Source organism: Anser brachyrhynchus (genome assembly GCF_964034855.1).
Source record: "Anser brachyrhynchus genome assembly, chromosome: 2".
Classification (NCBI taxonomy): Eukaryota; Metazoa; Chordata; class Aves; order Anseriformes; family Anatidae; genus Anser; species Anser brachyrhynchus.
Window position 1 is genome coordinate 96,402,685 of NC_137695.1, and position 1,122,211 is coordinate 97,524,895.

Sequence of the window (1,122,211 nt, forward strand, 5' to 3'; positions counted from 1 at the left end):
TTCTTTGTTCTAAACTAAGCAAATGAGAAAGATTGTCATAAAAAAGAACAGTGAAATATGAAAAGATTATTGTAACGATGAGAAATCAGAATTTCCTCCTACCCACTGAGGATAGGACAAAGGTAGTTTGCTGAATTTACCCAAGAGAGAGTTGTTAAGTTAGATGCTAGGAAAAAGTGTAGAGACAGATTGCACTGGAACATACTAATTGTGCATTCTCCTTCACTGGAGATTTCTAAGGACGCGTTAGATGAATATGCAATCAACAGTGAGCTTGGTACACTTCATCCTGTCCCAGAGGTTTCTTTCAGTCTAGCTTTGTGTGATTTCTACTTAGTAATGAAAATGTTTGAAATTATTACTTAGACAGATTCTAGAAAATAGTTCTTGGATGGATTCAGGAAAAAGAATCTCTGCCAACAGACTGGTGGCAAAGCTGGGGAGACTTAAACTAAGAATGAGGTGTGGAAGGGATATGATGACCCACTGTCCGTTGAGGAAGTGGTGGTCTTTGTTAGCAAGGATATGGCGGACAAGACAGAGCCTGAGAATGACAAAATGGGGTGAAGGTGGCCCACATCAAGTGTTTTGAGGGAAGCTCTCATACCTTCTGGAAAGTCAGCACTCTGGAGCACCTCTCAGAAATGCCTTTACACTAATGGATGCATGCAGCATAGGACAAAACCAGTAGGAATCATAACTGTGTGTGCAGCTGCAGGGTTACAGCCTGATAGGGATCAGGGAGATGTAGTGTGAAGGATCCCACAGGTTGAGTGCTGCATTGGATTGATACAGGCACTTCAAGAAGGACAGGCCAGGAAAGTGAGAAGGGTTCCACCCTCCATACCTCCCTCAACAAAGCTGAATCAGCACCTGGGCTGCATTAGGAGGGGTGTTGCTACTAGGTCGAGGGAGGTGGTTTTTCTACTCTACTTGGCCCAGAAAGCACATCTGGAGTGCTATGCCCAGTACAAGAGAGACATGGACATAGTGGAAAAAGTCAGCAAAAACTCTGAAGAAGCCTCAGACATATGAAGAGAGGCTGATAGAGAAGTGGAGCAGTCATCATTTTGCCTTGAGATTGGAAGGCTCAGGACAGATCTTATCCTTATGTACAAAACATGATGGGAGAGCGTAAAGAATGTGGAGATAGTCTTCTCAGTGATGCCTAGGAGATGGCAACAAATTAGAAAGAATGGGTGCAAACTGAAATACAGGAAATTCCATTCAAACATTAGAAGAATCTTTCTTATGGCAAGGGTTGTCAAACATAGTTGTCAAACATAGAAACATAGAAACATTCCTGAAAGGAAGTTGTGGGGAGCTGTGTGTTTTGTATAGAAGTGTGGGCAGCCTCTTCTCACAGATAACTAGTGATAGGACTAGAGGGAATGGTTGCGAGAGGGGAGGTTTAGTTTGGAAATTAGGAGACATTTCTTCTCAGAAAGAGTAGTCAGACATTGTAACAGTTTGCCAGGGAGTTGGTGGCATCAATGTCCCTGGGGGTGTTTAAGGAAAAGATTGACGTGGTGCTTAGGGAGATGGTTTAGTGGGTAACAATGGTGGTAGGGTGATGGTTGGACCAGATGATATTGGAGGTCTTTTCCAACCTTAATGATTCTATGATTCTGTGTTGCCTGGAGAAACTGTGAAGTCTCCATCCTCAGAGACATTTGGAATGTGCCTTGAAAAGTCCCTGAGTAGCCTGCTGTAGTTGACTCTGCTTTTAGAAGAGGGTTTGGCCAATAGGATCTTGAGGTCCTTTCCATCCTCATCCGTTCTGTCATTCTAATTTTTCAAATCAAAATCAGACTGTCATAGACTGGTGGCGATTGTTTTTGGCTGGGTAGGTGTTTGGATATTGTTCTAGAAGGGAAATTAAAATATTTGGGATGATTTTTCTTTCTTTTCTGCATTACTCTTTTCTTCATTTTGGAAAGTTTCATGCGTGTGAAAAGATTCCTTCATTTTGAAAATATCCTAGGCAGTATGTAGAAGGATTACCAACATTAGATATTGCTAATGTTCAGAGTAGCAACTTGAGCCTTTATTCAAAATTTTTGTGAAGGACACTACCTTTTAAGTGTTGCATTTATATTGTGTCTCAGGCAATTTCCAATCTTTTGTAGGAAAGTGCAAAATATACGTTTTAGGATAGAGCACAGAGATGATATACCCACAAAGTTTAGACTCTATTCAGCTCAATGATATTGCTAATCATGTGTCACTTATTGTTTTATGTCTCAGAAACAAGCAGACAACAACTTTTTAGTATCTCCTGAATGCTGGTGGGGCTCCACACAGCCTAACATTATTTTCCAAAAAGCATGTTCCTACTTTGTGATAGGGATCAGACTTCCAACAATATACCCACTTAGCGTGAACTAACCCATGTCAGCATGATCATCCTAACACCATATCTGGGGATAACAGCTAAGTGGATCCATCTGTGTCTAGTAGATATTTGTGGGAGAGAGTGAAGACGAGATGATCTGGGTGCAGACAGATTGTAGTTGCAGAAGTAATTAATGCATTTTTAAGGGAACAATTTTCAGGAAGCTTCATTTGCACAGTAAGAGTATTAATTGAGAGTATGAGTAATTTTCATCCTTCCATCCAGCAAGGAGAGAAAACTAAAGGGAAATGGTGAATATAGTCTGAATGACAGGAGAAACTAACAATCACTCATAATTGTTCTGGGTGACAGCATAATTTTTTCAAGAGTGTGTTCAGAGGTGTCTGACAATGACTTTCAATAGCACTGAAAATATGAATGATTACCAGTCTGCCATTTATTATGACCAAAACTGCTACACAATGTCAGACACGTGGAGGGGACAAATCCATATTCTCAATATAATTTGTTTTAAATCGATAATTAAGTAAGGTACAGATAAGGCACCCTCCAAAATTCTGTGTCTGTGCATAATCAATAAGTTATAAACAACAACAACAAAAAAACACCTTTGTTATTTAAGAGTAAGAATTAAACAGCTTTATTAAGCAAGGCACTGCTGTGGCTGTCTATTGAAGCTGTGGGGAAAAAACTGTCTTGAAAAAAATTAAGATATTTTAACATTTGTATTTGTTCTGCATTTTCATAAAAATTAAAATATCTAGTTTTAATGACTTTTTGGAACAATCCTGTTTTCACATTCATTATGATCATGGCTCAGACAGCCTGGTTCCTGGTTCTCGGGCTGGCTCTGCATCAGTTATAGCATTAGCAGAATTTAGTGCTATTCTGAAGACTGCTAATTAGCAACTGCGTAAAGGATTTGTTTGCCAAGCTAAGCAGAATGCAGGAAAACTACAGCTAGCATACCTCCTTTGCTAGGAATAGTGGGATACCACTGTATTTGTGATGATAATGAACTGTCTTGCACCAAAAGAATCCCTAGCTGGCAAAATGTGTCTAGTTTTTAAATCCTTGCTACTGGCTGAATTGTGAAAAGTAAGTGAAGCGGATCTGATAATCTGGCCCACATGACTCTTTTACAAAGTAAACATTATCAATGAACACTTGATTTCCTGTATCCTCAAGGAAAATTGCTTTGGAAGAAAGGACTGCTCATGAGAGGCTTTCGATGGCCTCTTTTCAAATGCTTATCTTCCTGGATCAGCCGGCAAATCTTGTCTGTTAGGAGGGTTCTGCTTTCTCTTGCCTTCTTTGGGATACAAAGGGTAATTTGCACACATCTGTAACCCTGTTTTTATCATGTTTGCTTCTGCTGTAAATATCAGTTTTATTGACAGATATCAGCCTCTGATATTCCTCTATTGGCTGGAGATGTGAAATTCTCCATCTCTCTCTCCCTTTATTATTATTATTTGTTGTTGTTGTAAGAGCATCTCGCAGAGATATAATGAATGGAAGGGATTGGAAGGAGACATTTGATCAGTGCTCAAAACCCAGCATTGTTCATTTTTTGTGGTAATTTGCTATAATGTTTGCTGCCTTATACTGCTTACATTACAAAGCAGTGCTTCCTACAGGATTATCCTTTCCCACTATTAAAATATTGCATTCTTTGTGTTTGACCTGATTGTAAAAAGAATCAGGCTGCTGCTGGAATTGTTTTATGTGAATAAAACAGGGGCTGTGCTGCAGACCCTCCAAAATCTCTGCAAAAATAAATAAATATGCTGTCACTGTCAAGGACAGAAGACAAGTGCAGTCATGAAAAAGATGCCATTTCAGCAAAATCAACGTATCTATGTAATATTTGCTTCACAGCACAATTATTATGCAAATTATAAGCTTTCATTTTTAAAAATAAATAAATCTGTCTTTAACCACACAAAAATTCTGTCTATCTCACTGTACTATTATGTGTCTCTGCCCTATAGAATTAGCCTTGCAGAGAAATGCCTCAAGGCAAAAAAAGACAAGTCTGAACTTGACCCACATCCAGAGTTTTTGTGAAACACAGTCCCATGGGCTGTTGAGTTGGTAACCATTAGAATTGCAGAAAGTTTTTTCTTATCCTGTTTTTCCTCATGGCAATGCAAAGCTACAAGAAAAAAAAAAAAAGTGCAAAAGCTATGTTAGTGCATCCATATCAAAAATTAAAAGCACAAAACCCAAACAAAGCCCAAAATGAGGAAATAATACTCTGTCATCAGAAATAATGATAAGTAATATATAAATTGGCAGGTAGGTATCTGTAAGTCCAACTGGATATTTGTCATAGAAAATAAGAAAAATCAGCTTACTGCTTTGCAGTTTTCATGATATTATCATGAGCTTCATGCTTGTCATGGTTTTCTTGGCTGTCTTATTGCCACTCCTGATTTTTTTTTTTTTAAACTGGTTTATTTGTCATTAATTTCAACAGGATACTTCTCATGATTTACATATCGGTCGTGGCCATACTTCTTTGAAATTAGAAGTGAACTCATTCCTGACATTACACAGTCTGTTCTTTATTTCATATTTTAAAAAATGTGGGACTGCTGCATTGTTCATTGTCACCTTAGGACTTATGTAACCTTCTGTCTCAAAATAAATAAATAAATTAAATAAACATTTATTTAAGCACATGTGAAGTCAATACCGTATATATTTTACAGATACATAAGTTTAAAGTAGAGATGAACTAAGGTCATAAATGAAGTTTTTAACTACTACTTTTTCTTTGGCCCATGTACTCCAAGGCAGTATTGGGAGAGAAGTCTTCTATTTCTTTAAAATCCTGTCAACTGTAACTCCATGGAGTGGGCCCGGGTGTATGTGTGGAAACACACTTGCTGCTGGCAGAAAGCATTCTTGGGTCGCCCATGCTACCACCATCTGCGACATATGTGCTATTTGGCAAAGGGATTTCTCTGTATTTCCTAGGAGGCAGGCCCCATCCCTTTGCTGTTGCTATGGCCACATTGTCTCTCAGAGCATCCTTGAGTGGAGAAGAGTGCTATCATGTTGCTTCCCCAGGAGATTGTCTGTGCGCTTTCCACTTCCTTGTGTGCAATATCAGCATGCCAGCATCATGGTTCTTGGTGAGGCACCTGGTATAACACAACAAGTTAATAAGTCTTTAGCAATAGAACCCAGCAAACCACAACCTGGTCTTCAGCTGCAGCCAGTTTGTACTCCTCATTTAAACATTGAATTTGGAAGCCTTCTTACTTAAATAAATAAATAAACAAAACAAAGAGATGTATTGTGTGTATACATACTCCATATTGTATTGTATGTATGATTGTATTGTATGTATGATTGTATTGTATGTATACATATTCCATATATACATAGTTATTACTCCATATATACATAGTTATTATATAATACCTTATATATAGGGGGTAGGTTACTTTTGATTCAGGTTTCCCTGGATTATGAAATTTGGGTTCCAATTTTGAGAGAAAGCAGTAGCACCTGTAAGTTGGTTCTTGTATTATCTCCTCATATACTCACCACTTCAGTTTATTTCAGAGCAACCTCACAAACTCAGTAAATATTCCTATTTTTGTAAAAATAGCTTTGATTTCTCAGTAAATTAATCTCTTTTTGTTAGCTTGCTTTGGTGATAAAATTTTATATCATGAACAGTTATTCTGTAAAGATTGAAATGAGGAAAATGTGATAATCTCACAAAGAGTCAATGCCAGGCTGTGAAGTGCTCTTTCTTTGTCCAGGTGCCAGCATTAAGAAGAATCAATACAAAAAGAAAAATTAAGATGAGAAAGAAAACAAACTTAAAGGTGTCTTTACTGCTGTTGCTCTCAGATGAAGTTTGTTTCCCAATGATAAAGTCTTGTTAAAGAGGCAGAGGTGAAGTAATGCTCTGAGGCAGGAAAACATTGAAGCACTCAGAGTTTAAAATTCTGTCTTCCTCCAAAATAGTGAAAGAAACCATGATAATTTAAAGTTGATGATATGTGAGACATCCTGCTCTGCGCTTCGATTAAAGCAGGATTTGGGCCTACATAATGATAATTTTCTCTGCTGCACCCTTTTCACACTCTAACCCAGCAATAACATCTCGCTTTAGCATGATGACTTCGATAATCATTGTTATCTCAGGTATGGAGAGGTGGGGAAGAAAACAACATCTTACAAATGCCTGCCACCACAATCAAGTGACAATGTATTCCGTGATTAAGGACTGGGAGCTTCATTTCAGAGCAATCATGGAAATAGGTTAAGCAGTCATGGGGAGGGGGAGAAAAGATTTTAGAAGAAATACAAGTTCCAGCCAGTAAACAAACACAGCTTAAAGGTTAGATCACATGATCCTTTAATTGGAATATTAGTCGTACACAAGACCTTAGCTGTAGTATTTCTTATGGTAGGCAAGCATACAGCAAACTCAGACATACATCCAGTTCCCAGATACTGAGGGAAACAGAGTTGGGTAAACATGGGGTTACAGTTCTTCCAGATCCAGAACAATAATTCAAAAATAACAGCCTCAAAATAAACACAAGAATTGAGCGTGAAGCTTTCACACTCTCTCCTAGGCTGAGCATCTGTTCAGCAGCTGAGGTGGATATTTAGATTCAAAAGAAAATCTGAATAATTTTGGATATGCACAAGCCACATTCTCTTCTGAAAAGGGACTTTTACAGTCTGCTATGTTCCAGCATGGAGAGCCATCTGGTGGGTGTCAACAGCAGTGCTTTGCTATGTTCACGTGCAGAATCCTAAAGAGTCCTTTTTGTTATTATTCTTAGGAGTTCTGTTTGCAAAATTTTCATTGCCTCCTAATTTTTTACTGTTTTTGCTTTGTTTTGTTTTTGTGTTTAGTTTTCTAGGCATGCAATTGCAGTTATTCTTTACTAAACAGTATTCACTGACGAGGCCCATTGTTATGAAAGAGATGGACAAACAGTTTTAGTAAGAAAAGGGAATCACTCTGAAGTGCAATTTCACTTGCTCTGAAATATCTTACAGATGTAGCCACAATTCACCAAAATGATCAATGCAAAGAATGATCAGCCAGATGTATACATGAGCTAGAGAAGGGAAATTGGTATCTCTCTGACTGCTGCCTCATAAGTTAGAGCTCTGGTAGACTGGAAGGGACTTGACTCAGTTCTGTTAAAACCCATCCTTTGCAACATTAAAATGTGTATGTAGGTTGAGGAGGAGGTACCGATAGTCAGATTATACAACATCTTAAACAAAGGCTTCCTCAGTCTTCCCTGTTGAAGTGGTTTTGCTATATATCAAATACTGAAAGTTACTAAAAAAGAGAGTAGAGTCTGAATCTGACTCTCCTGTCTTGTGGCTGGGACATTGGCTGGGTAGGCAGCTCATGCCTGAGAGCTCATATGTGTTAGTATCTGTTCTTAGTATGCAATGATACAGTGAAAGAGTATCTATAGGTGCAGTGCAAAGCACATTGCCCATTATGGTAGTAAGGTAAGACACTTTCTGTGGAGGTAGGAACTGGGAATTCAGATCCACTCAAGCAAAGAGGACAGCTGAGCCTGGGGCTCCAGAGGCATTGGTTCCCTGAATGGCTGAATGAACCCATCCTTTCTTCTTGGCTTGGGGAGCCCAGGCTTTCTTTAGAACTGATTTTTAACAAGTTTCTGAAACAATGATTATTTTCTAAGGGCAAATGAAATGTTTTATTTAACATAAAATAACTTTTATTAGTCATGGTAGGAGAAAAAGTGGGAAAAATCTATTTGATCCAGATCAGATTTGGATGTTTGATGCAAATTTTGTTTGGATCAGCTAAGATTAAAAAAGTAAAATAAAAATCTTACAGCTTTAACTCCAAGCGAGGGATAATTTATTAAGTATTCATATTCCTACTGACATTTCAAAAAGTGTTCAGAAAGTTCTCCACATATACTTTGCTTTAGAGTTTAAAGAAACAATGTTGGAAATTCAGGCAGTGAGCTATGAAGTCTTGAAAACAAACAGAAGCTTCTATGAGAATTCTGAGCACACTTTAGCCTAAGAAATATCTGCAAAGTTTTATCTCTTTGCAAGGAGCAATGATAAGTATAGCTATTCTGGTTTTTTTTTGTTTTTTTTTTGTTTTGTTTTTTTGTTGTTGTTGTTGTCTTGAATTACCTGTATACGATTAATGAACTGAACAGTGCAGAACTGTTATGAGAGGATTGAGCGTGCTAGTTATTGTAGCTGTTTTCTTGGAAGAGAGGCTGAAGAACCTCTTATTCTGATCATTCTGCAGGGCTTCCCACCTTTCTTGCAGTGCCAGGGAGGCTACATCCTATACACTACATCCATTCACTACATCCTCTCCCATGTCATCCCCTTCTTTACTGTACAATTGCATTAAACTCAGTCTGGACTTGCATAATATACCCACTGCTTTTCTGAAGAGTCAGGTGACTGCATATCCTCTGATCAGCTGTATTGCACACATCCAGCTGGCCTAAAATTACTTGTTATTCACCATAAAGAGCTAATATACATTTTCTGCCTGGAGTCCATTTCTTCATTGGTCTCAGGAGCAGGTAGGGGTAGGCTGTGGGCTGTAGGCTATGGTCCTGGTAGGATGCACAGAGACTTAGTAGGATGGGCTAAGCATGCCTCTTTTAGAACAAAAATCAGTCCAGAGTTAACTTCCACCCTCTTCAAATTCCTCCTGTTTTAAAATACATTTAACACAATTCTTTTGTAGTTTTTGTCCTCTTTTTTTTTTTTTTAATGCATTCTCAGATTATTGTGCTTTATGTCAGAGGAATTTTTAATCTGTGCCAGAATAACAGGGACTGTAGTGTAGTTCTACTTACTATGTGAGCTTTTGTCAACCATGTCTTTCAGAAAGCTCGTCACAGGAAAAAAGAAATTGATAGAAAATTCACCACGCCCTTTGGAGAATGGTTAAGTAACCTTGTCGTTAACTGTTTTCATTGTACTTCTCAACTGAATTTCTGAGTTAAATTGAAAACAACAACAACAACAAAACACATGTTTTACCAACATAAAATAGATCATTTCTCATGTTGGAAATCACTTTTAAAATCTTGATCTCAGATAAAGTATAAACCATAGTAGATGCTTCAGAATAAACTTTAACTAGTTTGCACTTTTCACCTGGTTTGTTGCATGTAAAAGCCTTCTGTAGCAGCTCTGTCTTACAGAATCAGCTACTTGCTGTGAGCATTCATGTAATTTGCTGATTTTACAAACATACACATCCATCTGTCAAAACGATAACTCATATTAAATGGAGATTGCAAAATTAACATTCTTTTTAGAGCTAGGTCACGTGATCTTAAGTCTGCTGAAACAAAAAAAAAAAAATAGGACAAAGCCAGTTTGTGGTCCTAAAATTCCTGCTGTTAATAAGTATGTCTAGAGTGTGCATGATTACAATGTCAGCTGGCACACCTCCCACATCACCAGAGATTCAAAAAAAAATTGCAGTTTTATTTGGAGTCTTTTTTTTTTTTTTTTAACTTACAGTGAATTGTACTAGTGCAGGAAACAAAGCAAAGCACTATCAACTAGCTTGTTACTGAAGCAAGTTTGGCAGAGGGCCAGCAGCATGGTTGGTGGCTGGAGCACTTGCCCTGAGAGAGGCAGAGGGAACAGGGCTTGTTCAACCTCAAGAGGAAACTTCTGGGTGACTTGATATCGCCTTTCAATGCCTACAAAGAGTGGTATGCAGTGGGAGGATGAGAAACAATGGGCTCAAATGGAAATGAGTGGTTCAGACTACATATTAAGATAAAGTTTTTCATTATAACAACAGTCCTGCACTGAAACAGGTTGCCCAGTTAGGTTATGCAGTCTCTGTCTATCTTAAGATCAGATTGTCTGAATAGCCTCACCTCATTTCATAGCTGACCCCATTTTGAACAACAGGTTAAACCTCCTGAGGTTCTTTTCAACCAGAATTTTCCTGTGAACCCATGATGTGTGGTTTAAAGGAAAGCTGTCTAACAGCTATGCGTCAAAATATTCAGAAATACACTTAGACCTAATATTGACACAATAAGAGCTACATGAGAAAATCTTTAAGGTTTAATTCATCTCAAGAGTATTCCAACAATGTCATGCTAAACTGGATTTGTTCTGATAAAGGAGCTTTACCAACTAACATTCCCTAAAGCAGCAGGAAAAGTTTCTTTCCTTTCCTTGTCATAAGTATGGAAATATCTACAAAAATGTTGACACGGGGAGGGATGTATTACAGTCCCAGAAAGATCTAACATGAGGAAATGTGAAGCATCTCATCCTTGTGGAACGCAAACTACATTCAATGTATTGTTTCTGATTCCACCCTTCTGTTTAAAGCCTGTAGTAATAAACTTGCTGATTCTTTTTTAAGGTTCATAGTGTGTTTTTGTAAGATTTCCATACTTTTTATGGAGTTATTTACATGTTATTTAGATGTAAGATTCTTGTTACGAGTAGCTGTTTGCGCTCAGTCTGAAAGTGTTCTCCAAGGCAATTTGCTGTGGCTGTCAGTTTTCACTTCTTCCACAGACAGCAAGATAAAATCCTACACGAGACATGTTTACAGATTTCATTTACTATTGAATTCATATTTAAAATACAGGTTATTTGTGATGACTGCAAAACAAGCTCTAAAATTCCCATTTCTGTATACTTTAACTACTCAGTACAGAGAAGTTCATTTTAACAAAGTGCTCCCTCAAGGTTTCCTCTTGTTCTTCACATTATTCTTGTGAATAAACAGAGATGTGCTTTAAGGTATTAAATCTGTGCTTCTGTCAAGGATGAATTTAGTTCTGGATTTATCATGTCATTAATTTAACATCTATGAGCAAAAATGATCAAAATTCATGTTGAAATATTAAATGAAATATAACACTAGCATAGATTCCAGCAAATTGTCAAGTGAAGGGTTTCTACAAAGGTAGAAGTTCTCTTCAGGCATATAAGAAATAGTTAGCTGACAACAATTACTTTGAAAATGTAGGGAACAACCACAAAGTGTGAGTCATTACATCCAGTTGTGAAAAACAGAAACTAAATATATCCTACATGCTCTAATAGGCATACATGAAGAGGTAGAAACTTTCAAACATTTTTGTAGGACAAACCTCCCACTTTCAAATATGAAGCCTAGAGAGAAATGCAATTCTAATAAAATGTCTGGTACTCCATGAGGATACCTCCGGAGTTTCACTTTTCAAGTACAGCAGAAGGCAAAATGGCCTGCCTTTGAATACGTTTCAGGTGTCTTGAAAGAGTAAGAGATTACTTTTCCTTTAAGGCATCACAAAACCAAAGTGTTACTATCCCTTATATTTTCTCTAAAGCACTTTGTGCATACGTACATTACACTTAAATACTCTCATTTCAAGAATGCCTGAAAAAAAATGTGAATAGCAGCAAAATTTGAATATATACAGACTTGAGCAATTACCTATATTTTCAAAAGATTTTCTTACAGTATCTGTCTCTAGCCACAAGTCACAAAGTAGTAAGTATATCACAAGTAGAATAGAACTTATATGTGTTATAAAAAGCAGTGATCCAGTTAACCATTGCTCTGTTACCAAAGATGTATTATGGAATTATTGAATTGCATTTTATTAATGAAAGTCAGAGGATGCTGCTTTTGTTTTGCTACTTTAGTTCAAAGGGTAGCTAATAGTTCAGAAGAGGCTGCCTTCATTCACGTACTGGTTAAAAATAAATAGAAAAAAAAAATACCGATTTAATCTAATAATAAACTGTCTCAAAATCAGTATGAGGATCACAGTTACTCAGCAAGTTTACATAAAAGTAGTTCTGACTATTCAGGCAAAAAATACACAACTGACCACTAGCTAATCATTCCAGTTAAATATAGAAGAGTTGTGAGAAAATATAAAAGGACTGAAGAAAGGGCAGAAAAGAGAAGCACAGTTTAAGTGTTTTCATTTTGAAGTGCAATTTTATAACCAATAGCAATGGTAGATGTTTGTGGCATGCAGTGATGAAAGTGGAAAATATAGGAAGGCAACAACCCACAGAGAGATGAAAGAGAAATTTAAAATAATAGGACAACAAAAATCATTAGAGTTTAGTTCAGATGCTTTCTAAAAGCTCAGAAAACAAAACAAAAAAAAATCATAAGAGGTAATATGACAGCAGTATATAAAATAATTAATGGCCAGAAAGGCCAACCACTGTGAGTATTTATTCTTTTTTTATGTGACATAAGCAAACTGACAGCAGAAGCCTTAATTTTAGCAACACATTTTCAAAAGATAAAAGGGTGTACTTTGCAGACTGTGCATAATTAACCTGTTGAACTCACTTCTGTAAGAAATACTGAAGAAAAAAGTGCAGTAGTAATAAATAATAAAGAGTCTAACCTTTATACAAATAATAAAGATTTTCCCACTCCTTCTGAGAGAAACAAAATTTTCAGCTGCTTGAGGGAAGGATTTTTTTTTTTTTTTCCTGGAATAGGGTTGGCCAGCAAGCTCTCATACGCTTTGCTAAGTGCCTCTGGAAGCAAGATTCCAGCTAACTGGGCTATTGGCTTTATCTACAGTGACAGTTCCTTTGTCCTTGCTGTGGTACAGTGGTGATATATTAATTACTCCCAAAAAAAAAAAAAAGAAAAAACTTTAACAGAAATTATGTCTTTGAGTGCAGATTCACACCTGTCATTGTGAAAGCTGAGCACTACTTCGAAAGAGCAATAGCAATACAGAAGACCTGACTTTCTGTAGTGTTCTATTTGAAGTCCACTTAAATGAAATGAAATGCTCTTTACTAGCAACAATAAATCAATTCTTTTCATAAATGAAGCAACTCATCTACCATAGCAGAAGTTTATGCTGCTTGTATGGGTAGGTCATACCTTTTTTCCTCCAGATCTCAGAAGCACTTTAGATATCAATGCATAAGGTTGAAAATTTACTTCCTAACAGGTTTATCTTTGATAATTGAATAATTGCTATTTATACCATGAAAAAGTTTTTGGAGCAAGTTACCAATGGGATTTTATGTTTATTAGTACAAAGAGCAATTAAAACTATTAATACCAAGATTGGCATAATGATCTGAAAATTTGGACAATCCATTTAATCTTTCACTTTCTCAGTTCAGCACCCTCTAAATGCAACAATCATTCTTTAGTCAATATACATTGGAGGTACTCTATTTGGCTTGGGAGTGAGAAAGTTTCAATAAAAGATATATTTTATATATGTATAGATAGATGATATCCTAAAGTAGATAAAACATTTCTGCATTCTCTGGGGGCAAGGGAGGTGTTAAAAGGTAGTATTTTCACTAGTTTTTAACAAGATGAACACTAAAATGTCTTGTGATAATTCTTTTCATACTTATAAAACTCCTATCAAAAGTGCAGGATTTTGTCCTTTTAATTTAATTTTATTTATTTGTTTTGTCAGTCAACTGAATGATGATACAGATAATAGAGCAATTCCTGATACTATAAAATGCAGCTTGCCTCTGATCAAGCATTGTCCATACTTGGGAAGGATTATAATATTTAGCATTTCAAGTCAGGATTAGCTGTAGAAGCTGTCTTCATCCTCAGGAAACAAAGACAGCAACTGTTGGTTGAAATAAAGATGTCAAAAAGTCAGCATAGATAATACACATACATCTTCCTCTCACCATCTTTTCAGAAACTGACTAGCCTATGAATGTATGACAGCACTACTCCTATTTAGATTAAATTATTTGCTTACAGTGCACAAGCAGGCACTGGAGATTATTTAAAAAGAATGAAGAGATCTGTTGACTGTAGTTCACAGTGTTGATGACTGTGCTGCCTCTTTATTTTATTGTTTCTTGGTTATTTCAGTCACATGAGGATTGAATTCTACCACACTTTGAACTTGTTTTTCTTTTCCCTAAAGCCAGCGAAACAGCTGGCAGGATTGATTTCTATGCCACATGTAATGAAAATGCTAGACCAAAAGTAGAAGAGGAGTGAAGCAGTTAATGGCCAGCCATTCTGTATTCCAGTACACCATCTCAAAATTTCTCACCCTCCTTACCGATCTGCATTCCCCACCATTGATTAGTCTTCTTTCTTCCTCCCATTTCATTCACCAGTGGTCAGCCACACGGAGGAATAGGTCCATTTTTAAGTGCACATGCAGTTCAATAGAATTTACAGGTCCAAAACAGGTGTTGAAGTTCCTTATTTTTCCGTCTCTTCTCTTCCAGTTTACAGCTACGCATCAAGTTGTAGGGTACGGAAGGAGGTGGCAGTTTCTGTCATGCACTCTTTTACCACGTTAGGTAAAAAAGTTTTGAACACTGCTGTGCTCCAGCAGTTTAGGGTACTCAGGTGGAAGATGGTTCAAGTTTGATGAGGTGGAAGAGAGTTTGGAACTCATCTCTGCAACACCTTGATAGGTAAGATGGGAGGAGGGAAGACGAAAAGGACTCCTCCCTTTCCTATCCCTAAGACGTGTTTTACAGAGGGACAGGTGCTGCCTAAGCAACTTTACCAGATCAGGCCTAACAAATGAGCCAACTGGGATCCATTTTATGATAAGGCTGATCATAAGACAGATTACACATAAATGAGTGTCCTGAGATGCCATGCGAAGTAGCTGCAGAAGTAGTGGTGTGTACTGGAAATTTTTGCAGGAGGAAACTGATGTTTCACAGGGATCTGATGTCTAGAAACAGATACCAGTGATACCAAAATGATGGACATGCATCCCTGAAACCCGGCACTCCTGTCCCCTTTGTAATTGCAGCCTTGGGCATCTTTGTGAGTTTTCTCTGCCTTAATTGTTCCATTTTGTTGTCTTTGGTCCTGGTGAGCATAGTCTCATAAAATGTCCTCTATCTAACACATTTAAAAGAATTGCCTGCTATTTATTCCCATGTCTATATACCCATTTCCTCTTCATTTTCTAATGGCTGTGTTTGAGATGGGTTTGAATTTTCATGATAGATATAAATAGGATTTGCTTTGTATTCTTATCTATTCTCCTCCAAGGAAATTGCCTTTAATTATTATTTAAGGTTCAACCCCAGTTACTGCTAAAATGAACTTCTGCTTCTAGCTTTAGGACTGAGAACTGAGCTGCAAATAAACATGAACTGAAATAATTAAAACAATTACTACCTTTGATTATTTTACCGTTAATCTGTGCAGCCTTTATAGCTTCAGAATAATAATGTCCAAATTCTTTTTAGCGAAAGTCAGTTTTTAGCTGGGATTCATGCCTTCTTCTCAGTACTAAAATCTAGCTCTTGCTTGAGGCAGTCATTTTAATTTGTAAAGAACTTTCTTCCTTAAACTTTGTCCCCATATGACATTTGACCAGTTTACGGGTGGATGGCTGAAATAGTACATTACTAACAGTTTATTAGCTTCAGTTAACATTTATCCCCTTCGGTATTATACGTTCAGTTGTCTTTTTATGATTTGAAGTCCATCATTATACCCTGCCAAGCTGTGTTTCAGATGGGTTGAACGCACACATAGTTTAGGGAGTTGTGAAGTTAAACAGTCTTAGCTTGTTTGGCTTGGGGAGCCCTGGGTGCTTGTAAGCAATTATTACCAGTTTTCTGTAGTCTTACTATTGCAGTCTTCTCTCAGACATTTATTTACCTTTCCCACACACCACAAGTAAAGTATTGCCTGTTGCTCAGCCTCCCACAGTGCACAGGTGATACTGCCTCTCTAGCACTCAGGTTTTCTCAGCATTGTCGCAACCTGGCTGTTCAGTTCTCACCTCCACAAACAGAGAGTAAGAAAATCATAAACAGGGAATGTTCCTACCAGTACCAGGGAGGCAAATTCCAAGGATGCAAGGAACTAAATTAATCAGCCACTTAGGAACAAGTATCTACTTTGGAACAAGCTCCTTTGGACAGAAGATGGAGAGTGGCCAGGGTACCAGGAGAGGAGATAGCGGCAACAGAGGCATTGGTTGTGAGTTAGCAGTATTTGTTGCATGGCAGTTCTGTTCATGGAAGGCCAGCAATAACCAAAACACTGCGAGAACACAAAATAATCTGAATTTTTAACTGCTTAGATGCCTCATAGGCACCTAAGTGCAAATTAACATTCTCACAACCTCCGGTATAGTTTCCACTTCTCCTTGCAGAACTTCTGAAATCCTAGTTGTTACACTTTCCAGGTGCCCAACTGCCATTTCTAGTGGTGAACAGCATAAGCTATGAGCTTCTCCACCTCTGCCAGGGTTCACAACCTAAGCGGCACTCCTTCATCTTCTGTTTTCACTCTTGGATCGCATTGTCTGAATCAGACGACTCAAAACAGAGATAACAACAGTGGTAGTCTCCTTACTATAATATTCTGTGGGAATATAAGATACACAATTATAAATTTTTCTTCTGCCTTATATCTCATTTCTTGCAAGAATACCCTGGCCTTTCTGCTTGTATGAACAGGAGCTGAAAATACCACATCATGGAATTCTCTTTAACCAAGTGCTCAGTTTTTATGAATCTTACCTGGCAGTGTTCTCCTTCACTGCACTGTTCATAGACAAAATAAGCATCAGATCTTTAGGTTCTAATAATTAACATACGAGGTCCTTTCTGTGAACATCACCCATAGTCCCTCCTCCCAAGGACATTGCAATTTATGACAGATTGAGCATGGAAAACAGAGGAAATGGCTTTGATTTTAAATCTGTTATTGAAATTTCTCTCCATAAATTGAGCATACTTTCAATGCTACAGGTACATACTCACTGAAGGTCCCACAAGAGTTTAATTGTAATTATAGAATTTATTTTTGAAGACTTATTTTTTAATTGGAAATCAAATTTTTGTTGCCTGACTGAAAGCTGCTCTCATTTATGTAAGTGTGTAGTAGCTCCACTCAAGCCACCGGAGTTGTATCAGGGCTGCTGAGAACAGTATCATCTTGAACACAGTATAAACTTATTAGTATAACTATTTGATCTTATAAACAAATTCAGCAAGCTAAAATCACCCTCCATCTAAAGCACATAATTACATTAGGGTTAAGTTAATTGATTTATTTGATGGTTATATCCTGGAACCTGCCAGGGAGTACCTCTCTACTGCGTTGCTTGCTTCCTGGGATGAAAGCGATGGGACTGAAAGAAATGTGCAAGTTGCAAATGCAAATGTGCTGCCACCCACTTCTCTGTTATTTATTGCTGTTTACATAGCAGCTCAGGTTTGTGTGACATATCAGGCAAGTAAAGCGTCAGGTTGCTGCCTGACAGGATAGGAAGCCTGATTGTTCACCACCTGGCTTAGGCATTACGGCTTCCACAAAATGAAGGTAATATGTGCGTAAGCTGATGGTAAATTTGAATTTTTCATTCACCTATTCTACCTTAAATTTGTGTTTTATGCTGTCTGTTCATAGAGGTATACCAGTATAAAAGGTGCATGCTGTACCAGCTGTGCTGCTGGAACAGGAAGCAGACAACAGGGAAGTTTGCTGTTGTGACTGCATAGGGCAGGAAAAATAGCTTGCAATTGTGGTGTCCATTTCAGGAGTGACATTTAGAAAGGCAAAATGCAGGTGAGAAAGGAGTGAAAATCTGCAAGGAAGATCATCTTCTTTATTTGTGTATATGTTTCCTTTTTTACCCATCCTGCAGTTTTAAATCCTACTTGAATCTCTTGTTTTTTAAAAGTTTTCCAAAGATGCCCATCTTTCTGGTGTAACAGAATTATGGGTCATCAATTCATAACTACTAGGTGTACCATGCATCAACTCTAGTCCCTTTAATTTTGTTTTAACCTTCAGCATACAGGCAGTCTTATATCTGTTTTACCTATCTTCATGTCATTATGAACACTGGTTGGATATTAGGCTTCTTCCTGTAACCGTATTCATCCTTTAGGCTTTCCCAACAGTAGAGCATCTGTGTAAAAGAGAGGGAAAAAGAGGGGAAGAGACATAAGAGAGGGAGACACATATCTGATCTATTAAAAAAATGAAGAACATTGGAACAGTGAAGAATACTGAAGAACAGCTGGGACTTGGACCTTATTAAACCCCTGCATCTATCAATCAAAACCACTGATTCTAAGCAATCAGGCTCCATTAGCTCCATTTGGTGCAGAATTGCTTCTTTAAACACAGTGAGATGAAATAAATCATAAAAGTCAATCTGTTTGTTAAAACTCTTACTTCTGGAAGATGATATGGTAATTTTCATTGAAAATTGAATTATAGAAAGTCATATGAATGTGGCTAAACACAACCTGGGAAATTGTTCTGACTAGAATATATTCTGTATCTTGGGAGAAAAGTAAAACATCCTGAAATCTAGCAGTTGCTATGGAAATGCTTAAATTAAATGTAAAGCATGCATAAATTTTCAATATACCCAGCACTTGGGGAGTTGGGGACATATGTTAGGGGAAAAGCCATATACATGAACACTAAGCAGAAGACAAGACATGGCATTTTTGGTGCAAACCTGTGCATGGAATATTTCACTGGCATATCTAAAATTCATTTTGAATGCAGACCAAAGCCCACACTTGAAGACCAAAGTATTTTTATGTAAACTTCAGGACAAGCCAGAGACTTGGGCATGAGCTACTTGTACCACCAACTATTTTATCTTCCCTTGAAGAAGATAGAGCAAAGAAGCAGCTTGGTCAACAATCTGACTGTGGAGTCCCCTCTAGAAAGACCCTGCATACCACTACAGAAAATATTGGTATGCAGTTGACCCTAGTTGAACCTATGTGGAGCAGAGGGGACAAAATGACTCCCAGAGGTACCCTTCAACCTCATCTATTCCATGACTCTCTGATGATGGGCTATCTTTGGGTGGGAATGTCCTGAATTCCTGATAGGAATGTCATGTTGCCCTTCCAACAGTCTTTCGACTGAGCTACGGGTGTCCTTCAGAAGATGTAGATATAAAGTTGCACTTTGCATATTACTCCAAAAATTGCCAGTTACATTAAGAGACATTCTTTTGGATGTAACAATATATTTCGTGGGCCCATGATTTTTACTGGGTGCTAGTAAAGGAAAGTATTAGGATTTTCTTGTTGGTGGTAGCTGTGCAAGGTGTAGCATTTGAAGGAGAAGATGCCACACTGTGGCTTCTCTACTGATCATCTTCAGTAAGACCTGGACTTGTTGCACATCTACAGACGTACCTTTACATACTACAGTATAATAAGTAAGTGGTTGTATGCAACAGCTCCAAGGAACTACAAAGAATGACTGGTGTTTTGTATTACAGGACATAGGTACATAGGAGCTGCGGTCACAAATCAGGCTTACCATACAAGATCCTATGCTATCATTAGTTAACATAAATTTAATAATTAAGATCTAGCCTAATGGTATAGTTAAAAAAATCTTCCAGGTTTCTGTCTGTGGTGGTGCTACCATGGCAAATGTCTAACCAGTCTGAAGACTGTGATTTACAGAAACATTTTGATTCTCTACCTGCTTGAAAGACAGCTTTTTTTGGGTGGTTAGGTTTTCTGTTTTGATCTTGTTGTTAAATTAAAGTTCAGCATTGTAATGCAAATTAAAAGAGAAACTTTGAATTTTCAACCTGAAGCTTGTGAAATGTTAATTTCCTCTTAAAAAAAATGCCAAAGCCACACATACACACATGCACATGTAATAATGCAACCTATTTGGTTTAATCTAGTTTCTGACTTATCGTAGGAACTGGCTTCCCTCCCCAGGGAACTTTGTGTCTGTCTGCATCAGAGTTTTAGTTTGGGAATGCTCTTGTGGAATGGTTCTCAGAGATGAAGACAAGAGGTTGTCTCACTTTCAGTGAAACTGATTTGGAAGATGTGTTTCAAAACTGCACCCAATGTGTTCCATCCACTAATGGGTGCTCAGCCCACAGGACTTCATTTCAATAGCTATACCCAAACCAGAATGTGATATAGGTGTTAATTCAAAGAAGTTGCACTTGTAGGAATGCTATCAAGCTTGAAAACATGAAAGATCAGAGGTGTAATCCTGACTCCCCTAAAGTGAAGAATAATATTCCCATCCACTTTGGTGAAGGCATATTATACCCTGAGTAGGTACTCTCCCTGCCTTGGCAGCTGGATGACAGGAATGAACTACAGCAATCGATTTTTAGATACTGCCACTGGCTCCAAAGTCATAATGTACTCTGAATTGTACTTATCTGTGGAGCTAGAAAAAGACACCCCTTTTCACCCTCTAGTAAAGACCATTAACCCCGCTGGACAGTCGCATTAATGCATAGCTTTAATAACATCATAGCCTGCTTGTTTGTGGTTGTCCATACGCACAAAAGTAATTTATCTGCTAACACAGCCTGCACCTGCCTGTCCTTTAAAGCCATTTTTAAACACTATGTTGTACAGATGTGAGTCCTTATCATCTGTTGATAAGTGATATGCTGATGATATATATAGAAAAGTGTATTGTCATGCCCTTCATCTGTGCATTTATTATTTCTACTTGTAGAAAGACGCTGCTATGTCTATATAGACAAGTTTGATCAGAGAATTTCACGTATATATTTATATTCATTCTTCACCATGTAAAGTATTGTGGCAAGAAACCCAGAAGAAACAAATGGTTCTTGGTGGATTTGATTTCTGTCTATACGCTACATGCTATATCTTCATGAACCCATGGCATTGGCAAATGATTTTAACTATAGAACTAAACATTACTAGATTCTTTTGAGACTGTTTTGGCAAACATAGACCCTATTAAAGAGAGAATCAGAAATCACATTTGTGAAAATGTGTTGGGAATAGAAATTAAACTATAGCATCTGCATTATGAGAATATATTTTTTTTTAATTAAAAAGAACATATTTGCACAGTCAATATGGATGAGAGTGTATTGGAGGCATCTCTTATTGCTTATCACAAGAGGCTGTGGTCTTCAGGTTTGATTTGATTCACGTGTGAACAATTCCTGTCTGAATGTTTAGATTCACAGATACGTGATTCAATCCAAATTGCATACTGTGACTATTATATGTGGTACTGTACATGAAAGCAGTGTATATTTATACTACATTGTAAATGAAAACCTTTGATTTAGTCATAATTAGAAGACAGAATAATCAAAATGCCACAGACTTTATTCTTTTGGGAAAAAGAAGTATTTAAAGAACAATAAGAAGTTAATATGCCTGCATAAACATTTAAATACACGGGGCCAGATTGTGACAGTTTGTTCATATAGCACTAAGGTACTATTTAACATGCAAATCAGGTAATGCAGACTATCTGCTTTTGAAACACTAGATTCAGATATCCACATTAATTTTTGGTCATACTTTTTTCCACATGTTGCCCTAATTACTACAGTGAGAATTATTTGTGGAATAGGGTCCTATTTAACTGAGGAAGGTTATCACATAAGCTGTATGTAAGGAATGTGTTCATGTAACTTTTAACTCTAACCAGTCCTGGTAAAAACATGAAAACATATAATATTCCAGAAATATAAAATAAGAATTCATGGAAAAAAATAAAGTGCAATTGTATGCAAACAAACTATGCCAGGTTTTCACTCTATGCAATATGTAATTCTTGGAGTTTTAACATGTTAGCTAAATCAAAATCTACTTCTTTTTTTTTTTTTTTTAACATTTGTTCATCCCAGTGATATCCCAGCCCTGCTCAGTGGAAGATAAGTCTATGCATAGCTGTCATTCTTCCCTGGATAGGAACACTGGATAGGTTTTTTTTTTTCAAGCTGTTGGATTTATTTATTTATTTTCAGCTGATGGTGTTTTTCTTAAGTCAACATCAAGACAATATATTTTGCCTAGATAGGATTTCCTGTTTCTAAAAGAGTGATATGGTTTCTGATTCTTGTAGAGGTGAATTTTGTAGCCATCAACCATCTTCTAAGAATGTGTTTTGTGTGTTTTTGTTTTTTTCTTTTTTTTTTTTTCATTTCAAACCAGCAATTGCTATTGTTTAATGTGTTATATTGAATGCCTGATGTGTTCATAAAATAATGTCAAGGTGATTATGGGAACATCAGGGCTTGTTGCCATGGAAGTACACATTTACCTACACAAACACATCTCAGAAAGAAAAATCACTTTAAAAACATTCTTCAAAAGACAAAATGCATTTGTTAATACAGTTAGAATAAAATCCTATTCTGTCAGATAGAAAAATAGTGATTGGGTGACAGAAATAATTATTCTCTATTTTTTGATTATAAATGTAAACTGGGGGACCATGTATAGGATTGTTGCATAGTCATTTCATACCCCACTAGTTGCTGCAGACAGTGGCAGAAGGAGATGCTATTTAGAAGGAGCATGTGGCATGTGAAGCTGGCCTCTTTCTGCTTTATCCCCTCCTCTCTTTCTGCTTAGTTATGAAAGGCAAGAGGGAATATTCTCACCACCATTTCCCTTCTCCACTCTCTTCCTGAATGAAAGTACTCTGATGTTTCAGTCCTTGAGGTTTAAAATTTTTTAGAAATTGAAAAATTTAATTACATCCTGATGCTCTGTGAGATCTCAGCATTTCTCCCAAGGTTTATTTCCATCTTTGATGGCTCCTCTTTCATCTTCTGACCAATTTACAGAGTGTTTGTTTCACTGAACAGAGGATCAAGTGATCAAGAATTCTCATAACTGACACTTCAAGCCTCAGATAAGTTGTGAATGCAAGCTCAAGCTTCAGTTTCTGTTTGGTAATGAAAGCATCTTCTAGGAGAACAGCTAAAATGTATCACTTTGCCAAGTGTGATCATTTGGTTTTTGCTGGGGCTGCTCCATATATCCCCAGTATAGGCTTAGTCTGGGGAAGATCAGCTAAGAGCCCTGTAGTGGACCATTCGGCATTTTCCTTAGCTTCTTGATGCACATCGGTAAAACTGAGATTTCCCAAGGCCATGCAGGTCCTGTTTAATCTTACCAAGCTAGTCAGGCTGGTTCTGCTCCAAGGAAGCCCTCTAGCACTGCAGGCCAGTACAAAGTACCAAAAAGTTGCAACTCCTGCCTTTCCTAAATTCTTGTTACCTTAGAGGCGATGCAGTGACAGCATAATAATGGCTCAGGTAGCTCAAATAGAAGAGGTTTGTCCTGAAATGTGTGACAGGCTACTGGCACTAGGTGGAAACTGCAAAAGAGGTGAATGCTACTCAGATAAACCTAGCTGACACCAGCTGTCACCCTTTAGAAATCTGCGGCTTTTTCTGAACGGAAGCATTTCTGCCCTAGTGCTGATATTGCCTATCTGTCTGTGCTTATCTAGTCCTTTGCCTGTCTTTCAATGAGCAGTAAGAAACTGTATGGAAGAACAAAGACACTGATCCACTCACTGCTTCTTTTCAGTGCCTTGGTCTCAAAAATGGAAACTTAGGTGCAAATGTAAGCTGTCAGAGGCTGTGCTGTGCAAAATTTTTTGAGTGCTTTGATGTCAGCTCTAGAAGGGTTCCAGAAGAATTATACTTGTTCATCTGCTAAAATGTAATAGGCATTCCTAAAACATTAATGGAGAAATGATAAATTTTCTAAATACAGCTTATTAAAAAAGTATGGACAGAGGATGGTGGGAGCACTTTATCTCAGAAATAATCACCTCAATGAATTCTTCAAGGCTTGTCAAGATTGCAGGCTTTGCCGCCAATACTGGATCCTGAAACAGTCTTTTAAACTGGCTTTTGGCACATCTGTAGTAGGAAGGTGCTTTTAGGTAAGATAATCTGTATCTACCAAGACAACTTAGAGTTCGCATGACAAGAGGCAAAATGTATAGCTAGAGATATACACTGTACATTTAGCTATAGAAAAAATGTCTAAAAACACATCAGAGAACTGAAAATAAGCCATTTTGTCTTGACTGGATCTTCTAATACAAGGAGTCAATGAAGCATAATCTTATGAATAAGCAGATGAACTACTTTTGTCAAGAAGATATAGGAATTGCACTACATAATGGTAGAATAAGTTCTGAGTTATCTGCTTGTACTAGATATATATCAAACATGCTTCAAAAGCTAAGGAAAATCAACCACATGATATAGATCCTAACAATGTAAAAAACAATTCTATGGAAATATAAAATTGATTTTATGGTTTCTGGGTTTTGTTCCAGATTGTCTTGCTTCCTTACCAACTGAAATTCTTCTGTCGTATACCAGAGCAAAGGACCTGCAACATTTAGAGTGCTTGGTAGACTTGTGTTATATGAAATCTGGTTTGACAGCTGCTGAAAGAAGATAAATTATTTAAGAAAAATGTTGCATAAATGTTTTACTGAGAGAAAGAGAAAGGAAAAATTCCCAGGACTACCTGCTTTGCTCTGGATAACGTCAACAGAAGTGGCAACACTGAAATAGCTATTCGTAGAAGAAAGACGTAATGGAAAAATCAAAAATCTCCATAACTGCTATTCTTTTTGTGTTTTGGGAGCATGTAACTTTCAAGCTAGTTTAGTGTAACTATTGATGGTTCTTACGCATGTCAACTACTCCTATCAAATCAGGAGAAATACTTGGTAAATAAGATTTGGGGATTGTCTGTTATCTTTCTCATATCTTTTAAATTACCTTAACTTCTCTCTATTTGTTTAATAACTTTACATAGGTGAAAAGATAAATTTTATGGCATTTTTGGTTTCATATATATAGTTTTGTCTAACTTGCCAAAAATTATTTCCTGGTTTGAAGCTGTTGTAAGTAGAGCTAATGTGATGTCTGAATGCTTAAGCAGTGTAAACTTGACCTTGGAGGTTATGGTGGTATCCACCATATGGATAAGGCACCAGGGCAAGCACGACCAGCATAGTGTGCTCAGTCCCACTCTTCAGAATTAAGGAAGCATAGTGGCAAATTGGAGGTGGTCCAAAGAAGAGACATAAGACTTGTCAAGGAATGGTAGAATATGTCTGTAGTGGGGAAAAAAAAAAAAGTAAAAAAAAAAAAAAAAAGTAGGACCTCAATATTTGGCTTATCAAGGACTACATTAATAGTTTACTAGGCCAAAATTTGTAAATACCTATGTAGGAATAATATGTTTTACATACCACTTCAATTTAGTAGACAAAATATAGTAAGAACTCAGAGAACCTGACACTAAATTCATTTTAGAAGTCAGGGGCAAAATGATGGCCAATTTTTTTGCAGTCAAAAGAATTGACATTAGGACAACTTAGAAAGGGTGGGTTTGCCACCACTAAATGTTCATGTTTTTGTTTCATTGTTTGGTTGGTTTTGTCTTTCAGAGGTGTTTTACTTCAAACAAAAGTTAATGCAAGGGAAATCTACATCCAGTGTTTTGTTGAAGATGAGACAGTTATCAAAACGATCTCATTTAACTGCAATGCTGATATAAGCATGGAATTCTGTAAGACTCCCTTCAGATTCCCTTTTTAAGGCAGGAAAAGCATCTGTTTAAGTAAGATTCCAAGAGTAATTTCACCTTGCTCTGGGCCATGTCATTCACAGCAGAAACAGGCCTCCCCTTAAAATCAAGGTACACTTCATGTGCTTGTGTATTGTAAAACAAAGGAAAAGCCTCCACTTAATACAACAGTTTCTGAATTATTACTTAGTACAGTCATAAGAATTGCAGCAAAATCCTCCAGTAGTGGGTTGATGGGCTGTCATCTAACTGTTTTGGAGAGTATAAAAGAACAGGTGAAGAAATTCAAATTTCTTTCCTGGTGAGAAATAATCCCTTGTATTTGCCACAGCCCAGAAAATAAATATTTATCAGTGCTTGCATAGAGTGACAGTGGTGTCAACTGATATTTGCTTCTGAAAATGTCATACTACTTTACTTTATGATTATCTCTTCTCCCACACCTTCTATGTATGTTTTAAATGCTCTTAAGAAAGGGATTTTCACTTCCTGCATGAGACAACATCCATTTGTTGTCATTGGCACTGCAATGCAAATAAGCATGGTAATAAATATTAACAAAATATATAAATCAAAGAAATAAAGCACTAAAAAGAAAATGTAATATGATTATAGAGGCACTATTGTTGTCCTCCTTGGCCTAAATAGCTGGTCACATTCGAGAACCTCAGAATTGTTCTTGCTGGGAGGAACACCCTGCTGATAGATTCTTAGCTTCTGGGTGCTTATCCAGCTTATTTACAGGAAAAGTGCTAAGCCCTATTTCTCTAAGTGTCACAATAAAACTGTAAGCCACATCCCCACATACAGCTGAAAGCCTTCCTGCTAGCAAATCCTCAGCAAAAAAAAAGAGACTGTGCCTTGGTTGTTTTTAGGACCACCGTAACAGTTTGGCTGTCCTCTGCATATTTGTTTTCCTGTTCTTCTTTCTGCATTTTCCATACTTTCACATTAACGCTATCTGTTTCCGTTACTGTAAGCAAGGAGGTAATGAATGACTCCAGCCGCCACAAAGGGTGGCTGGCATGGTATCAGCAGAGCAGGAAATCTAGTTAGGAAAGGAAAATTCTTAAAAGAACATGCAAATTCAGCTTGCCACCCACAGTGCTGGACAGCTTCACAGAAAGAGAGGGAATAATATTCTTCCTTAGTTTGCGAAGCTGATACCACAAAGTGCATATCTCTGGAGGAGTCTGTGCAGCTCAGGAGGGTCTAGGTAGTAGCAAAGGTCTTCATTCCTCTAAACTACTTCTTTTCCAAACCTTGGCCTTTTGCCCTCCCTTCAAAGAAAAACACATGTTCTACTGCTGAGAATGTTTTATGAAGTCTTTCTAGCACATCCCACTGTACATACTCCGACACACTTCATTATCCAGTCCCTAGATATATAATTGGGGCAACATTCTCTGAGGAAATAATACGATGTAAAATTTATATTGAGTAGATCTCTGAGTGCAGAGTAGGAAGTCTTAGTCATAGTTCTTTGAAACATTCCATAATACAAGAGAATTTTGTCTTTTCCCTTTCATTGTCAGTCTGTATTTGTTTGCAGGTATTGTAGTGGGTTATCGGTGGTGTTGGTGGTGGTGGTTCTTTACTAGGTCCACTTTATTATTTTGTATTTTACCTTAATACAAATGAAATTGCTTTTTGAGAGCCCAGAGGTTCCCGGATGTTTCTTGGTATTTTTATTAATATCATCCCCTAATCCAATCAGTTTTCTTTATAAAAAAATGAAATACCGCAACACTAAAATAAAAATCATTAAGTAAAGTGATGTTATAAAAAAATGCTGCTGGGAGATTTTTCTTTACAAGGAAATGCACAGACACATTCACAATGGAAGAGCTTTTAAATAGCTTTTCTGGTATGTTATTAACTTTCAATCACACTAACATAGAGAATATATGATTGCTGTTTTAAGGAATTATTTGTACAAGAGGCAGATGGGGAACTAGAAAGTAGATTTGTTTTAAAGATAGTACAGCGTGGCTATCATTGCGACTGCAATACCAGACCTTATTGTTTTGTGGTAGTAGTAATTACAGTGGATATCCCTAATATGCTTTTTATTATTTTCTGTCTGTCTGCCTTTCTTTCTTCATCCCCATCCACTTGTAAAGTCAGACCTGAGTTCTGTATTTGTGGCAAGTTGAGTGGTGTAAAATAACTACATTAATATCCTTTAAACCACAAAATGTGTTAGGACTTTTTTCCTTGGTTTTTATGGTACACCTTTTTCAAGTTTCAGAAAACTGATAGAAAGATGTTTTCTTTAACTTAAAGAAGTAAGACACAATAAGCTGTGTTCTTCTCAGCTTTCCTAGGCAATTTGCTTAACCTTCATATCACTCTCTGTCTTCTGCTACAGAAATGAGGTAACATCTCCCTTTCTGATAGTGCCCTGAGCAGTACTTCATTGTTCTGGTACAAAGTGAGTAAATTCACAGATTGGCAGCTAGAGTAGTTGTAACTATTTCATGATTTTTTTTTTCTATTATTATTATTGTTCACTTCAGAAGCAGCGTTCCTAAATTTTTGATCCTTATGAGGTTTTCTGTTCAGGTGGGGACTGATAATGCATGCTGTCTTGTTGAAGCTGTGTTCATAATCATCAGCTGTAAACATTTTTAGACAAATATAAAGAACTACCTGATAGTAAGCTTATAAAATTTAAACACTATGAAAAAGAAAAACAAATACAAATCCAAGTCTAAAAGCAGTTTCTCCTTGGGGCCTGCATGAGTGAGCATCTAGTATGCACATCGGATGCAGTGTCCATTGTGGTTGTTCAGAACCTTGTCCTCACCTTCTCCTGAGGTCAGATTCTTTATGTTTCACATTTCTCACACATGAGTCATGGAGTCTCTAGGCATAAGGACAGTTATTTAGTCTAGAGAGTGATTTTATGGATAGAAAACTGTATTCCTATACTGGAAAACAATCTTACTACATCAAAGAGTTGTTTGCTTGTCTGCTGGACCTGTTTGCTGTTCACGATCAGAGAAGGACTGGTGGGAGATGTTGTGGCAGGAAGCTGTCTTGGGCAGAGTGACCATGGCATGGTAGCGTTCTCTATTCTTGGTGAAGTCAGAAGGGTTGTCAGTAAAACTGCTACCTTGGACTTCCAGAGGGCAGACTTTGAACTGTTCAGGACACTGCTAGGGAGGGTCCCTTGGGAGTCAGTCCTGAAGGGCAGAGGTGTCCAGGAAGGCTGGACACTCCTCAAGAAGGAAGTCTTAAAGGCTCAGGAGCAGGCTGTCCCTGCATGCCATAAGACGAGCCGTCTGGGAAGAAGATCGGCATGGCTGAACGGGGAACTTTCGCTGTGTATTCGAGAGAATGAGAGAGTTTATGACCGGAGGGAGAAGGGGCAGGCAACTCGGGGAGATTACAAGGAAGTTGCCAGGATATGAAGAGAAAAAATCAGGAAGGCCAAAGCCCAGCACGAGCTCAACCTGGCCGCTATGGTCAAGGATAACAAAAAATGTTTTTATAAATATATTAATGGAAAGAGGAGGGCCAAAGAGAATCTCCATTCTTTACTGGATGCAGGGTGGAATATGACTACAGAGGATAAAAAAAAGTCTGAGGTTCTTAACGCCTTCTTTGCACCTGTCTTCACTAGCCAGACCACTTATCCTCAGGGTACTCATCCTGCCAATCTAGAAGTCTAGGATGAGGAGCAGAAGCACCCCCCCCCCCAGGAGAGACCTGCTGCTCCACCTGGACTCACAAGTCCGTGGGGCCAAATGGGATCCACCCAAGGGTACTGAAGGAGCTGGCGGAGGTGATTGCCAATCTGCTTTCCATCATCTATTGGTGGTCATGGTCATCCAGAGAGGTTCCAGATGACTGGAGACTTGCCAGTGTGACGGCCATCTATAAGAAAGGTCGTAAGGACGAGCCAGGGAACTACAGGCCTGTCAGACTGACCTCGGTGCCAGGAAAGGTGATGGAACAGGTCATCTTGAGTGCAATCATGCAATGTATGTAGGACCACCGGGGGATCAGGCCCAGTCAGCATGGCTTCATAAAAGGCAAGTCCTGCCTGACCAACTTCATCTCCCTCTATGACTGGGTGATCCACCTGGTGGATGAGGGAAAGCCTGTTGACGTAGTCTACCTAGACTTCAGCAAGGCCTTTGACACGGTCTCCAACAGTATTATCCTGGAGAAGCTGGCAGCCCATGGCTTGGACAGGTACACTCTTTACTGGGTTAAAAACTGGCTGGACGGCCGGGCCCAGAGAGTGGTGGTAAACGGAGTAAAATCCAGTTGGCGACTGGTCACCAGTGGTGTTCCCCAGGGGTTGGTGTTGGGGCCCATACTCTAAAATCTTTATTGACGACTTGCATGAGGGAATTGAGTACGGTACACGCTATGTAGGTTTGCAGACAACCCCATGCTGGGGGGAAAGTGTTGATATGTCGGAGAGTAGGAAGGCCCTGCAGAGGGACCTGGACAGGTTGGATCGATGGGCAGAGGCCAATGGGATGAGGTTCAACATGGCTAAGTGCTGGATCTTGAACTTTGGCCACAACAACCCCATGCAACGCTACAGGCTTGGGGAAGAGCGGCTCAAAAGCTGTGCAGAGGAAAAGGATCTGGGGGTGCTGATTGATACTCGCCCGAACATTAGTGCCCAGGTGGCCAAGAAGGCCAACAGCATCCTGGCTCGTATCAGGAACAGTGCAGCCAGCAGGACCAGGGAGGTGATTGTCCCCCTGTACTCTGCTCTGGTGAGGCCGCACCCCAAGTACAGTATTCAGCTTTAGGCCCCTCACTACAAGGAGGACATTGGCCTTGGAACATGTCCAGAGAAGGGCTACAAAGCTGGTGCAGGGCCTGGAACACAACTCCTATCAGGATCGGCTGAGGAAACTGGGGCTGTTTAGTCTGGAGAAGAGGAGGCTCAGGGGAGACCTTGTTGCTCTCTACAACTACCTGAAAGGAAGTTGTGGGGAGCTGGGGGTTGGCCTCTTCTCATAGACAACCAGTGATAGGGCTAGATGGAATGGTTGTGCCAGGGGAGGTTTAGGTTAGAAATTAGGAGACATTTCTTCTCAGAAAGGGCAGTCAGGTATAGGAAGGGGTTGCCCAGGGAAGTGGTGGAGTCACCATCCCTGGGGGTGTCCAAGGAAAGGTCAGACCTGGCGCTTAGGGACATGTTTTAGTGGGTGACATTGGTAGTAGAGTGATGGTTGGACCAGATGATCTTGAAGGTTTCTTCCAACCTTAACGATTCTATGATTCTATGATGATTCAAAATAGTAGTGTGTAAACGATTACAGATGGCTAATTGCTTATATTAGGACTGAGTTGCTGTATCTGAGTAATTTTCTGTTATTACAAGTAGCACTGTGTGGTAGGTACCATCCTATTCTTTATTATTATTATTTATATTGCAAAACAGCCATTTTGGTACGTGGTAACTTCTGTGTGCACCTACCTGCTTACACCAGAAAGCACGTGTGCAAAGCGTACATGGGAATTAGGGCTGAAGATGCATCTTGCTTCTGTTCTTTTCCATAAAGAATAGATTGAAATTACCTCAAAAGCAGTGTTAAAAATAAACCCAGGGCACAGGATGGGAGGTGGAGGGCAGTCCCTGTGGCCAAGGGGCAGTCTTTCTCTCTGGCAAGCCAAAAGGCCTTGGGGAGCCAGCCCCAGAAAAGGGGCCCTCAGCTGTCCTGACCCTCCTCCTTCTTCCACAGGAGGGCATCTTCTAGGCAGCTTCCAACACAGCTGCCTTGGGCCACGCATGGGCCACTCACACTGGGCATCACAGAGGATTGCTGAGGTCACAGTGGCCACCACTGCCCCACCTTTGCTCGGGGCCCCCCTTCTCTGGAGAAGAGGAGTCTCAGGGGAGACCTTATTGCTCCCTACAACTACCTGAAAGGAAGGTGTCGGGAACTGGGGGTCGGCCTCTTCTCACAGATAACCAATGACAGGACTAGAGGGAATGACCTCAAGTTGCTCCAGGGGAGATTTAGGTTGGAAATTAGGAGACGTTTCTTCTCAGAAAGAGTAGTTAGACATTGGAACGGGTTGCCCAGGGAAGTGGTGGAGTCACTGTCCTTGGGGGTGTTCAAGGAAAGGTTGGACGTGGTGCTTAGGGACATGGTTTAGTGGGTAACAGTGGTGATAGGGTGATGGTTGGACCAGATGATCTTGAAGGTCTCTTCCAACCTTGGTGATTCCATCATTCTCTGATTTTCTATTTTAGTATCCCTAGTTGTCCCAAGACTCTAAAATAAATAAAAATACATGAAGAAAAAGTCTTTAAATCAGTGTTTTGGATCAGTAGACAGTTACAGAAATGACTGACATTCTCAATTAATCTTGAGGAGAAATGAAATTGGTCACTGAACTGCAAGAATCCAGTAACAGATTTTTAGTCAGCTGAGCTACTAGGTAACATATAAAGTGTTTAACAGTGTATCTGAATATAGTCAGCTACAGACAAAGAAAAGTATGCTTTTGTGTTAGGTTGATTACCAAATTTTTAGTTGGAAGAGTCTAGGTGAGCTACCCTAGCATAGTATTGCATTTGCTATTTTGCATTCATGGAAGCTATGACTTCATCAAGTAAAAAAATATAGAAAACAAAGAAGATCAATTTCCTGGCCAATCTCTTTTTCATATCCCAGTTGTTTTGGCCTAAAAATATCCTCAAATAATTAAGTAATTGAAAAGTAGACAGTCTCTGTTTCTTCTTTTTCTCTTTTCATCAGTAATTGAGAGCCTGGATAAAATATACTGCATATAAAACCTGCTTAAATTCTTTTCTGAAACACCTTTCCATATGGATATGCAGTTTAGCAGAGAGGAAGGTCTGTTACAATGTGCAAGTAAATGTAATTTTTTACAGCATTTATAGTAAAAACTAACTATAATTATCCTTGCAAAAATGTGAATTTAAAAAAGAAGTAAGGGCAATCTTCTAATTTAGCAGAGTCTGGATTTTTAGATAAGGAATCACATTTGGTCTCCATATGACTGATACGAGTGCCAAATTTAAAATGCCAGAGATGTCTAATTCATGGTGCAGAACAATATACACATAGTATACAGTCATTATGCCAGTTAGATGGAGACCATTTAAAGGGAAGATAAAACAGACTGTGGGATGGCGTATGAAGACCATTTTAACGGTGTGACAAAAGAGTATGATCCCGTATTTTCCTATATGATGGGAACTGCACAGTTTATTTTAAACCTAGTAAACAGAAGCTGGAACTATTTACCTTATGTTTCATATCCATCTTCAGAAAGGCTGAGGCCCAATGTTCTAATTTTCTTACTGATGAAACTACAGCTGTAGAAAAGAAAAAATATACTGGAAATCTGCAACGTATTTTCTTAGAAAGCTTGGTGAGATCCTCCACCCCATGAGTTGTGCTATGCTGCAGCACCAGAACTGTGTAAATAAGGTTTATCTGCTATCCTTGCAACATGATCTGGCGATATGTCCGCCTAGAAGTGCCCTCAGAAGGTCAAGAATTTTTGGGTACTGTGTGGTGGCACAGTGTGAAAGGAAACCTTTTCACTGGATGAAATGCCTCAAGGAGTACAGACCCTTTCTCCTTTTAAGTCTTATGAGACTCCCTTAAGTCCTATAGAGAAAAACTGGCATTAAAGATTCAAAATCTGTCAATAATATATTTGTCGTCATACAAATATCTTCCCATTTTGCAGGTTCTGTTCCAAATGGATTTTGGCTAGTACAATAGCCCCTACAGTGAAAAATAAATAGTAGTTCTAGATGAAAAAGGGAGACATAGACAGTCTTTATATAGATCAACTAACATCATGCCTAGGTGGTACAGGTGCCTCAGGGTGGTTTGCCCTTTCTTTCCACACCTCAGCCCAAGACAAGGAGAGCTGGCCACCACACCACTGACGTTTCTGCCATTGAAACTGCACTTTCATTTGATTCTCATTGTGACTGTTTTTTTTCGTTTGTTTGTTTGATTGATTGATTGATTGATTTTGATGTGGTATGGAAATATGCGAGGCACTCAGCAGTTTCTGTCATTGCCCCTGCCCTGGTCTCTTGCAAATTTTCCTGCTGTTTCCAGATGGTTTTAATCTTTACTCCTCCATCTGGCAGTAACCACTTAAGTCCTTTCTCACCTATCATGAAGAAGATCTGCCAGACCACCAACAGACTGAAGAGCAAAGAAAATAAAAAGGCAACCAAACTACAGAGGTGACAAGTAACAATTTGAACATGCATGGAAAGCGTGTATAATCGTTTTGTAGGTTTATCTGTTCACTGGCTTGAGTTGCTCCCTAGACCTAGCAGATCCAATGTAAAACAAGCATTTTACTGGAAATGATACACAACTCCTGTATGAAGTGAACGGATTAAACTGTTTATGTTCAACTGCTGAAAACATTCCAGAAATTGATGTCAATGTCAGAAACCTTATTAGGTTTCAGAGGAGGTAGGAAAGCTTCAGCCTAATCATAAGATAGGAGGTCTTCAGGCTTTTGAGAATGACATCTGAAGGGCATTTAGATTGTTTTCTATAAAAGGAAAGGGCAAATTTCCAGTACATATATAATCACTGGTAGCATTTATGTTGTCATCCTCTCTAAAGCAGTAAAAAAGTGCACAAATGGCGGATGATTAGAGAGGTCAGTGAAGTGCTCCATTCAGCTGTAATTGTGGAGTTTTTAAAAATTCTTTTGACATCAGAAAATATCATGTTTTTTTAACTCAGCTTTTTGCTATGATTAGTTAATTCATGTAAAATCAGTAAAGAAACAGAATGGCAAATTAAAAGCTGTAAACCAGGAACGTCATTTTGCACTAGTGATAAGTAATCAGCAAAATAAGTTCACTCTAGAATTACTGCTACCTTCCAACACTTAACTCCAAATGCACAAATGCTCAACAAAATTTGTTTAATATGCTACCACCTTGCAGATCTGGAAAGAAGTGCTGTCCCGTGTACAAAACTGCTGATGCTGCAGAGAGTATTCTCCGTTTTCCTGCTCCCTCTGGAGCACTTCACAAGACTTTCTTATCTCACATGGAAGATGTGGATACACTGCATTATTTAATCAACATTTTTTAAGTTATCATGGCCTTGTAAAATCTGGCTATCTTCCTATTAGGGAAATGATGTGAATCCGTTCTCTCTAATAGGATTTCAAAACAAGTTATGTTTTCCAGTTCATCATTTTTCTGCCTGAGTTTTTCAGTTTTGAGTAATGAATGGACATATGCTTTACAATTTTGAAGCAAATTTGCATTAGAGAATAACTACATAGTAGAAATAAAAAGGTTATCTGCAACTGACCAAACAGGAGTTCAACATTTCAGTAATACTTTTCAAAATAAGGAATAATTCCAATTACTTGTACTTGGTTAAAAGTGGTGGGATGCTTCAGTCAAAGCATGAGGGGAGGTTTCAATCCAAGAACAAGGGAAACAAAGCACTGCACCCAGTGGAAGCTTACATTGTTTGTAAACCTCTTCATAAAAGTATGAAACTGGAAATACACGATAGAAAGAATGCAGAGCTGGGGAACTGAAGAGACAGTCCTGTGGCAACTCCGCAGTGTGAAGAAAAAGTCATTCTGATGACTATGATTCACCTTAAATTTTATGTAATTTCCATAATTCCAGACCATGAGGAGTGGCATACTGTAACATAAAGATTAAAAACAACAACAACAACAAAACTAAAACTTTATATTAATCTCAGGCATAATTTAGAATTTCAGAAAAAAATGTGTCTGTAATGCAGTCCTGTTCACATGCAAATTACATATTTAGAGCTATATTTGATCAACTTATCACGCAGACTTCTTTTCATACTAGTCAAAAATGATGTTGAACATAGGAGGTTGTAACAGAAATTTTAGGACTGGACTTTTATCATTGATCAAGGAGAACTGGGTAGCTGTACTGATCCCTAGACCAACATTTGTAGCATCCAAAATGTTGTACTGTTACTTCATGTTGTCACTCGTTTGAGTTCTGTGGTCAATGATTATCTGCTTTCCATCAGCAGCTGTCAGGGTGGAGCTCTCAGGGACAGTAAATATTGCCTTCCTGATTTCTATTTTATTTTAGGAGATATTTTTTACAAAGATCTTTATTCTTGTGTTCAGGGTTTCTACAGAAGTCCAGAATAAGAATTGGTTTTAAATGTTCTTGTGTTGCCTACTGCAGGATTTGCAAGGAAAGTTACAAATCCTGGGACTGTGCAGTGCACAGCACAAGGCTGTTTGTTCTTCTTTTATCCCCATGTCTATCTCTTTATTTGTTACATTTTTATTTATTTATTTTTACACTATATGAGTCCAGGAACAATGCCTCACATCCAAAAAGTTTGATGGAGGAAACAACTGAGCATTAATGTTGTTACCACTAAAATCTATAGCAAAATTCACACTAGCATCAAAAGCAGCAAGCATAAGCTCTAGCAAATTACTTAGACCTCTCTAAAGTCCTTCACCTACAATTCTGTGTTTCAGTTGGTGGAAATGTGATTTTTTCCTTAGCTTATGTAATAATCATTATTCTCCTGCATGAGACATTTTACTCACGTTTTTTGTCACAAAGGGAAATTGCAGAGCCTACAGGGACAACCAGGTACAGAAAGTTATGTTTGGGTTGATCTCACTTTAGCTGGAGATCAGATCCAGTGTTTCAAAGCAGAAAGCAAAAATAGCTTTCAGGATTTCAGAGTATTCTGTAAAGCAACATTGAATAACAGCACACACAGCTCTGAATAGCCAAAAGGAACATTCTCTGGTACCTAACAAAAACAGCATCTCTTAGAAACACATATAAGAAGCACCTTGTGTTCTTAAATGATGTACACCATTAAAAAGCAGTTTCACCATAACCTAGTCCATACCCTAATTGTAGGCAGCATAGTATCTAGTACCTGTTTGCTCTTTGTGCCGTTTGATTTATTATTATTATTTTATTATTTGTTTGTTTGTTTGGGGGTGTTTGTTTTTTGTTTTTGATTTAAAAAATGAGAGGTTCTTGCAGGTTTCTCTGAGCATTAACTATAACTTCTCCCTCATTCAAACAGTCGTGGGAGTCTGCAAGTCCTTTTGATTCTGTGCTTTTATACACTCTGCTTTCAACAATGCTACAAAACTTCCAGCCATATTAAATTTTGCACAGGTTTGCTCCAGTTTTTTGATGATTTATACTCCCTTCTAAGCTACTGCTGCAGTTTCCATAGTAAATGGTCTTTGATTTAGCTCATAGTTATCATTGAGAAAACATCTAAAACACAGCAGTGTTTCATACATTGTTTATCAGCCATTTGCCAGTGACACAAGAACTGCAGGTGAAAGGAAGGATGACTTCAAGTACATTTATTTTCATGGCTGTATATTCAAGCTTTCTGCCTTGTAAAAAAAATAAAAAATCCTAAAGCTGATAAATGTGACTGACACTGTTAAAGAGAGTGATTTCAGACATTTTCTTTCTGTTTTGCAATAGAGGTGACCTCATCCAGTGGTAACTATCATGCAGTTGTTTCCTCTGATCTTTGCTTTTTACTACATTCCTTTGCAGGTTCTTGGGACTGCAGCCATCACAGGTTTCTTTTAAGTTGTTAATGCGTATCCTACACATCCTCAGTCTACTGAGAATAGATTTAACTACCTTTGAATCTGTGAATAGAGATGAAATCTGAATTCAAATATTTCAACCTTTATTTTTATAGCCGGACCCTGCGGGCAGAGACATCTCCATCCGACCGATCCTGGAGCACTGCGAGAACACGCACATGACAATTTGGCTTGGGATTGTCTATGCATATAAAGGGCTGCTGATGGTAAGCATAGTTTGTTCTGCATAATGCTGCTTTCAAGCTGCTATTTACTGGTAGGCATGAATGGAATTATATTTGCTTTCCTGATGGCTGAGAGTGAGTTAAAACTTTCTTGAATGCATCTTTCATAATTGGGCCTCCTCTGAAGTTTATTAAGTGGTAATATGTGGATATAAGAATACATAAAACTAATAGAACACTAATAGCATTAAAACTGAATGCTATAAATACACCACAAACCAAGAAATTAAATAGTGAAAAGATGGGTCTATGAATGAGACGACTTAGTAAACTCAGCAGGCTGATCATCTGAATTCCTTTACGTTCTCCAAAAGGGTGGGGCTAGCTTATTCTAAAAGTTTGCCTCTGAGTTGGAAATGTCCTTCAGGAATTGTCACAGGATATGTGAGATAAATTTGAAGTCAGAGTCAAAATAGCCCTGTTTTCACTGAGACCCATCTCTAACAAAAAAAAAAAACAACAAAAGTTTTGTTAATAAAAATGAAATTCAAGAACCAGCAATCTCAAACCTTGATAGATTTAAAAAAAAAAAAAAAGTAAAAGTGACCATTCATGATTAAAAGCTCCTGAGAACCTAAGCCTGAAGGCTTTTAAAATATCTGATTTTTGACAGCACTGACCAGCTGAACACCTACCTTGAGCTAAGCCCCATCTGGATCCTAAGACTAGATAAACATTTGCTTACACTGCCTGAAGGATTCAATCTGTTCTGTGCATTTGTAGCATGCCTGCTCACTGGGACACCCATGAAAGACTGGGTCAGCTGCTGCCACTCAGCACTGCTGGTGCTGCTGCCTTTGGGAAGCCAGGGAGAGCAAGATGCTAGTGCCTGGAAAGCACATCTCACTGCTCTACAGCAAATGGCTGCTCTACCAGGCTGCAGGGTCCTGCTTGTTTTCACACTGCTTTTTGCAGGCTGAAAGATCTTTAAATACGCAACACAAAGTTCACAGGAAGGGACGAGAGCTTTTTCTATTTATTCCAAACACTCAGTTGCTTTGTGGTCAGGCTGGTCTGCTGGGGGGTATCTTCAGGCAGAGAAGGGGGTTGCACTGAGCCCCTCCACTTCCTCGGCTCTGATCCTGGAGCTACTCACCAGAAGAAAGCCTTCCTACCTTCCCATTTAAAAATTAAATACAAAAATATGACTAGCTGTAGACGCCTATTTTTAGGAGGGTGTCCAAGCAGGCTGTGAAACCAAGAGTTATAGGACATACATGATCACCCCACAGGGATCAGGATTTAGGAGACATTCCACATCTCAGCATTTCTTACTGGGTAGCTGAATGTAGCTCTGGATTCATGGCAACCACAGCATGCAGGACGGCATCAAGAGACTTTTGGTTTGAGGGCAAGGCTGCCAGAAGTTAGGAGCAGTGACACCGACCAGCACTGAGGCCACAGTTTGACAGTAAGATAGCTAACTAAGATGTCAGCTTTATTACCCAATTGCTGACAAGGTATTTAACCTTATCGCCTCTTTTCTAGCATATTCCTTGATTACTATTCAGATGTATTTGTCAGTAAATTTCTCCTCTTAGAGTATTTTTCCCTTTAAATACTTAATTTTGCAAGAGTTTTTTAGGTAATATGTTAAAAAGAATAACTGGTTTTCCATACTTTTACTGCTTTCCAACCTCTTTGTACAGAAATTTCAAACAGTTCATTTCACATTTTCCCAGGTAGAAGTTGTCAGTGTTCCCTACACAATGGCTAAAGACATTTTTTCCCTGCTGTTCTGTTCAAAAAGCAACATGTAAATAAGTTTGTTTTGTATAGGGCAGTGTAAATGAACAAATGAAATTAAAATCCATTAAATAAAACACTGCAGGGTTATTTAATTTTTTTTTTTGTAAAAATAACTTTAGTAATATTTTCAATGAAAAATGCCATTTGTTAGTAGAGACAGGAAAAATAATGTTAAATATTTTTAAAAAATTAAAAAGAGGTAATTTTCTTTGAAATGTTTATTTGTATTAAGTTTGTTCTGGACAGTAGTTAAACTGCACTGGTTCTCACTGGATCATTGCACTAGATTGGTTTGTCGTCATGTCATTTTACTGTATTCTACAAGATATGTGACTCAGTTTGTTTAAGTTTGCAAATGCCATTTGGTATTAGTCATTATAATTATTTCAGGCACACAGTGTTTCATAACCACCAGTGAAATATATACTTTTATTATTCCAATGCCATTTATCACATAAATCTCTATATATGAAAAAGAAAGGCACTGTAATGAATTGATCAAATAATTGCTATGGTGTCCCACTCTTCTGTAATGCATACAACTGTGTTATATCAGGAGAACAGGATTGATACTTTTAATCTCATCACCATGTTTCAGACTTTTTTACACCAGATATAGCTTCCTTTTGGAATAGTAAAACAAAGCAAAACAAAGCAAAACAAAACAAAATCAAAACCAAAACAAACAATCAACAGAACTTCTCACATTACTGTATCATTTTATAATGCTTTATCTAATATGAATCTCAGCAGTTTGTAATAATAAGATATTTATTTATTTATTTATTTATTCACATACTTTATAGTAAGAGCTAGTATTGGCAACTACAGCACAGTGCAATATTTAAGGTAAAATGACTTATTGATTTCCTTGGGCCAAAATTATATATGGTGAATTCTTGTCTCAAATTGAGAAAACAGAAATTAAGTTAACCTAGAAAAGTACTTTTCCACTATGGTTTGAACATATAGACAAACACTGTTCATGCTTGTGACCTAAATGCACTAATACAGTAAATAAATCATTCAGGATAGGGCAGAGCAGAGAAGGGCAGGATAGGGCAGGGGAGGCAGGGCAAGGGAAGACAAAGGAAGCCATTAGTTGCCAGGAGGAACAAGTTTCTTCTGTATGAAAGTAAGCAAGCATTAGAAATCAGATTCATAGTTCTTCAATTTCCTTTAAAGTCATGTTTACTAACTGCATGAAAGCCTCTCAGTTTTTGGCTTCAAATTCTTCAGGACTGGTGACCAGAGGATAATAGAAAGATGACAACCCTGAATCTTGCCTTTGTCATTGCATTAGTCTTTTTAGTGACCTTGGCCAACCCCCATCCTGTACTGGATGCAGTTTTTTCACATCTCAGGTTCAGCTCCTAAAAGGCTACGTGCAGGCTCAAGGCCCCTCTGTGATTACATGGCGACCATCAGTTGCAGCATGTCTAATTTTAATTTCTGATGGTGTAGACACAGTTGAAAACTACCTTTATTTTGCATATTCCAAAGGATGATAGAAATCACATCATCTCGATCTTGCCAGTGCTGCATTACTCGCATTGTTCTGGGCAGTATGAATTTATTTTCCAATCTCAGAAAGAACAATACCAGATTAAGGATGGATTGGACTCCTCTAGGGTACTTTGTATATTAATCATACACACTGGATTTGTCTACAGTTTGATTCCCCTCTTTCTGCTAATGCATTTAATTATCATTAGATTTAAGGTGTTCATATGTTGGAAGTTTAATTTTTTGCTGATGTAATATCACATATTACTGAGAAACACAATCTCAAGGTCAAGGTATATTTTCAACTTGGCCATTGCTGTGCATATCAAAACCTACTTTTGCCATGTAAACATTAACATATTTTTTTAGAGCTGTAACTATTATTACTGACCACTTCTGATACACAGTTTTTAATGTATGGTCCTTAGTTTACCTTGCTAAGGACAAAAATATCATGGTGGAGAAATGAAAAACTGATGCATATACATGATGGGACTTGGTAGAGGTCACTAAGAGGACTGATAAGAACAAGAAGTCAAATTCCTTCTCGTGATTCACATTCCAGTGTTCTGTTTTGGTCACTATGGTTGACACGTTGCACAGCATGACTCTGTAATTGATTTATGATGCTAAAAAAACTATTAATTCAACTAAAATATATCTTTGTGATAAATATTCAATCTTAATTTCAAGTTTGAAAGAATCCCTGTACTTCTTGAGGATCTCTAATCAATAGGCAGAATTTTGTCTAGCTCTGGCTAAACAAATCTTGGTGGGTCCAGCTTATCTATTATCCCTCTTTCTATAAAATAACCTGATATGTTTATTACTAAACAAACTACCCTGAGTGTGGCCAAATTTCTGTGACTTTTCTAAAAATCTTACTGTGTTATGAAAATGACATCTATTAATTGTTTACCCTTCTCCACCTTTGCTTCCTCTGTATCATTCTTAGCAATTCTGTTATAGTCTACTTCAAGTCAGAAGTAAATGTGGGATAGCATTAGGTTAGGAGTTTTTGTAAACCTATCCATTTTCATTGCCTTCTCATTCATACATGTCTAGATCTATCACTTAGATTTCAATCAGTTTAAATTTGTTATATGGATTTTTTTACATATTATTTTAAAATCACCATACTATATTAAAACAAACACTACTGATAAATCCAAGCAAGCTGCATAAATCTGACTATCTTTGTTAAGTCTTACAATCTCACAGAAAAACTAGTAGCATGTTGAATTATAAGGCTTTTTTTTTTTTTCAATTTATTGCCTGAGTTCAGGTATCAGCCATTTCATTAATTTGTTTAAGATATAAATTACAGCAATGGCTCTGTAATCGCTGAAGTTGTTCCATTTTCTCTTTTCCCATACAACCCCTTTATATCTTAAGTGGAGCTTTGCCAGAATTCCAATAAATATCAACAATTAAGTCCAACAGTCCATAGAGTTTCTAAATCAATTCCTACAGCTACTGTGTGCAAACTACCAGGTATCTCTGATGACAACAGCTAGTCTTGACAGTGTGTTCAAGAGCTCTCTAACTGCTGCAATATACTGGGTTTCACTGTTTTGGCAAGACATGGATGCATTGTTCCATCTCTTTATAAATATAGGACAAAAATATTAATTAAGAATATCTTATCATGCATCTTTACTATTGAATTTGTCAACTTCCAAGGAATGAATCAGTCAGGAATCTTTTTTTTCTCACACTTGTTAAAGAAATGTTAATTAATACTCTTAATGCTGTTAGCCATTCATCTTCTATTATGAATTTAACTTTGTATACACTTTTGTAGTGTATAAAAATACACTATTTCCATTTTAGAACCTTAATTCATAATCGCTAGGATGAATTTCCTCTTTTTAAGTTTTGATACATTCTGTCTATTCTTCTGCCAATTTTATTGCTTGTTTGTTCCAAATTCCACAACAACCAAAACATTTTTTAAGCTGAGGAAAGCTTTTTTACATTTATGAAGTTTAGGGCAGGCAGTTTACAGCACATACCCAAGCATCTTTCTGTTGCTGTTTGTAAACATTCCGCTCACTTCCCCTGTTCCCCCTCTTTCTCAGCTACCCTTCCTTCACTTTGATAGTTAATAGAGCAATCTATTCATATTATTTTTCTAATGGTTCCACACATTTGGGAGTAGATTTGCAAGAAGTCATTAATATCATGTTTTAGAGTTTAGGCTGCAGTGTCCAGTTGCACAGTCAGCGCCTCGTGCTCCTGCACTGGGGGGATGGAGCATCTCACTGTCGCATCAGGTGCTTTAAACCCTCACTGTACATCTAGCCTATGAACACTGCAGCTGTGATTTGCAATCTGCACTGCTCATTTTTTCTGTTTTTACTCTTTTTTTTTTCTGTATTCACTCAGTATAGATTGGATATAAAGATATATTTATTTATTTATTTTCTCTATGAGGAAAATCAAGCAGTGGAGCAGGTTACACAGAGAGGCTGATCAGTCTCCACCCTTTACTATTTTTATCACCAGGCTGGATAATGTCATGGTCAGCCTGGTCTGGTCTCCTAGCTGAGCCTGCTTTTTGAGCAGAAAGTTGCACTTGATGACTTAAAGCCAGGTTGGATGGGGCTTTGGGCAACCTCGTCTGGTGGGTGACGTCCCTGCCCATGGCAGGGGTTGGAACTGGGTGGTCTTTAAGGTCCCTTCCAACCCAGACCATTCTGTGATTCTGTGATTCTATTTCCTGAAGTCCCTCCCAGTCTTACGGTTCTATATGAATAATTTGTATATTCTTAATTAATCTCCTCATCAAATTAATACATGTTCTGTGGAGAAAAAAAAATATATAAATGAATAGTCTCAAAACTCTGTGAAAATTCCTAATTATATCTCAAAACATCTGTAACTTTTAACACATTTGCTTGCATTCTTTATTAATTCTCTTCATGATCAAAAAGAGTACTCAGGAGAAGGGACTGCTTCCTCAGTTAAACTGCATGGTTCCAACTCATTTATGGCATGTTTAACATCAACACATCTGTCCCATCTTATAAGCATTAGAGAGGAAGGTAGTTAAGTTTTACGGTGGAGGAAGGTAGTTTATAGTGGTACCAGAGATTTTTATATATCTTTAATTAAACATTGACAGTATTGTAGTGTCCTAAACATAAGTTACCATATGGTTTCATAGGATAATTTTTCCCTACTGTGACCATAAAGAAATTTCAAATTTGTTTTTGAAATACTGCAGATATTGCATATTCCCTTATGTGTCTCTTTGCATCACTTTTATAGAACAGAAATAGATTTAAATTGTAACACACCCTTGTTTTTATCAGAGATGTTTGATCATTTAAAAGTGTGATTGTGGTGATCTTTTGCCAGAGACCATATAAAGCTATTCCAAATGGATATTTGCTAATAACTGTTACTATAATGTGTTTCATGACTAAGTAGAGTTTACATGGAGGAAAATCAAATAACACCAGAACAGAAAGAAGGCAGAAGATGTTATTAACCTGTTTATTTGAAAGGTTGGAACATAAAGTGAAAATTTTTATCTGGATGCATGTTAGCGTCCACAGCTTTGTGCAGCTGCTGTTCCACCTTGGTCTGTGCAGGACCCTACTAAATGACCTGCAGCTTGAGGGACTTTACCGTGACCTTTAAGGAAAAAGCTCTTCAGCTGAATAGCTGAATATCTCCTCTTGCAATTCAAAAAGTGTTTAGCTGTTGTCTTAATGCTCAGTAGAAATATTAAGCTTCCCTTTAGTACTTTCTATCTAGAGCAGCTCTGTGAAAATGAATTTGTAAAAAAAAAATAAAATAAATGCTGACTCCTACCTGATCAGGGGAGTGAATGGTGTTTTAAAGTCAGATTGTGCTGTGTAGGTAGGAGACCTGTAAGGGTGTAGTTTGTTGTTCAGTTTGCCAACTTGACTTGGTGTGCTGGCAAATAGGAAAAAAAGATAGATCACTCTTCTATAAATTTTCCTGAAAACTGCTCTGTATTCTTCATTGCCTGATTCTCCAGTAAAAAACATAAAATGCTTTTTTTTCAGTTTTGAAAATTCTCATTGGAAAAATATGCAGCCATTTCACTGAAATGCTTATGTCTGTGATGATATAAATTGAATGAACATGAATCTGGAAACCCACAACTCCAACTTTACGATTACTTCAGACTGAGAGATGTTTGCAGGCCAGAGTCCAGAACTGCCTTTATTTCAAGGGGCAGCGGGAGGGGAAATCTCCCAGCACCCTAGCTGGATATAAAAATAGCTGTAAGATCTTTGAAGTAAAAGCTTGCTTTTATGTGGCACAGCAGAGCTATGATCCGCAACTGAGCTCAGTAAGTGCTACTACGATACAGTAATTAGCTGCAAAGCTGCAGACTAATCCAATATATTATCTTTCCAAAACCATAACCTCTAGTTATTGGCAAGCATGATTGTGATTTTCTCTGATTTTCTCTGTTATTTCTCTGCTTTTATCTGATATCCTTGCTATAATTTTACTTCTTCATCTTCACCCTTGTTCAGAGTATAAGCAAACATGACTTTGAAATGAAACATATAGGCAAACTGGTTTATGGTAAGTACAGGGCAAGAAGGAAGACAGGAAGAGAAGTAATCTCCTGCCTGTCATCTGCCAGTCTATGTAGTCCAATAGCAAATTAGACTTTTGATTGTATTAATGTATGCTGTGGATCAGTAAGCAATCATCAATGTGTTTAGCAGTAATTCTCTTGAACAAGATTTAACATGAACTAGCTAGTCAGGTTCTTAAAACAGTGCTAAATGTTTTCCCATACTTCAGCTACAAACACTTTTACTCTATTCCCTGCTATCACTATTTAGTTGGTAAAAGATAATTAAAAATTAAAGTTTGCCTGTTAAAATTTATGAACACAACTAGCATATTCTCCATAGTCCTGTTATTCCTTTAAGACTTCAGTATATGAAGTGACCGAAATTCCATCATTATTTACGGTGGTATAATTCCATTTTCTTCGGTTTCACTGTTTTCCCCAAATTTATACAATAGTCCTCTCACTGCCTTTTTAGGTACACTGACAACACAGCCTAAAAACCACCATGTCGACTGCTGCAAAGGTAATGATCTCAATCAATGTGGTGCCAAATTGAAGCTGCATACCCACAAACAAACGAATCTTTCCTGTACGGCCCATACCTTCAGAAAAAGCTCAGAACAACATTTTATGACATTTTCTACATCAACAAGATGTGTATTTAGTAGACCAAAATGGGAAAAGGCATTTTTTAAAAGTTAATGACTCTAACAACGTAGTAAGCCTTTCTAGTTGCATTCTCAACGTATCTTTGGTTGAGATACCCAAAGGGACTTAAATTAGACAATTAGGCTCAATAGTAGACTATTGTGCTGCTTAACCTTTAGATAACTGCTTTCTATAGGAGAATCCATTGCCCTGAGTTGTTCAAACTCCTTCTGTGATGCACAGGATCCATCAGGAGCCTCAGGAAGGGATTTTTAACTGTCAGCCAGGAGCTGCCTAAGCTAGCTGGTATAAAACAGTGGGGACAGATGTGTCCTGTCCCTCTGTGAATCTTGCACATTAGCACTACTAACAGCTGCCTCCCTTCATCCCGGTGTGTTTATGCACGCCTTCTCTAAAGACAGTTTAATCAAAATCCTCAGCAGAGATTAGAGCTAACATCCCACGCAAGTGCCCAAGTAATTAAGACAGCCAGTCTCTCATTACATAAAATCTGACAACTCTGAAAAAAAAAAAAAAAAAGAAAAAGAAAAAAAAAGTTTGAGAGCTCCTTCTGAAAACAACCTCTAATCTGGGGTTAGGGAGCACATTTCAGCCAAAATTAAGAACGGTGCCGTGGTGTCCAAGCAACGCACTGATCATCACCAGCATCATTGTCTTGAGCGAAGATGGCTGATGCTGCGTTTTGTGTGGAGGCCAAGCTGGCAGATGTGCTCTGAGAAGCCTTACCAGCTTGAGCCCTCCAGGAGCAATAGGAGAAGAAACAGCTGCTTTGCTAATCCCAGCAGGCTTTAAATATCAAATAGTCCTTAAATTCCTCAGCAATCTCAAGACTTAGGTGCCCCCAAGCATAATGAGGAGGTTGATTTATATAGCTGGGGAAGATTAATGTTTAAAGTTTAGATACCAGGAGCAGAGAGCAGCTGAACTGGGCTGCTGAGAGGCTGTGTTTTTAACTGGAGCTCATACATTTCATATTCAAAACTATATCGGAGAACTATAGAAATCTGGACCTTTCGCTTACAATGTGCATCCCATTCCTTAACAAAGACATTTTAGGGAGTTTCAGGCTTTTTGAAGTCAAAAAAGTGAATCTTTCTGCAGATTGATTGAGCCTCACGAAGGGAGAACATGAGAAGGGCAAATGGAGGGAAAATGAAGTGTCATGTTCTCTCTGGAAGGCTCTGTCTCAGAGGAGGAATCTCATCAGCTCTGTGGAGCCCTTCAAACTCCTAACAGGCAAACAAGGAGCATCTTTGTGATCACCACTGTCCTGGCAGCAGGCTGTGGAAAAATCTCTGTTTTTATCCATGTATGAGTCTCAAAGATGAGCTGTGACTTTTAGAAAAGCACAGTTCTGTTCCTGAGGCAAATATTTTATCCAAAATGCCAATAAAAATTAAAAACAATGCTCTCAAATTTATAGTGCATCATTCAGAGGAAACCCACTTGCTGCAAGAGCCTCTTTCTTTCTTTAGTTATCAAGTAAATAAATATCTTCCTTTCAGCTGGAAGATACTTAACCATTTTCCATGCTGTTTTTAATTATAAATGAGAATGGGTCAAACCTTAACACCCACAACACTGTTCAAATGATCTTTTTCCATTATAATTGATATTTTAGATAGCTTTCTAACTGCCTTAGCTATAAATTCATGCCCATTATTTGTAATAAGTGCTGGCCTCATTTAAGTATGTTGGCTGTGTTCCCAGAATAATGCTTTTGGAAAAGAGTCTGTTCATACTGGAAGAAGTGGGGGGAGAGCAAGGGATGACCCACAACCCTAAAAATCTCATTAATGATTGTAGCAGAAAACAGAAATTCTGCCAAGTATACACTGGCCCATAAACATGGTCACTACAGTTAGAGGCGTCTGGGTTAGAACTAAAATAGTTACTCAGGGTTTCATCCCTTTTAAACATATTATAGACACACACAGACCAATGTCCTTCCTATCCCTCAAAAAGCTCAGCCCAGCCCAGCCTGTTTGTCAATTCAGACACTGACAAAGCATAAATCTGCAACACAGCTGAGCTGCACAGCAGCAAGAGTGCAGGGAATGCAGAATAGTCGTCTGCTGATTTTGTGGAATCTCTGGGAGGGATACGTTTGTAGCCTGAGAAAAAGGCATTGCCAGTGTTGGTCCCCAGTGCAACCAGGTCAATACAGTTGACAATTTGCTTTTGTAAAACAAAAGCCTGTAGAGAAGTCTGTAGGTTTTCTGCTCCATTTGTGCACAGTGCCAGACTCAAAATTTGGAGAAATAGTGCCTACATCCTTCATTATTAGAAGCTTCACTTTGGTTACCTGATGGGATCTAGAAAATCCATTAGGGGATGAGCTGCTGCTCAAGGCTACCCAGCTCAATACACAGCTTCCCCGCCTAAGTCCTAACAAAAGGACTCTGAGACACCTCTATCCTCCAGGTGCCATCTATATTTACCTTGACCCCTCAAGAGCAGGTGTGGACTTTGGTCCTACAAGAGGAGATGGGTAAAACAAAAGAGGTAGTCCTATGGCAAGGACCAATGACTTGGAGAATACCATATTCTGCAGGAGCATGAGGGGAGGGAAAGGTGGGAATGGTGCCAAAGAAGGTTTCAGTAAGGATTTCAAAGGCAACTGCTGCTGCTGTTGCTGCTGGAGGGCCACCTCTTTCTACAAGTGTTGACTCAGGTTGTGGCAGTGACAGTGGCAGTGGAAAGTGGATGAGCAAGAGGCTTGCCTGCCCTATAAAGGCAGTACTTCCAGCCTGCCACACTCCATAGGCTGAGACTAGACGCATAATCTGCCAGAGCATTTCAGCCAGGTCTTCTCAGGAATATGTGGCATGGTAACATGTGCTGTAGGCAAGAGAGTTAAATAAACTATCAGTAAACCTCAGTGATGGGAGGACAAGGGTGGCAGTTCAGCAGTAAGTCCAGGATTGAAGAGTCTGGGTAAGGAGGTAGGTGGCTGCAGCCTGCTACTTTCTGTGGGAGTGCAAAGCAGATGAGTCACAAACAGTTGGGTTTGTTACTGTTGTTAGCTGAGTTTAAAAAAAAAAAAAGCATATTATGAAGGAAACGTGCAATTATTAATGTCTGGTCATTACCAGAGTTGAAACATGTAAGGGCAAAACTGAGTTTGCAAAGCAAACATAAATCTGTCAATTCCTAACTCTCCTGTGCTTGTCTTTGCAATCAGACAATGTTCTTCTAGTCCAGGTTATTTGCCTTTGAAATTTTAAAAGGTTGTTTTTTTGTTTTTTGTTTTTTTTTTTTCCCCACAGGTAAAAAGCAGATGTTAAGTTTTTACTAGGCAACTGTAATTAATCCCCAAGAGGCATCATCACAGACCTCTACTTTTCTGGATTACCACATGGGTTGCAGTTGTTTAAGATAAAAGATTATCCCTGTGAAATAGCAGTGGATAAATGTGGTCTGGAAGTGTAGCAAAATCAGTGGGAGTGCATCTTTTTTACTTTTCCCTTCCTGTTTGTCTATGCACTGTTGTCAGAAAAAGCTAAATAATAGAGGCACCAGGTCTTGGGTCTTGGTGATGGTTCCTCTCTCTGTCCTTCCCTTCCTTCTGACACCATCTGCTCTTTACTGTTCTTCCCAGGGCACCATACACATTTACTGGGCTTTGCATAGGCTGTAGGCTGGGCTACCTATTTACAATGCCTTGACTTCATTTATGACTTTCCTGTGTTGCCAGAATTTCCCTGAGAAACACAACTGAAAGAAAATAATCTTTTGCAGTCATTCATGTTGTAGAAAAATACAATTAACTTTCAAGAGATGAAGAAGATTTCCTTATACTAAAGACTTTACCCTGCTTATTTTCAAAGGCATATTGCAAATAAAAATGGGGCTAGAACTTTAAAATATGCCAAAGAAATAAGCAAATAAAAAATTGCCACCAGAATGCTTTATGCCAGAAATCTTCAGACAACTTCAATTGAAAGGCCATTACCAATCCCACTACAATAAAAGACATTATATTTGCAGTCTGAGCAACTACGGTGACACTTTATATATTGGATATTCGTCTGTTGTGGGACACATCTTGGCACTGCTGCTTATTAATGTAGGTGATATACAATGAATAACTGGATTGATAAGAGTATACTGAAAACAGCTGCTAACAATAGCTAAAAGAATAACATGTCTTAGATCTTTACTGGAATCCTTGAAAATAAACAGGAAGAACTATCTTCAAAAATAACAAAAAGTATAAAATGAAAATGTCCATAACATTTAGAGAAATTTGTTCCCATCACTACTACTACTACCACTACTTCCAAGTTTCACATTTTTCTTGTGAAAGCAGGAATCTGTCCTGCTGAGCAAAATATATCAAAAAGGTAATTAGATATCATATAAAAGGTAGGTGTATATCTCTGTACTGTAATATTGCCTATATTTATCAAGTTAGAAAACATATCAGTTAAATTATTTTTTTTTCCTGGATGTTAACCAATTCTTCTTATAATTGTCATCTTTTTTTTTTTTCCTCTACCATTTCAGTTATTCGGCTGTTTCTTAGCCTGGGAGACACGAAATGTCAGCATTCCTGCTTTGAACGATAGCAAATACATCGGAATGAGTGTATACAACGTGGGCATAATGTGCATAATTGGTGCTGCTGTTTCATTCCTTACTCGGGACCAACCCAACGTGCAGTTCTGTATCGTTGCTTTAGTCATAATATTCTGCAGCACCATTACTCTCTGCCTTGTGTTTGTACCTAAGGTAGGTGAATTTGTTTAGCATGGGTCTGGATTTTTTTTTCTTCTGTTTTATAATTGTGATTTAATATGTAAAAGTTCGTTACCTTTTCCAGCACACAGGATGTGTGAATTCTAAGCCAAGCCTGTCTATAATCTCTTATCTCTGTATTCTGAGATGAAGAACAAAGCTTCGTGAGATTTTAGAGAAAGTGGAAAATAAAAAGTTACAGCAATATGAAGACATGCATTTCAAATGGCTACACCTTTCCTGAATGTGTGACTGGGAAAACAAAGGTTGCTTTCTGTAGTTTCAGTGGAATAGAAACTTTTTGGAGAGGTTGCTTTGTGGAGATTCAGGAGGGACAGGTCCAGTTGTCTATTCTGCCACATGTTTCTTATGTGCCCTAAGCAAGTTAATCTGGACATTTTCTTCAATTCTTACAAAACAGTAAGACCTTTGGAGTTAATGGCATGTTGTAAGGTTAACTATGCTGAAACCTCTAAGGGTATACAAGTATGGTAGTAAAATATGATTTATCAGCACTTCAGAAAAACAAACAAACTAACAAAAAAAACAACTGTACATACATTGCAGATGCCAACACTAAAGATATTTTTAATAACCAATATTTTAGAGGACTAAGTGAGGCATGAACTTTAAGGCATATATTCTCATCTCTTTTTGCTCCTTTTGGCTCCGAGGATATGTGTATTACGTGTTGTTAGAAGAACTAAGATACCCACAGAGTACTGGAACTTGGTCATTTTACTTCAGAATTAAGCTTTAGACACAAGTATAAGAGACCTTGAATGAAGAGAAAGCTGATTTCTGCATAAGATTGCCTTAGCTAAAACAAAAGTTCTTGAGAATGCATGTGATATTTTGTGGAAAAATATATAATTGTGGTCATTTTAAACGACTTGCATAAACCTAGCATATCACCCCAAATCAGATGTATATGCAGTTGGACGTCTGGAACATTTGCAAGGCAAGATGCACAATGCAGGTCCATTTACCTCTAGAATCTCAGTTTTTAAGCTTTTCAGTTGAGTAGTGATAAAATATTTGTGAATGAATTGAGCAAATTATAGTGAGCACGTGTTGGTGTTAACTGGCATCCCTAGTGATGGTTCTAGGAGGGAGAATTTATCTCAATGTGTTCCCTCTGAGAGAAATAAGGGACACAGACAAGCAACAGAAGCTGACTTCCGATATGCAGCAAAGCAGAGCAATTCATTCTCTAGGACTGTTTTTACAACCCGGATGTTTTTATAAGTTTTGCAATTCACTTCTTAAAAATTAAAAGCTGCACAGACATAAATAGTCATATTCTTCTTCTGGATCCTAAGGAAAAATCACAACTTCTAAAATCTTTCTAAAAAAAATCTTTCTAAAATCTTTTCTAAAAAACTTTCTAAAAATCACAACTTCTTCCTAAATTAAGGAAAATTCACAAACACAGCAAGAATGGTATATAAAATACTGCAAGATTTAAATGTGTGAGCTGTATGAAAATGCATATTAAAGCTCTGCTGCCAAAAATACATCCATAGAATTTCAGAAGTCTCTTCAAAGAGAAAATATTATTAATGCTGTGACATGCTCTTCTGACCCTTTGCTTTCATGCTCCTTTGCCCATCCTTCTATTCTGCTGCTGCAGGCTCTGAAATGACTTTTCTGTTTCCTCTTTTAACCCGTTCATCTGCTCTTCTTTTAACCCGCAACTACCCTGCCTTCATTTTTCCTCTCAGTTCTCTCTACTCAAAATGCAAACATGAACCCTAGCCTCCTAGCAAAAAGTACTTTATCCCACTCCATGTATTCTCAGGTTTCCAAATGCTTAGCTATTTTGCATCATAAATGGTCGTTGGGTAAGGTACATAAAAAAGGTCAAAGTAGGAGCCGGAATGCAGCACCTCCCATGTCCATATGAGTACTTCCACAGCTGGACAGTTTTTCTTCTCACAAGTATATATTTTGCCCTACATTTCTTCTTGCTGTGCTTTGCCACAGTTGCAGCAGGACAGCTGGCAAGCACTCTCTCCTGCAACCTTCTCCAGCTTAGATTTCATGATTGCCTGCCTGGACCCCACGGAATATTAGATCCAGGAACAACCAGGTGGTACATTTAGGTAAGACTTCAGTGTGAGACAGGCACCAAATCTCTCCCCTAACTGTAATCAATCGTAATTATAATTAATAGTTGTAATCAATTAGTACAGTTTTGGTGACATAGGAAGATTGTTGATTAAATTCTAAAGCCTGTGGCTCATCAAGAACAGGAGAAGATACTGAAGACTTGGAAGCTTGCACTTTTTTATTTAAATAACCATGGTCAGACAAATGCAAACAATAAACTATGCTTTTGGGCCACGTGAGTACTTCTGTTTCTCTCCAATACAAAGTAAAACACATTCTTTTTAACTAATCCTCAGCTGTCTCTAGGTCCTACAGTGATAGAATTCTTTTTTTTTTTTTTCTCCACAATCTCTTTATGGATCTGAACAGGCAACTATTCAATTATGTAGGCAAACTAGAGAAAGAAACATGACATTTTTCCATTACTACCTGTCAGTTCTATTAGTCCTATTTACGTATACTGTGGCAATTACAGTACTGCTCCAGTTAAAGGCCCACCTCTTCCTCTGCCATTTTGTTAAGCACCAGGTACCTAAGAAAAACGTGAGGAAAATCTCATAGTAGAATTAGATCAGGGAAAAATTGTTCATTCCTCTCTCCATTTAAAGGTGTCCTTAAATACAAATGTTGATATCCATTTATACTGCACCCTACTTACAATAACCATGGATGTTCTTGTTATCAAATAAAAAAAAATAATAATAATAATTCAATCATTTTTAAAAATACTATATATTTCTGGGTACAATAATATCTTGTAGAAACAATCTGTAAAATTCCAGAAAATATTATGTATATTTTTCCTATTGGAAATTAACTATTATGCCTAATTATCTTTTTAATGGAGAATAGGGATGTAATATTTTTCAACACAACTACACAACCCCAACACAACACAACCACAAGCTTCTTTAAGAGAAGCAATCCTAAAACGTATTTTCTCTTCATGAAGTAATTTTCCCATGTTTATCCATATCTATTAAACTTCCTTGTCCTCATATTTTTTCTGCTCCATCCTTTTTGAAATAGAACATTATGTTCACTTGTAGTCATCCACTGAGTGCATACCATCCTCCACTGCAATGGCATAACATGTTAATTCACATCCAGTTTCCAGTAGAGCAGCAAGGCAAAATCAGTTCCAGGGATCAGGAATAAAACACTATTTTTGTGTATTGATAGCATTTTTTGTCTATTTGGTATTGACTCTTTGTAGATATCAAGCTTTGACTCTTTGTAGAAATTGGAACCACATAGATGCAAGGCAAAAAAAAACCTCACAAGTTCCACTGATTTTCTGGTCAGAAAAAAACAAATGCTCATCTAACTTCATGCCTTGTACACTGTGAAACAATATCACCCACGGACTTCTCCATCAAATCTACATTATGTGAATGAATTCATTACAGCATACATCCTTGTGGCAAAACATCCCTTCTTTAGCTATAAACTCCAAAATAAAGCTGAGTCAACTAATGGAAAGTTATACTTCTGTCTTATATTCAGTTTGAACTTAGACCACATCAAATTGCAGAGCTTTTATCTTGTAACACTCTTTTGCCTAATAATTTAAGAAGCCTTGTAATTACTGTTCTTCACCTTTAACTTCAATTTAATAGAGTTTTTGGGCTGGGAGTTAGATACACCAGTCATTATAACCAGCCTAATTAGAATCATAGAACTGGGGGAACGGAGAGACTGGGAGCTCTAGGAAAATTCAGACAGAGCAAGTTGCTCAAGGCCTTGACCAGTTGGGTCTTGAATAACTCCAGAGAAGGATACTCCCCAACCTCTCTGAGCACCTATTCCATTGTTTGACCACCCTCACAGTAAAGTTTCTTCTGATGTTTAAGTGAAATAACCTGTTTTTCAGTTAGTGGTTTCTGTCCTTTCATTTACTCTTTGTTATTGTGTGTTACACACATTAATAAAATCTCCCTTGAGCCTTGCCATCTCAAGGCTAAACAACCCTCTGCTTGTATCATAAAGACTCCAATCCCTTCAGCATCTTTGTGGCTCTTCACTGGGCTTTATTCACCATGCCTGTACCCCTCTTGTACTGGGGAGCCAAGATTTGGACGCTCTGCTGCAGGTGTGCTCTCACCAGAGTACAGAGGAAGGATCACCTCCATTGTCCCAGGGTACTGCTGGCCACCTTTGCCACAAGAGCACACTGGTGGCTCATGTTCCACTTGGTGTCCACCATAATCCTCAGAGCCTTTTTTGCAAAGCTGCTTTCCAGCTGGTGTGCCCCCAGGCTTCAGGAATGGGAGTGGAGTTTCTTCCTCTCCAGGTGTAGGACTTAGCATTTCCCTGTGCTCAGTTTCAGGAGATCCCTGTCAGCCCTGTTCTCCAGCCTCTTGACGTACCACCGAATGACAGTGTAACCATATGCGGTATCTACTATTCCTTTGCTGATCATCTGCAAACTTGCCAAGGGTGTGCTCTGTCCCATCATCTAGGTCATTAATAATGTGTTATGTGGTAGGCATCCTAGTATGAACCCTGGGGTACAGCAATAGTGACTGGCTTTCACGATCCTTTGAGCCTGGAAGGTTAACAAATTTTCAGTGCACCTCACAGTCCACATACCTAGTCCCTACTTCAACAGTTTGTCTGTGAGGATGTTATGGGAGATGGTTTGGAAACCCTTGCATACGTCAAGAAACATATCTCTCTCCCCTTATCTACCAGTCCTGTCATCTCACTTAAGAAAGCTATCAGATTGATCAGGCAGGATTTCCCCTTCATAAATCAGATGACTGCTTCCAATCACATTTTTGTTCTTAATATGTTTGGAAAAGGATCCCAGGGCGATGCGCTACACCACCTTCCATAGACTGAGGTAAAGGTGACTGGCCAGTAGTTCCCCAAATCTTCCTTCTCAACTTTCTTGAACACAGGTGGGATATTTCCTTTCTCCCAGTGCTCAGGAACCTCTCCTGGTCAGCATCACCTTCCAAAGATAATTGAGAGTGGCCTCATGGCAACATCAGCACTGTCAGTCCTTGAGAATGCACCTTGTCAGGCTGCATGAATTTATGTTCAGTTAGCTGGGGGATCTCAGGTGTTTGGGATTCCTGAAAGCAAGTATTATCAGTAAAGGCTGAGGTGAAGCAGGTACTGAGTACCTGAGCCTTCTCCATGTCCTTTATCACCTAAAGAAATGCAATTTATTGTCTTCAAACACAGTTCACCATCCCAATCTGCAGGTTTGTCTGTAAATCCATGTCAGGGAAGAAGTACTTTGGTGCCTGGTCAGTCATAGAATCACAGAATCATCTAGGTTGGAAGAGACCTCCAGGATCACCGAGTCCAACCTCTGACCTAACACTAACAAGTCCTTCACTAAACCATATCACTAAGCTCTACATCTAAACGTCTTTTAAAGACCTCCAGGGATGGCGACTGAACCACTTCCCCGGGCAGCCTATTCCAGTGCCTAACAACCCTTTCAGTAAAGAAGTTCTTCCTAATATCCAACCTAAACCTCCCCTGGCGCAACTTTCGCCCATTCCCCCTCGTCCTGTCACCAGGCACGTGGGAGAACAGACCAACCCCCACCTCGCTACAGCCTCCTTTAAGGTACCTATAGAGTGCAATAAGGTCGCTCCTGAGCCTCCTCTTTTCCAGACTGAACAATCCCAGCTCCCTCAGCCACTCCTCGTAAGACTTATTCTCCAGACCCCTCACCAGCTTCGTTGCCCTTCTCTGGACTTGCTCAAGCACCTCGATGTCCTTCTTGTAGCGAGGGGCCCAAAATGTCATGTCTCTCTCTGTCAGAAGCTAGGTCTTTACCTCGTGCCACCACAGCTGCAGAACAGCCACGCTTAGAGAAGGTCAAGGTGAACCAATTACAAAATACAGCTATACCACAAAGTCTGATGGCACTGTGCTTACAAAATAACTCCCCCCTTCTGTCTTTTCAAGCGACTCAACAGCTTCGGATTTATGATACCATAACTATGTTCTCAGGACAGGGAGCTCCTTCAGCTGCGTCAGTATACAAATATATATGTATGACGCTTGACAAGTAATCGCAAATTCTGTGCTCTCCAGAGTACTCCAAGAATCTCTCTCCCCCTTGCCAAACAGCTAGTAGTTTTTTCTCCTCATGTCAAGGCAATATTTTCACATTGTCACTGAGTGTTAAATCTTAAACATATTTAATTTAAACAAATATAAGAAAGTTTAACCTTTTTTTTTTTTTTTTTTTAAGTGGCTTAACATATTTGAACAGATTTGTTTTATTTTGGGTCCCTAAAACCTAATTAAGTTTCTGTTATCTCCAGAGTGCAACCTCCCAAGGGTTCTTTCTGTTAATACTCCTACTTCATGCCTTTCTCTGCTTGAGTGTTACTTGTAACAGTAGGAAAGAAGAAATTTCATGTGACATTGTGTTTGGGGAGTGAAGGGCTTGGTGGGTTGCGTTGGTTTTTTTTTCCTTGAAGAAAGAATATATCCTTTGAAAGTATAAAGATGTCGATGAAAGAGAAATAGATGTTTGATGAAATATTAAAATATATCTTTAATGTAATTAAAATCCAATTTAATATATTTTAAATGGGTTTTTCCTAATTTTTGGAACAGTTCCTTTTGCAAAAACATTTTGATCCAAACTATTCTGTAAAGTTATTCAGAAATTGCCTTAAGTACTACATATGGCAAGCAAAGCTCACTTTCCAGAATTTTGTACTTGAAAGTCAGAAAGGAACTGTTGGTTTACCTTTGAATATTTGGGGATACAAAAGGAAGAACTGCAAAAATAAAACCATCTACAGGATTTCTTAAAGCTTTTAAACCTTTCAGCTCATCACACTGAGAACAAATCCAGATGCAGCCACACAGAACAGAAGATTTCAGTTTACTCAAAACCAAAAGAAAGAAGACTCAAAAACATCAACATCAGTCACCAGCGTCAATCAGGCCAGCACATCTCGGCTAGAAGGATTGCAGTCAGAGAACCACCGCTTGAGAATGAAAATTACAGAGGTATTGTTTATTTTATCCGTACTGCCTAAGCAATTTATTTTCAATTGTGTATGCAATTCTGAAGTCTGCTTAAATGTTGACTACTTTTTAGAGGAAAAAATTGGTGTAGGCCCTTAGCAAAATATTGAAATAATAGGAAACAGATGATTTATATGAATAGCTAATTAATACAGTGAATACTTAGCAGATGTGATGAATTTAGATTGTGCCTTAGCAAATTAAAGTGAAACTTCCTCTATTCCTTTGTATCAGGCAAATCACCCTGCTGCTTCACATGGCCATGCTGAGCACCATACAGCAATAGCTGTAGAAGGGCAACTTTTCCATGCAAGTGTAACAGAGACCTGCAACCCCAAGGGCAGTTAAGAGCTGTCTTTGTTTCTGTTTGTGGTTGAGTTCAGAGACTGCTGTTGCTGTTATTTCTTGACCTCTCTGAGAATTCACTCAAAAATTTGCTAGACAGGTCTTCCATCTGCCTATGAAACAGTATTACATATTTCGTAAAGTAGAAAGGACCTTTATGATTGTGTAAGCTGACCTTTTGCAGAACAAAGGCCATGAAGTTTTTTTAGTCTGTACTGAGGAGGACTAAGTACATAAAATACATGAATCCTATCCGAGCTATAACATGGATATTTTCCATTATGTCCATCCTTGCTCAGGAGACAGGCTTCAAACAATGGCCAATCAACTCTGAAGACTGCCCATTTTGTGAGACAAAATATCCATAATCTTATAAAAATTATTATTTTCTTGCCTATATTGTGAACTATTGTTATACCTTGAAGAAGGGTATTTTATTTAAACCATTACTTCTTTGTCTAGATCTTAAGTAATGACAATTGCCTAGGTAACAGAAAGGTGTTTACTCAGACAACCGATGACTTCAAAAGCAAAAGTTATCCCTGCCTTTTTAAAGAAATGTAGTTCTTCAGCTTGGCCAGGTACCTTTTGTGTGACAGCCTTGCAATTTTTGATAAAGGCTCTGCTGGCTATTCACTATTTTCGTTTCTATATCCTGATGTATATTTCCTATGAAGCCTCCTAACTCACAAGATCTCAGTCTGTGCCTTGCAAGGCTCATGACAATGACACAGGTAAGGCTGGTCAGGGCAGTTGTGCTGTGTTAGTGCACACAGGGCCCTGATACGATTTTTAGACTTTGCTTCAACAAATTAAATTAAATACCCAGACCCTGTGGGTTCAAAAAGGTAGTTTCAGGACACTTGAAGCATATTGGTCTGCATAAATAATAATTAGTTGAAAGGTTTTCAGACCGGGCATTCTTATGCCCATTTCTTTCTTATTCGGCAGTGCATCTGGAATTATTTAACCCTTAAATACTGAAGCTTATTCTTCTATATGCTATATCACAGTCGAATGCTATTTGCTATCTGTAGCATGATTTTTAGTGTCATTGTAGTAGTGCCATAAGAACACTGTATTTGGTGCTGTGTGGCCATTGCATGACCACCTGCCTCCTGGTCTCATTATAGATAGCTATGCAGTTACTGCAGATACCTGAAGCAATGATCCTTGAACTTTTAGCAATTCATGCCCTTTCTGTTTTGCAGCTGGACAAAGACCTAGAAGAGGTCACAATGCAGCTTCAGGACACTCCTGAGAAAACAACATACATTAAGCAGAACCACTATCAGGATCTTAATGACATTCTCAGTATACGGAACTTCACAGACAGCAAAGGTGAGAGTTAGTGAAATCTATAAGCAGTGTAACCCACCAAGGTTTTGAACACCAGAATACAAGTCCTATTGGTCTAGTTCCAGAGCACTCAGATCTTGGTAAGATAGAGCTTTACATGTTTTGGTTACGTTACGGAAAGCATGTCAAGTCGCATCATAAGCTTATACAGTACCCACTAAGTAGTTATTTCTCTGTATATCTCTTCTTTTACTGTATGCCTTACGTGTGTAATAGACATGGTAAAGTAGGAAACTTTTAAAAACTAATTTGTGTTCAGAAGCCAAGTTTTCTGTACTGTATGGAGGGAGAGAAGTCATAGAATGCTTCAGTTGTGAGAGTTAATTGTGCCAGCCTTCAACAGTAGGAAGCCCAGTTTCATATGTGCTGTTCTGAATAGAATACTTAAATCCTGCTTTTGGACACTGGTATCAAGCACATACAAGAGAAACATGTAAATATTTCAGTGCTGATTTGGACTCTAAATGTAGAATTGAAGGCACTTATATATGAAAATTCTTCCCTAGGAACGGATAGAAAGGGATTTCATGACTACTGTAATATTCCTAAGTTGTTCCTACAATGTTTCTTGCACAGCTCTCCAAAGAAATATATGCAAAAGAATTTCACTTTTGGGAAGCAATATTGCATAGTGCAATAAAGTGGAAGCCAGGACACCCAGCTTACATTTCTGACTCTAGAATAGATCTACTTTGTGAATTTTGGTCAGTGACTTCATACAGCTGAATATTATTACCTTAAGTAAAAACTAAAAAAAAACTAATTGCCATGTATTGGGAAGTTGTAGAGGTGCATGTTTGTTGCAATGCTAGGCTCAGGTTTCCTATTGCTGTGTGTGGCAGAGTAAAAAATGTAATTGTTGAAGAATTATTTTAAAATAATAGCAATTGTTCATATATGCTTTTGAAGCATATTGTAATAATTGTAATCTTGGTTGGATAAGGTTACTTTCTCATGGGGTTCTTTGTTTTAGCCTGGGTAAACACTTGGTTGTGTAACTTTTGGCCAAAAAAAAAAAAAAAAAGGAAGAGCTCCATAGCGTTCCCAGTGTCCTTTTTAAAATTAAAAAACAGAAGGGGGGAAAGGAGGAAAAGGAAAACGTAAATAGCTGCTGGAGGCGTGTGATTATTGGGCTGAGATCAGCAACAAGAACTAACATCAGTGAGTGGGATGAAGCAGTTTTACCAAGTGTTTGAAAGGAACACATAGAATGTTCCACCCATGTCAGATGCTCCAGGAAAAATGATAAATCATGAATAATATTTCAAGCAGAAAAAGATACATTACATTGTGCCAAATGGCCATCTGAGTTTGGGTATGAGAAACAAAAATGATTCTCAAGAGATACGTTGGGTATAAATTTAGGACTGGATGCTTCCCACAGCAGGTTGCACTCCATTAGCAGTAGGATACTGGCAAAGAAATCAAGGAGAAAATACAACCTTTCTTCACTTACTTGTGGCTATATCTACAGAAGACATCGATGCTTTACTGCTGTTTTAAACACCAGCATCCAAGATTCTCTGCATTCCCAAGTTTAGCCCAGTATGGTACCTTAACTTCTACATTTCTGCTGCTGGGTACATATTTAAAACCATCTTTATGCACTGAGCCTTAATGTACTGAGAAGCTTTGAATTATGTACTATTTAAACATACAGGATAAATATTCTTCTGCATACTGCAGTTTCTGGACACAGTTTTCTGAATAGACCAACCATCTATAGCTCAAGGAAGAGAAGAGAAGGAAGGATGGTTTTTTTTCCTGGCCTTGTTTATATTAAATAGGTTAGAGCATTGACCTGGGAGTAAGGAGGACCTGGATATCAACTTCCATCAGGTGCTCAAAGCTTGGTCACACACTTGAAGATGAATGCCCCAAATATGAGTATGACAGTGTCTTGATCCTGTCTCAAGTGACATCAGATATTCATACCTCCAGGCTTTGAGACACCATGTTAAACAACCCTTGACAGCCTTTTTTTGTCCCTCCATTTCTGTCTTCTGCTCCTTGTTTTCTCTCTTTCCCTGTTTCCCTCCCCTTAGCTTGATGTCTGAATCTCATCTGTATTTCTCTCACTGCATCACATCCCAACAGTCAACCTATGTGCTTAATTTAAATTTGTCATTCCAATAAAAATAATAAGGCTTTGGAGAATTCATGCTGCTGAGTCACTGCTGCTTCTGTACAGATACAAACAGACATCACTTAAATGGTACTTAAAAAAATTCTGGCCCTTACAACCACAGGAAAGCTAACTCTGACTGACATAACTATGCTTTCTGTAGCTATGCATTTCATATTGTTTTCTGTAAATTAAAATACAGAACCTTGAAATTATGCATCTCTGATGGTACTTCAGCCAAGCTTCAGAAGATGTAAATATTTTATTAGCATGACCTAGAAGTGGCCATGTGTATCATCTCCACCCTGCAACTGGGAAAGCCAGTCCAATGTTGCTTTTCAGTTAACGACAAGGCTTTTGCCTAGCTTGGACCTTGTAAAAACTGTGAGCTGAGAGAGAGGGAGTAATACAGTGAAGAGAAATGCTAAAATAAAGAGCTGACTTGGAGCTAAAAATCGTAGCTGATCATTTGCCACCGCTCTTGTGGACATGGCTGAATCCTGTGTCAATATTCTTTGCAAAACATCATGCTGTTCTGCAAGAGTTCACATAGATGATGTAGTGCACGTGATGTACTGCGTCCCTGTTGCTATCGCTTGCACAACTCCAGAGCTCTGCACTTCAGAGGACAGATAATAACACGGGATTTATGCAATGCATCTCAAACAAGGCCTAATGAAACTTTAATGTCATAGCACACTTCAGTAGATTTATGATCTGTAAAAATTGTTCAGAGTCAAAACACCCAGCCTATAGCTGAGTGCCAAAAGATGTTATCTGATTTTTCCCATCCCTCTCCACCCCTGCCATTTACCTCAAACATGGATTTAGGAGCCAAACATTAAATTTAGGTGTCTAAAGCCTATTTAGACAGAAAAGACAGACACAGCTGAGCACTCCTATAACTGCCTGATCTTGAGCAAAGGCTCATAGCTTTGGGAGTTCATGGTTAGTTATTAACAGGAACAGCTCCTAGCATAGCCCACTCTTTGCTGGCATGGCGACTCCTTCTTTATAGCACATTTTAATTCAGTAGGTCTCCTTTAAGGAGAGATATTATCCAAGATGCTCATCTTTTGTTCAGAAACCCATATCATCCCTGAGACATCTACAGCAATTGGCCATGTAAGAAAAGCAATAAGGAAAATGTGGTTTGTAGTTTATGGTTTAATTTATATATATCTATATATACATATATATATATATATTTTTTTTTTTAGGACAGGTTTTTTCTGCACTGCTAGCTAGCTTTGTCTGATCAGGCAGTTCTCCATGTGCTCCACAGACTGTGGCTCTGGGACCTCAGATGGCTTCCCCAGTTGGATATAAAATATACATACAGGACATCCCCTTAACTTCACTTGATACCTTCCTCAGATCATTTTGAATCACGGTGTCTGCTAGCTACCTCAGCTCTGTGCACAGCACAACATGAGCTTCTCTCCCAGCTTGCTCTTTGCTGGATCTGGTCACCTTGCCTGAGCAGCAGAGCTGCATCACAGCCTGGGTGTAAGATGGGGACATGGCTGTAGGTCAGTACTGTTTTTGGCTCGGGCACTTCTTGTAACTGGTGGTGACACTCAGCAAAGAGCCAAGATTGAGGCTTGGAGATGTGGATGAGTTTTCCAGGCTGATGTTTGGAAAAAGGAGGACACCTGCTTATAGCTGTGGTGCTATGTTAAGAGTGAGGTTGTGCTGCACAATTCTAGGGAAGAAATACCCCAGCACGGACACCAACCAGAGCTTCCCAAATGGGCTCCCTGCACCCCTGCCACCAGTGCATCAGAAGAAGGGAAGACCTTATGAAGGCAGAATTTATTTCTACCACGCAAGTGACTGCAAAGATAAAAGTTACTGAGGCTTTTACCACACATCCCTAGAAGCTGCCATAGACTAGAACACTCTTGGTGTTATTTGGATTTATACCTGGAGCCACTTCAGAGGCAGCACAACCTGAGCTGTGTCACCTGGGGTTGTCCCTGCAGGAGCTGCAGCACAGGGTATCTATCAACCACCGCCATAATTCCAGAGGAGCCCATGCATGCAATAACAGAAGGCTGCAGTTTTAAGATTAACTTTTCCACATTTATAGCAGGCATTGTCAATAAACTAATGGAAGAAACTGCTATAAAAAGGTTTCTTTTTAGCTTTTACTACCCATTTTCATCAGTTCCTGAACTCTTCTCCCTTTCTGTTCTTCAAGGGACAAATTCTGTTCTCTGACAGCTATAGGTAAGTGAAAAGAGCATGCATATCAGGACTGAACTTGGTTCTGCAAGAAAAATGCATCAGTAATACACTGTGGGTTTTTTTTTGGATTGGCTAATTTCGTTATGCTTAGAATCCTACAGTCTTATTCTATTTGACTTCTGACATTTTTTAATGAAATTATTTCTACATGAATGATTGATAGATAGTGAGAGTTTCACCTAAAGCCAAGCTGAGAAAAAAAAACATACAGTAATATCTTCATTTATTGCTACCTTTGCCTGTACATTTCAAAGTAGCGTATTAGAAAAAAAATAATGAACGACAGCCACAGAATCAATAGTCCCCACTTATGAGCAATCTCTTTTTCCTAGTCACATTAGCAAGTTCTCTCTCTGCAGGCACCCCAGCTTGCTCGGAAAGTCTTTTCTGTTTTGAGCCAGAAAACAGTCTTTACTCATTGCTGTAAATGGACTGGGAGCATTCATTTGCATGTCAGATATGCCCACATTCTGTCAGTTGTCACCCCACTCCAATGTTTCCTAGTGTTAGTTTTTCCCCATGTAAAAGCAGCACAAAGAAAAAAAAAAAGAAAAAAAAAAAAACAGATTTCAAAGGCATGTTGCTAGTAAATGCAAAGCAAAACAGAGTTCATCTGCGACAGAGGGGAAAACATTACTTCTATGAAGTTGGTTTTATTCAAGCATTAAGCTTGAGATTAAAACCACAGATTCAAAGGAAAGGTTTTCAAAAACAGGTGTACAAGGCTTTAAGGAATGTTGGTTTAAAGAAAAGATATAGTTCATTATATCCTGAGAGAGAGAGATTCTAGTTTCTGTGAAGCCTAGCAAATGTATTCCAATCTTGAAACTGGAGCTTGTTTCTATTTCTGCAGAGAGACCAATCTGCCAGAGGTTCAGTTCTTGCTTTTGCTTGCATGGAAATCAATCTGTAGTAAAGGGACTTTCTTCTGATTCACAGTAGTATAAATCAAAAGAGAATCTTACTAGCTTTCTTTTTTTTTTTTAAAAAAGAAAAAAAGTCTTCCTCTCCAAATGTAACTATGAGAAGGCATGACTTAGACTTCCTGGTGCTGTGAACTTTGTTCAGGAGAACTTTTTCACGTATAACCAGCAGTTGATGTGATCATTTTAATTTGCTTTTTGGTTTTATTTTCTTTCCACCCTGCTCACATACAAAGCCGAAAGTGACTAGTCTTGTTTCACAGTCCCAACAACAGAAGTGTGGAAAATAGCAGTAGATTTTTAAGATCTACCCTTACGTTTAAAGTTTTCAGAGCTCTCCAGTAAATTGACTAGAGTATCTCTGCCAGCTCTTGTAAGTCATTATTAAACCACATTTACTTCTTTGTGGAGCATAAAATATGTTTTCTAACAAAGAGGAGACAAGAGCGGACTTGAAAAATGCAGGGTGAACAGCAGTCCTGACACCAAGTTGTAAGAAATTGGAGGAATATTGCCACTAAAGCGTAATGATGAAGATACTCAATAAAGCTATGGTGTGCAAGTGCCAACAAACTCCTAGGTGAAAAAACACAGTTTCTAGAATCCTGAAAAAAAAAAAAAAAAAAAGGCAGCAGTGGCAGTCATGTGGTACTTTCTGCCTGCAGCTGAACAACGTTTGCTAAAATGTATGAATTGTTTAAGCCTACCCAGGTAATTTTGAGGGAGGCAGGTTGTGAAGTGGTTACGGGTATGGGAGGTGTGAGGAAGGAGTCACCTCTGGCAGAGAGAAAGGCAAGCAGCTGGCAGCAGTGACCTCCTCACTGAGCCTCTCTGCAGCAGCAACTGAATGTCCTCCTGCAGCTTAGAGCTCTGTAATTGGAAGTCATTTCTCTGCTGCAGGTGGGCAAAGGTCCTGAGCTAACCCCTCCTGGCTCTCACCGACAACCGGGTAGCTGCTTTTGTTTTCTAATAAACCAATCAGTGAGGGCTGTGCGAGGCACTTGAGATCTATTTGTCTTTTTTTCTCCGTGGTTTTCTGAATGGAAAGTGCTCAGGCAACACTTATTCAGACTTCTGAGTTCCTGTTTGAGGTCTAAGGAGGTGAAAATTACTTAGAAACTGCTTCTGGCTAATGTAAATCCAATTTTGAAGGCAGTCAGACCATTCCAGTGCAACTTATTCAGTAGCATCTGCAGTGGCAGACAGTACTCTGAGAATGAAGGACATTTTTTCAGGTGGCATACTTAATGGACAGAGGAAGAAAAGATAGGGGAATACTAAAGCCAGTCCTAAACTTCAGAGAAATCAGGAAAAGTTTACCATTAGCTTTAATTCATTTTCTTTCAGCTGTTCACCTATACAAAATCAATTTCCTCCATCCTTAAGTTGTTTAAGTGCATATGGTGATAGAGTTTCTTCTTTAAGCTCCAGCTCTTGAAAGTGTATGACTAAGTGAGAATCTTGATCTTCATTATTTACGTGAAAGGGAAAGGGAAAGGGAAGGGAAGGGAAGGTGAAAAGATTCTAGTTTCCATAGCTGCAGAATAAAAATCTAAAAACTCCTCTCCCAAAAAGTTTAAAGCCCTAGGCAACAAATAAGAATTACCCAACTGTTTTCTATTTTTTAAGAGAGAGAGAGAGAGAAACAGGGGGGAAAAAAGGTCTCGATGTTGTGGCAGTCCTATGTGGCTTCTGTCTGCACTTTTTTAACCTGGGATATTAAAACTCATGTTCAGTCACCTTGTATACAGAAATACATGCAGTGTATTAAGAGAGAGTCATCTGCAAGAGTGGTAGAAGAGGGTCTATTAAGAATAACACCCAGAGTGATATATGGGCAGTTGGTGTTAAGGAATGAGTAGGCACAGAATATATGATTTGTGCTCTACTTTAAACTAGATCCCCCACCTTTTTGACAGGGACCACCTCCTTCCTCTCCTCCCTCCCCAGAGCAAAACTAAAAGCACAAAAAATCTCTCCAGGGCATACAACACAGATTATTCTCTGAAATCATGCAGTCCCAAAGTCTGGCAGTTGCATATTCCAGTCATTTGGTGTAGAATTGTATTTTCAGTGGTTTTGCAAATTGCTTATCTTTGCCAAAGGATTTGGGGCCCTAGAGCAGTTAAATAATAGGCCTTTTCCATCCCTAATTACAAGGATGAAATGAATTTTAACTTTGGTCTGTGTCATAAAGTCAGCATTTTTCATTGTCAGCTTAGATCAGCTCAGCATTGACATTGTTTTTAATCATGGAAATAAAGAGGTTTTTTTCTATGTGTCTGTTTATAGACATCACACGGCTCTTATGCAAATGTCAAGCTCGATATACATAGAAATGTGATATATGGAAAATAAAAACTGAACTCTTGTGACAGCAAGTGCCACAAGAGCAAACTTCAGGCTGCCCTGAGATGATAGGTTTCACTGCTCCTTATCTTAGCCACTGTCAGATTTGACTCCTTACTGTCCTTGCTTCACATCTAAGCCATCACCGAATCCTGTTGTGTCCCCTCCCTTTAAAGCACCTCTCTCTTCCTACAGCTGGATCCCTTAGCTTTCTTTTACTGACATTGTGTTGCCTCAACAGAAGCAGCTTCGTGTGTTCCGGTTGCCTCCTTTCTCACCCAGCCCTTTGTCTTCCATGCAACATAAGTGAAGAATCTTTCTTGCTCTTCTGAGCCATAGCAATTCTTTTCCAAGTTGCTTGTTAGACCTGCACAGAGGAAAGGGAATCCTACAAATTAGGGCCAGTTATGGCCACAATGGGAGGGTAGACATTCATATAGGAGCACTTTACCATGTTCATTGGTAGCATGGATGCTCCTAGCATGCTGGGACCTGAATGTCCTTTGGGGCTCCTAGCTGTTAGTGGTAGAGAAAAGCATCTTAAGCCTTCAATGTGTGCTGGATTTTTCAGGCTATTTTCATTTTTCTCAGATGTTCTCCTGCTTGTCTCACTCCTGCCCACTTTTGCATTCTAATCCTGCAAGATCCTTTTCCAGCTTCTACCTTTGAGTCCTCCTCCATGTTGCCTTAGTGCCTGCAGCAGTCACTGTTTCTGCGTGTGTAGCAAACAACTGCCTGTGATGGATTTGGAGCTGCTCTGTAATTATTTATGAAAACTCTGCACTGTCCTCATTACTCAGATGTTTTCCATGTGACTTTGCTTGGCTTAACACAGCAGGAAACTTTGGAAAAGCAGGCAGGGACAGAAAGATTCTCCAGTTAAGACAGCCTTCTTTAAATGGCTGCATTCTGCTTTTTGTAGGGGGACTGATGCATGCCACAGACCTCAGCACAGCTAGCCCCTGACTCCTGCGTCTCCCGTGGGAATTAAGTGATGCTACCTGCAGAGAAAATATGTTATCATTACACAGAAGAGAGAACTGCAGAAGAAAGCTTTATGAAATCATTAGCTGCCCTTTCTGTAGACAACCTGTGGGCCAGTGCATCTGATATGAATGATATTTCTGTGCTAAATCATAGCAGATAGTTGGTTGAATGATAGCACTCAACTGCTTATGTGAGATAAAGAGTACCAAGGTTTCATAAATCAATGAGATCATAATTTTTCTGGGAAAATATTTAAACAAGTTTTGTTGTTTTTTTTTTTTCATATAGAAAAGTAATGTTTGAGTTCAAGACAATATGATGATACTATATTTTTTTACACAGCTCAAGACTAGGGAAAGGTGTATGATAAGGCATATAAAGGCAAGAAAGAAAATATTTAAGAGAGAGGGAGAGGGAGGGAGGGAGGGAGGGAGGGAGGGAGGGAGAAAACAAAAAAAAAGGACAACAGAGTTTTTTTTCACTTTTCTGTTTCTTCCTGGTAGTTCTCACGAAGGACCACATCACCAAAAATGTACGAGTACCAAAGACTCATGGGGAAACCTGAGCTTGTATTGCAATATGGGTAGAAAGAGTTTATTTTGTGGCACCGTGTATACCTGTATAAACTTTTACAATGAAAGAATTTTAGAAAGATCACTTGATAACAGTAAAATAAAATTGACTGTGTTGTCCATCTAGATGGCGAGAAAGCAATTTTGAAAAATCATCTTGATCAAAATCCACCAGCACAGTGGGGCACATCAGACCCTTCCAGAACAAGCAAAGATCCTATAGAAGACATCAACTCTCCAGAACAGTAAGTAGTATACCATTATATACTGGTAGAGAAAGGCACACCCTGCTCTCTTATGTATGCATGTGCTTGTGTGCTCACACTTTCTACTGTGTAAAACATAAGGGACAGCTGGAACATCAGCAAGAGAAGATGTGAGTGGCAACTCCTGAAGCACCCACGATGCCTCCCTGCCCATAGCTCACCATCATCACCAAATTTAGAGGGTATTAGGCCGACTGGACCCTGAAGTGCCCCAAAACAAACATGTTTTTTTTTCTCTTGACAGAAATACCCGTAGTGTGATGTCTAAAGTTTCTATAGAGAGTTACAGGACAAGTTGTGCTCAGCTGCCAACATAAAGGAGAGATGAGGATGTACATGGGAACACACACACTTTATGACCATTATCAACAGTCCAGGTCTTTCTACACAAAAGCCAGAGGGGTTCATGGTGTGCATAGTCATTTTACTCCATTTTGGTCTTAAGCTAGAAAAATTAAAGCAGTTTTAGGGCTCAATGTTACCATAGCAGCTGGAGCTGAGTGGGACATAGAAAAGCATTTCCTTAGAAACAATGCTGCGTCCTCAAGGAGAGGATCACAGAATCACAGAATTCTGTGATTGATGGCACAAAGCACTGGTTAGATTCATGGAGAAGATAGGAACTTATGGTATCAGCCTTGCTTTCCAGGAACCTATATAATAAATTCACATAATACCCTCTAACAGCTCAGCAGGGCTTGCTGTGGCCCAAAGCTCAGGGAAGCATCGTGCTTATTTGTCCCTAGAATAAGTCATGTCCCTAAGGTAGCCTAATTACATTGGCACCACTTTATGAACATCTGAACTAATAGCTGTCAGACTCCTGTTTGGTACTTGGGCAACTTAAAAGCTTATTAAACAGAATAAATTAAATAAATTACCAGACTCAGTCACATGTTACATCAGTGACAGCAAACCTGATTTCAGATAGCAGTTAACTGCCTTGTATTACATGGTGCAGGAAAATAAAAGGAGTTCTATCTCTGTCCTCACTGGAAAAAAAAAAAAAAAAAAAAACACAAGCTTGTGCAGGAGCTAACCTTAATGCACTTGCACACACAAAGAAAGCCCTTATTAGTTGAAATCTCTTGATTATTTCACAAAAACAGGGCCCTCACTGAGCAAGCTCTTGTGACTTGATGAGGTCAGCAGAGTGCTTTAATGCATAGCTATTAGATGTGCATCTTTTTCCAGCACCATTTGTGAGACATAATGTAGTATGAACAGATAAATGCGCTCATCTACATGTGGTCCCCTTGACGTAAGAGAGATACTAAGAAAAACGCAGATCATAGAATCATAGAATATCTGAGTTAGAAGGGACCAACAAGGATCATCAAGTCTTCTCTTGATACAGATTATTAAAAAAAAAAAAAATGTTTGGTCAAGGAAATAAAAAACTTCTGGTGAAGACAGAAGTTCCTCTGGGCTAGCAGTGACTGATGAGAAGACTGAGATTTCCTAAAGGTCTTAAGAGTCAGGTCAGCACAAATCTGAACAGCCACTGACATTTCTGGAAAGCAATCTATCCAGTCCTGCTAAATCAGTACAGCATCGTTCAGCCCTTGCACAGCTGTGCATGTGCCATGGGTCAGTGTCTTCCCTAAGGATACCGTTTGGCTACCAGAGCTGCACAGCCCAGGCCCAATGGATCCTCCAGAAAGAAGCATAGCAGTCTTTGGGACTAGGGTTTTATGATTCTCTCTCTTCAACAAGAGATTATCTCTTGCCAAACTTTGTTCTCTGCAAGAGTACCCTTACTCATTCATGCACATCAGTATAAAAGTTCTTGTAGAGAGAAGAAAAGATTTGGTTTCGGATTTTTTTTTTTTCATTCTTTCTCACTATTAGTGCTACATTTGAATAATGTGACTGTGATTCCTTACCATACAGCTATGTCCATAGTGCAGGCAAAGCCATACTTTTCAAGCCCAGTAATGCCAGAGGTTGTTTTGTACTTGCTTGCAGGATGTAGTTTATATCATCTCAATCATATTATGAAAAACATTTGTTTTGCACGTAGCTAAGACTTTGATCCATGCACCTATAGAAAATTCTGTCTACGTGATTGTAGTGAAGCCTTAGCACGTGACAGTAGGCAATTAACAATTTCCTTTGCCTCTTACTCCCTTTCCTGCTGGGCAGGACCTGGTAGGTCATTCATAGTGCCATGTAAAATTTGCTGTTTCTTTGATTTTTTCATTTTCCTTGGGTGTGTGATCTGCTGGGGAAGATTGGTGTACCTGAGCTGCACGTGGCACTTTGGTACCTATTTTATCAGTACAGCGTGCTGAGATATTAATCAGGATATTATTTGTATTCCAGCCTGACAGTGCTTGCTTATGTAAAGATCACATCAGTCAGCTTATCTGCACTGTGGCCACACACATAAATTCAATGGGATATTGTCTGTAACCTCTAAAGATATTTTTCTGTACACCTTCATTCCCGCATGTTGTCCCATCTCACCAGTGGTGAATTCAGTGAATTAGTTTTCAGCACTGCTAAAATTTACACAGTGCTCATTTTAACAGTGCCAAAAGCATGTAGCAGCCTTGCAGATCTTTGAGTAAAAATAATGTTAGATTTCTGCCAGACTCCACTAAAAGCTGGTACTTCTGTAGACTGTTTCCTATATGTGCTCATTTTTGTAACCTCCAAAGAAGCTAGTCACTGTGTAACTCGTATAGTAGAAACCACCTTGATATTTTTTGAGCTAAAGCTCTGCTTTTATCAGCATTTAAAAGACAGTCAAATACCCTGTTGGGGCTAGTTATGTCAATTTTAGTAACTGAAAATTCTTATCCAAAAAGTCAGTTATGACTGGATTATTGCAGTGCAGCCATATGCCTTGGCATGAAATACCTCCTTTATCTACTGATGGTGCTTCATATTTGCCTATCCTACTCAAGGCTGTTGTTAAAATAAGGTGCACTGAGAATGGTTAGTTTACTTGCTAGTACAATATCTTACTTTACTGTAGCCTTTTAGAACTTCCCTAGCTTCCCAGCAGCTGCTAAAAATCAACATTAATGGGCTGAAGAATCGATTGAAATGATCTCTGAGCACTTAGGCGCAGTTTACACACTCCCACAGATCTTAAGAGGTTTGACTGCAGCCGCAGTTGTTTCACTCCCCACACTTACCAAATGGATCTCATCAGTGTTTTTGTATAGCGGAAGCAAAATATTTTTCAGATGCCTCTGCCCTCTTTGCAGCATCATGCACACAGTTCCCATCTGCATCGCACTGTGCTCCTATGTGCAATGGCACTGGAAGTCAAGCTTTTACTTGAATCTATTTATTCCTAATAAATTACATTTCTGTAGAGCTGAGCATATACACCCTATCCTAACACCCTGATGAGTGAATGCTCTGTGCGTGGCACCACCTTTCCTTTCAGTCTCCTGGAGCAGTTCTTGAAAGCCACTTCCCACCCCCACCTACTTGACCATACGCTCTGACATATCTATATCGTACGGCCAACTTGAAAAAAAATGCCTGCCACCAGCCTGAAAAGCATTGACAAAATGTGGCAGGGTGGAGGAGGGGGTGAAGCACTGATGTTGGAGAAAAGAAAAGAAGAAAAGGGAAAGGGAAAGGGAAGGGAAAGGGAAGGGAAGGGAAGGGAAGGGAAGGGAAGGGAAGGGAAGGGAAGGGAAGGGAAGGGAAGGGAAGGGAAGGGAAGGGAAGGGAAGGGAAGGGAAGGGAAGGGAAGGGAAGGGAAGGGAAGGGAAGGGAAGGGAAGGGAAGGGAAGGGAAGGGAAGGGAAGGGAAGGGAAGGGAAGGGAAGGGAAGGGAAGGGAAGGGAAGGGAAGGGAAGGGAAGGGAAGGGAAGAAAAAAGAAAAAGAAAAAGAAAAAAGAAAAAACAGAACATGAAGAGTGAAGCAAGGTTAAAGATCTACTTTCACTTGAGGAGAAAATGGCACTTTTGTTTGGATTTTGTTACTTTTTTTATTTTGTTTTTCCTCCCTATGAGTGTTGCCTAAGTTCTTAATTGTGGACTAGTCTCCAGGCTATCTTCCTCTCCCTCGATTCCAGGAACCAAGTTTTCAAGTGAAAGTAAACTTTAAGTACAGTTAAAGCAAAATTTGCCACCCACTGCAGCCACCATGTGCATAGCCAAATAAACATTCTTTGTCCATGGTATGGCTAACATTTAAATGGGTGAAAAAAAAAAAACACAACACTATTCACTTGATTATGCAACTGGATTCCCTTGAAATAGCTTCCAAAGCCCTCTTTAATGAGAAGTCTGTAACAGTTGAACAAAGTAAGCATTTCCACCGGTGGGAAAATAAGCACAGGCAGTTCTGTGTCTGACCCTGCAATGAGAGGCAGAATTACAATCTGCAGTGTCAGGCTAATAAGGATGCAGCGCATGGAGGCAGCAAACCATGCCACCTCTGCACTCCTTGGGAACCAGGAACGAGTTCATTGATACCACCAAAAAGAGTCAGAAACAGTGGCAAAATGAGTGGATTTGCTTTTATCCCAAAGACACATGGCCAGCAGTACGATCATAAATACTGTGGATTAATATCGCTCTAAACTTTTAGAGAGGGTTTGTGATGGAAAAAGAATGAGGAAGAGCTTCCTGGCTAGGCAGGCTGCAACCATTTTCCACCCCATCCCTGTATATAACAAGCCTTAGTGCCGTAGTGGAGAAGCTAAAGAGAAATATCATTTCATTTCTTTCTGTTTTAATTTGATAGCTATGCTGTTTGGTCCCTGAGCAGTGCAACAGATGCATTTCTAGCTGTCTCCACTTGCTAACACAAAGCAAAAAGAAATGAAATGTTTGAATCAGAAAGGCAGTCAAAAGGGAAACTTCCAAACATACACTTTTTATAAGGGTCTGTATACAGTGAACATGGCAGGGAAATATAAATTGAAAACTCCATTGAACTGATCCAATGTCACATATGGATATTTTTCTCCTGTAATTAAAGACCTGGCCTTCATTTCAGCTCTGTCACTTTAACATGTGTCCCCTCTTAAAGAAAATCTCTCCTTGTTTCAAGAGCAAATGTGTCCAAATGCAGGCACAATCCTAGTATGATACCATCCTAATCACCAAAACCATCTCGTGCACTAACAAACCTCAACTGGATTTGGCTTTTGTGGAAAGTGCTAGTATATCTAGAGAATGGGGGGAGCAGAGCACTGTCTTGTGGCACCGTCCTCTCCATGGAGAGGAGAGTGGGCTAGCTGTGATCATGGCTTAGCATCCCTTTTAAAAACAATCAAAACAAAGCCCTTTCATTGATGATGATGTCAATCTTCTATGGAAATTGGATGGAGGATGCTGGGTTCTTAAACGCTGAATTTTGGTGTGGGTGGGAGGACAGACTGCTTTTCGAGTGCCGACTTCGCGGTCCCATGGTGCTGAGTGTGGGAACCAGAGAGCAGTCAGCACCTTAAAAGCGCAGACCTAAACTGCAAAGATGAACTACTTGGAAATGTCAGCAGTCTGAATTCCCTCTCTCCGTGCACCTGTATGCGCCTTAGCTGGAGTTGCAAAAATGCCATCCTTAATTCCAGGATCCTTGTGCTAAGTGATGCATGGCTTAAAACTGAGTCGGTGACCTCATGAATGTCCATACAGTTAGCCACTGCTCTGCATGCAGTAGATCACTTTGCAAGGAGTGGAGGATTGCTGTATGCCCACATGCCCTCCTTGCAAACGTAAGGCTTTCCTTTTTTCGAGTATCAGCAGTGTAACAATTAATCTGAAAGTGCCCGGGAATTTCAGGAGGTTGTGAGATGCTGAGAATGCACCATTAGATTCTTTTGTCATGTCTAGCCTGTCAGAAAAATTTCCCAAAGGGAAATAACACCGAGGTGGCAGAGCTCAACAGCAGCAAGTGTGATGCTCTTGGCATTAACTCTCTCCATCACAGCAGCAGGCACTGGAAATCTCCTCACAGCAACCTGCAGACATACCAAGCATGTAATGTATGACATTTTCCTCTTGGCTAATGCTTCTATCTCTCTGTCTCCCTCCTAGCATACAGCGTCGGCTGTCTTTGCAGCTGCCCATCCTTCATCACGCCTACTTGCCGTCCATAGGAGGAGTCGACGCTAGCTGTGCCAGTCCCTGCGTAAGCCCCAGCGCCAGCCCCCGGCACAGACACGTGCCGCCGTCCTTTCGAGTGATGGTTTCTGGGCTGTAGGAAAGGGAGATCAGTGCTTCCTGAACTGCTTTTAAGTACTCGATGACTGGACTAAACATCTGACATAGAACTCAGCTACAAACACATAACATTGGCTCTGACCACAGAGGAACTACTGCTGAGGCCACCGCCACAGGAGTGCCAGGGTAGCTCATGTGGGAAGGCAAAGGAGAAGGACGCAAGGAGCTTGATCTGTAGCCTTATTCATGGAGTTTTTATTTCTTCACAAAGAAGTCACTGGAAACATTTCTTCCCAAATTTCTACAAGCAACAAGGAGGCTGGGAAATACGGATCTTGCAAAAAAGACACTAGGAAAAAACAAAACAAAACAAACAAACAAAAAAAACCACTCAAATGTCACTGAGCTTTACGTGGCTGCTGAGAACATGCAATCCTATACTGTATCCATGTACGGAAAAATACAGCGGTTGAGCTATAACATATTTATTGAAATAGATACACTCATTTTTACAAGAGTTGTGTTAAATTGCTGGAAACATTCTGCACTGGTTAGTCTTGCTTGTTTTCATTTCAGGGATGATGTTCGGTAGGAAAGATGGATTGTGAGAAATGGTTCCTCGGGTGTCATTGAGACTCCGCAGCGCTGCGAGCAGGGTCACCTCTAACTAGCGACGGTACGCGAAGCCCAAGCAGAGGCTGAAGCTACAGCTCCACATCGCTACCAGCTGAAGAGCTGCTGGTTGGGGTCAGAGCACTTTACCCTTCTCCGGGGATGGTGGTAGTGAGTGCTGACCACCTGCAGCTTTGTTTTAGCAAAGTTTTGGCATCTATTTCAGAGTAAACACCACCAAGCGTAACGTACTACACTGTCTGGAAAAGTCCTAGGGCTGATAACTCAAGAAGCTGGGGACAACCGGGTAGTAAAGTCTTAATGTCACAGGGTGGATTGTTTTTCATAGTTTGTTTGAATTTTGTCACACATAATTACAATAAAATTAATTTAGCGGACTCGGGGGGGTGGGAAGGGGTTAGGGCACAGCACTTTGCGGCTGCAGGCTTTGCCTGCGGAGCACATAGATGTTAATATACACTATGTTTGCTTTGTACCTGCGTGTGTGACAGTTGTAGCGGACAATAGACAGGACAGATCAAATTTACCAACAGAATATTTTATTTTAATCCTAAAAGGACTGTGAAACAACAACAATAACAATGGGTTTTACACTTTAGCTCCCTCCCCTGAGCAGAAGTAATTAGGAGGAATGATAGTGGCACACCATCTGGACCAGCTCTGGAGCCAAACCCTCCGGCACAGGTGAGATACACATGCAGCTTCTTTTTCCAAGGGACTGGAAATGTGGCATCTCCCTGCCAAGGCTGTTTACTGGGAGCAGGGAAAAAAAAAATACATGAAGCACCCACTGGGCTCTCAGTCTTCTTTGACCAATGCCTGTGCACCTCAGCTCAGACCTGGGAACGACGTTTCTACAAAGGTTTACAAATTAGCAATGACTGAAGCACAGCTGAAGAGGTTCATTAGCTGAGGGACTTAACTGCGGCTTTGACAAGCTAGCATAAATCTCCATTAAAAAATAAAACACACCTCATAGTGGCCAAAACCAACATGAATATATATCTGAATCTTACAATCAGGAGCATCACAAAATATTTCACTTGGCACATACAGTAAGAGAGGTTATGGAAATATCTGTAGCTTTTAGAACAAAAACATGTAAGTATAAACACAGGTAAAATAGAACTCATTACTCTGTTTAAGCACTAAACACTGACGTTGTCACTCAATGTGTGTTGACAGTATTCTCTTGCTTTATTAATATCATCAGGGCCTGGTTTATTTTAAAAGGAATGTTAATTTTTAAAAAAGAGAAAAATTACAATATTGTATATAATGTATACACAAAGATCTCTGTAGAAATATTATTCCAATTTAGCAGGAAAAAAAAAATCAGAAGTATCGGACCATTGGAGGTGAGTGTGTGTGTGTGTCTGTAACTTCGTGAATACTGACTGTGTGACGTTTATTAGGTTTAAACCATGCAGTACATTCTTTGTCTCAATGATACTGTAGTTTCTCCCATAACTTTTTTTTTTTTTTTTTTTACTTTACTGCGGATAACAAGACCAACCAAGTGAATATAGCTATTTAATGTTTCTGTTCTTTTATACTGCAGCAAAAATGTACTGTAAATTTATGAAGAGGCTGTGCCCCAATGGCATTTTCCAATGATGTTAGTGCACAAATGCTTTAAACTAGACTGGAACTGCCAGAATAAAATGTAAATGAAGAATTTCTTGTATAACCTTATACTGCATGAGATCAATTTTTAATAAATTGTTGCAAATCTGTTTTTATGAATAAAATATAGAAAATCTAGCTTTTTGGATTCAGTGTCCTCTTCCCCTACAACAAAACCATTCTTTATGTGTAATACACATCTATACATAAAAGTCTTCCCTGGAGAAGAAGAAATCCTATTATAACACCACAGTGTAATAAAAAGTCAAAATACAAATCCAAGTTGTTCAAGGGTTCACATATAAAGAAAAAAGACAAATGAGTTTCTGTCCTGTAATACAATCGTTGTAGTGTTTCTAAGTGAAACTCAGACCTTTTTTAAATGGGAAAATAACATATATCAAACATATTCTAAATATTTACATCCAAACCTAACTAAATGTATACACTATTCTCTCTTGCACCATAGCAACTGTGAGTTCAGGAGAAAGAGGAAGATCTGAACATTTCACATACGTTACTAAAGGCAAGGCAATCTTCTAGCCATATACACAGACCTCTGCTTCAGAGAATAAAATCTATGAGAATGATCACGAATTGTTTCATGAAGGAAAACATTAAACCTACCCATGCAGTTTTGCACAGGTTTTGTCTTCTAAACAAGTCTCTTCTGCTTGGCAGCACATGAGGAGGGTGGGAGTATATTGAGTGAGGTGGAGGAAAGAGCACTTTTAGTCGCTTGTTTTTCAACACAAAAAACCTCAAGCCAGCATAAAATGACATAAAATCCATGAGAGCCATGGCAAATGTGTTTCCTGTAGATTTCTGATGCAACTTAAGAGTCGCGCAGAACACATGCTAAGGAGAAAATATGAGTGAGGAGCCAGCAGCATGGATCGTGGATCTCGATACAGAATACCAGATGGCAGGAGACACTCACGCAGATACATCAAAGCTCATTCAAGAAAGAAAGAAAGAAAAAAATGTCTAGAACAACTCTATTGTGAAGCCTATATTCAGCCAGAAATTGTGGGAGGGTGTGAGCGACTTAGAGTTGCTCAAGAATGATAGGAAACAAGAACAAAAAAAACCATTGCTCTGAGAGGTCAAGAAAAGTAAGAGGGAGATGTCAGGGGAGTAAGTTTACTCAAACAGCTGAGTTTCTATAGTCACAGCAACTACACTTTCCATAAAATCATAAAAGCACCATTGAATCCGTGGAAGATGAGCAATTCTGCAGAACCTCTTTCAAATAATTAATAACATTAAGGATGGTAAGGGAAGAGCAAGAAATGCACTTTTTCAGTCTTCTCTTTCTTTTGAAACGTATAATACCTTTTCTTGAAGTTTTATAATCAAATCTTCTCTGTTCTTTTCAGACATGCTTGTTCATCACAAATCCTGATACAGCGTGCCTGTTCTCCCCGAGGCTGGATTAGTGCTTCTGGCTCTTTCTGCTCAGCCTTGCCTAGGTTCTGGAAGGCAGCCCAGGAGGACCTGTCCTTTCCTTCCACAGCACCCTGCTGCTATCGGCAGGGGTCTGCAATGCGCTCAGATCACAGCCCGAAGGATGAGCCAGTCTGCCCCTTGGTGGGCTGACTCTCGCTGCCACTGGCTTGTTTAATCGGGATTTGCTTCTCACTGCCCGAGGAGACTGACAGGTTTATTACAGTGCTTTAAACATCGTGATTTTTATTTGAGTTCAGTTCTCATATTTACTGACTGCCTTTTCCATCTGTCGAGATGGTGAATGGCACTTATGTCCATTACTTTAATATACATGAATATTATTCTCAAGTGCACTTCCAAGAGCAGTCTGCCTCTTGAGCCCATCAGGATCCTGCTGGTACACGGCTATACTTAGCACTGGTCTGCGCTCACTAAGGGACGTTGCAGGTCTAGGGCTGCATTTCAAGCAGCCCTATTTGTTTGGTAGCTGGCAAAGGCAACTTGGGGTGCCAGTACCGCTACATCAGTGCTGCCACTGACCTCCCTTGCCTTCAGGCATTTTAAACCAACAGCTTGGCAAATTGCAACTTCTTTAGACCCCCTCTCCTGGTGATGAGGCGCTGAAATGGGCTAAATAAAGGGAAAGAGTGATGGGTAGGCAAGTGGAGAAAGGAGAGAAGGTCATCTTCTATCTCTGAGCATGTCTTTCACCACCCCCAAGAAGGTGGTCACCACTGACTCCATCAGAGCCATGCATAGCACAAGCATTTAAACAAATTACTGGATTGTAGAGGCTAAATGTAGTCAAGTTACAATGGATGTGAGGACAGGAGCAGGAGGTGGGAGTGCAAGTTGTAGGTACCAGGCAGCAAGCAGCCTCTGGCCTGGCTCACTAGAAAAAAACATAGCAGAAAGAGGCTCAGAGGACCTTGAGCTTCAGAAGAAAGGACAGACACCTTCATGAGCTGGCAAACACAGAACACTAGTACAGAGGATTTCTTTATCTCTATGCAGCAGCAGCAGCCCTGTACCCACCTGCAAAGGGTGCAATTTAAGCCAAGAAAAGGAGCGAATAAATTTACAACCTACAGTTCTAACCACTTCAGAGACCACATCACCCACCCACCGACTGTTGCAGTCAGCAATGTGGGAGGCCTGCTTCAGCAGGGGAGCTGCCACTGTCAGCAAACCACCCCACAGGTTTGAAGTAACCCATTCTGGCAAGTCATTTTGACTGGGAAATAGCGTGTGCATTGCAGCAGAGTGCTGGTGGGACACTGTGCAAATGAAAGCAGCCCAGTGTTAGTGGCCTGGAAAACACTATGAGACCCTGCATGACACATCCATGCTACCTATCATTTTAGGATTTTGCCAAAAACAAAAACGCAAAACCCATCCTAAGGACACAGGCACGCTAACCATTCCCAGCTCAGTAACTCCTCTCCTTGGCTCTGGCCCACTCTGCAATACAGTGCAAAAACACAAGCCTGCACAACTCAGCATCCTCTGTTTGTCCAGGACTACAGAAAAAGGAACATGAAGCAGAAACTAAAGATTGTGAAAAAGAGCTGGCATGAAATACGTACATGCCTTTGTACTCATAAAGTGCTCTGCTGACCTGCTCCTACCCCAAGTGGCTCCTACTCTCCTCTATTTGTGGGCACTCCAGTACTTCCAAACACCAGGGAACCATCGCAGTGGACAGGGGGATGGACAAATCTGTTCTAAAGGAGGGAGGAAAGTCACATCCTCACCAAATAAGCTAGCTGATGTAATAGCTAGTTCATATTATTAAGTAGTCTATCAACTGGTGATGCAAACCAGCACAGTCCTTGTAATAAGACAGTGTTCCTCTCCTGTGTGTGGACATCTCTCTTCAGGAAACCTTGTGTTCCTACTGCTTTGGACACAGCTGTACGACAGCACCACTATGGCTCTTGCTTCCCCAGAGTACAATGCTGTTTGTCCATCCTGTGAAACCCTTCAGTTTATCCATAGCAAAGCTGTGTCCAACAGCTGATGCCTCTGCAGCAAAGAGCCAAAGAAAAAAAAAAAAAAAAGAGCTAGGATGAAAGTTAGCTCTTGGCTGGCTCGGGAGATAAAGCAGAGGGAGGCAGCAGTGCTAGGACTACCGGCCCATCATGCTCTGAGGGGCACCTGAAGATGTAGGTGCCACTGAAAGACCTGCTGCAGAAGGGCAAATTGCTGGCTATAGATCAGCTTCTCCTCAAGAAAGGTAAAAGGAAGTGAAGTCTTACTAGATTATCCTAAAGGCCTTCACATTTCCAAAGACATTGACTCTCCCTGTGATGAGTGGAGGGAGGGCAGCAGAGCAGCAAGGAAAGAACCAGAGCAGGAGGGGCAAGGACAGCAGATTCACACCAGAGTTGCAGGGAGAGGGTGATGAGATGAAGGTAAAACTGAGGGCACCCAGAGAACAAAGCATGGAGCCACTCACCGAAGAGCCAAACAAAGGCTTCCTGTAATGTCCCTGCACACCAGAGCCACATGCTTGGCTGTGGTGTAGAGGCAGGGACAGGGCCATTTTAGTAAAACAGCTTGAGGAAGAATTCTCATTGAGCAGGAAGGAGGGCAGAAGAGAAAAACATGCAAAGGTTATTAAGGAAAGATCAAAGCATGTATTGATTGACCTTACTAGTTTGAAAAAGCTACCAAAACACTCTGAGGAATAGCATAGTCCTTGGGGCTAAAGGCTTTAGGCCCTAACACTCCTGACTCTCAACGTTGGAAATAAATCCTCATGGTCTTGGCTTGGCCCATACTTAGGTCTCTGGAAGAAACTATTCCAACAAAGTAACAGAGTTCATGGGGGGAAAAGGGGGTGAAAAACAAACAAACAAAATACAAGAAGATGGCTTGACAGTCATAAAGATGCAAATGAACAAGGTGCTCAGCTGCAGTCACTTCCGAGGAAGGAATATCAATGTCAGCACCAGACACAGGCACCACTAGCAGAAGATAGTCACTGTCATCCCACAAAGTTAGCTGTACACAGGAAGCTGCTAAAATTGTCAGAACCAAAGCCAATGCCATCACTAACTGCATTGGTGTTGCTAGTAACTAAAATGGGAGTGACCTTCCTCCAAATTTTGACCTCATCTTCTAGTAGGCTCAAAGTTTGAAATTCAATGCAATACTTGAATAGCCTAGGCTGTTTCCAGGCTTTCGGTATTACTGCGTGGCTGAAGGGGCGTGAAGTTTGCAAATTACCAGTCCTTATGAAAATCTGACAGAAATGGGTTCTGCACACATAAAAACCTGTTTTTATAACTGGACTGTCAGGATGTGGGGAGAGGGCATATTTCATTATTCTCCCTACATATAGATATTTTACTGTTTTCAGAGGTCTTAACAGAATTTCTCTTTGAGATTATATATGCTCCAACTTCAAGCTGAAAGTGTACAGCTGAAATGCTGCCATATGAGGAATAGCAACAAAATATGTGTCCTTGTTCTGTAATATGTGCTCTCATTCTTTGAGGGCTTTTCAGACTTCTCCATCCCTGCCAGCTAATATTCTATACTTACTGCTTTGTTTTAGTTTAGAAGCTCAAGAATTCCTTCACATAAGAATTAACTGACATTTGGACTTAAATAAGCTATTTATGATGAGAACGAAGCCCAGCAAAGTGGAAAAAATGCATGAGTTGTTCAAGCATAATCCATGTGTACAAATAAGAATAGTACTTGCTACAAAACTCCCACAGGTATTTTACCAAGACAAATGAAAATAATTTCAAAAAAGAACAAAAAAAAAAAAAACCTCAAACTGTTGTAACACAGGCTTAATTGACTGCACAGCTGTGGAGCAAAGCCAATGCTGCGTTACCATGAGAGGCTGGTTCAAGCCCTGCTCCACCCGCCAGGGCCCCTCGCTCGCTGTGCATTACTGCCGCCTGCATCTCTGCAACAGCTGCCTGATGAGCTCTCGATGGCAAACTGTGGAATTCAATACTGCCATTCAATGTAAAATTAACTTGAAATTGTAACAATGGTGGAAAGACATATAAAGGTATTCATTTAATTGCATTGTGGCAAAGCATTCCAGTATTAGGAATGGTAAATTGATGAATAAGGATCTGGGGGTGTTAATCGATGCTCGCCTGAACATGAGCCGGCAGTGTGACCAGGTGGCCAAGAAGGCCAACGGCATCCCGGCTTGTATCAGGAATAGTGTAGCCAGCAGGACCAGGGAGGTGATTGTTCCCCTGCACTCTGCTCTGGTGAGGACGTACCTCGAGTCCTGTGTTCAGTTTTGGGCCCCTCACTACAAGAAGAACATCAAGGCCCTGGAGCATGCCCGGAGAAGGGCTACAAAGCTGGTGAAGGGCCTGAAACACAAGTTCTGTGAGGGGTGGCTGAGGGACCTGGGGTTGTTTAGTCTAGAGAAGAGGAGGCTCAGGGGAGACCTTATTGCTCCTACAACTACCTGAAAGGAAGGTGTGGGGAACTGGGGGTTGGCCTCGTCTCACAGGTAACCAGTGATAGGACTAGAAGGAATGGCCTCAAGTTGTGCCAGGGGAGGTTTAGGTTAGAAATTAGGAGACATTTCTTCTCAGAAAGAGCAGTCAGGCATTGGAAGGGGTTGCCCAGGGAAGTGGTGGAGTCACCATCCCTGGGGGTGTTCAAGGAAAGGTTGGACGTGGTGCTTAGGGACATGGTTTAGCGGATGACATTGGTAGTAGGGGGACGGTTGGACCAGATGATCTTGGAGGTCTTTTCCAACCTTGGTGATTCTGTGATTCTATGATTCTATGATAATATGAAGGCAAATACTCTGGTTTAAAGTTAGATTATTTGCTGGGTCGCTGGATGGGAACAGTGGCAGCAATGCTCATGGGTTCCTCCCAGCACAAATTTCCTCAATGTATTATTCTAAGTTATCCCAGGATGGCAAGACTCACTACCTCCTCTCTGCTTCCTGTCTTGAATGAATACTCCTGTCTGAGTCATTTTAAATATTGAGGTGAAACTTCTCCTTCATCTTCCTGAACTTGCCCAGGTTACTGCACCCTGTGCATTTGCAGGCAGGCGGAACAGCCAGAACACTGGAAGCCAGACAGACCCTCTCCAAACAGAATCACCTTGCAATGAAATGTGCAGAAAGGCTGCAGTTTTGCATTCCATTTTTTTTTTTCCTTTTCTGCTGTTTTACCAGCTTGACTCCATGTCCCACTTCCATTGTTCTTCGGGTAGCTGTTACCAGTGCGTGAACATCAGATATGCTCAAATCCTTCTGAAAAGGCTGTCATACCTTACTTGAGATATCATCAGGAGCAAACACTCCCTTCAGAAGACCCAAATGTGACCAAAATAGCTTCAAGCATTAAAAAGTTTCTATTTTAATACTGCCTCCTCTAAATAAGGTCTCTATTTTTTCCCAGGCTACGTCAGCAATCAGCAACCACTCATTGTCTTCTAAAAAGAAAAAAGTGCACACTCAGCTCTGCTTCAAACCTAGCAGGCATGCTTGCATCTTTTTTTCATACCCCTTATTTGCTGCTTTTTTTTTTTCTTTTTTTTTTTTTATGGTCTTGTTGCTGATTTATTGTTTGTTTGTTTTCAAGCAAGACAGAAACAAAATGAACTTTCCCATATGGAGAACACCAACCACAGAGTGCTCACGTCTGTGCAGTGCAAATGCTCGAGTACAAACTGCTTCTCTTCATCCAGCATGCAGAGTGCGTATCCAGGGCTGCGCGGGTAGGAGCTTAGAGCTGCAGTCAGATAAAAGATAATAAAATGAGCTTGGGCCTCATTAACTTACCCTGCTGATGTGAATATTAACATAGATTAAAATCCATGCTCCAAAAAGAAAACTCAGTCCCAGCCCTTGTCATAGGCAAGCTTCAAGCAATAATGAGTTCCTTGAATTAATTTAGTACATAATATTCTGAAGCTACAGTAAGACGGTCTACATAAAGAAGACCTTCTCCACATGGTTCTGAAAGTTTTGTAGCCAGATGCAGCTTCAGGAATTATATCCATGCTTATGTACTTTGTCTATGCTTTGATGAATACTCTGTTGTTCTGGCTGCATATACAGAAAATGCCCTGGAAGACACTTCTCCTTTATCAGGACTTAGTTCAGCTTGGCATGTGTAAAAACATTTATAAACATATCAGAATTTAGACAACCTTGCTCAGAGTATTTCAATAAGGTATATTCGAAATGAATGAAAATTGTTTCTCATTAATTTCTCTCTTTCAGAATAAGGCTTTCCTTTCATTCATTCTTATAATCTATCCTTTATAGACGTTATATTTACTTCATTATATTAACATGATATTACTGGCACTACACTAGTGATGCTAATCATGCATCTTCATCTTATTCTTCCCTTTTCTATTCCTGTAGGGGAACGGTGTTTACAGTATACAGTTTTGCAATTATATAACTTAAAACTAAGTTGGGGTTAGGAAAGGACTTGCTTTTTTGTGTTTCTTTTTACAGTACAAATTCATGTTTATAGTGGAAGTTCATATATATGTTTAACATCATAACAAAGAGAAGGTGATTTGTGGAGATAATGAATTCCTCCAAAAGTCCATCCTAGTTTTGAACTGGCCCTTTGGAAAGCATCACCTTCTCCATGGGGTGGGTAGTTCATCACACGAAGCAGTCATCAGTGATCCTCATCCCAAAGCTTTAGGTCATCTTTTAGCTTTACTAATCCCAGTCACCACCTTATTATTTCAAAAGTACTTTCCTCCAACTCCACCGTCTCACTTGAATTCTGGCACAAAGTTTCTCTGCTACACAAGATGAGATTGCTCTCTTCTTTCCTGGTATAGCTGGCAAGGTGAGATGTTACAGTTGTGGCAACTTTCAGAGTCCCCTTGCTGAATGAATCCCTTGGCCAAAGGGATCTTATTCATTGTGGACATTCCCCTACTCTTTGGAATTTACTTGCAGATTTCTCCTCTGAAAGGGATGTTATAAGCTACACAGTGTAAACAGTGGTGGTCTAAGACAAGAAATCTGGTCCTGCGCCTACAACAGAGAAACTTTCTGTCTGCTTTTATGTCCCAAAAAGGTCACATTATCCCATGAGTTGAGGAGGGTAGCCTATCACATGCCTTTCAGGGATGTATTTGTGCAACTGGAAAAGATTTATTTGGATCTTTGTGGTACATCATGCAACACACTGTTTTGTGAACTGTAGTTTACTTTATATTTAACATGCTTAGCGTGCAGTGGATCCCTCTTTGCCAATAACAGTTCTGTACATCAGATGCCTTGGCTGTGGCACAGCTCCAGGCTCCATCGCTGTGTGCAGAACTGCTCTTCCCCGAAGACAGACCTTTCTGCATAAAAACATCCCACACTCTGCTAACTTGCTTTTGCACCTGTCAGGCAGTCATTTGGCTACCCATAAATTACAATATTCTTTCTTGCCCTACCTAGTTCCCACCTATTTTTTCTTCAGTCTTGTTTTTGAGAGTATGTAGCTTCAAACCCTAAGAATTCTCCTAGGCTTTTCTCTGACTATTCATTTTCATCTCTTTTTATTTCTTTAGTGGCCAAAACTTCCTCACAACTGCCAAGAGCATCTGGCCACCTAATGGTTTGTTAGACTAATGCCTGAGCTCTTCTTTGCCGGGTGAAATGGCATGAATCCCAAGAACAAAAACTATTGAAGATGTAAACCAGTAAATGCAGTGTTGCTATTGCTAGTGGTGGGCTATGTAATATGCATTAACTGCATGATGACTCTGCTATTGGGACTCAAGAAAAGTGAGCATAACATCACAAAGAAAGAGACAGAAACTAGAAAAATCTGTGCATGACAGTTTTAACTGACTAGGAATTAGCAAAAATTAAGTAACTTGGACTACATGTGTGTCATGGTAACTGCATTATTCATATGCCTTTCTTGTATTTTGATTCTGCTAATATACTAATTGCATTAATGATAATTTCCTGTTTAAAAACTGTTCATTTAGGCCCACAAAAATTGCATGGGGTCTGATGCAACAAAAAAAACAGTGACATTTCATTTATCTCAGGTCAATCAATCCCCTGAGAAACGTGCATCTGTTGCTTTTCTCCATTCCCTAGCATCTGCACCTGAGATCAATACAGCATGGACTTCACCAACAGTGGGAGATGAAAAGTATTCTCTCGTCAAACAAGTCTACATCCTCAGTTTCATAAACTGAGTGATTCAATGCTTGCTGAAATCTTCATTAAAAAATGCTGAAAACAGTGAGATGTATTTTCCTGTTTCTGCCTCAACAGTCACCATAATTCCTAATATATCTTCTACTTTGTATCATTTAAGTTTTACGTTAATGAAACAAGTTTTACTCTATAAGGGACAGCACAGACTGTTGTCTTATGATCATTTTGTAATCAACACTTTAAACATAGTCACGTATCTATAAACCAAAGAAAATAAATGAGAAGTAAGGAATAAATGAAGAAGGGAGAAGAATGTTTTCCCCTTTCTCCTTGGGAGAAAACATTTTTATACTCAATTTTTAGATCCACCTGAACAACTCCCCAAAACCAGTAAAAATAAAACAAAAACAGTAAAAATAAAACAAAACTATATTAAAAAAAAAAAAGGTAGTTACAGTGAATTTTTCCATGATTTTTTCACCCCTGCTCCTCAGTTTTTATGCTGGTACAACCAGTCATTGGGCAGAAAATATTAGTTGCAAATTGTTCAATATTGAACTATGGTTATTTCATATGCTTTCCCAGATGGAAAACCATAAAGCTGGGGCAGGGGTATATTACAAAACAAAACAGAGTCTGGAGAAGGGGGAAAACATATGTATGGCTGTAAATATTAAACACAGTTTTAGAAAATCAGTTAGTCTTCCAGAAAATGATTAAGGAATACAGAATAAGATTCAGTCTTTTCCAGCCAAAGCTCTACATCAGAAGTTGCTGTCTGGATGTAGTGACAAGTTGCATAGGTTCAAGCACAACAATTTTATACCGAAGAATTAAACCTCCTTGCTGCAAAATTAGGAATGTTGGAGCCCTATTTGCAGGGTTAATACAACCCTATATGCATGAGCAGATAACAAATATTGCATAAATATTATGTTGATTTATTTTTAAGGAAGTTTTGAAAGAATGTTCTGGGCTCTTTTTTTTTTTTTTAATAATTTTTTACTATTTTGGTAGAGCAGAAATGTGGGGTGGATGATGCCAGCAAGTATTTATGATTTTCTCTGTTATTACTACACAGCATGCTAAGATTTATAGCTAACTTTGTCAATAGCTTTCATTGCCCTGCCTTTATACGTTTTCTTTATTCTGTCTTTTGTTGTGTTGTTTTGTTGGTGGTGGTGGGGTTTTTCATTTGTTTGTTTTTTTAATCATTAAGTTCAAATTGACATCCTTGGGCCAATTAATTTTTAATTTAAGAGTGTAAAACAAAAATAGCTTTGTGAGTCAAGAATTAAATGAATGAGAAATGAGCGTATGCCAAAAGCCAAGCCATTTTAGGTGTTCTTTGAATGTACTGCGATTTATAACAGTGAGGTTATGTGGTAAAGTTTAGAGTACAAAGCTTACTAAATAATGAATACAGTATTTCCGTATAATTTTGCTGGCAATAACCCTGAGCAATTTTAATTAGCTTCACCTCCCCTTGACTGCAAGGACAGCTGTGGATGTTCAGCCTTCCTACAAAAGTAAAGTTCTGCAAGTTGTGTTATCTTGCTTTCTTTCTTGCTTGTTGCTTGTTACCTAAACTCATCTTTTCAGCTGATTTACCAGAAGCAGGGAAATCCCAACAACCCAGCAAGAGAAACAGAGCACCCTGACATCACTGCTGCCCAGGCATCACAAGAGAGCAACGAGCTCAGTGAAGGTCCATCTCCTGACATGCAAATCTGACAGGCAGCCCCCAGAATTAATCGCCCTTACCTGGCTATTTCCAGGCCCATCACTGGGGGATGCTCAGACCACTGTACTGGTGTGAAAGGCTTTGAGTTGAGGTTCTGCAGGAGAGGCTCTCCAGATTGCCTTGCAGCCTGAGGGGGGTCACTGCCTTAAGGGATGCATGACTCAGCCTGGGGTGCAAGGGAGGAGCATTTGGGGATTGTGCAAGATTCACTACAGGATGTTTAGATGGAGGACCAGGCAGGGACTGTGAGGGATCAAGGTGGTTTGGGAGGAATAAGCATGGGGGTGGGGGGGCGGAATGGAAAAAGGATAAAAGTGACTGATTGTGTGTAAACAGGTGGCTGCTCAGTACACATCTCTGTCCATGCCCTGTGCCTTATTGTTGCAGCCTGTCCTGTCTTCTCAATCAGCTCCACTTCTAGCTATTGTCCTGGGTGAGGGTCTCTCTGATCTGTGTGCATGGAGGTCCAAGTGACAGAAACAGGGGTGGGGGACCATCACTCACAGTGCCTGTGTCTGTGATGCCAGCAACTGAAGAGACCACTACGCATGTGTGTGTGTGGACAGACCGTGTGTCTCAGACCAGATTCCTGCAGGGTCCTTATTGTATATGTATGTACGTTTTCCACTAATGTACTTTCATCCTTATCACACAGAACAGGGAAACATTTCCTGAATGAAAGGTTAACAGGGCATCTCGCTGCCACTGGAAGGCCAGAGTCCCCAGAGAGACCAACTGTTAGTCCAGCAGATAGTTTATTCTGCTGCTTGCATGCCCAGGTAGAAGCAACAAGACTTATGTCTGTGGTTACTCTCTGCTCTCTGAAGCTGGGTGTTCACCTAGGTCACTGGCCTCAGCTGCTGTCCCCAAAAGGCACCACTCAAACAATTAGCCACGGTTCAGTACTCTTTGTCCTTACCACTTAGCTGATACCACATGGAGAATTCACACAAATTATGTTCTTCTTTTCCTTTTCCTCCTTATCTCAGCTGTGAGACACTGATCCCCTCCTGGTTTTCAGCATTAGTAAAAATTTGGGGAGACAGCATTAAGCAGAGGTAACCTCAGGACCAGAGACCAGGTGATTAGACGATGACTATGGCTAGATCTGCCCAAAGAGTTTTAAATCTGTCCTTCATTGAAGCACAAGACCTTTCTAGTCTCAAAACCTGCCAAGTACAACAAATTTCTCTGGTGAGAATGGATAATCCAGCAAAGTAACTGGTCCCAACATGCTGGATGGATAGTCTGTTCATTGCCTGTCCCAGTTTTCACTTACTTTAAGGGAGGGAAAAACAGGTATTGTTGTTTTTGTTTTTAATAAAATCTAATGTCTTGTCTGTATTACTGCCTGAGGCATGTTATAAGAAACATTAATCTGACCTCCTAGTTCTCATTATCTTTCATTGGCTGATAGAAATTTTTCTGTTTTTTCTTTTCCAGTCACTAAGGGAATAAGAAAAGTTGACCTACGCTGTTTCAGTGTAATAATTTGCTACAAAAAGTTGATTTTCTTAGACAGCAGATGCTTGTAGTATTGCCAAATGGGAGAAGAAAATTGACATTGGTTTTCTGTTGTTCTTACAAGAGTACTGTATATTTATTTATAGGTCTATAACATATCCTCACCTCTGTAACAGTCTGTCAGACAGCTGGAAGACTTCTAAATTACACGAAAATACCAATTTTAGGTTCTGTCACTACAGATATTTAGAGAGGCCAAATCGACAGAACAGAGCAGAAGTCTACACCACAGGAGAAGCTAGATGGGAGGGCTCTGCATGGTGGCATACCCCGCCAAACAGGCTGACTGCACAGAGAAAGCTGAATGAATTACTGAAGTAGATTTTCCTTAAACATCCATTCATGATACGTGAGCCCAGATGTTTTCTCCAGTTGTATTTGAAAAGATCTTGTACTACAATGTCTGTAACAGCATATGCATCTAATTTCTTCAACAGTTCTTGGTGAAGAGCGTACTGATTCCAGCTAATTTGTTAGGGACGATGAGGAACAGTCTGTGAAACTAATGAAGGGGGAACACCAAAAAGGAGACGGATTCAAAGGGCAATAAGTGGCTCATAATTTTTGTTTTTCAGAACATTTTTCCCCAGCCTAACACACCTTCAAATCAAGAAGCATTGACTATCAGGAGATGCTCAGGTGATGACTTCACAGCCAACACTTTCTTAGTTTAACTGCAACACTGCTGAAGCATGTATGAACTAGGCTGTTTTAGTAGTGCTAGGCATCCTCAAATCAAGAAGCTCCATAAGCAGAAGGATGGGCAACCAGGCCTTGAAGTTCCTAACGCTACTATTTGAAGGTGCCTGCACTGTTGTTTCATTGGTGACTGTATAATAAATTTCTTGAGCTTTCTTGATTTTTTAGAAAGGCAGTTTTCTGGAGGTAGCAGGCTAGCTTTTGCAAATCAAAAGGGCTTTTCTTTATTTTGGCTTCTTTGTCAAACCTGTGGCCAAAAAAAAAAAAAAAAAAAGTAATACTCCCCTATCTCCCAGTAAAAATTTAGACAGAATTAGCAACAAAGGATGGGACATGTACCTAGAGAGACTTATTCAGCACAAGACAAAAGATAATAGATATGAGAAAAGCAGTTGAAGGGGTTGACTGCTTGAAAAGTATTTAAGGGATTTGAGTTTTCAAAAACACTTGACCCTAAGAGTAGTCTGTAATCAAACATGCAAAACAGATATCTAAAAATCAACAACCATTACTGAAAACATAAGGCAAGAGGTCTCCCCCTCAAGAAAGAGACAAGGTACTCTCTCTTGACAGTTATCTAGTTTAAGGAATAAGTTCTCTTTATACTAAGTTGTTGGCAGTCCTAGCTAGCTCTTATCTTCTCAGTTTAGGCTTCCTAACAAGACATCAAATGGCAAACTAGGAAATTAAAGAAAGTTTCTAGTTAAATGGTTAACTGACAAAGTAATCTGCTGTTTAATCTACAGATAAGATAGGTGTTTAATAAATCATCCAAACCTCCGGGCTTAGGAGAAAAAGTATTTTGCCCAGGGAAAATATGAAACAAGAAAGTATCAATTCATACACCACCGTCAACCATGATCAGCCATTCACAAACCCCACTAAATTTTACTCTTGATCTATCCAACTCTTCACACCTTGGAAATTTTGCAGCAAAACCTTCAGATGCACAGGTACAGTCCCTGGAAGGTGAGCTTAAAAGTTATTTCTAAAGTCAAGGCCTCTTCTGTTGAAAATACTGTGTCTCAGCCTGCTTTGGCTAAGCTGTGAGATGTCTGCCTTAATGCTTCAGGCAACTGCAGTTGTCGCCAAATGACTCAAGAGAAGGTTGGTCTTTAAGGTATTTGAGAACTTTAACTGCCTTCTGGAGTACTTCAATTTGCAACAAGAAATGAACTCGGGTTCATTTTGTAATGCAGAACATGGGGTTAGTCACAATTTCACTGACAGGAACGTTCACACAAGAAAAACAGTGCGCTTGAAGAGTCAACTAATAACTCTTAGAAAGACTAAATCTCTTGTATTGGGTACTGATTGGCAGAAATAGGTCTGGTTCAATTCTAAGAGGTCACTAAAAGCTTCCACCTAGAAATCTGGAAGTTTAATTGTATTTTCTGGGGGCTAAAGAACAAGCTGAATGCAGAAGTGGAATTATATAAATGGCCTTTAAATAATCAAAAAGGGAAAACAGGGGAGACAACATGCCAAGATGGAAAAAGTGAATCAAGCCTACCAAGTACAATATTCACATCTAAGAGGACAGCAGTGAGACCCTTGACCATGTCCTCTTTCAGCCCATCTCCTGGTTGCATCACGTCGATGCCTAAGCACAAAGAAATCTACATAAGGCACAAATTAATCTGTTGTCCCAGAGGAAATATCACATTTCCCACCTAGGTAAGGTGGGAAATATTGCCTTTCCCACCTAGCCTTATCAGAGTTGATGCTCCAGGCTGCTAATCTTGATGGCTGACCCATCTGTCCATCACTAGCTAGGCCTACTTTGATCCTATGTATTATTGTTATTAAGTACTTGTGCTACAAATCTTTCTCCCCTGCTACTTGTGTTGCTCTGTCTTGCTGGGCTGCCACTGACAGAGATCCCAGCTGTCTCCTTCAATGGATGGTTCAGTGCTTACTGACAGCCACAGAGACACTGAATGCAAACACCCTTCTGCAGCCTCTTCCAGGCAAGCAGGTTGTTCTCAAAGATTAAAACAGCCACTCTTCTGCAGCTTCTTCTTCCAGGCAGGCAAGTGTCTGTCATTGACTAAAACAGCCCTGGAACCCAACCTCTTCCTTCAGTCATCATTAAACTGTAGACATGGTGAAGCAAAGAACTCCATGGGCCTTACTGCAGTGAAACCTGCTCACGCCTACAGCAAGTGTACTACTTGCTGCCCATACTTTCTCTGTCCTACTCCCTAAAAATGACTTTGACAGATGCAGAAAAATTAGGGTCCTATCCTCGCCATTGGTCTCTTCTTCCCATTGCTCCTCCGCAACAAAATAATAGTCCCATCTTTCTCTTCACAGAACGGCTGAGGTCAGAAGGAGTCTCTGGAGATCATTTGATCCAATGTCCTGCATCAGTCAGGGTCACCTAGAGCAGGTTGCCCAGGACCATGTTCAGATGGCTTTGAATATCTCCAAAGGCTGAGACTCCAGAACCTATCTGGGAAACCTGTTCTCGTGTTTGATCACTTTCACCAAAAAGATTTTTCTGATGTATAAATGGAATTTCCTGTATTTCAGTTTGTGCTCATTGCCTCTCATCCTTCCCCTGGGAACCATCATCCTCCCCCAGGAGCTCATTTTGAATTAAGCCTCTGCTGTGCCAAGGGCACTTGCTTTAGTGGCTGCACGGGGCCATGTCCTACAGTGCGTCACCTGCACATGGCCCTCAGCAGAATCTCTTGAGTGCCTCTTAGCCCTGCTCTTACTTCCCACTTTCATTTTTAGCTTCTCTTAATTATGAAAAAAAAAAAAAAAAACAAAGAAAAAAAAAAGCCAGAGCTCAGCTGCCTCCCCGCATCTAGTTTTCCCTGCCCCAGATTCCTTCCCTGCTCTTTTTTCTTGGATTATTCCTGCTCTGTGCCTGCCCCCCACTCTGCCTTCCTCTCCACTCTCTACCACTCACACCTTTCCTTTACTAGCTGCACCCTCACATCAGCCCTGCCACCAACTCCTGGTCCCGGTGATCCAATAATATTATTTTGTATTCTTTCCCTAGTCTCTTCTGCAGTCACTGAAGATAAGGTAACAGAATGGGTGGGTTTTCTATGATTTGCTAATCTAAGATGAACTCTGCTGTCAGGATCCTTTCCCCCGAAATGTCCACCCTTCTCCAGATGGTGGGAACGGGGAGCAGACACTCAGCTCTCTCACACACCCACTCCCTGCCTACTGGAAATGTACCTCTCATGCCCACACTCAGGAGGAAGAAATAGAAGCGTGGCAATTTCAGCATGCTCATTTTTGTTGTAAATTTATGCAACCTGCTTGCTCTCGGCTTCCCCCATCCCCGAAGGCTCAGCCAGCCAAGCGAGAGAGTTTTCAGCTGCCCTGTAAGCTGCAGAGGTGGCCAGGGGCCAGATCCTGCATCACTCCAGCACTCCACAGCTGGGGCAGACTGGGCTACGGGCTGGTAGTACCACAGCAATACCAAACAGTGAAACCTCAATGGGACTTAAAGACCTGCGACTTCCTCTGTAGTGCAGAAGAGGCCTTTGGTTGGATCTGATTCCTATCCTGGAAGAGCACACAAATTGAATTTCAAGACATTTTTGTCCCCCCGGCAAAGGAGGGTGGATTCTTCCTGGTATCTGCTTCAGAGGACTGGATCTCGCATGCCCTTACACACTTACATCTTAAGGTTGTTGCTTTATTTTTTCCACCTCTCTCATGTCATGTAACTTAAATTTCTTCTCTTCCTTAGAGGGCTGTTATGGTTTCGAAAAAGCTTCACTTCAGCCTTGGATGGGAGAAGAAGGCTCCCTGCCTGAGCCTGAGGCTTACAGGAAAGCCCATGCAGGTTTTTTAAATATGCATCATCCTGCTGCCTGTTATCAGGGAGAACTGCTATGGATTTCCATTGCTTCATTATACAAAAAATATATAATCAAATATTCTGCCAACCAAACTAGCTGTGAAAATGAAATGTTACAAGTGACCCAAATAAAATGTAACTAGTGCGTCCCTCACTCGCTCACAGCAAAGGCACAGCCATTGCCAGCTCCAAGCCCTGACTACAAATTAAAAAAAAAAAAAAAAAGAAAAAAAAAAAAGAATGTGTTGTAGAATGATTCAGATAAAGGATTCTAACCTGCATTTCTACAATCTTTCAGGAAAACACTTGTTTCAGCCTAAATGGACATAGGTTTGCTGCCTTTGTGATGAACCTGATGCAATTTCACACATCATCAAGGGCTTTTACTGTGGCATAGCTGATCGGGGGGGGGGAAGCAGGCTCACAGGTGACACTGTAGCTGTCTAGCTGGTCTGTAAAAACACCTCGCTTCCTCACTTTTTCATTTTTAATACTACGCAGAATTGTTACTAGTAGTGCAGCAAAACAGAATAAGGAAGAATATTAAATTAGTTTATGTAGTGTAAGCAGCAAGGTGGCGATGAGACCCCAGAGGAGGCTGCTGATCGATTTTGTTGTCACAGAGCAAGACAATTTCACTGCCAAGAAGCACTGCTGAGCAGGGAGAAATTGCTAATAGCACAGCAGCTCCACGTTGCATCCAGGCTTTTGCTTAGCCATGTGCTAGGGCAATAGGATGTGCAGTGAAGCGGAGAGATGCTGCCGTCGTCCCCAGGATCAGCCAACAGTAAAACACAGCATTGTTTAATCCTCCAAATGGAAACACTTTTGTACTTTCCTACAACATCAATTGCTTCCTAACCTCAATTTCGAGCTTCTTTCCTCAGTTAGTTAAAATTGTTTCCAGAGACACTCATTCATCTGCTGTGTCTGAAGGACAACTTAAACATTTACACAGCAGCAGCAACTTTTAGGGCAAAAGCAGGATGCTCTCCTAGCAGCAAACTTCCCTTGTCACTTAATTTTGAGGTTATATTGATTTTTTTAAAACAACTCGGGCCATTGTTTTTATGAAAGATGCTTTGGAAAGGTACTCTATATTGGTTTTCAAATTATTTGCTAATGCACTCTGATACTGATGCCTGTTATCTTTGCTGTCTGTCCCCCTGTATTAGAAAGTGACTCTAAGCAATTATTTTAATTCATCAATTATCCTAAAGCATCAAGGTGTCTTGGTTCTGTCAGTCCTTAAGTCATTCTCAAAATCACTGAACTGCCCAAATTCATTGGCATGATTCTTTGCAAAATCCCATTTCAAAGTATCTGTCAGGTTTCTTAGTGGCTCAAGTGACTTTCAAGTCAACACTTTGGCATGGAAAGCCATTAGCAGGAGTACCCTGCACACGTGCTGTATCCCCAGTAAACACCGAGCTGTGTAACTGCTGTGTACCCCGTGCACAAAAAAGGCATTTTGTTTTTCACAGCCTGCAGCAGCAGCCCCACCCCAGGACAGCAATACCTCCACAGCCACCCCACAGCCAGGTAACCCAGCTCTGTATAAAAATGCAGGATATTTACAGCTTCATTTTGGTGGCAGGTGCAACCCATTAACCCACCACTGCTTGCCATCTCCCAGGGAGCACAAGCAACTCATCGCTGCTGTAGAGAGAGGCCCTGTGGGGAAAACACGCTGAGAAGCGGCGCCTGGGTGAGATGCTGAAGCCAGGTGATAGGTTTCTCAGTAGTTACATCTGCTCTCTAGCCTCTGGGGTCTGCTTCTCCCACAGCCAGGGATCATCAGACCTGCCAGCCTGACTTCAGCTCGCTACTGGGCTCATCCTCGGGTTTCCTTCTTTTAGGTTCAATGGCAGGCAGGCATTTTGTCTTATACCAGGACTGAAATGTGGACAAGTGGTGCCCGGCATCCCCGCAGTGAAACTCCCAAGCACCTTGGCCATGACTTCACTTATGCACCTTCTGCATCACAGCTTTTGAAGCTTTTTGACTCAGAGGGGATCTCATCAATGTCTATAAATACCCGGGTGGAGGGTGCAAAGAAGACAGAGCCAGGCTCTTCTCAGTGGTGCCCAGTGCCAGGAGCAGAGGCAATGGGCACAAACTGGGACACAGGAGGTGCCCTCTGAACATCAGGAAACACTTCTGTGCTGTGTGGGTGATGGAGCACTGACACAGGCTGCCCAGAGAGGCTGTGGGGTCTCCTCCTTGGAGATAGATGTCCAAAAGCCACCTGGACATGGCCCTGGGCAGCCTGCTCTGGGTGTCCCTGCTGGAGCAGGGGGTTGGAGCAGGTGACAAGATGTAGAGTGACTTTTTATTCACGGAGTAATGATATGACAAGGAGTAATGTTTTTAAACTGGAAGATGATAGATTTAGATTAGATATAAGGAAGAAACTCTACTCTGAGAGTGGTGAGGCACTGGCACAGGCTGCCCAGAGAAGCTGTGGATGCCCCATCCCTGGAGGTGTTCAAGGCCAGGCTGGATGGGGTTTTGGGCAACCTGGTCTGGTGGGAGGTGTCCCTGCACATGGCAGGGGGTTGGAACTGGCTGGTCATTAAGGTCCCTTCCAGCTTAAACCATTCTGTGATATGATTCTATGACCTCCAAAGGTCTCTTCCGGCCTCAGCCAAGCTGTTATTCTGAGACTGTGTGATTTACACATTTCCCCACCAGTTTGATTCTGCATTTCAATATCTGACACAGTGCACATACATTTGGCACGTGCACCTGGCTGCTTCTGGAGATACCCATGCCTCAAGCAACCTTGTCAGCAAATGATGTCCTGTCTATAGCAAGCTGTTCTGCCAGGTGAACTACACTCCCTTTGTTTTCATTAATCTGCTGCCATTAACATTAATCAGCCTATGGCAGGAACATGATGCTGTTGCATATGTTTCTATGATCACCCTTAGACTGTAGTTACTAATAAAATCAAACTAGGCTGGGAAAAAAAAAAAAATCTTCACACAGCTGGGAATTGAATGGAGACTAGTTGCTTAACCTGAAAAAAAATATCTTATTTCAGGTGCTTTTTCAGGTCTAATTGCTGTGGTCTGCTTTATATTTTAATTAATGTAACTTGATTTGTTCAGGCAGTTTAACTTGCTTGTTCATCACTCTGTGGGTAGGAGGTGTGCTTTGTAATTAAAAGCAAGGCTGCTTGTAAGATCAACAGCAAGGAAGTCATAGTTTTTAAATAAAGCACTTTGTAGTCACTTAGAAAATAAATGTGTAAAGCATTTAGGAACTGTGATCAATTAGTCTCCCCGCTGAAACAGAAACTGGATGGAGGAGCAGTGATATTATCGGGGGAAACTGAGGAACAGACTTTTAGTGACACACCAAAAATTTTGGATGGAAAAGAAGCCCAATAAAGCAAAGTTACAATCAGTATTCAGCTCAGCCCACTGGAGGTCTGCATACATGCCCCACTCCATCCACCTCACTCACTAATTGCCTCGCCAGCCTCAGTGGCTCTCAGTAGTGGGGTCACCCAAGTCCCTCGTTAGCAACCTGATTGCCAGTGACAGCAAAAGGCTCCGAATTGCCTCTTTTAATTATGGTTTCACTGCCAGGCAATTCACAGCCAGTCCATAGTGAGAAGAGCTTCTTTCTGTTTGCTTGGCAGTCCGAAAACCCACACTGGAGAATGAGGATAGCTGCCACACAGTGGGAAGCACACGCCTAGAGCTCCTGGTCATTTGAGGGCCCCCAAGCACCAGCAGAAGCTCTTTCCTCTCAGGTGCTTGTCACAGATGTGCCTCATTCCCCAGCCTCTTCTCTGTCAACCTTAACAGATATTTTGGGTTCCTCCGGTAAAGCTGTCTGAAAAATATTTGCTGTGCAAAGATCAATGAGAAGCAACAATTAAAACTGAGCGAGGGAGTAGCTGCAGTGGAAGGGAGGAATGCTGGAAGATATTCAGGGAGAGAAATGTAACGATGATGGGCATGTCACTCTGCAGCACTGGAGCTCTTTCTGACGTGTGACTTCACACAGCCATAACTAGTGGAAATTTTTCAGGAGACCTTTTGAAAATGAAGGAAGTTTCAGAAACACTCCAAACTTCCTTAGGCACAGCCAAATCAGCCCTGAGTGGGGAGATTGGGGGGGGGGGGGGGGGGGTTGGGGATTAAAAATAAATAAAGGAACAGAGGTCAGTACCCCTCCCTTTGCTTCCTAGATTTTCCCTTCCCACTTGCCAGACCCCAGAGACACTGGGCTGGCTGTTATTGCAAGCAGGCGATTTTCTCCGGCCTCATGCAAGCAAACTGCAGCACCCCGAGTGCCTGGTGCAGTGGGCAGGGCTGACAGGGATTCAGTTTGTCTTCCTCACACAGGCACTTTGCTGCAGCCACCACTGAGCCCCTGCAAGAAGGGCTGGGAGGGAGAAAGAGAGAGTTTTTGTTAGCTGGCCAGTGCCTAATGCTCCTGCTGAAATATCCAGGGACAGAATAAGGTGTATTCCTACATCCGTCTCTTCTCTTCCATTTCCTGAAAGACGATCCTAGCATGATCTGTGAGGATCACCCACTACCTCATAATCCATTTAAGATATTTAGGGTTGCATCCTGCTGGCATAAATATGGGTAGGACATTGACAGCTTCGAGGTACTAAAGAGAAAGAGGCAATGGGATTGCTGCATGGCAGCAATGCTGATCTCATTCACAAGAAACGGCGAGGGCCAGAGAGATGTCTCGTCTCAAAAATATTCAAAAACATAAAGCCAACAAATATCAGTAACGTGATGCCAAAGAGGCTCTCAGAATGGCTTTTAAATAATTGAACAAGGAGTTTAGATGCTGCTGAATGGTGGTGCTCCGGCTTTCAGGTCAAGTTTTCTGAAGTTTACTACAGACTCAAAAGACTGAATGCACTCTAGCTTGAAAACAGAGATGAGTGAGCATTCAGCTGCACTGGGATCAAAGTTTGTTAATATTTTAATGTTTCTAACATGATGCAGAGTGCATGAAACGTCTAAGCCTTGGGGACCATCCTGCTTAATTTATGTACTGAGTCACTACCCAAACCCAAGACTGTAGCTCTCTCTTCCTGGTGGCAGATCAAATTCTGGCTATTCTCAACAATCTAATATTGATTGCTGAAATGACCTCTTCTTCCCTTCCTACATTTTTTGAACAAAGAAAATAGAAAATGAATCTGGTTCAGGACAATAATAGGCAATCATGAAGAGATGTTGGAGCTGACTGTCATTAGCTAAACCACTTTTCAGTCTAATATAGATATAAATTAGATCAGCATTTGGCAAACAAAACAGCCATACTGGTGTTGGAATAATTGCACACATTGTCAGAAATGCCAGCAAAGGCCCTTCCAGTGCCCTGGCTACCTTAAGTCAACCCTTGTCTATTTAAAATAGAAGTCCGTGGAGTAAATGCTATCTAGTGAAAAGCAGCACTGTGAGGCACAAATGGGCGAGATCAATCACAAAATAAAAGCTGGGATTTGCAGCATACTCGTGAAGACCTTGACCACTTAGAAACCGCAGCAGGCTGGCTGCCCAACAGCAGGGCGTGCAGGTGGATTAGAGCCGGGGGAGACCAGCCAGGGTCTTTGCCCATAGCAATCCCACATAAAAGGCAGTTCCTCCAGCTCTGCAGGCAGAGGTGTGAGGACAGGACTCTTTCCAGCAAGAAGGTGAGGTAGCACAGATCTCTAAGTCCAAAAAAAAAAAGTCAGCTCTAGCCTAAAGGCCTTAGCTCTGCAGTAAGCAGAATAAAGAAAAGTCTGAATCCAGATAGCTTTGGATGCTGAAAGCTCCTGTGCTGTCCATGATGCATTTTATCTCTCCAGCTGTCTCTGTTGCCTCTTTAAATTCCAGTTTGCTCAGAGCACAACGCCAAGGTGGGACCCCAGACAACTCATTTTTGGCCACTGGAACAGGAAAACACTTCCTGAGCAGGGCCACACCTGTCCTCCTGATGGTAAGCCTGCTGCAAGTCAGAAATGTGAGGAGGTGACCCCCCTCCAGGGGAGTCCATAGACCCCACTGCACTGCAATAGCTCCTATTTTTACCTCCTAGGGCATTACGGGAAGGTCTTCTGTGCAGTGGGCACTTGGATTTGATTCTGGTTTCTGGGCTCCCAAGGCTGTGAGTTGGCTCATCCTGCCACAGCTACTGCCCTGCAGTGTGCGGTGGGTGGGCGGGAGTGGGAGTGCCGGATTCCCGTGGTTAGGGCGAGACCTTGCCAGTTTTTGAAGTGACCTGAATGCAAGCAGGGACTTTGAGTTTGGCTTGGTCACCAATCCCACAGCCATTTCATTTGTGCAGCCATTGTGAGCCAAGCCAACAAGTGGATTCAGCTAACTTAGGTGAACTTTCAGCCTCAGAGGAGAAGAAGGGAAAGCAGATTGATGTTTTCCTGTACCTGATAAGGCAACAGACCTCAATATATCAGGCAGTCTCTTAGACTGACAAATAAGGAAGCAAAAACTGTGCAGCTCCATGTGTACCAGTAAGACTTGCTTTCATCCCATTATACAACACTACTTACAGTGACATGGGTTTTTACCCTAGTTTGAAAAGACCAAAGAAACCAATGATTTTGCTACAGCTTTGCTCATCCTTTCACAACGTGATTCCCCAGACGGTTTCACTGAGAGCAATACATCATTCTGTTTGTGTCGTGGAAGACCATCACGTCTCAGAGATGTCACAACATGACATTGGTTCAGTGTTTGAGGAAGACTAGAGCAGCTAGAGAGGCCAGGAGCTTTAGGCAACAGCGTGACACTGCGCAGGGACCAGCTGATCCTGTCACAACCTGGAGAGTGCCACTGCCTGCTGCTTTGAAAGAAGCACTAGTCATTGATCTGGGCCTGCAGTGGGTCTCTCAAAATACCCTGGTACTGACTATCCTCCTGGAAATGAGAAGAGCACAGCCAAAACCCTGCAAGCATCTGGCATCAACATGCCTCCACATGTCATGAATGCCTGCTAGCAAAGCTTCATATGGCCATTATCCTATGAAAGGTTGATTTGCATATCTGTGCCACTTGGGAAGTGAATGTTGTTTATATTGGCCAACAGCTGATGACAAAAAAAAAAAAAAAAAAAAGAGACCGTCTGGCTGGGACATAGCGTGCTTTCAGGAGCTGAGGTGATTTGGTTGTCTGCAGACTCACTGCCACAAGACACGACAAACTCCTTCTAGATCCAAGGACGGGGACGATGTCACAGTCAAAGTCATAACTCTGGCTGGTTTCAAGTGCCACACGGATAACAAAAGATTGCACTTGCCTAAAGTCAGGGTTGCCCCTGGTCAGAAATGTGAGTGCACACCTGCAGGACAGGATGGGGAGATGTCTGCAAGGAAAAGACCTCACAGAAGAATGACCCCAAGCCCACATCAAGAAGATAGGCTCACCTCCCTGCTGGAGCAGCCTTATCTCTGCAGCCCCTAAAAGAAAAGCAAACACATTATTCTCCAGAGCATCTCAGACGGGGTTTTATATAAGCACGAAAATCTTTACCTGTGCAAGGGCAGCCTCATGCAGGATGCGACAGGATTTTGCAAGGGGAGAGCTTCCCTCCTCCCAGTGACTCAGAGAGCGCATATGGCACTGCTGGAACAGAACAGGGACACGAGAGCTTCTGCAAAAACATATGTTCACCTTTCTCCCACACCTACACAGAAACACAAGGTGCCTGTCACAGGAACAGCAGAGTGTGCAGGCTGCTCCCAGGCAGGGCTGGTGCTGTGCAGCCACCTCCAGTCCATCTCTGAACTCCATGGTATCTTCATCTGATGTGATTCTGCCACACACATTTGGGCTGAAATCCAGCACTTCTGTCTGGTTTGGACTGGCTCTTCACCTGTGCCTGAGACACTAGTTCTTACTCTTAGCCAAACAGTCAACCACGTTTTCCCAACATTTGTTTCCTTTTAGAAAAAAATCAAAACCACACATTCATTTGCTTCCCTGAGACACATGGAGACAAGTAGGTACTGCACTTTTACATTACTTCCCTAAACAGTTATTAGACCATGTTTTGATGTCTTACAGATGGCCAGTCCACCCCAACTTTGCAATAGCACAACTCTCCAAAATCAGCAGTCCTGCAAGCCCTTCCTTGCTTTCAGAGGACCTCTTTCAGCCACATTATAGTGGGCGAGCTGCAGAGGAGCAAGGAGATGTTTCGCACTTCATTTGCCTTTTAAAAGATCTTCCTGGTTAACAGTGATGCCATGGGGAAAAAAAAACAGTCACTGCATTGCTCACAAACTCAGCAGGGTACAATAATTTCTTTCTATATTATGCAAAAGGACAAACTAAGCAGCTACAGCACTTTCCTCTGGACTTCAAAATCAATGATGTTTTTGTTTTTAAATCCGTAAAATCCTATGGAGGCTTTTCCTCTCCGCTACTTTCATTGGCAAGGTCAACTGGAAATGGCTTCTGGTGTCCACCACGCCTTTTGGGAGGCCTTGCAGGTAGCCAGAAAGCCTTTCTTCTGGCATGGCTGGCAAGGCTTTCACCCACCCACCCACAGAAGTCACTTGCCAGCCTCCTCTGTTTCTGCTGGGCCAACGAAGGAAATCCCCACCGCTGTGACTGATTCTCTGACAGAGTTGCAAAGGCACCGGAGGCACAACACCAGGCATGCAGACCTCCCAGACATGCACTGCCAGTAGCTCCATCCAAGGTTACCCTGTTATTTTAGTGCTAGGTTTATCCTTTGACACCTAGGGCTAATTATTCCACACCATGCAATCATTCAGAGGCCCCTGACAAGTTCCCGCTGCAGTCCAGGATGATATTAGAAAAATCAATTTATGACTTAGATGAGGAAAGAAAAAAGCAGTCTGAAGGCAAGAAGCAGCTGCACTCTGTCCCACAGATACCCAAAAAACAGAATTACATTCACATCATGCATCTTAACTGCTTCAAATAAAGTTTTGATTTGTTTCAAAACAAAATAACAAACACATTTGCCAGTACTTTAAATAAGCAGTTTGGTTTACTAGGCCCCTCCAGACAAATATTTATAAATTGAAAGGTTCAAAAAGAATAGTAAATGCTTCTTTATTGGTAGAAATATTGGAGTGTGGGGGAAGAGGCAGTAAGGCTGATGAAAGGAAGAGTACAGCCACCATAAGAGGGATTCTTAACTACAGTAGGTCTTTTCAGTCTGGAAGAGAAATCCATGGGTTGGGAGGGTCTATAAAACCAGGGATGACATGGAGGCAGTGGAAAACAACTAATGCTTTGTCTTTTCTAATACAAGAACAAACAGGCATTGAATGTCCAAAACAACCAAGAGCTGTTTCTTCATATGGCACAGGCTTAACCTGGGGAATTCTTCTCCATGGAAAAACCCATGAGAGGAAGAAGAAATCCATTAACAGCTAATAAGCACACAGATGCTTCCTATGGTTTAAGACAGGTCTGAACCATAAATCACTGGAGTTTGGGAGAGCTTCACCACATGGTCCAATTTGGTCACTGCTCATTTACAAATCACAGCTGCTTTCAGGAGTTGCACAGGACTTCACAAGCCTAAGTCCTCTCTGGGACATCAGCATGGTTAGACAATGTTTCAAAAAAAACCCAAAAAACCAAAAAAACAAAAACAACAACAAAAAAAAACAGATTCTGTGATGAGGCAGCAAAACGAAGGCAGGAAAGTCCTTTTTTGCATTTCAACAAAGTAAGAAAAATATAATTTTTATATCCTCTTCAAATGGAGATGTTGGGATGAGAAAGAATACCTATAATTGATGATAAGACATTGTGATTAGGAGTTGCACATTATTTTCTGAAGCTTTATGGATGGTTTCCCATCTACAGGACGAAAACAGGAAAAAAAATGTTTTCAAATCAGCATTTCATGATGAGAAATGATTATCACTGAAACACTGCATTTAAACAATGCAGAGCAGACCAAATACCTGTCTCTGAATATATTTGTAATTTATTCTGATTTTTCATGTGTACATGGCAGGTTCTGGAGCTGTGTATTTATCCTTTTTCTTATATTGCCCCCTGGTGGTCCTAGGCATACTGAAGTAATAAATCACTAATTTTTCAGTGAAATGGCCATATATAAACATTTTAAATAGCATCCATTTATTTTCCTCTGAGACAGACGACAAGTGTATTTTTAATATAGCACTTGTGAGGGGCTGTTTGGTTTCACTACCAGCGTGCCATCTCCTGTCTTAGCGCAGTCCGCTCCTGGCTGTCTCAATAAATGGCTGCGCTGCACACCCCAGATTATAGGGAAATGGTTAATGGGGCTTGCAGCTCTGCTACGGGGCCTGGACCCCTCCTGGGCTGGAGCAGTGGGATCCACAAGGATCATCAAGTCCAGCTCCTGAACTTGGTACATGGCACAGGGACACTTAGATAGAATGGAGGGGGGGGTGTCTTTTGTCCCCAGAAGCAGCATTGCCACAGTGAAGAGAGCATTAAAGACGAATTATAGACTTGGACTTCACAGGACTGGCCTCTTGGGGGTGGAAATTGAGCAACAGGACCAGAAAGGTCTCTTGTAACAGATCGTGTGCAGGCTGTGTCCAGTTTTTGGGCTCACTATACAGGAAAGATGTTGTTAAGCTGAAGCATGTTCAATGGAGGGCCACCAAGGTGGTGAGGGATCTGGAGCAGTCACCATGTGAAGGGAGACAGAGGGACAGGGCTGGCTCAATAGGGGAAGAGAGGGCTTTGGGAGCACCTGACAGCAGCCTCCTGATACCCAGGAGGAGGCCATGAAGAAGATGGAGGGAGCCCAGATCTTCATTGTGGGAAGATGAGCCAACAGGTGTAAGCTGAAACAAGAGAGGTTCAGAGCCAATGTAGGAAGAAACTACTTCTCCACGAGGACAGTCAGCAATGAAACAGATTGTCCAGAGAGGCTGTGCAGTGTCTATCTTTTGAGATTTTTCAAGACCATACTGGGTAAAGCCCTGGGCAGCCTGGTCTGATCTCATAGCTGACCCTATTTGGAGCACAAGTTTGGACTAGAGATGACCTGAGCTCCTTTCCAAATTGTAGTTCTTACAGCAATAGTATAACAGAACTGTACAGTCCATATTTTATTTCAGTTATTAATAAAAACATTGTGCTAACAATTTTCATTACTAGCAACTTATGGAAATGTATTTTTTAGCAATCAATAGGAATTGCAGAATTGCATGTCCCAGATGTAACACCTGTTTTGAGCTATGAAAATAATTCTTACATTGTAAAACACAGCCAAATTCTTTTTGATGGGTACAAAAAGTTGAAGTTATGCTTTTCCTAGTAGCAGCCAACTGAAAACAGCTTTTACACCTTTTTATTGGCTTTACACAATTACCAGATTACATTTCATTTCCCATTTTACTGTGTAGCTATAACTATAGTGGCAGTCTGCCAGCCTGAATCAATACTCACCAGGTGGAGAGGGGCTCCCACCTCGAACAATCCCAGTGGGCTTGGTGAACTGGGACTGTTCCTGAAGGCACAGCAACATCTGAGATAGAGGGACACCACCTGCGCACACTGAAGAAGCAGAAGCTTGAGCAATGCATGGTAGGTTTCTACCACCAGCAGGAACATCACACCTTCAGGGCCTGCGTAGTTGAGACCCTCACCCTGAAACCCACACGGATCAACCCACAGGAGTCTCAGGCTCTTCCCTGCAGAAAGGAACATCTCTGCTCAACCTCTTCTGCACAGAGAGAGAGAAATATGTGCCACAGTTCAGTGCCCTCTGCGGACAGCAGTGAAGTCTAGTAGCATCTGGTAGTGAATTGATACGTGACAGGCCCATATAGGTCTGCCTGCCAAGTCAAAGCAAAGGGTTTGACTGGTAGAAAGCTCCTAAGCTCCAAAAAGAGTGTCTGCAGAGTACTGATATTCTCTCAAAGATGTACATCTTTATATGAAAACTCCTCAGATAGAGGCTCTCCAAGATTATGAAATGAAAAGGCAAACATAACAATTGTTTTATCTTGAGAAGTGCTAGGAGAGCTTCCCTTGGAGAGACTGCAGTCAATTCACTTCTGTTGAGGGGAAGAATTCCCCCCAGTGGCAGGCAGACAGCTTATGCTTTAGGAAGAGAGGAAGGTATGCTGCTTGCACATACACGGCTTCCAATTTGCTGTCAGGGAAAAAGAAGGTAACGAGGCTGGACAGCCTGTGTAAATACCAAAAGCCAAAAACCCAGCAGAAGAGGAATCGTACACAGAGGCATAGAAGGCAGAAGATAAAATACCAAGAGAATGTTATACTCGATATATATGCACTCCCTTAGGATTTTGTATTAAAAAGCAGAGGATTATCTTACAAGAACAATAAAGAGAGAAGAGGATGTGGAGAAAAGAAGTATGGATTGTATGGGGATTTAGAGCCTGCAAGAAAGGAGAAGGGACTGAGAAGGCAAAACACCTTCTTAAAAGAAGAGTTGGTGAGTAAAGAGAGGAGAGGTTTAGGAAAAAACACAAGAGCAGGAATCCTTGTTTGCACAAGCGATTGATTCAAAAGGAAAGAGCTCCTCTGCAGAGAAAATTGATTGCTGAGTCCTTTGTTATTTCAGTTTGGATCAGCTGGAGTCTATATAATGGTGACACTATCGTAACTTGGCAATTGCCTCAGGTATAACACCTTCTCTCTTCTCATCTGTACAGCATGAAAGTTGGCTGAATCACACGTGCACCAATTACACGGAGCAGATTTCTTAGAGGACTTCAAGTCCAGGGCATGCCTAGTTGGTATACAGCTACCCTGGGGTACTGGGGCCAGCCCTGCCACTATGTTGAGGCATTGTGTTTTGTCATACGATCCACTCTAAATTCCTTCCATGGAGAGTGAGAGACCATTTTTAGTTTCACCTCCGCATTACAGCATTGATGAATTACTGCAGAAAATAAAATGACGGTGCTGGCAAAGTTTGAAAACGCCACTCAACACAAACCGTTCAAATGCAGTCACCAGAATTCATCACACAGGGTGAGAGAGAGCACGATGTATTGGAACGTGTATTCCCTGTGAATATCAGGGAACTGCAAAGGCAGCCTATAGGCCACTATACGAAGAAAGCTGGTCTCCAAGGGTTTGGTCTGATACTCTCCTGGAGGTAGTGCTGCAGGGTGCAAAGTTCCAATCCAAGTGGGATATTTGCGGCCTAGGTCTTGAGTTCTCCAGCCATGGGGTGGTGCAAGTACATGGAGGTGTTACTGGGACATCCTGGCTCTGCTCTTCTCCCCAGGGCCAAGTTCACCACAGGTGACAAGCAGCAGGGAGGCAGCTCAGGTGACTGTGGCACAGCATTGATCCTGTGATCTTTGAAGGGGATGGAGTTGTGAAATGTGTAAGAAAAGGTAGAAGCAGGGTAAGGGAAAGCTGGGGGTTGGCACAGGCATCAAAGTGGGTAAAGAAGAGCGGCTGAAGGTCCTGCAATCATCCAAAGATGTAGCAGTACACAGGGCAAAACTGGGAATGGTCAGAGGCTCAAGGGCTGGGAAAGCAATTGGGTAAACACCCTCCCCAGCCACCTCAAAACTACTGCTCAGAGCTGCTGTAGATCCCAATAAATTGCTGTTGGTAAAAAAGTAGTAGTGGAGCACCGCTAAACTGTGCTCAACAGCTCCCACCTCCAACAGCTTCCTAGTGTACTGAAGGCAACTTCTGATTTTTGTACTGTCAGAGATTTTGTCTCATCCTTTGTACAGCTCCAGATGCTCCTCAAAACAGAGCAAGCAATATTTTTTTGCTGCCCATCTCAGTTATTTTAAAGTTTTCTTATTTGCAACAGTCACTTCTTCCTTAAAGTGAGATTCGAGTCTAAATGAGGACACAGCTGTTTCCTCCTCTTCCCTCATCTCCGCAATAGCTGCAATCGGCAGCGAGCCTCCAAGCATCCTCATCTCTTCCCGTTAAATATTTGGGAAAACAGAGATTACTCACAGTTGCCAAAGTGATATTTTCAATAGCTGAGAGCTCAGTAAGTGACTTCCTTGAAATTTTCACCAGTTTCTAGTTGCTTCTGAAGTTCCAGCCCACAAGACAGATGACAACAGAAGAATATACATTTTTTTTTTTAAAAAAAACAAAAGGCTTAGTTTAGTGTGAGACCTGTTCTTTCCTTCCCACTTCATAACTGAAAAATGGGCACAATCGATAGCTCGCCATTGGCAACACTGTTTAGCAAGCCTGCCATGTGGAGCCCAGGCAGGTGCTCCTCAGGTTGAACGTCAGCACCTCTCGTCTTTCCATTTTACACAAGCTCATTTTCTCTAGGTCTTGGTGCAGCACCCTCCCCATGAGTCAGGGATACCACATCTTTTCAGTTCAAAACTGACCAGAGGATGCCTTTATTTTGGACTGAGAGACTTAAGATGGCTTTGGATATTCTCAGTAACCACTTGATGTTGTCTATAGACCTCAGATATAAACAAGATCCACACTTTTTCTTGCCCCCCCCCCCCCCCCTTTTTCCCCCCCACAGATGACTCTGTCTTAAGACTTAATCCTACTTCTTTAAGTCTAACTTCCTAAAATAGCTTGTTCACATCCTTGGTCCTGTAGTCTCCTCAGAACAAGCATGAAGCTAGTAAAGTACTTTTGACAGCGTTCGTCCAAAATATTAATGGGATGGCTTTAGTTCAAGTATATCAAAAGGTATTAGAATATTCTCTATAAATTTCAGCTCATGCCATCAGTTTTTACAACTCTATTCTCAATGGCACTGTACAATGAGCATATTGTATAATGTACGTAAGGGCTATTACACGGTCACAAAAATAAAGAAAAGGCCTTCAAGAAACTACAAATGGCTTTCTCCTTTTGTCATTCCTGTATACTAACTCTTAATTTATAAGTTTAAAGACTTCATAGATCATTGCTCTGTGATAAACACACAATTATTTTCCATCCACATGAAGACAGCAGAATCGAGATTTCCCACTGCAAAACATGCCGCTCTCATTTTTAATGACGTGTTTTCCAGGTGTTCCTTAATGGGATACCTTGGAGAAGTGAATGGCACCATCTTGGCTACATTTCTTTGTGGCTTTGAATCAGGTAGGAGACAACGCAGCAGTCTAACTTTGCAACTCAAATTTGAGTGGGATAAGTGGATAAGAAGCACTAGGGTACGTAGCATTTGAAAGCAGATGCCACAGAGATTCAGACTATTACAGACTTTTGAAATATATTTATGGCTTTAGTTGATGCAGAAAGATGCAACAACCCATACTTTAAAATAAATAATAATAATAATAATAAAAATAGCCACATATTTGGAAACTTACCCACCAACTTCAATGCAGGAAGCAATTTGCTTCCCAGAATTGAGATTTTGGGCTAAAAGCTGATACTGCTGTTGAGGTATTTTTCAACAGCACCCATATGAACAAACCAGTAAGCTGGTTTGCTTTCTTGGTCCAATGCAAGCCATACCACAGGGAAAAGGAAAGGAAAAGAAGCATTAATTACAAAGGGACAAAAATGAGGCAAGTGTTGACATTTTGTCAGAAGTGCATTTACATTTTTGTAGATGGGTTTAAGATTACCCTGGCCTTTTAAGAGTACACCAATCTTTTTTCATGGTTTACACATGTGCATATATTCTTATAAGTTGTTTTAATCTACTGGATCAATTCAACCCCAGTCTGTCTTAAACATGTAAAGTTTAAAGGTAAAAATACACCAATTTTATAGGCTTGAGACAGAAGAGAACAAATTCAGTGTCTAGACAAGAATCGGCACCTTAAGGTCATGCTGGAGGCGAAAATCCACACATAAAGGTGTCCTAACTAACTAATCATAAGAAAACTAATGAAAACTCACAATTAGCTGAGAACCCAAATCTGGGGGAAACAAGGCCTCATCTGCCTTAGTGTTTACGGTAACATTTAATTAAACATGTATTATTTAATGGTAAGCTACACATCAGTCAGCCCACAGTACTTCAGGAAGTTACCATTTCAACACTGCAGAGGCACTAAGCAGCTTAGCTTTCTAAACCTGCACAGACCCAGTTCTGCACATTTCAGATGCGAGGGTTGGTTAAAAAAAAAGACAATAAATTATAAGTAGTACTGTGGAAAGCCTCAGTTTATAAGGGATGTCACATTAGCTTTGTATGCTGCTAGACCACTGGGATTTAAAATAAGCACACTGCCCTTGTCCAGTCTGATAACAGAAACGAAAACAGAAACTCAGAAGTTGTAACCAGAGTTAGAAAATTCATATGGAGGATTAGGCTGCTATAGATGGCTGCATTTTGTCACGTACCATTTGCCTCTGGCTTTTCATCACCGCAACAGTGTCACTAAGCCTTATTTAAGTGCTGGCAGGAACAAGTAATGCAAAGATGGGGAGCACCATGAGTTCCAGACAAGTTTTTACCTCTGACCACTGCACACAGTCACATTGTTAAGGGAAAACAAATGAAATAAGGGAGGCTGTGTCATGAAAAGTTGGAGCCTCCTAAGATTAGAATTGGCAGAGCCTATATGACAGTCTTGAAGGTAAATTGGAAGAAAGAAGATCAAATTTACTTCTTATTTTATTGTATGACATCAAACTATCTGCTATAAAGAGATACAAGCAACTTGCAAAAGTATAGAGGCTAACTCCATCTTCCAAAAGAACACCTGAGACCAACAAGAGCTTTCATTTAAGGAAAGCCATGAGCCATAAATGAATTTTAAGAAAAAAGGATGTGTAGGAATGGAAAGAGGCATGGCACCTCACAACAGAGGAACAGCAGTGACCAGGGCAACAGTGAAGAAAATGCAGAAATAAAAATGGATACATATACTGGTTGGAGATGTTGGTAGGTAAACAAGGCTATGATCAGGTGAGTAAGGTAAATATGACTAAAGCCATAACTTTTTTTTTAAAAGTGTATGAAATTATTCATGACTGTATGTACTATTTTAACGTATGAAAATGTGTCTCTCAGCAAGAATAGAAAAAGGAAAAAACATATAAATGGAAAAATATAGCAAATAAAAGCGACAGCCACTCAAGTGGACAAAAACCAACAGTAGATTCTTCCAAAATAATTGAATTTTTGCAACAAGAAGGAAATATAGCAAGAAGGCACTTTATTCCAGCAGTATTTACAAAATCAATAAAACAAGAATAATGAAATAGAGTGACTACAGTCAGTGTCTGGCAAATGCTTGCTGTTCTCTTTTTTTTTTTTAAATAAAGAAACCAAGCAAACCAGAAATTCTTTAGGGACTTTATTATAAAGCGTACTACTTTGCTGTTTAAAGAACCCTATTCTTCATAAAGAACCCTATTCTTCATTAGGCAGCCCAGTGTTATCCCCAAAATGACCTCTAAAATTACACTGACTTTTCCTTTGTATCACGCTTATGTTGATCCAAATAGTTTTCTGATATGAGCTGAGATAATGAAATCAGTATCTGAACCAGGTGCTGATTTACATGCTGGTTTAAGAAGACTACAGTTGATTTGCTGAGAAGATAAAGGCATACATAAAAGTCAGGCCAACTAAATGCACAGGAAAGTTATAATGTAAACAAAGAAAGCTGCACTTTTAAAAAAAATATTATGTGCAACTCTCCTGATAACCTCTAACAACTGAAAATAAAAAGTGTCTGTTACAAACAGTTAAACTGTGGAGATGAAGTCTGATCTATTTAAAGTTGGAAAAATGAGGTATACTCTTCCATACGACTGAGCCACAAAAATCCCAGGTATAATGGAATGGTTTACTAAATCATGTAATAGCTGATGCTTGTTTAACAACAACATTGGTATAGGTAAAAACAGTTTGCTTAATGACAGCACAAAATACAAGTGAGGGACAATTATATTATGATTCGCTTTTCCCTGTAGGCAAGAGAAGCCTCATGGCAAGACATAACAAGTATTGAAAATTATTATCTAGTATTATCATCAAATTCAAGTACCAAGTGTAAGATACTGAATTACAATTGTGACATAAAGTTCCATTTTTGGCAACATTATGAAGCCTCATGAATAGTAAGTTATATCTTGCTTTTGTCAGGATACAGTCTGGGTTTAAGAATTCTTGGACAAGATACTTTAATAAAGTGTTTAAAATACGCATGTGAGGTAAGCACTGGGTACCACAAATAAAATGAATATAGCAAAGCATCTTTATTAAGGTGTAGGGCTTTAATGCACCTAAGACATTTTAAAGAATTGCTTTTTTTGTTAAATGCTGAAAAATAGAATTGAAAATAAAAAGATAAAATATAAAACCCCTTTAAAACATAAATTATAATTATTCTGAAAAGAGTTTGGTCCACACTGTATTCTTTAGCTAAAGATGCAACACAGTAAAACACAATTCCAATTTATTTCTGCACTACCAGTTTGGGTAGCAATTGGTTCTAGAACAAAAATCATTTCAACCCCAAAGTTTAACTAATTTCTAATTAGACTTTGGAATCAGAGACAGACATGCTGAGGGCAAAGGCATCCTTTTTGAAGTACTCACCATCTACCATCATTCTATGCTAATTACAGTACAATTAGACTGTTAAGTTAACCCGCTCAGCCTCTCAACAGAACTCTCAAAAGCCAGGAAGAGTCAGTAGAAGAGCCAGGAAGAGTTAGTAGTAGGTAATATAAGGGAACAGTTGCCACCTTTCAGCTCCTGCCTACTAATATTTGTAAGCTTTTCCAGCCCAAATTGTAGAGGAAGCAACGAAAGAGGTGGCTCTTCTATAGCCGTCTGCATGGGAAAGGTTCACAGGTACACAGAGGAGATAGAAGAAGATTTAAGTTGCCTGCAAGTTAGGCTTTAAGCCCCACTTGATAGGAAAAACAAACAAGCAGACCACTCCAAGCATAAAGACAATCTACTCCTTCTAAAGTAGGAGTAGGCTAGTCTAAGAGTTGAACAAAGCTGCATAACTCTTATCTCTGGTTAACTACAGATGTTTAAACACACAGTGTCAGCACTGGCAGGCTAACCAACAGTTGCATTTAATAGGAATAAGGTGCTCAGAACAATTCAGTACTCCACTTATAACCTCAAGCACAGAAGAACCCAAGCACTAGCAACTTCCCATCAACCCCAGAGTCACAGTGAACAAAGCCATCTCATTATTGTTCTTCTGTGCCCTAGCCCACCTTCTCTCTCTGAGTTCCAAGATATTCACCAACCAAACTATATCAAATACTTCACATTCCTGGAACTACAAAATTAGAAAAATATTTGGCGTTTTAAACAACCATGAAAAATGCTTTAATAAGTTACATTTCAGATGTTTCACTCTCCACAGCAGAAAACAGAATTCAAAAATCAATATGGTTAAACAAAGTTGAAATAAAATGTTGTGAACCCATTTTGCACAGACAGGCCTGCTGTTTTTTCTAAAGAGCAAATCTGTTGACGTTGAATATTTTAACACAGTGATCAGCTCCACAACTTGCAAGCTGCAACCATTCGCTGTTTTTCTGATCATTATGTCCAGCTCTGCCCTCATGATGTCTCCAACACAAACGTTTCACAGCAAGAGCATGACTTTGGCTGCAACAAAAAGAAATCCATACATAACTGCAAAATGTCAAGCACAGTTGGGTATGTGACTGTAAACATCAACATTTATATAATTAGTACTCTTAACACTACCAACTGAGAAAAAACTGACTTGTGACAACCAGCAGGTATTAAGTTCTTAAAATAAGTAGGGCCTCGAGTACCAGTGACATTTTATCCTCTCACTCATCAATAATTTAAACAGCTATTGATTTCAAGTTTTACCACATTAAGCTGCAGGTCTAGCATCTCATTTATTGAGATATGACAGATTTCTGGCTTTTCGTCTGCAACTTCCTGTCATTTGGTGTCTCTTTTGAATTCACTTCAAGTACACACAGGCCAAAGTCACCATCAACTTTCATTTCTGGTACTATCAATGCCAGATGCCACAAAGAATCTAAGAAAATGCTCCAAATGAAATATTCAAAGTCTCTCCGCAGAGATTTTCTCTGTCACCATAGCAGCACCACATACAGCTTAACATTCCTTTGGTTTCTGCTAGAAACTGCTAAAGAAAACTTTCTGTCATCCACTCCAAAATGCTTTACTGACGTACATAGACAGTGAATCTTTCTTCCCCCTTCAGTGTTTTCTATCATCTTATTTTATGGTTAACAACATTTTTTTTTTTTAAATGGAGCTTTAAGCCAATGAAGGGGTAATATTTCTCAGACCGTTTACACAGCACAAAGTATTCTGGAGTTTATCCTCCCCCCTTGTGTGTTTCATGTTTGTTTATTTTTTTTTTCTGGGTTTTGATAAAAACACCTGTAGGCTTTCAGAGATCAGCCTTTTCCTAGAAGGATAACAAATTCTGATATAAAAGTAAAGCAGTTTCATATCATTTTATGATATAAGAACAGAACTCCAGCACTACCAGTCTCAATAGGAACACTTCCTTGCTGCTAAGTTACTTCAAAAGACATACCTGTTATCCATCTCAGTGCATTTAGTCCAATCAGCTAGTGCTGGTTCTTGCCCACTCTGCTTCCATGTGTACAAGATAATATTCCCATTCTCTAAACCTACTGCAACAATATACCTATCGAGAGAACAAACACATTATTTCTAAGAGACTATAGTAGGCAGTTCAGCAAAGCTTGCTCTAATGCAAGCCAGAAAGACCTAGCACTCAAAGATGGTGTGTTGCACCTTGCCCTTCAATTCAATACATAGTTTCTCATGAAAAAAAAAAGTTTAAATCAGAGCTTCTTCATAAAAATGAACAAAGCAGAAACCTGCAAAATATATTTGGTTAGAATAAAAAAAAAATACAACAGTCATAATGAGGTCATTACAGCATCAGACCAGTCAATATTGTAGAAGAATGAATGTGTTTCAGATGCATTAGCCCTTCCCTCTTGCCCTCCCCTCCCTTTCTTGTTACACTGTTTGAAGAAATTACTGTGTACCTGGAAAAGGTTGGGAAAGAAGAAAGGAAAGTTAATTAATCCAAAAGAATGGTCAAAATATTTGACAGTTAAATTTTAGGAGCTGTTTAGTCACAGAAAATTGACTAAAGGGAAAAAAAACATGAATACTAATTTCAAGTTAAATGTAAAATGGCATTATAGAAAACAGCAATACCTTCCATCAGGAGTTAGCACACGGCTGATACTAACGGCAGTAACAGAATCCCTGGCATCCAGTACTGTTGAACAAGGCTTGATTGAATCCAGCATATTCCCTTCAGCTGTCATAGATAAATCGCACTGGCCCCAGATAATGACCTGTTAGAAAGAGAATCATCTAGGAAGTTTCACCTCATTCTTTTTGTAAATGTATTCACAAAGGAATTAAGTAATTATGTAGTTAAATGCTCTCAGAGCACAGAAAAAAGGGGATGACTACTAAAACAGTCACAAATTTATGTTTATGAAAATCAACTTTTAGAAAGTCTGCTTGATTGGATTAAATATACTAATAACAAACATTCTATTACAAAAAAAAGAAAACCTTAAGTAGAGTCCCATAAGAGTTATGTGACATATGCTTATCTTACTGTGTGAAGTTCAGATGGGAGAAAGTCCAACTGACAGCCCATTGTTTTGTACATACATATTCAAGCACTTTATTTAGCATATGAAAATCTCCATGATCTTTGTGGTAACACACACTACAAGCTTTTTGTTTTTATAAATTATGGGCCCATGAGAACATAGTATTTGCTAACCTAAAATATATTTATATATATATATTTATATATATTTATATATAAATAATTCTGGGCTTTTAAAATTTCTTTTATATTAATTACCTTTTTGTCTCGACTGCCAGTAACAAAATACTTGCTATCTGGTGTCCAATCACAGGACCAAATGATTCGACTGTGAACAGCTGTATTTTTGTCTGTGTATGCACAGCAACTGAAAACTGGGCCTGGAATAAAGCACAGAGAGGAAAAAACCCTTGCTTCAACTACTTTGCTTATTAAAAATAACTGTTACCCTCACTTATTATAGTGAGAACTGAAGGAATAGCTGGACATTATTCCACTCATCTTTAAAGCAATTGGGAGTACGTTAATCACACAACCATAATTACTACTGGTTTAAGACCACACCACTCAGCCCTTACAGCATGAAAACAGTGGGAACAGTATCTTTTACACACTTAGCTATTTCAAAAGAAATTAATTCCAAGCATAAGACATCGAAGTTCTTTGGACGATTTTAATAACACTGACTTCAAAAGCCTTAGTATAGAGTAACTTTTACTGTGTGTACACATACACACCAACAATCTCATTACAGTTACTATTTACCAGTAAAACCCCGAGAACTCAAATCATAATGATCCAATCCTAATCTGCTCCCAAAGAGACTGGCTGCCATTTCACTATACATACAATCAGGCAATAAATCTGATTAGCAGATCACTAAGTAGGAAAGCTTTTCCTAAGCAGGAAGTACTGTCATTTTGGAACACAGACGCTGAATAACCACTTGTTGGGATGACAATAGAAGCAGTTTTGCTTTATACTTATAACAATGTTCTTTGTAGACAGAAAAGTTATCGATGAACAGATGAAAAGAGGGTTTCCTCTACTTACTTCTTACATGAATTTGTACTACTTAACCCAAAACATTGTGTAACTACTGTGAACAATATGCCAGGCTTTAGAATAGAAGCATGAATAGAACAGAAATCTCAAGCCAGAACACAACCAGACACAGTCTGATGGGGCCAAAACTCATTGCCAAGTCTAGAAAAAATCTACAGAGCTCAGTAACCTTATAAGAGCCCAGTAGTGTTTATGCGCTACTAAGTCAACAGTGCAATGATAATCGTTTAAGCACAAGCATCTGTTCAAGGAATCCATCGAAGTGTTCAATAGCAACCTCCTCATGATTTTACAAGGCTGAAAGTCCTAACGACAAAGTAAATGGAATCTTTACTGTCTGCTCTATTTTACAGACAGAGCCAGCCCTAGTCAAATTAATCAATTGTGTAGGATTATGAGAAACCCACACCAAGGATAGAAATTAATCCTGTCAAGAGTGTCAAAGAGTCATGCCCTGCAAAAAGGGATAAGACAGTACTATGTGGGACACCAGTATAATTATGAACCTTCTAGCCTAGCCTGCACAGAACACCAAGGCAAAGGTTTTGCATGGCAGAATACCAGTTTGAAATTCAGACATTACGCTCCGGCACATATACATGATTTCAGAAGTGCACAATCACAAGCAGAAGGCTGGAGGACAAGCAGCAGACCTCATTATGTCCATCAATTAAATGTCATTTACTGCCTGATTATATCCTTTTCTACCTTTTCTAGCGTTTCTACACACCATTAATTGCTGTTCCTAAAACCACAGGAACTTATACCACTATTAATTCTTAAAAGTTGTAAGGAAAACGTCCATTTATTTATTTATTTATTTTTAACCAAGTCTCTTTCAAATATTTTAAGCCAAAAATGTTGAACAAATCTTAGAATTCTCAAATGAATATATCCATTTCACATAACTTACCTGACTCTGAGTCCTGTTTCCTCCACAGTGACCAATTCCTGTCTCTAGAAACTGCTAATAAAAATTGGTCATTAGGAGAAAATGCCAGCTGAGTAACAGTCAGATTGTGAAATGACAAACTCTGTAGTTTCTTCCAAGAAGTAGTGCTCCACAAAATAATTGCTGCATGTTCTTTTTTAGAAGCCTTTGAAAAAATATCAGTGAGAATTAAAGAAAGCAAATATAAGAATCACACGTCTCAATATACTAAAATATTAAGGGGCTTACTTTAAGGCTTACAACGGAGTTGGAATGTTGTCTCTGCAAAATTTTGTTTCACTACTTTCTATCAGAGTTGACAACGTATCAATAAAAATGTTTTATACCTGTATTTGTTAGAATTCATCTTACTAATATCTCCGAATGAACTACATATCATTTATGAATAATACAATTTCTGTATTCGCTCTCACCTTTGCAAGGCAACTGTTACTTATACAAAATCTTTCACATTCAGAGCAGATTCAGCTCAAACTGAATTCTGACACCTGCTCTGTCAGCCTGAGAAATATGACAGCACTTTTCACTAGATGGTGCTAGAATCTTTTCTTACCTTACATGCTGAGGCAATTATAGTGTTTGAATTATTGCAAGCAACACAGAAAATTTCATATCCATGTCCATATCTGAAATAAATGTGAAAAGATATTTAACACATCACAGTCATGTTTGTAATATGCATCAAGGCTTTTATGTTAATTTCAATCCCTTTGCAAAAAAGAAAGGTACAAACCAGGAGCATCCCACCACTTTCTGTACTGCATCCGAAATAATTCCTAATAATGCTCTGCATTCAATTTAAACATCTGCATAAATTCTTTCATGCTTAGGAACTGTCTACAGAACAATCTCTCCAGCCTATTCCACAGTCCTAAAGCGCCAACAATGCAGACACTACTGCAGTGATTAACAAATCAGACAAAGACAGCATTTAATGCATTCTTATTTTCTTGTAGAGCAATTTTAACATTACTGATAAAAATCAGAAGCCACGTATTTGAAGATCACAAAATAAATACACCGCAAACACTCAGCTAAAGGATGCCTGCTCTGTGAAATACTGAAAGATTTCTGAGTTAGAGGACAAGAATCACATCAGAAGAAGAAAACTAAAAAAAAAAAAAGCTTCACAAAGATCTTTACACAAATTCTCTTAGTTTAACTAATAAACAGAAAAACAACACAGGCTAACAAAAATTGCAATTAGTCACAAAACAGGCTGGAAGCAGAATAAAATTACGAACATCTAGAAACAGTAGAAAAATATCAGCTAAATACTAGTTCCTGCAGAGAGGTTTTGCTTTCTAGCACCTATGGAAGCATTTCCCTTTCTGTTCTGAGCAAAGGTATAACAATTATAGGATAAAATCTAGACCATGCAACTTGCCTACACAAATATGCAAGGAATAATACAGAAATCCCTGTTAACAAGAGGTAAATGACCTTTGTACGTGGTCAGTCTCACATGGAGTCTCCTCCCTCTTTTCTAGCTTTTCCAGCATCCTTCTTAACAAAGATGACGTAAGGACACTGTTTTCAGTGTCATCAAGTACAGAGGCACCAGAATCTGGTTATTTCTCCTCATGGCCTTATACTCAGAGATTGTTACTTCTGCACAGGCAGCAATCAAGTAGGCTAGACTTCCTCTGCCTGGAGAATATGACAGGGGTAACAAAGCTGATCTGCAAAAAACACAAGGGTTGGATGGGAAACCAAGTTTTTGTTGGTTTTTCTACTACCAAAAATAGCTAGGAGGATTCTTCACACTTGCTGACCTCTGTGAGGTAGGGTATCAAGAGAGTTGCAATTTTACATTGATTCAAGCAGGCCTACAAAAGTGTATGGAAGAGAAAACAAGTGAGTGTTGTTGAAACAAGACAAAAATGCATATTCAGCTTGAGAAGCTCCTGGACTGAAAACAGCTAAGCTGGGAGAACACTCCAGAGAACAACTTTCGTTTGGGTGCCTGCTTACGTGCAGCTGTCCTCTCCTTCTTCGGAAGGCTGCGTAAATAGTGCTCCTACACCCCTGCAAACAGCATCTCCTACTGCCACTGTCTTCACTGGAGATAACACTGATCTATATAGGCTCTCGGTCTGACCTATGATAGTCCTGACCGTGTGACTTTGCAAAAAGATGTTATCTTAGGTCTTATTTTCTTTTAAGGAGAAAGATTAGATTTTAATGCCTCTATTTAACAAAAGCAAAGCGGTGTGCAGAAGCTCAAAATGTTACTGTTAAATGCTCTGCAGTACTACATTACATGAGATAAAAGCAAAGCAACTGCAGACTTGCTTCACAAGTTATTCCACAGGTTATTTTTCCTTCACTGAATTTCATTGAAAGTATACTTTTCATGGAAGAAATGTTTTTTTTTCTGTTCAAGGAACCAGACTTTTAATAGTTTTCAATACACAGTAGCCTCCAGAAATCTGCCTTAAAGGTAAGCATTATGATAAAACTCCTACTGGTAGCAGGGCGAGAGGAAGAAGCACGTAACTTCATCATTATAAGACACGATCAGATTAGCAAATTAACATTCCAATTAAGCACAGCCACCCGTCCCTCTCCCCCCAGACAGTCTGGGCACGGTTACTCTTCATAAAAAGGCAGCGCATGCCCAAACTTCAGACACGAGTGTGGGAGTCTGTCTGTGGGATATATCCAGCAGCTACTCTTCTGGACTCCGTTCAACAGATACAGACAGTAATTTGTCATTTAAACAGATGGCTGTTTTGGCTGCAAGTAAAATCCCATGAACATCAATCCCATGTAACGACGTCTTTGCAACGCTGCTGACCAAGGAAGTCGTTCTGAGAACTGTCCACCTCTGTAGAGCTAAATCAGAACAGAGTTGTCTCCTAAGCCTCGAGGGCAGAACCCTGCAAACCGGGGGAAGGGATGAAAAGGAAGAGAAGAGAGGAAGGAGCCTCCCACTGCTACGATGGTTGGACACCATCAGCCACAGCTTCACTCCCCCAAACCAATCCCCAAAGCTTACAGCAACGCTGTGAACAAGTGACAGTTTGCGCCATTTAGTTTCACGCAATCCCTAGAAGGCTGAAGGTGATACAACCCCCACCCCCAAGTAAATACGTAAATAACAAACTGAACTATAACATGCATCTCTAAAAGCAGGGGCTCACTTGAGAGATCGCTGAAGTGTGACTTCATTAAAGATGAAGATTGCAAGTACAGAAGCCCCAGTACAGCCCCATCCTCCGCCCCCACGCATTCAATCTGATCTCTCCCTTATGTAACACAGCACAAAAAAGCTTCAGAATGGAGAGAGAAGCAACTGCATGAATGAATAATGATGTGACATTTCCAGCCACAAGCGATTTTGCCTTAGCAATGTGTAATTCATAACGTTTTTTATGCACAGGTAAGTTGACTGGACATTCAAAGTTTCCAGACAAATGATTACAGTAATTTTCTACTGTTGAAAAGGATCTCTCAAGACTTCCCAGTGTATTATACGAGGGGTACATACTGCATATAAACACTCTATGGTAATTTTCCAAGCAGATAAAGATTAGCATACTCTCAGAGGATTTATCATATTTTTATTTTAAAGTTATCAGATTATGTAAAAAATTCATCAAGTTCTTCATACTAAAACCCACTCAACCAGTTATCAACACCAAACACTAATCCTTCAAAATCTGGTGTTGAGTTATAGCTGGGAATACACAAATGTCAATAACAAACAAGCTATTTTTAGCAAGTCAGTTCCTCATGCTGTTTTTCTGCTGCTATGGCAACCTGAAATCTGCATTATGTGATTTCGTGTTACTTCTTTCAAGATTATCCTGAGGAAAAAAAAATTGAAAGTCTATAGACATTCTACATCTTGTTGCCTTTGCACAAAGGAATTGCTATCATTAGCAGTTTCTCTAAAAACAGAGGAAAAACTGTTCAAATCAGTCACCTGAAGACAATCATAAAATATAGGATATTTTACTGAATGGAGAATAGAAGAGTTGATAGCCAGTATTCCTGTAACAGAGTATCAAGGATTAACACCGTATTAGATGTTGAGAACTGTCAAAGGCAAATGAAGAAAAATTTTTGCCTTGTCCCCTTTTCACTACTTATGTAAGCGGCCACATTAGCGGCCACAGCATGCACAGGAGAGACATTTAACAGAACAATTGGTAATTACAAAATGTACAGATACAGTCTAATTTTGGCCAGCTTCCCTGGCAGTAGAAGTGTTTAAAAGTATTCAAAGAAGATTAAATGCCCAGTTGAAGGTAAAGCTGACCTCCTACAAAACCTCCTATTCAGTCAAATGAAAGCAACTTGCAGGCTCTCATCCCGTTCCCCCCCCCCCCTTTTTTTTTTTATTTCCCTTCCAAATAAAGTCATAAAACTGCTAGAAGTTTTTTTTAAAAAAATGCACAAAGGTAAATGTAGTTATCAGCAAAGGCTCAACATTTTTGTTTCTGCTCAGGACCACTGTTTCAGGAGATTCGCATAAGTAAACCTGTAAGAGCTTGAAATGATTCATGCTTTTGTGCTGTAGAATCAAGATCAGAAATACGAATGCTGCCCAATACATATAAATATTCAGTTTCCTATTCACGTCTCTGCTTCCAGAGCAGCATTGCTAACTAAACTCTCTTAAAACTGTCTTGCAAAAGCTGCAGTTGAAAAACCTTTTTGCATTATCCCCTCCAGTTCCTCTCAACTCCCTAGCACTGCCATTTGCAACCGCACTGAGAGGTTCAAAGAACTGATATGAGCAAGAGCCAGACAAGAAAAAAAATTTGATTAAGCTGGCAAAGGTTAGAGGCAGCAACACATAGCTAAGACCAGCTCTTCTGGGTGAGGCCTGCAAGTACGAGAACTTTGAAGACTGCAATTCATGTTACTGAGACCCTGAATGAACAAACAGGTTACAAATCTTCATTTGCAAATTGTTATGAAATCACTACTTAAGGTGAATCTCAGAATAGAAGAAACAAAAAACTGTAGAAGAATTGTAAAACCATGCCACCTCAAAACAATTATTGGCAGGACCTATTATCTTTGCAATCCATAACCTACCCTGTCAGCATTCAACACCCAAACTGGGTCTGTAAACATCTTACTCAACATTCACCACTTTGCTCCACCACTAGCCACAACCTGTTTCAGCTCTGTTTCCACCTATTGCATCTTATAACTTTGTTAGCCTTTAGGGGAAAGCTCCTTATTTGATACTTCAACCTTTAGCAGTGGCACTACATCCACACCAGAAAGACAGACTTGATCTGCAAAGTCGGCCATGAAGCAGAAAGAAGCAGAAAATTCCTTACACTGTGAGACCTTCAGTATGGGCAACGTTTTAAGTAGATGCACTGAGCAGACAGACATAAACCAAGGTTAAAGCATGCAAAGAGCGTATCATATTCCAGAGCAATAGCTCCCTACAGCAGACTAGAGAAGTTACTATTTTCTTGGTACAAGGAGGGAAAAACAGGGATCTGTGCCCTACGCAGACCTCCAAAAGACAAAAACCCAAAGGGACAAGTCTGATCATTACAAATTCAGAAGAATAGCTTTGTGCTAAAACATGAAAAAACTCACGTGTACAACTAGTGAAACACAGCTTTAAGACACACAAATCCTAACTGCCATTTTATTCAATTTCTTAATTTTTTGATGCATGTATTTATTTAACAAGGTGTACACTGCATGAAGTCAAATCAGGTAGTAAGTCAGGCAGAGTTGTAAGATCAGACCAGATCAAATCAAATCAATGTTACAATAGTTTTCTAGAAAAAAAAAAAAGTAAATTAAAGAAGAAAGAAAACTTACAACTTCTGAATTTCAGGCCACAAAGTATTCTGCAGCAAGTGATCCTCTGGGGGAGGTTCTAAAAGACATTTGTACAACACGTTCAAAATTTGGTACTGGATAATCTACAATCAGCTAAATAATGCTTCAAAGTTAATATCCAATGAATCTCATTCTCTACTTCATAAAATCTAAATTAATCTCATACCTGTAAGGATCAAAGGTTGAAAATAAATCTCAGGATACTGATTAGAAATGGTATTAAAAGTTTCTTCATCCTCAGCTGGTTGAACAGGCATATCTCCTATTCAAAACAAGGACTTTATCAGCTATAGAGAACATACTTGGCACAGTGGAAAACATGAGCACGTTATACAAGTGAAAACCCTCTATTATTTCTAAAATCTAAATACGTTTCTAAAATTTGAAATTAGGTTTCTCCACTTCCAGAGCTACAATAATACAAATATTAGAATCTAGTTATTTTAATGGACATGAGACTAAGACAAAAAAAAATTTATGTTAAAATAACACCCTTTGGACCAATTCGAGTATGGTACTGACCTCTCCATTGGCACAGTCTCTTTTAGAGATTCCTGAAGAGATTTTGATATATCTGAAAGAATCAGTCACTTAGAGCTCTGAAACTGTGCTTCCCAAAGTTAAAACATTTTCCTTCTGCACTGGAAAATTTTAAGCAAAAATCTCAGACACAAGTGAAGAACTTCCAGATTTCATGTAGACACTTACATGAAAAGCCATACTTGTAGAAGTCTATCGACAGTGTGCAAACTTCAGCAAAACTGCCAAGAGCTTAGCCTTTAGCTTTAGGCAAAAGTACTAAAAGTAACTGAAATTACTCAGTTATGTTAAAATTCATCTCCATCCTTCACTTTGAAGGTATTATTTAAGAAAAAGATACAAAGGCGTGGAATAGTGCCTTTTTGCCAAAAGCACATTCTAAATACAGCATTTAAAAAAAAATAAAGTACAGAGAATTCAGCAGAGGAGAGATCACCTTATCCATCCTGCCTTCTCCACTTGAAAAAAATAATATACCAGCATTTATCTAATTTGAGATCATCGTTCACCATTAAGATTCCTCTGCAGGGTAAGCAGGAACAAAGTTATAAGGCACTTTAACCTAAGCCATCAATGCTGACAGCATTTGGTTGACAATAACAGACAATAAGGGAAAATTTGACAGTTTTTCTATTTATAGTGCTACTGCTGGATGTGCCACATGAAATCAGTTGCGATTAGTTATTGTATGCATGAAGATGCTCTAGAAGATGGAACTTATTTCCTTCTGTCAGTGGAAGGATTGAAAGAGGTGAAAGAGCAAAAAAAGACAGGTTTTGCCAAATTACGTTTTATGAATTACTTCACGTACAACAAAGCCACTTCTCATCTAGGGGACAAGGAGAAGCACGGAAAAAAACAGAACAGCAGATGGGGGAATACAAATAATAGCCTGCCCCAGACACTTCCAAGTCCATCTCAGGAAGGCAACGAGCCCCAGCGCCTGGGTATGAAACCCATCCAGATCAATTGACAAGGAGAAGCTCTTGGGAGCACTGCACAGACTGAGTGGGGTTACTTCCTCTAGGGTATGGGTCCTAGTACTGAAGGCAGGGAACGAACATTTGGGGTTTGCACAAGGCTTATTACGGGATGTTTAGGGGAGGAACGAAAAGTAGATAAAGGGACAATTCAAGGAAGGATTCTCACTTGTGCTATTTTTGTTAAGCACCAGATTTAGGCGCAGCCAGACAAACAAGCACATTGCACAACTTCACTTCTAGCTTCTAAACTTGCAGTCAAGCCCACAATGATAGACCTAACAAAAAAGACAAACACTAAAGCAGTTATTTAAAAAACTTTACACGTGAAGCACCATCACCATTATTTCTCATTAACCATACCTTCAAAAACAGCTTTATTGGACAAACCCAAAGCTGGCACAGTTGCACCTTCTGGAAGGTCAGATGATTGCTGAATAAAAAAAAAAAAAAAGAGGTTTCACAGATTGTCATGTAGGATCAAGTTTTAAAGGGCACAGGTTAATGAATCCCTGTGATAATAACAGACTTTTCTAAAGAGAAGTAAAGGGGAGGCACTTTGAAACACTCCCAACTCATCCAGAGCACACCCCAGACAAAATGAAGAATGCTACTCCACAAAAAAAAAAAAAAAAAGATTTCTCTAAGGCATCAGCACAAGAGTTTTGCCATAAAGCATGCATCTTCATTCCTACTTGAAGGTTTTCTACCACAATTTAATTTATCCTAGAACGCACATGATAAGCACTCAACTGAGAGCACTGCAGTTTTAAATGCAGTAAGATTGGGCACAGTCTGTTCTGAGATGAAATAAGAAGGAAGCATTTTGGAAACGTGCACAGAGGGTGAGTGTTTCTGCTCATAACTTCAAACACAATAACACAATCCAGCACATAACAGATGTGGCTGGAATACGTGCCCATTTAGAGGAGCCAATAGGAAAGACAAATAATCAGAAAATATTTCCATAAAGATGTGGTAGAAAAGCCCAAAATCAGAAAGGGTAAATAAGATTGAGGCCCTTTGTGTAGAGATGGAAAAGGGTTTGATCTAACAGCTATAAACCTTCTTTGTTCAAGAGTCTGGAAAGTTCAAAGACTGTTTTACATAACTGCTTTTATAATTTAAGTGTCAGATTAGGAAAAACAATGTTATTAATTTAAATGTTCATAATTTGATGAGACAATGTGTGATACTAACATACCAGTCTGAGGCTTCTAAAACAAAAGTGCTTCTTCATAACAACCCAAGGTATAATGCCAGTCCATGGATTTAAGCTGAATAAAATCCCATTCATCTCCTTTTGAATATAAACTTGGCTTTTTTGGTTTTAAGTAAATTTTGGGGGGAGAATGCACATGAGCTAAATTAAGAAAAAGCTTACGCACTAACAAAAAAAAGCATTCACATAAAATTATTTCAATAAAGCTATAGAATCATAGAATATCCCGAGTTGGAAGGGACCCATAAGGATCATCAAGTCCAACTCCTGGCACCGCACAGGTCTGCCCAAAAGTTTAGACCATGTGACTAAGTGCACAGTCCAATCGCTTCTTAAATTCAGACTGGCTTGGTGCCTGTATTTAAGAGTATCTATATCATTAGAGCTTGTAAAGCCTTCCTCTTTAAACGAAGTCCATGTGAAATACTTTGTGATATCATGGATCAAAAAATAGCAGTCAGAGGAAGAGCTGATAAGGAAAGTCTACATAGAAGCAAAATAATGACAGCTGCCAGCATTATAATAGAACAATGTTATTTGCACGTCATTAACACAAATGCTTACAAAGACTTACGGAATTAAAGCAATAAATAGCTACTTATGTAACTTCTTGCTATCAGAAATGAAGAGATTTCTTTCCCAGATATTTCAATTGTTAAATGAAATGGAAGGGCTAATCCACCAACAAGCAGCTACACAGAAAACATTTGCTTTTGAGACAGAATTGCAAAGAGCACACAAGGCATTGTACAGGGGTAGCTACCCTGAATGAGGGTTGCTCTACAAAACTCAGAGAAAACCAAAATTAGACCTTAAAGTGAATGGGTAGCAAACAAAGGATGGCAATGCTGCAGTCTTATCTTTCCACAAAGTAGGAAAGCATATTTATCTACAAACAGCTATAGGCCTAAGAACTGAAATCTAAAGGACTCACAAGAAAATTTCCACAGCCAAGAGGAAATAAAGCATGAACAAGTACATATTTATAAATATTTATATATATAGCAACAAAAAACAGTGCTGAAAGCTTTATGCTTTTTTTAATCAGATGCTTGGAAATAAAAAACAACAACACATAACCACACAATAATAATTACATCTAGACAAGTCTACTACACCCTTAAATTAAGAAGAAGTACATTTCCAGGCTTTATTATTTGTTTTCAAATCACCAGTTGCATACAGTAGTCTACTTGGGCTGATTTTTTTTTTTTTTAAATTACCAATGGTCTTTACAATCTTTAGACATCAGGCCTTGCTTTGTTTCAAAGACAACCTGTTTTATAAGACAGCACCATAAAAATACATTTGAAATAACATACAAGGAAGCCAATAGAAGGGAAAAGAGAAATAAAGTTAAGTTTCAGAACCATTAAAAGCATTTTTATGGAATTTAGTGCAATCTGATATTTTCTAAAGCATTGATTTTTATCTACATGGAAGAGGCTTGCCTTCATTTTGTATTGCTGTAAAACACTTACCTGGGAGTACAGCTTCTCCATTGGAATACCAGTGATATTACTGAAATTTTCTATAAAATTCTTGGGAGCACGAAAAACTCGAAGCACTTTTTCATCTGCTCCTGATACGAACTGGAACCGGCCAATCATTGCCAGACAACGCATGTCATACCCATGTACTTGAGGCCTTGCAATTTCATGCCAGGTTACCTAAACAAACAAAAATGCAGTTAAAGTACAATTCTTAAGCAGAGAAGCAGCAAGATTGAGTTGCAAAAAGTACTAATACTTCTCTTTACGTTGATAAAATCAGCAAGTAAAGTTAATAACAACTTTCTACTGATGTATGCACACATACATCAGTTAAATCTCATTCTTCCATTAAACAATTCTTATAATTAGTAAATGGTGTCCGTGCCCAGGTGCTCCAAGGCATTTGCTTACCTTTCTTACTGAAAACCAAGCAAGAGTATTAGATTTTTAGAAAAAAAATGATGTAAATAGTTTATTCTACACATGAAAAAAATGATTCTTCATGAAAAGATTTTTACGAAGTGTTACTTGCTGCTACTTATATGCGGTATTTCAGTTGGAACAATACAGCGTGCATTTCTGAGTTAATTCTAGTTCTGCTAGTTGTTATTTAAATTGAATTACTTTATATTACTTCAGAATTAAAGTTTGAAAAACTGCAATAAATACAGAATTTACATTATACTAAATATACAAACATAAGAAAAGGCATTATGTTTACACTAAACTGCCTATACCACACTAAAAATTCATTTGAGTTTCATTTTTAAACTTCCATGCCACATGAATGGAGTATTTGAGAAAACCTACAAAAACCTCATTTTTCACAAGAGCGTGATTTGATTAAAAAAATAAGAGTACAATAACCCTTCTTCCCCTTCATTACATGCATCTTCACATACTTTAGAACACAGAACACAATAGGAATGAAACAAACAGGAAAAAAAAAAAAAGAAAAAAGACACGAAAACCAAGGGAGGGTTGCCTAAGTTGTACAATAAACTTCATCCAGAACAACCCTGGTACAAGTTTTCATGACAAATTGAAGCTAGCTGTTATGCCTTATTTCTGGTATGTGAACCCAGTACAGTATGAGAACTGGAATTTTAAGAAGGGGTAATTCTCATTTAACTCTAAGCACTCTTAAAAAAAAAAATCCTGAATACTGAGCTTTATTACTAACTTCTCATAGATATCTGAACCATTGTATCTTAAGACAAACATCAGGTGTTACCTATTGCAATTTTTCAAATGCTAAACTCTGTATGGTAAAGAAAGGCAGGCATTTTAAAAGCTTACGTCATCTCCACTCCCCTTCAAATGACCCATTTCTACCTCAACCCTTCACCTCACTCCACCTACAGGATACTACATTTTTTTCCCAGACCCTATGACACAAAGTGTTGGCACTACCTGGCTTTTCACGTGGTTCATCCAGCCAGAAGGCTGCTCTTTGTCAGAACAGGAAGGGGAAGTAAAATAATTCAGACCACTTAGGTATGAAGACTACCATCACTCTGCTACATTAGTTGATTAATTTTAAAAAATCAGGGACAGCAGGAACAGCTGCACAAGTAAATCATATAAACCTCAGTTCTTCCCGATAAAAATTTATCAAACAGTACACATAATGAAAAGTGGTACTTTAGTAGGTCACAGAGGATGTGCTATCAGTAACTCTTTTGAACGCTGCCAACTTACATAACGTGCTAGTCCTAGACTTGGCTTCCGTATGTCAAATCCAACATACTATCTTTTCCACAGAGGTGTTGCACCCTCCAGCTTGGAGATTAGGGGAAGAGGCAGGGAAGGAAATTAAGATGCCCTTCCTACAAACACAATGCAAAGCTTAGAACTTGAGCTGGGATTGCTACCACTTATGTGTGGCCTGGAAGTAAATCAAGGAACTGGTGCCAAATTCACTCTTCCCTGAAACATAAGACACCCTGTGCTGGTCTACACTACAGAAGCTTTGCTAAGACAGTTTTAATAGCTACCCTTTACCTTCCCCAGCTAATAGCACAGCTTGCACAGTGACTTCAACCACTCTAGTTTCTGGCAGTTGCCTAAATGGAACATTAGTACAATCTTGCCAGAAAAAAAAAAAATAAACGTACTTGTAGACTACCAAAATGCATGACCAACCAGAAACAGAAAGTTCTGCATTCCCAGACACGGTTTCCCACATCAAACTTCAGACTTCTTTTGTAACAAAGTTGTTTAGGAATAGCTGTTCCTGAAAAGTTGCATACATAAGTGCCAAATGCAGTTCAGTGGCAGGTAATAATTCTGATAAAACAGTCACATTCATAAACAAAATACTGTAAAAAAAATACAGTGAGAGGTCTGGTTAGATTAAGCATGTGGGTAGGGGGAGAAAAAAGAAGTATCTTTATAATTCCCTGCCACAGTGCTAAACCAAATGTTAAGTGAGGGCAATAAATGGTTACTAGAATCAGGCAGGTATTCCTCCTCCTGCCTTATTGCAGAGGCTGGTTTTTAAGAGCCTACAAGAACACTAACTGAAGGTAACCCAGAGGTGAACTCAGAATTAAACAGCAGTCAAGTCATTTGAAACTAAAACTTGCCACTAGTATTTTTAAAGTGAAAACACATACTGAATGACCAAACCAAACATTTACACAAGCAGTTTTGAAGAGATCGTGGTTTAGGGAAATTTGAGGTAGGAGTTATACTTGCTCCAAACTCAGGACAGGCAAGACTTCTATAACAACCCCATGAAGTCTTTGAAGACCATACCTCTGTCTCATGTTCTCTCCTCCATGGAGCAAATAGTCTAGTAGTTTGATCAGATCCAACACTGATGATAAATTCTCCTTCTGGATCCCACTTTACATCCTCTGCACTGTTAAAATGTCCTGAAATCACAACATCTGGAGTCCATACTTTCTATAAAAATTAGAGTCACCAAAGAAGCAAAAAGTTTTCAGTTGACTGATTAGCATATTCTAACCAAAAGAAGTAACAAAGACCTTATTGGGAAAGAAATAAACAGGACGAATGAAAACAGCAAACAGTTGTAATAGAACTCAGAGTGCCTACAAGGACACATATGCCGATTCATTGCTCCAATTTAGAATAAATTAGTGTTATTGGTTTAGATGCTATTAGCAAAGCAAAACTACGGATGTACTCAGTTTACTCCACCAACTTAGTGGTTGCTGCAAGAAGGCATAAGATTTACAGTTTGGGTAATTCCGACTTCCCTTCTATGCAGGAGTGAGGCTCCTGCAGAATGCTGTATTCAGAGGGTGCACTTTTCTATTGTTAATTTTAAGCTGCACTGTTACATTTGATATTTTCTGTTAACAATACAACTCAACTGAAGTGACAAATGTAATTTTTTAAGCATTCATAATAATAAATAAATAACGTACCTTATTAACTGAAGACTGTTTCCAAAGGTGAAATGCTCCATGAAAAGCATGAGCAATGATCATTGAACCATCTGGACTAAACTGGCAGTCAAAAAATCCAAGGGTATTGCCCCCCACTTCACCTACCCGCACCTGAATTAATGAACAGAAGTGAGATATCCATGAAAATTGCCTTCTGTTCATATAAACTCATCCTAATCTCTTGAGATGCAAATTTAGTTATAGGCAAGAGTTTACATTATACAATATTCTTCAAGCGTATTTTGTGTAACTGTAAAGTTGAGCACTAAAATATCATGGGAATTAAAGCTGCATGCCACTGCTGCACGCGGTCTCCCTTCATAAACATCTCAGGAGGGGGATCTTGCTCAGTCTGAGGTCTAATCAATGCAAATGGAATCTAAAAAGAAAGTAACGACTCACAAGCTTTACAGCACAACTGCTTTTTAGAAGCTTGTAAATTTAGGCACAAACACAGACAACAAATAGAGTCTCTGTATAATCACTCTATTATGAACTAACTTATACTTCAAGTAGAAAGGCACATGGACTTTTCAATGGAACAGGGGAAAAAATACATCCACTCCTCTAATTCTCTTCTTTCCCTCGAGAGAGTATTAAAACTTTCTTTGTGACCGGAAGTCATAAACAATGGTTGGCATAATCCAACACAAACAAACTCAGCTGAAACACTGCTATATGTTTTTAGTTAATCTGCTTTTCCAAAGGCATCTACCAAAGCATTAAATCAATCTGGTTGTACTACTTGTTTATTTAAGATGATCCACATTAGAACAGCATTCAAAATAATACAGTGAAACACGAGCACCCAGCTCAAATGGAAGAAAAACCTCATGTCACAACCCATGAACAAGTTACTGTGAATAAAACACGGATTGTGAATTCTGTGTCAGCTGCTCTGGAGAAACTGCTTCCATGCATGTTCCCACAAGGATTACCTATAAATATTTCAGGGTGATTTCTTCCTCTTCTGTCTGAGTACACAGTGTGCGTTACCATATAGCACCTGACTTCCTATTCTGTGAATGACAGTTGAGCGCAAACTGTTGTCAGAAACTCCCCACTGTTGTAATAAGCAAGTGATAAAAATTATACTGCACCACATCATTTTTGATAAACATAGTTTTACTTGCAACACAGTGTCAGAATGAGTATTCCTCAAAAAAAAAGTTGTTGCCTTCTCTCCCAGCACTGTACAGAGTTTATGTTTCTTCCTGTATACATACAACGCTGAAAAGCCACTTTTAATACACTATATATTGTGAGGAAGACTGGCACTTGCCTGTTCTAGCCAAACTCCAGATTCCTTATCAGGTTCCCAAAGGATCACAGTTTTGTCCATTGAAGCAGACAATATCCTCATTGGTTGTTGTATGCTGCCACCTACAGTACAAGGAAAAAGATTACCCTACACCATGAGAATGCTTTCTAAAAGAATTTGCTCATACTGAAATGCAAACAAGCTAAGAAATTAGTTCAGTAGTGGGGACGTGCAATGCAGCACTTAAATGCCACTCTTTATAGGCCTTCATTAGAAGGTATTGCATTTTTTAAAACCATAATCTCCCAAATGAAGTGTAAAATACATACATGAGAACAACCATATTCTACTGTTTATTCACTCCATCATCAACAGATATTGAAAAAACTTATTCAGAAGAAAAGCTAGAGCTTCACAGAGAGACCACATAGAAGTCCTCGGTTCTTTTCTTCACATAAGTTCTTACCAGGAGATTTCCAGTTTAAAACAATCTCTATGCCAATATTCACTGTTTTTTTCAAATTCAGTGTTAGATTCACTAACGGATTTCAGTTGACTATAGCACCTTGCAATAAATACAGCAGTAAGGACAGCTCCCAGAAGTCAGTGAAGCTCCCCAGGGAGCTAGGTGGTTCACCATGCATTGGGGAAACACCTAGGACAACTGTTGAGGAGCCCTTCAGAACAGAGACGTTGGTGGGCATCTCCTGAGGCAGTATCTATTGTCAGCACCAGATCTCCTAGCTGCTGCATTGAGAAGTCGTAAGCAATGCCCTGGATCTGTCTCTCCACTCAGCCTGCCTCTATTGAACAAGAAAATCTATTTTGGGGAATGCAAGGTTGGGTAGGACCACAGAACACAAGCAGCTGTATGTACATACAAGTGCAGTGTAAGATACCTGGAAAGCTTCATCGCCTAAAATGACAAAGGTTTTTGGATTGCAATGCAAGATTTGCACGCCTGTATTTTGCCTAAACCTTGACTTACGAGGCAAAACCTTGTATTGTCTTGACTGATATTGTATTGTATTGACTGGTGTCCCCGCTGTCCCCTCCCACAAAAAAAAAAAAAAAAAGGTGGGGTAGGGAAAACAGACTAAGGCAGCATTTCTAAAGCAAGTGCCATGTCTTTCACTACAGATATTTAACCATCCTAATTGCACTCTACTGTTCAAGTGCTGTATACATACTGTCAAAGCTGTGCTTTGTACTGGTTAAGCCACCTGCCACCAGCAACTAAGACATCTCAAAAAAAAAAAAAAAGAGGCAGCTTTGCCAATAACAATACACAGGGGCCTTTTGATGATGCAAGCGTATCAAGTCAAGAATTTCAATCCCTTTCACACCAGGCAGACATGCACCAGCAAATCAGTACTGCAAACAAGGCTGTCAGAATTTAAGGATTTAAAAAGAAAAATAAAGACTAGATCAAGATGCAAAATTAAAGTAACTAAATAATTTTTCAATAAGATTCTGTGTTAATGCCTTAAAGCTACACGCTAGCTAGAGAAAACTGATACTCAAGGAATTCCTGGCATGTTAAATTAATGCATGGAAGACTGGAGATTAATCTTCCGAATGTTGCTATTTGTTCCTTTGTAGTCCAAGAAAAAGGAGTGCTCTTGAGTTAATAATGACCTTCCAAAAAGCATACATTTCAAATACATATATCACGAGAACATATTGCAGCTATTAATTCATAGTTATAAATTGATTTATTTTTTTTATCCTGTAATAAATCAATTACAATGAAGCAAGCAGAATACAGCACCTTGCAACAGACTGAGCCTGTGCAGCATGAACAGCAGATGTGCTACTGGCACGTTCAGCCAAAATAATCCACTTACTTATAAAATGTTATTTGCAGAATTTAAACATTTTCATAGTCCACAGTGACAAGTGAACATGCAAACGCAAGGAAAAGACACATGACTTTAGTCATGCGTACAATGTTTAATATAACTGCTACGGTGGTTAGCATCGGTTTACCTTTGGAAAAGGAAGGTTGCCAGTGGACTGCATACACCCAGTTTTCGTGACCAGCCAACACAGACTCCAAAGTAACTGCATATGTTGTACCAGTATCTACCAGAAATCAGAGAAAAGCACATTTCTTTCTAAAAGCCAAGAAAAAACAGACCGTTTCTGATATCTTCAGTGATGAAAGCAACTACTTTCATCATCTATCAGTATTTCAATAGCCTATTGACATTGAACAGGTCCTTGAAAACGTACTTTGCTGCAAGCCCTGCATACCATGTTGACACCAACAGGTCACCTATTGCCTCAAAGTGGTATCACAGAACTCCTGTAGAGCTCTCAAGGAATTTTGAAGTAAACTCTCTGACATCATCTCTGCCCATATTCTTAGACATATTTACATCTCCAAACAACTGTAAAAACAATGATCCATTAGAATTTGGAGAAAGTAACATGAGCACTTATTACACGCATCATACAAATCTCATTATATTACCTAAGTTGTCTAGTAACTTACCTCACTATGTCAAAATTGCGACGCCCTGACATTACAGTGCTCATATAGTATGTTAAATAACCACAAAGTAAGTCTGCACATACTTATCTGTTGCCTCCAATCCTTTCCAAAGGTTTAAGTAACAGTGGTACCTCTTAATGCGTTGAATTTAAAAGAAAGCAAGAAGTATGTTATTAAACTGGAGGAGAGCTGCCTAACAGCATACCTCCCATAGACAAATATATCTCCTGGCTGCGTACTGCATTTGGAATATGTGTAACAGTACAGGTTGATATTAAGCTCTCTCACTGCTTTACCATTTTTGTAACACATTGTTAACTTTACACAATCATTGCTTTACAACAGTAACTCTATTTTTTCTAACAGCTGAACAAAATAATACAGTCAAACTGGTCTCTGATTCTTTTAAAACAAGAAACAAAACAAATTATATGGTAACCAGCTTGAAAGCCCCCCTGAAACCACTAACAGATACACAAGAAGCCATATATGAGAATTTTACAGCTGATACCTACCTTTAACAGTAAAAACATTCTCTTTTAGTCTTATGGAATAATCTTCAGTTTCTGAAGATTCCTTCGATTTCATACACACTTTCCAAATTCTTATCAAACAATCCTGAGCACAGCTTGCTAAGAATAGGTCTTCATCTATTTGGTTAAAAACATGATAATAATTAAAGACCCGTATTTTCATTGCAACCAACGCCATGACTAAACTACTATCTTTCCAAACTTTCACTACAGCATTATCCTCATTTTCCCCATTTTACACGTATTATAAATACTTCTATTTTATTTCAACATCAACTTATTCTACCATTTCAAACTCTACACTTGTTTAGAATATACTGACTATAGACATTTCTCTGCCTATTAGATAGAAAGATGTCTCATGGTAACACTATACATGAGCTTCCCTGTTACTTATGGCCTTCGCTCTCCCAATTCCAACATCCACAACGAGTAACCTAATACTGATAAGAATTTTAATCCATTTCTTTCTTTGGGACTGTAACATCCTCTAATGCTCTCTATTTTATTTTTGCCATTGCAATAAATATTTGATTAGTTAATGTCTGAATAGGTTCTCTTCTTAATCTCCTATTCCTACAAAAAAAAAAAACATGCATGGGGGGGAAGAAGAAAAATACTTTCACTCTATTTTTACCCCTTTGAAGAAGCAGCAAAGTATTCCTCATTCAGATATAGACACGTGCCATACTGAGAAAGACAAGTTGCTAAAAATCCTATTTGTTTGCATTAGGCAGCAGTTATGTAAATGCATTTGAAGCAAGCAAAATAAAATGAGGAATGCAAACACGAGTGTTTCTGTTTCAATCTTACTGTAGTGGTAATTTTGAGAACTGAAAAATGGTTGCAGTATAGGTTCAACAATTCCTGTTTTTAAGAAGTCACAAAGTTCTACCTTGATTTTTAATATTTATATCACCAACTCAAAAAAAAATAAATGCTCAATCACAAGAGCTTAGAAGCTACAGTGCATCAAAAACATCTGCTGGAGTGGTAAAATATCAGTAATGTTGTTAAACCAGTATTCCACTTTATTTATCTTTCATACTGACCACACACTGCCCATTCAATGCCTCTTATCCAATCTTCATGGCCAGGGAGGATTAATGTTTTCTGAAACTGAATAAAACTTCCTGTTAGATCATAGAAATAGACTTAGTTACCATGCACATAGGGTCAATTAGCTTTGGATTTTGAGGTCTTCTATATTTACAGCTTTTATTATTTGAAATTGGAAAAATAACCTGTTACAAAAGATTGTAATGTAATGATAGGTTCTAAATAGGCCTTTCTGGTTTTGTCACGATTGTGTAAACATGTTACGTTATGGCACTTCCTACATATGAGCAGGAAAGCATAAGAATTTAAGGAGCTGAATGTATTTTATTTTAGCTTTTTCATGCTGACAGTGGTATGCAAAGAATAACATAATTCAAATACAACACGGTAAATAATTTGTATTAGACAAAGCAGATGCTACTGTAGATGTGAAGAATGAATACAGGTAAAAATCAAGCATAAAAGGCTAGATGTACCTTAATTTATTTCCATAATTATTTTTTAATATGATACTGTTAAGAATTACAACTTATGAGACTAGAAATATTCCCTGTGCTTCTTAAATTTATTACTAAGTTTCAAAGGGTGTTATACATGAAGAACTGTATCTGCAGATGGAAACCTCTGTATGAACACAGGAACACACACAGTCCAGGTTCTCTTTTGAGAAATTTCATTAGTAGTATGTTTTCATTTGTAACATTTGTAATACTACCATTTTACAGACTGGAAAACAGGGCTGACATGTACCTCATGAAGTTCAACAAGGGGAAGTGTAAAGTCTCGCACCTGGGGAGGAACAACTCCAGGTATCAGCACAAGCTCAGGGCCACCCAGCTTGAAAGAAGGAGATGGGGGCCCTGGTGGATGCCAAGTTGAATGTGATTCAGCAGTTTGCCCTTGCTGCTAAGAAGGCTAACGGCATTCTGGGCTGTATTAGGCAAAAAGTATAGCCAGCAGGTTGAAGGAAGTGATCCATCCCTTCTACTCAGAGCTGGTAAGGCCACATGTAGAGTACTGTGACCAGTTCTGGGCTCCTCAGTACAACAGAGACATGGAGCTACTGGAGAGAGTCCAATGGTCACAAAAATGACAAAGGGACTGGAGCACCTCTCCTATAAAGAAAGTCTGAGACATCTGTTCAGTCAAAAAGGAAACTTGTGGGAATTTCATCAATATATACAAGTATCTGAAAGGAAGGTGCAGAGAGGATGGAGAGAGGCTCTTTTCAGTGGTGTCCAGTGACAGGACAATAGGTAGCAGAGGTCCAAGTCTTACTGCTTTTCTCTGCCAGGCACTAGATGTGAGCTCCCTCCTCCATACAGCTAACAATCTTTGTGGAATCAGAAAAAGCCCAAATTTTCCTGACTCTCTTACTTCACTTTTCAACTAGACTGAATTATTTCAGGGAAGACATACTCAAACATACGCAGCAAAATCTTCTTACATAAGCCAAGCTCAACATACAGATGTTGTTTTAAAGCTATATTTTGACAGTCTGGTTTGCTTTGCTTCCCTTTCACAGGGCCATAATATCTCTAGCAGGAAGACGGAATGGTTTTTGAAGATTTTTCCCTGAGTGCTTTTATAAATCAATACCCTCTTTCAAGAATGCAGAAAAGTAAAGAGAGAAACAATTTTTCTCTCTACTAAATGCTTTAAGGGATCTTCAAATAAATTATCTTTACGGATGTGAAGTTTGCCCTCTGAATTTCAAAACCATTTTTATGAATAAATATATTTCATCTGTAAGATTCATGAGATTACCCAAAAGGCAGCCTGAATCAGTTAGTGAAAGAAACCCGAAAATACCTCATCCTTCCTCTAAGTATAACTAATGAAATTCAGACAGCATTGTATTTCCCACAAACTCACATTGTACCTTTGCATTCCTACAGTCTTTGATCATGAACTAAAGGAAGAGATTTCCAAGAGTTAACAGGACAGAGCTATGGAACCTTACCACAGAGGGAAGAAGGCAAAAGTTCTGGTTCTAGTCACTCTCCTACATCATGTTTTACTGAGAAGTGGCAGGACAATGTTAATTTCTTCAAATACCTCTAAAAGTAGAGCTACAGAAGCCACAAAAGGTGTCAACAGATCTGATAGAACCTGACTAAACAGGAGAACCAAACTGAAAGTTTGGTCTGGACCACAGAAGTAAACAAGTTCCAGATTTTGAATCTGGAAAATCAGCTGCACATTGGCAGAGATAGAAGTCTTTCTTCAGCACCACTGCACACTACGAATCATGAGAGGGATTCTGCCACTGCTAGCTCTTAGAGAATGTCATTAAAATGATTTAACTCATGAGCTTCCTTTTTTCCTTCATAGGAAAAAATAAAGCTAAGAAACCAACCCTCCCTTTCTGCTTAGCGGTCGAGATATCGCTGACATAGGAGATAATAGGATGAGGCATTTTTTTTTAATCAACAAAAAACGTCTTATTATGTACATAACAGCCTGAACAAGCAAAATAATCTGTAAGAGGCATTCATTTGTCTCAACAAGCAAAAAGGAACACCTATTTTTCAAAATCTCAGAAAACTCAGAAAAATAATTGGTTCCTACACATGTTAGTTCAGTAGGGGTTTTTGGTTGGTAAGCTCATTTGTGCATTGTTGAGGGGAAGGGTGGAATCCCTGTTCGTTTGTTTTTTAAAGGGACTGATAAGAGACATTGACTTCTGTTTTGGAAGACAAGTCATGCAACACCTTCCTTAGAGTCTAACAAAAGAACAGCTGCAAGAGAGAGCAGAACTTCTTTGTAGTGCACCACAGGAACATTTAACTGTATGAAAAACTAAAGATTGTCAGCTTCCAAATAATACATGAAAAATGTGTATGGCTATAGAAGATCAGATACTATTTCAAGTATTTGTTTGGACATTCAGAAGCATTCAGCACAAACGGCGTAGTTAACAAAAATACAGTTCAATAAATAAAAATCATACCAGTTTTTCTGTAACAATTTATAGACTGAAAATAACATTTCCATGTGAAACACTCAGTGCATGGATACTGAATAAAGACAGAGTCATAGTTATTCCATGTCAGTGGGGATAGAAACACAGGGTATCTTCAAGTAGGGAAAAAATAAGGAAAAATAACACTTTTACGAACAGAATACACTTCAGCATTCTGTACAAGCATTTCAGCATTATCAAGGAAATGAATGAACTATTTGAACAGGGGTATGGTGCGATGATTATCTGGAGACAGTAGCTATTAAAGAACTTCAAAAAAATCAGCAGCACATACGAAAAGAAAAGAAGCAGAACTGTGTAACGTTCTGAGCAAGACACGAAAGCTATGATTACCTGACTATTCTGCTGTATAAACAAATGTATTTTGCAGTCATCACCACCACAAGCCAGTATTGGTACTGAAATGGAAAAAAAAAAGTCCATTACTGAAGTTACAAAATCTGATGTTCTAGGATATGAAAAACTACATAGATAAAAAACAAATACAATAATATAAATTTATAGGAAGGCATGATATCACTTTTTAAAAACTGTTTTCTCAGACACACACCTTATATTTTTTAAAATAAACTAGTATTTCAGGAACACAAAACTCAAAAGTTATTTTGGCATATAAGTAAACACAGCTCCCTGTTCACACAAAGGCTATGGAGCCCTTGCCTTTACACAAGGTTGAAAACATTGAACTAGAGGTAATAAACTGTTCTGAAAGAAGACCTGGTTTCAGGTCCACAGAAATTCAGCAACAGTGAGTTTTCTTTCCACATAACACAATACATGTTCTTGAAGCCTGTATCCTGCTTTCCTGAGGAATACATTTTATTGGCCATTAAAGTAATTACATACTTACTGAATAAAAGTTTGAGTAAAAAAAAACGAGAATTGTGATCTAGTCGCTGTATCAGACAAATGCAAATGTACTCGTTCAGAAAGTTCTATCAAGACTTATCAAGTAGTATATAACTGGCAAAAATGGCCTATTATACATTTTTCGCAAAAATGCTCTACAGTAATGTAATTTGCATTGAATGAAATGACGTCCTGCAAAAGAAAATGAAAAAATAATAGTTGGAAACTGAGGTCCAATTGTAGTGGAGACAAGACGATTTGCAATGCTTTTTCAAGTTTGCTCTCTTTTTCACCGGTTGCAATTCAATTCTGAAGAGATGAATGGTTCTCAACATTTTATTTTAAATATATTTCAGCAACAGTCAGTTAAAATACTAGGCATCATGAACTTCAATGTCTTCTGAAAGTTAAAGCATCCATTACATATGAATCAATTTTCAATGTGAGCTTTAAATTTCTTTGATTGGTGAAATCAGTTTCCTGTAAACGCTTCTAGATCAGGAGTGTAGCCTCTGACTTTCAGAAAATTAATTCTTTGTTTAATTCGTGACTTCAGAGCTGCAGGTTGCCCTCAACATGAAAGCTTCTCTAAAACTTAATACAGGTGTCAGCATAGCTTTCATAAAGATTTCAGAGCAACTCCAAAAGTTATCATACATCATTTTTTCCTGAAACTCATTAAACTTCTGAATTGCCACTATATATTAATGTTTGACTAAATGATCAGCAATTAGATTTTTAATGTTTTAAGCTATTTTATTTAATTTCATACATAATCATACATAACAATCCTTTGAACCAGTTCAATTGCACAGACTTTTTGGGGGAGGCGGTAAAGTACAGAATACAATTATGCTCTATTAAAAGTTTCTTTTCTGGGGAAATATTTCTAAATATATATTTACAGTTCAAAATTTAAACTGTTTCTGGACAATCTTAGCAACGCAAATCATTTGTACTGAAACTGGTATTCAAAAGAAATACAGAGGCTTTTTGTTTTGTTTAATGTTTTGTTAATTTTCCTTATAGAAAGTAAGTTAAGAGTTTGTGATTTAAAACTAGTTCCATCTCTTCAGAAAAGTAAAGTACTCTTTTTCAGGTTATGAGCATTGTGCTATTTGGATAACTAATTTAAGTCAGGATGGGAAAGAGGCCATAATAAAGGATTGCCCTGCTTTGAACGCAACTTTAGGCAAAACTGGGCTTTGGGGACTCCAGTAGATTTTCCACAGTGAAGCAAAGTGTTTGCTATTCCACCATTTCAAGAAGATTCAGTACAGTAAGTGAAGAAATAATCTAATACTTCACAGTATGAATTTTATCCTCATTAAACTGGTACCACAGACACCTCACTTCTAAGGAAAATTCACACTAGAGTTAGTATGATTTAACCTAAGCCTTTTAACATCATCTCAGCAAACACTTACTAGCATATTTACAAGAAAAATAAGAGAGAGAGGTTTGAAGTGTACACACCACCAGTGTAGACACTGTTTTTGATATATCTGCTTCCAGAGCATGCCTGATAAGTATTTCCAAATGGGACAACACATCTTGAAACAGCTTTCGTATCTCCCAGAATTATCTCAAGCCAAAGAATAAAATAAGCTTCTGTAACTGCCTTGGAGGCATGCAATCTGAAAACACATCAGTGTGGAACACATGCAGCAAGTAGATGGAACTCCAGAAACTGTAAGAAGTTTCAATGTGTTTCCTCTTAGGAGCCTTTCGCTCCTCCATCCAAATGACGGGCTCTAATGACATTTAAACACAAACCTAACTGAACATAAGTATTTGGCTTGCATTTTGCTAGAGGATACACTTAGTTTAAAAAAAAAAAAAAGACTTCTACAGATTTCCAACAGAAGAATATGTCTCTGGTAGGATATGAACGCAGCTTCACTATCAGGAGAAAAAAAAAAAAAGAGATTCAGTTCTGAACATTTACATTAGCAGAAAACTCTGTAAGCCATACTGAAAAGTCAGGTTAAACTTGTCCAGCACCGTTTTTTCATGTTTAAGACTGGATACATGCTTAACACTGCTCATTAACATGTAATTTCTAATGCAGCCCTACAGATTCTTTTTACGTATCTTGCCCTTCAACCCAAACAACAAAAAATGTAAGGTGCAGCACCACAAGGAATGAGTGAAACCATCTGTATCAGCCTATCCCATTCACTTCTATCTCTGTTACCCCGTTTTTGTGCTCTCTTATAGTTCAACTAAAGAACTTTGATCAGCATTTTCAAAATGCTACAATCAGCCAGTAGTTTTCTAATTCCTATGAAACGTTCACGTGAAATATTTAAATACAGCCACCAACTTAGGCTAATTCCCTAAAAAACAAAACATATGACACAAGGGTCTGGAGTTGGTTAAATGAAAATCCTGTTACACAGTTGGAAGATTTCTTAGATTTTATTTTTCCTGCATTGATATTCAAGATATGCAGCTGTACTTACCACTGCTGCCAGGCAAGAAGGATAAGGAGACATCCATAACAAATCCATTTCCAAATTGCAGAATTTCAATGCATTTAGCTGAAAATGAGAACAGACAGTGTTGAACTTGTTCATCATATTACTGTTACATTGTCATCTCCTTCTACATCATCCAGTTAGAATTCCCCGTTCAATTTTATTTTAAGGAGCTGCAAAACTTCTACATTTTTTCAGAATCCATTGATTTTTAGAGAGAAAATAACCCTCAATAATAGTGTTATCTTTTAAGGGGTCATGGCAATCCATCCACAGTTAGCTGAGTTAGAAGATAAGTCACTATTCTTCACTGAATATTAAAGTTGTACAGTTTCACTCTGGTGAAGTAATGAGTATTGCAAATTACATCCTGTGGCAAACAGCATTCACTACACAGAAAGCTAAAACTGGACTGGCTACAAGAGCAGACAGAGATAGAAGCAAAAAACAGACCTCCTCTTAACACCCTTGAGACCCTAGAAGTAATTAAACTGGTGACACATCAAGATCAGAGTAACAAGCAAGATGGCTGAACAACCTTCCTACAGAAGTAGAATTAAAACAAAAAAATGGAAAGGAAAGGACAACTTCTCTGGGAGCATAAGAAATGCCTTCTAGAACATGGAGGTGAAGACTGACAACTCACATCTATTAATCTCACTTAGGTAGGGCAAGGGGAAATCCTCAAGTACAACAGATAACAAAAAGTAGCATGAGAGATGTAGTCAGTACAACTCAACTATCAACTACTAGAATAACACTTTAAACCTAGATTATCTGTCCTAATTATTTCTTATGTATTTCAAAGAGCAATTCTCCGATGTGTCCATACAAGGGACTAGCTCAACAGAAGGTCAAGATCTATTATCCCACACTTTACACAAGCAGACCCAGAACTAGTTTCTTCCCAGTTACCAAGGACAAACAGTGGTTCAGAGTACCAGATTCTGAATACATTAAAAAGAAACTGGTAATTTCAGCCAACATATCACTGACAAGAAATAAAGATAAAATATTCTGAGGAACAAATCTGACCCAAAGCTATTAAATATATCATTTTTATTAAGCCAGTATGTTGTTGCTACATTCAAAAAAAAATTACCTTCTGAACCATGCCGAGACCAGATTCTCACAGTAGAGTCAGACGCTGCAGAAGCTATTAACACATCTAAATCAGGTTCATCTGACTGGTAGACAGCATCCACTGCACAAACAGCTTCAGTATGACCTTCGAGAATAATGCTTTTCACAAGCTGAACACATCAGAAAGTTTTACAAAGTCATAAAAACTAACAAAATTGAAAATTCTCTCAGAAAAGTTAATGGAGTTTAAAGACATTTTAAGGAAAGGGGAAAAAAACACTTAGTACTGAAAACAAGTTGTATGTTTGTGGTAGTGGTGCTTCTGTCAAACTACGCTTAATCTAAAGCACATTCCAGAAAGTGCAGAGAAGGGGTACAGCAGTAGTAAGCATTAACTTGACAGGACTGAATCAAAGCTGAACAGAATTAAATGCTCCTGTGTACACTATACAAATTCCTTGAGGAAAGCTGGAAACAGTACTGAGGTTAGGAAGAGTAGTTTTCCTTCCTTTCTCTCCTTCTCTTGCCCCTAACCCTAAGGAACATCTCATAAAAGTTTGGAGAACCTTAGTGAAGGAGATTGAGCAGAACACAATGGAATAAATGGCAACTATAGCAGCTCTGTTTAGTATATTTTAATTTGCAAGAACACCTTTTTGTCTTTTAAAATACTGACACAAAACCTAAAACCTCTAAACTTAAACTTAAGTTTCTCAGTGAATGAATACAGGTGATTCACTTTGTAATCTGTTTGTCATAAATACAAACAACAAAACAAGATCTTAATTCTCTGGCTAAAAGATGCCTAGCATTTATCCAGATTTTGTCCTAAATGCACTTGACATCTCTTTCAAAAAAGAAAACAAAACAAAGCCCTCGTAAGCCCCACTGCCATTTTCCAATTGGTCCAATGCAGAACTTTGCCTGTTTAAGTATATAAGCTAGTATAGAAGCGTCATTAAAGTATAAACGTTTAGTCACATCCTTTTTCAAAGACTGCTATGAGGCTGTGTACCATGTTAGTGGAAAAAATTAAAAAAGAAATACGTAAGTAATTTTAAATAAGTATGCAAAGATTTAAAACAGGACAGGAACTTTTTGTTTCAAAGAACATTCCTTCATCAAACAAGCCTGATGATTATGGTATGTGCGCTTTTCCCTAGTACATTTCTGCTCTTGCACATTTGAAAACTCAGTCTACGCTAGTTTGAGATAGCCTGTAAAATGGATTACCTACACAGCCATTCACAAGCTAATGCCTAATAATCAATATTTTAAAAACTAGATAATTATATAAAGCATCTTTTTCTTTCTAAATTTCAGTTTATTCTGAAGATTCTTATGCCATACGGCATCTTTTCCCTTTTATTTATTTCTACAGTATGAGTAATAAGTTAGGTAAGTCGCTTGTCTCAATTTTTCTGACAGAACTCAACTGTTGCACATGTACTTTTAAACACCTACTCCAACTTGTATTCCATCCCTGTAGACTGCCTATATGTAAACACTATACTGTTATGTAGATTGACCAGAAATCACTAGACATGTATATAAAGAAATGAGGAAGAACTAAGGAAATATATACCAAAAATGAACTTCATAGTATCAGGATTTCAAGGCCATTTAAAGAAAAGTGTTACATGAGATCAGAAAGTTGAAGACTCAAAAGAGGTTCCTTTAGACATGGTAGACAAATCAGATGATGACTGGTTAGTTAGTATCTTACTTAAGTCTGATTTTAAAAGATAAACTACACAAGAATAAAAAACGTTTTAGATTAAAACATGGCAAGACAACAATCTGGAGTAAATACACATTGGACTCAACAGTCATGGTACAATGAGAGGCACGAATAGCAAGTACAGATAAAATAAATACTTTCATTTCACAGATAGTTTTTGGTACATGAGAAACAAGATGGGGGAAAAAAAGTTTTAAAAGGATGCTCTCTCTACTTACCTGATCATTCCACACTCCTGTCCCACTCCATTCCCAAAGAATGAGCTGTTTATCAGATCCACCAGAAACCAACTCCGTTTCAGTTGCTAGAAATATGCATCCGCGTTAGTTTTGTGAACTTTGTAACAGAAGCCAACAACACATACCAGTGACATCGGTTACCGCTTGCACAGCATCACACCCATGAATTGTAAACAAAGTTTCCATTAAAATAAAGCGTGACCAATACGAGTTGCGTTATACACGACACCTCAAGAGCAGAGGTTTAATTTTCAGGCAACAGGAAGCTCAAAGCAGCCGCTCCCGGAGACCCTGGGCCACTCACCTCCGTCCCGCCGGCGGACCCAGCGCACGCAGTTCACCCTGCCGGTGTGCCCGCGGAGGGCGGCGACCGTCCGCCTCGCCTGCGGGGGGGAAGAAAGCACCGAGCATCAGCTCGCCATAGCGCCGGTGTCGTTGTCGGTGTTGTTGTTACCACCCGCCCGACCACACACCGCCTCCCCCCGGCCCCGGCCGCTCACCGCCGGCTGGTAGAGGACGACGTCTCGGCAGCTGCCGAAGGCGAGCAGCCCCCGCCGCCCCCAGGAGACGGCCCCGCCGCCCGCCCGGTTGGCGCAGCAGGCGACATGGCACACCGACACGGGCGCCGCCATCTTGCCCCGCCGGCCACGTGCGCGGCCGCACGCAGTTCCCATAGCAACGACCCCGCGCCGCCAGGGGGCCGCCATGTTGTGGTGGCCTCCGCTCTCCCCCTCCCCTCAGCCGGGCACCGCTTGAAAATAAAAACTATTCCTCTTTCTTGTAGCCTTTATTACGCTTTTCATTAAACGCCCGCGGATTACTGCGGAGTTGTGAAAGGTTAAAACTTTTCTGGGTTTGTTTCTGTGTGTTCATTCGTTTGTTTCAAATAACTGCCTGGCTCCTCGCCTAACGTCACGGCCAGGAGCTGTTCATACCATAAAAGTTGGTCAAAGAAACTCTCCAAGACTCAGTTTGGAGTATTATAAAGAAGGCATTACTTAACTGCAGTGCCAGATGCACAGGGGATCACTCCACCTAGTGTACATAATGAGTTGCTCAACTGCAAAGGTTATATGCAATCAAAACATACATACTCGTTAGATTTCCAAGGAATAATTGACATATTCATATTATTTCCCATAACTCATTAAAATATGCAAATGTTCCTGGGGCATGTGCATTTGTTTCTGCTGGTGGTCTTTGGGGGTCTTCTGGTGGCCATCGATAGTCTTCCACACTGTGTTCGCTGGTTGAACCCAGTTCTTGTGCATGCTCAAGCCATCTCATTCTTTCTTGTCTTATTGTTTCTACTTAGGCATGCATGCTGAGCTTAGCTGGTTACACATCCAAGGACATATGCACAGCATGACACATCCTCCAGGGCTGGGTCCTCTTGCTCTCACTTAGAGATACAAGTCTGTATTTTCTTACAGACAAAGCTGGCAAGGTAATAGAAAGTTTCTAAACTTCCTTCTGTCTAACTAAACATAGCAAAGGTTAGATCTATCTGCTCATAAAGCATTTCAAATTTTGCTCTATCAAAAAGGGGGGAACTGTATGTCCTTTTGGTTCGGTATCACTGTGGCTGCCTGCACACCATCAGATGGCCAAAATGGGTACATAAATAGGTACAAAGGATTGACTAGGATTGAAAGTTTTCATTCTGTAAAGTCATTTTTTATGCCAACAGAAATAAATTACATCAATTGAAGAAGAAAGGGGTGCAAGAGGGGAAGAGGTTGGAGTCTACCAGACTACCAGATCCACGAGTGGTATACAAAGTGCCAGCAGTGGGCCAGATTAACTGGATATCTTGTGCATATAAATTAATGCCATGTGTGCTAGGAAAGACCTAAATTGAATATCTGAAATCATATTCCTGTGGCTATTATCCCTTTTTTTTTTTTTTTTTTTTAATTGGCAGACTGCTTAATAGCTTACCATCTCTTTTTCTCATTTTCCTTCTCAGAACTATTTCAGATGTTTTGGTGAAGTATCCTTTTCCCAGTATTTCATATTTTGGACACTGGAAATCATGGGCCACAAATACAGTCAAGGGGCTGGAGCACCTGTCCTATGAAGACAGGCTGAGGGAGTTGAGTTTGTTCAGCCTGGAGAAGAGAAGGCTCAAGGGACACCTTATAGCGGCCTTCCAGTATCTAAAGGGGGCCTACAGGAAAGCTGGGGAGGGACTCTTTGTTAGGGAGTGTAAGGATAGGACAAAGGGTAATGGCTTTAAACTAAAAGAGGGTAGGTTTAAATGAGATATTAGGAAGAAATTCTTTACTCAGAGGGTGGTGAGGCACTGGAACAGACTGCCCAGAGAAGCTGTGGATGCCCCATCCCTGGAGGTGCTCAAGGCCAGGCTGGATGGGGCTTTGAGCAACTTGGTCTGGTGGGAGGTGTCCCTGCCCATGGCAGTGGGGTTGGAACTGGGTGGGCTTTAAGGTCCCTTCCAACCCAAACCATTCTGTGGTTCTGTGATTTCCTGCTTCTAAAGTGTTCCAGGCCTGTTTGTCCTTGCAGATGTACATTAACACATTACAGATCAAACCTGTCACTTGTGAAGCATCCCTCCAAGAAAGGATTACCAAATTAAGTCACTGGGTACAGACTGTGTTTAATATTGCAGTTTATTATGATGTCCTGGAATAACTGCCATAGAAATCACAGGAAGTTGCAACTAAGCAACAGCAGACGTACAACAGAGTGATCTGAATATGTCCGAGTACACCTATTTTTCAAGAAAAAAGATGAGATCATAGTAGATTAGAGAATTCCATCCATTACATTTTTATTTCTTGATTTATTTACATTTATTGCCCTCCCTGCCCAAGACATTGAAACCTAATCAAGTGACATCCAAAATATGTATATACATATTTTATATATATATATATATACTGCCTTACTATTATAGTTTTCTTTGTACAGTGTTTGGCTTAAAAAAATGGAATCATTGGAGCAGAGTATAAATGAACTACACTGAGACAGAAAGTGAGAAAAGGGATAAGAAATACAGATGCGACTGCCTAAAGGTGTCCTTGGCCTCTGTCCCCAAAGAGTACCTGCCACATCCTGAAATAAGTGAAGCTGCTCTGAACTGGAAAAGCTGGAAAGCCCATGGCAGAGGGAAAAGACAGCTCTCCATGGCTGTGCAGAGAACAGGGATGGGTGGGAAGAGAAGCAGCAGAAGGCAAAGAAGCAAGCATGCAGGGGAGGCAGCCTCTGCTTTGCACACTGAATACTTTGGACCCTAAACCACCCCTGCGTGGCTTTTCCCTCCCCGTGTGCCTGCATGTTCATGAATACTGGCTGTCAGCTGTAACCTGACACAACACTGTTGCAGCTGGGCACAGCTTTTGCCAGTGGGTGCAAGAGGAAGGAATCTGTGCCTGATCACATACAATATGCGGCTGGAAACGTTAGCTGCTAAGAGAAGAAATGGCTCCTTGAACAAAAATGCATGGACACAGTCATCGAAGTGCTGTAGTTGACAAATGCTGTCCAGAGGATGGCTGTGCTGCAGCATCCCTTCTCAGCGTGCCCTGCCAAGGCCAGAGTCAGGGCTCCAGCAGGAGGAGGCCTGGTGCTGCCAAAGAGCTGGGGCACGTTGTAGGAGTTTTGTTTGTTGTTGTGGGAATGAATCTGGATCTGAGTGCAACAGTGGGCATAAGTATGATGTTCTTCAAGACAGATTTGGGCTGGGGACTCCTCTGTGACATATGAACTTTACTCTATGGAATAGTATATGAGAAATTTAGAAGAACAGATAACTACAGCAGAGCCAATACACTTTTTAAGAACATATGCATTGTAAGAAAGTACTGCTGGTGGTCAGTACAACGGTGGAAGAGGTCATATTACAGGCTAGTCACCAACTGCTAATCTTCATTCATATCTAGTGTCCCTACTGAATCCAAATTGGTCCTTGCTATTTTCCTTCCTAGAAAATAACTTCTTCATTTTTCAGAAGTATATGTAAATATATTTTTTCTTTTTTTTTCCCTCTTTGGTGTAAATTTTCTGGCACAGGAAGAATTTGATTCACCAAATATCAGAAAAGGTTGTGATGCCTAAGCAGACTTTAGAAGTCACTCTATAGCCTTCTTTACATGTTTCACATGTCCTGCTTTAGTTCTGCCAATGGGGTTACAGGGGTTATAGTGACAAATCCCAACAAGGGAGTTACTGCTTACACCAAAAAAAAAAAAAAAGAAAAAAAAAAAAGAAAAAAAAAAAAAGAGAATTTTTTTTAACTTAAAACAAATTCACCAGTTACACTGGATTAACTTGTTTTTAGCTTTTATACAGAGATCAAGAAAATAAAATTCATCAAAAACTGAGGAATAGCATGAATATAAACATTTTTCTGTCTAAATATGTTTTCACTTCCTGCAGAATTCATTCCAACCTATTAAACAGCATATTTAGCCTCATCTTTATTTTTGTGTCTTATGAGGAAAACAGTGTTGGGTATATATTATACGCATTGTTAATTGAATGTGTGTTGAGAAGAAATCTGATCTTCAGTAGATTAAATCAAAGTTCTGTGCTTTTATCGTGTGGAGTTTTGTTGGTGCAAAGGCTTATGTATTAACAGATCGTTCTGCATGATACTGTGAAAAGCAGCGTATGTTAGGTTTAAAGTTTAATTATATCCAGTCTACTTCTATAGAAAAAAAAATGTTCAAATGTTGTTACAGTAGCAAAGCCAAGTACTTTAAAGTTAGCAGCCTAGTTGTTCCTGTAGCTGTTGAACTTAACCTGTCTGTGTTTAACCTGTGTTAACCTGTCTTCATGGTATACATGCCTTATGAAGTAATCATTAATGAAGTTACCTCGTACTCAAATTACTGCCTGCTATTTTTACCGTAGTTTGCTTGCCTCCAATAGCAACCTGGATGAATACTGCCTGGCGAATGAGGCAGCTATTCAATATTTCAATTTCTCCTCATTAATTATATTGTGGCCCTAGGCCTAATTTGCTATACATCATTTGTAGACAAAAAAGAATTATCCTTTCCCTCATAGACTTTTATTATTATTATTATTTGTGTGATTTCTGCTACTGCAGAGCCTGAATGTCTCAGAAAAACTGTGTGAACTATATTTTTCTATATAATATAATTGTTAGGCAAAGGGGTATTATTATATTCCTTTTCTGAGCTACAATTTCTTCCTAGGACTAGAATTACTAACAAAAGCCCAATAGTTACTCAGTGATGAGTGCCCAATGTGGAAGACACAGAATGGTTTTCACAGAAAGGTTAGGGGGACCCAGCACCCCTCAGCTTTGGCTGTGATTGCAAGTGTTCAAAACTTGGAAAACAGATCCCACAGCTGGCACATTTTCATGGCTTCTGCAGGGCCAGGATTTCACCTGAGGGATCAGCGCTGGAAGGGCTGCGAAAATAAATGAGAAACAGCAGTGACCAAAAACATAAAGATGAATTTAAATTATTTGGCATCTTCACATAGGATACCTATACAACAGCAAATAACAAGAGGGAATAACCTCTTGTTGTGCCAGGGGAGGTTTAGGTTGGAAATTAGGAGACATTTCTTCTTGGAAAAAGTAGTCAGACATTGGAACAGGTTGCCCAGGAAGGTGGTGGAGTCACTGTCCCTGGGGGTGTTCAAGGAAAGGTTGGACGTGGTGCTTAGGGACGTGCTTTAGTGGGTGACATTGGTTGTAGGGGGACAGTTGGACCAGATGATCTTGGAGGTCTTTTCCAACCTTAATGATTCTATGATAACAACTCCACTGCCATAGATGTCTCAGCCTTTCCCTTTTTTCCAGCTACGTGATGTGCTTCTGAAGGAATTTCTTTCCCTTGAACCTACAGCTACCAGATTCACTGCCAGAAGAGATGATCAAGGACAAATTTGCAACATTGCTGTCTGGGTCCATTAAAATTCAGTGTCAGATTTCATTTTTCTAAGACTGATTTTTAACTGCCATTGGTTGATTCTGGAGTTGTTGGTCCTACATTCAATAAAAGTTAAGAATGCTGCAGTATCTTGAGCATAATATAAGCCTGTGGCATCCTTTTCAAATTCATGTCTCAAGATTAAAAAAAAAAAAAAAAAAAAAAAAGCAGATATTATTGCTTGAATAGAGTTCATGAAAAATGTTTAGAATAAGTTTTAGACCCAATTTCTCCTTTAATTCATCTTATTGAAGACTGAAAGTTTAATGATGCTGGTGAAAAATGTTGAACTGAACAAATGTTAACTATAGCTATTTCCATTTTTTTTTCAGAATGTATTTTAAATATTCTATGAATGTCTCACATTCCGACTGCTTAAATGTATTTCTGATTTTCTGAGGAAAAAGGAAACTAATTATTTAGAAATATCATGAAAATTAGCTCTCCTAACAATGAATGTAATTGCTTGCGGAAAGAAATTCCACAGAAAATATCTCAGATTTTTTTTTTTTTTAAAGGAAGATGTGATGCAAACATGACCTAGAAAATTACTTGGGAAAGAAAAAAAAAAAAAAAGAAAGAAAGAAAGAAAGAAAAACAGAAAAAAGGATGAAACAGCTTGTCACACAATCAAACTGATTATACATTATGTTTTTGAAGCAGAAGGTCTAAAAGAAGATGTGATAATAAGCATGCATTCCAGCGGGCATGTAAAAAAAAAAATAAAAAAAAAAATCAGGCAATCTTTAGTAGCTAAAATCCTATTTTACACTTAAATTCTGTATTAGCAGCAGTTTTTGTATGACTTGGATAGGTTATTGTTCCACTCTATAAAAGGACATCTTGCAAATATATATATATATAATATTTTCCTGACACATCCCTTCATGCTCATTAAAAAGAAAGAAAAAATAAAAAAAGGCATCAAAAAACCCCGTTGAGTTAATATGGGGGGTTTTATCTGTACACACACGTGCATGCAACCACATCCACACTATGTGTATTTATGATGGCTTTGATCAATTAGGATCATTGCACAAATTACATGATATATAATAAACTCCAGAAGAATGAGCCTGATCCAAAGCCTTCAATGGTCAAAGAGATGTCCATTATTTGATCAAGCTGTAAGTCGGGCACCTGCTTACTGACATTAGATGCTGGCAGCCTAATGTATCTGTATAATTTCAAATTTCCTTGCTACTTGTTGCTGTTTTACAGTAACTTAGTAAATACAGGTATGGAAAGTAGTACACTTCCAGCCTGCAAGTCTGGATCTTTCACAGATTTTAGTTAGGGGGAAATGCAAACAGCATGATGGAGTTGTATTAGAAAAGCCCAGTTGCCTGTGCTAAGTGCAGAAAGACAAATGTTTAATGAACCCCAGAGCTACAGGGGAAAGAAGAATACTGTACAGGATATTGACCTGTCACAGAACAGCCTGCCTTTGTTAGGTAAATCTTCATTTCCCAAAAAAGGTAATGGAGAAATTCCCCATTTTCTGTCAAAATACAGTTTTCTTTTTAAAAATGACTTTTTTTCTTTTGCCATTGGAATATTAACATACGATGTCTCTGTAGTAGGCAACAGTTTATTTGTAGAATTTCTTGGACTGATTTACCACCTATTATAAGTGAGGTTGTAAGGAGTGTCCGAGTCTGTCCCGCACAGAGGTCACAAAATGACCATAACCATTAAAGTAAGAGCATGACTTGCAGGTACCTGGTCTTATTTCCTCCCTGTCATCACGTTGCATCTATCTAGGCTACATTCCCCCCTCCTAGCTGGCAGTACCATCCACGCTATTATCCAAAAGACCGGCCGCAGCAGTTCCTGGCATAGCCTGCCTGCAGCCAAGTGGTCTGGACTTGGCAACATCTGTAATGCAATCTGTTGGCACAAAGAGGCCGGGGGCTTCACTCAGAGACACTGTGTTACTGAACAGCGACATAATGACTCCTTTTTTATATACCGATAAACTGAGACTGCACTTCATTCAATGCTAGGCAGCTCAGTGCCAGGAGGAGGTTGAGAAACTGGGTATAAATGGTGGCTATGAAATGGTTCCTGGGTTCAGGAATTACGTTTTGAAGCAGAGCTGGGAAGTGTTTTCCGTTTAATACGGCCCATATTAAATAAGCAGCTCGAAAGCAGACGTCATGCCACACCAGTTTGTAGAAAACACTAACAAGAAAAGCATTATTTCTTACAAAAACTTGAGACCGAATAGTAATAGTTGTTGAGAAAAAAATTTAGAAATGACAAATATTGACTGAACATGAGGAAAAAAAATCCCAACTGTAAATCAAACTACTCCAGATACAGGAAACTTCAGTGTACTGAATAGAAGTTCTTGATGTATGTTCAGATTTAAGGTAGTAAGTTCTGCTTTGCACCCAAAGCTGGAATTTAGCCTCCCTCTTAGGCTTAAAAGTTCTAAAAAACATAGCCTTTGAACACTGATTAAATGTTTTAATAGTTAAAATAATAAGACATCAATCGATAAATTTCATATCTATGTTCTTCCTTTCTTTATATAGGACTACTTTGTTTATGAAAATGCAGGTATTTTTCACATGTGACAATATACAGGTAAAATAACTTTAAACAACAAGCAGCCAGACAGTACACTGCAAATCAGACATAATTATTGAACAAAGACGTTTCATTATTTTATTATTGTTTTCCACCTCCTAAATGGAGAAAGCCACAAACTAGGCATCTCATTCTGTTTCCACCAAGAGATGAAACCTGCCTGATTTGTCCAAGTAACTGTTGAAGATGTGAAGAGAACTGTTGTGACCAAGATCCAAATCACCAAACTAAGTTAGGAACCTAATTTCTATTCAATTTCCTAAATGCTTCTGAGGATCCACGCCTGCCTTGTTTAGCTTAATCTGCAAGTGACATAGTTATTTTGAATTACCAGATGAAACAGGGGAAAAAAAAAAAAAAAGTGAGTTTGCATCAGGAAAACACCATGAAATGGAGAAACTGTGAAAAAACATTTTATAGAAACAGTGAAAGAAGTAGCAGGTTAATCATTTAGACAATTGCCTACAACATAACTCAGGCTGGCATTTCCAGGTATGAGAGCTTTAACTCTCATATGCTAATGCATTTTGAAGCAAATTATTTTGTTTCATATTTCTTTACATTTTCAGTGGCAAATACAAAGAAATAGAACAGTGAAGCAGGAGTGTCTAGAAAATGGGGGCAAAAGCAATCTCTGCACTAGCAAACCTTACCAGGCATTTTGCAAGTAGCTTTTTATTAAAGAACCAAGCAGAAGCAGCATATGCCAAATACAGCCTGCAGCGCACACTGAAATTCACTCACGAGAAGCAATGTGAGGTAAAATTTTGCACAGTCAGCAGTAATAGTACTTAAGGAGTAGATATTTACCTTTCATGCTGCAACATAACCAAACTTAGGCAAGGCTAGAGTGAATTTTTACCTCATTTTGAGTACATGAAAAATTGTCATTTCACAGAGTAATACTGGCAAATTGGATTGCAGCATTCTTCATAGATCTTTCCTCGGTTCCTCCATCCAAAAAGTCCATCTCCCCTCCAAACAGCAGCAGCAGAACTTTTCTTTTGCTTCAGACCACCTTCTCTGGATGTGGAAACCTGCATCCACCACCTCTGCTCCAGCTTCTTACTTGCACCAGCTTTGGCTTAATCTCAACATGACAGTCAATTCAGCTCACCAGAAGAGTATTATTAACCCATTTTTTTGGCCAGGTTGGCTTTGGAGAAAGAGAAGATGCCAAAACAGTGCCAGCCCCCTGCCCCATTCAGCTGCAGGCCCACACTTCCCCTCCTTTTGCTGCTGATGGACCTGTAGGAGTCCTTCTTATCGCCCCTCATATCCCTCTCCAGATTCAACTGCAGGTGATCTTTGACTTTCCTAAACTTACCTCTGCATACTTGGACAACGTGCCTGTATTTTTCTGTGGTCACCTGCCATCCCATTGTGCATCCTGCTGTACTGGTTTCTCATAATGGATATGAGAGCATTCCCCATAACGCTGTCCTTAGACAGTTCCTCATTTATAAGCACGTGCTTGGGGTGAACCCACTTCAGCCCTTTCTGATCAAATCACCCTACAAACCTTTATCTGCCAACCGAGTCCTCTACTTTTTCACTTGATTGTTATCCTCACTCTCTCTCATCATCCCTAATTTAAAGATCTTCTTGCCAGTTTGGCCAGCCTAATAACAAATACTCTTGTGCTCAACTTACCAGTTGAGTCCCATCTCTTCCAAGCAATTCTTCATCTTCAAAGAGGGATGCAGGGTCATAGAAAACAAAACCCTGCCAACAACAGCTGTACAAACAATTATTGACCCACAGGACCTTCTCAGTTCTCTTCAAGCTCTTTCCCCTCACTGGGAGGATAAAAGAGAAGACCACCTGGCCCCATGTCCTTGACTATCACCCCCAGAACCCTGTAGTCATGATTGATATGCTCCAGGGCTCCCCTGCAAGTATTGCTGGTGCCCGTGGAGAAGCACAGCAGGGGATAACAGCCTAAGGGGCAAGCTTCAGCAGTCTGTCAAAGTCCTGGGTCCACCGACTTGGACAAGAGGTCAGGTCAGCAAACAGGTGCCTCCATCACCCACAGCAAGGAGTCTCCCACTGCTAACACTTGTCACTAACTTGTAGTGTGGCTCAGACCAAGCCAGCACAGATGCTTCAGCAGACATAGCTCCTCATCAGCTATGATGGCAATGAAACTACTCTGCAGCTACAGATCTTCAGATGGAGAGGGAGTCTCCCTCATGGTGCCAGAAATCAACAGCTTCTGGCCTTCACCACCAGGGGAGTCTCCAAGTCTCCACTTGCTGATCTGATAGGTAGACTCTGTCTGCTCCTCCTCTGGTATAGATGTGAGTTGACTTGAAGCTGCAGGATATCAGAGAACATCCAGTCTATTTTTTTCTCATCACCTCTGATACTGAACACCTGCTGATCTCCTGCAGTCCCTTGACTTGGTAACATGAGCACACATCTTCAGTAGGCTAGAAGACCGTCTTCTGTTGCACCAGCCTCCTCAGCAGGCCCTAGGCTTTCCCTGCATCCCAAGACATGGACAGCTGCATCCTCCTACAGCTCTGTCTGGGTCAAGGCCTCTGACATTACAGGGAAATTGTTCCAGTGTCTGCTGGGAACCTTGTTCTGTGCACCACCACCATAGCTGAGGAGATGGGTGCTGTTCAGAATTGCTGGCCCCTTCTGCACAAACTGCTGCATCTCTTTGATGCTTCTGTCACCTCCTTTATGAAGTGTTTTCCTGACTGTGCAATTTATCCTCTCTTCCAGTAGGCCCTCTTGTAATAGCAGCAGTTGGATCAGGTGACCCCCAAAGATCCCATCCAGCCTAAGCCATCGTATGCTTCTCATAGCTGTCCTAACAGCCAGTTGTATTTTCTACAGCCATTAAATCCTAAGTCTATTCATCTCTTCTCTGCCACCTTCTCCCTGTGGTTATATCTTACTAGTTCTAGTCTGTCTTTACCTTCTACAGTCATTTTTTCCTTCTCACATTAGTTTTCTTCCCCATTGCCTCTGTACTGGGAGCCTCACAGAAGATGTCCTATACAAGGATCTAGTGATCTTGAGCATGTCTGCTCCACTGGGCCTCGTACTTGGGGCTTGAGCAGCCTATATTCTGCAGCCTGCATTCAGGCATGAGAGCTGCTGTATGGGAACCTGCTGCCCCACGCTGCTGGAGCTGTGCCAGTGGGTGTTAACACCGAGATAACCTCCCAACCTGCCAGGAAACTTTCTGGTAGCTGAACAGCCAACCAATATAATGAGTAACTTATAGTAATTTTGAGATAGATAAACTGTGTGAATGCAGGGGTGGATACTGACCGGGAGGTTGTTGCGCATTGAGGATGCAGTGACCATATCATGGTTAAGCTGTGCTGGCACAGGTCTGTGCAGTGCTGCAGGTCCAAGCCCCAGGACCACAGAACCACCTCAGCCAGCTCTCCTAACAGGGGAGCCTGCAGGCAGCTCCCATGCAGTGCTGGTGGTGATGCCACCTGCGTGGCCTTGCCTTTATCTGACAACATAGCAAGGAGTTCCCACATGCACGTCCTTTCTGTCTGATGTTAGAAATGATGAACAGAGCTTTTGTGTTGTAAGAACAACACATAATAGTTCAAATGACCAAAAAGGAGGATTTCTCCATGGATGGGATCTGAACAGCTTGCAGTGGGTAAATCCATCCAGGCTCCATCTGTTGCTGCATGAATAAGGGGTTCTCCCCAGAAGATTTACTCACAGTCTATATGCTTCTTCTTACTATATTTTCCTAAAACAGCTTTTTTATTAATCCGTTTATTGTTGGGCCTTTCTCACAGACATTCAGGAAAAGCCCTTCTCCATCCCTCTTCATCTACATCTATCTCTTCTATCCTGGTGCAGAACAGCCTCCTCTGTTTTCCTCATCCCAAATGACAGATTCCTCAGCCCTGCCTTCTCAGCCCTCCACATTTACACATACTTAGTTCAGGCTCCATGCCACAGCCCAAAGAGCTAGTGCAGACTGTAAAGCTGCTCATGACCCAGCATGGAATTGACCTACGAACCATGGGCTGAAAGAGCCCATGACCCACTTCAAGAAGCATTCGTTGCATTTACATTTCTCAGATAGTACCATCTTCCCAAAATGCTGTGAATTAGTAGTATTTATACTGGAGGGAGAAAAAAAAAACTTACAGAAGTTGGGAGATCTGAGCTGACAAGTTGCATGGGTTCTTCACACAAATATCAGCTATACTGAGCTGGGGAGCTGTATATTTTTCCCAGACTAGGAGTAGTACATGTGCTTGATAAATGATGTCAAGTCACCCCAAAGCATATATAAAGCAAGAAACAAAAGGGAGCTGCTGAGATTACTTTTATCCGCCCTCTTTTATGCTTCTTTTTTTTTGCACTTTGTGAAACTGGCTTTACATTCTTCTGCTTCCAAAGGCCTTTTGCCTAATTTTTTGCCTGTCATTAGTCATTACCTGACTTGTATTGGAAGCATTCAGAACCCCAGGAAGCCAAGGCATTTTAGTTCAGCTGTTTCCACAAGACTTGCAACAGATGGTAAAACCTTATTCTTAATGAGGATTTTATTTATTTATTTATTTAACCACAGCTCTTCAGCAAAGGAATGCTCTGCAGGACTGAGGGGAACCCAAGGTCACCGAGGTATGGCAGCATATTGGGAAAAAGGAAAAGCACAGCCCCTTGGGTAGTCTGTAACAGTCTGCACACACTGTGGGCTTAATAGACTGTCTTGTCACCTGTAGCACAATTCTGCCTTGTGAACACCGGGGCGTAATACCAAGGAGAGCAATAAAGGATAAAACTTTAGCCTCAAGGGAAAGTGAAAAAGGAACAGGCACATTCTTACTGGAGCCAAAAAACATTTTGTGTTATTTACTTGGACTTTATTACAGCTTGCATTCAACTGTATCAAAGATTAGTCATCTTTATCGAGCTTTTAGTAAAAGGAATGACTAATATAATTATAAAAAAATACAACAAACTTACTTTGTAATATGGTATAAAAACAACTAAAATACTAGCAGGTAATTTATAAAACCATAGAGCCAGATTCTCATTGTGTTTGAATGACATAATCTGTCATCATTCTGTCATGCTTAGTTTTTTTTGTCCACATTTATACCAATGGAATGGTTATCATAACCTGCCCCAAGTTTTCCTGATAAAAGGCATCAGTGTGAATAAAAAATTATGGTGTGAGGTGGTGATTAGCATAGATAAGTGTCATTGTCATCTCTGTTTTTTATGTTTGCCAGTTCCTATATCAAACATTGTATCTAAACAGTGCTTGCTGATTCCCTTTTAAATACGTAACTTCTGATAGGAAGCAAACAGATTTTCTCATACCATACGAGAGATGTTCTAGAAAATGCCAAAGAATGTTTTAAATATTTTTTTTTTCTGAGATCTGTGAAGAGAATATGTTTTCTTTCTCGCTGTTTCCATCACATATGGGAAAATGTTATTTTCCCTTATTCAATCAATTCATGACTCAGAGAATTCCTAAAATAAACCTAATCTCTCTCTAGACATGCAAGGCATATAAGAGTTGATATAAATTGTTATACTTCCATTGGAGCAAATCTTTAATTGCATACATCTTCTGAGGGCTTGCCTCTAGAACCATGAAAAGAAAATGGCATTGTATTCTTAGTTTTAGTAAGTGTTCGGTATTCCTGGTAAAATATGACATCATCCAGTTTTGATATCTTGCTGTAGCCAGATTATATTATAAAAACATCTAATGAGTTCTGGGAGTATGAGCTACCTTTTTCAGTGCTGCAGTTTAAAAACAATTGGCATATTGACATATATTTTAGGTGGGTGTTCATGAAGTAGGAAAAATGGATCAGAGGCCTCGTGGGCTGTGTTTTTCCTTTCTATTACTGGCTGATTTTTTAATTTTTTTAATGTGTGTGTGTGTGCTTTTTTTGGTTTGGGTTTTTTAATCATATTTTTTTAAGACATAAAAACAGGATCTGCCTTATCTATTTTGTGACAAATAATTGCATCCAAATCTTTCTAAATACTAAAAATATCTCATCTTCATGTATCTGTGTAAAATACTTGTTTTTTTCCTGCTTTCTGCATCAATATTATTCTAGATACTGCTATTTGCTTTTGTCCAGAACATTCTTCTTTATTTCAAGAGGGATTATCAGATACAATTTGACAATATGTTGGAAGAAGCTTTAGTAAATAAAAGATGACTAACAGGGCTTTTACCATTATTTCATATCACTGTTGTCTTCCAAGTGAAAATATTATGGAAGTTATTTGTACGAACAGCCTATTGGCTTGTTCAAATAAGCAGAGTAGGGTTAACATTTGTGTTTTTGTCCATATTTTCTTATATAGTAGTTTCCTTTCTTTCTAGCTATTTTATGTCCTACCTTGATTCTTATAAGCACTTTTTCATGTGAATATTTTATTTTTCAGTACATGAATATCCTTTGCTTTTAGCTTGTGTATACTTTGGCATTTCAAAACTTTATAAATTACTTTTGTGTCTAAGGGGATTAAATATGTTAATGTGCATTTTGCTTTACTGACAATCTGCTTCATTCTGAGTATGACTGAATTCTAAATAACATCTAGTGGCAAACCAAATCATACGCACTGTTACAAAATATATTAACCTACATAATTGAGTAATATGGCAATCATTTAGTCATAAAAGGAGAATCACATTTTAACTCAACAGTCCTCTTGGATCTTCAAGTCTGAGTTAATCTGTTTTAGGATTTACACTTTGTGCATTGCTCAGTTGTTGGTTGTTGGTTTATGTTTCTCTTGACAAGAAGGTCTCTGTCTGAAGATAAACTGTCTTTTTGAGGTATAGGACAGGCAGGTTAAAGACATTTAAGTTTTTGCATCTTTGGAGGGTGAAGCTGGGCTCCAAATCCAAGTTAATCACCATAAAACAGAGGTGACCTCCCTTGTAAAGGTGCTAACTCCTAGCCTGTGTGGACATAAGATGTTTCTACTCAGGTGTTAGAGCCTTGTGCTCTTCAGGACAATTTCTTCATCATGCTGTCCCAAAAAAATCCTCATGTCTTGTTCTCTTTGCTCTGTATTACATGTGGCATGTCTTCTCTGCTCATCCATTCTCTCACTGGATTCTCTTCCCTCAATTTTTGACCCCAAACCTCTTTTCTCCTTAAAATCTTTCAGCAAAACTCTCGGTATCCTTATATATCATTTTAAATTCCATGCAGAATTTTAAAAGTCAAGCCAGCAAGTAAAATATAACCATGACCATAGTAAAACATAACCATGACTTCATAGTCTGTCCTCCCATAATCTCAATTTTTTTTCCATGGTGTATTATTTATTTCCCCCTCACATATCCTATGTAGAGATTTACATTATTCTCTTTCTATAAAAAGATTTCCCATTTTGACTTCTTTACAGACAATTATTTATTCCAGACTATCATACTTTTTTGTCTAAGCAAATACTTGATTAAGCACTTGCCTGTGTCAATCCATGACAAATGCTCTCCATCCTGTAAATCTGATTGAGTTTGGTCATTTGCAGTCCTTCTCTTATGGTGTCAGTGACAAGTTGGTGACCATCAGCATTCTTAAACTAAACTACATCTTGTAGTTAGCAAGAAAACAAAAGCTCACTCTAAAGTATTTTGAAAGCAAGGAATACTCCACCGAACTGTGTGCTGCTTAACACCCCAGCATCTCATGGTGGCAGCATTAATCAGATCTACCTTCTTCGGATAGCCTCCAGCTCTTACCAGTGAAACTGGGGTTCTCCATTTTGTTTTTCTGAGAAACCAACATTTTTAACCCTTAAAAGGTCTTAATGTTCCTTTTTTAAAATAAAAGAGGACAGATTTAGATTAGATACAAGGAAGAAATTCTTTCCTATGAGGATGCTGAGGCACTGGAAGAGGTTGCCCAGAGAAGCTGTAGATGCCCCATCCCTGCCGTATTACTTGCACATCCAAATTTCCTTTCTGTAGGACTGGGATCCCAATGGAAGATAATACATTTCTGCCTTCTGCCTCGCCCACTTCTACAAGGCTGTCCTGATGTGTAGTCAGGGATATGCACACTAACCCATGAGTCTGAAAGTGACCTGAAGTCTTATAACTTAAATGCAGCTTAAGATGGCAGGCTTTGCACCAAATTTCTGAGCAAACATTTCTTCCCTGTCAGCTCTGCATGTGAGAACTGTTGCCTGTAGCTGTACAGCGGGTTGGTACATTTTGTTATTTCTTAAATTGCTGCAGAAAGTTTTGCCTGATTTTTTTGATCAATCCCCTAAGCCCCAAAAGCTAATATAAGAATCAGGCCAAGCCACAAGATTCTTAAATGAGGAAGCTTCTTATCTGTCAGAAATGTTGTTATTTTTTGTACTGTTTTCTTCTTCAGCAGCCTCATAATAAGATCCAGAGTTTCAGAACTGGCATCTTTTATCATGAATTATTGTGCTATTCCTACATCTAGTAAGCAAGACGTAAGTAACAGAGTTCCTTTGAGGCAAGATGTAGTTATGTTTTCCATTAAAGCACAACATCATACATTTGTTTTCATTCCTATTTCATTGACAGTTGTTGGAAGTGAAGAAGATATAATGTATTTTTGGTCTGGTTTGCATTCAGTGGTCCAGGTATTTGAGTACTACTCACAGAATGGTACTGCAGGGCCCCTGTGTCTCAGAGTCTATGTAGCTTCTCACACGTAACACGCATTTGCACCAGCATGTATAACTCTCAAAAGTAGCTCCATCCTTTCAACATCACTTGTTTTCAAGCAGTGATTGATTTCTGTCATTCTGCGTCATTTAGGTAATAACTGTGACACCAATGTTCTCCTCTATTTTAAGTACTGAGATGTTTGATCTGTTTGAGCAACTGCCCTCCTACAAAAATGCAAGTGAAAGATACAGTTCTGATCTGCATTACCTGGACACCTACTGCTCTGACATAAAAGTATTTTGGTCCCATTCCAGGGTCCAGCAAATATTTTTACATTTAACATTTGCATCTCTAATAAAAAACACTGTCAATGATACAAATTGTATTGGTAGCACCTAAGAAGTGCAGGTTTTATATATGTAGTTTGGTTTAAAATACATTTGGTTTGTTTAGCTGAGCATCATTTATACAGGCCTGGAAGGAGGCAATAAAGATATCTGAATGTGTTATACATTGAGCCCTACATCTGGGGGTATGGCCACTGTGTAAGCTACACTATATACCTTGTGTGTATGGCACTAGCTGTGTAGCCTTCAGCATGGTAGTATACTGAGGTTGTAACTTTGCTAATGACAAAGCTTAACTGCATTTAGTCTCCAAAGTAGAACCTAAATCCTTTCACTTGTTTAAAAGTTGGGGTTTCAGGAATTGCAGAGCCAGTCCTCAGTGTTGTCAGCTACATAAAATGCAGATCACCCAACTCTCTATGACACATTCTAGAAACTTTCCAGAGCTTCTTCTGTACAGTCTACACAGGCTGTCTTTGGCCTCCCACAGACAGGCTGGTCAAAACCCTATGTGGGCAATTTTCTTAAAATTTGGCAAGTGGATCTCCTTATTTATTCCCATTAAGATGAGCTTCTGGTGGTGATGAGCCTGGTGATGAGCCTTAAGATGAGCCTGGTGGTTGCTTTTTGCTGTGCTACAAAGGCACACATTTTCTGCTAATGAAGTATGATAGCCTTGCTGTTCTTTGCACTACTCCTTGATTTTCTTCCTTAGTCTTCAGCTGAGGCAAGGATTTTCAAATCTTTTGAAAAAAAATTTAATGAGAAAGAATTTTTGCATGGCTTATCCTCCCTCCCACTCACAGTGGTTGTTACCATTTTCTCCTGTTATTTGAGGCACCAGTATTTCTAAAGAGACATTACTTACATGGAAACAATATTACCTGGAAAATCTTATCTTCTCATACTGCTGTTTTTTCCCAGTTTATCAGGTGGGATCAAGCTAAAATGACTAATCCTATGTCCAGCTTGCAGTCAGTAAGCCACAAATGAGTCTCTGAGGTCAGTACTTTGAAGTCCAGCAGCAAAAACAGGAGTGGTTGGATGACTCAGATTTAAAAGGCTGTGCGTGTATCAGGAAACCTTTTCTTGGTCAGTCTGTTGTATTGGGTTTACACGGCAAGGTTTAGGTAGCAGGAGGCTGCAGGGGTGGCCTCTGTGAGCAGAGCCCAGCAGCTGCCCCATGTCAGATGTGAGCCAGCTCCAGCCGCCTCCAAAAGGGACCTGCTGCTGGCCAGAGCCAAGACAATAAGCAATGTTGTTTGTGCCTCTGTGAGAGCTGATTTAAGAAAGGGGAAAAATAAAACAAACAAGCAAACAAAACTGCTGCACAACAGCAGCTGGGAGAGGGGAGTGAGAACAGCCCTGCAGCCCCCCAGGTCAGTGCAGCAGGAGGGCAGGAGGAGCTCCAGGCACGCAGCAGCAGTTCCCCTGCGGGCTGTGCAGAGGCCCCTGGTGGAGCAGGCTGTCCCCCTGCAGCCCTTGGGTCCCACACGGAGCAGATCTCCACGCTGCAGCCCGTGGAGGAGCCCCCGGTGGAGCAGGTGGATGTGGCCTGGAGGAGGCTGCGGCCCATGGAGAGCCCCCGCAGGAGCAGGCCCCGGGCCGGAGCTGCAGCCCGTGGAGAGGAGCCCACGCAGGAGCAGGGGGTCTGGGGGGAGCTGCCGCCCGTGGGGGACCCGTGCTGGAGCAGTTTGCTCCTGGGGGATGGATGGAGCCCGTAGTACGGAGCCATGTGGGAGCAGTTCCTGAAGAGCTGCTGCCTGTGGGAAGCCCGTGCCGGATCAGTTTGGGAAGGACGGCATCCCGTGGGAGGGACCCCACGGGGAGCAGGGGCAGGGAGGGACCGTGAGGGAGCGGTGGAGACGAAGCGCTAGAGACTGACCACAGCCCCCATTCCCTGTTCCCCTGCAATGCTCAGGGGGAGGAGGCGGATGAGGGTGGAAGGGAGGCAGGTGCTTTTAGTTTGCTTTTAGTTTCTCATTGCTCTAGCTTGTTAGTAATAGGTAATAAATTACATTAATCTCCCTATGCTGAGCCTGGGACAATAATTGTTGAGTGATCTTCCTGTCTTCATCTCAACCCTTGAGCCCTTTCCATCGTATTTTCCTCCCCCTCCCTGTTCCCTTTGAGGCAGGGGAGTGAGAGAGCGGTTGTGGTGGAGCTCAGCTGCCCAGCTGGGTAAAACCACAACATCTGTAAAAGATTAAACAACATTTTCTCCAGGAAAACAAAAATAAAAAGAACAACAACAACAACAAAAGCTTGCCAGTGGCTTGAAATGTTGAAAACAAGGTTGGATGCAATAGCTTATAGAGGAAGAATGTTGTGGCAATGCAGGTAATAAACAAAATGGCTTGAAAGTCCTTTCTGATATCTCACATCTATGGAAGGGCAATTAGGTGTGGGCACAGTTACAAAGCAAGTGGCATGCATTGTGTTTTCCTCAGTCAGATTTGTTCTTCTGTTCTAATTTGCCTGTAATTAATACTAACACAAATAGGTGTTGGATTTTTTGGTTTGTGGTGTTGTTGGTTTGTTTTGTTTCAGAATAAAACCAAAGATGTATACTGGACTGAGGTTTTAAATCATGTCAATGATTCATCTGGACAATTTCTTTTAGTGTTAGGGAGAATACCACTTTTTATTTATGGGTGCAGGTGGAACAAATGGTACCCTTGGGTATAACATTGATAGTCATGCTTCATTGCACACGTGAAATTTAGAAAAGGGCATTAACAACTGAAACAAGTGCTCCCACATGAAGAATAATATTAAACAAATCTAGATTTAAGTCCTAACCTTCCTACCCATAATTCCTGTCAGGAGCCTTTGAAGTCTGATACTATAAAGGCTGTGAAGCTTTGAAACCGAAAACAGAATTTCACAGGTATTAGCATGATAATTAGGAGTCTGTTTTACACATAATTTTAATTTGAAAGTAAGTAATCAGAGTTTAGATGACACTTTGCTTAATTATGTTGAGTGTTTGACATGAAAGTAAATTAATGGCAAATTGATTTACACCATCTGCTACTATAAACACGTGGAAAACCAGAAGAACTTCAAACGCTTTATCTTTATCCATTCTTAATATTATTACCTGAAATAAATCTCCCATTATTTTTGTTAGATTTGTCTGGTTTCCCATTTGTAAGAAACAGTACGATGCTCTTGCCAAGTCCTTCCCTGATGAGGAACAGAGTGGCCAAATCAGCTCTATAGAGACACAGGAGTGTGTGGTTGTAGTTGAGCCTGTAGCATGTAACTCACTCACTGCCCACGACATGTGAGATGAACTGAGTTTTCAAAGTGTTAAGCTTTGCAGACTTTGCAGAACATTTTGGGTGCAACTGTATAAAGAAGGGAGAATGCCACTCCAAGCACTCAATCCTCTACAACATGGAGCGAACTGGAAACAAAGAGCACACGTATTCAAGTTTATCACTAGCCCTTCTTCTTAAGCGAAGTCTTACACATCCCAGCCTGAGGTCAGTGTCAAGTATTAGCATCCCCCCAGTTTTACAGACAGTTTCATTTTTTTTTTTTAATCTCACAGTGAAAATTACTTGACAGTTTAAACACAGGAACCATTATCACTCTAATGTTTTCCTTATGAGAAATATGTAATTGGAAATTGCTTCCTCTCCTGAGGAGCATGGCTTTCTATATAAAACATACAATTCGTATCCAACAAAAAAGAATACGGTAAGAATGAGTTATGGCAGTAAAACAGTGAAGCTATTTTAGAGTGCTAACATTTATTTGCTTTCGTGATAGAATTTGAAAAAGCTATACCAAGTCTGGAGTATTTCAAAGGCAAACACCATTTCCCACCTAGAACTATTGCCCATTGTTATGCATTCTGTCACATAGTGGGTACACTTAATTTAAAACCTAGGACTCTATTGCATGCAGCAAACACATGCTATTCCTGGGATTTGATAAAAGTTAAGACAGACTGTGTTCACTTTGTTGGGGTGTGGCAATTTAAAAATATTAACATTTCTGTGTCCATAATGGAGAGACACGTGATAGAGGTGGGTCGGGTATGGTACTACTTCATGGTAGTTTAGGGTTAAATGGAACAGCCATGTTATAATTCTTGAGATTAATGTACTTTGGGGACAATTTTTAAAATAATGTGAACGCTTTAACAATGTAGGTCTCTTTTCTCATTTTACTAATCGATGTGCAGGACTACTGTGCTTGTGCTGTCTTCTTTATACAGCCTTTGGCCAATGGTTTTCAGATCACTTTAGAGAACAGATTACGTAAAAGAGATTATTTTAGAGAACCTGCAGAAGAGATAGGCCCTGGAAGATGAAAAAGCCCAAATGTGCTTGAGCAGAGACATTTGACATATACACTACCCTCAGCAGAAATATACTAATGCCTTTGATTTATGCTGCAGTGACAATTTAAGCTACATGGATGGTAGGTTTGTATAGGTTTGTGAACAGAAAAATAGCAACTTACAAATGATTCTGCACTGGCTGACACTTTTCCAAACAAATTAATTTAGCTCTCTTAACTCCAGTGGCAAAATTCTTGTGATCTCTTTATGAGAAATATCCCTTACACCCTATTTCATTTTCAGATAGCTAAGAATGGTTATTAAATTGAGACCAGTTTATCAATTATCACATTCACAGAATAGCAATTTTAAGTCTATTTTCCCTTGAAAGTCTCTCAGATTAGGTAGGCAGAAAGATTGAATGAGGAAACTAGAAATAATTTCCCTTTATCTCTCTCTCATATTTTTTTCCACATTTAAATAAATGGATAACAGTTTTTCTTAGATACAAAAACTAATGCTATTCATGAGCTAATTTTCCCTATCGTGAATATCCCACGTTTGATTTTATAGTAAGCCAAAAAAAAAAAAAAGGGTTTATAATCTATGGTTAATTCTTCTCTTAGTATTATCCTGTAGTCCCTCACAGATTTTCTTGCTGCCCACTGACACCACATTATATTTAGTGACGCATCACTGTGGTTCTCATATACATTCTCATATAACATGACAGGAAGGAAGTCTAGTTCCAGATGGCTTGGTCAAAACTTCAGGCAAAAAGGTCTGGCCTTCTGAAACAGTCCCCAGGTTTCTGTTTGCCACCAAGCATCAGAAGAAGAAATCCAGAAGGTAAACCAGGAGGGTTCCCTTTGTTTTTCTTTTATGAATTTGTGTGTTACAAAATTTAGGCAACTTTTTATTACCTCTTCAACAGACCATCTTATTTTTCCCATCCTAGTGGTGACTTGCTCTATGGAACTCCAGGGCCAGGGGACCCAGATATGGTTTTATGATAATTAAAATTTTAACTGGACTGGTATGTGAGAAAAAATGAATAACATCATTATAGCCATAACATAAAGGCAAAAAAAAATGCTTTTAACAGAATAATTAAATTTTCTATGCTTGATTTTCATGACAAGATTGGAATGTTTCCACACCAAAGTGAGATCTGTGCATGTACAGTAGAACTGCACAACCTGTGTGATATTCCACTGTGGGGTTTCCCTCTCGCAGACACATAGCATTTGATAAAAAAATGAAGAGATGAGATTTAGAGACTTAGATTTTTACAAAACCTGTTTGGTATGAAATTCTAGGGAGACAGTATTTGCAAATGGTGCTAGAAGTAGGCAGAAATTATTAGCAGATTCTGCTTATCTACTTTGCATCTTTGGCATAAAAATAGTTTATCTTTTTTACTTCATTAAATGTGCAGCTTTTTTTTTTTTAAAAAAAGGTAAAAAATGTGAGAAGATGCCACCAGCCTCTTTTACAAAGTGACTTTAACCACAATAGTATCCAAATTTTTGTGACTGGCTGCTCTGACCTCTATAACCTACATAGAAACAGTCAAGGAAAAAAAATACCTTACTCTCCCATGTCTGTCTGTACTTGGAATTTAGATGATTATTCTTGCTGGAAACTTACCTTGTCCTTAACAAGAAAAATAAGAAAAAGATACACCTACATGCAGGATAAGCCTGCAAAATCTTGTCAAGTCAGTGGGCCATATTAGGATACACAAATTTATTTTCTTGGATCTTATGAATAAAAGATTAGTCTATTATACCTGAATTAAACCTGTGTTTCTAAAAGGTTATGGGATGGGTCTTGACATTCAGGATGGCCTTCAAAGGCAAATTTGTCATTTTTACTTACTGATTTACATGTCTAATTATAATGCTACAACAATCAATTGCAAATCCCTGAGGGAATATAGGCTCCCAAACACAAAAATATATTGCTGAATTGACTTTTAATGCATAAGAACAACTGCAAAGGTCCATTCTCCTAGGCCAGAGTGTTCTAGCAGTAGTACTTATATAAATACAACATTGGAAGCGGATCTGTTTCCATTAAACACATAGTCCTGTGAACAGTTGTTGGTCTGACCAATATTTTTGCCTGAATTTGCAGTGGGAGCCATCTGATCTCCCCGCTGAGGTACAGTTTTCAAGGACACACTGGCAGCAGGCTAGATTCCCCAGCATCTAATAAGGTGGGGGCACTGATGACCATGTCTGTATTAGCAAGGAACTGCAGACAAATAGTGCTGGGTCTGTAGAGAGCAACAGGATATCACAGTCTCTGCTATCAACATTTTAGGGAGCTTTGAGCATGGCTTGCCTAGTCCCACAGACTATATGCCCATATGAGACTGAAGTGCATTAAAAACCATTCTGGAGAGCATCTCCCAGTTGAGTTGCATCTGAGAGGAATCCTGTTCGTAAACAGAGACCACTCCATGACATGAAATGGCACACAGCAAGAGCGGGCAACTGGGAAATTTTCTTCAAAAGTGCGCTCAGAATGCTCTCCGTATGTACAGCCTCTCTCCTTTCTCACCTGATTTCTTCAAACCTGTAGGAAACACACCTCTCTGTAACATTTGTCTTTTTGCTTTTTCAAATTTGGTTGAAATATCCATACAGATATGTTTACCTTGGCTGTGACTTGTGTTCAGAAGTTGCTATAGGGAAAATGAAACAGACATGAAGCAATACCACATATTCTAAGTACATTAACAGGGGGCACTTTAGATTTATACGGGCTTCCTTGTCAAGCATATGAGGAGAAAAGTTAACTCTTAGGGCCAGGACGTCATCTTGTTTCAATGTTGACTGACTTGAGAGTATACGTGGTGTTTTACCCAAGTCAAAGACTTGAACCATTGTGTTTACAAAGTGCAAACTCATTTAACTGAATTGATCTGAGAAGGACTCCTGATTAAAAAAGACTTTACTGGGGATAGCTGCTCATTATGCATACCCACAGCTTCCCAGAGAAACTCATTCTCGGCACCCTGCTGTGGCAGAGATTAGTCATTACGCAATAAAGCTGCACTGCTGGGACTGCATTTGCATTATTAAATGAATTAGAGTATTACTTAGTAAAAAGCAGCCACATAGCTGTGATCGCCACCCCAGAACCTAGGCTGATGCAGCTGGCAAATGTTACAGGTACCTCACAGTTTGGAAAGAAGTGCATCCTCATCTCTCATGGTTCATCAGACTTGCGCTGGAGTCTATAAAACACAGTATAAGGGAGGCCTCAATAGCAATTTAACATTAATATCCAAGGACCTGCTACCAAAATCAAAGCTACGGTGGATGTTTTTTATAAAACATTACAAGAATGAATTTTCAGTGTTTTTTTCTCCACTACACGAAGTCTGCAGCAGCACTGGACAGGTCTGGACCAGAGCTTCTCCCCATGTGCTGCCTCACCACAATGCTCCAGCCACATCAACGTGCAGGCAGGTACTCCTCAGCCAACACCACTAACATGGGATGTGCCACTGGGGAAAGCTTGCGAACTGTCTTTGCACAGTCACCACATCTCTTGGAAGTTCTCTCTTCTTCTCAGCATAAGTTTGAAGCGCGTGTGTGGAAAGCATCTTTTTCAGTTCGAGCTAAAAGACACTAGAAGGACTTATACTGTCCATATCACATTTGTTTTGGGAGGCCGTGTAAATGAGCTGAGGCGTTTCACCTTCTTAAATTTCCTCTTGGCCTCCCCAGGCCACTTAAACTTTTCCAGTCCTTTAGAAGGTAAAATTGAACACAACTGTAGTAAGGTAATGTATGCAACTTTGAGCTGATGTGAATTAGGAGCTTTCATGAGTTCAGTGCAGTTAAAAAAAAAAAAAAACAAAAAAACCCCTCACTCTTCACAGCTACTGACCACGGCTTTGTAGCCTCCATGCTTGCATGACTTGCTCATTCCAGCCACGCAGCATGCAGAATGTGGCTCGTGGCCACCTATAGAAATGCTGGCTGCGTCTCTTGCCTCTGCTCTGAACCGTATCCCCAAGGGCATTTCAAGAGCTAAGCCAGAGCGAGCTACAGTCCAGGGCTGGTGGTGTGGCTGGGCAGTCAATTAGGGCACGTGCTTTCACTCAGGTAAAGGTTTAGCAGTTCAGGAGTCATGTGCTGTAATTCAGGCAGCCCAAAATGCCATGTGAGGAAAACCAGGAAGGGAAACTCAGCTGCAAGCACGTCCTGGATACACAAAGGGGTGAGAAATGGCTGGTGGCCAAATGCAACAAACTGGTGGGTTTTAGGGTACAAATACTGAGTTCAGTATTATCTTAGAATAAATAAAGAAATAAACAAGTCAAAATCATGCACTCCAGAAGTGCATAGTTCCTGTTTGAAATGCAGATGACTTTTTTACTCCCTATGGTATCTATTATTGCAAGCTGGAAGCAAATGGGTGACATAAACTTGGTTCATATCGTCAAGGTTACCACCATAACAGCAATCAATAAGGTGTAGATCCTAACCATTACCATACTCCAAAAAGCAATTAAATCAGCAGGAAGTTAAAAGTTTAATAAAATAACAGGAGCTCACATGTTTTGTAAGTCTGGGTCTAAATGTCTTAGCTATGGATACTTTGGTCTGTTGTCAATCAAGTGGAGAGCACCAAGGGTCCAGGCTGATCATACAGACTATGCTGATCCCACAGCTCAAGGATAATGAAAGGAGCAGTACTTCTTCCTCTCCTCCTCCTCTTTTTTTGTCACTGATGCCCTCCATCTCACCCCAATGGTCCCAATATCTTCCCTGAGCAAACATGGCAATATATGACCTTTAAAGAGATAGCTGAATGTATGCAAATGACAGAAATTAACTTACAAAAAAGAAAAAGACCTATTTTTTTAGCAATAACAGACTGTGAAGTCAGCTCAGTCATCTCATGTGGTTGCATTGTTAGTCCTGCTGAATGTAACACACACAAACACTGGTAAAAAATTATTCTGAGTTTTCAGACCACAATATATGGCAGGCAGAAAGCTGCCTTTCCTACTCTTGCAAGGTTATGTGAAGGTGCAAGAAAGTAGGGTCTGGCTCAAGCCATGTACGGTCCCCCGTGCTGATTAAAAGTGGTCTTTCCTTGCACTGGTGCCAAGATGCTGCCTGAAGTTTCGAATGGTTTTGAAAACAACTACAATTTCTTGATTGAAATGAAGGACCAACGGCTTAATATTTAACCTGTAGCTGTTGTCAGCTATTTAACCTTGCCCAGAAGTGGAGGTAATTCCCCCTCGGTAATGAAACTGTAAATAAATAAATAAATAAAATAAATTTAAAACAACGTGTGCCAGTTTTCTGGTGGAAAGTCACAGTTCAGTAAAGCTACGCAGCTAACAAGTGTCGACCTTTTGTTCCTAGCCATCCACGTACATTAAAACCTTACCGAAATGCAATTATGCAGTCTTAGACATAAAGTGTAGGGAATTGAATAGGTATACTTAAATGAAACAAGCAGAAAAAAACAAAAAGGCTGTAGGGAAGATCAGTCAGAACAAGCTAAGCGTTGTTTTTGTGGCAGGCCTGAGAAAGAACTGTTCTAATTTTATCACGTTGGTTCTTGGCTAGTTGTAACGTTTTTGTTATCAGAGCAGATTTCTTTATTTGGACAGAGAGTGACTAAGAAGGGGTGATTTATTCACGTTAACAGACAGTCACTACTAATGACTCATTAACATATGATCAGAGAGGGTTGGTAACCCTCCAGGCCTGTGAACAGGGCAGCGCAGATTAGCAGAAGAGACGAGTCTGCCTTCAAAAATTTGTTTCAGGAAAGTAAGCCCGATAAGGAGGCTGTTACTTATTAAGCACCTAGACAGAGTAGTGGATATGCCTGCTCAAGAAATGGGCAGACAGAGATTTCTCAAACTCCTTGAAGTCATATTAAATTTGAGACACAGTCCTCAGCTCTTAATAGCCTGGAGGTGCCAGCCTCATGCATTCAAAGGGAACAAATGAGGTTTTGAGAAATGCAGCCCTGTACCACAAAACCTGTCTGTGGCACTGGGGGCTGAAACTTGCTGTTTCATTTCACTGCATCAGTGTAGGAACTACCTGATGTAGCCCTGTAAAAGCTGTAAAGGGTAATTTGCTTTTTAGCCCACTGCTCTGCTACAGCCTCATGATAGGTTTTAACACATTCGGGCTTATCTGGGCAAGAAATCCCACTTCTTGCATCTCTTGATCCAGCAGCTCTCCTGATTTCCACTAAATGCCATCTTTGTGAGACTTTGCCTCTCTCTTTAGAGAAGAAAAAAGCAGTACAGATCTCCGCAGAGAAAATCCTATTGCCTTCTGACTCAGTCACCAAAAAAAAAAAAAAAACCAAAAGATTTGTTTTGATGTAGAATTGTTCCTGCATGCACATAATCAAGCAGAGTTTGAAATTTTGGTGCAGAATTTGTTCATTTGGCGCAGCTTGCTGTCTTGTGCATAATTTTGTTTTGAAATGCTCGATTTCATCATCTCTCTGTTGCTGGACTGGATTAAGTCCAAGTGAGCTCTTATCATCCCTCTTTTCCTGTAACCAGGCTGGTCTCACATCCCCCATAACCAGAGCAGTGACTCCGTATTTTGAAAGAGGTGAAGCTAGCTTCAATTTCCCAGCTCTTATAAGTGATCATCTTCAGACTCCCTTGCAAAGCCTCTAGGAGCCAGAGGTAGGATCAAACTGCAAGTTCAATCTCCTCCTTATCACCAGTTCTGGGAAGGGATTGCAGTGAGAAACCGTGGCTTGGCTGGAGGTCCCAGCTCTCATTGCGGGCTCTGCGAACTCTCCAAGCAGAGAGATCCAGAAGCCAAAAATATCTGATGCACATATCCAGCTGTCACTTTGTTTTAACAGAGATGACCTCAACACCAGTGGGGACAAAAGGATGCTGCACTGTTTTTTGCTAAATACCCATGTCCCATCACATTCCCTCCTCAATTATAAAATTTGCTCTGCCTGGGAACCTGGAATGAGAAGTGGCTAGAGCACATTTAATGTGGTCCTAAAGCACATGTTTGGTTTAATTTCATCCAAAAGGAAGTTTCAAGAACCTTAGGAAGACCTAGTTCATGTACTCCAAGTCATGCCTGTGATGTAGACCAAAGTGAAGTAAGTGGACCCAATCAGGAGAATCACCTCAAAAGCATAGTTCTGATCTGGATTATAGCACTAATGACAACACATTTGGAGTGACACTGCACCTGTCTGGGCTTAGCAAAGCAGAGGTAGGTTTAAAGGACAATGTCAAAAAAAGGGCAAACTGATGCACTCAAATTTGTAAAGGCCGATGAGACCTACAAGTGTCATCACTCCCTCGTGGCAGAAGAACTTTTTCACCATGGGTACACTCTATCCTTAATTTTAAGGTACATCTCTTTTCTGCTTTTGTTTTTGTTTTTATTTTTGTTTTTTCATTTACTTGTCAGAAGGCCATGGAAAAAAAATGAAACACTCAGTCAAATGCTACTGGGATGAGCTTTGCCAAAAAAATACCAGCCAATCTAATTGCTGACTAAACCTTGTTTCAGGCTGGAGTTTAGCCTGAGGGAATGAAATCTTGTAAAAATATCTGAAGACAAAGCCTAGGAAAAAAATAACCTTTTCTATTTTTTTTTTTCCTGTGGCTATCCTGAACTGCAGACTTGAAATATAAGGTGATGGTTGTGGTGGTGTATCAATCTGAGCCATTGCCAATTAAAGACAGATGCTCTCCCACACTTTTATTTCTGCATCTGTAACCCAGTGAGGGAAATGGCATGCAAGAAAGAAATCTTTCAAACGCTTCATGCAGGCTACATGAAAGGAAAATACTTATGTTATTTGAAGTCTTATATGTTTTATTGCAAATGTGCAGTGAGTACTGTGGGGAAGGCAGAAACAAACCATCCCCTCTGGTTTCTATAATTTAAGTTATGACTTTACCAAAGCTTTATGGAAGTTTCATAACAGGTTCAGCATCCTATAAATAAAGGAGAACTTCAATCACTGAGGGGTTTGCTTTGGCATTGATATATTCTCCAGCACACACTGCACAAAGAAGAGCTATGGTCTTTTGAGGGAATTGGAAAGAGATCTGGGATCCCTCTGAGCCCAGTACAGGCCACATGTGAGATCCAGAGACAGCACATCTTCCAAAAACCCTGAAATGGAAATCGCTCCTCTTTTCCAAAGACTAGGAGTAGCTGAGAGGTATATGATAAATGTTCACTCCTACAGAGACTTGTAATTGAACTAAATCCTGAACCCCAAATTTCATAAGTTTGTAAACTTCACATGGAAAGGATTTCAGCTGCTGCTGAAATGTAAGATGCATTATGTGTCATCCAGAAAAAGCTCTACTCTCAGTATGTAAAGCTAAAATCACTCCCTATAAAGAGTATGCTATGCTACCTGTTTAAAATCTCATATACAGCTATATGTGACACCTGCCTATTTAATGGACAGATATACAGGCACTAAAGAGATGAGTTAGGGTTGGCTGCATCACTCGTATATTTATGTTTTGATAAACTATATGCCTCTATTCATGATGGCCATGACTTTAAAAATGATTGAGACTTCTCATTAGCAAAATAAAAGACACCTTTTCACTGTAGAATAATTCTACAAAGATCAAAAAAGACAAGAGTTTTCAAATTTTTCATGCTGGATTGTCAGACATCAGATAGCAAGTTAAAAGAGAAAATCATAAAATCTGTCCCAACATTTCTACTGATAAACAGCTTATTTTGTTGGTAAGAAAGAGCAAAGGCAGAAGTGACTGCTACAGAAGCAATCAAAGTATGCCAACCAAAGAAGCCAATATTATGGCAGTGGAGTATTTAATTTGAAGTGGGTGACTCTTTTACCTATAACTTGGAGGGTGTGAGATGTGTGCAGGCTTTGAATCTTAGGATCTTTGAATCTTTGAATAAAAGGAGAAAATAATTAAAGACTTCAATGAAAAGGACATGCTTTTCTCAGTGGCCTTTGATACTTTAGATAATTGGAATGAACGTAGTTATTATAGTCATGTTTAATATAGGTTAACAAGGGGAATATTCTAGTATCAGTGTGAATAAATTGAAGCATACTTGCTCCCATCTGCCTGCTCAGATTATATACTGTGTGATACAACAAAGAATGTTACTGATAACTCTTGATTTGAAAGTTACATAAAAATCTCTCAGAGACCAAAAAGTTCAGGAATTTCAGGATATGTATCACCTTGTCAGCAGAATACACAAATATTCTGAGTCTTATTCACCAAAAATGTTTGTCTTTGTGCCATGCCATTGAAAAGAATCTGAAAGCTTTTCCAACTTCTACCTGTTTTCCAGTTTCTATAACTTTCTTCTGTATGTTAGGTGAGGATTTCTCAAATGCAACCTTTGAATTGTTTAAAGATGATGAAGGTATGGATGATGGCAAACTGCCATTGGTAATTGAACGCGACTTTTATTTCTTTTACAGCGTGTTAAAATCTTTTTTTATTATTGTGTAACCCTTGAGCAGCTTCATTTTACATGCCGAGGTTTCTGAAGTGACGCGTTCTCTGCAGATGGTGTTATGGCAAAGAACTGATGACAAATTCTTTTGTCATAATGGTAACTCTTATCTGAAAACACATCAGAACAAAGCACAAGGTGTGAGAAGGGATTAATTCAATAACACACCTCAGCTCTCAGAGACCTGACTTCACAAGTCGGTATCAGTAAACGAATTTCCAGCCACCTCCTGTGGAAAAAATATCAATTTTCAGCATGCCATAAGTATGATTGAAGGGCTGAAGAGTGACAGAAGGCTGGCATTGCTTTGTTTTATAATAATATGTATAAAAATAATACACATTGAAAGATTCAGTAGAGGATTATAAATCTGAGGGAACTGTGAACATACACCTAAAGCTTACAGAGTTCCAGCTTAAAACATTTTCTGAAATTTTTTGCATAGTTATCCTCTTTCCTCCCTTCCAGAGGTGATCACGGCATTCCAATTGCTCTTACAAAGACCAGTCTTCTTTAATCTTGCCTGGCAATTCTACCAACATGGGAGGAGAGAGAGAGGTTACACATAGAAAAGACATATGGGCTTCAATACTTGGAGATCAGAGTGATCTGAATACTTCTGTCATGGCATGGGGGTTACTTTAATCGAGTGATACTTGGGAGGTGAGGATGAGAACTTTACTTTCGAGTTCAGGAGTTAGTAGCTTTCCATTAGGATCTCATCGAATGGTGTACATTTTCAGATGTAGGATAGGGGGTGGCTGCACTTCATTTCTCACTGGGAAGTCACAGAATCACAGGATCACAGCACAGCTGAGGCTGGCAGGGCCCTCTGGAGGCCGCCTGGTCCCAGCCCTGCTCCAGCAGGGACACCCAGAGCAGGCTGCCCAGGGCCACGTCCAGGCGGCTTTTGGAGATATCCAGGGAGGAGACCCCACAGCCTCTCTGGGCAGCCTGTGCCAGCGCTCCATCACCCGCACAGCACAGGAGGGCTGACTGGTGTTCAGATAGCACCTCCTGTGTCCCAGTTTGTGCCCACTGCCTCTTGTCCTGGCACTGGGCACCACTGAAAGGAGCCTGGCTCAGTCCTCCCTCCCTTTGCACCCTCCTGAGTCTTCTGCAGTAGTATCAACTACCAGGGGTCTTCCAAAAGTGCAATTACTATTTCTTGCACTCATTTTCCAAAGCAAAGTCACTGTTCTCTTTCAACCCAGTGGAACTGCTCACCAGGCAGCTCATCACAAAAGAGCAGGCAATCTTCTTGTCACTCATGAGTGCTCACCCCATGCCCCAGACCCAGAAGTGACGCATTGTCATGAGAAGGAGTTCATAAATATCACAAAAATAAAAAAAAAGAAAGATGTGTATCAAAGAAAAAAGGCATGAGACAGCTGTAAAAAAAAAATAATTATGCAGCTGTTGGTCTCAATTTCCATCTCTCTACCATTTTCCCCTACTTCACAACAGCTGCTGCATAGACCTTGTGGCAGATTTCCAACATCTTCAAGAGAAGCTGTTTTACCCTATGAGAAAATGGCAATTTCATTTTTAATTCCAATTTCAGAAGAGAACAGCACCAGCTTCTGGGGGATTTAACCCACAACCTCCTAAACCCTGAGAAGGCTCTCTAAAATCACCTGGAATTTGCCACTGAGAGAGCAGCGCTTGAAGTTCAGCAAAACTGCTGCTGTATAACCCAGGTCAGCGAGGACAAGAGGCTGTGGTAATAAAATTAGCAATATTTAAGCTTTGGGAGGCCTGGCTGAGAAGTTTATCCAAACTAAAATCTCTTTCAACCGAAAGCTAGCAGTCCATGACTGCTACCACTCACCACGTCTGAGCTAACACAGGGTGTGCCACTGCCACGAGTGGCAGCAAGCCATCTCCCCACGCTGCCGTGTAGCCACTGCTCAGTGTCTTCCCAGAGCTGTGGCACTTAGCAAGCCACTGCAGGAGTCCTCCCCTGCCAGGGACGGGTACCTGGCCTTGTTAACATTGGGATGGTTGGTTTTCCTCACCACTTTCTTTTTTTCCAAAACAGTGTATGGGTCAGGGCTCTGCCTTCACTGGGCAGTGATGGGAAGCAGAGGGGGAGATGCTGTCCACATGTGCTCTCACCATGATCATAAAGCTTGTGTCTGACTTGTCCTCAGTTGTGCTTGCATTATTATGCACTTGAAGTACAAGAAAAATAAGTGCAGCTAAAACTGCTCAGCTGTGACATAAACATTGCACTTTTCATATTCTGACGGATAGCATGCCTTCAGACAACTCGAGTTTAGGTCAGAGTCTGGACTCCAGGATCCAAGAGCTACATCTTTTCCTACTCTCTTATACTTCACTGTAATGACCTCAGTCTGACCACACAACAAGAATTGTAAGTTATCTCCTAGCAAACAGTTTCTTTTATGCAAGCAACAGGAGTTGTTAGAAACCGTTAATGGTAGAGTAGCAGGATGGCCCCACAGGCATAAGCAGACTGTCACTGCTGCTGAGTATTCACATAAAGAGGTTGCTGCCTCTAGCTGCTCCACTCTGTCTGCAGAGCTGCTCTGTTACTGGCCTGGTTTAGTCACTGTAGCTGCTCACTTGGTTCTCCTCTAATGAGTTATGCAAGATGAAAAAAAAAAAAAAAACCACAAAAAAAAAAAACAAACACCCTTCATCCAGGTTCAGGAGCCATGAAAACAAAAGTTAAATAGGCAGGATTTAGGGGCAATTATCTCTAGCAGACTGGGAAATATCTAAATACCATTCAGCAGCAACTAAAGCAGAGTAGAGGACTACTGAAACTGTCTTAGCTGGGCACCACCTGCAGAAATCCTAACTTCACATATCTCAGCTGTATCAGTATGAAAGAAGATCAGTCTCTGCATGTCTCCTGGGTGATGAGTGATTTCACATTTACTATTCCTGGTGCTTTGAATAGTTATGCCATCCATTCAACTAATCAGCTGTATCAGTCATCAAGGCAAGAGACAATGATAAATAGTAATGCTCCGACCTGGAGATCCTTCTTAAATATTGTCAGTGTCCTGTCAGAAGCCAGTTATATGAAGATGATTTATTTCTCTAGAACAAGAAAGATGACAATATGACACAACAGGAAATTAGCAGAAAGGCCTTTAAGGAAAAAATCTGGGATTCTAAAGAACAGCACTTAAACAGACTGGAACAGTACTGTTAAAACAGACACTCAAATGCTGCTTTAAAATTGCCACTTATTGTCTGAGATGTCATTTATCTTTAACTTAGGTTTAAGATTAATTATTAAATGGTAGGAGGAAGTATGTTGGAATCATATCAAAATACATTAAACAATCTTAAAAATCATCATTGATGAGACAAGCCTTGCCCCAAAATGCTATTTAGAAGATTTACCCTACTGTAAGGATTTTCAGAGGGGGACAAGAATACGAAGGAATGACAGTTTGAGACTTAATATGAAAAAAAAAATAGGGATAATTATCTGGATGCATAAATTAGTGGGTGCTTGGAAAGTACTCATGCCTCTCCTCAGTGTCCCAGTGCCTTATCCCCAAAGAGCCCAGAGACCTGTGTTTGTTTCCTTTCTCTGTCAGAGCAATGTTAAGTATCTTATCTTTCGGTAGTTTATTTACTCTTTAATCTCTGAGGTATAAATAGTTCAAGATGTTTGTGTTTTAATGTAAATGAGAATACAGCACTGGTTAAAGTATTCATCAAAGTAAAATGTCAGGACCCTTTACAAAAGCCTTAGTCCTCTGACTAGGCAAAGTTAATTTCAGAAATGTCAAAAATAAGTATGTACTCTACAGTAATCATTCCCTGGAAATTTGAAGTATCTGGTATCATATCCAGAACCCCAGAAATACAGCAACAAGAAATATATTTGAAAAAAAAAAAAATAACACAGTACCCCAATCACTGTAAGGTCACATTATTTCCTATTACATCTTCCCATGCTGTGTTCTCCCTTTTTCTGAAGAAGTCCCATTTAAATCCATAAAAACAATTACATGGTGTGAGTAAAGGAGAATGAGAGCATGGGGAATGCGTGGAATTTGTTCACTAGGCTTGTGCAGAATGACCTGCCAGTAGTAAATTATGTTCATATAAAACACCGATAAACTTAATGTAGTGAAGTGACAAAGTCCAAAATACCTAGGAAAAATGCTGCTGGACACTAGGAAAAACAAACAAACAAACAAAAACATAAAAATGGCAAGAACAGTGAATGCAAAGTCAAACCAGTCAACCAATGAGAACATCCCCCAACAAGAAAACAAAGGCAGCCTGTCTCCTTCCACCACACTGTGCCAGTTCCTAATGGCACAGTTTGGACCTCTCACATTGCCAGAAAAACGTACTCCATGAATCAAATTTGAGTTCATGAGCTCATTAGGTGAAATTCAAACGAGGACAAATCTGCTTTTAATGGACTAGCCTAACTAATTCACTACCTCATTATCACACTAATCCACAAATTCACATTCCTGTGCTTGGGGGCAAGACATTCCCCAGCCAAGAGTGCTGATCCATCCTCCTCCTCCCTCGTGGTGCTGGTATCCCCTGTATCACACTGGGGAATGTGAGAGCCTCAGCAGTCCTGCTGCTCTTGGATCAGCTCCAGCATCTTTTCAGGTGAGCTGCCATACCTTGCAGCTTGGGCCTGTAGTGCTGCCCTAAGTCAGTGGAGCTGGGGGAAACTGCCCACGGGGACTGCTGCGAAAATGCAAAAAAATCCTCTCCTCTCCTCTCCTCTCCTCTCCTCTCCTCTCCTCTCCTCTCCTCTCCTCTCCTCTCCTCTCCTCTCCTCTCCTCTCCTCTCCTCTCCTCTCCTCTCCTCTCCTCTCCTCTCCTCTCCTCTCCTCTCCTCTCCTCTCCTCTCCTCTCCTCTCCTCTCCTCTCCTCTCCTCTCCTCTCCTCTCCTCTCCTCTCCTCTCCTCTCCTCTCCTCTCCTCTCCTCTCCTCTCCTCTCCTCTCCTCTCCTCTCCTCTCTCGTTGGAGAAAGTGAAGCAACCTGTAGGGCTAAATTCTGAAGGAATATACTCTAAACCATGAAAATTATTTCGATGGGATTCTTTTGTCTGCAGCAATGAGAGAAAATCTTTGCTGATGCACTGTTCCTAAATACTCTGGGACCCCCTGCAATCTGCTGTACATGGAGTACTGCTAGCTTCTTCCGACAAACAAGGCATGCTGACTGTCACCGTCTTGGATATGAAATTTCTCTTTCTATAAATGAAATATGAGCTGAAGAATCCAGCAAACAGCCAAGCCTAGGAAGGCAAAACTGGAATCCAGGCTCCCTGTGTCCTACTCCACTGCTTTACACCATGACCTGTTGTTTTATCTCAGCCCACGCTCTCATGTCACCCCGATCTCCACAGTACTGACAGAGTACTGGTATGACAGCCCAGCTGCTCATGACCCAGAACTTTCACAGATCTGAAATAAATCCTCTGAATCAGCACTAGCATTTGATTAATTTGTAAACCTATTACGTTTGTGCCCCTGTGACCTGTAGAGCTGAAGTCTAAATGAGACATTGTTCTTAGTTAACTGTTCCTGTAAAAGGTATTTAAGAGGTCCGCTGCATATTTTAGTTTCTAGTATATTATAAATGAGAATTTGTAGGTCCTGGGAATTCCACTCTTGAAAAATGGATGATTTCATCTTGAACACCCCAAAGCCAAAATACTGATTTATTCATTTTCAATTAGACATTTTTGGTTTAGAAATGTAAAAACACATAAATCTGTCTTGGCTTGAAATTAACTTGTCCCTTGGCCTTACTTTGATACCTGAGGTGCGAGTGGTATTCCTGTTCTTCTCAACAGCCTGAGCTCCCCACTCAGATTGCCTTTGCAGTTGCCCATGGCTCCTGCAGTGCATTATATCAGCTTAATGAGAAGGGAGACTGCCTAACTGAGACTAATTTGAACTAAGAAATAAAAACATTTCAAGACAAGCTGTCTCAATTCAAGTCAACCACATGTTAAATCTCCTAATGATTTTTTTTTCTTTTTGCCTAGATAATTTTTATTAATAAAATAAATCAAGTGAATTTTTGGGCTAGCCTGACCTACATTGAGAAAGAAATGTTTTTCTAGATGTGTTTTACTATTGGAGCTTAACTGGGAAGTAATTTGGTCTGTGAATAAGTAAAATCTGATAATTTTCCCTTAATCTCTACATTCTCTTTCAAAAAGATATTCAAAAGAATAATAATTTATACTATCATGATGGATACCCAATAATTTGAAAGTTAAAGAGAAGAAGAAATCTTTTGTCAAATGTTACTGATTTAGAACAACTCTGACATAGTTCATGTTCATATCCACTGCCTATTCATTTTTCTGTTTCCATTTTTCTGTCATGTATATTACCCAGTGCAGCTGCCAAGTACAGCTTATATTGTGCACAGTTTTTCCTTTGATTTTTCCTTTTATGTTCATGACGAAATTACAAAGCAATTTATTATGAAAATAAGCAGTACAAGAAAAACTTACAAGACATTTTTATGGAGCATGTCAAAAATTTTACCGTTTAACCTGGGAAGCAGTGACTGTGAAGTCATTGCCATACCCATGGTATATTTTAGTGATCATCCAACAGGATATATAAGCTGGAAGGAAAAGGTTTTTTAAAAATTTAGGAGCTTTTCCCCTTCCGAGGAAACAACAGAAATAAGATTCTGAGATTTGGAGAGCGTCATTGATATCAACTCCCTGCAAAGCTAACAGCAATGGAATATTGCTTGTGGAGAATAGGCAGGCTTGGTGTCACTGATAAGCACCGGCCTTGGGCAAAGGGGAGCTGAGCAGCGTGCTCCTCCTTATCTCTTAAACAAACTTTGTGGGTGGGGATCTGCAAGCTTGGTGTGAGAGGCTGCCAAAGGAGAAAGTCTTGCAGTGCCAGGGTGGCCCTGTTTCAGTAGCAGAACAGAATCTTGAAGGCCACCACGCTCGGAGTGAAACCTTTTGCTTCATTATGTGTAAAATGAATATTAAATGAATATTAAAGTTAACACACCTGGATATGGTAAAGAACTTAATGAAGTACATGCTAAACATATATGACTGTAGTACTTGACTCTTCGCCCACCCAAATCATGCAGAAAGTCTCTTGGGGGGTGGGGTGGGGGGTTGAAACTGATAAGGTTAGGATATAAAAGAGTAATAGAAGTGAATGTCAAAAGTTAGTCATCCCGTTAAATACTTTCAGCTTTATCGACTTCATGAAGCTGTCTCAGTGAAAGCCCTTAGCAGGACTCTGAAACATGCAAATATTTCACTCTGATAAGTCCCCTTTAATATTACATTGATAAAGGAATTATATATAAGGATAAATATGTATCAGGATAAATCATGTGTTTTTTAAACTTTTGGATTACAGTTGTGCTATGTGATAGCTTTAGTACTTCACAAGTAAAGCACACCATGAGCATCAAGCGGGCAAATGAGAATGGTTTGACAGAACAAGAGGTAGCACTTTTAAATAAAAAGAGGGTAGGTTTAGATTAAATATAAGGAAGACATTCTTCACTAAGGGAGTGGTGAGGCACTGGCACAGGCTGCCCAGAGAAGCTGCGGATGCCCCATCCCTGGAAGTGCTCAAGGCCAGGCTGGGTGGGGCTTTGGGCAGCCTGGTCTGGTGGGAGGTGTCCCTGCACATGGCAGGGGGGGTGGAAACAGATGGTCCTTAAGGCCCTTTCTAATCCAAACCATTCTGTGAATTAATTAATTTTTTTTTTCATTGTCTCTTTTGATACTTCCTGATGTATCAAAGTCTTTCAGCTAAAAGTCTCTGACTTGAAGTTGACAGCTGCAAGGTCACACAATACAGGAGAAAACAGCCTCATGAAAATAAGTCACGGGCGAGCTAGAGATTCATGTATTTAAAGCAATACTTCTGAATCTCCGGCTATAATCCTCAACCAGCTTTTGCAGAACAGACAGTACTAGCTCTCTCACTCACAGTAAAATATCCTGCTTAATGAAGTGGTACATCTTGTAACAACCTCAGCCTCCGAGTGGACTGGAAACAGTTACAACTGCGTTGTTGCAGCAGTCCAGCTCTGAGGTACAGAGGCAATGTGTGTATATTTGCTGGAGGGGGGCACCATATGCATCTGATCTGTCCCCAGTTTGACTCACTACATAAACCAGCAGATTGGAGGGGGGAAGAGAGATCTCAGGAGGACTCATGAAGGAGTGGGGTAGGAGAAAAAGGCAGTGGAGTGGATTCTTTCCTCCAAGAAAGTGGAGGATGCTGTTTGAAACTAGTTTTGGACAAAGAGTGCCATTCCAGAAGCATGGGATCTGGCTCTAATTGCAGTACTTCTTCCAGTGCTTTGAGTATGAGGAGAACAAGAAGAGACTGATAAAACTTGTAGAGGTTGAGGTCGAACTTACAGAATTAGGGACCAGATGAAGAAATCTGTTACAGACCTGGGTCGTACTCTGTTAGGTGACTAGATAGAAGTGAAGGGGGCACTATGGTGCCCCAACCACAACGGAAAGGGAAATTTCCAAATAACATTGTCAAGATCCAGAATATGTTTTTTTCCTGGGTTTGCATATATAAGTAGCCCGTTTCCTTTACTTTTTTTTTTTTTACTTTTTTTTTTTTTCCCCTGAACATTACTTCCTCCAACAAATTCAGTTGCCTCTTTGGAGAAACAAGTCGCTCTCTTGTCACATACAGAGAACCTATCCCTTCTCGATCACAGCTTCTTTCCACTCTTAAAGCATGTTTGCCTGCCAAGTTTACTTCCTGCATTTTTTTCCCCAAAAGCATCTAGCTCACACTTCACAGATACAGAATTCTTCAGGATCTCAAGAAGGCTCTGCCATTTAGCCACTTGCAAGTTTTCTTAAGATGGTAACAGGAACAGTAAAACTACTAGTCAAATTACCATGATACACGTTCCTCTGTCTTAGTGTTAGTGATGACAGCATCTTCTAACTTTCTTTGTGATGTTCTCTTTTATCCCACAAGCTATTTCAGGTGATGGATACAACTGCTGTGCTAACTCTTCTGCTGTGTGTATTCCTAACCAAAACAACATTACATCTTAGTCTATACCCAAGTCTTTATTAGTTCCCCTTGCAGTCCATCAGTCTGAAGTAATTTTTTTTCTTCAACATGTCACATCTTTGTCTTGCATCTCATGTAACTGCTTCAATAGCAGAAGAAGATGTTACCCTTGTCCCTCCTACATCCAGCCACAACAGAATATTTAGTTATCTGTGCATTAAAAACAGTGTTCTTATAAGCACTGCACAAAAGAGAGAAGTGAATTAAAAGTAATCTGAGGAGGCAGAATATGCAGGGGCCTGTCATTCAGAGTAGGTGTCTTGAATGTCTCAGGAAACAAGTCTGCCTCATAACAGTCCTGTTTTCGTTCTTTCCCAGATCCATGAGCAAATTAGCAGTATCCTATATAGAAGGAGGTATCTATATAAACAATTAGTACTGTGTTATTTCAGGAAGGAATTAACCAATGTTTTTTAGTATTGCCTCTTCATGGAAGTGGTGTCATTGAAACTATGGGGCTACTTACATGATTGGGGTGCATTTAATAACATCATAGGTAACCAAGATGCAGTGATATTTAGTGTCACAAAGGACCAGTACCACATCAGTAGCTGAACTCCTGATGTTTTACTAGACCTTAAAAATTAATTACAGCATAACTACTGAGACCCTTCAATTTAATCCATTCCATGAATGGACAGGAGAAGAAACCAGTAGATCAGAACTGATGGTTAGCTTTGGGAGGGCTAGCATAAAGCCTTGTGTGTACATTCAGTCATCTACCATACTTGATGCATTTAAGTGGTAAGTACACCTTTACTGGCAACCTTAACAGTATTTTTGAGATAAGATGAACAACAGAAGTTTTCACGGTGTTGAAGTTGCTGAAAATGTGTCAAGAGGTAACAGTAAACTCACTAAAGAACTGGTCGAATTAGTAACATTTTGATTTATTTTAAGAAGCTAAAACATCATCCAGAATGTCAACATTTGCACAAATATTTGAAATCCTTTTGTGAGCCCTTTTGAATGCCTGCACAGAAGAGCAAGGACTACCTGCTGTTCTGTATGAGACAGCAAGGAGATGTTGGTGGATGGATCCATCCTCTTCCTGAAGTGGGCAAAGAAAGTAGAGAGCTGTGGTCTCATGGGTCAGTGGGCTGGGCTGCATTCAGAGCTGGAGAGGAGGAAGCAAGCTGTGCCAGGAAAAAGGGTGGTGCAAACTGTTTCCCCTCTGGAACAAGGAGGACGTGTGACACTGTGAGTCAGAGTTCCTAGGGCGGTGTAGCTACAATTCCCCTTTTTGTATGTTGAATTGCTTGGTGAAAAGACAGTGTTCTGGCTGTTTTTGTTTGGTTTGTTTGGTTGGTTGGTTCCTTGGTTGGTTGTTGGGTTTTTTTTGTTTGTTTGTTTCTTTGCTTGTTTAAAAAAAAAAAAAAATTAAATCATTTTGCTAAAAGTATCTGTTCTTGGTTTAGTGCAGTAAAGTTTCTTCATTTCATTATGCAAGTATTGGAGTGGTCCCCTATGAGATTCAACACCTGTGTCTGAAGGGTGTTTTTCCATTTAGCACTGTGCTGCAACATACAGTTATATTAGTCAACATTCATATATGCTCGACAACTAGAAAACCCTGCCATTCTGTTCAGTCTCTCTGCTTTCACTGGCATTATCTGTCTTTGTTGTGATCCTTGTATTCTTTCATTATGAAACTTCATTAAATGTTTTGGAACTGGTAACATCCCCTTTTTATGGCAGGTATAGTTTCCCACTGCATTAATGGTAAAAACAGTCAGCATGAAAGTAAGCCTGAAGCATCTTTGGACCGTACTATCAACATGCCTATTAAGGAGCCAAGGAGCCATCTACTGTACATATATTATCTTTGGAATATTTTGCCTCTACAGTCAGAATTGTATTTTAGTTGTAAATGATTTCTAACTGCCTCTTATGTTGCTCTTAGGTTGCCAGTTTCTCCTAAGTGGTGTGTTAGAATATCACAAGAGATTTGCATTCAGTAGAGAAGGATACTGCGGACCAGCTTAGAAATCCTCTCTGACAATAATAGAGTAGAAGAAAATGGATGGCCTGCAAGAAAAATGTACAGCCAAACTGACGCTGGGTAGAGTGAATGGTGAGATGATGACATCAGTTAAAAATATAACCTAGCAATGACTAAGCTTCTACTTGGGCTGCTTTCTAACTATCCAGAATGTTATCTGTTCAAAAACCATGAGCTATCACATATATATCAGCAAAAACACGCAGCAAATCTAATTGTTAGAGCAGTGGCCTGAAGAACCCAGGCTTCTGTTTCTGCCTTGGCTACAGATTTGTTGTGGAAGTCTTAGCAAATTGAATTCTTTATGTTCCTGTAATCCAGTCTGTAAACCAGAGACAAAAATAAATATCTAGTTATTTGTAAAACAAAAGTCTTGCTTTTAAGGAGTTAAAGGAAAAGCAAGTATTTTGAAATTAGTTTAAAATCACTAGTTCTTTTTGCTGTAGCTACTAGTAACTTTCTCCTTGTAAGAAAAGCCAAAAATAATTTTAAGTTCACTCTCTCCTGGAAGTCTTACACTTTTGAGAAGGAGTGGAAAGGCACCAGGCATATAAAGGCATTCACTGTAGAACTGCAAATGAGTCTGCACAGTTTTTTATCCTTCACCAGTCCTCTTTGTCTCCTTCTCTTCTGAGCTCTGACTACATTCTTGGAACATCTTGTACATGAATTTATAAGACTGTTTTATTTCCACATTTTAACTCTGCAGATCACCTTGCAGCCTGAGAAATTCATTTGGAAGGAATGGCAGACTGTGTTATTTTGGTTAAAAAAAAAATCTGGCTAAAACTGAAAGTTATGCATTTTTCTCACATGCGAATTAAAAAAAAGGCATTACTTTGGCAGAATCAGGACATGAAAGGTAAATGAAAAGTTGAATTGTGTAAAGACTGAAATGTTATCGAGTGGTGTTTGGCTGAAAAGTACAGGATGGTGTATCATTTACAAACACTCATGACCTTTACCTACTTAAAATATACATAAGCCATCTCAATTTTCTTACAGTAAATATACAAGCATCTATTGCAACTTGGCAACAATAATAAATAAACATAAAAACATAAACCTGTTCTTAAACAGTTACAATTTACATCAGCTGGAAGTGTGTAGAACTTGAGCAAAGCTTTTATTAAAAACAGACCTGGAAGTTGAAAGCCATGCCTGGAAGAGCGTGAGCACTGGGATCAGTTTGATGTGATGCGTGTGCAGTAGCCCTTTACAGGTAAGTTTCTTCCAGTTCCCTAACTTCAGCAAGCTTTCAGTGATTTCAGACTGCATTATTGAATATCTGGATCCGTATAGCTGTATTGAAAGTAATACAGAAAATATCAAATTAATGGCATTAAAATTATAACAAAATAGAGTCTACATATCTGAATCATTCATATTCCCCTGCAATGAAGTTTCCACGTACAGAAAATAATTACAGAGAAGAAACACAGGTTATGAGCTTTCAAAAATATTTGTGGGAGAAATTAATAGAGAAGGAAAGCTTAGGAGTTGCGGGTCTATACTTAGTGATGTAAAGACATATTTCTTTAACAAAATCACTCCAATCCCTTGTCATAAAAGTTGGTGGGATTTGCTAATTTTTATGAGAGAATACAAAATCTGTAGAAAAGAGCATTGGATGGATAATACATTTTTCCCCATAGATATTTAAATTTAAGTTAATTTAATACATCAGTTTTTACATTATATTCTATACCTATTCATTTGAATAGCACCATCTGTGATGTTTGCATAAAATGAATTTCAGTGACACAATTAAATATTTGTTGAAAACAACCCTGAATTGACTTTGGAAAATATTCTCTGTAGTAATGTGATAAAAGCTCTACGTTCAACCAAGGAAAAGGGATGAGCAGGGATTCTATAAGCAGCGAAGTCAGGTTAATTCTGAGCTTCCAAATAGCAGAGGACGAGGAATTCAAGGAAGCCTTTTTTAACATTTTCCAGTAAAGGCTACACTGGGAAAAAATAAAAAATATAAAGTAATTAATTAATTAATTAAAAAAAAAAAGAAAGAAAGAAAGAAAGAAGTGATAGTCATTGTATCCGTTGACACCTTGTCAGCAAACAAAACTAACGTTCTTCATAGTCTTCCCTAAATTTTCACAGGTTTCTCTGCCGTGTTACTGGTACATAAGTAGATGCAGCTGCACAAAGGCACTTCTCTTTTTATGTAACAGATTAGTTCAGGTTTTCCTTATCACAACTTTTACATAGTTCCTGAGACTTTTGGATGCAGAGGCATTTTAGGGAACCACTACCTTTGTAACTTAGTACTAGATACAGAAACTTAACCCAATATCTCTTTATTATGTTGAACTAAGGCATTGCATACATATAAACCTTAAGATCCATATTCATGTACTCTATGGGAACGCAGCTTGTCATAGGATTCCTGTTGGAATCAAATGTAGTGATTCACAGCCCTCTACAAGTATTTACCTCCTAGGCCAGAAGTGGTGATAGCTGAAATTTCCTTTCTATGTGTTATACTGGAGCAACAAGCTCCATATATATTCAATCAATAACTTAACAAAACATCGTAGAGAAATCTTTCTAAAAAGAAAGATTTGTGTGCTAAAAACCTGCTCAGGATGCCTGTATTGTATGTTCTCTTTGCTTTAGTGCTGTGGAACAGAGACTCAACTATCTCTCTTTGCTTATATTTTATACGTGTTTGTAAAAGCACTGAACATTTCCGTCTTTCTTCTTCCATTCCTTCTTTCTAAATGGAAGAACATAACCTAAACTGCAAGACTTAGTACAAAGAAAGGCAACGATTAACAATAAGACCTTGATCTCAGATAAAAATTTGAAGGGAATGGGCTAAATTTAGCTTTTCTATACTTGATCATAGTTCCCTGTATTGTCTTCTACCAAGGCTGAACTTAATGCAGTCTTACCTTCTCAGCTAAAAGCTCTTCTAAGTTTCCCTTCAATTGCCAGTTTCAAAAACTTGTTTATCATCCCTTGGATGATGAAAAAACTATTTACAACAACATGTCTCAACCAGAAATCATTAAAGCACTTACTCATCTGAATCATGCATTTCCTTTCTTTCTTGGAACAGTATAGGGTTATGTGTGACCTATTCTGTCCTAGGATGCTCTCTAAGGGTGGGATCTACAGAAAGTAAAAGCCAGAGAATTTAATTCCAGCTTTTAACATCAATTCTCCCAGCAGCCTCGCATAAATGATCCACAGAAGGAAACGCTAACTTTGGTTGGATGATCTATCAGTACAGTTTTAGGAACAAGGAAAACACTCTTTAAACCAAAACAAACCAAAACAAACCAAAACAAAAACCAAAACCTTTCCCAGAAAATCTGCAACCAATTATTCTGAAGCAAAACTCCCAAGACAGGACAAGAAGAAGAAGTTGTCTCCTTACTGGAAACAAATCTACTTCCCCTCTCTGCGAGGTTGCTACTGATGTTTGACTTGAAGAGTCTGTGCCTCTGCAAAGCAACTCCATCAGTGGTACTCATCATTAGGAGGTGAAGTCCATCCCTGGGGTACTGGGTGCTCGGCCCTACCCAGGGCGAGCAGCTGCAGCGCACAGCCAGCAGATAGCAGGGAAAGGATCCCTCACCTCCCCTGCCCCACAACCCCCAGTGTGCATCCCTCTCATTACAAAGGAAATAAATGTAAGAAAGCTGAGTAAGTAGGAATGAAATGTCTCTCATTATCAACTGTAGTAGCACAGGACAAAAGTAGAGTCGCAACAACTGTACATATTGTAAGGTTCAGAAGGTTCCCTGCACCTAATTCCTTCTAACAATTCCTTCACACAAAGCTGCCAAAAAAACAAGAGCCTCAATAGTGCTAAACAGAGAATACCTTGATACACACGAAAAGTTATCGGACGGTAGGAAGCCAGAATACAGCCAAGTCTCTGCAGGAGAGTTTGAGATTACAAGAAGATGGGTGATAGGATTCAGGGATTAACAAAAGTGCCTTTTGTTGGCCTATGCCTGTTCCCAGAGCATCGAGGAAGTGAGAGCTGACTTCCAAGTCTTTAGCTCTTGCCAAAGACTTTCATTCAGTGGAATCCTAATGGGGTAGGTGTAAGGTACTGAAAGAGTTAATTGGTTTTTACTCTTTTTTTTGCTAGAGGGTTGCAGCCAAGTATAACAGAACCAACTCTAGGGTTTCTCTATTAAAAATGAGGAGTATGAAAAACTGGTGATTCTAATCATTTGAACATGTTGCTCTGTAAAAACGGGAAAATAATCTCCTGAGGGATAACAGTCTCGAGGTGTAAATGAGGAGAATGTTAACTGGGATGAAGAAGTGACAGGAGATATATAAGTAACAATATAATACAAACTGCATGGCTATAATACAATTTCATCATGCACATTAAGTCCATTGTAATCTGCCCAGATACACAAAATCCCTGGCAGAAGAACAGTGCTCATGCCTTTTTTAAGGTACTCTTGGAATGCTGAAGTTTTTCTGAAACTCATATTTCAAATATGACTTACCTGGGGGAAAGTTTTAAGGGAAGGAATCAAAATGTTGTATGATTTAGAAGTCAAGAGTATACATTCAATTTTCACTAAGAAGGTGTTTAAAGGGGAAGAGGTATCTTAAAATATCTTCAGACATTGAAGAGAATATTAGGAATGAAAAAAATAAGCATTTATGCTTAAATCCTTATGTGGAATGTAGCACCATTTATTTAGGATGAAATATTGCTCAACATATTATGAACTGTTCCACATCACATGTTTTAATTCCAGTTCTATTTTCAAGTGAAAAGAGCATAAATCATAAGTATACTGGTAAAATGTCAATACTGAAATTTTATTATTGTCTATTATTATTATTATTCAATTTGTTATTGCATCTATTATTTTTTCTAGGGTTAGGTAAGATTTGTAAGGGAACAAAGCTGTGTCTTGTACCAGGATGGAGTCAAAACCTGTCTCAGACTTCTTTGAAAAAAGGCCACCACCCTGAAACATCCACAGCTGAGCACTCACATGGGAAGAGAGTCTGTTTTCAAGAGTCTGATCTGAAACTGGATGAGCTACGTATGTGACCCGGACACAAGACTACACTGGTCAATGTGAATTTCTTTCACTTTCCTTCTTGTCTCTGCTTTGCCCGTTTCTTTAAAAAATATGAATCCTAACCCGTTCTCTTTCAACATCAAGGACAAGCTCTGCTAGGGCTAATAGAAACATTATCTTGTTTGCTGTATTCCCTCAATCCTCACTTTTGAGAAGGCCAGAGAAGCAGATAAAACACAGCTGTTGCACAGTTCCTGCTGAAAGGGCTGAGATTCCCTGCTTAAATGCAGATCAGTATTTGAGCATGACAGAGGTCAACTCCATCACCATGTAACCATCAGTATATATTGCCCTGTAATATTTTACATTTCCAAAAATGTGCCATTTTAAGAATATTTTTCTAATTATGCTGCTCTACTATGACACTAGGTATTATAAGAAATCAAAATGGATACACATTTAGGTTAAAACACTGGATGAGGTCCCGAAGCCACTTGTGGGCTAAATAGCAGCTGATAAGAAACCTGAAGCTCTGAAAGCACAAACTGTTTCCTATTGCTTGGTTTCTGTTGTCTTCAGAGAAGCAGGACTTTTACCACTCCTCATTAATAAACAGAATCAAAGAAACGTATGACTATAAAATTATTTTCTTCTTAACCAAAACACAACTAGACTTCACATCCTGATTAATTGCTGGAAGAGACTAACAGTGAGGCAGGAAAGCTTGGACTCTGAAGCGACTTCCTTCTGTGTTTTGCAAACTTGCTCTTTTCGGAGGAACATCTACAGCGTCCTGAGCATATCTGAACATGCAGTCCTTGTCTGGCAATGCACCAACCTACATCAGTAGGCATGTTGCCGAGTAGGGGCTACTGCTAGTGAGTACAACACAAAAACAATCTGTCAACATGCTCTTTACACTTAAACACCTTGTTCAGCTTTGAAAACTTTTGCCTATTAGGGCCTGTCTATATTACGACGGTTCATGCAGCACTGGCAATTCAGTGCGAATGTCAAGCTTTATGAAACACTTTTAGTACTAAATTTGCCATTATTTACATGATCTTTTCCAGAGCTTTTTATATTTGTTATAAACTCAGCGTACGCACTTATTACAAAAATCCCTGTGTTCCCTTGGCAATAGCTTGCTGCTTCCCTTTCCATTTCAGCTACACTTACAATTTTCTGCTCCAATTCTGATACTCCAGCGTGTACTCTCCTGCTGCCAGAAAGAGAACTGAATCCTACCAGCTGCCTGTAAGGGGCTAGGCTAATGATTTCTCCAAATAGTAAAGTAGTCTAATTTAGGAACAATGCACCATCTTCAAGCATTAAAAGTAGTTTGTTAGCAATGCATATTAATCATGTATTTGTTGGGTTGGTGTTGGTTTGTTAACTGAGACACTATAGCCTGTGTTCTAAAAATACCATGTATTGAAATAAAGTATTTTTTAGTACCCTGCTAATAGGGAAGTTTAAATAATACAATCACAAGTCTAGAAGCTGCCTTTATTTTTATTTTTTTCTATTTTATTTATTTTTTTTTCACAGCAGATCCAGGTTAATTTAACAATGTCACATGGGTAAAATTCCTTAACAAGTATCAACAGTTCAGAGGTCTGGGAGGCATGAAAGACACAGTGTCCTTGGATATCCCTTGTTTCTTTCCTCTAAGAAAGAAAGAAAGAAAGAAAAAAAAAAGCAGGAAAACAGAGCAAATGGGATAACTGATATACAATGAAACACATTCATAGATGTTGCAAAAGCTTATGCAGAAGAGTAGGCTAAGAAGAATTCTTGTGCCTTAGCAGCTGTGTAATTTTTCCTACGTATTCATTAGCATCACAAAATGCAGACCAATGGGATTTGGATAGCCAGCTCATGCATGTTGCAATTACACTCCCTCTCATAATATTCCCATACTTTCCCTGCATATCCCCATGCAAACTAACAGAGTACCTGTATTTTTGAATCATTAACATTTGCAAACAGCACATTTAAAAATAATATGCAGATAATTCCAGCTTCTCAAGGAATGTGGTATTTATTGCATGACTAAGCTAGTAAATGCAAATTTGAAAAGAAAATAGCTTCTAATCTAAGTATTCATTTGCTGATGAATTGAAATGACCAACTTATTCAGCACAATTCAAAATGAAAAAGCTGACATATCATTTATTGTAAAGGCCACTGCTGTAATAGGAACGTCATTGTTTCCCTTTCTGCTGCTCTCACACATTCTTTTTCATCTTGATTATTTGTCACCCTGTTAGGGACTTCTTATGGTAATGAAATCCCTTTGTCAGTGATGTAACCCAAATCTTTTGCTATGTTTTTCCTTCCTCCAGAAGTTACAGTCGTGCTTAAAAGCAGCGTGGAGGTTTCTTGTGAATCACCCAATTCCTGATTGTTCTAAGCACACACATGGTCCTGGCTGTTGCTAGGTGGCAAATGCTCTTAGAGATTTTGCAGGCTAGAGATTTCTTCAAACCTTTAATCCTCCATATATATTTTATAGCCTACAGGAATGGTTAAAATAAAATGCTCAGTACTAGGATAATAAAAGATTTGAAAGAAAGAAAACATTTTGCATCAAAGATTAATCTAATCCCTAACTACAGGCCTGTTTAAGACTTTCCAAAGGGATGATCATCCTGCATTGTGAGGCTGCTCATACCTTTTACTAAAACTAGTTTCTCAGCTATTGTTTAGAACAGGATCCTAGAAGTAACAAGCCATAGCCGCAGTCCTGTGAAAAATAAAAATGTATGAAAGAAGAATTTCATAGACTGCAAAGAAAACAAGCCTAAATTATTGCTTATCATCCAGGAACAGACCATCCAAGAACTGATTTTGCCTGATATGTTACAGCAGCATTGAGAGTTTTGAAAAGTACATTAACTCATTGCTAAATCTATATAGTGTTAGTCTCAAAAAGGTCTCGTACTCCACCATTCCTAGGATATGATTTTATAAAAATGCACTGTAATTCCTACTCACATTTCAAGATGAAAATGTACTTTTCAGACGTCCTTTTGAATAAAGGCCAAATTCACAGGTGACACTAAACTAAAGAGGCGTTTCACCTCCAAAAGCTGTCACACCACTCTCAGTGAATGCTAGACTCATGTCCATATACCAGTAATACTTTTAAAGGACAATGCAGGGAAACTAAAAATAAAGGAAAAAAAAAATACCATATTTGATTACAGAACAGTTTCAACTTCTTCTGCAGTATCTCGTACCTGTGGAAGAGACAGAAGTCCCTGGTTGTCACACAGAGGAGTCTTTTGAAGGTAATTCCTGCAGCTGGAGAATGCTGAAATCCAGCACAGTTACTTCCTCTTACAAAGTCCCTTCACACTCTGGCCCTTGTTCTCACATCATTTGCTGTGCCCTCCTTCAGCTTGTCATTTTTTTCATTTATTCCAACTCATCATATTTGTCTTGTTTATTAAGCTCTCAAAAAAATAGTCTTGCTTAAACTACGTGGAGGTTTCGGAAAATTTAGTTGTTAACCTCCAAGCAAATTCTCAAAAATGTCTCCAAAAAAAGAGTTTTCAGAAAACTATTTTTCATCTAAATCTAGGCAAACTGTTCATTAAGAGATGACAAAAGGCATTTCTCTGACTGTTTCATCCTGTTTACATCCATGTCACTAAATTTTACCTTCTTGAATCAGCCTGGATCTCCTCCACAAAACAAGGGTAAGAATCATTCAGTTTTGGCAAATGCATTTTTTTCCCTAACCTCACTTAAAAACAAAAACAAAAACAACCTATGTCATTTCTTCTGAAAATTAAATGAACAAATAATTTTTGAGACAAACACCTGTCAGATAACCACACCGAACGTTTGAATTTTAGTGTATTCATATAAAACCAAAAGCATGGGTTTTACAGGAGAAAGTCTTGGGCAACTCTAGCAGTCTTCACTCGTGTCGACCTTTCCTTGCCAATAAAGTCTCATAGTAACATTAAACAAAAAACATGTTGTAGGATTGAAAATTTTTCCTTTGCTCTTTTTTACCTCAGACATACTTCTGCTATGACTTTAAGTACTTTGGATAAGAAACTTCGGTGAGAAGGTGGGATTTATTCTCCAGACCCTGATTTTAACTATTTTTCTATACTTCTGGTCAGTTAACTGAAACTTCTGCGCTCTTCACAGTCAGCAAGTGACAGGTAATTTACACTGTATACCAATTCTCAAAAATGAGCTACTGATTGCAGAAGTCTTTTGATGGTGTTAGGAGTTATGAACCACGTTGAGTCCCTAGACTTCTCTAAGAACTATCAGGGGGAACTGTATTCTTGGGTGCTCTGTAAAAGAGGTAGTCAATCCATGATGGGTTATCAATATCCGACCATTCAAACAAGGTTCCTTATTTTATTTCTGATAGCCATAGCAAACAGAAGTGTTCCGGAGGGGTACTACATTTGGTAGCACGGCCAAATAGCTGCTGCTTGCTGAAGATTTTGGCAGTTACAACCTTGTAAACTCAGAGACACGGTCTGAAACCATCCTCTGGCTGTATAGGCACACAGGCATCCTGAATAAACGTTCAGAGTAAAAATTGACACTAGCTGTAGTCCTTGGAATATTTCTATGCATTATTTTTACATCCCTTTCTTCTTAATAGTCCCTGTAATAAATGTTACAGTCATGTAGCAAAACTAGTAATTCAGAAAATGACAAACATATATAGTAAATACATAGTCACATAAAATACTCTCCATTTTTTAAAATGCTATTTTTTTGTGAAGTGAAGTATTTTACTACAGGGTAAGAAGTAAACATAAGAGAGTTTTTGGTTTTATAAAGAAAAGTAATGTACTTTGGAGTTAATAACCATTAATAATCAGGATTAGACATTTCAAGCAATGTTTGTCTTCCATCTTTTGACATTTCTGAAAAGCCTAAAAGTTTTAGTCATCTTTAAAATGACTGATTTCATGAGTTCACTATAAAGCATCCGCACCGAAACAAAAAAGAAATATTACTTTGTCAAGTGATAGAGGCAACTGGAGGTAATCATGGGAAAAGTTTAATTTTAGAGTCGATTTCTAAATTTCATCTGGAAAGATGATTGAAGTGCTTTCCCCTCCCACACTGCTCTTGCTTTATTCTCACCTGGAGGAAAGAGAAAAGGAGCTGAAGGTGAGCAATCTGACACTTAGCCCACGCAGCTCTGCTTTCCAGACTGCAGCTGTGAGATAAGGAAGCAAGGGTGGCACTACTTCCTCTCACCCCTGGATATTTGGGATGTTCTCCATGGGAGGATAAAGAACAATTACCTGCTTTTGGAATTCACCCTCAAAGTGTTACTAATTTAGATAATTTATACATCTTATCTGATTACTTATAAGTATGCATGGAAAAATGCTCATTATCAAAACTTACTGAGAAGCCCTTTGATCCCATCAGCTGGTCTTTACCAGTATTTCCTTGTTTTCCCTGCAGTTTGTGTTTCCTAGACTAACTGCTCTCTGTGGCCAGAAACTTTTAGGCTCCTCTTCACAAAACACAAGTTCAAACCTGTCTTGACTGGTTCAATGGCATCTGTATTACTGCCTCTGCCTTGACAGCACGCGTGTCACAAGTATAACAATCTGTTTCCTAAGGGTTAGACACAAGGTTTCTCCCAGTGGAAAAGGTTTCAACCCTGGCCACTGACCTTATGCCAGTCAAAATGGCCACATTAGCAAAAACACTTTCAGTTATACATCTGATATACATCTCATTTTGCTTTAAACAGACCAGGGAACACACATCTCTTAGCTAGAAGGTAAAAGCAGGTGCTAGATCACCAAAGTGAGGCTGGCTGACAGCCTCTGTAGACAAACCACGGTGCAGACAGAACAAAAGCCTGCTCATTAGTGCATTTCATATCAGTCCCACCAAAGCTAAGACACCAACATTCATGGTCAGAAGCCTAACTATGAACAAAAGCTCAAAACAGCCTTCCTTCTCAAGAGTGTTGTCACTGTCAAGGTGTGGGGGATATTAATTCAGAGAAAAGATAGTGTTTTGGCTCAACACTGTATTGGATATTAATCTTTCCTCTTAAAAAAAACTTGCTTCAGATAGGAAAAAAAAAAAAAAAAAGGTGAAGAGCTAGATTAGAGAAAGCTATTTTACCTGTTGTGTGGGAACCCAAGCTTGTGGGAGATCATGGATAGAGGAGCAGAAGGTGTCACATCCCTGAGTGAAGCCTGGAAACAGAATGAGGAGGAACAGATTGCCACGATCATAATGCTATGAAGGTATGAATCACTTCCTTCCCTTTGATCACTGACAAATTTATGAAGTTAGAAGTATAGTCTAGTAGGTGTTACTTTTGTCCTCTATCCTTGTACTTCAAAAGCCTTTCATATGAAAAGCAGGGCTAAATGGTAGTAGCTGTCCAGAAACTGGCCAATAGTACACCTCCTGCATTGCAGGAGTGAGGGGCATTCTTTTTGGGGTGAGGGACTGCTGCTTTCCTGGATCCATCACACGAAAATATTCATATGCAAAGCATTCCGGTGTTGTGCATTGCAAATTCAGAGTGCTCCCTCAGAAGTATGTGTTGGCATGCCAAAGGTGTGGTTGTAATCTATCACACTGGCTTATTCAAACTGTCTCAACATAATTAAAAAAACACAATTAGGCTCCAGGCTATCATTTTTGAAGATCTCCTCAAGAAGTCTTCAAACATGTTAGTCTGCAGCATGCTAGAGCTTTTCAAATGTATTAAATTAAACCATCACAGCATGCATTCTGCTTGCCCAACACAGGACCCAGAAGCAGAGCGTGTGGTTTCCATGTCTGTACTGAAAGCACATGAAGAGAAGTGGGAGAATGAAACCTTCTTGTCACTAGCATGGCCCACTAATGTTGCTTCTCTAGTGAAAGCAAATTGAAAGCAGAAATAGAGAGTGGCAGATTGGGAACAGGACTTCTGTCTGCAGAAAGTCATTGTAATGTTTCTATCATTCATCTAAACTGGGTAGAAAATGATTTTTGAACTGCTATTTTGCTACTATTTTTTTCATACCCAACTTGTTTTCCTTTTCAATGTGAAGTCGAAATTTGTAAAATTCACTGTTAACCTCTGCTAATAACTCGGCTTTGAATAAAAAAATGTTTATCAGACCCTTGATGTCCGATCTCTTTACTGTATTGAAGAAGACAGATGGCAGTCTTTGAAATTAAGTGACACGAACTTAGCTGACCACACCAAATTATGCATCCAAGTGTGCGTGTGCTTCTGGTTCATTTCTAATATGAATCACAGATTCATATCTGTACATGTCAATGTGATTTATATTATGATAATATTTAGAAAACAGTCAATGAATGGGAATTAACAATTCTGAAGGACGAAATAGAAGGGCGTAGGGAGGGAAGAGGACAAAGGAAGGTACTTTTCTCTTTTGTTACTGACACTTTGTGTAGTGTATGTCTTTACTCATATGATCCAGCAGTCTCCTGTACCGGTCAGTGTGCAGGCTTGGGGAGGCTGCAGCCACAGCTGTCCTAAGCACTCTACCAAAACATATCAGAAAATAACAATTGTTTCCAAAGGCTTAGAATCTAGGTATTGAGAAAGACGTAAAGGGAAATCAAATGACCTGGAAAAGAACAAAATAGATTGTAAGAAAATGCATAAAATTTAGGAGAAAAAAACAAGAAATCTCGATTGTGCTCTAAACCACTTTGATCAAACACGACTAGCATTTATTTCAAGTCTATGCCATCGTTTAGATGTTCTTGTACCATGGTAGATTTACATCTTCCTCTCTCTCATGTAGCACTCGATGTTATATAAGATGTCATTTTAGAAAATATGAGACGGTGCTGGAAACCAATTTCCTGAAGAGCTAGGAGTAGGGTCATATCTTTATCTAGGGTTATACTTGCAGTCCTGGCAATTTTCTTTTTTCAATAAATATAGATAACTCCGTGGGACAACAAACGCTGTCCTTCATCTTATATCTAGGTTTCAAAACCGTGCGAAGGATGTTTTGTGCAGAACAGGTCAGAAATATTTCCGAAGACACAGAATGATACAACATAAGAAAGCCAGATACATGTCTTTAGGGCTGCAGTGTTTGAGAAACCAGACACAGGTCCTGGGCTCTGGCTGGGGAGCTATGGTGTGTGGTGGTAGTGCGGTTTGCTGGCCTCGATGCTGGGCAGTGCATGTGGGCATGCATACGGTGCTGAGCTAGGTTCTCTCATTTCTGGATGGGAACTGCTTTGCACCTCCGTGGCCCACAGCCCCAGGAGCTTGGTCCTGATACCACAGGTTGGTGTGGACGTGCCTTGGTGGGACCAAACGGAGCTGAACTGGAATGGGAAGCCTTCACGGGACGATGCGTTAGGGAGCAAGCTCAAATACAGCTTACAAGCTGATGCTGGGGAGCGCGTTCAGCCCATTCCAAAACCAGAACACGAAATAAATAAATGGATAATAACTTTTATTCCTCTTTGAGTACTTTTTATTTATTCAGCCACAGACGACGTGCCCCGGCACCAAGGCCGGGCCCAACCAGAGACCCACGGCAGGCCGGCTCCCGTTCCCCCGGAGGTCTCCACAGCCGGGCCGGGACCCCCGGGCCGGGAACCCTGAGCCGGGTCGGGGCGAGCCGGGTCCAGGGGCGGTGCGAGGGGATGGGGATCGGGGAATGAGGAGCGGCGCTGCCGCTTTAAATCCCGTCCCGAGGGGCGGGAGGGGGGGAACTGAGGGCTGAGCCCGCGCAAGGCAGCGGGGGGCGGGGCGGCAACGGAGTTGGAGGGGCGAGGAGGAGGAGGAGGAGGAGGAGGAGGAGGAGGAGGAGGAGAAGGAGGAAGGCGGTGGCAGGGGTCGTCTCGGCGGGCTGCTCGCCATGGCCACGTCCCCGTGCAGCAGCAGCGGCGTCTCCTCGTCGTCCTCGTCGGGGCTGGGGGCGGACGCGGGGCTGGAGATCCGCACGCGCTCCGTGGAGCAGACGCTGGTGCCGTTGGTGTCGCAGGTAGCAAGCCGCTCGCTGCGGTCCGTCCGTGTGTCTGCCCGTCTGTCCGAGGGGATGCTTCTGCAAGCCGAGAGGGGAAAAAAATAGAATTAAAAATTAAAAAGCAAACAAACAAACAAAACCTCGGGGGAGCCGAAGTTCCCCGCAAGGTCGCGGGGCCGTTGCGTAACGGCCGCCGGGGGGCGGTTGGAGCCCCGGGATGGGGCTCTGGGGTGCGGGGGGCTCTGAGGTGAGGGGGGCTCCCCCCCCTCCCAAGGAAATAGGTGAATTTTAAAAGTTAAATAATACACAAAAGCAGCCTTAGGGGCCTCTCAGCAGGTCCCACGCCGCCCTGAGCGAGGTTAAAAAGGGAAAAGTTTGGCTTTTTGGCGGTCTGCTGGGTAGTTGTGTGGAAGCCACTCCGGGGTCTGTTTGTTTGTTAGTTCTCCTTGGTCTCTTGCTTATAAAACTGGAGTTTGAAGTACCCGGTACAACCGCTCCGTCTTGAAAAACAATGAGTGAAAATAACATACAGTGTTTACTCTGTAGCGTTTTTGAAAACTGATCATAAAAGTAAGTCGAAACCTGTCTCCACATCTGCACAGAACGCTTAAAGGATGTGTAACAGCGACACAAAAAGCATTCGTCCTGGTGATACCGAGTTGTCTTCGTACTGTCCTGGCTGTCTGGAAGCAAACTGTCCTAAGCCTCGTCCTGCGTTCGTGCAGGCAGGCTGCAGGAGAGGCTCGTGATGGGCTTTTGGGGTTCTGCACTTACCCCATGGCAATTCGTCTTCCTCCAAAGAAATCCCAGTCAGTTCAGAGAACCCCATCTCAGGGATTCAATCATTTGTTCCAAGGCAAAGTGAAATTAATGATAGAGTTCAATCAGCTTTCTGCCCCTGAAACAATGGAGAGAGGTAAAATAAGGTGACCCCTTTCAGGAAGCTTAGGAGCAAACAAACCTTTCCAATTGCAAAGGCTTGACGGACTTAATTGTTAACACTAAGAATTTAACATAAGCAGACTTCTGCATCCTTATTTTCCAGCAATACTGCTTGAGAGAGGCTGTCTTGTTCCTCTGTAGATTCCCTGCACGTGTAATATGCCATGTATGATTTTGTTAATGACCACAAAACCCATGACTACATTTTCTAGAAGTGCATCTTTCACTTCCACTACGTGCCATATAAAGTGTCTGAGCATTTCTGAATACTTCAAGCTTACTGTTTTCCTGCTAAAGTGCTCCAAACTTCAAACAAGCTTGTTCCCTCGAAGCGTGAGTGCTGAGCTCTGTTTGCTGATGGTGTCAGCAGCAGTTCGCTAAACTTGCCAGGTAGCATGCCCTACTTACTGTACAGGTTTACCTGCTCCTCCTTTACTGTTTCATGGAGATTTTTTAAGTAGGGATCTCACTAGCTTGCTTTCTTTGAGTATTTTTGCAGAAATGATGTTTGTAGGTTACTCGATCTCCTGAAATGTGTTCTGCATAAGCTGTGTATCCACAGTAACTGCAGGACTTTTGCCTGTGCTTGTATGAAGTACAGTTGCAAAGGGAACTTTTGTTCTTGTTGTGAAGTTAACTTCATAGCTGACCATTTGGTAAAAAGCTGGGAAGTGCCATGTGATACTTGTTTACCGCTGAAAAAAGTAGTCAGAATGTTGCTACTGCTTTTAAGCAAAGAAGAAATTACAGGCTGCCCTGAGAAATTTGCTTTCAATCTCCCTTGTTTAGCTAAATCTTCTCCTTTTTTAAGCAAACAACAACAAAAAACTGCATTAATTCTTATTTTTAATTCATGCAATACTGCAAATGCATATTTGACCACTTGTTTTTACTTAGCAATTAAAAAAAATAAATAAAATTGCACTTTCTTGCTTGCTTTACTTATAGACTATATGCTATCGGAGTATATTTACTACCAGCAGCGATAAGAGATTCTTGTTTTCCTGGTAGGAGAAACTACCCTTAGAGTCAGTACTGGATATGCTTATTAGTTAACTTTAATTTAAAAAAAAAAAAAAAAAATCACAGAATTGAACCAGATCTTCATTTTATGTAGATCTATTCATAGCTTCATGCTTCCCTTTTTTGATTGTGCCACAACTGACAAAAGAAAACTGCAGACTTAAGCCACAGTATTAAGTGTATTTGCTAACACTTCTTTTTAGCTATCCACTTATCTGTACTGTGGAGAGAATTATTCTACAGTATTGTGCAAACTATTTGGCATGCAGTTCAGAAAACATGGTTTTATGGGTCAAAACCCACTTTGTTTGGGAAAAAAAATAATTCTCTTTTTCTGGGTAGGTGCCTTTAGTTCTGTGTTTCACTTGAACACTGTACCATTCACGTCTCCTTAGCCCTTCACTGCTGCTACCGTTTCCAGTTTAATTATGTTAAGTTTTTTTTTTTTTATGGAAAGTTTTTGGCAACACAAGTCAGGAAGGGTGTTTAACGTGGTCTGTGCTGACTCACTTAATAACAAGTCATTTAAACAGTTGAGGAAAGGCAAAGACGAGGGAAAAAGCACTTTCCAGGATGTGGCTCCACCAGTGACTTCCTCAGCTGCCATTATGTACCTGCTCGCTAGCCTAGCAGTAATTGGGTACCTTCACAGCTGGAGAGGAGCCTGTCTGGGTGGATCTGTTCCAGGGAAGTGTTCTGAGAAATGGCAGAATAGCTTTCTGTAAGTCTTCGCGCTAAGGCACTTGAAAAAGTTCAGAGATGAAACTTTGAGCTTTGCCTGCATTCATGAAAGAAGAAAGTCACTTTTCAGAGTCGAAGGTAACCTGTCTGCCTGTGTGTAGGCCTGTGGGATCACAGCTAGCTACTCAATATTCACAAAGCCTGTTTGTCACAGGCACTTTGGAAAAAGATTGTGTGCCCCCATGTTACTGAACATGTTTTTCCAACTTCCTTGTTATGGAAGATACCACTAGAGGTTTTGGAACTTGTTTGGCCAACACATTCAAAGCCTAAATAACTTAAAAAAAAAAAAAAAAGGGGGGGGGGGGCGGGGGGGGAAGTCCATGATACCAATGTTGCTGACTTTTGTTCCAGTCAGTCTTGGATTCTGAATAAATTACAATGGTATGTGCCTTGAGAAGGAAAAAAACAAGTCTGTTCTTTATTATGGCATTGTTTCTCTGAAGCAAGCTAAAATAATTCCCATTTCAGTAAATATTATATAATTATATAATGTATGTAGTGTTCTGCCAGTGTCCTGTTTTTTCCAGAATTGTCTGGAGTTGTGTTAGAGCCCCAGGAAGAGCCAACAAATGATGCTTTCCCATGTATGTGAAAAGCTCACTGATGTAGTTTTCAGATTGAAGGCATGACTTTAGAATGACCACACTGGATCAAGCTACAGATCGGCACAGAATCAGCGATCTTTTCTCTGTCTTGTTGTCCCTATCAGATGCTTTTTCTTCTGCTTTTGAATCTTGCTCCTACCACCTATATTACTTGTTCTCTGATACATCATTGGAAGAGACGTTGCCCACTTGATCTTTATCAATTTTCTTCAGTGGTATAAAGTTTTCCTAAACTTCTGTCATCCCACTTTCAATCACATTTTTAAGGGTTAGTCTAAAGTTACTTGGAGATATTCCTTATATAAACTGTTACTTACATTTGTTTAATACTTAATCATCCTTCTTTGGCCTTTTTTGAAGTTTCTGCTGTATCTTTTGTTTGTTTGTTTTCTGTGGTCAAGGTGGAGAGCAGGAACTAGAACTCATACAGTATTACGATGTGGATGAAGTCAATAAACAGAAGCATAGTGGTCTCTGTTTCTTTCCTAATAATTCGTAAGAACAGCTGCTGAGTGTATATCTGATGTCAGTAGTATCCTCATCATCCTAGTACCCTTGCAAATAATTCAATGCAATATATACTGAAAAGGTGTTGTGATAGAGTAGGTCAAACTTGGTTGTAGTGTCAGGCTCAAAGGGTGGTGATCACTAGTACAAACCCCAGCTGGCATTCTGTTACCAGTGGCGTCCAACACGGACTGTTACAGGGCCCAACTTAACATTTTTGTTTTGTTCTTAAGCTTTAATGTTTTTACTGATGATCTGAAAGTTGCGATGATGGGCTAGCTTGTTCAGCAAGGGTGTGTGAACTGTGAATTGTTTTATTACCAGCTTATCTCCCCTCCCTGTGATAACACAGAATAATCCATGTCCCAGCACAGGTTTCTGTGAAACTCCATTGGTGATCTCCCTCTATTACAATAAGCAATCATTTACTTTCTGCCTTCCTACTCCATCTTCCTTCTTCTCATTCCGTCTCTTAATTAGTTAAATATTTGTGCAGAGGATCTTTTTTTTTTGTTCAGAATAGCTTGGTTTTCTTTGAAACTTTTGGTATGAACTTTGATTCCTAGTTCTCTTTCAGCAGAGTCTATCCTTATCCATGTAATCCCTGATCTCTACAGAGAGCTCTGGTTGTTTTGTGAGGCAGGATTTCCCTTAACAAACACCATGAGTTTTTCCCAGCACATCATATTTATTCAGGTGTCCGCTACTTCTGTTCTTCCTCATTTTCTGTGTCAATGTGTCAGGTGACATCCATACCTCAACTATCAATCTAGTTTTAAGTGGCGTGAGAAAGTTGGTATCATCTGTGGCATCTTTGAGTTCCTTGAAATATTAGTGAATGACATCTAATGTTGGCAAGTTGTACCAGTTCATTGTATCTAACATTTTCATGGCCGCTTCTACCGTCACTTTGATTCCACAGAGATTCTCTGAGCAGATCACAAAGATGCCTTCTGGTGTAGGGATTTCCTCACTTTCTGTCATAGCTGAGCACAAGTATGAGTAGCTGCTCTGCTCTGTTCTCATCTTCTGTCAAAGGGTTGAGGCAAAGCTGTGTTGAGGATGTAACCAAGTATATCAGACTTAGCCTCCTGAAGAAATGGAAGGTAAGAGCCGGTAAGTTACTTGTAGTGGAACTGCTGTTACTCTTCATGCAACTAAACAAACACAGTCTATTGAAGACTTTTAACAGAGCTATGTTAAACTGTAGACACTGAGTTCAGTATGCCACTGTTCCGTGACACTGGTCTTTGAATGCTATCTGTGGGCTAACACTGTGTTTGGGAAAGCTGTTTTGTGGTCTCATTGGCTTAAAAAGTCCTCAGGTGCCTGGAAACTGCTAGGTTGCTCCTGTTGTACCCAGTAGCAGCAAAACTGGGAACAGCAGCTCACCTTCAGGTAGATCCACAACGCTTGTGGATATGGAGGTTAGTACGTGTCTTTAATGAGGGACTTTTTTTTTTTTCTGGATTTAGCTAAGGAGCTTCATGAGAGCTTTCTGGGAATGTACGCATGTATGGTGCCAACACTGGCCAAAACATCTATGAAAGATTGTTGCATCACATAGGTGAAAAGATACATATAATATCTTCCTACAAGTGTTTGTTTCTTCTAAACTTAACAGTTGCAAAACTATAGTCATCTTGGAGATCATTCAGTCATGGATTTGCCTTAATGGACTTTCACTAACAACTTTAAAACACGGAGTGGTATCTTAAGAGCACTCAGACTTTCAACTTGCTATCACTAGTTTTTTATTCTTGGAAGCCTGCAAAAACTGGAAAAGTTTTCTTGCTTTTCATCTGCATCATGTGTTAGTCTTGTGTATGTCCTGGTGTTTGAACGTCTGTAGCTGTACTATTGTGTTGAACTACAGGCTCAGTTACATACATACTTTTGAGCTTTTTGCAAATCAAATAATTCTCTCTTCTTCATTTAGAGACTGTCAAAACATTTCTCATACATTCTCTGGACAATATTCTTAATTTTAAGAATAAGTGTACTCTCATTCCTGAACTTCAGTATTCAGTCCAAGCTCTTACCCATTTCAACGTATTTGCATTTCCCATGTAGCAGACACACTGAGAGATTTGTTCTAGCAAGTCCTGTGCCTGTCTTGTTTCACTAGCCATTTTTGGGACCTCTAGGCCACCTGCAGTGTTCTAAAGGTTTTTTATGTTGCGGGCTGTTCTTGTTCCAAGATGGTGCCAAGGCTTGGGATTTGTTCCTCATGGTACTCTTTGGAAACTTCCTTTTTGGAAAAAGTAGGGTAATCCATATTTGTCTTAAACCTACTGCTTTCTTCAGTGTATCTGAGGAAAGAAAACAGTGCTCCTCTCTTTAAATGCTTCTTGGGTACTAGTCTTTCTCCTTCAGTACTTTGAAAATTCCACTAACTCACAAGCAGCTGCTTCTCCCCTTTTCCAGGATTTTCTTCTGTGTGAATTAATTTGGTAGAGACTTTACTTAACAGTAGTGCCAAGTCTAATGAAATTATGAATTGTTGTGTAGAGGCTTGCATTGTTACTTGTACTGAGTGAAGAAAACCTCCTGTTCTAGCGCTGCAGAGAAACTACCGTGGAAACAGTCATATGTGTTAACTCTGCTGCTGAGTCGGAAGCATGTGGTATGCTGCTTGTTTACAGGGTTGTACCTCATTAGTTTCAATTAGCGACTAGCTCATTGACTCTTCTCCTCCCTTTGGCTCCACAGGTGTTGTGGATTAAGTTTTGTGTGTATTCTGTATTACTACTCTTCTACCCTATGCAAACAACAAAGCTTGCAGCAGTTCTGCTGTTACTCGGTGTACACGAGGTACCCTATGCCCCTTAAGGAGCCTGCTTCTTTGTCTGGGATTTCTGCAGGAAAGTTAACCATACGAGTTTGTCACTTGACTGTAGATCCCGTGATTCCTTCAGTCACAGAACACCCGCAGTTGGGTCTCTGGGCTGATGTAGTTGCAGGTTTCTCTTTACAGAGGCTAGTTTTAATTGGCAGCTGTTTAGTGATTTGAAGCTAGGTTGTTAGGAAACAGTGAAAGGGACATAGCTGGTCAGTTACGGTTGTGGTTGTGGTTTTTAAGGTATGCTGGGGACTGCAGGAATACCTTATACTTTGTTTACCCGTCCAGAATATTCTTTTTTTGTTATGCTAATTACTGATGATAATTGGTATCACTAATGATAATCTACTTCACAAGAAAAATTACATTTGAAAACTTACAACATCAGCAACAACACAGGCATGGAAAAACCTGTGGTTTTCGTTCCATTCCATGAACCCTTGAATGGTGAAATTGGCTTTGAGTTAAGCTTCACACCTCTGGTATGATGTTCAGTACCTTAGGCTTTGATACAATTGAGTAAGAGTAGCATGTTAAGTAGCTGAAGTAAGGTTCTTTGTACAGACATAGTTGAAAATCAACTGTTTTTCAGTGGAAGCTTATCTTTTACATTTAGGAGATCAGATTAACGGCTTTCTTGTAGATTAAACATTTTTTTTTTGAGTTCTCCAGCAGAATGAATTTTAAATCAAAACTGCCTCACAACGATACAGCACAAAAAGAATGAGAGCGGCTTTCTTGCTATTCAGCATTGTGAACAGATGGTTTTAGACAGATTAGGTACGGAAATCCCCAAAGGATGAATTATGAATTAATGATTGCAAACAACTCTGATTATAGTTTAATAAAATTGCTGTATGGTAACGTGAGCCTATTGCTTTTAGCATGGATTATTTTCTGTTTATGAATTCATTGGCAAAACATAACCCTGACTAGCCAGAGCCTTAAACAATCATTTCTACTCACTGAATTGTACTCTATTCCATCAATAGCCTTGCTTAAAGCTAGTGGGGTAACTGAGTAGTAATACAGAGTCTGGACCCAACTGTAACTGTTAATTTGCTCTAAACAGTGAATGGGATGATTTCTTTGTTTTATACATAAAATAAATAATCAACCACTTATGAGCAAATACTACAGTACTTTCAGAGGTATACAGAAAAATAAAGTATTACACAGTTGCCTTTGTCCTAGAAGAAGACCTTTGTATTGACTTTTTATATTAAGCAGAATCAATATAACCACTTATAAACACATAAATTATTATATTTTTTCAAATAAGAATGAAGTTGAAAATGAGTTCTAGAAACTTAATGTTGTAAGTGTGTGTGTGGGGGGTTATTCAAAAAATACACAGGTGTCAAAATTGTTTAGAAAGGAAATATTGTCCAAAGTTACACATAATTAAATGTAGGAGTTAAACCAGTGTATGGATGTTCCCTTTTATTATCAGAGTTTGTTATTGAATTTTGGTGTTTCATTCAGTTGCAAAATTTAAGGAAATTTAAATGCATTTTTGTTGCCCTTCATGTAATGGTTCCTGAATTATATGCAAGTTTTTGTTTTGTTGTTGGTATTATTTTTTTTACACTCATCTAAATGGATAATAGTTGCACATGCAAAGCATTTTCAAGTGTACAGTATACTTCTCTGTTAATCCCTAGGCAAGTATGTGCTTTTCAAGATGAAATGCCAGGTGTTTCTCTGAATTGAAGTGGTATGCCAAAAGCTGCTAAGGAAGCTTTCTCTAAAAAAGGCCCGAAGAACCATCCTGTCTGCAACCCGCAGTGAATGGCTGGTATTCATACCAGTGAAGCTGCCTATGGGGCTAACAACTTTTTGCACATCTACAGGAGCCAGTCCCGACTTGAAATGAAAGAGTTCTCAACTGCAGGCAGTATCAGTGTTGTTCCTGCTACGTCCAACATTACAATATCTGAATTTTTAGTTCCACAACAGTGACTTTTTCTAAACGAGAAGTTCAGAGTTGTCTCGGGCATTGTTTGCACAAGCAATAGAGGTTTAAGTATGCTAACAAAGGCAAGTTAAAGTTTGACAGGAAAGCCACAATAATTAAATAATTATTTGACATTGGGTCTCTGGTTTTAGGTTTACCTGATGGTATTAGTAGATTGAGTTATTTTTGAGACTTGCATCTCTCTGGTGCTGAAAACGTGTCTGCATTTGTTTTGACCACGTCTGAAAGTACACTTTAAACAATGAGCTCCCGTCTGAGTGGGTTTTGTTTTCTTAGATGTGCTCATGCCCAGGATTTCTAGGTGCAAAATGAAAAAAAGGTAATAGCTTTGTTTATGAAATCCACCCATTTAGGTTAGAAGATATTGAACAACAGGAGGGGAGGAAAATGCACTTTTGCAGGCTCGCACACCCTTAAGACCAATTGTTTGTTAGCTCAAGCTCACTTTTCTAGTGAGGCAGTTGTGCACTTCAGCAAAACTTCAAGATGGTGGTTGTTAGAAGGCCAATTTACAAAGAAAAGGGCATGAAAGGCTGTTTTATCCTTGGATGTGTTTCAGGACAGGTAAACTCATTCTGTGATCAGTGTACTTGATGCACATATAAAATCTGAAGAGGTTAAATTGGATTTTCAAATTTTTTTTTGCTAACTTATAAGTGTCAAGTTGCTCAAAAGTGCAAATTTCAGTCTGTAAACTTCCACACATCTTTTTGAAAAGAGAAGGAAACTGGAACTTGGATTGTTTGAAAATGAAGATCTTTGCCACTGTCACTCATTTCTATAGAAATTCTGAAGACACCTTTTGTTGGGGGAAGATAAGGCAGTCCTCTGACTTGTAAGGCATGTAAGAGTAAAAAAAGTTAGCTTTGTTTGATCAGTGGTCAAGCATTGCTGAACATTCTTCAGGGATTCTTTTCTGCTGCTGTTCTGGGGGGAGGTGCGGGGGGGGAATGGCAGGAGTGCACATCAGTTTTCACTTACTTTTCTGCCTTGTATCTGTGGATCACTGGTGTTCCCTGGTTTTAAAGGAGTCTGAAAAGTGAATGTTAAAAAAGCAAGTGTATTTCTCCTTTACAACAGTGTCATTTTAGTAGTACTATTAAAGTATTTATAAATTCTACATAATGTCTTATACTAGTGTGAGTTGTGTTTATTCTTTCTCTTGCTTCTCTAGAGCTCCTGCAACTTCCAAAAAAAAAAAAGTTCAAAATAACTTAATCACACTGCAAAAAAAAAAAAAAATATCGAGTTTTCATTACTCTAGGGGGGAGGGAAAATCCAAATACCCCTCACCCCCTTCCGGGGGGGGTGGGGGGGGGTGGGGGTGGGAACAAACCAAACAGGCTGGAGGAAATAAATTAGTGTCATAAAAGTCAATTGAACAAGGTCATCTGTATCTTCACTTTTTAGAAAATCATTTTGTTGGCGTTTGGTTTGGATCTTGAAGTTTAAAGGACCCTTGGATTTCTAAGAATGCATTCGGCACAAAGAGAGGGCATTCACTACTATAGTACGGCCATGCTATGAATTCAGTCCTTTCTTTTGTTCTCTAAACAGTTCCAAGAATGTGTAACAAGTGAATAGTAATGATGCTAATAATCCGAGGTGTGTATTCAAATTAGAAGTTGTGTACTCTTGCCTTTCTTGGCAAACTTTACAAAGAGAGGTCTGAAGTACATTTTGAAGCCTAGATCTGAAAGAATTGAAGAGGGCTGTTCCGACCCCTTCCAGATGATGTTGTGTGTTGAAGCTGTTATGCATGAGAAGTACACAAATATTTTTAATTAAAAGTATGATTTGCAGTTAACCAAAACTCTGGATACAAGTGTAATTAGCTAGTACCTCATTTACCTCTTTTTTTTTCCCTCCTAGACACCCTTGCTTAGCCCTTGTTGGAGGTAATCGGTTAGGCAGATCAATAATCTGAGTTGGTAGGGCTCTTTTGTTGCTTGTCAGCTTCTGCTTGTCACTGCCTGCCCTTTGTTTTTTCTTCTTCCTCTCCAGAGGTAGCTTATCAGCTTGTTAGGCACTAGGTGTGAAAGATTGCCAGAGGCTCCTCCAAGCATTTCCCTGCAGATAAGTGAACCAACTTAGGTTGTTAAAGTGGTTTATTTCATTAGCTTCCCTGAAGACTTTAATGAAAGGCGTGTACCGAAGCAGTGAGAAGATGCTTTTGGAAAGCCTTCAGGTAAAGATGTGACTACAACAGTCCCAATACTATAAGTCTAACAGAACTCAGTAGTCTTGGACATGCAGCATATTTGTACTGTCCTTTGCATACTTCCTGCAGGCAGTATGAGGAAAATACATAAATATGGGTAATGGGATCATACCACTTGGAAGCTGTTCTTTTACAGAAGCCGTGACGTGAGGTCCTGAATGATGTGTTGAGGTCTGTGCAACTTCTGCAAGGAAGGGTTGGTTGCCGCTCAGTAATGTGTAGAAGAAACTTCTGTTTCAAGTGTTCATAAAGCAGAGGCAGTGGTCTCAAATACTGAGTGGTCTCAAATACTGTTTTCAGGATAAATAGAATATGGGTGTATACAGTTAATTAGTGCACTAGCAGTTAATACACTTGCATTTCATAGGATCTTAGAATATCCTGAGTGAGAAGGGACCTACAAGGATCACTGAATCTGGATCCTGGCTCCACACAGGACCACCCAAAAACTAAACCCTATGTTGTCCAAATGCTTCTTGAACTCCGGCAGCTTGGTGCTGTGACCGCTGCCCTGGGGAGCCTGTCCCAGTGCCTGACCATCTCTGGGTGCAGAACCTTTCCCTAACCCCCAGCCTGACCCTCCCCTGTCCCAGCTCCATGCCGTTCCCTCGGGTCCTGTCGCTGTCCCCAGAGAGCAGAGCTCAGCGCCTGCCCCTCCGCTCCCCTCGTGAGGGAGCTGCAGGCTGCCATGAGGCCTCCCCTCAGCCCCCTCTGCTCTGGGCTGAGCAAACCAAGGGGCCTCAGCCACTCCTCAGGTGTCTTGTCCTCTAGACTCTTCACCATCTTTGTAGCCCTCCTTTGCATACTTTCTAATTGCATATAAAATTTCTTTTTGGTTGATCTTTTCCAGCATTTGAAAAAAAAAAATCTTTCAAAGATGAATTCTTACAAAGAAAAACTGAGTAGAAAGATAAGGCCTTCCCAATCTTAAATAAATAATAAAAGATCTGCATGTTAGCCAGACTTCTAAAATATATATATACACACACATATAAGTGCTTAAAATTATAGAAAATGGTTAGTAAGACTTTCAGTAATGCCTAGATGTGCATTTAATTTTAACACTTCTGATTTCTAGGGTGAGTAAGCAGGTAGTCCTTGTCAACTTCTCAAGTTCCCTGAGGCTTGTCCTGTGTGATGGGAAGCCTCCCTGGCAGTTCTGCTGGTAGTCTGGATGCGCTGGATGTCGAATGCCAGCTGCTGCTTCTGCGCGCTCTCAAGTGAGGTTGCATTCTGTAGCAGATGTGGATGTTAGAGCGATGTGTGTGGCTGACCTGCTAAATGAGTCAGAAGACCTGTCTGTTTGTCCTTGGGTAGTTACACAAGACCGAATGAGATGCCGTACCTAAAAGTAGTATTAGAAGTCATTCCCTGCCCTCCCCCAACTTGATACGAGCTAACAAAAGCATGAACCATGCTGGAAAGTCTGTCATGATCAAGATTTTTACATGTCCCATCAACTGCAACTAAATTTGCTTTACAGTACACTTATGTTGTAGGGGTTTATAACTTCTTGCCTAGCATGTAGTACTATTGCATTTTCTTAGCAAAGGCTTTCGACTGCTGCTATTATACTTCCCTCAAAAATGGATTTCTAACCTACATGAACTTAATGGAAGATACAAATGTGAAAATACACAGAATGTAAGAGGAGCTGTTACACTAATGATGCTACAGGGCAATAGCTAATCCTCACTGCATAGAGAAAATACCTTAAATATTTGCTCTAGTAGGAAAACTGATTAGTGTGAGGCAATAACAAATATTACTCATGCAAGTATAAATCATCCTACGTACACTGTGTGTAAGGAGGTGTGTAGGGTACCTTCCAACTTGATTTCCCAATTTAACTCCTGTTTGTGGGAGTGGCTGTGAAATAGCTACGTTTCCGCTGGTGTTATATATAGTAGTCTATAAATACTTCCTGAAACCCAATCTCTTAAATATCACTTTATTCTGTCATGCAAGACTTAATTACACCGATAATAAATAGACATTAGAATATTTTTAGCTAAGCATGCTGTCATGATGCTTCCTGTTCATGAAGCATATAACAACTTAAATATCGCTATCTGAAGGCTCTCCAAAAGCTTTGAAAACAGCTGCTTGAAAAGTGCCACGGTTGAACTTGTTTCCTTAAATATCAAGTACATCTTGATCTATTATGACTGTGTGTTAGTTTCAGTAAAGTTGTGGGAAAAGACAGCTTTCTGGGGGCTGCTCATAGCAAGTGACTGAAGGTTGTAACTGGCAATTTTTTGAGAAAGCACAATCCTTCAGCTGATCATCTCAGTCTCATCCAAGCATTCCATGGAAAAAGTATGAGTCCTTATTCAACAGAATATAAGTATTATCAAAAGGACTGCTTCCTTTCTAGCACCTGACTGGTAAATTCTTAAGTAAACAGCATGTAGTATAATGCTCTTGTTCAAAGAGGCTTGCAGGTAATCTCTTCAGTTCTAACCTCCTGCCCAAATACCACAAATGTTAGTGACTGGGTGATGCATGATCAGTATACAGCAAATTAAATATCTGGGAGGTCTTAAGTTTAAAGCAGAGCTTAGATAATGTTCTTGGAGTCATAGGGGATTTTATTCAAAAATAAAAAACAAGAAAGAAACACAGCAGTAACAGTTCTGGCCTGATTGCCACGGGATGGGCTGTGAGTCACAGCCGTATAGAGGGAAAAAGTAATTTTTTATAATCTAAAAACATCCTTAAACACTAGATTCATAGAATCATAGAATATCCTGAGTTGGAAAGGACCCATGAAGATCATCGAGTCCAACTCCTGGCACCACAGGGGTCTACCCAAAAATTCAGACCATATGACTGAGAGCACAGTCCAAACACTTTTAAACTCTGACAGGCTTGGTGCTGTGACTACGGCCCTGGGGAGCCTGTTCCAGTGCGCAACAATCCTCTCGGTGAAGAACCTCTTCCTGATATCCAGCCTGAACCTCCCCTGCCTCAGCCTGACACCATTCCCATGGGTCCTATCGCTGGTCACTAAAGAGAATAGATCAGCGTCTGCCCCTCCACTCCCTTCATGAAGAAGCTGTAGGCCGCGATGAGGTCTCCCCTCAGCCTCCTCTTTTCCAAGCTGAACAGGCCAAGTGACCTCAGCTGCTCCTTGTACGTCTTCCCCTCTAGGCCCTTCACCATCTCAGTAGCCCTTGATTGTTTGTTTTAAGCTTGATTAATTCTTCACCGAAAAAGTCTGAAACTGCAGTGGCTATTGGCTTGAAATACAGTATTAAAATTAATTTCCTCCAATAGATCTGTGCCTCTGCTTTTTCATAAATTTAAACAGAGGATATATCTGAGTATATCCTGTCGCATTTAACATTTCATGAAAGAAAGAGGTATTTCTCAGAATTACACATTCTTCTTGCTTGCACAGCAATGCTTTCTGCAGGTGACAGGTTATGAGCAGACCATCTATATCTGAAGAATTTTGAACTTTCATTTCTTTGACATCATTAAGCTTTTTTCTGTTTGGAATATCTAACTCATGGTTCTAGAACCAAAGACCCTTTATTCCTTTAGTTGATCTATATTTCACACATTTGTCTACCTCATTCTTTTATTAGGAACTACCTACTCCTATTTCAGGGCTGCTTGCTACTTTACCTTTTTTTTTTTTTTTTTAATAAGCATCCTACACAAAATTTACTGTATCAGCACAGGCTGCACGTGTCACATCTAATGTTATAATGTTGATCACACTTGAATAGGCGTGAAGCTGTTTATGTCTTGGTATGTTTCAAACTTCTTGACCAACTTCTGTTGGAACTAGTTTCCTTCCTTTCTAACGTTGAGAGAGTTCCTCTAGTGGCCTTAATGCAGCTAGTCCCAAAGGAATTATATTACCCAGCTAGGACTTCATTATTCCAGGAAATATCTGAAAAGCATCGTCTGCCATGTGTAAACATAGGTGTCCATACTAAACTTAATCTGCATTTAGAAACTCCTTCAGTGGGTGTTACAGACTAGATGACACTGGTGGTGGTACCTGCCAAAACAGTTGCTGCTTCTTGCTTCACCTTACGTGGTAGAGAATAAGAGGTGGCTATTTCTGAAATCGTGCAATACCTATGACCCCTATAAAGAGAGTGCTAAAGTGGTAGAATCGTGAAGTTCTCCCATATCTCAAATGAAAGTGTTTCTAAAAACGTTTTGTAGCACTTTTATTAAAGCAACTTAAACTGACATAACTGACATCTTAGTGATTTTTGTCATTTGTGTACCTTTACAGTAACATATGGGATTAAAATGCCCTCGATGATTTGTAACAGACCGTGGGATTCCTTTCATTCTGCAGTGTTAGTTCTGTATGCATTTTTTCAGGGTTACGCTGAACATGTTTAAACTTCTGCTATTGTAAAATGCTGTGGGAGGCAAACTTGCAGCCAGGACGTGCATCCAACTTGTATTCTATTTGTTATTCTATATAATTTTGAAAAGTCAGTAACTCAACGGGTTTATATTAGTCCTTTGTTTGCATAACATTGGGTTCCTGTTTGCTTGAATGTAAGTTGAGGAAAGAAAGTTGTGCCCCTCTGTCAAATTGGTTTTCTGCAGCATTTGGGCTGATGCTCTTATTACGCTTACTGTCCATGGCTAGTCAGGAGTTAGCCAGCTGGGCTTGTTAGGTTAGCTGCAGGTATTTGGTGGTTTGGTGTACCCAAAGCGTCCACAATGCTGGAATTTGGAGAGCTGCACATTGCAGGCGTTTTTAACATCTGCTTTTAACATAAGCTGAATTTCCACAGAAGTGATGGTAATTGGGAGGGGTATCCATTTTGGGAATATCATTCCATCTCTAGAATGAACTTGGAAGTGTTGACATATATGCTTGGATTACTCTTTAATAGGACTGTTTTCATCCTAAACTGGTCTTTTTGCTGGAGAGACATCAAGGGTTTTTGGGCTTTGGGAATGGAGGTTGGTGAACTGTGGTGTGGGCCTCTTATAGGGACAAATTTGTTGTATGAACTGTAGAAAGTGGCATTCCTTTGGAACTTCTGGTTTGGGAAAAAGGTGGAGAAAAAATAACACAAAAATCTTCGGCATTGATCAAATTACGAAGCAGAACAGTTCTTACACTGCTTCCAGCTCTTTCCTTGGAAGTGATGTGAGCATTACGGATACAGCTTCTAGGAGAATGTATGAATGAATGGTGATTCATGTTTTTTTGAGGAACAGACAGACATCTATCAGCTTGATAGCTGATACAGCCGAGGTGTTTAAGCACTTGATTCATGTAATTCTGTGATTCTTTTAGTAGACTTCTTTGAACTCCTAAGGATGTGGCTAGTACTGCAATGCATTTTAAACCGCACTGCTACTGAAAGAAGCACCTCTGCCATCTTTCTAGTCTGTACATTTTCTCTTTTGCTGCCAAAAACTGATTATGGGCAACTGATTATGAATAAAACTAAACTAATAAACATCACCTTCTCCACAGCTCAACACCACAGCCCACATCAGATAAATTCATTGCAAAAATGGGGGGGAGGGGGGAGGGGAGGCAAGGATAAGCAGGACTAACTTTTTTGGCAATATTAATGGCTTTTATGCTGGTTTAGGATTTTTGGATAGGCCAGAATAGGATGCTTCAGGTGGTTTCTAAAAGGTAAATGGTCTTTCTTTTTGTGTAAAGACTGTGTTACTGCTTGTTCTTTCTTAAAGCCTGCCTTATTCAATTGGATCAAACATCTTTTAGAATGGCTTATTTCAGTTAAAGGAGCCAAAGATCCTAAATCCTAGTAGATGAGAGAGTTTAGTTACCTGGCAGCACAAATACTTTATAGGATTTCTAATGCTGGCAAACCCCAAACAGTGTTGATATGCCTACAGCTGGACTCCTCAACTTCTAGTCTGTCCTTAATGTGAAAGCCTGTTGAGACCTAGGGCAGTTTATTTTAATATTGCAAGTAGGAGGAAAAAAAATCAATTCATTTCAGATCTGAGATAAGCTGAGATCACAGCAGATGAGCAAACTTATGCTCCATTTTTTTTCCTTCTCTAAGAAGTTAAATAACTCATGACCCCACGCTTACTTTATTAGTATCCTAAAATCTGTTACTGAGTTCAGTAACAGCTCAAAACTTGTCTATAATATTAAAAACTCATCTTGTACACAGTTCTAAAAATTAACTCTTACTTGTTCACAGATAACTACTCTTATTAATCATAAAGATAAACCAAAGCGTTCAGACAAGACTCTGCAAGCAATCCAGCGAGTGGGCCAAGCAGTTAACCTGGCAGTTGGAAGATTTGTTACAGTAGGTGAAGCTATAGCCAACGAAAACCATGAACTGAAAGAAGAAATGAGTGTTGCTTGCATCGAGGCAAGGAGAGCAGGTATGTAGTTACTCACAAAATTTGTAACCTTTTGTGCATGTGCCAGTTTTGGCACAGCATTTTTAGTGTCAGGAATAATGCAAGAACCTTAATGTGTTATGTAATTGTTTAAACCTCTGCTGGTTCATTCAAGGCCTGATCTGTCACTCATTTTTGTCGCTTGCTTAAACTGCTGTCATTTTATGAGAGGTGGATGGAGTTGTATGTTGGCTTTGATCTTTTGCCACAAGGAATTACCTGATGTTTATAGTAAGATGTAACTAGAGACAGAGAGCAGAATGTTGAGAAAATAAGCTTAGAGTTGCTCTCAAGCTAAAACAGTGGAGTGTATAAAGTAATATGAGATCGTTCTAAATCTGAATGTGTGAATGAAGGTCAGTGTCAACCCATATTTCATCAAGAGTCAATAAGATGACTCACATCAGTCATCTTATGACTTCCCTCAGTAAAATGAAAATCATAACATGATTGTCTTTTTGCTGGATTCAGTTTTTGTTGCAGACTTACTGGGTGTATGGTTTGAATTTGAAGTATGTAAAATTGATTGAGTTGCCTTTGTCACCCTTCTCCCTTCAGAAGGCCCTCTCTAGGCAAACAGTAGGTTACATTCTCTGATACTGTAAGAGAATGTCAGTGTCATGTTAGAAACCATCTTCCCGGATATGTCCCTTGAATGATGTTTTAGTGACTATTCATAGATGAATATTCTTACAACTGCAGTGCAGCCTTCAAAAAGATCAGAGCTAGAATAATGCTCCTTTTGTTGTTTGTGGTGGTTGGGTGTGGGGTTTGTTTGTTTTCTTTCAAATACTTTTAGATAATGGGAAGTTCTGCTTGAAGTTCTTCCTTTTTAAGCAGGCAGAAGTACCTCCTGGCATGACAGATTGTCTCCCTGAAGCCACAGGAAGCATTGAGTCTGTCTTAAGTTTCCAGATGTGATGGCAAATAAATGACCCTTCCTTCAACACTGATGTCTTGTCTGCAGGAAGGAGCCATTCTCCACTCTAAGACATGAATTACTATAATTGATCTGTTAAGATAAACAGTGGACTCGTGGGTGTTTGTGTGATTTATTTTTGTTTATTTATTAGTTTGTTTGTTACCCTTTTAGTAGCTGCAGAAGCCTTGAGGAACTTGCCTATTGGTGTCCTAACTGGTGTATTTGTTGCTAAATTCCCTTGCTGGCCTCAAACTTTGGGGATGCATGTTTAGTACATTCAGCGTGTGCAGTTAATACTGGTTTTGTGCTTTAAAAAAAAAAAAAAAAAAAAGCTTACGGATTAGGCACGGTAATGTAAGAAATCCTCTGAAAATTCCTCATCAATGAGTAGCAACAAAACACGCTGGTGGTAAAGGACTGTTTTTGTTACTTGAAAAACTCTTCTAGATAAACTTGAGGCTGAGGATTCATGGCTGCTTCACTAAGCTTGGCTGCAAACAGAAATGTCCTAATTTGAAAACATTCCATTTGTTATGTAAAGCATGTCTTTTCTCTCCAGAGATCCAAGTAAAATGCTGACAAGCCAAAAACTCCCATTGATAATCTCAGCTGCTAAAAGACCAGTGTAGTGTGAATCTCTGTTTCTTGACTTGGCAGTTGTTTTGTGGCCAAGTGCTTCTCCCCCCGCTCTCCATCAGTGTCTCCAGGAGGAGCTGAGAATCTAAAAATAGTCTGGCTGCCCTATTTTATCTCACCAAATGGTTATACTTCCTCTACGTTCTAAGTTTTATTTCCTCAATATAGAGGAGGGAGGATATGGGTTGTTTATTTTTCTTTCAAGACTTAAATTTACCATGGCACAGGTCAGTTATTTTTTCAGACCTACGTATTTCAGATCTAACTGAAGACCTGCATGGAAAATTCAGTATATCATATGTGTTTGTTCCCATTTTTGTGTTGTAGTTTGTTTTTGTGTTCATGAACACAAGCAAGCCAATAAAATCTCCTGGCAAATTATATCTAAGAATATTGACCATAAAAGAATCAGCATGGAAACATTGTTTGTCACTGATAGATGTCAGCTAATGTGACTAGTTTGAATAGCCCAAACTGCCAGCTCATTGTTCTGCTTTTGTATCAACCACTCTTCAATACTGGAGATGGCAACATTAAATACTGGATTTATGCATTACAGTATGCATGACAAGCATAAAGCTTTATATGGAGTGGAGTTCCCACAACAAATTCAGCCAACCATGCATCGACTCTTCTTATGGGAAGCTGTAGTTTGCCTCAGTTACTGAGTTTTGTGAGGAAGGTGTGAACTTCCTTTGTTTTTATCTCTGCAAAGGTAAAATGAAGGGAAAAGTGGGAGAAGAAGCCTTTAAGATATCCTCAGTGTAAGTCGTAACTGCTTCTTGTTGACTGAGATCATTCTGGTCACCAAGTTTCCTTTGTTTCTAATTGCACATGCATATTAAGGAAGCAAAAAATTTAGAAATTGACCTGAATGAGCTTTCTGTCACTTAAGAAAATGTTCTATGTTGTAAAATTATATGTACATTAATGAAGTGTTAAGGAGTAGCAGTAGAGTGAAGTTTGTGATATCACATGTGAAGTAGTAATAGCTTAGCTCTGCACTTTTGAACATTTTTACTCTAACGGAAACAAAATTTCTGTAATGCAGATTTGCATGCAGCTAAAGCATATGTTTTTCATGTCTGTGTGCTGGATTTTGAAACTTTGAGGTCCCATGTTCTGATGGCATGGGCAGCAGAAAGTCCTCGGTGATTAGGGCAGGATGTTGTGGAGCTGTTTAAACTTCCTTTTAAGCCAATAAATTAGATGAGGCTCCAAAAATTAAAGGAAAGATTTGTTAGCCATAGAAAATAGATCTCAAGCCTAAAAGATTTAGAACGTTAAGGGTCTGAATTGCTGAGAAAAGTAGCGAGTCTTCAGATCAATTGCACATCCTGCAGAGGCTTTGAAGGATGACAGATGTAGTATCTGACTCTTGTGAAGGGTATAATCAGTGATCTGAAGTGTTTCAGACTTGTTATGACTATTTCCTTGCAATAAGCCTTGTAATTTGATTGACTCGGAAAAGAATCATCAAACACTGCAGAGGGTCATGTAGCAGATTTTGCCTAACACTATTCTTGCACTGTGTCAGTGTTTACAGTGACAGTATAGTAGTGGAATGTAACTCAAAGAATCACATCTTTAGATGCCCATCTGTGATATTTTTTTCCCAAAACTAAGGAAAGACTGGTTAATTTAAAAGAAAAAACACATGTCAAGAATGAGTTAGTGTCATAACATTTTCAGTATTCTCTGCCAGTTGACTACATAGCCCTAAAGGAAGACATGGAGTAAAATGGGAGTGACAGCTCTCTCCTACTTTTGTCTTGTCTTTTAGTACAGAGAAGGAATAAACTAAAAAGTCTGACAAGCAGCAATTTAAAATGGATACGTAGAATCGCAAGATAACTAAGGTTGGTAAGGACGTTTATCTTCAAGAATGGAGACACTACAATTTCACTTGTATACCTCTTGCAGTGTTTGACAACTCTTATATTCATAAAAGCCTTTTATATCCTGTCCATTGTTCCTTGTCCTATCACCACTGGGGGCAGTCCGTCCCTCTTGTCTCTATCCCTGCCCACTAGATGGTCATAGACAGCAGTAAGCTTTGCCATTAGCCTTCTCTTCTTGAGGGAGAACAAACCTGCTTCCTTCAAACTCGACTGTCACATGCTTCAGAATGTCAATGTTTTTCTTGTACTGGGAGGCCAAAACAGGCCTTTCAGCTGTGGAATTCATTTTGTCAACCATCTCGGAGTGTACTCTGTTTATCTGTCCTGGTTCCAGTTAGGACAGAGTTAATTTTCCCTCCTAGTAGCTGGTAGGGTGCTATGTTTTGGATTAGGATGAGAAGAGCGCTGATAACATGCTGATGTTTTAATTGTTGCAGAGCAGTGCTTACACCAGGCCAAGGACTTTTCGGCTTCTCGCTCTGTCCTGCCAGCGAGCAGGCTGGGGGTGCAGCAGGAGCTGGGAGGGGACAGACCCAGGACAGCTGACCCAAACTGGCCAAAGGGGTATTCCATACCATCTGATGTCATGCTAAACAATATATAGGGGTGGCTGGCCGGGGTGGGGGGCCGGCTGCTCGGGGATAGGCTGGGCATCGGTCAGCGGGTGGTGAGCAATTGCATTGTGCATCACTTGTTTCGTACACATTATTAGTAGTAGTACTATTATCATTATCACTATTATTATTATTGTTATTATTATATTCCTGTCTTAATAAACTGTCTTTATCTCAACTCACCAGCTTCACTTTCCCGTTTCTCTCCCCCATCCCAGAGAGGGAGGGGGGAGGGTGAGCGAACGGCTGTGTGGTGTTTAGCTGCCAGCCGGGTTAAACCACAACATTATCACATTTGCATACTTCTAACAGAGAAACCTTCTGATTATTTCTGGCATTACTTTTATGACCTGATGTGGTCCTGGCAAAGGACTGCAAGTCTCTTACCGTAGTGAAATATATGTTCAGGCAACTTGAGAGCTCAAGGGATTATAATTATCAGAGGAGAAAAATTATGTGTAAATAGTATGAAGTGTGGAGCTGTCTTTTGAAGGACTGTCAGGCCTTCCTTTTTCCATAAAGTTTGTATGTGTCATTTCCAGATTAATAATGCAGGCCCAGGTTCTTCATATGAGAGCCCTGGCTTTATCAGATTTTTGAAGTGATTATCTTGGATGCTTAGGTGAATTATCTTAGTCGTGGTTTTGGACATGAATCCTTGGACATGAATCCACTCAATCAAATGTCCTAGACACTATCTTCAAGGATGATCTGCAGGTTAGCTGTGGTTTGGTCATCTTGCCTTGGGTGCTAATAAAAAGTATGCCTTATTTCAGAGCTTGCTTGTGTTTGGTCTCTCAGCAGTCCTTCTGCAGTTGTGGAGTAAGGAAACTGCTCTGTGCCTTTCCTGTATTGGGCTATTATTTAGGACTATCTGTTATTTAACAGGGCAGGGTCCTGTGATTTTCTCAAACAAGGAGAAGATTCATTGACTGCATTGGACCGTGAACTTTCTAACCACATTAAAAATAAAAGTTGTCAAATAGCCCTATTTAACTGTTGCTATATTAAATGCTAGTTGACTAAAAGATGTTCATGAACCAAAAATCGGTGCTTCGTTGTTGTTTTTCTCTTGTGTTTCTGACAATGTAGTGTTTGATGGTGTTTTATATAAAAAGTGCAATAGCCTCACAGTCGTGCTTCAGTCCTATAAATTAGGATGTTATTTTTTGGAATCTCTTTATACTTCATGCCAGAAAACATCCACGGGAATATGAAATCCATAAATTATGGGAATACTAACTGGAATTTGGAAGATGGAGGGGAATTTGTATTTATTTACTTGCTGCATCCTACTCCTTCAGTGTGATGGTGCTGCAAGAGTTGATATTTATTTGATTTTTGCTATTAAAATTGGAGAAAGACCTTCCACTTAAATATCAGTATACTCCTGTAAGAAAATTAGTGTTGCTTACAGATGGTTGTACGAGGCAGTACTGAGTCATCTAAATTTAAATTTGGAGAGGGTGCCACCAACAGTCAGCCAGAGGAAGTGAAATGAAGGAAAGAGTAGTTGTGGATTGCTCTGAAATATCTCAAAAGTAAAAGTTAAGAATACCCCAGTGTCTTTTTTCTTAGTATGAAATGGTAACTGTTTACATTTTTCCTTATAGGTGAAACAATTGCACAACTTACGGATGTAGCAAGCTTGGATCATCCGGAATCTGATAGCCACATAACAATCTTTACAGACAAAACAGGAGTGGTAAAAGCTGCAAGGCTGTTGCTTTCTTCAGTCACAAAGGTGCTGGTGTTAGCAGACAGAATTGTTATTAAGCAAATAATAACTTCCAGAAACAAGGTATTTGGAGCTTATTTTTTGTTTTAACTTCTTTTTAGTTTTTAACTGCTATCTGCAGTCAATGCAAAAGAATGGTGCTACATGAAGGGGTATTTCCATTGTATCTCTAGGGGAAGTGCAAAATAAAGAGGTAAAAATGAATGCCTTATATTATGTCCACCTACCAAATATCTGAAATGGGATGACTATAAAGTCAAGAGGAATAAAATTTTCAATGACTTGTTACGTTTTATATGATCCATATTGCACTATTGACTTAGCATGCTGGAGAAGAAATGTGTAAGTTTTCTGTGAGATGGGAAGAGTGTCTGTCAGTAAAAAGGCCAATAAAAGCTACTAAAAGACAGGATCTTTCTACTGTCAGGAACAAGACAAGGAGACCATTCAGCATGTATCTAAGGCAAAAAGCTGTGAGGAATGCTGATGAAAGTATGTGCTAGTGCAGTGAGCCTTACAGATTAAAAGATTTTTGTGCAGTTTAGCTTATGGCTTGAAACTTAGTTGATTTAAATAGTGCATGAAGGCCATTTAACTTCGAGTGTAATCTATTTCAAGTACTGCACTGTCTTGACTGCAGAATATCTCCCTCCCCCCAAAAAAAGTGTTCTAAGATAAAAATAGAAAAAAAACTTTGAAAAATGAGAGCTTCAGAAGGCTTCTCTCTTCTTTTTTTCCCCCATTAACTTTCAACTCGTAATCCAGAGCCTTTCTTTCTTCTTTTGACTCCTCATGCTTCATATCTCTCTTATTTTCTCCCAGTTTGCTTTCTAGACAGGCTGTTCTTTATTAAGCAGCTTTGAGATTCAAGGCACTTAACTGAGTCCCAAGATTTAGAAACCATGTTGCATGTATTACCTGCTTCAGTCTGGCTCAGAGGCTTAGCGACACTGATTTGCTGTTTTAGTGGTCTTTTCTTCTCCCAGTGGTTGGGGAAGGTAGCATCAGTTTCATCATATTAATTTCCTGTTGTTACTTGCAATTTGGTCTTTTCTTGTAGCAGAAACCAGAGTGGCACATTTGATAACTTCTGCTGCTTTTCTTGAGCTTTTCTTCTTTGTCTGCAGCCATTCAGACAACTAATGTCTGAGTGTTATGGTGCTATGAGTACAATAATCATAGGTACAGAAATTAGTTTTAATTTGGAAAGTACAATATATAAAATGAAGTCTTATATTCCAAAGTAAGTGTGTCTCACTGTGATTGCTGTAGTCACTTAGTCTTTGTGGTCTTTTGAGTTTCACTTCAGTCTCCTTTCCACATGCATTACATGTGTTTGAGAATGTCTGCTTCTGTTTATGGAATCAGTAGAGCAATTCACGTATCTAGGACCAAGTCAAACAAATGATGGTGTCTTATACAGGCACACTCTGTGAGAGTACACTGAAAAGTGTGTCAGGTAGTGGTATGATGGATGGCAAAGCAGTTCTTCCTTTGAGAAATACTGTGATAGAGGGATGATGTAGGCAGGGACTTGAGCAGTGCATACAAATACTCAGGGACAGTGTAGTATAGTATGGCATAGAGGATGGAAAGGCAGAAGTGAGATCATCATTTATGTCAACTGTAACAGATGCTGACTTTATGGATCGTGTTACTTTTCCAGAACATCTCACCTGTATTTTCATCTTAGAGACTGAATGCCCAATGTTAAACTCTTAGTGCCACTTTTCTTGCAGCCTCTTTACGAATAGTTTCATTTTCATTGTCATGATCATCTTCCACATACGAATCAAGAGTAGTTAAGTCAACCAAGGGTGAAGGATATAAAAATGCCATAATGGTAAGACATTCAACTTCATAGACTGATGAAGTGATTGAGATCTTCTGGAATGGCGATCTACTGCAGAAAAGCAATCTCTGCTTGATGATCCTAATGATTCTGTTCCTGCCTCTGTATCCTCAGCACCTCTGTGTTTTTAGATTTTGTACATCTTAAGTCCATGCCCACATCTTTCCTACCTTTCAAAATTTGTTTCATTCTCCATCATACCTAGTAGGTTTACATCTTGCTCCGCTTACTGTCATCAGTCAGGTTAGGAGCACCAGAACAATGAATAGAGAAGTGACAGATAGCGGGGGTATTGCTATCCTGTGCAGAATGAATCAAAATATGGACACGCCCTGAAGTGATGCCAGCCTAAGACTGCAGTCTGAAAAGTGGCATTCATAGTGCAGCAGTAGCTGTGTAATAGTAAGTTCTAAATTAGGTATTAATAGAAACTTAGTCTTTTCTATATATATTTTAACCTTGAATTTTAAAAATGTACATTTTAATTAGTGTTTATGTTTCATGTTGAAAGCTTAAAATTAAAAAAAAAAAAAGAGACACCACAGATACTTTGCATTTTAGAAGCTTATTGAATAAGCTTTAGATGATTTAGGGTTGGCTATACTGTTTCTGTAAGTAGTTCCTTAGAATGTCAGTTAGGCTGGAACATCTAGAATCACTAGCTGTAATAGAAATGTGTGTGCTCTCACTGAAATTTTTACTTGATGACATTTGTCATGACAGGAACACTTGCTCTAGGGTAACTGTAACAGAGGTTTCTTGCAATCAAGACCATACACATGAAGTACTCTACTTGCTTAAACCAAAAATGATTAAGCATATTTACTCTACTTTTTTTTCATCATTGGAAAAGAAAGTTGGGTCTTGTATGTTTTCTCCTTTCCCTACACTGTTTTCTACATCCTCACTTTCCCAGTCCTGTGGTTCTTTGCTTCTTACACACATACACCGCTGTTTTCCTATCTTCATTGTTGTACGATTTCCTTTCAAGTCCTTTATGCCCCAGCCAGGCTCAGACAGGGATTAAACACCTGAATCACTAAAGTTCTTGTTTCTGCAGCATTTGTGGAAGTGGCTACATAACAAAACAGACTGATACTGTGGTCTAGTATTGCACAGCAAGGCATTCAGTTTCACATTGCTCAGGATTTAGTGGAATGCTTGCTGTAGAATCATAGAATCATTCAGGTTGGAAAAGACCTCTAAGATCAATCTAGTCAAACCTCTAAGATTGTAACTATGAGACTGAAGAGTTACCCTTTTACAAAGAATGGCTGCTTCTATGAGTGCTTTCCTAGGTTGCAGGGAGGGGGAAATTATCATAATCAGTTATGCAGGCTGCTTTTTTACTTGAGAGAAATGTTTTTTTTTGGCACAGTAAAGAAAAACTGAGTTGAAGTTTCTCTCTTTTAAGTACAGTTTGTTAGTTCTCCAGTCTGAAACACATCAAAGATCTGCTTTAGCTGTCTTCCCTTCTGAAAGTGGATTTGAAAAATCACTTTGGTGATACTGTACATCTAACCTGAAAAACCCTAATGTTAACCTCTGGTGGAAACCATACTTCACTGCACTCAGCAGTATAGCTTCAGTAATTTATAAGCTATGTGATAGTTTTTACTGAATTTTTACAAAATGCTGATTTCACGTGTTCTTATGTATCTTGACTAAGAGCTTGATATAGCTTGGGTTCATTTAGTACTTTGCTTCATATAGAAATAATAAAAAATATTTCAAATCCATTTTTATCTTCAGAGTTAGAATAAGTTGTTATAGGAAGCATAAAATTATATTAAAGCATTTCTAACTTATTAAAATTTTCTTTTGTGAATGAATTTTTTATTCACACTGCCAGTCACCAAACACCTGTTGGACTGACTGTTCAGCTACAGCTTTAGACTTTGAAAATTATGCGTCTGATATTGAACTTTGAAACTGAGAATTCCACACATGATATTAACAGTATACTATTTTTAAGTACTTGTGTTTATAAATTTAATATGACAATAACATTTTTCCTAAATATGGAAACTGAATCCTGTAATAATATTTCTCTTGATATTGGGAAGAGTGAAGAAAATGTTTTTGAGGGTTCAGAATAAGTGACTCATTTGACTGAAGCATGATTATTACTTTAGGCTTTGATTTCCAGCTTTTGGGTTATTAATACTTCAATTGTAACAAAATATGTACGTTTTAAGTAACATGATTTAGAAATAAATAATAAAATTCCTAATTTAGTAGTAATGGTTTTTGTTTAGTATCTTGATAATCCACAGTATTTTTCCCTTCTCTTTCAGGTTCTTGCAACAATGGAACAGCTAGAAAAAGTCAGTAGCTTCCAAGAGTTTGTACAAATATTCAGCCAGTTTGGAAATGAAATGGTTGAGTTTGCCCATTTAACTGGAGACCGGCAGAATGTAAGTATTAATAAAAAGCTATGAGAAATGTTATAAGTATCACTTTTCACCTGATTCACTTGAAGATTTGTGTTCTTCTGTGATTATTAACTATTAAAAAGCAAAACAGTGTTGGTGCTCTGTCTCTGAAACCCAAATTTTTCTCCTTGCTCCACCCAAAGTACCTCCTTTGGTTTTAAAGCTTAGCCTGGGGTGTTTGCTGTGTGTATCTTCCAGAAGCCTAGATGCATGTCATCTGATATGCACTTTAGCTTCATTTGTTATCCTTGGCTCTAGCATTTCTGGCTTGTTACTGTGGTAGAGAATTTGTTTGCTGTTACTTGACAGAAACAATTGATGTTTGCACATAATAAAAGGCTTTGAAAACAGAAGAATTAATTTAGGAAACCCAAAACTTGAAATCTTTACATCTAATTAAAGCTAATTAAACCTGCTTGTATTTTTTCATTATTCTGAAATACCTTTCTAGGTTTAGGTCAAAGCCTTTTTTCATCATTTACAGAGGGACTCTACTCATCTTTGTTGTTCAGTTCATCAGGGAAATGGTCCTTTCTGTTTACTGATACTTTCCATGTTAATAAAATTTGCTGAAGCTTTAGAACTCTGCTCGGAGCTCTACTTGCTTCCCCTTGGCAATCAAATCCCCCATTCAGAACTGGACCAGGGTCTGATATAGATATACAGATTCCCTAATACACAGCAAAATTCAAATTAAATTTGTATGAACAAATTGGCCATCCTCATGCATATGGAAGTAGTTTTCTGTGACATGGCACAGCATCCTTCATATAAACATTGGAGTAGTTTGCTAAAATCATATCACACTTCTTGTGTCCTGAATCTGTGAAGAACATGCTCAGTATCAAATAATGTGTTCTGGAAATGTTACATGTAATTAAAGGAAATCCCTGCTTGGGAATGAGCTGTTTTTAAATTTTTTGTTCAAATATTCATGTTCCTCGGAAAGAGAAGGATGCATTGCTAGTAATGATACTCTTTTCATCTATTTTTGTTTTTCAATATTATCTTGGCTTTGGCTCTCCCTTTCTTTTCTACTTGACTCTTTTGGAAATAGTATTTCATTAGTTTTTTTTTTTTTAAATGCTGTCAGGACATGCTTGATATGCTCACTTTGCAGTGTGTAGGCTGCTATGTGGTGCTGTTAGTTTTAGGTATTTTTCTTTAATATAATTATAGTAAGTATGCCTGAAATTCTTGAGTCTGGTCAGATTTATCATCACGTAATGCAAGAATTTCTGAAATAAGCTTTTTTAAAAACAAAACAAAACAAAACACTTTGTTTTTTGTTGATCTAGAGTAAATCTAGGATTAATTCCATCCTGTAGACTGTTCCCTTTTCAGCCGTTAACAACTTTGTCCATTCTACAGTATGTATTTTGAGATGAATAATAAGAGTCTTGATGCAAAATGCACGTCACTATTTTTGTAGAAACAGAATTATAGACAGCAAATGAATGCACTTAGGTTAGGAATTAAGTTTTCTAAACTTTGCTGTGATGAGGAGCTTAGACGTTCTAGTAGCAATAAGATCTAAAAAGTTGCTAGTTGCTAAGAAAAAACTTAATCGGCTTATAAAAACTATCGTATGACACGTGTAGCTGGCGTACAAAAGAACTAGGCATGGTTTCATTGGAAGTTGCATTCAGATGTCCATTTATTAGCACTCAAAAAGCAGTTGGCTATCTTTGCCGGAGAGTTCTTGGAAAGTTCCTTTGCTCAGTACTTTCTATACAGGAATTGTTTTTTAAGCCTGTTAAAACATTTTTTATTAGTTGGTTTATGGTAAATATAATATTTAAGCAGATAAAAGATACATTTTCTATTTCCTTCTCTCATTATAACAAAAATCTGTTTTTCTCTGTCTTTCCCTCCCTGCCATTTCAGACAATATTTTTAGTCTTTTTTATTGCTTCCTTTCCTGTTTTATAAATAATGCTCTAAGATAAGGATAGAGAAATTAGTGACAGTTTATGTAGTATGCTCTGTATCTCTGAGATCTTCCTTCTTTGAAATCTGAATTGAAATGAGCCAAGAATAAATGCATAAATTAAAATCCGTCTAAAAGGCAAGTTCTAGATCATGAGCTAGGCTCAAAATAGCTGTTGTCAGACGTCATAAAGAAGCTTCTTCACAACCCGTCCATCTTCAAGAGAGTCTCTTTTTTCCGGTCTCATAAGTGGTAAACAAAATATGCAATATTCAAATCATTTTTCTTTTGGTGTTTAGGATTTGAAGGATGAGAAGAAAAAGGCTAGAATGGCAGCCTCTAGAGCTGTTCTTGAGAAGTGCACCATGATGCTCCTAACTGCTTCAAAGGTGAGTGAGTATTCACAGTCTTACACAACTTAGATAAATCACTGTGTATGGCACCTGGCAGGAGAGCTGACTGTTCTTTCTCAGGCTTACTTTAAATTTCATACTCAAAGGTATAAGAGTAAAAAACATGTAGAGGAATATCTTTATATTCTGATAATTCTATGAATTCTACTTAACACGATAGCACTTTAACAGAAAGAATTTGTTGTATTCTAACACATTGTTTAGACTTGTCTTAGCAGGAAGCATTCATTTTGCTACTCTTTCATATAACTTTGTTTTCTTTAAAAGACTTGTCTTAGGCATCCAGACTGTGAATCTGCTCGTATAAACAAAGATGGTGTTTTTCATCGGATGAGACTAGCTTTGGAACAGGTAATAGAAATTGTAACTGACTCTAGACCAAACGGAGAAAATGAAATGGCACCCATCAGTATATATTCTGGCATCAAAGAATTCAAGGTAAGAATAGAAAGAGTATTGTTTTATATAGCTTAAAAAATTACCCCAAAACCAGAATCTTGATTTTTTTTCTTTATTTCATTTTGTTTTTAGTTATAAATGGTGGAGTTACATCTTTTTAGCAATGTAATTTAAATAAGTGTCTCAAAATGTAAGAGAACCTGACAAAAGGTGATGATAAGTTCACTGATGTGGCCAAAATATACCTTTTGATATTTGCCATTTCCTCCTGGGTTAGAATACGTTCAAAACACTTTTTTTTTTTTTTGAGGTGATGCTTTTAATGTTGAATAAACCTAAGTATCAGGATATCAGAACTTCATTAAAATTGTTGTTGTTGAAGAATCTTTTCTTCATAATTGGTAACATTTTGAAAACTATGTCCACAGATACTCATCCAAATATTTAGAAGAGCATACTGTCATTCAAAGGAAATGTTATGAATTGAAATTGTATCTTGTAGCTCAGTGTATTTTTCCTGATAAAGGCTCATCTAAATTTCATATTCAGTTAAGAAGAGTTAATGAACAACTGTGTCTTATTTCTTCAGAGTCTATAAAGTACTTTGTTTATTTTTTTCCCTCCCCTCTTTAGAATTTGGTTGGAATTTTTGAGACGTACTCTCAAAGTATTCTATATACTATATGTAAATATTTAGAAAAGTACTCAAAATTGATGATATGGGTGTGGAAAATCTTGTAAAGATCAAACAAACTGAATACACAACTAGTTTCTGAAACTTGCTGAACTGAAAAACATCTTATTGACTGCAGGACAACAATGCTGTTAGATCCGATGAGTGGTCAGGAATTTTGTTTAAAAACAAAATACCCACCCTAAACTGGAGGTCTGATACAAGAAAGTTATTGGATTATTTTGAAAATATGTGAATACTAAAAAGCACTGAGAAGAAAAATAAAATGTAAATTGATGCATCTGCTTTCTGTATTTCCATCACAACAGTATAACCACACAAATTCTCAAGGATTTTTTTTTTTTCAGAATAAGGTGGAGGGTCTTCGTGAGAATCTGTATTTTCTCTCAAAAGAGAACCTTTCAACAATGCTGGAGGTTATCCTGGAACATACGGAGGACTTCACGGATTCTGCCTATACCAGTCATGAGCACAGAGAACACATTTTGGAGCTGTCTAAGCAGGCTAAAATGGAACTAGAGCAGCTGGTTTCAGTATGGATGCAAGCTGTAAGAGCTTTTTAGCAAAGTAAATCTTTTCACCTCTACTTTTGAAAGAACTTTTTAATGCCATGCTTCCTCTGGTTTAGGAAGAGAGAATTGATTGCATTCTTCAGAGTAAGTTAGCTAATCAAGGAAGTCAGAGTTTGTTCTATGCTTCTGCAAGTTCAATACTATCTTCCCTCTGCCCCAGTGATATTGCTTTACTGATTCATTAACACCTAAATTAGGCTACCCTGATGATAGCCTAATTTTCATGAAGCTGTAAGTGGAAACAAGAAGGCTAATAGAAATGTCAATGCACAGTCTTAAACAACTAGGTCTTTTGATGAGGTTCTTCAGAGACTTCAATTGTCTTAATCCCATGACAATGACCACCATTTGCATTTCTGTTCTTCAACAGAATATTGGAAATACTTAAACTATTGAAAAGTGAAATATTCTAAAACTTGACTTTTTTTTTTCTTGTGGAGAGAAGGAGTGAAGAGAGAGAAAAGATGCTATGACTACACGGTATTTTTGTTCATCCTTTTCAAAAAGGTTCAATGATGGTAATTTTGCTTTTTAGAGAAGCAGCACATTAGGCTTCTCTCTGTCATTTGTCATACGTTGTTCCTTGAAGATAGTAGAATATACATGCAAAAGGGTGAGGAGAAACGGAGATGGAAAATGCAGTTTCTGTTCCTAGTACTGACTTCCTTTCAATCTTGTTCCTAAGGAAATGTATAGCACAAAATCTTAACAGTCTGAAATATGGCAGATGTGTACTAGTATAGGATACATTTAATACTGAATGTATTAAATTCTTCTACTTCTGAGAAGGCATTTTTCTTCCTTTTCTCCTCTTTGAATCAGCTGTTCTTAATGCAGTAGTGCAGTTTGAAGAGCATATAAATCTTTTTGATAATACAGAGTGTTGTTATTAAAAAGAAGACATATCTAGAATGCTTATTGCATAGAATACAATAACTATAAGAAACTAAAACTGTTTAGCTTGGGTAGTTCTAAGCTGTGTTACTGGTGGAAACTCATCACCTCTAGATCATTTACATGCTACAATTCAGGTGATAGAAATGAGAACCTAGTACAAAACTATGCATATATATGGTCCGTGAAAATGTTTGAGTGTGCACATGTGTGCTTATGCATTAAATATTTACATTAATAAATAATCTGGTCTAGCTATGAATGAGGACTCCGCAGTTAAAACAGTATCAGCTCACTGAAGCGGCCTTTCAGTTTTAGCTCAGCAGCTTTGTCAGAGGGGGAATATTTTCTGAGGGGCTTAATGGAATTCCAATGGAATTGTTGATAATCAAAATACTTTCATGCCTTGGGATACATGAACTGAGTGATATGTAGAGCTCTTAGAGTGCCCAATTATCTCCATTTTCACTCATTGTACTTCCTTTCAGTAGGCAGAGTAACCGTGAGTCTTCAGTGAAGAGTGGATTTTAAAGCAGAAGTGTCTTGTAATGTAGATCAATTTTAAATTATAGACTGGCATCACTGGCCTGCTTGTTTGTGTTCTTCTGTGTGAATGCAAACTGGCTGAAACGTACCAGAGAATCTAATGCTATTGATTGAATGTTAAATGTTTCTGAAATCCTTGCTGTATATGTTTGAGCTTGTAAAATTGGAAGATAGTGTCCTGGCTTAGGTTTTCCTGTAAGCTTATTTGGACTGGAAAATTCTTTCAGTTGTGTTTATTGAAAAGAAAAAAAAAAAAAAGTTGCACATAAAAGGAGATAAATTGTGCGCATTAAATAAATACATAAAAGAATAAAAAAGGACACTATAGTGAATATAAAATATTATGATCCTTGTGTTAAAAAATGATTTTGTGATGTTACTTTTCTTTAAGTAATTTTGGTAACATTGCATTATATTTAAGGGGCAGGTAGCTTTGAGACTTGGAACAGATAAGAATACCTGAAGAAATGATGATAGTAGCTTGGGGGGATTTTTTTTTCCTTTAAAATAAGTGAGAGTGTGTATGTCTTTATCTACATACATTTTGTGTTTATGTTTATGTAAATTATACTCTGAGGGGCTAGTGGCTTTGCAGCTGTGCCCTTGTTAAAGGTCCCACCTTGGATAATTGTTTCCAATATCTTATGGATGTGGATGCAAACTCACTGCTACTTGACTCTTTTCCCTCTGTATGTGTTTTGACATTTGTTTTGTTCCACGGATGGGTATTTTTTTGCAGAAGTTGGAGCTCTGTCTTGAAGCTAACTCAACAAAAAGTAGCTACCATAGTTGTTTAAATTAGACAATGAGCTAAAGTCTTAAAAGGATGCTGCCTTTTTTTAATTCAATATAAAACATTTAATATATTTTTTTAGGTCATACTTTATTTGCAAAAGATGTTTGTTGATATTAAATAGGAAAAAAAAAAAAGGTTACTTTTCTGTCTAAACATCCTAAAGTAGATTTTTAGAAGCTCTAAATCTTAATGAAACGCTTTTGCTGAAAAGAGATCAGTAAGATTCAGAAATAAATTTCTGTTGAACTAAAACAGTCGTCAATTAGCTTTCATCACGATTAATTTTAGATTTGATTTAGTGATAAATAACTCTGTAAAGGAATTCTTCAAGTAAAATGTACACGGGATATGCAAATGAAAACATTACATCTAGAACTAAATAACTGTCTTCTAAGGAAACTTGAAGTAATGTGTGAAGGTGGGATTTGCTGTGTGGGTTTTTTTGTGTGTGTGTGTGCACGTAATTTATTGTCTGCTTTCTTTCTTTGGCTTGTAGCAAAACCAGAAGACCAAGGATCTTATGGAAGACTTGGAAGTAGCCATTTTAAAAACATGCCAGTGCATGAATGAACTTAAAAGAGAGGTAAGTCCAGTTTAAACAAAAAAAAACCTGAAAAAACTGAAGAAAACCTTGCATTTTTTACTTTTCAGATACAAAGTTGTAAAATAGGATCCTGGACCTGAAAACACTAGTATCTATTTATAGATAAGAGTAGCCAAATCAGAATTACATAAGCAAGCTAGTATGCAATCACCTTCTGTTTCATTTCTTATCACTGATTAGAAATCTGTTGGTTTGCTGACTCTGACAAGAATCAAATAAAAATGTGTTTGGTAGAAAGTACCATGTATGTAATTGTTACTTTGAATGTACCAGCTAAATTCTGCTTGCGTATGCATGCAACTCTGTTTTTAATGCTTTTTCTTGTTAGTATATGCTTAAATGAATAAGTTAGTTGTTCATTAGTTGTTCATTTGTATGTGACCTCCTCTATTGAATTCTAAAGCAGAAGTGTGTTATGACTATGCATTATACTGAGGTATTTTTCTGGATAGTTGGCAGCTGTGTATGTGCTCATTGTAATCATTCTTTTCCTAAATGCAAGCATGCCAAATGTCACCCATCCTTACATACAATATGAGATAGCTGCCTCATTTAGCACCTGGGATGGATTGTGCTTATTGATCAGGGCCCTACCTTCCCCCCACCTCCCTTTCACTTTATGGATAGCATTGGTGCCTTATCTGTTCCACAGACGTGAGCCAAATAAAGAATTACCGGCAGCTGGCAGCTTCTGAAATGTTTGAAAAGCATTCAAATATCTTTTAAAGTCCTCCCTATTATTATTCCATTAAACAGGTGGCAAAACGAATGTTAAGGACAGTGATGGTTTCTATACAAGCTTACAGAACAGTACAAAGATGTTAGAGAGACTCAGTGAACTTGCTCAGACTGTGTTCCGAGCTGCTTTAAATGCAAATACTTGGCTAACAAACCACTTTCATCTAGTTTTGTTACCTGTCACATACTAACTTTCTGTGCTCAAAAATCATGCTGTACATTTTTGAATAGAGGCAAAATGAGAAATTTGAACCTGTGGATTATAATAATTCCTACAGCTGCCCTGAAGATTTGAACTGTGTTTCAAATCTATTTCAGGTACTGTTAAGCTCTTTGCACTTCTGCTGCTAGGCAGTGTGTCGGGCCCCCAGGAAACAGAGAGCACATAATCTGTGCTCTTTGACTAATATTTCTTGCTTTGGTCATTGTTATGTAGTAAATCAGTAGCAGAGCTTTTCCAGAGTGACATTCCCCTGTAAGACTGTCCTTTTTGGGTGACATCATTCCTGTGTACTGAATGAGAAGGAAGGATTCCCAGTCAAAATAATATGAAACTATGTAATTACAGAGACCATAAAGCTAATGGAGTTGTCATGTAGTATGTAGAAAAAATTACAAATATTGTGGATTTTTTTTAGCTCCATAAATGTAGATCTTACCTTACTATCCTGCCCACAGACTTCTATTTGTGAAAATATCATGCGACAAATACTACATACTCATTACACTTATGTTAAAGAACTTTTTCAGGTGACAATAAAAGAAAATTACCCTCTGTAAGCTAGCTAACAGAGGTGGCATAAAATATAAAATAGTGGGTTACCTACGCCCTGTGATTTAGTCCCATATTATGCAAGTGAAAGTGTATGAAGCTATTCTAGAAATTCTGGAACAATCTGAGTGAGTTTGAATTTTTAAACTAACAACCCTTAGTTTTGTATGCCTTGATTTTGTGACCTGTAAAGTACAAAAGCTTTCTTAGTTAAAATGTGCAAGATTAATGATAATCAGTAGAAACAAATTTAGAGTAGTATGTCATTTATCTTGTTCCCTATGCAGTGATTGGATTTGTATCTGATCCCAGAGTAGCCAGAGTGTTTGGTTGGGGACTGTCCTGCCAGTCTTTGACTTCTGGTGCCACAGAGTATCAGTCAGTAAACAGGGTCTCTGTTGATGAAATTAAATACTGTGACACTAATTAGAATGTTCTAACAGCCTGGGTTGTTGAGAACACAATACAACCTTGTTATAATAGCATTTTCCCATCTCTTGTCACTTTATGAAAGAAACTAGAGGTACATTCCTTCCCTGAGACCATTTTCCTGCTCAATGTTCTGAGACAGCATTAATATAAGTAAATTTCTTTTTTAGATCATGATGAAAAGAATCTCTAATGAAAAGGTAATCACAGTGTAGTCATAGCATTATTTCTTTCTGTTAAAAAGTAGTAGAAGGTTTTAAGGAAGCAATTCAGGTTTCTTGAATTAAATTAAAAAGAAAAAGAAAAAAAAAGAGAGAATCAAACATAACCTCTTAATTTTGGACTGCATAGGAAGTACTCAGGGGAGCCCTTATCGCACTCTACAGTTACCTTAAAGGAGGCTATAGTGAGGTGGGGACTGGTCTCTTCTCTCAAGCACCAAGTGGTAAGACAAGAGGAAATGGCCTTAAGTCGTGCCAGGGGAGGTTTAGGTTGGACATTAGGAGAAATTTCTTCACTGGAAGGGTTGTAAAGTATTGGAATGGACTGCCCAGAGAAGAAGTTGAGTCACCATCCCTGGAGATCTTCAGAAACCTTGTAGATGTAGAGCTTAAGGACATGGTTTAATGGTGAACTTGGCAGTGCTATGTTAAGTATCGGACTACATGATCTTAGAGGTCTTTTCCAAACTAAATGACTCTATGATGCTGCATAGTACTACGTAGGGGAAGGAAGGAAAACAGGTAGAGTCCAAAGGAGAAAAAAAATACATATAATTCAAGAAAACATTCTGTTCTATCCACAGCCAAGGCTCACCACCATCACATTATCAAGGTCTTTGTATTCATAAGAACTTGAAAAATAACCTTCTGGAACAGCCAAGTGTGTTGTATATTCAACGCAATCCAGTAAAGTGAATATTACAAGACTCAGCAGTCAAAAGAATGCTCTGCTATTTCTAAAACAGGATGCTGTGTTTGTTTTACTCACGTTTTTAAAATGGGGCTGGTTACAGGGCATAGGTAAAGCCAGTATGACCAGGCACTAGAACTTGCAGCAGCTGTTGCTGATAGCTCTTGTCAAGCAGAGTCCTCAACAACACAATTTGAGCAGATCCGTGGGTCTGAAAGTGTCTGGATTTAAGGATGCATTTCAAGGGGGAGCTTCTTGCAGAAAAGGAGCTTTTTACTTTTCTAAAGCTGTGTCACAAGCCAATGGATTATTTTCAAGCCTTTTTTTTTTTTCTCATCACTGGCAATTTATTGATGGAAACTTAATTTCTAATGTATTATAAATTCAGTTGCTGTAGCTGTGTTCTGGTTCTGTTAATACGTGTTCTTCATGAGGAGTGGTCACTGTGCCATGCTTATGCTGAACTTGGTGCCCCACGAGTTCAGGCACCTGTTTTTTTCCAGCTGTAACATCATCAGAAAGCAGCTGTGTGATAATCTCATGTCCTGATTCTACCCAGCTGCTCTTTTGTTTCTCTTCATGTTTGGTTGGGTTGTTTTTGAGTGCAGTGGATTATATATCTTTGTACTTTGAATAATAATTGAAGAATTAAAGCCCCAGGCTGTCTATGAGCTTTCATAGCAGTAAATTTTTTTGCTTCTTGAAAAAATCACTTGATCTTTAAGTTGATTCAGTTTGATACTGGGTGCATTTCTTTCCTTCCAAGGTTTATCTCTCCTTTTTTTAATGCTATTCAAGGTCCACGGTGCAGCAACATCTTTGGCAGCAGATCTTCTAAAATACCATACAGATCATATGGTTCTCAAAGCATTAAAAATAACAGGAGTAGAAGGAAATCTAGAAGCTGTAGCAGAATATACTTGCAAGCTATCAGAGCAGAAAGAACAACTTGTCGAGGTGAGTTCACGGTTGCTTTGATTTTATAAGACACATAGCAAATGAGTGGCTGGATTTGTCTTAATCTATTTTTTAGGAAGGCTATGGTTTGTTTTTTTGTTTATTATTATTACTATTTTTTTTCCTAGCATACTGTTGAATTTTATGGTGTTCTTGGTATGGTCTGAGCCAGGTGTATAATTGTGGAATATGGCTGTTTAGAAGGGGAGCGTACATTTTACAGTCTTACCAATTCTCCTCCTGGGTCAGGTCTGCGGTTAAATTCATTGTTTGACTTGTTCTTATCTGTATGTATCTTTTGGGGCTAAAGTATTCATAAAAAAGTAGGATTCTAGATCCAAATAGAGATTATAGCCTTTTCTTCAAGCAGCGGCTATCCAGCAAGAGCTGAACCCAAAGATTTATTTTAAGAATGCTGAGAACCTAAGATTAAGTTCCTCAGTCCAATGAACTTCACTGTTTTGAAGATTTTTTTTTTGTCAGTCAGAGGATCACAGAAAATCTTGTCTTCTTTGTGAAAAGCAATGTTTATATACTGCAGGTTCTATTGCATCCACAGTTTTGTATGTCAGTACTCATACATGTGAACAACAGAGTAAGGCCTATTTTTGTTGTTGTTGTTCCTTTCTAAGGTGATGAAGATTGCCTTTCTGCCTGCCACATTTGTGATGTGTGGTGTTAAGTAGATGTATTGAGTTGCATGAAGAAGCAAGTGGTTTGAAAGCAAGGCTTGCTAAGATAGTGTTGGAGCACTGAGATAGACTGAGGGAGACTTGAGCTTCCTGTGCCAGGAATATTTAGGACTGTTTCTGGAATTTTAGCATTTATGCACTTTTTAGTGTGTTGAATTTGTCAGAGGACAGATTGTAGTATCTATTTAAATTGAACTTCCTAATTCCCTTATCTTTCTCCATAGTAAGCTAGAAAACCTTTTGAATAATTCCAACTATTTAAAAATAAAATAAGAGTGTGCATACATGGTTTTGCTTCACTTCTACAAATTCTGTCACATGCTATGGTCTTAAGGTGGAGCAGAAGTAACTGCACCAGCAGGAGATACAAAAAGATATGTATTATTTTGATCTGGAACATGGCGACACTGGTAGCTATACTTATGTGACACCTAGTACTCAATTTCTAAAAATTTCTGATTCAATATGGGGCTTGAGAATTCATCCCAGTATAGTGACTATGCAGAAGCAACATGCTTGAACTTCAGGGACTAACAAATCAACTCTGGTCATTTTTAATTTCAGCTTTAATGTCCCCTTCTTCTGTGACTAATTAGTGTTCCTCTTTTAGTGAGACGCTGATTTTTTCCAGGCAATATTGTGAGGTAAAATAGTATTTGTAGCTAGGCCTTAGAGCATTTCTGGTAATGGACAAGGTGCAGTTAGTTTAGTATGTGCTATATCTGTCTTATAAATTCTTCTTTTGATCTGAAATCTTCAGTGTTCATCCTCAGCCCAAAGTTCACTCTTAATCTTACTACAAAAAGATAGGTGGCTACCTTTTGCCTACTGTGGAAGTAAACAATATTTCTTCCCTATGTGAATATGGCACTGTTTTGCTCAAATTCAGTCCTCTGGATGATAAAAGCCTAAATTTTCCACATAGTTGACGATTGCTGAATAAGCCTGTTTTGCTGATGTCATTTATGCTACAAAATATCTCCAGGTTCTGTAGATGTCTGATTACTTTCAGATTTATTAAGTCATAGGTATATTTATGTGTGAAATTGTTGTTGGAATGATTTTTTTAAAGAATTTTCTTTCTCCTGGTGACTTTTCTGCACCTTTCAAGCCAGGATTTTTTTTTTCTTTATTGTAAATGCTCCCTGAGAAACACCAAGTTGTACAGTCCCCAGTAAGTTTCTGACAGGACTGTCAATAATTTTGTGTGTGTGTGCCTTTTCTCATTACTAATGAAACCGTATTTTTACCATTTTTTTTCTCTTTAAAATATATATATATTTAGATGTGTCGCCTGTTGAGGCATGTTTCTGGAACAGAGCCCCTTGAGATTACATGCATACATGCAGAAGATACCTTTCAGGTCACTGGCCCACAGGTATGCTTAGCTTTTATCTAGCCACTTCAACTGGACATAAATAAAAATTACTTGCATGAATTCTTTGGAGATGTCACGTTAAACTGTTCAAAGCAGCTCTGAGAAAGAGTTATAATTCAGTGTTGGGTGTTGGCTAAAATAATGCGCAAGGAAGATCATCAAACCTGCAAGTGTCAGATGAATACACTGTAAACATAAAATAGTAACGGTTTAAATTTTGTGGTTTGCCTGTGGAGGCATTTGTGAATTCATGTGCAACACTGTTTACCAGGATGTCTTCCAATAGCAAATATTTTGTTCTCTGTCCAGATAATTTCTGCTGTAGAAACATTGGCATTGCATCCATCTAGCAAGATTGCAAAAGAAAATCTGGAGGTGTTCTGTGAGGCCTGGGAGTCTCAGCTGAGTGACATGTCTATGCTGTTGAGAGAAATCAATGATGTGTTTGAAGGAAGAAGAGGTAAGAATGCTATGTACAAATAGAAAAATTAAGTTTCCAAAACAAATGAAGGCTAAGAATTTTAGCTGTGATTTAAGAAATATTGCTTTCTTAAGACGAGAGCACAATACACTGTCCCATATCCCATACAGCAATGTCAAATCTGGGCGGTAATATACAAATATCTTCTTCACTTTGTAGAGATGTCGAATTAGGGTATGTTTTTCAAGGAACATATGTTTTTCAAGGAAAAACATAGCCAGAAATTTAAAGGCCTCATTTGTGTAAAATTAAGAATGTTTAACTTCCTGCATGGTGATTACTTTCAGCAAAATTGAATGGAACTTTTCAAAGTACTCAAAAGTATTCAACACCACTCTTTGCCAGTGGTGCCCAAATGTTAGTGATTTAAGGCTTTCATCCTACCTTTTGATTTGAATAGGACATGTTAATTCATGACAATCAAGGTATAACTTGTGAGGCATGTTTAATTCATTTCCTATATTTCTGGATAACATATATACAAATATATTCTGTACTGTCAGCTTGCATTCTTGCATTGTATTTGCTTCATAATGTAGTGAATGTAGTTATTTGATTTTTAAACTGCTGTCCTTTCTCCTGGATGGAATCTCTGATGACTCTGCACAATCTTGGGATATTTTCTTTGGTTGGTAAGTTTATTGGTATTTGTACAACATGTAGAAGAGAACGACGAGACAGATCTGTGTTTACTTTTAGCATAGGTTATCTTAAAAAAAAAAAAAAAAAAAAACTTTTATTTTTCATTTTTATTTAACGTAATTTTTTTTTCAGATTATGTGTTTATTGTAGCCTGATGTTATACTTCTTGTGGCTGTGTGTTTGTTTCAGTCTTTAAAGTATAATTGCATACACATAGAATGTAATATATAATAATACTGAATGTCTTGTATTTCTAAGAATATTGCTCAGGTTAAAAAGTTCAGATTTAGTTAAATACAGGGACTTCGATTTTTTGTACCTAAGATACAGAAAAAAGTAACTCCTTATTCAGGTTAGATGACACTTTATCAATGATACAGTACTTCATCTTGCTATTAACATGAGACTTCTTTTTCAGTATTAGAGTTTAATTTGGAAGTTTAATTTTCTATATTTGATTGAGTTTTCATGCAAATATTTCTTTTCTGCCAATTTGTTGTGAGGACAGTAAGTAAGCAACCACAGGGCAGTGATATCTTAAATTGTTGCTGCTGGTTGCTAGATGGATGTGTGTATTGGCCTGAAGACTTGTGAAAGGAAAACATAGTGAAATTCTGAATGGGTTTGCAATAATTGTGGGTAGCACACTTTATTAGGAATGTGAGAAATATGTGATTGTTATCTTACTTGTTCTTCCACCTTAGTCTGGAATGCTATATGAAGATGTGTAGCAATCTATTAGATCAGAGATCCTATTTATGGGCCTTTTAACTTTCAGTGTCTTTTTTCTTTTGTTTTGAGAGCCAAGGACGTATTAACTTTCCCTAAACATAGCATTAAATTTTATATAATACAATTAAAAACACAGTATTGCTCTAATAGCAATAAATTTGAAATTTGCAGGGCTGATTATGCAGTTGATTTTTTTCATATTCATGCAATGGTCTAGCAGAGTTGACTGATAACCTTTCTATATCTGTGTGTGTGTGTCTATACGTATAAATATTAATGTAATTAAAGATATTAGGACAAGAACCATGCAGCCACAGTAAAGCATACACTTGGCTCTCAAAACAAATAGTTCTTGAAGTGTTATGGCATATTCCCAGCATCTCCTTTAGTCAGTAACTTTCTCTCCTATTCTGGATGTTGTCAGCAGATAACAGACGTTTTCCATAAATGCATGTTTTCCAATTTCGTTAAAGCATCGTTTCACAATGCTTCCCCAACTTTGTTGCTTGTAGGAGACAGAAGAAGATGGGTAGCTGTTGCTGAGCGTGGCAAAGTGTATAGGGTATGGGGGCCTGAGTGCAGTGAAGACTGTTTTTCCTGGTTGGCGTAGGTAGATGAGTCTGTGTCAGTTAGTATTTCTTGTTTCCCCGGTCTTCAGCATTAAGTGCTCTGATACCACCTCTGGTAAGATAATGAGCATACCTTGTATACTTTGTATTTCCTTAGGTGCATTGGGTCTTAAAAGATCTTAAAAGATGCTGAAGAAATCTTGTCTCCATTTCGCTTGTTGCATGGCCCAGCCTAGTAAGGGATTTATCTCTAGTAAGGGATTTCTCTCAGTGAATCTGGATGGTTTCATATTAACTGTCAGTTATCTCCTTGGAATTAATTTTGGTCTCCTATATCCACTGGTTTTCTACAGTTTTCCCCTGTGTTGTGCACAATTTTTTTTCTTTGCTTGTTTTCTGTTGTTGGACTTCAGGGCGACTCTTGAAAGAAGAAAAGTCCCACCCAAATTACCCTCACCTCTTTGCTTTCAAAAAATACCCTAAAGTTACCTCACCACTTTCAACATTTTTTCTTCTAGAAAACACTACAGATAACCCAATTAATAAACTAGACTAAAATATTTGTTTGCTAAGAGATTATAAAAGTTTTGTGAATGCCATTCTTGCTCCAAACACAATGGAGTTTCACAATATTTTATAAGATTTTACTTACTCTTCTTGTAACTCATGCTACTTGTCTTAATGTTGAGGTTGGTAAAAAGTACCTTCATTTTACACTACAATGTAACAAGTGCTTTATTCCTAGTAGAATTGTGATTGTGTGTTAACAAAAGATAGCATTACAGTAAGAAGGTGTATATATATATTTTTTCTCCTTCGTTTAAAAACTTGTATTTTTGTACCACTAATGTAAATGTTTGGCTTTGTAAGAGAGTACAGAATACAGTATAAGAGGCAAGAAACTGAATGGTGACTAAATGTGCTGGACACATCTAATAAAATAAGCATTTTTATGATTACGGGAGATTCTCATTGTTTAAACTTTTGTTTTTTTAACAAGCAATTGCATAACTCTTTATCCGGTGTTTCTTTCATACCAGCAAACTAGGTATTTCTGATAACGAGGTTCAAAATTCGTATGGATAGAGAGCAAAATTTAGGTTGGAAATGAAGTCTAGTTTTTATTCAGTTGAAATGGAATCGCACCAAAAATGCCTAAATAGAAGTGGGCACATTTTGGGGGTACGAAGGGGGGAGCACTGCACTTTCAAGTACATTTTGCAAATCTCTCTATGCTGTGTAGAACTGTCAAGTAAGGTAGAGCTGGACCTTCTTTGTTAATCCTAAAACCTCATATAATCCAATGGTGAGGAGACCTGTTCTGCATAGTGTTAGCGTTACCTAGTCTGAGCTAAGGGCAGCCTGTGTGATGGGCACCTCTACAGGGAGGATCACAAAAAATGGGTGATTTGGCTCAGCCAGTGGAGGTGATCGTTTTCTCTCCAATGACTATGCAGAAAGCTGGCAATACCTAGTTCAGGCTATACTTAAATCTCAGGTTCTTGCTCTTTGAGGTGAATCACCTAAAGAAAGCATCCAATCTGTTGGGTGTCAGCCAGTGTTCCAGTCAGTTTTTCCCCCTTATAAATTTTGGTTTCAACGTGTTGAAAAAGAATACAAACAATCCCCTGATTGTTTCCTTGTAACCTGGCTGTAAGTGTGAGAATGATTTATGAGATAACTTCCTTTTCTGCCCTCCTTTTGTTTTGCTCACTTGATTTGAGAGGAGTGATGACCATTAGGATTCAGGAAGGCCATAGTTGATGAATAGGGGATACAGATCCTAATTTTAGAATTTAGAAATTAGAGTTCTAAGAATAGACAGGTGAAGTAGGGACGTAGCTATCCTATTCACAGGTAAGACATGAGGTCAAAAGCATGATTTAGAAGTTAAAATTTCAAAAATTTGGAAGGAAAAACATGGGCTAGAACTACTAGAAACACAAGAACACTAGAAAGTGGAAGATTGCAAGGTAAGGAGGTTGAAACAAAATTATTTAAAAAAAAAAAAAGGAAAACTACATTAAAAACTACATTACAGAAAGCCCATTAGGGAAAACAAAGACAGACTGGCATAAGTGAAAGGAAGATCATAATATAGCAGAAAGCCATTTAGTATTTTAGCCTAGATCTGACTTCCAAAATATGAAAATTAAATACCTGAAAAAAAAAAAAGTCTTCTGTTAATGAAATCAAATATAAATTCTGTGCTTATACTGTTGTAGATGTATTTTCTGATGAAGGAGGATTATCTCTGGCTTGAGTTATCTGTGCTTCTGAAAGGAATGATGTCTGTGGGTCCACTCAGAGTGGGGGTGGGTTTTAATTAACATTCCAAGAAATAGGCAGATCCTTCCTCTTTCTGAATATGGTAATTCAACCTTCCAAAGGCAAATAATGGGAATTGGTAGATGAGCAAAAGTATTTTTTTAATTATTATATCTGTTTAGTACTACTTTCAATTCAGTTGGCATAATTCTGAACGCTCACCTCTTTTGCATTTGTCTTCGCAATACGTATTTCTTTTCCATCTATGTCAAACCTTTCTGGGCTTTTGAACTCTTTTTCATTTTAACAGGGTGCAACATGGTTTTACATAAGGTTAAGGAGATTTTTTTATGTTACAGCATTTAGCTTTTGTTCTTGGTACTTCTTACATGATTTCTTGCATCCCGTTTAGCTGTTTTGATACAGGGGCCGTGGTAAAGTGGTTCGCATAATTTTTGTCAGTCTTTATTTAGAAATCTGGTGTGCTTGGGATGCATGTGTAGGCAACTAATATCTAAATAACTCTGCATTCTTAGAAAAATAGTTAGGCAACTTATGCCCTGATAGTTTATCCTTTTGTAAAACTGGCTAGAGAAGACAGAGGTGATCGCAGAAAAGAAGAATTCAATTTCCCATACTTATCAAGTGGGTTGTGGGATACTTGTCAATTTGCTGAAATTTGTTTTTTAAAAGTCCATTGGAGCTCATGTCCATGGAGCTCGTGATCTTTCTGTGGTGCCAGGAGATAAAGAGCATCCTTTCAAAAAATCCTAAGTGTATAACAGAGTTGTCCTCTGAGCAATCAAAGTGGAATTTCTTTGGGAGCTGATACGAGAGGAGGAAATAACAATGATAGGGTTTTTTTGTTGCTTGCTTATTGGTTGTCCAGGTGCGTTATCTCCATGCAAATATGTTACCGATATCCGTTATCTCAGTCCTTCGTTTCTTCAGGACACACCTATTTTTCACTAACTCTGAGGATTTTATTTATTTACTTATTTTTATTTAGCAGACTTTCCTCTCCCGAATCTGTTGTAATAAATGTATGTCTTTATTGATATTTACATTGTCTGGTAACTGGAGCTCTAATAGTAGGCTATTAGCCCTGTCTTTGTTTCTACCTGCCAATAAATTCTTCTTATCCACTTTCAGTTAATACCTGTAAAATTTTTTTATTTTTTTTTTCCAACTTGTTTTGCTTGGACTTGGAATAACTAAGAGTCCTGGGGATATAAGAAATAATTTAGTAAATGTGTAAAATGGTACAGAACTTCTTTTCTTCATAAAATACAGAGCACATGGGATACATATAGTACAGTACAACATAGGTGTTTTATTGTTGTTACTTTTTTAAAAAAAAAAACTCCATAGCTTTCTTATATCTCTCTCACTATTGACTTTGCCTACTCCAAATTTTATACCATCCAAGGCCAAGAAAAGCCATACATGTAACTACAACAGTATGTTCTGTATTTGGCAACAACAACATGAGTGCATGTAGTGGATAGCTACTAGTCACCAGAGAGAGTTTCTTATGTGTGACTGCACGCTGGGGACTAGAAATCTTAAGGAGTAAAGCTGTTCAGATACTTAGGTGCCAGTTACTGAGAGCTAAAATCTAAACAGAAGTTCTTAGCTTGTCTCTCTCTGAAAACACAAGATAGAGTGCTATTCCTCTGCAATATTCAAATTACAGGTAAGTAATTCACTTTTATATGTAGTACTGCAACTTGAGGAAGGACGAAGTAAGGCATGTGGTCTGATGATTAAAATCTGCATACAAATTTTGGTGTAAATGTGTGTTCTTCCTAGGAGAGAAGCGTGTCTACCTGTCACTGCCCAGACCAGGGGTAAGTTGCTCTTGGGACTGTTTTATATACATTATACACTCTGTTAACTGACTGACTTCTTTCCATATTGCATTTAATGAGGATATAGCAATATCTTAGTAATATAGAATCACAGAATCATCTAGGTTGGAAGAGGTCTCCAAGATCACCTAGTCCAACCTCTGACCTAACACTAACAAGTCCTCCACTAAACCATATCACTAAGCTCTAACATGCATCTTGACTGGATGACTGTCAGTAAAATACCAAACTTTGTACATGTACTAACTGAATAATAAACATACTCAAAACTAGGGTAACTAGTCATGTAATATGTTTTAATAACTAAATTTGTAGGTGACCTTTAATTTCTGTTTTTTAATGTGACATTTTGTATCACATACTTGACTCCTGTGCTGTGTAATAATAAATGCCTGGTCACTATTAAAATACTAAGAACAAACTCAACATACTGTAAAATAAGTCTTGGTACTCCTGACTTTTCGTTTTGGTATTGTTCTCTGAATTAACCTATTTTGAAGAAATGGACATGGTTAAACATATCATAGGTTCTTCAAGTAATGGGTTCTCGTTTCCTTATTTGATCTTAAAGGTTTATAATGCAAAAAAAAAAAAAAAAAGGCAACACCAAATGTCCAGGTTTGGTTGTGAGGTAATTAATACCCTTACCTGAATAATTGATATTACTTTTTCTGAGAATGTTTCTACGTTAGGAAACCACCTAAACCTTATAATCAGTCATTTAACTTCCTTGTTACGTACTGAATCTTTTCACTGGGAGGAGGAAGGGGAAGAATGATCTCGGAAGTTACAGTAAGCTCTGGGTTGTTTCTTTTTCTTCTTGCTTTCTCTCTTTAACCAGTAGTGTTGAGGAATTTGGGTGTGAAATAATCACCTATCTCCATGTCTTCTGTTGTGCAATTCTTTGACTTGAAACACAATATTATACTTCTGACCCTTAATGAAAAACGGGTAAGAGAAAAGGTCATCCGTTATAAATCCAACCTGCAGATTTAAATAGAATATAATTGTAGGCTGGGTGAGCATGGGTGATGTTGTGGAATTAGATTTACACAACTGTAATGTAGCAACAATTAAGGATTTATTATATACCTTTAGAGCAGATAAAGTTAGATTCTGTGATTTTATCAGCACTTGTTCAGTATCTAAGTATTAGTTAATTAACACAATGATCTAAAGAAATTTGCTACAATAGGAACAGTGACTTAGTTGAAGATTTCTGAATGGCAAGGTTCTCTTGAGACTTACTTGCAGGGTACTGGGGGGGAAGCAGTGTTTCTAAATCCAGTTGCGTGCTTCCGAAATACCTCCCTAGAGTGAATTACTCACCCTTCTCCCTTGCTGGCATTTGTCTGCGGATGAGTTTGTTCCTTGAGGAGTCAGCCCTGAGGCGCTCTTCTCCTCAGGGTACCCTGAGAGGCATGTCAGCACTGGGGAAAATTGAGGGTGCAGCCTGCTGTGGACCCTGGAGACCTCTAAGAGTTCTTGTTTGGGATCACTGTTTGTAGGATTGCGAGGCCACTGTCATTTGGTCAGTAATTTTCCAGAATTCAGATCGGCCAAATTGTATAGGAATCAGGTTGTACAGCCCCCCTCCCCTTAACACTTAGTTGTGCCCCTGTCAGTTAGTCACACCACAGGGCCCCGATGCGATCGGAGGGGAGCCCCGACCATCCGAGGCCTGTATCGTATAAACAACAGGCCTTAAAGGAGTGAGGCAAAAGTCAGGCTTCACCACGCTCCATAGATAAGACGGATTGTGTCAGGATGACTTCTCCTTTGGTTATGGAGAAGAGATGAGGCTCAGTATTTATTAGATAAAGTGATTGATTTGTAGTCAAACTCAGGTTCCTTCATTACTGCCCACAAGAGATTTCATGGGAATGAGCTCTGCCTGGGGCCCTGTTGCTGCCCAGTTCAAGGAGCGATCACATTGAGGCCTGTTGTGGCTCACAAGCCTCAGCAAGACTTATGCCAAGAACAGGAGCAGAGCCCACCTGTCACAGGTGAATTTCACAGCTGTGGCACAAAATACTGGCACTGGAAAACAGACTGGTTTGGTGGCCTGGTAGGGTTTTTGTCCCTGTCAGATTGTTCCGGTTTGACTAAGCTACATAGCTTCTGAGCTTCAGCCAACATTTGAAGAAACATTTTAAGTGATATTCCCACATAGTGGTTTGTATGCCTTTTAAAAATACTTTTTTTTTTTTTTTTCTTCCCAAGATTTAAATAGTTCTACTTTGCTCTTTTCTGGAATTTTGTCTTTTGAATTTTGCAAGATGCATAGGTTTGGGGGGCTGGTCTGCTGTCCGTGGCTAATGCCAAAGCTGTCCCTCCACAAAGCCACACTGTTCCTGGAGATCTAATTAGTTTACCTTTTTGTTCCACCTTTAATTGCAACAGTGCTGCTTGTTGGTGTGAATGGCATGCTAGACCATGGTGTCCTAGTTGAGCACAGAGCAATGGTGATGATTCACGTGCGCTTAATGCACAGCTTTATTTTCCTCTAGATGTAGTATTAGATGTCAAATCATGTTTTAAAAGCTGAGTGGTAACTGCTCATGTGCTTTTTATTTATTTATTTTTTTTTACCAATTTTCCTATTCAAATAGTGCGAGTGAACGCTAGAATGGAGAAAACTACAAAGTTGACAAACACTTTGAGGTTTCTTTAGTTATTTGTGGATAAAGAAATATGTGCTGGTTTTCTTGAATACCCTTCACTCAGCAGCTTAAATTTTTGCTGTATCTTGTAGCCCAAAGTTTGTATGTAAATAGGAATCTAGTTTGGTTTTGTATTTGTTTCTTCTTTTAAGACTCTGCCTTAAAACTAATATTTCTTGAACAGCGATATATACAATGTAGTCAAACTTAAATGACAAGTAGGAGCATCAATTCATACTTTTTTTTTTCTAAATCTTTTGCTATGAGATCAGCTTGTCCTATCTGTAATACATAGGCAGAATTACAGCGTGTAGTCTGGGTAGACATTAAGATCCAGAATGTTTAAAAATTTGGGGATGGGAAAGAGAAATGACATGACAGCTAAACTCAGAGCAGCAAATTGCAGTAGGAAGTTAACAGTACTGTTTTATTTTTGCTCAGATTCCTCAAGTCAGAGATGGAGACCACACCTGGGGCTTATTTATGATGCTATTCATAATGAGTAGTGCTCCCCCTCTTCACTCTCTGGCAGGGATTCCTTAGCTTAATTTGCCTGAGTATTCCTACTAATTAATAGCAGCTCTTTTTAGATTCTCAGGCAAGGTTCTCAATCCTGCACTCTTTGTCATCCAACCTCCTCTAGTGGCTGACACTTACCTCTCCAAGCTACAACACCAGCTTTGCTCTTTTCATTTCCCTGCACTCCAGTGCAGTTTCTCAGTGTGGACTCTGGCTCCCATATTTATTAGTTTCTGCTGTCTTTTCACAGTGACAGCATTAGCACATGAAGTTAAAGCCTGAAACTGCTGCTCTCTACATGCAAATTAATTTACAACAAATCATGTATTACTGTGTACATCCGTTATGCAGTTTGCAAGCTCTGTCTTATCAAGTATTCCACTCACATCGGTACCACTAATTGTTTAATCTGAGACAATATTTGGCTTGCAGTCAAACATATTTTAGATAGTTTGTGGCTTAAATAGGAGATGGAAAGAAAAAAAACTTCAGAATTTCAATATTTGTTTCCATCTACTTCAGCAAACTGACACAGAATGACAGAATGATCAGCTATGTTGTCATGCCAGCATTTACGTGGGTTGTACCCTAGATCAGCTTGGAAGTTGGTTCAGCTAGTACCAAGTCACTGTCACAGCAGTGTCATATTTGTAGGGAAAATCAGCACAGTTGTACTTGATTATGACTATTTAGCAATACCTGTTAATCAGGATTTTGAAGATAAGGGGAAAAGATGGTACTGTGTGAGGTAGTAAAGAGACATGAGCATGAGAACTATGGAAGAGGTCTTCTCCTTGAAACTTTACTGTGTCTGCAGGCACAGACCCTGTCTGCACTTGCCATTTCAGAAGAACAGTCAAATCGGAACAAATTCTTAGCTTCTATTGAGAAGTTTGTCCGAAATGCTGGAACTTTCCTGCACAGTCTGAGTATACAGCCATCTCTTTTTAATTTGTTTGTAAAAAATATTACCAGTTCTTTTTATTTAATAAATGTTATTTTTTTGTTTGAAACAGAAGCATAATGCAAATCTGAAAGCATTAAAGCCAGTCAAACTAGATACTGAGGTAAGACACCATCATTTTTAAAAAATATAAAAAAAATCCTCATGTCTGAATAATGTATTTTCATGTGTTATGAATATTGTCACCATTTATAGGAACAGACAAAAATTGCAAAACTTGGATTAGAACTGCACCTGCTCACATCTGATGTGGACTCTGAGACAGAGAAATGGGAGGATCAGGAGAATGAGATTGTGCAACATGGGCAAGGCATGTCAAGTATGGCTTATTCCATGTATTTATTTACCAGGTAATATGCTGTATGCAGTATGTTTCAATGGGGAGAATAGAATTCGAAGCATTTATAAGAAATAAGGCAAATTTATTTTCAGAGTATAAGTATTGGGGGACAATCAGAAAGCAGCTTTAATTTCTATCCTTGTATTTTATAAATTGTAATTTCTAAACTGTTTAGTAATAAACTAGTGTTTTGTTTTGTTTTTTAAGTGCTAAACATCTGTTTTGTTGCATAACAACTAATTAAAGATCTGTCGTGTAGGGAAATATTTTAAGATGGATGGTCCTAAATATTTTCAAAACTAAGAGAAATAATGCACAGTTATATTACTGCAGATCAGAGTTACTGATCTTTGCTGTACTGAAGGGTGTTCTGAAATTTGTCTGCACAATGCCAGCCTCTTTGAATAATTTAGGATTTTTTGCTGAAAAATTAGAGATTAATCTCACCTAGTATTCCAGTATTATTCAGTATGCCAGAGACCCAGATTTCTGTCCTTGCTCAGCTGATGAGGACTGAGCAACTTCTGTCTAATTTCCCAGCAGTGCTCTAGTCACTGAAGTATTTATGTAATACTGTGAAATGGGGCTTCTGTAATAAGTTCTGTGAAACATCTTCCAAAAGAGTGGAATTTTACAGTTCAGTGGTGTTAATGCTTACATAAGTGGAAGACCTAAGACTTTCTGGGATAGAGTGCTTTAATAGATAGGTAAAACATTTTAAGCAGTAACTGATTTTTTTTTCTTTGCAAAAGCTCTTTCGGTGTTATCTAGCTTTATAGCTTAATTCTCTGTGGTCCACTATTCATTCTGCGCCCTCGTGTGTTCGTTTTTAAGCATCATGCTGTCACCATTCAAATACAACTTAGTCCCTTTTCTTAGCTATGAGACACTAAGTATTAGTACTTCACTGTCTTTACTGGTAGATTTTCTACTTTAAATAGCTAAATATATTCTGCGTTTGATAAGATTTTAGCATGCCCTTTTTCATTCTTGTAATTTTCAGGTCCTTCTGTGTTTTGCAGAAATACTTCACTCTAGAAAAGAACAGAGGCTTAGTTACTGGCACAGGGGGAGGGGAGCACACAACCTCTTTTCTAGTCGATAAATGAAATGAATAAATAAGACTCCTTTCTAGAGCCCACACTTCAAAGAGTATATCAGTGTACCCTTCTTTTCAAATAGAATGGGAGGAAACCGTTAGAATGCTAGCTACTGAAAACGTGTTGCTACTGCAGCATGCAGGTTTGTGTTAATGAAAGAGCTCTGACTGTTGCTTTTTAAATACCTAGGCAGAGATGCTTTGTTACATTTATGATGCCAAGTATTTATTTATTTATCATAGTTACATGGAGCATGTTAAGAGAGTAGGCATTAAGAGATGTATCAAGAAGATAGGTAATAGTACAAACCATCCGACCAGGATGTAGGGATCACATCCTGCCTTTTGGTATTACAGATGTGTCCCCATTTCCCCCACACCTGGTATGTTTGTGTGAGAGACAGAGAAAATAAATTGTACAGGCAGCCAGCAAAATATTCTGCAGTCTATACATGGCATATATTCCGTTTTCATTGTTTCCACAGAGGAGAAGGACTTCTGAAAACTACTCAAGATTTATTTCATCAAGCAGAGGTAATACATTTATAATGAACTGGGAGTTAGGGATTCTGAATGAAGAACAAAATGCAACTTTAACTCTTTGATTCCTTATACATGAGTACAGAGTATCAGAAATTGACTGGCAACTGTAGTTCTTAAACAGCATAACTCTGGTACTTTCTGAAAGCTAACATTCCAGGGCTCTGGTGGGACCTTATTTAAGACATTACTTAAACTGAGATTCCAGTTAGGAATGGGAAATAGTGGCCTTCAGTGCGATAGTACTCTTCATTGTGTCACTTAGTTTAGTCCCTGATGGTGTTTACAGATACTTATCCTAATCTGAGCAGCAGTATTCTATTGGGAAAGGAAGAAGATGCAAAAATATGAATAATACAGACAAAAGACAAGGGACCAAATGAGGAACTATAATGTGACATTTCTACGGTATGTATGTTTAACAGGAGACTGCTTACCTGCGTTAGGACAGAAAGCAAACATGACAGGGTATCATCTAACCACAAAATTTTTGTAAGCTGCTCCAATTCAAAACATGTTTTTTCACATGTAAAGGGAAAAACTTTTAAAACTTTGCTTATGTGGGAGAATGGCATGCGTTAGTGTAGGTTTTTACTTCAGAAGTCACTGCAAACTTGTTAATTATAAATGTATGCAACTTGCGCAAATATTTCCTGTTACCCTTTTAGAGTACACTATGTATTAAAACAAAAGGTAAAAGGAGTGGTGGTTCATTTGCTTCACCTTTTTTTTTTTTTTTTTAACGTGTTTTTTTCCACTTTCAGATTTTTGCAATAGAGGGCATGAAGCTTGCTTCGGCTTTTCAAGCCTTTTCTGATCAGGTGACGTATGACAACTGAAAAGCCATTCAGCTTATGATTTTAATGATACTACGTAAAGGCTGGTTGTTTTGTCTTCTCCATTAACTTAATATTGGAGTCTAACACAGAGTGGTTTTGTCTTCTTAAAACATACTGCAGATACACGATGATGACAAACCTTTGCTTCTGCTGGAAGCTGAAAAACTGATCCCTATGTGCAAGCAGCTCCAAGTAACAGCAAAAGCTTCTGTTCAGGGTAAAAGTGCCATATTTACAAAGGTAAAGTAAAAAATTATATACATCCCCAAAAATAAAACCTAACTTGTTTTAAAATATGGTATTTTACTAATTTATGCTCCTGATAAAACATGAAACAGTTAATGACAGCTGAATTTCTTCGACTGACAGAGGTCCATAAAAAGTAACAAGTACAAAATCTTATGTTGCAAAAGCATTTTTCTGCTATGCAATATATCGTTGTTGCCGTTCCTTATGTAGAAGAGGAATTTACTTCAACTTGAAGTAAACTATTTTGCACTTAACATGGTTTGAGAAGCTGATGTGCAAAGTATAGAGGAAGAACAGTAAGAACTGTTCCTCTTGATGAAAATGTTTTGTCTACTGTCTCACTGGTCACTGTAGCCGAAGCCATTTACTGCAGTATCCTGTGTTAGGAAAGGATGTTCTTCAGCACAGGTTCAACTTTTTCTGGACTTTTTTTTTCCCCCAGTAGCAGAGCAGGGCTTCAGTGAAGTTTATCCTGACCCCTTCACTCATGCTGAGAGTTTGAAAGGAGGCAAAATACGATACACTGGCACCCAGCATATATGGAAGCCTGCAGGTGGATAGTTTGAACATTACTACTCCCAGGCTTATATGACTATTTTCTTAAGGGAGCATGGATATCCAAATTTTGTCTAACTGTATCTGTCTAACCAGATTTATCATTAATATTAATGTTTTAATGAACAGTTTCCTTACCAGTAACTTATCAACTTATAGAGTGTACAATAAATAAGACTTTTTTTTTCCTTATTATTGTTAAAAATAGTGAAATTACCATTTGGGTTTTGGATTTCACTGTTAGTAAAGAGTTTCCCAAGACAACGATGTTGTCAAAAAAAAAAAAAAAAGAAGGAAAGTTGTTCACAGACTTCCACTACATTGCTTTTTACTGCTGAGAACATTTTTCAAGGAACTTGTCAACATCTCCCTCAACTTCTACCCACTACATAAATAGAGGTACTGGAATTTTATCATGGTGAAACTGAGAATTCTCAGCTGAATAATATGAGATGGTATTTATCTTACTGTAAGCCACAGAACTTTATTTATATGAACCATAGTTAAGTGTAGCTCGCTAAGAAGTGCTCAAAGCATTAACTAAGGCAATTTGTATTACCACCACTGTAATAATTATTGTTATTCTCTTGTTATTGATACTTTACATAAACATAAATTCCAAACCCCGAAGACTCTATTTGTGAAGTACACGCTTGCTTCTCAGAAAGTAAAGAGTCTACCCTACACCACCTACTTTATTCTGCTATTACTCATTTTGTTATATGTAAACTTACACATAGCTGCCATAAAAGTTTCTGCATTGTTACCATAAGTAGGTCTACAAACCTGAGTGGTGAACGGAGGTCAGGCTTGTTAAGGAGCAGTAGTAGGATCTGTTTTTCTGTGTAGTTGGGTGTTTGTTTCCAATTAGCTATGTGGGAGATGTTTCAGTTTCGTGGGAGGGACAGCTGAGTTCTGAAAGGGGCTAAACCATCCAAGCTAATCAAAACCAAAGTCAGCACCTGAGAGCTACTGCTTGGTTTGTTTTACACTCGCTAGCTAAACTAAATGGGAACTCCAGTCTCTTTATAGTTAGGTAGTGCTGAAAGGCTATCAAAACAATGTTTCTGAACAGCCCGAACTTGTGACCTCTGCTGAGTGTTATACATACAGCTTAAATTCAAATGCTTCAAGATTTAGTTAACCTTTAGTGTAACTCATATCAAGGTAAGGCTTACATGTCACACTGCTTTCTAAATCTTGCTGACAGGACATTGACAAAAGGAAAAAAAAAAAAAAAAGAAGAAAAATAGTGAAACATAATATTACTCTCTAATACTATATTATTTTAGTTCCTTCTCCTGAGCTGTGTATTGTTCTCTTCTGTTTCCCAGCCCAAGTCTCCCTTTAACAGAAGGGATGCTGTTGTTTTATGAACACTAGAGAAATTCAAAACAGCTAGGTAAAACTTTCTGATTAGATGAGATATTTACGAAGGACAAATGTTATCCATTCGAGCTCAAAATAGATTATCATCTCATGTACTAAATAGTTGCCTGACAAAACTAATCAGTGATCTTACTCTACTGTACTTATCTTGTTTAGGTTGATGCATGCATTCAGAAAACAAAGAACGTGATGACTCTGTTATGTCAACTTCTTCCACTTTGCAGCAAATTAATGAGAAAGGTACTTGATTCATCTGCAGTATTTTAGTTTTTTCTTGTTTGCTTTTTGTTAGTTTGCTTATTTTTTTTTAATAAATCTTCATTTTATACAGAATAAAGCAGGAAACGGCTATCTTAAACCTGCTCCACCATGGAGAGAAGACAGAATACGAACCGGCACAAATGCACACGCTCCAGAAAGGAGAGCTGAGACATTTGGCATCAAGTCTTTGGAAAATCATGTGACAAACATGACGTTTTTAGAGAGCAAGTAACTATAGCACTTAGAAATGCAGGAACTCCACCAGAGAATAACACTTGCTGAAGTTTCAATTTTGCTTTCATTTGTGGAAAGTCAAACCAGGTTAATTTGAATTAAAACCCTTGACCTTTGTCACATCTAATAGATGTCCCATTACTTAACAATTACAGCACCAACTAGTGTAATCGTTATATATTTTTATAATGTGAATGAATTTCCTACGCTCGCTATCGATACTGGTTTTGTAGTTAATGCTTCTGAATGTCTTAATGGATGTTCCAACCCAAAGATGCTGCTAATAGACGTTTCACGTAAAGAACCTTGTGCTCAATATGCGATATGTAACACTACTGCTGAAGTCTGTAAACTCATCTCTGGCCTGCTTCAGTCTATGAATTTATAAAGCCCAATCAGGAATATAGTCTGAAAGGCTGTAGCCTAAAGCACTGAAATGTTACCTTAGTTTTGAGTTATACCTGCAATGAAGTATAGTCCTAGGAAAAAACACTCCTGCAATAGCTGAACAAAGAATCTTAATTTTGTTGGCATGATTCATTCTTCCCAAATTATACTTCTATCTCATTAGTACTCCTGTCTCAATACCCTTTTCTTTTACTATCTTTATTTGTAGATAGCTGTTGTTGCTTCCTTTCTGATTAAAACTTATTGAGCAGAATCTGAATTGCATGTGGAACCACTGAAGTATTATGTAGACTTTATAGCATTTAAAATTGAAGTAAATAGATACTGATTATGACAAACTTCCGTAGAAAGGGCATTATTTGACTTCAGGACGCTAGGAAAACGTAGCCTGGTGTGAAATACTCTTTTTCAAGTTTATCTGCTCTTTGTATACAGGCTCCTGTTGCATTTTATTTTTAATTTGCATTTGTCAAACTCCATGTTGTATTAGTTTAGCTAAATTACATGACAACTAAATTATGTGATTCTTCTGTATTATGCTTGCACTAAGCAGAAGCAAAGAAGCCTGTGGAACACAAATATTCTCCAAAATATCAATCTGTGCTTATTTAAAAGCTTGTTGTGGCACTAGAATTGAGGGAAAAAAAAAAGAAAGCAGATTTTCATATACAAAACGGACTGTTTTATTCTTGCGCGAAACCAGCATTTTAAGTTCCACGTTTAAAAACAGACACACAGGCCTTTCAATCCTATGAAAGTTACAGTGTCCAAGAAACTTATTAAATATCAAATACAGATGATGCCTGTATAATTAACTTCATGCAGAATTATTATGACGTTTCAACAAAACCTCCTCGTATTCCTCCTGCGTCAGAAGTCCCTGAGTTATACTCTTGCTCTCTTCAAATTTGGGTAGAACCACTGCAATGTATCCCTCAGTTGATGGCTAAAAAGCAAGACTGAAGTTAGTAGTAAAATAAAGGTTAGAAAATAAAAAGCAAGAAAGTTTCTCACCTTTTCTTGCAAAATAGCTGGATTGCTAAGAATGTTTTCATTCACTTCTATCAGTCGCCCTCGTATACAACTGTGAAAGTAGTTAGATTCAGTAAACGTGCACGGTATGTCAGGCTGTAGGGGGCAAAAGGAGGAAAATATCCTTACCTATAAATAGTGTACTCTTCTCCATCTGTTGAGGATATCCTGCACAGTGGGGCAAGTTCTGTTAAAAACTGAGCTCCCTGCATTTGAAAAAAATAACACATATATATACACACACACACACACACTTTTAATTGCACAGGTCTTCTAAGATATCATCAGCAACGTAAGTCTGTAAGCTGCAGAACAAAGCAAGGAAGTGGGATAGTTACAGGTCATTGCAAGTTATGTATTTATGCTTTTCTACTGAAGAGATGACAACTGTGTGCACAAATAGAAGCTTGTAAAAGCTCATAAATTTACTTATAACTGGTTGTTGTGGAATAACAGATTTGTAGTTTAATGAAATTAGAATAAGCAAAAGGAGGAGAAAAACATAGCTTAGTTAACTTTAGCATAAGCAGTTTTAACTACACGTTTGAAAACCCACCAGGAAAAACTGAACTAGGCCATCTGCTGTCTAGGTCTATTTGACAAAAACAGTAGTTTCCAAATCCTTGGCATTTTGGTGAAAACAGTTTTTTTTTTTTTTTTTTTTAATCTATTACGGGATGTTTAAGTCCCTCTATATACCACAACAAAATGACTTATGAGACTATTAACATTGGTTTGAGCAATACTGGAAACCACCAGAGCTGTACGATCCCTCTAACATCCTGGTTGGGATGCTCTCTCTCTCTCTCTCTCGAGTAATAATTATTTAACTAGGGAGGGGCTTGAAATAAAACACAAAGGTAACTTGCTAAGTTTCAATTCTAGAAAGGACAGAAAGTTTCATGCAGTTTGAGAGACTACAATGAAAGCTAACCAAATCAAAGACATACCCTTTTTGACTTCCCAGAGACCTTATTCTGAAGTCTGCTACAGTTGGGGCTGATTTGGTAATTAATACTTTTAATTGTTTTTCCATTTTGAAGAAGAGGGTGGGCTTCTGCCAAGGTGATGACGCAGATTCTGCAACAAGAGTTATAATTATTATGCTGTAGTTGTGAAAAGCCATGCCTTTACGTACCCTAAGCAAGCTCCACCACCTTCTCTGTCAGTACTGGTGGGATTTAAAACTGAGACTGGGACTTCACTTGGGCTTCTAGTTTGAAATGCTAGCAAGACTTTCTCCATCGGATACTTGATCTTCCATAGTATACAGTGGAAGTTTAGTCCCTCTACAGTTTAGTAGGAAAGTTCAGCTGGTAGTTCAGCTTATTGCAGCTGGGTCACTCAGCAGGCCCAGAGACAGCACGGGGGTTGAGCAGGGTAACGCAGAAAGCTATTTACCTGAGCTAATGATGAAGAAATTACGGTGATTATTGCCTGTGGATGAGACAGAAATTTAGCTTCCTACTTAGACAAATGTCAGCTACTGGATGAAACTGGACTCGCTTTCTTCACGGCATCTTACTTGAAGTGAGCTCTACCAAACTGAATGGAAATTGAACTCTGATCTAAAGCAACCCACAGAGAAGACGCTTCATTTTGAGACACTAGGCTGTCATCAAAAAACAGTAAACTTGGTAATTACACAGAACCAGAGCTTTTATCCAGTGTTGCACTCCACATGCGCATATTTAATTTACTTGTGTTGGGACCGCTGAAGTAACTGCTTCAAGATGAAGTAAAGCATGGTTTGCTTTTGAAGGACGATGTTGCAGCAGAGGGCAACAGTTCTCGGACTAGCCAAAGGTGAAGCTGGGGGCTGTCAGTGGTCTGCCTGTGAATTGGGTTTTAGCTAACCTGCTGCTTGCATCCCATCTTTTTCTAAGGGTGGAGAATTTCTTGTCACAAAACCGGAGTGCTCAAGACAAACCCAGCTGTAGAGCTGAGACCTAACTTCACCCCTATTTTAGACCTGCACTTAATGCACAAAGCCCACAGCCGGCACCCTGATGCCGCTGCAGCGCCGAAGCTCTGCAGGGTCTGGGCAAGCAGCTCCCCACAAGAGGGAGCTGGATCCCGGTGAACACGGGCTGTATGCCCCGGCATTACCGGGAAGCTTTACAGCAGCTCAGAGGAACCAGAAAAGCTGCTTCTCTTTGACCCCGGCTTCCTGCGAAGAGCAGGAGGATCTGGGAGCTGCCACCTAGCCATTAGAGCTGAGGCCTCGCAGTGCAATTCAAAAAGGATTTTTGTGATCCTAAATGGCACCAAACCAAGCCACGGCCCCACCCATTATAAGGGCAAAGAGGTTATTTTACTGAGCACCCAGCCAGAGGTACTGTAGGAAACGTCAGCATCATGGTTTAGCTGGTGTCAAGCTCTTGCTTGATTTTGAGCTCGTAAGAGCAGTGGGCAACCCACTGGGAACACCAGACACACGTCTCCACCTCACCTCTCCTCAAAAGATGAGAAATTTGAAGCTGGGAAGATGAAGGCTGCCTTTTTCTGCAGCAGACAGCAGGCAAAGTTCTGCTCATCCCGCAACAACTGAGCCACACCACAGACGCCTGGCACACACAAGGAGCTGGGCACGTTGTGTACAGACCATGCCACTGCACAAGGGAGAAGCAATGCACACATCTCTGGTTCCTATCTCGTGCTCGCTGCCTACCTCTCTGTAAATGTACAATTAAAGGCGATTGCGTAGTGCCAAACAGAAAGGGCTGAATCTGAATTGAGCCAACTGATTTCCTGGAATCCAAGTGAAGCAGACTGCTTCCAAATATCACCGTGGAGAAGGCTCTGAAGCGCCTCTCATTTAGGAGAGCCCTTGCAGCAGGGGAGGCTGCAGGGACTGGAGGGCAGCGCCGCAGCCGCTGAGGCTGAGCACGGCGGGCGGAGCAGGGCGCCCACACGCGGTGCTCCCGGGGAGCAGTGACCGGAGAGGCGCAGGACAGGACGCGGGGTGCCCCCGGGGAAGCCGGGCCCCCACAGCCTGCTGCTGCTTAGGGGGAGCCCAGGCCCGCCGCCACTCGCCTGTTGGAGTGCTGCAGCACGCAGAAGTCCTCGCACGGCCGCCCCTTCACGTCTGCAAAAGGCCACAAACACGGGTGAGGCCGCGGGCCCGCTGCCCCGGCCCCTTCCCTGCATCCCTCCCTCCCCGGCCGCCCCGCACCTGGCTTGTACCAGCGGGTGAAGTACCGCGCCGCCCCGCCGCCGCCGCCGCCCGCCCGCCCCGCCGCCATCTCGCAGCCCGCCGGGCGCAGGCGTGGGGGCGGCCCCGCCCCGAAACCAGGGCAGGGCGGGAGCGGAGCGGGGGAAATCCCGCACCGTGAGGGGGAGAGGCGCGGGGTGCCCCAGCCCTGGGGGTGTTCAGGGCCAGGCTGGATGGGCCTTTGGGCAACCTGGGCTGGTGGGAGGTGTCCCTGCCCACCGCAGGGGTTAGGAACTACACCATCTTTAAGATCCCTTCCAACCCACGCTGTTCTCTATGAAAACACTGAGAAAAGAGCATTTTGTTCAGTGGTTTATTCGTTTTAGCACACAGCAATACAATAGTCTGTAACGATTATCATATGCACTAAAACTGTACTTTAAGTAAAAATACACTTCACGAAAACAGCTTTTCAGCCCCTCTGTGGCAAGCAGAGCGACCCAGCTTTTCACAGAAGTTTTAACTACACGTGACCCTACCTTCAGGCACAGCAGAAGAGCCACTCCCGCATTTTAGCCTTGAATGAATTTTAAATAAATCCAGTCCTTGTAACCCTTGAAAGACCTGTGATGTGGCTCTTGGCATGAGAGACACCCTCCCGCTCTGAGCCCCCCAGGCCTTGCACTTGATGAGCATTGCCATGGGCTGATTTTAACTCTCCCTGTGCACAGGAACTTCAGCTGACAGTTTTTATATACAAACCCAGGCAAAAATCTGAGAAGAATAAATACATTACAAAGAAAATCACTTGGAATCCATCCTTTTTTGCCTATTCTGTATACACCAGCCTAGCACAGGCACTCCAGCTGCACATAAAATTAAGATCTGTACCGTAGGTAGCACAGAGGGAGACAGACAAAAAGGTGCTGCTGTTGATCAGTCACAGCTGTCATGCACATCACCACAAGCTGCTGCAGAAACGTACATGTGTAACAGCAAAATGCTCTTAGAGGCTCAGCCCCATTCATTTGCCAAACTGTGAGAAATTTCAGTGCAACTACAGTTAAGACACAGAAGATCTGCTTCCACTACAGGCTGGCAACAGAAATCTAAGCCACTTTTGTCAGCTCACTGGCACAAACCTGCAGCAAGTTTCAGCCCTCAGTTTGCTCAACGTCCCACCGAAGACAAAAGTACCGGAGCAGTGAGCCAGTCTGAAACGCCCGTGGCCAGTTTACCTCGTTCTTCTTCCCCCGCATTCCACAGGGGGATTTACTTTTCACATTGCTACATCAGCAGCACGTTTGATATGCAGGTATTTTAATGTCAATTTATTACATTGCAAGCCAGCCAAGAACTCCTGGGAAGCAGCTCTAGAGGGGACGCGTCCAACTGCAATGAACATCAGAAAGACTTCCAGAGGAGAAAGAGCCGCCATGCTCTGAGAGCTCTGTCCCATGACTGGGACCGTAGACGGAAGGGCATTAGAGGAGAAAACACTAGTCAAGGTATGAAAAGCTTTAGTTTAGGCATGGGAAGGTACATAGGGGCATTGTTTTAGACTCATGCATTTGTTTTTCTGAAGAAGAAAGCAGCAATGTGCACATGCCAGAAACTGACCAGTTCTCCGTAAGCCAGAGCTGATGGCATTGAAGCACTAGGGGTAGTGAAGGAAAGAATACGATCAGCAGCTGGCCTTTAGGGCTCAGTTATGACAAATTCTAGAATTTAGACTGAATTAGGAGTAACAATCTTGGAAACACTGGAATAGGACTGCTATAAAGACAGGTAGCACAGAACAACAGACCAAAGAGATGCTACAAAGACATAGCAGATGGCTATTGTACCGTGGCATGACCCCTCTGCACCACGAGCTGCAGCATTCCTCCTGGCAGACTGCATATGCTGTTTCTTTAGAGGTGTGCTTCTGAGCAAAGTACAGAGGCCTAACCAGAACACAAAAGTGTAGAATAGAAAACAGTAGAAAAGAAAAACAAAACGCAGAGTGCTTGATGAAAGGAAAGGATGTACCTGTATTTTGTTAGTATTCTTCTCAGAGATGGAATGATGGAATGGAGAGTTCTAAAACACAAGTCTATTCTCTCCAAACAACTACTGACCAAACCAAAAAAAAGACACAACAAAAACAGGTTCATACAAATGAAGATTTGGGGGAACTGCTAAGACCCCACCACACCTGAGCACTCCCCTCAGGATGCCTCAGCTTGAGGACAAGCTGAAGAAGGCTGCCTTTCTCTGCCTCCTGACTCAAAAGAAAACAAGACAAATCCTGTCTCAAATGCATTGGCCAAGTACTGAATACAGGAGGATGCAAGGAGTGAAAGTTTCCTTTGAGGCTGAGGTCCCCCGATGCAGATCAGGCAGTCTAAAGAATGACAGGGAGCTCTGCTGGCTCCTGCTCCACACACACTGCTTCCCAAGAGAAAAGGTTACAAGGGAGCTGCCAGCGGATGTCTCCCAGCCTTAAGACATAATCTCTTGCAGGACAGAAGTGAGCTTTATTTGCTCCTTTTTCTTTTGCTCACAGTTTAGATGCCATATATGTTTTATTGGAGCACACTATTTTTTTCCCTTCCATAATTTTCTACTATTATGGAGAGATTGATATCATTTGACCTTTAAAGAAAGCACAAAAATGAAGTTCAAGACATTGCTTATTCTACATTAAAAAAAGGTAACAATTCACCAGAGAAAACTCAGAAAAAAATCTATTCTTATGTAAATTCTTAATATGAGCTCTGACACTGGCATTAAAACCTTAACAGATTTATGCTGATTATTTCAGCTTGCTCAGAGAACACTGATAAAACAGTATTTCATCACTGTGGAAAGAAGTTTAAATGAATTTGTCTTGTTAACCTGAGTAAAGACTTAAGGAGGAAGAAAAGATAATAGTCCACTGCCTGCACAAACTCCTGCAGGCCCCATTTCTCAACTAGTTAAAATAAAAATCTTTCGATTCCTTCCAAGCATCTATTTCTGATGTGATAAAATGAAAGCCAATGCTACTCTATGACAGAGCAACGTATGCCAGATTTTTTGGACTTGTATGATCAAATAGGTCCTCTCTGTTCAAGTTTTCTATTCAGCTGGTGATTTGAAAGAGCAGTAAAGTTGAATCAGAAAAAAGTTCTAATGTTTATGGGGCTTTTTTCCCCTCCGTTAACCTAGCTAGTTAAGATAGCCTATCTTCTTGTTCTTACATAAAAGTTGAGACACACGACAATTTAACGTTCATATTTCCTACAAATGCAGGATTCTGGTTGCTGGGGTGTGTCTTGTTCTTTTTTTGTGACAGTTGTCTCTTTCCTTCCTGGTTACTTTCAGGGTGGTTAAAAATATTAAGAGCATAAGACAGTAAGCTCAAACTACATACTTATACCTACACTGGTTATTATTCTTAATATGCTGCTTCCCTATACGTGCTATCAAAGAACTTTTGCTTTTTGGATCTTTCAGGTTTAGTTGTTGCAAAGAATGTAACTGTTGAGCAAGCACAGGTTTATTGTGTGTAATCACACAGAACTAGAGCTGAGTGGGAGAGCTGACTAGTTCATTTCCCAAAATAAATCAAGATTTGGAAAGCTGTCGCAGTAAATGACTGTTTGTCTCAGCCTGTAACACTACTCCCCTTGATATCAAACTATGTAATACAACTTCGCTGCTCCAGGCAGCATAAATGTGATAAAGCACTGCTTTAAGTCTTTTTAATGGAATTCAAGTGTATTATAGACACAGCTATGCTTTTACGACATAATAGCTGTACCGTTGTTGCTGATTTGAGTAATCAGTGAAGAGTAACACTCATCAGAAGGGATGAAGCAGGTAAAACACACTTGTTGCAAACAACTGAAACGGGATTTCACATGAAACCATTTGGAGTAGAAAGCAGCTGGAATAGGAAACAGAATCCAAAAGCAGAACCACTGCGAAAAGGATGGAGTGGGCTCATCTGCCACACCATGTAAACCAGGTGGACGCAGAAGAGACCAGTTTCTACCACTATAAGCACACGCTACACACTGCCTGCCTTTGTTTTACGCTGCTCATGGTGCTTTCTACTCACTGGTTTTGATTGTGCTAAAATAAGAACCACTGACATGTTTTATTGGTATAAAGAAATAAATGTGGTAAAAACAAATACCAAAGTAAAAAAAACACCAATGTTACACGTAATTACTTACAGTAAATAAACTCACAAAAAAAAACTAGATCCCCACCGTCACCACGGGTGATAACGCGTTCATAGGTTTGGCACTTTAACGATGATTTCCTAAGTATGCCTTCCCACAGTACCATATGCAGAACTAAATTCTGAGTGAAAAACACTTAGTTTCATTTCTACAGGAGGGAAAAAGATCTGCGTGGGGGGAAAAGTGACGCAATACATACACCAATAAAAATATCTAGCTTCTATCATGCGTACCCCTCTGTTACGGAATAGAAAAAACAGCTACCTGTTGTTTTCAACGTAATGCCAAGCTCTGTTCCCAGCAGCAAAGGTTACAGGTTTATGCTGAATACAATTTTATGTTCAAACACAGAGATAAGCAACATGATCCCAAAACCCAGCAGAATCCCAGCATTCTGTAAGAGGAAGTATCCCCAGCGGCTACATCCATGGTCACTAGCATCGTTGTGAAGCATTTCGGGCACCTAAACAAAAAAGAAAGGGTTAAACGCCTTCAAAATAAATAGTTATTTAGAACCCAGTGCTTCAGCCACAAAGCATGCAGTGGTTGGGCCTCACTCCTTGAGACTCTCCTGTTGCCTGCATTCACACTACTCCTTGAGTTAGGTGTCACTCAACGTAAATAACATTATCAGTCTACTTTCACATAAGCTAGAGACAGAGTCTGTAATGGTATAATTACTGTTTTCATGATAATTATGCTGATGTCTTAATTATACTCTGAGTAAATAGCTGGCTTATTTACCAATTGATTTAATCAAGCCACACCAAGAATTTTATTCTAAGACGATGGTTAAACTTCCGCGAGCATCCATTAAGTACTTTGTTGTACCTTTGAGGTACAGTGTGGATTTTAACATAATTCGGGCTTCATCACAAGAAGCACTAACGATTTGCTGCAAAAGCCGAAGCACATTTGGTGCTGCAGAGAGCCCCTAAGACTGCAAGTTGCGCACTACCTGCTACAGTAGCCACTGTCACAGCAATTGTTTTACTTTGTTTCTGCCTTGGTTTTTAAATCAGATGCTTAACAGCAGAAGTAATCTCTGCACCAACAGTAACCTTTAAGTAATCTTGCACCTGAACATTTAACTGAACACTCCTCTGTACCTTCAGGTACCAAAACGTATCAAGGGAGAACAGGTGAAGAATTTATGATCAAAATGCAACTGGCATTCATTTTTAAACTATGTTATGTAAAACATAGCCACTTACCATATCCACAAGAGCCACATACATGAACAAGCCAGCAGTAAGTGCAAATATCCACATGGAAACGTTGTCGGCATAATGACCGATCAGGATCCCCGTTGCCATTCCAAGATAGGCCAACATCGCTGACAGTGCATTGTAAAGCACGGCTTGCTTGACAGTCATACCAGCTTTCAGAAGTACAGCAAAATCTCCTACAGCAGGGAGAAACAAAGCAGGTGTTTACACCCTCAGGTAATTACTGCAGTATTCACGATCTCTGTTCTTTCTTACAAGATTAATAGGAAGTTTTTATGCTGTTATCTGCCTTACATTTTTCTTCACAAAATTAGAAAACAGTGGGACAAAGAGTTAAAAAGCACACATGAAGAACAACACTACTGTGGTAAGTTTACAGCCTTAAAGTTCCCTGATTTTTGGAAGCAGCAGCTTCTAGTGTAGCTCGTATTTAAACCAACACATTGCAGTCCTTGACATGTATGAACACTTCAAGTCAGTTTCTAAAACCAAGTATTCCCACTTAACTGCAGAGAACAATGGTACCAAGATGAATTCATTTATTATCCTGTAACTTTGCTTTTTACTTTAAGTCTAGCTTGCTTAAATTTAGAAAGTCATAATTAAATTCCATAAGCAATCATAATGTCTTAATTTTATTTGAAAGAATGGTAGATTACCAGATTTTTTTCATCATTCAGAGCAGAAATCTGTTTTAAGATCAGTATAATGTATTTAAACAAAGAGTAAAGTAATACAAGCTTATTATTTGGAAATGAAATTGATTCTATGTAGAAAATGTAACTTCTCTCCAGTTTAAATAAAGGCAGTTTTCAAAGCTGAGTTGAGAAATTTGTTACAACAGCTTATCCCACAAGAGGTTACAATTAAGATGAACTGGTATAATCTTATCAACGGTGCTCAGCACTAACAACAGAACAATCCAATTTCTTCCCTAGTTAACTTTAACCAGTCCAATTTGTCTTAGTATTCCTATGCCATTTCACATTCTCTGTTAAAGAAGGTATTTGCATCAAGTTTTCTGTGTTGGTTAAAAAAAGCATGATTTAAATTTCATACTTTTCTTGCTTGAAGGTAAACAGGACATTTGAATCCAAAGTGTCAGACTTGTAACACGAATTTATTTTGTATACTTGTACTGAATGTCATTAGTACATGTAGTTAATACAAGTTCCACGACTTCCACAGAATTTAGATTAAGATGAACAAGGCTCAGTTCCCCTCGTGTTGTAAAACCAGGTACATTCTCCAGAGAAAGTAATTTATTTCTGTACAACATGATTGTACCGACAGCCAAGTACATCTAATTGTTTAATAAATGGTTTGATACATACACACGCTGGCTTACAAGCTCTGTTAAATGGAATTGAACAGTCCACTTTCTAGAAGATTAAACCTTAAAAAGTGTAAGCAAACTGTTCTTTCCTCATTCTGTATACCAGATGTGACCACGGCTGCTAAGACAGACATACCAGTTACATGTTCAAAATGCTTCAACAACTGGAAAGAAAATCATTCTGAGTTCAACCAAACAGCCAAGTCCTGTTCTCAGGAGCTTCACTGCAAAAGGGCACAATACCGAACTTACAACACATGCATTCCTTTAAAAAATTACCGTCATGAATTTAAATCACTCGAGCTTCAAAGAGGCAAAGTATTTCCAGGAAAGATTTCTGAATAGTGCCAAGCTTAATTTATAGCTACTGCTTCTTTGTAAGACTTAACAGGAAAAGTAGCACATGCTATGCACAAAGGAGTCATTTCAACAGCACAAACACAATAAAATTAGGCAGAGATGTGACTAAACAAATTCTGACATGTATTCTCCTGAATCTATGTTATAAAGAATATGAACTAGGGATGAACCGCACAGAACAAGTTGTAAATAATTGCAAAAGACAATGAGCTTTAGAATTAGTAGCAGGGGTGTTTGGGGTTTTAAAAGGAAAATTAGTTCATAAATAAAACGTTCTTTTAAATACATTAAGGGTATTATTGAATAGACAGTCTGATATGGCTGAGGCTTTCTAATCAAGAAATTTTACTGTGCTGCATAATAAAATAACCTTTAATTCTCCAGAGGGCACTTATAAGTACCTAGGTAGCTGCAGCATAGCAAATTATTTGGGTCTTACCTAGTTCATGAGGTAATTCATGGCAAAATACAGCCACAGAAGTGCTTAAACCACTTGATAACCCTTCAGTAAAGGCTGCTCCTATGAAAAGAAAAAAACAAGAGGCATTACTTCACATTCAGTCATCAAGTGCAGAAGCATTGGTGCACATGCTCATATTCGGTCAGGACATACGGTTAGTCTCACTCGAATTTTGTTATGCTTCCACAAGCATTTAAAGTGTCACTGAAAGTTCTTGTTTAAGATTCAGAAAAGTCAATCCAAAGCGAGATGAAATCCTCTAATCCTCTACAGCAAACCAAGTTTCACCATCTAATTTCTGAACTAAGACCACTACTGTTCAACAACACAACTCACAAAAAAAACCCACAACATATGCAGATACCATTAGAAAGGACACTGGTTTTCAAAAGACATAAAGGGAAGATTTCATCTCAACTGCCTCTCCGAGTCAGGCACTAGAAAAAGGCACATTCAATGACACGTGATGCCACGCAGCCACATGAAGCCAGCAGTGAAAGATTAGGCAATTCTGGACAGCTTGTATGTACAGTGAACTACCCTACTTTAAATAGGGAAAAAACAAACACACAGCTCCTCAGATCAGTCTAGCAGCCACCTTTCTCCCCAAGTCTCACCAATGGGTGCTGCAGAACCACATCCAGCTTCTTGTCCAGCTGATTCCCCAAGTGTGCAGCAAACAGGGTGCAGCCACCAAGGGCCGAAAAAGGCACGAGGTCACGTTGCAGCAGCTAGCACACGGGGGTCCCAGGAGCACGGCTCAGAGGGAAAGCTATGGTGGTGAACGCAGGAGACCATCCTCTCTCTCCACCAGGGCAGCCACCACCAGTACTCCAGCAACCTCCACCCAGACAAAGCTCCTGGGGGTGGACACTGCCACCCAAGTACCTGGCCGCAGGAGGTGATCAGCGCTCTCCCCTGCAGGAGCAGTGACAACAGCTTTACCTGCCACTGTTGCACCTAGTGAAGGAGGTGCAAAAAAACATGCAGGCATCTCTGGACCTGGTTTAATGAGGAGGAGATCGAGAAGGTCTTCAGAAGAGATTCTAGAGAAGCAAAAGCCCAAGGCTCCTCAGGGTGAAGAGGAAGGTAGGACCAAAGGAGCACGGGACCAGCAAGCCAACGTGAACTTCCAGATGAGTAAAACTGGAGAGCAGCAGTGCCTTGCAACAGGAGGAACTCTCCCACCTCCATATGCAGCAGCTGATCTAAAGAACATGGTTGTGATCTTGGCAGCAGTTAGAGGAGAAATGAGTTCTGCCCAGCCCAGAACATTCACCCACCACTTCAGATGATCTGATTAGCGCCAGCACCATAAAAAGAAAGAATTTTAGTGTTAGGCAACTCCCTCACACACAAGGCAGATGACAGAGGCAGACCTGCTGATAAGGTCTATTGCCCAGGGAAGTCCACTGCGCAGAACCCACCTTGGTGGTGGTGTGGAGATCCACCAAAGCTCATCTGACCTGCCACAAACAGGTACAGGCTGCTTGAAGACAGAATGCAAACATTACCCCTCTTTTTATTTTTTTGCCTGAAAAGGTTTACATGAAAGGGTTTTCTTGGCTGTACAGAGCTCCAGTACAAAACCAAGTATGAATGCAGTTCTTTGTGCCTATTGATCGTCTCTTAATCAAGATCAGAGTAACGCCAGGAACATGAGAACTGATGGAAAATAGAGCAAAAACGGTCAGATTGTGCTCCAATGAGCACAAGGTAACTGAGCTGAGGATAGAGAAGAAAGCTGGGAAGGGAAGCAGTAAAATTAGGACTTGGAATCTACCAGCAGGTATCAGCACCATTCCAGGAAGAAATGGACAGCCCACAGCAAAGCAGCAATAATTTAGAGATTATTTAGAAAAAAAAACGAAGTACTCAGATGCACGGGATGAGATTCACCCAAGGGTGCTGATGGAAAGTCACAGCTATCCAAGTCCCCAGGGCCCTAAAAAAGGCCTCACATAATACTCCTCGTGCTGGGGAGGCTGTTCCCAGGATAAGAGAACCCACTTTGGGGTGCAGAAGGTTTGACCAGATGACCTCTAGGAAACATCCATTTTTATGGTTCTAGTTATAAAGTCCAACTCAGGGAGGTGCAGTGTGCAAGACTAAAGTTATTTTGATTTAAGACCTCAACAGGAGTATTTCACACTGCACTCCAGCACACTTTGTCATAGCAGTCCACACAGCAATTAATATGTAAGTGACGAGTTAATGCTACTCGACTAGCAAGAGCTAGTATTAGTGAACACTATCAATCTTTCCTAGGCAGTCTGTTTTCTTCCAAACATCGCTTTATAGTTTTTGAGTCAGATTTTTGAGAGAGAACAGCTGCAGTTATCTCTTAAGACAGAAGAACTCAACAGCATTAATTGGGCTTCAGATCCTGAAGAGACTAGATAAGGAAAGGAAGGCGGAAGGTAATCACCTTCTCCCATGTCTGCATCCTCAATAATCTACCAGTTCTTCTAAATTATTGCCTTTATACAATGTTTTCCCAGTCTTAGATCTTATTAGAATACAAGGGAAAATACAAGAATCCAGCTAAATCACAGAAAGTAAGTCTGAGTTGGGGACCACGAAGGCAAGCCAAACAAAATCTGACAGTGTTGCAAAGTTCCTAGGTGGCTGATATGGCTGAATACTGTCCAGATTCACTAAAGCAGGACCTTAAATATGAACAGGAATATCTGTTTTTATTTTTCACTGCTAAAAATAGCTCTTAAAACATTAATACTCAAACTGAAGACAATATTAACCTACCCGATTGATAGCATGCCCTCTCAAGAAACTGAATTAATAGTGCTATGGTATTTTAAAATATACTTAAGACATCACTTTTCCCCCCAATAAAGAAAAAAATATAGATTAGTATGGAAATAAACAGTTTTCTGCATTTTAGTTATTTAGTTGAACCTACACAGAGTTCAGATCACAGATCATTTTAAACAAGTTAGTCAGATGCAACTGTTGCATGCTTTAACAGAAATATAAGCACTGAAACCTAATTGCCGCATACTTACCACAACAGCTTTGAGGAGAAAAACTGATGGAAGTTATCAATAGCAATCTCAAGAAATAAACAAACTTAAGTGAAGGGTTATTCTTGGCTACACCTATCTTCACAGAAACATTCACGCCTTCATTTAAATATGTATAAATATTATACAAGTAGTATTGGCATTTCCAGAGCATCAGTGTTTTCCATAATATTTTCAAGCATACCCAGAACTGACGGAAAGCCACATTTCCATTAGTTTGAACAAGCCACACAGCAGGACTTCTAAAAGCTATTACTCTCACTTGTTCAATAAGCTTTTATTAACCTCTCATATTTTTCCTTTCATAACTATCAAATCACAGCTCCTTCCCAAATCTCCCTAATGCTAACAGATAATTGATTCTGCATGTAATTTGTATGCAAATCCTCCTTCTACCACATTTTCAGTACTGATCTGCTAGGAAATTTACATTCCACGCTTCTACTTTCATAAAAAAGAGATTAAATCAGACGGTCTCTTTTCACATTGTTCTTTGAATTGACTGAACCTGAACAACTGCAAATACTGCTGTGAGAAGATAGTTACTATGGGGCTTCCTCCTCAAACAAGAATGAACTTGTTTATACAAGAAAATTTACAGACTGTTACTGCTGAACTGCCCCCAGTATGCTATAACAAGCTGGAAATGAAGCCAATAGCGATAAAACCAGAGATTAGTCTTAATTACTGAAGTCAAGATGATGAAAGACTAGCAGAAGGACTAAGGATTACTGATTTCACTTCGCTTTATAACTTACTTTCACCATCTAGCTTTCCTTCTAGAAAGAAGGTGACCCCCAGATCTGACCTCAAATCCAGAAGCCCAAAACACAAACCTTCAATCTGTTCTTTTTGTCCTACTTTTATCCTAAGAGTGGGAATTAGAGCAAAAATTACAGATTTCCTAAAGAAATGCACCTGTAAGCACAAAATTTCTGCTTTACTTGTCACTGGTCTGCAGGTTGTTAAACTGGAGAATTTTATCATTCATTGAGAGCTGCTGTAAGATAAAAGTTTAGCAGTGTGGGTTTTTGAAAAACTAATTAGTTATACTCCTAACAAAAAGATAAGTGACAGCAAGACCTTGCTATAATCACACACGACAAAGCTGCAGCATTCATACTAACACTTACCAATTGCTAGGCCGTCGCTGAAGTTGTGCAGTCCGTCTCCCATGATCACCATCCAGGCCAGAGTTGCTATTCCAGCATCCTTCAGCTCCTCACGCGAGTAGCGCTGGCTGTGACTGTGTGGATGATGGTTCTGATGATGATGATGATGCAGAATGTGGTGGTAATCATGGTGGTGGTGGCTGAGATGATCCGTCTGTCCCAGAGTATCGTGTAAGTGAGAATGACATTTGTTTCTACAGCCCCTGGACACATATTCATTGTCAACCTCCTCGTGATGAGAATGAGCTATCATGACTTCTTCTTCTTCTTGCATGGCTGGCTGCTGAGAAATGAAGGGCGATGGATCTTGTGAGTCTGTCCCTAGATAGCCCTCAGACCCTGTTACAAAAACCCAGAGTATAATATTATACATTTTTAGAGTCACTCAGGAAGCAAAGATACAATAAACAAGCTGAATAAATGATACAGTAAAGAAACAACTAGCAAGTCTGAAAGTTGAGGCTGATAACCCAGCTCCTTGTACCAAGTGCCTCCACGAGCTATTTATCATTCAATCAGATTTCTGGGAAAATTCCTGTTATTCCAAAACAATAAATACATTTTATTTTGTCCCCTAACACTAAAGCAGCCCCATACAATATGGCCACAAATGCCTTCTAAAAAAAAAATTAAAAATAAAGCTTTTCATCTAAGACCCAGTGCAATTTAAGTACAAGAGCATAAGGCTCTGCATCTCAATTTCACAGCACAAAGGCTGTTAGTTGAACTGCTTCTGAAGGGAAAAGCCTGACACGCATATGCCATTTATTCATCTTAGGGCTACAGAGTAGGAATGCAAAAGAGCAGGACTACATTACAGATGATCTTGGCAAACTTCCTGTATTTCATATGGAAGTAATTGATTATACACAAGTTCTTAAGCTTGAACACCTGAAAAATATACTCAAAAATTTCAACAGACTGAAGTGTCCTCACAGAAACATTAAGAGCACAATAATGTTAGTGATTTTAACTGACAAACCCCAAACTTCTTAAGTTCTTTCCCTTCTGTTGAATGAAAAAAAATGCGTGTTTTTATCCCGCATGGCTGACAACTACCTTCTGAAAAAACTGGAAGCCTCCCTTAGCTACAAGAGCTAACAAGTATCTAGTTAGGTGTGGCTTTGCTCACAACACAGCATTGAGGACACCTGATTATTTGCAGTCCAAATACTTCAGCACCTTGGATTTTAGATTATCAACCTTAAAAATAATTAAGTACTCAAGTCTGGATTTCAGATACGCATGGTCTATTATTTAGATTTTTGTAAATGGCATCCAACAGTCTAATATAAGAAGTGTAGAAGCCATTAGGTATAGCTACATATGCAACAGGCATAGCCAGAAGAGCTTCTCAAAATTACTTCCACTGGTCAATCCAGAATTAACACATTTGTTTCTAAACTGAATCCACTACTTCCAACCTATCAATCCTTTTTAAATGGAAGTAGCAAACAAAGCTACTGCTCTACAGATCAGTGCACATTCAGGTTTGTTTCAGAGAGAATTTAAGTAGGCAGTGATCCAACCTACAGTAAGAATCAAATCTACGAGCTGCCATCAATCAGTTGTTTGGTTTTTTAAACTGTGCTGCTGTGCTTTTGCACAACAACAACTGTTCAATAATATTACTGAGACTTACGATCATCTGTATCTAACTTTTCTTCATTCGCTGAAAACTTCTTACTTTCTCCATCATCTTCATTTTTTTTCTTATTCCAAAAGAAAATACTGTAGTTATGAATATTTTACTTATTTTTCAGGATATACATGAGCAACATAATATTCACAACATTTACGCAGCCTGCACAGAAAGAGGACAACATGGAAGCCATATAAAGAATGCAGAAGAGGAACATTAGAAACCTCTAAGTACAATAAAGAGACCGAAGTTCCTCAGGCTCCAAAAGGGGGGAAAAAATGAACTTGCATAAATACCATGTACTTCTGTGAAAGGACTAAACAGAGGGGGTCATTCAGTAAGTAAAGTGCAGCAAATGCTGAACAAGAGCTACTCCACTAGTTCTCTTACAGTGTAATGTCAGTGTGATGCTTTTTCCTAATGTATTGAAAGAAAGCCAAATAAAATCATCGCTCACTAGTGTCGGCATCACAAAAAATTATGATCAGTGACTCAGTATCTAGAAAGGCACAATTAGCCTAACAGAAAATCCATTCTCCGCAGCTAAGAGATAAGGACACAGAAAATAATTGCTTTGCTTGGAACTCAAGTCATCTCTTGATGAATACACTTAATAATAGATTGGGAAAGTGATCCTGTCACTCACAGTTAATTTAGCTTACTCCAGCACCAACCACACCAACACAACCTGCTGTGACCCAATTCAAAGAGCACACAGCACCAAGTCTGCTGAACCAATGTTTACAACCCACCCAAATCAATTATTTACACCATCCACATAAAACACAGCATTGTAACACGAAGGCTGTATTGCTCTCCTCTTTGCAGAGAGAGAAGGGAAAGAAGAGGAACTTGGCAGCTGATATTTTCAAACTGAATACTATCTAACAAGGTCACCTTCTACAGCATAGTCAGATGCTTACTTGTCTAAGGAGTGACTGTCACCCTCACCCGTTTTGGGGAAGTGCCCCCTCAGCAGTAGTGCAATAACTGCAAGAGGTCATCTTACTTCAGCCAGTAGGAGATTTAAAACAACAATAAGAAAATCAGTTGCATAATCTCCTTGAGAGGTCAGAAAGAAGTCACTAATAAGCAATGCCCTTAAATAACTTAAAACAAAGGCTGTAATCAGGTGTTTGCTTATTAAAAAAAAAAATCACTACGTTAACCCTGTGCTACTTGTCTGGTTAAGGAAATAACTCAGAGGTCTTCCTGAAGATGACCACAAAAAACGTTACCGCCTAGTTTGTAAGTGTAGATGTTGCTAATATAAATTAAAGCACTAACCAAGTCAGCAACTGCTAGCAAATCCTATCAGCAGAATATACATGATACTTATGTTTTCACAGAAGCGTATTCAAAAATCCTCATGCAATATAACACAGCTTCAAAATAGTAGTTATACCTTTTTCTTCTTGTCTTTGAACTGCTTTATTAGAGTGATCAAATGCTCCACTAGAAACATGAAATACAAGCCGCCAAGTGCTGTAAGTCCCTTCCACGTAGAATCCAGGTAAGCACTCTCCTCTGTACTTTGAAAAACAAGATGTTTGAACAGAGGACCTTTGTTTTGTTCAAGGGGAGGCTTTTCGTGGTGATGGTGGTGGTTTCCATGAGACTAAGGGGAGAACCAAACAGGCAAAATCATTATATACATAACATGAACTGATAACAAGAGAAACACACAAAGCTTTCTTCACATTCTTTTCCTCAACTCTGGAGTCCAGACTTAGCGCTTGTAATGGGATAAATGCTCTGGATACAAACTCAAACAATTACAAGGACAAATTGTTGATAGGAAAACACTGAGAGCAGGACTGGTATTCCTTCCCTCACCAAAATTAATTGCATTCTGCTGAATACAAGACGCGGAAACCACATTTTAAGCAGTAATCAAAGACAGAACAACAATTATTTTCCCACCTAAAACAGCTACCTGACATCAAACACCTTTTTCTACAAAGCACTTAACAGTAATTTCCCTCTTTCAAGCAAATCTGGCATTCTTGAAAAATCTTTTGGGTATAATCCACAGATGCACATACGTTCACACACACATTTAGATTTGCAGTGACCTCACATGACAAGTTCAAGATTAACTGAAAAGGAAAAGGAAGAACCCTAAGGACAAGGCTTTGAAACCAGCACAGGATCTGTGGTTTAGTGCATCTTACCTGAATGCTGGATCCATAAATATTTTTAAGAGTTTCAAGAAATTCAGAAGTGTTTCAATCATATTCCCATCTCTTTGTCCAGATTACGTAACAGTAGCAGTTCATTTCAAAGCCTATCAAGTAATATTTTCCTAGGACTTCAGAAATGCTAGATTCTGACAAAAACATTACAATGGATAAGCAATCGACACAAGTGACTGGTAATAGAAAATACAAGATTTTCTATTCCACCTTTGTCATGGTTTTGGCTGGGGTAGTTAATCTTCTTCCTTGTATGGTGCTGTGTTTTGGCTTTAGGATTAGACATGGCACTGCAATAAGAGACTAAAAAAATATTTACCCAAAGTTCTTGGTGCAAGGAACTATGAGTGATTTGGCAGCACTCATGACTGAAAACAGGAAATAGATTGAGGGAACATGGTGTGAAGTTCTTACACAATAAAGACTGAGGAATAGTACGTACAGCTCCAGACAGGTGCTTATTAGTAGAAGCAAAATTATTTCTATCAAATAATCTACCCTACAAGGTTGAGAAATTATCCACCATGTAGGTATTAATACATATCAAAACTACCACTAATAGGTACTGGCAGCTGTCAGTGTTTCTGTTTTGAGATAATTAACAAAATGGTAATTAATACTTACATGCGGAAGGAGATGTAAGAAGGCATCTCCACTTAAAGTCCCCACAGCCAATGCCACAAGGAAACTTAGAAGAAATTTGAAAAATACACGATTCATCAGAGGTACCAATATAACACCCAATAACGAAAGAAAACTGATGACAGAGATGGATATGAAGCCACCAATCCAAGCTGGTAAACAAAAAAAAGAGAAAAAGCAATTAGAATAAACAACTACTGTGTGAGATTGTTTGCTTAACATTCCTGTTGTCAAATACTCCTGATCATCTGATTAATTAGATGCTAACAAATGGTAGGCCACAAAGATTTCTCTCTACACATGGTAAGGAGAAGTGCCAGAAGAAAATCATAAGCTTCTTTCAACTCTGAAATATGTTTCTGAAACGTATAACATAAACGAGTTTCCAATAGGCTCTTATTCCATATTAAAAAAGGGAACCTACCTATTTGCAAAGAGTAACCTTTTGGAGGAGTTTCAGTTTTTTCAGTACTTGCATGGACTATGCAGCACTTGCCATCAATCTGATTAATAAGAGCTGGACAAAGATAGCTAAATTCCGTAGCAGTCAACAGAGCCTGAGTGCCTATTCCGTGGGACTGCATCAGCTTGGATGCACTGGAGCACTGTGGAAAGACACATTTGTTAAAGGTGAAGCAGAGCCAAAATACCATATATTGAAACGACGGCACATCTCATTTTAATTGAAGTGAATATAGTAACCCTGCATGAAAACCGGTGTAACAGCAGTAATTAAAAACTGGTAATGAGCCCATTCTGGAAGAACCATACCTTCATCCCCTCTTCGGGCCCAGAGGCTGGCTAGGTAGCACTGATAGATGACGTGCAATCAGTACACGTTCTCAGCTCAAAGGTGGGTGCCAGATGCTTTGTTTTGAGGTTAGAAAAAAGCCTAACACTTTTCAGGCTGTTTTGGAGGCCGCACAAGGAAGTAGCAACGTGGTTGAAGACCTTGTCTTTACTATGGGTCATTACTATGGGAAGTCTCAGACAGAGCATATTCTACCCCACATTTCCTCCACTACATGACCTACAGTCACACGGGGTTCAGTAGCCCCCCCCCCGAGTCCCCCCATAGCACTCCTGGTCTGATTGTGCAGAAAGCAGAGTAACTCGTAACCAGCACCCACAAATCGCATGCTGCAGATACCCGCCCGGAATTATCTAGGGCGACTGCATCCATTAAGACTCCAGAGGGACACTTAGTTTTAAAAACCTTTCATGGAGAAAGGTACGATTGTGTAACAAAACTGTCTACAGCAAAATTATACGCTTTATCAGCACTCATTTTTACTATCTTAAAGTAATAGATATCATTTTGCAGCAATACTTTTTCTTATTATGATTTTACAGTTGGTCCTTAGACACAATCTTAAAAGAAAAATTTGAAGATATAAGTGGAAAAAAAGAGAATGCATGTACCTGTTAACTCCCTACAATTCTGCCCTGCCTACCTGATTATCTTATGCCTGTGAGGCAGCTCTCATAAGAATAACACTATTTTAGCCGTATTTTCTTTTCCTCTTTCACCACATTACTTGGAAAACGATACAGATTCTGACTTTACAGCAGAAAAAACAAGCTGAACCAAAAAGAAGTCAGTAAGATTTAAAAGAATTTACCATTCCATTCGCTACATTTTACTAAGAATTTAACGTTGATTTACATATATCTGAAATGAGAAGCAAATAGGTAATATAGTTAGTCTAAAATTCCATCAGCCCTCAGTTATTTCTAACTCGGGGGAGCACATTACTCATTTCCTGCCCACAAGCAGAAGAATACAAGCTCTAAAAACAAGCTCAACAACCGCCATATACTCGCATGACTGTTTGGCTGCACTTACAAAGCAAGAAATTCATTTTGGAAAAAAAGAAGTACCATTCATTTCAAAGTACCTTGAACACCTGATCCTTCCTTGCAGTTTTTACATGAAGAGTTTTTCCGTGGAGTATGCAAACTTTTTATACTTGCCTGAGTTTTGTGTTCTTCATTTTTAGTATATATTTAAAAACACGTCAATATTGTTAATATAAATATATATTGCCTTTTAAGAAAAGAAAATTATATTAACTGGATAGCATATTTTCCTGAGCGCATGACCGTAACATTCCTTCAAAGCAAAGGGTTAAGATTCGAGGAAAGCTGCTTGCATGCATTTTGCTACGTTAAACAACAAAGCTTGGACCAAGCTAAGCGTAAAGCACCCAGCAAATAAAGCCGTAACAATACCGCCAGTGGACCTGGATTCCCAGAACACAAAAGAGTCAGTCTCACCTCTTGGGTATTTTGGTTTTTAAGTTTAGAATACAGGTAACTTCCTCTTTCTGATTCCTTCGGAGAAGCAAGAGATTCATTTGCTTTGCTGTTAGCAAGCCAACTGGTATTGCTGCCATCTGTGATGTTAATGGCGTTAGAGCTAGTCAGACCTAACCGAGCAACCGACTTGCCTTCTCCAGGATCCAGACTCTGCAGCTCAGGATTGCCATCTGTGGGGGTAGTGTTGATAGACACCACTATTTCATTAACAGTGTTCTTGCTGCGTACCAAGTTCTGCTGATGATCTACGTTCTCCGCTTTATGAGGTTCTTTCGAATGAGTGTTCCGGGGGTCTTTGCCAGCATCAGATTCGTGGTTTGGACAAACAGTCTTCTCCGCGTTTTTACTCAGTGAAACGTGGTTATGATGAAGATGATGATCATGGTCGTGACTATGGTCTATTTTAACCCTTTTCATCTTATCTATACCTATGTTCTGGAGCAGTTTTCTAAATCCTTCAATCGTCAGAGAGTTATTTTCCCCATAACGACGAAAAAGTTCTTGAAGGTGGAGTTTCTGTATTAGTCCTGCCAAGTCAACGTTAACGCTGGCTGCCTTTTCCGGAAAAGTTCTCTCCAATGTCTGCACAACTGTGCCCGTCTCCACTCCATGATGATAACTTTCACACAATAGTATGGAAAACAACACAAGGAATGTGACCGATACTGTGCTCTCCATTCCAGTTTCCTATTAGGAGTTAAAGACTCTGGGAAAATGAAAGAAAAAAGAGAAGTTTTACTATTTTCATGCAGTGCAAACAGTGATCATGTCTTCCTCTGCAATGTATTTCCACAGTTAGCTGAAATGCCCTGCTCAAGCTATCTACACAGTATGAGAAAAGCCAATTACATTTCTTACACACACAGCATTTTTCCCAGATGTGCAGCCTCAGGCAACACAGGATGAAGCTGCATACCACAGCAAAGTCACTGGCCTGAAGCTCTCGCCCAGGCGTAGCCTTACCTTTGTTTTGCTTGGCCTGACTCAGTTTTCTAACGCAAGATAAAATGATGATAGCATCCTCACAACTGCACCACTTGAGTTCTACGTTAGGCTCTTCTCGTGCTTGAAATAAGCCTTATAATTTCAGTCTTCAACCATGTATCACCAAGGACTAACTGTTATAAATTCAGCGGGGCCCCCTAAACCCTCCATAAGGAACACACACACACACACACAGGCGGCACAGACCCAGACCCAGCCACGCCACGCCACGCCTCGGCCCCACCTCAGCGCCCCGGTCGCCCCCGCCGCAAGGCGAGCACGCGCCTACCCGGCAGCCCGGCCGCCGCCGGAGGAAGAGGAGGAGAAGAAGGCTGCTGCGGCCGCCGTTAGGGCCGTTAAAACCGTTGGAACCGTTCCGACCGCTGCATCCGTTACGGCCGTTGCTCCGCCGCCGAGCCCGGCCGCCTGCCTCCCCTCAGCGCACGCACGCGCTCCAAGCGCTCCCCCCCCCCTCCCTTCCGGTGCGCGGCGGCCAATGGGGAAGCGCGGCGGGGCGGAAGGTGCCGCGCGAGAAAAGTCGCGGCCCCTCAGCGGCGTGGCCCTGCGGCGGGATTTCGCGCAGCGGCGGGGCCGCGGGCGGTGCTGCGAGGGCGCGGCTTGGGCGGGGGGCGAGGGGTGGTGGAGGGCCTGATGCACGGGAGAGCTGAGAGAAAGCAGGGAAGGGCAGAGAGGGCCAAGGAAGGGCTTAGAGCTTGCTGAAAACTAAATAAATATAGTGGTTTTTTTAACTTTGTGGTGGTGTTCGTCCTTTCACAGACCCCAGCCCTGTGCGTTTCTACATCCCCAGCACAGGCTCCGTTATATTACCTATTCCTCCTTTCACAGCTCCCAACATTTTGCCTGCTGCCGCCATGTTACTTAATGCTTCCGCCACCCCACGCTGCTCATGCACCCTCGCTGGTTCTGGAATTGGGCCTCTCGCCTGTGACCCATGCTAAGGTCTTAAGGCTCACTGGAGCATGAAGGCACCTGCCCTAGAATATGGCTTTCCCCATGGCTCCTTGTTGGCTGCCAGCGGCTTGAACCTAATGTACACTCTGTGCTCAACCCTTGGTCTCCTGTTGCCTGCTGCTACAGGCAGAGCCACCTTGCTTGCCAGGAGATCACAGAATCATCTAGGTTGGAGGAGACATCTAAGATCACCTAGTCCAACCTCTGACCTAGCACTAACAAGTCCTCTACTAAACCATATCACTAAGCTCTACATCTAAACGTCTCTTAAAGACCTCCAGGGATGGTGACTCAACCACTTCCCTGGGCGGCCTATTCCAATGCCTAACAACCCTTTTGGTAAATAAGTGTTTCCTAATACCCAACCTAAACCTCCCCTGGCACAACTTTAGCCCATTTCCCTTTGTCCTGTCACTAGGCACATGGGAGAATAGACCAACCCCCACCTCGCTACAGCCTCCTTCAAGGTACCTGTAGAGAGATGATGCAGAGGTCATGGGGCTTCTTTGTACACAGCACTACCAAGTCTCCAGCTGAATTAAACCTGTTTGTTCAGGGAGTTGGATGACTGGAGGATAGGACAGAGATAGGGGGTTGAACAGTTCTGGAAACAGAGAGCAACAGATAGCCGCTTACGGATTTATTCCACGTACTAGCTTTTGAAATATTGAGAAAATGCTGTGTCCCTCAACCTTATTCATTTCTTTTCCCCTAGAGGGTGAGCATGAGGATGTAAAATGCAGGAGGGCTGTGCTTAAATGCTAATTCATTTTGCATGAATACTGTTGACCAGATGCCTTTATTATGTTTCAGTAACACAACATTTATGCCTAAGCTGCTAATGTTAAGCATTTGATTGTTATATATATATAGATATATAGATATATATTTAATTTTATTACTTCCAAATACAGATGGCAAATGGCAGAGTCTGTTTTTCTAGCCTCTTGAATGTATCTGCTGTCTCCTGCTGTTTCATTGTGTCAAATCTGCCCTCTCCTCTCACATCTTGTCAAGGTCATTTACAGATTTAAGTGTCAGAGCTTAGGTTACAGAGAACTGATCTTCAATGCTAAAATGCTATCTTTTTCTTTTTTATTATTCCTTTCATTTGAGTAGTGAATACACATCGGCTAGGCCAAAAATAAATAAATAAATAAATAAATAAGCTAGTAAATACAATCCTTTTAAAAAACTTATTTGCAGTAAAACTTGAGGTCAGACCTGTTTTACCATACCTGAACTAATCTAAGTAAGTTTGCCTCATGATAAAATTAAAGCGCTTCGGTTGTCTTTGCTCTGCTACCCAGTGCCTTGCTCTGAATACCTGCTCAGCCGTGAGGTCCGGACCACACATAGCTCTATAAATCAGAGCTGTGACCACATAAAATAGGGGTCCTCGTGTCCCTAGTGGATAGTTCAGTGACCATACAAAGCATGGGCAAACAGGCAGCGTTATGTAGAGAGCAGAGAGCAAGGCAGGAGGCGGCTCGGCTGCTGTCTGGATCCATCTTGTGACTGTGCCTTAACCGCAGCCTGCAGCTCCAGGCCTCTTTCAAGGACAGTGTAATAATGGCACTTACAGGGCCCATCCTCACTGCGATTTTTGTTTGTTGCTCTGTTCAATAAGGCTTTCAGGAGGTGGTGGCCTTTTCAGCTTGGAAAAGAGGTGAATGAGGAGGGATCTGATGGATGTGTACAGTGATTGCTGTGGAGCACGTGAAAGGAGCAATGATTTGCTCTTGCAAGCACTAGGGCTGCTAACTGACAGTACAGCAGGCTTAAAGCAAACTTACCTTCCATGAATAATTATGTCCTTTATAATTAAGCTGTAGTAGTCATGGACCTAAGATGCTGTTCTGGACAAAGTCGGGACAGTCATTAACTGCCTATAATTGAGATAGAGTATGGTGGTTTTATACAACAGGCCTTGAATTGCACAAACCACACCGGCCATATTAGGCCTTGGGACTTGTCAGGCCTCACCTGGTCTTTAGTCTCTTAAGTTAGGTTTAATGTCACACAGTTGGGAGTTTCAGAAGTCAATATGAGCAAAAATGTTAATCGACTCACAGACAGTGTAACGAACTAATTAGTTGTAGTGAGAGGTACTAACAGTGTGTGTTAAGTGGGGGCAGGAATGTGTGAGATGGATCCAAGGAAATGCTAATGGAGAAAGTGTTCCATGGACCTGTAGTGAATTAGGGGACCTAAGTCCTCAGCCAGCTGCACTGCCCCCCCCAGGTTTTGTTCCCAGCCAGTCTAGCAAATATTGCAACTGGTTTCCCAGCCAGTCTGAATTTAGAGTAGATAGGTTTATGACATAATATCGCCTGCTGCACTGTTGGCACTAATGTCACCCCCAAATTTCTTGATTGCTCTGCTGAGTGTGTGTCAGGGCAAATGCTTTAAAACTCGGCAGTTTTAAATTTGCCATGAGGTAAACTTACTGAGATTAGTTCAGGTATGGTGAAACAGATCTGGTCTCAAGTTTTACTGCAAATAAGTTTTTTTTTTTAAAGGATTTTAAAATTTACTGGCCTTTTTTTTTTTTCCTTTTTTTTCCTAGCTGATATATTTTAACTACTCAAATTAAAATAATAATAATAAAAAAGAAAAAGATAGCATTTAAGCATTGAAGACCAGTTCTGTGTGAGCTGGCTGGCAGCCACATCTCTTTCTTTCTTGCCATTTCTAGCTATTGCAACATTTCATCAGAAATGTGTTGTATGAGCCCAGTTTTACACACCTAATGGAAGTGATGATAAGTAAGTGGGCAGGGAAGTGCTTCTGTGAATGATGCTGTTTCTCTAAGAAAATATCTTACAGCTTCTACCTCTGAAAGTTTCTTAAAATTTGGAAAGTTTGATATTTCCTTGCCTCTTAATCTTTCAACAAGAACAGCTATGCAAATAGAAATATTAAATGTATAAAATAAATGAAAACTCTGAAAGTTACAAAACATATTTGTTTTAAACTACAGACCTGTTATCACACAACTTCTGGGTATGTTTGTCCCCAGACAAAACTCCATTTGATTTCTTAAAAATCTCCAGTAATCCTTCTATTTTATTAATAGAATTTCGCAATTGTAAAGAAATCCCCTAAACACTTCCTTCTGTTATTGTTGCAAAAGGCTCCTCTGTCCAAAAAAACTAGTTAGCAATTGCATACTTGATGGTACTATATTTTAAGTCCCAATGATACCTTTTAATATAGCATTATCCTTAGTTTTATTCATGTGTGTTCTGTTTTGGTTTTCAAAATACTTAGAATTATATCTGGAAAAAAAAATGGTGTTACTAGTTATGGCTGCCATATGGCTGTAAATGTTCAGCAACCTGCAAGCTGAGTTTTGGTGGTTTTTATTAGCATATGTGCACAGCAATAATAAAACATAAATAAGCATACATCCTTCAATAGAGATGGAAACAAGCAGCATGCAAGTGGTTTCCATATGTAAGAATTACAAGGACCTTCTGCTGTGCTCCTGTCTCTCTGTAATGGCTCATTCTAATTTCAACAAATTCTTTTCCTTTTTCCTCTCATAAGAAAAGAGGTTTTAACAAAAGAAACAATTATGTGGAAGTTGGACAGCAAGAGCATTAAATCATTTTGTGTTGTGCATAGATGCACAAAAGCCTGGGGAAGAACTAACTGCCAGGGTAGGGCTTTGACTTGTATCATTTTCTTGCAAATCTTTGGTTACGGTTGCTGCATTTCATTTTAGACCTGTTTACAAATCACTTTGAAAGAGTAAGCCTTGAAATGATTAAAATATTTAAGAATGGAAATAAAATGTTAAAGTTATGCTATTTTTTCCCACAGAACATCTTTTACCTTTAGCTTGATCCGTCAGCTTTTGAAGTCAGCGGAAAAGCTCCTAGTGATTTGAGCATGTCATCACGAGGTATTTATAAACCAAGAAGTTCACAGTTTGGGTCTGGAGCAATTCTTGCTTTCAGTAGTTTTGCTTCTGTGTTCTTTAATGCTTATGATGTATCTAGAATATCAGTATTGAATCCAGATGAAAACTCCTGGATTTCACAGCAGAAAAGCCCAAATTTTTGTGTGAGTCAGTCACAGGAAAAATGCAAATGATTTGCTGTACTAAAATAACACCAGCAGGCAGAGAGAGAGAGTAAATTCTAAATTGTTAAATTTTTCTTGATGATATGACACTAACAAAAAAGTACTGTAGTGTAAGGTGTATGTGACAAGTTATGTGATTAGAGGGTCATCTCCATGAACACAGAGGAGCAGTGACAGGTGGTGAAACTCCAGTCACCAAGTCAGGGAAAACACCTGGCCCTGGGTCTATAAAAGGAGGAGGATCAACCTCTTGTCCAGGTATGAAACTCAGCAGATGAGTTAGTGGGGCTTTGGCTCACCCTGTCAGGGACATCGGAATCATTATGGAATGCAGGTGTAAAGGAACTTGGGATTATGCAAAGTTTATTATGAAATGTTTAGAGTAAGGATGGGGAAAGCTGGGGAAAAGGAAGATCAAGGTGATTTAAGGAGTAACAAATGTGAAAAGATGGGGAAAAAGGAACAAAAGGAGCCAGTTGCAAGGCTGCTGTTCAGTGCACTTTTCATGCCCTGTATGTGATCACTGCAGCCTGTCCTCTCTTCCTACTAAACTCCTTTTCTAACTATTTTCCTGGGTGAGGGGCTCTCTGTTCTTTGTGCATGGGCATCTAAGTCCCAGTGGCTGAAGAGGGGACCGTGAGTCACAGGGGCCCATGCTTCTGTGATGCCAACAGCTGAAATGACAGGAGGGTGTGGAGGTTTACAGCCCAGCAACTGGAAAGAGGGACAAGGGCTGTAGGTGTCTGGAGTGGTAGCAACTGGAGAGACTGGAGTGCATGAATACTGTGTTGATGTGTATATCAGTGTGTGCAATTGTTAATGGACATCAAGCTCTACTAGCAGGATAGTAGGATATGAGGCTTGGGAGCCAACTACTGGAATAGACATCAGTCTGGCCTAGATACTGGAGAGACCAGAGCACACTGAGTGTTGGCTATGGAAGGAACCAGGAGGTCCAAGGCATCTTATGGAATGACCCATGGGATCAGGGCTCTAAGAGAGCTTGTTTGTATGCGTGTTTGTGCATGAGGCAACTAGAAGACCCGGGGATGCAGGAGGCAGGTACTAGAGAGCCCATCTAAGGCCAGTTACCAGAGAGATTCACAGGGTGTGTGCCCCTGTGTGCACACATGCATAGAGGGTCTGAGTACCAGCAGTTGGTGTGGGGCTGTGGCCTTGGGGGCTTACACATCCAGGTGCCAGCAAATGGAGGGACCAGAGGACCCAGAGTCCAGCTTACTGGATAGACTGAGTGCCTGGGAGAAGCTACTGGAGGGATCTATGTTGTATAGATGTATATGTTCCTGCTAACCGGCTTTCATCCTAATCAGCCTGACAGGGAAACAGGATGCGGCTGTTGGTGCTGTTTGTGATTGTGAGTGCTGTGTTTTCTGTCTGGGTTGATCTGCATGGCCAGCCACATGTACTGTGCACCTACTGACAATACACGCTCAGCCTTGCTACTCGCTGGACCTAGGGAAGTGGCAGCCTCACCTCCACTGGCCAACAAGATTCAGTAAACCACAGTAATTATTGTTGTTTGGGCATTCCGGTGGTAGCAGCTCTAGAAAGAGAGGCTGTTTTTTCAAGAAGGAAAAGAGGATAAGCACCAGAAAAGTATATCAGAAAAGAACATGGAGAAGAGGAATAAGGAGAAAAATAAAGACTTCAGAAAGACCTATTCAGAACTGTAGAATATTCACTTTTATATATACTGTATATATGAAGATTTACTATATAGCATACAATAATATGCAATAATTTTAAAAATTATTGTAAATGCTATTGACTGGAAGATGCTGAAGCAAGAGAATAAGAGCATTTATTCATGTATGTCATGCTTTTAAGTAGCATAAGTTATTATATATCTTCACAGGGGAATCTACAACATAATTACAAGGTATTCCAGGATGGAGAGTCTATTCCTTTGTGCCTTAGGACTATACTAGTTAAAGTGTCTGAGTATTGTTTATCATCTGGAGCCTAGAGCTTTTATTTACTTCAGAAAGCTGCCAAAGAAATTCTGCATCACGGAACATGTACATTTTATATGCGCCTAAAACACACAGAGGTAGCAATTCTTTCATCAAGTAACTTCTTGTTAATTAGAAAAAAAAAAAAAGTTTTTTTCCTACACTTTGCTCACTTGAGTGTGTAAACAGAAACCTGAATCTCAAATGGCCTGGCCCAGTTGGCATGGATGGGGGCTGCAAATCTTGCTGGGATAGCGTTGGGTTTTATGACACCCATTGCCTTCACTTCTTTACCTGAGCTAATAAGACAAGATTCACCCACAGTGAGAAAATGCATGGTGAAGAATGGAGTTTATGATAGTAGCATATTCTTTCCAGTTTTAGGTGCAGGGTCCTGTGAAAGGGATGTTGCCCCAGGGTGACCTCTGTTGTGGTTCTTCCATTTGTGCCGAAGATAGTATTGGATTTATGGCTGGCCACCTTTCCCTTTCACAAATTCTGCATTTTAAAATGTTGTCTTTAGTGAATAATGTAAGCTTAAATTTTAATGAATTAAGCTCTTATGACTAATACTTGAAGCAAACTTGTTCTGACACGAGGGTTAGATCACAGAAGCAAGCGTTTACCGTGTATTATGTGCATTAAAACAGTTGCCACGTTTCTCTCTGGAGCTTTCTGGAATGAAACAGGAGTGTGTGTGTGAGGTAGGTCTAGAGGCATGACCCAACTGCTTGTTTGTGTTCAGCAGAATAGACTGTCCAAAATGTGTTATATTAATTGTGCTTAACTAGATGAACTCTAAAGTTGTGTATACCACTTCTAACACTACAGATACACTACGCTACTGCAAATACAACATAGAACTACTTGGCATATGCTGGGTTTCTAGATGTCTATCAGCCCAGCACTAATATTCAGGAACTCCTATAACATTTCTAGTAGGAAAAAGGGATATGTGGGTAGGAGACCTGCTGTTGGCCTCAAGACTTGCCTGTTTTGATAAATTGGCACTCAGAAGTCTTCACTCTTGTTAAACTATTGCTGTGTTCAGGTGCACTTGTTTCAAAGATGTGATAACCTCATACAGCATATGACAGATGCCACAATAATGTTTAGGATTATTGTCATTGTGGTTTCTTCTGCCTGGTATGTATTAAATTTGGATTGTATAATATCTCTTGTGAAATGGAACACTAGTAGATAACTTGAAAATTTGGCACTGCAATTTTTTTCCTATCAAACTAATTTCCTTTAAACCTGTATGTTCTAGAAGCAGCATCAATCAGATCTTGTCAGCAGCACAATGAGGTACCTACTGTTTATTGTCAGTGGAATACCAATTAGCCTTTAATTTTACTGCATGTCCAATCAAAAGAGCTATTGCTTTCACATGATGGCAGAAGGTCATTAAAACAAATGTTCTCGCTGCCAGACAATGACAACAAAACCACAGCTCAGTAGGTAGCATATCTGCTATTGGGCACTGACAGCACACTAAATGCTGGGCTGCGCCGATTTTTTCCATTCTGACTTGTTTCAGGTGATCTGAAGGCCTGAGAGCTATAGCTAAAACTTGCTCTTCTGACTTAACCTTTTAAGGTGCAATATGATTTGCCTCAGGCACATAAGTACACAGGTACTTTTAATGTCATAACTGTCAAATTCTGTAGTTCTTTCTTTGCTTTCAGCTGTCGCTTGCGGTTTTAGTTCTTAACAGTTCCTTCTAGAAGAAACAGCAATCTGTCCTTTAGTAAACTGAATGATTGTTCTCTAACCCCATGAAAATGAGTGCTGGTGAATTGCTTAACATGTCATCATTTTCCTGGGCTTAGTCATCTGGATTCTGTTCAGTCTTTCACTTCTCATTCTGGTGTCAATCACGACAAGTTCAATGCTTTCTTCTGTTGTGGACATCAGAGGATTTTCTGATTCAAACTATGTAGAAATTCTCTTATTCCTCACCTTACTCAGTTTTGAACTTTCTTCTTATAAGACAATCACCTGGCTTCCTTTCTTTACCCAGAGAGCAAAACACTTTTCAAAATTCCAGAGTAACCCAGTTGCTACAGTAAAATTGGAAGTTGCTACTCACAATTCTGAGTCAATCAGCACAAAGTTACTAAGAACATGTTAATGCTTTTGCATCCAAAAAATAGTTAATCTCTCCATACGGATAACAAATGCTATTTACCCAACCATTTATGCTGTCAAGATGTCTGTACGGAAGTAAGAGAGAGACACAGAACTGGAAGTAGAGCACGAGTGACAGCAAAAGAACTCTCCTATTATATATGTATTTCAGGTCAAAATTTTCCCTTTTTTTTTTTTTTCCTTTTTTTTTTTTCCTGTGCAGCATTGCTCCACTGGTTTTGCTTGACAATACAAAATACAATCAACACTGAGAAATGTTGCAGAGATGCTGCACTGATAGCAATCAAAATAAACAAATAAATAAATAAAATGTGTAATAGTCAAGTTTAGGCATCCAGTTTGTGTTTTGTTGTTGTTTATATATGTATATATTTTCAGACTACGCTTTCTGATTGCTTGTTAGAAAGTAGAACTTGCACTTATGGTTAATGGTCCCATGACAGGTTCTCAGCATATCTGTAAGTCAGGTTACACAAGAGTATCCAGAAAATGAGCATTACATAGAATCGTAGAATCACTAAGGTTGGAAAAGACCTCCAAGATCATCTGGTCCAACCATCCAAAGATCATTGACCTGATCGCCACATCTCTTCCCCACCCTCCAAAACTTAGAAGAGTTTATTTTCCTCAGAGGGTCACCAGAATATTTTTAACAGGGAAGAAAAAATGATGTAGAGGTTACACCAGTCAGTTGTAGTCTCTGAGCCTCTTGCTGATAAGCAGCTCCTTTTGTAAGCGGTGCCCTGAGAAAGGTTGGCGCCTCCAGTCCCCCCCAGTCTCAGAGATCTACAGGTGCACAAAACCATTGCCTAAACCATCTGCTCCAACCAACCGCAGGAAAGTGTCCTGACTTGAGGAAAATGTGCTAACACAGTGTAGCAAAGCTCTAGTAAGTCTGGCTTTCCACTGGCATATATTCTTAAAGTTTTACTTGAAGCCATTGACCCAGTGCCCAAGGATTAACTTTGACTCATTATTGCAGGTTGGTGAAAGGATGGAACAAAAGTGAAACCTGAAGTGAGAGAAGTCCTGTGAAAACTGAAGTGAGAGAAGTCCTGTCCTCCAGGGATAGTGTTTTAACTAAAAATATAGCATTGGGAAAAGGATAAAGGTATTTTTTCATCATCTTGTGTCTCACACCACTAACTCAAATTTTGTGGATTCAGAAAAGCCTTCAGGTATTCTCTGTGCTCTGTCTCCTGAGCAGTTTCAGATTAGATCATAAAGAGGAGAGTGGAGAGATGTAAGAATTTTCATGAAATGTATTTGGTAGAGGGGACTTAATAAATACCCGTTGTGTATTCATGACTCCATATTTAATTTTGCTTTCTAAAGGTTATTTTAAAGCCCTAAAGTACAGTTTATTTAATCATGTCTTTGAAAGAGAATTTCAGTGTTTGTGTCTTTAAAATACATTTCTACCTCTTGCAGTTGCAGTGGAAAAAAAGGAAAAAAAAAAAAGAAAAAAGAAAATTTGATCCACATGCACCTTGTTACTTCAGAAATGAGCAAAGAAAATAGAAGGCCAAGGATCACTAATTCACTAATCATAAGTATTAAAAACAATGAGCCAAATGCTGAAAGCAAGCCTGTATGGCTGAAAGTCTGTACTCTTTTAAGAAGAAAATAATAATAAAAGTTATCTTCTGATGTCAGAGATACATGTCTGTTTTCAGTTTCTTTTACAACCATGGTCCTAGAAACTCAAAATAGACTTTTTCAAATAACTCAAAAAGCTGAACACTGGGTATTTCTGGACTGTATTTCACACTTTGTCATGTGTTTCTGGGCTCGTGATAAAACCTCCACAATTGCTAGTGCTATAGTCCTAAGCCAGAGGAGGCTCCTATAGAAAGAAATAAAGGGCAGAAAAATCTAATACTGCATTTAAGGTAATGGTTGCTGTATGATTTCCTGCAAATGCTTCTCTTATAACTTTGTCCGATGACCTGCATATGCTGATCTTCTTTTCTAACTACTTTCTGCTCCTTAAGAAAGGCGTTTCTTCATCTGAGTTTTTTAATGCAGTTAACATGCCTGAACACAACAAAAATATTCCTTGCACATGCAACTGCCATTTTTTCTATTTGGGAGGAGAAAAGGAAAGAACAGGCTTTACATACTTAAAAATACCCAAAATATTCCATTGTACATGCAACTGCCTTCTTTCCTTTGGGCAGGAGAGAAGGGAAGGATAAAAGAGAGGTACCAAAACGCATGTTAGTAATGCTTAATTACTTTGCAGGTAGCTTTGTAAATACAGGTGGTAAAACACAGGTAGCTTTGTAAAGCACAGCTGCAGTGTTGCACTGATGGCAGGTATGGACATGCTCTCTTGCACTCTGAGGAAGCAGCTTATGAACCTGCTCTCGTCCAAAAGCCTGAGACCCCCTTAGCAAGTCACCGAGTCAGAGCTCATGTATCCAGTCTCTCAAAGCAACTAGGGGGGATTTGGTGCTGTATAGCGCAGTTCGCCAAGAGCCCAGGCAAAACCTGCATCTGCCTGCAACGTTGCACAAAGATAAACTCTTCTCTGTGGATGAGCCATCTCACATAATGCTAAGTATGCTAAGTAGGTTTGGGGGCTGAAGCTAACTGAACTTACACAGTGGAATGTATAAGCACATGTACGTGAGTATAAGCATACATAAATACATACACAAACATACATATGCATAAAGTGTGTTCTTGAAATGCTTAGAATAATTTGTTGAAGATGTAAAGGTATGACTTAAGTTGAATGTACCCTCTTGATTACAGGTCATATCTTACTGCCAGCTGCAAGAGAGGGGTTAACCACAGGGTAGATGTTACTGGAAATCTATTGTAGCACCAAAATAATGGAAGCCCCAGTGTTTGATTTTGTGCTTTCTAGCAACTGAAATTCATCTTGTGCCTTATCCAAGAATCAAATTGAGTGGTAGGGAAGGGTGATTGTAACAATTTTACAAAACTAGCCAACAGCTTGTTGCTTGTGAAGTAGCACTAATGCTATGTTGGCAAAGTAGCCATAGAGATGAATCAGACCATTAACTCAGAACACACATAAAAGAATTAGGTGGATAAACTGATATTAACCTGGCTACTGAAGTCTGACAGCATCCCTGGGCTCTACACAGCTTTGTCCAGCAGGCTTTTGATCAAGCCTTTTGTAAATAGGTGTACATCTTTTTTTCTCCATGGTAGCTACTCAGTTAACTCAGTTCTTTGGTTGCCTACCTGCATACCAGCAGCTGTGGACATCAGTCTTTCCTGCACTTACTAAAGTGAGGTAACATACAACAGTGCTACAAGTGGAAGAGATGGAAAACTCTGTTGCCAATGGAATACAGAAAACCAAATTTAGAATATAGTGCCATTTAGGTAATAACTTAGCTTCCCAAATTTTACTGTAAATAATATTGCAAATCGTGAAGTAACTCACACTTTAATCATCTTTTTCTATGATGATAACTTTGTGGTTGGATGCATACACTACAACTAAGTCCACATAGGATGCTGTTCATTTGAAGCTGAGGCACAATTCTGGGACAGATTCTCAATCATTATTGTACTATATGTATATGTACTGTTCATTCTAATTATGGGCAGCTGAGAATGCAGCTGCAAAATTGTCATATCATTCAGTATATACTGTTAGTATTCATTATTGGCAAGGTCTTTTTCTTTTTAGAATACAATATTTTAAGCTCTCTATATTCCTTGTGTCTATCCACACAATGTTTTGAACATTATGTTCAAAAACTAAATTTTAGAGTTTCTGGACACAATATTTTTATATTTAGAGGCTTTTTGTGGAAAAAAAATATAATTTTGAATTAAGTGAATGCTTATGAGAACATGTATACAAGCATTTTAACAAGGCAAAAGCTTATAATTATGAACTGAGAAGCAGAGAGTTTATCAAGTCTACCATCTTCCTTGAAAACACATAAAAAGTAATCAAAGGCAAAAGCCGAAGAGCAGCTTTAAAAAGTTGCTTTGTTTTAAAACTTCAAAAACAGTAATTCAAAATTTGAGTGGAAATTCAAAAAAGGATACTAAATTCTTCAGACCTGAAGATATGTTTCCAAATAAGGAAAAGAATTACTTATTGCCTACCAAAGAGAAGAAAAAAAGCTGCTGTGAAACCTTAATATTTTGAATACAGTTTTCTTGCAGAAACCTTAGTATCTTTTACTGAATTAATGTCTAAAATTCAGTTTTCTTTAAATCTTCCAAAAGATCTGTGGTGTTCTTAAACAAATCCAAAATAGTTATTTTAACTGAAAGTTTCTTCTCTACTATCATAGAAAAACAAACAAACAAACAAACAAACAAAAACCAGCAAACAATTCTTTCTCCTAAAGACATCCTTTCCTTTGGTACTCATGTGAATATATAATTTTTGACATCACCATCTAGAAGGTTGGATGTTTATAACACTTCAGACTTCGTTCTCTAAAAGGGAGATGTTTGCTACCAAGACAGTTTTACTGTCTTGCATTGTGTGTTGAGGCAAATCTGTGATTCTAAATTCTTTTGTCATTTTCTCTCTGTATATTTTTTTATAAATTGCAGCTTTGGTGTCTCATGGCACCATTTACTGTTTAATTTGAAACCTATCCTTTGTTGTTGTTGTTGTTAGTTTTTTGTTTTGGCTGTGAGAAATATTTTCTGTGGAAAATTTTGCTAAAATTAAATGTTCTGGTAAACTGATGTGAATGGGAACTTTATGTCTGTAAAAGATTTTTTGGGGGCGGGAAGTGAATCAAAGGCTTGTAAATCTTTGGTAACTTTTCCATATATTCAAATGGACCATATATTCAAAATTTTCAAGGATATTTCTTTTGGAAAGTGATTGTCTGGCATAATTACTTCATTACTATATAGGCATTCTGACAGAAGGAATTGCAGCCTCTAACCCAGTTTTACTGCTTTCTGAAATAAGGAAAATGGTTAGATCTTCAGCAACTCCAGTTCCTTCATGATTAGCTGCACATTTCGGAAGCTTGGCAAAAGAGTCTTTGGGTTAGATAGGTGCCTTTATTGCCATTATGAAGAAAATCTACATCATTGGCAGAATTGTAAATGAATGATAATTTTCTCCGTATATTATATGTTGTTCAGGTTTTTCACTTCCTGCCCAAACCCTTGATACTTGATAGCACTGTGTGTACATCAAGAAGGTATCGTGGTTCTTCATTTTATACAGAATTCAAGGTCTGAAAGGACCATGGGCAAAATGAATCTTCCTCTTCTCCTCTTTAAAAAGTTTAAAAAAGAATAAGAATGGGTCAAGTAACATATTCATTCTGTACCTTATTTCTTATCCTCACTGTGATCTCTACCCTTTTCTCTCCCTATTAATAAACAATGCTCTTCACAAAGGATATGCACAGGCTGGAAAGTGAAGACATCTAGGGTGGATACACAAACCACCCATGAAGTTATACTAAGAATGCATTCTTAAAGATTATTGCTTGTTTAGCCCACTAAAACAAGGTTTGTAATGCATAAACGAGACTTTAAAAAGCCTCTTTATACCTGTGAATAAAACAGCTGTGTGGTGCGGTAGACATACTGGAGGGAAGGGATGCCATCCAGAAGGATCTGGACAGGCTTGAGAGGTGGGTCCATGCGAACCTCATGAAGTTCAACAAGGTCAAGTGCAAGGTCCTGCATCTGGGCTCGGTCAGTCCCAAGCACAAATGCATAGCTGCCTTCCTGTACCCAAAAGGGGCCTACGGGAAAGCTGGCAAGGGTCTATTTGTCAGGGAGTGTAGTGATATGACAAGGTGTAATGGTTTTAAACTAAAAGAGGACAGATTTAGATGAGATGTTAGGAGGAAAATCTTCACTCAGAGAGTGGTGAGGCACTGGCACAGGCTGCCCAGAGAAGCTGTGGATGCCCCATCCCTGGAAGTGTTCAAGGCCAGGCTGGATGGGGCTTTGGGCAACCCGGTCTGGTGGGAGGTGTCCCTGCCCATGTCAGGGGATCTGGAACTGGATGGCTTTAAGATCCCTTCCAATCCAAATCATTCTCTGATTCTGTGATTCTGTAATACCTAATTGTTGTGGAACTCAATTAGACTGAAAAACAACTTAATCTCCTGTCTTAAACTAATGTCATCAAAAACCTCTTCAAATTTCCCAGTGTATGTTACACTAATATTTATTCTTCTAACACCAAGATGCTACTGACAGGGAAGTTTCTGACTGGAAAAGTTCTGAGGAAAAAAAAAAAAAAGAAGAAGAAGGAAAAAAAAAAGATTAAAGAGATAGCAGGCTGTTATAAATCAATCTTGACATTTAGACAAATCTGAGATACGCTAGTCAGTCCATGCATCACAATGAGCAATTTCTGTCTGATAGCATGACAAGATTTTGGTCAATAAAATCACAATAACAATAACTTGAATACAGAGTGGATTTCCTGAATGTCAGGATTTGATTTTCATAATTGTCATGAAGGTGTCAAGAAGCTGTAGAGCTGCTATATATCGTACCCATATAATGGAGAGGATCACTGAGAAATAACCGAAACTCACTGGCATGAAGTAGGCAGGGGAGTTCTGTAAATGTGACTGATGTGAATACATCAGCCCAGACTTGCAACAAGAGATGAGATGACTTGTAGGCAGACCCCACTACCTGTTTTCGGCATGCCCATAGACAACTGCCATGAGGACGGCACGGCATTCCTCAGGAAAACACTTTTGTACCTAACAAATCCTCTGAACATTCGTGGTGGTGTTTTAACTCACAATGGATGTTCTGCTTTACATATATTTTATGTTAAATCAGTGATTCTTGGAACACTTGGGAAGAAAGCATTAGTACTAGGGCTGTGATAAGACAGCAATCAAATGTCTAGCTGCTAGTTACCAATCCAACACCTGTGAAATAATATAATACAGAAATAAACACAATAAATGCAGTAAACGTAGTTCTGCAAGATAAGAGTGTTAAAAACGTGACTAAGATAATTTGAAACATAAGCTACATTTGTGTAGTGTTTTGAGTCCCAGAAGTAGCTAGTACATTAAAGAATAGCAAATGATTACAAGAAGTTATCTGAAGTATGAACAGATAAAAAAACCCTTTTGTTTCAGATTATATTGTTTATGATATGTACTGCATACTTAGAATACCATTCATATCTAAATGAACACACTATTTTCAAACCAAAGCAGTTTTAAATTAGTGTAAAGCCTTACTTAAGTAGATTCATTGTGTTGAGGAAGACACACAAATTCCTGGAAACTAATACTAATGAGCTAGAATAGTTTTCTGTTGACTATTATAAAAAAATTAAACTTGTGGCCAAAAATTCACTCACTGAGAAATCCTTTCTTTGACTAATTTGTTATTTATGGTGGCACATCTGAAAAGACATATCTTGCGATGTTTCTTCATCTGGGTTGTTTTGTCTTCTGTACTGTTGCTTTATTGCCTGATATGTTTAACACATTTTTCTTCCCTGGAGTGTCCCATCTGAGGTCACCAAATCAGTTTCAATTTTATTTAATTGAATATTATAATTCTCGTTTGTAAGTATGTGCTCTGGCCTGCGGAATTAATAAGGGACAAATTGCCAGTTACATTTAGACACAGAAAGATTCAGAGAGGTGCACTAAATCATTTTTCAAGTGTTCGAGCACTATGGACACAATTTGTAGATTTCAATGTGAGTGATGCATATAACACACCGAGGTGCATCTGAAAGTCCAGAAAACCTTTCCAGTCCTGAAAACCTTTTCCTACCTCTTTAGGTTTAAAGTTTCAAAAATATTTACCAGCTTAGGTGAAACAACTACTGGCATCTTTTTACCAGTTCATAACTCTTTGGGAGATAGTGGTAGGTCTTCAGATATCCCATTCTGTGATGTGTTCATGCTTCTCCAGAAATTCAGAGCTAACTGGTTTTTTGTATAGAAGAGCAACTTTCATTGCTATTAATTCTTAATTTTTATTATCTTTCTCATGGTTATACAATAGATACTGTTAAAAGCTATATTAAAATCCAAAAATCAGAATTTCCTTGGAAATTTTTTAAAAGCTTGTTCTTTACCCACTTCATCTTCTTGACTAATTTTGTAAGACACTACAACAATTAAGTTTATTTCTAGCAATTTTATTTAAATAATGATCAATTTATCTTTACCACTAGTGTATCAGCACAGACTTTGCAGTAGTTTTGATAGAAATAACAGCCAGAAAAATATCAACCCATAACTAACTTCGTGTTATTTTCCTCACACTTCTTCATGTATGGGTTTTGCAGGCTGTATGTATTTGTATTTTTAAAACATTCTTGAAGTACAGAAATTAATTCACATAGGAGAATGAGGAAGTGGCATTATCCTTCTGCATCTACAGATATCACTCTATCTACTTTAGTCAAGGTTTAATTACAGTGTTGAAACTTCCTTTCTGCCCAGAAGAAAATACACATTTTAATAGATTTTGTTACTTGGAAATGTCTCTTGATGTTCATTGTTCACTATAATGTGCTTAACTTTATCTCATTCACTACATTCAAAATCCAGTTGACATTTTCCCAGTATTTTTGTTGCCTCAGGATCCAGAACTTGAAGTACTCGGGACCTTTCATCTTTTATTTTTGCCTTTATTGTAAAACTTAAGCCAGGATTTGATTGACTGTCTCTGTTTAGCTTTGACTGAAGCTAAAAAAATAAGAGACCAAGGGAGACCTCAGAGCACTGAAGTCTGAACTTCCCAGATGACAGAAAAAGATGTGTTATTTTTCTCTGAAACATAAGAACTAGTTGCTTCAGTGAACTGTTTTCAAAAGCTAGTTTCTGAAACATATCTCAAGGAGAAATAGAAATTATTCTCTCTTTCGACATTTTCAAAAGGTTAAACTGGAAAGGAAACTGCACATGTATTTGAGGTTCTGTTAAATAATGGGTGAAGGCAAGGGATGCTTTTAGTCAATACAAGAAAAAAGTTTAGTAGTGCTTTTCAGTACAAAAATGCTAAATGTTTAGAAACATGTTGCTTTCATTAAACCTGGATTGGGAAGGTGAAAAGATAGGCACTGAAGCAGATTACATAGTCATATTGCTTTTGTAAAGTGGCAGTAGAGACAGGACATAATCATACCTTAATTGTACACAAAACACTTTTAAGACAAAAGTAAAAGTAATTCATTTCAGTGTTAAATGGGAAAAATCAGTATAAGTAGGAGATCTGAAGAGGTGGCCCAGATTTCATAACCTACATTCTTTATAGTCTTCAATGCTCATGGGTGTTTATGTACCTGCCTCTCGTTTAACACCATCATCTCCTTGGTTGTTTAGGAAATAAAGCTTCTAAATAAAAATTTGAAGCATTAGTTCTCCTGTGAATCTGGTTCTGTACTTCGTTCAATATCCAAATATCTAGAAAATCAATATTGTCTGCCTTCGCTTTATCTCATTTCAATAAGGCAAGGGGATTATGAATCCCTGTTGAGGAATGCAGATGATCTGGTGAAGGTTTTTTTTCAAAGATTAAAGAGTAGAAGTGATATCTTCAAATAACCTTAATAGTAAATGGGAATGTAGCTTGGGAACACAGATAAATGCAGAAATAAGAGTTTACAAGCAGTGTGGGGAAAGCAAGTGATAAATGGGCTATTGTAATAGAAATACCAAGAAGTATTCAGAAAATCCAAGTAAAAACTGGTGTTAATTTAGTAATTCTTTCATGCAGCTCAGTAACGTGTATAAGTCAGTTTCCACATTTATCACTTGAATCCATCATTGCCACTGACAGTTTGTCCACATATATATTTATTCTATTTTTTTTTTGGCTGGATTTTGCTCAACAAGATAATTATAGAATCCAGAAATATTACCTGAGCACGTGTCACTCACAAATGAACAGGAACTTCATTATTTTTTCTGCTGGTATTTAATTAAAATGAAGTCCACTTGATTGTTTTCATTGCTGTTTCTGCTTTCGCTTTTTTTAGTCTATCATAGTTTTTTCCATGTTTTACCCTTTGAATCTCAGATGATATATGTCTGATATTTAAAATGAGGACAATAATCTTAAACTGCATTCATGTTCCTAGAATTTCTTTTGTTCTGGTCTTTGCCCTCACCAGATAAAATTTCCGCATATTTACTATGATTGTAGTGTCATCTGTAAGTGTTACTGTACCCAGCTGACATTTTAGTTAGCTCCTTATTTTGTCTTTTCATCACAACTATATATAAATCATCAGCATTAAGTTTAGAGTCAAGATTTTAATTTTATGCTACCATAATTTAGAAGAAATTGATTCATCTGGTAAACTACCTCATTTATATACTCATTGTATAGTTTTTAAAGCAATCAAATTGCAGATCAGTTACTCTAGTTTTCAATTGTATTGGATTCACTGAAGCTTTAACTATTCACCCTAATTATTTAGAGACCCCTTGTGGATAGTTATGGCCTTGATTACGTACAGACACAGGCAGAATAATAAGTATAAAAAATCTTTTACAATATGTAAGATAAAACAAGGAAATATATATAAATCAAATTATACAAAAATTGGAAATGGATCAACTCTGTATGCCTGTGAAATTAATCCTTTGCCTTTTTCCTTCACTATAGCTTTGAATACACCTAGTAAAGTTTTTTCCACTATTTATTGATGGGAATTACTGTAATACCTTAGTTTATAAATTCCATCCACATAGCATTTTTCATCTTATTGCTCATAGGATAGTGATGTAGGTGTTAAATTAGAAACATTCAAAGCTGACAAAGTTGAATTAGCTTAAGACATTTTTCAGCAAAATGCACATCACCAAACTGTGAGTTGTTCAAAGCCATTTTAGCCAGCAGTCTGCCTAGATGTGTGTGGCAGCATTTCCAAAGCAGTCATAGGAAAAAATAGTCATAGCAGGAAAAATTGTAAACTGCCTTGTGGAGTCTCCCCAGAGGTCTCAAAGAAATTATAGAGAGGAAGGTAAAATCTACTTAGGGTCTACCCTAGGTATCCAGAAGCTAGCATTATTCAGAGTGACTCTCAGAAAACACAACTCACAGACTACTCTGAATGAGCTGTCTGTCCAACAGCAATTGAAATCCTGACATTACCATAATCTGTCTGCATGTCATAGTTGCAGATTCACAAGGGGTTGGTTGGTCTGAGTATTCTGTTGAAAAATACCTAGGATGGGTTTCTCCACCCAGAGTTGTGGGGAAGGTTGACATCATTACTTTAAGAACTTTTTAAGAACTTTCATTTTATAAGGAGACTGAAACTCTACAAGGACATAGAAAGTCATAGTTGTCCACACGTCTCTTTGCTGGCCTCCTCCCTCTCCTATGGAGGATACTTTCCACCTAATCCATAGTGATTCAGTTTTACTGAGGTGCTCAGTAGACATGACATCATCAGAGTTTACTCAGATCTCTTGCTTCACCTTCCAGCATTATTTTTCAGAGAAACTCCTCAGAAGTGGAATCAGAAATTTAGAGGGAATCCTGACTCGGTGGAAAAAGATCTGTCCTTATTTCTGAACCTCTCTCAGAGCCTACTGTTCCATCAAATACAATTTCATATTTGTTGCAACTGCTCTTCAAGCGTGTTTAGAGAAACTGAGGGAAAGCTTGTTTATCTGGATAAATGCCTCTGTAAAAATACTTTTCCCTTTGCATACACAAAGAACGGAGCTCTTTCAGCTTCTTACATAGGAAGTGCTTTTCAGAAACTCTTGTAGAAACTCACTCATTTGCATTGCTATCCTCAATAAAATGCATCAGGATCTTCTAGTTCCAGTAGTCAAGGTGAGAGTGTGTTCAGCTCAACCTGTTTCCTTTTAAGATTAGCTTATCTCAGCTAGGGAATCTGAGGTAGGCTTACTTCACAATGCTTGTCCAAGAAAATTTAAGTATTATTTCTCCACTTCTCTGCTTCTACAACTCAACCTTTGTGCTTGAACTTGTCAATTCGAAATACACATAATATTCACATTAAAAAGAGACAGTTGCACATGGTACATTTAAAGGAAACATGGCATTTGCAACTCTGATCAATATGTTGCCAGTCTTTTGCCTCTGGTGGTCATTCTAAGATTTCCCCCCTGAGGGGGTGTAATGGATTTTCTTATGACATGCTTGTGGCCTGTTATGGGTGTCTGGGTTTCCTCTGCTGGTTAGGACAAAATGAAGTTTGGGATCTGTTGTTCTTTACCTGTTTTTGAAATTTAGATGGATGCATAAGAATATGAAGATTTGGGGAGATGACTTTTTCTCTCTTTCTCTCTTTCTCTCTTTTTTTCTTTTTTTCTTTTTTTTCTTTTTTTCTTTTTCTTTTTTTCTTTTTTCTTTTTTTCTTTTTTTTTCTTTTTTTCTTTTTTCTTTTTTTCTTTTTTTCTTTTTTCTTTTTTTCTTTTTTTCTTTTTTTCCTTTTTCTTTTTTTCTTTTTTTCTTTTTTTCTTTTCTGTACAGGTGAATCGCTAACTCATAGGTTAATTAGAACTATGGCCTATGTATAACCAAAGAAATTTATCTGCTGGAACTGGATGATAGCCTGAACCAGCTGTTTTGGAATTTGGATTGCATCATTCATGTCAATGAGTTGCCAGAACCAAAAGCCACTTCTCTGAAGCCTGTTCTTTAAGAGAATGCTGTGCAGATGGCTAGCTTAACCTAAACACCAAGGAGCTAAGGAGAAAAGAAGTCTCTTGTTGCAACCAAGGGGAGAAGAGTCAACTTTTTCTCTTGAGAAGTGTAGGAATGGCAATGGGAATGGGAATGCTTTCACACCTTCCTTTTTGGGCAGAAAAGAGGTGTCCCCTGTCAATCTCAAAATCTTTCCTGTGAATATCACACTAATTATTTTCAGTTTGATCGTCTTCATCAATGCAGCAGTTTTTCTAACGTGTTTAGCCAAAATCACATTGAAATTCCATACATCTTTTCTTTTTAATGGCTCTAAGATCTAGTAGAACATGTTTAATTTACAAGCATTACATTTTTTAGAATAGCTAAACTTTGAGCTCAGTTCTCATAATAATATATGAGGAATTTAAGCAGATAATCTATTAATACTAATGGGATTAATTCCCCAAGAGCGAGAGAAAAAAAACTTCAAAAGCCTTCAGAAGATACCTTCTGCCTTTATAATGTAATTAACTTGCAGTTAAAGTTGCATTATACATTGTTAATTAAAGGGAAAAAACAGCACTAACATCTCCAATTAATTTTTTAATAATATTAATTTGAAGAAAATACCCATGCATCAATTTTCTTTAACTAAACATTTCAGGCAAGATTATCCCAGGTCAGAGAGAAGGGCTGAGGCAGAATGCCCTTCACCTGCTGTGATCAGTATAGGAACCAGCAAGATACACTCATGGAGAATGCTTTAAGGGCAAAGATGAGATGCATTTCTGTCTGTTATTTAGAAAGAGTGATGTCCTACATTATTTTCACAGCAGTCTATTTGATTCAAACTTCCTTTGAGTTTATGAGGGTTATTAAATTTTCTAAAGACTAGAGTGTAAACTCTTTGAAGCAGGCATGCTTCTTCGTGTTTGTACCATACCTGCTATAATGTAGATTCAACAAGAATACAAACGAACTTTGAAACCTGCCCCAGACAAGTAGGTTCAAGTTGAGGGATATGTATAAACTGCTACAGAGAACCCTAAAAAAGCTCTTTTGGGGGGATCCCCTTTTTTCTGTCCTGTATCCACTTACAAGAATCAACCCAGTCACAGCACCTGTAGCACTGGCTTTGCAAGGATACAAATCTTTTTTTTTTTTTTTTTTTTTTTTTGTCACTTAGAGGCTGTACTGCCATTAAGTATGGGAGACATCTTCAGTGCAGAATCAATAGTCCTTAGCGGACTATTTATGGAACAGTTATTGCCCTGTTTCTGGATCTTGCACAGCTTTGATCTTGGCTTTGTGACATGCCATGGTGGCAGAGGAGTACAGCCATTTCTGTGACTAATATAGCTGGGGACTGACCCATTATTTCAATTGAAAATAAAGATGAAAACATTATAAACCTTTGTATCTGATAGGGAATTAGTGAAGAAAAGCCATGCTACATTTACAGCAATGGGTTATTATTAAAGCCAGAATGTTTCATGGAAATGTACAGGACTCTGAGAAATTTTAGTAAGGAAGATTATATTGACATTGCATGGAACTGCTAAAGACAGAAAAAAAAAGAAAAAAAAGGTTCAGGATCTTTCTCTTTTCTGAGTCTGATTTTCTGAGTCTCCTCACTGGTACTGAGGAGACAGAGGAGAGAAAAATATAGACTAATGTGGTCAGGTGTTTGTATGGAAATTATAGTGAAATTTCCCAGAAAATCTGACATAAATTATCATCTCTGTAGAAATGACGCAGTATGGCGTGTTGGATTGCTTTCTAAGGCTTGCAGGGCACAGGTGAGCCCTCAAGCTAATGACTGGGGACCACGTGCTCTCCCAAAGCCTCACAGTTAAAATCATTGAAGTCGTTAATCTAATGCGCTTTTTTTCCTACACTTTACTTTATTTGTTCTTACCACATTTCTTTCAATTTTCAGAGACTTTAAACACTTATATCAAGTTGATTACAAAGGATTTTCCACATGATCTTTGAATACTTAGATATAGATTTTTTTTAGCATAGATTTTTCACACCTGATGCCTGGAGAATGGAATGGTGTTGTCTAGTGAAATGAGATTTTTTATTATTATTATTATTACAAATGCTACTATTCTTTTATTGGGATTTGATTATCTGTCCCTGTTTTGCTTTACTTGATTTCAACTTCATGAGTATTCTTTCAACGCTTTTTGGTTTTATACATTTAGTCTAGTACTTCTAACAATTTCATATAATCTTCTATGTTAGCAAGTACTTCTTATAACCAAAACTCCAAAGAATAACTTTACCAATCACTTCTAGGACGTTCTGTGCCCTGTGCCTTCCACCTAAATGTCTTCAGTTTATTGCTTGCTTTCTGCTCTTCATGCTACTCCTCTCTAAGCTACAAGTTGCACAGAGCCCCTTGTATAAGACAAAGAGACTCTGAGCTTAAAAAAAACAAAACAAAACAAAACAAAAACAGAAACCATCTCTGAAAAAAATATCCTACCAATTTCATATGTCTCAGATACTGTATTATGGTCAAAGTGTTTCATCTATAGTAGAGTTCCGAGTCATAGCTTAAGAAGAATGTTTACCACGACCTGTAAGGAAAGGTCAAGAGGTCTCATGACAAAGGCCATTGAACACTTCAAAGGATTAGAGGTGCTTTATTTAGGGGACTATTTTTACTAGCTCAAAGCAAGGGAAGCAGCAGAGAGTTTGATAAGATAGCAGGAGAATCTCATCCTCCTGGAACACAGAAATCGCCAGTCAAGCTCAAAGTATGAGTCTAGATAATGCTCGAGATATGTATGGCATTGAAAATGAGCTCTACTTTCTTGTGGTTTATCTTTTAAGAACAATGGTTATTTCAAAGTCATGTTTAAGATCTTTGGTATATCATGTGCTAAATTTAATACTGTCTCATAATTAAATAACATATCACCTTGAGGTCTTATATCTTGGATGAGATTTTGGGGGAGCTGCTTGGGAATTGGGGGGTTCTAATTTAAGGATCTAAGCAAATTCTAGAAGGCTTTTGGTTATAGAATTTACAATTAAAGGACAAACCTAGGTACCCAAAGCCAGGAAAGAATATGTGAGCAGTGAACTCACTAACCCAAACTCAACACAGGCTTCAGGTTTTTGCTACCCTCACAGAGCTCTGAGAACAGCAAAAAGGGATGCATCTCCAAACCTGTGTCAATAAATCTCACGTGCTTTATCTTACAGCAGACTTGGTTTTGACAGGAGGTTCATTGTTAGAAAAAAAAAAAAAAAACTAAAAACATTATACCTTCTGTTATGTGGTACCATTTTGCCTGCATTTTTTAGTGACTGTTTAGGGTTGAACTCCTGATATTTTAGTCCATTGCAGACTAGCTAGTAGTACTGTAATTTAGCTTTAGATCAGCTAATAGGCACAAAACAACTACTTTTGGATGATGAAAACTGATCAGAATCATTCATTATTTTAAATAACTAGTAGTTAATAAGCAAAATGCAGGGATAATTTTGTAGGGAGTGACTTCCTTATAAGATCTTTATAGAAAATACACCATGCCATGATTTAATATATTGCAGCAGGATTATATTAATATTTATACAATCTGATGTCTGTCAGCCAAGATAGGCAAATTTAGGAAGATGATAGCTACTGATCAAATGTGCAATGATCATGAAGAACAGACACTGCCCACGTGTGGCTGAACCATGCAAATGAATGAAATATTGAATTAATTGACCAGTCAACATACCCCCTCAGTGGACAAAGGCTCAGAGGAGATGGGCCCAGATGATGTGCTCGTGAAGCTCAGGGAAGAATGTAGCAAGTGGCCACAGATGTTGTAAAGAAAATTGCACTTCTCTGAACACAAGGGGGAACAGAGGTTGGCCTCTGAAACAAATTTAGAGACACAGTTGTATCGGTTGGGTGGATCATTTGCTTGTGTAAATGGCCATCCCTGAGATGATCAAAAAGGAGCAAATGTCTTCCTGAGCCAGACAGACCAGCACAGGAGTAATGTCTGCATGGCTTAGCCCAAGACAGAGGATCAAAAGCGAGCAGCCAACTAAGTGAGCTGTGAAGAGAGCAAGAGGCTTGACCTGGCTGCTGGCCATGTATTTCCTTCCCAGCATCATGACAGCAGAGCACACAGAGGCTGGCAATGGGCAAGCCATCTGAAATGTGGTTTAACTGAGTATTGCAATTACTGTATTATGCTTGTCTTGTGATTTCAGCATCTTGCTGTCTCACTCTTTTAAATCAAAAGCATTAAACTCTCCTTGTGTAGAATATCTAAAGGAACTTGGCCAGAGACTGTTGGACTCTGACACCACGAGAGATCTGGAAATTGTTCAAATGAGGTGATTTCATGCATTATTTATAAATGCATTGTATCGTCCTGATAGCAGATGCTGTTCAATAATAATACATTTCTGAGGTATGCATTTCTTTTTCATTGCAATGTGGATCACTTTGTTCTAAAACACCACATTTTTCAGGACATGAAAAAGTAAAATGGGTCATATAAACTCATCAAATAGACTGGATTCAGCCATAAGTTCAACATTTGTAATTCCATACCTTTAAAAGTAAAGCTTTTTGCTGAAATACTTGAGAAAGAAGCAAAGCATTATTACACTATTCCTGATTAGCAATAGTCAAAATCATTATTATTTTACAGATGAAGTTCATGACCAAATGAAATACAAACTAAATGACACATTTCATATTATTGTCCAGTTACAACCTAAAATGATGTGTCTAAAAGCTTCAAGTATTTATCTGGGCTAAGAGAGGTGTTAAATGAAAGTAGAAATTGTGGTTTTGTTTGTTTTGTTTTGTTTTTAGTGTCCCGCATCTTAGCTATACCGGTCATTTGGCCAGGTATTGGAAATATCTATATAAAGTTGTATTAAAAACACATTATAATCTCTCTTTTTCTCTTTTTCTCTGTGACTATACCACTGAATATTTTTAATGTTCCCACTTATTTTTCATTATTTACTGTAGAGTACCTTAACATTAACAGGTTTTCTTTAAAATCTCCATTTTTTTTTTCTAAATTCTATTTAATATAATCCACTATATTCCTTGACTAAAAGTGAATTTTCTGCAAGGACTGTATTAAATTTGTTCTTGTCTTATATCAGTGACTGATGAACAAAGTACAATAAATTTAAGCATAAATTCACAAGTCACCATCACTTTATTTGAAAATTTTAATGTGTTAATCACGTTTATTCACCAAATCACTGACAATTTAGCATAAGGTTGGGTGTTCAGTACATAAATATCCATAAAAAGCATATAAGCTTTCTGGAACTGATTTAACAAAAATTTGGAAGCTAAAATGGCAGAAATGCAACCATAGTTTCAAAAACATTGCTTGAAAAGCAATCACAACAGTAGTTACTACTGGTAGGTCATATCACACACAGTTGTGATATGTCTGAAAAAGTAGGTCATTGAAAAATTTAAGTCATAGTAATATTTAAAACAACTCCTAGCATATATCATTAATAAGATGTTTGGAAAGTTGCTACAAAAATAACACTTTTACCCAACCATTTGGAATATTCAGTGCCCAATGTGCTTCTTTCTTTTATTTCAAAGAAATCTCAGACTAATCTTTGTTCCCTTTTTTGCTCTGTAGAAAACTTCTTTAGCTACACCTGGAATGCTGCCCATATAAATAGCACAGATGTTTATGTATAATATATATACATGCTCATGTAGAACAAAACAGCAGTTAAATAATCCACAATGCACAAATGAACAAGCCCATTTTACTTCTGAGAATTGACAAGTGTCTTTTCAGATAAGAATATTGTATTTTTTTCTCCTTTACTGAAAAAAAAAAATCATAAATCTGAAACAAATACTCACTATCTTTGTACATGAGCATTTTTATTTTCTCTAGTTATGAGCCTAATAAACCTGTCAGCTTAAGACAGACTGACCCATGGCCATGGTTAAGCAGAAAGTTTTCCCAGCACACCTGGAAGCTTGACCAGGGATCATTTGCAGCTGATCTCTATCCTCTCTGTCTCCATGGAAGAAATATGCTGCAGAACATGGTGTTTCTTTCTCTGGGTGAAGTGGTTTGATTTCTTTCCATGAGCCAATGGAAGCCAAGTCTCCTTGATTTCCCTTCTGGAGTAATTTATGGCTTCATCAGGGCAACAGTCCAGTGCTATAGTTCAACTTTTTCTTTCTTTTTCCTGACAGACTAAAGATTGGCATTGCTAAAAATGTATACCTTATGCCAATCTTCAAATTAATTATCGCTTAGCCATTAATATTGTTAAACACAATTATCCCTGCATAAGATAATATACTGCCCGTTAGCACCTGTCAATGGGCTGCTGTTATAATGGGTAAGCATTTGGCTTAAATACATGGCCCACAATTACTGAAAAAAAAATAGTTGCATGTTCATTATATTCTTTCAAGATACCCACATTCTCTGTTTCTAAGCAGGAAAAAATGGTGTTGCTGAAGAACAGCTGATTTTACCCCGTCTGTTCTGACAGATTATCTGAAGTGAGGAATGGCAGATGCAGAGAGGGTGCAACAAAAGTGCCAGCTAATTCCTGAGTATTCACTGAAGAGAGTTTTGCATTTCAAGTAGTTGAGCAAAAATTGAATAATCTTGTAGCACAGAAAGGGAAATTTATGTATTTAATTGTACCCTCCAAACACAGCTTTGTAAAAAAAAAAAAAAAAAAAAAAAAACTTGAATTAAGTCATTTTACAGAAATGAGCCTACTATTCTGTAATATTTTATGCAATACAATAGCTATAATGGAATTTGAGGAATATAGTTTTTATTCACAGACTTGCTGAAATAATAGGTGGACTCTGAAAGAGGAATAAACAAATGTAGCTTGAAAATATCTGAATTATATAACTGTTATTTCTATTCTTTGAAAATATACATTTAAAAATAAATCAAAATGTATCAGAATGAAGCAAGTAAGAAAAGTAAAGTTCAAGTAAAGTGGAGCATAATATTTTTAGGGCAGAAGAAAACTGAGGTATAGTAACTGCCCCTCGCTGTACACTGGGTCAGAGATAAGTTCCCAAAGAAGAAGATATATGTTCTATTAGAAACTGTCCAGGGGAGTTCACTAAGAGATTAATGAGGGTGATGTTTTAATAAACTTTTTAAAGAAGATATTAACAGTGGTAACTTCTAGAAATACAGTTTGATTTATTGGGAGCAGCCTCGGTGTCTGAGTACAGTCAAGTACAGTCAGTGTCTGAGCCTGTGAGTTGTAAGTGGCACCTCAGCTGTGCCGGAGCTGAAGGAAAGCTGGGACACAACATGTTCCGTTCCTCACACCCTGTTTAACAGAAAAGCAAAAAGGACAGTTCCTGCTTTTGACTTGTTCTGGCATTGTTCACAGGGTTAGGAGACGGTTGTGTTGGGTATGTTGTTTCCTACCTCACATTTTCTGTTATCAGAAGTTGGAACATAGATGCATTTGAGATTCTGGAAGGATTTAGTGCATCATTGAGTAACTATGAATTGTATATTCATGAAGTTTTGAAACAGATGATTTCCTTTTGCAAATTAATTTCTTGTCACTTCCATGTTTCACAACCAGGCAGTCTTCCTCCACTGCTTCTGGAGCTTTTGGCAATGATTACAGGAAACAGTGGTTGTATTTTAGTCTTCTCTCTCCTTTGTCCATCTGCTTCTCTCCCATCACTCACATGCCCAACATCCAGTCTTCTACAGCTGCCCATTTTAGCCCTCTTTTCTTCAAGGATATAACACACACTGAGGCGCTGAACAGAGAGTGATGGAGAAGTTCAGTGCAGGAATGGACTCTTCATGGAGTCATCTGCAACTTGTTTTCAAAGAACAGAAGTGGAGAAGATGTTAAAGGTTTAAGCCAAAGATGAACTCATCTTAAACCTTACACACATTCTGTCTTCTTTCCTACACACTTTCTCTTGCATCACTTTGCACAGACATTTCCCTCTAAGAGCAACAGCAGAGGCAACAGGAAAAGTCAATTGCATTTTTTTTCTCTCTTCCACTGAGAGCAGCAGCATAGGAAAGAGAGAATCTGAGGTCTTCCCAGCTGAGGCAGTGGAAAGGAAGCATCTCCTGAACATCCTTTAGTGGAGTTGGTGAGCAAACTAAACATCAGAATATTTGGGGTCATAGCATACCTACTTTTTCAACAGTAATCTTTGTTCTCCCTTACTATGGCAGCAGCATATAGCAGTGCTCTGCCACAACCATGTGGTACATATGTAATGTCAAGCCTGATAAGCAGATCAAAATCCCTTTGGCATTACAGGGTAAACAGTGGGCATGACTCTACCTACAAAAATGTATGTAAAGCATGATTTGCTTTATTGCTACAGCATATCTGCAGCCTGAATCCTTGGTTCATATTTGATTATTCTTCTTGACAAGTTTGACAGCAGTGATGAAAATCAAAAGGCTATATGTGGGAGAGGAGAGAATTTGTATATAATAAGAAGAGTTTGCTTTTTTTTTTTAAAAAAAAAAGGAAAATCATGCAAGGTCTATATATTGATTATTGTAAAGTAAGCAGACTTGGTAAACACTAAGAAAATAACAGAATGCAAAATGTGAAAGTAGAATATTTAAAATTGATAAAGGATATATTGCAGCCAACACAAACACTGTTACTGATAAATGTCATTGAGTCAGAAAGTCCAGCAGGTTTTGAATGGGAATTACATTTTTGTCATTATGAAATAGAAATATTACAGAAATGAAGAAAAGCAGGATGAATCACATTCAATGTTTGTCATATACGTCATTTGGTCGGGAGGAAGGTGTAGAACAGTATCCATTACTAATTCACCATGTCTACAATATTTCATGAATAATACTACAACGTCACAAGAATGTAATGTCCTTACTGTCTGCTGTAACTGAGCAATACCCAAGGTCTAATACAAATTTCACTGAAAATCAATAAAAAGATTTTCAGTGACTTCAGGATGCTTGGGATCAGTTAGTGCAGACATAAGGGAATGGCTTATGCTACTCTCGCCCCTAATAGCTTGTCTAATTAATGCTTGGTTGCAAAAACCTCTCAGAAGTTGTTGTAGCAGCCCAATGATAACCAAAATGCCACATGCTGTGGAAACACCAGTTTGGGTTTACCCAGACTTGGACACAACCCTGTGTTACTACTGAGAGAGTAGAAAGCAGTTAAACCTTAGCTACTACCGAAGGACCTATGAACCAAACAATTCTCGCAATCTATGAGCACATTCAAATGAATTCTTCTTCAGTGTCCTCACGTATCTTTGTAAGGACATACTTAAACCTGAGACGTAGCCAGCATTTAAGTCCCTACTTCACTGCTGTCCAGATCTTAGAAAACATACTTGGGCCCAGGCTCAAGTATTGGCCAATATGCAGTGTAATGGAAAAGTTCAAGCTCCTACATGATTTCTCACTGCTGACATTTTCGGAGTATGAATGGACTGCAGATGAAGAGGGCCATGTGTATTCAACCCAGGTTCTTTGCTGTATAACACATGATACCTTGCAGTACCAGGCAAGTCTGACTCAGGATGACTACACTACCAAAAGAAACAAGAAAATACACAATTTCATCATAGTCTGATCCAAGTTCTTTCACTTCAATAGAAATTTATTCAAAAATTAGGTGAAAAGACATAAATATATGCTAATATTCAAGATTTGGAAGGACTTTCCTCTCAGTAATCACTACAGCCACATCTACACTAGCTAACGAATGCCACAGTAGAGGCTTGAGCACTGGCCTGAGATTATCTGTACTGTTTCTCATGTGCTGCTTGCATATTTTTGGTCTCTGCCAACCAGCTCTCCCCTAGGTAATGCCTGGACACTGAGGGACAGAAGTACAAGGGGACATTCCTCCTAAGATGGTGCAGACAAAGCCACTCTATTTTGGGGGCTGGGGAGGAGAGGGAAGAGTCATCTGGAGACAAAGCATGCTGTGTCATTTGAGCCAAAGATAATCTTTGGCCCCAATTTAAAACATGCAGCCTGCAAGACCACCAGACTTATCAAGAAAAAATCTCTAAGAACATGTTAGCTTGTGCTAAGAGATAGCTGGAATGCTGAAAAGTTTCTTCAAGAAATGAGTTTTATGCTGCAGTTGTCAATGTAACAAAGACCGCGTAATGATTAATAGTGTCATTAGAGAAAAAAACATTGTGTTTTCTTGCTTGCCTACGTTAGATTTATTCTACTGCTACACTGTGCACTTAAGTCTCAGAGAAATTAGAGTTGTGTGAAACTACTGGCAAATGAGAGCTCAGCAATGCTCTCAGAATTTTCTCACCACTGTACAGACAAGCACCATCCCATCCCGTTGCCTCCAGAAAAGATTATTACATTTATTGTCATATTAACTGAAATGAAGTGCAAGACAAGGCACTTTTAAATCTTCATATACAATATCCTTGGGGAGGAAATATACCAAGGTCTGGCCTTACTTTTAAAGACAAAAGGAAGCTCAAAGAAGGGCTACAAGTCATAAAGTCATAGAAATAAATGTGCTGTTTAATTGACATCTTCTTAGAAATTAGATTCATTTTTTTTTTCGTATCCTAAATGAGACATTTGGTGTTAGATCGCAGACTGAAGCCTACATTACTACAGAAGACCATGGATTTGCACGTAAGTTAAGGTAAAACAAACAAACAAACAAAAAATGAAGCAAAATAAATAAAACAGTATTCTTTTTCATTACTAAAGAAAAAGATCTGATATTTCCTATTTGCCATCACCATATCCATAAATCTGAAATATTGGTGTTATTTTTCATACAACTGCAGTTAAGGAGGCTGAAAGGAATATCGCCTGCAGAAGAGGCAGTCCATTCTGGAAGACACCTGAGGCCAGAACTCAGTGTCTAACATAAGGATGTATCCTCATAGGCTATCAGTTTAAAACTTAAGCATCCACCCATTGCACTAGCTGATGTTCATTAGGTAATTCAGTCCCAGACAGAAAAATACCTCAGTCCCAGGTATAAAAATTTCTAAGATCCTCACTTCCACATATAGTATTTTCTTTCCTTCAAGAGATACGGGTATGCAAGACCAGGATGCTCAAAAACCTGCACTCTTACAGAGTCACTTCCTCCAGCTAATACGAAACACAGAGTTCTCTTAAATATCACCATCCGTAGCATTTAGCCACTTAACTCTGGACTGTAGGGTTTTATCCATTGGCCTGAAACATTTTAACCTTTTTTAAAGTGCCTAAGCTCCTTCTATATACATAAAACCAAACAAATAATACACAAACCAAATCAGTAACAACAAAAAATCCCCCCAACAAAGGTGTAGAATACCCTTTTACTTCAAAGTGCTGTAAAAGGAAGGTGCTGTTCATCCTCTTTTATTCAAAACCTCAGAGGACACCATAAATTTTCTAGTATGCAGAAGAGAGCTGGAAGGCCAGAGTCACGTTCCCTGCTCTAGCTGACAGCATGTACGTTATTTCTCCACAAAGAGAACAATCTCTTATGCCCGGTAGACATCTGACTGTTCTATGCAAAGTTAAACAGCAAGAAGGACAAATACATGGGAGCAAGAAAGTCCCATCCCAGAGCAGTTCACAGCAGGGAGGCACAGCTACACTGCGTAGGATAGCAAGTCCAGCTACCATGACAGATCCACCTTGCTCCATTTTTGTCTGGAGTTGTGGGATCTGTTTTCTGAAAGCAATGTGTGTGGAGATCACTAGACTAATTTTGAGTTACTGTTATGTCCAGCTGTTTAGTCCCCTACGTAGGTGTTTGACAACACCATCTGCTCTGATCCCAACTCTGAGGCTCTCATATCTCTTTCCAATCCCTCTGGCTGTTGGAAGCCAGTCCAGTCCTCACCCCTCAGCTGTCCAACCTCCATAACCTATTTTCCAACTGTATGCAACCACTTCAACATTTCCAATCCTCAAGTACATGTTTATTCCTCTCTTCTGCATACCCCTGCCTTCTTAGCCTCCTCTTCCATTTTCCACACCCTCTGTCCTATCCCACCAACCCCAAACTCCCATTTCTTTATCATTTCCACCTTCCTCCCATATACCACCAACCCTGTCTTCTTCACCTCTCAAGCCTTCTGCCCCACTGACTCATGCAGAAGTGCTGGAGGCAGGATGGATGCAATTGCTACACAGGCTACAGCACTTAGGAAGGGAGATTACAAACTCAGAAATGACTTGCTGAAGGACAAGAAATTATCAGACAACAGTAAGAAATTATCAGGCAACAATAAGAAACTATCAGGCAACAACTGCTCCATGACAATGACACTTGGTCACACTATTACCTCATAGAAAACAGGAGGTGGTTTATCTCTTAGTGAAAGTGTATCACATTTACTGTGGGGTAGGAATGTATCCCTGGGCAGTTACCAGGATAAGATTTCTTTATGTGTGCACACAGCTTGCTTTGTTGTCAAACCAAATTATCACGCATCACATGAGTGGTAAAATCAGGTACCATACTTGATCTTAGCACCCCACTTCCTCTCTTTTGATGATTACCAGGGATGGGGTTGAAAGGAGAAACTAGAGCAATTCGCAGAAATGAAAACAATTTTCTGGTCCAACAGCCAGAAGAATGATGTGGATTACCACTAAGGAGTGACATGGAAAAGAAATAGCTTAACAGCGTGTGAAACAGTTTGCTAGATCGATCCAAATTACCAGTGTAGCTGTACACTAAATGTAACTCTGGTACTAATTACCATCTGAGCTTTGAGAAACTAGATTTTTGACATATGCAGCTGAAATGGCAGTCAGTAACAACTTGTGCACCTATGTGATAAAATATCCTGCATTTAAATTCTGAATTTCATAACTAAAAAGAAAAAAAATCCAAAAATGTTTATGAAACTTCTCTTAAGAGTGAAATCCATTAGAGAACAATTCTTGCTAGCATTATATTCTGGCACCAACTATTGATGCTGATCATTTATATATCAACAATAGAAATTGGAAATTTTTCATATTCTTCATTAGATCTTGCCTGCTTAACAGGATTTCATTTAGGAAGTATGTGAAATGGCCCCTGTTACTGTTGAGCAACTGGCTACAAACAAAATTTAGCCTCAGATATCAATAATCGTTTCATACCTTTTGCTGGTTTTGGACTGCATTCCTGTTTAGTAAGATGGACGGCATCTTAGTCTGTAAGCAGTAGCTGCACAATAATGTATTGCATGCATGTGGCTATGACTACTTTATTATCTTCCTGAATATAGAATACTTTTGCAGCGTTATGTCTCAGTTCACAGAAAGCACTATATATATCCATACATTCAGAATAAATGGCTTGTTTTAGACAAGAAAAGAAAGAGATTGTTTGTACAATGTCTTATGTCAGTCCACAGAAAAATTCATAACTGTTTACCTGCACTGAAAGCAGAGATGATTGACATTCCATATATAGTGAAAAAGGCATACCAATCTAAGTAGAATTATACGCAAATATCAGTTTCTGAAAGATGAGGATGGAAATAGCTATAGAAAATCTTACCTTATATGACCTAAAGCCCTCAGAAGCCTATATAACTTTCTTAAAGTATATGCATGAACTGACTGCAGATTTATTATAATTTTGAAAGTCACATAAGACACAAAATCCAGATGGTTTTGCTTTCTTTGATCTAAAGTGGTAAAACTGATGATGACTCATGCATAAGCACTGTAATTTTTCACACTCAGCATTGAAGATTCAGAAGTATCCAACCAACATAAAAGTTGGATTTCCAGCATAGCTGCAACACTGTCAAGTACAGAGTAAGCAAACAAATGCAAACACATTTTGTGCACGTGGTAAACAAAATCAGAGTCTGAGTCTTATGAGGCGTTGGAACCAGGGCAGCAATTGAAGGCTGCATGCTGCTTACTTGGGGAACCGTGAGATGCGGAAAAGCCACATGTAGTTCACAAAGAGAAGACAACCAGTGGCTTCCCTGGGGTCCTACTGATCTGTTGAGAGATAGAGGTTGGCTGGGTGTGCAGCTGGATGTTGGAGGTGCCTGGTGCTTGCCAACTTGCTTCCTCATGCTGTTGAGCATTTAGTGAGCAACCCCTGCTCCAGCTCAGCCAGCTGCCAGTCACGTCCATGCAGTCCTGGCATAGGAATTGCTCTTGAATTTTTCACAAAGTCACAAACAGCTCGTCAACCACAATTGAGCTCTTGTGTCATAGATGAATGGAAATAGCCTGCCTAAAGTTCATTTTGTCTGGAAAGTGACTGATCCCACCAAAAGCTTTGGCAAGCTTTTATTCCCCTAGGTTTTCTAAGATTTTTAAAAATGTTTATTTAGCCTTTGTTAATACTGTCATCAATAGCAAACACTAAACCATTTGATTGAGCCTCAGTTAGTAAACTACAAAATATTATTTATTTCACAATGAAATACATCAGGTGCTCTGCAGCTATCAGATCTTGGATTATAGAGTGCCTTTATTTCCAGTCAATGGTCAAGGCATCAAGTTGGATGCTCAAGGCAGCATCCAACTCCAACTCATTGAAGTCATCAGACTGCAAGATAGCATGTGATTCAGTTCAAATTTTCTGGTTACCCCTTCTAGTAAGACAGGGATGCTCTCTGGTTGTAGCGCCCACAGCTGCCAGACACCCAAACAGCAGCTCTGTCCTGAGAAAACAGGTTGAAAATAGTTTGTGTAGAGACAAAGACAGGGAGATCATGTACCAATTACTGCCATGGGCAACTTGGGGGAGATTAATTTATTGACAATTAAAATAAATGTGGATGGTGAGAAACAAAGACAAAAGATGAAACACCTTCCCCTTACTGCTCCCTTCATTCCAGGCTCAGCTTCTGTCCTTCTTTGCCAGCTCCCCTAGCTCCCTCCCCATGAGTAGTGCAGGGATGGTGGGGAATGAGGGCTGTGGTCAGCCCGTAATGGGTCTTCTCTGCTTCTCCTTGCTCCTCATACTTTTCCCTCCCTCCAGTGTGGGCCAGGGCCACAGTCCATCAGGATAGACCTGCTCCAGCATGGGCTCTCCATGGGCTCCAGTTCCTTGGGGAAATAACCACCTGCACTGTCATGGGGCCCTCCATGGGCTGCAGCGTGGATATCTGCTCCACCATGGTGTTCTACAGCAGCTACAGGGGAATCTCTGTTCTGGTGCCTGCAGCACCTCCTTTCCTCTTTCTTCTCTCAGCTTGGTGTCCTGCAGTGCTATTTCTCACCTTTTTTAATGGCTGCCAGGCAACGTTTTGCTGTTTTTTCCCCACTCTTTCCATGTGGCACTGCCATCTTGGATATGCAGCCTACCCATGCCCAGTGGTGGGGCCACAGGGGCTGGCTGGAGCCAGATGGCGCCAGCATGGGGCAGCCCCGGCCTCACCTCATGGAGCAGCCCCACATCCTGCAGGCACCTGCACCCACACACTGGAGTTTCAAATGCTTTGGTCATGCTGTATTTTTACTTGGCAATTATAGCTCAGGTATCCAATGATTGATAAGCAAACTTCAAAGTTATCTGAAGCTGATAAGCAAAATTCAAGATAAGTTATCTTTAAATAGGTGTTAAATAACATATACAATACCTATATACAATTCTAGTTCAATTTAGAACTGCACAGAAAAGTCAAACCTTAAAAGCTTTGGGAGAAGCTGGTAGAAGAGAAATGTTTACATTTATGTAATAGCTTTACACATGTTTGAAAAAATAGTCAATATGTGGGGAAAAAGATGGATCACTCCATACATCAGCAGGGCTTTGTCATCCTATAGGTGTTTTGTCAAAACTGAGAATAGATTTTTTTTTTGTGTCTGTGTGGTACTGTACTACCTGAAAAATTAGGCAGAGAAAAACCTGGCTCAAATATGATACTGCCACCATGAAGGGAGAGCTGCTACACTATAATGGCTATTGCAAGCAAAGTTCTTTAGAAACCCTGAAAGGGCAAAACACCCCAAAAGTGGTAAAAAAAAAAAAAAAAAGCCGTCAGTTTCTGCCTGAAATATTTTTCCATCATTTTTCAAGTGCTGAAATGAAAGATGGTGGTTCTCTGTCTCCCTCCTTTTGCAAAGTGTCGTGATAAGGTAAGTAAAGGATAGATGCTAGCATCTGAGCCCAACAAGGGCAACTGAAAAAGTTAAAATGCAGAGAGGGGCACCTGTAATCCAAGAAGATATTATGCAGGCAAATGGAAAAATATATTTTTATATAGAGTGTGTGTGGCTGTTTTGCTGTCATCTAGACCCTGTACAAGCAAATCTTTTGAGAATGTATCTACTAATGTTTCTTTAATCTGCTTGTAAATAAAACACATAGGCATTTTCATAATTAGCAGAAAAAATCATTCACTTTCTGTCAGGATTGAGTCTGCATGACTTCTTTTAGGCCAGAGCTCAGGCTCAGAGATGGAATAGTTGGTTCAAATTCAAAGAAAGATTTGGCTACTGCTGCCAACTACTGGACACTTCCATCAACTGGGCTTTGATTTTAACAGAAACACGATGATCATGCCTAATAGAACATCTTTTTAGACGATAAATCAATAAGATTATGCTACTCAATTCTAAATTATAAGATGGTTAATAAGGGTGTGTGGCTTAACAGTGCTTTGTAAACTCGTAGCAGCGTTCCGTCCCTTTCCTATTATTTCCTCAAAAACGGAGCAAAGCTCAGCAGCAATGCCATTTGCTTCCTGTGGGTTCATGCACTGTGTTACTAATAAATGCTCAATAAATAAAGCAAATGTTCAGATTGGTATCCTCGGTGATGTAACATTGCCTTGTAAGCACCAGTAGCTCTTCTCTCCAGTTCTCTTCTTTTCCTCCACAGCTCCTGGGCTCTTTGGTTCAACTAGGGAATAGCAGCAATACTCTGCCTTAGTACTTTACCCAGCATTGCATTTTCATCATCTTCCTCCTGGAAGAACAGCTCCCTGTGGAGGAAAGCACAGCAAAGCTCCCTGGAGAGAAAGAATGCCTTTCAGACACAGAAAACATGGCTGTTTGCTGTTTTGAGTGCATCTACGTTATTACTTCAGTCTGAATTGGGAGTGCAGTCCCAGAGTGCTTTTCCCAGTCATCCTTAATGACCATTCACATTACAGAGGGGTCCCTGAACACTGGAATTTGATTCCTTTTGAAGCTGCATAAGGGTAGGGCTTTTTTTGGGCATTTTAAGGGTTTTTGCCAGTGTTTCAGGTTGGACAAAACAAATACACGGAAAATGCCAGGGCCTGGATGTTAGTAACTTGCCCTTTTCTGATTTTTATAAAGTCCAAAAAAAGGAACCTGGCTTTTTGTTTCAAGGCCAGCTCTGGCACCAGACTGTAAATCATGGAGAAATAACAGTTCTTTAAAAAACTGCTGCAAGACATTTTATAATGGAAAATTCTGGTTATCTTAAATACAGGTCTCACCACTTCTTCCCTTACCATGCAGAGTTTAAAAATAATACAACAGAGCTTGCTGATTCACTTCAAAAGAAATGCTGCTGTGCTGAAAGCATAATTGGAACATTACTACCCAGAATAAATTAATATACCAGAGTTAGGAACAATTGAAAGGTGGTGGGAAGATGCTGTAATAGAAGTTGCAATTCTCTTCTAGTTAGAACGGTCTATGTCACAACTTTTATTTTAAATAGATGATAAATGAAGCAGACTCTAAGCACTGGATTTTTCAGAAGAGTTCAGCAAGCCATCAACGTTTAGACATCAAAATAGCTGGACAGGTTTTCCACCGAGCCCAGATCTGGAAACTTCAGGGCACCAGGCTCTTTGGAGCATGAAGGTCCACTGGGTTTCTGAGCCTTTGAAAGCGTTAATAAAATATTGCCAAACATAGTTCTAGCCTGAGGACTTAACTAAACTCCCAGATGTCATTCTCTTATACATTTTCTTGTGCCTACTCTTCTATGATCAGCTTTTCTGAAGCAGTCTGTGTATTAGTATGCACAATGTATAGAGTGGTTGCCTATGCAGGCAGTAGTTAGTACCCAGAGCTGTCAAAGGCAGATCTGCCACTGCCTTTCTTAAAACCCTCTCTGGTTTGGATCTAGCTACGATATTGATGGGGGTAGCATGGTATCTCTAAATGCATCAGTTTATTTTCTAGGTAATACTGGCCTTTTGCATCTTACAAGTTAACAAATTTTTAAATACATCTTAGAGTCTACAAATAACAAGTATCTATTTTTATATCTTCATATTACCCTTCACTTAATTTCATATTAAATTTCCTTTGTCTAATTACATTTTTGTAATATAAAAAAGATTATCTATTCCCTAACAATGCTCTCTCTGTATCTCATTAGTCAGGTAGCTCAAATTGTTAAGAAGACATTAGAAATAGCAACATTGTGCTATTGTAGTGCTGTATTTTATTTCTCTCCCCTAATGGAAAAATCCCTTTCCAACATTAGTAATTTATGTACATTTGTCTAGTCATAAAAATAAGAACTTTGGAACCAAAATTAAAAATTAATTTATTAATAATTTATCTCAGTTCTAATCTTTTCTTGTGAAGACGTCTCGCACATCATTCCTTCCAGATAGCGCAAATCAGTGAAAGCCTTTTTCTATTTCTCTCCCAGTAATCTTTAGAACAATGGAAGCAAATCAACTGCATTGTTTTCTTCTCAGGTGTCCAAGTGCATATGATAGAATTAGATAAGACTGTTAGTTATGTATCTCAGGTATCTGTAAGCTGCTTTTCAACTCAGCTTCTAAATACTTAAGGGAAATAGAGATTTTTTCAAGTGGGTAGTTGTATCATCTTTTTGAGAAACATAATGCTAAGTCCACATTACTCTTTGTCAGGGTCAGATTCTGAAAATCGAAATAATGTAGAAAAATAAAATAATGCAGAAAAGACCTGCCAGCAAGACAGCGATATTTTACAAGAGTGGTTATCACCAACAGGAATCAGTCAGCAAATAACTAAAGTATACAGCAATACATGCTCACATGCACTTGTGCTTTTCATCATCACTATGACTACAAAGTTCCTCACAGTTCAGTGTCTTTCATTTCAGTCTTAAACTGAAATAAATCAGGGACGTGACAAATCCATTTGCCTCCTGACTTGTCAGAACCGGAGGCTCCGGCAAGTGCCAGCTGTGGTGCTTCTTGCTGTGCCAGCCTTGCTGTGGCCGGCATCTCAGCAAAGCGGGGAGGTCTGTCAAGCCACGCATTGAGGAGCTTTCTAACTCTGCCCGATGCCAAAAACGAAGGCCTGTGTGGCAGATGAAGTTTCCTCTTCCTTCCTAGTCCACCATCTGCCTTGCAGAGGGGGTTTTAAGAAAGGCGATGGAAGATCCGGCTTTGACAGCTCTGAGTACTGCAGGTTCCCAGAAGGCAAATAGAAGCTGGGTTTTCATCCCACCTGGTGGTGCACAGTGAGAGGAGAGGAACACCAAATCCACCTCCGAGACACATCCGTTGATTTGTTCTTTTTGGTTCTCTGGGTAGCAAGCCTATCCTCTTCACATTTGCAAGCGTGTGGAGCAGCACGACCTCAACATATGGGTCTTATCCTGGAAGAGGATGTGCAGACTGGGATGAAAAAAAGGGAGGACATCCTCGTGGGGTGGGTGCCTCATGTATGAGGAGGCTATAAATGAGTGCATATGCACACTGGAGGTCAAATTAAAAGCACCTTTTTTCTTAGTGTAAGAACAGCTTAAACGTTTTCTCCTCAATTACACTGACTGTACTTGGCCCTGAGCTCATCACAATGGCAGCTATGCTGGAGGAACAGCATAAAGAGACTTGGACAGCCCTTCCACCACTTGTACCCAGGAACTGACTTTTGCTAAAAAAAATCTGTATGTACAGGAAGATGAAGGCACTTCTGCGGAAACTTTCAAGCATTAGCTTTCTTACCCACAGCTGGTGCAAGCCAGATGCATATCTGGGGTACTGGAACCAATACATCTATCTGAAAAACATATTTTCCTGCACACTAAAATTTATTTCAAAGTAATGTATGTAAGTAATACAGATGTTGCACATTTCAAACACCACAAGAGAGATAAAAATAGAATTTAAAAAGTGTGATATAACCTCTAGCTCAATTTAAAGCATAATGCTGAATAAACAAAAACATTTCTCATCCCAATAATAGAGCCTTGAAAGTGGGTTACATCTTATCATCATTCCTGCAGAGTCATACAAATGTTCTTTTAAAAATTAGTTATCTCAATGATACTGGTCACTAATCAATGAGAGATTAAAAATGCTCCATAAAATTTAACTTAATAAAAGCAATGATTTTCTTGCTTTCCCTCAGTCTTCACATGAAAGTTCATTTTGTGCAGAATTGAAATTCAGAACACAGTCCAGAACGAGTTCTCTTTCCTTCAGTAGCAATCCCATTGTCAATCTCCACATGACATTCAAAATCATGTTGTGCTATTCCAGAAGGAATATAAATATCCAGAGCTGTGTCAACAATAAGTCCACTACATATTATGCTACTAGCTAGGCATAGAAAGCGCTTTGGTAGAATATGTGGTTTTAGCACAGTCTGCAGTTTTTGAGACTCTGATGCAAATCCATTTCTCTCTTTGTAAAAGCAAGGAGCACAGTAAGTTCAGGGTCTTGTGAAGAAATACCCATTTCATGCTCACAAGCATCAATAGGATGCATGACCTGATGAAGAACAAAGGGATTAATGATACTCTGAAATTTAACTATGACATATGTCGGTATCCACAAAATCAGGTCTCTCAGGGACAGGAGAAATAATACAATTAAAATAACATTTAATTGCATCTCTTAGGACTGCACAATAATCATATAGTATCTGCATTTCCCTCTATGTGAGATGCAGTGCATCTCACTTAACAGTTTTAGTCAGTGCTTTTATATTGATTGATATGTATCAGCCAATTTAGCCTGTTCTCCACTTAAAAGCAATTAGTGCCACTTCCCTACACAAAACCCATATCCCAGGGCAGGGAGAAGTACTTTGAACCTTGCAACTTTAGAAGCATTTGTGATACAGGCGAAAGTTCCAAATGGGAAAATAGCCTGTAATTGATACTATCCTCCAAAACCTACTGAATCTGCATCCTACTGCTGCCTGTATTATCTACAAAGGAACCCCGACCATTAAATATAGAGGGTGCTGCTTCAAGAGCATACGCAAATGTTGCAGGTTTAATGTGTTTCCACCAGCCATGTGCCTCTGAAAAGGAGGAGGTGGGCCCCCCCACTCCAGGCAAGTCTTTGAGATATTGTGAAATGTTAGGAGGCAACGGGGACCTCCAAGACTCAAAGCCTGTTCCCACACAGGGTGGCAGAGCAGGCAGAAGGAGGAGAAGAACCCTGCAGCCTGCTGGTGGCCAGGGAAGCCTGGTTTGCAGAGCCCCACCACCAAACCCCAGCCCCACTGCCCAGGGAATATCCTGCAAAAGGATCTCAAACAGAAAGTACTTTTAATCTGTCAGAAGCAGGTGGTCTTTGAGGAAATTTGGGCAATATATCTTTCTAGCGGAAAAGAAGTAAAATTTCTCGAGGGGGAACTGGGGCAGGAGGCATGGTTACAGGCAATCAAATCATGTGACTGCAGCAAATCAAGAGATCGGTGCTACCTGCAAAAAGCTATATTCATCTCCTATCTTGGCAAGTAGAAATTTCACCATTGATATTAAGGGACTACTTATTAAATCACTTTGTCAAAAAGATTGAAGCTGGATTCAGACCGCTATTACTATTGCATAACCGAATGGTAGGAAATGCTTCATTCAGCTAGCTTTTATTATTATTATATATATATATATATATATTTTGAACAGGCAAGCCATTGTTAAATCTTCCTAATTCACTACAACACCTCAATTAGGCATCTGCCAAAAGCGCCATATTTCCAGGTGTGCCCTCACCAAGGTGCATCAGCTGCCTCTCGTCAGATGGCACGATGGTTCCCACCACGGGCCTTGTTCTTATCTTGAAAACTTCCAGCAGACAGAAAGAAATGCATGGAGCAGGAGAAACAATGCTCTGGCCAGCTTAAGTCCTTAATAATCTCATATTTCTGGATACAAATGTAATAATATTAGACAAATTCCTATGGAAATTTATTCATTTGCCTTTATTATCCACCAAAGGAGATTTCACGAGGTTCTGGAAATCCAATAAACCTCCATTTATAAGTCATGGCTTGCAAATACTTAGTGATGTGCTCCACTGGAAAAAGCATATTACTATGTTAATGGACACACACTGGGCTTCCACGAGATTTGGAAATTCTTTCTGAATTTTTGTGGAGAAACAAGATAAGAGTATGTTATCATTTAAGAATGTCATTATTCCAGACCCTAATCTCTCATTAACCTGAAAATGCATGAAGTTAGAGTTGGCAACTTGCCTAATTCTTATTTTATATGCTGCAATCGCTGGGCATGTTAAAAAAATACACAACTTTTCTGTTTCTCATTGTCTTTGGCAGTTTTTTTTTCTAAGTGTATAGTTTCATATTAACATAAAGATAATGTAATTGCTTTTTGTGAATATAAGCATTACGTATAATGTGGAGCAAGAAAAATGTAATCTGCCTCTTTTGTGTAAAACATCATTAAAATAGCTAGGAAAATGAAGGTTGGACAGTTTGGTGATAATACAAGCATAAGAAATATAGCCATTGATACGAACGCATCTGGCTATGCTTGAGAAGGCTAGCTAGCTGTATAATGATAGAAATCAACTTGCAGCATCACGGAAATAGTTAATAAACTTTAAAAAGTTATGCAAAACTAGAGTGCAAGAAGAGCAGAAGGCCGGAGAAAATTAGGCTGGGAAATGCAATGCAATATAGCAATAAAGAAAAGCTTATGCAATTCTGAATTACACACTGTCACAGCACAGGGAGGTAATATTCCCTTTCTGTATGTCTTTAGTGGGCTGACAAGTAGTATGCTGCATTCACTTGTGTGCTTCTGTTACAAAAATTAAAACAAAATAAAATTGAAATTACAGAGCCCCTTGACAAAAATGTTCGAGAATATTTTACTATATAATGTACTACTAAAACCAGTCATTGGGGACAATTAAATGCAGCATAAAGCATGTCATTCTTTAATCTGCTTTTATGTTTTGATTAAGAATTGCAGATAGCAACGTGAAGGGTATTCTCAAAGCAAGGGGCATAATTGGCAAGATCCCTAGTAGTCATTAACTGAAGATTATACTTAAACTAAATACCCATCTGATTCAGAAGACAGAAATCTGTTGGGGCAGTACAGCTCAGGTTCAGTGAAATATACTATATTTTTGCCTTTGAGGATGCCAAAAGCTAAAAGAAGAATTTCAAATCTGCTTTATTTTATGGAGATAGTGAAAGAACTGCAGAATTGAATAACGTGTGACCTTCCTGGTATCCCTTGGAGCACACAGGTTACTATGTTGTGAATTAGCTGCAGTCTAGATATGATTCACTGGTGTCCACGTTAACAAAGAATTGAAACAGTTCAATTAATAAGAGACAAAAACATTTATCAACATCTGGAAATCCTTTTTACTGATCAGTCGTTAGAGGCTGGCAGTATTTCTTAGTAAGAGAAAGATGTCAACAAATGAGAAGAAACTGAGAAAATGGTAACAAAATGATTAATGTGCTGAAGAATTGGTTAAGGAGGAAAGATTAAAAGACCTGAATATGTAAAGTCACTAAATGACAGGTCATACTTTATTATACAAACCAAAGAAGGAGAAAAAATGTTTGGAATAGATTAGTAAGATCCAAGAATACATATGCAGTGGCAATGCAAGATGGGCACACCTAACAGGTAAGCGTATTTGTGCCATGAAATTTTTATGCAGATTCTACCACTGTTCCTGCCACCACTAAGAATAAAAGCCAAGACAGGTTTTAGTGCTGGGAGGAAGCAGAATTGAATAGCAAGGAAGAAACATGCATTTGGAACTGCGTTTTAAAAGACAAGTGTTTTGCTCTGAAATGGCTACAGAAAGAACCATTTGTGACCCATGGCTATCACTGAAACAAAACAAAACAACAAACAAACAAACAAACAAACAAACAAAAAAAGCACATCACCCCTAAAAGAACAGCAATCACTTCATGCCTCAATTTTCTCAGCTCCAAAATGGGCTCAGTGATATTTCTTGATTCCTGTAGATGTTGTGACACCAAATTCAAGAACATGTATGGTCCAGCAGGCTAGCGTGGGGACAAGGATTTATTATATTAGTGGAGAGATGAGCTAAGATTGTTAAGACATAAGAATAAATGTATCTCTATCCTGGTTCTTAAAAATCATCTTGTTGAGTCAAATGGGTTTTTGGTCAAGTCCTTCAGCTGAAGAAAGATATTCTGGAAAAGGAAAGGCAAAACAACTGCAAGAAGAGAAACAGATCCGGCACCGTAGCGAATGGAAAAAAGTGAAAAGCAGAAAATTAGGAAAGAAAGAAGATGTAGGTAAATGTTTGAAAAACCGCCCTGGAGATGTTGCTGCCTCCAAAACTGGTGGGTCGTTGGGACGGCTTTGAGAGTTGGGAAAGGACATTAGGGTGCTGGGGAAGCCACAAAATGGCTGCTGTCCCACTGCCAGTGTTGCTTGTCCCAGAGCCGTGATCAGCTTATGGGGGGTGGCTTTGTGAGGTGTTGAATCGCTTCATCAAGCTTCTGCACCGAGAGTTGGACGTGCCCTAAATCCTGGGCCACGCACTGGGGAGCTGAAGTGTGCGGGAATAACACAGAAGAAATTCTGTGGTGCTGAAAAATAATTTTAATGTGAATCAATTAAATACGAAATTTAATAGCTAATTAACTACATATGGAACTAAATGACATAACCATTACCACCTGGTCCTTTACTGACTGTTTTGATTGTGCACTCATTTTATATTAACAAAATGCAGCGGGATCGTATTCTGAAGATCCTTATTTGTATTTTTCAAGTTGTAAATGATGAAGGTGGCAGATTTCGGTGGGTGTCAGATGAGATTTGGGGCAGTGAGGGGAAGCAGAAAAAAATGGGGACAGAGAAATGAGTTCAACTGTTGGACAAACAGAGTATTTTTGATGAAAAGAACAAAAATTAAATAGTTTGTAGGAGAGATCCTGAGGCTTTTGTTGAGGCCGACTCTAGATTTGGTTAGACAGCAAGGTCTTTGGTTCAGGACCGGAGGCGAGGAACACAAACCAAAACACAGGAGGTGCCCTCTGAACATCAGGAGACACTTTTTCACAGTGTTGGTGACTGAGCACTGGCACAGGCTGCCCAGAGAGGCTGTGGGGTCTCCTCCTTGGAGATCTCCAGAAGCCTGCCCAGGATGTGGCCCTGGGCGGCCTGCTCTGGGTGTCCCTGCTGGAGCAGGGCTGGGACCAGTTGGCCTCCAGAGGGCCCTGCCAGCCTCAGCTGTGCTGTGAGTCTGTGAACACTGTTCCAGTTTGCACTCTGCTAACATTTTTGATGTCTTCTTCACAAGCACAGGAATTGGAATTTATTTATTTTTGTTAAGAATTAAAGTTGAGATTTACAAGTACAATTCTCTAGAAAAAAAAAAAAAAGATATATATATATAATGGCAAGGGCATGATCCTAATGCCTCGTGCATGCGGGTACATGGGGCTCCAGACAACCGTTTAATGATTTCACTAAATTAGAGATCTCCGTTCTCCATTTTGTAATCTAAGATGAAATAAAACAGTGCTTTCACAAATATATATATATATATTTTTTTTTTTTCCAGATCTCTGGCAAATGAAATCTCCCTTGCCAGTCTGGCAGCTTCTCCCTGCTCTTGCATATTCCCTGGTTCCCTTTGGTTGCGCATCTTCCTTCTTACAATTACTGGAGAAAAATAAGGGAGAACAGAAATGGTATGTGCACCAGCAGCAGGCTGAAAAACTGCTGTTTGTGTTCAAGAGCTTGCAGAGGATTACAATTTTAGACAATCTGTGGAGCTTCCTACTTTCACAGTTGGAGGTGAGCAGAAGTGAAATTACTGTATAATTGCAATAAAGTCATATTCACTTGCCAAAGATGGAAGGTACCAAATGTGACAGGATTTAGCATGATCTCAAAGAGATAGATATCAGATCTGTCATTTCTTCAGTGTGGCATTGCCTCAGCCTGTAACAATTTGTATTGCGGGAGCAGCTTGTTCAAACTCTTCTAGAGTTCTTTTGCTTCTTTGGCTGGCAGGAAAGTGTTTCTTTTTTTTTTTTTTTTAACCTTTTTTTTTTTTGTTAATATATATCAGAGAACAGGATGAGTACCCAGCTGGCACAGTGTGAATTTGCCAATCAAGCATGACTGTAGCACTCACTTAAGACTAGCTAGAGGTGCCTCCAGACAGATAGCACAACTCAGACACTCAGACATGGCTTTCCTAGATTAAAAAAAAAAAAAAAAAAAAAAGGCAAAAAAAAAAAAAGCATGTCTTTTATTCCAGGAGCCAGGAAAAAAAAATAAAAAAAAATAAAAGCAACCCCAAACCCCATTAGATTTACTTACAATCTATCTGGACTTGCTAAAAGCTTTCATGTGATGCCACATAGGGATTGCCTAGTTAAACTGAAAGAGCTAGGGAACCGAAACGACGCTGCAAATTCAGTTGGGAACTCGCTGCAAATGACTGCCCTGGAAGGGAACATGTAAAGTGGGAGAAGTTATTCCTGCTGTTTCTTAAAGTTTGTTCTGGGACCCATACTTTACATGTGCATGTATTTTCGTCAGCGTGAAAGCTGGTGCGCTCTGGTCACAAAGAGCTGGGCAGGACTGTCAATACAAAGGAGGTTCAGAACATCTTACAGAGATGACTACATAATCTTGAGAACTGGAATAACAGAAATGAGACGAAATTCAATAATGGAAAAGATAAGGTCATGCACTTAGACATTTATAAAAAGCATTTTTATTATGGACTGTAAATGACAGACAAAGAGAAGGAGTTGCCTGTGTTAGTCACTCACAGTGTGACCCCAAACCATCAGTGTGATCTGGTCGTATAAAAAGCAAATTGCCTGTATGAAAAATGGTCATCTGGGGAGAGACTTCATCCGCTGCAAAGACTGGCAATACTTTGTGAAAAGATGTTACATGTTTCATGTCAGCTGTGGGGAAGAAAGCTGAATTCAAGCTGTATCGAGCTGTCTGAGTTACAGGGGGAGACTAAAGAGCTTGCTGGTAGGCTTGGCAAGTCGAGGGTGGCTGTGGTTGCTGCCCATACACCCGTTACAGGTACGTACAGGTGCTGCCTTTCTGCAGCACTGTATGGCACAAGGACATGTGGTTATGAACTGGTCTTGAATGTATTCAGGCTGGGCACCAGAAGGAGCTTTCTAACTCCTGGGGGCAGTTTTGGTGCAGCTCTCCAGCAAGAAGTAAAATATCGTGTGTAATGCGTCCAGTTGTGTCTATGGTGAGGGTTATTTGGGGCATTTGCTCCAGCCATAGCAAAGCACTAGCTTCACAACACAAGACCAGTGCCAGCCCCACAGCCTGATGATCCAAATGGTTTACCTGCCCAGCAGACCAGATGCAATGTGCATCTGAGCGAGCTTTATATAACCTCACCAGTGCACCCAGGCAGCCGAGGGGGAGCAGAGCAAGGCTCCGTGCAAGTGAATGCACCTTACCTTGCTGAGGAGCAGAAGTCTTCCGACATCTGGCAGCACAGCTCACAAAAAGAGCAAGTAATTACTGAGAAACATTTACATGGCAGAGGCAGCCCGTACTGAACTCCACCATCTGGAAGGAAAGTGCTCTTTCAGTCTTGGCAATACAGGGCTTGCCTCTCCATCACTGTGTTTGAAAGGACAACAACCATGCCTGACCCCTCTGCCTACCCAAAGCTTGCTGCTGGATTTATGGCCTTATTCCTGACTGCTCCTGTTACCAGACTGCTCTCACGTCTCATCATGCAGGAGCTGTACCTTAGGGCAGGAAGGTGGCACGGGCTGAGGACCCGGGCAGCCCTTGTTCCCGAAAAGTGAGCGGTTTGCACTCTGGATGGAAAAACTTGCACAAAATGGAAGTGACAACGGGAAAGCAAATCTCGTTGACTGTCCAGCTGCCTCCCGGGCTTTCCCTGTGTAAAACTGATGACAGCGAAGCCAGACCAGACAAAACTTTCTGCCCACAGCGGGATGCCGAGGGGCTGTGCTCGGGATCCCTGCTGGCCCTCGGAGGGGGCTGCGGGTGGGTGGCTGGAAAGCCGCCGGCCGACAAAAGCGCTGGCTCGCCAAAGCCTCTGCCCTGCCGGCGAGCTCATTTCCTCGGATGCACCCGGGTTTGTGCAAACGCTCCCCGGGCGTGCTGGGCTCCCGCACGCCCAAAACCCAGCCCCAGCCCCTACGGCTCCCCCGGGAGCAGCGGCGGTGCGGTCGCCTTCCCCCTCGCCCCGCGGCCCATCGGGGGGCACGGAGCCGCCGGCGGGTGCCGGGGGAGGGGGCTGCCGTCACGTGTGCTCCTTCCTCCCCCTCCTCCTCCTCCTCCTCCTCCCTCTCCGCGGCGGCGGCAGCAGCCGGCAGGGCTCCGCTCCCTTTGTTGCAGCCGGAGGAGCAGCACAAAGGAGCGCGGCCGGGGCACGGCGCGGAGGCGGAGGAGGAGGAGGAGGAAGAGGAGGAAGAGGAGGAGGAGGCAGCAGCAGCGGGGAGGGGGGAGCTCCCTGCTCCCTGCGCCCCTCCCGGGCCAGCCCTGCCGGCTGCCGGCGGCGGCGGGGAGCTGGGGGGGAGCCGGCGGCGGCGGCTCCGTGCGGCCGCCTCGGCGGGGATGCTGAAGGGGTGCCGGGGGCCGGCGGAGAAAGGACGGAGCCGCCCGGGCGGCGCCGCGGGCTCCGCTTGATGCTGCGGGCCTGCCGCCGCCATCCCGCTGCTCCCCGGCCGCCCCTCGCCATGGTGGCGAGCAGCCCGGCCGCCGCCCGGCCGCGACCCCCGCCGCGAGGGGGACCCCCGGGGAGAGGGAGAGGGGGACCCCCCCTGGCGCTGTGCTACACCTCGGCCCTGCTGCTGCTCGCCCTCTCGGCGCTGCCCGCCGGCCGCGCATCCCACCCCCTGCCCGCCGCCGAGTGCCAGGGCGGCGGCAAGGGGAAAGGCATCAACTGCTCAGGTAAAGCCCACGCGGGGACGTGGGGAGGGGGGCGCACAAAGCCTTCCCCCGGCCTCGTCTCCGCGGGTGGTGGCGGGGGGGGGACCGGCGGGGGGCAGCCCGGGGAGCGGCGACCCCATCCCCGTGCACACGGCTGGTGGCGGCACACATCCTGCCCTGCCCTTCGTGTTGGGCGAGGCTCAGACACGGGAAAACCCGGGGGGGTGCCCCGCTTTGGGTCCCCCCCCAGCGGTAGGGGGGTGTTTTTTTGGGGGGGGGGTGGGGGGGTGTTTGAGGCTGGGTTTGGTGTAGTGGAGCGGGGCTGGCGCGGCGGCAGCGCATCTTCAGGGATACGGGCTTTGTAAAGTCGGCCGAAGTCAAGGCGTACACTGTAAAGTTTACGCTTTGTTGCAAACACCCGTTTTCCTCCTACAAACCGGCAAGGCGAATCCGTTTTTCCCCGAAAAAAAAAAAAAAAAAAAAAATTTAAAATCCCGGTGCTCGCCTCCCCGCCGCTCTTTATAAAACAATGGGCTGTGCACCCGGCGGGAGGGCGGCGGGGCAGGCAGCTCTTCAGCCGTGCCTTCTCCAAGGTGATGAACATCCCCGGTCCCCGCTCCCAGCCCCGCTCCCATTGTCTGAAGCTGGGTGCGGAGGCAGCCGCCGCTCGGAGAGGCTCCCGGAGCCGGCCGGGAGGGGCTCTGAAAGTGCCCGGCAGCTCTCGGAGAAAGGGGGAGCAGCAGAGGGACCTTCCCCCTACCCCGGTTACATTTTATAATAGGGATAATGTCGTACTACTACTAATATAATATTCGCAGAGCAGCGCGCATCATCGCAAGATGGTTTTGCAATACCAAAAATCGCAGTGCTGGTCACTCTCCATAAGCTTATTTGTTCTTAATTTACCCAGGTCTGTCACCCACTGTATTAGTGTGTGATACCACGGTGCTGCTGTTTTGTCTGACTTTTTTATTGTTTGTACGAATACCACTTTTTATTATTATTTTTTAAAGAGAGTTTAATAGGTTAACATGCCACTGGCATTAGAGGCTTACCCATCAGAGACATGTGGGTCATTAGAGCAGGGCATGTGCATAAATCAGGGAGATTAAACATGGAAGGCTGATGAAATATACGAGGAAGTTTCTAAGACAATGTGGAACGCACGGATGCCAATATTTAGAAACCATTACGGAAAGAGGGCTTTCCAACCTGGGATTGGAAAACCGCGTGCTGTATCAAATACATTCAGAATGGCACAGTCAAGTGAAAAAAGACAGAAGCAAGTGTACATGCTGTATGTGTATGTACGGCAGGCACTGGTTTTAGCGTAACTATAAAAATGGGGAAGAAAAATTGCATTTAAAAATGCAGCAGTCAGATTTTGCCGTGTGGTAACTGCCTCATGTATAACCGCAGTGTTTCGGTTCTCAACATTAATTTTAAAGGGACTAATATCAACACATAATATCTGGGACAGATTTTCCCCTCACTTGCCTCTGTATGGCCTCATTAACTTTTACTGGATAAGTTACTCCCCGCAAAAGATGACTTTCCTGTATTTACACGTGGGGCCAGACATTGACATTAGCACCTTTCTCAGTGGAGTGCTATCACACAACTTGCTATTTATGCAGAAAGTTATCCTTAAGAACTCCATCACTATCTTTTCTTCAAAAATTTGGACTCTCTAAATTAGTGTCCATATCCAGAGATATGGACATACCTTATCCATATATATATATATCCATACCTTGCCCATTATTTGGTTGTTTTAATGTTTGTATCAGGTTGGCCGACTGCCCTGGAACAGTTTCTTAAACTTTTTGGGATGACCCCTGAGGCTGTAACTTTTTATCATCACTTGATTATGTAGCTATCCTTATTTACTGTTAAATTTTTAGGAAATACAAAACTCCTCTCCCTAATTCCTCCAGAGTATACTGATAAAGAAAGAGTTTGCTGTAACAAAAGAACATCGCGAGGTGGACAACACAGGCAGATAACATGAAAATCAAGACAGCTTTTTCAGCCTCGATTCTTCCCCTTCTGCACAGGCAGTGTAGTTTAGTCTTTTGTTGAATTATTGTATAATTGCATCAACACTGGCCAAGGGAAGATCATATAATTGAGTGATTAGAGCAGGAAGCAGAGAATAAAGACGTAGTTGAAGTTAATTGATGATGTGGACTTCTATGCATTTGTTTGTCTGTCGATCCCTACTTTGCTAAGCTAGGAAAACTGAAATAGCTCAGTTTTACCTAGAAAACAGTAAAAAACAGAAGTTGGTATTTCTTTTTCTGGAAAAGAGAATAGACAAAAAATTTTAGGGTTTATGTTTTAGAGGTGTTACCTTATTCCCAGCTTTACCTGTAGTCAACTTCTGTAGCACTTCTGCTACTCGCTGACTGTCTGTAAGTAGGATGGAGTGATACTGTGATACTTGCTCCCCCGCTCGGGTTATGAGCCAGCCTTGTCCTTAATAAAGAACTCCTGTGAACTGCAGGAGGATGTTAAAGCATCCCGAGTGTGAAGGTAAGTTCAAAAGGTGGTTAGTTCATGAGCTGCACAGGGGAATTCCCACACTGCACGTGGGAATGTTGAGTTTTAGTCTGTCTGAATCTCCCGCGTGAGACATCCTCCGATCGTGTGGCAGCCACAGAGGCTGCAATTTACTATAACTGCCCAAATGCAGAGAATTTCAGTGAGGGGCATGCAGGCTTGACAGGGCGGTTTGTTCAGTGCATTGGCTTGGATCTGGGCACCCGGTGTTAATTAGCAGTGATATGTTTCTGTTGGTAAGCATTTCAGCTTGTTCTTCCTTCATGTGATCATGTATGCTTGTTTGGGATGATTTCACACGCCTCCTAGGAGTCTCATGGGCTATATGCTGCCCACGGTTTCTTAAAGTCTCTTTGAGCAAAGTGGGTGAAGATAATTTTACCTTAATTTTATCTTAGCTTATTCAGAACTGAATGAGGTCAAGGAAAAATTAAGGACACTTACTCTTTCACAGAATTCCTCTTCTGAGGAGCATGAATGCCTTTCTTTTGCACAACCATAACACTGAAATAGCTCATAGGTGGAAGCAGATAGAAATTGCTAATTAGGGAGAAGAAAGGGAATAGGTAGACAAAGGAAAGTATCCATCCTGTGAATATGATGGCTGAGAATATGATGTGCTGTTTATTGAGCATAGAAGTATAAGCTGTCAAATAAGCTTGTAAATTTTTAGACAGGACAGCAGAGAAAGCTATAGAGGAGCCATCCTTTACCATACATACATTACCTTAACTTTCAATATGCTTTAGAGAAATGGCTTCTGCCCTGAAATAATTCATAAAGTAAATTAGACAGAGAATGTGAAAATAGTAGAAAAAAGAGAGGTGAAGCAGCGAATATGTTGAGCCAACAGAAGTACGGCAAGCACCAGCAAAACTTGTGTGTTTTGATATTTTAAAATACAGTAGGATGAGAAAGGAGGGGTAGAAATCAGCAGTGGAATTGAATCATCCTAAGGCTGGGCAACAAAAAGGGGGTTTTGAGAAGGGGTGGAAGTGGAAGGTGTTGACTGGTACCTGAGAAGAAGGGAGTAAGGAAACACCATGAGAAAAGATACAAAGCTGAGAAAGGGAGCAAATCACAAAGGATGGCAAGAATTGACCATGTTGTATGTTCTTATTTTCAAAGCATGTTTGTGTTCATGTGTGAACAGAGATTTAGAGAAAGGAGAAGAGCAACAGGAGATGGCAGATTTCAATGCAGATAAGGCAGGAACATCGAGGAACATGGTCATAATCCTGAGCAGTGTAACAACAGAATAGAAAAAATCACACTAGTTGTTGATTTCTGCACGCCCTCAAAGAGGGAACAGTGCATTTAAAGTATGGATCCTGTCACTGTTACTAGAGATGCATGTGGTAACATCGAAAAGAATACCTCTTTTTGTCTAGCCCTTGCTTCTTGTCTACTTCCCACCATTGATGAACCTGTGCTCATTCAGAATTTGCAAGTCTTTGTCTTCAATGTCTCTTGCTGTTATTGTTGTTCCCCCATATCCTTGATGTGCAGCAGAGGCTGTGCAACTAGGGACTCTACTTCCATTACTTTGTTAGATGGCATCAAGTCTGATCTCCAGACCCCGTAGCTGGAATCCCCAAGCTTACTATTTCTATGTTAGCAGAAGAGGCACAGCATAGACATTTCAAGAAAAAAAAATAAAATTTGTTCAAGACTTGTCTGTGTACTACTTTGATGTGGTGTCTATAGCATATTCATACACCTGCTTTAATTAAGGACCAGCAATGAAGGATATGTCATCTGCAGTTTGTGTGTGGAGAGCTGGTGGTGCTCTCTAGTCCCTTGCTTCTTATTCCCTGTGGGGGTTATAGGAAATGACAAAAATGGAGGTCACAGACCTCAAACCAAAGTAGTGTAATACTTGGAATATCTTGCCTTGGTAGAAACAATCTCTGCTCGAACATGGCCCTTGCCTTTGCTACTTCTGCTTTCTTGCAAAAGGGTTTGGCAGTCACAGATAGAGACACTGAGAATTTTAAAAAATACCTGCCAAAAACTAAATGAACAAGAAGCTGGTAAGGTTAGAAGCACAACATTTGGGGCAAAACTACTAAGTGCCTAAGCAGTTTCCTAGGGAGATGACTATTCCATCACCTATGCAAGGGTTTCTGTCCTAGAAGCTTCTAAGATATGTCAACACTGAGGAGAAGGCACACTTTCAAAAATACTATTTACCATTATTGACTAATTACAGTCTTAGAGTTCAAACCAGGATAAAATGTCACTTTTCTGGTGCGTTGCCTATTATGTATGAGGTGTTGCAGTTGAAAGCTTCACTTTTTTCCTTAGGATAAGGCAGTCTAAATCGACTCACATTGGCACATCTACTCTGTGAGGTAAAGACTTGAGTGGGTTGGCCAAAATGAGTTTTGCATATGCTTTTTCTGAGTCTGGGCTTTTGTGCTGTATGAAGCTTGAGTCCATCTCCTGTTCCCATGGTGCAAGGGAAGAGCTGGACAAGAGCATGAAGCTGCCTTGGCCCTGCCTGTTCCCCATCCACCTGGCAAGCGTGAAGATGGATGTGGGTGGCTGTAAGCCTCAGGCGTTGATAGTCATGGGAGCTTGGCCTCAGATTTGTGCCTGAGCTCAGCCAGAATCAGATGTGGCCTCAGGACCGGCTTTTATCCGTGTTTGTTTTGGTGTGTCATTCTAAGGTATACCAGGCCAAAAGAATTTGTGTTAATGATACGAAGCCAGGTTGGCAAGAATGTAAAAGCAGTTTGGGAGTACAGGTTCAGGTAAATTAGCCTAACAGTTTTAAGAAATACATGTCTTGTTTGTTTGTTTGCATAGCTAAACTTGATCTAAAATGGTATACGCAACTTGAGTAATCGGTTATTTTTTCTAAGCTACTATGACTTATGTTCCCACAGATGAATTATAACAGTCTAGCCAAGTAAACTGTGATATGTGTTTGTGCCAACTGAACTTCTGAAATAAATGATCTAGACTCAGTCAGGTTACATATCACTTTGAGAAACTATCATAAGACACGAATATAAATCAGTCTTAAGTAAAAAGTAAAAACAATGATTAAAAAGAGAAATTAAAACTCAGATGGTAACATGCACATATCTGTTTCCCCTTAGTGTAATTATTTAGCCATGAAATGTCCTTGTAATGCAGATTCGTATGCTGATTAAAGAGTTGAAAGGTAATTAATGTGAAATTGAAAGTGTCAGAATAGCAGAAAATCATCTCATAACAGGTGTCACTCCATCATTTGCACTAGTGGGAACTGATGGCCTGATGGAGCAATTGAGGCTTGACTGAAGGGACTGGATAGATTCCAATTTCTTTACTGTTTCTTGAAAAAGGGAAAACAGGAGCTACGTTTGTCATGGCAAATATTGCCAAGAGAACCTTCCTTTTGTACTGAGACCTCTCTCATAACTTCCATTACAGGGAAAACAAGAAGTTTCTTTATTAAGACCCATTTATTGCTGTTGATGTGAGGATAAGTGTTTTGTACTTATGGCCTGACGGTGTTCTTCTAAAATTGACAGTAGGGTGGATAAAGTGAAAAGTTAGTACTTACTTGGATGTGGAAAAAAAAAAAAAAAAAAAAAAAAGAAAGAAAAAGCTGTGGTCAAAGTCTTTGAGGAAAGAAGTAGGAAGGCAGACAATTTAACAGATACTGACAAGAGGCTAGATTTATCTTTTTCCTGTAAAGACATGGTCACATTCCACCACTGATCAGTAAACTGAAAGTGCTTGTGACTTTTCCAGCCTGTAGCCAGATGTTGACTTGTGTCCATAGAGAGGGTAGAAGCAGTAGTTTCCAGAATAACTATAGCTGTAACTTCTAGGTAAGAAAAAATGTTGAGCACCAGGGATGTTGAAAAAAGATCAATTTTTCTGATTCTAGATGACTACTTATCCTTCCTGGTAAGTCCCTACAGATGCTATAGAACAAAAGTGGAGTTTGAGGATGTGTTGGTATTTTTGAGATAAAATCCTGTCTTGTCATAAGCATTCAACAGTATCCAGTAGAGCTGAAGACCAAGAAAGTTCTATGTAAATTATTCTCTCTCTCTCTATATATATATCTTTCTATCACAAGAATAGCTCAAGAAATAAGAAAACTATAATTAAATAATCTGCTATAAACTCAATAATTCTCTCTAATCTAAATGCTGCAGTTTATTCTTGTGTCATCTTGAAATTCTAACAATTCAGAAATCCAGAGAAATACAGGAAGGAAAAGAGGAAGGGTGTGAGAGAGTGGAGTTGTATTCTGCGGAGCTCCTAAGTGTGTAGAGAAGAGCATGTTGCACTAAATAAATCCACAGTAAATTTTATTATACGAAACCATTTCTTGACAAAATGGTTCTTCTTTTTGTAATACTTTTCTTCCAGAAAAGGATAGGAAGATAGAGACAAAATCTGGCTAGGAGTAAGTTCAGCAATCAAAATTGCCATCTGATGAAATTAAAGTTTCCTGGAGAACCTCATATCTGCTCCTTTGTTTTGATGAACAGCTACAACATATCTTTATTTCCAATTTCCTTCACAGTTGGCCTCATGGGGCTTTGAGGGCAGAATTATTTCCTCTTGCATTATTAGGGAGATATCTAGTAGCACCATTAGTTATTTAAATGTTTGGGCTTCATTGGTCATATGTTCTTCAAATTGTTTGTTTGTTTGTTTGTTTATTTTAAAGAAAGAATGTCAGGCCTGTTTATTCCCTTCAAGATTCTTACGAGGGAATATTTGTCTTGTGTGAAGTTGGGAGCAAGACTCCAGTGAAACTCTTGGAGCCCCTGGCCAGGTGATCAGAGGGGTTCTCTTCTTGCTGGCCCTGTCAAGTCCCCAGATTCCAGCTGGGTAGGGGCTGGGAGACCGAGCAGGCATTTGCCTAAATTTTGCAGAGGTGCATTTCTCTGTTCAGGATAGCATGTTAATGGTACACTGATATCAACGTTCAGTTTTTTTGAGTTGCTGTAAAAAAGCCTTACTGGTCACAGTGTGTTTTTGTGAGGAGGCGGTGTTTAACTAGCAAATCAGGATTTATTTTAGGATAATTTAAATTCTAATTATAGTAGACAATTTCTAAGGGCTGAAAAGACGAGTCTTTTCTGGTAATAGATTATGTGTTACAGCAACAGTGCTTAAAGGATCTGGTTCAAAATAAAATTAAATCCTTGTAATGCCTCTTTTTTGACTTAGTATTATAAAAATAAATTCAGTTGCAATTACAGTCTCGAAACAGTCACATTATATAACGGTGTTCAAGCTGGCAGGATCCTCATCCACGCTTCAAAAATAGTGTTAATTAAGACCAGCAGGAAAACATGCGAAAATGAAAGAGGAGAAAATCAAGAACAAGACAGAACTGTCAGTAAGTTTTCTGAAGGGAATTTTTCTCCTCTCTGTAGCTAACACATCCTCCCTGTGCCAGCTTCTACCAGGCTGGGACCTTGCTATATGCACCTCTAGATCTTCAAAGGGCGCAAACAGGCTGTGTGTTTTCCAAGCCTCATAGAGCATCCCGCCAGGCACAGCTGAGGAAGAGGAGCAATGAGCTTGGCAAGCAAGCACATAGGTGGTCAGGATGTGGAGCAGCTTTTCTCAAGTCTGATCTGGAGGCAAAGCCTTGGTGGGCAACCCCGTTTCAGCTACCTGGCCTGCTGGCCGGTGACAGCTGGGTTCCTCAAGGCAAGACACTGGGAGGGCTCCTCTGCCTCACACTGACCACATGGGACCAGTGTGAGAGCAGATGGAGGCAGCTGGGTGAGCCAGAGACCAGGCAAACTCCGGTTAATCTGCCCTTGAGTGTTGTAGTGTGTTTGAGATGAGCAAGAAACGCTTAACATTAGGAGCTCCAACTGCTTCACCTCAGACCCAGCTCTGCTTATTTCCCAGACGGACACATTGTGGCCCAGTTCCAGCAGCTTGCAGTGTTCACATACTGCAGGCCAACACACCTGCTTCAGATGTGTTTAAGCGTAGTAACTCCTGTGACACGGCATCTGATGACGCAAGAAGGAGCACCCAGCCCACAATGAAATCGTGCTGTCACATCTACTTGCATATGACTATAGAAAACCTCATATAAACACACTTCAGCAGTGGGTGAGGAAGTGCTTCGTTGCTTAAACCTGAAGCATAGAGAAGTGTTTGTTGAACATTACAGGAGTTTGACTTGCTCTCCTATTCAGAGACTGGTTCACATATGGTTTCACACATAACTACAAAGAATGAGTGATTAGATAAGCATCATTTGCAGAAGTTGCTGAATTTCCTCCAAAATTTTAGTACAAACAAGAGTCTTCACGAATGCTGCATAAAAGTTTGAGATCTGGGCTAGCTCAAGGTGTCAGTGCATATGCAGAAAATGCCAAAAATAGACTAGGCATACAAAATGAGGGAATGCTTTTGAAAATGTAAGTTTTAATCTTTAAGGTGTCTGTAAGCCACAAGGCCAAGATACAAAATCAGTAGGTGATTGGTGGAGACATCTCAAACAGTGTTTTCAACAGGTATTTCCATAGAAAGGTTGATAAAAATTTGTCTTTATAGCAGTTTGTTGCTTTAAAACTCGGGGAAGCACTGATCTAATTAAATCTTTACATTTTGCTAATTAGCATTGACTCTGATTGTGCGCTGCCTTTCTCTGATCCCTCAGGGAGAGGCAGAGGTCAGGGCATTGTGCCACGTGGGTTCTCCAGGGTAGAGGGGAGCAGCAAAACATCCTTTGAAAACCTAAAGGGATCCCCCCGAGACACAATGCCTGGTGTGGTGGTGGCAGATGAGCTGTTACCTTCCTGAAACTTGGTGTTTTAGGATAGATTTTCCTTCATCCTCAGTTTCTCTTGGAGGTTTACTGTGAGTTTTGCAAGGCAGAGTTCCTTTCCCCTGTCTTGACTGGGAGCATCATTTTGTGGAAGTATAATTTCAGGGTTGTAAAAGTGAAAATAAAATAGGCAGGCTCAGGTTAAGGTTATAGAACATTTTTCTCATGCAAAACATGGATTGGGAAGGCAATTTGTTTAATTGTTTTTCATCTCTAGTTATCTGCAAAGGATGTCCTTTTGTTTGCTTGTCCAGATAGTTACGCCTACAAAGAATGCCTTTGTGAAAATAGGTGTATGTGCTTGAAATGTACAAAATCAGTTCTGAGATGTAAGAAATACTCTTTTTCTTGTCAAAAGCTAGTGGTTGTGGTAGGTAGGAAACAAAAATTTTGGCTAGAAGCAGAGCACAGCTGTCTTATTTTTTGTTTGTTTGTTTGTTTTTGCTAAAGAGAGAAGAGGTATATCATTATCTCAGTGCTCTTTGTTAAAATCCTGTCTGTAGTGTTGAAGAGTTATCCAGGTGAGAGAACACAACCTCCACATTTGCAAGTGATATTCACGCTGCTGGCTGAGCAAACAAAGAGGAACTGTGGAACCAGGCTCAGAATTTGAGTGTTTTGGGTGATTTATCTACCAGATGGTAAATGCAGTCCAACGTAAAAAATTAGTCTGGGAGCAAGGAATCAATCATCCAGCACACTGGTCAGGAAAGGGATTTGGGTGTTATAGCAGAAAAATTAATGAGCTGGCAATCCACTGCAGAGCAGCATTAAAACAAAAAGATACTACACTGTAATAAAAGAGTCCTCACACAAAAGACAAAAGAGATGAACGTAATGCTTTATTAGACACTTGATAAACCTAATCTAAAGCAGTGTATTACAAAAAAAAAAAATCCTAAATCATTCAAACATAATGATTAAATAGTTCTGTAGTTAAACCTGCAAATAAGAGTTAATGTAGGAACATGAAGTTTTTTACTGCCTTCACATTTGTTTCCTAAATACGTAGTCTGTTGTGTCAAAGGGATTAAGTATTGGTATTCTATATTGCAGAAATATGCATTTCTGTGCTATTTAAAATCACAGTACAATGCATTCGGAATTATCTAAAAAAGATTATGTAAAAGGTACCAATACTACTTATAGAATAAGTATTTCTTTCTATAAACATCTTGAAAATGTGTCCCTAGCCTCTTTCAGTTACTTAAGCTACAAGAGTTCAGCATACTGACACTCGAACAACCAAAAGATCTCCATGACTTTTCTCTGATTTTCATGGGGAGTCTCCAGCTAGAAGGACTGAGAAAAGGTGGTTCCTGTGTTCAATTTCCACTTTTATTTTATTTTTTTAATTCAGGGGATTGGATGTAAGTTAGGCGTTTTGGGAGGTGATGCGATGTGCAGGCTTCTTCTGGGAGGATGAAGAGCAACAGCAGGACCGAGCCTTGCTGGTGTGGGGCTTCTTGCCACAGGTGGAAGATGTGGTGGTGGATCCCATCTGAAGCCTGAGGCAGCAATGTGACTTCTGTGATAGCCAGTAGCTGGAAGAAGTGGGTTGGAAAGTCTCTCTCTTCTACTGCAGAAAGCCACGTGAAAGAAGTAGGTAGGAAAGTAGGTTGGTTCTGCTACAGAAAGCTACCTGAAACTGCTCTCATGTGTCCTCCATTTTTATTATTTTATTAACCACTTCTATTTCTGAAAACAGACAAGGACATAGGAAGATAGGAATCCTTGATGCCTTACTGTCCTCCAATTTTGTTTCTTCTTTGGTGTGTCTATTTGTTTTTTCGTGCAGGTCGGGGTTGGTATGTTGGTTAACAGCTAGCGAAGCACACAACAAAAATTTTGTCCCTGGACATCATACCAATGTAGCACCCAGATTTTCTTTCACTTATTTGGTATTTCCTGTTTTTTGTTTTTGTTTTTAAATTCTTCATGGAGAAAGGTTTCTACAAACACAGGGGCAAGAAAGGAGCCGACTGTCTGACTACAGAAACAGAGGAGTGAAACCCACTACCTAAGGCATTTTTTTCAGAGTGCTAATCACTGCTTAAAATCAACAAGAGCTCCTAGATCATAGTCCCTGTGATTTATCTATGTACAGAAAAACAAACAAACAAACAGATTTATCTACGTACAGAGTAAGCAGGAAGAACCTGCAAATATTAGTCTCATAGAGCTGTACTGATTAAGGGTGTAGAAACACTTAATGATTTTCCATAGGCTTTTACAGGAGCTGTAGCAAAACCTATACCAAAGGGATGGACTCAATTGCCTACATTTCTTGCAGACAGAAAGACATCTTTGCCTTAAAATTATGCAGGGCATGTCAAAGTAGCTTCTGATACAGTGCTGGGTTATACTTATGCAGCTTCAGTGCACCAGGTTCAGCCTTAGTGTAAATAGCAGCTATATCTCCACCACTGGTTGTTTATCTTGAGGCTGAAATTGGCCTTTTATTTCTTCTCAGTTATATGGACGTGAGACAAAGGGCAGAATTTAGCCACGTACATATTTACATACAGGGATTTCTGCTTCTCCCTTTCTCCCCCATATCTGTATGAAAATTTGTTGGCTGTATTTTCCTATCGTTTTGGAGGGGCACAACATTGCTGAAGAGGGCTGAGCAAGGGCTGCGGGCTGAGGGTGCCTACGGCCCTGCATCTGAACAGAAAAGGCGGGTTAAATTCAGACTGGCAATGGCAAAGGATCTATCAGTGCTATTGCAGCTAGATGATTCAGAGCAGATGCGGCCATGCATCTGTGATCCTAGTCTTGTGCCCCCTTTCCCCCCCTCTCTGACTTGCTGTATGAGGGGGGAGGAAGGGACTCCCCTCCTTGCACACTGGGCTGAGTGTTGGAGGACACCTGGCAAAACCTCAATGTCCTTTTCTCCCTCTAAATGAGGGCAAAATGAGAACCAACAAGTTTCTTGAATCTCTGCTGTAAAGCAGGTAATAGAAGCTAATTTATGGCAATTAGGAAGCCTCCCTCAAGAGCTGTAAGCTGACACTGGGCACGTTTTGGCACAGGCTGCTCACACCGTGCTCCTCAGCCCTGGGAACCACAGGGAAGACAACTCATGAGCTGGCTAATCCGGCGTTACATTTGCTGAGGGAATCCCCAGTGGGGAAGAGTGAATAATTTCCACCTGCTTTGTGCTGCATGAGTGGCACGACAGGAACGAAGGCAATCGATGAATGTATCTGAAGGAGAGGCAGAATCTTGGCCATATTTTAAATAAAGCCTGTTTCTTTGTCCGAAATGAGGGGTGTCACAGCACCTGGACGTGTTGGCTGACTCGCCCAGCTGGTGGGCAACAGAGTCCGTCATCTCTCTGTACCTACAACCCTGGTGGCAACCAGACACGACGTGTGGATCCCATGCTGTAACATGGCTATAAATTCCCAGCCCCTGAAAATCCTCTCGAGACCATCAGAAGGGGTTAGCAGAAGCTTCGGGAATCATATTTCTCCTTGCATTTCGGTAAGGATAAACGAGCAGGCAGAAAGGAATTATTAGCTATAGATTTAGCTGACAAGACTCTTTGCGGGAGGTAAACGTATTTCAGTAAGCCGAACAACTCCTCAGCAGTGATTTGTTTTTTTTTAAAGTGTAATGCAGTTGTTAAAGTTTGAAAGCAGCAGGGCTTGTGACTCGGCTCTTTCCTGGTCTGTAACTTACTGGTATTAGAAGAATTCATTAAGTAGCCTGAATGAGCAACCAGGGGCTTGTTTGTTTGTTTTCTCCCCATGACTTTTATGTCACTGATGGTTCTGTTACTTTTCCAGGGTTTTCCTGACTGTTTAATTATGGTTTTCAAAACTGGCCCTAAATAGCGTAGTGTATGGCTGTTTGGAGGAGAGAGTTTATGCAAATCTAATTATTCTCCAGCACTATTCATAGTGTTTATGTTTCAGGGATATTACACAAGAGTTAATTTATTTCCTTTCTCTGTATACAAAATAGGATTCTATTGCTATTTTTACGTAGGTATGTGTATCATAAGAATACACTGCAATAATTTTTTAATTTACAGATGTGTTAAGGGATTCTAATGAGACCAAACTGCAAGAGGAAACTGATTTTTTTTATTATTATTAATTTGAAAACTAGCAGATTTAACTGTTACATTTTAATCTCATAAATGTAAAATACTCTCTTGTTGGAATTAGCTTCCGTATAACATTCTGAAAATAAAAAGGTACTTCATCTTTCATTTGAAATCAGTAGCTACTTAAGGTATTTTTATAAATTCTTGATTTTAATGTAGACTGGCGGGGCCCATAGAGAGCCAAAGCTATAATTCCCTCTAATTAAGTTTTCAAGTGTATCCCTGTTGTTTCCTTCTTGAAAAGGTCCATAGCTTTAGAACAGTCAATTCTGGTATTAAAATCTTTCAGAACACAAACACCACAACGTCCTTGAGTTTTTTCTTTGGTTAGATAACTCACGCTTATAAGTCCATTTTTTGTTTCCTATATCTAGCTAAGTTCTGTAACTCACTTAGAAATAGGCATTTTTTCCTGTGCTTTTAGATAGACAGGTAATATTTACATAAAAGAGGCTGCTGTACAGGCTGATTGCCATGCTGACAGTCTGTCATCCATATGCCTGCAGGAGATCTCCTCTGTTGTTGAACCATCGTGGTCGCTATTTCTGCACTGAAGCCTACTCCTCAGATATGTCCATTTCTTTCTGATTGATCCTTATATGTACTTAACCATCTCTTATCAATAGATTTTTTTTTTAAAAAAGCTTAATAAGAAGCTTATTTTAAAGAAATGGAATTAAAAGAATAGACTTTATTGACATTATTATAAGAATATCTTGCTCTTATAGCTTCTGTTTAGAAATTTCCCACTTCATGAAGATAATCAGTAACATTTTTTGATGTATTTTCAAAGATGTCTAAAACTTGCACATGGACCAGAGTAGTCTGAAAACTGCCTTGCACCTTTTTTATGTAAATTAATGTTTGGTTGAAAACTTGAATGTTAGAAAAATAACGTATTAGGGTACTTAGCTTTTTTCAATAGAAGTTAATGTATTCACTGAACAGCTTCTACTGATGTGAGATATCACATCCCATTTAAATTACTTTGAGGAAAACAACAAAACAAAACAGAACAAACAAACAAAAACCCCAAAACCAAACCAAACTAAAAAAAAAAAAAAAAAAGGCATTCAGGCAATGAGAAATGCCAAATTAGTGAGTATATCTGGAAAGTCTGATTTGAGCAACTTGTCTAGCATTGCACAAGGACATAAGAATTGTATTTGCTCAAAAAATAAAATAATTTGGGAATCTTTTTTCTGAGTACTTGATTTGTTCTTTCGTTATGGCTTATCATAAGTTCCTTAAAAAAAAGAAAAAAATAAATAGAAAAGGAGAACTCTTCCCATCAGCAGCTAGGGAAAACACAGAAATTTTGTAGGGCAGACTGATTTTTAAAAGGCTGTGAGCAAGGTTAAAACCATTATATCCTGGCAGAGACCTCTCACTTGAATTAATGGCATAATGGGTACCATTGAAAGTAGTTCTCCTATGTCAACCACCACCTGAAAAAGAGAATTTTTCTACACACTGGCTTGAAAGCAAGGACCTTGCAATCCCCATCTCTCTGTCAAGGCCTGGGATCAAGTGTATTGCAAACCCCTTTTGATAGCCTACAGTTTCAGGTGGATTGGTTGGATTTTCACCTGGCAGAAAAAGATGGCCTCAGCCTTGGAAAACCCAAGCCCAAATTAAGGTACGGTTTTATGGAGAGTTGCCATTGCCCATGGTTCCACCCTCCTGCTGCTGGCTGTGCATCCCACCACAGGCCTTGTCCCACCTCAGCCTTTAGTAAACCCTGCTCTCAACCAAGTCCCCTCAATAAGAAGTGGCACACCAGTAATGCAGCAAAGAGTGGGTATTTTCTTCTCTCAGTGTTATTAGTGGCATCCTGACTGTTGTGACGAGTGCCAGATGCGACAGGGCCACGAGGTGGAGAGCAGAGAGAGGTAAAGAGGAGAATTGTGGCCTTGTCCCCATTAGCACCAGCCAGCAGCCTGCAAAACCATACCCTCACTGCACCTAGAAAAAGAGTTGCAATCACTACAGGTGCCAGTATGTTATGTCTTATGCCATAGGTTCTCATTGCTATGCTGAAATAATGGATTTCTGTATTTCTTCCTGCATAATGGGCAGAAAGCTTGTGAAGTCAAGATCTGATCTTTCTGAAGATGGGCAGTCTGTGGGGGGCGTCTGTGGGGTGTGCACAGGGCCATGTTGCCAGAGAAACTTCCTGCAGTTTTTCAGTGTAACCGAAGACTTTCAGACATAAAAGGTTTGTCCCCCTTTTCAGAGTCTTACATAGCCAGCATAAAAGCACTGTGTATGATTCATTTAATTTGCCTTGTTCTTCATGTTACACTCCACTAAATACACTTACTTTTATTTCTGCCATTCCACATGGCAGAATTTATCTGCAAGAAAGGAATTTAACTGCAAGAAAGCTTTTATAGACAGGGTGAAGCAGCAAAACACTAGGCAGGAATCTAATGCAAGATGTTAAGCACCATCTTTCAGGAAATTGAGGAGCAATTAAACTTCTTATTCCACTAAAGAACTTGAAACCTGTAAAGTAATACGGTAGCGTAATGGGAAGCAGCGCTTAATGAGCTTATGCAGTTACTGCAAGTTAAAAACAGTTGCATGTTTGGCAAACAAAATACTGAGAATACATTATCATTAAACGGTGGTGATAATGTAGTCAAAACAATAGCAAAATACATAAGCTTCACAGAGCTATTAAAATTACTGTATCTTCTAAGAGGAGCAAAAACCAGCTAAGAAAACAAAACACAGCTGTAGCAAAAACAAAACCAAAACCCAAACCAAACCAAACCAAAACACAGGATTAAACCAGAAAATCATGCAAGCTAATGAAAAAGAGCAATCAAGTTCACCTGGGATAGGAAAGAAAAAAAAAAAAAAAGAAAAGAAACATACTATAAACCTTTTATCTCAGAGGAATCCTCTTTTTGAGTGTTAGCCTCTCTGGAAACGTGCTCAGTGGGAGATTTTAATCACCGAATCAAACAAGTAATAGAAACATTAATGATTTCTAACCTGCTCAAACTCGGCATCTCTTGGGTCTGCTTCATCATCTGAACTTACAAGATCTGCATCTGCCAGCTTGACTTGAGAGCATGAAACTCAAGGCACAAAGCAGGCTTTTTCTGAGAACTGTGTGAACCCTCTCCCTTCAGCAAGGCAGCTGATTTGAAACACGGCATGAAGCATAGAGGCTTTTCCCTTGTGTTTATGGAAACAGCCTTCCCTACTGGACCATACGGAAACTGAAGACAGGGTGGCTGTACTGTTCTTCCACTCCTGCCCCTTCCAGTCCAGCTCCCACAGTCTGTCTGTCCCACCTGTATTTTCTTGGTTTGAAAGGAAGACCACTGTGGGAGATGGTGTCAGAAGTCTGAATGAAGGATTTCACCTCCACCGCTCTCCCTTCTGACCCTTCCTTCATGGAAGAAAACGAGCTGGGTCAAGCCTGATCTGCCCTTCAAAAATCCCTGCTGCCTGTTCCTGCTAGCCTTTCTGTCCTTTCTGTCTTCAGAGATGGATCCTGAGAGGATGTTCTCCAGGGGATTTTCCAGGGGCTGAGGTGAGGCAGACCAAATGATTGGTCCCTGGGTCCTCTTCCTTGACCTCCCTAAAGCTGGGAATCATGTTAGCTTTTTCCCACTCATCAGGGACCTCCCCCTGCAACCTTGATTTTTCACAGGTGATTGATACCAGCCTTGCAGTCACATCAGTCAAATCGTGTCAGGTCCTTGGGTGAAACCCATCTGGCCTGATGGAGCTGAACATACCCATTTTTTCCGAGCGGTCTCTAACCTATTGCTACTTTGCCATTGGCTGTCCCTCATTTTTTCTGAACAGTGTTGATACCTGCTGGGATTTGAGAGCAAGCTTTGTCTATGAAGACTTCTAAGACAAACAGGACACCAAGTGCTTCACCCTATTCTTTGATGCCTATTGCTTCTCTCTTCCCCATCCATCCACAGACACATTTTTTTTCTGGAATTCCTCTTGCATATAGCACTCCCATAGAATTGTTTCTTTTTAACCTTAATGTCCCTTGCTAGCTCCAGCTGGGCTTTTGCTTTCCTTTTTTTTTGTGTCAGAGTGCCCAGGCAATGCTTTTACTCCTTTGTTGCCTATCTGTATTTACACTTGCGTGCTCCCTTTCTGTGTGTTTTCAGTTCATTAAGAATCTTCTTCTCAGCCAAGTGGGCAGGCTGCCAAAAAGGTGAATGTAAGACAGGGAACAGTCAGAGCAATATGAAGGTGTACCTGTGAAAAACACGGCGGGTGACTGTTTTCTTAAGGAGACAGATTTTTGCCGATGAGGACAGAGACTGGCTGTAAAATGAAATTTAATGGTGTCTTTGTTTGCCCAGGAGCAGGATGTTGAGTATAAGGATATCAGAGCAGGTTGAAATGTCAGACTGTTCATCCTGCTTTTTTGGTAAAGTTTTTGTTTCATGCTGTCATATTACTGCAGCCACATTGCTACCAAGATAGGTGTACACAATTTACAGTGTCTTGGAGTCAAGAGTGGAGAGGCCAACAGAGAAGTAACAGAACCAAGACCTTTCTGAGGCAATGGAAATTTTCTGTCCATGTAGGAAGAACCTACTGAAAATTACTGTCTAAGAGAAGCTGGAGAGGGTAATTGGCTGGATGTCAGAAAAGGTGTGGCAGGATGGCAGAGCAAGCTCTGTGGAATGAAGAAGGTTATTCATCAGAGAAGAGAAATTTGAAGATTAAAAGACCAGAAGGAAGAGTTTATTATTAAGTCTGGGTCAAATGGTTGAGATGGGCTAAAACAAGCAAGAAGGGAGAGGTCCAGTCAGAAGTCAATGAAGATTAAAATGGCTTGAGTTCAAGGTAAAAGTTAAAGGAAGAGGGAGAGGCAAATGTAAGAACAGAAGGAATAGTTAAAAAAGGGAGTTTGAGATGTGGGCTTGAAGAGAAAGAGAAAAGGTTTTGCCGGTCTTGAGGAGAAGGTCATGAGGCCAGCAGGTGAGAGCAGCAGCCCTACATAGCATTGGAGAGCATGGGTTGTTGCAAGAGAAGAGGCTCCCAGTGGTGGTGAGACAGAGTGCAGGAAGGGCACGGCCATGCGAGCGTGGCAGGAGAGGATGCAGCAGCACAGAGGCTGCTGCCAGAAAAGAACAATTGAAAGGGCTTTGAGAGAGAGAGAAAAGAGAAATGGATGGTCTTGGATCCAGCTGAGGGAATGGTTAAGTGGGGGAAACAGTAAATTAAGAGAGAAGAGCAACATGATGAAGACACCAGAGAAAAAAACTCCTGCATTAGGAGGCAGGAGAGGGGAAATCTGTTCATCAAAATCTAATTTATTTCTTCTGTCTTCTGTCTTTCTTAAAACAACAAAAAGCAGTAAAAACAACCCTTCCCCCCAACAAACATATCTTTATTTAAATGCTTTTGTCAGTCACTGTGGTTTCCAATTAGAAATATATACAATATATATGTATTTTTTCTGTACTCCTCCATTTAACAAACCATTAGGAAAAATGACAGATTAAAACCCTAATCCTGAATATATGCACGTGCTTAATTCTGAAGTCATATACTTATGTTATTAACTGTGTTGTTAGATCAGAGCTGGAGTGCTCAGCTGCTTTAATATATTAAAAATAAAGATGTTTTCAAAAAAGGATTTAGTGCTCTTTCAGATTTAAGAGTTTTGGATACTAGATCAATAATACTGAAAAAAAAAAAACCACTCAAAGACGTGATTTCTGATTTGTGATCATATCTTTCTACAACAGTAATTTCCACACATTTATCATTCAAGAGATTTTCAAATGTGCAATATAAAGTTATTTACTTAATATTTATTGGTACTTTTGAAAATCTCCTAATTTATTTTAGAAAAAAAGTATTTTCAAATCCAAAATTAAATCAAGATACATGTGATGCTGGACCTAATCTGCAGTGACTGGATCGGGTCTATAAGGTAAAAATAGCTAGGTGGTTTTCTGTTTTGGAATCGGAAATGTGGAGCATGAACACACTGGTTTTTATCTTCATCACTCATAGCTAATCCATTCAAGACATTTAATTAATAATTTTTAATTAAGATTTTTCATTGGAACATTCAGTTGTGTTTTGTCTAGTTGAAAAAAATGAAACTGTATTGTCAGGGTTTTCTCAGCGCGTTCTGATTTTATTCCAAGACTACCATATTAAAATGAATGAGGGTGATACTAAAGAAGTTTATAAACTCATTTAGAGACCATTTTGCAATCACCCAGTGTTATGTTTTTATCCCATAGCCTGTACGGCAAAATGCACAAATGGTGTTGTAATTTTGGATTTGTGACTTAGAAAAATAAGTCATATTCCTCTCTTCTTTTGCATAGTTATTATCCATCATAAATGTTATATTATTACTCTGTCAAAGCTTAATGTAGACATGCTGATCTTATTGACTTTTATCTTGCCAACTGCAAGAGATTCTGTGATGAACTGATGTATCCTGATTTAGTTTTTCAAATCATTACATTTATCTATATACGCGTTTTTTGTTTGTTTGTTTGTCTGTTTGTTTGGCATATTAAAACAAATAGAACTGAAATATGCAAGTTGTTTTTGAAACACATGATTCAGAAAGGATTATGATTTTTAACTGTGTAACAGGATTTTCCAGAAATCTAATGTTTCTTACTGTTCAGATCTTAATGTAAGTGGCTCATAATTAAACGCCATTGGTATCATTTTGATTTGGCAACTTAGCAAAAGCAATACGTCTTGTTGTGTAGTCCAGGCATAAGACGGTGCAAGTTCTGGGAAAAAAATGTTTGGAGAAAAACTGGCTATAATAAATGTTTCTGTAGTCTAAGACCTTTTTGTGAAAGCTAATATTTACCGCTGTATTTGAAAACCATACATTAAATACAGGGACAGGTATGGCTTCTCCCTTAGCCCCAAGGGAAATGCAGTGCACTGGTGTGCTGTCCCAGACTTAGCACAGACTGGTGATGGATTAATCAGAAAGCCTTCTAGCTGAATATTCCTCCCTTGAATGCACCTACCTGCCTAAATACAAGGCCTGCTGGCTCTGGGGAACCTTTGCTGACCTATTCGGGAAGCAGATAGGAAGACAATGTTGTAATGAGTGTCTGTTTTTCTTGTCATAGCCCTAGGTCATCTGGGTCGTACTTTGCTTCTATAATTCTTGCTCAGTGCTATGAGGAAGACAAAGCAAATGATCTGTTGCTGTGCTTATCTTGTACGTGCAGTGATTTTTATGTTAAGGTGTTGCATAGGACGACATGATTTCAGTGGTTTGACATTTGGGCGGTGTTTGGGTTTGAATGGCTGGATGGATATAGGAGTCAATGAGGGCTAGAAGTTGATTTGTTTGGCAAAAACCTACTCAGTGATTCCTAGATGATAAAATAGCTGGATTGTCCCCTGTGTGACACTTTACAAAAATTCCTGGTGATAGCTTTCTGGTGGGATATGTCATGCTATTGCTTCACATTATTATATGCTGTATTTACGAACGCAAAATGAGGTTAGTTAACTAGATATGACAGGAGAGATTTAGGAGCACGGTTTTTGTGCAGAACATGCTTTCATACAGGAAGGCAGCTATGTCTCATACAAGAGCAGTGAGCAAGGAATGAATCTCTGTAAGAGCAGTTTTTCAAAATGCTTCCAGTAATAACTGCACTCGTAAAAATTTAAAAATATTATGAAAATACATGAAACCAATGCTAAAGAAGGGTTTGTGTGGATATTAGCTGCTGGGATTAAGGACAGAGCTGTTCTGAGTCTTTTGAAAGTGGAAGCACATCTTCACTTGCCCCTCTGCTACACTCCGTTCAATGTTCACTGTCAATATGGGATTTTATGCTTTTGTCTTCCTGCACTGAGATGCTATGACTGCTGCAAGGTTCTGAATCTAGATACTGATCAAAAGTGAATGAATACAATGGATTAGTTCTGGACACAGTGTGCGTGTATCCAGAAAGTATGTATGCAATTTTTGTAAAGTTACATGGAACGTGGCCTTGTGCCTATAAAAGCATCCTCCATGCAATGAGCTCCTGTAGCAGTAGTACCAGAGTAGCACTAGTGCTGCTCGTGTACTAATGCTAACAGTTACTCCTGTAGAAGTAGTATGCTAACAGCATTGCTCCTTCAGAAACAGCACATATTTTTGAGCAAGAATATGTCTGTCAAAATTTGTGAGAAATGGTTTTTCAGCCCTTGGGAAACATCTCAGTGCTGAATTCAGCTGGTACTCCTGTACGGGAGAAACATGCCAGGATCTCAGACTTTCCACAGTGGGCACAGTTGAGACTTCAGAGACTTCCTCTGCAGTCCATTGCTTTCTTCACCTTGTGATCCATGCTCTTTTTATTTTATTTTTTGGCTCTTGCTTTTTGCTACCCTTTCCCTTCCCTGATATTCTTCTTTTACACAGAATTCTCCTTAGCCTGGCGATGTGTCATTACTTTATAACAGGCTTACAGACTGAAAAGATAAAGAGGGCCCTTTCACCTAATTCTGTTCTGCTAATATGTTGTCGTAACAAGCCCACAGCCGTGGTGTTTGAGTACCTACCTACAGCGCATTAAGCAGAATGATAGCATTTGTCATGTACAATCCTTTGCTATTCTCTCTCCGTCCCCTGGGGAAAATTGTATGCTGATTATATTGCTATATTTAATGAGTTTATTAGTGAAGCAGAAGTTGAGGAGTAGGAAAATGCAGACATGGGTAAAAATATGGGAGGGCCAGGTTTCTCCATCTCGTAGCTGTCTGGGGCAGTGCACGGCTCGCCTCAGCGGGCAGGGGAGCTGTGCTGCGGGCTGTTTCCAGGTCTAAGGACTGTCACAAATGCCATCATTTCACATGCAAGGGACAGTGTGTTTCCCAGCGTTTGTGTGCTCAGTCGTGCTCTGTGTTGGCCAGGTGTCCTGTCATCTTCCTTTGTTGAAATTCACATCTTCCAAGAACTCTTTGTGCTCCTGTTATTCTCTCTCTTTTTTTTTTTTTTTTGCTTTTCTTGTCTTTCACAGAGGTTGAATTTCTTGTGACAGAGAAAAGGCTGTTTAATGTTCATGTACTACATCAAAAACATTTTTTGTCCTCTATGTTTAACTGAAGTGGTCCCAGCAATCAGGAGAACACGGGAATTTCAGGCAAATTTTTATTTCCCAGTGCTAGGAACAATATGAAGACATACTCATTGTGTCCTTCTCTGAGTAGCATCCTCAGTCGAGGATGACTGAAAGAGCAAAGGTTTCACTGAATCCACCAGCAGCATCCAGGGTTACCTTCAGCTGTTCTGGATGCCACTTGTAGCCCTCCTGCTCAAGCTGCAGTGTGAAGTTATTTGAACCGTTCTTACTGACACCCCCTTATCCTTCTTTGAAATACGTGAAGTGCCTGCAGGTACTTAGAGCACTCAGCACATGCTGATTGTGGCTGTACTGGGAGAGTGTTTCATCAGATGGGGATTTTCAGAGCTGTTTTTCCAGCCCTGCCATACTGAGCCATTCCCTCCTTGGGCTTGCTTCGTGCCTGAGCAAATACACGTTATGTATCTCCCTCCTTCTGCCCCAGACCTCAGTGAGGTGCAGACAAAGTTGTCTCACTGTGTAGATCCACTTTGGAAACCAACATTTGAGTAGCCTTGTCTTAGAGATGCAGACTCTTCATTCTGGAGGAGCTCAGGTTCCCTGCCTGCTCAGTTGCTCTTCGGTACACATATAAATAACAGGCTCTATCTGTATGTAACATTAGGTGAACGGATTTCTTAGCATTTTAAGACCAGTTTCAATAACAATTTTAGGAATGATTTTGGAACGTTTTCTTATTATTTCTAACTGAAACAAAAGAGCACCTGATCCTAATCTCAAAGCACTCTGCCAGTTCTTTAAAAGTACAAAATCAGAATTTCCATTGGTCTAAATCTTAATATTCCTGGGCACAGAATAGTGCCTCTAATCCTTAAAGGTGTAAGTGGGCAGATGCAGATGCCCTGAAGGCTGCTCTCTAGCAGGGCTTTAAATGCTCCTGTGCTCTACCCAAAGCAATCAGCCTGTCCACTGACCTTTTTCCCACTGTCCAGAAACACAAATCACATATCTTCTGTTTGAAATATCCTTTTTGGGGGGTGATTATAGTACCGGGGTATAGAATTCCAAACCGGGTTTGGATTCAAGTATGATCGCATACTTCAAAATAAAAACATTTACTACTTTAATATTTCATGTTTGTGATGACAGATTTATATGTTATTTTCTACATTTTTTACAAAGTTTTAAAACTGCTTTCTCATTTTACATGTTTATATAGGACGGAGGAAAAAAGTAAGACCTAGCAATTTATGAATTTAATATTGTTGTAACAAATATCCACAGAGAATTTGTGTAAAAAATGTTGTTTGCTTAACAACATTTAAGAATGCAAATGATTTCTTTAGGAAAAAATGGTATTAAAAAAATAAGTGAAAATATTTACAAAATCAATTTTCAAATATGAGTAGTAAAGCAACTATTTTCTCTAACTCTTCCTTCTAATCTTGTTATAATTTCCTGACATAATAAACAGCCAGTCTACTAGCATCTTTGGGGGAAAATGTACTTTTGCAGAAATTACATTGTACAGCTGTCCAGCGAGCTTATATTTATTAGATAATTAACATATACTTCCAGTTTCTGTAAATCATTGTATCGTATATATAAGTACTAGATTAATTCTGTTGTCAACAGAATATTTGGAAGGACATTCATTGAATGATATACTGCACTTTGTGTTAAATGGATGATTAAAAAATGAAAGTATTGCAAAAAGCATATGAAGCTTTTTTATAGTGCACTTGGTTTTCAAATGACCTTGTAAAACTAATTGTTTCTGGGAAAATAGTGTTGACCTGTCTGAAAATTTACGTAATATTCTATTGTTATTTTATCTCTTTAAAGACAAATTCAAAGGAAATCGGAACTATTTTGCATATTTCTTTCACCTTAGTCTTTCACAGAGCATAATATTTTAAAGCTGAGGTTTTGCAGGTAGTCTTAAAAATACTGTCACTGCAGAAGTACAGGGGAACAGAAGTAGCATTATTGCAGAGTAACAAAATTCTCCAGCAAATAATATCATTTGAATTTTTGAATATTGAACAGCTTTTATATAATTCAGATTCAGGCTGGATAACAAACAGAAGCTGTAGTAAAACTCATTTGAAACACGTGTGTATGTGTATTACCTTTTTTTTAAGCCTGGAGGAATTATATTTTTAATTCATCAAAAAATGTAAAACGGAGAAAATATCATCTGAGAATTAATTTTAGGACCAGAGGGGGCTACTATGAGGATACTTTGAAATAAAAAACATTCAGTACTGTCATATTTTTATGTCATGGGCATGTTGTCTGATCACTGCATGCACATGGCCCAGAAGTTCATTCCATAAGTCCCATAAAAAGTCCCTAATTTCTGGCTGAGCTACAACATATTTTTTAGAGACATTTCTGTCTTGATTTTCAAAGACTTCAAAAGGCAGGGAATCCGTCAGGTCCTCAGGTACATTGCCACGGTGGTTAACCCTCCTCGCTATCAAATCTGCTCCACATAGCTGCTTTGAAATTACTCAAGCTCCTGCTCCCAGCAGCCAAGCCTCATTTTCCTTTTGTTTCCTAGATTAGAGTGCTCCCTACCATCAGCAGCCATCTTTCTGCATGGGTGTTTAGATGATGCTATCAACTCAGCTCCTCAGCTTCAGTCTAAGAGAGGAAGCTAATGCTTGATGCCAGAAATTGTTTTATTGTGTTTCCAAATGCTGAGATCTAATTGGTCCTAAACATCTACAGGTGTTTCCTAAGTGTTGTCCTCACCTGGCTTTTACAGACCATCACACAGCTCTGGAGAATGTGGTGGAAGACCCTGTGCAGCTATTTTTGTTTATGTGCAAAAGCTTTGCTCTAACATGAGCATCTGAGTTTCAACAGATGCATGTGGCAGCTTTATCCTCAAAATCCCTAAGACAGAGTGGTATTTCTCTGCTTTTGTCCCAGGCACAGGGTGATAGCATCTAGTTGCCTTTCTGAGGAAAGTCTTCTCAAGGTCACCATTTGTTGTTCAGGCTTTGGAGCTTCAGCAGCAGCTTCTGGTGAGCAGAGCCCGATGTTGGGGTGGGCTGAGGTGGTTTGGGAGCTCTGAGGGACACGGGCAGCACACAGCAGCAAGGCTGGAGCCACGGCAGGATGAGCATGGGGACAGTGGGGACAAGGCTGGAGGCAGGGTGCTGAGGTTCTCTTCCGCATGGGTAAACCTCCACCAGACGGTGATGACGCATGTGGTCTGGGGAGCTGCGCGGCCGTGCGTGCTCCTGGAAAATGTTATTGATATTGTCAGAGTCTGCGTTAAACAGGGATTTGAGATCATCTCTCTTTGATAACCAAAGGCAGTTTCCCAGCGTACAGTTGTCTGCCGCAGAGGAAAGCTGCCCTTTGCGGGGAAAAAAAAGCAACTCCTCACAAAAGCAATTGCTGGTGAGGTACAAATATCATTTTTGTTTGCATGTTATTAATACAAAGAAATCATAAGTCACAGATAGCAGTGAATATATACTCAGCAGTATACATGTACTTGTGCTTTTAAAAGGCACAGTTTTGCAAAACTGATAATGCTAGTTAAGCTCTGAGTAAAAACTGTTTTCAGCTAGCATTCATATTTTTGAAAAGTTTAAAGTTTAAATAAAGCCTAAAGTTTAAATTTAAAGTTTAAATTTAAATTAAAGGTATATTATATTAAATGCTTAGGCATTCTTATCCATCCACACTTTGGTGGTGCAGGGAGAAGAGAGGCAAAAGTTAACAGATAAAGTTTCCAACAGGCACTCTAAGAGGTCCATTTATAGTTTTTATTTATATGTATGTGTGTGTGGAGTCATAGAATCAAGGAATATTTATGTTGTAAGCCACCTCCAGAGGTCACCTCATCCATCCAATGTATATGTATGTATGTATACACAGATGTATGCACATATATGTGTTATGAAATGAAAAAGGAGGATGTAGATACAAATACTCTAGGAAGAGTAGTGTGTCGATAAGGGAAGCAAAAGGACACAAATGAGAAGAAAACAACACCTAGCAGAGGTAAGAACAACACAGAGTGTTTCCAAGGCACAAGAGGATGAAAAAAAAAAACAACTCTAATAAAGGTATTGTTTCATTACCACATGGAAATGGTAGAAAATCACCAATAATCATAAAGAAAAGTACTATATAAAAGTAATATATATTTTCTTCTGAATTCAAATAAGCCAAATGATAAATGTATATCAGGAAACAACGAGAAGAACAAATTCATTTCCCTTTCAACAGTAAATGGGGAGAATTTTAAACTGTACATGGTGGTAATTTTAAAACAGGTAACTGAGGAGTTGTGCCAGTCATCATTGCTGAACTTTAGTAAGTCTGAAAGTGGGGAATCTTCAAGGCTCCTTTCACTGATATTTAGAAGTGTTGTATGGGGTTCTCCCATAACAAGTGCTTCTTGGGATTACTGTCTGAGCAGCGCACAAGCCGAGGCAGTAGTTAACACTGGACAATGCCGTAGCCTGTGCTATGCAGGAGGACAGCCTGAAAGATCGTGTTTAGAAGATATAAACGCCTTTTGATCTAGGAATCAATGCGTAGTTAAACAGCTATCCTGGGTTCACTTCAGCAAATTTTTTTACTTTTCAGATTTAGGTCTTATTGCTCATCCCTTAGTAGACTTAGAATCATGAAGGCTGGACTTCTAACAAGGCCTGCCTCTTGGGGGATGTGGGAAGAGGAGTGTCAATTCCTGTTAGCTACAGATTTCAGACTCATTTTGGTGACCTCTAAATCCTTTTCCGAGACAGTTTTACCATGACAAAGCTCCCTGTTCTATAGACACGAACAACTTTTTTTTTTTTCTATGTCTTTTATTGCCATTGCCACAACTCAGCATTGTGGTATTAAAAACAATTCAGGAGTTGAACAAGCCTGAGCTATCAGGCAAAATAGATCACGCTGTAGATCAGGCGGTCTCTGTCATCATTCATCCTTTCATGTGTTATATGACCTGTGAACTTTATTCAGATAAAGACTATATTTTCTCTCAGACCACTGATAAAAGTATTGAATAGTGTCAGGCCAAGAATAGATATCTGAGCATCTCATTAAAATTGCCCTTACAGAAGGCATGATTCCCGATTTACAATTATTTTGATTCATAAATCAATAAGTGTCATGGATTTCCGTGCATGATTTTTTATTAATAATTCTAATTGAAGTGCTTTGCAAAAGTCTATTTTACAAACATAGTTACCCTTTGCAAAGAATTAGTAATCTCACCAGAGAACAGTATCAAGTTTGCTGTCTGTCTTAAAACTGATTCACGTTAGAAAAACAGCCAACCAACCAACCAAATAAACAAAAGCCCACACAAATATATTTCAAAAAAATGTCAGTGTACTCACTTCATTCCGTATCTGCTGTTGTGTGATTTTACTCAGGATCAACAGCAGCTTAACCCGAATTGTTAGGAGTGCATGATGCAGTATTATTTGTGTCAGAAGTTGCATCTATTGTGCAGTCTCTCCTGATTAGCTTGTCCAGCCCTTAATTTTCATTCTGCCAGAGAAAAGAAACAAGATTACTCAGAGCTGTCTTGGCTTCAGCAAACTGAGCTGATCCTCCCCTCCGAGGGAGGACCTGAGCAGAGGCCGCTGTGTGAATTTTCCCAGAATTAAAATATTTTTTTGTGAAAAACCAGCAACAGCACTTGCTCAGCCAGCTGGAAAGCAAATGGGCCTAGCTTTGCACATCATTCGGATATGAGTCTGCACCTCTGTTGAAGAAGCTAGTATGCGATACACAATACTCAAGGGGGTCGGGGGGAACAAAGCCTTGCCATAAAGTCAGCTCCAGCAGACAGAAATCAATATTTCCTGAAGAATTCTTCTGGCACTAACAGGAAAGTGACAATCCAGATATCATCAGTTTAAATGAGAATAAAGGGGTGATTGCATAACATGGAAGAACTGAACACATTAAGACACAGCTCGAAGTAACATAGCCAACCAGATAGGTCTAAAAAAAGAGGTGCTGTGTGGAAGTCTGTGTCCCAGCATATTGCTCAGGCCTCCCCAGCCAGCAAATACAGAGCCAAAACCATCCAGCATTTCACTGCAAGTGCAATGACTTGATGTCCAAGCATGGTAATATATCTCTTACATTTTATGAGAAAGTTTTTGACTGATTCCAGCAAATGTCAACAATCTAAATGACCTGGAGGCTTAGTAACTAGTTAAGATGTGGACATCACATATCAATTCTCACATTTACATTTGAGTAAGTTTGTATTGCTGGCTAGTTAGCAACGTTATCAAGACTTCAAAAAAACAGCCCTCAGCAAAGGCTGGAAAATGAAGTATATGGTCCTACAAACACAGAATAAATACCAGACACCCTCACCAAGTCCATTTGCTGTAAGCACAGTACCAGCCATTTCTTCTCCGATACGCTGTTAGCCCTCCTGTTCTGAGTTGCTTTTTCTGTCGATTAAAAAGGAAACATTGGCCCAGAGACGCTGACAAGGTTTGAGATAATGAGGTTTTGAAAGACTCAGGTCTTAAAACTATGTGATCAGAAGAGATGGTCAATAATTGCTAAGAAAGCTTTGGGAACGTAGGAATCCAAACACAAATGCAGGGGACTTTAACTCCAAACATCTCATTATTTTAACTGCAATATGGAGAGCTTGCCTTAACGTTTTTATAAGCTTGAGATTGGCAATAATGGATAATGCTACTACTTTTCTTTGCCTTCATCTTTCTTAATGAAACCTATTTTCCTCACCAGTCTAACAGTAACAGGAATTGTGTACTCTTATTTCTGGAAACTGGAGAATGTTGGGAATTGGTGAACTGGGGAAGTGGCTTTTCCAATGAAGTCCTGGCCTGTTAGATATAAGTGGTATTAAATATCTTCAGGGCTGGAATATCACATGGATCATTACACTCAGGTGGACAGAAGAATTGATTCTACTGGTTGGGAGAATTTTTTTTGTTGAAAATAACTACAAAGAGAGCAAGTTTAATTAAGATTTTTTGTTATAGGATAAAAACTTTTTTTTTGGGGGGGATAGCAACTTACCTGCTTAAATCATTTATCTGAGGTGAGAAGAGTCTGACAAAGGTATTTGTACTTATATCTTACAAATGTAGAGAGCTGATGTGTTGTCCCTTTAAGCTAAGAATGGCTTTTGCTTCTGTAGCTTTCTTCCTTTAGCTTTGATGGTAAATAAATGAACTCCTTAGGGTCTTTTTAGAGCAATCTGAAACCTGTGATGCTAGAAAGTGTCTCGGAAAGGAATAAGACTGTGAAATGAGTACTCTCCATTATACAACTGTCTTCCTCTAAGTGGTAATTATGATTCTCCTAAAAAAAAAAAAAAAGTACAAAAGCCAGCTGAAATGATGAACCAGACAAGCTCTTCCCTCTCTTGCAAATAACAAAATGTGATTATTAGGCTCTTACCCACCCTTTCCAGCGTTCTGTATCAATTTACTTTAGCATAACATACAGTACGGAGAAATGAGACTTAAATGAATATTTAGATATTATAGAAGAATAAACCTGTCAGGAAAATAAGTTAATTATAAATGCCTCCCCTGTATACAAGTTATAATTTAATTTTCTTTTGCATAATTGGAATAACAATAAAAAGAAAGAAATAAAAAATATTAGAAATAAAATGAGTTAGCGTTTTAATTTCCACCTTAAAAAATTGAACATTATTGTTCTACAGGTTTTGTTCTCTTCTTTCTTGTAACTGTTCGCCTTGACTTTTCAAAAAAAAAAAGTTAGAAGACGGAAGGTTCTTTTCCTTAAAGCTGATGTCTACAGTTATGGAACTTTTAGCAAAGATGTTTTAAACTCTCAATTTAGTAAGCAGACTATTCTGGGGAATTTTGATGGCAGGAAAAAACTATGTGATAGCTGCCTGGGCGTCTGAGAAGATGAGAAGAGCAATCTGCATGTTAGAATGGGGGAGAACCCACCAGACTTTGCTTTCTTCTCAACAAAGCCACTGACTCGCAGTGGGACACCCTCTGATTTGACAAAAATTAGAATACTCTATCAAGATTTCCAATCAATACTTCATAGCCAGTACTACTGCTGCAATTACTAATGCAGAAATTTCTTAAGTGCGTATTCCAGGTCATTGTTAGCTGTTCTGCAGCATGACTGAAAATCCTAGTTTGTGCAGGCCATCTGCTATTCATTTTACTTATCTATAAATAGGTTTAATAGTGTGACTGACATCCTGAGACTGAAATGTATACTTTTAAGGGAATGAAATTTTAACATAAGAAGCACAGTTCTTCCCATGTATGGATTTGATAAGAAACAGTTAGCAATTGCAGTGGTTGGTTTCTACAGATGCTGCTGCTCTTCCAATGTAGGCAAGCCAACTGCAGACAGTAGAAGAAAAAGTACATTTGGTCAGTCTCCTAGAGAAAACATAGGAGTTGCTAACATCTGTCAGGTTGTGTAAATGTAAAAGATGGGTTTAATTTTGTTTTGGGGAGTTTGCCGTATATCAATTTTTCATTTTGTGGGAAATTTTTACGTATTAGAAGGAGGTTGAATTGTTCTTGATTTTTCCTCCTTCCCACCCACCACCATCACCTCATGTTAACACCTTGTGTGGGACTCACCTCCCTTAAATTTTTATGTGGGTATGCTTTTATCTCTGCTCGACATTTCTGAGCCTGGCCTCATCTTACACCTGCCCCTGGGGACCTGCTCAGTCCACCTGTCCTCAGTCCCTGCAGTAAGGTGGAGTGCCCCACTCTCTGGATTTCCATCTTGCCCCGTGGACTCTCCTGGGAGCCCAGGCAAATGGCTTAGACCATGCAGACCTTTAAAAGCCAAAACACTGAAGTTAGGAAAGGTGAGTCCATCTAATGGAAATGTATGAGAGGGTGAAACAACCATAAAGTCACTGATCAACATCTTCTCTTTTGTTCAGAGGAATGTGCATCAGAGAGGTTATTTTATTTTCACTTTGTCATTACTTGAGGGATTAAATGTCTGCATATTGCTTGAGAGAGTAATAGGAGTGGCTCAAAAATGGGACAACTTTGAGAAAAAGGCCAGAAAGGATCGCTAGACAGATTCAGCATTCAGTTATGCAATTAACATTTGGTAAGCAAGAAGAGAAAAGAGCATTTATAAAAACATGCTGTGAATTTGTAATCCAAAGTTCTTGCTTTTTACCAGTCAGTTTTTAAAGACAAGGCTTTGAAGGTTAAATCTCAAATTTAAAGCAGTTCTAAAGTTCAAAAACTGTGTGAAGAAAACATCAGACTTGAGTGTGTTTTCTGTGTCTTTCTGAAGCTTCTTCCAACAGATGCTTTTCTGTCCTCATAGATAGCTTAAGTAATTAAGTTACATGTGTTTGAAATTTCTCATACGTGCCAACTGAGCTTCATAGTATCCTCCTGATCACCCACCTGCCCTGACCATCAGCCAGAGCACTCCTCTGCCAGGAGGAAGAGGCAAATACCAGAGGCAGAGCCTGTCCTCTGGCCGAAACATGGCTCTGAGCCTCACAGATATTCTTAGGAGGACCACCTCGTACCCAAATCACTCATTTTCCTCATAAACAAGGCAACTAGGAGATTGTGTGCAGAATCCAAATCTTACCATAGTGACAAGAGGTTTTATCGAACCATTTCCTCTGTAGGAAAAGGTGGTAGGTACATAGATACTAAATTTCAGGACAAGCAATATGCTTTTTTATTGAATGCAGTGAAAACCTAGCAAAAGCATGAAGAGGAAAGCCATAGAAATCTAGTAAAAGCAGGAAGAGCACAACAATTAACACTGAAAATAATCAAAATTTAAAAACAAATTACTCCTGTTCACACTCTTCAATTAAGGACATTCAAAATGCTATAATGTTTTTAAGGTGGGCTGTATCTATATTTTCAGCTGTAAACTTGGTTAAATGTATAGATATTTTTTTAATTAAATGCAGTTCCATATTAAATAATTAAAAAAAAAAAAGTAAAATGTAAACATCTATTTTAGCCAGGCAGAATTAAAAAAAAAAAAAAAAGCAGATAAAACCTCAACCTGTCACAGGTTTTAATGCCTGTGCTATTACGGATCCTGCCCTTTGACACGGGGCCATGAAATGCTGCACAAATGACACATTTATACCCCCCCTTGGGCTGGGCGGCAGTTTCCCTCTGACCCTCCATCAGCCACCTTCCCTGTTTCTGACCACTGCCTTCTTTCTTTCCAGACTGCTTGTCCTCTTCCCACCCGCCTGTCCCCACCCGGCCTTTCTGTGACCTCCCATCTGTCAAAATCCCTGACACCCAACTCCCAGCCCCATCCATCCGGTCACTGCTCTTGGCTCCATCAATTCACTTCTTGCCTCATTTCCGTCTGGTCTGTCTTTAACCCCCGGCTATGATTTTCCTGTCTCAGCATGGTTTTTTCAAAGCATCCAAATCAGGCTTGTGCCTCCCCAGAAGACATCTCGGGACCACCCAGAGAGCCGTTGCTGAAAGTACTGTCTTTCTTTTTCTGCTTTCTTCCATCACAGCTTGCCTTCTGCATGCTTGAGTCTGCAGCCTCTGCCTCCTGTCCATCACTTCAGCTTCTTTCAGGATCCAGTTACTGGATTATGCTGTTTTTAAAAGAGAAAATGAATATTATCCATTGATGTTTCTCCCCACACACTTCGTCTCTTCCTTTCTCACTTCTCTTCCTATAAAACTCATTTTTCCAGCCACAGCACTGAGACCTGATAACTATTTAGGAGCACTTCCTTGTATTTCTGGTCTCTTTTCTTTGATGCTCTTTTATGTATTAATTGCCCCCCATCCATTCTCATTCCTTTATTCACTTTTTCCCTTTGTCCTGTTGTGTTATGTTTGTACACAACAGACACTGATTTCTACTGTCCTCCAAAAAAATTTTCCCTCCCCACAAATAGTCCCGTTCCAAATCCCTTTGGTCTTTGATACCCTGAAGACTGGCCCTGTCATCAGTTGCTTCAGTGTGATTGCTTGGACTCACTTTAATACATTTCTTTGCTTAAATTTTTTGTATTTTTGTTTTGTTTTGTTTTGCTTTGCTTTTGTTTGCTTTGTTTGATTTTTGCATTTTTGCATGACCTTCCTGCTCACCTCAAACTTTTTTCTTCTCCTGGTTCTCTGTATCTTTTGGTCAATTTTCCATCTATCCCTCTGCCTCCAGCTAGTTGTATGTTTGATTTACTCAGAACTAGACTCTCAGTTACACAGTATGCTTCCTCTTCACTGGAGTTTCTTCTCTTTCTCATAAAATATCCTTACTCTTACCTGAATTTTCTTTCTCATGTGGTGTCTTCTGTTTGCTGTTCCCCGGCACTTCCTGCTAGAGCTCTTTCTTGAAATTACAGCAGCAGACAATGCATGGATATAGGGCACGCCAGTCAACAGTAAAGGTTTTTGGCTAGTTTTCTTCTACTGTTCTCTGGAAACCTTAGTGAGCAGTCTGTCATGTCTCAGATATATAGGTCTGTTCCAGCTCAGTTTGGGTGTGGGCCTGTCTTTGTTATTAGTTTCTTAAGCACAAAACAACCACCCAAAACCTAATTTCAAGAAGCACAATGGAGTTTACTTTCTCTCTTCTGCTAGTGTTATATCTGCAATTCCACATTGTTAGCAGCAACTCAATAGCCTACACATTTAGAGTCTGTTTAAACCCTGATAATTACTCCTGAAAAAGATTTACCCTAGATAGCCTTTTCTTCCTACTCAAACAGAGAAAATAAGATCTATGTGTTGCCTCCTGTTTTGCTTATTGTAGTCTCTGCTGACACCTCCACCTCCCACGTCAAGCCCTGTGAAAGGCAGCCATCAGAACCCCGTCCTTGCTCGTCATTATGACCTTGTTATCTCCTCCTCTCAATCCTTGTGCTGACACCTTTGACTGCCTCTGGTTTAAATTTCTTGTTCTTTTGTCTTCAGGCCTCCCATAACTCTTCCCCTAGCTAAATGAGTTCCTTTTTATTTAATCCTACTCCCATCTCTTTCTGCTCAGACACTGCTGCTGCCCACACTCTGCTTTCTCCTTCTCACCCAGTCGTCTCCCCTTAATCTAGGCTGCAAGGGCCGTGATTTTTGTTGTCACTGATTATATCCATTCATAAGAAGCTTTGCTTCTTTTTGGACAGACAAAGGAAGAAAGGTTTCTTTCATTTCTGTGCTTCCCCCCATGCCATAACTAGAGGCACCTCACAGGCTTGCCCTGGTCACCTTGTCCATTGCTCATCTGCATCAGCTCCACAGCTCTACATGGTCAAGGTGCACTTGGACCTTTGGGAAGGGGAGTCTCTTTTCATCTGTACTTTGAGATCTCTAATAGGCACTCAGGCAATGTGAAAGAAGCTTTAATAATTAATCATGGCAATTCAGACATACAGATGTCAGGGGTTTATTCTGGCTTCAAATATTTGTTATTCTCTAGGATGGATCTGATTTCCCCACTGTCTGCACTGAATTCTGGCCCAGGACACCACTGTCACATTTGAATGGTATTTCCTAAGTTTGAACCTTTTATTTTAGTGGTGAAAGGCTTCCTGTATGCTTTGAAATATCCTAATCACATTGTATGTTTTATAGTTCTTTTTACATTAAGAAATCAGAGTTCGGTTATAAAAGATAATTACAGTGAGCTAAAATAAATCAATATTTTTATATTCTTCTGTTTTATTATGCTTTTTGTTCACATTATCTTTCCCTATGTGGACCGAATTCAGTATCTTAACAGCTTCAAGTAATTCCTACTATTTTTGATCTTATTTGAATGAATGAGTTAAAATCAGAGAGAAAGCTTCAGATCTTCCTGAAGCTTCCGTATTATTCCTCTTCACTAGGATTCTGTAGTCACCTGCAATTTATATGTTTGCTTTTCGCTTCTTGGATCTTTTTTTCTGTCTGAGAGGCATCATGTAAAGCTGTGTTGTGTTACATTTTCTGCTTTGTGTCTGCAAATCAAACCAGGGCTGGCTTTCGTCTTGGCAGAGCTGCTGCAAGGTCAGTGGTGGGTGCCCATTCCTTGGCACGCCTGATCAGAGGGTGGGCTGCAGCACAGGCAGCGTGTCTAGCTAGACACTGGGTGGAGAAATCCACTATACGTTTTAGTCTGCAATAGCATCTGGCTACCAAGTGGCAAGCAGAAAATCAGCTCAAATCTTGGGTTTCAGCTGTGGCATCATGCTGGTAATCAAGGGGAGAGCATTGTCTGAGCTCACTGAGGCAGCAGAATCTTCAACACTTAACGTTTTACATTTTTAATATTACATTATCCTGTCTGCACTTTATCAAATGCAAATTTACTCCATTTTAGTTTTGATCTGTATTAGAAGAGAGGTATAAAGGACTTGAATGATATGTTCCACAGGACTCCATTGAAAACTAATTGTATTTTATAATGGTAATGGGATTTGTCGAGACAAGATGACATTCAGCATTGCCAATTGATAAACCTCTTTTTTACTTGATTTATATATATATGTATTTATCAGTGGTTTTATGCTTTGCCAAAGGGTTTAAACAAAAACTGTAGTATTACTCCATGGATGCTGTCCAGTTTCATAGAGCTAAAAAACACCACTCATTCAAAAAGAGTTCCTTGATGAAATTATTGTAAGTCAGTGGCATAAGCGAGGTTTTTTACTTATGTTTTCTACATAATTTTTTCATGTATTGGAAGTAATGTTTACAAGAATCTACTGATTTGCCAACTGCCTGTACCTCTTAGGAAGACATTTTTCTATCAGTGACTTGGGATTTTTGAAATAGCCATCGTGCTCAGCCACTTTACAGCAATCTTTTGTATCATCTCCCTCCTTATTTATTAACAGCCATAATTTCTCACTGGTGTGTCTTCCCCCTTCACAGCTGCAGTATATTTATAAGAACCCTTTTGTTCTCAGTAATCACTTTAGCTAGCATTAAATCATTCCTCTTTCCTGCTGCCCTTATCTTTTCTCACCTAGGCTTAACTGACTAGTTTTTTTCATTTTTTACCTCTTTCCCTGCTTCTTTTCACACTTGGATCTATGAGCAGTTCCTACACAAGCTATATTAGCTACCTTTATCCCTTCTTTTCTGTAACTGTTGTTTTCTGCTCCCTAACTCAGGGTTGCATTTAGACTTCTCCATTCTTCTTCCCTACACCTGGGTTTGAGCACTCCTTTCTCACACTGATTTATAATAGCACTTAGTTTAAAAACTGATCTGCATTTCCAAAGAACTTTGTAAAAATTAATTACTGAATAGTAAAGCATTCTCTGAACACATTCCCTTTCTTGAATTCAAATGCTGCACATTCTACTACTAAGAGGTGAAGTAGCTCATGAATGAAAACCCTCAGTGCTTTCTTTCATCTGGCAGATGTGTCCTTAATCCTCAGGGAAGAACAACTTCTAACCTGAGTTCTGGGCGAGAAGCTGTACAAAAATTTAGAGAAACTCAGTCTCTTTTAGGAGGGGGTATCCCTGCAAAGCTCAGTTCAAAGTTGCTTCTGGAGCTAGAAATAATTACAAATAGCAAAACGATATGGAGATAAATGTTCAAATAATTTACCTGCTTCTGTAGTTTTTGATTGAGCTTTAAATGAAATGTCTTACACATTGATTATTTGCTTTTTAATGATCTTATCATAAATGCCTTTTAGAGAAGAAAAAATGCTTCTGAATGAGGATATGAATGGGCACAAATAGATCCTCTTCAGTCTGAATACCTGCCATTCAGACAGGATGAATTGCTTCTTGGAATTGTGCAGTTCCCCTGATCGGTTTCTATAGTCAGGAGCAGCTAAGAGTGCCAATAAAATGACAGACTTTCTGGGAGCAAGTCAGCATTGCTCTGTATGTTATTAACTTCTCAATCCCCTCTGCCCTTTGGAGACACCCAGCAGCCGAAAGGCCTGCGTCTCCTTCTATGCTAATTTTGTTTTGGACCTTCTGAATAGAAGGTCTTAAAATATAACAAAAAATGCTGAGACCATTGAAGAAACGATGGTAAAATCACTTGCTCTCACTACAGCCTAGAGACATTTGGGTTTGCTGTTTTTCCTCCTCGCCGTAGATCTGATATTTCTGATAAAGCTGTTCACAAGCAGGCCGCCATTCGGAAGAACACTGTCATCTCCCAGGAGAGGAAGGGCAGCTGAGGCAGCCCAGTAAAGACAGTGAGGTTTCACGCAATCCTTGCACTAAGAGAGAGAGGCTCTCATCTGAGAACATGACTCTGAAAGTTGGCATTTGAGTTCAGAAACGTGCTCCTGATCCAAGAAGAGAGCCCCCAGTTGTCCGCACTTTCCGTGTTTTGATTTACAGCATGGAGTGGTCTTGGCAAACGTGAACTCGGTTCATTTCAGAGACAACTTGACTGAAATATGCAGTTCAGGGTTGTACCTACCATGCACCAAATGCTAATGGGCATTCTGTAGGTGGGCCTAGCCTAGAGCTAGTCTGAGACAGTGCCACCATATGGGAATATGTGGTAGGCATCAAGTCCTTAAAACAAAAATTATGTTTTGCAGACCCTCCTGTTGTGCCACTCTGGAAGACTGAAATTTAAGTCAGCTTTATCTAATAAAAACGAACTTGGTCCAACTCGTGATTTCTAGATTGCTGAACATGTAAAAGTATTTTGCTTCCAGTGTGCTTTGTCATTTATCTTTGTTGTGTCTCATCTTTGTGGGTTTGGAACAACATGTTTAATATGAAGAAAGCTGCAGAAAGGTCTGACAGCCCAGACTTGGAAATAGTGTTATATGTAGATAGGACAGCATCTTTAAATGCTACCAGGACAATCTCTTAAGGTGCAGGTTTGGTATCTTGTCACATTTTGGTGTAGGAGAGCAGGTGTTTTCTCTGTGATTTCTGTTCCAGAATGGGTGGTTGAGCTTCTAGAAGGACAGATAGGTCATTTTCTACAGCAAGCACTCTTGGAGACTTGGGTTGACTGTCACATCTTCTCTGAGAGATAACAGGTTCATTCTTTAGCATGAGGTATTTCCACCATTGCTGGGAACACTTGTTTTTCAATGGCTCTCACTGTCGGTAAGAGAGCTCTAACATATTTCAGAACCTCTTAGGTGGTTCTCCACGTTCAGTGGCTGAAACTTGCCTACATAAAGAGGATTATGAGAAGTACCTTGCATGCAAGGTGCTGTTTTGGTAGGGGCAGCAACAATATCCCTACCTGCTGCTTAGCAGAAAGTTTAGATATCTTGATCTTAAAAGCAGATGCCTGCTATTTAAACATACACAGTGCCATTTCAGAATGCCTAACTGTATTTATGCTTTCAGTCCCATACAGATCTCCTAGATACCTAACATGGGTATCAAGGTGACTTTGTTACAGGAGAAAAGGAAAGAGTGACATTTTTTTTCATAGGATTTTCTAGAAGATGTTTTTTATCCTTGAATTGCCCAAACTTGAGACACTACATAGCGTGGTTTCCTTTTAGCTCTGGTCACTCATTGTGAATGGGTCATGCATAACTTGGTAGCAGCATGATATCCCCTGTACGTAACTTTAGCACCAAGATTTTAGATGAAATGAAATTTGTCCCATCTGACTGCCAAATAAGCTAGAGTGTTTCTTTGCTGAAATAGCAGATGGTGCTTCATCAAAGGAAACAGAGCAGTAACTTCACCCGCTCGTGGAGACCCGTTGCCTTTGCTTCTCTGTCTCATACCTCTGCAGAGCAGAGAGGTCAGAGCTCAGTCTGGGAATAAAAATGTTTTCAGGCTGGGACTGTCGCAGAGGAAAAAAAATGTTAAAGACATCGGCAGATGGAGCATGTATCTAAGCAAGCTCTTGGCACGCGCCAGTTTAGTTAGTTGTTGCAAGACAGCATCCTTGTATGCTTTGGTGGGCCATTTATGGGACGTGTGTTTGTGACTGCAGTGTGCGTGTTCACGAACACCAGGATATGGCTCCATTGGTTCAAGCGGGTGCAAAATTTTTGCAAAGTAAGTTCTCAGACACTGTATAAAGAAAGACAGAAATAGACTTCTCAATCCCACTTATTTTGATGGTGTTTTTCAAATTTGTCTTTCTCAGACCCCAATAATTATGATCCCTATATTTCTGTAGTTCCACAGCCACAAAATCAGTCATATTTCAGGGAACGGAATTCCTCCTGTAATGTGGACAACTCACATTTAGCATTAGAAATAACATTTCAAGTATCATCCTACTGCCTCGAGGTGTTTTTTTCTTTCTGTGTTTCTCTCCACGTATGTCTGTGAAAGCCAGTTCTGTCCTTTACAAAGTCATTTTATTGTGGCTTCCAGTTAATCAGCTACTGGGAATAAGCAAGTTAGCTAATATTCATTTTGCCTTACAAGCAGGAGGCAGAACAAGCCAGCTAATAAGGGCATGATATCAGAGCATAAATAGGCAAATGAAAAAGTAATGAGAGAAAAAACAAAACTAGCCTTTATGAAAAAATCTCACGCAGATGTGATAGAGAAAAAAAGGAAAAGGAAGAGGAAATAAACTGAAATAGACCTTTAAAGAAAGGAATTATGCAGATATGTATCTTGATTGGGATTTTCACAAGTGTTATTAATTTTTTAATTAAATCGGATCTTGTAAAATATGCAAGATTTACAGTTCTCTTATTAACAGCATGATAAAATGACAGTAATTCTTTTCCCACTTTATATTCTCAATAGAGCTTAGTAATACTGTATTTTCTCAATTTAAAAGCTTTCTTATGTCATATCTCAAAGATCAACTGCAATCAGTTAAGAAAAAAAAATCAAAGAAAACTTAAAATAAGGATGAAGTGACATTTATTTACTTAAATTTACTTGAGTGTGTTCCTTGTGAATGCCATTTCTCATGGTAATGCTAACATTTCTGAAAGAAAACATTTTACTGCTACAGTGATACTGGTAATATCATTTGACAGCATATCAAGATAGCTGAAGACCACTGGTAATTTCACCAGGCACATAAAATATGCTGTTGGACTGTGAAAAGGAAGAAAACAAAGCAAAACCAATTGAGAAATCTCAAAGTTAAAAGCAACTTATGAAAAAGTTTGTTTTAACAGAAAGAAAGGGGAAATGTTGTAAAGTGTGTTTACATTATTATGGGTACCCATCACATAAATGGTGAGGAGTTATTCCTGAAATGACTTCAGCAGGCTTACCTCAGATCAGAAAATCACTGCAGCTGGAATTTACCTTTTAAACACATCAGTATTTTGCACTGAAGTCTGTGAACACATTTATCTGTATGAGCTGAGCCTAGAACACACTGAGGGCTGAATCTTAACTATAGGTACAGAGTGGTGGGACTCCAAGTTAAAAGAAGTGACAACTACCCTTAATCCAGGGAAAGGAATTTGAAAGCTTTGGAAAAAAAATAAAAATAAAAATAAAAATAAAAATAAAAGAGAAAAGTGTTAACACCTTCCAGAAAAGTAATTATATGGCTTTTATTGCTATTCCTGTCTATAAGCAGGTATTCTTCGAAGGCAGCCCAAGCAGACTACAGCTTGTGAGCTGTTGTTCCCAGCTCTGAACAACAGCTGAGCAAGACCCTAATGGCTCAGTTCTTGAAGTCTTTCACAACTCTTCAGCCAGGGTTTTTCCAGTTGTTGAAGGAGTTGTGCAGGATAAGAGAGCCACGCAGCAGCTCCCAGCCTCTTCTGTGAAGCCCAAGGGACTTGTGCATCACAACCAAGCAGAGAGGGTGTTTGCCATTTTTCATTATTCTCACCTGGGACTGTGAGAGTCTGCAACACATTAGACTCACATCTTAATCAGGAGAATCACTTATTGAGCAAGCCTGGAAACACCAGGGAGCTCAGAGCAGGTCTGGGACATGTTGACTACCATCACAAGGCCACATGGTGCACCAAAACCTGTAGAAGTAAAGGCAACTAGCAAACATGGCCATCAAATGTTTATTTATTTATTTATTTATTCGTCAGGCATGAATTGGACTTAGTAGTGCCAAGTGTAACATAAAATACAAGATGTGAAACGTACGTACAGTTTTACCCTTACTTTATCAAGAGTACAGCATCATCTACTGTTTACTTCCCTCCTCATCCTGCTTCCCACCGCCTGGTGGTGTGTGGACAGACAAGTGCTGGCTGGGGAGGTGGATCAATTGTGCAGGGAGGAGATGAGATGGCTTGGGTGGTTCCTCACTTTAACATCGACCCGCAGTCACAATGCAAATGGGCTCTATTGACAGAGACGGCCAGCTGGCAGAGTATGTGTCTGTGCCTCTGATATTTTAAATTTAGGATGCCTTATCCTAAGCCATCCTTATCCACGGACTTGATGACGGGTTTTTCAGAGTCTGTGAATGTTTAATAAAATCTGTTTACCAGGAAACATCTGATAGTTATCATAGAAAATGTCAGATAATTTATGTTCTGTTTTTCCATTCTGTGGAAAAAAAAGTATATAACCACGTTATATTAAGAAATATTTCAATGGCTTGTACACAAATGGGCAAAATGCTATGTCAGATGCACAGCCCTGAGAAATGGGAACATGAGCTGAATAAAATTCTAGTTGCATTTGTGAACGCCTAATAATTGGCATGATAATAGAAGATTACAGATATGTGTATTGTTTGCATTCTAGCCCTATTTTCAGTCATTTTCACGTTGCAGAGACTATTCCAAAAAATGATACCCTGTACATTTTTGTATTAAGATTAGCTTTATAAAGAAATTGAGATTCATGAATGACACTCCAAATTAACACTAAGGAAATGGTCTGGGGGAGCTGGATAAAATGGGTACTGGAAAACCTATTGCTTTTTCAATCAGATTATAATAATCTACCCAAGATAAGAAAGAAGCATCATTTTCACTTTTCTGTAATTATTACAGGATAAATTCTGTGTTGTAAAATACAAAGATTTGTTTTCCACTCTCATGATTATTGCAGAAATGGTTACTTATTTTTCAAATAACATGGTAAGCTTTAAGAACGCTTTTCTTTTCTAATTAAGACACGATATATAATAGCATAATACTTGAATTATAGAATTTCATATAAAAAGGTATTAAAGCCTGTAAGGTTTGTGTTTATTTATTTATTTATTTATTTATTTATTACATATAAGTATAAGCATTCCTGATGAATTTCACTGGGGTTTTATAGATGTGTAGTTGTTTGAGTTTAACCCTTCCTTTTGTGTTTGCAGAGGAAAAGAAAACTAAAACCAAGCCAAAATATTAGTGCTTTGTATATTCGTGAAAGAAAATAAATTATTGCTGGCAGGCAGTTCTTTCAGATGAGTCAGTTAAATGTGATTGGAAATGAAAAGCTACAATTTAAAAGCATTTTTTGAATTATGCTTTTTGTAAAAGGAAAGAGCCCGTGCTTTTGACAAGACAATTTGTATGGAGACAGATTTTCCATGGCTTCAGGTATTGTGCTCCAGAAGCAACAAAGAGGCAGTTGGTGTCCCCTTTGTCAGTTCAGCAGCTTCCAGTATCTCTGTGTGTGGCAAAACACTGTCAGCGGTACTCACTAATATTTCATAAGCTGAGAAATATAGACTGAGGTTCAGCTGAAAGGAATTTCTCCTTTTCAAAATCATTGACAGCACACACAATCTATATGTGTACAAGGGAGTGATTTATTATTTGCAAAAAGCTACATTTTTAACTCCTTTATTTGAGAGTCTGATTGTGTTACCCAGACCTGTGCGTTTCTAAGAAACTGTTATCTGTGTTATAATTTTTTTGCCTTATGCATATAGAAATGTGGAATTCTGCACTGTTCCCACAACAGCTCTTTGTACTTCATCATCCTGGAGAGTCCAGAGAAGGGAGGATTTCCCTGTAGCCTGTGGTCCCGTAGGTCTTCCTGGAGCCTTTTGGGTTGCCACATTGTCATTGCACTGTTATTACTGAAATATTACACTTAGAAACCTGTTTTCTTTTTTAATGGCAGATTCAGTTCTGACAGCTTTGGTGGTACTGGCCTGATCCTGTTTACTTTAGTGAAAAAGACAAAATGCCCATTGGCTGGAGAAGAGAGGATGCCAGACCCTTAGGCCTGCTTGGTTGCACCTGGTGAACAATCCCCTTTGTCAAGATTTAATAACCAGGAATCCCCCATTTTCTCTCTTACACCCGACTCAGCTTATTTTGCATAATTAAGTGAAAATTAAGATGCTTTTCTGGAAGTCTGTTATCGTAATCACAGTGAAGACAGATCTTCTCCTTCAAGCGATGGGGTTTTTATCTTCCTTCATGTTTTATTTACAGGGTTTTGGCTGCTCTACTTCTATTCCCACTGGAAATTCCCCAGGACATGCTTTATAATGCTCTGCTGATGGAAGACTGGCAAACTTCCTTTCTACTAAATGGAACCAGCAGAATATTCTCAATTGGTTTTTCTCTTGCAAAGGACAATTAGAAAGATGTTCAAAGTTTCTGCCACAACTCCTTAACCATTGCGCTAGGCAGTGTTGATGCTGTGCTGTCCCGTATGCTTTTAGAGGAAGCAGGGTAGCAAACTGCAAGTTATCTATTCATTTAATCCTCTTCAGTTCCTTGCCTCATGTTTGAATCCTGCACCATCACCTTGCTGTCAGTGCTTTCTTCTGTGAGTCTTCAATCCTTTCCCTCATGGCATAGTTTTTCTCACACCTGTCCTTTGCCCTCCCTCCTTCATGGCAATGCAGGGATGCCTTCATCCTCTCCACTTCTTTGTCTCATCCTAAAAAGTGTGTTGTCTTTTAGTCTGTAACTTGTACATGGGTTTGAAAAGTGACTTGCTATATGTTGAAATGGAGCCATAGTGTGAAGAGCTTCATGAGTGACCTGACTTCTATGCAAGCCTGCCACTGCAATGTTGAATAATTCTTGATGATAATGTTGGCAGCAATAACATTTTTTTTCTATAGTTAGGGTATAGGAATGACTAATAGTTTGTCATCTTTAAAAACAAACAAAAAAATACATAATTACAATGGGATGGGGTACCTCATGATTTTACTCCTAGTGACAGTAATCAAGCGAAGTTAAATACTGATAGTGCCATAGTAGCTTCTAGTTATCTCAAATAACTTTGCTCTGCTTTGCTGATATTGAACAATGATTAAACGTGATAGCTAGAACCTAGCATCTCTGGGAAAAGACATAGGAACCTTAAAATCCATGTTTAACATCTGGACACTTCCTAGTGACCTAAAATCTCCCTTATTCAAATGTCCACTTGGCAATTACTCTAAGTATTCACTATTAGCATGAGTCCAAAATTAGGAGTAGGCAAAAATTCTGACTCAAGATCTTTCTGAAGTTCATCCTTTCCTCTGAAGAACATCATCATTGCCTTTGAGCTTTAAAGAAGCATCTCATTCTTCAGCCAGATATCACTGTTATATCAAGTCCTGAGCAAATACTGTCATTTATGCTGAATTGTGTGCAAGCTTTCAGGTGCATGTACTACAGACATAACATCTTGTAACAGAAGGATATATTTTTACCAGTATATAACCACAATATAACCGTATTTTCAGTAAGGAAGAATGCTAAATGCAGTTGTATGAATGTAGTGGAGAACAAGTTTCAGCATTAATTAATTTGTGTTTAATACATTTGCAATGGAAGACTGCCCTACTTCAGACACAGTGAATATTGAATTATTTAGATGGGGTCAAATTATAAAGCATTGTGATGATTTGTAGCTCTTCCTTTTAAATGAGTAGACTTCTTAAGTTTTTCAAGTAGTGTGCAATCCACTTCAGCCTTTCAATAATGATGACCTTTGCTTCTTCAGACTCCTGGGCTTTTGATAAGGGCTAGTTAATTCTTTTGCCTGAATGTTACCCATGTGGTAAGAGATCTACTGAGATGAAATATGTTCTTGTTCTTTTTAATTCTTCCTCAGTTTCTGTCTGTCTCTGTTCACAACTGTGCATGGAAATGAGTGCAGAACTTCCCCCAAGGTAGGATCCCAGCTTTCTTCCTTCTGAGAATGAGGAGAAGTGAAGCAGGAAGGGGGCAGGAGAGAGACATACTTTCCTTCACCCCATCTGTGAATGCTTGCTCTTGTTTCCATATTTTGCCAGCAGACAGAAAAAAAAAAAAGAATTCAAGGCCAAACATTTTGGAGCCTTTAAAGAGGTGCTATTGATTTGTGTTTTGCTTGATTTATACATAACCATACATGCAGAACAGGCAGGACACTCATCCCTCATGAAACAGACTGGAACACTTTTTGACGCTTTTTCTCAGACCTGAGCATCCCGAATACAGTCTGTGTTATCGACCCATATATTTTACAAAGAAAATTCAGTCTAGCACCCACCCCAAACTGTTAAATAAGGAAATAAGTGTTACCAGGCTATCAAGTGTATTCCAACTGGAAGTGGATACAGCTTCCAAATTTATCTCAATAATTTACCCTTTCAGATATGTGTACTTTGGGGATAGGCTCTTGAAAAATGTTGATCATTTCCCTAATTCTGTTCTTCCTTGAATTCAATGGCAGTAAGTGGGACAATGCAGAGCTCTTGAAAATCCCACTGCAACCCAAAGGCAGATTAATATTAAAGTTCTGTGCTAACAGAAAAAAAAATGAAAACAACAAAATTTATTGTTGAGTACTTAAGATGCTCCCCAGCACTTCCTAATGAAAAGCCTGATAAATGAACTACTGTTCAAGAAATGCAAATATTTACAATAGGATATTTTTGACATCAGGGTAACACAATGCAGTTATAGATACAACTGCATTGGTTATGAGCTTTACCATTCAGAAAGGTAATATTTTTGTTGTTTTTTCCATTTATTTCTCCTGTCTTGGGAATTCCTAACACCACAGGAAGGCACCTTCGCAAACAACCTGATTAATATAAAGAAAATAATCCTGGCAAATTCTTCCGTTTAGAAAAATAAACAAGGAAAGAAAACTTTAAAAGGAAGAAACCTTCAGAATGAAGGAAAACTGTAAGAGAACACTACCACAAATCATTTCAGATGGAACATTTCTCCAAGAGTTTGCCCCCAAAATAAAAGAAAGCCATTATTTATTTCAGTGTTTTTCGTTGCATTCCATTGTTTCTATGCTGAATATCTTTGCTGGAAAGCTCCTGCCATTAGTTTTGCAGTTGCTTCATGATATCCACGCAATGTTTCTCTGGGAGTCTGGTCTCCTGGAGGGAGCTCTGCCCCAGGGCTGGGGGTGGCAGGGGGGACATTTTGGGTCTTGGGGGTTGTGAACAGCTTAGAGCTGTGTCCCATGTGCTGCAGGTTGCCTGTCTGAGGTGAGGACCGTCTTCCTCTTTTGTGAGAGTCACTGCATTAAGGTGGCTAGGTTGCCACATCCCAGGCTTTCCTGGACATCTCTCTGTTGCTTCTGCCCACGCCCCAGTTGCTTCACCCTCAATAAGTCACACATCCTTTCGGTGCCCAAATTGCAGAAGCAGGCTTCCACATTTGCTTCTGTGGGGCCCGAAGACCTACAAACGTGCTGCTGCCTTTGCTTTCTCTGTTTGCTGTGTCATGGGGTGTGGGTAGTGGCACATCTTCCAGTGCTAGCAAGGGAACTTAGCCACTGCCATGCTCACAGAGGGAAAGCCCCAGCTGAAAAATGAAGTGAAAACATAAAGGATCAATAACATTGTGGTTTTTTTTCTCCTGACAAAATGTCATGGAATTCTATTTTAACATCTCTCCAGCTATTCTACAGTTATGGTTGAGGAATCGTTATTTGTTTTATTCCCCTTGTCTTCAGGTACTTACAACTATTCAGAAAATTTTCCTCTGGGCTAAAAGTTGTTTACAGTAAAGATCTCAAATGGCTTCATTTAGGGTACCTTTTTATATGAAGAAAATCTCATAGAACCATCTGTCCTACTGTATAGTATTCTTTGTCCTGAGGTTCTCTGTCCTACTATTTTAAATCATACTGCTGTCACAATAGTAACTTACATTGAAAAATGATGCTGAGAAAGTATCTTCATTGCTTACGTGATGTGGTTTGCTTTCAATTCTTTGTAACATAACACTGATGATATTTTTTGGTGGATCTTTCTATATGTAAGCTTTTCTATGTTGTGCCTCAAATACTGAAGTTTAGTACAAGCATTTGTAATCTTAAGGACCCTAAGCTTCAGACCACTTTTTTGTGAATTTCAGCAAAACGTGATCTGGGTCACATTTGCAAATTAGTTTTAACTTTCAGCTTTACATATAATAGCTGTCTGTTTCTCCTTAATAACAGTGTTATTCCATAGAAAATGATCAGTGTATTCAGCTTCAAATGTAACATCTGGCCCACATGTCACAGTGATATGTCACTGACACTGAGGGAATGGTGGGCACAGAGCACTTGCAGGTCTGGTTCAGGTAAGCCATAGCTAAAATGAACCAGGAGGATCCGCAGCTGTGGCTCCCACTGTCTGGGAATTCATCTCCCTCTTCCCATTTGAGTCCTCCTCCATATTTCAGTGCCTCCCACAGAAGAGACCCGCTGGCTGCTCTGTGCCAGATTCTGGAGGTCACGCTGACGAGTCACAGTCAGCATAGCAAGGGAAAATTTGCGTCTGCTTTTTGCAATGACCACTCAAGTGGCAGCATTGGAAGAAGACCAATGTCTACCCAGTTGTGTGGATCTGAGCCCAAGTTAGGCAACATCAGTGGAGGTGGAAAACCAGCAAGGGTTGTGTCAGACTCTTGGTAGGGAAGGTGTGGGAAGATAAGGGAGTGTGATGTCTGCCCATCACCGCCTGACTGGCATGGGTGTTGAACAGATGTGTCCAACTAAAATGGCCAACAGTTTAAGTAAAAGGCTTGTAGATCAGAGCTGCAGATCTGGAGGCTTTGCACTGCAAAGGAAGCAGTGTGGTGGTAGCTTGAATGTTGTGCTCCTCCAGGACCAAGTTTCTTTCAGGACCATCTTACTTCCTCCTGGTAGGCAGACAAAATGCTGCCAAAATGATGTCAGGTGGAGGCCACAAAACAACATGGATTATTTCTCTAGAAAAGATTCATTTTCTGCTTTAAATTCCATGCTGAGAAAATTATTCTCTTGGGGTTGTGCTCAGTGTTGGCAATGGTCATGGTAAGGCAGTAGGAGCGCATTTGGGAGAATAAGAATGGAAATAGTGGTTTGGGGTTTGCTCTTTATCTCAGGAGGAAGCTAAACAGACTTTCTAGAGAATGTGAGAGTCCTGGTGGACAGAAACAAAAATTACATGGGATAATTTAGAAGATTGTACCTTCAAATTTAGTTTGTGACAGCAATCTAAGATTTACAGTACTATTCTGAAAAGTTTTTCCATTTCTGATTCAAAGACACTGGATAATAATGTCATTATCTACATAGTGATTTTCACCCAAATGTCTGTGATTGCTTTACATCTGTAAACACCAGGAGTCTCACTGTACAGCAGCTGCAGAAAAACGTGTTGAAGTTTGTTACATATTTCAGAATAACTCTGAAAAGGGAAAAAAACAAAATAAAACAAAAAAAAACTGTGTTTGGACTTCATTTTTGCTACAGAGGACCAAGTTCCATATTTTTCATCTTCCTTTTGTCCTGTCAGAACTTGTTTCCATTCTACTATGTCCTTTTTGTGATAATGGACCAGACGGCACACATTATTAAAAAGGCAGGGTACATGCTAGATTATATGGTGGCATGGTAATGTTCTCTCTGGCTTATTCTTTGTTCTCTTCCTAATAATTCGTAACATACAATTTGCTTTTTTTGTTGCTGTTAAGCATAAAGCTGACATTTTTTTCTTAAACTGTCTATTATAATGCCAACATTTCATTCTTAAATGGTAATAATAATCTCAGGATCTTTTGTATATATATATATGTGTATAAAAAGTTTGATTTTTCTCTGTATGTTATTTTACATTTATCTACATTGAATAACACAGCCATTTTATAACCTAGTCACTCAATCTCACATTTCTCTGCAACATTTCTGTTAGCCATCTTTTTAACACCCTTAATAGCCCGATACTACCGTAATGTCTTTTCACCTTACTGCTCATATGCTTTTCTGCTCATTTGTGAATAGACTGAGGAACTGGTGACTCTGCTGGTGACATCCCTCTGATGTGAAAATCAACTATCTGTGCCCTAATGTTTCATTTAGTTTGGTCAGTTGTTTCTCCATCTGATCAGTCCTTTGGTGTATTAGGTTATTTTGATGAAGATCTTTATCAAATGGGCATTTAGACATCCACAACAGAAACTAACCTGACACTAATGCTACTTCGGTTGCAGCAATATTAAATAATGTTAAACAGTCTTAACGCTTTAGTTGGTGGTTTTCCCCATTGCTTCTGCCATATCCACTGACCTGGGTGATATACAGCCTAGAGGAGGAACCCTTGTCTAAAGGATTTTGGTTCTAAAATAGTCCGGAATATAGCAAGCAAGTGTAATAAAACCACTAGTCATTTCCATCTTCTCGTTCCATGAGTAGCAGAAGTTCCAGGGAATTTTCAGAGGGCTAAATCGTTTGCCTCTGCACTCAGACTGCAGGGCAGAAGCATTCATCAGAGCTTCTGCAGTCATGAATCCTGCTTATCTAGACTGTGGGGCTGGTTAGAGAGTATAAAAATAAAAAAATAAAAATAAAAGGGAAGCACTATTTCATGACTATCATAGAAAATATTGATAGTTATGAAGTAGAAAGCTATCATAAAAATATTAACAAAATATACTAATAAAGTAGTTTTAGCATAAATAATAAAATAATAATAATAGAAAAAAAGTTGTAGTACTGAGTGAGCATCATTCAGAAATTCCTGTTCAAATGTCATTACAAATGACAGCACAAGACCTGACCCTTTAAGAGAAATCTGAAATATTAGATACGGGAAGCATAAATGCCATAATGGTGAGAACATAATGTAAGAAGTACAAAATCCAGGCATTCTGAAAGATAGGAAATACCTCCATGATGACTGAAGCAATGTTTTCATTTCTGAGTTTTGTACTATATTGTATGGGTCTCTGATTTCAGAAACCATTATAGAATTAGATCTCAAATGGAGATACTGGGAAGAGGAAGGAAAATGTTGCATTTATTTTTAATGACTTATTTAAAGACTTGCCAGAACTCTGCATAAATAGAAGGTGAGAAAAAGGGCTCATGAGACAGAATCAGAGGATGTCAGTGTCTTGCTGCCCACACAAAGTAACTTGTGCTGGACCTAGGGCAGATGAGTTGTTTTCATTTCTATAATGTGAATCTTATCAATGCCAGCATAATTTTTATCTACTCGTGTAGAAAATATAAGGCACTCTATTTGCAGTCAATAGTGTTTTCAAAAACAAATCTACTGACCCATCGTTGCTTATAAGTTTGCCATATGAAGTAGACTTGTGTTGCATAGTTTTGTTCTCATATGATTGCTTTTTTTGCATCAGATTTGCTACCATCTTTATTCTCTGCCTTTGTTTACAATTACAATTGGTTCCCTAGTTGGTTTAAAACTGTAGGGCAGCTGTTATAAAAATAGCTCACAACAACCCATAATTATTTTTATGTAGCTTCTTATTTATTTCCTTTAAAATTGTTACATTTACTTATTACAAATTCTGAATGTGGATGGTGCTCCTTGCAAAGACCACACAGATCCTATATCTTCTACAAAGGGTAGTATACATATGTGTTCAAAGTTAAATATAAGTTCCATGTTGAAATCTGACCTTAAGTTAACATGAAAATTAGAAAAGAAAAGACATGCCTCAGAAAAGAAGGATAAGAGGTGATCAAAGAAAGAATAAAGTTGGGATTGCTCACAGATAAAATGGAATAAATTTTTCCCAGCTACCATAATAAGGTGTTAAAATGTTGATAATTTCTACACTATGCTTCTCAAAGATGGACTTTTTCAGCCCATTTTGTTTATATCTTACATTTTAATGGTAACATTGAATTATGGATCTTTGCAGTCATCTTAATCATGCAAGATCATTTGCTGGTTATCCATGAAAATGTGACTTTTTCAAAGTTTTTTTTTTTTCCATATTACAAAATGGGGAATATGCATACAGCCTTACAATAGAGCCGGGAACAGAGAAGAGGATGAGTGAGCTTTGAAGCAGATTGGGAAGTCTTTCAGCTATGTTATTTTAAAGGTCCTTTCCATCCACAGAAGGATGCTGTCCAGCTGAGCAATGCAGAATGACTGATATTCTATGGTGAGAAGGAAGAATTGAAGGATAAGGAACAAAAACACATTTCTTTAGATCTTTCCTGGGCTTCAAAACGTCTGAGCTAGTTAGAAGAGGTGAAGTTCAGTCCAGTGTTCCCTTGCCCCTGCACGCTGGAAGAGTGATCCCAGGGCTGCTTTAGTTCATGCACTTAGTAGATGAGCTACTTACTGTTCTTGGGACAAAACCATAGCTCTGGCATGTTAAGTGAAACAACCTTGGAAATCTGCAGTAGGATTTTACGTGAGCATCCCAGTTGGTGTTGTACGATGGCATTCTACACAAAGTGTTTGGTTTTCATTTTAATGTGTGGGCTAATGACTGTTTCAAAAATCTGTGCATGAACTGGGAGTTAGGGCATGAAGTTTTATATGCAAGAAGTGTAAAATTACATGGCACAGGCAAAAGACATTATAAAAGTCTCATGCTGTTCTAAACAGTGAGTGTGTTTAGCCAATTCTTTTCCCCCAAATCTTCTAAAAGCACCAAGCTGTGAGTCCTTTTAATGAAAGTCTGAAGTCTAAATTTAAAATAAAGATGTTAAATTTATGTTTTGAAATCAGTTTTAGAATGATTACATGGGCAATGAGAGATACTGAAAACTCCTACTATCTGAGGCAGCTCAGTGAAATTACTGAACCACTCCCAACACTTTTTGTTATTTATCCTTAATGTCTGCCACCCTTTTGCTGACTCTTTCCACCTCTCTTCATTATCAAGTCTTTTCTGTACTTTGATCTAACTGAATTACTATTTACCTTGCTTTTGAAATTTGTGTTCATCATTTTCAAAATCCCACAGGTATCTTAGGTATTACAGAGTATCTATTAATAATATTTTTGAAATCCTGCAGTGGTACAATAGCAGATTTATGTGTTTAATATCTTACTGTTTCAAGACCTCACATGGCCTTACTTAGAGAGAAGGTTTTTCTACAGTCACCAAACTACCAAGAGATTAGCCCCAAAACAGTTTTTGTGGGAAATCTGCATGAGGTGAGGAAAATTTATTAAGTGTGGAAGGTTGTTAAAGTGACTGCATAATTACCCATCAGGACACCATATCAGGTTTGATCTGTTTATAAAAGCCATGCACTAAAAATAAGACTTGGCCAAGTTGCCTTGGCATTTCTCTGTAGTAATCCTAAAAGGTCACAGCTGTGGAAATGTGACTTCTCTGTTCCTAAACAATCTGGTCTGTTCATAACGGTTTTAGTGATTTTTTAGTATTCTCAAAGCATATCAGCTACCTCTTCAAATTACAAAGATCATTCTGGAAAAAAAAATAAATCTCTGAACAGTGGACATTGCAAACATCTGTGCTCTGTGTGAAAGGGGCTGACTTGGTGTTTGAGATTTAGACACCTTTAGGGTGTCTTGGAGTCCTGCTATACTGGAGAAAGGAGCTCTTCCAGCCTGTTCATGGGTCCCTTTCAGCCTGTCTGCTTTAAAGATATGCATTTGATGGATCCAGAGGCCCAAAGCATTTTCTCACAGAGCATTATACTGACAGAAGCAGAGGCTTGGAAGGAACAAGGTGGCCCACAGGCTGGGCTCAGTTCCTGCAGGAAGCCTGCGACTCAGAACCGTCTACAGGTCTTTTATCTGCTGTGAAAATCTGTGCAAGTTCCCTTTTTTGTTTCTCTTTTTCATATTGACAAGGGTAGCTGACCTTTGAAGTAGCTACTGAGTCAATAGATGGCTCTAGATGTATTGAGAGGCTTTGTTCTCCCCCCCTCCCCCCCCTGCAGTATAGACAAAATTATTAAAAAAAAAAAAAGTGATCATTTGAATACTGCACAGTGGCTTATAACAATATATATAATTAAAATCTAGTGTTAATATATACACCTAATTAAAATCTTTTTAATATAGCCATCTTGACAATGATTAAATGAGATACTGCAGCGCACATTCTAGTGGTAGGAACACAGTATTCATCCATGTTCCAGGGCACTGTGTGTTTTCCTACCCATACATGTATAATGTACATATCAGGTCCATTTTTATAATTTTTGTAGGCTGTGATTTGGAGTTATATAAAAGGAATATAGTCCATACTCATGTAAGCATTATTAAAAAGTTTCTACTAATGCATTTATTGATCATTTGATAACATTCTTATAAGAGGGATAAAGACCAAAAATATTATTTCCTTTCTAATGATAGCCTTCACTTTTTTCATACATCTAAAAGAAGCTGTTCAACTGTTTACCTTAATGTTTAAAGATATACCATAACTCTTGGTTGAACAGTTAATTAGGATGAAAGTGATCAAAAATGTTATGTTCTTATTTAACTCTGCCTATTTCAAGTAAAGAATACATAAATGCATCCAGATGTTATTAGAGGGAGTATCCCAAAGTATCCTGAAGTTTTTGTTAAGTACTCCCCTGCTTTATCATAGGCTGACTAATAGAAGAACATAATGCAATTTAAGAATGAATTCCTGAATCTCTTTCATATTTAATACATTCCAGTGCTTATCAGCTGCAAATAAGGAATTGTCAGAAAGCATATGGCATCTGTTGCACACCACATCATGCGTTTCAGTACCAAGAAAATTACAAAACTAAGGGAGGAGCCTGGGTCTGAAAACCTTTTTTCCACCTATAGCAGATGGTCAGTTTTCTAATTTAAAATTTTCTTGGAGTTTTGGCATACTGCCATCTGCCTCCACAGCCACAACAGTGCAATAACTCTGTCGCCTCTCTTAGAAAATGTTTCTTGAGAGTAAATTTAATGCTTAGTGAAGTGTTGAATTTACAGCTGCTGGGAGCAGAATATAGTATGTAAGAGATGGCCAGGAAGCCCTGCTGATTTCCCTCACCTGGTTACAAGTAAGGTTGTGTTTATATGAAACTGTTGTGAACAGCATTTGGGAGTTGCAGGGAAGATATTTCCAGTTATTTGTTTTCACAGGCCCTTCAGCAATCCCACGTACAAAGAATCAATCAGCAGCATCAATTACATTCTTGCTAAAAGAGCTTGACTGAGATTATTCAAAAAATCCTTAATCATTACCATTACGAGAAGACAGTTTTCTGTAAGTTTTTTCTTTGCCTCGGCTTTGTCAGTCTCTATTAACATTGAAAATACTAGTGCAGACAGGTGGTTGTAGTGTTAAATGCATTGCCACAGAAGGTGTTACCTCCATCTGCAAATCTGTCTGTTTAGATATTCAATTGGAGATGGGAAGTAACCCTGAGTAGGTCCTTGTGACATGGGACATACTTTGCTGGCTTTCTCTAGTGAAGGCAAGTTAGACTCCTCCAGACAGATGATGGTTTCAGTCACTGCTAACTTGAATTAGATTTAAAATTTTCTCCTGGCATGAAGATCTTCCTGTCCTGTGACCACAACCTCAATCATGATTTGATCTTTATTCCCTTTGTTTGCAACATCTTGGATGTTATGCATTTCTTTCAGGAATTCATGTGTAAGTTTGGCTGGCTCTTCCAGTTTTCTACACTCAGAAAATAAGATTTATTGCAGGTTTGAAGTCTTGTGATGTTTTCAAAAACTCTGTTACACTCATTACCTTGAGAAGACAGGTAACTTGCTAACATTTTTGGAAAGCGTCATTTGGATACTGCAGGTCTAGCAGCTTACTCCACATATTCAATCAGCCTTGAGTGACACCAGTAACAGAGGCTTGCAGAAGTGGTCTCTCGTAAAAGAGTTACCTGAGGCATGGATCCCTTCCTGGAAACTTCAGGTGACTGGAAGGAGAGAGAGAGGAAGAGAGAGGAGATGAGGTGTCCCCATCAGAAAGCTGCTGTTGCATGTATGGGAACTTCTTTTACAAAAACAGCCTGCATGGGCACGAGCTGTTCCCTTTCTGAAGAATGTATTATGCTTGGTTTGAGCCCAACTTATGCTCCTCTTTTTGGTCTTCTTTTCTTCTCTGTCTCACCCTCCTTAGGGCAAAACACACCTCAAAAGTGTGTTCAGACTCCCCCATCTTCCCATGCATTGCTGTTCAGGAACCAGCCCCCCACACTGTGTTTCTGAATAAACAATTTTTTTTCTTATTTTTTTTTTCCTAGCAGGAGTATAAAACATTTCTGGTGTGCATGGCATTATCTGCATTAAGCTCTATCACAGCTGCACAGCTGGACTCCTGAGCAGTGATTATCAGCTATTTGAATACAACAAATGAGTCGTATAAGCTGCATTTATACATCAATATAACTCTTTAGTTTGCATTAGGAGCCTTAGAGAGTTAACATTCCTTTTACTCCCTAAGTCTTTTATTTCTGCTTCATTTTTGGTGGCCATCCCAATTTTCTAGGGGTAGCATTGAAGGTGTTTCTAGTAAAGGGAAGGTGATCAAACTGAGCAAAGAGAACCTGGTAGCAAAACAACTGGATGAATGTGATGTGGCATCCTGCCTTGGCCTTCTGTTGTAATCTTTGTCTCTCTATACTTTCCTTCCTCCTCCAGTGAAATGGGCACAATAATATCTGATTTTTGTCACAGTTTGTATGACTTCTCTGCTTATGTTGTAAGTCACGAACTGGCTCTTATCTATGCCTTTCAGAAGGGGGATCAGATCTGCACTGCATCCACTAGGTATTGTAATATTTCACATAGTTATTAATGATAATGACTGGAAGTAATGAGTGATGTTTAAAATTTAAGATATTTAGAGGCCATGTTTTAGATTTATGTTATAGAGTCATCTTGCAGACAGCAGCATTTTCCCCTTAGATCATAAATAATTAAGGATAGATTAATACACTATCTGACAACTCTTTGTCAGATATTTTCTGTCACTTTTAAAGGGAGGTTTCAAGTATGAGGAAAAAATGGTGACTTAAAATACTTCTCTGGACTGTAATTCTACACACTTGTCTCTAATAGACTGAAGCCCTAGTCAAGATAATTATTATTTGCGTAAAAATTAGGTCCTTAAGGAATCGCTTGTGTCCTTGATCCTACAAGCACTTAAAGGCATTCTTAATCTTACACATGATCAGTTCCATTTGGTTTATCTAGATCACACATATGCTCAAGATTAAGTCTCTGTCCAGGCACTTATAGGACTGGAGCCTCAGATTATGTGTGTTAAGAGGCAAAATCTCATTTCAAATATGAGATTCGAAATTCCTCATCCAAAACTACTTTGAAGACAATACTATTTTCTAGAAAATTGACCAAAAGCCTCCCTCTTTTTCCTTGTTTTTATATCTGAGAAATTAAAGGACTTAGCATTCCAGATAGTTTTCTATTTCTTCTGTCTTTATAAACCTAAAGGGAAAATATTTGGAATAATGGGAAAATGGAAGGGGAGGAGAGTAACATAGGAGTCAATACTGAACACTGAAAATATTATCATGAAAAAGATTTGGTTTGGAATACATGTATATATTTATTTTGCATTTTTTTCCATTTTTTTCCCTATGACAGATACAATTTTTTGAGCCATTCATAATCTGCATAGTATACATTGTCTGTGTAATAATCTGACCAATTCTGTATAACCTATCTCAATCTTGTGTATTAGTTTATCTTCAAAGGACCATGAAAAAGTGTTGGTTTTCTCCAGCATTTTTCATTATCTTTAGCATTTTTCATTATCCTTACTACTTACTACTTAATAAGTAATAATACTTAATAAGTAATAATTATAAATTACTTATTTTAAAAAATGAATTAAAAAAAAAGTTTTGATTTCATAGTCTCCCAAATATCTTTAAAATAGTAAAATAGTAAAACAGACAGGATCCAAGCAACATCTGTAATTTTCATTAGAGGAAATTGTAAATCCATGGGCAGAGCCTGAATTTCTACACACCCTTTGTTGTTCCAAAAAGGTTCATGCCTTCATTTTATGTGTAATTTGTTATCCAGATGTCACAGAGCTGAAACAATAGATACCCTTTTCTGAGGCTGCTGGGGGACACATCCTAACCCAGGGGTGGCATTACTGAGTTTTTACAGCTTCTTAAAAAAATTACTGTTTTTCTGTGCTCTGGGAAGGGGTTGGAGACCAGTCCAGTTTCATGCTGGGACTTCCAGAACACTGAAGTCAAGCCTGTGTTGAAGTGACCTTGAGAGCAAAGAAAACATACAGGCTTGGTGGTGAATGGACACAATTCTGATGTGCTCAAGCTTCCACTGACTTCAGCTTTTGTTTCTGCAACAACAAATCATGATCAGGCACTTTTACTGCTTCTCTCACTTGTGCTCACAGAGGTGAGTGCTGCTTTCTCTGGCACAGCAGCAGAGAGTTCTGCAGGCAGTGACTGGGGAGAAGGGAATACTGAAACCCTTATAGAAAGATTATGTCCTCGTTGCATCACACAGCTGTTCACACCGTGGCGTGTTTCTCTTTTGCTGCAGAAGAAATTGAAGTGAGGAGCAAACAACAGAAGGTCTTGGCTTTTATCCCCATGGCTATGTAGATCCATTAGCCATCCATCCCCTACCTGTAAACAAATCCAGCAGTCCTGTAGGCTTGACAAGACGTGACACCTCTAATCCAGATCTTAATGTGGCAAGTTAGACTAAAGAAAAACTTACAAGCAAGTTTTGTGCCACAAATGGGATTAGAATTTGACCAATGTTATACTGCAATTCAGAATCAACTTGAGTTATGTATGTCAGCTACAGATCAAAGAAGAAATTCTCTGTAATGCTGATGGAGACTAATTTGGTCCTCAGTATTGATTTTAACACCATTTTACCTTGCCTAGGCCTTCGAGTTTTTCAGGAGTGATACTGCTCTAGGTATAAATGAGAGCTCTGTTTGGGAGTGTTAGAATAGCTTGTCATTGCTCTATAGGCTTAGGAAAATAACTGTCCTTAAGGAACACAACTAAAATGTTCACCTTGATTTGTAATTAGGCATAGAAAGATTTCTTCAGGAAGAAGATGGAGTAGCCAAATCTATAACTTCCTCAGGAGCAGTATACTTGCCTGCTTGGTTCTTACACTGGGAATGGTGCTAGAAAACAGGTGAGGAACCCCAGGGTTGAGGGCTGGGGGAGAAATACAGCATACCCTTAGCAAGAAACTTGAAAGTGTTTTAGATATTTGACCATTTATCCCTTAGAATGAGAGACAGAGAGCAAGTAGGTGTTAAGAGAACAAGGACAAATAACATTTTCCCACTGGCTGTACATGCACATGCTGCACAACTGTCAGGAATTAACGGTATAATTTATGCAAATGAAAAATTTCATAGGAGCCCCACTAGTTGAAATGAGGTGGTGAAGCGTAAAAGTGCTGTTTTTTAAGTTACCCTACCAGAGTGCATCCATTTGTACAGGCAGTAGCACTCAGCAGCACATCAGTTATCTCACGTATTTCCTTGGTCATCCAAGTATAACTTCTGCTGGCTGCAGAATGTTGTTTTTCAAATCTTAAAAGTTGAAAAGTTGTGTTTGGCATGGGACAGAACCGTGGCAAGGAATACGTTCCTTTAACTAGAGGCTGGCCACATTCCTGAATTTGGGAAGATTTTTTTTGTCAGTATATCTTGCAATTTTGGAAAACAAAGACAGATGTGGTACTATTATGGGCATTCAGCCCCCATGGAAATAAATTTTACAGCTTCCTTAAGCTGAAGCATTCCTGATTTTACCATCACCTGTGTGTTGTGTAATGTCTCTGAGCAGCTCTAAAAAGCCCGTGTGTTTGGAAGTGTTTACAACATCCAAATTTCGATTTCCAAGTCGCAATATATAATGACCGCAATAGCACCATGACTGGAAAACAGTTAGCGACAGCTTATTTTGTATGTGCTTATGGTTTGATCACAGGAGCCTTGTCACAGTGTACATTCCCTCAGCTCCTCCAATTAGCACGAATTTGGACCCTCTTCTCCAAGCAGCCACTGATTTTTCGTAAACCTATAGGAAGATCATTGTGTCAGGCCTCTGTCACTGTCAGATTTGACCAAAACTGCCCAGTGAGTGCAACAGTTGTTGGAAGAAACCAACAGAGGCACCTTTGGAATGTCACTACTCTCCACATCCTTCATTTCCCTAGAAACTGCCCTAAAGACTGATAATACATGTGGTAACTAATCTTGCTGTAAATATGCTATATAGGCATGTGGGGTTTTTTTCCTAATATTTTAATTTTATGTAAAAATATGCAGTAGCATGCTAACTTCTTTGTAACAGCCTTGTATAATGACATTCAATACTTTTTTGTAGTAAGACAGATTCTGCTTTGCAGACGAGTTTTGAAGGCAGCGCCTGGACAGTTGCTAGCAGAAAAAAGTGCCAAATCTGTGCCCTGATGGCCACATGGCTGTGCCACCTAACCCTCGTACCAGCATAAGTGTCTCTGCGAGAGAAAAACATTTCAAGTTTTCTCACTGCATCTTTGGCTGTCTCCAAGCAGTTGCACAGCTAGTCGATTTGTACCATTTGCTGAAATATTCACCTACAGATTATACATAATTTCTGAAATATTGTCAAAGCTTTTAATATAACAAAAAAAGTGCCTCAACTTTCTCCACAAATACAATTTTTTTTTCTATGTATGATGGAAACAGAAATGCACCATGGGCTGAATCCAATATTTTGACAGAACTGTCATCCAAACACTCATCACTCTGACACTTTCCTCACTTTTTTCACACTGAATAGAGTTACTCTGAGGCATAGTGGTAATGTGAATAATTGCAGTGTGGGAGACTCTCAGGTTCAAAGCCAATCCTGTTACCTTGCTGTGTGAGTGCTAGTTGTTAAAATTTGCTCCAGTTTCCTATTGTGTACAAGAATACTAATTACTTTAGCAGCACGTATGTATTCTGTTTTTCTCTGTTTTAAAAGGAGATTATCGTGACTAGAAATGTAAAAGTATAGTCATCCTAGGTAAATTGGACGGCACTTAAGCAATCAAATGTTAATGCAGTCTTGTAAAAGTAGTTTTAGGGAAATATTTCAAGCTTTATTCACTCAGTTAGCATTCTCAAGAGCCAAAATACAGCTTCTTTTTTTCTTTTTTTTCTGCACAATTGAGTCTTAAATATTGCATCAAGACACAACAAAACAGTTTTTACTAGTCCTATAATACTGCTTAAAGTTTCTTTGAAAGCAGCACATTTGCTATCAGCCACTTAATGCATCCATTAGTTGACCAATTAAAAAAATGTCTGGGAGCATCTTAAGTCCATTAGACTACAGTTGTTGATGTGTTTTGTTTTGTTGTTTGTTTGTTTGTTTTTTTTAAGGGAAATTCATTTTAACAATTTTTTTCCACATAACCTCTGGTCTGTTCCAATGAATTGTTTTCTTCTAATGGAACTGTGAAAGAAAATGCTACTGTATCACAGAAGAGGCATTTTAAAGGATTTTTAAGGGTTTCAGTTGCATTTGCTTTGTTTTTAAGGGTTTCAGTTAACTTTGTCCAGTGTTACATATTTTCATTTTCTTCTTTCTCTTTTCTGGCTGCATTTTTTTAAATACCTCTTCCCCTCATTCTTTTCTTTCTGCTCATCACACTCTCCACCTTCATAATTTCTTCTAAATTTTTTTTCTTAAATTGGACACCGCAAATCAGCAACAATATTTATCTTCAAAGCAGATGTACCATGTCTGAACGGTATCCTCCTTATCTTTGAATCATTTCCCAGCAGAGTTTATCTTATTTTCCGTTTTGTTTGTTTGTTTGGTTGGTTGGTTGGTTGATTGTATTTTTCCCCAGAAAAAAATACCTTTTCATATGAACAAAACAGTATGGTCCACTGTGACTTGCTTTGACTTACCTGCACAAGCATGTAGTATTTATTTGGACAAATAATTATTAAGTTATTCTGAAAGGCTTGACTACTCCCCTTGACTGCTTCCAATAACCTCAGACCATTTCTTAGACGAGAGTCAACAGTTATAAATTCTAGCATGCAAATTGTCATGATTTTTGTAATCCACAGTTGCTGAAACAGATGTGGGACAGCAAAACACATGCTTCCTAGAGAGGAGCTTGGTGCTCCATGCCTGCCAGTGTTCAAGAAGCATTTGGATAATGCCCTCAAAAATATGCCTTAACTTTTGGTTAGCCCTGAAGTGGTCAGCCAGTTGGATTACATGGTCTCTGTAGGTCCCGTCCAACTGAACTATTCTATTCTATTCTATTCTATTCTATTCTATTCTATTCTATTCTATTCTATTCTATTCTATTCTATTCTATTCTATTCTATTCTATTCTATTCTATTCTATTCTATTCTATTCTATTCTATTCTATTCTATTCCATTCTATTCCATTCCATTCCATTCCATTCCATTCCATTCCATTCCATTCCATTCCATTCCATTCCATTCCATGCTATGCTATGCTATGCTATGCTATGCTAAACGATATGGATAACCCAAAGCAGAGATTGTTTATCAATTACTAAATAAGGGACATAGAAGTGGCCACTCATTCACTGTCTTCTAGGATGAATTGTGCCTCAGTGAAGCACTTTATGGACATAGATGAAGAAAAAAAGGGTGTAAATACAAGATGTTTTCTTAAAATGGCATCAGTGGCAGGTGTCAAAGAAACTGATGCAAAGCCTGGGGGCTTCCTTTCCACAGACCTGTTTGTGTACACGTGCATGTCTGCACAGTGTGTGCTGACTTGTTTTAAAATAAACCACCTTCACCACACAGGCATGTGTGGTGGAATAACGCTTCACCTTCAGCATTTGGCATATGTTCAGTGGATTTGACTCCTACTTTTGATTTTTGCTACAGAAACAGCACAGAAGTTGTGGAAGGTGATGTCAAGGAAGTATCAGGAAAATTATGTCAGGAAGCTGGAGGCAAGCAGAGATATGCCTGGGGCATCCAAAACATTTCCTGGATTTTTTTTTCCCATTAATTTTTCAGTAATTTTATTTACCAGTTTTGTCCCTCAAAGCCACCCTTGTGGTTTAAGTGGACAGGCTGTGCTTGGCAGCAACTGAGGCACAGGCCTGTCTCTGAGTGTCATCTGTGGTGTGGAGCAAAGGGTGTGACCAGCAAGTGAAGCTTTGTTAGAGTTAAGACCCAGGTTATTAGTCTACTTGTCAAATGAACAGCTCATTTTCATAGTCTTTAAGGGGATGGTTTTATTTTTTGTTTCTTTGTTGTTTGTAGTGTTTTGTTTTGTTTTGTTTTGTTTTCCCATTAAGTTCTCTAGTCATTCCTAAGTAATTTGCCAAAAGCGGAACCATCACCCGGCAGAGAAGCCGAACCTGAGCCTTAAGGCTGACTCCTAAAATCAAATAAGTAATAGGTTTTCTGCTCTTCAGATTTTGACTGTCTTCTATGGTGCTGAGGGCTCGTCCAGTCATATCTTTCAATCACTATCTTTAATATACTTTGCGGACTCGAACATACCCTCACACAACATGATTTCTCCTCAGACCACTTCTTCCTAGGCAAATGTTGACCCACTCCAGTTGTTTCTACAGTCGAGGAGGGGGGGAGCAGGTTTTAACCTGTAGAGGAACAGCCCCTTTCTGAGCTTTCCTAGCTGTATCTATGAGTGTCTGTATATGACCTCCATGAGAGGTTGTGTGCCCTAATTTAAAGCTTGGCTTCACAAAGAACAAACTGTCAGAAGAGCAACAGTGAGTTGCCACCCCACACTATCCTGCCTTTCCACTCTGGTAAGAACAGTACAAGTTGCTCCCCTCCTGTAGCAAACCCATAGGTCCAGAGAAAAATGCGGAGGGTCCCGGAACCTCACCTGGTCGGGCTCTTATCCATAGGGAACAGAAGGCAAAGGCAGATGGGCAGAGAGAGGATTTCCCTGGCACAGCTGAAATATTCAGTAGGGCTGTATATGGTGGCACTGCCAGCGAACCCACCCACCCACCTGCATGTGGAAAAGGCGCTTTTTGTTTCCGTATATCCCCCCACCATTACTATGTACGACAGCCAACACCTGGAGACACACAAGTTTTGAAAGAAATGAATTGCTTATGAAGTTACTGGATTTGCCCATCCTAGATTTTATTTTATTTTATTCTGTAGGTATCCAGATGGAAGCAACATGTGTGGTGTACTTAAACTCCAAATTGGATTTCATCTTCGGGTTCAGAATTTCAACATGTGTAATTTAGCTTGGTACTAGAGGTTCATGCCTCAGAGCAGTGCATTTTGAGGTCACAAACGAAAAGCCAATCTCCAGCTACTTGTACTGAGCTGTATTTTGAACTCTCTGAAAGGAGTCAAAATGGAGAAGGCTTTACTTATTTTTATTAATGTGTCAGATTATCACAAGGTGAATTTCTCTCAAAAAAAGCATTAAAAAATAAAAAGCAAAAAGACCTTGAGGTGGTGCAGACAAATTCCTGCAAGCTGCTCTGTGCAAGTCACTCCTCACCCCACCAGCAAGCGTACTGGTTGAACAGATACCAGCAAGTCACGTGAAATACTGCACTTCAGGTCTTTGGAAATTAATTTTATCTTAAATTTGGAAGCTTGGCTTAATTGCACTAATTATATTTTCTCCTGGGAGCTGATGGATTACTACTTAAAATCTTCCCCCTGTATGTAATGAATCATACCAAGGCTTTCTCTTATTTATACCTGCTAAAAGTCTAGGAAATGAATTGTGATAGGCATTGAGGAAACATATAAGAAATTATGCTAAACCATTTGCTGCATGTCCTTCCTCCATTTATAGGTCTGTTCTCACATATGATGATAATGATGCCATTCTTCTGGAAATAATCGCAGAAACTCCATTTTAATTCTTTCTCTATGGGGATTCCATTCAAGAGAGAGCATATTTCAGACATGCAAGACATCTCCTGCTCCTCTTCACACCGCTCTATTAACATCCATTCTCATTTATTCATTTGTGAACAAAACTCTATAGATGTGGAATTCATTACGGCCACCACACTTCTCAGTTCTAGTGATTTCATCGAATGTAATCATACATATGTCAGAGCTTTGATTTTACTGCTACTTGAATTTGCTACTGAATGGAAGCAGGGATTAGATGACATCCTAAAGTAGAATAAAGTTCATTTGTCACATTCAACTGCCAGCCACCAGGCTATCTCGTCTTTCATATGGTTTCAGAAAACCACTTCAGCTCCAAGTCTCTGAGTAGCCTTTCCTGTTAGGGTTATAAAAAAAAGCTTGTAATCAGTATGTATGATTTATATGGAAAGAAAGACAGTCCACTCTGAAAATTAAGTAGCAGAGTTATAGCTGTATTGTTTCTGTCATCTTAATTCCTCTTGAGGATGTTTTTTTAAGTCTGAGTTTCTAGTGGGGAGGGGGACTCGCAAGGGCTGATTCGTCACCCCCATCTTCCCATCTCCTGTTCTAGTTTTGTCCTGAAATCTTTCTCACTGGCTTTTGCAGTTGGAGCAATAGCTGAGTTAGGAACAAGTGCATCTCTGGTTCAGCCTTGAGGCTGAACTGCCAGCTGGGGACTGCCTGACTCACCCTCCATCCATCCCCAAAAGTAAGGTCCCTTGCCCATGGTGAATAGTCTCTTTTCTGCAGCCAGGGTTTGGGCTCTGTGTGAGAGGTGGACATTTGACCTTCTGTCCAACAGAGGGCCACAAAAATGATGGAGGGACCAGAGCATCTCTCCTATGAGGAGAGGCTGAGAGAGCTGGGAGCATTCAGCCTAGAGAGAAAGCTTGGAGGGGATCTCATTGATACCTGAAGGGAGGGCTGAAAGAGGATGGAGCCAGGCTCTTTTCACTGGTGCCCAGTGCCAGGAGCAGAGGCAGTGGGCACGAACTGGAACACAGGAGGTTCTGTATGACCATCAGGCAGCACCTCTGTGCTGTGCGGGTGACAGAGCACTGGCACAGGCTGCCCAGAGAGGCTGTGGGGTCTCCTCCTTGGAGATCTCCAGAAGCCGCCTGGACGTGGCCCTGGGCGGCCTGCTCTGGGTGTCCCTGCTGGAGCAGGGCTGGGACCAGGTGGCCTCCAGAGGGCCCTGCCAGCCTCAGCCATGCTGTGATCCTGTGATTTACACTGGCAGAGGTTGCAGAAAGTCTGCAGTAAATTGCTCAGGCAGATGGAAATTGCCGAAGGGGAAAGACCCTCAGGATTTCAAGCATGAGTTGCATGAGAGGTGGTATGAGGTGCTGGAGAGTGCATAGCACCAAGTACAGTGAGCTTGTTTAAAGAGGGAAAGAGCTGAGAATGGGGGTCCCCCATCTCTTCAGTGTCCTGAGCTCTGGAGAAGAGGATTTTGAAAGCTGTTAGCACTGTAATTTGTTGGTCTGGTTACTCACTTCTATAAATTACATTCTCTGAAATGCAGTTTCACCAAAAGGTGGATTCTTCTTTCAGATATGACAATCATTTCCTCTTAATTAATCTTGATAGTTTGTTCATCTTCCCGGAGCAGATCTTCACGAGGAGAAAGAAATGCACATTTCCTTCAGAAGCAAATTATGAACACACTAAATTGAAAAGCTGCAATGTTCTGTCACATTAACTCGGGTCCTACAACGCAGCAATCACACTTGATAAATGGTGACATTAAGAATAACATTAGAGAACACGTGCACAGGGTTGTGATGGCAACCAGGATATCTAACCACCCCGTGTTACATGCATTGCCCTCTTCATTTATGTCTTTGCAAATGATGGACGTATAGGAAAAAAAAATCAATATTTTTTCAATTTTTTTTTGTCACAGTTAACTAAACATGGGGATTATAACTGGACCTTCTGTTGAGCTATACCCCTGTAACTTTAGTGCTATGAAAAAATATGTTTTACGCTACGTTAAATATGGAAGTATATAACACATTGTACCATAATGTAAAAGGTAAATTATTATATAATACATATTTATTTATATAAATTATGTGGGCAGTGTATAATGTTGTATTCCTCCAGGATTAGTTTTAGGAGGTGTCTGTCACTGCTATACCCAAGTGTTTACACTACTGTGAGCAGGAGGGTGACTTCCTATTTCAGACTGCAAGTGGCAGTGAGAATTATTGTCTTCTAGTTTTGACATACCTTTCCCCATTTCTGAATTGCTGGTATTCAGTGTTTTGTTTAAGCTAGCTGTTGGGATAGAGCTTGCTTATTAGAAGTCACAGACTTTATCTAAAAAAAATACTGCTGTCAATGAATCTCTTAGTGGGTAGTGTTACTGTAGAGTCCTGAAGGTTTCTGACTCTAGCCCAAGCACACAAGGACCTTTTGAGGACTATCATTCATTGCACTCTTAAACACAGCTAGTGGATTTTTCTGGCACCCATGGTGTTATTTTCACCTTTTCATTGCAATCAATAGCAACAGCACTGTTCCACTGAACCTGCGAGGACACATTTAGGCTAACGCTTACTGCTTCCATTATCTCCCTGGTACCTTCTACTGTTCTTTCTTCTATATAGATCTCAAATCAAATGTATATTTCAAAATAAAATGTAAATTTCAGAAGAATATATGCCCCAAAAACTTGACGCCATATAAGCAGCCATTGTGTTATCCCTACTACTTGTCCAGTTGATGTATCAGCCTTTGCTTTCCCTGTGCTCCTCAAGTCAGTTTGCTGGTTGTACCTCTGCTGCAAGCTCAGTGGGGCAGGAACTGTATTTGTGTTCCATATTTTTATGCAGCAGCTTAGACAGAAGGGCGCTGGTTCATTACTCTGGCTCCTACAGTGCGAGCAAATTATAATAGTTTAAACACACTTCAGTTTATTTTTAGGCTGGAGGATAATGGTCTGGGTGAGCTGGAGACTGGAGAACAGGGCAGAGACACTGTGGTTGTATCTTTTGTTCTTCCTCAGGACTTTCAGGGCAAGCCAGGCAAAAAGGTGTAGCGGGTGATCACGGGCTAACACTCGTGTTAGGGTCCCAGCTTCACCTAGACCTCACTTCTCTGGAGAAAGGGTTTGTACTGGGGGCAATCCTGGCAGGGAGGACATGTGACGTGATTTTGGCAGCGTAAACATGCACCTGCTTGTGTGGTGAAGCAGAGTTTAGCTGTAGCTGTTGTCCTACGAGAGGAAGCTGCCTCTGGAGAGCAGGATGCTGTCCCCCAGATTACTCATATTTCAATTTCTGTCTCCTTTCTCTATTTTTTTTTTGCACAGAGTTAAATGTAAGAGAATCTGATGTAAGAGTGTGTGATGAATCGTCATGTAAATACGGGGGAGTGTGTAAGGAAGAGGGCGATGGCCTGAAATGTGCCTGTCAGTTCCAGGTAAGGACTCCTCACTTTGCCATTTGTCTTCCTGCTTTTTCAGGCATATTGAAGTATTTACACAGTCACTGCTTAAAAAAATTCACTCATCAAAGGCACGTATAATTTAACCGAATGCTCCTTCTTCTAGCTTTTAATTACACCCATTGAGAGAGCATGGGACTGAACTGGACAGGGCCACAGTCAGGGAGCAGGTGCTGAACACAGCTTCATGTTAGCTACCCATGCAGTTCTGTGGAGCCTATTCTGCGGTCCTGAAGAAAGGAAAGCCACCAGGTGCCTGGTGCCCACAGTCCTTGCCACCAGCACAAGGAGAGATGGGGACAGTCAGGTGACCTCTGCCTTCCCACCTTGCTCTGTCCTGCCCTAGACCCGAGATGGGAAGGGAGGTGACCAGAGCAGAGCATCCAGGCACTGTCAGACGTGCTAGGTGACACTTTACAGTTTAAATGTAATATGTTACAGAGTACTTACTCTAATATATTAGAGTATTGTATGTGATAATAGTATTTGGAAAAGTCTTCCCCACTGTGCTGGTGGCTGAACATGCTGCATTAGACCCTGGAAGATCCAAAGGTAACTTGATTATTTTTCCTTCCATACTTCTTGCCTGGAGAGATGGTGAGCTTGGTGTGGCTCTGTAGCTCAGTCTGTTAGTCAAGTCAGAGCTGGATTATAGGCAGGGGATGCCTCCTGTCACACTCAAATTCCATTTCCTTCTTTCAGTAGTCAAAGGCTGTAGTACTTTTAATACCTGTGTGCTGAAAATAACATCAGCAACAACAATAAGAACAAAATTAAATTGTACCCAAAGAGGAAAAAAACCACAAAAGTATAAAAATGTACTCTGGCACTGAGTGAAAATCAGATAATAACAAGATCACCAGTGATCATAAATTTTATTGAATGAAAATGAGTTTATTGAGTGAATTAGTCCCACTCAGGAAAACAAACAAACAAAATAGTGAAATTTGATTAAAAAGTCATATGAACTTTTAAAAATTAGTAAATAACAAGTTCAGTTTGCTTTATTGGTTTTTGAGCCTTTAGTTTACTCCTTTTGTAACAATAATGGCAAGCTTCCTCCCCCAGTCTCCACATTTTTAGAGAAAAGAGAATAAGGAGATGCTTTGACTTTATAATTTATATCCAGGACAAAAGTATCAAATATTATGAGACTCCTGGTAAAACTGCAAGAGTTAGCAGTGTTATCAACCAACCCTGGAGTCGGCTATCCTTTACTGTTTTAAAAATAATTTTGTGTTCTGTTTCCAATAAATAATAAATCAAGGGGAACCAGAATAGAAGCCGGGTGTGTGTGATCTTACACTGTTTTTGGATTCTAGTGTTTCACAGCTGGCTTTTGATGCGGTGTCGTTCAGGTGGGTACCTATGCTGAGGGCATCCTGCAGCTTGTACTCCCTAAGAATAATGAGATCTGATTGCTTTTTAAGTGAATAAAAAAAAAATTAGGAGAAGAGTTTTATTCATCAGCCTTCACTCTAGCTTTAACTTTTATTTATGATAAACAATCAAATCAAAGCCCAGTAATGATTTTAAAAAGGCGGGGAGAGCAGGGGGGAGAAACTCAGCCCTAGGCTAAGCAAAGGCTTTGTTTACTTTCTGTGGGTAAATTTTATGACTTCCTCATATCTAGGTCACAAGGACAAAAAAAGGAACTGGTTCGTGTGATAAGCTGAAATTTTTTCTTGAGGACCCCATTTTTAAAACCAATGTTATTTTTAAGCTAATCATAAGTTTACTTGTACTTCCTGGAAAATTTATCCTATACTTTAAGAAAAGTGCTTAAGTCTATCCAAGAGGAGAAGGTGTAGTATTTTTCAGACACAGCAGGTTGAATTCTTCTTGTAACATTCAACCCTGGTTATTCAGCAAAACTTAGCTCCACCAAAATATCCCAGGTAGCAAATAGCCAGCCCAAACTGTTAGGTTCTTTATGTCCAAAGCTATCTGAGAGCCAGCTAATTTATTTATTTTTTTTTGCTAACATTGCAAGGTTTTGAAAAGGAATGAAACAGATTTGTATACAATGGTTCAAGTAAATCCAAGCTGAAAGGAAGAGGTGGGGATCTACTCCTGTTCTCCCTAAGTAGCATTTTCTATTATCCACAACTGGAGAGAGAGCAGTTGGATAAATGGACCACAGGTCTGGTTCAGTGAGGCATTTCTTACATTCTTAAAATTGCAGTTTCTAGAAAAACTGACTTTAGCAAGAGAGTTGCCTAATTAAACTCTCGGGTCCAGTGCTGGTTGGGCGAGGTTTCTCCTGTTGTAGGAGGACTGCTGTTGGCTGTGAGGCTACATGCTTTGGCTCCCCTGGCTGCCCCACAGCAGGAAGCTTTGTGGAAGACAGGGACACTGCTATTAGACTTAGACTTATGCTGTCTTAACCTAAGGCAAAGGCTGGCACAAACTGTCCCTCGGATTCAAGAAAATGCATAGAGACTTCAGTTCCCTTTTCAGCTTCCCCACTCTTTCTTCCTCCTACTTACATATTGCCATTCCTGGCTTGGCAGCATTTCTTAACTGTTTGGTCTTCCAAAACCTTAAATATTAATGAGTCATAGTTTTTCCTCATAGAATCCCCTTTAGAAACAACTAGCTGCCAATTTTCAGCATTGTCATCGAAACACATGGTGTGGCATGGCAGCAAGAGCTCTGCAGGCCGTGACCTCTCTGAACACCTTGTGGGCTTTCTCTGTCTTGCCAAGTCTTCTAACCCAAAGTGAGATACTGAAGTTTGAATTCCCAGCAACAAATATACAGATGAGAGTGCAGGAGAGGTGCTGAAGGATTCACTTGTGCTCTACTTGCAGTTGCCTTAATGATATCGCGACTTTCAGCAGACCTAGTCATGAAAAAGGATAACTCCCTTTTTATTTTAATTGTGGTGGGAAACAGCACATGTTCACCAAACTTTTGAAAAGGATCAATACCTGGCAAGTCTGTTCTGCACCAAAGATGGTGCAGGGCCCTTTTTGGATCTCAGTAAGAACAGCTCAACAACAAATGGTTTAATAAGATAACCATTTTAATAAGACAGAATAAGAAAAAGAATATGGACAGCGAGTAAATTTTACATCTTAGCATCTTACAAATCACTAAAGAGTTAACAACCAGATTAAAAAAAAAAAAAAAAAGGAATCACTTTGCCTCTCATTTTCTACCCACAGGATAGAAACCTGTAGTGTTAAAATATGATGCAGTGACGTTAAGATTGAATAGTATCTGTAAGCTGTTGTCCTTCTGGAGCAGTTTAGCTTAACTATCATTGTTATTTCTGTGTGAACTGTGTGCCACAGGTTGAACTACATAATACATCAGTTAAATCATACATCAGTTTAATCATACACTTCATACATTTCAGAAATTTGGTGGCTAGTCTGTATCTTTGTTCATTGTTTCTTGTTTGTTTGTTTGTTTTTGCCTTGGAGTTTTAAAGATGCAAAAGGTGTCTAGAATTAGAGTTACCACTGAAGCCCCAGTCAGGGTGACATGTCTTTATCCACACAGTAAAGTGGGGTTTGGATGCCCAGTTCAGCAGGGAGCGATGTAGTGCTCTAAGGCATTAGCAGACAAGCTGTTTCAGTATGTTTCCCAGCATTTCTATATGCATTATACGTACAAGAAGTATATAATCCATCTTTCTTAGAATGAAAGAAAACAGTAAAATACATGCTGCTCCTGCCAAAGCCATTCCAAATGACAAATTTTCTTTTCTTCCTCTTTTTATAAAGTTTACTGATGCGACTGACTTTGAGCTCAAAATTTTGCAGTACAGCAATACAAAAGCGTTATTATAGTTGTTGACCATGTATAACAGACTTGTAATATTCATGAATTTAATAGTGATTGTTTTCCATCTCCCTTGAAAGATTGTTCTGAGCCCATAAAGACCAGAAAGGTTCCCCTTAAACTCTGTTCACTTCAAATATCCCTTTTTCCAGCTTCATCCCCCTGCGCCTAGTCATAGATTCTTGTGCTATATTAGAGAAGTTTTCTCTTTCCTCAGTGTCTTTCTCTTTCAAATGTTTCTAGATGCTTGTCATATTCTCTCTAACCATTACTGAGACCCACTGTGGTTATTTAGTTACTTTAGTCTTTCCTACTGTATTTGTATATTCTGCCCATACGGAGCGGAACTATTATTTCAGCTACTGGAAAGAAATGTATACAGTGATGTAATCTTCCTTTAGTGAGCAGAATTATAATTTACCACTAACCACTTTATATTTACGCAACTATCTTACTATATTAACATGCAACTGAGATTACTCACATAGTTTTGTATGCCTGAGTTACTATATATTTTGTCTTACAGTGTCACACAAACTATATTCCTGTTTGTGGATCAAATGGAGACACTTACCAAAACGAATGCTTCCTCAGGAGAGCTGCTTGTAAGCATCAGAAAGAGATAACAGTGGTATCAAGAGGACCTTGTTATTCTGGTATGTAAAGCATTCTGTGTCACTAATGAATGATGGTATATGGTCACCTCTTTATTTAGCTCTCCCTTAATTCTAGAGATTTTTATTTTCATGCTTTTTGCTGAGTGAAATGTGGGAACCACAAGTCCGCTTTAACAATAAAATTTAGTCATAGAGAAGAAAGCTGATATACCTTCTGATATGCTAACAGGTTAATAGATAAATGTTAGAAGTAGAAGTAATTTATCTGAGAAAAAGTATGTACTATTCTGATGTACAGATAGCAGAGCCTTGATATTCATTCAAAAGGTTTACAACAAAATTGAGCATAATCCACATTAGTCGTGTCTTTAGAAATCATTTTTAAGATGTGCAGAATTAGTGTGACATCCAGCAAGTGACTCTGATCACCCTGACTGCCACTGGACCTTTATTCAAGCCATCATCTTTACTAATTTCACATTGGTTATAACATTGAAGATATGCATAAATCTTTGAAAATCATTGTAGCTCACATTTCTACTGGACTGGCCTTTTCCATCTTTCCACACACTTAAAATACGTGGCACAGGTTTATATTGGTTCTTTTGGACACAGAAACCTTAGGTACCAGAAGTCTTCTGGACAGTTTTCAAAGCTGGTGAGAGCAAACAGATGGCTGGCTGTCCAGAATTAAATTAAATGACTCAGCAGCATCAACAGCTGCATTCTTTGCTACTTAAATAATACAGAAAACAAACAAACAAGCAAAAAACTTGTGGGGCATCCCTCATCTTTTGGTACACAACAGTTACTAGGTTACATCTACATGGTTGCAAAAAAGTGTGATTACAGATCAGGTGCAGATCTAAGAGCTAGCTTGTTTAAATGCATCATGGTTGTGTTTACACGAGCTGCTCTAATGCCTTTGACTACATCTATACCAAGATGTGGTTTTGTTTACTAAGGTTCAAAACAATCTATAGCTTTGGTCCTATAACTAAACAAAACCTGCATTTTGTGCTCAGCTGAGCCATGTAATTCCAGCAGACTGCAGGCAGATGACTGAATTTTAACGTCTTTCTCAATCTCCCACCTGTAAATTATCTCCTGGAAACAGGGAAATTGGAAAAAAAATAAATCCATTATCATTTTGGAACACTCATGTATTCCAATAAAAACATCCAAGAAGTATGTAGGTTTGAACTGAGGCTGAACTGTGTAACTTTTATTTTTTATTTCATGCCCAAATTATTTTAAAATACAGACCCAAAACACTAAAGTTTCTGTCTCACACTGACAAAAAATACTAGGAGAATGTTTGTGGAACAGAAAATATATATATATATATATTTTTTTTTCTATGCATTCTACCCAACTAAGAATGACATTTTGAAATGAAAAATTGATTCTTCCTAGCCTCAGGTTGCTGGCAGCTAATTAAAACATTACTCAGCTACTATGAGTTTTTTTTTTTTAAGCTTCCTCTGCTTTTCCTAATGTGCCACATCAAACCCAAGAAATGCAGCACAATTTTTACCATTTGGTATAATAGATCAAGATGTGCTGAGACACAATTGACCGGAAAGTACTGACAATATTCCTGAAACTGAGGATGCCATTCAGGCTTCGTACTGTGCTTACGCTGGCCAAGTCAGTTGAGCTCCAGCAGAAGGGTACTGGATGCTCCCGGAGTGTCTGGCATGCTCTGATTGATCTGAGAGTATGGGATCATAAAAGCCATCCTCTGGAACCAGCCCATTCCCTACTGATGATAATAGGTCATTCTGGAGTCAATATATTTGTATTCTTGATCTGTAGCACGCACACACACACATACACATGATCTAATGCCTAAATTTAAAAAAATCATTTATAGGGTCACATTAATTTTCACCTAGTGCCTTGGAATTTGCTGTGAAAATCCTTTTGTTTGGGGATGTCTTTGGGAGCCCAGTATAGGTTCACTAGTTTTCTATCACAGCCTCAGTTTTTTCAAAGCAAAGGCCTGCTTTGCTGTGGAGGGATGCACACCAGATAATATGAAGGAATTCTTCCAGGGACAACATAAGGACTACTTAATTTTTAAGTATGTGAGAACTCTGAACCTCATACACGAATGAAATACTTCCCGTTTGCTAGGGATTGCTACCTCCTGAAGCTGTAGCACTGGAGCTGAATACACTGAATGATTTAGTTAGATGTATTTCTTGACAGGTAACACTGTGATTAATTTTTTACAGTCATGGGTGATTTAAGAGCATATTTATATATTTATTTCCTTTGTCCTAGTGCTGTCAGAGTTGCAAGAGCCTAAAATAAGCAACATTAAAATAATAATAATAATAATAATAATAATAATAATAATAATAATAATAAAAAAAAAAAACAGAGTAAATCATAGGTGCTTTAGGAATGAACAAAAGACAAGTTTTGAAATTAAAAATTATGTTTTAGAGAAATGTAGGAGAGTGTATGACTGAAGCTTTGGGAATTGCATATAGAGATCTCAACATTTTCAAGGCCCATTTTTCTATGAAGGGACTTTGTTTTTTCCAAATACCTGGGTTTACAGAGGTGTTTATATGCCTAACTATCCCTGGCAGAAGCTGTGGATGGTGAAGGCCTGTGGGTTTCAGTCAACACATGAAGTCTCACATAGCAGAATACAGAGATACTAGGAAAATGAGTAAAATGCACCTTTACTGCTCTCTTTGCCTAATACTTTAATATAACTTAAAGAAGCCATCAATGAAATCAGTCTAAATAAAAATAATAAAATAAATAAATAAACAATAATTAAAAAAAAAAAAAAAACACAAACTAACTAACTTGCATTCACAAAGCAAAAATCACTGGCATCATCCAGTCCATGACTGGGTGGAGCTGAGCAGAGCTGAGAAGCAAGGTCCTTGTCCATGATATTCCCTGGTGGCATTTCCCATCTTCCGTCAATTTTCCTCCCTCTCTGTGGGCCTTCCCCCAGCTGGGGCTGGACAGGTGACCTTAGGATTATCATACAATCACAGAATCACAGAATCACAGAATGGCTTGGGTTGGAAGGGACCTCAAAGCTCATCCAGTTCTTACACCCATGCCATGTGCAGGGACACCTCCCACCAGACCAGGTTGCCCAAAGCCCCATCCAGCCTGGCCTTGAACACCTCCAGGGATGGGGCATCCACAGCTTCTCTGGGCAGCCTGTGCCAGGGCCTCACCACCCTCGGAGTGAAGAATTTCTTCCTTATATCTAATGTAAACCTGCCCTCTTTTAGTTTAAAAGCATTCCCCTTTGTCCTATCATTATTTGCCTGAGTAAAAAGTCACTCTCCATCACAGTTATGTTGTGAACTAGATCAGAGCACTAGCTCAGCTTTTTTATTATTATTATTAATATAATTTATTTATTTCTCACCTTTATCATTTGCAGTTCAGCCCACAAACTCATGCAGGGATAGGAACACCCAGCTGGGCATGGGGAGGTGGCAATGCCTACACCAGGATTCCTGCCATGCTTACAGCACCAGCTATCTAGCTGCTGACCTGAAGCCTTAATCAGTTCATAAAGGATGATATTACACTAAAATTCTTTCATATTATACACCTGAGAATCTTCTACCAGAGGTTATCCCCAAATGGCTTGCTAAAACAGAGTAAAGAAATCCAGGAGAGAGGCAGTCAGGGTGCTCACAGCACTGAGAAGGAGTGTCACCTAGTCCCCTGATTTCTTCTGCCTCCTTCCACTGGAGAATTTATTGCTTTTTCTTGGTTTAAAATAAATTAATTTAGTGAATATGAAATAGACCTGTATGATTTATTTCTAAGAATGCGTGTTCCTGTTAGCTCACACATGGAGCCAGCATTTTGACTGGTGCCAGATTTACATTATTTGCACATGAAAATGAAACCACACTATGATGTAGTACTTGAAACCGCACAATGATGTAGTACTCTACATATTGCACTTACAGATTCTCAGTTCTATATGTATTTGGAAGCCACAGTCTGTTGCTTCTTCTGTTGAGATTTCTAAAGATTAAAAAAAAAAAAAAAAGCAACTTACAAAACCAGAAGCAAATATTACAGCTCTGCTAGGTATAAGGCATGATTCTCTTAGGAGTGGCATTCACTTTTTTTTTCTTTTTTTTTTTTTTGGTGGGAGGATTACAAAGAAGCATAATTACATGTACACGTTGTCCTGAAAAGAAATATAATAAGCTCAATTTAATCCTTTTGAGGGAGATACAGGAGAGGTTCAAGGCAATTCCCCTCTAGATTAAGAAAGTGTGAAAATAACTCTTTATGCTCCCACAAGAAAGCCATAACAAACCTGAAAACCTGCTATAAAAACATACATGTGTTTTGCCAGCTGACCGAGACACGTAGTCCTAGGTCAGAACAGGTCAGAACAGGAGCTTTCCTGTCCAGCCCACAAGGAGGATCGGTGACAGCACAGCATCACCCGTCTGTCATTAGGAAGGAAATGTTTTGGGAGCAAAGAACAAAGCTTACACAAACATACTGCATCAATGAATGTCAGAATTTAATATCCTGAGCTTTTGTTGCTTTGCATAATTTAGCAGGAGATGGTTACCAGGATCAAGTAGTGGAAAAAGCTTTTCCCCTGAAAATGTCAAGACAAATGAGCATTGACTATGCACAGCCTGGCAAGGCACAGGTTAAAACCCTATCTCCAACAGCCAGGGGCCTTGCAGCTGCTGGCAATTAGGCTTGTCAGCATTCCTCCTAAAAGCTCCTGCTGGCATATGAGAACCGGGGGTAATTGGGAGCAGCAGTCATCTTCCTTGAGGCTGGAAGCCTGTGGGAGCAGGACTGAGCTGCTGGGTGTGTGGGGTGGCTGGGTTGGCATGCTTCTCAGCAAGCATCCCCGTGTGCTTGACAAGCGGTGGGAAACTGGAGCTTGTTTTGCTTTGGGCTTTGCTCTGACTGGCAGCTCGGAGCAGGCTGTGCCCATTTCAGATGTCTTCTGAGATGCTGACCTTGCTCTGCTGCCTGGAGATTTCAGCGATCTGTGCTGCTGCAGGGACATCCTCTTGGCTTTGTGGGTGGGGATGTTCTTATCGCAGGTTGTTAATGATTTCACACACTTTTCACTTGAGGGCACTCTTGTGTTCCCAGAGTTAGACTGCAGAAAGCTTGCCCTGTCCCACCAGGGAGACTGCTGCCCATCGGGTCTACATCAGCCTGGAAAGCAAGGCTGAATGCCTTCAGCTAACAGGGGGCTGTGACTGGAGAGAGCAGCTGCCCTTTCTCTCTTCCAGTTCAATTTAATATGATGACTAATTGACTGTGATTGAATAAAACAGTCATCGTTACCCAGGACTTGAGCAATGAAGCTTTGAGAATGTTGGTGTGGAAAGAGCAATTTCTGCTTAGTGCAGAAGGGAGTGGTGTGTACTCTCTTTGTACTAAAAAGAAAAATGATGAGGAAAAAAAAAAAAAAAGCACCCACTTAACACCCCACTATATCCCAAAAGCTTTAGGGGAGAATCCAGGTCTTGGGTATAAAGAGTATAATAACTCCTGGGTGCCAAAGTTCAGATACTGGAAATCCCTTCTCAACAGTAAGCTAATCCTTGCAGTACCCAAATTCCACAAACACGTCAGGATTTTGCTTTGTTTCCTGGAGAATGGCATAGGGTTTTACCTCTGATGTGTCAAGAGGTATTTAGTCCTGCCCACGACTGAATAGCTGCTGACCTATTTCTTACAACGATCTGAAAAAGGTTCCTCCTTTTGGCATTTCTTTGCCTACCCTTGTGTGAGCAGGATCTGAGAGGTTTGCTCTGGAGGCACCCACCGGACCACGGGTCCTGTGTGAATCAATGGAAGGGTCTTCTTGCTCAGAAGTAGTCAGAAGAGTGTGCTCCTGTTTGGCTGAGCCATTTGGAGCATTTATTGCATATAAGGAAGAGAGAGGTTCAATTTTCATGCTAGTTGGAGTTAAAACCTGACCCTGCTGGAAGAGTGGCCCCATCTGAGTGGGAGAGGCTGCCTTCTGCATCTTCTCCAGAGCAGAGCACCGTGCAGAAATGGCTCCTGTTCTGAGAGCCACAACAAAAATAGGCATTCAGATGCTATGCCTGGTCCAAGTGATTCTCTGTGTCTTTTATCCAAAAGCTCCTTCATGGAGAAAGGCAGTTTGTGGCAGAAGCCTGCACATTTGTGTATATGCATATCTTTATGAGCCCATTTGGAAAAGGGTGACTTAAGTAAAGAGAGAGGAGTCAGTCTCTCTCTAATTACTGACCTTTGGCTGGGGGGATTCTACTTCTGTCCAACTTTCGTGCTTGTTTGAGCATCCTTCTTGCCAGGTCCCATAGCATGGAGACCAATTCTGGAAATCCTGAATTGGTTAAAGGCCTGAAAAGAGCACGGCTGCTTGTCCAAGTAAGCTTGCAGAAAATGCTACTTTTTAAACAGCAGCTGCTTAGGAAAACCTAGCCAAGGCTCAGAACAATGCAGGAACACAGGATTTGTTTAGCATGGTTACCCTGGAGAGAAGAGCACTAGCACAGCTCCCTGACTCAGGGGGGAAGCACAATTTCCCTGTCAAAAATGATGCAAAGTGTTATACAAGGTGCCACTCTTTTTTTTTTTTTTTCCTTTTTTTTTTTTCTGAATGTTTTCTTCAGATCTGAAAGCCCAGCAAAGCAAGAATGGATCTATCTCTTTACTAGGATGCTCTGCACAGAGTTGCCTGTGGACTTCAGGCTGGTCAGCCCAATGATCTATGTGGATGGGTGACCTGAGCATCACCTCTATCATTTACACGGCTCTTCTATTGCAGCTCCTGCCATCAGTGCAGTGGCACCTCCTCTGCCACTCAGCATGTGTGCCTGGTGGTGTGGCTGCAGCCCCACGGCATGACTACTGCTGCCTGCTGGAGCTGAGTGAGGCTTCTAGTGAAAGGACAAGGGGTAATGGCTTTAAACTAAAAGAGGGTAGGTTTACATTAGATATAAGGAAGAAATTCTTCACTCTGAGGGTGGTGAGGCACTGGCACAGGCTGCCTGGAGAAGCTGTGGATGCCCCATCCCTGGGGGTGCTCAAGGCCAGGCTGGATGGGGCTTTGGGCAACCTGGTCTGGTGGGAGGTGTCCCTGCCCATGGCAGGGGGGTTGGAACTGGATGGCTTTAATGTCCCCTCCAACCCAAACCATTTTGGGATTCTCACCTGGGGCTGGATGCATGGGGGGAGTGAGAGCTGGAGACAAAAGCATGGAGCAACTCAGGTTCCTGGGAGGCTTTTTAGCCTTTGGGTTTTGTATGAATTACATAATGCACTTCCTTGCATTTTTAAGTCAACCTCTGCTCCCTTAAAACAGCTTAGGGCACAATTTCACCACTTTAAAGAAGCCTATGTACTTAACTCATATAAGTAAATTACACTTCTTCAAATTTCTTATTGATGTAATAACGCATCAGAATCATAGAATCATTTAGGTTGGAAATTCCTCCAAGATCATCAAGTCCAAATGAAGGCATAGTTTTCAGCAATTCAACAATGAAATTTTTTATGGGATTGTCTGCTTTGTCAGTAAAGTGGGTCACTGTGGATGGAAGAGGAGTCCTTCTGTTTTTACACTTATTTCTGTAAGGTAATAAGCTCAGTCTATTAGACACACAGAATAATGGTATAGGAGGAAAGAAAGAAAAATTTAGACTTGGGAAAAGAGAATTCTCTATTGCTGATACTCCATGTGACAGGAGATTATTTTTAATGTGTGAAGTGACCCAGTAACATGGAATTTCACACAAATTTCACACTTTCCTCCACGTACTAGAGGGAAATATTCTTAGAAATACAGCTGCTTAAAGAAAGGGGGGGAGGGGAGCATGGGGGAAATTCAACAAATTGAGGGTTTGTTTTTTCCTCTGCTGTGAGCAATGAGCTTGTAGGTGGGAGTACTGAACCTCACTGCTCTCTCTGTCTGCTCTCCTTGCTCTTTCAGGTTTGTGGAAATACATTGAGCTACCTTCTCTGCCCCCAAAGAGGGCATGAAAGGAGAGGTGTGGGACAAACAGAGTGCATGCTCTGCTCCTCTCCTCATCTTCCAGAGAAGCTGAGCTCACCGGGGAGGGGAGCAATTTACTGGCAGTAATTGCCATCCCAGCCTCTCCTTTCCATCCCTTTTGAGCAAGAAAGACCGAGGGAGGTTTGTGACTCTTGAAGGGATTGTCTTCACAGCAGTGCTAGCTGAAGACAGCATGCAGAGCATGGCCCAGCAGGATGCAGATCCCTGTGCAAAGCCCCTGGCCAGTCCCAGAAAGCTCTGAAGATGAGTGAGTTGGCCTGGGGGGGGGGGTGTGGAAGCTCAAGTCCTGCTCATGCTTGAACTGTAAATGCAGAGGGCATGCAGCTACAAGCTGCTGGTGAGCTTTCACTTATCTGATGCTAATCCAGTTAAACGCCAATGAAATAACTATGCTGCTAGAGCATCTTTATAGGAAGTGATCAGCTCACTTGAGCTATCTTATAGATAGATAACTTACGCCAGCTTCACTGTGAGGACCAGTTTCTTCTGGAGGCGCTTCTGCAGCCAGGTGGTTTACAAATAACTCCTTCATGTGCCATTCCCAGGGACAGAGGGTTAAAAGCAAACCTTACTTTCCTTCGTAAGTAGATTCCAAAAATCAGACTGTGTACTATTCATCTGCTTAAGGTTTAACAAGTGTGATTCACTAACAGTTGAAAAAAGGCTAAGAAAACTCTTTTGTTTGCAGCACTGTGTTGCTGTTCTTTGAGTAAAAACTATCCTGACACAGAAAAGAGAATGGGGCACAATAGGCATCAACCAACTGTATGAAAGGATGCCAGACTTTATGCAAGATGTTTGTTTTTACAGCTGGCTCATGAAATGTAACACCTGTACTATGTTTTACAGTGACAAGTTGCTCAGAAAACAGCTGCTCCTGGAGCAATATTTTCATTTGCTTTTTTTTTCTCCTCCCCCTCTGCTTCCTCTTCAGATAATGGCTCTGGGTCAGGAGAAGGAGGTGAGTACCCGACCCCAGTTACACATGCTTTTGGTCTTTTTTAGTATACATTTATCTGTGTCTGTTTTACCTAAGGAGTTGCTGTGGTACAGGAATTAAGGAAAAGTTATGACAACTTAAAAATAAGCTTGCATGCTGTAGTGTGCAGGAATAGTTTGTAGTGTGCATTTGACTCTCTCAGATATGACCTATATCATTTTTCATTTGTTTCATGCATGCTAAAATGGTATTGCCAGCAATGTAATGTAATAGTTATATCTGTACTAAACCACCATTCCACCTTTATCTCACTCCTGGAAATGTCTATCCACAATAAATGTCTTGCTTATTTATTTCCTTGCATGCATTTCCTTAGTGTCTTCAATGTCTAGCTATCACTTTATCCTTGGCAAACATGTTGCCTAAAAATGTGCAGATTACAGTAAGATATGTTTTTAATAAATATTTTAAATGTTCTTGTTCAAAGCTGTGTATTCAAAGAGGGCAAATAGCACAACGGGTACTAATGGAAGTGTCCCTGTCTTTGAACATATCTTAACCTCCTTCCAGTGGTTAAAAAATTATATGCAATTTTATCTTAATTTTATCATTGATAACAATAGCAAGAATACGTATAGAATGAAAACATGTGAGATATATCATAGAATCGTAGAATGGCTTGGGTTGGAAGGGACTTCAAAGATCACCCAGTTCCAACCCCCCTGCCATAGGCAGGGATGCCACCCACTAGGTCAGGTTGCTCAGGGCCTTATCTAACCTGGCCTTGAACACATTACGTGTTGCGGTGTATACTGATGGGACTGACTGTATACAAGTCATTGTGTTTGACACCTCAGTTTAAGTATCAATTGCCCAAACAACGTCCCCTCAAAGCTCTCAGGGACCTTAGGTTTTCATGTCTGTTTCTTAATGGCCTATATGAACAGCAGGAGGCTCTGTTGGCCTGGTCCCGATATCCTTTCCTCCACTGTGTGTTCTGGGCGGCTCTGTACTGTCTGGAGACACGCAGGTGGGCAGCACGTGGGGCAGGGACCCATCGTCCCTGGGGCACTCCCATGAGAAATGCCATGCATCCAGTGAGCAGTGCTTGCTAAGACTGTCTAAACAGATGTTTCACCAGGTCATGCAAGGTCCTATCTCCAAGTGACATGGTATTGTGTTACCTCAAGCCGTCTAGCACAGTTTGAAATATTGGAAGTCTCATGTGTGCAGCTATGTGAAAATGTAGACAATCAATGGCATCACTGTGTGGCTAAGCACAACACTTAACTTTCCAAAAACCAGGAGCTAGCTCCTTTTTTCTTCATGTAACAAGGCAAGGCATTTCCCACAGCTTTAATAACTTTCTACCAGAAAATTCATGGGCTGCTGGTAGCACTCAGCCATTCTCATGTGTTTTCTTTTGGTTTGCCTTGTTTTCTTCTGAGCCGTACCTGAAGGACCAATTTCCTGCTCAAGCACTGCCTCGTGTTACCTTCACTGGTGATTTTCTTCTGATGCTTTTCTTCCTGAGCTTGCATCATGCTCTTTCCCCAGCTCTGCTTGCTTCCCACTTTGTTACCCAGCTCGTTATTTCCCTACAGCTGCTCCCTGCAAGCTGCTTGCCTCAGTACTACTATGCACTTCTTATAGGAGACAGATCACAGTAATTTGGCCCACCTCTGACTTTTATTTTTGCTACAGTTTTAGAAATGCTTGAATGCTGTTGGGATTTTTTGTAGTATTTCCCCAATCAGATACAAAAATGTCCATTAAGTCTCTTGTAAATTTTACTGTGTTGGTCTGGAGTAGATAACTGACAGATGTGGGGATTCTTTGGGCTATTTTAATAACAGTTTGGAAAAAAAAAAAAGTAGGACAGAACATGCTGTCTTTTGTTGGCTACTCACTGATGAGGTGAAAAATACAAGTTCAAATATATTTGTTGCTTGATTTGGGGCAGGAGATTGAACACACTGTCTCTTGGTAAGAGAGTCCCAAACTGCATCTCCCTTGGCTTCTGCTGTTGTAGCTGTTCTCACTTAAAATATCAATTGAGCCTGGGATAAAGGGAACTGGAGAAAGGAGACAGCCTGGAGGTTGGAAGGATGCATGCTTCAGAAGGGCTTTGTTATCTGCGACTCAGTGCACGAGTGAATTATAATTATTTATGTAAAATAGGATGGCATTAGCTGAAGAGATTTGGTGGTCTCTCCAGGCTTCCTTGTAGCAGTGGCTAGTGTGTTGTCTTGGGGGTGGAATATGCATGTTCTGTTCACTTTGGGCAGAGAGAAAAGAATTGTATCTGCTTCCCTTCACCCCATGCAAGTGCCTATACTTCTTCGGTATTGAATAAAAAAGGGACAACGTACCTGTTATCACTACATATTTCAAAAGTTTTGTGATGTTAGCCCTCCATTTCTTCAGGCCAAATGAAATGTTCCCCCTTTTATCCAGTATGAAAAAGAGTTGGGTATAGTTCTTAATTTTAGATAGAAAAAAAAAAAAAAAGAAAATTAAAAAAAAACAACTAAATGACAAGAAATTGTAATTCCTGCCTGTTGGGACTTTTTTTTTTTTTCTTTAGATATATCTAGGCCTAATTACTGATACAGTGAACTACTGCTTTTCCCATCTACCTTTGTCACTGCACTGGGTATAGTACTTCTGCAGAACAATTGGCTAGTCATTGAGTCATTTCCTTCAAAGGATGGAATGCACTGTTATTTTGATTATTGAACTCTGCTCTGACCAAAAACTTGAACATTGTTGTGCTCAAAATATTTTCATACCTGGAAGTGTTTTTATTCCATTATTCAAGTAACTGTAAAAGTGTCACAAGAGGACATTAAAGACATCTGAGATGTATTACATGTTAAGGAAATTCATAATTAAAACAAATTTTGAAAAGAGCATTCAACCTGTTGAGGCTGGAATTACATTATTCAGGATCCGAAAAAGAGAAAGTCCAGCTACAGGACAGACTGGAGCACAGCACAGTTCTTTCCTGGCCCAGTCTTCCCCATCTTCTTCCAAAGGAAGCCAGAACATGCTGAGATATAATAATCACCCAGGCCTTAGAGGTTAATAGCATACTCTTGGCTAAGAGTGCCCAAATGGGGACCAAGTTGAGTAGGTTATATGCCCTGTGGGTTAGATGCAAATGTTGCTTGTAAAAAGCAGTGGAAGTGGGGCAAGAGAGAGGGATCCCGTAAGCGAGTGAACAAACTTGCTTAGAAATTTCTTATTAGGATTTACATTTCCAGATGTTAATCACAGAATCAGTGTTTGCTTTGTTTCTTACATATGGAATTAGTAGGCTTGTGCATACACCAGTGATGCTTGCACACACAAAATGGATGAGTGTAGCTGCTTGTACACGTTCAGGAAGCACTGTCATTGCTCTGCAGGAGATGTACTGTTTGCTGGTAGATTTTTAAATCTGAAGGAAAGTACGGGGAAAGTGTCTGGATTCTGCTCTTTAGTTGCTATAGATCTGCTGGTGACAGTTTCCTCTGCTTAAATTAGCTGCATGCCTCCCATGCGGCTAAGATTTGTGCTAGTGGTTCGTGTTGTTCTGTTTCATTTTCCAGATGCATAGCAAGCTCATTAATGATTCTGAAATTTGACTTCATGCAGAATTTCCCTCCTACTCCAAAGCTGTATGATGTTAAATGCATTAATTTTAATGTAAAAAAAAAAAAAAAAAAAAGATTTAGAACTGATTAAAAAACAAACACTCACACACACACACTAAAAACCTCTTCCTCAATGACTATTTCAGACAATATCTTGCCTTAGAAGTTGTTATGCATGACAAAAATGCTAAAGACTGTGGAACTACTGATCCAGATTCTCTCCCAAATCATATTTACTGTTACAAAGATAGGAGATTTTAGTAAAAGAATTAGGAGTGGGAGAATTTTTTCAGTACAACTGAATGAAATAAAGGAACATCAGTTTTAAGGGTGACAGAATTGTCTAGTTGCCCTCTGACTTGCTGGGTAAACAATTTCCATTTCCTATGGTCTGACGGCACAGTATTCATAAAGAGTTACAATCAAATTACTCATTTTGCTTATTCCAGAAGTCTGAGCCTTCAATTAGCATAATAAAAATTATAGTTATGAAACCAAGCTGTTGATCACTTGTGGCAATGGGTATCCTGATGCCACTTCTAAGAATAGTATGCATTATTAATTCAGAAATTAGAGAAATTTCAAAACCCTCATTGCTCTACCGTTATGTTTCACCCCTACAGAAAACAACATCAGAGAGTGGGACTCAGCCCTACAAATGTTGCCTACTTAAGTTCACAGCTGGTAACTGTGGGATGTGCTAGATTTGCATCTAAGATATGGGCTTCTCACAGTAACCTCTTATGAATTATTCTGCAATTTCCTTGTTCTGAAGAATACGTTCATAAAAATGGCTTCTGATCCATTTTCTTTAATCTGTGATTTGTTACTGTTTGAGATAGAACTAGTGAAAGAGAAACTACAATCTCAGATTCATGTTCATCTCTGCCAGTAGTAAATTGTAACACTGTTTGGCCTGCTGGATGTAGTTCCACAACTGATAGATCAGGGCACAAAAAAGGACCATGTGTACATACAGGAGAAAAATGTCTTGCTTGCATGCCACATGTTATTGTTTCTAATATGAATTTTCCCTTTAAGAATTTTATTACTGGTGGAACCTGCCTCATTCTCCCTATAAAAATAACTGTCTTGACCCAGTAAAGTAACCTCAGGAAGATTAACTTTCATAGGATTACATGAATATGACTAAGGGTGAGCTTTCACAGTATTTTCTGCAAGGTACTTTCTATGTGAAAATAGTTTTTTTCCTCAGTTTTACAACTTGAGAGTAGCCAAGAAGGTCCAGAAAGGAGCAGTCATCTTAGTGATCTCCATTCCCTCTCATAAGGCAAAGAGCTGGCAGTCAGTGCTCCTAGCCAGGCAGAAAGCCCTATCACTTAGCTGAAGTGCCTTTATGTTCAGAAGCCCTCACTCTTGCTTTAACTCAATATTCTGAAAATATTTTAAAAAGATCCCACAACTACATTGCCCAACTAGAAGTGAGACAACTCTAACAGAAATTGGAGCCACTGCACTAAATTCTGTTCAGACTTACAATCACAAGATACCTTTTAGAAGAAATTTTGACCCACTGCACATGGGAACATTGATTCTGAAAGGAAAGCTTTTTGAAGACAAATCTGGTTCCCATTTTTTTGGTCAAAGATATTGGTGACAAAGGTAATTTGCTCTCATCTGGCAGCATCCTTATTTGTAAGGCTTTTCTGGTTGTACTTTCCATTTGGCATGCAGGCATAGTTCAATAACTTTTGAAGGGGAGCCTTATTTCTTCTGAGTTCCTAGGTCCTACATTTGCTAAACTTTCACTTCTGAGCAGTTCTTCCCGTCCCCCTCCAAGTAAAGGCCCTTCTGCCTCTTGCTCCAATTCTTCCTTCATTTCTCCATTTGATGCTGCAAGCAAATGCCAGTTGCAATGTTGACTTAATGTTGCAGCTAGGCCTTTGCAAGGACATGTTGAAAACCATCAGCATGTATTATGTACGCCACCACATATCTAAGAAATGCCAATGGCTTTTCAAGCCAGCTTCTTGGAGGCAAACCAGTGTCCTAGAAGAGGCAGGTTCGGTGGTATAGTAACATACCTACAAGGGTGAGATTTCTAACACTCCTACAATGCCCATGACATTAATTTTTTATTCCTTTTGTTCAGCGTGTGTCTGTAACTAAGCAAAATGCACTTTTGATATCAAAAAAAAAAAAGATGTAGTAGTTAGACAGATGGCACCCAATCATTTCAGGCTTTTAAGCTAAGGAAATAACATGCTTGCAATACATATAAGTAAGTTAATTATTATTAAAATAATTTGTTTTGAATTTCTAATCCCTCTGAAACCTAATAGCTAAAGTATCTTGTGATGAACGTCTAGCAGATTGCATTTAGTAATTAATAAATTGATATACAGTATGTGCTTTTTAGCAGGCTGCCATCTGTTCCTTCCCCTCACTGGGGACAACACTTATCCAATAATTGTCACACAGTCAGGGTGGTATAAACAGACATGGCTTAGAACCTCAAATCATTTTTTTTTTTAATTTTAATTTGTGATAATGCTACTGATTTGTTTTAATGTATTTTAATATGACTGCAGGAGCTTGCTGGTGATTAACACCCTGGATAGGAGGTAACATCACATCTTTTAGGCATATTTCTATAATGGTGAGTGATTTAGAGAGATGTAAGTGCTGATTCCATCATATGGTTTGTCACTGAGTATAGCTGTAACTTCAAATAGCCCTATTTATTTCTGTTGAGATCCTATCCCCAGTAGGTAAAATTAACCAAACTAGGTAAAATTTCCAAACTAAAATTTCCAAGAATTACTGTAATTTCACCTTTAGTTCAGCAAGGCGAGGCAAGAGCCTGAATGGTCAGGCCTTGTTTTGGTGAGAACTTGCCCTTAGCAGGGATTTCAGGAGCAAGAGTGCCTGTTCAGAAGGATGCAGGGGCCAGGGACACAGAAAGACAGATTCCTCTTGCTTTCTGGACAGGATCACTACTAATAAAAGAGAGCAGATTCTTCTTATTCAGCCTTAATAAGGCCTGCAGAACTGCTTGTGGCGTCTTCGTGAAATGGTGGGATGTCTCCCTCGGTGTCTGATGACTTCCCTGTCCTTTCCATTTTCCACCACCATCCACTTATGCATAATTTCCCTAGTGGTTTCTCTGAAGTTGTTGTGTCTTCCTTTGGAGAAAAAGGAGTTTGGTGCATTTCAGACAAGACAGTGGAGAGAACGAGTATTAAATTTCTCCAGCCAGAGGGTCTTGCAGTATGAAAGCTGATCCAGCTCTTACAGTAGATTTCCCCAATGTTATCTTCAGTGTGGTTATGCATGGAAGCAAAATAGAAACTTGAGTTGTCAAAAGTGTAAAATCTATAAGACATAACAAGGGTAGCAGTGGTAGGTAGTCTTGCAGTGTGAGGCCTTGAGTCATTTGCTTGTGCGCATCCTCAAGTCCTGCACACACTGTCATTATAACAACCACAGGGCAAACATATTGCCGTGGCTGGGCTGTGATTAAGATATCAACTTCAAACTCAGCCTCTTCAGGCACCTCAAACTCAGCCTCTTCAGGCATCTCAATCATAAATAGACCAGGCATCCTTTTATTAAATCTGTACTGCCTATTCTTGCAAAATCAAATTTTGAAGGCTGCTGTCTTTACTGGAGCATGCTTATATAGAATCATAGAGTGGCTAGGGTTGCAAGGGACCTCCAAGATCACCCAGTCCCAACCCTCCTGCCATAGACAGGGACGACACTCACTAGATCAGGTTGCTCAGGGCCTCATCTAACCTGGTCTTGAACACCTCCAGGGATGGGGCATCCACAACCTCTCTGTACAACCTGTTCCAGTGCCCCAACACCCTCTGAGTGAAGAATTTCCTCCTAATCTCTAATCTAAATCTCCCCTCCTTTAGTTTAAAACCACTCCCCTTGTCCTGTCATTATCTGATTGAGCTCCCAAACTTTTTTCTAAGTCCTCTTCATGTACTGAAAGGTTTCAATGAGGTCCCCCCAGAACCTTCTCTTCTGTAGGCCAAACAGCCCCAGCTCTCTCAGCCTTTCTTCATAGGAGAGATGATCCAGCCCCTTGATCATCTTTGTGGCCTTCCTCTGGACCTACTATAACACATTCACATCCTTCTTGTGTTGGGAGCTCCAGACCTGGGTGCAGTACTCCACATGGGGCCTCACAAAGGCAGAGCAGAGGGGCACAATCACCTCCCTCGACTTGCTGGCCACTCCTCTTTTGATGTAACCCAGGACACAGTTGGCCTTCTGGGCTGCAAGCACGCACTGCTGGCTCGTGTCGAGCTTTTCATCCACCAGAACCCCCAAGTTCTTCTCTTCAGGGCTGCTCTCAGCGAGTTCTTCTCCCAGTGAGTTTTTCTCCGTCTGTGCTCATGTCTTGCAGTTGGACTAGTTGAACCTCATTAGGTTCACATAGGCCCAATTCTCAAGATTGTCCAGGTCCCTTTGGATGGCATCCCTTTCTTCTGTTATATCGACTGCACCACTCAGCTTGGTGTCATCTGCAAACTTGCTGAGGGTGCACTCGATCCCACTGTCTATGTTATTTTTAAAGATATTAAACAGTACCAGTCCCAGGACAGACCCCTGAAGGACACCACTCATCACCAGCCTCCATTTGGACAGAGAGCAATTGACCACCACTCTCTGGGTGCGACCTTCAAGCCAACTCCTTATCCACTGAATGGTCCACCTATCAAATTCATCTCTCTCCAATTTGGAGACCAGGATGTCATGTGCGACTGTGTCAAAGGCCTTGCAGAAGTCCAAGTAGATGACAGCAGTCGGTCTTCCCTTGTCAACTGATGCAGTCACTCCATTGCAGAAAGCCACCAAATTGGTCAGGCATGATTTGCCTTTGATGAAGCCATTCTGCCTGTCTCAGATCACCTCTGTCTTGCCACATGCCTTGACATTGCTTCCAAGAGGATCTTTTCCATGATTTTTGTGGGCACAGAGGTGAGGCTCACTGAGCTGTAGTTCCTTGGGTCTTCCTTTCTACCCTTTTTAAAAAGGGGCATGATGTTTCCCTTTTTCCACTCACCAGGGACTTCGCCCAACTGCCAGGACTTTTCAACTATGATCCCCCTTGATCGGGAGGCCTGTAGAAGTCCCCAACCACAAGCTGTCTTTTATTGGTGTGGTCCTTAACTTTCACCCACAAGTTCTCAACCTGTCCTGTTATACCTGTTATATCTGCAGCACAATGTACTGCACAGAGAAAGTATCTTTCAGCAAGGTATAGCTCTCCAGACTACCAAGCTAGGCATTTCTTCTAATCCATCTGGGTAGTTTGATAGGAGAACAGGGCCTTCCACATTTGTAAATATTGCTTTTGTATAAGAACCAGCAGTGTGGTCAAAATTTATCAAGACACTGCTTGCCAAAAATTTGGGATAGCTAAGACTTGCTTTAAATATATATGTACAAGCAAAAGAGCAAATTTCCAGCCTTGTTTTAAATTATAGGGACAATCTCCATTTTAACTAGTGTGTCATTAATGTTGCCCTAAAAATTAATGGAAGAGAGGATAAGTTACTAAATTGTTGAGTGAACTGCAGCCCATAATGTGTGATGCTATGGACTGTAATTTTGACAGGAATTTCCAGTGCTAGCTGTACTGAGGCGATCAGTATGATTTCAAGGGTTTTCTTCTGTATTTATAGCAGAAGAGAATTTGCTGCAGTGCTTCCTATTTTTCCCAAATTTTTTCAAGATTAGTTGCTGCCATGAGATAGAACATCAGTAAAAATCACTGTACTCCAAAAACAGATAAGAATTGGTTTTCAGAAGGGCTTTCCCAGACAAGGGAATCGTTATTGCATTCATACATGGCTACAGAGCAGCTGCAGCTCTCCAGAAGCTCCCCCCATTTCACTGTGAGCAGTGATAAATATAGGTATAGCGGAGCTCCCTTTCCAGGCCATGCCTCAGGGCAGACCAAACTTCACCTTGACTCAGACTGATGCTTTTGCTTCAAACCAGACATATTACAATTGTAGGAGCACACAAATGAGTTGCCAAGGGAAGCAATTTACTGCTGGCCTGTTCCTTCACTGCAATTGTCCATTTGCAGGCTCTTACCCTGCAGCTCCTAAGATAGAGCTGGCCATCTTCTCTAGAGGAATAATGACTCGAGGAGAAGTGTTAGGGGGGCAGCGCAGCTCAGAGAGACAACTGGGAGTCACAGATCCCATCCTTGTGCCTCATTTCTTTTGAAGGACAGAGCATTAATGAGGTGCTGACCTAACACACTAAAGAAAGCCTGAAAGAGAGGGAAAATGAGCTTTCACTCAACATGAAATTAAGATGTCAAGAGCAGAATTAATCAAGATACCAAAGAAAGTGAGAAGAAGAAATTCTGTAATCATCTATACATCAACATTAGAAGCTTGCATAATAAACAAGAGGAACTTGAATTGCTCATTTATGAACATATTTTGACCTAATTGATATTCCTGAAAGTTGCTGGGAAGATTTGATTGATTGGAATATTAAAATTAATGGCTAAAACCTATTTAGAGACAATCAAATATGGAGGAGAAAGGAGAGGGCGGGGCAATCTCTCAGGAGGTGCATTGCCAATCTGGAGATACTTGCAACAGAGGAACTAATGCTCTCAAATAGTAATGGGTGAACTTATTTTAACAACACACAGGTTAGGTACTGAAAATGTCTGCTACCCGCTCAGGCTGAAAAAACCCACAGCATTTATCAGTTCTGTATTGGTGGGAAAAGCTGCATTTTTCTTGAAGGACTTCAATCTAAATTATATGCAGTATCTCATGCTGCTGGTGCATCCTAGAGTTAGTAATGAAAGAAGATTCTAAAAAATATAAATGACTATTGTCTGGCATGGAAATGTTGCATCAAGATATGTTCATCTCTATTACACTTTGTCCTGACACATGTAAATTAACTGTACCGGAGGTGCAGGTAATTGTGACTTACATGTATTTAGTATGTGCAAACAGGATAACGTAGAGATAAATAATTCTATAAACACAAGGACCAGGAAGTTCTAATCAAGAAAAAAAAGGGCCACACTTTTTCTGAAACAAATTTCTTTAAGGAAGATAGAGAAAGCAATTTTTGCAGAGAGAGGGAGAGAAGTTTACACTGAATAGCATATGCAAACAATGAGTTTATGAAAATGAAAAGGTGTCAGGAGCATTTACAGTGAGTAGAGCTGTATGTAAGGTGTATATAAGTATAAATAAGGAAGGACATGCATATGAATGTGTATATTTGTTGCTTCTATAGCTCCATTACAAAACCAAAATGCTAATAGTGCAGCAAAAGTGCTCTATAAAGCCTTCTGGTTACATTTGGAGAAAAGTCAGACAGTTTATATAGGAAAGATGAAATATTTTTCATCCTAGTAGTACAACAGAAGGATATTACACACCAAATGTTGAAGGTGTTTTGTAATCAGCAGGTCTGGCTGGTTTGCACCGTAAAGCTTTAAAAACGGCTGGTAATGAGTTTTCTGGTCAGCTCATGACTTTTTTTGTTTCTTTTTCTTCAGTAGAACAATGAGAAGTAATGGACAAATATTTTGAGAAAAGATAAATGTGATGACCTGGAGAGCTGTAAGGGGTCATTTACTGGCATGGAAAAATGAAATGTGGCATTAAAGGACACTTTAGCATACCAAACACAGGCCTAGGAATGTGATACCTAGAAAAAAACAAAAGCAAACCAGAAATAAGATGTAGATTTGTAAAGATAAAAGAAAATTACCTCTACTGCAATTTTCTAAGGGTGGTGATATAATTCCGACAGTGGCAATTTTTTAATAAAATTTGGATATGTATTCCTCTTTAATAAATGTGTGCCATGTTTTAGACAGATGTTAACTCGAGAGGCTCATATACAGTGTTCCCCATGTAAGCCCAATCCACAGGTAGGAGGGAGAGCTTTTCTTCAGGCAACATCCAGGAAAATGAGGAAGGACTGTTGTCATTTATTTTTCCTATTTAGATTTAAATAATACAGCAAGTTTTTAATTGGTGGTGTTTGATTTCCGCTTGCTACAGCACATAGAACTGCTATGAGAAAGGGAATCATTCTGTTTAGTTCTCTATTTGACAGCCTTATGTAGTCAGCCTTACATGAACATGATACTGTGATACATTAAATAGTTCGTGACTCCCTCTGCAAATTTCTGTGGTTCTTTTCCTTCTTTTCAATCTCTCTGTTAATGCTTTGTTAAATTTAAAAAAAAAAAAAAGTACTGAAATAATAAGAGTATAGTCATATTTCTCTTTTACTCAATTAAGGGTTTTGATGTCCATGTCAACAGTAAGATTGGTGCAGATGTTTTTAGAATATTTGATTGATGTTCATGTCAACAGTAAGATTGGTGCAGATGTTTTTCAAATATTTGAGGTAGTAATTTTACTTTTCAGGGGACATAACATTTATACTGGTTTCTTGTTAAGATGACTTTCTTCTTTTAGTCATGTACAACTAATCAGAGTAATCTGAAAAATACACCACAGCATATATAAGAGATGAGCACAATCTAAGTCTATCATCAGAAACAAAAAGAGGAAAAATGTAAGAAGTAACTTTGCATAAGAATATCTCTAATTAAAGACTGTCAAAGAAAACAGCTTTCAAATCCCCTATACCTAATACTCAGGAACATTAAAAGGCATTGGGTTTATATGTAATCAGTGCCAATTCATATTAAATGTGTCTGGGACAAGTCAATCTCAATTCCATGTTTGGTGGAAGGAGAATACAGTGAAATAACAATAAAGGAAGCACCAGTTAATAAAGCAGTTGTGTTTCCTGGGATGCATTCTTGTCATTGTTACAGTTCTACCAACCTCCAATTGCCTGATTTTGAAAGAGGGAGCACTATAAAGGTTAATAGCTTCATTATAAATATATAACTTCATGTTGACAATATACTTGAAGGTAAATTAATTTAGGCAGACAAAATCAGAGCTTAATATGAAAGTCATGCTTTCTATTAACAATACCTTTTGTTGTTTAGAGTATGAAGGATCTGGGACAGAAGTTCAGAGAAAACACTCGAAATGTGGAGTTTGCAAATATAGGGCTGAGTGTGATGAAGATGCAGAAAATGTTGGGTAAGTAATAAGTTTTCCTTAACAATGTTAATGAAAAACAAGAAAAAGAAAAAGTTTGTGATCATATGCTTGACTGTGTTTGCTCTTACTAATTGATGTTTTAATGATGTCTAATAATAACGTGTTTGATATGTGTCACTAACAAACAAACCACCTTCATGTGTAGGAGAGAAAACAAAAAGATATGTTGGAGAAACTTTGTCAAACATTTTTTCAAAGAAAGAACCTTTATTTGTTTCATTCTGGAAAAACAAACAAACAAACAAAAAAACAGGAATACAAAATAAATACTAATAATTCATCTCAGATTTTTTTTTTCTGTATGTTTTTCCTGTTCACAAAGTATTACTGAAGGGAAGCATACCTTTCCTTTCTTCTGTCTTCTAGCTGGGATTTATTTCATGTAAATAACTTCATAAAATGTCATGCCACCAAAGTAGACTTGCTCTTTTGTGGAGATACAAATGAGCTGTAGCCATATAATTCATAATTTCACAAGATTTTATTATGGGGTGTCAGCATGAAGACATCTCAGAAAGTAAGGTGACAACACTAATGTTCAAGATGTGTATTCAAAGTTAAATTGTAGGATACAAGTGAAAACAAAATGGTAATAGTACATATGAATACTGGCACAATGGTTCAGATTTCATAAAATGTCATGCCACCAAACTAGGCTTGCTCTTTTGTGGAGAGACAAATGAGCTGTAGCCATATTTTATAATAATAATTATAATTTTCTTCATTATTGCCTTGGTCTGTTTCATTTATGATTGTCAAGTTGGGTATAGATTTATTTGTTATATGCACTGAGATGTAGTCTTGGCTTTGGAAAATCAATCCTGAAGTGTCCAACTTCAGTAAAAGCTTGCCTGTTTAGTCTACTTGTAGAGTTTGCATTCCTTTGGCTGTGTAGTATCTATAAGAGAGTGAGGATAATGTTGAAGACAGTGAAAGATTTATTCTCAGCATTCTGCTCACATGAAATGAAGCCATGCTTCTCCCTCTTAACAAGAGTAGAGCACTTTTTTACTTCTTTAATATTTAATTTATGTTCTTTACAAAAAATAGGGGGAAATTAAGATGTTTACATGGAAAATAGAAGTTAGAAAATATTCCTCTGAGGCTTGCACACAACCTATCAGATCTGTCATTTTTTCAATTTTGTCAGCTTTCCAGCCTAAATTACTGCATTTTTTGCCCAGTACCTTTGACCATTATAATAGCCTTTAGTGATATTTGCTGTCAGTTTAGATTCAGACTAAATTGGGCCCTGCTACATAGATTGCTTTGCAAGGCTCATTTTCACCAGTCATACACAACATTACAGACACTTAAGTAGAAGCTAGGAGTTGGTGCCTTTTATTCGTAATATAAAAACAATTATTTACCTGGCAGAAGATGGGATGGAAATCTGTTTGAGAAGCTCTGATACAGCATCCTTCCAGAACACTTTTTACATCTTATTCTGACTTCTTTTCCTGTTGAGTTTAACATGTTCTTTACCCCCTTAATATTATAACATTAGATATAAAATTATTGGCAACACGAGTACTTTTCATCAGACTTGTATAAGCACTAGGTTCATATTGATTATTTAATATAATTTTCATAGAATCATGGAGTAGTTTGAATTGGAAGGGACATTTAAAGATCATCTAAGTCAATCCCCTGCCATGAGCAGGGACACCTCCCACTAGACCAGGCTGCTCAAAGTCCCATCCACCTTGGCCTTGAACTCTTCCAGGAAGGGGGCATACAGAGAATCATAGAAAAATTTTGTACTGTATTACTAACATTATCACTCCTAGTTCTAGTAAACCATGCAAGAGCCTTAATTTCATTAAAAAAAAAAAGGATTCTATCTTGAGTTTTCTTTTTTAAACCATGAGAATGGCCACTGTAACTTTTTTAGATAGTGGGGTAATAGCTACTGAATTAAAGTACTTTTAGTTCTGTTCAGGCAGACTTCTTAGGCCTGGATAGCCCTTGCTTGGACTTTGTGATGTTAAAATGTTTAAAATTATCTGTGTTATTACATAACACATTTTAAGAGGACTCATCTTCAAGATAATAACAGAATCAGTTAGCTGAACTGTCTCCTAATGTTCAGTAGATAATCTCTAGCCATATTCATGAGATGCTGCCTAATGCTTACAGTAAATATAAAATTATGCATTTTTGCATCCTTTCTTCAAACCGTGCAATCTGAGATGTTGCAAATATCAGTTCCTTTCTCTTCTGAATGCTCTTGAGAAGTAAAATGATATCTGCACTCCCATTTCATGAATAAACTAAGTTACAGATAAAATGATTAGCCTGAGGACAGACAGTGAATTAGTGGAAGGGGAGACATCCTTTCCATAAAGTGTTGAGTGGTTTGAGATAAATGATCTAGCACTAATGAGATATCCCAGGTCCTGCCAACAGGCCAGCCACACAGCAGCCTGGAGTACAGCATATGCAGATTTTCTCCTGATAAGGGAAAGATCCTACCAAAAACAGTTTTATTTCATATGGACTGTGGTTCATCTTCTGGGCCTCAAAAGATGTGGGAGTCCTATGCAAAAAAATGATGGCACATTTCAGTGGAAACTATAGGGTAATTTGTACAACATAGCAGGAACAAGACCATAGAAGCAACCACTTGGCTTTTCCTGTTATTTAGAGTTGGAATTGCTGACGTCTAAGTCCTTTCTTCTAGGAGGTGCACAGTGATAGCAAGAAGGGGAATGGGTATGTGTCATAGCATGGGACGTTCTGATTTGACACGATGGAAAATGTTTCCTCCCAGGGGTGGTCAGACACTGGAACAAGGTGTCTGGCAAGGTGTCTATGGAGATGGTCAGAACTTGACCAGACATAACCCTGGACAACCCGGTACAACTGAGCCAGCTTTGAGCGGAGGATTGGACTACCTGACCTCTACATAGCCCTTCATGCCTAAATTATTCTTTGATTCCACGTAGTTATCTAAGCTTGGTGTTTTCTAAAAGCAAGGTTCAAAAAGAGTAGTTGTATGCACCTGAGGTGTGCTCTGTGTTACAGGTTAGTTATTTTATTTTAATTGTTCTTAAACTGTACTTTCCTCTTTGAAAGAGTTGGGAAATTTTAGTTTTCAAGCTTGGAATTAAAGCTTTATGGGTGTCTCTGATCAAAGTTGCGACATATGCTTTTATTACACAAGATCATGAATAGTCTGAAGAATTAAGGCTTAGCACAAGGTTTTAGATTTGTATCTTTGTTTTATTTGGTTTCCCAGAGACATTATCTAAACTAGAAGTGGTTACAATTCATGGTAAATTGAATACAAAAATATAAACAACTTTATCATTTCCACTGCCTCTGCAAAAACTGTGGAAGTTAATTTTAAGTGGACTGACTAAGAGAAAGAAGTGAAGTCTGAGCAGATGGCTGTCATTAACTGCATGCCATATTTAGAAAATTAATGTTCATGTGTATGCAAATTAGTATATTATGTAATATTTCTTCATATAAATATAAAAAGGAATCGGGTTGAGGAAACATCACAGAAATATACTTTTTATACTTTTTTCCTTTTCTTTTCTCATATATCTTACAAGTATTTCAAAGAGTTGGTATTTTATGTATAGGCTTTTAGAGAGCTTAAACAATCACTAGTGGATGCACTGGTGTTAAGATGCATAAAGGCATACCATGCCATATTGCTTGTACAGTAGTTTTCTGTGGGTCTATAGTAACAGCCTGCAGACAATAGACTTCATGTGGATTAGGTATTATTTTTTTCTCCCTTTAGCAACAAAGCTGAATCATACATTTTATATGTCATGGGAAAAGGCATTATCTGAGCCCAATTGGTCAGTATCATGCTTTCTATTTTTTTTTTCCATCAAAATGTCTCTCTGGACAGAATTTTACTCCACTGCACTGAAGAGGCAACATATTAGGCATAACGGTGCGAAACGTGTTTTAAGGGAGTAAAAAAGGTCATGTAAGGTTGGTAAATTTAAACTTTTGTGTGGAAAACTGGCCAGAAGCCTAAAGACATAGGCAGCATGAGGGTGGTGTGTGTTTTCTGCTTGAATTAGAAACTGAAAATGACATCCAGTTGAGAAGTGGAGCTGGAGATGGCCACACACAAGTTGGGGCTACTGAGAGCAGCACTGTTGTGTTGGAACCTGATGGGTTAAGCCAGTAGGGCAGTAACCAAAACATACAATTTCATGTTGATAGGCTTTGGGATAACCAGACTGCTGTTTCAACTTGGCACACATCAGACTTTTCAGTTCTACTGGTCGTGTTATAGACCTAAACTGATCATCTTATCAGTATTCAATCAGAAAATGGTGTACTAATAAATATAGAAACACATATATTAATCCAGTGTGAATGTAAAATAAATGCATATATGTGGTTGCAAAATCATTTTCATTAGCATAGCCCTTACATCTTTCTTCAATGAAAGCAGTGTATATCAATATTTATAATACTATTGTGGCTATTAAAGATGCCTAGTGATTTTTTTTTTTTCTCAGACAAATAATGCTTAATGTAAATTTTTTATAAGGCTTCTAAACAACATTATGCCTTAGTTTACTGCGTATGATTGAAACCAAATTTATTATTTACAGTCCTTGGAGAGCTGAATAACTTTTTTACAATAGCCCCTTGCAGCACTGACAAAGACACTGATAGCATAAGCATACTTGTGAATTTTGGGGGGTGTCCTGATTAGAAAGGTGGGCTCTCAAGTATATTTTTCTTCAGAAGACTTCAATTTTCAACTGATCCTAAGTTCCACACTCTTAAAGCTTATTGCTATTATCTTGGTCCTTTTTTCCATAAGTTTCTTCTTAGACATACCAAAACTCATTCTCAAAGTAAGGTAGAACATTTTAATATTGGTATTTCAAAATAAACAGAATCAATTGAAGATTAGGAGTTTCATCTCACATTTTTTCTCGAAATGTGAAGTATCATTCCAAAATAAAAAGTAGTGGTGCTTATAAGGAGTTATATCCCCTGTTCTTGCACTCCATATTACGTGGCATGTCTCTTTCTTCTTGCATGTCAAAGCACTGCTAGATATCTGAATAAAACAATCTGCAAACAGCTAGTAAGCATCTTAAGGCATTTTCTAAAGTATGTTGTAACTTCAGGAGAATAATATCCAGAACGAAATAATGAACTGTAGCATACTTTAGGTTGGAAGGCATCTCTAGGGGATAACTGGCCCAGCCTCTCTTTCTGAACTGCAACCAGGGCTAGTTCATGCTGGAGACTCAGGGTTTCCTCCAGAAGAAGTCTGACCATCTCCACAGAGGGAGATTTGATGGCCTCCCCTGCTTAAGGGCTGAATTGCTCTTACTTTGATGAATAATTTCTTTGTGTTCAATCAGACTTTCTCTTGCTGCAACTTGTGACTGTTGTCTCTTACCCCTCTACTACGCATCTCTGAGAAGAGCCTCCGTCTGTCTTCTCACTAATCCCTCTGAGGCAGTTGGTGACAGCAGTCAGTCACCTCCTTAGCTGTGTCTTCTCCAGGCTGAGCAAACCTAGCACCCTTGACCATCCCTTACCCACCACACACTTCAACCTTGTGCCTATCTCGTGGCTCTCCACCTGACCCTCTCCAGTTTCTCAAAATACCTCTTGTCACCAGGGGTCCCAAAACTGAGCAGAGTACTCCAGGTGGGACCTCATGCGTGTGGAGAGAAGGGCAACATCCATTTCCCTTGCTCTGTGCTGACATTTCTGTGACGCAGCCCAAGGTGCAGTTGGTCACCTCTGATGCCAGTGCATGCTGCTGGCTCCTGTCAGCCTGCTGCCTCCCAGGACCCTCAGGCCTTTTCTGCAGAGCTGCTCCCCTGCCAGTCTGTCCCTGGTCTGTGCTGTGGTGTGGGCTTGTTCCTCTACAGGTGCAGGACTTTTCCTTTGTCTTCAGACTTCGGGGGTTCCTGCTGGCCCATTCGTTCACCTTTTCAAGGCCACATTTGGAGGGCCTTGCCCTCCATCATACGCTCAGGGACAACCTTCCTTTCCATCAGTCCCTAAATGGCTGAAATAAATTTCATTAACATTAGTTTAAATTGTCATTTTTTTTCTTCTTTTTCTTTTTTTTTTTTTGGTATCAAAATTAACTTTACTGTACAAGTTCAAATGTGTCATATTCTCAGTTTTAACTGTATTTTGTTTTTTAACAGAGGAAATATGGAAATGAGATTCTGAGCACATTGTCTTTTTTTAATAAAGCGTACTATGCTGTCAAAGATCCGTTTTGACTCATAATGCAGATTTTTAAAGAAAGATTGACAACTGATCCCAACGTAGACCTTTTGAGATTAACATTTTACAAGATTTACTTTGGAAATAAAATGTGTCTCAGTGCCATATAGATTCAACTGGCTCATGATTTACATAATGTCTGTTTTTACAGTGGCTGAAACAGGTATTCACAAGTGTAAGTATTAACACTTAGAAATACCAATACAAACATTTTGGAGTCCTGGTCTCTATCTTGTCTAGAAATTGTCTTCCAGGGAAAAACTTAATCCGAAGTATGACATACTGGTCACACTTGCCTCTTTTGTCCACTTTTTCACTCAGTTACCATAGTCAACATTTTGTGACTCTTTTAGGAATATCATACTGTATGCAGGTATTTGTAAGGAATTATATTTTAATCCTGTCTGAATGTAATTCACAGGTTCCTAGTTCAGTCAAAAACAAAAATGCTAAGTGTCTGTGCGGGGAAAAAAACAAACAAACCAACAAAAACAATAAAGGAAATCAACCTAAAAAAGGGATTTAGGATTGTGTTGTGGGATTACTGAATCATGTATAATTGGCCTACAGTAAATTCTGATATAAAATGAATAGTATAATGATCTCTTCATCATACGGACTATTACAAAATTGAATAGATCCTAGGTGGATAAAAATCCAGGCCTGATTTTTTTTTTAATGTATATTTTAAAAGATCTTTTCAGCAGTGTGTGCCAGTTCTTTGAAGTTTTATGTTATTTGAGGGTGGAGGTGGGGGTAGGTCACTCCTGTGAAAACAAGTATCAGTTTCCCACATGTGCTGCTAGAAGATCACTATGGTTAGAGAACAAACTTCTATAATGGTCAGAGAAAGACATTAAATTAAACCACAGACAGAAGGGATGGCTCAAAAGTAGCTGAAGTCTATGGTATTTAAATGGTGTTCTGATTTGTTGAGCAGAACTGAAGACTGAAAGGGTGTTCAAGCAGGGCACAGAAGCTTGCCAAACTGAGATCTACTTCTCTTGGCCTTCTATTCTCAGTGCCACAAAAGGACTAAAACCAAACCAAAACAAAAAACCAACCACCAAAAAAAAAAAAAAAGAGAAACAACCAACCAATCAAAAAAAAAAAAACAAAAACTAATGAACATTCCGCTCTAGTTGAATAGGTAGAGAAATCACTTTGAAATCCAGATTTTCTTGGTTCATGTTTCATCTGTGAAGAATTACACACAAGGGAAGAAACATCAAACACAAGGTAATCCTTCATTTGCTTTTATCACACTCTGTTATCTTCTTAACTGCAATTGCAACACCCCTGCTATTTCAGTTCAGCTAAATTTACTCCATCAAGCATACACTTACCTGTCTATTTGCATTTCATACACTTTGCTTTATTCTTTTATTTCCATTCCATATTTGTAAACAGACATGCCAACAAATAGCTGAGAAAGCTTACTATTGCATTATACTGGAAGGGGATAGCAAGGAGCACTCTCTGTGAAGTCCATCCAGAAAAATACATTTGTGGAAAATCCTAGATGCAGCCTGCACTGTTAGTTGGGATGGCTGGCCTCTCTCAGTAGCCAAGTCAACTCCACAAACATATAATGCTTTTCCTCTTTTCTTTGAATCTACCATAGTTTTAAGCAGGCAGAATTTCCATCAAATAATGTGCACCTGTGCCTGAAAACAAAAAGGAGCCTTGAAATGTGTTTCTTATCTCTGGGGATCTAATTAATTTACTGATAACAGCAAGTGCCCTTACAGCCTGAGCTTGTTTCAAATATGTCACATCATTTTACTAAACAAGTTTTCCTTGTTACACCTGGTAGCCCCTTATAAACGAGCTGTGCATTCTCAGTTTTACTTATTTGAAAACACCTTTCTTTTTGTTTGGTTGGTATATCACTTTGTTCTTTATGGAAATTCAACTGCTATTCTGCTTAAGTAATGATCTTAATGAATGATGCACATTCAACTTCCAAAAGTACTTTATCACAGGAAAACTGAACCTCTCTTTGATTCTGAAAAGCAAGTTGGTGCCATCTTCCTTAGGATGTCAGCTGCCTGCTGACAAGTGACAAAGATAAGTTTCTTTCTTTACACCCTGGCACATTAGGGTAACATCTGCATACATCCTGTTAACTTTCCAAGAATAAACAAGGGAAAACATCTGCTGAGGACACTAAGCAGCAACCCTCTCCAGAAAGACATCAACTTGGAAGACTAAGTATCTGTTTCAAGCCTCTTGGTTAAAACCAGTAGGAAGTATATCTTGAAAAGAAGCAAGAACCATAGCCATCTGAGTGTTGTATGAGTTGGTGCAGACAAAAACAATTTGGGGGGAAGTGTCAATCTGCTGGAGAGTAGGAAGGCCCTGCAGAGGGACCTGAAAAGGATGGGTCAATGGGCAGAAGCCAGTGGAATGAGGTTCAACGTGGCTAAGTGCCGGGTCCTGCAGTTTGTTCACAACAACCCCATGCAGACCTACAGGCTTGGGGCAGAGTGGCTGGGAAGCTGTGCATAGGAAAAGGATCTGGGGGTGTTGGTCGATGCTCACCTGAACATGAGCCAGCAGTGTGCCCAGGTGGCCAAGAAGGCCAACGGCATCCTGGCTTGTATCAGGAATATTGTAGCCAGCAGGACCAGGGAGGTGATCATCCCACTGTCAGAGAAGCAGGAAAAAAAATGAAAGCCTGTGGGTTGAGATAAGGACAGTTTATTAGGACAGAAAATAAAGGAAAATAACAATGATGATAATAGTACTACTACTACTAATGTGTACAAAACAAGCGATGCACAATGCAATTGCTCACTACCCGCTGACTGATTCCCAGCCTATCCCTGAGCAGCCAGTACCCTCAGCTCCCTGTCCCCCTCCAGCCAGGCCCCCCATATTACTTGTTCAGCATGACGTCAGATGGTATGGAATACCCCTTTGGCCAGTTTGGGTCAGCTGTCCTGGGTCTGTCCCCTCCCAGTTCCTGCTGCACCCGTAGCCTGCCCGCTGGCAGGGCAGTATGAGAAGCCGAAAAGTCCTTGGCTTAGTGTAAGCACTGCTCTGCAACAATTAAAACATCAGGGTGCTATCAACATTATTGTCATCCTAAATCCCAAACACTGCACCCTACCAGCTACTAGGAGGAAAATTAACTCTATCCTAGCCAAAATGAGGACAGCACGGTGCCCAGGCACGCCAGAAATCAACCAGACAGTGGCATGGGACATAGGCATGGAAGTGGACGACCCCATGGTTTGGCACCCTGGTCTGAAGAAAAGCTTTGTGGGTTGAAGGCAATCCATTTGGCCAGTCCAGAGCATGGTGCCCAGGCATGCCTGTCAGCCAGAAAACAGCATGCAGCCCATGGAGTTGAATCCACCATAAGATGTGGAGGGAAAACTGATGGAGGTACCTCTGTCAATCTCTGAAGGTCAGCCATCCTACCTCCCCAGATGGAAAGGATATCAACAACCATGTGGAATGTGGCCGCTGTCCTATAACCGCCCAGGCCCTTGGAGCTGTGCAGTCCTCCAAGTGATGGTGGCAAAACACCCAGAACCAGCAGTAGGTCTAAGATCTTGCCACAGTCTCGACCTGTATTGGGATGAGATGATTGACTTACCCAAGATGGCATGGCTTTGGCAAGTCTGGGGTAAGACTGACGCTTTGAAAAAGCAACTGGGGGAACAGTGGAGGCTTTTTTCGTTGCTTTTTTATTATCTTTGATGCATACTTTGCTACGCTTATCCGCACTTTTATCAGTTCAAGATCAGCTTCACACAAAATCAGCTTCACACAAAAGGTTATGCCTGGACAACTGCTGGACTTTAGACAACTGTTGCTGGAAGTTACTCCTTTAAGCAGTAATAAGTGACTAAGAGCTAGGAGAAAGACACTGTGGTGCGGGTGAAAAGTGCCGTCACATTTTTGTTGTGGAAGCTTTCACAATAACAACTTTTGAATAATTACTCTTTGTGAAAATTTGCTTGATTTGGGGTTTTCTTTCCCAAGAGCCTTCCTGATCCCACTGTAGGGTCACTCCTGAGGAATAAACATAGCTGTCAGAGTGGCATTCGCCTGAGAGGCTCAAGGCTCAGCCTCCTGAGCTACTCATCCATGCACCTTGTCACGTCATCCCACCACGCACCTTCTGTGCAGGAGGTGCAGGGTATCTCCGTCTGTTGATGGGAAATCTACCCTTGCCAAGACAGCCACCTCCTCTGTGGCAGTGCACACCAAATAGCAGAATGCCCCAGTTGTGGCATCCAGAGAGATGCCACCCAGAGGTGGCATCTCTTCTGTACAGAGCCCCAAGGAAGATGATGGTGCATTGCACTCCTGCAGACGGTGTATCTAGACTGGGAAACCAAGGATTTGGGCTCTGGACAGAAGAGGGGGTACTGTGTCTGGCTGGGATGGAGTTAACTTTCCCCACAGCATCCCATACAGTGTTGTTCTCTGCACTTGTAGCTAGAACAGCTCTGGTATCACACCAATGTTTTGCCTATAGGTGAGCAGTGCTGGCTCAACATCAAGACTTCCTCCAACCCCCCAGAGCCAGTGGGCTGGGGGTGGGCAAGAGGTGGAGAAGGGACATCACCAGGGCAGCTGGCCTAAACTGACCAAAGGGGTATCCCATACCATGTGGTGTCACACTCAGCAATAAAAGGTGGGAAAGGGGAAGGAGAGGGGGAGCTCTCGTTATGAAGAGGTCTGTCCTCCCAAAGAATCACTACACTTATTGAGGCCCTAATTTCCAGAATGTGGCCGGACATCGCTCATTGGTGGGAAGTAGAGAATAATTTTTTCTTCTCTTTGTGCTTCTGCACAGTCTTTGCTTGCTTTTCCCCTCTTTCTTTTCCTCTTAATTAAATTATCTGATCTCAACCCACGAGCCTTTTTTTCTTTTCAACATACTTTCTTCTTCCCCCCTCTTCTTTTAAGGATGGGAAGTGAGAGAGCGGTTGTGGTGGAGTTTAGCTGCCAAGCTGGGTAAAACCACCACAGATAGGTCCTGAAGGAAAATGGTCTTGGAAAGAAGAAGTTTCCTGGGATGAGGACGGGAAGATCCTGGAGTCAGGGACAGATCCTGGAGGTGAGGGAGGCCCATGCCAGGAGATGCTCCTGGACTTCAGTTGGTTTTGCCAAGCAGCTTGGCCATCAGTGGCTGGTGACAGCCAGCAGCCAGTTGAGCAGTAGCTGGGCAGGAACCACCACCACCTTCTGCCCAACCTTCCTGTGTGGAAGGGCATTGAAGACCTAGCCAATGCTGCCCTGCCCAGGCAGCACATGAGGGAGGCTGTGGGGTAACCGGGCAGGGTGTAAATGCCCTGATCTCAGTGGTTCTCAGGTAAAGCCTGGTTGGGCCCAGACCCACTCTGAGCAGTTTGCTGTGCAGGGCCAGTGACAGAAAGTGCCTTCGGGGTGGGATGATGGTGCTGATGGTTTATCAAACCTCAAGACCACAACAGACCCCACCGGGGACCCTCTGGCAATCCACAGTTCTGTTCTGCTTGAAGGACACGGAGCAGTTATAAGTCCATTACGGCTGGTTGGTGAGTTTCTGTTGCTTGATGCTGTCCCAGTCCTGACAGAAGTAGCACAAGCTTTCCTCATTTGTTGTTGTTGTTGTTGTTGTTTTGCTTTCTTTTCTTTTCCTATACCTAGATGTAAATTTTAAGTAATGATAAGAAATTGTTGTACGTTAGCTATGTGGTTGGAGTTAAGGCTAGGAGTGATTATCGGTAATCTGAGGTTAACAGCTAGGAATTCACAACTACTCCCAAAACAAGCATTTTGCAATCATAAGAAAGTACGCTTTTAACACTAAGTGTTAAGTCTGAACACAACAAAGCTTGGAAATGCAAGCAGTTTCCAAACAATTTTAACTCTAACCTGTAATGTCACCATGAGAAAGAAAAAAAAATGATTTCAAAAGTTGCCTTATTTGTCACAAGGACTGACAAGAACCAACAGTAACTAGGGAGCTATGGACCTTGGATGATGACCACAGACAGAACTGAGCTGTCTGGGCATAGAAACACAGATGGAATTTGTCTGGAGATATAAATAAATGGGATATGGATGGGCACACAGGTGCAGCAGGGATTCCTGAGTAAGCACATAGGCAGTGCCACACAAATGGGGACTAGCTCTGTTAGCTTCATTCTTTAAACGTGCACAACTGCTGAGCTACATGCCTTTTATTTGCATATAAAGTAATGAACTCTTCATTAGGCTTATTGAGCATAAAGTCATGTGGGAGCATATAAACAAAATAGTACTTCCTTTCTCGGGCCTAATGTTTATAACTGTGCTGAGTTCCCATTTCTAAAAAAAAAAAAAAAAAAAAAAAAGGTAATATAATAATAATATATATATTAAAAAAAAAAGAAAAAGTAATACCTTAATCCTGTTGATATTTAGGGACTTCAAGAGGAATTTGAGGTGGGTCCCTAAGATGTGTAGACTCAGTGTGTTACTCATTGCTGGGGCAGTTTTTAACTGTCGGAAGGCACACATAAAAATCCATTTGTACTAGAGATGCTCATTTGTCCAGCAAGAATCTGAAGTTCACGGGTTTGAAATATTACTGGGAAATGTAGTATCTTTAAAGGCACAAATAATATAGAAGCAAAATGTGGTCATGGAAAGAGAGAAGAGAAAAAGGCACACTGGCCACCTTCAGTTTTTTTGCAGCATGGAATTAGGTTCTGCTGCAAGATTTGTTATGGACTTGAGGCACACACACATCTATTTAATCATTTAATTGTATCTGGAACAGCTGGAAAGAACATAAAAAATCCTGGCAAGTAGATAGCTTGCTTTTTTTCCCACCCTGCATCTTACAAGAATGAGTCGAGATTAAGCTAGTGGCAGCTCCTGGCAGTCAGAGCACGTGCCCTGCATGGAGCTTTCTGGCAAGGAGAGGACAGCACGCCTTCCTCAGAAGATGCAGAGCTCTCACCTCCTTCTTGCTCTCACAGCACCACTGCCTCCCCTGTCCTGCAGCCACACTTCTTGGAGGCCTTGCAGAGCGATGTGAAGCAAATTTAAAACAAGAGGTTCAGATAAAAAATAATATATTGAGCAAAATAAATAAGAGGGTCGGGGCTTGGAAGGTTGGAAAGTTTTCCGGTGCTGTTCACACATGCCAAATTTCTGAACCTTTTGTTGGGGCAGCAGAACCATCAAGCTGAAAACAGGCAAGCCAGAGCCTTAGGCAAGCTTTTGTCTCCCCTATGTTTGGCTGGTTAGGGACCAGCTCCATGGTAGATCTTTTTTTCTGACTTCTGATTTATGATCCGTAGTTGCAAATTATATGGAAAATGCTTTGTCTAACACGATCAAAATTTTGCTTGGATGCAACACGAAATAATTTAGATCTCATAATTCTGTTTTAAACACAACATAATGAATCCACCATTAACTTTCAATGGTATGAATGAATGTCTTGTTGAAATAACACAGTTGACCAAGCATATTGATTTTGTTCAGCCCCTGAAATATATATATTTATTTATATGCGTATTTTATATATATATAAAACCTCCTTTAACCGTTAGCAGAAATGGGAGTCCTTTTCTTCTTCCCCTGCTCCTTAGGGAACCTGACAGTGCCCAAAAAGTGGCATATTAATCTGCTTTTGTTCACACTTGAGGACAGAAAACACAAATTCTTTTATTCATGTAGTAAATCTTCCTAGCAATGTGTTACCATTTTTCGGTTGCTAATCAATGAGACTGATATCATAGTAAAATGACAAGAAACTTCACTACATTATTAAAAAGCACACTGAGGCACTTATTCATGATTCTGTAAACTCTGCTTGGAAACCTGAGGTGTCAGCAAGTTCTTCAGCATCCTCGAGGAACCTGCTCTTCTCCTGTGTGAAGGAAGCTGGTATTAATGTGTCAGCTAGTGTTTACTCAAGACACAACATTCCTTACTTTCTGCTTGCTGGATGTCAGTTTTGTTTTGCTGTTTCAATTACCAGGTGTGTATGCAATATAGACTGCAGTGGATACAGTTTTAATCCTGTCTGTGCTTCTGATGGAAGTTCATATAACAATCCATGCTTTGTTAGAGAAGCATCCTGTCTGAGGCAAGAACAGATCGACATCAGGCATCTTGGACACTGCTCAGGTAGGTTTAATCTTCTTTCTCCGATAAACATAAATTCTGACATAAATAAGCTTGGTAGAGCTTTTCCATTTTAAATTAGAATTCACTGATCCAGCTAGCAGGGAATTGTATTTTAGTTTTTCTCACTATCAGTGAACTCCCCACCTGTATTTTAGTTTTTCCCATGTAGATGTATGTTTACGCTACGTATATACAATGTGGTATATATATGTAAACTTTTCATTCCTTTGGCTGCTGTTACCTGAAAAGACAGCAAAAGGTCTTAGGAGAACCTATGCAATAGCCTTACAGGAGGGGTTAGTAAGAAGCAGGAGAGAAAAGAGAATGTGATATGAGGGAAATGCTCACTGTTGCTGCTGGGGCTGTACAATGTACTTCCAAGGTGAGTAAAGTCAGGCCCCAATTGCATGACTATTTATTCTCTTCCTCTTCCAGTGTTGGAAAGGCCCACTGAAACCCTTAGACTTCTACCCTGTGTGTTGTTGATCATGTTGAGGACTCTTCCATTTTGGGGTCTTGGGTTCAGCCAGATCAAGGCAAATCGCATTTAGGACCATCTCATAGAAATAACAAGATTCTACCATCCTTTTGCTGGCTACCTCTAGATCTGTAACTCGGATGGTTCAAAAAAAAAAAAAAAAGCCACAAAAATCAGATCTCTGAACCAAAATAAGCTAGCCTCAATACAATGGAAGAGATTTTGTTCAAAGCCTACAGGCTGAGGTGTGCCCTGTATTGGTCTAGAGGCTGGGGTTGTTGACTCTACTTGATACTGTTCTGGTTGTATGCGTGGAAGGACTATGTCCGCTTCTATTGCAGTTAAAATACTTCTTTGACTATTATTTTGACTTCTCAATGACATGTATGCAGTGGTCTGGAAATAAGCCTTTCCTAATACCTATCCATGCATTTATTTATCATCCAGAAGCAGACGACACAAACGCAGTTGGAAAGAAAGACGACGGCATGCAGTATCGGCCAGAGGTGAAAGGTATCGTGCTGGATTTGTGCTGTTTGGTTACGGTTTCACAAGATGAGAAAAGACAGTGTGGAGGTCCCTTCTTGTCTGCCTTACAGCTTTGATTTCTGTAGCCAAGACAGACGCGTGAACAGCTTTTTTCTTGCAGCACTGTCATTGCAAGGCTGGCAAGAAGGAGATATGTGGGATTTGTGAATTATGCCTGCTGTATTCCTCTAAGATGCTCGGCTGCTCACCACCCCTACTCGGCGGTCACAGGATTAGACCCCTGCCAAGTGCTGTGAAAATGCCTTTACTGCAAGATGCCAGGCTGTGACATTCCTGATGAAATGACACAACCCCCCTGTGACCCTACATCTTCTGAAAACTTCTGAAAAAAAAACAAAAACAAAACTGGCAGATTCTGTATTTGTTTGGTCATCTTAGTATCTTTCATGTAAATCAAGATGCTAAATCACATTGGTTAAATATGTTTTACCTCTATGAATTAATTTCTTAGGATAAACAAAATAAGAGTTTTGCTTTCTGCTCAGTTATTTTACATGTTAGCACCTCCTTTGTGTCAGGGGCATTCTCAGAGTAAATATGCCTTTGCATATCATGACTCTAGCTCAAAGTGTTGCTGGCCAGGACAAAACACCTCTGTCTCTCTCAAGTTATCGCCAAAGAGCAGATCTGCATAGGTACTAACCTTGCCTCCACCCTCTTCTCTCACAAATAATAACACTGTTACCTTCTCTGTTAGTGCTGGCCTTTAATTTTTTCTCTCATTATACTTGCTTTGCACTCCCATGGCCTTGCAGAGTAAATCCATTCAGTCATGGCTTTAGACTTTCCATGTGTTCTTCCTGAAAACCCATTCATTGCCAAAAAGCCCTGTGCATTTTTCCTTTTTCACAAATTCTCTTATTTTCACTCCATATTATTACCAGTTGGAATGATGTAATGTCGATTTTCACTTATATTGTGAAAGCATAAAAGGCACTGAGTGGAATATACATCTTATTATGTGATTAATGAAGCACAGTCTTTGGGTCCTATCTGGAAGAAGTTACAGCCTTTTATTCATTGCATATAAATTGTCCTTGAAATCTAGTAAGTAGGAAGAGCATTGGATATAGTTTATGCAGTCTCATGTTCAGCAAATGATGCGCATAAAGGGAGTACATCGTGAAAAAAAATTGTTTTGAATATTTTTTTATGTGGTAGTCAAGTCTTTTTAGACAGTGAGAGCCTGAAATGAAGTACTTTGAATGTCTTTTTCTTCCAGGATAAGAGAACAGGACACTCTTCTATCCATTTGCTTTTGCTTTAAAGTACTGTGCGTTACTCTTGTCAAACCCTCTCCTCTGAATGTGCAGTATCTCTTGGTCTTAAAAGCATGGACAGGGCTGTCTCCTTCTCCTGCAGTACGAGAATCTACATAAAGATACATCAGAAATCTCTCTCTTCCCTGACTCAGCTTGACTGCTGTTTTTGTCCTGCCAAGACGGGCATCAGAGTTTCAGTTTCTGTGCATGCCTCTTCCTTCTGGTGAAACATCTGAACTTTTGTATCTGATCACTCTTTCAATATCTCTCACTTTGAAGCAGTCTGGCTGGCTCTCAGGTTAAAAATTGATTCCCATAGATGAGTGGCTAAATGTCTATCTTATTCTAGGAATCACCTCCTGCATTTGACATCATCTCTTTGCTTAGCATACATTTGGGTGTGCTGATCTGGGTGGCTGTGGCTACCTGGCCACCTTCCAGGGGATGCATCTGTCACTGGGCCCCATGTTCTGCATTCATGTATACATTAAAAACAGACACGGAGCAGCCATCTGGACAGATTAATATAATTGTATGTACCTTATTACTAGCCTCTGACTGGGACAGATACAGCAGTAATTAGCTGCTTGGAGGAGGACAGAGGCAACAGTTTTGGGATGAACCAGTTTCCTCCTCTTGGACATACCGCAATGTAATCTATTCCAACAGGGAAATATCAGATATATTGTCATGTCCTTCCCTTGCATCAAGTCTTCTGTATCTTTGAAGCATAGCTTGAACCAACAGGCTTCCTTATATCTGAAACCTCTCATATTTAGATTTTTTATTTTTTTCCTGGAACAAATCAGAAAATATTCCAGAAAATATTCAGGGAAAACCTAAAACAACAGTACGCCTTTTTATTTTTTTATCTTTTTCTGTATAAATACATTCTCTTTCTTTCTAGTGTTATTTGAATTACCTGCAAATGTATAGGAGAGTTCTTCTTCACACTCCCTTTTTGCTTTGCACCTGCAGTTCATAATAATCTTGTATTTGTGGTGCCATAGTCTATTGCCATGGAAATGAGAATAATTCCACAATTACATCCACAACTTTAGATCCCAGCACTTTAGAGAAGTTCATTATGAAATTTCAAGTTCTGTATTTAGGACTTCTTTACAGAACAATGTGGGGGCAAATGGTTGAAAATGTATGCAGCTTTAGATAGTTTTAGCCATGTGACAGATGTACAGCAGGCCTTGGTGCAGAAGGGACTGCCTTCCTCTGCTGGGCTGCCTTGGCCAGCAGCTAAACACCCACCAGCTGCTCATTGACCCCCTCCCACCCCTCAGCAGGATGTCGGAGAGAACTGGAAGAGCACAAGTGAGAAAAACACATTGCTCAAAGTAAAAACAGTTTAATAAAAGAGACAAAAAAAAAAAGAGAGAGAGAGAAACAAGTGATGCAAAGGCCATCACTCACACCATCCCACCAGCTGACTGATGCCCAACCAGTCTGTGAACAACTTGGGAAGACCAAAACCCCAGTTTCCATTGCAGAGCGCGATGGCATCCATGTCATATGGTACAAAATACCCCTTCGCTCAATTTGGGTCAGCTGTCCTGGCTGTGTCCCCTCCAAGGCTCTTGTCCACCCCCAGGTTACTCAAGGGGAGTGGAGGGCAGAGTAGGAAGAAGAGAAGGCCTTTCAGTTGCACAAACCCCCTGCAGCAACAGCCAACACACTGGTGTGTTATCAGCACTGCTTCAGCCACTAATCCAGAACGAAGCACCACAGGGGCTGCCATGAAGAAAGTTAACGCCTTCATAGTCAGACCCAATATCTTTCCCAACAGAATGAGTATTTTAAGCTCATTGCATTATTTTGAGGCTCCCTCTTTGTAAACACACTTCCCTAGGAAGACAGCTGTAATATGTTCAATTTCAGCTGTAACAGCTGGTGATACCAGTCAGAACAGGGCTTTATCTGGTTGTTTTCTACCCAGTAAAGATACTTCATTCTAAACCTTCAGGTCTTTTCCCTCTGTTTAGACATGGGAGTAGGCTTTATATGCTTATCTATTAGCTCTTTGCTACAATGCCACTGACAACTTCTGCTGATCATCCTGCATCAGGTTGTTTCTGTCATGAATATTTTTCTCCTTTCAAGAAACCTGACAAAAAAAAAGCATTTTCTGATGTCTCTGAGGATCATTTTTCAGTGTGATGCATCCTACCAAATCTCTGCAGGTGTCTCCGAAACTTCACCCTTAAGCCTTTGCTTCATTATTCTGTATTTAGTTATTGACAATGAGCTTTTAAGGACAATTCTCAGCTATTCTTGGTTGAGATTTTTTTATAAATATCAAACACCATTTCTAATTTTTTATGTATCTTTCTTTTTAAGATGCCAGTGATCAAAGAGAAGACATTTATGTTGGAAACCACATACCTTGTTCAGAAAGCTTCAATGGCTACTGTATACATGGAAAATGTGAATTCATTTATTCCACTCAGAAGGCTTCCTGCCGGTAAGTCCTGAATGCCTACAAAATATGCTTGAAATTGCTATAATGCTTAATCAAAATGCTCTCTAGACATAATTACAGCATGTATCAGTTTGCAGTTATCTAAGCAGGGGCACAGAAGCCACATGCCTGTGCTGTGGGCAGCACACAGCTGCAGCAGTTGTGCGGAAGACAGCACTCAGGAAGGGCTTGGCCACTCAGGTGCAGATAGTCAGAAGCTGAATCTCTCTGAGACCTTAGTGTTGGCTTCTTATTTTTAACTCTAAATCAAGAGAAAGAAAAAAAAAAAAAAAAAGAAAAAAAAAGAAATAAAGAAGGGAAAACAGCAACAATAAACACTTCCTTGCATGGCTTTTCTGGATGACTGCAATTTCCTCATTGACCTCTCAGTCTGTTCTTGTGCTAGCTATACATTTTATTGCTCTTGGCATAAACTCTCTGGAGTATCAGTATTTTTAATATTTTTTTCCTTTTTCACAATAATATGTTTTATGTAGAGAGTATAAAGTTACGAAATATTCTTTAGCCCACATTTCTTGTCTAGAGTATAATCTAGCAGCTTAGTATTAAGCCACTGTTTCTCAAGAAATGAGATTTTTCCATTTTATCTCCTTAGCTCCTGAGTCATTTTTTTTTTAATTTCACCAAGTTCTACCTCTTTGTTCTTTTTAGAAATTAAAAAAAATATTTAAAAATTATTAACAGAAAAAGGCTGCATTGTAATAACATGTAGTGCCTTACTTGTCAGGAGGTTTCACTTGCAAGCTTGAACTTCCAAATTAATGTGGCTGAAGATGCTATAAGTCTTTGCTATCCTTTGCTTTGGAAACTTCAGCTGTAAATCCATTAGATCCTCTCACATTTTCTCCCCTGATCTTTATCAAGCAAGTATAGTTAGTTTTTTTTCCTCTGCCAAGACTTAACAGTTTTCAGACTGACCGGAAATCAGGAAGCCCAAAAAGAAGAGCCTGTACAGTTGTTGGCTTAGCCATTTGAAACTTGTATTTTCACTTTTCCTACCAGAAGACTTCTCTTGTTTATTTTCAGCTTTCTGATAGGACTGTATTTCCTTTTCTTTGGCCAAAATCAAGAGAGGCCAACACACCTTTGCTTCTCTTGGGAAACAAGGTACATCCCAGACATCATCTTGGTGGGCTTGAGGCAGCAGTATTTGAGTACAGTACTCTTTTGATGCAGAGCTGTGCTTAACACAATTTCTTATGGATTTGTCCTCAACATTTTCAAGTTGGAGGTACTTCAAAGAAATCATTCCTGGCTGAATTAACTGTTTTTTTTTTTTATTATTATTATTATTTCCCAAATGTGTTTTTTTTTTCCTGATTAGTTCTAACATAAATAGTCGTTTATTTGTTTGTGATTCAATTACTAGTCTATCAATTAAATATTTATTATTAGTTTAGTGTACGGATAGTTAACATTTTAATGAATATAATTAATATACTGTCTCTTTAAATTCTATTTTATAATTAAATTTACTATTACTACCTTCAGTTATTTATATAAACAGCTTATTATTTAAGCCTGAACAGTCTCGGCACTGGACCCAGCACAACAAACCACACAGGATTCCAGTCAAGAAATTCTGACTGTCAGTTCTAGACCCTAAGTACCAGATTTCCTTTGGACTTTTTTGGCTATTTAAATACTTGTGTTCTCATACCTGTATGTGTGCTTTTTACTGGAGCAGTGAGTTATTAAGGAAATAAAAAGATTTATATCAGACAGTCAGCAATCTACCACAGAAACCAAGTGCTTCTAACAAAGAAAAAAGCTCTCTTTCTAGATAAGGAAAATATAATGATGAATGCCAAGGGCAGATTGCTATTTCTAAATGCTTTGCATTCTCATGCACATCTAACTTATACACTGTTTAATTTGGTCCTCATTTCCAGGGAGTGGTATATGTGGTGTATCAGGTGACCTACAAAACTGCAAAAAATACCTGTGCAGAGCAAATTTTGACTTGCAGTTTCACTAAGGACAATGCATCTCCATGCTCATTGTACAGCAGCCCTATAGAACTGCCAGCAGGCGGGTGGTAGGAACGCTTTGTAGTAGCTAATTGCACAATATTTAGTTTAGCAGCTTTTGCACAGCTGGGATCTGGTCTATCTCCTGCTGCCTCCTTTGTGCAGTACAGTTCTGCCCTGTATTTGCATCAGGCTGCGTCAGGAAGGTACAGTTCATCCCCTGGCAAAGAATTCTAATCTTCATTATACTAATTCCATTAATTGACTGATCAGCATACTTTGATGAATCCTTGCTGACCTCTGTCTATCACGCTATATATTAATGCCTTAAAATCTGTTCTGCCCATTTACCAGGCAGCTTAAACTACTGCATAGTACTTCCCCCCACCACCAACACAGTTCTTAACACAAGCACTTCTGCTTTGCAGGAATTCAATAGTCCTGAATATCCATTCAATATTTCTCAGAAATAATTTCCTGTCACTTCAGAGTTTCTGAGGAAATGTATTTGAATTACTTGTGCTTCCTCTGCTTTGTTTTGCCTCCTGTGCTTTAAAGCAGTTCTCACATTGATCACACTTTGGCTGTTGTTATCTTCTTTAATGAAAATAAAAGCAAAGTAACAAAGCAGAATTCTTCACTTGCATGAAGTCTGCTTTTTTATTGTTTCTCCTTGGATAGAATCATGGAATCATAGAATTGTTTGGGTTGAAAAGGACCTTAAAGACCATCCATTTGCAACCCCCCTGCCATAGGCATGAATGCCACCCACTAGACCAGGTTGCCCAAAGCCCCATGCAACCTGGCCTTGAACACCTCCAGGGACGGAACATCCACAGCCTCTCTGGGCAACCTGTGCCAGTGCCTCATCTACCTCTGAGTAAAGAATTTCTTCATAATATCTGATTTAATCTACTCTCTTTTAGTTTAAAGCCATTCCCCTTTGTCCGATCCCTATGCTTCCTGACACAGAGTCCCTCCCCAGCTTTCCTGTAGGCCCCCTTTAGGCACTGGAAGGCTGCTATAAGGTCTCCCCAGAGCCTTTTCTTCTCTGGGCTAAATTACCTCAACTCCCTCAGCCTGTCTTCCCAGGAGAGGTGCTTCAGCCCTTTAATCTTCTTTGTGGCCCTCCTCTGGACTTGTTCTGATAGGTCCATGTCCTGCTTGTGCTGGGGACCTCAGAGCTGAACGCAGGACTCCAGGTGGGGTCTCAGGAGAGCAGAATAGAGGAGGAGAATCACCTCCCTCGCCCTGCTGGCCACATTGCTTTTGATGCAGCCCAGGGTATGTTTGGCTTTCTGGGCTGCAAGCACACATTGCAGGCTCATGTTGAGATTCTCATCAAACAACACCTCCAGGTCCTTCTCCTCAGGGCTGCTCTCAATCCATTCTCCACCCAGCCTGTATTTCTGATTGGGATTGCCTCGGCCCAGGTACAGGACCTTGCACTTGGCCTTGTTGAACCTCATCATGTTTGCACAGGCCCACCTCTCAAGCCTGCCCAGGTCCCTCTGGATGCCATCCCTTCCCTCCAGCGTGTCAACGGCATCACACAGCTTGGTGCCATCGGCAAACTTGCTGAGGGTGCACTCAATCCCACTGTCCATGTCACTGTATGCTAGCACACATTTTTTCTCGATCCCTTTCCTAGCAATTGCCAAGCTTGCTTACAGTAAATTGGGGCTTTTATTTAATAACTCTGCTTTTACTGGAATTTGCTTCATGTCTGAACCTAAACATCTTACATAGCAGCTTATGGCTGGAGAAAGTAGAGTCACAAGATTACGAACATGAAAACCCCAACAGTTATTCCTGCATGCAAAGGGAGATTAGAAGTTGCCTAAGCAGCTGTAGGAAGGTCTGGGGAGTAATCATTTTGTCCCTCCAAACAGCATTAACTCCTACTCTAGCACAAAGCTTTTGGATGGGTGAGACCAATTCTGCATTGCTTTCAGACTTCTCTGATCCAGATTACAAAAGAAGTGTTTTTGTGTCTGTGGCAGTAGTTCTTTTCTTTCTGCTATAGAGCTGGAGGCCAACTGTATGATTCAGTTGTCCTTAACGATGAGTTCACACCAGTTGGTTTTAAAGGATAGCTGTACAAGGAACTTGCTACTCCTGTGCTTGTAAGCAAGCCTTTAAAACAAGCAGTCACAGGTTCGTACTTCTACATGAAAGGTGAGGATTTTCATTAGTTCTCCCTGCCCAAACTGGTAAGAGGAGAAAAGATTAAAAGCTTTTGTTCAGAGATGTGAGCAGTAGCCCTTGGTTCGGCAGGCTTTTGCACTTGCTGGGGTAGCTGGGGTAGCTCTTGCCTTTCCTTGCTGTGCATCAGCCTTTCTCTGCTTGCAACACGAATTGTTCCAGAGCACTTTTTCACTGCCACGTGCACCACTGGCACATCTTGCTCGCACTGCACACACGCGTTGCCATTGGGAGCAGCCTCTGCTGAGTTTCTCATTGAGCTCTCTGCTGGTTTGCTCAGGCAAGATACCATTTACAGCAGCTCCTCTTCTGTCTCCTGCCATTCCTCCCCTACCCCTAGCCAATTTTTATGCAGTCTTCCGTGAATTCTCACATAAGCAGTTGTGGGTTATTGGGTTTTCTCCCATTAGTGTCCTGCAAGGGAGCTCGATTTCCCCTGAGGGAACTGTGCAGGCCATCTGGATGAGCTGGCCAGCTGCGAGTCTCCTTGACTTTTCTGTGCAGTCAGCAAGGGGGATAACCTGACCTCTGTGAAGCACATTTACCCTGAAGTTCTTGGCGGCCCAGGGTAGGAGGTAGGTAGTGTAGAGAAAAATTGGAAAAGACTTTAGTTCAGGGACAAGGCAGAAGGGGTCTTGACACGGATCTTTTCCAATAGGTTTTGTAGGATTCCATGTCCAAGGGCTGCAGCTTGAAAAAGCATCCTCCTTTTCCCCCATTGTTTCAAAGATTTTCTTCCTTCTTTCACTCCTTGCTCATATTGACATTGCTGCTGAGTTCCCTGAGCACACTGCTTTTTTCCATCTAGTCTGTTTACTTGTTTCATATAATTGCTTTATTCTTCCTAAATATTGCCTCAATCTAACAACCATCCCACATACTTCTTTTGCCAAACTAGGGCCTTTATCATGCAGGTGTGTCTTCAGAGAGGGCCACTGATAACCTTATCCAGGCGAGAAGAGACTCCCCTTTCTGTCTCTCCTCTTGCCCCAGAAATCCAAACCATTCTCCAGCACAAGTGTTACTGCACCTCCACCTTCTCACTAGCTCTTTCAACCACAATCCAAATCCATCCATTTGTTCACAGAGCAGGCAGAATCTCAGCTTTTCTGTGTGGCTGTGCTCTCTAAATTTCATTTTAGGCTTCAGAAAGTGATACGTCCTGAGCCGCTGCAGCAGCAGTGATGGCACCAATGAGGGTGTTTCTCTCCTCTGTCACTGCTGTGATTACTGGGCTTTTTCATCCCACAGCTTGGACTCCTTATTTCATCTGCAAAATGACTGGGCTGCTGCCAAATTACATATTCCATGAAATATTGCTTTTGTTTTTCAGGTGTGAATCAGGATATACTGGACAGCACTGTGAAAAGACAGACTTTAGTATTCTTTATGTTGTCCCAAGTAGACAAAAGCTTACGCATGTCCTTATTGCAGCAATAATTGGAGCTGTACAGATTGCCATTATAGTTGCAATTGTCATGTGCATAACAAGGTAGGTAAATACCAAAACAGTGAAAAATTATGCATTGTATGTAAATGCTTTTTTTGTAGTTAAATCTTTTCCTTCTTGAATTTTTATGTGCATAAACATATATTCTAAAATACCCGAGTAAAAGAAACCTATTGCCATTTTTGTCACAAAACACACGTTAATTTAAATTCACAAACCACCAGTGACCTGTCTGAAACCCCAGAACAGCTACCCAGCAAAACAGATCAGCCTTGAAACATATTCAAAAGGTCAGCTACTGTGTTAGACCTTCATGGAGTTATTCAAGCATTGATGATATCTTATAGAAGATATGGTTCCCCCTCCTGCCCAGTGAAACCAGAGAGGTTGACACATTGCTGTTCCCTGCAGTACAGCTGTAAATGGTGTTACACAGGGAGAGAAGTCTCCCTCACACCATATATGCTTCCTGAAAATCAATGTGCAGCAAGTGCCTTTTTTAGGCACTCTCCATGGGAACCTATTTTATGAAATGCGAAGATGCACAAGCACAGAGTTCAAGTTTCTGGGTTGTCTCAGGCTCTCACTCTGTGTGAAAACTGAGATACGAGTCACGGATTCATTTTGATGAAAAGGGATTCAGTCTGGTCATCAGGGATTTGAATCCAATAAGAACTGGGGGCTCTGGGCTGGATTAAGGATGATTTAGTTACACAGTAGGTGCGTGAAGAATTTAAATCCTACATCTGGGCATCCATGGCAAACTTTGCCTTTTCCTCCTCGACTTATCTGTCACTTCCTTCACTTTTCCAGGTCTGCTTATGCAGAGCCGTAGAACTTACTGCTGCAGCCTTAGTGCATGGCTTTCCAAGCTTAGTGATGTGGAGTGACACCCATATGAACAAACAATATAGGCCTCCTTCCTATCTCTCTTGTAAGGTTCAGTGTACCAGGTGTAAGCACACACATCTAACACATCCTTGCACATATAAAAAGCCATCCAGCTTATGGAGTTGATGCCACTCCTCTTTTACCACACAACCTGCTGGTCAAAGTGCCCATGGGGAAGGCTGAGGGCTCAGCAGCCCTCCTCTCTCAGCCTCCCTACAACAGTTCCCTGACACTCAGTCTTTCTGGGGCAGGCTGTCTCACGGTGTCCCAGCAGGACTGCTCCATCTTGCGTTGCCTGCTATCTGGTGGGCTAAGTCTCTTCCTGCTCAGAACTGCTGGCTTTTATGAGTCCTTTCTTAGCTGTGTCCCCAGACCCAAGAAAGGGGTTGGAGGTGGGCAGAGCACCTGGAGGTCCAGCACTGCAAATGCTGATTGATCCGGTCTTAAATCTTATCATACTTAAATTCCACTGGATTTTAAGTTGGAAGTGTGTAAAAAGTAAATCCAGTGCAGCTATTCACCAAAGCATGTGTTTTGCTGGACCATGGCTGAAGGATATAGGACCTTGCTGGTTTGGGTCTCAAGCAGAACTCCTTCTGGAGTGATGTGGGATCCCACACGGATCCCCAGATATCAGCCAGGTACCAAACAGCAGGAGAATTCACCCAGTCAGCACAGCTACTGAGATGTTTGTTGTTGCTGAGTATAGAAAAAAAAGTCAATTCAGTATTGCTAGGTTTAATTTTATACGACATATATAAAAGCATTCATATTTTTTCTTTCTCTCTTTCTTTTTTCTAAACAGAAAATGCCCCAAAAACAATAGAGGACGTCGGCAGAAGCAAAACCTAGGCCATTTTACTTCAGATACATCATCCAGAATGGTTTAACTTAGTGATTTTTATACCTACATTGACCATGTGATGTACATTTTTATTATATCTTTTTTTAAAGAATGGAAATATTTATTTCAGAGGCCTTATTTTTGAACATTTTTAGTGTAACAATGTTGGTCTGTATTCTGAAAGCATCAGCTCTAACAGCTATGGACTGTTTTAGTAACTTTACTTTTCTGTTTTTGAATACGGTAGGTCATTTTCTGTATCTGTATCACATGGTTATATAATAGACGTGCTTTATTCATGGAATGTAATATTTTTGGGAACACAAATTTATTCCACCAGTGGTTGTAGATTTAAAAAAAAAAAAAAAAAGTCCACATTACCTAGCAAACAAGGCATGAACTAAAGGTAAAAATGTTTACAGCTTACTTTTCTTATGAGAAACTAGAAAACACTGTGTTTAAATACCGTAGATATTTAAATGTTTTTGGAAGTTAGTAACTGATTTTTTAGACACTGCCTATCGCATGAACTGTGAAGCTGTGTGCTGTGTGTAGTTGTAACATATTTATAAAACGTGGGCTGGGTCTAAGCACTGCCATCTTCATTAATAATGCCAACGATTTATTTTTAAAGGGCAAAATTATAAATTTGTTAGTTTGGGAAATTACCTGGTAGAGCAGATGGCACAGGTCCAAAAGGAGTAGGTCTTAGTAGATTTAGGTGTTTTAAAAATTGGTGTCAAATAATTGAACACAAATAATTGGAATAAAGCCTAATTTGTCACTGTTGAAGCTGTTTTAATACTTCTTAAACTTTTTTAAAGAAAATACATGTTTTAACACCTACAATGCAGATTGTATAGTGTTTGTGATTAAAATAAAAATTAAAAAAAAAACCAAACAAATAAAAATGAATGAATTACTAGTGCTCTTGTATAGAGTATTTTCAAGAGCTAAGAAAGTCCATCCAAATTAGTCTGCTGGTCATAGTTATATTAATAGACTGTTAGTTGTTGTTTGAAAGATCCAGAGATAAAGTGTGAATAGGATGTGTTCAGCTGTTTTAACAAGTAGTTTAGGCTTTCAGAATTTTGCATGTAGGATTTAATAATTTGTTCAATAAAACAAAAAAAAACGCTTTCAACATTTTGAACTGGAAAAGCATGTCACAATACAACCTTTTCACTATTTTGCCTGTGGTTTGGTGTGTTTATTTGTTACCCCACGTGGCAATTGTAAGCAGCTGAAGATCTGAAGTTTGTTCTGCTTGAAAAACAGCCGGCGTTCATTGTCATGAGCGCTCTTTGAATTCCCTCAGAGCAAGCACTTCAGGAACACGAAAACAAAAGCAGATCACTTAAAATATGTGAGTTTGCTCGCCTGCTTAGTTGGTAAGTTACTTAGCTTCCCTGGATTAACGCTAATAACTGCATCAGTACAGAAGCGTGACCCTTTAAATGTGTGCTCCTTTCCAGACATTGCTTCCTAATTTTAGAGGTTTCATGTTGCTGAAAGCATCTGAACCACCGCCTGTGGACATTTGGTGGTCAGAAGCATCTGTCCCACCTCCGGGAGCGGCGTCCCACACCCGCCTGTGAGCATGGCTGAAGCCGGCTGTCGCGCCGGCACTGTGCACTAGCGCCAGGATTGTTCCCACGGGGTTTGGTCAAAAGTCCAGCTCCTGTGGACCTGTCTGGAGAGAGGCGAAATGGACCACCGCGAGATCACGCTGGAGGCTGACAAAATCCACCAAAACCGCCTGTCAAGTGTCACCGAGGACGAAGAAGAGCAGGATGCAGCGTACACCATAGTGACGGTCCTGGACAAAGTGGCCAACATTGTGGACAGCGTGCAGGCGAGCCAGAAAAGGATAGAGGAGAGGCACAGGGAAATGGAAAATGCCATCAAGACCATACAGATCGACATCTTAAAGCTTGCCCAGGCTCACGGCAACACCGGCTATACGGTGAACAAGCTGCTGGAGAAAACCCGCAAAGTCAGCTCCACCATGAAGGAAGTGCGGGCACGTGTGGAAAGGCAGAGCACCAACGTGCGGAAGGTGGAGGCAAAGCAAGAGGAGATGCTGAAGAAAAACAAATTCCGGGTTGTGATCTATCAGGTAACCATGAACCTAACGTATTGCTGTGCCGTTATTGTGTCACCTCCTCAGTAGCTGCGGGCAGGCGTCGGGTAAGGAACCAAAAGATGTCCGACGGGAGGGTGACTTTATGCTTTCTTTAACACCGAGCTCTGCGTCTCCGTGCCTTTCAGCAGGAACCCACTGGCAGCAGCGCCCGCAGTCTATTATTAGTGTTGGTGGGTTTCTGAGCCAGTAGTGAAAGATTAACTGCAGATCAGCAAGGACTATTTGTTGCCTCTCTGAAAGGTAATATGAGGCAGGCCCTGTAAATCTTGTCATACAGACCATGCCTGACATTCATCTCTCTTATTTTTTTCTCCATATTAGGTAGAAGTCCAAATAGCAAATTGTTTGTAGGCTCCCTGGAACCGAGACTTTCTTTTAACACTAACTTTAAAACACATGGTTTATTTAACTCGCAGGCTTCTGTAGCACTGACAAATGGGGGCTTTTTGCATTGTCTAAGTCTACAGCCGTGTGTGCACAAACTAGAGCTCAGAGCCACAAGCCCTTCTTTGCAGCAAACAGTCCCTTGCATGCTATACTTGGAAATGATTTCACACAGCACAGTTCTTCCAATCACATTTGGCAAGTGAATTATACATTTTTTTTCATTAACCTCATTCCAGGATGTTCTTTGTTCTTATAAACGATTGTGTTTGAAGAGAAGTTTCATGAAATAGCGTAATCGTGCCAACATCCATACAAACGGACAGTTGGTAGTGCAGGCAGTTCATGGGATCTGTCACTCGCTAGCAAGCACTGTGAAACTCATTTTTTTAATGGCTTGATCCTGCATTTGCTGAAACTTCCCAGTTCCCCGAATCAACAGAAAGTACAAGTGTTTAATCTTTTGCCAGGAGCATAGTTTCTCCTTCATGCCAGTGAGTCCCCAAAGCTTCTTTCAAATGAGTCCTATTCATCATTAAGCATTCTTTAAAATGTTGACCCTTGTGAGTAACCCGTGAGGCCCCTGTCACCCTGTCTCGGACCCTGATTCTGCAACTGTTTGTTCATAAATAACATCACTTGCATGAATGGATCTATGTGTTTCACTGAGTATATTCGGCAGCGTCTATAGCTAACAAATTCTTATGCATAATCTAACAACTTCATTTTAAATAATCTTAACAGCTTCATTTTCTTGTACTGGGAAGAAATAACTAAAAAAAAAATAAAAATAAAAATAATAAAAAAAACCCAGCAAATGTTACTTCTTAATGTTATGTTAGTAACACACAGCCAAATTCTGCTTCCCAGCTTCTCTGACTGAATTACTTACTGTGGCTGCACAGGAGAAAGCATAGGCAGAATTCAGCCAATTATTACAATTATTGAAAGCTGCACCATCGTGATGGAACAGCAAAGAGGCACCTTTGCTTTTTCCTTGCGTATCATTTCCCATCTAAGGAAAACAAATATCTGTGATTTCCCTGTTTAATGGCACAATGCCATTTCATTGATGGACCTGTACCATAATGATTGCAGTAGAGGCAATGCTTTGAAAACATTTGTCCTTAAAGCGGTATTCATAACAGAATGCATGTTTTTTTTCTCTGAAAGACCTGATTTGTCACTTATTTTTAAAATGTTGCTACTTTTAGATGTTTCACATCAAGGGTAGCTCTCACGATGCATACATTCTGTAAGAATCACCTCCAGAAGGAGTTTCTGAACTCTCTGCTGGTTTCACTGCAGAATGACCTGCACCCTGCTCCATACGTTAAGCCCTTTGTTGGTGCTTTTCAGGAATGCATACAGTATTTTGGATTTCCCTCTTTCTATCCTCCTTTTCCTGTTGTAGTTGAGGACTGCGAGAGAGCATATCTATGACTTTCTCTAACTTCCGTTCTTTCATGAGGTGTATGTATTGAGGAACCTTTTCCATAATGCACAGCTGAGGAGCAATATACACTGCTCCCTTTGGAGTCTGGCATGTAACACCTTTTTAGAGGAGCAGAACTGTTTTGCTCCACAAAACCAAGATAGCCCAAAGTGTGCTGGAGCCTTAATGTCCAGCACACTTGTGAATGCCTCTTTCACGCAAGTGTGGTCATTTTTACACCATTGATTTACACCAGTGTAAGCACAGTGTTGGAGTGCCAAGACCTGAATGACTGAAGCTTGGCTACGATGAGGGGAAGTCTGCTAATAGCTAGTGAGTCAGTGTGGTTTGTCCACTCCCTTCACTATATTTTACAAATAGGTGTAACCAAGTTGTTTACTTGGTGGTTGTGAGTGACAGCTCATCTGTAGTGACATTTTTTTCTGATGAGCCACTTGGGACACTGTGGTGGAGCCAACAACCTGTGTGTAGCCGCGGTGGAATGCTCCCGTGGGTGAGCACACGTGGGTTTTAGTTTTAACTTCTGCCAGAACATCAGCATATAAGGGAAAAGGAAACACCAATTAAATCCTACAGATTTTATTTCAAGTGGAAAGCTTTGATCTCACCACTGATGGAAGGAGCAGGCAGGTTGAAAAGGATCATTGACTGGAGGAGATTGTCCCAAGAGACCTCAGCCATGATAAAAAGATTTGGCACTATCCTCGCATTAAAAAGAGACAAAATGATCATCCATGAGCATAATGATTAGAGAAAAAGCATTCATTTTTAAAAGGCCATGCAGTTGAGGAAAAGATTTGGTAGCAGGCAGCTTTTCTGTCCAGGCTGATTGCACGATTAAAAATGATAGGTTATTTCAGATTTTCTAGAAAGGTCTTTGACCCTGAAGTACCACATGCCCTAAGAGTACAAGCAGGGAACACAGAGTACATTATAGGTTGTACAGGTCTCTGTTCACTTTTGCTCAGGTTATTCTGAATAACCAGCCATGAGATCTGTAGTTTCTCTGCAGCCAAAGAGCATTGCACAATTTAATTCATTCTGACTAAATTATACAGAAATTAAAGGCGATTTTTTTATATATATATCTATTTTTAAATCTTGAAAGCCCTTATTTTATTTGCTTTCCCTCACATTCTGTAAGTCCCTCTCTTAATGTATGTACAGTCACTAGGAGGCCCGTGTTACAGCTGCTGGTCTGCAGAACAATGTCCCCCGTGGGTGATTGCTCCAACGCAGACGTGGTGAGTGAGAGGCCAGCAGAAGCCTTGTGTGCACCACTCTAAAGAAATTAAAATAGAAGTGGCTTTTCCTGGCCACTGTCCTTCTGCCGCATAATGACTTGGACATAAAAATGGTGAGCCTGAGATGAGGACAATCATCTGAAAATCTGGAGCGGAGGCACTTCCACACACAGTGGCAGTAATTCAGGGTGCATTGAGCGCAAGGACGCAGTTGCAAACACGGGGTGCCTGGTACATGAACGCACCCTCCATCGGCACAGAGTTTCAATTACAGCTATGGAGAAAAACCTGTGAGAGTCACCGTGACCTAAAAGACAGTGAATTATTTAATTCCATTTTACAAAGACAAAAGAATTGACTGCTGAATGATCAGATGTCGTACGGGCATAAGAATGACAGGCTTAGGAGGGGCTCTAAGCAGCTGTCTGCAGAACAGTATTGTTAGCACCACGGGGTTACATAGCTCACCAAGAACAGATTGTGCTAGGTAACCCATCTTTTATTATTTTTCTGTATTACAGAAACATGGGAGAGCTTATCTTGTATTTCTGTGTCTGACAGCTCATAAGAGACAATCTGGAAAAAGGACAAATGACAATGGACTGTGTTGAAATGGAAAGTGTGATTTGTGATAGGTTTCTAAAAGGGTTGACTTTTAAGACATCATTGTCAACTGCATATTATTTTCTTTAATGATCTTGGCAGAGAAAGTGATGTGGATGTTAAGAAAATGCTCAAAATGAGCAGCTGTCAGTCCGGAGAATGAAATATAAGAAAAGAAACCAAATTGTCATTAGAGCTGGAGCAATGCTAATTGAAGTGTACATGGTGCCAACACCTGTACTTAGCAGATACCCTTGCTTTAGCTTGTCTGCTGAGGCTCCGTGATCTGGGAAGGACAGAAAAGGGTGTATGAATGCTCAGAGGATGACTGAGAGTCCACTTGATGGCGTGGCTCTTAAAAACATGCAGTATGGGCATGAAATGCTTCAGGCAAGGTATTGATCATGATTGATAAGTGATTGAGAGATGAGTGCCCTTGTCCAAAGCACTCCAGAGCATCTGGAAGACCACATACAGCTCCGATCACCTGCATTGTGCTCAAACCAAACAGGTTGGGAAAAGTGCTGCCAGTCTGATCAGAGGGACAAGAAGCTCAGTAAATGAGAGACCAGGAGGCTGTAGCTGGGTTTGCTATTAAAATGAAATTGCTATTAAAATGGAGTCTGAAAACTTAATGAAAAAAGCTGGCATAAGTTGAGTACCTGTGTCAGCAGAGCACCGGCCTCACACGGTGAGGCCTCATTGCTCAGTGACATGGGGCCTTTGCTAGAGTCTTGTGGCCTAAACCTTACAAATGTTTCTACAGCTGAGACAGGTAATTGCCTTAGCTGAGACTACAGAGACTAAGAGGAACCCAACAGCTGTGCCAAAGAGGGCAGCGAGAGTCCTTTGTTTCCAGTGTCAAGCTCGGGCCCTCCAGGTCAGAGCTCTGAGCCGCCCCATGCCGTGCAGCTCACAGCCACGCGGGCTGAGCACAGGCCCAGCGCTGAAACGCAGGAGGCAGCCAAGGAGATCGTAAGTTACCTCTGATTTCGAGGGGAAAAAATCAACCACATTCAATGAGCTAAAGAGAATCTATCATTTTAGGGATGTGTTCACAACGAAAGGGGGAGCCGGGGGGGCGGGGGGGGCGGGGAGGGAGAGAAAAACATAGCAGCTGTTGGGTCATCTCTGGGTTCCTAAAATGAAATAGGTTGCATATTTCACAGGACTGTGTATTCACAGCAGATTATAAAATTGTCTCTATACCTTTTGATATGGTGTAATCAGAGTCCCCAGTCCTATTCCTTTGTGAAGAGCCTAACAAGGACAGGCAGTATCCTCTCAGGACTGCCATTGATTTTTCTCCACCTATTAACATTGAGTGGTGGAAACGGTGGATCCTAATTTACATTTGCACTGGATGCTGGGGTTCGGGGCTTTGCATGTGTTTGGCCTCCTTGCCTCTTCCCCACGGTCCTAGAGGCTGCCTGGAAAGACCTATCGACGGGCACTGAAGCTGGCCACTGCGAGAATACATCTATCTTCAGCAATGTGCTTCGTGCCTGAAGAAGTCCAAGAATGAACGGGCTCAACTCTGGTAACAGCAGTATGGACTGAAATTCTCAGCAATGCTGTCAAGAGCTGAATCTTGCAATTATTCCTTCAGTGAAGGGATAACGTTGGTCAAGATGGTGCAGGCACAGGAGTGAGGAATATATGAAAGCATTAGCAGCAATTTCAGAATTTGGAATGGGATTCATTTTGCCAGGCATTAGGTATTAGTAACGCAGATGTTTGCATGCTTGGCTTGCAGACTCCCTTCAAGACAGCAGAGAGAAATTTATGGAGCCAGTTTTGTCTGACCTATTACAGACATCTGCTTCTCAGTGCAGTGTCTGCTTGATAAGTACCTCTTCTCTCCATTGGGTTGAAAGGGAGTCCAGAAGCTAATTCATACGGAGACACGGTTGCTTGGGCAGACGAGTTCAGCAACTTGTGATGAACGGTTGGGTTGCCTTGTACTTGACAGCACTACCCTGCTGCAGCTAGCTAGCAAGAGCAGTCATGTTGTGATGAAAGAATGAATCAAAACATTACCAAAACATATATATGTTATTTATTTATTTATTGGGCTCATCACGTCTTGTGAATACTCTTTCTCCTCCCCTCACAAAGGTTTGGTATCTGCAGGTAAACTGGAAGTGAGAAATTTCACAGCCTTCCTTACAAACCTGCTGACTGACCTGCAGAACTATTCTCTAGGTCAACTCAGTAAAATCATAGCAAAGCAAAGTAGGTGTGAAGCTTTAATTTTCCTCTGGAGCCACAAGTAGTCCTTTTTTACGCAGCATGTGGTGGCATGGAGCCAATGGTTCCTCTGAATGCTGGGGTATAACTGGGCAACACTCGTGCCTAGTCTGCAGCTTGCTGCCGCCAGATAATGAGAGGATGAGCTGCATTTCTTTACAGTCACTGTATATTCCTGGCTAAGTTAATGAATTTCTTTCAGAATTTAAAGAAAAGGGATGCGTATTAGGCTCCACAAAAGAGGAAATGATAGGGATTGACTGTTCTGGCCAGGCTGCTTTTTCATTATGTAAAAATAATTCTAAACACAAGCAACAGCACTTGGCCATAAAGTCTTACGTGCTGAAGTGTTTATTCTCTACCTACTTCACTTGATAAAATCCCTTAGGTGCCCTTTTAAAATAATCCTATTTCTTTCCTTTGAACAGCTTTTTGGCTGGATGGCAGAGATTTTGAAATGACATATTTGCGGAAAAAAATGAAGGGATCACTCGAGATTTACAAAGCTTCACTCTTAACTGTAGAATAGGAGTAAAAGTACTGAATGGTTTGTAATTGGTTATTCATCAGCAGTTTCATATTGATTTAGAGAGCAATTACAAGGAGATGTTTTAGTGATTTACCTTGGCTGGTGGTTTGAATAACAAATCATTCATTTAACATGCAAATGCCAGGCTTTCTCTATGCATTGTCTTGATACAGTTTCCTGCTCCTCAGCTGCCAGTCATTTACATCACAGGTTGTCATAGACACGGCAACATCACCAGACCCGGCACGGGGTGGCCCATCACCATTTTGCTGCTTCGTGCCCTGGCTCGGAGTTGCCACGTGATCGTCGGTCCCATCTGTGCTGATGCTACACAATAACCCGCGCGTTCCCCGTCACACGTCCCAAGGCTGAGAGATTGTTTGCTGTGACCTTTTCATTGTGCAACACAATGACAGCGATTTATGGAGTTTCATCTGTCTCTCCTCTCCACTTTCGCTGTGAGCGGGGGTTTTTAGGAGCATTTTGAATCATGATTTTTATATATATGCATATATGTTCATACATTTATGGTTGTGTGTGTGTGTGGTTGGTTTTTTAAATTGAGGGTGCCATAATAATTATTTACTTGGTCATTCTATTTTTGTCTGCTACTGCTTCTTGTATCATTTAAAAGAATGTTCTGCTAAAGTTTTAATTGAAAATGAATAATAATTGAGTGTTGATAACAGTTATCTTTATTGAATGTTTTTATAATTATAAGGTGAAGCTCTTTGAAAAGAGAATGCAAAAATGTTTTATAGTGTTTTACAGCATATAAGGCAATGTCTTTTTTTTTCTCTTTTGCCCACTCTAGAAGTTCAGTTTGGGCTTTGGAGTACAAACCCAGAACAAGTGTACCAAACAAACAAGAAAAGAGAACGGGAGGAAAGCCCCTACATCCATTTTAATGCCTTATATCTCATTATTTTTAATTTTTTTTAATGGACATTATAATAAAAATTACTGAACCAATCATAAAACGCATTCATGTACTTAAAACCAAGATATTGTTGTACAATGACATTATGTCATTGCTTCGTGTACAGAATCCAGTGGATTCTAAACTAGCAACACATCTTTTTTTTAACAAAAATACTATTGCTGCTATTAATTACTGATCCCGTCTGTGCTTACAAAGGTACAGAATGGAGAGGTAGTTAATGAGTTTGGGAGAAAGCTGTTAAATAACCCTTTCTCCTTTGCACAGCCCCTCTTCCAGGAGCCCCCTTGGCTTGTTTGCTCCTCACTTCAGCAGTAAGGGAGAAAGGGACTACCAGAGCCAACCTGATGTAACACTGCGTTAAATCCTATGGGAGAAAAATGCTTCTGCTGTGATGCCTTCCTTGGGATCAGGAAACACCAGCAGTGCCTGAAACTGCCCTCAAGTGCCCTCACGTGTGGGTGCACAACAGCCAAAATTTTGGTGGCTGATGAAAGTATGCACAGCAAGAGGCCTGTAGGAAGGACTCAGATTACATCCCCTCAAATTTTTTCTAATTGTGAATTAATTGAAATGGGAGTGGAAGGAGCAAATGACAATGACAGTCAGATTCTCCTGGGTGCCTGGTATTAGAAGCAGCTGGGTTTCCATATTCGCTGTCCCTAGAGCCATCCAAATAAAGACGGTGGTGGCTTTCTTCAGCAAAGCTGAGCTTTACTCAGGTGTTTACTTTGTATTCAGCTGGGCCCTTAAAAACTCAAACCTTTACTGGCTAGACATATTTTGAAAGAAAAATACTCAAAAATGAGGAAACATTTAGTTTTAATAAGCTTTCTTAGCATACTTTCTCTGCCAGCGGCATCACCAGCCAGGCCTGAATTGTACGCTGAGAAGAAAATTGTCAGCCAGTTCAGGGACTGGTCCCGTGCAAGTGAAATCAGTAGGTGTCTTGTCTTTGCTTTTAGTGAGACTATAAGCAAGCTGATAGCTACGTGCTTTGACCTTACCAATTTCCCACCTGGTGCTAAAATTTATTGTTCCTGCTTTAGGAAGGATGAGCTCCTGTCTTCTCTCTGCCCCACTGATATCTGCTGATAAGAAGAAAATGTTTAATGCTTGAGGGGAAGGGCAGGAGAGAGAAAGGAGGCAAATGAGAAAATCCTCCTACTGCGACTAAATCACTGTATATTTATCAGGAAACCTCCCCAACGTACAATCCAGCTTCACTAATACGTTCCACTTTGCTAACATCTTCCACCCAGAAATCTTGAGAGGAGATACAAACTCAAACTAATTTTTAGCCTTACTACGTTTGGTTCTGCAAGATGTGTGCAGAAACCGAGGGAAAAGAGAAAATCAGAGATTTGGCAAAGATCATTCCCGGTGTCTGCAGCAGAGTGAGAAATGTTGCTCAGGACCTGCAGTTCTAACTGCTGTGTCCTGTCTACGAGGCCTTCATTTCAGATGTCCTTGTTCATAAGTCGTAATTCTGACACATGCCTAAGAAAGTTAAAGCCCTCTCTTCCTGAGCTAGCAAACTGCAAAGATAAATGCAGCGAAGCTCCAGCAAGCAAGTGACAAAAAGTACAGATAAATTTACTCTTCTTCCGAAGGAACACATAGCATAACTATTTCAGAGGAAATAGCTTCTCTCCTTCCTCTCTTTTTAAACAGTGTTCTTCATATGTACAGCATACCCTACTCACCATATTGCGTTCATTTTGGTATGTGCTGAAATTTCCGAGCAGTCATTATGGAAGCGTTTCTGTTACCATTTCAGCTGAAGGAGTGGGCTATAATTTACAAACTTTGAGGAATTATTATCCAGCTGTGTTTTAGTTCATTTTCAGAAAAGAAGGGATTATGTTTATATATAGAAGTCTTTATATAATTAATGTTAATTTGCACGTGTTAATGTAGATGATTATTAGGAAAGTATTGTAGTTTTGTTCCTGCTGATTTTGACAGATGAGTTGAACAACATTCCACTGTAATCAATGCAACATAATTTGTCCTTCATTTTTCTAAGCATTAACAACTATTTTACTGGAGGGTTTTTAATGAAGCCAAGGCGTGATGACAAACTTTTAAGTGGGCTTTATCTGCCAAAAAGAGCTTAATGTATTTTATTTTACATGTTGCTATTATCCTGCAAAATAACATTAAACATGACTTGCTAGTAATGAGTCACTGTGAAAAATGACAGATACTTTTTTGGCCAGAAATCATTTCTCAACAAAATCTACAGTAGGACATACCCATTCTTCACAGACTCATAACTTCTAATATTTCTTCTGGTTTTTGAATTAAGAAAATAATACCAAGGATAGAACCCAAACACTGACAGGCCTCAGAAATCAGCTATAGAGGTTACGACAAATGGGAATCAGCTTACAGAAGTTTTATTTAGTTGTCATACATCTGCACCTGAAGGGTCGTTCCTCTTGGGAGGAGAGCACGTGCACGGCCCTAGCTAGCAGGGAAGAATGGGCTGGCCATGTCCACCTCGTAAACCTCCTACAGGTTGTGGTTATCGTGGACAGCTTTCGGAAATCTGTATATCTCTCAGCTTTAAGCCTCTACCAGTCTTTGGAGGGGCTACATAGACTCCCAGTGCTAAGGTATCAAGGACAGTCATCACTTACAAGAAGGCAGCATATCATATCACATCGGCATACATATCATATGCATAATATAAATATATAATGCCCCCACTCACATAGGCCACCGAACTAACCACAGAGAGCAGAGGTGTTTGCTGAAGGTCATTCTCATGTTTCCAGATGGAACAAGCCAAGTGCACCCCAGCGGTGGTGCATGTCCTGAGTGAATTGTGTGGAATTGGGTTTACTGCATAAGATTTAATTCCTTTGCTGACTTTGACCCTTTATTTAGCCAGCAAACATAAATTAATATGTTAGGGTCCATCCCCTTCTGGCAGCAACAGTAAAGTTTGCTTAATTCTAATTAGCCAAGAATCTGCAATTGTCTTCATGACAAAGTGAAGGGCCGAGGCACTCTTTTGGAGAGGGTACAGCTGCCACAAGCACCTATTTTGTCTACAGGGCATTTACTGTTATTGGTGAGAAATAAGGGATCCAGGTCCTACCTTAGAGAAGCAGAACAGCTTCAAAGAAACGTGAACTGGACACATCTGCTCTGAAAACCATCAGGGACCAGTAAACACAGGACCATGACATTCATTATTTTCAGCTAGCACCACTCTGAAAACAAATCTTTGATCAGGTATAATGCTTTTACAGAATTTGACAAATCCTTCTTCTGCCTCTTGTATTCTATGTAGATCACGTGTGATGGTACAAGCCTACCTTACATTGCTAAAACAGTGCATTTCGGTTAGCATTAATTAACTACAAGCCAACAAACAACATGCTTAAATAACCATCCTTTTAAAACACACTTGCTGGAAGATGACTCTCTGCTTTCGTTCACAGGAGGAAACTGAGTGTCCTTCATCTCTCTCTGTTATCAAAGAGAGGACAGCAGGTGAAACTCTAGAGGATGATTTCATCCCACCCGATGACCTGTCTTCTGATGAAGAATACTATATTGAAGAAGGCAAAGCAGCCCAGTTCAAGAAATCGGGCATGAGGCGCATAGATGATATCAAAAAGGCATTTTCAAGGGAAAATATCCAAAAGACGAGGCAAAACTTTGGCAAGAAGGTAAACAGGCTTCGAACTAGAATAGTGACCCCTGAGAGGAGAGAGAGGATCAGGCAGTCAGGAGAGAGACTGAAACAATCTGGGATAAGGTTCAAGAAAACCATTTCACAAGCTGCCCCCACGAAGGAGACGTTCAAGATCCACAAAAAAAGTAAAGAGCGAACAGTAGCCGAAGGTCAGGAGGGAAGCCAGGAAGCCGGCGTGCACATAGCCTCCGAGCTCGCAGCAGCAGAGCCCTTCACTGAAGAAATCTCCTACACAGAAGTGATTACTAAGGTAAAGAAAGACAAGAGCAGCGCAACGAAAGGTGCTTCCCAGCCAGCTGAAAAGGGAGTGACGATCCCCGAAGTCGTTCTTAAGCAGGAAGGAAAAGAAGGAGGAGGAGGAGGTGACGATGTACCCTTGCTGGACCTAAAGCAATCAGCATAAGGAATTAATTACCAAACACCCCATGCCATCCTTACTGAACAAGAGAGAATGCAGACTGTACGCACTCTGTTTTTTAGGAAAATGTGTGAGTTTTTGTTCTATCACGAAACACGCATTGGTGGTGTTCTGTCATCTACACTGGTGTCTGTGGTGTCGTCTTCCCGGCAGAAGAGGAGCCACACAACCACAAGAAAGGGCTCCCCCCCTCTGTCTTGTCATGTGCAGCATTAACCCAAAAGGAACTGAGCCTCACATGTCCACAGGAGATGGAAAGCTGCTCTACTTTCAAGATTGATTTAGCGTTCATTTAATAGCCTAATTACTCTCTTCAGTTTTATGTACTACAGTATAAAAATGTTGTCCTTCATCCTATACCAACTCCTCTACTCAGAAACCAATAGCAAAGCTATTACTTCATATTAGCAGAAGGAAGAACTATGAAAAACGTCCATTCAGCTGTACAAATCTTTGAAGGGCCCTCACTGAAACTGCAGAAGGAGGAAATTCCTGCTTTATCCCAGGTGTGACAAAATGTGGCAGGAATTATAGTTTTTAGTAAACTGCATTTCTTCTCAGTGGAAAAGAGAAGCTCGTGAAATGTCTAAAGGTTATTTCCAGAGTTCTGGAGGAGGAAGGATTGATGTATTTAGGCCAGGCATTTTCTGTACTTATGGAGTAAGGATAAAAAAGCAGAAGACACATTAAATGTGGAATAGCAGGAGGAAAAGAGAATGAGATATCATAATCATGTTATAGAAAGATACGATTGTGAGAAAGGCAAAGGTATAAAGTAGTAGAAGATGAACAAGATTAATGTATGGGTTCTGGATAAATAGAGAAGAAAAAAACTAGAATGTGGCAACAGAAGTTTGTATTTGCTTACTTGAGATCATTTTAAAAATTAATTGTTACTCTATCCAGAGGATAATAGAGTTCATGAATGTAGCTGACAGGACGAGAGAATTGTTTTGTTTTCCATTACTCTGTGGTTTCTCTGAGCTTCACTTCAATTAAAATCTATTCTATAAAGCCGCTGAAGTAAAGGGCCAATCCATAACCCAGCTCTTTGTTTTCTATCACCACCATTATCGACCAGCCACAGCCTCAGGGATTATGAGACAGACACCCTTCGGAGTAGGGAATGCTGTTTATTTGCAACACTCACTGCCTGAAACCAGATATGTTTGTAAACACGACCACTATGCTGATGTGAGGAGCGGGACTGTGGTGCTCTCTTCGTTCTTACATGGCATTGCTTTCATGGCACTTACCTAAAGCAACATTAGGCATTACTATCTGTGTGAAACTTGTACAATATTGCCCAAAGCTGTATTGTTGTATTTAATATCTCAGGTTCATTTTAAGAATAGAGCATAACCTGATTATCTATATACGTTGTTTGAGGACTCCCAGCTGTTAATCTATAATTTAAATATAATTAGTTTGATTTCAACTATTCTGCCTGCCAGTTCTTTCATTTAGTCTGGTGTACATCATGTTTGAAGTAAAAGAGCTTCAGCAATAATAACCAAGGAACATGGGTTGGGAAAGGTCAACGTTATACTACGTCAATGACATTTCAAAGCAAATTAAGGCTGTCAGACTGGAAGGAGCAACTCCACTGAACGGAAGAGCGGGATGGGGCAAGAGAGGGAGACAGGCAGAGAAAGGTATTTCTGTCAACAGTAAATTCTACATCACTGCTGCAATGTAAGCATGTAGAAAAAGAAAAAGAAACGTTTTAATTCGGGGAGAGATTGAAGGTTTTGCTTGTTTTGTGTTTTTTTTTGTTGTTCTTTTGTTTTGTTTTTGTTTTTGTTTTGTTTTATAAACTAGTTATAGAAAGTGTTTTCTGGAACCTGGTGGCTGTGTTCCTCTTCCTGTTCCATACAAAACTGGAGCTACCTTCCGTGGAACGCTGTGGGATTTGCCTGGTTCCTCCCTGGCACAGGCTGCTTTCTGTTTGGTGAGATTCAAGGTTTTCCTAAACTGACAAACAGCCGTTAGTTACTGAAGTGAAAAGATCAAAGTTCAAAGCAGCTATCTCGTTGCTTTTTTGTAACTGCAGGGCGCTAACTGCTAGGACATAATTGCCTATAGATTTTCTTTATACAGCTTTTAATTTTCTCATTTTACTTGACAAAGAAAGGAAGTGAAGTAGTTTCCACGGAGCTTATCATGTAGCACCACATATATATGCTCTATCAAATACTTATTTTTAATGATTACTTCTAATTTCAATTTTTTGGAGCATGATTTGTTTTCATAGCAAGTAGCGAGTACTTCAGGTGTGAGAAGTAATTCAATTGTATGCTCTTCCTTTGAAGTTATTATCAATGTTGCTGGCTTGAATTTTATACATACCAAGAGGTTAAATATTCTCTATAACCCCTCATTCAGGTAGGAAATAGGGAGAACATTATGGATTACAACCTCAATTTCTATACCACAGCACAGCCTTTTTCCGTTTGAAGTCTCTCTTATCTTCTTCATAATGCCCAAGAGCAAAGATCTCAAAGCCCCCGTCCTTCACTTTTTTCATAAGCAAACTCCTCAGTGAAATCAGTTGATGTACAGCTATGCCACAGGGCAGCCTGGAGTATATATTTTGAACAGGTGGTTTCACTTGGTAAGATAATCTTGCCGGCACTCTGTGTGAACCAAGTCCTGCTCCCAGCTCAATGGGATAAAGGGGCCCTTGCTCTCCCTGTCGGTTCTGTTTTCCAAGAACAAATCTGGCACTTTCTGCGTAGTTGTGGGTGGGAGTGTGAATATCAAACTGCCTCACAGAAAGAGCCCCGCAGTTGCTAACAGCAGAGTGAAACTGGTTATGGGGAAAGGTGAACGACTTTCTTAGATGGAAGCTAAAAAGAACATAAAATTGTAAGTGCTTACAAGGAGAAAAAAAAAAAAAAAGATTAACAAAGCACTCGCTGCAAGTCCTTATTTCATAACATCCAACAGCAATTTCTTTTGCTTTGAGTTTGTGCTAGTGAAAAAAGCCAAACACGTTTTCTGTCAACAGCTGTCTGTCTATTAAAAGAGAAGTAGCAATCACCCTTCAATTATAGGGTAGACCGTAACAGTGACAATAGACAAAAACAACTACAACCATTTCAGGTGAATCTACTCCCAGAAGTGTCTTATACGTTTTGTTTCTTTTTTATTTTATTTTTTATTTTTTACCTAAATTGAGGCAAAATACAGAATAAAAAGCAGTTAAGAGAGTTGTGGTTGCAGGACTCAGGCAATAACACCAATGGAGCGACTATGAATAGCGCCAAGCTGGTGTTCAGACGTGCTTACTCTGAGAAGAATCTGAAAACTGTTTTCTCACCCAGAACTGGGTGTGTGCACATCTTCCTTCTAATCAGATACAGGTTTAAAAATGAATTAGTATATGCAAAGGCCATTACTTGTGCAAGGATAAACTAGCTTGTTTGTACATCTTTTATGACCATTTGCATACACAAGTGACTACTCAAGGAAATTGTAGCATCCATTTGTAAAACCACACTGCAAATTTACAAATGTAAAATCAAAGGACATGTATATTTACATGTATGCAGATAAACATAAAGTTTTACCACACGTTTAATTCACTTGTCATTACAACTTTAATAACGCTATAGATGATAAGTTTTTAACTACAAAGTTGAATTTTAAAAGAATCATATTATATTATGAAGACGTCTTATACTAGGAAGAAAAGATAGCATCTACAAAAGAACCACCACAAATGTTAGAGTAGCTATTGCTGTCATAAGTACTTTTTTCCTAGTGTTTCCAGTATAAGCAAGCTAGTTAAATGTATTCTCACCTGCTTTATAACAGTTGCTAAATTTTACACCCATACCTGTTTTCTTTCTGATATTCCCACGTTATTCAGTATTTTTGCTGTGAACAGAGTAAGCTGATTTATGTATGATTAACACAACCTCTATACATCACTTACTAATTCCTGCACTCCCTAAGAACGAAGACACCACTGAAAATAACAATGGAAGTCCTACTGGCTGCAGATAAGGTTGGTCCTTATTTTGAATTGCAAAGCAGTGCCACTCCCCGCAAAGTCCAATGATCAGGATTCTGCACTGTTTTCAGGTACAAAGAGAAAATATACGTCAGATCTGTCCTCCGAGGCTTTTTGTAGACAGGACAGGAGTACACACTTCCTTGTTGCTTCTTTGGGTCATGTAGTGCCGTCGTGCTAACTGCATACACGTGGACTACAGGAAGACTTGTGAACAGCACCTGAGAATATTAAATAGACATAGGGCTCAGCATCAGAGAAGCAGGATAGGATGTCAAAGCTCCAAACATGCTGGAATTAGACTCAGTGATGGCCTCCAGCAAAAACACCAGCACCTCAGCAGAAGTACACAACAGAACACAAGTCCTGTGCTCATCACTACACCAACCCCAACCTATCCTTAGCCATTGGCAATTCAGAGATGGCAGGCATCAGGAAGCCTGGAAAGAAAAGAAAGGAGGAGAAACCTGTAAAACTGCACACCATGGCAAAGGATGGAAAAATGGCACTGTGGTTCTAGGAGGAAGCAAGACCATCGTCTTTTTCCCCATCCTTTGCCTCTTCAGCTGGTGTTCTCCCTTCTTTCCCCGCTTCCTGTTCCTTGAATGTCAGGTCTGGACCTACAAAGGCCAGACTGCACTTATCAAGCGTCCCTGTTACGTCTGCACTTGCTGGCAGTGGAGCTTCAAAGGACCAATGTGCCTTTTGGGTGTTTATCCAAACAAGATCTCTTCAGGTCTTCCAGCAATATCCAGTATTCACTGGAATGGGGCAAAAAAAGGTCCCAAACCATCAGCAACACAGGGGCCTGCTGAACACTCCAGAGCACCTGAGTAAACTCCATGTTCCAAGGATGTCCTGTCACAAACCAGGAAACAGTTCTCACCAGAAGCTACCAGGGGCACAGTTTAGTTTGGAAAGGTTTGCCCTCAGCCAGATACAGAAGTGATTTACCTTCAGAGGAATGACCTTGATGTCAGTTCCAGGACAGATGTCACTGGTTTGGCAAAAATTTGCCACACACACAATGGCAGCTTTCCCTGTGCAGTGACCAAAGCACCTAATCGCTGCTCCTTGGCTAGGTTTTAAATCTGCTCAGTCACATCAGTACAATGTAACCCCATACATGGATAACTGAGCATAAGCCCAGAACTAACAATCTTCCTCTTATTCAAAAATGTGAGGGACTTGTAGTCATGCAAACACTGACCTCCACAGGAGCTGCCATTAAACCCAGGCCCAGGCCTTGGAAGCTGTTGTGGGGCTCACTCCCTCAGTCCAAAGAAGGCTGACTATAGGTTGCACTGCTTTATTCAGACACAGCAGTGCCTCTGGGGTCCCTGAAGCCAAGGGGCCCAGCATCTGGTCTGCTCGAGTGCAGCACAAACTAAGCTCATCTGACAGAAGCTTTTTGATCTGGTCTGGTGGATACACACCCTTGTCCTCTTCCCAGTCCCGTTATTATTTTACCCCCCTTAAAACATGCTGTGAAGAAACCAGTGCTGCAGGCACTCAAAATACTTTCTGGTGTTCTCTGAGCACACCATGTTACACACCAGTCTGTGACGCTCAATCAATCCTTACCTTTGGTGCGGACTCAACCAGCTTACTATTTCTGCGGTCCCAACCTGCGCCTTCAAGGAAAAGGCCGTATATATAAACCCCACCGATGTCAGCAGGAGGCGGGCCTGCAACATCTTCTTTCATCATCTTGGTCACTTCGTTGTGTAAAACAACACTGTCGAGTGCCCATCCTTTTGCTAAATTCATGCGAGTTGTCTCTTGCCTCATAGCAGTTAGGAATCCCTGAGGAGATTGAATACGACACAGAGGCTTTGAAAAAGCTTGAACATACCCATTTCCAACTTTTTTTTCCGACATAACAGTGACACCAGCAGCATAAAACCTCTTCCCACTGAATCTCATCTACATACAAAACTAAATTCAGTAGTGTAAATCCAGTGCTTTCTTACACTGTCGCAGTACCAGGCATTTGTATATACTTGCTATGCATGTGTTGGTGCGATAAAACCACCAAAGTGGCTTATTTAACGTTGGAAACTGCAAGTATAACTCACACTTCACTTCACCCACCTACTTTACAACAAGCCAGATGGCGAGAGATTTACACAGCTGGCAGATAAGTGTGGTTTGTGAGGTTCTAAATACAGGTAATTGCTAAGCCACAAACAATACTGGTATTTCATGTGCTATATTACTCAGCTTTTCTTATACCAACATTGTAAAATGCTTTTCAGTCAACAAATCCCAAAGCATTTTACAGTAGACAAAGGAAGTACAAACTGGAATCATGTAATTAACTGCTGAAATGCCTCTGTCACTAGGACGAAACATAGCTGCTGCTCAGTGCAAAGCTGTGATATACGAAAATAGCATACTATTGGAGACACCAGCAAAATAAACTCACAAGGTTTCAGCAACACAGAATGAAACTCGTTCTATGTTCTGCACAGTTATAATCTCAGGATATTGTGAGAAGCTATGACAAGGCAAGCCAGGCTGAAGATGCCAGTTAGCTTTTCCGATATAACCATCCATATGTACACACATTGCAGTACATGGGAAGTACATCAGTCCTAAGAGACAGGAGGACAGACTGCTTTGTACTTCTAGTGGGCACGTTGTGGATGTACACCTTGCTTTACCTTGCGGAAACCCATTTGAGCAGCCGTGAGATGTGTGAATAAAACACAAAAATTGAAGATGCAAGAGGGATTTATTGAGAAGGACGGCTAGGAAGGAAGAAGTTTCAGGACAGATTTCAGAGCAGAGGAAGAAGGTGGGGAAATACACAGACACATGGGGAAAACACAAAGTTGGGGAGGGAGTGGGCAATTACAGAAAGAAGTCAGGGCAATGAGTGAATTGATTAAGATTTTTATTTTTTCTTATATTCATCCATCATAGTGGAGGCTGATCTGTTGAGCTACTGTCAGGGCTAAAGGAAGGGAAAAAGCACGTGCAAAAACAGTAGTATCTTGGCTTACTGAGTGCCAGGGCCAGCGTCTTGCTGCTGGGACTGGAGCGATTGCTGCCACCACTAAGCACTTCTCAGTGACACAATATCCTTCAAGTTATGAGCATATGAGATGACATTCACGAACTCAGATGATTCAGTTAAATGACATTGGTGGCTTCTCGTTAATACCATTCCAGGGACCCCAGGACAAGTATTGCAAAGAGGTTTTGTGATAGCAAAGATAATTGTAATTGCATTTGAAGTCGTTGAGAACGCTAGTAGGTAGCTAAGGGAGACAGGATTAAAGGCCAAGTTCTTCTATCATAAAGGCCATTAAATGAAAGCAGAGTCCTTGGAGTTAATTTGTGGAATTTTAATTTGTGGAAACATGTTAGTATCAGTAGTTTAAAATACAGTGTTCACTGCCAGAAGACCCCAGTGGGCTACCAGACACCAGATAAACTGAAAAATTAAAGAGAGAAAAAGAGCCTGAAGAGCACAGGACAGAGCAATGACTGTATTCAGGGAATCAGTTCAAAGGCTCTGTGGAAATGTGGGTATAAAAGTAAGCTCAGAGCTGACAGTTGTCCTTAGGGATAAGATTTAGACTACAGACTGTTCTTGCAGAGATAGCAGAACCTATATGCTGTCTGCAGTGGGACTTTGTAACATTTATCTGCCCATTAGAATGAATCCTAGACCCTGTTAAAGACTACAGCTGGGAGCTGGAGGCCCAGCTGGGTATCCCACAGCAGGCAATGGCACAATGGACAGCAAGAAAGGATCAAAGGCCTTGAGGTGTGGCTGTATGGGTCTCCCCAAAACCCTCTACCAGGCTCATAAACGACCATTTGCCATGATATTTGTTTTGATTTCTATTATCCTTGCCCTGTTTTGTTTGTTGTTGTTTCTTTGTTTTTGTTTGCTTATATGTTTTTTGAGTCAGGGGTGGTTAAGATTTCATAAATGGGGATAATTATTTCTTCTTTTCCTCACCTGCCTTTTCCCAAAGATCTCCCCGGCCTGCTCACTGAAGGCTGCTAAAACTTTCTTCCTTTGCCTTCTAATAAACCATGCAAAGTAACTCTGAACTCACTAGAATCAGGCATCCATGAAAGCTATGACAAGGAATATGGAAATCAATTAAATCTGTTGTTTTCACTACCATATTCTCTCCTTTACCTTGCATATGAGGTCCCTTGTTTTTCACTTATTTTTCATTTTCTACAGTGAATAAAATATTGTAGAGTTACTATGGAATTAAGTGGGGTCTGAGGAATGGAGGCATTGAACTTCATATTCTTAACGGTATTCATATTGCTTCGGCATCTAAGGCTCTCAGAAATGGGCTGGGGGTCTCTTACACTGAGTATTACATGACCAGAAGGACTGTTCTGCCTCACTGGGCTTAAAACCCACAGGTAGGACAAGTGACAGTAACGGGATACAGAGATGCAAACGAAGATAAATCAGGATCAGCACAACATGAAAACTGGGAGATAGAAATGAGACGTGCATCATGCTATGATTTTAGGGAAAAAATCCAGTAACATCAGATTAACTGCCAGGAGGGAAGAGAATTTGAGGCACTCTTCATTTCGCTCACCCCAGTCATCTTGGCCCAATGCAGACACACACAGGGAATCAGGTTTCTTTTACGCAGAAGCCTGAGCCTGCTCTCATTTGTATCACTATAAATAAAAATTAACTTCTGTGAAATCACTGAATTTATCCCAGTATATAACCAGTCCAAGAGAAGGCAGTCAGGTACTATATTTTTTTTATTGCCAGAATGCTTCATTCTCCCAGTGGTATAAATCTACTTTATTGTCTTCTGTCATCCATGGCATTTATCCATTGACTATAAAGCAAGCAGTGAGATCTATGCAAGTAGGCAAATTACAAATTATTTAGGAGCTGCATTTCCTCTCACAAATGAAAGGAGTTTTTCTGACAGTTTCTCCACTATAACAAACAAGCCATTAGACCAACAGAACTAACACTTCATTACCTCAACTTCCTTGAGAAGATGGAAATCAATTTTCTTAGCATACGAAATAATGGTTTTAAACACAGCAATATAATTATTAACAAAAAGATAATATTTAACTAAATAGAAAATGAGTATTTGTTCAGACAAGTTTCGTGTAGAATAAGCCATTCCCACAGCCTGGGTTACAGAAAATGGAGACTATAAAAATAAACAACCGATTATTAAATTTGTGCTTGTCAGCACAAATTGATGTTTAAATCAGGTAAGCACATCTGCTTCTGGATTTTTTTTCTCTGCATATTATGTATTTAGGGACTTTTAGAACTATGTGTCATGAAGTGTTTAATCTTGGTATTTCTAGAGGCTCTCTCTCTTACTATGATCTATTAAATCATGACTTGTCTGGGGCCATTTTACTCTGATTATTTGGCAGCTTTCTTGAGGAATGCAGATGAATGGATCAAAAATATAAAATGCAGGATGTCTAATTTAGGCTGGCAAAATTTCAGAACTGACACAACCCCAAAGAAAAAAAAAAATAAGCCAGTTAAAATGACCAATACAAAATCTATGTCAGCTCTTCCCCATCTCTAGTACAAAAGCAAACACCTACAAAACCCAAAGTCTACCAGGTTTCCATCCATCCCAACCATTGCAACAGTTCCTTAAGAATATTTTAGCGTCGTTAACAAATCGAGTACAGAAGCATAATCATTTTATTACACCTAATTCTAGTCTCTTTCATATTTTTGCTTGGGAACCCTTTGCTCAGGGATTTTATGAGCACACTTCTGTGCTATAAAGCTGTATGGGCAGACAGCTGAGAGACAGGCTAGATGATAGATGAGTATTTCCCAGCAGTAGCGCTAGAGAATATTTGCCATGGTTGCTTTCTCTCTTCTAGGCAGCTGTTTCAGCTAGCTTTTGCATTGCTAACAAGTACTGAGATTAAAATACATCTTTAAAATAGCTCTTTGCTAAGGCTCCACAGAAACCTGTTGGCTGGATGCTCTCACAATGACTCACTTCCACAATTCACAGTTCCCACAAACATCTGTGAATCATAAAAAGCTTTAACTAATGTGGATATCTGTGCAAGGGATCTATGCATCACCTAGATATGTATGCTTTACCTCTTTTAACTCTGTTCTCAGGTGTTTCCTTTTCTGTGTTTCATTTTGTGTCAATTTTTCATTTCATTTTACAGTGCAGGGCAAGGGCTTTATTTTTATATGTCTCTCCAGATGAAGTCTGGCACTGTTCTGGGGTGGTATAAATAACAAGCCTTCCATTTCAAGGAACTGATTTGCAAGGGTTGAGAGTGAAGTCCAAATCTCTTTTTCCTATGTCAAAGTTTTCAAGTTTACCATGTTTTGTTTTGTACTTTAAGGGGTTTTCACACAATGAATGAAAAACAGATTACTGTAACAGAGCAGGGGAAAAAAGGAGGAAAATGTGGAAATGTGCAAAGATGTTTTCACTCCATTTCCATACTATAATCAAAGCAACCATAAGATGCATTCCACTAATTCAGTAAAATTATTTTTTTGTCTAGCAACAATTTCCTTACTAGATTTTGAAGTTAATTTATCTTATATCTATGCTAAAAAATTGCACTTAGATTACACTTAGTATAGTCCTGATCGTGTTAGCCTGAAGTTCTCTCAAGGTGTAATTTAACTGTTACATAGAAGTTAGATTGACCTGGCAGACTTACCTGTGGATTAAAGAATCCTGTCATCCAGAACTGATTTGGTCGGCCATCCAGCAGCCAGCTGCTGAACTGCTGGTTTCTTTCAAGAAGCTCAGTGAACCAAAATCCTAAAGTAGTAGACTCCCAGGAAATCCTAAACCATAGTTTTGGAATTCTAGCATCATACATATTATCTAATGCATCTCGCAGTTCTTCGGACATAATTATGGTTCCTGGAAGATAAGTAAAACATTCAGAATGAACTTTTCCCTAGCTTGCAAAGGCAATTAAAATTTCCAATGACATTCTGAGTCTAATAAACCCTCTTTTGTTGTCCCTTAATTGCACACCTGTTGCACTGAAATCTTATCAGTTTGCAGTTAATTTGCACAAACTTATATGACTTGATTCAAACAAAATGTGGCAAGATAAAAGATATTTCTTCTGGTATTTTAATCAGAAATAAAGGTTTTTTTAGACAATTCCTTCTCCTTTACACACAATATTTATATTCAGTATATTGGCAATGCATTCAGAATGTGATTAATCCTTTAAAACTTTTTAATATATTTTAATGTCTCCCAAATACATGATCAATGATAGAGATATACCATGTAACTCACTTTCATCCTGAACATGTACTGACAGCGATTATATTCATGAAATTCACGGTTATTAATGATAACTTTGTACAATTCCATTATCAAGATTCCCAATAGGAAAATACTATGTAGAATAAAGCTAGAGACAAGATTATTTTTTTTTTGGCAGTGCATGCTCATATATTCCATGCATAGTACTGTTGTCTCCATTAAGATATTGGCATTTATTAAGCCTGTGCTTTTTCTGTGATACTTGCCCTTCCATGTGCCAGAAGTTCTTAGATCTTACCAGTCTGTACACTCACTGGTACTGAGAACAGGCACACGGCCTGTAACTCAGGATATCTTCTGTATTCCAGATAAAATATTTTAAATTGTAGAAACTGATCTGGTAGCCTCCATTTTGATTATATGTTCATGTAATACCAATGTTCAATGCATCATCATACACACAACTGCTGTAATTGCCACAAGGGTTTTTTGAGATACCAAACAGAATCAGGTGGCTTCCACTACGGAACATGTAAAGAAAAGAGAAGTAGCCTGGGTGACTGTAAACAAGAGCTGCAGCAACCCAGCTAAACACCTGTATGGAAAAGATGCGTGTAATAAGTAAGTGTTTCAAGTCCCTCCCTTCCATTGACATTGGCAGTTGAGTAGAAAAAGAATTTCCAGAAACCAAAACACCAGCTTTTAATTTAGATGAATGCAGTGGCTACTCTAAACACATGTATAACACTGTGTGCAAATCTGGCACTCTCTAACTACATATCAATGTCAAATAGGCTTCGTTTTCTTCTAGCAAATAATAAAAATCATAGAGCCATTTAGGTTGGAAAAGAACTTCAAAATCATCAAGTCTAACAATCAACTTCACCTACTGTGTCCCATCACTAACCTATGTCCTTCAGTGCCACAAATGACCTGCTTTCATTTACGGGCATTTCTTCCTGTGGATGAAATGCTGTGAGAAAACTACAGAACACCAAATTAAATTAATTATAATTAATTTTAAAATACTGCAGCAATACAGACTAAAGCAAACACATCAGGCCTATCCTGCAATCTCTGTAATAGCTTCATAGTCAGGTTCAGATTTGCGTTCTGGGATATGTAAAAATCTTTCATAACACAATAAACATCCTATTTGGGTATAAACATTCTCTAACATAAAACTAAAAGCACCAGCATTTAAGGAAGAAGCCACAAAGTGTCACCTCTCCTTGGCCTACAAAAAATGTAATATAAGGTTATATACTTGATTTGCCCTCCAGAGGTATAAAAAGTAGAAAGCAATTCATGCAACGCATGTTGGCTTCAATTTCAAAGCAGTCTTAGTGAGGGCAGAAAACAAGTAAACAGAGTCCCCTGCTACCCCTGAGGATCATTACTATCTGAACTGGGAAAGAACACTTTCACCTGTGGTTCTTCTTTTCAGGCTAATGCAGCCAACTTTCTCCTGCAACAGGGGTTATGAGAGAGACACATTTTCTTCCTTTATTCTTGCAGGCAGGCTGGAGCATTTCAAGTACGGAGATAAAACCAGTCTCTGCCCCAAAGTATGGTGAAACCTCTCAGGATAGCTGCCTGTTATGACTCAGAGCAGCTGCTGAGAACATTAAGCCAAAGAGATCTTGAGGATGAGGTATGTTCACAGCTCTGGCCTTGGCCATATAGTTGCATAAATATTCCTAGTGAGTGGGCGTTAGCTCTGGCAGTAGGCATACAGTGCTTGAATTTCAGCACTACAGCACACCGAATGACATCTGTGGGTGTTGGGATGCATTTCTGCAGCTACAATACTCTGACAAATATAAAAATAGTAAAAAAAAAAATAATTGTCAGAAATGAAATTGGTAACACATGAGAAAAATAATAGTATCTTTCTGGAGAATGGTGATAAATGCATTTGAAAAACTGCACTTGATAAATTAAATGAGGAGTGCAACACCATGCACTCCTCACATTTAACTTGTGAGAAGATCAGAGCCCTGGTTACCATATGAAGAGAACGAATGTCCTATGAACTTAATGTGACAGGCTGGAAAGTATTATGAATCACACAGGCTAGCTGTTAATAACTCAGTTATTTTGGGTTTTTACTTTGTGGTATTCCCTTTCGTGAACGGAATAAAGCTCATCTGAAAATGACTGATGAAAGGTCGGGTCAGTTAAAGATGTTAGGGAATTTTGGTGCCTCCAAAATAATATGTACTATAACTATACTGTTCGCAGAGTACACACAGCTTTGAAATTAGGATTCCCCTTCTTCATTGCTCTAAATTTATAGCGTCTCACTTCCAAACCACATCTAAATCTATCCAACTGATGTGTAGCAAATAAGCCAAATAATTCTACTCAGTTCTGAGAATTTCTAGGTTTTATTGCTAATTAAATAGTCTGTTCTTTTCAGCTGATCTGTTTTTAGGGTGACTTATTCAAAAGGTATAGTGTTGTGCACAGAATGCACCAGGAACTTCATTATTTCATGTAGTTGCTACCACACCTACCATGAGCTGAAAATGGTGGCATTTTCTCTTAAATGTGCAAAATGTGTTTCTAAGTAGTTTTCCCAGCCAGCAAGTATGCATAACTGTTAATGAGAGGTCTAGAAATAATATACCACAATTAGTAAAAGACAACAGAAGGCACTCTGGATGAGGAGTAAATAATGGATGAGAGTTGCCGAGCCAAGAGTAACTACGCCTCAGGACATGCTAGACTCGTCCCTCCCATTCCTCAGATGAATTCCCCATTGTTACATTACATTCATGTCTTCACTGAATGCTCTTAATCATCTTCAGATAAAATCCTCAGCCAGAAGTGGAATACACAGATGATCCCTACAAGCCTTCCACACACTCTGTGAGGATCAGTAGGGTAAGAGTCCAAGACCTTTCAGTCCTAAAGTCTATGATTATGGTCAGCAAGTAAAACTAAAATTGTATTAGTCTTAGCAGTTTTTAAACCGTAATTAGTCTAAACAGAACCTAACTATTTAAGTTTCATCTTATCTTTGAGACAAGATGATAATCATTGGGAAGAAGATGATACACCCTCCCTTAGTGAGAGACTGTTTTTCCTCTGCTCTAGCAAGACTAGTTTCCTGATCTTCTGTTTCTCCACATAGATTATAATAAATAATGGCCCAATCTAACTAATGTAACTAATCTAATGGCCTAACTCTGGGTTCTTTTGGAGTTCAGTTATATTCCGCTTGTAAGGCACAATGAATGGATATAACTTACAGCAACATAATGAAAACAATACTATCAAAGTTACAGTATTCTGAATTTAAAAAATAAATGAATGAATGAAGCTTTACTTCATTCTTCCAAGGGCTTAACACGAGTTTGTGTACATGGCCTAGGACTTCTAAGTGATTCCTGTTACGTATGTTGGACTATATATTACCTCATGTCTACATGAAGTCCCACGTGTTCCAGAATATTCTCTGATGAATGACAATAAGGAAACACCTAAGGCCAACACACTGGCTATCAACACAGTACAAGGATGGCAAGGAACTAAAAGCAGATAATTATATAGTTTTTAAAAAGGTATCAAATCAATGACTGAGACAAAATCAAGCAAATCAAGTCCTGGCGTGTAGGTTATGTATGGTATGCATTACGTGCATGAAAATATGCTAGCTTTGTAACCTGATGGGTGCTTTATTGTAATTTCAGTGGAAAGTTTGTTTAAGCTTGGTAGGGCTTCTCCATGACAAATGCCACAGTGACTTCTGAAGTTACTATTTCTATTGATTCCCCTTCCTTTCCTTTCTATGTTGGTATTATGACTCCCATAGCTATTTGTTCAATGCTTGTCTTGTAAGTACAAAGTAAAATGCGTGGAACAAAAACTCTGGGGCAGCACACTATGTACAAATCACTACATACTAGCAGTCAGGTAAAAGCTTGTAGAAGGACTGCTGTATTCTCAGGAAATTTGTTAACATGAAAAGGACTCCTCTTCCTAACTCTGCAAGTACTGCATAAATACAAGCAGGAGTTCTGTGACCACATGACACATGCATATATGACATGCAAGGATAGCAAATCAAAGGTTTCATGTATGGCTTCAACTTGTCATGAAGTAGGCAGTTCTAAAGGTTTCGTTTGAAAACACGAAGTTATTAGGTACCATAAACAAATGCCAAGCGGATGTAGGTTTTTGATCAAAGTAGAATCTAGATATACTCATAAATAAATGAGCTAAGCATTTACCTCTTTCACATGACAGGCTTTTAAGCAGAATACTAAGTAGGCAAAAAAGCAGGAAATAAAACATATTAAAAGCTGTGTTTTTTTCCATCACCAAGGATTCATTATAAACATTCAGTGCTACTACGAGCATGATCTACGGCTGAGATTCATGGAAACCACTCATGAGGGACTAGGGGTGACTCCCACAGAATCTCCCTTGCCACTTTCTTCACTGATAGAAGAGACATTTGGGTGCCATCAAAACACTTACCACTCCTACTTCAGTGCATGGAGGAACAAGAAGACCTCCCCCACCCCGATCTCACAAATAGGCAGCATGCAGTTCCCCCCTACTCAAAGAAACTGCACCAGAGACTAGGAGTAACTGAATGGGTCGTTACTGTTCACTGCAGTTAAAGACACTGTCTTCATTAGTGGCAGAGGTGGTCTGAAGTGCCTACTCCCCGTTAAACAGCTACGGTATTAGTATCCTCTGCCAGAGGCAGGTACCCTTCCACAGAAGAAGGGCAAGGCATGTACACAGGAACCGCATAGCTTGTATATTGCTCTGCAATTGCAGTCACCTTCTGCCAGGGGCTCAAGATCTGCTGTTCATACCCCTTTAGGATCTAGAGTTTTGGTTCAACCCCCATGTCTTACTACTCCCCAGATGAAAAGATGAGAAAACAGCTCCTTCCTCCTGTCTAAAAATATTTCTTTATTTGCAACATAGTCTCTCTTTAGGTCACTTGAGAGGACAGTCATCATTGCCGTGTTCTGATTTATGTGGAACTGTATTATACCAACTGTGAAATAAATCGTGGGCAATCAATAAGTAATTAAAACAGAACTAATGGCTGGGACATAACTGAGAGTACAAAGTGCGGCTCCAATCTAATTATTACAATTTGATCCAAACAAAAAGTCTCTCTCTGGGCTGCAAAGTTTATTGGTGGAGATGCAGGCTTGGGCATGGTTGCCAACAAATACATTGGGCACATGCTGAGCATCCTCACCCCTCCTAAATGCTGAACACTGCTTAATCTGCCCTCCAGATAGAGGAACAAGGCTGGCTCTGCTAATTCCCTCAACATCTCTCATGTTCAGCTGCACACAGGCTGTCACTAAGGGGGGCTTTACATAATCTCAGATAAAACTCAGTGATCAAAAGCAAGATGACGAAGTCCTTCTATTCACATCCAACCTGCAGAATCAAATATTCAGAACTCCTTTCACAGAGCTACTCAACAGATGAAGATAGAAGCTATAATCTAAAGCACAATATTTGTTTGAAAATTCAGACTGGCTATAAGCAGCTCTGCTCAAGCCTTAATGGGTTCATGAAGCCAGAGCCAGATGTATGACAAAGGCAGATGTCAAAATTCGCACAACCTGTTTGAGCAGACAGATTGGTTTATCTCACTGTAAAGAAAGAGCAGCACAAGAGATGACTTGAGGCTCCAATTGACTAGTTTGGGGAGAAAATCTATTGTGAGAAAGCTTGGTGTTTTCCTCGTTGCTGAGGCAAGAGAAGGTGCCTAAATTTTCTTTCCCTCCCCTAATTAACTCACCACCACACACATCTGATGCATCATGAATCTGCCAGAAGCCATTAATTGGTATTGTTAACTATACATCCCATTTTGTTTTCAGAGCAATTTTTCACTATATTTAACTTGCCTGTCCCTAAGAAAATTATTGTGTTTTAGAGGATTGCACAAAAGTTACAGCATTAACTTGATTAAGCACCTGGTAGAGGACTGTGCCCACCGTCCAACTGAATACTAAGTGCAAATAAATTATGTTACTCATCCACCCCTCCGCATAATATTGTACATTTTGAGATTTAAAATATATCTGTCATGATCAAGGAAAGATTAATTCTTTCTTGGATAGAAATCATTATTCTAATTTACTTGAAAAGGGACGCTACGCACATACACAAGGGAACTTTCCTCTCAATTTTGAAACAGAGAGTAATTGGTTCTAGCTCGGAAAATGCAAGCAAGGCAAATCACAGTACTGCCATCACCCATAACAGAAGGGACTAGTTTTCAGGCACTCTGACCTTCTCCCTGTTGGGACAGTTTGCTGTCTTTCAGGTATTTTCTGCCTCTCTGCTGGAGAAGAGCAGACTTGGGTAAGATCTTAACCAGTGGAACTCTGCCTGCTTCATTTTCATTTATCGTTAATTCTTCTTAATTCAAGAAGCTTGGCTGAGCAACATTATAGGATATTTCAACAGAGGAGCAAAATAGAAAGTGAAAACCAAAAGCAGGCAGTAACATCATCATTTCTTCTTTTCCCTCATTCCTTTTCTGATCAAATTTTCCATCTGTTTCTAGTCACCTTCTCTCTAGATTTGTATTAAATACATTCACCATTGCTCACTTTCAGCCAAATATTCCTGTCTCTGAGAGAGACAGAGTGCTGTTGCCTGCCTCCTGTGATGGCTAAAAGCAGAACCCTGTCATTCCCTTTTCACTGGCACTCCTACTCACTTCAGATTCCATTTAGAGACATCCCATTTCATATAACCAGTTTCATGAACATTGCAAATCTCATCTTAGAGTCTTTACCACCTGGCCTGATCACCCTGTCTCTCAATTACTTAGCAGCAACACTTCTACCTTCTTCTGTATCATTATGTCTCGGCTTAATTTCATAAATGACTCTGGCACATGACCTGTGGACCTCATCACACAATTCAACTCCCCTGAGCTCTGTAGAGATCCTAGAGTGAATCACAGAAGTGCAGTCATGCTGTGGAACATAGCGAACTGCAATACTGGAGCACATGCAGACAGAATAAATTAAGGTGAAATGTCCCTAGAGATGGAGTCAGGAGGCTATTAAGGTTATAATAAGCAGTAATATGACAAAGAGATGGAAAAAGAGTAAAAGGCTGGCAGGGAGAGAAAGTGAAAGAGGGAAGAGGGAGAAAGAGGGAGAAAGGGAGGGAAGGAGGGAAAAATATATATTTAATTACAGGGCACGAGTAGCCTTTAGTAGTAAAAGAAGGCATCTTATATAGTGTCATTCTTCATATTGCTACTTACCATCTATAGCCAATTTGAGATCAGTCAGTGTTGTTCGAACTCTTGATATAACATGTTGCATGCGGTCAATTTCTTGACGGAGAAATATATTCATGGGTTGAATAGCTCCCATCTTTTGAAGTTGGGCTTTCACCTAAACAAGAATAATGAAAATACATACTACTGTGCAGTAATTTTTGAAAGCAAAAGGTTGTTTTTCAATTGTATCCCACCGTTCTTGAAAAAAAAGGAACTTTTTTTTTTCTTGAAAAAAAAGGAACTTTTATGCAACAGATAGCCAGGCAAGTCCTGGGCTAACTGTAAGGTTTAGCACAGTGTAACTCATCAGCTCACCAAAAGGAGCTGCTCCATCATTCTAAGGAAGGAAAGTTCCCTCTTTTGGAAGGGACCAGCAGTTCCTTCTGTCCCTGCTAGGCCACAGTGTCTTAGAACTTAAAAAAAAAAAATCATCACATGTAATATAAAAGCATGTTTTATGATAACTTCTTCATATTTCCAAATTGTGCTATGTGAGCTTTCTCACCTCTTCTTGGCCTGCAGAGTTGAAATGATGCTACAAATGGACTTTAACTTAACAAGCAGAATGATATATAAAAAAAACCAGAATATGTAAAACTGCTACATCCAATATCATGTGACTCACTCATAAGACAATATGTCTTATCAGAGAGAGGCAGTTGCCAGGAATAATATGGGTGCCACACTGTTACACCAGTATGTGTGCCATTTTGTGGGTGGAATCTCACAGATTTCTTAATTTTCAAAGACAGTAGTTTCACACATACTTACCAGAGAACATTCTCAAAAATGAATTAGTTGTCTATATTACTTAAGGACATGTCAAAGCTAAAGTAGCCAAAGCATCCCTTCTCTTACTTTAGCATATCATGCAGATACACTACGATTCAGGTATATACGGTATGCTTCATGTTTATCAAAGATGACTGTATACATTAATGCATGAGAGAGGATTTAGTAGTACCTGCAGAAATCATGGTGCCTACAGCTCAAATAGTATAATGTTTTTTACAGAAATCCTGTCTGTAACGCTTTCCAGTGTTTTTCACTCCTGCTATAACTCAGCTTTCAGAAAGCCAATGGTCTTCTGTCTGTACTCGCTGCCACTCAGCCCCACGCCTCATCCTTCATACTGAAGCAGCATGAACCCTGATCTTTACCATAGTCACTCCATTATTTTGCAGGTGAAGCTCTGCAGGGTGACTCTGGAACCAAAGAGAGATCTCAAACAGCAAAAATAAGATAAGAAATCCAGATACTCACGTGGCCATCAGAAGATAACTGACCGATAGAATCAGTTTGCTAGAGTAATTTAAGAGCTTATTTTGAGCTTACTAACAAAAGATGATGAAGAAAGAGCTAGAAGGTCTATTACTTTCAAAGAACAGAACATCATTGGAATTCTACTGCAGCCAAGGAGAAACTGCAAAATTTGGCATAACAAGTGCTATTTCATCAAGGCCAGAAGTCCACCGGATTTTGCTTTGTGTTTTCCCAGATGCATGATTGTATCTGGGAACGTACAGTCATGCATCTGGGAGAACACAGCACACACTACTACGCATACAATGCATTATATACTCACAGGAAAAGTTACTACGGCGTATCTTATTATTACACCAAATAGCACATCTCTGCAAGATAAATATAGTAGTTGAGTAGTTATAACTGCTAGTATAAATGAGTAAATGCTTTGACAATTTCTGTTTTGCAAGTTTCAACTTCAAGCCCAATAAAATACATTTTTTTTAACTTTATATGTTATTCTCCTTGGGAGACAGTTATCAGCAAGGTTATTCATTATATTTTAATCACAAAGACCTATGAATTTGCCAGACAAAATGTCTGAGAAATAGGTGCCAGCCAATTATGCTAATACTTTGCAGTCTGACAGTTCATTTTGGAGACTGAGTTAATGTGTTTCTTCCTGTAAAAGAGAAAAACTACTAAAATCACTATCATGAGATTAGACCTCAGACAATAAACTTATTTTGGGTAGTTTACACAATGAAGTATTACCATTTTTTTCAGACAAAATTCAGGGAAAACTGCTTTCTGAAAATTTCACAGGAACTGATAATTCTCCCTCTCACTGAAAAAGTTTATTTTTTTTTCCAGAATACTTACAAGACTAGCATGACACTAATAAGAAAGGGATTATACAGAATACAGTTTATGCATTTTGTCCTCTAAATAAGAAATATACTTTATTCTAGTCTGCAGAGCATGTGTTCATTTTGGGCATAATGTAGAGTAAGATTTTTTTCTGTCTGAGGAAAAATTGTATGAAACACCTTGTTACGGAAGTTATTTTCCAAAATGTTGCTATTTCTGAAACTTCAAAGAGAAGATAAAATAAACATTCTAAAATATTACTACAGTGATAACTGCACAGTTTAACTAATGAATTCTCAGAATTAAAAAATCCCTCTGTTTTTTTTTCTTTCGTGTACCTATAGAACTATCTGTAATGTTTTGAATCATAGCGTGAACAAATTATGCAGATATTTGTTAATCCATCCTAGATATGTTCACAGCACTCAGCCTGGAGGAGCAAGCATAACCAGATATAAAAACTGAAATAATGACATATTTCCCACCTTGTTGTATACAAATCAATCCTGATCTGCAGTGAGATTTACTAGGTGTAAGATAGTGCCTTTCTTGGAAACCTTGCTGTTAAGATTAGTTTTAAATACCAGCTATGAGGCATGATTGACTGTTTTGTATTAGAATTCTTATCAAGCAATCAGATGACTTACTGCCAGTGCTGTATTTATTATGACATGAAGAGATGGATCCTGACTGACAGGGAAAAAAAATCAAAGACAAAACTCACTAACCAAAATAGCCTTTCTGAGATTAATATACTAATTCCATAAAGCCCACTTACAACATCTCCTTCTCAACAGGAAAGCAGCTGTCAGCTAACATAAAACAAGGTGATTTAAAGAAAGAAGGAAATAAAATCATAATCTTAATAACTCTGCCTGCATGATTTTGCAATGCGTATTTCTACTGTATGAGACTCCTCTATACACATTTCTTATCTGTCCTCAGGTCACCACCTGCTCTGCCACTGCATACTGTATAGGACATTCAGCAGAAAAGCAGTTGCCGAACTCACACTGTTGTAGTAACTGCATATCATTTTGAGTAAATGCTATAATTTTCATTTAGGCCCACCCACTTGCTATGCCCTTTGTCAGCAGAAATGGGAAGTGAGTCATTCTGCAAGATGGCATTTTTCTCCCCATGTCAGAGGTCTGAATAAGAAAGACAAGCTCGGGGCACGTCCAAGCAAAGCTCTTCAAATGGTGTCAAAGACCACTTCCCTGTTGTATAGAAGGAAGCTGGCAGTGAAATATGAGGAAAATAGCTGAAGGTCTAGACCTGGATGACCACCATATCTGATAGGGTTGGTAACTAAACCAAAGACACCTTACAAAGCATCTGCATTAGTGTTTCACTTCAGATGAGCAATGTTTTGCACTTTTTGTGGCAAAAATACTGCACTGAAAAGTAGACTCCATGCATAGCATACAAACTGGAGTCACTTCAAATTAAACTAACCCAAAAGGCATGCTTCAGTGAGTCTAACATACACCAGCCACTAACAGGAATTCAGTCTACAGACCTAGGCTAAAGTTAGACCAAACTAAATACCCCAATAAAAAACTTAATGCAGGCCTGGGTCCTCAGATGAACTCCAACCACCATGCAATACTAGCTAATACTTGCTAGTCACAAGTCTTAGTGGAGGATAAGGCAAAATCAATACTACAAAAACATTTAAGGAATAAAACACTGCTATTTGGGTTAAAAGCCAATAAAGTGCAGGATCTTTGGAATGTCTCCATGTCTATTCCCTAGTAAGCTGGTTTTCAAGCTACAAATGCTTTCTTTATAAACCTTTGCATGCAACAGGCTGACATTTACCCTTGCATCTATCCTCATTCACATGGACTGACTGGACCTAATCATTTTACCACTGATCTCTTTGTTACCTGTAAGGCAAAATCCAGAAGCAAACGTGGTTATAAAGGCAGAACCCTCATCTTGCCTCTGCCTTTGGACGAAAAAAAACGAAGACAATTTTAGGTCAGGAAGAAGGTTTATTTTGCTTTTGCATCACCTGTATCAAATTGGAGTCTGCTAAAGCATGCAGAAGTGACTTGTTTACTGTCTTTTGGGTGGACATTTGGTCAGTTATTTGACTGGTGAAAGGAAGAATTACAAGAACAAATCAACAAAGGAAGAATGTATCATGCATATCAAAGGCTAATAATTGAGATATTGAGGACTTTGTGCGACAGCCTGGATTTCACAATGTGTCAAGAGAAAGTACAATCCAGAGCTCTCAATGTCTGCACACAATTAGTTTCAGTATCATCCATCCCTAACCTAGTCTGTTGGGGTTTTCACTGCAAAAAAAATTCGCTGCACACTTTCTCAGTGGAGTCACAAGAACTGGACAAAGATAGCAGAGGCACCTACCACTTTCCCTGAAGAGTGATTTATATTAATTACTTTCATTTGTTTCCTGATTCTTCCATTTGTTTCTTCATTCCTTTTCTCCACTGACAGTATAACTGGATTTCTGAAGACTACCACATAGTGGCCTTTCTGGAACACAATTCTGTTAAAGCAGACCCAAGTGGTACTGCTAGGACTACTGAACATTTTTCTTTCTACTGCTCTTATCCAATAAGGCATGCAAAAGAACTCTTTTTGACACATTCCATCAGTCTCTTACAATGTAGTAGATTAGTTTTAGTTGTTTCAGGATTTTTAAACCAATCTAGTAGGTAATAATGCCCTGAATACAAGTAATAATGTCCTGAATAACCAAATGTTGACTTAAATTGATAAACAATAGAACTTATTCTCTTTTTTTCAGATATCACATAAAGAATTCACATAATTCATTTCAGTCCTTATACCTGTAAGCTTAATTTCACTTGGCTCCTTTGCTTATTATATTCTAGATTCTGCTAACTTCTGCTTTTCCCTCTGAGAACATCTGAAATCTCTCCCTTCTTTTCTGCTCAGACTAGTGAAAGTATTGGTTATATGTTAGTGAACTTTTTTTTTTCCTTTTGGTATTTCAGACATTCTCTTTTTGTCAGTTTATGCAAACTGTCATTTAAAAATTTAGATTTATTTACAATTGACCTCTCCACCCTTTCTAAGAGATTGCAGAATAACAGAACTTAAATTCAGATGAGAACCATCTTTGATTTTTTGCTTATTGTGTAGAAATGGCCACACTGCCTGCACCATAAACAAATGCAACAAAGAGATGGAACTGGGCACTAATGGGAGAAAAAGGAAATCCTCTTCTGACAAAGAAAGGGTTATTGAAGACCCAAACTAGTTCTAAGATATAGAGAATGATAGAAAAGGTAAATCCATTAGGCAAAATGAGAAGGAAATATTGAAGAACCAAAAACTGCAAGAAATAATGTCAAATTTCATAACACTGCAGAAGCAGAATCTGAACCTACAATGCGGCTGACACAATCAAAGAGTTGTACGGAGGAGCAAATTACTATCAAAATAAACTGTTAGAAAATGGCCACAAGATGTTCTGTAGATACTTAGAGCAAAGGAATCGCTACCGTGATACAGAAACTGATAGTAATTTTTGGATGGTGGAAAAGTACCGTGTTGTCCATCAGTAATATGAACTAAAGAAACAGGATGTAAATAGAGTGGTGTGATTAATCAAAGTGCAATTCACAGATCAAGATGCACAAAGTCTGAGAAAATTGGAAATCACCAGGAAGAGGTAGTATCTACACTTAGTGGAAAGAAAATGAAACAAAATTGCATCCTGAACTCAGAATATATTTACAAGAAATACAGGGGGAAAAGTAGATCCAACAGGACATCCTCTGACTCTGCCTGTTAGAAGAAATGGGAGGGAGCTTTGGGGGGCATGATGCTAAAGCATTAATATTTAATATTTGCTTGTCTAGTACCAATGTGAATATCATTACTTGAATCATAAGAGAAAAGCTGTCAAACAAATTGAAGCAAGAGGTTTCCTCGAAGCTCAGAGAAGATGTCAGAGAAGCAGTACAGAAGCAAAGAGCTATCTAATTGTGAGAATCATTATATAGATGATTGCTTATGAGAAAATAAAATCTTGCATGTACGCTTGGCAGATCATGAGAAAGATAATAGCTTGTCATATTACTGGATGACAAAATGGCAATGAAAATAATTGGTGGTGATTTTTTATTACCATCACTTGGGAAAGTACGTATTGTACCAAAATACAGTGCTAAAATGGAGACAAGTTAAGAGTACAGGCTTGAGCTTTCAGAAGACACCCTCCAGACTCTTGGTCCTTCAGTACAGTCCCTGGCTCCATCACTGGTTGTCTGCAAAGCTAAGACAATTGAGGGAGTGACTGAAAAGGGGAGGCCTACTCTGCATTTTGTATGGATAACCTGAGTGAATGAAACTAAGAATGAATGAGAGTGAATGAGACCAAGATTAAGCAGAAGAAATCAAAAGTTCAGTACTGTTAGTGTCTTCTAAATATTACAAATTCTTCAGGAGGAAAAAGCTTGGCAATTTAACAAAGGAATGAAGAAATAGTTCTTTGGAGGATTTGGGAAACATCTTGGAAACAATATCTCAATAGATATATTACAAATATGTCAAAACTATACATGCTACACAGGTATTCAATATTCTATCTCCATTGCAAATTGAAAAAAAAAAAAAAAGAACTGAATAAAACTAGAAATTAGTTCAGTGAAACATCTTTAACATCTTTACTCCAATACGAAGGATAAGAAAAAGGACTGACAACAATTCGAAGAGCAGACTATAAGTACAGATTCAAAGTGCAAATTATTAAATGTATTAAATCAATAATTAAGAGTTAATAATCACTATAAATTTATTTAGTATTTAACATATTTGATGATTTATTTATTACTAAATAACTGTGAAAACTAGAAAACTGACTTAATTCCAAAACAAGCTCTACAATAAATGATTAATATACTCCCATTGGGAAATACTCAGTAAGCATGTGAGAGAAAAGGGATACACAAGCAGGAATGGCTGGAAAAATAACTATATAGAGAAAGCTGCTAGGAAAGCTCATAAAAGAAAAGCTGCAAATTTAAAGTGGCTTGCCAAGAGGGAAATGAAAAGAGAAGTTCTGAGCTGAATTAGTCAGTGATTTATACAAGACATTAAATCTAAGATGAATGGTAGAACAGAATATGAGAAATATTGCCAGGGCCCCAGGACTACTGTTCATACCCTAAGTGGACATTGCAGTTTGTGCAGAAAACACAGTATAACAAAACAAGTTGTAATACTGCATACTGGGCAGTCTACAAGAAGCATGGACTGCAAGCAGGGGAAAAAGCATTATCAGTAGAAACGGTTGTAAATAATAAAATCATGGAAAGGGGGAGTTTCAAGAGTTACTGTTCAGGAAACACGTGGTAATACACCAGATCCACACTTACAAAATGATGAAAGAGTACTTTGTGCTGGAGTTTTTCATTTAATAAGACTGTTAATTGAAAATGTGAGAAAATATTGACAAATACATCTGTTATGGCTCAAACTTAAAAAAAAAAAAAAGGGCAGTGATAAAAGACACTATTCATAATGGTGGTATCCTAATAAAAGTAGGTAAATTGGAAGGTATAACTGCTGGTATCCTCCTCTAAGCTACTGAGGAGGGAGAGGACCTTCTGAAGTCTCCAATGGCTGTTCTGAGTCAAGGTAACTCACTAAGTGGACTATGGTATTTGCAATATATGTTTCTGATGTAGGAATTATTTAGATGATAAACCAAAACAGACTTCTGAAGCACTATGCATAATCTTAGGAGGTTTTTAAAACGTGTCATTTAAATTCAAGAAAGAAGCACAATAAAACGCATAAAACATGAATATGCATACATACATAAAACATCTGTATCTCTAAAGCAGCACATACCTCATGAGGGTTATAATCTGGAGGTAACTTCTCCAGCATCTCATCAGCAAGACGTTGCACCACTGCTTCTCGGGTTTCCCCTCCTCCAGTGCTGCTGTCTTTGGGCTGGATGCTTACTATTGTACTCAATGTCTCGTTAGCCAGGTTAGTCTGGTAAGTTATATCTGCATTAGGGTGAAGTCCAAATACCTTAAAGAAAAAGGGAAAAAAATAGGAAAAAATTGCAATTTTCCTTTTAAAAATTTATCACTGAAAGAACCCATGAATACAGATAAACAAGGAAGAAAATCTACAGCTCTATAACATAATAGACAGGAACAGGTCAGTGGAAGTCCACCCATTTAACCGGACAAGAACCAAGCCCAAATTATACAGAAACATTAACACAGGTTGCATCTACAACTGCATTTTCATTCAAACGATGAGTGTGGTTTTGATCTGATCTTCTGATTGTTATCACAAAGCAGGCTTCGGATCATGCTGCACACAGACTGATTCCTTTCCACTGGATGAGACTAGAGCTTGTTGGAAACATGTCGTATGCAGACACTGACCCCTTACCACTAACTTCTCTCTACAGATCTACTACTATTGTACCTGCTCGAGTAGATGTCCCTAACAATCAGACCAACTGCCAATTCTAATACATTTTGTTTCACTCAGTCTCTTAGGCTTATATAGCATGAAGCACAGTGAATAGAACACTGCCCACATTTGAAGTACTCAGAGATTTTATCACTGGTGATAATATTTAGGATATTTTATGTTTTGTGCTATTTTCGGTTTAAGTCCTCCATTCCTTACTTCTCCTTCTTTTGAAACTGAATTATTTTATTGAAGATACATCTAGCAGAGAATTACTGCAAAGCTGCCCTTTGTTTAAATGATAATAGCTTTCTCAGAAACCTCTGCTGAAATATCAGCAAGTCTTTGATTGTCAGGTGGATTGCAACTTTCATCCAGGAGGAATTGGACTGTAACTTATTTCACAAGCTCTCACTGAATTATAGCTATTAATTATCTCTAACAAACTTTGAACCACTGATCCAACAATGAGGAATGCTTACCCCCAAACTGAGCACCGATGCCAAGCAATTTTCTGTCTCATGTTATGTGGTTTTGTATATTAGAATTAGCATATTCTAAGAAGATACTCCTACTAATCAATATTTACACACTTTGAGTACAGAACAAAAAGGGCCATGTGCAGTATTTTTGTTTGTAAATCTAGAAACTTAAAGGCAAGGGATATAAGTGGCTGCACTTGTGTCAAAGCTAGCAAAGCTGATATACACAATCTGTGGATCTGACCCTTACACCACAGCACAAAGAACACAGTGCAGACCTACTATTGGCTGTGAGAGAATGTGGGACAAAAACTAGCACAGAATTAGATTCCAAGCAGGATTTAACATGTTTTACAGACAGCAGTTACCTCAACCTGTATACTTAGAGCTGTAAAAAGTGAAAATATCAATGCATTTTATTGCTTTCATATTCTATCATCACGTGATGACATACACATTTGAAGATACACTCTTTTCTGCTTGTGCTCTTGCAGAATAAGGGCTTGTTTGTTTTTGTTGTTGCAGATTTTGTGGCAATGCTGTAGCCTGAGTTAGAAATACAAAAAATATCTTCTATCGTGAATGTAAATTGCAGTGCTAGACCAAGGGCTAATTTCATAACTGGGGTAATATTGACAAAGACAGGGATGTTACACTTTGAAAAAAATCTCTGCTGCTAGGTGTTCATGCAAGTGATATATGATCACAGAAACCAGAGAAGTAAAACAATGGGTGGAGCAGTGTCCTGGAGGTCCTGTAAATTAATCAAGGAGCCCAATTTCTCATTCCCTGTGAACCAAAATCTCTGCAAATTTTGATTAAAAAAGTGACATTGGATTCTGTCTTTCAGTTGTTTTTTTTCAGCCTGATAAATCCTCAAAACCAATTGCTAATGCTCTATGCCCCTGTGAAATCAAAGTCATTTTCAAAGGGATTGCTGAGTTCAATCACCCTCTTCAGAAGTCAGTGTTTATTCTGATCAGAGGTTGAAATTTCTTCAAAAGAGCAAGGATACAGCAATCAGACTTATTCAATCTTTCCTTCTCAACAAAAAGTGGAAAGGGGAGGAAACAAAGATACACTGTTTTGACTAGCACAATATCCTTTGTGGAACAAAGACAACTGAGAGCTTAAAAGGTTAAAGGTTGCCATGAGCAATTTTGACAGATTTTAGAAGACAGAAGAAAGTAGACATGTTCTTTCTAACTTGTGAAAATGTGAAGGAGAAATACATGTTTGCTTTCTTGGACTTCATCCTATTCACATAAAAGTCAATGGTAAAAGGTGCATCTTTATCAGCACAAATGCCCTTGCATCTGCTTTCACTACCTTCAGAGATTCAAACCTTGAAAAATTTGTTTTATGAGCATGGAATCTTCTCAGCCTCTTACCCAGTACATTATCAGTAGCAGAAATTCATTTTTTTTCTATTCAGTCCTGTCTATTTAATTTTAATAGAAATTACCCATAAAGGCATTTATCAACTTAACATCAATGAGACAGAAACCCATAACATTCATTTCTATTTCAATTTTAACTGACTTCAACACCTGTAACTGTATTAGTGGGAATAGGAAGTTGCAATCCTCCAGTGAATGTGACCACTTCAGTATACACACACTGGGTCATGTAAAAATGTTTGCAACCAGGAGCTACCCTGCACCTTACTCCATCAATTCATGACAACATCCATCTCTCCCTGTCCTCATAACAGAATAATGTCCTAAGTATAACTTGTAAAATGAGACTATACGGACTTTTTATTCATTAATTCTTTCTACTCATGTCTGCTCTATCCCATGCAGAGTCACAAAATCAAGTTCAGCTTGGAAAGAACCTGTCAAGGTCATCTAATCCAAACCACATGTTCAAACAGCTCAGCTAGAGCAGGCTGTCCAGAATGGTGCCCACTTGGGTTTTTGAACATGTTCAAAGATTGCAACTTCACAACCTCTCAGGTAAACCTGTGCCAGCACTTGGCCACCCTCACTGTGTTCTCCTGTGGTCAGACTGAATTTCCTGGTTTTTAATTTACACCCATTGCCTATTGTCCTTTCACTGGACACCACTGAAAAGAGACTGGCTCTGTCTTCTTTACACCCTCCCAACAGGTATTTATACATATTTATAAGATCTCCCCATGACCCTTCTCTTCTGCAGGCTAAAGGGTCCCAGCTGTCTCAGCCTTTCCTCATATGAAAGATGCTCCAGTCCCTTTATCAGCTTCACAGCCGTCTGCTGGACTCACTCTAGTAAGTCTGTATCTTGCCCAACAGGACCAGGGCACATGAATGTGAGACTTCTTCTAAGTGTCTGAACATCTACTTCATCTTCCTGCTTAGCAGATATTTAATAGACACCCACTACAAAAGTACCCCTACTGATCTGCCTGCTAATTCCGCCTGTACACTCATGGCTCTGGAAAACAATTTTTTCTGATAAAAACTCTTTAATACTTCAAAATATTTTACCTCAGGTGTATCAATCACTGGCAATTGCTCTATGTACTGGAGATAGTCTTCAACTGTTTTCCCTTTTGGAATAATATAATCTTTGTAGAAACAAAATTTGTCACTAAACATATGCTCTCCAAACCATACTCTTGCAAATGTATTCAGCAGTGCTTTGTCAAGGTCATCAGTTACGCGGCCACCGTACTGTACTTCCCCAAGCATATAGCGAACGCAGCTCCAGTTCACTCCACGTTTAATGTCCATGTCATCCAAATGATTCTGAACAAATTGCACACTGGCTGTGAAGTCTGCCTGATTAAATTCATAAGGAATATTCCAGCCCAGTGGACCAAACTTTCTTCTTTCCTGTAAGACAGACAGAATTAAAGGTAAAAGGCAGATACTAATTCTGGAGAAAAGACTGAGTGCAGAAAAATACATGAAATATGCTGGGCTGTATTCCACCACCAAAAAAAAAAAAAAAAAATCACTTAATGCATACAAGGCCAAATGCTTGATTAATTATCTAGTACTTAAATATTTCTTCATTTATTATCATCAGTAGACAGAGATGAGCAAAAAAAGAGGAATATAAACATTTTCACAGAGAAAATACCCTCTTTTTTAAGTGCAGTGAATCTGTGAGTCTAGAACTGTATTTTTTTAATTTCAAAAATGAAGGTGCTGTTTTAGGAAAGGATGTCCAAAATCCATCAGCCATGACTATTTTTTGTGGTTCTTTTATGGACATTCATACCAGTGAAGCCCCTGCACGTGCAGACAGAAAAAGCTGCTTCATTTAGAGATGCAGCTAGCAGTATGTGGATATTAGAGCAGTATCTAATATTCTTAATTACCTCCAAAAAGATGATCCAAAGGCAAGCACACCACAGGCTGCCACTTGGACCACAATGGATCAGAGCATGGATGCCATAAAATTAAATTAACTAGGTAACAAACATAAACTAAGGATGCTGAAAAATCTGTCAAGAGAACAATGAAAAGTTGTGGTTAATCCATCAAGCACTTTCTTTAATAGAACTCCTGAACAGCAAGACCCAGAACCATCTTCCACCTTCATTTCCTCCTGTAGGTTTCAGTGAAGGAAGGATTTATATTTACCTCGTCACCCCTTCTCATTTTGAAAGCAGTAGTTTCTAGACTAGGGTCTTCCTCTCCAAGCTGTAAATTTCTTTAATGTGCTTTTATGGTTTAAAGTATTAGTACAAACCAGTTAGTTAAAAGATAGATCACACAGTCATGCCCAAAGACTTTAACAGAAGAGTAATCTAACTGTTAATTGGTTGACTGTCCTTTTTGACTCTGAAATACCATCCGTGTTGGAGGGACAAGAACAACATGTGCAGACAGGTGCAGTAATAGAGGCGTGTTTTCTTTCTTATTCTGTTTATATTAATTTGCCAATATAGGCTTTACATATAGATATGTTTTTCATTACTAACATATTAATTAACAAATGAAACGTGGCTTCATGACAGAAGAATAAGAAACAATTTGAAACCTGAACAGTTGTGTGAAGAAATGCTACAGCATATAGCAGTGGTTTCCACTGTGGCATGTTGCTCACTTCTAGGTGATCCTGAGTAATAGCAGAGTATGTTCGTTTTAAGCTAGCTTTCACACCTGGAAAATAAGTATAAAAATGTTATATATTAGCAAAAAAATGTATGGAATTGATAACTCCAACTTCTGCTAAGGAGGATTCACTCCTCCAATTTACATTATTATCTTATATATAGCTATATATAGCTTCAAATAATCCCTCTGAATCAATTATCTGTTCAGCTGGTCATACCAGGCAAAGTTCAACTACATTTTGTTTCATGTAGAAGATGACAGACCGGAGATTATATTAAATTCTGGAATCCAGAAGGAATTGCACTTAAGTAACCATATTCCAAATGTCAGCAGTAACAACTGAATAATAAACATAACTATTCAACGACTGACAAAGACACCTAACATGTCAAATGAAACTGCACATCCAGTAGTCTGTATTTCAATATTTACATATAAAATGAAATTTGGTTCTACCAAAGATAATTTATTTAGATTCCATTCCTACAGCAATCTCAAAATTCTGTATGCAGCTTCTTAAACTGGCACCAAGTAGATGAGGTAAGATCCTAAATTCATAGTGGAAATATTAATACTTGGGGAGGTTTGTTGGAGCACTGAAGCTTCATATACCGGGAACAGATTCAGGCAGATGTTACTGACAAAATTTCAGCTTCCATGGAATATGTAAATAGCAGATGCTTTCTGGCAGTGTTACTGAAGCATAGTCTCTCCATTGCCAGACAACACCAAGCGTGAGTTACTCACACCAGGTCTGTCTTATGATACCTTCCACCTAATAAGCTTAACACAAGACTAAAAAGATAGATTTCAAGTGCAGTAAATAGAATGGCCAAGTCACTGTACTTCTTGTGATACAAGAGGAGACTTTTTGCTTCTTTCCTATTTCACAAAGATCCTGCAGAACAATATTCAAGGAAACACATTTTCAACATATTATTAGAATAAAGCTCCAGAATCAAGAGGAATTCATCAAGCAAAGAATCTTATCACATCATGTTACCAGTGTAGCAGGACAGTATCAGAACACTAAAACTGTTTATATTTAATCTTGACTTAAATTTTACCCCAGGCATATTTCTGTTATTAAGAGCAAGTTGTAAATAAGCTATAGTATGGATTAGAACACTGCTTCTTGGCATTATAGGGTGTTGTCATTTGATAGATTTGATTTGTGATTTGAATGATAAGGAGGGATCACAGTGCAACTAAAATAAAATAATGAATAAAAAAGGGTGAATAAAAAAGGCTGAATAAAAAAGGGTGGAAGAGAAGAGAAAGAGGTAAGAAATTTTTATCAGGAGACTGCTCTTGAAGGTGAAGTATATACACGGAAAGCGTCTTCTACAGCAATCAAACACTGTAGAAATCTTACTAAAGTGCAAAGGAGGATGAATACTGAAAGTAAGAGTTTTAAATGACTGAGGGATTAAATTTGACCTTGGATAAAAATTCTCAGCTCCTACAGACTTCATTAACTGAAATCAGTGGTAAAACACACATATAAATGAAGGGCAAATTAATGTGTTACAGTCAAAAATGAGAGAGTTAAAAGAGTGTCAGACTTAAGGATTTCTTTCTGCCAGAGTCCAAAATACAAATACAGCCTTCCCTCATCATACACAATGAGCAGACATAAGGCAGTATAGTAAAGTTTCTTCTATAAATACATAAATGACATCTGCAGATAGCAACATAATTTGGGTAAGAGAGCGGCAGTCAACAGCAGGACAGCAATAGGTTACAGACTACTTAAAAAAACTGGCTGTTTTCGTATCACACAGAATCACACCAAACAGGTGAGGCAAGGAAGGAGCCTCTGGTGGTCACCTTCCCCAACACCCCTTCTCAAAGCTGGATCAACTCCAGCTGATCATTCAGCACCTTATCTAGGTGGGTTTTGAAGATGGAGTCTCTAAAACTCTCTGCACAAGCTGTTCCAGTATTTGACCACCCTCACACTGGGTTAATTATTTTTCTAATGCTGAACTGGAATTTCCTGGCTTTCCACTTAAGTCCATCGCCTTTCCTTCTTTCACTTGGCACCGATGTCTTGCAGTTTTCCTTACTCCTTCCCATCATGCATTTATATGCAATGATAAGATGCCTCCTGACCCTTCTCTCCTCAAAGTTAAACAATCATAACTCCCTCAGCCTTTCCTTATCTGCTCCAATCCCTTCAGTATCTTTGTGGCGCCTCACTGACCTTATTCCAGTATGTCCATGTTTTTCTTGTGCTGGGAAGGCCAAACCTGGAGAGACCACTTCAGGTATTCTCTCAGCATGGGCTGAGTAGAGAAGTATCACCTCCCACCACCTTCCAGAAATGATCTCCTTAATGCAGCCCAGGGTGCTGCAGGCCATCTTTGCTCCAAGGGCATATTGCTGGCCCATGTTCCACTTGATGTCCATCAGGAGCTCCAGGCCCTTTTATGCAAAGCTGCTTTAGCAGCTGGTCAGCCCCATTGTGTGCGGTTGTATGGATTTCTTTCTCCCCAGGCGGAGTACTTGGCATTTCTCTGTGTTGAGTTCAGCAGATTCCTGTCAGCCCATTTCTCCAGCCTGTCAAGCTCCCACTGAACAACAACATGACCATCTGGTGTATCAACCCCTTCTTCCCACTTTGTCTCATCTATAAACTTGCTGAGGCTGCACTCTTTCCCATTGTCCAGGTTATTAATTAAAAGTATAAACATTTTATTTTAAGCATTTATATATATATATAAATTACATATTAAATTTTAAACATTTAAATAATTTAAAACATTGTTGACCCTAATATTGATCCCTAGGGTACATCACTAGTGACTGCTCTCCAGCTGGATTTGTGCAGCTGACCAAAACCCTTTGAGCTTGGCATTTCATACAGTTATCAGTCTACTTCATTGTCCAGTTACGTAATCCCTACTTCATTAGTGTGTCTGTAAGGTTGTTATGGGAAGCCGTGTCAAAAGCCTTTTTCAAGTCAAGATAAAAAACACTGTTTGCTGTCCCTCATCCATTAAACCAATCACCTCATCATAGAATGCCAGCAGGTTGCCTACTAGTTTCAAAGATTAGTAAGTAATCAATGGCTTACAGTTTTCTGGCAGCCAGAAAAAGAGGAAAAGTACACCAGGAACAGATATTGTTCAGTATGTTCATCAGTTTCTTGAATAAGGAGATAAAGGGCAACCTCAACAAATTTGCAGACAATACTAAAATAGAAAGAGTAGCTGATATACCAAATGGCAGAGCAGCAGTCCAGAGGAATCTGTATAAAGTTGAAGACTTGGCCAACAGAACCTGCATGAAGTTCAACAACAACTGTGGCAGACTAACTCCATGCACTTGCACAAGCTGGGATCCAACTGGCCGAGTCCTACTGGTAAGCACCTCAGGGTTATTGCAGATGCCAGGATGACTACAAGACAAAATAGCACTCTCCTAGCCAATAAGACAAACCAGATAGTAGGCAGCCTTAGAAGGAGCATAGCCAGAAGATTAAAGGAAGTTCTTATCACTTTTTCCTTAGGGTCAGGCTTCCCCTCAGACACAACATCCACTTTCGGCATACAAGAGAAATGGGAGAAGCCTATAAATGTGGTGGGGTGCTGAAAGTGCATGACCTACAAAAATAGGTATGCAAAAAACAGCTTAAACTGTGAACACTGAAAAGCTGCAGATAACTGTGTGTACATATGTGGGACAGTGACAGTCCAAAACTGAAATTTTAAACTCTAAAGCATAAACCTTTTACTTGGCAGCTGTAACTGGTACAGGCTACAAAAATTGGCTGAGTCAGAATGATGTAAGTCACAACTACCAGTCAGGAGGCTGATCACACATTGTGCCTCTGTTCATAGACTATTACAGTTAGGAAAACTGAAGACTTAACAGTGCAGAAAAGCACAAAAAGAACATGCTAGCCAAAGAAAACATCCCAGAAGTAGGTCAAGGTCCCAGAGATGGAGGAGACATATGAAGACAAATATCAGAGGATGCCCAGGGACCTTGGCCAGTAATGTTCAAGACTGGTAGCTGCATGCAGCTACACAGCATGAAACCAGCATGCCTTCCTGCTGACTTTCTCTCTGACCTTCCTGGACCAGCTGTGATATCTGTGATGGGAGGGGAAGTCAAGACCAAATTAGTGCAATGCTGTGTGGCTGTGGGAGCATGAAAAAGTGTCTAAAATAATCATGTTGCCTAAAAGCCCTAATTTCACTGGTTCTTAAGTAAACCCCAGTATCCAGATCTACCATGGTTTATTATTTACTGTCTTGCAGTGACAGAGGCTAAGGGGTGATTCAGTAACTACTCACAAATACTTGAAGGACAGTAACAAAGATGCTGGGATCAGACTCTTCTCAGCAGTGCCAGATGACGTAACAAGATGCAACAGCCACAGCTACATACTGCAACTAGGAAGGGTTAGGTTGAATGTTCAGAAGAGCCCTTCCATTTCCTTACCCAGTAGAGCATAGGATCAGTTCTTCTCTGCATCTTTGGCTGGGTTTAACAGGATGGCATGAAAAGAGTGATGGCATGCACTAAGCATGCACTAAAGGACCGCTGACATGATCCACAGGGTCTACCCAAACAACAAAATCACTATCAATTTCTGTTACAAAACAAATCCATTTTCTCCCTGGAAGGGTCATGCTTTATACATTGCAAGAGTGACTAACATAGTGCTGTACTTAGCTAATGAAACAACAGAGAATAAAGACTAAAACATTGCACAGATTACAGTGATACAGAGGAGAAATAAAATCAAGCTCCCCCCCCCCCAGCTTAGACCCCTCCAAAAAAGCATGTTTTCCTACCTTGAGGTGGTTCATTAGTAAATTTGATAGATGACTGCAAAAGATTAATAGGAAACTCTGGGTGAGCCTCTGTAGTGATCCAGGTCCTGAAACCTTCATTCATAGTTTCTGTTGTGGTGATGGTGTCCATTAATTCACTAAGAAACTCTAAGCCAAGGTGGCAGTTCTGTAGAAGAAGCCATCCTCCGTCTTGCATGCACTGATTTAACAGGCGCCTTGCATGGACTTCTTGGCCCTGACCCATTGAAATGGCACGACAGGGAATGTTCTGGAAGGAAAAAAGAAAGCTTTTTTTTTTTTTCTTATTTTTTTTTATCGTAGCGGATTAGCCACATGATTTACTGCTTCTGTAAGCCAGTATGTAGTGACACTGTGCCACAAAGAAAACCTCTCAAATCAGTGGAGATTAGTTATACTAAAACAGAGTAAGCAAAAGAGTACAAAGCTCCAAGTGCAGTCATTCAGAAAAACAGAAGATGAAAAAAGCCCTCAAAAGGGGATCTGAAAAAGACAAACTGATCAGGTTGCTATCAGGACCATACAAGTCCAAGGGTAATATGCAGGCAAAACTCCCTCTTCCTTATAGTTCTTACTGTTCTTGTTAAATAAGCAGTCCCCTGGCTTAGGTTGGCTGCCTGATTCCCAACAGGGAAAAAACAGAATTGTCAAGCCCAGTTGAGTATATTAGTCCATATACATTGTAGGTACAGATGAAGCTGTGGGCAAAGAACTGATGAAAAGACAGAGTTGAGTTTCATGGACAGTTTCCTGCTCCAGACCTAGAGCTGACTATCTCTTCTGCTGTGAGCCATGAGCTGCATAAAGACCTATCAATCTGGGCCTATCTTCAACTAGCTAAAAGCTGCAAAAGTTAACTTTAAGTTTTCCTTCTAGGAACTCTCTGTTGCTGTGAAACCAAAAAGAAAGAAAGTCAGACAGTCCTAAACAGTGTGGATGAGGCTGTGAGAGAGAAAGCTTAACCATATGAACACAAGCTGGCAGGTCACTTGACCTTACAGTCAGAGAACAGGCCCTGACCTGATTTTATTTAATAGTATAAATGCAGCTACTGCATATGATCCTCCACATCCTGGCAAAAGATTTAAGAAGAAGAAAACACCAAAGATCAGAAAAGCTATATCCTTCTCTCAGATCAGTGAAAACTGAAAATGCAGCTAAAAGAAGAGAAGCTAAATAACCTGAAAGAAGCAAAGCTGAATAAGCTGTGGAGTTGGCCATGTGCTGAAGGAGCAAAAACTTTATCTGTTCTAAGGAGAAGTATCTGAGTATAGCTAGCACTTCTCTAAGTCAGACACTACAACTACCCCTGCAGACTGCATAGATATTCAGCTGGTTCAGTATTGCCTAACAAAGCATATGCTCATAACTTGCTCTTCTCAGCAATGTTACCTCTCAAATGTACAATCAGTAGATGTTATAGAAACATCAAGAGAAGGAAAAAATATTTTTTCATTATGGATTGTCCTCATTTTACTCCTTTTGAAATAATTGTATCAAAATATCTGCCTACAGAATATTTCTGTAAATAGTGAATTGAGACCAACATATGTGTCATCTTAATGCACCATGCAGATGAAAATACTATAATTTTAGTTACCTCAACTGTCCCAGACAGGTCTGCTGAAGGTCCCAAAACTAAGAAACAAACTGTATAATAATTAAAATATGTGTTTTTAATAATGTTATAATGCTAGATAAGATTAATTTCATTTTAATTCAGAGTGTTGAATTCCAGCAGGGGTAGAAATTCATAGGGGGCAGAAATCCAGCTAGTTTTAAGACAGTTTGCCTGCTTTATAAAGAAGTCTATATAGCTCAGTAGTCACAAATACTGTTTCAATTTCTTGTGGAGACATCCGAACAATAAAATGTTAGGGTGAAAAATACATTCTTGTCATGAATTTGAACATTGCCAACTGCAAATGATTGATTTATATTGCTAATATATTTAGGGGTGCCATTAGTACGCCATGCATGAATAAACCAGGTAATCTCTTTGGCACCTTTGCAGCCTGACTTCTTGTTGTTCTATACACTCTTCCTTAAAACATGAAAGTATTTTAAAACTACTCACTGCAATATACTTTTGGAATGACAGCAAAACCTGATTTTTTTTAACAGTCAGCCGCAGAGCACCTTCTATCTTTGAGCACTTTCCTAAACTAACTAAGGTCTAGCTTAAGATTTGATGGAATGGGAGAGTTTTGTTCCCCCAGTTGTAAGAATGACTAAGTGACTGGCTGACTTCAAGTGACTCTGTTAGGAGGTTAGCATCCTTTGCCCCCTTGTATGGCCAGTGGGATTGAAATACTCAGCTCTTGGATGCAAGTCAGAGTTACAGCTCAATCATGTACTCTGAAATGCTTTCAAAGGAGCCACTCTTTCTCTTTATTGATTACAGAAACTAATTCCTATTGGAGACAGTGTAAGGAACTACCTACGAGTCCATTTATGTTGATCGGCCAAACAGGTGACAGAAAACACTATCATAAAGCTGACACTCAAATTTGTATTCGTATTATAAGCCATGAAAGAAAATAGGAATCCAATCTGAACCAGCTAATGCATTTACATGGACTCAAGGATACCTTTGATTTTGCAAGACGTTCTATATTTTCAGTGGGGTCAGACCCCACTGATAAAAAGCATGTCAAAGGTGTTCGACAGTCACTTTCTGTCCACATTGCTTCCATCTCAAGAATAAATCCTTCTGCATATTTCATGCCCAGGGATTCTGCAATGTAGTGTCGAGCCTAAAAACAAACAAACAAACAAAAACACAAGTTACCAAAAAAAAATATATATATATATAGATATAGATATATACACACTTTATTTTTTTATTTGCCAATAATCATTGATGTGGAATTTACCAATATCTACACACTGGATGACAAGAACTTTTTAAACTTTTATTTTCAACTTTAACAAAAGAAAAGTTACAGTCCTACAGGTTGCAACTATTGAAATTCTCAGGTAGCAAACTTCAAAGAAACAAAAGAATTCTGTTCACACAGCAGCCATTCTGTGAACTTTGTTGTTTGAGTATGCTAAATGTTTTTTTAAAAAGAACTACAGAAATCCATGCAAAATAGATCCACTGTTGGCGCTGAGGACAACCAAAATGTTGCTCCTGAATTACTGATTGCTAAAGCTTGGTAGAATGCTTATAGCAGCCCCATTCTTAGCTCTTCCATGAATGTATTGTTGGCACTGGCTCTACAGGACAGCAGACTAGACAGATCTTTCAACTGACTCAGTTAGAGTCTTCCACAGATTTGCTGGAAATGCAAACAGAATTCTCCTGCCTGATGGCTACCCAATTCAAGTCCCACACTGAGTATCTGTTTCTACAGAATATAAACACAGCTCGGACTTTATACTTAAAGGTCTCAGTCTTCCTTATGCCTCTATTTTCCTCTTTGCATGGACATTTTGTAAAAGGATTTCTAAGCTATCCTGGTGTATAAAAGACTTTTCTGAGAGCCATGATTCTCCAACTGTGTGAACTACTAGCACAGATTCTGAGGAGCATTACAGAGAGAAACACCCAAGATCAAAGGGGACTGAGGAAGATGTCAGCTCCAAAAAAAAAATACATCAATCAATACACTTTCCACTATTAAGTGTGACTTCTGCCCTAGTTAAGAGAGGTAAAACCTTATAATGTTTGGGGAAAGTAGGAAAAGAAAGAAAGAAAATAATAACAAAATATATAATAACAAAAAGAAAGAAAGAAAAAAAATAATAAAAATATAATAATAATAATAAGAAAGAAAATAATAACAAAAAAGATCTCCTTTTTCCTCAACAATTAAAACAATTACACTTTTTGAAATTACTGTTCAGAGACATTCTGTCTCAAAGATGGTTGTTGCAAGACAATATAAGTATTGATGGATAAGCAGCAGCAGCTTTATTATTTTGGTCTGTTTAAATTGTGGTAAGTGGAGTTCCCATACTTCTTTCCTTTGCCAGCTACAGAATAGGAAGGGAAGAAGGATGGATCCCCCATGGAACTTGTTGAAGAAGAGTTCCCTGAAAAAAATGGTGTCCCCTAAATACAACATGGATGCTATCACAATGTCTAATGTGTAAAGTTGAGATATGGAAGAAAATCAGAAGTACTACTTTTCAGTGCAGCTGAAGATTGAAAAAAAAAATTGAAAATAAGATATACTGATAGGTTCGAACATCTCATAAACCTATATGGAAAAGAAAATTGAAATATCTCATCCTGTTGAGAAACTGATATTCCATTACAGTTTCTCTTACTGTATCTGCAATGAGACAGTCTTAATTATTACTTCCTCAGCATGGAGCTACAGGTAAGTAAACAGTTCAGCTATTTTATTGCAACTGTCATCAACGTGAGCTGTTCTCTTTCCACTTCTTGTGTGAAGAAATAGGGATGCATCTTTTAATTCTCTGGACAAATGTAATTGCTTCACAAGTTTCATGGCTCCACTTAAGAAATACCACACAAAAAGACTGGCATTCTTACACATCAAGTACAATGTTTTGTTACAACTACATAAATTAAATATTTCTTTCATGTATATTAGAAGGACCTCAAAAATCTTTCTCATTTTCAAAATACTTCATTCTACAACAAATATTATGATAAAAACAAAGTCAGAGGACAGAAGTTTAGAACTAGTAGTTCTACAGGAGACACCATATAGCATAAACACTGTATGAAAGCTTATCTTACTTGGGCAACAGTATGATCAGGGCACCAGCTACGGACAAGGAGTAGTTTACGGAATTGATCCAGTAAGCTGTCATACCCATCAGGAATAACAGCTTTTTCAGGTGCTTCTGCATCGAACCAAGCTTTCCAAGCCTTCTCATTCCTAACAACTTGCACCAGAAGCTGACTAAAAGGGTCCAAGCTAGACAACTGCACAAGGTTGAGCCATGTCACATCAAGGATCCACTTTTTTGGTTTTGGTTCCACGGAATTCAGATCCAAACTGGCACCTCCTGCAAAGCAAAAAAGCATCGTATAGGAAAAAAAATAAAATTGATAAAAGAGAAAAAAATAACAAGTAATCAAAAATATTGATTTTTGTTATTTAGGGAGTAAAAATCTTTGCAAACCAAGACATGGAGATCTATGGTGTGCATAAAGGAATTATTTAACAAAGACGGATTGGGGTCATAAATGATGAATGGTCTCAGTGCCTCCCGAAGTTGATATCCCAGTATTTTTTGAGCTTCTTTTTATCCATCTGTAGAGTTGGAGTAATACTTTCCCAGCAGAAAGATTACTCAAACCCAAGCATTCAGACCAGATGTGGAAATGACCTATGGTTAGCCCAGTCCCCCTTCATCTAGACTACAGAACAAGAAAGCACACCATGCACCCATTTCCAGAACTGTGTAACTTCAACAACCTCTCAGCTCACACACCACTCCAGCACTGTGCCCATTTGCACCTCTTATGCAGCCAAGCCACAGCTGAATATTAAACTGGTGTTCGCAAAACAAGCTGATATATTTAGATGGCAAGTACGCTGTCGAACTTATGTTGGTATGTGATTGTGCTTATCTTGGAGACAGTGAAATCCACCTCCACCAGAACTTTATAAATTTTACCAAAACTTTTCTTTGTCATTGTGTCTTAGCAGTGACATGCAGAGGCAGCATAATGTAGTGGAGCTGACATATAACAATGTTTTACAATATGTAACAAATTTCCACTTTTTTATGCTGACACTTTAATATACAGAGTTCTAATGCATTCATATGCCTGCTCGCCAGCAATAAAAAGAGATTTTTTCTGACTGTCTCCAAGCTCACAGATGAAGGTATGTGGGAACTGAAAAAGAGGTACACAGGAGAAAATCACCCAGCCTCTTACAAAGTAATGTTTTTTTCTGTTATCCAATGCAAAACAGTTAAATAGCCTTATAACTGATCTTAGCATTATTTTGACAATGAATAATCTATACTGTTCATTTTGTTAAATTTATATTGTAAACCTCTGTTGTGCAATATACATGCATTCATTCACCGGTTAAAAATCATCGCTTCTACTGGATACAATATATTGCTATTGTAAGCAGTGCAAAATCTGAATTAGGCAGTTCACAGTCATATGTAAATAGAGCAGATTTTAAAGAGAAATTACCTTTGATCAGTGTTTCAAACTCATTGTGCGAAATTTTCTTGGCCTGCAAGTCAATCTTCAGTGCCAGAAGCAATGTAAACAGGAATCTATGATTTTCATACAGCCCTCGAACTGTATACTTGAAGACTTCATAGGTGAGATGCTCAATTACATATAGTACCCTTTTTGCTGTGATCTGAGATTTCTGAGATCTTTCCACTGATAGATCAAAAATGCCAAGGAATTGCCGTAAGGATGTTTGGTACATGACATTAACCAAGCTCATTTCCACAATTAGGAAATAAAGGATGCTACCACGACCAGCAACAGGCCGATACTCTTCACGTGCAGTGTTGATTTTCACCTCTGTCTCCGCTGCTACACTTAATTTTTCACTGACCTTAAAATTAATTGAAAAGACCATGCAGATTAAGTCACGTCACTTTTGATTTATACTGCACAAGCAAAACTAAAAGGTCTTGATTAAGATCACATTTGTATTTTTAGTCAAGCTTTGCTTCAATCGGTGTTCTAACAGAGGCATTGTGTCTTCATGTGTTCGCTTGCAAGGTATGTCTGGAATATGCGACCGTATCCAGGTAATAGTTTAATTCTGCAATATTTTTATGATGAAAAATGGTAATGTTTCTACCATTTATTTGTAAGAAGTCAGATGCTACATAGCAACTCTAAATGGAAAAACAAAACCAAAAAAAAGGATCTTCCTACAGATAATCTTTACATTTACAAAATGTATCTGCAATGTACTCAATATTCACCTCTTCTGCTGTTGTTTTAGTGATTCTTAGGACTTCTATCAGAGACTCATCTTCAACCAAAGAGCCCTCTGTACTGGTTAGACGAAAGAGTAGATTATCTTCAAGTTCCTGCATTTTCCTCTTGTTAGATGTCACTTCCTCCATCAGTTTGACTCTTTCTGCCTCCAGTTCCTGTATTCAGAAAATCAGAAATGTTCATTAGAATATTTGAGATTAATTCAAAGAAAGATGCCTTAAATGACACAGAAAACATGATTTCATGTATGATAGATTGCAGGGTTTCCTGCTTTTTCTGTAGTATATAACATTTCTGTATTTTAAAGCAATTTATGTCTACTACATTTGTTTGACCGATGCAGCACACTGAGGAGTGAAAAAGCATTTGAATTGCCCCAAAAAAGCTTCTTCGTGGTAAGATGCATAAAGCACTGAAACTAGTTTCCAATGGGAAATGATAAGAGTCATATTACATTAAGTACTTAAAATTAAATCAGACAAAGGACTGAAAAATGCATCCTATGGACCGATTTTACATTTTTAGGGAAATTGACTGGATGACCTTTTCCTTTTCTAATTTCTATTATCCTGTGACTTTGTAAGATACACTCCCCTACTGCTTAGAAGATAGGAAATACTACAACAATTATTATCTATGTGATGTGGAATTTTTATTCTATTTCTACAAGACAGGCAATGGCAAGTGAACAATGACAGACAAGTCAACACAATGCCAAGTGAAATGAAGCATTTATATTGCACAGTCCAACACAGCTCAGAGACACCCTTGCCGGGTACCTTTATTTAATCAATCGAGTCAACCTTTCTGTAAGGAAAAGGCAGTTAATAATACCAGTCTACCTACACCTATGGCTTCAGTTTATTTTCATTCTTGACAATGTGCCAAGTTAGATAAAAAGAAGATGTACACAGTTATAGAGTACAGGAGAGGCTCTCTTGTATTTCAAAGGAGGAGTGACAAATTTATTCACTCTCACAAACTTCTTATTTGGAAACTGTTCATAATATATTCTAGGGCTATATTATGTACCTCTGTGGAAGCTACAAATAAACATGTCCTAAAAGAAGAGAATGATTTAAGCTTCAGTCATTCAGATTCAGTTTCCACATTTTCTCCTCTTTCATTAACACAAACAAGATTAGAACATGCATTTAAGTACATACTTAAATTCTATTTATGGACAAGTTTATCTTAAGCACAGACACCCCACCCATTCTATTTGTAAGCCTTTAAAGTGTGTCTTTCAGAAAATAAGCAAATATATCAGGTGACAGGCTTTTTGTTATTTAGGGAGTAAAAACTTTAAAGCTGAGAATAATAAATACTTCTTTGATCATATATGCCGTTGATGACTACAACAGTCTTTAAGAATGCCTTGGCTCCTTTAATCTATTACTTTAGCTCAGTGATCAGAAATTTGTCTTCTTGTTTGTAACAGAGAACTTGTTTTTCAGATTCTCTGTTAATGCTCTGTCTTGTCTTTGAACTAAATTTATCAGAGGTCCATCAGCTTTGGCTATCTGTGGCAGGACATTTTTCTGTTACTGAGACAGAAGAGACAGAACAACCGTGATTTCTTCATATCTGCTAAATGAATAGGTTAATAAATGTGGATCACCAGTAACCATGTCCCTGTGCAGCAACCAGTGCTAATACTAAACAGGTATTACCCTTGCAGTTCCCTTCAGCTGATGCATAGCACATCCAGTGCTATTCATCCAGAATATTTTTCAGAAGAATAGTTTTTTTTTTCCCAAAATGCAATCTAGGTGTTACTACATACATTCAATAAGAATGCTGTACTAGATTTGTCTAGGAAAAACAATAACAAACAACAACAACAAAATTCACAGAGGGTCTCTGTGTGAAGGGAAACTAAAGGGTACTCATACCACTTTTTATTTGAGATTTTAAAAGTAGAACTGCTTATATGCAGGCCATGAGAAAGCACTTTCACTTCTGTCTTGAGAAGAGGGATTTAAACCGCTGTCTCTCATCAGAGGTCTATAATCACCATGCTACAAGTAGCTTAGCTGGGCTACTCCCAGACACTCCTGTTGATGCTGTTCAATTTTACTTACATAGACATCTACTGGAGTAAAGATTAAAAGTTTTACACCCTGAGCACTTGTCCCACGCTGCCTGTGGATAGCTTTTCCTCATTACCTGCTGTTGTAACTTTCTCAGTTTTCATGAAACAATTCACAGGAAGTTTGGGCATAGCAATGACTTTCTCGCCTCTGGTTGGGACCATCAGGCTGAAGGAAAGTCTCTTAGGCTTGTCTGTACGTCAGAAAATGCTTGTATGAACAAAAGGGAAAGATGTTGGTTGGAGAAAGTGACAGCACCACTAAAGCACACTGTCTAGAACATGCTCTTGCAAAGTGGAAGGAGGAGGAATGAATTCCCTTAGGTGGGGAATGGCTCTCACATAAGCAAGCCTGTCTGTGTTATTTACTGGAAGCAGCAGCTCTGCTAACCTATACCTTAATCTTTGTTACTTTCCTCACAAAAGTGCAGTTATGAAATGTTCCATTTGAAATAAATAAGCTGTTCAATTTGCTACGAAATGCAACTTCTTTGCTTTCACTTTAATGAGAAAAGAAACAAATATTTCATTTTAGTGTAATTGAACAATACAATTTATTGGTTGACTGCCACAGTATAAAAAAAATAAAAGATTAAAAAACTTGTCCCCAGTGCCTGTAATGAATTGACTTCTAAGTTTTTGGATAACTAGGCTGTTAAATTAGATCACACAAAAAGAAGTAAGAACAATTTAAGAATAGGAATCACATTATTTTGGAGGATGGATGTCTCAGATTTTGTATTTTGAAATAAAACTTCTGAGAAACACCTGGGAGATTTTCTTCCTCACATTTTGCTTACAAAAAATCAATGGAAATTTTAGTAGGAGCAGGGTCAAGTCAGTGCTGAAGACTCCTTAAAAATTTCATATCTCCTTGCACACTAGACCATGGCTGGCAAAAGTAGTATGAGTTCATAAGCATTTTTTCATCTAATTCAAATTAAGTTTAAAAAAAGAATTCAGAAATAAAAGAGTTTTCTGACTGAACAAGGAGCATTTGCTATACATAAAGGAATAAAGATGCTTCATATATGTCATGTATATGCCTGTGATGCATTATTAATGAATAATTTTCTTTTTTCTCTTTCCAAGGCCAGATCTTAAAACAAATGTTTGTTGAGGTCTCCCCATTCAATTAAAAAACAGCTCCACATTATCCTTCAGCAAAAACACAGAAAAATAAACTTAAATGCACATTTTTGTTCTTGCATTTAATTTCAGCCAAGACATAAAATATATATATTCACGGTGCAAATACTGAACAATTCTTCCCTCTAAACAAATATTGCAAATTACTAGATACCTGTTTTTCCGTGAGGATGACACGGCCAAGGAGCTGATCTTCCAACCCTTTCATAGTAACAGTAAAGTCAATCACTGTTGTTCTTGCACTAATTTCTGGAGTATATGCAGGATTAGCCAATTTTGTTGTCATATAAAGAGTAAACCCCTTCATCACATCCACCTCTTTGTCACCTACTTTCACCTGAAAATAAAAAAAGACTCAATTTTCAAAAGTAATTTCATCAGTGAAAAATAGATACGATCTTTTTAAAAAAAAAAAAAAAAAATTTACACTTTTAAAACTTTCTGCTTAAGGGGAACAAACAAGAAAACTCAGTAGTTCATTGCTGATCTTTTTAAGTATTGCAGAAATGTGAATCTCTACATCATCCAGACTATCAGATACCCGACATCTGTCCTACTGTCTTTTTACTTTCATGTTCACGATTCATCTTACTTTGTGTGATGAACCAGATTTTATGAAGTTTTTTTCCAGGATGTTATCTAGAGCAGGATCAAGTTCCTCTCCAACATCTTCTATTAACAAAGGTCGGCCAAGGGACAGGCTGTCTTCTATATGACTTCTGAAGAACTTGTGGTTCATAGCTGTAACCTAGGAAGGTTGGTTCACAATATAGCATGCATTTGCAAACACAAAGAAAACAGCACAAAATGTGTTGCAGTATTCAGGAAGAATATTCCTCCTGGGATATCTACACAAATGATTACATTCTAGGGAGCAATACTTGCCTCTTCTGAAATGAATGGAAGTTTTGCTTTAAGCTTAACAGAACAGAGGATCACACTTCCTGTTTTTCTTCCCTGTTGTCTGTATATTTAGTTATCAGTCTATCTATCTAATTACTGTAGCATCTTAATACCTTTTAAGTATTAATGGATTTATGTTCAAAACACTAATGTGAAGCAGGTAAATACTTATAGGGTTCAGTCAGGAACCAATCTTACAATCTCGTATCAGATATTGAATTTCCAATAAAGTTTCTATTTCACAATATCAAGTCTTAAAGTTACTAAAAATCACATAGACTCTTTATCATTTATTTATAGTTAATAATTGTAAGATATACCTTTGAGATGAGTACTGGATAGCCTTTCCAAGCATCTGTTATCCCATGATTTTTTAATATTTTTTTTTAACCAGAAAACAAGCTAGGATAGACATGCTTTTTAAAATAAAGTACCTGTCTTGAAGGGAATACTCTTCGAAAAAGGTATAATTACAATATCTAGAGGCAAATTACATGGGTTTAAAACAGTGTATTATTTAAAAATTGGTTCTATATTCCACCACTATGTACTTTTAGCTTTGTTGTAACATAGGCATACTTGTTTCAACCAAAACAGTGCAATTTTAGTCCAAATGAAACTGAGGGATGAAGTTAGTGTCTGACTGACCAGGAATATAACCCTAACAAGACCACAGCAAAATACAATATGCCAGATGTATAGGCATAATCTAAACACTTGGATATTTAGATTCTTGACATAACCCTGCTCCTCCTGGACTTTACAGGGGGAGAATTCAGATTCTTCCAACACAGCTGGCAGCTGAAACAAGATGTCTAAAAGCTCATTGCTGGCTGAATTTTCATCAAAAAAAAAAAACTTCCTCTGTATCTAGAGGTTGCACGTGTGTGTATTCAAAGTCACATAAATTTTGAGAGTACCCTTCAGGACTCACAGATTTCATATGCTGTATACTTGTGCATAGTGACCACAAGGCAAGCCTGGTAGACACTATTCTGTTACCATCACCTATAGCGTACAAAAAGTATGAATAGGGGAAAGAAGAAATCTGCCAGTCTTTGCATTGGTGAATATGCAATTACTGGACCAGAAAACGGAGGCTCAATGATGTCCATAAGTGTGTGCCAGCAAGTGGCTAAAGCAGCCACCTGGAAGGTAGGCAAAACAGGCTCAATGTCACTTTAGGGAGGGAACTGAAGTTGCAGCTGGAAGGACGCTTTAAACTACTGGGGGAAAAGGTACAACATGGTAGAAAGAGTCAGTACAGGTCTCTAACTCAGGGAGAGTTACTGTTGTCTCTCCTGCCCTAAGCTTGGCAGCTCTCTGAAATCCTGAGTAGGAGATGCAAGTCTCGAGAGCAGTGGAATAAGAGATACATTATTCTGTCTATTATTTCCTGTTCAGAAATAATATTCACGTGAGCTTTTCTTGACCTAGTTTTTGGGGGCCAAAGTAAGGTCTAATGTAATTTAGAGGAAGCCATGTAATCTACCGTAAGACAATAGGTTTCACGCAGTCACAAACTGCCTGAATCATTTTGTGACTAAAATTCTCATGTTTTAGGAGAGCTTTTTCTTTCATATTTTTAATAAAGACATCTATTTTTTCAAGATCTTTGAATATTCTCTATTATTTTTTCTCTCTTCTCAGGTAATACTTCCTGTTGCTAGCTATGTTTCTATACCATTTTGTGAGCATGTTCTATCTACCAGAAAATGCATTTAATACGGGATTGAATGCTGGGCCTTTCTTAAGGGTGGTAGAAAATATAAGTATAGGCCCAGCCATGGAAGGTTAAAGATTTAACTCATGACATCACCATGATGTAAACAGCTCTCTGGATATTCCCGTTCTTACCATCTTTCTCATTTTTTTCCTTATCCACCACTCTCATTTTGAGTAAAGGTAGTATACCAGGGTATTCACGTGATAATCTACAGTTGTAGGAAAGATTTTATACTTTAACAACTAAGTCTTTAGTATCATGCTTGATCTGGTCTGAAAATATATTATATTTCTAGATCTTTATCATGATCCATCTTATCTTTATTGGCATAATAAAGTGTGGAGGGTAGGCTGATTGTAAGGAAAAAAAAAAAACGTTTTGAATAAATAGAAGACAGAGATCCCAAGCAGGATGCACTGCTAGACAGAAACTGAGAAAGGTGGATAAAATAAGCAATACATATTTTTATCACATGCATGTAGTCATCGAGATGCAGCTGAAATTTGGACTCTGTGTTTGATATGCCTCAAATATCACCAGATTTCCATTCTGCCTCAGGCTGCCATGCTCCTTTTCTAATTCCTCCCTTTTTCTTTTCCCTATTGTCATCTGAAAATGCTCACCCTAAAGTGTTATACCCATGTGGCATTGATTGTTTGATACTCTCTGGTCTTAGTTTTGCAAGTCATTTACTTTTCCCCTATATTTCTCTTTCTCTATGAAAAGTAATTTAAAAAATAATCATAAAAATACATATTACATAACAGATAATACCAATTTTCTCCTGAAACTATCTCTCTGGGAAACATCAAAGCAGTACAAGTTATTTCACCCTGATACAGATAGGTCACAGATTTTGCATCAGTCTTATTTTAATTTCTGTCTAGCCGTATACCAGAAACATCAGATTCAAATTATCGTAACACATGGGCAAAATAAGATGGAAAAATAGTTTGCATTGCTAACTATGACATGAAAGAACAGACACATAAAAATTTTAAATGAAGTATTTACCTGGAGTCCATTATTCTTTTCCTTATTTTTAATCCAGCTCTTTCCTTGACTTTGTGGATCAATCAGCAAAGGATATCTAGATGCTTTGGTGACAATGATGCCATTCTGAATTGAAAGGTCATCATTTGGAAGACCCTGGAGGTTCCATTCACCAACAGTAGCATTGTCAACAAGCATACCAGTAATATTCAGGTCCTAACAGAAAATACGTAATGACAAAATTACTAGCAGTTAGAGGAGTTAAACTAAAATGTTGGACGGAAGGCTTGCATTCTTATTCTGATCACAATGCATGGTAGAATGTTTTTGGTAGTTACTGTTTATCTTTCTTCAAAGATCAGTGACTAAACCTTTGAAGTGGGGTAATAGTGAAAGCGAATTCTGTTCAAGCTTTGAGGGTCTATTAATTCTTAAAAGACATGAATGGCACCATAGAAAGGGACCAATAGCATTGGAGAAACTCTGAAGCCAGTTCAATATCTAATGACAAGTTCATTTTGGTGTTGGCAAACTCTTTTCTTGCTAGGCTGAAGGCCTAGGAAGGCTTGTCTCTGTCAGAAGAGCTTCATACTGCTATAAAGTTGTAAAGTGCCTTCCAGCCATGTACACGAGTATGGGATGGCTTGTGGGTGGACTGAGAGGAGAAAGAGGATATATGTTATGGACTTGAACCATGGGCTATCGTGGAAAGTTACTGTTGCTATGGTCAGAACTCTTCCCAACTCATGTATTTTCCTAAAGTTTGATTGCCCCTGATGACCAACCTGCTTTATTTTATTCACTAGGAACAGTGACTGGCCTCTCAAGAACGTGTATGTGAGGAAAACAGTGCCTAAAATCATAAGTCAAGCTCTTTAAAATAAAAAAATAAAAAATAAATAATAACAATAATAAATTTGTGAGTTTAAAAAGAATAAAATTGAATGATTTTTATTTGCTCCTTTCACTTTTCACTCAAGAATTCTAATTTTTTAACCTTTCTCTACAAACATGTCTAAAAAGAAACAAAAAGCCTGGGAATCTTACAAAAATCACATAATTTAGCAGCTGATGCCTAAGACAAGATTTCAAATATTGTAAGACTTGTGATAATCACAAGTTAGTAATATCAGTGGTTACAAGACTCAAAAGCTTTTTTACCTCTTTGATTTTTTTTTTCTCTTATTATTGAAGAATTCGAATTAAGGAGCACAAGCCATTTTCAGAAGACAGAAACTTTAAGAATCCAGTTTCCAGTTGTGAAAAGGACAGTAGAGAATTTAATAGCCAAAATTTTCAGCAATCAGAACCTAAAGCCATATAAGCCATATTTAGTTCCTAAAGCAGATGAGTAGGGTCCAAAAAGCTTTTACTTTCTTTTTTATTAGTAGTAGTATTTTTTTTTACTGCAGGAGGAAGTTTCAGACTCTGAAACTTATTTAAACGCCTAACTACAAAGACAGATAGCTAATTTTAAACAGCTCTCTAAATTGTTATGCCTAAATGACTCATACACCCACAACCAGTTAGTCTGTGACAAAGTAAGGCAGATGTCAAGCCTTTTGCTTGAACTGCAAAGCTGCTTTCTTTCCTGTGGTGTGAAGTACCAAGAGAAGCCCATCTGCTGCTTTTTGTGAGTACTTAATTCACTGGAAAAAAAAATTAAAACACTATTCCATACACTGTCATTGAAATCATAGTCCTGTCCTTAACAACAGCTATCTAAACAGAATGGTAATTACGGTTTGAAACACGTTAATTATGACATTCTGTATCTAGTCTGTCTATATGAGAAAAGCAGATACATTAGCAGCACAGAAACAATCAAAAAGTATTCCTCAAATTTTGAAGGCTGCATCTTAGTGGTAATGTAGTCAGAACATCTTCTTACAGAGGCAAAAATTCGGTTTGTTCTTTCTTTCTCTGTAAGGATATTTTACATCCAAGTTCTCATCCTTAAATGGCAAGAATCTTGACAGATATTCCCCAAGGTAAGTAGCTTTTAAGAACATTATGTACAGAGTTTAAGAAAGAGCCTCCTTGGGATAAATGTATGTAGGGGAACTCCCATACCACGCTGGTGAAGAATGTTGCCTGAGACTGCACTGTTACCAGTACTTTATTAATAAATCCATCCAGGCCTTACATACTACTTTTCATCAGGAGCTCTCAGAAAGCTTTGCTGGGTAGGTCAGAATCATTAATCTTCATACATCATACTATATACTGGACTGGGCTGTGAGGTTCACTCTGCCAAGTCAAGGTCAATCACTGTTACGAGAAGCACTATCCACTGTGTTTTCAGTGTCAAATCCCCCAAGAACCTGAAAAGAAGATGCAACAGAAATAGGGATCTACCTTCAACTTTTTCACAATGATGGAGCCATGTGTGTACACATGTTGCTCACTTATTCCCAGCAATTTCCAGCAGCACCTGCTCTTTCAAAAGTTTTGAGAGCTGAGGACAGAAGCCTTTTGGGCTCAATGCCTCCATTCCTGTACTTAGAGTAGGAGAGATTCCCTGAACTATTTCTTGCCCTTCACTGCTGGAGAAAATGTACACAGGAATTGAGAAAACCAGGTGGAAGGGGACAGAGATTAGTCAGAAAGACAGTTTTGATTATTATGGTTAAAATTCTTTCTTCCACATGAATCTATCTTCCAGTTCTGAGGAAGAATATTAGACAGACCTCCACAATGTCATGGAGTAGGAACAAGGCTAGTGCAAACATATGTACCAGAAGAACTGCCAGATCTTGCACTCTTGGGACAGACGGTTGGCAAAGGAAAGAACAAGGTTCATGTAAAGGAACCTGTCCTGTATCATAGTCCCTTCACAGAGGTTGCTCACTTCATTAAAGGTAGTACATGATGTGTTCAGGGAACTGAAGCTGCATGGTGGGACATCACCTCAGATGCAATTTAGGCCACCACTGCCCACACAGACTTCAGCCAGTTGAGGAGCAACTGTAATAAACTCACAGAGAACAGCCTTACTGGTGACAAATCTACACGGATTAAACAGTTGGAGAAAGATGAAATGGTAAAACCAAGCTTTTAAAAATGCAGTGGTATTTATTTTATATTTTTTTTTCTGTTTTTAGCTTAATCATTTCAACAAGACATTTCAAATGAAACTGAATTAAATGGTGTGGGGAGACAGCAGAGGGTGTGACAGAAAGGCATTAATTGCTAATACATGGGTGTGCAGAGGTAATATTTCCTGATTCAAAACTTATAATAGTCTGTGCTATAACTGGGTGTAAGAGTATTTTTTATGTCAATCAAGAGTTTAGCTATACTAAAACTAAAAGTGAAGTGCGAAGCTTGAAAAAAGAAAAAAATGTTTCCATTTTACAGATATTTTTCTAGCAAATTAGATTATTAAAATGTTGTACTTAAGAAAGCCTAAATGAAAATAATGGAACTTTCTATTTCTATTTCTACTAGTTTGTTGTGCTTATGATTTTACATATTAAGAATAGTATGTTAAAGAATTTCTGATGTAGTCTGTCAGTAATATGAAATATATGAAAAAAGCCTTTCATCCAAATTACCCTTTCTATTTCAAATTCACAGTTCAGAGTGAAAAATGGACATCTAGAGAGAGAACAGATTTTTAGTGGCAGCATGTCAGATTGTAGGTGGTAGAAGGGGAAAAAGTATAAATCTTGCTGTGCCCCTGGAAGTTGGTTGGGGTGTAACTCCCAGCCAGATGAGAAGCCGCAGACCAATCTCTCCACCTCTGTACCATCCTGTGGGCCTAACATGGGAGGCTGCATGGAAAATTCTATGGGCACGGCAATACCAGTTTTGGGGTGATATTCTCAAACAAATATTCACAAATTATTCATTATAAGGTGATGACTTAAAACATTGAGGGAGATGGGTATAACTGGTGTTTTCTTCCATATAATTATTTTCTACTTTCAGTAAATGCTAGATGTAGCTGATTTGCTTTACTTTATGACTGAAATCATGGACACAACATAGTATTTGTGAAAAACACCAACTATAGGGGAAAAATCTGACTACTTGATGGAACCCCTTATATTAAGGTAAATCTCTTCTAATCTGGTACATTTGTCCTCATTTCCCATGTTATGCAATATTCTTCAAGGGCATCACAACTCAGGTACCCTCTCTGTCTTAGATTTGGCAGAGCCTTGTCCTATGCACTAATCTTGTGATGCATGAAAGAATAAAGAGGATTTTAAAACATATTTTTTAGAAGCTCAGTTGTCAACTGTACAGAATTGTTATTTATTTAAAAAAAAAGATGGAATATGACAGCCAGTAAATAAATAATCTTTCAATTACGTATTTTTATGGAATGGATTGCTCTTAACATTATTTCTCTCCAAGGTAAAGAATAAAGTTAGAACAAAGCATGAACACATACATTACTGTATGGAATCTTGTTGTTGTTCATCTCTTTCTTCCACAACTGGAGCAGCAAATTCCTGTATTCCTGATTGAAAGGTCCAGAGTAAGAAAGAAATCCAGTGGCCAGAAGGACATTCCCCACTAAATTAGTAATTTGATTTTGAAAGTTTTTGCTGCTTTCTGTCCAACGAAGCTGTATGTAAAAATATTATAAAAAAGTTAGACTAACCAGACACAAACCTAACATAAAGATCTAATCTAAGAATCTCTTTCTTTCTTTCTGGTAAATAACTGTTCTTTGAGCCTTGAGTATTTTTGTCTTTAATCCTTTTCAGAAGTAGAAGTCTTCTTGAAAGAGATGACAGACTCCTAAGTGGGGAATAAGCATCTCTGCCAACAGGCTGGCCAAAATGGTAAGGAGGGTTTTGAAGGAGGAATGAAGACAAGGGAGACGATGACCAACAATCACGTGAGGAACTGGAGGTTTGCCAAGTTGGCAAACAAAATGTGGGGAGTGGTGTATATAGTAGGGACATAGTAATCAGTAAAACAGGGCTGAGGGAGGACCACCTGAAGCAATGTCCACACAAACAAGGAACTGCCTACCAGACAGAACTATAGGATAGCTTTCATACTGTTTCTGGGAAATTAGCACAGCTAGGCACCTCTCTGAAATGTTTGCACACTGATGTGCACAGCATGCAGAACAAATACAAGGAATTGGAGGTATGCACACAGCTGCAGAGTCATGATCTCGTGATGATCATGGGGACATGGTGGTCACTTTGAGCAGGGAGTTAGGATTAGATGATCTTTGGAGGTCCCTTCCAATCTCAATTATTCCATGACTGTTATTATCTGAATACTATTTTTGAGCTTTACTTATTCATTTCTCTACAGTTTTCTATTCCCTTCTAATCACTCTGCACGCAATCTTGGTCAGGACCTGCACACTTTAAACTGAGAAAATACACATTTAACCAGTGCCATTTTTGCCCAAGACTCCAAGTGCTATATACAGTCTCTTATTGTTTTCTCTGAATTTTCAAAAGTAGAATGAAATAACAGCTCTTACAAAACCTTTTAGCACAAAGCTTCAGAAAACCCACAGTAAGGCACTGTAACTCCTGTTTTGGTGTTGATCTATAGATTTAGAAGTTCACTGAAAAATATGCCAAAGCATCTAACATTTTTGACTAATACAGTTTGAAGCACATCTATGCAAACAAACACTGATGTCCAGGCCTTACAGGATTCAATGGATGAAGTCAAAGCTCTCAGCAGTTTTGACTGTGTGTGATTGCAAGTGAGGACTTATCAAAGGAAATAATCAGCCAATAAAAACAAGACTATCCTGCTTCTTCTGGAAACCCTCAGGCTCCATTAGAAGCTGAAGACAGAAAAATCTGCATACTTTCCAACTTTCGTACTGAAAACTTCAAGCTCAGTGCAGAGGATAATGATTAGCCCATAATTCTGTGAAAGGTTCCAGTAGCAATCTGAACTTAAAATATAATTCAGAAAATTAGTCAAGCTTCAAATTGCTATTCTTGAATACTTGGTGAGAAAAAGAGAGTAATCCTTCTTATGAATATTTTAGGGCAATTATTTAGGTTAAACCTAATTCCTCTTACTAATGCTAAGAGGAATTTGGCTCCCTGGCTTTAAATTTGAACTTTATCCCAATATGAGTCGCATGATATGACATAAAACATTATACGTAAGAATTCAGTTAACACAAGAAATTGTTTTACTTTGATAGATAGAAGGATTTTAAAAAAAATAATAACTAAAATAAAGTGCTATATGATATCAAGATATCACCTTGCCTTGAATTTCTAGAGCACTACTAATGATGATTATGGAGTATTCTCAAAACTAGCACCAACTCTGTTCTGGAATCCTACTCATAATGTGCCAGTACCTTTTCTCCACCTAATCCTTCTATCAGAGCTGTGGCATTGTTCATCTTCCTTCTGCAAGCCTCAGCATCGTCAAGTAAGGCCTGCTTCTCTTTCATAGCTGTATCATACATGGCTTGTACTTGATCCAGTTCCATCTGCTTCTCATCCAGCTGATTTTGTGCGTTATTCAGTTCAGTTTGAGCAGCTGCAAGTCTTCCCTCTTGTAAGGCTAGATTTGCCTACAAGCATTTTGAAGTAAAGGGTAATTAATACCTGTTATTTGGCATGAGCAAATGACATTCGTCTAGTGGCACATACTGTATGGGTACTTTTAAAAATAATACATGCTCAACATGACAGCAGTTTTTTCCTTTTTATTATTATTCAAGGCAATCTTATAATATTTTAATAATATTTTCAGAATGATCCATTAATCACACAATGATTAATGATTTGTAATCACAATAAACTTGAAATAGCTGTATACTAGATATATGAGGCAATGCATACAATGTTTTCTGTGATATTTCCTCAGTGCAGAAGAAAATTAAGATTGTTCCTCATGGACTATAAAATAATAATAATGATAATGGAAACTACTCTTCTTCTCTCTTTTCCCATCAATTACCTCTACAATAAAAACATAACAAACACATTTTTTGCTCCTCGGGAAACTAAAGCTTTGGAAACATTTCTTATGTCTCTATGAAAATTTGAATGATGAGTTGCCAGTCATTTAAATTTGGCCTCTTCGTTTCTGTATGCCTACCAGAAAAAAAATAAAAAATAAAAAAATAAAAAGGTAACCAGAATGTGTTTCCAAATAGATGTTTGCAAAGGATTAGAAATTCACAAAATTCTTATGAAATTCACTCTTACACATAAACACTGTTTCCATTTGCTCTGAATATTTAAAACACTTGTTTAAATGTCATGTATCTTATTGCTAGTTTTCCTGCTCTAAGAGTTATGAAGATGGAAACCAAGAATCTGTAAAAATGTTTTACTACAAATATGAAACTTGACGCTCATATTACATCACAGCAGAAGAGGAACAGAACAAGGAATGTACGGGATGACTCTTAGTATAACTTTGGGTTGGTTTTTGACATTGTATCTTGACTAAACAGATACATTTAATTCTTATCAAAATATGCTAAATTTGATTTTCCAAATCTTCTTGCTTTGGATAAGAAAATAGAAAAAGAGAGGAGCCAAGATCACATTTTGAGATTTAGTGACACTAAAAAAAATGGAGCATGGAGGATTTTTGAAATCTGAGGATTTTTGAAATCTGGTGGATTTCAAAAGGCAGGTCTACAAGGAAGGAATTAGAGAGGCATATCTGCAGTAACCAGCACAGCAGTATGACTTCAGGAGTTACATTTCCAGAGAATAGCATTGTCAGCAAAAATATCTTTTCCTGTAGCCACTGTGTCTGTTGACAGATCCTAGAGATAAGCAAATATTTTATAATGGAGATAAGCCAGCAAAATGGCCACTCAAAAACTATCCATCATATAAGGAGGCTAAAATATTTTTATTCTACTGTTTATCAAAGAGCACATTAAGTAGCATCTCCTAGAGATAAACACTGTTAAACCAGCAGACCAGTGAGTCTTGTTAAGACCCAGCTAAGCAGATTTCAGAACCACCGATGTTATTTTTTTTAATGAATCTGGAACTCCCAGGAAAAGCTTAAACACTACAGGAGCTCTGAGCAGGTGATGTAGTCTTCCTCTGCAGTGTTCCTCCCCAACAGAGGATGGCATAGGGGGTGAGGTGAGAGAGGGAGAGACAGTCCAGAGTCCTTTCTGCATGTCAGGAAGAAAGGCCCGACGACTAATGTTTTAATAGGGCAATGTCTCAATAAGACAGCAATAAAAAGAGGAATATAGATAGTGGGCAAATCTTACATCCCTTCAGACGCTGCGCACCCCATGTTTGTGCAGCATTGAATGGGGCCTGGATGGATTTTCCCATAGCATGTTGTGCAGAGCAGATCCTGTCCATGGAGAAAAAATACCTCTCTTCTGGTCATTCAAGCAATCACATACTCCTTTTCTTATTGTCTTATTAAAGCAGTTACCTTATTAAGCCATTTGTTGTTGGGCTTTTCTTACTGAGTTCCAGAATATCCCCTTCTCTGCCACCTAATCTCACCCTCCCCTGGTGCAGAACACCCTCTCTTATCTGTGAAAGCCACAGATGGGAGTAAAAAAAGTTATGACACCTTGTTTCACCCCCAGCTCACAAATGGCAAGGTGAACAGGGAACAAGATCCTTGGAGAGCTGGGAAGAACAGCTGAGGCAGAACAGCTGGAAAAACAGGGAATTTACACCTGGCTGTGCAGATTCATATTTCACCTTGGCATTTATCACAGCTGCACGTGAGCCCAAAAGAAACGAATGGCCATGTGAATTCCCAGTACATAAGAGCAATGGTGCCTCGTAAATACAAAAAGCCAGATCTCCATACAGCAATAAACAACCCAGAAAGATGCAAAAGACAGATAAAACAGACTTCCCAGTTCTTAAAAGCTCCTAAAAGGCTTTCAGCCTTGAAGATGTTGGCACAATGAAAAAAATACTTCAGATGAGTGCAAAAAAAATCTATTGCAGTTCAACATGAAAAAATCCCCAAATTAGTTACTTAAGACTTTAAAGGGATCTCTAGTAGATTACTTATTATAAGAAATAATGTTATAGACAATTTAACTAAGGTTTTCAGTCAATTTTAGGGTAATCATCCCAAAGTAGTAATACATATTGGTATAGGTTTGATTTGTAAGTTGCTTACTCATATGTGATGAATAATGGTTGGTTGCACAAGAATGAATGCCAGCATACAGGAGTAACCAACCTATGTGATTCCCCAAGGCAGAGAGACTACTTGCCTCAGTTCACGCTGTGGAATCATCACTATTTGCTCCCTCCCTTCCTTTCTTTCCAACTCAGTTTTTGAAAATTACATGGGTATAAACACTGCTTTTGTATAGACATCACTAGTAGGTTGGCTGGCAGCTTGCTGCGCAGTTTTGCCACGAGAGCAGAAGGCAAGTTTTGCTGCCAAGGAGAATCTTCTGAGCAAGGAGGCTATTACAGTCACAAGCAGCTTCTTACAAAGGTTTTCAGCCAATTAGTGGAGGGAACGAAATGTGTCTCCCAACCACAAAGAACCACTGTGGCCTTTCTAATTTTAGTGGCATTGCTACGTGAACAAGCTTCATCTCCCTGCATCTCCCTGAGTCACACAGCAAAGCAATGATTCAAAATTTGTTCCAGTTGGATGCAGTGTGAAAGCCTGAATAAATGGATTTTATGTGAATGAATCATGAGGATGCGAGACATGAGATCCACACTGTGGACAAGGGAGCTACATTAGAACACTCCTAGGCTTGTGTTAGAACTGCAGCTTCAGCCTTTTCTTGCCATTGGCATTGTGGGGAACCACACAAAACCTCTCACATCTGCTCCAGCGAGTGCCTCCATCCGCTCTGCCTCTGTTTACACAGTACAAGTATTGAGACAGTACCTGTGCCAACAAGAGGCACAGACTGAACTCCAGGATGCCTTCAGAGAGGACTTCATAGCAGGTGGTGAGATGATCTTGCCGCTCTTAACCTTTTTTGTATTCCACATAAAAACAGGAAAAATAAACAAGTAATTACTATCTACAGCTTTACTATTAAATTAAACATGCCCAAGACCTCTCTCTGGCACTGAGGTTTACAAGAGTAAAACAGCTCACGTTGAACTCTTCCAGCCTATTAAACAGTACATTGCATGCAAACAGCCTTGTGAAAATGGTTCTTCGAAAGGTGCCCAGAGACTGCTGAAAAAGTACTGCCTCACCAAGGCCAAATTCACACTAGGGATCATTAAAACAATTTAATGATGAAGATGATCACAATCCAGTGTCTAGAAAATTCAGTAGCACTGTTTAATTTATTAGTATTGACATAGCCTTAAGTTCCTCATTGATTCATTGCAAACTCAGTTTTGCAAAACACTGAGTATATCTGGTCCTGATCCAAGAAAGCATTTAAATAAAAATGTTGTCCTCAATGAAAAACCTCACATCTTTAAATGCTATCCCCTCTCATGAATGGGATGCCTAGACCAACCCCTGATTGCTGTGAAGCGCAACTGATACTTAGTAAATTCAGGAAATGTTACTGGAAGTGCTCTGTGGATGTGCTGGGTGACCATCTTTGCCTTGTTTTTGCAGTCCTTTCCTGGGCACGTGGCATCTGACTGACACCTCTTCATGGAAACGCAATCTCAAGCTGCTCCTGACCCAGGTCATTGAAGATTTTTCACCTAGACACCCCACTGGTTTTGTATCATCTTTCTCAGAGCCTCAGTATCATGAGAAGGTTGGATTCATAGTTAGGGAAATGTTAAGCAAGCACATACACAGGTTTTGCAGATATTCCAAGGCCCATGTTTTCACATCACCAATCTCAAAAATGTATTACACATATCTAGGTATACATATATACATATGTACACATGCAAACAGATCCATGCAGAATGACACTAACAAAATCTTGGTCTTAATTTCTTTGCTATCCGCAACCATTCTTTGGGATTAAAACAACCTCTGAAAGGCATGGAGATCGTGCCTCTTTTCTGCTTTTCACAGCCTCTAATAGCTGTTGAAAGATTCTTAGTTTTTTCTTTTCACAGTCACATGTCCTGGCTCTGATCTGTTTTGCTAGGTGATCTACTCCTCCCCTTCACTCCCACAGTGTAAATGCTTTCCTTCCACAGTTATTGTGGGCCTTGAACCCAGACACAAATGCTTGTCTTCCTGCCTGGTAGGCATCACCTTGACAAGGACACTCTTATTTCCATGGATGACCCTCAAATTTTGATACTCCTTTGCTGTTACCTCATCCTGAGGTGAAATGCCACTTATTGACTCCTGTGGGTTTTAGTTCAGCATGGAGACAAGCAAAAGGAGAAAAGGCAACAGAGTCACATATTTAAAACAGCGCTTGATATGGACAACCCTCTGTATCAAACAGAATTTATAAACTACAGACAAACTTCCCTTGATCATCATAACAGCCTAAGGAAATCTTAATTAAAATCATTGGAGACATCTCCAAGGGAAATTATACCCTTATACACAGTATTTTAATTGGAGGCTCGCAGAATCACAGCTAAAGCCAGGGCCTCTTCATTCTGCTGCCATGTTCTTCAACTAATAAATAGCAGATGGTGTTTCTGTATTACCAGGTTAATCCAGCAGGCTTGCTTAGTAGATAACAAACTAGAAAAGAACAGCTCATGGTTATGTTGAAGGTTTATAGGAAAGCAGTACACACATGCTGAATGCTGTATGATAAATCATCCTCCACTGTATTTCCAGGCAACATGTGTTTGTACTTGCTGTGCTCAACTCTCACTTGTGATCCTTAGGCTGCAGACCGCGTATCTAAAGAATGTAGGTGTCCATTTCTAGCAACGAATTCATCTTTACACTTTTGCACACCATACTTACTAAGATATAAGTCATTATTAGTCACTTTTTACAACTTGTCACATTTAAGATTAATGAGGCACTGTGTCTCATTTAAGATGCAATTAAAAATATATTGGATGGAGTTGAAGGGGGTTTGTCTCCTAGAACAGCTGTTAGGAAAAAGCAGCTTAATTCACTCAGTAAACCTGCTTTTAATACCGGATGATGTACCCTGTGGTAGTCCTTTATGCTATCTAATTGTACATTTATTTTCAATTATTTTCTTAGCATCACTCCATTGCTTGCCCCAACATCTCCTTTAAACATCTCCTCGCTCTTATCATCTCCAGTTTTAAAATGATTGTAACTATTGCCATACCTGACAATAGGCATTATTTTGCCAAGAAATGCATGCTTAGCTTTTTATCACTTCCAGTGTGACAAAATGTAAATACTTGAATATAAAATTAAATGTATATGTAACCTTAAATCATGTATAATCAACTAAAAACCACAAGAGCACTTCTGCAGCTTTTACAGAGTTACATCAGAATATTAGTCCACTATCTTCCCTAGGTCTTTTGTCTTTTATAGCTCTCAACAGATGCCTTTCAAATTCTGTTTTCATTAGAGAACATCCCATTATTTGAATGTTGCTACTCACATACCACAGAAATACAGTCTTCTCTATCAGTAACTTGAATAAAAAATATCATGCTTTTAATGAATTCAAATTAGATCTATTCAGATATACTAAAAGAATATGTGAAGAGTTTTGAATATAGAATCGACAGACTGACTTATACGAAAGGAGGCTGAGCATAACTACAGTGAAAACTTAACCAACTGGTATCTATTTCTTTAGAAAAGAGCACTAAAATCACCTGCAGAAGCAAAGATTATAAACCACCATATTCGAAGCTATTTTATTTTTTAAATATGCTCATAAATGAGACATTTGCAAGACAATAAAACTATCTTTAGCAGTGCAGCTGATCACTTTCTATTGTATTACTGTGAAAATTTCACTGTTCCAACAGAATTCTATGCCAGGTGACTACTTACTTTATTATATATACAATCACTTGTAGCAATTGACACTCAAAACTTTTCTTAGAGTGCTGAATTCCTGCTAAATTCACTAAAGAATACTTCTGCACCAAGAAAGGTCTCTCCTCTCCCAGATTCTACCAAGACCATGATGACCATACTCTTTCCCAGGTCAGTAAAATGGAGGGAAAATTCTCTTGAAACAGCAATGCCTGGCACCAAGGCCGAGAGCAAATACGCAATCAGTATCTCTCACTTCACAATAGCCAGGTTGTATAAAGAATCTGTGCACTAAATGCTCCCATTGAAATGTAAATCATTACCTTTTTTATTCAAAATAATATTACATTTTTTCTCCTCAACCATAGTGATCCCTCAGAAAAATGAAACAAATAATAAGACATACCTTAAGAGGAAGGACTTCTTTATTAATACCATAGAAGTAAGCCATTGCTTGTGTCCATGAGCAAAGACCTGCTACATTTCCACACACTTTTTTAGCAGTCTCCAGATTATAATCCTCCATATCCAAATAAGGCTCTAAAAGCTCCACAGTTTCTCCTGTAATTGAGTCCTAGTCAATGGAAAGGAAGAATTATTTTTAAATGCATTTTAGAATAAAGTCTGCTTCACAGAAACATTTTTATTTTTAAAAACATGATGCCACCACTTCTTACAGAAGAACAAAACATTTTTCATGAACAAAACACAGCTGTTGTCTTTTGCTTTCATAAAGGACAGAAGATTAGTTGGTGTAGGTTTTTTTTTGTGTGTGTGTGAACTGTAGTAAAAAATAGCTCCAACTTCCAGGTTGACTAGAGTTTACATTTAATATCCATATCTGACCCATAAGATTTGCAGACATTACTCACACTGGCTGCTCCATGACAACTTAAACTAAGTTATTCCCACTAGAGCTCTGTACCTTCTTTCCTCTCCCCCTCAACATCAAGATATGTTCTGGCCACATCTTTAATGCCTTCACCAGTGCCCAGTGAACTAGATTGGAAGCTAATATGACAGGAATCCAAACCAGCAAACCAGGGATCAGTTTTCTTCTAGGTTATTTCCCTAAACCAGCTCACCATGGCATTAGACATACACCAGCATGAACACAACTGAGGTAGTCCAACATGAAGCTTGGGGAAGGGAAAAGGTGAAACTCTAAGGCACTGACTTCACTTCATTTAAACTACCCATTTCCTTAACTGTAACTGTGACTTCTTTCAGCTGTTCACTTATTTATTCTAATCTCAGATTCTTTTCTCCCACCACAGTCTGTTGAAAATACGAAAAGCCAGATCTTTTATGATGGTGGTTAATCTATAATTACGCAAGTATCAGAAGAAAATGGAATTCATCTCCTTAAGCAATGTATAGAGTAGAAGAGCTTATACAGAGCAACAATGGTTGTTTAACAACAGAAGCATTAAGAATCTTCCTTTTATAGGCAATGTTTTAACATGCTTTTTTAATAAAAATCATCCCCCGTTCATAGTGTTGAGCAATGTTTTGCTCTTTTCCTGGAGATATGTATCAGAAAGGACAGGCTTGTGTTTGTCTACTAGCTACTATAATAATAACTAGCTACTATAATAATAACGAAGACATTCATTACACTACTCTTAAAATCACATATGGCAATGCTTTCACTGCGAGTATTTTTATTCTCCTATTCAAAATTACCATTTAGCAAGCTGACAAGGGTGAAGCAAAGACCAATCAGAAGTGGCCTAAATTTCTGGTCAAGAGTTTGAAAAATGTCATGCTTTTCCTTTTCAGTAATGAATTTTAAACCCAAGGAGTTATTTCATCCACTGATCTTCCTTGCATAAAAAATAATAATTAGGAAATAGCAGAAGTCTCACCAAAAAAAGCAAGCAGTGTAATCTGCTCAGAACTCCAGACTCGATAGCCCTCCTTCTCATATATACTCAATCTTAGAAACAAGAAATGAGGCGGGAGGGCTGCATGCGAAGTACCTCATCAGAGACAGAAATAGTCTGGTGTTCCTCGCCACATTCATCAATATCACTTCCTGCAAGAACTCAGCCCCAGGAGACTGTTCAAACTCTAATGAGTAAAGTTTAGTGTGTTGCAAACTACTAGCAGGAACACATACAGTATTAATAAGTGCCAAAACTGGAAACCTCCTGAAGGAGTAAGCTTGAGTAAGGAGTGTATAATTAGTCCCATTATCTTTAAACTAATTTCCTCCATGTACTTGGTGAAGATACCACTCGGAAAAGTGGCCATATTGACAGCCCCAGGAAGAGACTGTCTACAGAGGCAGTGCAAGTTTCCTCATGCTGCCTTGCCAACATGGCTCACAGGGAGAAACAGCTCCTGGGGATAGTGAGAATCATGGTTGCAAGCCTCATCTGCACAACAAAAACACCCCAGTAGCTTAGAAAAGACATCAGCAAAATGCACAGCTGAAGCTCATTCACGAAACAGTGCACAAATGAATAGAGTTTTCCTCAATGTTGCAGAAACCAGAGGTTTTGCCAAAAACCTGCTCAGTTTTCTGGATTTTAGAGTTGGGCCATGATTTTGCCATCCCATAGCCCAGCCTTGGTCTTTTTCTGGACTAGCTATAAACGACATCTTTCTTCTCCTCCCTGAAGAGAAATTCACCTTGCACCACAGTCCACTGAATCTTAATGTAAATGGGGCAGGTTTCTGTCCTAACAGAAGTAAAAATCTGTATTTTTCTTACAGTTGATCGTTCTGCATTTTACTAAAATAGCCCCAAAAGTTCCCAGATATCTCAGTATTTTTCCTAACAGGATTTTCATTCTCTTCCATATTTCTTCCTAGCTCCTCATCGAACAATTCTGAAGATGGCATGCAAGCAGGTCTAGTAGCAGTGAAGATGGTGAGACAACTGAAAAAAAACAGTGAGTTCTTTTTAGGAAAATTCCTACTGAAGAGCAAGAAAACTGCCTGAATAAAGATACGATTGAGCTCAGGATTAGATGCAGTGTTTGGGATGTTTGTGTCTGCCATTGAAACTGTGTGACCCAGGAAAAAGATTACGGAAATAAGGAAGTGAAAATGAAGAAGAATACAGTCACAAAGTTATCTGCAACTGCAGGTACATAATACCTAACGTGTTTCAGACTACCTATGAACTTCAGTTCCTGTAGATGATAGAGCACATATAATATGAGGACACTTCCACATGATCTCTAAAGATTGTTATAGCAGTAATAATGCTACTAACATCTTCTTACCTTCTGAAAACTAAGCAACATGCTAAGAAATCCTGAATTATTCATTAGCTTCAGAGCTTCAGTCCATGATGGCTTCACACCTGGGCGCTCTTGATCAGGTGTTACTGCGTCTATTTTTCTTTGGAATAAAAGTAGCACACAATCCATAATTCGCATTATCAAGTGAGGAGGTTTACCCAGTTTGCGAACAGTTGCAATGTCAGAAGGTTTTATTGTCTGAAAAATTAGGGAACAAAATAATAATTTATTTAAGCCATCACGTGACGGTAGAGAAAGATGTTTGGGGGGACTGCATATTTAATACAACTGCTGCAGTTTTGCAGGTTCCCCAGAAGCAGTACTGCAGAAAGCTAGCACCACTAAATGACCCACTTTATTACCTGATAGTAGAGGAGATATTGCTCATCATACCTCTCCACTGCCTTAGTTTTTAGGCTTTTTCTACAAGGATTAGCAGGTCACTGCTAGTCCTTTCACTTTATTTTAGTTTATCAAATCAGAAGCACAAACCAAAATATTCCACGAACAGCAATAGCTAACTAAATGTACATTCAAAATATTCAATTCTGACCTGCAGGGCTGCCTCTGCTTCTTCCAATGCAGGTCTTGCAGCTTCAAGTTTCTCTTCTGCTGCTGCTTTATCAATGGCAATGTCATCCACAATGGCCTGAGCTTTGTCTTTTACCTTTTGCACTTGCATTTTCACCTTTTCGGCAGCTTGGGCTTTCATTGTTACTTCCAATAGAACTTCATCAGCTTTTCTTGAAGCCACAGCCAAATCTTTCTCCTTCATCACCAGCTCTTTGGAGAGCTGATTTACTGAAATCTCAGCTTCCATCAGTTTTGCGAGACCTGTGTAGAATAAACTCTATTTTAGTAATATGAAGACATGAGAGAGAAGCCTCAGTGATCTAGATACTTAAAATACGTCACTCAGATTCATATTTAGGAACCCCAGTGAGTGATGCCATTTGTTGAACACCAAAATTAAGCAGGGATAATATTTATTCACTATTTAAAACGAATTGTTTTTCATTTTATGGGTAAAAGTCTTCAGTATCTGTTACTTGATCATTTGTTTACATTCAGGAGGTAATTCTTCACTCAGAGAGTGGTGAGGCACTGGAATAGATTGCTCAGAGAAGTTACGGATGCCACACATCCACAACTTGAAAGTGAGCTCACAATTTAAACCCATAAGCTAACTTTCTAGGTATGTAAGCATCTACACTTTTACATTCTTTTATTCAATCTCTTCTCAACTGAAAAAAAAAAATAATTTACAGTACCTGTTCTCATACGTTCAGACAAACTTCCAACATTGGCAAATTTATCTTCATAAATAGTTTTGTAGCCTCCAATGAAGGACAGGTAAGATTTTGGAGTCACAAATGTTCTGCGCCTGTATCGTTCAAAGTATTCAACACATTTTTCAGCTACAATATCTTGAAATGTTCCCATGGTGTTAACAACACTTTGTTTCACTTCATCTGTGCACTCGATATGGTAGGAAACTAAAAAATGCTGTGCAACTGCTACAAGAGCATCTTTAGGCCAGCACTGGAACCAGTCCATGGTACAGCCTGAAATCAGACCTGGAAATTTAAGTGCACGAGTTCTGAATTTTTCCCCAACAGGAGAAAAGCAAAGAACCACATGTAAGTTATTTCGAACTCGAGTAAGAAAGTAATCATAAAGATTTTCACCAGTGGGAGTACGCCTTGGGTATTCCTTCTTCATTGCTGGTATCAAGTCTTGCGTGATTTCACCTATTTCATCTCGTGCAAAAAGATTCGAGACTTCGCCTGAAGCCAAAACATTGTTCATGTACTCAAGAAAAGATTCATCTCTGATTTCGTTGTCTGTGAATATAAAGACAATGCCCTTCCCTTTTTGCCCAGCAGTGCGGTACAAGATTTTCAGATCATCCATGAGGTTACTGGTGGCATATGTTCTGAGGTAGAAAAGGATTAAAGAAAGAACAAAAATGAAAGATTATTCTAGGAAATATCTATCATCTGGCTCAGTTTACTTAGGTAAGATAAAAGATATCTTTTATCCTTTATCTTACTTAGGTAAGATAAAAGTCTACATATGATATTAATACTGTATCTCCTGCTTTCATTTTTCAGGTTTCTTTCTTAAATATTTTCTTTCTTAAATATTTTCCCAAAGTAAATGATCAGTTCTAGATCTAGTTCAGTTGTAGATTGAAGCTCTTTATTAGAACTGAAGGTTAGTGTGGCTGGATTAAGTTGTCAAGTATGCTCTGCTGCCTGTAGCCATTACATAAATACAGCTGTATTATCTTTTGAAGATATTCAGATCAAGTTAAATGAAGTCACTAAGAGACAAGAATAACCACCTAAAAAAACTAAAAAAAAAAAAACTAAAAAAACTAAAGTTTTTACTGTGCTATTTGGTTTAACTGAAATCAAAGGATGTGTTTGAACATTATCACTTGAGCTGATAAACTCCACTGTGAATGGAAACCATGACTCGTTCATTCATTATGCCTCTTGTAGCTGGCGCATACATATATGTATGATTCTGATAAAAGTCCATGCAAATTCAGCTACAGTTTTCAGATTATGCAGTATCAGATGAAGCAAAGTAAGGCTACTAAAATGGCAGATTTTGTCCATTGTGTACTTAGACTATTACATTGCTGAATTTAGGAAGCTGGTTTTTTTGAAAAGTTTCTTATTTCCAAGAATCTCTTCAAAGCCACGAGTAATACTTGCAATACATACAACCCATTACTCAGTGTTAGAAAACAACACTGTTTTGAAATTAAATATGCCATACAGAAAGTCTCCCAGCACTCTTGCAGCTCCATCTTAACACTGATCTACAGATACCCCTAATGCAAGCACTGCAGAACTTGTACAACAATCCAACTGTTCAGTTTGCAAGTGTCAGCTACGGTTATTACAGTGATTTGTGGTATTCTGATAAGAACATGAATTTCTCCACTGAGTCAGAATAGCAGCCCATCTAGCTCAATACTCGTAACGCTGGCAACGAGAAATGCTACTTGGAGAGAATACGAGCAAGCATCCACTCTTCACTGCCCATTCCTTTCCTCCCCTCCCCACTCCATATTTACAGCCATTGTATTAGGAACATTAGGAATGTCCATCTTGTCCTTTCAGTATCCATTTTTAAACCTGCTTCCTCCACAGCCTCCTGTGGCAAGTTACAAAAGATGACTATTTACTTTGTAAACACATGCTTTCAGCTACTTGCTTTTAGCCCACCTCTAGATAGCTTCAGCAAATGAACCTTTTCTAACCTATTCTGTGACTCTAGGCTTTTTTTCTTTCCCTCCTTTATTTTGTTCTTTCCTTCTGCCTCTGGGACACAGAAAGAGGCCTTGATATGTCTTTCTTTCTCTTTCTCCTCAGCAGAAACCTCATAAAAATGTTCAAAGACCTGATACATCTCTCTCAGGAAGATCTTTCAGTGTGTCGAGTAGATTTCAGACTCAAAACACACTGACAACCCTGTAAACCCTATGCCAAAAGATAAACAGGTGGAAGGCAGTAGTTAACTCCCAGTCACTTCAGAAAGGTTTAAATGAACACCTTCCAGACAATTAAGTGACAATGCTGACAAAGCACTGCAGAGATCTCTTACAGTGCTCTTGTCAGCAATGACAGGGGCTGTTACAAAACAACATGCAGAGAATAAAGACAGAAAACAAGCAAACTCTATTATACAGGGTTTTCATTAAGAATAAATAAATAAATAAATAAGTGCCCCTCTTTCCTCCCCAGTTTCTACAAATTACTAAATTCCAGTACTACCCACTGTTAAGCTGTTGGTAACAGTTGTGATCATACTTTCTGGGAACATAAGCATCTACAGTGAAATTCACTATTTCCCCCAGTCGTCAGTATTTGGTCACCACAGTCAATACATCAGTATATTATTTCCGTGTTATCTTTAGTGCAAAATGGGAAAACTTAAACAGAGGAAGAAAGCATCTCAGAAAGAATAGTCAGGCATTGGAACGGGTTGCCCAGGGAAGTGGTGGAGTCACTGTCCCTGGGGGTGTTCAAGGAAAAGTTGGACCTGGTGCTTAGGAACATTGTTTAGGTGCTTAGGGACATTGGTAGTAGGGTGATGGTTGGACCAGATGATCTTGAAGGTCTCTTCCAACCTTAATGATTCTGTGATTCTATGATAAGTTAGTGGGACTTCACAAGGATCCATTGCAGACTCAAATGCTGAAGAAAAGAAAGACTTCTTGTCAATGGTACAAAGGTAGAAAAATAAAGCCCCAGGATCTGTCATCTACAGATTATGCATTTGCATAGGTGCTTTTGGTTGAAAATGTAGTTTACAAGGAGGGATCAAATGTTTGACAGGTTTGCATTGCTTTAAGTTGCTTGTTTGCAGTTCATTTCTATAGCAAATGTCTATGTACACTGCATTGTGTTACCTTGTTAAAGTAATCTGAAAGCTCTCGTATCCAGCAATATATGACGCTAGTCTGGTCAGACTCTGTTTTCCAGATCCACCCACACCCACCAACAATGCATTTCCTTGTGGAGTACGAATAATCCGTGATATTTTAATTAAGTGGGTGATTGCATCCTGTGTATTGAGAGAAAAAAAGTGATGAACAGCCATAAAAATAATATTCATCTAGAAAACATCACTGAGCAACTGCTTTTCAACAGCTAGAGGCCTTCCCTGGAGCCTATGCCAAAGACTCACTCTTGTACTCATCAAAATCAACAAGAGATTTCCCCTTGACTTCAGTGACCAGCAGACCTAGCCCAAGAGAAATGTCCCAGTATCAAACTCATGTGACACAATGTCCTATACAGTATTTGTACTAAGCAGAGCTGAGTGCATGCCTCTTTAGCGGACTGAAGGAAAACTAGAAAGGAGGAGGATTAACACCATCCTCCAACCTTTTAGCTGAGCTATTTATAGTCTCTCCAAGTAGGTTGCCAAAAGTACAATACAAGTACACTACAGAAATTTCTTATTCAACTGTTGTATTTATCTTAGAGAACTAAGTCTAAAGATGAAAAAAAAAAAGAAGCATGCATCAAGAGACCTTTGAGGAGGTAACTTCTAGAGATGCCAGATGACATTCACAATGTGCACTGTAGAAACAAATGAGTTATGTTTTGGATTATGCAAGGCAGGAGAAAGAAAAGACGGAGAACTGCGAAGAGATGGAATAATTCATGGGAGCGAGGGCAATTGGGAGACAGAAGCATGGCTTTATAAATCTTATTTGTAAGCATCACTGGAAACAGGGCTCACAATTCTGAGCTATCTCCAAATATAATCTGATGGAAAAAATATAAGAGCCATACATCAGTAAGGGCTAAAGACCAGGTGGGTTTTGTATTAATATAATTAGAGGCACTAATACCTTGAAAAATACTAAATCCATCTTTGATCCTCTAATGGTCTCATTGTACTGTTGCATGAACATTTGCAGTCTTTCAGCCAAATAATCCAAAGATGGGATAGGCTCATAAATTTTAGGAGCCTTCAAATCTATATCATCAGGTTCATCTCCAGTAGCTTCGGGGGCATCACGCAAAAAATCCGCGAAGTATAATTCTGTGGATCCATCTTCAAATAGATTTTGGCCATGTTCTTCAGCAGCAATCTACAACAATACATTAAGGATTGCTTTAGTCATAAAACATTTCACTGACCTCTTTCTGTGGCAAATACTTTAACATTATTTGCCTACCTTTTTCATCATATCTTCAAACCAGTCTTTATCACTTTGGCTGGTGAACCTGTCTGCAATAACATGTCTGCATTCATGCTGGAACAAGGCTACCAAAACACTGATGCTCCGGCAGACTTCAGAAGTAACTGTAAGTATTCCTTGCCAAATACGGCTGAGGTCTCGTAAATTAAAGATGTAATGAAATTTAGCTGGAGTTGGTAACATCTACAAAAGAATGTCATCATCTATATTGAAATAAGCACTAAATATTTGCTATCTAGAATTAAGTGAATACTGCATATTTTCAACATCAATACCACATTAAAGCAGAAATGCATGCTTGTCATTTAAAAAGCAAAGTTAAAAATGAAGAAATGACAGTAGCAATGATGATGTCTTTAATTTCACAATTAACATCCTTCTCGTAGTGAGGGGCCCAGACTGAACACAGTACTCAAGGTGCAGCCTCACCAGTGTCATGCACAAGGGGATAATCGCTTCCCTAGTCCTGCTGGCCACACTGTTTCTGATGCAGGCCAGGACGCCATTGGCACACTGCTGGCTTGCGTTCAGCCAGCTGTTGACCAGCACCCCCATATCCTTTTCTGTCAGGCAACTTTCCAGGCACTCTTCTCACTCTCTGCATGGGGTTGTTACGACCAATCTGCAGGACCTGGCATTTGGCCTTGTTGAATATCATGCAGCTGGACTCGTCCCATCCATCTGGCCCATCCAGATCCCTCTGCAAGACTTTCCTACCCTCAGGCAGATCAACGGTCCTGCCTGGCTTGGTATTGTCCACAAACTTACTGAGGGTGCATTTGATCCCCTCATCCAGATCACTGATAAAATTGTTAAACAAAACTGTCCCCAGTACTGAATCCTGGGGATTGCCACCAGTGACTGGCCACCAACTGGATTGAACTCCATTCACTGTGACTCTTTCTGAGCCTGGCCATCCAGCCAGTTCTTCACCTAGCAAGCTGTATACCTGCTCAAGCCATGAGCAGCCAGTTTCTTCAGGAGAATACTGTGGGAAACAGTGTCAAATGTTAGTAAAATCCTGCTAAACAACATCCACAGCCTTTCCCTCATACATGAAGTGGGTCATCTTGTCGTAGAAGAAGACTGGGTTAGTCAAGCAGGATCTGCCTTTCATAAACCTATGCTGGCTGCTTCTGATCACTTAATTGTCCCATATGTGCAATGTGATGACTTTCAAGATAATCTGCTCCATAACCTTCCATGGCACCAAGGTCAGACTGACAGGCTTGTAATTCCCTGGATCCTCCTTCCTGCCCTTCCTGTAGATTGGAGTCACATTCCCTAATCTCCGGTCAACTGGGACCTCACTGGATAGCCAGAAATGCTAGTAAATTATTGAAACTGGCTTGGTGATCTTTCAGGTCTTTAAATTTTCTCATAATCCCAAAAATCTTTATAGAAGAATCCTACCCAGCTTTTAATTTATGGTTCCTTATGCCCTTGACATTTTCTCAACCAGAAGACCTTTAAATGTTCTCATCAGCAATGCTTGTTATATTATACTTACATGATGCATTTCTTACATTAACTATAGAAGACACTGTGTATGATTACGTGTTTAGTCAACTAACTAGGTACTTGTAGCAAAAAAAATCAGGATGGAAGCATTAGACAGAAGTTATACCTATAGGTCACAGCTTCACAATATGAAGTATGAACATACACGACAGAACAAAAGGCCTGGGTCTTGCTGTTTTGTCATGGTCTGATGTGTCAAAGACTTTGTAACAGACGTAACATTACCTTTGCTTTTGTTGTTTGCCAGACTTTCCGAGCTGTAGATACTAATGCTGAAGCCAGTTTACATATTTCTTCAGGGAAACCACGTTGTTCACAGAAATAGCCTTCAGCAACTGTTCGAAATATTTTATCAATAGATGAACTGGAAGGCAGCGTGCAGTTGTAGATGGTGAAATGGCGTTTCAGGCGCTGTGGGATGTCATTCCGACCTCCCCCAGGGTGGATCATAGCAGCTACAAACTGGATGTCAACCACATTTGTAAATTCACCTGGCTTCTCCAAATTGTAGAAACCTTTCTGTTCCATCAGCTGCCTTACAATCTCATTGGTGATCTAGTTTTCCAACCCCACCCCAAAAAAAAAAAAAAGGAAATAGAGCAGTTAAGTATTTCAGGATTCTCAACTTAATAAATGAATAAATAGATAGATAGATAGATTAATAAAAGAGGAAATATCCAGTATAAGAAATCAATAGACAGAAGGAAAGACGTTTTCTCTTTCTCTTAATTTCACGTATTCTGCTGGGTACTTCAGCAATTTATAAAGCCATGTAAAATGGTACCAAGAGTCCCGATGCAATGGCTTGGCTGCATGTAAGTTTTGGGTGCGAAGCAGTTGTGGACATGAGCCAGGCATTCAAATGGGCTTCCATAATATCAGTCTAAGAAAATTCAGCACTTTAAAGTTACACCCAGTCAGACTATATATTCAGACTGATACAGGCACATAGGTGAGTGACAAAGAATGGTTAGTCTAGCACAAAGCACAGTCACACATTCACTTGTAGAGAGGCAGCGACAGAACGGGATTACAGAGCTACACTAGAAGGAAAAATATGACTTTTTCTCAGCGGTATTTTTTTTAAACTTAAGTCAACCTTTCAGAGTACAGGTCTATAAAGTATTCATTTATGAATACCTCCAAGCAGCTCACTAGACTTGGATGTCAACTGTGGCATTAGATTTCACCTAATAATAACTGTACTTTAAAGCACAGAGTGGACAGAAGGAAAGAATCTCTGTTGGTGTCCTGGATTTGCATGCTTCCTTTCCCAGACTGGTTCCGAGTGCAGAGAGTTTGTAAATTCTGCAGACTCCGCATGTAACCAAAACAAAAGACTTAAAATCTACAATGCTTGCATCAAATGGCTTGATGCTGACCGTAATCTTTGGCGCTCACAGCTTACCACTCACAATAAACCTGGCTTGGGGAAATTACTTTTAGTAGCCATACTTGATCCAGTCCATGTTACAATAACTTTTGCTAAACTTTCTCATTTTTGTAACCCACAGGTCAACACTTCCAACAGCAATAATGGTAAGACCACCAATTCCCAAATGTCAATATCTTCCTTTTACCTGATCACCCCATTCATTAATCACAGGCATGTTGATGTCATCAATAAAGACAGTCATTTTCTTCCCTGCTGGAGGACCATAAGTGGTACCCATTCTTTTATCTACGTAACTTTCTATGCTCCTTTGGAACATATTTGGCAGAGTTGCAGAAGAAAAGTTCAGACGCTTGGTCAAGTGAACATCAGGATCATACTTGCTCGTGTAATCCTGTAAGATAAACCAATTTTAAGTAAAATGAACTGGTGACTCCAGATGAATTCAACTGACAGGAGACACAGATGTCCAGCTGCCCTGCAAAAATCAGACATCTACAGAATCTCAGTCTTGCTGTTAACTTTATAATGCCAAACAGCAGTTTATTTAAAATAAATATACTGTCTCCCACATGATACTCAATCTCTCAGTTAATGTTTTGTATAAAGTTTCTAAGCATTAAAATTCATAAGCTTTTAACAGACTTACTAAGTGTTACAACAAATAGACATACGACAACTCAGGATGCAAATAAATTTTGCATTAGTAAATGTTGTTGTTTTTTTTTTCTAAACTCAATCTATTAGTGGTGATCTGTTACAGCAGTCTTCAAGGAACAAGTGAAAAAAATCCTTTTTCAAATTTGCACTATTTCCATACCTTACATCTAAAGCAATGCAAGGGAACAGTAGTGTAAAATGAAACCCAGCTACTATTTATCTTCTCTTAATGAAGACAGGAATCCTTGGGTTTTATGAATGCATACAATTTCCACTGCCATTGCTTATGCCCTAAAACAACAGAGTTCCATTTTTCATATTTAATGTGCTTTTATAATGGAACAAAAAAGAAAAAGAAAAAAAAGTAACCCTGGAGTGACACCAAGACATACATATAAAGCAAAGGAAATGTTTTGTTTAGCAAGAATCCTGGGACATAAAATAGTATTAAAAATTCCAGATTTCCAACATTATTCCTTTTAAAGATTCCATTCTTCCGCCGTGATGACAAAGTTTAATATAATTAAAGTTCTTATCTTTATAACAGAGCTGACTAGAAATGCTTGGTACATCAGAAAAATAAGCCCTTATCATTGCTGATTTAGCGGCCAAGGTCAATGCACCACAACCATGAATACAAAACCACTGAAAACACACATTTGTGTTTTATTAATTACAGCATTTCAGAGTCTTCACGTGGTAACGGTAATATACCCCAGAACAAAAATGAGAAGTATCTTTGAAAAATAAGAGTTTATTTAATGAGATTATTTCAGTTAGTTTGCTATCAGATTCTAGATGCAATTTTCAACTCTATAGCTTCGAGTTAAATTCAGGTGTTTTTTCGGCAATTCAAGAATTAAAAATACAGAGAGTGTCTTAAAAAAAAAAGCTTTCTGGTTTAAGTTCTTTATTTTAATATATACTGATGCCTTACTCAGCCCTTCAGATTACTACCTGAAGTGATCTACAATAAAACCTTTTTAGTTTTTCATGAAAGCAGATGCCTATACCTGGAAATTTCTTCTCCACAAGGTATAGTAAAGTACAAGTCTACAGAAGGTGACAGCAGAAAGGGAACAGTTGTAGAGGCAGTTAACTTGCAGTCTTAACCTTAAACACGATCAAATATCCACCAGCACTTTTTGACACTATGCTCCCCTGTGTAAGGAACATACTCTCCTCCATAGAATAGACGTGGGGTAAGCAACTCCCAAGAATTAGCTCCAATTATTTTTAGGGACAGGAATGGCAGCTGAAGGCTCGAGGTTGCCAGTATCTGGCCAAAATCCAGTATGTAGAATATCGAGACCACCATCCAGACCCCGCCTCTTCACTCTGCTAAAATAGTTCTCCAGCTGGTGCCAGGAACAGAAGCTGACATTACACCGGCATCCATGTTGGCATCAACAGCTGAACTGAAAAAGTCGTATTAATGGCTACTGGCATTGGTACAACTCACTTTATGTCAGGACTCAGAAAGCACATCCTTGGGGGGCACAAAATGGATCTAGATTTTAAGAAAGCCAAAGGTCACTTTAGGTCAATGTCTTTCAAATATTTTCAATTTCCAGATCTCTACAGATCCTGCAGTAGAGGTACAGATGCCTGCATGGTAGATTCAGCTGTCCTAACAGAAGATCAGCTTTGCGTAGCTATCTTTCATTGATCAAAGAGTATACATATTCCCCTGAAAGTCACAAAAACCATGCTGAAAACTATTAACCTTAGATTTTTAAAATAAGGGATTTCAGGTTTGGTAAGAAATTTGGGTTTGCTCATCTTTTTATCGGCTCTTCTGTAGCAAGTTATTAGTTTTCATGTGTGTCACAAGATTAACTGGCACCATTTAGCAATATGGAAAATATGTTAATTTAATAGTGACCTTATTATTTTCTTTCACAGAAAGAACAATGTCTTTTTCAGTGAAGGAACTAAAAGAGCAGATAATAAACACTAAATTTACCCTCTGAAAAATTACCCAGAGTAAAGAGGGAAGTTCTTTATTTCTCTCCAGTTTGGTCTGTGAAGAATGTCTATGCAACAAGGATGTACAAAAGATCCACTCACATGTGCCACCACTGAAGAAGCACAAGGAAATTAAAAAATCCTCCAAGAATCAGTATTTCCTTAGCAAATTCTCCAGTTTGACTTCTCCAAAAGAAAAGAAAGCAGATGAAAGAGCATTTATCACATAATCTTGCAACCACGGTTAGCAAAGTTTAAAAGAACTCTCTCTCTATACTAAAGTATAGATACTTATGGTTTTTTGCTTGTAGGCCATGTGAGTATTGCCAGAAGGACTCTGTAAGAATGCTATTACGTAACAGAAAGACAAATCACGTTACTCTTTCACTTCCATTTAACCATTTGTGCCAACGTCGATTATTTTTACTGTAGTGTTATCATACAAAGATATTATATGTTTTTCCATTCCACCTACCTTAATCATAACTGTTTTTGCTGTTCCCTGTTCTCCAATCAGCAAAACAGCTTTTCCTTGCTTCATGATAGTGTGCATTAGAAAGTCTGTTCGGACACTGTCTACATTTGGAACTAGAATGGAAGTATATTCTAGTACTGAATCTTTAGGATAAATATATTCAGGGACCTGTGTAAGAAAGATATGAAAAAGTCTGAGGTTTTCTACATGACCTCACAGGCACTTTGCATCAGAACACAAAAGCAAATGCACTGTACATTAACAAAACATTTCTTCCTGAAAGCCAAGCATCCATTTATAACCAGGCAGTACCTTGCCAAGCTTTTCTAAAAAGGTGTTAGATTAATGGGATATTTTCACTTTACTGTTCTCCAACACATGAAGATACATGAAGATAGCCTTTCCTTGCTAGGAGATCTTAAATACTAGGGTTACAGACAGCAGACAATGCTAAGGTAACTCTTCTGTTTCACCTCCAAAGCTATTTCAAATGTATGTTCCCATTCTCTGAAAAAAAGATATTTATGAAGAAAAGAAAGAAAAAGGGAAAAAAAAAACTTTCACAAAGGAAACTTTTGAACATTTGGTAGGGCTGATCTTCTTAACTGAATTACAGAGGGCTTTAAATGATAAAATAATATGCCTCTTACCAAATGCATCTTTCTTTTATACTCATCCAGAAAGCTTAGTATGTCCCAACATACTAACCTTCTTTGACCAGTGCTCCCACTGGCCACATGAATTAATTCCGTATTCAAACATGGTTTCTTCTCCACTCACAGCTGGAAGTTCCTTCACTGCAGAATGCTTCCGTAGGAACAGCTCCATTTTCAGCCTGTCATCCAGTTCCAAAAGTGCTCCAACAGACCACATTACAGCAAAAATGAACAAGCGAGCAATATGTTCCTCATTGAGCTGTTTCTCATCTCGGTCTGACAATAAACCCTTCAAACAGATGCAACATGTGACTACTGCCTTGCTAGAACAACATCCCAGCACAACTAACAGAAAGAATAACAGATAGAAAAAGTGATGTCTTATCTACCTGTAGAAGGTCAATAGCTTGTTTGATGTACATGCATTCTAAAATTGGCATTTTTGGTGTCAGAGCAGAGAAAACAAAATTGATTGTATCCTGAAAAGGAAAAACATCTGTTAAGGAATCTGTTTCCTTGTTTCAGTGGTATGATTTATTCTTAGACATAAACAATTTCTTAATTTCAACTATGTTCTCAGCTCTCTTAACAATAAATTTTTCCCCGTTACGACTATTCAGACAGACCACAGAATTTTGCTAACAATAATGTATATTTTTTTTAAAGTTGATATACCACAGTCAGCAGAATTATTTGTATAAGCTACATACAGCAATTTTCTAAAGAGCAATTTGAAGGCTGCTTTTCAGCTACATCAAGGATCTGCCATTTGTGCTCTCCACTGGAGATTTTAATCTACCATTGCCATTTTTGTAGTGGGAAGATAAAAGCACTCAAACTGCTGTAATGATGCGTATATAATGCATGACCTCACCACTATAAATTTCTATCTGATCTGTTCTGACTGCACCATAATGTACCTCTATCCCTCCTGAAACTAGCTCTCTCAGTTTTATGTAGAACCGTGACAGGATCCAAAGGGAATTTTACAATTGATGTAAGCGTAACCCAGACTTTTCTCAGATTATTCCATAGAGATTGCTACCGTGTCTGTCTTTGTCAAATATTCTGTAACATCTTTAGCAAAGTTGCAAATTGATGTAAAGTCCACTCTGAGATTTGCAGCACAGAACTATTCTAAAATACCAGTTACTATCTACATGCAAACAGTGTGGAAGATTCAGTTCTAAAGACCTTTAAAACTTGGACCTAAATCTCTCCAAGATTCAGCTTCTTCATCTGTAAAATAGACTAGATATCTCAGAGGGTACTACAAATTGTTAAATAATTGGTCTGAGATGCTCAGAATAAAGATATTTCATAAGTCAAAGTATTCTGTCCTTTCAAGAGCTCAATTTTCACCAGAAACAATTTTACGCTACCTACAATTCCAATGAGGTTTGTGTAATTCTTGTTCTTTGAGCTTATGCATTAAAAAAAAAAGCCTCTGGTCCATATATGCTAATACTTCATTACCAATATTTTTAAAACAATACACTACAGATAGAAGGATGCAAGTTCTAAAGAGCAATTAGCATGAATTAACTACTTATTGGAGTATTTTGTTTGGATGGGGTACTAGAAAAATGAGTTGGGCCATGGCCAATAAGCAAAAACTGTGATGAATCTGGATAAGGAACTGCAAAATGAAATATGTGAAAATGGTATCCCACCAATACTCCCACCATTGCTGTGGAACTCACTGGTCTGTAGAATGCTCTTTAGGGCAAGAAGTTGGTAACATTCTCTAAAGGTTTAGACAAGCACAAGCACAATTAAATTATGCCAAGTTATTAATATTTGTAACAGTCATTTAAGCATCAGTGTTTAAATATTAAAGCTAGGCAACTCTTTGGATTATGTTTTCAACTCTATGCTCCAGAGGTAATGGCAGCCTTCACCCAAATTAAATTAGGGTGAGATCTAATATGGAGGGAAAAAATATGTCCCATCTGTCTACCCTGCTGTTTTTAGGATTTCTCTGAAGTGTCCAGAATAGGTCACTAAAGGATCCAGAACATCAGATTGAAAAAAGTAAGTGTGATCTAATTAAAAGATTACTGGATTTTTTTTTTTTTTCATTTGCAAAGTACACAGGCGTGTTGAAACTCATGTTCCTAACATAACATACAACACTTATTTGAGCTTCACACTTTGCAGACAAACTAAATAACACCACTCAGGTAATTATTTTAATTCAATTCTTTGAAACTATCTTGGATAATTATTTTCATCAGCTAAGCATTTTTATTGCTTACAGGTAGCAGCACCATTCACAGATTAAAAAAGAAAAAAAAAAGAAAAAAAACAGGCAGTATAGCTTTTAAGTATAAAAGAGTAGAGACTTTGGAAGTTTACTTAAAATCACCCTATGATTTTATGATTGAAATTATTTCCAAGCATGAAATGTTACCGAGAAGAAAGAACTGAGAAAGGGAGGGTAAAAGTCCAAACCTACAATAACCATTTTAAAAAAATCCCATGAAAACAGAAAGAACTCAAAGATAAACCTGACTTAAAATATGGTTTGGGTTTTTCTTCTGTTTTGTTATATGTGTTGTTTTGTTTTTTTTTAATTTATCTCCGTCTTTTGGACTAACTCCTGTCTTTTATATAAAAACTGATGACTTGTAATAGTATTTACACTGCACATGGAAAGAATAAATAAATTATTTCCACTGATTCGTGAGTATTATTCTCTGCCACTTTCTTCTACATTATTGCTACTTGCTGTACCTTCATTACTGATGATTTCGTCCAATATATAGACTTTCAGTGACGAATGCTATTTTTATTACCATAAATAATCAATGTTTCTTTTAAGCAAATTGGAATTACTGTAGCAAGTGTCTTACTTCTGTTTTAGTTCAATTTTGATTGTCTTCAGAAGACCCGTTTAGGCATACTTAAAGTCTAATTCTCCTTACTTACTGTATTTCCATCTACAACCTAATCTTCATTTGCTTCTAAAATATCAGATATTTGGAAGCTGCTTATATCTGTGCTTTTCTTAATACCAGCATTAAATTCACCAAGCCCTGTATTTGGGCTTTGACTACCATTGCTGATGCATCTCATTTCACAATTTTTGTTTTAGAATTTACTTATCCTTTTTTTATTTTATGTGGGGGGAAATAATAACTGTAAAAAGAGCCATCTCAATACAAAAGTGGCATTACCCTCATCTGTAAAATCAGTTATCACTTCTGTTATTTGAGCAGCAAAGATAGCTCATTAGAAGTGAAAGAAAGCTGACAGCATGACAGCTTTCATTTACATTTCGATAGTTCCAAATGCAGCCTTCAGCACAGAACTAACTTCATATTTCACTGTATTTTCATCTCTCAATCTAATAAAATACATATTTTCCTGGACTTTATTGCTATTGCTTCAGGCTTGGGTATTTTAAAAGTTGTTATTATGTTTTCAGAGCAACTTGTAGCAAAAAACATGAATAGAATTGTGGCAAAGAAGCAGTAAATTGACCCACATACACATTACTTTGGAAGCGTATTTTAAAATTCATTATCAGAATTGATTCTCTTGCTGCTGCAGTAAATACTATGTCATATCATTATGTTATCGAGGTAGAACAGAATAAATAGCTTGTTAAACATTGGTTTTAAAGTAAATGGGCACTAAACTGAAACGTATCTGTAAGAAGACATTTGTCAACATTCTAGGCATTCCAAAGTTATATTAATCATTGCTTTTTTCATAATGTATAAAAATAAACTTTCTGAAAATGTCGCTCAAAGTTCATTACAAACTAGATTTATAAAATCCAACAAAGATGAAAAATATTACAGGAGAAGTCCAAGATATATCCAACACAAATTACACAGGAATATCAGAGAAGAGAGTGAATGGGAACGGAAGGTATAAAAACAAGCTGTATTTGATCCAGAAAAGTTAAGTGAGGAAATCAGAAGAGGATTACAAAGCTGAAAGATTAAAAAGCAGTAATTATTTCCATAAAAATTTCCAAAGAAAAATTAAGAATTTCAACATAACTGGAAAAAAAATTACTACTGAGATTTATGCTTTTTGAGTATCACTGTCCAAAATATTAATGAAAACTTTTTGAAGATTCATATGCTAAGGCCAAATGGAGGGAAAGAACATTCTGAATTCTCCCTATGGATCTACTAATTCAACATAATTCAGTAAGAAAATGTTTCAGAGAGATGCCATCTCAATATCTCCTTTGGAAGAGATGCATGGGCTACTGTAGTAGGCCTTCTGATTTTGTGTTGAACTTCAGATTTTATATTGAACACTTGTATTGAACTTCAGAACACTATGAAGCATGGAACTGGTCTCAGTTTATTTGAACTAAAGCACGTTTTTTAAAAATAAATAATGGACCAAATGCATTCCTGATACAACTGAAATTAAGAAAGATTCCACCAGAGTGAATGTAGCTTAATTTCTTTCTGAATTTACGTTTTTACATTCAAAACAAACAAAGAATTTTATTCACTCCCTTTATGTATCCTAACAAGGATCAAAATTAACAATTACATCTATAGAGAATATTTCTGTTTTGACAACCTGCACTATAAAATAATCATGGATATAACAATTCACTGCCAACTATCCTATGCAGACCAAAAAAAGCATCCAAATTATTCATCTGATACAGTTTCACTCATTCATCTATGTTATAGATCCTTTCCTCCCTCTCTCTCTCTCTCTCTTTTTTTTTTTTAAATCCCTCATTCCTATTTTATTATATAAGCAAACACAAGTAAATAATTGAAACAGTATTTAGGAAGAAACAACACTTCATTAAATAGAGAGTAAGGAATGCATTTTTTTTTCTGAAATGACTGAATTAAGTACCTGAAATACAGTATTAAAGCAATTCCAAAGAACGTCAGAGTATGTAGCAGGCAATGTTTGCAGCCAAGCTGTTAAAATAGGCTTCCAGTCTAACACTGAAGAACTCATGAAGACCATCCCATTACGAGAAACTGTTGCAGGTGAAGCATTGTCAATGTTGTGAGGTTCAAAAATAATTTTGCAACTGGGGGACATCGGAATACGATCTCCATTGGCCAAAGTCAGGGTCTTATTATCATCCAGAACAGAGTTCAGATTTTCAATCCATATTGCATCAACAGGCCCATCTAAAACTATCCAAATATGCTCACCCTAAAAAGAAAAGAACAAAAAGGACACACACACGCAAATTTTTGTACATTGACAAAAAAAAAAAACAAACACATTTAATCTCAGATTAAATCTCAGAATCTTGGATGTAAATACTGAATCATAATTTGGTGCTGATTGGCATGGCAGGAGCTGCAGTTCTTTGTAATTTCCTCAGTGATTTTAACCTTTCTTTTTTTTAATCTTGTGCCACACCAAAAAACGATATTAAGGAATAGTGACAAAAGATAAGTTTGGACTGTTCTAAGCATAAAGCTCTCCCTTTCTTCTACAAAAAGTATATCAGCCAACCCATCACCCATCAACGTGGATGAAAAAATTTCCTTTTAAATAAAGTCACAGACTTAAAGGAAGCACACAGTCCTTGTGGGATATTACCCAAGCTCCTCACGGAAGGCTTCCTATTTTCTAGGTTAAGAACTGAATGAACATGAAACTTCAGAAGATTTGAGTGCAGTTATTACTCAGTGAAAAATCACCTGAAGGTTTGATAAGCAAATTGGGAAATATCTATATTGATTTCTTACCAGAGCCTCTTCCATTCTCATATTAGTGAAATAGAGTGGCAATGACATAAAACCAGACAGAAGATTACTTTTTCTGTCCTCTTGTCAAAACATGAGAAGTCCTTGCTTTTGCATTTGAACGGTAGGACTACCTGCTTACAGAAGGAAGAAAAATTCTTTTCCAATTTATTTCTGGAACCCCTAGTGTTTGGCAAGCCTTGTGCTCTCAGGCATATACACACAATTTTGGCTTTTGGGTACAGAGAGCTATTCAGACCGAGTGCAAAACTAACACTGCATTTTCCCATTTGATTTTATAACTATACTCTTTCACATAAACGACAGATAATGAGACCTTATAGAAACAGTATTAAATGTCCTTATTAACTATCATGATAGAATATCCATTACCTTCTTTGCTTTTAAAGTTTTTCTCCATAATGTAGAGAAAATGCCATCTGTCCAGTCATTTGTAGCAACATCAAGGGTACCAAACATCTGGGAAGCTGTGATTGCCTTTGGGTTCATTCTCATCTCTTTATGAGGTGCACCACAATCTGTCATTGCTTTCATCAAAATATTAATGCATTTTGTCTTTCCTGCACCAGTTGGACCTAGAGTCATCATACCTTAAAACAATATAAACATGGTTTAAAATGAAATCTCATGCTACCCTTTAATGACCCTTTGCATCAGTGATCCCCCTTTTTTTTTTAAATCAAAAGCCAATACAAAAAAGATGTTTCTCACTCCACTTACTCTGTGTTGACTGAAATGGAATTTAAATATTATTAAAATGCCTCTAAAAATGCCTGCCCTATTACGGCAGGCAAGCCTATGTGGGTCTGTATCCTCCCTCAGGCAGTTCTGTTCCTTTTTCTAATTGGAAAACACAACTGACTTTTGATGTTCACATAGTGACATTGACACGACTGGTGGTAAACAAAAACAGTAATTTCTAAATGTGTTTAATGAGAAAGAGTAGTTCCCTATGATATACAAAACTAAGCAGATCTTTCTGAAGCAAATGAAACAAAAATATGCACCTGCATCCGTGCTGACATTTTAATACATTTTTTTAACATAAAAAAGTCAGCAGTAACTACACTTTTAATTTCATCAGTGTATACACATATTGCCTGAGGAAAATAAGCCACATCTTCAACAACAAATTGAGTCTACAGTTGATAATCTTTAGCTGTATTTTCTAAATAAACTATTCAAGAGGCAAGGGGCTGTACAAAAGCAGATGGAACTTTCACAGAATCACAGAATCACAGAATCGTCTAAGTTGGAAGAGACCTCCAAGATCATCTAGTCCAACCTCTGCCCTAACACTAACAAGTCCTCCACTAAACCATATCACTAAGGGCTACATCTAAACGTCTTTTAAAGACCTCCAGGGATGGCGACTCAACCACCTCCCCGGGCAGCCCATTCCAATGCCTAACAACCCTTTCAGTAAAGAAGTTCTTCCTAACATCCAACCTAAACCTCCCCTGGCGCAACTTTAGCCCATTCCCCCTCATCCTGTCACCAGGCACGTGGGAGAATAGACCAACCCCTACCTCTCTACAGCCTCCTTTAAGGTACCTATAGAGAGCGATGAGGTCTCCCCTGAGCCTCCTCTTCTCGAGGCTAAACAACCCCAGCTCCCTCAGCCGCTCCTCGTAAGACTTGTTCTCCAGACCCCTCACCAGCTTCGCTGCCCTTCTCTGGACTCTCTCGAGCACCTCCATGTCCTTCTTGTAGCGAGGGGCCCAAAACTGAACACAGTACTCGAGGTGCGGCCTCACCAGAGCCAAGTACAGAGGGACAATCACCTCCTTAGACCTGCTGGCCACACTGCTTCTTATGCAAGCCAGGATGCTGTTGGCCTTCTTGGCCACCTGGGCACACTGCTGGCTCATATTCAGCTGCCTATCAACCAATACTCCCAGGTCCTTCTCTGCCAGGCAGCTTTCCAGCCACTCATCTCCCAGCCTGTAGCGCTGCTTGGGGTTGTTGCGCCCCAGGTGCAGGACCCGGCACTTGGCCTTGTTGAACTTCATGCAGTTGACCTCAGCCCATCGGTCCAGCCTATCCAGATCCTCCTGCAGAGCCTTCCTTCCCTCGAGCAGATCGACACACGCACCTAACTTGGTGTCATCTGCAAACTTACTGAGGGTGCACTCGATCCCCTCATCCAGGTCATCGATAAAGATATTAAAGAGGACCGGCCCCAGCACTGAGCCCTGGGGGACTCCACTAGTAACCGGCCTCCAACTGGATTTGGCTCCATTCACCACAACTCTTTGGGCCCGGCCATCCAGCCAGTTTTTAACCCAACAAAGCATATGCCAGTCCAAGCCACGAGCAGCCAGTTTCTTGAGGAGAATGTTGTGGGAAACGGTGTCAAAAGCCTTACTGAAGTCAAGGTAGATCACATCCACAGCCTTCCCCTCATCCACCAAGTGTGTCACTTGGTCATAGAAGGAGATCAGGTTCGTCAAGCAGGACCTGCCTTTCATAAACCCATGCTGACTGGGCCTGATCGCCTGGTTGCCCTGCAAGTGCCGCGTGATGACACTCAAGATAATCTGCTCCATGAGCTTCCCTGACACTGAGGTCAAACTAACAGGCCTATAGTTCCCCGGGTCTACCCTCCGGCCCCTCTTGTAGATGGGCGTCACATTTGCTAGCCGCCAGTTGACTGGGACCTCCCCTGATAGCCAGGACTGCCGATAAATAATGGAAAGCGGCTTGGCCAGCTCCTCCGCCAGTTCGCTCAGTACCCTCGGGTGGATCCCATCCGGCCCCATCGACTTGCGTACATCCAAGTGTCATAGCAGGTCGCCAACCATTTCCTCATGGATAGTGAGGGCCACATCCTGCTCCCCATCCCCTTCCACCAGCTCAGGGTACCAGGTATCCAGAGAACAACCGGTCTTGCCGCTAAAGACTGAGGCAAAGAAAGCATTGAGCACCTCAGCCTTTTCCTCATCTTTCGTAACTAAGTTTCCCCCCGCATCCAGTAAAGGATGGAGATTCTCCTTAGTCCTCCTTTTTCCGCTGATATATTTGTAAAAACCTTTTTTGTTATCTTTAACGGCAGTAGCCAGATTGAGCTCCAGATGAGCTTTGGCCTTTCTAATTTTGTCCCTGCACAGCCTCGCAACATCCTTATAGTCCTCCGGAGTAGCCCGCCCTCTTTTCCAAAGATTATAAACCCTCCTTTTTCTCCTAAGCTCGAGCCACAACTCTCTGCTCAGCCAGGCCGGTCTAGTTCCGCGTCGGCTCCTCTTTGGGCACGTGGGGACAGACCGCTCCTGAGCCGTTAAGATTTCCTTCTTCAGGAGTGCCCAGCCTTCCTGGACTCCTTTGCCCTTCAGAACCTCCTCCCAAGGGACTCTGCCAACCAGTGTCCTGAACAGCTCAAAGTCAGCCCTCCGGAAGTCCAAGACAGCGGTTTTACTGGTCCCCTTCCTGACTTTGCCAAGAATAGAGAACTGAACTATTTTGTGGTCACTCTGCCCAAGACAGCTCTTGACCACCACATCTCCCACCAGTCCATCACTGTTTGTGAACAGAAGGTCTAGCGGGGCACCTCCCCTGGTAGGCTCTCTAACCAGCTGCATCAGGAAGCTATCTTCCACGCTCTCCAGAAACCTCCTTGACTGCTTTCCCTGGGCTGTGTTGTGCTTCCAGGATATGTCTGGGAAGTTGAAGTCCCCCACGAGAACAAGTACTGACGATTTCGCGGCTTCTGCCAGCTGCCTGTAGAAAGTCATGGAGGGGAGCTAGATAACAACTCCTGTTAACCCTAGTGGCAACTGGACAACACAGTCCTTATTTGGCTTTGGAAACCACTTCAACAGAATTATGGAACAAACAATCAAAACCTAAGCTATAAACCTAATCTGATACAATGCAGACTGCCTGGTGTTTTCTCTAAAGTGAGCTGAATGTTAATTTAGTTAAATTTCCTTTATTTTTTCTCCCTCACAGACTAAAAGTCCTAGGTTGGTAGAGTCTTGGGAAGAGGAGGAGAGCATTTCAAAAAGAGGGCATATTTTTTTTTCATTCAGCTATGAATGGTAAACATGCTTGTACTACTGTTTTTGGTATCCTTCCTAGGACAGGGTAAACTTTACTCATTACCCTTTTGTGGACAACAAAAATGTATTCTAATGGAAGCATAGAATGCTTGAGGTTAGAAGGGATCTGTGGAGGCCATCTTGTCCAACCCCCCTGCTCAAGCAGGTGGAGCATTTCTCCTTGGTTGAAATGGCCAGATTTGAACACAACCAACACGTGGAATTCTAGTACATTCTTGATAGAATCCATTAAATTAAAGATTTGGGAGATTATTTTTGTAATCTTCTCAGCATCACAATTTCAGAATAACATTAACCATAAGCTTCATGACTGAATGCTGAGGGCAACGGTTGTTTTCAGAATACTGAACAAATTCGTTTGTCTCTGAATTGGGACATATACTCTACATTTTACCTTACTCTATAGATATTTCAACCATGCTGAAGGCCACACCCATATTACCCATAAAAATGTAATACAACAAAGCTAAAATTTCAGTGTGCGTTGCACAGCGAAAAAGAATCCTAACAGTTTCCTATCAAGATATCCACATAAGCTTTAAAAATGACATCTGTTCAATTTCAAAAGACATTTTTTGTGAAAATAATCCGCACTCTGTAGCAGATAATATAAAAAACTTCATTGCTTTTATGCAATCTCAAAACCTCATCTTGCATGCTAACCATGTCGGACTCGCTGAGTTTCATACAGCTGAATGAGTTTAAGAATCCACGGTGGATGATGAATAAGCCCTGCTTTCTCTGCCTGTTTCTGAATGGCTGACTGTAGTTCAGGATACCCAGCTTTATCCAGAGTAATTCCAGGGAAGAGGTCGTTAATGAGACTCATAAATAAAGGTTCATCTTCATCCACCTGTCAGGGATAAAGTAGGGAGGAAATACATTATTTATTCAATTTATGAAATTATTATTACAGCTGTAAACAATCTTTAAGAATATGCCATTTAAAGGATGGCAGTATAAAACTGTATCTTTTCCAAAGCAAATATTATGAGTCAGTTTTATTAAGTGAATTTCATACTTTGCAATCACAAGTAGCAATTTCTAAATTAAATACTTAAAGCTTATAAAAATGTTAACTTTATAATAGAGTTCACATCAATATAAACTCACACATTTCTCCATTTGTTACACAAGTCAGCAAGATTTATTCAAATTGTACTTTCCCTTGGATTTTTTTATGATCTTTTTCCTTCTGTAAATCACTGAAGCATGCCTATAGGTTTGAATGCATGTACCAATGTGCTGAATAGATTAACATCAGAAGCAGAGTAATTGGTTCCATCACAAAACTGGCTGCCAGTGTAAATACACGGATTCTAGATATGCTATAACCTTTCAATTACAGCAATAGAAAGACAGACAAATACTTTAAATAGTAATAGCAAAAAAGATTACGCTATACAAGTAGGTGTTAGCTGCTACTAGTTACCTCACTCATTGCAATTCTGATGATGTTCTAAAAAGGCAACAGACTCCCAAGAAATGTATAAAATGAAATTCTGGATTAAGAAGGATCTTTAAATTCTGGATTAAGAAGGATCTTCAATGACACTGTTAAAAGCTAACACAATGTACTCTTCCTTTCTCTCTTTAGATGGGGCAGAAAGAAGAAAAAATAAAACATAACTAGAGGACCAGGTTATGTCCTCTAGGATCTAATGGTATTTCTGACTATTTTTTCTATTTTCTCACTTAATGTTTCTGATGTATTTTAATTTCTTTCAGAAATAAATAGTGCTTTCACCATAACCATATTCTGATAAAAATTTGAAACTGCAGTAAAAAAATGCAAAGGAATGTATCCAAGTGCTGAAGAAAAAGAGCTTTTCAAAGTGCATAATAAATACGCTTTACAAATGCAAATAAAGTACTTCTTTGGGAAAGTTACCACTGTTACAATACCAATTTGGAGAGGTTCATGTCCCGCAGAACTCTCATCACGACGGTTTTCTCTGGTTCTTTGGGATTAGATCTTTTCACTGCTCCAAGTGTTCTTAAAACTGACAGGATATTTCTTAGTCCAAAGTCATAGTGAACCTCAAAATAATACATAAGCACAATTGGTACCACAACAATTAAAGCCTTTAAAATCAAGAAAGGGCTGATGACTATGGTAACTAAAGAAATGACTAGGCTATTGAACTTTTAAATATAAGGAATTTCACAGCTCTTTATCATTTCAACCGGAGCTCCAGTTCTGTTGCTATCATATCCTGAAAATATTTTCCAGTGTTGTAAGTCCATGACTGCCATGTCATCCTTTTGGTGGTAGACTACCACTTTTACAAGTCATCTGTAACAAAGCTGCTGCTTCTATCATTTTCATAAATTCATAATAAGCCAGATGCACAAACAGTAAAGCACACATCTTCGGACTACCCTCTGTTACCTGATCACTGTTACTATCTTCATATATGGTACAAGGATTGATAACTAAAATAGTCTATCTCTTGCTGATGTAAAAATAACATACTGAAAATTATACAAGTACAATATTTTATATGTAAGCCCATCTTATCCTGTACATAATAGCATTCCTTTCTGTGGATGGTTTCATAACAATTAAGGTATCTTCTTCTCAAATAAGGTATCTTCTGATCTACATGCAATTATTTGTAATGGTAGATTCACAACTCCTATCACAGACAGACTGGAATAATACGTTGAGCACTACTCAAAATTTTCAGCATAAGTAGCTTATTGATTAGGTTTCCAGGTGATACCAAGCTGGTAAACTAGACCATGACTACAGTTCAAACTGACCAAGAGAAATTCAATAAATGGTCTGGGCTGGGCAGCCAAACTCCACCTCAGACACTCTCTCATTCCCCTTCCTCAAAGGGAAAGGGGGAGAAAATACAATGAAGAGGGCTTAGGGGTTGAGATAAGGACAGGGAGATCACTCACGTATGACTGTCACGGGCAAAAAAAAACTCAGCATAGGGAGATTAATGTAGTTTATTGCCTATCACTAACAGACTAGAGCAGTGAGAACTAAAAGCAAACTAAAAGCACCTTCCCCCCATCCACCCTCTTCTATGTCCTCCTCCCAAGCAGCTCAAGTGAACAGGGAATGGGGGCTGCTGCCAATCCCTGATGCTTTGTCTCTGCCACTCCTTCACGGTCACTCCCTGCCCCTGCTCCACGTGGGGTCCCTCCCACGGGATGCCGTCCTTCCCGAACTGAGCCTGTGGGGGCTGCCCACAAGCAGCAGCTCTCCAAGAACTGCTCCCACACGGCTCCGTACCACAGGGTCCATCCGTCAGGAGCAAACTGCTCCAGCACAGGTCCCCCACGGGCGGCAGCTCCCCCCAGACCCCCTGCTCCTGCGTGGGCTCCTCTCCACAGGCTGCAGCTCCGGCCCGGGGCCTGCTCCTGCGGGGGCTCTCCATGGGCCGCAGCCTCCTCCAGGCCACATCCACCTGCTCCACCGGGGGCTCCTCCACGGGCTGCAGCGTGGAGATCTGCTCCGTGTGGGACCCATGGGCTGCAGGGGGACAGCCTGCTCCACCAGGGGCCTCTGCACAGGCCGCAGGGGAACTGCTGCTGCGTGCCTGGAGCACCTCCTGCCCTGCTCCTGCACTGACCTTGGGGTCTGCAGGACTGCTTCTCACTCCTCTCTCCCAGCTGCTGTTGCACAGCAGTTTTCTGTTTCCCTTTCTTCAATCTGCTCTCCCAGAGGCCCAACCAGCCTCACTCCCTGGCTCATCTCTGGCCAGCAGTGGGTCCCTTTTGGAGCTGGCTGGAGCTGGGTCTGATCTGACAAGGGGCAGCTGCTGAGCTCTGCTCACAGAGGCCACCCCTGCAGCCCCTCTGCCACCAAAATGTTGCCATGTAAACCCAATACAGTAGGATGAATTTAAATAAAGAGAAAAATACTACACAGATAGAAATACCCAAATGCAAAAGTATCAAAGAGGAGCAATTCTTCTTTATTGAAATGAAAAATGAGTCAGGTGCAGAAGGCTTTTGAGAAAAGCATCTGCCATTGGACTGAAACCCCAAACTCACCAGTGACATAAATCTACAATTATAGAACACAATAAAAATGCAAGTGGCTTTTTTAGGACAGTTGAAAAGACCTTTCCATTGTGGTTGGCACTTTCATACTACGCCAAAGGCTGGATTCCATACTTGAAGATGAACCTTACTGAAGAGAATCTGGAAAATAAAGATAGCTGCTAACTAGAAAACATGCTATAACAGGAAGTAAAACAAAGTTGGCTTTAGAAGTAGAAAGGGTAAATATGGAGGATGAGTTACAGTAAGTCTTTGACATGCAAAAAAAATCCTGCAAAGAGGAAGGCAGAAGGAATAGAAAAGAAAAGAAGCAATTTATTTAGTTACAGCATGAGAAATTCTTCAAGTCAACTTCAGGGAAAACATTATGACCATAAAGAAAATCAAACTTTGGAACAGGCTGCCTGGGAAAGCTCAGGCAACTGTCAATGCAAAATGTTAAAGAGAGTCATAAACATTTACAGCAAATTATTTAGCTAAGAATTGATTTTTCCTCCAGGCAGGTATATGGATGACCCCTCATGGCGCTGTCCAGCCTCATTTTCTATGATTCCAGCAGGTGCCAAGTTGTTACCAGTTTACAAACTTAGATGTGAATATTCAGCCAGATACTGCCAAGAATATTATTTGCATATGGCAAAATTAAGACAAAAAGGTTTAATAAATTCCTGTGAAGTTTGGAAGGCAGATTACATGTTTATGATGAAGTCTGGTATCATTTGATAAATGATAGGTCTTAGTGATCTTTTTGGTTTTTTTTCCATGTTAGTCAGCTATCATTGACATTGCAATGAGTCCAGCAGAGAATAAGGACAAGAGACAACGGTCAAAATTAGTAACAGAGGAAATTTCAATGGAAAATAGTGCCTGTGCCTTAGCATAATTTCCAGGAGGATCTGCTCCATGGTCTTGCCAGGCCCAGAAGTGAGACTGACTGGCCTGTAGCTCCCTGGGTCTTCCTTTTTTCCCTTCTTATAAATGGGGGTTATGTTTCCCCTCTTCCAGTCAGTGGGATCTTCACCGGACTGTCACAGCTTCTCAAATACGATGGACAGTGGCTTAGCAACTACATCTGCCAGTTTTCTCAGGACCCATGAATGTACCTCATCAGGTCCCATGGACTTGCGCATATTTAGGCTCCTTAGATAGTCTCGAACCTGATCATCTCCTACAGTGGGTGGTTCATCATTCTTCAAGTCCCTGCCTTTGCCTTCTGGGGCCTGGGTTACGTGGCTAGAGCTCTTGCCAGTGAAGACTGAGGCAAAAAAGTCATTAAGTACCTGCCTTCTCCATATTCTGTGTGAGCAGGTCTCCCATTTCCTTCTGCAGAGGGCCCACAGTTTCCCTAGTCCTCCTTTGATCACTGATGTACCTACAGAGCCTTTCTTGTTGCCCTTGATGTCCCTGGTGAAATTTAATTCTAATAGGTCTGGCAGCACTCAGTAAGACAGTGCCTTCTAGGCACTCTTCAGTTATTTACAATTCTTACACTGACCCTCCAATATATCTAGTCTTCCTAAAGTAAGGAGACTGAAAAACCTGTCCTCTGCAAAGTTCTGTAGAGCTCTGTACACAGTTGCTTATATCTTCACCATTATCTGTACTGTATTTTAAAATTAAGAATTAATTTTAAACTTCCTTTACTGTACAAATTAGTTTGAAAAATAAAAATAACATTATGATTTCAAATTCTGTTGCTGGAACTTGAAACTGAAAACCCTAAAAATGACTAGGTTCCCAAGTGTCAAAATAATTATATATCTTATGAAAGTGTATTCTCTACATTCCCTTCTAGTGACAGCATCTGGTTGAACAAATATTTATTTTACCTGTTTAGATAACTGCTCTTCACAGAGTTTGTAGAGTGTGTAAAATTTTTGACTAAGGATTTGGTTGTCTCGGAAACCAGCACTTGCCAGCTTGACTCGCATAATAATGCCACGGTCAGGCACCATCATAGCAACTGTGCGAAACTGAATCTTCAGATTTTCTGGAAGTTCCTGTCGTCCTGCATAGCCCGGGTTCTGAAAAACGCAAAATGTAAAATAAAATATCACTTAATGACAGCAGGATAGGAAGGCTTATATTTTCTGATAATTATTTGGCAAACACAGGAGCACATGCTAGATTACAGTGGATAACTAAAGAACGTCACAATTATACATCACTACTAAGTTGTCCAAATACTGCAGTTCATGAAGTATGTGGTATCACACGTGGTATTTTGAGATGCCCAAGACACACAGACATTAACAGACAACCACTTACAGTTCTTGTTGGAGCTGTTTTAAAAAAATTAGTTCCTCAGGGTCTTGATAGTGTTCCAGTGCTGAAGGTTATTGCCCCTTGTGAGCATTATCCAGCCCAAAGTCAGTCAAGCACTACAAGCCACTACTGCATTTAATTTAAATTAATCAATCTGACCTTTCACTGAAGATGTCTAAGTCACTCATATGACTACCACATGGATCAGTTGTGACAACAGTAGTCTCTGGCTATGCAGTGATAGCTTCTTAAACTCTTCCAGCTGTTTTTACACTGAATTTTCACTGGCATTGGTACACTACTAGTTAATTTATCCTTTTTTTACAAATTAGAGTGACAACATTAACAGCTTTTCAAAGACAGGAAACCTTACAATAAAGACAAATATTTCAGTTTTGAATTTTACATGTGTAGCCTACAGCTAAAGAGGAGGAGATACAAAGATGCTTTTAGAGTACTCTTCCACTTTCCTGCTTCTTTGCCTCCTTCACTGACAGAAACAGTCCACAGACACCAAAGATAAATCTCTGGGAGGTCAATGAACCAGAGTGAAGGTGACTTCCTTCATCCTGTCATACAGAAGGACTGAGGTCAAAAATTCTTCACAGGTGGTAAAATACCGACCAGAACACCTACAGTAGTCCTTCCAATAGTCAACTACTACTGTTTCATTTTGACAGACTTTGACTAAAAATATGAGATGGTTGGATTTAATCTCAACGTGTGAAATACTGAACAAAAAAATAAAATATGTAGTTAATGATGACTGCATATATCAAGTCCTAGGTTCCAGATAAAAATATGGGCAAGAGAAAATATCATTATCATTTGAACAAATTGTTGTTCAAATTCTATTCACTGTGCTCTAACAGAGAGTTCCAGCGATTTGAACAAGGATACTTCTATGGGCAATGAAATGGGAAAGATTGTCCATACTGGTGCTATTTACACACATACATACCATAGTCAGAAATATGCCAAATTCTCTGTCCATGTCAACAACATCACCATCAGTGAAAATGAACTGAGGTTTCTTATTTTTCTTACACTGAAGTACAATGTATATCTGCTGAGCAGCTACTGATAAAACTGGAAGTTCAATGCGGTTAAATTCATCAAAGCAACCCCATGCACCTGACTGGGCTAAACCTAAAAAGACAACAAGGAAAATATTTGATTAAACACTGTGTGTCAGATCAAACAAGAAGAATTTATGTATATATAAATTATATATATAGCATATCAGATTCTTTATAACGTAACAGGAGAAAAAGAGTATAAACACAGAGTAAAATGAGGAGTAAAAACTCAAAATAAATTAGGACATGCATTAACAACACTAAGAAAAAGAATTATCCCTTGTAAGAAAGACGTATAAAATTCTTCTCAAAGAATCCTACACTTCTGCAGTAACCATAAGGAGGAAATCATTCAGTAATATTGTATATAGTACCTACCATCAAAAACATGTATATATCATGGAAACTTATCTATGTAGGGAGTGAAATTGTCAAAGATAAGCTCAGGAGACACCTATCTAATGCAAAGCACAGGATCAAATTCAGAAATTGATACATTTGTGGAAGCACCATTGTATCTTTTTATAGCAGTTAATTCATAGGTTGAAAATAGTTGGAGAATAGTATTCTGCTGTTCTAGAGAGAGGAATCTGAATTCACACAGCTATCATTTGTAACAGGCCATGGAGTTCTAGACAGATATTAGTATCCATAAACATCATGAAACTAATGTCTTCTGAGTGTCAAACACTCCTTCTGTGTCATGTTTGAAGGATTGAAATGGGAGAGTCAACAGTAGCAACTTTCCTGAAAGGTAATGGGGAAGCTGTGTAATCTCCTTCACTTCCACATCCACTCCACAAGAGACAAAAGCTAGCACGTCTATGCAAGAATTGCAGTCTTCTTTCTCAAAGCCCACAGCTGACTACTATTTCTGTTGCCTGGATCCAGCAAGGTCCTGGATGAGCACCTTAACTGGTGCTACAAACAAATATTCAGAGGTGCTTAATTCATCCCACTGGCCTAGTGGAGCTTAGTTTGGCTTAAGCCATTTGAAGACAACTCCAAATATATAGGTACTATAAAATAAATTGAATGTAACATTGCACAAAACTTTCAGCTGTCTTACTGGGCCTACTGCTCAAATTCATTTTTGATTAAAGTGAACCCCAATACAGAATTTTTATCATGGAGCTGCCCTAGTCTTGCTGCTCCCTTGCAAAAAAAAAATTATGTTTTTCAAATGCATTTGGTTCCTTTTGTTACATATACTGCATGGCTATTAGGACACAGACTGGGAAAAAAAATAAAATAAAAGTGTTTTTGCTACTTTATTTAATAAACAGCAATATCTACTCTTAGGGATATAGCAAGGAAAAGCCCTAAAGCTGAACATTCTTTAACAAAGAGACTCTGTTCCATATCATAATATCTCCTACACTTATTACCTGTGTATCAAATGTATTTTTTGAAATTGCTTTCTCTAAAGGATGATTTCAGTTCTAGCTAAACAATTTTTCCTTGGGGAAGGAAGAATATCACTTGTTCTGTAATGCCACCTGCTGCATGGCGTTGGGAAACCTGACTCTCAGGCAAGGTCAATATCCCCCAGTTTTGTATTAATTCAGTTCTTGCAAAATTATTTCCCTTTGGCAGTGAAGACGGAAAGACAGACAAAAAGAAACAAAGAGAACATACATAAGTGTACCACCACACACACACAAGCAAAGGCACAGCAAGCAAACTGTCAGCTGCGTAACAGCTTAGAGACAATTTAATCTTGTTGTGCACTGTCATATTGTGCATAAGGAAAAGGGAAGGGAAAGGGAAAGGGAAAAGCTGTATGTAATCCTACTTTCTTCTCACTCACAAAAGACACCCAACTAAAAGTTGAAACTTTTGATCTTGACTGATCTTGACTTGATCTTGACTGAAAAGTATCCCTACACACAGCTAGTTCAGTCTCTAGCTGAGAAATGTTCCTGCATTTGTTTGTTATTATATAAATGAGCATACATAGCTCATACATATGTTCTTTACTTAACATAAGCTTTACATAGCTCCTGACCTCTAGGGGACTATTTTCTCTTTTGATATGCAATCATCTGGCCTTGGTCAGATACATAGTATTTACCTCTGGTAAGGACTACAATAATATGTTCAGCACAGAAGTCATCAGCTTCTAGGAAACTTTAGCCCACATCCCAGCGTGACTTAATGTGAAACTGTGAAAACTGTTTTCTGCTCCCACTGCTCATCAGAGTACCACAGGAGCCAGCTTCAGCCTGACCCAAGGCAGTGAATGCCTGTATTCACCTAAAAAGATCAAAATAAAACCTTAAGATTAACTAAAAGGCTAACTAATGCTTAAAATGAAGACTGTGATGAAACACTTCATCCCTGTGGCACAGCAGAACTTCTATTGGAAGAGTGGACTCTTTATGGGACCAGCTCAGGACCAGGGAATAGACTTTTACAATGGCTAAGGACAGTCACTAGCTCTACCATCTGCAACTCCCAAATAGCAGCTGTACTACCACAGATTCCTGATATGGAAATGATATGGTTGCTCTAGCAGGGAGCACTTTATCCTCTCTTTCTGTAGGAGTGTCTCCTTGACACTTCTTCTTTCTATGTTCTACTTGTTCTCATTTTCCTCTTTTTAATATATCCATTAAAGAAAATTAACAAGTTAATGAGGCCCAAAAACGTCTGTAAAGGAACAAAAGGATTAGGAAGAAGAACTGTGAAGTCCAGCGAAATTAGTCCTAGCCCTGTTTTTAACCCAGCTCTTCTAAATACGTACTACAAGTCTTCTTGATCAAACTCAGTCATACACAAACCCAGTAAGACCACAAAGGAGACTGGATAGAAAGATGGAAAATTAAATATAAAATTATCTTAATCCAAATGTGGTGTAGCTTTCAGGCTTTCTATCTTCATTAGAAAAGCTTAACTGGATACTCTTAAGCTTTTAAATATAAAGTCAAATACAAAAGTTACTTCTATTAAAATCTTGGCCAGCTTTGCTCGTTTCTTAATTAAAAATAGAAATGATCTCCAGGTTATATTTTTAATGTTCAGGAAGTGTTACAACAGTGAAAATTATTTTTATGATACCTTGTGTTCAGTTTAAGAGCCCACCACTTACAGAAAATGGTTACATTCTAGGGTCTGCAAGTCCATATAAGCCACTGTAGCTATATACAAGAAAACAGACGTAATAGAGTTCACAGATATTGGATCATCTGACCACTGCTTGCAAAACTGACTTCAGAGCTCTGTTTATCATGAAAACTTATCAGAGTTTGACCGTCTTATTTTCCTGATTTAAAAAAAAAATAGTTTGAAATAAGACAGTACACCACTTTGCATGTGTTTCCCATATTTGTACAACATCACTGAACTCTGTATTTGTAGTCTTATTTGATATAAAAATGTCAAGGGAGAGCTAAATACCCTCCCTTATGGCTGGGATAGTGGCATAAATAAAAACAGTAAAAGGGGTGAAAAGGAAAAAGGAAACGAGGACAGAGATATGAAACAGCCTCCAAGAATATGAAACAAAAGCAAACAAACAAACAAAAAAATGGAAAGCATGGGGAAAAAAAGAGAGAAAGAGAAACAATCAAACGTCAGGAAAAGTTGATAAGCATGCATCTGGAAATGTGAGAAAAGAGGGAAGAAAATATCCCTAAATAACTAATGAAGAACCAAAAACTGATGACTGTAAAATGAAAAAACAGATTATTTCTTACCTTTATAGATACGGCCCAATCCTCTGTAATCCATTTGGTCTGAACAATTGAAAACAACAACATACTTTCCCAAGCATTTTCCCATGTCTTTAGTTGTTTCTGTTTTCCCTGTCCCTGCAGGCCCTGCAGGTGCACCACCCATACTCATGCCCAGGGCCTGTGCCAGAGTGATGTAACACCTGGAGACAGAACAAGCGGCTTTTTACTAGGACAGACAATGATCAGACAAGGGGAGTGGTTTTAAGCTGAAAGAGGGGAGATTTAGATGAGATGTTAGGACCAAATTCTTCACTCAGAGGGTGGTGAGGCACTGGCACAGGCTGCCCAGAGAAGCTGTGGATGCCCCATCCCTGGAGGTGCTCAAGGCCAGGCTGGATGGGGCTTTGGGCAGCCTGGTCTGGTGGGAGGTGTCCCTGCCCATGGCAGGGGGTTGGAACTGGGTGGGCTTTAAGGTCCTTCCAACCCAAGCTGTTCTATGATGCTGTGATTAATCCTCTTCTTCTATTAATTACTTTGAGGTCCCTTTTGTAACCACAGCATTTGTATTCTATAGAGCTGGGGGAGGGGGGCAGAAATACTTGTTTTTTCTTGTGGTAAGTACTGGGTTGACATCCCCAAGGTTAAGTCACAGCCTCCCTAGATGGCATGGAGACTACTGAAGGGGGAAAGAAGGCTACTGTTCTAACCTACAATGCTCCAAAATCCCAGCAAGCCCATGTCCAACAATTTTAACCCTGTTAAACCTCAGTAGCTTTATGATATGTCTGGGGAGAGAAAATGGGCACTGAAAAAGAAACAAATGACAACATCTTGTATAACTTCCTATAAAGTAATACAGTGCTCATTCTAACACTGGCAGTAATAATGCTTTATTACCTTATTACACCGTAATCAGTAACAGGCTCTCAGTTAACACTGAAAAAATACAGTTCCTAACAGTTCTGTTGCTGAAACTGAGTTAAGCACAAAATCCATACATGGCAAAAGTCCTAAGAAAGAAAACAGCACTTGCATTTCTTTTTATTTTAACTGCCATGACATGGTCTGTGTCTGACATGATGCTTAGAAACATTCGATTTCAGTCCCACCATCTTAATGTAGTGTATTTCTTATGTGCTTCAGGAATCTTTCTGACCACAAGGTCATTAGCCAAACAGCACTCAGCTCCAAGGTGATTAACGGAAAGCACAAATACTATTATTTGAAAATTGTTAGAGGCTCATACAAGTCCATATGGCAGCATTAAAGTATTAAAAAGGAAAAGCCTATAATGGGAATAAATTCTGTTCTCACACACTACTACTTAGGTACACAGGTTTCCCATGCCAACACTAAAAAATATCCCTGCTTCAAAAACTCTTTCAGTACATGACAGTAGAGAGCCACCAATCTCTGCAGCTCCGCTTGAATCTTATAGGTTTGGCCAAGAACAGATACCTGTGGGGTTTATTTTGCTATTGTTACAGCTTAAGCTCATGCCAAAGACTCACTTTCTTCAAAAATGCCATCCTGTGCTAGTTTTCAATATATGTGACATTGCACCTTGAACTAATCCCTAGCCAATCAGGCTGTGTTTTAATTCTGTGAACAAATTTTCAATGACTACATTTTCTTGATACTGTCTCTCTTGGTGGGCAAAAATGTTGTCTCCGTAGTCGTGCTGCCATACCCACTAATCAAGTGCATGTTTACTGCTGCAAACAGATCTCTATCTAGCATAGGAATAATAAGGTACATTACATAGAATTTGGCAGATGTGTGTTATATATTAAAAGCTAGGTATCCAAGCACAGGGCTTTGGCTCTCTAAATAGCTCACTGGGCAAAATTTTGGTTCAGAAATTGGCAAAAGTCTGAAATTTCATTAGTAAATAAAATCTTGTGATACAGAGAGTGCAAAGATAATTCCAGCATTAATTCAACAGCCTGCAGCCATTCTTCACACAACAAACAACTGAACATGCACAGAATTTTGACACTCCTACTCACACTTAACAAATTTTGGCATCATGAATACAGCTGCCCCTTGCCTAGGTGAAGAACTACACAATACTTCAGGAAAATATGAATATAATGGAGTTTGTACTGTGCTGTATAACTCTCCAGCAATAAAAGGTTCTTAAATTTTGTGTTCAAAACTTTTTGTTTGTTTGTTTTTGTTTTTTCTGTTTGCAGTCCACAGACCTTGCTTTAAACCGTACTTGTACTAGTTATTCAAGGCAATGTCCTGAGTTACTGTCCTCTAGAGTGATTTCAAATGAATTATTTGCCATAACCCCAAATTCAAATGCAACTATTAGCTTACTGAAAGCAGCAACATACTGTTCTGTAGATCCACTTTGCTTAGCAGGTGCAGTGTATGACATTCAGCTATGGTCGCCTTGAGCACAAGTAAACTTTCAATACCTACCACAGCACACACAGCCCAAACAAACATTCAGAGAAAAGTCAGGGTCCCTCCATGGGGTGCCTGTTTTCTCTAAATCAACATATAAGCACTGGCCTCTGCTGTTCAGCATCAATATTGCAGCACTATACTGCAAACCAAAGAATTCTGACTCTCATGGAAGTTAAAGGAAATAAGTCTTCGCTTCAAGTACTATATACTGCCATCTTTTTATAGTTACCTGTCAGTTAAAGGAGTTATAACAAGTCTATCTGTACACCCTAAATATTCATTGCAGTAGGTGAACTCTACATCAGTGATTTGGATAACACATTTATCCAAGTCTTCGAGAAAATAAAATCGAGACTGTTTTTGCCATTCAAAATCAGATGGAGATTTAATGTTCATACGGACCTACAATAGAAGAGAAATATTAATACAGAAAGAGTATAACAAATTCACCTTAAATTTAGTTCTCTCTACACAAGAAAAGTCTGCTATGCATAAATTCAAGAGATCAAAGAATGAGCAGAAAATTAGTCAGGATTCAAGACATCCAGTATTCTTTTCAAACCTCGTTGTATGACTTAGTCTGATCCTTTTTAATCTTTTTGATCACTCTGATTTTCCTCTGAATTGTGTACAGAAATTGTGGATTTTGTTGTAGAAAGACATTGAAGAACAAGGATGGTAAGCTTCGTAAAAAGCTAAGCAAAAATATTGGTTACACAGCATGATGCCACTACTCATGGAAATATTAAATGTTAGACAAAGATGGAATGCGTTCTACACGTCTATGTACTTCTTTAGTTGGGATGTATTCTTCTATATGAAGTTGCCACATGTTTAGAACTGTAGTAGATTAATAGATCTTGGTTCATTATATTTGACACATGATCTCAAAACCATTGTTTTCTTACAAAATACTTGGTTGTTGGCATTGTAGATATACTTCAAGGAAAAGGAGAGATTATGGTTTCCCAACCACTTCCCCATACTTTCTCTTAATCACAAAAAAAAATAAAAAAAAATTAGCAGGGAATAGAATGTTTTAACAGAATGGGATAATATTAGATGAATCAATTAAGGATCCTTGCCTTGGACTTCTCCCTGATTTTTTATTTTACATATAGACCCTTTAAAATTAGCCCATTTTCTGTGATTCAATTTCATTATAATATGACATTACATTAATTCATAATGAAATGTCCAATTAAGAAACTAATTATGAAAATCAAAAATTATGGGCACAGGATAAAACCACTTGCTTAACTTAGAACCTGGCAGTTTTCTTTCCAACTTTTAGTATTTCTTTATGATTTTCTTTCTTTACACATGCATTTATCTTCCTAAAGTACACACACAAATTAAACAGTGTTGTATTGAATTACTAACCTTTACATACTGCAAGCTTTTTGAAAGTTATTTTACTCCCATTTTTATAATTGTAGTTTCATATATTGAAAAAGCTTATCTAAAGGAAATTTGATGCAACCCAATTATAAAAATAAAACAAAACATTTTAATATCCATTCTGGGTATTGTTGCTATCCATTTCAAACATGTGAAACCTCACTGCTTTAATCTTTAAATAACTATTACCTTAAATCAACACAGAGGCCAGACTGGAAAACATACAATTGATAGCAATACTAAAGGGACATTTTTTTCTTTTTTACGTTTCATTTAAATAATTTATTAAATTTTCAATTTGTGAGAATATCTTAATTCTAAAAATTTAAGCTTTTTGCCCACAACAAATTTTTGCATATCAACAACCATTTTAAAAACTGAAAAGCAGTAAGTCTGAATCCATGAACTTATCTATAATTCACCCTTATCTCTGCATGACATCTATATGAAATGAAACTGAATAGAACAGATATGCTATATCACAGCACTAATATCAGAGTTACTCAAAGAGAATACATTGTAAGATTTGTTTATAAATTATATGCACAAAAGCTTCCATAAAGAAAGTCCCTTAAAGGTTTTCAAAAACTTACCAAATCATCAAAGATATCCTTCTGGTGTACATGAATAGTGATTAAAGTTTCATATTTTGTGCGCTCCATTCTTGTCAGATTGTGTGTTGTCATATCAATCAAATCATTTAAAAGCTCCAAAAACTTCTGATTTGTTGTGTGCATTACCTTTTCCATATAGCAAGAACAGTCATATTAATATAAAAATAATTTGTTTTTCCAGTGTTTAGAAAAAAAATCTGCAAACATCCAGGCCCATGAAATCTATGATTTGCTTTGTATTTATTAGGTTTAGGATCCTAAATTTGGATATGCAGGGTGCCTTCTGTACACACATTCCTAGCCCAACAAAGTACAATATCATTATATATCTGGGTGAACAGGTCACATGAGATTTTATTCCAAGATTAGTGTTCCCTCTACTATATATTACAACTTCAGATGATTGCATCCCTGTATTTTTTCAGAACCGTAAGCCTTTGGTTTTGGATATTAAACATCAGCCTGGCCAGTATCTACTCTGCAGGAAGGGCAGAGGAACCTAGAGATCTATCTCATTCTCTAACCATAGAAGAAGAAAAATATACTGTAACCTTAAATGCCAATGCTGAAATAATAATTTCTTATGTGGTACCAGACTCTGTTACAAAATTCCACAAAATACAAAATGACCATGCAATACTGATTTAGGTAAGCTGTGTCAGCCTCTGTCAGTGATTTTCCTGGTACACAATAAATCATAAAGCGCAGAGGTGTCAGAAAGGGCAGTTCATATTCATTCCTGTTCCAAGTATGTGAGAGAACAATCACACAAGCTTTCTGTGAATATATGCAAACCCTAAAACTCCCCTTGTTTGCTCAGAAAAAAACTGCTAAAAACAGTCCAAAAGTAACGGAGCAGTATAGAATCACCCTACCCATCAAAAATACATGGAGTTTGTCCAAAAAACTTCTAGGCAGTGTGAAAGAATCTGAGTCTAGTTAGTATTAAAAACTGGTCTGCACCCTTTTTAAACTTTGTACGATACAGAAAAGGAGACACTAAATGGTCTTCTTCACAGTCTAGAGTCTTTGTTTTAATTGACTCTGAAAGCACAACAAAGTACCTTTCTTCTCCATTTTCCTTTATGATAGTATGGTGTTACTATTTCTTAGTCTCATTTCACTGTATATTCCTGATTAATAGTAATTTGTAACTCTTTAGTTCATATCCTCTCCTTCCTATTTCAGAGAGTCAGTGTTATTACATTAGTAACACCTTGCTGTTAACAAGATCATCTTTAAGTGTTTGAGATGAAACCAGCATCTCTTCAAATAGCTTCTATTCTTTCCCTTCCCTAAAAAAAAAAAAAAAAAAAAAAAAAAAGCTCACCAACTGCAGATTCTAATACACTCTGTTACAGTAAAAGAAAGCCCATAAAGTACAAATATTTCTCCAAATATGGGGATCTCTTATTTCTTTCCAAATCTGATTTTGGGAAAGTAATAGGATGAGATTCACTGTATTCCCAAACTGACAAATTAGCCCTTCTCAAGATTAATGTGCTGTCAAAACAACAGAGAAAATCACAGGATTAGAAACAATTTTAAAGCATATGCTGGGGGATTTGTGACCTCTTAACACTTTTAATTATTTTGTTTTCCTGTTAGTTAATTTCTTATTCTGGTTACTTAAGTTGTATTTTTTGCTCTTTCCTACAAATTACTTTATTTTTTCACAATATATACTGATCCAAACAATATTTTTAATTAATCCCCAGAGATTCATTAAATACTACCTTTTTGTCTGTTTTGGTACTGTTCAGTGCATTCTCTGCATCTCTGGTCCAGATCATTTGAATTCCCAGAAGTCCTATTTGTGCAGGAAACATTGCCTGAAAATCATACAGTTTAAATCCTGAGTCGCTAATGGCCACTGATGCCTCTCTGATGATAGTGTGGATTGTCTTCCTAATCCCATTCAGCAGCTGACCTAACCAGAATTCCACATTGCCCTGAAATAAACAAGAAAATACTTTTAAAGAATTAGTTTATGAATAATTCACAAGGAGAAACAGCCCTGTGTGACTTCTTTTTTCCAGTCCTTCAAACTCCCACTCCCCTCTTTGCTATTCTCTTTGCTTTTTTATGTTATTCTCTAATCTAAAAGATTCCTGTCCTCCTGCTCCACTGCATTTCTGTGTGCCCTTATAGTGATGGATTTAGCACTTCATATCAGCACTGATGGAAAAAACCGCTAAAGTAATTGTTACAGAATGACACAAGAGTCCTGTCCTTTCTGGCCTTGATTATGCTGTTCACATTGGAAGGTTTTCATTCGGCTAGTCAAATTGTAACATGATGCAACACTGTTGGTCACTACAACATAAATCTACTTTAAATCAAGTCATGAAAAAGTGTAATTTATACTGCTGTTACCTGAGCTATAACTGGTTCAATAATATTGACCTGTTCTCCTTCTTGAGATTCAAATAACAAAATCTGATCGTAGTTTTTTTCATTAAATCCAACTCGGTTAACATTGTCAAACAAACTTAATAAATGTGCCTACAATAGAATCAGAAAAAAAAAAAGTAAAAAAAAAGTTGCATAAACTGATATGATATGGCATTCTTACTCTACCTTTAAATTATGTATTAGACCCTTCTGTAGGTTTTCCACAAGCGAAAAAAAATAATTCAACTAAATAACAAAATCCTCCATGGTACTCACTTACTAATATTGACTGTATGAACATTATTGCTTTATTACTTATACCTGAATAGTATGGGAATCAGATGCTTGACCAAGGATTTCCAGAAGAGCAGGGTCAGATACAAAAAAAAATCTTGGAAATTTTAACCGTTTTTTTTCTAAATACCCAGTCAGGGATTTCTGACAGATTTCCAATTGTTCCAGCAAATGTGGCAATAGCTGTGACAAAGTCTCATCTCCAACACAGCACTGTACGATGTTTGACGTTTCATGGGCTCTCTGCATAATTTTCTGCCATGATTTGTCAATGTTCTGAAATCTTCTGGCTTCCTGGAGTATGTGAAAAATACATTAGTTCTTCCTCACGTTTGTCAATTTCTAAAAATCAAAGAATTCCATCAGGCAAGGTAACAGTTTAATATTTCCTCTGCAGCTCAAGACTTTTTTTCTTTTTTTTTTTTTAATATATGAATATTTATAGGTATGCTTACAATAATCAGTGTTTATATGATGACAGTTCAAATTGCAAGAGAAGGAGTCCACCAGGATAGCTCTGGAAATGTCTTTTTCTTTATGCTGAGCACCAAAAAATTCTCCATGTAAAAGGATTCCAACGCACCTTGCAACAGAAAACTCAAACAGCAACCTTCTCACAAATGAATCTTCCTAATTGCAGCACACAACATAGTGTAATGCAGTAAGGGCTGCTCCACACAGGTTATGAGGAGTAACTTAGTAGTAATACTTTACAAACAAGAACTGTATAAACAGCCTGCGACTGCTGCACTAATGAGGTGTTGTAGGTGATGGGAGACAAATTCTCAACTACTGAGAGCTGGAAAGTAAATATTTTTCTACTCCAGATATAGTGACTTTAAAAGTCTTCTCCTACAACAGATGAAATGTTAATAAGGTCATAAATAATCAGAGACCTAAAAGCATGGAGCACCCAAAACAGGTCTCCCCCACAGTTTTTCCTCTCCTTCAAGCCAAACAAGCCCAGCTTGTTGAATCTTTTCTTGTGTATCATGGATAGCTCCTCATTCTTATCTCTCTCAAATTTGTCTGTGTGTTTCTTTAGCCAAAAATGGGTAAAATATTCTTGCTATCAGTTATTTCTGTTCATGCATTTCACTTTTCTGTCTGTATGTTACAGAGCAACAATCAAAAACTAATTTTCTGATAGTATTATGAGTGTGTCAAAAGCCTATCAAGATATATAGCAACTACTTTTATTCCTCTATCCACAAAGCTTGCTGTTCACACTAAAAATAAGCTAGATTTTTTTGATATGTTTTGCTCCTAATAAAACCGTACCAACTGTTATCAATCTCCTTGTTAACTTTCAGATGCTTACAGACCACTTGTTTTTTTGTTGCAGTATTCATGCAGGAATTGCAATTAAGCCCACCAAATCTATGATTAATTCTCCACCAAGCTTCTCCTCTTCCTACTTCTCCTCCTTCTTTAAAGGCAGTAATCACATTTGTTTTTTTCCAGAATAGTGGTTCATGTATCATGCTTGTAAGAAGTAGTTTCAGCAGTAAGCTAATACATCACTTGTTCTGTGGTATTTGTTCATCTGCAGAAACTGCCTATTGATTCTCTGATAAACATTAAAATATAAACACAGCTCATGAACTAAAACAAAAAAAAAACGTATTACCTTACATAACAGTTAAGAAAGCTTTACTTAGGTTACAAAAATTAATGTTACTTTCAGAAATTGTAAGCCTTTATTTATAAAAAGTGTAGCCTGAAATAAATTTGTATTTAATAATTTCCAGATCATCTCGGTTTTGTTAAGATATAGAACTGGTTGATCCTTCATGGAGGGTGCTAAACTGTGGTGTGTTGAAATGATATGAAAGTCTCTCATTAGGAGAGGCAACAGAGAAGATGACTTGTTTTAGTATTTCTCTCTTGCAGAGAGTCAGAGCATTTCTTAAATCTTTCGCAGCTGCCTTCATGGAAGGCCAAAACTGCCTTTTGAAGAGACTGAAATAGTTCACACAGGTTAAAATACATATAGCTGCCCAAGCCTCACAGCATCTCTTTGTGGGACTTAGTTATACTGAGTCCTAGGAAGTACAGAACATACAGAAAGTTGCATTATTATTTAACTTACAGCCTACTAATATGCACATAGGGAGAAAGGAACATTTACATATACGGAAGACATGATAAACCAGTTTTGTACCAATAAGTAGTACTGAACCCTGTGCTATCATATGATTCACTAATAATGCAAGCTGACAAGGACAGTTGAGCCTGAATTATAAACAATCCTGTTCCTTCAGGTTTCACTAAGTTCAATGCAGTTCAACCAGACAGACCTCAGTTTGGCAAAACTTCTTCTGAAGTGCCTGTGCATAACCCACAAACCTTTATTATTATATGCCTTTTTAAGTAAACTCTGTGATGTGGCTAATCTCTTATTATAACATACTGCCATTGACATATTACCATAATTCAGCATACCTGAGGTAGTTGTTTTGCAATGTCTCCAGCAATAAACACAGCTTCAAGGTAAATCCAGAGGTTTTGTACAGCAGTCCAGTTTTCAATTATTTCTGCAGTGTTGGCCAACTTCTGGACCCACTGTTGTATAGCGGACTTAAAAGGTGCATTATACCTGTATAAACAACAATTAAAGGGAAAAAAACAAGCAAACCCCTTAGATAATAATTGATTACTTTTGGTTTTGAATAGATTTACACAATACGTGCATATATTAACTTTTGTACCTGTTGCTCATGAGTGACCCCAATATCATCAGGCTGTCTTCCACCAAGGCTATTTTCTCTAATATATCTGATCCTTTCAGAAGGAGTTCTCCTCGTGCTTTGAATTGGCCAAAACTGAAAGTATGAGTACTCCATTCACTGATGACATGCTTCAATTTTGCTTCAATATCCTTTTCTTTAACAGCGCTGATGCATATATCCTATGTAAAATTAAACTAGTAATTGATGTTCCTCTAAGGCTAGCATAATGCACACTCCTAAAGGCAATTAAAATTCATTAGCTAGATCCAGATTTCATTGTGAGCTCTAGCTAATGGAAATATACATCAAAACATCTCAAAATTATTATGTTATACCACTAGATTTTATTACAGAATTATTTGTAAATGAAATAGTTTATGGGCACTCAGTCACCTTACACTTTTGAAAATTCACCAACTCAGTAAATCTGCAGGCAGAACGTACCTCTCTGCGCGTATTAAAATTTGAAGTCCAATATATCCACTGAGGGGGGTTAGGGAAAATTTGCATTACCAGTCAAAACTAGGAAACAGTCTAAGAACAGACTGTGTGGAGGCAATGTGACTGTCTGCTACCTCTTGAAGACCATGAGGGCAGGAATATCATAAAATTGGCTATTGCATCAGAAAGAAAAAGAGCAGCTACTCAGATGGGACTACCCCAAGTTCAGGTTCAGGAGTATACTAGATGCCATCACAGGCTTAAAATCTTCCTCTGAATGTAAGGCTATCACTCTGAACCTCTTAAAAGGCTTAAATTCTTGCCTGGAAACTGGATACAGCTGAGATTTGATTTTTCATGTTTCTGTCTTAGAAGTGTATGTCCTTTGTGGAACTAGATAAATCAGCTCACTACCATGGAGAGACCACAGGTTTAGCAAACAGATTCACAATGAAACTGAAGTTTGAAACAGATGGGTCTTTCCTTCTTTATTTTTAGTTATCCTTTATGCTTGCAAAAGGTAACAATAGCATAAAGCTGTACTTGATAGATAACTATTGTCCCCAAAATGGAGGGGGCAATATCTCTGTAGTATGTGCATGTTACATAAGCTTTCTCATTCCTATGTGCTTGTGTGAAGAGTCAGTCTTAAATATAAAATAACCCTACTCTCCTTTAATACTTTTTAAGGATTTAATTAATAAAATGTCTCACTTCTACAACATTCCAAGGATTTCAAGCATTTAACAGGATCAGATTTATGATGACTATTTTTTTTCTCTGATGAAATATTTAAAAAGAAGAAAAAAAATATATATGTAGACAGACCCTAAAACAGAAGTATGACAGAATTGCACTACTCTTAAAACAACAAAATTCCTTCTAGGGAGGGATTAGTGTAACACCAGTTATTCATTTAGCCGTTCTCCAGGATAAAAGGAAACATCACTGCTGATATCAGCTAAAAAACTCCGTTCTTCAAAAGAATTCTCCAACAAAAGTCAAATTTGTTTAGGTTACAAAGCTGACTAGAAACAGGATTCCAAAAGTACGGAGTTCCAGATCACAAGATAATCATTAAAAACAAAGAGAAGAGAATATATACCTCAATATCTTCTTTATATTTCAATAAAGAGGCATCCATTATGTTTTTCAAAGAGAAATTTTCAGAGTCAACATCAAAGTGATGTCCAGTTACTTGTGCAATTCTTTCCCAGTGTCGTGACATCATTGCCTAGAAAAGTCCATAGGAATTAGGAAAGGTTTTTAAAATCTAATATTTTTAAGATGAGAATGATCAGATACTTTTTCGATATATCTGTTAAACAAATAAAGGAGTCTGGATTTCTCCTCTACTGAAAGCATTACTAGTTCTCCTAGTCACACCATGAAGTTTTTTGTTTTACTTTTCTTAAACTAATGGTAACTAGATTTTTGCCACAAATAAAGCTGTTTTAATCTGTAAAAATAATCGTGGAAAGCCTCCTGTAGTCATAAAAGTTTTTCAAGTGAATTTTATCTCCAAATTATTATGCCAAGCATACTTTGTTTGCCATCATTTCAAGCAATGGACAGCTTTCTGCAAAGTCATCAATTTTCTTTTTTAGGTCTTGAAATGCTTGCCGTTCCTTCAGTGCTTTAGGTAACTTACGGATTCTATAAAATAAACAGAAGAAATAATTGATTTTTCATAACCACAATACAATATTTAATAATAGAATATATTTTCGTTTTTCAACCAGTGGACCCATAAAGAAAAATCCAGTTACAAGTTCACAACATAAAATATAGCCGATTATTTCTGACTGCAGGCATGGAACACTGCTAAAGACAGTAAAAACCACACTTGAACAGTTTGGTTTCCATTTCAGTTTACATTAAAAAGGTTAATTTTATGCGCAAACCTATATCTGAACTTAAGCCTTTGCAGTATCATTGCCTTATGAAAAATTTGAAAATACACCCAATTTTGTAAAGGGAAAAAAAGGATTAAACAATGTATTTTTTCAAGCAAAATAAAGTACATCCTAAAACAAAATTGATCTGTCTGCAAACAGAAAAATACTTATTTCAATCAAATAAGTCCTATTTTATATCTAGTTTTTATGAAAGTTGTTTAAAGAAAAGTCTTCCTTAATGCACAATTTCAATATGAAAAATAAATGAAAATTAAAAATACCTAGTACTATGAATTGTCACAGCTCCATTTACTTCTAACAAGTTAGGTCAACTTACATCTGCCAAAGGTATGGACTAAAGGCTGACAGCATTTCTCTTACAGATCAATGGCAGAAAGGAGAAAGAGCACAAAACCAATCCACAGTGAAAAATCCTTTCAAAGAAATTTTTCATTTTTCACAGCTCAAAATCAGACAGATCTGTCACACAACACAGGAGCATGTGTGAATTCTTCACTGCGTGCTGGCGTGAGGTAGATGGGAGATATCCTTGCCCATGGCAGCACAGTTGGAATTAGGTGATCTTTAAGGTCCCTTCCAACCCAAACCATTCTATGAGTCTATGAACATATGCATACTGCCACAGCACTGCAATGATCTCTGTAGTCTTTCATCTTGAATACAACAACAGACGATATCAAATATGCTAGAGAAAAGCATTGTAGAATATAAAAATATATTCTTCCATGTGTGTATAAGGCTTTAAGAACCAGTTTCTAGCTACTTCTATGCTGAGGCACAACAACAAACATTCTTACAAACGCTGCCTTAGGCTCGCGATTGGAAATGGATCTCTTCACCTGGTAATGAAAACTGATCGTTTTTAAATACAAATAACATTTTTCTTTATTTTGATCTCAGCAATAACTTCTAACAAGTTTCATGCCTTATGTTCTACATTAAAAAATACTTCATTGTCAAGTTTAAATTTCCTTCTTAGACTTACTGGACATTCTCTTAATAAAATAAGTAGTATTATAAAGGGAAAAAGTAACATTATTATAAAAGGGAAATTTCCCTCTAGCTGTTACTGTAAACTTCTATAATGTTCTTTTCCACATGCTTTTTTTTTAAAAAAAATAAGCATTCATCCTTTTAATCTCTTTTCAAATGGAATTATTTGCACCAACAGTGATTTTTAAGAATCTTCTTTTCATGATTCTGTTTTCTATTATACTACTATTTTTTAAAAGGGGTAGCAAAAAAGAACATTACACTAAAGAACTATGTGTATCTTTAGAATTATGTGAAAATACTACCAGCATTTCCAGTATTCCTGCCCATTTCTTAACACAATATACCATCTTAGTTATTTCTGTGGGTATTCCCTGTACACTGTTTAAAATTCTCCAGAATTAAAGAGAATAGCTTGATGCAATAATGCTAGCAAGTCTGAAGTCTGCCAAAAGAAGAATAGTACTGGGTTAGACTTATATTATAAAAAATGTTTACTGCCTATTGGTGGTCTCCCTGCTCCAAATCACTTGAGGGATAATAAAAAGGAACGTGAAGTAAATAGGAACACATAATGTTCAAAGCTGTTATCATGCAGTGGCTTCCTTTTGAGTTCCACTAAAAGACAACATAAGAATACTTATCCCACCCTGTGAAACATAATTATACGTAGAAATAATGATGATGTGGATTACAGAATTCTACTGAAATGATATCCAGACTTATTGAACAGATGATATATTTTAAATACATTCATTTTTACCATTAATCTAAAAAAATAATTTTTTTTTTAAACTAATGACTAAAAACTAATTCATTCACTCAGTTTTTCTAAGAAAGGAAGAAAATCTCTACCACACCCCTTCAGTGTCTACAGAAATGGCCCTTGATAAAATGGTGACATGCTCAAAATACCATATGACTAAAAAGCCTGAGCACAAGTAACCTTTCCAACACTTTTCAAAGACATGGAATGAGAGAGAGGAAAAAAAAAATTTGATCTCAAACTCTTGAAAGACATGCCAAATACACTGCAGTCTCTCTCAGGTCACGTTGGTGAATCCAAAATCAAAAGCTGATAGAACTATGTGTGAAGCAAAGAGGCTGGCTGTTCCAGAAGAAAGGCTCTGCAGAAGAGAAGGCTCTTTATATTGAGTATGAAATTGTCTTGACAAAACTCACTGAGAAAGTCATAAGTGCCACTGCATAAAGAAGTGAAGAAAATGTTTATATAAAAGAAGATAGAAAACATTTCATCTGTTTTTCATTAGAAAAAAACATGATGTGTTTTCCCTCCAGATGATAGGATAAAAATACCACGTATTTGTTTTCAAACTTTTGCATGTAATTTGTTTCTGACATAGAGTTTGTAAACCCATTAAGAGCAAAAGAGAGACTGGAATAGATAACTACTCTCAAGGAACGAATGGATGCACAGAATACTTAAGGTCTGAACATCAACTCTCCACTTTTGACTGTAACAATATTCATTTTTTTCTAGCAACTCTGTACATCCTCCAGTGCCAGAAATCAGAATTCAAAGAAAGCTGTCTGAGAGACAGGAGAAAAAAAAAAAAAAAAAAAAAAAAAAACTGTTGGTTCATGAGCCCCTGCCTCTGAAGGAACAGAGAAATTACAAGCTGGACAATGGAAGTCTTACAGACCCAGCCATAGCTGTTCACAATTGAAGGTGTGTCCTTACCAACACAGAAGAAAAATTCCTTTGATTTTGGCAAAGAATGATTTCACCTAACAGCTATCCTGTACATAATGTGGAAAATACATTCTTCCTCTCAAACCTCAGAAATAACCTCTCGGAATTCAGTGTGAGTACCTACCCTTGCTGAACTAATTTAATTCCATACAAATGCACAGAAGCAGACAGTAACATCAAAATTCTGCCTGACAACCCAGACTAACAATTAATTAACTGTAAACTAACTCACTGAAAAGACTATACATCAGCTATGAAGGTTATTCCTGCTTACAATCACCTTGCCTCAGGTTTACGTACCTTCAGTTAATTTTATTCATTAAATAACCTACAACTTACAATGTTACTATACCCTGCAAAGCCTACAGTGACTCACAGGCTGGTCTAAGCAAGATCATGTGCCAACTGCATATTGGACCAGTCTGAAACTAGTGCAACTGTGCTGAGCACTCAAGCGAGCCTGAGTTTGAAATAAATCAAGATATTTTTGCCCCTCAGGGTAATTTTCACAACATAATTAACACAGAAAAGTGAGAAATAAAAACTGCACACACTTCAATAAATAACAACCTACTTGTTTTGAAAATCCAGAAGTTCGTTGTTGATTTTTTCAATATTTAAATCATTCCAAAGCATTTCATTGTATCCATTGATATTATCAATAACTGAATTATAAAGACTGTAAAGTTTCTGAAGCAATGAAAGCTCACGTTTAATTTTGTGCAGTTCAGGATACTCTGTTTCAAATTTTAAAAAGAGAAATTTGTGAATGTTAATTAGGTACAACTGTATCCATGAACATAAAAATCCATGTATTTCTAAAATTTACATTTAATAAATGCATCAAATCATCTTTGCAGTCTTCTAGTGTTTAATACGACAAACTTTTGTAATTACATTATGTAAGGACACCAGATTTTAATGCACAGCAATTATTTAGATTGCTGTTTTTTAATAAATATTCTTCTACAATGGCAAATGTAATCTTACAGGGGAGGTGCTTCACCTATCTCTATGAAGGAGATAATGTTGAAAAAGTTGTTGAAATGTCAAGAAATATACTGTGATTTTATACAAGAACTAAAATACCCCCCATATTAATTTGTGCTATTTACTTCAGAAGCAGAGGCTGTGGGGTGGACGGGAACAGTTGCTTTTGAAATAGAAATATAACATATGTTATGCAATAAAATTACTTAAAATAGACCTCCTTAACTGAAATGTTTTCTTCAGTTTTTCTCTTTGGGACTTATTAGTTAAATATATCGTGATTATTGCTTATGTCTTCAGAGAAGAAAATACTGAATTTAGTATGTACCTAAAAGTGCTTGTCATACTTTCTGCTGTAACTGTAATTCACATGGTGGTCTCCAAACTTGAAACGTGTCTGATTAGGAGTCATAAAGATATTATAGATTTTTCTGTTCTCTGAAAAAAAGCTCTGTTTTCTGAACAGAAAAAGTCAGAGAGCTGAGCAGTTGGATCCTTCCTGAGATGCATGGAGCAGTGCATTTTTTTTTCACTTGATGTTTATGTATATGCAGACTGACAGCCACTTTTTCACACAATTCATAGGAAACACAATTACAATTTACTGCAAGGAATTTTTCTGCAATGAATCCAACACTAAATGCATTTAGCAGGGCCCACCAAAAAAATTATCTATATAATAGCCTAGGACCAGGTGTCCACATTCCCTAAGAAAGTACCTGTGATAGGAAGACCAAATAATTCTTCCCCCCCAGAGAGAGAGATATACTTCCTCCACAGTTCATCAAATTTAGCTTGAAAAATCTGTAGTCTGTCACTTGCTTCATGGGGAGGAACATTCTCCGCACTGGGGCCCCTGAAAATTCGAAAAAAAAAAAAAAAAAAAAAAAATCAGTGCAAGTATCAACCATACAGGTTTCACAAAGAAGCACAACAGCATACAGGCCTGACTTACTGAGCAGTATTTAACATTTCCTTTTTCTTTTTTTTTTTTCTAGAAATCTTCATAATAGATATTAGAAAGAGAAAATACATGTCCCAACACTACATATTGAGTATCCCTTGACAGCAAGCCCAACAGATTTTCTAATAATACAATTAATCTGTTACCAATACATATGACAAACAGCTAAAAAGATCTACAAATGCTTTGTTTTGTTGTTTTCCATTTCTTTTTGTTTCTTCTTCAAAACACATTCATACTCTTAAAAAGGGAAATACAGTAGGTGTATATTTCAGGGGTGAAAACTGTGGTAGCTGGTACTAGAACCATAATTAAACAATCAGAAAAAAATAAAAGAATTTGCCCTAATGAATCCATCTCATCTGGAGGACTGAGTGTAATACCCAGCACTCATGTCTGGGATGACTTCTTGTCTGCATCACAACAATATTGGGGGATGAGAACTGCAAGGATATCATCTTCTGCTGTGCCATGGTTAATTCTATAAAGAAATACAGGTACATGGGCATCAGAGAGCAGTGAGGGCTGGCTACTTAGCACGGAAAACTGAACCAAGAGCTTAAAGCAGTTACACGGTTGATCAGTGGGGATCGGTGTTCCAGCACACCTAAGGAATGAGAGCAGGGCAGGCCACGGGGAAGACAGTCAGGTTTAAGTGAGTCCAGATCTTCAAACAAGTCCACAATAATTATGCAGGACCAAGGTCAAGCAGGGAAGGTGTGTCAGTGAGTCAGCGTCAGGAACAGGTCTAATCAAGGCAACCAGGATGAGCCACAGCCCAGTGGCTACCAAGCAAGCTCAGAGTGGGAGCGGGCTGAGAAGCAAGTCTGTGTGTTGGGATCTAGGTTCAACTCAGCAGGGTCCATGTCCAGGCACAGGCATAGGTGTGACACAGCTGGAGCTCTAGGTCAGAAGGGAGGGCCAAGCAGTGAAGCCTCAGCTTAAAAGCAGATTGCACAGGAAGAGGTTTCAGCCCTTGCTGAGGCCTCCTGGCAAAGCTGTCTGTGAGTGCTCTGTTCTAGACCACCAAAGGAAGAGTGGAGCCCTCAGATGTACTAGCTTTAAGCTGGCCCTGATCCAGGCAGCTGAACCTCCAGGAGGGGCATGCTCTAAGATCCGTACAATTGGTAGCAGCCACAAGGGGTTTCCATGAAGTTCTCTGGACAACTCAGAGAGCAGAACTGCAGTCTGTACTATGCATGCATCTGTACAGAGCAACTCAGCGCTCTATTGGGTTCCTTTTAGGGGCAAATTTACCATGTGTCTATAGCTTGAGTTTTCAGGTGTGCACACAAATGCACTGCCAGTATGGCTTCAAGCAGTGCACATCCAGGATCAGCAGCTGACATTAACTTCCTTGCCAGAACACACACACTGTGCATTTATTGTCCTATAACCACAACAGATCACAGCAAAACAAATTCCTGTCTTCCCTTCTTTGCACTACACCACTTGCATTGGAGGTGTCCAATGAAGCATGCATACTCCAAAAGTTAAATTTAAAAGCCAAAGTAAACATACCTGTAAAGAGAACTCAATGAACTTGGAAACATCCAGAACTGGAATCTCCACTCACTTCCAAGGTACCACCTACATGCTTAAATATCTGCTTACGTACTTTGTTGAGTTTAGAACCCACAAAAGACTTTAAATTTGGATGTGGACTGAGGATTTGTTTTGTTTTGTTTTTCCCCAACCTATTAACACTTCTGGAATTTCACCAGCTCCAGCACTGAAATTGTGGTATTCAATCTATAACCGTAACAGTATCTGCCCAACTTACATTATTCTGAAATTAGGCTTCTTTTTTTTTTTAATCATCTGTCATATGTATACTGAGGCTGTTTTGTGTTTATTTTCTGAAGCTCTTTAGATGCACCATTTTTGAACAATCCCTAATGAAGCATAATTGTACTGCATCACAGTTCACCTACTTTTCATCATAGTCTTTGTAAAATTCTGCAGTATCAATCTGGAATTTCTGAACACCGTTCAGTAAATCTGTTTTCATGCTTGGCTGTACCTTCAGCAGCAAGTCCTCAACCTGCAATGCCTAAATGTAGACAAAGAGGAAAAACAGGAGTAAAGAGATGGAAAAAAGCAGAGAGTTTTAAGTAAGAAAATAGTTTTCCTCTGGTATTCCAACATTAAAAAGACTGACAATAACTTTGCTACAGATGTGTTTTGAGAAACAACACAGCTGTGATACCTGTGTGTTGAGGTTCTTCCAAGCATAAGCCAATCCATCAACTCTTTCTGTGTTTCCATCTTGAAAGAGCAGATTGTATTTATGAAGCACAGAATAAGATTCTTCTATAGGTCCGACTGTCATGTCAATTCTAATCTCATTCTCTCTAATTTCTTTTAATGCTTCCATTGCTCCCCGAACATCAGCAAGGTCCTGGATAGGCCTGCTTAATCTCTTGCTAAGATTTTCAATGAATGAATAAATTTCATCCATGTCTGTGGCAGACTTTTTATTCAAAGCTAATCCAAATGTTCTTTGTCTTGAACGGCATTCTTGAATTAAGGATATTTTCAGTGACTCTGTTGCAATATCCACTGATTCCAGTACATGGTGATTTGGCAGTTCTCTGATTTGCATTTCTAATTGCTACGAAAAACAGAAGTGATCAGTGTTTAATTTCACTACAATTTCTCTGAACTTTTCATTTTTATTAAAGACATAATACTTACAGAGAAGTATCTGATTTGAGTTTGGAATTCAGCCATTGTTGGTTTAGTCTCTATAAATTCCTTCACTTTTTCCTCTGGATCCTATATAAAAGTTTATTTTAGTTATTACTTAGCATTGGTATTACAATAGCCTATGTGGGATTCAGCTGTTCAATGTACTGTGCAAACACAAATAATCCCTCTCTAATAGAGCTGAAGATATAAGTATTAAGATCAGATTGCTTCACTTGATCTGCTTTTCCTGATTCTTACTCTCTTTACAGTATTCTTTATTAAAACATTTGAAATCTATCTATAACTCAAAAACTGACACCAATCAGGCTATCCCTTATCCATACAAAATTATTATGAAATTTACAGCGTAGCTTCTGAAACTTTGCTGGAAATATTTCCTTCCCAGCTTCCCTTCCATCTGCCAACCAGCAAAAGCAGCTCACAACTTCTAACAGCTATTTAAATGGTAGTGATGGTACTCAGCCACCTTCACTCTTCCTGAAAGAGTATATTTAACTACAATTTATAGCTACAAACATAGGAGGAAGGGGTATTCAAGGCCAGCAACCACACTTGGGCAGGGAAGAATGGGTATAAGGGAAGAAGGGGCATTTAGCTTGTCGAAGCTTGTTCAAAGGGAATAGACCCCTGATGTGACATCCTGCCTTTTAGTAAGGTATGCTAGTCTCTGCAGAAGTGAGAGCTTCAGAATCACCAGCATAGGGTCTAAATAAATGTGCTATATTATTACACACAGATGATCTTTATCCAGCTCAATGACAGTCTGCACCATGAGGTCTCTGAGAATCTGATATGGCTTCTCCATTCTACTTAGCAGTTACAAGTGGTATCTCCCAATGGTCTGACAGAAATGATATAGAGTGGGGGAAACAGTGCCAGGTCCTAAAGAGCTTTAAGATTAAGGAGCAAATTAACTGTTTTGGAAGATTTTAGTGAAAAGAAGCATTATCGTGCTACCGCATCATCTAATCTGATTGTCCCTTGTCTGTGGGAAAGAACATACCATCAATGTGTGGTTAGCCCAGTCAGTATCTCCAACAACTGAGGTAAATAAGCATTAATATTTGAAAGCCCAGAAGCCAAAAGAGGTGAAAACGCCCTGTCTCAGCCTGAACTCTAACTGCAAAGGAGTCAGCTGTGGGCATATGGTGGTCACTAATATAGCCTATAAGTTGGTTTAGGAAGGAGAAGTTAAAAATAGTAAGCAGTTACAAATAGAAAATTAATCTTGATTACTTGTTTCTCTGCCTGACTACAGCATCTTTGATAGGTAAGACCAGCAGTTGTTCTCCCCCGCAAGGTTACATTTCACTAGTCAGCATGTATACAAGGTGATAAATCTCATGAAATGATATTCATGAAATATCTCCTGCCAGAACACTGCTTGGAGCTTTACAATTTATGTCATAGGACTCCCTAATGAAGACAACTCTATCAGCTTTCCATTCTGCTTTGGAATCTGCATTACTGTAAATATTTCCTAGATTGAGTTTATCATTTTTGTGAAGAAATAGAAAAAATGCTTTCAGCAGTGCTTGCTGAAGGAGAGCTAGTCAGTTAAATATTCAGAAGATTTGAAGTCTGCAATTTCTCAGAGATTCTGCTAAATAATTCTTTTTTATTACCTTTACAGACAAGATGCTGTGAGAAAGATGTATAAGCATATGAAAGCATAAGTTTGCTTATGCTCCCAACATTCTTTTTTGTTTTTCTGCCTTCTTGTTAGATAGTTTGAATGGTAAAGAATGACATACATACATAGACATATTCTACTATGAAACCAAGCATCCAGTCTCCTAATGCAACCCTAAACATTTTATGTAGAACATTTCCCAATACAGCTAAATATTTCATTAAATATGTATTTAACCTTGTTCCAGATGACTGAAAATTCAGAAAAGCTGTTCAGAAGATCTGCCGCTTTAGTTTTAAGAGAGAAAATAACTGTATTTAGTTGGATCACCACTTTGTTTACATCCTTATGCTCGATGATCTGCTTGTCTAAAGGCTTCAGTGCCACCATCCTGGTGAGTTTGTTCTCATCACCTAGCTCTATGGCAACAGCCTGTTCAACCTGGCATAAATTAAACAAGAATAAACATATGTTCAGGAGTTTTATTTATTTTACATTATTGAATGCCCAATAATGCATACACAATAAGTACTTCTATGACCAGATAGAAAGTGCAAAGAAAGACTCTAGGATACTTCCCGTTCTTAAATTTGATTTTTACAGAACTATAGCTCTGGGGTTAAAGATAATTTTTAAAAATATTTGTCATGCGGAGCATGACAACCCTCAAGTTGGAGTTGGAAACCATGGTGCAAGTAGAAAACTATGATGTAATTGCTATCACAGATATGTGGTGGGACGAATCGCACATAAATCGCATATTAATCATCTCTGAATGACTTCTGTCAAATGTGTGTCACACACTAGTACAATTGTGCTATTTCCTGCTCCTACACAGCTGCTCAGGTCTTCCTGCCTCTTGTAGCACAGAACTACAGTCGATCCTCATTTCTTGGCCAAAAAAAAGTGCTGAAGGCAGTTCAGAGTTGGCTGCTTAGAAATAAGCCAGAAAATCTGCTTGGGAAAACACATATCAACTCACTCTGTCCTAATCGCTCATTTTTATTTCCAGGACTTGAATGGCTCTTTTCATTCAAATGTGCTGATCGGTTTTTTATGTCAGATTGACAAAATAGGAAGATATATTTTAAAGGACGCTTTTCAGCATAGGTCTGTATTTCATTTTTAGAGGATGGACTTAAGGCCATCTGATTACCATTATTGTGCATTTCTGTACATCAGCAAATTTGAGTACATCAGCAACTTTGAGTTTCTATCTATACCCCAGACCTTCCCAAAGTTTTAGTGCTCATTTTAATGCCGGTTAAAATATGTATATTGTATTTACTTGAGTTTAAATTTCAGTTTTTGCTTGGGAAAACTAACAATAATTTATACTCAGCTAGAAGTACTCATGGATAACATTAGTTTTCACACATCATTGTCACACTTGAACAGTATTTTTAAAAGATTTCTAGTAAAGCTACTTTTGTTTTTAATACTAAAAAACACCAAACATAAATATTATAAATGATTACTCTTTTGTTCAATTACTTGATTTAGACATTAAAATCTAGGTTGACACTTAAAAGTAATATCTCCCACATTACTAATCAAAGTATTGCTGCAGAACATATTCTTATGAAATTAAGAAATGTTAACCAAAATATTGAAATTTTAAAATAATCAAAATAAAACTCACCTGCTGCTTATGATGTAAGTAAGCAAATTTCCACAGGGGGATATCTTTGGCTATTGATAATATTATATTTACTGCTTTGTTTACAGCACTCTGAAAACAGTAAAACATTTACCTTGAGCACAAAGGGAGATTATGACAAGAAAGAGGAAAAAAAAAAAAAAAGAAGAAGAAAAAAAAGATCCTCCATAAAAAAAAAAATGGAAAAGTTATACTTCTATCTTTATCAGAAATATTCTAATAAGCATGAAGTAGGATCATCCAAAATATATTTTGTAATGGGAAAGAGTACTCCATAAAGCTTTATTGAAGTCAGTCCTCCTACCTTTATGTGTTTTTCAAACAAGAATAAGACAAATCTATGAACATTAATCATGAATCACTGGGGATCATAACTATTATAGCACTATTTCCCCTTAAAAGGGTTATAAACATAGTTATTATAAATTACATTTTCACATCAGAAAGTCTGAATAAATTTGTCTGAATTTGTGACGTTCTAGTTTGTAATCTAGGCACGGAACTGTATAAATTATTATATAACATTTTCTACCTATTGTATTTTAAAATTACACTCCGTGGCCTGATGTGTGGGATCTGAGTGAGAGACTGATGCATGGTACTGTGTGCTGACACGGGCTGAGCGACAGCCCTGCCTTTAGTCCTGGCAAGGGGCAGGTAAGCTGGCTTCCAACCCTGGGCTGACGGACTTGGCTGACTCACAAGACAAGGGAGACTGGACCCTTGCCTCTGCTCAGAACAAAAGATCTCCCCCTTGTCCCCAAGTGCCCCTAAGCAGCAGATACAATGCCCTGGGGCTGGAAAAAGGAGAGCACAGGAGTAATGGTCAGGACGTGGGAAATGACAACCATACAAAGTTAGAACAACCAACCACATGCATTAGAACCAGTGCCACCAAAAAGCATGAAGGGTGTTAGTAATTGGAGATTCCTCACTGAGAGGCACTGAAGCACCAATTTTCTGTCCATACAATTTCTCTAGAGAGGTTTTCTGTGTGCTGGGGACCCGCATTCGTGATATGAAGAGGCTACCAAACCTGGTAAAGCCAGAGGAACCACCCATTCCTACTCTTTCATGTAGGGTAGAATAATGCAGCAATGAAAAGACTCTGAAAAATCAAAGGGGACTTTATGTCCCTTGGAAAGATGTTGAAGGGATCAGAGGAGCACAGCTAGCGTGCTCCTCCAAATTGGAGACTGGGACCCAGGAAGAGGGAGACAAACAGATCAGGTGAATGCTCTGCTTTTGGGTTCTAGGATCTTGGTCAAACCCTCAAGTTGGAGTTGGAAACCATGGTGCAATTAGAAAACTATGACCTAATTGCTATCACAGATATGTGATGGGACGAATCGCACAACTGGAACACTGCAATAGTGGGCTGCGAGCTCTTCAGAAGGGATAGGCAGGGAAGGAGGAGGGGCGGGGATGTTGTTCTCTATGTTAAGAAATGGATAGATTGCAAAGAGCTCCCTCTGAGAAACTGCCAGGGACAGGTTGAGAGCTTGGGGGTAAAAGTTAAGGACCAGACCAACAAAGGACAGTTTATGGTTGGGGTCTACATCAGGCTGCCTGATCAAAGAAGGCCTGCGGATGAAGCCTTCCTGCTTCAGCTGCAAGAGGCATCACGCTTGCAGGCACTCATCCTGGTGGGGGATTTCAACCACATGGATGTCTGCTGGGAAACCAGCACTGCAGGCTGCAAGCAATCCTGGAAACTCCTGGAGTGCATCAGGGATAATTTCCTGGTCCAGCTATTAGATAAACCAACCAGAGGAGAAGCGATACTGGGCCTGGTGGTTACCAGTGCAGATGAACTCACTAAAGAGGTTAACATTAGAGGCAGTCAGGGCTGCAGTGACCATGTCCTGGATGAGTTCGTGACCAGGGGAACTACAGACCAGTGAGCCTCACCTCTGTGCTTGGAAAGATCATGGAACAGATTCTCCTGGAAGCAATGTTAAGGCACATGCAAGACAAAGAGGTGATCCGAGACAGCCAGCATGGCTTCATCAAGGGCAAATTGTGCCTGACCAGTCTGGTGGCTTTCTATGGTTGAGTGACTGCATAAACTGACAAGGGAAGACCGACTGATGTCATACCTGGACCTCTGTAAGGCCTTTGACATGATCCTCATACAACATCCTTATCTCTAAATTGGAGAGAGATAGATTTGAAGGGTGAACTATTCGGTGGATAAGGAATTAGCTGGATGGCTGCATCCAGAGATTGGTGGTCAATGGCTTGATATCCAGGTGGAGGCCGGTGATGAGTCTGGGGTCTCCTCAGGGGTCTGTACTGGGATAAGTGCTGTTTAAATATCTTTATCAACGATATCAAATCAGGCTGTATCAATGGCATTCATTTTTGGTTTTGTATTTGCTTTGAAATATTTGCCTCTAAGTAAAGGGTTGTGAACAGGAGTTACTGAGCTTTTAGGAAAATAGTTGATTCTACTGGTCTGCATAACAGACCTAATCGATGACTTTGATCTTAGCACCCAGTGATGTCACATGAATTCAAGTGACTTTTCATCTTTTCCTCCCCTCTTTTTATTGGTAATACCAGATTAAACTTGCACATCTTGTTTTAAAATGCATTTATAAATGTTTTTATCAAAAATGACTGAGATGTCCAGTTATTCTGTTACCTGAATATCTTCAAGACTTGGTCTCAAGACAACATTAGGAATAGATAGTTGAAATTCAGTTTTGAACAAAGGAACCCTCTGTGGCTCTACAGACTTGGTCATCTGATACCTAGAGTCAACAACACGCAATCGACGTCTCAAGGACTCTAAGGAAATCTTCGTGCCTAAATAAACACAAATATTTAAGTGAGATTATATTTTTTGCCACAATAAGCTTGGGAAAAAAAGTAATATTAAAAAGCTAAACATATATGAAAGCAAAAGACTCACATCTGACTAAAGAGTCAGTATTCTTCTGACAAAGCTGTCCCATGAGATTATAGTAACAACAAGATAGGCATTCTTGGCAGCGTGTTTTCTGTTTCGTGTCAAGATGTGTACAGGTATATGAATCCTGAAGAATTAAAGGGATTTTTTTTAGGAAAATAACCATATTGTCCAACATATAAATGAAATATCAAGTATCTGAGTAGGTTATAAAAGGTTACTTTTTATACTGGGGGTTACTTTTTGTACTGGTCTTACCTCCAGAGTTCTTCTGGCATCTGCTTTCAGCCTGTGCTTAAGAGTATCTACCAATTCATATGCACAGCATTCCACTTGCTGACTCTGCCTAAAAAAAAACAACCTTACAGTCACACACAGGGAATCAAACATAATGAATACTCTTTGCTTATTTCCAGGTGCACACACCCAATTCCACTGCACTCTGAAGAGCCGTATATGCAGGAAAATGCCCTTATACTTTTCAGCTTGTTCCTACTGCTTGGTCATACAGAGAACTGAGATATGCAGACTATCCAGAAAACCATTTGTCAGACTCTACCATATCTGATTCAACTGGACTTCAAAATCATTAAAGAAAAATAAGTTATTTTCCTGCTATAGTTCAAAAAAAAAAAAAAGAAAAAAAAAAAGAGAAAGAAAGAAAAAGCAGGCATAACAAGATGATTCAATAAAATAATGTTAGTTAAGTTTTTGATATCTTTTTTGATTCTGCAATCAGAATTATTAAAAATAAAACAAAAAAAAAATACAAGGTGAGTGTATTTATTCTCATGTTTTTGGAGAAGAACGGAACTAACTTGCTGTATCCTGGAAAATAATCATAAACTAAAAAAATTGCAGCCCTGTGAGAATGGGGAAGTCTTACATGAGCTAGCTAGCATTAAGAATCAAGCAATTAGCATAGGGATGACACTTCAACTCTTAACTATCTCATTTTTTCTTGCTATTGATTAGAATGCCGTAAGAACTAAAACATGAAATGCTAAGCACTATAAATGCAATTTTACATCTGCTGTATTCAAGTTACTTGGGAATTTCTCCCCTGCATCCTGAGACTATCATTTTGTTTCAGACTGGTAGTCAGTAACAGTAAGAATAAATTTTTAAAAGTATATTCTTTATGAATAAAAAAGTAATACATAAATAATCCCTCCCAAATCAGGTCTTCAAATCTATGCAGTAAACCTACTGAGACAGTTTGCGAGCAGTAGAGATAGCGAGATTTTCTGTCTGTTCCAGAAATGCAAGCACATCCATAGGTTCATCTTCTGGCAAAATTATCAGAGCAGTGTTTGACATATCCTCCAGAACTCTTTCAATTCTGCATTCCAGGGTATCAGCAGCTTCTTTGACTATAAAGTCCAATTCCCTCATGGTACTATAAACATTCTCAATAACTAAGTAAAGAAAACAAAGTGAAAATAAATCATGCAAAATACAGACCTTTTAAATCTCCTCTCCCACCACCCAAAGTATTGCATCAAAAGGACGATTTAATGACAATAAAATATAGAATTAGGGCCTGAAATAGAATTAAGGCCTGAAACCAAAACATGATGGGCTTGCTGCATTTGGAGTCTTTAAATGAAACCATTTTACAATAAATAGCAGAAAAGCCTTCAAAACACCTGTTCTTCTGTGTATTAAGGAACATTGTAATGAAAATGACTAACAAAATACAGTGAAAAAAGAAAGGATACAATGGTCCAAAAAATATTTTATTTCTCCTACACAGATACAGACAGAAAGCAAGTATTGTATCATTGCAATCAACTTAAAAATTCAATAGCTAAAATTCCTAAAGCCAAGATCACATGTTGGTTAAACCACTAGATTTCTTCTTTCATGTGTATGATCTAACTTAATTTGGAAAGAGATAAAGTAAGTCCTTTAACAGATGTGTTTACCAAACTAGGTAAAAAATAATTATTTCTGAATAGGCTACACAAATTCTTTCCCTGTCTTCTATATTTCAATTGTAAAAAGAAAGAAGTAAGTCTCCTGACTTTGGTTATTAGACAGAGAGTATCATTTGAATCACCAGTACTTTTTCTTACTGTATGTAGAAAGAAATCACTACGATATTTAAAATACAGCAGTGTGACAGTAGTTTCCAATTGTTGGATGCTTTAAATAGAAAATTATTTCTATTAGGAAGTTAATGATTGGGTCTTGTCTTTTTTATTGACTGGAATGGACAAACAATCCAACCAATTCTTTAGGCACCCCCTTTTTTTTCAAAATATATAAAGCAGGTAGTCCTAAAACCATTTTTTTTCCTTTAGTTTTTCGAGTTTTAATCTAGAAGGTAGCCACAGGCTCCCATGCTTCTACATATTAGATGGAACAATGCACTTAAGACGTTAAACAAATGCACGGTGAGTTCAGCACAACTGTGGCAGGTTAGAGTTATTTTGTACACACTGCACCAGTCTAACTTGTAAGTGTCCAACATACATTCTGGACATGTTAGACTTTGCATATCCTCAAAAAGATATGATATATATATACTCTAAAAAAACACATTCCTTTCTCAGGGAGATTGCACTCCAGATGCAGCTGCTGGAACGAGTAGGTAGCCCAGATATTCTTGCTGTGTAACCTTTACCTTGTCAAAATAAAGCCAGCTTTCACCAGAACAAATGCTAATCCAAGAACCAGTAAAGCCTGAATTATAGCTATTCAGATACTAACATAGCAGATGTTACCTTAACATAGCGTACAGAGTAAATAATATTGTAATGACCGTCCGTATGATGTGTTACTAAACTATGTAAACCAAGCACAAAAAATCATTTAAGACAAAGATACAACACAAACAAAAGAAAACCTTGCCATTGTTTTTTACGTTCAGGTCAGACAAAGGTCAAGTAAAGGGCTAAAAGGTGGCCAGCCCTGCCTTAGACAACAGTCAGAGCCCTGTGTACCAGTGCCACATGGCACAGTCACAAATGAACAGCTGCACAAACCCATGCGTGCAACTGTCCCTGTTTACCTTGTTGCTTTTCATTTTGAAGAAAAAAAGTGAAAACCTAACAACAGTCTGCCTCAACTGAGAACTGATTTACAAGCATGAGCTATTGTTTTCTCACAGAACTGCAACACAGAAGTCTTGCCAAGGGTTTTATGTATGTCCATTTCAATGACATAATTATAGCAGTTGATTTTATGCTGTATTTGATAAGAATACGGTTGTTTCTTACTGGCTGTGTAGAAAAAACTCTATGCATAATTGAGGATTTTAGAAATTTTCTTAGAAAAAAAAAAAGAATTTGGGCAGAAATCTCCGAATACTGCATATCTCTTATTATTTTCAACCTTGAATTTAGTCATGTCTCCTTTAGGATGTTCAGCATAAGTTACGAAGATTTTTCTACAGAGAAGATAAGAGATACTATTACAGCACCACATTTGCTCTCTTGTTTCACATTCTAGTACTAGTCAGGCTACAATTACCTACCTAACGTGAAGAGGTCATTCCACAAACCAATTTTTCACAGAGAAAGAAAAACAGAGTGCAGGCATGAGAAGAGCTCTTAATATGTTCATTATGTGGACACTTACTTGGAAACAGATCAGAGAGATACTGATAGGGGAAAAAGAAGTAAAAGTGGATGATAACTTCAGCAGTGTGATGTGACAGCTTAAGCTCAATAAATGAAAAGGCATGTAATTAAAAAACAGAACTGAAGCACAGGACCTAATATGATGCAACATTACTCATTAAAATTTGTAAGAAAGCTAAAAAGTCAAGGCTATACAGGCCCTCCCATCAACACAGCAGTATGGATAGCAGTCAAACATGACAAACCATTTACTCAGTTACACAGATGTAAATCAACTAACTTAGTGACTTCACTGTACTCTCAGCAACTGAATTTATAATACCTCAACTGAGGGACTTACATTTGTTAAAAGAAGGGGGAAGGGGGTGAGCAGGGAGGCAAACCCAATACTTTTACCCCACAAACCATTTTCCAGGAGTGAGCAGACAGAAAGTCTCATTCTTAAGAATAAGAGAGAACCTCAAAAAAACATGATTCTACAGTGATTTTGCTTCCACTTCAGTATGGACTGCCACCAGAGGGATGATGAAGCATTATCATTTTCCCAAGCCAGAATTTCCTACTCCCTTCTGTCAGCAGTACCATCTGGTGATCATTTCAGTAACTATGTCAACAGCTCTTATAACACTCAGTATATCTACATAGAAGATATCTTCTGTGTACATCATCTCTGTCACTTCTAACATTTAAAGGTAAGATGAAAATAATGTATACAGAGCTACTTTGTTGCTGGGGAACCTATTAGTATTTCTACATTTCTAAACACATTTCTAAGAAACACACAGGAGAAAAGAAGGTTCATATTATCGAGGTATGAAGACAAATGCCTACCCCAACCTGTGGCTACATAAACAAGACAGAAAGATAACAAACTGCAAGATGTAACAGAAAGAAATGACAGCACAGGATGTATGCAGTTTGCCAACCCTAACAGTAACTACATTAACAAGATGCCATCATGGCAGAAAGCAGAATCGAGTAACGTTTGTATACAACAAAATGGGGCTAATGGTTTAACAAAATTGCTAGGTATGAATTACTAAGGCAAGCATAACATAGATACCAAAACAGGTACCAAAATCAGGACACATTAGCACAAGAGCAAAGGTGGGTTGTTTATGTGACAGGACATAAAAAGGGTAAAGGGGTATGACCAGCACAGGCAAAAAAAGATACATCTGGTAAAGCAAATGACCTAACGAAGGCTGTTCAAAGATAGCTGTTGAGCAGCCCTGGCTTGATTACCACAGTTTAGAGCAGGACATAAACACAGTTGCCACTCACTCATGTCTGACTTAGTCTGTCAGGAGGAACCTGGAAATTTTTTCCCTTGTATAGACAGAATGCTCTTTCTAAAACTGACAAGGAAATACCTGGCAAGTACCACCAAACAACGCCATTAACAGTTCACCACTTCTTCTCTGACTACATACAGTTATTGATGTTTGAAGAAGTCCATGACAGCTCCATCATGCCTGGAGCAAGGGCATCCTCAACTTGTCCTATGAACGGCTTCATCAGTGGTTTCAGCACAACAGGAATTCCATTCAGACACTCTTTGTAATTGATCAATAGATTCTGAAGTCTGCAAAACATGACCATGTTTAGAGTGTGCTTATTTCAGATATTTGAAACATACAGAAGTTTGGTCACATTTTCTTTTAATAACAGTTGCAAGTTCTGACCCTATGTTAAAAACAAGAACTCCTCCCACAGCTCTTCCTAGCTCAGAATAGGTCTCTTTCTTCCCAGTAACACTAGAACCAGACTGGAGAAATAAGTACTTCCAGAAAGGTGACTGTTACCAATTTAGAGCAACTTTCTTCCAAGGAAAATGAATTAGAGTCAAAAACCAGGAAACTTAAAACACAGTATTTTTGTTCCCTTCTTCCTGTCTCATGAGAAAAGGTATGTAATAACACTGTTTATAAGAAAAGCTAGATTCAAAACATTTGGGACATCAAATCCCTAAGATGCCAAATTCTGAACCAAGACTTACTAATATAGTTACAAGAAAACAGAGCTACATAATGGAGCTCCACAAACAAGAATTAGAAGCCAGAACTTATTTTTGTAACAGAACACTTCTGATGGTAACTGTAATATTTTGGAATGCAATGCCTATGTTATAGTGCAGAGATGCCTTAGCAGTACTTAGAAACTCCACTTATGGAGCAGCTGTTGTAGTAACAAAAGAAAAACATGTAGGCATTGTCTAGTAATGAGACATTTGTGGAGATAGAAAGAACTGCATGTTAACAATATTACTATGGAATGGCAGGGGAAAGCAATTACATTTCAATTAAACTCCATCAAAGAGAAAAATTACAACAAATCAAAAGCACATACAACAGAGACTCAAAGCTAGGGATTCCCATTTGCAGATGAGAACCAAATCCATAAAGTGTTCACTCACTCCATGTGATGACTTTTAATCTGTTCTTCCTCTGCACACAAGCCAAGGACAACATCTGGAACTTCAAAATGCATTTTTTTCAGGTACTTTGTTTCATAAAGTACTTCCAGGACCACTGGATCCAAGTTTACAAGTAATTCCTTCATGAAGTGTACAGGGAGGGGGGAAAGAAAACAAGGCAGTAGTTTGGTGGTTATGTGCAGTGGGATACATCTGGAAGATATGACACAAGATGTAGAGGACTAGCCAAGATTTTTAAAATAGATATCCATGTTTCGATTTCTACACAGATCTTCAGGCTCCTGTACAAATATCTGGATTTTCCAGAGTATTAATCAAACTATAGCTTACTCTGATTTCAGTTTCCTGTGCCTTCCTCACTGTGCCCTAACCACTTGACTGCTGTGACTTATCAAGTCTAATTCTAGTTCTGCACCTGTCTCTGTGCAAGCTAATTTGCATGAGATGCCAGTTTCTCCAACTATAGACCAGGGAGAAATGTTGTGAAGGTTAGTCTCTGTACATTTCTTAGGGCATAAAATGCTAAACAAACCTGACAATTAGGTTCTAGTTGTCCTTTACAGAATCATTAATTCAAAAAATGCCCATTTAAACTGTAATTTCTCTGCACCAGAGCAGAGAAAGTCATCTGTAGAGCAAGAATGGTAAGATATTCTGTCTCAGCAAGCAGTTTTGAAAGCAAATTAATTACCACAATATAGTCAATACAGATGTCAACCACTACAGGAAAGACATGACCTAATTAAAAAATCCTTCCTTGACTAAAATTTTGGTTAATACAGAAAGTAATACATGAAACAAAATGTAAAAAGACATAGATAAGTCTATAACAGATACGCATTTGCTGGGCACTGCCTCTTATATGTCCTAAATGAGGCAGGAGTCTTACGAAGAAGAGACATGATCAAGTCTGCATCGCAACGTACACAAAAAGGAAAAAGAACACGGTTGCATCAGTTACAGCAGTTTATTTTCTAACCTCATGAAGATTTTTGTAATGCTGTGCTTGTCTATACAGGATACAATTAAAGTAGCATAGGTAATACTAAACAATGCAACAGTAATACAGAAGAATAAATCATATTTACCTTGGTTTCTTGGTGCCTGACTAGTAAGGAAGCATACAGAGCATTTCTAGCCTGGTCAGCAAACCTGCACCAGGCTCTATGATAAATAAGTTCAAATTCCAGAAGAACCGCAGCCATTTTATTGTAGCTCTTAACAACCTTTTTCATTTCCAGTGTCTGGAAACATAAATCAATAAATAAGCAAATGCCACTTAATCAACGTGATGAGCCTAACATAGTAGAAATGTCCTCCATTAGGCTTTTCCTCACCACCATTAGGCAAACAAAACAAATACAGATTTAAGTTGTGCTACTTAAGAGATGATGTAAGACACGAAATATCAAAATCTATATAAGAATTCAATTATTTTAAAGTATTTAACTGCTCTAAACAACTTTTTTTTCCTGATTTTTGCCTATAAAATAAAGTCTACAGTATGACCTATGCAAGGGACTGATTTGCCAGTGAGGAAGCTATAAAACTAGTATTCTTTCATGAAGTATTTGAAGTTGAATATCACAGTCCTCTACATGACAGAGCACAGCAGGCAGAAGGCTGTAAGCATAGGTCCATGGCCAACAGTGCTGTGCTCGGGAGTAATAGGAACCAAGTCCCAGAAGGAACAAAAAAAATCACCCAAGTCATCAGCTACACATCTCAAGGGAAGCAACTGTCTTGATTCACAGAATAATAACACTGCAAAAATAAATTCAAATCCCGGAGCAAAAACTACAAACTATCTTGTTGGATGAGCCTGAATGAAAGTTGTTAGAAAAGTGAACTTAGGAGTATAAAAATAAATCGTGTCTGTTAATAACTTGTGTTAGAACTTAGCATAAATCACCCTCTGATAATTTACAACCTTCAAAAGTGTGGTTTTCTTTTTAAAGAATCTCATTGGATGGTCAATTTTTCTGTACAGCTGCTGAGCCCACATAATCTTCCCTGTTACCTAAAACACAGAAGATATGAAGTTTTATTTCCATTAACTTAAAAAGTAAAGAAGAAAAGTCATTTTTCTTATTTATTTCATTCTTACTGGTGGTATGTTACGTGGTATAGGTGGATTTTCTTTTTGCTTCTGGTAGAGGTTTTGAACAAAGTCTAAGTCTCGACTGTATTGCTGAAGGACAATGGTGTACTTCTCACTAAGATCAATTTGATTTTCTCCTATTTGTTCAAGCTTCATCAGAAGTCCCAGCATCTGTTCAGTCTAAAAAGGAGGACAGAATATTTACTGCAGATGTTAATAGTTCAAAAAGTCATGGTTCACAAACTCTGATGTGTTTTTTTGATTTTATTATTTATAAGTTACATAAGTTCGTAAGTTATTTTCTAAAAAGCACTGAAAAAGCCATCCAGACAAGTCAGTGAACTTAACTGTTGTATTTTGTCCCATATGCAATATACTTACTATACTCTTAAACAAGAAACTGCCACCACCACAGACCATTTTGGAACATTTAATTTTTTTCTGACTCTCAAATCCTCACTCTTTATTTTTCTCCAAAGAGTTGTGGTAGAACATCTACAGTTTTCCTCCTACTTCATTTACATCTCATTTCATGAGCAGGGTCTGAACTAATGAACAGAACTGAAATTAAGGTAACAGATGGCAGAAACTATTACATTACTCCTGCTTGTCTGACAGAAATAACTTAGAAGTGCAACAGGAAGCATCTTTAAATATGCTCCATCAATAAAATTTAAATACTGAGTATAGCTTTTTTTTTACTTTCATGTTAATAAAATATAATTACTTTTCTTTAAAATTATCACTCTCCATTTCCCCTTTAGTTCATCCTATAATTTAGATACACATCAAAAAATTATTCAGATTCAGTTTTTATAATAGATGGTTACAGATATCTTCCCATTATTTTTCTTTTGCTTTTTTGTTTGTCAGGTATCACATAGATGCTGTTCTTTTCAATGTAAAAGAAAAAAGCTAACGAGTCCATGAATCTGTACTGTCCTGTGGCAGGCAAACAACTAAGAGTTTAAGAAATGGAAGCTATCAACTCTGCATCAAACTCACCTGTTCTGACTAGCATTATGTATTCAAATATATAATACAGGCAACCCGCGGAAGCCCTTCCAGGCTGAATTCTTACAGTTGATAAGACAATGAACTGAAGTTTCCCCCCTGCACTTTCAACTTCTCTTTCACTTCTGCACTAATATATGATGACAAAGAATCGTTAGCTTGGCTTCACCACTTCGATTTTACCAGTAATGGGATACAGTATAAGTAATGGGCTGCAGTATAGGAACTGCTGAACTCTCTCTCGTCATACTGCATGTACTTTTTAATTATCTGCAACAATCCTACCCCACAGCTTGGAACTTCTGTCAAACACATGAGTTGTTTCCCTTCACCGGGCTCAAGAAAAGGATGTTGTACATATGTCCCTACAAGAGCTTTATTTTTTATTTATTTTTTGTTAAAGGAAAAAAAACATACCTAACTTTCAAGAGGAAAGATAGGGAAGTGCCACAGTAGTGAACATTACTCATGGACTGCAAGTGAATATACAGAGCACAGGAGTGAAAACAGTGAAAGACAGAGAGCAGAGTAAGAAAGAAAAAGCAAGTCAATCCAAAGACAGTGAAAGAAAACTGAGCCATGGAAATAAGACAGTACAACACACAGTGAGAGGAGGACTATCCTAGTGTATCAATAGCATGGTGGGAGAGGGATGGGGAGCACTAGGATGAGGAAAGAAAATAAACCATAAAAATAAATAGGGTTATAAAGTTGGTAAGGAAAGATGCAACTGGCACTAAGTAACAATGAACGTTAACTCCCAGTACTTCTGCAAGCTACTTTTAGAACGCTTGTATTCTCAGTGTCCTCCTGCCTAATCTCAGGCAGCCACCGGCACAGTGCAGAACACTGCCAGTAATGAAGGAGTACAGTAGGAGTTGTGGGTACTCAGCCCTTCTGAACACCAGAACAGGAGGTTGCATTTGTAAAGTTACTTACAGTTACAGTCTTCTCAAAGCAGGAATCCACAAATTCTTGTATGGACTCATACAATGTTGCAATTTGGTTCTTAAATTCAAGGTAGTCTTTTTCAAACTAGGAAAGTGTAAAAGAAAAAAAAAAAAAGAGAGAGAGAGAAAAGAAAATACTGTTGCTTTCATTTCATGCAACATTATTTCCCTGAAGTTTCTGTGGAATTTGCTTTATCTGAACAGTACATGTGTTCAGTACTGAATTAAAGAGGACAGGGACAACACCAGTAATGAAGGCATTTACATTCTAGGCAAAGCAAACAAAAAATAAGAATAATTAGGCTATTTGATTACAGATTCATCTTTACGAACGCAAAGTACTGCAAAGGAACAAGGACAGGCAGAGGAAATCTAGTAAGCTAATCAGAGAGAACACAGTACACTCACCCAACTACTCCTAGCACTGCCACAAGAGAGCGCTAAGCTCACTGTTCAGGCATGAAACCTATCCAGAGCTGCAAATTAGACAGGCTCTCTAGAGCACTTTACAGACTAAGGAAGGTTATTATCAGAAGAAAGCCAAAGGTCCTCCGGACTTATATGATTTAAGCACAGCTGCAAGCAATAGTTCAGGAAAGCAGGACAGTAAGTCAACATTTCTAGCATTTCCATTGTGAGGTTGTCAATCCAGTAAAGCAAGCATGCTACATCCCAAAAAAGCAGCTCAGTTCCAGGATATTCAAGTCCGAACTTGAGTCTCAAGCACTTTATAAGTGGCTTTATTTTTCATCATGTGGTTCAGAGCTGGAGGTGATATCATTCACTTCTCACTCTGAAACAGTCATCTAAGTATCTTAAGTGTCGATACTGCCTTCATTATTCCATTAAGGAGCACTGAGTAACTCTTGCAAGTAGATAAACTGGACTTGATACATTGATCTGCCTGAATTAGTTTTCAGTCTGAAGTTCAAAATACATGCATCTCAAAGCAAACAAGTTTAGGAAATGCTGCTTGTATCACTACCTATCACACAAAACCTAGTTTATCAAAAATTTACAAAAGCATATGAAATAAAAAGCCAAATACTCCCAAGAAATTTCAAATTGGATTAAAACATAGGAAAGTATTATTACTGCAGGAAAACGCTTTATGCATTGTTATAAATTTTAGTCTTCTTTGCATAACTCCAATGAAAAGCATAAGATTAACGAAGTGAGTATTGGACAAGTGCTGAGTGAATGTACCTCCTGTTTTCTGTGATCCAGAACATCATACTTTTTTGATTTGGTGTTTGTAGCAATGCTCTGGTAGTGAGTACTGATCTCTTCAATACCTTCTATTTTTATACGCTGGAGCTCTAAAAGGCTTTCCATAATATTGCTCATATCCGAAATTTTCTCCAAACGTTTACAGAATGTATCATATTTTCCAAAAATATAGTTTTCACTGATGATAAAAAGCAGAAGTATTACTATACATATCTATTTGTATCAGATTTTTTTTCTATTTAACCCAGATATATTCCACCAGAACTACTACCAAGTTTCACATTAAAAAATCTATGCTGTAGTAATTACAAAGTAAAAAACACTTTAAAATAATGGATACAACATAGAAAATGCTTAATTCTTACATATGTCAACTAAAACCTTCTCCACAATTCACAGGAGTTATTCCTGAAACCAATACATGTGAAAAGAGATCAAAATGTGAATAATACACTAAGATAAGTTCCATGATTTAAGTGCTAATACAGGTAAACCTACTCTTGGCATTGTGATTGACAACCTAGCCCAAAGCTGACTAAGGTCAACTGGAGTCTTTTAACTTATATTTTTTAGGATTTCAGACCACACGCAAACATACACATTAATTTAGCACATGCATAAATTCCATGAATTCCCTTGAACATCTGCTAAATAAACAAGCAACTTGCAAAAACCTTGTTACTGCTTACTTCTTGAATGATAAAAATAAAATAAACTCCACACGCTCATGATTTGATTATAATAAATGTTACATTTTAATTGAGCATTTAACTTTTCAGGTAGCCCATAGATATGATGATATCTCATTTATAAATCTTATATATGAATATGATTCAATATTAGAGTGAGTTTTTTACCTGAAATCAAATTGCTTGCCACTTGGATTTTCCTTTAGCTTCTCCCTAATTCTCTGAAAGGACGTTTGGTACTGTTCTTTGAGGGAAATGCATTGTTGTATCCTCTTTAGCAATTCTTGCCTGGACAAAAAAGTGCAAAAGACAGAAAATCATCCTAAGGAGCTTTACAAAAGAGCATAAATAAAAACAGAACATTTCAGTCAGACAGGTAACTGCTAAATAAGAATGTAAAATTATACATTACCTGTAGAATGTTCAAAATAAGAGGATTACATTAAAAGTTCCTGTTTTAAATTTGTTATCCATATTGGATATTATTAAGTTTAGCCTTTATTATCATCAAACCAAAATTTCAAAGTGTAACTCAGAGAGGACTTACAACAGGCAAATGGTAGCTACTGAGTGCCTGCAATATGGCCATTCCTCCATCTTCTGTAAACTATGTCTAGCCGATGGACTTTTGTTTCTTTTTTTTTTCCCTAAGCAGACAAGACTGGTTTGTTTGTTTGTTTTACCCAGACTACAGAAAGCATAAGGAAATTTCTTGTTACTTTAAAAAGATAAAGAAGGAAGTCTGAAGGAACTCTGTTACTAAGGAACTCTGAAGAAGGAACTCTGTTACTAAGGTCACAGGTAGTTATACACAGTTATCTTACACCCAGTTATTCATTAACCATGAGGTACTACTATACAGAAGGTATATAAAGGAGACACGGAAATCAGTCATCAGCCATTTACCCAAGACTGTTCCTCCACTTTGGTTTTGTTTTTCAGCTTCCAAAATACCATCAGGAATTAAAACGATGACCAAACTTTATCCATTGAAACCTCTAACTGGGACAGAGAGAAAATTCTGCAGTGACAGCAGCACCAAATAAATGAGCAAAGGGGAAGAATGTCTCCCTCAAATACTCCTAGAATACACAAAAATTGTATTCTACTTTCATTTATATTAATTCTTTAGGATCTATACAGTTAGTACTTAATTGATCATAGGTGACGTCTGAAAACTTCTCTTTACCCATACCAAAATGCAGAAGGAATCCAAATTTTTGTCTGATTTACTCTCGTATCTCCCAGCCTGTTACTTGTATCATCTTTGACTTGGCTGTATCTTAAGTACACACATCTTGACTAACTATTTGTTGATGAAGTTTGTAACGCTTTTTCCTTCTCACCTCAGTAACCATAATCTTGATTCATTTATACTCTTTCAAGAGACTGTTCCAATCATTACTTTGCATAACTTGAGACATCATGCTCATTTTTATGATTTTATGTGGCTTCCCCCATCTCTTTTGCATGAAAATAATCGACTTGTTCTCCTTTGTATGTTTTCCTAGCCTATCCTAGCTACTTCTCATCCTTCAAATACGCTTTTTGTATCAGTGATGTCAGCATTCACCACCCATTTCTTGAGTTTCATACAAACACTTCTGTGCTTCCTCTTGTGCTGTACATAGCAATTGGGAATAGCTCTTTGCAAGTACCCATAGAGCAGCTAACTCCTTCCTCACCTTGAAATGTCTCCACTAGTTCGTATGGAAATGACGCCTACAAAACATCTGAGGGTATCACACAGTTTGCTGAGAACACTGTCAATCCAGCTAACCAACACTTCATGATAACTGGTTTGTCTCTGATTTTACTTCTAGTGTTAACAAATAAGATGAAATTATTAAAATTCTGTCACCTGTCCAGATCCCAGATTTTGGAAACACCTTCACGTAGATATGTCTTGCATGTGTTAATCATTTGATTAGTGATTTTAAGAAGAAGAGATGTCATGCGCTCTGATGTGTTGTAGTATGGTGATGTACAGTAGATCATGCAGACAGCATTCATTAAACTGGGTACGTGTTCCATCATTGTTACCTACAACAGGAAAAAATGAGGAAGTCAATAATTCAAATTTCCTAAAAGCATAGTGGAAAATGTGACAGGTCTGGGAATATGTTTATCAGTGGATAAACATCTTTTTGATTGTAACACCTTGTTCTTGTAGACACATCATTATGAATTGGACTACCCAATTCGCTCACGGAGACCTAACACACTATGTCCAACAGAAAAAAAGTGGGGAATTGATTATGAATAAATGAGTAGGCCTTCTTCCAGAGCAAATTTTCCAGAGGAAAAGCAGAGGCCATACTCTTTTCGACCGCGACCTCCATGTGAAAGTATTGTAGTCTGCTTTGCAAAGAAATATGCTGCCTAAGAAAAAAAAAAGGCATATATTGGTACAAAAAAGTTGGCCTGCAGAAGAAAGTACAAAAAGAAGAAAGCTGGCTGACCACTGCTCATTTTGCCTACATCTGTTCAGAAAAGAAACGTGGAAAAGGAAGGAAAGGCAGCAGTAATCTGTATTTTACTGAGGAAACTGAACTGTAGAGTTCCCTGTCCCACAGAAAGGTTTCACAGAAATGCAGCAAATCAGTGCTCATCAGTCAAATGCATCACAAAAGACAGTCACGGACCTAGAAGAGGATAAAAAGGCACGGTATCTAAAAGTTAAGTCCAATATGTCAGAACAGTGAATATTTGCAGAACAAAAGCAGTGGAAAATAGCTCAATGGATTCAAACAGAATTCAAACTTTGAGAATAACACATAAAAAACTTGTAAACAGCGGTATTATGGGTAGGTGTATGTCACAGAGACAATTGAATGTGATATTAGGTTTGAAAGGAGCTTGGAAAAACATGAAGTATTGCTTATTTTCCCATGCCCTTCATTTATCTCCTGAAATGACAACAACCTCCCCCACAAAAAGTAGTATTGTCTCTAGCTTATTCAAAATTTGTAAACTTAATTCACTAATGCCATAGGAGTTAACTTGTCCTCTAATCATTAAGCACAGGAGTTAAATACTGAAAGGAGGAATATCTTTCTTTCATCAGCAAAAGACTTTTCTTTCTTTTCTAAATTCCATGTTAAGTGGTTTTATTCAGAGTACTACTTACAGGGGAAGCTTTGGCAAGTGGGCCAAAAAATTTATCCAAAGTATATAAATATCTGACATTGTCTTTAGCTTCATTGGCAGCAGTTGTTACATTACCATCCTGAATGGAAAAAAGAAGAATAGAATTAATACTGCTAAAATTTACAGCAAAGCTTCCTGAACTTTTATAGTGCATGCTACTACAGGACTATAATTCCAAAACTGGATGGGAGTACAATAGCGTGGTTTCGATAATCCAACTTACGTTCTAGAATCATTTGGAATGGTTCTAGCATGGTACAAATGTTTTTGTTGTTGTTGTTTTTTAATTACCAGTTCTGCAGAACTGACAAGAACTGACATGCTCCCTGAAATATACCAGGGTGCTTCCATCTCAAACACCTTTTTTTAATAAGCACTTGTTAGGGCAAACAAGTTCAGAACTAGTGCCTGTATACCTTTCTATTTATGACAAGTGGAACTCTCCAGTTCTTAGGAAGCTACGTGTATGAAGAAAGGAATCTAGTTCATTTTCCTTGACTTGTACTGGCTCTGAACAGACACTATCATCCAAATTCCATTTATAATAAAAGCATGCAAATATGTTAAGCACAACATGAAAAACTCAGCAAGATGACTCTATTTTCCTGGTCTATTTTCAAAACGGTATAATATCTTTATAAGTGTTAGAAGATTTACATTCTGGTGTTTTCAGGTGTCAGATTGCCTGTACGTGGCTTACAATTTGTTTTCTAGCCTGCCCACAATTCTGACTACGTTTAGATAACAGATACCTGCTTATCTGAAGTAGCAGTTATGCTACAAGAATCCAGTTGTCAATATTTCTACAAGCAATGTGATGAACTTTCAGACATCGCTACTGTTGGCCTGCATAGGGTACAGCTGGAGAGACATAAAAATGTTGTATTGCTGCACTGCTTTCCTTCTGCACAGCCATTCCACCCATCTTTAAGAAAGACATGTTACAGGAGCACTGACTTTCTTTCAAGTTATCTATTTAACTTCAGGATCACTGGTGTTTCAACAAAGGGAGGATAAACCACAGTATAAAAAGAGCATAGACACTTGAACTGTTCTTAAGAGTTGTGTGTCCACTTCTATGTATATAACAAACATAGTACTCTATTAATTTTAAACAACTTTTATTAAAACATAGTAATTACCAGCTCTTTCCACTGCTTTAATGTCTTTGATCTTGCTGCCTGAAGAATACTTATAATTTTCTTTACTCTTGAACTCTTGATCTCATCTAAAAGGCTTTGAAGAAGGAAACACATTTAAATCTTTAGAATCAGAGTTTACATCTACTTAAATTTAAAAAAAAAACTTCTTTTTTAACCTGTTAAATGATGACATTCTTGACTTCCAATGTTCCAGCTCTGCAGATGGACCAATGTCATCAGCTTCTCTTCTCATTTGCTCACTCTCCACTAAAACTTGTCTGATCTGTTTGATCCAAATCATTAACGCTTCTTCAAGTTTCTCAGTGACCTCTCTGTTACTGCCTTCAAAATCAAAGAACGGGACTGCTTCATAAGCACCAAAAAATAAGTACATTTTTTTAACTACAGAAGTGTCCTTGTCCTTGGCAAACATAAGCTGGGACTCCACGTAAATTGAGCATATTTAAATCACTGACTGTCAACAGGAATAGATTAAGACTATAACAACAAGACGCACACACATACATCTTATATCTACCTACTCAGTTACTACTGCAAATCCTTTACAATAAGAACAGTTAACAGAGGGAATTTCTAAGGGAAAAAACAGTGATGTGGTTTGGGGACAACCATGTATCAGAGGTACAACAGTTCCATTAACTACAATGTGCATATTTTTCTGCTTGCGTTTATTAAGTAACATCTTACTCCTCAGCATTTCTCTCTTTCTGCCATTGCAGCCTATTTCACACTAAAAGCATCACGTAAAGGACACCATTATCGATAGACACAAAACCCCTGTTATTTATAAGTCAGCACACCTTTTAGATTGCCCTAGCAGCTGAAAAAGTCCAGTTTACTTAGTGCATTATGTTTAGGACTTGTTCACCTAGAACTATTAAATGGGTCTAAAGAACTTGTTCAGCCATATAACATTACCGTCTCATCTTAATAGCCACCAGTTCTTCTCTGGAAGCTGGTCTAATATAGGAAGCTAGGCTAATACAGGGCAGACAGGGACTGTAGAAGTATTGACTGTTTTGGCATGATTTCACTCTGAAATTCCTTGTGGTGATAAGAAAGGGCAGAAGGCTAATGTTCAAAGAGACGACCACTCATTTCCATACATACATATATGTATATATACATATAAATAATTTTATATAAATATGCCTTTTTTGACTCACAGTCTTTGAACTTAATACTGGATAAGATTTCCCCAGTATCACAAAAAGCAAAGATGTATACACACTAGTACATGACTTCACTTGGCAACCACTTAGCCTGCAAATCAGGAAGAACAGAGGCCAACGTGTACACAAAGGTAGGTAAGGAACCACCCAGTCCTTTAAGATCTGTGAACTAAAGGACAGGGAAAAGATTGATAACTTTATGATTAGACAATCATAAACCTGGCAAGAGTCAACAGAAAAATGTATATAGCTCATGGAAAATTAATTAATTCTTCAAGGTAAATCTTCATGAATAGCGTAACATTTGTTTTCTTAAAAACAGCATCACTGTTGTGTTTACCTTGTTGTAGGAATTTCTCACCTGCAGTTATGTAGTCAGATGGGTTCTGTAAATTGCTGATATAAATATCAATATCCACTTTTGCAAGCTGAATTTTATCTTCTAGATTCTGTCTTGATGATGACAAAGTACCCACAAATCTATCCACTGAATACAGGAAGTCTTGTATCTGGCTGTCCTTCAGACCTTCTTTCACAGCTCCCCAGTGCTGATTGTTTGACAATTTATGAATATAAAAATATAAAAATAAATAAAAAGTAAAACCAGAGTCACTCTCTCTTTTTTTTTTTAATACCAAAGGGCTTTTTAATTTATTTAACAAAGTTTTACCAGTACACCCTTTCAACTACATTCATCAGTACTATAAGCACAAATATTTTAAAGTGTGCATTAATTTAATTAGTCTATTAGACAAGAAGAGACAAACAAGCATGAGTATCTCAAGAAATAAAAATGCCTCCCTGTTCTCACTGTCCTCAAAGCCAATTGCCACCTTTTTTTTTTTTCTCTCCCAGGAAAAGATTTCTCCCAGAATCTCTAAAGGAGATTCTAATCTCCTTTATCGCACCTGGTTTAGAGAAAAGAATAGCTTAAAATAATAGGATATGACACCTTCATTCTCAACAGACATGAAGCTTTACTACATTTTCTACTTCTGAACATGTTGCTTCCTCTAGAAGCAACAGAACCAACTGTGATGCTTTGCCAGTTCCATAAAACAATGATAACTCAAAGAAGCTGGATATCCTGGCTGCGATACAGTGCTTCCTGTCCACACTCTAGAATGAAATAATGAACTGATCTTTTATTCTGCCAGAAGGACTTGGCATTTTTTCAGTCCAAGTTTAATCTAGTTTTAATTAAATCATCACAGTTTTGCCTTTGTATGATGGTTGTGCTATTTTCTTCTTTGTCATGAGCATATATATGCTCATGACAAAGAAGAAAATATATATATATAAAGAAGAAAATGTATATATATACACGATTACCTGTTGGGATTTAAGTGCTGGTATCATGATCTGGGATAATAAAAATTCCAGGCCCTCAAGGATATTTCCATTAGAACAATCGAATACACCAAAATTCACCTCCTTTGGGAAGAAACAAAAGTTAGCAAAGTGCATGTAAATTTTACAATATTTTTCTATTTGAGTGAAATGCAGACACATGGAACACAAATATGTATAGCCCATATCTCTCTACATTCCGTGAGGATATTGCCCCCCAGATACAGAATTTGGATTTGACATAAACTAAAACTCAACTGGAAATTTCAAGGCTTGCCCATAAGTTTGAGTCACCAGAAAAGTCTGTCCCATATTGTAGCAATATTACAACAAGCAGTTAAGATTAACTTGATATCAATACATTAATTAATCTTAAGAAAATTTTATGTCTACATTTCTCTTGTAGAGGAACAGTTTCTGTCCACTGTAAGTGTCTAAAAGAAAGGATAACAAATGTATAAGGCAAGAAAAGTCACACTCAGCAGCATAGTTCTCTCCAATTCATTATTCATGGGAAGCAACAAGCAGTATATTGCCAAAAACGGGGATGGAGACAGTCAGTACTGGCGAGTGGAATTCTACTGCAGAATTTAAAACATAAATTGGAGCGAGTGAAGAGTTGCATATTTCCCAGTACTATTCATTTATGAACCAGTCAGCTGTTCTGTTACTGGCATTTTGCCTATAAATGCACACATCCTGAACATGGGCCACGTGCTCTCTATCACCCATACCAACTAGTTGTTATGCCTCTGAATGCATCTCTCTTCGCAGAGAGCGGGTCGCATTCACAACTTTTGAACTGCACAAACATACACTGTTTTTCTGCCTTCATCATAATGAAGGCTTCACTGATCTGGGGGAAAGAGTACTAAGTTCTGCCCTGGAAGCTTCTATTCCCAACTTTTTCCTGTGCAATGATTCTGGAGTGTTTTAGGAATGGCAACTACAAATGTAATTTTGTAGGGCATTTGATGTTCTTGGCTATCTTGATTAATAATTTTATTAATGTTTTTCTTGCTAGTTCCACACATGAATGCAAAAAGAAGAATATTTAAGACAATTAGTTGTCATGCATGAGTAGAATACTATTTCCTAACAATATTGAAGTATTATAATCCCAATAAAGTACAAAAGGGTAGAAAGCCCTCCATCAAAAGCGTGAGGAGTTATGGATGACAGTCAAGGCATCATTCTTAACCTATTCCACCTAAAGTTTGAGCGCCTCTTCACAAACGAAGAAGATGCCCTAGACAGAAAGTCACAGAGAAACACAGTTCCCATTAAACAGTGCTTGAAGAAGTGCATTTCATCCCTGGAAGTGTTTAAGGCCAGCCTAGATGGGTCTTTGAGCAATGTGGTCTAGTGGAAGGTGTCCCTGGCCACGGCAGCAGGGTTGGAATTAGATCATCTTTAAGGTCCCTTCCAACCCAAACCATTCTATGATTCTATGATATGAGGAAGAACAGGTTTCTTTTGCATGTCATTTCATAATAATGAATCTTTATTAGTTTAAATCTTGTTTTTAACAAGATTGCACATAGCTAATTTCCTAATCATTAGAACATTACTTTATCACACATACCTATTCTGACGAAAAAGAACTTTCATTAAAAATACAACTAAACTTTTTAATGAAAACACTCCCCACTTCTTTTTCTGATTCCAGCAGAACTTGCTGCGTGAATAAGGGTCTAAGAAAATATTAAGTGCACTCTAAACACTGCATGACTTTTGTCTGACCTGGAAAATGTTTGATGCAGTTATAACTTTATCTGATGTCCTCAGGAAAAATGCACAAGTTCCTGTAAAGTTCTGTAAAAAGCACAAAATACATACAGTTATAAAGAATACACACATACAGTAAAAGTAATTTCCTTCATAACTTGCTAAAATGCTGAAAACAAAATTGAGAAAAAAAAAAAAGACTCAAAAAGATAGAGAACCATTTGTAAGATATTTAAGAATCTGTCTCTCTTAAATCAAACACTGATTTTTCTCCAGCTGACATAAGAATATGAGAAACATCCTTCTGGGTAGAGCAGTCCAGTATCACAACTCTGACATGAAAATGCAGTTTACGGAGAGCTTGTGAACTAGGTTACTTCGTGTGCTCCGCTCCTCTCCTATTTCTTCACCAGCTGCAACAGTTCTTTGTGAGCTGTTAGATGACATGGTCCTGTCTTGTCATTTTAGTACCCATTTATGAACCTACCCATCTTATTGTCTAATCCTTTTCTGGGCCCACTGACATAAATTCAGTAAAAAAAACTATATACTCAGCTTTCTTTAAAGTACTTTTCATCGGTATTTAGACCAGAATGGATCAATTTAAAAAGGCATTTATGTCATTTGTTGTTGAAAAGAAACTGAAAGATTACTCAGAACTACTCAGCCAAGTATTTTTTAATATGTATTTTCATCTTTCTGACGGGCTGAAGTAATCTAAGTTTCAAATCAGTACCATAAACAATGCTAAAAACAAGCATTCTATAAAATAATAACTCAACTAAAAGAAATTTGAAAAGCCGTTCCAATTGATTCAGTTCACAAATTGTACACAAGAACGAATAGCCCAGTTTACAGTAAATATGATTCAATTGTATAATTTAATTTGTGACATTCATTGTTATGCATTGAGCCGATCTTACATGATACCATTGTGCTAGACAGTGTCGGCATGTGCAAGCAGAACATCAAATGCTGCCTATTAGAAAAGAAGACAACGAAAACACATTTTTCTGCAGAAATATATCAACTTTGTCCCAATGTTCTGTTTTTCAGTAGCAAAGCTCAAAAGGAAATTTTGTGCCACTGAAGTTTTAAATCTCGTCTTCTTCAAGCTATTTAGGAATAAAAAAGAAACAAGCAGTTTTTCACTTTTTGCTTTTTTTTTTTTAATGCTTTTTATTATCATTTCAATGGTTAGCAAATGAAAACTCTTCAGGCTTCCAGTCTGCAGTCCTGACATAGTCCACTGTTGGTGAAAGTATGCTTCTAAAAATAGAAAAAAATCATCCATATTTTACGATTATATTTGGATTCTTCATTTCCGCTATGCTTTCACATGGCAATACCAGAGAGTAATGCTTCATACTCTCCTGTTCTTCAGACAATTCCCTTCTGTCGTGATTTTGCCAAGTAGTGACTTGGCAGCAGCTCATTGCTAATAAAGTGAGTGGGAGAAGGGGCCTGCTCTTTACGGAAGCTTCTCCTAGTACAAAATACTGGAGCACTTCTCAGTAGCAGCACTATAGTAAGGTTATTAAGCTCGCATTTAGTTCTGTACCCTAGTTTTGTATTAGAAATCAAGACAAGTTTGGGGTGTGGGTCCTCTCCCTTCATGTACTCTACAGTATGCTCACAGAAAAGATTGCTTAAACACTGGGATGATCATGGCTGACCATCACTCCTTAGCATCATACTCCTCTAGTAAAATGGAAATTAAAAATAAATAAGAAAATAAATTAGAAATCTTAAAGACTACTCTGAACACACTCCTGAATAATGCTTATGCATTACAGTAAGGAGATTGGTATAAGTACTAGAATGGAATAAATGAATTATTAAAGATATTTTTGGAGTAATGTGCATTATATGCAAGGAAATACAAAAACACTGAAGAACTGCACTTTTAAATTAGAAGTGCATAAGCATGGGAAAATACTTAAGCATGTAACCAATAACAAAAATGTTGAGAAATGCAATCTTTAACAAGGGTTTATTTGACTTGCTCTTTTCTCAGATGGCAACATCCATCAATCTCTATTTCTTTCCAGATCAGCTTTACTGGTGAATTCCACTCTCGGCACAAGAAATGTTGGGAGATCTTGCATTATTAAAACTTGGACTAAGTACTTGAATACCTATCCAAGAATTACAAAAAGCTGCTTTAATACTGCACAACTGTTATGGTTTTGTTGTTGTTCTTGTTGTTTTTCATGATTTTACCTTGCACGTGTCATGTAATGAATTTTTCAACCATACCTCAGTAGCACCCATGGTAAGAAATAACTTCTTCTGAAGCATACTGTTCGTTGACCCATCTGACCTCAAGGAAGCATTCGACTTCTGCTAACAATTAAATTATACATAAGAGGTTAATAAAATAAAAACTAGTATTACGCAGATACGTTATCCTATTTAAATATGTGAATTACAACAAAGCTCATTCTGAATCAGTTAGTAATACCCAACCTGTGAGGTTGACTTTACCTTGGGAATAAGCTTTGCATGAATTCCACAATCCCCAGTAAACAGCTTCATAGCTCTGCTATTTCAGAAAAAATTAAGTCAAAGAATGAAAGAAATCTCGGAAAATATAATGAAAGTGATTCTGAAGTATTTCATGGAGCAACTTCCTCCATGGAAACAAACTGCAAGTCTCACAGAAAGAGTCGCGTGCCTGATCTGCAAAGTCATAACCTAACTGTGAGCAGGATTCTAAAGGAACTCTGTCAGGTAGATCCTGCCAACAACACAGACAAATTTTGTTTTATGCCTAAGTCTTTAATCATACATCACTCTGAAAAACTTTTTCTCTGAGAAGACTTGCTGCCCCTGGGCCCCTCTCTGTTGAGATACCATTCTCCACTACAACATTTTCTCCTTGAAGCAACAAAATATTTATGCTTAATCAAGACCTACTTCCCTCTAATTTTCTGTCACACATATAAACAGAGAAAAATCTGTTGAAACTTGGAAGAATATAAGAGAAAATTATGTAGAAGTAGCCTGTGGGTGTCTCTCTTTCAAGTTTGAGGAGAAGCTCATTCCTAAAACGACCAGTAATTAGTTCCTGCTGGACCAAATATATGATGTATGACATGTAGTGGTGTCTCCCACATTCTAAGCCAAATCCCATCTTCTTATCCCTATGCACAGTCTGAAGTGAACATCATGTACCTAAGCTGGCAAAGAAGAGAGAAGAGCAGAAGTGAAGAAAGAATCTTTGAGAAATCTTGGTAAGAATATGCCTACTTTGGCTCAGGCCAGAGGTCTGCCCAGGCCAGTATTTTGTCTCCAAGAATGGCCAAAAATAGCTAAGAACATGACAAGCATGTATAATACCAGTCCTAAATAATTTCCAATATATTTGAAACCAAATGTTGACAGAGCAGTCAGTTTAATGAGATCTCTTGATTCATCAGAATGAGGTGAAAGATGATAGAGATGGCATTCATAATTTCCATCAGAAACATTTATTTTTTATGCTACGCTACTTTTGCAACAATATTTTAATAAATTCCTGTTTTAATGCCTAAGAAGACCAAAAAAAAATTGTTTCAAACAAACAAATCCAGAAACAAAATGTTTTACTTAAGCCATGCTGGGCATTCATTCCTGGCTTGTCAGTTAAGGAAAACACTTTCCAGATTTTAGTTTCATCTTGATTCAAGTCAGAAGAACATGTTCCTCCCAGAAATGTGCATACGCAGTCCCAGTGAAAGGAAAAACAGATTAAACTGTTTTGAAAGCTGAGCTGATTCTGTGCTTTGCAAAGTCTCTAAGCAATTCCAGCAATACTGAAAAGTATAGGTTATAATGAACCTGCACTTCACTGAGAATCAAGCATTATCCATTAGCTTTTCTCCCCAACAAGCCTAAAGTAACACCTTTGCTGACCAGAATATGAAGCCACTTGTATTTTCAAAGGAACTTTTCACCCTTTTGAATCAGTGCTTTGTCCGTACTAGAGTTGGTGGAATTCAAACTGAAAGAAGACAAAATGATTTTTACACAAGCAATTCCCCATTGCTCCAATCTTCTAAAACTCTGAATACTGGGGACACTTTACCTCAACTATCTGTATCTTTTTTGAAGAATGGATTATTAAATTATTTCGCCATTTTTTAAGTTGCATTTTGTGAAAATAAGAACAGTATCAAACCAGACCACAGGGCATTCTCTTGTTTCCACCTAAGCCAAGATGGCAATATCTAAACAATGAGACCCAGGTTCCTTTCTATTTTCCTTGGCATAAAGAGCAAAAAAGTCACTTCTAAGATCTTCTGAATTTTGCAACCGTCACAGGAATAAATATATACATATATATATACATATATATTACTTTTGCAGAAGTAATGAAAGAAACGTACCTGCAAGACATCTTGGTAAAAGAAGAGTAACTTTTTAAGTCCACTAGAGGCAAAGAATTGTTCTATAAGTTGAAACTAAAAATAAAATTATAATGGTAGTTAGTTGTGAAGCAGTTTCAAAAGACTGGAAATTTTGGAAAGGTATTTAATAACGATCATTTAGTGATAATTAATATTTACCTTGTCATCAGAAATAATGGCCTCCTCCACTTGCTGCTCACTTAAACCCATCCCATCTGCCAATCTTGATATCAAATACTTGTGTCGTTCATCTATCTGTGCTCTTCTCTCCTCTCTGATGACTTTGGCTTGCTTGGCTAGTTCTTTCCTAGTTTCACTGGAAAGTACTATACTTTTCTTACCAGTTGTCTAGAAAATAAAAGTTTGTGATGGATTATTTTTTCCCATAGTTATTTTATATTGCATTTAAAGACTGTATTTTTTATTGTTGATCTTTAAGGTGTTTTCGTAACTACATCACATGGAACATAAAAAAATACATCAAAGGAATGGAAAGGATAAATAAAAATCACTAATAATTAACTTGTTAGGCCAGAATTGCTTCTCAGTATAAAGCTGCTACAAGAGAAACCTCAGATCAGAACCTCAGAATCAGATCAGGATCCTGGCATTATAATGGCCCTAATTCAAATCTCAGCTTTATGAGTCCAACTTCCAAACTAAATGTGCATATTCCAGATGTGGGATCACCCCCACCTCTATACTGTCAGCATTTTAACATACAGTATCAAGTTATTACCTCAATGGAAAAAAAAAATAATAATATGCAGGTCATATATTGGTAGTAGCAAAGTGGCGAAGTGGCAAAGCAGGAAATTTATGTTGACAAACAATTTTTTAAAATCTTCATGATAGTGTGAACAAGATACGGTAAATAACATTTTTAAGTCAACAATTAATCTTCAGAAGCTATACAAATAAAAGTAAAGATTTGGGTTAAAGAATCATCACACTGAGCGTTCCCCCCCTCTACACAGTTCCTGCTGAGTATCTGGGATGTCTGGAGTGCCTCTGTAATTCACGATTTTTATTGGAGAAAAGCAGTGAGAAATTACATCGTCTTTCCAGTACGCTAAACCAGGAATTGTAATTGACTAATCCTGATTTACCCTCGGCCTCCTTTGGCTCCTAACAACTGGTTTTACCCCAGATTCTAGATGTTCTTCAACACTTCTCTCTCTCACTGCATCTCTTTGAGACCTGGAGACACCAAGACTTTCCAAATATCTGTAGCTGTTGGTCAGTGCCGTTCAGACGTATCTAAAAGCCACATTTTTCTGATTCTCAGTTCATTCTTCTCCCATGTCATATGTGTCAGTCACTCATCATGCCTGGCTCCCATGCAAACAGCTAGACCTCTTGTTTTGTGTATGCCTTTCCTGATGCAGTATTCAGTTTCTCCCTCCTTCAAGACAAATGTCATGCAGCAAAGCCAAAAAACTCCCACGTTACATGACATAAAATTATTAGAGATAACACGTAGCTATAAAATATATATGCTTATAGTTTTTAAATCTCTAAAACATTACAGAAATACAACTTTTACTCTCTCTCTGATAGCAATTTCTTTTTTATGTCTTAGTAAGGATGCTAGATGCCAAGTACCAAATATAATTTCTTCTGTGCTGTTTTTCTAAGTGCATTAGATGACTGAACATGATTTAATAGACACCTTAGTAGTGTCTGGAGTGGAGGCAGAATACAGTATTCTGACTGTTGCAGGAAAAACCAATGTTTTTTATAACATATTTCACCTCCGATTCATAACTTAGGGGAGAAACACATTTTGGATACTGCATAAAATAAACTAACATTTGTGCCCAGACCATGATTGGATCCAAAAAGAATATATGTTTTCATTATCTTAATTATTTTAGTCAAATAAGCGTGCTCAAAGTTCTGGATGGATTGGACTCAACCACCTTCACAAATTAAGCCACCTCATTTAAAGTGACATGAGATATTCCCATGAGATGGTGCAGATGTGGCGTTATGCAGTATTGGTTAAGTATGCTTAACCAACATTAATTTTCATCTTGGCAAAGAAAGGGAATTAACAAATGAATGATCAAAAACTCCACGAAGCAAAACCCCAACAACACACATTGTGAGCACAGAAAGTAAATGGCCTAACACTGTATGCACTTTTGAGTGGTTCGCTGTTCCTTTTTCTTGTAGTTAACAGAGATTAATGAAGTCAGAAACCTCCAGTATCAGGCCAAACTTTGTCAATGACAACTTCAAGAACAACCTGTACAAAAGAAAATTTAACAGACAAAAGGCAGCTGAATCACCACCTATTTTAAAATGAAAACACTTGCCGGAAGAACAGCAGTGAAAGGTGATCCTGTGACAGCAGATCCTAGCTCAGTGCTCCTTGTCTTCAGAACCCCTCGTCTACGATGCTTACTTTCTGTGTCTAGTGACAAGAAGAAGTGACAAGTTATACTTATTTTGGTATATGCACAATAAACGCATTTACAAGCTGTGCAACGATGTCACCACACCGTGTCTTAGTATCTTCTGGCTAACTTCTTCTCAGGCTGGGGGAAACGAGACATGAAAGGAACATTAGAAAACCCATGCCTCTACAGAAACCCTTAGAATCTGTTAGGGATAAAAGGTATCTTTTAATAGCATTTATCTGAAGATCAATTGCAAAGAATCCCTACTGACAGCAGTAGAGGTTAAAACAAACAAACAAAAAGCAACAATTTAAGGTACTATTATGAAGAAATAAATTCTGGAAAAGTCACAGGTTGAAATACTATCACTTTTCACGCCTAATATTCTCATCCAGTTGTTCCTCCTCTATTACTCCTTTATCTAAATTCAGATTGTGAGTCACATGCATCTCTAACAAACTTGCTACCTGCCTACGCTTTACCAACTTGTGCATGTGAATATCTGAAGAATAAAGATTGATAATATTTGCAATAAAAATAAGACATGTTATTAGTATAATGATATTCTGTTGATTGCTTAAGCCTCCTTAGGATCTTTTGAAGATCTTTAAGTTATTTAATCAAAAACTTAGCATATGCATTTGTTTTTCCTAAAAATGATTATTTGTATACTTAAAGTTGTTTTAGTAACAAGTAAGGGTATTAACGTTTTCTTGATACTAAGTTATCTGATACTAACTTATCTGCAGCCAGCCACCTTTTTTTTTTTTGTCTAGTTCTCTATTTTAAACTGTTTCTTCATACTGAAGAAAAGGTAGACAATATCCACTGTGCTCACTTCAGCTAACAAGACAGTCATTTCACCGTAGGTTATCAGCACGGTCAGGCATGTCTTTCCTTTGGTGAATGCTGACTACTCCCAAACACCTTCTTCTCCTTCAAGTGCCAGGATTTGCTGCTTTATCACTTTCCCAGGTTTTGAGGTGAGGCTGACAGGCATGTAGTCCCCTGAGTTCTCTTCCTTGCCGTTCTTGGAAACAGGAGTGGCATTTGTTTTCCTCCAGGCTTCAGGCACCTCTCCCAGGTGCCATGGCCGTTTAAAGGTAAGCAAGAGTGGCCTCTCAAGGACATCAGCCAGCTCCCTCAGCACTTGTGGGTACATCCCATCAGGGCCCGTGGACTTAATATGTCCAGTTTGCTTAAGTATTCCCTGACCTGGTAGAAGAGGGTGAGGTTACAGAGCACTCAAGCACTGAACATAGGTTGGGTCATGGGCCCTGATGGGATGTACCCACAAATGCTGAGGGGCTGGCTGATGTCTTTGAGAGACCATGCTCAATAATCTTTGAACTAACTATTTAATCTATTAACACTGTTAATATTTTCCAGAAAAGAGATACTATATTATATGCCATACTATATACTATACTATAGAGTAATATTGATTTTAATTCTGGAAAAATGGTTGTAATCACATTACTATGATTCAACAGTAGGAAATGTGTTAAGGGATTTGAGCAGCACTATGCCTGGCGCTGTAAATATATTTATAAACATATACACATGTATTTATTTAGATGTAGGTATTTATTCATAAAGCTGAAAATTTCAGATTGCAGCCCCTACACTGGCACATTCAGAACAGCATGTTCCACTCAGCATATGTGAACACCTGCTATCCCTTTAAACACTCTACTTAATTAGTTTCTCACCTTGTTCTTCGATCTTTTTCCCCTAGAAAGTCACTATGAAGTACTTACCATTATTTTCTCCCTTACCTTTTTTGATAGCAATGAGAGGCGGAGAGAGATCAATGTCAGCTTTGGAAGAAAGTTGCATTCCTCTCAGTTGCTCCGACTCCTGCTGTGCCAAGTGATCGGGAGAGGACCTAGGCTGGGCTCTCTCCCCTAGCTCAGTCTCATCTCCCCCAGCCTCCTCCATCTCCACCACCACCCCAAAATCGACTTAAATCGACACAAAATGACCGCGCAGCGTGATGTTGTACCAACCGCCCCCGCGGGCAGTGCAGTTAGCCCTCTTTTAGCATCGGTGACAGATTAGCCAGGAAAACAAAACAAAGCAAAGCAAAACGAAGCAAAACGAAGCAAAACAAGAAAGAAAAAAAAAAAAAAGAAAAAGAAAAAGAAAAGGAAAAAAAGAAGAAGACGGCCGAGGACTGTTCTTGATCCCAAGGGGGATTTCAAGCCTGCAGCCTCCCAGGCCCGGCGCTTCAGGCAGGTGCCATGGCAACCCCTACACAAACCCAGCAGAGGAGGCTCCTGCTCTTCCCCGTCTCCCCCCTGCAGCCACCAACGAGCTGCTCATTTCTTAACTCATTTCATTTTACAGAAAACGCTGCTTAGTTTTACTCCTCAGCTTACAAGAAATCACATAAAGCCCCAGGCACGGAGCACGGCGCTCGGGGGGTGAGGGGTGTTAGCGATGAAAAGCGACTGGGGACTTTCCCATACAGTATTTTTATTTATTTATTTATGTGTTTAGTGTTTATGACTGACTTCGGTGACAGCTTAGGTGACAGTTTAGTGTTTATGACTGATTTCGGCGACAGTTTATGACTGATTTACCGACAGCGTCCTCAACTCCGAGACGCTGCCTCGCAGGATTAGAAAGAGCGACAACCCCCCCCCACCGCGCCACCTCACGGGGCCGCGCATGCCCCCGGCGACAGGTGGCGGCGGCGCAGCGCGCACGCGCCTCGCTCCCCTCGCCCCGCCCCCCCCACTTCCCCTCCCGAGACGCCTGCGCGGCCGGCCTCGCGCACGCGCGCTGCGCGCCTGTCAGCGCGGCGCCCAGGGGCGGGGGCGGGCTGCGGAGGGGGGCGCCTGGCAGAGGCCGGTAACGGCTGCGGGGCGGCGGTTGGGGGGGGGCGGGCGCTGAGGGGGCTGTGAGGGGTGTTCAGGGGTTGTTTGGGGTCTGTGCGTGAGGGGTGCTTGGGGAGTGCTTGGGGGGTGCTTGGGGTCCGTAGGGTGCTTGGGGTGTGTGTTTAGGGGGTGCTCGGAGGAGTGTTTGGGGTGTTTTGGGGTGGGCTTGGGGGTATTTAGGGGGTGTGTGGAGGTTGCTTGGGATCTGTGCATGGGGGGTGCTTGGGTATTGGGGGTTTTGTGTTTTGGGGGGGGTGCTTGGGGTTTGTGCATAGGGGGTGCTTAGGGAGTGTGTTTGGGGGGTGCTTGGGTGCTCTGAGGGATATTTGGGGGTGTTTTGGGGTGGGTTTGGGGGTATTTAGGGGCGTGTGGAGGTTGCTCGAGGTCTGTGCCTGGGGGATGTTTGGGGGTGTTTAGGGGTTGATTGAGGGGTGCTTGGAGGAATGTTTGGGGTGTGTTTGGGGCAGTGTGGGGAGGGGCTTGGTGTGTGCTTTTGGGGTGTTTGGGGGGATCTACTTGGGGTCTGAGCATGAGGGGTGCTTGGGGGGTGTTTAGGTTGGCGTGATTGGGAGTATGCGCATGGGGGACTTGGGGGATGCTTGGGGTCTGTGCATAGGGGGTGCTTGGGGAGTGCTTGGGGGGTGTTTAGGGGTTGCTCAGGTGCTTGGAGGAATGTTTGGGGGCATTAGGGGGGTGTTTTGAGGTTGCTTGAGGTCTGTGTGTGCTTGGAGGGGTGTTTATGAGTTGATTACAAGGTTCTCGGATGAATGTTTGGGGTGTGCTTGGGGGATGCTTAGGGGTACGTGTTTGGGGGTGTGTGCATGGGGATTTGGGGTGTGCTTGCTGCCGAAGCCTGTCCAAGACAACTTTGGGCTCTCTTTTGCTCGCTTGCTGCAGCGAGTCACTCTGAAAGCACGCCTGGTTTGGGGTAACCGCCCCTGTGTGAAGCTGGCACGGTTCCTCGAAGTTTGCTCTTCCTGTGGGCACGGTTGGTGGCTGGGCGGCAGCCTGTCCGCCTCAGCAAGTTGCTACAAAATCACGTGGGAGGTTTTGGGGCGCTGTAATTTTCTGCGTGAGGGCTGCTTGGTGTGCCTGGGCAGTGGCTGCGTGTGTTAAACCTGTCGTAACTCTGTTTTGTATATCCAGAGTTGTTAATAATGGTGGTAGTTCACCATGAAGCTGTCTACCGCAGTGTCGTTTTCTGTAGTAACTTTTTTTAGTAAAGTTAAAAAAAAAAAAAAAAAGTAGTAACATCTTTTAGAATAACTATCTTTTTAATTATTGATAAAGTCATGATAGCATGGAAATAAATAGAGCTAAACAAAAATGGGGTATTAATTCTAAGGTGTGAGTGGCAGGAAGAAATCCTGTGCCTTGAGATGTGAAGTAGGAAGACAAACAGCATTTGAGGTAAACAGGCCGTCAGTAGAGAGGTGATAGGTATGATTGCACAGCCGGGAAAGTAAAGTAGGTCATGAGTTCCCACTGCCCAAGTAATCCTGGAGTAAATACATATGCATGCAGTTGGTGAAGATATTAGAGATACAGACATGAATGGAGGATCTGTTGAGATTAAGGGATGTACTTGCAGGCTGCCTTAAAAGTTAGGTACTTTAAAGGAATAATATGGACATGAAAGCGTACTCTCTGTGGTCACAACTTCAGAACCTGGAAGTGTTCTGTTTGATTCCAAGACTCGAGATGTAACATCTTCCTTCCTATTTGGAAGGAATCGGGAATTCCAGATGCATTCCTTGGAGTTCTGTGGATGCCATGATCTTGCATTTTTGGTGGTTGGCATCCTTTTTGCCTTGCATTAGTATCTTGAGTGAACAGGTCTAGTTTGATAGCCAGCAGATTTTACCTTTTCAGCTTTTAAAGTCTGATAGTGGTTTGCATGCATGTCTTGACTTCACTAGAAATTCTGCTGCAGGCATATTGCTGAAGTTTTTTCTCCAGTTAAGTTTGATATGATCCATCAAGTGAAAGCGTATGTTCTAAAAATGTTACTTTTCTTTCCAGTGCTGTTAAATTATGAAGGCATTTTGAGATTCTAATCAGCAATGGAGGAAACGGATAGGGAAGCAGTTGCGACAGCTGTTCAGAGGGTAGCAGGAATGCTTCAGCGTCCTGATCAGCTGGACAAAGTGGAGCAGTATCGCAGGAGGGAAGCTCGTAAGAAGGCTTCAGTAGAAGCTCGGCTCAAGGTATGAAGTTTGATAAATCTGAGTGTCCGCTGTGCAGAAAGAGTGTTCCTTCTCTTTTTTTCCCTTTACATTTTCATCCAGATAGTTTTAAATCACGGACTTCAATTTTTGCTCTGTGTGCAAAACGAAACAAAACCTTTGCATCCTAAAACTGCTTGCATTAGCAAGCATTTCAGATGTTCTTATGACCTATAACTTGTACGGGTTGTCCATAGGCAAGTCACCTTCTGCTGTGTAGCCTGTCAGCCAGTAAACCTTTGTTGTAATGATTGAATATTGAGCTTGTAATAAAACCTAAGGATTGCCTCTGAAACAAGATCAGTGCTGAAAATATGTTTAGTCTCTGACTTTTATTTGGGTTTATGGCGGATAGCTAAATCTTGTAGATAGCGTGTGGCGAAGTGAATGAAGGAGAAAAGGCCGAGTCCTTCCTGAAGGTCAGGGGGGAAAAAAATCAGAACTTCTTGAATGTTTCTGCCTGCAGCGCAGTCCTGAAAATAGCCTGTGTTCCTTCTTGGCATAATAGCAATAACTACGTTTACAGTAAAGAAAGAACAAACATGAAGTTCAATATAAGCAGTTAAATTCAGGGTGCCAGTAGGCTTTTTAGATGAAGAACAGCTTAAAAAAATAATTCTAGTTTATTCACCTAAAGATTATAAAATAAAAAAACTCTTTGAAAGGAACATGAGAGGAATTGAAGGCTTTCAGACTCTTCAAGCAAAGAGTGTATTCCGGTGAACAAGGCAGGGGGCAGGTAGATTGGACGTTTTAAGAATTTGGTTTAAGTGAAAGCTTCTTGGTTCATTGTGTGTTAATGGGTCACTTAGGATATTCTTCATCTTGTCTCTTGTGCAACTGGACCATGTGACTTGTCCCTCACTTCACACGTGTACATGCGAGCACATACGTGCTCAGCAGTTATCTTAGACCACTGTATTCAATGATTGGAGTAGAGCCAAAAAAAAAGGTGCTTTGGGAACATTTTTATTTTTTACCAGATCAAACTGGCTGGTATACATTGCATCTAGTGTTATATTTCAGCAAGAATTAGTGTATCTGAAAACTGTTTTGTTTCTTCATGCAAGTCTACATGAAGTAGAAAAGAGACTGTTGTCTTTCACAAGGAAAAATCAGTTAGCAAATTACATGTGAATTTTTGTTTGGTTTTAGTATAGAAGTACTCCTGATGACTTGGATTTTTCAGATTTAAGGCAGGAGGCATATAGTGAAATCCATTAATAATTGATCAATGGTACTGTGATCTATTTATAGCACATAAGCACAGTTGTCACAGTAGATGACTGCATATAACTTTAAGTTCTGTAAATACCTCAATCCACTTTGTAGTGAGAAAGTTTCCTTGTAATTTTCCTTATGTTGCTTTAACTTCAGTCATCTACAGATGGTCAAAAATGCTCATTTCAGGTCTATGGAGGAAGCACTCCTGAAACAGGTGATGGCTGTGATGCAATGGATAGTACAGCAGTTTTTCCCCATAAGAATTACTGTAACAGATGAAAATATGGGGAAGATGAAAAGATGTGGTCATTAGGATCGCTTTCTGTAGGAATTGCTGGCTTTTCAGGTTGGATCACTGTTGAAAAATCTAAGCTGCTTCATCTATGTGAATGAACACCTGGTAAATCTTTTAGTGTGAACATGGTGGCTCTTTCTGAGTAGATACGCTTTCACCTTTGTCATAATTTTCTTCGTGAAAATTTTCTTCTTGATCATGAATAGCAATGATCGAATCGATCCAGATGGAAGAGTAGAAAGACAGGGTAATAGCTGTGCCTCACTCTTAGAGATGAAGCAGCTGAGGTCTGGAATGGTGTTCAGCACAAAAAGCCAGCATCTCCTCCAGTTGGTTATCCTACTCCTGTCTCTCCATCGTCTTCCAGTTATTCACTTGTTTGGGCTTTTAGATCCCCTCTCTGCGTTTCTTCTGACTTTGAAATTTGTACAACTAATCTGCTTTGTGTGAGGCTGATGTTGGTTAGTGAAGCAATATTTTTAAATATTGATAGCAGGACTCTGACATGACGGATAGCTAGCACTGAGGGCTGGTCCTTCTGTGCTATGCAGTCCAAATGTAAGCAAAGAGCTGCCTGGTCTCTATTCCAGACCATGAGAGGTTAGGAGTGTTGACAGCCAACTTTGTTTTCACACTCGTTCAGTAAATGGGAAAGGTTAAGTTTTGGAGAGGTTAAGTACTTCTCACCCTGAAGAAATACTGGATATGTGTGCCAGGAGAGTTCATAAGTCATGAGTTATCCTGAGTATAAACATGCTTTTTGGTTCCTAGGTGCTGTGCAGCTATGAATTTGAACCACAGACCTCTAAGGAGACCAGGCAGCCAGGGTACCAGTTCTGTAAAAAAGCGGTCAGTCCAATAGAAGATGAATATGCATTCTAGGAAGCAAAGTCTGTATCCCTCACTCCCCATCACCCATCAACCCCAATATTAAGAGACAAACTGGGCATCTGGGTGGATGTCTGTTGTTAGAAATTACTTTGGCTGCTTGAGTTAGTGTCCAAGATTAGTGATTTCTGTTTAACATAATCAAATTTCTGCAGAAGTTAAATAGGTAAGAATTAGAACACTTGGAAGATTTGCCTCAGAATAAATGGAAGAGTTGAGTCAGAAGTACTGAATGTTTAATGGTCATGTATTTTTTAAGATATGGTCAGCCTCAGGAGATTGTGTCGTCGTCCCTCGTTGTCTGAATACCACATAGTATTTCGGTAACCTAATTATCTCAGTTACTGTAGGGGAAATAATTGTTAATGCAGCAGTTCTTTAGACAGATAAAATAAAGATGCCTCACCACTGCTAAATTGTTCCAAGTTTGACAGAAAATACATTTTTATCAGGAAAATTTGCATATTGTATTTTGAAATTGTGGCTTAAGAATCACTGCATTTTTCTGGGACTTTCTGAGTACATTTAAAACACAATAAATGTTGCTCATAGTTACCAGGATTTCCTCTTTGGCTTCTACTATCAGACAAAAAATCCCATGACTGCTCAGGCTTTTTGACCTTAGAAGTATGGCAAAAAATACGTGCAGAGCTTAGCTAAACTGTCCGTGCCGTGTTTCTTTTTACAAAGTTTCTTCAAGTTCTTGAGATCGGCAACTGAGCATTCACCAATGTCTAGCTTTTGGCTTGTCTTTGAAGTCTGTTATTTCCAGTTTCATTTTCTATTTGCCTAATCTCATTTTAGTTGCATGTTTCTGAAAATAAGATGTGATCTGATTTCTTTTGCACAGATATGCTTTATAATACACCTTCTGTAATATGTCAGCACTGTGAAATGGCATTCTGGACTAACAGCCCATTTGAAGAGTCATTATTTCAAGAGCTACCTGTCACAAGAGATACCCATGTCAAAAACCTCACTTTATGCTATAGTAATCGAGTAGTTGGCTTGTCAGTCTGTTTGTTTTACATTGACGAAGCTTTATGCAGCTTGGTAGGGGTTTGGGGGTTTTTGTTTGTTTTGGCTGAATTATTTCTGATTTTTCTGCAGTTCTGTCACCACAGGCAGGAAGGGTTTTTTAGAACACTTGTTTAGTGAAGAATAATTTTTTTTAGAACCTTTTCAGTTGTAGGTCAAAAAATCATAATTGCTTTAATAAAATGCTTTGTGAATCTGTGCATGCAAAACATCCTGGGGAAAACTCTGCATCAGCTTTCTTCTGATATCCCCTTTTGAAATGAACTCATAAAGGAAACATGAAGAAACCTGATTCTCCCTTCCCATGTTCCCGATTTAAGATAGGTCATCGTCTTTGTAAGTCTATCTTCCTAAGTTCCTAAGCTCCTGTTGCAGCTTTGTAGGTAAAGCAGTTGTATCTAGCTCCTTAGAAACTTTTATTTAAAAAAAAAAAAGCATGTGCACACATTAACACAAAATTACATGTTTCTAATAAGCTGTAATATTGCCTTTCCAGTTGTTTTTTTCTGGAAAATGTTAGGTACTGATATGTAGATAAAAATTTCTGAGAAATGTTGAAAATACAGAACCTATAATATTTAGTGGTTAATGTAAGAGTTCTTTTTTGTCTTTCTTTTTGTTTACATTTAAGGCAGCAATCCAGTCGCAGTTAGATGGAGTCCGGACAGGTTTAAGTCAACTGCACAATGCACTGAATGATGTAAAGGACATCCAGCAGTCTTTGATAGATGTCAATAAAGACTGGAGACAGAGCATCAACACCATCGAAAACCTCAAGGATGTTAAGGATGCTGTAGTGCAACATAGCCAACTGGCAGCTGCTGTAGAGAATCTCAAAAACATCTTTTCAGGTAATCTAATGTTCTTTATATAATCTATCACATGATGAAAGCGTTTCAAAGTGGTACTAACAGCTGTAGGGTTATCAAGTAATGTGGGAAACTTTAAACCTAATTGGGAACGAAAAATTAAGGAAGCATCACCTAGATAGGTTCAGAAAAGTTACTTTTAACCATTTAATATATGTCAAATCAAAAAAGTTCCAGTCTGGCCTCTCATTATCAAACAGAAGTCACAAAGAAAATTTCTTGCTTGCAGTCAGTAGCAGAAATAACATTTTTGCTGCATAAGGTTGAGCTAAGCAAGCAGCATGTACAGAAAGAAAATTCAGAAAGATGTGAAATGTTGCCAGTATTCTGGGTACCCACAGCAAGACTGTTGAGTAAAAATAGTCCCAAATGATTTTAGGAAGTGAATAATTTTGCAAGCAACTGCAGAATGTCAAGCAGCAATTCTCCATTAATGTTACAAGCCTACCTATGAGCTACCTGAAGTTCGGTTTCAACTGTGCACAGTCCTTGCTTCTGAATCGGGCAGTACAGTCACAGAAACCATATGATGCATAAGGAAACTACACATGGAAGGCAATGCTGCACAGCTAGCAGAGTTTGCAAAATTGAATAGGGTTGATGCAATATAATGGATACTATAAAGATAAATAAAGTGGGATTAGCTCTGTCATTCCATGCAGCCTTTTTGGTGTACGTTCCATTCCATCATGAATTGGGGTGAATTCCTTGCCAGAGCTTTTCTGCTTGTAAGTTGTTTTAAGAATTTTACCACTGTAATGGGGGCTAAATCAGTCATACCCCGTTGATTTTATAGGAAAAAATTAGTCTTTTCTCTCCTTTTTCCCCCGTTAGTAGTTTTTCAAAATGCACCTGTAAAGAACTGTTGTTTCCCATTCGTACCAGGATGGTTTGTTTAGTCTCTCTACAAAGGTCATCTAACTGCTACACTACAAAACTTGGATAGAGGGTGTGATAGAAAGAAAAAGAGTTCTGTTTCTATTTACATGAAACATCTAGCAAAGAACAAATTTTTGTATGCTCCAATACGAATTTCTGAAGGCAGTATTATTTTATTTTACACTGGTGAGTGCAACTGAGACGACAAGCCTTTTCTTTTCTGGTATCCTGAGAGGCTTTGAGTGTAAATTGTTTCCCTCGAGGTTGTTACACAGTATAGTTGGTGATAACTTTGCTCTGAGTAAAACAAATGTTTTTTATTATAAATTTTTTCACCACAATTAATGTTTACTTGTAACTGTCTTAGTGAACCATTTTTTGATTGTCGATTTTTATTCCTGCAGGGATTTTCATTTTTTTTTGCCACAGAATCCTAATCCTCTTCTGTATTACTCCTTAAATACTGAATATAGTAATAAAAAAATCTTACAAATAATTTAGTAGTTTAGGTAATTATCCCTATTCTTCCTTCATGCCTTAGGCAAGCAAAAACCATCCTTCAAGAAGGACATAAAAGTCAATATTAATTGTATATATGCAGCCTCAGGTTCAATAGGGTAAGCGATTCAGATAAGTTAAAAGCCTTTCATGTATAAGAAAGCTACTGTCATAGAATCACAGAGTGTTTTGGGTGGAAAGGGAGCTTAAAGATTATCTAATTCCAATCCCCCTGCCATGGGCAGGGACACCTCCAACCGAACCAGGTTGCCCAAAGCCCCATCCAGCCTGGCCTTGAGCACCTTCAGGGATGGGGCATCCACAGCTTCTCCGGGCAGCCTGTGCCAGTGCCTCACCACCCTCATAGCACAGAATTTCTCCCTACCGTCTCTTAGTTTAAAGCTGTTACTTCTTGTTCTATTCCTACACTCCCTGACACAGAGTCCCTCCCGAGCTGTCCTTGTAGGTCCCCTTTAGGTGCTGGAAGGCCGCTATACAGTCTCCCAGAAGCCTTCTCTTCTCCAGGCTGAACAACCCCAATTCCCTCAGCCTGTCTTCATAGGAGAGGTGCTCCAGCTGCTTGATCGTCTTTGTGGCCTTCCTCTGGATTTGTTCTAATGCCTCCATGTCCTTCTTGTGCTGGGGGCCCAAGTACCGCAATTTGGTTTGTGGTAGACTTTCGTGGATTTTTTTTAAAGGGGAGAGAGGGAGAGAAAGGGAATTATGTTCTGTTGTCAATGAACTTTGTTCAGCCACCGTTCAGAATGAAGCATTGTAGATAATAATGAAGATACGTAGTGTTCGCTAGCAGTTTCTGAATATTTCAATATTGTTCCCTTTAAATTATTCCTTAACAATTGGTGCATCTGTTTTCCAGTTTGTTTCCTAGTGCTTTTAATGTCTCATGTTTATTTTTTCATTTTGATTGTGTTATACTCTTTTTATCTTCTTCTTTTGCATTTGTTTCAGTTCCAGAGATAGTGAGGGAGACCCAAGATCTGATTGAGCGAGGGGAACTTCTGCAAGCGCATCGAAAACTGATGGATTTGGAGTGTTCTCGTGATAACCTGATGTACGAGCAGTATCGCATGGACAGCAAAAACACGCATGACATGAACCTCATCCACACGTACTTTGGGGATATGCAGAAACTTTCCGAGGAGCTGGCCAAGCAACTGTGGATGGTGGTTCAGAGGTCTCTTGTCACGGTCCGTCGAGATCCAACCTTGCTTGTTTCTGTTGTTAGGATAATTGAAAGGGAGGAGAAAATTGACAGGCGTATGTTAGACCGGAAAAAACAAACTGGGTTTATACCTCCTGGCAGACCAAAGAAGTGGAAAGAAAAAATGTTCAACATTTTGGAAAGAACTGTGAGCACACGAATTGAAGGCACGCAAGCAGATACTAGAGAATCTGACAAAATGTGGCTCGTGCGCCATCTAGAAATCATACGTAAATACGTCCTTGATGACCTGCTAGTGGCTAAAACCCTACTGGATCAATGTTTTCCCCCACATTATGACATTTTCAAAAGATTGCTAAGCATGTACCATCAGGCTTTGTCTACCCGCATGCAAGAGCTTGCTGCAGAGGATCTGGAGGCCAATGAGATTGTTAGCCTTCTAACCTGGGTTTTAAATACTTACAAAAGGTAAGGTCCCATTTATCTCAACCCGTTAGCAAAAGTTGAGAGTAAGCATACAAAATACAGGCTGTGCGCTAATAATTGTATGTCTATTAATGGAATAAAAGGTAAAGAAGGTAAGAAGATAAAACCATTTAGAAAAAGAAAAAAAAAACCAGAAAAATGATAGTAAGGAACTTGATATGTTGATATTTGTTAATGCCTTTTGCTTTCTGGAAAGTGCTCCTTCAAACTTCTTTGGATTTTCTAATACATGGTCTTGAGTTGTTTTATAAACTTGAGGTTTTAATGCGGTTATAGACCTGCCTGAATCTAGTGACAGCCTAAAAAAGTGTTTGTGTGCCATTTTGGTGAGGTATTGGGAAGAACAGAGGAGACTAGGAGTTCACGAATGTGAAGCAAAACATTTGTTGTTGGCCACAGCCCTGGTAAAGTGGTGTGGTTATTAACTTTCTATTGTTCTCCTTTGCAGAGGTTGGGACTGTTTAAGTGTTGCTTCATGACAGTTAAATGGAAAGAATGTAGTAACTTCCTCTGGGTTTTGCCTGGGAACCATGTGCCAGTTTGTTTCCTTAGAAGAGTTTCTGCCTGTAGGTTGTCTCCGGTGATACTGTTAAACTCTTTGTTTTGTTTTGAGTGGTGTGATTTGTTGGGGATAACTTAAGCACTTGGTTTGTCTTACCATTTTCCAGGTAGAAACAGCTCAAATGGCAACTGTTTAATTTTTGCTGACACATAGTTACTAGGGCAACTGATTTATTTGGGAAAAAGTAATGCTAGCTTTTCTGTGCTTTGTGACTGTAATCCTGTCCTTAATAGCTGGCGTTGACCCAGAGTCTGCAGCGTGTGTGTTTTTGCTGTCTTCAATTGTTCCATCTCCCTATTTCAACACTTGGTAGGTTTAGGGTATGACACCATATAGCAAATAATTTGGAAATGACCCCATTCCACGGAATTTTTATAACCACCTTGAAGATGTTTTGTGTGTAGGTCTTTGTGCTTTGCTCTGCACTGTGACGTTCTCCTGCTTTTCTTCCCTGCAGGGACCACTCAGGAGTATTCCTTAGCGCATGCCTATATACACGTGCAGGGTAAATGAGGGATGCAGCTATTGATAAGGATACAGCTACTGATAAGATAAAGTAGCTAAGTCCATTGGCCTTTTCTTCATAGTTAATAGAAGGTCAGAGGAGTAACTCGACAATAAATGAAAAATCAGAAATATAGGACTTCCTCTGCCTAGGGGGGCATGGTCTGGGCAGAAATCCTGCTCCCAGGTTCTTCATTTATGGCCTAGGCTGACTGGTTTTGGTCTTAAAGTTACCCTTCTGCCCTTTCCCCAGAAAGTAGAGCAGATAACTTTGAATTGTCTAACCCATTAGCAAAAAGTCTTACTCCATGTATTCCTGAGTAGGAAGGACAACGATGTGGTTATTTACCAAGCAAATAAATCAAAAAGATCATTCCTGCAAAAGCAAGTGATGTGGCTCATAGCTCCTGATGGCAGAATCTGGGAAAGGAAGTAAAATAGAGGGGTAGGTATGGTACAGGGTATCTGAGGATGCCTTCTTGCCTAACACCTGTGATGGAAACTAAAGGAGATGCCTCAGGAAAAAATCAAGGGTTTGAGTTTCGCGCTTTTCTAATAGAAAAGCCCAAGAGGAGAGGGCAGCACAGTAATTGTGTTCCTTTAGAGTACAAGGGATTATTATAAAGACGATAACAATTGGCTCTCTTGTACGTCTGTAGTGGGTGGTGGAATCAGCTCAGGCCTGTGAGTGGGAAAGCTGAAGCACTCAAGCAGGACAGTTGCAGAGCTTACCACATCTCAGCTGCTGGACATCTCTTCACAGTGCATTAAACAAATCTCTTTAAGGATATGTTTATAATAAACTGTGAAGGAGAGTGGCCCATATGACTTCGTGAAAACTTCTGTAACTTCTGTTTAACCTTCTTTTTCCTTGTATGACAAATAGAAAATCCCTGTTCCATTCCTTGTTTACTGCTATGGAACATTGTATGGGGGGAAAATTGTTTTGTTCTTTCTAATCTTTCTCTACTTCTAGTAAATGTAGTTGAACACTAGAGGGGACATACAAACTTGTATGTTACAACCGCATCTCAAAACCAGCTGAGAAAATAGTGACCGATAAAGAGAAGCATTCAGGGTTTCTTCCATGTAACGAATTTGTAAGAAAACTATTCATAACTTCTCTTTACAATTTTTGTAAGGCAAGGATTTAAAATAATCATGTTCTACTTTACCAGAGCATGTCTCAGAAGCTGTTTTTAGAACCATATTCTGTTCGTAGCTAAGAAATAGCTGATCCTCCACGTGGAATAATAGCCACTAATATTTGAGTGGGATGCAGTTTTATTGTGTTAGATGTATTTGTCTCTCATGTTTAAGTCAATGAAAGCCTTGGAAAAACACTCCAGTTACTAAATCTACACTGGCTTGGCATCAAGGCTCTATTCTGTGTTTTGGGAAGAATCTAAGTTGTGTAAGATCCTGATGCCTGTATTCATAGTATGTCATCAGGTGCTAATCAAGTGTTGATAAAACTGCTGAGAGTTCACCAGCATTGCTACAGACAGTGTCAGCAATTGTCCCCCGTAGTGAACAGAAGGAATGGTGCTGTGTATCAGGATGGTGCCCTTGGGCTGAGTACCTTTTTAACAAGGGCAGGATTGGTGGCGAGCCTGGCATGAAAGGCAGAATAGAAGTTTTCTCAAGTGTTAGTTTCCTGATAATCCAATTCTGGTTGAAATTTCAACTTAATTATAAACTTCTTGTTGATGGGGATTAACTCTTCCCTACAGTTAGAAGCCTCCTGACACTTCCAAGAGGGTGTCTGTCACTTCCTTCCCCAAGGTGCTTGGTTGTGACAATCAGCAAAGGAGTTTTGTATAGCAAGAATTTTGGTCTTTGGGGACTGGAGGTGGGAGTCTGTGGTCTTTATTTTGGGGCTTCAGTTGATAAGCTTTGAGAAAAGCTCGATGTGTCTGTGGCCTTGTGAAGTAGGGATAATGATGGCACAATGAGGTTGGAAACACTTTCTCATATTGCACAATGTCATAACCAGCTTCTCACTTTTCCCCCAAATGACTCTGGAGCAGGTTCTGCTATTCCTTGTGTTCTTTCTGTGAAGAGCAGCAGAATGGAATTGAGCTTTCTGAGCAGCTTGAGCCTCTTTAATGCCTTCAGTCTCTCTTCCTACAGCATCAGGATGATACTACAAATATAAAGTGTGCAGTTGCACAAGCTTCTGTGGTTTCAAAGACAAGGGCATTTTTTGTTTTGTTTTTAGTGGTTAGCTGTAGTAGGATTTTAGGACTTCAGTGTTCTTCGTGATGTGGAAGCACCACTGTGCTGACTCACTGCATATCCCCAGAGAACAGTTTGAATTTGCAAACTAAACACTTCAGAGGGGAAAAAACTTTTTTTTCTTAATCACTGCTCTTTATAGTTGCCACTGCAAATGTAAACTTTCTGGCTTCCTTCTGAAAAGCACACTAGAAATGGAATGTGAAAAGATATTGTTATTGAATATATTTGCACCAGTTGTTGATAAAACACTCTGAGTGTGGTTTTGCTTTGTTTTTTGCTTTTTGGTGGGTTTTTTTGAGCTCACAGTATTGAGGGTTCTTGCTAATTTATGCTTTGGCATAACTTTGATTTTAGTTATGCAAGCAATTATACAATCTTATAATGTCCAGATGAAAAATATCACTGTATATTATTTCTGTATAATCCTTGTTGAAATATTCCTGAGGGTTGCTCCAGCCTCTCTCTAATCCTATAAAAACAAGAATTCTCCTTTGCAAGTACAGCCAGTAGTGCTGTTACAATACTGTACCGATGATGTGCACTTTTGATTTAGTTTGTAAGATGTTTCCTCCTCTTGTGTTAGGTATATCCTCTACCGATGCAAGCAGCATTGGTGTAGATTTTATTTGAATTCATTTTAGCTTTGATATGGATGTAAGTAGTACAACAGAAAGTCTTCTGAGAAGCTCTGCTCAGAGTTTTTCATACTTTGAACTGGTCTTTCCCATTTCAAAATAGAGAATGTTTAAGTTGTCTGTCATCACCTCTGAAAATTCAGATATCCACTATTAGGAGCCCGCAGATTGAACAAGTTGGCTTTTATTCAGTCTGAAGCAATCACTTCTACATAAAAGTAAGTTAAAAATATATGAAAGGGTTAAATATTTAAAATTTCTGTAGCACTTTTTTTTACTTCATATATGGTGGGCTAAAGCTTTTTTTTATATCCTATTTTTTTCTTTTATGTAGTTTTATATACATTCCTTGTAAATATTCTTATTGGCATTATTAAGAAATGTATAGATACTGGAAAATTGTCCCTTACAGTGATCACACCAAAAAAGCTGTATAGTTTTAAATTTCATCTCATGTTTCTTTACTAATCTGCAGTGTTGTGGTGTTTTTGTGTTCTGTTTTTAATCTCAGTACAGAGATGATGGGAAATTCAGAACTATCTCCTGAAGTGGACGTGAATTCTCTGAATCTTTTGATTTCACAAGATGTGGTAGATCAGCTTCTCAGCAAGTACATGTCAACACTTACTGTAAGTAATAGTTCAAAGGTACCTTCATGTGGATGGACAGCTGTGCCTCCGTGCTTAACGAGCTGTTCTTGCATCAGAGAAAACTAGTATGATAAATGTGAACTTGATACCATTACTTTTATAAATTTTCATATACTGTGTACTATTTTATTTATAATCAGATGCCTTTATGGATGTAGATCATGAAATTTCAAAGAATTATGCTTTACAGACCATATTAACCGTATTTTATTAGAAAGGAAGGAACTGCGGTGTTGATACTTAGACATGAATTCACAGTGCCAGTAGTTAAGGTGTATGACTAGACTTAAAAGCTGCTGAATGCTGCTTGGTCCCTGTAGTAACTATGCCACATTTGATAGCGATGTGATCTTTTAAACATAGTCAGGATTTTCATGGGGTATGTTTGGCAGCCTTTTTCCTTTCACGCCTGTCAACAGCACAATCAGAATTTCCCTTTGTGGATGCCGTTTAAAGTGCATCTCAAATATACAGGCACAGCATCTTGCTTGGGACAGGTGACACTGCATGTTGCTTGACAAACAAGTCACTGGCAATTGGTCAACTACGTGGCAAAGGGAAAGGGATTGGTACGTGACTGTCAGGCTTTTAAATGTATATTTCTGTAATGATTCGGTGCTGATTGCCTCTGAGACTGGATATTGGGGTCGGTGGAACTTTGGACTGGCTTGTATTCTTGTATTGTTCAGTGGAATTCCTCCTAAGCCTAGGAGCTCTGCCAAGAGGAGGGAGGTTTGCAGCTACTTGAATGTGGTAGCTACTAAAACACTTGCAGCAACAGCAACCATTTGGACTTGATACCCATCACATCTTGTTACTTGCTGCTGTGCCGCTTTGTCGCTATGGCTGCTATTCCAAATACTGTAGTGTTTTGTTTTGTTTTTATTGTCGTGTGAGATTAAAGAATCTTTGCTCTTTCTTGGTTGCTTTGTTTAATGTAGTCTAACATCATCGGCTGGCTACGGAAAGCACTGGAGACAGATAAAAAAGATTGGGTAAAAGAAACCGAACCAGAAGCAGATCAAGATGGGTACTATCAAACTACGCTCCCAGCAATCGTTTTTCAGGTATAAGAGAACTTGGTTATTCTAGAAAAAAACTACAGAAGTAGAACATGGATTTGGGGTGGAGGCAGGGAGCAGAAAGCCAAACTGTTTGGAATGCCATTGTTTTTAAGTCTATTGAAGTACAGTTTTTTTCCTGTAGAGTTGTTAGGTGGAGGGCTTTTTCTTTTGAAGTGTTTGTCTTTTTCATTTAAATACTTAGAGGCTTAGTTCTTTTTTTAATCTAAATTAGGAACCTATTTTGCCCAGCCTATTTAGCTGATACCTGTATTTGGTTAACTGTTTTTATTTAGCTCCCTTCGTGCAAATTTGTAATAGAAATCTACCATGTGAAATATTTCTAAGTTATTGGAATATCACTTGTTAATGTGGCATTGAGATAGTTTAGCATGTATTTGTTCCTATAAATTATTAGTTGTACAAACACGTTAATACTGAAAAGATAAGTTCTGTTAAAGATTAGAAATGCTGCTGTTTAAACACTACTTCAGTTAACATTAATGCCTGTCCAAATTGTTAGTGGTCTTCAAAACAGAAAAGATAACACTAGTTCTAAGACCTTAAAATCTCACACAAAACAAAACTGCACCGCTCTGGTGGGAATGTTTTTAAACTGATCTTTATCAACCAGAAAAATATCAGCTGTTTATGCTCATTTCCTAGTTTCTGTTTACAAATATTACATTAGTCAGCTTCAATGAAATAAAGATGAGCTCTTCTTGCATTCGTTTCCCAAGGAATATACTTCTTGTTTTTAGACTTGGATTTTTGCCACGTTCTTTCACATTTATATTAGCACCAATGTTGACATCATGTAATCTTTTTCAGAAAGTGTGTGATGTCAAAGAAAACTGGTGGCTGATCAGCTCTGATGTTACATACCAGTGCTGTCAAGGGGTGCAATGTTGAGATTTATGTAATTGTGAATCTTTCAAATTTATCTCAAGGCCAGGTTGGATGGGGTTTTGAGCAACCTGCTCTAGTGGGAGGTGTCCCTGCCCATGGCAGTGGGGTTGGAAATGAAGGTCTTTGGGGTCTCTTCCAACCCAAACCATTCTGTGACTCTGTGATTTCAGCATAAAGGCAACTCATATTTTTACCTGGCTTTGTATCCTTTCTTGCCATACCCTTATCTCAAATGCAGTCACCTGTATCTTATGCCTAGTTGTTTAGTAAAGCTTAGGGATCTCTTCTGCTTGACTAATACAGACTTAGTAGTTTCATATATAGGGGAAAGTAATGGAGCTGTACTTACAAGGGTAGTTATTACTAGCTGCAGGAGCTGACCCAAGAGCTCTGACCCAGTATAAAACCAAATTCCTACTGAACTAGAAATATTAAGCACATCCTTCTTTCCTTTTCTGAAGAAAGAATGCCTCTGTTTTCAGTATCAGAACAAACTGTAGCATACGCTAACGTTTGTCAAGATTTTATTAATTACGTTGATGGAAGGATATTGTTTTAGTCAGCAGCAGTAGTTGCCTGGGCTTGTTTTTTTATTTAAAAAATAAAAAAGCATATGTAGAGTTGGTGATAGTGACTGTGCTGTCTTTTATTTACCACTGAGAGGCCTATGTTGACAACTAGACTTCTTTTTTTTGTGTGTAGATGTTTGAGCAGAATCTTCAGGTAGCTGCACAAATAAGCGAAGATTTGAAAACAAAGGTACTCCTTTTATGTCTTCAACAAATGAATTCATTTCTAACCAGGTAAAATTATTTTTAAAATATAAGTACTTTATTCTGCTTCTTTGCTCTTTGGTTTTCCTGTGGATGTTTCTTTATTTCTTTCTCTTTACATGCCAGCCAAGCTTTTCTTTCTTCTGCTTTTTTTTTGTTTTGCATTTTTCCTTCTTTCCCCAAAGAACTTATTTTGTGCTGATGACTGAAACTTTCAGTTCCTCTTTGCAAATGGCTCTAATTTTTGGAGTCGCTTCCTCTTTTTATATTTCAATTCAGTAATCCTTTCTTGTAAGGAAGAGAGAAAATCCCCCTTGGTTGTATTCCACCTGGAACAGAGACACCAAACATCATGTGAGCATCCTGTGCCAGTGCCTCGCCACCCTCATAGCAAACAATTTCCTCCTTATATATAGTCTAAACCTACCCTCTTTTAGTTTAAAGCCATCCCCCCTTGTCCTGTCACTAAGTCCCTGACACAGAGTCCTTCCCCAGCTTTCCTGCAGGCCCCCTTCAGGTACTGGAAGGCTGCTATAAGGTCTCCCTGGAGCCTTCTCTTCTCCAGGCTGAACAACCCCAACTCTCTCAGCCCGTCTTCATAGGAGGGGTGCTCCAGCCCTCGATCATCTTTGTGGCCCTCCTCTGGACTCGTTCTAATACGTCCATGTCCTTCTTGTTCTTGGGGCCCCAGAGCTGAACACAGGACTCCAGGTGGGGTCTCAGGAGAGCAGAGCAGAGGAGGAGAATCACCTCCCTCGCCCTGCTGGCCGCGCTTCTTTTGATGCAGCCCGGGATACGGTTGGCTTTCTGGGCTGCAAACGCACATTGCCAGCTCATGTTGAGCTTCTAATTAACCAGCCCCCCCCAGGTCCTTCTCCTCAGGGCCTGCTCTCAATCCATTTTCCACCTAGCCTATATTTGTGCTTGGGATTGCTCCTACCCAGGTACAGGACCTTGCACTTGACCTTGCTGAATCTCTTGAGGTTCTCTCAGGCATGTGCAGGTCCCTCTGGACGCCATCCCTTCCCTCCAGCGTGTCGACCGCACCACACAGCTTGATGTCATCGGCAAACTTGCTGAGGATGCACTTGATCCCACTGTCCATGTCACCAACAAAGATGTTAAATAGCGCTGGTCCCAATATTGACCCCTGAGGAACACCACTCATCACTGATCTCCACCTGGACACTGAGCCATTGACAGCAACTCTTGGAGTGTGACTGTCCAGCCAATTCCTTACCCACTCAGTGGTCCATTTGTCAAATCCATGTCTCACCAATTTAGAGATGAGGATATCCTGGGGGACAGTGTCAAATGCCTTGCACAAGTCCAGGTAGATGACATCAGTTGCTCTTCCCCTATCCACCAATGCTGTAACCCCATTGTAGAAGGCCACCATGTCAGGCATGATCTGCCCTTAGTGAAGGTATGTTGGCTGTCACCAATCACCCCCTTATAAAATACTTCTAATTACTTGTCAGGCTCTTATGGTCCTACCGTGTGTACTTAGTTATTACAGATTTCTGTGTTTTATGACATTCCTTGTGTATGTTGCAGGTACAAAGATGAAGCACAGTTATATAAAGAAGAACACCTTAAAAATCGTCAGTATCCACAATGCTATGTTCAATACATGATTGCAGTCATCAACAATTGTCAAACTTTTAAGTAAGTCTGCATTTTCTTGCTGTATTGTGGAAAAATAAATATTGATATTTAATTTGTAATACTACATGTCCCCAGGACTTTCTCTTATTCTATATACAAAAAGGGTTTCAGTTAAAATAGTTCAGCTGACTAAATAAAACCAATAGGTTTAAATATGTTTTAGGAAGCAGATGCTGTATACTTCTGTTGGCAAGGCAAACTGTTACCCCTCACCTGTGAAAATCCACTCAGCTTTCAGAATTTCAGAAATCCGTTTCAATTTGTCTGGGGCCTGCCTTCTTATCTTACGTTTATTACGTTATCTTACGTCTTACGTTCACAGTTCACCTTCAAGCAGTGTGGTCAAGGTGGACTTAAATGGAGGAAACTAAGGGTATAGGTTGCTTTATTCAGAATATTAAAACAGGAGAAAGAAATCTTCATTGCTTATGTTTCAAAACAAGAAAAATCTTTAATAGGTTTCAGATTTCAGCAATCCGATCTCATGTTCATCTTTCTCTGCTGCCATTCTGAAGTCTACTATCAGCAGTAGGGTTTTTTTAACCAACGTACAAGAAGTTTAGTGTGATCACTGGAAAATCATACTGAAGCTGACTAAGGCTTCCAAAGCAAGCAGCAAACATTAATTTCCCTTGCAAAAATAAGACTAGTATGTCTATTTCTGTGCATGTACTCAGAAAATTTAGTAGCAATGCAATTGTGCATCTTCTTCAGTGGATGATGAAAGGCCTTGTTATTTGTCACAGAGAATCTATTATCAGTCTGAAAAGGAAATACTTGAAAGTTGAACTGGAGGACACATTGTCAAGCAGTCATGCAAGCATGGATGCGATTTTAGACATCATTGCCAAAGAAGGATGCTCTAGCCTGCTAGATGAAGTCTTCATGGATTTAGAGGTTGGAACTTTTTTCCTCAAAAATAAATAAGTCAACAACAAAAGAAAACAAACAAAAAAAGCAGCAACAACAACAAAGAGCGTTACTTTATAGGGAAAATAATTCAGGAATGAACTAGTTTTGAAGCCTCTTGATTGCTAAACATATTTTATGTGGTTGGTGTGCTAGCAGAATGCCAAGGAACTTTGGTAATACTTTATTTTTTTGGTTTGAGTGTAGAAGACTGAAAGGTGTTTTAGTTACATTTCATAAGATGATTTCAGACAGGTGTTTAATAATAGTGAGTATTTTTTAGTAGAATGTACTTAGAGTAATACTTGCATAGCTGTGTTTTACGAATTATTTGGGAAACTTCTGATAATAAATTATCTTTGTATGGGTTCAATAGGGAAAAGAATTAAGATTGTTTAATTGACTATAAAGATTGACAATTTCTGACTGGTAAATTTTCCTGTTTGGGAATTCTGGCGGCTTATATAGAATCCCACAGGGGGAAAAAAAAAAACTTTTTATAGTTAAAAAAAAAAAAATGTTGGGAGTATGGGGAGGAACCTTTATTTCATTTTTAACTACGTAAATTGATTATGAGGAGACACTCTATTCCAATGGCCATTCTTTGAAATTATTTAACCTCAATCTTCATGTCACTATTAGCATTTATACAGTGCTTTAATACACAAAGGATTTTTCCACAGAGGATAACAAAGCAAGATAGGTATGTAGATGCTGAGAATACTGGAATTACATTTGTGCAGTTCTGGGAAAGGTTCAAGGCATGTAGGCTGCCAGGTTTGGTATAGACACAAGAAGTTTGTGACACCATCAGAGAGGAACAACTGACTAGCCAGTAGTAGTTCAAGAGAACAAGCATGACTTTTCATTATTGCAACAATTTAAGGGTGCCTCATTTAAAATCAGAATTTTCAGCTCTTAAGCCAGTTTTGTTCTTGCACCTTATTTTATTCAGCGTAGAAGTTTAAATAGAGAACATCCTAAAGGATTTTGGAAAACTCATATGAAACATGCTGAGGTTAGCTCACTTGGTTTCCATACCCAACTGGTGTTATGCTGGGGTAGCACACTCTATGGCAGCTATCATTCTGACAACCTTATCGCATCATTTTTCTGCACTGTTTATTCCTGCTGAAGGAATAATAATTCAAAAATACGTAACACTTAAAACTGTCTCCTACATTTTTTAAATTGCACCGATGTGATTAAAAGTGTCAAAAATCTGTTCTCATCAATTATAATTGTTATTTTTCTCAGACCCATCTCAATGAGCTGATGACAAAGAAGTGGTTGATGGGGTCTAATGCTGTCGGAACTATTTGTGTCACTGTAGAGGATTATTTCAATGACTTTGCAAAAATAAAAAAGCCTTATAAAAAGGTAGGTGCAAAATATTCCATGGTACTTTGCTAGTATACTCTGAATATCCTGTTGGTTTTGAATTCATGAACACTGTATGGAATATAGAATTGGAACAAATGGGAATTATGAATTGATTCATCACTGGAAAAAATAATGTTCATTATCATATTGCAGAAGTCTGAATCTAGCATTGCTATTTCATTCAGTCACATAATATTTTCAGAGAGAGATCAGAGTTACAGGATTTAGTCCAGAAAATTCATTGGCATATTATTAGATTGTATTCTTACCAGCTTGTATTTTTCTAGCTCATGTCAGATGTCTGTAGACAGATAAAATTAACTGTTCAGAAACTAGCTTTGTTGGCCTGTAATTATTTTTTATAACTGCACAGTCTGTAATTTCTAGTTTTAATATGTGCAATAAGGCAGAGCTAAATTGGCAACATAAATTTTAACAAATGCATAACGTTTAAAATGCTGTTACTGCAGCATAATGTCCTAGGTTAGGTTTTTTAACTTTTTTTCTGTGGCTTGTCAAGGGATCTGTGGATTTTTCTACTATCCTTATTATCCTTTTTTATCTTTTAGTGTTATTCTACTTAGTTTAAGTAGAATAATTTTTAAGTAAATTATTAAGTAAACTTGTACACAGTTAAGATAGCATGTCTTAAATGATTCCCAAAGATTTAGGAAATATTTGAAGTTAGCAAGATCAGAATTTACATTAAGTCTTTGAAGAAACTCTTAGGAGTGCTTTTAAGATAGTCTCAAAATGGAACCATGGAACAGTTTTCTTCTCCAGGACTGTTCTGTTGCTGTGAGGTAATAGTGCTTGAGATGGGTTTCTTCAGTCCTTAATGCCAATATCAGAGATCATGTGTGTTTTCATCACATAGCATTTATTGGCACCTTATGAGAAGAAAATGACAAACATCTTTTAGCATTTATCACACCTGCTATTCCATTGTACCTCAGCACAAAGAATTTTCCCACACAAGACACCATATAGCACTGGATGGGGCACGCTTGTATTCCCCCAGCATTGGGTAGCCTTTTATTCTGGTTTTAAAATAATATCGGTTAATCATGTTCTGAAAATACAATTTTTAAAAGCCATACAAACAGAGCACCTGAGAAGAGAGTATAGCCCAGTGGGTAACATAGCCTTTTCTAATAGGGAAGGTCTGGATTTTACATTCATTCAGCTTTGCTGTTCTCATCATGTGCAAAGAGAATGCCTTATCACTCTGTTGCGCTATCACACTTCTTGAGTGTTGTTTTTTTTTTTGTGTTGTAATAGAGCTGTTCTTCACTTTTTCAGTGGAATGGTGCACATGCATGTTAGTCTTCCACAGTATATTCTGTGGTGTTAATTTTCCTCTGTTTAATTAGCATAATTTCCACAAATACAAGAGAAGTCATCCCTGTACAACCAGTGAACTTGAGTAAGGGGCATATTTGTGGTATTTTTGCATGGTTTTGAGTGTAGGACTTGAAATCACATTTTCTACGTCCTGAGTGAGGCTGTGGCTTCCAATACTAAGTAGTCTGTTGTTGCCTTTTGTTTTTTCCTTTCTGAAACTTTTCTCCAAAGTGTTGACTACAACTGAAAGCAGATATTGATCGAATCTAAAGCACGTTATATACTAATAAAAATATGATTTAAAAGTTTGTGACTACCTGCTGTGCGGGCTTCTTAATCATAAGTAACTTTTCCCACTATTATTAGTTTTTTTGTTTGTTTCTCTTTTTTAAAAATGTGGGATTTAAGCACTCAGTTTACAGTTGATGAAAAGCTGATAGTGTTTTGGCTTTTTTTTGGTTTATTTCTGGGCCTCCGCATCGGCCTTACACAAGTAACAGATGCTTCTCTTAGTCACCAGTAGAGCTATTTGCTATAAAAAGACAAGTTGAGAACAGCAAAGCAATTAAAGGAAGATCTGAGAAAGTGATTGGTGTGGCCTGCAGATTCCATGAGTCCACCCTCTCCTGACTTCTTACCAGACTTGACTCCAGAGTACAGGTAGCACAGGTCAGATAGGCAATGCTTTATCCAGTGTATTGGAGTTCTCTAGCAAAAGCCTCTGTGATGGCAGCTCATTCCTTGACAAAAAGCTATGCTGTAAGGCCAAGCACAGATCTGTTTTATGACTGGTCATCCAGTCACTTCACATATGTTCCTCTATCTTTGGATATGCCCATGCTCCTCTAAAATAATTTGGATACCTTGGTTTTATTTTTTTCTTTCTGTTAATTGGCACATCCTTCTCAATCAAGGAGGACAGATTTTCACTTGTTAGCATCGTGAAAATCTAAAGACATTCAAAGTGTATAGTATTAGCAAAAACTGGAGACTGGTGATAAAGTACAAATACATGTTTCAAAGCCTAATCATTGCTTAAAAAATAAATAAAAAAAAAAAAAGGTATGTTTGCAGGCATCACTTGCATCAACCACCACCTTTTTCTTTCAGACAATGACTGTTGAGGCCCATCGAAGAGTGGTTGTGGAATACATCAGAGCAATCATGTTAAAACGTATATCTTTCAAGAATGCAGAAGAGAGAAAAGAGGGTGCAGAAAAAATGATCAAAGAGGCAGAACAGTTCAGATTTCTGTTTAAGAAGCTTGCAGCTGTAAGTATTTGCTTTGAGTAACGCTGTTAACCTGATGAATTAAAGCACAGGCATTTAGTGTTTGGGGAAAACAGCTAAAGTTAGATCTCCATGTGTCTAATGTGGGTGACTAGTGAATGCCAAGAGTGCCAGCTGAGGGCGTGGACGCAGTTTCTGAACACACACAGGACTGCTGCTGAAGTTCCCGAGCACCAGTTTCGACTTTGGTGTGTTTAAACAGCTCTTGGCAGTGGCAATATCTGAACGGCCTCACAGAGGCGGGTACCCTGAATTCTGAGTAAGTGAAAGAACGAAGCAGTTGTCTGGTAAGAAACTAGAATTGGACCTTGTTTTTCCTGTCTGAGGAAAGGCAGATACTACATCAAACTGATAATTATTACCTAAGCCGCATGCAGAGTGTTTTGTTTAGAATCAACAAGACAAGTATGTTGACCCCATCTAAAGGGCAGGAGAAGTAGAAAAGGGCAAAGAAGGGGACTGAGAAACTTAAAAGATATGCCTAAAATTAATACTGAATCTTAACCACAGAAGGAGTGGGAATCTGGAGGAAACCCCTTAGGGCCAACAGACGATCAAAATGTAGAAAGAGTGCAGAGAAGGAAAAAGCCTAAAAAACTAGGGGGGCTTTTTTTTTTAACTGATATTTTGGGGGTAGGTCTCTGGACAAGGAAGAACAGTGAAATAGAAGAGACTAAATGTGATGATTTGTAAATATTTTTTCGTAATGCCTGAAAATTCAGTTGTTTAGAGAAATGAACATCATTGACAGACGAAATAATAATGATTGTTTATAGATATTGGGGGGTTGCTTTTGTTTTAGTTATTTTGTTGTTTGTTACTTTTCATCTTGTAGGGATCTGGAGAGGACACTGAAGGACTTTGTGATATCATTGAAGCTATTGCAGAGGTTATCAAACTAACTGATCCTTCACTGCTCTATTTGGAAGTTTCAACTTTAGTCAGTAAATACCCAGATATCAGGTAATTCTCTTTGCCTTCAAAATAAAAAATATATGGATAATATCATAGTTTCTCTGTAACCTTGGGATAATTTTAAAACAATGTGTGATATATGTTATTCATATTTTAGAATATAGCCACTTTTTAAATTAATGCTAATAGAGAATGTACATGTCTTGGACTAGGAGGTACGTGTATTTAAGTACTCATTGGGACAGCAAAGGAATAATGAGAATACTTCCATTCTGTGTTTTGTGAGGATAAAATGCATCTCAGAGTCCTAAGAGCAGCCAAAATATTGCTTTATATTGAGCTGGAAAAGGCAGTTGTTGGTGACTAAAGATCTGTTCAAGTATTAGAAATCTTCACTGAAACTGCTTGAAAGGATTGCGAACTGTGATATTTGTGAGAAAAATCTTACTTCTGCAAAAGCTAATGCCATCTTTCATCTTTTTTTCTTTGTCAGGGATGACCATATTGCAGCTTTGCTGACAGTGAGGGGAGATGCCAGCAGAGATATGAAGCAGACTATCATTGAGACTTTGGATCAAGGTCCAAGCCAACCCAATCCAAACTATGTGCCAATTTTTAAAGAAATTACAGTTCCTACTCTCACTGTGCCAAAACTTCTTAAGTAATTGACAACTCTGTTTAGGTGTCATTACAGGTCTGGGATCAACGGGTTTGAAATATTTGAGGGCAAATGTGGTAGTGCTTTTCTGAGTACAGTTCAATCCACAGTGATACTTGCTGGGTATCTTTCTTTCTAGAGACTTGGATGTGGGGAGGTAGTCTTCTCTCAGAAATCTGATTATAAAGATTATGTTACTGTTTGCAGAATGCAGCTTCTAGTGACCAGAGGGTTCTTTACTGACTCATTTGTTTCAGCTGGTTTTGTTGTCAGCAAGTACATTTTTCTTGTGAAGTATGTTTGCAATGCCATATAAAGATACCGCGTTAGTGCTGGATATCCCACCATACCTTGCTTACAGCACCTAAGCTCACTCTTGGAACTATCTTTATATGGCACTGCCTTGGTTGTATATTAACTTCCTCAATTTCCTTTCGCGTTATACTTTGTGTATGTACTTACTTTGGTGTAAAATAGTTTATTGCAAAAGCTTAATTATGAAATCAGTTTCTTGACAGAAGGACTGAAGAGTTTGCTTATAGGGTGAATAAATAAATAGCTACAAAGGACACTTGAGGTACAAAAACTTTCATCATCGATTCACTAAAAATAGCACATACAGCACCTCCTTTCAATAAAATATTGAACCATCGCTCCCTTCAGCTCTGTATTCGTTACATCTGTATAGAGTTAGGGTGGATCTAAAGAGTCGGGGGGTTGTTTTGTTTTGAGGTGTGAATAAACTTGGCAGTGGCTAGTTTTCTGGCAAGAGGACGTGCTGGGCTTTATTTCCACAGCGCTGCGGGGCTAACGCGTCCCGTTAACTTCCAGGCTTTGCTGCTCGTTTAAACGGGGCTGGTGCCGCCGTGAGGGGGAGGCGATGGCGGCGCCGGGCCCCTGAGCGCGCTGCCCCCTCGGGGGGGCTCCGCCTCCTTCCCGCCCCCTGGCGGCGACGTCGCCCTGGCAACGGGCGGGCGCCGCGCGGCTCCTCCCGCCCTTCAGCGTGGGCGGGGCTTCGGCCGCCTCGCCCAATCCGGTGCCGCCCTGGGTCCTTGAGGCCCCGCCCCGGAAGCGCCGTGCAGTCAGTCGGCTGCCGGGCGGCGGCCATGATGGCGGCGGGGAGTCCGCAGCGGGGCTACGGCGGGGGGGCCGCCATGCCCGAGGCCTCCTTCCTTTGGGGCGTCTTCCAGCGGTGAGGGGCGGCTGGGGAAAGGGGCAGGGCCGGGGGCACAGCGCCGGGGCGGGGCCGGGGCCGGGGGTGCGGGGCGAGGGGCGGCTGTGGGGAGGGGGGGCCTCGGGGGGCCCGCCCGTATGTGTCGGGGGCCGGCTGCAGGCGCCGAGCCACGCGCGCTGCGGGCCCGGTGCCTGGGTCTGGCAGCAGGAGCGAGCCCTGTGGGGGCGCGGCGGGGGCGGGTCACAGCGCTGGGTGGCCCGATCGTATCGCCGCCGCCGGGCGGGGTCGCGATGGCCGTGTCGTGGTCGGATGGAGTCTAGAGTAGACACCAGCTGGACGTAAGGAGGATCCACCTCAAGCTCACGTCGTTCTGTGTGTAAAGTGAACGTGCTCTGAGCCGACTGATGATGCTCAGGAGCAGCGTAAGCAGATTGTAACTGCTGGGTTTACACGGCAAGGGTTTGGTGGCAGAGGGGCTGCAGGGGCGGCCTCTGTGAGCAGCCCAGCAGCTGCCCCATGTCAGATCAGAGCCAAAAGGGACCTGCTGCTGGCCAGAGCCGAGCCACTGAGAAACACCGGTTGGGCCTCTGGGAGAGCAGATTGAAGAAAGGGGAAAAACTGCTGCACCACAGCAGCTGGGAGAGAGAGAGGGGCCAGAAAATGAGAACAGCCCTGCAGCCCCCAAGGTGAGTGCAGCAGGAGGGCAGGAGGTGCTCCAGGCACACAGCAGCAGTTCCCCTGCGGGCTGTGGAGAGGCTCCTGGTGGAGCAGGCTGTCCCCCTGCAGCCCATGGGTCCCACACGGAGCAGATCTCCACGCTGCAGCCCGTGGAGGAGCCCCCGGTGGAGCAGGGGCAGGGAGTGACCGTGAAGGAGCGGCGGCGAAGTGTCAGGGACTGACCGCAGCCCCTGTTCCCCCATACCATTCGGGGGGAAGGAGGTAGAAGAAGGTGGATGGGGGGGGAGGTGGTTTTAGTTTGCTTTTAGTTTCTCACTGCTTTAGTTTCTCACTGCTTAATCTCCCTATGCTGAGTTTATTGTGCCCATGACAGTAATAGGTGAGTGATCTCCCTCTCCTTATCTCAACCCCTAAGCTTTTTTTCATCACAGTTTCTCCGCTCTGTTCTTTTGACTAGGGAAACGAAAGAGCAGCGTGGTGGAGCTTAGGTGCCCGTCAGTGTGAAAGCAGCAAATTGTCACGTTTTCATGAAAACGTCAGCTTAGCTTTTAGTAGCAGCTCATTCAAGGTAAATCCAGTGACAGAATACCTGGAAAAGAAATAGTGAATAAAAAAGGGAATATCTTTTGTTATTATAGTCCATGCAGTTTATATCTGCACCAAATGCTGTATGTAGTTTGTGCCGTTCTGGAGATGGGGAAGGAGTTTAGTAGAAAGAACAGAAAACCTGTAGAAAAAGACAGCAAGGACCACGGGAATAAAACAGCTTCTGCAGAGGGATCAGCCAGGCAGGCCTGGGAATGGTCGAAACGGAGGGGAAATGAATCGTCACTGGCAGGGCGAAGGTCATCCTGTGAGATGGCGGGAGGCCACCGCCTGCAGGTACCCTTCTGCAGAAGGTGTGCCCGTGCTTCACTGGGCAGGAGCTGCCTGGCTTATTCGTTCGGGGACAGAACTCCGTTCTCTAAGGCAATAGATGTGAAGGCTCCAGGGAAGCTGGCACCTCTCTGCGCTTTTTTGTACTTCGAACCCCGGACAGGGGTCAGGGCTTGCAGTAGATTCTTTCCAGTATTTTGCGTGGGCTACGTCAGGGGCCAGCACCTCACTGAGAGAATGCTGGGTGCCAAATCAGGGGCAAAAACAACTTTCTTCTGTGGGCTGTGCCCGACCTGTTCTGCTGTCAAGGTGTGTTTTTGTGTCTCTCTTCGCTCTTAAGTAGGTTTTGCAGTTTTCTCTGTACCTTGTGTCGTGTTCCAGAATGGCCCATCAGTCTGCGGGGCGTGTTTAATTTGCAATAACCGTGAATGGTTTACCAAATAAGATTAATCTTTTCATAAAAGTCACTAATTGCATTTTATTTGGTGATTAAGAACCAGAATGTTGAGGTCTTCTGTAACTGAAATCTGTTAATTTCAGCCATTTAAAGTTTGCCACTCTTTTTTTTTTTCCTGCCTTCAGGGTTGATAAAGATAGGAGTGGAATAATATCCGATACTGAACTCCAGCAGGCATTGTCCAACGGTGAGTCTGTAGATGAGCACTGAGGTAGTTCGCTGTAAACTTCATGCTAAATTCTGTGTGAGACTGCTTACTTGATGCCAGAATTGTTTTTTGACTGGGGGGGAACATTCCTAATGCCGATTAGTAGCATTTAATTGACAGCAAAAGGCCGAAGGGGAGGAAGGAAGTGGACAATACTCCTGATTTTATTTTATTAATTGTTACTGAGCATACTGGTCCTGCTTTTTGGATTTCAAGGGAAATTTTCTGTGTTTGATGCACGTTAATAATGCATTACAAACGCAATACCTGTTGTAAACATTACTGATTTGCATGCTGGGGATTAAAGGCATGTGCATCCCTTTATTTTTTCCAGCTCTGTTTCCTAGAAAGCATAAATACACACCGTGACTTTTATTCCTCGCTGATCGCTACTGAGCCTTTCCTTTTTGACCAGGGTCGGTGTATGTAACCTGGGCAAAGATCAGATGTTCACAGCCTTTTTACCACACACAGAATCTTTTCAGTCAGTAAGGTGCGGGAAGAGAAGACGGTAATTTTTTTTTAATGATTTTTTATTATTATTTATTTCCTAGTAGAAAGATGCACTCCGAACCTGGTATTAACACTTCTGTGGTGTCTGTCAGTTCTGTTCCGTAACGCTGGAATAGGAACTCGGGCGTGGTCAGATAACTCAGGGAAGCAAAATACAGACAGGATAATTTTTTCCAATGGTCTTTTTTTTTTTTTTTTCCCTCTGGTGACTCAGAGCGGTTGGGTGTTGCTTTGGGCTTTTTTCTCCCACTCAGTAATCTGAAAAAGAGCATTTTGAAGCTGTGCACCTTTGAGTTTGTATCGAGTTCCCCCTCTCCTGAGGTTTAAACCCTTCATCCTTCCGGCGTAGCGTGGCTGAGGAGGGCTTAAGCTGGTGCTGTGAGCTGACTGCAGGGCCGCAGGCTGAGAGGCTCCTTTTGTCAGCAATCACCTGACCGAAATAAACGGGGATGGCCCGATTTGGTAAAAACACAGTCTCGTAACTAATTTAGATTTACTAGAATATTTCTGTTTGGTAATATACCTGGTAAATTAAAAGCAATATGCTGTAGCTGCTGCACCTGATTCATAACTAAAATGCTGTTTTGAACAAATACTTCAGCAGCAGCCGAGCTAACTGGGTTAAGCTGCTGTTTTCACATAAAATTCCAGGGCTGTACAAAATGCCTGCCTTCACCTGGCATTGCAAATTTTATATAGTTTAAATATCTTCTCATCTGATCAAATTCAAGGGCGACAGACAGCGATGGCTAACTGAACTCGTCCCTTGTTTGTGGTGCAGGTTAGAGGTTTCCAGGCTTTGCAGATTTGACACATCCTCACCCAATGAACTCGCTGTTAAACGAAACGTTTATCCAGCTGCTAGCCTCCTTCACTCCCAGAGGCGTTACATCTTGTGCGCTCAAGTCACCAACGATTCACTGCAGCCTTTCCCAAATGTATCCTCTAGCGGGTGGCTGTGTGTGGCTGTCCTGCAGTCTGCCAGGGGCTAAAAGAACGTGAGGTGTTCCTGCACCATCAGAGAGGAGCGTGCAGTTCTCACTGCACACCGAAGTTCCCCCCGTGCTCCACGCTCAGCTTTTCAACACGTCAGGTTTATGCAAATGGCAGTACGTGTATCAGGGAGGGACTGATGAGCACTTCGTGTAGTTGTTTGCACAATGAAGTCCTGTGCTCCCTTGGCTGTTTATTTTTTTTTCCTGTGCTGACTTGTTAATGACGGTGTCAGGGGAGTGGGAGGAAATGGTCTTTCACTATCTATTGGAACAAGCCGAAATCCGTACAGCTCTTCAGCACTGACTGGAGTTTCTGGGGTTTCCCTGTATGGAATCTGCGTTAGTCTCTTTGAAAATTTCAGCATAAAATAAATTAACTTTCAGTGTTTTTACTTTTTCCGCTGTTCTATTCAGAATTAAATGCTGGCACCCTGTTAATAATTAATAATTTTAGACTTACATATCTCCTGACAAAAATCAAGGGAATCGTTGTTCTCTAAAATACTGCTTGCTCGACCATTTTCAGAGCCATTTTTAATCTCCTCTGCTTCCGTTTCTGTTTATGTGGAAATGGTCGTATGGCCTGGCTGAGGAAGAGTTGTTCTGCCTGCTGCTGCCTCTGCAGATTGACGCTGATAGTTTCTCCTCTGGCAGGAGGAGTTCAGGGCTGGTGTAAGCACCTACTCCCCAGCCTCTTGCTCCAGAAAAGCAGCCAGGTCTCTCCACACAGCTGCACTGTATGGCCCTGCGATGTTAACAACCTGTTTTTTACAGAACCCATCTGTAAAATAAGAAAATAAACACAACTACCTCACAGTGGCTCTGTTGTAATGCACTAGCCCCATGTCATTTAGCTCTGAGTCCACTATTTATATTTCTTACAGAATTTCTTACATTTCTTCTTATTATTTGTATTTCTTCTTTTTTGTTTGCTCGTTGGTCGGTTGCATTTTTTGAGTGTTACTTAAGTCTCGAGGAACTGAGTGAATTCTTTCTGTTTCAGGCACGTGGACTCCATTTAACCCCGCCACAGTCAGGTCAATCCTCGGTGAGTGTGGTTGCGCGACGCCAAGCAGACGGGATGCTGTTGGGGTTTGGTCTGTTCAGACGAGCGAGAAAGCCGTTACTGTTGAGTTGTTTCAGGGAAATTGTACAAGTATCAGAGCACCTGCTCAGTGTGTGTTTCTGCTGTAATATTAAAAGCATGCTTAAAGGCTTCTTGAACCGGTTAAGAAGCTGGTCTTTGATTGTAAGATGATATTAAGTTGTCACCTTTTTTTTTTTGTCCAGACAGCCCAGTAGTTTTAAGATAAATTGCAATACTGCCCCTTTTGAATAATAAACGAATGCCCTTTGTGTACACGTACACACACTTGCCAAAGTAGCCTGAGAAAATGTTACTCAGATGTTACTCAACTGTTACTGGGGAAAGCGTCAGCTTAAATATTTTAGAGACATCACACAGCTTTGTCTTTGTAATTTGTTTTTGCTAGTTTGCAATTTAATGCTGTGTTTTCCTCGGAAAAGCCCAAGCGGGCTGTACAACATTTGATTTTTTTATAGTCCTAAACCAACTGCCAGTAATAGGGAAGAAAAGGGAAAAATTCAGGAAAGGGAAAAATTCAGGCACAAACCCAGTTTTCTGTTGTACAGTTCGTAAGCCCAAGGCGTAAGGTTTTTGCTCTGTTTTTAAAAGTTGCTCAGCAGCGGCCAGAAGCCCCTGGCTGTGCAAGGTGCTACTTGTATGAAGGTAACGGTATCGCTAAGTTAAATGCTGAGGGATATTCCAAGGCTTTGGGCAGTCAGCTGATACTGTTGAGCTTTTTGTGAGTCCTTAGAAAAGAGCAAACCCCTTTCTTTTTGTCACTGGATTACAAATCACGCCCTAAATACTTTCAGACTGGAAAGGAAAACACAGGAAAAATAAATACTCTGTGATTCACTCTGATCCTCTTTTATCTTGCTTTATCCTTTCCTCCTTCGATGGACAACTTTTTGCTTTTTTTGGCAGAACTTTCCAAAATATTAGAATCATAGAATCATTACTTGTATTTTAGCAATTTCTTACCTGTTTTCAGTACTTCCCAAAGCACTGGCACTTCCTTCTTAAAATACGAGTAGCTCTTACCGAGTGTTAGAAGAACTGAGGTTTTACATGGGTTTCTTCTTTGTATTTCAGGGATGTTTGACAGAGAAAACAAAGGTGGCGTGAACTTCAATGAATTCACGGGAGTCTGGAAGTACATCACAGACTGGCAGAATGTCTTTCGAACGTATGATAGAGACAATTCTGGAATGATTGACAAAAATGAGCTAAAGCAAGCACTAACAGGTTTTGGTAATTCATTTGTAATTACACTTTCTATGACCGGGTTATGTCATCAAACGAGCTGATTGTCAGGGCTGCCCTGCTCTGACAAAGGTGACTGAAAACAAAAATGACATGGGTGAAATGCAGTAGGTGAAGGTAAATTTTAAAGATATTTGTGCCAGAAGCAGGTTTTTTTGTTTGTTTGTTTTAAAATTTATGTTTCCTTTTAAGGAAGAAACGAAATGCATGCATCAGTACATGAGTGTGAAACGTTTGTTCTGTCAGTAAAGCGTTAAGTCACTTTAATCCACCGTTCTGTTTACTGTGACTGTGTGTAGTTGTTGTTGAGCACGGTTCTTACTGCATGCACTTCGGCTGAACACCTGTGTTGTGCAGTACAGATATTCAGATGCCCGCTGAACCAGCTGGCTCTTTTCCTAGAAAGGCCGTGGTAATTGAAGCATTTTAAAGGATTTCTCTCTTCCTAGGTTACCGCCTGTCTGATCAATTCTACGATATCCTTATTCGGAAGTTTGACAGACAAGGGAGAGGCCAAGTTGCTTTCGATGACTTTATTCAGTGCTGTGTTGTTTTACAGGTAAGAAAGGAGATGTACTTTTGATGTCAACTGGAAAAAAAAACAACACACCTTTTCTTAAACTTCTGTGGTTCCCTTTAATATATTCAGTCTAGAACTTGCTTATAAATAACCATCCGTTTGAAGTATACAAGAGGTGCTAGAAACACCTTAATTTACTGGCCTTCGCTTGTTATCCGTTTGCATCACATGTAAGTAAGCCCCAAACCATTTTTTTGACCTCTTAAATGTTTTTATGGAGTGAAAAAATGTAAAATGGTCTCGGTGCTTTTAAAAGGAAAACATTAAACGCAATTTTCATTAGCTTTAATACACACACACTTTTTTGAGAATCTTGGGTGTGTTAAAACTGGAGTGTGTCATGTCCCATGTTGCCCTCTTGAGTGTACGCCAAAATAAATTTCTCAGAATCTGAATTGCAAGGACTTTTGCATCTCTGTTTAAGGCTCTGATTAAAAAGATTTTGACCTAATAGCTGAATTATCTGGTCTTTTGTCACTGCTGTTTCTGCAGGGGCAGTGGTAGTAAAAGACATTCAAAACAAAACAACAACAAAAACTCCAATAGTAGGAGTGTGTATGTGAATTTATAGAGAGAGGGAACTGCTGTTTTACAGGCACATCCTTCTGTTTAGAAATAAATCACTGAATTACTTCTCACCCTGAGAAATTACAAGCCCTTAAGCACTGATGCTTAAGGTTTCTCTAAGAATCTCTGACTTTTCGGAAACACATGTAAGACTTTGGGGAAAAGTGGACAAGCTGAATTTTAGCAGGCTAGTTAGAGGTTTTTTTTTTTTCTTCTTACCCTGGCTGTTGTTGCAACGGTATCCTAGCTATTTTCCTATATGCACCATGAAGAGAAGGGAGCGCTCTGTAAGTAGGAGCTTCATTATTTCCCTAAGTTTTGGTCTTCTCCTTTCAGCTTTACATTTGTAGCCGTAAGTCAAACGCTGCTGCTGAAACATAAGTTGCTTTTATATTAATTTGTAATATGAGCAAATTGTACTTTGTTATAAACTTAAACTCTGCTAAAGAGGGCTTTGAAATTGACCATCATTCAGCTGGTGTTAGTGCAACCATGCTGGTGGTTGTTTTGGTCTGCTGCTGGCACTGCTTGTCATCTCGGGGGGGGTTCTGAGGTAACTGAGATATTGATGGTGCACTGAGCAGATTTGGCCAGAGGATGAGACATGGACATGGTACTCGTTAGAGTGTCTCCAGATTGTTCCCACCTCCCCGGGAGCCAGCTATACAAAGCTGTCTGGTCTATAAAGAAGTGCCTGGACGGGCGTAGGTGTTGTATCGTAAGATACATCATGAACTCAGGTCTGCTGCACAGCTCGAGCACAAGATGCAGCAAAGAGCTACCTCTAGCGCATGACACCGTACAGCGTCTTCAGAGGGCATGGGCAGGAAGCATTCGTACAGCTAGAGAAACCTCAGGGGCAAGCAGAATATCTGGCAGTTTGATTTTACTCTGTGTACCAAAACGTGTGTTTTCTCCCCCTTTTTTAGCGGCTGACTGATGTATTCCGACGTTACGATACTGATCAGGATGGCTGGATTCAGGTGTCCTATGAGCAGTACCTGTCTATGGTCTTCAGCATCGTATGACATTGACAACTCGGAATCCCGCCCTGGCATTGTACAGACTGGAGTTGCCAAATCATCATGTACTGAATCAGATTATCGATGTATTATAATGGATATAATTTCACATTCTTAAATTTTGTACGTACGTCATCACCTTCAGAATCTGTACTTGAGTTGGTTTTCGTTTTGTATTACCGTAAGATCCGACCACCTCATGCTCACTGTAGTACAGAAAGCACAGAGCCTAGATTTAACTGGTGCAATGTCAAACTTAACTTTCTTCCACATATCCTGCATGGGGAAAAAATGACTCTATAGAAATGCCAAATTAAAATAATGCTTGTTAGTTTGTCAGAGAGTCGAAACTCAGAAGTTGCACAACATGTTTTGCATGTGCCTTACTTTTCTAAGAGGTTAATGTATTAATTTTTAATACAGAATTTAAGGTTAAGTAAAATGTTAGACCAACTTACATAGCCTACTTCACCTTTGTACAATTTTTTAAGGGGATGGTGGGGGTTGTGTTTCTGTATTCCAGTTTTCCGTGGCTCGGGGGTCCCTGCCACTTAACGGGGATGGCCGCTTTGCTTTGCTTTGTATTTTTGCTTTCTAGCTGCCCCTTTCTTTCAGGGTATCCTTGGGGCATCTTCCAACAGAACTGCTTCTCATCTTTGTCCTAATACTGCATCTTCCCCATAATGTTCCCTACAAAAAAACCTCTAGTTCCTCTGGATATAGTTCCCTCTGCTTAGTGTGCTCGTTTACCACAAATAATCCTCCTTTTTGTGGTGAAGCACTCATTTTGAAGTGGCCTTGAGCATCCTCAAAACCTCACCCTCAATCTATCTCACCATTTGCAGATGGAAAACTGAAGCAAAAATTAGTAATTAGGTTCCTGTCACGCACCAGCTCCTGCAGTAACTTTGAAGAAGCAACGTGGAGGAAGCAAAGAGAAGTTACTAAGCTCTCGGAGTACCCTAAGACAATCGTACACCTGCACTACCCAAAGCAATTAAAGCTTACCTGTGGCTGTTACGCGTCAGGACGGGTTACAAAGGTTAACGGCAGCCCCTGGTGACACGTTGGTAACACTTCCTAAACACCTTTATGTTGTGAAATCTGTAGGGAGTGACAGGGGGTCAGGGCAAAGCACTCGGGGCACCCAGAGGGGTGTTTGGCCTCCCAAGGGCGATGGATGGCGTCTGGGAGGTGCTGGGTGAGGTGGGGGGACAGGAACGATGGCAAATGCATCTGTGACCGCTTCAACAGCCTACGATAAACTGCAGCTAACTTCTCATTAAGGAGACAAGGGAGAAAGCTTTCCAACAGATACTGCTTGGGCCTTACCTCCCCCGAATGCTATGTGTGTACGTACTGCATGTATTCCTGAAGGGAATAAGAAAGAAATGAGAATATAAAGTCCTGAGGGAATAAGAAAGGAAGAAAGAAATGAGCTCCGTATTTCTGGACTCAAAAGAGCTTTCCCATGAAGAGGCCCCACTAAAAAGAAAGAGCTTCCTCGCTCCTTTCCCAGTAAGGAACTTGTCCCTTTGGATCATACGTCTGACCAAATGAAATCCAGTAAATCTGGAATCAAGAATAGGTCCAAGCTAACAAAACCAGAACTAAAGCTGGTAGCAGAGAAATTACCCAGGTTGTGGCCTGTGAAGAACGCAGCTTTTTTTTTTTTCCAGCCAATGTCATCACACAGAACTGCAATTGCTGTAGAACCACTGGAGCTGCCAGCACTTTCTGAGGGAGCCATGCTGGTGTGGAAAATTACCAGTGACTCTGGACTGGGCTGGCTCTCGGCTCAGTGGGAAACACAGATGCTTCTGAAGGTGTGAAAGCAAGTACACCGCAGACCAAGCAACCGGCTGAAAGTAGACCAGAGGTCCCTCAAAGCCTGTTCTATCCTGGCTGTTTATCAGTGGCCTTTTAAGGAAAAGCAAAATCAGTTCAAAGGGCTCTGGTGCAGCGTCAAAAATCTTACCTCGGTGCCACAGCCGCTGTATGAATGCTGCACTGAAGGATGGCGAGCACTCGACGGGACGGTGCTCTGCAGACCATCAGTGCCTACCTTGTGAAGATGGTTTCTGAGGCCCTGAAGGACCAGAGCCTGGAGAAACAGGAACAGGCAGAGGACTGATTCTGCGCCAGTCCCGTACTGCACGGGAGCAAGAGAAGGCGGAGAGGTTTCTCAGGCATGAGTAGCCAGAAGCTGACTCAAGGAAATTGGCCAATGCAGGAAAAGTGAAACAGTAGGCGGGCTCAGCTTAGGCAATCCTACTGTAGTAACTGGTAGGATGGCAGAACTCCCAAGACGCTTTTGTGGGTTTTTTTTCCCCTCCATGAAGTCCTCTTCTTGTGGACACTGCTGGTCACGTGCCAAAAAGGTCAGCAGCCTGGATTTATGCTTTCTTTTTCCTGCTCTCAGCTGAATCCTCCTTTAAAAATGGCAGGGTTGAACTAAGTGAAAACAAGACAGCCAGAACCCAAAGTCACGATCTTTCAGAAGACAAGTTTGTAGGACGAGATGCTGGCTAGACAGAAAGAAGTAAAACAGGCACATTCCCAGGATGGATGCCTCCATCGGCAATGACTGAAAGAGAGACCCTGTAAAAGAAAACACTTCGAGCTGTAAATACCTGTCCCTACAGAGGGAGAGAAGGTGCCACAGAAACCCTCCAAACAAAGCAATGATGCCCAGTACGGCAGTTCTACACAGCCCTGAAAAAACAAACCAACCTTCATTACTCCTGTCACAAGGGCAAACGACCCCTTTGCAGAACTGCATCCTGAAGATGCCTGTCTGTTTCTTCTTGCACTTCACTCGACTACTAGGAAATTGAACTCCACAGAGGAATGTGTTCCTGTGATAATAAAGATACTGCTTGTTTGGCACAAGTCAGCTACACCTGTTTGCTGGTATAGAATACAGGGAAAAAAGCCTCTGAAATCAACTGTGGAGACAACAAATTTGGGAGTGCCAAGTGGCAGAGCCCAGGGCAGTATCAGTACAGACACTGTACACGGCAGCTCTTAATTTTCAAAGCTAGGAGGTCTTTGGAAAGAAGAAAGGTAAAAAGAAAATTAAGGAGAAAGCAGCGATGAAGCTGAAACTGGCTTAGCCAAGTGATTGAAGGAAACTGTAAAGAATACACTGCTGGAAGCACTGGGAGCAGTTGCACATAAGGGGTAAGACAGGCTTGGAGTGCAAACTACAGGATACCGTCAGTTCAGAAAAATCCCTAGATGCTAGTGCCTGTGTAAAAGAACCAACAGAGACACATCAGGAAGTTCACTGATTTTGGTAAAAACTGAAGACAAGCAGTGAAGCAAGGAGCATTTACAAGACTACATGCTCATCTACAGTTCAGGAAGCCTTTAGTACCTCAATGATGAAAGGCATTTCTTAGCTTGCTTACTATTCCAAATTCATTTCAAAATGCAGGAACTGTTTCCCCAAAGCAGGACCCTGTGCAATGAGCAGGAACAGGAACTGTTCCCCAGAACAAAAAATAAGGGAATGTGGAGGAGGAAAGAGCATCCAAGTTGGGAAGAGACCATCCAGCTACTGTAAGGCACTGGAATATCCCAAAGGGAGTCAGAAATGGAGAAAAACGACCTCTCTACAAAGACCCCAGCTGAAAAGGTCGTAACGTTAATTTGCAGAGTTTTTCTACAGTTTCAGATATTTAGTTGCACTACACTTTCTGGAGGAAAGGAAGCAGTGTACAGAAACAAATAATGAAAGTGGATCTTTTCTGATGCGCAACTGAAACAACTGTAGGAGGAGAATTTTAGAGAATCAAATTTATATGCTCTATAATCAACTGCTTTGTTGCCTTTGTGTTCAAATTTACATGTCAAGTTCCAAAGTTACTTCTTGTGCATGCAGTAATATGGCAGCTCATGAAGACAAACCCTACTTCAGCACAGGTATTTAATGTTGCAGGGACAGAGAAATATTCCAGGTGAAGGTGAGAAGAAAAATCATAGTCCATAACACAGCAGTGAAAAGGAAAACAGATGTTGGGGAGTAAACCCCACGTACACTCTATTCGATTATATAAAGCAGACATCTAAAGCTGGGAGTTCATGAACTTACAGCTCAAAAGTGCAGGGAGAAGAAAACATAAGTCTGGCCAACTGGTGATTATTTCTCAGTTAGTATGTCATTTTGATTAATTTTTTAATTTTCCCTATTATTTTAACTAACTGCCTTACAGGTTCTACTACTTCTTAATATGTTGTTGTCAATAAGGAAGAATGAAGAATTTTCTCCTTTAGTATGGATCAATTCAACAAATAGTTTCTAAGTCAATTTGCAACAGTTTCATTCTGAACAGGATAAAAAAGCCTGCCTATCTTGCATGTCTCGTTCCATTCAGCAAAAACAAAAGCAGGTAAAATGCCCCGTTACATAACCATTCCCTAGAACCGATTACATTTTCCTCATACAGCATGGCATTAAGCCAGAGAATACCTTTGCTGCGACACTCACCTTTTGTTATTCTAAACAGAAATGTAGTGTAACAATTTCTAAAAAATATCCAAATTATAAAGCCTTAAATTAATTGACCTTAAATTTGTTTGAAGGAAAGTACACCTGTATTTTCATGTAACAGACCTGTATTTTCAGTGAACATTCTTCCTAAAAAGTTAACATAAAAGCAAACCTTTCTTTTTTCTGAGTGGGAAAGGATGTTAGAAGGGTGATTAGCTTTTTCCTGACAGAGTAACATTAACATATTTTCAAAAAATAACAAAAGATTTTTCTGCAATATACTAAGATATAACAAATACTTTAAAAAAGCCTAAACAAAATAGTGTTCACCTCCTTTATGTGCAAGTTTGTGTTCCAGCTATATTTACCACGTTAAAACGTTGAACTCTACCTCCCTTTCCCCTTCCAAAACCAGTCACACAATCAAATGCAGTCTCTTTCCTGAAAGCCAAGAGATGAAGATGCTTGAATCTGATCACGTTTCCAGTTCAGCTGTTGTCGCTCCTTAATCTTTTCCTCTAGTTTCTACTAGCACATTGGCTAACGTCTGAATATTTATTTCTAGAAAGGGGAGATAAAAGAATGTGAAGTTACTTCTTTTTCATGTTATTTCACATTATAGGGCACAGAGAATGTTAAGATGAAAACGTCACTATTCACTAACGTTCCTAGCTGTAGTACCATGAGCATAGTTCACATCTGTCCAAACTCACCCCCACTGATAGCTATCTACCCAACTGCCTTTAAATGTTTTACAATCTATTTCCAAAGCAGAATCCTCTACTTTGAACAGCGTATCACCCTTTTGAACGTTGAGTATTTTTGCAAAGCTGGGAAGAGCTACATTTTCATGTAAGAAACCAGCTCTTTGATACCATTTCTGGCTTGCTGTTCCAAGGTGTTTGATCCATTTTGAATACTTTCATCTGTTACAATGCCACCCCAGTTTGGTTCTGCATGCATTCCAATACTTCTTTCTTTATGCCAATACATCCCCTCCCCACCTTCGCCACCCCAGCAGTACAAACTCCCATCATGATATAAGAGGCAAGATGGCCCAGAACAAACATTTCAGTTCAGGAAATTTCTGTGCTATCAATTGTTTCCTCTGACTTACAGCTCTATTTAAATGCCAAGTGGCAAAGCCTCCTCAGAGAGGCAATTACTGCTATTCTTCATCTGATACAGGCGCTGATCAGAATGGACTCTACTCCTCTGAACTAAGCATACTATCTCTGCAGCGCACAATCTTACATTTATTTTAAGCAAGTATGTTGATGTAGCTCATTTTACGAGAACTAACGACAATCTTACTTTGAAGGGCTGGATAATACGGAGCCAACTGCTTGAGCATCCTGGTCATTGCAGGTATATCCTTTCCTCCTAGTCTGTTCAAAGCATTAGGAGCAAGACCAACAGCGTCTTCATCAAACGTCGTATCTGAGCCTCTGAACTGTTGGTTATCTCTGTATGAACCACCGCCAGAGAAGGGATGGTGACGTGAACCCCAATCACTTCTGTAGCCTGACTTCTGATGCCTATATTCTTGACACCTAGTTTCCTGGTTCCAGCTAGAGTCCTGGTTCCACCTGGTGTCCTGATTCCACCTGGAGTCCTGGTTCCACCTGGTGTCCTTATTCCACCTGGAGTCCTCATTCCACCTGGAATCCTGGTTCCACCTGGAATCCTGGTTCCACCTGGAGTCCTGGTTCCACCTGAGGTCCTGGTTCCACCTGAGGTCCTGGTTCCACCTGAGGTCCTGGTTCCACCTGGAGTCTTGGTTCCACCTGGAGTCCTGGTTCCACCTGGAGTCCTGGTTCCACCTGGAGTCCTGGTTCCACCTGGAGTCCTGGTTCCACCTGAGGTCCTGGTTCCACCTGAGGTCCTGGTTCCACCTGGAGCCACCTCTTCCTGAAGAAGCAGAATGTGCAGAAGATGTACAAGAATTCACAGACCCATCACTCCTGTAAGAGGAATAGCTTTGCGAAGGATAGTTTGTTGAGTATCTTCCAGATGAAGGATATGAAGGATTGGGATAGGGTAATCCTTGATCACTTACGCTCCTTGCTTTTGTACATGTTTGTTGGTTCCTCCAATTTGTACCTTCCTCGCCATACGACAGTCTGTTGTCAGGGAGCTTACTTCCTCGCACATCTTTGGACATATATTCTGCTGAGTACTCGCTCACCGAATTTGTCTCATATGAAGAGGCCCCACGGGCTGAATTACTGCCAGCAGCAGATCGGCTGAACTGCCTCAGCCATTCACTGATCCCACTGGCAGGACATCCAGTCTGAAGAGCGAAAGAGTCCCTGAGTGCAGACATCATCGCAAAGTCACTAGGTCTTAGTCCATAGGAAGATGATCCCTCATCACTTTGGTAATTGTGTGAGTTATCAGGAGCAAAAGAATCATCTGCAGCACACTGTTCATACTGAGATGAAGAACCTTGATTCCAGTTAGAATTTCCTAAATAAATAAATAAATTAATAAATAATTTTAAAAGGGCACTATAAGTTGGTAAAATATTAAAATACCAACTGAAAACACAACTATTCAGAGGTTTTATGAAGGGTTCTTCTCACATTTCCTGCCTTTATGTCTTACCTGAGTCCTTGCATCTTTTCACCCCAAATCCTCGTGTCAAATAGGTTAGACAAGGTTTTCACTGGCATGCTCTTCTGAATAATTTTCACATCAACCCATATGGCATGAGACTGGATGTAATCAGAATAGTTTAGGTACCTTTTTTTTGGTTTGTTTTCATTTTTCTTCTAATTCATTAAATACAAGTGGGGCAATTGTTTGCAAACGAAACTTAATTCATTTTAAGTCCCTTTTGGTCTGACTATTCACTGGGTTAGCAAAGATCAGCCTTTTTTGACTGTGTTTGCAAGGTTGAATAAAATTAAAGAATAGAAGGGGAACAACTGACTCAATCCAATTAATCACTTTAATAAATCATATGAATTCAACTATACTTTGTTTTACTGCCAAAGCATCTTAAAAATCAACTACTGGAATTACTATTTGAAGGTCTCTCAGGTAAGATGTACCTAGAAGAGCTCACAGAGACCAGGATACACTAACTGTATATAAGAACAATTATAAATATTGAAGTTAGCATGTCACAAGAAGTTAACACTTTTGATGGCAGCATGTGTGCACTGTGGGTATGAAATAAAATGGGTTAGCTAAAATCACATTATTTCCTTTCAGTGCTCGTTTTCTTATTAAATCTATCAGTTCTGCAGTTTAGAGGAAAAACAAATAGAAAAGATTTACAAAAGTTACAGCCTGTAAATCCTCTAGAGATACAGTCAACCAACAATTTGCCAAAGCTCTACTTTAGTGGCTCACCCTCATGTCCTTTTTTATTGAGTTTCTTTTCACCCTAAGATTTGTGGGAAACAGAGAGAGGCAACTACTTAGCAGGCCAGCAGCCTAAAGAAACAAGCTAAAAATCTCTTTCACTGCGTCCCTGACAGAGGTGTTCACTCAATGTAATGTAAGAATGGCAACTACCTCTTTGAAGATGCTTTGACACACCAGCCTTCACACTGAGGGCAGGCAGATGTTACTGCTTGGGTTTCCAGTAACCTCTGTTTCTGTAATACTATGCAATGAGACAGAGTGTTCTTAGTCAAGGTTCAAGTCATGAAGGCTTTAGAAAAAGGTACCCTGAACTGTCTCAGAGGAAAGGGCACACGGTTCTCTAGTAAAGAAGTGCTATGGCTGGCCATAAAAGCAAATTTTTGCAATTTACACAGCGTTAAGAACAGACTTAAGGTAGTCGAACAACGTGCCTACATTACCTTTGGATTTTCCATATGGCTTATACAGTTTTGGGATGCTTTTTCTTGCTGGAAATTCATCTTGAGATATTGACATCAGTGGCCTCAGACTGTTGGTATAATTAACCTATATAAAACACAAGGTCAGAATGTCTGTTTTTAAACTAAAATCTTGAGCATTCAAACCAAAAAAAAAGCAATTTCCCCATAGAAAGTTAGTAGAGTACAGTTTTAGGTGACAGCAAACTCCATACGAAGGACGTTTTGCTCTGTTCACTATTAACACACTGAATTAAAATTTTTAAAATTGTTTTTTGTAAGAGGTGTGTCTCTGGAGAAGAGAATGAGGTGCCTGGGGGCAACGACAATATCACCTGGTTCAAATTTCTATACATCACCTGGCTAAAATATAAAACTGGTATATATGCAACTCCTGTCTCTAGCTGGGGAATGCAGAATGGAAGGCTCAGCTACTGCCTGACATTAAAAAACAACAATTTTAACTACCTCATGAGACCTGCAGTTTATTCACATATCAGAATATGGCATAAATAGGAAATACAAGAACCAAAATACTGCAGAGCCCACATGTCAGCCACTGTTAATTCAGCTTGCTTTCAGCCAGCCTCCAGCCCCTTCCTTTTTGTGAATCTTTTTCAAAGCCCTCTCCTATTTTCAGTTCCAGCATAATTCATCAGGTTTTAAATGATTTCAAGAGAATCCAGACTGGGCACTTGCATGCTTCCTTTATTGTTTTCAAAAGAGTTCAGTCTTTAAACTTGTCCAGAAGCATTCTGTATTTTCCAGCAAATATCATGATATGAACAGCAAAAAGAAAAGTAAAGAACCACCTTCAAACTACTAATTCCCTAGCAGGAAGTCAGAAAAGCTAAGCTTCAAGCTGATGTCATCTAACAAGTCAGCTGACTCCTGCTTTATTAGTAGGCTTTGGTGAGCATGACAATTTGAGAGTGTAGCTGTCAAAAAGGTAGTGGCATATGCCACAAGTGCTCAAAGACAGCTCCCATAGCTCAGCTGATACAGGCTATACTGTTAATGCCTAAGAAACCATTCTGAAATATCTTTCAGAAAAACACATGCTGAATTTTATGAACTAGTAGCTGCCAGATTCTGGTCTGTCTTCTGACCCTCTTTTTCTACAGGTATTCAGTTTTTATGCAAAGAAGCTGTGAAGGCTTTCAAGGGCCAACAGAAACAGCAGGAACATCTCGCCTACCTTACTTAGTCCTAAGAGATTAAAACTCTCAAATGGGACAAGAGCTGCAGCTCACCAGTAAATCCAGATGCCCACAGAAGCAAGAAGCGACACTTTCAGGTAATAGATAAAAGCCTGATCAACCTTAGTAGAAAACCTATCAAGTGAGGGACCACATGCAATGGAAGGATGACAGACATCATAAAGCAAAATGGAGCCCAAAACAGAGGGGGAAACACGTGCAAAAATAAAACAAAACAGATGGAAGGTGATGAAGAACTAACAGAAATGTGCGAAGCAATTAATGTATTTGGTACTTCAAAACTGTAGAAATATTTTAAGCACATAACAATTTTAAGTAAATTTAAATTCAAGGGGTTTTGACCTATGTCTGAACTGTTCTACTTTAGCAGGTCGTTAACATAACTAGTTCAACCACTTCTTTCCTCCCAGTGGTAAAATCACTACAACTCTGGTCAAGATTTATTTACTTACTGCTGCTTTCTTTTCACAAAACGACTTTAAAGCTTCCGTAAGTTCCTGTGTAATGTGAACAACGAGTGTTGCTTCTGAGTCTGAGGTGATGTGAAAAGTCTCCTGTTGAAAAACGTGGTAAGAATTGCTAGCTCACTAGGATGCCAAAGGGTCACCTACACAAACAGACCAGCTATACTTTGATTTTGGTGTAACCAAGGTTATACTATTAGTTTATATATAACACATACACGTATACATCCATACACACACACATACATGAAAAAATAAAATTGCGAACATAATTATGGCCTGGTAAGAGGTAAGACATCATCCCTGATTCTGTGGCAATCCCATACTGTCAGTCATGAACATTCCGTGGCAGATGGAGAAAGGCACAAGTCCTAAATTTACGGTGTCTGTGTAGAAAACTGAATAAAAAGTAAACTTCAGCAGCTTCATCAAATGCCTTTGATTCCCTCATTTTAGTAATAGTAAGATGAAAGTTTTTACTATGATTTTCCTATGTATAATTTTGGGAACCAAAGATATCAAAATATATTGATATAACTATATAAAGCACAGAACAGCTATGTTTACCTGTGTTTTTAATGTCCAATCAGAAGGATTAGTAAGTATATGAAGTTGTACGTTTTGATAATTGATTACAGAAAGTTACAAGAACATAGGTAGTCTTATGCCACAAGGAATAGATGTGATACCTCTCCATTAGACATAAGCCAGTAACTGTATACCAAGCATTTTTGGTAGTTTACTGATTATCCCTACATTGTTTTTTCTATACCTCTTCCTAAAGTCATAAGTAACCACAGACTAAAAGATAAAAAAAAAAAAGGGCTGAAAGAGAAAAAACGCTCTTCAGACAGTAGTGAAGCACACATCTCACAACAGTCTACTTGTGATTTCAGAGCAGAAACAAGCAATTCAGACTCGAAATGAAATCTTGCAATTAATTGCCTTAGGTACAGTATTCAAGAGAAGACGACTTTCATGGAATAAAAAGGCAAAGACACATGGTCAGATATTTCCACAACATAAACCTAAAAGGCAAAGCAAGGTTTATTATGCCACTGACAACAGCAACTGAACAGATAAAACTTCTCCACCCCAACAACAACTGTGCTCTAGTATAATCCAGTTTCACTTGGCTGTCCAGTTCTGCTGCAGCAGCACTAGCCACAGCACCACAGGCAGCAAGAACCGGCTGGCTCGGGTCCTTCAGCATATCACCAACCCTAGGAGGTAGATACGGGCAGCCAACAGCACGTGAGCAACATCAGCACTGCTAATGCTGATTGTCAGCGTGGCTCCTCAGCAAAGGGAAGAGGGAACAGAGGGAGAGCTCAGATTTAATCCCGCATGCTGTTCTCAGCCAACGTTAAGCTACAGCTTCACTACCTTTTCAAAGAGCAAAGTCCACGAAAATGTACCTTAGAAATTAATGTTGTGGTCAGATGAGTTTGAGCACTAATCAACGGCTCCTTCACAATATTCACTGCTTCACACAAGTGAAACTCCGCAACTGTTCAGACTTACCACATTCTTATTCTATATACGTACCAAGAACTCTAAAGCTTTCTGCTTCCGAACAGGATCATTCTGTGGGATTGGGGAAGAAAAAAATTACAAGATTGAACTCTACAGTGTTTGTTGCACCATCTTGTACAAAACAAGAAGGTTTACAACAAAAGTCAACCCAAATGAAAGATAGTACTTTTAGGTCACAGCTGCAAACGTGCAACATTAGGCCTCAACAGCCCAGTGCTGCTTAAGAGAGGCACTAGAGAGTTTAGGGTTTAACCTCTGAATTAGAAAAAAAAAAAAAAAAGATGATAAATCTTCAGTATAGAACAACCAAACCTTCAGCATAGAACACCTCTGATCTGAAGAGGGGCATGGCAGTGGAGACTGCAGCATAGCTTGGGAGATTTGGCTTACAGACACTGGGCTTCAGACTCTGTGATTTTAAACAGTAATTATGTGAGCTAAGGTGGGTCAGCATCCTGGTGTATGGTATTAATTTCCCTTGTGCTGTGATGAACACAAAACTCCAGTCGTTAGGTCAGTTATTTTGCTTCTGGGCTAATATTAATAAAAAGGCAAATGAAGCCAAAGAGAAAAAGCTTTTCAGAAAACAAAAAAAAAAAAGGCAAAGCAAGTATAAAAAAACTGCTAGAATACAAGGCACTTGCTGAATTACTACCTCTACATACCTCATGCTTATGATCATCTTCCCACCTTAAAAAGAAAGAAATATTAAGATGCATTCTAAAGATTACTAAAAAGTTAAGCTTCCTTTTTGTATCTAGGATCAAAATATTTACATTTCCAAATTTATCTAACTTACCAATGCATGATATATTTTCCTATAGCATATCTAAAGTATTTTATTTCTTAAAGGTCTTTACTCTGGATCTCAGAAAACAACAGTAGTACTGACGAACTTTACACATCAGCTAAAGGAGGTGACTTAAGTAATGGTGGTGTTTTTTTCCTTCCTTTATGAACAGGGGTGCCTTTTCTACAACTTAGGCAATGTCATCCCAGAGAAAGTGATAACACCTTGACGTTTGAATTGCAATGTCTTTGTGCATGAGTACATCAGACAGTTATTGAACTGCATAACCAGTACAATATTTCTAAAGTCATAGCTACTTATAAACTGAATATCGAATTTTATTTCAGGTTACTTCCTCACAGACAGAAAGCAACAATTTACACAAGATGAAGAACTACAGTGGAAAAACGCTACATTTTCCCCATATGTGACAAAGTTTGTTACAGATCTAGTTAGTAAGTAAAGTGATCTCGTTAAAAAAATCCCTTTCGGTTCCCCCTGTGGAGGTTGTATTCTCACCTTGCTTTCTTCTTTGATGGGGCTAGAAAATTAAAAAGAATCATTAGCACCATCATAGGGTTTCCACCATATTACTGCAATAAAAGCATTACACAAACCAAACTGTTATTGTCCCTAGAGTGGCTGCAGCGTTTTAAAGGACTAATAATCTTTCTTGCCAGTACAGTCTATAAGGATGAGGAAGGAGGGAAAGAAAACTAGGTAATCTGTTTAAGACAGTAGCTGTGCCTCAGAGAGTCAGCTACTGCATCGTACGTAACTTTGCATTTCTTAAGGTGTTCCAGGATAAGCAACAGGACAAGTTATAATTCTCAAGACAAATGACATATTTGCCCCTAAAATACGTAGCTGAAAGACTCATGTTCCTGTCTTTTGACCACCTGTTGTTGAACAAATGCTGATGAGTTACAACTAGTTGCACTGTAGGTCCCCAAAGCTTTCTGAACTTCAGGAGCAAAAAAGTCTGCCACCATTTCATAGAAGATATCCAGTGAAGCAAGAATCATGGAATCATTGCCTTCATTGCAACTTGTGAATATTGACATTTGTTCTTTCCCTGTGTGCCTTCAAGTCTGGCTTTTTCTCTGTAGCCATATTTTGGAAGCAGAAGACAGTAATTAGATCACATCCTTAGCTGCTGCCTTCTCTAAGTTAATCAAATCCAGTTCCCTGAAGCTGTTCTCCACATTATATGAACCAGTCCTTGCATGATCTTTGTAGCTGGTGAGTCTTCTGCTGACTGTTTCACCAAAAATTCACCAAAATTTCTCATGTCTACATGACACTGTTCCAGAAGTGGCTTTAATGAGTTCTGAGAAGAAGGGAATAAACACTTCCCTCAGTCTGCTGCCTACACTCCTGCTAACGCAGTCCAGTATGCTGTTAGCCTTCATTACATCCCGAGTGCATTGCTGATCTGTGTTCATATCGCTGTACATCAAACCCTGCAGGTTCTTAAGATCTGCTCCCTAGCCCAACAGCATCCAGTTTGTATCCAGCAGGGTGTTGCTCCACCCCCAATGTAAGACTTCACATGTAATTGGTTTCTGACAGCCCATTTCACCAGGTTGTTGAGATCCCTCTGAACGGCAGCTTTGCTCTACCACATACCAGGCATTCCCCTCAGTTTGATGTCACCTGCAAATTTGGCAATGGTATATTCTATCCCATTATCCAGGTTGTTAATGAGCATGTTAAACACTGCTGACACCAGGATCAGCCACTGAGGAGTGCCACTAGTAAGCAACCAGCACACTTAAAATCACTGACAACCGCTTTCTGAATCCAACCATTCAGACACCTTTTATCCATGGTGTAGTAGTCTTACTGTATCTCCTCAATTTGGCTACAAGAACACTAAGTGAGACTGTTTTGAGAGCTTTGCTGAAGTTAAAATGAAATCCATCCCTCCTTCCGTGTCCACAGAGCCAGCCCATGCCATTGCAAAAGGCAATCAGGTTGGTCAAGCCCGGTTTCTCCTTGGTAAATCCACACTGGTTGTTCCCAGTCACCTTCTTGACCTTCACACACCAGTAAATGGTGTCCATAAGGACCTGCCCAATAATTTTTAGACGGTCTGGGTCAGCCTGTAGCCACACACTTTACTTTTGAAGCTAAGCACGTTTGTTTTTTTTCAGATCACCAAAGAACTCCTCTGATCACCACAACCTCAGAGACTTTGGACAGCAGCTCCCCCAACACCAGAAGTACCCCATTTTGTCCCGTGGACTTGCACGTGCTCAATCTGCCATTCCCTAAAGTGACCCTTCTCTACAGTGGGTAATGCCATTGTCCCCTAGGCTTTACAACTATGCACAAAGCCCTGAGAGCAGACTTTGTCAGTAAAGACAAAGACAAAGAAAGCAATAACTAACTAAGCCTTTTCCATGTTCTTTAACGCTAGGTTACTTGCTCTGTTCAGAGCAGGCCACATCTTTTGCTGCTATCAGACCTGCAGAAGCCTTCCTTTTGACCTTCAGATTCCTTTCACCACCAAACAAGCTTTGCCTTCTTAATTCCACCCCAAACTCATCTGGAATGCCTATACAGTTCTTCGTGTCAGCCTGCCTCTGATTCTGTGTGCTTCCTCTTAGCATTTAATATCAGTTAGGAGTTCTCTGTTCAACCACACCAGCCACCTGTTATGCCTCTCTATATTCTCACAGAGCAGAATGGATCATCTCTTTTCCTTAAGAAGGTTCTCCTTGAAGACTGATTATCTCTTTTAGGTGTCTTTTCCTTTCCAGGCAGCCTCTCAAGGGATCCTGGATCAGTTTTCTGAAGAAGATGAAGTCTCTTCTCCTGAAGCCCACAGTCAGTAGCCTGGTACTTGGCTTCCTCATTCCCCTGAGGATTTTAAACTGTGTTATTCTATGATCTGCCTATGGATAATATGTTCCAGTGTTGTACTGCCCTCTAGGAAAGAAATTTTTCCTAAAGCCTCTCAAAATGCCACTTGTGGCTGCAATCTTGTTACATTGCCTGTAGTTACCAACCACTTTGTCATCTTTGGAGCAATCTACACATACTTGAAGGGCAGTTACCAGATCAGCCCTTACCCTCCTCTTTCGCATCTAGACAAGCCTCTAATCCTTGTCCTAGGTACATGCTCTGACCCGAGTATCTCCACAGCCCTCCTCTCCAATTTCTCCATCTTCCCCTTGAAGCAGAAGGAACAAAACTAGATGCAGTATTCTAAGTTTGGCCTTACCAGTATCAAATAGTGGGGAATATGAACGTTCACCAGTCTGCTGCCTGTGCCCACCTGAAGTGTCACAACATGACATTTGCCTTACGTGAAATGAGAGCGTTCTGTTGGCTCATATTCAGCTTGGCATCCACCACAGCCACCGACACCTTTTTAGCTGACTGCAGTCTGTCATTTCCTATCCTGTACTGACGCATGGAGTTATCACTTCCCCACTGAAGATACAGACAAGCTTCTCCAGTTATCTGCTCTAATTTCAAGTACGCAATAACTTAATAAATCTGTGGATTTCTTTCCAGTTTCCAGCTGTATTCTGTAGTAGCAGTAATAGTAGTTTTTAGAACGAAAAAAATTGATGCAGGCAGATTTCAGAGATTAAATTAGATCAGAAATTCATGTGCTATAGTACCACATTGTGCTTACGCATACCCTCATACTTCTTAAAAGAACGTTATAAGGCTTTCAGGCTCATCAACTCTTTACTTTGAGTAACTGATTACTGGAATTACCTTAACATGATATAATTTTTAATTTGAAGCTCAAGACAAAATACAGATCATCTTTCTTTAGAAAATAAAGAAAATTTTAATTGAAGAAAAGCAACAAACCAATCCTTCCAAGGCATCTCATATATATATAATATATATATATATATATATAACAGTATCTTGGTTTTGCATATGATCTCTGCAGCTGCCAAAATTTGGTGTTAATGTCTGTTTTGTCACTGACAAAGTAGTACATGCCACCAGATGGCATCTCCTAATTACATCCTCAAACTCACTCTTGCTGGTAGAAGGGAGCTTTGAAGCTGGAAGTCATTCTCCAACAATACAATCTACTCTAAACACACAGACGTGTTAAACCAGTAAGCATGATTCCCTTCTAAATAAGTAGAGCGGTTTTATTTTGGAAAGAACTTGATGTTGTCTTTATCACCTAACCAAAGCAGAATCTAATACTGTACAGCACAACACTTCACTCACTTAAGCCAGTTAACTCTTCTCTGTTTGCTGCAGTTCTTCATATTCTGTAGGATCACTTTTTATTGTTGCTGTTTGTTTTGGGTGTTTCGGTTTGATACCTGATCACCTCTTTTCAGTTTTACAGTAGTCAATAGGCACTGATGTCAAATACTATGAAGTCCATACCACCTTCCTCAGGTTACAATCCTGCTTGCCTGAAAGATGATTATCACCTATATTGTCCCTCAATTACTAGGAATCTGGATCATCTTTTCTCTGAAATTTTAAAAATCTTTACAGATTATTCTAGAAGATGAACTTTCAGTACTACACCTTCTACATTATAAAGAAGAAAAGGAACACACTTTCCATAAGATTCCCATACAAAGACAAGATGTTAACAACATTCATCCAAATTCACACACGGAAAGGTAGGTAGGTCTTACAGGACACCTTGCTAAAAAGCTCTACGCCAGGATTCTGACCAACAGTACAGATTGGTGATTACAACACAAATAGTTCTAGAGGTTTTAGAACTCACTCATAAAGTTTATTCTAAACTGAGAATTACTGGACTAGATTACTGGGTCACAGTCCATCTCCTTCACAAAAGAGACACAGAATTTCTTCAGGTTGGCACTATTAAGCACCATTGCACATCTACAGTAACAAAAGATAACCCAAACATACTGTATGGAGTGAGGATGCTGTTTTTATGTTGGGGGGGGTTGGTTTCCATTGCTCATTCCAATGAACTTGCTAAAGAACTATAACTTCCACTTTTAGCAGTGATTCAGGGCTGATTTTTACGTCTTTTTTACTGGAATGAGGTGGAGAAGGCTTATTCAGAGAAACCCATCAAACACTATGTTTCCATACTTTTTCATTCTTTCATTAGCAATTACTGTAGTTATCTAAAATACCTCCAGAAGCAAGCAGTTAAAAAAACGTCTAAGAAACATTGCAAGTGTGACAATTCCTTCCTTTCCTCATTTCATATTCACAAAAATTGGAAAATCTCTGAAAACAAGACATTTTGTACTATAACACACAAGTTTAATATTTTAAATCAGTCAAACCCTTCAAGTTCAACTACTCATTCAAATTCGGCCGGTTTTGGTTGTCAAATATATTATATTCAAGTAATTCATAAACTTACGTGAGGTACTTGGTCTTATGTAACCTTCAATCTAGGAAACAGACATAGATTTATATTAGATTTTCTGATTAAAATTATTTAACAACAGTCCCTACTGCACCTGCCTCTAGAGGCAGAACAACTACTTTTATTTGTCCTAGTATAGTATAGCCCATAATTTTATAGATTATATATAATCTTATCAATATAAATGAAATTTGAGAGAAAATTCGCATACATTTCAGAAAATGTAAGTTGCATAAATTAAGTCATTGAAAGTAAAGCACTAAAATCTCTGAAACATTTGATTCTGCCAAGACATTTTCTATCAAAAAAAAAAACTTTTTAAAAATACACAACTTTTTTTTTTTAAACAGGAATTTCAATGCTACTGTTCTTTTCCCCGGATTTTTTATGGCGACTTTAACTTAAGTCTTAGTTCTATTTAACACTACATTTCCTAGATGCACACAGAAATTTAGCACTATTTGTCAGCAGTACTTTTAACTTACTAGGTCAAACATAAATGCACTGATAAAATATACATTATTGGATACTTTACATTTACTTCCAACTACCTTATACATTTTTAATCCTTCAGTCTTCTCTAGCTCTCCTGCTACTCTTCTGAGAAATGAGACTTTGCATTCTTTTACATCTGTTGTCTTTCTCTTCATTTTATCTGGAAATTCTTTAGACTGTTGACAAAAACAGCTTTAGATGAGCAACACCAAAATTAATTTAATATTAAAAAGTTGTCACATTTCACTTTTTGAACAAGCTTTCAAAAACTAGCAAACATTGTTTTGAACATTAGGAAGTAGTTTTGTTTTGGTAGCACCACTAGGTAAAGGTTAATGTTAAAATCATATAAATTCAGATACTATGTGAAGTTCACTACTGAAAGGTAAGATCCTCTGTGCAATATCCAATAATGCCATGGGCATAATGAGGAATGAGAGGGAACCAATGCCCAAGAACCTGATCTTGGATGAGATTAAAATACTTAGGAAAAGACTTTGAGCAGATAGAGACTTGTACCCCTGGATCGCGTTTCCTCAGTAGCTCACAGCTTTATAGCTATTCATGCTGATCAGACTCACAAAGAGTCAATCATACAATTATTAGTGACTTATCATATGGGGGTTTAAACTTCAAACTTGATGTAGGTATTCATATAAAGAATAGCATCTTAGAGAAATTGTGATCAAAATGTAACATGGATATATTACTCACTATGTAAGCTCTTCTGTGTTTATACCCACTGAGATGTTCTATCATGGGTGCCATCTCTGTATTAAACCCACACAGCTTGCATTCATAATGAGGCTCTTTTCTTCCTTCAAATCTGATTTCAACCACATGTTCTAAACCTGTAAAACAAGAGTTACAAACATCTATACTTACAATAGACTACTATAAACAAAAGTATTCTCTTCAAGATTGCTCACTAAAAGCCAAAAATAACAAAGAGAGCATTCCATTTTCTGAATTTCAACACTTCTTCAGGATCACAAAAATCAGATTTACTATCAACAACAGTTAAACTTCTCTCTTTACAATGCTTTATTCTGAAGGGGAAAAAAATCGTCTATAGCAGATTTGCAAGCTCAATGAAACAACACCCTCATTCACCTACTTTTTCACGCATAATATTTTTAAGAAACCAAAAAAGAACATTCCATTCAATACAGTCATGTAAGACAATTAATGGAGAAGTGTCAGTCAAAAAGAGAATGAGGATAGGAAATGCCACAAACATCTGTATTTAAAAACTCCATTTAAACTACTTAGTCAAATGTAATTTGGACATAATTTGAGTAGTACAAAGTGCATGCAGAAAGAACAATAATCCCTTCACAAAATTGGGTCCTTCATTATCCAAAATACTCCATAAACTTTTAAGAATTAACAGGAAATAAAACAGATTTTCTTAATTTCTTTCCTAGAAATGACTGAAAGACTATGGCTTAGAAGTATTGAAAAATCTAAGTTTGATGATTATACCTAGCATGAAAAGTTTTAGTCTGAACAGCTTAAATGTACCAAGCAGCTTAAAACTAATAGGCAAAACCTGCAGCTGTTCCCCCTTATCCTCATTTACAATACTCCATATTTGTGAGGGGTTGATGGCAGCCAAGCACCACACAAAAATATTTGCTCACTTCCCCCCACACCTCTCAGCAGGGTGGAGGAGAAAATAGGAAGAGCAGAAGCAAGAAAACTTGTGTGTCAAGATAAAAGACAGTTTAACAGGTGAAAGAAAGAGGCGGTGAGAGGAAGCGAGGAAAAAAAAAAAGTCAAGCAAAAGCAGTCACTCAACACCTTCCTACAAGCAGGCCAATGCCCAGCCAATCCTTGAACAATGGCCACCTTAGAAGCCAAAAAAAACCTTCATCTTCCTCCTCTACCCTATTTATTATCACTGAACATGGCATTAAACGATACAGAATATCCTCCTTGGCCAGTTTGAGTCCGCAGTCCTGAGTGTGTCCCCTCCCAGTCTCTTGTTCATCTCCTGCCTACTCAAGGGACAGGGGACAGGGACCCAGACTGGGAAGAAGCAGCAGCCTTGATACTGTGCAGCGCTCAGCAAAACTAAAGCACCGTTGTGTTATCAACACTGTTTTAGTTACAAATCCAAAACAGCACCGTACAGGATGCTATGAAGAAAGTTAACTCTATCTCAGACCCACTACTGCATTCTGCTGCTAAATCTTAACTCCAAAAATAAATTACCAGCATTTCTTACTCAGCTCTTTATCAGGGAACATATTTCGCTCGGCCACCATTATGTACTAGCACCACTAAGGCCACCGACAATCAGCATTGTTTATTCTCTCCTAAGGGTTTATCCTCTCCTAATCTAGTCATTAGAAAGCAAACCTTAATCTTGTTACTTTCAGGAGTTCCAAAGCCAGCAAGGAAAAACAACCCACTGGACAGAGACTTAGGTATATCCCATGAAATGAAAAACCACAAAGAATCACCACATAGCAAGCAAAGTCTAGTTGGAGGCCAGTATCTAGAAATGAACTCCCCAGTAACCCCAGGGTTCAATACCAGTCCAACCCTGTTTAACATCTTCATAAATGACCTGGATGATGGGGCAGAGGGCACTCTCAGCAAGCCTACAGACACTAAACCAAGAGCAGTGGCTGATAAGCCACATGGCTGTGCTGCCATCCAGGGACCTCAAAAGGCTGGAGACATGGGCTCACAGGTACTTACTCCAATTCAACAACGTGACATGCAGAGACCTGCACCTGGGGAGGAACAACCCCAGGCCCCAGCATGTGCTGAAGTAGCTTTGAAAAAAAGGGCCCAGGGGGATACCAAGTTGAAAGTGAGCCGGCCTTGTGGCAAAGAAAGCAAACAGTACCCTGGGCTGCATGAGGAGCGCTGCCAGCAGGAGAGGTCTATCCTCTGTATTCAGCACTGGTAATGCCACACATTGAGTACTGTGTCTAGTTCTGGGCTCCCCCTTACAAGAGAGAGATGGACATACTGGAGAGAATCCAGCAAAGCGGCGCAGAGATGATGAAGGGACATGAGCACCTCTCATAGGAAGAAAGGCTGAGAGAGCTGGGACTGTTCAGCCTGGAAAAGAGAAGGCCCAGGCGTCAACTTCAGTGTGTATAAATACATGTGAAGGGACAGTGCAAAGAAGACAGCCAGGCTCTTTACAGCAGTGCCCAGTGACAGGACAAGAGGCAATGGGCACAAACTGAAACACGGGAGGTGACATCTGAACGTAAGGAAACGCTTTTTCACTATGAGCATGACTGAGTACTGGAACAGATTCTCTGTGGAGTTGTGGAGTCTCCATCCCTGGAGCTATTCCAAAGCCATCTGGACACAGTCTTAGGCAACCTGCTCGGTGATCCTGCTTGAGCAGGGCGGGTGGACAATGTGACTTCCAGAGGTTCCTTCCAACCTCAACCATTCTGTGAAAAGCATCTTTATAGAGACGGTTCCTTCAGGAACAAGTTATCGTATGATTAAGGTGTACAGAAGAGGTGGCCTTTACAGTGGTCGCATATAACAAGCTAAATTTTAAAAGGTATAATGTGTGAGATAAATTCTATTAATTATCCAACATCAGTTACAAAAAATGAAACAATATTTAAAATATCACTTTTTATTTCAAAACAAAGGAAAGCTATTTGGTCACAAATGCAAAGACATACCATTTAGAAAACAAAACAAACAAAAACATACCAACTAGAGGTTCTTCTCTTTTGGGATCATTCATAAAATCCTTCAGACAGGTTATGTCCTTTGTGAGTCCTCTCTTCGCTGAGATAAAAAATACACATAAAGAAATATTACACTAAAATGACCGAATACATTAGACAGCTTGCACATAATTTCTATGATGTTAAAGGAGTTTCTAGTGGGACTTAAGGAGGACAAAATTAACTTGTACTCTGAAATGTGCAAGCAAAATGGCGAAGATTTCAATCACTCACAAGAAGATTTCAGCACTACATTTTCCATAACATTTTTACACACAAGGAATTAATGTCTTCAAGAGAACCAAAGGAGTAAAAGAGACCTTCTAAGAGATTCCAATTTACTGATGAAACGTCCCCAAGTTTATGTTCATACCATGCCCCATACCATGTCAATTATCCAAAAAGAAGGAAAAAAAAACAAAAAAACACCAACCCCTAAAACCATTTTGTGCTCATATTGCTCATGCAGACTGCTTGTTTGGAAATGAAGTTCAAGAATTACCTTGTCTAAAATCTAACAAAGAAGACATCAGCTTTGCTAATATGGCAAACTCAAACTCTTCTTCTTCCCTGGGCAGACCAGAAGCTGCACAACCACAGTGATTATGCTCCTGAGCGTGAACCAGCAGTGTTTCAGACCGGGGTATAGCTCACTCCTCAATGGGTTTTATTTGCTTAGTTTTTACACTGTCTTTAAACTCTTTTAAGAGAGTCAGCTCAGAGCACCAGCTACATCTACATCTACCACAAAACCAGAGGCATTAAATGTATTTAAGTCTTAGCCATTATAAAAGTACACACTGAAGTGTTAAAATACGTGTTTTTAATCTGAGAAAAAAGGAAATAGAACTCATCTTCCTAACTGCATACGCCTGTATTTTAGCCTACTAGTGAATTTCCTGAGAAGTTTTCCTGAGAAGTCATAAACACTGCTAGTTTCTTCAAACCTGAGCAAACAGAAGTGGAAATATAACAGGCACCAAACAATACAGTATTGACTTCTGTCCTAGGATACCAGGTTATGGTTTAAAAAGAAAAAAAAACACTTCATGAGGACATCGAATTTATGCCATTCCAGTAGGAACAAGTTTTTACTACAATCAGGTCAAATGCTAGAGCTGCACACAAAAAAGAATACTTCACATAGTGCCAGCACTTCATTTATATGGAATATCTGTCATAACTGTGGTAGAAAACACCTCATGGAACACCTCCTGGCACAGGATAAGCATGGCCCAAATCCACCAAAATTTTTTTTACAAGTCTTGTTAAAAGTTTTATTTTTGTGGTTTGTTTTTTTTGCCTGACATGATATGCAGCAGCAGCATAGTGTGACAAAGTCGCCATGTAACAAGTTGGTGCCATGTAGTGGGTCTCTATAGACAGATTTTTAACAAGTCTTCAATGCATTAGAGCTAAAATATAACCCTGTGCCTGTGTAGTAGCTCTCAGTGATTGACACGTGATCTTTTGGGCTAAATCTGGAAAGAGTGAGGTTGAAAAAAATTAAAGGCCTTTAAAAGGTAGCGGCTGTTTTCTTCTTGCTTCCCAACATGCAACTAGATATTGTCTTAGTATTATCGTGATAAGAGACAGCCCATACTGTTCTTGTTTTACGTGCTTTTGTTCTGCTAAACTTTCACTGTATTATGTGCGCACACACGCACGCTACAAAATTTTCAGTTGAAAACTTCATGAACTAAAAAACATTAGACTGGTGTCAGATAATCAGGAAAAAACACTGCTGTCTCAAGTTTGAAAGTCTTTCAGTGAAAATATCTGTAACTTCATATCCTCCTAAGAACTTTCCTTAAATAAATTAAACCTCACACAAAGAAAAGCAATGGTTCAAGTGTTTCACAACTTGTATTGTTTCTTAGTAAACCATCATCAACAAAAAGCTTTGATCATCATTAAAATAAAACTATCAATTTCAGAGGTGTATTTAAAAAGGAGGTTAGCTTATTTATATTCAGCTACCTGGTCTCTGTGTTTCATACTTCATCGGAGTTCGGACTGGAGCTGGAGGACCTAAGATGACAGTTTGACAGTCAGATCGCTTCTTCTCACATACTTTTATTAAGTACACAGTAGATCGTCCAAACACAGTAAAGAACTGAGCAGTTATCTTCATTGTGCAAGCTTAATATAGGCTCAGTGGTAACAGTATTTCACCTTGGTACGCTTCCCTTCTTTAACTTTATTCCTCTACGCAAGAAAAAGCCTTCTTTTCCATTCACCTTCCCCACTAATACAATGTACCAAACACACAGGTGAGTATCACAGAAGCGTAGAGTACTCGATTTTTATTTCATTTTTAATTGCTTTTCATACAGTCTAGTTATTTTAGCTATTCATTATTGTCTGCAACAGCAGGTCCAGTGGCATTGGTGCCTGATAGACAAATCATTACCTAAAGGTTTAGAGCCTTGGCACAGCCCTAGGTCATTAAATTTTATGCAGAACAGTAGTGTCTTTTACGTAGGTATCTGTGTATATTCTTAACCACTCAGTTTCAGGGTGAGTGTTTAAACATGCTTCTGTAAAGATGATTCTATCTCCTTCATTTGTAACTATTCCCTTGCCCCTCTCTCCCTCAAATCCATACACAGTCATACCCCAGGTGAGCTTTAATGATGCTTTCAGCATTTTGGAAATTGTGACATCCAAGATTAAAACAAACTGATAGAGCAGTATTCATTTATTGGAAAATCTGAAAGTTATGTTAAGCTTAAAAAAACATGAAAATTAGACTACATATTTGCTCATGCAATTCCTATTTTTGAAGTGAAAATATTTTCCATCCTTTTAGTAAATATCTTGTATACAGCACTGGTTTCTTCCTCTTTCTGCATAAGATTAGCAGTGAATAGATGCATATCTAAACTGTATCAGATCAAAGCTGCAAATATTCTGCAAACAGCTACGCAATATTAACATAAGGGAGAGATATAAGTAAATGCGGCCTCTGATTTCTCAGAAGTTATCTACTTTTTTCAGTAAAAAGCTTCAAAGACCGTGGTAGCATAAATAAAAGTATCTACAGATACTTTACAAGTATGAAAACTACTTATTTCCAGAGTTGTTCATTAACACACACAGTCTGAGTTAGATTCCAGGTCCAGCATCTGCAGTCTGACAACATGGCCAAACACCAAACAACACAAACGGGCACCTGTGCAGTAAGATTTTGTCACACTTTAATTTGTTTACTTCCAGGAACATATTGTGTTTGCAGAGAATTGTGCCAGAAGCAGCTCACAGTGCAGTTTGCCATAATGTGGCTGAGGCTTACACATACGGTCAAGTTAAAAGTCAGTTGTAGCTCCTACTATCGCCAAAGATAACAGCACGTATTTTTTCTTTCCTTGTTTTCAAACATTTGCAGGCAGTTAGAATAATGTCTGCTAACAGTTTCACAAAAGCAGTTATAATCCTGAAGATGCTCTCCCATGTGGTGACACTAGTTTTAGATACTAGCATTTAAGCTTGATGTGTACAAGCTCCCTGACTTTACAATTCTAGTAGCGAAGGGTTATTTCTTAAATATCTCAAAACCACAACACAGTAATATTTTCCCTTAAAGCATATCAGGCTGACAAATGAGCTGAAAATCAGCTGGACTGCCGGGATCAAAGGACAATGAGCAACAGCCCAGCCTCTTCCTGGTGTCCAGTAAGCTGCGGTGTAGCCCAGGGACCAATTCCAGGGCTCATAACAATTAACCTCTTCATCAGTAACCCAGTTGATGATGCACAGAAAACCCTCAGCAAGTTCACAGACAAGATGGATTCATGGAATACAACTGATGTCAAAGATTTCAAAGATTTAGTTGAGCAGGATCTTGGGTGCACTGAGCCTTAAAGAAACTTTAATGTAAGAAATACATAGTTCTACAGCTGAAGTAACCCCACTCACAAGCACAGGCTGAGCAGTTGAGAAGAACCTGACACTTATGATGGATGTTAAGTTAAATAGTGGCCAAAAGCAAGCCTGTTATAAACAAGGCAAACCTCCTACTGGAAGCCTGCACAGGCAGCAAACTTCTGGGTAATTTATCCTCCTGCATTTGGTACTTGTGAGGATGTCTGGTTTCATGCCTCTCCCATTTATAGTGCAATGTGGAAAAAAAAGAGGGTCTAGGGGAAGGGCAGCAGATCTAGAGGTTAGACTCATCTTTGTAACTGATGTTCATGTATTCTTTGGGGAGGTGGCAAAGGCATAATAAATAGGTGCTTAGGAGGCTGAGATTTATTTTGTTAGGATAAAATTCTTCTTTAAGGGAGGGCGGCAAATACAGACTGATTAAACAGAGGTAGAGGGCTCTGTCCTTGGAGATGTTCAAAGCTTCAATAAGCAAGGGCTGATTCTCCAGCACTGGCAGTAGTCCTACTTCAGTCAGGAAGTTAATTTCAATAGCCTCAGGAAATCCCTTCCGAATAGGAATTTTTAGATGTTTTCCAGATACTAGTAATCTATATGAACAAAACAACCAGAACACTTCTCATTTCAATACTTAATCAATATTTAATGACAAGGCCCTGAATACATTTCTTTGAACTCCACCTTTTGCATCTATTCCTGCATTTGTATTGCACACACATTCATTTTAACTGCCAGAAATAGAAGTGCTATGTCTCAAAACTTAAGGACAGTTTCAGATATTGCCAATTCAACTACTCACCAACAACAATGTAGCAGACTCGGCACAACAGACTCACTTTTGAAAAAAATAGGTGAAGTGCACAGAGTCTATACTGCATTGTACAGGGGGAAACTCCAAGAGGTGATAAAGCTGGGCTAGCGTTCAACCTTAGCACTTCGATTATTCTGACAACTTCTGAAGCATTTTCTGTTCTGGTCTGAACTCAGAAAAGAACTTCCAGGTTCCCTTCCTTTGAAAATTTAGCAGTAGTTTTACACCGTAAAAGCTTACATATACTAATTAATGCTTGGCAGATACTGAGTATGGAGAGGCATATTTAAGAAAATAAAATCTTATAATCACAAAGCTGAAGTGTTGATTGGGATCAGTTTTCCACTGCTGAAAGAAATGCTTAATCTCCTTCCTGATGCCTGAACATAGAAGTGCAACTGCCTCAACTAGAGCTAAAAGAAGCCTTCCATCTGTTCAATTACTGCTGTATGAAAAAAATCACAACTGAACTTCATGTACTTTGATTTAACTTAGTGAAGTCTTAAGACTTCAGTATCTTCCCTTCCCACATCATCCGTTGAGACTGTCTTCTAAACTTCTTGAGAGCAGGCAGAAAAAACACAACCAGAAACCAAGTTCTTGTCGCCACAAAAATAATTTGTTGATAGCTTTGCCATATGGAAATTTGAATGATATCCAGATGTCCTTCTTACAAGAAAGTGGTACTTCTCCAACCACAAGCATCTGTAAACAGACTCATTTCCTGACTTCACTGACTTTAAAGGCAACGAGATTGTACAGTTAAACAGTCAGGTTAGTCACGCTCCCCACTGCTGGAAATACTCAGCATCCAAATAATTGTGGGTTTTTTGTTTTTGTAATTTTGGTTTGTGAATGATACCAGTACTGGTCTTGCTCTCCCTGATGAGAAAGGAAATTTTTTTAAATTCCACAGCAAGGAAGAAATTGCTTATGCTGTTGTAGTATGTTTTAAGTATGCCAAACTTCATCTTCTGAAGTACCCACTCTTCTTTGTACAGTGCACATTTCAGATACCTGTCAGATTTTGCCCTAAGTGATTTCCAAGAAAACTCATCCTTTACTTGGACAATATCCATGCCTTTTTACACCTGGTCCTTCAAACTCCACCGTGAACATGCTGCCACATTTCACTTTCACTGGAGTGTTTGATAACACAAACATTAGAATAGCACCAGAGACCCAACAGCAATAAGAGCAACCCATGAGTTTATATCCTGATGTCACACAGGACTCATATTTTACACAGCACATGTAAATTAATATCCATGCTTATTCAAAATACTACATAATTCCATAAACAAACTGTACACATTTGTTCATGCTTACTACATGTCTGCAAAGTTATTTAAAATGAAAAAAGCCAAGCATATTCGGAGTTTATTCTTATATCTCACTGACAGAACACCAATGGATTTCCTGGATCTAGCGACTCACAAGGGATAACTGTCACTGATGATATGTACAAAACTTCTCAAACTCTCCCACAGACATTTTAAATAATTGTGCACTGTGGTCCCCAGCATCAAAACTGGATTGCCATCTTTGAAAAGTTCCTCAAGTGGAAAGCTTTTCTACCTTAAACAAAAACCCAACCTTCCCATCCCATCCCCAACACACAAAAAACAAACAAAACCACACACCCCTGAAACATAAAATTAAGCTTCACAAAGCTACTTTTTGGCCTTCTTTGGACAAGTAAACCATGACGATGGCTTACAAGTTGGCTTCCCATGTCTGGATCTTCAGTGAAGTAGAATTCAAGATGGATAAAGCAGAATAGGGAGACATGAGTATTCATACTATTGATTTCATATTAAAAGTAAAAATATGTCGGTAGCTTCGACATGATCACTGAGATTCAGAACCTTCTGGATGAAATAAAACAACTTACAAGGCTTCTGCCATGCAGTATCCTGCGATGCTGGGACTCCTCCAAAATTTAACTCTAGCTTGTTTACCAAAGTTTCACATCAAGATTCTCCTCTTTAATAATCAGGAACTTGAACCTCTCTTCCAGTTCCACAAGACAGTCATAAGATTTTGACCTGTGACATTTCTGGGAATGCAGTGGTTGTAATGACCGTATGTTCTTACCCTGAAACTTCCCTGGAATGCTGAGCTTGCAGCACATGTAGCAGTATCATTTTCTAAAGCCATAGGTCCTTGCAACAGACTCTTGTATTCCACCACTCTTTCTACTGTCTTCCTTCTCTACTGTCTTGCTGCCACTCCTTCTGTCCTTGCTTTCAAATCTCAATTTGTCCCATGCACTCTTTGCACCACTCCTCCAAAACACGATGTTATGGTCTTGAAGCAGGAACCTCTTCGAGAATCAAGTTTGCAAGATTACATTCAGTGGTACTACTTTTAATGACCATTTCTAATGAGGAATACCAAAATAGGTGTAGGAACCCATTTTTGACTAGAACCATTGGCCTGTGGCCAAACAAATCTGTTGCTGCTGAGGTATAGAAACAATTCTAGACTGCTCATATCCACTGAAGAGCCCTCGTGTGCTTTCAGAACTTTTGTAGTTCTGAAAAGGAGCTGTATCACCAGTATTTCTAAAAACTGAAGATCTGCACGCAGTGCTCACATCTGCTGGGGCAGAATGTCTCATAATTGCTCACACACTTGAATGATGTCTTGCACTGATATCCTGTTTTCAGCACCAAGCCACCAGAGCAGCTAATGAAGCCCAGTCTCTTAGAAAATAGACTCTGACCGGTGTTTTTTGTGTTGTTCTCCTGTGTTGATTCTTCAGGGTGCAGGTGGTGAGCTCAGCCTGCAACACTTCCCTCAGTAGAAGACTGACATCACTCTTCTCTGTGCAGACATGCATTTTCAGGAACCCTTGATTAACCTGGTTCAAGAGATACTGGGCAGCAAACAAAGCCAGAATGTGTTTCTGTAAGCCTTGTTTCTTAGAAGAACACGCTGAAAATACAAACTAGAAATGAGAGGCTCATTTCTTGTGATGACTGACAGTAAGTCCCTCTTGCTTTATAATCTTCAAATTGTTTTCAAGCCAGTACTCCCATGTACACCAGTGTTCTCTTGCTTGCAGTGCTTTCAAAATCTTGTACATCAGTGTTTTTACATCATTCCATGTCCACTGTGAGCAAGTTATATCCCAAGTTCCAAGTCTCTTACCATTACTCTTATTTCCCATGGGCACATGACAGTCTGGATGCATGTTCTCAGCTTACGGGGATGAGATACCCCAACAACTCAGTTTACATTCAATAGGTCTTTGCTACTCCAAGTCCACACTACAATAAAGAAAGGCATAACATTCCTGTGATGCAGCTAGGCAAATTCAGCACAGGTAGAGCAGCGGCTGCAACAGTGCTATGTTAGCCTACCCGCGTAGGTGCTTAGTATACTGCCTGAAGCTTAGCAGTGAGTGCACGAAGCTGACAAGCAAGTGGAAGACAGTTTAGCCTGGGAAGGTAAGAAACAAGTACTGACTATCCATCCCTCTGCTAAATAGATATACAAATATTTAGATGTGGAAAGGCATAATTGAAGCTTCATGCTCTAAAACATTTCTTTATTCAATTGTTCATTAGATAAGTATCTCAGGAGATTGTTCAGCATATAAAGAAAAATACAGCTACAGACAGATCTGGCAAATGCAAATAACTGAACTACTGGAAAAGCAACACATTAAAACCCCCAAGCAATATCCATACTAAGAGGCTGGAAAGAATAAAGTGTTATACTTACAATAGACAGTCTTGGGTCTCAGGGCTTTTTCTTTCTTTAATTATGAAGATGCAAGTCATCCCAAAATAAAATAAGAAAAAGAAATTAATGTGCTGCATGATTTGAAGGAAAAACCCCTGTACTTCCTGAATGAAGCCTTTGCAGACAAATTACAATACAGGCCAAAGTTTCCATTATCAGATAGGAAAAATTAGAGCCTTTATGATTTTCTGCAAGAGCTGGAAGTACTGCCAGAACTATACTTACAGCTAAGGTTAATTTCAAGAAAGCCTTGGTATTAAGTTTTAAGAGATGATTATGGCTTGAAACATGTCAAGGATGCCAGACAAAACCTTAATCTTTGCATGGCTGCAGCTTGTAAAGTTCCTAAAGTTCAAAAAAAACATAGTTCCAACAACAACCAAGAAAAAAAAGGAAAAATAGGCTAACAAAGAACAGCTCCACCACCATATAGGGTGGATTTGGATAAACCTCCAGACAAGCCAAGTCTCCTGGAAGTTTATTCATATCATGAAGAACAGGAAAAGCAGCTTTCATCAACTGAATTCAGGACAGATCACTTTTGGAAGCATCTCAGAAAAAGAAGAACTTAGTTTTCCATTTCAAAACCTGGCTAAAACCAATAGTGACGCATTTGGAGACCTTTCTGGCAAATAAACACAAACTTCCCATTTAAAAGAATGAAAAGAAGTGTCATCCTTCCACCAGAAGGACAGTTGTTTGCTTATGAGCACTCTATGGATTTGAGTGCTGTATTTTCAGCATTCAGTGCTGTGGCAAAGACATTGCAAGTCAGTGTAACAGTTCAGTAACAAGTAAGACTGACACAATAGGTGTTTGTTCAGGAAGCCAAATAGTTGTTCTTCCATGGTAGTTTTAAAATGGAAGTCACCTAAGTGCCAGTATCATCACTGGTAAGTGGGTGGTGGTGTATGAACTCAGCAGGATTTTGTAAGCTTGGAATACAGGCAGTCTGCCTGGTAGTCATCCTGCCAAGAGTGTTTCTACTGTGTACAAAGCCACCTGTCATTCTACTCCAGTTTTACAGTAAACAGCTGCTAATACCTAACATTTCATAGACATGTAGAAAATATCAGGAACTGTGGGCTGCCATTAAAAAAGTTTTTCTTCCTGACCATTTTTAGACAATTCAGATTGCACTTGGATTACTGCTTTAACATTCAAAGTGTTGTTCCACAGCTAAGACTGATACATCCACTTATGATGTTTTCTTAAGACTACTTAAAAGAAAGATAAGCAGAAAAAAAAGTAAAACTACCTCAGGAATAAAGATTCTTACACATTTGGTAAGAAACTTATTCTCTGCCCTAGGCCATATGTCACAAGCAAGTTACAACAGCTGTTTTTGAGCTAAGACTGTAAAAAGTTAGCATAACTTTTAACAAAGTGTCTAACTTTGAGAAGCCACAACTCAAAAACTGCCGTCTCTCAGGGTTCAAGCCTTCCAGGTGCAGTTCTCAAAGAGATACTTCTTAAATTACTTTTCACACATTTCAAGTTCACAGGTTACCTAACAAAACACTGTTTCACAGTTGTATAAGCATCATTTACTTCTTCCTAAACATACATATTTCAGAAATCACAAACTAGGTATTAGCAACCTATACACTGGATTTATTTATTCCATTTCTTAAAGTGTGAGGTTGACACAAATGTAAAGAGCTCTACATTTTAAGCTAGTTAGTAATATGAAGATAAGCTACAGAACAGAACAGCATACTAAACACTTCTGGAGGCAGAATGTAATCAATATAATGGCACAGCAAGTTGCCAGTATCTGAAACTTAACTATGTTACCACAAGTATCAAAACAAGTGTCCAACTGAAGTGTTCTTCCAAGCACAGATGATTTTAATGTCATATCAAAGGAGAGGTTAAGTTGTTTGTACTTCAGATTATTTTCAGCCACCATTTCTGATGTACAGTGTTTTCTGACCAGCTTACCATAATCACTGAAAGTAACATTCAGCCGTTCTCAAAGTTGATAATAACAAGCCAATTCCCGATTCCAATTTTTAAAGAGCTAACAAGTATATAAAAATACATGATTGCTATTGTTTATGTCAACCCCCCCCCCCCAAAATACCCATTCAGCAACAAAACCATGAAGCCCATCTGTACGTAACTATGCAAAGGTCACAAGACACTCAACATGAGATACACACAGCCTTGCACTGTGGCCATCCCCATCTGGGTTTTTACATCAGTACTTCTTACAGGATTTAGGCCTCAAATTATCAGCACTAGAAAAATTAGATGAGCAATCCACTTACTACTCTAAAACTCCAGCTCAAGGACACAAACTGCCATCTTCATCAACACTGGTATCAGGGAGAAATGCAAACCCTTGGCACAACAACAACAACACTCAATTATAGAAACTAAGTGAACTCTAAAGAGAAGTAGACCATATGGAATTAAGTTATCTAACATTTTGTAAATTAAGCAAAGACATTAGAACTAGCATGTTTGAGCTTCATATATCATTGAAATCAAATAGAAATAACTCGATCCTTCCCATTAGATTACTGATCTACTATTCAACTAAAGCAACTACTCAGACCTTTTAGGAAAAAGCTGCTAGATTTTCACAGCAAAGTACAAATGGAAAAGGCTTCGAATAAGAAAACCCCAATCTAATAACAAACTAAAAGTCATTATAGACATTTACTCAAAAGACCTGAAAGTTGCTTCTACTTTTTTTTGAAGTCATTCATTTTATTCCTACCCCTCCAAATCCACCACACATCAATCCAGTAGGTTATAGAGCATCTAGACTGCAGAGACTAAAGACAAGTGAAAATTCACTATTGTAAGAAAAAAAATTCACTATTGTAAGAAATTGTAAGAACACTGACTTGGCTTCATGTACCAAGTTATTACCTTCCAATACAGTCAAAGGAATTCCACCGGGCTTTCGGTACAGGCTTACTCTATCTTAGTTTTGGATGCAACAAAATATTCTGGGTGAAAATAAGAAGAAAGCTTCTGTCTGACTGAGTAGGATGCCTATACTGCTACAAAAGGATTGTGGTTTTCCTGTCTGCTACTTACATTTTCCCTTCCTGCAGCATTCCCTTTAATAGGAGCATTTACACTGTCAGTTCAAACACCCAGACTGAGAATCAGTACAGAATCTTCCTAAAACAACCTCTAAATGATCAAAAGCAACATTCCTGGAGTCTTATTAAATGACAACTGTGGCACACATGAATTAGATTTCAAAATAAGTCTTTATTATTTGTTTAGACAATGCTTACTAATAAAAATCTCCCTGGCTTTATACAAGCAGTGCATTCAATACCAGTCACCTAAGAGGCATGCTGAGATTTAGAAAGATGCTGCTGCTTAAGCAACCAGAATGTAAAATTCATTTGGAGTCAGCAGTACTGGTATACAGGTGAGCAAACCAGCCAACATACAGAGGTAAAACATGGAAGTATGGAGAAGTAACCTAGATAAATGTCTCATGTATCTATCCAAACCCCAGAATAACTAAATAGCATGGCTAACAAAACAAGACAACCCCAGAATAACTAAATAACATGGCTAACAAAACAAGACAACCGTGTACAGAATCAACAGAAGTATCCCTGAAAATCTGCAGAAGTTAAGCTTCACTAGTGCAGCTGCTCAAAGTAACGTACTTCACTTGGAACAGCTATGGGAGATGTAGGCCAATAAGATTCATCTCACACGTGGCAAGTGTTTCTATTTGTTTCTTGGATTTTTTCCCCACAGTGACTGTCTTCCTAATGAAGCATTGCGTCTTTTGTTTTTTAAAGTTTCTCTAACAGTTGACAAACAAAGTACCTTCACCATAGCCATTTTAAAAATTGTTTATCTGAAAGTCATCTGACAAAAGTCAAAAAATAGCTGGTTTGGCTAGTGTTGTGATTTAGGTGGAGAACTACCTCTGTTTGCTGTGTTGTCAGGACATCCTGTGGTATTACTCTGAACAATTTTGAAGAATTACTCTGGTAAGGAACACCAAACACTATTTTTTACCAATGCCTAGCCTGTATCTTAAAATGAAGATAAGCTCAGGACTTTTATAGTTACTTCACACTTGGTGATACGAGAACTTCTTTGGGTATCTCAAGGAATTCTGACCTTCTGCCATCAAAATATACAGTGAAGTTGAAGCAAGGAATTAAGAGTAGTTGAAAACAACGATGGGATCTTGGAGACTTATTCCTACAGAAATACTGTCACATGACTTATCAGGACCCCACACCAGCACTAACATCTAACCCCAAATAGCAGCCCAGTTTTCAACTTGCCTGATGCTTGCTCACTGTCAGTTTACAACCCATCATTAGCTCAATAAAGCTCAAAAACCAGCCTAGCACACACTGATTTCCAGGAACAGAAGGCAAACAACATGCAGATTTGCAGGGAACATTTTCACTAGTTTTTCCACTTTAAAGGGGAAAACCAGCAATAATTCAATTGCTGTGAGGGTTAGCTAAGAAATAAAAAGAAGCAACCACAAAACCAAAAGACCCTCTTGCATCAGCAAGAACATTTGGCAGGATATGAAAAATACTCAGTACTGTGCACTTCTATTGGATCACTAAAGAACTCTACAACTGAATCCTGGGAAAAGCGTTTGGAGAGCCACTGACTAGAAGTGTCAGCAGCATTAAAGCAATCAGCAAGCAGGTAAGGACATACTATTAATCAGTCTTGAAAACCAATCAGTGGGGAGATGCCATTCATCTACAAAAAGGGGCACCCAAATACTTAAAAACATCGCAGTTAGGCTTTATAGTGTTCCAGGAAGAATAAAATTAATGAAGTGTCATTAGGAAAAAGAGCAGATATTTAAGTACCACAATGCCACCATTGATGACAGCAATAATAAGTAACAGGAAAGAACAGACAAATGAGTATGCCTCAACTTCTTAGACTGAGAATGTGGAGTTTTACAAAGACGGCTGTCAGCCAAACAACAGTCAGAAGTTCAGTCAAACAGCATTTGTAAGAGCCCTTTTTCTCAATACATCCTCACAGAACACCAGTAATTTACGCAAAACAGAAGGACAGGCACTAAAACAGGAAGCTGCTATTGTGATGCTCTAAACAAGAGAAACCATGACTTGGTAGTTAAGGTTACACAGCTCCTGTACAAAATGTTAGTATAGAGTAACAGCTGTTCTAAAGTACAAACTCCAGGCAAGATGGTTTTCTTCAGAGTACAAACAAATTATGTAGACTTGGAAAATCAAGCAGCACTTCCATCAACTATCCCCCAAATGGGGGTTTGCATTCTTTAAGCATCTGTGACTTCTGATTAATTCACAAAAATCAATTTCAGTTAACACGAATTTACCTTTACAGTCACTGCTAACATTGCAAATTACATGCTGAACAAAACAGAGCTGACATGCCAACCAAAAAATATTTTTCTTGGGAGTTTAGGCAAACAGCTATTACAGATCCACTAAGCAAGTTAGAGAAGCACTTGAATACACGTGAAAACAGCTACTGAGTTTTGCAAGAACCCCAGATTTAAGATTAAATTCACATATAGGCATAACATGGAAAAAGGTTACCTTTCTATGTTTTGCACCACGATAGTGCGACTGAAGACTTATAGAACTCATGCACGGAACTTTACAAACCTAAAGAGAGAAATTGAAAGCACATCTTCAGTTACACTGTGGATATTCTGTAGCCAGCAAGTTGTATGAATTGGAAATATACCCACTTTTACAGCAAAATTCTCAAGATCTTCAACTTAAACAGTACAGTTCGCATGACATTAGCGGCATAGCACTAAGATGACCAGAAACAGTGTGCGAACTTGTTCAAATGATACTTGAACGCATACTGAAATATAGCAGGTGGTATAAGAGCCTACTCTTCCCCTCCTACCTCCACTAGCTGGATTTAGTTGCCTGAGCTCCCCCAGGCAACAAAAAGGGATGCTCATACATGATCTCATACACAATTAGAAAATAATAGAAACACAACTACATCCCAGAGTAACTGCAACTCCATTCACTGTTATACCAACAGGATAAGAAAAAGCATAGGAAGTCATCTGCATTTCATTAGGATGCACAGACCATCACAATTTTACAGGATACAGATCCACAATTTTTACCATCTTTAATTATCAAAAGGCAATGACTAACATAGGCTAGTATTGTCAGTGTTCTTGACATACCGTCCCACAAGTTTACTGCACCAGAAAAAAAAGTCACTACTACAACGACTCATGATATACAGAAACTTAAGTTCTGACACAAAGAAGCATCCTTTAAAGATTAAAGAGCCTTTAAGACCTACCATAAGAAATAGCTAACAGAGATTTAAGACAGCAGGAGTTAAGAACCACCATACTACACTTGTGACTACCTAAAAACAAACTGAATTCACAACACCAGACAAGCGACTGGCCAAGTTACTCTTCGGCATTAACAGCTTCTCTCACAAGCTTGCCACGCTGCAGCTGGATTAGATCTGCCCATCCTCCTCAGAGCATGATTTTTCATGCCTTAAGCCTGCGTTTCAATATACATTCTGAAAAGCCACCAAGAAAAGCACTCACTTCACAATAATATATTTTTTTTTCAGGTTCCGGCTTGGCATCTTCTGGCTTAACATCTTCAGTCACGGCGCTCATCCTGCAAAACTGGTTCAGCGCACACAATAAAAGAAAGAGCTACAATAAATATAAATATTGTTTATAAGCCACGCTTCAGCGAACAATCGGGGCTAGGAGCCATCCGTGCCTTGGTCAGATGAATCCGGCAAAGGAAAGGGTTTTTTTTTATTCCTTCCCCCCCCTCCCCGCGTTTGTGAGAAATAAATAACGTCCTGCCCCACTGGGTCGTCTCCCTCGAACCGTTCAAGTAGAAAGAACAAAATAAAATTTATTTTTTTTAAAAAAAAAAGGAAAATAAAGGAAGGAGAGGACAGGGCGTGGCCCCCCGGGCTCCCGGGCTCCCTCCCTCCCTCCGAGGCGGCGGCGGTACCTCAGCGGCAGGACCCCGGCCCCGCTGCCGAGCCGCGTCCCCACAGCGGGCCGGCCCCGGCCGGTAACGACCCCCAACGGCCGCCGGCACAGCGTCACTTCCGCTTCCTGCCCGCGCACTGAAGAGAAGCACGGGCACAGGCAGCGCGCGCCGGAGCCGTTTAACGACCGAGCCGCCCGCCTCAGCCAATCAGAGCGCAGGGCGGCTGCGCGCGCGGCCCCGTTGCCTCCTCCCCCCCCCCCCCCCCAACCCGTTCCCCTCAGCCCTCCCCGCTCGACCCGTGAGGGGCGTGAAGGGGCACAAACACTCGTCAGGGCTTCGCTTTAAATGCAAATTTTCAGTTATTTCTTTATTTATTTCCAACTGTTTTAACTTTACGCGTCCGGCTGGTAATAAATGTAAAATATAATTTAAGAAATACACGGGAAAGGTCCCTCTAAAAGCAGACTGAGAAAACAGTACAAAACAAACAAACAAAAAAGAACCCCCCCCCCAAAAAAAAAAAAACACAGAAAAGTGCACCTGTTTTAACAAAATTCCAAAATATAAAATCCATATTTTTACTGCCTGCTTTTACTTAGCCCGCTACAGATAGGTCTCGGAGTCTATGGTAACTGTATACAAAGCAGCATGGTTGATATGGGTCCCACTACAGGTTAACAAAAGTGTTTCCCTTCCTGGCTATGATTTCTCAGGAGCCGTCCAATGTGCTTCCCCGAAGCGAGCGGTTAGGGTGTCGTGTGCTGAAATTTTTGCCAGCCTTAAAATTAAGCGGCGAGCCTGCCCGAGTTGTGGGCAAACCACACACGTTACGTGCACGAATCGGTAGGATTTTGTGCTGTGCTCGTGCAGCTATGTTGTTCCCTTAATCTTTGGGATTGAGCAATACCCATTTTTCAGGTAAAAAACTAAAGCAGTTAGGCCAAAAATGCTGGCAGGTCTCCGTGCACTTTTTATTTAATCTTGTCCTCCACTGTTTTGGTTTAGGAGGAGCCAAGAACGGCATTCTTAATAGCAGGTTTTGATACCAGGTTGTGCCCTTTTTTTCTGAGACAAATCGCATTATTTGTACTGATGATTTTCATGGGCATTTCTGTAACAGTCAGAAGCCTTGATACAAAGTCACATTAAACCCCTTGATAATTCTTTGCAGTTCTGACCTCAGAACCTAAAAGAGACTCATTGGAAACGCTGCACTGTACATTTTCAACAATGCTTCCATACTCTTCTTTTAAAAAATTACGTATTAAAAGTGCAACTGCACAGTGAAAGAATAAATGCACATAGGAAAAATTAAAAAAAAAAATTAAAAAATGAGAGGAGCAAAAAAAGGAGAAAGCAGGCTCCTTCATCTTTGAAAAGAGACCAGGTCTGAACACAAAAAGAATTGGCGGTATATACTTACAGACTTAAACTGCTGGTGGTAGCTCACAGCTTCTTGGCAATAGAGCCGCCTGAATAGAGTACGATTCCCCAGCAAAGGGACTTTTTTCTGTTTTATGAGATGTAATTACACTAAGACTTCTGCCCGTACCTTTGTCTCATTCAAAGGGAGCAGGGGAAGAAACAGGGCATTGCACTTCTGCATAACATTGTTCTTTTGGCAAAACTTTTAAAGTATGCCTGAGTAAAAATAAAGCTATGGAGGCAGAAAGCAGAACGGGTGGAGGCTGCAAAGTACCATCCTATAAAGTCACGAAGGTAGAAAAGCTAGAGGAAGAAAAAGGAGAAGCTTTTTGATAGACACAGCTACCTTTAAGGACGAACGTGTTCTTTGGCTTCATTAAGAACCTGGGAAGAGGTGAAGGAGTGTGAGGAAGAGCCCTTTCAGAAGAGGGGAGGCTGTTGGCCACGTAGAGGAAGAATCATCCAAACTACGAGGAGAGTAGCAAGTAGACTTGATACGTTGCTGAGAACTGAGATAACTTGCGCCTTTTTGAAATTATTTCTTAGAAAGACAAAAGTCAAAACAAAACACAATGTTGCTGCTTGCCTCTTCTTATCTCAGATTTTAAATGAACAAAGGAAGGACGCGGTGCAAAAGTTAAAAATAAAAAGGAAGAAATTTGGTTCAGAAGGGAGAGTGATGGGATAAGGAAGGGCAAGACCAAGGTGTGCCCTACAAAGAGGCAGAATGGTGGTGTAATTCCTGTGACGTGCTCCTGTGCAAAATGGAGATTTCTAGACCAGAACTTTGCCTGATTTTTGAGACACAGCTTTTTAATTAATTAAATGGAATTACCAGGATTAGCAAAGCAGCTGATGCTCTTTACATTGCCTTATGCAAAGTTTTTTTGGTTTGTTTTGTTTTTTTTCTTTTTTTTCTTTTTATATTTTCCTCACAGTTAGTCATTGGAATACTGTCATCCTAACAATACAAGTGTGAAAGTAGAAGTTCTGATTGTTGTCGAGCTGTCACTGGAGCCCTGCCACAACAAAAAATCCCATGAAATTTCAGGCTGCACAGTCAGAGCACCCAGTGGGTGACTGAGCTGCAACGACCACCTGCAACAGTGTTAATGCAGACTCTAAATTTATCACAGTCTCAAAGAGTAGAGGGGGCTTCATGCCTCCTAGAATGCTGTTTTCAGTCTGACCAAGAGACACACATGCTAGCACTGAATTACCTCAACCCCTGTTTTCAAGAAATTATTTTCAGGTTGAAGAGTAACAAATTCAGTTCTACAGAAAAAATAAGGACATGATTTTGGAGTACAGAATTACTGATAGTGAGTAGAGAGTTAATGCTGTAGTCACAGAACACCTTGACAGTATGACATCACTCAGTGTGATCTTTTTTCTCCCCAAAATTTGTCTTAACAATATTGTTTTACTCTCCACCCAAACACTCACCCAAAGAATGTCTTTGGTTAAGGCAAGTGTTTGAATATGCATGTGGTTAAGAAAAGAAAAGAAAAGAAAAGAAAAGAAAAGAAAAGAAAAGAAAAGAAAAGAAAAGAAAAGAAAAGAAAAGAAAAGAAAAGAAAAGAAAAGAAAAGAAAAGAAAAGAAAAGAAAAGAAAAGAAAAGAAAAGAAAAGAAAAGAAAAGAAAAGAAAAGAAAAGAAAAGAAAAGAAAAGAAAAGAAAAAGTACTTTTTGTCTTTTTACTATATTTTTCAGCATGTCACTGATGATTTTGTTCAGTGCTGTTAACTGAAATACACACTTCAAACTACATTTGAATTTATAACTAAATTCAAATTCAAATTAAAGAAATTGGACTCTATCTCAATTTATGTCCAGACAGTTTTTAATTTGATAAAACCTGTAATGTGGTAAAGTTTTATCAATGTGCATTCAACATAATCAGAAAAATTGCTGGTCGTATTTGACTTGCTTCAGATTTCAGGGTATCTGAGAACAGTTTTATATGAGCAAAGCCAATATAAATCTAAAAACCAAGAATATCAGTTTTGAGAAAATGTGGTCACTCAATGTAGAAAACACAGTTATGGGGAAAAAAAAAACATGAAAAGGGGAAAAATTTATAATCGCATTACGGGAGAATGTGTTTATAATGGCAAGAATATGTGCCATGCGTGTTCAAAGGTCTACTTGTCAGGATGGTAGGGTCTATGGCCATAAACTACTGGTATCTCTCTTCCACAGTTTTGTTCAGCTAAATAAAAGCCTTGTGACTGCAGCCTGAGCGTGGCCACCTGCAGAACTCCTTTTCTCACTGTGCATGTTACAGAAGTCTGCTTCAATCATGACAAGTGATTTCACAGAGGATTTTGCAAGGCATAAGAGAGGAAGAAACTCCAGGGGAAGAAACTTCTTTTCTAGTGAGAGAACAGAATGAAAAGAAAAGAAATAAAGAGCAAAGGCTCTATATACCTCCATCATACTGAGTTTGGGTTTCTTAGTTACATGACACTGCAATGAAAGAAAATGAATCAGGTGGGTTTTTTGACTACCTGAGCAACTTATTTATTCATAGGCAGGAGAAATGATATCTTTTTACAATTTTAATTAAAATATCATATTTTGTTAAGACAAATTAATGGCTCTTGTGAAATAGCTACCCTGGGTCAAGTTGTCCTACGTAAGTTCCCATATGGCTTCAACAGGAGTTAAACAAGGCTTCCAGGCAGCAGAAGCTGATTTTATCCCACAGACTATTCCTTGCCTCAGGCTTGATGCCTTCCACTGAAGTATTTTAAGCATTAGGAATTTCCAGGAGAATTGCACATGCCCTGTCAATCTTAATACTCTATTGAGGATCATCAGCAAAAGTCCTTCTGAACTGGCAGACACACAAATGTCAGACCTCCCTATGCCATCCAGAAGAGATTCAGTTCAAAGGATGTTAAGAATCCATCACTATGTTCTATCGAAGGCCAATCAAAACATTACTATATTACAGTCAAGTCGTACGAAGTCTGTCAGTCCTACAAAGAGTTCAGATTCTCTTCAGACTCTCAAAACAAAGCTCTATTTGGGCATCCCAGTCTAAAGTGAATATAAATTATTGATAGTGTTTTGTACAGTGGAAGTCTGCCCCAGTTTCAGCCACTGGTGTTAACAGCATCAGAAGAAGCAGGAAAATCCGCTCCCATTTACCTCACAAGCTTACCCCTCGCTCAAATTAGGTTGGTTTTCAGGTAAAGACAGTGGCTTCAAGTGGTGTGCTGTAATTGGACCAGCACTGGGCAGCACTGCAGCTGTCCTCTGAGAGCGAAAATGAGGCCAACTTCTCAGTAAAGACAAGACCTTCAGCAGCAGCTTTAGCACTGATAATAATCTCTGCTGTCTGTGCGCTGAGTAACATCTCCGAGGCAGACACATTCTCAGAGCTTAAAAAAAAAATAAAATACCAGAATTAAGGAGTTTGTTCTATCGCAAGCTCTGGAGATTGTACAGCTGAAGTCAGAATGCTATCCTCAGTCAGGTGCTAGAAAGCATCAGGCACACACTGGGAAAAGAAAGGCATTTCTTTTGGCCTGAAAGCTCCAAGTTTCTGTCAAGGAAGCATTTGTAAGGGCATTTGTTCTACAAGAAGAATGTTGCCAATGTCACAATAAATGCACTGGGAGGCGCCTAAAACAGACCCTAGGGCTGTGCTTGGGGGTACAAGTACCAGTTATTGAGGATAAAAGCTGAATGCCACTGGATGAAAACATCTTGAACTCTACTTCTCAGTCTTTTTCATGCGAGACTGGGAGTAACAAGTCAGCCACAATGTAAGTGAGAAAAATTCAAACGTGATGCATGGCATAAGTGTAAGCCACCTAGTATTTTTCGTGGATTCAGACTTTATGGAAGGGTAAGGAAGGAAACCTGACCACAATTGCACAGGGAGCAGTCAGGAGGTGACATCTCCTTTTAAGTGACACATTAATTCATCCTCCTAGAAGAAGGCCATTACACTTCAAGTATCAGATTAACTTCTCTTACACGCAGAACCTTCATCTACCTTTAGGATATGAATTAAAATGAGTACAATGTGACTGGATTTGTTGGGAGCCTGAGAAAAGTAATCCCAGCCAAAATAGACCAGAAGAGCCTGAGAGTAGATGAAGTTATGTCAACAAAATATCCATTTTTCTGTAACAGAAAGATCTTTAAGAGAACTTATGTTGTTAGCATGAGCTACTTCCACACTGGAGAGAGAAATTGGGCCGGAATAATTCTCCCTTTGTAGTTATGCACAAATAACTACTTAGGAAACACCTCTAAGCACATACAAGGCATTCAGAGGCAAAGTCCTCTACAAAGTTGCAGCCGGTGTGACCGTTTCTATCTGTGCAAAATGGCATCAGCACTTCCAGATGAGGCTAGTAGTGTGTTACAGTCATGTTGCATCGATCCAAATGAAGAGAGAAGGCGCAAGGTAGCGCTAAACCATGCCCAGGTACCTTCACTCAGAGGGGTGTCACGGTGAGTCCAAGAGTGGGGTTAAATGAACAGCTTTTTGGCAGTCATTCTGGCATGTCCTCTGCTAGTCCCACACTGCCTTATCTCCGCACCACCCCACTTCTGCTCTTGTTTTTGTAGATAACGACTCAACAAGGCAGACACTGTGCACCTCTGCTGATTTATCACAGTCTCACTTGAGTACCCAGAACGATTTGTGTGATTGGGCTTAACATTATGTGAAGGGAATGATGATTCACGGGATCGCGGTGTAAATTCCACCCTTACAGCCTCATCTCTGAAAGGGGTCCGATGTTGCGTTGTACCCACCGGTGAAAATACTAAGACAAGGATATCAAAACAGTCTCAAGTAAGAGGCAGCACGCAGCCAACAGGGAGCTGATGTACCTCAGACACAAAAACAGAGATTTCTCCTGGCTTGAGTATGGTCAGCTGGATTACGGCAGATTTAACTTGAGCTGCAGCAGGACATTTTTGCCCCTCTTTACCGTCCACTCTTCCCTTTCTGCAGTGAATACTGCCATATGCAGGACAGTCATCAAAAGTTTAGTAAGTGTCTCCGTCATTTCTGTGTAAAGTGCAGCATCTCAGATCAAACCATTGTTCATAAGCACACAAGTGACATGCAGAGAATGCATGTTATTTACTGCTGCCAACTCTAACGTTCAGGCAGCGACTTCTATCAGACTTGGAGAAGAGCAGACTCCCAGGTGCCACTCCCTGTGCAGAACCATCCCCTTACCTGAAAACTACACTTATCCCATGTACATATAGCATTAGGGAGAAATTTATGCCACTTCACTGGCATGTAAAGCCATGCCCTTAGTGGCTAGCAGGGATAAAGACAATATAATTATTTATAACATTTTGAAAAAGAAAACATTCATTATAGGGCTTCTTTCAAAAAGCACATATACATCTAAGCTTTTTTATAATGATGTTTTTTTATATAATTGAAGGCGATATAAAGTTGAAATAGTGCAATTTTAAAACAAAAATTAGTGCAGGAGTCAAACTACAACAACAACAATAACCAAAACAGAGTTGTAGATTTGTTTTTAAAGTGGAAAAAAATGACTATCTGGGTTCAAAGGAAAGCATATGGATCTGTTTTCAAAAGCACTTTGGTGCATAAATCCAGTTGTCTCTCAGTGAGATTAAGATTTTCTTTTGGGGGTGAAATGAGGTTGCTTTTGAAAATAACATTTCTAATCTTAGCATGGGATTTGATTTTTGATGTCAGGTGATGATGACTAACAAGCTGTTATCAGTCAAAGAGATACCATCAAAGTTAAAAGTGCATTTCTTTTGTTAATGCTACAAGTGAGAGCAAGGAAAATAATTGGAGAAATATTTTCTTCTCACGTACATTTAAAAGCCCTTTGTAGCTCATTTATGGAAGTGGATAACATCCCATTGTTCAGTCTTTCAAACAGCAACATGAAAGCCTGAAGGCTTTAAAATGGAAAAATATGTGTACTAAAACAGCCTTGTCAAGGAAACATGGGAAAAACCTCAGTTTGAAGTGAAATAACTTCTAATGCATTTTATGAATACTGTTTTCTCCAAATTAATGCTATCCTTTTAAGTTAAGAAGTCGGTTTTGGGAAGCCCTTGCCTGTTGTCATTAATTTAATGTTGAGATAAAGGAATAGCTGATGCTTCTTATTAGAGTGGCTAAAAATAAAACCAAAAAAACTCCAAAGGTAAACTTCTGGCCACACTGAAGACCATAAACATTTTGTCTTTCCAGAAAGGCATTGCTTCAGCTTGAGAGGAAAAAAAAAAAAAAAAGGAACAAAGGCAAAAAAACAGAAATAGCTAGACATTGTTACAGAACTGGAAACAAGAAAGGAAAGACGATGAAGACAAATTAGCAAGTACACCTGTGCAATAATAACTGATTATTTTTCTGTATCTGAGGTTTTATCTTTCTTTCTTTCCAAGGATCACTAAGAGAATGGCTGTGTGTAAAGGTGTGAGGAGGGTATGCATCTGTGTCAGGTTTTTTTCCACACACAGAAGCACACATGCACACGCACACACACTTAAAATCTTCCACTGGCTTTAAATTTTGGTAACTCGTTTAACCCAACTGGAAGAGAACCTACAATTTCTTCTTGCCTGTAACATTATAAATATTCCCAATGCTATAAAATCTATTGTAAGAATGTACATTCAGTGGTTTTATGAGGCACAGGACCTGCTAATGTGTTTTCAGGGAAGCTCACATGTGCTCTGTTCTGTCCATTGCTGGACAACGGTGGGGAATCCAGGGGCTCACGCTTGATTGCTTGAACCAAGCAGGGGTTTTTGTATTCACATGGCATTTTAAAAACCTCATTACTCTGCTCTTTCTCCTCCCCTGGACCGGGGCTGTAGAACTGGCCGTAGCACTCGGAGTGCGGCAGGTCAGGCAGGCTTTCCAAGCAGGTGGAGGAGTTCTGGGGGCAAAACGGGGCCACCTCTCTGTTACGCAAACCCTTGCAAGATCTGTTCAGATTGAGATTGCTGGGATGATTTGCTACGATGCATTGCCAGTTATGCGGCGTGTAAAGGCAGTGCCTAGGCTTCTGGCAAGGTGAAGCTTGCTGACAGAGGTCCGGTTCTGTTTTAAGGTGCACCCTGTTGGGATAGCTGAACAACTGCTTCCTCACTGCGCCGTTGTCGTCCATCCAGGCTCGGTTTTGCGACGTCAGGTAGTTATCAGCGATGTTTTCAGAATCAGAATCGTATTCTGTTTTGATAGGCATATCCAAGGGAAATGCTGCATCATAGAGAGACTCTGAGGATATTAACGATCTCTGCAGTTTCAGATGGTCTGTAGCGTAGCTCTCTACAGCGCGCTGTTGTAAGCCTGAGTAAGACTGACAATTTTCTGCACTCCCCCAGTGGGAAGGACAAGTTGATGCTAAATTTAAGAAACTTTGGTCTCTATTGTAGAATGATCCAGCTCTTCTGTTTGAACACGCATTCATTCGCTGGTTCATAGAACAAGAGCTTGAGTTTCTTAAAGTCCAGCTATTGTTTGTGGTGCAGTTGTTTTGAACGCCTAAAACTGATACATTAGAGCTGAGAGATTCCTCTTGCATGAAACACTCACCATTTGTATGAGGTTCAAACTTCACTTTTATATTGTCTTGGTCATTTTTTACTGCTGTCCAGTTGAAATGCTTTAACTGGCCCAGGGTTTCAATGGCACTGTTATAGGAAAATCCGTCTAGGTTTCCTTTCAAACTGGCAAAACTGCTTGGTATCTTCAGTTGTTCATCTTCTTCCCTTTCAATAACAGTAGGAAAAAAAAAAAAGTCAATCAGAGTTTTCTAAATGGATCTTTTCTGCAATACAAATGGAGTGGTTTTACATGTTTTATAAGCAATATTTTGTCTTTAATATAATATCTCATACTCTTGTCCATATAAACTTTGCATTTGTTCAAGATAGAAAAAAGTGCTTACATGCATCTGGGCATCACTGCATGCACAACTACCTTTCTGTGGCACTGTTTCATTTAAATTATGACACATATCTACTCAGGCACACAGTTCACAAAGACCTTAAATACTGTGGAACATTATGTACGGTATATGGTAACTACCTTACACTGTCATTATTCTGTTAAAATATATGTAAACAATTTTTCTTGTGAAAAAAAAGAAAGTCTAGAGATAGAGCGCAAATAGCATGTTAGATTAGATGTAGTTTGTTAGCAAGGAATTATTAGGACAGATAAGAACTTTCTGATCAAAGCAATTTGATCAGGAACCATGGGGGTCCTATATCTGAGAATGAATAATTGTCATTAGATGAAATGAAATGCCCAAGTAAGTGTCCAGAATAGTCACAGATGTTTATATTTGGCGTAGGTTTGTTCTACATGTCTAACTTAATTCATATTGCCTTTCGTTTTCCAAGACGACCAGTGAATTCATTTTCAGTGACCTACAGCTGAAATACTCGACATTATTGGAGAGTCCTGTCCTAGTATTTCTGTGCTAGATATAATACTTCTCTGAACTCCAGGGTTGAGAATTTGCCTGGAATTCACAAATGTGCTAATTCCCAAACACGCGGAGTCCATGCTATGAATCTGCACCCTCCTTGTCAGAACAAGGAGGGGACATCGCAGTAAGGAACTGAGCCTAAAAAAAATGGATTCCTTTTCAGAAGGCTTTTTTCTTGCTATAAAAACTTTTTCCTTGGGTATGGACTCAATGTGCACGTATAGGTATTTCCAGTAGAGGGAGTCCATGTTATTATAAAGAGAGAATGTCCCACTGTGATAAACATACACTGAGAACAGAGAGTATTTTCTTTCTTTTTCTTTTAAAGTATTTTCAGCCCTCTGCTAAATATTATTATTGAGAGCCCTGAGACGCAAATGGTAGGAAGCCAGTTTGCTGCAGAAAATAATTCTCAGAAAATAGTCTAATTGGGAAAATAGATAGGACAATATGCACTTAGTAACAAAAGATTAGATCACAAAATCAAGAATTTTGCAGTGGATTAGAGAAACTTCTCAAAAGAATGTACGTTTCCAGGAAGACAGCATGCAATTTAACAAAAAGTAGTAGTAAGGATGAAAAGAACAGGCAGCATCTACTGCAGGTGAGCAAGAGGACAGAACTGAGTATCATCTGCAAGGCCAGCTCTTGTAACTCTTCAACCCGTAGGAACTACTAAGCAAAACTGAAGGTTTTTAACCACAAAATGTAACATGTAACCAAATCAACATCAAAAAGCTTGCTTAGTTACACAGAAAACAATTTAGAAGTAGAGACCTGAATACAAGAAACAGGCACTTTTAATCTGCTCCTTAATAGAAGTTCATTCCCTTCTATGGCAAGATAATATTTATCGCATCCCAGTAAAGGTAGAGTTCCACCACCTTCAGATGGGAGGTCCTCTACTATTCACCTAGATCCTGGGAGCTATGCTGCCTGCAAGGGACATCTACTGTAGGAGTCCAAAGACTTTTTTAAATTTCTTCCACCTGCAAGGCATCCAAAAGGAATAGAACAGAGATAGCGGACAAATGTGACCACAAGGCCAGATGGTGGCTATGTAAATCTCCTGGCCCCTGCTCATTCAATCCACTTTCTTATCTCTTCCCTCAGACTGACTTGAAGAGATACCTCAACAAGGCCCACAGGAACTGGAAGAGACGGTCCCATGGGGGAAGGAGGAAAAGCCATTGTGCGAGGAAAGGGGAAAACCTAGGGGAAAGGTCCTCTTTGAATGCATATCTGTGCATATAGCTTCCATTCCAAGGCTGAGCCTACAGCCAGCTACGTGTATCTATCTACAAACATACAATGAATATGAGCATCCCTGTTTAGATTATGTTGAATATCCACAACTAAAAACATGAACTCAACTGTCATCCACAAAGGGAAAAAAAAAAATAAAATAAAAAGCTTAACATTATCAGATGTTAGGAAAAGTCAGGACACTAAATCAACAAAGATATTAAGTTGCAAAGTAAAATAAACCCCCAAAATACATTTTTGTGCAAGAAAGCCAAGGCATAATAATAATAAAACAGTTTCCTTTTGAAGTATTCTGTTTTAAGATGTATGTATACTCGATTTCAGAAGGAACATATACTGAAGAATTAAAACATATTGTTTAGTATTATAACAGCCATTTCATACGATACAAGACAAAAATAGATTTTCATTTGTTAAGTAAACTTAAAAAAACTTTAAAAAGTCTTTCTCATACACCTCTTCTCTTAGGACACTACAGTTTTTTGTTTTGTTTCGTTCTTAAATCTCACACAAAGAATACATTCATTTTTCTAAAATATGTTTTTGTTTTGTTTTGTTTTGTTTTTAGTAATGGAAAATATACTTACTTTAACATTTGCTGCTGGGCAAGGACATATTCTGAACAACCACTTCGATACAGAAGTTGAGTGTTAGCTTGAACCCAGACCCAGTGATCTTCATTTGTTTGTACTTTGACTAGAGAAATGCCATTTTCTCCATTATTCTTTGCTATACAATTTAAAAGAAAGTATATTTTAGCACAATCAGTTTTAAATATTTTTCTTACCCCTTTTTTATTATTTTATTTTATTTTATTTTATTTTATTTTATTTTATTATTTTTTAACTGATGAATGCTCACAAGTTTGTTTGCTTCCCTGGAATCATCAGCAGAGGAGAATACATGCTAAAATATGTCACAGAACTAGGCAAACTACACAAAGGATGAAATTTGAAAAACTGAATGTGGCAATTAGAAGCTCATAAACTGCAGCCAAAGATTTTTCAGTACTTTCACTTCGTTGTCATTTTTCCCTCTCAGCAGTATTACTATAGCAATAAGAAAATCTTAATGAAAAATGGGGCTAAGACAGAGGAATGGTTTTAAAGAAGTTAAAGTTTTCCAGCAGGTACAAAGGCTGAGTACAACTCTGCTCAAGAAGAATCTGCCCCTTGGAGAAGACTCACAATCAGAATTCTATCCATTGCAAAAATCCAAAACACAGCATAGACTCTCATGGAATTGTCACATTCAAACACTGGAAAAGTATGAGTCGCAAGCAAATTTTGAATTTTATAGACAACGTGTTTTAATTTTCCTTCTGTTTTCTGATTTTTGAGGGAAGTAGCATTTGTAATACATTTTTCAGTTTTCCTCAAATAAGGATAGATACAATCATTATTAAAATTTTCCTATAATACTGTTAATTTCAATGCTGCTATTTTTAGTAAAGTGGACTTTGAATATTCTTATTTACTATTCTTATTGTTAATATATGTGTAATGTTGGCATCACAGTATCATAGTATTTATGCCCAATGAAATAGCAGACTAATTCAATACTGACTTTTGAGGTGGTTAATTATTCATCTTTTTTACAGAAGGGGTATGCGAGAGAAAAAAAAAAGGAGTACTGGGACCAAAACCTGGAAAACCTAACAGATGAAAAGAAAAAGCAAGGCTCTTTCTCCACAAACTGTATATAATCCAGAATTAATTAGCAGACGTACCTTTGAGTTGGTTTTCAGCAATCTGTAAAACATTATTGAAAGATGCACCTTCATGATGACTACTTCTTCCGTATAATTCTGCTGCTTCACACAGACCTGAATTACCTTTGGAACTGGAGCTGTAGGGAAAAAAATGTGGAAAATTCCTCATCAGTGAATGACAAAAAAGCAAAATCACAAACTATGAAAGATGTGATCATCAAGCTGTTGACCATTTGCAAAGACCGATGGTTTAAACATATAATAACCAACGCAAAATAATTATCTATGTCTCCTGCATCATATGGTTGCTCAAACTGGAATATGACAGGAATTCTGCATTCAATTAAAAGGAATAGTTATGTTTAGGAATATTCAGCTCACAATTTACTGTATCTGGAATAATAAATGTCAGCTTGAATTGAGACAAATGCTTTGTACATTTTGCTCTGCCTGTCATTCAAGGTAGTTGCATCTCACTCACCAGCAATGCACTTGAGTTACTATGACTTCAATTTCCAATAATCATCATATGATTTTAATGGATTTCTTCCAATCTTTACTACAGGATTCGTATCAGGGTTTGTAAAGGCTACAAATCCTGTAACACTTCTTTCCAAATTTTTCCCTTCATTAAGATGATGAGACTATAATTGTCTATATAAATTTGCTCACCATCCTTGGCCATCATGTTTAAGGACCAAACCAAATGAAACCCCGAAGTTTCCATTTTTTTACATAAATTAAATTATAATATAGATAAAATGAAATAGTAAATACATGAAGCACACTTAATTCCTGTCAAATCCTTGGCTGCTGCCCAGTCAGTTAGTAAAATTCAAGTGCCTCTCTCCTAGGAGCTGAATTTTGGTCTTCAATTAATTTCACCTGGACTGCTGAAAACCCAGCAAATGGAAATGGCTTTAAAACTGCGATCCAAAGCCTACACATTCCGTTATATTGGCTTTCCAGTAATTTAATTCTCGTCAAAAGGATGTACGTGCTAGAACCACATTACACATCTGGATAGTAAATCCACACATACATAAGCATATTCTAACTAAAAGCCAAATTATGATACTCTGAGTCACACTGATGAGCGTTTTACTTCACAGTGATGGACCTCATTGTTATAAGGTCATATTTAACCAAATAAAGGAAAACATAATCCTAGCCCCAAACATCAACTAAAATTCAATCAGAGAAGACTAACGAAAATAAGTGTTAGGCAGGAAATGAGTCTGAACACAATCTGTCCTGATCTTCTTTGATAGCTACCATGTGATCAGCCCTAGGCCATTTAGTGCAATTGTAGACTTATGTATTCATAAGCCTTCTGTTATAAGATAAATACATAAATCAAATACATCTCATTTGACTCTCTTTGAACCCTCCTACAAGCACACATTCAGTTTTCTAATATTTTCTTTTTCCTTTGTTGGTTACCAAAATGGCCAAGTCCAAATTATTGTGCTACTGGAAGATACTGAAATTCGAGAATTCTCGGTACAAATATGCTTGCATTTCTACTTCTGCAACTAGTAGAATGAATTTTTTCTTTGATAACTTCTGAAGATTAGGAAGGAGAATCCAGATAAATAATTTACTTTCTAAGAAAGGGTTTTAAAATGAAGAGTTATTTAGCATCATTTTTACTTTTTTAGTTGCTCAATAAACATAAAGCCCATAGCATACTTTACTACATGATAAAAGATTAATTTGAAAATACTTTGTATTCACTGCTGCTGCATCATCAGCTTTGTGTTTTGCTTTCACAAGCAGACTTTTCATCTTCATCTCTGTCATAGAAGGGAGAAGAAGTGGTACCACTATGCAGAATAAGGACAGCTGAGGTGGTAATACTGTTCCTGATGAGGACTTCTTCCTTTGTCCAAAAAGAAACTTTAGTTTGCCTTGAAACTGCATTGTCTGTTATAAAATAAAAATTTTAAAAAATAAAGAGTTATCTTAAGCATTCCATGTATAAACATTTAAAATGCTAATACATGCTATGTCCCCTGTTGTTTAAGTAACACCAAATCCAGTTTTGAAACAGGAAGAAAAAAACAGAAATTTTATTATCTTCATACAGTTTAAATCATGTAATTTCAGAGGCATGGTGAGTGACAGTACCATCAACAGTAAAATGAGACATTTGAAGCTGTTGGGTTTTTTTTGTTTGTTTCCAGTGTGCTTAAAGCAGAAGTTCTGCATTATGTTCTGTTTGCCAAGACTGGCAGCTTATGATGGTGCAAACAGCTATTTCCTGCATGCCTCACACTGAAGCTGGAACTATATTTTTTCCAGGCTCTGTTCAGACCCATAATCTTCCTGCAAATGAGCATCTGAGACAGAGATTGCATTTTTCTATCTCTTGCTATTCCTCTCATTTTTTTGCACATCTGTCTTTGCCATAAGAATAAACAAGATTGGTCTTTACTAAGTAAATGGGGAAGCCATTTCTAGAAAGGAGCCACCCCTACTAAGAATTTTAAGGAGCATTTAAAAGACTTTCTATTTATTATTATTATTGTTGTTATTGTTATTATTATTATTATAGATCCTTTTACAAAACTGAAAAAGCGATAATTACTACTCTTGTTCCTTAAAGTGAATGCTTTGTGTATAAATGCTAATTACATAGAATCACAGAATGGTTGAGGTTGGAAGGGACCTCTGGAGATCATCTAGTCCAACTTCCCTGCTCAACAATCAGGGTCCCCCAGGATTGTGTCCAGATGATTTTTGAATCATGCCAGAGGAGACTCCACAGTCTCTCTGGGCAACCTGTTCCTGTGCTCAGTCACCTCTACAGCAAGACATTTTTCCTCATGTTCAGACGGGTCTTCCTGCGTTGCAGTTTGTGCTCATTGACGCTCGTTGTGTCACTGGGCACCACATAAAAGAGTCTGGCCCCATCCTCCTGACACCCTCCCTTCAGAAACTTACAGACATTCATCAGATCCCCCCAAGCCTTCTCTTTCCTTCTCCAGACTGAATAGGCCTAGCTCCCTCAGCCTTTCCTCATAAGGGAGATGCTCCAGTGCTTTCATCTTTTTAGTAGCCCTTCATTGGACTTGCTCCAGGAGCCCCGCGTCCCTCTTGTACTGGGGAGCCCAGAACTGAGCACAGCCCTCTAGGTGAGGCCTCACCAGGGCTGAGTAGAGGGGAGGATCACCTCCCCAGCCTGACAGCAATGTTCTTCCAAAGGAGTCCCAGGCTACCATTGGCCTTCTTGGCCACAAGGGCACACTGCTGGCTCATGGTTAACTTGTTGTCCACCAGGACCCCCAGGTCCTTCTCCGCAGAGCTACTTTCCAGTGCGTCAGCCCCCAGCTTCTACTGCTGCATGAGGTTATTCCTCTCCAGGTGCAGGACCCTGCACTTGCCTTTGCAGAATTTCAAGGTCTTCCTCTCTGCCCATCTCTCCAGCCTGTTGAGATCCTTCCGAATGGCAGCACAGCCCTCTGGAGCATCAGCTACTCCTTCCAGGTTGTTATCATCAGCAAACTTTGTGCACTCTATTCCTTCATCCAAGTCACTGATAGGTAAGCTAAATGATACTGGGGACCCAGTACTGACCCCTGAGGGACACCGCTATCTACAAGTCTCCAACTAGACTCTGTGCCATTGATCACAACCCTCTAAGACCTGCCATTCAGCCTGTTCTCAATCCACCTCACCATCCACTCATCCAGCCTGCACTTTGGTAGCTTGCCCATGAGGATATTACTCATGTTTGACAGTGTCAAAAGCCTTGCTGAAGCCCAGGTAGACAATATCCAATGCTCTCTCCTCATCTATCCAGCCAGTTGTCTCATCATAGAAGGCAATCAGGTTGGTTAAGCTTGAGTTACCTTTGGTGGATCCACGTTGACTCCTCCTGATAGTCAACTTTTCTTCTACATGCTTAGAGATGGCCTCCAGGAGGAGCTGTTCCTCCTCCTTTCCAGGGGTTGGGGTGAGGCTGACTGGCCTGTAGTTCCCTGGGACCTCCTTCTTTCCCTTTTTGAAGACTGGGGTGACATTTGCTTTCTTCCAGCCTCAGGCACCTCTCCTGATTGCCATGACCTTTCAAAGCTGATCAAAAGTGGCCTAGCGATGATGTCTGCCAGCTCCCTCAGCACTCGTCAGTGCATCCATCAGGACGCATGAACTTGTGGATATCAGGTTTGCCTGAATGATCTCTAACCCAATCCTCCTCAAGCAAGAGAAAGTCTTCCTCCAGACTTTCTCCCTGGTCTCCTGGGTCCAAGATACTTGAGGGCTGGACTTGGCAATGAAGACTGAAGCAAAGGAGGCATTCCGTATCTGCCTTCTCTGCATTCTCGGTCGCCAGGGTCCCCGCCCCCATTCAATACTGGGTTCACATTTTCCCTGTTTTCCTTTTGTTATTGATGTATTTGAAGAAGCCATTCTTGTCATCCTTGAAATCCCTAGCCAGACTTAATACCAAATGGGCCTTGGCCTTCCTTATCACATTTCTGCATACTCTGAAAATGTCCCTACATACATCCCAAAGGGCCTGTCCCTTTTTCACCTCCTGTACACCTCCTGCTTTTGTTTGAGTTGAAATGGTTGAATGGTTGAATGGTTGAATGGTTGAATGGTTGAAATTTAGGCTTGCCGCCCTTGTTCTAGGGCCAGTGCAAATGGAAACAGATAGTGTCCGAAAGAACTTAAAACATAAAAGTTTATCAATTCTTTCAACTTGAAATATTACAACCTCCTTTTCTTCCATCATTCTTTATAAATATTAATAAATGTTTTTAGGTATTTCTTCTTTGAGTACAGCAAATGAAAATTGTATCCTATCCATGGCTGTCTGCAATAAATCTATTAATGTTCCAATATTTTTCTTATGAAGTAATATGATCTAGTACTCATGACTGCAGTTGTCTAAGTGAAATTATACTTACAAGAAAGCCAGAAGTACTGTCCAACAAGCAGCGAACTCGACAGATGAAACAACGAGTTAAGAAGGAAGAATAATCTGTTGTCGTGCTGTCATTCTCTTGTGCTTTAAACAATTTACTGAGAATATATTCTTCTCCTATAAACAACAGTGGAGGCAATATATATCAGATCACACTACGAAATATGATGTTCTGTACCTACTTGAAGAAGCTGTTATGGAAATGGTTAAATATTGTTTTATGGAATAGTAAATATTTAACTGTGTCATGCATAGACACATCTGCACATGCTCTACCAAAAGAAAAAAAAGTTCTACAATGGGACTCAGGTGAGTTTCTTCAGAAGCTTTGAATTCTGTATTTCATGAATTTTTGTGTTTTTAAGGATGCAAAGTAGGGTGACAGATGCTGCTGTTTTTGAGATCAGAGATTGGAGACAGTACATCAGAAAAAGGAACGAAATCAGGAAAAATGCTAATGCAAGAAAAAGAATGAGCAGTGGCTAATTAGCTAATGTTCAGCTGTTGCCTCTTCAATTTTTAATGAAGTATTTGCCAGTTTTGGACTACAGGTGCATAGCTTTTGAAACACTTATTTCCCAAAAGACACATACAAGTATTTATACAGAAGTATGAAATCAGGAATTGAAATTCTTCACTGTATATACTTAGGACAAAAAATCCAAATGTTTATAACCTTTTATAGCTTGAAATCTTCATGCACATTGTTTCATTTGTTTTCTGCATAATTTCTATAACGTTCTGCGAAGTTCTTGTGATGTCCGTTAGACTCTTGCAAAGCAAACATTCTACCAAACTTTGGAATTCTACCAAAGTTACATGACACTGTTCCTAACAACTTCATAAAGGCTGCTGAAGGACTTCTTGCAACTTTCTCCCCACTCCCCACCCCCAGCCTACCACCCCTCTTGAAAACAGGTTATTTCCTTTTCTGCTCATAAAATGCATACATTTTGCTGGGATCAATTCTATATAAAGTTAAAAATTTCAACCCCACTATATTTTTTGTAGTCATGATTTCAGCCTTAGCTGAAATCCTCATGTAGGAGACACCTTGAGCATACATGTCCACTTCCCATCCTAGGGAAATACAGCCTCAGAGGAAAAAATGTATTCCTAAACCTACATGTTCTTCTGAAGACTCCTATCCACATAACTTTACATGGGAAAACAAGTGGCAGAAAATTATGTCACCACTGTGATACTGCACAGAAAAATTTTGCATTTCTTTCCTCATTAATGAGATAAAATACTAACGTCTTGATCAGTGTGAAGAAAAGATTAGTAAAGATTGGTAGGATGAACACTGATGTTGTTCATTCTGCATGGGTAAGAATATCCATAAGTACATTAGTCAGAGAAAAATAAAGGAAACATCAATATTCTAGCCTCAATAGCACACACTACCTTATAAATGTCCCAGATCAGGAAGAAACATTATCTATGGGACATTAATATTATAAAAGACCAGTATGCAGCTTTCCAGTGAAGAATCTGACTTGAAGAACAAACATGGTTGTAGGTGGAGGGCTGTTCTAATTTTGCAGTGATGCCTATGTTTCCAATCAACACTATATAATCCTACCTGTTTCTGTCTGTGTTTGCTGTCCGGACAACATCTGGGGAGGATTCATGGCCCAGTGCAGTTGTCTACAAAAATCCTGACGATCATCCACGTGAATGTAATCATATATGTTTTGGTGCATTACATCGGTCTGAAAAAAATATAACAATATTTAATCTGTAGTCTTAGCAGGGCAGGCTCTAATCTTTAGAATTATAGAATCACAGAATGGTTTGGGCTGGAAGCGACCTTAAAGCCCACCCAGTTCCAACCCCCTGCCATGGGCAGGGACACCTCCCACCAGACCAGGCTGCCCAAAGTCCCATCCAACCTGGCCTTGAGCACCTCCAGGGATGGGGCATCCACAGCTTCTCTGGGCAACCTGTGCCAGTGCCTCACCACCCTCTAAGTAAAGAATTTAGGATGACACTTTTGTTAAAATAATGACTGGTGTAGGATACCTTCAGAGCACAGACTGATTGAGGAAATCCCTGTTTCTCAAACCAGCTTTTTGACTTAATATCCTAAGTTTTATTCTAATAATAATTCTAATTATTCTAATTTTTATTCTTAACTCTTTTTAGCACATTGCAAATGTGAGCCATAAAAGTCCAACTGGCAGACAGTTTCTGGTAGCATCCCTCAGGGACTGATCCTGGGCCCAGCATTGTGTAATTTCTTGACAAAAGGATGATGGGGTAGAGTGCATTCTCAAAAGGTTTGCTGAGGATACCAATTGGAGAGTTAGACAGCTATTTAGAGAGACCTTGACAAGCTGTAAAAAGGGCTGATGGGAACCTCAGAAAGTTCAACAGAGGCAAAATCCTCTCTAATTTTGGGCTCTCCAGGAAAAGAAAGATATTAACATACTAAAGTGAGTCCAGGAGAGCGGTACCAAGGGCTGGAGCACATGACATTATCAGGTGAGGAGAGAAGAATGGGGTTTGTTCAGCCTTAAGAAGAGAAAGCTTCAGGAAGAGCTTACTGCTGTCTATATCTACCAAATAAGAGGGTGTAGAAGAGATAACGCCAGACTCCTTTCAGACAAACAAAGTGGAAGGACAAGAAGCAGCAGGCACAAGTTGTAAACTGGGAATCTGGGGCTTGATGCAACTGAAAAAATACAGTCAGGGTGGTAAAACACTGGAACAGCTCTCCCAGAGGAGTTGTAGAATCTCACAACTTAACTAGATGAATATATGAGCAACTTGCTCTGAGCAGCAGGTTGGACTATATGACCTCCAGAGGTCCTTTCCAACTACATGGTTATGTTATTTTGTGACTATATAATATATTTACTCTATGTGGGACACTGGTCTAGAATAGCAGCACCTTATACTAAAATTGAAAACAAACATTTAGACACATCTTATTTTTATAGTAGATCATTTTTCTGTTAAAAAAAGATTTGCAAAAGGAAACTCTCTTGCAACTATACCAGGAATTCATCTTCATCCATCATATCACAATAAATAAATAAATAGTCTAAAATGGCATAGTAAAATAACTTAATTTCAGTAATAATGCATGTCCAATCAGCAGTAGAAGAATAGGACAATACAACATGCTGTTCTGCATTTTAGAAAGCCATTTAGCAGGCATGACTGCAAGAAAGTCATTAGAAAGTCAGTGTAATATTAAGCAGTCTAAATATTTACTAATATATTTACCTGATGAAACCCTAGGTAGTCCACAATTGTTGATGATGCATAAAATATCATTCCATCTGCACTCACCACCAATGCAAAACCATTCAGTGACTAAAGAAGGGGAAATAAAGTAATTAAAATGATCATCAGAAAGTGAAGAGCAAAATGGGTATGAAATACAATAAATTTAAGAATGTTGAAGTCTGGTCTCCTCTAGATTTCAAATATGAGTTTATGGTCTTTGGGATTATGAACCTATGGAATATTACCTTTTAAATGCCAAAGAGAAAGAACAAATAAATACAGCAGAAATATAGCCTTCCTTTCTTTCTTTCTTTCTTTCTTTCTTTCTTTCTTTCTTTCTTTCTTTCTTTCTTTCTTTCTTTCTTTCTTTCTTTCTTTCTTTCTTTCTTTCTTTCTTTCTTTCTTTCTTTCTTTCTTTCTTTCTTTCTTTTTTTTTTTTTAATTCAGAGTAACATTTCTGTGATTTAGTTGGTAGAAATGTTTTCAGCTTCATTTGTTTTGTCTGAAATGCATGGCCAGACCAGATTGTGCCAAAGGTCCAGCCATTCCCAGCATCCTGTCTCCAGTAGTGAATCTCCAGGGAAGAGTGCAAGAACAAGACAAGCATATGCTGTTATTTTCCTAGAAAAGTCTTCCCGCCACCCACAACTCAAGTGCTTCCCTTGTCTTCAATAACTTTTTTAATAACCCTTTTAATATCCCCTTCATAGCCCTAACTATTTTAATATACCTTAACAACTTTGTCCAACTGCATTTTGAAACCATATGAAAGTTTTTAATATCCCCAAGCTGTTACACCAGAGGTGCACAGCTTAGTTACAGGTGGAATAACTTGAAAGTGAAGAACTACTTCATTTTGTTTCTTTGAGCCTGCTACTTACTACTGTTGTTTGACACCATCTAGCTGTCTTATAGGAAGGGGCAGTGAACAATTCTTTCCCTTTCACCTTTTATGTGTAGAGTAGATATGAAAAAATCACTCTGCAAAGACGCTGGACACCATGTTTTTCCAGAGGCTGATACAGATTTTGCGTACATTTAGTAAAAAAAAGGGACTTTGATCAAAAGTTTAACAGTTATGTGCTGTATGTTGATTCACATTTTCAAGCTTTTATCATGTGTGATATCAGTTTTCAGTGTTCTATCTGAATTGCTGTTCAGTTAAATAGAATCCGATTTGGGGCCTTTGGGATTATAAGCCTGTACAATATTATCTTTTAAAAGCAAAAGCAAAAGTACAAATAAATACAGAATAAATATGGCATTCTTGTTTATAATTCATAGTAAAATTGCTGGGACTCATATGGTAGAATTGTTTTAAATTTCATGTATGTTTTGCCTGAAACGTCTTCTTTTTAGAAGTCTCATTATATGACAACCATTGTTCTCATCCAGTGTGTCTTGTACTACAATTGTAACTTACTGCCTAATAAGATACTTACCGAATATATTGCTATTCCTAATGTGAATATATGGAAGTATCAAAATGTTTGGTTCCTTACAAACATTCTTGTAGTTTCCATACCTTTGCAGAAAGACCTCTTTTTGCTAACACGAAATAATGAATAACAATCTGGAACATGCTTACTAAAAAAAGTTAAGGTAGCTAATTACAAGATAACTACAATATTACGTTATGATATCATTATCTATTTTAAATTTAAATTGGCATTAATTCACATAATTAAAATTTAATAACAACCATCTACTACTTTTTTGCTGCTTTTAATTTAAAACATTCCATTCCAGGACAATTGCTTTGAATTTCTGTGCACTGAAACATACAGATAATATAATAATCTCCAACAAGAAAATGAAATACATGTGCTTTTGTAGTTATGGCTTTAAAATCGGATGTGTGTTTTGAAGTATAGTAGTTTTTTTAAGCTTCTATAAAAACACATACACAGGAAAATTGCATAAATACAATTAATATAAAAATTAGTCAATAAATATTTCATTGATAAAGACCAATGTTTAGTCTAGAAAAAAAAAACCTGAATTCATTCTTATAGACTCAGTGACGCAAGGAAAGCAACGAGAAAAATCTAAAATTAAAGGCAAGGATTAAATCAGATACGTGACACGAACATTACCATCCATCACACTGCACGCAGCCTGACTAATTTTGCCTCTCCTCCCTTGATAAAGATTCAATGACATGTCTTGACTCCATTAGGCTCGCATTCCAAGGCAGTTTAGATGATCCTTTCACATGATGGTTTTGAGGTCTTTTGAGATTATAGTTCAAACAGATGCTGAAGAAGCACTGCTCTATCATAATTATCCTTACTTCACCTTCCTCTTAATTTACAGTTGCCGCGACGTGTATATTAATCCTGAAGCACAATGGGGGCAGATTTTCTATTGCTCAGTAACCAGATACACTGACATGTTTTTTGAGAGCTTGGTTCTCTTTTTGGTTCCTAAATAAGGACCAGATTTCCAAGACTGCTTAAAGCCTGTTCCCACTGTGACAATGGTGGGCAGAATTTCAAGAGTTCAGCATACAATAGGCCGACCTCCTCAGAAGATTTGGCCCCAGTCATAAATGTGGAGCACCTTTGGAAACTTGGCCCAGTGGGGCCACATGTGGCCAGGAGCTCTGGGTCTTGAAGAAGCTGTGAAATGGTGACTGAAAAATCAAGTAGTGAGACTGCAAAGGCTTACCTACATTTGGAAAGAGCAGTAACAGCAACTGTTTTGATCAAATCAGTGCTGACCACGAGTCAGCTGTAAGAGCAGCCAAGGGCAAACCATGCTTATCTCCAGATCAGCTCCATCAATACCGATCCTTTTCAGAGTAAGCATTATCTCTGGCTAGGCTGGATTAGTGTTGTTTACAAGTTATCCGTGTCTACTATTGAACCACAAGCTCTTACCAGGTTGGTGCTATTTTCTGCTATAAAAAAAAAAAAAATGCCCAAATTCATTCCAGTACCTCACCAAACAGACGACAATGTGCCAGAATTTCTACATCTTCACATCTGTGCCTTTCACTGCACTGAGAGGAGCCTCTGAAGACAGTATCTGTCATATCCATTTCCAATATCAAGTGGAGGCAAGAAAGCATTTTTGGCATCTTGTCTGTTTGGGCTCATCTTCACAGCAATGAAACCATCAATGATGTGATGTTAGGAATTTTATTACAATTTGAACATCTGGCAGGCCTTTTAATTTGGGCAGACTAAAAAATTTCCACAAAGATAACCATAGGACATTCAAGGGAGCTCCTTTGTGTGGATTCCTGTGGCAGTTACTGTGCACTTTCTGAAAGATCTCCAGTTCAATACATAGAGCCAGGGCAGCTAGCAATTACGAACATGTAGAACATATAGACGTGTAGCCTAAGAGATCAGTCTTTGCTTTAAAAAGTAAAACTTGCTCTCCACCCCCACAGTGGGATGAAGGTTTTTCTTTGCATAAGTTTTTCTTTCATGGAGCCCAAGTTGGGCTGGACCAGGTGCCGTGGTTTGTAAAAATGGGAAGGAGAATTGGGATCATGTTTATTTCTACGGGTTCACAACAGTGGACTGGCAGCTACGTCTCTGAGGTTGGAGGAGGTACTAAGGAAGGGTGGGAAGGAGCAAAAGTAAAGAAGTGGAAGAGAAGTTGAAGGAGCCATGTGTTGAGGTTAATCCACAAACAAGTATGGATTCGAGGAAGGTATGTAAATGAAGAGAATTACAAAGTTTCCCCTCTTTGTTTTTGTTTTGTTCTCAAAATGCTGATGTCCTTTTCTGAGTTAAGATCTCTTAACTACGCATCGCCTGGTTTTCATGACCCCAAACACAGACATCAGATGCTCTGCCTTGCAGGCAGGAAAAGTAAAACCCACTGTGGTGCAACAACAACTTTTATGGAGCCACATGAAGCCATTGAGGATTAACACAAATTCCATGTGTCTAAACCTCGTTTTAGCTGAGAAACCTGCTGCTTCAACCACACTAAAAAGAGACAAGCTGGACATGGAGTAGAACTTCTTATCCACTGAGTCTTACCCATGACTGCAAATTTTTCTGTTTTCTCAGAATTACCTTGAAGTGCTCTTCAGTGCGAAATCTGACATCTGTAGCACAGACAAATTGGAACAGAACCAAGAGCTGGGCTGAGATTTATACTTTTCTTACCTAGTGACCACAGCTGGGGAAAAGGTGGAGGGCATTTGCTAGCACAGGTCTGGTACCCCAGACATGGGTAGTAATGATTGCAAATTAGTAGGAAAAGACCTCTTCTGACCTCTCAAATAATTATCTCAGGTATCATACGAAACCTCATGTTCGAGCCCTTTAAAGGAACACCGCATGATGATTTTGCATTATTCTGGCCAGAATGCTGATAATTTATTGCACCAAGTGGAAGAGACAGGCAGCTTCAATCCATGAGAATGAACAAAAACTATTCACAGCTTTATGGGTATAAATTAGCAGGTCTCATATTTAGCAGGACAACAACACATACGGCTCCGTTTATGATTTTTAAAATTCTCAGTTTCTGAACTAAAATTCCAGGCCTCAGTGACAGCTTTCTCTGATTCCTAGTGCATGGGAGACTGCACTGGGGTGCTGTGTCAGAAGCACAGCAAGAATCTGCATGGATTATCAATAACCTGGAAGGAGGAAAAGGAAAGAGGACATCGACCAGCCTCACACCCGTGCAGCTCACTCTGCCTGTTGCACGACAAGCTGGCCAGGTAGCCAGAAGCCTCCTAAAGCTCTGCAAAGGGCATGTGCCTGCCCAAAACACAGGGAAGTCAAGAGCAGCTTTCCTCTTCTCAGTTTATTCCTTTGAGCAGAAATAACGGAAAGCGTAAAATAGGGCTCGTGGATTTAGGGGAGGAAATATCCTAACTTCGTAGCTCAACACCAACATTTTTTCCATTGTGTGCAACTGGTGTGTTTTAATCAACAAAGTCCACTTGCATCGTACTACAATTTTTAGCCATTTGCATATACTTCCACGCACAAACGTGCGCACAGGGATGCACCCACGCACACAAACACAGGCAAACAAAGGCATTACCGTGGACACTGGAACTTCTGCAACAGAAACCAACTAACTTCTAATCTGCAAAAATACATGGTTGTAAATTGCCATTTGGTAAACCATATGGATTCAATGACAGATGGAATTTCTAATCCAGGATAATAGCTGAAAGATGTGAGACAGACTTAAATATGTATTGTGGACATTTGTTTGTTTGTATTTGGCTTTTTAAAAAACACTTACATGAGTTTTTTACATTGTACTTAAAAAATGAAATCACTCTTTTTTTTTTTTTTTTCCACATGGAAAAAAAAAAAAGAGCTTGGCACCAGACAGGGGCCTGTGTTCTTTTGAAAAACATGTACATCCAATTATGTACTCACGAAAAGCTGCACCTGCTACTGAAACAAAAAACAATTAATCTGTCAGTTCAAAGAGAGTACAACATTATTCTGGTGCCCTCAGTAGCTGCGAGATGAAAGTTATCAGTTCCTTCCATTAAGAAGTTTTAGAAACATTATTAGAAAAGAGGTTCTCTTTGGGAACGAAGGCAAATATTTTGAGGAAGATAGGACTTCCTTTGGCAACAGCCTTTATATATCCTGATTTTTTTTTTTTTCTGGTCCCATAGCAGAAAATCAGCCAGTAAATACTTCAAAGATATTTTGGTCAAGGTCATGGCATAGTAAAAATAAGAAAAGGAAAAAAAAAAAAGAAAAAAAAAAAAGAAGAAGAAGTTCCAAGCCACATTTCTCTTATTACCCTTCCTTGAAATAAAGGAAAATTCACTAGCATTAGGTCTCCAGAGACCGTGTCGCTATGGTTACTAAAGTACAACAGTCAAGGCCTGCAGCCATGCCTCGCTTTGAACAGATTTTCGAGTCACGCAACTTGGGTACTAAATTTCCAGGGTCAGTTGGCTCGCAGTTTATCTGGAACCGTTTCATTTAATAGTGCATTGCTGGGTTTTGCGTCCTCTGTAGGATGGGGCCATTTTCTGGTGATCTAAATAAGTAGCTATTTAAAAACTCTGGAAATGATATACTCGCTCTTGTCTTTCGCGCTGAAGTCTTGTGAGTATTAGGAGGAAAACGCGGACGGTTAATGCGCCTTCTGTCTTTAACCATATTGTTTAATGAATCAGTATTTCTTTCCACTGGTGTTTTTAGGATTCACAATTACCCTTCTCAAAAATCACCCCGGCATCCCTGAGCTTCCCTTTATAAACCCAAAAGAAAAGAAACTGTTACAGAACCCTGCAATAAAACCCAGCATAAAAGACTATTCAGAAATACTGTATCTAGTGACATCAGAAGATGGCCTTTGCTTGGCGAGTACAGTATCTGTTAGCCCTCCGGACTCTTATGTGTTTCTTTGGTATCTACAAAGCAACTTCAAAAGGAATATTTGGGTGACTAAGCACTAGTCAATGCAAAGGGGGAGTGGCAGAATTGTTTTTAGCATTCAGTTTTGATCAAAGACTTGCATGTCCTGGTTAGTTTTCAGGCTAAAGAAGCAAAACAGAATATAAATTTCCATCATTGGAGCCAAGGGAGGAAATAGATCCTACGGGCTGAAGCCTACAGCCCTGGTTTACATGGGATGCTTTCGGAGGGGGTGTTGGGTCTGACTGGTTTTCAGAGGCAGCTGCATGCATGGCAGTAGAACCAAGGGAAAATATTCAAGGGTGAACCCGCAGCAGAAATGTTTCTTTTCAAATACAAAGAAATGCACACATATGATCATTATGCTCCTTTCATTCTTCTGGTCTTCCCACATAAAACCACATTCACATTCCTTCCTATCTCCTTGAGCCTGGATATCGTTTCAGGCTCCTTAAAGACGGTATGGAAATTCAGCCTCTAGTGCTGCACTGCTCAGAGCAGGGCCCGGCAAAATTTTCAAAGATCGTCCACGTTGCTGGAAGCACTTGAGTCCTGCAGCTCACATTTACTGTTGGATGGACCAGCTCCACCATCTGAAAGACATGGGCGATTCTGAATGATTCGCTTCGTGAAACCCCTCCTTACTCCATTTTTCACTATCATATCACTTCCACCGAGGAAATAGATCAGCTTTGGAGATACTTGTTTACATATGTGCCTTCAGTCTAACGGAGGAGCTGGAATGCTGTGGCTCGTCAAGAGGCAGCAGACAAAACTGGCCTCCTGGAAATCAGTTAGGAAAATGTAAGTCATTGGGCTCTGGTAAATGTAAGCTATAAACTTTCATAAAAACATAGTAGCTCCCTGGAGGGTGAGACTGTAATGTGTGCACACATGTAAACGCATTTTAAACCATGGTGATATTGTTTTTGATATGCTTGATATGTAATAAATATTGGACACAATAACCAAGAAAAACTTTGCTTTTAAAGTTATTTTGATTGCATGATGCAGAACTGCAAATGCAGTTTTTCTTTCTTTTAATTTCCTTCCAAGTTAAGCTCTTGCAACAAAGCTCGCTAAGTCTGTGTCAAGTCCTTGGGGTAGGGCCTCTCTTCTTTCCTATAGGCGTAAAATGCTGGCCTCTGATGAGCCTGGGGCCTCAAAATCAACCACTCTGCCAAAGATGGTATTGAGAAACAAGAGCTGTATGCAGACTGATCTCAAGCATCATTTGATTTTGTATTTGCAAAAAGTTGATACAGTACACTCTGGAAAGTGATACATGCCAACTGAATCCAGTTGTTTTCACGAGAGCTAAACACTGGAAATTAGAATGCAGATCATGCTATGGGCTTCCAGAGCTGAGCAATACTAATTAATAGCTAAAAGACAGGTTAGGGAAACTTTTTTCTGCAAACGTTAATTAATGGGTGACACCAAGTACCTTGGTACAGATTTGTCATATGGCATGTTTGTTTAGGAAAAAAAAAATAAAATAGTACCAACAATGCTTACTACCGATGACAAGATTTGGTAGATTTTTCATGTCTAATTGATAAAAACAACAACAACAAAACCACAATTCTTTTCTTTGCATTAAAAATGGGGATTTCATATGGGAAGTGAGTATATGAATACCACCTGAGAATAGCAGACATTATAAAAGTAGTGGGGACTGTTTATAGGAACCTAAAGAAGAAGAATATTCAGAGTATGAATTCTAGAACTGTCAGAAGAAGAAAAAAAAACATATTTTGTTTATTAATACATAGATATAGGTACCATGATTACTGGATATGCTAACAAGTACCTATGTGAGTAACATGTCATTTACCTAAGCAATTATCACAACAGGATAGTGAAGTTTGACACAGTCGTGCATATCTTTTTCTTTAGCCTCCTCGTTAATCATGGACACTGAATTTAAAATTTTGCTCTACCAGTAATGGAACCCTACTGTCAATGCTCTTTCACAAACACTGTGCCCTGGACTACACTTGGAAATAGAAACAGACTTTACAGTGATTTATGCAGTTTCTCATTCCATTTTCTCAAAACCAGATGTTCTATTCACAGATGGAAGTAAAGATGGGGCAATATCATATCTTCAGCGCAAGTTCAGCCCATCATTCTTTCTGAGTCCTGCAGCTGCTCTGGGTTTTTCAGTCTTCTCTTCAACAATTTCAATATAGAAAATGCCAGCCTGATTAATTCCATTTGAGAAGACTCAAAATGAAGCATTGATTGCTTACTACCCTGCACTTCTAATAACAAATTTAGTTAGGTAGTCTTTGCAATAACAAATGTAGTAAGATTACCCATTATCTTCCACAGAAATAACTTACTGAAAAGAATCTTGAGTAATATTTATCCAACATGTCGGACAATTAGACATATGTAAGGACAAAATATCTGGATTTTTTTTCAGTGTTATTTATACGTAAGTGTATCAAATCGTGAAGAGAAGAAGCCATCATAATATTCCATCCACAGCTGACTTTTATTCATACTTACAAGCTGTTAACTAGCACGAAGGACAGACATCTCATTGCAAGGAACAAAAACCTAAAAGAGACAATGTTGAAGCCTATACACTGTAAGGTGAATGTAGTGTCCCAATTTCAGAGCACAACTTTTCTATGCATTTAGCACTAGATATTGCATTTTCTAATACAGAAATATTTTTGGAGGGGGGGAAAAAAGGCAAAACAATCTGTACTTCACATTCGGTTCAGTAATAGATGGGCAAATGGCTTTTTCAAACACCATTTCAGGTCAGCAGGGCTTTTAAGGGAGAGTGGTGTTCCAGAATTTGGGTCTGGGAACCGTCTTACTGTGCTAGTTACCATCTTATGCATGCTTTGTAAACTGGAAGTAACCTTGTATAAAACATACATTGCCCCACACTAGTAGCAGGTATTGATTCTGCTATTAATGTGCTACAAGCGGCAAGCAATGCCTTCTGTAATCGAGGTATCAGGTGGATGACAGTGGATCATCTGGAAGAAGGTAGGATGAAAAGTTAGAAGAGACAGCTCCTCTAAGCAACAGCAACAGTTGCAAATCTTAAGCCGAGTTTTAGGCCAGGTGAAGCCCTCCCCTAAACCCTTCTGAGGGTTTAGTCTGAGCAGACACTGGTTTTCTTATTGTTAAAAAAGTCCAGTTAGAGAACTCTGGGGGTTTTGCAGTATTGGGAGGAGGGGGAAGGATATGAAATGTGTTGGAGAAAATGCCTGGTTTTTGGCCACCATCAGCTTTTGCATCTAGGAATTCCTGGAAGAATTCAAATTAAAACAGGATATAGAAGCTATTTTTTTTCTTTTTTCTACTCATAAAATTTCAAAGACAGTTAAAATTAGAATGATGGTAATTTCTGTTGAAGTTCCTGGAACAGGAACAGAACTATCTGAAGGGTCCTTATCTCTCCTCCTTTCTCCAAATCAATACTATATCCTTGACAATAGAAAACAGTACATTTAATGGTCAATGTCACGCTTTTTAATAGCAGTTTTCATTTCAGTTCAAAGCTGTCAAAAAGCATATTCCAGTTGTATTAAACGAGGTAGGCAAAAAACAAGAAAGGTACTCAGTATTTCTGTAAATACTTTTAGAAGTATTTTCATTCAGTGATTACCAAAAAATATTTACATATTTTAAAAGTATGTATTTGTTTTCTTTTGAAATCTTCATAACCACAAAAAAAAAAATATTGCAAATTTGAAAAAAATCTTAAGACAACATACAGTCTTGACTGGATCTGCTTTCATGATTGTCACTTTGCCTTACTGGGAAGGCAGCTAGATCATTAACTTTTCTGACTTAAGAATGAGGAATTTACTGGAAGCAAGTGTCAGCTGTAAATACACATTTAGGCTATTAATTTATAATTTCACCAGTTGCAGACAAGCTAACAATGTAAGATTTCAAAAATGTGAATTATCTATGAATGTAGGCAGTATTTAAAGTGTTTCTATTTTTAAAAAATTATTATTATGATTACAATACATGACTTTGTCATCTTCAAAAAATGGACACTCTCCCAAAAGCAAACATTCATCAATAAACTTGTACGGAAAGAACAGTGTGTTATGATTGCCCTAGCTACTTGGACGCAAGTCATCCAGTTCTAGTAACAGACTAAATCCCTGCGCATCGATACGATGCAGTGCTCACATCCAGACATTGAACCTATTGATTGGTGAGAACAGTTGCCAAGGATTATTTCTGAAGTCAGGGAGGGGAAAAAACTAATTGAGTTGAAACTGGAGAATATGTTTTGTTGCGGAGGAAGTCACGTGGCCACTGGACTGTCTCCAGAGGCACCGAAATAGCCTGAGCAGAAACAGAGGAAGTGGTTGTGAAAAGTGAGCTCGGGTGGAGTTTGCTGTGATGAGCAGCCTGGAGACAGAAGTAGGGGATCTTAAATTTGGATTCACATCTGGACTATGTCCAAAGCTGATGGACAGCTTCTTCATTCACCAGTACACCTACAGTTTCTCAGCTAGGCCTCCTCTTCTCACATCTAAAGCACTGCAGCACGTTTGCCTCTGTCCTGACAAATGGAAGCTGACTTCTCTGATACCAATACCAAACCAAAGTGATGCTGCCTCTCCTCTCTGCACACCTGCACTGGCTACTGGCTCCTCCTTCTCTATCACATTCAACATAAGCTACTTATCCCGATTTTCAGAGCTGCTCACAGCTTGCTCTCAATTATAATCTCCCATTCCATGTTGGAGAAGCTAAGTACTAAGTCTCATCAGTCCAAAATGTTTCTCTCTCTCACGCTTAGGCAATATTTGAAAACAAGTATTCAGTGGTGTCTCCCATGTTGCTAAGTCTCCATGCAAGCATCTGCAAAGGTACCTGACTTTTTTCCTTAAAATTATTCCTTAAAACTCTTGCGAAAGTCAGGACTTCCACAGCCCAGGCTGCTCATACCCGATGACTCCCGGCTATTATGGTTACCATTTTGCTGCATTATTTCCATGTGCCCTGTTGTCCATTGGAAAGCATTTGTCATCTCTTGTCTCACAACAAGATTGTAAATCTGAAGAGAAGGGATCACATCTGTTTCTGTTGTTCAGCACACTGTCAAGCTGAACTACGCTGCAGCCTGTATTTGAGGATCCCAGGCACTGTGGCAGCACTGTGATCGCTGCACTAGTAACAGTAGCACTGAGGACTGGAGTAGAAATCTATTGGTATTTAGAAGTCACAGGCTTTTCAGACCAGATTTTTTCAAAAAAGAGAAACAAAAAAAAGAGTGAGAACATTAGTTATTTGTTTAAAGGGCAGCAGAAGGGATATTTTTTGTAAAACATTGTTCCCATGCCAATTTTAAAGTCTGGATTTTAGAAATATGTCTATTTGCAAAGAAAAAAAAAAAAAAGGACCAAGACCTCTGAAATGTTCCTTTGTGTTTCGCCTGTGCCTGCCAAGAAGAAAGTGAATGTACGCATGTGATAAAGATGGCAAGTTACTCCTGACCCCATTTATGGCTCTTTACTTCATGGACATATTCTCTGTTAATCATCTCAAGAGACTAATGTCAGCTTAAATCATGTCATCTGAATTACTGGGAGAAGGTTCACGTCTGAAAACAGAGGAAAGCAAAAGGGTTATTTGGGTAACTTTTGGAAGTTATTAAATGAAAAAGAAAATGCACTGAGACCGTGAGCTCTTTATAGGAATTTCCTATTTTGGTAGCTGTATTTTAAATCCATAGATTAAAAGGTGAAGCACTGTATCATAATCTAACAGCTTTAGTTTAGAAATACTGTGGTAAGAGAGAGAGCACTGTTGAAAGCTGAAAAGGAATTCAACACCAGAATAAATCAAAAGTCTCTCTCTACCAGCTTCCGACTTCTGAAGTCTGTGCCTTGGTCATAGCCCTGGATAACAACCGTGCACTTTTGTCTGACTCCCAATCTTCCTTTTCAAGTTTAAATTAAAAAATAACAGGAAGAGTAAAATCTCTTGCTCTCAGACTGAAATTCAAACTGGAGTACTTTTTTCAAGAGCACAGTTTTATCAAGTACTGATTACATAAATCAGTTTGGAAGGAGGAAGTGGAATTACACTAACAAGTTTAAAAAAATTACAGGAAACCAAGTGGGAAAAGGTTTCCTATGTTATTTCCTTACACAGGGTGAAGAACAGCACCAATAGGATGTTTTCTAATGTATCATTTTCCAGCTCCCTTGGAATGAAACCTGAACTCTAGTTCAAACTGTTAGTAGAGGCCACCTGGAAATACCTTTCAGTGCCAAAATGTGCACGTACACCTCTCTGTTCAAAGTAACGACCAGAATCTTATTATTCACAGCCACTTTCAAAGTAACTACATATTGATAAATAATATGCTTCAAGCTTGCATTGTATTAAGCCCTGAATCCTTTACTTAGATAAAAACTACAACTGACCTTCATTGGTTTTGATCAAAACTCAATCTCTATCTCGTGTTAAAGCTAATAATAAAACAAACACCTCGTTGACTTCATTGGGAACTACCAAGCAAGAATGAAAATTTCCTATTCATATTAACGCTCAAACCTGTGATATGAAATTTAAAAAAGAATGTATAAAGGACTTCTCAGGTGTGAAAAAGTGCCTGCACCTGACTATGCTTTCTGCTTTGCACCAACAGTCAATTCCAAGCACAAATGCTGCCAGTTTTGTAGCTAGATACCTCTTTTGCCTCACTAGTCATGTTAATTGCAACTCAAGTCAGCAATATTCGTCTGCCAAATGCTGGAACAAAAGCACGTCTGCAAAACACAGCAACTCAGTTTGGAAAATCTGGCTTTAAATGATTAAGTAGACAATATAATGGAGCTGAGGATATTGATACTGCTGGAGAATTCTAAAGGTGACAGCACCAAAACTAGTTTTCACCTTTCTCCACTTCTGAAGACAGACATGATTTTAAGATAATTTTTAAGATGCCAAGCATCTTGACAGTCCTTGCCTAAAAATTTAAATAATAATCATACAACTGTTTAGGAGGGATGGAGAATGAGACTTTTGCCATAGAGACTTTGCTAGTTGATATGCAAAATGTTAACAATTTGTTATTTCTGCCACCAGTGAAAACTGAGAAGCCTGTCCTGTGTTTGGCCAAATCAAATGAAGTTTCTTTCATTGGCACAATGGGATCCCAAAGGATGCAGCAGCCTGCTGCTAAGCACACACATTGAACATGCAGGTCTCCTAGGCTCAGTCTCCTGACATGCTAAAATGAAAAAAGATCAGAGTAGTTACCTCCAGCTGCTCCGGAAGAGTGGAGAGGGCTGCAGGAAGGTGAAGATGTTCCAGCTGAAAGAACAGGTGATTTCAAGGAGCAAGGAGGCTTTCGTAAGGGAACCTGTTATCTCTGAACTATGTAGAAAAAAATAGGCTATGAGTTCTTTCCTCTCAATGCACAGACAGGTTGAGCCTGCAGTCACCCTGCTGGCTTGAAATTCAAATTACACCTGAAAGGCCCTTGCATTTCCTTCTCCAACACTTGGGTTTTATAGCAAAATAGCAACCAAATCCACTACCTTGATATTTTGTTATGTGATTATTTGTTTTTAGCAGGAAGAAGTTAACTCAGGTGTGCATCACTATCTCCACTTAGGAAGAGTAAATGTACAATATCATTGAATAATAAATACCAGGATAGTATGACAACTGGTCTCTTCAGTGCAGTCATAAACAAAAACATGAGACAAAACCACTGAAATTTAATTCTTGTACCTATCCTTAGCAGTAGAGGATTCATGGTGGAAATCTGTCTATGAACTGGGTAAAAAAGTGGCTTGGAACATCCTGAAATCAAAATGGACCTCCCCTAAAAGAGCGTGAGTTGCCGGTGAACATGGAAATGACTACACAGGCCAGGTCTGGCCTTTATCAGTATTCATCAGTGAGATAGGGCATGACAGAAGCAGGCAGCCTTATTCCATCAGCATCTGCTTGGGAGCTGCATAGATCATCCAGATTTCATTTTAACATTTGCAGTGCTTTCAATGTAAAACACTATTTTCACACCTGAAAATAATTATATCTAGTATATCTGGAGACAGAGATACCATAAATCCTGTGCTACAGCCTACAGTGATGGCATAGGAGGCCAGGAGACAAAAAGAATGAAACACCATGAAGATAGCTTCTTCAGCAGCAAATGCAGAGATAGAAATTTGAACATCAGTGATTCTTCTATAATGAGCAGAAAAACTGCAGAAGCGGTTTTGAGGTGGTCAATGAAGTCAAAGTAACAATTTCAACAGGGTTCTGTGGAGTAGATGGGTGGTGATTGTGCAAGAAGCAGTGTGAGCGATGATGAAGCTTCCTGACTGCTTGTCATGGAGAGAACAAATCCAGAGAGGGCTTCGCTCTCAACAGTGGGCATTTAATTCTTCAGATAGGATAGTGCATAACATGGAAATTACAAAATCGGGATGAGATATTACCTGCACAACAGCCTAGACTCTGAGTCTGGACTTGAGATTGTAAGTGCAGCATAGCTGGGGGAAAGAGTAGGAGGTGGCTAACAGCCATGAGATGAGTATTGCAATCAAGGCTATTGCCTAGATAACTACCAGTGATTCATTTTTATTTTTCCAAGTCATCATTTTATTGTGTTTCTCCACCCCACCACCACAGCATATAAATTCTGTCTGGATTTATTGACTGCCAATACAAGCTATACTCCCACTTTTCTGGTTAAGGGTTTGGCCCAGTGTTCTTTAAGCATTCGGTAAGGGGCTTCAGAAATTGAATACGGCCCTTTTTTGATGGGCAGACATGTTGCACAAGGGCTGCAGTACCACCTGTCTTGGAAAATATTATGACAGTGCAAAGTTAAAAATCATTACTGCAGTCAAACAGTTGGAGTCTGAAGTCTCCAAGGAGAGCAAAGATTGCAAGAATGGAGCATACTGAAAAAATATCATTAATAAAATTGGACTTTGGTTATTAGAGCTCTGTTTGTCTTCTCTCCAAAGAAAAACAAAAAGATGGCAAAAAAGACTCTCTTATCCAGAAGAAGTGATCCTTAAACTTAAAACACTGGATGAAATTATTTATTTAGATACCTGCTGTGCTCCACTAGAAAGTCTTTGATAAACTGGTATCATTGTTTATTCTATTATTGCTGATGAAAGCTATTTGATTTTAGCTGTAAAAATATCTCTATAAAATCTTAAATAAAAACACATGTTGTGGCAGAAGCCTTTAGAAATAAAAAGCATTTTAAACATACTTTGAAGACAGACTAATTCCATTGTTTTCTTTTAAGCTGAAAGGGGAAGTACTACGTTGTTCCAAGGCTGGAGAGGCACGGATAAATTATTTACCAGTAATTAGGATTCTTGCTATTCCATACGTCGATCTATACATAGAGCAGAGTGATCCTACCCACTAGAAAGAAAAATGCAATTGTCCCCAGTTCTCCATGAATGTTTCAGTCAGGGACAGTGTTATTCACACATATTTTGGTGAGTCAGATTATTCTGGTTTGTATTAAATAAAGAATCTAGGAGAGGTCGCATAGTGCAAGGTGGTGCCATGAAAAGGAAAGCAGCTTTTGACAGCTGCAAAGCATCTTCTGAGAGCCAATAAAGTGGCTAGATTCACAAGTCAATGCACAAAGCATAGCAACCACCAGTGAGGCTGTTTGCCTCTCCTCAGAAGGAATCACTAATGCGGCTGTTTAGTTAAAAGCACACAGTCCCTAATAACTAACATGGTGAATTTGGTCAAGCAACAAAAACCCACTTTTCATCACATTCCATGGCCACTGAATGAGCATCCGAGCCAAGCTTAGTCCCTAGAGAACACTCCCAGCAAGTCCTTATGAAAATTCACCCTTTTATTCTAGGTTAGACATGCCCATAAACGGAGCCTGGCGAATTCAATCCTATTAACATGCACTTAATCATCGAGTTAGTAATCCATATTAAGTATGATCCAGGATAAAATATCTCCCACGTATTCAAAAGGAATGTGACTCATATACCCTATAGAAAGCAGACCATTAGCATAGTCAGTAAAATTTGGCACCTTGTAAACTACCTGAAATTATATACCAGTGTTCTCTCCATGTGCCTGTAAGCAGTAGGGCTACTGCTTGAGAATCCATAAGGATTATAACTTGTGGGCACCTAATACATACCAACCAAAGTGCAGACTAAAGATATGAGACCATTATTAAAAATTAGATGCTCACTGTATTTATCATTCATTGCAAGCCCTGTACTGCCTACTAAATGAGAATAGAAATTGTTACAAATAATACCTGACAGCCAAATATCTCATTTTGGCACTTGTATTAACTAATCAAATGCATCTGTGTTACTAGCTTTGAAATGTAAAATTAAAATCTTCTGAAATATAAAGAGGAAGGAAAGCAGCATGCCAGTTCTCATTCCATAGACTTGTACAAGTTATGATACCGGCTCCCACGATAAAACGTCTTTCTTTTTTCCTTTAATAGTATACAGCGTTTGTTTGCTGGAGGTTACTATTTAATTTACATTTACATGTACCTCAGGGCTGTCATTAAAACATTATTTTTGTACCATAAATATTACCCTATCCAAAACAACTATACATATGTAGTCTTAATCAAATAGGAATTTCCAAGGATCCTCAGTGTATAAAAGGCACAATTGCATCATATGGTTGAAATGCAGATGTATGGCAATGAACTGCTGTGCTCTAGCTGGTTCAGTAGTTCACAGCAGTATTAATTCTTCATCCAGATTAATGGATCCAATTCTCAGTAACGGTATGGCCCCTTTACGCTGGCCTGCCAATACAAAGTCATCCTAAAGAGGATAAAAATACATAGAAAGAAAAACTTCTGCACACATAGCTTCCCTCAGAGCACAGAGCTGAAGAAGAAGGATAAATTAAGACGTCCCAGAATAATCTTAGCTCAGATCAGAAACCCAGCAAGCTCCTGTTGGTACCCTCAAAATGTGTGCCAAGTAAAACACATCTCAGCTATCACTCCAAGTGACAAAGAACTGTGAACCAGCCCGTGGGACGGCACTGATCGCTTACAGGACGTAAGGCTCCAAGTGCTCCAGCAGAGACTGGACAGGACTACCACGACTGCCAGTTTTGCTCTTGCAAGAGCTCACAAGTATGCTTCTTGAGTGAGTCACACCAAGATGGATGGTTTGTTCCAAGTTGCCACAAGGAATTAACTGGCATAGATCATCAAACAAGACAAATTACTTAGAGCCCGAAAAGACAGCATTTTTCACTCACTTCTAGTAGAAGTCCACCTTCTTGTACAGCGGTCTTGTTACATACATTGTCTTCTTTTATCGTTTGGCCAACTTGTTTCTTAAAGTGCTTTTCTTGAATGGCTGTTGGAAAGAGTTATTATCAGTTTAGAAATCATATGGATTAGGGCCACTGGACTAAAATTCTTACTTAGGCACTTAACATCCACTGGTTTAATTAGGAAATACTGTCTTTATAGTCTGGATCTCAGTTACTGACAACTTTATTTTGTTGGGAGGGAGATAGATACATACATATCTGGAAGTCCAGATGTTTTTTATATGAAATATCTATCACACTTTTTATTATACATATTTTTTCCATTACTGTATTCTACATAAAGCAACAACAAAAACCCACAGGAAAGAAATAAAAGATAGTTAGCAAGTTGTTTTGTTTATAAAAATATGTATTATGAAAATATAAAGAAATGCTTATATAGCTCAGAAGACAAGAGACTGAAATACGTTTCTTATTTTCAGTGCTGACCTTCTTGGCATCAGATTATTTTCAGTCTCACTGTACTCTATTCATTTTTAGGAGTCCGAGACTGATTGCAATATTCACGGGAATGTGCTAAAACTGTTTCATTTTTAAACAGAAGTTTAAAGTTTGGTTTTAGTAGGTCATTAATTACACGAAATTCATGAAAATCTCTCACTATAGATTTTGCACATAGTTTTCCTAATAATAATGAAAATCTTCATGGGGATCGAAATGCCTGGCAACTGCTTTTCCTGTGCATGGGTAATCATTGCTTGATCTAAAATATATTTGAATGCTCAGATTGAAGTCTTCAAACTGATACATCCCACATAAAAATCCCTGAAATACAGTCTCATTTCTGGAGATAATGAGAACATTTTTGAGAAGGCTGATGCCACTTGTTAGACTGGGGTTTTCATCATCTAGGAAATGTGGAGTATTTATAATATGGTCAATAAAAATGAAGGAATCAGCTTCACGTGTACTGCCCCATCCCAGTGCCTGACTGCAATAGGTCACACAAATGTCCAGGCAGCAAGCAGAGATTCAGTTTTCAGTTTTCCTTCTCATGCAGAGAATGAGAGCATGCCAGTGAGAGTATTTGGGACATTTGATGCACATTGTCTAGAAGAGAGCTGAAGCAGCCACAGCCAGAGGTGGTTAATAATCCCCCAAAAAAAGGCTGAGACAAACAGGAACTGTTTATATCAAATCAGAGTAAGAAGGGGAGACAGCCAGCAAGGCTCTACTGCACTTGAGCTGTTGGTTAAGAGTCATGAAAACGGGTTTTAAATTTTTAGTAGGATATCGAATTTTAAAAAATAGAAGTCTACATTTTTAATGGCTTGAATAACATTTCTTGCGAGTGACTGAGGATATGACCTAAATGGAGTCACTTCCTCTCCAAAGGGCTGTACCAAATCCCCTTATCGAGGTAACAGCCTAGTGAGGGGCAGTTGCAGGATACCTCAGCATTTTACAGCAGATGATGGCAACACAGAACCGTGCTGGCTGAATATTCGAGATGTTTTTTAGCTTGCATTGTAAATATTTGCTGCCAGCGATAATGCCGGTCATTACCCCAAGCAATCATCTCAAATGTATAATTAGAGGCAATAAATCCCTCCCCTGGGCATGTGAAAATATATCAGGAAAACCCAAAGCTGCCGAAAACAGCTCCCTGCTCATGTTGTCCAGCCAAAACAATTCTGCAATTTCAGACTTGTAAGCTAGGATTCTATGAATGGGATACAAGGATTCTTGAACTTACACTTTCATTTTGGTTCACCATTTGAACTAATCGGAAAAGGACACTTTCTTTTTCCTGGTCAGCCAAGCCTTCTGCTACATCTGTCCCGAAGAACAGAGGCACGGCTATCACAGCAGAGCGTTAGACACTTGTGACAGTAATTTTTAAAAGCACAGCCCCTACTCCAATGGCCTCTTCCAGAATTTTCCCCCTCAGAAAAGATGTTTTTGTAGCTACTTCCGCAGTTGCTTGCCGTCTTTGTGCAGGTTAAAGGACAGACAGGGAGGGGTGGGAGGAAACGAAGGTTTATTTTTTTTGATCCGTTCTTTTGGCTTTGTGAAAATTCCACCAGTTCTAACTTCATCGTTAGTGGAAACTATTATTGTACCCGACCGAGCGGGCCAGAGCTCCCTGCCTGTTTGTTAGCCTTCAGGCTCACACAAACAGCAGCAGAAGCACAAGAGATGTTTGTTCCGCAGCTAGTCTGGCTAGTATAAATTCCATCTCCGAATGGAAAGTATTTTAATGTTATTTCGCTGGCTAGAGTTACCCGTATGTTAGGCCACACACATCCGTTTCATAACATACTCTACTCACTGGCCTGAACTCTAAAGAGACCTATTGCACCATCAAAGACGACTGACGCCCTTCGTACCACGAAGCAAGAGCCCCTCCGAGGCAGGCACGTTTGCTCCTTGCACCTGAGGCAGCAAAGCCTTCTCGCTGGTCACTCTCTTTCTGCCTCCCTGTGCTGGAAATACTCTATTAATCCACCCGTCGGGGTAGCAGGGCTTGGCTCATACGGCAGCAACCACTCAGAAGAGACCACTGCTGCTGGTAGCACGACGCCTGGAGAGGGCAAAGCAAGAAAGGCAGAACACCACGCAGATCCCCACAGTGAAGGAGGAGGAGGAAAGGCAAGATGTGGCAGAGAGGGAAGGAAAAACTGCAAGATGTTATCTTAACAGGCAGAAAAACAGGGAAAAGAGAGCAGAGCAGCCTAATGACGGCCCTGTCAGCACCAAGTATCAAGTGGGAAAACTGAATGAATGTACTGACCATGACTGGTGGCTCAACAAGACAACTGCATCCAGGCTGAAACGTTACATAAAATGGGGGCCCCTCTGGAGCAAAAATTAAGCCTATAATGATGAAAGCAAATGAAGGACTGGAGAACGCAGGAGCGCTGTCTCTAGCAGGCAGGGAGGAGCAAGTTGTGGAAAGTTAAAAAATAACAAATAGCTAATGATGACTCAGTGACCTGAGGGGAAAACTTCTGGCTTGTGGAGTTCCATATATCAAGAATGGGGCAAGAAAATACTGATATTGCAGGCAGTCTGATGAACGCTGCTGGCTGTAAAATATATATAATATAATATAATATAATATAATAAATAAAATAAAATAAAATAATAAAATAAAATAAAATAAAATAAAATAAAATAAAATAAAATAAAATAAAATAAAATAAAATAAAATAAAATAAAATAAAATAAAATAAAATAAAATAAAATAAAATAAAATAAAATAAAATAAAATAAAATAAAATAAAATAAAATAAAAAAAGGAGAGTTCTAGCTTTACAGAGTCTTAGATTGTTTTCTGTGGCAGAAGCAACTTTTTCAGCTAGATTGCCAGCAATTCAGTGTAGAACACTCACCTACTAGGTTCAAAACTGGCAAAGTGAATGGATAGGAAGCAGGAACAAGGGAGACCTTTTTTTCTGAGCAGAAATTATCTAACTTGCATTTCCAGAACACGAAATAAAACAGAAGATGGAGCTGTTCTGCCAAAGAAGATGAATGAGTGTATTGATACCATAGGGTGATAAATACAAGATATACAAGAACCAGGGCTGACAGTTTTGCAAGTTCATGTGATCTAGTGAGTGTGGTGCAATCACAGACAACGTTAAAAAGCCACAAGTCTGGAAATGCTGAGTCCTATAGAAGGACAACACCGTGGAAATATACAAGGCAGAGGGAGAGAGGGGGGAGGCCAGGAGGAAGAAAAGGAGGGAGAAAAAAAAAAGTGATTTCCTGAAGGAAGAGTCAAATATCTGAGGACATTACTTCAATTTCTGATTTAAAAGTGATGAAAGGAGTGGCCACTGAAAAATAATGTTGAGTTAGAATTGACAGCTAATTAATGGGGGAAAAAAAAGTCCACAGAAAGCACGGTAAGTTTGGATGCCTGGAGTACCGAACTGTCTTACACAGTGCTGCTGAGCCTTTCACTGCTGCACTATGTCACACTGTAAAAACCTGGGATCTCTTTTGAGCCTGACAGGAGCATTGCAATCTACATTTACAAACCAGTTGGCTTGAGTATTGGAATATATAAAGAACAGAAAAGCTGCCTGACACTTTAAAGTCTAAGGACACATCATGAAACCAGCCACCCCTTTTTGCCCAGAAATAACAGCACATGTACTCATTGTGGAATACGCATTCGTTCAGAGGGATGGAAATTCCAGGACTCTCATAAAACTGCACTTTTTAAACCAACAGGATTACATTCTCTAAAGTATTTCTGTATCCCTTCCTGCACAAGCACAACCTTCTTTCTTCAGAAAATAATCATTACTACCTGCCAAGCTAAGCTCTATAACAACCTCATGCATGGTCAGGCTGTACCCCAGCCATCCGCTGAGGTTCCCTGTGTCACACAATGGCATTGGAGCAAAATGGGCAGCAAAGGGATGCTATTTCGGACCTGGACACATTGTCTGGGTTCTGTTGAGGTGGAAGAAAGGGACAGTACTATTTTCTTCAGGCTCAGAAGGATGCAGGTGTATCAGCGTCAAGTCTATCTATGAGGAGTACCTGTGAGACCAGCGATACCCCAGGGAAAAATTATTTCTTAAAATGGGTAGATCAAAATATCTGAATCTAGTCTGCAGTTTCAGAGATACTGCTTTACAAATAAACGTCTCACTTTTGGTAACTGTTACTCGAAAGGAAGTGAAAATCGGGTCTTTCTTCCTGGATCGCCGAGATGCAGGAAGAATTAGCTATGCATGCTACCCTGAATGCTAAGAAAACAAAACAACACGTCTAGGAAACACTCGGTCTGAGAAACTCTGCTAAACAAACCTACAGCCACGAACCCAAACGGTCTGTTTCCTCTTGACGTGTTGCAGAGGACACTGAGTGACAGTGAGGACAGCACAGTTTGGCTACACACCAAAATTAAATAATATGCAGCATAGAGAACATTTACAATGCGTTGCTGAGCTATATGAAAGGGACGCTTTCAGTCTGAAGTGCCGCAACAGGCAGGCTGCACCGACGTGCCGGGAGGGGAAGCGGCAGCGAAATCCACCCTCTGAACGCAAGATGTGTGGTGCTCGGTCCCGGTGCGGAGGCTACCAGAACGGCAGATGCAATTGTGCTAGCAATAACGCAAAGTTTCTCTCCCCGACTCAGTGGTTTTCTCAGTCTGCTTCTTCTTAAGAGATGCTTTGAAATCCGACTGCCCTTTGAAGTTTCTCAAGTACAGCATGACATTTATTTAAGGTACAACCCGAACTGTTTTCTTTCCAGATCCCATCCCCTTCCTCTCTCTCTCTCTCCAAACGTGTTTTCTCGATTTTCGGCGAGCCCCGCACGCCTCCCACGCACGAGGGGCACCAAAATGGTGGCCCCCCCGGGGCTCGCCCCGTCACTCTCTCCCAACGACGGCCTTGCGTGACGGGAGCTGGCGGCACGTGGGCGGCTGCCGGGCATGCCGCCACCTCGGCGGGCTGACACCCCAGCCCGGCCAGAGGATCCCGTTTGATGGGGAGGCAGCGGGGGGAGAAGGCCCTCGTGCGGAGGCTGGCTGCTGACTAACCCAGGCCGCGCTCTCACGCAACCCCTCCGCCTGTCAATCTCCCCTCGCCTCTGACAGGGGCCTGGCGCCCGTTCAAACCCTTGCGTGCAAGCAGGCGGGCCGCCTTACCCTGTGAAGTATTTCATAATAACAACAGCTGTTAAATATTGATGACTCCTGGCAAGCTCTGAATGCTTTTCATGAAGGTTAAGCCTTCGTGTAATGGAACCTAATTCCTCATTATGCACTGTATCAGATATCTGGAAGTTGCCTAAAAAAAGCAAGGGGGCTTAAAGTACAGAATCAGAAAATAACTCTCCCGCTTCAGGGAGGGGGGAGAAAACCAGCAACGTGAAAGGCAAGGAGTGTTTCTGTGAAGTAAAAGCCTTTCACAAACAGCAAAAAAAAAATATGCTACGGGAGTGACGATCGAAGCAGTGGGTTTAGCTATATCCCCCCAGGGTCATTTTGTGTTTTTATAAATAGCTGCAGATGAGGTAAATTTCGTAAGGCAGCAATCTGACTGTCACTGTTGTCTACGTGCACATGGTAATTATTTTTTCAGAAAAAAAAAAATAGAAAAGAGGGAGAAAGCTGGCTTCCCCACAGCTTCTCTTATAGCATCAATCTAGAGAGGCCTGGCACATGAGGCTGCTTCATGGCGATCAGGCGAGACATTGCGGTGATGACGGTGCATGTCCCGGGCTGCTCTCCTCCAGTCCCCAGAGAAATCCCCCCTGTGCCTCTCTCTGCCCTCTAAAGCTTCTCTCATGGGTCCAAACCCTTCAGCAAGGATGCCCCATCAGAGAGGGCATGGGTTCAGGGTAGGAGCTCGTGATAGACAAACCAAGCCTATGGGATGGAGCTGGGGTGATGCCAGAGCAGGTAGTACCAGAGCACCAGCTAGAAGGCAGTCTCAGAGCCTGGCTGGAGGTGAAAGAGAAGAAAGACACACCAAGGACTTCCTGGCTAGCTGAAAAAGTCAGAATTTTTTTCTCACGTTGCCTTTGGGGATAACCACCTAGACAAAGCAAGCTGAGGAGCTGAAAACAATTGCCCACGTATTTTCAGCTATGATGCAGTGCCAGGAGCTCTGTGAAGTTTCAGAAAAATATTTTACCTGTGGGGACACCAGGCCTATTTAGTCAGTTGGGGTAGGGAATCACAAAAACATAGTAAGATTTAAGATGGAAAAGACCTCTGAAGGTTATCTGGTCTACTCCACCCTAACCAAAATAAAGCTAACTAGAGAGACAGGTTGCTCAGGGTTTTTGTTGAGTATCTCCAGTAATGGACATTTCACATTCTTTCCAGGAAAACTTTCATTGCTTGATTACAAATAGAATTCATTTTGTAAGAGAGGTTCATGGTTGTAGGTGAACATTAGAATAAATTCTGTATGTTATGCTTGCCATTTCCACAAATCCAGGTCTGTAAAATGTGCAGATCACTTTAAGAAATGCTGAGAATGGTTAAGTGGTGGCCATGAAAAGTGTGTGTGTATAAGAAAAGTGTGTGAATTAAGTTATTAGCTTGACTTTTTTTTTTTTTTATGTTTTATTATATCTGTATCTCACCAAACTAGCACACAATAAACCACACTTGTGTTTTATGTTTTTATGTAGTCTGGGACTGTAACATCTCCCTTATCCCATAACTTCTGAGCGATCACAGAACCAGAGAAAAACCGTGCCTCCATGCAAAACCTAATTGTGTGATGCAAGCAACAGATTCAAAATAACTTGTCCAGAAAGCACATCCCTCTGCGGCTTACTGTTGCAACCTTTCTCTCTTCATATGACTCGACAGATGATCTCCCCAACCGAAAACCCCACGTTGTGCATTGACAAAGATGTTTTAGAAATCTGTTTGCATCACCCTGAGTAAATATTTGATTCATCATTTGGTCTGGTAGAATATATAGGCTATAAGACTGCCAAAGACATACACTCCCTCCTGTATTATCCCAAGATATAAGACTTATTCCAAGTAATTGTGTTCCATTTCATTTTCATAATTCCATTTGATTACCTACTGCTTTAAATGTGATGGGAACCTGCTTATTTATTGATTTGATCCTGAGGCCTTAAAGTTATCCCTGTATTATTCCATTCTTAGTTTAATTAAGCGGTAATACAGTTGCTTGCCTGAGTGTGTATTTGCTTGCACAGCCTTTTGAATAAATACATACAATATAAATTCTAAAGGGTTATTCTGTCAAACTACAAAATGGATTGCAAGCCTGACTTCTAGGCAATCTCAAGTAAGAAATCTGCAATCCACTTAGTCAACTTTCACATCAGTATCCACAACCTTCATAAAAATTAAGATGATTCTAATAAATTTTTTGCCCCTGAAGGCTTGTGCTTGTAAATTCTATGTTCATTAATTAGAACTGAGTTGCAAAGCGTAAGTTTAGTATAGAAAAATAAAATAAGAGAATTCTTATGTATTTAGAGGACACGCTTAACAATGGTTAGTTCCAGTGCTAAGGACCTCAGAGTGTACAATGTAATTTTATCTTTCTTTTGCTTTAGTTTCCATTTCTCTCTGTTCTGCACTCGGAAATGCTGCATGTTAAGCCAACGTAGAGGTATTCAGACTTCACCAGCTAATCCACATTAGACTTACATGTACTACAGTGTGTGCTGACCTGCTACGTCCTAATTGCTTGAGCAGAATCTCCACAAGTCCCACTGATCATGATATACTTACATATTAACATGTATAGCACTTCAGGACACATTACTTCTAGTATCTATAGAGCAGATGGCCTAGCAAAATGACTTGCAAAATTTCCCAACTCTTTCAAGTGTCCCTCATGATAGTTGTTGTTTGAATAGCTGTTCATCTTTTCCCTTGTCCACATATTAAAAAAAAAAAGAAACAAAAAAAAAAAAACAGGGGAAAAGAAAAGCTTCTCTATATCCTCTGAATTCTTGGCACTTTCTCTCTTTATAATCAAAGAATGTAGTCCTCTTTTGATATGGATCATATTATTTCATTGTCCCAAGGCCATTTTTCTACTAGTTTGATTCTTTCAATGAAAACAACAAAATTATGGCCATTGGGGTCTATATCAGAGGCAGCTCCCTTTGAGGACAGACAACAGTCTACAACTGTTTATTGAGCAAGACTAATCATTGCCTAAAAAATAAAAATAAACTTTCCTCCTTTTGCGGTAAACAACCTGCTGAAATAAATTTGAATCTGAAGTATTTTTCAGAAGCATAAGTCATGAGACAAGAATCCATTTTTTCTTGAAATGACAGCTAAGGAAAAGGTTACATGTGGTCAGAAGTATGCTACTACAGTTTACTAGAATGTTCCCCACTTAAAAAAATTAAAAAAAAAACGGCTCTAGGAGTGCATCTTATAGAAGAAATGCAATAACGTCCTAGTAAAAGATTTATTTGGAGAATATCAGAACATTTTTAGTCTTTATCAGCTGCAGAAGATGTGCACCAGTTTACCCTCTTCAATTTAGATCTACTGTTTAGAACATTTAGTAAATCAATCCCTGAAGAATGAAATCAAATCAAAGGCCAAGCATGAAAATAAACGCAACTAGGAAAGTGTATGAGAAAGCGTCTCTCACCCTTCCTGATTAAATCAATCTGACAATGACTGACTTATGTGAAATTTACATTAACTTTGCTTTCCTTTTTGGATTTGATAACCTGTTTCCAGCCCTATGTTTCAAACAGGCTATCTCCTGAGCTTCCACTCCTCAATATATCCTGCTTTTGTAACATTCTTGTCCCTTTATAATTTCATTTGCACCACTCTGCATGGAAAGGCACTGCCTAAATTCATACCTCCGAGAGGGAATTTAAGTCAGTATCTCTTAGAAGAGAGTTGAAAGAGCATATGTCAGTAGGCCAGTATATCACCCAAGAGACTGTTTAAAAATAGCCAAAGCACAAGATCTGGAGAGGATAAAGGAAACCTTTAAGATGAAATAAACATTGCATCTAAAATATTCACACTGAGACCTTAGTGCACAGGATGTGCATATGTTACCCAGAAAACCAAATCTGGCTTCATCAGATTCAGAGTCAGAAGTATCATAAGAGCAATTCCTTAATATCTGCCTTACATAGCAGCCATACTGTATCCAATGTTAGAGGCAAAGGCACAGGCACATTTGCTTTCCAGTGTACTTTAAATATGCAAACACACTTGACAGAAGAAATGCAAGAATCTCCACCTTTCAGTCAGATGAAGACTGCAGCACACTGCTGCACAACCACCGATAAATATACACCACAGAATAGGGCTCTCTCTAAGGCAGAGCTGAATTGCTTTGGGCTTTGCTGCTGTCTGTTGAGACTGCCATGATGAGACTGACTGTGTGAAGAGTTGCCTTCAGAGGTTCAATGGACCTAACAAGTGCAAAAAATATGCCTGAGAGGAGCTCCCCTAGTTTTGTTTTTTCTCCCTCAAGAAGTAAAAAAGGTGTTGAGACACGGTTAGGGCAAATGAATACCAGGAAAATGAGTATCTTAATTAAAAAAAAAAAAAAAAACAGAATTAATTTTCCAGATAATTTTAAAACACTGAAATATTTCCTAGAAGTTTTTAGAATATTGAAAAAAATAGTAACATGAAAATCTTACCTAAAAGTTACAAATGAAGTACAAGCCAACAACTGAAGTCAAAAACTGAAGGACGTACCAGAACACTAAACTGGTAATGTTACAATTCCTGGATATGTTTATTGTGCTTCTTATGCACACTAATACTTTAATGCACGCATTTAAAGTCTAGTCCTGTAAAGCTATCCAAACAGATGGACCTTGCTCCCAACTGGAATCGCTTGTAAGTCAGAGGGACTGCAGGGAGGACATTATGGTTTGTCCAAAAATAAATTGTTTTGCAGAACAGGAACCTTCGCACATGATGTGTTCAATTACTACAAGAACCTTCATTTTTTCACTTCCTCACCACCGTTTTGCTTTGTCTCTTTTCACAGGCAGGTTCCTTGATCAGAAAGAAGATCCTCAGCAGACCCTAAAGACCCTAAGCGGGCCAGTAGTGTGCTTACATATTCTCTCCCTGTTAACACTAGAGAAATTACATTTTAAAAAATGCCACAGTCCCTGAGTCAAAGGCCAGAAATAGGACCTTCAAAATTTCTAAGCATAATGAAAAATACTGTCTTTAAAAGAGACAGAAAGAGATTTGAAAGCTCTAGAAATGTAAATTGTGGCCCTGCTTTGATTTGCTTTTTCGTTTTTAAACAGAAAATTCTTAGATATGGAGATAAAATTAAAAGGCTGTCACACAGTTCTTATCAGACTTGTCCCATGAGAAGACAAGGAACAGCCAAACAATGTTCTGTTTTTCAGAAACAAAGTTCTAGCTAATAAAATATAACCCTTTCTCCAGTTTCAACTCTAATGTAATTTTGTCATTAACTTGAACAGGCAAGTCTTACTCCTGTGAAGGTGTCTTGACTCACGGCAAGCCACCGAAGAAATAACAAGTATTCCTTTCGGGAGTAAGGACAGGAATCCTGTCTCCTTCTCATGAAATATATGGGATTGTGGCCTCAACTATCAAGAAAATTATAGTTAAATACAACCTTCACCAAGCGATCAATAAGAGGTGAATAGTATATGTAAAGAGAATGATGATACATATATTGCTTCTAGTGCGCTTTCTTCTTACTCTATCAAGGTCTTCTGAATGAAACTGGTGATTTCCTACCTACTGACTCATCAGATCTGTTTTACACTCATTATCTAACATAAACATCATTTTATACTGGTTTTTCTTCAGTTCTAATGTGATTTCCATTGGACGTACACTGAGACTTGCTGCCAGAATGGGTCTAATAACCCTTGAGACACAACTTATCAGCACTATGCTAAGGAAAATATGAATTGGTTTAAGGCAGAAAATGAACACTGCAAGTTGCAGAGAGCAAAAGCAAAAAAAAGCTTATTCTTTAAAACTGTGAAAATTAAATGAAGAAAATCTGTGCTCTAGACCCTAGTTTGTTTTTAAACCACGTAGTTTTAAGAGGAATCATCAAAGACTTAGTTTATGAATGCTGCATCCCAAAGAGGCTTTCTCAGTGGCGAGCGAGCATTTTTCCTCCTGTCGGGGCAGAGTTGCAGGGAGGAGGCTCATTTGTGCATTGCTGGTCTCGCAGGCAGCAGAGCTCTATTCCTCTGATCAAGAGATCACTTTCATAACCACTTTTCTGAGGTCACAAATGAGTCTGCTGCAGTCACGCAATCCCTTGCCTACCAGAGTTTACTATAACAATACAGGTTCACGAAAACCTTTTAAAGAGGCAGCACATCCTTTCCACCAACACAGATGTGCAGCGCACACACGTTATCATACAGGCTTAACCGAAACGTGTCATGGGACTGTTATATTTCATTTCTCAGTAGGGAAATAAATGTATTGCTTGGTGTATTATCTGGGTGGAATAACGTTCCCTGAGTAAAATTAAATAAAAGATTACGATAGGTAGCGCCAGAATTATTTTAAAGTATACAGGCACCTTTTCCAAATATTTATTCAGCCCGTTCCTTTTTATTATCTTAAGGGTCCGTGTCTGCCAACCATGTGCTACTGTGAATTATGCTAATTAAGATATTTGAAAGCCATGGTAAACAGTGAAACAAACATTAGATTAAATAAACAGCAGATAATGATTGCCCTGAATTAAACATTTGCTGCTGCAGAGTTAGAAGCAGCAACGATACAGAAACATACAATCAGGAAACGGGTTTACTATCAAAAATGTATTCAGAAGAAATACTAGGAAAGTAAAACGAGTACTAGTGTAAGCATGTTTCTCGGACAGAAAAGCCTATTTTATATTTTAGCTGAGAGTATCCCACAAATGACCAACCTCCTAACCTGTTTTCATGGAACAGGCATGCAGGCAGTAGCTGGAATGGCCTCTGGTGATGGGGGCAGGGGAGAATTTAAATTTAAAAATATATATATTAAACTATTTTTCTTGCTATGGTAAGTTAACTCTACCCAAAGAATGCGGGTTGGCCTATTTTCACAACCAGTTAGCACTAGGAAAACAACTGTTGTTGTTCCATCACGAGTTATTTGCATTAATGTACTTCATTTACCTGAAGTAAAGTTTTCAAAAGCTTCTAAATTACTCTGGAGCCTGCAATTTCAGAAATGAAGTTGGACGTATCGCTCGTTGACTTTTTGGGAGGATTAGTATCCAGACACATTTCATTTACAGGTAGCACAAACAGGCTTGCCCAAACCAGCTTTGTAATCCAGCTTAAATAAGTAACAACAGCAACGAGGGCACAGCGTTAAGCCCATCGAGGGCTCACGTATGGGCTGGGATGACTCGTTTGCACGCTGTCTTGTGAGTTGGTTGCTATTATTAGCCACGCCAGCCAGATTAAAGCTAGATCAGGTACACCCACACGTGCTACACAGCCAGCTTCGGGGACTCTGGAGATGTACCCACAGGTTGTGCAGGGCCCTTGCTTTGTCCAGAGATATTCAGGCTTGACCTTGATGCGTATCTCCATCCGGCTCGAGCACCGAAGTCCCCTCCCATCTGCACTAGAGCTGGCAGTTTACACAGAAGACAGCCTCATGGCGTAGCTTTCATACGAAATTCATGCCTCCTCAAAATCAGCCTCGTCTCCGCTCCTGGCCCTGCCTGTACTTATGGATGGGAATTGGGCTGGAAATGTGGCAGGCTCAGATGCCGAGTATCATCGGGAGGTGGTGAGATAGACTGTGATCTATAAATGGGGGGTGTTGACAGCCTCCAGAGTGACTTCTAGGGTAATAGTATCAGTGCAGACAAGGCTGGAGGCATTTTCAAAAGCAGGCCATAGTTTCAAAAATTTCTGAAACTTATTTGAAGAGGTTCCCCCCAGTCTTATGTTACTGGTTTGTTCCAGTTCCCTAACACAACTTCCCATGGAAAGGAAAACTATACAAGGTCAACTCCTGCCTAAACAAAGAGATGTGACTTTTCCCCTCTTTATGAAATTTGCCTAAACCACAAGTTAATCTAAAATGAAATAGTCCTGGATAGTAATGTAAGTATTTAATTAACATGGCAATTTTTCCTTTGTAGTTATGGAAAGAGATACATGAGAATACTGTTGTGTTACTTTACCTTTACAAACAAATTATCCTTTTCTTCTGGAGGCAGTTGGCAAAAAAATCATTGGTAACAGCAGGAATGAATATACATATGGGTATTTCAGGGTAAACAGCTGCTAGAATATTTGCTGCTCAGCACTGCTCTGTACAGCGGTCTGGCTGCAGAGCCAGTACCTAAAATGCCTTGTGTTAGTGACAGTCTTTTTTGTATTATTCGCTATACGAAAATAAAATATTTGTGTTTTTTTTTTTTCAAGAATATGACCTCTTTTGTTCAAATACAGTGAAGACAATTGCTTTAATTTTCAGGGAGATGTACGAAGGTGTCTAATGAATGTCCCCAAGTGTTTTTGGACCTGCAATTCTACAGGAAGAATTGTCAATAATTTAGTATACTGAAATCAGCATAAACAATGACCTTCATTATGCCAATTTCCAAACAATTCCTGCCTTTCCTCACTCCCTAAGCAGCTCTGAAAAGTTGCCTCCGACAGCCAATGATCTGTACACCACCTATATACCTGAGAGAACACGGAGACAGTGGTTTGGATTAGCTGCAAATCTGCCTTTAAATTCCTTTTTTTTCAGTCCTTCTGCAAAATTTATTTCATTTGAAAATTATCCAGAGAAATGTAATCCAACTCACTTACACTCCCGCTAATAATCCAAAATCAAACGATTTCAGATTAGTGTAATACAAATCGTTATTTAATACATAAATTGACTTTAAATAGCTACTAAGAGGTATTCCTTCATTAGAAATAAGTTTAAGTACTGTGAGAAATTACAGTAATTATAATCAAGCTTTAAGGATTTCTGAGTAACTCAGTTACAAAAATTACATCAAGCATGCTCAGGAGAGAGCTGCCACCCTCTTCTCTTTTTCCCTTTCCTGCTGCCCCAAGATGCCATCCATACTTGGTGCTCAGCTGCCTTTCTACCACAGCCCCGTGCTTTCCAGCCTTTTTTTTTTTTTTTCTGGCAGTGGAGTAAAAAAGTGTTCTTCTAGAGCAACGTAAATGATGTTCTAGCTTACACAGGACTGCTGAAAGATATCCTCAGTATCCAAGTAGCAGGCAGATTAAAGAAGACAGCAAATAGTGCGGCTGCAGAAAGAAGTTTAAGGCGAGTTAGGACTGCAACGGAGCCTTCTGCACGTGGCGGGGCATACGGCGTGTCCCAGCACTGCTCTGCCTTTGCTCGGCGTACAAAACGAGAGCAGGAACTGGAGTGCCTAACCGTAATGCTCTGCGACGGTCAAGGCAGCACAGCTGGGAGTCAGCAGTCAAGGCAGGACCGGGGGCAGGCTGGGAAGCGGGCAGCCGGAGCATTCTTATGCCTAATGCATTTTCCACTGCCCAGATGTTCCACAGTCGCCACCAGTTGTGAGACGCTGGATGCGCCAGTCCCCGAGGGTGTTCTGACCCCTGGGAAGCGCTAAAGAGGCCCAGGCCTGGCCAGCATCGAGGAGGCACAAAGGTATTTTGAAGCACTGATCGTCTCTTCTCCCACTCAGTCCCTGTGCCAAGTTTAGCTGTGGTGCAGGAATTCAGCTGTGGTGCAAGATTCATTTTGTACTTTAACCCAATGAGCTAAAATACCATCTGAGACCAACATGTAGTTAATTGCTGTGAGAACAAAACTTTGAATTTCCTGACCTATTCAAAGTTTGAATTTCCCATTAACTCCACACTCCCATACTACCAGATGGTATACAGGATGTACTTTCCAAAACTCCCTGCATCGGAGTGCATGCAAAGAGAACAAGATGAGCTGAACCTCAAACCCCTGGAAACCTGCTCTTTGTACACGGAATGGCAAGCTTCTAAACAAAACGATGAACGTGCCCATGCAACCCCCCTTTCATGCCGATAATCCTTCTGATGGAAACTCTTGCACCAAAGCTATCGCTGCATGGGGAGCTGGAAAAGCACTGGTTAGCACAGCTGACTCATCCGCTGACTAGCCCACAACATCAGCCACAAAGGACCAAGAATGCTGGTGGTGGCATGAAGCGTGTGGGTGGGAGCAAGGAATAAGCAATCATCTGGCAGCCTAATGCAGGAGGGAGGGTTGACAACAATCATTATTTATTCCCCCCTCCCGCCCTAAGGCTCCATCCCTCTGCTGCAGTGATTCTCATCATCTTGACGCTGTGGTAGGGCTCTATGCAGGGGAGGGAATGAAAGGTACATCCCCTCCCTGTGGCCCATGCAATGAAAGCATCAGCTGGCTATCGGAGCTCGCCGCACCCAGACCACATAGGGCAAAAGGCCCTCGTGGAGGAGAATGGAAAAGAGGTTTGCCGGGTCCTTCTTTCACCCAACAGGAGGCGAGGACAATGTATTACTAGCAAAAAAAAAAAAGAGCATTGCTTTCCCACCAAAGTCAGTCAAGAAAATAGATGGAGACCTAGTGCTGGAACAGCAGAGGGCAGATGTAAGAAAAAGCTCTTAGAGAAGAAGAGAGGAATACAAGGAAGAGGGAGGACATTGTAGCAAAGACAGAAAAAGGGGGAAAGAAAACTATGGAGAAAACAGGAAAATCTACAGATGAGGAAGATACAAATAAGAAAAGCATCTATGAAGAGGTGTTGTGGCTTATCTATAGGAAAGCTGTTACAGTTAAATAGGTGGAAAATAATTCTCAAAGATTTCAGAAGAAAACAGATTAACAAACTGTAGTCAATGAAACAGGGAAGGAACGGAACCGAGGTAAACAGTAAAAGCAAATGCAGGAAAAATTAAAATTGGCGGATTTAATTAGAAGCTTGACATGGAAGTACACTGATAAAACCTCCAAAATTGATTGCCTGTATCCCATTACCTCTGCGTTAATCCGAGTTCACTTTTCAGTGCTCTTTCCCTCCAGCAGCCTGCTAATCTGGCAGCAATATGGCTAGCTGGTGCCCAATTTGCCTAGCACGAAACCCTCTCCAGCCAAGTTACTGCGGTAGTGAAGGTGTGAGCTCACCCCTCCAGTGTTTCACCATTTCCAATGGCATTTGTCTTTAATTTGTAAAAATGCATTTAAACTCAGGCAAAGGCATTTTCAAAATACTGGGCCAGATTCTGAAGGCCTGACTTGTGTTACTCTACTAATGCCACAGTCAAGTAAAACATAACAAGGAATTAAGGGCTTGACCAGTTGTCTTTGTTTATTTCCCAATCAAACCTGTTGTTTTCTTAGAAAAGGCTTTTTGCCCAAATTTTGTCTACAGTAGGACTTTCCTGGCAGATTGCTTCAGTGGGAAGGAGATTAGGTTTCTCACTGTCCTCTTCATCCTTGGAAAGTTTCTGTTACATTTCCCAATCTCCACCACCGGCATTTCAGGGTACATGAGCATACACCTCAGAAGTCTTCCCCAACATGTTTTTCACATGCTGTTGTATATATATAATTTGGCGATGGAGCCACAAAGTTGTACTTTGTCACTGCGGCTCTTCTTTCTAGCAGAGGAAACAATTCCACCTTACTTCCCAAAGTTAAACTAAGCTGGTTGAACACAATGCTCAGAGATTCAGAGGATGGAATATCTGTTGAAGCTAGAATATTTCAAGTAAGCACACTGACCCCTGTCTGGAAATTGTGACTTGACTTGACTAGATAAAGGTGATAAAGAAACAATGAAACAACTACTCCTTTCCCAGTGACCACTTGAAATTTAGTGCCACTGCAGTTCTGACCTCTCTTCTGGCCTCATCCTGTCAGAGATGATTATCTAAGTCATACTAGTGGTTTTAAAGACATTATCAATTACCACCATGACACTTAAAAGGTGTGTTTGCAAACCAGGCCTTCAAACTGACATTGTCTCTGGTTTCCTAGCCATAAGTCTTTAGGAGCAAGTGTAGAATCACTGTCCCCAAAAAATATGGCACTTAATATTAAATTTATTAGATATTTCTAAAGTGCTTTTTAGCATCAAAAAGAAAGAAGACTGAATATTGCACCGTGTAACATCTTCAAACTCTCTGCCATGTCACCAACTGTATATTTGGCTCACAAGAATAATCTCATCCCTTAAACAGATATACAGAGCTATATTGCTAGCATTTAATTATTACATGATTCTGATGATTCTGAAGACGTTGAAAACAGCCAATTCCTGCTGAACATAGTAATATGAAAGCACTCGGCACCTTGCATGACTGAGCCTTTGATAGCAATGAAAGTAATTCCTGTAATTTTTAACATCCTTAATCTTCTCCCACAAACATTACTTGTTTTGAGTAAAACTTGTTTTTTATACAGCCTCTTCCTATATGCAGAAATGTATATTGAGACATGAAAAAAAAATGAAATGCAGGTTCCATTTTTTCTCCACTTTTTGTCTTAGCCATCATTATAACATATTGGCATATTTTTCACACTAATCCTTACATTCATCAGTTCAAGATGTATTATCTAAGTTAGATTATTTCTCCCCCGAAGAAATGCTTTTGTAAATTATTATTTTTTGGGAACCTACAAGGCTTATAGGGGTTATTTGATGGCACAAAATTATTTTAACAAATTATTTTGAACAAAATACATGGCTTTTGTGACAAGTTTTCAGTAACACTGATATGCAATATAATGCTAACACGAGGGAGATAAGCATTTTCAGTACAGATGTTGAAATACTCCGGGGAATATTTAAGATTAATATAAAGTCTGTATATGTTTTGCAGTTACACTGAGAAAAGTGGAGTAGCTATTAAGTTGCTAATGGATTAGAAAAAGAAAACTTAATATATGTTGGGTTTTGATTTAGATCTGATCTTTTCTTGCTTTCAATCCTCTTCAATCAGCTTCTTTCAGCTGTTTCCAATATGTAAGTAGCCAATTCATTGCAGGTTCAAAGGTAAATGGGAATAGCGGAAACTTTATTTATTATAATAAAAAGTACAGGCAGAGATTTACTTCCTATACATACCTTCAACTTGATATATTCCATACAGATATAAAAAGGGAATACATTAAGGGGATTTCAGTGGAATTTTAGGGACACAGTAAATCCATGTGATACATTTTTGGCAAGACTTTTATAAAGCATCTTTCATGAAAGAAATTATGAGCTTCTCTGAAGGAAGTTTTAAAGTTTATTTGTAACTTCTCTTAGTAAGCATTTAATTTAGTTTACTGATATGCATTCTGCTTCTACTTCTAGTACAGATGTCAAGATTTTAGAAAATTTATCACTTGTGTTATCTACATGAGTGTACCAAAAATTGTAATCAAATAAATACTGGATTTATAAATGGAAATCTGCTCTGACTAATCTAAAAAAATGTTTCACTTAATGGTTGTGAATGTTTAGAGCGCTGACTAATATGTTACTGCTACATTAAATAGAAGAGAAAAGCATCTGTGTTAGTCAGTTGGGATTTTCTTTCCAAAAAAAAAAAAGAGAGAGAGACTAGACCAAATATAAAACAAACGAAAATGAAAACAAGTGCTTTGTAGTAATCCAATAAGCCAAATTTTAGGCCCAATCATGTAGCAAAATGAGGTAAGCTTTTCAGAAACGGTGATTATTTCTTAGTCCAAACCATGTTCCATCTCATGTTTTGGATTTCCAAGCATCTAAATAAGATCTAGTCACAGCCTTAGAAAGACAGGTATCTTGCACAGAATCAGCCATACAAGCCTTGTGATAAATAATCAACTTTGGGGTTTAACTAAACCATTAATTAATTTATTTACTTCCATACTTCTGTTAATCTACCAGCCACCTGTAGCTTGTCTATAACAAGACTTCTGTGCTGAAGGAACTGGTGTATAACCAAGCATGATTTCAGGAAGGGCACTTCATCAATAAAGGGCGATGTGAAGAAGACAAAGGATGGCTGTAGGGGAAAGAGTCAAAGCCACAAAAAGAGGAGAGAGGATTGATAAGGAAAAATATGTAATAGGCAAGGATTATTACAATCACATGGCCTTGATGGGAGAAAGGCAGACATAGAGATGCCCACAGAGCTGACAAAGCATGTTGCTCATCAGAGAAATGGGCAAGAAAGAGAAGTTATTAGCTATGATTTCTGTGGAACAACAGTGACATCAGGAAGGCCTGTCATACAGAGCTTATGAAATGAGCAGAACTCAAGATTTGGAAAACAGTCTTTGTGTTGCGTTCAGAAAGGAAGTTATAGTCCAGAAATGGTGGAAAGGCACAAGATGTCTGCAAGGTACGGAGTCAAGATGGAGAGAGGGAAAAGCGTGGGTGCTGCAAGGGTCCCGACAGTGTCCCTGGAGACTGGGCTTGAGCTCTAGCCCTCACCTCCTCACAGCCATGCCTGGGCCCAGCCAGGATCCTGGCCTTGGCCCAACCCCACAGAAGTGCCTGGTGCCTGCGTCTGGAGCTGCCCTGGTGCCCGCAGCTGCCCTGCTCCTGGCTGGGGTGGTGAGACATGGTCTGGCTCCAGGCCCTGCCCTGGCTGGTCTCATGGAGACCTCCATCCCTTTGGGAGCAGCCAGCCCTCCCAGCACCTTGACAGGGTTTCTGAGAGCAGATGCCAGAGCAGTAGTGATGCTGACCACGATATGCACAGGGGATTAGGAGAAAAGAAAGGAAGCACCAGTCTTGTGCATGGCAAGCGTTCAAAGACATGCCAGACAATTTTGGAAACTATGCAATGAGGAAGACTGAAAGGCCTGAACTGAAGAGACTTCAGTCTTCTTCAAGACTGTGAGGGCAGGTAAGAATGTGTAAAATCAATTATTAAAGAAACTCTGAGAAACAGTGTCTGCAGGTCACCTTATAATGTCCTTCCTTCAACATCAACACTGAGCAAATGCCTCATGCTGCTACTCAGAGACATCGCCACTGAGCACTCCATGACATAAGAGTTCCTGGTCATTGATACACATTTTCTGAAGCAGTAATTGGGTTAACTGGGGGTATCCACCTGAATTCTGGCAAGGTGTTTTGCTTATTGTTAGCATTAAATTTCATTTCATTTGCTAATTTTAAACTCCGAGAACAAAATGAAAATAAAAACATACGCCCTGATTACATTCAAAAAAGTCAATGAAATGCTATCAACAAACAGAATTTAAATTTAATTTATCAGAGATTAAATAAAATCTTGAAAAGACAGAATTTATTAAAAAATAAACAAAGGCCACTTAGCCTTGTCCTCTTCCATGACTTGGTATCCTCTTGTCTTTGGATTGAGTCCTTCCAGTGGATTTTTAGGGCTCTTAGATGGAAACACATTTGTCACCACAGAATAAAAAGCTGGTGACTCACTGACAAAGCATACACATACCTAGTATAAGACAGGAAACAACAGACACAGACAACACAGAGAGAACAATAAAAAAAAAAAAAAAAGATAAAAACCACCAAAGAGACTATACTGATGCATGTGACAGGCAATGCTCTCAGACCTAACAATTAGCAGGACTTTGAGGAGCAGAACAAGAAAGAAGGTTTTTTTAAATAAAACTATTGAAAGTAGATAATAAAGTGCATCTGTGAGTGGTTAAGGGGGAGAAGCAACACAGCATTTACTTGAAAATCTAATAAGTACATGATGGAAGCCAGTTCAGGAACTGACTATTAATCTTTATCCTCTTCCCTCTTGTTTAGCACACCTTTGCAACCTCCACATTTCCCCAGTCCCTATGCCTGGCCTTCATACTGAGATTGAATCTCATCAAATTCTCAGGGTCTCAGTAGACACCATGAATTGCTATTGAGGCATGTAAGACAGCATTTCAGAACTTCATGAACTGACTCTATAAAGGGATTACAAAGTCAAAAAGCTGAATGACAGCCTTGTAATTCCAATTATTTTTAAGAAGTCTCAGAAAGGAAGTGGTGTTTTATATTTACATCTGAAAGGCAGGCTCTGAATTCAAGATATTAATGGGTTTGCCTTCCCAGAAGTCTCATTAGAAATAATTTCTGACTATACTTGCACTAGTCTTGAAGAACAGTCTTCAAAGCAGCTATGACAATACTATGATATGGTTCTCACCCACCTCCATCCACAACACTATCTGGCAAGTGGTCTTAGGACAGCTTACTGGGTTTTGGTAATGCGATAAATGACAAGGAACACTAAAGCAGAAGGGACCTATTTGCAGTGAGCATGTGTTCTAGCTTGGTCTGAGCCTACACTCACTGCTCTTCGTCTCCATGGATCACACGTGTCATCTTGGTGTCTGCGTGGCATAGCCAGTGTATTTGTACAGACACAAAAGAATGGAGTTACCTGATCTGGCAAGCACCAGATAAGTTTGTCTGCACCAGACAAGCATGGAGTGAAGCACAAAGATCGTTGAGCTAGCTTTAAGGGTGTTGGTGTGGGCACAGCGTCTCAAGCTGCTATATGGAAATAACAGGAGCTTGGAAAAGGTCTGGCTATATATCCCCAAAGTGCAAAGTATTTTGTGCGTATATATCCCCAAAGTGCAAAGTATTCCCCAAAGTATCCCCAAATCTGCTTCTAGCTGCAGGACCAGCTCAGACATCTGCATTATTTCAGAGTTCTCTGCAGAGAGCTTCACCATGTACTGTAAGCCAAAAGTTAGGCAGTAGCAGAGCAAGAAGAGAAACCAGGAAGGTAGTCTCCCATACTGTTCTCTAGCCTGAAACTATTTGTCCTATTCGTCTTCAAAGCCCTTTGCAATTATATTATGCCAAGCTAAATTCCTTGTTCTGTTGGATAAAAGGTATTGTCTTTCCTTTAAAACATATCTGTGTTTAAAATTAGAAACAAAGTAAATCATTTTCTTGAAAGTAAAGAAACACATTTCCTCTCAGAGACAGTAATCAGTCATGAAACTGAGAACAAGTGTAAACCAAGCCAAAATTCATGCCTGAGGGAATGCTTTCCTACCTCCCATCCACTGCAGCACTGACGAGGGCAAAATTATTGTTATTACCTTCTACAATCACTGCAATTTCTAGCAACTTCTGCAGCAAAAAAACATTTCCTATGGTGAAAACCAATCTTGTTTCTATATCCAAGGATCACTTGGGCTGCAGTAGAACTAAACCTACACTAAGTTCTTTCTCAGTCTCCAACATCCAAATACAATTTAACTCAAGAAAATGAGGCCATAGAAAGACCATTCATTACAGTGTAGGAGAATAGAATTTGATCCACAGGGGGCTAGGAGGGTATTTCAACAGCTGGTAACAGGCTGGGCCAAGGAGGATCTCTGCTGCAGAGGAAGGATTGAGCAAGCACAGTGCTCAAGAAAGATCACATCTGTGAATACAAAAGAGCACGTATATCAGTCTACTGGTTTAGATGGGGCCATTTCTTTCCTTGTTATATGCCTACATTTATTTATATCAATGATATATGAGATGCATACTGTGAACTATCCAAATGGAACCAAGCATAAAAGCCTACCAAATCAGAATGGTTAAAAACGACTAATCAAGCTGGAGAAAGATAAAGACCTCTGCTTAACGGCTCAAACTGTCTGGGGGATTTCCCCTTGCATTGGACCAATATAGCAGCCGTGGTTTGAGGGAACACCTATAAAAGCAGCCCTTACATGTTTCTGTGACCATGTTGTCTGGTTCTGAGTGTACTTCTATTGCTAGAAACAGCAGAACTATTCCAGTGCCAAATGACCTTAGGAGAAATCAAATAGTCAAAGGTTCTTCTCCTGTCACTTGTCATTTTCAGGTCACCGGTTTTATAGTCAGACTTGCCAGTATCAAGAGAAACACTGAGGCCTACAGGAACTTTCAGCTGAATGGCGTTCAGCAATAGAAAGATGGTATAAGACATAGATCCAGAACTGGAAAAGGAAGTTCTACAAGAAGACTTGTAACCATGGTGTATTACCCAAAGACAGCACAAAGTCTATAGAGTCCAACTCTCTTTGCAAGAAGCCTGACACAGCCTAACAGCTCTAAGATTACAAGGTCTGCCAATATAAACAACCCACAGCACATGACACATGAGTACCAAAGGAGTACCAGAAAAGAACTGACAATTATTTATAACTAACACCCTTTATTTGCCATTATTCCAAAAAATAGGTATGGAATTTAGAGCCAGCCTGAGAATGTGATATCTAACATATCGTTGCACCAAAAGGTTCCCTTGATCTTCAAAAATGACAGGAATTCAATAAATTCTATAGTCCTCTTGTTCTTCCTGAATGTAGGCTTATTCTGAATCCTGCTTGAACAATCTACTCTGCTTCTCCTACAAAACATACCTTGTTTGCAAGAAACTAAGGAGAAAGCCAATGAGCAGGAAGAGGTAGCAAAACCTTCAATGCTCTTTCAGCAAGGCACAAAGGTGAGACAAGGTCCTCTTCCAAGAGTCAACAAAAGTCTCCCAAGGGTCAGAGAGTTCTTCTTCAGGTTATCCATGAGGACAAGCAACCTCCGGTATTTGTTACATACAATGAATGGTTTCCGCAGGAAATAAGGGGAAAAGAAAAAGTGAAGCATTGCTATAAGCAATGTGTTAATGTGATGCCATACAAAAATGTCAAAAGGCCTAGTCAAAATAAACCAGCTTGAAAAAGGGTTACATGGGTGAAAGTAGACATGCAGCTGCTTCTCCAGAATTGAGTCCTGCTAGGTATCAGTAAGGATTAAATGCAGCTAGCCGCCTTAATGTCTTGACACTTTTACTAAAATTTCACTGATGTAGCATTTTAGCTCTTGATTAGATAATGACTTGGAGAAGTAGGTCTTACTTCAATTCTGCATGAGAATATTCTTTCCTTTTTTCAGTTGCTGTATCGTTAAGAAAATGGTAAAATTATAGAGCAGAAGAAAGGAGATAATGTGTTTCTTTCACAAGAAGTCCCTTTTTGGCTGAAACATTCTAAATGTATTGGTTAATTGAATACAATGATTGAGTACAGCCACTGGAATAGACTTACCTGTTACCTACTCTGACCAGGAAGGTTCTTTTACTGCGCAAGAAGTTAAATATGCTGCTTGAAGAAACCTAAACAACATAAATTCTTGTAGACAATCTAATAAGTTATGGCTATGGACTACAGCAACAGATACCCTAAGGATATTTTGTATGTGTTTTTTAAAAAAAGTCTTTATTTCCCTTGCAATAAAGAAATCATTCAGGCATTCAATTTCAGAGGACAGCACCATGAGTGCTCTAAATCAGTAGAATGTGTCTTTAAAAAAAACAACTTGTAAACGTTAAAATATACAAATATGTTGGGCACTTCTTGACTCAAGGTATCAGCTTCAACCCTAGCTAAGCAGACTGAAACTGAAATCCTGGATTTGTAACTCAAAGTATAGGTTTCATCAAAAATTAGAGGCTTAAGGATAATCTGAAAGCCTCTCATCGTTTCCATAACTGAAATCAATATATAAATCATAGTAAGAAAGGATTAGTGGGAGTGAAGACATGGAGTCAAGGAGGCATAATTCCACGACTGCTGATCTAGGCATTTTATCCTGTTCTCAACATAGTGCCTCTTATAATACTTACTTACATTCCAGATCTTTCCTTCTTTTACTTTTCTATGTCTGTTCTAAACGTGTCCAGTATAAAAGACATGGAGAGTCCACCAAAGGTCCACAAAGACGACGAAGAGATTGGAGCATTTCTTGTGCAAGGAAAGGTTGAGAGAGCTGAGACTCGTTAGTCTAGAGAAATGAAGGCTCAAGGGGGATCTCAGCACGTATAAATACCTGAAGTGAGGGTGCAAAGAGGATGGACCAAGCTCTTTTCAGTGGTGCCCAGTAACAGGACAAGAGGCAATGGACACAAACTGAAACACAAGAAGGTCTCTCTAAACATTAGGAAATGCTTTTTTTCTGTGTGAGTGAGCAAACACTAGCACAGGTTGTGCAGAAAGGTTGTATAGACTCCCTCCTTGGAGACATTCAGAAGCCTCCTGGATACGGTCTTGAGCAAGCATCTCTAGGTGGCCCTGCTTGAGCAGGGTGTTGGACCAGATGACCTCCAGAGGTCCTTTCCAACCTCAGCCATTCTGTGATTCTGTGATTCACTAAGACTATGGTTTAACATTTAAGGGAAAGCTTCAGGCTACATGAACCAGCTAACAAATGAAAGAAGAAAATTCCCCCAAAAAATGTATTCAGTATAGGCCATAATTGTAACAATAAACACAAACTTATGAGTTCAGTTTCAAAACCTTTTAAATTTTGTTGTGGAAAAATCTTCCTTGCAAATGTTAAATGAAATCTAAAAAACATGTTTATACCAAAAGAGCAAAACTTGGCAATCCAGGGGAAAAAAAAAAAAAAAAAAAAAAAAAGAAAAAATAGCTGAGAGATTTTGGAAGAGAAAAAAATCTCTTGAAAAGAAAACAGAAATGTTCGGAAGGGCAATGGGAAGAAACTGGAAGCCTAAGAACCCCTCTGCTTGCACTGCAGTGGAGTCCTGGACTGTCAGAAGAGGAGCTTTGGTTCAGCTAAGCAGCACTCATAAAGAAATGTTGAATAGCGTTACGGTGTGGATAATGCACTGAAAGCAAGGCCATTCTTTGCTCCCTTACCCTTCTCAAGTTTTAATTTTGTAACTTTCTGGATTGACGTACCTCTCACCAGAAACACATCTGCCAGCTATAGGGTGTGGACTGTTGTACTAAATGTTCAAATTCTACAGTAAGGTACAGTCTCATGGTCTTTTCTTAGGACGGCCTAATGTAAAAAATCTAATGAACCTAAGGAATCTGAATAAAAGTAGTAAGAAATCCATACATGTTATTGAGCTAGAAGATCAACAACCATGGATACAGGAGGAGGAGATGAAAGCTGGAACAGATTGCAAGTAATTGTGGACACTCAAACTCAGGCCAGCTGGGAGGAATCCTTTGTTGCTTTCTTCTTAAAAGGGATAAATCCAATTTCCATTAAAGATAAACATCAGTGGGAATTGGATCACACCAAAGACATAACTGAGTAAGAGGAAATGACCTGCTAATATGATGTTAAATCAGAAGAAAGACAGAAACCAAACAGTGTGTGCTATCCTGCCAGAACTGGAAAAATAAATAAATAAATATTTAGAAGAGATTGAATTGAAAGGGAGAAACTGGTGAGAAGGTTGGGACAGTGTCTTGGTGAAAGTGACCGGGAAATCCTGGACCCAATGGCTCTTATAGCAGCAGGAATCCAAACAACAGCATAATGAAGACACCAGATCTCAAGAAGGAAGACTCCAGTACACCTGGAGAACTGGAAGGCGAAATCTCTTAGGACAGATATGTAAGGGAAGTAGAAGTTCAAAGTTCTTTCAACAAACCAGGCTGAAGGGAATAAATGTAAAGTATCTCAATAGCAATGAAGAGTGGGAAAGATAGCAAAAGAACATCTTAAGAAAATCCTGAGTTCTTGTGACTGGAAGCTCACAAAAAATAAATAAATAATGAAATAAAGCACAATTGTGTAAGAAGAAAAACAGAAAAGCCAATGCATAAAATAAAATGTATCAAGAAATGAGAGGTTATTAAAAGCACACTGGAAGTCCTTTAACCTTATAAAAAGACTGGGAAAAGAGTTTTCTGCTGCTCAGAAATAGATATTGAGATGCTACTCAGCTACAGATGCTACACCAAAAGTTTCAAGTGTTTATTGCCTTTTTGCTTTCATCAGCTAGGATCAGACAGATACTGCTGGCAAGTACTAGCAACAAGGTTAGCACCTCCAGTGCTTGCATAAGTTTAGTGTTTGCAAGTTGGTTGCATCTGGCAAAATCCATTGCAGCATGTTCTGAGACTGAGCTGAAGTATTCTCAGAGCTGTTAGCTATTAATCTATGAGAAATTGTGATGAGGGGAGATTTTGGAAGAGTAGAAGAGGGCAAACATGGAGCTTATCTTTAGAAAGCACGGGAAGAAGAAATCAAAGAATAGTAGGACCGCTGAGCTGGACTTTAATCCCTAGAAAAGCACTGGAAAAAGAAATCAATCAATTTGTAGAAACTTAATAACAAAGATATAGGAATCAACAGATCTGCCACGAATACGTTGCTGTGTCACACCAAATTAATTACCCTCTATAAAAGAACATGTGAATGGGAAGAAAGAACAACAATAGATATTACATGTCTTCATAACTTAGAAAAGCCTCACAATACCTTCGTAAGTAAACTAAAGAAACTTCTTGTAAAGAGGGCCAAACTTACTTACGAAACCATGGTGTGAGAAAAGTTGAGAAAAGCTATCAATCATTCTCTGTAAAATTGAAGGATGCATTGCATGGTGCCCTGAACTTATGTTGAAAAAAGACAAAAGCAGAGCAACAAGAATGACTAAGGAAAATACAGCTCTGGAGGGGAAATTAAAAAAAAAAAAATCAGGATCAGGGCAGGGCTGTTTTGCCTAAAGAAGAAAAGACTGGAGGAAACATGAGACACCTTCACGGCTGTAAAAACAGAGGTGTCACAAGAAAAGAGAATAAGTAGTTCTAAGAAGAGGGAAGGCTTAACCTGCAGTAGGAGAGATATGAACCGGATGTTGAGGATTGCCAAGGAGGGTGTGGAATCACTGACGTTGCACATTCATAAAAACATTACACAAACGTCCCTCAGGTTTAGGAACAGTTGATTATTCTCTGAGAAAGTCCCTTACAGGCCTATTTCCTAACGTGAAATTCTACATGGAAGCAGACAAACTAAAATTTATAGACAAATGTTTCATAGTCTGTTGCAATTCAGTTTAAAATCCACACATAACTTTGACATAAGGCAGTTCAAACAAAATGTCTCCACACTTGACTGTCACTATTTTCTGAATTACAATCTGGATTACAATTTTAATGTAAAATTTACAGAAACTTTTAATACATTTATTCTCAGAGTTAATCCAGGACTAGCTACATTCCTTACTTAGTCACCAATAAATCAATCACATTTTCAGCTTTCAAGATGAAATGAAGTCTGGAAGTAAGTAAATACAGAGAAGGCACTGAATTCTGGTACTAAATAAACACCGAACGTCAAAATAATAGCACAAGGGAGATTTTTGTTGAGAAGCCACTGTTTTCACCTGTGCATGCATGTTTATCTGTTCGCATGCAAATGTGTATGTGCATATAAACAGGAAAAATACACATTTATCCATACATTATATGTCTGGATGGGCACCGTAACATAGACTATTGGATTAAATTACTTTTTATCTGAATTATGCAGTGAAGGAATTAAAATGCCCTCAATTCTTGAATAACCAAAGAATCGCCCATATTAAAGTCTCTACTTTTGACATCTAAGACTGCATTTGGCAATATTAGTTATCATTAATTAGGAATGCTTATGGTTAAAAGCATTAATGACTGGCATTTTGAAGGAAAATTTGAGTGGCCTATCAGTATAAGATTATTTACACTAAGAACTAAAAATTAGGAAATTTAATTTCTAGTTCTAACTGTATTCTTATTTCGTCTGTTGGTCTATCTAAACTATCACAGCTGTTCTCCTTAGAGGTACCAGGAAGCTTATGTTAACTGCCTCTCAGAACAAATCTGAGATGCTAAAAGAACAAGGTGCTACTCTTTTTACATTGATCTGCAAAAGTAAAAGCTATACTAGAAGGGGACAAGTTAAATGATCAGTGAAAGGGAGTCAGGTTTGAAGTGGAACAAGACTACCATTTTTCCACCACTGGAAAAACTAAGAAATAAGATGTACTGAAGGATGTATTGTCGAGAGTGGTAAAGGAAGACAGAATACATGATCCAGGATGGAATACGGCCAAGACAGAGGTCCAGGGAGCTCAAGCGGTCACAGCCATTAAGTACCACTCCACACCCACAGCAGTCCCACCCAAGGCAAATTTTTGTGAGGGCCAGATGACCAGCACAGCTTCCTGTAGCAGTTGATGTCTCTCAGCCTCAGTACCCGTTCAGATCTGTGCTGTCTTGTACAAGAGATCTGGTGAGATTGTAAGGTTACCGCTGCAAGCCATTTTGAATCGCTTATCAGGAAAATGCAACACGACTAAATGCATGTAGCCTGGGGGAGTGGGACTATTAATAGAGCCACTGCCAACCGATAACAGAGATTGAAGGCTGTAAACCCAGTAGGCAGAGGAATTGTTCCGAAGCCAAAGGAGAAGGTTTCTACGAATGACAGAGGAAATCCACCAGAATGACTGTTAAACTGATAACTAGTATAATCTGCCTTAACAACCAGATCTCAATTTTGGAAAAGAGCCAGAACTTTTGCTTAAATAATTAACTAAGATGAACAGGCCATATGCTTCAAGGTATTAACCTGTAATGGTCACCAAGAAGGGAATACGTGACTAATGAATACTTGCTATCCCCTAATACCTAATTCCTTGCAAAGTTATTTCCACACCTGAAATCAAAATGGTGAGGTCACCCCATGCCCTCTAATTAGCTATTGATCTCTATAAATACATTTATGCTGCACACCGAGGATTCCAGAGTAGCTACTGAAAGGACACCTAGTGGCAAGTCAACGAGTATGTCTGGAAACCGCTGGATCTGTTGAAGGTGTGTAATTACAATTTGTCACTGGAATTGACGAACTGCTATAGGTTGAACGGCAATGTCATACGTGAACTTCTGTGTAAGACAGCACTTTGAAGCTTTAAGAAAAATTGCAAAAAGCATTCTTACAATTTTTTTAAACATAGGATTTAAGCTTAACTTCCTTAAAACTCAAAGAACAGTGTTTTAAAAGAAGGATGAACACGCCTGTGTGTCCAATTATGACTACAATTTTGAATGTGCTGAATCTCCACTGCATCAGTTTTAGGAATATCGGATAGCTGAACAGAACTCGTTACAGATATGATTTGCTTGATATTCAAGCCAAATTTCAGCATGCTAATCATTGCTTCTTAGGTCCTTCATTGTGCTCCACTAAAATGTCCTTAGCAATTCCTTCCTGTCTCACAGGCCATCCTTCTCCCCCACGAAGAAGAACAGCCGTAGGACATAAATTGTACGTGTTTGAGCTAATTTTACTCTTTTTTTTTTTTTTTTTTGGCCATCCAGCCTTACAGTCACTTCTTGACTGTGTTTATTCCAAACATCTTTATATGTACTAATGCCCTTGTGACCAGGAGATGCCCACAACAGAAAGCTGTATTCCAGATGGAGTCATGCTGGTCTCATGCAGAGAGGGATTATAACCTTCCTGTTTAGTGACATGCTGCCTCTGGGCAAACAGACCAAAATCCACACTTGGCTTTCTTGTTTATGTCAACATATCGTATTACAAGCACAGAACAATTTGCTGACCACTGTCCCTCTTCAATTATTGTTTTTATGTTCTATTTTCCAGGTTTCTCTCTTCTACTGAACACCAGTTCTTTTGAATTAATTGTCCCTGAGTGAATTAGTATGGATATTCTAGGTCAGATTTTCCAGATATATTTTTTGTATTCAATTTTATAATATCTCTGCATACAATTGGTCTGTTCTCTATCTTTAGTTTTTCTAACAACTCCTAACATAGTACCATCCTTTGATTTTAAAAGCCACAAAGAAGCCATTTCTGCTCTTCTATGCTCTTTCGTCACAACAAAGATCCAAACATTGGGGATAATCTTTGTTTGTTTGTTTTTTTAGGTGACTTCCTACCAAATCTTCAGTTAAAAAACCCAACTCTGCCTCATTTCTCCACAACACAACTACAAGGAAGTAGATGATGGCGTGACGTGAAGCCAAGGCTGCAGCTCCTTCTCTTACCAGACATTAGCACCCATTCCTTGTCCGGATCTGTTTCAAGGGTTCACCTCTCCTTCACTCCACCCTCCTGAACCTCCAGCCTGCTCTCTGTCTTAAAATGGCATGTAGTTTCCTTCCTTTACTATAAACAATGCTTTCTGTAACCTTAGTTTCACGATGTAAACATTTAAAAATAAGAATGAAGGGAACACAAACTATGTGTTCAATTAGGTAATTTGGGGATTAAATTAAATGAAGTCTCTTCAAACATGGAACATTTCAGAGTAATGAAGTCTGGCTTTACTTGTTTTATTTTATCCTTTAAAAAAAAAAAGGACAATCCATATTAGAAACTCAGAGAGAAGAGTAGTAAAGGCAGCTGAAGACAGCTTATTCCTTGTGAATCCAAGGGAAATGAAAGCAGAGCTCAGAGGAAGGGGTAATAACACTCAGGTATGTGTACAAAGGGGAAGAGAGGCACTCTGTAAATTGCCGAATGACAGAGGCTAGGCAGCCAGCTGCCACCGTTGACATGGGAGGCTTCTGCCATCAGTAACATCACCACCTGTAACATGATACGTGATGTCAGCTTGTAGCATGTCATGCAGCCTGCCAAAGCCTCTTCAAAATCTGGCGTTATTTTTATACTAAAATTTAAAAACCAAAACCAAAACAAACAAACAAAAAAAAGAGGTCAACCAACAAATATTCTTCAGTCAAAAATAAAAGGTCTCCCTTGTACACGCTGTACATAATAAGGGATAGTAACAGAAAGGAGTAGTAAAGAGTAGTAAAGGAAAATAACATCCATAAATAATACTGCTGTTTATCTCTGCAGCCCACCTATAAGTTTTAGTCAGTTATACTCCTTCAAATAGGCTTTTATTTCTCATTTAAAAAAAAAAAAAAAACTTTTGAGAAGATTTTCATTGTTGAATCCTTAATCCAGATTTTGCAGATTTTGTGAATACTGCAGTAACAGAAGAAATGAAAACTGTCTTCAAATTTGGAATAATTCTTGTTCTGTACATCTCAACACACACATTTGGCTTTCATTGTGTGGTGTGCCAGACAGCTACAAAAACAAAGTGTAGCCTATTACAGCTTTAGTCAACACTTTAAACTTCAGATCTCACTTATACCAAAAGAAAGTGATCTTCCTGGCCATTCAAGCAAGGCTATTTCCCATTGTGCATACAGTAAATACAGATAATACAGTAGTTTCTTTACTTTAACGTCGTATTTAAACAGACATTGTAAACATGAACGATAATAGCTTCAAAAAAGGAGCACAAAGTAGCTACAGGTATTACATCTGTCCCAAGCCTCTTTGCTAGTTTAAGTATTCTACAGTCATGTTTTCCTGTTTCCTAAAGTATGTTGAGGAAGGGTGGGGGTTATCCCATTATTTGGTAAAAAACACACAAACAGCATAGGAGGAAATGCACATTTCCAAAGCAACATCTCATACGCAAGATAAGTACGTTCAATAATAGAGATTAGATCTTTCTTTTTTTACTTTACCAGTATAATACTACATTTTAATTTTATTCACGGTTAGTAGAAAGCAGCAATAAGCAAGAGGGAGACTTTTAATGGCATACTGATATCTTAAAGAAACCTACCTTGAAAGAAACTTTTGACTCGCAGATAGCTGACGCTAAGGCGCAACACGGACAGTTTGTCCAGCTTGGATATTATGTCGGGTGGGAAAGGCAGGAGGCTGGCCAGATGGTCAAGTTCTGCATTCAGACGGTCCCTGTGCCTCTTTGAAGGATTTGATTTTTCATTCCCAGCTGCAGGCCTTCTGTGGTGGAGAAGAGAATCACATTTTCGATTACCTGTTTTACCTCCAGGTAGTATAAGCAGGGACTGAGATGTTGTCTGCAGTCAGTTGATAACAGGTGTAGTTAATCTAGGTTCTATGCAAATCTGCTAAGTTTCTATCCCCAGCTGTAAAGACATTTTAAATTTCACCATTCTGCGTTTGCTGTTGTGCAAAGACATGGACATTGGCCTCTCTTTTCACATCTACCCAGTGGAAAACGGATGAAGAAATGATATCTCTTATTCAGGACCCTCTGATCTTAGGGGAATGGGCGCTATCTTTGTGTCTTAGTGAACACCAGAAAAAAATGATTTCTCATCAATGTTGTACAAATCAGTATCTGAACAGCAGAATAAAATTACCATGACTAATGGATGAACCTATTCAGCACCCACTGTATTCATTTAAAGCATCTTAGTGCCCTCCGTTTAATGACTCAGAATTAACCTGTAGCTCAGGAGATAATCAAGAAAAGAGCCTGTCTTTGGACATGATAAAAAGAGTACGGGAAGCGACATGAAGAGACGTTCTTTTGCCAGGCTCAAAACTCCCTTGAACTTTCTCCATTTTATCTTTTGTATGTCAGTTGTAACAAAGATAAGAATTTGGTTTCTCTCTTAAGAACATTCATATTCCTCCCAAAACATTAAGATTAACATTATTCAGATTTCAAAACCAAACACTCCTACTCCAGCCCCACGGTGTGTCCATGCAGTGAACAGGACCAGATATCTCAGAACAGTTGTTGTGAAAATATACAAGATGAAACGCATCCCCAGTGAGGAAGGTGCTAGATTAAAGTTGCACAGGCAAAATGGTGAATTTTAAACTACTCGGTTTTGGGGCATCCAGTGAGGGGTGATCAATTTTGGGGTGTCCAGCATGACAGTGAGGGGTGTTCAGTGGGCAAAGCACAGACTTGTCACGTAAGCAGCAAGACGTTTGTGGTAAGGTCGAGAAGGCTGTTATCTCCAGCAGACAGCCATTGCTGGACAAAGCAGTAGTCACATGCTTTATCCAAAAATAAGCCACAGGCCACTGGAGCTGCAAACTGCATGAATACACAATCGCCAAGGGCTTACAGCAACCCCGGGCTGCAGCTGAGCTAGCATCGTCCCGGGCACTTGGTGTTGTGTCTGATGGTCTCCACCACACTCTCACATCGCCCTTTTTCTCTTTGGTGTTATGGCACATTGCCACATTTCTCCTGAGGCCCTTTCTTCAGAAGAGACATTTAGAGAAAGATCATGGGGGAAAAGAGTGGAAAAATACTGCAAGAATGGGAAATGGTGGACAAGGAAAAGATGGGTGTGCTAACAGCTCCCACTTCCACCTAAGCAAAGACAAGAAGCATAAGCTTATGCAGCTTAGCTAGTGCTCCAGTGGAGAAACAGAGTGCATCTAGTTACTTGTAGCACATTTCTGCTGCAGTTTGACATGCCACACATTGATTCCATTTTTCAATGATAATTTTAATTTCGAGCATTAGTATTTCACAAGGTGGTCAAGGGTTAAAGTACAACATACTTTGAGCATTGTCTTCTTATGCAATCTTAATTCAGCTTTTTAAGTAGTTAGAAAAAAATGTTATGTTTAGGAATTAGTAAAAAAGATCAATGTTACGTACATGGGATTGCTGACTTTGCTACAAAGTGAAAACCTTTCAAATCGAACCAGATTTGAAAAAATCATTGCTATCTTTGTGAGCATTCAGTTCAATTTGACAGGATAGCATCAACACAGACAGAATGAAAAAATATTCAAGATAGGTGTCGATGAAAACACATAATTCCTGATTTTTCATTTAAAATTGCCTAAAATGGCATGTGGTCCTTCAATAACAGAATGAGCTGCTTTCAGAGGCATGGGGGAGATTTTATGGATTGGGGATTTCCTCTGTGAGAGAGAGAAAATATCCAACAACTAATGCAATCCACAAAGAAGGACTACTCTTTGTACACAATGGGTACTAACTTTTTTGGAGTCAACCCTGAAGCTCAGCCATTCTCACTTTTGACACCAAAAGATATCTGACCAGTGGACAGCAACATTTTTGTAGGGATATAGCCCATAGTTCAGAATAAGCTAAAGAACATAGACTTTTACTCATTGCCCTTTACACATGACAAACAAACTGAAGTAAGGAAGCAACTTAGTACAGAAAAAAATAATTCCAGTAAGGAAAATTAGGCCAATGAGTTCAAAAGATAAAAATTTTCAAGAGTAACATGGAACAGAAATTGTTCGAGCCTGTTTACCATATAAACTATCAACTGCTCTATGCCAGAGAGGCATGGCAAATACATGGGCTGCATTTGTACTAAGAGATCAGTTGTCTGGAAATTACAGGGAATGGTGTAAAAAGACTGCAAGAGAAAGTTCAGGATGGAGTCTTCCTGAAAACTCAAGGAAATGATTCAGTCAGTGAGTAAATCCAAACAAATGGAAGTTTGATGCAAATGGTAATTAGGTGCCAAGTGGATGAGATTTAAAACAATGCAAGTTCCATGGAAAGGCTAACTTAGCTGTCCTGCAAAAGAAAAGAGCAAGCAGGAAAATTCTTCAATGAGTTGTTTTGAGGCAAATGGAAATTCTAGCCCTTATTTTGACCTGAAACTAGCCATGCTTGTCATGTTTGTGTTAAAACTGATTCTCAAACTGCATAAATCAGGTCCTAAGGAACACAACACTCGTTCTATAATGCCTCTTTTAATCTGCTTTTCATACACTACTACTACAATAAAGTGGCACCTGTACTTAAAACAGTAGAGCTGGCATTTCCTCTTTGTGCGGTTAGATCATCCAGATTTTGCTCTGCAGTAGCAAGTACGTGTCCCTGCACAGGATCCATGCCACCAGTCCCTGTTCAGTAGGAAATGAGTGTGGGAGCTGATGCAGAGAACGTTTTCTGTTTTATTGGCACATAAGGCATTGAGCCATTTGTGCTTCAACGATTCAGTATGCCCAGGACCCACGGACTGCCACTTCTGTAAACCAGTTCGGTGAGCTTGCAGAGGAATTTCCTGCAGCTACAGCTCTTGTCTGCAGAGCATGGTATCTGCTCCTCCACTACCTGCTGCCCGCTGAGGGAGCCCTGCCCCTTGAACAGAAAGTTCAGTCTGAAGAAGTTTTCAAAGTATGCTGTAGTGTGAAACCCATGGAGGATCTAAACTGAGAAAATCTAATCATCTAATACGATGGGAAGCTTTCAGTAAGAAGGGGAAGGGAAGAGAGAGATTGTGAGATGCAATAGATAGACTAGGCACAAAGTAACAGCAAGATGACTATCATGAACAAATTGACCAGCACCCATAGCTGCTGAGCTGTGCTTGGACACTGCATCAATAGCCTGGCACAGCTGAGCTCCAGTGGCAACTGGCCATGTGCAAATGCTCACTGTCCCCTGTGAGTGAAAAGGACTAGATGAGGGAAAGCTGGCTGAAGGAAAGGTGACCCTTTTCCACTGTCCACTTCTTCTGAGTCTTCAAGGCAAAAAAAAGGAGAAAGCAGAACTGATGGTCACGAAGACATCACCCTGGCAGAGCAGATGAGAGGTTGGATAGTGTGACACCAAGTAAGAGGAAGGACTATGCCACAGAGGGCCTTAAAATGAGAACTAAGAAACAGGAGAGAGCTGCACCTCCTGAGGTCTCTGTTTACCCTGGCACTGATACAGTTCTGGCTCATCTGGGCAGTTTGGAGCAGTTGTAGATACACTCAGAGCAAAGGCAGCTGAGCTTGCCTTTAAAGAGCTGTAAAACATTACAAGAAATGTTTTGCAGAGAGAGAGAGTTTTACAAGTTGCCAGGGTTTGAGATGAAAAGTGGATGAATCTCAAATGGTAACTGTCCTGACGCATCGCCCTAGCATCTTTAATATGAGTATTAATTTCAATGCAGTGATTTTAGTTTGAGGTTAAAAACAAGATCTCTTTAGTTTTCACACGCTTGAGTTACTAGTAAAATGTTAGGTTTCCACAGGAAACAAACACTTAAGTAGAAAATATTTCCTTCACTCAAAATACTCCATTTTTCTGGATGAAAAGCATAACTGATGGAAAATATTCAACCAGCTTGAGCTCCAGGTGTTTGAACTGATTCCATAAATGCCAAAATCCTTTAGTGTAGACCACATTTAATACATTTAATAGGGCTTGTTTGAAAGCTGTCTGTGACCAAAGGAGAACAGCTAGGATTTTAGAGTTATTTGTATATATGGTCAAACTTAAACCTGATGTACTGTCTGAAGAATGGCAACCTAGTGAAGACAGTCTCTCCTAGTAGAGAAGAAGACAGAAACATACTAGCTCTTACAAATACAAATTTTCTACATGTTTTTTCATTGTCATACGGTTCTCTGCATTCTGCTGTAGAGCTTCTTCATACGTGTTCCTCCTTGTTCTGTAAAGCTACCTCAGAATACAATTGCTGATATCCTGTGCCTGAAAAACTGTGAACATCATGAGTGCTATCATTCTGTGATGTCCTAACTTAAAAGCCAGCTGCAGGATCACCAACTGGCTTGACAGCCTGATCACAAAGTGCTAACAGAGGGGAGATGCACTGACTATGGGTAGACATCAAAGACTTAGTTGTTCTGCACACAGGAGTGTTACGCCTCTGTCTTCTGAATCCTGACCTTCAAAAGGTCTAATCCACGAATCCCTAAGAAATTCACATCTCCTGCTCAGACTAGTACCCATGAATCCATACAGGGAGAAAAATATGACAAGGCCATAGAGGAAAATGTGCTATGCTATCAAACAAGACAAACTGAAAAAAAAAAAAAAAAAACAAAAAAAAAAACACAGCACTACATTGATCAAAAATCGTGGTTGAACATGCTATTCAATAAATAGGATACGTCTGTCCTTCTAAATTTAAGATAAATTATTTGAGGCTGGTAAGGAGACCTCATAGTCCTGAAATGTCAGTAAGATCCATAGGACTGAAGGGCATAGACTGTGAAAGGAGCTCAGGACTCCATAAGTCAGTCATGGGCATTTAGAGCCTCTTCAGAGCAGGGTTAGGAAGTCTCTGAATGAGGGAATGAGCACAGGAAAGGCTTACCAGACACCAAGACCACAAAGAGATAAGGTTTGAGGAAGAGACTAGTGTTGCTAGGAAGTGAGAAATCATCCTCAGCAAGTGATAAGTAACTATTCACAGAAAATAGAGGGCAGTCTCTAATGTGGGAGCTGTGTTATAATAACTCCAAGCATATGATCTCCCTTATTTAACCAAAACCAAGTTTCTTCATCAAAACTGTATATATCCTGGGTGGATAGGCTCATGTTCAGGTACCAGCCTTGCCATCTCGTAGCACAGATATTTTCAAAGTAGCACTACTTACAATGGCTCAAAAGGTAAAAACCTTGGTTCCGTCTAAGTCAGTGAGAATCTGCGTTTGATTTTGCTGAAGCCAGAAGTTCCTAAAAGGCTCCTAAGGACACTTACATCCTTTGATAGTGGGTAGCTTTCTTAGCCATTGCTTTTACCTAGAAGTCATCTCAGAGATAAGTTCTTGCTAATATGCACACTCCAAACATGAAGCTTAATGTTTCTCAAAGCATCTGCAACTCTTCTTCCTTTCCCACATAAGTTATGATTCATAAACAGTTCCGCACAGAGGCAATCTCACGTACTGGAGAAGTTCCACACCTCATGCGTGTATAAAGTATCCAGATGCATACTTGAACAGTAGTGCAAAAACGTTGTATACATTTTGGATCTAACACTCAGGTGTTGCAGAAAGAATACTGTTCTTCATTCATCATCTTTGTCTATTGAAATCCTCACCTGTTATGTATTTTACACTAAAAAATACCTTTTTTAAAGTGGCAACAAGTGGTTCATGTGCAAATACTCTCCAAAATCCAAACAAAATCAGCAGTCTTCACCCAAACTTTCAGAGAAACTCCCCTTTGACTTTAGACAAATATATACAGTTTTAAGCCAAGTGGGTTATTTTAGGAGCTCTGCTTTAATTACCTTCTCATCATTAAATTGCCTGCAAAGACCACCAGTGCTAGTTCACAATTTTAACATGCTACAAATGTGTTTCATAATCAAGTATAACTCAGAAGATGTGGAATGATTATATCAGAAGGCTTAATCTCACAGAGTGGTTTATGGCAAAGTCATTTTACATTTAAGTTATAACAGTTTTTTTCCTGCAATTTCAAGCATCTTAAGACCCATTGCACTTTTTTTCTGCTTTGCCTTCACACATACAGCTTCTCTCGCATTTTTCTTCTGATGAAAGTGATTCGATAGTAAATAGTGGCTTGAATATGATGTGTTCTTTATGCAAAAAGTGAGTCACCAGTCTGCTTTTTCAGTTGGCTGAACTGACCCACTTTCCAGACTCATGTGTCGAACTTAGGGATGCCCCAGGCAAGGCTAAGCCAAGGAAGGGGAAAGGGGGCCATGCCAGCACGCTGGTGCCACTCAACACAAAGCTTCTCAAAAACAGGACGCAGGGGACACCCCCTCCAGCCAATTGCCCAGCTGACAATTAGTCCACCAGTATCTTCTGCCTAGGAAAAAACACTGAGGTGCACACCTCAACAACCACCAGCCACCTCCTGGGACAGCCAGTGATGGGTAAGGACGCTCTGACCCATGCTCAGCATCCTTTCTGGAGCCACTGGAAACCATGCAGAGCCAGCCTCCAGACCAGGGGTTTCTCATTGAAGTGAAAGAGATTGGGTCTCCCCTGGGTCAGCAGATTATGGGAGGATGAGATTCCTCCTGCTGCCTCATTTCTACCATATACATTTGGAGAGAGGTGCAACTGCCTCATGATGAATATGATACTTAACTGTTTCTGAATGGGTTTCCTCCTTTTCCTCCCAGCATAGAGGCACTCCCCCGGAGGAATCATTGTTTTGATGCTGAAAAACAAAAGGGATAGGTGTCTTAGTTCAGAGGTTTCTGCGTTTCATACCACTGTACAAAATGACAGCACCAGGAAAGTTCATGTGAGGAAAATGTTTGTTCCTTGAGTGTGGCATTCAACAGCACTAAAAAGCACAGTGGCATTAGTTAAGATAGAAGCTTAAGGCTTATTCCAATTTCCTACCTTAATGCTATTACAATATTGATGTTTATATTCAATTTTCATTTTTTCAAATTACGCATACTATACATGGTATAAAAATGGGTATAAAATACATCCTGTTTACTCAATATGCAAAAATATATATATATATTTTTCCTTCTAGGTTCATTTTTAAATTCAGCTAAGCAAATAAGAATGAATAATACTACCCATCATCTTTTGCAGGGAGGATTTCACAGCTTTTTTAATATACGAGAATATTGCCTTCCATTACTGAAACTGTGATAAGTAGGATGCCATTATTCAAATTAGCATTTGTCCAGGTCCTCATACCCTCATTTTTAAAGACGGAGAGTAGATCTGTTGGCAGCTCAAGAAATGGCACACAGCGCTGCAGTTAGCACTTAGGACCAGATCCCAGTGTAACGCTGATGGAGGTGACAATTTTCAGACAAACTATTGCACTGTTTGGGCATGTTAGACATTGCAAGGTCTAAAAGAAGTCTTTGTGTTCGGCCTGTTCAAATCTTCCGGAGATTAGCCAAATAGCAAAGTCTCTTGATTTTCTGTCTGAAAGAGTATTTTAGTCTCACTGTATGCTCACAACAATGGGTGTAGATTGCCTGAGAGGTTACTGTATCTCAAGAGTATTTGCTGCTTTGTGCAAGATGTAAAATTAAGGGGACCTTCTATGTCACTGAATCAAAGCCCATGCTATTGAAGACAGCTCTGTCATATAAAACTTAATGAACTTCATTTTAAAAACTATTTAGAGGAGTTTTTGCTTTTCATCGAAAGACAGCTTTCTGATAACCAAAAACCTTACGCTTTCCAGCTTAAATTTGTTCATGGTCATTTTATGCCCATTTGTTCTTCTGCCAACATTGTCTTTTAGTTTAAATAGCTCTTCCTCTTCCATTGTGTTTACTCATTGGCGTATTTTTAAATATCAGTCATATCTTCAGCCAGCCTTCATTTTTTCTATTCTAGGACAACCCAGACTGTTTCAATCCCCTCTCATGTTACAAACTCCTTAGTCTTCACATCATCTTAGGAGCCTTTCTCTTTATTTTACGTTTTCAATTAATCTGTCTAAAACATGGATAAACAGAATCATGAACAGCATATTAATTAAAGTCTAACTGCATTTCATACGTGTAAATATATATTCATTAACAAACCATTAGTTCTTTATGGGAACTATTTCACTTCATATTAGTGTGACTGCATTTTCCTTTTTCATAGCCGTTATAAAATTCATGGAACACAGTCACCCTGTGGTTACCTAATATGCACATTTCTCTGTCTTCGTGCATAACTTTCAACAAATAAATTCACAGTTTATGAAGGAAATCTAACTTCCATTGTCTGCATAGCTGGCCACCTCATTCATACAACTCATACAATCTACAATTGATTTTTATTACGTGAGAATTTTATCCACTTGCACCATTGATGGTGCAAGCAACTAAGTTTATTAGTACATTCCTGGTATTACATGAAATTTCTTAGTAAAAATAAGATTGTCTCCAAACTGATAGTTGAGGAACAATGCTTGTAGTTTCCCTCCTGCTCAGTCATTTTCCTTGAAGCACATGTTGTTGATCCAGTTACTTCCGCCAACCCTTTCAAGGCTTGTACTAGTCCTCAGCAGCACAGTATCCTTCACTAAATTCAGATAGGTCTACTCTCATCTGGAAAATCAGTTATTTTATCATCAGAAAGCTATTAGGCTACCTTGGTGAGATTATCTAACTCTACATTTCATTTTTACTCCATTACACAAATAACCACAGTCATTAATTATTCCTCCCTTTAGAATTTGTTCTAAAATGTTTCATACTATAGAGATCAGACTAACAGGTCAGCAGTTGCCTCCTCTTAATTACAGGTGATGGTGGTAGTCACTCTCCACCGGTCACTCTCCACTTGGTGCAGCATCAGGTATAGAATTCTTCCCGAAACACACAAATAAATTTGTTTTCCACTGTTACTGGGATGATTTCATGTGAAATCAAGCGTGTGAACTGCCTGGCCACATTCTACAAGGGACTGAATGCAGTGCAATAAATACTGCTCCAGGTTGAGAAAGTTTGTTTATCCAGCTGGCTTTGCTTAGGTAAAGCCTTCTTGCCACCTTCAAAGACCTAGTTAAGTTAGATTAGCCTAGTTAGGGTTAACCCTAGTTAGGGTTAGATTAGCCCATTTTCTGCAACAGTCTGCCAATTTGAATGAGCTCATCTGTCTTGGTGGGTTTTCTACTCCAGGGGGAAGCTAGAATGGTGTGAAGATGCTAAAGGAATTGCCGTAGCTTCTCGTGAGACAGTACATTAAAAGACATTTTCTTTACATTGTAATATTTTTGTGTTCTGAGTCCTTCCCGTTCATAATATGAATCTGTGACTCATAGCTCGTGTTTCAAAACAGTGTCACATGCTAGACTTCCCTTCTCTTGCTTTTATGAGTAAAATTAAAAGGAAGAAAAAGACTTGGACAGCGTAATTCAACAGAAAACTTGAAGTTAAGACTTTATATGATTTCCCAAAAGGACAATTTTTTAAAACCCACTCTGGTTCAGTTGATGAATATGGGACAGCAACTAGAAGTAGATTAAAAAGACCTCAGTATACAGACAACTGAAAGGCAGGAAATAAATGGCAAACAATATAAGATAGAATTTGTGAAATGTAAAAAGTTGGTTAAGAAAGATAAAAGCCCAAAGGAAAATTCACAAATTGAAAGGCTAAAGAGAAAAGATAGCTTGCTTTTTTAGATGAATATTATGAAAAGAAAAAAAAAAAGAGCCTAAAAAATGTGTACAGAGAAAAGGTAGATTTATTCAACAGATTTATTTCCAGTCTTTTTTGAAAAGAAGGAGACTCAAGTAAGAACAAACCATGCACTCTTCAGGCTTTCTGTAGGAACTTTCCACAGAATTAGGACAAAGGGTTACCACAGCAACATAGCATGGAGCACTGCCTCAGCAACTGAACACCAATGTCCTAGATATGTATACAGGCAAGAGTTGCTTCTGCTGCTACTGCTAATGCTAATAGTGGTACTCAGATAAGATGAGTTTGAGAATGAATGTACCTGAATAAAGACCAACTCAGAGGGCTCATGGCTAAGAGTCCTAAAAATCACAGAACCATAGAATTATGTTCTATGGCTGATTCTGTGGCTGAATATGTCCGAAAACAGTGCTTGAAGTTGCTGAGCTGCACCGAACCACAGACTTAGACAACATTTATTTTAAAAACTGAGGAAGAGCACATATTCATAGTCCCACCTGGACCATGCCCTCTTCTGATGGTTTGGGAGCACTTCTCTCTACCACTGGGACGGCACAGCCTATCTGCACGGCTCCTTCCCTAGAAGCCCACCAGCCTCATACATAAGAAATGGGAAAAGGCTGGGGGGATGACACTCAGCTGCTCAGCACAGTTGTGCCCTTTCCTTTCTCTTTCCTTTCCCTTTCTGTCCTTGCAATACTTGAGAGTCCTCACGTGCTCTCCCCTTGTTTGAGGGAGGAAGAAGACAAAGCCACAGCAGCAACCTTCTGCTCTCCAGCAGCAGGAGAGGGGGCTTGCAAACTTGAGGAGCTTCAGGAGGAGGAGAGCTGTGAGTGAAAGGAATGAAATAGCTGGGCTGGGAAAAAGCAGATGTGGGCCATGATCATTCACTTTCTTGTGTCAGATGCTTTTAATCAGTGATGCCATTAAGTTGTAATGAATCTCTGAACACTGAGGAATCCAAAGGTCTGAAAGACAGCTGCTATATGACAATATTCAGAGAAGGGAAACATAATGATCCAGCTAACCACCGGATGGTGACATTAACATCCGTCCCAAGCAAAATATCAGAAAAGCTGATAAGAAAGATGAATAACATCACTTAATAGAGTTCTACGGAATATCATGCTCTTTGAAGGGAAACTTACTCACTGAGAACTTATCAGATCTAGCTGATGAAGGAATTTACTCATACTAATAAATCATGTAACTTAGTAGCACAACATTCTGATTTTAAAAAGCCACAATGAAGTACTATAGAGCGTAGTTTAAGTAGATAAATGATTAATCAAGTGACAGATCCAAAAACGAGAAATCATTGAGAAATCACTGCTAAACAAAAAAGTTTTTATAAAGACCTTGCAGGCATCAAGGTTCAATAGAAAACCAGCAATGATAAAATTTGCAAATATTATAAAAATGTAGAAGAGTGGTCTTAAGCATTATTTAATTTTCTCTATTATGAAATAGAGAAAGATGGAGTGCCTGGTAGTCTGTTTCTGTTTATCCCCAATGCATTTTAACACAGTCAAACACAAACATATCTCAGAACAGGGAATGCAAGTCATTGCTACTGAGTGCAGACTGCATCCTGAAACGGCAGTGATTTTTGAAAGAAATTAGGGATCAAGGTAAAAAATGAATACAATCTATACACTGAGCTCCAAGGGAAGAGCTGCTGCAAAGGTAGTTAATGCAGTGGCTGAACCAAGTGAAGAGATTTTACCTCTGTTTACAGCCACGATAAGACTGGTATTGGAACAGTGTGCACAGTACCCATGTGTTTTTCAAATACTGTTAAAAATGGGAAAGGGCAAGGAAAGAAAAACACAAAATACTTGCAGGCTGAAGAAACTGCCTTGCATAGCATGAGTTCAGCCTACTTCCAAATCAAAAAGAATTTGGTGACTTGAATAAAGTACTATCATGGGTGCTGAATTATTTTAATCTGAAACACAGCAAGCACTTATAAATATAAGCTGAAGCCAGATACATCCAAATAAGAAAAAAAAAAAAGGCATTAATCTGTAACATTGTGAGTATTTAAACACTGGGGCAAGTTACAAATGATTTAGTGGATTCTCCATACCCTGCTGCCTTGAAATCACTGTTAGATGTCTTCCTATATACAGTTTGTCCTAACAGAAGTTATGCCTAAGTGAAATACAAGCAGTTGGGCTGAATGCGGGCATTCTCAGAAATAAAATTTGGTAGCCTTGGCAGCTATAAGAGGTCAAATCACATTATCCAATGGCCTCTCCTTTCATTAAATGTTATGAATCATTTCCTAGTCTGAATGCGATCACATACCACGCAATCAATGTACGAGCTGCATGAAAGGGCTGTGCAGGCCACGAGTCAGAAGCCCAGGTTTGGAAGAGACAGCCTGGGAACAGGGAAGTTGTGTTCTCGGCCCTGCTTCGCCACAGAACCGCGGCGCAGCTTTGAGAGCCGCGAGGGAGCGGAGCGCAGCGTGCAGGGCCCCTGTGCTACCCGGGAGGCAGCGGCCCCCCCAAAGGGCCTCCTCTCACCACGGCTCATCGACAGAACAAGCTGTCGTGGCTGCTACAGACCATGGTGTCCACAGACATATGAAGAGGAGGCTACTGAGTGTGGGGGGTGTATTTTGGATTGGCTAGGAAACTGGATTTCTTTACTTCGTTATTGTTTTCTTAAGAATCAAAAAGAGTTGGAGTTGGGATGCTTTTTGGCAAAAGGAAACACCATCCAGTGAAGGCCTGGGAACCTCAACCCGGGGCCTTCTAGGCAGAGCTGTCCCAAAGCAGCACTCACAGCACAGCTGAGGCTGGCAGGGCCCTCTGGAGGCCACCTGGTCCCAGCCCTGCTCCAGCAGGGACACCCAGAGCAGGCTGCCCAGGGCCACGTCCAGGAGGCTTCTGGAGATCTCCACGGAGGAGACCCCACGGCCTCTCTGGGCAGCCTGTGCCAGTGCTCCATCACCTGCACAGCACAGAGGTGCTGCCTGGTGTTCAGACAGCACCTCTGCACATGCAGAAAGTCTGAAGTGACCTGAAACAGTCCTTCAAGTGCACTGGTACGGATCCCAGTAGAAGAGCAGGCAAAACATTAGGTGATGAAAGCCTGCCTGGGGGGCGGGTTTTGAAACCTGCGTGTCAGGTAAATTAGAGCTCTACCTGCTTTCTTTCTCTAAATTACTTGTGATTAGCGCATTTCTGACAAATGTGTTGTTTCTGACAAACTGTTGTGTTACAATGCCTTTAGTTATATTATCCTTGCAAATAGCATGCAATACCATGTCCAGCTGAAGTAGCCACACTTCAAGAGAAACTGGAGATAAGTCACAGAAATGCCTAAAGGCTGAGAAAACAAACCCCACAGCCAGAGTCTGGGAGCAAAAACTGCTTGGGTTGCCATGAAGAACAGCAGCAGAGAACTTCCTCACAATAAGTAAATACATTATGTAAGAAACAAACATTTCGTGACAGAGATCAAGCTAATTCTAGCAAGATCCAATTTTCAGAATTTGAGGCTAATTAAATTCAAATTATATAAAATGAGGATAACTATTAAAATAATTTACCCAGGACTGCACAGGACTCTCCATCACTTAGCATTTCTTTAATATTTTTTTTTTTTTCTTAAGAAAACTGTTCGACCTATGTGATGAAGCATTTTGCTTAAGGATGTCCAATGGTCTATGTTATACGTGAGATTGAACCAGTCGATCATGGTGTCTCTTTCTGGCCCTAAAATCTACTCTTCTACCTCAATCTCCGCTCTAGTGAAAATAAGGAAGAAAGTTAATCCACAAACCCAAAGAGCTGTTAAAAACGTTAATTGACTAATAAAAAGCTATATAACGCGTGACTTAAAGAGGGTGTTCTGCAAATATCGGGGATTATATGTTGTGCTTACAGTACAGCAAAGGTTTGCCTGACATAGCATATATAAAATCTCTTTTTAATTTCCTTCAGAGAAAATATGGACACATTTGGCTATGGGCTTCTGAAGAAAAACAGTTCGTGTGCACTCAGGAGACGTGTTGTAGTCTGACAGTTATCTATAGTTTCTGTCTGAGCCCGGCACACGTCATCCCCTTCGTTCCTCCTACATGCATCTGCACCACACATATGCATCCCCATGCTCTTTACATGCCTTCCTTCGGCAGAGCCAGAATTCCCCCCCCTTCCCAGTGTGCTTTCAGCCACTGCAGCCCAGCAACAAGTGCCGGAAAATACCAGAAATACACACGAACGAGGGCATAATGTGCGTGCAGAGCAGACCCTTGCCCCATGCAGCACAGATGGGCAGAGCTTGGAGAGGCAACCAAGGCCATGCATGGGCTGTAGGGTCCGTCCAATGTGAGGTACGTGACTAAACCCAATTATGTCAGAGGGATCAGCCCCCATTTTCTGGGAGCCTTGGTCTGATTTCTAAAAGCGATGAGCATTCAGCACTGCAGCTGAAGGCATTGAGGACTGTGTTCTGAATAAACGCACACCAAAGATTGTGTTTTCTGAAAAATCAGGTCCTAAATGCCTGGAATTGAGCAAATAAATATACATCTTTCAGAATTATCTCTGCTAATAAGACCATATGTCTTGGCATTATTATAAAGATCAATTCAGTGGTTTTGACGTACTTAGCTATTTTAGTCACAATTATCACAGGAAAGGCTGTGACAAAATTAATAGCGCTGTGTTCAGAACAGGATTTAAACAGTGTGTAGTATGGAGCCAGAACCACGAGGTGGATGAGGATAATAAAGGAAAACACTGAATTTCTACCTCACCAAGTAATGTTCATCATAGAGGTAGCTGTTGTGAAAAAAAAAAAAAAAAAAAAAAAAAAAGAAAAAAAAAGAGCTAGAGATTATGAGAGAGCCTGAGATTAGTTTAGTGCATGTCCACATGGGTGAGGAATTCACATCATCTTTAATTCTTGTGTTTCCTAACTTACTTTTTTTTCTTGAGATTTGAAGATGTAAATAATTAACTTAAAAAAAAAAAAAGATTAGATGCAGTTTTTTTTAAGTGGTTTTAAATATTAAGCTCTTTTTAGAACTTCTAACGTGCACTGTGCCACTTCAGGAAGGATATGGACCATAGCACACTTAAAAACACACAACAAAATCAGACTGGACATATGTCTGGTACAGTCCTGTACAGTTAGTGGAGTGGCATCTCTTTGTACCAGGCTTGACTTTGAGTCCTCCATTTGTCTTTGCCACAGAGCATTAGAGGAGAATATTGGGTTGCCACAGGAGCTGGACTACCCTTTGCATAATAAGGTATGAGCAGTGATGAAAAAATTTGCTGCAGCTGGGGCACTTAGGATATTGTCTGATCCATACGGATTATTTCATGATTAACAACACACTCAATCTCGCATTGCAGTCTTGCCCTCAGGAGGGATATTAATGTACCATGTTTCACCTTTAAAGTCTCAGGAATGTAATATCTTCGAGATCTCTGTCCCTCTGCTACATTTGGTGGAACCAGACTAGCAGGTCATAAAAAGCTACTTTTGGAGATGGAGAAAAGGATGCTGTGAAAGCATAACTACCATTTCCACAGTAAATTTGACCAAAAATAGTAAGACAGGTCAATGAAATATTGCTGCAATGAATGTGTAGCATAGCAGGGCCTCAGTTCAGCTGTCTTTAACCCATGTATAGAAAAAGTTCTGAGGGTAGCTTTAGACTGGCAGCACAGATCTCCATACAAGCTAACAAGTAGATATATCAAGTGTATTCATATCTTTTCAGATAGGTTCTGGCCAGACTTAGCTCTTTGCTTTTATGATGACACTGCTAGAGATAGATAGCTCATTAAGTTTGTCTAGCTCATTAATTTGTCTACTCTAGTTCACAATTGCTACTGGGGGATAAATGTCCTTAGATAAAAAGAACAGTGTAACTTTGAATGGGGTGTATCACTGTTTGCACAACAAACACACGTAGCCCTGCCTCAGCTGCTTCTTGTGTTGTTTTATCCTCGTGCCCAACTCCCCTCTTCCACCATAAGGCGATGCATGCTCCAGCACCCATATGCCACTGCAATGAGGTGCATTAGACACGTCACTTTGAGCTGCTGAACTAGCCACAGGTTGCAAACACAACTACGAACTATGAAGCTGTGCCAGTCCTTCAAACCCTCCTGTAAATTCACCAGCTTTCCTGGTGTTCCTTTCCCAGGCACCTGGGTTTTAATCCTTTGCTCATCATTTCATCAGACTCTGATAGTCCATGTTTGGGGTTCTCTTAGAAACAGGTGAAAAATGATCTTTGATAAGACTATTTATCATTGCGCAGCCACCAAGCCAAACTAGCAGCACAGTGCACGTTTGGAATAAATGCCGCATCCAGTATGATAAGAAACCCTGTACCCTTCAAAGGAAGACTACAGATAGGCTACAAGATTGACCAGGTGAGACAAAGAGAAATGCTGAACAATTTTGTGAGTTTTCTACTGTAAAGACAAAATGACACTAATTTAAATGGAATTTTAATCAGGAAAGGATGGTTTTTCAAAATCAGGGAGACTCTTCACAGCAGCCAATATGCTGGTGATCCCCTCCTGCCAGTGGGCCAAGCTCCATTTTCAAGTCCTTTAAAGAATACTGCCATACACCACAACAATATTCTCATTTCTCTGACTCCTCTCTTCTTTTCAACAAAGGGCTTCTTAAAAGGTTTCAGTGGCACTCCAGCACAGAGTAGAAGTCAAAATAAACAACAGCTCAAAACCTGGACATCTGCAAATATCACTGTAGACAGAGAGACTGTGTGGAAAGAGAAAGAAGTGAGTGTCTCTGACTCAGAAAAGAGCACTGCCCGAATTCATAGGAATTTCTGTGACACAAGGAGAACATAGCACAGTGAAAGTTCCCCTGGAAGAGAAGCAAAAGAGGACTGGATTTGGGACTTAATCCTCCAAAAGAGGACTAAGGATGACAAAATGGAGACTGACATCTTTATTATTATAGAAGTTATTATGAAATGCATGTGTGCGTGTGTGTAGGAGTGGGAGAGCAGGGAGAAAGATGACTTATAAACTTATATGTAACATCAGCAGGTTGAGAAGATGCAATCCCATTCTTTTCCTGGATTTGCTACTCTTTGTTCCTCCTTCTCAGTCATTCAGTCTAACAAAAGGAGAAGCAGAGGATGAAATGCCAAACACCAGGTAATAGAGGTTCAAAAGAGCTTAGATACAGGAACATCCATGGGAAAAAAAAAAAAAAAAGAGAGAGAGAGAGAAAGGAAAAAAAAAGGAAAAAAAAGGAAAAAAAAGCCATAAACTTTAAGGAAAAAAAAATGTTTTTTTTTCAAACCCTGTTGCAGAAAATGAGAATGCAGAGAAAATTGAGATGAAACATGAAGTATTTGCACCTAGTACTGAGTGAATTGTATTAGCTTGATGCTTAAATTGGCATCATTATTATTGTTATGGCTGCAATTCAGTCTTTTCAAACATTTTTGCTAACAGTGTAAGAATGCTAACAGTGAAAGAAGCAGGTCAAAGTTTAGACATACACACCGAGAGCCAGGCTGGCATGTGAATCGTCAAGATTTTGCTCAGTTCTTGCAAGTCTTCAGTTTAATGAAGTACATGAAAACCAGAATGAAAACTCACAAATTCCAGTTTTTTCACATACAGATTCTGGCAACAAAAGTCAAAATAAAAACGGATGTAGCTATTATTTTTTGCGATTATAAAAGTAGCTAAACAAGTTATACTTGTTGAAAGGCTTGATAGTTTTATCTGCTACAACAACAGAGTGGTAAGCACCTTGGTTTGGATACATACTCAGATTTACTGCAGGTCCTTAACTATGGATGTCTAAGTGTACAATTTCCTCTCCAGGAACAGGAGTTTCTCCTTTGTCAGCAGTTATAACGTATCTATTCTTATTCTGTTTCACAGATCTATGGGCATAGCTACCTTTGTTTGTTGACAATTTGTGCCACTTTCCATTTTAAATACTTTTCCTGGTTTAGACATATGTCTTCACAGGAAAAAATATGTTTAAAGACATTTTGAACTTGTCTGCAGTACAACTTCATCCTCTAATGCTATTTATATGTTCCTACTCTAAAGTAATCAATATATACAAATTTATTCTCATTAATATCTCCAGCAGTAGTATTTTCTTTGTGCTCATTAAATTTCTTGTAATATAATTTTAGATATTTTTAAAGTTGCAAATTTAATTTTGTCAAACAAGTAATGACTGCAACTATTTCACTTTAGATAATGAGGATAAGAGGTGGTGGAAAAATTTGACCTCTTGCCTTCAAAACTACCAGGATTTTTTCAATTTCTAGCATAAAAAGGAGAACATTGTGGATACATACTACCACAGTATAATCTGTCATAAAGCACTTACTATAATCCAAAATCACCTGACACTAATAAAACAGCTGGTTTAACTTTTAGTGATTCTCATCCACTCTTGAAAAGTAATAAATGGGAATTTTTCATTGAGTCAAAATTCTAGGGAATCTCCCAGATTGTACGGTATGGGAGAGCTCTTGTATTTGCTTTTATAGCACGCTTTCTCTCCCCAGTTCCTGAGCACTGATCTGCTCCAAGACAGAAATATTTTGTTAATCATTACATCTTTGCAAATCAGCCTGAAAGGACCTCAAGAGATCCTGTAGAGCAACCTTCCCTGCTTTATACTGAATCAGCTGTACCAAAGCCATTTAGAAGTTTCAGACCTGCAAAAAGTCTCACGAGTATGAAAACCGTCTGCTTTTTTCTAGCTAGACCAATTGATATAGCAAAAAAAGTATTATATATTTCTATGTTCTTTTCTATTCTTACGACACAACTGTTAAACTCCTCCAAGAGCTGTCAACACTTAAGAAGTATAGCATCTATGGGCACCCCAGAAATTTTATTCCACCATTTAACTATTACTAAAATCACAAAATTTTTCCAGTTCATATTAACCTAAATTTCCCTCACTACAACATGAGACCATAATTTCTAGCCCTAGTGACATGAACTTAGCAGTTTAAGCTCACCTAACTTTACAACTAACCCTGTCTTTCTAAAGATCATTAACTCTTTCTCTTTATTCTTCCCACCTCTAAACTAAACAATTCTTCATGTTTCTTAAGTTCTCTAGTTATCTATCATTCTTGTTGCTTTCCTCTGGACTCTTAATTTGGTCTGCATCTTTCTGCAAGTACCATGCACCCAAATTAATGTTATACTCCATCGAAAGTCCTACCTGGGCTGAGATTTTTCATGTATCTTACAAACAACGCTCCTGTTTTCACATCCCATTGTTCCATCCAGCATTTTCACCACAGTGTGATGCTAATGACTCATGCTTAGCTAGTGATCCACCAATTTTCCACATTCTTTTCTCCTTAGCATGTGTTGCCTAGTCAGCCATTCTCCATTCTGTATTTGAGTAAAAGACTATTCCTGATTTCACAGCCCTGCAACCTGCTTGGTTTTCTGGAGGTTGTTACTCAGTCAAAATCACTCCACATCTGACCCTTGTCTTTCAAGGCGCCCAAAACCTGTTTCAGCTTGGTGACATCTGCAGGCTGAGTGTCCACATGCTCTGGCCCATCATTTGAGCCACCAACGAGATAGGGAAGAGCTTTGAACTTCAAGCAAATCCCTGTGGAATCCCAACCTAAGTGATTTGCTTCTCAGTCCCTTTGGTCTCACCCTGAATCACCTGGATCTCTTCAACCACAGAACAAAATACACGGGCTGAAACAAGAAGAAAAGATCATGTTTGTGAAAAGATTCCTCATTTGAGAAAGACAGAGAGATGAAGACTCATACTGACAAGTGCACTAGGAATTCTCAGACATCAGTAAAACACATGTTGGAGGAACAAATCCCTGTGAAAGACAATGAAGCCAAGAATAGCCCGCTTTCCAAACAGTGCTGCCATGGCTATGTGGTGAGAGCATAATATTTGGAGTTTCAGCAAAGGAAACAGTTTGAGAGACTCCTTGGGATCATGACTCCTAGGGATCGATATACTACAAAACTCAGCAAACTGCTCCTGAGAAAGCGAGACAATGACCCCAAAACTGCCACGTATTCAACTTCACTCCATCTCAGATCCAGAGTTACGAAAGAGGAAGAACTCTGCTAACAGTGGGTTTTTACAGTCCTAATTAGTGACAAAATTTGATTTTAAGTTAGCACACATTTTCAGCAAGTTAAACCTACTGAAATGACCACCATTTAGCATCAATACAAATAAAGTTTAAAGAATAAATATTTCATGTCTTTAATGCATGCACAGATATTTCTGTTGAATGCAGTGCAATACCTCTGGTGCACCTGGCTCCACTGCAGTCACAGGACAGTGCAAACACATGATGGCAAATAATGTGTTTTGCAGCCTCAGCTGTAATAGCCTGCATCATACACATGACTTATTTGTTGCCTGCAAATGCAGCCTCGATTCAAAACTGTAGACAGTCTGGTCCAGCCCAAAGCAATCTCATTGTCCAACGAGTACCTGGGTTCATGCTAAAAGCCTCACTCTTATACAGGAGTAAGTCAAGGTGTTCTGCTGCCTACGCACTGCTAAGCACCGCCGCCCGGCAGAATTTTGCACCACCATCCTGCACTTGCCCTGCTGCTGCCTACCAGAAGACACCTACCAGAGAGGAAGGGTAAGGTCCAGAATAAGTTTTTAAAAACAAAATTGAAAGAGATACCCTGGGTTTCTTGCTATTGTAGCTGCATGGCTGTGTACCTGAGGATTGCACTTGAGTCAAGAGACCCTACGTTGCCTATGCTGAAATGGATATATCACACACTGGCACCAGGGACCCCGGGGGTTCATGAGTATTTGTGGTGCGTTTAGTTGACATCATGTTGGCAGCACCTATATTTTGTCCATCCCACATGCACAATCCTGTAAGTCCATCTTCTCAAGTTCTGCAGTTACTCATGCAATATTTCTTATGTCGATAACAGCAGAATGCAGCATCAACTGCTATAGACACTTCAAAGATCATGACTGTGAAGGCAAGTTGAACAAAATCCAAAGTGACTGTCAACAGCTCGGGGGGACTTCTGGAGCAACAGAGCAACGCAAACATGCTCCTGAAGCATGCCTGGCTCAGGATGTACAGCTGGTCCCTAACTCCGTCAAACTCTTTGCAAAACACCTTGAAATTTTCATTCTTCGTGCAGAGAGAGGAGTCTGCATCAGGGTTATCTTCTTCTAGAAGAGTATCCACTCAGTACACACGAGTCTGAATAATTGCTCTCGTGTCCATCTTTTCTGCATTGACCTCAAGAAATTTGCAGAAATCCTTGCCTGCGTTTCCTGGAAGCGATTTGCATAAAGAACCAACAAAGAAACTATTTCTCCAAAAGCAGCAGTTCTTGCTTCTGCTAGCCAAATACAGCTGGATTTATTTCTGTATACATATCAGCATATACCTCTGACATACAGCTGACCTTTTCAAACCACCGTACCAGCTGATAACTGACAGGAAATGAATTTCTGGGGCGAGGACAATTTTTGCTTTTTGTGTCTGCCTGCAAAGCTGCCCCATCCTGAGCGTCAGCGAGCACTGTGAATTCTTCCTTTACTGCTTGCCATAGCCGTGTCATGGGGATGGTGAACACCATCGGCAAGCTGTCACGAATACAGTAGCGACACAGTAATTGCGTGGGAACTTTAAAAGTGATGAACATCCAGTCGCTCACCTCATGGCCAGCACACCAAACCAACAAGATCTCCTCTCTGAACCTCAGAGGGAAGCAGCTGGTAGGTCCTGGCCACTCAGGTAGCCCCATCAAAGAGTCAGCAGCCAGCGTTGAGCAGAATCGCGCTCGTGCTGCTCACGCAGATTGTGTTAGCAGTTGATGAATTGTGGTTATCTGAGCTATAGCTTATTCCTCATGGGTAAGCCGACTCAAATTGAAAACATCACCACTCTTCAGCAACGGGTTTTTGTGTGTGGACATGAGTCAAATTAGAAGCAAAGTCTGAGCTGGGACTCCAGTTATTCCATAGTGAAGACAACCCCATGTTATCCAAATTCATCCCCTTCCAGGGACTCAACTTTATTGGTTATTCAAACATTACTGTAAAAAAACCTTGGCTGACACTTCCTACCCAAACTTGGCCATTCCTTAAATTTTCCTCCAAAATCTGCTTTGTCCTAGCTGTCTCTGGGCACAAAGGGACACTCCCACATCCTTTACATTCCATTTGGGGCTAATTGAACTCACATGTCAGCATGAGTCAGCACTAATTACCAGGAATATTAAGGAAAGATTTGGCACCAGACCTTGGTTATTCAACAGTGGAGCCCCCACGTTTAGTGGGGTCTAGGGTTAAACCGAACCCCTTAAAAGCACTACAGAAAAAGCTCTACCAAGTCCTTAGTCCAGTTCAACTCCGTACAGGCAGATCCTTATGCCGAAACTGCCTTTGCCGTATTTTCAGATACACCTACGGAAAGGCAAACCGAATGGAAAAATCATTTCTGACTACTAAATCCTCCACAGTAGAGTTCAAATCTGTTTATACGCTGAAACTGATGAATCAATATTAGACCGGCTGGCTGGTTTTTGTAAGCATCCCCACTGCAAACAGGGCCTAGCAATGCATTTCCTCATTACGACTCCTGGGCAGAAATCTGAATCGATGGGAAGCCGGGGTAACGATGAACCTCCCCCTCCCCGTGGATCATTTGGACAAAAAACACCGAAACCACAACAGCGTGGGTTCTCCACGTACGAGTGTTTGTGCTCAGGCTGAGGGGCGTAGGTGTTCACATGCTGTCCCGACACAGCTTCCAGAAACCCAGTCCTCTCTTCCAGCCTAGAGAACGCCCAAATATACTCCGACAGTCAACTACCGAAAACACTACGCCACCACAAACACACCATCACGCAGAGACACGGTAGACGCGACGGTGAGAAGCGAGGACTGTCTCAGCCCGTACTCGGTCGGGGTGCCGGCTGGAGAGACAGCATGAAAGTCACTACCAGACCCTTAACCGGCAACTCTGCTTCTTAACATCCACGTTACTCGGTGCTTTATTTTTCAAGGAAATAAATTCTTGCCCTTGGTTGCAAATTAACAAAGCGTCTCGATAGTGAATTTGATCTTGTCGGTCATGAAGTCCCTTGCTTAAGTGCAACGATTTAAGTCTTAGCCCAGGATAGTAACACTCTCTACGCTCCATAAAAGAGAACTGTTTTGTTTTATCTAGTGCAAACATATGTGCATCAACACCCTTCTCAACAGACTACTTCTGAGCCCAAACAGACCGTTCGGTTTTATTTAAATCCAGTCCCAGTTGTCCTTTTCAAGCCTCCAACTACCAAACAGCGTCAAGCATTTTCTTGGGTTTTTCTGTTGGCTCTTTTTTTTTTTTTTTTAGGTCTTTAGTCCATCTCCTAGAAACTCACTAAATGACGCACGAACATTATTTGTGCCCGTCTTAAGAAAGAAAAAGTTCTTTTTATGAGATATAACTTGGTTTTACGCTCTTTCTGTTTTAATCCAGCAAACGCATGGAGGCACAGCTTCGCTCGAAGACGCGCAAAACTCTTGTTTACTAACCAAAGTAACCCCAAGTCAGAAAAAGCACCGGAGCCCTTCCCTCGGCGATTCTCCCCCCGTTTTCGCGTGTCAAACTGAAACACGAAAAGAACTCGGAGCTCTTGGGCTGCACACCGCCGAAACCACCCATTTCGGGGGGTTTCTCCCCGCGCCGTGCTCCCGGCCGCCCCGCCGTGTGCCAGGTGAGCGCAGCCGGGGCTGGATGAGGCCGCCGGAGGGGAGCTTCCCCTCGCCCTCTTCTCCCCCGGAGCCCTCCGGAGGCACCCGGGGAAGGGATGCCCGAAGCCTCCCGCGGTGTGGGTGCCGCGGCGGAGCCTTTCGCTGCCTCTTTTTCGGCTCCGGGCGCGCCGAGGGCATCACCCGGCACCCCGGGGGGGCGTCGGTGCGGGAGCCGCGGGGCTCGGCGGGCGCACGGGGGAGGCAGCGGCGGCACCGGGGCAGGCTGCGCGACCCCCGGTACCCCACGGAGCCCCTCGGGGGGCTTCCTCGTCCCCCCCACGGGAGCCGTCCGTGCTCGGCGACTGACTTACCCCACGGTGCCCGCCAGCACGCCAAGTTTCTCCGGGCGGCGGCGGCGGGGCGAGGGGCGGCGGGGCCGGAGAGGGTGCCGGCGGCGGGGAAGGATGCTTCGGCCGCCGCTCCCCTCGGCGATCCAGGTGGCGGGCTGGAGAATGCTTGAGCGCAGGCGGCTGCCCGCCGGGTCCCCGCTCTCGCACGCGATCCCCGGCCCGCCGCCGCCGCGGCCCGACGGCGGCAGAGGGCGCTGCGGCGGCACCGGAGGCGGGCGGCGGGATGCGGGATGCCGGGGGGACCGCGGCCGGGATGGGGACGGGGCTCCGGGCTGCTGCCCTCGCCTCTTTTCTCCTCTCTCGCCTCCCGGCCCCGTGCGAAGCGCCCGGTGCCCGCCGGGGCGGGCCGCTACACCTGCCCCGGGCCGGGAGGGAGCCCCGAGAAGGCGGTGGGGGGGGGGGGGGGAATAAATAAATAAATAAATAAATAAATAAAAGGCAGCGCCTCCTTCCCCGCCTGCCCGGAGCTGCCCCCCGGCCGCTGCCCTGCCCCGTCCCCACGCCCCGGTCCCCGCCCGGCGGGGGCTCTCGTCCTTCCCCCCCGCCGCGGCTCTCCCGGGGCTGGTCGCCCAGCACGGGCGTTTGCCGGCCCCGGCAGGGGATGTTCGCCCGCTGGGCTCGCCCGCAGGTTGCTGGTTTGAGATGGGAGAGCTCCCCGGTCCCGGTCAGGCAGCCAGGGCCTGGAGGGGTGGTGTGGGGAGGCTGGGGACGGGCGAGAACCTGCAGCAGGTCTTGCACAGGGGGCTGGAGGGTAGGACAGGCAACATCAGGGTGGGACGGAAAGTGCAAGGCAACAGGGAGGGAAGTGGGCCTCTCCCCGGCGGGACACTAATCCACTGCGCTGAAACACAATCACAGAGCCCTTTCTGAAACCCGTACTGACCAGGGGTGCAGATGCCCTGATGGACACGGCCCTTCTGCCAGCAGAGCCCTGCTTTCTCCACTTACACAATGTGGTGGCTCCCCAACGTTGCATACATCTACACCATTACTTCTCAGGGTCACCCCTTGCTTTACACCCCACTGCCTGACCTGGCAGCCAGTGCTGAGTCTTTGGCTTGCCCACTCTGCCCGCCTTTCATCAGGGAGACCTGGCTTTGGCAGGTGTCTCCCCATACAACGTCTCCGTCCCTCTGTCACCCAAGTTCTTCCAGATGAGGGGAAGCCCGGACCCCAACCCTCCCGTCTTGTGTATGGAGATTGAACGGCTCAGCTTGCAGGAAAACTATTGTTCCAGCAAAATAGAACCAGTCAGTGTTGTTGATTGCTCTGTTACATCTTCCCAGACAGAGCCTTGGCAATAAAAATAGATGCAATAATCCACATGGACAGTTGCAATTGTAAACGGCATTCAAAAAGCAAAAACGGAATTCATGGCTTGACACAGACATATCCCCAATCCGTCAGGATGTGACACATTGGCAACGCGTCTGTGCCAAACTATGAATTCCATTATTTACTTTTCTTCTGAATGCTATTTATGATTGTAACCTTCACAGTAAATTAGTGTATCTATTTTATATCAGGCATTTTCTGAGAGGCTTTGGTATTGTCTGCACTTATTATATTCATAGAATTGATGGAAGTTATACCAATTCAGGCCACCATAAATCTTTGGGGACCGCAGGCCGTGCTTATGTTAGGACAATTTGCCAGCATAAGCCTACCAGCAAAATCCTATCTGGCAGAGGCTGGGCCTATGTTTGGAAAGAGAAATCAAAGGCCATCATCACTGAATAGCTCTCCACTAGATGGAACAATGGTGCTTCGGCTGCCAGGCCATCGACACTGAATGATTTACCCAGAAGAGAAGCGGGCTGGGGGTGGGACCCAGAACGCACTGGATGATGGGGACGCCGTCATGTGGCAACTATTGTTCGCAGCTCCTCTCCGCCAGCGCCCGAGGAGAGCCGTGGAGGTGGGAGGCAGCGCGTTAGCAGGCAGATGAAGCCACACGAAGACGCGTCTGAGCTCTTCGGCCGGGCAGAAACCAGCTCTGATTTCGGAGCGGTGTTACCAAGCGGCATTCAGGCCGCCCTGCCAAATCCCATAGCAGGTTCATTGGGCTGGGAACGGCGCCGAGCTAACGCACACCCAGCTGGAAACCGGACCCTCTCGCACCTGTCTGCATCGATACGTCCGAAGGTGACGTTTCAGATGTTTTACAGGAGCTTTTTTCACAGATGGATGACCCAGCCTGCAGAGAGAATACTCCTACCGTGCTCCCTTCGCTCCCTGATTTCTAAATTTTGTTAAAAGTAATTGCATTTGCCAGGCAAGAATTGTTTTTCATAATCTCTTGCCGCTGACTGTTTATACTTATACCAGCTCTGTGCAGATCCTTTTTATACAAGTTAGGCTTACTGAACAACTGCCAGATAGTTCTGCTTTCCTTCTTGAATTTTAATTGCTTACTTGCCCGGTATCTATTTTTAAAATGGAGCTGTAAATGGAGCAGCAAGTTCCATCACTCACCGTAGACGCAGAGGGTCAGCACCCTCCTTACGCCTCCTCCACTCCCTCCTGCAGGGGACGAGCAGGGATCCAGACCTGGACTGCCAAAGCATCGAACCACAGGCATAGTTATTTAAGTTTTGGCATGCATCGAGATGCTTTGCAGGACTGGAAGTGGAGCTCAGCATTTCGCAGGGCTGAGACCACGGTTATCAGGAGGTACCGATTTTATAATATCGGTGTGTCTGTAAATTCGTGTGTACAAAGGCACAGGTAAAGACACAGAAACTGTGGTGGCTGCAGAGGCAGGAGGGCTGTGCAGTCTGAACTGCGTCCTGTGGCCACAAACACTCGGTCTGCAGAGTGCCCGTGCGTGGCTTTCAGACCCTGCATCCTCACAGCAGATCTGTGCCCACATGTGCACACAGATAGGTTCAAAGCGGAAACCTTTAAAGATATATTTCTCCTCAGACTCCCTTGGTGGAAAATGCAGGTGCGTTCATTCAAAGTGCTTGTCTGAGTACTCAGCCTAGACTCCACAACTTCATTTTCAGGACCATATGCTGTCAATTTCTCACACAGCCCCACTTCACTTCTGGAAAATAATTATAGATCTCAGTCTTAATCTGCTTTCTTATGGACATCATTATTTCAAGCTCCTACACACTCAGAACGTTCATTTTATCTCTAGCATTATTGCTTTTCAAATGTAATTTGCTTCTGAACCGTATCCTTTCTCTCATTTTTTAGTATTTCCCATTATTTTTAGACTACCGGGAAGGGAGGTGATCTTGTGCGGGAGACTAGCAGGGAGCTGGAAGCCAATATAATTTTCTTCTTTAAATGCTTTAAATGACACACACTATTGGAAAAAGGAGACAGACATTCTTAATATTCTCATAAACACAAGCATTTCCTCACGAAGCCACACTGGTTGCTTCTTATTCTTTCCATACTGCTTTTATAAACTCTTAAAGTACAAAGTGATTGAAATACAGTAGGTCTCCAGATTGCCAGATCTTGCGATTTCAAATTACCTTCTTTTCTTTTAACAGAGCTTTTCAGAACTATCCTATTTGATTTTTAAAAAAGGAAAAAAGCAGTACGATATTTGGGTAACGCTCTTGGTAAACTGCAAGCAGTCCTCAGTCCTTGTTTAGTCTCTGTTTTAATCAGCTGTCCATAAGAAATGCAGAAGTCAAATCGCAGATCAGAATAGCATCTTGAAGACCAGTTTTTGTTTTTTCTTTTTAATTTTTCAGGATGTGCTTAATTGATATGAGGTAGCTCTCCACACCTGCATACTTATAAAGGTTGCTTCTGGTAACTTCATCCAAATGCCTTACACAACGACTGAAATTTCATCACCTGAGCCGCTTTTGCTGCCGTTTTCCTCTTCCTGCTCCTCGGGGGGCTGAAGGTGCATAGGGCTGCCGTGCTGAAGTTTTTTTGGTAAAGGCTTCTGAAGGCTGCAGAAAAGGGTAGAGGAACTGAGGCTGCTGCACTGCTGCTGCCCACATGCGGGGAGTGCTGCTTGCTGCCTTGCTGGATGAGACACCGGGTCGGGAGCTGCCTCTGCAGCCCAGGGGCCAGGCAAAGCAAGAGGCACCGTCTCGGGCAAGTGGCAGCGACCTCAGTGCTGAAATTCAGTCACTTTTTGCCAAAAAGCTTAGAAGAACAGGGCTTATAGCAAGACGTTTCTTCCATGCCTCTGCGATGCTTCTTGCACGCTTCTGTGTGTTTGTTTCAGTTCTGTTTCCAGCAATTCCCCAGACCTTTCTTACCTAGAATTAAATATGATCTTCTGAATTGTGGCAAAATGCAAGAAGTGTTTATCATATTTACAGAGAGACTGGAAAAAAAAAGAAAAAAGGGTGTTTAGAAATCAAAATCCTAACTGTATTTTCCCAACTTAAGTAAGTAGAAGGAAAATTATAAGGAAATATTTAAACAGAACATTGTAAGTCACCAAGTATGATTTGTTGTATTATTCATCTCTCATTAGAAATCACACAAACAGCTAAACGGGGTTGATTTCCTTAAGTATTAACAGAGGGGGCTAAAGCAACAGGGAAACGGCAGAGCAGAGCTCTTACAGGTCATTATTGTCTATAAAAATCAATAAGTAACTGCATCATGTCAGTGAATTTTCGAGTCAGTTCCCTCCATATGGTCCATCTTCCCTCAGACAAGTCAGTTGCTAAAAACAAGCAGTAAGTCATCCCCATTCTTTTATTTTAATACTGTAAAAAATATTTGTTTTTATAACCAAATTGATTTAAGACTTGGTGCAGCCACAAAACATTCTAAACAGATGTCTAACTTGAAAGACACTAGCATACTTTCTTACCCCATAGTTATGGAAATTTGAGGTGCATGGAACCTGAAACTTAGATTTTTAAGCCCAAAGGAAAATACATATATATATATATATATAAAACATCTGTTATTATAAGTATGTATTTATAATAACAATTGACTTCATTGAATAGAAAACTCACTTCTTACACAGATCTGTAACTGGATTAAAAGCTGTGCAAACAGAAAAGTTGTTACATTACTTATGATTTATGCGCAGAGGAAATATCACTGTATTAATATGCGGATTTCTGTTTACAGCTGTAGATGGCACAAGAAAGGGAAAGATTTTATTGACGCATATATGAAGAATCTGAAGTGTAGCAGAGCCTGTAAGCTTTTATAATTGTTTGCTCGAGCACAGCATTTCCTAGGTGAAGTGTTAGAAATGTTGCATCCTGAGGAGCGCAGCAACAGAGGAGCACCGAACACTTCTGTGTTTGACCTTGGGCACAGGGTTATGATAGTATGGGAACTATATTCTCCTTCGGAAAATCGCCTGCTGCTTTCCTCTGTGCAGTGCATTTATTGGTAAAGCAGGCACTGCACATTCGTCAGCCTATTCTGTAGCTTTTCCAGTGGAGTATCAGGACTGGCAAGGAGGCTAAACTCAAATCAAAGGGGAAAAACCAACCACAATGGAAAGGGGCATCCTCCACAATGGAAAGGGGCATTTTTTTTTTTTTTTTTTGAGTTCCATACAAGATAGAGGGTAAAATCCCTCGGGAAAAAGCTCATGGATATATGAAACCATGCCAGTCCATCTCATCCCTGCACACAGCTCACTTGGACAGTGCATGCATGAGGAGCACGTGCGGTCAGCTCGCACTGATCCCCCAGAGCTCCATCGCTGCCTTTCTGTCTCTGCCCACCCTGCTTCCTCTCTACAGCCCCCAATTAGAGGCTACCTGGGAAGGACAAATAAGGCTGTTTCCTAAAGCAACCTCTAAATTATGAAGCAGCATGCTAGGGGAACAGGTGCCAAACTATGATGCAGGTGCCAAGCAAGGTGGTGGTGGTGGTGCTGGGCAGGGTCATCTTTAGCTCCATTCCCAGGCCAGCTGAGGAGAGATCCTTGAGAAACTCAGAGCAGTTTTAACGTGCCCATTCCAGAACAGTAGTAGCACATATGATGAGGAGAGAACAAAGTGGATTTCTGTTGTGGAGAACAGAGACGCACAGGGCTTGTTTTTTCATGCTTTGGATGTTCTCATCCATGTGGATGCTCATGTGTGTGCACATGGTAAGGAACAGGAGAATAGGTGCAGGTGCATTTTTGTATTTTCATTGAATTTACATTGTTGAATAGTGTAAACTTTAATTATATGTCTGGTTTGAGTGCCTAAACCTACTAGGTTTCTAGTGGAGGGTTTGTGGGGAGAGAAGGGCTGCATATGGCTAATCGTACAGAGAACCAGTGCTCTGCACAGCTCAACAGCTTCTTGCCTCTCCCACAATAGAGTAGAATCAGAGAATCATTAATGTTGGAAAAGACCTCCAAGATCATCTGGTCCAGCCATCACCCTACTACCAATGTCACCCACTAAACCATGTCCCTAAGCGCCAGGTCCCAGTATGAAGCACTGATCTTGGTGAGGGGAGGCAGTACTGTCTCCACTTTCCCCCAGGAAATAGCTTGGCTGTAGGTGCTTCATGGACATGAATTCATACTTAAAGTACAAAGTGTGGATGTTACTAAGCGTGCATATATTATGCACTGCACTAACACTAAAATTTCAAATTAAGGAAAAGGGAGAATTTGAGATAATATCTTGAACACAATGAAGTCAAAGCCACTGTGAATAGACTGCCTTCCTCGGGGTTGATGCAAGGTGCAGGCAACCCGACTTTTAGACCTGAAGGCACTATGCTCCCCTAAGCAGGGCAGAACTGAGACAGGCGAGTCTTGCCAGCACAAATCCTGGTAGTGGTTTAATCACTTACCTGCCAATGGAAATAAGGTTTGGGAGACTGTAGTTTCTCTGTCAATAAAGGAAGAAGTTTGGAAGTAGACAGAAATTTTGGCAAAGCCTGCCCTGGCAGAGTTTGGCTGTTTACCTTTGCAATCACCTGTGTATTGTCCGGCATTTTTACCAGCTGCATCCTATTTAAGTCCCTCTTCTGCTAGGTCCTTGGAGAAGTTTAATATTTTCATCTCACTCTGCTGTCATTCTTGCCCTTTCATTCTTTATCTCCTTCTTTGTCTTTCCCTTGCCTTAGAGACACCTTTGAGAAATGGTGCAGTTTGTCACCAAGGCCTCTCTTTCTCCCAGACAAGCCAGAAGTTTGGTCTCCTTTAACTCAGCAGGACAGTAAATTTCAGGCGCAGGCATAAAGCTGTATTTGTCAGTACAAAGTTCAATGGAGAAGGCACAGCCAAAGTGTTGCTTCATCGTGCCTTTGCTGTCTTCTTCACTGTGATTTATAGAAGGCTTGAGATAATGCTTGATAACTTTACTATAAAAAAAAATGCTCTGCCAAGATGCATACTGAAAATTCACAATGTTTTTTTCTGAATTAGTTTCCTTTGTCATCAAAATCCAATATGTATTTTGCAGTCGCATGCTCAGCAATGTGCTACCCCGCTCTCAAATGTTTCTATGGTGAGGCTTGGGATGCGTTAGGATGGCTGAGGAAAGCCAGGTATGCAGCACTGGGGAGAGGAAATGGCCAGGTTAGAAAGCTAAAGCAGGAGAGATGCAGAACTTCAGGAATCACCTTGATTGAGTTCAGGGGGAGTAAGATGGGTTTTTGCTGTAAATATCGAATACTTCTAGATTTTATGGCTAACTGCAAGACACATTTAATAAGTTTAACTAAGGAGTTACCTTAATTCATGCATTAGGTATTTGAACCAAACTTTGGCACCCTTTGCAAAGACAGCATAAGTAGAATTAGCAGGTCTCATGTTAAATATCTTCACGTTCTTATGTTAAAAACAATGACGCTCAACTGGATGGCACTAGACCTTTGCAGTTGTTTCTCCAGCTCCGCCCAGTCTGTCCTTGTCCCCTTCTTCCTCAGGTACTCGGTTCGAGCTGGAGTGGGTTGCTGCCCTTTCTCTAAGCTCACAAGAGGCAGAAATTTTATCAAAGAAAAAAAAAGTGACACAAACAAGAAGAAAAACAAATTGAGACGACATATGTAGGAGGCTGGGCTTGCATTCAGTTACTTTCACCAGCGTGCTAATCCAGTGTGATATTCCAAAAAGAAACAGAGTCCCCAGAGTGCAAGAAGGAACATCAAGTCTTTCCCTTAGGGAGCCCTTGCAACTCTTCTGCCTCTTTGGAACTTAAAAATCAGCATACCAACCTCAGGCACAGAGCGATTTTTGCCATCTTCTCTGAAGCGCTGCTGACAGAGCAAGTGTCCTCGGGGGAAGGAGGCTGGCTGGTGGTGGAGCGAGAGGATGGGGTGCCATCTCCATTTCTGCAAAGTCTTGTCAGCTATCTGGTGCGCACTCTCAGGAGGAGTCATCAATCTTGTTTCCTTGGCACTTGTTGTCTGTCATCAACCTCTCTTCTGTTGGCCATGCCTAAATGTGTGGGTCTGAATGAGCGCACTATGCCAACAATCCCGTCCAATTCCAGAGCGGGGAGACATGACGGGAGCCTTGCCAAGCGTGCTGTTTGCCTCCAGTGCTGTTGTTGGCCACTTTCAAGTCCCTGATCTTTATTCCATGCTGTAGGGTGTCACATCCACAGCCCTGCACAGCCACTACAGCGGCTGTACTGCCAAAGGTATCAGCTTCCGCCTCAAGAAAGGACTCTCTGCACCTTCACTTTACCCCAGAGACAAGCATCAGTGGGAGCAGGACGACCAGGGATGAAAAAACATCAGCTCTGAGAGTGCCTGTTGAGCCCTAGAGTGTGCAAGTCCTGCAAGACAAGAACTTAGCTGCACCTGAACATGAACAGTAGCATCTGCTCATTTTGACCCCAGGAGCAGTAACATCCTTCACAGTTTTCCACTCGTCTCCCATTCCTCCTACGGAGAACGGCAGCAACAGGCACTGCCATGCCCTGAAGGAAAAGGCACCTGCAGAACATCAGCCCTTTCCAAACTGGCCAGCCAGAACTTGAGTACCTTGCCCCTAGCATTGGGGCAGGTTTGTTGTCTGTCTGAGGCAGGAAATCCCCCAGGTCAGCAGTTGGACTCCAGTCCTACAAACTTAGACTGGAGCACAATCAGAAGTTGTATCTGGCTCCCTCAGTTTTTTGTGGCAGCTGGAGAACTACATCAGGACCATTGCCAGAAGCACAGGGGTGTAGGAACCTCATCTACTAATCGCCAAGACTTTGCTAGTTAAAATTTTCTTGCACCATCTTTCCTCAGGAGTTCCTCTGTGCGTCACTTTTTGCAAATGGAGAATCTTTCGGAGTGCCCAGATGTGCAGATAAATTTTCCTGGTTTTGGGGTGGGGAGATCAAGGCATCCCTCTGAAGCGTCTTGGCGTGTATGCCTGGAAATTGAATCCAGTCCCTTTCAAAGTCAATCAGTGCCTGGCAAAAAGGTTTATATAAAGTTGGTTGGTGATGCAGATCCTTGTATTGTGGTCACAGCTTTATACCGATGGTGAGAAGCACGCAGTAATGCAATTTTCACAAACTGGATTGTTAGTTTTGAACTCTCAGAACTTTTGCTTACATTGTTCTCCGCCTGCACTCTAGAGAGGTTCATCCTGTAAATTTAAGGACAGAAAAAGCCACATGCGGGCTCTGGTTTTGTTTTAAGCTCTTAGGCTAGTATTAGGAGGAGATCACGCTACGTGGTTACAGTACTGTCACTGTGACTTATGCTTCTTACATATTCTAAGCAACTGAACCAAGAGAAGCAGATTTCTTACTAGTGGGCAAAATGATATAGTGCATCCCGTTTTCCTCTTCCTATCCCACTCCAGCAGGGTTTGCTGCTACTATTCACATTTGTGTAACTTTTGAGCACACATATAGTTATTGAGGGATAGTGAACAATGTTGGTTTTCATCTTTTTTTCTAGTGTTTGTCTGATAAGGCTATTCTGTGCAACTCTTGGGAAAGCTATGCTCCTAGAAAATTCACGGAGATTGCTCAAATGCCTGAATTTGAGATTCCTATTTTTTTTTGATCAACACTTAGAATAGCAAACAGGTTCCCACAACCGGCAATAAAATATGGTACCAGAGTGATCTTTACTCCCTGAGTAAAGCTGAGAAGCACTGACATATTTTAACATGACTGGAGGAAACTCCAATCCATTAAGCAATGTCTTACTATTGAAAGGAGAAAGGGGCGCCCCTTGTACCCAGCTACCAGTTATTTCCCAACAGGTACTTCAGCAAAGAAAGAGAGATAAACCTCATCTCTTTTTCTTCCGTTGTTAACTGACCAGGGAAAGGAACCCACCCATGTTCTCCTTCCTCTGCATTGCTTCTTCTGGGAAGCCACCACCTGTGGTGAGGAGGGGGACGTAGCAGGCACATAGCTAGTGAAGCCTCAAAGACAGAAGTAGGAATACTTATATATCTGAAAAGAGCAAGTCGTGATTGTGTCATTTCATGCGTCATGCGCGTTTTTTTCAGCAGTGAATGTCAGTGAAGAGACAGGTTCGTTTCACACTTGAACCTCCCTTGCTGCAGATGGAAGCGTGCAACTGCTTTCTAAACTCCTGGTCCATAATATGCATCACTTCTGCCTGCAGATGGTAAGTACTGGTCTTATAATTCCCCATCTTTCTTCTTTCCTGGGTGACAACAAGCGAAGGGAAGGATTCAAGCTTGGAGCACACTAAGGAAGAACGTGGTGGGAAGAAAGTGATCAAGGCTGTTTAGAAGACAAGTGATCAGACCTCTTTTGTTTCAGGGCCATCCTTTACCATTATATTTGCTGTGGCTGTGACTATCATTTACATACAGGTGAGGTGCAGGGTCTAATGAGATTATCCTCTTTAGGTCTCCCTTCACTGAGGCATTACCAGCTCTGTGTAGACCACAGATAGATGCCAGAAGGATGCTGAACTGAAGAACAAAGCATTCCCAGTCAGATTCCAGAAATTCCATGGGTATCCTGTTCAGTGCTCCAATATCCTATAAAAAAAACTTTTCCATTATTATTTTCTGCAAAGCAAGTCCATTTATTCTCATCCTTTTCCCAGTGGAGGCTAGTAAGAATTACAGCATTCCATTCTAATACGCAGGATTTAATAAGTTTCTTCTACAAAAGAGAGGAAAACAGGGGGAAAAAATAGTTTCCTTCTTCCTTTTGCCAGGCATCGTTAGTTCTAAAACTCTGGTCACTCTCATTGCCCTACATGGATTCACTTTTGGGGGTCTGTTTTACTTGAAGCACTGTGTTTTAAAACTAGGCACTGCTGCATTTCACTAGTTGTTGTAGCCACCTATCCAAAACCAGTATTCTTAAGTGGTAAGATGGGCTGGATGATGTTTGTCCAGCACGGCTCAGTTCTTCAGCAGAAAGGTAGACAATGCAGGAAAGACAAAGCAGTTAATTATCTTTGCTTGGAGGCAATGTGGGCTGTGGAACACAAATATGCAAAAAAAAAAAAAAAAATATAATCAATTTAGAAATTAATTGCTCAGTTGTACATTTAAGAAAGGGATACAAAGTGGCCAAGTGAGTCCTTTGCAGCCTCCCAAAAAATCCAGTTCAGCTACACTCAAATCTTTGGAAAGAAGGCAAAGTACATGTTTGTCCCAAAACAGAGCTCAACTCTGCATGTCATTACTCTCCTTTCGAAGGTTACAGAAATCTTTCAGAATAACCTAATCGTGATTTTTTTTTTCCCAGAAAAAGGCTCTGCAGACTAAGATAAAACACCCTCGTTTTCACTGCATAGCTGCGATCCACTCATTGCACTGTACAATTCCCGTTCGTTCATTGTACTAGGGGCTAGTACACCAAAGAGTGGCAAGATTAATTAAAGCAACCTGGAAAAGCTGCCTAGGGTAGGGGAGCTGCATGAGAATATCCTGAGCCATATTTCAGTGAAGACTTCTGCAGATTGTGTCAGTGGCAGCCGTCATGGTCAGGAAATTTTCTTGCCTTAACAATGCCAGCCTTATGCAATAGCACTCCCCATAGCTTCAAGGATGACAAGTCTCAGCAGGAAGGAAAAATGAAGCAACGGTGATTTCTGGTGGTGTTCTGCAGCAGTTTGGAAGCTTTCCACCTTCAAGACTTCATTTCACAGTATGGAGAAAGACTATCGTTGGAACTTGTGCTGGTGCCACTGGTAATCTTGCCTTTACTAAAGAAGTTTGGTAAGCATGAAGGAGGGGAGTGATGCGTTCCCTGTGTATTGCAAAAGACGAACCTCTAAAACTTACATTTTTTCATCCCCTGTATTCAAAACGTAGCTACACCATGAGATCTGTCCCTGGGCAGATTCCAGAGACACATATTAATCAGTTATCGAAACCTGCAACTTCTACCAGCACCTCTAAGGGTGCTGTTCCTCAACTGAGCTCTAACGTCTTCAGGTGTTTTTTCTCCGTAGCATCTGCAGTGCTCCCTAACTTCTTCACAAATCCTTGTGCCATCTAGAAACTGAAGTCTTACAGAGCAAAGAGCTCTCTCCCCTTCTAGCAGCTGACTTCTTTTTTTGTGAGCATCTCTGGAGCGATGACAGATGGTTCTGATCTTTGCCTAGGAAAAGGAATGGACTGTTCCTCTCCCAGTCCCAGTGCAGGTCTCCTCCCACTGCAGTGAGACACAAAAAAAAAAAGAGGAATCGTCTTAAGCGCTCTCTCTTGCATGCCAACTGGAAAACTGTTGTTTCTGAGTCACTGCTGGGGCTTCGAGTACTCTCTTCATATGTCTCCTGCACTAGTCTTACTCTGACAGACAGTGTGGGAAGAATATAAGTGTTATCATTCCAGCAGTCGTCCCCTGCTGTCCTCATAGCCAAAGGAGAGGGGTTGAGGCAGGACAGCGTTGATGTTCTTCCCTACTGGGTCTTCTTAGTCAGAGACTTCAGGCTCATCTCACAGGGGCACAGAGTTTTCCTCCTATGCAGGAAGCACAATGCATCTGCCATAAGCTGCTTGCCAACAGAACTTTTATGCACCAAAGATTCCTTTGTTTACAGGTTTTTTTTTTTTGGACAGTCCAAATATAACCCATTTTTTCACACTTATAAAATATTCAGGAGTAATCAGCAGGGCTGAAATTCCCGAGCATGTTTCTTTAGAAAAAAATGCAGGTGTTAGTAAAGGTCTTTCTCTGATCATTTTGTTTATTCTACTACCTCCTCTTATTAGCAATTGGATAGAGTTTACCAAAATGATTACACCCCTAGAACGGCAAAACTTCTTTTTTTGTTTTAAGAAGGTGAAAGAGTGCAGCAATGAAACCCCAAACAATTTGAACATCTGCATTTACAAATGTGATTTGACAAGTGGAAAGCTACACCTGGCACATGATTTATTGATTACACATTGTGATGCGATGTTCTAGTTTCTTAATATGCTGACAACATGTGGCTTGTGGTCACTGATTACAAGGTTCATTACTGTGTTCGTTTTCTGATCCAGCTCTTCATTATCCTTTTCCAATATAACATATGAGTTAAAGACATATTTTAAAAGATAAAATGTGATGTCATCACTGACATCACACCATTCATAGGTATTGTTCATCTCTAATGCTTCTTCACACAGGACTTAGTGCTGAAGTTAGCTTCTCTAGCTTTTTAATTCAGTGGTGACTAGATTTAGATAATATAGAGTAGCTTAAATAGCAAGGGAATGAAGACATATGCAAAAGACAAGATAAAAATTGTTTAAAAGTTAGAATATTCATTCTGTCTGCATAAGTAAAATGTTTCTGCTAGAGCAATAAATTATCTGTGGAATCATAGTTTGAAAGCACCTTTTAATTTGTTAAATATCACTTAGTATCCCCTTGTTTCACTAACAAAAAATAAGGTACTAATCACAGAATCACAGAATAGTTGAGGTTGGAAGGGACCTCTGGAGATCATCTAGTCCAACCTCCCTGCTCAAGCAGGGTCCCCCAGGATTGTGTTCAGATGGCTTTTGAATATCTCCAGAGAAGGAGACTCCACAGCCTCTCTGGGCAACCTGTTCCTGTGCTCAGTCAGCCTCACAGCAAGACATTTTTCCTAATGTTCTGAAGGGATTTCCTGTGTTGAAGTCTGTGCTCATTGCCACTCGTCCCATCACTGGGCACCACAGAGAAGAGTCTGGCCCCATCCTCCTGACACCCTCCCTTCAGAAACTTACAGACATTCATCAGATCCCTCCTAATCCTTCTCATCCCTTCTCCAGTCTGAACAGGCCCAGCTCCCTCAGCTTGTACTGGGGAGCCCAGAACTGAGCACAGCCCTCTAGGTGAGGCCTCACCAGGGCTGAGAAGAGGGGGAGGATCACCTCCCCAGCCTGACAGCAATGTTCTTCCAAAGGAGTCCCAGGCTACCATTGGCCTTCTTGGCCACAAGGGCACACTGCTGGCTCATGGTTAACTTGTTGTCCACCAGGACCCCCAGGTCCTTCTCCGCAGAGCTACTTTCAGCACGTCAGCCCCCAGCTTCTGCGGCTGCATGGGGTTATTCCTCTCCAGGCGCAGGACCCCATTACCCTGAGTTTCTTCCAAGAAGGTCCCTAGTGATCTTACTTATTGCCCTGCTTCTTCCTTGCAGAATCCTGAACTCCGTGGTCTTATGCTCCCTGTAGCCAAGGCTGCTCCCAGCGTTCACATCTCCACCCAGTCTTTCTTTGTTTGTTAGTACAAGGTCCAGCAGCATGCGTTTCCTTATTGGCTCCTCCATCACCTCTGTCAGAAAGTTATCAAGTTATCTGTCACCTGTGTCAGAAGGTACCCATTTACTACCCATGCTGTCTAAATTTTCCTCACTCACCCAGAACGATACTGCATGAGAAGCAGAAAACGAATTATTTAACAAGTCAGCCTGATTATTCTTCTGTCCAAGTTCAAAGTCAGTGAAGCCTGGCTTTCCTAGCAGTAAGAAGGAACGGAGACGAAGAGACAGAGATACATAGGGTATTAGCTTGACGAGTGTGTCAGTCTTTCCCTTCGTAGATTTCTCCTGTGGTTTTTGTGGTGTACAGTATGATACACACCATTCTCATTGCCAAGTGCATTCATTGCATATGATGCCTGACGTCAGTCTCTTGTTTATTAGTTACACTGTTGACATGCTCCATAAAACTAAAAGCAAGAAATTTGTCATGAAAGCATAGGTATTAGCAACAGCATAGGAGTAAAGCTGTGAGCAGTGCTCAGTGAGTCAAATAACCCTGGTGGCTTTCTTCCTAACAGCTTTTCTGGTATATCAAAAAGGGGGGAAGAAAGAGTTGAGCCTGGCAGTTCTCCAGGGAAGAGTCCTTCATAATGCTGCCTCCAGGAATCACCCTGAGCTCCCAGTGCAAAGCAGCCCCTTAGTCTATGGCTGTAGCTGCCACACCTCTGTGCCTCTGATAAACCTCTCAGGTGCAGAAATTGTTCTCAGGCCTCTGGGACAGACATCTTCTGCAGAAATGGTGCTAAGGAAGAAAGCGTAGAGACGGTCATTTCAGAACTGTACATCAGGGATGCCAGCGGGGCAGAGAAGATATAGTGATATCTGGTGGAAGGGAGGAGAGCTGGGGCAATCCTGAGAGGTATATATTGCTTATGTAGGTTTTGAACATCCTGACACCAATTTTCTTGGTTTAAATGGGAAGTGCCCTCATGCTTTCTGCTCAGACAATTTGTACATTCTTTGTGTGAGTGTACTGATGCACGGCAAGGGAATAAAGGCAGGACAAAGTCGGTTTGGACATGCCATGAGTGGTCATGGCCATAACATTTCTAGGACAGAGCTGATCTATTGTTAGTGTCGGTGCCTTAATAAAGCACGGAGCTCAGACTCACAGATCCTGCAGCACCTCTGATTCTTTGCGTGCCCCTGGGCTATGTTTCACAAAATTGTGGGTCTCAGGAAGGTTTGTCAGCTTGGGCATAATGACAGACTCAGACAATCTCTGCATACTTATGAGGGCCTGCACATTAACAAATAAGCTTCTTGGGCAATGGGGCACTTGAGATCAGAAGGGAGACATCTTAGTCATTCTCCTGGTGACAGCACAGGTCCAGTGGCACAGGCACTGATCCAGAGCTAACAGGCTTGGGCTGAGCTGCACATCTAGGCGTCTGCACCCTGTACATTCACAGCTGTGTTTCAGATTGGAAGCAGTAGAGCACATAATTGTGAGCTGCAAGTAGACACGGGCTCTCTTCCCATCTCTTACCTTCCTTATCTCCTCTTCCAGTCGTGGCGTCGCCCATACTTCCCTTATCCTGCTGTCACAATAACCCCAAAGCAGTTCAGGTCGTAGAGGTGCTGCATGCTGGCTGCCTGGTTGGGCAGTGCAGCTAACAAACCCTCCTGGGTTTCAGAGCATTGGGTATCAGCATCAGACACTCACCGATGTAGGGACTTGGCTCAAGTGGAGGAATCCTGATGGACCCAAACTTATAGATGTTAGCCAGACTACTTAATGCAGCCCAGAAACATCTTAGATATTCTGCTGACCAGCATAGTGCAAAATTGGTGGAAAGTAGTGACATTACGAGCTAGCAGGAGTGCTTCAGACTCACCCAGACAGGCAGTGGTCTTTAGTTACTTGTTTACATTCTGTTTCTTCAGTAATACAATAAATATCAAGTAACTCTTCTGGAACTTGAGATAGGGATCTGTAGCATTTTTCAGTCTTGGCACAAATAGTTTTTATTAAAAACAAAAATCGGTGGGAGGGAGGGGGAGATGAGACCAGACAACTTACCATAGATGATTCTTCTTGTTAGAGTGAAGGAAACTGATAATATCTGGACATTTGACTTCACAGTCGTTTGCGCAAGTGCCCAGATAGCAACAGTTCGCAGGTTCCTCTTTTCTGCCAATTGCAGTCTTCTGATTTTCCCCAAAGTGAAAAGAACCAGAGAGCAGCTTATTATTCATTTGGTTTACTTTTCTATACAATGCATGGTTTGCTATTTACTCTTTGAATAGCCTCACTCATGCTTAGAAAATTCCTAGATATTTTTGTATATTACAAATGTATTGGCAAATACAAAAGATACTTCAGTGCTTAGCTTATGTCCTCTGGGGGGCTTCTGATTTCATTTGCAATCAGATCCCAGTGGCTGGAGAGCATGCAAGGGGGCTCGCTGGTGGCAGCCACCTGCGGAGCGAGGGGACGAGCCCCTCTTGGCAGGAAAGGCTGCGTGAGGAGCTGACCCGAGTGGCACGCGTTGCTGTTGAATGGCTTCATGTGGTTTTTGTTTTAGAGCTATCCCATTAAAATAAAGGGATGGTGTGGTGGGATTATGTTTGTATTTAGTGATAGAGGGCTGAGAGAAATGTGCCCGTGTGTCTTTGATGCTTGATGATGAAGGAGGAACCCCTGGCAAGGAGAGAGAGTTCCTGGGTTATGGATGTACATCCCATTCACCATTCATTTCTCTGCTAAGAAAAAAGATTTGTGGTCCCTTTGGACCTGCAGTGTGCCAAAAGCTGTACGGGTAGCTGATGCAGCAGTGAGCTGCCTAGGTTGTACCAGTGGAGGTGGCTGCCCTACCAGCCATGGTTCCAGGCTGCTTGGTGCAGGAGCACTGCTGGGGCCAAACTACAGACCCTGACAGCCATGGGACACATCTAGGCGAGGATGCTGAGTGGGGCGCAACTTCTAGATGGAGCAGCGCGGCTGTCTGGTCAGCCCCATAGTGCTGGGAGTAAGGATTGGGTCAGGACGCCTGCCAGCAGCTGATGGCTGTTCCTCCTATTAATTAAGCAGGTTTTCCAAGTTTATAAGTTGTTGTAGATTTTTTTCTTTTCCCTGGCCTCTCTTCTTGGGTCAAGAAAATGTGTACGTCTGGAGTCCTTTTGTTTAGCTCTCAGCTTGGGAGTGGGAAAAAGTTACTCATTGCTGAGCTCTCAGGGGATAATTTGATTTCCTGGGTCTCCAGGCTGGTAATTTAAACTGGTGTCACCTAAGAGTTTTTAGCACGAGCACCTAGGAACTGATTTGGCAGAGATGATATGACAAGGTACAGGTATGTTTTCTTCGAAAAACGGAAACAAATGTAAATGTTACCGAGATCGTCAAAACAGAGAAGGAGCTTCAGTTATTTTGTGTGTACTTTAGTGTTATCTGTGCTCATCAGCCTCCCCACTCTTTGGTTGTCTTTGTTTTCATTTTCGCATGAACACAATGATGGTGCTTTCAGACAGAGGTATTTCAGGCACTACGTCTTACGCAATTTGCTCTTAAACAGCTGAGACATGGGTGCCTATCTGTGTATGACAAGGATTAGTTTATTGCTTATTTAATAGAGATCTTGAAAACTTGTTTATAACTGTTTACATGCAATTTTTTCAACAATTCTGATTGCCTAAGGCTACGGCATGTTCGCTGTGCTTATGCGCAGCATATAACCCCCATGTGGCCTCAGGCAAATGCAGTGGTTAAAAGATTTATGCACTATGTGGATAAACAAAATCTGGGAGAATTTCCCCGAGGCTTTGCCTGGATCGGCAAAACGGTGTGATTTCAAAACGTGATAGTTAGTACCTGGCATTTCTCATAAACGCTGGCTCGATGAAGAAAAACCCGTGTGAGAGACCCAGTTTTAAAAGTAACCCCACTGAGGCAGGCGATGTCCAAACCACAGCTTGCCCTTGGTAACTTCTTGTAAGACAGCATTTGGAAACGACCTTTTTTCCTCATGTGGCTGTAACCTGAGAAAATAAATGCCTCCGAGTCTTTCAAGAATTTCCCTGACTGGGCAGCGCAAACCACGGAGATGAGAATTTGGGGAATTTCTCCTTCTGCTGAAGGAAACAAACACAGCGCTGCCACAACGTCCGGCAGGCTCTGAGCCTGTCCTAACCCTTATCATCCTTACCAAGGATTTCCTGGAGCCCAGCATGAACGGGAAAGCTTCCACGGCCTGAATAACGCAGGGATTTCACCTGCAGCGTTTCACACAAAACTCTAGAATTAAAGGGGGGGGCGTAGGGGGGGGGGAAGCCAAGAAAGGGTTTGGCCTGAAGGGGTTAGGCACTCTTTCAAACAGGCTACCCGGCCGGCGCCCCGCTGCAGGCCGCCATGAGGAGCCACGGCCACCGCGGGCCGAGCTCGGGCAGGGCCCCGGCCGAGCGCGGCGCTGCGGGGCCGCCGGTGGCGGTGGCTGAGGCGGCGGCGGGGCCGTGGCAGGCCCGCGGCTCGCGGCTGCCGCCCGCCGGCCGGAGCCGGCTCGGCCCGCGGCGGGGAGGCCGGGGCCGGGGCCGGTTTCGGGGCCGGGGCCGGGGCAGGGCGGCCCGGCCCCGGCGGCTCCTCCTCGGTGGCGCCGCGGGAGCTGTCCGGCTGCGCTGCGCGGCCCCCGGCCTGCAGCCCGCGGTAGGCGCTGTCTCTCAGTCGGGGCTGGTCAGGAGTGAGCAGCATCCCGTAGAAAGGCGTTGGGTTAATCCGTATTAATAAACCAGAAAGGCTGTCAGATTCGTACTAATAACTCATAAAGGCCACTCTCATTGAGATAGCTCGTATAATGCAACATCTCTTATCCGTCACATCATGCCTCATGGCTCAAATCCCCACCCGCAGCTTTTCAGTTTTAATATCATTTTCCAATAATAAGCCGCCAGGTCCGGTGACAATGGTTTGCTGTTGGATTCCCCAGGTGCCACCTCCATCTCTCGCTGCCACTCCTCGTGTTTCGCTTTCATCCTTGTTACCACAGCACGCCCTCAGGAGCCCGCGTTGGGTGCCCACCCCAACAAAAAGGGTAGGGTGTCTGCTTCTCCAGCTGTAGGCATCTACTCCAAAGCCAGCGTTTTGTGTTTCGCTGCGTTGAGACACTTGTGTGAATTGACCTACCTCACGGAATAGGCCACACAATTTCATATAGTTGCCTTGCTGTAACATTTTGGCAAATTTGGTGCTGACTGTAAACAAGACGGATGACTTGTGCACTTCCTTCAAGATTATTCCTCCTGCCAATGCTTGCGGAATGTCTCTGGAAAAAAGCTTTGACCAACAACTGCTTTTCAAATATTTTTATGTCTGTCAGTTAATCAATTCTTAGGCTATTTAATTTGGAACATTAATTTTTTCTGTAAATTGTTAGATTAAAGCATGCAGTTTGTCAATGTCCATGTGGTTTTTATCAGTGCAGTTACCTCTTATCACACACGACTTTGTCTAAGAACAAAAACATTTTTGTTTGTTTATTTGTTTTTGGTAGGAAGGATGCTAGTTACATTCAGATTTCCCTTCACGACCCTTTCCTCAACTAGCAACCATCAGTGCTTCTCCAGGTTTCTGAATTTTCCCAGTCTTCTGAGATGAGACTCGATTGCAGGAATGGTTAGCCATCACTTCTGGGGCTTGTGGTACAAGTTTCCTGCACATTTGAATGAAACAAAAGAAAACAATGCAAAACAAAACAAAATAAAACAGTCTTTTCCTCTAGCACTTTTTTTTTTTTCTGTAGAAAAGACTGTGAGGTTTTTTATCATGCTCGTATGACAAATCTACCGTCAACCCTATACCAGTATCTTGCTGCTTTCTGAATACAGAAGAAACTATTCATTTTAACATTTGCCTTTTCTGTATCACTAATATTGGCATCGAGAAACAAGACTATATACTTCATTTTTAATGTGTTTTTTATAATTTTATTTGTTTGTTGAGTTATTGTGCACCTCAGAAACACTTCAACTCTGCTGTTTAAGCCTTCTTTTCCTACTGTGGTTAACTTTATTTATCACTGTTAAACTTCATTAGTTTCTATTTTGTATTCGTTCTTACCCATTTTTGTTTCCTTCTGCTTGTTAAATAATGCCCTTACTGCCAACAGCTACATTTATTTCCCCTTTGAAGTAGACTGTGCTTATGTTGTTCCCTTCAATTCATGGCCAAGAGCATGAAGTATGGACACTGCCCAACCCAGCTGGCTTAGCAGCTAAGGGGCTCTGGCAGCAGCAGAGGTGACTGCCACTACAGGGAGTCATTCAGTTTTCTAATCATGGCTCATATGAGATCCTTCAATTCACAGCTTTATTTTTTGCAAGGTGCACTCAGATTAGCTGAGAAAAAAAAAATCCAGATCACAGCATAATGCACTGAATCTTATAGAGTCCATTAGAAGCAAAAACTGCTGAGCTTGATGGTATGATCAGCCACAACTCTGGCCACCTCTGTTCAGGCATCAGCAGTGGTAAGACAAAGGTCGTAGATAGAAGTTAGATCCTTTACTAGATATAGAGATTTAGGTGGAAAAAATATATATATTAAACAAGCCTTTAGGTGCACAAAGCTGTCTTTGGGTGCCCTGTGGTCACATTCTGGAAGTCTTCAGGAAGATGAAATGATTTGATGCTGAAGCCTGAGGAGCATCCTGCTGGCCAAAAGCAATCATCTAGTAAAAGGGCTTTTTAAACTCAGTTCCTATTGAAAATGAGTAAAGAAAAAAGAAAAGCAACAACCTTATTTTGAAGCGAGTTTGAAAAGTATAAAAATGATATTTCATCCCTACATCCCTACTTTTATATAAAATTGTGCTACCCTTTCTTTTTTTCTTTTCTATTTTATGAAACTGTTTGTTGTCTTCCGATCTGGAAGAGATTTGCTGATACTTTTCTGTATTGATTAAAAAAGCAACCTTTTTTTGGTTTAAGAGAAACTGACTGAATGAGCTATGCTAATTCTTACCTGGTTTGAACCAATCTTAAGGACTATGAGTTTCCAACTCAAGGTTCTACATGGAAAGATAGGGCAGCAAGCTAACATAACAAGAACTGGATTTAGAGCAGATATAGTAGGTATTCACCTTACATATATCTCTCCTGGGGAACACATGGTTAGTGATACCTTACATAGGTTCAAAGTGGACACATTTTATTCAAGCAGAGTCCATAGGAAGCTATTAAATACTAAGATACCATTTCTATGAAAGTATTGTATGCTTGCTTTGGTTTATGTTTTTTGCTGGGCATATGCTACTGTCCATTCCTCTAGGTTGGATACTGGATTTGATTGGGCTGTGGCATGATCCAGAACAGCTTTTACATGTTGGCATGTACATGAATCCAACTGCCTCTGCAGTCCTGTCCCACTTCTCCTGGGCATTGTAATACCATGAAGTTCTGCATGTGCTACAGGCAGGTGAGACACCAGTGGGAATTTCTCCCATACCAACGTAGCTTTCAGTTCAATGGGCTTGCACAGGAAATCCTAGGAAACCCTGGAGAAAGGTCAGGTTGTTCTGATTCCCTCATTGTTCTCCCTCTCCTCAGCTTACTTCTAGGCACTCCATCTTGTACTTCTTTAAACTCTACCATTCAATGCGCTGCCTGTGAGAGGGAGAGACTTTCTTGAACGCATCACAGCATAATTTAGTTTCCTGGATTTTTTGTAAGCCTTGTACTGATATAGTTAACATTCTCTTAATAGGACCCCAATTATTTTTATTGCCAATCAGTGACAGGAAAGGCTGCCCAGAGAAAAAGTGCTAGTACTTATGCTCAGGTTCAAATGTGAGCTACTCAATAGACATACAGAATGAACCTTTCAGAGGAGTTTATGACTGTATGATTTGCCTAAACAGAATATGAAGTTCTGTGGTGAATGTGTGCAAAAGGCTTCACAAACAGCACTTTCTCCCACAGAATTTGAGAGTGTAACTCAGAAAGAGTTTCTCTGTTCCATGCAATTGAGCGGAATTTAGTTGAGGACAGAAATAGCACAGCCATGGGTGAATCCAGTGACATTATTCGAAAACAACTCTGAGAGTGGAGACTAAAAATCTCCTCTAATTAATACTTAACAATAGTTGAGGATTTATTGACTTTTCTGTGAATGTACAGTTTCTGTTAGCAATATTTAGATACATTTTCTCAGAAGTTCTTAATGATTAATGGTTAGTAATTTATGATTCATTTACAAGAAACAAGGCACTAAAATGCACAGTTATTCATCCTTATTACATACTCTGTGAGTTTCAGACATACAGTAGATTCCTCTCACTTAGACAGTTACTGGCTCTCTTCTTCCAATGTTGCTTTTTGTTGCATTTCTTACATCTCCCTCATTAGAAATTATACATTTTACAGCCCTACTTTTGTCTCCTTTTAGTTGCTGTTTCTATAGCAAAGAATTTGCTACGAAAATTAGCTGTAGAATAAAGATAATGAAAATCCCACCCCTCACATTTCTAAGGATGCAGATACACTACCTGTGGGCTCCTTAGAGATTCAAACTATAACATGGGTGTTATGTATCCATTTATTTATCAATTAAAAAATGACAACAAAAAATAGTTGTTTAAAGGTGCAATGCCAGAAGCTACTTCTGTGCAGGGCAGAAACAGCCTTGGTGGTATCTGAGGCACTAAAATACTAAACCAACACTTTTAAATGGGTGAGATGACTGAGGCTGACACCATGTTAGAAAAATCACATTAGCCTTGTGGCTAACCATTTGGCTAAATCAGGGTTGAGGCTGAAATAATGTATAGTTTTCAGTGCAATTTAAAAAGCAAAACCCAGAGACTGTTGCTAGTAAAAGGAAAAGACCACAAAGGATACCATCTGATACCCCATTAAAATATTTAGTACCAGAAGGAGTCTTAAGACAAATATCTTAAGACAAATATCTTAAGACAAATAGCCCAGGACTTAAATGGTAGTTCTCTTTCAGATGCTCACCAACTATAAGCACAAACACTATACAATGTGATTTTATATGCTGTTAAAATACAACAGAAACTAATGTCACATAATAAATACAACAGAGTGTAAATAAGGAGTGGTTTCCTAATTATCTGACCACTTATACAAAAATGACAAAGAGGAGCACCTAAGTTCAATTTTCTTCTTGAGATTCCCAAGCTCTAGTGCTGCCAATACTGTAGAGTTCAGATTTTCAGTTCCTCTGCACTGGGACTGTAGTGATCCTGAGCACCCTGCACACCCATGGAAATATCACCACTTTGGTTTTCAGAAGACTCTTGCAGTCTCTGTGACCAAATGAATTCAGGTGCTGGTGGAATATACATGAAAAATGAGGGACGTCTTTGCAGGATTAAAAATGTGACAGTGGAGAGAGAACCTCTTTCAGCAACCTTGAATAACACCCTGAGTCATTGCCAAATTAAAGTGAAAGCTAACCTTTTCCCCTTGGAAAGACAGACTTCTTCAAACCTGGCCAGCATGATGAACGATCATTGGAGAGACAGCAATACATCTAGAATCAAATTATTTTTTACAATGTTTTTGCCTCTCAGGGAAAAATACTTCTGCAAAACTGCACAACTTTTGGAAAAGAGAGATTCTTACTCATACAGCAGTAAGAGTCACTCAAAGATCACAGGCAGAAAAATGTTAAAGAAAACCATTATGTGATTGCTCTTGATCAGCAACGTATGTGCGTTTATGTTCGGTTTTGCTTGTAGTCTCAGAGGTTGGAAATTCCTTAAGATACCCAAGAGAAGTGGGGCTCCAGTGCTCACTGGAATTTGGTAGGATCCAAAAGTGTAGCTAATCTGCTCTGTTGAAAATCCCATCTGTGGTTTCTAGAGCCCGTTTTGTCCAGGGCTCTTGAGGCCCCTGCTGAGGACAATGTGAGCCCACCAGGTCAGCAGCTCTGAAAAACAGGTCCTGCATCTATGCTTGTGTTGCTGGATGCTAGCTGGTGATAAAATGGGTTGTGCACGTTATGACTGAAAGTCCAGAAACAACCACAAAAAAAAGTTATGAGGTCTATGCCTTCTGGCTCTGTGGAACCTTCTCTGGTACAGATCTAAAATACCAGGACTTCTGCATATCTAGAACCTGAAGATCAGATCTTTCATTATTTAACTTTAGACTCTGCAGGGAAAAAAATGTGGAAAGTACAAATAAACAACAAAACAACACATATAGCTGAAAATATGAAATATTGGAAAAATATTAAATCTATTGTTCATTTTGTTGAAATTATATATATCCATCAGGGGTGTGTTTGGCTTTATATAAACAACATAGGTGTGGGTATTTTTTTTTTTTTTTAAGAATGCAAACTACTTTGATGGAAGTAGCAATGATTTTACAAGGAAGAGGTGAGTGTGCCTGTGTGAAATATATACTGCACCCGTTAACCAAATCCTAACAGAAAACTCAATCTGTCAGACTGAATCTGTGATAATTTATTGCTCTTGGTAGTTGAGCACTTGACAAGATATAATTTTAACCTATCCCATGATTTGGAAGATTTGAATACACAACAATTAAAAAAAATTGCTTACCACCTGAAGCCATCTTTTACAGATCAGTAAAATAAACCACTGCAGTTACTACACCCAGGCTGGGTTTTAAGTTGTGAGGGTGTGCGGGCTTGAGTCTGCTGCACTGTGGGGCTTGAGCTACCCACGTTGTGTGTAGGGGAAGGGTTCAAGCCTAAGCCAGGCTTTTTTCCTGCCTGACTTTCCCAGCCTGGCTCCCTGACAGTGACTTTTTGCCAGGTTTGCACAAGCAGCCCCAGTAGCTGTGGGTTTTGGACCAGAATGAGAGCCGAGATCTAGACTTCTCTATCAAACCCACGGCAACACCTGGAGAAACCTGTTAGTTTCAGTGGGACTATGGAAGTGTGAACTGGAAGCAAGCAATTAATATATCAGTCCATGAGAGGAGTAAAAGAACGATTTACCCCAGAAGAATTTGTTGTAAATGGCTAAGACAGATGCAGGTACTGTTATGGTCATTTCTTGATCATACCTCTAAACTTGCCACCTTGTTGGTGTGATGAGGCACCTCAATGATAAACTTAGCAAAGACTGTCCTGCTGGCTGAAGACCCTCATTTTTTATACAAATCCATCCACCACTGCTGATTTGGTAATTGGAAAAGATGCAGGCACACTTCAGTGCCAGGCAACTTGAGAACTGGAATCCCTCCCCACAGTCCCATCAGCATCACCTCATCACCACTGCGTGCATCCATGAGACAGTATTGCATTCAAGAGGAATGGGACCAAACCCACATGGAAGCCTTCTTAAGCTGTCAGCCAGCAACAGCGTGCAACGTAAAGCCCAGCCTAGCCTCAGAGCCCTTATGCAAAGGCAGTACTTGAAATCAAACCAAATCAAAACAAATGCATTTTGGAAACTACCGCAGCTTTATTTGGCAAGTACTTCTCATTACACCTCATTTTAGATGGAAAGTTGGAGGTAAGGCAGTATTTGGATTGGATATCATTGTTCAAGCAGTGGTTGAATCTCTGTATTAGGTCAGCAGTGATAACTCCCAGCCTGCCATAATTTTAGTGCTGGTTTAAATACCAAATCCATCATATTGCCTTCCTAATTTGTATTTGGAGTCTCAGTATGTGACAGTATGTACAAAATCTTTTTCAGAAAAATGAAATTTATCACGTGTGTCAATTCAGACTTCATATAGTCCATAGGCTTGGAATTCAGAAGCTATTAAGCCAAAAGGCTCATTGAGCTGAAGGACAGTTCTGTGGGAATACAAAGGTATCTAGTAGAAGAAAGCAATTTTAAGCAAAACATCAGTCAGAGTAACAGGTCAAAATGTCAAAAGTCCAAAACTTAACAGAAGCAGAATTTTGCCTCCACATTTCGCTGTGGCACAAAGTACATACTGGGGATTCAGCTGGTCCACTTGTGGTTCGGTACGTTTCATGGTGTAATTGTAAGGAAAGGGAAGGGTTTTACACATGACCAAATTATAGGCAGAGCATAAGGAGTTTATATGTCACCTCCTTAGTGCCATACAAATAATAAACTACAACCAAATTGGCACATATAATGCCAGTTTCCAACCCAGGACTGTCCAAGAACAGCCCCTTATATCTGAGAAGAAATATCTGAAGGCTGGTGGAATACAATCAATCTTACGTTGTGCTGAACGCAAACCTCCTTCTCTCTTGCCAAAGAAATTTGATTAATTAGGTGCTCTAACAATCAGTCAGAAAGTGAAGCACACAACTATTCTGCAGCTGGACTGAATAACACAGGGAAAACAAGCTCAATCAACATTTTTTAAGAACACATTATTTAATTAAGGACTGTCTAAAAATCTATTGCGCTTTATTTCTGTTAGAGTTCTTTCCCTAAATATATGTGCTTATATAGTGTAGATTATTATTATTTTTTTTTCTAGCCAGCTCTTCTGATGAAGCAAGATTGTTTTTAGCTGTCATGACTGCTGAATTCTATTTTATTTTATTTTTTCCCTTGTGGCTGTTTTAACGGGTTGGGAAATCTGAACTAGGGTGAGTTAAAAGATTTGGGAAAAGTGCTTTTTTCCCACTGTTAAACGGCTTGACCATCCAGCAAGATACACTGTAGACTCCCTCATCAACAAAAAAGTTTTATAACCCAAAGCCATGTGGCAGACAATCCTTTCCTTTTCCTTGTTGTATAGCTGATACCATTTGGCTGGCTACATGCTGGACAAATTTCACATGCTTTTCTTCAGTGCATAGCATGTGTGTCTGGATACCATGGGCTCAAAAAATTGTCCAAATTCACTTTAGTGAGGAGTGATGCCTAATAATTGTGGCAGAATTCCTACTTGACGTGGTTACTTTTCTTATTGTCAGGCACTTGGAGCTGCTAATGGTGTGATGGAGGTGTCCAGATCCTCAAGGACAACAGTGATCAGGAAAGGTGAAGACCATGCAGGGAAATTGTTTGACATACGTGAGTGTTATCTCTTAGGACAACTAAGAACTGTCTTCACTTCTGACTCACTCTGAAAACTGTACTAGCATTTATTTTATTTATTTATTGCCTTTGTAAGTTTTTAATTCCTTCAATGTTATTAACATGACTAATTATGTGGGATGCTTAATCCTTTCACCACCAGAGCAGCGAAATGCTCAGGGCCACAGCTGGGAGTTTTTTGTTTCATTGCTCTTGTTTGAGGCCCAGAAATCTGTCTACATTTCTATATGCATATCAAGCTTTTTTGTGTAATTCCATGAAAAAAAAAAATAAAAAAAAACCTAAGAGGCAAAGTCCATTGTAAATCAGCTGCATAGAAGTTATTCTCGGATACCTGAAACAGAGGTCACTGCTTGGTTTTGCTGTAAAAATACATTATCCTATGCTTATAGATGACAACAACCTTTTTATTACATCTCTTTCTCTCTTTTCTTTCTTCCTCTTTTCTCTCTTTTCTCTTTCTTTTTTTCTTTCTTCTCCTTCTTTCTCTCTTTCTCTCTTATTTCTCTATTTCTCTTCTGCACATTATCCCATCAGTTTGTTACTTGGTTTATTTCATTAACCTAAATGTTAGTGTTAAATGTTATGTTAACCTAAATGTTAAATTTAAATAAATTTCATTAACCTAAAATGTTAATTTTGGTACATGTTAGTACTGACTTTACACAGAAACATTTCTGAATATCTACCTAGAGACAAAGTTCAGGAAGAGTGATGATATATGAGTTTTGCATTTAACTGCCTGGAGAAGAAATAGAAAATTAATGTGAAAAGACAGAAAAAATGGAAAAACAAACAAACAAACAAAAACCACTTAGATGTATCAGTTATGTAAGAACAGCTTTGAACAAGCTAGCTCAAAATATGAAATCACAGGACTACTTGTGATGGACTTTACTTGCTTAAATAAAAATACTATTTTAAGATTTACATGTAATTCACCTACCCCGTAAAGTAACACTATATAAATGTGTAGGAGTTTTTCGTTTCAACGTTATCGTGAGAAAAACAGCTGGGAATATGGCGCTGTGACCACAGAAATTCAGGATGAATGGGAAGGATTAAAACGTGAGTGTGGAAGAAGGAAGAGGATGCGTTGTAAAAGCCACTGTAGCTACAAGCAGTATAAAAAAAAGAAGTCTTGGGAGACTGCAAACATTTAGTATTGCAAACAAAATCCAGGACTACATCCTCAGCTGCACAAGATGTGGTATAACTCAGAAAAGGGTAGCCCTGGGCCACAAGGCATTTTGCTGCTCATGGGGCCGCAAGAGGCCTGCTTCGGCCCTAGTGCTGAGCTAGGCCCCACCGGCTGTACCTGCCCCCGGTGTGGACATCTTCTCTGAGCAATGGCCCAGGAGGGATGGACATTCAGTCCTGGCTAAAGACATCTCTACTGTGTAGGGAGGAGTGTCACGGAGAGGATCTGTGGTAAACAGCAAGATCCCTTGCTCTGTGATAGAGCAGCTTGGGCCCTGAAGGAAGTACTACCATGGATTGCAGGAGGGGTTACTTCTTTGTCAAGGTCAAGAGCTTGAGGTGAGGCTCTGAAAAACTTCCAGACTCTTCAACTACCTAGCAAGAAGGAACTTTGTTACCAGAAACTCCAAACCTAAACGAACCCCAAGGATTTATGAAGAATCAGTACCAATTACACAGCTTCAGCATCCTGCATTAGCTCTGATACTCATGACTTTGTAGTCACAGACTGTCCTCCTAGAATTACACAGAGCTGGGATGGAGAGAAAGTGCTTCTCCCTGTACAAGCCTTTCTCTACACCAACCCCTTTCCAAAATCCTCTGTTGCGTTTCCTAGCCTGTGCCCAGAATGCAGAACGTGTGGGCAGGTGTGCAGAAAAGGCTAAGTGACCATACTTTATGTGGCTGTGGAAGAAGATGACTGAGAGGAGCAACCATCTCATGTTCAGATGTGATATAGGCAGTCTGGCCAAGACAGAAAAGACCATAATGTATAACTCTGGATGAAATCTCCTGCACTTATTGCTAGTAAAAAAAAAAAAAAAATTAAAAGGGGGGGGGGGGAGGGGGAGGAGGAAGCAGATGTAGGGAATAAATGCAAAGGAAAAACTTATCAAATAAAGATGATTTATATCAGATAAGTTAGGTGATCTCCAAGGAGAGACAGAGCTAGGAACAGGCTAGTGTCTTTTTGGAGAGCATGAAGAAATTTGCCACACCTTGGCTAGGAGGTCATACCTTCTCTTCGTAAGAACAGAGTCCGAGGAATATCTGTATCTGTCTGGTATGTTTTTTCTTATGGAATTAAACAGGGATCGTTTGGCCCAGTGTATCTTTTAATTTCATTCTTGCCAACAACTTTATAACAAATCCAGAGAATAGGTATTTTAGCACTGCTGTAGTTTATCTTTGAAAAAACTTGGGAAAATGCCTATTTAGCTTGGCCAGATGTTTAACAGGAAAACACAATGATATGAAAAGTATCTCAATGATGTAAGCTGGAAAAAAAAAAGTCAGAGGAACAAACTGACATTTTCTGGGATGGCGATACTACAACTACGAAAAGTTGGACAAAAGAAAAGACAAAACCTAAAACCAGAGGAACTGAAAACAAACAAGCAAACAAAACCCCACATTTCTCATGTCATTTAAACTCCATCACAGCAATCACTTTATAAAGCCATTAGGTGGAGAAGTGAAAGCCTGGCAAGGAGACACACTACTTCATCATGTTGATCTTTGACATTTTTCTATCAACCAACCCTACAGCAGCCAACAGTCGACCACAGATGGGAAAGCAAAAACCTGGGTCTTCATTAAGCCCACCACAACAGCATCTTGGATCATTTGTTAGGTGTGACATGCCCATTCTTCCTCTGTGTATGTACTGATCATTCTTTCTTTCATATCTTCATCTTGGTTCTTTTTAATTTTTCTCCTGTGGTTTTCTTTCTTTGAAGTACAAGCTGAATTAAAAGGTTCTATTGTTCAGCCTAAGAACCGTAAATTTTGGGTTCAGAATAGGTATGCATACCAAAATAAAGACATTGCCCACTTAGTACAGTCTGAAAACATGCATACTTTAAATGATTTTTTTTTAAATACAAAAATAAAACAATCTTTCATGAGCAACGTTACAGCTTTCTGGAGTCAAAACCACCCTTATCTCAAACATCACTGATTCTCCCTGGACTACTCATACCTTACCACAAGGCTATCTAGACCTGGATTGTCTCTCCATTCTTGCTCTCTTCACAGTGCTGAAATTGTCTCCATTGGTCACCTCTAGGCACCTTAGCACACTTGGTTTTAATGACAGAGTTTCAAATTGCTTTCGCTTTGGAGCAGTGTGGAAAGAATCCTACCACTGGCTAAGAGAAATACCTTTTCTATCTCTTTTCTGGACGGTGCCTAACCAACTGTCATAACCACTCAAATAACTCACTTGCCTTCCAGAAACACAGAATGCAACCTCAGACCATAAAGGTCCTCACTCCTGTTCACTGCTTTCTTTTGCCTCTACCATTATTGTGCATCATTGTCCTACCTTCCAATATTGTTTCCATGCAGCAGAAAAAAAAAGTGTCCGTAATTATATCTTCCTTTGGAAGTCCTCTGCTTCCTTCATACAGCCAATTTATAAGAAAACCGAGTCTCCTGTCAAAAAGATCTGTCTTCAGATTTCATACATGACCGGCTCTATGATCCTGCAGCAGCTCTGCAAAATCGCCTTTTTTTTTTTTCCTCTGTAATATAAAATAAGTTGCGATAAATCACTCCCACTGCATTTGCTGGTGTTAGCACATTGAAGGGAGCAGTGCATGTACCACAGCGTTAACCACTGTGAGTATTGTGGTTGATAATGGCAGTGCTTGCAAAGATGAATCACCAGCAGGGAAAGGAGTTCAAAGGAAAAATAATAACAAAAAAAACCTAGCAAGAAACCAACTGCCAAAAACCAAATCCGAAACAAATTGCACTAGAAAGAATATCCAGGGAAGAAATAGGAGTGTAACTGGGAAGAACAGCATGTTTTGTGCCATACCCTAATTTAAATATGGTGCTCTCTGTCTAGATGTGACCTTATTAATCGTGACCTAAAAATGCGTTATTGAATAATGGGATACTTGGGATTTTCATTGAAAATATATGCTTTTCTTCATTTTTCTCACTGCTTCAAATGTTGGCAGTACAGCTTCCTACAAAACAGCTTTTCACACATCAGAAGATCTTATGAATCTTTATGGAGTTCTGTATTTCATTTTTCTTAACCCTTGCCCCACTAGAACAAACTATTGCCTAAGGAAGGATTATCTTTATTTGTGCTTTCCTACCATCGACTATTCTGGGCCCCCAAACTCTGCGGGGGCCTTCATGGGAATGCTTTCATACAAATCATGTCTGTCACTTCTCACTGACAGCAAAGCAAAGAAATACATCACCTTAACACACATGACAGAATAAAACAGAACTCCAAGACAGGAATGATCCCCTAGCTTACCACCCAAAGCTACGGAAAAGAAGGCAAGTCTTAGCCTTTTTTCTAGTGAAGCTGAAATACTCCAGTTAGCTGCTAAGTATTGCATGGGGAGACAGAAGGAAACTTTGCCAATGGACTAGATGACTTGCTACATTTTAAGAGCTTTATGAATTGTTAAAAAGGTCTTCCCCTCAGAACGATTCCACGTGCACAGCACATAGCACTGGCAGCAGCATGCGGCCCTCCTATTTCGGTATTCTACTTGAATACAAGACAGGCCTGGAAAAGAGAGCACAAGCACAGGGGCTGAGGAAGAAGTCACCTTCTTTACAACTTCATAAGGGTCAAGGCTCAAAGAACACAAGGGCCACTCCACAGCCACTATCTCAATCAGCCAGCCAGATAGAAAATCTTACTGCTGTTCATACAAGCAAAGTGCTCAATTACTACAGTGTTGCTTTTGCTACTTCCTTCACTTTCACATCTTCTATGAAGAGTAGGTTACGGACTATATTAACCAGAGGCTAAACGTTCACTTTGTTTTGTTTTTCTGTGCCCCAGCATAACATCTGTCAACTGCTTTTTCTCTCAATAGCAGAGAGCAACCCTTGCTTTTATTTAGGAAATGGTAGGTATGAAGTGCTAGAAACCAAAATAAACACTATAATCTGATGTTTAAAGCTGTTACATTTTTTCAAGAATACCCAATGAAAGAAGACCCGGAATACCTTAAATTTCAAAGGATGTTAGGGTATTCTGAGAGCAGAAAATATGTTCACATTTTAGAATACTGCGTATGTCTGAAAGTTACAAAAGTCAGGATTACCTACAAATGAACAGTACCGTTCTGCCCTTGGCAGACTCTACCAGTGTTTCCCTAAATGTTAAGCATCAAAGTGTGTTCCCTATCAGCTGGGCACCTATCCTGTCACTGTACATTCACATTAAAACACCCTCTTTCCAGTGCGCATTACTCATAAATGTGCTCAATCAAACTGACTCCGCCACTTTATGCTCTACGGTGAATTAGGAAAGGGTCTGTTAAAGGATGATACAGGCCATTCTTTTGTGATGGTCTGCAGTTTTCTCTCCCAATACATTTTCTTTTTATTTAGCACTTCCATTTTTATCCTGTGTTCCTCTTCAGCCATCTCACATTCTCTTTCTATTTGCTGTATTTTTGCCACGTGAACTTCATTCATTTGGATTAACTGCAGTTGCAAAATTGACATTTGCTGATGATGCTCTTCCTCATGCATCTTTTTCAGAGCACTTTCCTGAGACGCTTTACTTCTGTAGTTCTTATCCGCTGCTATTCTGACATCAGAACACGAAGGCTCAGGTTGGGAGGTACCTTCACACACTGGGAAATGTACCAGCTCTTTCTCTTCCTCGCAGAGTTCTCTACTTGAGATGACAAACGACTCTGTAAAACAGAAAAGAAAAAGTATTATAGCATACCCCTCTTCTCCCTCAAGAAACACAAACTTGTGATAATATCTAGAGCTGTATACATCTAAACCTTATGCTTCTGTACCAGAATAGAGCAGCCACCATGTAACGCTGTTCTAGTATAGAATACTGAGGACATAATGATCTGAACTGAACCATTCTGGGCTTGGCTGAGCCTGGAGCTGAACCTTAATGCAGATGTTTAAGCCAAATCTGTATGTGACCTGCAATCATCTCCTGAAAGATCTGAGTGTCAGGTAAAGAGTCACACCTACAATAACACCAACAGACTGTGGAAATATGGGGAAGGCTACTACTTACTCCTTCCTCATCATTACTGCATATAGCATAAACACAGTGTTGTATATTTTCTGGAAAAAAAAAATATTATTCTAAAATATTATTCTAACTTCAACAAGGTTCTACTTGTTTTACTGAAATAAAAGAAACTACTGATGGAATATAATAGTAACCACTGCAATTTATTGTCTTTACTTATGGTAAATACAATCATGAAAGAGAAGATGCAAGAATGTTATCTAACAATGCAATTACTCTTTTCTTTTTAGCAAGAAAAGTCTTACGTGGACATTCCTGAAGTCTGCAAGAAAGGACTGTAGGTATGCTCCCTTATAGTCTTGTACTATTCCTTCTGTGTATGCTTGCCAAACAAAGAAGAATATAGTACTCAACTTTTTTCAAAAATGCCATTCTCCAGTGTGGACTGCAGTGTGAAATACGATTCTACAAACACTTTTTAGTCCTTCTTGAACACAGAAGAGGGAAGACCTGGAGGGAACTCTTGCAGCAGATAGTTGTCTATCAATTTGCTGCTGGTGGATTGTTTTGTTTTTATTGCTCAGACCTTTTCCCAACAAAATGACACCTTACAAAGGATCAAAATATCCTTGGGACCCTTCTGTTCTCTGTAAAGCCAGTGTGATGCCTGCTGTGATGCTCGTTACAAAGCAGAAGATATGTCAAAAACTGACTTAGATAAAAAAAAAAAGATTAAGATCTTAGTTTAACTCTTGGGGGCCTAGGGATATAGACAGTCTTGTAATATCACAGCTCTGAAATTACTTTTCTGTAACCAGCAGTCACAGCTAAGTGGATAGATTTAGATTGCTGGCAAAAAACAAAAAAAAAATCACTGGCAAAACCACAGACAAAAGAAAACTACATGCATCATCACAACAACATTTATACCTTGACTAGAAGCATCAGGGTGATATTCCGAATCTTCTTCTGGTGGGCTCTGCAAAAAGTACATTTGCTCAGGCATTATGCTGGCAATCTTCTCCTTCCCTATGATGTGAGTATTTATAAGTGGACTAATACTTCTTTTTACCTTCTCCCGTCTTTCATGTGCCATTATCTTTTTTGTCCGTGCCTTGATATTCTCCCAGCATTTCTTTAACTGTTTGAAGTCTCGCAGTGATACACTGGGCTGCGAATTATACTCATGAGCTAGAGCTTGCCAGGTGCGTTGTTTCAGGGCAATAGTTCTCGCATCACTTTTTTTACACTCAAGTACATATTTGTACTTTTCAACCAATGCAAGCAGCACACTCTTCTCCACTTCCGAGAAGTATTTAGCAGGCTTTATTATTTCGTTTTGCATTTTCTACTGTTTCTGCAAGAAGCCAAAAATCCTATGAAAACAATGTTGGAAACAAAGAAAAAAAAAACACAACACATTAGAACTGGTTACAGTATCAAGTAATTGTGTTTCAGCAAACAACTCCTAAATATAACCTCTGATTCCAAAACACTTCCTTATCTAGAAAAGCTTGTGCATAGTTCTACGGTAAATAACAAAACATTCAGGTTAGATAGCATAATTATAAGCTGGTTTCTATTGCTACTTTAGTGGCTACACAGTTCCATAAGAAGTATATGTTAATGAAAAGATGCTTCCTGCCTTTGTTATATTTTGTCTTGCTATAAAATATTTGGTGTTCAATTTACTTAGTAACTTGTTTTTAACACCTTGTTTTTCTATTCATTACACTCAGTTTTCAAAGCCCTGAACTGTGGAGCAAGTTCTGAAATTCAGCCCTTGATCACTTCTGGTTTAAATCTAAAGTTGTCTTCAGCAGGTTTGTCTTTCCTTGGGTACACAAAAGACCCTCTTCTGTCCCTGTTGTATAGGTATAACTGATTTCTCCCTTACATCCTTTCTGTATTACTTCAAAGTTCTGTAAGAAATTATATTAAAAAGATCTCTCTTTAAAGACTTCTGATAGTTTGGTTCTCCCCCACACTCAGCCCTTCTGGACTGACATCCAGCAGTGAGAAGGATCCTGACCAGGATCTCACTCCCTCTATAACTGTGCAGCCCCAGTTAGTTTCAAGTCTTGGGCAGAAACTTCTGGATAGTTATGTACAAAAAGGAAAAGCGTTACTGTCTTAGCTCACATTTCTTCCAGTTTTAAACTTAAAACTCAGGGACAGAACATACATAATTGGTTCATGTTCCTAACAGTCTAGAACTCTTTCCCAGAATGATTTTTCTAGTATTTTGCCTACTGTTTCTACTACTTCTCTCATAATGTTACCTGATGATTCAGTAGATGCCACAGTCAGACTTCCTCTTTTTCAGTCCAAATATTTTTTTTTCTTAACTCCACTACACTAGCATTCTCTTTGTACCATCCTTGTAATTCCTTTCCTCCAAATGTCTAAATACTTACACTTATTCTCACCTCTTTCAGTGAAGGCAACTATTTATACTAACAAAGAAAGCTAACAGACAAGTTAATATCAAAATGAGAAACCATCTCTCACATGAGAACAGGAATATTCTAAAGTAGCTGATGATAAGGATTATCATAGCCTATATGATAAAACCCAGAAAAACAAAGAAGAGGATTTGAGGGATGGAGGAGGCTGTTGAACAAAGCACAGAATAGCAAAGCTGAAAGAAAGTGAATAGAAAATAGTAATAGTCTGAGTTTAAGAAACTACAACGTACAGTTAAGCATGCTAAGTCTCTGGCAGCAGCCAATTTGTACCCCTAGTGAAAAAGAAGCACCCAGTTCTGTACTTTATTTCTGTCAGTGCTCAACCAAGCAATCACTGGGTACACACAGACTGGACACTTGGAACCTACATAGATCCTGGCTAGTCACAGTTCTGTGGTCTCTTCAGAAATGCTGGTGTCAATGGGAGAGCTGGAGTTTTGGAGCAGACAGGATTTAGGGGACAAAGGGCAGAGATCCATAGGAAACCAGGCTTCGTTAGCTCTGCTGCTCACAGATCAGCTTGGTCATTATGCAAGAAAGAAACAGGTGGGAGAAGGACGAGAGCTGGGCATCTGGGTGTAAGGAAGACAGTTCCCAGATCCAGCGTTTCCTCCTTCACACTCTATCAAGTTATTTATTAGTCTCTGTGAAAACTTAGGCACTCCATGTGTTGGTGAGCAGGAATTCTCAAGCACCTACAATCTCAGAGCACAAACTATGTGCGTGTAAACAAAGCTTAAAGTATCACATTCCAATCATTATTATAACGTCTAGGTCTGATACACAGAAGAGAACATCTGCTGCAGAAGTTCCTTAAATAAAATAATAAATAAACCAACAAGTCAAGAAATGAGCAATCTAAAAATAATAATAATAAAAAAAAAGCAAACTGGGAACTTGGCTCCATGAAACAGCTCTCAAAACCCGTAGAATAAAAAAGACCTATAATGAAATGGACTCTATCTGCAAATTGATTTTACTTAGGTACTTACTGTACCATTCCAAACCATTGAGCTGCTTTGGACAGCTGCTTCAGTGAAATTCTTGGGACTAAATATTGATGTTTCAATCTGTCTTAGCCTTAGTTTCATTGAGAGGCAGAACAGAAAGCAATCCCTCCGGCAAGTCATAAGATCCAATAGCTGATGACCCCAAAGAGCCAGGATCAGAGGTTTCACGGGTCTTCCACTGAGGCATGTAAATCTTGCTTCTAGCTTTGAAAGGACGCAAGAAACTCAGACTAAAAATAGTGGTATTTATTTGTAGAAAATTGCTTTGATTAGCAGAACAATGGGTTTTCAGGAACTCTGGAGACTAAGTTCAAAAAGTTAAATTTAATAATACCTGGACTTCTAGATTCCAGGTGCCAAAGGTGCTAAGTATTTGGCTACAAAGACTGTCAGAGATCAACCAATATCGGCAAACATTTAAATACTTCAAAATGTAACTTCATATATATTAATACCCTATGTATTAGGATAAAAGCTCATCTTTCCTGGTTGCTGCCACAGCAAACCCCTAAGTATCACTTTTATACCCCATTTTCACTTATTGCTATTATTTTTACTGTGATAGGATCTGAGATTCCTTAGTCATAAGCTCAGATGGTGTATGTTTAAGAGTGGAAACATAGGTTCTGCTCTGAGAAGAATACAAGACTAATGCCTTTCCCTCCCCCATACACATTCCTAACTACTTTTCCTACACATACACACTGCACTGGTGTCCTTTCCATGACAAAGCTAGGATTATGACTAGGATGCATAAAAGAACTCAAGAATTGCTGAAAGCAGTTTAATACACTTAATACAGAGGAATAAAATCAAAATTCTTGAAGCTTCTTTTCAAGCTGTTACACACTCAGCCTGCTTACTTCATTATATGAAAGCCCATTTTCAATAAGGTAAGTTGAAAGCACTCTGAGATGCCAGAAAATTTACAGCACTGAGGATTTGCAGCAAAATACTACCATGCATTTGTATTCACCCTTTTCTTTATGGATATCAATCACCTTTTGACAGCCCACTGGCTCCTCAGTGGAATACAAGAAAGGACTCTCACAAAGTGAAATAATTTCCATTTCGAGGCTGAAAGATCCTTCCAAGATGTACGCCCAGGATAAAATTTAGCACATAGGAATCTGTGTGGAAATGGAAGCAGTTTATTGCATATAGCTCATGCAAAAAACAGGACTGATTTGGGAATGTGATTTGGGAATGCGACCGCACATGAGGACAGTTGCACTGTAAATTCAAAGAAACAAAGAACAGAAAGCTTCTCACACTCTTACAGGTGCTCAGGCTGTTAGACTGTCCTGTGCAGCAAGGAATTACTTTATCCTAATTATCTTCTTTGGCATAGCTCCATTCATAACTTGCATTAAAACAAATCAGTGTCCTAAGTACCTCTCTCACACAAACCTCTATCACTTTAAAAATAACAAAAATATCTCCCAATTCCTGACACTTTGAAATGCTGTGTGGCGTTCTTCTCTTGAAGATTATAAAGGAAGGACTGTGCTCTGCTGGAAGAATTTCTTGGAAAAAAGATTACACAAGTGAAGCAATGTACATATGTTCATAAGTACGTAAACGTGTATTATTTTGCTTGCACACATCTAAACACACACTCATACTCCAACCGGTTACAAAAAAGCACATTTTGAAAAAGAAAATCACTTCACGTTGGCACATGTGAGCATGTTCAGAGCCTGAAATATTTCTTTAGGCATGAGAAAATGCAAGGAGAAAATTATGATGGAAGCCTTAACCCAAATGTGAAGGTTACTCTAACGAAAAACAAAAATAACAGTTTGCTAGCAAACTGTAGTCACTTACGGTGTGAAAATGGAATTCATTTGCCAATGCTAACAGGATTGCTCTCAGAAATAGTTAAGGACTCAAAAAAAAAAAAAAAAGAAAATTTATTTATCCAACTTAAATTACTGATGAAGCATTACATGTAACCAGCGATTTACAGCATTGGTAGCCAGTCACAAATGCTGTCCTTTTCATCCAGTGTCTGGGGGTGACAGAAAGGCATGGGAATGCAACGACCAAATCCTGTCACAACAACAGGTTTATGTTTCATTTGGAGAATGAGAGAACCAGCAGTAAACAGCCTCCTTCTTCCTCAAATGTTAGGTTTTCCACACAGAGCATCCTTCCATCGGGCTGTTCCAGGCCTGACCCTGCCTACCTTGAGATGTGCAATCACTAGGTGATTAGATGCACATTACAAACATGAATGAGACCTGCAAGGAAAACGTGTCACATGCAATCGGTTAAAAAAAAATAAAAAAATAATTAAAAAATGCAGTTGAGTGCTTTTATCTGTTGTAACACAAATCAGTAATTATCATGGACTGTCCAGCAAACGAAGAAAACCATCTATTAGTTAAAATTCACAGTGTTTTGCCTGGATTTCTTCTGGTACATTTTATATACGTGCTATGTATTTTTTTTAAAATACATGTAACATTGCAAAGGCATAGATATAATGACTCTGGGATTCTATAAGGATATTTTACACGGGTCATCCCGGTGCCTACGGAGGCCATCCAAAACAGTTCGTGGCAAAGAAAGGTGAGGGCTGCAGGTTGCTATTCCCAAGGACCGCCTGAAATTCCCCTGCAATTCCCCCGAAAAGAGGGGCAAGCAGGAATCCCACCGGGCTCTCCCTCCCCCGGACTTGTCACCCCTCAAGCGGCGCTTGCCTTTTATATTGCCTCGCTCGCTCCTCTTGTGCCCGAGCCAGCCGGGAGAACAGCTCCTCGCTCGACAAAGAAGGACGCTCCACCCAGGGCGGACATGCGGCTTCAGGAACATCTGAGGGAGGGAGGAAAGCAGGGAGGGATGGAAGGAGGGAGGAGGGAGGGAAGGAAGGAGACCCGCCGTGCGCGGCCCCACAACCAGGGCGGCGTTCCCGGGGGCGAGCCCACCCCTCGGCCCCGGGCTGGCAACAAAGCGCCGCCACCCCCCTCCCTCCCTCCGTCCCTCCTCCGTCCGTCCCTCCCTCGTCTCCCTACGGCACCAGCCCGGGCTCTGCCTCCGACAGCGCTCCCAGCGGCGGCCCGGGGGCTCTCCGGGCAGCCAGGGCCCTGCCGCCGCCTTCCCCGGTGTCCCCCGGCGGGGCGGCGCGGCCGCCATGTGGCGGCCCTGAGGCGGGCAGCGCAGCCCCGGGGTCGCGGGGAAGGTCGGCGGCGGCTGCTTTTGTCTTGCTGCCGGGCGTGGGTGAGGGCTCCCGGCGGTGTTGTGCTGCCCGAGGGAAGCTCGAGTGGTTTCCTGCCGTGCCCCGGGGATTCGGGCGATTTCCTGGATCTAAAATAACAATCTGTTTTATTTTGGTACTTTCCCTAGAGTTGCCATATCATCTGAAGCTCAGCCATGGACCCCGAAGCTGAGATAAAGAAGCAGGTAAACCCCTTCTACTGCAACGTAAGTATTGCTTGCTGGGAATTGTAACTAACGCGAAATCGAGCTGAACCGAGTTTGAACTCTTATCTTGAGCTGAGCCGGTGCTTTTTTTTCCTGGGGAATCTCTGAACATGTTTTTGGCCTGATACTTCTCCTTCACCTTTTCAAAAAGTAGTTATTCTAGTTATTAGTACAGAGTAACAGTCAGCTGAAACCTGATGTTCACCACATAGAGAGAATTTCTATAGGACAGCAATTGTTTACAGCTGACGTGGTTTTGAAAGCAGCCTTGCATTACAGCCTCCTTCTTACCTGCATATTACCTGCTGCCAGCTTTGGGCTTCCTCAGACCGATCCCCAGTAGTCCTTCTTGTTTATATAGTGAATTAATCTGTGAGGAGAAGATCTTTTGCAGCTCTTCCTCCCCTCTTAGCCTTCGTCTTTCAGTTTTGCTACCACAGTGTTGATGTGCCTGGTTCCCTGTTACTTGGCTTCGTTCAGCTTCTTGATTCAGAGCATTATTTTCAGGAAGCTGAAGGGAAGTAATGACATTTTGATGTGAATGCATTGTCGTGTTGAATTCAAACCAAACATGGGCAGTTTCAGTTATTGTACTGGTTCTACTTCTTGCTGAACACCAGAGGAAACAGCAGCTATGTTCAAGTTGGCTTGTGATGGTGTTAGGTTTATGATTTGCCCGTCTTCTGCTCAGTTTTAGCATATTTCCATTTTTAACTTAGGCCAGCTTTGCTTAGTAACCTTTATTGCACAGTATTCTTGCCTATGTGTTCTCTAATCTTTTAATGTACTTTCCCTATTGTTAATTTTGTGAGATCCTTATAAACTTACAAATTTAGTAATTGCCCTATAATGTTTTTTGAAACCTCAACAGAAAGTGTCTGCAGTTCAGATAGTTAGGGTTCTGAAGTTTACCAATTGTGAAAATAACAACTAACTGTAAAGTTTTGCCATTACATCTCGTGCAAATACAGAACACGTTAACACGAGCATAGTTTCTTAGTTTTAGGTAGGTTATTGTTGATAATTTGCTAACGTTCAAGAAGCTGTGATGGGAGTTCCCTTTCAAAAATAGATCTTTATACATAAAAATGTTAAGGTTATTTACAAAATGTTCTTTCTTTCCCTTAGTTTACCCAGGGCAGTGGTCTGCTTGAAACAAGCCTGTCCATACACCTGCTAAGTATCTTTGTCTGAGCAGGGGCAAGAATACTGAAGCATATGTTGAGTAATAAAACTTCTTTCTTGTGGTTTGTTAGAGGCTCAAATGAAAAGAAAAACAAAGCATTTTCTTTATTTCTAATCGGATAGAAAACAGGAATGAAAAAAGGTTTGTGTGTTTCCATGGTTATGTTTTTTGTTTCTTTTTTTCTGAGAGATTTCTCATTTTACAGAATGACGATACATAGTGCTACCAAAACAGAGAGATTAGCATACAGCATGTGTATTAGAGTGGTCATCTGGGTTTGGACTCTGTGTTTAGCTGTCTGGCTACTGATGGACTCTGTACTCCATTTCTGGTTTCAGCAGCTCTTTAGTGTACAAAGATGACATGAGAGAGGAGCATTGGTACCATCTTATATCCTGGAGCCTCTGATTTTATATGGATTTCTTCTAAGCACTGATCTATCTCCTCGAGAGCCCATCCTCCTCCTGGGAGAACTTCCACTGCCGTCAGCTGTATTACACCACTGTCCTGCACAGGGTTGCAGGACCTTGTAAGTTCACCTGCCCATAAATCTCTGGCCAGACCAGTCGTGGGCCAGCTGCTTAGGGTTGTGGCAGGTAGACTGCAGTGCTGTGACAATTTGTTCTTAGTGCACCCAGGGTGTGGTGAGAGTTGCTGCATCTTGGCAGATTCTGCATCTTTGTGGTGTTGACTCTGGTGAACAGGAGTGCCAGGGCACTGGAAACCAGGTGTGAGAGACTGAGAACTCTAGGACTTTGTTGGGGTAGATGAGACTCTTGGATGTTGATCCTATACTGGAATGGCATGGGATGTCTTGTGGGGTTTTAGTTTGTATTCCGAGGCATGACAAAAGAACATCTGGCACAGAAGTGCATGGTTATGGTGTGGTAGGAGGATGAAACTCTTGCCATGTAAACATTTTTGAACAGGACAGGAAATCTTTCTGCTTTTGCAACTCGACCATACTCTAGTTATGCATATTTCATATTTTTTAAAGCCCATATAAGAAGTTACTGTTCTCACTTCTAAGAATGAATTTTGGGGATGCTGTTATCTTCTTTGTATATGCATAAATTAGTCAAATTTGTTTTAGTCTCACACACTCAATGGACATCAAGAAGACAAAACTACCCTTTCAAAAGGATTCAGTGAGCAGGAATGCAAGAAAGCATAGGAATATGGGGACCCAGGTGTTAGGAAGGTAGAGGTGTAGATGCAGCAGGTGTATTGAAAATTTCTCAAAGAATTTAAGAATCTTGAGCTCGTCTTCTTGTTCTACGGCTTATATTTGCTGCTGCTCTGGTGGAGAAGATAGGAAGATACGTTAAGACATCTTTTGTTCTTAGGGTCCTTCAGGTGGATTTTCTGGGTGGGTATGAAGATTCCTACCAACTTGTTTTATTTTGTTATTATTTTAACATTTTTTTTTCCTCTCTCCTTATATAGCACTGGCATCAAACTTACTTTGCTGTCTTTTGCATGTTTGACTGTGTTGTGTCAAAACAGCCAAGCCAATAATTTTATTAAATAATTAGTAATTTTAATTTAATTGAAATAATATTATGTTTTTAGATAAGGGTGTTCTTTTGAAGTGGAAGATTAAACTGCAGCTCCTCATTAGAAAAAAAAATCATAATGTATCTGTTTCTCAGAGTTATTGCTGTTGTTTTTAAAGATGTTTTTTAGACGAGGAGGAAGTATTTGGAAATAAACCAGCTGTGACTGAAACACTTGACATGCATGTGAGTGAGACAGGCCCCAAACAGATCAGAGCGCAAGTCTGTTAGTTTGCCTGCTGCTCTGAGAAAAACTGGCTTTGGACACGTGTATAGGCTTGTGACAACTATGCACTGCCTCTGGGTCAGACTTGGTTGATAGGGTGTGAGGAAGATCTTGGGTCTGTCTTGGCTTATCCACGCAAAAATATGCCATGAGATAGCAGCAGGATTCTGGCGACATCTGAAACCTTTATGCGATGTGGAGATTCCTTTTAATTACGTGGCTATTTGGTGGTTGTAGAACCTCGTGAAGAGAAGTTCTAGTTGAGGTCTAGTAAAGTTCTTTAGCTTGTCTTATAGAAATAGTACTTTTATAGAACTTGCCTATGCTGACATTTTAATGGCAGTTGTGATTTGTTTTGATATCAGTTGTATTTTTTTTTTTCTGTTGGTTTATGTGCAATGCTAGAAACACTTCTTCTCTTTAACCTAGATTTGCAAAATCTGGTGTGCTTCTGCATTAAACTTGCAGACTCACTTCCTTGGATTCAAGCATAAGACGGTAAGATCAGTTTTTGAGTGCACCTTTTGTCGGATTTTATAGATTTATTTAGCAATAGAATGGGGGGTTGAAATATCTTTTTTAGAGTGTGCAATTTCAGATATTTAACTTGTTTTGTTGCTTTGCTATTTTGTTTACTGCAATAAAGTGGAACTTAGTTTTGTACATTGGTACCATCAGAAAAGATGGATAAAACTTTGCGTCTTATATTCTGGATTAGCAGAGACAGAGAATCCATCAGAATGCAGGACTGATAATAAATGCAGAATGGAATTATTTAAATGATAGACTACCTGGGGAAAATATATTTTTGAGTATAATGTAATTTTCTTGAGGTGGTCTAAGGTGTTAGTGTTAATCTAACCCATTTTATAAACAAAGATACTTTTACATCGCTGTCTTTTGAATCTTAAGTGACTGTTTTTTTTCCTTGGTTGTTGATAATTCACTAACTTAGGTTGAAGAAGCACTGAAAGCTCATGGTATTGGTAAGTGCAAGATTTTTTTAGTTCCTATCCTATATTATAGGTGCAGCTTTCTCCCTGCCCCAATTTAGATATTTATGAAACAAGAAAAAGCCTTTCTCAAGATCTGTGCTTCAAGACCTGACCTATGTTCTTCGATGACATAACTGTATAATCCTACAGTGAAAAATTAATAATGTGAGCGAAGTTTATTAAAATGCACTAGCTACAATACTAACGATTGCCCACATTTAAAAATTTGAGCAACCTCAAAGACATTCAAGATTGAAATTACATTTAAAAAAATATATATACTTCCTAAACGTATGTGTTCTGCACACGCTTTATATTTGCTTTTTTAAAGATCTCATTACGGATATCTTCGTGTTTAGCTGAAGCAAAGTACTTCTAATAGGTTTAAATTATCCCTAAAACTTATTTTTTTATGAACTAGTCTAGTTCCACTAGGAATGAGGGTTTAACTATAACTTTTCCTACTTGTGTTTTATGACGCACCAAAATGTATTTACAGGTTTGTACAGTGATACAGGTTTGTGCAGTGCACTGCTCCTGGGATTTAGTTTGAAAGTTGTGGCCCAACTATGCGTTGTCATTGCACCTACCCAGTCTGGGATATTTTGTACAGTCGTTAAAGCAAATTTAAGCAATTAGGTATTTATCAGCGTAGATGCCCTGAAATGTTTAGAGGTGAATTGATCAACATGTCTTTTTTCTCTTCTTTCCTGCTCCCTTTTCCCAGATTGATTGGACACTAAAAAAAGTAGATGAGTTCTAGTGACCAGAATATGATTTATATTCTTAGTCTTTGTAGTTTTCTCTTCATGACAACTTGTTTCCTTTGCATGCATTGGCATTCCACTCCCCCCACCCCGCCCCAGTCTCATCTTATATAGATCTCTCTCCCTCTCCCAGTTCTTCGATGACAGATCACGTTATGTGGTCATTATCTCTGTCTGTCTTAACGTTCTGCAACCCCAGCCCTAACACATGCCATATACCAACAGAAAAAAAAAATACTTGACTGGGAAGGGGATAGCTGTAGAGCTTTTAAAAAGGACAGGAAGGTTATTGGCCTGAATCAAGTGTCTTGACAGGCAGGAGGTTTAAGCGTCTCAAGATCAGTGGATTTAAATTGAATTTCTGTGATGTATTGGATTAAAGTAGCCCTGAAATTTATGAAATAAAGCTTTGTTAATTATAGAATAAAAGGTATGGGCATCATAGAAAATCAGTCAGGCTTTCTCCTTGTTGCAGGTTGTCTTTATGTAAATTAAATTACAGTCAAAATTGCTTAGAATTTAAGCCACTATTTAAGAATTTAATTTTGTGTTGTGTGTTAAAACCCACGTTATGAGGTAACTAGAGGCTGCATTGGTTTGCCTCTGCCTGCTTCATTGAATTGGCTGACATGAAATAAGTTTGTTGTTTGGTATAAATATTTTCTATCCGAAAAATCATGTAGCACGTTCAAAACAAAACATGTTTGTTGTCTATAGTTTTCTTTAAAATATATATATATATAATACCAAATTTCCACTTCTGTTTTTTTTTTTTGTGTCTCTGCGTGTTTTTGTTTTAGTTAAAGCTGCAGGTGGCACAGGAGATCAAGTGAAAACACCTGAAAAACTTCCTGATTATGGTAAGAATGTTTAATGTCAAAAAAAAAAGAAAGCATAGAGAGAAATGAAATGTTTTGAGGTACAGATGTCTAGATCTTAGAAGGTTGCTTTGAGTTCATTTCTATTCATTGTATTTCCCATTTACAGTAAATATTTGTAATAATACATAGAATAATATTTGCACACAAGATGTTATAAAACAAGTGAAAACATGATTTTGGGGATAGAGTTTCTCAGTAACTGACTTGATTTGAGCTGTGGGGCTCTTTGTGAGCAGGGATTCACTTATACGTGAATTACTTAGCATGTTTTCTCTAGGCCAAAGGTTAGAGTCAGGACTTCATTTCATTTTGGAGATTTTTTGAGACCATGAAGACTGATCGATGGATGATGTGAGATTACATGAAATTGATCTTATCTTACAGTGCAAACCGAGCCAGAGAGATTTCATGGACAGACTTTGGAAGAGCAACTTAACACATGTAAAGATTCAGAACCTGCACTCGGTGAGGGTTTTTAATACTTCAATTGCTTGCTTGTGTGATGTTTATCTTTAAAGAGCATTGAGTTAATCTTAAAAATGTAAACTTCTAATGCACGTTATGATTTTTACTAACTTTACATTGAGTACCTAGTAGTACGGTATGAAAGGGACTGATCTTAAGGACAAAACTGTTAGATTTAGCCTAGAATGCTTCTGAGAGTATGGTCTGTAAACAGTCTAAGGTGATACGATAGAAAGAAACTTGGACTTAAATGAGCTTTACTATTTTTGTCCAATTGTAGCTGCCAGTCCTGTGGAGGGAAGGGAGAGTGTACTGGACTAGAAGAATAACTACAGGAGCATGTATTAAAATGTACAAATAGTAACAAAAGAACTGTTGCTATTAATTTTTAAGGGATTTTTTTTTCCATTTTTGAAGTGCTGTGGTAAAAATAAGGCATCTCAAAGAAATTTGGTTTTATGTGTTTGGTGTTGAAGAAGTCTAGACAACCAAAAGATGAAATAACTCATAGTTACAAAAATCTTCATCCACATGTTTGACATGCAATAACGATAGTTTCCTTTATTACCTCTTTTGTAGCTAGCACTGATTATATTTTGGAGCCTAAGAAACAAGTAGAACACATTGTTTCAGCAAACATCAAATTTCCTAACTTTTTTTTAATCAATGCAGGACTTAATTATATAATCGAATACCGATCAAAAGACAATTTCCCTTTTCTCTATGAGTGTCAACTGTGCCACTGTAAAACAGGACTGAGTAACATGTTCATGCATGTTTGCGGCTCCAAGCATAGACTGGCATACTTGGTAAGTTTTTACAGTAAAGGTGTGTGGTTTTTTTTCTTTTTAATTATTATTATTGGTATAATGGTTTAAGTAGAGAATCTGCTAGTCAGATTTTAATAAAAAAAAATCTGGTGTTTTTAAGCTGTTGCATAAGGTTTTGTGAAAATACGTAAATTTGTACTGCAGTCATACATGTTGATGGTCTAATAAATGGATTTAAAATTCACCTCATCAATAATGTGTGTGCAGGTGTGTTGCTGACACTGAGTTGTTAGTGTATTTTATTTTGGTTGGCTAACAACACCAAAAAGGAAATGCACAGCTGTAATTGCCTAGAAGTAGGCTTATAACTAATTTTTTTAAATTACTGTAAAGAACTGAATCAATAAAGAAATTGTTCCATCTTTTAGATGTCTTAGGAGCTAACGTTGTTACAGGGTGTATTGTTTTGGTTCTGCAACAATGTCCTTCTTAAAGATCTTGTTGTTTCTGTTCGTTAATTCAGCTGGATATGCTCAGTGAGAGTTGTACTGGTGGTTTTCATGTTCTTAGCTCTTGTACTTCTTGTTTACCCCATCTATGTTACATTCCTAAGTACTGTAAATGTAATAATAATTCAAGAAGGATAACTTTTAAGTCATGCACCTGGGATGGATTAACTGTAGGCAAGAGACTATTTCTTAGGCCGTATCTAGAAGTATTTCTTAGGCTGTATTTAGAATACTGTGTCCAGCCTTGTGCTTCTGCAAACAATAAAGTTATTGATGAAATTAAGCAAGTTCAGTGGAGAGCTGCCAAGATGGTGAGGGGACTGAAGCACTCTCCCTGTGAGAAGAGGCTAAGATAATTGGGCTTGTTCAGGCTGGAGAAGAAAAAGCTGCAGGGGGATCTAGCAGCAGCCCTTCAGTACCTCAGGGGAGGTTATTAAGAAGTCAGAATCAGGCCCTTCATGGACGTGCATGGCTGGAAACTTTATTCAAGCAGGGGAATTTCTGACTTTACATAAGAAGTTTGTTGCTGTGAGGACAGTCAGGCATTGGAGCAGGTAGCCCAGAAAGATTGTAGAATCTGTCTACTGTGGTTTTCAAGACCCAAGTAGAAAAAGCCGTGTGCAGCCAGTTCAGAGTTGAATGTCAAGCCTGCTTTGAGCAGATTCAGCTTCAGTCCCCTCAATTAGTCTGCAATTCTATACCTAAACATTTCAGGAAGTTCTGTTTTTTATGTATACAGGTTGATTTTTTTCTCCCATGATTCTCTCTTTCTGTGCTAGATCTTGAAAGAATTGCATAGGATGAAGCACGACTTCATGATTTGCATCTCGTTATTTTTTTTAGAAACAGCATTATCCTGAGATAGCAGAATCTGATGAAGTTAAGGGTAAAGGCTCTGAACTCAACAGAAAAGTTAGGCAAGTTGCATTAACAATTGAGAAGAAAGAAGGAAGAAAACAAATAAAGGTACATTTCTTAAGAATGCCAGAAGTTATACACTTATAAATAAACTGAACCCCCCCCCCCTTTTTTTTTAACCTTTACTACAAGTGCTTTTATCTTTTTAATATTTCTTCCAAGATTACTCTGGATACAATTTCCCATTGGTCATTCCCATCATAAGTATTTAAGTATTTCTCTTGTTTGAAATAATACTCATGCTATCTGACCGTACAGAAATACAACTCTAGGGAGCACAGATATACAAAATATCTGTATTAATACTTAGCCAATTCCCAGTTGTGTATGTATGTAAAACAATTTGTTTAATTTTTGCTAGGAAGCTACCCTCATACTTTTCTAGGTTAGAGTTTCTGCTCTGTTAGCATCCTGTGGCAGTTCACAAAAGAAACAGATGAAAAAAATCAGTGATATACACGGGGAAGTATACAAATTTGCAGGTGGATGTGAGGTTCTCAGCAATGGCATGGGTTCATAGGAGCACCATGAGCTGAAACTGTTGAGGGGTTGCACTGTTAGAAGCATGTTCTTATGAAGTTATCTTCATACTGCTTTCAGTTGTTGTTTATTCTGCAATAATGTTTAGAAACGTTTACCAGCTTTATCTGGCCAGGATATTGGCAGAGCTTCTTCTTCAGGTGTGCCTCACCACTTTGGTTCATGACAACTTAACTCAGGTGCTTAGCGTTCTTTTTGGCATACCTTAAATTTGTGCTCTCCATCAATTTCAATGTGTAAACAGCCTGCTTGCTAAGCAGTGTTTCTTGGCAAGATCTAATGCTAGTAAGTATTCTTTCTGTGCAAGCCCCAAATCCTACTTAATTATGCAAGGGTTGTCTTTCAGCAAAATTGTAAGTGCTTATATCTGAAATCTGTTTGCATGCAGACTATTATTATTTGCAAGCAAATAAACATACTGGAAGAATATTAATTACATTATGTTGGTGGAAATCATACATGCATGTATGTATGTTTCAGATTTTTCTTCATGGATATAGAAATAATTAATTTCATTTATATTTTGTAGACTGTTTTGTCTTTCCATGAACTGTTTCACTACATCCATAAAAAATTTGTTCTTGATTTAAGGAATGTTTAAGTAGAGGGTATATAAACTGTTATAAATCATTATATTTTTTTTCTGAAACCAGCTATTTTATTTTTTTAAGCTCTTAAAACAGGTTTAACTGTGGTAAGTAACTGTTTGAGTAACTACTCTTGCATGTCCGTTCGGTGGTTTACACTTGTGTGTACCACTATCAGTCATATCTTTAAAAAATAAATATTTGATGAAATACCTAAGTTAAAATTGTATCCACAAAATAGCTAACGTAAATGGTTTTTATTTACAGGTTGTTACGGATGCCCCGATGATGAGGAAGAGATGGCAAGAATGTAAGTGCGCTCAGTGGGATGTAACTTGTAAACTTGCTGTGATCTAAGATAGCTTTCTTTCAGGGCAGGTTGAAAGATTTGGTCAGAATGGTATTGTGTGCGTATGTTCTGAGTTGTGTTTTGTAAGGTTTATGTATACTGAAAACTTGATGGATGAGCAAGTTCTTTCAGGAGCAACTAGAAAGACCTTTTTTATGGCTCTTTCTCCATTCTCCCCTTCACCCACAAAGCCTTCCTCACTTTGCAGAGTCATTTACCTTTTTACCTGGTAACAGCTGTACTCTCTGCAGTGCCAGCTGCTCACAGGCATTTTGGTAAACTGGGCAGAATGACAGGTTGGACCTCAGTGTGTGCATTTAACCTGCAGTCCAGAAAGCCAGATGGAATCCTTAAAGCACAGCCGCAGCTCTTATCTGTGGAGGAAAACTTTTCCAGTTTTACCAGCCTTTGATTCTCACAAAGCTGTAGGAATATGGTATCTGTGAGACTTCTTCAGTCAGTTTAATCAATCTTCCAAAACTTGCTGTACAATACCATCTGGACGGACAGACAGTCCAACTGCATGCTATTCTGGAAAATGGATAAGAATTGCTATGAAGCTCTTATTCTCAGACTTGCATGGAAATACAGACTTGAATTAAAACTAATGTACATAATTTTATTGCATATTAATGTCTAAACTGTGTTTTAAAATAGCTCAGTAGAAGTAATGAGAAGAGTATTTGTATAATGATCTCAATTAGCACTGTCATACTCTGAAAAGGAAAGAACCATTTGGAATCTAAGAAGGAGTTTTGAAATAAGTTGAATCCTATTCAAAATCCTTTTGTTTAATGTGTCTAATTTTGCGCATGACCATGTAGCACGCTACTATAATTTATAATATTTAATTATGTTAAGAAAGAAATTTATGTATGTAATTGTAACCAGGGTATAAAATATTTAAAATGTCTAGTTCATATTTAATACGTTATCACAGAATAATGCTTCTAAAATTGTTCTAATGTTTGTAACTGTTTCTATTTGTGCACAGAAGCAGCTAGTTAAAATTCAAGTGCACTTTTAGAACCACTATAACTAATTTCTTTTTCACTTTTATCAAGATAATGTCCATTTTGCTACATTTTGAATGTGTTTGTTTAGATCCTAATGCAGATGACAGCCCTTCAAAAGCTAAAGTTCAGCATATGGATACGTCGCTTAGTAATGAAGAAGAAACAGATTGTAAAAGTAAGGATGGAAAAATGCCAGACCCTATTCAAGGTTAGAGAATAAGGCTATACATATATATTTAACTCTTAACAAAGCACGAATTATTTCCTCTATTTGTACTTTTTGTATAATTTCTATAGCTGTGTTCTGCTATAGAAGCAGCATGTGCAGTGCATGGATGTGTTTGGGATCTGTGGCAGACAGAAAGCATAATTCTAGTGTTTGTAAAGAAAACTCTCCAGGTTTACTTGAAGTTGCTATAGCTGAATACTTCATAACAGAAACAAAATTCATAAGAAGAAGTTTTTACTATGAATATTTCTATGAGAAGGGCCCCAGGCTTCTTTTGGACACATAAGGCATTCTTCATTGTCAGGAACAAAAATAGGGAAGAGCTGTATGCCAGTCTGTTTGCTTAGGGCACAAGGAGAATCAAAAGGAAATAAATTGCTTAGATTTCTTTTGAACATCTAACATATTTGACTAATGTTTGTTTTCTTGAAAACAAAACCAGATTAAAGAGTAAAAATTAGTGAATGCTTTGTAACTGAAGAAACATCAGAAGTTACTGCTTGGTTGTAAACTAATGTCAAAGGGGAAATTGGGCTACTGACTAAATGCATTATAATTATTCCCATTCAGAATATTTCTTACCAGAAAAATAGAAATGCTTCATGGCTGAACCAAGCCTTTGATTTTTAGGTTCTGTTTTTATTTAATTTTTATTTCTTCAAGATACCTTACTTTCACCTTTAGGTTTTATTAATATTGTCTTTAAAATATATGAGCAAAGAATACTTTTAAATTAGTACACTAGAAAACCGTTACTAATAATACTGTTTTTATCATTTTTGAAGAAAAGGCTGTTCAAGAGGAGCCAGAAAAAAGTCAGCAAGAACAGGCAAAACCAGATGAGAAGGCTGAAACTAATAAGCCTATTGAAAGCAGCAAAGACAACAAGACTGAAGAAGACAGCAAAGGCAACGATTCTGAAAAGTAAAAAAAAAAAAAAAAAAAAAAATCCACCACCCCAAAAACCCTTTAAATATACTCAAAGGAAACTGTTGTAGGTGGTGTCTGCTGACATGGGATTTGCACAGTGTGCTGTGAAGAATAGATGGGTGCTGTAATAGTAGAATGTTTGTCTTCTGAAAGTATGTGCTTTTCCATAAGCTTTTGTCGGCAACAGAAAACCTGGTGCATGTAAATTCACCTCAGATTTTGCTGTAGATGCAACTAGATTTTGTTTTAGCTGTGTTATCCTTAAGGTGTAATCCTGATTTATCACAAATTCAAAAAGAATCTTTGCTAGCGCATTAAAAAACTCACTGTTACAGGTTCATGTTAGACAATTAGGGCAGTATATGAACTGTATGTAATTTTAGAAGGAAAAGATAATCAGTGAATAGCTGCAACAATTGGGTATCATCTTTACAAAAGATTTCACAGAGGAACAATAATAAATATTATATGTGGTTCTTAAATGATAGAACTAAGTTGCTTGCTGTTTGTAAAAGTCCTTATTAATAGCAGTACTGTGAGTTTAGTTTGAATTATCCAACTTGTGTGGGAGAGATGGCTTCAACATTAGTTATCTTTGTGCAACACCAGGAACTACAGGAAAGCAGTTGATAAGGGATATACATATATTGATGAGTCTTAAGACTTATGTTTCAACAATTAGTTCTTTGATTTTGCTTTAATGGCGTTCTCTTAGAATGTTTCCTGACTATAAACCAGTTGTTTCTCGGTCAGACATGAAGGGCTAGCCACCTTTTTCTTATTTACTGTTAGCTGTAAAAGGAGAAATTTTCTTGTTCCCGAAATGTGTTTTTGTAGGACTTCTCCCTCTCTGTGGGCCAACCAACCATTAAGGAAAAGGACTAATTGAAACCAGATTCAAGTCTAGGTTTATGAATCTTTGTATGTATTTGTCTAGCGTTCAAATAACTATATTAGTTATTTATCTTGAGAGTAAATTAGTTTGTAAAAATGTCAAAGATGGGAAGCTAATACAATCTTGGACATCCACGTCGAGGTTCTGAAAGCTTTACCTGACACTGATCCTCATTGTGCAGTCCCATACCTTAAATTTTAAGAACGGAATCCTATGGAAAATCACACATCTCTCATTAATCTAGTTGTTCAGATAGATCCTGGGTAGTTATGAGCAGTCGGGTGTTCCAGTGAGAGACTAAGTTGGAAGTTACGGTTACTAAAATAGCACTTCAGCTTGTTCCTTCCTGTTTATTTTTGTGAGACTTCTGAAATGTGAATTCAATGTAAAGTTTCTCAAAAGAAGATCTGATTTTCATTTGACAGCAAGCAGTGAAATGATGCTTCTACTTAACAATTCTGCAACATCAGTCTGAGAATTTCTGTTACTTTTGAGTTAATTATGAGGCTTTGTATGCTCAGTATTTCTGTGGCTACATTATAAAATACTACTATTTCTGACCAACTGTTTTTAAACACAAATTTGTGAAGTGCTAATAAAAAATTGTACTGTAATTAGGGGCATTGTCTTTCTGCAATGCATGTTTACAGCTTTTATTACCAATATCAAACTTTCTTCTTAACTCTGGGTTTTAGAACTTATGTAGCTAATTACACTAAAAAAATCATAAATATATTTTATGATTATATCTGGAACCACTAGGATGTCTGCAAGGAAATGTGTGACCTTTCAAAGAATACAGTCTGTAGTGTGTCAGTAATTTAAACTAATTACTGAGTTATTGACTGACACACCTTTGATAGATCAACCATTTGGATACTGTGTGTGTATTATTTTTATATACAACAAAAAAATAATGTGTATATTTTCTATCTTAAGGTGTGAGACCAATAAACAATTGCAGGAAGAAAACGAGGAACTTGAGGTGAATATTTTTCTTTTAATGGGTTGTTCCAGTTTACACATAGTTGGGAAAATAATTACTATGATATATGGCAATGATGTTTGCTTTTGCTTATTCAAATTGCTAATGTTATCAACAATAAGTTACCTACAAGTTGCTAAGAAAACTTTAAAAAAAAAACACACATTTTTTCTGATTTTGTTGTGAAAACACAAGTACATGTTTCTGTACAAGTACACACGATTTAATTAGAGCAAGAACCTAGAATAACCATAATACTTATTACTGTTTAATTTCAGTTATAAATAGTACACATAATAGATCTTGTTTATGTTAAACAGCAAGAACCTGCAGCAAATCTTGAGGAATTCACTAGTCAAGAAGAACTGTTGGGTTATTTGGTAAGTGCTAAATCTTTCCTTGCAATTTCATCTCTGAAAAATTCTAATAGAGTTGCTAAGCAATTAACAATTACTGGTTCATAATTAGTTTATTAGCAATTACTAATCAATTACTAATTAGGAACTAGTTAATATTACTGAAACATTTTGGTTGTGAAGAAGGGGAAGAAGCAGTTTTTAAGGAATAACATGCAGGTTGTATACTTTAGAAACAAACAAACACAAAAATATCCCACCTATTCACTTTGACTGAACAGCTGAGTTCTATTCAGTTGTCAAAAATGTGTTGTGTACACATTTCGCAGCAGGGATGCAAACAGAGGGGAAAACTAGCAGTTGCTAGCTGTTACGTGTATTAACAACATTCACAATCTTGCATATGGAAACGGTAATCTCATTAAAACATTAGAGACAAAATTAATGAAAATCTTAACTGGTAGTTACTGTGAGTCTGTTACTGCATGGTAATTTCTTTTCTCTTTTTAATGGGGAAACTGTAAAGATTGTATCTTGCTAGTAACTAATGTGAATCAAGGCATCCTCTTGTATAGTGTGATTGTCCTCTGAAAACAGGGGAGGGCTGTTGGGAATGTGATTGGGACAACGTTCTGTTTTGGACAGTTTGAAAATTGTTCAGTATCAACATTTACACTAATGTCTTTACAAACTCCACGATGCGTTTCTTTTGATTTTTTTTTTTACTTTGATCTTCTCTTCCTCTTCTGAAACAAAAGTTGTCATATGTAGTGGAAGTTAATTATACAAGAATCCTTTCTGGATTTGCTCTTCATATCATAATTCCAGTTTTTCAATGATTATTCTTACTGAATAATTTTTAACTGAGCTGTATGTTCAACTTTTATCATTAAAATAATTGGATCTCTTTCATTACCTGATAGCAGATACATCTTTGCCCAAGTGTAATCTTACTTTTCTTCCTATTTTTTAACAAGTTATGACTTGTGCAAACCTGAAGAGACAAATACTATTAGTCTGAAAATATAATCTACCCCCAGTTATGCAGTTACATATGAATTTATTGCTAGTTATTGGTGATTTACTTTTTTCCTTTGTCTGGAGTGTTTGAAGATGTTTGCTTTTAATCTGGAAGACTTTGAGTTGTTAGGACAGACCTGTACTTCTCTTATATTGTGCCCCGTGGAATTGTTTTCAGCGGAACTTGATTAATGTAGACAAGAGAACAACGCGTGTATCTGTCCTTGAGAGGGCTGTTAGCACCAGAACTTTCTCCCCTGGTAGAGCTTCAGTGCTTTAGAGACTCTACTTTTGCCTTAGGCTTCTTTGGAAAGAGAGGAGAATTACTATAAGACAATTTGTTAAATATCTTCAAGTTCAGTACTGTTCTGGCTTTTTGCTACGTTGTGGAGAAATGGGTTGTGACCTAATTGCCTCAGGGAAATTGTACGCATTTGTTCATATGCAGATATCTTGGGAAGAGAATCAAAATACTTAAGGAAAAACATTTTCATGTATGTATTTACAGGAACATTCCTGGGTTGTTCCTTTTCAAATGATTGTATCAGGTAACCACAGCATCATTCTCTGTGAATGATTTTCTCCCTCTCTGTGACCTTGTGCCTTCCCCCTACAATTTATGGGATTAAAAATAGAACTTTATTTACTTTGTAACGTTAGCCACATCTGACAGAAGAATAAAGATATAAAAAACAATAAGGTTCCTGCAGGATTTGTTTATACATTATGATATTTGTATCTTTTAAAGGCAAAATTTTTATGTTGTGGATTTTTTTTCCCTAGCAAAGTTTTGAGATTCTGAATGAAGACGATGCTGCTTTTATCCTAAAAGTAACGCAGACTCTCACAGAGGCACTGGTGGAATATCGTCAGCGGTCTGCATCAAAAAAAGTAATGTGGGTTTTGTTTTGTTTTTGTTCTACAGGTCTGTAGATTCCTGTGATTACGTATATTTATTGTTGCAGATGGTTTATTTATAGTTAAAATTGTCATGCCAACCGTATTGAAAGTTGTGACCATTAAATGCTTGAAGAATTTTTGTAGTTACGATAGGATAAACTCACCACTTTTCTGTTGAGGAGTCTTAATGCATTGTCTCCAAAGGTGTGCTTTTTTTTTTTTTTAATAGAAGCCAAAAATAATTTTGTCCTTTATTTCCCATGCTTCTCCTTGTTTGTTTTTCTGCTGTTTTTACCCCCTTTTCAATCCTAACTTACGGTTTTCTCATCTCTTCTGACATCCGTGATAATTTTGTTCTCTTTTTCCTTTCCCAGTCTTGACCTCACTTTGTTCATTGTGTAATCAGACACTGACATCAATTTTCTTACACAGTTTTGTTCTGCTATTAAAAACCCAGTTCCTCCCTGCTCCCGTCATTACTGGTGTCTGTGTAAAGATAAGTCAGTCAAAACATGAATGTTTTGAGTACTTCTCTGAGCTTGCTGCAGTAGCCATTTGCACTCCCTATCTCTCCAGTTCATGTTATGTTGTACCTTCAGACTTCACACTTGGAATGATTTTTTATTCGTTGCCCCGTTGCCAACAGGGATGGCAGGAACCTCTTGTTGTAATCCATTTACCATATTTGTCTTTGGAAACCCTGCTATTTTTTCTCATGGAATTGTCAGTATTGAACAAAATTCTCATTTGCCACAACAGCTACTCCTCCTGCTACAGTTACTTAACTATTTTTGTGTTTAAAAGATGTGCCTGAGTGGAAAATGCCAAATAAGAGTTAAGTACCAGCCTAACAAGCTGGAGGGAACCAGACCAGGTTAGATGCTCAGGGCCAGATGAGGCCCTGAGCAACCTGATTTAATGGGTGGCGTCCCTGCATATGGCAAGGGAGTTGGAACTAGGTGATCTTTGAGGTCCCTTCCAACCTGAGCCATTCTATGATTCAAGGAAAATAAGAGTGGTTTTGTTGTTGCTTTGTTTTGTTTTGTCTTGAAAAGCCTTTCTTAGTTCAGGATTTTGCTGTGAGGTTTATCTTTGCTCCCTGTATTATATCTTTTTGCTTTCTTTCTGCCTGAAAAGGCAGTATTTCTCTGTGGTAAATTTCATGTCTATAATTCTCATTTATTATTTACATTTTTTTTACTTCTTTAATAAGTTTACTTTTACCTTATCCCTGCTGTTCTTTTATATAAGACTTTCTTTGTTGTTTTATTCATATGGAAAGAGGGCAGAAGTTGACATGCTACAAAACCATCAAGTCCTAACCAAAACAACTTCTAATGTATTAGTTGTAGAAAAATAAAATAAAAAAAATCTTGATGTGTGAAAACACTTGAATACCCTAAACCGTGATCTTTCAACAGATAATTTAAAAATATTTTTAGCGTAAAATACTTCCTTTTTAGATCTGACAGGTGGAGAATTAGGTTGTGTAAGTATCACTAAGCCTAATATAGTGCTTTTTAGATGTAGACAAATACCATGAGCAGTGTGTGCATCAAGGTTAATTTCCAGCCATACAATTTTCAAAGAAATATTATTTTTTCTCAAATTGGGTAGCAGAAATACTGATCTCTCATCTGTTTCTGTGGTCAGTAAAATGTAGTAGTTTGTCATTTTAGGGTGTTGTTTTGATGAAGTTCTGAACTCATCTTTTTTTCTAACTCTTAGGATCTCTTAGATACCGAACATAATGGAGGAGAAGTATTGGAACATTCCACAGAGCAATCTGACCTGAATTCTGCAGATATTAGTGATTCGGATACTGGTAATGTTAGCATTGCAGTCTTCAATGTGCTTTAATCTTAACACTGATTAAGATTAAATTCTAAAAAGCTTTTTTTTTTTTCCTGCTTCTTAAGTAGAGCTTAAAAGCAGAATAAAGCTAAAGTCAAGTAACATAGATTAATAGTTTGTTTGTTTGTTTGTTTTCCTCTACAGATGTTAAAAAGGACAGCCTATTCAAAAACGTTCATCCTGCTTAACTGTAGGATTTGAGGAGAAATTGAGTTAGTATTGACTCTGAATTTCCTCTGCCCAGAATCAATTGTTTCTAAGGAGTCTTTCACAGTATAACTGGCAGGTTTTTTGTGCATCTTTTTTCCTTCTTGGTGGAAAAGAGGCTTAGTGCAGGTCTAGTCCAAGCAAGATATTAGTGGAAACAAAATTATGTTGTAGAGGATGGAAAATTCTGTTTAAGAGCTGAATATTGCTACTACTTGACCTCAGTACTTCTGAGGAATTTTTTCAAAGAATCTTGGATTTCTTTGAGAGAATTTCCTTCTTAATATAAATAAATGGTTAGTTTTCACATGCCATGTGGTAGGAAATTTTGTCCTAAACTTGGAGAGAAAATTGCGTGGAGTACTAAGCGTATCTATTTCATATGTGTTGTTTTTTTTGTTATGCAGTGACATTTTTTCTCCAAAGAACTTAACTTTTGTAAACCTCAATACAATACTAATAAAAAAAAAATTGTAATTGCTTATAATATGAAAGACTAGGAACTTTTAGTTCCTTTTTAGTTCCATTTGTAAGCCATAAGGAAAAGATCTTTCACCCACCTGCCACCCTTGTTTCTTCAGGATTTTCTGTAAATAAAAAGCATATCTAACTCTCAGTTGTATGAAAATATTATTAGTGAAGCCAGGTGTGAACCTTACCAATGATGCTGTGCAAAACTGGAAAATAATGTTTTAAAAAGGCCTATTTAGATAACTAAGTAATGAAGACTATTCAGAATCTTCTCGAACTGAAAAACAGTATTTATTTTCTTTAAGACTATTCAAGCAGCCGATCAGCTAAGAAGTCCTTGTCAGTAACTGAGGAAGATGACCTGCAAAACTTCTCAGCTGGCACTTTGGAAGCAGCATATGAGAACAACATCACTGCTGAATTTTTGAACAGTGTAAGAAATATGAATGTTGAGGAAGTTACTGCTACTCTACACAAAATAGCAGCAGCAAACCCAGCTTTCAGAGGTAATTCACATATACATGAAGGCGTATGCAAACGCATATGAAAATATACATAACAATTTTTGTTAGCTTTTTGAAACATTACGAAGTTTGAGATACTAGGGAGAGGTTTTTTTCCCCTTTTATTTTTTTCAGGAGCCAGTTTAGGAATGGTAATTCAAAATGGCTGCACTCCTATGAATGAAGGTGTTAATAAACACTGATTTTTTTAAAATTTTCTCATTTGTGCCTATTTAACATCTACATGGTAAAAGACAGTAAACTAAAATCGAGCATATTGTTATTAGAGAAAAAAGAGAATCTCAACTGTGATAACTGGTGAAAAACAGGGAAAAGAATAGGAAGAGCAGAAGTTTAATAAATTTTGTCATGTGTCAAATTTTTCTAAGCGACAGAGATGGGGGAGGGAACAACATCCCCCTCCCCAGCTTATCTCCACCTAATTTTATTGCTTGCTGAGCATGATGTTATATGGTGTGGAATATGCCTTTGGCCAATTGGGGTCAGCTGTCCTAGCGGCGTTCCCCCTCAGCCTATTCACTGCGGCAGTACAGAGTGAGGGGAAAAAGAAAAACCCTTGACACTGCACAAGCCCACTTCAGCACTAGACAAAGCACAGCTGTGTTATCGGTGCTGCTTTAGCTACAAATCCAAACCACAGCACTGTTTGGGCTGCTGAGAAAGTGAACTCCATCCTGTCCAGAGCCAGTACAGCGTTCTAGGTGATCCTCAAAACTACCAGTTTTTGTTGGAGAGGTGAATAGAATTGTTTAGAAAAACAGGGTGGAAACTAGTAGACGCCTGGATAAATATGGTCTGCTCAGAGTGCTGGTGGTGGGGATGTATGTATGCAGATTTTATGATAAGAAATCCTCCTTCCAGACTTTCTGGAGTTGTTTTGAAAGGAGTCAGCAAAGGAGTCAGATAAGAAACAGATAGCAAACAGGCAATTGTTTTTTTACAGCGTAAGGAGGTTCTGTAGGCCTGTGCTTAAAGCCTGTGCTGTTTAAGTGACCTGGAAAAAGGGATGAATATCTGGATGACAAAATTTTGTGATCGCAACATTATTCAAATCAGTTGAAGGGTTGGTTGACTGAAGTTCAAATGCTCCTCATCAGGTTAGTGGAAATATCAACTTATCAGTTAGAAGAATAAACTGAATGCAAAGAATTAAGGAAGGAATGGAAGGAGAGAGGGGAGTTACTATTTTGCTGTCACATAAACTCATGTTTTGCTTGTGTCTGGAATAGAGCATACAGTTCTGTTTCCATCATTTTCTATAAAGGAATTTAGAGTTGCAAAAGGTTTAGAAGTGTGCCCTATCAGACTTGAAAAGTTTCCTGATCTAAAGATGATCTGAGGTTGGGAGAGCATAATATTCCCATAACCCACAAGGGTTCAGGCACACTTCAGGTTCCATTCCTACTCTTTCCTTAGTTTATGGCCACTGAGTGGTTGTTTTTACCACTTAAGCTGACCCTGTGTTTCTTCTACTTTTCCCCTCCCTCCCTCCTCCAAAGTCATGGGCATCAGTTTAATCAAAGCAACGTAGCATTCTTGCTTGTGCTCTGAAGAGAACACTGACTTATTGGTGCAGTGTTAAAATGGAGAACGTCTAGTAATGTTTTCGTAATCATCAGCTACAGATCTTTGCAGGTCAGCAACAGATCAGAAGGGCTAGACAGACCCTTTACTGAAACATTAGAGCTGTTCACAGGAATATGGTTAATAGTTTCCAGGCAATTAAGTAACACATTCCATTTTTTAACTGTTAGAGTATTTTTTATTTAATAAGAAAAGCTCCAAATTCATGTAATCATCTAAATGTTTCAGTATAACTTGTGCTTTAAAATGTATCATCAAACCACTTATTCTTTGTTTTTGTTTTTTTAAACCTTTAACAAAGGAATTGATATTCCAAATGTTGTAAGGATCCTGACTGAAAGTGGGACTCTGAGAAGACCAAGCAATGGCAGCACACGGTGACGTGGTAGTTAGCAGAGTTAATACTGCAGCATTTACTTTCTGTAAGTTTGAGAATGTTCTTTTACTTGATATGAACTCAATGTAGCTGATTTTACTATATCCAAATTCTGTACAGGGTTATTTTAATTAAAAATTTGGTTATGGGATTCCTGTTATTTATTTCTCCGTATGGCTGACATTTCTGTATTTGTGGAAAGGTTGTAAAGTTCATGTTTCCCTTGCTGCTGAAACATATTTTTAAAACAGGTAGCTGTTGTTTTCCTAAATATTTTTGCATTCTGTATATTGGTAATCTGATCTCTTTGTATTGGTTCTTTTGGTTCGTTTACAAAGAGTTAACAACAGAAGGGATAATAGAAGCCAGCAGTTCAAATTCATGCTACAACAAATAGCTGGAAATTATTGCCTGTGGCTGCAGAGCCCTGCTCAAAGGCTATTGAAATCAAAAATCTCCTTCCATGTAAGAATAATGAATTGGTCTCCTCCTGTTTCTAAATAAAGATTAATAGTAAAAACCCAGTGCTGTCAGTCCAGTTCTGAGCTGAGAAGTGCAAGGACGCTAGGTAATTTATTTAGTCTAGATAATTGGAAAGTTTAGCAAACTCAGCAGAGGTTTACTTGCTTGCAAACTCAGAGGTATGTCCCAAGAGACGTAAGCAGACTATGCTTAAGGCACACTGAAGTGGTAGTGAAAATATCTTGTGTCTTCTCTTATATGACCAGTAAGAGAATGAAGTGAAAGTTGGCTTATACTATCCTGCAGTTCTGGCTCTTTTAAGGTAAACTTTTTTTCACCTGCTGTAATAGTGTTTTTGACTTAATATACGTGTGTGTATATATATATATGTAATATATACATTTATATGTATAAGTCCTATGTGTTAACCACTACTAATTTGGTAGGAGGATAGAAAAATGTTTTGGATGGTTACAGATTAATGTGTTTGGAAAAAATAAAATTTTAAAATTAAATTGCCTAATTAAAATCTTCTTCCTGCGTGTGGTCTTGGGTAGCGTTCAGTACTTCTAATTAAAGCTCTTCAGCTTTGCAGCCAAAAGCTGGTATAATACAGACATGATGGGGCCAGATGGTAAACGAACCTTTTAATGTTAACTTAGACTTTTTTTGGAGATCTGGATGGAACTGAGAATCCCCATCCTGGTGGTTTCAAATCTTCATATCTTGGAATGTAAGCTGCCATAAAAGAAAGGTAACAAAAAAAAAAAGCAGCAGAATTGGTTAGTTTTGTTCTATGAACAAACTAACCATGGAGGAACATGGATAGTTGGTTAGTTAGAATTAACCACGTAGGAATGAAAATGTTTCAACAACAAATAAAGAAATTAAAACAGAAAACAATTACTATTTTAATGAAATTGTGAAGAATTTCTAGAATGTCTTGAAGTTTGTTCTGTTCAGAAACAGAGGTAAGACCAGAGTCTAATCCGCTGTGCAGTTAGTCTCCCTTTAAAACTTTGTTTTCTGGTGTAAATAGAGTCTACAAGTGTTACTTTGTTTGGTTTTGTATCTGCCTGTGTTTTGTGATGGCTCAGTATATTCTTATGCTAATGGAAAACTGTATTTTTGTTCCTAAACAGTTTTTAAAGATAGTATTTTACTTGTGTCCGTTTTTTTTTTTTTAAGGCACTATCTCTACAAATGATGCTTAAGAAATGTTGTGCTGTACTTAATATTATACACTGATTGTTAAAGTAACACCAAGGCAGACATTCTGTGTATCTGGAGAATTCATTGAATTTAAAACTTAAGCAATAACAAGAAAAATTCTACCAATTGGGGACTGATTTTTCTTTTAGCTTTACCTTAGTATAACATATTTTACTGAGACACCAGAGAGCTTGGGAGAAATTATCTTTAACAAAATTGCAGAACTTGAACTTCGCTTATAAGGCATAACGTGTGAAAGAGAAGGGCACTCAGGTGAATTGACAGGAAATGAAAATGTTTGAGTATGCAACAGAAGACAAGCTGCCTGGTGTACATTGTGACGACCTCTGATCATAACTCTAGAGTTATGGAAACATCCTGCCCTTGTTTTGCTTCCAGTTTCTTCTAGGATTGTGATATGTCTTTCTGAGTTAGGAATTTATTATCCTTTTTGAAGCAGCAGGCTCCATCTTGTAAATTTGATCTAGGCATCAGTGTACAAAACTCATATAGTGTGCCCAAGGGTTTGATAGCATATGTGAAACCTGAAATGCTAATGCTGATTCTGCATTGGCTTCACTGAAACTCTTCTTAAGTCTTTTAATTGTTTCCATACTCTGTAAATGCAAATCTTGGGTTTTATTATTGCATTTTTGTTGGAGGAAATGTTATTATGTAACTTCATTTTAGAAATACAATTAAAAATGTTCTCTTGGAGCACAATGCCATTCATCTATTTCATTGAAAATGCTCTTTTAGTAAGTACCCTGTTAACTTCTACCTTCTGTCAATGCAGAAAGAGTAAAATCAAACTGAACACATTCAAATGACCTCAAGCACTTCCTAAACAGATTCAAAGTAAAAAAATTGCAGAAAGTAAGAGATACGCTTGTAACCCAGCATCTTTAAGGTACTCCAGAAAGCCCTGGCTTCCAGAAGCAGTCAGCAGAGAAAGTGGGAAGCCAGAATATGAGATACAAGTCAAGGAGCATCTTCCCTGTGAGGAAAGACAGTGAGACCTGGGTCTGTTCAGCCTGGAGAAGAGAAGACTGAGAGGGGATCTTATCAATGTGTATAAATATCTGAGGTGTGGGAGACAGAGGGATTTGGGCAACCTCTTCTCAGTGGTTTGTGGGGATAGGACAAGAGGCAATGGCCACAAGATGAAGCACAGGAAGTTCCACACCAGCATGTGAAAGAACTTCTTCACAGGGAGGGTGACGGAGCACTGGAACAGGCTGCCCAGGGAGGTTGTGGAATCTCCTTCTCTGGAGATATTCAAGGCCTCTCTGGACGCCTACCTGGGCAGCCTGCTCTAAGGAACCTGCTTTGGCAGGGGGGTTGGACCCAATGATCTTTCGCGGTCACTGTGATTCTGTGATTCTGTAGCTGGACTCAAAGTAAACATGAAAAGTGATCCTAGTATTTACTACAAATGAGAAATTTTACCCAAGACAGCTCGGATTCCGGTAATTAAAATGATGTAATTAATGCCTTGTGTGGTGGAATGCTGACATCTTTCAGTGCTGTTGAACTTCTAGCAAGCATCCACATATGTTCAAATCAAACTAGTGTAACATAATTACTTTAGCGATGTGATCAAATTGTTCTCCTAATCGATGCGTTTAGATGGGTCAGAGAAGAAGGTAGAGTGAGAATCACAGGTTGCTTTAAAGCTACTTAAACAGTTTCCTGCAAAAGCATCACTTTCTGTCTTGAAATTTTGTCAGGCTGCAAAGTGGAAAATGTAGCTCTGAGTATCTTACAAATCACAGAATCATTAAGGTTGGAAGAGACCTCCAAGATCATCTGGTCCAACCATCACCCTACTACCACTGTCACCCACTAAACCTTGTCCCTAAGCACCACATCCAACCTTTCCTTGAACACCCCCAGGGATGGTGACGCCAAAAAAAAAGCTGGCACAAGCAGAAGAACACAACTGTGGCAGTACTCATGAAGCGTGAGTCTGTGCTGAAGTGGAATCGTACAAAATACTTCTGTTGCAGGAAGTGCTAAAAATGTCTTGTTTAACGAGAAGGCTGTCATCTGTTGGTGAACAGGTGGGCCTATCCTACAAGAGACTGCGCTGCTATACGTGTATGTGAAACAAACCTGATTTAATCACGTTAAGATTTAACATTTAATCATGTTAAAGAGTGTGCCCAGAGAAGTGCTATGAAGCTGGTGCAGGGCCTGGAACACGAGTCCTGTGAGGAGCAGCTGAGGGAACTGGGGCTGTTTAGTCTGGAGAAGAGGAGGCTCAGAGGAGACCTTATTGCTCTCTACAACTGCCTGAAAGAAAGTTGTGGGGAGCAGGGGGTCGGCCTCTTCTCACAGGTAACCAGTGATAGGACTAGAGGGAATGGTTGTGCCAGGCGAGGTTTAGGTTGGAAATGAGGAGACATTTCTTCTCAGCGAGCAGTCAGGCATTGGAACGGGTTGCCCGGGGAGGTGGTGGCGTCACCGTCCAAGGAACGCGTTCAAGGAACGGTTGGAGCTGGTGCTTGGGGACACGTTTTAGTGGGTGATACAGAAAGGTACAGGCACCGGAGCGCCGTAAGAGACCCTCGCCCCCCCCCCCAGGGCTGCCCGCCGAGGAGCCCCGGTAGCCGCGGTCCTCCAGCCCCACAGGCGGCGCTGGGCGCGGGCGGGGCGGGACGCGGCGCTCTCCGCCCGCTCACGTGGGGCGGCCGTTTCCCGGGCGGGGCGGCGCGGAGCAGCGCGGCGCGGCGGGGACTGGCGCTGCCGCGTGCTCGGTGAGGGGCCGCGGCCGCCCTGAGGGCGGGAGGGGACCGGGGCCGGGACCGGGACCGAGGGGGGGCGCAGGGCCGGGCCGGTGAGGGGCAGGGCGGCGGGGCCGGAGGGTCCCGGCGGGGGAAGGGGCCCTGGCGGCCGTGCGGCTGCAGCCCCCGGCCCGCGGGTGGGGAGGCCGCCGGGGTGCTGCAGGTAATTAAAAGCCGGTAATTAAAATAATTTTGCAAGTTGTGTGCGGTGCCCTTAGCCTCCGGTGATAGAGGGTCTGGTGGTTTCCCGGCGCGGGTTCTGTGACCATTTTATCTCGGCTCGGTGGGGATGTGGGAGTTGGAAATGGACGTGGTTGGGTTCCCGATAAATCCTACCCGAAATACGCAGTGCAGGGCAAGCTGGGCTTCCTTCTGCTGCCAGGAGAAACAGGCTTCGTAAGCCTTCTGCTTTAAAATAATTGATTTTGTCCCTGTGTGTGTGTGTGTGCCTCTATTTGTAATTCAGTGTTGGGTGGAAGACATCTGGTAGAGGGAGACCTCCCAACATCTGGTAAGGCAAGCTAGTAAGTGGCAGTCGGTCATGACTAAAGCTTTCAGCTATTTCTCTGTGTCTTCTAATTGAGTAGCGAAAATCTTGTAGTTCTTTCCTTAAAAATGCATAAGGTTAACGTATATAAATTATGAAACCAAGTATGAACACTTGTTGTACTAGGATGCTAAAGGACCTTTTTATTTTGGGACCAAACCCCAAGGTGTAAGCCTCTTCAGCCAACAGGTTCTTTATGCTAAATTTACACTTCACTTAAAGTGGCCTCACGTGTAGCTGTGGTGTGTGGATGTAGCTGTGGTGTGTGGATGAAATAATGTGGCGCAGCACAGATTTACCCAATCTGAAGTCTGTTGGAAAATCGGCTGTGGAATTCTGCTTTCTGGAGTCAGTGGTGGTCATAAAGCAATCATTGTTGGGATGTTTTATTTTCTAGGTTTAATTATCTATATTGATTTCTTTTTTTTTTTTTAGTTAATTTGCTCTTTGAATGTCGAGCCTTGTGTTCACAATGTGTTCCTATAGATCAGTTATTAATAATGCGCGAAAGTTAGTTACCCAAAGGGTAGCTCAAAAGCGAGCTCCTGTCATACAGAAGAAACAAAAAGTTTACATATCTGATGTGAACCTGTAAAGCTGGATATATCTGTATACAATGACATCTGGACGTATTCAGATTTCCATGCGCAAATTACCTTTTATTATTAGGACGTTATGAAATGTTAAACCTCAGCATTGTAAAAAATGTGTACTCATCTCCCCTTTCACACTTTTAAATTGTAAGTAATCTCTGCGACTACTTCTAGGAGTCCTTGGACCATGGATTCATTGTCTTAATTACCAGAAATCTAGGCACAATTTGTACAAGATGTTGCGTGATCAGCCTCTAGAGCTTTGTTTTGAGTGATTTTAGAAGACGTATGGGGACAGTGAGCGGGGAAGGGAGATAAGGGAACCTGTGGTGTAGTGTTTTTTTGGTCTGGTAGAACTAGGTGTACTTTCATCTGTACAGATGTATCCAAGCCAAGAAACTGAAGTTTGGGAACTGGGCTTTGTTTTGGCTATTGCATATCTCTTCTAGTATTACTGTGCAAGTAAATAAAGCTATTTATGCTACCTTATTTCTTAGGCTTTTTTCAATGACTTAGTTTTTCAACCTCTTTTTATTCTGTGCCTTTTAACCTTTTTTCACCCCCCTCTTCTTCCTAATGATTATTCTTAAATGCACAGCCTGGACTTCTAAGAGGGTAGTGGAAGTTTTCTTCAAGTTTCTTTATGTTGCCGTTATCAGTGAAGGCCTGATGAGATGAATGATATTACCGGTGGAAACAAGTATGTTGTTAATGATCGAGTTTTTAAACAATGTACGAATGAAATGAAACTGTTAACCGAGCTCTTTAGCCATGACAAGGGGTCAGGTACATAAAAAGTTGCCTTATCAGCAGGACCATTTGTTAAAGAAAAACAGAAAACCGCAGAAAACCACAACTTATTCTGATAAAGCAGTGGAAGATGATGATACTTAAGTGATCTTTTCACTCTGAGAACTGCTTTATTGAAAGGCAACCAAGGAACAGTGGAATATTTTCTGGACACTAGAACAGTTCTGGATCAGCCTGCGGGTCTGTTTGGCTTAGCAGCTTGTCTCAGTAGTGGGCAACAGTTTATACATAGGAAAGAGAGTAAGAACAGTAGATTTCACTAGGAAGTTGCTGCTTTTTGGTGAAAAATGTATTTGTAATGTATTAAAATTCTGAATGTCTTTTTGCAGAGAATCAGAATGACTAAAAAAAGGAAACATCAAGAAGACTTCCAGAAAGTGAAATTAAAAGTTGGGAAAAAAAAGCCAAAATTAGAAAATGCAACAGATACCACCTTCAAAACAAAGGCCATACAAATTCCTGAACAGCTTAAAGAAGATGGATTGCTTACTGCACAAAACAGAAAACTTAACATAAAGGTATATTGTGATAATACGTTCTGAAGTGACAGATAATGACTTGACATTTACCTTCTGCTTTCCGTCCTTTGCGTTGTCTTCCATATCTTGCAACTCTTAAACTGAAGAGAGCTGTTGAGACTAAAATTTTATAGTTCTACTTTTGAGACCAGCTGTGAGAGGACAATTCTTGGTTGTGCCTCTGTTAAGTCAGTAAGCTTGTATATATGCTTGAGAACGACAGTTATGTAATTACCTGAAGGACGAGTTACGGTGTCTTGTTTTTCCTGTTGTTGAATATTGCGGATTTTTTCATTGTTATGCTTTAAACCAATACTACATTTGTTTTGAATTTACAACGCTGCTACAGACAGCAATACATCGTTAGAACAGATTCTGTATTTTCTAATATTTAGGAAAAAATGTGCTAGAAAATAGGTGAGGAAATTAAAAGTCCTTAGAGTGATAATGATAGCAAATGTACATGTTTCTTTCCTTATAGGATCTGCTTTCACAGATGCACCATTACAGTCCTGGGGTTAAGCAAAATGCACTTCTTGGGCTCAAAGAGCTCCTGTCTCAGTATCCGTTTGTAATTGATGCCCACCTTTCGAATATAATAAGTGAGGTGGCAGCTGTGTTTACAGACAAAGATTCTGGTGTCAGAGGAGCGGCTGTTCAGCTGCTTCAATTCTTGGCTTCAAAAATAAGAGCTGAACAGATTGCTCCGTTTTTCCCCTTGGTAAGTGCCCATCTCTCCAGTGCCATGACTCACATCAGCGTGGGAATTCAGGAAGACTCATTGAAAGTCCTGGATGTTTTACTGGAAGCATACCCAGCTCTTCTTACAGACCGCAGTGTTATATTACTGAAGAATTTTGTAGAGCTTATCTCTCACCAGCAACTGTCAAAAAGACTGAAAAGCAGAGAGAAACTTTCCTGGATGCTGTCTGTTAACCCAAACCGCAGGGTAACTTCTCAGCAGTGGAGGTTGAACGTACTCATCAGGCTCAAGAAGTTTCTCCAGGCTGTGGTAGATGGATCCAATGAAATCGAAGACGAAGGGCTTCAGGAACAAAAGGATAGTCCTCATTCTGGGAGGAACCCCATATGTATAAGCTGGAAGGTCCATGCAAATAATCAGCAGCACATACAGCTGTATGAGAACGGTGGCTTACGACCAAAGATCAACTCCTCCTTTAGACTGAGGTGAGAAAACATGAATTCCCAAATTAGTTCGTGTCACCTGGATGGCCACAATTAATGTTGAACTGTGGCTTGCTGCTGTTGGAAGCAACTGTTTAATTCTCACGGTGGGATTGTCTATTAGTCGTATTCCAGGGTAGTTAGTGTAACGTGCAGTTTTACTGCAGTGGCTGGCAAAACTCAGCAGATAGCTTGTTAGCAAGTATAAGCTTTATTTATGCTATTCATGATAATTCTGGAAGAGCAACTTGTTAGTGGTTTTTTGGATTGCAAACTGAAGACTACAGAGTATGGCAGGGTATCAAATACATGTGGGGGCAAGCAGACGGGGATTTCTGTGTACTAAATGTGAATGTATCTGTTGCACAGCAATAAGGAACTTGATTGAAACTTTGTGCTTTCACCTCCAAGAGCCTATAATAACTTGAGAAGGAGTGTAATTTCTTCATCTGAATGTAGCCTCCTTGTAAAATAGTACGATAAGATGCACCTGGCTGTGGGAAGCTCTGCTCAGTTCCCAATTTTGGATATTCTAAATGAATTCCCAGGTTTGTCTTCATTATGGATAAAGGCTGTCTCTGCTGAGACATGCTGATGAAAGTGGGGAGAAAAGCATAGCATGCTTAGTAACAGAAAGGTCTGGGGCTCTAACTAGATCTGAACTGAAGTTTAGGGAGAAATAACTAACCATATTTGTTTCTCTCTGTTTTTTCTGATTCACCTCAAACCAGAGGGGAGCCCTGCCCCTCCGCCCCCAAAGCCTTATGGTACCTTTTTGATGTTGCCATCCTCATGTGTACTTACGACTGTAGATGTTACCCATGTGGTGGTAGAACAGCTGGCATGAACTACCTGAAAGACAGCACTGCTGTTTAGCTGTTACACAGCACTTCTAATCCGTAGATCTCAGGGGGGTTTGAAGAGAAACCACAGTCCTTGTTTTGGTGCTGAACAAGACTGACTACGGGGTGGATATAAAGTGTTTTTTTACCAAATTGAGCTAGGAGATCAGTGGCAGAAAAAAAGGTACAAATCCCACTGTCTGATCCATCATTATGTCTACCTCATACCTTTGAAGGAGGCGCAGAAGAGGTGTTCTCTTTTAATACCCCAGATGTGGGCCTGAATTAGCAGGTCTTTTCAGTCTCCATCTTGGTGACAGACAAAAAGCTGTTCCATTCCTCTTCTCTTAGGCTTCCTCTTGGGAGATAGCATGTTACCTGTGGTAGGTATGGGAAATTTACATGAAGCTAAGTAAATCGTAAAGCTTATTCTCACGAAAGTGGCGTTAGCATAGCTTAAGAGTTCAGTGATGTCCAACAATAGCTGCTGCAGTTAAAACTACCTTAGAAACTAAAGCAGTGAAATCCAGTCTCAAGGCAGGGGAGGGTTTCGGTGCCAAAAGGTCCTATGGACTTCATCTTGCAGACAGCAGCAAAGAGCTACGGACCACCGAGTACCAGGGGGTTGTTGTTCTGTGCACCGGGTGACGCGCAGTGCGTGCTGTGCCATGCCCTGTAATGGCTGGAGGCGCGCTGTGTCCAAGGTCGGGGAAAATAAACCGCACCTGGTGTCTCCTGAATTGGATTCCCCTTTTCTGAGGAGCTAGATTTCGGTGAAACATCGCGATCCGCTTCTGGTTATAAATGCTTTCACAAAGCCGTTCCAAGCACGAGGAGGAGCCGGAAGAGTAGAAGGAAACACTGCTAGCGTCCGAGGCAAAGTTGGCAGAGAGAGCTGATGGCAGCGGAGCAGAAGATTGGCAAGAGAAGGGATAGCCACACAAGGTACTAAAGCGTTCTTGTTCTGTTGTATTTGCTCGTTGGTTGGTGCAGCCCTTTTGTACAAAGGGGCTAGCAGAGCTTGTTTTACTGGATATTCGTGGAATGTTAAGAGTGGAAGTTACCTGGGGGCTTTTCTCTTTGCTATGAGAAACAGGAAGGATGCCTACAGCGTGAAGCCCTTCTCTCTGAAATCTTTTCTAGTAATCTGAAGATGTTTAATTCTGTCTTTTCCAATCCCAACTGTGGCCTTTGACGGTCATTCCTGGGCCTCTGCTGTGACCATTACTGCAGGGACAGAAATGACTCCTAGTAAGAGGTGCAAAATGTCTCTGCTGCAGATCTCCAAAATCTCAAGTGGTGTGTGTGGTTTTGTTTAAAGAAGTTGACACAGAAATAGTCAAGTCTTAACTATAGGTAATAAGAGTTGGCCAAACCAGAAGTGACTAATTGCATTGCGTGTGTGTATTGGTGGTAAAAGGGCTCATCACTAATACTGCAAATAAGTTTTGACTTTTTTCTTTAAAAAGTAGGCTTCCAAACACCATTAATAATATTTTAAATTCTGAAGTTGCTGATAGGTTTGTGTGTGTGTTCCTGTATCTTTTTAATCTTGGTGGTTCATCAGGTAGGGGTGCTACCTCCTACATAATTTAGTGATTACAGAACAGGATTTTCCAAGGGTTTTCCAGCTAGCAGTATTAGCATTTGGTGAACAGTGTAGATCTCTTCTGGAATGCTGGATGGTTCAGCAATTCAAATATTAAGGCTTTGTTATGTTCTGTTGTGTGTTAGGTCTTCCTACTATGTGTGAATTAAAGATCACAATGAAGTAGGAGATTACTAGAACGTGTTTTCTGCCTGATGTGTTGCTGCTGACTGCGCTGCTTTTTGCATCACTTCGTTTCAGGGTTGGAAAAATGGAAGGCCCTCACAGCTTGAATTTGGTGGTACCAAGGTGTGTCATCTTTTTTTGGACTGGAAACGGTACTGAAGCGAAATGATAGAGCATCTGTTCTGCCAAGAAAGGATAAAATGAAGCTGCGGAGTAAATTGGAGAAGACTTGAGTGACCGAGATGGAAGACAAAGCACAGTGAACGTATATGTGTGTGCTGTGCATCAGATAGAAGTGGAAAGTACAGCTGAGTGTTTTTCTGCTGAAATAGGCGATGCGTACCTAAGGAAGAGGAGCACAGTAATCTGATTTAGACTGCAAGACCAAAAGAAAAAGAAATCACTATCATTCAGTGACTTTCTATTTCAAGCAGCCAGTTGTTCTTTTCCTATTTTCTGTTTCTTTCATGCTTCCTTGACTAAGTTTCCCTTCCCTAAGTTTTTTTTTCACTCCCTTACAGTCAAGTTGCGGTTATGTTACAAAGAAAAAATTATTTTGTTTGGTATTCCTTATAGGAATATTGGCATTTTAAGAAAAACGACAGCTTAAGGCGCTACATACATGAGTATCTTACAGCTCCCCTTAATAATAATTTACCCCAAAGTGAAGGTAATGAGCTTTGTGGTGTTTTTCAGAGCCACCCTGCTATTAAGGACTAATGGTAACAGATATGGGACATAAAGATTGACACTTCAATTGACATCAGACTCTCCTGGTTCATATGACCGTGTTTGGCAAAGGATGCGCTCACCAGATCAGTGCCATCTGTTCAGTATGCATACTTTGTCATTATGTACCCCTTTTGCTGTCAACCTTGAATGTGTGGAGAATATTTTGAGACCTAGGGGCTTCTTTTGAGGGGAGACATAAAAGCTATGCTAAGTTTTCTTTCCCAGGTGCTCTCAGCATCTGGGTGGGATATCCCTTTTGGCACTGATTCTTTTTTTTCTTCCCGTTCCTTGTTTCAGATGAGCACTAAAATAGAGGGCTGTGCTTTGTTGTACTTCAGTAGGAATCTTGAGGTGTGTGTTCTCAGGTTTCATGCACGGCTCGTTGTTTAGTGAGGTGATTTTTCTGGTCCAGAAACAGATTGCTGTAATGCCAGAGCTCTGCTGTAATACCAGGTATTCTTTTCAGAGAAATTGTTTGGAAGTATGACTTCAGAACTATGTTACCCAATTACCGACACTCCAGAATCTCAGCCAAGTGTCTAGTATTCTCATGTTATTAGCATTTACAGGACAGCATTGTTCAGTGAAATTAGAGGTCTTGGTAGCAACTTAGTCATCCAGTGATGCTGTAGGATTTGTGATGGATATAACTAGAAGATGAGATTTGTCTGCTGTGTCTTTAGATGTCTACATTAGAGTTATCCACCATAAACCCTATAGTCTAAAAGAAACTGATGTCTTCACAGTAGTGTCTACAGACTAGATAGTTAATAACCCCCCCCCCTTTTTTTTTTTTAAAGAGAAAAAGCAAAAAACAGTTGACTGCATATATTGGTTGTTGCTGTTAGTGCTGAGGTTTTTTTTTTTGTTTTTTTTTTAAAGCTTCTTTGAAAGATATAGCAAATTGGATGGCTTGAAAATGGTAGGATGACCAGAGAAAACTGGTTAATCTCTTTAATTCAATACCAAATTAAAATATTTGTAAACAACCTCTGGGAAGAAGGCAAGTAGTTTTTCAGATTTCATTTTGGGTGTTTATCTGTAAAGAAAAGTTTCTTGGAGAACATCACTGAAATAGGAAGGGGTTTAATAGGAAATCGAGCATACCAATTTTTACTTATATTAAGAATTTAGAATTATAGAAATTTCTTGCTATGAGCCTTTTGTGTTCCATGATGATTTTGCTTTCACAATGTCAGCAATTATGAGTTGAAGTTAATATTGATCCTCTGTGTTGTGTTTTTTTTAAACTTTTTAAGAGCTCTTTCGTTGTTTAGAAACACTTCCAAAAGCTTCTGTATTGCTCAAAAATAGCAGGAGTGCTTCACGAGTTACTTTCTTTAAAGAACGTTCTTAAAATGTATATAAACTGCCTGAGAATACTCAGGAGCAGGATTTTGTGATTTGTGTGGATAATCCCTTGTGGAAAAGAAGACAGAAGTGTTACCAGGGAAAAAAAAAATCTTGGTTTTCTTGCTTTCTGGGAGATGTATACTAGTTTGATTTAAACGGTATCTCATTATTTTTGGATAATTTTTGTTTATTATCAGATCATTATAATAATTTTTGAGCTAGTTGCTCTCCAGAGCATTAAAGCTAAGCCGTCACAATGGGAATTGGTTATGGTTTGGCAGAATGATTTTTCTATTATTATGAGCAACCATTACGTTTATTATAGCTGAAGATCATTATTAACTGTAATAAACCTCACGCGTTTGACAATACTTTGTAGTCAGTTTCATTATTTTGCTTCAAGGAGCTTAAAACTTAAAGTAAAAGTTTTTTATTCTGTTGTGCTGAGCACAGTGAAATCTTACCTGTTGCTTGAAGGCGATATGATAATACAAATCGTATTTCTGCATTTCTGTAGACCTTACATGTAACAGTGGGGAGAGAAGTGCTGAAATCTAAGAAGCTGGTATAGAAGCACACAGATTTGCAGGGAGTCTCGGGAGCAGGTTTGTTGTAGTAGGTTTGAACTATGGCCTGAATTTTTGGGTTAGACCTGTGTGATGGTGCCAGGAGTTGGACTCAATGATCCTGATGGGTCCCTTCCAACTCGGGATATTCTGTGATTCTATGATCCCATTTTTCCTTATTGAAATATTTAGCAAGAAAGCAAGCGAACCTTTAATGTATTAAAAATATTTTTTCTGGTATAAAGAAAGGAAAGCAGTATTGCTTAAACTGTTTTTAAAGGTGTGATCTTTATCTTTTTCTTTTATCTTTTTCTTTTTTTTTTCTTGCTTTTGTCATTTAGGTCTCTGGCAAGTGTAATGGACAGTGCAGAAAAAGGCCTGTCCTCGGCTGAAAATTTAAAAGGTTTTATTGAGATAATAATTCCATTACTGATAGAGTGCTGGATTGAAGCATCTCCCGCACAATCAGCTCCCATTCTCGGAAATCTTTTGGAATCAGATTCTCAGCAGCTTATGCAGCAAGTGCTTAGTATAATACATTTATTGTGGAAGCTCACAAAGCGACACGATGAAACATACAAAATGGTAAGGGAGAAGTGATCCGTGGCATAATAATGAGAGTTCATGTTGTTTTGATCAGAAACCAGTGAGTTGGTGGTGGGAAATAGTGGAAATATTTGAGTAAGAACGAAAAAGCCTAGGGTTTGAGCAAAATTGGAGTTTGGATTTTTTCAGGTCTCTTACTCTAGAAAAGAATCTGTTGAACTGAGCAGTGAGTTCAGCAGTAGTCTCCAGGAATCCCTCCTGACAGACCAGCACGAAAACGTATGAGCCTGAAAATTATATTGGAGAAGAGGAGCGTTGTCTCCCAGATAACCTCTAGAATATAAATCTGACCAAAGTGTGGTATGGATTATTTGTTTCTTGTTTTTACACGTTGAAAGGTTTTACACATCGGGGTAGTGGAATGAAAAACACAATCCTTAAACCCTTGGAAAGGTAAGGGACAAGGGTTGTATGAAGTCTGTAACTGCTTGGCAGTACCTGCACTGCTGTATCACGATTGGTAGTATCGCCCATGGCACTGAATCAAAGCCTAAATAAGAGTTTTGGAAAGCATCTGTGAAGGTCTTTGCCCTGATTATTTTGTCTGTCTTTTATTTTGATAAATCAATTACTTTTTTTTTTTTGCAATGTTTGCTGCTCTTCAGAAAGCCTTGCAAACACGAAAACACACACACTTTTCTTGTCATTTTGGCTGTTGAAGGAATGTCTTGACAGCTCTTTTATCTCTGTATAGGATTCTAGATTCACGTGCTAAACAAAATCTACATACAAAATAATTACTACAAAAAAATCTGGAATCAACCCATTACACCCGAGTTAGCTAACGTACACAGACAGCCCGAGAGGGGTGAATTTGGTGTCCCTGAATGAAACATGCTGTTCCCATTTACCTCTGTCCTTTCTACAGAGCCACTTGGGAGCAGGCAGAAAGGAGGCTGTGGCAGCCTGCTGCTGCTAACCTTTTTCTTTAGGGTGCTTTAAGGCTGCTGCCCTTAGCCACAGGGTGCCTGCCTTTTGGTCACGAGAAAGGAGTGCTCCTGTGTCAAGATGTAAGACATTTGAGGTACACACAGGTGCATTATGACCTTAAGATGTTCAGAAGAAAATTTTTTTTTTGAGGATACTGTATTTTATAATTGTATCTTCTCTGTTCCTTTATATTTACCCTATATATAAAGTACATTCAAATAGCGCAGTTTGAAAATGGAAGTTTTGCTTATGAAACAGTCCTTGGGCTTTAAGGGCCAGAGTGCTTATTAGAGATCTTCTGGAAAACCACTCTGTGCTTAGTGGGAGCCTGCTAATCTTTGAAATAGTTCAATGGTCATTCTCTTAATATTTGGATATATAAAAAAGATTGTTGTGCCTGATCAATTTAATAACAATGCAAGCTTCTGTGTGCGTGCAGTGGGTTCTGCTAGATAGTTTGTGGAATGGTGACTGAGAATGTCTGTTAAACCAAAAAGTAAAATTATTTTTGAATGTAAAAACCTTATTGTGTAAGGATGACCTTTTTTCAGTAAGATGTTTTGTTGGAAGTCTTGAACTACGAGTATGTTAATAGTGGGAAAGATGAAAGGTAGTGTCAGAGTATGTCTTAATGGAAAATTCAGGACAGTCACTGCAAGTAAATCAGAGGTCACTGATAAATTAATGTAAAAGCGCTTTCAGTTGATACCTGTAACTCACTTGGTTTTATATTGTGTATATAATATATAGTATGTGCTAGGAACGCATACTGGTCCAGTTTGGATTAAATGTTATCCCTCACCCTTGAATTGTATCACAACTTTACTCTGTTGTTTTGTGGATCTTCCAGTTTGTGCATGATTTCATTGATGCTTTTCACTTACTACCATCTTTTCTGTCATCTGCTTTCCTTAATAGGAAGTGTGGCTCCGAATGAATTACCTTGTTGATTTCAAGCACCACTTCATGCGTAGTTTTCCTTACTATTTACAAGAAACAGTAAGGCACAAAAAGAAAGATTCGTGGAAAGGGTAAGAATAAAATCAGTGTTGTGTTAACAGCTTTTAGTTTCGTAAAATGAGACAATATATGTGGGCCTTACTAAGTTTTTAATGTTGTAAAACTTTTTGATTGTGTGTTCCTGGGAGGTCTGTACAACCAGAGCATTTTGGTTGTACTTATTAAAAGTATTGTGTAGGAAGTCATCTGAAAGTCCTCCAGTAGAAATGAAAAAGCTGTTTTAAAGAAGTGAAAGTACTGCAAACTGTGCTGCTGAAAATGGAGCTGTCATAGTGGAATCTTGGTTTATTCTAAGGGTCTATCATTATCATGCTGCAGGTATATTTGTGTTTGAAATCATGTTTGGTATTTCAAGTATTGCATTCTCCATTCCTAGAAGGGCACATAGATTAGAGGTACAGCATAGCTCCTAGTGAAATATTTTCATTTCAGCTAGCCTTGTCCATTAAGTTGATAAAGCCAAAAAATGTTTTGTTTTTCCAGGTTTTGACCTGAACTCCCTTTCTTGAAACTGAAAATCTGAGAGCTAGTAGTTGGGCAACACAACCATGTTTCTTGTGTTGTAGGTGACACCCTGACTTACTGAAGTTCTGTGCATCCTTCTTCACTATACTCCTAAATTGTGCCCTATTCTTGCACTTAATAAGTATGCTGTTGGATAGATACTGGAGACTTTTGTGGTTTTGTTTTGGATATTAATTGAGGACTTCCAAAAACTTAGCCTTGTGTGATGTAAATAAAAATAGTTACCTTTTGTTTTCCCTACTTACCGATATATTGGTGTGAAGGCTTGCATTTAGAAATCTCACATGGCATTTTAAGGCTTCCTTCCTTCTCCAGTTTGCAAAATGTTACAGAAACTTATGACAGTACTGCAGATAGCCCTTCATGTCAACACATTCTGAACATGAAAAAAGATACTAGCATTTATGCAATGTGTAAATTAAGCCCATAGCTTGAGATTTACTTCCTCGTATTTTAACAGTTGGCTTTATTGAATTGAAGAGTGACTAGACTTAAGTTAGCACAGGGTGAAGTGCTCTGTTATGTCATTTTCACAACTCTATATCATGTTCTGAATGTAGGTACTCATATGTGCAGCTTTCTGTAGATAAATTCTTTGACGTTCTTTTTGTATACTGTGGGTGTTCAGTCAGCGTGAACTGAAGTTCCAGCATCAGATGTCAAGCTGCAACATCCTTGATTCCTTTCTTGGTAACCCTTAATTTTGACTTTCAGACCTCTGGAGGATATAGTAACGGTGATAAATGTGTTTCTTATTCCATAGGAGATTGGAAAAAGGTACATAAATGAATTTCTCTATGCTGTTCATGGTGCTTTTAGTTGTCTGACAGTGACAAAATCCATGTGATTCCTCACAGAAGATGAAACACAAGAAACAAAACTAAGGTGTCGTTTTTCTAGTTTTTCTTTTCCTGTTTCAGTCACCTAAAAGTGGTGCTAGACCAGGGTAAAAATCTCAGAGGAGAAATCAGCCGTAGAGACACAATTTACAGCTTTGGTTCTCACTGCCGCTATAAATACAAGAAATAGATATCATGGTGGCAAAACAAAAATTGTCATTTACCTGAATGGGATGTAAAAGTCAAGTACAAAGACTCTTTTAAAACGTGTATTTGCTTTAGAACTTCAGCATTTATAATTTTTCTTCCCTATGTGGTATAATTCCTACTGAAGTAACTGTATATTAAAAGGCATAATTTTTTTTGATTTTTTTTTTCTTTTTTCCCCTCCTTTCCTCCTTAGCAACAAGTATTGTATGACACCCTCAAACAGTGTAGACCATCTTTTACTGAACTTAACCTTGTGTGACATAATGGTTTCACTAGCAAGTGCTTCAACACTGCAGGCAGATTCTGGTTGGTTGGACATGATAAGGAAATTTGTGACAGATACTCTCCAGGATGGCAGCAGGCTGAATAGCAAGCAGGTGAACAGATTGCTTGGTGTGACTTGGAGACTAATGCAAATACAGCAGAACAAAGGTAAGATGCGAGTAGTTTGTAAAAAGTGAAATGTAGGCACTGACAAAGAGATTGAGTTACTTTTTTCTTTTCAGGTCACTTTGTCTTATATCCTTGGTTGTTACATCCATAGTGTGTTTTGTCTGTAGAGGTAAATTGAATTCCATGGTCATATCCTTGTACGTGGCATTGAAAATTGCTTCCTTATTAGGAATGCTGCTAGATTCATAGTGTTGATATACAAAGTATATTTTTGTGTACCTGTCTTCTGTTTTTACTTCTTAAAGCATTCTTGTAAATGGGAAGAATACGTTTTTACTTTACTGGAAAAAATAATAATTACAAGAAAGGAGAGTTGCATGATATTTTAATATTTTAGTCCTTATTTAAAATCATTAATGTAGCTTGTAGACATCCTTGAGTAATGTCAGATGACCGTTGTAGCTCTATGGTAACATGAAAAGTGTTCGAGGCCAGGCTGGATGGGGCTTTGAGCAACCTAGTCTAGTGGAAGGTATCCCCATCCATGGCAGGGGATTGGAACCGGATGGTCTTTAAGGTCCCTTCCAGGCCCAAACCATTCTATGATTCTATGAAATGCCAAGATAGTTCAGATGAAAGCTGCTGTAGCATTTGATTTTAATCCCCTTCCAAGGGAAAACACGTTTGCAGTTATGACTTGCACGACCAACACAGTGTTTTGGGTTCTCTTCCCACCCCCTCACCAAAATAACGCTTGACTGATCCAGATAAGACCTTGTTTGCCATGTCTGTTCACTGGTTGATGCAGGACTTCTTAAAGAAAGGAATTTCTCAGTAAGTCTAAAGGTGACAGTGGTCTATTGTCTTATCGGTCTGGTAGAATTAAATTCCACAGCCAACAGCCATTTATAGAAAACGCTATCTCCCTGGCAACAAAGCTAATAACTAATTATTTCTATCTATACTACAAAATTTAGCTTCCTGCTGAAAGCAAGTAATAGTCCACAGTCAGAGATGTGCCCGTCTCATCATCTGAGCTAAAGCAGAAGAGTTGATACTAAAGAAATACGTTTCCAGCTATTATATCAGATGCTTCACACTTTTCTTTGTAGTAAAACATTGAATTTTGCTTTGTCTACTAGACTCTTGTCAGATAGGGGAGAATAGCTTGTGTTTTTCTAACCGAAGTAGCCATTTTAGTAAAACAATTTTCCTCAAGGATGCAGAAAATAAAAGCTTTAAGCTTTAAAAACAAACGAAAAAAACATTTAAGTGAACTTCCAGAAGATTGATGCATATGGATCTTGTCTTATTCTGTAAAGGTTCAGGAATGTTGTTGTGAGCAGGAAATTGTTTACCTCAGGAATCTGTATCTGTTTGAACAATTTATCTTGTCCCTTCTTGATAATCCTTGTGCAGTACTAAAAGCCTGACTAGATGTAAGATTAAACTTCATTTACTAGACGTAGAGGAAGTATAGTTTCAACAGGCTGGATAAATGGGCCGACAAGAACCTCATGCAGTTCAGCGAGAGGAAGAGCAAAGTCCTGCACCTGTGAAGGAGCAGGCTCATCCACCAGAACATGCTGGGGCCACCCAGATGGAAAGCAGCTTGGCAGAAAAGGATCTGGGTGGACGCCAAGCTGACCATGAGCCAGTAATGTTCCCTTGTGGCAAAGAAGGCCGAACGGTATCCTGGGCTGCATGAGGAGAAGTGTTGCCAGCAGGTCGAGGGAGGTGATTCATCCTTTCCACTCAGCACTGGTAAAGCCACGTGGAGTACTGTGTCCATTCTGGGCTTCCCAGTTCAAGTGAGACGTGGAGCTACTGGAGACAGTCCAGTGAAGGACCATGAAAATGATTAAGGGATTGGAGCATCTCTCCTACAAGGAAAGGCTGAGAGAGCCTGGAGAAGGGAAGGCTTGGGGGAAACTTACAAATGTCTATAAATACCTCTCAAGAGAACGGAACAAGGCTCTTTTCAGTGGTGCCCAATGACACAATAAGAGGCTGTGGGCACAAACTGAAACACAGGAAGATTTCTCTGAGCATCAGGAAATACTTTTTCACTGTGAGTGTGACTGAGCACTGGCAAAGCTTGCCCAGAGAAGTTGTGGAGTTCCCACCTTGGAAATCTCTCTCTTTGGAGACATTCAGAAACCGTATGGACATGGTCCTCGCCACCAGCTTTAGGTGATCCTGCCTGAGCAGGGGCATTAGACCCAATGATATCCAGAGGCCTTTTACAACCTAAGCCATTCTATGTGGAAAAAAGTTTCCTTTCCTGATTTTTTTGATGGTGTTCTAGAAATTCTGAACTGTATTGTATATGATGATATTCCAGAAGTTGGCACATACTGAAGATAAATCTGAATTGTTTAAAACATATCCGAAATTGAGATTAAGGGCCCGAGAAGGTGTGTGTGTATATATATATTTTTAAGAAGACAATGCAAAAAAAAATAAAAATGAAATGAGATGAAATAAAAAAATGGTCAAAATCTTCAGCATTATGCAACAAAAATATGGTGGTATCTTTGCAGTCCTTTTTTTCATGGCTGCCTATTTTGAGTAGTTCCTTATTCTGGTGTGAAACGTACCATTTAATTTGGATGTGTAGAAGAGCTTCAAGCTGATATCTGAAGATTTCTCTCCGTTGATTAAGATCAAACTCTGGATCTGCTCTTTATAATTAGAAGGTCTGTTGCTTTCTTGCATTTCTCAGGTATAAGTTTAGCAGCAGTTTACCTGCTAGTTGTATTTTTGATAAATTTTCTTCAAGTGAGAGAGACCACTCAGTCACTTCAGGAGGAGGATTGCCACATGCTAATTAAAACTGGACTATGTTAAAAACCTACGAGGACCTCAGCTGCATATTGGAAGTCTGTACAATGTGGACCTTTAAAATACTACTTTTAGATAACGCATTTTAAAATTGCTTTTGTATTTAAACTTGTTCTGTTCATAGGAAGCAATTCAAACAGTAGGACTTGCTTTACTGAATGTGCCATGGAGAGTTATTTGAAGGTGGCTGAATATTCTACATGCTTAGAATATTTATTTCTTATAAAATTTTCCGTTGACGTTAATACCTTTGTGATTTCCAGCTAATTAATTAACTACTAATTAATTGAGAATAAGCGAGCATTCTGTTTAAGAAATGCAGTCCAAGATAAATCTTCATTAGAGGAGTATGTGAAATGAATAAGTTAATGTTTCTAGTGGGAAAAAAAAAAGAATTTATCTTAATTAAAATTTGTTCTAATATTTGATGTATTTCTTGGTTGAAAGATTTGTTAGATTTCAACTTCTCAAGGGCTCCCTGTGTTATGATTAAGCATGGCCATGCCTTTTCAGGTGCTTTTTATAGTGTATCTTTTCCTGAGAATCTCTGTACAGTAACTTAAATACGTTCCCTGGTTTTACTGGAGTTTTTTGATTAAGATTGGCCCCTGAACTGGACCTGTAATCATCTTTAGTATGGAGCATTCCTGTTAAAATGTGGTCTCCAGGGGCAGAAGTAGCTCTGTTCAGTGTGGAACACGTCACTGTGTCTGGTTTTGAATGCATAACTTTAACTGCTTTGTACACCTGAATGGAAAACAAAAAGTTCTGTCGTCTTGGATTATGAAAACAATGAAAATGAGTGATTACTGCTAGTTAAGTACATCTTGACAGCAATTAGTTCACTGGGATCAAGCCCTATTCAGACAACTTGAGTGAGGGGTAGTGCTCTTCATGTCTCTTGTCTTTTCAGATACTTCCCTGTTCTTTTAGGCTTGTCTTCTCAGAATTCAGATATTTGTATGATTTTTTTTCACGTTTCGTTAACTTTTACTTCCAATATTTCAGTCTGGCTTCTAAAGAAAATGTTTGGTCTCTTTTTCAGTCTACTATAATAACTTCTGCACTTGCTGGCCAGTTTTAGCCACCTTTGACATGAGGTTAGAACTCAAACATTGTTTTAAGTCTGGTGATAAAGCATAGTTGGCTAAAGCTTCAGAGAAGAAAAGGTTGCAGTGCAAGTTTAGCAGATCTCATTGTAGCGGCTTGCCAGTGGCTCTCAAGGTATGTATTTTCTGGTTAATCAGCAAATGTGGTGTGGAGCCAGCTGGTTCGAAGACGTGGAGAGCTGATGAGGCTGATGTGTGTGTGGCAGGGAGGGTTAGTATGGAGATAACTGAAGGCAGTGGCGGTGAGGTTTTGGAAACAAGGCGAAGAGTAAAGGAGACCAGTGATGTGAAGTTATTGTGCTAGGGAAAAAGGATGTGGAAGATAGCTGTGGAAAACAGGAATTTATTACTTATTGCACTGGTTTCGAGGTAGTTAATGAGCTGTCTTCAGGAAGCTCTGAAGTTTTCACGTACCTGTTGTTTCTGTAGTTGTGCTTCTTCCATAAGCTACACAACGAGGTGTTTTAATGATTCACAGATTTATCCAGTGGTTTGTTTTGAAGCCTTTTGGTACTTCCCCTATGGAAATAACTGTAGGTAGTTGCAGATACAGATTATATGTAATATGTGTGCGTGTATGTATGAAATCAGAAGATTAGGCAGCACTATTTGATTTTTTTTATTTATTTTCATTCTAGTGGCTACAGAACCCTTGATAAAAGCAGTATATACACTGTACCAGCAACGGAATCTCCTTTTTCCTGTTCGTACATTGCTTTTGAAATTTTTTAGCAGAGTTTACCAAAAAGAAGATTTGAGGACTCAAAGAATCAGGTAAAAAACACCTATATTTCTATATTCTTTTTCATTTCAACACAGCATGTTTATTTCAAAAGTTAGAATATTGAATTTATGTGTTGTAAGATGTCATTGTGGATCTGGTTTGGCACTGTCACTGAAATTTCAAAGTTCAGGTTCCCTTTGATTTGAGATTGATGTGTGTTAGCTTATGTGTCTCTTTCTCTAATATAAGTACTAGATTTAAGATTTAACTTGCAGTATATTGCTGCAAGCTCATTGTTACTGACTGTGTGGTAGTCCTTCCCAGATGTGTCAGTGTTGTGCAGCTATTGCAATGGAGCCACGTCCATTACTCCAGCTCAAGGTCATGGACTTGTGACTTAAGTGGTTCCATTAGTGCATGTCTAGCCTACCATATTTATTTTCTTTAATAAAAGTACACTTCAGTTGTTTTGGATGTGTGGATTTAAAGAGACTAAGTTTAAGAAAGTATTCTGTCCTTTTGGGTTCCCAGTTATGTGCGTCTATTAGATACCTGACTAGCTTCAAGTAAGAGGAAATGATTCTCCATATTGCTGTTTTAGTTTTTCAGCATAAGATTTGTCCAAATTATTCTGGAAAAGTTAAGGTGATGTATTTTTCAATCAAGCCATGTGGTTCCAACTATGTAAAATACTTAAATAGAGATCAGTCTGCATCAGTCTTGAGAACGGCAAAGGGCACACAATCATAACAATGATACCTGCTTCTGCTGACAGGTAGAAATCAAACCTCAGGGTCCCCAGAAATGCTGGCATCCATTAGCACAGTCAAGCTTCGGGAATATAGATATTTTCTGTCAGTCCTCAGCTTTTTTTAAGCCTGCTTTGTGATCAGGCCTGAATACATGTAATTAGATCTACAGACAGAAAAATCTAACGTTATGCTATGAATATCAAAAAAAATAAAGGGAATTTGAAAGACGGGAAAAGGCTAAGCAGCATTTTCCTCTTCTTTTTCACTTTGGGTGAAGAAGATTCTTTCTATACTAATTTCTATGAGGTTACATAAACACTGTTTTCTGAACAAGTCCTGAGCACCTCATCCACGGCATCATATGACCATCTAATGTCTACAAAGCTTTAACTTTCAACTTTTAGATGTCACAAACAGCAGTAGCTTTCTTGTTATTGCCCTTTTCTCAGTCCTCTACATGGAATTGTAACATTTTTAGTAACTGAAGAGTGAAATCTCAAAAGGCCAAAATCATTTGCAAAAAGAATATATACACCTATGTATGATAACATTTTAAGATAGCTTAATCTTTATGTACTGGGACAATCCATTTCTTTCCGTTAGAAACAGTGTTTTCCAGTCTTCAAGATGTGAACTGGGAAGTGGATCCTGGTTGACATTCGTATTGTTATGCCATTCAGCTTGATATTATAGCTCTTTTAGCCTTCTTTTGGCTGCTCTCCTCAATTTTTTTTTTTCCTCAGAAGCTTGTTGAGTGCAGTATAAGAGGAGCAGAGTTCATGCTAGAACAAATTCCAAGACCATTTAAATGAAACTTTATTTTTTAGGTGTATCTGATTCTCAAAGGATGGATGGCAGATTTTGGCCTACTGTTGCCTGGGAGGAAGGTGGAGGGCACCTACCTTTAATGCCCTCTTATGCTATTATAGACATTTTGTTTCCTCAAACTTTTTGGTGAGGGATTTTAAGTCTGTTGAAAATTAGATGATTTTTATCAGCATTATGCTAGTCTTACTGACACCTTCAACTTGAACTTCTTGATTTATACGTGTATCATCTATTTAGTACTGAGGTGATAGAATGGTTTTGGTTTGTAAATTATACTTGATATCGTAAGTAAAACTGTCACAGAAACGGTAGCCTTTGAAAAATAGGATTGGTCTATGCAATTGGATTGTTTTAGTTTGAACTAGAAAGGATAAATAAAAACAGTTCTCTAGTGGGGTTGTCTGGTTCTAAAGCTCAGCATCAAAGACATTTAAAGGAAATTAAAAACCATAATTAGTGAAGTTTCCTGAAGTACTAACAGGCCAATTGGTTTGAATAGAGAATGAGTTCTGGAGAATCTTCAAGTCGTAAATATAAACGAAGATTCCTCTCAGGTGAGGGAAAAGCTTGTTTGAGTTTTTCCTTCTTTCCTTACCAGCTTTTAGAGGGTGACTATGGTAAACAGCAATTTCAGAGAATTTGACTGGAATCAGTTTAGTGTTTGGTCAGGAATATGTGAAGGGCTGATGCTGAGGCCAGTGCTGTGCAATGTTTGGTGGCCTGGGTCATGAAATAGGATGCACCCAGTGAGTTTGTAGACAGTGCCAAGATAGAGGGAATGGCATGTGCTAAATGGCAGGGCTTCAGTTCAGAGCAACCTGGTGATGAAGCTTGACGTTGGCCAAGAGAAATCGCATCGCATTTCAATAAGGGTATGTATTCAACTCTGCATCTGGAGCAGAATAAAGTCATGCACCAGTTCTTGCTGAGCAGCAGCAGTAGTAGCAGTTAAAAAATAGGTGCCAAGCTGCATATAAGTTCATAGTGCATTCCTCTCATGAGTAAGGCAAACCATTGTGGTCTACAGTAGGAGGAACGTGACCAGCAGATTGACTAAAATTCTTGTCTTTGCTGAGTACTGGTGAGGCCATACTCATAATGCTGTGTCTGGTTTCAGCAGGATCACATTATTCATTCAGTGGAGCTGTGCTGTGCAGCCTAAGCTTCAGGGCACCATTGGTAATTCTGAAGTAAAGAGCTTCAAGTGCAGTTCGACTTTAAAAAGTCACAGTAGAAAGTTTCTCTCTTGACATTTCTTCATCCTGAATTTTATGTCAAATTTCCTTAATTGCTAATCCTGCAAATTCAGCTAAATTATTTTTTCCAGTTGTCCTTTATGCTTCCTTTCTACTGTGTTTCTTATGTTTGCAGTGTGTAGCTTTGTGTCACTGTTCAGGGGAAAATAAATAACTGTATTAGCTCTGTATGGCTTATAGACAGTGAGAGTAATGGTATGGTTTTGTCCCTGCAGTTTTTAGTGTAATTTTTTTAGTATACATATGTAACATCTATTAATAAAGTGCGCGTCTTTTAATAAGAGTAACTTCAGGAGAGCCATATTTGAAGTAATTTGGCTATGTGCCATAGGATTCAGTGCTAAGACAATAAATAGGATTCAAGAATTCTTCCTTTAATTATTGTGTTAACTATTAAGTTATGCTTTAAAAAATTACTTTTAGACCTACCTGAAAACCTTCATTAAAATAATTCAGTACTTACTCCTTGATGTATAATAAAAAGAGAAATATAATAAGATCAAAAAAGGGAAAACAGCATTCTCTGATCACCCAGGATTCATTTTACTACTTTTAGTCTCACTTTTTCTTAATATTACTGCTTTTTTAAATCATCATTCCTGATTAAGAAATGAAACTGGCTAAAAAAACGAGGGTTTGGATGTTTTGGAGGGGGGCAGAAAAGATACTTTATTGTGGTTGACAAAAATAGTTGATTTACTGTAGCATTTGAACAGAGAAAGAAAAGAAACTGAAATCATGTTATCGACTCCTATTTAAAGCAACCAGTTCTAGTTGCTCATTCTGTTTTAAGATTTATCTGAATTGAAGCGCCAAGGCGTCGGTAAAGGTAGAATTGAATTTGAAAGTCTAGTGATGAGTAATGGCTCGACTGGGGAGTCCAGGAGTAGTCAGAATATGGTAATAATATAAAATGATAAAAACTAATGAGAAATGGAAACGTTGCTTTGCCAGCATACGGTCAGTTCACACACTTTCTAAAAAAGCTGTAAGTATGTAGTGCAAAAACTGGACCAAATAAATCCTTCTGTTATAACCCTAGTAGCGTACCAATGTGCTCACATCTTCAGGTGAAATATTCTAAGCAAATCATACTGTCGCAGTTTATTGTCATTTAATTATACCTAACATTAAAGCAACTTAGTCAAGGCTGGAAAAGATAAGTTTTTTTGTTTGTTTCTGATTCCCCAAAATAATTTTCCCTCTTTCTTTAGAAGTCGAAGTAAAGTTTTATCTCGTTGGTTGGCTGGTTTACCTCAGCAACTTGCTCTGCTTGGCTTGAGAAACCCCGAGCTTTCAAATCAGCTGATTGATATCATTCATTCTGCTGCTTCTCGTTCAAACAAAGAATTATTACAAAGTTTACAAGCCACTGCTGATCAAATATACGGTAAGACTTTGCTCTACAGCATACTGATTTTTTTTTCTATCACTTTTTAGGAAAGTTGTAATACATGGAAATAGAAGTGTTTCTTAGGTGAATGTGAAGTGTGGATTGTTGGGGGGGAGATCAGTCACCTACAGTGAAGGTTAAAAGGAATGATGTATCATTTCCTAAAGGCTGGCAAAACGGTTAAAATGTGCAGTTAAAGTTATCAGGACCTTAATCTGATAGATAAATCAGAAACTTCAGTTTTTGTGAAGTCTGCTTCTGGTAGTATCGCTTCTTTTTTTCTTTTTTCTTCCTTCTTCAGTGTTAGGTATAGTGCTGTACCTTCAGTAAATTGTATAGACTCTTCTATAATAGCAGCTAGAAGAGATGAGGGGTCGCTGCATGAGATATTTGTGTGAAAGTTTTTGTGTATCTAAAATGTTGGCATTTTGATGTTCAAATACCATTTGCCAAAATTTTCCAAATACTTTTTTTTTCCTATTCGCTTAATGCATGCCGCTCATTTTTGAAGCTGAAGCCTTGCCTGAAAGTGGTTTAAGTTCTGTGGGTCCAGGGCACTTCTTGCTTGTCATTACGTAAGGAAGGGGGAACATAGTCTGTTGGGTTGTGGACTCCTACTTGCTGTTTCAGGAAACACAAACAATAATATGTTATTGTTATTAAACGCATACCTTGCTTCCTTTCTGAAAGCGATGAGTGAAATAGATTCTCCTGTTTACAAGAAATAAAATGTATTTGGGTCCGTCAATGTGATTATACTGTTGTAAGAATTTTATTCCTGTGATGATAATAAATTGCCTCTTAGCACCTATGGGCTTTTCTGCTGAAAATGAAAATGTTCTCGTCTCTAGAATTGCATTGTTGTTCAGTCTGGCAATTTTGTTGTGAGTATTGTGATAGATTTAGGCTATTTTCTTGACCGGGGCTCATAAAATAAAGTGGTATCATCTGTTTTCAGTTTAAAGATAAGCTTCTACTTGTTCTTGAAGATACGAAATCGGAAATGAGACAGTGGATTTCTATGTGCTTAAAAATCAAAAGACAAAATGTTTCTATTTGTATTATACTTCAGTTTAAATAAAACGCTTCTTGATTTTCTTTTTTTTTTTCAGTTATGGACTCAGTTCTTTTCAGTAGTTTCTGGTGGTAGTGCTGGATCTAAGTGTGTTTTGATACTCGTTTCCTGAAACATAGCACGTGTATATGTTTTATAGGAAACTAATCTAAATATGACTTGTAACCCAAGTTTTTGTCACTGGTGTAGAATCAGCTTCCCTAGAGCATTATTGCAGAAGAGGAAGTCCGTGGAAGTTTGTTTACTGGAACACAAGGAGAGATACATTTATAAAAATAATTTTCATAGGGCCTCCCTAGGCATTTGCGCAATGAAGGACATTTGTTTTTTAGTTAATTAGGAAAATACTGTGCAAGTGAAAAGTGTTTGATTCTATTCTTTTTTAGCATTGTTTTGTTATAATTTTCACTCTTCATAATTTCCCGCTGGCCTTCCATACTGCTTTTGTTACCCTTGCTTCCTCTGCTCCTCAGTTTTCTTCGACTTACGTCTCATTCTTCCTACACTTACAAACTTTAAATACTTCAGTGACAGTAGGAGAAAGCTATGTTTTGTGCCTAGCTTTTAATTCATTCTTTGTATGTTTTCAGACCCGCTAGATGGCACTCTGGTTCTGCTCCCAGCTGAGGCTCAGCGGCGGCTGGTTCAGCTGGTGTACTTCCTACCGTGCCTCCCTGCCAGCTTGCTAGCTTGCTTGAGTCGCTGTTGTATTATGGGAAGAATGTCCTCAGAGCTGGCTGCCACTCTTATTGGGATACTGCGCATGAGGTAAAATGCTTAACCTGTGCTTTAGTTTGCTGTAAAAACGTTTTGAACTTCCTAATTGGTTTGCACTGCGTTAAAACACCAAAGATAACACAGAATGTAAGAATTAGCATCGTGAAGTTAATGCTTCTGTCAAATTTTTCTCCTGGCCTTACATTGAGTGATTTTCTGCAGTGTTTTATATCAAAATCATATTCCTTGTCTTTAAGGTTATGCACTGTTGAGCGCTCTCTACGCTGAATGTTATCACTGGTGGTCTTTTTTCTGCCACGGATTGCAGCTCTTCCTCGTAAATTCTTAGACTTGACCTTGTAAATGCTTTGACTTCACCGTGTTTGTAGTGAAAAATAACCAGGCAGTATGTATTCTCATGTTCTGCTCTCTTTTAAAGTTTTTAAAACTTGCTCCTCCTATAGTTACCACACTTAACTGTAAATTGTAGTTGCTAGGCAAGCGTCTTCGCAGAAATCATTCACACACCTGTTGTTTTTCTCCTGGCTTGAGCACATTTGACTATGAAGGTGGGGAGAGATTGCTGTTCCACAGAAGTGAGCGGAAGGATTGCTGGGATTTCATGGCATTATTTTGCTTTGCTGCTTCTGGAAAAAAATACGCTTGCTTTTTTCTGTTCCTCAGTGTTGTTGGAGCTTGGATAAATAAATAGGAGTTAGTAGGCTTGTATGAATTATGATCTACTGCCAGATACAGACCTGTTGATAATAGCCATGTAAGGTGACTAAAGTGATGGTGATAAAATTTATAATACTCTCTATATAATGTGTTACGGCTATAAAAGTGAAAATCTGTGTAGTTTTGGGAATATGCATCTCCAATTTTATTAAAAAAAATAAATAATAATCTTTGCCATATACTACAAATTCAGTGACAAACTGACCAAATGAAAGGCAGGCATTGTGAGAACTGAAGATGGTAATAAGCACTAAGGTGCTTTTTTTTTTTTTTAATTAGATCTTATCTGATTTTCAGTGTGGGAGATTTTTACAGTAATAGTGTAGCTGAAGATTATCAAGAAGGTGCAGGTGGTCTGCGGGCATTTGATCCTTTTGGCAGAAGATGAGAGGGACTGCTGGGGGGCGGCATACTTACCAAAAGTAGGTTACATCTTGGCAGTGGAGGAGGAGGAGCAACTTTTCATTTTTTCAGAAGTGCAAAGAAAGTCTTTTGATCTTAATTTATGGCATTTGGAACATGCTTTAGATGAAGTTGGATTCAAAGATTGTGGGTTATCTACCTAAGAAGTTGATCTGAAATAACTATGAAAAATGAAGCTTGGAAAAAAGATTTTAATCTTGATTGAGCAATGTTTTTCTTTGGAAAGGTAGTTCCCACAGTGTTAAGAGGAATCAGTATTATAAAAATAAAAGGAATCTGATCAGTTTTCTTCAGAAACATCTGAAAATAATGCAAATCCTTGTAAAGATTTGAATAACCTTGTTATAGACAAAGTGAATGTAACAGCATTGAAAATACTCTCACCTACGTTGCCAACTTGAAAGTTTGTGGTAGAAATTTTAAAGGACTTGAAAACAAGCTTGACTTTTTTCAGCTATGGCTCAGCTTCTTAATATGTAAGTGAAACTTACTTTTGTTGTTGTTGTTTTGTTTTTTATGGTCGTGATCATAGACTTTTATGGTAAGAATTTCAACATAGGATGCCTTTAAGAATTGGAGAACCACGATGATGTCAGAAATTTTAGTGGCTGCTGTGAAGGAGATGTCCAAAAAAAATTATTTGGGAGCATTGTCTGGTGGCTAAGATTAGCCACCGTGCATGCAAAAACACTGAGATAAGTAACAATTAATATTAACTTCTCAAGAACAGAAAAGCCTGATGCATCTCTTTGCTTGGGAAGGGATTAGTGCAGTGAAGGGAAAAAAAATCGTCCATTTTCTAGATCTGAACTTTATCTGGGCTTTAAGAACTTCATCACCTGTCATTGCATGCAGGATACGTGAGCTAATTTTCTAGCTCTTATCATCAGTAAAGCCTGACTGGATTATTGTGTCCAGTTTCATGGCTTGCTTTTAGATAATGATATGGACAAACTGGACTGAATCTAAAGGAGAGCAGATGAAGAATGATAGTCTGTAAATTGTGATAAAGGGGAATGGACTAACAAATTAGCATTGTTAGGCAAATAAGACTGGGAAGGAGGGGGAACTTGTCTTTGTATGTGTAAAAGGCTGTTGAAAAGGGTGGGAGAATGCGGTTTTAGCAGGATTAGAAATATTAAATGGGAGAAAATCATCTGCTGAGAGTGCTAGCAAGATTTTCCAAAAGCAGAGAGACATACTGGAGTAGACTGTAGGAAGGAGGTATAGAATATACTTCACAGCAGGTATTTATGTCTCCATGTCATGGATGGCAGAGGTAAAGCCTTAAAGGAATTAGTAGGGGCTCGGTAACTTCTGGTAGTCATTTACAGCACTTGTGATTCTTTGAATTAAACATTGAAGTTCTTGAGGTGAACAGTACTATACCAAAATGTATACAGCTTCACAGCTCAGTGGCACAGTGTGGTTCATGGAACGTTTTCTGTAGTTTCAGATGATGATGGTGTTTAAAGAAACTGATACAAATCAGTCCGTTCAGAGACCTCGCTTATGAATAAAAAATGTTATTGTCGCTAGATGGCACTGTTTTCCTTCCGTTATGTTTTCGTTCAATTTTGTGATGGGGGAGTTCTTGTAAATCTCTTTTCTTCTAAGCCACCTGCTTATCTGTCGTGCTTTAAATAGATTGCATTCAGTAGCATCAGAGGCTCACTGCTGTATTTGGCAATTGTTTTTAATTTCTTTTAAAGCTTTTATTTCCACATTACTCTTGACTGGCAGATCATGTACGTTCTTACGTGCATCAGAGAATGCACATACATACCCATGTCTATTTGCCAGGGAGAAGCCACAATAAAGCGGATTTGATGAGAGTACATATGGATGATAATAAGACTGTTACAGTTATTCCAGGAACAATCATTATAAGATGAAGAAACTCTTACATATCTTTCGTGTGTGTACATGTGTGTACAAACTATAAAAGTAGATAGTAAATGTATCCAGATGGCTTAAACCACAGCCCTGTCATGGTACCAGGCAGTAAACATTAAATTTAATTATTGCATATTAACTTTGGGAAGTTTTTGTTAATTGGAAATGGATTTTGAAGGCATCCTGTAATTTCCATTTTTAATTTTTGTGATGGTGAAATTAATAGCCAGCTGGTCTGCAGGAGCTGACCAAGTGAGCCATGGTGGACTCTGTGTGCTGAGAATCAAGATGATGATGATGGTAATGCCACATGTAACGGGAAGTTTTCTGAGCATGGGAGGGTAATTACCTATACTGTTGTATTGCTAGAAGAGTTCCTGCAATGCTCTTGGCTTCTATGCGCTACAGCTCTTCCAGATAGCACAGGGCAAGGACCATCCTGAAATTAACGGTGGCTTAAATATAGCCACCCTGTCTTGGATGCTGACAGTTCAAAGGTACGAACGTGGCCATACTACACTGCTTGCTCTCTGTTGCCAAAGAACAGGACTTGCTGCTGGTCGGTTCGCTAGGATAGATGCAGTTGATGAGTTTCAGGTGAAAATGAGGGAGAGAAGGTGGTGGCTTGGGTTAATTTCCCTGCCCTTCTTCTCCAGTGCCTGCTGTGTGCCTACTGGGTGGGTCCTGAGATGTAAGTAATTCTAAATCCAGTCAGGTAGGGTTTTGAGAGATGGAGGTGTGCCAGACTTATGGGGTATAAATCCTTCTCCCTACTCTTGTTCATACACCAACAGGGGCGAGGAAGGGTGTGGAGGAACACGAGAACAGTCTGTGACCTCAGAGTGAGAGAAATGAGAGGTAACAACTTCTTGGAAGGAGTTAAGTTCTCTGAGTCACCTTCTGATTTAAGACTCTGACAAGCTGAAATTTATGGAGACAAATGGAAGGATACGGGAAGTATTTTTAAGAGTGTTTGCACTGAATCTGCAAGGTGGGGTTTCATTATTTAGGTGGCACTACTTGGATTGAAGTATTGAGACAGACTTTTGTCTTGATGCAACGTGCTGCATTTCTAAAAGAAGTAATGTAAAAAAATATTCTTGATTTTGTGATTTGTTGAAATAGATTGTAAATACATGAATAGCAGTTCTCTACCAATTAAAGAATGGCTAAAATGTGTCGGGCAGGGAATATGTAATGTTTCATGTAAGTGGAGCTTAGGTTTGGAATTCCAGTCGTAACTTCATCTTGACATTGGAGTCCTGGCTGATTGCATGAGGATACAGTTATAGAAAGATAAGGAATTCCCTCCAGGAATTGAAGAAATGTATTAATTATGAGTCGTCTAATAGAGATTAAGGTCATAAACCTTAGCAATATTGTAAGGTAGAGGTAGAAAGAGTTTTCAGTGTGATTTTTTGCACTTACTTTCTATGTTTGTAGAGAAGATAGGCGATTTCAGAACAGTTTTAAAGGAATAGCGAAGTAAATGCTTGGGTTTTGACTGCTTTTTGGAAGACTGTATTTGAGGCAAATCTTTCTGTTAAATATGAGCCTGTATTAGATGTTGTAAATGCACTTTCTTGTATGTGATTGATTTTCTTGTTTGTCTGACAAAAGATAGGTCTTATCTTTACATACCAAAATCTATATGCTGTACGTATCAGAAGCTAACAGTTGCAGAGGAATATCACCTGTCACCATTTGGTAGACTTATTAGTTTTGTTTGGTAGTTCTTAGTGTCTTTGTGGTGATTGAATGACAGATGCTCTTGCAAGGCCCTCTGCTTTGTATAAGGCAGGATACTTCAGCTAGTTAATATATAATCCAAGTACTTAGTATGATGCATTTTATTCTGTGAAATACAGATTAAGAAATGCAGACTATTACCTTGTGATCAAATAACTAAGATATTAGATTGCTGACTTTATGAGGAAAGTTCTCTGTCTCCTCTTAACGCGTCTTGAGATACAAGTAAGGAAAATCTATTCAGCAGAATTACATAAATGCAGTTTATTTATGTGCCTTACTTGTGCATAATAGTTACAAGTTTTTAGAACGTTTTATCTATTGGAACAGAGTGTCTGGAAATTACTTCACTGTAGCAGAGAGAGAATCGGACAGGTAATATTTCACTGCCTATATTTAAATGAAACAGTGTGGGAGGCAATTAATTTATAACATTTATCTTTCGAAGTGGAGTATTCGGAAGTGGCTCCAATGGCTTCAAGCAGCCATTTCTTATTCTTGTTGGGCTCTCTCCTTGCTGGGGTCTCACAGAAAATTGCTGTTTTCATTGCTGTAGAAAAAGGAGAAAGCTGAGGGCCATACACAGAAAAGCTGAGTGCTCTCTCCAAGCAAGCCATAAATCGTGTGGGAATTCCTAGACTTCATAGGTTTGAGATAACTCCGGGGATAACGTGCATTCTGCTTGTCATCACTTTAAATGGGCTATTTCCTTAAGAGATAGTGACTTTAAAATATTCTGTTGCTTTCCAGACAATAACGAGGGAGCTCAGTTGGCATCACATCAAGGAAGTGGGCATGTTGGTTCCTGCTACCCTCAGGAATCTGGTGCTTAGAAAGAACTGGAATGGACTTTTACCATCTGTTGGTTGAAAGATGTGAAATTCTGTCTTTCCACATAATTACTCAGATGTTCTAGGGCCATAGTGGAGTTTAAATTTTTCTACAGATACTTTCTTTTGGAGTAAATGCTATTATTTTATTTAGTTGTCCTAGTTATGGGGTCTGCAACCTTTGACAACGTGGCTTGAGGAGGTCAGTGAGAGTGTAGGTAACTGGGAGCCCACATGCTACTTTATTAAAGACTTAGTGAATGCATTGTTGTAGACAAGGAAAACATTATATTCCCAAAAAACATTTGCAATCCGGACAGAACCTGGAGAGATTATTGTAACCCATTGCTGTGAATGAGAGGTTCTTCCTCACTGAAAATAAAACACCACCCCACCACCACCACCCTTACAAGTGGTACAAAGGAAAGTCAGCTCGATACACCTTGAAGAATAAGCTGAAAATCATACTTGTATAAGAAGGCATCGTAATTATGAATAGGTTCTTAAGAAAAATATAAGAATAATGAAGTCTGTGTTCACTGTGAAGGGCTTTTTCTGGCTCTATTTCCACACCCCGCAATTTTGACACAAATATGAGGGAGGAGAGTTGAAAAAGGTAATAAAAATGCTTAAGGCACTGTTGAATATAAACTAAAAAGAAAGATATGCTTTCAGAAATAGGGCATTTCCCTGACTGGATGCCGCTGAGGCCAAAGGGTAAAAGACAGATCTGTTTTGCTTGCTGCAGGATCAGGAAGGATCTGCAGTTGTCTGCAGTCAGATCCCGGGGTGTGTTACAGCGCGTTCTTTCAGCCAGATCTGTTCAGCAAATTTCTTTTTCTTTGCTCCCTGTTAGGTGAAGTGTAACGCTTGAGAAGGAGAATGCTAAGCTCGTGTTTAAGGACACAGCCCTCTAAATTTGTCTCCAGGTTCTTGTTTGTGGTTTGATATCCCCTAACCGAGGGGAGAAGAATTACGCTGCTGCACTTAAAATTGCAGCAGGCAGTAAATGCCTTGTGCTCATTAGTGAATGTTCCTTCTGATTTGGGCTGGCACTTACAATGTGTAAGCAATTTTTTTTTCTTCACACAACTTTTGCAGCCCTAGAGCAAATGAGTAGCTGACAAGCTTACTTTTAACAATGCATAGCTCAAATTGTTATTTTCTTAAAATAGGATTCATATTTTTCTCCAAATCCCTCTTAATTCCTTGCAGATGTTTGTTGTATTTTGCCACATCTCCAAATGGAAACACTTGATCCTTGAAAAGACATAATGGAAGTTTAAAAAAAAACAACAACAAAAAAACAGCTCACACTCACAAAAGATTGTCCGCATATGGTAGTGTATTAAAGGGAGAGGAAAAACTCTTCACTTGCTCTCGTAGTTTGTGTTCCAGACCCATGGTACCTGGAACTGAGTTGGTGTGAATGATGGGGAGATGGGGACACAGTTGGAGAAGTACTCAAATATTCAAGTTTTTATAATTTCAACATCTGTGCAGCAGTCTTGGTTTCCTGTCCCTTCCAAAACCGGTTTGAAAACCGAGTGTTGATCCTCATTAACAGTGTGACATGCAACTGGTTTGATGAAGCTGATGCAAGAACCTGAGTTTATACGTTACTGCAGTTGTGTTTTAATGTGACCGAAATTAGTTTTCATTAAAGCTAAACAGAAATAAACTATGCCAAAGCTGAGATAAATATTGGCACAAGGCTTTTTAAAAAGGACAGATTTTACAGCCGTGCACGCTTAGGTTGAGGAAAATGTCTTCTACTTTTCTTCCATAAAGGTGCAACAGTTCTGGTATGGTACTTCCTTGTGGTTTTGTTCCTTCCAGTGTGTTTCGTTATTTATGTGCACATAGCTCTCCAGAATGAGAATGAATGTTGTTTTACCTTGCAACCCTGCGATATAGCCCCAGACTGAAAATAACAGCACAGACAAAGGCATCCAGGTCTATCTGGAGTTAAAAGTTAGCAGGAAATGATAAACGTTGTGCTTTGAACTGCTGCTGTCATTGAGAAATACGGGCTACACTAATGGCAAGAACAGCAGTGATTTTTAAGTTAATTGGATTCAGCTTTTCTTTTAATACCGTTTGGTGTACGGAACAGGTTACCTAAAGGTGCACTTCCACAACTCAGTAGATCTGTTCTCGTGGAGAGCAGATAACCTTATGGAAATTACAGCACGGAATTCATCACAGTTAATGTAGGTTTGGACTAGCTGACTGGAAAGGTCTCATTCATGCAATTTGATAACAGGCTCCCATTGTCAGGAAAAATGTATGCAAAAAAGGGAGGGTGCGGTAGCTTGTCACCTCTTTTCCATCTATAAATCAGGTTTTTGTTAACTGTCTAACATTTAATTTATGAGCATTTAAACATTTTAACATTCACGTAGTTCTTAATTATCCATGGTAGTAGCGTTAATGTACTTAACGAAGATCTTTGAAAAAATTTGTGGTTTTCGTATGTCAGCATCTGTTCTAGAATTAAATTTCTTTTGTTCTATGTTCTTTACCTTATTTCTGGTTTGCTTTAGCATGAATCTCACAATTGAGTAGCTTTAACTACGCTATAGACACTTGGATTCAGAGGTAATTGAATCAATCCAAGGGTAATTCAAAGCTAACTGATTAGACTTCTTAGTTTAAATAAACTTTCTCTATGCTGTAGTGCTATTCTTGCACTTGAAATACTAGAAAGGCACGGGTATAAGTCTTAATTTGATATTGATGTATTTGTGAGATTCTGGTTGTCTTTGATTTCATGATCTCAGGTTATTTTTCCGTGCACCAATGTGTGCTAAATGCAGCATGCTCACTATGGAGGAGTATTTTCATAATGCTTAGCTTTGCCTTTGTCCCTGTCCTGCAGTAGAAGACTCTATTTTTTTATTTATTTTATGTCCATACCTCACTTGGAAAATAGGGATGTCCATTCTGTGGGGTTTTGTGCCGTATTTTTCACAGCAGTAGGAGATGGGGAGGTGATACCTTACAGATGAGGAACAGAGGCAAGGAAAACGTGAAACATGGAAGTACTTGTTAAATTTAGGAATTCACAGTGAAACAGGAGCTGGTTTTTTCAGAATATTTAGCTTTTTCTGTCTTGAAAGCAAAGGATTGACTTCGATTTCTCTTTAAGTACAAGTGGAGCACTGGAGATCAGGTGGGTCTGCGTGCTGCTCTTTAGGATGCTTGAAGCTGTGTTACTCCACAGCTGTTACTCTTTTCAGTCTTCTACTCACTTCTGAACTGTTGCAGTTTTGGCAATAACTTGCAGGAAGAAAAGCACGAGAGAAGCCTCTACTATGAATAATAGGTTTTTCTTTTCTAAAAGACATTTAGTACCTAATGTGACGATACTCTGAGAAGTGTTACCTCACTCCGTCCTCCAATTTTAAGAGGTCCTTCGCTTATATAGCATCTCAGAATACAGATAACTGTACAATCCAGTAAAATCCCTAAAACCTATTTGTTCACCTGAATTTGTGAGCTCCTTCTTTCTTATTTTCTGTCTCATGCCTCATATGCTGTGCATGTTATAGGTAATAAGGCAGGAGCAGGTCAGAGTATCCTTCGTTGCATAATCCTGATAAATCCATTCAGCTGTGATTTGAATGAGGCATGATTTTTTATAGATTTTTTTTTTGGAGAAAATGACACAATAGATTTTTTTTAGAGAAAATGACACACAACATCATACTCCAAAGCATACGCACAAAGAGGCGAAGCTGAAGATTGTAGGCAACTTTCTCTGTCACTTTCTAAATCGAGTGTTCGAATATTTTTAGCCTTAATGCTCTTGTAACATCGAGGCTTATTTTAATGTGTATAATAGCTTTGGCTTTTTAAAAAAGTAAACTGTAATTGAATTTCAGGATTCTGTTTTTGTATGTGCGTGTGTCAGCGTAGCTCTGCTTGGAGATGAGTGTTAAAAGCATTCAATAGCTCTGCCAGGGTTTGGGATCAGGCACTGCCCCCATGCTCCCAGGGCAGAAGAGCAGCAATTCTCTCCGCTTCCTCTTGCGTACACATCGGTGACACTTACCATGGCGTGCTTAAAACCCGTCCTGTTTTGTGAGTGTGAAAATAGTCACATACAGGCGTCAAACCAAAACTGGTGAAGCGTTTGGAAAATTTCTGGACATTGAGCTGTAAGCTTCCGGATCCTACACACGTGCAAGCTCACGTAAGGAGAAAAAGCAGTGGCACTGTTACGGACAACAGATCTGCATACCCAGTACACTGTCCACAGCACAGGCTGTGAGCAAGGTGCGTAGGAAGGAACAAAAACAGGGTAAGCAGAGCTCTAGCACTCAATTCAACCCCCAGAATGATTTTTTATCTTCAGGGATTTCCTGATCTTGTTGTGGTTTGTGCGGTTTTTAGCCTGCAGTGAGTTTCTGTCCATTATCTGGAGTTTGTGTAAAAGTTTTGCATTCACCGGTGCTTTAGTGAAGAGTTTGACACATCCGCTAACTGTTTCAAGGAAAAAAGTGGTTTTTTATTATCTTAAACTTGATTCTGACAAGCTTTCTCATGCAATCCCCTACCCTCTTCATGGGAGGAGTGAGCACTCAGTCTGTATTCACTGTCTTCATGCCACCAGTGATTTTGTAGACCTCGATCACTTCCTCTCTGTGATGTCTGCAGGCTGAAGAGCACTAGTGTAGGCAGTCCTAGGGTGGATGCTGTTCCGTGCCTCTGATCGTTCCCGATGTGCTGCTGCGACAGCTTTTCAGTTCTAGTGTGGTCTTTGAGATGAGAGGGTACCAGCCTCCACGTGGTATTCTTGGTGGTTTTATTCCCAGAGCACGGAGCTGTGAAAACTTCTTGGGAAGCAAGCTTTCGAGAGCTCTGTTACCCCTGGGCAAAACCACTTGGGGTGCTTGGCAGAAAGGAGTTGGGGAAAAAGTGAACCGAGGCAGATAGCTGGCTTGGGAAGTTATATTCCAAAGCACTGAAATTGAGCAAAATTGCAAGAAGGTAGAGCAGCAATCTCTTGGATCAAAGGTCGGTAGCCTGCAGTAGAAGTGCCAGCAGCAGCAGCAAATGAGAAAACTTGAATAATACGCATTTTGAGGAAAGTGTGTGCGAGGTATGTGCTGTCATCTCCTGGCCTTCTCACGGTTCTTTGTTGACGCGCAGGCAAGGCACCTCCGTTTGACGGTGTCTTCGTTTGCTCTGAGCTTCCACGGGGATGTATGCTTTTTAATTTGAGAAACAAAAGTAGTCTTCTTACGGATTGCCCCTAAAAAGTGAAGTGTCAGGCGGCTTTAATAATGGGTTTGCTGCTGTCTTTGTATACTGCTCCTTTATATGCACTAAATCGCAAAGCAAGTTTTTAATTTAGTTCTGTGTTTAATAGCTTTAGCTGCTCTGAAGTAGACAATGAAGCTGCTTTTAAATGGTATCTATTGTTCCTGTAAAGAGTTGTATCAGAATTAGTGGATATAATGAAAAAAACAGTCCAGCTTTGTAATATAATGACTTTTACCAAATAAGGGAAATAAAAATAATTTAATTTGCTGTGTGTTGGCTGTTGTCACTGTAATGAAGGTTATACCAGTATTTATAAAAAATTGCTACCTCAGTAATTTAATCTACATAACAGCCTAATCTCATGTAGGGGCACAAAATGCAATATTGCTTGTCTTGAAAGAGCCAAGTCCTGTTTTTGAAGCTGTTCAAAATGCTACTCTGACAACAGCGGTGAGAAACAGGAATGCTAAAATTAACAATTTAGTCATGCTAATTGATTGTATTATGCAAGGAGGTTGTGAATTCCCAATTATATGGTTTTTAATAACCTATCTGCTATTGGTTTTGTGTAGATCATCCTTTGCAGGCTGGAAGTGCCAAGTGCAGGATAATTCGGTGAATGATGTGGACTATTTCAGCTTCTTGTTTTCAACCCTTATAGGTAATCCATGTCAATGTCATAATTTAGAATTAACAAAATGAAATTTTGTTTTGTTAGTCAATTGCTGGATTTAATTTGGAATAAATGGTATAGTAATTACTTCCTGAGAGTAGTTCTAATCTTGTTGCTTGTTTTTGTTGTGGTATATCCTTTTTTATCTTGATCTGATTTTTGACACCCTGTTTTTTTTTGCTTTCACTTGCCATTTGGGCTGAATATTTGCGTACTTTTTCTTGATGTCTAGCAGATTTCTGCTTAAAGAATGAGGAAAATCTATATTCAGCATATGGCTTGAATAAGATTTTTTTCGGTTTATTTAAACGCATTTTATTGGTTCATAACAATACAAACGAGTGCCTTTTGGATTTCCTGTGGATGTACTTGCGCCATTAAAAACATTCCATCAGAATAAAGTAATCAAACTACATTGAAGTGAGCTGCCCATGGTTGTCATGTGAACAGAATGACTTCTGCTGCTATATTCTTACTCAGATACAAAAATAATTCTGTTCTGTGGTGATGCAAGTTTGAGAAGTTACAGTGGTTAAAATGGCATAATGGTACTTGGAAACGTTTCCCAGTGACTTGCCCTGTGGTAAAGAGAATCATTTGTAACAGCCACTCTGCATTCAAAAATTACCTTTTCTTTATAAAGCATTGAAGGCAGCTGTACTGATGATGCAGAAAATGGAAGCAAAAATGAAGTGACTGCTTTGCAGCAGTAATTCTGTTTCACCATAACATCTAATACCTGGCTAGAAATAATTAGTTGAATGAATTTTTTTTTGAACCTCTGAGGCTGTATTAGGAAGTTCCTGAGTTACTGTGAACACCTATTGAGTTGTCTTGCATTACATCTGGTTTTTCTTTTTTTTTTAAAAAAAAAAAGATAAGAAGTTGAAAATATAATGTGGGCTTTGTACTGTCCTGTAATATACCACATTATAGTTTAAATTGGTATTCCCTTGGTTGTTAAAGTATAGGTATTTTCTTTTGGAAATCAGAACTTGTATTTCGATACACAGTTATGTGGACATAATTTAAAAGACAGTTGTCTGTCAATGACAGTGTTAAAGTAGAATAGTGCATGGCTTGACTTGTGATGCTGTTGTACTGCTTCTTTTTCTCTAGGGTTTTCGAGAGAGGAGTTGACTAGTCTCCAGGGCATTAGAGGAAAACCACACATTAGCCAAACACAGCTTTCACCCGTCCGTCTTTACCTAACTGATCTGGACCAGTTTTTACACCACTGGGCTGTGACAGAGGTAATACATCAACACTGATTCTAAATGACAGCATTGAAACTCAAAATGCTCTTTATCCCTTTTCCACAGATGCCTAAAATATTGTCATGAGTTGAAAAAGAATGAAAAATATTCTAGTTGTCAAGCTGCTAATGTCTTCTTAAAGCTATCAGATAATATTTTGAGGGAAGGTGCTTTAAAGCTGAATATTCAGACATGGTATGCAGAATGGTGCTCATGAACAAAAATGGGTAGAAGCCTCAGTGGGAAATTCTTGAACATTAGTAAGATGAAGACCAACGTTTTGGCTTTCAAAAATAAACTACTTGTAAAAGTGTTAATAATGAAGAGTTTTCTTTCAGAAATTCCTTAGTTAACTATAAAACAACTGCATTAAATGAGATTTTTACTTTAGCGTAATATTGGCATTGGTGGTTTAGAATAACTTCTGATGCTTAAACTTTGATTAAACTTCAGTCAAAGTTTACTGGATTAGAAACTTCATTGTGAATTTGGTATCTGTTTGTAAGGTCGTAAGTACTGAAAACTAAAAGCTTAATTTTATTGTTGGTTCTGAAGGGATCTGAGCCACCAGACTTTATACAGAACAGATGAATATTGGTCTTCGTTATGGCCCAACTCTTTATTGCTTAGCCTGTAGAAACCACTTCAAGCTGTGAAATATTTTAATGACATGCCAATTTTATGGTATTTATGAATTTTGTCATGAATACAGAAAGGAAGAATATAACACCTGTATGATATATGTTGGTATTTTTTGTTCAAGAAAGCAGCACAGAGTTTTTTTCTCTGAACTTGTAAAGTTTAAGTGATGATCTACTGAAACTAATGATAGTCCAAAGCATATATTGCATGTGTGCTGTTATCTACAGGAAATTATTTTAAGTAAACTTATTACTTGGTACCATGATTGACACACATCCTTAGATATCCTGTCTTCAGTTAGTTTCAGCTGAGGAGCAGCTGAACTTTCCTTCTCTTTTTTTTTTTTTTGTTCTCTTTCTTCTGGGCAGTAATGATGTGTTTTTTCAGCAAAATGCTTTTCTCCAGTATTGGAAGACCTGAGTGTTTTCTCTCCCTGTTCTGTACAGAACATAAGATTGTTCCTCTGTGAACTCACCAGAGGGATCACTTGCAAATCTTTCGCAAAGAGTTAGTGTAATCCTACATCTGAAGGATTTTATATCTATCTCTTTTTGAAAATGCCACCCCTTGCGTCCTCTTTCTTTCCCCTTTTTGCTTCTTCCACGAATGTATCAAAACTGGTTGAGAGACCACACAACAGGGATATTTTCACTCGGGGACAGTGAAGTAGTTGGGTTATAGATAGCTTGTTTGTGTCCTTGGTTCCTGCTTGCAAATTCGATAGGCTTGTCCTAGCACAATCTTTTCAGTGCTTTGGTGCCAGCAAGAAGAGTCATCGTGCAGAAACTTGCTTTTGTTGAGTACCTTTTCTTGGGAAAGATACAAGTTGTTCTCTCAGGTTCTCAGAAGTGGATCTCAGGTATTAAACAAAGAGCTGTGATTAGTCATGAAAGAGGATTCGGACACCATGTGGAGCATTGCAGTACCGATGCGTTTATGGGTCTGCCACAAGTCTTTTCTGGGGACTAAGTCGGGAGAGAAAATAGGAACAAAAATCTGTGTACAAGGAGCAATGGGACCTGGATCTGTGGCATTTTGTAGATTCTTACAGTTGTTACAACTGCACAAAGTCCAGCTGGAAGTAAAACTCTAGTGGTATACCCCAGGGGCCTGTACTTTCTAACCTCTTCATTAGTGACCTGGACGGTAAGGCTGAGTGCACCCTCAACAAGTTTGCAAGGTGGCACAAAACTGGAAAGATTGCGTGATAGATCAGACAGTTGTCTGCCAGTCTGAGGGACCTGGGCAGGCCGGAGAACTGGACAGAGAAGAACCTCATGACGGTCAGTAAAGGGAATCGCAGATTCCTGCGCCTGGGGAGGAATTACCCCATGTACCAGTAAGTGCTGGAGGCTGACCAGCTGGAAAGCAGCGATCCAGAGGAGGACCTTGGGGTTCTGGTGGCTGACCATAAGCAAACAATGCACTTTTCTGTTCAGTAAATTTTATGGGGGGTCTCTTTTCCTTGTGTTTTTCCTTATTGAGCACTGTTCTCCTGCTTCAAACATACTGAGCTGTATTCTACTTGTGTTCAATTTGCAAACAAAATATTCTGGGAACTTTAGTCCAGAAGAACTTAAGGATTTGGGGGCTGGACCATTTAAAATTAAATAAATCCTGGCTTAGAAAAAAACTTTCAGTTCCTCAAAATTTGCCAGATATTGCACGGGAATACTTTCTATAGAGCAAATAGTTTCTACCAGGTATGGAATAAACTGCTCTTCTCCCCCCCAAAAAAAACAGAGCTGCAACCTTTGGGGAGAAGAAAACTACCAGGAAATTATGAAGATCTTTTTAGAAATTCTTGAAAGACAATGTGATCCAAAGGCAAATGTGATGGGAAGTGCATTGGGTTTGGGGCTGAGGCATGGGTGAGCTCTTTTTTTCCCGGGAGTGAGGGAGGTAGGTTTGGAGACCACTTTCTTCAAAGTGGATGTAGTTCAAGGTGTAGGTGCCGTTGTTGTAAAGGTGGATGTCTTTCAAATCTCAGTTAATTTATCGTCAGATGATTTCTGCGTCTCCTTGCAGATGCGTCTGTAGTGGGAGCGTTGGAGGCACTAAATCTCTTTAAATCAGCTAGAAACTTGGCCAACTTTCCATCCAGATTTCTATGTTCAATGGAAAACTTTTGCTGGGAGAAAAACATGCAACAACCAGTAGTATTCAAGTTTTCAGTCAGAAAACAAAAATACCAACGAGAAATGCCTCTGTAACACGGTGCCTCTCCGTAACTGTTCCCTCGCCTAGGCGGGGAGTTACTTGAGGCACTGGGTGTCTTCCCCTGTGCTGCGGCCAGGTGCATGCTGTGGTGTGCAGCGGCTTTTCAGTAAGAGGAAGGCTTTTTTACTCTCATGAGATATCTGAAGTGCTGTCCCCCATTCACTGATACAATTTCAGATTAATTTTTTTAGCTGCTGCAGAAAATTCTTTCATTTAGATAAAGTGCTACAGGAAATAATAAACTCAGCTTTAATTAGTCACGCTTCTGGCGTAGCTTTTGGTGGAATTAAGCAGAGGCACAGCCTCTGAATATTGAATCTTTTTCACTTGCTGGATAAGCAAGTTTATGGTGGTGCTGTATTATTAAGCAAAATATTTGTAGTAGTTTTGAAAAACATCTAGTAAGTGAAACCAGCCTTTCATTAGCTGCAGAGCAGGCAGCGTCCTGGCCTCTATTTATGTTGAGAGTTGTCTCTCTAAAAGAGTTTTGATGTTGTGTAGTTACAATTCAGGGTTTTCTCTTAAAGGAAATCTATTTTATTGTGGATGGAAATAAAGAGCTGGTGGAGTTAGGGTTTGACAGCCTGGTTTCCTATGAATAAATGAGAATTTGGTGATCAGTGGTAAGATGAAGAATCTGTTAGCCATCCTTCCTACTCTTTTCCTTCCACCACTAGTTCTGTCTATACCGTTGGTTAGTGTTTGGTGCTCTGCTAAAAGGATAAAGCCTCAGGTGGTAGTTTCCTGTAAGTCGTATGGAAATGAGCAGCTGGAGGAGAAGAGGCTGTGGATAAGCACAGAGCAGTTTATAACCAGGTGTAAAGGAAAAGAGTGACTTGAGGCATTTTCAGATGGCAGTTTGAGTGTGCTGTGACATGACCACACGCTACCAAGTGCAGCGGGTAAGCAGAACTGGTGAAAGGACCAAACAAATGCACTTCCAGTAGGAGTTAATGCTTCTAAGGGGCTTGTAACAAAACCCTTCTGAGGTGCTTGCTGGTTGCACGTTTTGTCTAGAGAGCAGTAATTGGTAATACTGCAAATCCAAAGCCACGTTCCTTACTTTGTGGAGGCTTTTAGGTAATGGCGATTTTCACTCGAGGAGCAATCCTTAAGAAAAGCGTCCCTTTAAATGCCATTTGGTGTAGCTGTAAAGGTTAATCTTCATATTTTGTCGGAAAGAGCTGAAATGTAAATGTGGAAACCTTGGTTCATCTTCTGGAGCAACTTATACTTAAAATGACTTCTGCCTTATTAAAGCCAATTATTTACAATCATATCCCTGCAGCTAAAATAGCTGGGGCTCCAGAATAAATTGTTGCAGCCCGAAGGGCTTCAGACTTGGTTCATTTTAACTGTGCCTATAGTGTCTGTCGGTAATATTGTTCACTCCCCTGTAATTGAATTGCTCTATCAGAATCAAATGAAATAGTGCCAACAGAAAGGAACAGATTAACAAGGTAACAGCGTATACATGATAATTTCTGCTGTTACAATATTTGATGTTTGTGACATTTGAATGCTTGGGGGGGGAAAGCAAACCGTCATTCTGAAGGTCTGCTTGAAGACTGGGCTCTGGGATTATATTCAGCGCATAGCTGACTTGAAGGAATAAAATAGCAAAATGTTTCAGAGCAATCATTAGTAAACTCAGCTATTAAGAGAAGACTGGAGTTCAAAAATATTGGGACGTACGTAATGTAATATGCTAAAATGTGTCAAAAGTGGAAAAGTTTTAAAATGAAGTAGTTGTGCAGGCTGTCTCTGCACTGACACGCTATGGAAAATTAAGACAAAGCACAGACAGCAGGTCAATGCATATGAATTAAAGTCTTGTGTGGATGTCGATCTTTAGAAGTAAGAGGTGGAGTTATGATGCTGTATCTTAGCTTTAAGCAGAGGTCAACACTTCAGAAATTACTGTAATTTTAAGACGTAAATTCTGAGTTGAAATACCTGTAAGATTTCAGCTTGTGGTCTTTATTGAGATACCAAGATCAGAGTTTCACTGGGGAGAAAAAAACAACTGGGTCTAAATAGTCTGAACTAGAAAGACACTGATTTTTACCCTCTTTGAGGTAGGGAGATTCTGTATAAGCCCATTACTGTTTTGTAAAGATGCATCGTATCCAAGTTTAATATTTAGAAATAAAAATGCTTTTTTTTTGAAAAGTAATGCAAGCTCCTAAGAAACAAAACAGAGAAATTATATAAGTAAATGGAATCCCTCTCAGTAGCTCTTTTTTAAAGATGTCTTCCATAATTTTCTTAAGATATAAAACTTCAAATAACAGTATTTAGGGCCAGAGCTTCACTGTACCTGTATCTTGTATCTCCAGCATGTCTTGGGCCATTTTATCACTGACAGCTGATACGTTACCGCGTGTTGCTAACGTGAATTAATGTCTCCATAGTTACTGTGCATTATGCTATAAATTCACATCCTGTTTTGTGATACCTAAACTAAATTTGCTCAAAAAAACAGGCTTTGTGAGCCAAGCTAGCTTCCCAGGTGTATGGTTTTCAGTGTTTTCAAGCTCTTTTGCTTGGAGAGGGGGCAAACACGTGAACCAGACCTTTGCTGTTTTTCAGGTATGGCTTCATCTCTTTCTAGACAGCACATTAGCTGTTGAATATAGATCCTGTTTTTGTCATAAAAGAAATAAATAGTAGAGAAATCTGTCATTTTGCATTAGAGCAGGACTGCAGCTAATAGCTCTTTGCCTCCTCGTACCAAATCTTACCAGACCCAGATTGTGACACGTGACCAGGCTGTTGCACAGCAGGTGAGCAGTGGTGATTGTCACCTAGCCTTTTGTGTCCCATGGGAAATAAAGATAACTTCACTTGGTTTAGGAGACTTTTAATATAGGTTTAACATCAGACTGCATGCCACAGCCTAGGAACCTGCATGTAGGCAGTTACTGCAGTTCAACAGATGCAAGCTGGGTTTGTGCACTGCAGTTCATGTTTCCAAGCCAGTAATTGGACATTAACCATGCTTCATAATCCATCTAATCTTTGGAAATATGTACAGTATAAAGATGTAGAACATAATATATGTTCTTCATCATTTGTAGTTCTTTTGTCTTCCTCTTCTGTTACCCTGAGAGTAAAGCTAGACATGGTGTTTTTTCCCCTGTTGCACAACTATGTAATGTTCTCCTGCAGACTGCATTTCTTTTTTTTAACCTAGGTTTTATTTTCTGGGTTTGTTTTGTTGTTGTGATCGCGTGGGTTTTCTGTGTTGCTTTGAGTCACTGAATCAGGAATACCTTTCACATCCGCCCCTGTGAGCTTAGCCAAGGCAGGTGAACAAAGATCTCTTGGTGTACGCAGCTTTCTCAACAACTCAGGGCACTGTTAATATTGCCCTGTCAAATCAATTTATTTCAGAAAGAGAAGCAGCACCCGTCAAGGGAGTACACTGTCTGATAAGCTAGGGAGCTCCGGGAGAAGCTGGCCAAGCTTCAGACAACAAGCTTCATTGCCTGCCCCATCACCTGAAAACTTCTCGTTTTCCACGCTCCGCGGTAACATGTTACACGGGGTAGGGTCTCGCTTGAAACAGTCATTTCACGAGGGCTTGGGAATTGACTGCAGAACAGCCTGTTATATTTTAGTTACCGCTCTTTGAGGTGGATGTCGACTTGAGTTGAAAAATGCATTTTAAAGTTCACATTAGGATATAGTGTCTGGTGTTTGCCAACTTTCTTTTAGAAAAAAATCACTGCTCTGGGGTCTAGAGGGGCTCTGGTCAGGCTCCGCAGAGCGGCTAGCTAAAACACTTGATTCATTATTTTTCCTGCCTGCTTGGATCCTGTCCGTGCTCATACTTGTGCGTATCTTCAGTGGAAAGTCAGTATTTTTCTTTGAAAAAGGGAATACTTGGCAGCATGATTAAACTTGAAATAATATGCAGATTTTTCACTGGGCAGTTGCTGATAAAATATTTCCCTTGAGGCTTTTTGAGCCCAGAATCTATCACGTTATGGGAAACACGGAGTGAGTTAGGGAGTGGGAACAATTAAACACATGAACAAAGCCTTGCTGTTGGTTCATCTGTTACCCTTTTTGCTTTTGCCATGAGGGCTTAGATTGAGATTGGGCTTCCTCCTGTGTCTGTCTTTTGGAGTTGAGAGCATCAAACAGATGAGCAATATTAAACTGATGGATTCCTCTGTACGTTAGAGCCACAAAAAGCCTGTTTCAGATGGGATTAGGGGTCAGTTAGGTTGGCTGTCAGCAGCAAAAATGCATTTTAAAAACTCATCCACCTGAAGATGACTAAACTAGCAAGCGACTTGACCCATCTTCTGAGACCTGATACACAGCGTAGGGACAAGGGGGCTGAGCAAAGCCAGCTTCCTGAAGGCTTTTTCTGTCAGTGGGCCAAGCATGCCTTGGCAGGTGCCTTCCTCCCAAAATTGCAAGTCTACTCCATGGCTTTAGGATCCCCAAAGAGCAGAGAGCACCCCCAGCCCACCTTTCCTGCCTACCTCCCTCCATTTTAGCTGGCTGCTGTTGGGGTACGTCTTCGGTACAGCAAGCAGGGAGGCCCCTGTGGTGGCGATTGCCCGAAGCTCTAGTAGGGAACCCGCTGTTGTGGTTGTAGGGCCCGTTGGTGCGATGGGTGGCTGGGCTTGTCTGACGGATAAGGCTCGGCTCGAGAAGCCGCCGATGAACGACAAAGCCTGTGGTATTTTTTGCATAATAACTGTTAATCCCCGCATTTCAGAGCATGCTTTTCTTTGGCTTTGACTTGAGCAAATTAAGTGGGCATTCAGACACAATCAAAAACAAACAAACAAAAAAAACAACAAATGAAACCAAACCTGTCGTAAAATGCTTGTCTCAAAAAGGCATCCCTCCCTTTCCCCCCCAGTGATCAAAAAATGCTCATTCCCTGTCCATTCACCTCAGTAATACTCTGAAACAAAATTGCCCTGGCTTTAGTCCAAAACCAATGTATGAATGCGCCAAAAATGTGATAAATGCTAATCAAATGTAAAATAATGAATCAGCTGTGACATTTTATTATGGAAATTAAACATCATGCAAACCCTTGCCTAAGGAAAATAAATTGTCAGGAAAAATACTAATTTTCATGTGATAATTAAGTTTTCTTTGCTTTTCATTTCCATGTCTAATAACGTTTCAGTTTCACTTTTTATAACATACATTTGTTATGAAAGCCATTTCGAGCAGGATTTAATTTATAGAATTGAAAAGGATCACCACTCCCACTTAATTGTATGAAAATAAAGCTTGGGTGTAGGGAATGCTTGTGCTATTTTGAGAGTCAGAAAGATTTAAAAGGTTGAAAAACCAACTTGCCAAATACTCTGCACTTTGCCACAACCCTTGTAAGAAGCTGATGTTCAATGCTGTGATGCCGGTTTTCCTTGCCAATTCTGGAAAAATCCGTGTCAGCAAATTTTACCTCATGAAATGCAACTTCTTGTTTAAGGGAGAACCTTCAGGGACCAGCAAGGCTATTCCAGGGGCATGGTCTTAAGGGGGAATGATTAATAATGGTTTTGTTAATAATAAACTGTGGTTTGCTGGGTGGGCCAGTTGAATTTGCCTCCTAGGTCTTCAGTTTGTTGACCTCGTGGCTATGTATTGAGTTAAAAGGGATCTCCCGAACTTCCTGTCTGGTGTCACGTAATCACGAGCATATAGCGTACTCCTCTGGTAAACTTGCCGAGCTCTCGAGCAACAAAAGTCTCCTGCACTTCCTCCTCGAAGTCTTTCACTGTTGTCCTTCCTAATTTCCATCCTGCCTGTATCCCAGCCAACCATGAGTACCACTGTTCAGTTTGAGTTCACCTTTCTCAACGAGGTATGACCCTGATGTTGCAGGGTACTTCAGAAATGGCCTAATAAGTAGGGTCTTACAGAGCAGTGCTAAATTTCTGTTTGGTAGCACTGACCACTTCTATTGCCATTGTCTCTGGTTTGCCATCCTAAAAGCTTTTTGCCTGTGGTTGTATCACAGTCACCTCCTAATCAGTTATGCACAGTTTTCTCCTAACTTCCAGTTGTTAAAATTCCTGGTTGCATACAGAAGTTTTATTAGTCTCCGTGGGCATGACTTTCCACTTTTGTTTCACTGAATTTCCCCGTCTGTTACTCATCAGACCCATGCAATCTCTTCTATAGGTTAGTCCAGTCCTCCTGTCTTGGCAGAGTTTCTCAGCCTCAAGCTGTCAGCGACCGTGTTTCATCAGCGTAGTTTTACCTTTTGTGCAAGTGTTACTCATTCAAATACTAGGGCACGCTGGCATCAGGGTTTGCCCTTGACAATCCCCAGTGGTAACCTCCTGTCTCAGCTTTATTGCATTCCTTGACACTGCTGAAATGCAAAAGTCTTCAGCGTGCTTCTTGGGAATACTCCAGCGTGCTTCATATTTTATCACTTTCAAATGCCAGTGTGCAGAAACAATACCATACCTAGGATGCAGCAGGTTTAATAATATTTAATTTTAAAATACACATATAGTGCCAATTCTAAGGGTATTCAGTGCAAGAGTATCTACAAAACTGTCTGGTAAATGCTCCTAGCAGTGAAATAAAATACTTGCACAATGATCTGTGTAATCCTGATCACCATTAGCGATGTTCTGACAACCTTTAGTCCATGTTCTATCGAGCAGGCATGTTAACAATCTCCTGAATTTGGCCAGCTCTAGCAGGGCTAGAAGCAGAGAGGAGAGAACAGAGAAAGCGGTCTGCCAAGGACTGCAGTGCAAGGTACCAGCAGATCTAGTAGAGCTCCCTTTGTCCTATACGGGGGCTTTATGGCATTTCATGGGGTCTTCTTCAACTTGGTGACTTTTTCTTTTTAATGAAAAACAGTAAGGATAAGAAAAGAAATAGGACAGTAGTCCACATTATAGGCTTGCACTGAGTTGTTTTGCTAGGAGTTGCTGTGAACTGATAGGATTTGCTGTCGTTGTAGACCTTTGAAGACCTTTGTCTTAACCTCTCTCTGTTGTGCTTCTGGACAGCTAATAGTTTGCTTGTGCTCGATAATATAAGCACCAGAAAGCTTTTGGCAGTTCTTTAAAACTAGATTTCCCCTTTGTGTTACTACATTTTGTATCAACTATGAATATAACATTTTTAGTGATACAGAGGGAAAGTAGTAGCAAATGGATCTTCGCTACTTTCTTCCTTTAGATTTCTTTCCTGTCCTATTTTATTGCCTTTTTGCTATTTCTTGCTTGTTAATACTATTTAGGAGTTGTTTTCTGAATTTCTTTAGCTCAGAGGAAAGGCAGTGTAGGCTTAGCGAGGCATTGTAGGCAAATTGAGTACTTCTGGCCTTCTACTTCTGTCACATAGGTTAAAGGAAAAAAGCGACTACCGACAAAATTAATGGTGGAGGTCATCCTCTCTTTAACCACTGAACAACTTATGTTGACAACGTTAATCTTAAACACTGCCAAAAATCAATACTTTTAGAGACAAAGCTGCTTTGTCCTCATAGGTACTTTGTGCTTAGGTTTGTCAGCGAAGAGTGTAGCTGTGCAGTGAATGGTTGCTGGTTGCGTGTTTAAGTACTTACATACAACTTTTTGTTTCATTAAAACAGATGATTTGTCACAGCTTGTCCACTATACCTTCGCAAAGTCAGTGTTTTGACATTCTCCAGACTGGCATCTGTAAATATCTGGTAAGTAATACTTTGTCTTCTGCGTTAATTTCCTTGTGATAGATCTTGTGCTAGTCTCAATAACCCTTAAATACATATCTTCCATATTTTACATAATCTGTGTATAATTTTAGTATTTGAAAAAATTTTCAACAAGATCAGTGGAGTTTTAAAATAATAGGTAATTTTTAATATCTAAACTTAGGTATTTTATTTTATTTTTGACTTCTGAGTACTTCAACTTGTTTTCAAGCCAGGATGGCCATAAACGAAAGGTTTCTTGTTCTATTTTTTTCTTTTTTTTTCCTCAAGTTTAGAACCATTATCCCTTGTCCTGTCACTGCACTCCCTAATAATGTGATCTGACAAATATCCACAGCCTACTGAAAAATTTACCGGTCCAGGGCTTCCATAGGAGCTGGCTTATCTGTCACTATTTTCTGGATTTTGGGGGCTGACTTAAATCACAGCTTCTAAATCAGCTTGTGCACCCTAATGCACTGTCCCTCGAGGGCTAAATGACATTTGCATTTGCAATAGCGGATTTTTGTGGCTGATGATACTGCTGCCCAGGATCTCTAACTGGGTGGTAACAGCTGGGTCACCTAGCAGGGAAGGAAGGCACTGTATAGGCATTGTCCTACCTGGAAACCTATTGCGCTGTCTCATCTACTGGATTTGTGTAGGTTGAAACGCCTGGGTGCACAACATCTTCCAGACTCGCTGATAGGCATGTTTCCTCAGCAGTGTTAAGAGATCGGGCAATTTGTTTTTTAAGATGCTTCTACATACGTAGACATTTGTGTAGCTCACTCTAAGTTCTCGTTTGTGGTTGGTCAAGATAACCATTATTAATTTGGCGAGCTGTTATTTGGTAATCTTGGTGGTAGCTGCAGTCTATCTTTTGTCACACGTGAACGCCATCCTTCTCTTACTTCTGCAGCCGGCTAGCGCAAGGTCAGCTTGGGACAATGATCTGTGCTCTTGGCTTTGAAATACACCAAGTGCATTATTGTATTTATACTGGAAGTATTCAAAAGCATGAACCCTTCATTGTTCTTTATAGCTTACCCCACATGAGTAAGCATTCCAGTGGAATGTATTCCTTATTTATGTAGCTTGTTACTTCCTTATTGATCTTTAAAAACAACAGCAAAAATTCCTTAAAAGAAACAGATGACCCTGTTGAGTGAACCAACTGTCTCTGCTTAAAACTGTGTACGTGCTGGTGAGCAAATTAGGCTGCTTTAAAACTCCTTTAATTAATTTCTTATGGAGGTAAACGATGCCCCATTAGCAATGTGTGTATTTTTAAAAAATATGTTTTACTATGCCTATAAAATTCAAACTCAAGCTAATACTTTCATTTTAACAGCAGCAGAGCATCACCCCAGCTGTGGGCCCACGGTGTTTCGTTAGCTTTAATTTAACTCCGATCACAATGCTCCCATTCCTGTCCAGCACGTTGGATTTCTAAGGAGACGAGCCCTGGTGGCCCCCAGTAGCTTTTCTGTCTGGAGAGTAAATCTGAATGCCCTTCTGCCTCAGTGACTGCTCGCTGCTGTTTCAAGACAGAGAAGGGATGCTCTGTCCCATGATATATGCTTAAAAGGAAAGACCTGTTTTGTCCAAAAGCTTCTTTTTGTCTGCACCGTCCTTCAGAGAAAGGCTTAAAGCATTTTCTCTTTGAATACATTTGAGATGAGCGATGTGTTTATTTCAGGGGGTGGCACAGAGACGCTGGTTTTCTGATGTGGTTACAGTCGCTGTTAGCTGCCTGTTTGTACTGATTTTTATTTGAAAGTTGGAGAGTTGAAAGTTTAAAAGCTGGAGAAATTCATTAGAACTTTTACACGAATAATAGTCTATTTCTGTACTGGTTGCTCAGAGCATAACCTACACCTGGGCTCTCAAATTTGATTCTAGATTTTGTCCTCTTTGTAACTTGCAACGTTATACACAGAAAAACCAGTTCAGTTTTGAAAAGCCTGTGTGTTGCAGGAATTTGGAGAAGCAGTGGGTGCTTCAAAGTTTTGCCTAGTCTTTTGTAGCAAAGTAAGCGACTCTGTTCGGACTTCTGGGTGGAGGATTTTCAGTTTGGGGAACGAGAAAGGCTCAAGTCCACCTCTCAGTGTCACTGACCAATCAAAGTGGTATGGTAGGCCTTCTTTAACCAGGGGTGACTGCTGAGGCTCAAATGTTTTTTAACCTTCTTTTGCTCTGGGTATCAATTTCTAAGGAAAACAGGAATTTAAAAAATGTACTAGTATGTATTAACTCGAATAGAAACAAAGTAATGTTTGTTATAATATGAAAGAACAGAAACATTTGGCACTAGATGTTTATTTAACAGAAAAACCCATGTATAAAGTGATGAACTTGAAGATTTTTGTTTTAATACAGGTTGGATTGGTTGTAATACCTGATAGCACAGCTGGATCTGTTCTGTGTGCCATAAATAAGCTCTTGGATCAAGCTTGCATCCTAAGTGAAAATCTACACAAGTTCTTAGCCTCCTGTTGTTACAGTCTTCTGTACTTCCTGCTAACTTTAGACAAAGAGGATGCAGAACATGTACAGAAAAGGTAATGTTGCTTTTCGAACTGTGTTAATTGCCTCTGCTTTTATAACCTAAATATAACAAGTATTTAGAGATGTCAAATGAAAGGACAACCCCTCTTGCTTACTACCAAATAGTACTGTGATTTAAGAAAAAAAATCTGCAAACTTAGCTGGAATTATTTAAAACAATAACTTAAGAAGGTTTTGTCTAAAGCTTTTACTTACAGTTGTTCTAGTTAGATGTCAGAACAATCCTAGCTGCAGAAAGGTAAATATTTATACCTTAATCTTCAGCTTTACCCTTTAGTTTCATTAAATGCATTGAAAAGCAACACGCAAAGGATTGTCTTTATAAGCTTATACTTGACTTGATGATTCAGCTTTAACAAAACTTCTCAGGAGTCATTCTATAGACTGCAAATCCATTTGATTTTAAAAGGGAAAAAAAAAAAAGCCACAGACACCAGATTTCAGTAAGTTTATTTACCTGTATAGCAGAAATGTCTTTAAACAGTTTAAAGTTTAGAATTTTTCCTATAACCATTCCACATACAAGAAAGTTGGTCAGAGCTGACTTTAAGACGTGTTTTTAAAACCAGACTCCTCCTTCATTTACTGTATTTAATGACTTAAATAGTAGAAAAAACTGATTGCATTGGTTTTGTTTGGGGGGGGGGGGAGGTTGACTCTTAAAGACTGAGTTGTATTTTAATTACAAACGAAATAAAAAAAATCTTCCCTGCTGCATCAAGCAGAAGTTACACTGTGTAGGAGCTTCAGCAACACTTGTAGCTCCAGGGCAGGACCTTAATTTTTTTTTTTCCCCAGTATTGTCCATAATCTTAGAATATTTTCAATTATAGCATTTGTCAGTACAAATTTTCTGCTTCAGCTCTAATTGCGAGTGTAACCATGCCAAGTGGCTTCAACACAGAGGTACGTTTCCTTGTAGAAATACAAGGCCTAGGTCTCAGAAGTGTATTTGAAATAATCTTCCTTAATCATTTCAATTTTTGTCCTCTTTCCCTCTCAGGGATATGCTGTGGGGATCGTGTATTTCTGCATTAGTGCTCCTGCCACGATTACTAAGGGTGATGCTGCAAAGCCTCCAAGTGAGCAGGATCTGTCGGGAAGAACTGCCTGTGGTTGCTCAGTTGCTTCGCTTGCTAATGCAGCATGGTCAGCTCAGGAGCCACATGATGACGAATGAATTTCTGGTGCAACAGATTATCAAGGACATTATGGTAAGAAACCTCGTCTCGTCTCCCAGACACCACAAAGGTAGACTTCATGTTTATGTTCACAAATTAGTGCAAACCCTGCACTCGGTAAAACACAAGCTTCCATTTTGTTTGTCTCGGTAGTGCAGGCTGTGTTGCAGGCTGCTACTTGTCTGAGCTCCTGTACTCACTGCCCAGGGCAGGCAGTTCTGATGTTTCGCTTGATTCAGCCCAGGGGGTCTGGGCAGCGGCTGGCTTGGTAACAAAAGGCACTGGAAGTGGGTGACCTGCACAGCCTGGTTGCTGGAGAGCTGTCCCAAAATAAGGAGCTAGTTCTTTCTCTTTTATTGGAGCAGGGGTATGTCTGTGTACAAAGATGTAATTAAATCAGACAAACTCCCTTAAATACATGCGGAGGAAACTCTCTCTCGAGTATGCAAGTGTCTAGAGAGAAACGTGGTAGATGTTTTTTTAATTCACAACTACTGCAAAATCCAGCAGCCTTCTATTTACACTTCCACCTTTTAGTGCTTTTGAGATTATTACAATTGCTTTTCCTCTCAGGAACCAGATCTGAAGCTGCCTCTTTGCAAAGCTCTTACTAGTTTTGAGCACAGACAGTTTGTATTGCCCACAGGCTGAGTAAGTAAGCTGCAGGTATCCATCCAGTAGTAACTTTGTAAAGATCTATCACCAAAAATTTAACCTCGCGGTGGCAAGAACAGACGTGAGTGTATCATGCAGGTTCTCTAACAAAAAATGAGATCCTTGGCTTCCTTTGGTGTTGAAAAGGCCTCAGCCAGTTTTTGTAATGTTTGACTTTGGCTGGGTTGTGGGTTTTGTTGAGATTTTTGTTTTGTTTTTTTAACCACTGAAGAGTGGTAAGGAGGATGAATTACTGGACTGTGGTCTGGGTTGGTCTGTTGGTAGCAGCTCTTCTGTAGGCTTGGGTACTGAGCTCACAACCATGCTCATTTGCATTTTGATTGACTACAAATGGCAGAATTGGAAAGTAAGCAAACTGCTGTAATTAAAGAGTAAGGAAACGCATCTGATATAATTCACACGCTTCATAATGTACCACTGACTTAACGTACCAAATAATAACACTCCATAATTTCAGCATTAACAGGCATATGGTGTTTAAATGTGTAAGTGAAACGAAAAATGTCACTGCATGCGGGTGAACAAGGCTATCCTGTATCTTCAACAGAGCACCTGGTTAACTGTAGAAACAAAGTGAAGCTTTACTAATACTGCTGGTGAAACTGAGTTTTACCTTTTTTTTTTTTTTCCCCCTTTTCGCCCTTCTTTATAGACACTGAAGAGTGGTGAAGTCCAAGAGCAATGGCTAACAGACCTCCATTACTGTTTCAACATCTACCTTGCCTCTCACCCCCAGGGACCTGGCCCTATAAACACGGTATATTAAAGAGGTGGAACTGCATTTATTGTAAAGCATTTACTTCTATTTAGTTTTGAATGGAAGATGTTGGAACAAACCTTGTCAATGTTTTTGTAAGTGAAACAATAAAAATTTTACAAAGAATTGCACTCTTGCTTCTAAGAGCTTTCATTTCAAGCAAGTAAACATAACTTTACTGGAATTTCTTTTTGTGAAAGACCACAGTGAAGGGTCAGTTAAGGAATCCTCTTGAAGCTTAAGTTCTTGTAGAGAAACAGAGACTTTTATTGACTCCAGTCAGCTATTCTTTTTAAGCATCACATCAATTAAAATAATTAGAATTATGTAACACCAACTAGAAAAAAAATAGAAATACATATATTTTGAAATCAGAATAACTTATTTTTGGTGAATTCGTATTTTAAAGGCTTTGTGCAAAGTAAATACTGTACAGTGGCAGCTCCAAAGCTTATATAAAGACAAGTTTTTGTCTAGAGCAGGCCCCTGTCCTTTCTTGCTTTCTGTAGAAACTCATGCATATATAAAAATACAGTTATTAACAAATAAATAATTGGGGAGTATCTCAAAAGTAGAAAACATACCTAGCAGTTTCCATAGGCTTTGGAAAGAGCTTTATTTACTGAGTGATTTTTTTGTCAACATTTCTACTTGTCCTTCCAAAGCCATAGGTAGCTGAGAGTGGAGCATGAGGTCTGTACTTCCTTTCCTGGTTAGGTTTTGAAATACGTTTAATAAATTTGAGGTGAAATGGAACAGCAGTCTTTTAGAACTGTTACATCTCCAGTACAGTTTCACTCTGTTGAAACTTCATTTAATTAACGCATTCAAAATTCCCACTTTTGACAATGGAAATGTTTGCGAACCACTGCAACTGCCCTGCAATGCTAGGTTCAGCACTTTTCTGTTTCCAAATGCAGTTCAGATTTCATCCTGTCAGTAAATAAATTAACAGTTGCATTTAAAAACTAATTTGTACACAAAATAAAGTCCAACTCCTTAGCAGTCTGCTTGGCATGTAATGCTGATATAATACAAAATTGAAAATGTGTTCAAGTTTAAGATGTAGATGACTTGCACATTATGGAAAAAATACATTTATACCAGGATGTGTTCCTTGAATTCCGATGTCCCGTTTTCCTTAGTGCTTCAGTCTTGTACTTTTTGATTTTGCAGCAGTGGTCGGTCTCATGTTGTATGAAAACTGCTTGGATCTTCCCATGTTCTCCAGCAAATTAACGTACTGTAGGTTGTTTACTGGAAAAGAACAAAATAGTTTTGATGAATAACTCCAGCTGAGAAAAAAGTTTTAAGTTACACTGGGTTCTGCATTTCACAAAGAACCTACCAGGAAACAAATGTGCCTTGTTCCTCACAGATCACTGTTGATTTATCAGTAAAAAGAGCTCTTTCTCTGGCACTCAGTACAACTTAAACATGACCGTGTGTGTTTAATGCAGGCATAATAATGGAGCTTAATTTAGGATTTACCCTCATGAGAGTTTTGAGGCTGAGGGTTCAGTCACTAATTAAGGCTCTTGGCTGAGTTTGCTGAAGAGCAGCAAGAGATTTTGTTTTGCAATATTTCTGTCCTCTAACAACAGGTGCTGGGTTGTTTCTGGAAGATACGGGAAGCTAGTCCAGGGTTAAAGCAAGCGCTCCCTGAATTACTAGAAAGTAAAAAGGAGCATCAGCTGCCCATTCTCTGCAGTTTTGAGTCTGGCTTAACATCAGGACTCATTCAATGTTTTCATTTAGTGTAATGTGCTACAAGCAGTGTGTATTCCTTTCCCAGATTTGTAGAGATTGGATGCAAACATTCTTTCTAATGCCAATAATTCAAAAAATCTCCTTTACAATTTCATGAGCACTTTTGGTATTGACACTGAAACAAAAAAGTGGGCTTATCTTTCTGGCCTGCTGCAGAAAGCTTCTTTAGATGTCCTTTACTGAATTGACAAAAAATATCTATATTAAAAAAAAAAAAACAACTTTAAATTATACCACAAAGGCACTATTTTTCCAGTCATCAAGAACAGCTTTGTATTTTTCTTAACATCTACCCGTTGTCTGTACATCCCATTACACGCTCACTCCTTTTCTACCTGTCATCCCTTCCTCTCTCCCCCTGCTCCCTACTTATTTGTGTATTTCCTTTCACGGCATTCTGTCTGTCCACCCCAAAGTGTTTGCTCTGCTTATGCCAAGAAGTTAAATGAGTTTGGTGTCAGTCTCCTGTTAGAGATTTGTCACTGCGTGCTTTTTCCAGTAGCTATATGAACATGAAAACTAGGGCTGATAGTCAGTCTTCACCTTCCCCGCTGCACCTTCTGCAAGAGACGACTCAAACTGAACAGTCCATGCTGACCTACTCCAGGCACCTACGTCAGAAGTAGAGTATCTGGCATTAGCCACTGACAGCTCTGAACTTTTCCAACAAACGTAATGTTGTCATGCACGAAGGCAGCCAGATGAAAAACATGTTATTGTCTTTAAGTAAGGGCTAAAGTTCCCCCAGCTCCTATTAGGTGAATAAAAGTAGGTAGTGTTCTGCAGGAACTGGGCAAAGTTCCTATCACTATCCTAGTCGTCACCAAGTTATGAAAGTAAAGGACACGCGAGCCTCAGAAGAAAGCCTTTTTATAGCAGTAGACAGGGGGATCTGTTGTCCTAGAAAGTTAAACGAAAAGACGCATTATTTGCTGAAGCTCTTTTAACATTTAGATTGGGGGCTGTATGAAGAGGTGGCAATCAAACACCTGTCTGGTTGGGCCTCTTAATTAAAGCAGTTATTTCAAACAGTGGAAGAAGAAAAAGCCTCAGTGTCTCATAGTGTGGCAGAGATGACAAACTGAAGGCTAGGTCTACCGGTGGATTGCCTTTTGACTTCAGCATTTTGTAAACTAGTAGGAAAATGTATTTTACTTTCCTATGCAAAGTGTGTGAACCACTGTCTCCTTGAGCCATTTGCTTTTTCTGTCGGTCTGTGGCTTGGCTCTGAACTGCAGGTGATGCAAAATTCTCAAAACGGGCACCTACCAAAGGAGTACTCTTAGGAGAGGCAACCATGACTTCCTATTTAACTTAGCTGTCAAGCTACTGCCCCATGCATAAAGCTTCCAGCCTTTAGTGACCTCGATAATACTTCTACAGGTTGTGTTTTTGGCTACTATTTGATATTACGTGTTGTAGCCCCATCTCTGCCCCCATGTCTTGACAGTCCCCGTCATGCCAATGTTCAAGTACTTGTCTGGCGACCCTACTGCCCCGGTGCCCGGTCCATAGATAAAATTTCAGTTAGTTACAAACACAACTCAGGCTCTCCCAAGAAGACCTAGTAATGACTTCTTAACGTGGTTTCCGTGCTAAGCAGCAGATAAATGCATGCTTTCTCCTTAAAACTCACTGCATATAAAAAGAATCTATGAAATAATTGAGGCCCTGTGCACAGGACAGGAACTCCATTGAGGCACTTTAGTAGAAATGTTAGAGATTAGATGACTAACTTTGGATTTTCAAATTTTACCCATGAACTAAAGCATATATTTCTAACAAACAGGTATGTGAATTCTTGGTACGTGCAGAAACCCACTACCTTTACTTCCATAGGGCTAGCAAATATTTGTGCTGATGAACCACTGCCATAAGCATCTGTAAGCGCTTTCAACCACAGCTGAGTGGCTTATTACTGTATAAATCCATGATATTAAGCTCTTCCCTTGCCCAATCAAAACAGGCTTTCATATAAATGATTCAATATAAGGATAAAAGCATGGTGCTCAAGTACAAAAGTAGCGAAAGAACATTCAATCACAACAGGTTGGCAGCAGTTACGTGTCTTGATATGAGATAACCAGCTCTTGAACAGTTTTTTTTTTTTTTCTTTTCTAAGATGGCCCCAATCACATATATATAAATAAATAAACATTAAAGTCATTTGCTATGTTCCTAGTATTGTTAAAGTGTATATGTCTTACCTGAGACCAGTGGCACATCAGAGAGTTTCAGCTTAGAGGAAGGTCTTGCTGGCTGACACACTTTGCCTTCCTGAGAACGTCCTTTAATAAACAACAAGAACAGCTCTATGTTTATTCCTATAAAGACGGGGTTATGTATAGCTATAAATTATTTAAAGAGGCTACAGCATTATTTTATCCTAAAAAAATGCTCTCATTCATCAGTGAGGATACTTGTGAGACATTTTGCATTACAGCAAATTGTTACAACTTCAACAGAACTTTAAGCAAACTTTGAAAGTCTTGCACTATATATGTATACTATGTATATATTGTATAGTATATAACAGAAGGAACATTAAGTGATACCTTTTTTTTTTTATTTTTATTTTTTTGATCATTTTTGGCTATCTAAGCTATAGAGCCATAACAGAAGTGACTTACCACCTGTTATAGTACATATAGCTAGCACGTCTTTACTCCATCAGTGATCCACCCTACAAAGGAACCTGAGTTTAAAAACAATGCTTTTCCTCTATTGTTTCCTCAGGATGCTTTCTTCTGCACTGCATATTCAGGCATACTGCATAGCACTGCAGTGTTATAAAAGATGATTTTTGCCCTTCCAATAAAAATTGGCTGTCTTCAGACAAAGCAGTTATTAACACTGAACACGACCACATTCTTCAAATTGAAGTATTTAAAAAACAACAATAATCAAAATACCATGGAAGTTTAAAATAACGTTTGGAAGGTTCATCTGCGTTCCATATAGCTAGCCACTGTGCATCGATACAGCCAGTTATCCCCAGTGTCACTGCTCTGTTCTTTCTCTGCATTTATATACGTGAGCAGCTCTGGCAACAGAACTATCTGGTTGCTCAAGACCTGTGCTGGAATAGTGACACGGTGATTCACACGGCCTTAGAAGAAACCATGTTAAATCACAGAGGTGTTTTTTTAACCAGAAACAGAACTACCCATAGCACCTGAGACTCAAACTCATTGTTACAAATAGTTTAAATCCCTAACAATAAGGTAAGAAGTGTATAGAAGAACTCAAAACATAGGGAACACTTTATAACTTATAAAAATAAAAATGTAGTTATTTAAAATACAGTGAAAGCAAAATTACCATATATCTGCTTGAGGATGGACTGCTTGCTAGTTTTTATGGCTGAGCTGGTTCTGTTCACGGATTTCAGATTTTTACATGAAGGAACTGACTTCAGAGGGCTATGGTTCAGCTGTTTCTTCCAGGCAACCTGAATGAGGAAGGCAGCTGCCTCTTGTCTCCATTTGTCTTCATCTTTGCACTGCCGCTTAGCACTGAGAAGCCGAAACAACTCCTGTCGTAGATGGTAACTAGAGAGCAGAAAAGAGAAGAGCACTTGTTTTAGGTGACCTGTTTTAACTTCGGTGCTTTCCATGCATCAGTTCACACGGGGGATTACACGAGTAACTGGGGAAACAGAACTCCCACTGATGTGCCAAGTCACTCGGATGAGAAATGTTTGCTCAGAAGAAAAAGTAGGAACTGGGTTCAATTCTAGAGGCATCCCTTGCTTCACACAGCTAATAAAGACCTGGCGTTACGGGTATCAGAAGTTACGGTTCTGCAACACAATACACAGAAAATCTGGAGGAGAGAAAATCTATAAATATTTATGATGTAGCACTATAGTCAATACTATTTTCTCATTTTCTCTGTATTCACAAAATAACATCGCATTTTCGACTGCGCTTTGCCACTTTGTATTCCGGGTAAATCGATGCAAGAGAAGCCAAGTCTACCTGCACATCTCTACAGAAATCTGTGCCGGTTTCCTTATGGTCTCCAAAGATTCTCCCCCCTGCCCTGTTCGCAGTGAGCTTCTTGCTTTTCTCCCCTTCCCTTCAGCACCTCCCCAGCTCCTAACCTCTTGCGTGTGGTCACAGTCCTGTGCCAAGTGGTGACCGCAGATTATCCATCCTTCCCCCTGGAGTGCCTGATGGCCCCAGCAAACGAGGAGGTCCCTTATTTTATTTATTTTTTGGTCTTGGATCAGATAGAAGCATTCAATCGGATATTGGCATTTCACACTCACAAGTCAATTAAGTGGCCTAGCAATTAACTCTGAATCTTCCCAGCACAAACCTGTCGCAAATGAGCATTGAGTAACACTTGTAAAATATTAATTATAAGTGCTTGGTAAGCGGCCAAAACGCATTGATCAGCTTCCCCGCTGGCATCCAAAAAGGCCTCGGTGAAGGGAGGGAGGAAGGAGGGAGAAGGAGGGGATTTTGTTCTGCTGCTCCATCTGCAACAAGTCCTAAATTAAAATGAGAGACAACACAACCAGACGCAAACTGTTTCAATGTACGTTATGATCCGATGAACGACGGTATTCAGAACCAGCCGCCGTATGTAGGAAATGAGGATACAAAAGCACACCGGCATGCCAAAAGGATATGAGATGCTCGCTTACAGCCCTAATAACTTTAAACTTTCAACAAGCTTTGTAAATTACCTCTGTGAAATTTGCTGCCTAAGAAAAAAAAACGTATTTAGTCTTAATTCAGTGGAGCTTCAGAATCCAGGCGTGTGCTGGTACGCAGCCCGTTAAAGTAGGTACCAAACGTGGGGAGCAACCACGCCATGCCAGTAGGTGCCTGCGCTGCCCACAGGATGTAAAGCACTGCCTGACTCCAGGACAGGAGCATTAATGAGAGACAGAAGAAGAAATGTTCCAGTTTTGTTAACTAAGACGTCACTTTGAACTTTTCAGTGGGGTAAGAGGAAGAGAAAGTGAGGGGAGCGTGACGACGACTGCGCCTTGCTAGCATAGCTTGTGCTAAGGGTGGGCCATGTGAGCCCCCCGGCAGGAAAAACAGGAGGGGAACTGTTTCAGGCATGAGCAGGACAGAGCAGCACGCTGCTTTCTGCGGGCGTTCGGTAATTACTGCCAGGAGCCTGTGCTGGTGCATGAAACGAACCATTCACAGGCGCTCCACCTTTGCACCCAGCCATGATTCAATGTTTGTAGAAAGTTTCTGGTAGCTTTTAACAACGAGAAAACAACCGCGAGGCTCTGAAACGCAGAAGATGTAGGCAGGTATCTTTACAGTGAGCGTGCGTTTTTTTAAATGAAGCTCCTCCTGTAGCAGATTGCTCTGACTCTAGGGAGGAAAAGCAGAACGGGACCAAGTTTGGTGCACTATGAAATACCCACTACTTAGTCAACAAAGATAATGCACATAAAAGAAAGGTGGGATATATGTGCAGAATGACACAGCTGGCAAGTGGTGCTCAGGTTTAGCGTTAGAGGGGCTTGAACACAAAGATACTGCCGGTAAGGTGTGCGTGTAGCAATAACAGGCTGAAAACCCTTGAGTCCAGCAGGAGCCCAGCTGTAGCAGCAACCAAATCGCTTCCAGCTTTTGTCAACTCACTGCGGGCCGCGGAGAAGGGAACAGGCCCCAGTGCCCCCGAGGAGAGAGCGAGGCAGACACGGGATCCGCAAGCCTCAGCGAGCAGGAAGAGCACTTAACCTTTGGCAAGCCCCACACCTTGACATTCACTCTGGAGGACTGCATTTACGAGGTTTGCGGACACTGGGAATTGAAACATTTTCCTGCGAAAGGGAAGTTTGGCACGCTTTAGGGGATCGGCGCCATTGTGCTGTAGCTCACAGTGGCTTTCAGTGCACTTCCAGTAAGAAAATCACCACTGCAGAATTTGCAGAGGAGTGAGACACGCGCATGTAACCCTCACTTAGAGAAATACCAGGACTCGAGCACATTTTTCTACATGTCATTAACGTACAGTTCTCTGGCTGCCTACAAGTGCAGGCTGTTTACCAGCGCAAGCCTGGACTCAGAGACAAATAGGGGTGACCCTCTGACTTGGGACCCACATCCTAAACTGAAATACGAACCCTCTTTTTGGGAGGATGTGTATGGTCTGTGCTTCAAAGCAAGAGGCAGAGCTTTTCTATTTTTGAAAATAAGCATTACTGCTGGGGTAATAGCATGGAAACAGGGAGTAGAAAATCTGGTCTGATTTCACAGCCCCCATCATCCACGTGGGTTTCAGGACAGTTGGATAATTAAGCTCATGTTGAGCTTGAGCCGTAAGCAGGAGAGATGGCTGGGCTCATGGACCTGAGAGAGAAGGTAGGAGGGAAGCACGACTCCTCTTGGCAGCTCAGTGCCTCAGCATTGCTGCCCCCTGAACTGCCCCGTATTCAGTCGAAACAGCCACCGAAATTAATGCATCGTGGTGTTGCTGCAAACTTTGAGCCCCATCAAACCTCTAGCAACAATAAATTTTGTGCAGATGTAAGAAATGAGAGCGAAGGAGGGGCAAACGTAGCCTCTCTTGTAATCTTGCAGGATTTATGATACTCATTAATGTTCTATATTGTGTCTGTGAGTTTTGTAGATGCTACAAATATATTTATTTGTCTTCATTACTTCTTTAAATAGCAAATTATTAAACAATCTTTAATCCCCACACTTTCCACAGTCTTTTAAGTAAGTGAATAACCACCTCGTGCCAAGAGACCAGTCTGTGGATGAACCTCCACACACTTCCAGTTCAGGTAACACATCACCATGGTTTTACAGGTGGGTATTTTGGAAAGGTCTATCCAAAATCCTCAGATAATCAAAAATCTAAATGGAATGCAAAGATTTCTGCAGAGCTAAGCCAGCTCGACACATGGCTTCAGATCCTGATCCTTGTGAGGTGATGTGCTCAAGTGCTCAGTGTGTATCTTTACACTTCGACTGAAAGCTGTATCGGGCACCTACTGCTTTGTAAGGACTTCGGTTTGCTGTTGACTGAAAACAGGGTAGCCTTCAGAAGTAATAGTATCACGCACGGATGTACTCCCCTAACCTAATCCTGACTTCCTTTACTTTTTTGGTATCCAAAAGGATCTGAAAGCAAGATAAGAATTCAGGTTTCAAAGTAGAAGAGAAGTTAAAGGACAATTTAGAAGATTTGGGAAACTTTGGGAAGCAAGGAGGCATTTACACAGCCTCTAGTAAGCAGCAAAGGGAGCTGATGGCAGAAGTGGTGGGAAAAAAAAAGGGAGAGCTTTGACTTGCAGATCCGTGTGGGTATAAGGAGTACGTCATAAATAGCAAACAGAGACCAAAGATGCGAGAAGTACAGAACTACTGTGTACAGTGACACTGTATTAAAAAGTCAGAATTTTCACCCCTCAAAAAGGCTCAAAATGAATTAAAAATAACATGTTCCCAAATGTTAACATTCCTCTGGAATAGGAGTGTACTTACAAAAGCCAATGTCACTTTTGTATGCCAACAGCAGCGAAGAGATAAACTGGAATATTACTGGGCTGTAAACCCAACCTCATGCTGGGAAATACTTCGGCTAACCAATAAAAGAGCTGGAGCAAACAGAAGTATTTGTTGAGCCAACGTGAATGTTTAAATGGCCATAGTTCAATCTAGGAACAAACGAAGCACCAGCTTGGACCATGGGGCACCTGTGCTGGTACCCATCCCACCCCCACCAGCGGCCAGCATCAGCTGTCTCTGTGCTGGACAAAACTTCTCTGCACTTCCTAAGTTAACTGTAAAAAGTGCCGGGTTCCCAAAACTCCGCAAACAACAAGCTGGTGATACTTGCCTCTCGGCTACCTGGTGTCTTGTGCAATGGGGAGCACGGGTAGCACTCCCCTTGCAAAATAAGGACCATGGGATTTTTCAGGCCTGGAAACACCGCCGTACGCAGGCGGCACAACCTCGTGGTTACCCTTTCAGAGCTACGTGGTATTACACCACCAGATCTCTTCTTTTCAAAACAGCAGGCTTGCACAGCAGCAATTCAGAACTGGTCTCGCAATTTTGGGTCATGGCCTTGTTTACCAGAGACACAAATAAATATACTGAAAAGCGCAGTCTGTAGGAGTGTAAGAGGCATGAAAAGGCATTTTGGTACTAACAGCGAGATGCCAGTATGTCTGCCTCAAGGTTGCCTGCAGGAGTAGAGAGAACATAGGGATGTCAAGGGCCTGCATATAAAAAAATAAAAATATTTACAGGAGATGGGGGAGAAATGCTGAAGGCACGAAGCCTGACACCAACCTCTCCTGCAAGCAGGTGCCTCCCCATCCTTCTCTATTTAAAAGACCAGGCTAGAGTAAATTCCCCAAACCTGTTGGGCAGAACTCCTTCCCCCATGTCCCCATTTGCTATTTAGTGTGAGAGACACCAAGACCCAGGGGAAGCGAGGTCTGCCTGGCAACTCGGCATCTATTCTGCAGGCAGCTGGGCGTTAAGTCCTGCTTCTGCTGTCGAAGGAGACTTGCAGGTTTCCCTAGTATAAAGAAAGGAAGCGACTACTTTCTGAACGCTTCTAGGTATCTCCTTTTGATTCAACGTGCTTGGGACAACAATTTTTGAATCACTGCTAAACTACACCACAGGTTGTGAGAGTTAACTCTCTTAGTTTTTCTGCAACTAATGTTAAAGAGAAAATATTAAAGCATTTGTGTGATAAAAACGTGGAACTGTTAAGCTAGTGAGAGACCTGGAAAGATAAGTTATGAGTAAAAATCTGCAACTTATAGTTTTATGCATCCATATAAAAACTGAAGAAAAATTCAAAACTAGAAAATAGGAACTACCTACGTATTATATGCTGACCTACAGCTGCCACACTCCTCCTGTCAATTTTGATAAGAAATTAAACACTAAGGTGCATGTTTTATCAAGAGTGACTCTACTTCTGAGGTCAAAACTCATGCATTCATGAAAGCAGGACGATGCTGTGGGAAAGCAAATGGGGTCATCTCACTCCTTCCTGTCTGCCTCTTCTGTGCTGCAGTCATTCCTGCTGAATACTCAAGTCAGGTTCAAGTTTTGGCAATGAACTCCCTCCGAGCTTCCAAACTGTTTGTTGTTTGGTTATTGAGTTAAAAGTCAAGTCAGAATACAATTTTGGGTGTGTCAGTAAATAGTGGTGAAGGATCTGGTTGCAAAAAAATCTGCTGGAGAAAAACCACATTCCTACACGAGCAAGGTTGCTAACGAACGTGAGAGCAGTGAACTCGAGGCTTAGGCGGATCCTGATCGACGCTCTACAAAGAAATATCAATGCGTGAAATAGAAGTTTAATAACTCCTCCAATTATTAAAAGTCATCACTTACCTTGCACTTCTTACGAACTTACTAATGCAATTCTAGGCAACTGGAACACACTTCCACTTGTTTGGTGAAAGATTATTACATTCCTGATTTATCACTGGTAATGTTACAAGCAAAAGGACCCAACAAAACACATTACTGACGCCTAATGTGATTTACATCTAATTGTATCCCATCTCTAGCTACTGAAATAGCAGCCTTACCTTCTCCATGTCCTCTGTATAACTGTGGCAGCATAGTTCTTCTTCCGAAATAGCTCTTTTCTTGTTCTTTCTTTTTCTATTATCTGCATTCGAATCTCCAAAGGGATTAGTTCAATATTTGTACTTTGCCATGCGACAGAACATAACTGATCATCTGCATTCCTGGATCCAATTACGCCTGTTTTTTCCAAGTTCAAACTGTCATCAGAGGCAGAACACGCTGCTGGATTTCTTGGCACAGTTCTGGCAGATTCTGTCTCGGCAGACAATAAAGGGGAGGGCTTTTTCGCTAATTCATTATTTCCCACATTGTTAGTTTGTTCTACGGCATGCACGCTGGCATTTCTGGTGTTCACAAATACCGTTTTGGCACTCCCTGGTCTACTAGAACCAGCTGGTGAACATCTCTCATCGTTTACCTCTTTATTTCTGGATTTTTGCTGATGCCTTTTGCCCTTTGGAACAGCTTCACACTGCTTTGAATTTCTTGCAATTCCCCCAGCACAACTGATGTTGCATAAGAACACCGAATTTCCTTCACCATGGTCCCTGTTACCAGACGAAGGCTGACTTTGATCTCTTAATTTCTCCCCGGCACTAGCAGTCCTATAAGCAGAAGTATGCCTTCTGGTACCACGAGCAGAAGTACCATTTGCCTCGATGGTGTGCTCTTTGTGCTTTTCTCCGCCCACTTCCGCAGCAGCTGCAACCTGATGCTTGGCTTCAACTTTTGTCACCTCTTTTGTTTTGCCACAATGGAAATGGACACAACTGGGCTTGCTTTTGATGTGTTTTTTCGATAATTCTTTAAACAGAGAAATGGAAACAAACATTCAGCATTCAGTCCCTGATCCAGAGTTTATTAGATCCAGAGTTTATTACTCTATTTTTTTCTCAATTAAATGAAAAAGTATAAGCAGGAAGAATCAGAAGAAGTAATGATTGCTTGGAATAGCATGGTCCCAAACTTCTTCATTTACTTACCATTCTACAAGTATCTCTCTCTCAAACACTAAATCTGAACTAGATGCCTAAAAAGGTTCAGAGAGAAAAACTGTTTCTTCACCTACCTGAATACGGTGTCTTTTCCAAAGAAACCAGCTCACCGCATGGCAGAAGAATGCAGCCACGTGAGCACACCTGCTGGTTGCAGTGAGGACACCCTAACAGACTGTCATTGTTTCCAGCATTTATTTGCTAAATTTTTGCTCTATCCACCCTGCTCTACCCTGGCACACAATGTCAATGTAGCATACTGACCCAGGAAACCCAGAGCAATGGTTTTGTCAATACTTCCCTTGATACCCTAAATAAAACTCTGAAGTCCTTCCCATTTTTCCGTTGTTGCAAGATTTCTTTTCCCAATTTCCACACCCAGGGCAGAAAAATAAATGAGGTGTGGTGACTGCTTTTAAACACTCTTGTGAGAATGACTTGGGAGCCAGACTGGGGTGTAAAACGGGAAATGTCCTCCTACCAGACACCTTACCTTTTACTAGGGAAACAAACAGGAGAATGAGAAATAGAACAGACTGGATGAAACGTGACAGAGAGGCTGTTAAAGGGGATGTAAGAGTGGAAAAAGCGAAAATAGAAAGCTTTGATATACTAAAATCAAAGAAAATCACCCAGGTTATCCAAATCCTGGTAAAACCATCCTATATTTGCCCTCACTGTAATACTTTTGTGATACTCTCGTCTGGTTAGCAGAATATGGCAGATTAGCAGTTTATACAGAAGAAACTCAGGATTATCATCAATGATGTCTCTGACAGAGAAGATTTATCATGGTGACAGGTCAATATGGGCTGAGAGGCTACTCTAACTTGCACAGGATTGTCATATGGGTAAATAGTCCTGTCTGTTATAGGACAGGAAGAAAAAAGATCTATAATATAATCTATTTTAATCGAGTATTACTTTAATTAATTATTTTTTAGATCTACGTTAGTCTTTTTTCTCATCTTCCAGAATGCAGAAGGAAATTCCCTCTCTCTTATTACAACAGGGGAACAGACGATTTTGAAAGTGTGCTACTGCAATTTAAAAAAAATGTGCCTTTTGATGCCAAGATTTCTGGGGCACAATTCCACTCCCAGTGAAGCCAAGTACAAAATTACCAGTGCCATCAATAAAAACAGCAAAGAGCTGACATTCAGTTCACATGTATGAAATTTCCATCACTGTCACATCAGTTTGATATCTCAAATAGTTACTTTTTACAGATGTGAGAAAAAAGAACAGAGTCTTTGAAAAATGGGCTTTGTCATTCTTAACTCACCAGAAGCTACTACCTGGTTTGTAAGTATGGCGCGTAGAATGCTTTTTTATTTCAACCATAAACCATTTTTGTTATTAGAGCAGCATGTGCAAAGCAATCTGAACAACTGGGGAAAAGACAGGAGAACATCACTTAAGTATTCTAGATCACCTTTTCACGTTGAAATAAACTTTCTTAGATAGCTGCAAAGAAGCAATATCAAGCACGAACTCAAAAAATAACTTTGCTGCTGCTACTAGAATCAATGCAACTCAACAGCTGCAATAACACACGTAGGAGATAACATATATAGAAAAGAGGATTTCTGAGTGGAGAACAGATCAGAATAGAGCCACCAGCTAAACTATAGTTTTTGCATACTGTTAGCAGGTGCAAAAAAACTGTTTGCAACTGCTGAAAATCTTTCTGAAGTGACAGCCCACAGGATTTAAATTTATGTTTAATTCCAGTAAAACTTCCAATGAAGTCCATCTAAGTTTTGGTCACAAGAGGATTAATTAAAAAACCTCATGAGAACTGATCAAAGGACTTCATGAGTTGATCCCGTGTCAACTTTCCTAGCATCACTCCAATAACAACAACAAAAAAAGAGCATTTGTGTAAACATGGCATATGTAAATATTTCAAACACAGGTATTTTGCATTGGGCAAGAGAGGGTCTTGATAACTGAAAGGTAAATTGTTTTCAATATAGAAGAAGTAGATACGTTATCATGCACATCAGTATTTTTGACTACCTAAGTTGACAGAGCACACGCAAACAAGAATCTGTATCTAACTCTATCCCATATGAATTGCTTAAATAATGAAAGAACAAGAAATGACAGAGTAAAACAGGTCCTACATATGAATTTCCCCAGACGCGGACAAAAAGAATAATCAGACCGAATAAAAATTATTACAAACCTTGCCTGATTTTATGACCATCACTCTGAGGCTCTGAAGATGGGCAAGTCTCCTTTGGTGTCCCTTTGCTGTGACAAGCTTTAGGTGAACCTCTACTGTTTCTCCCTGGTTGAATTTGGGAAGCACTGAGAGAGAGAGGTCTCTTACTCTGTATATCAGGTTGTTTGTTAGGCAGCTGCAGGATGCTGGTTGTTTTCTCTCGATTCACCGGATTCTGTTGTACTCGAAACTTACTTTGTTCCATGCTCTGCATTCCTTTCTGCAGCTTGGCTTCTTTTCTCTTACTTTCTTCTTCACGTTTCCTGTAATTATAGTAAATACCATAAGAATTCCAAAGACAAAATTTTGGGAGCATGTATCTAACTTGAACACATTCATCTCTAGAAACCTGACACTGACAAAACAAAATCTTGACTATGACATCTTTTTTTGTGAGAAAGGGCGACCTATTACATTGAAGGGTCTTAGCTTGATCCAAAATAGCAACTAACTTGCAGCTACAGCTTAATGAAGGTTAAGTCCTTAGAAGCCAGCTTCCCATTCACTTTGCAGCAGTAAAAACTGATTTTAAAACACCCCCTAATTTAAAACTATGTAACTTAGGCTTTTTTTTTTTTAATGCAGATACAAAAATGAAAAGCATAGTTTCTCTTCACATTAGTTTTCTTTTTAAATCCAAGGAAAAAAGAAGTACCAGTGGAAGGATTTGAAAAAGGTGTCAGAAAACAAGAAACATGATACTAATAAGAATGCTTTGAATTAGTAATGAACCATGCTTTAATATAAATAGTAATGCAATGCATTGTATTTATTTGAAAATCAGAAAACTTCATAAAAGACATGTCATCTGTTTGAAAATTATTCTTCTTATTTACCTATGTAATACCTAATACAGACAATTACCAACCAACTGCAAATTAGCTATAGGGCTAACTTGCTGGTATATACTTGGCATTGGTAGATAATTAAAGAATTTATTTTTAAATAAACTTTATCTAGTGGGTGGCATCCCTGCCCTTGGTAGGGGTGTTGGAATTAGATGTTCTTAAGGTCCCTTCCAACCCAAACTGTTCTGTGACTCTGTGATTTTACATAAATGGATTACACATTATACAAATGATAAATACTGAAAACATGAGATGGGAATTAAAAACTTGCGTGCACATATTTTGCCATTACGATCATTATATTTGGTTTCTGAAAATGAAAAAAGTCACGTATCTCTTAAATAGCGCAGATATAAAAGAATTTTGGACAAGGTTATGAAAGGTACATCTGTTCAATAAAATTTTGCAGCCTATTTTGAAATACAATGAAACGTCATTACACTTTACCTTTTAAATTGTTTTTCCTACAAAGCAGAATAACCCAATAACAAGTAGCAAACGTTACCTATCTACCTACCATTGAATTTGTTTTTATAAATTAAGCACTGGTTCGGAGACGAAGTGACACTTTTCCTGTTGGAATGGACAGCTGGTAAATGTCGTATCATGTAGCTGCCTGGTATTTTAACTTGCTTCCAATGCTACAACATAGTTTGCAGACTGTTGACACATTAGCTCACAGCACAGCATATGACAGGTTAGTTATGCAGCATGCCATCCTCGGTTCCTGTGAGTCGCATCAATGCCAGTGCATGTCATTTCAGTGCGATGTGCCAGGGAGAAGCCTTAACTTTATCTGTCAGGACTATCTCATGAAGTACGCCCCGCAGAAGAAGCTGGTTGAACTTTGTACCTGAAAAGCTGTTAATTGATCTAAAAAATACACTCCTGGCAGCCTGAGGCTCAGTATTCCCCGTGGCAAGGAAAAAGGGGCTAGTTTCAAATAATATCGGCATTCCACAAACAGGCTACGTGGGGATGTCTGTCTCGTGTACAGTATGGATCTCACTGCCATTACTCTGCCATTTGATCTGATAAATCAGATCTTACTATTCACAGAACAGTCGTTATCTCTTCTTCACACAAATCAAGCAGCCTACTACCAGTACCCTCCACTCAGTGTTAGAAAAGGAAGTGTGAGCCAGGTTGTGTGACACACCAAAGACAGTGGCCTGCACTCTTTGGACTAGCAGATTAGCTCAAAACATTAACATCAGCGACATGCCAATTGCAAAGTTATGGAAATGACACAGGACTGGAAGTTGAGAAGAAGTAAAAGGGGATTTGTTTAAAGCTCATTTGTGTGCTAATTTTTCATATGAAACTGATGAAATAATAGAAGGATGGGATTTCAAAGTTCCCTATTCATAGGCCATCATCCTAATTGTCAGAGTAGAGCTTAGCTGATTAAGTTTCCTGAATACTTACTTCCTGAATACTCCCCTTGGGATTGGCTTTATTTAGTCACAAATACAGTTTGTTTTACAGTGAAAGATATTCTCAAAATTAAAAAAAAAAATAATAATCAATTTTTACTCTTGTCTCAATTAAGATAAGAGAGTAGGTTTCATGAACAGGTAAAGGAAGCAGACAAGTTTCTAACTTAAGGGCTCTCAGTCATTCTCAGGAGGTTTCAGCAACTCTACAGGATCCAAACTCAGACTCTAACGTTAGACAACTACAGCTAGATAGTGATAATATACCTGGCAAGCCAAAATTGTCCACCTTAACTGCAACAGAATTTTGTCCTTAAGAGTCTTAAATTTCTACTTCATTACAAAAGTGATGCAGTGTAAACATGTTTTGGCATCCCAAAAAGAACAGTTTCAGCGTTAACCTTAAATTTGTGAAGACATACAGATGCTTTGATTTTTTGATCCTGCTAAAATGAATTCAACCTCTTCTATTTCTTCTATTCTATTAAAAACATCTTGTTTTTTTCTATCTGCTCTGTGGAGAACGTTTTCAGTTTAGAACACATCCATGTGCCTGGAGAGCATTTATAGAGTTATCCTTGCAGAAGAAGTTACTTTAAAAATCATACCTGAAAACAGATCTCCAGCTGTGATCCTACTACTGCTGAGGCTTTACCTGGACCAAGAGGAGTTATATTTCATGTTGTGTAAGTAGCTATCTCCTGCTAATACAATCTTGCATGGTTGCTTTTAAAAGCATGGCACTGTTGACTCATGACACGTTCAGCTTCTGATCGACTATGACGTTTTAACAGATAGTCCTTAACAAAAATGTTAAAAAGCCAGTTAATTACTGCCAAGTATTCCTGTGTTGATTGGCCTTACAAAATGTGCATTTGTCCTTAACCTGACCTCTTATTTTTAATTCAGTCATTTCTCATATGTATTAACACCAGTCTGATTTCTAAATCAGACTTCAGTGTGCTTAGTCTTCTCCATCCTGCTACCATTTGCAAATTTAACACTTTACTTCTTAAGTGAAAACACTATTGTATGAGATCCAGCGTGGATTTCTGTGAAATTCTAATCAATATATACCTCCACCAACTGCAGGTTGAGCCATTAAGAACTACTCTGCATATGTTCATCCAAGCAGTTTTTCACCTATTTAGTTACAGTTTAATTCAAGCTACTTTGCTCTGATTTGCTAATGAAAGCAACACATGAGAAAGTATGAAAACTTTAGGCGAATCTTAATGAGAGCTACTGTTTCTCCATGGCCACAAAACTCATTAATCTGTCACAAAAGAAAAATCGCATTGGTTTGACATAATTTGTTCTTAGCAAAGTCAGGACAGCCATTACTTCTTGTTTCGTTATGTTCCAGATACATATGGAACTATACAGAAACAATATGAGTTTGTGGAGTCTCCATCTGCAGACATACTCAAAACCTGACTGGACATGGTCCTTGGCCACCTGGTCTAGCTGACTCTGTTTGAGCAGGAGTGGGGATGGACTAGGTGATCCCAAGAGATCCGTCCCAACCTCAATAATTCTGTGATTCTTGGTACTGAAGTTCATAGGGCCTTCTTCTTTTCCTCTTTGAGAAAGTAGACGCTGCTCATTTCACAAATACTGTAGTCCCACCAGTCCTCCTTAAGTTTTAAAGGTAACCCTTTTATGATTATATCAGCTAGTTTTGTATATATCCCAGGATGAATTTTATCAGGCCAAGCTGATCTGAAAGTATCTTCCTCATCCAATTAGTCTCTAAATTGTTCTTTCAGTATTTCATCCTGCATTCCTACCCTTTGTTGCTAGTGTGAATTCCATTTGCTATTGAACATAATTTGACATCTAATGAAGACTACAGCAAAAAAGAAAAAAAAAACAAAAAAAAGAACATTTCAGTCTTCTTACCATCACCTGTGGACCAACTCTTTTTTTTCCTCTTTCTAAAATGCATGTTTACAATGATTTCTTATGATACGTCACATCCCTTGCTAGTTGTTTGCATTCTATACCTCAGCTTTTCTAATTTTATCATTGTATTTTATTTCTGTTCTCATTTTTTAAAGATGGCACAAACTTTCCACTATGTGCTTTCCCTTTTCAGGTTGTTGAAAGGCTCATTATTTTCTCTCTTGCTATACTTCCTATCTTCACTCAGCATGCAGGCCTTACTACCAGTTTTTTGAAGGATCTGATAAGCTACTTGCACTCTCTTGCCCCTAGGAACAGTCTTCTAAATCTATGGAAGGCTATTTCATTGAACTGTTTTATTTTCTTTCTGTTCTTCTCTTCCTAAATATCATGACTTATTTACTCTTATTCACTTTCATCCAAGTTCCCTTTCATATTCACATTCTCAGGCAGTTTCCTCCAACTGGTCAGAATCAAATTCAGAAGACTTAGTAAAAACAGAGAAGTATGGTTTCAGGAACATATTCCGAGAAGTTCAAAAGGAAGGTGAAAAACTGATGAATGAGTTCTGAAGCCCTTTCAAACCCCAATATCCTGGTTATTGTTTTTCCTCTGAATATGTTTTAAACACTTTACATGATCTTCCTAAAAATCAGGTTTTCCAAAAGAAAAGCTTCTTTCTGAAAAAATTTAGAAGTCCAACATTTTACCTCTATGTAGAGCTACAGACCGTTTTTCAAATGTGTCCTTCCTTTTCTGAGTTACTGTCCTAATGCAGTGCTTCTTTCCTGATCGGTTCACCACACAATATGGAATACATGTTGGAAGGGATCTCCAGAAGACATCAAGGCCAACGCTCTGCTCAAAGAAGGGTCATCTATGAGGTCAGATGAGGTTGTTCACGGATTTATACTGCATGGTCTTGAAAATCTTTAAGGATGGAGACTGCACCAACTCTTCGGGCAACCTGTCCCACTGCTTTACTGTCCTCATGGTGAATTTTTTTTTTTCCTTATTTTCATTCAAAATTTCTCATTTCAGTTTACGACTATTATGAGTTTCGTAGGGACTGAAGTGAGGCCAACCAGTCTGTAGTTCTCCAAATTGTTCTTCTGGCCCTTTTTGAAGCTGGGTGCAACATTTGCTGTCCTCCAGTCATTGGGGACTTTCCCGGATCTCTGTGACCCTTCTGAGATATTCAAGAGTCAGTTTGCTCAGCAACCTTGGACACAGCTCATCTGGTCCCATGAACTTGCCTGGGTTGAGTTCTCTCAAGCAATCCCTCACTTAATCCTCAGTCATTGCTGGCAGCTCTCCTCCTCTCTGATCCATTCTCTAAGCAGAGAGTCCTGGGAGCCTTCTTGGGGAAGACTGAGGACAAGAAGGCCTTGAGTACCTCCACCTCATCTGTGTCTGCTCTCACTAAATCACCCACACCATTCAGAACAGGCCCACATTTTCCTTGCTCAGCCTCTTACTGTCAGTGTAGAGGCAGAAGCTCAGCTCATTGGCTGGGATATCCCTTGCCAGTCTCAACTCCATTTGAGTTTTGTCTTTCCTGACACCATCCCTATGTGCCCAAGCGATGTTTTTAGGCTTCTCCACAAAGCCTGTCACTGCTTCCACCTCTTATCTCTGTCATAGCTCCTCTGCTTAACCAAGCAGGTCTCCTGATACATCTCTTTGCTCAATGACATAATAATGTGCATGTTGTTTTGCCCTGCACCATTTTTTATTCTGTAACATACTAATTCTTTGTTATAGGTTTGTGCAACTTGGGAGATACAAATATTTCACAGACGTTGAATAAAGTGAATGTAACTTCACAGGAAAATAATACAAATATGGGACGGTGGATAACTTTTTTTTTTTTTTAATGAACAGGCTAATTAATAACATGCAGATTTAGGGCTGATTTATGTGTGACTCTCTAAAAGAATGTATCACAAAACAAGTTTAAATTCATGCACTGAAGTAGGCTTTTTTGTTGTTTTTAGTTTTGTTTCTTTTTCAGTCTAGTTCACCGTTATTCTGGATTTGCACATGTCTACTCTTATCTGGAGAGCAGATTTTTAAACATCAGTAGGGATATTAGTTGTTTGTATGTAACAACACCCTGGCCAAGTTTAACTGTGGACTGCACAGATGGACATTCAGAATGATGACAACAAAATGTCCCCTTCAGTTTATTACAGATCATAAAATTGCAATTAAATAAAATTTGTTATGTGTCAACTTGATTTGCTTGTATACTCCAATTATATTTTAATTCTGTTTTTATGGTATTTGGTACACAGACTTTGTTTCTATTGTTTTCAAATAAATCAACAACTTAGTAAGTTTCAGAAAGTACTTTAGAAACTCACAAAGGAAAACAATGAAAAAAACACACCCAAATTTCCATGAAGCAATCCCTTTTTGTTTAATCTTCTGGATGGGGCATCACAGATTCCTCTAAAAATGACTGTCATCACAAAGAATATAAATACCTCAAATTGGTAAAGTCAGTTGTGATCACACAGCAAGAAGCTGAGTTCTCCAAATTAAAAAGAAATGTATAAGATATTCAGAATATTTTCAGAGGCAGCTTCTCCATGCATGGGTCTGACTTGTTCCAACTTCAGAAAATGCAGCAGTAGGAGGGCTGCAAGTTACAACTTTAGGAGCTAAAGATGTGAGCGAGAGATTAGTTATCTGGTATTTCTAGCTTTGATTCTTAATGGGCGTTAACAAGTATTAACCAATATGGTAGTAGCACTCAAAGCCAGTGAAGGTCAGACTGGCCACTTACGCAGAGCAAACTAATTAATTTGAAATATAGCAGACTGCAGCTGATTTGTCTATGATACATAGATACAAGAAAAAACCCTCTATGTTCAATGACTATGTTGTCCATTCATATGACCTCTTTTTACAGAAATAATTAAAAAAATATAGAACTATTTTCAGACTGTTACGTTTTTCATTCCAGAATCAAATCTCTTTAAGAGAAACCATGTGCTAATTTGTTCTTATTCATGTTGTGGACCTTAAGGATACAGATCAACCAACTAAAGCATTCTGATTATCATTTCTGTAATTTTGTATTTTAGAATTATATCCCTTTGCTACCATTGTTTCAATTAAATAGAGCAGAAACTCAATAAGAATCTACACATCTTACAAATAACTATTCGAACTGCATATGTTAGTTATCTATAATCTAATGATTTCATGGTAATTGTCAAGTGCAGAAAATCTAACTGCAGTGTATGATACTGCCAAGATAAAAGTTACAAATAAAATCTGGAAGGAGTTCAGTTTGCTAGAAAAGCACAGCCTCCCCTATGAAACGGTTAGTTAAGCCTTATTTAATTGGGCTTTTCCAAGTACATCTCATTCATTTTCATCTACTTATTAATTTCTTTTCAAAACTGGTATCAAAGATCTGCTAGGTCAATAATTATTTTCACTACTTTAGAGTGATAAATGTTTTCCAAAACTTTTTATCATCATACAGAATATTAGCTAAAGATAATGATTCTAATACGCTAGTTTCCTGGTGTTTGGTATTTTGCCTTGTTCATGAACATTATATAAACATTCTTATTTAATTTGGGATTGCCTGAAAAACAGTTTACATCATAGTATTATGCAAAAAAAATCCATTATGTGCTTGCAAGTTTCATGAATTTTAGTAAGAGGAACAGTAAGTGATGATGAGTAATGGATAAAATCATACACTAATATACATAAATTTACAGTATATGTCTATTTGCTAGAGGATATTTCAAGTCTCAGACTTACTTGGCAGCAGCATCTTTTCTCAGCTGTTCGTGTTTCATTAGGAGATTCTTCCTCTCTTGAAAAGCCTTTCTAACTTTATATCCTTTATAGACAGCCTGAATTTTGAAAGCCGCAATGTCCTGTATAGCAGCTATAGACAGAGCTCCATGTTCTAACATGAACTGAATCACTTCATGGTGTTCCCCAAGCAAGGCATAATCAAGTGGCGTGTACCTGAAAAAAAGAACACAGCAATCATCACTGAACTAGATTCCTAATATAATGTGCATTCATGTTACGAGATTCATCCTGAATAAGGCAACTTCTAGCACGAAGACTGATTAAGCAGTGTTTTCAGTAGGCCACTGTTCTTATTTTAAATAATATTTTCCTTTCTTGCTCATTGTGCATACCATGATTATGTTTAAGGCTTATTTTAGTTTCCTAACTTGGCAGGGGGTAGACAATATTAGGTGCCAGACCCAAATCCTCAAAAGCCCTAGCCACAGGAGTAACTGCTTTAAGAAAACAATCTCAAAGAAGTTATTAAGGTTCACATATAGAAAGATCGTCTAAGAAAAAAGCAAGTTAAAATATATTTTGTGTTATTTACATATGCATTTAAGTTCTGAGGTTTTACTGTCGAATCTGGCTTCACTTCTATAACAATGACTGAGGACAGCAGAACTGGCCAGCAAGAGTATTAAACCTGCATTAACGAATAACATTTTTTTTTTTTAAGAAGCACTAGAAAGACTTAAGTCTGCTTTCAAATTGATGAGGGTGGTAAAAGTATTAAATCCCTTTGCTTTTTAATAGTGTCAAAGTTGCCTAAGCACTTTTGGAAAAAAATTCCTCCAATTTCTACTGTTGATAGGGAAGCAAAATATGCCTGCCTCCCTCACCAACACTGAAACATTAGGCAAAGATATTTAGTGAATGAAAATTATCAGTCACAAGCCACAATCAAGACCATATAACGCAAGATCTTCAAGCAGTAAGTGTCAACGCATATAATTGTGAAAATTAGGGCTCTTCTTGATGGTAACTTGCTAGGACACAATACTGGTAAGCAAAGAAAAACAGACAGAAAGAGCACAATTGGACTTGCCACCCAGCAATGATTTGATGGAAGGATTAACAGTATCTGAACTGAAGTGTCTACAGGAATAAAGACAATGACATAACACGAAAATCTGTATGTCAAGGTGTGTTGATAGCATTTAAAGAAAGACAGATTTTTTGATAACCCAGGACTGGGTACTTCAGAAATGACTTCATTTCAGGAAAACACGTTTTTAAAGTATAGCTGGTTTTGAATATTTTACTTTACAGGTACAAAAGATATTGAAGTAAGCTTTATGCTGCTAATATGTATGTAAAAAGACAATATTATGGATCCCAGTCATGCAGACCCATATTCTTAAACACGGACTCTCTGACTCCATTTGAACTACCTTAGAAAGTAAAAAGCACTCAATCAAATCTGAATAGGGGTTTGTATAACTGGACACTACCCATTCAAGGCTGCTCATGGACACTTCTCACAACAACCCATTAATCTGTTGTGTCAGTCCAAAGGCTATTAAAAAAAAAAATTCAATGGAAAAAAAAATTTGTAATCTCTAAAGCAGATAGCTTTTAAATCAAGCTGGCTTCACAGCAAAACACACAGAGAAGACATCGGCCATCAACTGTTATATGTAATCTAGCATTAAGCTGGTCAAGCTAGCCTGGCATCACACGATGCATCCAGGACATACAATTGGATAACCAAATGCAAAAAACAACAAACTTACCACCCTTCAGACTAGCACTTGATTACACACATGCACGGAAGTGGGCAACTTAAAATCTTAGATGAAATCTCAGCTCTATCTTTTCACAAGCCGATTTAGTTTTAACTGCTAGGTTTGAATCTTGAACTAGTATCTCATACTGCAGTCTAAGAACATCAAGAGAAGCTTCTTTCTGTAGGTATATTAGAAAAAAATCACTATTTTGTGAAACCGTTACTCAGTGAAAAAGCAGTTTCATCCAAGTAGATGAACCATATCCACCAGGTCATTATTACTCTCTTACAACGCTTGACTTTCTTTTCCACTATCCAAACTTCTGCTGTTTTAAAACTGGTTTTAATAAAACAGGGTTTTGTAGGTGTCTACTAAGAGGCAATTGTGCAATTTCTATATATAAAATATGTGTTTTGGAAAATTAAAGACTGATTCATCTCGAAATATTGGGGATATGCTTTGTTCTGCACATGGACTAGTGCTTAAGAGCTGACATTTGGAATACTGCTAGTTATATTTTGAGTAATCTAGGTTTATACATAAGAACATACATGAATGCCAGAAGAGAAACAAAAATAGATACTAACTAAATGGCTACAGTAACACCACAGCTAAGGTCTTTTTCTGATAGTTGAATATCATCAGTACATTCCAGCAATGTAAGGAAAAGAACAGGCTCCTTTCTAGCAAAATATTGGCTTTTAATCGTACTTATTAAGAGTAATTTAACTACAGCTGTTCATTTAATTTTCTATCAAAAATTACTAGAGAGAGTATTGGCACTACTTAATTAGGAACTACTTAAAGCTTTCATTTGTGTTTCTCACTAAAAAAATGAGAATACATAGAAAAGGAAAAGAGATCTGAGTGGTTAGAGTAGAGAACAAAGGAAAAATGATGAGGGAAAAAAAGCAATTAAAAACTGGGTTAACCAAGGAAGTTTCAAGCTTAGCACTAAAATACGGGGCTTAAAAGTATTTAAATCATTTAAAATGTTGAAATATTCAAATGTATATGACATGCTGATCATAATTTTATTTATGATTATGATGAGGTCATCTCCTCTAAAAAAGCATTACAAATTTCTGTTAACACTAATTATCTTCATGGTCAGGTGACTAATTTGAACTCCACAACCCAAATCACTTTTAAAAAACTATTATTTGTGTGTCAATGAAAGACAAAGAAAAGAGGTGTAAATGTACTGTCTCTTTATGATTATAGGAAGATTTTTTTTTTTAAACCAGGCCTTTAGAATACAGTCAATCACCAGGTAATTTGTAATCACCATTTTAAAATGTAACATTACATTTCTCCCATTTTCTTTCTTCATAGTGTATTCCCATCAAATAGAAAAATTCCAGTCTATACCAACAGCAGCGGAAATGCCTTTTCATTTTTTCATATCCATTGTCAACTTCATATAAATGAAAAACATCTTTAATATTTGAAATGAGACTAGAACGTAGAAATCCATAAACTCAAGGTTCAAAAGTATAAACAGTTGAAGTTTACACTTGCAATGTCTTACTTAAAGAAGAGATTTTTCACATTAGAAATTGAAGCTCAAGATTATAGCATTCCTTTTACATACAAGGAAGATCATGATTCTGTGAAAATATCTGAACATTAAACATTTAAATCAATAAGTAGCACTAATGCTAAATTAGAAAGTAACACATTCAGACAAGTAATACCTTTCCTCGCTGTTCTCCATATGATTAGGGAAAGCATCAAAACCAAGCAGTAACTTTATAGCATCAAGGTAGCCATTATTACAGAGCCAGTGTAAAGCAGTTCTTCCCTATAGAAAAAAAAGAAAAAAAAAATTATTCCCAAACTCTATCACACCACAATAGAAGTTACAAATCGTACTGTAGTTCAATGCTTTTCTGGACATGAAGGACAAGCAGATCTTCTAAATAAACTCACTTGTTAAAATAAAAGAGTACATCATTTAAAAATGACATCACCTACTTTTTTCTTTTTAAACTAGATCGCTAAACTAGTGTTTTTTTTACATAAAGTAGCTGAAAATTAGCATTAGGAGACTAGCCCTGCGGGTGATTTCTTTGCAGCTACGCTGCCCTGGTCTGAAGCAGCTCTCAGCAACCTTTGTAATTCAGACTGTTTTCTAGGTTGATCCAAAATACTCTGACAAGACTGAGAGAATTATTACAAAAATCAAAATCTGATGAAGTTCAGGGAAAGCTTATCAGCTCGGGCAAACACAGAAAGACAGACTCCAGTTGTGACTTCTCTCACATGAAGCAGAAGTCCAACTCACAATACGCTCACTGTACAGTACACTGGCTGCACTCTGTACAACCACTATCACCATTCTTGGGACTGGGATCACAGAATCACAGTATGAATACCTTGAGGTCTGTTATTATCGACAAAACATAGGTATTCCACTTCACTTCTAGGACACGCCTCTTGTGTCTGCATCTTGCTTTTCTGAACTCGAAATTTAGGAAATAGGCTAGAAGACTGGGTATCATGGAAAAATATAAAAAAACGTTCTGAGTCCAGTGCTAACAAGCTGGTCTATGAATGCCAAGTGCTGTAGAGCATCCTGTAGTGTCTCTGCGTGAAAAAGTGGCCTGGAGCTATGTGGACACCTTTATTCAGGCTGATGCCTTATGAAGCTGGTAGCAGGTTTGGAAAACATTCCCAGAATACTCTGGAGAACTCATAAGAAAAAAACACTTTTCCATTACCTGGAATTATTCATACCCTATAATGAATAACTAAAGAAAAGTTTAATAAATTGGGTGAAATTCTTTTGATTGATGAAGTTCTACTGACTTCAGAGAAATAATGTCAAATAACAAAGAAATCTGTTATATGTTGCACAATTATTCTGGCTCCTAATTCCACTTACTGCTTGAAAAATGGCACAAGAACATATAAACAAACCATAGATGTTTTTATTTATTTATTTATTACTTTCACCTGGAAGAGGTACACACAGATAAATAACTGAAGAAGTTCTATAACCTCACTTGCAATATCTTACTTGCTCTACCTCACTAACACATGCTGAAGAAACACTCTACAGACTATAAAAACACATTCCCATGTCACTTGTCAATAAGGAACATTAGAAGTGAAGAAATAAGATGCTTAAAATGATTCCTCATAAAAATCACACTTTGATGAGGCAAAGACAAAAATGATCAAGGAAAATATGTCTTCAATTCATGTTGCATATTAAACTATTATTTTTCATTCAAGACTTTAGAAGTGAAGCCATGGGAAAATTACGTCAGGATGCATTTCACTTCATGATAAACAGCAGCAAAAATGCTTCTATGTCCCAGAGAAGAGAATGATCTTTAAATTTATGGTTATTCTTAAGTTAATGAAATAGCCTCATGAACAACAACATACCTCTTTATCCTGAATATTTGGATCTGCGTTATTTTCCAGTAACACTACCATGCAGTTAATGTAACCTCCATATGCAGCACACTGCAAAGGTGTTCTACCTGCATAATCCTGCACATTAGGGTTGATTTTATTTTCTATCAAGATTTGGCACACATCAGCATTTCCTCCCAGGGCTGCCCAGTGAAGGGGTGAATGGCCATCTTGGTCAACCAAATCTACTCTTGCTCCTCCTGTAACAACAAATCAATTTTTGAACAAGAAAATTTTGAACGAAGAGAAAACAAAGACTAAGTTTATGTTCAACAGCAACTTTCTGGTAGACTGGCAATTCAGAGAAATACTTCTGAATGTAACATTAACATTATTATCTAAACTCAAAACCTAAACCAAAATGAATTGGCAATGAAATAATTTCAGTGAGGGTCAGTAAACTAACAGCTTCATAAGCTTTTGAGATCCTCTCAGATGCTTTAGAAACTTGAGATTTGTCAAACAGCCTTGAAAAATCTATTTTATGTTCTAGGCCTATTAATTTTAGTAAAACTTAAATTTCTTGACGACAATCACTTCTGATAACTAGACATCAAATGTAACCCCTTTTTAAATCTCTAAAGCATACAATATAGAATAAAAAGATAAAATATTCACAGTGTAAGAATGACTTAAAAAAAGTTTGTTTTTTTTTTTTAATTCAAGCATGCTAAGACTCTTTTATGCAGATAATTAATTTCTCTGTGTTCTTGTAAGATGCAAAAAGTCATTACAAAAATAAAACTCCACAATTACCTAAACTCAAACTAGCCATCAACAATGATTGTCTATATCATAAAATATAGAATTAATCATAACTTGGATTCTGAAAACCGAGTTTCTTGCATCAAAAGTTATATGGCATACGGGGTTGGAGGAAGAGCTTAACAGGAAGTTAAAGTGCAGTAGTTAACAAAGGAAACCAAACTTTTAAGAAAAGTCATTTGACAGAAAACTTGTAATTTGTTAGTCTGCATACTTCACCTGACAATAAATGGGATACTATCTCCAGTAGGAGGGAGACTGCTTCTAGCCTACATCAAACTTTTCTGTGAGGTTAAAATGAAAGAACTTTGCTAAGATACCACTGTTTTTTCACCCTATTTTGTACAGTTCAGCAGAGCTTTTACAATTATCTAAAATTGTGTGCATTATTAAGTCTCATTTCTGTTTACAATTAAAATACTGTTTCTAAAATCCAATTATGGGAAAATATTAATGATTTGGGATTTTTGATAACTACTTTAATTAAAAATAAGCATTCATTTAAATAGTCAAAAAGTTTCCAAAGACAACTAAAAGTGATGTCTGACATAGAGGAAGCTTTATGCGGTCTTATTTATTGAAAGAAAAAATAAAAAGAAGAAAAAACCACCAAAACAATGACTTGTCAGGGGAAGACGTGGTTGAGAGACTAGAATGTACTTGAACAGGCTTGAACAAAAAAAAGCTGTGGAAAGAACTATCCCTGTTTTGAAAGTTTAGATTTAACCTTCTAGCCCTTTCGCACATTGCTCTGAAAATTTCTTTTATTTACTAATACTGTTCCACAAAGGGTACTTACAGACAATACTTTCTTTAGAGGAGTAATTTTCTACCCCCATTCTTGCTCAGCAATGCTATTAATTCCACAGCCAGACATAAAGGAACATCAAAATTCTGAACAGGTTTGTAAATTTTTTAACAGCTGACCTTTAATGAGCGTTTGTATCACTTCTTTGTGTCCCATCTCACAGGCTCGGAAAAGTGGAGTGTGTTTCATGACATCCAAAGCATCCACCTGTGCATTATGTTCCAACAGCAATTTCACTGTGCTGACATGGCCAGAAAGCGCAGCAGCGTGTAATGCTGAAAGAATAAAGCAGTAAGAAAAAGAAATCACCATACCATGAGCTTTGGAGGTTCGCAATTAGAACACCCAAATTAAAAAATAACTTTGATTATTTTGGTGGAAAAAGCTGCTTTTCAACTGTAAGAAACTGAAGAATCGTAACAAGTGACAGGCAATCACGATCCATGTTTCCTTGTCATACAAGCAATAGAGCACAATAAGCAGAAAAGCTGTTAGCTCTGAAACATGTTTTTAACTTGCACAAATAGGAATTTTAACCTCAACAGCAGCAAAACTGGGTTATATTGATGACTGTGGAAGTTTACCAGCTTTTGCTTAAAAAATTAAGAGATCATATGATCTACTTCTGCCTCTGCTCCGTGGCATTTGTTGCATTACCCCAATGGACATGAAATTGCCCATTTCCAAAGAAATAAAGCTTTCATTATTTCTTCAACGTCTTCTTGAAAGTGCCATTTTTCCTTTCAAACAAGCAAAGCTGTCTCAATTAGAACTAACTCCAGATAACATCCTAGCTGTTCATCCCCCTGCTTTTTTTTTCAGAATTACTTGGAGAAAATTTTACACAAAATTATGTAGAAAGTCATTACATCTCACACAGTATCTGCAACTCTTTGCTTCCTTTAGAAAAGAGAAAAAGATATTGGACAAACCAGATACTACATTTCCTCTCACCCTTACAGTTTACGAAGTTCAGTTGTATAAAAACTATGCTAATTAATTTTGCAGACTCCTACTCTTCCGCATTTTTGTCGTCTCATCTTTGAAAGTACACCGATTTCACCGAATCCAACAAATAACACAGAGCTACATTAGCGGAGTAAGACCACAGAGGCAAAGACATGGTGTCTTATGACTGGAGTTCCTAACGCAGCATCCTGCTGGCACTGTCATCTGCAGTTGAGGAGAATGCTGAAATGCCAGTACCACCAGTTCAGGGTTCTTTCTGAAAGAAAGGCAAACTACAGATAGCAATGAGATTCCAAGCAAATGGAGGACATGTATCGGTGATTTCACTTACGAATTGATTTCAAAATGCTTTGGATTATTTCCTACAGTCAGCAATTGAATAAAATAATCTACATTTTCAAAGCTACGCTGCCTCACATCTAAATTATTTCATTGATAACAAAATACAAGTAATATAGAATGAAAATGCAAAAATGTGCAATTCATAAATCGCACATCATTTTGTGCTGTGCATTCTTATTTCCCTATGAAATTTCACAAATACTCGAACTTGGTGAGAATTCAATCTGCTCAAAGGAGCACGATGCGGGGCTGTAAACAGCGCCTACATGTTTCTACTTGTTTAATGTTAAAACAGGCAGGGTCAGGATCCAGCAGAGGCATTACAGAGGCCCACCACAAAGGCCAGAGTCAGAAGGAATTGCTTCTTGAACCTTAGCCAGACTATCAAACTGCCAGGCTTTTTGTATTTGCCTGCCACTGTTTGCCACTGATGCTGCTTCAAGCAGCTTATGAAACAGTAGCCTGGCATAACCTGTTACACAGATGCTAAAACACGCGGATTGTTCATAATGACAGTGAAGCAAATCTCGCAGGATTGCACTGCCTTAAAACACAGATTCTCAAAATCAGTGGTAGGAACTGGAGTTGTGGTACAGACAAACGAGGCACTTCCTACAAGAAATGGGGTCACAGCCTGAGACAATACGAGTTGTGCTGCCTTAATAATGGAAATGCTGCTGTTAGGATGGTACTAATGTTCAAAAAAAAAAAAAAAAAGGACACGGGGGCATTCATCACATTCCTGAAAAATATCTCTAAGCAGCAAGATCTGCGCTAGCTAGGCGAGTGGGTGGCTATAAGTAGAAATTTGACAGGAATGAGGTCCCTGCTGCTTCATACAATTTGGATGGGCCCCGTTTTCATGTCCTGACCTCACCGTAAACTTTAGGTTCTGGTTTTTGTACTGCACTTCTTATGAAACCAAAGGCAGTAAAGCACTCAATCAGATGACACATGGGGTGTGTATAACAATACAATAGAAAAAGAGCTGCTGTGTCAGCTTGGCCGGTCCTTCCCCTCGATCACTCATTCTGACGCAGGCATCTCGTTTCGCACTTTGTGCTCAATATTTTCTTGTAAGCCAAATTTTCTGTGATGGAGTCACGGTGACTGAAGAGATTCCTCGGCCAGCTGCTCACAATAGGACCGTTGTTGAGCTGACAGACAGAGCTCTCACCATTGTACGCAGTGACGGCAGAGCTATAAAGCTGCCCCTGTAATGCTCCTGCAGCGCTGCTCTCCGAGAACAGTGAAATTCCTTTCCCTTGGTGTCATTCTCCTACACAATAAGGAGAGCCTTGCTGCTCTCTCGAAGCTCTGAGCTGAATGGAGAGCTTGCTCTTTTGAAGTAAATGCAGAAAGCTACGTTAACGCAGCAATATAACTGGGCTTAACCGGGTCTGGGCACAAAAGTCAGCAAAACACAAACTTGAACTCTCCTCAGCAACTGTATCCCAGGCACAGGGGCATGTACAATATTTTCTATTACTGCATGGTTTCCTGTTAGAATACAGCGCTACTTTGCCCTCGCCCAAACTTGGGGAGGATTCGGAATCTTCAGAAAAAAATCAGGTCCGCATTCAGAAGGTGATTTAGCCCTGGGCTTCCTTGGAGGTTTACAGCTCACTATAATAAAGTTCATGCTACCGCACATATTTCCACAATGGTGAAATTCAGATTGCTTGACAGCAAGCAAAGAATGGCACAGCTCTGAACTTTAAGACTATTAGTGGGCTCTGCACAACAGCGGTTTCAAGTAAATGGAAAATCCATTAATTTCCTTGGATTAAAAGCCCAACAACAAAATCAAGATTAGAAAGTGATTACACATCACTGCTACAAAAGGTGTAAGACTCAAGGATAATACAACCAACCACCTGAGTTATTCAAGCATGAAATCCTCAACTGAGTAATTTCAGCAGCACAGTCTCTGACTAGTGTCTGCAAAGAGCAAGCCCCTTTATAAGGAGGTTTTGCACACAGCAACTACAACATTACTGCTCTTTAAGGTCCGAAATACTCTAAGGCATTTAAAAGGGACCTGTCACAAAGGAACAGAAGCAGGCAGGACTTCTAAAAGATGAAACAAAAATAAAATGGTAGAGTATGTAGTTTGTAAAGTCATCAGACACAAAGACTGAGATTTTAGATATTATCTGTCACCCTTTTTAAGACAAAAATTACAACCCATCATAACCTGAAAAGAGTGATCTTTGGTGTGCTAGTTTGTAAGGAAAGCAAGAATTCAGATTTTTAAATAGAACTTTAAAATAACTATATTTCACAGCGTAAAGACCAACCTAAAGCCAAAGGAAGTAAACATTTCAAATTGCAAGTAATATTCTTACTTGCTGTTTTTCAAATGCTGAACCATGCAACTCTGACATTGCACTTATTTACAATTTTATGTAATTCAATAATAGAAACCATAAGGGTGGTCTGAAAAGAGAAAAGCTGTTAAACTTGCTGGTTTTTTTTCTTGTTTAGGATACATTGTCACTGAAAGTTCTCTAAACCTAAGCATGCAGCTTGGTCTGGTTTGTGTGTGTGAAGCCAAGATAATGCCACCTGAGTACACTTTAAAACAAGGATGTTAACATTCATTTAAACAAATCTTACAGTGCACATTCTTGTTTGCTCTGATTGCACATCTATGATTTAGTTTTCTTTTTAGGAGAAACACTGTCCACACAGGAAAGCATCTTCCACTGTATTATTCACAAGCATGTGCTCTATCAGTGTGGCTAACATTTTAGTAGTTGTTATGCGTAAGTATACATTTCTGCACCTAACTTCTAAATTTGTGACCTGGATGTGACTGGTACAGGGCAGATCATGGCTCCTCTCACACAGGTTACTCCTACAGACTGCTGCTACAAATTTATGCCCAATATACCCACACTCCTCTTTTTTTTTTTTTTCTATTCAGATGTCATCAGCACACTGTATGTCTCCACTACTTCTACTTTTATTTCCAACATTGTTGAAAATACATATCCCTCAACACCCATATCCCTGTCAGAACTGTTACTCTGTTTTTGTTGATTGTACTACATAGATACAATGTTTCTACCACATTTTTTTTTCTTTAAAAGAGATAAATTTACACTTGCTATTGGAAATTTGGAATTTCATGACTTGTGTGTTTGAATTCTGAAACACTGTGTTGTATACTTATCTTTTGCTTTGGGCTGACAATAGTGTGATAAACTTGGGCATTATCAAGTTTAACCTCTTGACTGGACAAAAGAAGTGCAATAGCTCTCTTTAGTACGCTATCTCTACACACAGCTATGTGTACTTAATGATTTTCATGATGATAGTTCAGCCTCTTCACTGGTTAGTTTGTTGTATATTGTTTCAAGGTTAACAATGACAAATAAATAGAGGTTTTTAACAGGCATTTTCAGGGACAGCTTTTTATGTAATTACATTTCATTTTATTCTTCAATATATGGAATAGCTCTTCCTTTCCCATGATTAGAGACCTACTAAATAGCAACACAACAATACATATCCTCTTGTTGCTGTGTTTTAAATGAACTGGTTCAATCTGCACAGACACAATTTGTTTCCTTCCCACAATAAGGCAAAGACGTAACTCACACATGTAATTAAGCTAACACAGAAACATTTTGAGGATTAAGCAATGTATCTAGGAAAAGATTACTATAGATGCTAACATTATTTGGTGGAAATCACACTAACTGGAAACATCCAGCGGCTCTTTACTGAAAGGCATCTTACCTGTGCCAGCATACTTGTCTGTCATATTGATATCGATATCCAGTTTCAAATTCAGCATAGTCCTAATGACATCGTCACTGCCTTTCCCAGCTGCCCACATGAAGGACGTTCTTCCCTCAAGATCTGAGTCATCTTTTACAGAAGGATGTTTCAAAAATACTTCAACTGTTTCCTGAAAAGACATACTATTGAAATTAACATTAAAAGGAATCTGTAACAACAAGAAACTATTGTGTCTCATTTGGCTGTTTATGAAGCAAATCAAAGCTTCCTTTTTCCTTTTTATGTTTATATAGACTAATAGATCAACAGAAGCATTTTATTTTCTACTACGCCCTTTTCCTCTTCAGCATTCATATCCACATCTTTAACTGTGAGTTTAACACTGTCATTCATTTTATATTCTTTTCTTTTTAGTGTCAAATATCATGTGTTCATCATAAGGAAGTGAAAGACACTGCTATCATTGTGAAGAAAGCTATGGGAAATGGGAAAAATATTATTGGCTTATCACAATATTACTGCAATGTTAAGATGCTAAAATAATTCTCCTTCATTATACTTCTCTGCCATATTTTTTTTTTTTTTGCTTTAAACCTGAAAATGACTACACGTGCAAATACTTTAGCTTGCTTAACTCTCGAAGTCTGACTGTTCAAAAAAAACAAAAAACAAAACAAAACAGGACTTTAGGAGAAATATAGACACATTTCCTAATATTCAATTATATTACGTTACTAATTACTGAAATGTTGTAAGTAAAAAAAAAAATTAAGAAATTCTTTACATTTGTGTCCACTTGAGACTTTCCAATGTAAACGTCAGACTAAAATCTCTCTTTAAATTAAAGAGATTGATTTAAATAATTATTTCTTCAAATGCTGTGTTTGTGTTAAGCTCTCAGCAAACAAATCTACCTTCTTAACCTTCTGCTAAATTCTTAATAAGTCTCATAGTATAGTAAGGGTGAGGTAATCACTGCTGGAAGAAAAAGAATTGGGGGAAGGTTTTTCCTTTTCTATCTAATGGCTTACAAATGCTGTGTATCTAACAGTTAGTAAACACCTATTAATAGTCAGTGATGACTAAAATCTGAAAAAAGTGGGATTTATTATTTTATTAGATTTTTTTTTTTAATTTTAGTGTTAGCACTATTTTATCCTTTCCTTCATGTGACCACAAAAAAGCTCCATCACTGCCCTGCGTAGGATGAGAATTTCTTGGCTATAATAAAGCCCTGGCTCAAATGCTTAAGCTAGAATCATGAAGGTGTTTAAGAGGCTAAGTCCAACTGATCAGTTGTTTTTTTTAATTAGTATTTATAATTTCATCCCTCTAAAGAAGTAAGAAATTTCTCCTTTATGTTAATGTGATCTAAGATCTTAACGTCTTTGTGAATTTGGGTCCATATCTGAACTACCAGTTTACTGTAAAAAGGTCCAGCCAGAAATAATGAGGAATGTAAGCATTAAGCCTTCCACACAAAACAGCATGGGTTTATAGCTTTGTGTACTCACATTGACCACCGCTACACCTCAGATACAATCGGCGACTCATTAGGCTAACAACTCAGCACCCTACCAGAACTCTGCACTGCTTGATATCCTGCAAAGTGAAAACCTGTAAGAAGGCTGGACCTTTTCAATACTAAGGCACACATTCTACAAGCATAAATAAGTAATATTATTTTTCCATTAAGTTTTAGCAAATCAACCTTTCTTTTAACTATGCTTTTTTTTCCTAGAATTTTTAATGGGAAAAAGTGGAAGAAAATCCCATACTGTTGTAAGAGTTATTTTCCAAACTGAAGATATCACAGCTTGAAAACCAAAATGGAATGAGATTAGAACAGGACTGTCAAGAAATCAGAAAATAAAAATATTAAATCATTTTAATTCTACATGTATTTTGTCATGAAAAACCACGTGTTTTATCTCTGTTAAAAATGTGGAGAAAACAGAATAAAAAACAACAAAGCTGAAAAACAACAGTAAAGGAGGGAAGTAAACTTGGATCCTTTCATCCTGTGCTATCAAGAAACTGAGAATTACTAAATATTCAAAAAATGGGTATCCATATTTCACTTACTGGTAAATCTACACAAGTATGTGAAAGTGAAATATCTTGGATATCTCCATAAAAATAATAAAAATAGAATTTACTCCTGCATTGTGCCTACTAAGGTCAATGCTATTAGAATACCTGCCTTCACACATGAAATTCAGAAACTAAAAAAAAGATGTCAGTTTGGATCTTTTGTGGGATACAAAGGACATGTAACCCTTGGGCAGCCTATTTGGGTGGTTATGTTGGGAATTTTTTCTTCTTATTGCTATTTCTTCTATAATAATTGGGGATAAGTTAGTCTAAAGAATAAATGCTTCACCTAAATTAATTGCCAGCTAAGTCTCTTCAGTCTCAAAAAAAAAAAAGGACAAAAAGGTCATAGAGTGAGTACATAACCTGAGGAAAAACAATAAAGAACAAGATATTGAATTCAGTAAAACTGACAGCAACCAAAATATTTACAATAAACAGAAAAGATCAAACTTTCTTCTTCTTGTTACAGACAAAGAAACATTTTAATGGAGAAACAGACCATGCCTGTCCAAACTTTGGCAGTGTGAACAGAAGAATAATGTGGTTCTCAAACCATAAATATATGGATGCTACTGCCAAAACAAACAGGGATGTGTCTCCACTCAGTTGTTTGACCATGTATATGGAATGCAGTGGTGGGAATTACTCTAGGATTTTTATGTAATAGGAAAAAAAAAAAAAAGAGAGAGAGAAGCTCCAGACAATTGAGGCATGCATCAACATTGGTGCTTGGATCGCATCATCAGCCAGCAGAGGCTTGTATATCTGTGTGAGCCTCTCCTGTTTCATTCGTCATGTAAGACAGGAAACAGTAAATTCATTGTAAGTATACAAGATTACAAAAGAATGTCCGATTCTATCACCTATTCTGCTTCCCCATAAAACCCAAAATATGTCATAGTTTGGCTGGCTGGCAGGATCAAAAGGCAGTAACATAATGAAAATGTCTCACACAGCTAAATCAAGCTCCGAGAAATAAAGCCAGTATGAAAAATTATTTTGTAGGAATGTATCAATACAGAAAAGGAAAAAAAATAAAAGCATACAGGGATAATCACTATTTTGTAAATAAAAACATTCTATCTTTCCCGTAGATCTTTCCCTGTTTAAGAGTCTGATTCAGACCAGAGAGAGAGGCTTTTACAGCATAAATATTTTAGGTATGTGAGTCAGACCCAAACTGTACATACCGCATCATAAATGGACAATAGTCAGCACCACTAGAACATTGTGAAAATGCATGAATTACAAATGAGATGGGCTCCAATGAAAGTCTAAATTAAAAAAATAAAACAAACCAACATAACTCTATGTTTTTACTTAGACCACCTTCAAAAAGAAGAAAAAAAAGCCACGTTGCTTTCACAAGGAAACAGAGGCCTGACAGCTGTGGTATTAATACACATTGGTCAGCTGCCTCTTGCAGTAGTTCTTCTGAAAACCATTCAAGACACAAAGATACTAAAAATTTATTTGTTTTATGAAAAACAACATGTGGGTGGCAAGAAAGACGAAATTAGTACCCCTGTTAAGAAAATGGTGCAATATGAACTATATAACTACATTAATTAGGCACTAGATGACCCTTTATGTAATGGGATTTTGCTGAAATCAGCCTTAAAAAGCAAAAGCACTGTAAAATAGTAGGTGTCATTCTACTTTCCATTGAAGTACCGAGGTGAGTATCGTGTACTCTGATGCAAACATATAAATCAAAGGGCCTTTGCTAATAAAGCAAATCTTTAAATTTATTTTTAATAATTTGAAATTAAACATGTTCATATAATTACTAGGAAAACTCTGAATTAAGCTTGTGCTGACACTGTTTATGATTTCAAAAACAACTCAAATGCTTTGTTACACTGTAAATATTTCAGCAAAATACACTTACTTTACACTTAGGGTATGTACTACTTACAGCAAAGTTGCTCTGTGCCGCATAATGTAGAGGAGTTGCACCTTGGCTATCAGATGGGATAGTTCCAAACTTATTTCTTTCTAATAAGAGATGGACAATCTGAGCATGACCTGAGAAAAATGTAATAAAAACATGCATTTATCAAACCCTGAAGTTAAACACTTCCCTATTAAAAAATCAGAAGAAAACGAACAGACTTCAATAAATACTGTTTGTGTTGTAGCCACAATGGTCTAAACACTAAGAGAGAATCATAAGACTTGATAATTGCACTGTTAAACCCGGCATACACCTTATTCCCAATAGTATTCCAGTTCCATATTCTGTACCCTCATTTCTGAGGGGCACCTACGAATCAGAATGATGAATGACTAGGAATGTGTTCCAAGAAAGATTTTATACTTTTTCAAAAGACAGCATTAGAGCACTTCTTTAAACAAAGAAACCAGCATTAGCTGGTCAGAAAAGTGCAATATTAATATTATAATGAATGAGGTGAATATGTCCAGAAAAAGCTTCTGATGATTCAGCTGAGATGCTGCATTTGACTGATAGCCGGTCAGAAGCAGAAAAGTCAGCATAGACTAATAATGATGTCCATTTGTCCATCATCCAAGCGTGGATTCTTTATTCAGGTTCTATTCATACAAAATTTCAAGTAAAAGTGTACAGCAGAATCTGGAGCACAGTCTACTACTACCAGTTGCTATATCTGCAAAAACCACCAAGCTGACACACACAGCTCCTTCCACTAAAAGATTTGAATGTCTTCAGATTAAAATCACAAAACTGGGGAGGATGGGTAAACTTTATATCCAACTCACAGACAGGAAAACAAAGACCCAATATAGTGTATTACCATTAAAATCAACTGATCCTCTCATATGCTTTCTTCCGCAGGCATATTTAGCTCACAGAATATCTTAATTTAATATTTTAAAGAAGATACTGTAAGGCAAAAAAATAAATAAAAATCCTTTGACTTTACAAGTGTAATCTCCCAGTATCTTGTGTGAGAGCAAAACAGTCTATTTTGCATTATGTTCCTTTTGCACAATTGACATAAATTGTTAGAATAAATGAAGAAAAAAATAGGTCAACTAGCAGTAGACTACTTAATGAAAACAATAATGGTACGAAAATGTAGCTTTGTAACAGATGTAGTATGTAGCTTTTCAAAACCTAAGAGGTGAAGGACTAGACAAGCTTTCTTTTGCAGAATAGCACTTTCAGACCTTGTATGTATAGAAGGATCAGAAATGAGAGAAGATGGTCAGCTTGTGTCAAAAAGGATGAATAGTCATTTGGGATTTTTTTTTCTTTTTTCCTGAAGGACATGGAACCAATAGCTTTAGGGTGTACAGGAAAATTTTTCTTTCCTTTCAGCAATGAAGACAAGACTGGAACCACAACACCACACACTCTGTCTCTTCCTACCAAAAAAACACTATAGAGAAGAGAATTAATGTTGCTGTGTTCTTCCCATCTCAGGACTATTAAACAGGTGCACTGAAAGAAGCTGGTTCAGAGTGCAATCCCAGCAGAAAAAACACAGGAGTACAGAAACTGGAAAAAAGTTGTCCAAACTTTGAGTACACAAATAGAAAAAGAGCAACTGAACTCTAATCAGGACAGGAGGTCTACCTAAATCATCTATGAGAAGAAAGACTTGAGGGGGGTTGAAAAAAAGAGTTGTACTTGGTGAAACAGTAAATAAACTGATGCAAAGATGGATCTTACTAGAACATCGATAGTTAGATTTTCCCAGGTAAACGCTGAAACTCCATTCTCGAGGTCAAGAACTGTCATTTCTGCAATACTTTTACTTAGAAGAGATGCAACTTGGGTGAGACTTTCACGTACCTTCACAAAATGAGAAATACCAGGAGCAACAATACCATGAGGTACAGTCACACGCAACCCAGCAACCCATCATCTTTAACAGAATATCTGCGCTGCATTCCCGCAATACTAAAAGTCTCCTACTATTAAGACCATTTAATAACATCATAGACTCGCTGAGATCTATATACAACATGTGGTATGTAACTTTAAAAAGAACCCTAAAAATTAATCATGAGTTACCAGTAAGAAGTTCCTCATGGGCATATGCCACTTAGAGACCTCATCAAGTTCGCAAACACTCTGGTGGTCTTGGCACACCTTCCCCCTTTATCCCACATTGATAAGACACTCCATTTTTCCAGCAGACAAAATTCTCTCTTTAAACACAATCGATTTCAAAACATGATAAATATTGCTTCTTGGACAGAAACAAGTGGTAATGACTGTTTCTTTGGGGGACTGACCTGAGGACACTTAAAATGTTTCACAATTTCTCTGTGGAAATTCAATAAATATACTAACTTGAATGCAAATGCAAATTTGAGAACTTAAAAACAAGCAATCAAGCAAACATAAACAAACTACATGTATATTGTCACTGGAGTTGCAATAACTCGTTCCACCGAGCAACTTGATTCTTTCATTGGCATTTTTTGTCAGTAGTGTCCCAAAGGATCACGAGGATGAAGTCTGTTAAAAGGGGAGTGAGAATGTTGGAAGATTCTTTCTTTTTATCAAGCACTCAACTGATTTTTTTCTTTCTCCACTGAGCAGAATGGAAACGAGGAGGTCAATTTTCAAACTTGTATTGTTTTTGTGCCTGTCTTTTTATGAGGCTCATTTTCCTGTATTTAGACTATTTATATTTAATCAGATTTTTAGCTATTTTGCAAAGATTCAGTTTTGTAACCTGTAAAACCAAAGAGCACAGAATTCACATATGTAACATCACAATTTACAGAGCATCTGAGTCTCAGGAAAGTAATGTGAACAGAAATAAACTTTCCCTGAGTAATCAGCAACAGCATAAAATAGAGAAAAAATCTAACTGATCATGTTTTGGGGGAGGAGCTGGAGTAATTTTTGCCATTATTTTTTGCCTCTGCAACAATATTTCCTTTACTCTCTTGTGAGGGCCACCTCATTCAGCGCCTCTTAAAGAGGACACTAGTAGAATTGAGCAAGATTTCCTGCTAAGTCAAGTCAAACTTGATCTTTTTTCTATTTTTCATAATAACAAAGCAGCATAACTTGGAAGAAAAATAATAATAGAGACAATGATATGAGCCTGAGGACCGTCTGGATACGTAACTGTTTTGCAGAAACAGACCTGGGGTCCTGGTGGACAAGCTGAACAGCAATGAGCACTACTGACTGGCAAAGGACAACCACAACTGGGCTGTATTAACGAGAGCATAGCCAACGTGTTGAGGTAAGTTGATTCTTCCCCTCTACTGAGTACTTGTGAGACTGGATCTGGAGGACTTTGCACAGTTTTTGGCCTACCAGTACAAGAAAGACATTGACAAATGGGACTGAGTCCAGCGGAGGACCACCGAGATAGTTAGGAGGTTGGATGGTATGACAGATGAAGGGACGCCAAGAGAGCTAGGTCAGTTCACCATTAAGAAGAAAAGACTGAGGAGAGATCTCATTCCTACAGCTGTCTAAAGGGAGAACATAGAAAAGATGGAGCAGGCTTTTCTCAAAGGTACACAGTGATAGGGCAAGAGGCAATGAATACAAGCTGCAACAAGGGAAATCCCAGTTTGAGTACTGGGGAAATCTATTTCACCATGGAAGTGGTCAAATATTAGAACAAATGCCCAGAAAGACTGTTGAATCTCCATGTCTGGAGATCCGAAAACTCAACTGAACCAAGGCCCTAAGGAACCTCAACTAATCGGGCCTGCTGTGAGCAGGGGCTTTCACTGGATGACTTGCTTGTGTGCTGCAAACTGAAGTAGGTAACAGATAAACCACACAGTAGAAGCTAGTCTATGCTTCCAGATTGTCTAGGAACTTCAGAGTGTCTGCTTCTGAGGGGGAAAGAGAGATTCTAGAAGCTTCTTGCAAGCTCCAGCACTGTCTAAGGACCCATCAGCTATTCAAGGAGTGCTCTGACACTTTGCCAGTTGGACTCTGACCCATCAGACTTCAGATGACTCTTGACTAGTGGGTGTAAAGCACCCATTCAACTAATATTAGGGAGAGACCTCTATAGCAGCCAGGCCTAGGCTTCGGCTCTGAGAAGCAGTAGTTTCCACAGCAATGTGCACAGACGGGTGAGCAGGTAGGGCTGGAAGTTCTGCTGATGGCCATGTACAAGTGCTCCACAATGCTGGTCATGGTCTCCAGAACCAATCACAATTATTACCCCTGGCACACAGTGGACTCAACCCTAACAGAGTTCCAGAGAGAGAATGTCTTGGCCTGCAGGGAGAGTCCACTCCTTCTGGCTAAGGCTGGGGCAGCAGAAGATGGCGTCCTTGTCTGCAGATGGAATTCAGTTGAGAATCTGTGTCACCACATTAAGGAGTTCTGGGAGGAAGAGAGCGGTACTGTTCTCTCCACACCAACCAGAGGACCAGCACAGATAGATGGGCTAATCATGAACAAGCAAAAATTGGCTAGGGAAGTGACATTCAGCAGTAGTCTTAGTTGTAGTGACCATAAAATTGTGAAGTTCAAGATCCTGAGGGAAACGAGGAAAGATGGTAGTGCATTACATATCCTGGACTTCAGGCATGCAGATTTTAGTTTGTGTGGGAAAACTGGTAGCTGGGAAGCCATGGAGGCAGCTGTGAAGAGAAAAGAAGCTCACAAACATTGTTAAGTATTTAAGGACAGCTTCCTCCATGCTCTAGAATAGTACATCCCAATATTTAAGAAAACAAATAGACACACTAGAAGACTATTTGGCTAGACACACTAGAAGACTTGGCTAAGCATGGAAGCTGTGACAGAAATCAGATTCAAAAAGGCTATACAGGAGGTGGAAGTAGTGACAGGCTACTAAGAAGAAGCTTATAAACATCACTTGGGCACATAGGGATGGTGTCAGGAAAGACAAAATTCAAATGGAGCTGAGACTGGCAAGGGATATCCCAGCCAATGAGCTGAGCTTCTGCCTCTACACTGACAGTAAGAGGCTGAGCAAGGAAAATGTGGGCCTGTTGTGAATGGTGTGGGTGATTTAGTGAGAGCAGACACAGATGAAGTGGAGGTACTCAAGGCCTTCTTGTCCTCAGTCTTCCCCAAGAAGGCTCCCAGGACTCTCTGCTTAGAGAATGGATCAAGAAGGTCATACCTCACCAATCAGATTGCCTTTGATGATAAAAGAACTGGATCTGTGAAAGGAGGGAGATCAGCAGATGTTACTTACCTCGACTTTAGCAACACATTTTACAGTATCTCCCACAGTACTTGTGCATCCAAGTCAGGGCATTACAATCTGGGAGCATGGATCACCAGGTGGGTATAATGCTGGTTGGATGGAGCTCAGAGGACAGCAATTAATGGGTTGTACTATGCCTGAACACCTACAACAACAAACTATCTCAAGGATCTTTCCCATGATCCATCCCACTGAACACCTTTATCAGTAACCTGGAGCAGGTGACCGACTACAATCTTAGAAAGCTTGCAGATGACACCAAACTGCAAGCATCGGTTGATATATTCAAGGGCAAGGCTGCCATCCAGAGATAACATGACAGGCTGAAGGGCTGGGCCAACAGAAACCTTGTGAAATTCAGCAAGGACAGATGTAAAGCCCTGCACTTTGCATCAGGTAAGCAACACTGCAGAAAAGGACCTGGCGGACAGCAAGCTGGGTGTGAGCAAGCAGCATTGTCCTAGTAGCAAAGAAAGGTAACAGTATTCTGGGTTACATTCACAGGAGCACACCCAGAAGCAAGAGATTATCCCTGCTTACTTAGCACTTGTTACAACATACCTACAAAACTGGATCAATTTTTGAGCTTTCCAGTACAAGAAATATGCTTGTAAACTGGAGTGGGTTCACCAGAGGGCCAACGAGATGGTAAAGGGGCTGGAACAATATTATTCTGCCTGTAATTCCATAGTCAATACACACATTAGACATCAGCATTTCAAAGTGCAACAGAAATTGTCTTTGAGTAACTGAATCATACTGCAAAGAAGGAAAACAATCCCCCAAATCAAGGACTCGGTAAGGTGAATGAACATACAGCCTCAGCAAGAATCAGTAGATAGTCAAAAGCCATTGTAACTTTAATATCCTTAGAATTTTTACAGAAACTGATGAGCTTATCCACTGATTCTTTTACCGATCAAGATTTTTAATGCCTCATTGGAGGAGGAGAGGCTGAAATGAAGCCAGAATGATAAGTCATTAGGCTCAAGAAATGGGTTATTTGATGTTGACAAATCATAGTCTGACAAGTCTTTTAAGCATTTTGCCACGAGAAAGCCAGTGAACAAAAGATCTTCACAGTCACTCCCCAACTCATTACAAAGTACTGTAAAGGATTCTACTATTTAAAGGTCTTGTTTTTATAAAATTAATCACATGGATGATTAATCCTGCAGCACTCTGTGTGCTTCTGGCTTCAACTTTGCTGCAATAGCTTGTCTATGAATGATACAGTGAATGAATATCACATGTGATGCTAGCTCTGCAACTTCACCCTGGAATTCATTTTTTTTAATTCCAGTTAAAGAAGCCACCCGGTCACTGGTTCCACAGTTTTTCCATAGACTCTGCTTTTATCAAGTCATTTAATGTTGAGAATATATCTTCTCTTGTACATCTTCCCTCTTAGTGGCTCACGAAGTAGTTCTTTGTCTACTTCATTATTGAAGAATAAGCTAGCAAATACCTAAAGCTGAGACAGTTAGAAATATCTGTAATTTCATTCAGTTGTACCACAAACCTCCCACACTGCATAATTTGCTCTAGTATCTGTTTCTGCAGATCTTCAGCAATGTTTTCTATACTTCTTCCAACAGTATTTGCTGACAAAGGAATGCACTTCAGTTTGTTGCCATATTGTTTTCCACACACTATTTTACCCATTTTTGCCACCGCAGGCAGAACAAGTGTTTCCCCAATGGTATGCAGCTTTTTGTTTTTCGCTATTAAGCAACAAACAGCAAAAGAGGTTGCCAAAGATTTATCATTTAGTTTAGTGAAACTTTGTAAAGCACTGGATTGTTTATCACATGACTTGAAACACTGTTGAAAAAAATGTAGAGGTTTGTCTTCATGTTCTTGATGCTTAGCTTTTTAATGTCTTGATGGCTTCGTACAACCATTAGTTAATTTCTCAAGGCACCTAGGGCAAGGTTCGTTGTTAACTATAGCAGATGTCAGTCCATATTTCAAATAGTCTTATTGATAACTGGTAATTTTTTTGACAACATATTGTCAGATTTAATTAGATTGTCATTGTTTTTACCTCAAAAAGTGGCTGATGGAGAGTCCCAGGAATAAAAGAAGCATCAACTCTGCCATTTTCTTTACGTTTGCTTGTATTGGCATTATCAGTATTACCCACAGTTACTTTGCAGGTATCTTTTAAAGTCACTTGTTTATTTTATGAGTGGTAGTTCAGTAAAAACTAGATAATATAACCTGTAAAACTACTTAACTAGGTACATGCAAACTGCAATGCATCACAATATGCTGAAAGCAAATGAACAAGGGAAGACACAACGATCACCCCTCTGCATTGTGGAGTGCCAACACTTCTCTCAGGGCATCTTGCAAGTTGTACATGACTATCTGACATACAGACTGAGTAAGGGTGCCAGTGTCAATTCATACAAAAATTAGTAACGTTTATTTTTTTTTTTCAGATAAAAAATAAATATAAATAGAAGTTCTGATATTTTTTTCATGCACCTCAGTGCAGTGTCTTAGGTACAGTCTGGGGTGTATACATACCTCTTTGGAGGCCCTGCTCTAGAGTACCATTTTTTTTTCAGTCCCAGTTTCTTAACATAAGTTTTTTTACCTATGAAAACTCAAGAACATCTCACACACTCTAATTGTTACTATGAATATATATAGCCTGTTGAGAAAATGCATTTTACAGTGCTTTGGAGAATCTGGAGCTAAAGAAAACCAACATTCTACACACAAACTTCTAATACTGGTCTAGCAGAAACTGAATATTATTGTTCTAAGAGATTAGTTAGCATAATGCAATGCCTTAATTAAATAAAAAACAGATACAAAGATTAAACACCATAATCAATTAATAACTGAACAACTTCAGCATTGTCCATTTTACCAAGTAAGGCTGCCCAGTGAAGAGGAGTTCGAAACAAGTTGTCATAAGATGTCACATTGCAGCCTTCGTAGGAGGTCAGAACATCAACAACTGCCACATTTCCATCAGCAACAGCAAAATGAAGGGGAGTTCGTCCTTCATAGTCTTGCCAGTTAAGCAGAGATTCTGTAGGTGCAGCTTCCTTTAAAAAAATACAAAATTCAAAAAATACTTAAGACAAAGAGAAGAACTCAACAGATATTTTGAGTCTTACAATAGATATCTTCTACAGAGTCATCCTTGTTCAGTAGAATATAGCTCTCCAACCATTAATTTTTATATTTTTTTATAGCACAAGCTATTTTCAAGTATTTCTTCTGGAATTTTATTTAAATATATATTTAATTATTGTTCAAGATCTGATTTTCAGTACATGCCTTGTGGTATTGTCCATCTGTGCAAGTGACTCCTTACACAGATACATAAAAGATGATCCTTGGGCTCTTACGAAAATAACTGGATCTTCTTACTTGATTTTTAAAGTTGAGATATTTTGAAATATTCTACATATTTTTCTCCTAGGACAGCCCCCTTTTTTCACAAGTTAATCTTACAGCTTTCGTTATTATTACATTTCTAGTATTTTAAAACTACATGACTATCCACCAGAGATGTCAAAGTCTCTAGCTAACAGGATAGAAATAAGGGATAGTACTTCTAATGAATGTATCTACTTGTAATGACCTTAATTTTGAACATACAAAATCTTTAAAAGTATCATGATCAGTCATATGATAATATAACGTAGGAATTAATAGATACAACTTGAAGCGTCATCACATTTTCTTTAAAAATATGCTAGATTACTTTCATGTAAGGCCTGCAGGTATATAGTTTCTTATTACGATGATTTCTTCTCATCAACTTTTTTCTAAACAGATTGCTCTTCCTGACTTTCTTTCTGAGGCAAATAACAGGTACAAATGAACACCATTTTAGCACTGCAGAGATCCACAATTGAAGAACATGATAAAGCCCCATGAAATATTAGCTGTAAAACTCGTTTTCCAAGAAAAAGAAAAAAAGAAGAAAAAAAAAGAGGTAGCTCTAAAAACAACAGTAAACCAAACAATAGAAATTCAGGATGCAGGACACCAAGCATCTAGAGCAGAAGTAATATGTCAAAACAAGAGATTAAATAAACTATAGGGAGCAAGTCTGCTGTTTTATCTGCAGTGATTCAAAACAACTCACTGAAGTCATGTGAATTCTGTGCAAAAGAGAAAAGGAACATAGTCCTGAGATTTTTAAACCATAATGACTTCCAACAGTAGAGTGGGTCTCAAACCATGATAACCAAGAAAAATGATCATCCTGAAAATACTGTGCCACACCATGCCCCACAATATGCTTATGAAACAGGAGGGAGAGACTGTGATCAGTGCAGCTTGTTAATGAAGCAAAGCGAGTTCTTGATCCTTTTCTCATTAAATTAATTGCAACTTTTCCTACATTACTTTATGAAGTACACAAACATGTTAAAAAATCACTTGTATTCGCATTATTTGAAATGCAGTATTACATAGAAAATTAACACCTAACACTGAGAACGATAAATCAAGTGGCAAAAAGTCAGGATATGGTTTCTACCCCAATATTAATCTACCAAGTCTATGCCTTCTATATGTTCTATTTATTATATTAACTCCAAATGTATTTATTGTTTAAAGTTAGTTACATTTCTCAAATGCAATCTGGCTACATTAACACTGCAGTAGTAACCTACTTTACAATGCCCTGATTCTTTGTATCTTGCTGTCTTACTTTCAGAAAATGTCAACTTCCTAATATTTGATTAATTTTTCTGAAGTTAAACATTTACTAACTTTCTACACTCCATGTAGCCACTATTCATGTTCCCTATTTTACATATCTAAAAAAATTGGATGCCTTTTTTTAAATCAGTAGCATTAGCCGTGTTTTGGGAGGCAAAAAAAATTACATACTTGAAACATATTGTAGTTCATTACCACATCTAGCCACTAGCACAATAACAGATTTTCTATTAAAAACATAAGAAGTTGATAAATGTGAATCTCTAACTAAAAAGAAAATCAAAGTTAAAGTTGTTACATGCACAAACCACAGTAATCCAAGCATGAATGCCACTATTCTAATAAGCATTCAAAAGCATTTATCTGAGCCATTACAGTGAAAAGTGAAGTCTTATGCTCTTCCCTAGCTGTAATACTGCTCAAGAGAAAACTGTTACTATGCTTATTTCCTTTCTATTCAAACTGCTCAGCAGGGGGAGTATAGAGCCCGCTGCAGGAAAATCAGAAGCAGTCTTTGAGAATCACTTAAGAATGACTAAAAATGAATGAAGACATGCACAGTTCTAACTGCACCAGAGGAAAACCTGTTTGAACAAAACAGGGAAAAAAAAGAAAAAAAAAAAAACTTCTTTTCTTTACCTATAATTTATTGATGTAAATTAGAAAGCTAATTTTTGAACCTTCCAAAGCACAAGGACATATTAAAATACATGACTCCTAAAACTCCTGGCTAAAAGCCACAGGTGTTCCACAGAACATACCCCTGTAATCCACAGCATCACTTTTCCAAAATGATAAGAAATCTTTTATTGACAGAGTCACTATTTACATTCTAGTCTAAAAGTACCTATGCTTTTTGACCTTTTTGTCCACTTGAACAAAAATTTTGTAGGCCTCTTTGTGCTCGCATTCAAGAGCATAATTTCTTTGCTTTATAAGTGCTTTATCTGTAAAACTAGCCATAATTAAACTGTCACGTTACATTAATATCTTAAGCACAATACACAGAAGAAACTGAAGCTACACATTCTTTCTGCAGCAATTAGAACAATGGAATGTAGGCAACAAAGGAAAGTGTTGTATAAATAAACGTCACGTCTCTTACCATGAAGAATAAACAAAGAGAAGAGATATAAAACAGAGACAGAGTACTAAGCAGTTGCTTCCACCATATTAATGGAACCTTATTCTGTTCTTTTCTCCTTAAATCTTCCCAACGTTTTTCATGTAACCAAGCACTGCTGAATCTGGAAAGGTGGAAAAGGAAGTTGACCATGAGAGGATCTCCAGATTACGGTTTCTCCCTACTTTGCATGTTTACGTCCTAAAAATGTCATTGCTTCCATTTTCACTGTACGTCATGGGTTTCGATAATAGATGTAACCAATTGCGTATAACTGCCACCAGTGCAAACTGAACTTACTTTTTCAGCATTCAGTTCAGCTCTTTTCATTATTGCTTAGTTTTACTATCCCAATGGTCTAAGTACTGTACAAATATGAAACAGAACGACAATCCTTACTAGGAATTTAAAAACAGGAGACAACAAATGGGTGCATACAGATGGCAGAGCACAGAAAAATCAAGACAGTATTTTTCAGTATCATAGACTGTGGCCTCAATAAAACCATCAGCTTAACTTTTGTTAAGGTTTTGTAAAGCAGCACTAGGCAATTCTGGGTAGGACACTGGAGAAAAGTATTTTTCTGTGGAATTCTTCCACAATGTTAAAGATAACATTACAGAAACAACAGCAATGCTATTTTTTGTAACTTAGTCAACAGACTAAGACTGCCAATGCAGATTGACCAGCAGCAGACATCAATATCCAACTGCTATCTGAGCAACAGCACAGAGCTTACAGCACTCTATGATGAAAGCAAAGACAGCTAGTTTGTGTTGGATGTGACAGAAAACTGAGAGCACCAGTAACATTGTCATAGGCCTTTTGCACTACTATCACTACAAGACCGTACTAATGAATTTAGAAGTGCCATTACGTAAGTTAAGACACAAGATGACAGAAATTTTAACTGTATGTGTGTGTACATTAGAAACATGCAGGAAGAATTTGAAAGAGTACAGAGGTAACCTGGATGTGAAGACTGGGGGAGGAATAAGAACCCAAGGTAATGCTTGGGCAATAGATCTGGAGCTGGGTAATATGATGAAAAATGACTGAGAAAGTTGGGGAGGATTGTGAGCTCTGATTTAGCTGTGTTGACTTAACACTGCTACATGGATATCTATAAAGATAAGTAGGAAAACCACATCAGTTTGGAGAGATGACAAGATCATACCAAAGGATTAGACTTGAAGGCCCCACCAAAAAAAGGTATTTATACTTAACACCAAATTCAATCTACAGATAGATTATCTAGTAACAATGCTTCTCACAGCATATCCTTCAGATAGCATATCCTTTCATTGCTTTCACAGCAATGCTTTCACAGCATATCCTGTAAGCTAAATTACTATTTCATTTTAACTTGTAATATACTACTCCCATCAGTAAGTTTATACAGGTGGAATATAAAGAATTCAGTTGATGCACAAAAAAAGACTAGAGAGAAACAACAATATGCTGTTTTAGCCGTCAGAGGGGGAAAGAAATAAACAACAACAACAAAAAAAAACACTTTACCATGGTCAGGATTCTTGATTACCTAAAGAAAATCTCTGAGAACACCTAGAGAAAGATGATAAATATTTTTGAACTTTTGTAGTGTGCCTGGCTGGGATGCAGCTAACTTTCTTCCTAGTGGTAGGTATGGTGCTAGGCTTTGTGTTAGTGACTGAAATAGCATTGACAACACACCAGCGTACGGCTATTACTTACCAGTGCTTGCACAATGACAAGGCTTTCTCTTTCATACTCTGCCCTGCCCTGCTCACTGTCTCCTCCCAATAAGGAGGCTGGGGGTGAGCAAGAGGCTGGGAGGGGACACAGCCAGCACAGCTGACCCCAATTCCTTACCGTATAACATCATGCTCAGCAATAAAGGCTCAGGGAAAGAAGAAGGAAGGGGAGATTTCATGGTTATATCATTTGTCTTCCCAAGCAACTGTTAAGCATGCTGAAGACCTACTTTCTAGGATGTGGCTGACTTCTGCCTGCTGATGGGAAATAGTGAATAAATCCCTTTTTTGGCTTTGCTTGAGCATGTAGCTTTTGTTTTTCCTACTAAACTGGCATCCTCTTCAACCATGAGTTGTCTTGCCTTCCTCCCCACCTCACAGGAGGGGAGCGAGCAAGTGGTTGTGTGGTTGTTTTACTGTTGGCTGGGGCCAATCCACTGCAACTTCTAAAAACATTTATCTTGACTATCTAAAGTTTGGAAAAGTCTAAATTTTAATCCAGCAGTCCATATCTCCTTTTTAGCAGATTTAAACAGACATAGAAGTCATTATAGTTAGCTTACAACCAGCATGTGTCTAGTTCTGAAACTCATTTGAAAGACAGAGTTACAGGGAGACTGTTGTAATATGAGAGGAAAATTTAACTGAGACTTCTGTATCCTTCCATGTTAGTGAAACTCAGGGATTTTACAAAGAACAAAAATTGAGGTGGAAATCAAGCTAAGGACATGACTTTAATGTACTTATTATGGCAGTGTAGAAAATGAAACTAGAAAATCTGCCATCAAGGAAAAATTATTTAATCTGTACAGAAGAAATATTTGGAAAGTCTCTCAATAAACTGATCAAGGGCTGACTGATGAATGATCAACTGTTTCCTAGAGTTCTGACACAACAGACAAGATACGATATTTCAGCACAATTAACTAGCAATAAACTTTCAAATAATGAAGACAAGACACAGAACAGAGAATTCACTGTGCAAGATGTAACTGAGATGAGTAATATGACTTGGACATTTTAACCAGGAGAGCTGGCAATCCCTTCCTCCCTCCCTCCCCCACAAAATGAACAGTTAAACACATCAAGCTAATTAAAATAATATACATAAACCATGATTTAGAGCAAAGATATTCACCTACAGAACTAAGAAGAAACTCCCATCAATATAGCAAACATATCTAAGATGACTTCTTAACAAATTATCGATAACAGAACAAGCAAATGATTCAATTTTCAAAGAGCCAATGGACTCGAATGAAAAATTTCAAGAAAGCAAAAATGTTTTTATCACATTAAGTAATGAATATCAAAAAGACATAATAGATTTTCTTACCAGAATACATTTCACTGTGTGAATCGCACTAGGGTCTTTGTTGTTAGCTGCCCAGTGAAGCGGGATTTTTCCTTCAATATCAGGGATCCCAATATTTGAATCATGTTTTATGAGAAGTTTCACATGCTCTGGGTTATTGTAGTAGGCACTCCAATGCAATGCAGTTTGCTGGAACACAATATTCACAAGTTTTACAAGCATGGTGAAAAATAAATACAAGATGAATATTAAAGTTTGTTAGAACATAAAATATGATTTAATTATATTTTCACAGAATGAAAGAGTATTTGAGGTTGAAAGGGCTAAAAGAAAATGTCATTATCACTACAATATCGTTTGTGCAGCCTGATGATTTGTTTTACCAATGATTAACAAATATTACTGAAGTACAGTTACTCACAACCCAAAGAACGGATGTTCTAAAGTTACACTTTTGGGGGATGTTGCAGATTCACTGCAGTCACAGAAGTGCTTCAGGTAGGTAATACTGCTTAGAACAACATTGTTCGCTCCGTATAAATCCTAAAATTCTTTAAGTTCTTGTGCATAACATGAATAAACCATAAACCTGCCCCAGTTAGAATACTGAATATACCTTAGAATATACCTTAGAATTCTGAGCTGAGCTCAATTCGAAAACATCTGGAAACCGGAGATGGAGGGTTATCAAATGATTAGCACTGATATCACTACATTGAAAAAATACCTCATGTGGGGTAAAGATAACAGTCCTGGTATTTTTCAAGCATACAGTAGTCTCTCAATACTGGTTTCTGGTAAGGGACATTCTATACAGAGAGTAGACATTAATCCCAGGTAAAACCAGCTTTAAACAATGCCAATCTTTTATTATATTAAAATAAAAAGGATTGATAGAAAATAGAATACAAGTGCCTAGGGTGAATGACAACTCAGAATCATGGGAGAACAGGCTTTAAAAAGACCTGAGCAATAGGTCCATATACCTAAGTGAAGAGTGGATACTCACAGATCTTTGCTACTGAGGCTTGAATCAGGTCTAAGCCATGCCATCATATGTGACACCCACACTGAGAAGTTGTTATGCTTGGGATATAAGTATTTCTGGTAGCAGACTGTTTGTATGAGGATTTCTTGGACTATGGCAAGACAATACTATCCATAGGGCAATAGTAGCCAGTAGGGCAATGTCATTGGGCGCAGCAATTTCAGGCCTGGAGAAAATATTGGATCTTGGTATTAAGCAATCATGTCCATGTTAGAATAATCACTGGAAGCAGGTTTCAACACCAGAGCTGAACTATACAGAACTGCAGTGATTAGTTTGGTCTCTCTTAAATTTAGAAAACTCTTGAAATGATAGGAATTGATGAAAAAGCATATATTTAAGCATAATAGAAGATAATAAAAGCATAATAAAAATAAAAGCATAATAAAAGATTACTTTCTTCCCGAGGAAGAAGGCACTGAATATTGACATTGGACTTGGATTCATCTTGAGCAAAGGTTTTGACATTGTCCTTGATCACTCAGAATTCTATACATTGAGTATCACTGAATCTAATGTATTTTGACCAACGGTAGTCCAATAAAACATCAAAAGGCCACCCATACTCCTACTGCTAATACCTGGCTGCCAGTGGCTTTTTACATGCATTATCAATGTTCATAATTACATGAGCAAACCAATGGGTTTTTTTAGACAGTGAAATGCTAGTATATTAACAAGTAATTTATTGATCAGACACCTCTCCCAACTGACACGTAGCAGAGGGCTGTAAGAAGCAGAATGAATTTTATTTCTCCATCCCTCTTCCCTTACCCTCATCCTAGCAAGATATTACGTGGCACTTTGATTTGAAAACAGAGAGAAATAACTGCTGCAGGTCATTTGTGTCTATGAGTGTGATACCCTGGATTAGCATCCTTGAATAGTGAGATAGAATGTATGAGTTCAGTAGCCTATTCTTAATGTCTCTGTAAAGGAGAAAGGCAAAAAGGAGTCTATTCTTTGTGTTTGTTGCTTTAAGCTGTTAGCTTTGTACCATGGTAACATAGTACGATACTGCAACCTTTCTGTTGACTTGGTAGCTCACTGAAAAAGAGCTCATTCTGACGCATAACTAGAGGGGCTGCAAGAAAAGGTCTGAAAACTTACGCTGCATACAATTACATATAGCCTAGCATCGTAAAACACGTTCAAACCATCATAGCCTGTCAGGATTTGTATTGAAAAATTTCTAGCAGTAGAAACCTGTGAAAAGTTAACATATATTATTTCTTAGGTGGAGCTGATCAGTATCCCTAGAAACTGACACACACTATGAACACAGAAACTTTTGATTACCAAGAGACCAAAGCAGTCTTTCTTTACTGACTTCTCTCACTTAGAACCTGCTTTTCAGCCAACTGCCTACACATAAATAAAAGACACTAGTTCTCTCTCATGTTCAGGAATTATATTTGACGATCTTGATGCACAGAGTTGCAGTAAGGGAAATGAATAAGCGATGTGCCCAACGGGGTCAAACTTGTTGGTCTCTGTCCCCAAGAGTGCCTTTCATCAGCCTGAATTCCATCCTTGCTACTGTGACTACTCATGACAGGAACTGGAATAAAAGTGCTGTACATTTTGTGGAAAATCTGGCAATGCTTTAACACTGCTTTGGAAATCTGCTGAACAAAAGGCACGGTTCCTAAGTGGTTTTGGCTGGTCTCCAGATACCTTTGTTAATTAATTAATGCGGTCAGGAAGTCAGCATGACCTCTCCAGAACGACTGCTGTAATTATAGCCAGGGTTTCCATGATACATGTTAGAATATCCTGGAAGGCAAACAGCTGATTGCTAGGGCACAGGCGTTCAACTCTATTGTCTGGAGGAGACAGGAGATTCATTTGGTGGAAACTGGGCTTGCAGATGTCTTATCCTGCTTCCTTCATGATAGGATTTCAGAGTTTAAATAGTAACACCACTAGAAAGTCCAGTCCTCTTCACTTACTACGTCCTCTTATGACAGAATGAAAACATAGTACATGAGATATGAATGATGTGCATTCGCTGAGGCCTGTCTTGCCAAACTGGTACGCTGAACAAGAGGTGATCCAAGTACACTTGATCAGGGCATTGACATTTGAATAAGTGGTAGACTAGTGCCTGGTAGGAAGAGTTTTTGCATGAGTTCCAAGATCACTTACAAATTGTATGGAGGACACATTTCTTTTGAATGCTTAAAAAGCCTCTATCATCAGTAACAGCTGCATCCATGCCTACCTTGTCAATGGTAGTTCCTTTTTTTTTTTTCCTTCGTTTTCCATTTGCTGTCTACATTCACAATGTCTAACTTTTTGTTTCCATATCACTGGGGAAAAGTTTGGGCTCAGGAAACACCTATATCTCTGGATTCTTCGAAAGAAGAAGCCTCTTTCAGATTTCAGGATATGTAAACTGCTTGAGCGCATGATATTTGAATCACACATTCTCAGACTAATAAATCAGCAGTAAGAATTACTAGAAATCTCTCCACTGAAGACAATATGATCATCTCTCAAAGAGAACATGCATCAAACATGCCAACAAGAGGGATGAATCTGTTTCATTCAAAACCAATGTGTTCTATGTCTCCTCATACCCCTCCACTTGTGCTAATAGAGGCAACCGTTTCACCAAAGTTTTAAATCCTACATCGCTAAGCACTCAACTTTAAGGACCACATTGATCACAAAAATCAAGTTATTAAATGCTAAAAAACTATTCTTTCTTTTAAAATGAGTTAGCATGTCATTACTGTGGGTTAGCAATCATCTCTGTAAAAAGAGTAATAATAAATCAGTTGTTTAAGAACTGTATCATTTCTAAGATCCATGATCTGTTTTGGCTGGTCATTTTAATAACAGCCCTTTTTAACAAGCATCAGTAGATTCTTCCTGAGCATCTTACAAGTCAGTGTGTTTCTAAAGCAGGCTGGTAATTCTACTGATGGGTTAGAGCATGACTTGACTTTGCAAAGGGACATCAGCAAACTCAAGACAATATTTGCACTACATATAGTGTATAACCTCCCACATCATTGTTCAAGAGTGGAATTCCAAATGGAGCCTCTGGATTTCCAGACAGATAACAAAGGCAGATGAATATCCATTTCACATGTAGAGTTTTTTCCAAGAAAAAGGCAAGATAAGCCTATGCTATCCACATTCGAACAAGGATCAGACTGTTACAGAAAGACTTAGACTGTAAAACTCATGGAGTATGAGTATAAGTACTCTCAACATGACCGTCAGTGAACGAAGTACAATGAACTTCTACGTATTATCATCAGGAAAATGTTAATATTTCTAATGGTGACCACTATAATACCCATGTTAGGCACTACTTCACATAGAAAAATTTTCTTAAAGTACTGAAATAATTTTTCACTCAAACTGTTTCATGTAAATCTAATTTCTAAAGCTGCTACAAGTATTGTCTTTAGGTAATATTTTTACCTTGTTTCTGTCCTGAGTATCCACTTCTCCAGGTGCCATGTGTTTCAACAGTAAAGCTAAACATTTTGGGCTTTTGTGACGTGTCGTTAAATGTAATGGTGTCATATCCTCTAAGTCCTTCTGCATCCAGTTCCCTCGACGAGCCAGTAAAAGTTTCATAAAGCGGTAATTTCCCTGGGTAAGGAAACATATGAGAAATGTATTTCAGTTTATTAAACAAAATGATTATATTGTTTAGATATATTTACTGTTGCATCACAGCACTTTAAAAAAAATATAACAAAAAAACCATCAGCAGCTCTAGGCTTTGGAAACCTACAATAAATATTAAAACAAACAAATAAACAGTAACTCCTGATTTTTAAGTTTGCTTTTCTATTTGCTATCAGATATGTAACCTCCTGTAGGAGTGTGTGTAAGACCTAGTTCAGTAAGACAGAAAACTCTGCAATACTGTCAGTTTCTCAGTGGTTTAATCTCCAGAAATACCATGCACAAACCAAAATAAAACCATTAGATGTGGTTTCAGCAAGACAGACAGGTATCAGATGAAGAATATAACTAAACATGAAGACCAACTACAATTATTAAAACGAGAGGAAGAAGAATAACATGGAATGATTCAGAGAGAGATAAAATGTACTCATCTGAATGAGTAAAACATACATGGAAAAAAAGCGATTGTTTCTTACATTTTTAAATAGAGAAGTGTATGTGAGTTTTGATCTATTGTATGCATGATGAATGGATGGGACAGCTAGCCTTGTAATACTCGTTTAAAATACCTAACACTCTGGACTTACTAGGTTTTCAAAAGACATAAGGTAGAAATGCTCCTGTGACCAATAACTGAGGGTGGATCCCAAAGAAAACAATTTGGTTCTATTTCTCAAGTCATTGAGGAAGCCTTTCAAAAACCGAGGATATAATCATGCAATCATTGAGAAGCTGTAGCAAGTTAAGGTATAACCAGACTTGATTTTCTACTGCCCCTTGCTTGGAGGTTTTCACACGTAACTGAAATGCTACACAGGATATTTTGATGCTTCCACTTCAATACTGAGCCTACTGAGTTTTTCTGAAACCACCCTCAGCAGTAAGTTTCAGTTGAGGACCAGTAATAGACAGCTGGAGCAATAACTTACTAAAGCAAAACATCTAGATCTAGAAAAGCTTGTGTGATTGTATTCTAAACATCCCAACCCCCCTGCTACCTCAACTTTCCTAAAGAGAAAGGAGTGTGCTGTCTCACAGTTTTGCTCTCTTAAGATTTCCCCAAATACTAGCTTTTGCCAGTTTCACATACTGACAAGTTAAAATATCAATTAACCACAAATTACACAAATTGACACACAGATCAATAGAAGTCATGTCTTCGGATTCTTTTGCTTATGAATGGCCTGCACATTAACATATTCCAGTCTCTTACAATACTTTCATAAATCCTGTACGCTAACTTAGCCCCTTTGGAAAAACAATGGGAAAAAAAAAAAGGTAGCCATGTAGACAAGTAGAAGCAATGCTAATGAGCGGGGGCATTTCTGTATACCATAAGATTCAGAATTGTGCATAACTTTGTCAGCATAATCATAGAATCATTTAGGTTGGAACAGACCTCTAAGATAGTCTGGTCCAACCTTTAACCTAGCACTGCCAAGCCCACCATGAAACCATCTCACTAAGGTTTAATAATGGAAGTGCAAAGATGGGCCAAAGGATTCCAGAGGCACCCATAGTATCCAGTGCCAGGGCATAAGAATATTTCTGCTTCCTTTTTCATAGAGTGGTACAGCAACCATAAAGATTGGAAGGGCAGTTTTCACGTGTTACTGTTTTGGTCTTTTTCTAATAAAAATGGATGAGTTGAGCTTTATGTAGGCACAGTGGATTTCACCAAGTATGCCTAAAATATATGCGTGTGCGTTTTTTTTCCTGCTACATTTTGATTTAAAATACAAAACAGGGAAGACAAATCATGAATGGGCTCAGACAAAATACCCTCTTCATGCTTCTACCGTTTGTTGTCATTGACCCTTGCTCTTCAGTGAAAGCCCTACAAGAAAAGTCTGCCAAAACCCACACCACAAACCTGCCTGAAAATGCAAACTTCTGCTGCCAGAGACAGCACAGCTACTGAGCTCTTCAACTACATTCACGGCAAGTTCAGCGAGCAGTGAGTAACTAACTCTTTTTTTCTGTTGGGTGTCAGGGGAGGCATAAGGTTAGGATTCTGTTCTTTTAACACACAGACACGCACCAAGGTAGGCACTGACGTGCAAGTGCAGAACTGCATAATGTCTGCACAGCTACTAATCCATGCAGAACACATTCAAAATGAATTAGTGATACATTTCAGAATGAGTTAGGGGTAAGAAAACTTCTCATTATTACCACCATATTTTACAGGTAAATATAAGAAGATTTGGAAAACTCATTAAAAAGAAAAAAAGAAAAGCTAAAATTGCAGTGTATCATGCTGCGGTTGGGAATTAGACTAGGGAAGACAACACTAAATAACTTGAGAGAATATTAGTCTTGGAAGAAATATAGTTGCTATTCTCCATCACAGAGGATAATACATTTGTTTTGTTTTCAGTATTTCCTACTCGATGTCCATGCATACGTGTGAAAGAAAAAAACTTGATTTTCTCTTGTTGATGGATACTTACTGGAAGATTTACAAATATACCGTGCTTTTAGAATGAATTCAGCTGATAAGAAGAGTGAAAGATAAAAGAAAATACATAAAACCTGGGAAATGTGCATTTTTATTATTAGAGTTTTGTTCTCTGTACTCTTATTTTATTTTTGCTGTTACCATTTTTCCACAAGTTACTACTATATTATTCTGTTGCATGCTTAGCTACCAACAAATCCCCCTCCTTAGGAAATTAATCTTTAATAAATCCTTTCATTCTGAAACATGAAAGATACTCTTTCTTCCAAACGATTTAAGACTGTTTATTAAAACATCATCACAGACAACACCAATGTAAGGACAACATCCTTTTATATTACTTAGTTGTAATGATTTTATTCGTACCCTTACTTCTGACTGCTGCTCTTTTTCTTTAGTAATACCATAAATGTTGCTGTGTTTCTTTCACCCACTAGAAAATAATTCTGTCCTTATTAATGACAAAGGAAAAATTCCTCACCTTCAACTGATTACTGATTAAATTTATAAATATATAATAGACATGGGTTGAAGGCAGATTTAATTTAGGTTTTACTAGGTGGAAGGGGGAAGAAGTATGCTTAATCTGAAAAGCATTTAGTAGCCTAATTCCTTCATTTTTATAAAATTCTTGTATGACAAGCTTGAAGCTTGCTACCTTTCACTCAGAAGACACACCTGAGCATCATGAAGCACTTTGGGCCAGTCTGTGGTGTCTTAACAATTGCTAGTTCCTCTAAAATGATTGTTATGCTATGTGAAAATGTTATGATCAAACAAGACAGAAGACTCAGTTCTTGATAGCCAAAGTTTACTCTTCTAGTTCTGATTATTAAAATTCCTCCATATCCTACTAAAATTATTTCTAGCCCAGTCAACTCTGTATGGAAACTACAGTAAAGTTCCAGACAAGTTGACAACTAGCTTCAGCATAAGATTGTCTGATCAGAAGAAATACTTTTATTTCAAAATTTCAGCCACTTATACTAACTGTGATGGAGTATAACAGGTTTTGGTAGACAGATAGTTAAATAAGCTATCTTTGCTCTGCAGTCAAGCAATGACTGAAGAAAAGTTCTGGACCCCGAGCTTAACAGTTAAGCAGTCAGAGTTTCCTTTCTTGAATATTTTATTAGAGAAAAAAGCAATGCGAGAAACATCTTAGAATTAATGAATTTACCAGAATTCAGATTATCCCTGAAACTGAAGAAGTTATCCCCAAAACTGCAAGTTCGTTCAGAAGAAAAAAAAAAATTGTCTGGTATTTTCATTTAGTCTACTTCCAGGAACAAGTTTTAGTGGAAAATTTCCAGCGAACTCTTATCTACCTACTTTTCCAGGCCTCTGATATAACGGACATGTTTATTTTCTCATCTATCTAAAGGAGCTTTTTCAACCTAGTTTCTCCCACCATCCTGTTGAGGAGGGGGAGTGAGAGCAGCTGGGTGGGCACCTGGCCCAGGTCAACCCAACAGATATGGCCACCTAAGTGAAGGAGTAATGAAAAAGCAGGTCCTGTACTAGTAACATTGGTGTTATGATTCATGCTGTAGGTTGATCACGAAATTACTTATGGCTGTATTACCAATGCATTGAGAACATTAGCTTCACTCAGCAGTGGAAAGGGCAGGGAATTAACATTTTTTTCTCTCTTTCTTGCATCAGCAGCAGTCTTCTTCTTCCCTAGCATGTCCCTATGGACAACGGGATATCTGACATGGCTGAACCTAACATGGGCACATGGAGTATACATAAAGAGAGAGATCCCTGCAGCACTGTGAAGCCACGCTAACATCTGAAGTCCTTCTGGACCAGGTTTCAGCCCCTCAAACACACAAGCAGACACAGCTTCCTCCTGCCCTGTGGTACAAAGCAGTTCAGTAGTACTGCAACATGTAGAACAATCGTTATTTTGGTATCACTTTTGGGAAGGTTTAAATAGCATTACCCATCTCCACTAGCTGGCTCTCTGGAAGTAGGTAGCACATAGGCCAACCAACCTAGCATATATAAAGCACTATCATAAAAATACAGCTGTGCAAATATTCCAGTACTCAAAATAAAAGACAATTTAGCAGATGTTTTTGTTCCCCACACGATATCTAGCAGCACAGGAAATATATAGAGTTGTTAATGGACTTTTTTTTTTTAAATTTACCTTTCCAATAAATGTAGATAATGTAATACTTTCCAAGAGGCATTGATAAAGCCTGAGTCTTAGACTAACACAGAGCTAACAACAAATTACTGTAGTTAATTCTGCTTTCTGTGAAAGGTGTTATCTTTCATGTAAGGAAATTCTTCCAGAAGTTTCTTAGCGTACAGGAAGGAGTGTTAACCTCCTCAGCAGGTGACAAAGCATTCTCTCCTCAAGCGTGAGACATCATACACATTTCCTCTAAAAACCACAGGAGTGAACTTGCCAGCAGAGAGGTCACATACAGCACTCACTACAATCAGTAGAAGCCTCTCAGCGTCAGCAGTCAATCTCTCCTCCACTATGGGGAGACAAAAGAACAGCAACTGCAATTTGTACTTACTGGGAACATCTCACTTCCTCTCCTTCTCTTAGCTGGCTAAAATCTGATGCTTTTCTGATTCAGAATTAAAAAGAAGCTGAGTATAGTTCCTGTAAAATGTATACAATTTTCTTTCTGTGAACTGAAAGTCAAATAGGGACATTTAAGGTAACATTATATAAAAAACATAAATGTGAAAACCAGAATTACTGACTTTTGTTTTGTACAATAAAACACCACCTGAAGTGGAGGACTCATTATTATCTTAATACCAAGAATGTGTATATTGAAGCAGCTTCATCATTGATGGCTCCTGGATATTCATAGTCAGAAGAGCATGCGCACCTCTTCGGGCATCAAAAGCACATCCGTGGATAGGCTACCAGCACCTCATCATCAGCGGGTTAAAAGGGGCCAATATGTGGGGAAAACATTATTTCTCTTCATTGCTGAGACCACATTTTCAAAACACGTAACAATTCTAACCCATCTGAAATATTTAACATGACTTGAAAGAGTGATTTGTAATAATTTATAACGTGCCGCACATGAGCTGACTACTGACTGCTACAGCACAGTCACACTTGTGAGGATTTAGTCAAATATAATGTTTGATAAGAGAGCTAGAAAAAAGGCAGCCCAGTCTCTCAATATAACTTCCTGGTAGACATGGCATGGGTCATTAAAAAGAAGACCAAGCTGTTAAACCATGAGCTGCTTTGAGTCCAACTCAAAATTAGGTAACTGCTTCACCAGTTCTGGGAAGACAGATCAAAGGAACATAAAGCAATTTAAAAGTGCCCCTTACAAAGGAGGTGGTTTTTAAGGGCTCTCCAATGCAGACACAGTCATAAGCCCTGATGATGGGGTGAGGGCATATATTTCCAGCAGAACAGAAAGAAATACTAGAATTTCATGAAAAGAATTTTTTATGTATAAACCACAAATCAGAACCGAACTTAAAAAATGAGCCTCTAGGATACTGAATCCAATCCTCCAGCACCCACAGGGAGTAAAGACATCTAATCCTTTTCAACAAATGCCTAGATATTTAAGTGGAATTAATGTGTTTTTCCCCCCCACATTCTTTATACCTATAAAAGTATAGTGCAGGTTTTAAAACCTAAACGAGCATCAGTCTTTTTATCTCAATAACAAAGGCTAAACCCTACCTTCTCCTCTAAATACCTCTAGCTCTCTGCACTCATTCTACTTTAAACAAATTTTTTGGAACACACGCAAGAAGATATTACATAGCGTACCAGAAGAGGTCCCACAAAGCAGCCTACTGAATAGCAATACTACTTCTCTATTGCTAGGTGTATCTGACAAGATATTTACACTAGGACCGCATTTGCTTCATCAATTGATCCGTTGGCACACTGACATCCTTCTCAGTCATTTTAAAATAAAAGGTTCACAACATACAGAATAAATTGTTCTGTCCCCCTGCCCCTGCACATGAAACTTCGTTACGGGCTATCACATTTCTGACCATTTCCATTAGTTTCAGCATTCTCATACTTCTGGTATCCTACACATCCAGCCCTGTCTTCAGCCGATAATAACGCCTTCTCTTGTGCCACTCCTTGGTGTCCTTAGAAGAAGTACTACTTGTGATGCCAAGTTTGTTAATGAAAAATATTGACTAAGGGTAGATTCAAGTGCAACTGTTGAGGAATTCTAATACGCTCCTTGCAATCTCATTGTTCATAGTGCAGCAGTATTTGTTTTCAGCTCATTATTAAATTGTTCACCATACCTTACATTTTGTCTCCTAATTTCCTGTTTATCTGCAATTTTCCACCTAGCACTACACTACACATTTTCGTACAGGCCTAAAAAGGCTATCTGTTGAATTTATGTCCAGAAAATCAGTTAGCAAAATGTTGGGTTAATCTTGAAGAACCTACTTTTGATGAAGTTTCACCCCATTTTCAATTTATATTTATGTATTTATCCCTTAGAAACTTATTTTAAATCCTTGCATGCTACTGAGGTCAAATAGACTACTTTTGTAAGCTACTTTCCTCCCTACTTAAAACGTTATCTACCAGTACTAAAACAAACAAACAAACAAACAAAAACAACAACAAAAAAACACAACAACAAAAAATCACAAGGCCACAAAATTCTGCAAATTATATGTTTCCCAAAGAATGTTTCATTGATTAAAATTATTTTTCATCTTGCCCCTTGCTGTTTGTGTACTGTTAAAATGAGACTTATCAGCATCAGATATTAACTATTGATCACAGCTCCTGACAGAAAGAATTGCAGTAAGCAAGCCCAGACAGTGAGTGCACAGAACGCTGCAGACAAGTGGAAGAATAAAAGTCACCACAAAAGCAGGGAGTGCAAAGGTCTGCTTGTTTAAAGGAGTGCATTCAAAGAGAACAGAGAAGGAGTAAGGGTACAGCAAGTCCACCATCCATGACAGTACGGACTTAGGATATCTGATAATTATATATTCCACCATAGCTTAATAATTTATTAGCTTATTAAATTTTGATTTTTGAAATACATTCATTATTAATTCAGCAGCACTTATGTAAAATGCTTTATTACAATTTTCTCAATATTCTTTCATAAAGAGAGACTATTTAACAATCAATAAATCCTCTTCAGAGGAATATAATACATAATTCACTTATTTTTACTCTTTCACAAACAAAACACTACAAAATTATCATTGCTGAGTTAATTATTAAGTTAAAACAGGTCTGCTTTTCGCATAGTACACCAGTCATAGTATGGGTAGTGATCACACTTTTACTGTCTTTAAATATTATTAGTGTTTTAATTTTCCTTTTTAAATTCAAACCATATTTAAGAAAGTATATCTGAATACAAAATAACAGCCTGAGAGCAGGAAAACAAACTGTATCGTAGCTTATTACCCACATATTCACTAATATACACTGTTCCTTTGGTTTAGACCTAACCTGGGGGAGAACAAGAGCTAAAAGTGTGCATGAAAATTTAGCGTGTCAGGCCACTGCTCCGCTTTTCCAAAGAAACACATTCTGCCCCAAATACAATATTTCATATTCTAAGATAACGAAAAAAGTGAAATAGATTACTATGGGTTTGTCTGATTGTTTTTTAAACAGTCAGATTAGATACTAAGCTTTTTAAACCCAGGACTCCTTAAAAGTAATCAGGATTTATATGGAGATAAGACGCAATCATTGCTCATGTCCAACACAAAGCTAGCGATACTTTTAATAGTGTCTCTAAAGTCGGTATAAAGCTACACAGTGACAAATAATAAATTGTACTGTGCGCTCAGACACTCACTGGGACAAAACATGAACAACATGCAAGCAAAACATGAACGACATGAAAGCCACTTCAATTCTAGCTTAAAACCTAAACAGAATATAGCAGCCACCTTGCCCTGTATTAGCATGCTCTGCCAACAGATCAGCACAGATGCTACAGCTGAAGTTGAGAACAGCTCTTTGCTAATCAGATGCTTTCAAGAAACTGTGAAAGTCAAAGAATCTGAACTCCTAAATTGCTAGCTAAGCCATTAAAAGGGTGAACACTTACATGAGCTTCCCCCTTTAAAACAAAAATGGCAACTGGAGGTAGTCTGCTCATGTTCACAGACAGTGTAGAAACTGCTGCCGTTGGCCTACTCCTACTATACACATAAATGTACTTACTTATACTCACTCTTTCCAGCAAGAAAGTGTAGAAGAGAGGATGCTTCACCCCACATAACAACTTCATCACAGATCTTCAAAACCAAGAATTGTAACATCTTCAGAAGGAAAAGGAGCTGTGCAGATGCTAACTGACACTTTTTTAGAGGTTGTTTCATCTATTAGCATCCCTTTGAGAAGACGCATGTTCTCAAAACATCCAAAACTGCTTAGAATGACATGGAGCATATGATGGACTTTGTCAGCAACACCTGCCAGGTAGTTAGCAGTTTTCAGGGAACAAATCAAACACTTATAAAAAAAAATGGAGCTGTGACTATCATAATTCTAATTTGATATATATTAATATACATACAGAAACAGAATACTATTCCAGAAGCACAAGAAATTCAAACATCAAAAGAAGTATTTTGATATGCTTATATTATCAGCTAACTGCCAGAAATCTGACAAGAATTCTTCTGAAATGTTATTAAAATATAGGCTAGCGAGTAAAAATGTTAATTAGATTTCAAATAATTATTTAGAGTTATAGATTAACAACACTTGGATTTTGAAAAATTATCTATGTATGAAATAGTGAAACTTCTTGATTTCTAGTACTCTGAGGTTGAATTAATATTGCCTGGTTACAACCGTCATTAGCACTGTAGGAACTACACTTTAAACATGTATGACTGCACCGTTCTTGCACGCCTTGAATACCACTGCTCATTTTATTATTTGATTATTATTTTTAAACAGTTCTGGGGGAGGGGAAGGAATCAATATAGTTACTTAGAACCTCAATTTCTAATTAGAGTGAGTAAAGTCACCATTAAAATGGCAGGCTGTCACTCTGGTTATCATATCCTATATTGCCATTTAAGTTCAACACATATTATTCTTAATTGAGCAAATAAACTCATGACCGCATTTATAAAATTTTTAGTATGCTTAAATGTTAATACATTTTAATATAAGTTTTAGTTGCTACTTATGATGAATAGACAAAATTAGAAACAAATACAAGCTCCTAGTAACTTTTTTCCCCATCTCTGCCACAATAAATATGATTTTGGTACACAAACTACGAATAGGGAACGAATTAGAAACATGGAATCACAAACTGGTTTGAGCTGGAAGGGACTTTTAAAGCCCACCCAGTTCCAACCCCCTGCCATGGGCAGGGACACCTCCCACCGGACCAGGCTGCCCAAAGCCCCATCCAGCCTGGCCTTGAGCACCTCCAGGGATGGGGCATCCACAGCTTCTCTGGGCAGCCCGTGCCAGTGCCTCACCACCATCACAGTGAAGAATTTCCTCCTAACCTCTAATCTAAATCTCCCCTCTTTTAGTAGAAAACCCTTCCCCCTGTCCTATCATTATCTGCAAGAGTAAAAAGGTCATTCTCCATCTCTTTTATAATCCCCCTTTAAGTATTGAAAGGCTACAGTGAGGTGTCCCCAGAGCCTTTTCTTCTCCAGGCTGAACATCCCCAGCTCTCTCAGCCTTTCTTCATAGGAGAGGTGCTCCAGCCCTCTGATCATCTTCATGGCCTTATTCTATTATATTTTTACAATAAATCTTAACAGTTGGACTAATCATTCTTCATTAAAACAAAGAAGGTATAAAAATATTATCAGGCATTGGAACAGGTTGCCCAGGGAGGCGGTGGTGTCACCATCCCTGGGGGTGTTCAAGGAAAGGTTGGACGTGGTGCTTAGGGACAAGGTTTAGTGGGTGACATTGGTAGTAGGGGGATGGTTGGACCTGATGATCTTGGAGGTCTTTTCCAACCTTAATGATTCTGTGATTCTGTTTATTATCTCTGGATGATGCAACGCCTTCTGCCCAACAAATCACTGAAAGAATTAAACGTGATGTTACGCTAATCCTTTCAAGTCAACCACGGCAAAACCACCGCTGATTTTGACACTGGGTTTAATCTCACAGCGTACCTCTTAACTACTTTGTTAGCAACATCCTCATTTCAAAAGTAAAAACGCTCAACTGAAGAGAACCCCTCAGACAGCCAAACAGCTGTAAAGCTTATTTACCAGTCTCCAAGTTGAACTTACTCATCCATCTGGCAAAGCATCTTAGGCAATACATCAGCCAACAGCACCAGTATGACTTGAGACCAGTTCTAACCATCAGACATTTTGACTGAAAGCAAGGCAGTGTCTGAACTTAGAGCTCTTCTTCCCAAAGCCTCTCGCAAGATTGGCTTCGCTATCTCGGTTTCCATAGGAATAGCCAGAACTATCAACTGGCACCCGGTCAAAGGATACAATAGAGACAAAAACTGACCAGCGCTGTAAAAGCCAAGGTAAAACTGTTTCCCAGGATAAGTTAAAGGAAAATAGGTGCTTATATCTTACAGTTCTTGACCTCATTTTTCCATGGTCTTTTTCTGTGCAGTGTTTCCAGCTCGTGAGCTCTAAATTGTATGATCTACCTTACAGAAATTAGTTGTTTTCAGGTAAAAAACGCACTTCAAGAATGAAAATGCAATTAGCATTCTAATTTCCAGTCGAACTCTTCTAGTGTTACAGACTCGTTTTCCTATAGAGATTTTTTTGAAGTCACTCAGGCACAAGTACCCAAAACACAGTCTGGTGATTTACTAGGAAACCTGACTACACATCATCCACATTTACAGCATCACTGCCCACTTCTTTGTGAATACTCTAGGTCCAAGTTTTCAAGAAATATTGCACAGTGACTTGAAAGATTTGTCAGCAAGCACTAATCTCCTTCCCCCAAAAATGAGTACAAAAAATAGTTTTTATATTCATTTTCTTCATCAAAATGGCTCTAGGTTAAACGCTATTGAACTAAGAGTACTGTTAAAAGATGAAGAAAATATCTCTGAAATATATTAGTCTTTCTTTTTAAAAGCTGCATTTTCCTACATTCACATTCTTCACCATTCCTAGCAAAAATTTTGATTAATGTCCTAATTTATAATGTTTTTTCCACTTTTAGTAGTTACCTGTATAGTTTTCATAACGGCTGTTTCGCACACGTTTGAGTCTCTTTCTCCTTACTTATATGTACATTATCTAATGTCTCCTAAATTGTCTCTCTTCTAGAAAAGTAAGACACGTTAGGATGGTTGCTCAAAAGCATTTCAGCAAGACAAAAGATCCTTATGCAAAAAAAAAAAAAAGTTTAAGCACCTAACTTTAACAGGACAAACCTGCATTTAGACAAAGTTCACAAGAGTTTCCATTTTTTTAGATACATTTCAATGCTGTGCACAGATTTATATCTAAAATCTAATAATAACATTATTTAAAAAATATTATCCATGTTCGAATTCTACCTCAAAAGCAAGTCTGAATGTCAGCTATTTGTTTAGTCAAAGTCCTAACTTTTAATCTAGATTTTGTTCAGTAGTTTTTCATTCTGGAAGCACACTAAGTGCCATCGCTACTCAGCACTGCTCTCACCAGTACCATGTCACTATTACCTTGTATTTCTTAACTGCATCCCTCTACGAGCTTGCACACATGATGTCATTACAGGCTCCTGGAAGCAACAATGTTTGTAAAATAAAAACTTTGCGGAAATACTCTTTTTCTGAGCATGCCCTCTCTGATTTTTTTCAGGGTGTTATGATTTTAGCTGCTGTTTTATTTGAAAAGAAAGTCATGTCTTTTAATTGATTTAAATATACTGCAACCATATTAAGTCCTATAACAAACCATCATGTGAAATAGCTACAAAAACACATACCAAATTCTATTTTATGAGGAAAGTTCTCCAGCCATAGTGAAATTTCCAGGATTATTACAGAAGTAGACAAGTAATCCATACTGTGAATAACCTGTAATAAATTTAAGTTTACCCTTATTTTAAATAATTATTGAGATAATTGAGGTTATACATATATATATCTTATAATATTTCATAGTTTCTAGAGATACTACAGAGAAGTATAAGATTTAAAAAAAAATAATAATCTACTTACAGTACTGGTAAATAAACCAAAGCCTTAGTAAGCTACTCAGACTACATCTTAGCAGTAATAAAAGCACTGGATTTACTTCTCTCTGCTCAGACTATAGGCAGTTAAAATAATAACTGAAGCCTGGTGTTTCTTCAAGTCTTCCCAAATCTGTAACATACTAGCAGAACATGAAAAAAACATGTTCTATTTGTATATATGTTTATATATATATGTTTATATTTAAATGTTCCCATCAGAAGGCTTTACATATACAGATGATAATTATAGCATAAAGAACTTAATATTTCAGTAGAAATCTTTCCTCATTATTAAAACTAGTAACATTCTTCATTAATTTCTCAACCCTAATTCCTCATTCTTCATTAATAAAAACATAGGTAACAGAAAGAGGGTTCCAAATTAGGCTACAAAGAAACCAAAAAAGATCATTTAAATATATAAATTAAATTTATATTTTATGAAATGCTGCCGTTAGCTGTTGCTTTCCAGGAAACAACAGAATTTGCTTATGTAGTTTATACGCATCCATTTTGTCCCAAGCGTGATTCACCTAATTCTCTTTAATCAACAATTTAACCTACTGTTTACAGACAAAAAAGAGAGACAAATGAAAAATTAGTGCTCCTGGAGTTTGTGGCTGGCCATAAAATCTGAATTTATTTTTCAAATACCTTCTATAGCAATAGCCTTGGCATGCTGAAGACATCCTATCTAGTATACTATTGATTCAAATGACAAGCCTGAGCATCAGATTAAGGATGTGTCAGACACCTGATAGAAGATTCCTGGAGAATTCAGCAGAAAGGTGTCCTGTTTCAAAATGATCTATTGCTGGTACTACACTTATTGAAGATTATATGGGGGAGCATTTAACATAAAAGTAATTCACTTAAAAATAAAGAGAATTTAAAAAGACTAAGATTAATAATTAATGAAAACAGATACCTTTACTCTTTACTATGGAAAACCCAGAAAAAGTCACCTTGTTCAGAAAGAAATCACCAAACAGCTCACAAAAGTGAACTAAGCCAAACTGATGAGCTCATACTAGTCATAGTCCTGTTTTAATTTGCCAGTGACAAATTTAGACACAAACAGTAAGTGGTTTCTCAGTCCCAACAACAATATTTCTTCCTGTACCCATTAAAGATCAGTTGTGAGGTCAGCTGCAGAGGGGCAATTAATGCAAGAATGATGTTTTGGAAAGGACACTCAAGCAGGGAGATGCCTCTGCCTGTAAAGCTGTTTTGTAAAATACAGACTTGGCAGCAGACATCAATGTCCTGAGAGAAGAGCTGGCCAAGCCTCTTGTGCACTGAGGGATGCCACAATGCTAAACGTGCTAAAGGAAGAGCAATAAGGGGAAAAAAATGAAAGCTACTCGGATGTGACTCATAACATGCCAAGTATAGTACCACGTTTAGTAAGAATCACATTTTTAAGGTGCAATCATTATTTTCAAGGGCTAGAGAAATTTTCATCTATCCTTTGAATAAAATGAAATGAGAGAGAGGATACTACCACTTGATAACAGTATGTAAAACAGAGCTAGCATTCGAAAAACAGGATAATTAAGTCAGTTTAAAACAGCCAAACACCAAAGATGGGATAACATTCTGTCAAAAGAAAAAACAAACACTGCTCATGCCTGCACAAAGTACTCACCTTTACTGGGCAAAATTTTGCCTAACTGTCCTAAAGCATGTCTGTATGCTGTTCAGTTCCAGTCTGCCTTCCCAACAAAATCTCTGAGTTTAAGTTATGCAGCATAGGGGTGGTTTTTTTGGCCTTAAATGGTCACTTAATATTCTTGGTTTTTTGAGGACAGGATCACTTTACTGCTTCACTTATTCACTGGTATCAGCCTGAAAAGTTATTGCTACAGAAGAGGGCCTAGAAAAGATCAGATAAAGTAACAATGTGGTAGTCGCCAGCCCAGATGATCTTCTAAACTTTATTCACAAAAGTATAACTATGAATTTGATAAATGAAAATAAAGTAATTCTACCAGCTGGCTGTATAGATATTTAAGATATCATTCCATATGCTATACAGAATTACTTCCTTTTTGCTGGGGTTTGAAAACAAGGAAAGCTTCTCAATGTCCTATCATCATGGTTTGCATTTGATCCACGTTTACCAAATCTTTTAGAAAATCACTGCAGTTGAAGACTTTTTTCTTATTATTTTTTAAATGAAATCTGAAATGCTTGAGATCGAGACTGCTCAATTGAGGCAGTAGTATGGTAATACACATGTTTGGGGCCTGACAATGTCCTCTTCGGCAGACTGGGTTGTGAAAGCTTATCTCAGGCACAGGAAACATGGTAAAAGAAGATATAAAGCTTAACTGAGACAAGGAGAAGACTTTAGAGAGAAAGAAGCAGAGCAAAGATGCAGAGAGGTGAAATTATAGCATGCTAGAAAATGAGAAAGAAGAGTTTGTATAATGAAGAAGAGTTTTGTATAATGAAAATAATTTAATTAGGTTAATAAAAACAGCATTGATACTACAGGAGAAGAGAAAGAAAACACCACCAATAGTGATGTTCTAGTTAGACTAAGAAGGGGATAAAATGGGGAAACTGCAGATCATTGCCAGTTACGGCAAGGCAGTATGCCTGTAAAAAAGAACTCAGAAGAGCAAGGATTTCAGTAGCAAGTATTGGGTAAAGCTCTAGAAATGAAGATGCTGGATTAAGACACCCGTATCACAATGAGTAAAAGCTTCACTATTTCAAGGTCATCAGCAGTTAATGATGATAGCTCCTTCAAAGAGGTGGGCCACGATGTAAAGGCTAACTTTGGCCACGTACCACAGATCTCAGGAAAGGTGTGTTAGACAGAGAAAGGAGATATGGCTACACTTAAGACTTGATTTGAAAACAGCAACACAGTAAGATGACAAATAAAGCACTATTCTAGTACTTTTATAAACAAACAAATCCTCCTTTAAAATCTAGTCCTATTATTTATTCCGGTAAGGTAAATTTTAGTGCTGTAAACCTTGAGATATTAATATAAAAAAAAAATATTTGTTTTACTAGCATAGTGGCACTTTTATTGGATTTATCTTCTTTATAAGATCACAAATCTTTCTCCAAGAAACATGCAGAGAACAAGGGATCAAAAGCAACAACAGTAGGAAAATACAGACAAAATTCAATTGACAGTTCATTGCAGGACTTGATAATAGTGCTTATTCCACGTACAGCAGCCCTGAGACAATTCCTTGTGTCTACAAGACTACCATATCTTTACAACAGAACGTTAATACAAAATATTCAGTTTCTTTACAGCTTCTACTAAGTGATTTCCTTCTCTATGTCATAATCTTTTGCATTTATATTCCCCGTTAAGTAGTTAGCTTGCATTTTCTCAAGACACAGAACCAGTCTGGTTTGGTTTCATGCTGCCAAATCCATTCCACACAAATTCTGTGCGTGCTCCTGTGTAAGAAGGGCTAAAACGCACATGCTACGCATCCTCATTAACTGCAGAGATGTATAATTAAACAGGAAGGGGTTAAAGTGTACATTAGCCTGTTGTACTTTTCTACCTATTACTTTTTAAAAAAGCTTTCATATGTCTTCTTCCTTGTTTCTGAAAGCTAACCATCCCTTCTTCCTTTCAGCGAGGCTGACATTTGACAGCTTAACATAGCTGACAGGGTTACCCAACAGCCCACCCTCCCTATTCTCAATCCAATTAGACCTCTAATCCTCCAGATGAAAGGCCCAACTACTCACGTTCCTCATGACAACGACAGCTATTGATTATTTGTCACTACAGCTAACACCCTCTCTGTCGAGGCCACTCTGACAGAAGCAAACCTACCAAATTAGACAGCACTTTATCTGCCCTGGAGGCCAAATGGCACAACAAGTAAAGGCTAATAAATGGTATAAAAATGAACAAATCATAACATTATGACAGGTTGATCGTTGCCAGTAGCTTCACAGCTCAAGCTTGATGCTCTGTTAGACCTGTTCCTTCTCTTTTCTCTTCCACTCGTGCTCCAACTTTGACTGAATTAAAGGCCAGAACAATTAAGGCATTTGACCAGCAAAGATAAGCTAGGATAGAACTATCATCAAGGGACACAAATGTCAATAGCAGACTACCGTTTGTCAATAAAAACATTCCAGGGATGCAAATGCTCATGACTCCGCTCTCCACTAGGCTGTACTGATTCCCTTTGTATAGAACTCTTCTCAAACTCACAGAGAAACTCCGGAGAAATTAACCCTGGAGAGTCCAGCTTGAGCTAGGAAAGACAAGGACTTGCATCATTAAAAAGGAATCCCAAGCTACACGGCAGAGAGATGTTACGGTTACCACTTCAGTTAATATCTACCCGATTTCCCTGTCTTCTTCGTGGGGTGATATAAGCCAGAAATACACGTTTTGAATTTATCATTACACATTTTCTTAAATCGCTTCTCAACAATAATGTTTCTAGGACGACGTATGTAGGCTCTTACAAGTCACATCCCTCCATGGCAAACTGCAAAGCAGCAACATCAGCTACATCTGGTATTTGTACAGTGGTAGTATCCAAAAGCAGTAACAGCGCTCAGAGGCACAGTCCCTGAAATAAGACTGTTTAATGCAATAAACGACAGGAAACGAACATGGGAAAATATAAAATAAAATTAAATAAAACACAACCCTGGGAACATTGTTAAGATCACGCAATTACAGGAATAGTGTGAATAAAAATACTCAGGTCCTTGAAATACTTAAAAAGCAATTATAACTGCCCTACCATCATTAATCAGTTGATTTCTTGACTTTGCCAGAAAGAATGTATTTTCTAGTAAGGGTTCAGAAATTACTTACTAAAAATAAAATAATATTAAAATCAAATGACATTAACAATTAAATGAAATGAAAGCTTCTTTGGTTTAAGCAGATATAAGAATATGAATGTCTGCTATTCTAATTTAGAAAAATCCACAGTTTAACTGAACAAAATGTTACTGTGTAACATCTAGATGTACAGATGCCTAGAAAATCACATGCAAGGGCAAAGTAATACTATTTAAAATACTCTAAACACTGTAAAAAGATTAATTCAGTAAATATATAAATTTATATATATAATGTTTGTCCTCAGACTATTTTAACAAAATATTCTTTTCTTATATATATATATATTCTTTGAATATATTCAAAATATTCATTTATTGATTCAATCAGAGATGATTAAACTCTTTAAAGATATGCATTTCAATATATAATAATACAAGTAATATAAAATATAGATATTAAAGGGAATAGTTTGGTAAGCAGATCCCTTAAGATTACTATTGCCCTAAAAAAAAAAATGAACCTACAGGACATTTAGGTAAGCTGGGTCTTATAAAACTCAGGCAAACTGGAAAAAAATACTCAGAAGTTGAACTTGCATATAGTATTTCTAGGAATAAAGTTAAATTATTACTATACTGCTCTAAAATGCACTCCAAATATAATAAATCACTGAAAAGAGTAGACAACCATTTGAATTTTCAAATATCGTAGGATAATTTTAAAATATCTTAGTCTAACATTTATTAGATATATTTTTACAGCGATAAAAAAAATATTTCTAAAGCCTTTAAGGTGACTTTTTCTTTTCCAAAACTATACTAGTTCAGAATTTATAAAATTCAGTTGTCACAAAACTCCCTATGCTGAAAGAGACCTCTAGTGGCTCATGCAACTGAACCCTCCACATCAGGGAGAACTGAGCAAACTCATTCAATAGCAACGGGGAGTCTACCGTATTCTCAGGAGCTGTTTTGGTTTTCCAGCATGAAAAATTCCTTTATCATTTATGTTAGAAACCCCTTAGTTATCAAAGATTATTTTCACTGCTATAGTCTGTTCTTACTTTGCAGATTTTAATTCTTAACACATGCCTTATTTACAGAGCAAAAGAATATATACCATTCTCCCAATTTGATTTTGTCTATTTCGTTGAAAGTATTCTCATTCGGACTTTTCCCCCTTTTTCATTTTAAGAGTTTTTCATTTCTGTTTCATCTTTAAATATGATGTCTAAAAAACTATTATACTAGAGTACCAGCTGGTGCCAAGTATTGAAGAAAAATTACTATCCTTAATTTCCAATGACACCAGCAAAATCTGTGAATGCCTTTGTATAAATATTAGATTTATTAATTCAATGAGTTGTATCTTCAATGAGTATTCCCAATTTTTTTTCTGCAAAACATTTATAATATTTTTAAAATGACTGCTATTCTTGAGAAGTGTGAATCTTTTCTATCATTACAGGTCAGAAACAGAAGTCGTACAGCACTGTGTTTTTCAAATTGTGTTCCAGGGCACATGCCTCCCCGGGAGTCATACCTGAACATCCTTTACACATTGCAAGAGTTAATCTATTCATCTTCACAAAAATCATAGATGTACTTATTCTTTGTTATACTTTTACATTAGGTTTGTAACCCTCACAACTACAACAAAATCTTTCAAAATAGGAATGCTACAATGATGGCTGTCAGTCTGAAACCTCAGCTTTCAACAATTTTAATTGCCCCAGGCAATTGGAGATCACCACTTCATGTGCATGTATAAATTTAAAACAGAAGCACGCTTGGTCCATCCCTTTTCACACAAGTACACTCTACTACTTAATATTTATCTAAACACTCCACAAGTGCCCTTATTGCAAACCCTCTCTTTAAACCTCTCCCAGTCACCTTCAACTTTTGTTTCTACTATTCTACATGAGGAAAAATGGCATATTGCTATTACAAATGGCAGTAGTTAGCCTGCTATAGACAGAATGCTTCTATAGTGCAAATCCATCAGATATTTACACGTATAATGCATTTTAGTGCCTCAGCCAACTTTATCTGCTCTCTTTCACAACACAGTCCTATGAAAACGAAATACCAGACACTACTTGTTGTTGTTTAGGTATGTGGCAATTCCTCTGACGCACAAAATGACTGCTGGAAAGTAAGTATATTCAGGGAGGGAGGCAGCCACAAATTGCAAGCAGTATTTTCAAAACTATTTTATTAGAACTAGTAAGTTTAGTAACCAACAGTTACTAAAATGATTTTGAAAAGTCAATTTTACATGTGCTACAGCCTACAGACATTCATGCCATATTTACCAGCGCAGCCTCTAAAGAGACAGAGTCTGATCTTCAGCTACTGAAATTCTGCTCTTGAACTTGAAGTCATAAGAACTGCTCCAAGGTGCAAATTTTTGCATAGTCTTGTCCTAAACTGTGATTTTGTAGTAACATAAAACCAGCAAGAAAGCAGATTCAGATGTCTTAGTATCTGCTGTATGACTGAAACCAGACTTGTAAGATGACTGCTGGATACCAAATGACTAGAGCGACTTACCACTTGGTGAGTAATCAACATGCGTGCTCTTGCCCTGTTACGAAGGCATGACAAAGCCTGTAAGCTGAAAACACATTGCCCGAAAATATAAGAATTGGATATTGGTCTCAAACTAGTGCCCAAATCAAGGTCTCCACATCAACAAAATTGTCGTCAAGCTTTTTCAGAAAGTTGAAGTGCCCCCAGGAAACTGGGACTCCAATTGGTTTCAATTATGCTGCTCCATAATGTTTACCATAACTGACATGGAAGGCCTTCCCTCTTCTTCAGTCTTGTGGTGCAATAATGAATCAAGATGTAGAGTTTCTGAAGTTGAAAAATGCACAAGACAGTTTTCTCCTAATACCTAGGGTAGCCTGATTTCCCAGAACCTTCTCAGACCAACCATTCCTCTCCCTAGCCTCATGCAAATGAGCCTACCTGACTAACAATGGTTTCTTCAAGATGCTATCTTGTGATATTTTTTTTTTGTGTGTGAGTGCAATCAAGTTCCAAAACACCCTGCATATTTCAGTGGTAAAACTGCAAAATTTGAGATGCCCTGCAGCTATATTGGGAACTTGAGCTTCCTTAGAGAAGACCAATACTTTGATTTCAAGATCACTATTTCATACTTCAATATTTTGCTCACTTAGAACAAGATAGGTTTATCCAGAGGCAAACGAAAATATTAATGAAGTCTAAAGCCGATTTTCAGAGACAGATAAGATACCAAAAGAAACCCACTGCTTCTATTTATCACACACACACACACACACACAAAAAAAATAAATTCAAAAGACTTCCCTTGTCCTCCCCTCAACTCAACTGGAAAGCTGCTAAATTCCTACCCTAACATTTTAAGAATATTTTTTACAATGTCAGAGTTCATTTAGTAAGTTCCAGCCCTGCACCATCTCTGGCTGTTTTATTCTTGTTCCTCAGTGGTGACAGAGCAACATGCTGAGGGACAATATTGTAAATGAGCTATCTGTAACAATGTGGTTTTAGTTTTTCTTTTTCACTAATCTTTTCCTGTAGTTATTCTTAACCATTACAATTACCTGGCTTACAGCACAGGTCAACAGTAGCATCAGCACAACCGATAGTGATAAGTATTTGGGAGCATGGGAACTTGTGCTAAACAGTCAGAAAATGAATCATCATTTTCTAGAGTTAGTTTTCTGTCAACCCACTGAACAGGGAGCAGTTCTGCAGTAGTGAAAAATGGGTGGCAGGAAAGGGATGGGCAGGACCAACCCTTCTGATGAAAAACAATAGCTAGATCAGCGTATCTGTAATATAACACATACAAATCACACACAAGAAACTGTGCCTTCTGTCCCTGAGCATCTTCAGGCTGCATTCACTAGAAAGAACCCTTTGTTTGGGAAATTAAAAAAAAAACACAAAACACACACATTCGTATCACAGCTTTTGTCTGTGGTTTACTTACACACAAAGGAAACTATAGTCCTGCAAGTAAAAACCACCTCTTCTGGCTGGCTGGCCAACATTCATGTTTCAGACTGCTGTTTGTTCAAATTTTTCACATTTACTCAAATTGTACGTTTGCATGGAAGTATGAAAGACTGAATGTAAAGTTCATTCATACCTCATGAACCTAAACGCACCGAATTAATATATGCTCACTGTGAGGTCTCACTTAAGAGGGAATTTCAGAAAAAGTAACCAGCCTAGGATAAAAAGAACATGAACTGACCACCATCATCTCTGAAAGATGCCAAGATTATATATTTATATTCATGACACAAACTGGGAAAGAAGGAAGTGCATGTGTTCTTTTATGCAGTTCAAATAATGCCTTACGAATGTGTTAAGAGGATCTACACTACATGCTACAGAGGAGCACGTTACAGCTCCAGGAAACACATCTGGAAAAAGGTAGCGAGCAAAAAAAATGTATAAATTGCTCCCAGCAAAGTCTTACTCAGGAGCCCTTAATATCAATATATTTTCCTTTGTGAAGAAAGGGGAAATAACATTTTGGATTTGGAGCTCTTGGACTACCTGGACTGTACTCATTCGATAAGACTTGGGAATAATCTTTCATAAAATAAGTGAACTAAAGACTACCTTTTATATTTAATTTTCTTCCATGCCTTATCCTTGCCACAGGCTGTCTTTTCTTACTTCCTTCTTTTCCTGTATGATTACTGGAGAACATCCAGGAACAATCACTTTTTGCTAGTTTAAGAAAAATTAAGAATCATTAAATTATACATAGCATATATGTTACATATACTTTACACAGAAGTCCTAACTGCATCCTGGACATACTGTTATTTATCAATAACTGTGTCAGCAAAGAATTTATATAACCTACAGAATATTTAATGCTTTCAGATAATGAAAGGCTTATTTTCCCACTGGGGTAGTATTAATGCTCCCGAAACCAAAAATTAATATCCTCCTGACAGTTAAGCAACCTGATAGATTATTTGAAGTGCATATCATTAGCATCCAACAGCAAAACTATTGAATTTTTTCTTCTATCCTTGTTAACACAAGAGGCTGCGCTTGGGGAATTCATAGACATAGTTACTTCCCCAGAGTAAACAGATTGCTAATAAGTGAGCATCCTCTGTGAGGAATTCTGAAAGAAGCAGGCCTGTTTTTTTTTTTTTTTTTTTTTTACATTAAACTGAAATTACTTAATAAAAGATAAATGAAAAAAATCGCATACAGGCAATTTGGGTATGCAGAAACATTTCTGTTCAGAAGTATCACATGTGGGTGTTTTAATTAAGTTGCAGTTTAAGACTAGAAGAAAACTGCTACCACACTGCTTACAAGCGAAAATGAATGTCTGTAGTTAAACTGCAATCTCAGTATACTCATCAGTCTCCACAGCATGTTTATTTCATAATAATCTAAATTCTACCGTTTTAAAAAGATCTGTACCCACACAGTAATACAGTTCCTCAGTGTGAAATTACTGGTAAATTATGTTAATGATTTTACTTCTGCTGCAAACAGTTGCCATCTCAACTCCCAGTAAATTACACACATGTTCATGAAGTCAAACCGTCCTCTGAACCACCTTTGGCAATCATCACAGGTGCACTGCTGCAATATTTTGTATCATTTTTTCTTTATTTAATTTTCTGAAGTGAGTGACTTGACCTCTCCCCTTCTTTTTTTAAAGAGTACACTCTTAATACTGCCTGGGACACCCGTCCACTTGAAACAGAGACATCAAAACATTTCACCTTAATAATGGAACAGAGGAAAACCCACAGAAGACCAACCAGGTAATCATTTACTTGGCCTTCTGCCTACAAAAGACTGAAATAGCTCTATTTTAAGACTGATGAAGAAAACAAAGATAATATGAAAGATCATGTCAATGAAGAGTTGAAAATTACTTGCTAAAACATATGCTTTGCATGAGATTCGTCTCAATTAAGACATCTACAGCATCAAAAGCTACATTATTAGATGCCTAAAAGGATGATTCAGCTACTCAATGTGTCCTAATGTAGACATCTATACTTTAGGGTGAACGAATTACATCAAGGAATTGCCTACTTCTTTTCATAATTTTTTCACAAAAAATCATCTGGATGACTAGCTTGGCTTTAGATGTCTACAATATAAATTTCTGCATTTACATGAGATTGTTCTCACCCCATCATCTTACAGATCCACTAATTTATTTTTGTAAGCTCTTTAACAAAGGGGAAACTCGTAGCAGACATGTAAAGCAAAGCATGGAAGACTTATCATTAAGAACGTAATTATTATCATTAAGCTACCAATCAGCAAAGGTTATCGTGTCAATGTATAACCACAGTTGATTTCGAAAAGCATTGATATTTCAAGTAGTACTAACAGCCGAAATTTCTGACCCTATCTAATTAACTTCAAGAACTTTCAGCAAAGAAAGCTGTAAGAACACTTAAGCCAAATCTGATAATAGAGGAAGATGGCTAGGTGGATCGGTAGGGGAGAATTGTCCCGATTGACATTAATGAAGTCTGAGACAGAGAAATTACAAGAACCCTTTGTTGAGAACCTGATACATCTTCTGAGGTAACTACTGCTTTGCAGATACGCCCCAGTGACAAAAGCCATTTGGACAAAGCATGGCAAGACAAGGATGACATTCTGACTTTGAGTTCTGACACCGCAGTTTCCTCCTGAATTGGTAAAGGTGACCTAGATATCAAAACCGCATTAGAGTTGCTGAAGTTATCAGATCACCTTTGCTTTTTACCTTTGCCAACCCCTTGGATCTGAAAGAAGATGGAATAGCATGGGTCGGTCTTCCTAGCTATGCCATCAGAAATATTTTTGTCAGAGACCATAAACAGTATTTATATCAAGCACAGAACCTTTGATACTGTTTACTGACATCCAAAGCAAAATAGAGCTATTTTTGACACCTCACAGTTCTGAAAGATGGCTTCTAGGACACCTGCGGGACAAGGAAAAGCACTTGAGTGCACCAAAATACCTGGGAGATAACCACGTAACTACAAATAATAAAGTAACTACTTAAAAAGGAATTAGAGGTGCCATTAAAAAAATACTAAATGATAAGGAACTACTGAGAGACTATCACATCCGATAATATTTTCTATGACTATATGGGCAATGCTGTAATTTCTACCTTTAATTTAGGAAGAACTTTGCATTTTCAAATGAGGATTTTGTACGCTGGATTTTGTTGTTAGCATTTTTTCCCTATTTGAAGGAGAGGAAGAGAAGCTTTTATAAAGTAAAATCTTGCAGTTTTAATAAAAGTAAGATGTAATAGAGACCTGGTATGTACATATGTGTATGTACAGACACACACCAATTACAGCCAGGTTTGTAAATGACATAGGTGTAGCCAGAAATTAGACGTGTAAGTCATGCATGCTATTACATGGTCCAGAAGGGGCAGACAAGACTACCCAGTGACAGCGGAGTGATGTTTCACCTGCATATTTAAGTCCTATCCAACCAGAATCCCATCCTAGAGAAGAAAGGCAATTACAGTGCAATTCATTGAACTTAATGCTGATGATTTGTGGTTGAAGTCACATGATTACATTCAACATATACAAAATCTGATTATTAACCAAAAATTCCAAGGAAATTAAAAAGACTACCATGTAACAGGAACCACACAGAGGAAAGAAAGGGAGGGAAGAAGGAATCCTACGTAGGAACTAGATTATGTAATAATTTTTCTAGAAAAAATATAGTCAATTTTAATCACAGGACAACAATTTGAGCCTCAACTTTTATGTAAACCTAGAAGATAATTGCTACGTGGTATATTGTTTTTCTTATCCATAAGCCTGACAAGGTTTGGAGTCACAAAGCAAGAGAAAACAAAGATGAAGAAAATTCCCTTTCAATAAAATGCACATCCCAGAATTTGGACAAGCAAATGCAAAGAGGATTTAAAAATAAAAACTACAACAGCCAGGAGAAGGTCCTTGACCACTGCTTGTCCTGCTGCAAATGCTGTTACCTATGTTATACCTATGACTAAAATTCATAGAACCACAGAATGGTTTGGGTTGGAAGGGACCTTAAAGCCCACCCAGTTCCAACCCCCTGCCATGGGCAGGGACACCTCCCACCAGACCAGGTTGCCCAAAGCCCCATCCAGCCTGGCCTTGAGCACCTCCAGGGATGGGGCATCCACAGCTTCTCTGGGCAGCCCGTGCCAGTGCCTCACCACCCTCTGGGTAAAGAATTTCCTCTTTATATCTAATCTAAATTTATCCTCTTTTAGTTTAAAGCCATTACTCCTTGTCCTATCACTCCACTCCCCAACAAAGAGTCCCTCCCCAGCTTTCCTGTAGGCCCCCTTTCACCAGACATTTTGAAAGTCACATAAATCGGTTTTTGAAGGAACACAGGACAGGACTGACTAATTCACAAAGCTGAACACAACAAAAACTACAGAGTGGCCTTGATAAATGTAGAGCTTCGTGATTAACCAACACTGACAATAAAATTGAAAAATCTGTGATCTCACACATTTTTCTTTTTTCTGCCTGAAGGCCAACATTCAGTATTGGTTACAGAAGAAAATCTCAGCATTCGCTTTGGGAAAAAAAAATTGTGAGAGGATACCATAAACCAAAAGTATCAAAGAGGAATAAGAAGAACGCAAAACATTAATTAAATAACCAAAACTGTATGGAACATGAAGTTGTTTTGAATTTAAATTTTATATATTTTACAGAAGGCATTCATGACAGAAATGCATATATTATAATGTTAATAAGGAAAGGCTGAAGACACACATGAAATTTTAATTTCATATGCTGACATCAATAGTGAGTAAGTGCTCAGAAGGCATAGAATGCAGTTTTATAGTACAGCTAAGTCAGACAAATGAAAAGCAGCTGCAAGGGCTGTCTCCTGACCACTTTTTGCCACCCTAGCACTATGATAGCACAAGCACTTATGTGGCTAGATGGTGAAACACATCTAAAACATTAAGCACTAAGTGGGTGACTGCATAAAATCTTCTGTTAAAATAGCAGAAGGTAAAGATGGTACCTCTTTTTACACTTGCATTGCCAACAGAAAACACACCTAACATGGTCCAAGTGTCACATGGACCAAACTGCGCCTTCACGATTGCAGCATGACAAAGGAACCAAGGAGCACGCGTAATTAATGGATATTACACTAAGGCAAAATATCTCTTGCCTTGAACAGCTGTAATACAAATATCCACCATATAAACATATAGACAAAGATTTAAGCAAGAAAATACGTTGTTTTAATAAGCTAAAATGTATTTTAAAAATCTGGAAATTTTAATTTATAAAGTTTTGTCTTTAATATGATAAAAACATTCCTTTGCTCATCAGGTTATAAAATATAAAGCCAATATAACCAGGCAACTGGTTATATAACCTTACAGCAATTTTAAAAGTCTCTGACATTTCTCCTCACTAAATACTGTGACCATACCATAGCTACATTTATGTAAACCTGACTAAAATAAACACAAAAAAATGTAAGGTATATTAGGAAGTATATAAAACAGTTGAACATCGTGGATGATTATGGACAGGTGACAAGTTATTAAAAATAGATGTTCGCTACAAAACTCAAGGCAGTTGCTCTCTAACTTGTAACAAAAGGCAGCTTACATGAACAAAACAACTCCAGCTTTTGAACAGTTCCTGTTTTAAACACAGTATAAAAGTAATATAGTAAATAAGAAGATGTTTCTTTCAAATTTGAATTTTTAATTTCTCTGTAGACTCTGTTTCATAATTTATGAACTCACATCTCGACTAACTTGACAACCCACCTTTGGCTGCTTCTTTTTCCTTTCTTTCTCCTCCCCTCCCTCAGCAGTTCACTTATTTTCCTGTGACTGTAGACACTTCCCCCAGTACTAAACACACAGAAGCTACTGCAGCTCTGAGATTATGCTTTAAATTGCCTTTTATTGTTAAAATCTTCCTTTAGCACCTCTTCACTGGGACAATGTAATAGGACAGTATTATAGACTGAAATTGTAGAAGGAAAAACAAATAGTAGAGCATTTCCTTCCTGGTCCTGGCACTGATTTTTTTTCTGTAGCCATCGCATTCTCAGCCATGGCATGAACAGTTAAAAATACACGTTATTATATCCACTGAAACAAATGGTGACATCCTAAGAAGTATGAGAGCATACAGAATCCAGTCTTAGAAATGTCTATTCCAAAATAGACAAAGCTCATTTTTTCTAGAGAGTATGAGTTCTTAAAAACATCAGTGAACTGTCTTTTCAGACAGCTACAATTACGCTGATTAAATATATGTAGTTCAGCATTATTGACCTCTTACAATAATGAAAGCCTCTAAAAACACTAGAAGCTTATTCAATACAAGAAAATCTCCTTTATACCTGTTGCGAATGCCTTAAGTTTCTATAACAGCAGAGCACTTCTTATGTAATTACCTTTTGTGCAGCAAGATGGAGAGCAGTTCTTCGGCTACGATCAGCCCTGTTAACATCTGCTCCAGCCTTCAGCAAAGCCTCTGCACAGTCCAGCCTGTCAGCCAACACACAGTACATAAGAGGAGTTCTTCCAAACTGGTCCTCTTTATCTTTCAGTTCAGAGTTTCCTAAAAAAAATAAATATATATATATAAAACAAATAATTCTATAGATATCTAACTAAAAGTAGTACTTTTTTATTAAAGGGCACTTTCAAGTAAAATAGTACTTTTATTATAAATGAACAGGATGAGCAAACTAACAGAGTATGACATAAAAACAGTTATTACTTCTTACCTTATTTTTTACCAACATTTAGAGGACATTTCAAAATACATTGACAGAAAAACGTACACCTAGAAAACACCAACTCCACAAATACACCTACTACCAGTAACTTTCTGCAGTGGCAGAATTATAAATCGTTTTAGAACAGTTATACAGCACTTGGCTGTAAAGATCACTTAAAAATATCAAGAGTAAGTAAACCGAAGAGTCTTTCTGAAACCTGTAAACACTGTAACTAAAATGAGCTTTGAAGCCTATTCACTGCAGTGTTTATTTAAAAAGCATAAAGATGACAATATTGCATCAATACCATTATTTACTTCATAGTTCATTATGAAAGGAAACTGCAAAAAATATTTGCTGATCTTTCTTGAATTTATATGGTTAGCAAGGCAGCAATTAGGGTAAATAAGAAGTCTGAGGTATCATTAAAAAAATATTCACTGTATTCCTATTCAGAGTCCAAAAAAAATTTACAGTGTGCATCCCCCACTACAAAGTTTCGTATTTCTATAACATCACTACAAAGAAATTAGCACCTATAAATTCTCAGTATCAACTGTTCTACACATTCCAATGCTAAATACATCTCCCACATGGGAATGTCATCTACAGTTACTCAAGGAACACTGAATTTTTACAGGTAAGTTCATGTTTCTTTTTAAATATTCCCTTGTTTGCATGATTGTTGATGCTTTGAAAGAACTCCAGCAGAGGAATGCTCTTTCTTTACAGGAATCTCCACTCCCCCCAGCATATTATACTTATCTACATATCCAGTAATTGCATTCTTAATTATAATTTCAGTTGATTCACCTAGTAGAAGAGTCAAGCAGGTTGATACTCCCCTCGATCCCTATTTAAAGATTAACATTTGTTCCCTACCAACCAAGCCTCTCACCAAAAAAAAACACACTGTTTAAGCATGCTATTACCAGTTACAGCAATCATTCGCTCTCTTGCTTCATTTCTGAGTTCCTTTAAAACTGTTGAGTGAATATCAGGTAGAGCTGATGATTCATCCTGTAATACCTTCTCTTGCTTAGAGACTGTGATTTGCATGGAGAAAAGCCCTTCTGCTCTGTAAAAAAATAATCTTTCAGGAACCTTTCTAAGCTCTTCTATGAATGCAGATGCAGAAAAATTAATTTTGTTCTTCATCTATGGCTTTTTCTTCTTTGACTCCCCCATCATCTTGACAACCTACTAGAGCTACATGTCATGCTCAACATTAAGCAAGTTTTATAATTAATTTTTATGCCTCTAGCAAATTGTTCCTAAAGAAAAAAAATATTTTTTTTACGTCTATCTTCCTCAGACACCAATTATGCTTTTTGAAGGACACCTTCTTGCTTTCAACACCCACCCTCACACTGCTGCTTAGCCATGCTTACTTCCCCTTGACCTTCCTAAACTGTTTCTTTTGAGAAGTGATTTTGCATTTGCTTCACGCTGCAGGCAAGGAGTTTACTCTGCAGACTCATCTTTGGATTCTTCTTAACAAGTGTTTTTATTTTAAGGTGCTTCACGGTTTTTAGAGTTACCATATGTATCAGATTGCTGTTGCTTATGCATGCACACTCTGGTCAAGGGTTACAAATCTCTCTTAGTAGCATTCTGATACAGGTCCTACACAATGATCAGGATCAACTCAAGGGCTGGTCCTGTTGTGGATTCACCAAAATCTCACTTGTCAACTCCTCAATGATTCCTGACAGTTTAGTTCTAGGATCAGATCATCAAATTTACCCAATACAGGAGAGTAACCTTCATTGCTATTGTGCTTCCTGTCAGTTCAGGCTCTCCGATCTGCCTTAGCACGTCAGACACTTCACCCTCTGGCTGGAGGGAGAGCAAGAGAATATTAACAAGATAATTCTTAGACTTGAAATCATTATATTTTTTAATTTATTTTTTTAATCGTGATTTATATGGTCATTTATTAATTATCTTCAAAATCAAGACTTCTTTTCTGCTTTGGTTTTCAAATGTGTATCACCGCTCTTTCACCTACATGGCTTCCACTGACGTATCAGAATACAAAGTATACAGAAAAAATTACTATCCACATTGATGCCTTCCCTTCCACAAATCTTATATTCTTATTGTATTATCAACAGCCTCATTTAAAACATGCCATCTACTTCTCCCATTTCATTTTTTGGACTTCTACCGTGTATATATTTGTTTTGTATTCCTATGCAACTTCAACCTGCTTGAATAGGATGCTATCTTTTCCTACTGTATTATTACCTCAGTGAGGATACAGAATAGCTATGATTCCACCTTCTGTAGATAAGCCATTGGAAACTGCACGTACCCTTGACAGCTTTCCTCTTTTTTTTTTCTTCTCCTTTAGAAACTTTCTCATAACAAACGTAACAGCTGAGTCTTGGATTTTGAGTAAACAAATGACCAAAGTATGTTTTTCTTCCAAATGAAAAAAAAATAATAATAATAAGCCAAATAATGGAAAGTTTTATATGTAAACTTATACAGACATTTTTTTCCAGTTGGGCCAAGTATAAAAGTTACATAAGAAGTTGGTCTGAACTTTGTTTAGAATGGAGAAGATAAAGTATTGCTTATACCTTACCCATTACTCTTCTTTACATCAAAACAGAAGACATTTAAAAAGTTTATTTTTATGGTAGCATATTTAAAAGTGATTTTAAGACTTTCAAAAATGTAGTTTCTAATGTTTCTAAAGGTGAGTTAAAAGCTAAATTGAAAGGTCTTTGATTATTATTTATGTTCTATTATATATAACTACATTTTGACATCAAAAAATAAATAGGCAATGTAATTTTACTAATACTACATACATAGTTGATACTGTCTTTAAATTCTGATTTTTAACCAAAACTTTGAGAAAAAAAGCACTTGTATTTAAATATTCATTTAAGTGTTACCTCAATTTCATTTCTGAAGCCCATAATTCCTTAATTCTGCTTGAAATGTTGTGCTCTTTACTAAGCGCATTAGAAAGCAGTACACAGAAAGGAATAACACTTTTTTAATTAATATCATGTTCATTAGGAAAATAATTCAACATGTAACATGAGTTAAACAAGGGAATACAACTTTTTTTTCTTTTTTTTTTTTTTATCTTCCTTAACTTGTAAAGATTTTTGCTAGGCTTTCATTCCAAAGTATTACAATTTCATTGCACAGTTACAATTTCAAGGTAATTCTTTCCTCTACTAGAAAACAAACAAACAAACAAACAGTATTTTAAGATTTATATATTGTGAAGCTGTTGATGTCTTACATCTCAATATTTTAGCTAACAATAAATGCTTTTTTTACAAATTTATACCTTTGCTATTTTACAAAGAATACTACAGAAAAATCAAAGCCAGTTATGAACAGCCGCGCAGCCCTGTGCAGCAACGTACACAAAATGAGTTCCAAATCATAACCTGGCATGGCACTGATCCCAACAAACATGCCAGTTCCTCTAGCTAATGAAGTATAGTTCTTCCAGTATTAGTAGTTCAGTCTGACAGTTTAGACATCACTATATTCCACTGCTCAGTGTTAACAGAGCCTCAATGTCTTAAATATACTGAAGTTGATGGGACTTGCACAATCAGGTACATTTTTAAGAAGAAATATGAAAAATTGCATTTCTCTCGATCAGACACATGTACGTGGCTTATGCTCACACGACACTTGTTCTTAACTCAGCAGTTAAATCTCCAATTCCAAGTTGCCTTTCTGTTACATAATGTTAGAGGATATACAGAATGTAGAGACTAAAAGAAATGGGTGAAGATAGGAGTAGCAAAAATGGCCTAAAGCTCAAGTACAGCCCTGCTCAAATGGAGCAACAGACATCTGTTTTCCCCTCCAGCTCCCAAACGGTGATGTAGCTGATGACAAAGGGTTTCCATGACTGCATACAGTCTGAGTAAAAAATGAGCAAGACTTTAAAAACTTGATGCCAGTGATTTGACTGCTTTTTTAAGGTAAACAAACTATTTTCAGCTAGCAACAGGTTTTTTTTATTATTATTTTCTTTGCTTGCAAGCCTCTATAGGGCCCTTAGAATGGTGAGAGTCCTCTGGGTTTTTCACTGAAGGGACCTCTCTGTGCTCAGGGTAAGACAGAGGACAAGGATCAGGAGCTACTCTATCACCTGCAGGTGCTAAGGGGGCTTAGCACAAAAAGCACAGACAACCTTCTAAATATTTACACGTTCGTGTAATTAAAATGTGCTGTGTCAAAATTAAATTCTCTTTCACATGCCTGCCTAATGAAGTTTGTTTCATCCCTCCCTCTTCATGATCAACACCTTCACCCCACCCCACCCATATTACGCATTTCACAATCTGGTTGCCAACAGAGGTCAGGAACACCATGGGATTGAGCAACCCAGTTCTGAAATTTAACTTCCACATTCAGACCTCACTGCTTCCTCACAGGCTATGCAGTCACATCAGACACTAACATCTCTGTGTGTTCTTCATACCATAGCAGGAGTAAGAGAAGATAGGAGGAGGACCTGAATTCTGTTTTGTTTTTAAAAGACAGATCATCTCCTGTATCCTGTGGGAATCTTGCCTTTTGTAATACCTGACTTGAGGTTTATTCAAGCTCCCCCACTGCAGAATATGGAAGAGAAGCAGAGAGAAGAATCAAACAAAAGCATGGAACTGCATAGTTGCAACTGAGAATGTATAATTAACATTTAAAATAAAGCATCGTATCAGATATTTAAAAAACACTTGTATCGGAGTGGTACATAATAATGGTTGTAGAATGAGTAGTTGGACTGAATGGACATTTGAGTATAAATGTCTATTACACATATTCCTGTGTTCTTATGAACAACTAAAGAATTGGATGCATCTTCCCTGAACTCTACATAAAAGTGTTAAATGCAAAACGACCCTCCAAACACAAAACTAACTTTTGCTCCCTTTTTGTCTAAGATTAAAATCATACAGATGGGTTGTAACACTGCAGGCAATGTTAATTAAAGACACGTTCAGTGTTGTAAACCAAAACAAAACAAAAAACAACCTGAAAATACTGTCAGTATTCCCCAAAGCCTTAGATCATACAATTCCAGAACAATGTCATACACTACTTGTCAACTCACTTAATGCAAAGACTCAGCATATGGATTATGCAATAAATACTTGGCGTATACTGTGATTTATGGTATTTAACCTATAAGCTGTTTAAACACTCCTGCATCAGTACTGGTTAGCATAAAGGGACAGTTTGTTCCAAAATCCCTTTCTCTTTTCTTCTAACCTTTCTAACCTTTTGTTTTTGTCTATTTATGCTCATTAACTGGTACAGGATGTCAAAAAGAACATAGTATCTAAGGCGCACTGTATTATTTCAAACACCTGCTACTTTAAAATTACACCTTACTGGTGAGGGGGACAGATTACATATGTGTCCATATTTATGAATGATAGGAAAACACAGTGTATATGTTTGTATACAGTCACACACGCCTCATCAAGCTGCAGCAGGTGGGAAAAGAAGTAACTATCAAACAGAGGAGAGAGGCTGCTATTTTCCTAAGAGAGAGTTTAATCAAATTCTATGCCCCTCCTATGTCAGCAGCCAAAAAAGGAAAACTCAGACAAAAATAATGAACCTATTCCCTCCCTAAAAGAAGGTGAAAGAGAGACTTCTTCTTACTGGATACACTGCTATCAGCATAATCCGACGTAAAGGCAAGCTGTGTTAGCATCATGTTGTTAAGCAATCCAGCACACGCACACGACACTGATGTACTGTCCTGAATTATATGATGCTGCTAAGTGCAGTCATCGAGTTCAGTGAATAAAGCCAATTGCTCAATTTACTTCTGGCACTGAGTTATACTTTCAACAGTGCCTGGTAAACAGCTAAAAATATTACTCTGATGCATTCTTCTTCTGCTAGGCAATACTTCTTGCTTTTGCCCAGACAGGACAAGAAAAGTCTGTGTCATATCCTGTCAAGACATAACAAAGCGCGAGAGCCAAATTCTGCCATTAGAGCAAAGACTGCAAGGATCACGTATTTTTTCTCCCATGTACAAATAACACACAGCATTTTTATTTTGTTGCTGCATGATCATCTTTAGAAGTAGAGTGATTTTCATATCTGGTTCTAATGTCTGTTTTGCAGTATATTTGACAATGTATACCAGCAATACAAAAATACTTCTTCCTCTATGTTTTCAAAATATGTCACTTGGCTGTGAGATTAATAAAAACACACTGAAGTCAGCAAAAACTTTCTTGTCACTTCTGACTGTTAGCCAGGATTTTAAAGCTCAGACCTTCTCCCCTCCATGTGCAGGCAGAGAACTTCTAAAAACGTGGATTTAAAGTAGTTGCATCCCACATATTTCTAGAAGCATCTGCATATCGACTGCCCAGCTGTTGTTTATAAAATGTTCCACAAACATTGGTTTGTTGGTTTAAGGTGATTACCATCAAGTCCATTATAGCCATTAAAACTGACAGTTAATGGCATAAATATAGAGTAAGTTTTTTTTACTATTATTATTTCACAGTCATTCACCCTCACCAAGCTTCAGGAAGGGAATTTTCATATAGGCTGAACAAACAAAACTTTCACAGTATCGTCTGGAATTGTATTTAATCAGAAATGCCGAAAACCATAATCTTCATCAGGGCAGCCTTCCAAATGTGTCTAAGATTGTTTTTGGAACTCAGAACATACGCTGCTTTTGAAAACTACTAACCTGGAATGACCTACCAGCTCCTGGACAGAGAGGGAAGGTGAAATCTTGGGCTTTTTAATGGATGGGAATTTTTAAACTTCAGCTTCCATAGGGCTAGACTCTTTCCTTCACTTTAATTTCTCTCAAGAAACATTAGTGTATGAGCATCGAAGGAACAAACAGGGCTTATTTCGTCCCACGATTCTAAGCAGCGACAAGACTCGGTTAACTATACAAATCAACTGGAAAAACAAGTTTATCAAATTTTACAAAAAAAAATCAATAATTCTAAAAAAAATAACGATATGCAGCCAAAATATTTCATCCCAGAGCACTTCTCCAGAATTTTAAATTCCCTGAAATAGGAGTCCTGAATAAATCTTCTGGGTGTATCACTTACCAATTTTCTATTTTATTTCACTTGGAAGTACCAATCAAAGGCAACAGTCAATAATAAATGGTCAGAAAAATCAGTCTCATTTTCAATACTACATTTATTCTAGAAATACATATAAGCAAGAAACAAAAACGTATCTTAAGGACCAGAGCAATAAGCCAAACCCAAAAGCCTCAGTCTTGAAGCAGTCATCAAAATGCACCTACAATGAAAACATTTACCTGCTATTAGCTTTTGGAGGGTACTCTTATCTCCATTAACAGCAGCGGCATGCACTTCAGATGCTAATGAGGAACCACTGAAGAGGCAGTTTGCTGAAATATTCATACTCTTTCAAGGTATTGTCATAGGTCAGATCTGCACCACCAGCATTTTTTTTGTAAGAATTCAATTCTAGGAAAAAGAAAGAAATACAACTGAATTGATATAATGCTAAAATGACTCAAACAATGCTAAAGAAAATAAACCATCCCATTAAAAAGACAGAACAGAACACATTTATATTTCATGGATTAAATCTACCCCATGTCAAGATTCAAACAGAAAAAGCCTATATTGAGGCTATATATAAATTACAGTTTTGTTGCCTTCAACATAAATTTCAGTCAATAAGCTTTGCAAAAGTCTGCAAATAGGATAGTGCTTATCTACAAATTCAACAGACCCTTCTTCAGAGTGCTGACATGCACGCCTCAGTTCAATAATCAGTGAACTTTGTTATCAGGTATCGACTTGATATAGTCCAGTACTTGCTATCTGGTGGCCGTCTGCCATAACAGCCTGTGAACATATGCACGACAAGGTTTATAACCAGAAGTAGTATCTTTTATTTGACCAAGCGGTACAACTAAAGCAATCAGACCAGCTTTCTAGATCCTAAGCCTTCTTCAAGCCTGAACAGAAGCAGAAAAATATGTGTAAGAAAAGCCACAATGAATGAGATCAAAAGCCTGGTCCTAAATCTTGTCTCAAACTGGCCAATGCCAAAAAACAGGGTTAATATATGTATGATTTCATCCTTTCTAAATCTTCTCCCAACCTATAATTATCTCTAGCTAAATCACTTCCTGAAGTGGACTTGATTTTTGTGTATTTAGAACTCAGCAAATTCTGTTAATTTTCTTCAACGAATGTCTCTTCTATAAACTTGCCTAGTCTCCTCTTAAGCTTATGTAAAGCTTGAGCACCCACTGGAAAGGAGTTCTGCAGCACAACCAAGCCCTGTGTGGATGAACTGCTGTCCTTCATCTATCTTGAGCTGGCTCTTGGCATTTGAAGACCCTTACCCCGTGTACTGGAAGGGAAAGTAAACAAACAGTTCTTATCTGCTGGTAATTATTTTACATGTCTGTAGTATATCTTCCACAACCGTATCTTCCTTTAGCTGAAGGAGTTGTACTTTATTTAGGTCTTCCCCGAGCAGAAGCTTTTCTGTATGTGTGACCATTTTATTTGGACCTTTTTATGGTTCTGTTATATCCACTCCCCTTGAGATGTAAAGCAAACTCCACTAGGTATTCAAGATGTAGAAAAAAATTGGATTTACAATGGTAGGATGGCATTCTCTTCTTTCTTCTCTATTTCTTTCCTAAATCATGTTTAATACACTTGCCTTCCTAGTCTCTTTTGAACCAGAATTGCTATCTTCACTGAACCACCAGTGCTTCAAGACAATGATCAGCTCAGGCCTGCACTGTATTTCAGAATGCTCGAAAACTTGTTGATTTTCTCCAAAATTATCAAACAGCTGAACTTCTACCTTTGAATCTTACCACAGTCAACACTGTCTACAGAATTCTGGGAAATTTTCACCTCAAAAAATCGTGAGCCACAACATGAAGTTCATCATTCATAAGAAATAAAATGCCTTACCTTCCAACCCCTCTACCCACAAAAACTAGCAGTGGTGTGACTAGAGAAGCACGAGACCCTGGTCTGCCTGCATACACACACTAGAACTCCTCAGTGCTCCCTTGTCTGTATTCACTAATCCACCTCTGCTTCCTGTTAGTGACTCCAGAACCAGGCTGTAAATGTGGTATTGCCTAATGATCTCACTTAAAGAACATGCATTACAGAAACATGCATTCTACCAATGGCTCCCCAGACTTTCATTTAAAAAAAAAAAAATATATATATATATATATCCCCAAACCTAACTTTTGTTGCAGGCACCCCTATAAAATGATTTCAGGAATCACCCTAGTCGCTTACCCAACAATCAACTTGCCAACACCAAGCACGCCTGGCATTTGTACCTGTCTGAAGTGACCGGCTGCGAGAGTGCAACAGTTATTTGCGTGAGGAAGAGCTCCTTATAACTTTGGGTAAGTATTTTTCCTCATGAATAGTTCTGGATCCATTTCTGGTCATCTGAAACCTATGCAACAATGTGCTCCTGTCCCGCAGCTCTCCTCTTCCACTGCAAACCTCACCAGAATGTGACATTTGGTATCTCTTGAAGTCATGAATGCTTCCTTCCTTTCCAGTGAACCTCCCTACATTTCAGAAAAACCATCGAACATTTTTTGCATGCTTACTTTACCACATAACCAGGTGATCACTCAGAGGGTGGTGAGGCACTGGCACAGGCTGCCCAGAGAAGCTGTGGATGCCCCATCCCTGGAGGTGCCCAAGGCCAGGCTGGATGGGGCTTTGGGCAGCCTGGTCTGGTGGGAGGTGTCCCTGCCCATGGCAGGTGGTTGGAACTGGGTGGGCTTTAAGGTCCCTTCCAACCCAAACCATTCTGTGGTTCTACGTTCTTTCTCATAAACAAAGTCACTGATGGATTTGTGGCTTTATTAACTTCTAGGAGCAGACAACAGAAGGGAGTCTAATGTGACAGGAAGTTAAGAACATTTCCAGCTTTAAGGCCATGGAAGAAGGACAAAGTGTCATAAAACACCACAACAAATGACAGAAAAGCTCCGCTTGACTTGGTGCTTAAGAAAGTCAATAAAAGTGCAGATGCACATATGACAATGCAGGGAGGACAGAGCTTACATAAACCCAAACAAGCCCAAACATACTTTAAGGCCCAATGCATGACCGTTCTCATTTTAAAGATAACATTTCTTCAAACATTTCTAGTGCCTCAATAAATCTGCTTTTTGCCTTTTGAGGACACGCAATTTATACACTTCATTCCAAGCAAAACTTTTCCTCCCAGCACAGTAGTATGGCTTTTGCTTTCTGTTACCTTCCTTACATTACATTGGACAGAAGTAGGTGAGGCATTTCTGATTTAGGCAAATCTGAACCAACCAAGTGGGACAACATGAAACAGTGTCAGTTATACAGCTGCAGCACCTCCATCGTCTCCCCAGTGATAATTCCTACAGCTATATACATTTGCCTGCTATATGAAAGAAACACAACAATACTCAGCTGTGATCCCAACAGGAGGAAAGAAGGAAGAAGGCTGCAGAGATGGATCCTGTGCTATGTAACTTAACATGCAGTTGGCGTATGAGACTACAGCTTGTATTTCACTTGTCTCCACCTTTTTTCCCCAAAAGCTTCCCCTGGACACTGAGAATACATCAGTAGTCTCTATGTTATTAAGTGGACCTACATGCACCACTGGAATTGCACACTTGTTGGAATTTTGAGTTAGTAGCCTTATTCCCCAAAGTTATCCCCAAACTTATTTTACCTGCAGATTTTCTCTTCTGCTTTCATTCCAACTGGTCTGGAGATACTTGGTTGGAAGGTATCTCCTCATGACTTGCCTGCTTACTGAATCTGAATACTCTGGACAATTTTCTCAAACAAGTGAAGAATACTGCTTCTACCTCTTGTACTGCCAATTCCGAGTGCCCTCAAAAAGCTTTATTACCTGGCATATTCAACAGAGTAAAGAACCACATGTTTTCCTCAAGCACTAAAGGAATGCTGCGGACAAGCATCATCTGGTTCTAACACATTTCAGTCTTCTACGTTGTCAAATGGAACCAAGCAAAAGAAATCCTAAATAGGAATCTCAGCACAGCTGAGGCTGGCAGGGCCCTCTGGAGGCCACCTGGTCCCAGCCCTGCTCCAGCAGGGACACCCAGAGCAGGCTGCCCAGGGCCATGTCCAGGCGGCTTCTGGAGATCTCCAGGGAGGAGACCCCACAGCCTCTCTGGGCAGCCTGTGCCAGTGCTCTGTCACCCGCACAGCACAGAGGTGCTCCCTGATGGTCATACAGAACCTCCTGTGTCCCAGTTTGTGCCCACTGCCTCTGCTCCTGGCACTGGGCATCACGGACGGGAGCCTGGCTCTGTCTTCATCGCACCCTCCCTTTTTGTACTTATAGACATTGATAAGATCTCCCCAGAGCCTCCTCTTCTCCAGGCTGAACAGTCCCAGCTCTCTCAGTCTCTCACAGGGGTGGTGCTCCAGTCCCTGAATCACCTTTGTGTCTCTTCACTGGATGAACTTAATAACAAGACTCTAACAACACCTTTCTGTTTTTATTGTATTAGGGGGATGACTACAATAGTTGTAACATACTGGGAAGCACAAAACATGGACTAATTCCTGAAGTGAAGCATGACCTAGCTTCCAAGCTAAGGTCTACATCAGTGTAGAACTGGCAGTAATGGGAGCTGGAACACATGTCAGCAAAGCTCTGTTAGCATTTTTACTGCCATATCTGCTGTGCCTTTATTTTGGAAAGGTTATAACAGAAAGTAGCAGTTATGAGGAAAGGTTGGAAAGGTTATGATGAGAAGTAACAATTATGAAAAAACTTGCATTTTGCCTAGCCTAGCCCAACTCTCCTGATGTTAACCATACAGTTTGATCAGCATGAATTTTATTTAAAAAAATCCACACTGCTGACAGTCCTTAAAAAGTCACCCCAAACAAGTTAGGAACAGAAATGAATAAATGAACTACAAAATAAAATATCCAGGGGGTAGCAGTGTAAAATTCAGCAAGTATTGGAGATCTTATTAAAGCACCAGAGGCATTCCAGTTACAAATAAGCAATATTAAACTGCCTGCATACTGAGGAGAATTAATAAAAATATTCATCATTTCCAGATGAAAACAAGAAGAGTCACATCCATATAAAGCATCGATAATCCTACAGGTAAGAGAAGCACCCAAATGCCTCTACAGTAATTCTCAGTACAGTAACATCACTGCATTTAAAGACCTAATTTAAATTAGGTCTCTGATCCAGACCTCTGATTCTGGATCAGAGAAATTCTGAAATATTAAGAGGAACTATAAAAGGAAAATACGTAACTTTCCTTAGATATTCCTCTCATGTATATGGCAAGCAAATGAATCGGTATATGGAATATACCAGGTGAAGATATCTGGTTCAATAAAGATCCTCATTAACAGCAAAATGAGGTGCTTATTTGCACAGGATGAAAAACAACAATTAAAAAAAAATCAGGAAATAACTACATGATCTGTTTATAAAAGGTTATATAATTGGCATTATTCGTAACATACACTATATTAGTGGAATCAAGAATATCATTCACTTTCTCTTTTTTCAGCTAACGTATGGAAACATTAGCTGTATCAAGACATCTGAAATGCAGGGACAGCAAGAGGTCTTCAAGTTATGTAAAATTTCACACCAAACTATGCTCATAGCATGTTGTGTTACACAGATAATCGGGGTGACAGCATTTTTCTGTTCAGCAAGACACAGGGTTGTTAAAATTGTTGTGGATGCCCCATCCCTGGAGGCATTCAAGGCCAGGCTGGATGGGGCTCTGGGTAGCCTGCTCTAGTGGTTGGCAACCCTGCCCAGAGCAGGGGGGTTGAAACTAGACGATCTTTAAGATCCTTTTCAACTCAGGCCATTCTATAATTCTATGACATATGTGTGTGTATATATACGTACATATATATATGTATGTATTGTATACACACACACACATATATATAGGTGTTCTCACACCACGAAACTGAGGGGCTAAGTGATTTTTGCAGGGTCACAGAGAGACTGAGCCAAACTTTTCCTTGAGGCCAAACGGGGCCTGACTTGCAATAATGTGACACGAGGACTTTTATATGGCGCTGCGCTGTTTCCCTCCTCACACTTCCTCGTACGCTTGTGTACATGCTGGCGATGCGAAGCACGCCAAGCGCAGCTTTCCACGAGCTGTTTGAGAAAGCCCTGCGCGCAAAACCTGGAGTTTTACTGGGCGAGGGTGAACTTTAGGTGTAACTCGCTCAGTGACATAACGCCTGTCGGGGCGTGAAGGGGTCCAACTTCCACACTGTGATGCAGCGGGAGCTCCAAAAGCCCCCGCCCATCCCCTCACAGCCCAGCTCGGAGCACAAATAGGCTTCCTAAGCGGGGACGAAGCGAGGCACCCCAAATCCCTCATCCCACCCCACCCGGGCCGCCCGACGCGGCCGCCCCCACCCCGTCCCCCCACCCGCCCGCCACGCAGCCGGGGCCCGGCCCGCTCCGCAACAGCCGTAACGTCCGCCCGCCCGCTACGCAAACAGCGCAGCGGGCCGACCCCCCGCGGGGAGCCCCACGCGCGGTCCCCGCAGCCGCAGCGCCCCGCTACTCACCTCGCCGCCGCCGCCGCCTCCTCCCCCTCCCACCCCGGAACTACATTTCCCGTGACGCCCCGCGCCAGCCCGCCGGAAGCGAGTGGCGGAGGCGGGCGGCGGCCCCGGCGCTGGGCCGGCCGCGGGCGTTTCCTGGCGACGGGGGAAGTGCGGAGCCGCCGCGGCCGCCGAGCGCGAGGGAGCCGCCGCCGCTCGCCCCGCCGGCCGCCTCGTCTACCATGAGAGCCGCCATCTTCCTGCCGCCGCCTCAGCCCGGCCGCCTCGTCCTCCTCATGGTGAGGCGACGGCTCCTCCCCGACCCCCTTCTCCCCGTTTTACACCCCTCCCCCCACCCCCCCCCGGGCGGCACCTGCTGGGAGGGAGCGGGGAGGGAAGGAGGGAGAGGCCCGGCACGGCCCGGCCCGGTGGAGGCCGGCGGCGGGGGCCCGGCCCATAGGCTGCGGCCCCGGGGCGGGCAGGGCCCGGGCCTGGCCGAGGGGAAGGCGCTGGCGCCGCTTCCCCTTTCCCCCAACCGGGGCCGGGCTGGGCTCCCCCCCCCCACCCAGGGGAGCCTCAAATCTCTCAGCTCCGGGAGGGCCCCGACACGCCCGGGGTCCCGCAGCCCCCCCCGGGCTCGGGGGCTGGAGCTGGGGAAAGTTCCTGGGGGAATTTGCCTGCAGTTGTCAGCTTGTGGCTTCTTTCCGACCCCCCCTTTTTTTTTTCCTTTTTTTTTTTTTTTTTTTTAGCGTTAGGCGCGCAACCAACCAGATTTGCACACACACACACGCACACGATCATTACTGCACGCCTTCTGCGGAGATAAGGTGGCCGCCTTATCTTTTAAAACAGGCCGACCTACCGGTTCCTGCGCTGCCAGGGCTGTGCTGGGCCACATCCTGCGCCTTCCGCACCATGAGCGACTCGTGGAGCTGAAGGGGACGTGCGTGAATGAGTTTAAGGAGATTTGGTCTTAGACACCACCATATTTAATCAGTCTATTTTGAACAAAGTAGTACAAGCGGCCAGAAAAAAATTGAGGAATAATTGGAGGTAAAGATAGGTAGAGCCTTGGGGATCCAAAGGGAAATACCCATTAATATATCTACTAACGAATGAATGGCTAGAAACATGAAGACAAGCGCTTAATGAGCGGGACCAGAGCTCGTTATCCCTTTGAAGCATGCACTGCTACCTGGATAAGCTTTGGTTAAAATATTAAGAGCTTGCTGTAGTTTCACGCTGAGTAAGTATACGTGATTGGTATGGCTTGAAAAAACACATTTGAGGTGTTTATATATAGATGGCTATTTATAGTGTATTAGCTCACTGTATGAGAGACTACAGTGATGAACCTCGTATTTTCAGGTTATATCTGTGCGTTAGCACGTGAGCAACATTACTCTTGTTCTAAAATCAATATTTTAACCATTGTATTAAGAACAGCAAGCAAAACCAAGAAGCGTGTACTGTTTTTAAACTGACATTTAAATGGGCAAGTACAAGTTTGAAAAATTGGACAGGAATTAATGAAAGCATTTTTCTTTCTTCATGGTACAGTGGATCCATGCAAATTTAATATGTGTCAGTTAGGTTATGTGCACGTCAACTTAAGAAATAGATCGCGGGTAAGATCTGAAACTTCCCTGTATTTTAGTTGCTGTTTCTCTGCGTATTGATTATTCGAACCTACTTCTAATGAGATTTAAAAGATCTATATACATAAAACTTGAAAAAGAAAACAGATCAGAGTTGTTTTTTAAGATATTCATGTGCAATGCTACCTGTGTAATTCTTCAGCGTCACATCAGCCATGCCCCTGTGTCGTAAGGTGCCTGGTTACGTCCTTGAATCAAGACAATGAATCACTCCTTTCAGTAGGTTTGTTAAAGAGTTCTGTGAAAGTTGTCCTGAGCAGGCTGGGAATGTGAGAGGATCCTTGTTCTTTCAGCTAGCTGAGAAACTCGTTTGCGGAGTACCATGCTTGTTTTCTTGTGGCATTTAGGGAACCTGGTAGTGTGTATCAGATTGACTTCCAAGTTCTGGTAACTTTTTTTTTTTTGTCTTACCAACAGCTATGAATACTTACGACCCACAACATGACTGTGGTTTTGTATGGTGAGGTTTGAGAGAGCCCTCTGCTCTGCGTCCAAAGGATGTGCCAGCTAGCAGAGCCTCCTCGAGCGTGGCAGTTGGTGTATTTTGTGGATGCGAGCTTATTAGTGTTACATCAGTGGTTCCTAAAACAGAGAGCAATGATATACAGCCGTGAAAACAGCTTACTAAGCTGGACTCGTTTAGTAATAGCAATGAAGTTTAAAAATAATTAAGCTTCCAAACTTCTGGATAAGCATATTTCTTGTTCTGCACAGCCTACCTCTGAGGGAAAGAAGTTGCCCTTTATTTTTCATACATATTGCCTTTGTTTCCAGAGCTCTGCACACCGAAAGTGTTGTTATGGATGAGCTTTTGCCCTGGTACATAATGAGCCTCCCTGCCTTGGCTTTATGCTTCCGAATGTTCAAAGCAGATATGCGCTAGAAGGTGATGAAATCTAATCTCTAAAGAGGGGAAGTGAAGGCAAGGAGAAGAATCAACATAGTATATTAGCACAGCAGTTGGCGACCAGGAAAAAGAGTGTGGTTTATTGTTACTGCTTTTGTGTGTTGTGAAAGTATAACAGGAGTTCTTCAGGGGTGGGAGGAGGACACTGCCTTCCCTGAGGGGGAGGGAAGGGAGGGCTGTGCTTAACTGGAGGAGAGTAGGCTGGGAGAAGGAAATACTGTTTCGTAATGAAAGCGCAGAAAACTATATAAAAGATGTGGAGGGTTGAAATGCTGTGAAAGAAAAAGGTACGATCTCAATATGAAAAGAAATTATTGTGTCTGAAAACATTTGACAGCAGGAGATCACTAAAATTTCAGAGGGCTTTGGGTCTCCCTCCTTGTATTTCCTAATACACTTCGTGATCCCGCTGGAGGTTAGATTGCAGCACAGGGATACCCACCAGTCCCAACAGAGTCCTTTTCCCTTGCAACTTTTCAGTCTCATGCTAGCATTGTACTGGATCAGAGCTGCTGTGAGACGAGCAGTGGCTGGGGAGAGGACAGGGCAGCACAGGCTGGCACAAACCCTGCTTCTGTGACACTGGAGCTGAGGGGAAGGGCAGGCAGGGCACAGTGGAGGGTGGTGTCCAGCTGACGGCAAGACTGGAATGAGTAACATCGCTTCTTGCTCGTAGCTGAATGATGTTTCTGCCATTTGGTATATGGCTTGATGCTAGGCAGGACAGGTCTGACGAATCCAAGACAGCAGAATAAACGCTGTGCCTCATCCCATCCTTCTGTAAGGCAAGGCGTGGTTCTTTGGCTTTGCTCTGCCCAATCTCGCTCTGTGTTTGCCTCCACCTGCAGGTGCATGACGAAAATTGTAGAACAGGACACCCCACCGCACATGCCTCTGCTGCACGTGCACGGCAGGTACTTGTCACGTTGCTCAGTAAGCCGCTGGGAGGCTCGTGCGGGCGGTGTCCCTGGGGAATAGACGTGAACAGAGGAAACCACCAACTGATAGCGAGGAAAGGGAAGGGGGAAGTTCTTTGCTTTTTTTTTTAATTATTTTTTCCCCTCGGGCAACTGTAAAAGGATTTCCCTCTTCTTGCCCTTCAATCTGTGGAGGTTTATCAGGTTTCAGACCTCTACTGCTATGCCTTTCTTTGTGGCTTGTTCAGAAAGGGGTCCCAGACAAACCAAGAACACCTACTTAACGTGTTTTGCAACACCATTGGAAGAACATACTTGGCCCCAGATGCTCTGAGGTTGTATAAAGTCGGAGCATCTTCTGAGTAGCACCGCTGCCTGTTTGTATGCTCTTCCCCGTGAGCTGATGTGGTTTAGTATTGCCAGGTAATACCTAGTGTTATGGTTGGTCTTATGCTATAATTTTCATATTTTTAGTTGAGCTTTCCAAATGCTGCCTACATAGCAGTGCAGTTGCAGCCGCTAGGAGCAGGAACTTAGAAGAGGAACTCAGAAGAAGACAATGACCTTGCAGTCTTCTATTAAAACTTTAATTGAAAAAAAAATGCTATGGGATAATATTTTTGTTTCTTGTTTGACTGCTGTTGCTTTTTGTCTTGTTAGCATGACATCAAGTACCCCAGTAGCAAAAATGAAAATTAAATAAAATGATGTCTTATCTTACTGTTAAACAGGCAGTTTGCTACTTGCTCTATCAAAGAGAAACTGAACTCTGTACAGTTTTGCAGTGTGTAGAGCATATTTCTGTGCACTTGCCTCTCTTTGTGTATTTATAGGAATCCTGCTCAAAATATTCTGAATTTGAACATTAGTCAAAGACTATAATTGGAGGCAAATTTTAGGCCACTGAGCTTTTATATAATGAAAAGGGTTCCCTGCAAAAATAGCACGAGAGTTTTGAGTTGTCTATCATCTGTCATGCCCTCTGAAGAGTAAATTAGTTGTTAACTGAGGAACCGTCCCTGGGAATTTGGAGGGGGGCGGGTGGGTAGGGGAAGCTTATTGCTCCTGAAACCTGAAATGATTCTTCAAACAGCGCACCAAGGCAGTGTTGGAAAATGTAGAAATGAGTTATTGACAGTATAACGTCAAAGATCCTGTCGCTGGCAGGTGATGCTCCTTATCTTTGTTTTCTTTTGATATCCTTACTCTCTGCTTTGCTTTCGTTTTTTGGCAGGCCAGCTTTCTTAAGCAAGACACTGGTCCTCGTGCCACTTCCTTGGGAAAACAGTATACCGCTTATTCCTATTGCTGCGCAGTAGTCCTCTCCTTTGTTTTAATCAAACCTAGCTCTTCTTGAATGTCTCTGAGGATGATATGCTGCTATTCAGGAGGAACAATTGTTTACCTTGCAGGCTCTTCCGTAAACCTCGCTTGAATAGTTTGCAGACATTCTATGTGACTCCTTGGCTTTTTTGCTGTGTGTAAACTTTATTATGTGAGTCTATTGAATGTAGTTTGCTTGAAGGGAGAGAGTTGTCTCGCATGAAAAGAAGATATAAAAATATGTTATAAATCTTATAATTGTGCACCAGAGCTGCTTCACACGCTCTTCATGACAGTCTAGAGATATCTTCAAGTAATGGATGCTTCAATAATGGAGTGGTTTTGGATGCATTAGCAATATTTTAAAATATTTTTTTAAGAGTGAGCTCTCAGTGATGTGGAGGTGGAACGTTTAGAAATTTGAGCAGAAGCAATTTAGTGTGTTGATGTCAAAGGCTAAGCAATGTTTTCTTCCAAAGCTCTAAACTGGAGAGAGCTCCCGAGAAACAGAAGAGGTCAGGCGCATTGTATAGGATCAAGAAAGAAACTGAGAGCAGAATTTCTTGGTGTGGGCTCTATCTTTGTGCTTTCTTTCTCTCTGATGCATCTTCATTCATCAGAAACATGCTAGCAGTCGGTAGAAATGTGACTTTCTTTTTCAAAATAGCGATGCCAACTGCTCATAGAATTTTTAAAAAGCTCATAACAGATTTTTGAAATTTTGACTTTTCAATTTATTGACTCTCAGGTATTTAATTTTACGTTGTTAAGAGTTGTTCTGTAAAGCAGTGGCTGTACTCAACAGTAACTGGGAATATTTTTTCACTTCCATTTGAAGATGCTGTTGTCAGGGTGCTGCGTTTCTGCAAACCAGTTGTAGGACCCTGGCCATGCTGAATTACGCTCTGGTGATTACAAAAACTGACAAGATGTATTGCAGAAGAGTTCCATCGTTTTTTCACATATACAGCTAAACCAAACCTGGACGCTCCTTCACACACGTGCATGCACACCTCTTGTAATCCTGTAGCGAGCCACAAGATCTGCCACGAGATCTGCACAAGATTTGCGTAGGCGATGGAACACAAACTTTGTTTTGTTGCTTGCACTGGCACTAAGCAAAATGTGAAGTATGTAGTGGTACGCATCTTAAACCACACGCTGACTGAAATATTGAAAGCAGAGAAAATCGAGTGAAGATGGGACATCACACGCAGTTATGTGCGTGCGGGTGCTCTCTGCGTACCTTGAGTTTCCAAGGAATTATGTGTGCAGCTTGAGGTTTCTGGTAAGCAAAGTAAATCTGATCATCTGTTTTTCATTGCGGTAAATGTTTGGGGTTTCTGCCCTCCCCTCATTTCTTCATCTACATTAATTTGTCAAAGCTTTCTCTCTAAAGCCATAGAGGAGTGGTGAGTCTCACTGCGTTTACCCGCTGGGGCCAAGTTGTAGACTTTTGTTTTTGATTGCTTCTGCTGGGAGCTCGTTGATCGTGTCAGTTGGAAGGAACCTCTAAAGGTCTTTTGGTCCTACTCCCTGCTCAAAGCAAGACTACTGTAGGTGAGGTTGCTCAGGGTCTTTTCCAGTTGAGATCTGAATATCTCCAAGGATGGAGATTCTAGAATCCCTCTGAGCACCTATAAACGTTGAAAATTCTATCTGAAGAACCTCTTTGGAGCAGCAGCTTGTGTCCTGTCCCTGTGCATCTCTGAGTCTGTCTCTGCCTTCTCTGTAACCTGCAGCTGGGTAGCTGATAGCAGCAGCTACACCTTTCCTTCTTAAGGCCGAACAAGTACAATTATCTCAGCCTTTCTTTGTATGTGCCCTGTTCTCCAGTCACTGTTCATCTTGGTAGCCTTGTGCTGGACTTCACTCCCACACGTTAACCTCTGTCTGGTAGAGACAAACCCCAGCCTGGACAGAATTCTTCAGATGTGGTCCCACAAGGGCCAGTATAAGGGAAGAATCAATTCCTTTGATCTGACGGCTCTGCTTTTGCTAACGCAGCCCACGAGGTATGCAGTTGGCTGCCTTTGCTGCAAGAGGCACGCTGCTGACTCCTGTGCAACCTGCCCCCCAGCACCTTTCTGTCCCTGGGGGATGGTGAAGAGCTGTTTTCTATCCAGTTGGCTCCCAGCCTGTATGGGGTTAGTCCACCCCAGATGCAGGACTTTGCCCGTGTTGAACTCCATGAGGTTCCTGTCAGGCTGTTTCTCCAGCTGACCGAGGTCTCACCGAGCGGCAGATCTCCCCTCTAGCATATCAGCCAGTTCCCCAATTTGGTATCCTCAGGAAATTTGCAGAGGGGGCACTTTACTGACAGCCAGGGTGGTGGAACAAAGACAAACATTTTTGCACCCAATACTGATCTTGCAGAGACTCCACCAGAGACCACTTGGACCTGGTACCTTTGAGGAGAGCCCTGTGAGCCCAGCTGTTGTGTCACTCACTTCATAGTTCACTTATTCAGCTCATATATTACCGGTTTAGGTCTAAGGATACTTTGAGGGACTGTGTCAGAAGCTTGTTAAAGTCGAGGCAAACAACTCCTTTACAGTCAATCAGACAATCAAATTGGTCAGATTGATTTGCTATTTCTGAATCTCTGCTGGATGGACACGGCTTCTGGGAGGAAAACTTGCCTCCATAATTCTCCTGGGGACCCAGGAAAACGCATGCTATCTGCTTTTGTGTGTCTGTACATGTCCAACTTGTTTGTTTCTAGCTTGATCTTACCTTCATGTGGGTAATGCTTCCCTTCTACAGTATTCTACGGGGCTCAGACATCATCAGAAGAAAATGATGGGAAGAAGACATTGAGTTCCTAAGTCTTTTTTGGGGTCCTTTGTCGTTAGGTTCCTTGCTTGTTGAGCAGCAGACCTACAATTTTCTTAGTCTTCCTTTTGTTGCCTGTAGAAACCTCCTGTTGACCATTAACATCCCCCTGTAGTTTCAATTCCAGCTGAGCTTGGGCTTTTCTAATTTCTCCTGTCTGCTCAAGCAATGTTTCTCTACTCCTGCCAAGCATTCCTTTTCCTGCCTCTACCTTCTCTGTACTTCATTTTTCCGTTTCTGAACTCATCCACAAGTTCCGTGTTAACCCATGCGGATCTTCTGCCATACCTTACTGACTTTTTCTGCAAGCGAAGTGGATTGTTTTTGTGCTTTGAAGAGGTTGTCCTTGAGCATCAGCTGGCTCTCATGGGGCCATTTCCCTTTCAGAGCTGTGTTCCAGGAGTGGACTGAATTGTTATCGAGACCCGAGTGTCCTGCAGGTGATAGATGGGAATTACCACGAGTCCTGATCATTACTGAGTTATAGCTGAAAGCTTTCTCAGCATGAAGAAATGAAATGCTGGAGCTCCCGAAGGCTTATTTCATGGAAAAAGTCGGTTACTACATTATGAAGTGTTTGGACAATGCTCTCAGACATGTGGTTTAATTTTTTGGTAGTCCTGTGCGAAGCCAGGAGTTGGACTTCATTATCCTTGTGGGTCCCTTCCAACTTGGGATATTCTGTGTGTTGGAGTCTCTCGGTTGCTTCACTTTGGGACCAAAATTAAGGATATGCTAACTTACGTGGAGATTTCGAGTATATGGTTGGCTGCTTTCACTTTGGAAAGGAAAATACTCTCCCTGGCACTGGGAGAGAGACTGTTTTTTTGCTTGTTTGTTATTTTTATTATCTCTGAAGCTTTTTATCCTAAAAGGTGTTCGTGAAACACAAGCCTGAAGTAGAAAGCAGAGCCCTGGAAATGGAATATAGTAAATGAACTGGTTCCTTGGCAATCCTTGTCTCTCGTCTCGCGTGTCATCAGTGGTCCTTGCCTGGTTTTAATGTGTTTTATCGAGGTGCATCCAACAAAAGGTCTGTGAAGATGTCAGCTTGGGCTGTGGGGTCTTTTTTGTTCTTAACATTTGTGAAGAGAAGTGGGGAGAAGAAGAGTAATCTAACTTCTGTTGTAAGACAACTGGCAGTGAAGCTTACGTTTCATCTCCAAGTGGATTCACGTGGCAATTGGGCGTAAACCTGGAGAGACCTTGTTCATTAGGAGCTCTGCAAGGAAGCACTTTGAAAGGCAAGGCGTAGGTGCCTGTTCCAATGGTCTTGAAAAAGAAATCAACAGCTGTGGCAGAGTGTTTTTGTTTCCCACAGCTGTCATGACTAGGAAGTGATGATAAAATTAACAAAGGGAAAGTGTTGCAGTGATGCACCCCCATTTGTAATCCCAGGAGCTTTTTGTTCCTTTAGTCCCCTGTCACTTCTGTCTCTGCCATGGTTTATTGCTATCCCCTCTCTTAAATCTTGCTGGAAACGCTCAGTCCCTCAATTCTTTGCCAGTTATGAAGATTATGGGTTTTCATAAATGTGTGTATGAAAATACTTTTTTTTTTTTTCTTTCCCCTTCTCCCTGTTGAGTCGATCCACTTGGGATTTTGGAGAGAATGACTGCAAGACAAACGGGTAGCTTCACAAAGGTAATTAAGGCAGTATGTGGTGCGGAGGGGGAACAGTTAGGGGTTCTTTCCTCCTAATGATCTGTTAATTAGTGAAGGGAGCTCAGCGAGTGGGGGGGCCTCTCAGGAATTACCTTTGACTGACATTTCAAACTGCTTTGGTTAAGAACATGTAATTGCAGGGGGGAGAGGGCTCTTTATTTTTGTCTTTTTTGTATTTTCCCTGTCAACATAGGCTAGCAGAATTTGCTAAGATGGTGCAACGGTGTATATATGCATGCATGTATAAAATTAGCATCACCTAGCTATTAAATATTATTTTAAAATAAGCTAATACATCGCTGTGATACCTGGCAGAGGACTTTTGCGACTATTTTCCTTGCTGTGATTAACAGTAACCACTTCTTTATTTTGCAAACAGCAAGCACCCTACATTGAGCTGGTTAACCGCAGAGCCAGCGCGTCCAACACTTGCTACCAGTTCACGCAGTGCGCCGTGTGAAGGTGGTACTCTTATTTTTAGGACTGCTCTGGAATGCTTGCTTGCAAGTTTTCATGGGAGCTAGCCTGCTGGCAGAGTTTGTGTTCCTTGGAGGATGTAAAGCAGCAACGGGGTATCCCTATCGCGTTCTTTTGTGCATTCCAAAGTATCTGTGGCATGTGTCCCGTCCCCCGCATTATTTACTCTTCTGCTGCCCAGCGTAATCCACGATAAACTGACTGCGTGTGTGCAGCCCTTAGCAGCTGTTTAGGGCAGAAATAGCCCCTGCGCAGCCTGAAATTAGCCACTCATTCTTCAAGCTCTAACTTGCACGTGCAGATGTGGTCCTAAAGGTGATTTTTTTCTGTTTGGGTCCAGGCAGCATAGCCTTAATTAATTTTCTGTAGAAGATAGTGAATTGATTAATTGTGAAATGTATCTTTTTTTCCTCCCTTAACTTCAGAGGTTTTTCAGCTTCCAATATATAAATTAGAACGCAACTGTGGAGTAGTATTTCTATTACTGCTTATTTGGGAAAAATCCTTATCCTCTCACATGCCACTTGAAGGTAGCTAGTAATAAATACCAACCTGAAACATCCAGGCCAAGCATTTGTTACAGGCAAGAAAATGGGTTGCCAGTGAGCTTTTATATACTGAGATTTGTAGTTCACATCTCTAAAATGGAGGCTTGTGAAGTGTGCATCACAAATTTGCCTGAAAAGAAATGAAAATAATCCAAGTAAGCATAAACAAAGGTGGTGTTTTAAATGGATTTAGGCTTTTCTAAAAGAGAAAGGAGCAAACCGCACCCCCCCCCCCCCCCCCCCCCCCCCCCCGGGTCGTATCTTGTAAAGTTGGTGGTTTACAAGTTGTGAGGTATTCTTCCTTGTTTGGTTTCCCCAGAAAAAAGAGGGAGGAGCAGCAGCAACACAGGACTGGCTCTCAGATGGTTTTTCTTGTAGAAACTGAAGTTTCATACGCTGTGGATGGTTATGCTGCAGAGCACTATGTTTGTCTTGGTAGTTGCGCAAAACCTTAACCTCCTGCTGAAACATTAGGAGGTCATCTGAGGGAAGGTGGCATCTCGGTCACGCTCAAGGAAGAAAAAAATCTGTAGCACGATGACGGTCTTAGTGGTACTGGAAGTACTGCTGCTGGAAGTTGTAGGTCTGAGGTTGGTAAAAGGGGCTGCTTGGGGGCACACTCACCAGTGGGTACGTTTGGCCGAGATTGCAGGGTGCAGCGTGACTGCGATTCCGAACTGCAGGAGGGTAGGAATGTAATTTTAGTTGTCATCCACACGCTCGCTCCTCTGCACCGAGCGTATTGCAGCTTTAGTTTTGACAGCTGTTGCTCTGAGCATGAAATAAGGATGGGCCAAATCAAGTTGGCCGTGCTTCCACATTCTGAAGCCAATTTTGTCATTTGGAAATATGGCTAGGCAGCAGCACTAATATGAACAGCATAACTTAAACAATGTTATCAGACTTGATGTGTCTGCTTGTGTTCCCTTATATTATCTTTATAGTTAAAGCACCATGTTTTGCTTTCCTCTTGGTGGGGGAGAATGACCCTAGCTGTATTTTTCACTTAAGTGTTTTGGTCTAATTGTCATTTTCACTTTTTTTTTCTTTTTTTACACAGTGCATTAGCTGCAGACTTTAAAGCAGTTAGGACTCCGCACCTGTGGAGTCACAGGGTTTTGATGCTTCATCTTTCAGTGCTGATGTGAATGTGGATATGAATGCTCTGCCTCTAGAACTGGCTTTGTGCTCGCAAATGCGCACAGGTTTCTTGCTTACTACTCTTATGGGTTCTGCTGTGTAGAGCTCCTGAATACTTCCCTCCTTGGAGGGGAAAAAAAAAAAAGGCAGCAAAGAGCAAAAATCAGACCAAGCAGAGTGGGACCTGTTTCCAAGATGTTGCTACCCAGGATCGTATGCAGAATGTTACAGATATGTGAAAGTGCAGATTTCTTGAAGGCTGCACTTTCATTATGCCACCTGACTGATATTTTATCTAAATTGCCTCTGAGGTATTTCTATCATGGAGAGCTAGTTCATACGTGTTTATGATAGCCTTTTAATTTGCATTTGAGCAGTTGGCTTCAGTGATTCCTACCTACTTTGAAAACAAGTTCCAGCATGAAAGGTAAACCTCAATAGGCTTCTCTTTGCTCAAGTTCTGTCTTCTTTTACACCACAAAGAGATAGATAACTGGATGTTTTGGAGCAGAATTGAAAATAGATTGTATTTGCACTACTGAATACATGGTTAATGAAAAGATAAGCAACTGAGAGTGAGTAGGTGTTGGAATTGAGTATTTCAGTTGAAAAGGATTGGTTTTTGTCTTGTTGAGCAATAATACTGATATGTACTAAAATCTACTGAAATTAATACTTAAGAGGAACTGTGTGTTATTTTTAAAGCAGCAGGATGTGCGTAGGCAACAGGTGTAGAATAATCTGAAGGAATGAGTGCATGAGCAGGTAATCGAATTTTCTGAGACAACAAGCATTCATGTGAGGTTGGAGATGCTGTTTCTGATGAAACACTACAGCTACTTTCAGCTCCCACCTCTGAGATTACACTTGAAAGAAGAGTTCCTGAGTTCGGTTGCCTCTCCTTCCACAGAATTGCTTAACAGTTTTGGTTTCATTTCCATCGCCGGTCCAAGAAAAGACAGAACAGAGAGGGAATCCTCATTCGTTGTCTGTTCTGCACTGGCCCTGTCCATAAAGACTGGAATAAAGGTGAGAAGAAAGACTGTAGACAATCCTGGTGAAGAACGGGATAAGTAGGTTGCTTTCTGCAATGATGCATGTGGGTCTCAAAGGCAGTCCTTAATAAGCCTTCTATTTAGACTTGACTATTTATATGAAATGACTCAGTTTTTTCTCTATTCCTACACAACAAAATCATTTCCAAAGGTATTTTAAGTCTAAAAATGCCTGTGACTTACTTAAAATGCAGAGGAAAGTCTTGAGAAAGTCTTGACTTGCATTTCAAGTGTACACACCTGTATGAGTACATGTGTAATCTGTGACACGAGGAATGAAGTCGTGGATTTAAACTCTAAGGTTTAAACTCTCTCCTATGAACAGTTTTGGTAATGGCTTTTGTGTGGTGTAGCAATTGCCTTCACGGAGAACAGGCTTTTCTCCTTGACATAGTGAAAAAGAGTTGGCAAACTTCTGCTCTGCTATCAAAATTTTCTCCTTGGCAAGACCAAGCTACCCTTTATTTTATGTTGCTGGATCATACCTTTGACAAGTTCAGAAACTTCAGGGTATGGACTTTCAGGAGCAGCTGTTGGTGTTTAATTTGCGCTAATCTTTCTGGGTATCTAATTCTATGTACTTTATTCCTTCTTGAAAGTGAATCAGCGCGTTGCTGCCAGATAATCAGAGCAGTTGGTAGCCATGTCAAATAAAGAAAGCGGTAATGGAATGTGAGGTTCTGCCACCCCTTGATTTTTTTATTTTTTTCTTATAAAGCTGCGCAAGTTATATAATTTTTCAGGGGAATTCTAGTCACCTATTAGTAGTAAGCGTGGTAAATAAAATATCTGAAGATTCAGAGTTTTCAGGCAGTTTCCTGGGGAGCTGAATTCATGGCTTTAAAGCTATGAAACTCGCTTTAGGGTAAGCTGATATTTCTGCAGATGTGGACTACTTTATATGTTTTTTGTGAAGCAGTACAGTTGTTCAGACGCCCATTTACACCTGTGGTAGATATATGGAACGTTGCCTATAGTGGGATATTTCAGACAAGGAAAATAGTGCGTTACGGCCTTCACTGGAGAGTGCCCTTTTCCCTCTGGGTCAAGAAGGGAAGTAAGTCAAAGTTAGAAAAGAGTTGAACTGAAAATAACTTACAGGTCTTATCTCTGTGACATTTTTTTAAACACGCCTCGTGTCATTTTCGAGCCCTGACTTGAGCATTCCTTTAAAAGACAATGATCCTTAGATTTGTGCCCAGAGACCTGAGCTTTAAAACTGTGTTTAGATGCGTGGGTCTGCTGTTCATAGCCTTACGGAAAAAATGTGGTGTGTTGAATTGCACATTTTGATAGCGAGGTTTAATTTTCTTCTCTGCAATGGACTCTCTGAGTGAACATATTGCATCTTGTAACAGGAATGGCCAAGCTGCTGGGAGGTAAATTTACCCCATTTTACTGGGGGCCTTCAGTGCTATGGCAACAAGCCATTGAGACACCTCTTTGGTTGTGAACCATTCCCAGTCGTAAATGGCACGAATGACAATCCTACAGGGCTTTTCCAAGTCAGCTAAGGTCAGCTGTAGGAACCATTAATTGCAAGGTGGTTCTCTTCACCTAGAGTGTAGAATCAATATCATTTGGAATTGCAAAGATAGGGATTAGTTGTGATATTGGTTTTTTTGTTTCCAACTTTTTTTTTCTGCAAAAAGTTCTTTAATATCGATGGTATATGCACCTACACCAGGTATTCCCATGAGACACTTTTAAAATGGGAGTAGGTGACAAGATACACAGAGAAAAAAATAAAATTGCACTACCTCTTAATATAGTGCTCTGTCTACCTAGCTTTGTGCAGGTTCTGTAGCACAGTTTAGCCTTTATAGGCCATTCAATTTTATAATGATTTAGCTAAAGGAGTAAGTTTACTTTTCACATCTGTGTGCGTGTGTATATATATTATCTGTAGTTGAATTTAGTTAGATTTTCTCTGTTCACATGGGAGGTTAGTAACTGCGATCCCTAAATCTGTTTTCAGTAGCTTCCTTTGAGTTTTTAAAATTTCCCTGATTCAATTTAAGATGTGGCTGTTGAGAGAAAATAATAGGAAAATGATTTTTTAAAAATTGCTCAGCAAACTTAAATATACATCAAAGTGATCATTATTTTGCATTTTGAACTAATATGGTTAGGTCACTGTTTCATAATAACAGATAATATCCCTAATAAAAACCCTGTTTGATGGACAGAATAAGGGATGGCAGCCTTCAGTTAGTCTAAATTATGAAAATGTTCAGGCGTGCCCTGGAATATGGCAATGACAATTAAAAGAGTCGAACCACTCTACTGAGGGGGTGAGTTACGGTCTCTCTTCCCTTATTTTTCCCCAGCATTCTGTATTTACTGTTGCCTGCCTCTGCTCTGGACGCTGTGGTTCATTGCGGAGCTTCTGGGAACGCGACCAGTGGGATGTCCCTGATTGATGGCTCCGAAGCCGAACTTCAGGGGCTCTTACAATGTCTGTCAACTTCAGCGCTGCTTTCCCCTGGGGCTCCTTTCAATTTGTAGCATCCTACGGCAGGCTGTAAACCCATCTGCTTCCCGTTGTCTGTGAGTTTAATGCAGATCTCGGAGCAGCAGCAGATTAGCAGCGTGCATAAAGAAAACGTATTCGGGGACTGAAAGTCAGCTGCAGAGTCCTGTGGGGCCAAGACTTCAGGTAGTAACTTCAGCGTGTCAGTCTGGATTAGAGGTAGGATGGAGCTGGTTGCCAGACGTAAAATGATTCTGTGGTAGGGGAGAGAGGCGGTTTAGTCGTGTGCCTTAAGGATTTCCCAGCAGGAAAAAAAAAGGGATAGATGGGAAGTTTAGCAAGTGAAAATGAAGGCTGGTCTTGTTGGCTGCCTTGCAGCTGTAGTGCTAATTAGAAATCATAGTGCTCCAAGAATAGGTTTTCTGAAAAACACGGATGGTTTGCTCTGGAAGTGAGGACCTCCGTTTCATTATGTGAATTAACAGAAGAAATAAGTGAAAAACTGAAATACAACAGAACTGGTTTTTTCCTTTTCTTGCAGTTTTAAGATTGTGCCCAGTTAGTTAAACTGACTCTTGTGCAAGAAAATGGTGGGTAACATGAAATGAATTTGGGAAGGAGATGCCGCTAAACCTACAGGCCTGCCTCTCCTGTCTGGCTAGCGCTGAAAGAACTATCAGCACTAATTGCTAAGAGTAAAATGTTGATAAAAGCTTTACCTAAACCTCCCGAATGACCAGCGGGCTTCGTTAATTGGATGTGTGCTACTGAACAGCAGGGCTGTCAGCAGAAGAGCCATTTAAATGGCGTGCATTTTCATTTCCTTTTTGGAGAAGGGATCTGAAACGCGGCATTTGAAGTCGGAGAGGTCTGCCTTTGAGGGGCTGTGGGGTGAATGGGATGGGTTGTGTCCAGGCCTGCTGTTTTACGTAAGGCAGCTTGTGCAGTGCTTTGCCATAATGTCAGCGGAGGACAATGTTGCCTTTTGGGCAGTGCTTTGAGGTCTTGTGTTAGAAAAATTCAAAATGTCAGCTAATGTGTAGTTACTTCTCAGAAACAAATAAATAAGTACTGGCTCCTGCCAGGAGCTGCTCGAACTTGAAGTGAATTGTTTCGCTGTGAGTTTGTCCCCTCCTGTGCCCCTCGCTGGTTCTTTTCACAATTCAGCGTGTGGTTTGGGGGATAAATTCAAAAGAAATCCCTGTGATATTACTGCATAATTTCTTCAAAGATTTTCTCACAACTGAAGAAAGTGGGTCAGAAATGCTAGGATTTCTGTACCAACCGAACTTCCCAGTGAAAACAAGCACAGCGTTATCTTCAGAAACTTCCAGGAAACAGGGCTGATCCATTTGGGCTGCATTTGGCAGGGTTACTGAGGACAAGAGGAGCAAATAAACGTACACAAGTGTCATCTCCTCTTCCCTCTCCCCTTATCAACTAAGTTTCATCTTTGCCAATGCATTGTTCAGTTCCTGATGTTTTCTTCCTCAGCAATGCATTCATTCAGTAAGCGTATACATGGTTTCTGCACTTGCTTTTTAGTCCACGTTTTTTGACATTTTTCTATAGAGATTGAGTAAATTATAAACACACATTCATCCAACTTTTGCAGTTTCAAGTATTTAGAATTTAAATATTCTACTATATCTATATTTTTGACAGTTTTCCTTTTTGAATTGTTTTTGCAAGATTCCTTCACTGAGTTTGGAGCTCTTGGGCAGTTGGTTGGAAAACTTTTTCCCTGGTTACAAATGTGAACAGTTACTTGTGTCCATCTGATGTAGGCCAGTGGAATACTAAATTTGCATTTAAAAGTTTGGAGAAAAAAAAAAGTAAGTTTTTTTTTTTTTGCCACTGTTTTTCAGAACTTAAGTTCAATACCTGCTTTATAGTGTGCAACTGATGTTCAGGAACAATTTCTTCAAAAATACCTTATTTTCTGCCCCTGTGTGAAGCCCCATTCACAGGCTTCATCAAAGGGTAGAATATATTCTCAAAGCTGTGTAGCTTCTTAACAATTTAAATACAAATTTATATTCCTTCGTGTTAAATATTAATGTAGTAATATCACAAACCATCTTGCATCTCTGGGGACAGCGGCATTACTGGGTCAAAAGGGTGTGCTTTGTTTCTTACAGGCATTATACCCTGATGAAAGCATCAGCTGAAGTGAGTCTTGCGTGTATATTGGTATTTCTGAAAAGAAAGCTTTTTTCTCCTTAACTCTATGTACTTAATGTGAAGGTTTTGGCACCCACAATTGTTTAGTTGGTATAAAACATTTAAGAATATACTTGTGAATATATTCTGACAAAATAGGATTTTTCGTATTTCTAGTGGGGAAAAAAGTATTCCAATCCTCTCATATTTGTGTAGCTTTCGGGGAAATAAGTTCTTAGTCTCAGTGTTTCTCTACTACTGTTTAATATGAAGGGGCAATAGGATCTACAGCTTGATTTCGTCTTCAATATATGAAGATAACTGAAGTCTTTGCTTCGGTACTCGCAGCTTGCACCATGTTTTTCTACAAATAATTAAGAAAGCAGTGAAAATTTTTATTTGTGCTATGAAGAAGTGCTAGGTTAATTTGCTTTTATTCTGTACATAGCACAGAATCCGGTAGAGGACTGTATTGGTGAGTAAGCCCTGCACTTTGACTTTGCAGGTAAATATTTGCATTGAAAGTTAAAGTGTGTTGTAGCAATCTACAAATGAAACTACAGTTCCCGCTCTGTATACCTGCTAAATAACACAGCCCGTTACCTGATCGCAAACATAATACTTATCTGTGTTATGTTTAATTTATGTTTACTTCATCCTACTAGATGAGATTGGTGTTGCTGCTGTAAAATTGTACTTGAAAAAGCCAAGTCATTTAAGAAATTGATATCTTACCCATTTGGTATGTTAAGAAAATACGAAATCTGAGGCTCCTGTGGAAATATTTTCACCAAAACCTACTGCAGGCATTCTTTTGAAGTTCCCGCTATCTAGAGGCTCGTGTGAATTTTCTGTGTAAGCAAGCGTTGTCTGTGCTTATGAGCAGGACCGGTTAGCCCTGTAATCTTAAAGCATACAGCCAGAGGGTTTTGAGACCTTGCAGGGCAGCTGAAACCCTGAAATCCGCAGATGAATTTGCGGTCACCTGTGTTTAGATTAGATGACAGCCAACAAAAAGAACATTGGGTAATACTGTTTGTTAGGTAAAACAATAGTCCAACTGTTACTGTTAATCATTGCTGCTGCTTCAGTTACACACGAGTTGTACCTAACCTAACACTTGCAATCGCTACAGCATGAGTGTACCAAAAAAAGGTACGCTAGCTCATTCACCCGCTGAGCTGGCCCGTTACCACAAACGTAACCACTACTGGCAGCACCTCCGTGCAGCAGCACCACAGAGGCTGTCATCCCCTGCACCACCCAGGGGGTGACGGCGAGGTGCCCGTGCTGCTGGTGGCCCTCAGCCGTCACTCCTCTGTGGGTGCCCCGGCCGACGGGGCTCCTCTGCAAAGACTGAAGGCAGAGTCCTCTCTTCTTGCTGGTCAGCAGCCAGTAACACAGCGTCTTCAAAGGTACTTCCCCTGTACTGACCTGCCACGACTTAAGAAGCTCATAGGTTGCTTAATGAGATGCTTTTTAGCAGACGGTGGTGTTCTGCAGTCAGTTTTGGCCATGGACCTTACAGCTCAACCACTAATGTTGTTTGTACACGGTCATCTTAAAACCAGCCATTAGACATTTGTGTCTGGCAGACTTCAGATGCCACGGGAAGACTGTGCAAATGCCTCCAGAGATCTTAAACTTGCATATAATAATGTCCAGTTATCAGTGCTTTTCCCTTGCTAGGTATTTTCTTCTACAGAAGGTGATGCGTTGTCAGGCTGTACTGTAAGATGGACTCTCGCTGCAACCCAGCAGCTTCTAGTTGGGAAATACGAAAGGATCAGTGTCTTCACTGGCGAGCGTTTAGTGATCCACAGATCTGAAGGAATTGAAAATCATTGCTGGAAACCTCACCTACGTGCCATGTACAATGATAGTTTCAGACTTATCGACAACGTCTCGCTGCAAAAGACTGCCACAATTTTTTAAGCTGATTGTAATGAAAGAAGACATCCACCGCGTCTCGTGTTTTTGAGAAGTCAATGTTTGATATGCATTGGCAACAAATGCTAGAAAACTTGATGTTTGACATTGAGTTAGTCTTTTGATAAATTGTAGACAGTGTCAAAGACAAGTGTGCCCTGGGGGCTTGCTGCTTGTAATTGTTTCCTAAAGCTGTCATACCTGTAGCCGGTCAGCCACTGGCATGGTTCTGGCATAGGAGAGGTGTCGGGCTCTTCCATGAATACAGAGATCCTCGTATCACGATGCTCCAGCTTTTCTCCATGATGTGATTTGAATGTCATTTGTTTCCTGCTGTTTTTTTACCTTGGTGCCTTTGGTAAAACCAGCCGTCAGGTCTGCCTGTCTAGGCTCAAGCAGAGTTTCTTTGCAGCTACCAAGACCAAACCTAAGGCTCTGCTCTCTACATGACTCCTTGACCTGAATGCGTTTGTCAGTTTTCTACTGAAAACCTTCCTTTCCCTTTCCTATCACCCCTGTCAGCTGAAGGATCATAGGCTCATTGAAGAGCAGGTTCAGGTTCTTCATTGAAGAGCACCTCAGTGGAGCAGTCCAAGCCCTGGCCCTGCGTAGAGAAGGGCTGACTTTCTGGCCAGGGGTTGCTCAGGCATAAAACATTCACGTCCCGGTCAAGAGTTTGTATTGTCCTGCTCAAAAACTTGCACACCTAACTCTTCTGAAGTGAAAGTAAGGTGTAACTTGCTGAGACAGACCAGCAACTTTAACCCCTTTCTTCCCCCACTGCGTTTTGAGGTGAAAGAGCTATGCCAATTGCAGTGAAGATGAGTGTGCTTTTCCATAAAGCCGGGTGTTGCTGGGATAGTTGCATTAAGAACAATACATGTGTCGGTTGCTTCGTAATTGAATGATGTGCTGATGTGAGTTCTCCAGTTTTTATAGTCTGGGGTGTCTGTGCCAGTGACATGCTGGGCTTATGCACTTGTGCCAGATTGTTAGGTGGCTAAAATGTGGGTTTCGCCTCTTTCTTCAGAACGCAATCATGAGTGGAAATTTTGCTTAAAGGTACAAAAACTGCCTGTAATATTTGTGCCATCACAATGAAGAATCATGTGAAGAGAGTACCAGTTTAACTTTGTAAGAAAGTTTTATCTGTAAATAAAGTTTATTTGTGGCAGTGCTACATCTGAAATGCTTGGTCTGACTTGCAGTTATTTTTACTGTTTGTTCCTCTCCAGCTTTTGAAGCACAGTGTTTAAAATCTTAGGTATGTTACTACTTTACTGTTGAAACATTGCATACCTTACTGGTTTGTTTTCTCTTTTTAGGTGTCTTGGCTTTTTAATCCAACGAGAAGTGAAATAACAAGTCTAGATAGTGGAAATATAGATGACATTTTAAGTGAGTACTTTGAATCTTTTTTTTTACTTAATATGTCTACGGCCACTTATCTGTGAGAATCTTGCAATGTTATTAGATAAATATGTATACCCTAGCCTTGGAAATAAGGATTGCAGTCTGCATAGACGTTTTAAATACCTGTGGTCAAAATTAGCCGTCTGAACCAATGTATCACTTACCATATTACTTCACTGTAATCTAAATGAGAATTTGAAGCGGCTAAGAAAAATACCTGGTGTCTTGTCTGCAGATGGGAGCACTTGATTATATAACCAAAACCTGTCAAGAGAACATTTTAAGAGTTCTCAGAAAATAGCAGCAACTGAAACCCTTGCTGGTAGGCCTTAAGTGCCTTGCTTATTCAGCTGTGCTTTTTCTGAGGTTAAGCATTGTCTTGATTTCTAGTGCCTCATAGGAAGGAGACAAATTAGTATTTCAATTACTGTCGTAAAGTTAAACCGATGTGTATTCCTTGTCTGAAACCTTTTTGCCTGAAAAGCATGCAATTTGCCTGTCTAGTTGTCTTCATATGAATGAAAAAAAGCAAAAACCCTTCTCTACTACCCACCTACTACTTTAAATACTTCATAGCTTAGGGATAACCCTAAACTTCTCTGTGCCCTGAGTTTTCATTAATTTCCTGTTTACCACTTAAATTCCTTGCTGATAATGAAGATCTTAAAGCCATACTTTTAGTACAAACTGTAGTTTTTTCCAGCCTTCTCAAAAAGTCCCTCTTCTAGCATGTTGTCTTTTACAGGCTGTTCTTAACATCTTAATCTTTGCTTGTAGCTGCTTTGTAACTTTGTCAATAGTGCAAATTTATCTAACAACATTTCTGCTTTGTAAAGCTGTGTGACTGATGTTCTATAGTTCTAGCACTTGTCTCAATTTTTTTCAATATCTAGCCCATTACTAGTAATAAAAATCAGTTTACAGCATGGTTATTGTGCAGAGATCACAATTTATTACTGAGGAGTTTAATAAGTAAAGCGCGTGTCCTCCTAGTTCTGTTATCTTTTCCTTTTTTTTTTTTTGTATTTTAGAATGATGTATAGAGCATTATTTTGCTACCTTTTCATATATACCTATAGCATTTTTTTTTCAAGCATCCCTTAGTATTTGGGAGGTTTGGGGTGTTGAAAATTTCTGTCACCTTTTGCCCTAGTATCCACCTTTTTAGCAAGTCAGGCAGTTTTAGATAGATCAGAGCAAGTTGCGCAGGCAGCCTGCGTGTTGTCATTCTTCTCACCCGAAGAGCTAACCCTTAACACTTCAGCTTTTAACTTTTTCTTCTAACACTTAAGAATACACCGTATAATGCTTGAGAGATACTAGAGTGTAGCTTCTGGGTTTGAGTGCTTTAATTGTAAATCAAGACTTACTTTTGGTCTTGTGTCATTTACTACTTTTGTGTCTTAAGAATTGACATCTTTAATATCTAATATATCAATAAAGTCAATAAAATACTTGACTGGAGGCCTCTTTCATCACTTTCCCACTTGCTATAGATTATATTTCAGATAAGATTTATCCTAGCAGTTTTCTAGTGGGCTGTGTGCTGAATAATCTAGAAATATTAGTTTTTACGGTTTGTACGCATATTGTTATAATCTTAGATTGAAGTGCTAAGTAGTTTGCCTCACAATGTGACATTCTTTTCTTCTTCCCTTCCCAGACAATGCAGATGTTGCTTTAGTTAATTTTTATGCTGATTGGTAAGTTACATAAGTATTTTCTTTTTTTTTTCCCCGATGTTTAAACTTTTGCCTGTTGAAAACTGTCATGTTTGGCAATAGTATCATAATTAAAGTTACAGTGGTATGTCACTTTCGAACTGGATTTTTCTTTTTTGTTCATTTGTTTGCTTTCATCTTGATTGCTTCGCCTTCTGCTGTTCTGCCACCTTTTTTTTCATTCAGGGCCTCCATGAGAGAAAAAAGGGTTCTGTGGCAGTAAGGAATAACACGTTATGTGATTGATGTGTGGTGGCTTTCTTGTTTGTTTGTTTTACTCTTCTCACAACAAGAGAAGTTTCATTAATTTTTTTTCTCTCTTAACATATGCTAGTACCCAAAATATTCCACTTTTATTTTCCTTCAGCTTCGCTCCCATACATATGTGCTAGTGAACAAAAAGTCTGAAATTACATTAAAAATCAAATCCGTCTCTAATATGGAAGCCCTTCCAAGTGAGAAGTAGAGAACTGAGGGATGAAATCTGAGCAACTAGAAAGGAAAGAGTTTGGAGTGAGGCATTATGAAAGACATACTTTGCTGGAACTGTTTAATTGGATTTTTTTAAAAAAAAACTTGCCTATAAAATTGTTGTTAGAATTAATTTAAGCACCCATGCCCTATTTTTTTATTTGTGTTAGAAGTAATTTTAAATGTTATGTTCCAGCATTAATACTTCTAAAGGAACCTTTAACAAGGGGGAAAACAGAAAAATATTCAGGGGAAATAGAATTTAACATGCAAATTAATATGGAAAATGAGGTCAGAAATAAATCACTTTTTTCCTTGTTTAAAGTAAATAGCTTTATAATGTAAACCAATATATAAACCAAAGTATTATTATACTTTAAATATTCTGCTTGCTGTTTTGCTTTGTGTGCACAAAATGTTGGCCATCAGAATCAAATATCATCTAAGAGGATTAAACTTCTAATTCCTTTCACCTCTGACGTTCTACTGTATGTCTAAGCCTGTAGGTCCATATGGCCTAGAAGTAGCAAGCACACAATTTTAAAAGAAAAATTACCAGTTTGCCTTTACTGATAATTCATTTAGGCGATTCATGTTAATTTAAATTAATTTTTAAAAGTGATTTTGAAAAATTAATGCCCGCTCTTTTCATATAGAATGAAATTCTCAGTGAAGAAGTTCTTAATGCCTTCATTTAAACTTTCCATAAAGATAAACGTTATACCAAACTAAATCAGTTTAATAACCTTTGTATGTGCCTCTGTCATTTTATAGACTATTTTTATGTTCAATTAGTTTGCATCTGTTCATTTGGTACTGCAATTTCTATTGATATGAGGCACATTTAAACCAATAGAATTTTTATGTAGAGAGATTGCATTCATTTACCAAGTAAATTGCTTGAGATTTCATTCTTTATAATGATGGTACAACTAACTAGGTATAAGTAAGTAATTAGCTCTGATATCCTACCTGTTCTGTATAGAATTGTACATTAAAGGCTGTGCTTTAAAATAAATAAAACCTTTAATATGGTTATTTTCAGACTGTGGTCTGCAGACCCCTCACAGATCATGGACTACTTCTTGGCTATCTTTAATAAAATCTTTTGAAAAGCAAACCCAATGAGAGTAATTCTAATACACTGAAATTTAGTATATGCCACTGAGAACATAATGTTTGGATTTTGCAAAAGACAAATTGCAGGAAGCTATTTTAGAACTTGATCTAGCAAGATAACAGAAGTCTTATTTTAGGACCATGTTAGCACAGCCCCTGCTGCAGTCCCCACTGTGGTCAGATCCTCTCTGTAGCGGGCTTGCTTTGAATTGGAAGTTGTGTGTTCATTTTTAAGTTGATTCACTAGTTGATAACAGGCTATAAATTTAAAATACTGCAACCTTAATGATGATCGTTATATATAGGCATTCAGGAGTAACCCCCCTAATATTGTGTACTGCCAACCTATGACACAAATGAATTGAATGAGAACAGATCAGTTTTGCTGATGTAGATGCTCTGCTGTAAGAGTGGAGGACAATGAGGGACAAAGAAATACATATATGCTACATAAATGTGTAATGTACAGTTGTGCTGGCCAGAGTCAGATTTGCCTTAGAAGATGAGCCTAAGCCCTGTTTGTATTTCCAGAGCAAAACCTGCCTCTACACTTGGACCATTTCCTGCTCTGGGCAGTGTTTCAGTGTGGGCTGGTTTATTGCAGGTTTGCTTTTAGATGCTGTGGTGCGAGGTCTCATGCTGACAACTTCCACAGTGCTGTTGCATGTCTTCAATTGAAAATTCTGTGATGTGTTTAGAAGAACAGTTTATAAAGTTACTTTATTGACATATTAATAACGAACTTGCGCACTAGCGTTACCATAACTTCCCCAAAACCACCAAAACATCTGGGGCCTCTTTCATCTACCAACATCTACAGCCTTTTTCATGGTCAGAAAGAGGATTTGCTTCAAAAGCTGACATGGCTGGAAGAAGGGTCCCATAGAATTTTTTTATTCATAGTGATCTATTAACAGTCCATTTAAGTACTAGGCATAATTTCCGTCAAATTCAAGCAATAAAATAATAAGCAACACTTCTGTTGTTGACCCATGTAAAGTTATCTCTTTGATATTTCTTGAAGGTGATTGTTGGTGAATATTTTAATCTCAACAGCCCAAGTCTTTTTACTAGATTTTTAAAACTCCTTCTCCACAGATAATTCAGTTAGGAAAAACAAATTTTTAGAACAGATTTTCTAAACAGAATGTATTTTCTGAAGACTTACAATTGACTAATGTTGTTTCTTAAGCTAATAAAGCAGGGGGATGCATCTTGAATTGTTTTTTTTCCCCACCTGAGTTCTTGAAGTTACTTTGGAACCTATTTTTATCCAATCAGTTACTGGCATGATTACCAGTATATGTTTTGTTTGTTCTACAGCAGCTTTTCTTTCCTTGCTTTTTCATTTTCCCTCAAATATTGAAATGTTCTGTGAGTCATCAACCAAAATATTTCAAGCTAATATTTTGAAATATTTTTCTTTTCCACAGGTGCCGCTTCAGCCAAATGCTGCATCCTATTTTTGAGGAAGCTTCTAATGTAATTAAGGAAGAATATCCAGATAAGAATCAAGTGGTGTTTGCTAGAGTAGACTGTGATCAGCACTGTAAGTAAATCCTGGTGTAGTTTTTCCTGTGATATCCTGTCTGTAGGCTACTCATGGAATTGAGGTATAAAATAGAAATACTAAAGAGCAATCTGAAGTGTAGTTGGTTGGATCTGACCCATCATTTAGCCTAGAGACAGTCGCTTGTATGTATCAGTGAATCTCTTCTTCCAAGTTTGTCAGGTCAATCTCCAGTGCTGTTTTCTCATTTTATCTGTAGACGTGTATTTGCATCAGTTCAGAAAGAAGTCTTATTTATCGAGGGGAAGAAAGGTCTGGGGTTATAAAATGAATTGGGTTATTGAGGAGTCAGAGAAGCACTAGTACAGTACAACCAAGAAGAAGCAGCAGCAGCAATTGTCAGCATTGACAAGATGTTCTGCTCAGCTCTTCCCTCTAAGAGTCTTGGTGGACTGCAAACTGCCTTTTACACTCCTGGTAGTGTATCAGAGCTGTTCTGCTTTGCTGTTTATACACTTACGATAAAAGGTTGCTTATTTTGATGTTCCTGTCCCCCTAATTACATGAAAAAGATAATCTAGAATTTACTTACATTAATCCCAGAAGTTTTTTAATCTCATAAAATAATCCCATAATAAGTGAAACGTAAGGAACATCTGCTACCTACTGAAAAACAAATGGATAGCACTGAGATTATGTTGTTTTTTTTTTTATAGTGGAAGGTCTGCTTTACTGTTCTGTGCTTCTGGAAGAACAGCATTTGTGGGCATAATTTCTTTACAGTAGTTTGAAATTCCCAAAGAGTAGTAACGGTTGCAAATGGCTTCAAATCCCAGCAGAAATTCAGTTCTGATACTGATTGTAGTATTTGGTCTTTACAAAACTGTTGGTTTGTAAGAAGAACTGCACTTGGGATTTTGAATTGCTCTTAGTCTGTAGCATATCCCTTGGATTTACCCTTGACCTAAAAATTGTGTTTCAGTGCTGTGTTACAAAAATGTAGAGAGAGATTCTTGTAGGACAAAAGTCATTTGCATCTCTCTGAAAAGTAACTGATTCCATTTTTTTCTATTTTTGACAATCTAACTTTTTTGTGTGTGTTAGAGGGGATTTTTCCCTAAATAATAATTCTTGGCTTGAAATGTGTTTGTTCTCACTTGCTGATTTGAAAGTCATTAAGTCCAAATGAGCATCTTTCACTGACACCATTTTGTGCTCGATTCTGTATGCATACATGGAGGTGCCCAACAATAAGAACACCTGTTTTGTGATCTTGAAAGAGATCTCAGGTATAAAAAATACGTTTAAGGAAGCAAACTGTATCAACCAGGTATCTGAAGTGGAAAGTAAGCCGACTTTTCAAACCGTTAGGAGTGGCCAAAGAGATTTTGTCTTGTCCCTTCCCAAAGGTCAGTAAGACCAATTTGTGACCACAGGAAACCTAAATGCCACTGAGATATAGGATGCCTTTAAAGCCTCAGCCGGGAAAGAGGCATGGTGTTACTCACCTAAGGTGTAATATGAACGGTTTTGAAGCATTCGGCTGCCTTCCTATCTTGGAGTGTTAGGGATGTGTTGAAAAGAAAAGTTGATAGAAAAGTTTGAACATATATGTTCTTGAAGAACAGTTACATTGTGCACACAGTTGTAGAATCTCCTTTTGTGTAAAGAGCACATTTCTGTATCTGCCTGTAGCATTTCCAGAGCAGCTGCAGCAGACAGGGTGCCTGCCGTGTGCTGCACAGAATGTCCTTTAGTCTCCTGGACTTTTAAGTCCAAGAGGGTTTTGTTTGTTTGTGGTGTTTTGTTTTGTTTTTTTGCTTTCTCATTATAATGTTGTCTCTATCAATTGTATGTTTTCCTAAACTGCATTCTTGAACAGCCTTTTCTAGAATAATAGATTACTTATTTATTTTCTGGAGCCTGGAATACCTTTCCAGGTCTAAAATACTTGACCATGTTGTCAGCTTCTTTCTCTTTCACACACAATGTTGCTCTCTTCTGATACCAAAAGCATAGCATTAAGTATTCAGACTTCCCCTCCCTTAAAGTCAATTTCCAAGTCAGGCAATGAATTTTTTTTGGAGTAGTATATTAAAGGCAAAGTCTGACATGCAGTCTTTGCTGAAACTTTTCTATTGAGTTTTGTCTTTGTGTAGCTCCTGCAGTACATCTCAGAATAAGTGAATTACCCCTGGTCTTTTAACACTGCAGTTGCAGAAACTAAATGCAGTTGTAGCATACATACTTTTATATCAGCTTATTAAGTGAGTTACTCTCACATACTTGAAATTGTTTCTGCATATTCTTCTGTATATATCCAATCACTTTCATCAGTGATTTTTTTATCAGAAAATGATTTGGCTTGGGGAAGGAGAGGGGATTAATGACAGTTTGATGTTTGGTTCACTCTTTTTTTCTTTTTTAAATTTATTTTCTTGCCCTTAATGTCTTATCTTGGTGTTTAACAGTCTGGTTAGCTCATCTTTTCATAGAGTCAATGATATTGATATGATATCAACTGAAATTTTTAATAAAGTTCTCCCAAAAGACTGTAGTAAAATCAGCTTGTGTTGTTGAGGTTTATTCTTAAGATTTACATTAACAATCAAAGTCTTTACTTTGTTTCCTGTGGCTTTAGTTATTTGGGGAGCTCAGAAACAGTCTTTGAGCTGCTGGATGCCTGATGTTTAACCAAGAGATGTTCTTGCCTTGGCAGTTATGTGCCTCAGAAAGCTGCTTTTTCCCCAAGTATTTGAAACCCTTTAGGGGCTTGTTACTTAATCTTCTCATATGGTCATTGAATTGAGCTGATCAGAGCCTGTTGGAGAGCTAAGGCCTGGACAGAGGAGGAGATGCTACGGCAGAGATTGTTTTCCTTTCCCTGGGAGTCGGTGCAGAGGGCTAAGTGGTATGAGACAGCCGAGCGTTGTGGTCCTCCTTTTTGTTACTGGAATACTGTGAGTTCTCTGTGTTTAGTATTTGTTGTCCTTCATTTAACAAGTAGATGAACACATCTTTTGTTGCACAAACTGTAAAATGTGCAAATTAAAAATAAAATCCTATCACGACAGACTGAGTCTCTTTCGCTAAGTAGCATTGCCTTTCAGAATTAAAATAGCAAGGGCCTATGTGTCATTCCTAGTTTCCAGTGTTTATTTGCTGGGTGGTAAGCAATGGTACATTTCGTGGCACACATTTATTGGGTGTATTCTAATGTATAAGTATTTTAACTTTATAATTTTAATGTACGTAATAGGTGATTTTTTTTTTTGTAAGAAGGGTGGATGTTACTATAAAAACTGGCTTGGACCCTTCTGTAGTAGTTTACATACTTTTGTCCTGTTTTAGCTTTATATTTTTGGATGTGTCTATGTATTTTAGCAACACTAAAAGGTATATGCCAACGCTTTTGGAGGTTTTGTGCCTGCAGATTTCATACAGTTAGCAGTTCACTATGAAGATGATGTGTGAGAGATGGCGGATTATTTGCATTACAAATGGTCTGTTTCTTGAAACCAAGACTCTGCAGGGAACCCAAATAGCTGATGTCAGGCCACTCAAAAATAGCTTGCAAATGGTCAGCTAGGCATAGATACTTTCCATTTAATGCACTATTATTGAAGCACTCTGCAGGTCCCAACAGCTCACACCGGCTTCTGAGGGCAAAGCAAATTAAAGAGAATTATTGATGCGCTGCCAAATGTTTGATGCTTAATGACAAAACCATCATTCTGTCTGCTCTTATAACCAATATAAAGATGTTTTTCTGGGAAGTGATAGTTAGGCCCCAATGTGATGAAATACAAATTCTAAATATTAACAGTCTATTAAGCCTCTGTATGTGTTATGGTTTACACCGCTTTATCAATATCATGCAGGATAATTATAACTGAAATGTGTACGTTAAATCATTAATGTACACATTTTGCTCATTACGCTGGTGTGAAACATACATTAAAGGTAAATCTGTTGAGGCAAGTACTCTGTTTCCAAGACTTTAACCTTTTATAGCTCATAAATATCTAAGCTTCACTTCATTGTTTGCTGTTGAAATCTTTGATGTTTTTGTTGTGTTCAATTTAATAATACTTGGAATAGAGGTGCACATTTTTTTATAATATAATACCTAGTTAAAGTGACCTTCCCTATAAAATTATAAATCTTCCTGCATATACGTTATTACGAAGGTTTTATTTTGTTGTTTGTTTTTGTTTATTTGAGGGTGGTTGTGGTTTTTTTTTTGTTAACACAATTAAGCAGCAAAGTTAGAAACCTACTTAGTACCATGGATTTACTATATTTCTGTTTTCTTGTAAATAAGTGAATATTGCAATACAGAAGAACTCATGTTTCTGGAGGACAGTTTGTATTATGAACAGTTTCTATGAATTCAAAATTAAGATTTCTGGGACAGGATTCTTATAAACTCAAATATATATGGGGGTTAAACACCTACTGTACTATTATTTTCTTTTACGCAAAGAGGTTTCTGGCTTAAAAAAATAAAAATAGAAAAATAATAGCTGGTTTGAATCAGTCTTTGTGCTTTGAAATAAAACTCACAAGTGGGATGTTGAGAGGTGCTTTGCTAGACAGACTTTTCTGGGAACTCCTATTCTTTTGAAGTATGTTAATGAACTGCTGATCTCCTTGGGTCTAGCTGTTCCTGTAGTGTGTGCTAATGTCCTAAAAATTATTTAGACTGTATTGCTGCTGTGCCTTTAAGCAAAATAACTTAGTGTCATGAGTTTGGGGGGTTTGTGAATGAAATTATATGAAACTGTAAACAAGCATAAGTATTTTATCGTGTTCTTGCCGTTTCAGCTGGGGAAAAAATAATCAGTCTGAAAGTCATCTTTAGGTAAAATAAAAGAGGTTGAGAGGTTGTTGATGGCTCTCCTCAGGAGAGCCATTTTGTTAGACTGTGGGAAAAGGTTATGGGATACCTACTGATGAGGCCCCGCTAAGAGAAGGCAAGGCTGTTGTGAATGCTCCTTTACAGCAGAAGGTGGTCTAGATTTGCTGTTTCCCAGCTTCTTACTGGCTGAGTTTGATGTAGATCATCGATTGCTTTTCTTGTACCTGTTTCGGGCCAACCTGCAAGTCACCAGTATTGTAGTCATCAGCATAAGATGCCTGGTTTAGATGGTCTCTCAAGGTATTTTCTAACTCTGCTTTATATGGATATTCCCAGGTCTTGTGAGTATGTGCAGGTGTCATGAGAGAAGTAATTTGGCAGGAGAGAATTACTAAGTGTTTCATGACACAGTATTAAGGTAAACGTAGTGCCACATCTGTGCAAGAGAAGCAGGCAGAAAGGCTGTTTTAAGTGAACTAGAACAAAGGGGGAAGAGCTTGAGAAATAACAAATACCCTAAGTTAAAATGTACCAGCCAAAGACAGATTTCAGTTCTCTTCTGCAGTATGCCCTGACAAAGTAGCCCGAAGGACTTCAAGAGATGTGATTGATCTCAAGTGAGCAAGAAGAATACTCATTTAGTAGTAGTCTCTGCTTCCAATATATAGCTGAAAGAGTTTGCTGCCTTTAAGAGAGAAGGTGTTGTACAAGGGGTGAGGAAGAGCTAAGATGGTCTGACACAGAAAGAGATCAGTGTAAGATGCAGCAAAGTCAAGCTAGCATTCTGGTTTATGCCAATACTGATACAGCTTTTGAGGCAAAGAAGGGATGCACCCTACACAACTCCTATAACAGTCGTCTAAAAATTAAGAAATGCAGTAGTTTGGGTTTGTTCTAGTTCTTCAGACAACATGCAGAACCTTGTTACAAAAAAGGAGACACTACGTGTATTTTCAGAAATTACTGCTATTGGTTTTGAGTTTTGTAACTGATTTTCTTCCAGGTAACTTTTCAGTTGATCCTAGTCCTCTGTTCTGCATGTGAATTGCTTTGGGTGGTGCCTTATATTATGGGGTGGATGTTTAGAAAAACTGTCAGTGTTTTTCAAATCCTAGTGGACGTGGTTCTTGAAAGGAAAAAATTCTCTGTAAGACAGTCTGTAGGCTTAAAATAATTCTTTCTTGGAGGTAGTATGAATTATGACCCTGGAAGACTGAAATAGCGGACTAAGCTAATGGTGGGGTCGTACCCAGATAGTTGTAAATGTTGCTGATCTTTCAGTGGGAAGAACCTCACTAACTACCGTGTGGGTGGGAGTCTACTTCAATAGCACGTCGTGACGCAGTGTTTCAGCATATTCTTCGTTGTACGCTTAATTTTAATTGAGTGACAGTGGACTTTGGATTCTCGGTGACGTGTTATGTACTGGGTGAACTCTCGGGATGGTATGTTGTGGTGCTAACCTAGGGCAATGAAGTCTGAAGCCATCCGAGTCACGTTACAGGCTGCATATTTGCTTGAAGGTGTAGCTTAGCTGATGTGTGAAGTGCTTTGTGAACAGTCCGACATGCCCCCCCATGGATTTCATCATTCCTTTCAGTAGAGGAATACACGGTGCTCAGCAACAGAAGTGGCTGACCACGCAAGACATATGCTAAAAATATGGATCAGAAAAGATAGCTCATAAAGAATGTTTTCGTGGCTAAGCTTGCTCAGAAAACAGTTTGGAGACTTAGGGAACATAAGTATAAATTTCAGGTTTCATGTAAAGGTATTTTTTTGCTAATTTTTCCCCAAAACAACAACAGAAGATACTAATCCCTGTTGTAAGAGGCAGTCTTTTCTTCCGTAGCTCAGGATAACTATTGATACAGTGCATTTGTGAAGAGAAATAAGCAACCATGAAGACATTCATGTTGGAGCATACTGAATAAATGGGAGAAGGTCCGGGTGGTTTAGGAATGATTTCATGCCAACATGTACACACATGAAACAGGGAGGAGAGAGTCACTTGAATTCAGCGGTCGTTTGAGCTCTGCTTTAAGCTTCTGATTCGCAGAAGATGAGAAAAAGGTCAAGTATGTCAGTAGCTTCCTCTTGTAACTAGTGTGAAACCATTTTGGTGGCATAGGCAGTAGGCCTGTGATTTGATGAGTAATTGGGCAAAATATGAACTCAAGGTGTGAACCATTTAAAGAAAATATGATGATGTAGCTGGGAGACTTTTTCTTTCTTTAGGTAGATTAGCCTCATCTGTTTCAAATAACTTTGTTCGTCAGAAAATGGTCAGTGAGAATGGCTGGAAATATTTTAAAAATTTAATTTAGGATTTACTATAACTAATGTGATCTATGAATGAATTCAAACAATATTCCATGTATTTGCATTATGTATTTCCAATTTTAAAAGGAATATAATGTAGTTGCTCTGCTTATGCTAACTCTACCTGTATCAAATGCCAGGGTTTAATGAAACATTTAAGATTTACTCTGTTTGACTTTTGAATGAATTCAAACAATTTTTCATGCACTTGCATTTTATATTTTGTAAGAGGATGGTTTTCAAATACTTCCTTGTGTAGGGTACTGTCATCTCTCTGTGTTAGTTCAAATACCAGTATTCATGGGATCTCAATGTAATTTATAAAGAGCATGCAAGTTCTGACTTATGAAATAATGTTTGAATTCACTCTTGGCAGTGGGAATTTTATTACCATTGTTTTGTTATACAACATCCATGCTTGATGAAGATTCACAGCTTTAGGGACTGCAATCTTAGTCCCGGGTAATGTTCAAGATCTCTTAAGACATACTCTCTGCAACACATGCATCCTCATATAACTGTGGAAATACTTTGAAGAAAAAGTCCATGTTGTGAGGAAAAAAAAGGTAATTTTGTTGTCTTGCTGTGGAGGTTTGTAGTGTAGTAACAGTCTTTAATCTCAATGTCTTTCTGAGAGGTCCGGGGGGGGAAACCTTGATATGTAGGGCTCCTTGTCTTTCGTCAGCCCCTGGTCAAATTTTGATAAGCTGCCAGACAGTCAGGCCAAAGGTCCTTCTATCAAAAAGAGAGAAAGGCAGCAAATGCCCGGTTTGCTGGTGTACTTTCTCTTCTCGTGAGTAAATACAAAGTGATCCTTCTTGCAGGCAGCTCTTACATACTTCAGCTAGAAAGTAGCAGCATTTGGAAGGAAGAAAAAGTATTGATCTGATACTTAATAGTGAATATGTTGGTAGGTACTTTATCTTTCTTTGAGAAACTAATATTAATTTGAAATAAAAGTACTCTGAATTAAGGAGATAAAATGTCTTTGCCTTAACTTTAATCAGTGCATTAAAAAAATCTAATAGGGTATTTAGGGAAACAGGTCAAATCCTTTCTCATACCACAATTCAACCTATCAATTTTGTCTTTTTTTGTAGTGAGGCACATTAGGAACGGAGCTTAGTGAAGCTCCTAAGCTTACTGGTTGGAGGCATATTCAAGAATGTTTTGGTGGAGTAAGTGTGGTTCTCGTCCTGGCCATGCAAATCTTAAGTTCTCAGACTGGTACAAAGATTGTTTTCAGTAACTGAAGCTGCAAGTGATAACTTTTTCATGGCAATTAAAGCTGCTGATGGTTTCACTGGGTGTTCTCACTGAATGTTTTTTGTTCTCTAATAAGTCGAAATGAGATGGAGAGCTTTATGTTCTGGAGGACATAAGTTGCATGAGATTTTAATTTTGTTTTGCAGCTAAGAGATAGCTAGCTCCCCATTTTCAGTACGTTGCTTGTGACAACTGCCTTTATATAATAGCTTACAAAGGACTTCTGTCTCATTTCTTTAAAAAAGAAAAAGAGTAGGAGTAAGATAGCAAATCTGCTTCGTGGTAAATGTGTAATCAAGAAGAAATGACGTTCTTGTCAGGGTTAATTTTCACATTTTTCAGTACTGTTCCATGGTCAGAATCCAGCCTGACCCTCATTTACTTGCCCTACTACTGTGGGGCCAATCCAGGTCACTTGGGATGTACACCTGGACATCGAAGGAGTTTGTGAAAAGATAAGCACAAAGGGCACAAACTGGAACACAAGAGGTTCCATCTGAACGTCGCGAAGCACTTGTTCACTGTACAGGTGACAGAGCACAGGTACGGGTTGCTCAGAGAGGTTGTGGAGTCTCCCACCTTGGAGATCTTCCAAAGCCTCTTGGGCAGCCTGCTGTAGGAAGGTGTCCCTGCTTGGGCAGGGGCGTTGGGCCTGGTGGCCTCCAGAGGTCCCTTCAGCTCGGCTGGTCTGTGACCCTGGGGAAGGTAGTGAGATGTGCATTCAGCCCGCAGTTTCAGTATCTTCCTCTCTTCTGCTGACTGAAAAAAACTTGTGTCTCCGAAGGATAAATAGGTCCATGAAAGTTCACTTTCTCTTTCCTTGGGAGAGAAAAAAGCAGAAAGGAAAGCAGGAGAGGAGTGGCTGACTAGAATCAGTCACCTCCGAGGGTGAAGCAACTCTGGAAAATGGTCTGAGTGATCGTACCTTGAGATTCAGTTGGCTTTTAGGTACAAACATGATTGATGCTTAGGTAAACTGTATCCCACCCTGCTGTTTTAATAGAGGACACCCAGTTTTCACACGGGTACTGAGGTATTTGGTTTTCAGATACGTTTCTGGGGAGGAGAAAACAGAAGGACGTAATTAAACCAAACAAAAAAACAGAAGGAAAGTGGATGTGGAAATCTACTTGGCATTGCATGATTTGTCTCTATTATTTGTTTTGAGCCCTGTTTTCCTAAGAGTCCAAAGCTTATACAATGACATTGTTTCCCCATTTGCTCCTTATAAAACTTCTTGAAGTTTTTTGCTGAATTTTGACCACATCTGAAGGAGGGAAAAACATTCAAAGCTATTAAGTACTTATGAACTTTGTTTAAAGTGGTTGCTGGATGTTGGAGAGGTACAAGAATAGCTTCTGCACGATACAAAAGGTTGTGGTAAAAAGAGTGATGGATTCTTTTTGTCATGCCTTTAACCACTTACTGGTTATATTTTCCTTGTCAGTGCATATCTAGGAACTACCTCCAATGCCTGTTGCAACTTTGTGTCCCAATTATTAATCAAATTAATTGAGGGACAAAGGGACACTTGAAATATTCTGAGGTGTAGTGAAGAACTGGATTATTATATTAGTAGTGATTGAAGATATGGGACATAAGGAAGTGGGCTTCATTACTTCTGCTCAGCTTTCTTTGCTCCTCTTCTAATTGTTCTGTATTGTTAAAAAAAAACCTTTGTTTATTATTACTCTCTTAAATTTGTAATTAAATAACATAGTTAAATAGCTGATCTGTTATATAGGGGTGAAAATAGTGCTTTTATGTTAGATTAACACAAACATATATTGCATTGTTGAATGAAGCGCTATGCTTCATGAAGGCAGTCCAGGTCTAAAATAAAGTTGGGCTTCTTGGACAGATGTGAATGAAGAACAGTCTTTGAGGGAATGCCCACACTACTTGTACACAGATGTTCTTAATGTTGAAAGCTGAAACCTTCAAAACTTGAACAGCTCAGAATTTGTCACAGCTGTCTTCTGGACTTCTAAGCCAAAAGAAGTATTTTGCACAGCGTTCACATTCTCTAGAACAGAAGAGGTGACAACTGCATTTCCAGCACTGTAAGTGAGATAAAAATCATAGTAAGTTTAAAAAAAGACGGCCTGGTTTGTTTTATTAAAATGTTCCTGTGTGGATTGACTCAGATTTTTGGGAGCTTTTAAGATTCTCATTTTCCTGTTATACTGTCATAGTCTTAAACTGCTTTTTGTAGTTGTTCACAAGAAGTGTACTATGTGAATATAGTTTAGCAGAGTCTTTAGTTACCTAAATTTTGGTCAGGTTTTTTTTATGAAGGTTGGTACATACTGTAGCTGCTATCCATTCTCTCCCCTACAGTGACTTTTTTTAGTTTGCTCTTTAAAGAGGTGGGCTACTGGCTCAGAGATTCCACTTCTATGTGTGTGTATAAATAAATATATAAGATACTGTGCTCAGGGATGTTTTTTTTTTCTGAATTTTGTTTTTAGCGGATATAGCTCAGAGATACAGGATAAGCAAATACCCAACACTGAAGCTCTTCCGGAATGGAATGATGATGAAGAGAGAATACAGGGGCCAGAGGTCTGTGACAGCAATAGCAGACTATATCAGGCAGCAGAAGAGCAATCCTATTCGGGAGGTCCAGGATTTGGAAGAAATTAATACTGCTGATGTAAGTATTTTGATTTTCTTCCTCCTAAATATGTTTGTGTTTTGTTTTATGTTGAACAAGGGAAAGATAATGTACTTGAAGTACATGTTTAATACTTTGGGGATTTTCCATTCAGAAATATTGTGAGTGACTTTTTGAATGAGCATTAAAAAAAAAAAAAAGATTACTTCCAGTATTAGGAATTATTCCAAGATGATAACTCTTCCAACTGCATTAGTTTTGTTACAGTAACACCACTACCAAATTACTTATTTTACTTTTAATCACTTGAAAGGAATTGTATCTTGTATTTGACAAGGTGATACTTTGAATATTTCTCACTGGAAAAATATTCATAGTAAGGCTTCTGAATATTAAAATATTAGTCTTTGTATTAATACACACCATCTGACTGCAAGAAGAAATGTTTTGTATGGTTGACTGTTGAATGAACAGCATTTCTGTATTTAATGTCATTAGGGAGTATTGATAGTTTCTGGTAATTTGAGGTAACTTCTAATGTAACCTTTGCTTTTACAGCGCAGTAGAAGAAATATCATTGGATACTTTGAGCAAAAGGACTCTGACAATTACAGAACTTTTGAAAGAGTAGCGAATATTTTGCATGATGATTGTGTATTCCTGTCTGCCTTTGGGTAAGTTTTTTTTAATGCTTCAATTACATGACTTCATTACTGAAATTATGTTAATGAACTGTATATGGCTTAATTAAATGGACTTCTTTTAATAATTTCAGTGTGGTATAACTGAAGAGACTAGGCATCCTCAGATAAATACACTGAGAAAAGTGCAGGAGAAGGAGGAAGAAAACTCTAATCCTAATGCTTGTTGTGAAATCTAACTGATTTACCTCCTCTTCCTTTTTGTTGCTCTTTCTCAGTCATTTTAAATGTAACTGGGCAAGTTTTAGGGGAGGTTGCTGGGCAGTTTTGTCGCAAAACTCCTGCTTCCTTGCAGGGGAATAAGTAAGGAAGAGTTGGGGCAGAAACTTTATCAGTTTTGTAGCTTTACTGACTGATTCTTTTTTACAGTCTCATTTTTTTCTTTACAATGTTACTGTTTTCATAGTCTTTTTTTCTTTTTGTAGTTTTTCTCCTTTTTTTTTTCTCCTTCTGAAGAGTAATTCAGGAGTTTCTTGCTTGTTTCCTCTTGAGTTTGGGGAAAAAAATGCCTGATTTCTGTGTCTGGGTCTGTGTCATGCAAGTTTTATGTCTCTGCACATGTTAACAGTTTAGAAAGGCAATTGTACTGATGAGCTACATGGTGTTAGCCTGGAACAACCTTAAGAAATTCAGATTTCTCCTTGTTATACAGATTTACACCAATGTTTAAAAATATTAAAAGATATTCACTGGGGAAACCAGAATAAATTGGGAGTGAGTGATTTTCTTTTTAAGTAGCATAATAAAATGCAATTATAGACTCTTTCTGCAGTGTTTAATGTGCCAGCAGCAACCAATTTGAAGTGATTGGGCATTAATGTGAATGCAGTGGTTTGCAATCTACCCGCAGTTGCAAGATCAGGAATTTGTATGGATTATACTAGCTTTTATACCACATACAGTTGCCCTAAGGGTTTTTTGAATTGAATGTAGTGAATGAAGAATAGTGAAGCAAGTGGATCAAGGTAGAAAATTTTATCTGTCTGAAAAAAAATTTTTGTCAGTCTCTTATGCCTCTTGAAGTCTTTTTTTTTTTTTTTTTGTAAAAGTCTTGGAGGCAAAGAGGGGAGTGTTTGTAACATACAGGAGTACAGGTGGCTCTCCCTTATTCCACTTCCTAATTAGATATCCTATGACTGTGTAAACAGTCTTGGCCATGGGAGAATAATCAGATCCTGTGCAACTGATGTTGGTCTCATCCCGAAGATGTGGCCATTATCCTCAGGCATGTTTTCTGACAACTGCATCCGTTCTGGTTCTCAGGGCAGCCAGTTTGAGTTACTAATAGAACTTGGAATTATTTTGACCCCCTCAAATGGCTTTTATCATTTATTTCAGAAATGCCTTTTAAAAAAAAAAGGAATAATTAGAAAACTAACAATACTTCTAAGGTTCTTTCCGCTATTGTTTGAATCTGTTAGTCCTTGGTTTGCTATTTGTCAGCCTGGTACAATGAGCAGTAGTCTCCCAGCACTCAGTTGTTAGCATTTAATTGTTGGATGCCGTTCTTGAAGTAGAGGCTGCTTTTTATTTATTTGTTTTTCCTTTGTATGTAGGCAGTAAGCAAACATAATGGAACAGATCAGAGTTTGGTTATTTGTAACCTGCCCTTGTTACTTAAGGCCCTGCAAAGAGGCTTGTCATTTCTGACTTCACCAGCCTTGTTTCTGTTCCCTTTCTAGCCTGGAGCCGTTAGAGTGTTAAAGTGAAGCCTTCCAGACAGCAGTCCTGGAAACTAAGTGTTTTCAGCTCTGAGTGGCTGCAGCTCTCAAGCTTCCTACAAAAAATAATGTGCAAAAAGATTCCCAAGGGAGTCTACATAAGTGGTTTCTACTGAGATTATAAATAGCAAAGTGTTTCACTGGGAACTGTCCCTGATCAGTCGGACTCTTCTGACTCAGCCTCCCAACAGGCCCTGTGAGGGATTTCTGACTTTGGTATGGACAAAGAGTTTGGCAGGTATTGTGGTATGGCAGATATGACAGTAATGTGAGCCATCGTGTTCAAACTTCTGGTAGGCTAAAAGTGAAACAGATGAGTTTGGCAGGGAAAAAAATAATTCAGTCAAGGTAGAACTGTTCCCTGCTATGTCAAAACCGTTCTGGCCTCGGGTAGTTGTAATAGCTTATTTTTAATCAGCGTTAGTGCTGCTTAGTTCAGGATCATCTAGATAATTATTCTTAAATCAGCTGATCTTTACAACTCTGTTACAATTTGTGGGGACCACAGAGCAAGATGAGTGAGAGAAGAGTCGTAAGCAGAAGGAAGTAGGAGGTGCACTGACGAAGAGACACCAGAGCTAGTATTTAAAGGTAGAACTACAGTAGGGCAAATCTGAAATGTTCATAGGAGTGGAAAACAAGGCTCTGTGCTGTTGAGCTGCAGCAAAGTCAAATGCAGAAACAGAAAACAAGCCGCCAAAAAAATACGTTTATCTTAAAGGTCTGTGATGAACTGTAGATAATTCAGGGAAGAAAGTGGCATATCTGAGAACTGTTTTAATTTTAGCAAGCAAATGTGAGGGGTTTACATGGTTCCAAAAGGTTTGCTTTCTAGGGTATTGCTTCAAGGAGGGATGAAACTCAAACTGCTGGCGTTTCCATTTGGGTTGTTTTGAAAAGAAGTATCTTTAGGGATTCAGTATTTCCTCCTCATGTCCCTGCTTTGACTTGTCTGAAACAAATCAGTCACAGTTGCAGCTACTGAAATGGAAGTACACAGAAGAGGACTCTTGAGGGTCCACAAAAGGCCTACCCTATAGCTCGTATTTCCTAACAAAGTATTACGAGTTTATCAGCAGTGATTGGGCAGGGGCTTGGATGTCTTCACTTTCTTGTTATTTGGTGAAGGATTGGTTGGGATGTGAGTGGTTCACCTCAGTGATGATAATGATTACAAAGAAGCCTAATTTTTTTTCTTGGAGCAGTCACATCTGGAATACAAAAATGCATTTTAAAATACAGATCTCTAAGCTGGTGAAAATAGTGATAGGTGTAACATACTAGGCAAGGCATCTTTTGTACTTGATATGAGAAGGATAACTGGATCAAATAAAGTAAATGAAACACAGGTACTTTGAATTAAGCCTTGTGATGTCTTTTTTTGCTTTGCCCTCCAGTTCTTTTCAGACCCCTGGGAGATTTACTTCCTCCTGCAGCAAAATAAATTAAGATTTTTACTTTGTTCTTTTTTTTCCTCCCTTCCCTCTTAATCAGTCTTCAGCAGCGTTTATATTGAGTCCATAGCAGAGATACTATAACTGAAGAAGCTGGAACAGGGGTTGTCAACCTTCCCAGAGGTTGACATGCTTTCCTTTCCTACTCTGTGCAAGAAGGAGAAGAAATAGATGGCTCATCTCATTCTCTGGAGGCATAATCAGCCAGCTGGGTCTGTTTAGCCAGCTTCAGTTAAGCTGGCACGGCAAGGCATGGCAGAGGAGGCAGGGCATCTCTCTGATGTTGCATGCCTACCCCATCGCTTTAAATAAGAGATGATAAATTCTGGGGTTCAAGGTAGCAGCTTTCGGGATGCTCTGTCCTGGTTGGGATTAAGGAACCACAAAATACGCCAGAGGCGAGGGGGGAATTCACTAAGGTGTAATGCTGAGCTGAATATCTAGGAGGAACTGCATGTGTTCTCCAGGAACACGTGTACCATCAGTGGTCAGAAGCCACAGGCTGCATCTTGTGCTCTCTGTCCATTTTATCCTCAGAACAGATCTAGTGTGGGCTTGTTTGCTCTCTGTCTTCTCATTAGCTGTGCCAGTAGAGTTTAGCAAAGCCCTGCTTTATAAAGGTAGATAAGACGTAAATTTCCAATGTAAACAGTGGAACAGGAAGAATAAATACAAACAAAAATCCATTTCTCTCTCATTTCCTTTTTTAAGAAAGAGTATTTAATTATTACCTTTTTTTTAATTTACAAGGTCATATTAATTCATTAACATTGTTCTCTGCTGATCTCATATCCAAAATTCTACAAGCATTCATCACTTGCACTTTGATGCCTTTACTCCAAACTTCTCATCTTACGGATCTGGCTTGCTGCTTCCATTGCTGCCCTCTCACCTAGCCTGACCAAGAATCTGTGGAGTCACTTTACTTTAAAGATCAAGCACTTTGATTCTTCAAATTTTGAAGGAAAAACGTAGTGAAGATAGCGAATTAAAATATGATTTTTGGTATCAGCTATTTTGTTTGTCTGTACCGAGACATGCTTACTGGTTGGTTTGTTGTAGGGCTATTTCAAAAGCAGAGAGATTTAGCGGAGACAATATAATCTACAAGCCACCAGGGGTAAGTGTAACTATGTATTTTATTTTGCTAATTTTCTTTATATATGAATATGAACTAATGGAGACTATATTCACACCATTCAGTATGTTGCTGCATCTTTAATCTTACTTTTATTTCATTGTTAAACAGAGTGAGAAATAGGGTCATAGGAGCTGGTGTTTCAGAGCCAGTGAAAAATATCTCGATGTCATTTGTTGCCAATTAAGTGTGCAAAACCTATATCTGACATTTTTTATTTCAGTGTCCAGAAATTGTTTTTTTCTGTAGTAAAGCAGTCAATTTATCTCGTATATACCTATATAGGTATATATAGATATTTTGTGTCCTGTAGATGTCTTTTAAAAAAAAAAAGTCTGAAGTTCAACATTTGGTAAACCTTCCATTTCTCAATGCAAGTGGCAATTTTCTGACTATAACTTGCCTGTCTTATGTGGCTTAGCTCATTTGGGAGCTAAAAGCTATTTTCTTCATTTAAAAAAAAAATAGTAGAAATTAACAGCATGTTAACAAACTCCCATAGTTTAACTTGAGGAAAAATTCAGTACGGAGAAAGATCTGCAAGACTTCTTAGAAACATAATATTTGCACATATGCTCCTTTCTGAAATATGTAAAAAAAATGTTGCTTACATAATAATAACAAAATTTAAAAAAAAGGCAATGACCTAAGGGGAAAGGGGACTTCAAACCTTTTTCTGCCAAAACATTTTATTAAGTTACAAGGCTTATATGGCATTTCTGAATCAATGTGTGCTTAATCATGCCCTCAGCTTACTAAGCTGTTGTCCTGGTTTCGGCTGGGTGCCAGCTGGGTCAAACCACAGCAACTGTGCTTTACTTGGTGTTAACCAAAACTTTAATTACATTTAAAAGTTGGTAGCACTGAACACTGAGTTATAACTACTAGCGAACAAAGGAAAGGGAAAGGAAAATTATTTATTCATATCTTTGGCAAAGCAAATGTAAAATACCAATTTCAAGTCCTAGAGGACTTCGTGTGTGTTTGTTTTATGTTGTGGGGTTTTTTTGGTGATTCTTTATAACTGTCAGCATGAAGGAGCTTAGTATCTGCATTTAGTTTACATCTGATGTAAATGCATGATGGAGCAGTAGGGTAGTATGTACAAAATGGGGTATTTTTAGGTATGGAGTTATTTCTCCACCTGGCAGAAGTTAATTCCCCATAGGTTATCTTAGGAAGTGGAGTTGATTGCATAAATGATCGTGCAATTATTTGCTTGTATTTCTGTAACTTAGTTTATAGAAGTGTTACATGCATGGCAGTTGAATATGGGCATAAGATTGGTTTTTAATATTTGTCTAGACATTGTCACCTTTATGTCAGGTCAGTAGGAATGTCATTTTTACTGTTTCTCAACTAGTATTTTTCTTTTCAACAGGAAAATGCCCCAGATATGGTATATTTAGGCTCTCTAACCAATTTTGATTTGATTTATGCATGGACACAAGATAAATGTGTACCACTAGTTCGAGAAATTACATTTGAAAATGGGGAGGTAAGAATTTTTTTCTACCTTTCTACTTTTGGGATTTCCTTCTCAAAATCAAAATGTGTCTTTCAGGGTCTTTCATTCATGCCCAACAACCTTCTGCATGCTTTGCTTTTTGCAGAAAATAGTTGTCGTTGATTTTTTTCGCTGTTCTGGAGCTTTTTAGTTAGACTTGAAGTTCACTGGAGGCAAATTTGTGATAGCATTTTAGTCTGGTAGTGTTAAAAAAAAAAATAGTCATGCATATAGGTCATAAAAAGTGTCTGGAGACTTGATGAGTGTGGACAGTTGGACACTAAGAGCATACATGTGTAAGAAAAATGTGTGTCTGTAAGTACACATGTGAGTGACATGAGTGCGTAACACCTTGGGTAGACTGTATTATTCATGTAAATTGCAAATGTTATGACAAGATACTGATTTGTTTTAAAATCCAGAGAGAAATATTAGTTAAGTGTTTTTTGCTTAATACAACCTTGAAAAAAACATTTCTAGTCAAGGTAGAAAATATCCATGTGAGCATGTCCATGACAGTTCAAAAGAATAAAATAGTTGTGAACCATCATTTAATTATAGTCAGTTAGCTTTTAAAATTTGATGTTAAAGTTGGTAGTAGAAAAATGTTATTGTGTTAGCCACTTCCAAAGTGGCTAATAATAGTTAAATAGTGTTAACCATCTATGGAGCTGGCTACTTCGGTGAATCAATTAAAAAACGTGGTGTTTTTTGTTTTGTTTTTTTTTTTGGTCAATGTATTTAAGCACCGATACCTTCTTAATCTTTTTAGGTTCGCATGTCCTTTTCCTTGGCTTTTACCTTTAGCTGTAATTCATAAAGTGGGATTTGGGGGCATGCATTTAAACATTTTTTCTTCTAATTATCCTTATTTTCTTTCAGTGCTTTTCTTTTTCCTTTCATGACTTACTCTTCTTTTTCACCTATTTCCAGATCTGTATTATAACTTTTTTGTTAAATAAACAGGGAAAAAAACAATTAGAAAGGTCAAAGCGTCTCAGGGAGTATTTGTATATAGCCACAGCATCTGCTGGAAACTCTGTTAAGTTTGTAATGAATTGCAGCACGTTGTCCACGTTGGTTTTGAACCAAAGAATCAGTCGCATGACGGAAGAATCCGTTGTTCTCAGTTTACACAAGTTTTTAATTTTTTATCCTGAACGTGCACAGTATGTAACACTGCTTCTCTGGGCATGCAGAACACTTCAATTTGCATGAGGGAGGAATAGGGTGGGATGCACAAAACAATTTAAATATGACCTTCTAGTCAACGCTGCCAACTTACATTGGAAAGGTCTTAGTTAAACAAATATTAATCTTCATTCACAACTCAGTCAGTTGCCACGTAAAAGATACCACATGCCGTTGTGTTTAGACCTGTGAGATAGATTTTCAGTGTACTTTTCCCATGGTGAAATTGGATTTTTGAGCCTTAGAAGCCAAGGTTCGTCGCTGTCAGTCTGTATCACATTGTGTCTTGGCTTTTCTGGTTGTTCTTGCAACCTTCAATTCCCGTTTACTTAGGCAAATATTTTCAATTCCAACCTGATGTTTTGCCTGGCAACTTTGTTTAAAAATTTCAGTGTTGCTGTTACCCAAACAAATTTAAACATGCTAAAATAGGGATTTCTGCCTGCTGAAATTGCATAGTAGTTAGATAGGCTCTTAATATATACTGCACAATACTACAGAGAAAAGCTAGGGAGTGATGTGACTTAGGCTGCGTTTATGGTACCAGAATACTTCAATATGAATGCAACAATTTCTACTATAAATTTTAAATGAAAAATGAGAGCAAATGTGATCAGGGGTTGTTTTAGTGATGGGTTGGGAAGTTTCCGTTTTGCCAGGAGCACTGAAGTTATGAGGATTTTTGGAACCTGCTGTTAAAAGACTGAGCTTCGACTCGATTTGCAGGCTTGCTTGAAAGGAGGCTGCTGGCTATTTCATGTCCACCATGAAACTGGCTGCATGCTGATAGGGAAAGTGTTTCTTCCAACTTGCTGCAGATTGGAAGTATCTGAAGAAACTGTATTTGGTGGTAGAAGTGCTGTCAAGTGCTGTCTTTCTCAAAAAGCATAGGCTTTATTCAGATACAGAATGGAAACGAAGAAGCAACAGCACTTGCTTGTATACCAGTTGTGCAAATGAAAGATAAGTGAGATCGTAGGCATTTCCTTTGGTAAATGACTTTCTTCAGTTGGTCTCTAGTAAATTGAACTGGCGTTTGACTCAAAAAAAAATGACTTCTGAAGCAAGCAAATATGTGTAGTTCATGTTTTGTTTTGGTTTTGAATAAAAGAAAATTCCTGAATAAAATATTTCAGGAGTTGATACAATTATCTGTCACTGGAGAGAGATTTTTGGAAGGCACTCGGGGTGCAAGAATGCATTCCTAACGAGGAACTAAAGCTTGCCTGTCCAACAAAGATTTTCATTTGTTTCTCACCTTTAGTGATGATCAGCATGTGAGTTTCATAACGATGCTTTACACAGTTGACCAGTCAGGACGCGCTCATTGGCAAAAGAGTAGTGCTTGATTGTAAACGGTACAGTCATGTCATTAGCTTCTGCTTTTTTTTTTTTTCTTAAGGATGGGAGATAGTTAAAGATACTCATTTGTTGAGTTATGCTAAGAAATCACCAACTTCTAAAATGTTAATAATAAAATACTTGCATCTTTTAACTGCTACATATGATAAAGGGGAAAGAAACAGAGTTACCTGTGTAAATCGGGTGTCTTAGATGAAAGGTCAGCAGTTAATGTCCTTAATTATATCTTTCTGGTCTTTATAAATCAGAGATCTTGCTGACTTTGAAAACTGCTGGAATCACTTAAGCATATTTAGGAAATGGAAGAAATGAATCTTGTCTTTTGTTTTCTGTGCAGGAACTGACAGAAGAAGGCCTTCCTTTTCTCATACTTTTCCACATGAAGGATGACTTGGAGAGTTTAGAGAAATTCCAGCAGGAGGTTGCACGACAGTTAATAAGTGAAAAAGGTTTGTATCAACTCTTTATTGCTACAGACTTTTTTCAGATGAACTCAATGTAGAATGGAAGCAAAGGTCAAACAGAAGCCTAGTTTTATGTGCTTCTTGACGGTGAGGATTGATTCCTCTAGAAGTGATTAAAGTTGAAACAATTTATTATTAAGGAACTATTTCAGAAATTGTCCATGTCTCACCAATTTCATACAGTTAGAGAGGGCATTAAAACAAAACTTCAGCTTGTGTTGTAGCCAAAAACACTTTCAGAAAATCTGTTATTTTAGTGTGCCTAGTTGTTTAAATCTGTTTTCAAATTTGCATGTTGTATCTATTTAGTATCTCCACCTTTGTACTACTTGTGAAAATACTTAGAGTAGGATTCAGGATAAATAAAATAAATCCTAACATGGATTTTTCTCTGCTCACAATTTCAAGGTACAATAAACTTCCTCCATGCTGACTGTGATAAATTCAGGCACCCCCTCCTCCATATTCAGAAGACTCCAGCAGACTGTCCGGTTATTGCTATCGATAGCTTCAGGCACATGTATGTTTTTCCAGACTTCAGTGACCTCTCGTAAGTATTCTTCTCTCTGCATGTTATTTTTTCTGTTGAGAAGAACAAAGGAAAACACATGCCTATATTTTAAATAGGGTTATAATAGGAAGACGAATAAATCTGGGATAGGTAAAGCTGCCTGTGTGCAAGTCAATGTAAGAGTCTTAAGTTGGTATGACTGGGTGTGATGTGTTTGTTTAAATGGAGTTCATTGCTTTTATGTTAGAAGAGAATCTCACATTAAGTTTTTAGAAGGCGGCTGCTCTTTCAAAGTTTTGCTGTTTTTCTTAATAGTTAAGTATTTGGAACCTGGCGTGGTATTTTTACTACCGTCGCTCTAGATGTACCAATTAACTCTAAAAGCTTTAAAATAACACACAATGTCTAACTGCTGTTATGCAATGATTATTGTAAAATGCCCTGTGTAAGAAGCCTGTTGGTTTGGTTTTTCCTGCTCTGTGATCCCAAACTTCCTGCATTAGTCTAGCCTGGAATGTTGGCAGAGAAATCCTTATTGCCTGGGTTTCTGAAGTTTTCAAAGTGCAGCGTGTAAAACAGTTGATCAGTGGCAGATTATCTCAATAAAATACATGAGAGAGAAGCGTTGGGGTGCTGAAGTGAAATACCACTTTGATAATTCCTCTTTACATCAGCCTGTCTTTTCATATTGTGCTGCCTTGAAAACAGTCATTGGAAGCAGATGTTTACTCTCCCCAGTTCTGCTGAAGAGTGAAGATGTGTACGCATCTTCAGGGGCCTGAAGAAATCTGCAAGTGTTCTGTTTTTGTCTTCAGGTTGTGTTAAATTCCATTTTCTATCTCAAAGGAGATACCTCCATATACACTGCTTGCTAAGCCCTGGTTAGGGGTCTGGGCTTTGAGACTTCAATCTTTGCCCATTCTTACTTTTGGAAACTCAGAGTATTTTAATTCTAATGTGTTTTGGTCAAAGCCAAGGATTCAAAGCTCAGATTTAACATGCAGTGTCAGCATAACCTTGTCTAATTCTGCCATTCCAGCAGGCATTTTCCTACCTGAAATGTTTGTTTGGAAGGAGAGTTCAAACTCACCTTTTCCCCATAATTCTCCACAGGCTAAAAGTGTAGTCCTTCGATTTTTATTTTTTTGTAATACTAACTGTAATAGTGCTTTTCAAATATCTAAAGCTATGCATGTTGAAAATCATAGTGATTATTTTTCTCCTCCTGTTCCTATTTCTTTGGAAGAAGATCGTGTTCACTGCATGTGTCAATGCTTTAAAAAAAAAAAAAAGTGTAATTTGCATTTTTAAAGCGCTCTTTTCATTGTCACTTTGAAAACAGTCCTAAAATAAATCATTATCTCTTACAGAGGGGTAATAGAGATGTTTAGTTTCGACTTTCACGTTATGTATTTTACACGTTCTGTTTCTGTGAAACACTATCAGAATAATGACAGCTACTTGCCTGTTTGTATACCAGTTGTTACATACAAATGAAGATGAGAGAGATGTCAGGATTGGAGACAGTTGCTTGGTGATAAATAATTATTCAGTCTTGCTCTGGGAGATTGAGCTGGTACTTAGAAGTATGTAACAAACGGTTTGGAAATGAAGAGTGCTTGGAGATCATTTAAAATCTTAATGCTAAGACTTTTCTTCACCTGTGAGGATTTCTGCCATTTTAGTACATTTTTCTGGTCTTTTTTTTTTCCCCAGACTTTTCTTTCTTGTAATATCACTGCTGCCACCAACCTGTAGGGTTTGGATACCCATACTTTGATTTCCTCAACTGGTATTGCTGCTGTCCTCTTTAGAGAGTTGCGATTTGGAGAACAGCCACTTCAGAGGCAAATCAGACCTTCACGCAGCATTTTTTCCTCCTGCTTTGGCCACTTGGCCCTATTCAGCCTGCTGTTGCAGGTTGGAAGTGATAACAGGGACTGTTCAACAAATCAGCTGGAGTTTTTCAGAGAGAACTGGGGAGCTACAAGGGGCTGTAGGCACCAAATGCCCTTGCTGCGTTAGGGGAGGAGAAGAGGTTGGAGAGGAATGTCGTCAGCAGCATGGCTGACCCGTAGGCTCCTAGGAGCCCAAGGAGCAGCGATCCTGCTGTTTGTACAGCTGGGCTGAAATGAACGCCCTTCTCTACCTCAGCGCTAATTCCTGATCCTGCCTGGGAAGGGAAGACGTCCCTCAAAGTGCTACCGCTCGCTTACAGTTAGCGGCACTGCTGCGCTGATACCCTCTGACTCGGCCTTACGCTACTTTTTGTCCGTAGAGTTGAATAATGATCTGGAATACAGCTGGTAGCCAGCCTCACCCCACTTTGTCCCACTTCCCTAATTGGCCTAATGAAGGGCTCCCTACTAAACCTGTCTCCATCTTTTAGCTCCGTAAGCAATCTTTTGATTGCACGTGTGCTGCTCGTGTTGATTTTTTTAATCTCATCTTTGATGCTTATTAGATCAACTCCTCCTTTTAAGCTTTTTAGTCTATTTGACATCTCGCAAATAAAATTGGATGCTGTAGTTTAGCACGTTTGCTGTGGGTGACAGTAGATGATTTCAGATTAGATTTAAATTGATATCCTCTTAGTGCTTATCTCTAGCGTATATGCAGTTACTCAGGCAGTAGAGAACCTTTCAAAGATGTTTTGTCAATACTGCTACCCAACTGTCATTTGTATCTGTAAACTGTGCACTTGGAGCCTGCTGTTCTCCCTTACATTATGGTTAGTGGGGAGCTGAAGTGAGTCTACAATGAAGTTATTGGCTAGTACGACGCGGTGGGAGTTATTGAAAAGATGAAATACTTGCTGTGTTCTCGAGAGACAGTGGAAAGAAAAAGAAGCTGGTAGGATACCTTAACAAACCATTTGCTTTCTGTCCTCTATTAATCCCTTGAAAGTGAACATAGTGTGCCAGATGAACAGAAGTTGGCTACTCTAAACAGTACACTTTGTCTTCTGTGTTTGGACTTAACTTCTAATAAACATGTGGGTGTTTGTTTAATTTGTTCCAGAGTTCCAGGTAAACTGAAGCAATTTGTACTAGACTTGCATTCTGGAAAATTGCATAGAGAGTTTCATCACGGCCCTGATCCAACTGATGTAGCACCTGGTCAGGTAAGGTTACAACAGACACATGTAACTTGGCAATTTAATGAAGACTGTTTTTTTTCCTAGTCATAGCTGTACTTTATTTCTGAAAGAGAAATCTGTTATAGAAACATAGTGTTGCCATTTCTGCTTTGCTCTTGCTTTAAAAGCTTCTTTTGGTTAAAGGGAGGGAGAGCATTAGAGGGAAATACGGAAATACACTACCTATCTTCCTTGTATAAAGGAAGGAGTGTAAGAATATCTGTTTTCTCCACTGAAAGATCCTGGTCTAGACAACTTTTTTGAGCTTATAAAGCTGCTCTTACGTTCTCATTTGATTTTCACTAGGGAAAACTGATACTTATGGATATAAAACCATAAACGCATTGTAGCCCACGTAACGTACTGAGAGGGTGCTTCTAAGGGGAAACATCGGTTGTTGTATTTATTGACTTGTAGTCACCAGTCCAAGCAGGAGGCAGATTATTAGAGCATCAACTAAGGAGTGATAAGTGGTAATGGGGCTTATTACTTTTATTAATACAGATAAAAAGTGGCATTAATAGTAGTCACAGACTGCATTTGTCAGTGCGGATTCCTTACTATTCTTCTTAAAGATGATTATAGTTACATGCATGGCAGCCACTCCTGAGATCTCTTCAGGAACATAACTTCCAGATCCTTCTTCAGACAAAACTTGGCACCTCAGTGCTGAGCTTTAACCAGTAGGCAGAAAAGAAAGGACTTTTCTAGCTCTGATTCCCTCAGCTCAGCCCAGCCTGTGTCTTACTCAGTCTTGGGTCTCCATGATGCACCCCTCTGCTCATGCACTTGGTGTCATGCTGGGAAATGCAAATATAAGTCTGTCAGGCAACCTTCTCATTACCTCAGACTCTATCTAAAGAAATAATTGCTTTTATACAGTCATTTCGACATAGATGTTATATTGTCTAGCCCTTGAAGAGCCATGTTGGTCCCAGAGGAGACCCTTTCTCCTCTTATTGGGGTGCCTTGGGATAATGATGGGACAAGGGGGAATGGTCTTAAACTAAAAGAGGATAGATTTAGATTAGAGGTTAGGAGTAAATTCTTCACTGTAAGGGTGGTGAGGCACTGGCACAGGCTGCCCAGAGGAGCTCTGGATGCCCCATCCCTGGAGGTGCTCAAGGCCAGGCTGGATGGGGCTTTGGGCAGCCTGGTCTGGTGGTTGGCGTCCCTGCCCATGGCAGAGGGTTGGAACTGGGTGGGCTTTAAGGTCCCTTCCAACCCAAACAAATCCGTGATTCTACGAAAAGCCTGCAGATTTCTGAGTCAGGAATTGTTCCCGGCGCTCTGTGGGTGACTGGCCCCAAAGCGTGGTTGTGAGCAGCTGGCCTCAGAACAGCAGCAGGCATTGGTGATGCTGAAATAAGCCGAGCCCCTTGCTGTTCTAACACCTTACCCATGTGTAGGCTGCTCAAGTAAACTCATAAATGGAAAGTAAGTTCAGGGACCAGGGGGATCCACAGCTGCACTCACTGGAGAGGAGACACAGCACATTGGCTGTGGAATAGGAGAGAGTGCCTTGGGCAGGGAGAATGACTGCTTTTGACTGTTGTGATGATTGGCCGTGGAAACACGAAGGCCGAATTTTCCCCCTATTAGTTCATTTAACTGGTAACTTCCAGTGTTTCCCAAGAATTCAGTGAGCAACTTGAATTCAGGTCAGTGGGAGGAGCTGGAGGAAATGGTGTCAAGCAGAGCAGGAGACTGAGGCGCAGGCTGCTCAGTCGGCTTGGGGCTAGGCATACTTCGAGGCCAGTACAACGTGGAGCAAGTTTGGCCAGGGAGGGAGGAAGCCTGCCGACTTCCTGGATTCTGCCGCACATCTGGGCAGAGGCTCGATGCTGAGAGCTGCACACTGGCTCTTGTGTGCGTTTTCCGAGGGAGAACAGGGGCACGATCTAGTTTCCTAGGTTTGTTTACTTTCTCATCTTTATATGGCATCCTGCCATCTTGTGGAAGATGTGTATGCCTGTGCAATGGAAATACTGGGTGGAAATTAAGCTGGAGCTTGCTCTCCGAAGTCATACATGTCCCCTGAGTTGCATGTGGGTTTTTTTTGGTTTTCACAGGAAATTACTTTTAAAATACTTCGGCAGCGATTGTACTTCTGCCCTGGTATCCGAAAATCAAACACACAAACCAAAATACCTTCAAAGCAAGTAGCAGATACTCAAATAAATCTATAGTAGGGTGCATTTGAAAGACTTTTAAGTCACTCGTACAGAAACTTGTATGATGGTAGTTACCTTTCAGATCTGCTAACAAAAGAAATGTCCTTAACCGACGGTACTTAATATGTGTGTGGATGTGTATTTACCTACTTGGGACTTTTAGTATGTCCCCCGCTCCAAAAAAAGCTCAATTTGTGAGAATGCTGGCTATTTGTGCGCTCCTCTAACTGTTAGAAGTTCCTTTAATGGAGGCAATTGATGAAAAAAATGTGTAACGAGTGATTTTACGGTTTGTTCTGTTTTTCAGCCAATTCAGGATTTAGCAAGCAGCCCACCAGAGAGTTCATTCCAGAAGCTGGCACCCAGTGAACATAGGTACACCTTATTGAGGGAAAAAGATGAACTTTAAAAACTTGAAATGATCTTGCAAGCCTTTCAGACAGCAGCATTGACTTCTGTGTGGTGGAAATAGTAAACCTATATTTTCATAATTCTATGTGTATTTTTATTTTGAATAAACTGAAAAATAATTTTTTTCTCCCCAGGCTTGTAAATACATTTGTTTGGTGGGTCATTCTGTACAGCATCTTTCAAACAGTACGTTCCTAATGCTAGAGTAAAATACCAGAGACCCATCCAGACTCTTGATCTAACTCTGTTCTGTAAAACTTTTATAATCCAAATGAAGGTATCCTTGCCAGAGACATGCTGTTAACTTGCACTATCCCATTAAATAGGACTTTTGGGTTGTTTTCTGTGTAATCTTGGTAGTACGTGCTTTCTCTTCTTCTTCATGTGAACAGCTATCCTGGTAATCTCTTTCTTTGTCACATTTTTCTCCAACTTAAGAGGGTCTTCTATTCTGGATACTTGGGAAGGGAATAAATTAAAGTTTTACAGAATCTCGTGTGGTGCTTTACTGGGTCTAAATGTTCGAGCAATTAAACAATTCTGGCTATTACCAGGTGAGGAAAGGAAAAGTTGTAATGGCGATGGCTGTGTTTTGGATGGTAGGGCTGCACTGACCTGCTCTGGTTTCCTGGAATTACTGTGCTGTACACATAACTGTGTTACAGGAACACAAATATTACAAACCCTTCAAAGCAGGAGAGGACTAGGAGTGCACTGCTGTCTTTTGTTTTGTCACTCTTAATGTCTGATGTCTTAAATGACCTAACACTATGCAAGTGTTACAACAGCATTCCTGGCAGATGTGTACCTGCTAAACAGCCATTCCAAACTGTTTTACTCCTGTTGTCTTCTGCCTTAGTTATTGCTTATTCTTGGATTCTTGCTCGGCTATTTGAGAAGAGCCACGTGGCCCTGTGCAGCTGTGCCGAAAGCTGATCCCGACAGAGCCTGCTCCGTGAAGCACCTCCAGCCTCAGGCACAGGAGCTTTCTGGGGCGATTCTGAGGAGACAGGTGCTAGCGCTGACCAGCACTGAGATAAAGCTGAGCAGATGCAGAACTGGTAGCTAAAAGGGTAGTGCAAGGCTGTTTAAGAGCTTTTTTTTTTTTTGTATGTTTCACTCCAAATGGAGCACTTGTGGCAGCTGACTCATACCACCTTCCCCTTGGAATCCAAAGATGGCAGCAGGGGAAGGGTTTTAAGGCTGCCACTTGTTATCTGCTGCAGGCGCTGCTTCCAGAACTGAGTTGTTAGGGCATCTGAAATCATAGTCTGTTCCCAGGTGGTGCCTTAAAGTGCTCATCTTGCTCCTTTGAGTTTCCTGTTTTCCCTTCGGATTCTTACTTACGAGTGCTGTTTGGTGGAAGACGACTGAACTTCTTCCTGGAGATGCTACTTCATCATGCAACCAGCGGTCCGAGGGCTGGTGCTTTCACCTGGTTAGGGAAGGATGTGCCACCTCCAGCCCCCTTTCTTCATCCACACTTGTTTTTCTGAGTAAGGCTGTGTTCCTAGAGCTTCGGCATCTCTGCACCAGGTCGACAGAGAGATGCATCAGTTTTATGTCAGTCACTTCACTGTGTCTTTGTCGGAGTTGGACCAGATTCTCCTGGGTTCTCAGTAAGCGTTGACCTGGATGGACTACTGACTTCTCAGTGACTTTCCTATTTGCAAGCAGAAGGTTGAACAGCTGAAGTCTACTTACACTTAACGTGGTGGTCAGCATCGCTTAAGCTTTTGAAGTATCCGATGATACGAGGAATTTAAGTAGGTAGAGCAAGCGTGTCATGCAGGGAGCGCTGGACAAAATGTGAGCTTTTCAAACTGAGCCCCTCAATTCCTGATCATCTGTGTCACTAGTCTTAACCCTTCAGTGCTCAGCTAACCAACCCTTTAACGCTTCTCCAGGCTATCAGGGGAAGCTGTCAAACAACTTTAGCGTTATCCCCACACAGAACAAAATCATTCCAAGTTCTTTCTTTAACTAAACTCCAGGAGTTGATTTCTGTACCAGTTACTAGATGCCTGAGACACTTGAGGAACTCGTGTTAATTTTAGTCAATGTAAACATTTTAATAGCTGAAGTGTGTGTTTGGTAACTCAGTACAGGATTCCTAAATGTTCGTAACATAATTGTTTTAGTAATAGGAAATTGCTGAAGGATTAAGCTTTTAGATGCTGAAAGGAAATAAAAAGTGACATTATAAATAAATGCTACACAGTCTGATAGGCAAAAACTTTTATTTGGTCTGAAAGAATTATGTATATTTTGCATATCTTCTGACTAACATCCCTAGCAATTTAAATGCTAGTTCTGTTACTCAGATGCCCGTATTTTTTCACATATGTAAATAACCCATCTATTTTAAAAATCATGGCTTAAATAACAGCCTCCCCAGTTTAGTGTGTACACAATGTTTTTAAATTGCTTCCTTAAAGACACAAGGAGGAAGAATAGTTTTTGTGCTAGATCTTTTATGAGATGAGCCCATACTAAGCTGACTGTGTAAGCTGTAGCAGTAGCTCAGCTCTGACTTTAGATTGTCCTGGCATTAAGTCCACTTCAGGAGGAGAGGGCAGAGCCTGCAACGTCTCTGATGTGGCTACTGGCACTTAGATGCACGTGGTCTAGCACTGTACCGTAGGAAAGCAGACCTGTTTTTTTTAAATCATACGAAGGATCAAACATAGTTTCTATTTAAGAACTTCTTCCTTAGTTTCTTCCTTTAACTGTAGAAATTACCAATCACGGGAATGAGCAGCCATAGGGTGAAGTTGTTACAGACTCATTAAATGTATTTACATCCGAAGAAAAGAAAAGGGTTTCTGCATGACAGGCGCAAATGAGCTGAATTACTCGGGTCATGTTTTCCACTCCAGCTGATTTTACAGATGTAGGCACTGCGGCTTTAACACGTGCAGTTTTGACAATGTTCGTGATTACTCGTGAAAACTATTCCTGTACACATTGCTTCCCTGAGCCTCATTCCTACTTAAAATAGATGCCATGCTCTGACTGATAGCAATTTCAATCATATTTTAAAAGTAATACAGAAGAACTGTTCAGAAAAAGGTACTTGTGCTGTAACTAACAGTTGCTTACAGTGTCCCTAGGCATAAAAACCTATCATCTGTCATTAGCAGATGGTTCTTTCCAATGATGCTATCACAGCAGTGGTTAAAAAAGGGAGCTTTTTCTAAAAGGTATGCTTCCCTGTACCGTGTTCCCTGCTCGGGAACCTCAGCGCTGAACGCTGACTTCAGTGTTCACCTAATAAAACAGGGCTCGAGCAAGCTTGCAGCGCTCAGGATGAACTGAACAATTAAAAAAACATAAAGCAGCAGCTTCCCAACTTGCCTTTCTGTTCCTCCTGACAGCAGCAGCAATAGTGTGGGAACCGTCCTGCAAGGATGGAGGTAGGACCACGTGCTGAACAGGAAGCTTAGGTGAAAATAAAAACGGTAGCACTCCTGTACCTAACAACAGAAGTTACAGGAGCAAAGGGCTTCTTAAGCAGCAAAATAAGGAAGGTAAGGATAAGGGGCATGTACTACAAACAGTACCTAACCCTATGCAGGCTTCACAGTACAGCATGTCCCAAACGCTCAACTGAAAAGGCTGAGAGGCTGCCATGCAGTGCAGGAGGGAGCAGAAGCCTCAGCAGTAAGCAGGCTGCAGGAGGTGCGCAGCTGACCTGAACAAGCACGGATTACTTATCGTGAAGCAAACAGTATCAGGTTGCCATTTTCAAACTAGTCCCAGGATCTGGTCAGCTGCCAGGGGCACCATTTAACAGGTACCTCGCGGGGCCTCGCTGCTTCACCACCCTCTCCCCTGGCACCTAATGGTACCTTTGAGGGATAAAATACGATTGAGGGAGCGGGCCCTGCTGCAGCACCGCCTTCCAGTGAAGCTACTTAGCTCTCCCACCGGAGTGCTGCCGGTGCCAGGCTATGAGAAGCGAGAGCAGCATCTACCCAGGAGCACTGCTGCAGCAAGCTGAGGCTTCTGGCTCAGAAGGGTTAGGGTTTGGCACTTCATTCCGTCTGCAATGCTCTTGAGATGTGCCAAGGAGCTGAAGAGCCACGAAAAACGAGTATTCTCTGATGGCAGTCCTCAAGGGTTGCTTCTGAGGCTAAGATTGAACTACACTTTGAGCAAATGGGGAGTTTACAAATTAAAAAAAAATAAATGAAAATGGGAAAAACTGATGATGATGCTGATCTGAGTTGGCCGATTCAGACAGATGCTGGCTATACACACATTTTTTCTCCACGTTGCTCACCCACCATTTTAACCTTACTCTATAGCACCTAATGCTTCCCTGTGCAAGTTTTGAACAGGCACACACAGGAGGCATTTGGGAATTCTGATAAAGGGAAGTAAATTTTGTAGTACTCTGAACGTGAAAGATGGATGGGAGCTTATTTCCCTGTCTCTGGAGGACAGGCATTAGATTAAAATATAATTAATTATAATATAAGTTCCAGCTTCTGGGTGGTGTTCATGGGAAAGCACTAGGGTTTTCCAAGGCTCTCCCTCAGTACCGTCTGAAAGACATTTTGTGCAAATCAGCATGAAACACCTGTCATCCATCATTACAGCTGTGCCTGTATCTCGCCTAAGAATTCTGTAATTGAAGTTACCCAGGTAATTCTTAAAAGACTGATGTAACTTACCACATCTGAAAAGAGGAAGCTCTGAAGTTCTGACATTACTGTTTCCCCCCACCCACAATAACAGTACTTGCTGGCAAAATGTCACACAAGTTCACACAACCCAGCCTCGTATTTAAAGCGTAAGGCTGCAAGTCTGTCATTAGCACGGCTACTATACTTTTGTTCCTAGTCGTGATGAACCTATACTTCAGCTGGATTTTTTGGCTCTTTGGCAAGAAAGCTCCGGACAGCTGGAAGAGACCTGATCAATCAGTTTTTGCTTTTTTCTTTGTATCAATTTCCCACCTGTGAAGCCCAAAATCCCACCGCCAAGTGCAGCTGCAATTCCTGCCACTTTGAAGCCTGCAAGGAGCCCAATAGGACCCCCCACCACGCCCCCAATGACAGCACCTGCCACAGGCAGAGCTGCCAGCTTGTACTTCGCAGCCTGTAAAGAGAGAGGAAAAAAAAAAGAGTTAGGATACTTCCCTGTTGTGCTCTGCATTTTTCCCTTCATCGCTCTTGGCAATGAGTTGAATGCTCGGTGATAAATACACTTTACAAATTAGTATTTAAAAAAAAATGATGTACTATCCCACATGTACGCACCGAAACCAATTCAAAAGAGAGCTCTCGTATGCATGTGGGTACCAGATCTTTTGACGTGGTACTGGCTGATTACATATACTACTTATTACCTTATCCCCATCATTATATCAAATGAGAAACTGAGAAAATGCTCAGACTTTTCAATAACACGCCTAAATACAGGCTTGTGGCTTATTAGGAACTCTCACTGACATCATATAAATTGAAATTGCATGCCATCGTCAGCCTGTTGCCCCACATTCACTTGATTCTTGTGAGCCAATCGCTGAGTGCTCTTGTCTTGCAGGTGCACCAAAGTAGCATCAGAATATCGTATAATGTGACTTGCAGAAAAAAAAAAAAAAGGTATTTTCTAGTAGCCTGGATGTGATAGAAAATTACAAGAGATTGATTTTTTTTTCCCTGCTACCTGTGGGCCATTTCTTCCTTATTTCCTTAATTGCTGGCTCCCTCAGCATTAAAGATGGCAGATCAATGGGGTTAATACAGAGGATTGCTGGGAGGCAGAGTACCATTGATTCACCAGCAGGAGCAGATCCCTACCTTCCTCAAGTTTTTGGTTCCCTCTTCAGTATTCACAGCAGCGCTGTTGACATGGTCTTCAATCCTGTCAATCTTCTCCTGCTGAGACTAGATGCAAAGGAATTATGAGTGAGGTAGCCTGCTGGGAAGCAGCAGTGGGCCAATACACACCATTTTAATGCCTGTAATCAGGGCCCCACAGCCGCTTTCATCTGCCACACACTGTAGCCATGCAGCCTTAATGGTGGTTCATTAATAGTATCTGATAAACTGTGCTGAAAATACAAACTTGCTTTAAAAAAAGCTTAACTATCAAGTAATAATACGGTGCGAGTATTACACAATGTGTTGCTACTGTTAGAGAAAACAACCCATAACATATGATTTCTAAATCTTTCCTGTGAATAGATGAACTTGCATTCCAAAGGGCAAAACAATCCAAACTAGCATTTTCGTTTCCTGCTGAGCTTCATGTTCAAAAAAAATTATATAGATAGCATTTGTAAGATCAGTACCAATTCCAGCAAACAAAGCGCTATACAATACCGAGAAATCTAAATAAAAATCTTTAAGTACGACATTATAAAACAGCGACTTAACTTTACAAATATGATAGTGGCTACTGAAAATATACTTGCTACTGCTCTATATGTCACTGTTCTTTCACTTTAAAAAAAAAAATACTATATCCATCCTTTCTCTAGACGCAGTCAGATTCCCCTGCAGTTTCCCTCAGAAGACAGAGGGTTTTGTGGGTTTCTTTGTTCTTATTTTAGTCTCAGCAGCACTCAGGCTATTTTATGCTACAGAATAATGACATGGCTAATGTTCACCTACAATAAAAGGCATTCGGAACTTTTTCCTCTTTCTAATTCAGAAACTGCTGAGACCGGCTTTGGTATCTTCATCTACCATCTAATCCACGCCATCAAACACTCCAGACACTTGCTAGTATAGCTAATGCTGGTTCTGTGCAAAGCCCACTCCTGGAACAGGCTACTAAAAAAAAAAATAAAAAAATCTGTCCCTTTCCAGCCTAACCAATCTTGTATGTGAAGTAGCACAGGTTCGGCAGAAAGGATAAAAGCTATCTCACCTATCCCACCTAACCCAAGGGCAAGGAGATTACACGACTCTCCGAGCAGATGAGAACTGTCTAAATTCCTGTTAGCAAAGGAAGAATTAAACATTGAGAACTAACTGGGGGTGACAAAGGTGCAAACCATTTGAAAGCCACGTTTATAAAGGTAAAGAAAGGTTACTGTAGTGGTGAGGGAATCTTCAGACTTTTCCTAGTACTCCCAGTTCAGAGATTAAAAGTTCCTGGAAAGCATCCAACCTGTGCAGTGAGGTCTGTTGAAGTCTGTCCTCGTGATTACAATTAGAAATGTTAAGAATGAATTGGCACTGCAGTGTTTCCTCTGAGGTTCAGCGCATGGCAAGGGGCATTGGCCAGAACATCAGCTGTTGCTCTGGTGATGAGAATTTAGGAGTAATTACCATCACTAGTGCTGAAATAAAAGAGTACCGTCTCCTCAGAATTTTACCTTGACAGATTCTGAATGAACAGGGCAACCAGGAACATATTTGTAGCAACAGCTCACTGAAGGAAGAGCTATTTGTTTTCTAACCATAACGGGCAGTTATGCGTGTTAAACTAACGCTTCTGAACATTTCTCTTCTGATACTACTTGAAAACCAAAAGAAAACCTTTCAATTTAGTGCTAGATAACTTGTAATAATTATATGGACCAGCTACCACTTTGGAAAGCATCAAACGCTCAGGCTTTGAAACCAGATGCATGTTTACCATGGGTCCCAAGTAGCAAAGACAGGAGCTTTATGCAGGCACCTCAGCTAACTGTGGGGACACTGCTCTGCCTTCGCTCAGTGATGGGCATCTCCCTGAAGTTCCTGACAGCAACTAGGATTTTGAAATCTCAATTTGTTTAATATTGGACTGAATAAATTCACTTAGTGTCATTCTGCTGTTCTGTTGTTATCCAGAGACAGCTAGCTCGGTCTGGGTTCAGATTATGGACAGAAGTGTTGCTCATCTTTTGTTTCCCATCTAGGTGTTATCCATTCACTCTTTTTATTTTATTTTTTACAAGTTTCTATCTAATAGAGAATGCAGAATTAATACTTACGTTGACTAACACAGAAAATTCAGTCACCAACTGGCTAAGCTGAATCAAGTCCTACAAATAAAAAACCAAATGTTATTTTGTAATAGTTGCTGAAAACAAGAACATCAAGGTAGCTGTAAGGGAGTTCCAGCATACCTCTTCTAAAGTTTCCCAGGACTCAGCTGCATTTTCATTCTGAGGTATTTCAGGAAGGGGAGAATACATCTGGATTAAACTTTGGGACCCATCCTTCACTTCCGTGTTATATAAAGTTTCTGAATGAAAAACATGATGTTTACAAATAAATGCACTTGATCAGACTGAAGGTGACACAAGCAAGTTTTCTCACTCTTAATGTTTCTCATCAATAAATTGCTATTTGATCTAATTCAAGCTTAACAACAGCCCTGAAAACTCTCACATTGGGAAAAGTCTCACTCACAGCACTACACAGTTTCTTAAAAGGAAATTATTGCCAAAGAAACGGGTCCATTTCTAACAGCGCACTTTCACAATCGGTTCTGAGAATGATGAAGAAATTACACTGCTGAATTTAGGCCCAGTTAATTGCTTTTATATCAGCTGAGCTTTAAAAGTTTACAGAATAACACAGCTTGGGACAAAACCTTCATTTACATACAATACATAAAAACACCTCACTTCCAAAGCTGGACAATTATTTATTTTATGATTGATTTTTATGCTACCAGTTAGATTGTCAGTCATTTGGGTCTAAAAGTAGCCAGAGGAAAAAGTTCTTGAAGTAAAAGCAGTGAGAACTAGGCAATGTGCTGCCAAACATTTAGTGCTCTGTCCCACTGCGTAACAGTACTGCAAGGATGGCAAACATTTAAAGCTCAGCAGCGTAAAGGGGATATTCTTAAGCATCTTCCTTTCTAAATCAACTGGATTGAATGTAAAAGACTGTGGAAAAAAATGGGGAAAGCAGATATAATGAACAGAGACGCACATACCTCCTCCAGTCAAAGAGCCCTGCCTTGAGCCATTACGGCTGTAATGGACAAGTGAATATTTATGGACAAGTAATTCAGTGGTAATTAAGAATAACAAGTTTGGCTTATCATAAGCAAGGATTAAGGAATAGCTTGAGAGTATGAAAGGCAGGCTGGAGAACGTATGTATGTATGTAAACACGGTGCAAAGATCATGCTAATTTAGACAACTACAATTTCTGAAGGAAGACAGCTACTTTAACAGGACACTGATGTTTACTTTCTTGGGAGGTTAGTATCAAAGCTTAACGGAGGGAAGACTGGTTAGATAGTTCTAACAGTATTAAAGTGTAAATATTACATTGAAGTCTTCCTTTGAAACAATGAATGTGCCAAGGTACTGTAATAATATTATATGACTGTTACTGCAACAGATACAAACAATGGAAAATAAATTAATATTTCTTGATAAAAATTCAGTAATAGAGCATGCTTATTCATGGAATTAAGATAAAATAAAAATGATGCATTTTCATTACATTTGTCCATTTCTCAACATTTTTATCCTAGTATCTCAAAATACAGCAAGGACCAAAGCTTACTACTCTCAGATCAATACAGTTCTAACACTGAAGCCGATACTCAGCTATAGTTACTAAATACACAGAAAAGCAGAGCAACAAGGGTAGAGTAAGTGATGTAGTGTTTTATGTGGGCCTTGTTTTTCTTTCTAATTATCTTTACCCCTCTTCCTTTAAAAATCCAGACACAGAAGGCACTTTAGATTTTACAGTCACCACCTATTCTTCCAGAACATATTTTTGATCTATAACATCAGATTAATTACAGTCATAGAATCACAGAACATCCTGAGTAGGAAGGGACCCACAAGGATCACTGAGTCCAACTCCTGGCTCCACACAGGACCAGCCAAAAATCAGGCCCTGTGTCTGAGAGCATTGTCCAAACGCTTCTTGAACTCCAGCGGGCTCGGTGCTGTGACCACTGCCCTGGGGAGCCTGTCCCAGTGCCCGACCACCCTCTGGGTGCAGAACCTTTCCCTAACACCCAGCCTGACCCTCCCCTGTCCCAGCTCCATGCCATTCCCTCGGGTCCTGTCGCTGTCCCCAGAGAGCAGAGCTCAGCGCCTACCCCTCCGCTCCCCTCGTGAGGGAGCTGCAGGCCGCCATGAGGCCTCCCCTCAGCCTGCTCTGCTCTGGGCTGGGCAAACCAAGGGGCCTCAGCTGCTCCTCATGGGTCTTCCCCTCCAGGCCCTTCAGCATCTTCACAGCCCTCCTTTGGATGCTCTCTAATAGATTTATGTCCTTTTTATAGTGTTGTGCCCAAATCTGCACACCATACTCGAGGTGAGGCTGCACCAGCGCAGAGCAGAGCAGGACAGTCCCTTCCCCTGACCAGGTAGCCATGCCATGCCCGGTGCACCCCAGGGTATGGCTGGCCCTTTTTTTGGGGTGCACTCAGCACAGCATACCTCGCCAGTCATAACTAATGATATATAAGCAGTTCTAAAATACTCCTTTTCCCTTTTCAATATAGTTAATCCCGTATCAAAGTGTATGCATTTTTGGATAAACCAATTTTGCTAAATATTCTGACATTTAACATTGGTTTTGAGTATTTTATTCCATTTCAATCATTCACAATCCTATTTCAAAATCCAGTTTCTTCTACCAAGAAAAGCGTACTCTTCCCTAATCAGCCACATGCATGCTAAGGTGATTGAAATTAAAGTATTCATAATTCAAAAATCAAAAAAACACCAAAAAACTCATTAAGCAAATTTGCCTCCTTACAAATTATGTTCCCTGCTCTGGTTTGTCCTTAATAAGCTATGCTGACCTACTGCAGAAGAGCACATTCCTAAAAATACATACATAATACTGAAGATTTGAATGGCACACAACCAGGAGAACTTAAGTTTTCAGTCAGATTACACTGTTGTCATTTTCTAATAGCTAAAAATTACTGAAAAGAAACATCCTCAAGAAAATTCTTCTCTCACTTCAAAGATCTAAAGTAAAGATTAAGAAGGGTAAAAAAAAAGGTAAAGTAACATTTGGGCTGAAAGTATGAGTAAGAAATTTATATTCACAACTTCATGTTTTATCAAGTCTAACCAATTTTAATAGAACTGAGAGTGGAAGTGACTGCACCAGTTTCACTTACAGCATCTCCACAGAAATGCAGTAATACAAAACACCTCTGCAAGATTTCAAAGAGCAGCTTCGCACCTCATTATACTCAAGATAAAAATCTAATGCTCTGCAAGATTCAATATGCTGGTTAAAAGACTTCAGTAATTTTAAGAGTAGAACCTGACCTTTTGTTAATATTTGCTTAAAATGCAATTAAATTCCATTTCTATTGGATCTGAGCTGAGGATGGTGAAGGGGGGGAAGGAACTACATCATTTCGCTGACATGCCTTCTAAATGGGCAATCTGAATTTGTAAACTCCTTACTTCCCCACCAGATGGGAAGCAACATGCTACAAAGAATGGGCATACTGAAGCTCCTTTGATTAAGATCAGCAGCCAAGATTTGCTTTCAGGACTGCAGCCTCTAAGCACGAAAGAATAGGCAATATATTGCATCTGTGTTAGCAATTCAACAGAGCTGCTTTCACAGTCAGGCAAACTTTTTAAAAAAAACCTGTATAATTATATTTAGTTGTCTGCCTGACTGTATGTTTCACTTTAAATGGGATGAGCTATTTCTGTATTCTTCAGCTTACATGTAGGAGCATGTCATTCCAGTAATATTTTTCTGTTCTTCTCATCCCAATCTATACGATCAACTTCTTTTCTTTTTAAAGTGTGGTTACGCTCAATTTCCTCCATATTTTAAAGGTATCTTAGATTTAAAAAAAAAACAAAACAAAACAAAACAGTCCTGTTCTTCGAAATTAAACTGTAGTTCCCGTTTGCCATCCATGTAACTGTTAGAAAAGCAATAAGCCAGGACAAGGCCTTTCCAATAAAATACCAGAATGTACTGAGGACAACTGCAGAAAGTTACCGAGAGAACAGGTGTTTTAAATTTTATTCTGATTGTAACACAGAAGAGCTCACAAAGAGCCTGGAAGCGATGGCTAATACGGATGATGGGGATCACTGAATACAAGAATTCACCATTCTAAAACCTTAGAGTAAGACCAAAGACAATGAGCTCCCCACAAAAGAAGTATTAACAAATTCAGCAAATGGATTAATAGAAGTTATGGGGAAGAAGTTCCTAAAGGATAAAAGAATGTAGACGAGCTGGCAGACACTGATAAAACAGACTATACTGAAGATAACAGCAAATTGTCCCGACACAGAGGAAAACGTATAACATAGGAAAGAATTATGAATTCAGCAAGAACTCTTCAGTACCCTGGATGTCAAGACTTTGAGACAACTAATATGAGTACAAAACAATAATATAAATGTGGAAGGTTAATATCAGAAAGACTAAGACACAAATAAATTACAACTACCAAGGGCATAAATGGTAGCAAGGCAGTTTTCATGAATGCCATTAAAATCAGAGGAAGACAAAGGAGGTATAAGTAGGTGCAGTGCCAGGTAAAGAAAGAATGATGACCCAGAGAAAGATGAAGTCAGTCCTTACACAAAAAAGGAAGCTGTAATCTGATACTTGATGCAATTAATTTTAACAAGAAGGAAAACAAGCAAACAAAAAAGATAGGCTGAAACATAAAGAGAACAGGTTAAAAATATTTAGATGATCTAGATGCTTTCAAGTCCTGAGGGTCTGATGAAATTCATTCTTGAGTATTTAAGAAACAATCGCTGAAAGTTCAAATATTTCTGAGAACTTGTGGAGAGTACTAAGGGGATCCTGGAGGACTGCAAGAGAATAACTAAGTTATCTTCCTTTTTTTGGAGGAGGGGGAGGATGCAGCAAATAGCCAGACTTGGAAACCCACGAAGGATAAACTCCTGAATAATCAGTTCACAATATCTGAAAGCTAAAAGACAGCGAAGGCGCTGAGAGCAGGCAAAATTCATATGTCAAAAGCTTATTCAATCTTTTTTACTGGTCTGTTAAGAATATATGAATTGCATATTTGATATAATTTGACTTTCATAACACTTCCTGATACTACACCTGATGTTCTCAAAACCAAGCCCAGTCTTCCAAATCCACTTTTCTCCCTGTTAGAATTCCTTGCTTGTTAATTACACTTGAAACAGTCCCTGTAGTTCTTTATATAGCAACAAGAAGGGCCATGAAATAAAATGGGATGGCAGGTTCTTCTACAATGACATTGACTGAAAATACTTTCACTTTTAAAGACATGACATTTCCAAACAACTTTAAACAATGTTGCTACTGCAACAATCAATCTAATTACTATTATGTAGAAGGATTTAATTCTTACATAATCAACTTTCTCACAGATTATTAGCAGAGAATGCTAGCCAGTGCCAGAGCATAGTGCGTGCTTCCCCTGAAGACAGAATGGTACAACAAAGAATGAAAGACGTTTTGTATGGAAAGGAGGGAAAAACAGCAAACGTCTGATTTGTTTGTTCTATAGTGTGTTTTCAAAATCTTTTATTTCAACAGATTTATAATATTTTCTGCTTTCTTGTCAGTTACCAAGATTAAATGCTACAGGAAGAGATATTCTCCTTTATATATAGACTTGGTCCACCTTTCCACACATTTCAGCAGTGGCATATCATAATTTCTGTCATATAAAAATTGTTTTCTTTTCGATGTTGAAAGCACTGATTCAATGAAAATGGCCTGAATGATTACTTGCACATGATTAAGTGATTTGCATGGGCGGCAAAGAAGTCAAGCTACAGTGAAACACAAAGTGTTCTTCTTAGGAACGGTCTCCAATTTCAAGATCCAAGGCTATGGGATCTTCTTCATGGAAGGCCACGCCTACTCTGTTTCTTAAGACACTTAATTAGAGTGTCCTCCACTTATCAAAACTCAACAGGTCATGAGAAAAGTGTGGTGTAGGGAAAGAAAATCTACTTCTTGATTAACTATTATTATTCAACTGATCTCTCTTAAGTTTACTTCATTCGCATCTGGTCAGAAAATGCTCACTGGATACAACAATACAGATACAATAGATACAGAGATGAAATTCTCCTACCTCCTCCTACAGTTACAGATCTGGTTAAAGAACCATCCTCCTGCCCTTCTAGTTGCCTTTTAAGTTCTTCTGCAGATTCAGAATGGAGCTGTAGGAAGTCCCTTATGGCAGATGAAGCTTCCTCTTTCACTGGATTTATCATTCTCTGCAGAACAGGGATGTCTTCCTGTCGGACTCGCAAACAAAGTTTCTCCATCTCTCTCATATTGGCTCGGAGTTGCTGTAACAGTTTTAAGAGTCGTGGTTACGAAGCAATTATCATCTTGACCAAATATATCTTCTAAATGACCATAAAAAAGTGCCATTTCTAAGTTTTAATAAACTAAGACAAATAAAGGTCCCTACTTCAAAGCAATCTGTATGCTCCCGGTCAGCTACATCCATTTCCTTTTCCAGTGTGCACTGTACGACCGCATTTGATTCACCTGTCAATGACATGCTCCCTAGTGCTGTAAAAGCTCTCGCCTCCAGTACCGAAACCTCCCTTTGAACCCATCCAGGGTCTCCCACATTCTGCTATTTTATGACCAATGCTATTCCTCAGTCTCTTTGTACCGTTCCTGCAGAAGAGTCACCCCATAAAAAAATACAGCTCTCTGCAGAAACATCCTCACTTCAGGTATCTCAACCTAAAGATGATCTGCTTTGAACAACCAACCTATCTCCTACTCTTCGTAAGGAGGAAGATGGTCCTGATACGGAGAAAGACAGCAGCAATCAGCTCGGTCAGAACTCATGAACTATGCATAGAGGAGAGCACTGCTCCATGGTGTGTTTGACATGGGGGTGCCACTACATCACAGCCAGCATGTTAAGTCTGTTGCATTTTTTTTTATATATATTTTCTTACACAGCGTCACTCGGTTCACTACAAAAAAAACTTGAGGCAGCAACTCCCTCTTCGATGGCACTTAGGAAAAACAACAGTTTATATATACAGTGCACGGAGTAGTCATCTGAACATAGTGGTCAGCATCTTTTTGGAAGTGGCCTACTTTCCGGAATGTAAATTAAGCTATCTGCCCCTGAAGAGAAAGAACCAAAGGTCAAGGAAAAGATGGTGCCTATTATGTTCTCTGGTGAGCTAATTTCTCAGAAGTACCAGCCAACCACAAAACAAGGGAGAAATATTTTTAAAGTTTTCCCCATCAATTTTTTTATTTTCTTGTTGTCAATTCTACATTTTATCCACTTCCCCAAGTGAAGAAGTCAGTCTTTTTTGTTTGGGGTTTCGATTAAAATATATAGCTAATTAAATCATTATGTAATTATTCAAGTTATTTCGGTGAGCACGTCCAATTTAGTCCTTTCCCAAAATATTTACACACGTTGCAACAAGTTGAGATAATGTCCCAATGAAATAAGCGATTGCTTCTCAAAATTTTCTTTCTTTTTAAATATATAATAAGTGACTGTGTTGATTAATGCACTTCAGGATGCAGTAATTTGCAATCCCTAATTTTTCCAAAGCAATCAATTTCATTTTGTAAAGACGTCTTTAGAGACAAAGGAGAAGGATTACTTTTTTTTGTTGTTTTTTACAATATATTCTTTTTCAGAAGGACAAAAATATTTGTTTGACTGGAATATCAAATATAATAAGATACAAAAATATCTCTTTAATTACAAGGGTTTTAAGAAGATATGAACTATTCACAGCTAGCAGGAATAGCCTGTGTGCAGGCATCTCCTGTGACATAAATTTTTGTCTACAGCAACATAGAGCTATTTTATTGCCTAGGCTTTTAAAATCTAAAAATGCATGCAACTTCTCTTTCTCTAAAAAAAGAACTGAAGAAATTTATAGTTCAAATTATATTACTCGTTCCTTTAGGACATGTTTTATGTAATTATAAAAAAAATACTGTAATAAAAACTATATTCACTGCATTATATTATAAGGAGATATACTAAATTATATTATTCATTGCACTATTTACCAATTGGTTTGAATATTCTGATATCAGAACAAGAGAATGGATTAACACCACGGAAAGGTTAGGAAAAGAACGTTTTTTTTTTTTTCAATAATGCAAATTAGGTACATGTAATGCCTTAGGAAGGCAATAGTGCATACCTGGACAAGAAGGAAGCAAATGGAACTTATTTATATATACACTAGCAGAACTAGCATTTTTTAACATGCATGAAAAAAAATAACAAATATAATTAGAGAAGGAAATTAATCAACAACAAATTCAAGTAACACTGCACAAGTCCTATTAGGCAACCAAAGAAAGAACTATTGATTTGTAAAAATCATTTGTCAAATTACTGATAGAATATTCTATTGTATGCTTAAATTAATACTATCAGTAGTCAATTTAGGCTACATTATTTAAAGTTAATCTCAGGTAAAACCACTAATTAACAACAAAACAAATAGGGAAATAGACACACAAAAAATAATTTTGCAAGATACTGAGCTGAATTAGAAACATGGTACAATAATTTTCTGTATACATTTTTCACCTTCATTTAACAAACTACCTTACTCTTCTTGTTACTTTCTCCCATGGCCTGCCCATAAGCACTAAGAAAGGGAGAATGCCGTCACTGTCATAGTCCACCACATGCCAAAATTCTCATTTTATAAAAAACTTGCACTGAGTGAAGTTGATCAGAACCGTAGTTTCATTGCTCATTATTATACCGCTGATCAAATATTTGTGAGAAAGAAGACAGAGGAATCAAATGATAGTATTTGCATATTTGGTGGAATTTAATTTTAGTACCTCTTAGACTGGATGTGGAGAGGACTCCTGTTCCACTTACTGTCAATTAAACAGAAGCTACATGGAATCAGCCTCAAAAGGGCCCGAAGCCCCGCTGTCAGGAGGCGTCTTAGGAGCTCACCAGGGTGTAACCTGGTAAATGTTACAGAAATGCAAATGACTGTGACTTCTTTTCATAATCTTTTTAATGGGACAGAGCTTAATCTCTGGGGAGAGCATAGAAGTATATCATCCTCTTCTCAAATGCTTCCATTTTTTAAACCATGCTTACTCAGCAAGGAAGGTAATAATTTATGCAAGCTCCTCAGTTTTGAATTCATCAAATTTAGCCAAGATAATGCAGAATTTTTCTTTTTAATATTTGGAATTTTGGTCTGTTAAATTTAAAAAAAAGAAAAAGAAGAAGAAGAGGAATGTAACTATATGTTTCAAATGGCTTTCTCACAAAAATTGTAGGATAAAGCTGGCAAAAACTTTGTGAAGTCAGCCCTTCAAAGCATGATCAGCTGTCCCTATTTTACTTCTGACAGTTGCTTATCTAATCTGGTTTTCAAAGGACTTCTTTGTGAAGAGCTGCAACTTTCTTGATACTATATTGCAAGAATTCATTATCCTAATTCCCACTGCGTTTTTCCTCATGTCGAATCTAATGCAGAAATCTCTTGCATCATTTTAAACCAGGTATTTCTAATTCTGTTCAAAACAGAGGAAGACAAGCCCTGTCCTCTGTGCGGCAATCTTTTTCACGTTTGCAAGCAGACAACTTGCCGCTGTCAGGCACTTGTTGGGCAAAAAAAAAAATTCAGTCATTCCAAGTAAGTCTCGTTTTCTGACCATTTTCATTCCCCTCTCTGAATACTCACCCCCTAATCAGTCTGTAACCTCCTTAAAAGTGTTGTGCCCCAACGGGAAAAAGTCCTGCAATCCTACCAACGCTGACCATATTGATTTTTCTGGTCTCTTCCCGACATCATTATAAATTCTAATCCTGCCCTCTCCACCAAAATCCCTAAATCTCTCACAGCTTTATGTTGTTTGCATATTTTTGTTTAACAATGGGAGTGATGGCTATTATATAAAGCTTTCATCACTGGGTCTCAAAGGACTCTATTGAGATAAGGTTCACTGTTCTTGAATAGGTGCAGAACTGAGGAAGAGACATGGAGTTTGAGTCCAGTTTTTCTAAGGCATCCACAAATTTGGAGGTAAGGCTAAGAGATCCACCAGGATGCTAGATTACGTAAATAAACACAACTTTTTTTTTCAGAAATGCAATGGAAGGTGTCATGATTTTCACAACTACTGCGAAAATCCTACCGACTCTATCAACACATCCAACACAGAAAGAAACAGAGAAGTCACACACACTGTAGTTGCACTTTCGAAATCTTTACAAACGGTTCAGTAAAAAGTACAGAATAAATTATAAATTTATATCATAAAGTAAAATACAAAAGGACACAAGTGAGCCAAGAGGGCTTCATTTAAACCTTTTTTAAAAGAAAATAAAAGTCCCTGTTGCTGAAAATGCCTGCACACATCTGCCCATTAAGCTTACCTCATTACTCAGCACATATTTTTTAATAAGTGAGAGAGGGAATCAAAATAATCATTCAGCTTTTAGAATTACCTTTAAAAACACAAAGTATCTTCCCATATTCTGCTCCTCCTAAATGCTTTACGAATGGCAGTTTGTCTACAGATGTTTTGGACTGACAAGAAAAGCGACAGACTCCTGAAGGAATTCTGAAGTCTTAACAGCAATTTTCAGCAAGCCAACAAACCTTATTTACACAAGAGAGTAGAACTCTTTTCTTCATCTTTTTCAGTATTTGTTTGTTCAGAGCAGTATTTTTTTCACTAATGGTGACAGCTGAATATCAAGGTAATGTAATGACGAAAAATCGATGCTGTGTTTTCACAGCCTTACCGTAGGACACCTAAAAATACCATCACCATACTTCATACACAAATACGTAACACTTGAGGACATCGCCACAAACGTTGTACCAAAAACACCCGTCTCTTGTGTGCAAGCAATTCCATTACATTTGAGAACAAGTAACCGGTGACAAAAAAAAAAAGGAAATAATTCAGTTTTCATTCAACTGCATGCAAACACACACAGTGACCTGCACTGCCAGTGACGTGGCACAGAGCCCGGGCCACGCTGCCAGAGCATGCTGCTCATTATGGACAAATAACAGCACAATGGAAAGGGGTAGTAACAAAGAGCGTTCAGTACACTGCAGTGCTTCAATGTTGACCCAACATGAGGCCCTGGACAGGAGGATAAACACTGCACCTGCATGGCCTCACCTTACACAAATGTCAGTGGGCTGAGATGAGGCCAAAACCCTTGAACAGGCAGAGGGTATCTGAGTTGCAGGATCATTTTATACTTATGACTTTGGTCTTTTCCATGCAATGTGTGGTATCTCCACCAGTTATAGAAAAAATCTGAAGTTCTATCTAAGGCTCCCAACAACAGCTACCTTAAAATTCCCCATACAATTATCTGCTCCAGCCACGTGTCCTTGGCAATACTGATGTCCCCAGAGCACTCAGAAACTCCAGCACTTCACTCACTCTATCCCCATTAGCCTACACGGCTCCTAACATTACCCATTACCATGGCGGCCCATGGAGAGCCCCCGCAGGAGCAGGCCCCGGGCCGGAGCTGCAGCCCGTGGAGAGGAGCCCACGCAGGAGCAGGGGGCCTGGGGGGAGCTGCCGCCTGTGGGGGACCTGTGCTGGAGCAGTTTGCTCCTGGGGGATGGGCCCCGTGGTACGGAGCCGTGTGGGAGCAGTTCGTCAGGGACTGACCACAGCCCCCACTCCCTGTTCACCTGAGCCGTTTGGGGGGAGGATATAGAGGGTGGATGAGGGGAAGTTGTTTTCAGTTTGCTTTAATTCTCACTGTTCTAGTCTGCTAGTGATAGACAATAAATTATATTAATCTCCCTATGCTGAGTCTGTTTTGCCTGTGACAATACTTGGTGAGTGATCCCCCATCCTTCTATCAACCCTTGAGCCCTTTCCATCATATTTTCTCCCCCTTTTCCTTTGAGGAGTGGAAGTGTGAGAGCAGTTGTGTTGGAGTTCAGCTGCCCAGTGGGGTAAAACCACCACAGTTTCAAGTGCACACTGCTGGCTCATGTTGAGCTTTTTGTCCACCAGAACCCGCAAGTCCTTCCTTGCCAGGCTGCTCTCAATGAGTTCTTCTCCCAGTCTGTAACATGTCTCGGATTGCCCCGAACCAGCACCTTGCACTCAGACTTGTTGAACCTCATTAAGTTCACATGGGGACACTTATCTATCATGTTGTTGTTTTAATTTAAGAAGTAAACAGCACCTGTAAATAAACCCACCATCTTAAAACCTCTCAAACATAAATAATATTTTAAGGAAGGATTGCAGTAGCTTAACTGTGCAAATGTAATCTTGTCTCCAGTTACCTTCTCTGTACTTTGTTCAAAGTAATGTTATAAAGGATATATCATAAACATTTCTTGATGCAGGTCAAAGAAAATCTGAATTATGGCTATATTTACCCTACAGATGTCAACAGGCTGCAGTAGTGAACTGATTTTACATGACCCTTCACTGATACCATAAACAGTATTGTATACAAAAGCCGTTTTCTTAGTATTTCTGAAAGTATTTCATCATGTCTCATACAAAGATTTTCCCTCTTTCTTCACTCTCCTTTTTAGAAGTTTTTAATGTGGCACCCAGTCACCAGAAAGAAGAGGTATAATACACTTATGCTATCCTTCTATAATAATTTTGACCATCATCAAACGTACAACAGAAGTAATTATTCTGGGTAAACTGAAAATTCAGAAAAATGGCTAATTATGTGCACATGGATTAAATGTAGAGTGGCTGTGCATATATTTGTCTAAAACCTGTGGCGGATGCCTTGGGTCAATATTGACTTAGGGATTCCTAATGTATTTTTACAACATCTAATTTTGAGAGCAAAGCGTGTGCTGCAGAGAACATTTGGTATCACAATAATTAATCTGATTTCTTCACAAATAAACAGATCACAAGTCCATTGGTAAACATTTAAACAGCTTACAGCAAACACATTCTACATGTCGTATAATTTATTATCAGGTACTCCAAACTACTAACTATTTAATTAAAACAAAGAGCTACTCCACACTTCTTGCATGGACCCAGATACTTATTCTGCTTTGTGGGTATACGAATGTGTGTTAATGTGTAACCTGCATCCAGATCTAAAAGCAAAAAGCATTATATAAAAAATAAGAACATTTGTTTTGACTGAAAGTGAAAATGGCAGGCTTTAGGCTCAAGACAAACATAAATCTTTCTAGAGACAAGTAAGATTTTTTATTAGAGCACTTAATGTATTTAAAAACAACGTCCTCAACATGATTGCTATTTCTCTAACTCTTGATAGAGTTTGTCGTGGTAGACAAATGATACTCATGATAAGGAGTTCCAAGAGTAGCCTTTCCTACCCCTCATACGTGAAAATAGATTTGAGCACAGACATAAGCAAACATCTGCTTTCTATACCACATCTGCTGGAATGACATTGTTTTAATAGGACTGATTTTGCAAACACCTCTGGCAGACTGTTTTGCCACTACTAACAATAAACTTTTATTCAAATTCCAAAAATGTTCAGTGAAAAACATAAGAAGCATGCAAACCTCCAAATAACAGAAAAATCAAGTGGATTTCATGTATAACTTATCATCTACACTATAAAACCTCATTAATACCTTTCAGTCCTCAAAAAAAGACATGTAACTCTAGCTCTGACTTCTGTCTAATACTGTTGTTCGATTAGGATTAAGTTCTTTCTGATTTTTTTCATGTTTTTTTCTGGCCTCGTTTCCCATAGGAGTTGGGAAGGTATTGCAACAAACATGGGAATTCACAGTATTGTAATTATAAAACACAGTGTTTTAGAACTGTGCTACTCCTACTGACAAAGCCTGCTTGTCTTGAGGCAGTACGGGTCACAAACGGTTTGTTCTAGCAACAAAATTTTACCCCTGCTCTGAACACCACATGTGAAACCAACACAAGATGCCTCTCCTGCTGGCTAAAATACATCTGTTCCCAGAGTTTTGCCAGTACAGCAGTGTTATAACCACTAGCTGTTATATCTGCGTCAGCAGAATGTTGTAATGCAGATCTGGTCTTTGTGGTTTTCTGCACTGATAATCTTCTTTGGCTGCGTACTATTTAGCAGCATGAAGACTGATGTTTGGCATGAGCTTTGGCACCATTTTCATCCAGACATGCCTTTTTTTAAAAAACAGATGTGAGATTCCCTGTCTGCTGAGTTATAGTTGACTATGCATGAAGTCACCGAGATGATGCCATGCAAACAAATGGGTCTGGTATTTCATCCTTTGATGATATGATGCATCTAATAATAGATTTACACACCAAACTAGTAGTCCAGATGTTCTGTGTTTGGTCCGAAACCATGCTTTAGAACTAATATTATCTTATTATTGCCATTAACATCATCTAATTTAGTAATGCAATAGGATAACTTACGAAAGACCAAAGTCTCCAAACTTTGTTTCACTTAAAGCCATATACAAATACTGATTTGAATACCAGCAGTTACTTGTGTATTTAGAATGATACTCAGTATCTAAAAATTCACCATAAGTTTACACAACGAAATTTATTATAAGACAGCTTTACTTGAAAAGGTGACTAAGAAGTATCGTTCAAGAATTCTGAAAATTCCCAATGATGACCCATTGTTGTTACATGTTTCAAAACCTTTCTGACTGTATTTGCCTCATAATATACAATTAGGAAATCCCTAACCTTTTAAACAAAGTAAAGCAATACCACATACCTGTCAAATCCATCTGTCAAATACACTCCTCTGTCAAGATCTGTCTCTGAAGCAACCAGTATTATATGGAATTTAATTCCATTAATGCCACAGTGATTTTAGTATCCTTACCTGAACTGTTCGTCCTGCGTTAATGTGCTCATCGTGCAATCTATCCCAGAGTCTGCATCTTTGATACTAAAATACAAGAAAAATATTTCATATAATTGCTATTTTTACCAAGTGGCTAAGCAGAAAAAGGAAACTGCAACAAATAATCACTTTAATTTTCCCAAACTTATGGTAAAATAGCTGAGTCATAGACATTTCTGCTACAAAATTAGAGAAGTAAATGGCAATGTATTTTGTCAATAATTTTGCAAAACATATTTTCACTGAATTGCAGGGTTTTGGCATCAGTTTTTAACAGAAAAGAGATATTGCATCATCCTGATACTGCTGTGGGATAAATTACATGGTGGTTAGTAAAAGGAAGAGAAGAACAAGGAAATAGGAATGGGGATGGGAGACAAGCAGTTACTGGTCATATAGGACAACAAGGTATCTGATATCAGGCAAATTTGGCACCTCCATGAAGCTCCACCAATTTCAGTGGGAAACTACACATATAGCACTTTCCACAGGACAGACTGGAGTAATTATTCCACTAGCTGAAAGCAAGTTTTGCAAAATCACTGCATATGAACACACATAAACCTTTTTGTCATAAAAACAAACCAATCCCTGCTATTATCTGTTGACTTAAATAACAGATACATACACTGTCATCAAAATAGAGAATGCCTTAGTAAAATAATAGAAAAGTAGAAACTGTGATTCCAGGAATAGTGGCCGAAACCATCAAAGAATCCACTTAAAATACTAGGCAATATTAGAACATTCTTTTAAATTGTTTAAACAATAAAACATTTACCATGATTTCTGATGTATTTTTATGTAGATGTTAACACCCCAATTGCCTAATATGCTTTGGTCCCAATTTTAAAATCACTTTACCTACAGTGTACATCTTCTAATAATTCTCTGCATAATTATAGAGGCCAGAGCAACAAGGAACACAAGTTACTTGGTTTTCTAAAATATGAAAAGAAATATAAATTTACTTCTTGTTTTAAGAGAAAACAGATCTTTCGTATTAGAATTCTGTAGTGCTAGGTAAGAGAAAATATTTAATGTTCAATTAAGTCATATTAAAGTGATTTTTCTAGGAAACTACCAACTTCTGCATAAATTATCATCCCATTAAAATTATTGCCATTATTCTTTAAAATAAAATGCACAAAAAGTCTGTATCAGCATTAGATCTTCCACTTCAGCCACCCGTGAAAAAGTACTGAAACAAGAATTTCTGAGCGGGGAACAAGAAGGGTTTGGGGAAAAAATATCTTTTCAATTTCAACCAACTACAATACATTGTCCACATTCTCAATAATGAAAAAAGGAATTTTTCCAAAGAAGAACAATAATTCCTTAGGAAACCTTTATTGCTCTTCATCATCCCTAGCAGAAATGCTCAGCACATTTATTTAATGCACAAGTGCTTTGAAATTCATAGTATGCAGGTGATGACGTCAAACAACTCAATGACAATACACCTGGGGCAATGGCATTCATGTGGTCAGAGAATTCTTCCTTGTTAACCTCTTTTCACCCACCAGAAAGCAGGCCATACTCCTGTGCAATGTTCACTTTGGCAGGCTCAGGACAAACTGGACAGCAAACTTTGAGGACAGATATTGCCATTCTATAACATTAAGAACTACATGTAAAACTAAGTGAGGTCCCTGAAGTTAAAATACCTACAGAATATTCACATATTTAATTGTGCTATAGCCAAGTAGTTCATAATCCACATCAGAATCACAAAACACAAGGTTACTCTTAGACACTCAATCTCTTTTCCTGTTTGTCATACTCTCTTTTAAAAACTGTTTTTAGAAAATGTCTTTGTGTTTATGCTTTGGACCCCTTACATTTGCCTTTAAAAGTATTCGGTAGACGTGGAGAAAACACAGAACTTTTCAGAATACCCCCTGCATTCATTTTTGTAGCATGCAATGTCCACCAATGTTTCTAAAATCTTAATAAATGTCAGTTTAGACAATAAACGTCTTAGGCAAATGTATACACTGTGACGAAGACTGCAGTAAGACCCAGATTTCTTATTTTCTCGTTTTGTGTCACCTCTCCTTTATGAATCTTCTCACCACATCAACGGCCCCTAGCCAAAGACAAAGTATTTCACAAAATGCTTTAACTTTGGCATAGTCACAGGAAACGAAATTAAAACTGAGAGCAACAGAGAACAGAATGGTATGTCTTACAGCATTAACTTTTTTTTTTTTTTTTTTTTAAGCATCAAGCATAATCTTTTTTTAGCATCAGCATGGTTTTATATTTTTTTAAAGACAGTCACCTAACGCCAACAAAGTTCAGGGCAGCGTGCCAGTATCTCCACCTCCCCACCTTGCTTTCCTCTAACAGACGCTAACAGAAAGCTGAAACTCCTTTTGATAAGCACACATTTTATTCCCTGCTTTGGAGTGAAAGGCCTTCTAATCCAGATAACATACTTTAAAAAACAAGAAATCTTTGGGTAAAAAAAAATTAAAAGAAAAATAAAAACAAGCACAGATTACTCATTTCTTAATGTTTAAGTCTTTAGAAGCTCTCACATGTAAAGTTGTACTCAAAATAAGTGTTTCGTTGTCACCTGTGAGAAGCGATGCTATGATGATGGATATATGGTAGACACTTCCTCTGGAAAGGTATACTCAAGGTCAAATTTCATTATATATTGATTTTATAGTTTCTTCAAACAGTGATTTAGTAGATTAATTGTTTGGACTATCTCTGGAACCTCAGGTTTAAATCAATATTCATGAAATGAGGTTAGAGATATTGGCTTCATCATAAGTAAATAATGTTGCTGCTCTAAGCAATTTGACATAATTAGTGATTTTTGCTTAAAAGTAGCCTGTAAAATAAACAAGACTAGATTCTACAAAATTATCCCCTTACCCCAGGGATATTTGGTTTGCATGGCTGAAAGTTAATTTTACAAAAAATGTTTTTGAGAAAACCATTTAAGCTGCTGATGCTGACAGCTCACAGAAGTACTGTAACACATTCATTATGGTTAAAATGCCATAATTGTATATAAGATATACAAATGTAAACGATTATGAAAGTACTTCAGCCAAACTATTGCTAATGTTCTAGTCATTTACAAACATCTGGAGTAATAGATTTCAAATTCAGGTTTGCTGTATTTTTGTTCTCATGTTCTCATAAAGCTATCAATAATGTAAGCTTTGAAATACTGATAGTTCTTACAGCTCGAAAACTATTTAAAAAAATGAAGAAACTCAAATTTTTAGAATGCTACGCAAAGTGTGGACTTTTTAAAGAATCGGACATTCAGGGACTAGTTTTATACTCATATATGTTACTTCTCATAAATGCTTGTGTCACATTTTTTTAATTGATACCCAGAAGTTACGAAGTCTTCAGTATGGCTGAATACCTCCTGGTATAGTTACCAAGTGTTTACTTAAAAGTTTTAGGAATAGTTACTTGTTTCTAATAATTCCACTCATTACTAATTCCAGTATCAAATTTGTCAAGACTGACACTATCTAGGGATGCAGAGATTTTCTATTAATGGCTAACCGAAATAAGAAAGACAAATCTGTACTGAATATTTACTGCCTCTTCTAGCTTTCATAACAGAGATGTTCTAGAGGAAATGCACTTAATACCTTAATTTTAAGATCTGTGTTTACAAGTATTTAAGGATTTTTCTGATATGCAAATTTATTATGTTGAATAAACAGATCATTCACACTGACATCATCAACAACCTAAAAAACTCAAGGAACGCCCTAAATACTTTTAGATTGCCTCAGATTTTTACATTCAAAATATAAAATTTCTGCATTTTCTTCTAGACACAGAACGTCATCCTTACAAAGATTCTCCCTTCTGTCTGCGAAACGGGAATGCTTAACTCATTTGAGCTGCTTGTTCAACAAAGACTTCAGTTTCGCAACACATGGCTGAACTAAGCGGAAATGGGTCTTATCACTTTCCATGGTCACACTATCTGGGTAGATACCACGTAATTATTCTTTGTTTAAATACATAAGAGATTTTCAGTGGGATCGACCAGTAGCTGGCTACCCCTTCTGACTGGCCAGGTACATGTAGCAAATGTAGAAATTCCCAAGATCATTCCCCCATTACAGCACCCAGTGCCATTTGAAGTTTCTTGTTGGGGTGTTTATGGATGCTAAGTGTTTTTTTCTGTTTTGCTTTGTTTTTCCCCATATGTGAACAATACATGGCAAAGATTCTATTTAGCCGTACAAAGTGAAACTCTTCCAAAAATACTCCAGCAGTGTAACAGCTATGCTCATCCCCTCCACTCCCACTCCCTAATTACACCACTGACTTTCAAAGTGCAAGAAAACCATTTGTGCCTTGTTAACCATTTCCCATTCTGTACAGACAGGTCAGCCTCCCCTCCCACCAACACGCTACCTTTTTTTCAGTGACCACCCATTTGCTCCTCTCAGGCAAGGGCACAGCTTTTATGCCATCCTCTATTTACTGGAACAACTTAGCTACCAAGACTGTCTCTATTTGAATAGAACAGCCTGCATGGCAAAGACATTACAGAGCTCTCTTCTAAGCACCCCAAATCCCACCCTATTTCATATTATTCTTTGCTAGCTGCCGTTAGCTAGTTCTGCAGCCACTGCTAGGCACTGGCCATGCACACCAAAACCATGCACGCTTATCCAGGAGGCTGTAAGCTTCTCCGAAGCAATTCAGCAGTCGAGGCTCATTTCTTCTCCCATCCTCTCACCCAAAAGCAGGCTAATACTGACGCTGGATCTCTACCACTCAGTAGTCCAGCTACAACACAAAGTACCTCAACTAACTGCTCTCTGTGGGAGAAGGAGAACAGAAACAGCTCCTGGCCTCTAGAACAAAACAGGGCCGCAGCAAAGTGGCTGATTCCAAGGCAAGAAAACGCTGAATCCACTGGCATCTAGGTAATGTAATGAATTAGACAAATATAGAATAACAGAGAGTAAACAATATGCTGTGACTGAAAAAATAGCTCATCTCATTAAGAAGCTATTGCTTCAGGCAAATATTGTACTACTACACTTTTCAATTTGTGAATATTGCAGTTCATATCCTTATTGCATCCTTATTACACCCTTAAGGAAAGGAGCCCAACTATTATCAGCCGTCGTGAGTCCCAGCAGTCCCAGGTCTTCCTCTGTCCCAATTCTCCTCTCTTTCCATGGCCAACCACCACTTCTGCATTTTCACTTTGCATCCTGAGGTACTTCTTCACAAGCTCCCCATCCAATTCTTTATCCCCTACTCAAATGACCCAGGAAGAGATTCCTCTTGCATGCGGTTATGGGAAAGGAAACAGAAAAATAAACTCCCTGTTTTCATTCAGATTCATGACATATCAAATTGGCAACTCCGGGAAGGATTTCTGGTAATTTCTAGGCACAGGAGTATGCTCAGCACTGGATAACTCTTCAGTAATCTTCAGCCGGTGGAGTTTAACCAGTGTCTACTGAGTACCTGCAAACCATTGCTCTTTTTCAGAATCATACCTCCTGGCCAAAATACAGCAGACATTTACAGGCACAGCAAAATGTACAGTTTTAACAAAGATCACCCCACAAACAGATCTCACGTTACTGTTCCAACCATGTCACTACTTTTGAAAGAAATGACTATCTCTAAGCTATCAACCACTTGCCATCCCTTAAGCTAACCATTTCTTATAAAACGAAATGACTAGCACTTAAACAACACATTATTTTCTGACTGTGTTCTCAGAAATAATACAAGGATTTATTTTCCCTCCTCCCCATCCCCAAACTACTCAAGGAAGAAAGCTGGCATGGAAAATGTCATCCAAAAGGTTGCACACTTGGTAAATTTACAGTAAAGGTAAAGTTGTGAACAACTCACAGCAGCAAAATATGAAAGTTTCAACAATAACATTACACACACCCTTCAGACTACACCTTTCAGGAAATCAAAATCACGTTCACAAATGATAATGTTTTCTTCCAACTTTTTCATTTGTTCCCCAGGTGTTAAAAAAATGTAGATGGCTGTCCTGCACAGATTTACATATACACTGAATTTTATATGCTGTGAATAAGCCTAGTGAAAGGTGTATGATGTATGATTTTCCACCAATGCGTACAGAATTTTGCAGAACTCTGGACACTACCTGTCACTCATTTTTCTGTGGTGGTAAGCATAACCTTTTCTAAACAAATACATATTTTATCAGTAGTTTCAAAGTTTCCATTGCAGTGTTGATATTATGATGATACGCTCATCTACTGAGTCACTCACTCTCTTCTTTTTTTATTGATGTCACTTGTTCTAGTAAATCTCTTACCACCTTCCTTGATGAACCAATGTCTCAGTTTCCATGGGCTAATGGGCTACATACTTATTCTAATAAACAGAGGTAATGCCTTGAGTCTAAAATCAGATCACCAGTACTGCTAAACTGTTACAACTGTCCCTGGCACGGTTTTGTCCAGGTGAAATGGCTCTCTTATTTAAAGAATTTCTGTGGTTAAGGAGTTAACACAGCAGTGTGGATGTAGCCATCCTGTTTTTGCAGAATATGAGGGTTTAACAATATGGACATAGGCCATTTCATGCCAGACAACTGTGCTGGGGGTGTTTATTTTAGCAGTATATGCACGGCCATAGCATACACAAGTATTTAACTCCGCACTTGTTTTTCTTGGAAACATAATCAGTTTCACTATCAAAAGTGAGCTAATATCAACGAGAAGCATATAAACATGCTAAAGTGTAGTACTATTATTTTCCTATTAAGTTTATGAATTTAATCTATTTTTTTAGCTCAGTTAAAAAACCTATATAGAAAAAGATAGGTATGAACAGTAAATTATTCAGAACAGTAGGCAGCAAACAACTCTGAATTAAAAAGAAAGTAAGAATATTAGCATGCCTTCCTTACCACTGCTTTTTAACACAAAACATCATCGGTTCTCTCTCTGTAAACTGACTGGTTCCCACAAATGTAAAGGCTTTTGTACATACCAAATGACCAGACAATAATACAGAGGTTTCATTTTCAGCCAGATCTGAATCAAAACATTTAATAATCAACTTTTCATTGAAGTCTGCGTATAACCTTTCAGGATGACTGCTTCTATACTGTAAAAAGAGCTATATTAGTAAAAAGTGAACACTCACCTTCTCAATATTTATTTGGTGTTTCCTTAATCTCTCCAAATCTGTCGGAATTGCCACTTTAACGAACTTCTGAATGGCGGGTTCAATTCGACGGAGCTTAACTTTTTCATCGTCTTCAGACATCCTAAAAAGCCCCTTTCAAGCTAATATTTGCACAATATACCTTTACCAAGGTAAAAAACCCTAAAAGGAAAGGAAAAATAAACACAAAGAAAATTACAGGCTTACAAAAATGTAATAATTTGGAATCACTTTTTAAAAGAAAGCAAAACAAGGTAATTCCATCTTTCCAATATTCACACCTATTCCAAAACTACATTTGAACAGCATTAACTACTTAAAAATGCATACATTATTAGCATTTTATTGGCATTTAAACGCATTATTCCCATATATCTGCAGGACTTGGGGATGATTTTTTCCATAGATAAAATTTAACACTAACATAAAAAGTAGCTAGATAAATAAGGCAGATGCAAATGTGTGTTGCAGCATAAGGATAGGTAGAAGCCTTTGGTTGAATAAAGCTTGTGATTAGATGCTTTGGTTGATCAGAGTTCAAGTTTTATCAATTAACATTCTGAATCATCTGAAAAATTGTAAAACATATCCTGAAAAGACTCCACAATAAAATTATATCTGGAATTTCACTTTCTAGAGATCAAGAGCATCTGACTGAAGATTTCCACTCCCAAGCTGCATTTGTCCCCTGCTGGTGACTAAGGCATCATCCCACAAAGGGTTTAAACAGGTTACTGAAATATTTGCAGAACCAGTACGTAAGCCGCCTGAATTCTATTCTTTGCAAACGCATAAAACATAATTTCAAAGTTTCCCTTTTCTAAAATAAGCTATGTATATAGTAACATGTATATAGCTGTACATAATAGCATCTATATACAGAGCACATGACTAATATAAAGGAATTCCATTAGGCTGAATGCACACGAGGGACAAGAAAAATTATCGTGAGATAATGTTGTAGTTTTAGTACTGCATAAACAGAGGTTATTTAAATGAGATTTTCTTTCTGTATATATATATATATTTTAACAAAAACAGGAAGTTGAAGTTGATTTAAGGGCAGACGTGTATGAGAAAGTTTTGTACAACTGCGTGAGTAAAAAGACACATGCTGAATTAGTTATCTTAAATTACTTGTGCTACGACAGCAACTACATCAGGTTATTCTTCCAGTAAGCAAACTAATTTAAAGTAATTAAACCAGTGTAATCCTCCTGCTACAGATCAGGCCCAGCAGAATATAACAGGCAAAAAAAAAAATAAATCTATTTTTCATGCAGCCAAGCGTATTATTAATGTTAAAATTACACATTACTTTTCTCATTTCTAACTACAGTGTGCCAATGTGGAGGGGGAACGTTCAGGTTTTTGTGGGCTCTGTGGTTCCCGTCGGCAGAGAGACCTTCATGGCAGACACCAGTTGATTACACCAGGTCTTGACTGAACCAGTCAGGGAGATACCTACCAAGGAGCCTTAAAAATCCCTTCCTTACCCAATGCATTTAATATTAATAGCTCTTTGTACAAATCTTCAAATAAACATGCGGTAGGTAGCCTCATATTTTTGAGGATGTAAAAAGAATCTCATATCCTTTTGTGCTGCTTTAGTCTTTCCACCTAAAAACAGTACACCTAAATACAAGGCAATAAAACATACATTTGTTCTTTCACTATACCTTGATCACCACAGTCCCTAAAACCTTTGAAAGAGCCACTTGTATCTCCCAGTTGAACTCCATTTTGAGCTTAGACCAGATTTTTTTTTTACTGTGAGCAAAAGATAAAAAGCATCCTACGCCAAACTGTAATACTTCCTCTCTTTGAACACACATTTAATTTCCTGACAGCTTATAAACTAATCCACTAGTTTATGAGCTAGAATTAATTAAAAATTGGTTCCTCAAAGAAATTTAGTCTCCAAATCGTGCTATTCTTTAACACCGAATCGTGTTGCAGAGGAGATGCCACAATTTCTTCGGACTTCTCACACAACATGAACTAATGGAAAACCACAGCCCATTCTGCAGTAGAACAAATACAGCTGAGAGCGAGCTAAATTCACCCTCATTTGGTACCTAACCTTTACTGGTATCTAGAGATTGATAAGAATGTAAGGCACCCAACCTGCTGGTTTTCAAATTGTTCCACTGTGGAAGGAGAGTTAATGTGGCCAGTGGCCGTACATCTCGAGCAGGTAATATGAATACAGCAATGGTTTAAAATTCAAGTATTTAGCTGCACACAGGGCTCTGGACAGTCATTTTCTCCACCATCCAAATTCCCAGACTGTAAATTCACTAACACAACAGCGTCTAAGAGCCTTTTTAAGGCACTGATGCCTACCACTCACTGCAAACTAAGGGTAAGAAACTTTGGAAGAAACACAAAAACTCCTTACATTCTCTTCAGGTCTTCTGTTTGATGATTCCTCAAACAACGTAGCAGCTTTCATAATAAAAATTCTAAGCTACAAATTATCAATAAGAAAAAATGCAAGAAAGATTTACCATTTTTTTTTTGAAGTTAATATAGTATGCTAAATAAAGTTATCTTTAGATGGTTCTGTGATGACAGTATGTCAGTTCCAGATGGAATGTCAAGGAAATCTAAGCTTTCTTGCATACTTTATTGTGTTTGTGTTTTCCTAAGGATAACTTTAATAATTAATTTCCAAAGCTTTAACACCTGTTTCTCGAGTAATCATAGAAAAACAGGACAGCTTAGGTTGGAAGGGATTTTCAGAAGCCACCTAGCACAAGCTAGATCTGGTTGCACAGGCCATTGCCCAGTTAGATAGCAGGCCCCTGCTCCAGCGTTTGACCATTCTTCAGGTTAAAAAGAAACCAACAAAACTAAAAAACGTTCCCTGTATCTAATCCAGCTTGAGTCCATTGACTCTCATATTACTGCCATGCGCCTCCAAGAGGAGTCTGACTCAACACCTTCCCACACTCAGCAGTAAGATCTCCCCTTCCTCCACCTTCTCTTATTAAGGCCGACCAAACTCACGCCACCCAGTTTCTCCCAGTTTATCCCCCTAACCACCTTGCTGGTCTCACAAGTGCCAAACAGAGAGGAAGAGTCGCTCCCTCGACCTGCTGTCCCTCAGCCACACTGAGGGACATTCCTCTCTACAGGCACTTACCAAGCTCCAAGCTCAACCAAATCTAGACTTCTGTGAGCCTGGAATACACTGATATGATTCTCTAAAATACATCTAAGTTTGAGCAAAAAAGCCAGAGAGAATACCATATCACTAAATCAGTAATTTAAAAAGTTAGATAAAATCATACGTAATTAACTGTTCTTCATTATATTCACTGCGCAAGATAATTCGATAAACAAAGAAATTACAGAATCTTGTCATTTCAAACACTGATGCTATAGGCCTGTTAGAGATTATCTCTTCCAAAATTCATGTACCAAAATTCAATTATATTTCAGTGACAAAAGTAACACTTAAAGCGATCGACACCCAGATGCAGCATAATTTTCAGTTGTGTTAATAAATAATAAAAAAGACATATCCAAAGTATACTGTAGCAGCATTATCAAAGTATTAGGTGGTGGCAAAAATTATATATACCTCTCTTTTTAATATTTACATTTTCTGAAGATGGCCCCAAACTGGAACTACGATTATGAAGTAAACTTAGAGTAAAAGAATATTATTAACTTGGTGTCTGCACTTCTGAAAATCACCTATGATTCTTACCACTCAAGAAACTCCAGTTTCTTCACCCCATACACTTAAAATTATTTAAGCGTATCTTACATAAAGGATTAGTCTACACGCTATTGTTTGAAAGCACTTTTCACAAAGCAACAGAACCTGAGGCATTTCACTGGCTTGATCTTTATTTTACTAAATAAATGGCTATATAAAGCATACAAGATCTTTAAATAACAAATCACTTCCTCTTACAGATAGTGAAGGTCCAAGCGGCATATGCTATCACATTTCACTTTTTACGTCAGAGAAGTGTAAAGGGTGAAAGATTTTCAGACATAAAATTCCAAACTGTGAAAGTGTGAATTTAATTCTGACAGTAACCAGAAATCTCCACTTACTTTGTGGCAGCGCATAGAAATCACAGAGTCACACAGTTGTAGTCAACCAGAAAAGTCTTGCTATGACAGTAACATGCTTGTACCAAAAATTTCAGTAAATGCTGTTGTATGAATCAAACGTAATGCTCATGAACTTCTGGTAAACAGCATAGTGTTCTCCACTTAAATACGGTAGGAAAAAGCGGAATAAATCTGAAGAGCTCTGCTCACCCAGAGAAATGCAATATAACGCATCAATTTGATGTTGACTCACTTATGACACTTTAAACAATCACTGCTACTAGAAGTACCTCCAGCACAGCACAGTTTTTAAGGCTCATAAGGCCAAAAAACTTTTTCCTTTTCTCATTGCAAATAACAGTTTAGAGGTTAATAATCAAAGAATTAGAATACGGGCACTGAAATACAGAGATATACAACAGCTTTCTCAGTAAGCTGACCTGAAACACTTCTCAGAGTAGTACTGGCCTCAAAACTGAGTGGCAAAGAGTACTCAGTACTGCTCACTTGGCTTAGGCCTGTAGTGAGTGAGGAACGTGTGGGATACAGCCAGGGTGCCCTTTGGTTCTGGACTACACCTTTCTGCACTGGCTATGAAAGGAACCCGAGAAAAGCAGCTTTGTTAGGGTGAAATACAGGGCGACTAGCCCTGAAGTGTCCACGAAGCGACGTGAACACCCACTTAGTGGGGTGAAGAGCTGTCCACGTGGGATCTCCTGCAGAACCACCAGAATTAGCGGCTGTACGTGGCAGGCTGAAATCCGGGATTGTGGCTCCCGGTGAATCTGTTCCCTTGTGGATCCAGCAAGACAAACTAGATCCGGATAAGGGAAGGGCACACGACTGCATTTTGAGAGGCCCGGAGCAAACACGATGGGCATTTTGCGCTGTTTGTTTCACACTTTTAAGCCAGCTACGGAAGGCCAGACATCACGGGACTAACATCAACATTTCCTGTGCACTGCTGAACCGGCAGAGCGAGTTCACAGCGGATCAACAGCCGCAGTACCTGGCCACAACGCCCCGCAACCTGCAATTACAGCTCTAACATGGGTTTTTTCTGTATTCCTGGTCTACGGCTGCAACAGGTGGCTGAGGCCTGAGCTTCCCCCACCCTGCCAGGGCAGGCCAGGGGCACAAGCAGCGAGCAATGCGGGACGTAAGGAAAGCTTTATGTCCTGCATGTCCTACACCGAGCGGACTACAGCAGCTCACTTCTCCCGGAGGGAGCAGAAACCCTTACGAAACGCAGCACCAAGCCACTCGTCACCTTACGCTGTACTTTCTTCCCACCCCGTGCTGGCCCAGCGACTTGTGGCCGCCTTCACCAAATCCAAAACCCCAAAAATCCCCCGAACCCGTCGCCTCCCTGCGCCCCCCTCCCGGGACGCCCGGGACACCCGGGCTGCGGGCAGCGGCCGCGGGGGAAGCGGCCCCAGCGGGACGGGCCCCGGAGCCGTGGCAGGGCCGGGGCTGGGGCTCGGGGCTCGGAGGGGGTCACGGCGCCGCCCCGCAGCCTCCCACCCCCCGCCGCCGGCTCCTACCGGCAGGGCACGGACGCAGTCACCGAGCCCCGGCCTCCCCCGGCTGGGAAGCGAAAGCGAAAGCAGCCGGGCCGCCATCGCCGGAACCCGGTGTCCGCCCCGGCCTCCTCCTTTCCTTCCTTCCTCCCTCCTTCCCTCCGTCCCTGCCTTCCCTCCTTCCCTCCCGGCCCCGGCGGTCCCGGTTCCCCCGCCGCGGCCCCTCACCATGCGGCGGCTGGGCCCGGGGCGCTGGCAGGGAGCTGGCTGGGCTCCCCCCCCCCGCGGCGGGGAAGCGGCTCTGCCCCGCCCGCCACGCACACGAGGCACAAACACACACCAGGCACACCCGCACACCGCACACAAACACACCGCGTACACGCCCGCACACCCCTTCGCCTCCGGTTTGCCCCCGAGGTAGGCGAGGGAGCCGCAGCCAAGCAGGGCAGGGGCCGGGGCTCGCCCCGCTGTCAGCCCCGCGAGCAGCAGCGGGGCTCCGGGGCAGGAGCTCGCCGCGGGAGGGAGGTTAAATGGCTGCTTCTGGAAGGCGGCCACGGGTTGCCTTGTGACCCCCACATATTTTAAGAGCTTTTCTTAAATCCTGTTTGTAACTCATAACATGTAACGTAGGTAAAGCCCGGCACATTGCCCAGTGGGGTGCTAGGGATCACAGAACATCCTGAGTGGGAAGAGACCTACAAGGATCATCAAGTCCAACTCCTGGCTCCACACAGGACCAGTCAAAAATCAGGCCCTATGTCTGAGAGCGTTGTCCAAACGCTTCTTGAACTCCACTTCTTGAGCTCCGGCAGTCTCGGTGCTGTGACCACTGCCCTGGGGAGCCTGTCCCAGTGCCCAACCACCCTCTGGGTGCAGAACCTTTCCCTAACCCCCAGCCTGAGCCTCCCCTGTCCCAGCTCCATGCCGTTCCCTCGGGTCCTGTCGCTGTCCCCAGAGAGCAGAGCTCAGCGCCTGCCCCTCCGCTCCCCTCGTGAGGGAGCTGCAGGCCGCCATGAGGCCTCCCCTCAGCCTGCTCTGCTCTGGGCTGAGCAAACCCAGGGACCTCAGCTGCTCCTCATGTGTCTTGCCCTCTAGACCCTTCACCATCTTTGTAGCCCTCCTTTGGGAGGGCTAATAGGGCTAATTAGGACACTCCCTAATAGTTTTATATCCTTAGGAGATACAAAGCATCAGGCTATAGGGGACAAATGCAACCCAGGCCGTGCCAGTGGGGTTCTGTTCTCCCATCACTGTGCCCTTTCCCATTTACAACATTATTCAGAAAGTATTTAATGAATATTCCAATTTGAATATACGTGAATTCTGTTTGTACCTTACACTGATAATTAGACCCAGTCCCAGTATTTCAACCTCTGGCTACCAGAGCTGCTGCTACAGGTAGGCATACTGGCAGCTACAGGACAAATTTTCATCTATGTAAAGCAAAACATCCAAGGGCAGCCTGCTGTCAGTTCTGGTCATTTTGCTGCCTCTGAATAGAGATAGAAAACTATCTGGCTACCCGGCAATATCTCTATAGCAACAATTAATGAGGATGCTGTGCCACTATTGAAATAGATTTTTTTTTTTTTAACTGTACTCAATATTATTAAGAGAACTGATTTAAGATCTCCAATCAGAGATAATTTTGATGTTATGAACAATATTTATGTTACCTGTGCATCCGTCTGTCACTCCATACCCTTTGGACCAGTTCTGATCTATTTCGGAGAACACTTTTGTAAGTTTTGTGCAAATTGGTATTTCAAAACCTGAATTTGTTTCCTCAGACAGGGAAAAGCAGGCAAAAACCTCAGCTCCTACACATTCTTCTTCTTAGCAGCAATCAGCCAGACAATCGGTATGTATATATTAGCCATCCACTTTGCATACACATCATTCCAGACTGCTAGATGTTTTTTTCATGGGACACGTGGAGAAGAAATTGTAGTTACTGCAATTAAAGTTGTTTAGGGGCTAAAGGATCCAAATCCACAGAATCCACAGTCTTTATTAGTTCCGTTGCTCACGATACAGCAGGATAAATGCCAGAGTACTTAAAAACTGCTTACAATGATCATATATTTAAAAAATGGTAATGATGACACAGGCTAATGTAGCATAACCAGTTTGGCACAGATGTTGGGCAGAAACATGGAAGTTCTGACCTGGGATACAGTCATTAAATGCCAATAGTTAAACACCACTGAACACACTTTTATGAAAGAGATTTGATTAAACTTATTTGAATTTAAGTTTGGTTCATCAAGGTAATAACGTTGATCTAATAGATTCCATCTAAGTTAGAAAACTATGCTATTCTCATAAATACAGCATGGAGTATAAAGTCTATGTAGTTCATAGTGGATTCAAAACCGGTGCAAATGAGAATTCTCAAGAGACATGATAGTAAGTGAAGATTTGTCATACAGATGTCTTCTGAGGAGGCTTATTCTTGACCTGGTACTATTAGGAGTGACTTAGACAAAAATACAAAATTACTACTCTGATGTTGTAAATAGTAGTAACAGTGGGTCACTTAGATAAAATCCTGTGTCTTACTTTTTAAGATAACCTTGTTTATAATAATACTTTTCTTAAGACAGGCAAATTGAAAGGTGACATTCAAGATCAGGCCTCAGGGTCTCCCTCGAAACCTGAGGGAGAGTAACTGCCATGAGACAACACTGAAAAGGTCCTGGGCATTACCGTACATAAGCAGCTGAACATGAGCTCCCGGAATAAAACTTTAGCTAATACTCTGAAGCAAAGCCAGAGGAACATCACTTACAACTGGATTGGACGTATTGTTCTTGTTATGTTCTTGTTCTTGTTCTATGTTCTTGTTATAGCATTAATTAAACCATTACTGAAATAATGCATCCAGTTTGGGTGTTTACACTTCAAAGGGGTGTTAAATATTGGAAAGAGTCCAGAAGAAAGTTGTGAAAGGTGTGGAAAATGTATATTAATTTTAGATACTTTTAAAAGCACAGTCCAACACAGATGAAGAGGTGCCTTTATCATAAGTGTGCTTTATTAGTATGGCTTAGAGATGTGTGAGGAGTAGAAGCAGTGTTGGCTTTCTGTGAATCTATTTTGAAACAATACAAAATTGATGATAAAAAAAATGAGAATTTTTCCAAAGATGTCCTACAGCTTAAGCATACACAGCTGCAGTTTTGCTGTAGAATATATAGTCAGAGATTTTATGCAGTCTGATATGACCACTCGGTCTTTTCTATCTTTAAATGTCTTGGCTCCAGAAGACCAAGAAGTCTACCTATGTAGCAGAAAAAAAAAAAAAAAATGGATCCCAAGGTTGTTTCCAAAAAGAAAGATTTTGTGTGTGTGTGATTTCTAACAGGCAATGTCTGAAGAGCTTCTGGCACATCTCATTGTGCACACAGCATTCATACCCAACTGTCCAGTTTTGCTACCATTGTTAACATGATCTCCCAGTCAACCCAGCAGTGACTTCAGAGAATTCCTTATTTCTTCAAGACAGAAAAGACAATGCAAAATGCTGTGGCACTCACAAAGATCATCAAAGGAACAAGAGTTCCACCTTCAGGTCTGGGAAAACACTACCTCTGATGGCAAAAGATACCTCTGAAAAAATGTTAATGTGCAGATGGAGTTGGACTTGCTGAATTACAGATGGACTCGGACTTCTATTGCATGTCTATGATCATTTTTGAAGGGCCTCTTGTAGATCTGATGGCTGCTTGTATTCTTATACTGTTATCAGAGAAACTGTTCTGCTAATAACAGAACAATAAAAATACAGACCATGAAGACTTCTAAAAGGGTGGAGAACTGCTGTACATCCAGCTAAGGAAGAGCTTTTGCAGCAGTTCCTTTTTCCACGAGTTCATTCTTAGTTCTCAAATATATGGATTCAGAACCAGGATCCAGATGTGCAATTCATTTAACATGACTCCTTCACTTCATCTTACCGCCCAGCTCTGTTCCCTGCAATCTTTCCTTTAGATGTGATCTCTGAGATAACTTGTTCTAGGAATGGTATTTCAGTCAGCGTTGCTCAATAAACACAGAACTTCCCAGATACTTACATTATGTTCCCAAAGATAGATCTTTTTCCAGTAGAGCATTTCAAAATTCTGTTGCCTTTTTAATACATTATTATTACAGATACACTGGTTTCACTATCAAAAGACTTGCGCTGGCAGGAACTGGTAATAAAGCTTCCATTGTGTCATGGAAAACAGCCCTTACTGTGTTACAGCCAACATTGCTCTCTCCCACAGTCTCCCAGGAGCGCGACATGGTTCAAACTGAGATCTCCTTCCAGAAGACATCCCTGAAAAACTGAAACTCTTTCAGCGATTTTTGACGGGGCATTTTGAGGAATACAGCATTTTCTGAAACTTTCTGATCTAAACAAAATACTGCAGGTTAATTTGGGGGAAAACCTGTTAGCTACTAATGGCAAAAATTATGTTGTAGGTTTTTAGGATTGGTGAAATTCTGATACAATGTTCTTTTAATTTAATTTGCTGCAAAAACAGCCCACATTTGGTTGAAGATAGCCTGTATGGTATTGCAGAAAGGAGGTCTCCCAGGTGGTAATGAAGAAGGAGGGGTTTATTATGCATTAGCCTATTCACCAGAGCAGTTACAGTGAATAGAGTGTAAAAGTAGGAGGGAGATCTATTAGGACAAAGCAGATTTTATTTTGAGAGAAACACTTCCTCACTGGTTGCACTGGTTACTTTTGTCTTTTCCAGCATATTCACAGGTCTCACGCGGTGACCTCGATGCACAAATGGTTTACAGCAGCTGCTGTTGATCTACCCCAGCGATAGCAGAGCAGGAAAGTTGGTAGCTACAGAAACTATCTCCTACAACACCTGGTCCGCAGGAGAATTTCCCTGCTGACATAAGTAAGCCAAAATAGGCATCTCCAGCTGGTGAGAGCTCATGCCTGGTGCACTCAGGGAACATGCAAGTGCAGCACTTTGCCTGGGGAGTCTTAAATGGCAGGGCTCCTTTAGTGCTTTCCATCAGTCCACCACCAGCATAACCAAAAGTGATAAAATACTAAAACAAGTATTGCTGGGGTTGTGGCTGGAAACTTCCACATGACTGGAATTTAATCAAGATTTTTTTTTCCCCCCAACATCTTTTCATTGCCACTGGATCTGAAGGGGAATTCTCGCCCTCAAAACTAGTGAGAGGCTTTCAGTATGTGCGGTGGCAGTGGTGTATCAGATATTCTCAGTTTCATTTGTAAGGTCACATTAGCAATTTTACTGTATTGCAGGAGAAGGTTCAGATAATTTGGTTAAAATGTTTTCAGCAGGGCTGTGTTTTGGGCCCATTCTCCTCTTGTTATAGGACCAACCAACATCAGTTGGCTTAAGCCAAATCCCTGCAAGTTCCCCTAAATTAAAAAGGAGTTTCTCTACAAGGCACTTTTACCAACTGGAGTAAATGCTCATTGTTTGTTTTTAGGTAAGGCCTTAGAAATCCTGTATTGAATCTTAACGTCATTCAAGTCAGTGGTAAAATTTCCAGAATGAAATCTAGCTGGGTGAGGATTTCATTCTTTGTCAAGATTACAACATTTCCTGACGCAAGAAAATACAAACCGTAGTCAGGGGAAAAAAAAATAGAAAGTGGTGACTCAACTGAACAAACATTCATTTATACACTTCATCCACCATACTTACTAGTAAACATTCCTTCTGTAAAACCATTCACCCTTGAAAGAGGGATTCAGAATGTCTCTTAACTGCAAACCAGAGGTGTAATATTGTGGGCTTGCATTCATAAACAGATTAGATTAAACTGCTTTTTAAAGCATTTTTAATTTTTCTTGCTTAATTAGGAAAGTAATTCTGATCCTGCTGATTCTCCAGCACGTGAAGGTCACGAGCAACAGCCTGTTCAATAAAAACTCCAGGGAATTTCAGGAATAAATTAAAATTTACAATATCCACATTCATTTGGGATGCTTTTTCACTGACTCGATGTTATGACTACTTTTAAGACTTCTGGGGTTGTCCTTTGCCCCCCTTCTTCCTCTGTATAGGATAATCAGAAGGACAGAAGTTCAGCCCTGCCAAAAAACTTGCTCCTGCTCAGAGATGAAGTGAATAGACACGATTAGTTCTTTAGCCTGGCTAGTTTGGATTATGGAACATTTATTGGAAATTGTTTTTCTGGAGATAAAACATTTATCAGACTGTTTCTGATTTAAAATCCATGTCAGCCTCCAAGGGGTATCTCCAGTTAATCAGGAATTTCCCTGTCTGCATAATGACCTAGTAATCTCTATACTGGTTCCAGCAAAGGCCTTGCATGCCATCTAGCTTTGTATTGTATTCAACACTTTCACAAGTGTTCACAAGTGCACAGTTAGGGAAAGCATGTGTGGGTTTTCCTTCTTAACATTCTCCTAGACTTCGGCATTATTATTATTTTTACATTGGTGGTTTCCTGAACCAGATGTGGTTTGTTTTCTCACTAGCCCCAGTGGATGTCTCTTTCAAATGTTCACCCCGTCTCCCCTACAAAGGAAGTAAAGTTCTTTCAGCCACAAACCTCTTTGGCAAGGATGTTCATGGACCTGCTGCCCTCTGCATAAAGAGCCTGGCTCTTTTGCACAGTTGACTCCTTTCCACTCTCTCCATGCTACTCGTTATTGTGTAGTTCTCATTTCTGCTCTAAAGTGTCTTTTTGTTGGGCTGAAAAGTCCTAGCTTTCTCAACCACTCCTTGTGGACAGCTACATGCAGTATTGTTGTCTATTGTTTTTCTAACAAATCCTAGTATTCATTATGTCCCTCTTTTTTTTTTTTTTTTTTTTTTTTCCTTTTTCTTTCTTCTTCTTAATTGTCTGAGAAGTTTTCCTGGAAGTCTCCACTGTAACCTCAAAGTCTTGCTTCACGTGGTATATGGTCATGGCCAGCTCAATGATTGCCTACCCAGCTTAAAAATGGCCACACAGTTGCACCGAAAACGATTGAAAGCAACATAACAAATAATGCAGTTCTACAAGGAAATGCTTTCACTGACAAGAAAGCAGTTGTCGCTAGGAGGAGGCAGGGTGAGTCAGAAGTGAAGAGAAGGGATGTCTAAGGTGTAATTCAACATCTCTTAGTAGAAGGTACCTGTCATTTCTTATACATGGCAAGTGGTATACAATTTTAAATATAACTGAAACATTATCTTAACAACCCATAAAATATAATATTTCAAATGAGAACCCTCTTTGGTCTTGAACCACTTTATTTCTGACTTACACGTTTTCCACTGTCTATCATTTTCTTTCTGTCTATGGAACCCCTCATGACCTGGACCTTTACAGTGATGGTTGCTGGTATTATCTTGAAAAGTTTAAGTTGTTTCTGGGAGAAGACAGACCTTTTCCTCTGAAAGATGCAAAATGAGAAAGCAGTCACTTACAATTAACTCCTTCAATGTCTCCTGCTTCTTGGTAGGCGTAAACCACGAGGTGGAATACTGGCATAAGACAAACGGCTGAAGTTCAGATGTCAAACATGTTTCTTTCTCCCTTGTTAGGTGGTTCTGCTGCAGAGGTACTCATCAGCACTTCTTGGAAAGAGGAATGGTCTAGCATCAAAGGTGCAAAGCTGGACATCAGCTCCATTGCAGAGCTAGGTAGACCTTTTCACTACCTCACCGGGAATGTCTTGTGTACGCTGAAAATGTGAAGTGCTCAAGTACTGCAACAGTAGAGTGAAGATGCTCATTAAACAAATACACATGATCCAAAGAGAATTAATTCCACAGTAAGGGCTGTTTGTTTTAGTTTGTTAGTTTGTTTGTAATAATATCTGAATCTTCCTCTATTTACTTTTGTCAGTAACAACGTAAAGCCCAGAAGTTCAGTCTTGTAGAGACGGATCTATGTTAAAGTTTTGTCTTTAGACAAAAGAAAAAAAAAAGACAGAAAGCCTCCAAAGCATATTTAAGGCTTTAAAATGTAATTGAAATTTGATTTTCTTGAGGAGTACTTTGGGAGACATGTTCAGCTAGCTATGTGGAGAATTAGCCATGCAAGGCCCATTACTGCTAATGCTACTACTAATTCCCTGCACATCACGCTGAATATTTACATTTTCACTTAGTATTTTGATGAGCCATTAAATTATTGGTTTCATACTGTTACAGTCATCTGACATACAAAAAAAAGAAAAAGAAAAAAAGAAAAAAACATAAACTGCGGGAAAGACAATTTTTAGTTAAAGATGTTTATTTTTAAAATACCACTATTACGATTTGAATTAAACCCTAAATTATGACTAAAATGGCTTCATTTCTCACCTCAGAAATAGTAATTGGATTAATGTTCTGTGAGGCACTGTGAATATAGATATTTGGTTTGTGTGCAAAAGCTTAGGAGGGGCATTATCTTAATGCTTGGGTGGTGCAGAGTCTGAGTTATTTTAACAGTTTTAAATCCAGGTGGCAAATCCTGTCCACAGAATGGATTTCAATCCTTTATGAACAGTCCTTTCTTACACCAGCTACAGACAGGTAAATCGACCTTCCACTGGTGTGTCACCATGTGTGGCAACCTTGCACATTGACAGCATCTTTGACTAATATGATCAGATCTCATTTTCAGTCTGACTACTTCACGCTGAGGGTCATCTCTTGAGTTGGACAGCAGTCCCAAAGTGAATAGGATGGTGGTGATGAATACAAAACGGCTCATATAAGCCTCAAGCCTCAAAAGAAACTGAAACAAAATTTCTGTGTTCTAAGTGCAAAGTCTGCTACCCAACTTTAGGTTTTATTATGAATTTTACTGCTCCTTGGCCTTGCCTATTACTGACTTGTCCAGTCTCTCGCTGTGTCTGCCCTTCAACAGGAATAATCGTCATCATTTTCTCAAGTGACACACCAAAGTTTTGGAGAGAGGGGGTATCAATACCTCAGAACATCACCATTGTTATTCTCCTTCTTCATTCCTCTTGTGAAAAATTATCAGCATCCCTTCACTACATCCCTTCACTCTTCAACATCAAGTCTAGGAAGCAAACAGGGAATCTGCCAGTTCTTTTCCGTCTAGTATTGGAAAATTTAAAGGTAAGGCCCAGGCAAACTTGATGTGAGTGGTGGCTAGATGTGGGGGCTGACAAGAAGTGGGGCAGAACTGATCCTGCGGTGCCTGGATAAGAACAGAATATCCCTCACCACCAGGAAGAGGGGACTAGGGTGACAGTAGGAGTAAGTCTAGATTCTCTCCTAGTTTGTTTGTTTGGGAAGTCTAGCAGACACGTGGGAGGAAAACAGTTCAAAAACCCAAGACAGACTGAATATTAAAATTATACACTGGTATATTTTTAATCTAATGCTGTGTGGGTTACATTTCTCATTTGAGGATGTGACTCAGGGGTTCGTCAAACTAGAGTTTGGCCCTCCCGAGGACAATTCTCAGTACCACAGTGAATCAGATGAAAGTTTACCTGGAATTTAAAAATGCCATGGGTTTCTTGGGATGGTTTCAGAGCCAATGGCTAAAGAAATTTCCTGGGACCAGCTGAACCTCAGTCTTACCGTTCAGGTTAAAGGACTCACTGCAGGGATTTGATGTTCAAATGTTATAAACATTTATGTATATAACACATCCATCTGCCACTTCAGGAGCAACTTCAAAATATATTTCAGGAGAACACGTTAGTCCTTCCTAAACTCCCTTGCTGCATCCCTCCATTCCAAGTGTTAGGAACACAAAAGTAAGGGGCAAAATGAGCTATCCCACCAATTGACACTGTTCATGCAATACGCATTTCCAGAAGCAGAAGCTCTCAACAGATGGTGAGTCCTTGTGAAACGACTGCATGCAGATGCAAGCAGAGTAGCAGTAAAGTGACTTGTGCTTCCTGTGGAAGGCCGTTGTCTTTACAGGTAGTTCCACAAAGGAGCATAAAAGGGACTATAGGTGGGCTCTGCATCCTTTGGATAAGGAAGGAGGCTTTCAGGGAACTGTAGGAGGAGCTTTCTGATGGGGAGTCTGGAATCTGCCACCTTCCAGCCCACACATTTCTTGTTTTTAATAGTTTTGTCCTTTCTTTGCATTGCCACCTTCAGAGTACTCTGCTATTTCTCTCTGTCCTTGTCCTTTCCCCAGCTCTGTTCCAGTATGTGTGACTCACCCCCAAAGCTCTTCATCTTTTCCACCGTCCAAATGCCCTAGGTCTCTACTGCTCCCTGGGCAGACCCCAAAGCCCTGCAGAAGTGCTAAAAGCACACATAAGGATATGTAGCAACGGTATCAGTACTGTAAGGAGAGGAAGAGGTGTTAAAAATGTACTTTCACTGCCACCCACAGCTGAAGCAAAGGACCCTCAGACAGCACTGGTGACCACCATACCAATTGTATACGTAAGTTATCAAAACTCCTCACCTGAAGATGCTGAGAAATGTTGCACAAAATGCAGAAATGCACATCTGAGGCTATCGTTCTGATGGAGCTTTTTTCCAGTCAGTGCCATGGATCTGGCCATGATTTGCAAAGAAATGATGCTTTCCACTCCGTTTGTATGATCATTTCCAGGTGGGAGGATATGTTCTAACTCTCTTTCATGTGGCTGTCTGAAACCTTCTGGACCTATTCAACAAACAAGCCTGTCCACGATACCTTTGGTCCTGTTCTCAGCATCGTGCCTGTCACCTCATCAGACTCGTTTTAGGAAAGAAGACTGACAGGAGGTTTTGAGACTTGCTGTGTGATAGTTCTTCCTTCACAGGTTGCAGTCATCAGCAGTTTTATTCTATCTACTCAGTTGCCATTGAAATAACTTGCAAAGACTGAGTAGTAGGCTGTGTGTGATAACTAATAGCATTTCACAAGAAGATTGTATGGAAAATTAAAATTTTAATGCAAAAATGTAGGCTCTCCTTAGATATACATGATAATATAAAATTATATTTTAGCTCTTTTATGGTTTTGGATGTTAGAAAAAGAAGTTGGACGCAAGAGCATGTCAAGCTACACAAAGCTGTATTTTTATCAGTTTATTATTTCTTTAAAAAGTGCACTTGGAATGCAGCTGCAGCACTTTAAAACAAATATTTTTTGTCGTAAATTTCTCAGATAATGTTCACATTTTATCAAAGTAAGTGGGGATTTTGCCATTGATTTCAGTGACTCATTTAAGATATAAAATGTCCTGTTTCAATACTGACATACTGGAGGTCAACCAAAATATCTTATCATAGTTACAAGCCATAGAATTGTACTTAAAATTTTAAGTTCCTTTTCTCTTTTTATTTTTTTTATTTTTTTTTCTGTTCATTGGAGGTCAGTAGTGTAGTTTTTGTAGTATTCCCTACAGTGATGTTTGGGCTTGCTGCAGCCTTTCAATAGCCATTTTCTGCTAAGGCAGAGGGTTATGTGTCATTACATAAATGTGGATACAAACTGAACCATCAAATCAGAACTGTAAAAACAAGAGAAGGAGAAGAAAAAGAAAAAAAAAAGAAAAAAAAATGAGGTGGACACTTCGCAAGGCAACACTGGGAACTTTACAAAATGAGGAAATGGTAATTCTTGGGAGAATGGGTTGGATGTACATGGACACAAGCAGATTTACTGAGATGTATTACAGGTGGTGCCAAGTGAATGCACCTGGAAGGTTTTGTAGCTTTTCACTGCCTGCTGTATCTTTCAATCATTTGCAGTGATGAGGAGTGGCAGTAAAGACACATTCAGTGAAACTGATGTGAGATGGTGCGCATATGTGGCACATACGGCGATTATGAATACACCAGAGGTGACCAACCATGTGCTGCTATGCCTCTATCTGATGAGAGAAAATGGAAGCAAAGGTTGAATGAAAAGAACAGTGGGAGTAAATCTGTTTCCTGCCGGTGCACAAACATCTGTATTGGCAGTATTTAGCGAAATTACAATATGTTGTCCAACATCCACGTTTGGCAGCGATGGCTGGTGAACCCTGGTGAAATAGTATACGCATTTTTATACGTATATATTTTGTCTGACATCGGCATTATTGCTGTGATCTGTGACCCAGCTGTATTATATTAGAGACTGGACAGTTATTGGAAACATTGACTGAAGGGTGGCTCGTGTGCATAGAAAGAAGGGGAATTTTTATCACCTAATACTGAAATTGCCCTGACATGCGTCGTATGGAGAATTTTTACCACAGACTTCCGGGCTGCAAGCGTAAATAGCACAGCCAAATGTTCAGCTTAGAGGGGGTGTTTTAATGACAAGCTGAGTGTACAAGGTGGGGGATAACGATAGAGCCAAAAAAAAACACCCAGAGCAAAGCAAGACACTGAGGCAATGACAGCAGCAAGGAAAAGAAGGGAAGAGAAGAAGCAAATTTATCCTGTGTAAAAGTTGATGCCAGCAGTAAGGAGTGTAAAACCCATCATCGTCCTCCTGGCTACCACACCCAGAGCATTTTTGGGGCCGAAATGATTTTTTAAAAGCAGCTGCTCGTTAGGGAGAAGCCTGATGAGGGCTGTGGTGGGTGGTTGTGGGTGCAGTGAGGTGAGGGAAGGCCAGCTTCGCCAGGACTGAGCTGCCAGAGGGTCTGATGCCGGAGCAGAGTTTATGCCTTTACTTCTGTGGGGGCTCTCCTTTCCCCTGCTGACATCAGATTTGAATGAGATTTTTGTCCTTAAAACCTCTGATTTTATGTTGTGTTTGGTTGAAATCACCCTGTGGGTTCAAAAGACTTCAGTGGGGGTATTGATGGAGAGAAGGATAGCACAACATAATGAGCTTCATTTGCTTAGAAAAGAAAGGGCCAAGGGCAATATTAAATAAAGCTGTATGGGTTCATGGCACAGGTGGTTCAGGTGGAACAATTTAAAGAGGAAAAGGTGTTCTTTGGGTTAAACAAGGTAGATTCTGGAGTTGAAGGAGCAAATTTTCACATAATTAAGTACTGTATCATAGTACTTGCACATGAAAGGGAAAAATAAGTTTCCTCATGCATGGAAGATTCTTCTTGGCTCCTTTGCTTCCTAACTTCTAAGTGCTTGACTACAGCTAAATAACTTTTTTAACATTTTGTGTGTGTGTGTGTGTGAGAAATACATGCATCAAGCGCAGCAACTGTTGAAGTGCGAATTTATTTTTAAATAGATTTGACTCCTTGTATTAGTATAGGCGCTTTGGAAGTAGAAGCAGTTCTATATTATCATCATCTATCTTTTGAGAATGAGACAGATATTTTTACCTTGGCAATTCTGGTAGCAAGGTGGAGGCAGTTTTACAATAATCTGAATATATTTCAGGTGTGCAGTTCATTTTCGTACCTAATGAATAGCTGTGTGCCTGAGTGGGTGGATGGAAAATAAGAACCTCTCGGATTAGATAGAGAAGGTGAAACGTGTTACATTTATGCACATAATGTATCTGCTAATATTCCAATACATTTGATAAAGTCACTGTTAAATGCCATTTTTAATTCATGTGATGGCAATCTGTTTTCTTCGAAAACTGATTCCAGGAAAAAAAAAAAAGTCCCTACATTTTAGAAACCAATACGAGTGTTTCATCAAATTAAGCCAGAAATCAAATTATTTTCCAGTCACATTTCTCCTGTGGTCCCTGTGGTGCTGTAGGCAGAGATGCATAATCAATCCATGGTGAAACAGAAATTTGCACAGGTTGAAGGGATTAGGGCTAACACAGCCACTTACTGACTAGGGGACACAGGATTTCTTCTGCACCAAGTAGTGTCCAACACCTTTGGTCTCAGCTGCCCCACATGGGTATTGAAGACAAGCTACCTTGTCTCAAGCAAAACTAGCAACAAATATTTGTTGGTAAAACAATGACTGGAAGCACTGAGGCAGGTAAAAGAGCATGGTATCAAGAGTGCGGTGGAAATGGTTTAGCAGCTGACAACAGAGAGTCTGGGGCACACGCTGGAAGGAATAACTTCAGTCACTCACTTAGAGCAGAGAGACCTGTAGAGACTTCTGAAGGTGTGGAGGTGTGGGCGAAGCACGAAGGTCTTCTGCCCCCAGAGGACAGCAGGTGAGAGAGCCCCAGCAGTACTGCCAGCTCGTGGGCCTGAGTGGGCTCAGTCAAGGCAGGCAGCTCCATCATGGCGGTCACCTCCATCATGGCGGTCACCTCCATCAAGGTGGTCACCTCTATCATGGTGGTCACTTCCATCACGGCAGTCACCTCCATCATGGCGGTCACCTCCATCATGGCGGTCACCTCCATCATGGCGGTCACCTCTATCATGGTGGTCACTTCCATCATGGCGGTCACCTCCATCATGGCGGTCACCTCCATCAAGATGGTCACCTCCATCACAAAGAGCTGCTGATGTCTGTGTTGCAGAGCTAAGCAACAAATAGGACTAAGCAAGAGCTAACCAACGGGAGTCTGGGGAAGAAGCTGCTCCATAGACACTTAAAGGTTTGGTTCTGGGAGGGCTGCAGAGCTTTTCATCTTTCCAGTAGTCACATTTGTGTTTCTCCTGGTGCAAAGAGATTTACTAAGTTCTTTAGCCCTTTCTTTGTGAAGACAGCACAAAATGGCTCCTTTATCTGTAAAAAAAAAATATATTTGTTGGTATAAATTAGATGCAAAACTAAATATCCCTTGGAAATGACCTACCTTGTCTAGTGAGTCATAATTTTCTTTAGCCCTTCCTCTCTGTGGACAACAAAAAGGTATCACTCATTTGTAAGCAACATTGTGCACTGCTAAAAGTTATGTGGGAGAAAAAGAAACATCTCTTGGAAATTACATATGCAATTCACAAATCTGTTTGGTGTTGACTTAGTTGCTTTATATTTCCTTTTTGCTAGATAATTTTGATGTAAAATATAGAACAGGATACCTGTAAATCACTTCTGAAGGAGCCCTATGGCCTCAGAGCTCATGGTGTTTCCTGACCATGTACTATTTCAGAACAATTTCATTCAGTGTATGTATACATTCCCATTGTATGTCTTATGAATGGTAAGATCATCAAATTCAGCATTAATTGTTTTGTGCTTATTGATACAAAAAAATGGTGCATTGCAGCATTCTTATCATTTGTACAAAAATCAACATTTTAAGAGAGAAAAAAAGAGAGTATGACAATGAATTCAAGAGGCTGTTCATTGAAATAGCTTCTAAATTAAACATTTTAATGTTGTGAATAAATCTACATTCTGATGTGTGATATCTGGAACATATCTAGACACACTTTGTGTGTCCTCATGCTTGGAGGTAGATCCAGTTATAAGCATAAACATCTGGAATGAGTGAATCCTGAGAAAGGGACAAAGCAGAAAGAAACCAGATATGCTATTTCTTGGCTTTCAGATCCCATGCGAACAATTAATGAGAAAGTAGCCTTAATAAATTATGCCAGTATCAATGTGTGGTTCCTCTTACCAAAATAACTTTCTCCAGAACATACATATACTTTTGAAAGTCATAAAAAATTAAACAAAATGAAATATTAATTATAAAAGTGTTTCTGTAGGATACAGAAACAAAGAGTGAGGAATGGGAAAGGGGAGAGAGAAGAATTACAGCATAAAACAGGACTGGTACCCGGGAAAAATGTGTATGATATGACAAAAACTGACAGCCCTGCTGAAGGCCTTCATGTTTTACTGTAACTTTAGAGCATGCTGTCTCCCATGTCATCCTTGCCTTGGTCACAGCAAGTGGGAGGCTGCTGCCCAACCTCATTGCTCTCAGCATCCATGCAAAATAGCTGAATCCCAATCTCAGAGGGGAGTGGTCATTTTTAGGTAGAGCTAGATTTAGCATTTTCAAGTCATTGAAAATGCTAAATTGTTTTGTTTCACTTTTATCTCACACACAGCCATGAGCGTGCCATTGTGCAGAGAGCGTTACTTACAGGAGGGACTAGTAAACTGATGTTTGTAGATTAATCTGATTTGTAGATTAAACTGATGTTTGTAGATTAATCTGATTTGTGTTGAATTTTGAGAGGTGTGTTTGGGAAGGAGAAGGAAGACCTTTAGATCATCCTTGCTTCTTCCTGTGATTGATACCCAGCTGCTACCATCTTTGAATCCTGGTAGCTAGTTTGTGTTTTCAGGGTTGCCTGCAGGGCGGGGGGAAGAGGCAGATGCTTGATTTTAAAATGATTTGCCTCCAAAACTGATGCCTGTCATTGAAATGTTGTACTTGAAATAAATCGCAAGTTCGACGTATAGTAGCATAAACCTCAAAAATTTCCCAGATATTCTGGAAGGGCTGGAAAAAGAAATGGGTGCCTAGGGCCCAGCTTAGGCATCTGTTTGCCATATGTTTTCACTAAGGAAATGAAATAAAATGTTAGAAAATCTGAAAAAGGAGGCACCAAACCAAAAATAGCACAGCTTACACGGAGACTGGACAGCTGGGGCTTCATGGGCTCAAGATGGAGCACAGTTAATGTAATTTTTACCAAGTGCTTCTGAAGCACAGTGGTGCTGTCCTCACAGCAGCCACATCTGATCTGTGGACCTCCACCAAGCCACAGGCTGATACAGGATACACCAGAAACATCAACAAGTTAAAAACTGCAAGTGTATGAGGGGTATGAGATATCAGGCATGAAGAGAAATGCATCATGAGTGTCACCGGGTGCAGACCAGCTTGAGATAACCCTAGGAACTAAAAATGTCAGTTCTAACTTACACAGACACTGACAGTGAAATAAAGATAAAAGGACCACTGGCAAGACGAAGTAGCACAAGGAAAAAGTGGCTGAAGAGAAGCCTCTGTGAAAATTATGGAAATAAAAGAAAAATCAGAGCAACAAATGGGAAACATTGCAGAAATCACAACATAAATATATGCATCAGCTCTATTATAGCTAATGGAGACAACTGTGTGCCCCAGAAGGAGGACTGGGTCTTCCCTGTTTGCACGCAACCTTTATCAAGGTGGCACATAAAGCGACACCTCTGCTGGGGCATGAAAACACAGTAACTGTTTGGGTCAATGATGCAGTATCAGCATGGGTGTTAGTAGGACTGGATGAATTATTCATTGTAAATAAAGTACAGGGTAATTTTAGTGCTGTTTTGTACACATTCGTGAGCTGATCTTGATTTCTCACGATAGAACGATTTTCAGAGTCCTCACATGAAGACTGACAAGGAATATATTGTCTATGCCTGTGAGTTATTAAATTATACTATTTGCTGCTTACAACATATGAGTGGTCACATCAGTTGCATTACAATTTTTCTGCTCCACAGTTGATTATTAGGGTTCGGATACAGAATTGGAGCACAATTACTAAAAATTAGTGAACAGAACATGCTCTCAGTTATGCATCAATAGTCACATTTGTGTCGGAGAATTCATCTGAACACAGATATTCCCAAGACATTTATGCCAATAAAAGTCAGAGATAAGTAATGAAAGGGAGCATGAAGATGGCAAGGAAAGGTGTATCAAGAATTTGAATATGATTTCATACATTTTGTTTATGCACCATGTATCATGTTCTAAATTTTGGCTTGTAACTGATGCATTCAGAAACTCAGGAGTGTCCTTCCTAGATCTGGTTTACATTTGCAGGTTGATCTAGAAAGATAGGAAAATACAATTCTCTCTCATTCAGAACCAGAAAAAAAAATCTGTCAGGTAACTTAGGCTGATCATGTGCGTAAAGAGGATGAAAGCTCATCCCTAAAGTGAGCCCCACAATTTCAGACACGCTGGAGGTGGTCCAGAGTCCTGGTCTGCCAGGACCAGGTAAGGTTGTTGGGTCCCACCAAGGCTTGCAAGCCCTGCAACAGTTGGGAAGTCATTAGCTACACTAGTTTCAGCTGGATTTATGATAAGCTGTAAGAATTTCTTTGAGCCCCTGCTCTAAAGTCAGTTTTCAGTATTGTAGGACTGTATTTCTTACTCCTCAGTGTATGTTCTCACATTTCTATACACATTTTTAATGTGGTCTTTTAATCAGATCATTAGTCTATATAAATTGCCCGTTCTCCTTGTTTACCATACTGCATGTTTTTGTACCCTGTGCAAACTTAATCAGTGGAAACGTAGTATTGACAAAATCATGCACTAAAATACTGGTAGGAACCGATTCCCAAGTTTATATCCAACTAGTTCCATATAATATGATGTTCAAAATCCGTGGTCAAATGATTTGAAGACCTATGAATACACTGTATGAATGCAGTTATCTTTGTGAACCAGGGCAATAGCTGTGAACAAAAGGAAAACTGAAGAAGATAAAATACAGAAGGCTTGGTTTCACAAGACCTGTGTTCCCTGAAATCGTATCGATTGTTATTAATCAACAAAGTATTTGATTCTGTGCTGGTGGGCTCTTAAATGAAATTTCTGGTTATGTGTCCAGATTCAGCATCTGACCAACAGGTCTGTTCTCCTGGATCAACTCTTTACTCTTTCTTATTATGTGGAATATGTTGGCAGTTCAAAGATCTTAGAAATTCTTCCTCTTTTCCATGATGCTTGTTTCTCTCTAGGCTGCTTGATTTGTATATGTGTAATTGCAACCGACTCAGCGTCATATTTTTCTTCAGTCTTGATGCCAGGCTTTCTGTTCCACCTACGACATTTTATTGGGCAGGTTTATGCTCCTGCTTCATTCTGAAATCAGAAGAGAAATAGTGATGAACACGTGTGTCTTTTCTGAGCTTTTGTTCAAAATGCGATACCTGTTTCTAGCAGTATTTGGTGTAGAATTTGTTTTACTGCAATGTATTTCTCATATGTCCCTTCTAACTGTGATGCCCATTGATCTTTTCTTATATTGTTTTTTCGGCAGAATATGTTCTTTACATTTGCAGTTTACTGCTATTATCTTTTTTTTTTTCATTTTGCATTTTTGTTGCTGGTGTTTGACTAGCATTTCTGCATCTTCTGTGTTACACAAATTCTTTCTTCCCCAGCACGAATGCTTTTCTACTTGTAAATTTGTGGCACTTTTTTTTTTTTTTTGATATCCAGTAGAATGTTCTTGAACAATTTCCAGTTCCTATTAATATTTCCCACATTAAATTGATGTTCCTAGCTTGTTACGGCAACAGGTTTTTTTAAGCTTGGACAAATTGTCCCTTTCTGTTACTAACTGGTCTCACATTCAGCGTGCATGAGGTAAATGCAAGTGGGTCGTGATTACTGGAAGCCAAATAAGGCAGGTTTATACCATCTGAATGAGGTCCAGTAACTAATGTGTCTTCATAGGTTGCATGATTCCCCGTGTTTAAAAGCTTATTTATTTATTGTTTCTAGAAATGATATGAAAATGTGGTGACATCCTCTAACAGTGGTATCCAAAGCTGGGTGCCCGCACCTCAGGGGGTGAACAAGGTGATCCATGGGGGTGCAGGAAGAAAATATCAGAACAGCAATAGTACATGGATATGGTTTATAAATAAATAAGTATACGTATACTGGGAGTTCAGGCTCAACATTTTTTTACTGATAGAGCTACACAATCAAAAACGTTTTGGAGACCACAGTTGGATGAGATGGCTGGTAAGTGTATTCTTACACTCTATACACTGCATTTCCAGTTTCTTCTGGCTACTGGCAGGCAGGATGCTGGGCTAAGTGGACCTCACTTGGAACTAGCACGGGAGTCCTTAGGTAGTCATAATCCACAAAATTAAAATCCTCAGTGATTGTAAACTGTCTGCAGCTTTCTAAAGATGTGTGGTCTTTGATTAAAAAAATGCATTTTGATTTAAAAATGTTTCCCTCCTTTTCTGTACGTATGAAATTACAGTCTTCTAAGTGGTTCAGTCATATGAATCACTCTTCTAATAGTAAGTACTGAAATCCAAATCTCTTGTATGACGTTTTCTTTCTCTTTTCCTTCCTTCCTTCCTTCCTTCCTTCCTTCCTTCCTTCCTTCCTTCCTTCCTTCCTTCCTTCCTTCCTTCCTTCCTTCCTTCCTTCCTTCCTTTCTTTCTTCTGCCCTGCTGGTTAGTCCCCCACAGCAGAGGAGACTGAAATCTGACATTCAAAGCAATAGTCCACTTCCAAAAGAGTTCTTATGGTTCAGAAATTTCTAAGTTTGAAAACAATATCAGACTAATATCTAGGCTATTGTTTTAGGGCAGCCTGCTAGAAATGCTGCCCTTTGAAGCTTCATGTGTCTGTCTTCACATGCAGAATGGGCAATAATTTTTGGAGGAATTGCTTTTTAGACCATCTTAGACCTACAAACCTGATGTGTTTTGCAGTCCTGGTTGAGTCTGATCAGAGTTGACATCTGTATGCTTCTGTGAGAGCTGTGGGAAGGATGTACTAAATATGTCAGGTTAGAATCTCCCCAAGCAATTTGACAACTGTTAGTCTGAACACACCATTTTGGAAAAGTATGCTGACTCATGACATAAGGGAGGAAGGATATGCATTTTTTAAAGGAATGGGCTGGCGTGGAGGGACTTGGTTTCACTTCTTGACTTTTCCAAAGTTCCCATGTGACAGCAGATCAGTAAACACACCTGTGCATAGAAGCTGTAGCCATACGGCAATTATAACTCTTTTTTCCTTTGTCTTGCTTCATTAATTTTAAATGTCTTTGGAGAAGGGGGTGTCTCCAGTTACACACGTGAAGATGATTTGGCACAATGGGCCCCTTTTTCATCAGGGAGAACTGCAGGCTACTCCCATGAAAGTGGTGTGCTCCGTGAAAGCAGTACCTGCTGCTCTTTTTGCTCCCCTTTGGCATTAGGGGTAGGCAGCAGATCTAAAATTTATCCTGACTGCAAATGGGAAAAGAAGTGCATACAAACAGCATTGCAGGAGAAGATGGGAAAAAACAGGTTAGTTTCAACCTGAAACAGTTTCTCACTCTGCTTTGTCTCCCATCCAGGCAGTCACCGCCGCTGGCCTTGAGGAGAGGAAGGCACCGAGTGGGAAGCAGAGGTGCACGGTGTGACTGCTCCTGACCGAAGAACTGGAACTGGACACCACTGGAAGGAGCCTGGCTTCATCTTCATCGCACCCTCCCTTCAGGTATTTATACACATCAATGAGATCCCCCCTGTGCCTCCTCTTCTCCAGGCTGAGCAGGAAGAGACCCTGCTTTGGAGGCATGGACTAGAATGAGCTTTCTTTCAAAAATCTCATGTTTTGCAAGAATTTGGAGATTTCATTTTAGTTCATGATACCTGCTTTTTTTTAATTTCTCAGGCTCCGCCATCCTCGATAACTTTCTTTGAAAAGTTTTTCATTTAAAGCCTTCTGGACAGCTATCACGTATCTACAAGGGATGTAATTCTCTATGCAATGGATCCTGACTCTTTTTCCAAAAGACTGCACTGCGTCAGTTCGCCTCGCTGCTGGAAATACTTTCCATTGCACTTCCCTCAAGAGATCACTTTAAAACACAGCATCGGTAGCTCTGTAAAATTTGAACCCGGAGCCCTCCAGCCTCGGAATTTTATTTTCACTGCTTAAACTTGTTCCCCAACTCCTTAATTTCAAAGGGCCAGCAATCCACAGGACTTTCCTTTAGAAATCAGATGAAAAGCAGATGTCTGTGCCGAATACTGCTATGCCCTGTACGGCAGGCGGGAAACTTGGTGTAATAAAATTACTCAGGGTGGAAATTCTTGACTGCAGCCCAGTTCACAAAAGTTACAAAGAACCCTGCCATGAGTTCGATGATGCTTTTTGAAATTAAGGGTACAGGGAAGAAAACGAAGCCATGAAAATAAAATTCCCAAAGCTGGAGGGCTCTGGGTTCAAATTTCTCCAGAGTGTTAGAACTGCATTTTAAAACTCCTCCTCTTAATGAATGGCAGCAGAGAGTGTTTTCAAAAATTGTGCAATTCCTCAAAGAAGGGGAGGCGAGAGGTAGGTTTGGGAGGCAATTTTTTTTTTCCAGTAAAGGTTTTCTTTACATGTTCATGTTAGCTTGTCTTGCCATTTGTTGGAATATAGGGCTTCTTCTAACAGTTTGCTTTTTACTTGAATGTCTAAATAAAATCATTTTTTTTGCCTTTTTAACAAGTTATGTATTGTTTATTTCAATAAGCTCTCTTTGTCAAGTGCAGTAATTTGTTTTGAATTAAAATCTCCTAAAACATTTACTAATTTACTGTCAAGACAAGTTCTCTATTCCTTCATACCTTACGAGACATTTTCCTGTAACTTAAGAGGCTCTTTACTTCCCCATCATATAGGGTAAAAAGGTGGTGGTCACACTGAGAATATATTATTTGAATACTACTTTTTCTGCTAATAATGTATAAAATCTTTTCTGAATTAGAAAAAAAAAATCAGAGAATCATAGAACCACAGAATGGTTTGGGTTGGAAGGGACCATAAAGCCCACCCAGTTCCAATCCCCCTGCGGTGTGCAGGGACACCTCCCACCAGACCAGGTTGCCCAAAGCCCCATCCAGCCTGGCCTTGGGCACCTCCAGGGATGGGGCATCCACAGCTTCTCTGGGCAGCCTGTGCCAGGGCCTCACCACCCTCTGAGTGAAGAATTGCCTCCTAACCTCTCATCTAATTCTCCCCTCTTTTAGTTTAAAACCATCCCCCGTTGTCCTATCATTATCTGCCTGAGCAACAAGCTGGTCTCCATCTTTTTTATAAGCCCCCTTTAAGTAATGAAAGGCTGCAGTGAGGTTTCCCTGAAGCCTTTTCTTCTTCAGGTTGAACATCCCCAGCTGTCAAACTTTCTTCATAGGAGAGGTGCTCCAGCCCTCTGATCATATTCATGTCCCTCTTCTGGACCTGCTTTAACAGCCCCACACCCTTCTTGTGCCGGGGGCCCCAGACCTGGATGCAGGACTCCAGGTGGGGCCTCACAAGGGCAGAGCAGAGGGGGACAATCCCCTCCCTCCACCTGCTGGCTGCTCCTCTGTTGATGCAGCCCAGGACGCAGTTGGCCTTCTGGGCTGCAAGCACGCACTGCTGGCTCGTGTCGAGCTTTTTGCCCACCAGAACCCCCAAGTCCTTCTCTGCAGGGCTGCTCTCAGTGAGTTCTTCTCCCAGTCTGTGCTCCTGTCTGGGATTGCCCCGGCCCAGGTGCAGCACCTTGCTCTTGGCCTTGTTGAACCTCATGAGGTTCATGTGGGCCCTCTTATATAACTTGTCCAGGTCCCTTTGGATGGCATCCCTTCCTTTTGTTGTATTGACTGCACCACTCAGCTTGGTGTCATCTGCAAACCTGCTGAGGGTGCACTCGATCCCACTGTCTGTGCTGTTGATAAAGAAATTAAACAGTACAGGTCCCAGGACAGACCCCTGAGGGACACTGCTCGTCACTGGTCTCCACCTGAACATACAGCCATTGACCACCACTCTCTGGGTGTGACCTTCAAGCCAACTCTACCCACTGAATGGTTCACCTATCAAATCCATATCTCTCCAGTTTATAGACCAGGATGTCATGTGGGACCGTGTCAAAGGCCTTGCAGAAGTCCAGGGAGATGACATCAGTTGGTCTTCCCTTGTCAGCTGATGCAACCGCTCCATCGTATGACTTCACCTTTAACCTAATGAGGAGGTTCCAGGGGATTCCAACATTTTAATCCTAATTTTAAATTATTTACAGTGTCTTAGATTATAAATGTACTCTAACTGGTCTTATTTATTGTTTTCCTTTCCAAATTAGGACAGTAGTGGCATTTTTTCTCTACTTGGTTTTATTTGGATTTCTCTGTTGTTGCGAGGCTGGTTTGAAACCTGGCTGGGACTGGTTCTTAAGACAGCCTCAGAATGGGAATCTTTACTTTGCTCAGTAATGTTCCACTGACAGAGCACTGCCACAGGCTGCCCAGAGAGGCCGCGGGGTCTCCTCCTTGGAGACCTTCAGAAGCCGCCTGGACGTGGCCCTGGGCGGCCTGCTCTGGGTGTCCCTGCTGGAGCAGGGCTGGGACCAGGCGGCCTCCAGAGGGCCCTGCCAGCCTCAGCTGTGCTGTGGTCCTGTGATAGACACATCTCTTTCATAGCCTGAGAATGCCTAACGAGGTAAAACCTCCCTTATTGCTGGTGACACCATTATAAATTTGTTTTCTTTCTTTGTTAATAAATTGACACATTTTCCTTTTAGAGAGGCTCAAAAGTTCATTACCAACACAGGTTTTGTAAAAAGCTTCTGAGTAAATCAAGGCATTAAGCCAAGTGGACAACCACACTAGACAATTAGTAATATTACATAGCAATTAGATGTCTAGAAATGCTCATGATCTGCTTGGATTAAAATATTTTGCATGAACTTTGTACGTTCATTGACCTTAAGCTTAGGTGAGCAGGCTTGTAGCACCTGAAGCAAGGTTTGGCATCTACCCTTACAAGTACCTGGCAGCACGTTTGCGTGGGAACGTGCAGCTATGCATCGATACCTTTACTGTTTTTGCACACACTGGTGTAGAAACCAACTGGTTGTGCTGCAACTTGGATTAATTTGAAGGGTAAGAGCTGGAGCTTAGCACAAACGCAGGCAGGCACTGCAGTTATTTCTTAACTGGGTGTGTGCAGAGGTGTAGATGTGAAGAGCATCCAGACAGCGCTAAATCAGGTAAGGCATTAAGTGAGTCTTGAGGATGGGGGGAAAGTACTGAGGAAGTCAGTTGTTGAGGTAAGGTATAATGAGGAATGGAGAAAAGAGGGAAAATTATATGGGACTGTACTGAAAACAGTCCAAGTTGCCAGCCCTAATTAGTGTTTGTGAAATCCCTGACTGTTGCCATGGGAATAAATGTGCTACTACAAATGCAGCGTTCTGGCTTCTTCACAGGATCAAGCGAAGTTGGAAAGGAGCAAATCCCTGTGTAAACATCAATATCGT

General features: G+C 39.3%; 18 protein-coding genes and 4 long non-coding RNA genes across 63 annotated transcripts in view; 11 read left to right on the forward strand and 11 right to left on the reverse strand.

The window, feature by feature from the left end:
* GABBR2 (gamma-aminobutyric acid type B receptor subunit 2) overlaps positions 1 to 76,945 on the forward strand; it is a 477,830-nt gene extending 400,885 nt beyond the window's left edge. For 5 of the 6 annotated variants that reach the window (XM_080580419.1, XM_080580420.1, XM_080580421.1 and 2 more), the window contains 6 exons: positions 37,441 to 37,551; positions 50,573 to 50,797; positions 57,725 to 57,907; positions 59,482 to 59,611; positions 68,963 to 69,080; positions 75,113 to 76,945. In XM_080580419.1, coding sequence (XP_080436545.1) covers positions 37,441 to 37,551; positions 50,573 to 50,797; positions 57,725 to 57,907; positions 59,482 to 59,611; positions 68,963 to 69,080; positions 75,113 to 75,278 — 933 coding nt within the window. In that variant the 3' untranslated portion in view covers positions 75,279 to 76,945. Of the gene's footprint in view, positions 1 to 37,440; positions 37,552 to 50,572; positions 50,798 to 52,789; positions 52,909 to 57,724; positions 57,908 to 59,481; positions 59,612 to 68,962; positions 69,081 to 75,112 lie in introns of those variants that run through there. The other variant, XM_080580424.1, reaches the window with a different exon arrangement.
* Positions 76,498 to 95,271, reverse strand: LOC308189857. 3 transcript variants are annotated; one of them, XR_013946652.1, is made up of 3 exons: positions 88,857 to 95,271; positions 84,593 to 84,684; positions 76,498 to 76,624 (listed from the first exon to the last, which is right to left on the reverse strand). It is a non-coding gene; the product is annotated as an uncharacterized lncRNA (long non-coding RNA). The 3 variants fall into 3 exon arrangements; XR_013946653.1 differs by having other exon boundaries at positions 76,519 to 76,624; positions 84,579 to 84,684; XR_013946654.1 differs by lacking the exon at positions 76,498 to 76,624 and adding an exon at positions 78,839 to 80,971.
* A 16,679-nt stretch (positions 95,272 to 111,950) lies between these two features.
* ELP2 (elongator acetyltransferase complex subunit 2) lies at positions 111,951 to 147,361 on the reverse strand. The gene is made up of 22 exons (XM_080580427.1): positions 147,140 to 147,361; positions 146,944 to 147,022; positions 146,619 to 146,704; positions 144,679 to 144,829; positions 143,562 to 143,639; positions 140,581 to 140,645; positions 137,255 to 137,321; positions 136,185 to 136,319; positions 135,162 to 135,257; positions 133,194 to 133,294; positions 131,891 to 132,022; positions 131,253 to 131,402; positions 128,481 to 128,669; positions 126,141 to 126,210; positions 124,424 to 124,519; positions 124,237 to 124,294; positions 118,985 to 119,057; positions 118,393 to 118,576; positions 116,673 to 116,794; positions 116,003 to 116,145; positions 115,344 to 115,457; positions 111,951 to 114,403 (listed from the first exon to the last, which is right to left on the reverse strand). Exons 1-22 carry the CDS (start codon positions 147,344 to 147,346, stop codon positions 114,247 to 114,249), a joined length of 2,553 nt encoding a protein of 850 aa, XP_080436553.1. The 5' UTR covers positions 147,347 to 147,361; the 3' UTR covers positions 111,951 to 114,246.
* A 16,893-nt stretch (positions 147,362 to 164,254) lies between these two features.
* On the forward strand, positions 164,255 to 171,093 carry LOC308189859. The gene is made up of 3 exons (XR_013946656.1): positions 164,255 to 166,489; positions 169,180 to 169,295; positions 170,775 to 171,093. It is a non-coding gene; the product is annotated as an uncharacterized lncRNA (long non-coding RNA).
* Positions 171,094 to 187,921: 16,828 nt separating this feature from the next.
* Positions 187,922 to 200,548, reverse strand: LOC308189858. Its single transcript, XR_013946655.1, has 3 exons — positions 200,219 to 200,548; positions 190,189 to 190,349; positions 187,922 to 188,403 (listed from the first exon to the last, which is right to left on the reverse strand). It is a non-coding gene; the product is annotated as an uncharacterized lncRNA (long non-coding RNA).
* A 2,288-nt stretch (positions 200,549 to 202,836) lies between these two features.
* Positions 202,837 to 260,759, forward strand: CTNNAL1 (catenin alpha like 1). The gene is made up of 19 exons (XM_080583598.1): positions 202,837 to 203,076; positions 220,100 to 220,289; positions 225,994 to 226,181; positions 230,268 to 230,387; positions 232,635 to 232,724; positions 233,016 to 233,186; positions 234,189 to 234,389; positions 237,146 to 237,232; positions 240,903 to 241,061; positions 243,039 to 243,131; positions 243,441 to 243,591; positions 249,636 to 249,673; positions 253,893 to 253,943; positions 254,036 to 254,190; positions 255,765 to 255,813; positions 256,584 to 256,640; positions 256,779 to 256,898; positions 259,008 to 259,091; positions 259,183 to 260,759. The coding sequence occupies exons 1-19, from the start codon at positions 202,951 to 202,953 to the stop codon at positions 259,342 to 259,344; spliced, it is 2,292 nt and encodes a 763-aa protein (XP_080439724.1). The 5' UTR covers positions 202,837 to 202,950; the 3' UTR covers positions 259,345 to 260,759.
* ABITRAM (actin binding transcription modulator) lies at positions 260,414 to 264,078 on the reverse strand. 2 transcript variants are annotated; one of them, XM_080583603.1, is made up of 6 exons: positions 263,962 to 264,078; positions 263,823 to 263,874; positions 261,737 to 261,866; positions 260,916 to 260,992; positions 260,769 to 260,838; positions 260,414 to 260,700 (listed from the first exon to the last, which is right to left on the reverse strand). In XM_080583603.1, the coding sequence occupies exons 1-6, from the start codon at positions 264,029 to 264,031 to the stop codon at positions 260,572 to 260,574; spliced, it is 528 nt and encodes a 175-aa protein (XP_080439729.1). In that variant the 5' UTR covers positions 264,032 to 264,078; the 3' UTR covers positions 260,414 to 260,571. The 2 variants fall into 2 exon arrangements, with proteins under 2 accessions (XP_080439729.1, XP_080439728.1); XM_080583602.1 differs by lacking the exons at positions 263,823 to 263,874; positions 263,962 to 264,078 and adding an exon at positions 263,239 to 263,814.
* A 221-nt stretch (positions 264,079 to 264,299) lies between these two features.
* Positions 264,300 to 284,006, reverse strand: SLC39A6 (solute carrier family 39 member 6). Of its 3 annotated transcripts, none has more exons than XM_080583599.1 (10): positions 283,824 to 284,006; positions 282,509 to 283,256; positions 280,656 to 280,836; positions 280,214 to 280,383; positions 278,800 to 279,012; positions 277,395 to 277,464; positions 275,714 to 276,091; positions 271,519 to 271,599; positions 269,369 to 269,559; positions 264,300 to 268,617 (listed from the first exon to the last, which is right to left on the reverse strand). In XM_080583599.1, exons 2-10 carry the CDS (start codon positions 283,226 to 283,228, stop codon positions 268,465 to 268,467), a joined length of 2,157 nt encoding a protein of 718 aa, XP_080439725.1. In that variant the 5' UTR covers positions 283,229 to 283,256; positions 283,824 to 284,006; the 3' UTR covers positions 264,300 to 268,464. The 3 variants fall into 3 exon arrangements, with proteins under 3 accessions (XP_080439725.1, XP_080439726.1, XP_080439727.1); XM_080583600.1 differs by having other exon boundaries at positions 283,779 to 284,000; XM_080583601.1 differs by lacking the exon at positions 283,824 to 284,006 and having other exon boundaries at positions 282,682 to 282,872.
* Positions 284,007 to 332,886: 48,880 nt separating this feature from the next.
* Positions 332,887 to 456,130, forward strand: TMEFF1 (transmembrane protein with EGF like and two follistatin like domains 1). Of its 2 annotated transcripts, none has more exons than XM_080579340.1 (10): positions 332,887 to 334,389; positions 402,125 to 402,234; positions 406,577 to 406,706; positions 415,658 to 415,684; positions 428,306 to 428,402; positions 442,651 to 442,799; positions 443,728 to 443,790; positions 447,438 to 447,561; positions 453,088 to 453,246; positions 454,901 to 456,130. In XM_080579340.1, the coding sequence occupies exons 1-10, from the start codon at positions 333,384 to 333,386 to the stop codon at positions 454,983 to 454,985; spliced, it is 1,950 nt and encodes a 649-aa protein (XP_080435466.1). In that variant the 5' UTR covers positions 332,887 to 333,383; the 3' UTR covers positions 454,986 to 456,130. The 2 variants fall into 2 exon arrangements, with proteins under 2 accessions (XP_080435466.1, XP_080435465.1); XM_080579339.1 differs by having other exon boundaries at positions 332,914 to 334,389; positions 443,725 to 443,790.
* Positions 434,452 to 441,052, forward strand: LOC308189370. The gene is made up of 2 exons (XR_013946330.1): positions 434,452 to 435,908; positions 439,599 to 441,052. It is a non-coding gene; the product is annotated as an uncharacterized lncRNA (long non-coding RNA).
* Positions 456,131 to 456,267: 137 nt separating the features above from the next.
* On the forward strand, positions 456,268 to 470,062 carry CAVIN4 (caveolae associated protein 4). The gene is made up of 2 exons (XM_080579341.1): positions 456,268 to 457,058; positions 467,947 to 470,062. The coding sequence occupies exons 1-2, from the start codon at positions 456,648 to 456,650 to the stop codon at positions 468,604 to 468,606; spliced, it is 1,071 nt and encodes a 356-aa protein (XP_080435467.1). The 5' UTR covers positions 456,268 to 456,647; the 3' UTR covers positions 468,607 to 470,062.
* On the reverse strand, positions 468,729 to 623,997 carry LOC308189364 (dynein axonemal heavy chain 5-like). 6 transcript variants are annotated; one of them, XM_080579330.1, is made up of 77 exons: positions 623,125 to 623,997; positions 621,263 to 621,360; positions 619,101 to 619,289; positions 618,921 to 618,995; positions 616,810 to 616,896; positions 614,566 to 614,637; positions 612,805 to 612,906; positions 611,834 to 612,020; positions 610,456 to 610,621; positions 610,280 to 610,373; positions 609,118 to 609,216; positions 607,849 to 608,030; positions 606,156 to 606,275; positions 605,275 to 605,476; positions 604,058 to 604,153; positions 602,111 to 602,284; positions 601,934 to 602,023; positions 601,092 to 601,247; positions 599,983 to 600,122; positions 599,000 to 599,151; positions 595,190 to 595,397; positions 594,238 to 594,325; positions 593,983 to 594,106; positions 593,713 to 593,876; positions 591,048 to 591,137; positions 589,643 to 589,846; positions 587,758 to 587,838; positions 587,270 to 587,674; positions 586,995 to 587,113; positions 584,816 to 584,952; positions 583,681 to 583,843; positions 580,025 to 580,136; positions 579,586 to 579,714; positions 578,019 to 578,218; positions 577,753 to 577,906; positions 575,335 to 575,601; positions 574,996 to 575,124; positions 574,356 to 574,571; positions 572,599 to 572,745; positions 570,834 to 571,006; positions 568,208 to 568,386; positions 564,392 to 564,579; positions 562,995 to 563,189; positions 559,048 to 559,182; positions 557,806 to 557,995; positions 553,457 to 553,674; positions 552,210 to 552,521; positions 547,754 to 547,843; positions 547,417 to 547,653; positions 546,709 to 546,876; positions 543,793 to 543,999; positions 542,438 to 542,767; positions 540,668 to 540,874; positions 540,338 to 540,580; positions 539,387 to 539,541; positions 536,646 to 536,893; positions 536,229 to 536,534; positions 535,511 to 535,791; positions 534,940 to 535,155; positions 532,110 to 532,277; positions 525,201 to 525,419; positions 523,293 to 523,469; positions 518,912 to 519,106; positions 515,861 to 516,016; positions 515,423 to 515,605; positions 512,012 to 512,182; positions 511,254 to 511,632; positions 509,832 to 510,103; positions 507,706 to 507,870; positions 505,097 to 505,364; positions 500,212 to 500,333; positions 498,708 to 499,055; positions 495,170 to 495,358; positions 487,175 to 487,307; positions 479,330 to 479,538; positions 474,224 to 474,445; positions 468,729 to 472,860 (listed from the first exon to the last, which is right to left on the reverse strand). In XM_080579330.1, exons 1-77 carry the CDS (start codon positions 623,285 to 623,287, stop codon positions 472,642 to 472,644), a joined length of 13,854 nt encoding a protein of 4,617 aa, XP_080435456.1. In that variant the 5' UTR covers positions 623,288 to 623,997; the 3' UTR covers positions 468,729 to 472,641. The 6 variants fall into 6 exon arrangements, with proteins under 6 accessions (XP_080435456.1, XP_080435455.1, XP_080435454.1 ...); XM_080579329.1 differs by having other exon boundaries at positions 536,229 to 536,893; positions 616,810 to 616,893; XM_080579328.1 differs by having other exon boundaries at positions 536,229 to 536,893.
* A 73-nt stretch (positions 623,998 to 624,070) lies between these two features.
* On the forward strand, positions 624,071 to 649,967 carry EXOC3 (exocyst complex component 3). Of its 4 annotated transcripts, XM_080579336.1 has the most exons (14): positions 624,155 to 624,202; positions 625,126 to 625,216; positions 626,251 to 626,435; positions 630,530 to 630,749; positions 633,114 to 633,795; positions 638,267 to 638,384; positions 639,347 to 639,472; positions 641,078 to 641,178; positions 642,706 to 642,816; positions 643,563 to 643,713; positions 644,983 to 645,105; positions 647,563 to 647,724; positions 648,578 to 648,705; positions 649,151 to 649,967. In XM_080579336.1, the coding sequence occupies exons 3-14, from the start codon at positions 626,292 to 626,294 to the stop codon at positions 649,320 to 649,322; spliced, it is 2,238 nt and encodes a 745-aa protein (XP_080435462.1). In that variant the 5' UTR covers positions 624,155 to 624,202; positions 625,126 to 625,216; positions 626,251 to 626,291; the 3' UTR covers positions 649,323 to 649,967. The 4 variants fall into 4 exon arrangements, with proteins under 4 accessions (XP_080435460.1, XP_080435463.1, XP_080435462.1 ...); XM_080579334.1 differs by lacking the exon at positions 625,126 to 625,216 and having other exon boundaries at positions 624,071 to 624,202; XM_080579337.1 differs by lacking the exon at positions 625,126 to 625,216 and having other exon boundaries at positions 624,143 to 624,198.
* A 279-nt stretch (positions 649,968 to 650,246) lies between these two features.
* On the forward strand, positions 650,247 to 659,192 carry PDCD6 (programmed cell death 6). 2 transcript variants are annotated; one of them, XM_080579343.1, is made up of 7 exons: positions 650,390 to 650,507; positions 651,625 to 651,735; positions 652,626 to 652,687; positions 655,220 to 655,264; positions 656,396 to 656,554; positions 657,016 to 657,125; positions 658,643 to 659,192. In XM_080579343.1, exons 5-7 carry the CDS (start codon positions 656,398 to 656,400, stop codon positions 658,739 to 658,741), a joined length of 366 nt encoding a protein of 121 aa, XP_080435469.1. In that variant the 5' UTR covers positions 650,390 to 650,507; positions 651,625 to 651,735; positions 652,626 to 652,687; positions 655,220 to 655,264; positions 656,396 to 656,397; the 3' UTR covers positions 658,742 to 659,192. The 2 variants fall into 2 exon arrangements, with proteins under 2 accessions (XP_080435468.1, XP_080435469.1); XM_080579342.1 differs by lacking the exon at positions 651,625 to 651,735 and having other exon boundaries at positions 650,247 to 650,507.
* LOC308189366 (uncharacterized protein) lies at positions 657,085 to 696,264 on the reverse strand. The gene is made up of 16 exons (XM_080579338.1): positions 696,076 to 696,264; positions 695,649 to 695,762; positions 694,648 to 694,716; positions 689,069 to 689,102; positions 682,621 to 682,671; positions 680,624 to 680,701; positions 677,639 to 677,775; positions 676,981 to 677,100; positions 676,424 to 676,454; positions 671,593 to 671,614; positions 670,949 to 670,973; positions 670,296 to 670,334; positions 668,736 to 668,837; positions 667,046 to 667,151; positions 664,545 to 665,699; positions 657,085 to 663,791 (listed from the first exon to the last, which is right to left on the reverse strand). Exons 2-16 carry the CDS (start codon positions 695,721 to 695,723, stop codon positions 663,736 to 663,738), a joined length of 2,100 nt encoding a protein of 699 aa, XP_080435464.1. The 5' UTR covers positions 695,724 to 695,762; positions 696,076 to 696,264; the 3' UTR covers positions 657,085 to 663,735.
* Positions 696,265 to 699,434: 3,170 nt separating this feature from the next.
* On the reverse strand, positions 699,435 to 792,506 carry AHRR (aryl hydrocarbon receptor repressor). Its single transcript, XM_080580429.1, has 11 exons — positions 791,812 to 792,506; positions 774,688 to 774,759; positions 767,662 to 767,843; positions 734,740 to 734,840; positions 717,101 to 717,190; positions 715,452 to 715,581; positions 713,850 to 713,983; positions 710,660 to 710,859; positions 708,952 to 709,070; positions 707,810 to 707,951; positions 699,435 to 705,231 (listed from the first exon to the last, which is right to left on the reverse strand). The coding sequence occupies exons 2-11, from the start codon at positions 774,747 to 774,749 to the stop codon at positions 704,112 to 704,114; spliced, it is 2,280 nt and encodes a 759-aa protein (XP_080436555.1). The 5' UTR covers positions 774,750 to 774,759; positions 791,812 to 792,506; the 3' UTR covers positions 699,435 to 704,111.
* Positions 792,507 to 822,447: 29,941 nt separating this feature from the next.
* MSANTD3 (Myb/SANT DNA binding domain containing 3) lies at positions 822,448 to 832,062 on the reverse strand. Of its 2 annotated transcripts, XM_080582814.1 has the most exons (4): positions 831,781 to 831,993; positions 826,670 to 826,973; positions 826,528 to 826,576; positions 822,448 to 825,292 (listed from the first exon to the last, which is right to left on the reverse strand). In XM_080582814.1, the coding sequence occupies exons 2-4, from the start codon at positions 826,940 to 826,942 to the stop codon at positions 824,883 to 824,885; spliced, it is 732 nt and encodes a 243-aa protein (XP_080438940.1). In that variant the 5' UTR covers positions 826,943 to 826,973; positions 831,781 to 831,993; the 3' UTR covers positions 822,448 to 824,882. The 2 variants fall into 2 exon arrangements, with proteins under 2 accessions (XP_080438940.1, XP_080438939.1); XM_080582813.1 differs by having other exon boundaries at positions 826,528 to 826,973; positions 831,781 to 832,062.
* Positions 832,063 to 832,089: 27 nt separating this feature from the next.
* LOC308190959 (uncharacterized protein) lies at positions 832,090 to 855,994 on the forward strand. Of its 5 annotated transcripts, none has more exons than XM_080582807.1 (18): positions 832,090 to 832,259; positions 832,424 to 832,501; positions 835,899 to 835,967; positions 836,425 to 836,455; positions 838,032 to 838,091; positions 838,497 to 838,577; positions 839,250 to 839,386; positions 840,700 to 840,822; positions 842,169 to 842,211; positions 843,355 to 843,474; positions 844,281 to 844,419; positions 846,260 to 846,305; positions 846,626 to 846,685; positions 848,465 to 848,572; positions 850,310 to 850,406; positions 851,419 to 851,619; positions 853,523 to 853,643; positions 855,248 to 855,994. In XM_080582807.1, the coding sequence occupies exons 2-17, from the start codon at positions 832,451 to 832,453 to the stop codon at positions 853,600 to 853,602; spliced, it is 1,446 nt and encodes a 481-aa protein (XP_080438933.1). In that variant the 5' UTR covers positions 832,090 to 832,259; positions 832,424 to 832,450; the 3' UTR covers positions 853,603 to 853,643; positions 855,248 to 855,994. The 5 variants fall into 5 exon arrangements, 4 of the variants coding, with proteins under 4 accessions (XP_080438933.1, XP_080438932.1, XP_080438934.1 ...); XR_013947595.1 differs by adding an exon at positions 852,581 to 852,734 and having other exon boundaries at positions 832,146 to 832,297; positions 853,523 to 855,994; XM_080582806.1 differs by having other exon boundaries at positions 853,523 to 855,994.
* A 1,886-nt stretch (positions 855,995 to 857,880) lies between these two features.
* Positions 857,881 to 910,892, forward strand: TEX10 (testis expressed 10). 7 transcript variants are annotated; one of them, XM_080582801.1, is made up of 16 exons: positions 858,001 to 858,030; positions 858,524 to 858,568; positions 860,337 to 860,525; positions 861,007 to 861,713; positions 867,319 to 867,562; positions 869,432 to 869,544; positions 871,301 to 871,539; positions 876,092 to 876,227; positions 880,228 to 880,403; positions 882,072 to 882,249; positions 893,678 to 893,766; positions 894,898 to 895,031; positions 905,497 to 905,577; positions 907,960 to 908,141; positions 909,152 to 909,362; positions 910,657 to 910,892. In XM_080582801.1, the coding sequence occupies exons 3-16, from the start codon at positions 860,346 to 860,348 to the stop codon at positions 910,768 to 910,770; spliced, it is 2,784 nt and encodes a 927-aa protein (XP_080438927.1). In that variant the 5' UTR covers positions 858,001 to 858,030; positions 858,524 to 858,568; positions 860,337 to 860,345; the 3' UTR covers positions 910,771 to 910,892. The 7 variants fall into 7 exon arrangements, with proteins under 7 accessions (XP_080438924.1, XP_080438930.1, XP_080438927.1 ...); XM_080582800.1 differs by lacking the exon at positions 858,524 to 858,568 and adding an exon at positions 859,796 to 859,897 and having other exon boundaries at positions 858,013 to 858,030; XM_080582799.1 differs by lacking the exon at positions 858,001 to 858,030 and adding an exon at positions 859,796 to 859,897 and having other exon boundaries at positions 858,540 to 858,568.
* Positions 910,893 to 911,035: 143 nt separating this feature from the next.
* On the reverse strand, positions 911,036 to 1,011,017 carry INVS (inversin). 9 transcript variants are annotated; one of them, XM_080582792.1, is made up of 18 exons: positions 1,010,146 to 1,011,017; positions 1,004,454 to 1,004,556; positions 1,003,484 to 1,003,655; positions 995,839 to 996,005; positions 967,730 to 967,903; positions 963,265 to 963,432; positions 957,256 to 957,436; positions 949,130 to 949,239; positions 945,112 to 945,283; positions 940,173 to 940,328; positions 938,451 to 938,680; positions 936,752 to 936,858; positions 933,283 to 933,495; positions 925,269 to 925,570; positions 922,082 to 922,886; positions 915,853 to 916,082; positions 914,739 to 914,819; positions 911,036 to 912,018 (listed from the first exon to the last, which is right to left on the reverse strand). In XM_080582792.1, exons 3-18 carry the CDS (start codon positions 1,003,587 to 1,003,589, stop codon positions 911,903 to 911,905), a joined length of 3,318 nt encoding a protein of 1,105 aa, XP_080438918.1. In that variant the 5' UTR covers positions 1,003,590 to 1,003,655; positions 1,004,454 to 1,004,556; positions 1,010,146 to 1,011,017; the 3' UTR covers positions 911,036 to 911,902. The 9 variants fall into 9 exon arrangements, with proteins under 9 accessions (XP_080438918.1, XP_080438916.1, XP_080438915.1 ...); XM_080582790.1 differs by having other exon boundaries at positions 1,004,414 to 1,004,556; XM_080582789.1 differs by lacking the exon at positions 1,010,146 to 1,011,017 and adding an exon at positions 1,009,797 to 1,009,911 and having other exon boundaries at positions 1,004,414 to 1,004,556.
* Positions 1,009,940 to 1,062,426, forward strand: ERP44 (endoplasmic reticulum protein 44). 2 transcript variants are annotated; one of them, XM_080582809.1, is made up of 12 exons: positions 1,009,940 to 1,010,071; positions 1,030,188 to 1,030,260; positions 1,031,939 to 1,031,978; positions 1,035,020 to 1,035,135; positions 1,046,017 to 1,046,201; positions 1,046,721 to 1,046,836; positions 1,051,101 to 1,051,158; positions 1,052,558 to 1,052,674; positions 1,055,574 to 1,055,685; positions 1,056,109 to 1,056,250; positions 1,059,233 to 1,059,335; positions 1,061,832 to 1,062,426. In XM_080582809.1, exons 1-12 carry the CDS (start codon positions 1,010,015 to 1,010,017, stop codon positions 1,061,931 to 1,061,933), a joined length of 1,221 nt encoding a protein of 406 aa, XP_080438935.1. In that variant the 5' UTR covers positions 1,009,940 to 1,010,014; the 3' UTR covers positions 1,061,934 to 1,062,426. The 2 variants fall into 2 exon arrangements, with proteins under 2 accessions (XP_080438935.1, XP_080438936.1); XM_080582810.1 differs by lacking the exon at positions 1,009,940 to 1,010,071 and adding an exon at positions 1,019,009 to 1,019,056.
* A 1,732-nt stretch (positions 1,062,427 to 1,064,158) lies between these two features.
* Positions 1,064,159 to 1,097,818, reverse strand: STX17 (syntaxin 17). 2 transcript variants are annotated; one of them, XM_080582812.1, is made up of 8 exons: positions 1,097,680 to 1,097,818; positions 1,091,837 to 1,092,019; positions 1,084,661 to 1,084,726; positions 1,075,949 to 1,076,168; positions 1,070,010 to 1,070,128; positions 1,069,875 to 1,069,925; positions 1,067,746 to 1,067,832; positions 1,064,159 to 1,067,041 (listed from the first exon to the last, which is right to left on the reverse strand). In XM_080582812.1, exons 2-8 carry the CDS (start codon positions 1,091,957 to 1,091,959, stop codon positions 1,066,802 to 1,066,804), a joined length of 906 nt encoding a protein of 301 aa, XP_080438938.1. In that variant the 5' UTR covers positions 1,091,960 to 1,092,019; positions 1,097,680 to 1,097,818; the 3' UTR covers positions 1,064,159 to 1,066,801. The 2 variants fall into 2 exon arrangements, with proteins under 2 accessions (XP_080438938.1, XP_080438937.1); XM_080582811.1 differs by lacking the exon at positions 1,097,680 to 1,097,818 and adding an exon at positions 1,097,476 to 1,097,628.
* Between the last annotated feature and the right edge of the window lie 24,393 nt (positions 1,097,819 to 1,122,211).

Coding starts and splice junctions, on each gene's coding strand:
- ELP2 (XM_080580427.1), bottom strand. CDS start 147,346: ATGGCGGCCCCCTGGCGGCGCGGGGTCGTTGCTATGGGAACTGCGTGC. Junction 143,640..144,678: donor GTCTCGGCATGGTTCAGAAG/GTAATTTTTTTT, acceptor TCTCATTTTCAG/CTAAATGCATTGAAATTCTG. Junction 128,670..131,252: donor GGAGAGAACATGAGACAGAG/GTATGGTCTTCA, acceptor TTGTTTGTTTAG/GTAACCTGGCATGAAATTGC.
- CTNNAL1 (XM_080583598.1), top strand. CDS start 202,951: ATGGCCACGTCCCCGTGCAGCAGCAGCGGCGTCTCCTCGTCGTCCTCG. Junction 243,132..243,440: donor TTCAGGTCACTGGCCCACAG/GTATGCTTAGCT, acceptor TTCTCTGTCCAG/ATAATTTCTGCTGTAGAAAC. Junction 254,191..255,764: donor TCCATGTATTTATTTACCAG/GTAATATGCTGT, acceptor TTGTTTCCACAG/AGGAGAAGGACTTCTGAAAA.
- ABITRAM (XM_080583602.1), bottom strand. CDS start 263,426: ATGTGTGCATTGCTTCTCCCTTGTGCAGTGGCATGGTCTGTACACAAC. Junction 261,867..263,238: donor TTCTCATCTTTTGAGGAGAG/GTGAGGTGGAGA, acceptor CTCTTGTTGCAG/AATCTGCGTCATCACCTTGG. Junction 260,701..260,768: donor CAGCTATTTTGCAAGAAAAG/GTGAGAAACTTT, acceptor CTTGCTTTTTAG/CCATCAACTGAGGGATACAT.
- SLC39A6 (XM_080583599.1), bottom strand. CDS start 283,228: ATGGAGAGCACAGTATCGGTCACATTCCTTGTGTTGTTTTCCATACTA. Junction 280,837..282,508: donor AAAACCAAAATACCCAAGAG/GTGAGACTGACT, acceptor GTCTTTCCACAG/TGCTCCAGTGCATCCAAGCT. Junction 279,013..280,213: donor TCTTACATCTCCTTCCGCAT/GTAAGTATTAAT, acceptor TTCTCCCCTTAG/TCTCATGGAAACCACCACCA.
- TMEFF1 (XM_080579339.1), top strand. CDS start 333,384: ATGACAGCGAAGCCAGACCAGACAAAACTTTCTGCCCACAGCGGGATG. Junction 428,403..442,650: donor GAAGATGCAGAAAATGTTGG/GTAAGTAATAAG, acceptor TTCAATTACCAG/GTGTGTATGCAATATAGACT. Junction 442,800..443,724: donor GCATCTTGGACACTGCTCAG/GTAGGTTTAATC, acceptor TTTATCATCCAG/AAGCAGACGACACAAACGCA.
- CAVIN4 (XM_080579341.1), top strand. CDS start 456,648: ATGGACCACCGCGAGATCACGCTGGAGGCTGACAAAATCCACCAAAAC. Junction 457,059..467,946: donor TCCGGGTTGTGATCTATCAG/GTAACCATGAAC, acceptor TTTCGTTCACAG/GAGGAAACTGAGTGTCCTTC.
- LOC308189364 (XM_080579328.1), bottom strand. CDS start 623,287: ATGGAGGAGGCTGGGGGAGATGAGACTGAGCTAGGGGAGAGAGCCCAG. Junction 500,334..505,096: donor TACTAATGAACCACCTCAAG/GTAGGAAAACAT, acceptor CTTATTTTCCAG/GTGTGAAAGCTAGCTTAAAA. Junction 487,308..495,169: donor CAGATTATAACCCTCATGAG/GTATGTGCTGCT, acceptor ATTCTTGTTTAG/GTGAAAGCCCAACTTCAAAA.
- EXOC3 (XM_080579334.1), top strand. CDS start 626,292: ATGGAGGAAACGGATAGGGAAGCAGTTGCGACAGCTGTTCAGAGGGTA. Junction 638,385..639,346: donor AGTACATGTCAACACTTACT/GTAAGTAATAGT, acceptor TGTTTAATGTAG/TCTAACATCATCGGCTGGCT. Junction 642,817..643,562: donor AACAATTGTCAAACTTTTAA/GTAAGTCTGCAT, acceptor TATTTGTCACAG/AGAATCTATTATCAGTCTGA.
- PDCD6 (XM_080579342.1), top strand. CDS start 650,422: ATGATGGCGGCGGGGAGTCCGCAGCGGGGCTACGGCGGGGGGGCCGCC. Junction 650,508..652,625: donor CTTTGGGGCGTCTTCCAGCG/GTGAGGGGCGGC, acceptor TCCTGCCTTCAG/GGTTGATAAAGATAGGAGTG. Junction 656,555..657,015: donor GCAAGCACTAACAGGTTTTG/GTAATTCATTTG, acceptor CTCTCTTCCTAG/GTTACCGCCTGTCTGATCAA.
- LOC308189366 (XM_080579338.1), bottom strand. CDS start 695,723: ATGAGCGCCGTGACTGAAGATGTTAAGCCAGAAGATGCCAAGCCGGAA. Junction 671,615..676,423: donor CATAAGACCAAGTACCTCAC/GTAAGTTTATGA, acceptor TTAATTTTCTAG/CCCCATCAAAGAAGAAAGCA. Junction 670,335..670,948: donor AAGATGATCATAAGCATGAG/GTATGTAGAGGT, acceptor CCAATCCCACAG/AATGATCCTGTTCGGAAGCA.
- AHRR (XM_080580429.1), bottom strand. CDS start 774,749: ATGATTCCTCCGGGGGAGTGCCTCTATGCTGGGAGGAAAAGGAGGAAA. Junction 734,841..767,661: donor AGTCAAAAGTTTCTTTCAAG/GTAGGTTTCTTT, acceptor TCTTTCCAACAG/CCATTCAAGAAAAGCACTTT. Junction 707,952..708,951: donor TGCTGAAAACCAACTCAAAG/GTACGTCTGCTA, acceptor TAAATTGTATAG/CAAAGAATAATGGAGAAAAT.
- MSANTD3 (XM_080582813.1), bottom strand. CDS start 826,942: ATGCAAAACGAAATAATAAAGCCTGCTAAATACTTCTCGGAAGTGGAG. Junction 825,293..826,527: donor CCCTGATGCTTCTAGTCAAG/GTATAAATGTTG, acceptor TCTGTTTTACAG/AGTCGTTTGTCATCTCAAGT.
- LOC308190959 (XM_080582806.1), top strand. CDS start 832,451: ATGGACCCCGAAGCTGAGATAAAGAAGCAGGTAAACCCCTTCTACTGC. Junction 836,456..838,031: donor ACTGAAAGCTCATGGTATTG/GTAAGTGCAAGA, acceptor TTTTTGTTTTAG/TTAAAGCTGCAGGTGGCACA. Junction 840,823..842,168: donor AAGGAAGAAAACAAATAAAG/GTACATTTCTTA, acceptor TTTTATTTACAG/GTTGTTACGGATGCCCCGAT.
- TEX10 (XM_080582798.1), top strand. CDS start 860,346: ATGACTAAAAAAAGGAAACATCAAGAAGACTTCCAGAAAGTGAAATTA. Junction 861,714..867,318: donor AACTCCTCCTTTAGACTGAG/GTGAGAAAACAT, acceptor TTTGTCATTTAG/GTCTCTGGCAAGTGTAATGG. Junction 867,563..869,431: donor ACGATGAAACATACAAAATG/GTAAGGGAGAAG, acceptor TTTCCTTAATAG/GAAGTGTGGCTCCGAATGAA.
- INVS (XM_080582793.1), bottom strand. CDS start 1,003,589: ATGAATATTTCAGCAAACTGCCTCTTCAGTGGTTCCTCATTAGCATCT. Junction 936,859..938,450: donor CAAATATTCAGGATAAAGAG/GTATGTTGTTGT, acceptor TTTTTTCTATAG/GGAAGAACTGCTTTACACTG. Junction 914,820..915,852: donor CATCCTCAAGCAGATATATG/GTAATTTTGCTT, acceptor TGTTTATTAAAG/GACGTTCTCAGGAAGGCAAA.
- ERP44 (XM_080582809.1), top strand. CDS start 1,010,015: ATGAGAGCCGCCATCTTCCTGCCGCCGCCTCAGCCCGGCCGCCTCGTC. Junction 1,030,261..1,031,938: donor AAATATAGATGACATTTTAA/GTGAGTACTTTG, acceptor TTCCCTTCCCAG/ACAATGCAGATGTTGCTTTA. Junction 1,052,675..1,055,573: donor TTACATTTGAAAATGGGGAG/GTAAGAATTTTT, acceptor TTTTCTGTGCAG/GAACTGACAGAAGAAGGCCT.
- STX17 (XM_080582812.1), bottom strand. CDS start 1,091,959: ATGTCTGAAGACGATGAAAAAGTTAAGCTCCGTCGAATTGAACCCGCC. Junction 1,069,926..1,070,009: donor CCTGGGAAACTTTAGAAGAG/GTATGCTGGAAC, acceptor TTTTATTTGTAG/GACTTGATTCAGCTTAGCCA. Junction 1,067,042..1,067,745: donor GAACCAAAAACTTGAGGAAG/GTAGGGATCTGC, acceptor CTCTCTTTACAG/GCTGCGAAGTACAAGCTGGC.